Source organism: Hyperolius riggenbachi, chromosome 8, assembly GCF_040937935.1.
Source record: "Hyperolius riggenbachi isolate aHypRig1 chromosome 8, aHypRig1.pri, whole genome shotgun sequence".
Lineage (NCBI taxonomy): Eukaryota > Metazoa > Chordata > Amphibia > Anura > Hyperoliidae > Hyperolius > Hyperolius riggenbachi.
In genome coordinates, this window is record NC_090653.1 from 68696544 (window position 1) to 69677117 (window position 980574).

General features: G+C 45.2%; 6 protein-coding genes and 1 long non-coding RNA gene across 25 annotated transcripts; 4 read left to right on the forward strand and 3 right to left on the reverse strand.

The window, feature by feature from the left end:
• Positions 1-126553: 126553 nt before the first annotated feature.
• On the reverse strand, positions 126554-129635 carry LOC137528890 (uncharacterized). The gene is made up of 2 exons (XM_068250619.1): positions 129190-129635; positions 126554-128835 (listed from the first exon to the last, which is right to left on the reverse strand). The coding sequence occupies exon 2, from the start codon at positions 128759-128761 to the stop codon at positions 126782-126784; it is 1980 nt and encodes a 659-aa protein (XP_068106720.1). The 5' UTR covers positions 128762-128835; positions 129190-129635; the 3' UTR covers positions 126554-126781.
• Positions 129636-172034: 42399 nt separating this feature from the next.
• On the forward strand, positions 172035-189645 carry CCDC97 (coiled-coil domain containing 97). 2 transcript variants are annotated; one of them, XM_068249454.1, is made up of 6 exons: positions 172035-172247; positions 177204-177500; positions 182928-183413; positions 186072-186320; positions 187959-188085; positions 189245-189645. In XM_068249454.1, the coding sequence occupies exons 1-6, from the start codon at positions 172106-172108 to the stop codon at positions 189441-189443; spliced, it is 1500 nt and encodes a 499-aa protein (XP_068105555.1). In that variant the 5' UTR covers positions 172035-172105; the 3' UTR covers positions 189444-189645. The 2 variants fall into 2 exon arrangements, with proteins under 2 accessions (XP_068105555.1, XP_068105556.1); XM_068249455.1 differs by having other exon boundaries at positions 172036-172247; positions 177204-177446.
• A 78464-nt stretch (positions 189646-268109) lies between these two features.
• On the forward strand, positions 268110-274338 carry LOC137528891 (uncharacterized). Of its 2 annotated transcripts, none has more exons than XM_068250620.1 (2): positions 268110-269549; positions 271944-274338. In XM_068250620.1, the coding sequence occupies exons 1-2, from the start codon at positions 268586-268588 to the stop codon at positions 272912-272914; spliced, it is 1935 nt and encodes a 644-aa protein (XP_068106721.1). In that variant the 5' UTR covers positions 268110-268585; the 3' UTR covers positions 272915-274338. The 2 variants fall into 2 exon arrangements, with proteins under 2 accessions (XP_068106721.1, XP_068106722.1); XM_068250621.1 differs by having other exon boundaries at positions 272936-274338.
• A 49692-nt stretch (positions 274339-324030) lies between these two features.
• Positions 324031-386805, reverse strand: TGFB1 (transforming growth factor beta 1). Its single transcript, XM_068250622.1, has 7 exons — positions 385778-386805; positions 348392-348555; positions 343500-343620; positions 336893-336970; positions 334258-334408; positions 330194-330341; positions 324031-328363 (listed from the first exon to the last, which is right to left on the reverse strand). The coding sequence occupies exons 1-7, from the start codon at positions 386094-386096 to the stop codon at positions 328205-328207; spliced, it is 1140 nt and encodes a 379-aa protein (XP_068106723.1). The 5' UTR covers positions 386097-386805; the 3' UTR covers positions 324031-328204.
• Positions 386806-400553: 13748 nt separating this feature from the next.
• On the forward strand, positions 400554-433617 carry LOC137528194 (uncharacterized). Of its 2 annotated transcripts, none has more exons than XR_011023316.1 (4): positions 400554-400634; positions 405902-406003; positions 430631-430759; positions 433516-433617. It is a non-coding gene; the product is annotated as an uncharacterized lncRNA (long non-coding RNA). The 2 variants fall into 2 exon arrangements; XR_011023315.1 differs by lacking the exon at positions 400554-400634 and adding an exon at positions 405639-405814.
• A 28186-nt stretch (positions 433618-461803) lies between these two features.
• Positions 461804-972415, forward strand: TMEM91 (transmembrane protein 91). Of its 16 annotated transcripts, none has more exons than XM_068250624.1 (10): positions 484006-484129; positions 509200-509291; positions 554771-554895; positions 682102-682190; positions 739736-739803; positions 746590-746881; positions 775253-775373; positions 930556-931147; positions 965123-965266; positions 968629-972415. In XM_068250624.1, the coding sequence occupies exons 8-10, from the start codon at positions 930749-930751 to the stop codon at positions 968785-968787; spliced, it is 702 nt and encodes a 233-aa protein (XP_068106725.1). In that variant the 5' UTR covers positions 484006-484129; positions 509200-509291; positions 554771-554895; positions 682102-682190; positions 739736-739803; positions 746590-746881; positions 775253-775373; positions 930556-930748; the 3' UTR covers positions 968788-972415. The 16 variants fall into 16 exon arrangements, with proteins under 16 accessions (XP_068106738.1, XP_068106725.1, XP_068106739.1 ...); XM_068250638.1 differs by lacking the exon at positions 746590-746881 and having other exon boundaries at positions 968629-968650; positions 972230-972415; XM_068250623.1 differs by lacking the exon at positions 746590-746881.
• Positions 470078-483962, reverse strand: B9D2 (B9 domain containing 2). Its single transcript, XM_068250640.1, has 4 exons — positions 483852-483962; positions 478381-478470; positions 474112-474237; positions 470078-471469 (listed from the first exon to the last, which is right to left on the reverse strand). Exons 2-4 carry the CDS (start codon positions 478466-478468, stop codon positions 471156-471158), a joined length of 528 nt encoding a protein of 175 aa, XP_068106741.1. The 5' UTR covers positions 478469-478470; positions 483852-483962; the 3' UTR covers positions 470078-471155.
• Positions 972416-980574: the final 8159 nt, after the last annotated feature.

Sequence of the window (980574 nt, forward strand, 5' to 3'; positions counted from 1 at the left end):
ACTGGAGGTAGATCAGCACACAGTGCAGGCGCTAGAGAACAGCGTATACTGTATATACTGTAGGCAGCAGAATTCAGCACACTGCAGCTAGCACACCGAAAAATATGAGGGTCACGTTGTGCAGCGCGCTTAGCGCGCCGCACCAAACATTGGGTGGGCCATGGACCAGAATGTGGGTGTGGTAACGGGTGGAGACAAATTTACATGAACCTAGCAATGGTGGGACATTAGATTACGACAGTGGTGGTGAACCTTTTGGAGGCCGAGTGCCCAAACTGCAACCCAAAAGTCACTTATCTATCGCAAAGTGGCAACAGCAATTTAAACTAAATACTGTACAAACGTTTCAACTCATACATGAACATTATGGAAAATCCAAGTTGAAAATAAACTGTGAAGATAAACAATTTCATCCATCCTACTCCTGAAAAATGTATTACATTTTTTAGAACCTCCCAGTTTTATTTTCTGTTTTAAAAAGCTAAAAAAAAGTAGGTTTAATGCTATTGTCTCATATGATGAGGATTCAGCTTTTCCCATAGTCTCGCAGTTAGCAATCATGAGGCCCCCAACAAGACAAATTTAGCAATCGTGAGGGCCCCGACATGACAAATTCAGCAATCATGAGGCCCCCCAACAAATCATGAGGCCCCCAACAAGACAAATTCAGCAATCATGAGGCCCCCAACAAATCATGAGGCACCCAACAAGACAAATTCAGCAATCTTGAGGCCCCCAACAAATCATGAGGCCCCCAACAAGACAAATTCAGCAGTCATGAGGCACATAAATAGACAGCATTTCACATAAATAGGCAGAATGCCCCCTTAATATGGTAGACACCTCTCACCTGGCTTCTGAATTCTCCTCTACTGGCTGCTGTGCCTGGCTATACTGTTTTTGGCTGGATTAGGGATGATTTGTGGGCTGAAAGGCCTGGCAGTGATGCTGTGGCCGATGCTGTGGCTGGGTTGGCTGGCGGTGATGTTGTGACCTGGCAGGCAGTAATGCTGGGCTGTTGAAGTAAATGCTGGCCTGACTGGTGGTGATGCTGTGGCCTTTTTGACAGTGATTCTGGGCTGGTTGGCTGGTGGTGATACTGGGCTGGCTGGCCTGGATAGTTTAGGTAGTGACAGGTGCCCCCTAGTTAAGGTAGTGACAGGTGCCCCCTAGTTAAGGTAGCGCCAGTAGTCCCCCAGTTTAGGTAGCGACAGAAGCCCCCCAGGTTAGGTAGTGAGTGACAGGGACCCCAGATAGTTAGTGAGTGATAGGGACCCCAGTTAGATAGTGAGTGACAGGGACCCCAGTTAGATAGTGAGTGACAGGGACCCCAGTTAGATAGTGAGTGACAGGGACCCCAGTTAGGTAGTGAGTGACAGGGACCACCGTTAGATAGTGAGTGACAGGTACCACCGATAGTGAGTGACAGGGACCCAAGTTAGATAGTGAGTGACAGTGACCCCCGTTAGTGAGTGACAGGGATCCCCATTAGATAGTGAGTGACAGGGACCCCCATTAGATAGTGAGTGACAGGGACCCCCATTAGATAGTGAGTGACAGGGACCCCAGTTAGATAGTGAGTGACAGGGACCCCAGTTAGATAGTGAGTGACAGGGACCCCAGTTAGATAGTGAGTGACAGGGACCCCACAGTTAGGTAGTGAGTGACAGGGACCCCAGTTAAGTAGTGAGCGACAGGGACCCCAGTTAGGTAGCGAGTGACAGGGACCCCAGTTAGGTAGTGAGTGACAGGGACCCCAGTTAGGTAGTGAGTGACAGGGACCCCCCTCACCTTGCAGCCAGACCTCAATCAGCGGGCAACCCGACCAGATAGAGCGGGCGCACCATGTTGTGTATGCGGAAGTGATGTCACTTCCGCATATCAGCGGTGTCCGCTAGGTCCTAGCACCCGCTCCATCTGGTCACCCGCTAATCGAGGTCTGACGCTCCGGCCGCGGGGACAGCGGCGGCCAGGAGGGGACAGCGGGCAGTGCCTGGCACCCCTGGGAAAGAGATCCGTGGCACCCCAGGACAGATTGGGAGCACGTGCCCCCCAAAATAGGGCTAGCGACGCCCCTGCGTGGGGATGCAGTGTTTTAGTTAGGGCAGTAATGTTAAAGAGGATTTTATAATAAGAAGCTAATTTTTAGGAGACTTCAGTGTCTCTTTAAAGGGATCTAAGCAGCTCCTGGCTTCAAATAGCTAAAAGGGCTGCCATGTTTTAAAAGCTCAACCCCCTGCTACTTTTCCACTGCCATTATCCAGGCTAGGTGTGGAATTCTTCAAGTGTGATTATTGTTTTCTGTTTAAAGTACAAGGGGAGTTTGTTTGTGGTCAATTAAGTCTAATGAGGTGCCTTCCATCATCTGTTGCTCTGGGTCCCCAGTCCTTTCATGGACTGAAGAGGTGCTATTTTAACCCTTAAATGTAAAAAGATTAGGTAAACTGAAAGGTGTTTTTTTTTAATAAACCACATTTTTAATTTGCTATAGAGCTGCCCTGGGTGTTAAAAATGATGCAGATCTGCCTTCCATCATCTGTTGCTCCTCTGTCTGCAAGCCTTTGCACTGACCGAAGAGGTAGAAGGACACAGCTTCATTTAACCCCTAAATGTAAAAAGATGAGGTAAAATGAAAGTCTTAATAATAAACCCCATTTTTAGAATGCATTTTTAATTTGCTATAGTGCTGCCCTGGGAGTTAAAAATGATGCTCGGTTCACTTTAAGGTGGCCATACATCTAGCGATTTAGCTGTACTATCGACCATGCGATTCTATCATTTTATAGAATCGAGAAAGAATAGAGTGTGTTCCAAAATTCCCATTCAATGAAAAGTGGCTAATTTCATGTTGAATTGACCAGCTGGATGCAAGATATCGGTCAAATGTTCACACAATGAAGTCTGATAATTTCCAATTGATGGCAGACATTTCAGACAAAGAAGCAGCAATTAAAAGCATGGAAATTGAAGCTGAAAATAGCCTTAAAATGTATCGCAAACTTAAAAAGGATTTTGAAGCATTGCAAGAACAATACTTCAAAGACTGACAGGCAGGTAGACCCGATAGAGCATTCAGCCCTTGCCTGCCAATACCCACTCCTTATGACCCAAAAATGCAAGACATGTTGGATCGTATGGATGAGACATGTAAAACGATGAATGCCTTAATGAATAATAGTACAAGGGTCCCCAAAGATCCACATTTGGATTCCTCTCCAGAGAGAGATATGCAAATGATGGCCCCTATGTATAATAATTCCCATAAAGGTCACGAATCCTTTACTGATATTGACTCAGATGAATCTGAGGCTAATGAGAGAAAGCAAGAATCCAGCCCTATCCCAAGAAGAGGGAAAGGTATGTATCGAGTGGAATCAAACAGTTAAATACCGCTGTGCCAAAGTTCACTAAAAAGGGTTCTGCGCAAATAGCATCCCACCTGGAGTTGTATAAATCCACTATGGACTCTTTAAATCTGTCTGAAGCAGACAGGATCAGATTTCTCCCATGGGTTTTTGATGACAGATACCACCACTATTTCACCTCATTTAGGGAGCGGGGTATCACCAGATGGCTCGAATATGGCCCATATCGTACTACCTCAGCAGCAAAAAGAGATGTCTATAGACTCACTTGTCGACCCGATCAGAACCCCCGGGAATTCCTTTCTGTGCTGAAAAATGCCTACAGTTTAGCATATCGGCATCCTAACTGGGAGTCTCTCGATTTTAAACAGGCATATTATCAGGGCCGGTTTAACCACTTGAGGACCGTGGGCTTTACCCCCCTTAAGGACCAGGCACTTTTTTTCCATTCAGACCACTGCAGCTTTCACGGTTTATTGCTCGCTCATACAACCTACCACCTAAATGAATTTTGGCTCCTTTTCTTGTCACTAATAAAGCTTTCTTTTGGTGCTATTTGATTGCTGCTGCGAGTTTTACTTTTTATTATATTCATCCAATAAACTTGTGACAAAAAATAAAATCTTCTATGAACTCACCATACTCCTAACGGAATACCTTTGGGTGTCTTCTTTCTAGAATGGGGTCATTTGTGGGGTTCCTATACTGCCCTGGCATTTTAGGGGCCCTAAACCGTGAGGAGTAGTCTTGAAACCAAATGTCGCAAAATGACCTGAGAAATCCTAAAGGTACTCATTGGACTTTGGCCCCCTTAGTGCACTTAGGGTGTAAAAAAGTGCCACACATGTGGTACCGCCGTACTCAGGAGAAGTTGTATAATGTGTTTTGGGGTGTATTTTTACACATACCCATGCTGGGTATGAGAAATATCTCTGTAAATGACATTTGTTTGATTTTTTTTTACACACAATTGTCCATTTACAGAGAGATTTCTCCCACCCAGCATGGGTATGCGTAAAAATACACCCCAAAACACATTATACTACTTTTCCTGAGTACGGCGGTACCACATGTGTGACACTTTTTTGCAGCCTAGGTGCGCTAAGGGGCCCAACGTCCTATTCACAGGTCATTTTGAGGCATTTGTTTTCTAGACTACTCCTCACGGTTTAGGGCCCCTAAAATGCCAGGGCAGTATAGGAACCCCACAAGTGACCCCATTTTAGAAAGAAGACACCCCAAAGTATTCCGTTAGGTGTATGGTGAGTTCATAGAAGATTTTATTTTTTGTCACAAGTTAGTGAAAAATGACACTTTGTGAAAAAAAAACAATAAAAATCAATTTCCGCTAACTTTTGACAAAAACTAAAATCTTCTATGAACTCGTCATACACCTAACAGAATACCTTGGGGTGTCTTTTTTCCAAAATGGGGTCACTTGTGGGGTTCCTATACTGCCCTGGCATTTTACGGGCCCAAAACCGTGAGTAGAACCGCGAATGTCTCAAAATGACTGTTCAGGGGTATAAGCATCTGAAAATTTTGATGACAGGTGGTCTATGAGGGGGCGAATTTTGTGGAACCGGTAATAAGCAGGGTGGCCTTTTAGATGACAGGTTGTATTGGGCCTAATCTGATGGATAGAAGTGCTAGGGGGGTGACAGGAGGTGATTGATGGGTGTCTCAGGGGGTGGTTAGAGGGGAAAATAGATGCAATCAATGAACTGGGGAGGTGATCGGAAGGGGGTCTGAGGGGGATCTGAGGGTTTGGCCGAGTGATCAGGAGCCCACACGGGGCAAATTAGGGCCTGATCTGATGGGTAGGTGTGCTAGGGGGTGACAGGAGGTGATTGATGGGTGTCTCAAGGTGTGATTAGAGGGGGGAATAGATGCAAGCAATGCACTGGCGAGGTGATCAGGGCTGGGGTCTGAGGGCATTCTGAGATTGAGTGCCCTAGGGGCAGATAGGGGTCTAATCTGATAGGTAGCAGTGACAGGGGGTGATTGATGGGTAATTAGTGGGTGTTTAGGGTAGAGAACAGATGTAAACACTGCACTTGGGAGGTGATCTGATGTCGGATCTGCGGGCGATCTATTGGTGTGGGTGGGTGATCAGATTGCCCGCAAGGGGCAGGTTAGGGGCTGATTGATGGGTGGCAGTGACAGGGGGTGATTGATGGGTGGCAGTGACAGGGGGTGATTGATGGATGATTGACAGGTGATTGACAGGTGATCAGTGGGTTATTACAGGGAAGAACAGATGTAAATATTGCACTGGCGAATTGATAAGGGGGGGTCTGAGGGCAATCTGAGCATGTAGGCGGGTGATTGGGTGCCCGCAAGGGGCAGATTAGGGTCTGATCTGATGGGTAACAGTGACAGGTGGTGATAGGGGGTGATTGATGGGTAATTAGTGGGTGTTTAGGGTAGAGAACAGATGTAAAAACTGCACTTGGGAGGTGATCTGACGTCGGATCTGCGGGCGATCTATTGGTGTGGGTGGGTGATCAGATTGCCCGCAAGGGGCAGGTTAGGGGCTGATTGATGGGTGGCAGTGACAGGGGGTAATTGATGGGTGATTGACAGGTGAACAGGGGGATAGATGCATACAGTACACGGGGGTGGGGGTCTGGGGAGAATCTGAGGGGTGGGGGGTGATCAGGAGGGAGCAGGGGGCAGTTTAGGGACTTAAAAAAAAATAGCGTTGACAGATAGTGACAGGGAGTGATTGATGGGTGATTAGGGGGGTGATTGGGTGAAAACGGGGGTCTGGGGGGTGGGAAGGGGGGGGGTCTGAGGGGTGCTGTGGGCGATCAGGGGGCAGGGGGGGGGGGGAAATCAGTGTGCTTGGGTGGCTGCAGCCTGCCCTGGTGGTCCCTCGGACACTGGGACCACCAGGGCAGGAGGCAGCCTGTATAATACACTTTGTATACATTACAAAGTGTATTATACACTTTGTATGCGGCGATCCGAGTGCTAGTAACCCGCCGGCGCTTCCGAACGGCCGGCGGGTTACAGGGGGCGGAGCCAGTCGCCGGCGGCCGATCGCGTCACGAATGACGCAATCGCGCCGCCCATGCCCCTAAAAGGACCGCCGACATTTGTCTATACGGCGGTCCTTGCGGGGTCCACTTCCCGGCCGCCAATTGTATATACGGCAGTCGGGAGGTGGTTAAGCAACAATGGGGCCCCAGGGCAAAATAAACTTGGTGCCCCCCCCCAACAGATACCCCGCAACAAAAATCGGCATTAAGGGACCTTTTTTGCAGCTGGTATAGTCAGGGTGTGAAGCCCCAATCGATCGGAGCTCCACATTCTGGCTACACCAGCCTGCATGGGGGACAAGGGGTTAAAAAGTTTCAGGAGGGGGGACCCCACATAATTTAAAAAAAAAAATTCCCGCACTCTAAACATAAAAAAAAAAAATTGGCAAAATAGGAAAAAATGCCAGGGATCTTCATACAGCCATATTGTGGCTGTACAGCGATCCCTGACTAAAGCGCTGCGGTTGTGTATGGACTCCCTGGAAACCCCGCCAGGAAATTTATTGCTCTTTCTTTTGATACATGTAAAATTCCACTACCATTAGGTTTGCTACTAAAAGTTACATTTACCGCATTTAAAAGTATACGTTTTTCCTTTGAAATTTTAAAATCGATTTTCTCAAAAACTATAAGGTGTTTTTGAAAAATAGTTTTTTCCACTTATTCCCAATGATCTCCTTAAAGAGAATCTGTATTGTTAAAATCACACAAAAGTAAACATACCAGTGTGTTAGGGGACATCTCCTATTACCCTCTGTCACAATTTCGCCGCTCCCCGCCGCATTAAAAGTAGTCAAAAACAGTTTTAAAAAGTTTGTTTGTAAACAAAGAAAATGGCCACCAAAACAGGAAGGAGGTTGATGTACAGTATGTCCACACATAGAAAATACATCCATACACAATCAGGCTGTATACAGCCTTCCTTTTGAATCTCAAGAGATCATTTGTGTGTTTCTTTCCCCCTGCAGCTCACTGAAGAGTTACAAGCTGATTGTTTGTTTAATCTTGCAGACAGCTCTGCCCGGTTGTCTGTAATTCTGCAGTATGCGACTCATCAGTATGTGAACAGAGGATTTATCCAGCTTGTAAAAGATAAGAGAGCAGAGAAAAGCTGGCTAATGTAAATAACACACCACACAGGGGAGTGTGCATAGAGGGGGCATGCATAGCAGATCACACTGAAGAGTTGGCAGCCTTCCAGACACAGGATGACAAGTCCGACAGGGGAAAGATAAGCTGATTTATTACAGAGATGGTGATAGTATAAAGTGCTGCAGTAAGCCAGAGCACATTATAATAGGTTTAGGAACCTGTAGGATGGTAGAAAACCCAATGACATTTTTGTTACAGAGTCCCTTTAACATATCCTGCAAATGTAGGGTTTCTAGCATTTAAGGTGGATTTGCTATTAACCATTAAAGTTGGCAGGTTTTTAAATGTGTATTTTTTTTCCTTTGAAACTTTAACCACTTCGCCATATCTGGACGCATATATCCGTCCAGATAGGCAGTGGTGCTGCAGCCGTGTGGTGCGCGCGATCGGGCGCGCACCCGCGCGCGCTCCCGCTGCCTCCCGCTGCCCCCCCGATCAGTGAATGGGAATATAATTCCCATTCACCGATCTAAGTCCCCGGCAGAAATACCGACGCTTTCTCATCAGAGAGCGTGGTATTTCTGCCCCCAGGAAACTTCTTCTCTTCATTTTAGTTCCTAGATGCGACATCGTTCGCATCCAGGAATTTTTTGAATGTGGCCATCTTGTGGTCAAATAGTAAACTGCACCCACATACCTGTATTGAATAAAAAAATACATTATATTACATCTAAAATTGGCTATTTACCTCCCAAACTAAAATTACCCAAATTCATTTTTGTATTAAAAAAATAAATAAAAAAAATTACAATTAAAAAAAAAAAACTACATAAATAGTTACCTAAGGGTCTGAACTTTTTAAATATACATGTCAAGAGAGTATCTTATTAAATTTTTTAAAATTATAAGCTTGTAAATAGTGATGGACGCAAATTGAAAAAATGCACCTTTACTTCTAAATAAAATATCGGCGCCATAAATTGTGATCGGGACGTAATTTAAATGGTGTAATAAGCGGGACAAATGGGCACATAAAATCCATGGGTTTTAATTACTGTAGCATGTATTAATTTTAAACTATAATGGCCAAAAACTGAGAAATAATGATTTTTTTTCCATTTCTATCTTAATCTTCCTGTTAAAATGTATTTACAGTAAAGTGGCTCTTAGCAAAATGTACTACCTAAAGAAAGCCTAATTAGTGGCGGAAAAAACGAGATATAGATCAATTAATTTTGATAAGTAGCGATAAAGTTATTAGCGAATGAATGGGAGGTGAACATTGCTCGGATGCATAACATTTTCAAAGCTGTAGGCTGAAGTGGTTAAAATCAGTTTTCTCAAAAACTATAAGGTCGATTTGAATTTTTTTTCCTCTTGTAGCTACTGGGGGCCCCTACAAGCTCTGGGGCCCTGGGGCAATTGCCCCCTTCGCCTCTATGGTAGCGCCGGCCCTGCTGGCGGCAGCAGCAGAAGGACACAGAGGCCTGTCATTGTGCACAGCACATGCCCCTGTGTCCTATTAAGATTTTAAAAATCCACCTCGGGTTCCCTTGAAGTCTGACTAGATTTGTTGCATGCGTGTTTCAGGTGTATGATCCAGATACTGCACCTAAAGAGATCAGCAGGACAGCTAGACAACTCGTATTGGTTAAAAGGGGAAAACAAATATGGCAGTTTCCATATCCCTCGCAGTGCAGGTGTCCTTTACAAGCCTTTGAAAAAAGTCAAAGTACAACATCTATGGCTTTCCCAAGATCTCTATTTTGCATTCACCACTTCATAAAAGCGGAGCATTTTGGTAAACCCGTGTTGAGCTGAAATTGGATTATTCTGAGCTGTGGAGTTTTGTATAGCCTCCCTTAGGCCTGGGATCCACTAAAACGCTTTTTGAGCAGTTTTTGGATCTCTGACAATCCCCGGCGCTTTCAAAAATGCCTTGCTAATATAAGTCTATGGTGTTAAGCCCACTGGAGCGATTGTGATTTTGGAAAACGTAATGACAGGACATGTAGCATTACATGTAAGCGTTTGGGCACAATACAATACCTAAATCGATGGGAAACACACCTTAAAACGCTTACACAAAGCGCTAGTGATTGCGATTAGCATTTTGCGATTTGTAATGGGTCCCTGGCCTAAGAATACCTTCAGTTTACACACAACTAATGTTAAGCTTACAGGTCTGTAGTGTCATAGTTAGGATCTTTTTCCTAAAAGGGAAAAACATCAGCTGTATGCCAGCCATAGGGAACGGGCCTGTTTGAAAGAGAATTGCAGAAAATAAGATTAAAATGGCCTATGGATAACTGAACTCCACTCCCTTAATACTCAGGGGTGGATGCCATCTGGGCCAGGTACCGTATCTTTCTTGATATCTGTACATGTAAATTCCAAATTATCTCAAAATTCAATAAGCCATGTGATAATTGTCATGTGTTCTGCACAGCTTCGTCAGACAAGGGCTCCTGTTCTGTGTCTCCACTATTCTGCTGAGTGTTCCCTGGGAGAGGCTGATGATTGATATGGCAGAAGAAGTCCTGGAAATGAAGTGCTGGCTAGAAGGTTGGGTCATCATTCCTAATGGTTCTACCCTATGTAATGCCAAGAATTCAAATGAGATGTTTTGACAGCACCCACCAGTTGCAGTTGCCACAGGGATTGCTTTATTACTGTAGAGTGCTCAGCAGAAGTATCACCTATCCAGCTGGCGCAGTCTTAAGTCCATCATCTTGTGTCTTCTTACGGCTTGACGGAGGACCTGACGAGAGCCGGCTGGAGACATGAGGATTTGTACTCTTTACCGCCCAAGGCCACTGTCACCAGCCGCCCCCTTCAGTATAGGTAGCGAGAAGACCCCTCCCCCCAGTATAGGTAGACAGATGACCCCCTTCCCTCCTGTATAGGTATCAAGATGACTTGATTAGTCCCCCCCCCCTTCAGTATAGGTAGCCAACTTGCCTTCACCCCGCAGCAGCCATCAGTGACACTCATTTCTCTGCTCATCTCCAGTGCAGAAGCTTCCTCTTCCGTTCTTTCTCCAATGCTGCCCAAGTCCATTGCCACCGACCACAATGCAAATGTGCACAGAGAGCAAGGTGGCTGCTGCACAGGCAGCTAGCAGCAGAGTACCACGGTCAGGCACTCGCCTGATCTCCCTGCATTGCAGCATTTGCAAGCTTGCAACGCCTGCTGCTTTGGTGCCCTTGCTCCTGTGGTGCCTTAGGCCATGGCCTAAATCCAGCCTTGAACGTAATACTGGCACCAGTGTTATTACATCGGCTGGCGATCTGTGCTGAGGCCCCGGGGAACAGCAGCTTAGAGATAACTTGGTGTGAAAAGCTCCACAAGGCGCATCTGCACCATGGATGCACGAGGTTTTTTTTTCTTTACCTGGTTTTTGTCCTCTAAACCTAGGTGCATCTTATGGTCAGGTGCATCGTATGGTGTAAAAAATATATTATTATCCTTAAATCTTTAAAAAAGTTAAACCTTCTGAGGTTCCTGTTGGAGAACTATTTTTTGTAGACTATATCTGTTTTCATAAAAGCTTCCCCAGAGATATTAAAGGCACTCTGAGCTGAACCCAAAAGTGCCAAAATGAACTTACCTGGGGCTTCCTCGTAGTCAGAGGTTCCTCGGCATTCTCTGGACTCCCTCAGTTCTTCCGCTGACGGCTCTGTTGACTTAGCATGTACTGCCCCTCCGCACACATGTTGCTGTGAGCATTCTACGCACACAGGGTTCATTCTTTCGAGAACTGCGTGTGCGCAGAACGCTCACAGCAACAGACACGGAGGGGCAGCGCATGCGCCATTGTGTAAAACTCCTGGCGAAATTGCGTGGCTAATGGAGCTGCCAGCGGAAGAACGGAGGGAGCCCAGAGGATGCAGAGGGACCTTACAGACCACAAGGGGCTGGGGAAGCCCCAGGTAAGTTCATTATGGCATTTTTGGGTGCTGTTCAGGGTCCCTTTTTAGATACAACATATGCTGTTTTGCAACAAATCTTCTCCTCAAATCAAATTGTCACATTAGAAAAATAACAACCTTATTAGCCTATTGGCAAAGTGGACGATACTCGGTTCACTTGCAGCAAATCTTCTTTAGATTTTTCATGCTGGCCTCCACTAGAGCTGCTATTGTAATCTACAGATGCTACAATTAGATCACATAGCTCTAATAGCTCAGTACATTTCTCAGACTATGGAAAGAAAAAGACAAAATCCATAGAGTCTCTGTTATCCGGCACAAGCAGGGATCGGCAGATCCCAGTCCGGATAAATGTGCCTTCTGGTTGCTTGAGACTCAAGTTAAAGGGAACCTAAACTGAGAGGGATATGGGTGTTTCCTTTTAACCACCCTTTCCCCAGGATTTCCGTGCAAAAAGTGGTTCAATTAATTTTCAATAATTTTCAACCAATTTTTTTTTTTTTTTTTTTTGCAATCAATTTTTTTTTATATTGAATTCAATACAGGTTATTGCATTGAATTCAATAAAAAAAATGTTTGCTGTGAGATGTTGATGATGCTGTGTGACCCTGGTGCCATCAACGCCGATCAACCGGGGACATGTGATCGCCGAGGGAGAAGCAAAATCCACCAAGGGACATGGAAGAAGGCACTGGGGAAGCTATCAGAGGTACGCGATGAGGGATCAGCACGCCAATGGTGAGTATAAGACCCAGATGTATAGCCAGATGTGCAGCCAGGTATAGTTAGCCAGATGTGCAGCCAGGTATAGTTAGTCAGAATTATTAGCCAGGAATAGGGAGCCAGATGTTTTGCTAGGTACAGTATATAGGGAGCCAGGTCTAGGGAGTCAGTTTCAGTTTAGGTTCCCTTTAAAAATAGGCCTAGCTAATACAGTACTATATCCCACTCTATATACATATCTTGAACTCTGCATTAAACGTTAAGCTAAAGTAATTGAAACTATATTAACCTTGGGGAAGCCGAGGAACCCAGTCTTTAAAGGGTACCTGAGATAGAGGGGGGAAAAAATTATACATACCTGGGGCTTCATCCAGCCCCCTCCAGGCTGATCGCTCCCTCGCTGTCCTTCTGCGCCACCTGGAAAGTCCAGTCGGCTCAGATGCAGTCTGGCTGTGCTTTCTCCCATTGCCCGGAGTGTTCTTCATCTGTGCAGTAGTACTGTGTGGGTGCAGAGCGATGGTGGCATACACACGGCCGGGCCATGCATGCGCAATACGCCCTGGACTGGAGGACTTCCAAGAGCCAATGGGAGGATCCAGGCGGCGCAGAAGGATGATGAGGGAGCGATCAGCCTGGAGGGGGCTGGAGGAAGCCCCAGGTATGTATAATCCCCCCCCTCCCCCCTTGCCATCTCAGGTTTACTTTAAGCACAACAGAGCCCACAAACAGCCTAAGAAGTTTGCCTTCATCGCTGTGAGTACTGCCGTCAATTTGTGCCGTTTTCTACTGTATTTGCTGCTTTGAATGATAATTGTAATGTTGGGTCAAGTGACACGGAGCTGAGCATGGACACGGGAAAGCTGCTAGGAGCTACAGGATGTCACTTTTGTGGAAAGCACCCCCTTCCTTCGCTGTATACAGCTTTAAACTACATTTTATTCTTTTATATGTAGTCATCCTTGGATATTTTGTGTTGCAGGTGTGGCTGAGAAAGACACAGATGATGACTGTCGCCGTGTGGCTGTGAATAGCCTGCTCCTAATGGACAAACTAAAGAATAATCTCCAGCCAGCCCCTATTGAATGAGCTCCAGCTGGAAACCATCAGATGTAGAATAATCCAGAACTCTCTGAATTACATGCGCTCCCTTTCATGAACAGTCAGGACCTCTTGTATATGAACCATCATGTAACAGCCAGTGCATTCCCTTGTAATAAATCAGCTTTTTACAGTTTGCATATCTGTGGATACGTATGTCTGCATTTCTCATTCATCTCTTGAAGCCACTGCCAGCCGAAACAAGTAACTTGGGTGGCTGGTAAAATGGGCGCTCTATAAACCGCAGTGTTAATGGAGGCTATAGCGTCTATAGTTTGCAAGGTCAGTCAAAGGAGGGATCCGCACACAGACTTGTAAGGAACAGTGTACCTTTATTGTCCCATCACACACGTACAATCATCTGACCATGCAGTTTATAGTTTGGGCGTCGGACTTCAGTATTGCGCAGTCTGCTATATTTGCCGGGGGGAGGGGGGTAATGTTAGGAATAGGCAGAGGTTGGGTCCGTGTAAGAAGAGGGTTAGGTAAAGTGACGGTAGACTACCATTAAAATTGCTGATATTTTACTATCAGTATTTGCCAGTGCCATTTTATACTACTAGCATCTTTACCTTGTGCACAAATTACTATTTGTGCATACGCTGGCCTGCAGCTGTGTTCCAATCCTGACACATGGATCAATAGTGTGGCGATTACTGATGCCTCTGTCCCATTTTAGGGGATTTTATTCACTTTCTGTTTTGGGGACATAAGAGAAGATTATCTCTATTTCTTCCTGTGATAAAATGAGAGCAGCCATAGTCTGCTTGTCATCATTACATAGGCAAGCTGCTCTGCATCTCCACCCCTCAGCCTATGAAAACTCCCCTCTCCTCTCCTCCACTCTCTGCCCACTTGCCTCTGAAATCTAGTGCATGCTTTAGCAAAAGCCTAGTCCACAGGCTGAGCTTCCATGAGCACTTGCAGCATGGGACTCAGAATGCTGAGGAGCTGGGGCTGTGGATACATTCATTTACATACAATTGGGTAATAAATAAAATAAAAAAGCATTTGGGGGGAATAATGCCCAATAAACTATATGTAAGGGGCAGAAAAATTAAGGCAGCAAAAGTTTGTCCCCGATCCACTTTAACCAGTTGTACAACAAAAGAAGAAAGCACCACTATGATATCTGCACTATAAATTGGCTTTATTAAATCATGTTACAATATATTTAAAACCATATAAAAGCACAATGCATCTATGCAGTGGTACATATTAGTACAATAAATTGCCACAGTATGTATATTGGTCCATGTAGGAACAAACTGAAAACATCTTCAAAAATACACTCCATCTAAGTAACCACGTAAGACAGGTAAGTAGTGTAAACCAAGCTGAAAAAGGGCATCAGTGGAAAATGGAGAGAGTGTGAAAACCTGGGATACAGACACCCTCACCAATGGCAATGAGAAATACAAATGTGAGTGAACAATGCTGAAAGGTGAACTGGGGTAGGAGTGAATGGTAGCAAACCACCGCTGAAAAGAAGGGTGCACAAAAGCGTTGGGTGAAAAAGAAGGTTATAGCTGTAAAAAGTGCTAAGGCTTACCGGGGCTTGGGGAGGCAGATGGAGGACAGAAGAGGGAGGTGTGGCCCCTGCAAACAAGCTGGGTCTTCTGGCTTGTTTGCAAGGGCCATGCTCCCCTCTTTCTTCTACCAATATTTTTATTGTGCAGAAGACCCAGATTAATGCGACTGAAGCAGTTACTGGGGCTGATCACGGCTGAATGAGAGGACGGCGAGGGACTCGCACGTGTTTATGGGGCTGGAGGAAGCCGCAAGTCTATCGATTCTTTGACTTTACAGTTCTCTGAATTACTTTAAGGTCCCTTTTACACTTAAAGACACTGTAACATCAAAAAGTTCCCCTGGGGGGTACTCACCTCGGGAGGGGGAAGCCTCAGGGTCCCAATATGGCTTCCCATGTCGTCCTGTGTCCCACGGGGGTCTCGCTGCAGCCCTCCGAACAGTGGCCCGACAGATCTGACAGCTTGTTCAATATTTACCTTTTCAGGCTCCAGCGGGGGCGCTGTTGCGGCTTTCGGCTCCGAAGTAGACGGAAATACCCGATCTCAGTCGGGTCTGCTCTACTGCGCAGGCGCCGGAGACTTGCGCCTGTGCAGTAGAGCAGACCCGACGGCGATCAGGTATTTCTGCCTATTTCGTAGCCGAGAGCCGCCACAGCGCCTGTGCAGGAGTCGCGAAGGCTAAATATTTACATCACCGCTGTTTGGAGGGCTGCAGCGAGACAAAGGACAGCGTGGGAAGCCTCATTGGGACCCTGAGGCTTCCCCCTCTCGAGGTGAGTATCCCCCAGGGGAACTTTTTGATGTTACAGGTTTTCTTTAAGGCATCAGATCTTTTTGCAGGACCCTCCCCTGCTGCAGCTCGTCACACTGGCCATTAAAGTCTGTGAGATGCCACACTGTTTGCAGTGCAACGCAATGCAACAGAAGTGCTCCAGACACTGTAGAAGTAACACACCATCTGCAGTGTTACCCTTTCGACCTAGCAGCAAGATGAATTCAGAAGTGTTTTGGGCAATATTATCTGCTCATATTCAGCCAAATGCTTCAGAACTCATTGGATGGCACTTCACAGTTCAGATGGACAATGACCCAAAGCATATTGCAAAAGCAACCAAAGAGTTTTTGAAGCGAAGGAAGTGGAAGTGTTATGCAATGTCCCAGTCAATCACCTGACCTGAATCTGACTGAGCATGCATTTCACTTGCTGAAGACAAAACTGAAGGGAAAATGCCCCAAGAACAAGCAGGAACTGAAGACAGTTGCAGTAGAGGCCTGGCAGAGCATCACCAGGGATGAAACCCAGCGTCTGGTGATGTCTATGCATTCCAGACTTCAGGCTGTAATTGGCTGCAAAGGATTTGTAACCAAGTATTAAAAAGTGAAAGTTTGATTTATGATTATTTTTCTGTCCCATTACTTTTGGTCCCTTAACAAGAGGGAGGCACATATGCAAACTTGTAATTCCTATACCGTTCACCAGATTTGGATGTAAATACCCTCAAATTAACCACTTGCTGACCACCCACAGCCGATGGGCGGTGGCAAAGTGGACGCCAAAAGGACCGCAATACGCCCACCGGCGTTGCGTCCTTTCGGCATGCCCGGGGAGCGATCGCGCCACTGGTGATGCGCGCTTCCCCCGGCAACTGGCTCCACCCACCCGCGACGACAACCCGCCAGCCGTTCCGAAGCGCCGGCGGGTTGTTAACCCCACGATCACTGCATACAAAGTGTATAATACACTTTGTAATGTATACAAAGTGTATTATATAGGCTGCCTCCTGCCCTGGTGGTCCCAGTGTCCCAGGGACCACCAGGGCAGGCTGCAGCCACCCTAGTCCCAGGTCTCCTGTGTCAGAGGCAGAGCCCTTAACCATTACGTTTCAGTAGACCTTGGGCAAGACTCCCTAACACTGCTACTGCCTATAGAGCGCGTCCTAGTGGCTGCAGCTCTGGCGCTTTGAGTCCGCCAGGAGAAAAGCGCGATATAAATGGTCTGTGTTTGTTTAGTCTGCACCAAACACACTGATCCTGCCCTCCTCTTCCCTCTGATCGCCCACAGCACCCCTCAGACCCCCCCCTGCCCACCCCTCAGACCCCTGTTTACACCCAATCACTCCCCTAATCACCCATCAATCACTCCCTGTCAACGCTATTTTTTTACTTTAGGTCCTACCTGCCCCCTGGGGCTCCTGATCACCCACCCACCCCTCAGATTCTCCACAGACCCTCCCCCTGTGTACTGTATGCATCTATCCCCCCTGTAATAACCCAATGATCACCTGTCAATCACACATCAATCACCCCCTGTCACTGCCACCCATTAATCAGCCCCTAACCTGCCCCTTGCGAGCAATCTGATCACCCACCCACACCATCAGATCGCCCGCAGACCCGACGTCAGATCACCTCCCAAGTGCATTGTTTACATCTGTTCTCTCCTCTAAACACCCACTAATTACCCATCAATCACCCCCTATCACCACCTGTCACTGTTACCCATCAGATTAGACCCTAATCCGCCCCTTGCGGGCACCCAATCACCCGCCCACATGCTCAGATTGCCCTCAGACCCCCCTTATTAATTCGCCAGTGCATTATTTACATCTGTTCTTCCCTGTAATAACCCACTGATCACCTGTCAATCACCCATCAATCACCCCCTGTCACTGCCACCCATCAATCAGCCCCTAACCTGCCCCTTGCGAGCAATCTGATCACCCACACCATCAGATCGCCCGCAGACCCGACGTCAGATCACCTCCCAAGTGCATTGTTTGCATCTGTTCTCTCCTCTAAACACCCACTAATTACCCATCAATCACCCCCTGTCACTGCTACCCATCAGATCAGACCCCTATCTGCCCCTAGGGCACCCAATCACCCGCCCACACCCTCAGAACGCCCTCAGACCCCCTCGCCAGTGCATTGCTTGCATCTATTCCTCCCTCTAATCACATCTTGAGACACCCATCAATCACCTCCTCACACCTACCCACCTACCCATCAAATCAGCCCCTAATTTGCCCCCGTGTGGGCTCCTGATCACTCGGCCAAACCCTCAGATCCCCCTCCGATCACCTCCCCAGTGCATTGATTGCATCTATTTTCCCCTCTAACCACCCCCTGAGACACCCATCATTCACCTCCTGTCACCCCCCTAGCACTCCTATCCATAAGATCAGGCCCAATTCAACCTGTCATCTAAGAGGCCACCCTGCTTATGACCGGTTCCACAAAATTCGCCCCCTCAGACGACCTGTCATTAAAATTTGCAGATGTTTATACCCCTGAACAGTCATTTTGAGCATTTGGTTTCCAGACTACTCCTCGCGGTTTTGGGCCCCTAAAATGCCAGGGCAGTATAGGAACCCCACAAGTGACCCCATTTTAGAAAAAAAGACACCCCAAGGTATTCCGTTAGGTGTATGACAAGTTCATAGAAGATTTTATTTTGTTTATTTTCATTTTCCACTAACAAAAAAAATCTTCTATAAACTCACCATACTACTAACGGAATACCTTGGGGTGTCTTCTTTCTAAAATGGGGTCACTTGGGGGGTTCCTATACTGCCCTGGCATTTTAGGGGCCCTAAACCGTGAGGAGTAGTCTAGAAACCAAATGCCTCAAAATGACCTGTGAAATCCTAAAGGTTCTCATAGGATGTTGGGCCCCTTAGCGCAGTTAGGGTGCAAAAAAGTGCCACACATGTGGTTTCGCCATACTAGTAGTATAATGTGTTTTGTGGTGTATTTTTACACATACCTATGCTGGGTGGGAGAAATATCTCTGTAAATAGACAATTGTGTGTAAAAAAAAATTAAAAAAAACATTTACAGAGATTTTTCTCTCACCCAGCATGGGTATATGTAAACATACACCACAAAACACATTATACTACTTCTCCTGAGTATGGTGGTACCACATGTGTGGCACTTTTTTGCACCATAACTGTGCTAAGGGGCCCAAAGACCAATGAGTACCTTTAGGATTTCACAGGTCATTTTGAGAAATTTGGTTTCAAGACTACTCCTCACGGTTTAGGGCCGCTAAAATGCCAGGACAGTATAGGAACCCCACAAGTGACCCCATTTTAGAATGGTGGCTAATACATTTCAGCAGCTGCCAGTTAATTATCCTGCAGATTTGTAAATAGGGATTGTCAATATGATGCAAATAATTCTGAGTCGATGAAGAATTATGCAAATTGATGTAGCTTGAAAATAGACCAATTGAATTCTACCCCAGCAGGATCCAATTGGTCTATTTTCAAGCTGCACAAATTTGCATGAAAAATGTACACAATCCTGCATCAGCTCCGAATAATTTGCCTCTCAGTGATCATCCCTGTTGATTAAATCTTAGCAACTCCTGAATACCTCTTGCAAAGTTTAAGGCGCTAGTCTACTGTAGGGGACCCAGCAAGAAACCTTGTAGGGAAATTCTGCTAACGTGATTGGGTAGACAGCACCCTCTCAAACGGCTAGGTTTCCAATAGATTGTAGGAAACTATGCCCACACTATTCAGCCAATCACAACGCTTTGTGCTGTGATGGCTCGTTCACACCAGCTGCGTTTTTTACATTTTTTAAGCGCTGGCAATTTTCAAAATCGCCCTGAAAGCGCTTGTGCAATGATTCTCTATGAGAAACTTCACATCTCAGCGGTTCGTTTCCGATCCGCTCTGAAAAGCGGTGCATGGGCCATTTTTGAGGAGATTCCGCCTCAATGGAAGGTATAGGAAAAATGCAAAACGCTCACAAAATCGCTTTGTGCAGTGATTGCGTGAGCAATTATAAGGAGTGCAATAAAAATTGTAAAAAAGAAATTGGGCAGGCAAAGATTGAAGCTGAAAAACAAATCGCTAGGGATATAAAATCTAATCCAAAAAAGTTTTACAAGTACATCAACTCTAAAAAAAGAAAGGTTGACTGTATAGGACTCCTAAAGGATGAGGGTGGGAACTCAATGGTGGATGACCAAGGTACGGCAGAGTTATTAAATGCTTTCTTTGCTTCTGTCTTCACAAAGGAAACGGCACTGATGCAAATTACAGAGGCAGAAGAGTCTCAGGGCCCGTTTCCACTATAGCGTTGCGGAATCGCCGGCGAATCACCGCAGGCAAATCGCATGCGGGTGTGATTCCGCATGCGTTTTTTGCCGCGATTTCGCATAGGTTAGGGTGATGCGAATTTAACCATGTCACTGCCTGTGTGAATTAACATGGGATGCGAAATTAAATCGCATGCAAATTCGGGGCAAAAAACGCATGGGGAAAACGCATGCGATTTCCCTATTAAATACATTGCGTGCGATTCGCCTGTATTCCACACGCAGGCGAATTCTGAAGGCTGTGCCATGCAGAAAAATCCTGCACAGAAAAACGCACAGCAAAACTGACAAGTGGAAACAGGCCCATCCACTTGTATTGGCTGTGCGAATCCGCATGCGGGCAACGCATGCGGATTCGCGATATTGGAAACGGGCCCTCAATCTTCTAACTGTAATATTAAATACTTAACGCAGGAAGAAGTAAAGGCAAGACTAAATAAATTAAAAATAGACAAGGCACCTGGCCCGTATGGCATGCATCCTCGGGTCCTAAGGGAATTAAGTTCAGCTATAGATAAACCCCTTTATCTTATCTTTTGTGACTCTCTTTCAACTGGCAGAATCACAGTGGATTGGCGTACAGCCCACGTTTTCCCATTATTTAAAGAGACATTGAAGCGAAAAAAAATTATGATATTATGATTTGTATGTGTAGTACAGCTAAGAAATAAAACATTAAGATCAGATACATCAGTCTAATTGTTTCCAGTACAGGAAGAGTTAAGAAACTCCAGTTGTTATCTCTATACAAAAAAGCCATTAAACTCTACGACTTTCAAAGTCGTGGAGAGGGCTGTTTTCTGACTTTTATTATCTCAAGTGTTAGTTAACTATTTACTTTTTCTCTGCCAGGGGAGAGGTCATTAGTTCACAAACTGCTCTGAAAATCATTTTGAATGCTGAGTGTTGTGTAATCTGCACATATTAGAGAATGATGCAATGTTAGAAAAAACACTATATACCTGAAAATAAAAATATGAGAATATTTTCTTTGCTGCTAATCTTCTAGTAATTATTCATAGTACACAACCAATTTATTATATCATATTTTTTTCGCTTCAGTGTCTCTTTAACCTCCTTGCCGGTTATCCCGAGCTCAGCTCGGGGTAACCTGCGCAGGAGGATATCTCAGCCCCCGCTGGGCCGATTTGCATAATTTTTTTTTTGTTACAAGCAGCTAGCACTTTGCTAGCTGCTTGTAACTTCCGATCGCCGCCGATCCGCCGCAATCCGCCGCGCCGAGTCGCTCCCCCCCGCCCCAGAGCCCTGCGCTGCCTGGCCAATCAGTGCCAGGCAGCGTTGAGGGGCGGATCGGGACGTCATCCCGCCCCGTCGCCATGGCGACCGGGGAAGCCCTGCAGGAAATCCCGTTCTCAACTGGATTCCCTGCATACTCTGATCGCCGAAGGCGATGCCGCCGCTTAGCGGCTATCATGTAGCGAGCCCTTGGCTCGCTACATGATTTAAAAAAAAAAAAATTAAAAAAATGTGCGGCGCTGCCTCCTTGCCGGATTTTTTAGACCGGCAAGGAGGTTAAGAAGGGCAAAAAATCAGATCCAGGAAATTATAGACCTGTAAGCTTAACATCAGTTGTATGCACACTATTTGAGGGGTTACTAAGAGATACTATACATGACTTCATAGTAGAAAATAATCTTATTTCTCAGCATCAATATGGGTTTACTAAAGACAGGTCCTGTTTGACTAACATGCTCAGCTTTTATGAGGTAGTGAACGCTAATATGGATATTGGGAATGCTGTAGATGTGAGATACTTGGACTTTGCAAAGGCCTTTGACACTGTTCCCCACAAAAGTCTGGTGCAAAAGTTGAGGATGCAAGGACTGGGAAAGAGTCTATGTGCATGGATAGGGAACTGGCTAATGGACAGAAAACAATGAGTTGTGGTCAATGGATCGTACTCAAAATGGGAGACTATTAGCAGTGGGGTCCCACAGGGGTCTGTTCTGGGTCCAGTGCTCTTCAATTTATTTATTAATGACCTAGTAGATGCAGTAGTGAGCAATGTTGCTAGGTTTGCAGATGATACAAAATTGTGCAGAATCATCAACTCTCAGGAAGATAGTGTCATATTGCAACAGGATCTGGATAGGATGGCTATATGGGCACATACATGGCAGATGAAATTCAATGTTGAAAAATGTAAAGTCATGCATTTTGGACGTACTAATGGTCTAGCACCATACAAAATAAATGGGATACAGTTGGGGACATCAAACTTGGAGAAGGACTTAGGAGTACTCATTGACAACAAGTTAAATAATCGTACTCAATGCCAAGCAGCTGCAGCTAAAGCTAACAAAATTTTGGGATGCATTAAAAGGGAAATAAAAACTCGAGATGCTAACATAATATTGCCCCTGTTTAACTCTCTAGTAAGGCCACATCTGGAATATGGAATTCAGTTCTGGGCACCACATTACAAAAAAGATATTGCAGTTTTAGAGCAGGTGCAGAGACGAGCAACAAAATTGATACGTGGGATGGAAGGTCTCACTTACCAAGAAAGGTTAGATAAACTAGGTTTATTTAGTCTAGAGAAAAGACGCCTTAGAGGGGATCTAATTAACATGTATAAATACATCAGAGGGCAATATAATAACTTGGCGGATGAGCTTTTTGGCCCTAGGCCTTCTCAAAGGACTAGAGGACATGATCTGCGCATGGAGCAAAAACGTTTTAGCCATTTATTTAGGAAGGGGTTCTTTAGAGGAAGAGTGATTAAGATGTGGAATGCATTGCCACAGGAAGTCGTTATGGTAAACTCTATACCTGCATTTAAAGGGGGCTTAGAGGCTTTCCTTGCGTTGAAAGACATCCATGGCTACAATTACTAGGTAATGCCTAATGATGTTGATCCAGGGATTTTATCTGATTGCCATCTGGAGTCGGGAAGGAATTTTTCCCTTTTGGGACTAATTGGACCATGCCTTGTAAGGGTTTTTTCGCCTTCCTCTGGATCAACAGGGATATGTGAGGGAGCAGGCTGGAGTTGTACTTTATACTGGTTGAACTCGATGGACGTATGTCTTTTTTCAACCAAAATAACTATGTAACTATGTAAAGAATAAATATATTGTATATAAGCGCTTAAAAAAAATTCCAACGCACAGAAATAAAAAAAAAAAAGGGTCAAAAAACGGTAAACACGAACGGACACGCAATGGGAACAAGGCCTTGGGGCCTATTCACACTGGAAAGCGCAAAACATTTTGCGTGAGTGATTTTTCAGTGGAAAAAAAAAAATCACTGAACACTGCAGCGATTTTTCAGCAATCGCGTTTAGCGCTTCTATAGCACTGAAACGCGATGGCCGGGAAATTGCCTGAAAATGGTGCAGGTGACGCCTTCGCGTTTCGTGGTGATTAGCTCAAATCGCCCAAGTAAGAACGGGCCCATAGGGTTTTATTACACTTGCGCTTTTAAAAAGTGCTAGCGTTTGAGCGTTTTGCCAAAATCGCGGCAAAACGCTTTAGTGTGAATGGTCCCTTAGAGGGTGCTGTGATTGGAGAACTGTTCCCTATGAGGTTTCCTGCTGGGTCTCCTAAACTAGACTAGCGCCGAGTTACATTCCAGCCTTTTGAACCGGAATTTGGTTTGGCCAAAATTTCTGATCACTGTCACTATATCACCTTTTAATCTTTCTGACCTGTTTTAAAGAGCCCCTGTGAGGGAAGCCTCTGGATCCTAATGAGGCTTACCCTGTCTCCCTCCGCCAGTCCAATCCAGCGCTGGCAGCCCTGAATGGAGAGCCACAATAATATTTACATTGCCTGCCTTGCGCAGGAGCACTAGTGTCTCTCCGCTTGGGCTCTGGTGGAAATAGGCGAGCCCGATCGGGTCCACTCTATTGCACAGACGGCTCGCGCCTGCACAGTGGAGCGGACCTGATCAAGCTTGCCTATTTATGCAGGATAGTGATGTAGGCGAGCTGTTCTCTGTGAATAGCTATGGGCAGCATGACCCTGTACTATTTCTGGGTCGCAGTGTCCCGCAGTAGTAGTACCCATGCCTTTGTCTGCACGCGTCCATTACTATGCATGCCCTGGCCCGGCGGTGCGCATCCTTGACTGCGGGCCTGTGGCCAAGCATGCTTTGCACAAGTGCGTGACGTCACGGGCCAGGCGAGCAATCAAGGACTCAAACAGCCGGGCCAGGGCACGCATAGTAATAAACACGAGCAGACAAGGGAACGCATACTACTGCAGGACATTGCGACCCGGAAGTAGTACAGGGGCAGGCTGCCCATAACTATTCACTGGCGAGCTGTTCTCCATAATCACTCCTGCAGGGGAGCAAGTGGAGTGCTGCTAGTGCGCCTGCGCAAGGCTCCCAACAAGCGGAAACCAGCAGATCTTCAGGAGTCCTAGCGCTGGATCCTATCTGCTGATGTGGAAGCCTCTTTAGGATCCAGAGGCTTTCACCTTCGCGATAAATACCAGCAGGACACTTTTTTTCCACTACAGGTACATTTTAAATACAGATGTGTAAATGAAGGTTACTATATTTCATAAATTAGTACTCGGTGTAGAATTGTGATAAAAAAAAAAAAATATGAGATCTCCCCGGGCCAGGTAGGCTCCTGACACCTGTCTACAGTTTTCTGTACAGCAGCCATTTCCTGGTTATTGTGGAAAGAGTTGGATTATGTGCAGCCGTCATACAAGGTACACAGACAAAGCAGGTTTGGGACCCACTAGAAAGTGCTATCGCAATCGCTAGCGTTTTGTGGTAACGGGTTTGCAAGTGATTTTGGAAGCGATTTCCCTGCTCCTATACAATACATTAGAATGGAAATGTTTCCAACGTGCTGCATGTCCTGCAATTGCGATTTGCCTAATCGCAATCGCTCTAGTGGAATCTGTCCCATCCATTTACATTGGCTGAGAGTTTAGGGAAATCACTAGCGATTGAAAACGAACCCTAAACGTTCAAAAAATGCTCTGGTGGCAGAGGCGTAACTAGACTTAATAGGGCCCCCCTGCAAAAATAATAGCATGGGGCCCCCTTGTTCCCCAAACCCCATGTGGGTCACGTGATCGGGAGCCGGTGATTGGCAGCAGAGAGTGCTCTGCTGTGAAGCAGGAAAACATTACACACGCTCCTGCACATGGTTTCTGTGAGCAAACAGGGAGTTTTTTTTTCGAATTGGCTGCACTAGCGGTTGGGGAGAAAAGAGGAGGAGCCCCCCCCCCCCCCAAAGCCTCTGGGCCCCCCTGCAATGGTGGGGGTCACAGGGGTGACTGCTACGCCCATGTCTAGTGGGTCCCGGCCCTTAGTCACCACCAGCCCGGATCTCCTGTGGTGACATTTTTTTGCAACTTTATAAGATTTTGCAATCGGTTGCATTAATCTATAGGTGTACATATCAGAAAGTGCCACCCAACCATTGACTTTACGGAAAACCTGCAACTAAAAAAGTTCCACTGGGGGTACTCACCTCGGGAGGGGAAATCCTCCGGATCCTATCAAGGCTTCCCCCGTCCTCCTGTGTCCCACGGCGGTCTCACTGTGCCCCTCTGAACAGCGGGGATGTAAATATTTACCTTCCCGGCTCCAGCGCAGGCGCAGTATCGGCTCTCCGCTCGGAGATAGGCGGAGATAGCCGATCGCTGTCGGTCCGCTCTACTGCGCTGGTGTAAGTCTCCTGCGCCTGCGTAGTAGACCGAACCCGACGGAAATCGTCTATTCCACCTATTTCCGTGCTGAGAGCCGCAGGGAAGGTAAATATAACAAGCCTTGTCAGGCATGCCGAGTGAGGATTGCGGGACGCTTCAGGAGAGCCAGCGCTGGATTGCCTGCAGCTACAGGGGTGGGGGAAGCCTCACTGAGACCCTGAGGTTTCCCCCTCCTGATGTAAGTACACCCCAGGGTTCTTTTTTTTTTCAGTACAGAGTCTCTAATGTATTAGTGTGAGAAAATGCAACCCAACCTAACCCTATTCTCATAGGCCTAGTGCACACCAGAGCGGTTCTGCTGCGGTTTGCGATCCGCTTGCGGGGGCGGATCCGCTAGGGCAGGGATGTCAAACCGGTCCTTCGAGGGCCGAGATCCTCACACATTTTTGACACAGCTCAAATGAATGAATGGGTCTGAATCAGGAAAGGTGCGGTCCATCAGGTAGAACACATTCCTCTCTCTCAGTCCATCCTAAACACTAGCATGGATCTGGCCCTCCAGGCCTGGAGTTCGACACCTGTGCGCTAGGGTAATGTATTTCAATGGGCTGGTGCACACCAGAGCGGGAGGCGTTTGCAGAAACGCATACTCCCGGGCTGCTGCAGATTTTGGATTGCGGATGCGTTTCTACCTCAATGTTAAGTATAGGAAAAACGCAAACCGCTCTGAAAAACGGCACTTCAGAGCGGTTTGCCAGGCGGTTTTTGTTACAGTAGCTGTTCAGTGACAGCTTTACTGTAACAATACATGAAATCTACTACACCAAAAACGCTTCACAAAACCGTAAAATGCTAGCTGAAACGCTACAGAAAAAGAAGAAAAAGCGTTTCAAAATCTGCTAGCATTTTTTGGATCTGCTAGCGGTTTTTGGTGTGCACCAGGCCAGACAGAACCCTCCTCTGGCGGGCAACTAATAACCCCCCCGGAGGGAATTAATAATGCCCCCTTTGCGGAAAACTAATAACCCTCCACTTGGCAGGCAACTAACAATACGTCCTGGAGGGCAACTAATACTCCCCCTTAGCGGGCAACTAGAAACCCCCCCACTGGAGTGAACTAATAACCCCCTCCCTTGTTGAGCTACTAATAACCCCCCCCCCCCCCCTTCCTGAGGGAAATAAACACCGGAGGTTGCAAAATCTTACTGCCAGGATAAGGGAAAGATGCGCTGCACATGCACTGTACAGGAATTTGCAAAATGTTATGAGTTGCAAAATCTTCCATCACAATGCATTGGCACTACTATAGTTGGTCTGTCTAAGGGCCAGTTCACACGGACGCTTGGCGGCGTCTACCGCCAAGCGTCCAGGACCCATTGGCTAAATGCTCCCATTCAAGTGAATGGGAGCGTTTAGCATTGCGCAGTTACCGTCGATTGCATAAACGCACCGTTCCGATCCCGATTTAACACGTCATTTTGGCCGTCCCTAGAAGCTGCACGCGACGTCTAGCCGACGTGGCTTCATGTCGAGAAACACTAATCGTGACGATCTCCGTACTGCCGCCACCGAACAAAACGTCACAGGACGACGCAACTTCCTGGCTGCCCCAACGCCGCCTGCCGTCCGTGTGAACCGGCCCTAATGTACTTTTACTGCAGCAAACATTGTCATAAGCTTTCATAGATATAAACACTGTATAGTCAAGTAACAGCGACAGCGTGAGCAAACAGAGGACCAGTTGTGGTCTTCCCCTCCCCATCAGCGCACTGTGGTGGGCACCTCTCATTACTTGCTCCTGAATCTAGGCACTGGGACAGTGTTGAGGTGAGGGCTGTGGCGCAGGTCCACTGCACAGGAAGAGGCTGTCCAACAGTGATGGGATCACAAGTACATTACTAGCCAAATTCGTGATTCTAATGAGTCTTAATAGCCTCAGGTGTGCAGCTGGGAGAGAGGGAGTTAATTACCCAGATGTCCGGCGCTTCTATGCATATCACACGCTCGCTCGCACTCAATACTGTGCATTTCCTCCTTCCGGCCGGAAGTGCCCGGTATTGAGTCATGGAACGCATCCCAATGGACGTGTGCGAGCGTGTAATACACATAGAAGGGGTCTGGGTAATTAACCCCCTCTCTCCAGGCCGCACACCTGAGGTTATTAACCACTTGAGGACTGCAGTGTTAAACCCCCCCTAAAGACCAAGCCATTTTCTGTAAATTGACCACTGCAGCTTTAAGGGCTCGCTGCAGGGCCGGCCAACTCTGCACACAAGTGATTCCCCCTTTTTCACCCCAGCAACAGAGCTCTCTGTTGGTGGGGTCTGATCGCTCCCCCATTTTTTTTAAATATTTGTTTGATTATTTTGTTAATACATTTCTCTTTTTTTTTTTACTTTTTTGCCTCCAGCCCTTCCTCCCCAGGCCAGCCAATCAGCATGATCGGCTGCGACAGCCAATCACTTCCCTGCCTCTGGAGGGGACAGCTGTGTTACACGGCTGTCGCCAGTACAGCGATAAAAGACGGCAGTGTCGCAGTCTAACAGTCTCCCAGCCGGAGCAGTGCTTTTCAGCGCTGCTAGCTTTGGGCGCAGCCAGCGCCGCCATAGACTGTAATAGGAATCAGTCTATAGCGGCGCTCAGTGAGGAAGGTCGGCTCCGTCAGAAGACGGAGCCGAAGTTGTTTAAAAAACACAATAATTCGGCCTCCAGCAATCGCTGGAAGCCGAATTATTTCATTCCCCCACTATCCATGTCGGCCTGGAGGGGGAATAGTAATTAAAACGCCCCGGACTTGTGCAGAAGCAGGACCAGCCATTTAACAGCTGGATCCTGCGCCCAAGTCTACCAGCGCCGTATTCAAATGTACGCCTCCCAGCGGCAATCGCCGATAGGAGACTGAACACGGAGCTCCACCACCAGAGCGGGAATGTGCATCAGCGTGCGCGATTGTCTGCAAACCACGCCCCAAGAACCTTACGCAGATCGGCGTCAGGCCGTCTTACACGGCTCATACTGGTACTTTGTTAATCTAACCTATCCTATGGGAACATAATGCAGGTGGCGGTGCAGAAAATGAAAAGTAGAAATGCTGCCCATAGCAACTGCGTCAGTTATATCAGTCAGTGCAGAGGAAAGCATGAAAGTGGAACTACTTTCAACATCCATTTTTAACAATAGTCGTTTATTTGCACAGAGTGTAACAGCAACACACTAATAATCAGAAACAATATCTGCTGAAGCAGAAATGACAGGCCAGGCCATGCAGACATGACAGGTGCTCTTATGTGTGAGCGGAATCTAGAGGTGGCAGAGGTACAGTAATCATCAATTTAGCCACATCTAGGTAAATAACAAGTATATGTGAGGTAAAGCACTTCGGGCAAGTGATGGGACGCCGCGTGTCACCGTCACCACCTCCTGCGTGTCCCCCGCATCACCTCCCGCAGTCATGCGATCGTCTCCGGCACCGTCACCTGATCGTCTCCCGCTCTGCAGGAAGCGTGCCATGTGGGTTGCGTGGTAAACCTCACGTGCTGACACACTAGCGGCGGTACTAGCGGCGGTACCAGCAGCAGAAGCGGACACATCTCCGGACTCTCCCCCACCACACATACATCCCTGTGTATTGTAACAAGAGCCGCCTACTTACTACAAGCATCTCACAGAGGACCGATGGATCACAGCAGTGCGCATGTCAGACAACTTCCTGTACGGAGCGCCACCGTGTGGCCGTCAGTAAGGTGACCATTAGTCTATAATAAAACCTGTTTAGCGAGGCAGCAGCATATAGATGACTCCTCCCCCTTGTTCTCCTTCTCCCAACCAGCAGATAATCATGGCACAATACACTGTCACATCCAGCTGGGGAGACAGAGAGGTGATAAACCCCCGAGCACCGCACTGGAAGCAGAGAGGAGACGGCAGCGAGAGAGAAAGACAGACTGTAACATGCAGCTTGTGTCTCCTGCACGCCTCTGTATGATCCTCCCCAGTGCACTCCCCTCTCCCTCCTCCTACTACAGCCACAATAAGCATCACCAGCAGCCATAGGGATACATGTCCAATGTGATCAACTGTGCAGCCCCCTTTTTATATAGATATAGATGTCTAGCCATGCACTTCCTATCTATCTTTACTATGAATCTTTACTCCTCAGTAGCTAAACAGTAATGATGATCTAGTTGTAGAAATGACAATAGATGCTCTATCTAGCATTACTATCCAGTAATATATATGGTTATATATGGATGGTATATACTGTATTACATAAAGTACTTTGGCCAGAAGTGCTCGTGTCACAGGCTCGAGCATCCACAACGTCATGTCACAACAGCTGCTGCTCCGCGGAAACACGAGCAATGGACGGGCTAAGGAGTCTCTGTGCTGCACGAGAGTCACAGGTCTCTGCTGTACACAAGCTGACACCAGACGGGGAGCTCGCTACCCACTACTAGAGGCATCAACACGGAGCAGCCAGTAACCAGAAGACCATACACCAGCCCAGAGGAGAGCATTAGTAGTGTGCGGAGCTCCCCCTTGTGGCCGTTATAAAGCAATCTCACTGTGAAAGTGTCCCTATTGACATTTTTGGCAGATGAAAATAAAAAGCGATAGAAGCCAGTTCGATCAGAGGAAGAAAGTGTATTCTGATTTCTGCATGTGATAATTACTGTATGTAAGGCTGCTGAACAGGAAGGAATATAGGGCAGCTGTAATGGCGGCGGCTGCTTACAGAGCTGCAGGTGATCAGGGGCGCTGCTGCTGCAAATGACAGTCTACTTAGGTAAATCCTGCATGTGTCCTGCACACAATGGGGGGTTTAATCATAAAAAAGGTGACTGTTGGGTAAAGCAGTAACTGCGGGGTAGAGACGAGGGAATGTTTTAGGGCTCGTTTCCACTTGTCCGGCGCAATTCCGGTGCGGAAAACGTGTGAACGAATCCGCATTCGGGTGCGTTTCCATGTGTTTTTTCATGTGAAAATGCACGCGGTATGCGATTTCAACTATGTCAATGCCGGTAAGCATTGACATAGGTTTTTGAAAGAAAACGCATGGAAAATTGCAAGAGTAAAACGCTTGCGATTTTCCAATTAGTTACATTTGCGGCAAAATGCGCCCGGGTGTGCGGCGAGTAAATTCTGATGGTTCTGCTGTGCAGATTTTTTTCTGCACAACAAACTGCGCAGATTTTTTTGGCTAGTGGAAACGAGCCTGATTAGTTACATTATTTAACTGCATGCAGAAAACGCATGCAGATTCGCTGCAGTGGAAAAGGGCCCTGAAAGAAATACTGCTAAATTGAATTTAGACTTAATCTCTATAGAAAAGCTGGAATAGAATTAACTCAGGTACGTCTCTAGGAGTTTTTATCTGGTTTTATCTGCCTACGAACCTGTTGCCATGGTGCCCCGGATGCAATGTAACGGGTTCCCCGTGAGTATCCCTCCCCCGTAGTGTGCCAACTCCCTGCTCCTGCCATGATATGACTTCAGATCGTGGCGACTAGAGAAGCATACCTCCCAAATTTTTGAGATGAGAAAGAGGGACACTTAAGCCACACCCCTGATCACGCCCCATCACACCCCTGGTCACGAACACCATAAAGACTTCATAAGAATAATATGTTGTTTATAATTCATAGCACAATGGTCCTTTCTATCATGGTGCATTTTCCTTTATATTAACATTTTAAAATTAGTAATGTATCAATTTAAAGAATGGGAATAAAGTTTAGAGTCAATCAAACACATATTTTAATAGATAAATATATATATTTATTTCTATTTACATAGAAAGAGGGACAAATGAGGAGGACAGAGGGACAGGGCTCCCAAAGAGGGACTGTCTCTCCAAAAGAGAGACAGTTTGTAGCTATGGGGAAGGCAGAGCAGGACGCACTTCAAATGCGGAAGTGACGTCACTAGTCACTTCCTGTATGTGTGTCCTGCTCTGCCTTCCCCAGTCGCCGTGATCTGAGGTCTGTAGCGCTGCTGCCAGCCCTCCCTCCCCAGCAAAGCCCCCAGACCAGCAAAGCCCCAGGACCCAGCAAAGCAAAGCCCCCAGCCTAGCAAAGACCATTTAAAGCAAAGCCCCTGCCCCTTCAAAGCAAAGCCCCTAGCCCAGAAAAGCCCCCAGTCCAGCCCAGAAAAGCCCCCAGCAAAGTAAAGCCCCAGGCCCAGCAAAGCCAAGACCCCGGGGCCCAGCCTAGCAGAGCCCCCGGGCCCCAGCAAAGCCCCAGACCAGCAAAGCCCCTTTGCCAAAGCAAAGCCCCCAGACCAGCAAAGCCCCTGGGCCCCAGCAAAGCAAAGCCCCCAGCCCAGAAAACCACCCAGTCCAGTCTAGCAAAGCCCCCAGCAAAGCAGGACCCCAGACCAGCAAAGCCCCTTTGCCAAAGCAAAGCCCCCAGACCAGCAAAGCCCCTGGGCCCCAGCGAAGCAAAGCTCGCGGGCCCCAGCCCAGAAAAGCGTACATCCAAGCAAAGGCTAATGAAGCCCCCAGCTCAGCAAAGCATCCAAAAATGCCCCCAGCCCAGTAAAGCCCTCACCCCAGCAAAGCCCCAAGCAAATTTCCCAGCCCAGCAAAGCGTTAGGCCCAGCACCCAGCAAAGACAGGCCGGCTCAGCATCACCACCAGCTAGGCCGGCACAGTATCACCACCAGCCAGACCACAGCATCAATGCCAGCCCATCATCACCACCAGCAAGCCCAGCATAACCGCCAGCTGAGTACAGCACACAGGCCAGCCAGCTGAAGACAAAACAGAAGCCAGGTGAGGGGATTATTTATGTGAAATAGTGCCTTTTTAATATATTTGTTACACTACTGCTATGTTCATGTACATTTGGCCCCACCTATAACCACGCCCACTTTCCCGCGACATGACCAAGCCCATTTTTCCGCTTTTAGTGCCCAGGGGTGCCCCGGATCTCCCAGGAACCTAGCAACACCCCTGAATTAACCAATTCAAGACCACAGGCTCTCTCCCCCCCCCCCTTCCCCCTCCCAGTGACCAGGCGATTTTTTTACAATTAAGTCCTCTGCAGCTTCAGAACCATATGATGCAGCACAGATATAACCCCCCCCCCCTTTTCTGCCCACCACAGAGATTTCTGTTGGTGGGCTCTGATCACTGCTGTTGGATTTTTTAAAATTAATTTATATGTTATTTCATTTTGAATAAAAATGTGTATTTTTTTATTTATTGTTTATTGTTCCCTTGGGTACTTATCAAAGCAAAATCGCAAAATTGATCTAAAACAATTTGCAAATCTACACACGATGCAATTTCTTATTAGATATATTTAATAGACCTGTCTATCTGATGAAAAATTGTACCGTGTAGATGAAGCTTAAAGAAAACCTGTAACGAAAAAAACCTCCCCTGGGGGGTACTCACCTCGGGTGGGGGAAGCCTCCAAATCCTATCAAGGCTTCCCCCGTCTTCCTCAGTCTCACGGCGGCGGCGAAAGTCCTCCTAGAATGGCAGGGATGTTAATATTTACCTTCCCGGCTCCAGCAAAGATGCACTGTCGGCTCTCCGCTCGGAGATAGGTGGAAATAGGCAATCGCTGTCGGGCCACTCTACTGCGCAGGCGCAAGTCTCCTGCAGCTGCATAGTAGAGCGGACTTGAGAGAAATCGGCTATTTTCGCCTATCTCTGTGTGGAGAGCCACAACAGTGCCATCCGCTGGAGCCAGGGAAGGTAAATATATCAGCGGATGTCAGGCTTGTCGAGGGAGGATTCCGGGACTCTTCGGGGGAGCCAGCGCTGGACTGCCTGCAGCTACAGGGAAGGGGGAAGCCTCATTGGGACCCTGAGGCTTCCCCCTCCCGAGGTGAGTACACCCCTGGGTAACTTTTTTTTGTTACAGGTTCTCTTTAAACAGGTGTGTAACAGGCTTTAGATCAGCTTTACACTGAATGATTATCAGCAAGGGACAACTCATGTGCATGGGATAGAGTGAAATGACCATATTGTAACGTCACTTTTTGCACTGTAAATATATTTTATTGGCTGTATACTTCACTGTATGCATTAACTTTCCCATTGCGCCCAGTGTGAACCTTGCCCTATGGCTGAGTTGACACTGGCAGCTGATAACAATTGACATATTATAACAGATAAGTTGTTCTTCTCTCCAAGATGCTGTGCACTTCCGTGCACATTAGTATGTGTTAAATTCAGTGTGTTAAATTAAGTGTGCATTTCAGTGTTTCGTTTCAGGAAAGGCGACAGAAGATAAGGCGGAAGACTGGAAAAAAGAAGACGGTGATAGAAGACAGCACAAGTGAGTCCGATATAAATAAAGTGTGCATTTCAGTGTTTTGTTTCAGGAAAGGCGACAGAAGATGAGGCGGAAAACTGAAAAAAGATGGTGGTGATAGAAGACAGCACAGGTAAGACCGAGATAAATAAAGTGTGCATTTCAGTGTTTCAATTCAGGAAAGGTCACAGTAGATGAGGCGGTTGACTGGAAAAAGGAAGACGGTGATAGAAGACAGCACAGGTGACTCCGAAATAAATAAAGTGTGCATTTCAGTGTTTCGTTTCAGGAAAGGCGACAGAAGATGAGGCGGAAGACTGGAAAAAGGAAGACGGTGATAGAAGACTGCACAGGTGACTTCGAAATAAATAAAGTGTGCATTTCAGTGTTTCGTTTCAGGAAAGGCGACAGAAGATGAGGCGGAAGACTGGAAAAAGGAAGACGGTGATAGAAGACAGCGCAGGTTAGTCCGAGATAAATAAAGTGTGCATTTCAGTGTTTCGTTTCAGGAGAGGCGACAGAAGATGAGGCAGAAAACTGGAATAAAGAAGACAGTGATAGAAGACAGCACAGGTGAGTCCGAGATAAATAAAGTGTGCATTTAAGTGTTTTGTTTCAGGAAAGACGAGAGAGGATAAGGCAGAAAACTGGAAAAAAGAAGATGGTGATAAAAGAAAGCACAGGTGTGTCCGAGATAAATAAAGTGTGCATGTCAGTGTTTCGTTTCAGGAGGGGCGACAGAAGACGACCTGGAAGACTGGAAAAAAGAAGACAGTCATATAAGACAACACAGGTGAGTCCAGGATAAATAAAGTGTGCATTTCAGTGTTTCGTTTTAGGAAAGGTGACAGAAGATAAGGCGGAAGACTGGAAAAAAAGAAGACGGTGATAGAAGACAGTACAGGTGAGTCTGAGAGAAATAAAGTGTGCATTTCAGTGTTTCGTTTTAGGAAAGGTGACAGAAGATGAGGCGGAAGACTGCAAAAAAAAAAAAGACGGTGATAGAAGACAGTACAGGTGAGTCTGAGATAAATAAAGTGTGCATTTCAGTGTTTCGTTTCAGGAAAGGTGACAGAAGAAGAGGCGGAAGACTGGAGAAAAGAAGACAGTGATAGAAGACAGCATAGGTAAGTCCAAGATAAATAAAGTTTGCATTTCAGTGTTTCGTTTCATGAAAGGTGACAGAAGATGAAGCGGAAGACTGGAAAAAAGAAGACGGTGATAGAAGACAGCACAGGTGAATCCGAGATAAATAAAGTGTGCATTTCAGTGTTTCGTTTCAGGAGGGCCGACAGAAGATGAGGCGGAAGACTGGAAAAAAGAAGACGGTGATAGAAGACAGCACAGGTGAGTAAGAAAAAAAGTGTGCATTTTAGTGTTTCATTTCAGGAAAGGTGGCAGAAGATGAGGCGGAAGACTGGAAAAAAGAAGACGGTGATAGAAGACAGCACAGGTGAGTCCGAGATAAATAAAGTGTGCATTTCAGTGTTTCGTTTTAGGAAAGGTGACAGAAGATGAGGTGGAAAACTGGAAAAAAAAAAGACTGATAGAAGACAGCACAGATGAGTCTGAGATAAATAAAGTGTGCATTTCAGTGTTTCGTTTCAGGAAAGGTGCCAGAAGATGAGGTGGAAGACCGGAAAAAAGAAGATGGTGATAGAAGACAGCACAGGTGAGTCTGAGATAAATAAAGCGTGCATTTCAGTGTTTCATTTCAGGAAAGGTGACAGAAAATTAGGCGGAAGACTGGGAAAAAAGAAGACGGTGATAGAAGACAGCACAGGTGAGTCCGAGATAAATAAAGCGTGCATGTCAGTGTTTCGTTTCAGGAGGGGCGACAGAAAACGACCTGGAAGACTGGAAAAAAGAAGACAGTCATAGAAAACAGCACAGGTGAGTCCAGGATAAATAAAGTGTGCATTTTAGTGTGGTTCGTTTCAGGAAAGGTGACAGAAGATAAGGCGGAAGACTGGAAAAAAGAAGACAGTGATAGGAGACAGCACAGGTGAGTCCGACATAAATGAAGTGTGCATTTCATTGTTTCATTTTAGGAAAGGTGACAGAAGATGAGGTGGAAAACTGGAAAAAAAAAGACTGTGATAGAAGACAGCACAGGTGAGTCAGAGATAAATAAAGTGTGCATTTCAGTGTTTCGTTTCAGGAAAGGCAACAGAAGATGAGGCAGAAAACTGGAAAAAAAAAGACAGCGATAGAAGACAGCACAGGTGAGTCCGAGATAAATAAAGTGTGCATTTCAGTGTTTCGTTTCAGGAAAGGTGCCAGAAGATGAGGCGGAAGACTGCAAAAAAAGAAATCGGTGATAGAAGACAGCACAGGTGATTCCGAGATAAATAAAGCATGCATTTCAGTGTTTCGTTTCAGGAAAGGTGCCAGAAGATGAGGCGGAAGACTGGGAAAAAAGAAGACGGTGATAGAAGACCGTACAGGTGAGTCTGAGATAAATAAAGTGTGCAATTCAGTGTTTCGTTTCAGGAAAGGTGCCAGAAGAAGAGGCGGAAGACTGGAAAAAAGAAGATGGTGATAGAAGACAGCACAGGTGTGTCCGAGATAAATAAAGTGTGCATTTCAGTGTTTCGTTTTAGGAAAGGCAACAGAAGATGAGGCGGAAGACCGGAAAAAAGAAGACAGCACAGGTGTGTCCGAGATAAATAAAGTGTGCATTTCAGTGTTTCGTTTTAGGAAAGGCAACAGAAGATGAGGCGGAAGACCGGAAAAAAGAAGACAGCACAGGTGAGTCCGAGATAAATAAAGTGTGCATTTCAGTGTTTCGTTTTAGGAAAGGCAACAGAAGATGAGGCGGAAGACTGGAAAAAAGAAGACGGTGATAGAAGACAGCACAGGTGAGTCCGAGATAAATAAAGTGTGCATTTCAGTGTTTTGTTTCAGGAAAGGCGACAGAAGATGAGGCGGAAGACTGGAAAAAAGAAGATGGTGATAGAAGACAGCACAGGTGTGTCCGAGATAAATAAAGTGTGCATTTCAGTGTTTCGTTTCAGGAAAGGTGACAGAGGATGAGGCGGAAGACGGGAAAAAAGAAGACGGTGATAGAAGACAGCACAGGTAAGTGAGACAAATAAAGTGTGCATTTCAGTGTTTCGTTTCAGGAAAGGTGACAGAAGATAAGGCGGAAGACTGTAAAAAAAGAAGACAGTGATAGGAGACAGCACAGGTGAGTCCGAGATAAATAAAGTGTGCATTTAAGTGTTTTGTTTCAGGAAAGACGACAGAGAATCAGGCGGAAAACTGGAAAAAAGAAGATGGTGATAGAAGTCAGCACAGGTGAGTCCGACATTAATCAAGTGTGCATTTCAGTGTTTCATTTTAGGAAAAGTGACAGAAAATAAGGCGGAAAACTGGAAAAAAAAAGACTGTGATAGAAGACAGCACAGGTGAGTCTGAGATAAATAAAGTGAGCATTCCAGTGTTTTGTTTTAAGGAAAGGTGCCAGAAGATGAGGCGGAAGACCGGAAAAAAGAAGACGGTGATAGAAGACAGCACAGGTGAGTCCGAGATAAATAAAGCGTGCATGCCAGTGTTTCGTTTCAGGAGGGGCGACAGAAAACGACCTGGAAGACTGGAAAAAGAAGACAGTCATAGAAGACAGCACAGTTGAGTCCAGGATAAATAAAGTGTGCATTTCAGTGTTTCGTTTCAGGAAAGGTGACAGAAGATAAGGCGGAAGACTGGAAAAAAGAAGACAGTGATAGGAGACCGCACAGGTGAGTCCGACATAAATGAAGTATGCATTTCATTGTTTCATTTTAAGAAAGGTGACAGAAGATGAGGCGGAAAACTGGAAAAAAAAAGACTGTGATAGAAGACAGCACAGGTGAGTCTGAGATAAATAAAGTGTGCAATTCAGTGTTTCGTTTCAGGAAAGGTGCCAGAAGATGAGGCGGAAGACCGGAAAAAAGAAGACAGCACAGGTGAGTCTGAGATAAATAAAGTGTGCATTTCAGTGTTTCATTTCAGAAAAGGTGACAGAAAATTAGGCAGAAGACTGGGAAAAAAGAAGACGGTGATAGAAGACAGCACAGGTGAGTCCAGGATAAATAAAGTGTGCATTTCAGTGTTTCGTTTCAGGAAAGGTGCCAGAAGATGAGGCGGAAGACCGGAAAAAAGAAGACGTGATAGAAGACAGCACAGGTGAGTCCGAGATAAAAAAAGTGTGCATTTCAGTATTTCGTTTCAGGAAAGGTGCCAGAAGATGAGGCAGAAGACCAGAAAAAAGAAGACGGTGATAGAAGACAGCACAGGTGAGTCTGAGATAAATAAAGTTTGCAATTTAGTGTTTCGTTTCAGGAAAGGTACCAGAAGATGAGGCGGAAGACCGGAAAAAAGAAGACAGCACAGGTGAGTCCGAGATAAATAAAGCGTGCATTTCAGTGTTTCATTTCAGGAAAGGTGACAGAAAATTAGGTGGAAGACTGGGAAAAAAGAAGACGGTGATAGAAGACAGCACAGGTGAGTGAGATAAATAAAGTGTGCATTTCAGTGTTTCGTTTCAGGAAAGGTGACAGAAGATGAAGCGGAAGACTGGAAAAAAGAAGACGGTGATAGAAGACAGCACAGGTAAGTCCGAGATAAATAAAGTGAGCTTTTCAGTGTTTTGTTTCAGGAAAGGTGCCAGAAGATGAGGCGGAAGACCGGAAAAAAGAAGACGGTGATAGAAGACAGCACAGGTGAGTCAGAAATAAATAAAGTGTGCATTTCAGTGTTTCGTTTCAGGAAAGGTGCCAGAAGATGAGGCGGAAGACCGGAAAAAAGAAGACGGTGATAGAAGACAGTACAGGTGAGTCCGAGATAAATAAAGTGTGCATTTCAGTGTTTCGTTTCAGGAAAGGTGACAGAAAATGAGGCGGAAGACTGCAAAAAAAAAAGACGGTGATAGAAGACAGCACAGGTGAGTCTGAGATAAATAAAGTGTGCAATTCAGTGTTTCGTTTCAGGAAAGGTGCCAGAAGATGAGGCGGAAGACCGGAAAAAAGAAGACAGCACAGGTGAGTCCGATATAAATAAAGCGTTCATTTCAGTGTTTCATTTCAGGAAAGGTGACAGAAAATTAGGCGGAAGACTGGGAAAAAAGAAGACGGTCATAGAAGACAGTACAGGTGAGTCCGAGATAAATAAAGTGTGCATTTCAGTGTTTCGTTTCAGGAAAGGTGACAGAAAATGAGGCGGAAGACTGCAAAAAAAAAAGACGGTGATAGAAGACAGCACAGGTGAGTCTGAGATAAATAAAGTGTGCAATTCAGTGTTTCGTTTCAGGAAATGTGCCAGAAGATGAGGCGGAAGACCGGAAAAAAGAAGACAGCACAGGTGAGTCCGAGAAAAATAAAGTGTGCATTTCAGTGTTTCGTTTCAGGAAAGGTGACAGAAGATAAGGCGGAAGACTGGAAAAAAGAAGACAGTGATAGGAGACAGCACAGGTGAGTCCGACATAAATGAAGTGTGCATTTCATTGTTTCATTTTAGGAAAGGTGACAGAAGATGAGGTGGAAAACTGGAAAAAAAAAGACTGTGATAGAAGACAGCACAGGTGAGTCAGAGATAAATAAAGTGTGCATTTCAGTGTTTCGTTTCAGGAAAGGCAACAGAAGATGAGGCAGAAAACTGGAAAAAAAAAGACAGCGATAGAAGACAGCACAGGTGAGTCCGAGATAAATAAAGTGTGCATTTCAGTGTTTCGTTTCAGGAAAGGTGCCAGAAGATGAGGCGGAAGACTGCAAAAAAAGAAATCGGTGATAGAAGACAGCACAGGTGATTCCGAGATAAATAAAGCATGCATTTCAGTGTTTCGTTTCAGGAAAGGTGCCAGAAGATGAGGCGGAAGACTGGGAAAAAAGAAGACGGTGATAGAAGACCGTACAGGTGAGTCTGAGATAAATAAAGTGTGCAATTCAGTGTTTCGTTTCAGGAAAGGTGCCAGAAGAAGAGGCGGAAGACTGGAAAAAAGAAGATGGTGATAGAAGACAGCACAGGTGTGTCCGAGATAAATAAAGTGTGCATTTCAGTGTTTCGTTTTAGGAAAGGCAACAGAAGATGAGGCGGAAGACCGGAAAAAAGAAGACAGCACAGGTGTGTCCGAGATAAATAAAGTGTGCATTTCAGTGTTTCGTTTTAGGAAAGGCAACAGAAGATGAGGCGGAAGACCGGAAAAAAGAAGACAGCACAGGTGAGTCCGAGATAAATAAAGTGTGCATTTCAGTGTTTCGTTTTAGGAAAGGCAACAGAAGATGAGGCGGAAGACTGGAAAAAAGAAGACGGTGATAGAAGACAGCACAGGTGAGTCCGAGATAAATAAAGTGTGCATTTCAGTGTTTTGTTTCAGGAAAGGCGACAGAAGATGAGGCGGAAGACTGGAAAAAAGAAGATGGTGATAGAAGACAGCACAGGTGTGTCCGAGATAAATAAAGTGTGCATTTCAGTGTTTCGTTTCAGGAAAGGTGACAGAGGATGAGGCGGAAGACGGGAAAAAAGAAGACGGTGATAGAAGACAGCACAGGTAAGTGAGACAAATAAAGTGTGCATTTCAGTGTTTCGTTTCAGGAAAGGTGACAGAAGATAAGGCGGAAGACTGTAAAAAAAGAAGACAGTGATAGGAGACAGCACAGGTGAGTCCGAGATAAATAAAGTGTGCATTTAAGTGTTTTGTTTCAGGAAAGACGACAGAGAATCAGGCGGAAAACTGGAAAAAAGAAGATGGTGATAGAAGTCAGCACAGGTGAGTCCGACATTAATCAAGTGTGCATTTCAGTGTTTCATTTTAGGAAAAGTGACAGAAAATAAGGCGGAAAACTGGAAAAAAAAAGACTGTGATAGAAGACAGCACAGGTGAGTCTGAGATAAATAAAGTGAGCATTCCAGTGTTTTGTTTTAAGGAAAGGTGCCAGAAGATGAGGCGGAAGACCGGAAAAAAGAAGACGGTGATAGAAGACAGCACAGGTGAGTCCGAGATAAATAAAGCGTGCATGCCAGTGTTTCGTTTCAGGAGGGGCGACAGAAAACGACCTGGAAGACTGGAAAAAGAAGACAGTCATAGAAGACAGCACAGTTGAGTCCAGGATAAATAAAGTGTGCATTTCAGTGTTTCGTTTCAGGAAAGGTGACAGAAGATAAGGCGGAAGACTGGAAAAAAGAAGACAGTGATAGGAGACCGCACAGGTGAGTCCGACATAAATGAAGTATGCATTTCATTGTTTCATTTTAAGAAAGGTGACAGAAGATGAGGCGGAAAACTGGAAAAAAAAAGACTGTGATAGAAGACAGCACAGGTGAGTCTGAGATAAATAAAGTGTGCAATTCAGTGTTTCGTTTCAGGAAAGGTGCCAGAAGATGAGGCGGAAGACCGGAAAAAAGAAGACAGCACAGGTGAGTCTGAGATAAATAAAGTGTGCATTTCAGTGTTTCATTTCAGAAAAGGTGACAGAAAATTAGGCAGAAGACTGGGAAAAAAGAAGACGGTGATAGAAGACAGCACAGGTGAGTCCAGGATAAATAAAGTGTGCATTTCAGTGTTTCGTTTCAGGAAAGGTGCCAGAAGATGAGGCGGAAGACCGGAAAAAAGAAGACGTGATAGAAGACAGCACAGGTGAGTCCGAGATAAAAAAAGTGTGCATTTCAGTATTTCGTTTCAGGAAAGGTGCCAGAAGATGAGGCAGAAGACCAGAAAAAAGAAGACGGTGATAGAAGACAGCACAGGTGAGTCTGAGATAAATAAAGTTTGCAATTTAGTGTTTCGTTTCAGGAAAGGTACCAGAAGATGAGGCGGAAGACCGGAAAAAAGAAGACAGCACAGGTGAGTCCGAGATAAATAAAGCGTGCATTTCAGTGTTTCATTTCAGGAAAGGTGACAGAAAATTAGGTGGAAGACTGGGAAAAAAGAAGACGGTGATAGAAGACAGCACAGGTGAGTGAGATAAATAAAGTGTGCATTTCAGTGTTTCGTTTCAGGAAAGGTGACAGAAGATGAAGCGGAAGACTGGAAAAAAGAAGACGGTGATAGAAGACAGCACAGGTAAGTCCGAGATAAATAAAGTGAGCTTTTCAGTGTTTTGTTTCAGGAAAGGTGCCAGAAGATGAGGCGGAAGACCGGAAAAAAGAAGACGGTGATAGAAGACAGCACAGGTGAGTCAGAAATAAATAAAGTGTGCATTTCAGTGTTTCGTTTCAGGAAAGGTGCCAGAAGATGAGGCGGAAGACCGGAAAAAAGAAGACGGTGATAGAAGACAGTACAGGTGAGTCCGAGATAAATAAAGTGTGCATTTCAGTGTTTCGTTTCAGGAAAGGTGACAGAAAATGAGGCGGAAGACTGCAAAAAAAAAAGACGGTGATAGAAGACAGCACAGGTGAGTCTGAGATAAATAAAGTGTGCAATTCAGTGTTTCGTTTCAGGAAAGGTGCCAGAAGATGAGGCGGAAGACCGGAAAAAAGAAGACAGCACAGGTGAGTCCGATATAAATAAAGCGTTCATTTCAGTGTTTCATTTCAGGAAAGGTGACAGAAAATTAGGCGGAAGACTGGGAAAAAAGAAGACGGTCATAGAAGACAGTACAGGTGAGTCCGAGATAAATAAAGTGTGCATTTCAGTGTTTCGTTTCAGGAAAGGTGACAGAAAATGAGGCGGAAGACTGCAAAAAAAAAAGACGGTGATAGAAGACAGCACAGGTGAGTCTGAGATAAATAAAGTGTGCAATTCAGTGTTTCGTTTCAGGAAATGTGCCAGAAGATGAGGCGGAAGACCGGAAAAAAGAAGACAGCACAGGTGAGTCCGAGAAAAATAAAGTGTGCATTTCAGTGTTTCGTTTCAGGAAAGGTGACAGAAGATGAGGCGGAAGACTGGAAAAAGAAGACGGTCATAGAAGACAGCACAGTTGAGTCCGACATAAATGAAGTATGCATTTCATTGTTTCATTTTAAGAAAGGTGACAGAAGATGAGGCGGAAAACTGGAAAAAAAAAAGACTGTGATAGAAGACAGCACAGGTGAGTCTGAGATAAATAAAGTGTGCAATTCAGTGTTTCGTTTCAGGAAAGGTGCCAGAAGATGAGGCGGAAGACCAGAAAAAAGAAGACAGCACAGGTGAGTCTGAGATAAATAAAGTGTGCATTTCAGTGTTTCATTTCAGAAAAGGTGACAGAAAATTAAGCGGAAGACTGGGAAAAAAGAAGACGGTGATAGAAGACAGCACAGGTGAGTCCAGGATAAATAAAGTGTGCATTTCAGTGTTTCGTTTCAGGAAAGGTGCCAGAAGATGAGGCGGAAAACTGGAAAAAAGAAGACGGTGATAGAACACAGCACAGGTGAGTCTGAGATAAATAAAGTGTGCATTTCAGTGTTTCGTTTCAGGAAAGGTGCCAGAAGATGAGGCGGAAGACCGGAAAAAAGAAGACGTGATAGAAGACAGCACAGGTGAGTCCGAGATAAAAAAAGTGTGCATTTCAGTATTTCGTTTCAGGAAAGGTGCCAGAAGATGAGGCAGAAGACCAGAAAAAAGAAGACGGTGATAGAAGACAGCACAGGTGAGTCTGAGATAAATAAAGTGTGCAATTCAGTGTTTCGTTTCAGGAAAGGTGCCAGAAGATGAGGCGGAAGACCGGAAAAAAGAAGACAGCACAGGTGCGTCTGAGATAAATAAAGTGTGCATTTCAGTGTTTCGTTTTAGGAAAGGTGACAGAAGATGAGGCGGAAGACTGGAAATAAAAAGACGGTGATAGAAGACAGCACAGGTGAGTGAGATAAATAAAGTGTGCATTTCAGTGTTTCGTTTCAGGAAAGGTGACAGAAGATGAAGCGGAAGACTGGAAAAAAGAAGACGGTGATAGAAGACAGCACAGGTGAGTCCGAGATAAATAAAGTGAGCTTTTCAGTGTTTTGTTTCAGGAAAGGTGACAGAAGATGAGGCGGAAGACCGGAAAAAAGAAGACGGTGATAGAAGACAGCACAGGTGAGTCAGAGATAAATAAAGTGTGCATTTCAGTGTTTCGTTTCAGGAAAGGTGCCAGAAGATGAGGCGGAAGACCGGAAAAAAGAAGACGGTGATAGAAGACAGTACAGGGGAGTCCGAGATAAATAAAGTGTGCATTTCAGTGTTTCGTTTCAGGAAAGGTGACAGAAAATGAGGCGGAAGACTGGGAAAAAAGAAGACGGTGATAGAAGACAGTACAGGTGAGTCCGAGATAAATAAAGTGTGCAATTCAGTGTTTCGTTTCAGGAAAGGTGCCAGAAGATGAGGCGGAAGACCAGAAAAAAGAAGACAGCACAGGTGAGTCCGAGATAAATAAAGCATGCATTTCAGTGTTTCATTTCAGGAAAGGTGACAGAAAATTAGGTGGAAGACTGGAAAAAGAAGACGGTGATAGAAGACAGCACAGGTGAGTCTGAGATAAATAAAGTGTGCAATTCAGTGTTTCGTTTCAGGAAAGGTGCCAGAAGATGAGGTGGAAGACTGGAAAAAAGAAGACGGTGATAGAAGACAGCACAGGTGAGTCCGAGATAAATAAAGTGTGCATTTCAGTGTTTCGTTTCAGGAGAGGCGACAGAAGATGAGGCGGAAGACTGGAAAAAGAAGACGGTGATAGAAGACAGCACAGGTGAGTGAGACAAATAAAGTGTGCATTTCAGTGTTTCGTTTCAGAAAAGGTGCCAGAAGATGGGGCGGAAGACTGGAAAAAAAGACGGTGATAGAAGACAGCACAGGTGAGTCCGAGATAAATAAAGCGTGCATTTCAGTGTTTCATTTCAGGAAAGGTGACAGAAAATTAGGTGGAAGACTGGGAAAAAAAGAAGACGGTGATAGAAGACAGTACAGGTGAGTCTGAGATAAATAAAGTGTGCATTTCAGTGTTTCGTTTCAGGAAAGGTGACAGAAGATGAGGTGGAAGACTGGAAAAAAGAAGACGGTGATAGAAGACAGCACAGGTGAGTCCGAGATAAATAAAGTGTGCATTTCAGTGTTTCGTTTCAGGAGGGGCGACAGAAGACGAGTTGAAAGACTGGAAAAAAGAAGACAGTGATAGAAGACAGCACAGGTGAGTCCGAGATAAATAAAGTGTGCATTTCAGTGTTTCGTTTCAGGAAAGGTGACAGAAGATGAGGCGGAAGACTGGAAAAAGAAGACGGTCATAGAAGACAGCACAGTTGAGTCCGACATAAATGAAGTATGCATTTCATTGTTTCATTTTAAGAAAGGTGACAGAAGATGAGGCGGAAAACTGGAAAAAAAAAAGACTGTGATAGAAGACAGCACAGGTGAGTCTGAGATAAATAAAGTGTGCAATTCAGTGTTTCGTTTCAGGAAAGGTGCCAGAAGATGAGGCGGAAGACCGGAAAAAAGAAGACAGCACAGGTGAGTCTGAGATAAATAAAGTGTGCATTTCAGTGTTTCATTTCAGAAAAGGTGACAGAAAATTAAGCGGAAGACTGGGAAAAAAGAAGACGGTGATAGAAGACAGCACAGGTGAGTCCAGGATAAATAAAGTGTGCATTTCAGTGTTTCGTTTCAGGAAAGGTGCCAGAAGATGAGGCGGAAAACTGGAAAAAAGAAGACGGTGATAGAACACAGCACAGGTGAGTCTGAGATAAATAAAGTGTGCATTTCAGTGTTTCGTTTCAGGAAAGGTGCCAGAAGATGAGGCGGAAGACCGGAAAAAAGAAGACGTGATAGAAGACAGCACAGGTGAGTCCGAGATAAAAAAAGTGTGCATTTCAGTATTTCGTTTCAGGAAAGGTGCCAGAAGATGAGGCAGAAGACCAGAAAAAAGAAGACGGTGATAGAAGACAGCACAGGTGAGTCTGAGATAAATAAAGTGTGCATTTCAGTGTTTCGTTTTAGGAAAGGTGACAGAAGATGAGGCGGAAGACTGGAAATAAAAAGACGGTGATAGAAGACAGCACAGGTGAGTGAGATAAATAAAGTGTGCATTTCAGTGTTTCGTTTCAGGAAAGGTGACAGAAGATGAAGCGGAAGACTGGAAAAAAGAAGACGGTGATAGAAGACAGCACAGGTGAGTCCGAGATAAATAAAGTGAGCTTTTCAGTGTTTTGTTTCAGGAAAGGTGACAGAAGATGAGGCGGAAGACCGGAAAAAAGAAGACGGTGATAGAAGACAGCACAGGTGAGTCAGAGATAAATAAAGTGTGCATTTCAGTGTTTCGTTTCAGGAAAGGTGCCAGAAGATGAGGCGGAAGACCGGAAAAAAGAAGACGGTGATAGAAGACAGTACAGGTGAGTCCGAGATAAATAAAGTGTGCATTTCAGTGTTTCGTTTCAGGAAAGGTGACAGAAAATGAGGCGGAAGACTGGGAAAAAAGAAGACGGTGATAGAAGACAGTACAGGTGAGTCCGAGATAAATAAAGTGTGCAATTCAGTGTTTCGTTTCAGGAAAGGTGCCAGAAGATGAGGCGGAAGACCGGAAAAAAGAAGACAGCACAGGTGAGTCCGAGATAAATAAAGCATGCATTTCAGTGTTTCATTTCAGGAAAGGTGACAGAAAATTAGGCGGAAGACTGGGAAAAAAGAAGACGGTGATAGAAGACAGTACAGGTGAGTCCGAGATAAATAAAGTGTGCATTTCAGTGTTTCGTTTCAGGAAAGGTGACAGAAAATGAGGCGGAAGACTGCAAAAAAAAAGACGGTGATAGAAGACAGCACAGGTGAGTCTGAGATAAATAAAGTGTGCATTTCAGTGTTTCGTTTCAGGAAAGGTGCCAGAAGATGAGGCGGAAGACCGGAAAAAAGAAGACAGCACAGGTGAGTCCGAGAAAAATAAAGTGTGCATTTCAGTGTTTCGTTTCAGGAGAGGCGACAGAAGATGAGGCGGAAGACCGGAAAAAAGAAGACAGCACAGGTGAGTGAGGCAAATAAAGTGTGCATTTCAGTGTTTCGTTTCAGAAAAGGTGCCAGAAGATGGGGCGGAAGACTGGAAAAAAGAAGACGGTGATAGAAGTCAGCACAGGTGAGTCCGAGATAAATAAAGTGTGCATTTCAGTGTTTTGTTTCAGGAAAGGCGACGGAAGATGAGGCGGAAGACTGGGAAAAAGAAGATGGTAATAGAAGACAGCACAGGTGTGTCCGAGATAAATAAAGTGTGCATTTCAGTGTTTCGTTTCAGGAGGGGCGACAGAAGACGAGTTGAAAGACTGGAAAAAAGAAGACAGTGATAGAAGACAGCACAGGTGAGTCCGAGATAAATAAAGTGTGCATTTCAGTGTTTCGTTTCAGGAAAGGTGACAGAAGATGAGGCGGAAGACTGGAAAAAGAAGACGGTGATAGAAGACAGCACAGGTGAGTGAGTCAAATAAAGTGTGCATTTTAGTGTTTCGTTTCAGAAAAGGTGCCAGAAGATGGGGCGGAAGACTGGAAAAAAAGACGGTGATAGAAGACAGCACAGGTGAGTCCGAGATAAATAAAGTGTTCATTTAAGTGTTTTGTTTCAGGAAAGACGACAGAGAATAGGGCGGAAAACTGGAAAAAAGAAGATGGTGATAGAAGACAGCACAGGTGAGTCCGACATAAATGAAGTGTGCATTTCAGTGTTTCATTTTAGGAAACGTGCCAGAAGATGAGGCGGAAGACCGGAAAAAAGAAGACGGTGATAGAAGACAGCACAGGTGAGTCAGAGATAAATAAAGTGTGCATGTCAGTGTTTCGTTTCAGGAGGGGCGACAGAAAACGACCTGGAAGACTGGAAAAAAGAAGACAGTCATAGAAGACAGCACAGGTGAGTCCAGGATAAATAAAGTGTGCATTTCAGTGTTTCGTTTCAGGAAAGGTGACAGAAGATAAGGCGGAAGACTGGAAAAAAGAAGACAGTGATAGGAGACATCACAGGTGAGTCCGACATAAATGAAGTGTGCATTTCATTGTTTTATTTTAAGAAAGGTGACAGAAGATGAGGCGGAAAACTGGAAAAAAAAAGACTGTGATAAAAGACAGCACAGGTGAGTCCGAGATAAACAAAGTGTGCATTTCAGTGTTTCATTTCAGGAAAGGTGACAGAAAATTAGGCGGAAGACTGGGAAAAAAGAAGATGGTGATAGAAGACAGTACAGGTGAGTCCGAGATAAATAAAGTGTGCATGTCAGTGTTTCGTTTCAGGAGCGGCGACAGAAGACGACCTGGAAGACTGGAAAAAAGAAGACAGTCATATAAGACAACACAGGTGAGTCCAGGATAAATAAAGTGTGCATTTCAGTGTTTCGTTTCAGGAAAGGTGACAGAAGATAAGGCGGAAGACTGGAGAAAAGAAGACAGTGATAGAAGACAGCATAGGTAAGTCCAAGATAAATAAAGTTTGCATTTCAGTGTTTCGTTTCATGAAAGGTGACAGAAGATGAAGCGGAAGACTGGAAAAAAGAAGACGGTGATAGAAGACAGCACAGGTGAATCCGAGATAAATAAAGTGTGCATTTCAGTGTTTCGTTTCAGGAGGGCCGACAGAAGATGAGGCGGAAGACTGGAAAAAAGAAGACGGTGATAGAAGACAGCACAGGTGAGTAAGAAAAAAAGTGTGCATTTTAGTGTTTCATTTCAGGAAAGGTGGCAGAAGATGAGGCGGAAGACTGGAAAAAAGAAGACGGTGATAGAAGACAGCACAGGTGAGTCCGAGATAAATAAAGTGTGCATTTCAGTGTTTCGTTTTAGGAAAGGTGACAGAAGATGAGGTGGAAAACTGGAAAAAAAAAAGACTGATAGAAGACAGCACAGATGAGTCCGAGATAAATAAAGTGTGCATTTAAGTGTTTTGTTTCAGGAAAGACGACAGAGAATAAGGCGGAAAACTGGAAAAAAGAAGATGGTGATAGAAGACAGCACAGGTGAGTCCGACATAAATGAAGTGTGCATTTCAGTGTTTCATTTTAGGAAAGGTGACAGAAGATGAGGCGGAAAACTGGGAAAAAAAAGACTGCGATAGAAGACAGCACAGGTGAGTCCGAGATAAACAAAGTGTGCATTTCAGTGTTTCGTTTCAGGAAAGGTGCCAGAAGATGAGGTGGAAGACCGGAAAAAAGAAGATGGTGATAGAAGACAGCACAGGTGAGTCTGAGATAAATAAAGCGTGCATTTCAGTGTTTCATTTCAGGAAAGGTGACAGAAAATTAGGCGGAAGACTGGGAAAAAAGAAGACGGTGATAGAAGACAGCACAGGTGAGTCCGAGATAAATAAAGCGTGCATGTCAGTGTTTCGTTTCAGGAGGGGCGACAGAAAACGACCTGGAAGACTGGAAAAAAGAAGACAGTCATAGAAGACAGCACAGGTGAGTCCAGGATAAATAAAGTGTGCATTTTAGTGTGGTTCGTTTCAGGAAAGGTGACAGAAGATAAGGCGGAAGACTGGAAAAAAGAAGACAGTGATAGGAGACAGCACAGGTGAGTCCGACATAAATGAAGTGTGCATTTCATTGTTTCATTTTAGGAAAGGTGACAGAAGATGAGGTGGAAAACTGGAAAAAAAAAGACTGTGATAGAAGACAGCACAGGTGAGTCCGAGATAAATAAAGTGTGCATTTCAGTGTTTCGTTTCAGGAAAGGCAACAGAAGATGAGGCAGAAAACTGGAAAAAAAAGACAGCGATAGAAGACAGCACAGGTGAGTCCGAGATAAATAAAGTGTGCATTTCAGTGTTTCGTTTCAGGAAAGGTGCCAGAAGATGAGGCGGAAGACTGCAAAAAAAGAACCCGGTGATAGAAGACAGCACAGGTGATTCCGAGATAAATAAAGCATGCATTTCAGTGTTTCGTTTCAGGAAAGGTGCCAGAAGATGAGGCGGAAGACTGGGAAAAAAGAAGACGGTGATAGAAGACAGTACAGGTGAGTCTGACATAAATAAAGTGTGCAATTCAGTGTTTCGTTTCAGGAAAGGTGCCAGAAGAAGAGGCGGAAGACTGGAAAAAAGAAGATGGTGATAGAAGACAGCACAGGTGTGTCCGAGATAAATAAAGTGTGCATTTCAGTGTTTCGTTTTAGGAAAGGCAACAGAAGATGAGGCGGAAGACCGGAAAAAAGAAGACAGCACAGGTGAGTCCGAGATAAATAAAGTGTGCATTTCAGTGTTTTGTTTCAGGAAAGGCGACAGAAGATGAGGCGGAAGACTGGAAAAAAGAAGATGGTGATAGAAGACAGCACAGGTGTGTCCGAGATAAATAAAGTGTGCATTTCAGTGTTTCGTTTCAGGAAAGGTGACAGAGGATGAGGCGGAAGACGGGAAAAAAGAAGACGGTGATAGAAGACAGCACAGGTGAGTGAGACAAATAAAGTGTGCATTTCAGTGTTTCGTTTCAGGAAAGGTGACAGAAGATAAAGCGGAAGACTGTAAAAAAAGAAGACAGTGATAGGAGACAGCACAGGTGAGTCCGAGATAAATAAAGTGTGCATTTAAGTGTTTTGTTTCAGGAAAGACGACAGAGAATCAGGCGGAAAACTGGAAAAAAGAAGATGGTGATAGAAGTCAGCACAGGTGAGTCCGACATTAATCAAGTGTGCATTTCAGTGTTTAATTTTAGGAAAAGTGACAGAAAATAAGGCGGAAAACTGGAAAAAAAAAGACTGTGATAGAAGACAGCACAGGTGAGTCTGAGATAAATAAAGTGAGCATTCCAGTGTTTTGTTTTAAGGAAAGGTGCCAGAAGATGAGGCGGAAGACCGGAAAAAAGAAGACGGTGATAGAAGACAGCACAGGTGAGTCCGAGATAAATAAAGCGTGCATGCCAGTGTTTCGTTTCAGGAGGGGCGACAGAAAACGACCTGGAAGACTGGAAAAAGAAGACAGTCATAGAAGACAGCACAGTTGAGTCCAGGATAAATAAAGTGTGCATTTCAGTGTTTCGTTTTAGGAAAGGCAACAGAAGATGAGGCGGAAGACCGGAAAAAAGAAGACAGCACAGGTGTGTCCGAGATAAATAAAGTGTGCATTTCAGTGTTTCGTTTTAGGAAAGGCAACAGAAGATGAGGCGGAAGACCGGAAAAAAGAAGACAGCACAGGTGAGTCCGAGATAAATAAAGTGTGCATTTCAGTGTTTCGTTTTAGGAAAGGCAACAGAAGATGAGGCGGAAGACTGGAAAAAAGAAGACGGTGATAGAAGACAGCACAGGTGAGTCCGAGATAAATAAAGTGTGCATTTCAGTGTTTTGTTTCAGGAAAGGCGACAGAAGATGAGGCGGAAGACTGGAAAAAAGAAGATGGTGATAGAAGACAGCACAGGTGTGTCCGAGATAAATAAAGTGTGCATTTCAGTGTTTCGTTTCAGGAAAGGTGACAGAGGATGAGGCGGAAGACGGGAAAAAAGAAGACGGTGATAGAAGACAGCACAGGTGAGTGAGACAAATAAAGTGTGCATTTCAGTGTTTCGTTTCAGGAAAGGTGACAGAAGATAAGGCGGAAGACTGTAAAAAAAGAAGACAGTGATAGGAGACAGCACAGGTGAGTCCGAGATAAATAAAGTGTGCATTTAAGTGTTTTGTTTCAGGAAAGACGACAGAGAATCAGGCGGAAAACTGGAAAAAAGAAGATGGTGATAGAAGTCAGCACAGGTGAGTCCGACATTAATCAAGTGTGCATTTCAGTGTTTCATTTTAGGAAAAGTGACAGAAAATAAGGCGGAAAACTGGAAAAAAAAAGACTGTGATAGAAGACAGCACAGGTGAGTCTGAGATAAATAAAGTGAGCATTCCAGTGTTTTGTTTTAAGGAAAGGTGCCAGAAGATGAGGCGGAAGACCGGAAAAAAGAAGACGGTGATAGAAGACAGCACAGGTGAGTCCGAGATAAATAAAGCGTGCATGCCAGTGTTTCGTTTCAGGAGGGGCGACAGAAAACGACCTGGAAGACTGGAAAAAGAAGACAGTCATAGAAGACAGCACAGTTGAGTCCAGGATAAATAAAGTGTGCATTTCAGTGTTTCGTTTCAGGAAAGGTGACAGAAGATAAGGCGGAAGACTGGAAAAAAGAAGACAGTGATAGGAGACCGCACAGGTGAGTCCGACATAAATGAAGTATGCATTTCATTGTTTCATTTTAAGAAAGGTGACAGAAGATGAGGCGGAAAACTGGAAAAAAAAAGACTGTGATAGAAGACAGCACAGGTGAGTCTGAGATAAATAAAGTGTGCAATTCAGTGTTTCGTTTCAGGAAAGGTGCCAGAAGATGAGGCGGAAGACCGGAAAAAAGAAGACAGCACAGGTGAGTCTGAGATAAATAAAGTGTGCATTTCAGTGTTTCATTTCAGAAAAGGTGACAGAAAATTAGGCAGAAGACTGGGAAAAAAGAAGACGGTGATAGAAGACAGCACAGGTGAGTCCAGGATAAATAAAGTGTGCATTTCAGTGTTTCGTTTCAGGAAAGGTGCCAGAAGATGAGGCGGAAGACCGGAAAAAAGAAGACGTGATAGAAGACAGCACAGGTGAGTCCGAGATAAAAAAAGTGTGCATTTCAGTATTTCGTTTCAGGAAAGGTGCCAGAAGATGAGGCAGAAGACCAGAAAAAAGAAGACGGTGATAGAAGACAGCACAGGTGAGTCTGAGATAAATAAAGTTTGCAATTTAGTGTTTCGTTTCAGGAAAGGTACCAGAAGATGAGGCGGAAGACCGGAAAAAAGAAGACAGCACAGGTGAGTCCGAGATAAATAAAGCGTGCATTTCAGTGTTTCATTTCAGGAAAGGTGACAGAAAATTAGGTGGAAGACTGGGAAAAAAGAAGACGGTGATAGAAGACAGCACAGGTGAGTGAGATAAATAAAGTGTGCATTTCAGTGTTTCGTTTCAGGAAAGGTGACAGAAGATGAAGCGGAAGACTGGAAAAAAGAAGACGGTGATAGAAGACAGCACAGGTAAGTCCGAGATAAATAAAGTGAGCTTTTCAGTGTTTTGTTTCAGGAAAGGTGCCAGAAGATGAGGCGGAAGACCGGAAAAAAGAAGACGGTGATAGAAGACAGCACAGGTGAGTCAGAAATAAATAAAGTGTGCATTTCAGTGTTTCGTTTCAGGAAAGGTGCCAGAAGATGAGGCGGAAGACCGGAAAAAAGAAGACGGTGATAGAAGACAGTACAGGTGAGTCCGAGATAAATAAAGTGTGCATTTCAGTGTTTCGTTTCAGGAAAGGTGACAGAAAATGAGGCGGAAGACTGCAAAAAAAAAAGACGGTGATAGAAGACAGCACAGGTGAGTCTGAGATAAATAAAGTGTGCAATTCAGTGTTTCGTTTCAGGAAAGGTGCCAGAAGATGAGGCGGAAGACCGGAAAAAAGAAGACAGCACAGGTGAGTCCGATATAAATAAAGCGTTCATTTCAGTGTTTCATTTCAGGAAAGGTGACAGAAAATTAGGCGGAAGACTGGGAAAAAAGAAGACGGTCATAGAAGACAGTACAGGTGAGTCCGAGATAAATAAAGTGTGCATTTCAGTGTTTCGTTTCAGGAAAGGTGACAGAAAATGAGGCGGAAGACTGCAAAAAAAAAAGACGGTGATAGAAGACAGCACAGGTGAGTCTGAGATAAATAAAGTGTGCAATTCAGTGTTTCGTTTCAGGAAATGTGCCAGAAGATGAGGCGGAAGACCGGAAAAAAGAAGACAGCACAGGTGAGTCCGAGAAAAATAAAGTGTGCATTTCAGTGTTTCGTTTCAGGAAAGGTGACAGAAGATGAGGCGGAAGACTGGAAAAAGAAGACGGTCATAGAAGACAGCACAGTTGAGTCCGACATAAATGAAGTATGCATTTCATTGTTTCATTTTAAGAAAGGTGACAGAAGATGAGGCGGAAAACTGGAAAAAAAAAAGACTGTGATAGAAGACAGCACAGGTGAGTCTGAGATAAATAAAGTGTGCAATTCAGTGTTTCGTTTCAGGAAAGGTGCCAGAAGATGAGGCGGAAGACCAGAAAAAAGAAGACAGCACAGGTGAGTCTGAGATAAATAAAGTGTGCATTTCAGTGTTTCATTTCAGAAAAGGTGACAGAAAATTAAGCGGAAGACTGGGAAAAAAGAAGACGGTGATAGAAGACAGCACAGGTGAGTCCAGGATAAATAAAGTGTGCATTTCAGTGTTTCGTTTCAGGAAAGGTGCCAGAAGATGAGGCGGAAAACTGGAAAAAAGAAGACGGTGATAGAACACAGCACAGGTGAGTCTGAGATAAATAAAGTGTGCATTTCAGTGTTTCGTTTCAGGAAAGGTGCCAGAAGATGAGGCGGAAGACCGGAAAAAAGAAGACGTGATAGAAGACAGCACAGGTGAGTCCAAGATAAAAAAAGTGTGCATTTCAGTATTTCGTTTCAGGAAAGGTGCCAGAAGATGAGGCAGAAGACCAGAAAAAAGAAGACGGTGATAGAAGACAGCACAGGTGAGTCTGAGATAAATAAAGTGTGCAATTCAGTGTTTCGTTTCAGGAAAGGTGCCAGAAGATGAGGCGGAAGACCGGAAAAAAGAAGACAGCACAGGTGCGTCTGAGATAAATAAAGTGTGCATTTCAGTGTTTCGTTTTAGGAAAGGTGACAGAAGATGAGGCGGAAGACTGGAAATAAAAAGACGGTGATAGAAGACAGCACAGGTGAGTGAGATAAATAAAGTGTGCATTTCAGTGTTTCGTTTCAGGAAAGGTGACAGAAGATGAAGCGGAAGACTGGAAAAAAGAAGACGGTGATAGAAGACAGCACAGGTGAGTCCGAGATAAATAAAGTGAGCTTTTCAGTGTTTTGTTTCAGGAAAGGTGACAGAAGATGAGGCGGAAGACCGGAAAAAAGAAGACGGTGATAGAAGACAGCACAGGTGAGTCAGAGATAAATAAAGTGTGCATTTCAGTGTTTCGTTTCAGGAAAGGTGCCAGAAGATGAGGCGGAAGACCGGAAAAAAGAAGACGGTGATAGAAGACAGTACAGGGGAGTCCGAGATAAATAAAGTGTGCATTTCAGTGTTTCGTTTCAGGAAAGGTGACAGAAAATGAGGCGGAAGACTGGGAAAAAAGAAGACGGTGATAGAAGACAGTACAGGTGAGTCCGAGATAAATAAAGTGTGCAATTCAGTGTTTCGTTTCAGGAAAGGTGCCAGAAGATGAGGCGGAAGACCAGAAAAAAGAAGACAGCACAGGTGAGTCCGAGATAAATAAAGCATGCATTTCAGTGTTTCATTTCAGGAAAGGTGACAGAAAATTAGGTGGAAGACTGGAAAAAGAAGACGGTGATAGAAGACAGCACAGGTGAGTCTGAGATAAATAAAGTGTGCAATTCAGTGTTTCGTTTCAGGAAAGGTGCCAGAAGATGAGGTGGAAGACTGGAAAAAAGAAGACGGTGATAGAAGACAGCACAGGTGAGTCCGAGATAAATAAAGTGTGCATTTCAGTGTTTCGTTTCAGGAGAGGCGACAGAAGATGAGGCGGAAGACTGGAAAAAGAAGACGGTGATAGAAGACAGCACAGGTGAGTGAGACAAATAAAGTGTGCATTTCAGTGTTTCGTTTCAGAAAAGGTGCCAGAAGATGGGGCGGAAGACTGGAAAAAAAGACGGTGATAGAAGACAGCACAGGTGAGTCCGAGATAAATAAAGCGTGCATTTCAGTGTTTCATTTCAGGAAAGGTGACAGAAAATTAGGTGGAAGACTGGGAAAAAAAGAAGACGGTGATAGAAGACAGTACAGGTGAGTCTGAGATAAATAAAGTGTGCATTTCAGTGTTTCGTTTCAGGAAAGGTGACAGAAGATGAGGTGGAAGACTGGAAAAAAGAAGACGGTGATAGAAGACAGCACAGGTGAGTCCGAGATAAATAAAGTGTGCATTTCAGTGTTTCGTTTCAGGAGGGGCGACAGAAGACGAGTTGAAAGACTGGAAAAAAGAAGACAGTGATAGAAGACAGCACAGGTGAGTCCGAGATAAATAAAGTGTGCATTTCAGTGTTTCGTTTCAGGAAAGGTGACAGAAGATGAGGCGGAAGACTGGAAAAAGAAGACGGTCATAGAAGACAGCACAGTTGAGTCCGACATAAATGAAGTATGCATTTCATTGTTTCATTTTAAGAAAGGTGACAGAAGATGAGGCGGAAAACTGGAAAAAAAAAAGACTGTGATAGAAGACAGCACAGGTGAGTCTGAGATAAATAAAGTGTGCAATTCAGTGTTTCGTTTCAGGAAAGGTGCCAGAAGATGAGGCGGAAGACCGGAAAAAAGAAGACAGCACAGGTGAGTCTGAGATAAATAAAGTGTGCATTTCAGTGTTTCATTTCAGAAAAGGTGACAGAAAATTAAGCGGAAGACTGGGAAAAAAGAAGACGGTGATAGAAGACAGCACAGGTGAGTCCAGGATAAATAAAGTGTGCATTTCAGTGTTTCGTTTCAGGAAAGGTGCCAGAAGATGAGGCGGAAAACTGGAAAAAAGAAGACGGTGATAGAACACAGCACAGGTGAGTCTGAGATAAATAAAGTGTGCATTTCAGTGTTTCGTTTCAGGAAAGGTGCCAGAAGATGAGGCGGAAGACCGGAAAAAAGAAGACGTGATAGAAGACAGCACAGGTGAGTCCGAGATAAAAAAAGTGTGCATTTCAGTATTTCGTTTCAGGAAAGGTGCCAGAAGATGAGGCAGAAGACCAGAAAAAAGAAGACGGTGATAGAAGACAGCACAGGTGAGTCTGAGATAAATAAAGTGTGCATTTCAGTGTTTCGTTTTAGGAAAGGTGACAGAAGATGAGGCGGAAGACTGGAAATAAAAAGACGGTGATAGAAGACAGCACAGGTGAGTGAGATAAATAAAGTGTGCATTTCAGTGTTTCGTTTCAGGAAAGGTGACAGAAGATGAAGCGGAAGACTGGAAAAAAGAAGACGGTGATAGAAGACAGCACAGGTGAGTCCGAGATAAATAAAGTGAGCTTTTCAGTGTTTTGTTTCAGGAAAGGTGACAGAAGATGAGGCGGAAGACCGGAAAAAAGAAGACGGTGATAGAAGACAGCACAGGTGAGTCAGAGATAAATAAAGTGTGCATTTCAGTGTTTCGTTTCAGGAAAGGTGCCAGAAGATGAGGCGGAAGACCGGAAAAAAGAAGACGGTGATAGAAGACAGTACAGGTGAGTCCGAGATAAATAAAGTGTGCATTTCAGTGTTTCGTTTCAGGAAAGGTGACAGAAAATGAGGCGGAAGACTGGGAAAAAAGAAGACGGTGATAGAAGACAGTACAGGTGAGTCCGAGATAAATAAAGTGTGCAATTCAGTGTTTCGTTTCAGGAAAGGTGCCAGAAGATGAGGCGGAAGACCGGAAAAAAGAAGACAGCACAGGTGAGTCCGAGATAAATAAAGCATGCATTTCAGTGTTTCATTTCAGGAAAGGTGACAGAAAATTAGGCGGAAGACTGGGAAAAAAGAAGACGGTGATAGAAGACAGTACAGGTGAGTCCGAGATAAATAAAGTGTGCATTTCAGTGTTTCGTTTCAGGAAAGGTGACAGAAAATGAGGCGGAAGACTGCAAAAAAAAAGACGGTGATAGAAGACAGCACAGGTGAGTCTGAGATAAATAAAGTTTGCATTTCAGTGTTTCGTTTCAGGAAAGGTGCCAGAAGATGAGGCGGAAGACCGGAAAAAAGAAGACAGCACAGGTGAGTCCGAGAAAAATAAAGTGTGCATTTCAGTGTTTCGTTTCAGGAGAGGCGACAGAAGATGAGGCGGAAGACCGGAAAAAAGAAGACAGCACAGGTGAGTGAGGCAAATAAAGTGTGCATTTCAGTGTTTCGTTTCAGAAAAGGTGCCAGAAGATGGGGCAGAAGACTGGAAAAAAGAAGACGGTGATAGAAGTCAGCACAGGTGAGTCCGAGATAAATAAAGTGTGCATTTCAGTGTTTTGTTTCAGGAAAGGCGACGGAAGATGAGGCGGAAGACTGGGAAAAAGAAGATGGTAATAGAAGACAGCACAGGTGTGTCCGAGATAAATAAAGTGTGCATTTCAGTGTTTCGTTTCAGGAGGGGCGACAGAAGACGAGTTGAAAGACTGGAAAAAAGAAGACAGTGATAGAAGACAGCACAGGTGAGTCCGAGATAAATAAAGTGTGCATTTCAGTGTTTCGTTTCAGGAAAGGTGACAGAAGATGAGGCGGAAGACTGGAAAAAGAAGACGGTGATAGAAGACAGCACAGGTGAGTGAGTCAAATAAAGTGTGCATTTTAGTGTTTCGTTTCAGAAAAGGTGCCAGAAGATGGGGCGGAAGACTGGAAAAAAAGACGGTGATAGAAGACAGCACAGGTGAGTCCGAGATAAATAAAGTGTTCATTTAAGTGTTTTGTTTCAGGAAAGACGACAGAGAATAGGGCGGAAAACTGGAAAAAAGAAGATGGTGATAGAAGACAGCACAGGTGAGTCCGACATAAATGAAGTGTGCATTTCAGTGTTTCATTTTAGGAAACGTGCCAGAAGATGAGGCGGAAGACCGGAAAAAAGAAGACGGTGATAGAAGACAGCACAGGTGAGTCAGAGATAAATAAAGTGTGCATGTCAGTGTTTCGTTTCAGGAGGGGCGACAGAAAACGACCTGGAAGACTGGAAAAAAGAAGACAGTCATAGAAGACAGCACAGGTGAGTCCAGGATAAATAAAGTGTGCATTTCAGTGTTTCGTTTCAGGAAAGGTGACAGAAGATAAGGCGGAAGACTGGAAAAAAGAAGACAGTGATAGGAGACATCACAGGTGAGTCCGACATAAATGAAGTGTGCATTTCATTGTTTTATTTTAAGAAAGGTGACAGAAGATGAGGCGGAAAACTGGAAAAAAAAAGACTGTGATAAAAGACAGCACAGGTGAGTCCGAGATAAACAAAGTGTGCATTTCAGTGTTTCATTTCAGGAAAGGTGACAGAAAATTAGGCGGAAGACTGGGAAAAAAGAAGATGGTGATAGAAGACAGTACAGGTGAGTCCGAGATAAATAAAGTGTGCATGTCAGTGTTTCGTTTCAGGAGCGGCGACAGAAGACGACCTGGAAGACTGGAAAAAAGAAGACAGTGATAGAAGACAGCATAGGTAAGTCATATAAGACAACACAGGTGAGTCCAGGATAAATAAAGTGTGCATTTCAGTGTTTCGTTTCAGGAAAGGTGACAGAAGATAAGGCGGAAGACTGGAGAAAAGAAGACAGTGATAGAAGACAGCATAGGTAAGTCCAAGATAAATAAAGTTTGCATTTCAGTGTTTCGTTTCATGAAAGGTGACAGAAGATGAAGCGGAAGACTGGAAAAAAGAAGACGGTGATAGAAGACAGCACAGGTGAATCCGAGATAAATAAAGTGTGCATTTCAGTGTTTCGTTTCAGGAGGGCCGACAGAAGATGAGGCGGAAGACTGGAAAAAAGAAGACGGTGATAGAAGACAGCACAGGTGAGTAAGAAAAATAGTGTGCATTTTAGTGTTTCATTTCAGGAAAGGTGGCAGAAGATGAGGCGGAAGACTGGAAAAAAGAAGACGGTGATAGAAGACAGCACAGGTGTGTCCGAGATAAATAAAGTGTGCATTTCAGTGTTTCGTTTTAGGAAAGGTGACAGAAGATGAGGCGGAAGACCGGAAAAAAGAAGACAGCACAGGTGAGTCCGAGATAAATAAAGTGTGCATTTCAGTGTTTTGTTTCAGGAAAGGCGACAGAAGATGAGGCGGAAGACTGGAAAAAAGAAGATGGTGATAGAAGACAGCACAGGTGTGTCCGAGATAAATAAAGTGTGCATTTCAGTGTTTCGTTTCAGGAAAGGTGACAGAGGATGAGGCGGAAGACGGGAAAAAAGAAGACGGTGATAGAAGACAGCACAGGTGAGTGAGACAAATAAAGTGTGCATTTCAGTGTTTCGTTTCAGGAAAGGTGACAGAAGATAAAGCGGAAGACTGTAAAAAAAGAAGACAGTGATAGGAGACAGCACAGGTGAGTCCGAGATAAATAAAGTGTGCATTTAAGTGTTTTGTTTCAGGAAAGACGACAGAGAATCAGGCGGAAAACTGGAAAAAAGAAGATGGTGATAGAAGTCAGCACAGGTGAGTCCGACATTAATCAAGTGTGCATTTCAGTGTTTCATTTTAGGAAAAGTGACAGAAAATAAGGCGGAAAACTGGAAAAAAAAAGACTGTGATAGAAGACAGCACAGGTGAGTCTGAGATAAATAAAGTGAGCATTCCAGTGTTTTGTTTTAAGGAAAGGTGCCAGAAGATGAGGCGGAAGACCGGAAAAAAGAAGACGGTGATAGAAGACAGCACAGGTGAGTCCGAGATAAATAAAGCGTGCATGCCAGTGTTTCGTTTCAGGAGGGGCGACAGAAAACGACCTGGAAGACTGGAAAAAGAAGACAGTCATAGAAGACAGCACAGTTGAGTCCAGGATAAATAAAGTGTGCATTTCAGTGTTTCGTTTTAGGAAAGGCAACAGAAGATGAGGCGGAAGACCGGAAAAAAGAAGACAGCACAGGTGTGTCCGAGATAAATAAAGTGTGCATTTCAGTGTTTCGTTTTAGGAAAGGCAACAGAAGATGAGGCGGAAGACCGGAAAAAAGAAGACAGCACAGGTGAGTCCGAGATAAATAAAGTGTGCATTTCAGTGTTTCGTTTTAGGAAAGGCAACAGAAGATGAGGCGGAAGACTGGAAAAAAGAAGACGGTGATAGAAGACAGCACAGGTGAGTCCGAGATAAATAAAGTGTGCATTTCAGTGTTTTGTTTCAGGAAAGGCGACAGAAGATGAGGCGGAAGACTGGAAAAAAGAAGATGGTGATAGAAGACAGCACAGGTGTGTCCGAGATAAATAAAGTGTGCATTTCAGTGTTTCGTTTCAGGAAAGGTGACAGAGGATGAGGCGGAAGACGGGAAAAAAGAAGACGGTGATAGAAGACAGCACAGGTGAGTGAGACAAATAAAGTGTGCATTTCAGTGTTTCGTTTCAGGAAAGGTGACAGAAGATAAGGCGGAAGACTGTAAAAAAAGAAGACAGTGATAGGAGACAGCACAGGTGAGTCCGAGATAAATAAAGTGTGCATTTAAGTGTTTTGTTTCAGGAAAGACGACAGAGAATCAGGCGGAAAACTGGAAAAAAGAAGATGGTGATAGAAGTCAGCACAGGTGAGTCCGACATTAATCAAGTGTGCATTTCAGTGTTTCATTTTAGGAAAAGTGACAGAAGATAAGGCGGAAAACTGGAAAAAAAAAGACTGTGATAGAAGACAGCACAGGTGAGTCTGAGATAAATAAAGTGAGCATTCCAGTGTTTTGTTTTAAGGAAAGGTGCCAGAAGATGAGGCGGAAGACCGGAAAAAAGAAGACGGTGATAGAAGACAGCACAGGTGAGTCAGAGATAAATAAAGCATGCATTTCAGTGTTTCATTTCAGGAAAGGTGACAGAAAATTAGGCGGAAGACTGGGAAAAAAGAAGACGGTGATAGAAGACAGTACAGGTGAGTCCGAGATAAATAAAGTGTGCATTTCAGTGTTTCGTTTCAGGAAAGGTGACAGAAAATGAGGCGGAAGACTGCAAAAAAAAAAAGACGGTGATAGAAGACAGAACAGGTGAGTCTGAGATAAATAAAGTGTGCAATTCAGTGTTTCGTTTCAGGAAAGGTGCCAGAAGATGAGGCGGAAGACCGGAAAAAAGAAGACAGCACAGGTGAGTCCGAGATAAATTAAGCGTGCATTTCATTGTTTCATTTCAGGAAAGGTGACAGAAAATTAGGTGGAAGACTGGGAAAAAAGAAGACGGTGATAGAAGACAGCACAGGTGAGTCCGAGATAAATAAAGTGTGCATTTCAGTGTTTCGTTTCAAGAAAGGTGCCAGAAGATGAGGCGGAAGACCAGAAAAAAGAAGACGGTGATAGAAGACAGCACAGGTGAGTCCGAGATAAATAAAGCGTGCATTTCAGTGTTTCATTTTAGGAAAGGTGACAGAAAATTAGGCGGAAGACTGGGAAAAAAGAAGACGGTGATAGAAGACAGTAAAGGTGAGTCCGAGATAAATAAAGTGTGCATTTCAGTGTTTCGTTTCAGGAAAGGTGACAGAAGATGAGGCGGAAGACTGGAAATAAGAAGACGGTGATAGAAGACAGCACAGGTGAGTGAGATAAATAAAGTGTGCATTTCAGTGTTTCGTTTCAGGAAAGGTGACAGAAGATGAAGCGGAAGACTGGAAAAAAGAAGACGGTGATAGAAGACAGCACAGGTGAGTCAGAGATAAATAAAGCGTGCATTTCAGTGTTTCGTTTCAGGAAAGGTGACAGAAAATTAGGCGGAAGACTGGGAAAAAAGAAGACAGTACAGGTGAGTCCGAGATAAATAAAGTGTGCATTTCAGTGTTTCGTTTCAGGAAAGGTGACAGAAAATGAGGCGGGAGACTGCAAAAAAAAAGACGGTGATAGAAGACAGCACGGGTGAGTCTGAGATAAATAAAGTGTGCAATTCAGTGTTTCGTTTCAGGAAAGGTGCCAGAAGATGAGGCGGAAGACCGGAAAAAAGAAGACAGCACAGGTGAGTTCGAGATAAATAAAGCATGCATTTCAGTGTTTCATTTCAGGAAAGGTGACAGAAAATTAGGTGGAAGACTGGGAAAAAAGAAGACGGCGATAGAAGACAGTACAGGTGAGTCTGAGATACATAAAGTGTGCATTTCAGTGTTTCGTTTCGGGAAAGGTGACAGAAGATGAGGCGGAAGACTGGAAAAAAGAGAGTGATAGAAGACAGCACAGGTGAGTCCGAGATAAATAAAGTGTGCATTTCAGTGTTTTGTTTTAGGAGGGGCGACAGAAGATGAGGCGGAAGACTGGAGAAAAAAAGACGGTGATAGAAGACAGCACAGGTGAGTAAGAAAAAAAGTGGGCATTTTAGTGTTTCGTTTCAGGAAAGGCGACAGAAGATGAGGCGGAAGACTGGAAAAAAGTGAGTGATAGAAGACAGCACAGGTGAGTCAGAGATAAATAAAGTGTGCATTTCAGTGTTTCGTTTCAGTTAAGGTGCCAGAAGATGAGGCGGAAGACCGGAAAAAAGAAGACGGTGATAGAAGACAGTACAGGTGAGTCCGAGATAAATAAAGTGTGCATTTCAGTGTTTCGTTTCAGGAAAGGTGACAGAAGATGAGGCGGAAGACTGGAAATAAGAAGACGGTGATAGAAGACAGCACAGGTGAGTCCGAGATAAATAAAGTATGCATTTCAGTGTTTCGTTTCAGGAAAAATGACAGAAGATGAGACGGAAGACCGGAAAAAAGAAGACGTTGATAGAAGACAGCACAGGTGAGTGAGAGAAATAAAGTGTGCATTTCAGTGTTTCGTTTCAGGAAAGGGGACAGAAGATGAGGCGGAAGACTGGAAATAAGAAGACAGTGATAGAAGACAGCATAGGTAAGTCCGAGATAAATAAAGTTTGCATTTCAGTGTTTCGTTTCAGGAGGGCAGACAGAAGATGAGGCGGAAGACTGGAAAAAAGAAGATGGTGATAGAAGACAGCACAGGTGAGTCCGACATAAATGAAGTGTGCATTTCAGTGTTTCATTTTAGGAAAGGTGACAGAAGATGAGGCGGAAAACTGGAAAAAAAAGACTGCGATAGAAGACAGCACAGGTGAGTCTGAGATAAACAAAGTGTGCATTTCAGTGTTTCGTTTCAGAAAAGGTGGCAGAAGATGAGGCGGAAGACTGGGAAAAAAAAAAGACGGTGATAGAAGACAGCACAGGTGAGTCCGAGATAAATAAAGCGTGCATGTCAGTGTTTCGTTTCAGGAGGGGCGACAAAAAACGACCTGGAAGACTGGAAAAAAGAAGACAGTCATAGAAGACAGCACAGGTGAGTCCAGGATAAATAAAGTGTGCATTTTAGTGTGGTTCGTTTCAGGAAAGGTGACAGAAGAGAAGGCGGAAGACTGGAAAAAAGAAGACAGTGATAGGAGACAGCACAGGTGAGTGAGATAAATGAAGTGTGCATTTCAGTGTTTCGTTTCAGGAAAGGTGACAGAAGATGAGGCGGAAGACTGGAAAAAAGAAAACAGTGATAGAAGACCGCACAGGTGAGTGAGACAAATGAAGTGTGCATTTCAGTGTTTCATTTCAGGAAAGGTGACAGAAAATTAGGTGGAGGACTGGGAAAAAAGAAGACGGCGATAGAAGACAGTACAGGTGAGTCCGAGATAATTAAAGCGTGCATTTCAGTGTTTTATTTCAGGAAAGGTGACAGAAGATGAGGCGGAAGACCGGAAAAAAAGAAGACGGTGATAGAAGACAGCACAGGTGAGTCCGAGATAAATAAAGTGTGCATTTCAATGTTTTGTTTCAGGAGGGGCGACAGAAGATGAGGCAGAAGACTGGAGAAAAAAGACGGTGATAGAAGACAGCACAGGTGAGTAAGAAAAAAAGTGTGCATTTTAGTGTTTCGTTTCAGGAAAGGTGGCAGAAGATGAAGCGGAACACTGGAAAAAAGAAGACGGTGATAGAAGACAGCACAGGTGAGTCCGAGATAAAAAAAAGTGTGCATTTCAGTGTTTAGTTTCAGGAGGGGCGACAGAAGACGAGTTGAAAGACTGGAAAAATGAAAACAGTGATAGAAGACAGCACAGGTGAATCCGAGATAAATAAAGTGTGCATTTCAGTGTTTCGTTTCAGGAAAGGTGCCAGAAGATGAGGCGGAAGACCAGAAAAAAGAAGACGGTGATAGAAGACAGCACAGGTGAGTCCAAGATAAATAAAGCGTGCATGTCAGTGTTTCGTTTCAGGAGGGGCGACAGAAAACGACCTGGAAGACTGGAAAAAAGAAGACAGTCATAGAAGACAGCACAGGTGAGTCTGAGATAAATAAAGTATGCAATTCAGTGTTTCGTTTCAGGAAAGGTGCCAGAAGATGAGGCGGAAGACCAGAAAAAAGAAGACGGTGATAGAAGACAGCACAGGTGAGTCCGAGATAAATAAAGTGTGCAATTCAGTGTTTCGTTTCAGGAAAGGTGCCAGAAGATGAGGCGGAAGACCGGAAAAAAGAAGACAGCACAGGTGAGTCCGAGATAAATAAAGCGTGCATTTCAGTGTTTCATTTCAGGAAAGGTGACAGAAAATTAGGTGGAAGACTGGGAAAAAAGAAGACGGTGATAGAAGACAGTACAGGTGAGTCTGAGATAAATAAAGTGTGCAATTCAGTGTTTCGTTTCAGGAAAGGTGCCAGAAGATGAGGCGGAAGACCGGAAAAAAGAAGACAGCACAGGTGAGTCTGAGATAAATAAAGCGTGCATTTCAGTGTTTCATTTCAGGAAAGGTGACAGAAGATGAGGCGGAAGACTGCAAAAAAAAAAAAGACGGTGATAGAAGACAGCACAGGTGAGTCCGAGAAAAATAAAGTGTGCATTTCAGTGTTTCGTTTCAGGAAAGGTGACAGAAGATGAGGTGGAAGACTGGAAAAAAGAAGACGGTGATAGAAGACAGCACAGGTGAGTCCGAGATAAATAAAGTGTGCATTTCAGTGTTTCGTTTCAAGAAAGGTGCCAGAAGATGAGGCGGAAGACCAGAAAAAAGAAGACGGTGATAGAAGACAGCACAGGTGAGTCCGAGATAAATAAAGCGTGCATTTCAGTGTTTCATTTCAGGAAAGGTGACAGAAAATTAGGCGGAAGACTGGGAAAAAAGAAGACGGTGATAGAAGACAGTACAGGTGAGTCCGAGATAAATAAAGTGTGCATGTCAGTGTTTCGTTTCAGGAGGGGTGACAGAAAACGACCTGGAAGACTGGAAAAAAGAAGACAGTCATAGAAGACAGCACAGGTGAGTCCAGGATAAATAAAGTATGCATTTCAGTGTTTCGTTTCAGGAAAGGTGACAGAAGATGAGGCGTAAAACTGGGGAAAAAAAGACTGTGATAGAAGACAGCACAGGTGAGTCCGAGATAAACAAAGTGTGCATTTCAGTGTTTCATTTCAGGAAAGGTGCCAGAAGATGAGGCGGAAGACCAGAAAAAAGAAGACGGTGATAGAAGACAGCACAGGTGAGTCAGAAATAAATAAAGTGTGCATTTCAGTGTTTCGTTTCAGGAAAGGTGCCAGAAGATGAGGCGGAAGACCAGAAAAAAGAAGACGGTGATAGAAGACAGCACAGGTGAGTCCGAGATAAATAAAGCGTGCATGTCAGTGTTTCGTTTCAGGAGGGGCGACAGAAAACGACCTGGAAGACTGGAAAAAAGAAGACAGTCATAGAAGACAGCACAGGTGAGTCTGAGATAAATAAAGTGTGCAATTCAGTGTTTCGTTTCAGGAAAGGTGCCAGAAGATGAGGCGGAAGACCAGAAAAAAGAAGACGGTGATAGAAGACAGCACAGGTGAGTCCGAGATAAATAAAGCGTGCATGTCAGTGTTTCGTTTCAGGAGGGGCGACAGAAAACGACCTGGAAGACTGGAAAAAAGAGGACAGTCATAGAAGACAGCACAGGTGAGTCTGAGATAAATAAAGTATGCATTTCAGTGTTTCGTTTCAGGAAAGGTGCCAGAAGATGAGGCGGAAGACCAGAAAAAAGAAGACGGTGATAGAAGACAGCACAGGTGAGTCCGAGATAAATAAAGTGTGCAATTCAGTGTTTCGTTTCAGGAAAGGTGCCAGAAGATGAGGCGGAAGACCGGAAAAAAGAAGACAGCACAGGTGAGTCCGAGATAAATAAAGCGTGCATTTCAGTGTTTCATTTCAGGAAAGGTGACAGAAAATTAGGTGGAAGACTGGGAAAAAAGAAGACGGTGATAGAAGACAGTACAGGTGAGTCTGAGATAAATAAAGTGTGCAATTCAGTGTTTCGTTTCAGGAAAGGTGCCAGAAGATGAGGCGGAAGACCGGAAAAAAGAAGACAGCACAGGTGAGTCTGAGATAAATAAAGCGTGCATTTCAGTGTTTCATTTCAGGAAAGGTGACAGAAGATGAGGCGGAAGACTGCAAAAAAAAAAAAGACGGTGATAGAAGACAGCACAGGTGAGTCCGAGAAAAATAAAGTGTGCATTTCAGTGTTTCATTTCAAGAAAGGTGCCAGAAGATGAGGCGGAAGACCAGAAAAAAGAAGACGGTGATAGAAGACAGCACAGGTGAGTCCGAGATAAATAAAGTGTGCATTTCAGTGTTTCGTTTCAAGAAAGGTGCCAGAAGATGAGGCGGAAGACCAGAAAAAAGAAGACGGTGATAGAAGACAGCACAGGTGAGTCCGAGATAAATAAAGCGTGCATTTCAGTGTTTCATTTCAGGAAAGGTGACAGAAAATTAGGCGGAAGACTGGGAAAAAAGAAGACGGTGATAGAAGACAGTACAGGTGAGTCCGAGATAAATAAAGTGTGCATGTCAGTGTTTCGTTTCAGGAGGGGTGACAGAAAACGACCTGGAAGACTGGAAAAAAGAAGACAGTCATAGAAGACAGCACAGGTGAGTCCAGGATAAATAAAGTATGCATTTCAGTGTTTCGTTTCAGGAAAGGTGACAGAAGATGAGGCGTAAAACTGGGGAAAAAAAGACTGTGATAGAAGACAGCACAGGTGAGTCCGAGATAAACAAAGTGTGCATTTCAGTGTTTCATTTCAGGAAAGGTGCCAGAAGATGAGGCGGAAGACCAGAAAAAAGAAGACGGTGATAGAAGACAGCACAGGTGAGTCAGAAATAAATAAAGTGTGCATTTCAGTGTTTCGTTTCAGGAAAGGTGCCAGAAGATGAGGCGGAAGACCAGAAAAAAGAAGACGGTGATAGAAGACAGCACAGGTGAGTCCGAGATAAATAAAGCGTGCATGTCAGTGTTTCGTTTCAGGAGGGGCGACAGAAAACGACCTGGAAGACTGGAAAAAAGAAGACAGTCATAGAAGACAGCACAGGTGAGTCTGAGATAAATAAAGTGTGCATTTCAGTGTTTCGTTTCAGGAAAGGTGCCAGAAGATGAGGCGGAAGACCAGAAAAAAGAAGACGGTGATAGAAGACAGCACAGGTGAGTCCGAGATAAATAAAGCGTGCATGTCAGTGTTTCGTTTCAGGAGGGGCGACAGAAAACGACCTGGAAGACTGGAAAAAAGAAGACAGTCATAGAAGACAGCACAGGTGAGTCTGAGATAAATAAAGTGTGCAATTCAGTGTTTCGTTTCAGGAAAGGTGCCAGAAGATGAGGCGGAAGACCGGAAAAAAGAAGACAGCACAGGTGAGTCTGAGATAAATAAAGCGTGCATTTCAGTGTTTCATTTCAGGAAAGGTGACAGAAAATTAGGTGGAAGACTGGGAAAAAAGAAGACGGCGATAGAAGACAGTACAGGTGAGTCTGAGATACATAAAGTGTGCATTTCAGTGTTTCGTTTCGGGAAAGGTGACAGAAGATGAGGCGGAAGACTGGAAAAAAGAGAGTGATAGAAGACAGCACAGGTGAGTCCGAGATAAATAAAGTGTGCAAATAAATAAAGTGGGTCGGGGCCTTGGCTGGACCACTCCAAGATGTTGGTGTTGTTGTCTGTTGATTAATATTGCACTACTTTTGCTGTTTGTTTTTGACATGATGTTGAAATGTCCACTGGTGCCCGGAGCCGGGCTGCTCTGTAGATTGCCTGGTGGTATCGTTGAGAGTCCCCATGTTCTGCTCTTTTTTCAGGCTGCCATTTGCTGGGGTCGGGTTCCATGGTCCATTGGCTGAGGAGTAGCCTCGGGGCATTAGGTTTCCGCCACCATGTTTGACAGTGGGGATGGTGTTGTTTAGATTTACATTAAATGAAAAAAAAAAAAAGAAGAAACATCATTGTGTTCAAACAATGTAATTGTTGCTTCATCTGACCACGACACAGGTGACCGCGGGTCTTCCTCCCTGTCCGGATGAGCCTTTGAAGGGGCCAGGCGAGCTTGTAGACCTTGTTTGGAGAGGCGGCATCCTCCTTTGGTCCGCATTTGCGGGGCCCGGTGGTGTGCAGTGTCTGGTGGATTTATTTGCCCTGGCGCTAGCGGAGCCTGGGCTCGCCGGGTGGCCTTGGTGGTGATCCTTGGGTTCTTTCCCGCCTTGAACTTGGAGGCTTTTGGGGAAGGCCTTGTGGCCCTTTCCTGGCTGGGAGCGATTGTGGTGTGTTGCCGTAGGTCCTCACTAGGCTGTTGTCGCGGCCTGAGCTCACCACTGACCGGCTGCGGAGAGCTGTTGCTTTGCATCTGTTGAGCTGGTTGGCACAGCCCGGTTGGTCGTGGTGGTTTGGATGCTTTGGCACAGTTTGGAGTTTATGGAGAGGTGTGGAGCTTTGGATTGTCCCACTGTGGAAGTTTGTGGAGGGTGTGGATGGCTTTGGGCTGGGCGCTCTCTGCTTGGATGTGGGTGGGGGCCGTTTGTTTGTTTAGCTATTTATTTTTCCTTCTCTGTGGTGCCTCTTGTGCATCGCCCTGTTGTCTCCCTGTGGGCGCCTGTATCTGTTACTGTCGGGAAGCAGCTTGCTGGCTGGACAGAGGTGACTTAAGGTCGAGGTTGCCGGGGAGGGGGTGATTGGGGACAGTACTGAATGGGTGTGTGGATATGTAGTGCATTATTTATTTTAATATACAGCATAATCACTATATAACCTCATGTTGGCTGTTATTATTGGTATTTTCCTTTGATTATCATTAATAAAATACAACTCTTCAAACTGTGATGCAAACTTTACCCGACATGAGGAGCACTGCTGTGAAGCCTTAAAAGCAGTCGGGATATACCCTGTAGGTATGCTGAGTTTGAAAAAAAAAAAAAGAAAAGGTGGCAGAAGATGAAGCGGAACACTGGAAAAAAGAAGACGGTGATAGAAGACAGCACCGGTGAGTCCGAGATAAATAAAGTGTGCATTTCAGTGTTTCATTTCAGGAAAGGTGACAGAAGATGAGGCGGAAAACTGGAAAAAAGAAGACAGTGATAGAAGACAGCACAGGTGAGTCCGAGATAAACAAAGTGTGCATTTCAGTGTTTTGTTTCAGTAAAGGCAACAGAAGATGAGGCGGAAGACTGGAAAAAAGCAGATGGTGATAGAAGACAGCACAAATGTGTCCGAGATAAAAAAAAGTGTGCATTTCAGTGTTTAGTTTCAGGAGGGGCGACAGAAGACGAGTTGAAAGACTGGAAAAATGAAGACAGTGATAGAAGACAGCACAGGTGAGTCCGAGAAAAATAAAGTGTGCATTTCAGTGTTTCGTTTCAGGAAAGGTGCCAGAAGATGAGGCGGAAGACTGGAAAAAAGAGAGTGATAGAAGACAGCACAGGTGAGTCCGAGATAAATAAAGTGTGCATTTCAGTGTTTCGTTTTAGGAGAGGCGACAGAAGATGAGGCGGAAGACTGTAAAAAAGAAGACGGTGATAGAAGACAGCACAGGTGAGTGAGACAAATAAAGTGTGCATTTCAGTGTTTCATTTCAGAAAAGGTGGCAGAAGATGAAGCGGAACACTGGAAAAAAGAAGACGGTGATAGAAGACAGCACAGGTGAGTCCGAGATAAATAAAGTGTGCATTTCAGTGTTTCATTTCAGGAAAGGTGACAGAAGATGAAGCGGAACACTGGAAAAAAGAAGACAGTGATAGAAGACAGCACAGGTGTGTCCGAGATAAATAAAGTGTGCATTTCAGTGTTTCATTTCAGGAAAGGTGACAGAAGATGAGGCGGAAAACTGGAAAAAAGAAGACAGTGATAGAAGACAGCACAGGTGTGTCCGAGATAAATAAAGTGTGCATTTCAGTGTTTTGTTTCAGTAAAGGCAACAGAAGATGAGGCGGAAGACTGGAAAAAAGAAGACAGTGATAGAAGACAGCACAGGTGAGTCCGAGATAAATAAAGTGTGCATTTCAGTGTTTCGTTTCAGGAAAGGTGACAGAGGATGAGGCGGAAGATGGGAAAAAAGAAGACGGTGATAGAAGACAGCACAGGTGAGTGAGACAGATAAAGTGTGCATTTCAGTGTTTCGTTTCAGAAAAGGTGCCAGAACATGGGGCGGAAGACTGGAAAAAAAGACGGTGATAGAAGACAGCACAGGTGAGTCCGAGATAAATAAAGTGTGCATTTCAGTGTTTCATTTTAGGAAAGGTGACAGAAGATGAGGCGGAAAACTGGAAAAAAAAAGACTGTGATAGAAGACAGCACAGGTGAGTCTGAGATAAATAAAGTGAGCATTCCAGTGTTTTGTTTCAGGAAAGGTGCCAGAAGATGAGGCGGAAGACCAGAAAAAAGAAGACGGTGATAGAAGACAGCACAGGTGAGTCAGAGATAAATAAAGTGTGCATTTCAGTGTTTCGTTTCAGGAGGGGCGACAGAAAACGACCTGGAAGACTGGAAAAAAGAAGACAGTCATAGAAGACAGCACAGGTGAGTCAGAGATAAATAAAGTGTGCATTTCAGTGTTTCGTTTCAGGAAAGGTGCCAGAAGATGAGGCGGAAGACCAGAAAAAAGGAGACGGTGATAGTAGACAGCACAGGTGAGTCCGAGATAAATAAAGCGTGCATGTCAGTGTTTCGTTTCAGGAGGGGCGACAGAAAACGACCTGGAAGACTGGAAAAAAGAAGACAGTCATAGAAGACAGCACAGGTGAGTCTGAGATAAATAAAGTGTGCAATTCAGTGTTTCGTTTCAGGAAAGGTGCCAGAAGATGAGGCGGAAGACCGGAAAAAAGAAGACAGCACAGGTGAGTCCGAGATAAATAAAGCATGCATTTCAGTGTTTCATTTCAGGAAAGGTGACAGAAAATTAGGTGGAAGACTGGGAAAAAAGAAGACGGTGATAGAAGACACCACAGGTGAGTCTGAGATAAATAAAGTGTGTAATTCAGTGTTTCGTTTCAGGAAAAGTGCCAGAAGATGAGGCAGAAGACCGGAAAAAAGAAGACAGCACTGGTGAGTCCGAGAAAAATAAAGTGTGCATTTCAGTGTTTCGTTTCAGGAAAGGTGACAGAGGATGAGGCGGAAGACTGGAAAAAAGAGAGTGATAGAAGACAGCACAGGTGAGTCCGAGATAAATAAAGTGTGCATTTCAGTGTTTCGTTTTAGGAGAGGCGACAGAAGATGAGGCGGAAGACTGTAAAAAAGAAGACGGTGATAGAAGACAGCACAGGTGAGTGAGACAAATAAAGTGTGCATTTCAGTGTTTCATTTCAGAAAAGGTGGCAGAAGATGAAGCGGAACACTGGAAAAAAGAAGACGGTGATAGAAGACAGCACAGGTGAGTCCGAGATAAATAAAGTGTGCATTTCAGTGTTTCATTTCAGGAAAGGTGACAGAAGATGAGGCGGAAAACTGGAAAAAAGAAGACAGTGATAGAAGACAGCACAGGTGTGTCCGAGATAAATAAAGTGTGCATTTCAGTGTTTTGTTTCAGTAAAGGCAACAGAAGATGAGGCGGAAGACTGGAAAAAAGAAGACAGTGATAGAAGACAGCACAGGTGAGTCCGAGATAAATAAAGTGTGCATTTCAGTGTTTCGTTTCAGGAAAGGTGACAGAGGATGAGGCGGAAGATGGGAAAAAAGAAGACGGTGATAGAAGACAGCACAGGTGAGTGAGACAGATAAAGTGTGCATTTCAGTGTTTCGTTTCAGAAAAGGTGCCAGAACATGGGGCGGAAGACTGGAAAAAAAGACGGTGATAGAAGACAGCACAGGTGAGTCCGAGATAAATAAAGTGTGCATTTCAGTGTTTCATTTTAGGAAAGGTGACAGAAGATGAGGCGGAAAACTGGAAAAAAAAAGACTGTGATAGAAGACAGCACAGGTGAGTCTGAGATAAATAAAGTGAGCATTCCAGTGTTTTGTTTCAGGAAAGGTGCCAGAAGATGAGGCGGAAGACCAGAAAAAAAAAGACGGTGATAGAAGACAGCACAGGTGAGTCAGAGATAAATAAAGTGTGCATTTCAGTGTTTCGTTTCAGGAGGGGCGACAGAAAACGACCTGGAAGACTGGAAAAAAGAAGACAGTCATAGAAGACAGCACAGGTGAGTCAGAGATAAATAAAGTGTGCATTTCAGTGTTTCGTTTCAGGAAAGGTGCCAGAAGATGAGGCGGAAGACCAGAAAAAAGGAGACGGTGATAGTAGACAGCACAGGTGAGTCCGAGATAAATAAAGCGTGCATGTCAGTGTTTCGTTTCAGGAGGGGCGACAGAAAACGACCTGGAAGACTGGAAAAAAGAAGACAGTCATAGAAGACAGCACAGGTGAGTCTGAGATAAATAAAGTGTGCAATTCAGTGTTTCGTTTCAGGAAAGGTGCCAGAAGATGAGGCGGAAGACCGGAAAAAAGAAGACAGCACAGGTGAGTCCGAGATAAATAAAGCATGCATTTCAGTGTTTCATTTCAGGAAAGGTGACAGAAAATTAGGTGGAAGACTGGGAAAAAAGAAGACGGTGATAGAAGACACCACAGGTGAGTCTGAGATAAATAAAGTGTGTAATTCAGTGTTTCGTTTCAGGAAAGGTGCCAGAAGATGAGGCAGAAGACCGGAAAAAAGAAGACAGCACTGGTGAGTCCGAGAAAAATAAAGTGTGCATTTCAGTGTTTCGTTTCAGGAAAGGTGACAGAAGATGAGGCGGAAGACTGGAAAAAAGAAGACGGTGAAAGAAGACAGCACAGGTGAGTCCGAGATAAATAAAGTGTGCATTTCAGTGTTTCGTTTCAGGAAAGGTGACAGAAGATGAGGCGGAAGACTGGAAAAAAAAAAGAAGACTGTGATAGAAGACAGTACAGGTGAGTCCGAGATAAACAAAGTGTGCATTTCAGTGTTTCATTTCAGGGAAGGTAACCGAAGATGAGGCTTAAGACTGGAAAAAAAGAAGACGGTGATAGAAAACAGTACAGGTGAGTCCGAGATAAATAAAGTGTGCATTTCAGTGTTTCGTTTCAGGAAAGGTAATCGAAGATGAGGCGGAAGACTGGAAAAAAAGAAGACGGTGATTGAAGACAGCACAGGTGAGTGAGACAAATAAAGTGTGCATTTCAGTGTTTCGTTTCAGGAAAGGTGACAGAAGATGAAGCGGAAGACTGGAAAAAAGAAGACAGTGATAGAAGGTGACAGGTGAGTCCAGGATAAATAAAGTGTGCATTTCAGTGTTTCATTTCAGGAAAGGTGACAAAAGATGAGGCGGAAGACTGGAAAAAATTAAGACGGTGATAGAAGACAGCACAGGTGAGTCCGAGATAAATAAAGTGTGCATTTCAGTGTTTCGTTTCAGTAAAGGTGACAGAAGATGAGGCGGAAGACTGGAAAAAAGAAGACGGTGATAGAAGACAGCACAGGTGAGTCTGAGATAAATAAAGTGTGCATTTCAGTGTTTTGTTTCAGGAAAGGTGACCGAAGATAAGGCGCAAAACTGGAAAAAAAAGAAGATGGTGATAGAAGACAGCACAGGTGAGTCCGAGATAAACAGTGTGCATTTCAGTGTTTCATTTCAGGAAAGGTGCCAGAAGATGAGGCGGAAGACTGGAAAAAAGAAGACAGTGAAAGAAGACAGCACAGGTGAGTCCGAGATAAACAAAGTGTGCATTTCAGTGTTTCGTTTTAGGAAAGGTGACAGAAGATGAGGCGGAAGACTGGAAAAAAGAAGACGGTGATAGAAGACAGCACAGGTGAGTGAGACAAATAAAGCATGCATTTCAGTGTTTCGTTTCTGGAAAGGTGAAAAAAGATGAGGCGGAAGACTGGAAAAAAGAAGACGGTGATAGAAGACAGCACAGGTGAGTCCGAGATAAATAAAGTGTGCATTTCATGATTACAGCCAGTGAACATTGTTTCTGTATGTTGGATGTGCTGGACAGTAATGCCCACAGTAAAAACTGTAAAAAAAACTGTTTGTAAATGTCATATTTTCTTTACATAAAACATGAAAAGCCTTTGTATTGGTATTTGCTAGTAATTGCTGGAAATATATGTGGCATTTAGAATTTTAGTTAAATTTGATAGTTGTCCTTTAAAGGGAAGGTTCAGGGAAGGGGGAAAAAATAAAGATCCATATCCACTTACCTGGGGCTTCCTCCAGCCCATGGCAGGCAGGAGGTGCCCTCGCCGCCGCTCCGCAGGCTCCCGGTGGTCTCTGGTGACCGACCTGACCAGGCCGCCTGCCAGGTCGGGCTCTTCTGCACTCCAACGACGGGCTCTTCTGCGTCCCACGCGGGCGTGCTGACGTCATCGGACGTCCTCCGGGCTGTACTGCGCAGGCGCAGAACTATTGCGCCTGTGCAGTACAGCCTGGAGGACGTCCGATGACGTCAGCACGCCTCCGTGATGCGCAGATTGGAGCGCAGAAGAGCCCGACCTGGCAGCCGGGCCTGGCCAGGTCGGGTCGGCCACCGGAGACCACCGAGACCCTCTGGAGCGGCGGCGAGGGCACCTCCTGCCTGCCACGGGCTGGAGGAAGCCCCAGGTAAGTGTACATGGATTTTTCCCCCCCCCCCTCCCTGAACCTTCCCTTTAAGGATTGTATAACTAATGGGACTACAGAGATGCCGCCATTTCTATAACTGTGTGTGCAGCATCCTGTGTGTACTTATAACCTAGAAGTAGTAGAAAGTCTGAATTGTCAGAACTGTTAGTAATTCTAGCATGAGTCTCAGAAAGCAGCTGCAGAAAGAAATATGAGGCTGTATCTGCAAAACTGTTTGAGGCTTTTTAAGCTGCTTAAGGCCTGGAACCCATTAGGAGCGATTTTCTGAGCGCTTTGTAATTTGAAAAGCTCATGCTAATGCAATGCTATGGGTGTGATCCCTCTTGAGCGATGTGATTTTATAAAAATCCCCCATAGCATTGCATTAGCAAGAACTTTTTCTAATCAATAGGGGTTAGAAAAGACTTCTAGTGGAAGTGTCCTTCCTCTTAATAATCTGCCATTGCATGTGCATTTATCAGTGATGATGACCTGACGCCGTATGACATGAGTGCTGACACTGAGTTGAAGAAAAGCAATGCTCCTGCCTACATTCGGGATAGTATGGAAGGTAAGATGAAAGCTCATTTTGAATTTTTGAATATTGATCCAGTTAGACAAGTCTGTTGTACGAGTACATTACACTGTCTGTCTGTCTGTCTGTGTCTGTGTCTCTCTCTCTCTCTCACACTCTCACACACTAGAATGTGATTAAAGGACAACTGAAGTGAGAGAGATATGGAGGCTGCCATATTTATTTCCTTTTAAACAATACCAGTTGCTTGACTGGACTAGTGTCTGACTCTCACCAGAATCAAGCATGAAGCTAATCTTGTCAGATCGGACAATAATGTCAGAAACCTCTGATCCGCTGCATGCTTGTTCAGGGTCTATGGCTAAAAGTATTAGAGGCAGAGGATCAGCAGGGCAGCCAGGCAACTGGTATTGCTTAAAAGGAAATAAATATGGCAGCCTCCATATCCCTCTCACTTCAGTTGTCCTTTAAAAAAACTACAGGCTTTTTTTTTAATTAGTTTCCTTCAAGGTAATCTAGGGAGGTCAGAAGTATGGAATATATTGTGACTTGTGGAGGAGAGAAGGAGATAGGAGAAGCTGACATGAACAATATGGAGAGAGCATACTACAGGCCAGCAAACTAGCTGTCAAAAGACATTACATGTTTCTAGCAGAGCCTTAGCTTATCTGAGCCTGTGCTGTCTCTTGCGTTATTTTCAGTTCTGTTGTGAATGTAGGGATGGAGTACCTGCAGGGAGGGACTTTACGTCAGCCACCAGGATAAAGTGACCAGTTTTGTTTACAAAAATAAATTATAAAAGACAAATGAAAGATTGTGGGGAAAACAAGGTTCTCTAAGCACCCAGGTGACTGCGGTATATCATCAGCTTCCTGTTGGGATTTCCTATAGGGATCTATGGAGAGGGCATTGTAGAGTTGGGAGAGGAGGTAATCCATGAGGGGGTACTTATCTGTAATCTCATGTTACCCGTGCATTTCTTATATCTGCATAACCTATCTTGCCATACAGGTCAGCGCAGAGCTTGCCAAAATCCTCCTACACCATGGCGACCGCCCTGGTGTGGAGAGCTTTTTATTGCTGAGGTTTGCTGCTCTGGTTGCTGTCACGGTGATTGATCCTGTTGCAGTAAAGCTACTTTTCACCAACATTAATAACCGTATAAGAACTGCCAAGAGACAGTTTGCAGCCAGTTATTTCACGAGTAGCCCTGGAACTGAATTGGAGTGAAAGATAAACATCCAACTACCTCTCTCTTAATGCAGGTGTCTCAATATCTTACCGGTGAATTCTACTCCTTAAACTACAATTTGCGACAGAGGATGGATATATTCGATGTAAGTATGCTTTAGCATTGCATGATGACATTATGAGTTTAGTATTGGCAAACTGCACCATTCTATTGTGGCAGCCTGTGGCGTAGCAATAGGGGATGCAGAGGTTCCGACCACACAGGAGTTCCTGGACCAGCGGGACCCACTTAAGGCCCTCCTTCATCCATCTCATTAGCTTTTTACTCTAAATACACCCTCTGATACTGCAGCTGTTCTGGTTAGGTTTGGTTCTCCATATCAATTGAGTTCCTGGGACCCCATGTAAAATTTGCATCGGGGCCCCAAGCTCCCTAGTTACGCCACTGGTGGCAGTAGTTCATCAGCATAGACAGTAGTATACAATCCATTTTGTTCTGTCATTTTTTTTTTTTTTTTAATGTTCTCATTAGGGAATTGGAAGCTAAGCGTAACTGTAAAAGCAGTTTTGTTTATATGATCAGTTATGGAACACCTTCTAATACAATCGATTCACATCAACCTACAAGGCAGGGTCCTTGGTGGAGAACAGCTAGTTTTTGTACAAGGCTTTACTAATGCCAATCTGTTGTCACATCCTGCCAGAATATCTGAAAGATCAAGTAGAAATCAAAGGGGCAGAGCTGCGTGGGAGTGACTTAACGTGATGGGCGGAGTAAGTGGGGAGAACCATTTCCTCAGCCAAAGTGCACTACGTGGCGGAACACTGGCCGAGATTGGTCGGTGGCTGCTGTACACTTGCTGGATTCTCTGCAGAGGCAGTTGTTTCATGTAGCGTAAGTACAGAATATTACACTCTAGTTTATGTGACCACTGTTGTTTCGGAGCACTGATAGAGTGCAGGTAGCTCACACAGACAGATAGACTATGTCTTCTGACTTGTGTGATCTGATTCTGAAGTCTTGCCCCTTTCCAATGTTCTCAGGTTTTGGCAACTGCTGCTCAGGATCTTTCCGAGTCGCCGGCCACAGATAAGCCTGCAGCACCTAAAAAACAGGCGGCAGAATCCAGCTGTCATGCTGTAGAGGCCTGCCAGGACCATTGTGCTGTGGACTGGAGGAAAATTGTGGAGGAGAGGATAGCAAGCAAGACCAAGCACTTTGCTAAGGTATATGTATGGAATCATTATTATTTATTGATTTATATAGAGCCAGCATCTTCCATGGCGCTGTACAACAGCATACAGGGTATAGCAATACAAAATAAACAATACAACAGTTGATACAAGACGAGTGGATAACAGCTAATGCAGTGAGCAAATTAACTACAGATTTTTGCACAGGGGTGGGAGGTTTGAACACCCATTGCACAGCATTGTGAGACAAAAGGGGAGAGAGCCCTGGCCAAAAGGCCTTACAGTCTAAAGGTTTAAGGGATAGGACAGTAGGTAAAGGGAAACTGTGTATGGGGTGGTAGAAATGATGGTCAGTGGGCAAAGTGCCCTAGGTAGTAGTGGTAACTAAAATAAAGTCACATGAAGACAGTGCCTTAACCACTTCGCCATATCTGGACGCATATATCTGTCCAGATAGGCAGTGGTGCTGCAGCAGTGTGGTGCGCGCGATCGGGCGCGCGCCCGCGCGCGCTCCCGCTGCCTCCCGCTGCCCCCCCGATCAGTGAATGGGAATATAATTCCCATTCACCGATCTAAGTCCCCGGCAGAAATACCGACGCTTTCTCATCAGAGAGCGTGGTATTTCTGCCCCCAGGAAACTTCTTCTCTTCATTTTAGTTCCTAGATGCGACATCATTCGCATCTAGGAATTTTTTGAATGTGGCCATCTTGTGGCCAAATAGTAAACTGCACCCACATACCTGTATTGAATAAAAAAATACATTATATTACATCTAAAATTGGCTATTTACCTCCCAAACTAAAATTACCCAAATACATTTTTGTATTAAAAAAAATAAATAAAAAAATTACAATTAAAAAAAAAAAACTACATAAATAGTTACCTAAGGGTCTGAACTTTTTAAATATACATGTCAAGAGAGTATCTTATTAAATTTTTTAAAATTATAAGCTTGTAAATAGTGATGGACGCAAATTGAAAAAATGCACCTTTATTTCTAAATAAAATATCGGCGCCATAAATTGTGATAGAGACGTAATTTAAATGGTGTAATAAGCGGGACAAATGGGCACATAAAATGCATGGGTTTTAATTACTGTAGCATGTATTAATTTTAAACTATAATGGCCAAAAACTGAGAAATAATAATTTTTTTCCATTTCTATCTTAATCTTCCTGTTAAAATGTATTTACAGTAAAGTGGCTCTTAGCAAAATGTACTACCTAAAGAAAGCCTAATTAGTGGCGGAAAAAACGAGATATAGATCAATTAATTTTGATAAGTAGCGATAAAGTTATTAGCGAATGAATGGGAGGTGAACATTGCTCGGATGCATACGATTTTCGAAGCTGTAGGCTGAAGTGGTTAAAGGAAATCTAAAGAGAAAAAAAAATCAGTTTAACTTACCTGGGGTTTCTTGCAGCCCCCCGGAGTTATGTGCCCGCACTGTCCTTTCCGAGACCCTCCGGCCAGCAGCGGCGACCCCCTTAAAACTGCACGGCCACGTGCCTCCTCACCGCGTCCCCATGCATGGCAGTGTTCTGCGCAGGCGCAGTCTTGGGAAATCGCTACTGCACATGTGCACAACACTACCGCCAACTGGAACACGATCAAGGTGCGCGTTCGGGGTTGCGCATGCGCTGTAGCCTCCAACTGGCCAGCTTTAAAGGGTCAGCGTGGGCTCAGGATGACTCCAGGGGGCTACAGTATATTGTGACTCCAGGGGGCTCTATATTTACTATATTGTGATTCGAGTGGGCTGCAAGAAGCCTCTGGTAAGTTAAACTGATTTTTATTTTTTCAGCTTAAAGGAAATCGGAGACCAATTTAAAAAAAAAAAAGTTTTATACATACCTGGGGCTTCCTCCAGTCCCAATGCACACGGATCGCTCTCATGCCGCCGTCCTTCGCTGCCTGAAGCTCCAGTATCGGGTCCCGTTAGTTCTGCCAGTTGCGGCCAGTCTGCGCAAGAGAAGTGCGCCCTCTACGTATCTCTCCGGTGTCCATGGACGGAGAGATACATAGAGGGCGCACTTCTCTTGCGCAGACTGGCAGAACTAAACGGGACCCGATACCGGAGCTGCAGGAAGTGGAGGACGGCGGCGTGGGAGCTGTCCGTGCGCATGGTTCTGGAGGAAGCCCCAGGTATGTATAGAACTTTTTTTTTTTGGTTTGTTTTTTTTGTTCTCTGGTACACTTTAAATAACTCTTTATGCTTCCCATCAATGATACAGTTGTGATTTTACAATCATACTCCATCTATGTAGTAGAAAGACAGACTAAATATAATGTGAATGGATACCTTAAGTAGTCCCTCATATTACATACAGTTGTGTTCAAAAGTATTCAACTGAAATTGAGTGTTTTGGCCAGTTTGACATTGATTTTGATCATTTCAGTCATCTTGTTTACAATTAAATCAAAGTAGCACTTGTAAGTCAGACAAATATAGCATAACATTTATAATGAAATAACCACAAATGTCTTTTCTGTGCTCACATAATTATCAGTTTTATTCAACCCCCAAGTGACATTTATTCTTAGTACTTAGTACAACATCTTTTTTCAGTTATAACAGCTTTTAAACATGAAGCATAGCTTGACACAAGTGTCTTGCAGTGATCTACGGGTATCTTAGCCCATTCTTCATGGGCAAAAGCCTCTAGTTCAGTCACATTCTTAGGCTTGCGCGCTGCAACTGCTTTCTTTAAGCCCCACCAGATGTTCTCAATCGGATTTAAGTCTGGTGACTGCGATGGTCACTCCAAAATGTTCCAGCCTTTAATCTGCAACCATGCTCTAGTGGACTTGGAGGTATGCTTGGGATCATTGTCCTGTTGAAAGGTCCAACGTCTCCCAAGCCTCAGGTTTGTGACGGACTGCATCACATTTTCATTCAATATCTCCTGGTACTGAAGAGAATTCATGGTACCTTGCACACGCTTTAGCTTCCCTGTACCTCCAGAAGCAAAACAGCCCCAAAGCATTATTATTATTATTTATTTATAAAGCGCCAACATATTCCGTGGCGCTGTACAATGGAAGAAAACAAACAAGGGATACATAATGATACAGACAATGATATACATCAAATATGAACACTGGTACAAAATACAGAACTGGTGATTACAATAGCAGATGTAACATGATGACTAAAATGTATAAATGTACGGTACATGGAAGTCAGGGGTCGCATCTTCCCCAAAATTTGAGAGCAAAGAGGCCATTCTTGTTTTAACACATAACATGCAACATAAGATCAACCTTAACTGTTCTATAGTACTGTGTCGTACTAGTATCTCCGGTAAGAGGTTGCGAATGCTGTTAAGCCCCATCTACACGGTACAATTTTCCACCAGATCCACCAGTGATGTGATAAGAAATCGCATCGTGTGTAGATGTCCAAATTGCTTCTGATCGAATTTTTTTATCGATTTTGTGTTAAGTACCCACAATCAATTGCAAAATTGATCAGAACCCAATCGGACAAGTCAGAATTTATCTAATAGATCCATCATTCTGACGGAAAATTGTACCATGTGCATGGGGCTTAAAGAGAACCCGAGGTGGTTTTTAAGAATATTATCTGCATACAGAGGCTGGATCTGCCTATACAGCCCAGCCTCTGTTGCTATCCCAAACCCCCCTAAGGTCCCCCTGCACTCTGCAATCCCTCATAAATCACAGCCACGCTGCTGACAAACAGCTTGTCAGAGCTGGCTGTGTTTATCTCTATAGTGTCAGTCTGCTGCTCTCCCCGCCTCCTGCAGAACTCCAGTCCCCGCCTGCATCCCTTCCCTCCCTGCTGATTGGAGGGAAGGGACGGGGGCAGGGACCGGAGCTATGCAGGAGGCGGGGGAGCAGCTGAGACTGACACTACAGATGTAAACACAGCCTCACTGCACGGCTGTGATTTATGAGGGATTGCAGAGTGCAGGGGGACCTTAGTGGGGTTTGGGATAGCAACAGAGGCTGGGCTGTATAGGCAGATCCAGCCTCTGTATGCAGATAACATTCTTTAAACACACCTCGGGTTCTCTTTAAAACAGCACAGGAGATTTGGGCACAGCCGGCGCCACCATAGGCCGTAATAGGAATTACAGCTATAATGGCACTCAGTGAAAAATTTGGGAGCTGTTAAATGACGGAGCTCAAATTACTTTTAAAACTCTGTAATTTGGCCGCCAGCAATAGCTGGAAGGCAAATTACATCATTCCCCACCATCCACGGCGTCCTGGAGGGGAATAGTAATTAACGGCTATTTCATAGGTATGCAAGAGGTTGTCAGTCCAAGGAGGACAATTTGAGGAGTGAGTCTTCCTGTTTTACTGAGAATGTCTTCATACTCACCTCGGGTTCCCTTTAAGTCACTAACAACATCTACCACTCCTGGTCCAGATAGTTTTACACACCCCTCCCCCCATTATAATACATTTGTTTTTGTGACATTTTCATTACTCCCCGCACCACTCTGTAATATTATATTCTTTGTGGTAGCAAATTTCCCCCAGAAATGCTCTCTGCTTCTCTTACGCTCATCCCAAAACCCGGGGCCAAGACCACAGTTTCCTGCTGGTTTCCACCCAATTTCAATACTTAAAGTGGATCTGAGATAAACTTTTACTCATTGCATAGTTGTGTCCCTTTCATATAGTTTATAGGGCATTCCTCAAGCCAAAATTTTTATTTTGTTTTAATACCCTAATTCCCTATAAACTAAACAAGCCTCGCCCACAGCTTCTCCAGTGCCTTGGCACTCTGAGACCCATGTAACAAGGGCTTATGGGAGCTCAGTTTGGGCAGGCGGAGGAGGAGGTGTTACTAACAAGAGATTTCAGAGGCAGAGGGGAGGAGGGAGGAGGAGAGGGGAGTGATGTTTTCACAGGCTGAGGGGTGGAGATACAGAGCAGCTTACCTGTGTAATGATCACAATCAGAACATGGCCGCTCTCATTGTATCACAGGAAGAAATAATCCTATACTGTTGGAGCTGTTTGCAGCTAGATTTTCTGTGTAAACTATCTAAACTTTAGATAAGATATATAGACAAGTTACTTGTTATAGTTACTTTTTCATCTCGGATCTGCTTTAATATTGATATTAAAGTTTTTCCCCAAGATCCTGGCTCTGAGATTAGGGTCGGTAGTTGGGCATTTGGTTACAGACAATCAGATGGGTTTGTTCCAGGATGGCAAGCATATGATAATGTGAGACTTGCTGTTCATGTAGTACAAGATGCTGAGCTAACAAATCCCAGGTTACTGCTGTTGGATCTTCATATCAGTAAGGCCTTCAACTCTGTTAATTGGCAGTATATGGCTACTTCATTCTGGAGTGTCTGGCTCTCTGGCCCATAATATTGGCCGTTATAGCCCTGTATGATGATTAAGGTTTCTTACTTGTGTGAGATCTCTCAGGGCCTGTTTCCACTACACGCAGATTCTGCATGCAGAAAACTGACTCCAATGAATGCCTATGGGAAATCTGCATCAGAAAAATCGCGTTCAGTGGAAACAGGCCCATAGACATTCATTGGAGTCAGTTTTCTGCATGCAGAATCTGCGTGTAGTGGAAACAGGCCCTCATGTCTGAAAAGATCTCCTTTGGTTCCAAAACATTTCCCACACTCAGGACATGAATGGGGCTTTTCACCAGTGTGAAATTTCTCATGTTTGGCAAGATAGGATTGATCACCAAAACATTTCCCACACTTAGTACAGGAGTAGGGCTTTTCACCAGTGTGAGATCTCTCATGTCTGACAAGGTCTCCTTTGGCTCCAAAACATTTTCCACACTCAGAACATGAATAGTGCTTTTCACCAGTGTGGGATTTCTTATGTAAGGCAAGGCTTGATTTATACCCAAAACATTTCCCACACTCAGCACATGTATAGGGCTTCTCACCAGTGTGAGATTTCTTATGTATGACGAGATGTGATTTCTGTCCAAAACATTTCCCACACTCAGCACATGAATAGGGCTTCTCCCCAGTGTGATATCTCTTATGTTTGCCAAGGTCTCCTTTGTCTCCAAAACATTTCCCACACTCAGAACACGGATAGGGCTTCTCACCAGTGTGAGATCTTTTATGTCTGATGAAATTTGTTTTATACAGAAAAAAGGTCCCACACTCAACACATTGATAGGACTTCTCACTAGTGTGATATTTCTCATGTCTGCCAAGATATGCTTTATGTGCAAAACATTTCCCACACTCAGCACATGCATAGGGCTTCTCACCAGTGTGAGATTTCACAGGTCTGACAAGTGCCGATTTCTCTACAAAACATTTCTTGCACTCGGTACATGAATATGGCTTCACACCACTGTGATTATTGCTCTGATGTCTGGCAAGATGTGATTTTCTAACAAAACATTTCCCACACTCAGCACATGAATAGGGCTTCTCATCAGTGTGAGATCTCTCGTGTATGACAAGATGTGATTTCCATGCATAACATTTCCCACAGGTGAAACAGGAATGAGACCCTCCAGCAGGGGGAGAGCTGTGCTGGGTCTGAGGCCCCTCAAGGTTAGATGGATGAGGGAAGGAGTCTGGGGGAATATTTGGGGTCACCAGGATATCTGCAGTAGACTCTTGTCCAATGTCATCATCATCCATTGTACAGTCTGTGGATATAGAGAGATGAGTCTCTGAGAGGTTCTTGATGCCGGGACTCCGTCCTGTTCTGCCCTCTATAAGAGTGTCCTCCTCTATAGCTGTCCCCATCATGTCATCTTCCTCTGCAGACTGCTGATCACCTCTCATATACATCTCTTCTTCTTCCTCTTTAATCACTCTTATTATTAAACCTTCCTCCATAGACTGTTGATCACTCCTCACAAAGCATGATTGACCCCCCACCATGCTTCACAGTAGGCAAAGGAAGCTAAATGAGCTTAAAAACCAAATTCTTGGTAAATAGAGGAGGTAGGGGTGGACTTACCTCCTCCAAGTAGACACACGACGACTGTAGTAAAGACAGTCAATATATTTTATTTATGAACTCCAAATATGCAACGCGTTTCGCAGGTTTGATCCCGCTTCATCAGGCAACAACAATGGAGCAATAGCACATGTGGTCAGTAGAAGAGCCAGGCACCTCTGTGACACAGAGGTGCCTGGCTCTTCTACTGACCACATGTGCTATTGCTCCGTTGTTGTTGCCTGATGAAGCGGGATCAAACCTGCAAAACGCGTTGCATATTTGGAGTTCATAAATAAAAAGGCAACAACGGAGCAATAGCACATGTGGTCAGTAGAAGCGGAGCTACGTCACGTGATCGGCACTATGAGGAAGTAGCTGGTGGAGAGGGTCTGAGGCAGCGTGTGTGTGAGCGGCTACCCGGGACCGTGAACTACATATATACAAAACGCTTGATGATCTTCTACACTTGTGAGTGCAATATTTTATGCTTTTAAGGATATTAAAAGGTTTTATACTATCTGGTGCTTTCTAAGTCTTAGATTGCTACGTGATTGGAAGTGAGCCTTGCCACATCCCCTGTTCATGCCTTATATCCAGACCTCCGGATTAATAGGAGGCTGACTGGGTGAGTGCGGGAGCATTGGGGGGAGTGTGATCCTGCACGAGGTGGACCTTGAGGTCACTTTGATTGGTGATGGGCAAGTTGTAAGTGTTGGATTACGCTATGTGCCCTTTTCTCTTTACATTTATATGACGTGTTGGCCAAGCTATCAAGGAATCGGTTACAGCCCTGGGAGGTCCAATCGGATGTTCTAAACCTCTGGATGGTGACTCTCTGATAAACTGAACTTTGTGTGGTCTTTGAGCCGTGAGCGCTTCTGAACGTTTTGTATAATTGACTTTCAGGCTAGTTACAGACTACCATTTATCAGTGCGCTCCACTTAAATCTTCATAATTCTGTTTTTTTTTCCTAAGCGCAGACTTTTTTCTTTTTTCTTTTATGGTCAGTAGAAGAGCCAGGCACCTCTGTGTCACAGAGGTGCCTGGCTCTTCTACTGACCACATGTGCTATTGCTCCGTTGTTGTTGCCTGATGAAGCGGGATCAAACCTGCGAAACGCGTTGCATATTTGGAGTTCATAAATAAAATATATTGACTATCTTTACTACAGTCGTTGTGTGTCTACTTGGAGGAGGTAAGTCCACCCCTACCTCCTCTATTTACCAAGAATTTGTTTTTAAGCTCATTTAGCTTCCTTTTATCCTTTTGGCGCCTCTGTTCTCCTGAAAAATATTGAGTCCACCCTGGGTGGAGGGTTGAACCCCCTATTTCCTCATCTACAGAGAGCGACTTCTTATTCCTGAGTGGGGTCAGGAAAATCTCCCCACCTGCCTTTACAGTGGTTGCCTAATGGTAACCCTGGTTTGTGAGTATTACTATTTACTCTATCTAGTAACCATTTACCAGTACATAATACACTATTGGGGCTCTTGGTGTTCCTTGTTTTTTCACAGTAGGCAAGGTGTTCTTTTCTTCATAGGCCTTGTTCTTCCTCCTCCAAACATAGCGTTGATCCATGGGCTCAAACAGTTCTAATTTTGTTTCATCAGTCCACAGAACACTATCCCAAAATGTTTGTGGTTTGTCCACATGACTTTTGGCAAACTGAAGTCGCTCTTCTTATTCTTTGGAGACAGCAAGGGGGTGCGCCTGGGAGTTCTGGCATGAAGGCCTTCATTACGCAGTGTGCGCCTTATTGTCTGAGCTGAAACTTCAGTACCCGCATCTGACAAATCTGTTTTCAGTTCCTCAGCAATCACACAGGGACTTTTCTTCACTTTGCACTTCAGATAGCGCACAGCAGTCGAAGTCAGCATCTTCTTTCTGCCACGACCAGGTAGCGTTTCAACAGTGCCCTTTGCCTTGAATTTGCGAATGATGCTTCCTATGGTGTCTCTTGGTATGTTTAACATATTTGCAATCTTCTTATAGCCATTGCCCTTCCTGTGAAGAGAAATCACCTCTTCTCTTGGACCATTCTCTTGACTTCACCAGGTTTGTAAACACACTAGTAAATGTCTAGAAGGAGCTGAGTATCACAGTCATTTTAAATCTGCCTAATTGGTGCTTATTATGCTTGATTGCTGCTCATTAACATCCACGGGTGTTTTCCAGGGCTGTGGAGTCGGAGTCAGAGTCGTGGAGTCGGAGTCGTGGAGTCGGGCAATTTTGGGTGCCTGGAGTCGGAGTCGGAAAAAAATGCTTCGACTCCGACTCCTAATGAATTTGTAACTGTAATTAAAATAGAAAATATGATAAAATGTTATATTTCTCAGATAATAGTCATTAAAAATAATGTATATATACACTATATATACAGTAATAGCTGTGCTTAGTCCACAAAAAATTAAATAAACCAATCAAAATGAATTACTTGTGCTGCTTCAATAAAGCAGTCCCCGTATTTTTAAGGTCAGATATATATATATATCTGATTGTGACTGTATATATGATGTGTACACAGGAACCTCTTATATATACTAAATAACATATGCTGTAAGAATAAAGCCTGATGTGTAGCTGTGTCACTAATAGAGATGGTCAACGAGATGGAAATAATTCTGCATTGATGCTGATTTATGCAAATGTATGCACTCCCTTTGCTGATGAAATCAAATAATTTGATATGTTGTTAAAATTTGGTTTGGTGACTACAAATTAAAGGGTAACTGAGACGGATGAAAAGTAAAGTTTTATACATACCTGGGGCTTCCTCCAGCCTCCTTCAGGCTAATCAGTCCCTCGCTGTCCTCCACCACCCGGATCTTCTGCTATGAGTCCTGGTAATTCAGCCAGTCAGCGCTGTCCGGCCGCATGCCGCTCCCACATAGTTACATATTACATATTTACATAGTTATTTTGCTTGAAAAAAGACATACGTCCATCGAGTTCAACCAGTATAAAGTACAACACCAGCCTGCTCCCTCACATATCCCTGTTGATCCAGAGGAAGGCGAAAAAACCCTTACAAGGCATGGTCCAATTAGCCCCTAAAGGGAAAAATTCCTTCCCGACTCCAGATGGCAATCAGATAAAATCCCTGGATCAACATCATTAGGCATTACCTAGTAATTGTAGCCAAGGATGTCTTTCAACGCAAGGAAAGCATCTTAGCCCCCTTTAAATGCAGGTATAGAGTTTGCCATAACGACTTCCTGTGGCAATGCATTCCACATCTTAATCACTCTTACTGTAAAGAACCCTTTCCTAAATAAATGGTTAAAACGTTTTTCCTCCATGCGCAGATCATGTCCTCTAGTCCTTTGAGAAGGCCTAGGGACAAAAAGCTCATCCGCCAAGGTATTATATTGCCCTCTGATGTATTTATACATGTTAATTAGATCCCCTCTAAGGCGTCGTTTCTCTAGACTAAATAAACCCAGTTTATCTAACCTTTCTCGATAAGTGAGACCTTCCATCCCACGCATCAATTTTGTTGCTCGTCTCTGCACCTGCTCTAAAACTGCAATATCTTTTTTGTAATGTGGTGCCCAGAACTGAATTCCATATTCCAGATGTGGCCTTACTAGAGAGTTAAACAGGGGCAATATTATGCTAGCATCTCGAGTTTTTATTTCCCTTTTAATGCATCCCAAAATTTTGTTAGCTTTAGCTGCAGCTGCTTGGCATTGAGTACGATTATTTAACTTGTTGTCAATGAGTACTCCTAAGTCCTTCTCCAAGTTTGATGTCCCCAACTGTATCCCATTTATTTTGTATGGTGCAAGACCATTAGTACGTCCAAAATGCATGACCTTACATTTGTCAACATTGAATTTCATCTGCCATGTATGTGCCCATATAGCCATCCTATCCAGATCCTGTTGCAATATGACACTATCTTCCTGAGACTTGATGATTCTGCACAATTTTGTATCATCTGCAAAAATAGCAACATTGCTCACTACTGCATCTACTAGGTCATTAATAAATAAATTGAAGAGCACTGGACCCAGAACAGACCCCTGTGGGACCCCACTGCTAACAGTCTCCCATTTTGAGTACGATCCATTGACCACAACTCTTTGTTTTCTGTCCATTAGCCAGTTCCCTATCCATGAACACAGACTCTTCCCCAGTCCTTGCATCCTCAACTTTTGCACCAGACTTTTGTGGGGAACAGTGTCGAAGGCCTTTGCAAAGTCCAAGTATATCACATCTACAGCATTCCCAATATCCATATTAGCATTCACTACCTCATAAAAGCTGAGCATGTTAGTCAAACAGGACCTGTCTTTAGTAAACCCATGTTGATGCTGAGAAATAAGATTATTTTCTACTATGAAGTCATGTATAGTATCTCTTAGTAACCCCTCAAATAGTTTGCATACAACTGATGTTAAACTTACAGGTCTATAATTTCCTGGATCAGATTTTTTGCCCTTCTTAAATAATGGGAAAACGTGGGCTGTACGCCAATCCACTGGGACTCTGCCAGTTGCAAGAGAGTCACAAAAGATAAGATAAAGGGGTTTATCTATAACTAAACTTAATTCCCTTAGGACCCGAGGATGCATGCCATCCGGGCCAGGTGCCTTGTCTATTTTTAATTTATTTAGTCTTGCCTTCACTTCTTCCTGCGTTAAGTATTTAATATTACAGTTAGAAGATTGAGACTCTTCCGCCTCTGTAGTTTGCAACAGTGCTGTTTCTTTTGTGAAGACAGAAGCAAAGAAAGCATTTAATAACTCTGCCTTACCTTGGTCATCCACCATTGAGTTCCCATCCTCATCCTTTAGGAGTCCTATACAGTCAACCTTTCTTTTTTTTTTAGAGTTAATGTACTTGTAAAACTTTTTGGGGTTAGATTTGATATCCTTAGCGATTTGTTTTTCAGCTTCAATCTTTGCCTGCCTAATTTCTTTTTTACAATTTTTATTGCACTCCTTATAATTGCTTAGTGCAGCCTCGGTCCCCTCCTGTTTTAAGACCTTATAGGAACATTCTGCACCTGCGCAATAGTGCTGCACAGGTGTAGTATGCTCCTGGCGGCGGAGTGTGTGCATGCGCACTACACCCGACTGGCTCAAGTACCTAGACTCATAGCAGAAGATCCAGGTGGTGGAGGAGGACAACAAGGGACTGATTATCCTGAAGGCGGCTGGAGGAAGCCCCAGGTATGTATAAAACTTTAATTTCATCTGTCTCAGGTTTACTTTGTTACACAGTAGTACTTTACTGACATATGCACTCCCCACAGAGCTGCAGGGAATCCACTGAGAATGCTGTGCACATTGAACACAGAGGTGTTGTCTGTTTACAATCTCCTCATTCCCCTGCAGAGTACCTGCACATCATTCTTACATGTTCCCACAATTACATTGCCTAGGGCCTGATAGATGTTCTTTGTTCCGGTTTGTACCTTTTACAAGTACTCTTACCAAGGACTAGTTTTAGTCTAAAGGGAATAAATATAGTAGTCTACATATCCTTCTCACTTCAGTTGTCTTGTAAAATTCCTAAGCGTTGGCAGTTAAGAGACAAATTTCATGTTACATACTTTTAATCAACAAAATTGTAATATGCAAATTAGAGGAGTCGGAGTCGAGGAGTCGGAGGAATCCTAAACTGAGGAGTCGGAGTCGGAGTCGGTGGATTTTTGGACCGACTCCACAGCCCTGGTGTTTTCAATACCTGATCAAAAACACTTGAATCAACCTAAGTGGTAGTCTTTAAGGGGTTGAATAATTTTGTCAATGAAGAAATCACAAAAAAAAACATTTAATACTGTATTACAAAAACAATTGATGTCATTTTAGTTACATAGTTACATAGTTATTTGGGTTGAAAAAACACATACGTCCATCGAGTTCAACCAGAGAACAAAGTACAACACCAGCCTGCTCCCTCACATATCCCTGTTGATCCAGAGGAAGGCAAAAAACCCTTACAAAGGCATGGTCCATTTAGCCCCAAAAGGGAAAAATATTCCTTTCCGACTCCAGGTGGCAATCAGATAAAATCCCTGGATCAACATCATCAGGCATTACCTAGTAATTGTAGCCATGGATGTCTTTCAACGCAAGGAAAGCATCTAAGCCCCCTTTAAATGCAGGTATAGGGTTGCATTTGGTTCTTTGAAAAGTCCTTGTAAGATTTCATTCTGAACACAATTACAAATGTACACTAAATTCCCTAAAACCATTTACAGCATTGGGGGTTGAATATATTTGAAAACTGTAGATGTGGTTAGATTGGACACTCAAGGTTGTATCATTAATGGGCACCGTTACACATGCACAGTGACCTAACTGTTCATTTACTATCTGCAGGGTCAACCAAAACCCACCCCAACCTCCGCCCCGAACAGACTCCACGCTGTTGCCGGACACTTTTTCTTCCCACTTATGCAGAACTTTGACAAGTGAGAGCACTGTTTATATTTATAGAGGTGATGGGATCTAAAGATGTCCATAAACCATTTAGCTGTATAGCCACTTGTTTTTATTGATGTTTAAATAAAAGTGCTTTATACATTTGGGAATGCCAGCCTCCATCTTTTGTACATAAACCATTTAGAACCATCCAAGAGAAGCCTGAAAAATGCATTGTGAAAGTCAATATTTTCATTTCATTTTAGGTTTTATTTTATTTCACTTTAGTTTTTTTTTTTTTTGAGAGACTCAGAGCTTGAAAATTAAAGATTTTATACATACCTGGGGCTTCCTCCAGCCCCATCCACTCCGATCGCTCCCACGCCGCCGTCCTCCACTGTCCGCAGCTTCGGGAACCGGTCTCGTTACTGACATCAGTTGCAGCCAGTTACGTAGGAGAAGTGCGCCCTCTACGTATCTCTCCAGCAGCTGCTGGAAAGATATGCAAACAGCACACTTCTCTTACGTTAGACTGACTCTGACTGACGGAAGTGCGGGGACCCGGTACCGGCGCTGCAGACATCGGAGGACGGCGCCATGGGAACAATTGGAGCAGATGGGGCTAGAGGAAGCCCCAGGTATGTATAAAATCTTTTTAATTTTTAAGCACTGAGTCTCTTTAAGTTCCACCCGGTTTTCATATTTGTATACTTGTTTTGAATTTTTTTTTTTTGGTTTCTTGAAAATCTGGTTGTTTCTAACTAGTATTGCATATGATTTGTGTGCCCTGGGTAGTATTTTATTAGTTGCCCACCTAGGTGGGACAATACGTAATTGTGACTACCTGGGACCATTAATGATAGAGGGTGGTCCGTTTAGCCATCATCTCCAAAAGACCAATAAACGGTTGCCCAATATTGTCCACTTGAGTGATATCTGAATTCTATCATCCCCATGAAGAGATCAGGCACCCCAGGGGCCATCTGTCCATTTGCGTCTGTTTCCATAGCCCTTTATAAGCGCTGTTTGCATGACACTTATAAGCAAAGTGTGCTAAATAAAAGTATCCCTCTCGTATCAGTAGTTGTGCCTATGTATTGGTACGCTGCCGGTGAGCTGGGTGCAGGGTGAGACAAATGACTGCTCACCCTTCTGCCACTTCAAATCCCAGGCGGCGTTAAATACTATTCCCCCCTCAGAGTCGTAGCAACTCGGAGGGAGATGTCACCCCAGATTTCTCTTACTTGCCGCAAACACTATAGCATTGCTGCTATAGCGGTGCCTAGTTTCGGCGCTGAGCGCCATGTACCCACTTCAGTAGCTGTAACTGATCTTTCATATGCTGTTTTTTCCCTAGGAAAAAGATAAACCATACCTAGCACAGCTGTCCCACAAAGTCGAGGAGGGAGGAAGTTCTACACGATGTCTATAGTAAACATTTTCAAACTTTATTGACTCAGGTTAAACCCCATACAGCCATAATTAAAGGACCACTAGCTCGAAAATCTTTACAATAAATGTAAACACACACAAATAAGAAGTATGTTTCTTGCAGAGTAAAATGAGCCATAAATTACTTCTCTCTTATGTTGCTGTCACTTACAGTAGATAGTAGAAATCCGACAGAACCGACAGGTTTTGAACTAGCCCATCTCCTCATGGGGGATTCTCAGGGTTTTGTTTATTTTCAAAAGCTTTTAGTGAATGGCATTTGCTCTGTCAAACTGCCAAAACAGTGGGCATGGGGACAGGCCAGCATCATTGTATAAATCTTTTTCAGGGAATGCCTTTGTAAAGAATGTAAGCCTCACTGAGAATCCCCCATGAAGAGATGGACTAGTCTAAAACCTGTCGGTTCTGTCCGATTTCTAGTACCTACTGTAAGTGACAGCAACATTGGAGAAAAGTAATTTATGGCTCATTTTACTCAGGAAGGACATACTTCTTATGTGTATATGTTTATGTTAAAATGTTTTGCAATAGTGGCCTTTTTTAAGGACCAGTGTATCCAAAACATGTCAGTTATCTGGCTGTATGGGTTTTAACCTGGTTCAATACAGTTTGAACATTTTTGCTATAGACTTTGTGCGGAACATTTTCATTCTTATGGGTCCAAGTCGCCTGGTTCCTGTACTGTCTTTGCAGCGGAGGTAGAGCGGAATTCACCTCATCTCTACGTGTCCCAAAAAGTCATTTTGCAGCATGCTAAATGAGCAGTGATGAACAAGAATTATTATTCAGCACTTCCTGCCTCTTCATTCCTCTCCTCCATAGAAGAGAACAGGCTGCTCTGCTGTACATGAACAGTGTGTCGGTACAAGACATGCTCCAAAAACTAACAATAGTTTAGGGATACAGAAGTAATTTCTACAAGCCTAGCAGGGTAGTCTAGCGATTCGATTTAGATAGCTACAGAAATTTGATCAAGTGGCTAATAACTGTATAACCTGGCTGCTATTGACTTGTGTGTAGTCACTGTGAAGTGTATAAACTATTGATTTTGATGGAAAATGCACGTCAAGTACAATTGCATGTACAGGCACAAAGGGTTGAATAGAACCTAAAGAGCAAAACGATGGATGACTTTAGCTTACATCCTACAATAATGCTGTGATGAGAAATAGATCTAGAATATTGACATTCGATGTAATGTTATTCCTCTCCTTAACCTGAAGACCTGTGAACACCTTCAACCTCCTGGGTGATGACCATCTTGTCCTTGGAAGACTGGTACACACACTGGGCATATTCATGCACCTGGCTCTGCATGCTACAGTAATGTATATCTAAAGGGAAATGGCTACTCATAGCCAGTTGTATGGATTAGAATTTGTTCCTTGTAAAGCAGCGAGTGGCGGCTCCAGTTTCAAATTGTTTGGGGGAGGGGGGCATGATCGCTGGCTGGTGGGGCCCATTTGGGTGATCAAAATAGATGTATATGTAATAGATGTACATCAGTACTCTCCTGCACTGTAAACTAGACCCTTGCTTGACACATTTTGGCAAGTTACAGGAAAAAAAGTTTTAAAAATAAATGTTATCACTGTTTGCACAGAAATTCTGAGGAAATTGAACGCTGGGGAGGTTAAACCTTACTTGCTAGCAAGCTGCTTCTGTGTGGACAGATCAGACAAATCATTCCAGCCCCCAGCCTATGTCTATGGCAGTAGGGAGAGAAACACTGTGTGTGTGATTACTTATCTCAGTAGCTAAGCATTTCTGGAGACTAGAGCTTGTATTTTGCGGACAGGAAGTTTTGAATCAGGTTATTATGATTCAAAACTTCCTGCCTGTAAAATACAAGAGTTTTGTAACGATCGGTGTCAGCACACAGAGAGAATCTGATTATTGGTGATCTGCAGTATCACCAAGAATACAGATATATACCTGATTATTGATGATCTGCAGAATCACCAATAATACAAGTATAACTAACCTCTGGACACCTCTATAGTGTGAGTGTTTGGTGCAACAGTAATGACTTTGAGTGGGACCACCCGAGGAGCCGGTGGTCCTTGGCCGTATGAGAAATACCTCCCTCTGGGAAGTGTGAACACGATGGTAACACAGTATCCCTAGTCTTGGGTGTGAAGTCCATGGTCTCAACAGCCTGGAACTAGTCTGACATAACACAATAGCAACACAGTATTCCTAGTCTTGGATGTGAGGTCCGTGGTCTCAACACCCTGGAATTAGTCTGAAGTATAACACAATAGTAACACAGTAGTAATATGGCTCAGTGTGAATTCCCAGGTCCTCCTGGTTCTAACACACTGTAGGACCTGACTATGGTCTGAGTGCTTCCACGCAAGTGTTCGCAATGGCAGACAACTTGAGACTGACCAGCAATAACAATATATAGAGCGGTGCTCACCGGCGCCACCCATTGCTGATCAACCAATAGCCGCTCGCTCTGAGAGCAGCTGACCAACCTGGTCAGCTGTTCCCTCCTAGTTTGTCATAAAGGTTCTGCCTCTCAGCGCGCGTGCGTGTATTCCTCAATCTGTGTGCACTAACAGAACCAGCCACATCAGACGCACGCTGCCACGTGCAAACTGCCGAGCTGGACGCGGAACCAGCTGCCTCGCTGCCAGTCCGCACGGTGGCTTTTCCACAATCTATTACAGTACCCCCCCCCCCCCCCCGAGGAGTGGACTCCTTTCCAGGATGTGAGTCATGGAATTCCTTCTTTAATTCCTCCGCGTGCATGCGACCATCTGGCACCCAAGTTCTCTCCTCTATGCCATATCCCTTCCAGTGGACCAGATACTGCACGGAATTCTGCACTAGCCGGGAGTCCAGAATCTTTTCTATCTCATACTCAGGTTGGTCATCAATCAACACAAGAGGGGGGGGGAGCGGAATCCACGTGCTCTGCCGGCTTGAGCAAAGACACATGGAATAATCTTACACCTCGCATGCTGGTAGGGAGATCAATAGCATAAGTGACCTTAGTAATTTTTCTGGTCACTGGAAAATGACCTATGAATCTAGGGCCCAGTTTGGGTGACAGTTGTTTCAGAGCCAAATGTCGTGTGGACACCCAGACCAAATCCCCTGGAGAGAATTCCCATTCTATGGAACGTCTCTTGTCAGCCTGTTTCTTCTGGCTCTGAAAAGCCCTCCCCAAATTCCTTTTAACCATTCCCCAAATTTGTTTCAAGGCCCTCTGCCAATCCTCCAGGACTGGAAATGGAGTGGATGCCACTGGCGATGGGGCAAACTTGGGTGACCTTCCTGACACCAACTGAAATGGTTGAAAACCCTGAAGAGGAGCTTTTCAGATTGTTGTGTGCAAATTCTGCAAACGGCAAAAACTTTACCCAGTCAGTTTGTGCATCTGCAACATAACATCTAAGAAACTGTTCCAGGGACTGGTTGAATCTTTCGGTCTGGCCATTGGTCTGTGGGTGGTAGCCTGATTAAAAGGAAAGATCCATGTCCAACTGATGGCAGAATGCCCTCCAAAACTTAGATACGAATTGGACTCCCCGATCTGACACTACATTTTCCGGAATGCCATGCAGCCGGAAAATGTACTGGATGAAGAGATCAGCCAATTCCTGGGCCGAGGGAAGTCCTTTCAGGGGACATAATGAGCCATCTTACTGAATCTATCAACTACCACCCAAATGACCGCCATGCCCTCAGACCTGGGGAGTTCTGCCACAAAATCCATGAACAAATGGGTCCAAGGTTCACTCGGAACTGGTAACGGCTGCAACGTTCCAACAGGTGCCTGACGGGAGGGTTTGCTCCTAGCACATACTGCACACTCTCTTACAAACTCCTTACAGTCTGTTGCCAATGACGGCCACCAAGCACATCTAGCAAGCAGGTCCTGAGTTCTGGTGGCCCTAGGATGCACAGCATTCTTGTGGGAATGAAATAGCAGCAACAGCTGTAGGCGAAAAGGCAATGGCACATATAGAACCCCCTCAGGCTTCCCCTCTGGAACATCCTGTTGGAATGGACTCAGAGTGACAGTCCAGTCTTTCCAGGTTTCAGTGGCTGCCAAGACCACCTTCTGAGGTAGAATAGTCTCAGGGGCTGAAGGCCTGTCGGGGGCTAAGTCTCTTAGCGCCCTCTAAGTACTCTAAATTTTTGTGGTCCATATAAACTGTGATGGTGTGTTCTGCCCCCTCTAGCCAATGTCGCCATTCCTCAAAGGCCAACTTGATGGCTAGAAGTTCCCGGTTGCCGATATCGTAGTTTTTCTCTGCGGGTGAAAACCTACGGGAAAAATAGGCACATGGGTGAAGTTTTCCCTGCAAACCAGAATGCTGAGACAATACAGTCCCCACCCCTACCTCTGAGGCATCAACCTCCACGATAAAGGGAAAGGTGACATCTACATGTCTCAATATGGGTGCAGAACAGAACAGTTTCTTCAGAGTGGAAAAAGCAGCATGGGCTTCTGCGGACCAGTGGTGAGTATCTGCCCCCTTCTTGGTGAGACTGGTGAGGGGTGAGATCACCGTAGAGTACCCCTTTATGAACCTCCTGTAGTAGTTGGCGAACCCCAGGAATCTTTGGAGTGCCTTCAGTCCCACAGGCTGAGGCCACTCCAAGACAGCAGAAACCTTTCCAGGGTCCATAGAGAGGCCAGAGGTCGAAATAATGTACCCCAAAAAGGCGACAGAGGTCACTTCGAAAATGCACTTTTCCAATTTGGCATACAGCAGATTCTGTCAATTTCCGCAACACAAACTTAACATGTTTCCTATGTTCTGAGAGGTTGGATGAAAAAAAAAAATCAGTATATCGTCTAGCTACACCAAGACGAACCTGCCCAACACCTCCCTGAACACCTCGTTAATCAGCTCCTGGAAGATGGCCGGAGCGTTACACAACCCGAAGGGCATCACCAGGTACTCGTAATGCCCGTCGGGTGTGTTAAAGGCCGTCTTTCATTCATCACCGTCCCTGATACGTACAAGGTTGTATGCATCTCTCAAATCCAGTTTCGAGAACATTTTTGCATTAGTGACCTGACTAAGCAAATCGTCAATTAGAGGCAAAGGATAGCGATTTTTTACTGTAATCTTATTTAAGCCCTGATAATCAATGCAGGGACGGAGGCCTCCACCCTTCTTTTTCACGAAAAAGAATCCTGCCCCTGCTGGTGACCGAGAGGGACAAATAAAACCTTTAGCCAAATTTTCTCTGATGTATTCTTGCATAGCCAATTTTTCTGGCCCAGACAAATTATAGAGATGACCTCTAGGGGGCATACAACCAGACCTGAGATCGATGGGACAATCAAAGGGACGGTGGGGAGGAAGTTTATCCGCTGATTTGGGACAAAACACGTCAGCAAATTCTGAATACTGGCTTGGCAAACCTTCCACGTGAATCTTGGTGTTACCCAAGGTTACCTTCGCTAAACAATGATGATGGCAATGGGTAGACCAGCTCGTTAGCTGACCTGAAGCCCAATTGATCTGAGGGGAGTGAAGTCGTAACCATGGCATGCCAAGAATGATCGTGGAAGTTGTCATCCGCAAAACCAGAAATTGTAGACTCTCTCTATGTAACACCCCCACCGTGACCCTTAACTCTGGGGTCTGAGACAGAGGGTGTTCACTCTGCAGAGGAGAGTCGTCTACTGCAGTGACCAGAATCTGTTGATTCAAAGGGAAAAAAGGAATCCCCAATTTTTTCGCAAATTCGTAATCCATAAAGTTGGCTGCTGAGCCAGAGTCTAAGAAGGCTTCAGTAGCAACTGTTTGATCCTCCCATGATATAGAACAAGGGAGGAGCAAATCGTTTATCGTTTAGAGGTAAAGACTGCGCGCCTAGGATATTACCCCCAACTACACCTAGGCGGCAGCGTTTCCTGACTTCTTGGGACAATTCTGCACTCTGTGACCCTCCTCTGCACAGTATAAACAGAGCTGTTCTGTTTTTCTGCGATTCTGCTCCACCTGGCACAATTTTGACTGACCAATCTGCATTGGCTCCGGTGGAGGTGAAGCGGGTGGAGGAGAGGCGTAGGAAACATATCTCACATTGTTCCTACTCCGAGTCTGCCTCTGGTAGCGTAGATGACGATCAACCCTGACAGCTAATGAAATGGCCTCATCAATAGACTTCGGCTCAGGATGTCCCAACATTAGATCGGAGACCGCGTCTGACAACCCTGACAAAAAACAGTCCAGAAGTGCAAATGACCCCCATCTAGCTGACACTGTCCATTTCCTGAACTCAGCTGCGTAAATTTCAACCGGATCCTTGCCTTGCCGCAAAGTTTTAAGCTTCCGCTCAGCGGTAGAGGCAATGTCCGGATCATCATAAATTATAGCCATTGCTTTAAAAAATTCCTCAACCGAAGCCAGAGCCTCATGCCCTGTCTGGAGACTATATGCCCAGGTCTGGGAATCCCCTGACAACAGAGTCTTAATGAACGTAATTCTCTGTGCCACGGTTTCGGATGAATTAGGCCTTAACTCAAAGTATGACAACACTCGATTTCTAAAATTCTGAAAGTCAGATCTGTGACCAGAAAACCTTTCGGGCACAGGCATACGTAAGTCTGTACCTGGAGGAGATTGCACTGTATTCACAGCCGTCTGAAGGACTTGTACAGACCCAGACAAAGCGTTGATCTGGGTCTGGTGACTGTCCAGCACTCGGATGTAATTTTCCACCAAGGTGGTGAGTGCATCAAGAAGGCTGTTAAGTGCGTCCATTTTTGTTTTTATGGTCTGCCGTTCTGTAACGATCGGTGTCAGCACACAGAGAGAATCTGATTATTGGTGATCTGCAGTATCACCAAGAATACCGATATATACCTGATTATTGATGAACTGCAGAATCACCAATAATACAAGTATAACTAACCTCTGGACACCTCTATAGTGTGAGTGTTTGGTGCAACAGTAATGACTTTGAGTGGGACCACCCGAGGAGCTGGTGGTCCTTGGCCGTATGAGAAATACCTCCCTCTGGGAAGTGTGAAGACCTTCCAACAGCCTGAGACTCCCAAAGGGGTGGAGCCCCAGGCTGAGTAGCAGGAAGGCCCTGTGGCTGAGTGACACCTAGAAGGTGGACGTCGCAAGCAGGACTGGAGACTAATCTCTCAAGGGAGAGGGATAACTCGCAAGGTCGGGCAGGCTAGGTCGGCAACACACGGGCAGATAAGGTACAGAGACAGAAGGCTGATTCGGTAACCAGGGACAGGCAGGGTTGGCAACAGGTAATAAGATATGCGTAAGTACCGAATCAGAAAGCAGAAGGATAGTCAGCGATGCAATAGGTCATAACAGATATCAAACAATGCCTAGTCTGGGGTGTGAGGTCTGTGGTCTCAACACCCTGGAACTAGTCTGAAGTATACACAGTATCCCTAGTCTTGGGTGTGAGGTTCGTGGTCTCAACACCCTGGAACTAGTCTGAAGTATAATACAATGGTGACACAGTATCCCTAGTCTTGGGTGTGAGGTCCGTGGTCTCAACACCCTGGAACTAGTCTGAAGTATAACACAATAGTAACACAGTAGTAATCTGGCTCAGTGTGAATTCCCAGGTCCTCCTGGTTCTAACACACTGTAGAATCTGACTATGGTCTGAGTGCTTCCACGCAAGTGTTCGCAATGGCAGACAACTTGAGACTGACCAGCAATAACAATATATAGAGCGGCGCTCACCGGCGCCACCCATTGCTTATCAACCAATAGCCGCTCGCTCTGAGAGCAGCTGACCAACCTGGTCAGCTGATCCCTCCTCGTTTGTCATAAAGGTTCTGCCTCTCAGCGCGCGTGCGCGTATTCCTCAATCTGTGTGCACTAACAGACCCAGCCACATCAGACGCACGCTGCCGCGTGCAAACCACCGAGCTGGACGCGGAACCAGCCGCCTCGCTGCCAGTCTGCGCGGCGTCTTTTCCGCAATCTATTAGTTGTTTTTTTTTTTTACAGGCCCCATCCTGTTCAGTGTCCGCTGCTGGAGCTTGGAAGCAGTTAAGTGTATGTTACCGAACAGGAGGGTCACTCAGGGGGCACAGTGATTCCTAGGAATGGGGGGGGGGGGGGGAGCAGTGCCCCAGTGTAGCGCTGCCCATGAAAGCAGCCCTGATGCAACCTGAAAATAAAAAAATTTAGATGCCTCAGATGAGGGAAGGATTTTGATCCCATAGAGCCTTCCTCTCTATGTCTCCTCGTTCCACCACTGTCCCCTGTTCAAATTTGGCACCCTTCAGGACTCCTCAGAAGGCTTTAGAAGCACTCGCATCTTCTTGCTTCAATTGCTTCTGAAGATGGGTGCATCGGTACTGCACGTGCACAGACATGGACACACACATCCACAGTATGGATCAGCTTGTTTTCAGAAGTATTCAGGGACACAGGTACTTCCAAAGGCTGCCTGAAGAGGGCCAAAGTCCCATTCAACTTGCAGTTCAAATAATTTCGCCGGGGGACAGCGCTTTAACTTTTAAAACACCTTAACTTTTAAACTGTAAGGAGCGGTGTCAGCACGCAGAGAGAATCTGATTATTGGTGATCTGCAGTATCAACAAGAATACAGATATATACCTGATTATTGATGATCTGCAGAATCACCAATAATACAGATATATTACTAACCTCTGGACACCTGAAGCGTGTAAGTGATTGGTGTAACAGTAGGAATTGGACCACTGGGGTAGCAGGGGGTCCAATAAGTAGAGACAGACTCTACTGCAGTCAAGGGCTCCAGGAGGAGGAGGAGACCCTGACTGGGTTTGCAGCAGTGCCCCCTCTGAGGAGCAGGAGACCCCTGCAGGAGGACTGAGCACCCAAGGGATGGGTGACAGCCAGAGAGGTCGGGCAGGCCGGGTCGGCAACACACAGACAGATAAAGTACGAAGACAGAGGGCTGATTCGGTATCCAAGACAAGCAGGGTTTGGCAACGGAATATCAGATGTGCAAGGTACCGAATCAGAGATCAGAGGAGTAGTCAGGAAAGCAATAAGTCATAACAGATATCAAACAATGTCTAGTCTGGGTGTGAGGTCCGTGGTCTCTACACCCTGGAACTAGTCTGATGTATAACAGAATGCAGGGGCGTCTCACCCACCAGGCAAGTATAGGCGGTTGCCTGGGGCGCCATGAGGTGGTGAGGCGCCATGAGATGGTGAGGCGCATTCCCCCGCCGCTGCTACTGTGACCATGTTTTTTTTTTATATATTATATTACCTCCCGACTCAGTCCCCGGTGCTCGGCACGCTACCATGTGCTCAGCAGTGTCTCCACCTCCACTTCTCCCCAGCCAATAGAGCAATCAATACTGCTCTTCTCTGCCAGGCTCCTTCTTTAAAGCCGTGCCCCTTCTTCTCAGTAGCCACACAGGTAAAGTGTTTACCTCGTGTGGCCCAGCCTTTAACTCCGCCCCATGCCAGTCAAACCAGGAGCCAGCGGCCAGCCAGCTTATGCCCCTGACAGTCTGACCCCCCACCTGTGTCACTGGCTGCACACAGACACTGGAGCGAGACAGCCAGGGGACAGATGCAGTCACAGAGAGAAGAATGTGATGTGTCCGTGTTGGAGCCCCGCCCCCGCACAAGACAGCAACACAGCCCGGGAGAAGGGAAGTTTCTGCTCCAGAGTAGTGATGGGAATTCCGGCTCTTTTCAGAGAATCGACTCTTCTGAATCGGCTCCCATTAAAGAGCCGGCTCTTACGGCTCTGAATCGGCTCTTCATTAAATATCACTAAACATCACTCAGAATCGGAGTAAAAGCCCCGCCCCCGTCTCCATGACAATTCCAGACTGCTTCTCTGACTGGGGCAATCCCTCCTGCTACTGCTCTGCTCCGCCCCATACACTCCTACAAGCTGCAAGAGGAGGACTACATCTCCCAACATGCCTCAGCGCCCTTTATTGCAGAGCAAAGCAGAGCTCTGTGGGGCGGCTGAGGCATCGGCTCTTTCAAAACTGAGAACCGGCTCTTGTCGTTCGCAGCAAAGAGTAGAGCCGGCTCGTTCGCGAACGACCCATCACTACTCCAGAGATGATAAGCTGCATGCACAGGCAGAAGAGAAGGTATGCAGGCAGGCTGCTAAGAACACTTCCTGTCCTGTGTGCAGACTCCCAGTACTGTTATAACTGCTAGAATGTGCCCTGCTCTTTTGATACTAGAGTTTTCTTTGAAAGCTGGTTAGGCTGTAGGCTGGTAAAGCTGTAAACCTGTGCTTTAGTGCTGTGCTGTCTCTCCCTCTCCCCTCTCTGTTCCTCTGCCCTATCTTCCATCTTATGCTGTCTCTACCCCTCTCTGTTTCTCGGCACCCTCTTCCATCTTATGCTGTATATCCCTCCCCCTCTCTGTTCCTCTACCCCCCTCTTACATCTTATGCTGCCTCTCCCTCTCTACTCTTTCCCTCTGCTCGGATTACGTGTATTTTCTGGTGAAACGCTTCCGCATTACGATTATTTTCTGACAACGCTGCCCCATTACGATTATTTTCTGGTGAAACGCTGCTGCCCTGTGATTAATTTCTGGTGAAATGCTGCTGCAATAAGTGTATTTTCTGGTGAAACGCTGCCACCTTACGAATATTTTCCGGTGAACTGCTGCTGCAATAAGCTTATTTTCTGGTGAAACACTGCCACATTACGATTATTTTCTGGTGAATTATGATTCTGAATTACGATAATTACTATTATTTTCTGATGAAACGCTGCCGCATTATGATTATTTTCTGGTGAAACAATGCTGCATTATGATTTTTCTGGGGTGGGAGGGGCTTGGGGGGGGGCGCCACAGGTTTTCTCGCCTGGAGTGACAAAATGACTAGAGGCACCCCTGACAGAATGATAACACAAGTTCCCTAGTCTGGGTATGGGGTCCATGGTCTCTATACCCTGGAACTAGTCTGATGTATAACAGAATGATAACACAAGTTCCCTAGTCTGGGTGTGAGGTCCGTGGTCTCTACACCCTGGAACTGGTCTAAGGAATAACACAGATGATACACAGTATTCCTAGTCTGGGTGTGAGGTCCGTGGTCTCTACACCCTGAAACTGGTCTAAGGAATAACACAGATGATACACAGTATTCCTAGTCTGGATGTGAGGTCCGTGGTCTCTACACCCTGGAACTGGTCTAAGGAATAACACAGATGATACACAGTAAACTGGATAAGTGTGGATTCCCAGGTCCACCTGGTTCCACCACACTGAAGATCTGACTGAGGTCTGAGTGCTAACACATAAGTATTTAAGTATTCGCAACGCCAGACAACCAGCAACTGAACAGCAAGAGATATATATAGTGAAGCGCTCCCCAGCGCCGCCCAGCTCCCATCAACCAATCATCTGCATAGCTGGGATCAGTTGACCGCCTTGATCAGCTGACCCTTCTATTGGCATAAAGAGCCTGTCTTGCGGCGCGCGCGCGTGCGTAGCTCTCCATCTGTGTGCACTACTAGGTCCAGACAAACCAGACGCATGTTGCTGCGGGGAAACCGCCCGCTCTGTGCGCGGATACCGCCGCCTCACTGTCAGAGCGCGCGGCGGCTTCTCCGCAATCCGTCACATAAACGCTTTAAAAGTTTAAACACCCCAAAGTGAAAAACTTGCATAAAGTGTTTTCTAATTGTGGCTCCTCTAACACTTCATCGCCATGGACACAACTCTGCCTGCACTGGTGTGCCAACACCAATATACACCCCCCACTTCCATGTATATCATGGCTCTGCTGAGATCAGTACTGAGTGATGTAGGCCAGTGGAATAAATAGAGCACAAATGGGACAAGAGTGAAAAAATAATATTTTAAACATTTAGATTTACCTCTCCTCCCTTTGCCAATCTTCCCTCACCCAGCCTGATTTAAAGAGAGCCCGAGGTAAAATATATATGAAAGCTGCCATATTTATTTCCTTTTAAGCAATACTAGTTGCCTGGCTATCCTGTTGATAATCTGCCTCTAATACTTTTAGCCATAGACCCTATACTAGTGTACACAGATCAGGTGTTACCGACAGATCTGACAAGATTTGCTGCACGCTTGTTTCTGGTGTAATTTAGACACTACTGCAATCAAATAGACTGCCAGGTATTATTTAACAGTAAATAAATATGGTAGCCTCCATATCACTCTCATCTCGGGTTCACTTTAAAGCAGGCCTTAATTTAAACTTTGGCACACTTTAAACGGACAGCTAGGCTGGGGTCTCCTTAGATGGTTTTAATCTCCAGTGGATTCCTGATGTCTAGTTAGATGCCAACTTAAATTTTGACCTAAAGCTTACTCCCTCCTCATGTGCCCACTGCCTGGGCGTTCGCAATTGCGAACTTTCACGCGAAACGATAACGGTTTCGCGCGCAAATGCAAATTTTCCCGCGAAATAGATATCGTTTTCGCGCGAAAATTTGCATTTGCGCTTAAAAACGTTAGCGTTTCACGATCGCGCGCAGTGCGAAAATTCGCACGAAGACAGCCGTGCTAACAGTTGGCACTCTTTTGTGAATCAAGCCCTTGGTGTTTAACAGTTTCACAGCATAAGAACTTTGTTTTTCTTACCAAAGCATAATTTTTAGCTGCATTTTTAGCTAAGCTCCACCCATCAAAGAAAACTGCCAGGGCTTTTTTTCCCCTGATGCTGTGCAAAGCATGATGGGATTTCCTATGTTGTTCAGGTTGCCTAGCAACTGGGAGGGGTGATCAGCACACAAGACAGTTGGAACTGTGTCTCATGCTCCCTGTCACCTCCTTTCAACCACAAAGATGGCTGCCCTCATGAAATCACAAACATTTGCCTGTTCTTTTAAAACAGGGTGGGTAAGAGATTATATTACCTATCTATTTTAATTAACATAACTAGTGTAACTTAATGATAGTATGTTTGTTTAGGCTGAAGTTCCTCTTTAAGTGTACATACCGTATTTTTCGGACCATAAGACACATTTTTTCTCCCCCAAAAGTCGGGGGGATAAGTCACTGTGTCTTATGATCCGAATATACACCTGGTGCCCCCCATGTAGAAATGCCCATGGCTGGTTGCTGAAGTGCCGGTAATCCTCACTCGCACCACTGAATAGACCGGTGTCTGCTACATAGAAATCCTGGCGTGTCTAAATCACCAGCAATCCACACTTGCACACCTGAACCTGAAAATCCCGATAGACAGCCTGGTGCCTCCCACTGCTAAAGTATCGGTAATCCAAACTTGCACAAATGAACCTTACGTCCCACTTAACAGCCCGGCATCTACCACATACAAAGCCCCGCAGCTCACAGCAGAAGTGCTGGTAATCACGGCAACTGCACCGCAAGTGCAGAGAAAGCCCTTACCCAAATAGCGGGACGCTCCAAGTCCTCCGCTTCATGTGTGTTCTTGCTTGTATCGCTGCTAGCAGCCAGTGTGACCCCGGCAGGACACACGTCGTGCGCATACGTGCCATAGACCCTGAACAAGCATGCAGAGCAGGTGCTCTGACTGAAAGAGAACCTGAGGCTGATTTGTTTTAAATCTTAATAGGACACAAAGGCATGTTCTGTGCACAATGACATGCCTCTGTGTCCTTCTGCTGCCGCCGCCAGTCCCCTCCCCCCCCCCGGCTCTGTTGTCCCCCTGATAAATAGCGCCAGGCTAGCAACAACCTGCTTGTCTCTAGCCGTCTGTTTACCTGCAGCTTGTCAATCAGTTTCCCAGCATTGCCTCCTCCATTACGTGCCGCTACCTTCCTCCAATCCGAAGCTAAGCCGCGACCCACGAAGTACTCCTGGGTTGTGGCTAGCGACCAGCAGATTGTCCTAGCCTGTCGCTATTTATCCGAGTGACAGCAGAGTCCGGGGGGACTGGCGGCCAGGGCCGGTTTAAGCAACAATGGGGCCCCAGGGCAAAATAAACCTGGTGGCCCCCCAACAAAAATCGGCATTAAGGGACCTTTTTTGCAGCTGGTATTGTCAGGGTGTGAAGCCCCAATCGGTCGGAGCTCCACATTCTGGCTACACCAGCCTGCATGGGGGACAAGGGGTTAAAAAGTTTCAGGAGGGGGGACCCCACATAATTAAAAAAAAAATCCTGCACTCTAAACATAAAAAAAAATGGGGAAAATAGGAAAAAATGCCAGGGATCTTCATACAGCCATATTGCGGCTGTATAGCGATCCCTGGCCAAAGCGCTGCGGTTGCGTATGGACTCCCTGGAAACCCCGCCAGGAAATTTATTGCTCTTTCTTTTGATACATGTAAAATTACACTACCGTTAGGTTTGCTACTAAAAGTGACATTTACCGCATTTAAAAGTATACTTTTTTCCTTCGAAACTTTAAAATCGATTTTCTCAAAAACTATAATGTCTTTTTGAAAAATTGTAATTCAAAGCATCCAGGTGCTGACAAAGATGGGAACGATTTGGCAGATTCCCTCACTAAGAAAGCAGCCATTGATGGTGAGATCTTCGATATCAATGACCTTATGGGAACTATCGAAGTAAATGTCACCACTAGGGGACAAGCCCAAAAGGGATCTCAACCCAGTGTGGCAATATGGAGTCAAGATTCTCCTAATGAGGATCTCATTGCAAGCCAAAACGGGATCTCATTATTGGTCTGTTTTATAAATATATTGAAAATCCGCAGGATTATCCCATAACCGTGGGAGATTATGTTGACAATGAAGAATTACGCATTCTGATGAAAGGTGTGTCACAATTCTCATTACAGGATGGCTTGCTAATACGAACCTCGAAAAACGGTATCAACCAATGGGTAGTACCCGCAGCATATCAGGGTTTAACCTGCCTGGCGTTCTGATTCCCGGGGCCCTGCGGCCGTGGGAACATTTTTTGCACTTTTTTTTTATATTTCATGTAGCTAGCCTAGCGCTAGCTACATGATTCCCCCCTCCCTGCGGCGTCCCTCCCTGCCCTCCGATCGCCGCCGGCGCAATGGCCCATCCAGAAATCCCGTTCTGAACGGGGATTTCCTTCAGGGCTTCCCCCGTCGCCATGGCGATGCACGTCGTGACGTCATCAACGTCAGCGACGTCATGACGTCACAGGGAGACCCGATCCACCCCTCAGCGCTGCCTGGCACTGACTGGCCAGGCAGCACACGGGGTCTCAGCTGGGGGGGGCGCTATATCGCGGCGGGTAGCAGCGGATTGGCGGCGGCGATCAGGTAGGACACGCAGCAAGCAAAATGCTTGCTGCATGTTTAAAAAAATTATTCAAATCGGCCCAGCGGGGCCTGAGTGGTGACCTCCGGCGTCTATGGACGAGCCTAACTCATCCAGAACGCTAGGGAGGTGAATGTTGCAACATGCTTATGATGCCCCGACAGCTGGTCATCGAGGAGAGAAAATAACGTATGAGTTATTAAGAGACTACGCTTATTGGCCACACCTGTTACAGGACGTGAGAACTTATTGTCAAGGGTGTTTGATATGTCCTCAATTCCAGCCACAAGGACCCAATCATCGGGCACCGCTGATGAAAAGAGGAATATCTATGCCATGGTCAGATCTCCAGATTGATTTTATTGGTCCAGTAGCAACTTCCTCAAAAGGAAACCGGTATATGTTAACCATAACTTGCCTGTTCACAAAATGGGTAGAATGTCTACAGAGTAAAACATGCAGATCTAGTGTGTGCGCGCATCACTGCTCATTAACCACATATTTTCCAGATTTGGTCTTCCCCAGCATATCAAATCCGATCGCGGAAGTCACTTTACCAGTGAAGTAATGAACAAAATGTGGGAAATACTAGGGGTAAAACGGAAGCTACACATAGCTTACCGACCAGCCTCTAGTGGTGGAGTGGAGCGTTACAATCAATCTATTGTAAATATCCTGAAAAAATTTGTTAGCGAATCAGGTAAAGACTGGGACGTCAAGCTGCCACTAGTTCTTATGGCAATTAGAGCTACTCCAAGCACAGCAACCAAACTTTATCCATTTGAGATGCTCACAGGTAGAAAGATGGTTTTGCCCCAGCATTTGCTTTTCAAAACCACAGATCACAACTTGATGAATGCAACTACTGCACATCAATATGTGGAGAACTTACGTAAGCACCTTCAGCATGCTTTTGCATTTTCTCAAAGAAACATCGAAAATGCCGCAGTCAGTACGAAAACGTACTATGACCTCAGAACTACACAAAAGGAGTATCAGGTTGACGATAAAGTTTATCTGTATAATTTTGCCAGAGACCAGGTAAAGGAAAGGAAGTTCCTCCCTTCATGGAAAGGCCCATATCCAATCACTGATAAATTGTCTCCTGTAGTTTATAAGGTTAAAATCCCTAAGGGGGATAACTTTGTTGAAAAATGGGTGCATATTAACCAACTACGTACGTGTCACCCTAGTTTACAGCTGTAGAGAATTGAGCAAGCTGGAAATGTGTGCTAACAATTTTTTTTTCTCCCGACAGGTATACTTAATGATGTGTTTAATCTCTTGACACAAAGATTTCATATCGGCGCAAAGATGCCCCACCTGATGATTGCCATCCTTCACGCAGTCCTAATCTTGGGGAAGAGTGCCGAGCCAAGTGTGGTGCCAGGTCTAGCATTCATGATGTTACCGGATACAGCAGAGTTCATCATGACCAGATAGATATTCCTATCCTAGAGGGTCCAGATGAGCCTAAACCCGCGATGTGTCGTTAAATGACGAGATGATGTATCCGAGGTCCATTTGCTGGAGATGCAAGTTTGATACCTGTTGCACACCAGATACTCACAGGAGTGAGTTATTCAAATCTTAAAGCAAATCCGGAAAATCCTTTTGTTTGAACCAAAGGTCAAAGCAGTTCATCGCTGTTACAGTTGCTGTTTGCCACCTTTGCAACAAGAGGAAACCTGTTTTGTGTACAGCTGGAGTATCATTTGCCAAGTTTATCTTTTATGCGTCGGAACACGAGATTCATTTCTTGAAAGTTTAATTTGCGACGTATCTACATAAAGATGGAACTTTGTTTGTTTTTACTTTGAATGAGATTCATGAAGAAACTTTTGAGCCAATTATAGCTAGAATCTCATCAATTAGATCAACATGAACTTCAATATGATGAAGAAAATGTTTTAAAGTCCATTTCGCTCTTAACTTGGATTACAAATACAAAGCTTTAAAAGTTTTGTTCGCAACGTGTTCCCACAGGAATGAAGAAAACGAAAAACGTTTAATAATCCTTGTTCTTTTGAAATGATCACACAATGGAACATTCCAAAAGTAAAGGGGGATGTGTCAGGATTCCTAATATCATTTTTCTGATTAATTGAACTGTGTATGATCAAATAAAATTTAAACTTAATATTTTCCTTCCCTTAGGTACAGAAGACGAAGACTTTTTGATGTATGATTATTATAGGTTAATATAGGTGTATTGATTAGTAAGATATATGATTGTCCTTTAATATTAGGAAGTGTATAACCTATTGTAATATAGAAATGTAATGAATCAGGCATTTCACCCCAGACAAGTTTCACAATACATAGTATTCTGAACTGGGAGGCAATGATAACCGGTCTAATATTTAACACAAAACCTTGTCTTACAAACAATTGCCAAACATAGGGGTCTGAGAAGCAATGAACAGAGACAAAGTTACTGGCTTTTGTTTGAATATGGGCTAGTATTTGTATACAATTGCTCAAACCTTGCTGTATTGAATGACTACCCCTTAAGGCCCATACACACGTCGGATATTTTTAAATGACAGGTCGTTTGGATGTCCCGTCGTTCAGTCGTCCGGATGTCAAATCGGGCGTGTGTACAGTCCGTCGTTCAGGAGATGAGACTGGTCTTGAGCGATCCGTCAAGAAAGACGTCAAGCCTGTGATGCTTGGTGATTGTTGGGGGGAGTCCGTGCCTGATGTGTCAGCAGAAGAGGAGTTTGGGGGGTCAGCAACATCCCAGCAGTTGTTTGAAGAGGGGGGGGGGGGGGGGGGAGGGAGTATGATGCTGATAAAGATTACGAGATGAAGGACCAAGACTACCATCCACGGGAGGGGGGGATGTTAGCTCGGAGTCTGAGGAGGATGCGTCTGTGGGTCTGTCAAGGAGGATGCGTCTGTGGGTCTGTCAAGGAGGATCAGCATTGCTGACATTGGCAGGAGCAGCAGTGGGAGTAGAATGCGGGACCCACAGCCTGCTGCATTATCTTCTGCCGCTACCACCAGCCGCACCACTCAACCCCAGGCCCCAACCACTGCAGGGAGAAAAAAAAGCAGCTCATTCAGGGCGTAAGGGAAAATTTCTATCCCCAATCTGACAGTTCTTTGATCTGCCCTCAGTGGACAGCCAGTTTGTAACTTGCAATGTGTGCCAGTTGAAGCTGAGCAGAGGTTGCAACCCCTCCAACTACGGCACCTCCAGCTTCAACCATCTGGCAAAAAAGCATTATGTTGAGCATAAGGCGTTAAAGAGGCTGAAGGAAGCTGGCGCTGGCAGTGTTCCGGCAGAAAGCACCACCAGACCCCCTTTGCCACTCCTACCGACACTGAGGCCTGTTCAGGCAGCCAGTCCTCAGTGGTCTCCTCTGCTCCCTTCTCCTCATCCCGTGCAAGCAAAAAACACCACCAGACCCTGCTGAGCGAGTCATTTGTTGTCAAGGCTCAGCCTACTGGCAGCCGTTGCATCCGCCAGCTGAACTGCCTGCTTGCACGGGCCATGTCCTCCCAGCTCCTCCCATACTCCTTTGTGCAGAAGGGGAGCGACATGCGTGCGCTCCTTCAGTGTGCATCGCCGGATTGGCCTATCCCCAGCTGGCACTACTTTTCCCGCACGGCCATCCCAGCACTGCATCGCTTCACGAAGGCCAATGTGGAACGTGGCCTAGACCATACATTGGGGGGGGGGAGCGGGTCCATGTGACCATGGACTCATGGTCAAGCCAGCTTGGGACAGGCCGCTACCTGTCCTTTACCACTCATTGGGTCAGTTTGGTGGAAGGGGGTGAGGAGGGGACAGCAGCATCATCAAGCCAGTGGGATGTGCCATCCCGCAGCAGGGTCAGGGGAAGTGCAGCAGGGTACTCTGATCCGGTTCCACCCTCCGGCAAACCTGCCGCCGCCAAACACCCCCGCCTCAGCAGCAGTGTGAAGGCCTGCCACTGCCAAGCGCTGCTGGAGATGGTCAGCCTGGGGAAGCACAGACTGAGAGTCGGAGAGGTGGGTGTCCGACAATGGGGCCAACCTTGTTGCTGCCATCCACCAGAGAGACCTCACCCATATCCCCTGTCTGGCCCACGTCCTGAACCTGGTGGTGCAGAAATTTTTGAGCATCTACCAGGGGATGGACCCCCTTTGAAAGCGGCTAGGAAAAAATGGTGGGTCATTTCTGCCGCTCGGGTGGTGCCTTAGCATCCCTGGAAGCCATGCAGATGGAGCTGAACCTGCCCCGGCACAGTCTCAGACGTTCCAATACAGTGGAATTCCACCCTGGCCATGTTGGATCGTCTGGTTGAACAGAGGCAGGCTGTCAACCAATGCCTGGCCAAAGACACCACAGTGTTCGGGACCGGCACCACCCACCTCCCAGACATCATCCTCAGTGCTGAGTGGGGCAAAATGGTGTGGTGTGCTTGGTGCTGGCACCCTTCCTGGAGGCCACCAACATGGTCAGCCTGGCATGCTGGACAAGGCCCTCTATGCTCTGCTGGAAGTGGGAGAGAAAGCCTTGATCCAGCAGGAGCAGAAGCCACCTGCACAGTCCACCTCTGTGCGGCAGGAGGAAGAGGTTGAGGACTTGAAGGAATTGGAGGTCCCTGACCTTGAGGATGAGGCACAGCTGAGTGCAGCTGCCGTGGTGCGCGGGTGGAGAGAGCAGGGGAGGCTCAGGAATCAGAGGAGGAGGACCGCACTGGGTGAGATGATTATGTGTCAGCAGAGATGGCAGCCTTCTTCCCCATGGCAGCGCACATGCTGCAGTGCCTGCGCAGTGACCCAAGGGTGAGGCAGATGCGTGGTCGGGAGGACATCTTGATCACCCTGATGCTGGACCCACAGCTGAAGGGGAAGCTGCATCAGTTCTTGCCTGTAGGGGGAGAGCCTGTGCGTCGAATGAGGGACTTGCAGCGGTCCCTGGTTCAGCGCTTGGAGGAAGCCTTCCCCCATACTTCAACCCCCCCCCCGATGTCACAGTCCAGCCAGCACAGCAGCAGGTGCCTGCGTCCAGCAGCAGAGGCGCCCATCAAACCTGCTGTCTTTCACAAAGGCGCTGTACGCCACGCCGATACAGCTGCCGACTGGGGAGGTGCCTGCAGCAGCATGTGGCTATCAAAGCCAGAACCAGTGCCTGACCCGGATGGTGGCAGACTGTATCTGAGTAATATAGCTCCTATGGCGAACACTGAAATTGTGCCCTTCTCCCGCCAGCAGACCATCATGTCCCATAATAACAGCTTCTTTTCTTGCAATGATACAAGTCTCCCCAGTATATGTTGCTAGAGTTAGCCCCCAAGTAAAAGTAACCAGAGGTAGCAACCTGGTATAGGTAGCCAGAGGTAGTTCACCCAGTATAAGTATACAGCAGTTTACGTTGCCCTCCCAGTATATGTAGTTAGAGATGTCTCCCCAGTGTAAGTAACCTTCTTTAGCATAAGTGGTAAGAGATATCCCACAGTATAAGTAGTACCCCAGTATAGGTAATGTGAGGTTCCCCCAGAAGTAGCCCCCCCCAGTATAGGTACTGAGAGATGTCCTCCAGTATAAGAGCAGGTACAAATGCCTGAGAGGCATCCCTCAGTTTGGTGGTGGAGCATTAGAGGTGTAGCGAACGGTTCGCTGCGAAAGGTTCCAGGCGAACATTGGTGGTTCGCGTTCGCCTGCGCCAGGCGAACTTTTACGGAAGTTCGATTCGCCCCATAATGCACTATGAGGGTCAACTTTGACCCTCTGCATCACAGTCAGCAGGCACATTGTAGCCATTCAGGCTACAGTAAGCCCTGGAGCCCCCCCCCCCCCCCTTATATAAGGCAGGCTCCGGCGGCCATTACACTCACTCATGTGCCTGCTAGTGAGAGGAAAGGGACAGCTGTTGCAGACTTGTTCTTCTAGGGACAGATTAGTTAGGTTCTTGGCTGCTTAGTTTGCTCCTTGGCTGATTGTTATTGCTTTATAACACCCTAGCTTTTGTCAGAGCTCAACCTGTACTTTTTTTTTTTTTTTTTTTTTTTTAAACTGTGTGTCAAACTGACACTTTTGTTGCATGCACAGCCTTGCTAATTGATTGTGTGTGTGTGACACTGCCAGCAGCCCAGCACATTCAGTGACTGACTGCCTGTGTGTGACAGGGAGCTGCACATTGTACTACCCAGTACTGCATATACCCCCAGTACCTGTTGTGTTTACTTAACCCACCTCATCACTGCACATAACTACCTGTTGTGTTTACTTAACCCACCTCATCACTACCTGTAGTGTTGCATGAACCCAGCTCACTGCATATACCTACTACTACCTGTTGTGTTGAGTGAACCCAGCTCACTGCATCCTAATACTACCTGTTGTGTTTACTTAACCCACCTCATCACTGCACATAACTACCTGTAGTGTTGAGTGAACCCAGCTCACTGCATATACCTACTACTACCTGTAGTGTTGAGTGAACCCAGCTCACTGCATATACCTACTACCTGTTGTGTTGAGTGAACCCAGCTCACTGCATATACCTACTACCTGTTGTGTTGATTGAACCCACCTCACCGCATCCTAGTACCTTTACTGTTCAGTGAACCCAGCTCACTGCATCCTACTACCTGTTGTGTTGAGTGAACCCACCTCACTGCATCCTAGTACCTTTACTGTTCAGTGAACCCAGCTCACTGCATATACCTAGCATCCCCCCGAGATGGACAAAATGGACAAACCAGGTAGAGGAAGAGGTAGAGGCAGACCCAGAGGAAGGCCACCAGGCACCGGCAGGTCTGTGCGAGGTGGTGTTGCTGTGATTTCGTGCGGACCTGCCCCAAAATACAGTGCTCAGAAGAAGGCACGTGCCATCACTTCCCAAAATCGTGAGGAGGTGATTGAGTATGTAACACAGAACACCTCATCTCGCACAGCCACCAGCGCTACAACAAGCACCACATCCGCTGCATTTGACACTTCGCAGGAGTTATTTGGTGGTGGTGGTGAAATCACCGATTCACAGCCACTACTGCAACAAGAAGAAGGCGCAGGTACACCACCTCCTACGTGTGAGTTAGGTGGCGATAGTATGGACGTAACGTGTGTGGAGGGGGCTGATGAAACACCTGAAGTTGGTGCAGTTGAGGAGGTGTCTGAGGAAAGTGCAGCTGGCCAGGAGGATTATGATGACGATTATACGGATACCACATATGTTCCCGGTAGAGGAGATGACCAGGGGGACAGTTCAGAGGAGGAGTCAGAGAGGACTAGGAGGAGACGACTCCATGATAGAAGCAGAGGGAGCTCGTCCTCAGAAACAGCTGGGGGCAGTGTCCGGCGCCATGTATCGCTAGCTATGGCCAGACAGCCAACATGCCCTTCAACGTCAGCTGCTGATGCCACCGTAGCGTCATCACCCCAGGGGGGCTCAGCGGTTTGGAAATTTTTTAACGTGTGTGTCTCAGATCGGAGCAAAGCCATCTGTTGTCTCTGCCAGCAAAAATTGAGCCGTGGAAAGGCCAACTCTCACGTAGGGACAAGTGCCTTACGAAGGCACCTGGAGAAAAGGCACAAACAGCTATGGCAAGAACACCTGAGGAAAAGCAGCACCCCTCAAAAGACAAGCCACCCTCCTTCTCCTCTTCCTCCTTCAGGTGCATCGTCTTCATCCACTTTCTCCCTTGCACCTTCACAGCCACCCTCCTCCACACCGCCTCTTCCCTTCAGCGGTTCCTTCTCCTCTGCCCACAGCAGTACCCAGCTGTCCGTGAAGGAAGTATTTGAGCGGAAGAAGCAAATGTCTGCCAGTCACCCTCTTGCCCGGCGCCTGACAGCTGGCGTGGCGGAACTATTAGCTCGCCAGCTATTACCATACAAGCTGGTGGATTCGGAGGCTTTCCGTAAGTTTGTGGCCATTGGTACACCGCAGTGGAAGATACCAGGCCGCAATTATTTTTCACAAAAGGCCATACCCAAACTCTTCCGTGCAGTTGAGAGGCAAGTGGTGTCATCTCTGGCACACAGCGTTGGGTCAAGGGCCCACCTGACCACGGATGCCTGGTCTGCCAAGCACGGGCAGGGCAACTACATTACATACACAGCCCATTGGGTCAACCTGGTGACTGATGGCAGCAAGCAGGGAGTATGTGGCTGCGCAGAGGACCGACTTGTCACACCTCCACGGCTTGCAGGCAGACCTCCAGCCACCTCCTCTCCACCTGCTATCACCGCTTCGCTGTCGTCATCCTCCTCCTCCTCCTTGGCTGTTGCCGCCATCTCCTCTCCAGCTACACAGCCCCAGCACCCCAGGGCCTATGCTGCATGCCAGGTGCGACGGTGTCATGCAGTGTTAGACATGTCTTGCCTGAAAGCGGAGAGTCACACTGGAGCAGCTCTCCTGGCTGCTCTTAACAAACAGGTAGAGCAATGGCTGACCCCGCACAAGCTTGAGATCGGCAACGTGGTGTGTGACAACGGCAGCAATCTCATTGCTGCGTTGAATTTGGGAAAGCTGACACACATACCCTGCATGGCACATGTGCTTAATCTGGTCGTGCAAAGATTTGTGTCCAAGTACCCAGGCTTAGAGGACGTCCTGAAGCAGGCCAGGAAGTTGTGTGGGCATTTCAGGTGCTCTTACAAGGCCATGGCACGCTTTGCGGAGATTCAGCATAGAAACAACTTGCCGGTGAGACGCCTGATTTGCGATAGCCCGACTCGCTGGAATTCCACCCTGCTGATGTTCTCTCGCCTGCTAGACCAGGAGAAAGCCATCACCAAGTACCTGTATCATTACAGTACAAGGACACAATCTGGGAGGATGGGGATGTTGTGGCCCAACAACTGGACACTGATGCGAAATGCATGCAGGGTCATGGAGCCCTTTGAGGAGGTGACCAAACTGGTGAGTCGCGATGAGGGCACCATCAGCGACTTGATCCCCTACGCCTACTTCCTGGAGCGTGCCGTGCGTAGAGTGGTGGATACAGCTGTGGAGGAGCGTGAACAAGAAGAGTTAGGGCAGCAGGAGTCGTGGGAGCCATTGACACACAAACCCGATATTTCCACAACACCGGCGGCAGCACAGAGGGGGAGGAGGAGGAAGAAGAGGAGTCATGTGGGGAAGGAGAGGAGTCAGACTGATGATGGTGATGATGAGGAAGGTGTTTCTGTGGAGGAGGAAGAGGCGGCGGAAGGAGAACAACCACGGCAGCCATCACAGGGGGCTTCTGCTGCTCCACGTTCCCGTGGTATTGTTCGTGGCTGGGGGGAGGAAGAGGAGTTGCGTCCCGTCACTGAGGAAGAGCAAGAGGAGATGGAGAGTACATCTGCATCCAGCTTTGTGCAGATGTCCTCTTTCATGTTGTCCAGACTGCTGAGGGATCCCCGTATCAAAAAACTCAAGACAAATGACCTGCACTGGGTGGCCACGCTACTAGACCCTCGGTACAGGCACAAAGTGGCCGACCTGTTACCAACTCAACAAAAGGCGGAAAGGATGCAGCACTTTCAGAACAAGCTGTCGATGATGCTTTACAATTCATTTAAGGGTGATGTGGCTGCACAACGCAATCAAGGTACCACTGGCAGTAACCCTCCTCCTCCCAAGTCCACGCAGGCAAGAACAGGACGCTCCAGCGATCTCAGGGTGATGTCGGACATGCGGACGTTCTTTAGTCCAACTCCTCGCCATAGTCCTTCCGGATCCACCCTCCACCAACGCCTGGACCGGCAGGTAGCCGACTACCTGGCCTTGAGTGTGGATGTAGACTCTGCGAAAAGCGACGATGAACCCTTGGACTACTGGTTGCGCAGGCTTGACCTGTGGCCAGAGCTGTCCCAATTTGCCATCCAACTTCTCTCTTGCCCTGCCTCAAGCGTCCTGTCAGAAAGGACCTTCAGTGCAGCTGGAGGCATAGTTACTGAGAAGAGAAGTCGCCTAAGTCACGACAGTGTTCAGTACCTGACCTTCATTAAAATGAATGAGGAATGGATCACGGAGGGCTACTGCACGACCGAAGACTAAGTCAGTCCCCACACACAGCATCTCTGCCTGCAGGCCGCTTGACTGCCTTCTCCGCCACCACCAACAGGGTCCAGGACTCTAGGCGGATTCCTGAATTTTTAAGGCCGCTGCTAGCAGCGGCCGCTACACTAATTTTTCTGGTGCATGTACATGTGCCCATCCCCCTTCGTGATCATTACCTTGCCGCGGTAAAGGGGCTTGCGCATCACAATGAAGCAATGACCGCCGGCTATTTGAGTGTCTCGGGTGGGGGTGGCACACAAAAGATAATAAGGTCGTTGCTTCATTGTGGTCAGACCAAATTTGATCAGCTGGACAGTCACTGTTCTGTCATTCAGCTACATCAGCCGGGCGAGCATATGGGCTGAAAAGCCACCATCACCTGCACTCTCGTCATGGTGCGCACCAGTCCAGCACGGCCGTCACTACACAAACGGCTGTTTGCAGTCACTGCATACCTTTCACTGCATCTGTGACTGCACATTATACCTGGCAGTCAGTGCATAACTTGCACTTGCATGGATACACTTTTAAACAATTTAAAAATACAATCATCTAAACTTGCAAACAATTTAAAAATACAACCATCTATCATTTTCAAACAATTTTAAAAAAAGGGCAAAAAAACCTGCCCTCCGTAAAACATTCTTGGCAAATGCTTTCGACTTGGTTTGTCTTCCGCTGGCTCAAGGGTCCATCTGACCACAGATGCCTGGTCTGCAAAGCACGGTCAGGGCAGCTACAGCATGGGTCTCAGCAGGCTCCCACTTCGGGCCGCAATCCAACCTTCATTCCCCGCGGTGACAATGGCAGACTTGCCCTCCATAACGGATTCCCGTTAAAGGATTTAAAGTTAATTCATTTCAAATACACAGCAGGGCCTCGAAAGTCCGCCTCCTGTATTGTTATTTTTGGTCACTACCTCTGGGCGGGCGTGCATGCCCTCCTTGGATGTGTAGTGGTAGCCGTTTCTCAGGCTCCACACCGGATTCCATCCCTCATTCCCCGGCCATTACCCGGGGTCACAAATGGCAGACTTGCCCGCCTCCATATGATTCTCGTGAAAGGAATGTGGTGTCATCTTTGTCCGCCATAACTGGTTCTCGTTCAAGGATTTAAAGTACATTCATTTTCAAATACACAGCAGGGCCTCGAAAGTCCGCCTCCTGTATTGTTATTTTTGGTCACTACCTCGGGGCGGGCGGGGGTGCATGCCTGCCCGCTGCCCTCCTTGGATGTGTAGTGGTAGCCGTTGCTCAGGCTCCACACTGGATTCAAACCCCTCATTCCCCGGCAATTACCCGGGGTCACAATGGAAGACTTGCCCGCCTCCACAGGATTCTCATTGTAGCGGTACTGAACAAGTACACAGCAAGTAGAAAATGTAATTTAAAAACAAAACGTAAGCTTTCTAACAATGCCATGGAAAGTTGAGAAGGAAGTCACACATTACCTGACATCACTGAGTGAGGAAGAGCAATCTCTCCATGTTGCGCAGTAGTCCAGCATGGCCGTCACTACACAAACAGCTGTTTGCGGTGCGTTACACAGTGAGTTTGGTGTGTCAGTGTGAAGCAGTACTTTAATTACACTCCCTGATTGATGTATACACATGCAAGATGTTTTAAAGCACGTTAGGCCTGCAATTTAGCATTCAATGTGATTTCTGCCCTTAAAACGCTGCTTTGCGTCACATTCAGATTTTTCCCCGGGACTTTTGGCATGTATCCCACTCCGCCATGCCCCCGTCCAGGTGTTAGACCCCTTGAAACATCTTTTCCATCACTTTTGTGGCCAGCATAATTTTTTCTATTTTTCAAAGTTCGCCTCCCCATTGAAGTCTATTGCGGTTCGCGAACTTTTCCGCAAACCGAACCTTCCGCGGAAGTTCGCGAACCGAAAATCGGAGGTTCGCGACATCTCTATGGAACATGAGGGAGGAGGAGGCAGCCATGGTGCTCATGGCACAAACCATGCCTGCACCCCTCTAGATAAGCCTCTGGGCAGACTACATGGGGTCCTACAGCGGGCTTGACAGCAACAGCCCTGTAGACTCCTTGGATTACTGGGTCAAGCACCTGGATATTTGGAGTGAGCTGGCGCAGTATGCCCTGGAAATCCTTGCTTGCCCCCCTTCCAGCTTGCTGTCTGAGAGGTGCTTCAGTGCGGCCGGTGGCGTGGTCACCGAGAATCGCTCTCGTCTGTCCACCCAGTCTGTGGACAGACTTACATTTCTCAAGATAAATCAGGCTTGGGTGGTTGGTGAATTCCTGGCCCCTGTTGTTGGCGAGAGGGGGAAATGAGGTGGCTGGAAATCACTATGCCTGCCTTACCACCCTTTACCACCATAACCTCCACGCTCCGTCTTGAGTAATAAGCCTGGTTCAAAAATTTTTTTACAGCCGTGGTACCAACACACTAGGTGCCATGGCCTATCTAAACACAACTGCTGTGTAATTTTTTTGGAGGTGTCTGGGCTGATAACTGTGCTGTCCGAGCTGTAGGGAGGCCCCAGTTGCGGCAGTACGACCGCTTCCTGGAACCTCTACTTTGTAATGTTTTAACTGTGCCGTGGTACCAACACTAGGTGCCATGGTGGAATAGCTATGCTGCCTGCCACACGTTCTCCTCCTCCTGTATCCTGCTGCCTGTGCTGCTCCCACCGCCAGGGTGCATCTACATGACTACCTACTTCTCATGCTGCTCCTGCCTGTGGTACCCACCACCACCAGGGTCTAGACAAAACTATATCTTCTGCTGGGACTACCAGCTATTACGCCACTTTGATAGCTGCACCTATCTACTGCTCCTGCTGCTTTCTGTGGTACCCACCACCACTTGGGTGCACACAAAACTATATCTTCTGCTGCCACTACCAGCTATTACGCCACTACAATAGCTGCATCTACCTACTCCTCCTGCTGCTGTCTGTGGTACCCACCACCACCACCACCAGGGTCCACACAAAACTTCTGCTGTCACTACCAGCTATTACACCACTACAATAGCTGCATCTACCTACGCCTCCTGTTGCTGCTGCTGCTTTTGCTGTCTGTGGTACCCACCACCACCAGGGTCCACACAAAACTTTATCTTCTGCTGCCACTGCCAGTCTGCCACTAGCTATTACGCCACTACAATAGCCTGCCACCAGCTATTATGCCACTACAATAGCTGCATCTACCTACTCCTACTGCTCTTGTCTATGGTACCAACCACGCCACCAGGGTCCACACAGAACTATATCTTCTGCTGCCACTGCCAGTCTGCCACTGCCACCACAATAGCCTGCCACCAGCTATTACGCCACTACAATAGCTTTAATTTTTTTGAGATGTCTGAGCTGAAAACTGATGTCCCAGTTGTGTGGTTGGACTTTGGACACAATGTGGGCTGCACGACCGCTGTCTGGAACTTAGTCCTGATGTTAATTTACCGGCTTTTTTTTTTTTTTATTATTATTTTAAGTCTCCACTTAATTAGTGATCACCTGATGAAGAACCGTGAAGGTTCGTAACATGTAGTGCTGCTTCACCACCAATATACGCTTTAATTAGCAAGCCATTTGTGTGCCGCCTCTTCACTGATATTGTATGTCCACTACCTAGGAGGGTGACCTGAGCGAGGTGTAGCACCGGCATTACCAGGGATAAGTTCCCTGTGGGAAGTTCCAGGACCGTGAATTAGTCATTTGAAGTCCACTTAATTAGTGTTTCCCTTTAAAAAAAAAATAAAAAAAAAAATAATAAAAAAAAAAAATGATGTTACATGCCTCATTTATCCTAAAAAATGTTTTGGAAGCAATTTAAGGGCCACTTCCGGTTTTCTATCCTGATATCCGAATCCGCCCGGATAATGCATTCGGATATCCATGTATAAGCGGATACTGCAAAGTTCGGATTCTGATATCCGATCCGGATATCTGGGTATCCGGATCAATTCGGATTTTGATAAGGGGTATCCGAGCACCCGTGTATGACTGTCTACCCTTAGCCTTGTCTGTAACATAACTGCATTTTTTCATTGTTCATATCACTGCAATTGGAAAGTGATAAAAAGGGTCAATAGTTCATAGATTTTAGTTCTGGCATACTTCAATGAATGTGTCATTGAGCAAAAACAATAAAGAAATAAAAAAACAAAAAAAAACAAACAAACAAAAAAAAAAACTTAAAAAGTAGATTTCAATATAAAATAAAACTGTGGAATATAAAAAAAAAAATAAAAAATTCATATTTAGGAGAAGGAGGATGAATACAATTGTTTATTTCATTAGTTTATTTTCACCTCGGGTGTCCTTTAAAAACTAGAATAGATGAAAAACATTTCCTGTAATTATAACACTAAAGGCCCATACACACGCTCAACAAAAGTCTTTTAAATGCACAATTATCAAACAACTTTTGCTGTTGAAACAAACCAAAAGGGCCCTTTTCCACTAGCGCGTTTGCGCTGGCTGTATCAGAAAGTCGCAAACCGCTAGTGATTTTACAATAGCTACGGTTTTCTTTTTAACATAGGAATCGCGGTAGGTCATTTCCACTACCGCGATTCGTTTTTTACAGGAACGCGCGGCGGAATGATTATTGCCGCGATTTTGCTATGCAGTGCATAGCATAGCAAAATCGCGACCGCAAACGTCGGGAAATCGCCGCACATTTTTGTACTTTTGCGATTCAGCAATCGCTAGCGTTCAGCGTGAACGCTAGCGACTGCTAGTGGAAAAGGGCCCAAAAGGTTGTTTGCTATTGTTCAAGCAACTGATAAGACCCAGCTCAAGTCAATGCAACAGTTGGATTGACTTGAGCTGGGTCTTATCAGTTGCTTGAACAATAGCAAACAATTTGTTTTATAATTGTGCATTTAAAAGACTTTTGTTGAGCGGGTGTATGGGGTAAGCCTGTTTCCAAATCAGGGCTGTGGAGTACAAAAATCATCCAACTCAGACTCCTCAGTTTATAAAACTAGCGACTCCAACTTCGACTCCAGGTACCCAAAATTGCTCCAACTCCTCCTCCAACTCCACAGCCCTGTTACAGACGTTAGAATGAGAGGTCACCTGATCCCATTTTATCACTGCCCAGGTAGGAGCTGTTACTGCGTACGCTGGTGTATGACAGGACCGAATCACCATTACTGCTACACTCACTGCAGAGAGGAGAGATCAGACACCATGTGACACCAGAGGTATACAGAGATTTATGTACTGACTATACACTGAACGCAAAAATATATTGTAGTGTTAGGATAGAAGTACGCCATGCCCCGCCCCCACACAATATGAATACTATGGCTGCAGGCTAAATAAAGCGCTCAGGTCTGCTTCTAGGAATGTAGGGGACACAAAAAAAGTAAAGGTCATGCAGAAAGCAAATAGGTGGTCTGGCACTATCAGCAGAAAGGAATCGATTCCTTCCACACACAGCACAGCGATTGTATCTCTCCTCCTAATTGAAAAGCAGCAGCCCCCACACCTCCTCCAGCACAGGTAGCCGGGTGGCTGTCCCCCCCACCTTCTTCTCCAGCACAGGTAGCCGGGTGGCTGTTACCTGCTCACTCTTCAGTACAAGTAGCTAGACGGCCATTACCACCCTTCACCCACATGGCCCAGTTAACGGGCCTAAGAGGCGACTCGAGGCGATGCCATTTACTCTCATAGCTCTAGACACTAAACATGTTGTGTTATTTCTGTTCAAACAATACCAGTTGCCTGGCGGACCTGCAGGTCTCTTTAGCTGCAGTAAAGTCTAAATCACAATAGAAACAACCATACAGCTAATCTTGTTAGATCTGACAAGAATGTCAAAAAACACCTGATCAGCTGCAAGGCATGCATGCCCTGGGTCTATGGCTAAAAGCATTATAAAGCAGAGACAGGCAGGCAACTGGTTTAGAAAAATAAATATATATGGCAGCCATCATATACCACTTGCTTCATGTTCCCTTTAACAAACATACCGGAGTTTACACACTTATCCAATCGTTCCAAAAGTTGAGGAAGCTCACTGGAACGCTTCACAACACATTTTTAGTTAATTTAACTGTTCTGTTCTGTTCTGTTCTGTTCTGTTCTGTTCTGTTCTGTTCTGTTCTGTTCTGTTCTGTTCTGTTCTGTTCTGTTCTGTTCTGTTCTGTTCTGTTCTGTTCTGTTCTGTTCTGTTCTGTTCTGTTCTGTTCTGTTCTGTTCTGTTCTGTTCTGTTCTGTTCTGTTCTGTTCTGTTCTGTTCTGTTCTGTTCTGTTCTGTTCTGTTCTGTTCTGTTCTGTTCTGTTCTGTTCTGTTCTGTTCTGTTCTGTTCTGTTCTGTTCTGTTCTGTTCTGTTCTGTTCTGTTCTGTTCTGTTCTGTTCTGTTCTGTTCTGTTCTGTTCTGTTCTGTTCTGTTCTGTTCTGTTCTGTTCTGTTCTGTTCTGTTCTGTTCTGTTCTGTTCTGTTCTGTTCTGTTCTGTTCTGTTCTGTTCTGTTCTGTTCTGTTCTGTTCTGTTCTGTTCTGTTCTGTTCTGTTCTGTTCTGTTCTGTTCTGTTCTGTTCTGTTCTGTTCTGTTCTGTTCTGTTCTGTTCTGTTCTGTTCTGTTCTGTTCTGTTCTGTTCTGTTCTGTTCTGTTCTGTTCTGTTCTGTTCTGTTCTGTTCTGTTCTGTTCTGTTCTGTTCTGTTCTGTTCTGTTCTGTTCTGTTCTGTTCTGTTCTGTTCTGTTCTGTTCTGTTCTGTTCTGTTCTGTTCTGTTCTGTTCTGTTCTGTTCTGTTCTGTTCTGTTCTGTTCTGTTCTGTTCTGTTCTGTTCTGTTCTGTTCTGTTCTGTTCTGTTCTGTTCTGTTCTGTTCTGTTCTGTTCTGTTCTGTTCTGTTCTGTTCTGTTCTGTTCTGTTCTGTTCTGTTCTGTTCTGTTCTGTTCTGTTCTGTTCTGTTCTGTTCTGTTCTGTTCTGTTCTGTTCTGTTCTGTTCTGTTCTGTTCTGTTCTGTTCTGTTCTGTTCTGTTCTGTTCTGTTCTGTTCTGTTCTGTTCTGTTCTGTTCTGTTCTGTTCTGTTCTGTTCTGTTCTGTTCTGTTCTGTTCTGTTCTGTTCTGTTCTGTTCTGTTCTGTTCTGTTCTGTTCTGTTCTGTTCTGTTCTGTTCTGTTCTGTTCTGTTCTGTTCTGTTCTGTTCTGTTCTGTTCTGTTCTGTTCTGTTCTGTTCTGTTCTGTTCTGTTCTGTTCTGTTCTGTTCTGTTCTGTTCTGTTCTGTTCTGTTCTGTTCTGTTCTGTTCTGTTCTGTTCTGTTCTGTTCTGTTCTGTTCTGTTCTGTTCTGTTCTGTTCTGTTCTGTTCTGTTCTGTTCTGTTCTGTTCTGTTCTGTTCTGTTCTGTTCTGTTCTGTTCTGTTCTGTTCTGTTCTGTTCTGTTCTGTTCTGTTCTGTTCTGTTCTGTTCTGTTCTGTTCTGTTCTGTTCTGTTCTGTTCTGTTCTGTTCTGTTCTGTTCTGTTCTGTTCTGTTCTGTTCTGTTCTGTTCTGTTCTGTTCTGTTCTGTTCTGTTCTGTTCTGTTCTGTTCTGTTCTGTTCTGTTCTGTTCTGTTCTGTTCTGTTCTGTTCTGTTCTGTTCTGTTCTGTTCTGTTCTGTTCTGTTCTGTTCTGTTCTGTTCTGTTCTGTTCTGTTCTGTTCTGTTCTGTTCTGTTCTGTTCTGTTCTGTTCTGTTCTGTTCTGTTCTGTTCTGTTCTGTTCTGTTCTGTTCTGTTCTGTTCTGTTCTGTTCTGTTCTGTTCTGTTCTGTTCTGTTCTGTTCTGTTCTGTTCTGTTCTGTTCTGTTCTGTTCTGTTCTGTTCTGTTCTGTTCTGTTCTGTTCTGTTCTGTTCTGTTCTGTTCTGTTCTGTTCTGTTCTGTTCTGTTCTGTTCTGTTCTGTTCTGTTCTGTTCTGTTCTGTTCTGTTCTGTTCTGTTCTGTTCTGTTCTGTTCTGTTCTGTTCTGTTCTGTTCTGTTCTGTTCTGTTCTGTTCTGTTCTGTTCTGTTCTGTTCTGTTCTGTTCTGTTCTGTTCTGTTCTGTTCTGTTCTGTTCTGTTCTGTTCTGTTCTGTTCTGTTCTGTTCTGTTCTGTTCTGTTCTGTTCTGTTCTGTTCTGTTCTGTTCTGTTCTGTTCTGTTCTGTTCTGTTCTGTTCTGTTCTGTTCTGTTCTGTTCTGTTCTGTTCTGTTCTGTTCTGTTCTGTTCTGTTCTGTTCTGTTCTGTTCTGTTCTGTTCTGTTCTGTTCTGTTCTGTTCTGTTCTGTTCTGTTCTGTTCTGTTCTGTTCTGTTCTGTTCTGTTCTGTTCTGTTCTGTTCTGTTCTGTTCTGTTCTGTTCTGTTCTGTTCTGTTCTAACCATCACTTCCAAAGACTTCTTTATGCTAAACATGGTTCCTAATCACTTTGGCTGTATTTGTGGGGTTATTTTCCTACTGCAGAATAAATGTGGGACCAATCATACGCCTCTCTAATGAAGAACAACAGCATACCCACATATAAGATTTTCACCTTTGTTTCCTAAATATCACACATGGAAAAAAAAAAAAAAAAGCCAAGCTTACCTCGGGTAATGTCTTTTCCAGTAGTCCGAGTGACAGCACCCCTCCTATGAGACTTGTCTCCCTCCCAAACTTTGGACAGGAAGCTAGAAGATACAAATTTGCATAACAGGCAGGCAGGAGTAGTATATAAAGATGTTACTCACAAAAGGTATTCAGTTATAAAAAAAGACACGGACACCAAATGCTGCTGAAACGATTAATTTAATTATGCCCTTTATTAGGGTGGGCCGGAGGGGTGCTGTCACTCGGACTACTGGAAAAGACATTACCCGAGGTAAGCTTGGCTTTCCCAGAACGTCCTCCTGACAGCACCCCTCCTATGAGACGATAAACAAGAACATTATAAGTTAGGGAGGGACTACTGCCTGCAACACCTTTCTTCCGAATGCTAGATCAGTATTGGCTAATAAGTTTAGTCTATAATGTTTGACAAACGTATTTTGGCTGGACCAGGTGGCCGCTCTGCAAATCTGCTCTATCGAGGCGCCTGCCCTCTCTGCCCAAGATGTTGATACACTTCTTGTGGAGTGAGCTTTAATTGAGGTCGGTAAAGGCCTCCCTTGAGTCTGATAAGCCGCGGTGATAGTTTGTCTGATCCATCTTGCAATTGATGTCTTAGAGGCTTGCCTCCCCTTGAATTTCCCCGCAAACAGCACCAACAAGGCATCTGATCTTCTCCAAGATGCAGTCCTTTCAAGATAATGAAGGATACACCTTCTAACATCCAAACAATGAAGCTTCCTCTCCTTTTCATTAGTTGGTTTATCACAGAATGATGGCAGAAAGATCTCCTGAGATCGATGAAACTTTGAAGTCACTTTAGGAAGGAATGCAAAGTCTGGACGTAGAGTAATCCTATCCTCCGAGATGGTACAATAAGGTGGCTTAATGGATAAGGCCTGAAGTTCGCTGACTCTCCTGGCTGTGGTGATTGCCAGAAGAAAGGCCGTTTTCAACGTCAGAAATTTATCTGGAATCTGATCCAGAGGCTCAAAGGGATGTTCACAAAGACTCTGTAACACCACATTCAAGTCCCAAGGGGGCACCTTAGATATCACCACAGGCCTGAGACGTTTAATTCCCTGAAAAAAACGAAGAAAAAACTCCTCCTGAGCTAATCTTCTCTCTAAATATACACTCAAAGCTGCTGTCTGAACTTTAAGAGTGCTGGAACTTAACCCCATCTGAAATCCATCCTGAAGAAATTCCAGAGCTGAGGCGGAAAGTCTAGAATCCTTCTCTTTCCTTGTACACCATTCACAGTAAATTTTCCATGTCTTCTGATAAATCTGCCTCGTCACCTTCTTGCGGGATTGTATTAACGTTTCAGAAAGTTTATCCGAAAACCCCTTTGATTTCAGGATTCCCCACTCAATCTCCATGCTGAAAGGTGAAGACGCTTGAAGTCCGGGTGAAGAACTGGGCCCTGCGACAACAAATCTGTTCTGACTGGTAACATTATTGGTTGACACATCGCTAAATTCTGTAACAGAGCAAACCACGGTCTTTTCGGCCAAAAAGGTACTATGAGAATTACTTGTGCTCTGTCCTGCATAATCTTGTTCAGAACCCTTGATATCAGAGGTATTGGGGGAAATGCATACATCAGGTTCAACCGCCACTCTATCGAGAAAGCGTCTATTTCCCACGGATTGTCCTTTGGATACAGGGAGCAAAACTTTAGACACTTTGAATTTTGTCTCCTTGCGAATAAGTCTACTGCAGGGGTGCCCCATGCCTGGCTGATCTGAACAAATACTTCTGGATTCAGAGACCATTCGTCTTGTAATATCGCTGACCTGCTGAGATAGTCTGCCACAACATTGCAAGTCCCCTTCAAATGAACTGCTCTGACGGATGTTAAGTTGCTCTCTGCCCAATGCAGAATCCTTGCTGTCTGAGACCACAACCGACGACTTCTTGTTCCTCCCTGATGATTCAGGTAAGCCACTACACTGCTGTTGTCGGACCTGATCAGGACATGACACTGATTGATTTGATCCTTGAAGAATTGAAGGCTTCTCCATACTGCTTCCAGTTCTCTGCTGTTGGAGGATCTTATTGCCATAGCCCTGGACCACTGCCCTTGTGCTGGTAGAGAGTCCATGTGAGCGCCCCACCCCCACGTACTGGCATCCGTCGTTATGATTCTTTGTACTGGAAAAAACCACATGCGGCCTTCCGATAGGTGAGACAGTTCCTGCCACCAGTTTAACGACACTTTCACACCGTATGGGATCAGAATCTTCCTTTCTAGTGCTGAAATGTTCCTGTTCCAGCTCCTTAGTATCCACAACTGCAGGTTCCTGGCATGGAATTGACCCCATTGTACTGCAGGGAAGACTGAGCTTAACAGACCGAGAAGTGCCATGGCTTTTCTTATACTGATGGACCTTGATTTCTGAAAAGAAAGAACAGAATTAAGTACTGCCGAAACTTTTCTTTCCGGGAGAAATACTCTTTGCTGGCGGGAGGAAAAAATAAACCCCAGATATTCCATAGATTGGCTGGGTATTAGCGCCGATTTTGACCAGTTAATTAACCAGCCTAAAGACTCTAGACTATCAATGCATATCTTAACCTGATCACTTACAGACTGTAAAGAATTACCCCAAATCAATAAATCATCTAGGTAAGCAATGATGTTAATGGACCTACACCTCAAGACTGCCAAAACTTCTGCCATCACCTTTGTGAACAGCCAAGGTGATGAAGCTAGCCCAAAAGGTAACACATTAAATTGGAAATGTCTTACCTCTTCTTGTAGGTGAATTGCAAATCTTAGGAATTGCTGGGACTCTAGATGAACTGGTACATGCAGGTAGGCATCTTTGAGGTCCAGAGAAGCTAGAAAACAGTCTTTTTGCAACAGGGTTATTACAGACTTCACATTGTCCATTCGAAACTTCCTGTATTTTACGGCCCTGTTCAACCCCTTTAAATTTAGAATAAATCTGAAGGCTCCCTGAGGCTTTTTTATCAGAAAAACTGGTGAGTAGAACCCTTGGCCTCTCTGGCAGGATGGTACCTCTCGGATCACTCTTTTTTCCAGAAGGGAAGCAACCTCCTCCTGTAATGCCTTCCTTTGGTCTGGTGATTTTGGCTGTGGAGTTACCACATACTGCAGGGGTGGGGGATACTCGAATTCTATCTTGTAACCTTCCAACACTATTTTCAAGAGCCACTGACTTGTGAACCGCTGGCACCATGTTTTGTAGTAGTGGGAAAGCCTTCCCCCTACTGGAATACTGGCGTCATTGCTTATTGGGTTGGTTGGACCGGGGAAAAAGAGCCTTCCCTTTTTGGTTTCTATTTGGAATCCACTTCTTTTTAGGTGGGATCTTTGCCTCAGGTTCCTTGTTGCCGCTGCGAGCTGGGCCCCTGTACTGAAAAGCTCTCTTTTTGGTCGGAAAATTTTTCTTATAATCTGAGGTTCTCTCTAGCGTCTGGTCTAGCTTTGAACCAAATAACAGTTCACCTTCACAGGGCAAACCACACAACTTGGAGCGAGACGAATTGTCCCCCTGCCATGTTTTTACCCATATACCTCTCCTTGCCGAGTTGACAAGGGCAGTTGTTCTGGCCGTTAATTTAACCGTATCATCCGCTGCATCAGTTAAGTAATTAGTAGCGTTAAACAAATCTGGAAAGTCCTCTAAAATTTCTTCTCTGGGCACCCCCGAAGCTATCTTAGACTGAGTCTGCGTGAGCCAAGCTTTAAGGGATCGTCCCACTGCCGTGGATGCCACTGCTGGTTTAAATGTTAAAGATGCTGACTCCCAAGCTCTACGCAACAGATTGTCCATCTTTTTATCAATGGGGTCTTTTAAATTCCCAAAGTTCTCAAACTGCAAATCGGATTTTCTCGACACCCCTGAAAACGACGGGTCCAGTTTGGGAACCGGACCCCAGAATTTTTGATCTTCCGGACTGAAAGGATAACGACGAGAAAGAGACTTGGGCCAAAATGCCCTCCTTTCAGGGTCATCCCACTCCTTCCCAATCATTGACTTTAGAGAGGAATGGACTGGGATGAAACAATTCTGGGGTTCCGCCAAACTCACGTACATCTGATCCAAGGGGGTCAAAGATTTCCGCTCCACTGTTATCCCCATAGTATTTTGCATTGCCGACAACAAGTCTTTCATTAAGTTGGGTGCGAAAGCAAACTTCTGAGTAACCTCTGGGTTTTCCTCCTCCTCCCCAGAAATCTCCTCCAAAGATGAAATCTCTCCTTCCTCTCCAGATAAATCTGAATCCCCTGATTCATTATCCTTTCTTTTACGTTTAGCTGCAACTTGATGAGGTGAAGCCTCTAACTGACTGTGCCCCTCAATCATCGGGGCTGGTAAGGGAGCAGGCACAGTATCAGCAGCAGAAGTAGAAGGAACTGTAGATTCCGCCATTGCTGAATCCTTTATCTCTTTAATGGCCGAGGCCATCTCAGACCGCATCCATCCCATCAAGTCCTTAAATACCACTGGGGATTCCTCCTTTACCACCTTCTCTCTACAAGACTGGCACAGTTTCTTCGTAGAGGAAGAATAGAAGCGAGAGTTGCACATAACACAGCGTTTCTCAGTTCTACCAGAAGATTGTCCCCCTTGACCTTGCTGAGACACAGCCTTGTCTTTGTCTTTATCACCTTTTGGGACTTTAGGCTAAAAAGAAATAAAGACAGACTGTCAGCCTTACAAGGTGGACCTATGATTACAAATCAACTCCCTCAAAGTCTGAAAAATTACAGCTCACCAGAGAGGGGATAGCGCCAGACTCCGCAGAAGTCAGAGGAGAAGGGCCTACAGCGTCCTCCATGATCACCGACAGCAATGGTGATCGTGGCTAACATTCACATATATATACCCCTGTTAATTACCTGCAGCTGAAGTCAATCTTAACACCGCCGCGGCCCCTGCCGCTATGCCGTCAGCTGACTCGTCATGCGGGACGCATGCGCATGACGTCACTTCCACCCGGAACTTCCGGTTTCGCGCTCCTGCCGCCATAAAGCTTCCGCATCTCTAGGAGAAGCCTCCTCCACGCTGTGCGCTGGACCAGCTGAGTCCCCTGCTCAGCCTTACTATGCCCGCGCTGCACGCTGCACTCGCCGCCTGACGTAGTAGCACCTGGAGACCTCTCAAAGCGTCCCGTCCGGGACAGGAAAAACAACTGAATACCTTTTGTGAGTAACATCTTTATATACTACTCCTGCCTGCCTGTTATGCAAATTTGTATCTTCTAGCTTCCTGTCCAAAGTTTGGGAGGGAGACAAGTCTCATAGGAGGGGTGCTGTCAGGAGGACGTTCTGGGAAAAGGTTCATTTGGCATCTTGTTAAACGGGTGGTCAAAGTGATAGCCAGTAACCGTGCCAAATTTTGCAAAGAAAAGTGAAGTGGGCGTCATGTTGAACAAACCCAACAGCCAATGAAAAGAGATCCCACCACAGGCTAATAAGGAGCAGTTCACCAGCAACCCTGTGGAGCGCCTCTACCCTTGTCTTTGTACACAGGCAAATATACACAGCAGTGGGGAGAGGGATTAGTCAGTCCATCTTGTGTTCTACAGTGGGATGCCAAAGTTTGGGCAACCTTGCTAATCCTCATGATTTTCCTGTATAAATCGTTGGTTTTAACGATAAAAAAGTCAGTTAAATATATCATATAGGAGAGACACAGTGATATTTGATAAGTGAAATTAAGTTTATTGGATTTACAAAACGTGTGCAATAATTGTTTAAACAAAATTAGGCAGGTGCATAATTTTGGACACCACAAAAAAAGAAATGAAATCAATATTTAGTAGATCCTCCTTTTGCAGACATTACAGCCTTTAAACGCTTCCTGTAACTTCCAATGAGAGTCTGGATTCTGTTTGAAGGTATTTTGAACCATTCCTCTTTACAAAACAGCTCTAGTTCATTCAGGTGTGATGGCTTCCGAGCATGGACAGCTCTCTTTAACTCACACCACAGATTTTAAATTATGGTCAGGTCTGGGGACTGAGGTGGCCAATCCAGAATGTTGTACTTGTTCCTCTGCATGAATGCCTTAGTGGATTTTGAGCAGTGTTTAGGGTCCTTGTCTTGTTGAAAGATCCAGCCTTGGCGCAGCTGCAGTTTTGTCACTGATTCCTGGACATTGGTCTCCAGAATCTGCCGATACTGAGTGGAATCTATGCGTTTCTCAACTTTGACAAGATTTTCAGTCCCTGCACTGGCCACACAGCATGATGGAACCACCAAAATATTTTACTGTAGGTAGCTGATGTTTTTCTTGGAATGCTGTGTTCTTTTTCCTCCATGCATAATACCCCTTGCCATGCCCAAATAACTCATCAGTCCACAGCACCTTATTCCAAAATAAAGCTGGCTTGTCCAAATATGCTTTATCATATCTCAAGAGGCTCTGTTTGTGCTGTGGGCTTCCTCTGCATCACTTTCACATTACAGCATCTCCATGTGTAAAGTGCACTGAATGGTTGAACAATGGATATCATCTCCATCTGCAGCAAGATTATATTGCAGGTCTTTGGTGCTGGTCTGTGGGTTGACTGACTATTCTCACCATTCGTTGCTTCTGTCTGAGATTTTTCTTGGTCTGCCAATTCGAGCCTTAACTTGAACTTAGCCTGTGGTCTTCCATTTTCTCAATAAGTTCCAAACTGTGGAAACAGACAGCTGGAATTTCTGAGACAGCTTTCTGTATACTTCCCCTAAACCATGATGGGGAATAATCTTTCTCTTCAGGTCATTTGAAAGTTGTTTTGAGACCCCCATGTTTCTATTCTTCAGAGAAAGTATTTTTTTTCTTCTTTTAAAGAGGGAACCTTACAGTTACCCCCTAAATTCTCTTTCTCATAATTGGATTCACCTGTGTATGTAGGTCAGGGGACGCTGAGCTTACCAAGCCAATTTGAGTTCCAATAATTAGTTCTGAAGGTTTTGGAATCAATAAAATGACAACAGTGCCCAAATGTATGCACCTGCCTAATTTTAAACAATTATTGCACGCTTTCTGTAAATGCAATACACTTACTTTCACTTCTCAAATATCACTGTGTGTGTCTCCTATATGATATATTTAACTGACATTTTTTATCGTAACAACCAATGATGATTTGTACAGGAAAATCATGACGATTAACAAGATTGCCCAAATTTTCACATTACACTGTATGCGAGTGGAGGTAGACAGAGCCAGTCAGAGAACTGTATTGTGTCAGGGAGATATTACAACATAGTAAAGGTGCCCATACATTACACGACTTGGCAACTATTGACCATCCAATTCCATGATTATCAAATCAGAGAAACATTAAAAAAGTGCCACCAACTGCATGCCCAATTGAACATGCTGCAAGATGCCAGGCTGAAATGGTTAATCGGGTGCATGGCAGTAACAGCGAGTGATATTGGGACAAGCAACGAACAACAAAACCAACTGCGCTATCCCCCAGTGTACATTTATATAAGACCTGTGCTGTGTCGCCCACCGCATAGTGCCAGTCATCAGAATACACGGCTTTTCCATTCATGCCATCACATGCCATGCACCGGTGGCATGTATGGAAGAGCAGCACATCCTGAAGATGGAAGGGCACCGCGTGGTGGGACTTGACATGTATAAATGCACACACAGGGGGTACATTTATACACTGGGGAACCGCAGCGGACTCAGACAATTCCAGAGAGATTTTATGCTGAAATTGATTGGGAATCCGCCTGCGATGTATGGGCAGCCAACAGATCTCTCTCTAAGATTCAATCAGAGAGATTTGCTTCTTGGTGGAATCTGCTCATCCCTAAATGTCTGGCTACAGTGTTCTCACCACAGATCTGTGTTTCATGAGATCTAGTTTGTCAATCTCACTTGCTCACCCCGACCTCCCAAGATTCACCAGCAGTGTTGTTTTGGCCCCGCTGTGATTTAATTATAGCGTGTGAACTCTGGGGAGGATTACCGTAATGTGATGCAAATCATTTCTTCAAACATTCAAATTTCATGAAAATTATACAACTTGAACCTGTACCACAAAAACTGACAGTTATTCTCATTGGTCCAAATTCAAGCTGCATATAAAATTTACAGGACATTTGACTGTTAAGAGAAATTTGCATCTCATTGATCATCCCCAGTTAACTCCACCCTTACCTTACCCTTTAAAGGATACCTGAAGTGACATGTGACATGATGAGATAGACATATTTGTGTGTTAGGCACTGTACATACACAACTATGCTGTGTTCCTTTTCTTCTTTCTCTGCCTGAAAGAGTTAAATATCAGGTATGCAAGTGGCTGACTCAGACAGGAAGTGACTACAGTGTGACCCTCACTGATAAGAAATTCCCCTTTTTTATCTCTTTCTTGCTCTCAGAAGCCATTTTCTTCTCGGAAAGTGTTTTATAGTTGGAATTTCTCATCAGTGGGGGTTACAGTGTAGTCACTTCCTGCCTGAGTCAGGACTGAGTCAGCCACTTGCATACCTGATATTTAACTCTTTTAGGCAGAAAAAGGAAAAAAAAAAAAAAAAAAAAAAAAAAAGCAGCACAGCATAATTATTTGTGTGCAAGGCACCGTACATACCCTTTTCTATCTCATCATGTCACATGTCACTTCGGGTATCCTTTAACCACTTAACGACCGCCTAATGCCGATAGGCGTCAGCAGGTCGAAGTGGTGTTACCATGGAAACCGTTCCATGTCAGTTCACAGAGGGTGTCTCCATGAGCAGCCTGCGAGAATCCGATCGCGGCTCGCAGGCTAAATGTAAACACGCGGGGAAGAAATCCCCGCTGTTTACATCATACGGCGCTGCTGCGCAGCAGTGCCATAGAGGAGATCGGCGATCCCCGGCCTCTGATTGCCCGGGGATCACCGGCATCTGATAGGCTGAAGCAGGATGGATATCAGTCTTGTGCAGCTTACAGCGTAAGGGAGAGGGAGGGAAGGGCAGAGAGGGTGGAAATCGCTGCGGGGGGGGGGGGGGGGGGGGTTTGAGGAGCCACCCCCCTGCAAATCACAGATAGCCGGTGGCGATCAGACCCCCCCAGCAGGACATCCCCCTAGTGGGGAAAAAAAAAGGGGGGGGGGGGGGGGGGGGGGGGGAAGTCTGATCGCCGTGCTACAAACCTGATCTGTGCTGTGGGCTGGAGAGCCCACGCAGCACAGATCAGGAAAAAAAAAAAAAAAAAAAAGAGCCTGGTCCTTAAGTGGTTAAAGGGCAACTGAAGTATGAAGGATATGGGGGCTGCCATATGCATTTCCTTTTATACAATACCAGTTGCCTGGCTGTCCTGCTGACCCTCTGCCTCTAATACTTTTAACCATAGACTCTGAACAAGCATGCAGCAGATTAGATGTTTTGACGTGGTCAGATCTGACAAGATTAACTGCATGCTTGTTCCTGGTGTTATTCAGACACCACTGCAGCCATATAGATCAGCAAGGCTACCAAGTAACTGGTACTGGCCTCCATATCCTTCTTACTTCAGTTGCCCTTTAAGACTCGCATTGTGTATCCGGTTAAAACCAGGGCTGTGGAGTTGGATCATTTTTGGGTGTCTGGAGGCGGAGTCGGGAAGATGCCCCGACTCCTAATGAATTTAAACTGTAATTAAAATAGAAAATATGATAAAATGTTATATCAGATAATAGTCCTCTTAACTAATTTATATATACTGTAATAGCTGTGCTTAGTCCACAAAAATGAAATAAAAGAGTCAAAATTAGTTACTTGTGCTGCTTCAATAAAAGCAGTCCCCACATTTTTAAGTCAGATATACATATCTGATTTTGACTGTACATACATAAATAAAGCCTGATGTGTAGCCGTGTCACTAATATAGATGGTCAAAGAGATGGAAATAATTCTGCATTGATGCCGATTTATGCAAATGTATGCACTCCTTTTGCTCATGAAATCAAATAATTTGATATGTTAAAAATTTGGTTTGGTGACTACGAATTAAAGGGTACCTGAGACGGATGAAAAGTAAAGTTTTATACATACCTGGGGCTTCCTCCAGCCCCCTTCAGGCCAATCAGTCCCTTGCTGTCCTCCTCCACCACCTGGATCTTCTGCTATGAGTCCCGGTAATTCAGCCAGTCGGCGCAGTCCAGCCGCGTGCTGCTCCTACAGCCAGGAACATTCTGCACCTGCGCAATAGTGCTGCGCAGGTGTAGTACGCTCCCGGTGGAGGAGTGTGTGCATGCGCACTACGCCAGACTGGCTCAAGTACCTGGACTCATAGCCGAAGATCCAGGTGGCGGATGAGGACAGCGAGGGACTAATCAGCCTGAAAGGGGCTGGAGGAAGCCCCATGCATGTAAAAACTTTATTTTCATCTCTCTCAGGTTTACTTTGTTACACACTAGTACAAAACTCTACGTATGCGCTACCCACAGAGCTGCAGGGAATCCAATGAGTATATTGTGCAAATTGAACACAGAGGTGTTGTCTATCACCCATAAACCTGGTTCAGATTGTGCATGAATAATGTGTAATAGAGGAAGAATCTCCTTATTCCCCTGCAGAGTACCTGCACATCACTCTTACATGTACCCACAGTTACATTGCCTAGGGCCTGATAGATGTTCTTTGTTCCGGTCTGTACCTTTTACAAGTACTAGTTTTAGTCTATGACTAAAGGGAATACATATAGCAGTCTACATATCCTTCTCACTTCAGTTGTTTTTTAAAATTCTTAAAGAGAACCCGAGGTGGGTTTGAAGAATATTATCTGCATACAGAGGCTGGATCTGCCTATACAGCCCAGCCTCTGTTGCTATCCCAAACCCCCCTAAGGTCCCCCTGCACTCTGCAATCCCTCATAAATCACAGCCACGCTGCTGACAAACAGCTTGTCAAGCTGGCTGTGTTTATCTCTATAGTGTCAGTCTGCTGCTCTCCCCGCCTCCTGCAGAACTCCAGTCCCCGCCTGCATCCCTTCCCTCCCTGCTGATTGGAGGGAAGGGACGGGGGCAGGGACCGGAGCTTTGCAGGAGGCGGGGAGCAGCTGAGACTGACACTACAGATGTAAACACAGCCTCACAGCATTTATGAGGCATTGCAGAGTGCAGGGGGACCTTAGTGGGGTTTGGGATAGCAACAGAGGCTGGGCTGTATAGGCAGATCCAGCCTCTGTATGCAGATAACATTCTTTAAACACACCTCGGGTTCTCTTTAAGTGTTGGTAGTTAATGGACCAATTTCATTTTACATACTTTCAATCAACAAGATTGTAATATGCAAATTAGAGGAGTCAGAGTCGAGGAGTCAGAGGAATCCTAAACTGAGGAGTTGGAGTCGGTGGATTTTTGTACCGACTCCACAGCCCTGGTTAACATACTACCAATTGAGGGAAAGCTCCATTGCACATTACATGCGGTGTGACATTCAATTTGATGCAATTAAAAGTTTGCTTCAGTGCAACTGTAAGGGCAGGTTCACATTGGAGCGCATCCGCTCCAGCGCTGCCGATCCGTTAGCAGAGCGGGAACGCAAGGTCCCGACATGTCGGGAACGTCCGCTCCAATGAGCGGAACGCAGGGAACGGAACAGGAGCGGCCCGGAGCAATGTAAACTTTCCCATTGGGAAAACATTGCTGCCGCTCATCGGAGCGGAACGTAACTCAATGTGAACCGAGCCTAAATGTATGTCACAATGCCTTAGTGTGAGTAGCCTTGAGGCAGGGGACAACTGTTTTCATGCATGTTTTCTGAATGAGTTCTGAGGAACTTGTTAAACAATGGCTAGTACACAATACGCTTTACGCACGCGAAAAAAAAAAAACTTTTTTCCTGCATACAAACACACATGGCATGCAGAAAAACATGCTCAGAAAACAAAGACAAGTGTGTCCCTTTCCTTAAAGTGTACCAGAGACTATCAAATAGAACAAACCCTCGCTTTCCCCAGCCCCATAAACACATCTGAGTCTCTCACTGTCCTCCCACAGTCTGCCATTCAGCCCCAGTAACTGGCTCAGTCAGGTCCAGTCGGGGTCTTCCACACATGTGCAATAGATCCGGACTGACACGACTGAGCCTCTTACCTGGGCGGATTGCGGCTGAACAGCAGACTGTGGGGAGGACGGCAATGGACTCACATGTGCTTATGGTGCTGGAGGAAGTCCCGGGCAAGTATCAATTCCCTCTATTTGTTAGTCTTTGGTTTACTTTAAGGACCAATGTCAATAACAAATGTGTGCCAAGTAGTGATGTTTACTGCTGATGAATGTTCAGTGCAAGTCACCAGAATTTTTTTTTTTTTTTTTTTTTTTTTTTTTTTTTTTAAACGTATGGTGCGGAAAATATCCTTCATGAAAGCAATCCTGTGCCCGCGTTCTGGCATTGGGACACACTCCCACTGTGTAGGGGGGAGCATAGCCAGCCTCTCACCCAGCTGAGTCACTTAGGAGTCTCCCAGTGCAGCGCTGGTTAAGAACGGTCTATGTAGGCTGGGGGAGCGTACAAGAATCAGCTGGGCGATTATGCTCCCCCTACACAGCAGTAGTGCATCCCAACACCAGTACTAGCACAGGATTGATTTCAGGAAGTTTATACATTTTCTGTCCACAAATGAAAAAATCCTGGTGAATTGCACTCTTGTACACTTCACTGCTTGACAGTATTGTTTGTGACACTAGGCCTGTAAAGTTACATTGAATGTACACATTCACTACTACATAGAATCAGATTAAGATGTACCAACTTGCCTAGGGCCCCATTACATTTAGCACCCCCTTGTGGCCTTTATGATAAGCTGTAGTGGAGAGAGGGGGGAGTGAGGTGGTGGCAGGTGGACCCCTTAACGCACATATAAATTAAGCCAGCAGGTAATTTGGGCGCAGGGTAAAGAAACTGCTCACCGGCCTACTGCAAACATTCTGGCAGCATTAATTATCACTCCCCCTCCAGGTCGCCGTGGACAGTGGGGGAAATACGCAACCCGGCTGCAAGCTACTGCTGACAGCCAAATTTTATTACGCGGTTATCAAAGTCATTTGGCCTGCGTCTTGATGGCACCCAAATTACTGTCTGAGTGCCGCTTTAGCTGTAATTCCTGTTACGGCCTATGGCAACGCCAAAACCTCAAGCGCCATTTATACTTGCTTCACCCCTTAAAGGACAACCGAGGTGACATGTCACATGAGATGGACGTGTATGTACAGTGCCAAGCACACAAATAACTAGGCTGTGTTCCTTTTTTTCCTCCTCCTCTGTCTGCCTGAAAGAGTTAAACATCCGGGTCGGGACCGGGTCAGACTGGCTCAGACTATAACCCACGCTGATAGGAAAGCGTTTTATGGCTGTAATTTCCTGTCAGTAAATGGCTTCCCGGAGCAGGAAAGAGATGAAAAGGGCCAATAATTCATAGATTTGAGCTCTAGCATACTTCAATTAAAGGTGCTATTGAGCAGAGACAATGAAACAGTAAAAACCTAAAAACTAGATTTAAAATATGATATAAAAACCTGTGGGATAACGGGAAAAAAAAAAAAACAACAAAAAAAAAACCACACAAAAAACAAACAAACAAACACACTTTTAGTAGAAGGAGGATAGATACAATTGTTTTTCTCATCAGTTTATTTTCACCTTGTATGTCCTTTAAGGCTGCTTACACACCAAGACGTTACAGGCGCACGTTAGTGCGCCTGTAACGCTCCCCCAACGCACAGCAATGTAACACAAGTGGGCTGTTCACACAGCCCACGTTGCGTTACATGTAACGCTGCACGTTCTCCGCAAAGTGCAGCATGCTACGGCGTTGGAGCGGCTATAGCCGCGTTAGACTGTTTGCACATGCGCAGTGGGGGGCGGAGAGGAGAGCCAGCTACAGTAGCCGCGCACATGGCTACTTAATATTCACTGCACTGGCGGGCGCTGATTGGCCGGCGGGACCACATGATGCGAAGTGTCTCGCTCCGCATCACGTGGTCCCGCTGGCCAATCAGCGCCACTCTGGGAGACATTATAGGAATCGAGCCGCCTAACGCGGCTCACTCTACCGTCGGCTCTTGCAGCACCATACGTTGTGTTAGGTGCACGTTAACGTGGCACCTAACGCAACGTCTTGGTGTGCAAGAAGCCTAAAGGGAATCTAAACTGAGAAGGATATGGATTTTTCCTTTTAAAATAATACCAGCTGCCTCACTCAAGCTGATCCTGTGTTTCTAATACTTTTAGCCACAGCCCCTCAACAAGCATGCAGATCAGGTGCTCTGACTGAAGTCAGACTGGATTAGCTGCATGCTTGTTTCAGGTGTGTGATTCAGTCACTACTGCAGCCAAAGAGATCAGCATGACTGACAAGCAACTGGTATTGTTTAAAGAGACACTGAAGCGAACTAATTTTGCCTATTTTACCTTATAATTCGCTTCAGTGCTCTAATGCCAAGTAATCTGCCGTGTCCCCTCCGCTAAACGAGCGCTGCAGAGCCACCAAATCCCCGGGGGGCAATCTGTCCGGCATTTCCTGGAAGGGGCAGAGCTGAAGCTGAAAGCTCTGCCCCTCCTGCCGTAAATCGCGGCGATTGACGTCAGGAGGGGCAGAGCTACAGCTGGAAGCTCTGCCCCTCAGCACAGCAAAATCCATGACCAAGTTAGACGTGGATATTTGCGGAGGGATTTGGGGGCTCTGCAGCCCTCATTTAGCGGCAGGGACACAGCGGATTACTTGGCATTAGAGCACTGAAGCGAATAAGGTAAAATGGGCAAAATTAGTTCGCTTTAGTGTCTCTTTAAAAAGGAAACATCCATATCCCTTCTCAGATAATGTTTCCTTTAACAACCTGCCTAGGTTGCCTAGTGGAAGACCCTGTTGTGTATAGAATACTGCTATTTAATGGCCTGTTACATTTCCTTTTTATAAAACATATGCATGCAAATCACACCAAAACATCACAAGCAAGTGCAAGGACTGCCAGCGGCAGCATAAACATATCACGTCATCAAAAAAAATGATGCAAAAAGTCTTGCATGCAAGTACATGCAAGGTATATACAGTAGCTTAAACATTTAGTTTAGCAAGACATGACTGCAAACCAAAATACATGTCAAATTGCGCACTTGAAACATTTCTACCCCAATTGGATGGGGTGCAACTAGGAGACAAAATATAGCTCAAAATGGGAACATTGTCGCCCAAACAGGGTCCCCTCTAGCCGTTTTGTCACTACACGCGAGAAAACCTGTGGCGCCCCCCCATGAAGATAATCGTAATGCGATAGCTTTTCACCAGAAACTACACTTATTGTGTCAGCGTTTCACCAGAGAATACACAATGCTGGCAGTGTTTCACCAGAAAATACACATTGGGCTCTATTCTCAAAGACTTCCCGCATGCGGTAAAGTACATGCGGGAAGTTTGCACCCAAAATACCGGCAAGTTGGGATTCTCAAAATGTTCCGCATGTTTTTTCCGCATGCGGAAAAAGTGTGATAAAAGTGCGGGATTCATGCGGTAAAATTTCCACAAAAGTCGGTATTTTCCGCAATAAAAGATCAATTCTCAAAGATGTTCAGGCGCATCATTTCTTCGTTAATTACCGAATTTTTATCACCTACAAGTAGTAGGTGATATATTCCGCATCCCATTGACTTTAATGAAGTGTGGAGGCTTAAGGGCTGTGCTTGGTGGACTTTAACTTTTTTTTTTTAAACACTTTTTCATGCGACCTTTTTACCGCATGATTCCCGCATGAATAATGCCTGTTTCCGCATCTTTTTTCCCGCATGCGGAAAACATGCGGAAAATGTTAGTGAATGCTGAAAAAATGCGGAGTTTACCGCTGGCGGGAATTTAGCGCTAAAATTTTGCGGTACTTTTGGCTCTTTGAGAATAGAGCCCAATGCGGGCAATGTTTCACCAGAAAATTTGCAATGCAGCAGCGTTTCACCAGAAAATACACATAGGCAAGGCTTTCATGAGGCACAAAGTGGGACAGAAGGACACCTTAGTGAATTCAAAATTAGATTTTACCCATGAGGTAAATTATCAAACGTTTGATAAAGTGTTTGATAAAGCTCCGTGAATTGAGGCCAATATATATTTGTTAACCTCCCTAGCGGTATTGACAGTTATATACGTCAATACAAAACATGCTGTGAACAGTATTGATGGGGGGGGGGGGGGGGGGGGGGGAGAGAGAGAGAGAATGCAGAAAACACTTTTTCAGTTTCCACATGACAAGTGCCACAGTTTAGCCCTTCCCGATTACAGTGATACCTTATTTCACTACTAGCTGGGCATGCAGCAGACCATTATCCCAAGCATACATGTCAGTAATGATCGGATGTGATTGCTAGGGCAACAGGTCAGGGGCCCCAGTGCTGTACATATGCATCACTAGGTAATGGCAGAGCAATGCAGCTGTACAGCACTGGGTCCCAAAACTATTGCCTAACTACTGATCACCATAGGCAGCAGTCATTAAAGGTTTATTAACAGATATAGATATTACAGGGGTAAAACAAAAAACAAACACATACCTCCCAACTTTTGAAGATGTGAAAGAGGGACACTTAAGCCATGCCCCTGCTTTTGCAAGAGGGTGACAATGGGAGTGAGTGTGCGGGGTAGGGTGCCAGTGGGTGGGAGAGGGTGACACTGGGTGGAAAGGAGGGTGCCAGTGGGTGGAGGAGGAAGGGCCAGTAGGAAGGAGGAGGGTGTCAGTGGGAAGGAGGAGGGTGTCAGTGGGAAGAAGGAGGGTGTCAGTGGGAAGGAGGAGGGTGTCAGTGGGAAGGAGGAGGGTGTCAGTGGGAAGGAGGAGGGTGTCAGTGGGAAGGAGGAGGGTGTCAGTGGGAAGGAGGAGGGTGTCAGTGGGAAGGAGGAGGGTGTCAGTGGGAAGGAGGAGGGTGTCAGTGAGCAGAGAGGAGGGTGACACAGAGGCATATCTGGGTAACCCTGCGCATGCCATCAGATAATTCATCAAGTAGTCACATAGCATCAGATGATTCATCAAGTAGTCACATGCCAACAGATAATTCATCAAGTAGTCACATGCCATCAGATAATTCATCAAGCAGTCACATGCCATCAGATAATTCATCAAGTAGTCACATGCCATCAGATAATTCATCAAGTAGTCACATGCCATCAGATAATTCATCAAGTAGTCACATGCCATCAGATAATTCATCAAGTCGTCACATGCTGTCCCATAAAAGTAAAGCTGTAACAGTCAACCAGATAAAATAATTAAGTAGCCAGGTGCCTCACAATAAACAAATTACATAGACAGATGCCTCAAGATAAAACAATTTAGTAGCCAAGTCCACCATGGATACATAAATTAAACAGCCATATTTACCAAATAAAATAATTAGATAGCTATGTGCCCATAGATATCAGGATTAGGTAGAAAAATGTGCCCTTAGATATTAAGTAGCCATAGCTGACCCCCAATTGCTGGCTGAGTGCAGGTTAGGGCAGTGTGCAGGCTGGGTGCAGGGACAGGGTGCTGGTTAAGGCAGTGTGCAGGGACAGGGTGCTGGTTAGGGCAGTTCAGGCTGGGGCAGAGACAGGGTGCTGGTGGTTCGGCAGTTCAGGCTAGGGGCAGGGTGCAGGGTAGGGCAGTTCAGGCTGGGGCAGGGGGCAGGGTAGGGCAGTTCAGGCTGGGGCAGGGTGCAGGGACAGGGTGCTGGTGGTTAGGGCAGTTGTGGCTGGGGCAGGGTGCTGGTTAGGGCAGTTCAGGCTGGGGCAGGGTGCAGGGACAGGGTGCTGGTGGTTAGGGCAGTTCAGGTTGGGGCAGGGTGCTGGTTAGGGTAATTGTGGCTGGGATAATATATGGGAGAGCTGTATTGTGTCACTGCTGCATATTAAACTATAGTTGCAGACTATTTCCTCCTCTTGGTTTGTTAGTTGTGGCTGGGGCAGGGTGCCTGGGGAAGGGTGCAGGGTGCCTGGGGCAGGAGCCAGGGTGCAGGGACTGGGTGCCTGGAGCAGGGTGCAGGGACTGGGTGCCTGGAGCAGGGTGCAGGGTGCCTAGGGAAGAGTGCAGGGGCCTGGGTGCCTGGGACAGGGGGCAGGCACTGGGTGCCTGGGACAGGGGGCAGGTGCCTAGGGAAAAATGCAGAGGCCAGGGTGCAGGGGCAGGGTGCCTGGGGAAGAGTGCACTGACACTTGGTGGGGAGGAGGGTGCAGCTTTTAGGTGGGGGATTGCCTGGGCAGAGAATGGAGGCGGAAAAATGATCGAGGCTCTAGCCACGGTAATGAGGGATGCGGGAGCCCGGCTTCATTACTTCCTCCCTCCCTCCCTCTCAATGCCCCCTAATGTATGTCTGTGTGTCCCCCGTCCCCCATAGGCAGAGTGAGCGCAGCGGAGCAGCCAGTCGAGTCCTCTTACCGCTGAAGCACACATACTGTCTGGCATCGGACTTCCATGTGCTTCCTGTTTACTATGACGTCACAGGAAGTAGATGGAAGTCCGATGCCAGTACAAGTGGATCAGCGGTAAGAGGACTCGACTGGCTGCTCCGCTGCGCTCACTCTGCCTACAAGGGGGGGGGGGGACCAGACACATCAGGGGGGCATTCAGAGAGAGGGAGGGAGGGAGGAAGTAATGAAGCCGGGCTCCCACATCCCTCATTACACATTACCGCGGCTGGAGACTCGATCATTTTTCCGCCTTCATTCTCTGCCCAGCCATCGGGATTCAAGAGGGGGGCCCGGGATAGCGGGAGGCCCCCCCCCCAAATCGTGAGAATCCCGATGAAAAACAGGACAGTTGGGGGGGGGGGGTATGCAAACACTGCACCAACTCAAACTGATTTTCATCTGTTTGACCACCGCCAATTAGCAGCTCTGCCAAGCAACTGGTATTGGAGAAGAAAAAAAAATAAAAAATTACAAAATCAAGTTACAGAATTTTGCCTGCTCATCCCTACATACAAATATGCAAGCCTGGAATATCTAAAACCAATAGAAAGTGGATTATATATATCTACTAGTAAAAAGCCGGCCAAAAATGGGCGCTAAGCTACAGGCGCTCTCCCTCCCCCCCCCCCTCCCAGCAACACGAGCACAGACGTGTTCCGCTCAACCGTCCTCCACCGCTGTCTGCAGTATATGCACACAGGAAGAAGTTGCATGCTTGGCTGATTGACTGATAGACTGATGGTCTGTGGTCAGAAAACAGCTTACAGGCTGAGCTAAGGAGCCCACCCACCAGTGTGCAGGGGGCAGGAACTCCCACAATGCAGTAGTAGGGAGGAGCAATAAGATGCAAATACTACCAAGTTAAAGTAGAATCATGCAATTTTATATGCAAATATATGCAGCTTGGAAATGGGACAAATGAATTCTGCCAAGGTCATGGTCCATTTTCAAGCTTCATACATTTGTATGTAAAACTTGCATAATCCTGCACCAGCTTGGAATTATTTGCTTATCATTGATGATCCCTAAGGCTCATACAAACATCAGACTATAGTCTTTGGAAAATGAAAGATCACAGACCAATCTTACCACCCTTCATGTAGTATGAGAGCCATACTCTACACAGTCTTTTCTATGGAGCTGAACTCCCCATAAGATAAAATCTTTGCAAGATGCTGCACACACAGACAGAGGCGTATCTAGAGGGGTGCAGGCATGGCTCTTGCCATGGGCGCCACAGCACCAAGGGCGCCATGCCTGCCACTGTGCTGCACCTCTATGTCTGCCCCTGTGACTCACATTTCATATCAGATTAATTCTCTTTTCTGAGGAACATGGGTACTTAATTTATATATGTAGGGTGCACTTTGCTTGTGTTAGAAAAGAGGACAGAGAGGGAATAAGAAGAGATATTTCCAAAAAAGTAACTTCAGCAATATCCCGAGCCAAAAACCACAGGCAACCATAACACATGTACGTGAGAAAGGATGCTGTTTTTAGATGAGAGGGGGCTCTGACTGTAGGGGGGGGGGGGGGGCGCAATTTCAGTGCTTGCCATAGGCCCTATATTACCCAGATACGCCCCTGCACACAGATGCTGTACAGACACAAAAGATCAGCATCTGCAAGAGATCTGTTCCTGCCAAAGATCCGTTCCTGCAAATTGCATTCATAGTCTATGAGATCTGCAGATCCTCATACACACCTTGTTTAACCCCCCTGGCGGTAAGCCCGACCTGTGTTCGGGCTCAGATTTGTGTGCTGAAAGCAGTGAGCCCGAACACAGGTCGGGCTGGGTGAAAATCCGCGCGCACTGTCTCTCTGGGTCCCGTGCGCTGATCGTGCTGCACAGCGGGACCCAGGCTTCTCCCTCCCGGCCCCTGGAGTCCCCATTACCTGGCTGATCTTTCGGGGACCCGGCGGCCAATAAGTGGCATGGAGCGGCGGTGCAGCATGACGTCGTGGGGTCATGGGGGAAGGAGGGAGGGAGTCTGGGAAAAAGAAAAAAAAATAAAGCATTCCGATTGGCCACAAGGGTAGGGAGGGAGAAGATACTATGATAAAAATAATGAACAATCTGATTGGCCACAGGGGGAGGGGGAGGGAGAGGGAAAAAAATAAAGATGACATAAATTATCTGATTGGCCACAGAGGTAGAGAGGCAGAATATGAAAAAAAAAAAAAAACGACAAGTGATATGATTGGCCACAAGTAGCATTGCATTGAATACAAGTTAGTTTGTATTCAATTCAATGTTGCCATTTGCTCTCTGGAGACCGTGGCTGCTGGCTGTTTGATCTGTGAGTTGCTGATTGTTGATTATTGATTACGCGTTACTGAATTTTGCCTGGATTTTTGACTATTCTCTTTGCCTTCTCCCTGCACTCAGTTTGGCTGGACTTTGATTGATTTACTGTGTACCAATTTTTTTCGCCTGGATTTTTGACTATTCTTTCCGCCTTCTCCCTGCACTGATTTGCCTGGACTTTGATTGATTTACTGTGTACCGATTTTTGCCAGCTTGCCTAGAGGGTCCGTGGACAAACATCTGTCTGCTCTCTCCCCAATGTTATTATGACTGCATGTGTGGATAAGGTGTTATACAAGTTGAAAAGTTTTTGACAGTCCCTAGACTCCAGGAGGGCTACTTTCTGACTTGTGTGAGAGACTGGCAGGGACAGGAGTCCTATTACAAGCAAGTAGCCTCTGTGTGATGTGCAATACAGATAATCTCTGTGCTACATCTCAGGCTGTTCGCAATTTCTCTCCACTCCTCTCTGGCCTAGTGCACGCCAAAATCGCAATGGCAATCGCTAGCAATTTGTGAGTGTGATTTTGTGAAGCGATTTTCAGAGCTATTTTTAATGAATTGCTCCCAAAAATGCTACACGCTGCATATAGCATTTTTTGGAGCAATGCATAAAAAAAAAAAAAAAAAAAAAAAAAAAAAAACTCTGAAAATCGCTTCACAAAATCACACTCACAAATTGCTAGCAATTGCCGAATGCTATTGCGATTTTGGCGTGCACTAGCCCAGAGAGAGGAGGAGTGGAGAGAAATTGAGAATAGCCTGAGATGGAGCAGAGAGCTTATCTGTATTGCACATCACACAGAGGCTACTTGCCTGTAATAGGACTCCTGTCCCTGCCAGTCTCTCACACACGTCAGAAAGTAGCCCTCCTGGAGTCTAGGGACTGTCAAAAACTTTAACTTGTGTAACACCTCATCCACACATGCAGTCATAACAATAGGGAGAGACCAGACAGATGTTTTCCCATGGACCCCCCAGGCAAGCTCTGCATCATGCTGTGTATATTTACCAGCTTGCCTGTCCTCTGATTGCACTTTTATCAGCTAGCCTCAAGTTTCACATTGCCTTACAACAAACCCAAATACAACAGACACCAGACCTGCCCTAAGGCCTGGTGCACACCAGAGGAGTTTTTCTGAGCGTTTTGAGTTTTTAAATCTGCTGCTAATGTTATCCTATGTGTCTGTGCACACTGGAGCAATGAGGTTTTGTAAAAAAAAACATAGCATTACATTGGGAAGAGCTTTTAGAGGTTTAAAAAGCTCTTCTCAATGTAATGCTATGGTTTTTTTTTTTACAAAACCTCATTGCTACAGTGTGCACAGACACATAGGATAACATTAGCAGCAGATTTAAAGACTCAAAACGCTCAGAAAAACTCCTCTGGTGTGCACCAGGCCTAAAGCACTGAATGAAAGGCGGCCTGGGGGGAGCTTGCCCCCCTTCCCCCCTGGCCAGTCCGCCCCTGAACTATACTGGATACTTATACTGGAGGCACCTACCTGGCTAATCTATACTGGGGGCAATTATACTGGAGCACCTATGCCTGGCTACCTATACTGGGGGTCCTGTAGCCCACTACCTATACTGAGTGCAACTAGACCTAGCTAACCTATACTGCATGCACCTATACCTGGCTCCGGAACGGGGGAGGGGGGGGCACAAATTTTACACTCTCGCACTGGGTGCATTTTAGCCTAGAAACTGCCCTGCTCCCAGGCAAGGCAGCACAAGCATTGCATGCACTCGTGCTTGCACAAAAGCCACCGCTATGGAGGGGACAACAGAAGAATGGGTGACAGCAGAACTGCAGGGAGGACTACACAGACTTTCAGCACTGAAGGAGGCTCCAGGTAAGTAAAGCTAAACTGATTTAAAGTAACTGTAAACAACAAATGAATAAAATTGCTTATGTTTACAACATTCATTTATTATAGAATATTTAGTCAGTGTCTGCCCATGATAAAATCTTTCCTCTCTCTGATTTTTATTCTGAAATGTATCACTGGAGGCTTTAGTTCTGCCAGGTGATCTGTATGGAATGTTACAGAGTTCTATGCACAGAGGGAGATATTGCTTGCTTGGCAATAGGAAGCCATTATTTCCCTCAATGCAATGAGGATCACAGACAGCAAACTGTCAGGACCATATCATGATGGCATCACACTGTGGGAGGGGTGAAACCACAATATCAGTCATACAGACAGCAGGACAGCAGGACAGCCAGGCAATGTGCATTATTTAAAAGGAAATAAACAGGTCCGCCTCCATATCCCGCTCACCTTGGCTTTGCCTCATCTATAGTTTAAAAGGGCAACCGCAACAAGAGATATGGAGGCTGCAAAAAGTATTTTCCCTTTAAACTATACCATTTGCTTTGCTATACAGCTGATCTATTTGGTTGCAGTAGTGAATGAATCACACCAGAAACAAGCATCAGATAATCTTGTCAGAAGTGACAATGTCAGAAACACCTGATATGCTGCATGCTTGTTCACGGTCAATAGCTAAAAAGATTACAGGCAGAGGATAAGCAGGATAGCCAAGAAACTGGTATTGTTTAAAGGGAACCTAAACTGATAAGGATGTGGATTTTTTCTTTTAAAATAATACCAGTTGCCTACCTTTCCTGATGATCCTGTATCTCTAATACTGTTAGCCACAGCCCCTCAACAAGCATGCAGATCAGGTGCTCTGACTGAAGTTAGACTGGATTAGCTGCATGCTTGTTTCAGGTGTGTGATTCAGACACTACTGCAGCCATGGGCGTAGCAATCACCCCTGCAGCCCCTGCCATCGCAGGGGGGCCCAGAGGCTTTGGGGGCTCCTCCTCCTCCTCTCTCTCCCCAACCGCAAGTGCAGCCAATTAACAAAAACCTTCCCTGTTCCCTCACACAAACCATGTGCAGGAGCATGTGTAATTTTTTTCCTGCTTCCAGACGCTGCTTCACAGCAGAACACTCTCTGCTACCATTCGCCAGCTCCCGATCATGTGACCCGCATGGGGTTTAGGGGCCAAGGGAGCCCCATGCTATCATTTTTGCAGTGGGGCCCCATGAAGTTTAGTTACGCCCCTGACTGCAGCCAAAGATCAGCAGGACTGCCCGGCAACTGGTATTGTTTAAAAGGAAACATCCATATCCCTCTCAGTTAAGTTTCCCTTTTAAAAGCAAGTGAGTGAGCTCAGCTACTTACTGGGAGGACAGCTGGGGCAGGAGGCTGGCTTCTGCTGCGGGAGGGAGGCAGGTAGGCTGTGAGCGCTCCACACCAGACTAGATCAGCTGATACCCATGCACAGTAAGGAAGTACTACTCAAAGCTCCCACCTTTTCACATCAAATCCACGCCCCCTGCCAGTGATTGGTCAGGGGCAGGGTTTCATGTGACAGGCTCAGCCTCAGCCCATAAGGATAGCTGCAGGCTGAGCTAGATGATGATGTAAGCACCAAACCCCGCCCACAACACATTGCCAACCGTCTGTTAATTAACAAACTTTCTATAAATAGTGTTACTTTTTTATGTCTGGGATTTCTGTATGAATTGCTGCAATGCCCATAAATATGCCTGCAGACAAGACAGTCCCGCCACTCAGCCCTGCTAAATCAATCACCGCAGCCTAGCTTCAGCCTTTGTCCCTCCCATTGACCAATGATGTCGCCAGTTTCTTTTTCCCTTCATATTGGCCCCGCCCCCACATGTGGTAATCTCCTGCAAGCAGCCAGAGAGAATGGAAGGACGAGTGTGTGAAACAGGAGGATGTTATGTAAGTGACTGGCGTGTGCATGCCGGTGTTGTGTCTGATCATGCTGCCCTAAGGATTACTCTGCCGCGCATGCTCAGTATCAAAATCAGTAGAATTACACTGCATCACGTGATATGTCCCCTGGAGGCTTAGCATATGCGCAGATGCAGTATTTTTAAGCTTCCCCTGAGCTTCACAGGCTGGCTGCATAGTGCTTCCTGTATTGTGCTTCCTGTCGTATTGGCTGGCTGCAGAGTACTTTCTGTGTGGTGGAGGAGGTCACTGGTGACTGGAATGATGGTGCATTGCTGTTTCCTGGGATAAATCCTACAGACTGGACTGTAGCTTTTTAGAAATGTTGCTGGCAGCTTCCGAGTTAAGGACATGTGATGCAATGATTCCCTCAGGGAAGGAGTCGTCCAGTCTGGCTCTGCTGCCTGTGCATCACTTCAGCAATATAGACCACATAATGAGAGCACTATGTGTACTGTGCATGTCTGTCACTGTGGTGGTCTTACTGACATTCACCCAGGGCTGGCCCGCTCATGAGGCGGGGTGAAACTTTAGCCTCAGTCGGCAAAGTTCTAGGGGCGGCATCGGCTTGTCCGTGGGTGCGGGGGGGCCGGCCGCCGAGCTGGAGGGGTAGCTGGCAGGATGGGGGTATTGGGCCTAGCGGTGGGGAGGGAGGTCGGACCCCCCTCTCGCCTGGGTCCCCCAATCTGCGCTCCCCTCCAGCTTTAAATGTAGAGTAAGCAGCCGACAGACATTAAGAGGCACGGGCGGCGGATCACTCACCTCTTCCTCGTTCCAGCGTGCGCTTCACTGACGTCACTTCCTGCAACGCCGTCCACTGTATTGTACGTGGCCGGCGTTGCACCCCAGTGCCCCTAATGTGCCAGCAGCAGCCTCCACTGTGTCACTACTGTGCCAGCATCAGCCACCCCAGTACCCCTAATGTGCCAGCATCAGCCATCCCAGTGCCCCTAATGTGCCAGCAGCAGCCACCACTGTGTCACTACTGTGCCAGCATCAGCCACCCCAGTGCCCCTAATGTGCCAGCATCAGCCACCCCAGTGCCCCTAATGTGCCAGCATCAGCCATCCCAGTGCCCCTAATGTGCCAGCATCAACCATCCCAGTGCCCCTAATGTGCCAGCAGCAGCCACCGCTGTGCCCTTAATGTGCCAGCATCAGCCACCCCTGTGTCACTACTATGTCAGCATCAGCCACCCCAGTGCCCCTAATGTGCCAGCATCAGCCGCCCCAGTGCCCCTAATGTGCCAGCAGCAGCCACCCCAGTGCCCCTAATGTGCCAGCATCAGCCACCACTGTGTCACTACTATGTCAGCAGCAGCCACCCCAGTGCCCCTAATGTGCCAGCAGCAGCCACCCCAGTGCCCCTAATGTGCCAGCAGCAGCCACCCCAGTGCCCCTAATGTGCCAGCAGCAGCCACCCCAGTGCCCCTAGTGTGCCAGCAGCAGCCACCGCAGTGCCCCTAATGTGCCAGCAGCAGCCACCCCAGTGCCCCTAATGTGCCAGCATCATCCACCCCAGTGCCCCTAATGTGCCAGCATCAGCCACCACTGTGTCACTACTATGCCAGCAGCAGCCACCCCAAAGCCCCTAATGTGCCAGCATCAGCCACCCCAGTGCCCCTAATGTGCCAGCAGCAGCCACCCCAGTGCCCCTAATGTGCCAGCATCAGCCACCACTGTGTCACTACTATGTCAGCAGCAGCCACCCCAGTGCCCCTAATGTGCCAGCAGCAGCCACCCCAGTGCCCCTAATGTGCCAGCAGCAGCCACCCCAGTGCCCCTAGTGTGCCAGCAGCAGCCACCCCAGTGCCCCTAATGTGCCAGCAGCAGCCACCCCAGTGCCCCTAATGTGCCAGCATCATCCACCCCAGTGCCCCTAATGTGCCAGCATCAGCCACCACTGTGTCACTACTATGCCAGCAGCAGCAACCCCAGTGCCCCTAATGTGCCAGCATCATCCACCCCAGTGCCCCTAATGTGCCAGCATCAGCCACCACTGTGTCACTACTATGCCAGCAGCAGCCACCCCAGTGCCCCTAATGTGCCAGCATCAGCCACCCCAGTGCCCCTAATGTGCCAGCAGCAGCCACCCCAGTGCCCCTACTATGCCAGCATCAGCCACCCCAGTGCCCCTAATGTGCCAGCATCAGCCACCCCAGTGCCCCTAATGTGCCAGCATCAGCCACCCCAGTGCCCCTTATGTGCCAGCATCAGCCACCCCAGTGCCCCTAATGTGCCAGCATCAGCCACCCCAGTGCCCCTAATGTGCCAGCATCAGCCACCCCAGTGCCCCTAATGTGCCAGCAGCAGCCACCCCAGTGCCCCTAATGTGCCAGCAGCAGCCACCCCAGTGCCCCTAATGTGTCAGCATCAGCCACCCCAGTGCCCCTAATGTGCCAGGCCAGCAGCAGCCACCACTGTGTCACTACTATGCCAGCAGCAGACACCGCTGTGCCCCTAATGTGCCAGCATCAGCCATCCCAGTGCCCCTAATGTGCCAGCAGCAGCCACCACTGTGTCACTACTATGCCAGCATCAGCCATCCCAGTGCCCCTAATGTGCCAGCATCAGCCATCCCAGTGCCCCTAATGTGCCAGCATCAGCCACCCCAGTGCTCCTAATGTGCCAGCAGCAGCCGCCACTGTGTCACTACTATGCCAGCATCAGCCACCCCAGTGCCCCTAATGTGCCAGCATCAGCCACCCCAGTGCCCCTAATGTGCCAGCAGCAGCCACCCCAGTGCCCCTAATGTGCCAGCATCAGCCACCCCAGTGCCCCTAATGTGCCAGCAGCAGCCACCCCAGTGCCCCTAATGTGCCAGCAGCAGCCACCCCAGTGCCCCTAATGTGCCAGCATCAGCCACCCCAGTGCCCCTAATGTGCCAGCAGCAGCCACCCCAGTGCCCCTAATGTGCCAGCAGCAGCCACCCCAGTGCCCCTAATGTGCCAGCAGCAGCCACCCCAGTGCCCCTAATGTGCCAGCATCAGCCACCCCAGTGCCCCTAATGTGCCAGCATCAGCCACCCCAGTGCCCCTAATGTGCCAGCATCAGCCACCCCAGTGCCCCTAATGTGCCAGCAGCAGCCACCCCAGTGCCTCTAATGTGCCAGCAGCAGCCACCCAGTGCCCCTAATGTGCCAGCAGCAGCCACCACTGTGTCACTACTATGCCAGCATCAGCCACCCCAGTGCCCCTAATGTGCCAGCATCAGCCACCCCAGTGCCCCTAATGTGCCAGCAGCAGCCACCCAGTGCCCCTAATGTGCCAGCAGCAGCCATTCTAGTGCCCCTAATGTGCCAGCAGCAGCCACCACTGTGTCACTACTATGCCAGCATCAGCCACCCCAGTGCCCCTAATGTGCCAGCATCAGCCACCCCAGTGCCCCTAATGTGCCAGCAGCAGCCACCCAGTGCCCCTAATGTGCCAGCAGCAGCCACCACTGTGTCACTACTATGCCAGCATCAGCCATCCCAGTGCCCCTAATGTGCCAGCATTAGCCACCCCAGTGCCCCTAATGTGCCAGCATTAGCCACCCCAGTGCCCCTAATGTGCCAGCATTAGCCACCCCAGTGCCCTTAATGTGCCAGCATCAGCCACCACTGTGTCACTACTATGCCAGCAGCAGCCACCGCTGTGCCCCTAATGTGCCAGCAGCAGCCATCCCAGTGCCCCTAATGTGCCAGCATCATCCACCCCAGTGCCCCTAATGTGCCAGCATCAGCCACCACTGTGTCACTACTATGCCAGCAGCAGCCACCCCAGTGCCCCTAATGTGCCAGCATCATCCACCCCAGTGCCCCTAATGTGCCAGCATCAGCCACCACTGTGTCACTACTATGCCAGCAGCAGCCACCCCAGTGCCCCTAATGTGCCAGCATCAGCCACCCCAGTGCCCCTAATGTGCCAGCAGCAGCCACCCCAGTGCCCCTACTATGCCAGCATCAGCCACCCCAGTGCCCCTAATGTGCCAGCATCAGCCACCCCAGTGCCCCTAATGTGCCAGCATCAGCCACCCCAGTGCCCCTAATGTGCCAGCATCAGCCACCCCAGTGCCCCTAATGTGCCAGCATCAGCCACCCCAGTGCCCCTAATGTGCCAGCATCAGCCACCCCAGTGCCCCTAATGTGCCAGCAGCAGCCACCCCAGTGCCCCTAATGTGCCAGCAGCAGCCACCCCAGTGCCCCTAATGTGTCAGCATCAGCCACCCCAGTGCCCCTAATGTGCCAGCAGCAGCCACCACTGTGTCACTACTATGCCAGCAGCAGACACCGCTGTGCCCCTAATGTGCCAGCATCAGCCATCCCAGTGCCCCTAATGTGCCAGCAGCAGCCACCACTGTGTCACTACTATGCCAGCATCAGCCATCCCAGTGCCCCTAATGTGCCAGCATCAGCCATCCCAGTGCCCCTAATGTGCCAGCATCAGCCACCCCAGTGCTCCTAATGTGCCAGCAGCAGCCACCACTGTGTCACTACTATGCCAGCATCAGCCACCCCAGTGCCCCTAATGTGCCAGCATCAGCCACCCCAGTGCCCCTAATGTGCCAGCAGCAGCCACCCAGTGCCCCTAATGTGCCAGCAGCAGCCATTCTAGTGCCCCTAATGTGCCAGCAGCAGCCACCACTGTGTCACTACTATGCCAGCATCAGCCACCCCAGTGCCCCTAATGTGCCAGCATCAGCCACCCCAGTGCCCCTAATGTGCCAGCAGCAGCCACCCAGTGCCCCTAATGTGCCAGCAGCAGCCACCACTGTGTCACTACTATGCCAGCATCAGCCATCCCAGTGCCCCTAATGTGCCAGCATTAGCCACCCCAGTGCCCCTAATGTGCCAGCATTAGCCACCCCAGTGCCCCTAATGTGCCAGCATTAGCCACCCCAGTGCCCCTAATGTGCCAGCATCAGCCACCACTGTGTCACTACTATGCCAGCAGCAGCCACCGCTGTGCCCCTAATGTGCCAGCAGCAGCCATCCCAGTGCCCCTAATGTGCCAGCATCATCCACCCCAGTGCCCCTAATGTGCCAGCATCAGCCACCACTGTGTCACTACTATGCCAGCAGCAGCCACCCCAGTGCCCCTAATGTGCCAGCATCATCCACCCCAGTGCCCCTAATGTGCCAGCATCAGCCACCACTGTGTCACTACTATGCCAGCAGCAGCCACCCCAGTGCCCCTAATGTGCCAGCATCAGCCACCCCAGTGCCCCTAATGTGCCAGCAGCAGCCACCCCAGTGCCCCTACTATGCCAGCATCAGCCACCCCAGTGCCCCTAATGTGCCAGCATCAGCCACCCCAGTGCCCCTAATGTGCCAGCATCAGCCACCCCAGTGCCCCTAATGTGCCAGCATCAGCCACCCCAGTGCCCCTAATGTGCCAGCATCAGCCACCCCAGTGCCCCTAATGTGCCAGCATCAGCCACCCCAGTGCCCCTAATGTGCCAGCATCAGCCACCCCAGTGCCCCTAATGTGCCAGCAGCAGCCACCCCAGTGCCCCTAATGTGCCAGCAGCAGCCACCCCAGTGCCCCTAATGTGTCAGCATCAGCCACCCCAGTGCCCCTAATGTGCCAGCAGCAGCCACCACTGTGTCACTACTATGCCAGCAGCAGACACCGCTGTGCCCCTAATGTGCCAGCATCAGCCATCCCAGTGCCCCTAATGTGCCAGCAGCAGCCACCACTGTGTCACTACTATGCCAGCATCAGCCATCCCAGTGCCCCTAATGTGCCAGCATCAGCCATCCCAGTGCCCCTAATGTGCCAGCATCAGCCACCCCAGTGCTCCTAATGTGCCAGCAGCAGCCACCACTGTGTCACTACTATGCCAGCATCAGCCACCCCAGTGCCCCTAATGTGCCAGCATCAGCCACCCCAGTGCCCCTAATGTGCCAGCAGCAGCCACCCCAGTGCCCCTAATGTGCCAGCATCAGCCACCCCAGTGCCCCTAATGTGCCAGCAGCAGCCACCCCAGTGCCCCTAATGTGCCAGCATCAGCCACCCCAGTGCCCCTAATGTGCCAGCATCAGCCACCCCAGTGCCCCTAATGTGCCAGCATCAGCCACCCCAGTGCCTCTTATGTGCCAGCATCAGCCACCCCAGTGCCCCTAATGTGCCAGCATCAGCCACCCCAGTGCCCCTAATGTGCCAGCAGCAGCCACCCCAGTGCCCCTAATGTGCCAGCAGCAGCCACCCCAGTGCCCCTAATGTGTCAGCATCAGCCACCCCACTGCCCCTAATGTGCCAGCAGCAGCCACCACTGTGTCACTACTATGCCAGCAGCAGACACCGCTGTGCCCCTAATGTGCCAGCATCAGCCATCCCAGTGCCCCTAATGTGCCAGCAGCAGCCACCACTGTGTCACTACTATGCCAGCATCAGCCATCCCAGTGCCCCTAATGTGCCAGCATCAGCCATCCCAGTGCCCCTAATGTGCCAGCATCAGCCACCCCAGTGCTCCTAATGTGCCAGCAGCAGCCACCACTGTGTCACTACTATGCCAGCATCAGCCACCCCAGTGCCCCTAATGTGCCAGCATCAGCCACCCCAGTGCCCCTAATGTGCCAGCAGCAGCCACCCCAGTGCCCCTAATGTGCCAGCATCAGCCACCCCAGTGCCCCTAATGTGCCAGCAGCAGCCACCCCAGTGCCCCTAATGTGCCAGCAGCAGCCACCCCAGTGCCCCTAATGTGCCAGCATCAGCCACCCCAGTGCCCCTAATGTGCCAGCAGCAGCCACCCCAGTGCCCCTAATGTGCCAGCAGCAGCCACCCCAGTGCCCCTAATGTGCCAGCAGCAGCCACCCCAGTGCCCCTAATGTGCCAGCAGCAGCCACCCCAGTGCCCCTAATGTGCCAGCATCAGCTACCCCAGTGCCCCTAATGTGCCAGCATCAGCCACCCCAGTGCCCCTAATGTGCCAGCAGCAGCCACCCCAGTGCCTCTAATGTGCCAGCAGCAGCCACCCAGTGCCCCTAATGTGCCAGCAGCAGCCACCACTGTGTCACTACTATGCCAGCATCAGCCACCCCAGTGCCCCTAATGTGCCAGCATCAGCCACCCCAGTGCCCCTAATGTGCCAGCAGCAGCCACCCAGTGTCCCTAATGTGCCAGCAGCAGCCATTCTAGTGCCCCTAATGTGCCAGCAGCAGCCACCACTGTGTCACTACTATGCCAGCATCAGCCACCCCAGTGCTCCTAATGTGCCAGCATCAGCCACCCCAGTGCCCCTAATGTGCCAGCAGCAGCCACCCAGTGCCCCTAATGTGCCAGCAGCAGCCACCACTGTGTCACTACTATGCCAGCATCAGCCATCCCAGTGCCCCTAATGTGCCAGCATCAGCCACCCAGTGCCCCTAATGTGCCAGCATTAGCCACCCCAGTGCCCCTAATGTGCCAGCATTAGTCACCCCAGTTCCCCTAATGTGCCAGCATCAGCCACCACTGTGTCACTACTATGCCAGCAGCAGCCACCGCTGTGCCCCTAATGTGCCAGCAGCAGCCATCCCAGTGCCCCTAATGTGCCAGCAGCAGCCACCCCAGTGCCCCTAATGTGCCAGCAGCAGCCACCCCAGTGCCTCTAATGTGCCAGCAGCAGACACCCCAGTGCCCCTAATGTGCTAGCAGCAGCCACCGCTGTGCCCCTAATGTGCTAGCAGCAGCCACCACTGTGTCACTACTATGCCAGAAAATCCTGAGGCTGACCCAAGAGACATGAACGCCAGCCTGAATGTGTGCTGCTTGACAGCAGTGCGTGTCATTGTTGTAACTGCCATAGACGGGCAGATATCCCTTGCAGCACAGAAATCTGTGTGTTTGTGTCTAGCAGATTTGTTCACACACAACTGCTAGTGGTGTCTGAGGCCCAGTGCACACCAAAACCACTAGCAGATCCGCAATATGCTAGCGGTTTTGGGAGCTGATTTCAGAGCGATTCTAGGTATGTTTAGAGAGGTTTTCTAAACATACCTAGCGGTTTGGGTGCGTTTTTGTGTAGCAGATTACACATATTGTTACAGTAAAAGCTGTTACTTATTGCAAAGATTAAACATCTGATTCCCCCAGAGGATCTTCAAACCCTAGTCCACGCCTTCATCACATCACGGCTGGACTACTGCAATGCCCTTTATGCTGGCCTCCCCAAAAAAGACTTGCGTCGCCTGCAATTAGTGCAGAATGCTGCTGCCAGATTGCTAACAAACCAGCCTCGCCACTGTCACATTACACCGATCCTTCGCTCACTGCACTGGCTACCAGTAGAATGGAGAATACTTTTCAAGATTGGACTGCTGACATTCAAATCCCTGCACAATCTGGGCCCTGGATACATGAAGGACTTGCTGAAGCTGCACCACACCTCTCACAACCTCAGATCAGCAAGTTCTATAAACTTGGTCACTCCCAGAGTGCACCTCAAAAAATCTGGAGACAGAGCCTTCTGTCATGCTGCCCCTACTCTTTGGAACTCCCTACCACACCCAGTAAAGACAGCACCATCCCTGGAGCTATTCAAATCCAGACTGAAAAGCCACCTGTTTAGCCTGGCATTTCCAGATTTATAAAATTCTTCCCCTGTACCACGATGGTCGGAGCCATGCTTATGCGCTTTGAGTCCCACGGGAGAAAAGCGCTTTACAAATGTTATTTGTTGTTGTTGTTGTTGTTACTGAACAACTTCTGTAACAAAAACGCCTGGCAAACCGCTCTGAAGTAGCGTTTTTCCTATACTTTACATTGAGGACGAAAACTGCAAACATGCAGCAGGAGGCGCATTTGCGGCTTGTCAAAAACCTCAAACCCCCGATGTGCACTATCCCATTGCAATACATTAGCCAAGCGTTTTTACAGGCGGATGCGGCTGGCGGATCGCTCCAAAAACCGCGCGGTGTGCACTAGGCCTGAGTCTTGCAAAGTGTGGTTGAGGATGACAGCCTTGTTTTATCTCAAATAGGGCTGCTCCTCCTCTGGATTTGGTCAGGGCCTGTCTCTGCAGGTGTGCTGTGGGGGCAGCCTACTGGAAATCCCATCTAATAAGGAGCTTATTATAGAGCATGGGTTAGCTACCTGTGAGCTGCAATACACTGCAGAGCTCCCCCAGCCACACACAAAGCTGCTTCTGTACAGCAGTCACTGGGACTACATGGCAGAGATCACTTTTATGCTGTAATAGAGGAAGCCCTCAAAACTCACCTTTTCACTCTGGCCTACTACCCCTCACAAGGGGCGCTGGGAAAAAAGGGCGCCGGGTTTTAAACGATAAACATGGATAACGTTTAAAAATATAATGTACTATATTTCGTTTAAAAATAATGTTTTATAAAGTTTTAAATCATTAAATAATGTGCATGAAATTGGCAATTGTGAAAACGTTAATCTTCCGTTTAAAAAGTGAAACGTATAATAACGTTTAAAAAAAAATAGTAAGTAACCCTCCCTGTACCTACCCCTAACCCCTAGACCCCCGTGTTGGTGCCTAAACCTAAGACCCCCCTGGTGGTGCCTAAACCTAAGACTCCCCTGATGGTGCCTAAACCTAAGACTCCCCTGGTGGTGCCTAAACCTAAGACTCCCCTGGTGGTGCCTAAACCTAAGACCCCCCTGTTGATGCCTAAACCTAAGACCCCCCTGGTGGTGCCTAAACCTAAGACCCCCCTGTGATAAGCATTAATAACGTGTGAAAAAAATATTGTGCTGTTTTTCGTTTAAAAATAATGTTTTAAAAAAGATTGTACTGTTTTTCGTTTAAAAATAATGTTTAAAAAATTATAAATCATAAAATAATGTGTAACCATGAGAAGCAGTTATAAAACAGTAAAAGTCTCCGGGCGCCGCTTATAAAACGTTATTTTTCTCCGGCGCCCTTTTTTCCTGTCGGGCGCCCATTAAACGATATTTATTATGGGAGTGAATGGCGGCGCCCGATTTGTCCACTTGCCTCAGGCGCCCGAATTTACTGTTACCCCTCACAAGTGCTCTAAACCTACAGCTGAACTCTGGTCCCCTACCTTTCATGTCCTTACATCTCCCTCTAGATTGCAAGCCTTTGGGCAGGGTCCTCCTCCTTTTGTGTCTTACCTGATCTTGCACCTCCATTACTGTGAACCCATGCTATGCATCTGAGTGAACCTAACTTGCCTAATCTCCATGCTCCATCCAGTGACTGACTAAGCATTACCTGGTACTCATACTATGGTGTGTGATCTGGTTTTCTTGTATTCCTGTATTGTCATATTGCTGTATGTCACCCCTAAATATTGTCTGTAACCTAAATTAATGTTCAGCGCTGCGGAATATGTTGGCGCTTTATAAATACAATAAATAAAAAATAATAAATAAATCTCATATTTCTGCCTTTCCCACCCTTGTGTTTGTTTCCCTACAGGTGGATCCAGTAACAGAACCTTATCGGAGACATATACAGGTCCTCTTAATTCCCAGGATAGTACACAGGAAGATCACACCATCCCCCACCCTCATCAGGTAGATGGAACTGAGGCTGTAAACATAACATTGACTCCATATGGAATTACTTCACTTCATCAGTGCTTGCATTGTAACAGTGTTATTTTCTGTGTTTAGGCTGAAGGAGTGACAAATGTGAAGCTGGAGGATGGAGATGATGAAGCGAAACATGTGAAGGAGGGGCTGCAGTCTGCAGAGGAGAGTGACATGATGGGGACCAGTGACTCAGGGATGCCACTTCCATGTGAACAAGCAGCCTTGCCCATTGCCATATGTAACAATGTGCTTACACCCAGGGCCATTTCCCACCTATTTGGTGCCCCAGACAAGAGCATGTGCACCATCCCTCCGGCCTTCACATTGGCTTCAAATCACTCAGAGCTGTTTGGTAAAAAATAATAGTTTGGTAAAGTACCGCATTAGGTACAGTACAGACCAAAAGTTTGGACACACCTTCTCATTCAAAGAGTTTTCTTTATTTTCATGACTATGAACATTGTAGATTCACACTGAAGGCATCCAAACTATGAATTAACACATGTGGAAGTATAGTACATAACCAAAAAGTGTGAAACAGCTAAAAATATGTCATATTCTAGGTTCTTCAAAGTAGCCACCTTTTGCTTTGATTACTGCTTTGCACACTCTTGGCATTCTCTTGATGAAGAGGTAGTCACCTGAAATGGTTCTCACTTCATAGGTGTATTGGATTCATATAGTACCAACATATTACACAGTGCTGGACGATAAATAAGATTACAGACCATGATAATAGGGTTGACATGCAACACACTGCAGGTAATAAGCAGTAACATACACAATGCCAGATCATGCACTGGAGTAGTAGTCCCTGATATTCAAGTTCACGTTATTCTGTGGGCAGCAACAATCAGATGCCACCAACAGAAAGCTCTGTTGGTGGCAAGAAAAGGAGGCAAGATTAATTTGGGTGATAAGTTGTATGTCTGTGCAGCGAACTGTTAAAGGGAAGGTTCAGGGAGGGTGGTTAAAAAATAAAAATCAATTTCCACTTACCTGGGGCTTCCTCCAGCCCGTGGCAGGCAGGAGGTTCCCTCGCCGCCGCTCCCGGTGGTCTCCGGTGGCCGACCAGACCTGGCCAGGCCGGCTGCCAGGTCGGGCTCTTCTGCGCTCCAAGGCCCGGAACTTCTGCGTCCCACGCCGGCACGCTGATGTCATCGGACGTCCGCCGGGCTGTACTGACGTCAGCGTGCCGGCGTGGGACGCAGAAGTGCCGGGCCTTGGAGCGCAGAAGAGCCCGACCTGGCAGCCGGCCTGGTCAAGTCGGGTCGGCCACCGGGAGCCTGCGGAGCGGCGGCGAGGGCACCTCCTGCCTGCCACGGGCTGGAGGAAGCCCCAGGTAAGTGGAAATTGATTTTTATTTTTTAGCCACCCTCCCTGAACCTTCCCTTTAAAGCTGCAGAGTGCTGAATTGTAAAAAAATGGCCTGGTCACCTGGGGGTTTAAGCCTGTGGTCCTCGAGAGGTTATAAACACAATACAAACATAACTGGCTTTTGTGAAAAAAAAAACTGTTAAAGGACTTACGAGCCCAGTAGCGTGGATCGTGGGGGAGGCCCTAGAGCTGCGCAGCCGCACTCACGTGTATGCGGACTGCGCAGCCGCGCCCAGCTCTGGCGGCCATATTAGGAGAGGAAGGAGAGCCCGACCCCGTCTGTGGGGTACGGGAGCGGCACGGGGGGCTATTACACTGCGGGGACCCGGTGGAACTACGCAGAGGGCGCGGATGTCGTCCTCCATGCATTTAAACGTGATTAAGGTACTTCACTTTTTTGAAGTTTTTGGGGTCGTAAGTCCTTTAAAGGGTAAATTCCCTAAAATAATTTCAGCCTTCTGATCTATCAGCTGCGGTGGCAAAATTCTGATCAGTCTCTAAAAATATCTGAATGGTGTGTTGGTTTTTTAAACAAAACAATCAATCAAGAAAACTGATTGTATTTAAAAGAGCTGAAGGAAACATTTGATGGTCTGTGGCCACCTTTATATAGCTTTTGGCACACAGTGCTTTAACCCTTCAGCACTTACATTTATGTATCTATACTGGTATGATGTGTTGGGTGGTATATCTGTGATGCTATGTGGCACCTTGCTGTGTATTGGGGCTCCCAGTCTGTACATTACATGTGCTGCAAGGCGGGAGGCATCTGCTCTATTATTGGACTGGATTGATTGATTGATGTGATTGTGTCTATGACATTGGATCTTATGGGTGGGTCGCTGTGTTGTTTTTTTTCTTGGTTTTATATTTTTATCTATTGAGTTTGTGTCTGAGCTGGTCTTTGTTATCTGTAACTGGTACGGCAATACACACGACTGCTGACAGGACAATGACTATTCTCTGTTATTATTTCTCCAACAGATTATGGTGCAGACAATAATGGTGCGCACTACATTTACCAGCAGGAAACTGCACTGCAGAAAATATACACAGCAGACGTCACCATGAGGACAAATCACATCTCTCCAATCCTGTGGAATCTTCTGATATATCCTATCCTGTTAGCTCAAATACCCATCCTTTTTGATCTTCTGAGTGTGGGAAATGTTTGTGTTTGAAAACTGGTCTACGTACACATCGCAGAATTCACACAGGATAGCGTCCTTTCTCATGTGCAAAGTGTGGGAAATGCTTTAGTCAGAAATCTGATCTTGTTAGAAATCTAAGAAATCACACAGGAAAGTGTTATTATCCATGTTCCGAATGTGGAAAATCTTCCCGTGTCAAATCAAATTTTATTAAACATCAGAGAATTCACACAGGAGAACGTCCACATTCATGTCCAGAGTGTGGTAAATGTTTCACGCAGAAAGGTAGTCTTATTATACATCCAAGAAGTCACACAGGAGAGCGTCCTTTTACATGTTCTGAATGTGGGAAATGTTTCATTCGTAAATGTATTTTTCTTAGACATCACAAAGGAGAGCGTCCTTATTCATGTCCAGAGTGTGGGAAATGTTTCAGACAGAAAGGTAATCTTACTACACATCAGAAAAATCATGGGTGAGCGTCCTTTTACATGTTCTGAATGTGTGAAATGGTTGTCAGAAATTTGTTTTTCTTAGACATCACAGGAGACACAAAGGAGAGCGTCCTTATTTGTGTTCAGAGTGTGGGAAATGTTTCAGTCAGAAAGCTAGTTTTATTAAACTTCAGAGAAGTCACACAGGAAAGCGTCCTTAGTCATGTCAGGAGGAAAGTTACAGTCAGGTAGCTTATGAAGCTACGGGGAAACAAGCACAAGTCTCCTGGAAGCACATATTATTAGAGCAACAGCAATGATGTGGCCTCACAGTGCTGGAACTACACTATAGATGTCAACTGCTCTACATTCAGGACTTTCTCCAAGCTGGGGACTCACCCTAAGCTCTCATTTCTTGCTGATCATCTCAGAGTACATATGCTAGAAGATTACTGGGGAACACTAGAGTTATTAGTTACCTGGTAACATTGTTTCCAGTAATCTTCCAGGACAAGTGCCCCCCAGGCTTGCCTGGTCACCTGCTATGAGTCAGACAGAGAAGGAGCGCATATGGAGAACGCGTCCGCCGCTTATCCAAAGGGAGCTGAGCGCCATGCACTCCAATGATGGCAGAGACAGGCCGAGACCCAGAGGCTTGCGCCTCAGCGTGGATCTCGGCGTTCCGCCACCATGAGCAGCCAGTGGATCTTACACCCCCGAGGACTGGAGCTCACCACCTGTGCTTTAGGCAGTGTTAACATTTGTCAAATTGCATGCATGTTTTTGCATGCAAATTTGCCTATTAATTTAAAACCAGTTTCAGTCAGTGGGATAGTTAACACTAAGGCCTCTTTTCCACAAACTGTTTACAGGCAGTGAAATGCCTCTCAAACTCTCACAACTGCTTGCTGCTGCCTGGTAACTGCTTGCTGCTGCCTGGTAACTGCTCACTGCTGCCTGGCAACTGCTTGCTGAGCACACAGCTCAACAGTTCGTGGAAAAGAGGCCTAAAGGAGCCATTTTCTTTGGTTACTCTTTTGGGCGCGTTCTTTTAATTTTTCATCTCCTTAGTGAACATTACATATTTACTTTATTGTTCACATTGCAGCGCTGCTTTCATTCATTCGCCCAACTATGGTACTCATCATACCTAAATGATCTATGTCTTGTTTTTGTTTTGTTTTTTTTAGGGCCAAATTAGGGTTTTTGTGGTTTTTTTGTTTGTTTGTTTTTACTATTTTCTATGCATTTTAAAGGCTGAAATTGAAGAATGACAATGTCTTCATTAAACAATGCTATTGTAGATAAAACTCACACATGTTGTTTGCCCATTTGTCCTGGTTATCACAACATTTAGGTTATGTTACTAGTACAATTACATTATTGTATTTAGAAATAAAGGTGTATTCATTTTCCATGTTGTGTTTTTCTCCCTCGTTGTAATCTATTAATAATTACAAATCCTTATTTGCAAAAAAAACAGTAATACACCCTCATGGCAACATATTTCAAAAGCAAGGTAACAATAATTTATGACCTGTACTTTTATTTATTTTTGGGGGATGTAGGATTGAGTTTTTCCCTTCCTATTTTTTTATGTGACAGGGGTCCGAGCTGAAAGACACATCAAAATGTATTCCACACCTCATTTTGATCACGTTAAGTCACCTATACGTCATTTGATAACAAACTTGATGCACAGCATTCCATTATTTTCAGGTCGGTTTCACACTGTATTTTGGTGTTAGCAGTGCGGCATGCCCACCGCACCATCAAAAACAGGCCTTCAGGAAATACCGCGTTACTATGTGGTATTCCCCTTCTGGGTTCCGGCCAAACTGGAAGCACAGTACGGTGTTGGGGAAGGTAGCAGGCACCTCATGGGAGGGTAGGTGGCACAGTATGGTTTAGGAGGAGGGTAGCAGGCACCTCATGGGAAGGGGAGGTGGCTCAGTATGGTTTAGGAGGAGGTTAGCAGGCACCTCATGGGAAGGGTAGGTGGCTCAGTATGGTGTAGGGGCGAGGGTAGGTGGCACAGGATGGTGTAGGGGGAGGATAGCTCTCCTTGGTGGTCTTGTGGCTCCACTCCCCTTGCTCTTCCTGTTGTTCCCCCCCTTTACACTTCCATTGATATGCCTGGGGGTTATGAGTATTAATTAGTATTTATATAATGCTGACATCTTCCACAATGCTTTAAATAGAACATAGTCTTGTTACTAATGACTTCAAAAAGGTTTGGAACCACGGACATAGATGGTTGAAGTGTTTTTATTAAAAAAAAACAACAACATTAGTAATAACCCCTCCCCCCCCCCCCCCACAAACATCTTGGCAAACAAATTGGCCATGGTTAAGGCAACCATATATCTAGCGATGATGAGCCGACCAAAATACAAATCTCTCTGTAACCGAATTTGAATAGGAATCTGATTAGAGAGAGATTGATCAGCTGGCCATACACTGAGGCCGATCACCAGTCAATCATGCTGAAATTGATCACAAATTTGCCTTGTGACACCGCATCTGGCCACCTCGCTTGTGATACTATATCCCCCGTAATGTTAAATGTTTCCCCCCCATTGCAAGTTATACATTACCTCTCCGCCGTGCCCGCCGCTTGTCCTCTGCTGGCTCCTGGCTTCCTCCATTCTCCGTACACGCATGCTCCACGTGGTTGCCTAGTAACATGCCCGCGTGTGTGACATCTGACATTACACACGCTTCCTTACTAGGCAACCACGTGGGTCGCAATTGTCAGGAGAACGGAGCCAGTGGAGGATACGGACAGGTAATGTATCACTTGCACTGGGCAGTGGGGGAACATTTAACATTAGGGGAGAATACGCCAGTCGCATTGTCAGTCGTGCATGCACTTGTTGCCACAGATTTTCATCCAATTCGATTATAATAATATAATTGGATGGTCGATCATCCACCAAGTCATCTGATGTATGGTTACCTTTACTCCACTTGTGCACAAGGCATTGCTACAGGTGGTGATAAGTGTATTCCACATTCGAATTACAAGAATCCAAAGGAACAATTACAGTGTTCTTAAAACTATTGTTTGAAAGTATTTTGAGGTTGCAAGTACTGTCTAGCCAGCAATTTTATTTTCACACACCTTTGGAGCCTCAATTGTACACAAAAAAAGTCATTGTTATGAAAATACTAGAACCGATAACAAGTAGCCATTGTTTTGTGGCCTTTTTAAGGTACAAGTAACCTGTTACTTACCAGAATATGTCTGACAGCGTACTCAGAGTATGTGTACAAACACCTGCTGAGAGCACTACAACAACTGTGGAATAACTACTTGTTATGGTCAAGAGGGAAAACCAAAAGGGGAAAGACTTGGAAGGGTAGGGGAGAACAGAAGCGAAACTCCGTGGCTGTGACCATGGATGCAACAGGATCCCCTCCGTTGCAGATGCCCATCTTGCCAGGTCGTCATCGCCTGCGCAAGCACGTGTCCGTGTCACTCACAATTGCGCTCGCATAATCTGGAATGATCTGCGCAGGTGAAGAACTACTGCAGCTGCACAGAACACTCTAGACTACGTGAGTGCGATGGCGAGGTGGGCATCTACTTAAAGCCAATGGGAACCAGGGGTTAAAGGAGTCATCAGGGGAAAACAGGTAAAATAAGTGGTACTTCCTCCAGCTCCAAGCTCCGGGGACGTCCCTCGCTGCAGCTCTGCCGCAGTCCGCTCTGGCCCACATGGTGATGATTGACAGCGCCGCTCGCGCAGGCGCAGTACAGAGCGACCTCCAGGTCACTCTGACGTCATCGCCAGGGACCGGGACGGACCTGCAGCGAACGGCTGCGGGCAGAGAGAGGGACGTCCTGGGAGCTTGGAGCTGGAGGAAGCCCCCAGTAAGTACCACTTATTTTACCTGTTTCCCCTGAAGACCACTTTAAGGGTGGCCACTGACGATCCAATCTTTTTCATCCAATCTTACCAAATCTATGTAGTAGAAGAGTAAACTGAGTGATTATACTTGAACAGATACTATAGGCAGGCCCTTCTATTACATAGAAATGGTAAGATTGGATGAAAAAGATTGGATGGTTAGTGGCCACCCTAAAATACAAAGCCGGATACTTACCCCAGGAGAGGGAAGGCTCTGGGTCCTAATGAGCTTTCCCTCTCCTCTCCCGGTCCTCTCGTTCAGGCGGCAGCTCCTCCATTCATTCAAATCCCCTGCTGCGTGGGACATCAGAAGTCTTCAAGAGCCGAGTCCTCCAGAAGACAGGCACCTCCAAACTGCACACACACGAGTGGCCGCTCGCACATGCGCAGTGTAGAGAGGCCCATCTTCAAGAGCACTCGGGCTCCCAAAGGCTTTTCGAAGTCTCCGTTCCAAACAAAAACGCAGCATGCAGTACCGATTAAAAATCGCAAATTGTAATTGCATGTAAAACCACATCAAAATCTCAATCACATATACGGTAACAGATTTAGGATTGGCACACCTTGCCAAGGATAGTTGGGTGCTCAACCTTGATGTAGAAGCAACATCAGTTCAGTACAAGCGATTCAAGGTCGGTCGGCACACCAATTCAAGTTCCCAAGCACATTTATTGAATGCACAGCATGACAATTGTTTCGGGGCCACAGAGGGTCCCCTTCATCAGATAAGTGCACTTATCTGATGAAGGGGACCCTCTGTGCCCCCGAAACAATTGTCATGCTGTGCATTCAATAAATGTGCTTGGGAACTTGAATTGGTGTGCCGACCGACCTTGAATCTCTCAATCACATATAGAGTGCAAGAGGCCAGAGCCAAAAAGATGAGAAACTGAGGGAGATGGCATGTACGATGAGCTGTCCAGATGCCCACCGCTCTCCCGTTCTCCTCCTTTTCCTGATGAATTAACACCGGCAACTTTTTCTGGGTCGCCGGAGCCGGGCAGCACCACGCCTATGCTGGACCGGCTGTGTACACCCAACACCACTCGAACCCAACTGGGAACTCTCTGCGCATGACGTCAAGATGACATCGTGTGCAGTGCACTCCTGGCCACAATTGCGTGCTGTATGATGCGCACAGGTGGGCCAGGGTAGGCGCGGTGCTGCCCATCTTCAGCCAACCGGGGGGAACTTAGCAGGCAAAGGAGGGGAACGGGGGAGTGGTGGTTATCAGGAAAGCTCATTGTACATGCCTGTCCCCCCACATTTCTAATAAGCGAGTCGGCTCCGGTATCCTTTATGGGGATTTGCTCTTGGAATTCACCCTGACTGCACCGAAAACAATACTTTACTCTGTGACTGGACACATACTTAAAGGGGAACTGAAAAGAGAGCAATAGCAGTTGCCTGGCAGCCCTGCTGATCCTCTGCCTCTAATACTATTAGCCATAGCCCCCCTGCACAAGCATGCAGCAGATCAGGTGTTTCAGTGGCTCAGACTTTAAAGTCAGATCTGACAAGACTAGCTGCATGCTTGTTTCTGGTTTTATTCAGATACTACTGCAGAGAAATAGACCAGCAGGGCTGCCAGGCAACTGGTATTGCTTAAAAGGAAATAAACATGACAGCCTCCATATACCTCTCTCTTCAGTTCCCCTTTAAATTCCATGGTAACAGGTCATCGGGACAGATAGTGTCAAGACAATATATACGATGTGTAAAATGTTGGCGCTATATAAATACTAAATAACGATAATATATCCCAACTAAAAAGTGTCTTTGCTCCTGGTAGTTATGTCACATAAAATAGGTCTCTCCTGTTAAAGAAAAAAAAAAGTGCAGTGACTGTATTAATGGGGAAAATGGGGGGCTGCGCCAAAAAATAGGCGTGGCATGACATTCTATGGGCGGAGCTAACATAATGATGTAACAGCGAGGCATAAGAAAGCAGTGTTTACGCCATGATGTGGTCAAACGAGGATTCGCATCATGGATGTGCAGAAACTGTGTGATGCTATTTAATAGTATACCGTAACCCCAAAGCAGATAACATAGCCAACTATGACCATTAAATAATAAATGCAGCAATAGTTACCCCAGACACCACAAAATAAACACAATGGGCAACATGTCAGCACAAAATAAAACGTATTGCGGGCAACATGTCAGCACAAAATAAATGCATTGCGGGCAACATGTCAGCACAAAATAAATGCATTGCGGGCAACATGTCAGCACAAAATAAACACATTGCGGGCAACATGTCAGCACAAAATAAACGCATTGCGGGCAACATGTCAGCACAAAAGAAATGCATTGCGGGCAACATGTCGGCACAAGCACAAAATAAACGCAATGCGGGCAACATGTCAGCACAAAATAAACACATTGCGGGCAACATGTCAGCACAAAATAAACGCATTGTGGGCAACATGTCAGCACAAAATAAACACATTGCGGGCAACATGTCAGCACAAAATAAACACATTGCGGGCAACATGTCAGCACAAAAATGCATTGCGGGCAACATGTCAGCACAAAAACGCATTGCGGGCAACATGTCAGCACAAAATAAACGCATTGCGGGCAACATGTCAGCACAAAATAAACGCATTGCGGGCAACATGTCAGCACAAAATAAATGCATTGCGGGCAACATGTCGGCACAAGCACAAAATAAACGCAATGCGGGCAACATGTCAGCACAAAATAAATGCATCGTAGGCAACATGTCAGTACAAAATAAACGCATTGCGGACAACATGTTGGCACAAGCACAAAATAAACGCATTGCGGGCAACATGTCAGCACAAAATAAATGCATTGCGGGCAACATGTCCGCACAAAATAAATGCGATGGGGGCAAACATGTCAGCACAAAATAAACGCATTGCGGGCAACATGTCAGCACAAAATAAACGCATTGCGGGCAACATGTCAGCACAAAATAAACGCGATGGGGTAAACATCTCAGTACAAAATAAACGCATTGCGGGCAACATGTCAGCACAAAATAAACGCATTGCGGGCAACATGTCGGCACAAAATAAACGCATTGCGGGCAACATGTCAGCACAAAATAAACGCATTGCGGGCAACATTTCAGCACAAAATAAACGCAATGGGGGCAAACATGTCAGCATAAAATAAACGCATTGCGGGCAACATATCAGCACAAAATAAACGCAATGGGGGCAAACATGTCAGCACAAAATAAACGCCAATGGGGGCAAACATGTCAGCACAAAATAAACGCAATGTGGGTACATTTCACCTGGAAAAAAAAAGGCTGCTGGAGCGGAGCTGCGGGGAATGAACTAGCGCAGCGACGCTGCGGCTAGTTCATTCAGTACGGTGGCCAGAGTCCCGAGGCCGGGAGTGGCGCTGCTAAAAGCGGGACGTTTCCCGGGACCTCTTGCAGCCTGGGACAGCGCCCCCCGAAGGCGGGACGCGTCCCGGGTAAAGCGGGACGTATGGTCATCTTATCTCAGTATTCTAATCAAGCACTTCTGACTGCTGTCTGCCCTGCAAATTAACCTAACCTCCTGCCCTGTCAGTAATCTTCTCCTACTATCAGCCACCTTCAGCGCATTACAATAGACCCCATTCACAGCACAGAACTGCTGCGGGATTAATTACCATTGGAGGGCAGCTCTGCAGAAGCACAGTCTGAGCTCTGCTATGTCTGATTGTGCTGCCTTCTCTCTGCGGAATGAGGAAGTGATCTCCACAGAATGAGGAAGCATGTCTGTGGCTGTGCATGTCTACCAGGGAGAGCAGCTTTGAGGCAGCATAATCAGACATTCCACCGGAAGATCTTCACGACGAGGTGTACCAAGATGAGAGTGCTTCCGGTAATTCAGAGGAAATTACATTGGAGGACTAAGATGGCGGCGTCCACAGGAGATTCTCCTGGTTTTCTCGGGAGCTCAGAGTCAGAGCAAGAAGTGAAGAATGAGGGAGCCGAGGAAGAGAAGAAAGGTGAGTGGCCACGCAGGGGGGCACTACTGCTATGGCTGCGGGCGGGTGTATCATAACCGATAACACGAGCATTGCCATAGACTGTGCACTGAGCTCGCACAGCCTTGTGTCAGGTACTGATAGCTCTGTCCAGTGTTCCCATCCCTCGGGGAGCACAGCCGCTTGCTTCTGTCCAGTGTGCCCATCCCTCAGGTAGCACAGCCGCCTGCTTCTGTCCAGTGTGCCCATCGCTCAGGGAGCACAGCCGCCTGCTTCTATCCAGTGTGCCCATCCCTCAGGGAGCACAGCCGCCTGCTTCTGTCCAGTGTGCCCATCCCTCAGGTAGCACAGCCGCCTGCTTCTGTCCAGTGTGCCCATCGCTCAGGGAGCTCAGCCACCTGCTTCCGTCCAGTGTGCCCATCCCTCAGGGAGCACAGCCGCCTGCTTCTGTCCAGTGTGCCCAATGCCCATCGCTCAGGGAGCACAGCTGCCTGCTTCTATCCAGTGTGCCCATCCCGCAGGGAGCACAGCCGCCTGCTTCTGTCCAGTGTGCCCATCGCTCAGGGAGCACAGCCGCCTGCTTCTGTCCAGTGTGCCCATCGCTCAGGGAGCACAGCCGCCTGCTTCTGTCCAGTGTGCCCATCCCTCAGGGAGCACAGCCGCCTGTTTCTGTCCAGTGTGCCCATCGCTCAGGGAGCACAGCCGCCTGCTTCTATCCAGTGTGCCCATCCCTCAGGGAGCACACCCGCCTGCTTCTATCCAGTGTGCCCATCCCTCAGGTAGCACAGCCGCCTGCTTCTATCCAGTGTGCCCATCCCCCAGGGAGCACAGCACATCCCTCAGGTGAGTGGCCACGCAGCGGGGCACTACTGCTATGGTTGCGGGCGGGTGTATCATAACCGATAACGCGAGCATTGCCATAGACTGTGCACTGAGCTCGCACAGCCTTGTGTCAGATACTGATAGCTCTCTCCAGTGTGCCCATCCCTCAGAGAGCACAGCCATCTGCTTCTGTCCAGTGTGCCCATCCCTCAGGGAGCACAGCCGCCTGCTTCTGTCCAGTGTGCCCATTCCCAGGGAGCACAGCCGCCTGCCTCTGTCCAGTGTGCCCATCCCTCAGGGAGCACAGCCGCCTGCTTCTATCCAGTGTGCCCATCCCTCAGGGAGCACAGCCGCCTGCCTCTGTCCAGTGTGTACCTCTTCCCACACTCTATGCGTCTGCTAAGTACCTCTTCCCACACTCTATGCGTCTGCTAAGTACCTCTTCCCACACTCTATGCGTCTGCTAAGTACCTCTTCCCACACTCTATGCGTCTGCTAAGTACCTCTTCCCACACTCTGTATGCGTCTGCTTAGTACCTCTTCCCACACTCTGTATGCGTCTGCTCATTGTCTGTTCCCACACTCTGTATGAGTCTGCTTAGTACCTCTTCCCACACTGTATGCTTCTGTTCAGTACCTCTTCCCACACTTTGTATGCGTCTGCTCAGTGTCTCTTCCCACACTTTGTATGCGTCTGCTCAGTGTCTGTTCCCACACTCTGTATGTGTCTGCTCAGTGTCTGTTCCCACGCTCTGTATGCTTCTGGTCTGTACCTCTTCCCACACTGTGTATACATGTGCTTGATACCTTTTCCCACACTGTGTATACATGTGCTTGATACCTTTTCCCACACTGTGTATACATGTGCTTGATACCTCTTCCCACACTCTGTATGCGTCTGCTTGATACCTCTTCCCACACTCTGTATGCGTCTGCTTGATACCTCTTCCCACACTCTGGATGCGTCTGCTTGATACCTCTTCCCACACTCTGGATGCGTCTGCTTGATACCTCTTCCCACACTCTGGATGCGTCTGCTTGATACCTCTTCCCACACTCTGGATGCGTCTGCTTGATACCTCTTCCCACACTCTGTATGCGTCTGCTTGATACCTCTTCCCACACTCTGTATTCGTCTGCTCAGTACCTCTTCCCACACTGTGTATGCTTCTTGTATGCATCTGTTCAGTACCTCTTCCCACACTCTGTATGTGTCTGTTCAGTACCTCTTCCCACACTCTGTATACGTCTGTTCAGTACCTCTTCCCACACTCTGTATGCGTCTGTTCAGTACCTCTTCCCACACTCTGTATGCGTCTGTTCAGTACCTCTTCCCACACTCTGTATGCGTCTGCTCAGTACCTCTTCCCACACTCTGTATGCGTCTGCTCAGTACCTCTTCCCACACTCTGTATGCGTCTGCTCAGTACCTCTTCCCACACTCTGTATGCGTCTGCTCAGTACCTCTTCCCACACTCTGTATGCGTCTGCTCAGTACCTCTTCCCACACTCTGTATGCGTCTGTTCAGTACCTCTTCCCACACTCTGTATGCGTCTGCTCCGTACCTCTTCCCACACTCTGTATGCGTCTGCTCAGTGTCTCTTCCCACACTCTGTATGCGTCTGCTCAGTGTCTCTTCCCACACTCTGTATGCGTCTGCTCAGTGTCTCTTCCCACACTCTGTATGCGTCTGTTCAGTACCTCTTCCCACACTGTATGCGTCTGCTTAGTGTCTGTTCCCACACTCTGTATGCGTCTGTTCACTACCTCTTCCCACACTCTGTATACGTCTGCTTAGTCCCTCTTCCCACACTCTGTATGCGTCTGTTCAGTCCCTCTTCCCACACTCTGTATGCTTCTGTTTAGTACCTCTTCCCACACTATGTATGCGTCTGCTCAGTGTCTCTTCCCACACTGTATGCGTCTGCTCAGTGTCTCTTCTCACACTCTGTATGCGTCTGTTCACTACCTCTTCCCACACTCTGTATACGTCTGCTTTGTCCCTCTTCCCACACTCTGTATGCGTCTGTTCAGTCCCTCTTCCCACACTCTGTATGCTTCTGTTTAGTACCTCTTCCCACACTATGTATGCGTCTGCTCAGTGTCTCTTCCCACACTGTATGCGTCTGCTCAGTGTCTCTTCTCACACTCTGTATGCGTCTGGTCAGTACCTCTTCCCACACTATGTATGCGTCTGGTCAGTACCTCTTCCCACACTCTGTATGCGTCTGGTCAGTACCTCTTCCCACACTCTGTATGCGTCTGTTCAGTACCTCTTCCCACACTCTGTATGCCTCTGCTCAGTACCTCTTCCCACACTGTATGCGTCTGCGTAGTATCTGTTCCCACACTCTGTATGCGTCTGGTCAGTACCTCTTCCCACATTCTGTATGCTTCTGCTCAGTACCTCTTCCCACACTCTGTATGCGTCTGTTCAGTACCTCTTCCCACACTCTGTATGCGTCTGCTTGATACCTCTTCCCACACTGTATGCGTCTGTTCAGTACCTGTTCCCACACTGTGTATGCGTCTGCTCAGTGTCTGTTCCCACGCTCTGTATGCGTCTGCTTAGTACCTCTTCCCACACTCTGTATGCGTCTGCTTAGTACCTCTTCCCACACTCTGTATGCGTCTGCTTAGTACCTCTTCCCACACTCTGTATGCGTTTGCTTAGTACCTCTTCCCACACTCTGTATGCGTCTGCTTAGTACCTCTTCCCACACTCTGTATGCGTCTGCTTAGTACCTCTTCCCATACTCTGTATCCGTATGCTTAGTACCTCTTCCCACACTCTGTATGCGTCTGCGTAGTATCTGTTCCCACACTCTGTATGCGTCTGCTCAGTACCTCTTCCCACACTCTGTATGCGTCTGCTCAGTGTCTCTTCCCACACTCTGTATGCGTCTGCTCAGTGTCTCTTCCCACACTCTGTATGCGTCTGTTCAGTACCTCTTCCCACACTCTGTATGCGTCTGGTCAGTACCTCTTCCCACACTCTGTATGCGTCTGTTCAGTACCTCTTCCCACACTCTGTATGCGTGTGCTTGATACCTCTTCCCACAAAAAATGTAGGTCGTTAAAATACCGCATTCCAAATGAATATCCAAAGCGCTGAGTGATCAAATATTTCGAGGGTCCTTTTGACAGGGACCCTAGATATAATCACGCATATAGTGTATACCAATACACATCACATAGTCTTATGACCTCTTATCGATTTGCACAGTCTCCAGTTCCGACCGGTTTCGGCCTTTCGCCGTCATCAGGGAACACTGGAGACTGAGCTACTGGGCAAATTTATAAGTAATTACCTTAATGGTGCTGCATCGAGGCCGCCGCGGGCACACAAACCGGCTTCACATCTCGCCGGTCATCTTTTAAACGAAAATACCGCATTCGTTATTTTACAATTTACTTTTTTTTTCTTCAAACTAACGAAGATCTCTTTGCATGCGATAGAAGTTTGGTAATATACCAAAGAATGTTTCTTAAATTCACTAAACCCTGCTCAGTATGTCTCACCAGCTATGGGTTGTCTGGCAGGGAGCTGGGAGTTTTCCCACAAGTGATTGCATGAGCCATTGTTTCTGTCCTGTGCATCCCCACCATCCCTTTAAATGTGTAACTAGAGAGAGCTTTACTTTGTAGCAGTATGTAGATATGAAAAAAACAACAACTTATGATATAATTAATTGCATGTGTAATACGGATAAGGAATAGAACAAACTCTTCCTGTACTGGAAAACAATACGAGACTCCTATCTGTGATACTAATGTTCTATTTCTTAGCTGTACTAAACATAGAAATCGTTTTATCATACTTTTTCACTCCAGGTTTGCTTTAATCCTAGTAGATTGCCATTTCCTCACATGTGTTTGGATATTAACTGCACAAGTCAGTAGTTTAGTGCGGTAATAGGCTTAGTGAATTGGCATTTGGCAAGATGATCGGTAAAATCAGCTGTTTCCTGCATTACTGAATGCGGTAATGCTTAGTGAATTGAAACCTATTTGTATGAAGTACAGTAAACAAAGCATTTTGTTCACTTTTTTATATTTTGGATTCTATTTATGGGCATAAAGAGTAAACATTGATTGCAAATTGCTGCAGGCTGAGTTTCTTTCATTTGCTTTTTACATTGTCTCTCCTTCAGTTATAGCGGATGATCAGGAGAGGACAGATCAGAAGCCTGAGAATGGCAAGTCTCTATGGGGGGAGTTACCTGATACCGGTGGTGAGGACAAGAAAGGCCTGAGAGAAACCTTGAAAGTGGCAAGACTTCTGGAATGTCGTACAGAGCTGAAAATCCAGCATCAGTCAGATGCAACTGGTACTCTTCTTGCAAAGTTCACTATAACCAATCAGAGCTGTGACCCCATCCAAAGTCAGCAGACAGGTGAGATGGAATTTTGCCTTGTCCAGAAGATGTCCATGCTGCTGAACAGAACTGGTAATATACACATCATAGATGGCACATTGTGCACCTTGCTTTATTCTGCATACATTTGCTCCATGCCCCTCCCCTCATTCTCTATACACGTCTGCTTAGTGCCCCTCCCCTCATTCTGTACATACATCTGCTCAGTGCCCCTCCCCTCATTCTGTACATACATCTGCTCAGTGCCCCTTCCCTCATTCTATACATACATCTGCTGAGTGCCCCTCCCCTCATTCTGTACATACATCTGCTCAGTGCCCCTCCCCTCATTCTCTGTATACATCTGCTCAGTGCCCCTCCCCTCATTCTCTGTATACATCTGTTCCATGCCCCTCCCCTTATTCTCTGTATACAGCTGCTCCATGCCCCTCCCCTGATTCTCTGTATACATCTGCTCAGTGCCCCTCCCCTCATTCTCTGTATACATCTGCTCAGTGCCCCTCCCCTCATTCTCTGTATACATCTGTTCCATGCCCCTCCTCTTATTCTCTGTATACAGCTGCTCCGTGCCCCTCCCCTTATTCTCTGTATACATCTGCTCAGTGCCCCTCCCCTCATTCTCTATATATCTGCTCAGTGCCCCTCCCCTCATTCTCTGTATACATCTGTTCCATGCCCCTCCCCTTATTCTCTGTATACAGCTGCTCCATGCCCCTCCCCTTATTTTCTGTATACAGCTGTCCCATGCCCCTCGCCTCATTCTGTGTATACATCTGCTCAGTGGCCCTCCCCTCGTTCTCTGTATACATCTGTTTAGTGCATGTCCCCTTATTCTGTATACACATCTGCTCAGTTCCCCTCCCTTCAATCTGTATATACATCTTCTCAGTTCCCCTCCCCTTATTCTGTATATACGTATGTTCCATGCCATCCCCCTCATTCTGTATATACGTCAGTGTTCTCCCCAGGCTCTTTTAGCCGGGTGCTCCACCCGGCTAGATTTGGCGACCACCCGGCTGTCATCAGCTCACCTCCTCCTATGCTGTAAGCAGAGTTGCCCTGCATTTTCATCTTGACCCACCCAGCTACTTTTTCATGCCACCCGGCTACTATTTCATGCCACCCGGCTGTAAAAAAATTCTGGGGAGAACACTGTACGTCTTCTACATGCCATTCCCCTCATTCTGTATATACGTCTGCTCCATGCCCCTCCCCTCATTCTGTATATACGTCTGCTCCATGCCCCTTCCCTCATTCTGTATATACGTCTGCTCCATGCCCCTCCCCTCATTCTGTATATACGTCTGCTCTATGCCCCTTCCCTCATTCTGTATATACGTCTGCTCTATGCCCCTTCCCTCATTCTGTATATACGTCTGCTCCATGCCCCTCCACTCATTCTGTATATACGTCTGCTCCATGCCCCTTCCCTCATTCTGTATATACGTCTGCTCTATGCCCCTTCCCTCATTCTGTATATACGTCTGCTCCATGCCCCTCCACTCATTCTGTATATACGTCTGCTCCATGCCCCTCCACTCATTCTGTATATACGTCTGCTCCATGCCCCTCCACTCATTCTGTATATACGTCTGCTCCATGCCCCTCCACTCATTCTGTATATACGTCTGCTCCATGCCCCTCCCCTCATTCTGTATATACGTCTGCTCCATGCCCCTCCCCTCATTCTGTATATACGTCTGCTCCATGCCCCTCCCCTCATTCTGTATATACGTCTGCTCCATGCCCCTTCCCTCATTCTGTATATACGTCTGCTCCATGCCCCTTCCCTCATTCTGTATATACGTCTGCTCCATGCCCCTCCCCTCATTCTGTATATACGTCTGCTCTATGCCCCTTCCCTCATTCTGTATATATGTCTGCTCCGTTCCCCTTTCTGTATATACATCTGCTCAATTCCCATCTCCTCTTTCTGTATATACATCTGCTCAGTGCCCCTCGTCTCATTATCTGTATTTTCTCTGCCACTTCTAGTTTTGCCTGGCCAGAACCCGAAGTGGCCAGACTTCGGGTTCTGGCCGTAACTTTAACATCTGCTAAGTGCCCCTACCCTCATGCTGTATATACATCTGCTTAGTGCCCCTCCCCTCATTCCATTCTGTATATACTGTACATCTGCTCTATGCATGTTTCCTCGATCAGGTGCCGAGCAGAATCTCTACAATGTCTGGCCCTAAATTATCACCCAAAGCAATCGTATTTGAGTGACTTTTGTGTACGTATGTGCTTAAATATATATTGGCTCTGTTTATGCTTCTCTATATTCTGTATACAAGCAACCTGAACAAATACATTTGTTCTGTATGTACAATTTATTGGTTCAATCTCTCTGTCTTCATACAGGGAATAAGTCACACGTATATAGATAAACTATAGGGAAGCTCTCGCCCCAAATTTAGTTGCTGAATGTTAATTGGCGCAACACGATCTCTTTAAATCATTCACACATATGCTGATATTCCACCTTTTGTTGACATGTTAAGCGCCAGCATTACATGCTCACATTTTCACTAGATTTGTCACATTGTTCATAAAGCACTTGCCATGTGTCTGCGAACATTGAGCAACCTCTGAATATTTTTCTTTGTGTGTGTTTCTTGCTTGATGAAGTGGCAGTAATTGAGAAAACGGTGAGACCTAAAACCATATCCTTAAAGAGACTCTGTAACATGAAAAAGATCCCCTGGGGGGTACTCACCTCGGGTGGGGGAAGCCTCCGGATCCTAATGAGGCTTCCCACGCTGTCCTCTGTCCCACGGGGGTCTCGCTGCAGCCCTCTGAACAGCCGGCGACAGGCCCGACTGTAATTTCAATATTTACCTTTGCTGGCTCCAGCGGGGGCGCTGTGGCTGCTTTCCTCTCCGAACTACACGGAAATACTAGATCTCAGTCGGGTCCGCTCTACTGCGCAGTAGAGCAGACCCGACGGCGATCGGGTATTTCCGTGTAGTTCGGAGCCGACAGCCGTCAGAGCGCAGGAGCCAGGAAGGTAAATATTACGTCACGGCTGCACGGAGGGCTACAGCGAGACCCCCGAGGGACAGAGGACGGCGTGGGAAGCCTCATTAAGATCCGGAGGCTTCCCCCACCCGAGGTGAGTACCCCCCAGGGGATTTTTTGAGGTTACAGATCCTCTTTAAGGCTGCATTTCCACTTGTGCGGATACGAATTTCGCATGCGGGTCTATGCGAATTTTCATGCGAATTCACATGGATGACGATGTATGCGAATTTAACTATGGCAGTGCTGGTGTGCTTTTCCTTTGTTTTTATGCGAATTCGCATGAAAATTTGCATACCCAAACCTCATGCGAATTTCCTATTAAATATATTGTATGCGATTCGCATAGCGGTATGCGAATTCTGATGGCTCTGCCATGCGATTTTTTTTTTTTTTTTTTTTTTTTTTTTTTTTTTCTGCACAGAAAAACGCAAAGGAATCCTGACAAGTGGAAACAGTCCCATTCACTTGTATTGCTATGCGAATTTACATGCGAAAAACGCATGTGAATTCGCGATAGTGGAAATGAGCCCTAAAGCTAATGGGAACCGGTTCAAAAAAAAAAAAAAAAAGAGTCAGATACTCACCTAAGGAGAAGGATAGAGCCTAGGTTCTCAACGTGTGGTACGCGTACCCCAGGGGGCACTTCTGATGGTTCCAGGGGGTACTCGGGCTTGATATACTTAACCAAGTATAACAAATTTAGAGTTTTAGAAAATGATAAATCTTATTTAAACACCAAATTAGGTGTTTTAGCTAATTAAAAGAAATAGTAACTGCTTGGAAATGATTTAGAACCAATTATGTACTACGATTAAATATATATTTGCCAAGGGGTACTTGTGATAATGTTTACTATACTAGGGGGTACTTGGTAAGTATAGGGTTTTCAAAGGGGTACAAACCAATAAAATGTTAAGAAACACTGCCATAGAGCATTCCCTCTCCTCTCCCGGTGCCCGCTGCTGTCCTGGCTCCCTCGTAGCGGCTGTCTCCGGGCCAAAGGGAGGCTTCGGAAATGCTTCGGGAGCTCGAGTGCTCCCGAAGACGGGCCGCTCTACACTGCGCATGCGCCCTCTATGACGCACTCGCCAGTGCGCCGCCTGTCTTCGGGAGGACTCGGCTCCCTAAGACTTCCGAAGTCCCCTTGGCGTGGGATGAGAACGGGGGAGCCAGCGCAGCACCGGGGGCACCGGGAGAGGAGAGGGATGGCTCAATAGGACCGAGCCTTCCCTCTCCTTAGGTGAGTATTTTTTTTTTTAAACCGGGGTTACATTAGCTTTAATGGTGGACACAACACCAATAATATAACCATGTGAGAACAAGGATATATAGCAGAAAATATTTTTGAAGAGACAAAAAAGTTTCAAGATGATCTTAAATTATAATTTATCAAAAAGTTATTTTGTAAAAAGAGTTCACAAATCTACAAATGGATTCAGCTTTGTAAACAACATCCCATTATTAGATACAGAAAACATATGATGAAGTATGCAATTGTTTATACAGGCGACAGTCTACTTGTTTCGGAAAAACCTTCTTCCGGTCTTCACAAACAATTGTAATAATCTGTAATGCACAGGACAAAAATATAGGATGGGTACCATCTGGGCTAAATCAAGCCAGGAAACACCACCACTACCATTGGACACAGCACACAGGCAAGGTGGACCAGGAAAGAGTGGTGGTTTTCTGAAACAAGTCAAGTTTGTCGCCTTTCTAAACAATTGCATACTTCATCATATGTTTTCTGTATCTAATAATGGGATGTTGTTTACAAAGATGAATCCATTTGACAAAGTGGCAGGCAGCCCATTGTGATGGCAAAAACAAATTGAGTGCATGGGGCACATTTGGGCAATATTTTGGGGCTCCACTTCCACCACCCTGAAATACTATGATACTTTTTTCCTTCGATCCTGCTGACACATTGCTCGATACATGATAAAAAAAACAACCAGCCATGTTTATTTTCAAAGTTCACTTTCCAGAACTAGGGGCAAGAAAAAAAAAATCTCCCCCTTTTTTTTTTCTGTCCACTTCATATTCAGCGGAATTTTCCAGTTGAATATGTAATCCAGGAGGCTCCCCCTAATGACGGCGTGTGAATCGGAACTGCAGAGGTGCAAGTTCCAAACTGCATGAGCACAGAGAATGCGCAGGAGCTAAAAGGATGGGAAACTGTGGGGGGGCCAAATACATCGAGCAGTTCCAGGACACTAGAAAGGTAATCTAGCGCAGGGCTTCCCAACCCAGTCCTCAAATACCACCAACAGTGCATGCTTTGCAGGAAACCACAAACCTGAACAGGTGAGGATATTAATGTCTCAGCTGAGCTGATTAACTACCTCTGTGGATTTCCACAAAACACATACTGATGGTGGTACTTGAGGACAAGGTTGGGAAGCCCTGATCTAGCCCACTAGGGGCTTTGTTTAATACTTTAAGTATTTTACGTTTTCACTTGTTTGGTTATAGGTAATGGACAGGAGAATACAGATGAAGAGCCTGAGACTGACAGGCCCCTGTGGGGAGAGATCGTGAATACCAATAGTGGGGACAGTGAAGTGCTGGAAGGAGCCTTGAAAGAGGCAAAACGCTTGGGAAGTCGTGAAGACCCAATAATCCAGGGTCCATCGGATGTAAATGGACCTCTTCTTGACCTGTTCTCTGCAGTCTGTCAGAGCCGTGTACCCATCCGGAGTCAGCAGATAGGAGAGCCAGAATTTAGCCGCGAGCAGAAGATGACCATGCTGCTGGACCTGTACAAAACCAGACCTCTTATTTTTCTAGAGCGTTTTCATAAAGTGCTAAAAGAGGAACATCTGCCGTGCTTCAGCGACTTGTCCGGGGACTACACTGCTGACTTTTACTTCAAGGAGATCCGCAAAGCTTCCCTGAAGAAAGTCAACCACACGAGAGTGCGCAACAAGCGGTACGCCGCCCTCCAGCAGCTCATCTCAGGTATGGCTTGCAATTTATGAGTAGCATTGCAGAGAGTACACTCATGTTTACCTCGTCACATGTTGCTTTAGGTACTCTTTAACCGTTTAGCAGCCATATATAGTAAAACTATATGTGCACTGCAGGGCGGAATATTTTTCTGCCACTGAGGAAGTGTGCCTCCCCTAGCCTGGCAGGCTTTGCAGGACGGTGCAGGTAGCCTTCATATTTGCCTGTCCCAAGGGGTGGATCGCCTTCTCTCCTCCACCTGCGGTGCCGCAATGCTGGCATCCTCTTCTGAGTTTCCAATCACGTGATATGACATGTGATCGTAACCCAGGGGATGGTGTCAGCGTTGCAGCGCCGCTTTGTGGTGGGAGAGAAGTGATGGAAAAGTCTCTTTCACCACCGGGCAGCGCTGCTCTGCATAGCTGCATTATGCAGCTGAATGAAATATGCCGGCAGAAGATGCCCTGTCACGCATCATCTAACGGAATAATGCGTGCCGGGCTGTAAAAGGTTTAGGGAGCATCCCATTGATTAATACAGTACCTTTTGTTATCACAGTGTTTGGGGTTCCTACAGGCTTTTCACAAGTCTCAAAGCACACCACATATACAGTATGTTGTATCACTCCACAAAATTCCACATCTGTATGGCTGATATTGTGGTGAAGCCCCTCCCACAGCGTGATGTCAGGACCGTGGCTCTGTCCATTCCTGTCTGTGAACCTCATTGCATTGTGGGAAATAACGACTGTTTCCAACTGCCAAGCATACATTATCTCCCTTCGCGGAATGTTCGTTTACTGGGAGGTCTATGCACAGATGTCACCTGGCAGGACTAAAGATGTCCTCTTTAATTTCAGTGCTGGCTATTCTTATTCAGTCCCTCCATACTGCGCTACAGCAAGTAGTTAGAAACATATGAGACTTACCAGCTGGTGACAACCCATATTATAAGGTTGTAATTCGAGCATATGTGGTATCTCCCAGAACAACTCTCTGGCCGCAGCAGCAAAACGTGAGTTTCACCCTCTCCTTTGTCCTGTATCGTACAGGTCCTCATGTATGGGTAATGTGTGGGCAATAAAGGAAGGAAGAGAGCGATCTAAGTGTAGACAGTTTATTCCAATAGCAAATGTACAAATAAAGTTATACTGAAGCTAAAAGTGCTTTGAGTATAAAAGATCCAATATAGGGTATCTATAGGGTGTTGTGTAAACTCCAACCGAGGACTAAAGATATAGCTACCTGTGATAAATCATTTTATAAATTATATATTACATAAGAGGTGAAAATAAACTGATGAGAAAAACAATTGTATCTATACTCCTTCTCCTAAAAATGACTTACTGTTTCATTGTCTCTGCTCAATAACACCTTCAGTGAAGTATGCTAGAGCTCAAATCTATGAATTATTGATCCTTTTTATCTCTTTCCTGCTTTCAGAAGGGGGGGAGGGATAAGGTGGGAGTTCAGCCATGACTTTCTGAATAGGTGCTATAGAAGGGAGGGGGGGAGGGGGCAGTCTTTGCAATGCCTCCCCACCAATGGATGCTGAGGTAGGTGAGTAGCAACATAGGCTACACCTCCTCCCAGAAGGCAATGTGGATTGTTAAAAGGACTCGTTGTATTTACGTATGGTTAGGGGCAGACCACTAGGATAATTCCTAGGACATGACTGTGTAAAATATACCGGTCATAATAAAATACAGTTTTTTTTTTTTCTTTTCTGACCTCTTTCTAAAACGTGCTAGCTTCCTGGCTGTTGTGCTGATCCTCCTGGTTCTTATTCTCTAAATCATTATTTAACAACAAGCATAGACACTAGTTCCAGGTGCGTGATGTATAAGTATCATAAGCAGAGGACCAGCCTGGCAGTCTTGGTGTTCTACTAGCCACATGAATGTAAATAGCGCTATTTATGCCTACATTGCATTCTGCAGCTGTGCACCATTGTTTGTTACATCACTAGTATTTTGTATCATTGTTAATGTCCCTGTGTATCATTGTTTAATGCTGTAAAGTCCCTTTGCATCATCTTTTAAAGTGGGATTGTCAGCCAGAAAATCAAATTCCATTTACCCACTGCTCCTTGTTTTATTATGCAGTCTACATGCAATCTGCATTGTATGCATTCCAATATAATCAGAAATGTTTCTGCTGTAATGAATCTTATCTCGGTCAGCCTGGCTCTATTCTGGTACTTCGCTGGGGACAGGCTGAGAAGGGATAATTTCCCCCCCCCCCCACAGAAGCTTCTAAAATAATCTACGCTGTGCCCACATGTGTTTTACATAGCAAGTTAGATATGACAGTGCAGTTTTTAGGAGAAAAAAAAAGTATGGTAGGAAATGACGTCAGGATTGACTTCTGGCAGAGACAGAAAAGATGGAAAATGTCTGGAATATTTTTCTCTTTATTTACATGGTAAAATTCACTGAAATTAATACACGGACAGTACAATACATGTGTTATGTAAGTAGAAAAAGATTTATCTACTTATATATGTGGTTTTTTTTCTTGGAATAGTTTGGCTGCCCCTGCTGTTTTAATGTTGTAATATCCTTGTGTGTTTAATGTTGTAATGTCTCCCTATCTTGTGTACAGTGCTGCATAATATGTTGGCACTTGATGATGATACCCCCGTGTGATGTTTGTGCGTATTTCCTTACAGATGGCGAGTATTTCAGTGATGAGCAGATGCGTCAGCGGGACCCTCTGATGTACGAGCACTATGTGGGCCAGTATCTGAGTGAGGAGGAGATCATGTCTCTCAATAGTAAGGAGATGTCTGAGGCCAGCAGCTTGTCTGAGGTGCTGCTCAGCTCCTGCCAGGAACAGACTCTGCAGAGGAAGCTTGAGATCCAGAGAGAGCTGGAGGAAAACTGTGAAGAGGAGGAGGAGAGCGGCACTGAGGAGGAAGGTGAGCGCCCTCTTGTGGCTTTGTGTATGGATGTGGTTCACCACATGCCACCAGGTGACTTGTGTATAGAAACAACCATTTACTGCTGCATGACTCATGACAAGGCTGTCTGGAGCAAATGCACATTTTTGGATTAGTGATGGAAATATTAGCTTGAGGCCACATTCACAGTGGGCGTTGCGTTCCCTGTTAATAGCAGGAACACACCAGAATGGGAAAGTTGTGCCACACGTTATTCGTGCATTGCATACAGTGAAGCATACAGTCAATTAAAAAGTACACTTCAATGTCGCTGTTAACTTGCGTGTTTTGCGGTAACACACTGCATGCATTGGGTTGGGGTGCTGCACTCCATTATACCGCACCGGCCGCACTGTGAATGGCAAATATGTGGCCCATTGCAGTTCGGAAAGCTGTTACACTGCAACACACCATTGTGAACATAGCCTTAACCCAGGTTGTCAAACTAAAATACTAGGTGTGCCGAAATTAAACACTTGGTCCAGGTTGTCTGCCAAACTCAATGTCTAGTGGCCACCTCACTCCCTTATAAAGTTCCCTGCTGTCTGATAGCCCCCTCTATCCCCTATATACAGTTCCCTGGTGTCTAGAGGTCCTCCCTCTCTCCCCTATATGGTTCTCTGGTGTTTAGTGATCCTCCCTTCCTACACTATACAGTTCCCTGGCATCTAGTGGTCCCCCTTCCTGCCAAAATACAATTCCTAGTATATTGCATACCCCCTACCTCCCCTGGTGTCTCCTGGTGTCTAGTGAGCCGCCACCCCTATACATTTACCTGGTATCTAGTGCTTTCCCTGCCCCTCCTTCATATGGCTACCCTGGTCATCTAGGGCTTTTACCTCCAATATAGCTTTTCGGTTTTTCTAGAGTGGGCCAAACATAAGGCAAAGTGGGGAAACCGCCCGAGGGCCGGATTTGATGGATGTGAGGGCCAGATTTGTCCCACGGGCCGGAGTTTGACTTGTATGCCTTCACGGCTTAAGCTAAAGGGAGAGGAACATGTAAGCTGCTATTACCGACTGCCTTAAAGAGACACTTAAGCCAGAAAAAAAAAGTTTTACTCACCTGGGGCTTCTACCAGCCCCCTGCAGCAGTCCTGTGCCCTCGCATCCACTGACTAATCCTCTGGTCCCCCGCTGCCAGCCAGTTTTGTTTTTGCCGACAGCCCCGTCAGGACTGGCCACGCGTAGCTTTTTCTGCATTCCCGACTGCAATTAGCGCTATTGCGGGCCGCAACGCATACAAAAATACGCGTCGGTGCATTACGAACGCATAGATATGCAGAAACGCGTATTTTTTGTACGTGTTGCGGCCCGCAATATCGCTAATTGCAGTCGGGAATGCGGAAAAAGCTACGCGTGGCCAGTCCTGACGGGCCTGTCAGCAAAAATGAAACTAGCTGGCAGCGGGGGACCAGAGCATTAGTGAGTGACTGCGAGGGCACAGGACTGCTGCAGGGGGCTGGTAGAAGCCCCAGGTGAGTAAAACTCATTTTTTTTTCTGACTTAAGGTTCACTTTAAGTGCCACTTGCCAAGCTGTTATGCTAGTTCTTTACCTTCAGTACTGATCATGATTGTAATCTCCAAGAGTCAGAGCGCTATTCTGTTCTCCCACAGAGTCTGAGCTGCAGTCAGAGGAGGAGCCAGCTGTGGACAGTGAGGAGCGGGCTCTGATGCGTGAGGAGTTTGTCAGCCGCATGCACCAGAGGTTTCTGGATGGAAAGGATAAACATTTTGACTACAGGTAGGAGAGATCCGTGTGCTGCCTCTGCTAGATACATGAGGGGTTGTCTCTCACCTGAATATGACATATTCATCAAATATTGTTTCCACAGAGGAGTGAACAAATATTGCCGCCTTCTTGATTATACACATTTTGTATTTATTTTTAAAGAGGAGCCTAAACAAACATACGGTCATTAGGTTACATTAGTTCTGTTAATTAAAATATATAGGTAATATAATCTCTTATCCATCCTGTTTTAAAAGAACAGGCAAATGTTTGTGATTTCATGGGGGCAGCCATCTTTTTGGTTGATAGGAGGTGACAGGGAGCATGAGACACCGTTGCAACTGTCTTGTGTCCTGATCACCCCTCCCAGCTCGCGCACTAGGCTTGAAATTTAAAATTCAAAATAAAAAACAGCAGAACGAGAACATCAGAAATCCCATCATGCTTTGCACAGCATCAGGGGAAAAATGCCCGGGCAGTTTTCTTCTGTGCAGCTAAAAATGAGTCTTGGGTAAGAAAAACAAAGTTTTGATGCTGTGAAACTTGTTAAAGAAACACCAAGCGTTTTCAGTGCCGCTGAGTAGATTTTTAGTCTGGAGGTTCACTTTAACATTTGTTTCTGACCCCTAAACAAATGAAGCATAATCTTCCTAGGCATTGTGTCAACACACCTTAGGCCTCTTTCACACTGAACGCTGAAAAACGGATCTGTTTTAACTGATCAGTTGTTCCATAGCGGTACACTGTGAAAGCTTTCAGTTAAAATGTATATAATAATGTGAACTGGAGCCATAGGGAAACATGGACATTGGGCTGCACAGCTCTGTGGCCACCCTCACCTGCTTGCCACACTTCTCCCCCCAGCTTGGCAGCCACGGCAAGGAGGTGGGGATGGCCACAGGAAGACTTTAGGGGAAAAAACACCCTGTTGGCTTTGAGTGGGGCAGAGTGTCTACTGTAATGAATTATGGGCAAGCTGGTGAGTGGTTAACCCTACCACCTGCCGATCTTTGTAGCAATAATAGCCTTACATTGCAGGCTCTCTATCTTACACTGGATGTACTCTTTAAAAGCAGAAAATTGCTATTTAGTCCAGGGTTGCTGTGCTTTATGTAAAAGTTAGAGTTCTCCTTTAGTAACGGGCTGTGTATTTGGTCTTGTTCTCTGGCAGTGAAGTCGATGACAATCCAGATTTTGATAACCTGGACATAGTTACACGAGATGAAGAAGAGAGGTACTTTGATGATGATGACGGTGATGATGATGATGATGACAATGATGATGACAATGATGATGATGAAGATGAGGAGAAGATGGAAGAAGAGGGAGAGCGAGGAGATAATGGACAGACAGTAGACAACACAGAGTGACTTATTTTCCTGTTCCGGATCTTTCCCAGTTGGGAAAAAAAATCTATGCACTTTGATGGCCACATGGTGGCAGCACATCCATACTTATGAAAAGGACCCAAATGCAGGCTGAGATTGGTGAAGCTATGTGGATTTTCCTATTCCTGCAGGGATGCAAGTTCCACAAGTATATGTAGGCAGTTTCTTAAAGAGACACTGAAGCGAGAATAAATCTCGCATCAGTGCTTATATTCAGCAGGGGCATGTGTGCCCCTGCTAAAACGCCGCTATCCCGCGGTTAAACGGGGGTCCCTTACCTCCCAAATCCCCTCCGTGCAGTGGGGGATCTCTTCCGCATTGAGGCCGCAGCCCTGCCTCACGCGCGTCTGTCAGCGCGTATCTCCGCCTCTCCCCCGCCCCTCTGAGTCTTCCTTCGCTGAGAGGGGCGGGGGAGAGGCGGCGATGCGCCGCTGATAGACGGCGCTTAGAGGCAGGGCTGCAGCCGTTAGCCCTGCCTCAACAGCAGCAAAATCTATGACCAAGTTGGTTGTAGATTTTGCAGGGGTGGGTTTGGGGGGTAAGGGATCCCCGTTTAGCCGTGGGATAGCGGCGTTTTAGCAGGGGCACACATGCCCCTGCTGAATATAAGCACTGAAGCGAGACTTATTCTCGCTTCAGTGTCTCTTTAAGACAAAGGCACACACCATATATGGCCCAGGCTTTAGTTACTAGTCAGCACCATTGCTGTATGGCAGGCAGGTGGTTCCCACCTCTGCTGTGTCCAGTCCTCTGTCTTAGCTGTAGAATATTTTGGATGAAGCTCTTTGTTATGGTTTATTTTATTTCCCTACCTGGACATTTCTTTTCCTACATGTTTGAAATACAAAATTGAAGCGTAAACTGGAATTTTATCTTTATTTTTTTGTGTTGTGGGAGTAAACATATCAATGGATTTCCAGGATTTTTTGTGAAGGTGGTGAGAGGGGAGTCTTTATAATGACCACTGAGTCTTGTAACCTAGCGTGTAAAGAGAACCAGTCATGGAAGAGTGCTTGCGATGTGTATTTAAAGAAAACCTGAAGTGAGTACTTGCCTAACTAGAGGGTAGGCTCTGGATACCATATAACCTTCCATCCTGCTGTTCCTGCACTCATTCTGGTTGAAGTTATTCGATCTGCTTGGTCTTCAGTACTCCTTGGGCAGCCTTCAGAACTAATCGTATCTCCTAAGTAGTTCTGAAGATAAGCGCATCCATCCTGCACACCCACAAGTCTAGCCTCCCACGTGGGCAATATGGATGAGCTTGTCTTCGGAATGACTCGGGGATGCAAGTAGTTCTGAAGGCTGTTCGTGGAGTACTGAAGACCTAGCAGGTCACATAGTTTCATCCCATGACGGTGCATGAACAGTGGGATGGACAGAGAGGGCTCTATGGTACCCAGATCCTTCCCAGCTCTCTGAACCTTTTCTGGTGGCTCCCAAAGCTCTCTACAGTTGTTAATTCCATGCAGCCTACAAGTCTGGGTCACCTTGTGTTGTGGCTCTACCTCCCCTTTTGCTCGCCTGTAGATTATAAGCCACCACTGTAGCAGTAGCAGCCACTGATTAGCATCAGCCACTATGCCAGTAGCAGTAGCAGCTACTGATTAAAAAGAGCCTGAGGTGGGGTTATAAAATAAAAAAATGTGCTACCTCATTCGAAATCTGGGCGGATCTGGTAGCCACTGCTCTGTTGGCCTGCTAGGACTCGCTTTCACTTTCGTGACCTCTGGGGTCACGATTCTGGAAAGAGAGATGTGGGGGGTGGCAGAGGGCGTGGCCAGGGAGAGACAGCTTCCCAATGACAGCTGGGGAAAGCCTGTAAAAACGCCCCCAGTGGGCATTTTGAGCAGGGAATCCCTCTTCTCCCATTACCCTCCGGAATAGCGACAATTCTTGCTGCTAATTTCAGGGGACTATAGCGCGGTGGGGGAGGGACACAGAGGCGTGTCATGAGGCAGGGAACATGGCTTTGTGTCCCATCTTCCCCCCCCCCGCACTGCCTCGGGTTCTCTTTTACAGCCATCACTGTGCCCGCAGCAGTAACAGCCACTGATTTCTATACAGCAGGAGGAGGTGGCAGCATTTCACAAGACGGGCTACATCTGAATGACCAACTACATGGATGTGCAGAGCCTAAATATATGCAGGTTACACAACTTGCATTCAAAACAGAGCCAACAAATTGGAAGATGTTGGCTTCCAAGAACAGTTTGCGCTCGGAGTGTTCCATACTAAACTCTTCCACCGCATTGAAGGATCCTCAAGGAAGGGACCCTAACCACTAACAAAAAACATAGTATGAACCTGGGGGCAGCTGGCCATAAAATGGTTTACACATTTTATTTGGGAACGGATAGGTATTGGCAGCCACTGATTAGCAGCTGACACTGTGCTTACTGCACAAGGTATATGGGTTATTTCCCATGCAAATTGTTACTTGACAAAATGTCACCCCTAGCACTCTCAAAAATGGCGATTTGGCCCTTGGCCTAAAAAGTTTGGACACCCCTGATCTACTTGGCATGTCTCATACCTGAAGTGCGTTTCCTAACTGCAGGTTCTCTTTTCAAACTATAGCTGAACTCTGGATATTTTATATTTGTGTGTTCTGTGAAGGATAATTAGCTATATACTTTTATACTGTACTGTCTCTGAAGTGACTGAATAGAGTACTGGTTAAGGGCTCTGCCTTTGACATGGGAGACCAGGGTTCGAATCCTGGCTAGGGTCAGTACCTATTCAGTAAGGAGTTCAAGGCAATACTCCCTAACACTGCAGGGTGGCCTCCTGAGCGCGTCCCAGTGACTGCAGCTCTTGAGCGCTTTGAGTCCAACAGGAGAAAAGCGCTATATAAATGTTCGGATTATTATTATAAGTTCCATTGCTCAGGCATTCCTTTCCCTGGCTGTACTCTGCCAGGAAGTGGGAATATTTGTGGAATGGGACCTCATAGAAACAAAGTAGAGGTGTTAAGCAAATTGTGTTTCCGAGAACAACATCCAAATAATTCTCATTTAGAAAAACAGATTTCAAGTACACTTTTTAATTGTACTTGCATTTGCAATCTGAAGCTTTCTCGTCTAGTTTGTATTCCTTCTATTTGTTTAATTTTCTTGTGCTCTTCTTCAAATGACCACTAGGTGGCGATATAAAGCATATATTTCGCCTTAGCCCTATTAGGATTTGTCAAGGGCAGTAATGTCTGAGTTGCCTCTTGAATGGGAGTTGCTGTTTAGACTTGTAGGACAGGTGGAAGTGGGGTAGTATGCAGATCAGGCCTTTGTGGTGTCTGTCGGGGGTGCAAGCTGCTGAATGTGCCCAACATGGTTCAGTTCACTGACATTACCTGAGTAGCAGCAGCATGGGCATATACATCATACAATAAAATGTGATGAAATGTGGGCGCTGACCGGATATTACCCATAGTAGGATAGAATATGGGTAATATTACCAATATTCTGCTAGTAGAATATTAGTAACATTACAGATATTCTGCTATTGGTAATGTAGACTATCACCTTTCCTAACATATATCTCTCATACTACAAACACTCCTTATATACACCTAGCACTAACCCCCACCCACCGCACCTACTCCTAACACTAGGCAGCATGGTGCCGTAGTGGTTTGCGCTTTCGCCTTGCAGCGCTGGTTCCCTGGCTTGAATTCCAGCTAGGGCAACATCTGCAAGGAGTTTGTATGTTCTCCCCGTGTCTGTGTGGGTTTCCTCCGGGCAATCCGGTTTTCTCCCACATCCCAAAAACATACACATAGGTTAATTGGCTTCCCCCTAAATTGGACCTAGACTAAGATACATATATTACATGATACATACGTACGCATAAGACTACGGTAGGGATTAGCCCCTCTGAGGGACAGCGAAGTGACAAGACTCTGTACAGCGCTGTGGAAGATGTTAGCGCTATATAAATACTAAACAATAATAATGATGCGGGGTTCAGCTACAAAATAGCTCAACCTGAATGGCTGATTCTTTACCTCCTCCCGAACTCTGTGTGCAGCAACTGAACCCCTGGCGCGTATGCGTGTGATTAAGGCACTAGGACATTTGGGTGCAGGGTGAAGCTGAAAAACCGCTCACCCTGCTCCTGCAAAAGTCCCAGCTGTGTTAATTGCCATTCCCCCTTCAGGCTAATAATGACACTGGGGTAAGCCGTAATGAGTCAAGAGAGGAGACAAGAAGACTAGCACAAGATGCAGCCTAGTGGTGAAATGGTGTTCAAACCAGATTGGTAACTGTAGGGACGTGCCCTCAAAAGGCAAGACTTGCTATTGTGAAAGAAGAGATGAAGCACTGTTTTAATTACGGTTCACACAGACATAGTGATATACAGAGGAAGGTGATAGACTGACAGCTGTTTCGTGTAATCTATGCTTCTTACAGAGGCTATAGGCAAATTACTGACTGAGCGCCGCTATCGTGGCCGGATTTGAGGCAAGGCCACAAAGGCCATGGCCTAGGGCACAAGGAAGTGAGGAGCGGGCAGTTGGCTGGTACACTAAGGCAATTAAACTGCCAAAAATGTAAATTGCAGAAGTCACAAACCCAGTCAGCGCCACTAACAGACTTCAGCCATTATTTTAACTGAGGCTGCCATCTCTGCTGCTAATTAAATTACAGCCGCTATCTCTTCTTCACCACTATTTGAACTACCTCTGGCGCTATTTCCGCAAATACTCAGAGTTGGGGTATATTGTACCTGAACTTTGTGCGCAGACACTCCTATCCCTCAGATGGTAGCTGGAGATCGGCTATATTATTGCCAAACTCCAGAGCCAAAACTGTTCATTTTCTGCCGTCAATACAATTTATATTGCTCGCTATAATGGTGCCCAAGTTTCCAGGGGCGCTATGAGCCCAAATTACCTGCTTTGGCGGCAAGCATAGTGGTGATGTCAGACCGAGGAACTCGTTCTTCTACTTAAGTGGCCACACACCATACTATTTTTATATTTCTTTTCAATTCAAGAATTGCAATCAAGTTTTCTGAATTACTTGGGTCTGTAATTCATGACAATCCACTCTACACTACTCAATTTTTAAGGACTTACAAGGCCAACTATGTAAAAAAAAGTTAATTACTTGCCTCTCCGTTTCAGGCACGGAGGGCGCAGTCCGCGCCCTCCGTGCCGCTCCGCCGGGTCCCCCCGCTCATTATCCCCACGGGCCGGCTCCCGACCCCACGGCCTGGGTCGGGCTCTCCTTCCCCTCCAAAGATGGCCGCTTCCTCTGGCCGCGGCTGCGCAGTCCGCCTAGCCGCGAATGCGGCTGCGCAGCTCTAGGGCCAGCGTGGATCGGAGGGGTTGGCCCTAGAGCGCATTCGCGGCCAGGTGGACTGCGCAGCCGCGGCCAGAGGAAGCGGCCATCTTTGGAGGGGAAGGAGAGCCCGACCCGGGCCGTGGGGTCAGGAGCCGGCCCGGGGGGATAATGAGCGGGGGGACCTGGCGGAGCGGCACGGAGGGCGCAGACGGCGTCCTCCGTGCCTGAAACGGAGAGGCAAGTAATTAACTTTTTTTACACAGTTGGCCTCGTAAGTCCTTTAATAAAGCTTGATCAGAAAAATCCACCATCCGACAAAACAGGAAATTCAATCACATTTCTTAAACAAATAAAACAAATAAATAAAAAGCTTTCAATCTTTCTGTACAGCTGGACTGATATCCTGTACCCTCACCTGGTGCACAGATGCCTTATTCCTCCGTAAGATCCACCCTAGAATGCTGCTTATATCCCCAAAGCCATGCAGGCTAAAGGTTTATATTAAAACCCATCTCCAGAAAAAATAATATATCTTTGTGCAGTGTGGTCAGGGATTCAAACATCTTTTTTGTTTTATTGGTATCCAGTGGCCCAGTCTGTGAGAAAGTCCATCACTTCCTGTTTAGAAAGAAGTGGGGAGATCCTCCCAAATGTGACCGCAGCAAATAAAACATTTTTAGCGTGAGGTAAAATTAGAACTCCAGAGAATATTTCACTGTGGTCCTTCTTCAGTTTCTATCAGTTTCCATGTTACATCCACAAAGCACCAGGATGTGAAGAAAATATATCCCCAGAGCATAGTTTGAACTTGTGCTGTCGGTCACCCCTTGTTGTCTGTAACACTATTTATTGTCCAGCACTCCGTGATATGTTGGTGCTTTTGTAAGCCTTCAATCTAAAGGAATAGAGAGGAAACAAGATAAGAGTAGTATACACTATGTGTACCTATGGACAGTGCGTTTTAGGTTATATTTAGAAAGGAGCCTGAGATTGAAGAGGAATGGGGAAAGTTAGTGCGTACGCTTGTCGGAGTTCTGAGGGAGTGCTTAACCCCCTCTCCCCCTCCCGACTGCCTGATGCCGATCGGCGGCGGGAGGATGGCAGCCCCAGGACCGCCTAACGCTGATCAGTGTCAGGTCCTGTAGGCGGGGATTAGCAGGGAGCGCGCACGTGCATGCGAGATTGCTACCTGCATAGACACGGAGCCTGCCTGCCCGCGATCACAGCTGGCAGGCTGGCAGAAAGAGAAATCGGGCTGCTGCTGATCCCAGATGGTACACATCGCTGTCAGCGAGTGTTAGAGGAGCCAGACTCCCAACTTCCTATGCAGAATCTTTTGCACAGCAGCAGACAGATCTTTGCCTCAGTGCAAATATTGCCTTGACAATGGGGTCCTATGCGGCCCCGAAACGTTGGCCATATTTTTACATAGAACCAATAAAGATTAATTTTGGATGTGCCAGCTTTCTTCTTTGTAAGAAAGAGAAAGGGGGAAGAAAAACCTTTATTTACATTTGTACAGTGCTGCGTTCTAGCGCAGCGCTGTACAGGGGGGACACTTGGCTGTCCCTCCAAGCTGCTCACATTCAAATCCCCCTCATAGGCTGATACCTATGATAGGAGGGTAAAAGTATGGATTGCAGCCTAGGGCCAATTTAGGAGGGAGGAAGGGAGGGATAACTATAAAACAACGGTCGCAGCAGTGATCAGAGACCACCAAAAGCAAGGCCTATTTGTGTGAAGAAAATGAGGTAAGATTAATTTGTGTGCTATGTTGTATGGCTGTGCAGCGAACTGCTAAACCTGAATTAAAGTGCTGAAATGTGAAAAATCGCCTGGTCACAAAGGGGGTGTAAACCTGTGATTCTCAACTGGTTTTAAAGATTTCAAAGCTTGGAGAGTGATAGATGTGTTTTGGAAGAGGATTCTAGAGGAGGGGTGAGACTCGTGAGAAATCATGTATATGTGAACGCGGGGAGGTGATTCTAGAGGAGGACAGAAGGAGGGCGTGTGCAGACTGGAGTTTGTGGTTGGTGTGGTAACTGGAAACTGGTAAGGAGATGTACGGTGGAAAGAGATTGTGGATTAGGTTTAAGAATTTGAAATGGATCCTCTGGTTAATTGGCAGCCAATGAAGAAGCAGTGAGAAGAAAGATAAATGAGTGAAGCAGCTGAGTTCAGTACAGATTGGAGCAGTGCCAGTCTGTTAATTGGTAGTCCACAAACCAATAGTCGAGATTTTTTTTTTCCCGTGTTTTTTTCCCACGATTTTTGTTTGGTGGTTTTTGTGGGAGTTTTTGTAGGCGCTTTTGCAGAGCGCTTCCTTCTTTTGATCCGGAAAAAAAATAAATACTATGTATTTAATTAAAAAAAAACTCTCACAATTGCTTGCCAAAGCGATTTTGTGAGCATTTTGTATTTTTTCCTATACCTTCCATTGTGGCAAATCGCCTCAAAAATGGCCCAAGCACCCCTTTTCAAAGCGGATCGCAAACAAACCACTCTGATATGAACTCTCTCATAGAGAATCATTGCACAAGCGCTTTCATGGCGATTTTGAAAATCGCCCACGCTTAAAATTTAACAAAATCACCTATAATGTGAACAAGGCCTGAAAGAGGCAATAGAGAAACATGGACACTGGACTGCACATCAGTTGTGCTTTCAGTTACAACTGACAGCAACTGATTATGTGTAAATGAACCCTTAGGGCTCTTTCACACTAGAGGCTGTGGTAGAAAAGGCTGAAAGTCAGCCTTTTGCTTAACGCCAATACATAGCGTTTTCAAAGGCTTTTCAAAGCCCTTTGAAAGAGTTTTACAGCCCATATGAAAACGTCCTTTTTTTTTTCTTCTATAAAAATAAGTGAACAAGATAGCTGTAAAACGCTTTGAAAACGCTGAAGTTGGCGTTTTCCATTGACTATCATTGAAACGCCAACAGCCAACTTCGGCTGTTAACAGCCCTGAAAAAGCTCCTGGGAGCGTTGAAACGCAACGCTCCAAAACGCCGAGTTAGATGTGAAAGGTAAAATGAAAGTCTATGGGCTTTCTTTTACCTAGCAAAACGCCAACTTCGGCCGTGGCGTTAAAACGCCGAAAAATCCCTCTGGTGTGAAAGGGCCCTTACCACACAAAAACACACACTTTTCACCAAGGCCCAAAGTGACCCAGAACTAGAAACTGAACAACAAATAAGCATAAACAACAATATCATAGTTGTCTATGCACAGGTGTATCTAGGGCAGAGGTCCCCAAACTTTTTCGGTCAAGGTCAACATACTTCAGACAGCCGGGGGAGGGGGGGGGGAGAGTATACATAAAATGATGTTGAAAAACATTACATTGAATCTAGGTATTGATTCCTCCAAATCATGCCTGGTGGAGAACTCCCAGCAGCAGCCATTCAGCCATGCGGCGCCCGAAGAACGTCTTCTTGCACCAGACAGTGAAGCATACTCAGGTGACAACCTGCCGTCTAATTGGACAGCAGTTTCACCTGATGCAGAATTGGATTGGAAGCCAGCGAATGACTGCTAGCTGGCTTTTACAGGATGTGGATGGGTGGTGCCAGCACTGCTATTGTATATGTGGGCAGTCGATATTTAAAGGTACAGTGGGCCACATCTATAAGTTATCCTTTTTTTGATTGGGGGGCCAGTGAAAAAGCTGCATTCGGCCCGCGGGTCTTAGCTTGAGGACCACTGATCTAGGGTATGGCAGCCTGGGGAGCCATATGCATCATAATACTATGGCCTTAGCTGTTGCTTGTATGACTGAATGGGTTGGGGCCTGGGGACAGGATGTCACTGTGTCCTGTCTGTCATGAGGGTTTCTATTTGTTACAGGGCTGTGTTGTCTTTTACTGGGAACATTATGTAATACCATTTCCACTGTAGGTAATCTAATCTTTATGTCCGGATCTTTGTACGCTTTGTTTATATCGCCAAGTTACGTTAGTGTCATTTTAAATTTAGACAGAATCAGACTCATTGAAGGCATCTGTGGTTTTACAGGCTGCTATTTAATGTATTCTATTTATTTTATTCACTAAAAGAAGTCTAGTAGCTGATTTACAGTGATTGCTACATGTGTGGTCACTCAGTGTGATCCTACATTTTTCCTCTATCTCTTGGATTCCTGTTTCAGCCTCATAAATAGCTTTGAAACACATCCAGTTTAAAATAAATACTGTTCAAAGAAGTTTACATTTATTTACTGGGTGCTTCCCCTCTGCTTAAAATCAGTCGCCTACACGGTCTGCGCCTGACCTGAAGCAATACTCTGTACTTAAAGAGACACTGAAGCCAAAAAAAAATATGATATCATTTGTATGTGTAGTACAGCTAAGAAATAAAACCTTAAGATCAGATACATCAGTCTAATTGTTTCCAGTACAGGAAGAGTTAAGAAACTCGAGTTGTTATCTCTATGCAAACAAGCCATTAAGCTCTACGACTTTCAAAGTCGTGGAGAGGGCTGCTATCTGACTTTTATTATCTCAACTGTTATTGAACTATTTACTTTTTCTCTGCCAGAGGAGAGGTCATTAGTTCACAGACTGCTCTGAAAGAATCATTTTGGATGCTGAGTGTTGTGTAATCTGCACATATTATAGAATGATGCAATGTTAGAAAAAACACTATATACCTGAAAATAAAAATATGAGAATATTTTCTTTGCTGCTAATCTTCTAGTAATTATTCATAGTACACAACCAATTCACTATATCATATTTTTTTTTTCGCTTCAGTGTCTCTTTAACGCAGCTCATCAGTGCAGCAGGACATGAGACACATTGAGACACAAGGCAGTTAGTGCGACAACATTATCACTAGCTCTGTGTAAGCTGATTGTATAATGATGAACCCATTGCACAGTGGTTACTGTCCCATTTTTAAGCGAAGTAACAGCTTTAGCAAGACCTCATTTAAAGTGGACCTGAACTCTTGCACAGAAAAGAAGGAAAGCATAGAGAAATACACCCTGTATGTATTTAGAGAGTTTAGCCTAATTCCACCGCTAATCACAAGTTGTCATTTGATCTCTCAGCCGTGTCACCTCAGGAATCTCCTCTGCCAAGGCACAGCAGCTAATATGTGAATGCAGGATATTAGCCCTATGCCTGCTTCCATGAAGGCAGGAAATAGACACCCTGCAGATTGATTGCAGGTTTTCTATTAGCTGTAACAAAGAAATGTTTTGCTTTAAAGATTATTATGCAGTTGTATATCTTTTAGAGCAGAGAGGAAGTTGTGAGTTCAGGGCCGCTTTAAAGTGGACATCAACACAGCCTTGCCCAGTACACAGCTGGGACTATAAAACGTGGTTGTGACAGATGCCCCCCTTGCTCCATTATTGCTACTCCAGGGTAACTTCAATAATCTTTACCCTTCAAGATGTGTCATTTTGTTTATCACCTCTGACCACTCTGCATCAATTGTTGGGTCCAGTGATTGGTCACTCAGGCAGTATGCATCATATTATGTGGTATATGGGAGGACTGGCCCAGTGTGAAGGGATGTATTTACCCTCTGGGCCACTCACTTCCCTTTTATGTGGGATGTTTGAGGGCCATCTGCATATACAGTACTAACAGGGACACACTGTTACTAATCGAGCCATTGCTCCATGTGCCTCTCTCTCTGCTGAGCAGCAACTCCCAAGAACACAACCTCACTCAGTGAGTGGAGAACACCTTGAGGAAGGTAAAGCTGGGAGGATCGTGTTCTCGGGAACTGCATCTTAGAGAGGAAACCATGCAGGATCGAAGGCTAGGCGAGTGACAGAAAGGTGTCCCCTATTATCGGCCAGCAGCCATAGGAGGCACCTAATATCGGTCAGCAGCCATAGGTGTTCCCCCATATCGACCAGCAGCCATAGGAGGCCCCCAATATCGGCCAGCAGCCATAGGTGTCCCTCAATATCTGCCAGCAGCCATAGGTGTCCCCAAATATCGGCCAGCAGCCATAGGTTTCCCCCAATATCGGCCAGCAGCCATAGGTGTCCCCCAATATCGGCCAGCAGCCATAGGTGTCCCCCAATATTGGCCAACAGCCATAGGTGTCCCACCATATCGACCAGCAGCCATAGGAGGCCCCCAATATCGACCAGCAGCTGTAGGAGGCCCCCAATATTGGCCAGCAGCTATAGGAGGCCCCCAATATTGGCCAGCAGCCATAGGAGGCCCCCAATATCGGCCAGCAGCCATAGGAGGCCCCCAATATCTACCAGCAGCCATAGGAGGCCCCCAATATCTACCAGCAGCCATATGAGGCCCCCAATATCGGCCAGCAGCCATAGGAGGCCCCCACCCCTGCCTAATATTCAGGACAATGGACATAAAACAATGACCGTGACTAGCACTACAGTCATGTTGATCTAAATCAGAATTTATTTTATTTATTTATATAGCGCCAACATATTACACATCGCTCTACAGAGTATATTGTCTTGTCTCACTAACTGTCCCTCAGAGGGGCTCACAATCTAGTCCCTACCATAGTCTGTATCAAAGTCTAGGGTCTAGTCTTTAGGGGGAAGCTAATTAACGTAACTGTATTTTTGGGATGTGGGAGGAAACCATAGTGCCTAGAGGAAACCCACACAGACACAGGGAGAACATACAAACTCCTTGCAGATGTTGACCTGACTGGGATTCAAACCGGAGACCCATCGATGCAAGGTGAAAGCACTAACCACTATGCCACCATTCTTGCCTTATACCTTTTGATGAGCAATAACACCAAGCTAAATCCAACACAGAACAAGGCAAATTAGCAAAGCAACCATGTTGATTATTGTAAATTAAGCATTACCTTAAAAACTGAGCTTTTTAAACTCTAGATTCCATTGTGTAGCTCTCTTGTGGCTATGAACCTCTCCATACAGGCTCAAGACCTTTGCTTGTTTTCTCTAAGCAGATTGAGGTCTTCCAATTGCTAATGCTTTAAAACTGTATCCAATCTAAGCCAGTCAATTAACCAGAGTCCAGGTCCAGGTAGCCGATCAGCAGCTTCTAGGTTTTATTTGCATTTCACATCTGGTGAAATTTGCATGGTTACTTATATTAATGCTCATCTCCATCCACACTTCTCTGTCATCCATGTAGTTATTGATCTGCTTTGAATGACCTCTGCCAGAGTTCTTTTGAATTCTCCTTCAGAAATTGATCATCTTCTCCTCCACTACTACCGCATGTACAAACGTCTTATAAGGGACTACAATTATTTTATTAAACAGTAAATAGAGAGGTGTCTATTTGCAGTGCAAGATAATTGAAAAACATTTGCTCCTGTATCAAATGAACCTCAACTAAAAGGTCTTAAAGGGAACCATAACTGAGAGGGATATGGATATTTCATTTTAAACATTACCAGTTTCTTGTCAATCCTGCTGATCTCTTTGGTTGGCTGGATCACACACCTGAAACAAGCATGCAGCTAATCCAGTCTGATGTCAGAGCTCCTGATCTGCATGCTTATTGAGGGGCTGAGGCTAAAAGTATTGAGACGCAGAATCAGCAGGAGAGTCAGGTAACTGGTATTATTTTAAAAGGAAAAATCCATATCCTTCTCAGTTTAGGTTCCCTTTAACATCTGTCCACCTCAGGCAGAGGTGGACAGAGATGGTGGAAAAATGATTAGTTCTGTTCTACTCATTTTAAAACATTTATGAACAAGGGCTTTGTTACCTGTTCAGAGGTCCTGCTGGCAATATTTTGATATGCAATTTTGATTATACTAAATGAGGCTACTGTACAGCATTGTGGCCACATGCACATTTGGCAGCCGAGGTAGGTGCATCATCTATTATGTGAATATTCCTAAGGGCCTTTTTACACTTAAAGGATAGGATTGGCAGGAGAGTCAGGCAACTGGTATTATTTTAAAAGGAATAATCCATATCCTTCTCAGTTTAGGTCCCCTTTAAGACCCAAGTCAAGTGAAATCCAAAATGTCACTTTTGTCATCAGAACAGGACTCTTATACAATAGCTTCAGTTGTTCCGCTGACAGCTGTTAAAGATGGTGTTCATCTTCCTTTGTGGGACAGGAAATGATGACAAATCTCAGTAAGGACACTGGCAGCAAAGACAACCTAACTGAGGTTCTAACCATTCTATCTAAAGCTTAAAGGACAAACAAGTTTGCCTCAACTTCCACAATCCTGTGTGTGCTTTGCAGAGAGCTATAATTTTCTAAAATTGTTATGGAATCCAAATTTAACTTTCTTGCAGCACATCCTTTTATGGAAACCAGGAGGGAGAGGAATATGGAAACTGATATCTCTACCTCGTTCTTGGGGTCAGCAACTGGGGAAGAGTCTGTGTTCATGGATAGGGAACTGGCTAATGGACAGAAAACAAAGAGTTGTGGTCAATGGATCGTACTCAAAATGGGAGACTGTTAGCAGTGGGGTCCCACAGGGGTCTGTTCTGGGTCCAGTGCTCTTCAATTTATTTATTAATGACCTAGTAGATGCAGTAGTGAGCAATGTTGCTATTTTTGCAGATGATACAAAATTGAGCAGAATCATCAACCCTCAGGAAGATAGTGTTATATTGCAACAGGATCTGGATAGGATGGCTATATGGGCACATACATGGCAGATGAAATTCAATGTTGAAAAATGTAAAGTCATGCATTTTGGTCGTACCAATGGTCTAGCACCATACAAAATAAATGAGATACAGTTGGGGACATCAAACTTGGAGAAGGACTTAGGAGTACTCATTGACAACAAGTTAAATAATCGTACTCAATGCCAAGCAGCTGCAGCTAAAGCTAACAAAATTTTGGGATGCATTAAAAGGGAAATAAAAACTCGAGATGCGAGCATAATATTGCCCCTGTTTAACTCTCTAGTAAGGCCACATCTGGAATATGGAATTCAGTTCTGGGCACCACATTACAGGAAAGAGTTTTAGAGCAGGTGCAGAGACGAGCAACAAAATTGATAAGTGGGATGGAAGGTCTCACTTATCAAGAAAGGTTAGATAAACTGGGTTTATTTAGTCTAGAGAAAAGACGCTTAGAGGGGATCTAATTAACATGTATAAATACATCAGAGGGCAATATAATAGCTTGGCGGATGAGCTTTTTGTCCCTAGGCCTTCTCAAAGGACTAGAGGACATGATCTGCGCATGGAGAAAAAACGTTTTAGCCATTTATTTAGGAAAGGGTTCTTTACAGTAAGAGTGATTAAGATGTGGAATGCATTGCCACAGGAAGTCGTTATGGCAAACTCTATACCTGCATTTAAAGGGGGCTTAGATGCTTTCCTTGCGTTGAAAGACATCCATGGCTACAATTACTAGGTAATGCCTAATGATGTTGATCCAGGGATTTTATCTCATTGCCATCTGGAGTCGGGAAGGAATTTTTCCCTTTAGGGGCTAATTGGACCATGCCTTGTAAAGGTTTTTTCTCCTTCCTCTGGATCAACAGGGATATGTGAGGGAGCAGGCTGGAGTTGTACTTTGTACTGGTTGAACTCGATGGACGTATGTCTTTTTTCAACCAAAATAACGATGTAACTATGTAACTTCTTCTTTGAGATCTCCCTTGGCCATATTCATGGCTGTCTCTCCATGCTGTCTATCTCAGTATTGGCCATCTCTTTTCCCCTTTGCTGGTTTTTTTTTCTAGTGAATCTTATCATCATCTAATGTGGACCTGAATCCTTGCACAGAACACAAGGAAAACAAAGAGAAATGCACCCTGTGTGTTTTTAGAAAGATGGTCGTTTTTGTTTTCTTTTTTAACAAAGGAAAGTTTATTTTGCACAATTCAAATGGTACAAATAGTATAATGGGTAACACAGTTGGTGAAGCATACAGGTCATAAAGTATCTCCAAACAGAGCAGTTAAGTCACCATTGAGAAGCATAGTATTGAAGCTGCTAGCCCAAATCCAGATGAACATTAGAAAGGAAACATAGAATAGCCTACCATTTGGCCAACATCACTAAGAAGAGTATGTCTAATTCCCCCTCATCGTCAAATAATCACAATTGTGAACTCTCAGCTGCGTCAGCATAGAAATTTGTCAGTCCTCGGCAGACACAGCTAATATGTAAACACAGGATGCTAACCCTTTGTCTGCTTCCATGAAGGCAGGAAGTAGACACACTGCAGCTTTATTGCAGGAGTTCTGTAAGCTGTAACAAGGAAATGTTTTTCTTTAAAGGGTATTATGATGTTGCTTATCTTTTAGGTTTCAAAATCTCTTTATTTAAAGTCAATGAAAAAGTACAACATGTTATAAGTACAGTATATTAATGTAACAGTAATGAACCTAAAATACCCAGAGGACCTAAAGGGGTCCCCGGGCCCGAGTAATGAAACAGTAGCAGATACATTCATTTAAGATGGACTAAAGTGAACATTTTCATATGGTTTGTACATAGGCCAGGAGGTATTTACATATGTCTCAGACATTAAATGCATAGAGAAAGGAGGCTTCAGTGCCACGTATCCTTCATTATTTGGCATTAATAAGGTCCAAACAATGCTTAAGTTATAGTTAAGATTGGGAGTAATGTTGAGAGGCCTGTACAGCCAGGGAGTGACCCAGGGAATTGCTTAAATGAGAAAAGGGTTCAGTTTTCGGTATATATACAGAGAACTTGAAAGTCAGGGCATATTGCCAGAGAGGTTCCTAAATGATATCCATGGTTCCCAGGTTTTTTCAAATATTTCCGTTTTATCAGCTATTCTAGCATTAATACATTCAGATATCATTGTTGAGTCAATGTTTTCAAGGATTCTTTGAAAAGATAATAATCTAGTGCGCCAGGATGCTGCGATGTGGACTTTAGCTGCATTGGCGATATGCTGTGTTAGTCTATGTTCGGAGTGTTTAGTTGATTCAGGTTTGTAGCCTAATAGGAGGGTTAAGGCATCTTTTGTGATTGGTTTTTTAAATACTCTAGTGAGTAGGGTGTTAATTTTGGACCAGAGTCTGGAAGCTTTGGGACAGGACCAGAAGATGTGATGTATAGTGCCGTCCGCTTCACAGCCTCGAAAACATGATTTGGGAAGGGTAGAGTCCATTTGGTGTAATCTGGCGGGGGTGTAGTAGGTTCTATGGAGGATTCTAAGCGAAACCTCTATGTGGGTGCTGTAGAGACTACCCTTAGCCAAAGTTGCAAAGGACTCTGTCCAGTCTTCCATGTCTAGGGTAGTATCAAGGTCCTGTTCCCATTTAATGACAAAAGGAGGCTTATTTTCTTCTGGAGGTTGATTTTGGAGTGCATAGAGTAATGATATTAAACCTTTTTCAAATGGGTCATTGGAACATGTTACCTCAAAATGGGTGACTGGATGATCGTATACATTGTTAGGGAAAGTGCGTAAATAATGCAATATCTGGTATAAGCGAAATATTTCCGTTGGTGGGATATTATGTTTTGCGATTAACTGTTGGTGAGTGGGTATTCTACCATCAATAGTGAAGTTTTTAAGTGTTAGAAGGCCTTTGCCGGACCACCAGGAAAAGGCCCGGGGGTCCAGACCACTTGGAAAGTCCGGGTTATGCAGAATGGTGAGTAAGGAGGGAGTTTGTGCTTGTAATTTATAGGTGAAGCGATTTTTGTTCCATATAGATAGTGTATGGAAGGTGAGGGGTGAGATGTGATGCAATTTCCCCTGACCCTTGGCTGAGGCCCATAGTGAGCCTTTCCATGAGAAGGGCGAGAGTATTGCGTCTTCAATTTCAACCCATACTGGGCTTCTGTGTTCAGCATATATGAGCGGGATTTGGGCCAGCTGGGATGCTATGTAATATTTGTTTAAATTGGGGACTGAAAGTCCTCCTGATGATTTATGCCAATGCATACATGCTCTTGGGATACGTGGTCTATTGTGTGCCCATATAAATGAAAATATTTGTTTTTGGAGCATTAAGATGTCTTGTTTGATAATTGGGATAGGGAGGACCCTGAAATAGTACGTTAGTCTTGGGAGAAGCGTCATTTTAACCGCTGCGATGCGCCCTGTCCAAGAAAGCTTATAGGTATGCCATGTATGTAGATCTTTCAATAGTTCGGGTATGACCCTGGCATAGTTCCATTTGTATAGATCTGTTAATTTGTTGCAGATATTAACTCCCAGGTATTTAAGATAATGCGGTTGGAATTGGAAGCCGAAACGGTCAGCAATACTTTTAGCTTCAGAGGTTGGGATATTACATGAAATCATTTCAGTTTTGTCGATATTAATCTTAAGACCTGATATTTTTTCAAATTTCTTTAGTGCTACTAGTAGTTTTGGGATGGATGATTGAGGTTGCTGAATTGTCATTAGTATGTCATCAGCAAATAGGCTGAGTTTGGGTTGGATCCTGCCAAGGTCATACCCCTGTATGCCAGGGTCACGCCTAATGTGGGAAGCTAGGGGTTCCATTGCTAGTGCAAAAAGGGCTGGGGATAGGGGGCATCCCTGACGGGTGCCCCTACATATGGAAATTGGCTCTGGGTTTTCACATGGTATTTTGAGTGTGGCTGAGGGGGAGGAATAGATTTGTTCGATAAGATTATGGAAGGTACCAGAGATACCCACCACTCTCGTTACAGCAGATAGAAAGGGCCAGGTGAGGCTATCGAATGCTTTTTCGATATCTAAACTTAGTATTACCAGGGGTTTGTGGGTTTTGTTAGCTTGTTGGATTAGGAGCAAAGTCCGCCTGATGTTATCTGAGGCTTGTCTGTTAGGGATAAACCCCACCTGGTCCCTTCCCACCAGTGAAGGGAGTAGTTTGTTAAGGCGCTGCGCCATTATTGCAGTTAAGATTTTGTAATCCAGGTTTAGAAGGGAGATAGGTCGATAATTTTTGGCTTGGAGGGGGTCTTTTCCTGGTTTGGGTATAAGAGTAATCCTGGCTTCTAAAAACTCAGGTGGGGGTTTGCGGTTGGACTTTGCTAAGTAGTTTAGTGAGCGGGTGAGTGGGTCTGCGAGTATGTCTCTAAATTTCTTGTAGTATACAGAGGTGTAGCCGTCCGGGCCGGGGGCCTTCCCATTTTTTAGATGTTTTATGACCTCAAGAACCTCCTCTGTGGTTATGGCCGAATTTAGTGCTTTGATAGAGTCTGAGTTTAGTCTGGGGAGCAGACTTTGTCGTAAGTATTTTGTTGTGTCCTCAAGGAAGTCGCTCTCAGGACTTTTGTATAGATTAGAGTAAAAACTATGGAAGGCTTGGTAGATTTTTGTAGGGTCACTGGTAATTTGACCTGTGGGCGATTGGATTTTATGTATGGTGTTTATCCTCTCTTGTTGTCGTAATTTTCTTGCGAGCCAGGAATCTGGCTTATTAATATATTTATAGCATTTTGCCTTGGTCCATTTTAGGGCTTTCTCCACATGTCTGGATAAATTAATATTAAGTTGGAGCCTAATGTCCTGGATTTGTTTGGCTAAGTAGTTTGAGGGAGTTTGTTGGTTGACTAAAATTAGTCTATGGAGCCTATGTTCCAAGTTATTTTGGGATTCTGATTCTTTTTTCTTTTTATGGCTAGCCGCTCTTATTAGTCGTCCCCTGATTACAGCTTTATGAGCTAGCCAACAGGTAAGAGGGGACACATCATCTGTATTATTGTCTAAAAAGTAGTTATTTAATTGTTCAGTGAGGTCAGTTTTAATATTGGGGTCAAGCAGCAGAGATTCGTCTAGTCTCCATGTTTTTCTTACTTTAAGGGTGGAGTTCAGGTCTAAATTTAGGAGAAGAAGGTCGTGATCAGACCAGGAGACATGGATATGTCGCATATAAATAAGCGCCTTAATTAATGCTGATGAAATTAGTATGTGGTCTATTTTCGAGTAGGTATTATGGGATGGGGAGAAGTATGTGTAACTTCTGGTGGTGGTATAGAGTTCCCTCCATGTATCTGTTAGTAATTCTGATCGTAATAGTGAGTTAAGGAGGGCTCTTTTTCTTTTAGTCAGCTTGTCAGCTGATGCGTATGACTTATCTAAAGTATCATTTAATGTCATGTTGAAGTCTCCACACCAGATTATATGGGTATTGAGAGGGGTATTTATATTACGTATTATGAGTTGAAAGGTGTTAAAAGCAGTTTCGGGGGGAGAGTAGCTATTTATGATACATATATGTTGGCCTTTGAGGACTCCCTTGAGTATTACGTATCTGCCATTTTTATCTCTGTTAACTTCATTTATTTCCAACGCGAGAGAGTTTCGGATGAGGACGGCCACACCTCTGTGCTTTTTAGTTGCAGTTGCTAGGTAGTGTTGGGTGTATTGGTGGTGCAGGAATGCTGGGTAGGATGAAGAGGAAAAATGGGTCTCCTGGAGACATATTATATCTGGATTATGTTTTTTATAATCCAGGAAAGCTTTTTTACGTTTATGTGGGGTGTTAAAGCCTCTAACATTGTGAGATAATATCTTAAGGACCATATAGGGGGTGTAACAGATATGCTAGTAAACCGGACAGGTGGCACTTGGTTGACAGGAGTGTGTCTGGGGGTATCTGGAGTATTTTATGTTCCCCTGGCCTGGGGAGAGTGTTCACTTGACAGTCAACCCGTAGGAGGACGGGTTGGGTCACTCTGCCTGGGTAGGCAGACTTTGAGGCTGTTAGGGGGTCTAGTCCCCCGTCTGACCTCTGGAGGTAGGGGCAGCATTACTTTACCCACCGGAGGTAGGAGGTATATGCGATTTTTTTTTCTTCCCTTCTTCTCCCCTTAAAAAGAAAAAAAAAAAAAAAAAAAAAAAAAAAAGAAAGATGGGAACAGGGAACAGATAAAGTAACTCAAAGTAAACCTGTTTTCAATGAAAATATTGAAACCTTAAACCTTTAACCCCTAATCCCCTTTAACATACCAGATGCTCTTAGGGCGTAGTTTGTTGTATTTACGCCGGGGCCTCTCCAGTGGTCACTGCACGCGTCCGTGAAGCGGTGGTGTCCCCAGGCGGGTTGGGCGCCACCGGCAGCGCCCTAGGGGCCCCCCGGGGGGGCACGAGGACGGGGGGGGGACCCGGCACCAAGGGGGGGGGGGCAGGGCGACAGCACCCGCCCCGAGGGCGCACGCCGTCCCCCCGCCCCCCCCCCCGGGCACCGCGCCCCCCCCCCCCCCCCCGGGCCCGCGCCCCCCAAGGGGGCCCCCCCCCCCCCGGACACCCACACACATCAGTCATTGCAAGGGTATACGCCAGGAACCAAGGCAGCAGCCCCCCACCCCGCCGCCCCCGGAGAGGGCCCCCCCCCAGCCCCCCACCCGATTACGGCGGGAGGCGGGGAGGGCAGGGCGGAGAGAGGGGGGGGCCAGAGCCAGGGGCCCCTTCGGTAGCCCCCCCACACACCGCCCCCCCCCCCCCGACGGCGCCGGAGCGGGGGACCACCCACCGCCCGGTCCCATCACAGTGTCTCATGGTTGCCATTCAAGGCCATAGGCACATTCATTAAAATTCAGGATAAGAGAATACTACATATACAGTCTGGATCATAACAAAGCACACCCGCAATCATGAGTATAGATTTAAATGTAGACGTGGGGACCATAATGGCCTGCTGTTGTTGTAAATGCATAGTCCATTCCGTATTTAGAGATACGTTGTGCTCAGCCTTCGGAGCCGTATGGCCGGGACATGCAAGGGCCCCCACGTCGACTTGTAGAGGGGCAAAAAGTGTCTAGTAGGCTATGGATGCAGGCCCCGTACGTGGCCAGGCCAAGGCCTCCGGAACATGGCGGAGATTAGTTCGCATACAAGGGATATGGAGGGCGAGTCCCGGCCGATAATAGATAATAGATAAGATCCATGCTAGTTTTGGCCCTAGAGTCAGTGGCAACAAGAAAAAGGCAAGGGGATAGGAGAGTCAAAAAGTCAACTGACATCTTACTTGAGGTTATGATCTTGGAGAACGACGTCCTACCTCAGACCATTCTCTCGTAGGCCGCGGGCCTCTTTGTGGTAGGGAGGCGGATTCCGAGCCGGCCGCGACATTTTCAATGGTTATGTTGGCCGCTGTTAGTATAGCCTTACCGTCAGCCAGGGAACGGATAATATGGGCTTGATTTTCTAGCGTAAAGCTCAGAGAGAAGGGGAATCCCCATCGGTAGCGGATTTTTTCCCGGGTGAGAGTTAGGGTGATTGGTCTCAGGTCTCTTCTCCTTTGGAGTGTTATGGGCGATAGGTCCGCGTACAGATGGACTGAGTGAGGTAGTCCTGGGAGGCTTGTGAGGTCCCTTGCTGCCAACATGATCTGCTCTTTAATTTCCCCATAGTGGAGCTTCAGGATTACGTCTTTTGGTGTGTTCGGGGTTCTGGGTTTCCCCAGAGCCCTATGGATTCTATCCATTCGGAACATTTCTTCGTTGACTTGTGGGAGAAGTGAGGAGAAAAGGTTCTTAGCCACCTCCCTTAGGGCTGTGTATGATTCCGGTAGCCCGCGAATTCTTAGATTGGATCTGCGAGCGCGGTTTTCGTAATCTTCTAGCTTGGATTCCGCCTGGTCAAGCTTGGCTTCCAGAGCTTCTATACGGTTGGTGTTATCATTCACTGTATCTGATAGTGAGTCCAGGCGGGTTTCGAGAACTCCCACTCTTTGGCCTATTTCGGTGATTTGGGCCGTTATGTCCTTAACTGCAAGCGTGAGCTCGGACTGGAGCATCTTCTTGATGTCGGCCAGGAGTTCTTGTTTATCCCAGGAACATTGTTGTTGGTCCCCTTGCGAGGGTGACCTGGGTGGGCTATCAGTCTGTATTAATTTAGATTTCTTAGCCGGCTGGGGTGAAGTACGCTCCTGGGCCGTCGCCGCCATCTTGGATGCGCTACGCAGTTCTGGCCTCACAGAGAATAGTGACGGTAAAGTATGTTTAGGCTGCTGCTTTTTCTGCTTTGGGGCTCGGGATCCCTTCCCTGGCATATCATACGTGAGGTGGGGTAGTTGGAGCTCGGTTCTGTTTCCCCGTTTGTTGATTAGAAGCCTCCTTTCCTCCGGTCAGGAACGGAGCTCACTGAGTGCACGTCATGCCTCGTGAGCGCCGCGCATGCGCCCCCGTTGCTTATCTTTTAGAGCAGAGAGGAAGTTCTGAGTTCAGGTCCGCTTTTAGCTTAAAGGGAACCTTAACTCTAAAAAAGAAAAATGAGTTTCACTTACCTGGGGCATCTACCAGCCCCCTGCAGCCATCCTGTGCCCTTGGAGTCACTCACGGCTCCTCCGGTTCCCCGCCGCCAGCTAGTTTAGTTTTTGCCGACTCTGAGTCGGTGGGCCGCCATGCGTACATTTGCATGCATTCCTGCAGGAAGCTATTGCAGAGATTAACTCGTACATACATTTTTACGCGTTGCATGTACATGTTAACCACCCTGGCGTTCTGATTAAATCGCCAGGGTGGCTGCGGGAGGGTTTTTTTTAAATAAAAAAAAAACTATTTCATGCAGCCAACTGAAAGTTGGCTGCATGAAAGCCCACTAGAGGGCGCTCCGGAGGCGATCTTCCGATCGCCTCCGGCGCCCAGAATAAACAAGGAAGGCCGCAATGAGCGGCCTTCCTTGTTTTGCTTATATTGTCGCCATAGCGACGAGCGGAGTGACGTCATCGACGTCAGCCGACGTCGTGACGTCAGCCGCCTCCGATCCAGCCCTTAGCGCTGGCCGGAACTTTTTGTTCCGGCTACGCTGGGCTCAGGCGGCTGGGGGGACCCTCTTTCGCCGCTGCTCGCGGCGAATCGCCGCAGAGCGGCGGCGATCAGGCAGCACACGCGGCTGGCAAAGTGCCGGCTGCGTGTGCTGCTTTTTATTTCATTAAAATCGGCCCAGCAGGGCCTGAGCGGCAGCCGCTGGCGGTGTTGGACGAGCTGAGCTCGTCCAGACCGCTCAGCTGGTTAATGTCCGCGATAGCTTCCTGCACCAGCGGAAATGTGTGCAAAGGTACGCGTGGCGGCCCTCCTAGTCTGCAAAAGCGAAACTAGCTGGCGGCGGGGGACTGGAGGAGCCATGAGGGACTGCAAGGGTGCAGGGGGCTGGTAGATGCCCCAGGTAAGTGAAACTTTTTTTTTTTTTAGGTTCCCTTTAAGGCTAAGTTCACACTGAATCCGTGCCAATTCAGACTTAGCAACTTCCAGAAATGCCCGAAGCGCAATGCACGCCGTCACGTTGTCAGTCATTCGTAACATGAGTGTGGGGTGTCCATTAGCGCACAGCTTGGTTTGCGTTACAATGATGGAATCCGACGCACCATGCTGGCCATGGGCACAAGTGAACAAACCTATTGTCCGATCATTGCGGCACAATGCTTTGCGATTATAACTCATGTTGCAGAGGCACTGTAGTGACATATAGTAAAATGTCATAAATTATTCAGGATACCCTCTTTTATGGCGATTCACCTTCTTCAATGGTGCCTTGCGATTTTCATCAAAATGTGTACTACTGCGCAGGTACAGAACTCTCCCAGGTACAGGCAGAAGAGCGCGTCAGGATTACCGGCGAGGATATCTAGTGAGCAGAGGAGCAGGAGAGTACAGCGAGGGAGGCCACAAACCTCATGGGGCTGGAGGAAGCCCCAGGTAAGTACAAATAAACGCATTGGGGACATCTCCGGTTCCCTTTAACCACCAATTAGATCTTACCAATTGACTGGCCAGATAATATTTGGGAAGGCGAGTCCACCCTCTGTCCATGGTCTCTGTAATTTTTTAAGACTAGTTTTGTTGTACCATATAAAGCTAACTAGGATCGAATTTTGCTGAGCAAAGACGTTTTGATGTATCCAAATTGGACAATTACAAAATACATAAAGGAATCTAGGGAGTGTCTTCATTTTAATTAGGTTTATCCGACCTGTAAGGGAGAGGGGGAAGCCTTGCCTGCTTGTCAGTTTATTTTTAGTATATTGGACTTGCGGCAATATGTTATCTGTGTGAAAGTCGGCAGCATTATTAGAAATCCAGATACTGAAATATTTGGTTTTGTTGACAATCTCAAGCGGGATCTAGGGTGTTGTTTAAGGGAAGGAGTTTGGATTTATCCCAATTTACTGCTAGCCCAGTAAAGGGTTTCTATGTAAGAGAATACGTCCAGTACCAAGTCATCTGCGTAGACTAGAGTGATATCCTCTCCTCCAGACCACAGAAGAAGGCTTCTTAACCCATTCGCGTTCCATCGTTTTCACTTGAGCAATGTTCACCTCCCATTGATTAGCCTATAACTTTATCACTACTTATCACAATGAACTGATCTATATCTTGTTTTTTCCGCCACCAATTAGGCTTTCTTTGAGGGGTACATTTTGCTAAGAGCCACTTTACTGTAAATGCATTTTAACAGGAAGAATAAGAAAAAAACGGAAAAAATTCATTATTTCTCAGTTTTCAGCCATTATAGTTTTAAAATAATACATGCCTCCATAATTAAAACTCACGTATTGTATTTGCCCATATATCCCGGTTATTACACCATTAAAATTACGTCCCTATCATAATGTATGGCGACAATATTTTATTTGGAAATAAAGGTGCATTTTTTCCGTTTTGCATCTATCACTATTTACAAATACAAAAAAAAAATAGAAATATTTCATCTTTACATTGATATTTAAAAAGTTTAGACCCTTAGATAAATATTTACATGTTTTTTGTTTTTTTTATTATAATGTTTTTTTTTTTATATTAAACATTTTATTTGGGTATTTTTGGGAGGGTGGGATGTAAACAATAGTTTTATAATGTAAATGTGTCTTGAGTTTTATTTTTTTTTACTTTTAGTTGTAGTTTTACTTTTTGGCCACAAGATGGCGGCCATGAGTTTGTTTACATGATGTCACTCAAGCATAACACACGCTTAGAGAGACGCATGGGGGAGGCAACAGCCAGAAAAAGCGCAGCTTCCGAGAGAAGCTGTCGCTTTTTCAGCGGGGGAGAGGAATCAGTGATCGGGCACCATAGCCCGATTCACTGATTGCCTGGCTAACGAACCGCGGGCTGGGAGCGTGCGTGCAAGCGTGTGATCGGCCGTGGGAGCGCGCATGGTTCCTGGACGTAGTTTCTACGTCCAGGAACTAAAGTAGGTTAAGCTCCATACACATGTTTAATTTTGATTGGCCAACCACTGACCAATTTTACTACCTCCATTTAGAGGACCAACAGATTTCGAAAACTATGAACAGATTGTGGTGGTAAGCTCTCATACTACATGGAGGTAGTAAAATTGGCCTGTCAAAATTGGATGTGTGTACCAGGCTTTAGTTCCCTGGATCATATGGATGCCTTCTATCAATGATTAGTACTGGATACTGCTAGCCAAACAGTGATGCTGATATAGCAAAATTAAGGTGGCCGTTGGCGACCGATCGACCATCCAGTTCGATTATCATAATCGAATCAAATGAAATACGGTGCCGCCAAGTGCATGCCTGGCCGACAATGCGACTAATTTCGGCATTAGTCAATCGCACATGCTGCAAGATGTAAGGCCGACTTGCTCGATCGGATGCGCGACAGTAAAGCATTAAAACTGCATTATTGATTTGGAAGTGTTTTGAGCTGAAAAGGTACATTTATACATGTATACTCTGTTTCCTGTAAAGTGCACATTCATTTCCTGTCATACTGACATCTGATTGGTTGTAATAAATCAGTTTTGCTACAAGCCTTGTCTTTCTGGTGAGGTTTTAGATGCTGTGTGCTGTAATGTGTCACACTGTACATCTTAGTCAGGATGTGCGTGCTTCTAGCTACAGCTTGACCTATACAGCAGGAACCCTGGAGAGCTATATGAGGAGAATGAGGAGAAACAGATGTAGGGGACACACTGCTGACCCCACCCAGTATGGAGCACATGTTTTCTGGTAATACAGATGAATAACAAGACCACCTCTCCTGTCCTCTTCTCTCATACCCCCTGCGGTGCCCCCAGCATAGCACTGGCACCAGCTAATGCTCTGTGCTGACTCACTGTAGGCTAATGTGTGACAGATGTATAGAAGCTCCTCACTTTCAATGGACTGTTCTCACTTTTTTACTTACTGGCTTCAGGATACAGAAATATTTTACGATCCCGACACACTGACCTCCCAGCTCCTTCTAATACACACACATCAGGGCATAATGACCCTCCATAATATTCAGGCATACAGATACACTGATATCTCCTATTCAAAACACATGTACTAGGGCTGGATTTGGATTCATTCTGTAGGTTATAAATTGGGAGATATGCAAAACAGTGATTCCATGTGATTCCATAGGTTTTTGATGTATGAACATTCCCACCATATATGAAAGATTGGGCCTTTATTTTGGCAGTTTCTCCAACATCTGTCTGATATGTTAATGTTCATCAAAGCTAATTTATTTGGTGTGAAATACCATCTTAGCAATATTTTATAGTATCATTGGTTATGATTGGCACATTTTGTAATGTTTAATGAGAATTGGATTGCCTTGTACCATTGTTCTTTAGAGTAGGTGAGATTCCAATCTTTCTCCCAGGCTGAAATGGAGCTTGTTTTTTTTTTTCTTCGAAAAATGGGTTATCTATTAACTGACATAATTTTGCTGTCCCTTTAATTTGTTTGAGTTGGGGTGACAATAATTCTATCATATCTTTCGTTATTGAGTCTTTAAGACTTGGATCAAGTTTGATCAGGTGATAAATTCTAAGGTAATTAAAACGCGGGTAAATCAGAATCAGAATCAGAATTTATTTCGCCAAGTACAACAGTGGATTGTACCCGGAATTGGTTTTGGCGCATACAGGGTCGTTGATGAAAACAAGAAAAAAGCACGATTAAGCATGGGACAAACATAGACATGGGACAAGCATACATAGGACAACATTACAGCTTGTGCGTATAATTGAGCAGAGCGTCATATACAGTTAAGCATGGTACATACGTATACGTATAAACAACCAAAGCAAAATAAAAAGCAAAAACAGAGAACATTACAGCATACACGTACAGTTAACGTAATACAAACAGAGCAAAAACATACACTGATAGCAGGAACAGAAAAGAGTGGGACTGGAGGAGCAGCCTGAGAGCTGATCTGAGCGCTGCCATTTTCGGCACTGGACGCTACACAGCGACACGCTCCCAACAAGACAGGTGCTCCAATTGTCCACGAAAGTAGAGAGGAAACTGAGGGGAATCATGATAGAGGCGGGCAGCAGAGTGTCCTAGTAAGGAGTGGAGAGAGAAAGAGAGAAGGGATAGCAAAAGAGAAAATGAGGAAAGAAGGAGAGAGAACTAAAGCGAGAGGAGAGAGGCAGAGGCTGCAGATTGAACAGATTAAGACACCCCTGGTACAGTCCGACAATCGGTCACCGTGTGCTTGAGCCACGCTTAAGCAGATCCCTGGCTTGCTGCCCAACCGAGGAGGTCCAGAGTCCATATGCTGGTGGTTGCAGGCAGAGGGGCCCAGTGGTCCTGAGGAAGAGGCAGGGCAAATCAGTGGTGCCTGGGCCTGTGATGGTTGCTCCATGTGGATGCGGCAGCTGCTCAGCTGAACAGGCCGATCAAGGCAGCAGCTAAGTGCCCCCTGGGTTGGTGTGGTCTCCCCTGCGGTTTGGACAGATGGGGAGGCATCCTGAATGCTTCCAGGTGGCTTCCAGGCGGCGGTGGTGAACGGCAGGGCGAAGCTGTGCCTTGCCTGGGCCCATGGTCGCTCCACGTGGGTGGCAGGGGCCGCTTCAGCCGATCGGCCCTGTGGTGTCCTGGCAGTCGCGTGATGCGACTGCGTGCTCAGAGGCAGCAGTTCACCAACGGAGATGCGGCTCTGATGGGCGGCTGCGGGGCTGCAGCAGCTGATGGGTCAATGGAGGGGGACGGCAGCCAATACACTAGCTGTCCTCGTAGTCTGCGGTGCACCCGGAGAGGGGGCACCCCTCATGCGGCGTCCTGGTTTCCTGGCAACCGGTGCGGTGGCCCGACTCATCTGCCTGCCCGGGATGCTGAAATCGGACCGGTGGAGACAGAGCGCGTCCTCCTCACTCGCGGGTCCCGGCGGACGGAGGAATGGTCCACGTGCTAGAGAGCGCACCCCTGGGTCAGTTCCTCGGTGGCCGAGCAGCCGCACAGCCGGTGCCAGCCTGCGGTGGATGTCTGTGACCTCTGCATCTCCCCCAGGCGGATGGAGGATGTCGGTAAGAGCAGGAGGGAAGAAATTAAAGGGAAAAAAAGAAAAAAGACCGGAGCCCTGTGGCCGTGGCGTCCGCACCCGGCGCCATCTTAGCAGGCAGTCAAATCAAAGTTAGAGGTGAGTTCCTCAAAATTCATTAGGTTATTATTAACCATAATTTGGTTTAACTTTTTAATTCCAGCTTTTTGCCAAGTTATGGCCTTAAAATTCGGAATCAAATATTCTAGCCATATTATTGGTATCACTGTTTTACAGTAAGCTCGATTATTATTCTAGCATCTTTATAGCTTACAATTTAGGGACAAATTCTTTCTTTCTTTGTTTCTGTTTTGTTTTGTTGTTATGATATTAGTTTATTAACCTTTTGGGGACCAAGTACGTTGAATCATCGTCCAGCAGGTGGTGCTACCATTCTGACTGGACTTTGATTCAACGTCCGCGCTAACGAACCGTCCCGATGCGATCCTGCGCACCGGAGAGGGGAGATTAAGCTGTCATATGACAGCTGGCATCTCCCCTCAGTGATCAGCAGCCATCGCGTATGGCTGCTGATCACGTGATCACTACGATCGCCGTCGGATCGTAGTGATCAATTTGACAGCTGCGGCAGTAGAGGGGAAAGAAGAGGATCCACTCACCTCCCTGCTGTTCCAGCGACGATCGGCACCCCCCTCACCGCTCTTGCCGGCATTTCTGCTCCTTCTGACGTCAGCACCGGGTCCCGGCTTGGTGACGTCTTCAAGCCGCGACCCAGAACTGATCGGCATTAGGAGCGAAGATGCCGGACGGAGAAGAGGGGGCTACTGTGGCTCATCGCTGGAGCCTGGAAGGTGAGTGAAGGCTGCTGCGCACAGGGGGGACACCTGGCCACACAGGGGGAGACAGCCCAGCCAGACCCTGCCGGGATCCGGCTGCCTGGCCCCCCAAACGCCCCCCCCCCCTCCCTTCTGCAAAAATGCCTAGTCCTGAAGGGGGGTTAGGCGGCCGGCCCCGAAAGGGTTAATGGACTATGTTGTTGTTATTCTATCAAAAGTCAAAAATGTGGTATTATTCCTCCGCTTTGTAATATTATTTATTGCAATAATATGGTCAATGCCACAATAAAATATTTTGAAAACAAAACACATGTAAAGCCCCATACACACACGCAACAGCGGTCTTTAGGCTCTCACAACTTTTCTTGTGAAATACCTAAAATAAAATCTCTTGCTATTGTTCAAGCAGCTGATAAGACTGATAAGAAGTCAATCCAAATGTTGAATTGACTTCTTATCATTCTTATCAGCTGCTTAAACAATAGCAAGAGATTTTTTTTAGGTGTTTCACAAGAAAAGTTGTGAGAGCCGCCCACAAAGACCGCTGTTGAGTGTGTGTATGGGGCTTAAAGGTGATCATTAGTGGTCTCCAAATTTCAAGCAGAGTAATCACCAATTTATATAAGGCAGTGTTCCCCCCATTTAGGCCGTAACCTTATATACTGTATTAGGCTGAATGACCCAAAAATGTTAATAATTGATACCCAATTAGGCAGCAACTCCATGTATTAGCAGAATGATCCTAAGGAGTTCGAATTTCACAATCAAGCTGCACTCTGGTGACCCACCAGTCCAAAAAAAAAACCAATGGTAGTATGCCAGCAGACAAATGACAGACTTCTTCAGTGATAGCCCACCACCACACCCCAAGCAGTGGGCACTCACCCTTAGCATATGACCCTCAGCTAGGTTATCTGGCCAACCCCTGCCCTTTAAGAATTCTCTGTTGTCCGCCTCTGGCACAAGTGGATCAAATCACCTCAAAGATAAACATATTCGGGGCCACCATAGCGTACAGTTCTAAATCCAGTTTACTAATAAAGTACACACTTACAAATGCATCCGGTATAAACAGTATTGAGTTTTATCGGGCTCAACCCTGTATTGTTTCATCGATTTAGTGACTCTTCTGCAGCCAAAGCAACGAAACTAGTAGGGCTACAGGTACGTGGAGATGGCTGGCGGGGCCGTGGAGGGATCTGGCGTGACATAACAGCGTGATTCAAGCTGACCGAGCAGATCAGCTGGCTGAGTGGATCGTTCAGAAACAGCCTTATCAGTCTGCAGACAGACTGTACACACGCACTACTGTCGGGAGGACGACCGTCCAGCCCCCGGCTGGCTGACGGGTCTGTCAGACCCCCCCCCCCCCCCCCCCCCGGTCTGACGGACCCGTCGTTCTCTTTAGTAGTGCGTGTGTACGCACCTTTATACACACACTCCAGAGTACAGCGCTAACCTCTCTTCATGCTTCTGCTCCCATCACACAGATGCCAAGGCATGTGTCAAGTGGTGAACATGAAAATCTGAAGAGAGCAGTGAAGTGCTGCCAATTGGACATGTCCTTTTGCCTCCTCTCAATGATGCATTCATACCAGTCAGCCTCCCTGCCAGATATTCTTGTACATTGCCCAGAAGTCTTCCCATAAAGTTTAATGAACCATACATGCGCTGCCAGCTGACCTCTGATCACCTCCAATGTGTATTCCATGAACACTTATAGAAATGTGACATCTATTATCCAGCTCTGCTAGGGAAAGGGGAGGAGTTTACCCAGATCAAGGCGGGATTTATTGTTTCCATTTTTAATTTTGCAATGTGGTAATGATATCTGTAGCCTGTATAGATCTCATACTGTAGGACCCTTTACATGGTCATTCTTTATACAGAATTTGTATTATAATTATTATGCATTTACAGTACTGCCCATAATTATTCATATCCCTGGCAAATTTTGACTTAAAGTTACTTTTATTCAACCATCAAGTCATTTTTTGACGGGAAAAGGACATGGGTGTCTGGATACTTTTTGCTCAAATGTAAATAAAAGCTGAGAAATGTTTTTTCCCCAAAATAATGCCCCTTGTACATCGTCTTATTATCTTTTCGGAAACGCCTATGTCATTTTCTGTCAAAAAAATACTTGCTGGTTGAATAAAAGTAATTAAAGTTAAAATTTGCCTGGAATTTGAATACGGTAATTATGGGCAGCACTGTATATAGAGCTGACACCTTCTGCAGCACTTCCCAGAGTACATAGTCATGTTCATCAGAGGAACTCAAAATCTAATCCATACAATGTCACACTATAATGTCCCTACCTTAGTCTAAGAAAAATAAATTCTGCCTCTTCTTTCATATGCATTAAAATTAACCGCTCCTTCATGTCCAGGTGCCCCCTTGGCCAACAGCCTTTGTGGCTTTTCGAAAAATTCTGCCCTGACAGCTGGGCTATGGCTGATAATTAACATTTCACCACACTCTAAGGGCTGGAACCCACAGGAGCGCTTTTGGCAGCGTTTTGGCAGCACTGCGATATGCTAGCAGTTTGCCAAAACGCTGGGCTAATGTTAATGGATGGGGCAACTTCCACAGGAGCGTTTGCGTTTCTCAGAAACGCAAACGCAGGACCTGCAGCATTTTGGGAGCGTTAGCGCCTCAATGTAAAGTATTGAAACGCTAGCAGAAACGCTCAGCAAAACCTAAACTGAGCGGTTTTGCTAGCGTTTTGCGGTTCAGCACACTGTAACAAAATTAAAAATAATTCACAGGACCAATCAGGATAAAAACGCAAAACGCTAGGCACCCGCTGGGCAAAAAAATACAATGTTGCAAAACACAACCAAAAACGCGCATGAATCCGCTTGCAAACCGCTCAGACAAAACGCTAGCGGTTGCGTTTTGCGTTTGCTGATTTCAGTGGGTTCCAGGCCTAAAGGCTAGATTACACTGGGGAGGCTTTCCAGAGCATTTAAAGAGACACGTAAGTAAAAAAAAAAAATTATGATATAATGATTTGTATGTGTAGTACAGCTAAGAAATAAAACATTAGGAGCAGAGACAAAAGTCTAATATTTTTTCCAGTACAAGAAGAGTTAAGAAACTCCAGTTGTTATCTATGCAAAAGAGCCATTGAGCTCCACAACTTTCAAAGTTGCAGAGAGCTCTGTCTTCTGAAGCTTGTTATCTGAACTGTCAGTCAGAGGTAGCGACCACATCGGGCCCTTGGGCCAGAGGGGCCCCGAAGGGCCCTCCCTCAACTACAGTATTAGCTCTCTATTGGTCCTGTGCTCATAATAATCACTTCTGTAAATGCTTTGAATAGTGGTGATCATGAACAAGCTGTTCCCCATCCCTTTCTTGCACCTCTGACACTGTAGTTGCCATTGACAGGTTTCGGTGCACCATATCAATTGTTATTCATAGAGTGCTTGGGGGGGGGGGGAATGTAAAACTTGCATCGGGGCCCACAGCGCCTTAGCTACCCCACTGCCTGCTCTGTAAAATCATTTATTATACTGAGTAGTGTGTAAACTGCAAATATTAGAGAATGATGCAATGTTATAAAAAACACTATATAACTGAAAATAAAAATATGAGAATATTTTCTTTGCTACGAATGTTCTAGTAAGTATCCGTACTTCACAATCAATTCATTATATCATATATTTTTTTTTTCACTTCAGTGTCTCTTTAAAGAGAACCCGAGGTGTGTTTTAAGAATGTTATCTGCATACAGAGGCTGGATCTGCCTATACAGCCCAGCCTCTGTTGCTATCCCAAACCCCACTAAGGTCCCCCTGCACTCTGCAATCCCTCATAAATCACAGCCGTGCTGTTTACATCTGTAGTGTCAGTCTCGGCTGCTCCCCCGCCTCCTGCATAGCTCCGGTTCCTGCCCCTGTCCCTTACCTCCAATCAGCAGGGAGGGAAGGGATGCAAGCAGGGACTGGAGTTCTGCAGGAGGCGGGGAGAGCAGCAGACTGACACTATAGAGATAAACACAGCCAGCTCTGACAAGCTGTTTGTCAGCAGCGTGGCTGTGATTTATGAGGGATTGCAGAGTGCAGGGGGACCTTAGGGGGGTTTGGGATAGCAACAGAGGCTGGGCTGTATAGGCAGATCCAGCCTCTGTATGCAGATAATATTCTTCAAACCCACCTCGGGTTCTCTTTAAAGGGAAGGTTCAGGGATGCTGTGAAAAAAATAAAAATCCAAATCCACTTACCTGGGGCTTCCTCCAGCCCGTGGCAGGCAGGAGGTGCCCTCGTCGCGGCTCCGCAGGCTCCCGGTCTCCTCCGGTGGCGCGCCCGACCTGGCCAGGCCGGCTGCCAGGTCGGGCTCTTCTGCGCTCCAATGTGCGGCTCGCTGGTGCGCGCTGACGTCATCGGACGTCCTCCGATGACGTCAGCGCGCACCAGTGAGCCGCACATTGGAGCGCAGAAGAGCCCGACCTGGCAGCCGGCCTGGCCAGGTCGGGCGTGCCACCGGAGGAGACCGGGAGCCTGCGGAGCCGCGACGAGGGCACCTCCTGCCTGCCACGGGCTGGAGGAAGCCCCAGTTAAGTGGATTTGGATTTTTGTTTTTTTCACAGCATCCCTGAACCTTCCCTTTAAGCGCTTTGCTGGTCACCGGCGATCTGTATATATTGCAAACCCGCCGCATGCAGCATTTAGGCTACAACTGCAATGCGATTCTTGTTCCCCCAAACAAGAATCAAAAATGTAATCGCCAAATATTTGTAACAATAGGAGATCGTGATTGCATTTTGCAATCGTGTAAACCAGCCCTACCTGTGAGAAAAATAAGGATCAGAGCTAGATACTTCCCTCAATAGAGAGAAGCTAGAGGGAAGCTTCTGGATTGTGCAGAGGCTTCCCCCATCCTCATGGACAGCACCAATCCAACGATGGGACCATCCAAACATATTTGACGAGCTTGGGGAGTATGTTCTCAGGGCCATGTTTCCCCTCCCTGTATGAGCGTGGCTGCACTGCCTAACTCTCCTACTGAACCCGCCTTTAGTGGCAGCAGCTCTCAAGCGCTTTTATTCCGACAGGAGAAAAACACTTTACAAATGTTAGCATTATTATTATCATATTTATTCATGTTTGTTTGTATAGCAGCATGGTGACATAGCGGTTATAGCTCTCGCCTTGCAGCGATGGGTCCCTGGATCAATCCCCAGCCCAGGCACCATCTGCAAGGAGTTTGTATGTTCTCCTCATGTGGGGAGTTCTCCCTGTCTGAGCACTCCGGTTTCCTCCCCGTGGCTGGATTTCAAGCAAGGCCACAAAGGCCATGGCCTAGTGCACCAGGAAAGCAAGAGGTGGGCTGTGGGTAGCAGTTTGCCTGCCGAACATTCGTCCTGCTACACATAGTTTGCACATGGCGGTGGGTGGTTACCAACAGCCTGATCTGGCACTGGGGGGATGAAGGTGCAGCGTACAGTGATCTCTGAGCTGCCTATCACTCACTGAATGTGCTGCTCGCCAAGGAACTAAGAATCGAATTCCTTCCAGCATGTCACTAACTCTCCTCAGAAGAGCCTACAATCTAATCCCTGCCATGTTGGGGGAGGGTGGAGTTTAGGATGCGGTCGGTCTGGGGGCGGTAAAAAGTACAAATCCGGCCTTGTTCCTCCCACATCCCAAAAGACATACAGATAAGTTAATTGGCTTTCCCCTAAATTGGTCCTAGACTATGATACGTAAAAAAAACCTTACATGATACATGCACAGACATAGGACTATGGTAGGGTTTAGATTGTGAGCCTCTCTGAGGGACAGTTAAGTGGCAAGACAATATACTCTCTACAGCTCTGCGGAAGATATAAACAATAATATAGGCTTTATAATTTTTAGAAAGCTTGAAACCTACCATAAGGTATAATGTCTGTTAACTCACTAAGCCCAAACAAAGTATTCCAAAAACATACAGATAGGTTAATAAGCCAATTTCTTACCTACAAAATTGGCCTTATTCTATGGTGGGCATCAAACTTTGGTGGACATTAGATTGTGTGCCCCTCTGTGGGACTGTTAGTGACAAGATTAAATACTCAGAATCATATGAATACAAAATAAAAAATACAGCTGTTTCAAATGATTTGCTGATTGTCAGTGAAAGGTATGGATTTGCGTAACCTATATGTGTAACAGTAACCAAGCAGCTCAGGGTGACCCAAACCACTAGGAGTGTATAGGGGGATAAAAGAGACCGAAAATCCCTCATACTAATAAGCAATGCTTGGTGAAATTTGCCTACTTAAAACAGAAGGAAATTTGCAATAATTCAGCTATAAGTGAACATTTGTGGTTACCCACAATGCTCTACTACTGAATATGCAAATTATCCCTTTTCACCCCTGTAAGCAAGGCAAGCATCCAGAACCACTGGTATATAGCAAGCCTATAGCTTTAAATATTACACAGCCACACCAACCCCACATGTATGTGTAAAGCACGTACTTTTGTGTGTACCAGTCGGACAGATTTCCTCCATTCCTGTTGCCAGTAAAACAACAGGAATCTGTCCAAAGGGTACACAGAAGGATGTTATAACCCGTCTCCATTCTATCCAGATTGAGATTCAAAAACAAGTTTTGGCTCAAGCTGGGTTTAAAAAATTTAATAACATCAGTTTCAAGCCAGAAATTCTGTGGCGTTAAGTAACAGCATTTCCTTCAAATATTGACAGATCTCACGGTTTGGTACTACGCCTGCCCATCTGTGCCAGTGTAGTACATGGACCTCTCCCCTCAGAGTGATAAACAGGCAGGGCACACAGGTCTCTGAGGGTAAGAGGCAGACATAGGCGCAAGCTGTGACATGTAAATACGCGGGTACACTGCTACGGGGGAGTTATGAAGGCTGTGGAGGAATATTTTCCTGGCACGTCGGGCAGGCTTTGTGGTTTAGCTGTGTTATTACACTGGCATTTTGCTCTAAATATAATTCTGACTATGAGGCGGTTCCTGTCTGTGCCCGTTCGTGATTATTACATCCTGGCACTGCAGCCCTATGTCCAACTGATTATCTATACAGGGATGCACTTTGCAACAAACCTGACTTCAGATAAATGTCACATTACCTGCATCTTGAAGCAATAGACATGCTTAAAGAGAATCTGTATTGTTAAAATCGCTCAAAAGTAAACATACCAGTGCGTTAGGGGACATCTCCTATTACCCTCTGTCACAATTTCGCCGCTCCTCGCCGCATTAAAAGTGGTTAAAAACAGTTTTAAAAAAGTTTGTTTGTAAACAAACAAAATGGCCACCAAAACAGGAAGTAGGTTGATGTACAGTATGTCCACACATAGAAAATACATCCATACACAAGCAGGCTGTATACAGCATTCCTTTTGAATCTCAAGAGATCATTTGTGTGTTTCTTTCCCCCATGCACTGAAGTTTCAGGCTGCTCTTTTCTTCTTGCAAACAGCTTTGCCCTTGTTTGTAATTCCTCAGTATGTGAAAGCCCAGCCAGCTCAGAGGACGATTTATCCAGCTGATTAGAGCAGCTTCTCTCTTCTCTCTTATCTAAATAACACACAGGCAGTGTGCATAGAGGGGCCAGAAAGGGTGAGTTCATAGCAGAACCACAACACTGAAGAACTTGGCAGCCTTCCAGACACAGGCCGACAAGTCTGACAGGGGAAAGATACATTGATTTATTACAGAGACTGTCATAGTAGAAAGTGCTGCAGTTAGCCAGAACATATTAGAATAGCTTTTGGAACATGTAGGATGATAAAAAACAGGATGCAATTTTTGTTACGGAGTCTCTTTAAAATATTTCTGTCCCATAGATGATTTATGTTGATCTTTTTTTTTTTTTTTTGCATAGTAGCTGCCATCTTTCTGATAATCAGGGGTGTAACATTTCCCTGCTCCAGCTCTGTGTCTGAATACAAGAATATGACATGCACACCAGATTTAAATGCTAAAAAAGTACTATATATTAAAGATGAACTTTAACCCAAAATTGAGCTTAATCCTAATCAGTTGCTGATCTTTACAATTTCTCTAATAGATCATCAGGGGGGGTCTGTATGGCTGTTATTTTGGTGAAACCCCTCCCCCGGTGTGATGTCATGACCATGGTCCTGACAGTTTGCTGCCTGTGAACCTCATTGCATTGTGGGAAATAACTACTTTTATTTTTTCTTTTCACAGTATTCATTTATAGAGTATTTTAGTCAATGTTTGCTCTTTGTAGAATATTTCCTCTCCATGATTTACATTTTCAAATTTATCACTGGTGATGACATCTTTAGTTCTGCCAGGTGATCTGTACAGAATGTTCGTTACTGAGAGTTCTATGCTCAAAGGGAGATACTGCTTGCTTGGCAGTTGTAAAAAGCTGTTATTTCCCACAATGCAACGAGGTTCACAGACAGCAAACTGTCAGGGCCATGGTCTTGACATCACACTGTGGGATGGGTTTCACTACAATGGCTATCATTCATAAAGCATTACCGCATGCGGTAATGCAGAAAACAGCTGACTTTACCGAGCACTTAGCAAAATGTCAATTCATAACAGCTGTTACCGCATGAAAAGCTGAAATTCCTGAGCAGTGAGGTAAATTACTGCCTTATGCGGTGATTAATTCATCACATATCAGTAAATGTCAGTAAATATCAATTCATAAAGATTAGAGCAGGCGGTAATGGCACGGAGAATACTGCCTGCTTTGAAGAGGTGATAAGAGAGCGATAACAGTAAAGTTAATAGAGACAGATTTCCCAGGCAGCAGCAGGGAGAGCGGAACAAACAAGGCTTCCCATAAATACCCCATGCTGTGTTTTTAACCTCTTGGGTACCTGTATTCAGATGTATTTCACATCAGATAGCCTGCATGTGTAAAGTTTCTTGAAATTCTTCTAAGCTGTGACAATTAGATAGATTGTTTAGAAAGACTAATAGACAGATTCAGAGTAGATTCAGGGTAAGGAGAGGCAGTATAACAAAAAATGCACATTTAAAGGGAAGTTGGGGATGCCTCTTTTATTGTAATGCTGTCTCTGCACGGAGAACAGGAATGTAACAATGTTACTGACAGCTGGGCTTTGGGAAGATACTGCATATCTGTCGCAGCTGTGAAAATGTTTATGAATTAGCACACAGAAGTCTAAGGCCCGGTTCACATTAGCGTTTTTTTTCCGAATTGGAACCGGAACGCATACTGTACAAATGGAACGGATGTGAATGGATCCAATGTTAACCTATGGATCCATTCACATGCGTCCGTTGGTACGGATACATACCATACGTTCCGGTCCCCGGACCTAAAAATTGCTGCTGGCCCTAATTTTCCAGACCGTTCTGCTTAGTGGAATGGATCCGGATAAAAATGCAGCAGCATTGTGGCAATGTAAAACGGAACGTTTCTTCACACTAGTGAAGAAACGGACCGTTCCATGGGGGATGGGGGCATGGGCCAACACGAATCTAGCGACGGGAGGGTGCAGCAGCCGGGCGGGTGGGCTAGGGAGGGTTTATACTGTACATACCTAATCTTAGGTAGCAGCCAGCGGTAGAGGCTTCCGTCGTCTTCCGCGTCATGTGACTAGTCACATGACACGCTGTGTAGTCACAACGGAAGAGGAGGAACCCTCTACCGCCGGCTGCTGCAGAAGATTAGGTATGTATTTGCTGAGTGAAAACGGATCCGATCAATCATTGATCAGATCCGTTCTCATATGTGCACCGAGCCACGGACTGAGCCATCCGGATCCAGATAAGCGGAGACCGGATCCGCTCACCGAATCCTTTTGGCTTATTTAGCAGATGTGAACCGAGCCTAAAATACCGAATGTGGTAATTTCCCGCCCAGATCTTTTTACCGCACAAGCTTTTATGAATGATAGCCAAAATCAGCAATACAGACCCCCTTAATGATCTATTCGAGAAAAGGTAAGGATATTTCAATGGAAAAGGGGTATCAGCTACTGATTGGAATGAAGTTAAATCCTTGGTTTCAGTTCCTCATTAAGTGTACCAGGTTCCTAGGCATCCTTTCTTTGGCTTGTACTGTACATCCAGAAGAGCAAATCTCAGTCTCATCTTGGCCCTACAGCTGGTAGAGCCAATTTGCTGAGGTTTGCTCATGATGAATATTCTGGACTACACCATCCTCATACTTGGTATATTTAGTTGTGTTAATTTACTATGTTTTTGTGCTTTGGTTCCAGAAATATGACATGCTGTAGTGATGTGCAGCTCTGTTCTCTGCCTCTGTCTCTGGAAACTGCAATATATTTCTGGGTTGTGGTTGGGGAAGATACAGACTTGGCTGAGTTATCCCTGTGTCTGCCAGTAAGAACGCAGGCGAGGTCTGCAGAGGCTTCTGGGAAATGTGGGCTTGGGATACTGATCGGATATTAAAATGAATGGGTTCCTCATCTCTTGTCCTTCTGCTGGCCAAACTTGCATGTCAACTTTCCCGCTGCCTTATAATTTATATGATGAGATCTCTCTTGTAATTATCATAGATGGGTTTTGTATTCATTCTTAATCCAGCTGCCCCATGGAGTGGGACAGACAGACTCCATGAGATAAAGCTCTGGCTCTGCAGTGGTAAGAATGAATTCCATCTACTGGACCTAATGCCATACAAACTGTCATGTGATCTTATCCTTCCTTACCCAAAACAAAAATATATGCATGTACAGTATGTATGGCAGGAATCACCTATTAATATTGTAATTTTTCAAGATAGCTCAAAGGGGAGATTTGCCCATCATACTCCGGCCTTTGTTGGCTACATTATGCATGTATTTAGCACTGACAGTTTCCACAGCACTTTACAGAGTACATCGAACGATTCATGTCAATAAAGCCTTGTACACACACTAGCTAGAAGGGTTTTGTATTTGCTATTAATCCAGCTGTCCCATAGAGTGGGACAAACAGACAGACTCCATGAGATGGGCAACTGAGCATTAGAAGCCAAATCTCGGCTGTAGTGAAATATTCCTAATTTTATCTGAGGAACATTACAAAAATTAAACATCTCATTCCCCCAGAGGATCTTCCAACCCTAGTTCCATGCCTTCATCACAACACGGCTGGACTACTGCAATGTCCTCTACACAGGCCTCCCAAACAAGGACCTGTACTGCCTGCAATTAATGCAGAATGCTGCTGCCAGATTGCTAACTAACCAGCCTTGCCACTGTCACATTACACTGATTCTTCGGTTACTGCACTGGCTGCCAGTAAAATGGAGGATACTCTTCAAAATTGGACTGTTGGCATTCAAATCCCTACACAATTTGGGCCCTAGATACAGGAAGGACTTGCTGAAACTGCACCACCCCTCTCACAACCTCAGATCAGCAGGATCCATAAACTTGGTCACTCCCAGAGTGCACCTCAAAACCTTTGGAGCCAGAGCTTTCTATCATGCTGCCCCTACCCTTTGGAATTCCCTACCACACCCAGTAAAGTATGCTCCATCCATGGAGTTGTTCATATCCAGACTGAAAAGCCACCTGTTTACCCTGGCATTTGCAGACTTCTTCCTCTGTACCACCTCTGTACACGGGGTTGTGGAGGTCAGATGGGGCGGGGCAGGTGTGCTGGCCCCACCTGCCACATGATGTCACAATGCACCACTCTGTTGGACCTTTGCTCCCCCAGCAAGGAGAGAAAGGTTTATGCTAGGCATAGGTTGGGAGAGAGAGTATTACCTCTGCATAGGTTAGGTTAGGTTAGCCAGGGATGTCAAACTGGTCCTACGAGGGCCGAGATCCTCACACATTTTTGATACAGCTCAAATTAGTTGATGGGTCTGAATCAGGAAAGGTGTGGTCCATCAGGTAGAACACATTCCTCTCTTTCTTAGTCCATCCTAAACACTGGCATGGATCTGGCCGTCCAGGCCTGGAGTTCGACACGTGTGTTAGGCATAGATGAGGCAGAAGTGTTTAGCACTCAGCATAAGTAAGGCCTCTTTTCCACGGACTGTTGATAGGAAGTGAAATGCCTCTCAAACTCGCACAACTGCTCACTGCTGCCTGCTAACTGCTTGTTGCTGCCTGGTAACTCTCTAGTTATCTGGCTTGCAGTCACTGCCATGTATCCCCTTTCCTTATTTCTCTCTGCTCCAAACACAATAAGGGAATGATAGCTGAGTGAGTTGTGTGCCCTCTCTTACACTGCGCAGAGGCTGGAGCCTCTCTCGACTCAGCCCGGCCCTGCTCACTGCTGCCTGGTAACTGCTTGCTGAGCACACAGCTCAACAGTCCGTGGAAAAGAGGCCTAACAGAGAGAGGTTAGTGGTCAGCGTAGGAAAGAGAGGAAAGCTAGTGCTTAGCCTAGGTAAAGGAGAGTGGTTAGGGCTCAATGTAGATAAGGGAGAGATGTTAGAGTTTAGCATAGGTGAGGAGAACAAGGCTAGTGCAGGGGCGTAGCAATAGGGGGTGCAGAGGTAGCGACCGCATCGGGGCCCTTGGGCCAGCGGGGCCCCTCGGGACTCTCCCTCAACAGCAGTATTAGCTCTCTATTGGTCCTATGCTCATAATAATCACTTCTATAGATACTTTGAATAGCGGTAATCATTAACAAGCTGTTCCCCACCCCCTTCTTGCACCTCTGACACTGTAGTTGCCATTGGCAGGTTTTGGAGCGCCGTATCAATTGTTATGTATAGAGTGCTTGGGGGCCCCATTGTAAAACTTGCATCGGGGCCCACAGCTCCTTAGCTACGCCACTGGGCTAGTGCTAGGAATAGGTGAGGAAAAAACAATAGGACTATTCATTGGTGAGAAGAAGAAGGTCCGTGTTAAGCAAAGGTAAAGTAGGAAGGTGAGTGTTAACGTAGCCATACACCTAGCGAAGATGGGCAGATTCAACCAAGAGACAAATCTCTCTCTGATCGAATCTGATGAGAGAGATCTTTCAGCTGCCCATAACCTGAAGGCCAATTCCTGATTGATTTCAGCAAGAAGTCCTAGTGATGTCACACACTCGCCCACGTTATGCCGGCAACCACGTGGGGCACATGTACTGTATGTAAGTATGAGTGCGGAGACAGAGCCAGCAGCGGACACCGACAGGTAAATTATTCACGCACCGGCACACTTTTTCACTAGGGGGACAGAGCCAGGGGTTCTGTCTCGTTCATCGCTCGTCCTGATATCGCACGCCATTACCGCTGTGCACCCGATCGAGCACTTCAGCCCGACATTTTACAGAATGTCCCATAAATACAGGCAACCAATTTCTGACATGTTTTTGGCGGTACGGATTTTAATTCGATTTGATTATATTAATCGAATCAGAGGGTTTATTGGCTGCCAAGTCACCAGATGTGTGGCCATCTTTAGGCTTGTGTAAGGGAGGAAGGTTAGTGTTAAGCATAGGTAAGGGCAGGAAGGTTAGTACTAGGCTTAAGTGAGGGGAAGAGGAACTCCAGTGAAAATAATGTAATAAAAAAAAGTACTTCATTTCTAGATTCACTCTGGCCACAGTTGATAGAGGAAGTTTGAGCCAAGTGCTTCATTTTTACAATAATAATGTATAAATGATTTTAGTCAGTGTTTGCCCATTGTAAAATCGTTTAAATCCCTGATTTACACTCTGACATTTATCTCATGGTGACATTTTTACTGCTGGCAGGTGATATAGCTGCTGCTTTCTTTTTTGGCAGTTGGAAACAGCTGTAAACAGCCATTTCCCACAATGCAACAAGGTTCACAGACAGGAAACTGCCAGGACCATGGTCCTCACAGTTTCCTGTGGGAGGGGTTTCACCGCAATATCAGCCAAACAGAGCCCCCTGATGATCCGTTTGTGAAAAGGAATCATTTCTCATGTAAAATGGGGTATCAGCTACTGATTAGGATGAAGTTCAATTCTTGGCCACAGTTTCTCTTTAAGTACAGGTGAGTATAAAAATATCAGTGTTAAGGTTTGTCTCCATTCATGACGGATGGTAGACTTCCTACATAATAGTTTATTGGAAAATCTCATGTCTACACTTTCATTTTTTAATCTTCCAGTAAGTTCTAAGATATTTTAGTTGGCATTAACATTATCAATGTAGAGACTTTTTTTTGGCCTTCTACCAAATGGTATGAAAATAATGGTTGGTAATGAATGTTACTATGTTGTACGTATTATTATATGACTGATTTAACTACATTTAAATCTAAGTACATCTGATTTAACTACATTTAAATTTAAGTACATCTAATGTCTCAGAAAGTTGCTGTTAATGTATTGCCTGCAACTGCAGTTTTGTTGTAAGCTGTTTATACCTCTTTACAAAAACCTTTAATAAAAATGATTGAAATAAAAAAAAAATATCAGTGTTAGGCAGGGGTGAGGTGAAGAAAGCTAGTCCTGGGATAAGTGAGAAGAGAAAGGTTAGAACTATTGATATGTGAGGATAGGAAGGTCTGTTCTAGGCAAAGGTAAACCAGGAAGGTTAGTGTAAGGCTTGGGTAAGATGGGAAGGTTAGTATTAGGATTAGCCAATGGGAGAAGGTTTGTGTTATGCATAGGTAATGGGGGAAGGTTTGTTTTATGCATAGGTAAGGGCAGGGAGGTTAGTATTAGGCTTAGGTGAGGTGGAATGTTAGTGTTAAGTACAGGTGAGTATAAAACTATCAGTGTTAGACAGAGGTGAGGAGAGGATGGCTTGTTCTAGGGATAGGTGAGGAAGGTTAGAACTATTGATAGGTGAGGATAGGAAGGTCTGTTTTAGGCAAAGGTAAACCAGGAAGGTTAGTGTAAGGCTTGGGTAGGAAGGGAAGATTAGGAGAATTTGGCAATGGGAGAAGGTTAGTGTTATGCATAGGTAAGAGGGAAGGTTAGTGTTATGCATAGGTAAGGGGGAAAGTTAGTGTTAAAGAGGAACTCCAGTGAAAATAATGTAGTAAAAAAAAGTGCTTTATTTTTTACCATAATTATGTATAAATGATTTAGTCAGTGTTTGCTCATTGTAAAATCTTTCCTCTCCCCGATTTACATTCTGACATTTATTACATGGTGACATTTTTACTGTGGGCAGGTTATGTAGCTGCTCCTAGTTGTTTTAGCTGTTAGAGACAGCTGTAAACAGCTAATTCCTGTCTGTGAACATTGTTACATTGTGGCAGTTTGCCCAGAGTACCGCGGTACCCAGAGCTTCTTGTGGGAGGGGTTTCAGCACAAAATCAGTCATACAGCGCCCCCTGATGGTCTGTTTGTGAAAAGCATTATATTTCTCATTTAAAAGGGGGTATCAGCTACTGATTGGGATAAAGTTCAATTCTAGGTTGGAGTTTCTCTTTAAGCATAGTTAAGGGGAGAAATGGTTAGGTTTAGGCAACGCTGAAAGGTTAGTGTCAGGTATAGGTGAAGACATATATATGAGTGGTAGGCAGTGGCGTAACTACAATTCACCCCCCTCCAATGTTCACACACTTTCCTTTGCCTCCCCTTCATGGCTTTGGGCCCATCTCACAAGGGTCACAAAACAAGTGTGACCATCATGATCTTCATACCCTTAACAAGTGTGGGCACAAAAACACCTGATCTGAAGTATAGTCCCCTGTATCAGAGGAAGGGAAGGTTAGTAGTTGGGAGCCCCCCACAGCTCTGGGCCCGCTGCATTCACAGAGGCTGCTCCCCTCTAGTTACGCCCCTGTTGCTAAGTATAGGTGGTAAGAGGAATGCTAGTTGTAGGGATAGGTGAGAAGGGAAATAACACTGATATCTAAGGATAAGAAGGTTTATGTTAGGTATTGGTCAGGAGAATGTCAGAGTAAGATACTCTTATTTTGTCCTTGCTGCCTGCTCTTTCCCGTGTCATATTTCTCCTCCCCACCCATGTTGTGAAGGGTGAACCAAGCTTCGCTGCATGACACATACTAGAGGAGGTCTGGGATGCTTAAGGAATTAGCTAGTCTATTCCTTGTAAAAATCTTGCACTCCACAACAAGCAAGTCATCTGAGTAATGTAATCTCTGCTATGTCCAATTTAATATCTCAGTTATGGATTTCTCCTTTTTGGGTCATGAGGGCCTGGGAGATGCAGCTACATTGCAAAGCTCCGAGCAATGCCCCCCTGCATAGCCTGACTCAGTGTAATGTGCAAACCTCTCTCCCAGCTGAGTCACCACCGGGGTCATGTACAAAGCAATGAGGTCCCATGGGCAGCCTTGCCTTATAACTCACATGAATGATAACCTGTAGTGGGGGCCTTACGTGTAAGCCAAGGGTCCATCCTAACCACAGCAAAACAGGGATGAATTTACTATGTGGCTCTTTGCAGGCATGTGGTCTACAGAGGAGGTGATAGCAATGCTAATCATGGATTAGTTCATTATGTGAATTATATTTCACAGAGTTTATAGAATATTATTAGTATTAGTATTTATATAGCGCCAGCATCTTCAGCGCTGTACTGAGTATATAGTCTTGTCATTTAACTGTCCCTCATAGGGCCATCTATTTAGAAAGGGGTCCTTCACAGTGAGAGGCGTTAAGATCTGGAATATCTTACCTCAGGAAGTACGGTAGTTATGGCAAACTCTATGGGCTGGTGCACACCAAAACCCGCTAGCAGATCCGCAAAATGCTAGCAGATTTTTAAACGCTTTTTTTTATTTTTATGAGGCGTTTTGCTAGCGTTTTGCGGATTGCTGCTGCGGTTTTCAGTATAGTAGATTTCATATATTGTTACAGTAAAGCTGTTACTGAACAGCTTCTGTAACAAAAACGCCTGCAAAACCGCTCTGAAGTGCCGTTTTTCAGAGCGGTTTGCGTTTTTCCTATACTTAACATTGAGGCAGAAACGCATCCGAAATCCAAAAAATGCCTCACCCAGGCATTTTTCGTTTCTGCAAAACGCCTGCCGCTCTGGTGTGCACCACCCCATTGAGATACATTGACCAAGCAGATCCGCAGCCGCAAGCGGATCTGAAAACGCCCAAAAAGCCGCTCGGTGTGCACCAGCCCTGAATCTGCATTTTAAAGAGGACTTGGATGCTTTCCTTGCATTGAAGGGCATCCACGGCTATAATTTTTAGGTAATTCTTGGAAGAATTGATCCAGGGATTTATCTGACTACCACCTGGAGTCAGGAAGGAATTTTTCCCTTTTAAGGCTAATTGGCCCAGGCCTTGTGATGTTTTCTTTTTGCCTTCCCCTGGATCGACTGGGATATGTGCAGGTTCAGGATGGGGTTTTAGTTATTTTTTATTTTATTTTATTTTTTTAATTTATTATTATTTTATTTTTATTTTTTTCTCTTTGGACGAATGTTTTTTTTTTAACCAAACTAACTATGTAACTATGACTCACAATCTAATCCCTACTATATGTCCATGTATGTATTTTGTAGTGTATGTATTGTAGTCTAGGGGCAATTTAGGGGAAGCCAATTAACTTATGTGTATGTTTTTGGGATGTGTGAGGAAACCAGAGAAAACATACAAACTCCATGCAGACAGTGGGTGGGATTCGAACTGGAGACTCAGCGCAGCAAGTCGTGGTGCCACGAATGAGACAATCTTTTTTTTCTTTGTCCAAACTTACCAAATCTAAGTAGCGCAGGCAGTCTCCTATTTACAAACAAACATACATACAACCAAATTGTCTCCATGTACAAAATATACAATACTTTTTTTTATTAGTTATTTTTGTTGTTACATGGTACAGTATTGTATAAACTGTAAGGAGCTTAAAACAAATTGCCATATTTTTCAAAATAGACGCTATATATTTCTCCAAAACTGGGGAGGGAGAAGTGTTATATTCAGAAGATACGGTAAAAAGAAGAGCAGAGCGCATCCTACCGCCGCGCTCCTCTCCCCCTCGCTCTGGTCCTGTTCCTGTAGCACCCAGTACTGCTTAGCACCAGCCAATCTTATTTCAGCTTTTAGAAGGTTGATCCACTCAGACTGGTGGAAGGTGATTTCTGATTGGCTGTTATGGGCAATGGCACTTTGAACTTGCCTGGCTCAGTAATGACCCTGAGATTGGTTACCACTTGGAAAGGTGAGGTTACATTTTCTGGGCTTTCAGAGTTTGTCTTTACAATCCAGCCACATGTAACCCATGCCGTTTCCATGAGAATTCAGAGCATACTCCCTGCACCTCCATACTCCCCTTCTCTGCCCCCAGGTGGGAATTATGGAATTTTTGGAATCTCAGTTATTTTAAACACTTAGAGAGAATCACCAGAGGGAGATCATCTCATACTTGTATTATTAGATAGGTACATCCCCACTTGTGTTGCGGGCTGCTAATGATTTTGTCATCGACCACATCTAAGAATAGAGTCATGTTGTGCTATCATGCTGCTCTCATTAGTTTGTGAAGGTGGGACTGTGCTGCAGTCAGCCACCACTCACATTTTCCCTTCCATGATTGTGGTGCACTAGCAACTGACTTCTGTGAGCAGCACAGAAACTGCTTCCTGTAGGCACCTTCATTCAGGGCAGTTTCTGTTTCTTATCCACATCTTTTGAAATGTGTTGTGAAACGTTGCACTCACTCTGTTGCTGAAGGAGATTGCAACAGTGCTTAAAAATTATAAATCACAATTTAGTATGCTTCTGTTTCTTAGATCATGTTTGTTAGGCTTCTTTCACACAAGCAACTGACAGGCCGTGAATTCACCGCCGGTCAGCTGATCTCCTGCAGCGACTCGGTGCTTGTTAGCAAAGCAGTTAATTTGGGCGCACAGTCACTTTTGCGCTGCACCAGACCTGGGCGCATGTTAATACATCTATAGTGGTGCAGCTGCATATACAGTGTAATTCTGGTGCTGGTGACCCCAAATTACTTCTCTCTCGGAGTTGCTATGACTCGGAGAGGGAATAGTATTTAATCTCTTAAACGTTGTCCAGACAGGAGCTACACTGGGCTATCTGGAGATGGGCTGTCTCTGACATGCGATTTTCATTACGTGTCTCAATAAAGAGCTATTTTTTCCGCTGTGGCGGGTCGTGCGCAAGCTCCCGCCACTTGTTCCCGGTGGCACTTAAAGTGGATCGATTGGTGAAGGGAGACGTGTTCCTCGAGCCAACCAAAGCCCCTGTGAATTAAGTGAAAGTAAAAATGTAGTTAAAGCCAAAAATTGCACACTTCCTGGTAACTTCCAGGAAAGTGTATGGCGCCATCTAGGGGACAAAAAGTAAAAAATAAATACAAATAAATACATTCAATATTAAAACCTTATTAAACCAGTGTTCTCACTGCTGCGTTTGCGGTTAGTGTTAACCGCAAATGCGCTGCATGCAGCGGTTTGCAGGCGATTTGCATTTCGCAATTAGCGATTGTGATTAGCGTGCAAAGCACGCTAATCGCGATCGCTCCAAAACCGTCGCAGTGTCCAGTGATTTTTCCATGTTAATCGCGGAGAAATCACTCCCGCAAAACGTAATCGCCGGCGTTTTGCAATTGTAGGTGTGAACGGGCCCTCAATGTTGTGATAGCTGGGACAACTGGGCAAATAAAATGTGTGGGTTTTGTCTATAATACACTATATAGGTAGAAAAAAAACAACGTTTGGTAAAAAATAATACCTTTTAATGGCTAACTAATAGAGTTAAATGATGCAAGCTTTCTGGGATCTAGTCCCCTTCTTCAGGCATATTTCCAGATGTAAGCTGAAGTAAAACACTGATGCAGATAAATGGTAAACACGAAGATGACAGTTGTGCTGGTTACTGTTTATCCGTTAGGTGTCAGGTGATCAGCAGGCTGGAGCCAGTGAGTTAGTGCAACCATACATGAAATGCAGCAGGTTTCTGAAGATCATGAAGCCAAATCAATCATGTTACATAAGGTGTCATGAATCCTGTTCCACAGTTTAAACCTTCTGTTAATGTCTTGAACATTTTCATAAATTTGTACTCAGAAATTTTTCTTGATTGATAATTTTTTTGCTACTATCTATAATACACTGCAATCCAGCACAGCTCTTTCACATAAAATCTTTTTTTATTGTATAAATGCACAATCAGGTCTCATAAAAAAATGCTGCTAGAGGGGCTACAGTCCACTGTTTCGAGCCACTATAGCAGCATTTTTAAAGGTAACCTGATTTTGCATTTGTACAGTTAGGGCCCTTTTCCACTAGCGGCGTTTGCGATGCTGAATCGCAAAATCACAAACCGCTAGTGATTTTTTTAAATCGCTACGGTTTGCTAAATAAGGAATCGTGGTAGGTTATTTCCACTACCGCGATTCGTTTTTGGCTCAAACGTGATCGCGCTGCTGAGCGATATTTGCCGCGATTTTGCTATGCACCCTACAGCATAGCAAAATCGAGAACGTAATCTCCTGAACTTTCCTGCATTTTGCGATTCAGCAAACGCTAGCGATTGCTAGTGGAAAAGGGCCCTTAAGAAGATTTTATGTGAAAGAGCTGTGCTGGATTGCAGTGGATTTTGAATCAAGTCCTGGTGAATCTCTGCACATTCATATATCCTAGTCATTTGTGTGCCGCCTCAACTTCCATTTTGGTTACCTGGCTTCCATCTATTATAGTATTGTTTATTTTAAAACTATAGGGGATGGAATTTGAGAAATTGTGTATTTTTTTTCTTGTATTTTCCTCTAAAATGTATAGGAAATAAAGTAATTAATTACTGAAAACAAGTATAACCCCCCCCCCCCAAAAAAAAAGCTCAATTAGTGACAAGCCCTTACCCCCCCCCCCCCCCCCCCCCCCAGATATAGATTATTTAGGTGTGATAAGTATCGATAAAGTTATTGGCTAATGAATGTGAGGAACACTACAATACAAGCAGTATTAAACTTTGACATAGTAATCAATAAAAGTGTGTTTTCCTACTTTTTATAACCCATACAGTTACAATGTTCTCCCCAGAAATGTTTTCCAGTCGTGTGGCGTGAAAAAGTAGCCAGGTGGCATGAAAAAATAGCCTGGTGGGGCGAGATGAGAGAGTGGAAGGCCGGAGCTTTTATGCCCAACTCTGCTTACAACAGAGGAGGAGGTCACCGGGTGCTCATCAAAACTAGCCGGGTGGAGCACCCGGCTAAAAGAGCCTGGGAAAAACACTGAGTTATCATATTTGCTTTTGTGCACAAGTATTATTATTCATTTAGAATTTACAAGTTCCCAAAGTACAGTTTCTTTGCTCTGAAAGCTGCCATTGCATTTTATTCATAGCTACAGTATTTATATATTGTGATGTACCCAGTAATTATTTCTGAGCTGTGTCTGATCTGCATACGTTAGAAGGAGTTTCACCACTGCCAGGAAATGTTTACATTCCTCTCTTGCTACAATAAGTAGACACAAGATAATGTTATCACCTCTTCGGATTCAGATCTCGTTGTGGGGAGCTTTCTATTGTAAAAACAAGAAGTTTTAAATCAGGATGATACCATTTATTGGCTAACTACAAATGAATAAGAATAAACAAGCTTTTGGCCTTGCAGCCTTCGTCAGGTTTACATCCTGTTAGTTTGCAAGCTGGTGGTACAGACAGCTTATTTTGTAAAAAGTAAGTCCTATGTTTAACTGTTTGAATGCTGTTCTGCTAAAAACAATTGTGGTAGTATATGATATAGCAACAACAAGACAGTGGAAATGCTTGGCACTACTGATAATTTATTGCTTTATTCACTTGACTTCACAAAGCATGCATAAATAGTCCATCTGTGCATAGCAGGCAGTATAAAAAGTGATACTTATCGTGAGCAGTGTTGTGGGGATGTGGGGTGACAGTGGATGCCGCTGGGTGCACGGCCTGACGACTGTTTCGGTTAATCAGCTTCTTTTGAGTCTTAAAAATTGGGTGGGCAGGTTGAGCCCTCATTCGGCTCACTGTGCGCCCAACTGGCTGGGTGGTGAGCAACTACATACTATTTGTTCGAACACAAAAATGGAGACACTGAGAGCCCAATATAGTGTAGTATGTACTGGTAAATGGATATGACAGGTAAATACATAATAATACTCACAAACGTGGGTTACCGTCCAGGAAACCACTATATCAGAAGGTGGGAAGATTAGACCTGTCCATACTCAGGATTAAGAAGTCGCTCTCTGTAGATAGGAAGTAAGGGGCCAAGGGTGAACTCAGGAACTGTATAAGCAGACAGAGGCGCCAAAAGGATAAAATATTCTAAAAACGTTAAAATGAGAGGGGGCAGAGGTGGACTTACCTCCTCCATGCAGACATACACGAGTGTTGTGTATATTCAAAACAACAAAGATTTATTTGTATACTCCAGCAAGTTGAATGCGTTTCGCTGGCATCTCCCACTTTATTAAGAAAGGAGCATATACTGTGGGACAGAAAAGCTGGCTCAGTAAGGCATGTATGGTCAAATAAAGTACATAATATGAGCAATAAATCATTATTACAATATAATAGTAGATATTCAATGCTGTGCGGGGATGGGGGAAGGGCATGGGAAAGGGAAAAAAAAGTGGGGGAGGGAAAAAACGGGGAGGGGGAAAAATGGAGTAAAAATTGGTGGAAACAGCGAATTTAGAAAAAAACAGCGTTTCGTGGGCATCTCCCGCTTCATCAGGCAATAAAAAAGGAGCATATATTCAAACAGGTCTGGTACAAAGCTCAGCGACTCTCTCTAATACTATTTGCTAGCACTCAGTACTGGCGCTGCTGCCCCCTATGGAGTCAGATCTAAGCCTGGCGATACTCAGACTCGACATGTCGTCAGGTCTTGACAAGTCCTCTGCCACCCTGTAACACCACCTTGTGTCAGCGCTTGACTTACGTGGTGTTACTACTACTGCAATTTGCCTGAATTTAAATTGCACCCAAAGTGCACTGGCGGGTGGCAGGTGGGAGACTGAACTTCTCCCTTACTGGTGTAACTCCCTCTTTTAAGTGTATCCTAGTGTTATTGTTATTATTGTGAATTTATAGAGCGCTGACATCTCCCGTCAGTGTACATAGTGATGTCGTTTGATGTATGGACACCTTAACTGTGGATTCCAGTGACATTATAACTGTCACTGTTTTATATTATTATTATTGTTTTGTTTTTGCTGTATTTAGTGTTTCAGAACAGAAACATAGTTTTGTGTTTTATTAGAGTGACCAGACGTCCCGGATTGCCCGGGACGCGTCCCGGATTCGGGGTCCGCTGTCCCAGGCAGCATGAGGTCCCAGGAAACGTCCCGCTTTCAGCAGCGGGACGTCCCGGCCTCGGGACTCTGGCCACTCTCTCCGCATGAACTGGCAGCGGCATCTATAGACGCCGTGCCAGTTCATTGCCTGCAGCCCCGCTCCAGCCTCCTCTTCCGGTGTCTGCTCCGACACCGGCAGGCGAGCAGGGCTACGGCAAGATGGCTGCCGAAGCCCTGTACTGGAGACTATGTGTCTCCAGTACAGGGCTTCGGGCGCCATCTTGCCGTAGCCCTGTCAGCGCGGGAGACCAGAGCAGGAGGAACAAGACGGTCCCGGGACGGAGCAGCGCGCCAGAGGAGACTTCTGCTAGGTGAGTAAATGCTTTCTTTTCCAGGTGAACTTTGCCCGCATTATGTTTCTTGCCTGGTGAAATGTTTGCCCGCATTGCGTTTCTTGCCTGGTGAAATGTTTGCCCGCATTACGTTTCTTGCCTGGTGAAATGTTTGCCCGCATTGCGTTTCTTGCCTGGTGAAATGTTTGCCCGCATTACCTTTCTTGCCTGGTGAAATGTTTGCCCGCATTACGTTTCTTGCCTGGAGAAATGTTTGCCCGCATTGCGTTTCCTTTCTGGTGAAATGTTTGCCCGCATTGCGTTTCTTACCTGGTGAAATGTTTGCCCGCAGTGCGTTTCTTGCCTGGTGAAATGTTTGCCCGCATTGCGTTTCTTGCCTGGTGAAATGTTTGCCCGCAGTGCGTTTCTTGCCTGGTGAAATGTTTGCCCGCAGTGCGTTTCTTGCCTGGAAAATGTTTGCCCGCATTGCGTTTCTTGCCTGGTGAAATGTTTGCCCGCAGTGCGTTTCTTGCCTGGTGAAATGTTTGCCCGCAGTGCGTTTCCTTTCTGGTGAAATGTTTGCCCGCATTGCGTTTCTTACCTGGTGAAATGTTTGCCCGCAGTGCGTTTCTTGCCTGGGGAAATGTTTGCCCGCAGTGCGTTTCTTGCCTGGGGAAATGTTTGCCCGCAGTGCGTTTCTTGCCTGGTGAAATGTTTGCCCGCAGTGCGTTTCTTGCCTGGTGAAATGTTTGCCCGCATTGCGTTTATTTTGTACTGACATGTTGCCCGCATTGCGGTTATTTTGTGCTGACATGTTGCCTATTGCGTTTATTTTCTGGTGTCCCGGGTAACTGTTACTGCATTTATTATTTAATGGTCATAGATGGCTATGTTTGCTGCTTTGTGGTTACGGTATACTATTAGCATCACACAGTTTCTGCACACCCATGATGCAAAGTCTCGTTTGTCCACATCATGGCGTAAACACTGCTTTCTTATGCCTCGCTGTTACATCATTACGTTAGCTCCGCCCATACAATGTCATGGCCACGCCCATTTTTCGCCCCGCCCCCGGTCTTCGGCGCTGCGCGCTCCTCAGTCCTCCCCACTTTTCGCTGCGGCGCGCTGCGCGCGACGCCCCCTCCCCCCCCCCACGCCCCCCTCCCCGTCCCAGGATGGACCCACAAAAATCTGGTCACTCTAGTTTTATACCACTTTAATGCATTTGTGAAATGCATCTTTAAGTGCATAAGTAGAACTATCCATTAAATTAAATATGAAAGAATAATAAGTAAAGTTAAACCCTCAGGACGAGTTATGTATTATTATGAAAGAGCCGGAGGCTTGTCAATTCTGAATGATGTCAAATTGTGCTCTGCAGCTCAGCTAGCCCTAATACCTCAGTCACTTGCCTAGACTCGCCTATAAAATCATGTACTTCCTTCATTTGCAAGGGTCTCCTGTGGTCACGCATATCTAGTCCATAAGCATTTAAAGGCATTTCACCTATAACCATTCACACCTTCAGCTTCTGGAGGCGGACAGGATTTAAAATAAATACACGAGCATCCCCCGCCCAGATGACTGAACTTTTCCATAACCCAGAGTTCCCGGAAGGCCGAAATCCCTTATACTCCTCTATGCTTTCAGTGGTGGTGGAGCATGAATAATTTATCACCCCTCAGATGCTTCCTCGATAGAGGCAACCTTCTGTCAGTGAAACAGTTTAGAAAGAAATACCATTTTCTTAATAAAGACTACTACCCCCAACAGTACAAGATTGTCATTTTCTATCTTAAAGGATACCACAACCGAATGGTTGTGGTAAAATTGATTGCTGCACTGTGTAGGGGGTGATGAGCGCATACCTGCATTTCCTCCTGCCCCCTCCGTCTGCCGCCGTTCATGCTCTATACACTCCGGTGTGCGGCGACTTGCTTGACCTCTGCCCCGGACATACTGCGCCCTGTGTGCGCAGTATGTCCTTCCCCCTTCGCTTCTGGCCGGCGCATAGTGCCAGGCTCAGAAGCACGCTGTCCCCTTTTTGCTGCATGTGCGCTCCATTACACCGAGCGTCACATGATTAGCATGTGACGCTCGGTGTAATGGAGCGCACACGCAGCAAAAAGGGGACAGCGTGCTTCTGAGCCTGGCACTATGCGCCGGCCAGAAGCGAAGGGGGAAGGACATACTGCGCACACAGGGCGCAGTATGTCCGGGGCAGAGGTCAAGCAAGTCGCCGAACACCGGAGTGTATAGAGCATGAACGGCGGCAGACGGAGGGGGCGGGAGGAAATGCAGGTATGCGCTCATCACCCCCTACACAGTGCAGCAATCAATTTTTACCACAACCATTCGGTTGTGGTATCCTTTAAAGTGGTCTGAAAGCCAGCATTTCTACTTCACTCTAAAAGATTCCTCACAGCTTGAAAGCTACTATCCCAGAATTTTTTTTTTAGCAGAACATCACTGAAATGGTTAAACAAAACCACTTTGTCCTGCTATTCAGCTTCAATCCGCATTCAAACTGGAGATAACAGTATCTTTGTTTACATTCCAATGTTGTTACATTGTGTGTAAATACAGTCTAAGTAGTGGAAAGGAGCTCTCTGTGCTTCACACACACACAAAGTTCAGAAAAGCTCATTAGAAGATGTTAATATATAATAAAAAGCAGTTTGAATAAAATGCAATGGCAGGTTTCAGGGCAAGATAAACTACACTTTGGAAAATTGTCATTTGTAAACAGACAATATTACTTATGCACAAAAGCAAATATGATAACTGTATGAGTAATAAAAAGTAGGAAAACACATTTTTATTGAATGTTATGTCGGAGTTTCAGACCACTTTAAAGTAATACTGGAGTGACCTGAAAAAAAGTCAAATACTCAACTATGGAGAGGTAAGGCTCTGGATCCCATAGAGCCTTCCTGGTCCTCTCTCCATGCCCTTGGTCCACGGCTGTCTGCTAGGTTGAAGTTATGCGACCAACTGGTTGAATGAGCCTTTAGAGGTCTTTGGAAGCACTCGTGTACTGTATTGTGCACGGGCAAGAGTGTGCGCTTGCACATGCACAGTATGGAGCCGTCTATCTTAAGAAGCACTTGTGGACACCAATAGAAGGTGATTCTACTCTCCATTAATCTCAATGAATGTAATTAAAATAAGCCCAGCTAGGTTTCCTCATGACAGAGGTTCTCTTTGACAAGGACTTTACTCCATCTCTGCCATGGTTGCCCAGTTTTGCCCTGTCTTTCAGCCACGACTCTGCTCTATCCACTTCCTGGCATTGTCAGTAAAAAATAAACTAGAACTAAATTGGTGCCTATAGTTGGAAGGTCACGGTTCAGTTGTTGAGCTCCTGTTAGCTTTGTCCAAATGAATAACTCCTCCGAAAAACAACTAATTAGGCCAACAGTCAATTCTATTCATGGGGGGGGCACCTTGTTAATGATGCAACACATCCTTCATCCTGCTTAATAAAAGTCACTGCATTTTTATTAGTCCTCTGGAGGCTTTATTAAAGAAACGCTCCAGACAAACACTTCTCAAGCCGATGCAACTAATGCTGTCTAGTCAGGATGTATTTTTCTCTCTACCTTGAACCATGATGAGATCTCTATTCCCATTTTATTAATATGTGTTTGTTTAGCACAAATATATGTGATGTAGTCGGAGCATTGCTAGGGTTCCGGGAGATCAAGGGCACCATCTCTGTACAGAGCTGCGGAGCATGTACCACGCTTTGGCAAAAATGGGCATGGCCATGTGTTGGAAAGTGGGTGTGGTCATGGGTGGGGCTAACTGTACATGAATTGAGCAGCAGTGTAACCTAGGCTACGTTCACAGCCTGGCCGAGGAGAGAAAAGAAGGGCACAGCTGGCAGAATGAGTAATTTCACCTGTCCTCTGGTGTGTGTCTTCTCTCCATAGCCGCCAAGTACTCCTCCCTGTCTCTTCTCTCCCGGATCACCTGTGCCAAACACTAGAGGCCTCTAGTGGTCACGTAAGGTATGTGCCACCTGGCCTCTAGTGTTCAGCCTCTAGTGTTTGTCACGGGACACAGGCACCACAGGACAGAAGAGACAGAGAGGAGCGCCCAGAGGCTATGGAGAGAAGACATGCGGCAGACAGGTGAGTGTAAGCTCCACTGCCAACATTTATACATGGTCTGACGGGGGAGAACAGATGGGGAGACCTGGGGGACCCAGCAGGCAGTGCGCAGCTCCACAGATTTTCAATAGATTATATGCTAAAATGTATTGAAAATCTGTGCACAGTGTGTGGAAGGATTTGATCCCTCTCAGATCAGATTTAATCTGAGAGGAATCTATCTGATGGTCCAGCTCAGGGAGGGCTCTTGAGGGTATTCCAGACTACAAAGACAATAAACGAATACATTTACCGTTTTTGCCACAGATTGACCTTCCGATTCGATAATTATCAAGTTGGATGAAAATCGGTGCTGCCAAACGTATACCTGATTGACAATTCGATCAATTTTGGGGCCAAAATAGGTCAAATGTATTGATTGGATATGCTACAAGATGTCAGGCCGGCATGCGCGATGCACGGGTGCACAGTGGCAATGCGCAAACCCCCGGCCGCTGCCCCCCGCATAGTGTAAATGTACCCCACCTTCCTCTGCATTAATACATTACCTCTCTGCCGCCTGCCCGACACCTCTTCCAGGTTTTTGCCCCCACATAGTTGGCAACCATGTGGGGAGCGAACCCGAAAGGGACCAAGGGTGACGGCACGGCATCAAAAGGCTAATTCCCAAAAGACTTCCTTCTGAAATTGGTTGGGAATCTGCCTTCGGCTTATGGTGGCCAACAGATCTCTCTCTGATCAGATTCTACCAGAGAGAGATCTGTCTATTGGTCGATTGTCCACTAAAATCGCTAAATGTATGGCCTCCTTAACAGATACGTAATGCAATTCAGATTTCATATTTAGAATAATGGTACACTGGTGATTCCTATTGCACATATCTATCAGTGACTGGTTCTCTTGAATGTGGTTATTTTGAGTCCCTGTAAGCCTTGGTAGTGTGTCATTGCTGAGGGATGTGAAGTGAAATGTATATGGGTTTCTTAGGCTCTATAATTGTCACTTTCTCCTTAGAGTTTTGTTTAACCACAAAACCCAGAAGATAATTGTGTTTGTGGGAAACATCCTGTGTGAAGGAGCACTGCTGCCTGTCTCCCCCTCCTCCTTGTGTCTGTCTGATCTGCGTTCACACAGACTGTGATCTGCACTCACACAGACTGACTCTGTAAATATACATCGATCAGGACCCTCCAGAGTGAGACCAGCCCAACCTCCCACGTGTCTGCTGCCCACTCTGACACATTACTGCCTTTATCCTCAGTCCAGGGACTTACCGGGGAGGAGAAAAAAATGGTTTTGGCAAGTCCTGCTTCCAACTCCAAAAGACAAGAGTCATCTCTTTTCAAGCCTACAGGCACAATTCACTAAGGGTATCAACTTCTGCATCGCTGCATAGGATAGATAATTTAACAATATGTAAAATAGTGTTCATTCACTAACCACCCGGTCAACAGATCAGGTCAATTGGGTGCCGCAATCAGCAGTCCTCTACTAGACCCCTGTGTTAATTATTGGTAATCAGGTGCCCTATGCAGCTAGAAGCCTATTGGCTACTACCTAGTAATTAATAATTATCAGGGTCATGAGGCTAGTTTTAGGCAGTTAGGTTTTAGGTGTGTGTGTGTGTGTGTGTGTGTTTTGGGGGGAAGGGGGCTTAGTTAAGGTTAGGCACATGGTGGGGGGTTACGGTTAAGCATCAGGTGGGGGGTTAGGGTTAGGCATAAGGTGGGTGGAGATAGGGTTAGGCAACTACAGGGGTTAGAGTTAGGAATTAGGTGGGAGGGTTAGGCAACTACAGGGGGTTAGACAGTAGGTGGGAGGGTTAGGGTTTGGCAACTACGGAGGGTTAGGTGGGGGGTTACGGTTAGGAATTAGGTGTTAGGGTTAGTGTTAGGCAACTACGGAAAGGTTGAGGTTTGACATTAGGTGGGAAGTTAGGGTTAGGCAACTATGGGGGGCTAGGCATTAGTTGGGGGGATAGGGTTAGGCATTACGTGGGGAGGTTACGGTTGGGCATTAAGTGGGAGGGGGAGGGTTAGGCAACTACGGGGGGTTAGGGTTAGGCATGAGGTAGGAAGTTAGGGTTAGGCAACTATAGGTGGGTTAGGCACTAGGTGGGGGATAGAGTTGGGCATTATGGGGGGGTTAGGGTAGGCATTAGGTGAGGGTTAGGCATTACTTGGCAGGTTAGGCATTAGGTGGAGGGTTAGGCTTTAGGTGTGGGGGGTTGGGGCTAGGCATTAGGTGGGTGGTTAAGGTTAGGAACTAGGTGGGGGGGTTATGGTAGGCATTAGGTGGGGGGGGTTAAGCATTACGTGGGGGGTTAGACATTAGGTGGTGGGTTACGCATTAGGTGGGGGGTTAGGCATTAGGTGGGGGGTTAGGCATTAGGTGGGGGGTTGGGCATTAGGTGGGGGGTTAGGGTTAGGCATTATGTGGGGGGGAAGGGTTAGGCATTAGGTGGGGGTTGGGCATTTGGTGGGGCGGTTAGGCATTAGGTGTGGGTTGGGCATTTGGTGGGGGGGGGTAGGCATTAGGTGGGGGATTAGGGTAAGGCATTATGTGGGAGTGGGGGTTAGGCATTAGGTGTGTGGGGGGGAGTTAGGGTTAGGCATTAGGTGGGGGGTAGAGATGGCGCGAACCTCCAATTTTCAGTTCGCGAACCTCGAACTTGAACTTACGAAAAAGTTTGCGAACCTGCGAACTTTTCGAACCGCAATAGACTTCAATGGGCAGGCGAACTTGAAAATCTACAAACACTGTTTCTGGCCACAAAAGTGATGGAACTGATGTTTCAAGGGGTCTAACACCTGGAGGGGGGCCTGGTGGAGTGGGATACACGCAAAAAGTCCCAGGGAAAATTACGGATTTGCCGCACAGCAGGGTTATAATCCCTATAAGGCAGAAATCACATTGCATTGCTAAATTGGAGGTCTAAAGTGCTTGAAAACATCTTGCGTGTGTATACATGGATCAGCAGTTAGTGCAGGTAGTGTACTGCGTCACACTGACAGACCAAACTCACTGTGTAACACACCGCAAACAGCTGTTTGTGTAGTGACGGCCGTGCTGGACTGGTGCGCGCCATGGCGAGAGTGCAGGCGATGGTGGCTTTCCAGCCCATATGGTCGCCGGGCTGAGGTAGCTCAATGACAGAACAACTGTCCACAATGAAGCAACGACTTATTATCTTGGGTCAAGTGTGCCCCCCAACACACTCATATAGCCATTGGTCATTGCTTTATTGTGATACGCAAGCCCCTTCACCACGGCAAGGTAACGGGGGGGGGGGGGGGGGGGGGTTGAGTTAGACATCAGTGGCGGAGCTATGGGCCCCGGTGCGAGTTTTACATTGGGACCCCCAAGCACTCTATATGTAACAATTGATACAGTGCAACAAAACCTGCCAAGGTCATCAACTGTATTAAGGTTGCTAGAAGAGGATAGGGATCAGTTTGTTAATGATTACTACTATTCAAAGCATCTATAGAAGTGATCATTACCACCACAGAACCAATAAACAGCTAATACTATGGTTGAGGAAGAGCCCCATGGGGCCCCTCTGGCCCAAGCGCCCCGATGTGGTCGCTAGCTCTGCAACCCCTATTGCTACGCCACTGTTAGGCATTAGGTAGGGGGCTAACCATTAGGTGGTGGATTAGGATTAGGCATCCACAGAGGAGGGTTCAAGTGAGAATGGGTGCTGGATACTGCATGGTAAAATATCACAAATCTAAATTAGTTCTTCCTTTGTGCTATAATAGTTATCCACTGGTTTGGAAATGCCTTGAATAATGATATTATCAAACTGTTCTATCTCTCCTGCTGTTGGTGCTTCTATAGACATTAAACCAATACAAATAAGCAGGGTTGAGACAAGGTTCTTCAGTACCAGAGACAGAGATTTCAAAGTGCAACCCCCCATTAAATTAGATAGCCATGTGTACCCCAATATTAGATAGCCCCCCTCTTCAGTACAGATAGCCAGAGTTTCCATCCTCCCCAAGATGCAGTCATGAGTGGAGCATGAAGTTACCTCTTGGCACCAGGATCTCTTTTTAGTGTCCCCTCTCCATAACTCTTACAGCCACATCAGTCTTTTTTCAACCAAACTAACTATGTAACTGTGACATGTAATGAGAGATGCTGCTATCGGAGTCATATATAGGGGACGCTGTGAAGTAGCTGACGAGAGATCCTGGCGCCAAGACCCAAGAGGTGAGTTAGTAACTTCTGCAGCACACTCCGCTTGCCACTCTGCATTGGCAACTGGTCACTATGGTGCTGGTGTTGATAAAAGAAAAAACACATCAATAAAATGCCGTAAGCATACCAAAGGGCCTGTATATAAAACCACGAACATCTTATGTATAAAGATGCAGTAAGACATAATCCATCTCTTTGCAGGAATAGTTCCACAAGGAAGATTAGTTTTTGCCTTTGCATTTTTTCTTTCCTTTGGACTGAGGTGAAGCTCAAGAAGCTGAACTTGATGAACATTTTTTTTTTCACAAACGCCTGACCCAGTACCTCAATGCCAACTCACTGCTAGACCCACTGCAATCTGGATTTCGGCCTGCCCACTCAACTGAAACAGCTCTCACCAAAGTGGTCAATGACCTTGCCTTAGCTAAAGCTGAAGGTAAATACTCAATTCTCCTCCTCCTTGACCTTTCAGCAGCTTTTGACACAGTAGACCATCCCCTACTCCTCCAGTCCCTCCAGTCCATAGGCATTCACAACCTCACCCTGACCTGGCTTTCATCCTACCTCTCCAACCGCTCTTTCACGACCTCCTTCAATGAGTTCTCATCCACCCCTAACCATGTCTCGGTTAGAGTCCCCCAAGGCTCGGTCCTTGACCCCCTACTGTTCTCCCTATACACATCCTCCATTGGCAAGGTTATCTCCTCCATGGGTTTTAACTATCATCTGTATGCAGATGACACCCAGATCTACCTCCACACCCCTCCGCACTCTCCTTCACTCCCCACATCCAAAACCTCACAAAGTCCTGTAACTTCCACCTCCGTAACATCTGCAAGATCCACCCTTTCTTGACCTCTGCCACCACCAAACCCCTCATCCATGCCCTCATAATTTCCCTCCTTGACTACTGCAATGCCCTTCTGTCTGGTCTCCCTATGACCCGAATACCCCCGCTGCAGTCCATCATTAATGCGGCAGCCAGAATTATCCACTCCTCCCATCGCTCCACCACGACGGCTCCCCTCTGTGAATCCCTCCACTGGCTTCCTATTCAGTGCAGAATCGGATTCAAGATACTGTGCCTGACTTACAAATCTGTCCATAAAACCTGTCCAACCTACATTTTCGATCTCACTCAGAGGTACACACCTAGCTGCTCACTCCGCTCCTCCAATGAACTTTACCTGACCGCCCCCCGCATCACCCAGTCCCATGCACGCCTCCAGGACTTCTCTAGAGCGGCACCAACACTATGGAACTCTCTTCCTCCACCTATTAGGGCAGCCCCCTCCTTCAACATCTTCAAGAAGGCCCTCAAAACTCACCTTTTTACTCTGGCCTACCACCCCTCACAAGTGCTCTAAACCCGCAGCTGGACTCTGGTCCCTACCTTTCGTGTCCCTACCTCTCCCTCTAGATTGTAAGCCTTTGGGCAGGGTCCTCTTCCTTTTGTGTCCCACCTGATCATGCACCTCCATTACTGTGCACCCATTCTATGCATTTGAGTGAACTCAACTTGCCTAATCTCCATGTTCCCATCCAGTGACTGACAACCTGACCTTGTACTCTTACTGTGCCACGTGATCTGGTTTTTGTTGTTTTCCTGTATTGTTGTATTGCTGTATGTCACCCTAAATATTGTCTGTAACCTAAACTAATGTCTAGCGCTGAGTAATATGTTGGCACTTTATATATACAATAAATAAATAATAAACCTAGATACTTGTAACTGTGTAAATATGTAATTATGTAGCCTGGTAGTGAATGGTTTTCAACACGGCCCAGGACAAGGTCCTCCAGCAGTGCACTAGAAGTGGTGATTCCAAAGTGCACTAACCCCCCCCCCTCCCCCCAATTTTGCCTGCCACAGTGAAGGTAGCAGATGTGACCCCAATGTTAATAAGGTCTCCACCCTCCAGCATAGGTAGCCGGGTGTGCCTCCCGTTATAGGTAGCCTCCTTTTCCCAGTACAGATAGCCAGATGTCCCCCCAGTATAAGTAAGCCCCCCTCCCCATGCAGTCGGGAGTAGAGCCTGTTACTTACCATGAACACAGCCGAAAAGTCACAGCACTCGGCATATCCTGTTGTCTCCCTTTAGTGACGCTCATATTGAGACATGCCACTAGAGGGAGACAGGTGGAGATGTGGGAAGCCTGGGAGTTCCCAACACGGTGAGTAGCACTTCTACAGGCTCAGCACACGACTCTGCTTTAGCTGGGGGCGAGCGGGGGCTCTTTGGGGGAGGGGGCAAGGGCGCTCCCTCAGCTCTGTGCACCCAAAGGCTGGTGCCTTCCCTGCCTCAGCCCAGCCCTTATGGGAACACAAAGATAATCACAAGCCCTTATTTTTCCTCAGGGGACTAACACTCTGTCATCACCTGGGTGCCAGTTACAGCTATTTCGGTTGATAAGGACTACAGAGAAACATCACAGCATGTTGTGCAGGCTTCTTTCACCTTCTCTATACAAATTTAAACAGTGAAATGTATGTAAAGTGTGCCTGTCACATGTGCACCAGAGAGTTCAAAGGAAGGACGGCTGTAGTAAAGAAAAGAGGTACACCCTTCAGAAGAAGTACAGTCTTATTGTTTGCATAGGCTGATCAGGGCTGTTTCTTGGGCAGGGCGACCGCCCTGGGCGCAGACTGGCAAGTAGAAGAAAGGGGCGCAGGCAGAAGGATATAACCGCTAGGGAGCTGGTGACGCGCGGTGCAGCCAAATGGAAGAAGAAAGATGATTACCAGCATGATCACCTTCCTTGACTCCTCCTGGGCTGCCTGTGTCCAACATCAAGTCATCATCACGTCACCACCGTGTGATGACACCTGATGTCCTGTAGCGGTACTGCAGGCTGTCAGTGTGTGGCACCAACGGAGGAGTCGGCTTTCCGGGCTCTCTTTGCCTGTTTGTTTTCCTGGTCCCTGCTTCCTCCTGGATGAGCGGCTGGTCACTAGTAAGTAGGCAGATTTACTTGTGACCTGTGGCTGTCCCTAAAGAGTAAGTGTTCGCAAGTCCACAGGGGGGGGGGGGGGGAAGGGGTGCAATTTTTACACCCTCACCCTGGGTGCAATTTAGCCTAGAAATTGCCCTGAGTCTGATATAGGATATCTCTGCGCCATCTGTCTTTAAAGCTAGCCATATACTATTCAACCATGGCACTGATCGTCATCACAACCGAGACTGCAGGTCTATCCTGATCATGGAGTGTCACCTGCGGGTTGATCGTGGGAGAACACCGATGCATGGTAAGCCACAATTTCTGCCCAATAAATCATATCAAATGTTTAATTGGGCAAGAATAGTGTATAGTGTATAGTTAGCTTAAGGGCCCTTTTCCAATGACAATTGTAAACACACTGATGATGTGATAGCTATTTCTGTAATTTACAGTAAGTGGTTTCATGTGCAGAGTTGGTGCAATTTTCATACAATAAGATTTCCACACTGCGATTGATTACAAAAAGAAAATCTCAATGAAATCATATATCACTGTTTCTGGTATCTGATTTTCTTGCGCTCCCATTGGCTTTAACCCAAAAGCAAATACAAGATGCAGAGATGGCTTAACCACGTCAGCCCTCAGTCATTTTCACTTTTTGCATCCAAGCAATGTTCACCTCCCATTCATTAGCCTATAACTTTATCACTACTTATCACAATGAACTGATCTATTGTGATAGAACGCGGAAAAGCCGCCGCATGTACTGGCGGCAAGGCGGCTGATTCCGCGTCCAGCGCGGTGGTTTGCACGCAGCAGCGTGCGTCTGGTGTGGCTGGGCCTGTTAGTTCACACAGGCTGAGGAATACGTGCGCGCGCTGAGAGGCAGAACCTTTATGACAAACAAGGAGGGATCAGCTGACCAGGTTGGTCAGCTGACCTCAAAGCAAGTGGCTATTGGTTGATCGCTGATGGGTGGCGCCCGAGAGCGCCACGCTATATATAGTCACTGCTAGTCAGTCTCAAGTTGTCTGCCGTTGCGAACACTACGTGGAAGCACTCAGACCTTAGTCAGATCCTACAGTGTGTTAGAACCAGGAGCACCTGGGAATTCACACTGAGCCAGATTACTTCTGTGTATTATTGTGTTATCATTATGTTGTACTTCAGACTAGTTCCAGGGTGTTGAGACCACGGACCTCACACCCAAGATTAGGGACTCTGTGTTATCATTCTGTTATTCTCCAGACTAGTTCCAGGGTGTCGAGACCACGGACCTCACACCCAAGTCTAGGAATACTCTGTACCATCATATTATACTCCAGACTAGTTCCAGGGTGTAGAGACCACGGACCTCACACCCAAGACTAGGCATTGTTGATATCTGTTATGACCTATTGCCTTCCTGACTATCCCTCTGCTTTCTGATTCTGTACCTACGCATATCTGATTATCTGTTGCCAAACCCTGCCTGCCTTTGGATACCGAATCTGCCTTCTGTCTATGTACCTTGTCTGTCTGTGTGTTGCCGACCTGGCTTGCCCGACCTAGAGAGCTATCTCTCTCCTTAAGAGATAGTCTCCAGACCTGCTAGTGACATCCACCATTCCGGTGTCACTCACTCACAGGTTCTTCCTACCTTCAGCCTGGGACTCCACCCCTTTGGAGGCCTCAGGCTGCTGGACGGTTTTTGTACTTCCCAAAAGGCGGTATCGCCCATACTGCCAGAGACCACCTGCTCCTCGGGTGGTCTTACTCAAAGTCATTACTGTTGCACCAAACACTCACACTATAAAGGTGTCCAGAGGTTAGTTATACTTAGATTATCGGTGATTCTGCAGATCATCAATAATCAGGTATAATCTGTATGCTTGGTGATACTGCAGATCACCAATAATCAGATTGTCTCTGTGTGCTGACACCGATCGTTACATCTATATCTTGTTTTTTCCGCCACCAATTAGGCTTTCTTTGGGTGGTACATTGTGATGATCCGCTCAGCTGGCTGCACAGGCAGACAGCTGTTTGTCCATTCCTCTAGTCTGTGGGCTGCAGGTCTCTGGAACAGAGACCTGTCTTTCCATTGCAAGTTTCTGGTCTGTTCTCTTGCTGGGGAATTTGCATACATTCGTTATGCAAATCCCCTACCTGCCTTCTTTGATGACTGGCACTATAAGAGCTTTATGTTTCCCAGAATGCTTTGCTGGACATTTCCCTTCCATGCTCAGTTTCTGATGGACACTGCTGGAGTGTCAGCCATTGCTATCTAGTATAGTTAATTCCTGGGGGTTGCTTTAGGCTCCCCTTCTAGCCCAGTCAGGTTGTATTATCTGTATTGCCTGTTCTGTCTTGTCTTACCTGTTTGCCATTGTCCTGTCCCTATGGTGGTTGACAGGAAATGGTTCTGATCTTTGTTCTTGGAGTATAGCTGGTGCAGCGGTTGCTACCAGCTATCTCTTCTGTTCTGTCTTCTGGGATCGCGCTAGCTACTTTTTGCTAGCGCTGGGGATCCTTCTGTTCTGTCTCCTGGGATCGCGCTAGCTACTTTTTGCGAGCGCTGGGGATCCTTCTGTTCTGTCTTGTCTGTCGCGATTGCGCTGTCACCAGCGGCGGTTGATAGCGAATCGCTCTGTCTTGTTTAGATCGCACTAGCCGCTAGCGTTAGCGGCTGTGGATCTTTCTGATCTGTGTTCCTGCTTTGATCACACTTGCTCTGGCGGAAGAGCGGTGGATCCTTTCTGCCTAGTTCCTGTTTTTCGTGGGTCTGTCTTGTCCGCTACGCTTGCTGCAGGCTCAGTGAGGTAACCGTTAAGCAAGCGCTCGCGTCCTCTGTTTCATGTTTGTCTGTTAATGGTTAGTTAGGCGTGCTTGTCTCTATTGTGCTTATCACGTGGAGATCGCGCATAACCGCGTGCACTGTTGCGAATGAGTGCGGTGTTCGCGGTTAGCTAGCGTTGTTGTTTTCCGTATCTCCTTATTGTATTTGCTGTGCCTTTGCTACCCTCGTATTCTATTCTGATCTGCCTTGTGTCACGTCGATCGCGTTCCTATTTCGTATCTGCTATTGTGTGTGCGCGGTCGCGGGGGTGGCGACTGGATTGGCGCACACACATACAACCTATCCCTTTGCTCAATCTCATTCGCAATCGCCTCTCTTGCGATTGCGTTCTGCGCTTCGTACAATTCCTGTCTGGCACTTGTGGAGGTACAGAGGATTGGTTCCTCTGCACTCCCCAGCGCCATCTGCCGACAGGAATTTCCCTCTACAGGTGCATAGCACCTTTTGCTGGGTGCCTGCAAATATACGCTTGTGGAGGATTTCCGTTGTGCGCTGATCACGGAGAAAGTTCCACAATCGTGACATACATTTTGCTAAGAGCTACCTTACTGTAAATGCATTTTAACAGTAAGAATAGGAAAAAAATAGAAAAAATTCATTATTTCTCAGTTTTCAGCCATTATAGTTTGAAAATAATACATGCCTCCATAATTAAAACCCACGTATTGTATTTGCCCTTTTGTCCCTGTTATTACACCATTTAAATTATGTCCCTATCACAATGTATGGCGACAATATTTTATTTGGAAATAAAAGTGCATTTTTTCCGTTTTGCATCCATCACTATTTACAAGCTTATAATAAAAAAAAAATTAGAAATATTTCATCTTTACATAGATATTTAAAAAGTTTAGACCCTTAGATAAATATTTGTGTTTTTTTTTTTTATTGTGTTTTTTTTTTATTTTTTATTATATTTTTTGGAGGGTGGGATGTAAATAGTAATTTTTTAAATGTAAATATGTTTATTTATTTTTTTTTTTTTATGTAGATGTAGTTTTACTTTTTGGCCACAGGATGGCAACCTTAGGTTTGTTTACATGGCGTAACATGTACGCTTAGGGGGACGTAGGAGGCAGAAAAAGCAAGGCTTCCGAGAGAAGCTGTTGCTTTTTCTGCGGGGGAGAATTGGCCCAATTCATTGATTCCTGGGCTGACGATCCGTGGCCGGGAGCACGCGTGCAGGCGCGCGATTGGCCACGGGAGCGCACATGGCCTCCTGGACGTAGCTCTACGTCCGGGAGGACAAAGTGGTTAAAGGATACTCGAGGTGACATGTGACTTGATGAGATAGACATGTGTATGTACAGTGCCAAGCACACAAATAACTATGCTGTGTTCCTTTTTTTCTTGCTTTGACTGAATGGGTTAAACATCGGGTATGTAAATAGCAGTTCCTGTCTGAGTTAGGACTGGGTCAGACTACAGTGTGACCCTCAGTGATAAGAGATTACAACTATAAAACACTTTCCTAGCAGAAAATGGCTTCTTAGAGCAGGTAAGAGATAAAAGGGGTCAATAGTTCATAGATTTTAGCTCTGGCATACTTCAATAAAACAGTTCAAACATAAAAAGTTTTAAATATACAATAAAACTATGGAATATCTTAAAAAGTCATTACTTTTTTGTCACCTCGGGTGTCCTTTAAGATGTAATGGGGCCCTAGGCAAGATAGTAGATTTGGAGCTTCTTTGTGGTCCTTTTGGTAAGCTGAAGTGAAGAGAGGTCAAAGAAGGTCGCAGGTGGGCCCCTTGACACGTACTAGGCCCCAAGCACCTTCCTAGGTTGCCTGGTGAATGATCCGGGTCTGACAGGATGACTGCAGCAGACACTATGATGACATGTGGGAAAAAAATCAAAACACATCAGTGGGAAATGTGCACCCTGAATACAATGAGAATCATGGTGCCTTTTGGGATCAAAAAAGCGCCGGTGAATCATATTGTGATAGTATGTTTTGAATGGTGAGCAGTGGAAAACTCTCAGGGCTCATTGCAAGGAACGAATGTTTGATGAGAGAAACTCTATCCTGGGGGATATTGTGCTAACGCATTGTGGAAAAATAGTGACAGCTAACCTGTAGCTATAGGAAACACTGCCCCCCCCCCCCCCCCATTTCTGTGTTCTTTTGTGGAATGTTTGGTGCTTACAGGACAGTTGATGAGCTGCAGGTTCCCAAGTCCTGCTCTTCTCTCTGGTGGTCTCACACCAGCTTTTAAAGCCTTATTAAGGATGTCAAGAGGATGACGATCTCTCATTGATAAATTAGGCTTGGGTGGCTGCTGGTCTTTCCCTCAGACACCTGTTTGCATGGGTGGTCTTACTCTGTCTGCGTCTGACTCATGAGGCTGAGTGCAGTTTTATCCTTGAGTAGAATTAATCTCATGAATACAACTAGGATGAGGAGGCTACACTATCCCAACTCCTTCTATTCTAAAAGTAGCAACATGTCCTGATAGGGGATTCTTTTCCTTCATTGCTGCCTCTGTCCCATATGGGCATATTTTCCTTAGTTTTCTGTCCCTCGGAGCTCCATGTCATGAAGCTTTGTAACTTTAGGTAGAGATGAACATAAATTACGCCAATGCGTAATTACGCATCTTAATGCAAAATTTCGGGGAAAAGCATCATTAATTTTGTATGTAATTATAAGGATTCCTAATTATGCAGTTCGTGCTGACTTCGGTGGTGAATAACATAGCCCCCAAACATGCTGATGCTATTGCTACCAAAATTGTTACATATGTTAACGAGAATAGTAGGTACAAGTTAAACAAAGCATTGTTCAAAAAGACCTTGTAGTTTTTGAGAAAATCAATTTTAAAACTACAAAGAAAAATGTTTTTTAACCGCTTCACAACTGAGAGGTTTTACCCCTTCAGCATCCAAGCAATTTTCACCTTTCAGCACTCCTTACATTAATTCGCCTATAACTTTATGTGAGAAAACGCGGAAAAGCCGCTGCATATGCCAAGAACGAGGCGGCTGATTCCGCGTCCAAAGCGGCGGTTTGCACGCATGGACACGCGTCTGGTAGTATGGTGGACTGCGGAAAAGCAGCTGCATGTCCTGACAGCAAAGCGGCTGCTTGCATGCGGCGGCGTGTGCTTGGTGTGGCTGGGTCTGTTAGTGCACCTAGACAGATGGAGAGCTATGCACGTGCGGGCCTGAATGCAGGACCTTTATACCAGCAGGGGAAGTGTCAGCTGATCAGGAAGGTCAGCTGACTCCTGTAGGACTCATGATTGGCTGAATGGTTCGGGCGGGGCAGCAGAGTCCAGCAACTATATATTCTGCTGCTTGTCAGTTGCTGGTTGTCTGCCATTGCTAACACTTGCGTGAAGGCACTCAGACCTTAGCTAGACCCGACAGTGTGCCAGAACCGGCTGGAGCTGGGAATCCACACTGAGTCAGATTCTTGATAGCTTATAGTACTAATTGTATGGTATTATTTGTTAGACCAGTTCCAGGGTGTTGAGATCAAGGCCCTCACACCCCAGACTAGGAATACTGTGTATCCTCTGTGTATTCTCTAGACTAGTTCCAGGGTGTTGTGAATACGGACCTCACACCCAAGACTAGGGAACTGTATTATCTTTTATGTTATACTCCAGACTAGTTCCAGGGTGTTGTGAATACGGACCTCACACCCAGACTAGGTTGTGTTATTACTGTGTTACGTTAGCCCAGTTCAGGGCAAAGCCTTACATATTAGCAGCAGGGCTTCCTGCATCCCAGCCTTGGTCCCTCGCTCAGGGGTCCACAGGCTACAGGAATATCACCCACCGCTCAGGGGTGAATTCCTCGGGAGTATAGGCCACCAGCTCCTCTGGTGGTCTTTACTCAGAGTTGTTACTGTTGCACCAAACACTTACACTCTCCCTGGTGTCTAGAGGTTAGACATATCTGATTATTTGACGATTCCGCGGATCCTCAGTAATCGGGTATAGCTGTATTCTTGGGGATACTGCGGATCGCCAGGGATCAGATTCTCTCTCTGGTTGCTGACACCGATCGTTACTGAATGGCAGACCGAACCCAAATGGACGCACTGTATAGCCATGTTGAAGTCCTGACCACCGCGGTAAACCAACTTTCCGCGGCAGTTTTGAACCAACAGACCCAGATATGTCAGATATTTGGGGCTATTTCAGGACTTCAATCAGTGCGATCTCCTATTAGCACAGACATACGTATGCCTGTACCTGAAAAATTTTCTGGCGACAGATCTGATTTTCGGAACTTTAGAAATAGAGTGTTATCATACTTTGAGTTAAGGCCTAATTCGTCTGGAACCGAGGCACAGAGAATTACGTTCATTAAGACTCTGTTGTCAGGGGATTCCCAGACCTGGGCATATGGTCTTCCTATTGGGCATCAGGCCCTGACCTCAGTCGATGAATTTTTTGAGGCTATGGCTATGATTTACGATGACCCAGACATCGCCTCGACTTCTGAACGGAAGCTCAAGCTTCTGCGTCAGGGCAAAGGTCCGGTGGAAAATTATGCTGCGGAGTTTAGGAGGTGGGCAGTCTCGGCTAGATGGGACGCATTCGCCCTCCTAGACTGTTTTTTGGCCGGATTGTCAGATAATATTCATGAGGTAATGATAGGCCATCCTGAGCCCGAATCATTGGATGAGGCAATCTCTTTGGCCATACAGATAGATCGCCGTTTGCGCCACCAGAGACAGATTCGTGGTAGAGTGGCCAGAAGGTCTATCTTACACGACTCTTCTCGGTCTCCCTCACCTCCAGGCGAACCTATGCAAATTGGGTACACAAGGTTGAATCTGGGGGAAAAGAGTTGCAGGAGCCCAAAGAAGAACGCTTTACATGGTTCCACTTGGCCAGACAAAAGCTATCGCCTAGGATTAGTCAAAATCATAGGTGAGCAGGGTTCATCCCTGAACGATGGTCGGCTGATCCTTCCTTGTTCGGTTACGTGGGTAGGTCGGACCAAGTCCGCAGAAGCCATGGTGGACTCGGGTTCGTCAGCGAACCTCATCGATTACGATTTTGCCAAAAGTCTGGGAATACCGTTATCTGCACCCGACCGGCAGATTTCGGTCACTGCAGTGGACGACTCTCCATTGCGCAGTGCCCAGTTTCTTTCCCAAACCCCCCTACTGTCATGTTGTTTAGGGGCAGTGCATGAAGAGAGTTTACAGTTCCTGGTCCTGCCGATGAAAGGGTCTGCTGTTGTTCTCGGTATGCCCTGGTTGCAACTCCACTCTCCACTGATTGACTGGGCTTCAGGACAGTTACTGAACTGGTCAGCTCATTGTCATGAGCACTGTTTAAAGAAGGGTGAGGTGGATAAAACCAGGATACAGGTCGCAGGAAAGGTAGGACAGTGTACAGTTATTTCTAATGGTTCCTGTTCCTCACGGTTTCCTCTCATGCATAAATCTGATAGCAAAAGCCCCAAAGCAGACACTTTAGACAGGGGTTTTTGGCCCAAAACCATTCTACCACCAAAAAAACAGGCTGACAAAAAATAATTTCCTGTGTCCCCGCCCAGGTCAGCGCTGCAGGTGGATTCCACTCCCTCCCTCCCTGGGTGGATTGATGGCCGGCCTGAGTATGAGATAAAAGGAAAATTCTCTAACTTACGTCCTGAAAAGCCAGGAAGGAGATGTCCGGAGTCCACTCCTCAGGAGGGGGGTACTGTGAGAAAACGCGGAAAAGCCGCTGCATATGCCAAGAACGAGGCGGCTGATTCCGCGTCCAAAGCGGCGGTTTGCACGCATGGACACGCGTCTGGTAGTATGGTGGACTGCGGAAAAGCCGCTGCATGTCCTGACAGCAAAGCGGCTGCTTGCATGCGGTGGCGTGTGCTTGGTGTGGCTCGGTCTGTTAGTGCACCTAGACAGATGGAGAGCTATGCACGCGCGGGCCTGAATGCAGGACCTTTATACCAGCAGGGAAAGTGTCAGCTGATCAGGAAGGTCAGCTGACTCCTGTAGGACTCATGATTGGCTGAATGGTTCGGGCGGGGCAGCAGAGTCCAGCAACTATATATTCTGCTGCTTGTCAGTTGCTGGTTGTCTGCCATTGCTAACACTTGCGTGAAGGCACTCAGACCTTAGCTAGACCCGACAGTGTGCCAGAACCGGCTGGAGCTGGGAATCCACACTGAGTCAGATTCTTGATAGCTTATAGTACTGATTGTATGGTATTATTTGTTAGACCAGTTCCAGGGTGTTGAGATCAAGGCCCTCACACCCCAGACTAGGAATACTGTGTATCCTCTGTGTATTCTCTAGACTAGTTCCAGGGTGTTGTGAATACGGACCTCACACCCAGACTAGGTTGTGTTATTACTGTGTTACATTAGCCCAGTTCAGGGCAAAGCCTTACATATTAGCAGCAGGGCTTCCTGCATCCCAGGCTTGGTCCCTCGCTCAGGGGTCCACAGGCTACAGGAATATCACCCACCGCTCAGGGGTGAATTCCTCGGGAGTATAGGCCGCCAGCTCCTCTGGTGGTCTTTACTCAGAGTTGTTACTGTTGCACCAAACACTTACACTCTCCCTGGTGTCTAGAGGTTAGACATATCTGATTATTTGACGATTCCGCGGATCCTCAGTAATCGGGTATAGCTGTATTCTTGGGGATACTGCGGATAGGCCAGGGATCAGATTCTCTCTCTGGTTGCTGACACCGATCGTTACACTTTATCATTACTTATTGCAATGAAATGAACTATATCTTGTTTTTTTCGCCACCAATTAGGCTTTCTTTAGGTGGGACATTATGCCAAGAATTATTTTATTCTAAATGTGTTGTAATGGGAAAATTGGAAAACATTTGGGGGAAAAAAATCATTATTTTTCAGTTTTCGGCCATTATAGTTTTTAAATAATGCATGCTACTGTACTTAAAATCCATGTAACTTATTTGCCCATTTGTCCCGGTTATTACACCATTTAAATTATGTCCCTATCACAATGTTTGGCGCCCATATTTTATTTGCAAATAAAGGTGCATTTTTTTCAGTTTTGTGTCCGTCCCTAATTACAAGCCCATAGTTTATAAAGTAACAGTGTTATTCCCTCTTGATATAAATATTTAAAGATTTCAGTCCCTAAGGTAACTATTTATGTTTTGGTTTTTTTGTAATTTTTATTTATTTATTTTTTTATTAAAAAAAAAAAAAAAACAATTGGTAACAATTGGGGAGTGTGGGAGTTAATGAGTTAATTTTATATTGTAAAATAATGTATTTGTATGTGAAAAATGTTTTTGGGTGTAGTTTTACTTTTTGACCACAAGATGGCCACAGTAACTTTTTGTAAAAGCGTCCTGCAAGTGTAGGAAGTACGCTTGCAGGAAGTTCAGGGAGGCTGGGAAACTGTTTTTTTTTCACAATGATCGTGCTGCTTCTCATAGCAGCAGCCGATCATTGCTGGGGGGCAGAGATCAATGAACAGGAATAGTTTTTCCCATTCATTGATCTCCGGACGAGCGGGCAGCAGCGTACACGAGCGCGGGAGCGCGCGCACGTGCGAGTGGGAACGCGGACAGCGGCGGCAGCGGTGGGGGGTGCGTATATCTACGCTCCGGGCAGGGAACTAAAGTCCAAAGGAGCGTAGATATACTGTACCCGGGCGGCGGAGTGATTAAACTGTTATTTTTCTGAGTTTAAAAAACAGTTTTCTGTGCATTTTTAAAATCAATTTTCTCAAAAACTACAAGGTCTTTTTTTACAATTTTTTTTTGACTTGTACCCACTATTTTCCTTAACATATGTAGCAATTTTGGTAACAATAGCATGTATGGGAGCTTTGCTATTCACTGCCAAATTCAGCACAAAATCATGTGTAAATTCATGCGTAATTACGAATGATTATACAAAGTCAATTGAATTAACAATTTGTAATTCCATATAATTGCGATTACGATTATCACTAAATTTAGGTTAGCTTCCCACATAGTGCAGTGCGATTTGCGTGTTGCAGAAGAGCCTACCGCAGCACATCACGCCGCACCTTTGCATGCAGATTTGTCCCTGCAGCAGACAAGAAAATCTGCATGCCCCTGCCCCCCGAACGTGTACGCAAGTGATGTCAGAAGTCACTAACATTTGTCCCCTCAGTCACGTGCATACTACATACAGGAAGTGTGTAACGCCTCTTCACTGGTATGCGCATGCACGCCTCACCGTGCACCGTGTTAAAGGATACCCAAAGTGACATGTGACATGATGAGATAGACATGGGTATAGTGCCTAGCACACAAATAACTATGCTGTGTTCCTTTTTCTCCTTCTCTGTCTGAAAGAGTTAAAAATCAGGTATGTAAGTGGCTGACTCAGTCCTGACTCAGACAGGAAGTGACTACAGTGTGACCCTCACTGATAAGAAATTCCAACTATAAAACACTTCCCTAGCAGAAAATGGCTTCTGAGAGCAGGAAAGAGATAAAAAGGGAAAATAGTTCATAGATTTTAGCTCTAGCATACTTCAATGAATGTGTCCTTGAGCAAAAACAATAAAACAGTTACAACTTAAAAAGTAGATTTAAACATTAAAAAAACTGGGGAATATCCTAAAAAATCATTTTTAGGAGCAGGAATATTGATACAATTGTTTATTTCATTAGTTTATTTTCACTTCGGGTGTCCTTTAAGATGCCGAAGACTGAAATGCAATCGTGTGCCAAGTGGTAGCGTTCAGCAACGCACTGTTAGTTCTGCATCGATCGAAGTGCGTACGTCGCATTGCATCACATCGTGGGTTCTGTGGCCATGTCTCAATGAGATTAATGGCCGCTAGAACGGGGGAACAGCAGGAGAGAGTCCCGTGATGCCCTAGTGTGAAAGGATCCTTTATATGAAACTTGTATTCCTACGGCATTTTTGTTGCAACAGACAGTATAATTATATCTTTATGGTACGCTCACATCGGCACATCAGCAGTGTGGCGGGACCCCCTGGATACGTGCAGCATGCAGTGAATTAGCGGGCAACATGTGCATTTACAGTGGCAGTGAAGCTTACTTTTAGCGAACCGCATGCTTCACTTTTTAGTGAACCGTATGCTTCGCTGTGTGCATCACATCACACTACTAACGCACGATGTGACTTTTTGGCAAACTTGCGTTGTGGTCTTATCGAAGCACAATGTGCATAGTGTGAAAGGAGCCTAATAGTGGGCTGTGATGTGTAGATACAAATTTACATCTTCAATACATAAACAGACAATTCATGCTCCCATGGTTGTATACTATCCCAAAACCTATCTTCCTGTATGAAAAATATTGGACAGCTTTATCATATAGGCCCCCAGTGGCATAGCAATAGGGGTTGCAGAAGTTGCAACTGCAGGGGGGCCCTTGGGCCAAAGTGGCCCCACCGGGCCCTCCCTCAATGGCAGTATTAGATTTTTATTGGTCCTGTGCTGGTAAAGATCACTTCTATAGATGCTTTGAATAGTAGTAAACATTAATAAACTGTTCCCCATCCCCTTCTTGCACCCCTATAACTGTGATTGACCTTGGAAAGTTTTGGTGCGCCGTATCAATTGTTATATATAGAGTGCTTGGGGGAGGCCCAATTTGAGGCCGTTTTCACACTACAAACTGGCGGTAGCATTGCGGCACCACACCGCCAGAAACAGGCCTTCAGGGAACACCGCTGGCCACCAGCTGAGCAGGAAGTGACGTGCGCTTGTGATCACTTCCTGCATCAGGTATGCAAAAGTGCACTGAAGTGTATTGTAAAAATACGCTTCTGCGCATGCGCGCCGCGACATCAACTTTTTCAAAAACCCTGCATCGCTATAGACTAACATGACTTCCAGGCCGATGCAGGTCGCCGCATGTTAAGGTAGCATACCTCCCAACTGTCCCTCTTTTGGAGTGACAGTCCCTCTGTCCCAATTTCCTACTCATTCCTCTGGAGCCCTGTCCCTATTTCCTACTCATTTGTCCCTCTTTCAGGACTTTGTCCCTCTTTCTATGTAAATATATATATTTATCTACCAAAAAATGTGTTTGATTAATGACTCTAAACTTTATTCCCATCCTTTAAATTGATATATTACTAATATAAAAATGTTAATATGAAGGAAAATGAACCAGGATCGAAAGGACCAGTGTGGTTTGAATTATAAAACAACATATTTTGCTTATAAAATCTTCCTGACTAGGGGTGCGGCGGGGGCGTGACCAGGGGTGCGGCAGGGGTGTGGCTTAAATGACCCTCTTTCTCATATCAGAAAGTTGGGAGGTTTGAGGTAGTTCTACGCTAGATTAGAAACTTCCGGTGCAGCGTACCATAACGTGGGAAGTATGAACTTCCCCATAGGGATTCATCAATAAAGAAAGTAAATCAATGGTGCAGCACCAACTCCATGCAGTTAGGGTTTAGTAGATCAAAGCGATAGGCATACAAGCATTGGGGGTACAGACACCGGCCTCTGTACCCCCAATGCTTGTATGCCTATCGCTTTGATCTAATAAACCCTAACTGCATGGAGTTGGTGCTGCGCCTTTGATCTACTTTCTTTATTGATGAATTCTCTGCGAAAGCACATCCAGGTTGGGAAGATTAAAAAGCTAATCTGCTGACTCTTGTGTCTGATGCTGACCTCTACTTCTACCAATATCCCATAGGGATTCATTAGGCTGCAGTAGCACTGCGGCAATTTGGCACCACGCCAGTGTGAAAGGGCCCTGAAACTTGCACTGGGGCCCATAGCTCTTTACCTACACCTTTGTAGGCGCCATTCACAGTGGGGCATTGCAGTGCAGCTTTATGGAGACATCGTAGTGCAGCAATAGTAAGTCTATGTGACGTTCAGAGTGCATCCGGTTCGATGTGATCCAATGGACTGCAGTACAGTATTATCACATAATGTATGCATTCATTGCTGTGAAACATACTTGTCATTGACTGTATGCATCACCAGGGCTGGATTTACCATAAGGCACTGTAGGCACGTGCCTACAGGCGCCTGATGATGGAAAGGTGGCTCACTCCCCTCCCCAAGTGCCTTCCTCCTTCACTAGGCAGAGCACCCTGCTCTTGGCATTCCACTGATGACATCTCCCTTCAGTCAGGGGCACCACTAGCTACTTAATACTGAGGGTACTTCTGGCTGCCTAATACTAAGAAACACCTGTAGCTATCCATGATGGGTAATGGAAAAGTGACAGCTAAGCCAGCCAGCACACTTGTGGTGCAGACCGGCGGGGGTTTGTAGGTTCATGGAGGGCGGAGTCTAGAGTGCCAGGACATCTGTGCCTATAGGCTCCTGTGATGTAAATCCGGGCCTATGCATCACTGTCTGCAAGACAACAGTCGCATAGTGTGTGGTGCAACTTTTTCATTCTGTTATATTGTATTCCTGTTGTTACAGGGAACTCACAGCAGCTCCCACTGTAAACGTACTGTAGCAGTATGGTTTGCAGTTTGTTTAGTTCTAGAAGCCATCCCTTGGGTTTCTTTCAGCATTGACAGCGGCATTCTCTATCTACCCACAGGTGAGGCCCCCAGAAGCTACTGAAAAATTAAGCGTTGGCTAATGTATTTTGATGATACTGGATGCACACAAATAATTGCGTTGATGTTTGCTGCTTTTCTTAATATGTTGTAAGGTTACCTTAGGACCATAGCTGTATATTCCTTTCCAACTTCAGAGACCTGGGAATTTATGAGATGTCTTGTGATCAGCTCAGCGGGTTGCCATCCTGCTTCTCTTCTCTTAGATGTTTGCTTCCAGGTTTTGTTTAACTCTTTTACTGCATTTGTCCTCAGGCAGTCCTCAGAAGCCAAAGAAAATGGCTATAAGGAGGAATTAGTTCAAACAGCAAAATGGTTTACAAGGTCATACATATCACCATAAAGTAAGATACATTGCAGATGACCAACATCACCAACATCCTGCTCTTAACCTCTTCCTGTACCTGCTATAGGCTCGCCTCCTGTAAGGCCTGAGCGACATAATGGAGCAAGGGCCTCTTGGGACTTTGTGGCCACACAAAATACAGGTTGTGACATTGCTTGAGTAATTGCATAGGTTCTTATGCACTTGGTTTTCTGTGGTACTGCTCTTTCCCTCCTTTCTTTCAGGGGCCGGCTGGTGATATCTGAAGCTGTCAGGTATCTGGGCAAAGAGCACCTGGAGATATTCCTGATTGGCAGCTGTCAGAAGGAGTGGGGTTTTCGGCAGCCAATGAACTTTGAGCTCCTGTCACAGATCAGTGTGGGATGTCATTCTCTCCTCAGTGTCTGTCAGGACAAGCTGCGATCCAGACCTGCTGTCAGCTCTCCTGCAGAATTCTCCTTTGAGTCTTTTAGCTTCTTTTATTTAATTTACTTCTTAAGCTATTTATTGCTTTTACAGTTACCCTCCATCCCACCTATTTATTATTTATTGGGAGGATTTTAATTTAATTTTTTCCTTATGGATGAAACTTTATCAAGGCTGGCCGCCGTTGCCAGATCTGAGGGGGGCGAAGAGCTTTTGAAAAGGATCCTGGACGCAATTGCCCCCGCACAATCAATCTCCTCTGCTGTTCCGGCTACTCCTATGGACATTTCTGTCTCCTCACAGCAGCCCCTGCCATCATCTACCCCGACCAACCTGTTGCAGGCTCTGTCTGCGGTGGAGCGGCCGCACAAGCCGTCAAAAGGTCGCTCCAGGAAGGATCTGTACGCCCAGGACCTCCTTTCTGCTGCCGGAGCGGGCGCTGGATACCCGGAGGCGCCGCCGGCGAAAAGAGCAAAGAAACCCAGGCGGCCCTATTCTCCCGATGTCCGGGGAGCTAGTTCCAAGAACACTGCGCCCACAGGAAGTGGACGCAGTAGTAAGGGCGGAAGTGGGCGCAGTCAGGTGACCAGCGGGCGCCATCTTGCCGCGAATCTGAGGTCTGTTTGCGCTCCAGCGCCCTCCTCCTCCCCCTCTTCCCGGATGTCCGCTTCTGCTTCTTCTTCTGGCCCTGCACCGAGCCCTCAGCAGCACATTCCGCCTTCCTTCCCACCGGCATCATCTGCGGGCACGCCTGTCATCATCTCTTCGGCTCCTCCAACATGGTCACCACCAGTTCTTTCCCCTCCTGCGGATGGTTCCAGCACTTCCTCTGGCACATCTCCACCACCCTGCACATCTGCCAGCATGACAAATCCGGAGAACCTGGCACAGCTGCACACTCTTGGAGGCCTCATTGGGAGCGCTGTAGGGGCTGCCTGTCAATCAGGGGCCCCCCCTTCCACATCCAGACAGGATCAGGTTTATCCCACAGTAGCTGAGGCCAGATCTGCTGGCTCAGGGAACCAGGACGGACGTCTTCCTGCTACCACAGGGGAGGCTGTCGCTGGCCACAGGGATCCCAGCTCTTCTGATGAGGAGTCGTCTCCTACTAGACATGGTGAGAACAGGGGTGAAAGCAGGGAGGGTTTGTCTAATAGGTTAAATGTTGTAGTCGATTGTTTAAAACAGGTAATTGAGAGATTGCCTGTCCCTAACGTTGTTCCGATTCATTCTGCTTCACCTGCTGCTGTCTGGGTTCCACCAGGCAATCAAATGGTTAACCCTGCTCCCTTGCCTTTAAATTTTCCTTCATCATTGGAGATGGGTAACACTGCCCCTCCTGTTCTTAGATCTGGAGTTTCAGAGCTGCTGTACAAGGAGGCTTTACCCTGTGTTTCTTCTCCACTGGGTTATCATTTACCTCTTGCGGTGAAGGAAAAGATCTGGCGGGGCGAGCATGTGGATCTGCTTTCTTTACTTCCTTTTAGTAAGGATTATCTGTCAAAAGATAAGAAGGAAGAAGAAGACAGGCGTAGGCCTGTAACGAGGTCTTTCAATAACTGGCTTCAAGCATTTTTAATTCTCGCCAGTGTTATAGTTGAAAAGCAGCCGGAGCTTGCGGCAGGTTTATTTCAGCACATGGATACTGTTTTCGAGGCCCAACGGCAGTACGGAGGGATGGCGTGGTTTACTTATGATGATGCCTATCGTCAGAAGATGTCCATCTATCCCTCTCTGCGTTGGGGCTCGAAGGATGTCAGCCTCTGGGTCAGCATTCTGTTACCACAGCGTGCGCAATCTCCTAGGTCTAACACGCAAAGCGGGAATGCTAGCAATGTAACATTTAAGAAAGGCTATTGTCATGCCTTTAACGAGTCACAGTGCAAGTTTGCGGCGAACTGCCGATACAAGCACGAGTGTGTCAATTGCGGCGGCCTTCACCCGGCGGCGCGTTGCTATAAGAAAGTAGCAGCTGCTGTGCAGGGCTCCACTAAGGAGTCCTTTCTGCGGAGCGCGGACTCCAGTGAAGCTCATAGAGCTAATTCCGTGGCTCGAGCGCTTCCCAAATCGGGAGATCAGCAAATTTCTGCTTAATGGCTTTGCGAACGGTTTTTATATTCCCTCATTTTCAGGATCTGGCTGTTCATGGGTTGAGAACCTTAAATCGGTTAAACATTTGTCAGTTGTGGTCCAATCTAAAATTGACAAGGAGATTGCAGCAGGCAGGGTAGCTGGTCCGTTTTCCTCGCCACCGTTTACGGATTTTAGATTGTCACCCTTGGGAATTGTACCAAAGAAAGAGCCAGGCGAATGGCGTCTAATCCATCATTTATCTTTTCCCAGGGGTGACTCTCTAAATGATTCCATTGAAACGCATTTGCGATCTGTTTCTTATTTATCCTTCGATCAGGCTGTATCGGTAATCCGTGGCTTCGGTAAAGGTGCTTTGCTAGCCAAGACAGATATTAAGTCGGCGTTTCGTCTGCTGCCGATTTGGCCGGGAGGTTTCAATTCCCTCGGTTTTCAATTTAATGGTCTTTTTTATTTCGATATGTGCCTCCCCATGGGCTGTACCCTGTCCTGTTTTTATTTTGAAGTTTTTGCAACTTTCCTAGAGTGGGTGGTTCAGCAAGTGTGTCGTTCTGGTACGGCGTTACACTATCTCGATGATTTCCTATTCGTCGGGTCCCCCAGTTCTGATGAAGCACTTAACTTATTTTTAACTTTTAATGACATAGCAGAGAAATTTGGAGTTCCGGTTGCGGAAGAGAAATCGGTTTTACCGACCACGGAACTGGTTTTTCTTGGAATTACCATAGATACGGTTTTAATGGAATATCGTTTACCCCCTGAAAAAATTTTGGTTTTAAAGTCATTGCTGAACCACCTCTTAGGCAAGTCAAAAGCGACAGTCAAGGAGCTGCAAGAACTCCTGGGCCGTCTAGCTTTCGCGAGTCGCATTATGCCCATGGGGAGAGTATTCTCGCGGCGCACGGCGCGATTGCTATCGGGTTTAAAGAATCCTTCATGGCACGTTCGCTTGACCAGAGACGTGAAGGAAGACCTGCTCGTGTGGCATAGCTTCCTGATCAATTATAATGGAAGGTCAATGTGGCAGGAGGAGTTTATAAAAGACGATCAGATGGATTTATTTACCGATGCAGCCGGATCGATCGGGTATGGTGCTTATTGGAAGGGCCACTGGAGTGCTGAACAGTGGCCAGTGTCATGGATTGAGAAAGGATTTGTTAAGAACATCGTTCTTTTGGAGCTTTTTCCTGTACTGGTGGCATTGTCGATTTGGGGTAGATCATTTGCAAACAAGCGGATTCTGCTCCAATCGGACAATAAGGGAGTGGTCTATGCAGTTAACTGCCTTACATCTAAATCCCTTCCTGTGTTGCATATTCTTAGACAATTAGTCCTGCTCTGTCTTAACTTTAACGTGTGGTTGAAAGCTGTACATTTACCCGGTAAGTCTAATCTGATAGCCGATGCTTTATCTCGGCAGCAGCTCCCCACATTCAAGGTGTTGGCGCCATCGGCGGACGAAGAAGGAACGCCTTGCCCGGCGCACTTATGGACCTTGATTGGGACTTAATAACAGCTTCTGTTCGTAAATCACTGTCTGCAAAAACATGGGCTGATTATTCAGCTGCATGGCAGGATTGGTGCAGTTACGTTGGGCTGTTTCAAAAGTCGCCTTTCGCTGATGAAGTAGAATTGGTGTTGTCTTATGTTTGTTCCAAAGTGTCTTTGGGGGCCTCAATCCCATCGTTACAGCGTAAGCTTTGTGGTATCTCCTTTTTCAGGAAGCTTCATCAATCGCCCTCGTGCACAGACTACTGTCTAGTGAGGCAGATGATGAAGGGTTTCCGTTCGGGTCTTTCGGTGCCGGATGGTAGGCGTCCGATTTCTTTTGAGCTTTTAGGCGACTTGTTGCTTATTCTTCCTTTGATCTGCTCTTCTGAATATGAAGTCCGTCTCTTTCGAGCGGCTTTTTCTTTAGCCTTTTTCGGAGCTCTGCGCATCTCAGAATTGGTTGCAAAAGCCAAATCTGAGCATTCCGGTCTTCGCCCCCAGGATGTATCGTGGTCAAGTACGGCGGTTCAAATTTTCATCAAAAAGTCCAAAACGGATAGGGCCGGTCGGGGGGCTTGGCTTACACTTTTTAAATTAGACGGTTCCTCGTCGTGCCCAGTACGCTTGGTCAGCGAATTTTCCAGTATCCGTTCGTCGTCTCCTTCGTTTCTTTCCCATGCCGACGGTTCGGCTCTTTCAATTTTTCAGTTTCGAGCTATATTAGGCAAATGTATGAATACGCTGGGATTGCAGGCTTTTAAATTTTCAAGCCACTCATTCCGAATTGGGGCAGCCACAGAAGCTGCGAGACTAGGATTGTCGGAATCTATAATTAAAAAGATAGGCAGATGGGAGTCCCATAGGTATAGGTTGTATGTTCGCCCTTCTTTGGTTGTATAAATAACTTGTTTTCTTTCCTAGGTCTGAAGCAGGTGGTGTGGATTATCGGCCACTCTTTTATCTTTTGGGCAAGACGAAGGGCTAAGGAGAGGCCTTATACGGACAACCTGGACTTAGACACTGACTCTTTCCAGATATACTGGAAAGGTTGTAGGGGTATGAGGTGGGAAGCTCTGTTGCCCAAACTAGTTTGCCTTGTAGACGAATGGCCGGTTCCTGACATCTTAATAATCCATTTAGGGGGAAACGACCTGGGAAAAGTCAAAACTTTAAACCTTCTGGCTAGGATGCGTCGGGATTTTCTGCAGATTCGCGCTATTTTTCCGAACACGGTTTTGGTTTTCTCCGAAATTGTCCCTCGCTTGGTATGGTACGTCTCACCCAACAAGCGTTTTTTCGAAAAAATTAGGAAGCGGGTGAATTGGGCCATGTGTAAATTTCTCTCTTCGGTCGGAGGTTTTTCCTACAGACACATTGACTTGGAGGGGGGGGTCCGGGGTTTGTATAGGAAGGACTTAGTCCACTTGTCCCCAATTGGTGTTGACATTTTTAATATGGAGCTTCAGAATATGGTTGAGAAGGCCGTGGGCTGGGGTGCCAGGCTATAGCCTGGCTGGTGGCGGTAAAAGTTGCCCACGGTGGTGGGCGGGCTAAGTACTTTAGAAGTTGTTCGACTATGATGTGTGTTTGGATATGATTAACTTTGGATTATTTATGTTTTTTACAGTTTTAATAAAGTTAAGGTTGAATTAATATTTAAAGTATTTTATTGAATAAAAGTATCGAACAACTTTAATTTGAAAACCGCAATAAACAACGCCTTACGGCCAATTTTTATCCACTAAGTTGGTGTGTTTAGTTTTATATTAATATTTATTTTGGGTATGTGCCTCTTAAGTCCCATGTAAGGCCTGAGCGACATAATGGAGCAAGGGCCTCTTGGGACTTTGTGGCCACACAAAATACAGGTTGTGACATTGCTTGAGTAATTGCATAGGTTCTTATGCACTTGGTTTTCTGTGGTACTGCTCTTTCCCTCCTTTCTTTCAGGGGCCGGCTGGTGATATCTGAAGCTGTCAGGTATCTGGGCAAAGAGCACCTGGAGATATTCCTGATTGGCAGCTGTCAGAAGGAGTGGGGTTTTCGGCAGCCAATGAACTTTGAGCTCCTGTCACAGATCAGTGTGGGATGTCATTCTCTCCTCAGTGTCTGTCAGGACAAGCTGCGATCCCCCTCCCACCCTCCCTCTTCTTGGACTTTCTGGACTGTCGTAGGCAATTGCCTTTATTGGCGGTAAAAGTTGCCCACGGTGGTGGGCGGGCTAAGTACTTTAGAAGTTGTTCGACTATGATGTGTGTTTGGATATGATTAACTTTGGATTATTTATGTTTTTTACAGTTTTAATAAAGTTAAGGTTGAATTAATATTTAAAGTATTTTATTGAATAAAAGTATCGAACAACTTTAATTTGAAAACCGCAATAAACAACGCCTTACGGCCAATTTTTATCCACTAAGTTGGTGTGTTTAGTTTTATATTAATATTTATTTTGGGTATGTGCCTCTTAAGTCCCAAGACACTGTCTTCACTGTTAATTTGAATCAGGTAATGTTTCTATATCTTGTCACTTTTTTCCATGCTTGACATGGCCTTCTGTACCACCAGCATTCAGGTATTTAAGGGTGGCCAAGTCAGTGGAAATTCCATATTCGTGTGTTTTTCCTCTTCCTGTCTGTGGTTGGCTGTGGGTCTTTTTTGGTTAAACGCAGGCTACCATGATAACAGGACTTCCTGTCTCCACTGAAAACAAAGTAAGAACTCTATAGACACTCCTTGGCCTTGTGGGGTGCCTGGTAATTAGCAGAAGTGGTTCATGGTGCTATCCACTCACCCCAAATTCAGAGCAATCAAATAAGCACCCCTACCCTGACTGTGTATTGGGGTCTCCTGACACCTCTTACACACTGACCCAATGTGTAAAATAGCTGGCATCAACATTGGTTTTTAGCACTGGTAGCAATTTAGTATCTGTAACTTGCTAAAAGTATTCAGGGTTCTCCTCTGGGATCTACTTCTCGATTAGTTGCTTTCATTGCAGCCTGACTCATCGATACCATAGGCTGGGATGGATTTTTGGAAAGGCCACAAAGGCCAGCGCCTTGGGTGGTTGCAGCCCACGGTTGTGGCTGGACACGGAAGAGAGACTGTTACATATGGAAGAGGAAGCTGCAAATGGAATAGAGAAGATGCCAGTTGGGGGAAAACACATGGAAGAGGGAAGCTGCTGTTCATGTTTTCTGTGTATGTATTTACTGTACATGGATATTACCCATAGAAGAGGAGGCCAATGGAATGGGAGGAGGGTTTCTGGTGAGCAATAAGAAAGTTGGTCTAGGAGCAGAAAAAGTATAAATCTGGCCTTGACCATAGGCATTCTTTATCAGGTCCTACAGAGGATATTCTGTTCCCATTGGAAGACACCCAAATCTGTTTGCTGCTGATGGCTATGCAAATTATATTTACAGTGGGTTGCAAAAGTATTCGGCCCCCTTGAAGTTTTCCACATTTTGTCATATTACTGCCACAAACATGAATCAATTTTATTGGAATTCCACATGAAAGACCAACACAAAGTGGTGTACACGTGAGAAGTGGAACGAAAATCATACATGATTCCAAACATTTTTTACAAATCAATAACTGCAAAGTGGGGTGTGCGTAATTATTCGGCCCCCTTTGATCTGAGTGCAGTCAGTTGCCTATAGACATTGCCTGATGAGTGCTAATGACTAAATAGAGTGCACCTGTGTGTAATCTAATGTCAGTACAAATACAGCTGCTCTGTGAGGGTGTAACGATTGTGGGATATCTCCGTGGTCAGCGCACAAGACGCGCGCTGACACTGCGGAAGTTACTAGAACCCAGCTTTTGGTGCAAGCACCAGTAGAGGGGAATTCCCACCGGCAGATGGAGCTGTGGAGTGCAGAGGAATAAACCCTCTGCGCTGCCACAAATGCCAGATGGAAATTGTACGAAAAGCAGCAACGCAAGGCAAGATAGCCCCTAAAGAGAGAGAGCATAGAGACAGAATCAATGTGTGTCCACCAAACTAGTCGCCACCCAGCGACGGTGAACACACAACGGCGGAAACAAAATGGGAACGCAATCGCAAGAATGGCGATTGCCAAATAGTGACACCAGACTAAGCAGGGCAGAGCACGAGAGGAGCAAAGGCACAGCAAACCACACTCAGAGGATAAAGAAAATAACAAACGCTAGCTAAACGCAAACACCGCACTCATTCGCAATAGCGTACGTGTTTTCTGCACGATCACTGCGCGTTAGGTGCCCAGTGATAAGCGTGCCACCCTAACTAGCCACAAGTAACAAAAATGAGCACAAACAGACAAGACAGATAAATGAGGTAGCCAGTAACAACCGCTGCTCCAGCTTACACTCCAGGAACTCAGATCAGAAGGATCCACAGCCGCTACCGCTAGAGGCTAGTGCGATCCAAACAAGACAGACAGATGAGGTAGCCCGTAGCAACCGCTGCTCCAGCTAACACTCCAGGAACTCAGATCAGAAGGATCCACAGCCGCTACCGCTAGAGGCTAGTGCGATCCAAACAAGACAGAGCGATTCGCTATCAACTGCCGCTGGAGACAGCGCAATCGCGACAGACAAGACAGGACAGAATAGGCAGTACAAATATACACAAACTGACTGCACTAACTAGGAATGCAAGGAGCACTCCCCAAGAATTAACTATACTAAGATAGCAGTGGCTGACACTGCAGGTGAGTCCAACAGGAACAAACCTCTATGAGCAGCAAAGGACTCTGGGAACATATGGTATTTATACTGCAAGCCTTCAAATGAGGCAGCTAGGCCATTTGCATGACAAGTGTATGCAAACTGCCCAGCAGCAGAGCAGGTCTGAAACTTGCAAAGCACAGGCAGGTCTGTACTGAAAATTAAAAGTGAAATAAACATACACAGGTCATACTTACCTCCCGTGTAGTCTATTCCTCAATCTCTGTGTCCTTTCCCACGTCCTGTTTGTCCACTGGGATCAAGGGAATTCTCTGTCCTCCATTTTGAAAATGGTCATTACCCCATAACAGCTTTCTGGTCAGCACACTGTTAAACTGCCATATCGCCCACTTGAGCCATAGGAAAACATAGACATTACTTGGCACATCCGTTGTCCTCTCAGCTATAACTGACAGCAACTGATAAATAACTGACAGCAACTGATATATTTCAATTCTGACAAAATGTTGTCAGAACTCGAAGCGATCACTGTCAGAAGAAAATTGTGTGCTTCTGAGAGGAACTAATAGCAAGGTAACTATGTAATGTTCATTTGAAGTTACCTCATGTGTTTATTTTAAATAATTTTACTCAGTACAGGTTCTCTTTAAGGAATGGACAAACAGCCGTCTGCCCGTGCAGACAGCTGAGCAGACAATTACAGATGGCCTCAGAGGTTGTCTAAGAGTATATTGGGAGCAACAACACCGTGAAGTCCAAAGAACACACAAGACAGGTCAGGGATAAAGTTATTGAGAAATTTAAAGCAGGCTTAGACTACAAAAAGATTTCCAAAGCCTTGTACATCCCACGGAGCACTGTTCAAGCGATCATTCAGAAATGGAAGGAGTATGGCACAACTGTAAACCTACCAAGACAAGGCCATCCACCTAAACTCAGAGGCCGAACAAGGAGAGCGCTGATCAGAAATGCAGTCAAGAGGCCCATGGTGACTCTGGACGAGCTGCAGAGATCTACAGCTCAGGTGGGAGACTCTGTCCATAGGACAAATATTAGTCATGCACTGTACAAAGTTGGCCTTTATGGAAGAGTGGCAAGAAGAAAGGCATTGTTAACAGAAAGCATAAGAAGAGAAGTTTGCAGTTTGCCACAAGCCATGTGGGGGACACAGCAACCATGTGGAAGAAGGTGCTCTGGTCAGATGAGACCAAAATGGAACTTTTTGGCCAAAATGCAAAACGCTATGTGTGGCGGAAAACTAACACTGCACATCACTCAGTCAGAACACACCATCCCCACTGTCAAATATGGTGGTGGCAGCATCATGCTCGGGGGTGCATCTCTTCAGCAGGGACAGGGAAGCTGGTCAGAGTTGATGGGAAGATGGATGGAGCCAAATACAGGGCAAACTTGGAAGAAAACCTCTTGGAGACTGCAAAAGACTTGAGACTGGGGCGGAGGTTCACCTTCCAGCAGGACAACGACCCTAAACATAAAGCCAGAGCAACAATGGAATGGTTTAACTACTTGCCGACCGCGCACTCATAACGCGCGTCGGCAAAGTGGCAGCTGCAGGACCAGCGACGCAGTTCTGCGTCGCCGGCTGCAGGCTAATTAATCAGGAAGCAGCCGCTCGCGCGAGCGGCTGCTTCCTGTCAATTCACGGCGGGGGGCTCCGTGAATAGCCTGCGGGCCGCCGATCGAGGCTCGCAGGCTAAGTGTAAACACAAGCGGAAATAATCCGCTTTGTTTACATTTGTACAACGCTGCTAACAGTAGCAGCATTGTACCAGATCAGCGATCCCCGGCCAATCAGCGGCCGGGGATCGCTGTCACATGACAGGCAGGAGCCTGTTAGAGGCTGCACAGGACAGATCCATTCCTGTGCAGCCTTGGATCTCCGGGGAAGGGAGGGAGGAGAGGGAGGGGGGGAATTTCGCCGCGGAGGGGGGCTTTGAGGTGCCCCCCCGCAACACCCAGGCAGGCAGGAGCGATCAGACCCCCCCAGCACATCATCCCCCTAGTGGGGAAAAAAGGGGGCGATCTGGTCGCTCTGCCTGGTGTTTGATCTGTGCTGGGGGCTGCACAGCCCACCCAGCACAGATCAGCTAAAACAGCGCTGGTCCTTAAGGGGGGGTAAAGGCTGGGTCATCAAGTGGTTAAAACAAAACATATCTATGTGTTAGAATGGCCCAGTCAAAGTCCAGATCTAAATCCAATCGAGAATCAGTGGCAAGATCTTAAAAATGCTGTTCACAAACGCTGTCCATCTAATCTGACTGAGCTGGAGCTGTTTTGCAAAGAAGAATGGGCAAGGATTTCAGTCTCTAGATGTGCAAAGCTGGTAGAGACATACCCTAAAAGACTGGCAGCTGTAATCGCGGCAAAAGGTGGTTCTACAAAGTATTGACTCAGGGGGCTGAATAATTACGCACACCCCACTTTGCAGTTATTTATTTGTAAAAAAAATTTGGACTCATGTATGATTTTCGATCCACTTCTCACATGTACACCACTTTGTATTGGTCTTTCACAGGGAATTCCAATAAAATTGATGCATGTTTGTGGCAGTAATGTGACAAAATGTGGAAAACTTCAAGGGGGCCGAATACTTTTGCAACCCACTGTATATTCAAATCCTGATGATTTGTGTGTGAACTTTGGGGTGAACCTAGCTACAGAAAACAGCTTGATGTTGTCATTCCATTGAATGGAGTTTCACAGAATAAACCAAAGTGCACACAGAAGATGTTTGTCCCCCAATATTATGTGATCAGAACTTAAAGGTGCGTACCAACTTTTGACGGATGCTGCCTGTTGGTGATCTTGGGTGACATCACTGTGCCGGGCTGCACGCCGGTGTTATCTGAGTAGCTGATAACGCGCTGTGTTGCTATGCGGGGGAGGGGGGGGGGATCGGGGCAGAGGGACGATGGAGTGATGACCAGCGGCACAACCCGGAAGTGTTCTGTGCAGCACAAATGGTTCTTCATATGAAAAGTCTTCCAGCCAGGAACTTAAAGAGGAACTCCAGTGAAAATAATGTAAGTGCTTCATTTTTACAATAATTATGTACAAATGACTTAGTCAGTTTTTGCCCATTGTAAAATCTTTCCTTTCCCTGATTTACAGTCTGACATTTATCACATGCTGACATTTTTACTGCTGGCAGGTGATGTCAGTGGAAGTAGCTGCTGCTTGCTTTTTTGGCAGTTGGAAACAGCTGTACACAGCTATTTCCCACAGTGCAACGAGGTTCACAGACAGGAAACTGCCAGGACCACGGTCCTTACATTTTCCTGTGGGAGGGATTTCACCACAATATCAGCCATACAGAGCCCCCTGATGATCCGTTTGTGAAAAGGAGTAGATTTCTCATGTAAAAGGGGGTATCAGCTACTGATTGGGATGAAGTTCAATTCTTGGTCACGGTTTCTCTTTAAAGTGTACCAGAGACAAATAAAAAAAAAAGTTTTATACATACCTGGGGCTTCCTCCAGCCCCATGCGCACGGATCGCTCACACGCCGCCATCCTCCGCTGCCTGCAGCTCCAGTACCGGGTCCTGTAACTTCCTCCAGTCACACCCAGTCTGCGCAAGAGAAGTGCGGCCTCTACGTATCTCGGCTGCAATCCGTGCGCATGAGGTTGTAGGAAGCCCAAGGTATGTATAAAACTTTTTTTCGTCTCAGGTTTACTTTAACAAGGGCCCAGGGGCTGTGGGGCCACTCCTCCTCCCACTCCCCACCCACATCCACCTCCCCTCTTCCCACTCCCCACCCACATCCACCTCCCCTCTTCCTTCCTCTCCCCACCCGCATGCAGAGTAACGCTGGGAGTGGTTTAACATGTACTGGCTGCAGCACTGCAGGTCTCCTCCATCCCGGCCCCCTTGAAGTTTTCCACATTTTGTCACATTACTGCCACAAACCTGCATCAATTTTATTGAAATTCCACATGAAAGACCAATACAAAGTGGTGTACACGTGAGAAGAAGTGGATCGAAAATCATACATCATTCCAAACATTTTTTACAAATACATAACTGCAAAGTGGGGTGTGCGTAATTATTCGGCCCCCTTAGTCAATACTTTGTAGAACCACCTTTTGCTGCAATTACAGCTGCCAGTCTTTTAGGGTATGTCTCTACCAGCTTTGCACATCTAGAGACTGAAATCCTTGCCCATTCTTCTTTGCAAAACAGCTCCAGCTCAGTCAGATTAGATGGACAGCGTTTGTGAACAGCAGTTTTCAGATCTTGCCACAGATTCTCGATTGGATTTAGATCTGGACTTTGACTGTGCCATTCTAACACATAGATATGTTTTGTTTAAAACCATTCCATTGTTGCCCTAGCTTTATGTTTAGGGTCGTTGTCCTGCTGGAAGGTGAACCTCCGCCCCAGTCTCAAGTCTTTTGCAGTCTCCAAGAGGTTTTCTTCCAAGTTTGCCCTGTATTTGGCTCCACCCATCTTCCCATCAACTCTGACCAGCTTCCCTGTCCCTGCGGAAGAGATGCACCCCCGAGCATGATGCTGCCACCACCATATTTGACAGTGGGGAAGGTGTGTTCAGAGTGATGTGCAGTGTTAGTTTTCTGCAACACATAGCGTTTTGCATTTTGGCCAAAAAGTTCCATTTTGGTCTCATCTGACCAGTGCACCTTCTTCCACATGGTTGCTGTGTCCTGCACATGGCTTGTGGCAAACTGCAAACAGGACTTCTTATGCTTTCTGTTAACAATGCTTTTCTTCTTGCCACTCTTCCATAAAGGCCAACTTTGTACAGTGCATGACTAATAGTTGTCCTATGGACAGAGTCTCCCACCTGAGCTGTAGATCTCTGCAGCTCGCCCAGAGTCACCATGGGCCTCTTGACTGCATTTCTGATCAGCGCTCCTCTTGTTCGGCCTGTGAGTTTAGGTGGATGGCCTTGTCTTGGTAGGTTTACAGTTGTGCGATACTCCTTCCATTTCTGAATGATCGCTTGAACAGTGCTCCGTGGGTTGTTCAAGGCTTTGGAATTCTTTTTGTAGCCTAAGCCTGCTTTAAATTTCTCAATAACTTGATCCCTGACCTGTCTTGTGTGTTCTTTGGACTTCATAGTGTTGTTGCTCCCAATATTCTCTTAGACAACCTCTGAGGCGCTCACAGAGCAGCTGTATTTGTACTGACATTAGATTACACACAGATGCACTCTATTTAGTCATTAGCACTCATCAGGCAATGTCTATAGGCAACTGACGGCACTCAGATCAAAGGGGCCGAATAATTATGCACACACCACTTTGCAGTTATTTATTTGTAAAAAATGTTTGGAATCATGTATGATTTTCGTTCCACTTCTCACATGTACACCACTTTGTGTTGGTCTTTCATGTAGAATTCCAATAAAATTGATTCATGTTTGTGGCAGTAATATGACAAAATGTGAAAAACTTCAAGGGGGCCGAATACTTTTGCAACCCACTGTATGCACACACTCTGCTGCCATTCACCATCTCCTGATCACATGACTGACACGACTCACATGAGCGGGAGCCAGAGGAAGACAACACAGCCGTGATGCATGGAGGAGATCTGCAGCTGTGGAGCAGATAAATATTACACCGCGGCGCTCCGCATGGGTGGAGGAGATGGCGGGGGATGAATTAAGATGTAATGAGGCCCAAGGCAAGGTAGAAGATCTGGGGGCCCCTTGTGGTCCTTTTGGCAAAGCTGAAGTGAAGAGAGACCAAAGAATATGGTGGGTGGGCCCCTTGACCCCCTCTAGGCCCCAGGAACCTGTCTAGGTTGCCTGGTGGACGATCCTGCTCTGTGTGTGGGGGGAAAGGGGAGAGTATTGTTTATAAATATTTTTTCTTTATTGTCTGGCTGCACTTGTGGGGGGATACTTGGCCTTTTTCACATGCAGAGATCGGTGAGACTATAGAGGCTGCAGAGAGCATGCAGGGAGGAGGGCAGCCTGGAATGAAGGGGTACATTAACACTCCCAAAGTGATTAGTATTTAGCCGGTGGTCCGATAAGGAGAATGTGGGGGAGAGCAGAGTAAAGCATTCCTACACCCTGACATGATGCGCAGCACTGACCGCTGGATAAGGTCTCTGGAGGAGATCACATAAGCCAGGCAGGCACCACGGTCTATAGATCGCATTCTATTTGTTACAGATGTCCATGCTGCTAAACATACTTTTTCTCAGAACTCATCCACGTCTGCATTTTACACGATAGCCTACCGAATTTCCCTTTCTTCCTAGTGCACAGAGCAGATACAGTGCATGGAAGTGAGATAAGAGGCATGTAACTGCTTGTAACTCATCACACACTTTGCACACTGCTCTCTAACTTCTTGGAAGACCTTTGGGTAAGTATGAGGCCAGCGCGTGATGCCGCAGTGATACACAGAGACTGTGACGTAACGAAGGAGCTCGGGGCGCCTATGTGAGTTTTACATGGGGCCCCAAGCCCTCTATTGATATGGATCCTCAAAACATACCAAGGGCAGCTGCAGTGTCACAGAGGTGCAGGCCTGGATTTACATTACAGGAGCCTATAGGCACAGATGTCCTGGCGCCCTACACTCCGCCCTACATACACCTACAAACCCCACCAAACTGCACAGCAAGAGTGCTGGCTGGCCCAGCTGTCACTTCTCCCTTACTTCCCTTGCCTGTCATAGGTAGCTACAGGTGCCCCCTAGTATTAGGTATCCAGAGGTACCCTCAGTAGCTAGAGGTGCCCCAACTGAAGGGAGATCTCATCATCAGTAGAATGCAGAGAGCTGAGTGAAAAACCTCTCATTTACACTCTGCTTTGGACTCTGCATAGGGAAGGGGGGGGGGGAGGGAGGCATTCAGGGAGCAAAATAAGCCGCCTTTCCATCATCGGGCGCCTGTAGCCACGTGCCTACAGTGCCTTATGGTAAATCCGGCCCTGCAGAGGTGTAATCAAAGTAAGAAAATAGATTGTTTTGGATTACCACTTTTCAATGCACTTATAGAGGTATTCAATATCAGCATAACATCAATAAAAAGCTAATAAGATGGATGAAGGAGAACCCCAAGTGGGCCTCTCTAGTCCAAGGGCCCCGGTGCAGTCGCAACCTCTGCATCCCCTATTGCTACGCCACTGCACAGAGAGCCACAGACTAGCACAGCTCTCTACACATCCGCAGTTAATGGAAATGTATTGTATTCAGGGCCAGGTTTTCCATAAGGCACTGTAGGCTCATGCCTACAGGCATCTAATGATGAAAAGGCGGCTCACTACCACCCCCGAGTGCTTCCCTCCCTCCTTCCCTATGCAGAGTCCTGAGCAGAGTGTTAATGAGATCTCGCTGCAGCTGGTGGCATCTCTAGCTACCCCCTCCACTCCCTCTCATCCACCCTCCTTAACGTTACCTGCCCAAACCAAGCCGTGGCCAAATACAACCAGGCCCTTTCAGCAGCCCTAGACATTGCTGCACCCCCCACATTCCGCCCCAGCCGTCCCATCAACCCCCAGCCCTGGCACAATGCACACACTCGCAACCTCCAAAAACAGACACGCACCTACGAACGCAAATGGAGGAAATCCCGCAGCAACTCCGAATTCTTGGCGTACAAGGCCAACCTGCAGCTGTTCTATACCACATTAACTGATGCTAAACAAAAATACTTTGCTGCCTTGATCGGATCCCAAGCCTCCAACCCTCGGCGCCTCTTCGCCACCTTCAACTCCCTCCTTAACCCCACCACTCCTCCCCCCACCTCCGCCCTCTCAGCCACTGATCTGTCCACCCACTTTACCGACAAAATAGCCAGCATCCGACGGGAAATCTCATGCCTCCACTCCACCACCTCTTCCTCCCCCATCAATACCTATTCCCAGAGCCGGGACAAGGTCCTCCAGCACCCAAGGCTGAGACACCAAAGTGCGCCCCTCCACCCCTGCCATCCCAGCCGTCACACATTGATTGCTATTAGACTAAGAGGTGCCACAGGGCCCACAACCTCCCCAACACCTTAATCTCTAGTTATCTGGCTTGCAGTCACTGTCATGTATCCCCTTTTCTTATTTCTTTCTGCTTCAAACACAATTAGGAATGACAGCTGAATGAATTCTGCGCCCCCTCCGACACTGCGCCCTGAGGCTGGAGCCTCTCCAGCCTATGCCTCGGCCCGGCCCTGCCTATTCCCCACCCCACCCTCCACTCACTGCCTTTACTCCTATCACAGAGGACCAAGTCAGCCGTCTCCTAGCCACTTCTCCTGCCACCTCCAGCCCCCTAGACCCTGTGCCATCCAAATGCCTCCGTCCTCACTTCCCTGTTCTGGCTCCTGTCCTCACCACTCTGTTTAACCTCTCCCTCTCCACGGGTACCTTCCCCTCTGACTTCAAACAGGCCACTGTACTTCCCCTACTTAAAAAACCCTCACTAGACCCCTCACTTCCATCCAGCTACCGTCCCATCTCCTTACTCCCTTTTGCATCTAAACTCCTAGAGCGTTTAGTCCACCAACGCATGACCCATTACCTTGACTCCAACTCCCTATTTGATCCCCTACAATCAGGATTTCGGCCAGGCCACTCCACCGAGACTGCCCTCACCAAGGTCGTCAATGACCTCACGCTTGCCAAGGCCGAAGGAAAATACACTATCCTTCTCCTTCTAGACCTCTCATCAGCATTCGACACTGTTGATCACTCCCTGCTACTCCAGTCACTGCAATCTGTGGGTATCCAAGACCGTGCCCTAGCATGGTTTTCCTCCTACCTCTCAAATCGCTCCTTCAAGACCTCCTTCAATGGTTCCTCCTCAACCTCCTTCCCACTTTCAGTTGGGGTCCCCCAAGGCTCTGTTCTTGGTCCCCTGCTGTTCTCCATTTACACCGCCTCCATCGGAAAACTCATCTCCTCTCTGGGTTTCAACTATCACCTATATGCAGATGACACCCAGATTTACCTCCATACCACTGACCTCTCCACCACCACCATGGAGAAGGTATCCTCTGGTCTCTCAGCTATTTCATCGTGGATGTCTGCCAGGTTCCTAAAATTAAACCTGGATAAGACTGAGCTCCTAATCTTCCCGCCCCGTGCTGCTTCACCCCCCACTGACCTCTATGTCACTGTCAATGGCACAATCATTCATCCAACCACACAAGCCCGCTGCCTGGGTGTCACCCTAGACTCGGCCCTCTCCTTCACCTCCCACATCCAAACCGTAGCTAGAGCCTGCTATTTCCACTTACGCAACATCTCCAAGATCCGGCCTTTCCTGACCCCAGACACTACCAAACTCCTTGTCCATGCCCTCATCATCTCCCGCCTGGACTACTGCAACTCCCTCTTGTCAGGCCTTCCTCAAAACCGCATCGCCCCCCTAAAATCCATCATGAACGCAGCAGCCAGACTCATCTACTCCTCCCACCGCTCTGTCTCCACAACTCCCCTACGCAAATCCCTTCATTGGCTTCCAATTCACTTCAGAATCAGCTTCAAGATCCTATGTTTGGCATACAAATCCTTACACAAGTCCTGCCCAACCTACATCTCTGACCTGGTCAGCAGATATACACCTGGCCGCCCACTTCGCTTCTCCAACGACCTCCTCTTAACCACCCCACGCATCTCGCACTCCCATGCCAGACTGCAGGACTTCACTAGAGCTGCCCCTATCCTGTGGAACTCTCTCCCGCTGCCCATCAGGCTCGCTCCCACCTTCAACACCTTCAAAAAAGCACTCAAAACTCACTTCTTCAAGGAGGCCTACATCAACTCAACACTACCCTAATCCTTTCTGCCAATAACTTCTTGATGCACCCCCTCCTTTTGTGTCACCAGCCCTTCCCTCTAGATTGTAAGCCTTTGGCAGGGCCCTCTTCCCTTGTGTATCATACTTGACTGTGTGCACTTTACCCAGAATTTGGAACTGGTAATTTTTTACCACTACCATTCCAGTTTATGATCTGGCATTGTACTATTATCTGCATTGTGTTGTGTATCTTATTGCTATTACCTGTATTGTTGTATCTATGGTCTGTTACCTGTATTGTTCTGTCAACCCTGTTATCATTGTCTGTAAGCCTATTTATTGTACAGCGCTGCGTAATATGTTGGCGCTATATAAATCTACTAAATAATAATAATAATAATAATAATAATAATAATAGCTACCTAATACTTGGAGGCACTTCCGCCCCTTCTTCTTGGAAGTTGCTGTGTAAATACAGCGTTAGACTTTACAAAGACAAATACATTGTTAGACTATTTGCTGTGTGTTTTGTTAGACACAATGTATTAGTCAGTGGGAGGTTCATGCTGTGCCAACGCTATATTATGTGCCAGTGTCTGTATCTTGCATCCAGGTCTGATTTTTAGTTTGTAACAGTGCCCAATTAGATAATAGCTCTATATACAGTAAATCAATAATAAAAATAACTACATTTTTCTGTGACTCTCTCATGCTCATTCTTACTCTTTGCAGTATAAATCTTCTCATTAACACTCTGCTCTATATTACCTGTTTCTTTGTCTCTTTTAACCACTTGAGGACCACAGAGTTAAACCCCCCTAAAGATCAGGCCTTTTTTTGCAAAATAGGCCACTGCAGCTTTAAGGCCAAGCAAGCGCCCCCCCCCCCCCCCCCCCCCCCACACACACACACACACACACCCAGATGTTTGATTGTTTTTTTGACTAATATTTATCTTATTTATTTATTTTTATAGATATGTCTTTTTTTTCTTACTAGGTCCTATTGAGCCCTCCCGGTCTCCTCCCGGTCCCTGCGTTTCCTTGCAGGCTTCCCATGTTAGCAGTCTCTGACCGATCGGACGGAGACTTCTCTTTCCCGCTTCTGTTGGGCTTTGCGAAATTAAGGTAGCGTAATTGCCATTAAAATCGTAATTGAAAATACCGTAAGCGTAATTTTCAACGCGTAATTTCGCGTTTCGTTCATAACGTAATTTCGCGTTAAACCATAACGTGATTTTGCTTGTTTACTTCCAGGATGACGCGCTTTTGGACATGCGTAGTGGGGTCCTAGTTACTGGATCCCGCACGCGTTCGTCGGACACGCCTCTTCCTGGCCAGCAGTTCACTGGCACTTGCTGTAATCCTTTACGTCAGGTGCTTGTTGATTGGCCAAACGCGGCTGAGCGTGCCGGAAGTACGCAATGCGAGCTCCGGCCGCTCGTGATTGTAGTACCGTTGAGGTGGGCAGCAAGAGTGATCTCCGGTGGCGGGAATGGACGGCCAATCAATTTGAACATACTGGTGAGTGACAGTGTTGGTCTGCATTACATTCAGGACTATTTTATGCTATTAGCAAAAATTTGCTTTGAGACCCATTAGTGGGCATTATATACATGAAGAGCACAGTTGTTTAGCTTGTGTTTAAAGTGTATTATTAGCATTGATCCCCCCATATAGTACATGTTTACATGTTTACACAATTTAATGAATGGGCGTGTTTCCAGCTTCAGTGGGTTTACCTGTTTTAATGGTCTCTACATATTTAATGTGGTGTGCACTGTTCAGTGAAATGTTTGTCTGCACTTATCTGAGGAAGGGGACCTCCTGTGGCCCCGAAACAATTGTCATACTTTGTGTTGACACATTATGGTGAAATAAAAACTACCTTGTGGCTCTTTGGAGAAGCTGGTGTGCGAACCTATCCTTGGATTGCTTGAAACTTTGATAGATGTAGCTTTGCATCTAAGGTTCAGCACCCTCAATATACGGAAAGGTGTGCCGCTCCTAACCATATGACTGCAATAACGTAATTTCGGGTTTGCTTAATTTTCGCGAAATTTAGCTTATTTTTTTTTCCGCGTTTTCTTCTGCATGGCGAATTTTGATGCGAAATATCACTACATGACGAATTTTATATGCGGAACGCGAAAATGACATGAAAATTAACGCTTACAGTAATATGAACTATCGCGAAATTACGTTATGAACCTACGCTTACAAACGGTTGCATGCAAGGCAAACGTAATTTCGCGATACCCACTGTAATGCGAAAATTACGGTTACGCGGAATTTCGCGAAATCCTTCTTCATTACGATTATGTACTTACAGCCATAATCGTAATTACACTAATTACGCGAAATTTCGCGAAATCGTAATTAAGTCATTACGCTCATCTCTAGGGCCCGCTCCATACTGAGCACCCATAAGCGCTCTCTCTCATGCATTCTCGCGTGCGCAGTACAGAGCCGTCCATCTTCAGGAGCCCGAGTGCTCCCGAAGTCTTCCGCAGCAGGAGATTTGAACCGGGGATGCAGCGCTGGAAAGCGGGGGACTGTGAGGAGAACGGAAAGGCTCTATAGGACCCAGAGCCTCTCCTCTTCTTAGGTGAGTATCTGTTTTTTTATTTTTACTTTAGATTCTCTTTAATCTCATCATGTTCCTGCTCTCTCTTATTTTCTTGTACTTCTCTCTGGCGCTTTCCCCCTCTTCCTTTCTTTTGCGCTGGCCAGCCTATAGTCCCCCACCCCCCCTCTCCTTGGATACACGTGAAGGAGCCTGTGCTGGCCTCTAGCTGATAACACCATACAGATGTGGCTGGATGTGCTGGGGGTCCCTTAGTGTGTCACACAGCTCTCTTTGAAATTTTATTCTCCATGATCAAACAATGTCTGAGACCCCTAGCCTGTGCAGGTGTATCCCTTTTATGTGGCTTTATATCCGTCTCAGGATGCGGGGCAGCTGGGGAACATGTCTGCCAGCAGGGGAGCGGCTGCAGCATATTATGACAGAGTGTGGTGTGATAGACTGTGAGGACTGAGGAGCATTTTCTGAAGTATGAAGCAGTGACTCTGGGAACAAGGTGTAGTGGAATAGTTAATAGGACATGATACAGCAGTAATTGGTACGGTACACTGACTTCATGGTTAGTTAAAGAGGAACTGTCGCGAAAATCTTAAAATTTAAAACACATACAAATAAGAAGTACATTTCTTCCAGAGTAAAATGAGCCATACATTACTTTTCTCCTATGTTGCTGTCACTTATTTTTAAAAGCACTTTATGAATGGCAGTTGCTCTGTCCAACTGCCAAAATAGTGTGCAGCGAGCAGGGAGGCTGGCCACCATCTTTGTATTACTCATTTTCAGGGAATGTCTTTATAAAGAATAAAGGACATGCCGAGAATCCCCCATGAAGACATGGACTAACCCAAAACCCAGGGCCGGATTTACCATAAGGCACTGTAGGCACGTGCCTACAGGCTCCTGATGATGAAAAGGCGGCTCACTCTCCTGCCTGAGTGCCTCCCTCCATTCTTCCCTGATAAGACTGTAAATGAGACTGTTTTTGAAATTCTACTGGCAAGATCTCCCTTCAGTTGGAGCACCACTAGCTATTTAATACTGAGGTTCTTCTAGCTATCTAATACTTGGAGGCACCTCTAGCTATTTAATATTGAGGGTATTTGTGGCTACTTATTCTAATGGTGGCCACTAATGATCCAATCTTTTTCATCCAATCTTACCATTTCTATGTAATATAAGGTAACTGCCTGAAGTATCCATTCAGTATATTCACTCAATTTACCCTTATACTACATAGATTTGGTAAGATTGGATGAAAAAGATTGGATCATTAGTGGCCACCTTTAGGGACACCTGTAGCTACCTATGACGGGCAAGGAAAGTAAGGGAAAAGTGACAGCTGAGACAGCCAGCACACTTGTGGTGCAGTTTGGTGGGGGTTTGTTACGTTTGTAGGTTCATGAAGGGCAAAGTCTAAGGTGCCAAAACATCTGTGCCCAGGGCCGGTTTAAGCAACAATGGGGCCCCAGGGCAAAATAAACCTTGGGGGCCCCCCCAACATACACCCCGGAACAAAAATCGGCATTAGGGGACCTTTTTTGCAGCTGGTATAGTCAGGGTGTGAAGTCCCAATTGGTCAGAGCTCCACATTCTGGCTATCCCAGCCTGCATGGGGGACAAGGGGTTAAAAAGTTTCAGGAGGGGGGACCCCACATAATTTTTTTTTTTTTTTTTAAATTCCCACACTCTAAACATAAAAAAAAATTGGGAACATAGGAAAAAATGCCATGGATCTTCATACAGCCATATTGCGGCTGTATAGCGATCCCTGGCCAAAGCGCTGCGGCTGCGTATGGACCCCCTGGAAACCCTGTCAGGAAATTTATTGCGCTTTCGTTTGATGCATGTAAAATTACACTACCGTTAGGTTTGCTACTAAAAGTGACATTTACCGCATTTAAAACTATAGTTTTTTCCTTCTAAACTTTAAAATCAATTTTCTCAAAAACTATAATGTCTTTTTGAAAAATTGTTTTTCCCTCTTATTCCCAATGATCTCCTTAACATATCCTGCAAATTTAGGGTTTCTAGCATTTAAGGTGGATTTGTTATTAACCATTAAAGTCGGCAGGTTTTTAAATGTGTTTTTTTTTCCCTTTGAAACTTTAAAATCGATTTTCTCAAAAACTATAAGGCCGATTTGAAAAATCTTTTTTTCCTCTTGTAGCCACTGGGGGCCCCTACAAGCTCTGGGGCCCTGGGGCAGCTGCCTCCTTTGCCTTAATGGTAGCGCCGGCCCTGTCTGTGCCTATAGGCTTCTGTGATGTAAATCCGGGCCTGCCAAAACCTGTTGGTAATGTCAGATTTCTACTACTTACTGTAAGTGACAGCAACATGGGAGAGAAGTAATTTATGGCTCATTTTATTCCGGGAGAAATTTACTTCTTATTTGTATGTGTTTTTAATTGTAAAATTGTCGCAACAGTTCCTCTTTAAAGTAAACTCTTGGTGAAAAATAACTGATGAGATAAACAATTATGTTTATACTCCTACTCCTAAAAATGACTTTTTTAACTACCCCAAAGTTTTCTTTTATTTGTAAACATTCACAAAGTAGGTTGAATGTTTTACTGTCTCTAATCAGTAGCAGTCTATTAAGTTTCCCAGAGTGAAAATACAGGAACTATTGACCAGGCATGGGCGCAAATTCGGCTTCGGGTGAGTCCGGATAGTTCTATCCGGATCTCACCCAGTAATGCTGTGCGGTGTGGGAGGTCAAGCTTACCTGTCTGACGTCTTCTTAGGTATGTCCCTCGGCGCCTCCCACGATGCGCTCCAAGTGGCGGTCACGTGAGTACAAACACTTCCTCCTTCGGAGGAAGTGTTTGTAATCACGTGATGCGTGTGGACCGCATCGTGGGAGGCGATGAGGGACGACCGAAGAAGACGTCAGAGAGGTAAGCTTGACCTCCCCGCCCACACCGCACAGCATTACTGGGTGAGATCCGGATAGAACTATCCGGACTCACCCGAAGCCGAATTTGCGCCCATGCCTGCTATTGACCATGTCCTACCTCTCCCCTGTCCTCAGACGTTGCATTCTGCCAGGAAAACTTTTATGGCTGTAATTTGCTTATCAGTGATGTTTACTATGTTCCCGACAAGGTACTGACAAGACAGAAGCTGTCACTTCCATACCTAGAAATTAACTCTTTCAGGCAGCAAAATAAAGCAAGTAAAACAGCCTGGTTGTTAATATGCTTTGCACTGTACATACATGTTTATCTCATCCTGTCACATATCACCTTGGATACACTTTAAGGGACAGTATAGAAGACGAGCTGCAAAATGAGGGCCATGGAAAAGTGGGACCGGAAATAATCGCTAATAGTAATATAAGTAAAATTATCAATATTCTACTACAGGGCACTGGTAATTCTGACAGTAAAATACTGGTGAATTTTACCGATATTTTATGATTCATATACCTGACCCTATTCTTGCACCTCTACCGATGCCTAAGCGTAGCTGACACATCCCCCCAGATGCCTTACCTTACCTGAAACCCCACCCACACACACACACACGTCTTACTCTAACTGAGCCCCTACTGATTTATAACTGATTCATAGTCATAACCAGGGGCGTAACTAGAAATCATTGGGCCCCCTGTGAAACTTTGGATGGGGCCCCCTCTCATCAACCCCCCCCCCCCCCCCCCAAAAAAAAACCGAACCAGTGTTATTCAATTGCCTAGTGCACACTTGAGTGGGTTTACCATGCAGATAAAAACGGACAGCATTAGCTTCTGTGATAAACCATGCATGTTTTCACACATACAGAAAACGCATACAGATAACTGACAGACAAGTGTGAGCCTCAGCTTATTATGCTCACACTGACCATCTCTGATGGAGCAGGACTGGCTCTGCAGATTCCTCCAGCATCACTGCAGTACAGTGCTCTTGGGGAGGGGGGTAGAACACTGTACACAAGACCCTGCTGCACACTGAATAGGGACTGTCTACAAATCTTTATCTACAAAACTTTGTATTATTCCTTATCAGTGGCTGAACACATGCAGTAATTAGAACAACTGTGCAGAGGGCAAAAAGTTTTTTCTCTCCTTGGCCTCAGTTGTCTGTCTCTCAGGACAGGACTCCCTGTGGCTTCTGGGCCCCCCTGCGACTGCATTCCTTGCAGGGTCTATTGTTACGCCTCTGGCCATAACCCAAACTTACACCTCAATGATGCCTTACCGTAACTGACCCCCCCACCCATGCCTAACACTAACTGTACCCCCGTTGTAAACCAGTCTATTACTGTTCCAGCCTTCACTGCTATGCACAATAAATATTGGGTGCCTCACAGGGCTATCAGCTATTAATGGAAATTTTGGGCGCCCGGTGTTGCCCAGTAATATAGCGGGTGCCGGCTATTTTATCAGTTGCCTTGAGTGCCCAAATTTCCAAGGTGGGGATAATTTCCAATCATCTTACCATGCAAAGTATCCCTCAGTACTAAAAGTCATGTGAGCTGGTATTGCTCAGAGAGGGGAGACCCACACTTTTCAGCCTAGTCTCCCTGCCACCTACCAGCCTCTGTGGAGGAAAAAGGGGCAATAAGGAGGAGGGTGATAAAAACTCTTCCTTTAAAATGTATTGTTAAATAAAACATACACTTAACACTACAGCTTGCAGGGATGTTTTATAATTATGTTTCTTGACAACATTTTCAGATTTTTTTTTAAACAATGCTGCATGTGTTAACCACTTGAGGACCGCAGTGTTAAACCCCCCTAAAGACCAGGCCATTTTTCTACAAATGAGCCATTGCAGCTTTAAGGCCTCGCTGCAGGGCCGCACAACTCAGCATACAAGTGATTCGCCTCCACCCCTCCCCCCTTTTCTCCCCACCAACAGAGCTTTCTATTGGTGGGGTCTGATCACCCCCAGCATTGTTTATTTATTTTTTCATAAATATTTACTTTATTTTTTTCTTAATAAATTTCCCTTTTTTTTATTTAATTATTTTCCCAGCCCTTCCCCCGCCAGTCAATCAGCGCGATCGGCTGTGAGTGACATGGCTGTCCCCTGTACAGCGCTGCCTTAGATCGCAGTGCTGTACAGAGTAAATAGACGACAGTTGCACCGTCTAACAGTCTCCTAGCAGCGATCGCCGCTAGGAGACCAGAGCGGGGATGCGCGCGCATCAGCATGCGCAATCCCCTACAAACTTCGCCCCAAGGACCTTGTGCCAATCAGCGTTAGGCGGTCCTGGGGCTGCCGCAGCATCCACGCCAATTGGCGTGGAGCGGTCTTAAAGTAGTTAAACACCAGAAGTGTAGTCATGGCAAAGAATCTATACTTAGGGCCCAGTCACACTGGGGAGATTTGAGGGCGTTTATCGCTGATCACCAGCTATCGCTAGCACTTTCAGAAGCGCTAGTATAACTAAAAGTATATGGCAGTGATCTCACTGCAGTGATTACCGGCAATTTGCGATTTGCAGTAAACAAAAACGCGGTGCTTTTTTTTTTTTTTTTCAATTTTAAAGGGATTGCGATTAAAATGTTAAAAAATGCAAATCACAAGCGCTCAAAAACTGCAAAATTGTACAGTGAAAAATATACAAAAACTGTGAAAAAAATCCCTGGTGCAAAATGCTAGCGATTTGTGAATGGGCCTTAAATTCCCAATCAGACCGCATGGTGCTTCTTTTTTTTTTTGCATTGAATCCCCGATTGCTGTTTCCCAACAATCATGGATTTCACGTGTTTAACAATTTAGCCTCACTGACTAAGAACAAACACAGAGATGAAGTGTGCTGACACCCCAGGCTGCTGGCTTGATGTAGGTGTGTGACTCAGACACAACTGAGGCCTGAAGATTGTGCAGGGGTGTGAATAGTGCCCAAGCACCTATTGGGACTCTCTCTGTCACTAAAAGGTAAACATAGACAGCTTCTTGAATTAGGAAGGTCAGGTCAGGTTAGGGTCAGAGACGGGCTTTAGGTGAATAAAGGTCAGGCTAGGGAGTAGGATATTGAGCTAGGCTAGTCATACGCAATGTTTTCTGATTGATTAGTTATTCACTGTTACAGAATAATTACCCAGCAAGCTCATGGTGAACCAGAACTCATTGGAGTGTGTAATGGCCCATACTCACGGGCTACAATTGTCGCCGCAACCACGTGGCGCGCATGTTGCGGCGACAGGTCGCCCGTGAATATGAGGCACGCACCCCAAACCGTCCCTCGATGCTGCTGTCGCCAGGCGATTGGCAGCGGTCAATCGCATGGCGACAGTTGCCGCCGCAACTGTCGCTAGTCCGCATGTGTATGCGGACTAGCAACAGCAACCCAATAGCCGGAGCATTGAGTTTCCGGCAGGGGGGAGGAACGTCGGTGACAGCTTCCGTCGCCATTCCTAGTCCCACTACCGCGTGTGTATGCAGAGGGACCTGGTGACGAGCTGTCGCCGAACTGTCGCGCACACGCTCCCGTGTGCTAGCGACATGCTAGAAAAGTAGCCCGTGAGTATGGGCCATAAGGGGCTACAATGGACCAAAAAGCCCTCTTACTGAAATGCTATGGAAAAGAAAAGTTTGCTTTCTTAAAATAGAAAGTATTTGCAATAATTCAGGTTGGAGTGAGCTACAAGATTTCTCACAGTGCATCACTGCTGAAATATGCATATCAACCATTGTTGTCCATGTAAGCCACACCTCCACAACCGCTGGAGTGCAATTATGTGTCAGCTTGTTAAAATTTAGTATAATTAATAGTTAATCTATTTAATTAATTACTGTGATGTTTAAGCGGACCTGAACTCAGAACTTCCTCTCAGCTCTAAAGCCCCGTACTCACTGCCTGACAGCTCCTGTGACGTACACGACGTTTGTCAAGCGAGGCTTTTTCTTGCTGGTGGGTATGCACGATGTCACTCGATGCTACACGTCAGGAGCGAACGAGACTTTGCGTTTTACTTTGCGTGGGAGTCGTCTGGGATCTTAGCGATTTGATCCGTCACGCTCGTTATTGCGGCGCGACATTAAGCGACGTTCACGTGGTCATGTGACTGTAACCACATCGTGATATTGCGGAAACGTCCGCTCAGCGCTCAAAAAAATCGGTCATCGGGAAAATCACGACGTAGGTACATCGCTTAAATGATAAGCAACAGCATAATAACCATTACAGAAAATAATTTCTTTGTTACAGCTTACAGAACTCCTGCAATAAATCTGCAGAGTGTCGACTTCCTGCTTTCATGAAAGCAGACAAAGGGTTAACATCCTGTGTTTACATATTAGCTGTGTCTGCGGAGGACTGCCAAATTTCTGTGTTGATACAGGTGAGAGATCAAATTACACTTGTGATTACTTACAGATGAGGGGGAATTAGACTGGCTAAACTCTCTAAAAACTCACAGGGTGCATTTCTTTCTGTTTTTCTTGTGTCCTGTGCAAGACTTCAGGTCCAGGTTAAGGTGGAATCAAGTAAATGTTCATTAAAAACCATGTATTCATTGAAAACATAAACTGGAGAGTTTTACAATACTGCATTTCACTGCATAAGAGAACCAGCCCTGCCAGGACTCCAAGCTCCTTAGAGGCCCCACAAGTCAGGAACGATAGTGGGCACAAGTTTACCATCAGTACATTAAGAAAATGTAAGGGGCCCCAAATTCATTTTTACAAGGGCCTCATTTTAACTAAAACCGTTCCTTATGCTTAGGGCACACAAATGAGCAGGGCCAAGTTTCAGGGTATTAGGTATGTCCAGGGGCGTTGCTAGCCCCAAAGATCAGTGGCATGTGCTACGGATCTATTCTGGGGAGCCCTGGATGTCCCCCAAGCAGAGTCAGGCAGCGGGTGGCAGTACTCACCTTCGGCCGCTCGGTCTCCAGATTCTGCAGACATCTTCTCGTCTGGGCTTCTCCCCCTAGTGTCTCAGAAGGAATCAGACGCTAGTGCTTCTACCATCTGTATTCTCAATGCCCATGTATTTGATATGCTGCAATTTTTTTTTATTAATGGAAAGCGGGGTTTCATCCAACATTTTGCTGGGCAGGCCTACTTAAACCGCTGTTAAGTTCATGTAAATTTTGCTTCATCCATGACCACACCCACATGCTAGTGCTTGGCCACACCTATTTTTCAACTGGAGTGCCCAAAAAGCCTCGGATCTCTTAGGATCCTAGCAATGCCCCTGGGTATGTCTTTAAATATCCTCTGTCCAGAGATGGGACAAGGTCCTCCAGCACCCAAGGCTGAGATACCAAAGTACCATACCTCCCACCCCAGCCGTCACACAATGATTGCTATTAGACTGAGAGGCGTCCCAGAGCTCCTAAACCCCACAACCCCCACAACTCTGTCTAGTTTGAGCGCCAATGCATCAGATGTGACTCCATGGGGAGCCGCCTTTTCACCGCCACAACCAAGCGCTAGCAAGCCCCTGGCCAATGCACAGGGGCAGCCGACAAGCGGTGAATTCAGGCCTAAGGGCCCATTCACACTTTCTAAACGCAAAATGCTACAGCTTTTGCTTAGGTGATTTTTTGCATTAAATGCGAAAAAATCGCCATTCACAGTTGCCTTTTTTTAGTGACCGCGTTTAGTGCTTCTATAGCACTGAAACACGATTGCTGGGAAATCGCCTGGAAATGGTGCAGGCTACACATTTGTGTTTGGCGATTTGCGTTAATCGCCGGCGATTAACACAAATCGCCCTAGTGAGAACGGGCCCATAGGGTATTATTGCACTAGCACTTTAAAAAGCACTTGAGCGTTTTGCCGAAATCGCCAGAAAAACGCTGTAGTGTGAAATTGAATGGGCCCTAACTGTGCTGAGAACTTATATGAAAAGGTAGATGAGCAGTGACAGTTTCCTGTGTAGGTCTGCAGGTTAGACAAGGCATGAGGAAAGCGGCTACGTCAGGGTCAGTAGCTGATGCACAGGGTGAGCTGTCAGACACAAGAGTGTGACTGGTGACTACTCATAAGGACGACTACGCTGAATAATACCTGATGACGGAACACTTGAACAGAACATTGATCCAGTGAGTACCAGTGAAAGCGAAGCGCTGATCCTGAGGTGGTCAGTGACTCAGGGATATATTTGGAAGTGCTTGCCTGGGAGAGTACATCAGCTGCCTGAGCAGCAGACAGGAGAGTGGGTGATCTGGCTTTCTCCTGGTGGTACAGACCTTTGTTTAGGAAATCTGAGCTGATAAGACCCTTCCTTTCTCTTCCTGACTGTGTTTTAGCTATCCCAAAATCACCGTTTCCTCCCATTTTCTCTTATGTCTCAATAAATTCGCCATATGCCGACCATTAATCACCGTATGACAAATAACTGACCCCAGCACTCTGAATGAGAAAATGACAGGTTTATTTAGCTGTTCTAGTTACATGCTATTAATATCTGAAGTGGAGATGGCCATGGTAGGAGGTGTGCAGCATGTATTCCCCACATCCCCTGTCACATCGCCCCTTCCTGTAATTACAGCTCCCAGCTTCACCTGATAGAAAACAGATGTGAGAGGAAAACTCCTGTGTACCATGGAAAGTGCAGAGTCATGAATGATGGCATTTACCAGTGCCCACCCCTTATAGTACTCTGCTAAGACAGCACTGCAAGAGCCCATATACCGCCACATAATGTCATGCCTACATACACATAAAGACACTGTATTGTGGCATGTCCCACACAGGCCACCGTATACTTTCCCTGTAACTACTGGTAACATTTTTATACTTATGCATGCCTATGACAGATTTAAAGAGACACTGAAGCGAAAAAAAAAATATGATATAATGAATTGGTTGTGTACTATGAATAATTACTAGAAGTTTAGCAGCAAAGAAAATATTCTCATATTTTTATTTTCAGGTATATAGTGTTTTTTCTAACATTGCATCATTCTATAATATGTGCAGATTACACAACACTCAGCATTCAAAATGATTCTTTCAGAGCAGTCTGTGAAGAATCTAGCAGAGAAAAAGTAAATAGTTGAATAACACTTGAGATAATAAAAGTCAGATAACAGCCCTCTCCACGACTTTGAAAGTCGCAGAGCTTAATTGCTTTTTTGCATAGAGATAAAAACTGGAGTTTCTTAACTCTTCCTGTACTGGAAACAATTAGACTGATGTATCTGATCTTAATGTTTTATTTCTTAGCTGTACTACACATACAAATCATAATATCATAATTTTTTTTTCGCTTCAGTGTCTCTTTAAAGAGGAACTTTACCGAAAAATAGTAGGGGGGGGGGGGGGGGGGGAATCAATACATTGCAAAGTGAGAGATTAGATAATAGAAGAGAAATCGAGAAATTATTGATATTCGTTATGTAATTTGTTCATGGCATTGATCAACAGTGAGCCTGCACGTCATCATCTTTACTACTGGCAGACAAGAAAAAAACTAAACAGCACCAGCTGCCATAATCTGTGTTGTTGTTTTTTTAAGATATACATACGCACAGAGGAAGATACTGGTTGCTTGGCAGTTGGAAACGGACATTATTTCCCACAATTCATCAAGGCAGTAACACAATACCAATAGCATGGCATCCTGCCAATCTTTCATGCATCAGTAGTGTCTGAATCACACCTGAAACAAACACGCGGCAAATGCCGTTGAACATCGGATCTGATCTGTTCAGAAAAATTGACTACACAATAGTTGAAGGAGAAAAAGGTGGTCGAGAGGCATAGTCAGAGCCAAGACTGAAACCCTGTTGAAAATATGTGGAATGAGTTGAAGATTGTAGTCCACCAACATCCCTATACAGTTAGACTGAGATTAAACATTTTTAAAAAGAATGGTAGACAAATATTGCAAAGTCTAGATGTCAAGGTTAAGATTGCAAAATGCCCGAATCTAACAGCTGGAATTATAGACAAGGGTTGGTGAGTATTAGATTGGGTAAGAGGTTAGGGTTAGGAACTATTTAAAGACAATTTATGGTAAGGTAAGATGCATATATATGTGGTAAGATAAGACGCATATATCAGTTACAGCTAGGAGGTTGGGGCTAGGTGTAAGAAAGGAGTATACATTGGGGGAAGTTAAAGAAGAACTCCAGTGAACATTTTACTGTTGGCATGTGATGTAGCTGCTGCATGGTTTTTAGCAGTTGGAAACAGCTGTAAACAGCTATTTTCCACAAAAGTTCGAACTTTTCTTGTGGGAGGGGTTACTTGTGGGAGGGGTTTCACCACAATATCAGTCATACAGCGCCCCCTGATGGTCTGTTTGTGAAAAGGAATAGATTTCTCATGTAAAAGGGGATATCAGCTACTGCTTGGTATAAAGTTAAAATTTTGGTTGGAGTTTCTCTTTAAGGTTAGGTGTAAGGAAGGACTGTACATTACGGAGTGGTCAAGCTTAGATATGAGGATGGGGTTAATATGGAGGTTGGGGGTGGAAGTTAGGCATCAGGAAGGAGAAAGGCATCGTTCATAAGGGAATGGAGAAGGAATAGCTGATGTAAGGGAATGGAGAAGCAATAGCTGAAAGAATTGAATGGAGAAGGGATAGCCAATGGATGGAAATGGAAAAGGGATAGCTTATGGAAGGGAATGGAGATGGGATGGCTGATGGAATGGAGAAGGGATAGCTGATTGAAAGGAATGGAGAAGAGATAGCTGATGGAAGAGAATGGAGAAGAGATAGCTGATGGGAGGGAATGAAGAAGGGAGAGCTGATAGAAGGGAATGGAGAAGGGAGAGCTGATGGAAGGGAATGGGGAAGGTAGAGCTGATGGAAGGGAATGGAGAAGGGATAGCTGATGGAAGGGAATGGGGAAGGTAGAGCTGATGGAAGGGAATGGAGAAGGGATAGCTGATGGAAGAAAATGGAGAAGGGATAGCTGATGGAAGGGAATGGAGAAGGGATAGCTGATGGAAGGGAATGGGGAAGGGAGAGCTGATGGAAGAGAATGGAGAAGGGATAGCTGATGGAAGGAAATGGAGAGGGGAGAGCTGATGGAAGGGAATGGAGAAGGGATAGCTGATGGTATAGAATGGAGAGGGGATAGCTGATGGAATGGAGAAGGGATAGCTGATGGAAGGGAATGGAAAAGGGAGAGCTGATGGAAGGGAATGGAGAAGGGATAGCTGATGGAAGGGATAGCTGATGGAAGGAAATGGAGACTGGATAGCTGATGGAATGGAATGGAGAAGGGAGAGCTGATGGAATGGAATGGAGAATGGATAATGAATGGAATGGAGAAGGGAGAGCTAATGGAATGGAATGGAGAAGGGAGAGCTGATGGAATGGAGAAGGGATAGCTGATGGAAGGGAATGGAGAAGGGAGAGCTGATGGAAGGGAATGAAGAAGGGATAGCTGATGGAATGGAATGGAGAAGGGATAGCTGATGGAAGCAAATGGACAAGGGATAGCTGATGGAAGGGAATGGAGAAGGGAGAGCTGATGGAAGGGAATGGAGAAGGGATAGCTGATGGTATAGAATGGAGAAGGGATTGCTGATGGAATGGAGAAGGGATAGCTGATGGAAGGGAATGGAAAAGGGAGAGCTGATGGAAGGGAATGGAGAAGGGATAGCTGATGGTATAGAATGGAGAAGGGATAGCTGATGGAATGGAGAAGGGATAGCTGATGAAAGGGAATGGAGAAGGGATAGCTGATGAAAGGGAATGGAAAAGGGAGTGCTGATGGAAGGGAATGGAGAAGGTAGAGCTGATGGAAGGGAATGGAGAAGGGATAGCTGATGGAAGGAAATGGAGAAGAGATAGCTGATGGTATGGAATGGAGAAGGGATAGCTGATGGTATGGAATGGAGAAGGGATAGCTGATGGTATAGAATGGATAAGGGATAGCTGATGGAAGGGAATGGAGAAGGGATAGCTGATGGAAGGGAATGGGGAAGGGAGAGCTGATGGAAGAGAATGGAGAAGGGATAGCTGATGGAAGGAAATGGAGAGGGGAGAGCTGATGGAAGGGAATGGAGAAGGGATAGCTGATGGTATAGAATGGAGAGGGGATAGCTGATGGAATGGAGAAGGGATAGCTGATGGAAGGGAATGGAAAAGGGAGAGCTGATGGAAGGGAATGGAGAAGGGATATCTGATGGAAGGAATAGCTGATGGAAGGAAATGGAGACTGGATAGCTGATGGAATGGAATGGAGAAGGGAGAGCTGATGGAATGGAATGGAGAATGGATAATGAATGGAATGGAGAAGGGAGAGCTAATGGAATGGAATGGAGAAGGGAGAGCTGATGGAATGGAGAAGGGATAGCTGATGGAAGGGAATGAAGAAGGGATAGCTGATGGAATGGAATGGAGAAGGGATAGCTGATGGAAGCAAATGGAGAAGGGATAGCTGATGGAAGGGAATGGAGAAGGGAGAGCTGATGGAAGGGAATGGAGAAGGGATAGCTGATGGTATAGAATGGAGAAGGGATAGCTGATGGAATGGAGAAGGGATAGCTGATGGAAGGGAATGGAAAAGGGAGAGCTGATGGAAGGGAATGGAGAAGGGAGAGCTGATGGAAGGGAATGGAGAAGGGATAGCTGATGGTATGGAATGGAGAAGGGATAGCTGATGGAAGGGATTGGTGAAGGGGTGGCTGATGGAAGGTAATGGAGAAGGGATAGCTGATGGAAGGGAATGGAGAAGGGATAGCTGATGGAAGGGAATGGAGAAGGGAGAGCTGATGGAAGGGAATGGAGAAGGGATAGCTGATGGAAGGGAATGGAGAAGAGATAGCTGATGGTATATTCCCATGGAGAAGGGATAGCTGATGGAAGGGAATGGTGAAGGGGTGGCTGATGGAAGGGAATGGAGAAGGGATAGCTGATGGAAGGGAATGGAGAAGGGATAGCTGATGGAAGGGAATGGAGAAGGGATAGCTGATGGAAGGGAATGGAGAAGGGATGGCTGATGGAAGGGAATGGAGAAGGGATAGCTGATGGTATAGAATGGAGAAGGGATAGCTGATGGAAGGGAATGGAGAAGAGATAGCTGATGGAAGAAAATGGAGAAGGGATAGCTGATGGTATAGAATGGAAAAGGGATAGCTGATGGAATGGAATGGATAAGGGATAACTGATGGAATGGAATGGAGAAGGGATAGCTGATGGAAGGGAATGGAGAAGGGAGAGCTGATGGAAGGGAATGGAGAGGGGATAGCTGATGGAAGGGAATGGAGAGGGGATAGCTGATGGAATGGAATAGAGAAGGGATAGCTGATGGAAGGGAATGGAGAAGGGATAACTGATGGAATGGAATGGAATGGAGAAGGGATAGCTGATGGAAGGGAATGGAGAATGGATAGCTGATGGAAGGGAATGGAGAGGGGATAGCTGATGGAAGGGAATGGAGAGGGGATAGCTGATGGAAGGGAATGGAGAAGGGATAACTGATGGAATGGAATGGAGACGGGATAGCTGATGGTATGGAATGGAGAAGGGATAGCTGATGGTATGGAATGGAGAAGGGATAGCTGATGGAAGGGAATGGAGAGGGGATAGCTGATGGAAGGGAATGGAGAGGGGATAGCTGATGGAAGGGAATGGAGAAGGGATAGCTGATGGAAGGGAATGGAGAAGGGAGAGCTGATGGAAGGGAATGGAGAAGGGATAACTGATGGAATGGAATGGAGACGGGATAGCTGATGGTATGGAATGGAGAAGGGATAGCTGATGGTATGGAATGGAGAAGGGATAGCTGATGGAAGGGAATAGAGAAGGGATAGTTGATGGAAGGGAATGGAGAAGGGCTAGCTGATGGTATAGAATGGAGAAGTGATAGCTGATGGAAGGGAATGGAGAAGGGATAGCTGATGGAAGGGAATGGAGAGCTGATGGAAGGGAATGGAGAAGGGATAGCTGATGGTATAGAATGGTGAAGGGATAGCTGATGGAATGGAATGGAGAAGGGATAGCTGATGGAAGGGAATGGGGAAGGGAGAGCTGATGGAAGGGAATGGAGAAGGGAGTGCTGATGGAAGGGAATGGAGAAGGGATAGCGGATGGAAGGGAATGGAGAAGGGAGAGCTGATGGAAGGGAATGGAGAAAGGATAGCTGATGGAAGGGAATGGAGAGGGGATAGCTGATGGAAGGGAATGGAGAGGGGATAGCTGATGGAAGGGAATGTAGAGGGGAAAACCGATGGAAGGAAATGGAGAAGGGATAGCTGATGGAAGGGAATGGAGAAGGGAGAGCTGATGGAAGGGAATGGAGAAGGCATAGCGGATAGAAAGGAATGGAGAAGAGAGAGCTGCTGGAAGGGAATGGAGAAGGGAGAGCTGATGGAAGTAGAGATGAGCTTAGTGACGTAATTACGATTTCGCGAAATTTCGCGTAATTAGTGTAATTACGATTATGGCCGTAAGTACAAAATCGTAATGAAGAAGGATTTCGCGAAATTTCGCGTAAGCGTAATTTTCACGTAATTTTAGCATAACAGCGGGTATTACGAAATTAATGCGTATGGCCATGCTCCCAAGCGGAAAAGTTGACGCATGGATCAATGTTAGGTAGCCGCCGACTTTAACGGTTAATAGCAAAGCCCCCTTAAATGCTAAGAGCCTCAAATTTGGAGAATATATTAAGGAGATCAGGAGGAATAAGAGGAAAATTTTTTTTTTCAAAAAGACCTTATAGTTTTTGAGAAAATCGCTGTTAAAGTTTCAAAGTAACAATGTATACATTTAAAAACCCGCCGACTTTAACGGTTAATAGCAAAGCCTGCTTAAAGTTTAGGAACACCAAATTCCCAGGGTATATTAAGGGGATCAGTGGGAATAAGAGGAAAAAATTTTTTTTCAAAAAGACCTTATAGTTTTTGAGAAAATCGATTTTTAAGTTTCAAGGGCGAAAATGTCTTTTAAATGCGGAAAATGTCAGGTTTTTTTGCACAGGTAACAATAGTGTATTATTTTCATAGATTCCCCCAAGTGGGAAGAGTTTTACTTACTTCGTTCTGAGTGTGGGAAATATAAAAAAAAAACGACGTGGGGTCCCCCCTCCCAGACCTCTTTAACCCCTTGTCCCCCATGCAGGCTGGGATAGCCAGAATGCGGAGCACCGGCCGCGTGGGGCTCCGCACCCTGACTATACCAGCCCGCATGGTCCATGGATTGGGGGGTCTCGGAAGGGGAGGGGCAGCCAAGCTTTCCCCTCCCCCTCCGAGCCCTTGTCCAATCTAAGGACAAGGGGCTCTTCTCCACCTCCGATGGGCGGTGGAGGTGGAGGCGCGATTTCCTGGGGGGGGGAAGGGGTTCATGGTGGAACCTGGGAGTCCCCTTTAAAAAGGGGTCCCCCAGATGCCCACCCCCCCTCCCAGGAGAAATGAGTATAGAGGTACTTGTACCCCTTACCCATTTCCTTTAAGAGTTAAAAGTAAATAAACACACAGACACTTAGAAAAAGTATTTTAATTGAACAAAAAACATAACCACGAAAAAAGTCCTTTAATATTCTTAATTAACCATTAATACTTACCTGTCCCTTTAAAAGCCAGTTCCCACGCAATATCCTCGGAAATATACTAATCAGTTACAATGTAACAAAGTTGTTACAATGTAACAACTTTGTTACTTTGTAACACCACCGCACCCGACGTCACTCGCCGCCACCGCCGCCACCGCCGCACCCGCACGGACCCGACAGAGCTCTGAGCTATATAGCTCAGAGCTCCCTAAGCATCTTTGTATTTGGGCTCCAAGGAGCCCCATTGGTCCTTAGCAGACCAATGGGGTTCCTTTAAATCAGAAGGAACCCCATTGGTCTGCTAAGGACCAATGGGGCTCCTTGGAGCCCAAATACAAAGATGCTAAGAGAGCTCTGAGCTATATAGCTCAGAGCTCTGTCGGGTGCGTGCGGGACGCTAAGTCCCCGCCGGCTCCCGCTGTCCACCCCGCCCACATCTGTCACCCACATGTGGGTGACATGTGGGTGACATGTGGGAGAGGCGGGGAAGGCAGCGGGAGGCGGCGGGGACTTAGCGTCCTGCACGCACCCGACAGAGCTCTGAGCTATATAGCTCAGAGCTCTCTTAGCATCTTTGTATTTGGGCTCCAAGGAGCCCCATTGGTCCTTAGCAGACCAATGGGGTTCCTTCTGATTTAAAGGAACCCCATTGGTCTGCTAAGGACCAATGGGGCTCCTTGGAGCCCAAATACAAAGATGCTTAGGGAGCTCTGAGCTATATAGCTCAGAGCTCTGTCGGGTCCGTGCGGGTGCGGCGGTGGCGGCGAGTGATGTCGGGTGCGGTGGTGTTACAAAGTAACAAAGTTGTTACATTGTAACAACTTTGTTACATTGTAACTGATTAGTATATTTCCGAGGATATTGCGTGGGAACTGGCTTTTAAAGGGACAGGTAAGTATTAATGGTTAATTAAGAATATTAAAGGACTTTTTTCGTGGTTATGTTTTTTGTTCAATTAAAATACTTTTTCTAAGTGTCTGTGTGTTTATTTACTTTTAACTCTTAAAGGAAATGGGTAAGGGGTACAAGTACCTCTATACTCATTTCTCCTGGGAGGGGGGGTGGGCATCTGGGGGACCCCTTTTTAAAGGGGACTCCCAGATTCCACCATGAACCCCCCCCCCCCCCAGGAAATCGCGCCTCCACCTCCACCGCCCATCGGAGGTGGAGAAGAGCCCCTTGTCCTTGGATTGGACAAGGGCTCGGAGGGGGAGGGGAAAGCTTGGCCCCTCCCCTTCCGAGACCCCCCAATCCATGGACCATGCGGGCTGGTATAGTCAGGGTGCGGAGCCCCACGCGGCCGGTGCTCCGCATTCTGGCTATCCCAGCCTGCATGGGGGACAAGGGGTTAAAGAGGTCTGGGAGGGGGGACCCCACGTCGTTTTTTTTTTATATTTCCCACACTCAGAACGAAGTAAGTAAAACTCTTCCCACTTGGGGGAATCTTTGAAAATAATACACTATTGTTACCTGTGCAAAAAAAACTGACATTTTCCGCATTTAAAAGACATTTTCGCCCTTGAAACTTAAAAATCGATTTTCTCAAAAACTATAAGGTCTTTTTGAAAAACAATTTTTTCCTCTTATTCCCACTGATCCCCTTAATATACCCTGGGAATTTGGTGTTCCTAAACTTTAAGCAGGCTTTGCTATTAACCGTTAAAGTCGGCGGGTTTTTAAATGTATACATTTTTACTTTGAAACTTTAACAGCGATTTTCTCAAAAACTATAAGGTCTTTTTGAAAAAAAAAATTTTCCTCTTATTCCTCCTGATCTCCTTAATATATTCTCCAAATTTGAGGCTCTTAGCATTTAAGGGGGCTTTGCTATTAACCCTTAAAGTCGGCGGCTTTTTTATATTATATGAAGCGTTACGGTTTAACGCGAAATTACGGTAGCGTTTAATGCGAAATTACGGCATGAACGAAACGCGAAATTACGCGTTGAAAATTACGCTTACGGTATTTTCAATTACGATTTTAATGCCAATTACGCTACCGCAATTTCGCATCGTAATCGCAAATTTCGCATGCGTAATTACAGTAATGCGAAATTACTAAAATTTCGGCTCAACTCTAGATGGAAGGGAATGGAGAAGATGGAGGTGATGGAAGGGAATGGAGAAGGGATAACTGATGGAATGGAATGAAGAAGGGATAGCTGATGGAAGGGAATGGAGAAGGGATAGCTGATGGAAGGGAATGGAGACGGGATAGCGGATGGAAGGGAATGGAGAAGGGATAGCTGATGGAAGGGAATGGAGAAGGGATAGCTGATGGAAGGGAATGGAGAAGGGATAGCTGATGGAAGGGAATGGAGAAGGGATAGCTGATGGAAGGGAATGGAGAAGGGATAGCTGATGGAAGGGAATGGAGAAGGGATAGCTGATGGAAGGGAATGGAGGGGGATAGCTGATGGAAGGGAATGGAGGGGGATAGCTGATGGAAGGGAATGGAGAAGGGATAGCTGATGGAAGGGAATGGAGAAGGGATAGCTGATGGAAGGGAATGGAGGGGGATAGCTGATGGAAGGGAATGGAGGGGGATAGCTGATGGAAGGGAATGGAGAGGGGGTGGCTGATGGAAGGGAAAAGGGTACCGGAAATTTAAGCGCAGGGTGAAGCTGCAAAACTTCTCACCCTGCTATTGCAAATTTTCTGTTGGCATTAATTACTATACCCCTTCCAGACCACCATGCTATTTGCCGGCCGGCTATTGCTGGCGGCTTAATTGCACAGTTTTCTTTTATAATTTAGGCTCCGTCTTTTGTCAACATCCAAATTACCCTCTGAGCGCTGCTATAGCCGTAATTCACATTACAGCCTATGGAGAAACCCAACAGTGCCTCAAATGTCTTTTTGCCTGCCTCGACTGAAAACCCCACTAGAAGCCCCATTGCAAAGCTGATAGTATGATATCAGTAATAGCATGGGGAACATCCAGTCTGTGTTTTCCATTAACAGCTGTTGCACTGACTGGAAAGCCTTATTGTAGTTTATGTAGCACGTGCAGGTGCAGTGAGGACATATAGAAGGCACTTTTATGTGTCTATTATGACATGTAGATACACAGCTCTGGTCCTGAGCAGATGCAGGGACACTGAGCAGCAGCAGTACCTCCTCCTCCTTCGCTTTCCTGGTGTAGCCAGAGGCAGGAAGTCCACCACGTGATGTTGCTGTTATTGTATCTAAAAACAGCTGTTTCTTCTCAGTAGACACTGAGGGCCTGACCTCTCTCAATCCAGCTTCTCACTATACAGTGTACATAGGAATGTGCGCATAAAGACATGTCTTTCAGGCATATACAAAGAAGGCTCCTGGAAATAAGGGCGAAGGGGATTGTCGCTAGTAAAATATTGCTTAACTTAGCAATACTCTGTCTACTACTGCATGATAGTAAAATATCGGTAATATTTACCAACTAGTCTACCTAAACCTGTTTAAAAACGGGCTCTAGTTAGTGATCCTGCGCCACCGCCGCCAGTCAGTGAGCCGGGTGCCCGCCACCGGATGCGCACACTCGGCCGCCCTGCTCCCTGGCCCGTCCTCCTGTCCCAACGGTTTACTGTACTGCGCAGTACAAAAAAACCACGGATGGACAGACAGGGAAAGAGGATGACACGGGGACAGTTAGGTTTTATTATAGAGGATATTTTACTATGGCTAAACCTAGCCATGCTCTCACAGAACCCTTCCCTGGTGGTGCCAGGCCCGGATTTACATCACAGGAGCCTATAGGCACAGATGTCCTGGCACTCTAGACTTCGCCCTTTATGGACCTACAAACCCCCGTGAACCACATGTGTGCTGGTGTTACACCCTGAAAAAGGGGAGTTATAAATAAGGACTCAATGAGCATGCTTCCTCTGTCTGCATCATGTCTGATGAGAATTTATTCAAACAACATAGTTTGGATAGTATAGAAAAAGGTTTTCAATAAAAACTATTTCATGATAACATTTAGTTCTTGTCCATATAACAGTCATATAAAAGTACAAATACAAGAGTATTTCTTGCTGAACAGGTAAAGATGCATTTACTTCTCTGGCTGATTAACAGCATAGATTCACTGTGGAACATGGTTCCAGCATGGCTGAGTGCAGGTAGTCACTAAACACACATGTGGCTGCACACTAGCTCAGATGCATTTGCAATAAACACATTATTCCTACAGATCCTACAGATCTGTCAGTTGTAAGGCTTCGGTTGCAGGGCCTTCACTAAACAGAGCCCTGATCATAGTGTAAATGAGATTTACTCACCCAGCTCTCGGCAGTCCACTGACGAGATCTCCCTTCAGTCAGAAGAACCTCTGCTGCATGCAGATTCGCAGGACAATACAAGTGAATGGCCTTGTTTCCATTACAGGCAAAATCTGCTTCCCCCGCAGGCGAAACAAACGCCCGCCTCTGCAACAATTTTACGCGCGGTTTATGCATTTTCGTGTTAATGTGTACACATTTATGCATATGCGTTTTCATGTGCAAATCTGTAAACTTTTTTTCTATGCGGATTTGCCTAGTTATAGTAGAAACGTAGCCTTAGTCAGTCTTAAGCTGCCTTCCATCAGTAATGTAATTATGATAAAGTTCTGGTTCACTATGAGCTTGCTGGGTACTCTGTACCTCTGGGTGTTTCAAGTCCTACCCCGTAGAGCCACATTAATCCATGCCATGCACTGATGAGGATCAATCAATCCGAAACAGTCTGTATTCATGTTGGATTATTGTGGCTCTGTAATATTAAAGGGGCACTACAGCGAAAAACTTTAAAATTTAAAAATGTGCAAACATATACAAATAAGAAGTACATTTTTTTTCCAGAGTAAAATGAGCCATAAATAACTTTTCTCCTATGTTGCTGTCACTTACAGTAGGTTGTAGAAATCTGACAGAAGTGACAGGTTTTGGACTAGTCCATCACTTTATAGGGGATTCTCATGGATATATTTATTTTCAAAAGCACTTGGCAGTTGCTCTGTCCAACTGCCAAAAAAATGTGTAGCGACCAGGGAAGCTGGCCAGCATCATTGTTTAAATCCTTTTTAGGGAATATCTATATAAAGAATAAAAGCCTTGCTGAGAATCCCCTATGAAGAGATAGACTAGTCCAAAACCTGTCGCTTCTGTCAGATTTTTACTACCTATTGTAAGTGAGAGCAGCATAGGAGAAAAGTAATTTATGGCTCATTGTAATCTGAAAAAACATACTTCTTATTTGTATATGTTTGCACATATTTTAAATTTTACAATTTTTCGCCATAGTGCCCCTTTAACAAGCTGACACATCACTGCATTCCAGCGGATCTGGAAGTGTGGCTAGCTTCCAAGGACAACAATGGATAATTTGCATATATTCAGCAGTGATGCACTGGGAGACATTTCAGAGCTCACTCCAACCTGAATTATTGCAAATACTTTGTGGTTTAAGAAAGCAAACTTTTGTTTTCCATAGCATTTTAGTAAGAGGGCTTTTTGGTCCATTGTAGCCCCTCCTACACACTCCTAAGATTTTTGGTTCACCATGAGCTTGCTGGGTACTCTCTGAACCTCGTAATTATGATGGAATGTTTATTGAGAGAAATGCCAAAAGATATCCATTCAAAAAGGCACAGTAACCCCATGCAGGGGGATAGATAAACACATAAGGCAGAGGTAATAGCCAAAAAAGTTTGACATAATCTGACTGACCAAATGTAAAAGAGAATAACTTAATTACAGCATAAGTAAATAAAACAATAAAGAAAAAAAAAAAAAGAAAAGGATTAAAACATGTCTCGCCTTAACCAGCTAGTAATAAAACTACCAAGACAAACCACTTTAGATAGACCGGCCAGCACCACTTACTGCGACTAACTGTGGGAACAAAGAGATGCAAACATGGAAATTTAAGTTTAAGTGCCTTTTAAAGTGAAAATACATACTTACCTAAGAACAGGGAAGCCTTTGGATCCTATAGATATTTTCCACCCTATCCTCTGGTCCCCTGTTGCCGAGCATGGATTCCCCAGAAGAATTTCCGACAAGGGCTTGTCAGAATGGAGATCTGAGCTGCGCTCCTCTTCAGCAGAGCAGAATCATCCACCAGGCAACCTAGGCAGGTGCCTGGGGCCTGGTGGGGACCCAAATCTACTACCTTGCTTAGGGTCCCATATAGAGCTGGATTTACCACAAGGCACTGTAGGCACATGCCTACAGGAGCCTGATGATGGAAATACTGCTCACTCCCCTCCCAAGTGCTTCCCTCCTGCCTTACCTATGCAGAGTCCCAATCAGAGTGTAAATGAGAGATTACTCCACTAGAGGTTACCTCTAACTACTTAATACTGAGAATATTTGGCTACCTAATACTAAGAGGCACCCTATGACGGGCAAGGGAACTATGGGCAAACTGACAGCTGGGCCATCCAGCACACTTGGGGTGCGGTTCGGGGAAGGTTGTTTGTAGGTCCTCGAAGGGCAAAGTCCAGGGTGCCAGCACATCTGTGCCTATAATGATGTAAATCCAGGCCTGGTCCCATTACATCTTAATCCATCTCTGCTCTTCAGGAATGAGTGCGGTCATACTGCTCCCTCGCGAGTACAGAAGCACCTGCGCAGTAAGCGGAACCGATCATGCACAAGCGGCTCCGTGCTACTGCACAGACACATCTGTGCTCTCATGGGTGCAGCATGGCGGCACTCCTGCCAGAGGAGAAGCGTGGCCCCGATGTTCTGGAGGGCCCCAGTAAGTAGCGACGAAGACACAATAAGCCTCTACAGGATCCAGAGGATCTTACCCTCTTCATTTGTCTCGGGTTCTCTTTAAACACATTGCCAGCATAGGTTTGCATTAAGACATCAACGCAGGGACTCGTGGTTGGAATGTATAGGTAAAGTTGGAGACCTTTTTAAATGAAGGCCATGTGGGTTTTTTCACCCTGAAGAGAAAGAAGCGATGATATTTGGCCAGTGGTGTCAGCGTATCAGCATTGTGCAGAGTCACATAGTTTCCTGGACAGCTCTGACACGGATCTCCTGTGGGTTCATTACAACATGAGGGCTGTATCAGCAGATGAAATCCTGTCTTCAGAGGGGCTGTGGAGCTGGCAGATATGGGAGTGGGTGGGACCCTGCCTTATGCTGAGGCCAGTATAGGCTGTCATATCCCTTCTGGGGTTTATTTTTAGAATAGGCAGCTGCTTAGTGCTTTGAAGAGCGGCATCTGTCAGCAGCCAATGCAGGGGTGAAGTGTCAGGGAGGAAGGAGATCCAGCTTGGCTTTTCTTAGATAGGGAAAAAGTGCAATGCAGATCTGGGGAGGGTTCCGCAGCCTGCTCTGGCCTGTCATGTATAGATGAACTAAGTGCAACATGGTTTGCTATATTATTTAGTTATTTCTCAAGTTATGCCTCTTTTCACTAATTTTCTCCATTTCTTTTTTTCCAGCAGGGACAGATCTAGACCAAGTTGCGCCTGGGGCAAGGTCAGGTTTTGGCGTCTAAACTGCCATTCCCCATCCAAATTTTGCCGCCTTTTTAAGAATTCAACAAACTGCGCCTGGGGCAAGAGACCCGCCTGCCCCCCCCTAGATCCGTCCCTGTTTTCCAGATGGGTAGAGGCCCACTTTTAAAGAGCGTTCTTGATGCTCCATGAATAGCCTTTAAACACAAAAGGATGGCTAAGTAATGTGGCTCATCAGTCTTTACACAACGGGAATTATGGAAATAAGTCCTTGATACAAAGACTACAATAATTAATACAATTATGGGGATTACATAATCCTGGCATTCTCCTCCAGCTGCCAGCTACTAAAATTCTGAAAAAAAAGTGTTTCACCTAACCGGACCAGGACGACATCTGCATGGAGATTGCACTTTGTTTTTTTCCCACATCCCAAAGACATCCCCCAAAATTGGCCTTAGGCTATAACAGGGACACTATTGCCTGGTACACATCCTACTACTGTATATTCCTGCGTATAAGACTACTTTTTAACCCTTGAAAATCTTCTGAAAAGTTGGGGGTCGTCTTATACGCCGGGTGTCATTGATGCCGGGTGATACGCCCTATCCTGTTACCGCCTCTCAGATCTCCCTGCTGAGGGAGCGCAATCTATTGTTCCATAGCGCTCTGATAAACAGGTAGACAAGGAGAGCTGACCAGTCTACTGAAGGAGAGTTGACCAATGCAACAAGTCAATTGACTATATACTGTTACATACTTGGTAACATATACAGTACAGCACCAGTATCTGTTCATACACAGCACCAGTATACGTTTTTTTTATTTTTATTTTAATTCGGTGTGCGTTGGAAGAGGGGTAGTCTTATACGGCGAGTATATCCAAAACTCTATATTTTAACTGGAAAAGTTGGGGAGTCGTCTTATACACCCAGTCGTCTTATACGCCGGAATATACGGTAATATAATAAATGGGAAAGTTCGGATGTTTGGATGTTTGTTACTCGATCACGCAAAAATGGCTGAACGGATTTGAATGAAATTTGGCACACACATAGTACATTACCTGGAATAAAGTATAGGATACTTTTTATTCCCATAACCAAAAAGAGACAAATACAAATTTCACTGGAAAATGTAAACTGCAGCCATACACTGTTACACTGGAGGTGTGTTTAGCTTCTAAGGGTAGAATGGTTAATTTGCATATATTCAGCAGTGATGCACTGGGAGACATCTCAAGCTCACTCCAACCTAAATTATCACAAATTCTTTCTGTTTTAAGAAAGCAAACTTTTGTTTTTCTTAACATCTTAGTAAGGGGGCTTTTAGGACCATTGTAGTCCCTTACACACTCCAATAAGTTCTGGGTCACCATGAGCTTGCTGGGTAGTCTGTACCTCTCGGTGTTACAAGCCCTACTGCATAGAGCCAAATTAATCTATGCCATGCACTGATAAGGATCAAACAATCCAAAACAGTCTGTATGCATGTTGGTTTATTATGGCTCTGTACAAATTAACAAACTGACACATCGTTGCATTCTGGAGGTGTGTTTAGCGTCTAAGGGTAACAATGGGAATATTTACATTTCTGCCATTCTTGCACTGTTAATGGCACAAGCCTCAAACCTGGTATAGTTGATCATTGGGTGACTGGGGTTCAATTTCAGAAAGGGGGTGGAGCCACAAATAGCCAATCAGATTTGTTTCATTCCAATGCAAATTATTGTTGCCAAACACCGCAAAGCTCACAAACTTGGTAATTGATTAATTGTGTGTTAGGGTTAGGAAAGTGGGCACAGCCAACACCAGCCAAATACATAAGCGGGCAACGCAGGGTCATAAGTGGGCAGAGACAAATACAAATTTTACTGGGAAAATGTAAACAGCAGCCATTCTTACACTGTTAATGGTAGGGTTCTCAAACTTTGCACAGTTGGTTACTAGGTGACTGGGGTTAATATTCAGAAAAGTGGGTGGAGCCTACAAAAAACAATCAAAAATTACCTATTGATTTTTCAGGGGAATATTTCATTGCTGCCATTCTTGCACTGTTAATGGCACAAGCCTCAAACCTGGTACAGTTGATCATTGCGTGACTGGGGTTTAAATTTAAATAAGGGGGTGGAGCCCCAAACAGCCAATCTGATTTTTTTCATTTTAATGCATGTTATTGATGCCAAAGACCACAAAGCTCACAAACTTGGCCATTGAGTAATTGAGTAATTGTGTGTTAGGGTTAGGAAAAGTGGGCGCAGCCAACACCAGCCAAATACATAATCAGGCAATGCCGGGACATCAGTAGGCGGAGACAAATACAAATTTCCCTGAGAAAATGTAAACTGCACCAATTCTTACACTATTAATGGTAGGGTTCTCAAACTTTGCACAGTTGGTCACTGGGTGACTGAGATTAATATTCAGAAAAGTGGGTGGAGCCTACAAAAGCCAATCAAAATCCACCTATTAATCTTTAAGGGGAATATTTAATTGATGCCATTCTTGCACTGTTAATCACCTGTACCTGGTACAGTTGGCCATTGGGTGATTGGGGTTCAAATTCAGAAAAGGGGTGAAGCCACAGCCAATCAGATTTATTTTATTTCAATGCAAATTATTGATGCCAAAGACCGCAAAGCTCACAAACATGGTCATTAAGTAATTTTGTGTTAGGGTTAGAAAAAGTGGGTGGAGCCAGCACCAGCCAAATACATACCTGGGCAATGCTGAGTCTTCAGTGGTCGGAGACAAACACAAATTTCACTGGGAAAATGTAAACTGCAGCCATTCTTACACTATTAATTGTAGGGTTCTAAAACTTTGCACAGTTGGTCACTGGGTGACTGGGATTAATATTCAGAAAAGTGGGTGGAGCCTACAAAAACCAATCACAATTCACCTATTGATTTTCTAGGCAAATATTTAATTGCTGCCATTTTTGCACTGTTAATGGCACAAGCCTCAAACCTGGTACAGTTGATCATTGGGTGACTGGGGTTAAATATTTAGAAAAGGGGTGGGGCCACAAACAGCGAATCAGATGTGTTTCATTTCAATGAAAATGATTCATGCCAAAGACCACAAATCTCACAAACTTGGTCATTGACTATTGACAATTGTGTGTTAGGGTTAGAAAAAGTGGCCACAGCCAACAGCAGCCAAATACATACCCGGGAAACATTAGGACATCAGTGGGTGGAGAAAAATACAAATTTCACTGCCAGAATGTAAACTGCAGCCATTCTTACACTGTCTGTCAATGGCAGGGTTCTTAAACTTTGCACAGTTGGTCACTGGGTGACTGGGATTAATATTCAGAAAAGTAGGTGGAGCCTACAAAAGCTAATCAAAATTCACCTATTGATTTTCAAAGGAGTGGAGCCACAGCCAATTATTGATGCCAAAGACCGCAAAGCTAACAAACTAGGTCATCATTGAGTAATTGTGTGTTAGGATTAGAAAAAGTGGGCAGAGCTAACACTAGCCAATTACATACCCGGGCAACGCCGGGCGACCAGCTAGTATCTAATAAGTATTAGTCAATTTTACCACCTCCATGTAGTATGAGTATGCTTACCTCCACAAACTGTTCATAATATTCAAAATCTGTTGGCCTTCATACTACATGGTAGTGGAAAATTTGGCCACTCAAAATTGGATGGTGTACAAGGCTTTTAACTGTGGTAGAGATTAGATTGTGAGCTCCTCTGAGGAACAGTTAATGACATGATATGGGTTTTGTAAGGTGGAAGTTATCAGCATTTTATAAATACGGAACACAATGATACTTAAAGATTAATTGTCAGGCATAAAATCAAAAATCAATCCTTTATTTTTATCTGGCAAACAAGTGAAAAAGGATGGCAATCCGAAAGTTAAAAATCGCTGTTATCTTTCTTCTCCATAAAACATCAATCCCCAGTTTCCATGGCTCTTATTTGGTACATCTGCCGCACAAAGGAAGTTGCAGGGCATGCTGGGTTTTCTTTTTTTCTTCTTTTCTTTCCCCTCAGACTTAACTAATACAGCCTGATTGGATAAAGCCTCCTTTCCCCCTGTTTTCTTCTCCCACACCTCTGTTCCTCTCTGATTGGCCAATATTTCTCAATGCACTTTCGACTGCAGAGCTGGATGGGAGTGTCTGAAGACTGGGAGGAGGGCGGGCAATGGATACCCAATCAGGCAGAGGAAAGCAAGGGAGGGAATTACGTCAGGATTGGCTTCAAGATAGACACAGACAAAATGGAAAATCCTAAGAAGGATTTTTTCTTTTTTTACTATAGAAAAATCACTAAAATCAAAATGTGGACAGTGCAATACATATGTTATGCAAGTAGAACAAGTATTTATCTACTTATATATGTGTTAGTATGGCTGAAAGCTCCACTTTAAGCTACAATAATATGAAGCCATTGATTCTCCACCACCCCTCCACCTAGCTATTAGATGTTTGTATCAAATTGAGCATATAGGGTAACCATAAAACATTTGGGTCTGTCCTGGACAAAAAAAAACCCCTTGGTTTCCCTTTCTGACCTTCCACTAATTAACAATACTCTGATCCCGTGGAGCCTTCTGGTCAGAAAACTGAGTTTAGGCAAAGACCACTCTGCTTGAGTCCTTGTTCTGGAACAGAGACTTTCGGTTCAGGGGAGGAATGGATGAGGTGGAGGAAAGCTGGAGTCCTTCTTATCAAGGATGCTTTAGAGGAATCTATGGTGATGCCCTGGTCTGCACTGTCCGCTAAATATAGTTTACCAGACTCGGAACTGTTTCATTTTCTGCAAGATAGAGCCTTTGCCTACAAGATTATTAGGGAACGGATTATATCTGAGCCTTCACAATGGGAATCAGACAAGCTCCACATGTCCAAGGTAGGTCTCATCTTGGACATACAGTTACAGTATACTAGTCCCTGTGGTACCAGATGCTCTCAGACTTCACCTCGGCTATCACCAAATGGCAGGAAAGGTTACAAGGAGAATGGGAACTGGAAGAGTGTGAGCAAATATTTGAAGGCATGGCTAAGGCCTCTGTTAAAGAGAACCCGAGGTGGGTTTGAAGAATATTATCTGCATACAGCGGCTGGATCTGCCTATACAGCCCAGCCTCTGTTGCTATCCCAAACCCCCCTAAGGTCCCCCTGCACTCTGCAAGCCCTCATAAATCACAGCCACGCTGCTGACAAACAGCTTGTCAGAGCTGGCTGTGTTTATCTCTATAGTGTCAGTCTGCTGCTCTCCCCGCCTCCTGCAGAACTCCGGTCCCCGCCTGCATCCCTTCCCTCCCTGCTGATTGGCGGGAAGGGACGGGGGCAGGGACCGGAGCTATGCAGGAGGCGGGGGAGCAGCTGAGACTGACACTACAGATGTAAATACAGCCTCACAGCAGGGCTGTGATTTATGAGGGATTGCAGAGTGCAGGGGGACCTTAGTGGGGTTTGGGATAGCAACAGAGGCTGGGCTGTATAGGCAGATCCAGCCTCTGTATCCAGATAACATTCTTTAAACACACCTCGGGTTCTCTTTAATACCAGGGCCGGATTTACCATAAGGCTCTGTAGGTTACATGCCTACAGGCGCCTGAAGATGGAAAGGTGCCTCACTCCCCTCCCTCCCTCTTTGTCTATAAAGAATCCAGAGCAGAGCGTAAATGAGAGGTTACTCACCTAGCGCTCACCATTCCAATGATCAGATCTCCATTCAGTTGGAGGCACCACTGGATACTTAATATTTACTGAGGGTACCTCTGGCTACATAATGCTAAGGGGCATCTGTAGTTACGTATGATGGGCAAGGAAAGTAAGGGAGAAGTGATAGCTGGACAGCCAGCACATTTGCAGTGTGTTTGGTGGGTGTTTGTAGGTTCATGGAGGGTGAAGTCTAAGGTGACAGGACATCTATGCCTATAGGCTCATGTGATGTAAATCCGGGCCTGGTTAATACTCTTTTTGTAGAGTGAGCTTATAAGATCATGTATGATTGGTACAGAATCCCAGACACGCTACATAGGTGGGACCTGAAGAGGAATAATAAATACCTGTGATGTGATCTTAGTGCGGATCAGCTCTATTGCTGGTGGGGCTGTACTCATGTTACAGCCTTTTGGAATCCTTGTATGGCTGTGATCTCTGAAGCTTTGGATGTGGTCGTCTCTCCTTGCCCTTAGATAGTCCTTTGTATGGCTGCCTTGTGTCGCTGGCTGTCTTCTCAGGGTGAGGAGCAACCTGTACTTTTCCACTAAGTTCTGGTACATAATTGCAATGGTTGATCGGTATACAGTAAGGAGGTGGCAGCTGAATGCCCGCGTGGATAACTTTAAAGCAATAGACAGAGCAGTTTCCCACTCTGTCAACATTAGATAACATTTTTGGCTGGAGTTCCCCTTTAACACTACTGATGCATAAAATGTGAGCACTTCAGGAAATATCCTTTTCTGATAACTGGAATTCCCAGGATTAGCTCCTCATTGCCTAGTCATGATTTGCCAATGACTGTCTCAGCGATGATGTCACTAGTAGGAAGCAGACGATTACAGGTGGTGGGAGAGCTGCCATGTGCCAGCTCATACATGCCGCTCTCTAATGACATGCCATATTATTATTCACAAGACTTCATTTAAAGTAAACGCATAATGAGAGATAGGTGGAGGCTGCCATTGCTGACCTTCTTCCAATTTCCTGGCAGCAATGCTCATCCTTGGGCAATAGTAACTTTCTGAGTCGCTTACCTGGAACACATAAGCAGATCAGGCCTTTCTTGCTCTATCTACACACTGGCTCCAGATGAGGGACACAGACAGTGGCGTAGCAATAGGGCATACAGAGCTTGCACCTGGACCAGGGCCCCTGGACCAGAGGGGCCCACTGGAGGCCCTCCTTCAGCCATCTTATTCGCTTTCAATTGGTGTTATGCTGGTAATGAACACCTTTTTATGTGCATTGCATAGTGGTATCCTTAAAGATACACTATTAAACCAAGTGTTCTAAAATGACAATGTACAAATAATGTCTAAATAGCTGTGTAAACATTTTCATACTTTTCATGTTAAATATCAGAGGCAAAAGCTGTAATTGATTGTGTGTAGATTTTAGCTACGTTTGGATGTCTCATTTGCATAGGTGAATCTCTGCAGTCTGACATGCTAAGAACCGTGTAATATTGAAGCTATAGTTATATTAAATGCTTCTGGTTTCAAACACACAATTACAAATGTTGATGTTGCACATAAGATACATTTCCTCTGCTCTTTGCAGAGAGCTCAGTCAGAGACAGGCAGAGCTTTCTCTCTCTCTCTCTCTCACACACACACACACACACACACACACACACACACACACACACACACACACACACACACACACACACACACTCAAATAAAAAGCAGCACACGCAGCCGGCACTTTGCCAGCCGCGTGTGCTGCCTGATCGCCGCCGCTCTGCGGCGATCCGCCGCGAGCAGCGGCGAAAGAGGGTCCCCCCAGCCGCCTGAGCCCAGCGTAGCCGGAACAAAAAGTTCCGGCCAGCGCTAAGGGCTGGATCGGAGGCGGCTGACGTCAGGACGTCGGCTGACGTCGATGACGTCACTCCGCTCGTCGCTATGGCGACGATGTAAGCAAAACAAGGAAGGCTGCTCATTGCGGCCTTCCTTGTTTATTCTGGGCGCCGGAGGCGATCGGAAGAACGCCTCCGGAGCGCCCTCTAGTGGGCTTTCATGCAGCCAACTTTCAGTTGGCTGCATGAAATAGTTTTTTTTTTATTAAAAAAAAAACCCTCCCGCAGCCTGCCTGGCGATCTTAATAGAACGCCAGGCAGGTTAACAGATGAAGTGTGAGGGAATTCCCCCTCCCATCATGGTTCACTCTGCTGTCAGAATTGCTGTCAGAAAAGTGTGAAAGGAATTAGGTAACAGTAAACAAGGAGATAAAAATTCAAATGTATACACCAGTACTTAGCAGCACTTCCCAAACATTTCCTATCTCAGTTGAAAAAAAACAATCGATAGAGTTCCTTTAACAAACTGTTTCCTTACTCTAAATACACTTCTCTGACACTGCAACAGTCCTTGGTAGATTTTGGGGCTCCATATCAATTGAGTGCTTGGGACCCCATGTAAAACTCGCACTGGAGCCCTAAGCTCCTTAGCTACGCCACTGGATACAGAAACCATAATAGCCCAGGAGTAGGTGTTCTAGCCAAGTAACAAGCATTTTTAAATTAATTCAGCAATGGAATTTTGCCTGTTTCTTTCAGGGTGGGTTTTCTTTAAAGTGATACTGAAGGGAAATTGAAAAAAATCAGATACCTATGGAGAGGGAATGCTCTGGATTCTACTCAGCCTTCCTGTTCTCACTCGGTCCCCTCATTCTAGTGCTGTCACACCCATTCCACGTATGGTGGAATATGCCTTCAGGGACCCTTGGAAGGCATCGGGAGGACTTGTGTCTCTGAGGGCTCCTGAAGAGGGGAGGCTCCGTGCTGCACATGTGTGAGCCCATCTTCAGGAAACACTGGGGGACACAAGTGCTCCCAAAGCCTTCTGATGGCTCCTAGTGGCAGTTTACCTTTACCAGGGGACAGCGCTGGAACAAGGGGACCGAGAGCGGACAGGGAAGGCTGAATAGGGCTCCGTAGGTAAGTATCTGACTTTTTTTAACTACAGATTGAAGAATATTTCTAGGGTGTACTATATGAATATATCCATGTTATATCAGTTTGTGAAAATAATCTTTTCCCCTTGCTTATAATATGCTTTCAGAGAACGTTCATTGAAAACGGCATTACAGAACATTTTGTTTTGTTCCAGAGCTACATAATCTAGAGCAGGGCTGGTTCTAGACTTTTTGCTGCCTGAGGCAAACTTGTGAGGATGCACTCCCCACCCCGATTTGCAATGGTCACACAGCACCCAACAACTTACTCTGCTTCATTTAATGTTCTCACATGACATGCTGCAGCTCAGCACAATAGCACACTGGCTGGCTGTGAGTCTGTGACAAACAAACTGCTCACCCTCAGCCACTCCATTCCCCTTCAGAAAGGTACACACAGTACAAAAATGCTGCCCCTGAAACCTCTGTACCTGATGCAAGTGTTTCACCTTGCTACATAAGAGAACCGGCCCTGATCTGGAGAATAATGCACAAGTTAGTACTGCTGGCTGCTGCTAAGAGTATCAGAAGAAGGTCCCTCCCTCTTGACCTTTCAAGAAATCCTATTGGTTCTTCGATATGATGGATGGATCCACAGGCCAGTAGGAATAATTAGGCGCTTAGCTCGCTTTTCTCTCACATCCATTTTGCTGTATTACATCTGATTCCTCTCTGTGGAACTACTGAGTAGGCCATGGAGTTTTCACCACAGATAACCGCTGATTATGTAGTTATTCATCACATTCTGTGTATATATTATCTGGACCCACCTCAATTTAAGTGACCTTTAGGGAGTCGGGACTTGCAATTACTGTCGCCTGTATGGATTGTGGGTTGAACGTTTGGGGCCGAGTGCTATACAGATGCATCACTAGCTTCCAGGCTAGTGACGCACCTGTTGCAATAGACAGTAGGGAAGGGACGACAGTGCAGTGCTTGACCAATCTGCTTCTGGCAGGATGGTTGAGGAGTATAAGATGTCACTAATTATTCAGCAATATAGTAGAATACAGAATGTAAATAATTGAAGATACCCACTTTTATGATAATTTTCTTGGTTTCAGCATCGGAAACATATCCTAGATCTATATATTTCTGTATATTGGTATGCAGCTCCGCCCTCTCAGTAATGCTTAGCCTAGGCGGGTTAGCTATGCAGAATTCTCCTGTTATTGCATTATGGGACACCAGGTATACTTTTCACTGGCTTTGAAATTCTCTCTGGAATTCTCAGAAACAAGGCGTGACTAAAGGTGTCGCCACCTGTGATAAATTTCAGAATGTGAAAGTCTGTGACAGTTTGCCCTTTATTCATAAACAAAGTATAATAAACACACTTCTTGAATCCAAGTACCACTTTTATTTATGAACTTTAAATCATTTATTTTTTTAAATAAGAAAGTCAATCTATATATAAAAAAAAAACATTTATAAAGACAACAGTTTTTTTAAAAAGAGAAATATTTGGCCTTCCCATCCACTGTAATGAGCCAACCTCTGACAGGTGTTTGCAGTCCCACCCTGCATCATCGTCCACCAATGTAAAGAAAGGGATGATCTATTTCGGTTGGTTTTCCCTGAGTAGGCACCATTTCCATAGCAGTCCGCAGCTTCAAACTCATTTGCCTGAAAATATTCAGTGCAGTTACAATGTAAATCATTGGTTGGGTTGTTGTGTCCCCGCCCCTATAGGCTCTAGCTCCGCCTCCTCAGCTCAGTTTGCCTCACAGACGTCCATTGACTCATGAGAGAGTCAGCCACTTCCCTGCACAAAGGCTGTCTGACTCCTGCAAGCGAGTTCGTGTAAAGCTCTGTGGAAGGCAGAGTGGGCCGCATGTTCCTGATAGCAGCTTTGGCAAAGGTGCCAGAAGCCCCACAGCACGGCTAGATCTGCCAGCATGCTCACTTTCCCAATGTTTGTTATGAGATAATTCTCTCATGTTATACCATATTGCAATTTTTTACTTTACTTATATACCACATTTAAAAAAATTGCATAATATTTCCTCTTCTGTCCTGATGCCACTGGCTTGTCCGCCATCTCATTATCACTCCTTCCCTCTCCATTGAGCAGTACATGCCTGCAGCCAAACAGTGAGTTTGTACAGCATTTATCCCCTAAAATGTCACCCCAACGGTTCAGCAACAACTGTGTGTATGAGGCTTAAAGGAATTTTTAATAGATTAGATATTAGATTTAATATAAAGCAAGGGAGAAAAAGATTGGCACTAGATGTCAGCAGAAAGCATTGGTCTGATTCACCGGATTCTGTGTTCTCTGCTTCCATGTGCAACTCATAGAAAATCACTGTGTAAATTGTAAGCAAAAGAGTGGCGAGGTACTGTAGTTGCAAAATGAGATACCTTTAATCAACAATGTTGAGACACATCAGGGTAGACAGTGGGGGTGAGGGAAGCCTGACAGCTGTTTCGCTGTAATAAAAGCTTCCTCAGAGGCCAATGGAAAGAACTTGGCCTCTGAGGAAGCTTTTATTAAAGCGAAACAGCTGTCAGGCCTCCCTCACCCCCACTGTCTACCCTGATAGATTTAATATAAATACTAAAGCCAAAGACAATCTATTAAAAAAGGAAGCCCCCACTTGAAGGCATGGAGAGAGTGGGAAATCCATAGGAATGCACGGCAATCAGCCTGAAGCCCTGGGTGTGTGTGTGTGTGTGTGGGGGGGGGGGTATTTGATAATGTTTCTGTTGAGCTCTGATCCAATATCTAATGGGCCATCAGGCATATCAATCATTTAGCATAGTGCTGTTAAACTTCATGGGTAGGGGTGTGTCTAGCACCGTATTTTTTGGCTGGAGGGGGCAGAGCATCAATGTCTTTGCTTCATGGGGCGGAGCATGGAGTAAACAAAAGATGGGCCTGCCAGAGGAGTGGGCTGACACAAAAAATAGCAAATGAGTGCGGGCCAGGGTCACATCAGACCTGTGGGCCACATAAGGCCCACGGGCCGCCAGTTGGACAGCCCTGATTTAGCACATTTAGAAAGCCTATGACCAGCCTCCTGCACACTGGCCAGAAGTTTTGCTACTGATATTTTTTCGGTGGGCAATGTAAGGTAATAAATAAAATACAAATCAAATTCAAACTCTTTTCCCAGCTCAATAACACTTTTTAGAATTATGGAATTGCTTTGGAAAATCCACACACTTGTATGACTGTTAGGCCTCTTTTTGATGGTAGGGTGAATTATGCGCTTGTTGGGGAGTTCTGCATCCTGTCTGCTGCCCACGAGAGCTATTTGGGTGCAATTAAAATGCACCTGAATGGCAGCATTTGTAAAACTACGCATTACCTGCTGGCAAGGAACTGCGACATGATGCATCTGAGCATGACTGCGGCTGTGCTCAGATGTGACTCCATGGGGGGCACATGTATTATAACTTCGCCAGTGATTTGGGCGCAGGGTGACCCAGATGATGACTCACCCTGCTGCCGCCCAAATTCCAGGCAGCGTTAAATACTATTCATCCTCTGAGCCATAACAACTTGGAGGGAGAAGTAATTTTGGGCCCGGAACCCTGAATTACCTGTGCACAGGCCAAGCACTGCTATAGCCGCGCCCAACTCAGGCACCACGCAGCTCACGCACGTGCAGAATCCACCTGCTTCACCATGGGGAGGGCGCCATTCTACTGCCGGTACGGAGCACTGACAAGTGCATGGCCATTCCAAGAGAGCAGCTGACAGGCGGTGAATTCATCGCCTGTGAGCTGCCCAATGAAAGAGCCCTTATCCAGCTTGTCATCCCCTTCCATTCAGCTGTCAAGTCTAAAGTGTTCTGACTAGAACTTAAAGCGTATTTAAAATTAAATAAAAAGGCAGTCCAACGTACAGCGAAGTCACGTGAGTAAAACGTTTAAAGTCTCAAATTTTAAGATAACACAATTTTAAATACCCTGTTACAGATTTATTAAAATCAGTGCATGGAAAATTGGAGCAACAGAGGGGAAGCTACTCATTCTGTAACCAATCACAATCCTTGATCTAGCATCTGCTCTGCTACGGCTGTTGCCTAAATTTACTTGCACACAGGTATGGATAAATCCCCATTGTTCATAGAGGCATTTGGAAACTTGCTTATTGTAGCAGCACTCCAGAGCCCTGGTTATCCGGAACTCAACTAACCAGCAGTCTCAACCAACCACCACAAACTGCCAATGGTTCTGACGCTCTCCCAAGGTTAATTTACTTTCAATTACTGTATTTTAACATTTAATACAGAGTTCATGGTATGTATGTAGAGTGGGGTATAGTATTGTATTAGCTGGGCCTATTTCTAACTTTGCGTCTCAAGCAACCAGATAGCACACCTATCTGGCATCAGCCGATCCCTGTCGGTGCTGGATAACCGAGATCCTACTGTATTTAGAGTCTTTAGAGTACTGAGCAGTTGCGGTTATTACCACCGTTGGGCTTTGTTTACTACGTATGGAAAATGGAGGAGAGCCTAAAGCAAGCTTAATGTGCCCCACTCGATAAGACATCAATTGAATGGAGAGTCATTTTTGTTTATACTGCACAATCAGTTTAGATAGATTTTAAAAGACATTTGATGAGCAACAACTGAATTGCAAGCTCAGTGCAGTGCAACACTATGTGGGGGTCTGCTCGTTAGGCCCCCATCTTTAAGGTGGCATCCATCTTCTTGCAAGGAGACCCCAAGTGTGGCCGATTAAATCTCCCGGTGGCGTCATGTATCCTTGACTGCTGCAATGCATGCCGGGAGATGTACTCTTATCGCAGGACTACATCTCCTGGCATGCCTTGCAGTGGCCAGGAGCACGCACACAAGTACTTCAAACTTGCAGCTTTGTGTCTCCCTGGAAGAAGTTGGATGCCACCATAAAGATGGCTTGTGTGCAGCTCCCCAAAGGTAAGTAATGCCTGCAAAAACTACGACGGCACTCTCCATTTATTTATTAAATTTTGTAAATGGGGTGCTCAGATCCCATTAAGGGTGCAGTATTCTTCCATGTACATTAGAGGGTGCAACAGGCTTTTGCCTGGATGGCCTATCCTCAGAAATTACCCTGGCCTCTCCCCAGTGTAATACCTTAACTTTCATGTATATTATGGACTGCTTTCTTATGTTTATCATTCAATGTTCTGAGTGTTGGTCCTCAAGTCAATACTGGTTATGTACAGGTTCCAAAAGATGACCTCCGTCACAAATCATACTTTCTTTGTGTTATGGATGGAGCTCACAGAAGCCTTGTCTTCTGATGTCTAGTCCTGCCATAACCATTCCTCAGTAGTTTGTGAATTCTAAAAAAAAAAAAAAAAAAGACTCCAAACCAGAAGTTAACACCTCTGTTATTTGTTACTTGTAATCACTGGAAATACATTGAACAGAACAGAAATAGACCTAAATTGTAACAGTGTGTCAGAGATACCTTCTGGCACCTGTACGTAAGCAGTATGATCTGTTCACAAGCTTTGAAACACTTCCAAATTTACCTTAATGTGCCTTCAGCACTCTGTTCTGTTGAAGTAAATATCCCGTCAACCAACCTAGACCTTTGGTCTATAAAGTAAATCTGGTAGTGGACAAACCACCAACACCATAAAGGCCAGTACCCACCGGGCGATACTTGCAGCGATGTTACCCAACATCGGGCAACATCGTTTAACTTAAGCAACCCGCGCAAAGTACCATGATCTCTTGAAGTCTCACGCTGCGAGTCATGTAACATCGTGCATATCCGCCGGCCGGAAGATGGATCGGCGGAGGGCTCGTCGTCAGGGAGACATCGCTGGATCCATCTCCCTGCATCGCGAGATGAGTACATAGCATTCAATGAGTTTATGATGCCATAATACAGGGAGAAGCTGTACAATAATGCACTATGTCTAATTTGAGATACCCCTTTCTGCAATGAAGTCTGGTGATGCATTCATGCCTCAAAGAGTAGCAGAGTCTACTATTGCAGGCACAGTCTAGCAGTAAGACCAAATTTACATTTTACAAAAAGTGTCCAAGAATATAACTCTGCTGATGTAGACTCTACTCAGATTCTCTGTTCATTTTCCAAGTCATAAACTCAGTTGCCTTGGTCGTGCTGGATGTATAATTTGATCTTGAGGTCCTCCTCTTGACTACACTGGCACTGCCGCCAAAGAAGAAACAGAACCATAACATTTGATGGAGCCTTCAGTATCTTTACTTCCTTTATCCTTACAATTCGATGTGGCTTGGTACGGCTTCTATGCCAGGTGTGACTGTAAATTCCAGTTTGGCTTTGGTGTTTCGCAATGTCATGCAACTTTTCAAAAAAAAAAAAGCTTCCTAACTTTAGTTTGTATTGCACGAGATGTGCAAGAAGGCAATTCTTTAAGAGTGTTGAGCTTTGCTCAGATTTCCTGGCACAGGTCAGTCAGTATTACCTCTTCTAGCTGGGTAACTGGTGGCTTAATGTACCAGCGCTGAAGTCTTAACCGTGGAGCATTGTGTACATTACAGGAATAGTCTCTGCTGACCTTTGACCCCCCCCATGTCTGGCAGCCAAAGAGGAAAGTTTGTTTTGACCTAAGACCTCAGACACGAATGTCCACACATGGGGTACAGAGGCAAGTGCTGACCACTGGTCTCTCTGCCTAAAGCTGGTGGAGGCAATGTCCAGTACCATGTTGTTTCTTTAACCTCTGACCTCCAGGACTAACACTCAGCTGCACTGACAAGATCGGACAACCATGTTTGATAGTTTCTCTACTTTTGCTGTTCGGCCAACATAGTAGATAATGGGGAGAGGGTCCAAGACTTCTGGTACGCAGCACGGAGAAATGGAGGCCCCTGGATTATTCTGGTTGTAGAGGGACAGTACCTGAGAAAGACAAAACAGAATACAGATATTATATTACAAAGTGCTTTGAGGGAAAAATGAGTGATTTAAATTGGTGAGTATTTATAGTATAGTATTTGAGTATGTATAGTTCTGTAGTAACAGTGCCACTAATCCATAAATGTATAAAATAAATAGTTTTACTTATGTTTCATGTGTGTATCTGTCTTCAGCATAAGGGCTGGGGCCCACTAGAGTTTTTTTGGCAGTGTTTTTGGATCATGTCAATCGCCGGCAGTTCCAAAAAGCACTTTGCCAATGCAAGTCTATAAAGTGGGACCCACAGGAGCGATTTCAATTGAGGAAAATCACAAACGCCGGTCCTGCAACATTTTGGGAGCCATTGTGCCACTGTACAAGGTAAACGACTGCTGCAAAATCGCTTTTGAAAAGCGATTTTGCAGCGACTGGGGGCCGATTTGAAATAAAGTTTAATATACCGTACTTATTTGGTGTCCCGATGTCTACCTTCCAATCGTAGCCCAGCCCCCTAGCAGAAGAGGTCACAGGCGCTTCTCTGATTGGAGATAGAGAAGGACCTATGACCTCTTCTGGGGGGTGGGGCTAGGGGCGGAAGCTGGACATCGTAAGTATAATAAACTTTATTCTCACAGGAAAAACAAAACAAAATGCAAAATGTTTTTAAATGCTGGGAATCGATGTTGCAAATGCTCTGGGGATAGCTGTAGAAAAACGTTTGCATGATCTCTAAGGGCCTGAGCTCACTAACGCCGTTGTGAGCAGATGTGTCTGGTTTTCAGCATCTGTAACATTGATGTGTTGCTGAAAAGCGGACACAACCGCACACAACTGCTTTAGTGGGCTCAGGCCCAAAGCGCAGTAGTGATTCCGAGTCCCAGGCCTAAGGGATCCATGATTTGCCAATAAATTACCGTAACCAATCAGATTCTGCCCTGCCTTGTGCCAGCTCAGGGTTCTCAATACTGTAGATCAGTTTCACTATAAATAGGACAGTTTTTCCTAGGAAATAGTGTTTTGCATTAAAGTATCAGTGAACTTAAAATGAAATGTGTGTTTAATGTAACCCTGTAGTGAGAAGATATGGAGGCTGCCATGTTCATTTCCATTTAAATAATGCCAGTTGTCTGGCAGTCCTGCACACCTGTTTGGCTACGGAAGTGTCTGAGTCACACACCTGGAACAAGCAAGAATTAAGGGCCCACTTCCACTAGAGCCGAATCTGTGCCGAATCAGCAGTGTTTCAGCACAGTTGAGTAGGGCGCAAAAATGCTGCCTATACTTTCGATTGTTTGTTTGCCCTGCAGCCAAAATGCCAGGGTAATCTGTGAAGGATACTTTTATCGTTTTGATGCCATCGAATCGTCAATGTCATACTGCAGCGCTCCCATAACGCCAGTTGCCAGTGTGAAACCTCAGCTTCAAGGACACTTGAAGGGAAAGGGATATGGAATCTGCCATATTTTTTTTTTTTTAGACAATACTAGTTGCTTGACAGTCCTGGTGATCACTTTGGCTGCAGTAGCATCTGAACCACACACCTGAAACCAGCATGCAGCAATTCCAATCAAATTTCAGTCAAACACCTGATCTGCATACTTGTTCGGGGTTTTATGGCTAAAAATATTACAGGCAGAGGATCAGCAGGACAGACAGGCAATCTGCATTACTTAAAAGGAAATAAATATGGCAGCCTCCATTATATCCCTCTCACTTCTGGTGTCCTTTAATGTACCTTTTGGGGTTTGCATGTGGCCTGATAAAAGTGCTTGGAACAATAATGCATATTTCTCGCCTGCACATTTGCTGCTGGACCGGATAGCTGAGACATACCTTGCTGTACTGTTTGTCCATGCTCCACATAAAGGGGCAGTTTCCCAAACAGTAATTGGCTTCATATCCTTTGGGTTCGTGAATCCATTTCCAGCCCAGATCCTTGCGGAAGTTAATATAGAGGGGTTTTACACAGCAATTCTTCCCACTGGAATGGAAACAAAGATATATTTTAACTCATCAATAGATATCTCTTCTCTAAAGTGGACCTGAACTCTTGCACAGGACAGAATAAAAACAGAAATGCACCCTGTATGTATTTAGAGAGTTTAACCTGTCTTATTCCCTCTCATCTGGGACTAATCACAAGTTGTAATTTGATCTAGCAGCTGTGTCAGCTGGCTGCCACAACAGAGCAGCTAGCTGGTAAACGCAGGATGTTAAAGAGAGCCCGAGGTGGGCTCATGAAATGAAAAAAAAAAATAGGCTACCTGATCCGGGGGGACTGAGTGGATCAGGTAGCCTCCAAAACCGCCACTCCCGTGAGCCACAATGGCCACCTCTACGTCACGACGCTGGGATGAGAGATTCATTCTCTCATTCACAGCGTGCAGGGAAGTGGGGGAGTGGCAGGGGGCGTGGCCAGGGAGAGAGAGCTGCCCAATGGCAGCTCTGGAAACCCTGCAGGATCGCCCCTGGTGGGCGTTTTGAACAGGGAATCCCTCTCCCACATGTTTACCTCCAAGATAGCGACAAATATTGCCGTTAATTTTGGGGTGCTATACTGCGGCGGTGAGAGGACACCGAGGCATGTCATGAGGCAGAGAACATGCCTCTCTGTCTCATCTGCCCCCCCAAAACAACCCCGGGTTCTCTTTAAAGGAAATATCAGGGAATTAAAAAAAAAAACTGATTTTTTCTTCTTCCAGCCCCTGGAAGCCTATGTTTACCTCGCCGCAGCTCCGCTCTCAGTAGGTATCCTAGAGACCAGCTTCCAGGGGCTGGAGGAAGCCTGAAAGCCCCAGATAAGTAAATCTGTTTGGTTTTTTAATGCCCTGGTGTTTAACCCTATCATATGTCTGCCTCCGTGAAAGCAGGAAGTAAACACACTGCAGATTTATGGCAGGATTTGTATCAGCTGTAACAAAGAAATGTTTTTTCTTTTAAGGTTAGTATGTTGATGCTTATCTTTTAGAACAGAGAGGAAGTTCTGAGTTCAGGTCTGCTTTAAAGGGAATGAAGCGAAAATAAAGTTACGATATAATGATTTGTATGTGTAGTACAGCTAAGAAATAGAGCATTAGTCTCGCAGATATGAGTCTCATATTGATTCCAGTACAGGAAGAGTTAAAGGGAACCTGAGGTGAGAGGTATATGGAGGCTGCCATGTTTATTTTCTTTTAAGCAATACCAGTTGCCTGGCAGCCCTGCTGATCCTCTGCCTCTAATACTATTAGCCGTAGCCCTTGAACAAGCATGCAGCAGATCAGGTGTTTCAGACTTTAATGTCAGATCTGACAAGACTAGCTGCATGCTTGTTTCTGGTGTTATTAGATACTACTGCAGAGAAATAGATCACCAGGGCTGCCAGGCAACTGGTATTGATTAAAAGGAAATAAATATGGCAGCCTCCATATACCTCTTACTTCAGTTCCCCTTTAAGAAACTTCACTTGTTATCTATGCAAGAGAGCTTCTCTGAGCTCTCCGACTTATTTAGTTGACTACATTGCTATATTCTGAAGCACTTATACATCAAAGAAACAGAGACGACTTCAAATAAAATTTTACTGCAGGGAAGTTCAAAGGATCATTAGCTCTGCTCTGTTTCATAGTTTAAAATGTTAAATACTACACATATAATTCATTATAAGTTGTTTTTTTTGCTTCTGTGTCGCTTTAAGATGGTGCTTTTCCAGGAACTGAAATGAGGCATTGCTTTCATTAGTTCCTAAAATCTTAATGCTCAGTTCACTGGATGAATATCTCTCCTCCTGCATGATGCCCTTTTCCAGGTTGTAGAGTTTTCCACCAGGATGGCTGAAGGCATTATTACTATTTACTGTAATTATAAAGCGCCAACATATTACGCAGCGCTGCACAATAGATAAGAAGGGATGACAGTACAGGGTCCATCATTATTAGTTATTATTATTATTATTTACTGTAATTATAAAGCGCCAACATATTACGCAGCACTGCACAATAGATAAGAAGGGATGACAGTACAGGGTGAGACAAAGTAGAAGAAAAGATAGCAAAAGAAATCTGTTGGAGTCCAAGGTGTAGTGCGCCAAATGAGGGTGCATAATCCAGGTGGCAACATGGGCAGGGATGGTCAGAAATTTCCGTTGGAATGATAATTTCTGCTTTTCTGATCGGAAATATGGTTCCCGATCAGAAAATCGGTAATCACCATTCGGTAATCGAATTTCCAAGGAAATCTGATTTACCGCAACTCAATAATTTTAGCCCAATCACAGAACACGGAGGCATTGGAGCAATCAGAGAATGCAGAGGTTTTACATGAAAATCAGATTACTACTGTAATGATGGACCAAGATCACAAGACTCGGATACTACTGAGTATTTTTCGAGTCTTCTGATTGGCCTAAAATTTCCTTGGTTTTCCGCTGTTCGCGGTAAATCAGCGTATTCGCTCATTGGTCCTATACTACTATTTCCAAATGTCCGTAATTTGGAGAATCCTGAAGTACTCAGTAGTATTGGACCAATCAGAGAATGCCGTGTTTTACAGCAAAAAATCTGACATTTTTCAAATACGTGGCCTAAATTAGTGGCAACTTTTGATGTGTTGAGTCCACAAACGCGTGATCACAATCTAATAAAGAAAACGTTTTTTACACTACAATTAGTGTCATCTAAGGTAAGCCACCTCTTCAGTATCAATTTTGTTGGATTTTAACCTAGTTTTATACCTATTTGGGTGCCCATTTGCATTGTTATATTTTCGTTGGGAGCTTGTGGCCCATAGCCCCAACTAGGCCTGAAAGATAAATCGAATTTAAACCGAAATCGCGATCAACAAGTTCACAATTTCGGAATCGTCAAAGTGGAGAATATCGCGATGACGACATTTCCACAAGGGGGAAGTTTTAAGACACTGCTTCAAACTTCAAAGTCCCAGCGTATGTGGCCCGCAGTGTCAGTCATACCTTCCGCATGAGTCCAACGCTGTCCATCCTCTCTTGCCATCTGCCGGCTCTTGTGCACGGCATACTTCCTGTATGTCACATGACATACAGGAAGTATGCCGTGCATTAGGTCCTGCAGGACGTGAAGTGGATAGACTGGCATCGCTAGGCTCGTGCTGGAAGGTATGTCCAGCACTGCCGCAGCGTAGGGGACAGAGTGGGCACAGAGAGACAAAATGGGCACAAAGAGAGACATAAAAGGGCCTAAAAGAGAGGCCCAGATGGGGCACAGAGAGACAAAAGGGGCACAAAGAGAGACACAAAGGTAGCGAGACAGAGAGAGGCCCAGAGGGGGCACAGAGAGACACAAAGGGGGCAAAAAAAGACACAAGGGACAAAAAAGACAGAGGGGACACAGAAAAAGGGGGGCACAAAGACAAAGGGAACACAGAGAGAGAGAGACAAAGTGGGCACAAAGACACAGAGAGTGCACAAAGAGAGACAGGGGGACAGATAGGCACAGAGGGGGAACAAAGCTTAATTTGAAGGAAATCGCAAATCGAAATCGTGATTTTGCAACAGAAATCGCTCAATTCAGTTTTTTTCTAAAATCGTTCAGGCCTAGCCCCAACTGGCTCGCCTGGAGTCTCCATTCTTCATAACAGAGCAGCTATGCCAAGAGGATCCATTGATCACCCAAGTGGAAACAGGTTTATTATCTCCACCTAACTGCTTGGTTAGTTGCCCTTTAAAGCAACCAGCCTTTGTGAGGACCTCTCTTTTTACTCTATGAGAAACTCATTAGTTACTGCACCATTGGGACTCCTTGTGTCTATGTGTTTGTTTCTGAAGGTGTACCATCATCTCGTCCCCCAGTTTGCCTATGGATTACAGAATCTGGATTTGTGCTAGAAGGAGTTCCCATTGAGAGATACAAGGATCTGGAACTGCTTTTTGAACAAATACTAACGTGCGGCAATATTCTTCATCTACGCCTCTCTTACGGCGTAGAGTAGGCATCTGGTCCATCCGTTCCTGTGGAGTGTAGGTGATTAGTAGGTAGGGGAGGTTTTCACTTTTCTTGGAAATATCTCCCAAGTCTCCTCTTGCCCCAGAAAACCCTGAAATAAAAAACAAAGCAAAAAAATCTCTACAGGTTCTGAAAGAGGAATTTGCCCAGAACTACCACTAACCTCAGCTCCCATATTCTTCTGACACATGGGGCCATATGCTATTACCTTTTTTTCCTGAGTTTTCTCCTAGGAGATAAGTTCTCACCATTTTGCAATAGAAAAAGTACCACAAAGTAGGTGAAAAAGTACTATTAAAATTATTTTAAGTAATTTGTTTGCTCTTTGGTGGTTTAAAAGACATTTTATTGACAAGTTTGAAAATATCACCTAGAAGAAAGCTCAGGAGAAAAAGTTAGTTGCCTATGGGCCACAGTATTATGCAATGAAAGGCAACAGACCTCTAGCCCTTATTAACCTCCTGAGCGGTATGCCCGACACTGTGTCGGGCATACCACTCGCTAGCCTCAGGAGTCCCCCCAGGATGAATGTAATAGATTTAATGCTTGCAATAGGTTTAGCTAGCACTAGGCTAGCTAGTATATGTGGCCAGCACCCCCCATCTCCTCCGATCCCCCAATCCAGCCGCTTATACATTACTCAGCCTGGTTCCAGCGATCGGCGCTGCCTCCCCCCACAGCTCCGATCTCTCTATGGGAAGGATCGTGACTGCGCATGACGCCATGACGTCGGTAGCATCATGCATAAAAAATACTAGAATAATTTTCTTAATATGTTTTCTCCTACTTTTTGGTACATTTTTAGTTGAGGAAAGCTGAAAAGTTATTTTAAACAGAAGATGAAAAATTATTTGAGATTGCATATGGCCCATTGTAATCTCCAGATCAATTTCTATTTTGACTGATTTATAATGGATTGTAAATAGTATACAACATCAACAACAAGCTGGTTTTGGTGCTCAATAAATGGAAACTTATCTACGTCTCACAGTGCCAGTTGGGTTGCGACCATTGTTTGCCACTGTGTGTGCCTTGTGTTTTTTTTGTTTGTTTTTTAGTATCCTATGAATAATTGCGTATATCTATGACATTTTACACGGGACACTAAGCCACTGTCTGCTAATATACAAGGGCAGAAGCAAGGTAACTTGATTCATGTGAAGACTGGTATAGTCTTTAAGTGCTGTTGTGCCTTACATATCTGTGCTGCTTAAAAAAAGAGACACTGAAGTGAAAAAAATTATGATATAATGATTTGTATGTGTAGTACAGCTAAGAAATAAAACATTAGGAGCAGAGACATAAGTCTAATATTGTTTCCAGTACAGGAAGAGATAAGAAACTCTAGTTGTTATCTATGCAAAACAAGCCATTCAGCTCCATGACTTTCAAAGTCCCAGATAGCTCTGTTATCTGAATTTTATTATCTCAGCTGTCAGGCTTTTTCTTCTGCAGATAACAGTTCAGGACACACTTAGAATGCTGAGTAGTGTGTAAACTGCAAATATTAGAGAATGATGCAATATAAAATAAAAAAAAAACACTATATAACTGAAAATAAAAATATGAGGATATTTTCTTTGCTTCTAATATTTTAGTAATTATTCGTACTACACAACCAATTCATTATATCATAATTTTTTTTTCACTTCAGTGTCTCCTTAACTAGTTGAATTTGCTGTGTAGGTAGTGTGTTCCTCTCTGCCCCCGTAGATAATATATTATGTATATATACTTAGCTCCTCCCTGAGTCTTAGTTAGTTTTTGCTTTTTGATAAATATTCACCATCTTAGATCTGCAATACGTAAATATATTTTAATCAACATCTGCAATCTGCATTACCTTCTATTTCTTTAAAGTCTCCCTGACCTTAATTTTTTAATTGCAATAGTTCATAGACCAGTACTTTGTATATGCAAATGAGATACTTAAATTGCAGTGGAGTGCAGCCCCAGCTCCCCTGAAAAGCAAACAAAAGTCTAAACACTTATATCTGGCAAAGCATAGAATCTGGATAACACCAGAGTGTTAAAAAGCGGCTGCCCTTTTTTCCCCTATGTGCTGTTGCGACACCCATACTTCTAAGTTTTTTCCCAGATAATATTTTCACACCTTGTGAATAAAATGCCCTTTGAACCACCAGCAAGCCAGAAAATGCTCAACTCATTTTAACAATACTTTTTTTTACCTACTTTTGGAACTTGTTCAGCTGCAGAGTGCTGAAAATTTGTTTTAAACAGAAGGTGAAAAATTATCTCCCTGGAGAAAACGCAGGAGAAAAAGTAAATTGCATATGGGCCACACTGTGTTGATGATGTGAGTTGCACCCCCAAAAATGCACTATGGGGCTAATTGGCCCAGCATCCATAAATGGCCTTGCAATGTAATAAAGACATTTTTAGATTGAGACCCTCTGACAGGGGTAACAGTGAATAATGTGAACGGTTCAATCATCACTGCAATGTAATGCTGGATAGTTTTAGCTAGATACAAATAAGTCCAATTATAAATAAATAAATAAGAAAAGTGGTTTTCTGAGGAAGAATCAAAATAAATGTTGGTTTCTTGTCTTACCATCAATTTTCAGATCTGGTTCTGTCGGGTCGTCTTGGCAAGAACAGGATGTCTTCAACCTAAAACTTTGATTTTCATCTGTGAAGAGGAAAAGGAGCAGTTACAGACTCTCTGATGGATCCAGTTGTGGTAAAATAGTTATTGTGGATGTAAATCTCTGCACAGTTTGCATTTCTCAATAATTATTATCTATCAATGTTAAAAAAATTAAACCCTGCCACTCCCCACTCTTCTGTAGTTAGAAAGGGGGTAAGAGGCGCTCAGGAGTGTATAAAACTGAGCTAAAAACAAATAAAAAAGAAAAAGGGGGAGGTGGCTTAGCTCTATAATGACTAATTCATATATCTAAATATAATTATTTTTTAATAAGCACAGGCAATGCGTTTCATGGGTATCGGCCCAATTCCTCAGACCAAATAGAGTGCTGAAGGGTTTCAAAAGTCAGATGCAGAGAGCCCTTTTTCTATTTTATTTGTTTTTAACTCAGTTTTATACACTCCTGGTCACCTTTTGCCCCCTTTGTGCTTGCTTACCTCCTTGTGAGGGCTAAAGTCTGGTCCCCATGGGGCTGATGCCACATGTCCGGACCTTACTGCTGTTTTTCAAGAGTGCGACCATCACCACCCTCTCTGGCTACACAAGTGGAGTCGGGGTTGTGCACCTCCTTCCAGTGGTTGGTTGCTCCCTGTGCAATAGGGCTGCACGATTTTAGGGAAAAATCGAAATTGCGATTTTTCTCTCAGAAATTTCAATTTCGATTTTTCCCCAATTTTTTTCAAATGCTGGGGGGGGGGCGGTGTTTCCGCACTGCCCGGTCCGCTGTCTGTAATACCTTGCTTCTGGCCCCGCTGTGCGCGGATTGGCCAGAAGCAGTGAATATGTATGAGTGTTAATGAGCGGGGGGCGGATCCACTCGAGCAAGCGGCCGGGCATATACAGCATTACCAATCACTGGCTAGCGATAGAATGACGGCAGCGGTAGGCGGAGCTGTATGCTCTGTACAGCTCCGCCTACCACTGCCGTCATTCCATCGCTAGCCAGTGATTGGTAATGCTGCTGTATGTGCCCGGCTGCTCGCTCAAGTGGATCTGCCCCCCGCTCATTAACACTCATACATATTCACTGCTTCTGGCCAATCCGCGCACAGCGGGGCCAGAAGCAAGGTATTACAAACAGCGGACCGAAAAACCGTAGGTACTGACGATCAGCAGATCGTCTTGCCAGGAACCGCGGTTTCGGTTTTAAACCGAAAACCCGTGCAGCCCTACTGTGCAACCTCCCTTTGTGAATATTCATTTCACCTAATATTCATTTTTATATACTTTGTGACGTTCTGCATCACTTGGGCCCCCGTAGTCTCTGTGATTTCTTCTTAGGGTGCATTGCTCACCCTTCCACACTGTAGTTATTTTTTCTCTTGTGAAATTAGAAGGAGCCGAATTGAATTCTACACATTTTTGGAATATTTGCTGATATTGAAACCTAAGTGTATGTTCCACAAATGGTTGCCTCACCAGATTCTTTCCCTACATACATATCCCTTTCCCTAATACAAGTTACACTATCAATAGACTAACAACGTGATGCAGGGAATAGCAAAAACAGAGTGAACGAGAAAGATACTTTAATATGAAATATAGTTCAGTCATAAAGAAATAAATTGTTACAGGAGGTAGAACTGCAGGGATGCTGAATGTACAACTGTATCTAACAAAGAAGAGGAAGTGAAGAGAGGTGACTAAAGGCTAATCTTGCTGTGACAGTCCCAGAATGCCCTTTGATAGAACTCCATGGATCAGCAGGGTTTTTTTTTAATTATTATTTTAAAAAAGTTTATTAAAGAAAGAGATTTCAGCATACAATGACTAGGCTTTTGATCAGTCACGTTAGAATGGCCATGACAAAGCTTACTTATGCATAGAAAAGCGTAAACCGTAGCATGAACAAGTTGACTATGTTGGGTAGTTACGGATAGCAAGTCTAAATCATTCAAAGAATCTGCAAGCTGGTGAAATTGTCCAAGAGGCAGCCCAAAGGGCAACCAATCACAGGTTTCAGGGGAGTAACTTACAGTGACCAGATTTTTCTTGGCTCAACCTGGGACAGGGTGTGTGTGTGTGTGTGTTAGTGCGGCACGCTAGGCACCACGCCGAAAAATGAGCGTGTACATGACGTGGTGTGGGCAGAGCGAACTGTAATGTAACTCTGAGGAAGTGGGACAGATTCTCCTTCCAAAACACAGATAGGCAAAGTGGTCCTAAAGGTAATTAGGCAATGTTCCCCAAACACATAAGAACACAGTGTTCTCACAATGATGTAGTGAAATGAGAGATTTGCATCATGGATGTCAGTCCATGACTATGTACTCTGTAAAGTGCTGCAGAAGATGCAAGTGCTACATAAATACATAATAATGATATTGTGGGACATTAGACTTTGACTATGGCCGGGATTAGATTGTGAGCTCCGCCCACTGCCAGCCAGCCACTCGCACATTAGTTCTGGAGGGGAGAGCGAAGGAGGGAGGAGAGCTAAAAGCCAGGGCCGTTTCTTTGGCAGTGCGAGCAGGGCGACTGCCCTTGGCGCAAACCAGCAAGTAGAAGAAGGGCAGCACAGGCAGAAGGACATAACCACTAGGGAGATGGTGATGTGTGGTGCAGCCAAATGGAAGAAGAAAGAAGATTACCAGCATGATCACCTTCCTTGACTCCTCCTGGGCTGCCTGTGTCAGACTTCAAGTCATCATCACGTCACCACCGCGTGATGACTCCTGATGTCCTGTAGCGGTACTGCAGGCTGTCAGTGCGTGGCACCCATGGAGGAGTCGGCTTTGCGGGCTCTCTTCGCCTGTTTTTTCCTGGTCCCTGCTTCCTCCAGGATGAGCGGCTGGTTACTAGTAAGTAGGCAGATCTACTTGTGACCTGTGGCTGTGTGACTCTTCCTAAAGAGTAAGGGTTCGCTAGTCCACGGGGGCGGGGGGGGAAGGGGGCGCAATTTTTACACTCTCGCCCTGGGTGCAATTTGGCCTAGAAACTGCCCTGCTAAAAGCTAAAACTAAAAGCCCTGCTCTGCTTGTGAGAAGATGGCTAACCCATTGGTGGACTCCTCTAACTACTTTGCACTTTCGTACAACCTCAGTTCCAACTTTTCTTACTGGACATTGAGCTTTCATGGCCCTTCTGGAGATAGTTAGTTATTCGTTATCTGCTGAAACCATGCTTTTCCTGTTCGGTTGCTACATTGCTTCAAAATAAAACTAATGACACAATGACACTACAAGGAATCTGATTATTCCTGCATGGCATACATCACATGCCTACCTCAAGAAAGAGTCACCAGTGATTTCCCCTCTGAATGCATAACCACGGCCAATTTCATTATGAGTGTAAAGCCTTGTACACCCGCTAGATCAGTGGTCCTCAAACTAAGGCTCGCGGGCTGAATGCGGCCCCCTGATGCTTTTTTTACCGGCCCCCCACAGTGCTGCAGGCTTTTGCAGGCCATTGGGTGACATTATGGCTCACATATGACTTGCTTTGTTAGGGTCACAATATTTGCGCTGTGTTGGGGGGATGCTATCTGCACATGCTGTGTTGGGGGCATAACATCTACTCTGATTAAATGGGAGAAATGAGGGCTGCCCATGTTAATACTAGGCACTGGCTACAATATCTAGGCTCAATGTTATGCTTTTCTACATCATTTTATGTATACTCCGGCCCCCCAGTAGTCTAAAGTATGTTGACCAGGCCCTTGACCGAAAAGGTTTGGGGACCCCTGCGCTAGATGGCCAAGAATCTGGCATGTATAGTGGCCCCCAGTCCCCCAGTGCATCGGTCAACAATTAGAGATGGCCCGAACAGTTTGCCGGCGAGCAGTATTCTGAATTTGCGTCAAACAGCGAACATTTGGCGTGTTCAACCCACCGCCTATACATCATCATTAAGCTAAACTTTGACCCCTTACCTCACAGTCAGCAGACACATGGGGCTTGATTCACTAAACCGTGATAACTAATATCACATCCGTTTTCGTGCGCATTTTCGCGTTTGCACGCGATTGCAAATTTGGACACACAATTGCAAACTTTTGCATGCAAACGTGCGTTTTCCAGCGAAAATTTGCATTTGCGCACGAAAACGATATCGTTTGTGCGCGAAAATGCACAAATTCACAATGGTGCGCGCAAATGGCTGTGATATGAGTTATCACGGTTTAGTGAATTAAGCCCTTGGCATCCAATCAGAACCCATTCCTGGACCCCCCACTACTCTATCAAAAAGCAGTTGCGGTGGCTATATTGGATCAATTCTTTGCTGGCTGCTGACTGTTGGTGAAAGCAGGGTCAGACTTGCTGCAGATAGGTAGGGAAAGCATTAGCTAGGCCTGTTTTCTTGTTCTTCACTTGCTGTGAAAGCACCCAAACAGCCCTTTTGAGGGCTAGCACATCAGTCTCCTGTGTTTATTTTTGTGTGTGACACTCCAAAGCCCACTGACACCCAGAGCTGTGTACACACTACTGCTGTTGCCTCATTAAGTTGAAGGCACAAAACCACTCCAATGCATTATTACTTAACTGTATTCTGATAGTACTATTGTATCTCTCTGTGTGTGTGACACTCCACAGCCCACTGACACCCAGAGCTGTGCATAATGTCATTTCTGCCCTTTAGGGTTTAAAACCTGACTTTGCGTCAACTCCGCAATTTTTGGTGGGACTTTTGGCATGGATCCCCCTCCGGCATGCCACAGTCCAGGTGTTAGACCCCTTGAAACAACTTTTTCATCACTTTTGTGGCCAGAAACAGTCTTTGTAGTTTTTAAAATTCGCCTGCCCATTGAAGTCTATGGCGGTTCGCCAGATTCGCCTGTTGCTAACATTTTGCAGAAGTTCGCGTTCGCTGTGCACGAACGGAAAATTCTATGTTTGCGACATCTCTATCAACAATCTGCCTGGTGTAGCGTCTCGGACAATGGCATTGTTCTCCTATTCACCCTGCCCGCTCCATGCTGTGGGTGCAGAGGAGACAGCATCTTGCTCATATCTGTAAAGCAACAAACACAATTGCTAACTCCCAGCTAGAGCAATCTCCTGCCTTTATCTGGTCAGCAGACGCCAGTCAGCCAATCAGGTGTACTGTTATACACCCTTTGCCTGCTGTACCAAATCTAGCAGGAATTGCATAAATTAGCATTCAGGTGGGAGGCTTCGGTTAGATGCAATCGTAGATTGCATCGTTTTACAGGGACGCCCCGTGTAGGCGTCTTATCTGTAAAGCCCTGTATGGAGTTTGGGTTCCATGGCTATTGATCCACTAAGTGAATTTTAGGTAGTTTGATTTACCCTATGGAATAAAAGTGGTTTTGCAGTGGTACTGGGCTACCAAAGAAGCACAAGTCCTTGTAATGCAGCCCATTTGGCTTTCTGTGGTGGGCACTTGTTTTAGTGTGAAAATGAACTTAGTGCTGGGATATTGATTATTTACACATTTATGATTGTTGGAAGGACAGTTTTTCCTAGCTGCTTTGTTCATTGTTTTAAAGGATACCTTAGTCCATATGCAAATTAAACAATGAGGGGAGCAGGCATGTGTAAGAGGCTCTCTTCATGCCCACTGCTCCCCCTTTCTCCTCCGTCCACCTCTGTTACGGTGTAATGACCCTCCGAAGCTTCTTCCTAGTTGGGAGGGTCGGTGAACAGCGTAGGCACTGTCCAGCGATGCGCGACCTTGATTGCGTGGCCGGGAGTGCTCTGCACGTGCACACTAAGTAGTTGTGACGTAGTGCGCATGTGCAGAGCACACCCGGCTGCGGGCGCGATCAAGGACTCAAGGACACGTGTCGCCAGGCAGAGCCTGCATTGTTGTATCGATTTTACTTTTTTTTTTACTGTGCTGCTCCATTGTGCACCACACCATCAGTGTACTTGGTTGCAGGGGAGTAACTATAGATCCTTCAAGGGATACAGTTGGGGGGGAGGGGGGGCAGAAGCCAAAGGGGGGCCTGTGGGGGAAGAATTTTCTTCTACCCTGTCCTGAGAGACTGACAACTAAGGGCGCAGAGAGAAAAAGCGTTCTGCTCTCTGCACAATTATTCTAATGACTGCATCTGCCCAGCCACTGTTAAGGAATCATACGTTTTGTAGACAAAGATTTGTAGACAGTCCCTATTCAGTGTGCAGCAGGGTCTTGTGTACAGCGCCTATCCCCCAACCTCTCCACCCCTCCCCAAGTGCTGTCGATCGGGAGTGGATAGGACATTTAGGGAAATTATTGTCAGATCCTAGCATATTATTTGCATATTATCATACTGTATTGTGCGTGGCTGAGGGAGACCTTTCAGGAATCCCCCCCACCCCCCCTGAAAATTTTGGCTTTGTCCCTGCAGTCTCATGCTGGCTAACATGCTCCACCATTCCCACAGCTGAGGCCTGAGGAAGATGTTATTGCTGGTTACCTGCTGTGTTGTCAGTTGGTTATGACATGCCTGGATGTGTTCTGAACTGTGGACAGGACCCTGTTAGTGACATACCTGCTTTATTGGTAAAACATGATATCTACATATAGCTCCCATTATTGCTCTTGAATTAATGTCAGCCCATCTTACCTTTGAGGGTGAGCCATATCTTCACAGACTCTGTCACATCAAATGACAGCCATTCCTCTGGGTCTTTCACAAACACATACCGACTTTCCAGATACCGAGGGGATGATGTGTTGCTGCCTTCCTGTGAGCAGGACAGAGGGAACCACTTATTTGTTGAAGTTTAAACACACATAGCCTAAACTTGAGAGAGAATCCAAGCTGTTTTGTCAAAACTCATGGGGCATGTATATGTTTACAAACTGTTGCCTATTATTTAATTCTTTGCATTGCAATTTTTGTTTTTAGAAATAAATGTGTGACCATGTTACTGAGTTTGCAAAGCCTCGTCAGTTTACAAACACGGTCCTAGCTGTGTCTTACTTTCATTCACACCCCACAGCAATTCCTTAATACTCTTACCAGCTGCTTGTGACCTGCTCAGATCTAAGTCGCATTTCAGCGCAGGGGAAAAAATGGCTCTGCATTCAGTCCAGCCACTAACACCACCTGCCGCATACTGGACCGCCCATGATGCCAAGTGAGGCGACTTGTTCAGGCGGCAGAAGTCTGGGGGTAGCACCAGGCAGAAACAGGAAGTGAAGAGAGTGCCTGGCCAACCTATACTGGGGGCAACTGTACCTGGCCAACCTATACTGGGGGCAACTGTACCTGGCCAACCTATACTGGGGGCAACTGTACCTAGCTAACCTATACTGGGGACAACTGTACCTGGCTACCAGCATTGGGGGCACCTATTCCCGTCTACCTACCTATTCCAAAATCATTCAAGCGAACAGATAAATCTGACTGGAGAAAAATCATTCACTACACCACCAACAAACCAATCTTTGCTTCCTATCACAACCAACAAGAAAATCCAAATTTTGGTTTGACCAAATTCCAATCGGACGACTATTTTAATGATCGTTCGTAATCGATTGTGCCCATCAATGGAGATTATTTACAACCAACCCGATCAGAATTTCTGATCGCTCAAATGATTTTTCGCTAGAAATTGGACCGTTAGTGGCCACCTTTAGATTTAGTGGTCAGAATCCTGCACATTTATCTAATTGAATCTTGAATCAGTGGCGTAGCTAGAGATCATGGGGCCCCACAGAAAACCTCTCATGGGGCCCTCAGATGTAGCCACTCTTAAGCAATGCCACCTGCCCCTGACCTATGGATATGAGTTAATTGGGCAATTTACATTCCCATGCACTCTACACTGCACATAGCTCATGGGCACTGAGACAAAGTCAGAGAGTGGAGAAACACAAGGAAGTTAATGGTGAATACATTAAAGGATACCAGAACCCAAAGGGTCTGGTAAAATGAAACCTGCACTGGGTAGGGAGAGAAAATTAGATACTTACCGCTTCTGTTGTTCCCTGCCGTCAGCCGCCGGTCTTCTCCAATAGATGCCGGTGTCCAGGCGACTCTCCTGACCTCTAACCTGGGCATACTGCGCCGTGCATATGCAGTATGTCCTATCGTCTTCCCTTCTGCCGTTGCATAATGACTGGCAGAAGTACACACACTACCCCGCCTCCTCTGTCCTAGCATCTGCGCTCCTCTGAAAAGCAAGTGTCAGATGCTAATCACTTAGTGTCTACCGCTTGCTTTTCACTGGAGCGCAGACCATAGGACGGAGGAGGCGGGGAAGTGTGCATACTTCTGCCCGTCATAATGCGATGGCAGAAGCAAATACGATAGGACATACTGCGCATGCGCGGCGCAGTATGTCCGGGTTAGAGGTCAGGAGAGTCTCCCGGACACCGGCATCTATTGGAGAAGACCGGCGGCTGACAGCGGGGAACGACAGAAGCAGTATCTAATTTTCTCTCCTTACTCATTGCAACTTTCATTTTACCAGACCCTTTGGGTTCTGGTATCTTTTAAGTACCACCTGGGCCCCCTATGCTCCAGTTCCCCATAGCAGCTGCTATGGCTATTGCTATGCCCCTGAGCTATATCAGCTGATTTTTGTGGTTTCTGACTCTGCTCGCCACCTACTGGCATTTGATGGTAAACATGATTATTTCACACAGACAGAACAACAAAACACTGGGGCCCCATAGCAGTCATGCCTGCTCCCCTTTTCTGCAGACACAAGTGGATTGCAGAAACAAGCTGATGGTCAGTGGCCTTCCCAGTTACATGCAAGCATTACTTTGCATTAATTTATGTAAAAATATGCATCACTCACACAGTAAATGTTGTTCTAAATTTTACACATGCTAAAATTTGTGCAAAAATAACTGTAGAAAAAAACAAAACAAAAACACATGAAAAAATACTGCAGTAAATAGCCAGGCATTTTTTCTCTAGGGAGAGAGGGGAGGCGGGGCCAGGTGTCAGAAGTGGAGTGATGCGGGGTCCACAGGACAGTTTTACGGGACAAGACACCTTTTTGTAACTTTTCGTTACAGCAGCACTGCAGGATTTTCTATTCTATGCTGGGAATACACGGGTAGATTCTGAGCTGATAAGATGGTTAGATAATTTCTGACATGTCCGATCACCGTTCCAGCGTTTTGCTGATCGATTTGTCATTGAAGTGAATTGAAAAAAAAGATAAGAAAAACGAGCGGAAGATAAGAGAATTGAGCAGGCAAAACGATCAGGCGCAGAATCGAGAGCCAGGATCGACCCATGTATTCCCAGCATTAGGATGGAGATCCTTGCCCTCCTACTGCTCTCCCCCTCTAGAAAACCTGACATCTTTCTTCCTGCCAGGGGGTAAAGCCACTTCCTCTTCCTGCCTAGCTACATCACATCCACCCCACCTGTTAAAGAGACTCTGAAGCGAGAATAAATCTCGCTTCAGAGCTCATAGTTAGCAGGGGCATGTGTGCCCCTGCTAAAACGCCGCTATCGCGCGGCTAAATGGGGGTCCCTTACCTTCAAAATCCCTTCCGTACAGCGGGGGAGCGCTTCCGCATTGGGGCAGGGCTAACCGCTGCAGCCCTGCCCCACGCGCGTCTGTCAGCGCGTATCTCCGCCTCTCCCCCGCCCCTCTCAGTCTTCCTTCACTGAGAGGGGCGGGGGAGAGGCGGCGATGCGCCGCTGATAGACGCGCTGTGAGGTAGGGCTGCAGCCGTTAGCCCTGCCTCCAGCAGCAGCAAAATCTACGACCAATTTGGTCGTTGATTTTGCGGGGGGGGGGGGGGGGGGGGTTGGGGGTGAAGGGACCCCCGTTTAGCCGCAGGATAGCGGCGATAAGCACTGAAGCGAGATTTATTCTCGCTTCAGTGTCTCTTTAATGCTATTCAATTAATGCAGTAGGGGTTAATTGGCAGCAGAAGACCCTGGAGCTCCAAATGGAGCAAGCCTTCACCACTAGGGGCACCAGTACAGCATGCTGTAGACACAAGCCTGGGTTGCCTATACCCTGATGAGGCCTTTGTTTTTGTGAATCCCCAAGCAAATGCTTGGGTTTGCAAAAGATTAGATTAGATGCCAATTAGATTAATGCACCATAATCTAATTGATGCCTTTTCTAGCTGAGAAAAACTGTTGAGGATAGCATAGCACTAATATATATAAAGGGATGTCTATTGATATTATTTAGTATTTATATTGCGCCAACATCTTTCACAGCGCTGTACAGAGTATACTGTCTTGTCACGAACTGTCCGTCAGAGAAGCTCACAACCTAGTCCCTATCATACTCGTATGTCTATGTATGTATTGTGTAGTGTATGTTTTGTAGTCTAGTGCCAATTTAGGGGGAGGCCAATTACCTTATGTGTATGTTTTGGGGATGTGGATAAAGCCCTACACTCAATAAATTAAAGTGTAACTGTCGGGCATAAAATAAAAAATCAATTCTTTATTTTTATCTGGTAAACAAGTAATAAGGATGCTAACCAGGCAATCCAAAAGTTAAAATCACTATTACTTTTCTTGTTGATGAATGATCATACCCCAGTTTACCTGACTCTTATTTGGTACACACAAAATTTGGTACACAAAAAGGAAGTTGAAGGGCATGCTGGGATGTCCTTTTTTGATTCTCAATTTCCCCTCAGATTTAACTAATGCAGCATGATTGGCTGAAGCCTCTTTCCCTCCTGATTGGACAATATTTCTCATGCTGAGAGAGTGCACTTTCTATAGTGAAGGGTGGGCAAATCAGGCAGAGGAGAGTAGGGCAGGAAATGACATCAGGATTGGTTTCAAAATAGCCACATTTAAAATTGGAAATACTAAGAAGGATTTTCTCTTTTTTAACTGTAGAGAAATCACTAAAATCAAATTGAGGACAGTGCAATACATATGTTATGCAAGTAGAGCAAGTATGTATCTACTTATATATGTTTTTTTTTCTGAGATAGTATGGCTGACAGCTCCTCTTTAAAGCTTTTGCCTCTGATATTTAACATGAAAAGTAGGAAAATGTTTACACAGCTACTTAGACATTATTTGTACATTGTCATTTTAGAACACTTGGTTTAAAAAAGTGTTCCTTTAAGGACACTTAAGTATTAGTGCACTAAGACTTAAAGAGAACCCGAGGTGAGTTCTAAGAATGATATCCGCACACAGAGGCTGGGTCTGCCTATACAGCCCAGCATCTGTTGCTCTGAAGCACTTATACATCAAAGAAACAATGAAAGACAACTTCAGATAAGATTTTACTGCAGAGAAGTTCAAAGGGTCATTATTTCTGCTCTGTTTCATAGTTTAAAATGCAAAGTGTAGTTTGTAAACTGCAAATATCAATGACGCAATGTTATAACAAAAAAAAAACAAGCTATACTGTATACCTAAAATTAAAAATATGAGACTCTTTTCTTTGCAACTAATGTTCTACTAACTATCCGCACTACACATACAATTATATGATATAGTGTTTTTTCTTCGCTTCAGTGTCACTTTAAGAGCCACTTCTCCCACCAAACACTCACCCTCCACAGCTCCACTCTGATCTCTTTGTTTTCGACCTCTTTGGTTGACACTTTGCGATATATGCGCAGTTCAGCTTGGTTTAGCGACTCCTTGCTCACCCCGATCTCCCTGACGCGATTTGCGCTGAAGGAGAATAGGAATTCGTTGCGGGGCTCCTTTTTATCTGGAGAGATAATCATAAGATGAATCATTTCTATAGAAAGGTAAGCAATGCAAAATATTCGTTCTAAATTTTAACCAAGCTTGCTCTTGTACAGATATTCTGGATTAGATATTCAATGTTATCATACTTTTTTTTTTCATATTTTTTTTATTATCCTCATCAAACATATCTGCCCCTCCTGAAAGGTTTCCTGACCTGAGGCAAAGTTACCTAAGGTAAGAGGTATGTTACAGTATAGGTAGTGAGCCATAGGTGCTGCAGCATATAGAGTACAGAGGTATGTTACAGTATAGGTAGTGAGCCATAGGTGCTGCAGCATATAGAGTACAGAGGTATGTTACAGTATAGGTAGTGAGCCATAGGTGCTGCAGCATATAGAGTACAGAGGTATGTTACAGTATAGGTAGTGAGCCATAGGTGCTGCAGCATATAGAGTACAGAGGTATGTTACAGTATAGGTAGTGAGCCATAGGTGCTGCAGCATATAGAGTACAGAGGTATGTTACAGTATAGGTAGTGAGCCATAGGTGCTGCAGCATATAGAGTACAGAGGTATGTTACAGTATAGGTAGTGAGCCATAGGTGCTGCAGCATATAGAGTACAGAGGTATGTTACAGTATAGGTAGTGAGCCATAGGTGCTGCAGCATATAGAGTACAGAGGTATGTTACAGTATAGGTAGTGAGCCATAGGTGCTGCCGCATATAGAGTACAGAGGTATGTTACAGTATAGGTAGTGAGCCATAGGTGCTGCCGCATATAGAGTACAGAGGTATGTTACAGTATAGGTAGTGAGCCATAGGTGCTGCAGCATATAGAGTACAGAGGTATGTTACAGTATAGGTAGTGAGCCATAGGTGCTGCAGCATATAGAGTACAGAGGTATGTTACAGTATAGGTAGTGAGCCATAGGTGCTGCAGCATATAGAGTACAGAGGTATGTTACAGTATAGGTAGTGAGCCATAGGTGCTGCAGCATATAGAGTACAGAGGTATGTTACAGTATAGGTAGTGAGCCATAGGTGCTGCAGTATATGGAGTACAGAGGTATGTTACAGTATAGGTAGTGAGCCACAGGTGCTGCAGCATATAGAGTACAGAGGTATGTTACAGTATAGGTAGTGAGCCATAGGTGCTGCAGCATATAGAGTACAGAGGTATGTTACAGTATAGGTAGTGAGCCATAGGTGCTGCAGCATATAGAGTACAGAGGTATGTTACAGTATAGGTAGTGAGCCATAGGTGCTGCAGCATATAGAGTACAGAGGTATGTTACAGTATAGGTAGTGAGCCATAGGTGCTGCAGCATATAGAGTACAGAGGTATGTTACAGTATAGGTAGTGAGCCATAGGTGCTGCAGCATATAGGGTACAGAGGTATGTTACAGTATAGGTAGTGAGCCATAGGTGCTGCAGCATATAGAGTACAGAGGTATGTTACAGTATAGGTAGTGAGCCATAGGTGCTGCAGCATATAGAGTACAGAGGTATGTTACAGTATAGGTAGTGAGCCATAGGTGCTGCAGCATATGGAGTACAGAGGTATGTTACAGTATAGGTAGTGAGCCACAGGTGCTGCAGCATATAGAGTACAGAGGTATGTTACAGTATAGGTAGTGAGCCATAGGTGCTGCAGCATATAGAGTACAGAGGTATGTTACAGTATAGGTAGTGAGCCATAGGTGCTGCAGCATATAGAGTACAGAGGTATGTTACAGTATAGGTAGTGAGCCATAGGTGCTGCAGCATATAGAGTACAGAGGTATGTTACAGTATAGGTAGTGAGCCATAGGTGCTGCAGCATATAGAGTACAGAGGTATGTTACAGTATAGGTAGTGAGCCATAGGTGCTGCCGCATATAGAGTACAGAGGTATGTTACAGTATAGGTAGTGAGCCATAGGTGCTGCAGCATATAGAGTACAGAGGTATGTTACAGTATAGGTAGTGAGCCATAGGTGCTGCAGCATATAGAGTACAGAGGTATGTTACAGTATAGGTAGTGAGCCATAGGTGCTGCAGCATATAGAGTACAGAGGTATGTTACAGTATAGGTAGTGAGCCATAGGTGCTGCAACATATAGAGTACAGAGGTATGTTACAGTATAGGTAGTGAGCCACAGGTGCTGCAGCATATAGAGTACAGAGGTATGTTACAGTATAGGTAGTGAGCTATAGGTGCTGCAGCATATAGAGTACAGAGGTATGTTACAGTATAGGTAGTGAGCCATAGGTGCTGCAGCATATAGAGTAGAGAGGTATGTTACAGTATAGGTAGTGAGCCATAGGTGCTGCAGCATATAGAGTACAGAGGTATGTTACAGTATAGGTAGTGAGCCATAGGTGCTGCAGCATATAGAGTACAGAGGTATGTTACAGTATAGGTAGTGAGCCATAGGTGCTACAGCATATAGAGTAGAGAGGTATGTTACAGTATAGGTAGTGAGCCATAGGTGCTACAGCATATAGAGTACAGAGGTATGTTACAGTATAGGTAGTGAGCCATAGGTGCTGCAGCATATAGAGTACAGAGGTATGTTACAGTATAGGTAGTGAGCTATAGGTGCTGCAGTATAGGTAGCCAGGTACATTTGGTGCCCCAGTATAGATAGCGAGCTAAAGGTGCTGCAGTATAGGTATCCAGGTACATGTGGTGCCCTCAGTATAGGTAGTGAGCTATAGGTGTATATACAGTGGGTTGCAAAAGTATTCAGCCCCCTTGAAGTTTTCCACATTTTGTCACATTACTGCCACAAACATGAATCAATTTTATTGGAATTTCACATGAAAGACCAACACAAAGTGGTGTTCATGTGAGAAGTGGAACAAAAGTCATACATGATTCCAAACATGTTTTACAAATAAATAACTGCAAAGTGGGGTGTGCGTAATTATTCAGCCCCCTTTGATCTGAGTGCAGTCGGTTGCCTATAGACATTGCCTGATGAGTGCTAATTACTAAATAGAGTGCACCTGTGTGTAATCTAATGTCAGTACAAATACAGCTGCTCTGTGAGGGCCTCAGAGGTTGTCTAAGAGAATATTGGGAGCAACAACACCGTGAAGTCCAAAGAACACACAAGACAGGTCAGGGATCAAGTTATTGAGAAATTTAAAGCAGGCTTAGGCTACAAAAAGATTTCCAAAGCCTTGAACATCCCACGGAGCACTGTTCAAGCGATCATTCAGAAATGGAAGGAGTATGGCACAACTGTAAACCTACCAAGACAAGGCCATCCACCTAAACTCACAGGGCGAACAAGGAGAGCGCTGATCAGAAATACAGTCAAGAGGCCCATGGTGACTCTGGAGAGATCTACAGCTCAGGTGGGAGACTCTGTCCATAGGACAACTATTAGTCATGCACTGTACAAAGTTGGCCTTTATGGAAGAGTGGCAAGAAGAAAGGCATTGTTAACAGAAAGCATAAGAAGTCCCGTTTGCAGTTTGCCACAAGCCATATGGGGGACACAGCAACCATGTGGAAGAAGGTGCTCTGGTCAGATGAGACCAAAATGGAACTTTTTGGCCAAAATGCAAACGCTATGTGTGGCGGAAAACTAACACTGCACATCACTCTGAACACACCATCCCCACTGTCAAATATGGTGGTGGCAGCATCATGCTCGGGGGGTGCATCTCTTCAGCAGGGACAGGGAAGCTGGTCAGAGTTGATGGGAAGATGGATGGAGCCAAATACAGGGCAAACTTGGAAGAAAACCTCTTGGAGACTGCAAAAGACTTGAGACTGGGGCGGAGGTTAACCTTCCAGCAGGACAATGACCCTAAACATAAAGCCAGGGCAACAATGGAATGGTTTAAAACAAAACATATCCATGTGTTAGAATGGCCCAGTCAAAGTCCAGATCTAAATCCAATCGAGAATCTGTGGCAGGATCTGAAAACTGCTGTTCACAAACGCTGTCCATCTAATCTGACTGAGCTGGAGCTGTTTTGCAAAGAAGAATGGGCAAGGATTTCAGTCTCTAGATGTGCAAAGCTGGTAGAGACATACCCTAAAAGACTGGCAGCTGTAATAGCAGCAAAAGGTGGTTCTACAAAGTATTGACTCAGGGGGCCGAATAATTACGCATACCCCACTTTGCAGTTATTTATTTGTAAAAATTTTTTTGAAATGATGTATGATTTTCGATCCACTTCTCACATGTACACCACTTTGTATTGGTCTTTCACGTGGAATTCCAATAAAATTGATGCATGTTTGTGGCAGTAATGTGCCAAAATGTGGAAAACTTCAAGGGGGCCGATTACTTTTGCAAGCCACTGTAGGTAGCCAGGTACATGTGGTGCACTCAGTATAGATCGCGAGCTATAGGTGCCCAGTATAGGTATCCAGGTACATGTGGTGCCCCAGTATAGGTGCTGCAGTATAGTTAGCCAGGTACATGTAGTGCCCTCAGTATAGATAGTGAGCTATAGGTGCCCAGTATAGTTAGCCAGGTACATGTGGTGCCCCAGTATAGATAGTGAGCTATAGGTGCCCAGTATAGTTAGCCGGGTATATCTGGTGCCCTCAGTATAGATAGTGAGCTATAGGTGCCCAGTTTAGTTAGCCAGGTACATTTGGTGCCCTCAGTATAGATAGTGAGCTATAGGTGCCGAATATAGTTAGCTAGGTACATGTGGTGCCCTCAGTATAGATAGTGAGCTATAGGTGCCTAGTATAGGTATCCAGGTATATGTGGTGCCCTCAGTATAGATAGTGAGCTATAGGTGCCGAATATAGTTAGCTAGGTACATGTGGTGCCCTCAGTATAGATAGTGAGCTATAGGTGCCTAGTATAGGTATCCAGGTATATGTGGTGCCCTCAGTATAGATAGTGAGCTATAGGTGCCGAATATAGTTAGCTAGGTACATGTGGTGCCCTCAGTATAGATAGTGAGCTATAGGTGCCTAGTATAGGTATCCAGGTATATGTGGTGCCCTCAGTATAGATAGTGAGCAATAGGTGCTGCAGTATAGGTAGCCAGGTACATGTGGTGCCCTCAGTATAGATAGCGAACTATAGGTGCCCAGTATACGTATCCAGGTACATGTGGTGCCCATTATAGGTTATCAAGGAACTGGCGAAGTCACCGAGCCGCCTAGCAGAGGATCCAGACGGCGGAGGAGGACAGCAAGGGACTGATTATCCTGGAGGGTGCTAGAGGAAGTCCCAGGTATCTATATTTTTTTTTATTTTATGCCAACTCAGGTACACTTTAAGGGACTTTATTTAAGCAAAAACAGATTCATTGGCTGGGATGTACAAGGTTCATTAAAATCAGTCCATTTCTAACTCTAACTGTATAGCCAGGGCCTTCTGTACGTGCCTCTGCAGCAATCTGCAGGGATTGCCATACATCAGGGAATGCCCTTGTACATTTCTGCAGCCGTTTAATACAGAAGCCACATTCTTGGAGCATGATGTAAGGGTGTGTTTGTTTGCTGTGAATTATAAACAGAAAGCAGATTTGGCAAATACCGGTCATTCCATTCAGCACAACTATGGTAGCAGGGGAAGTCCTGATGTGATACACATTGTGATGTGACTACCAGTTCTGGCATATACTCCCTCCTTTCCATATTGTTCTGTACTCTGGGGCGAGCAATCAGGTCTCTTCTGTTCAATGAAACAAAGAAAATGTCACCAGCGTCAGAACATACGATCCTCTCCCATGACCTTTTGTTTCAGGGAGAGAGGAAGATTTGCATGCTGGTTCTGGGGCCCCGGGCAGTGAGAGTTCCCGGGGCCCCAGGCTGGCTTGTGCACTATTGTTTTTAATTTTTTAGTGCATATGTGATGTGTCCAAAAATCTCCCAAGAAATGGATGTACTGTACTAATTATACATACCACCCAACTTTTTGAGATGAGAAAGAGGGGCCACCCAACTTTTTGAGATGAGAAAGTTAAGCCACGCCCTTGCCACACCCCATCACAACCCTAGTCTCGCATACCATAAAGATTTCATAAGAAAAATATGTTGTTGTATAATTATAACTCCACTGGTCCTTTCTATCCTGGTTCATTTTCCTTCATATTAACATTTTAAAATGAGTAATATATCAATTTAAAGGGAAGATCCGCAGTTAAATAAAAAAAAATCCAAATCCACTTACCTGGGGCTTCCCCCAGCCCGTGGCAGGCAGGAGGTGCCCTCGGCGCCGCTCCGTAGGCTCCCGGTGTTCTTCGGTGGCCAACTCGACCTGGCCGGCTGCCAGGTCGGGCTCTTCTGCGCTCCAACGTGCGCCTCAAGATAGACGTCCTCCGGGCTGTACTGCGCAGGCGCAGTAGTTCTGCGCCTGCTCAGTACAGCCCGGAGGACGTCCGATGACGTCAGCGCGCCCCCGTGAGGCGCATATTGGAGCGCAGGAGAGCCCGACCTGGCAGCCGGCCTGGCCAGGTCAGGTCGGCCACCGAAGAACACCGGGAGCCTGCGGAGCGGCGCCGAGGGCACGTCTTCCCTGCCACGGGCTGGAGGAAGACCCAGGTAAGTGGATTTTAATTTTTTTAACTGCGTGAACCTTCCCTTTAAAAGATGGGAATAAAGTTTAGAGTCAATCAAACACATTTTTTAGTAGAGAAATACATATATTTACATAGAAAGAGGGACAAATGAGGAAGAAAGAGGGACAGAGGAACAGAGGGCTCCCAAAGAGGGACTGTCCCTCCTCCAAAAGAGAGGCAGTTGGGAGCAATGATTATAGCATGATGGTTGACAAGAAGCATTGCTGTACTTGGCAGTAGGTATAAGCCTCTTTATTATTATTTATTATTATTATTTAGTATTTATATAGCGCCGACATATTACGCAGCGCTGTACAGTGTGTATATATACCTTGTCACTAACTTTATCGTAATTTAAGACCTTCCGAGGGGGAAAAAAATATACCATCTACAACAGCTTAGCAATTCGAGCTCTTTTGCGTGACATAAAGCTTCGGTAGGGAATTTTAAGAATCAGATAAAGTATTAATATTAATGCCAGGGCCAGTTCAAGGCTCCAATGGGGACTCCTTACTGCCACATCCAGGCCAAAATTGCTGCTTTTTATATGCAGCAGCAGCTGCCTCTGATTCCATGTGCAGCCCCCTCTTCCATGTGTATCATCCATGTACAGCAGCGCCCCTCCCATTCCATGTGCAACCCCCTCTTCCATGTGTATCATCCATGTACAGCAGCGCCCTCCCATTCCATGTGTAGTCCCCCTCTTCCATGTGTAACATCCATGTACAACAGCGCCCCTCCCATTCCATGTGCAACCCCCTCTTCCATGTGTATCATCCATGTACAGCAGCGCCCTCCCATTCCATGGGCTCGATTCACAAAGCGGTGCTAACCCAGTTAGCACGCCTAAAAGACTTTAGGCATGATAACCATTGCACCATGCTGGTGAAAAGCCAGTTTAGGCGTGATAAGTTTAGGCATGATAAGTTTAGGTGTGATAAGTTTAGGCATGCTAAGTTTAGATAAGTTTAGATCGCTTGCAAAGTCCCACACGCAAAGCAGCGCCATTAAACTTTATACAAAGTGCACCAGTCTTTGCTAGCGTAAAGCTTTTGATCAGCTGTGCACTGCAGTGCTAACGCAGTTGCCGCTTAACCACCTTAGCGGTATGGACGAGCTCAGCTCGTCCATTACCGCCAGAGGGTGCCGCTCAGGCCCTGCTGGGCCGATTTACATGAAATAAAGAGCAGCACACGCAGCCGGCACTTTGCCAGCCGCGTGTGCTGCCCGATCGCCGCCGCTCTGCGGCGATCCGCCGCGAGCAGCGGCGAAAGAGGGTCCCCCCAGCCGCCTGAGCCCTGCGCAGCCGGAACAAATAGTTCCGGCCAGCGCTAAGGGCTGGATCGGAGGCGGCAGACGTCAGGACGTCGGCTGACGTCCATGACGTCACTCCGCTCGTCGCTATGGCGACGATCTAAGCAAAACAAGGAAGGCCGCTCATTGCGGCCTTCCTTGTTTATTCCGGGCGCCGGAGGCGATCAGAAGAACGCCTCCGGAGCGCCATCTAGTGGGCTTTCATGCAGCCAACTTTCAGTTGGCTGCATGAAATATTTTTTTTTTTATTTAAAAAAAACCCTCATGCAGCTGCCCTGGCGATCTTAATAGAACGCCAGGGTGGTTAAACTTATCATGCCTAAACTTATCACACCTAAACTTATCATGCCTAAACTTATCACACCTAAACTTATCACACCTAAACTTATCACACCTAAACTTATCATGCCTAAACTGAGTTTAGGCATGATAAAGGGCTTTTCACCAGCGTGCTGTTAGCACCGCTTTGTGAATCAGGCCCCATGTGTAGTCCCCCTCTTCCATGTGTAACATCCATGTACAGCAGCGCCCTCCCATTCCATGTGTAGTCCCCCTCTTCCATGTGTAACATCCATGTACAGCAGCGCCCCTCCCTTTCCATGTGCAACCCCCTCTTCCATGTGTATCATCCATGTACAGCAGCGCCCTCCCATTCCATGTGTAGTCCCCCTCTTCCATGTGTAACATCCATGTACAGCAGCGCCCCTCCCTTTCCATGTGCAACCCCCTCTTCCATGTGTATCATCCATGTACAGCAGCGCCCTCCCATTCCATGTGTAGTCCCCCTCTTCCATGTGTAACATCCATGTACAGCAGCGCCCCTCCCTTTCCATGTGCAGCCCCCTCTTCCACGTGTATCATCCATGTACTGCAGCGCCCCTTCCATTCTATGTGCAGCCTCCCCTTCTATGTGTATCATCCATGTACTGCAGCGCCCCTCCCATTCCTTGTGCAGCCCCCTCTTCCATGTGTATCATCCATGTACAGCAGCGCCCCTCCCATTCCATGGGCAGCGCCCTCTTCCATGTGTATCATCCATGTACAGCAGCCACTCTCCCATTCCCTGTGCAGCCCCCTCTTCCATGTGTATCATCCATGTACAGCAGCGCCCTCCCATTCCACGTGTAGTCCCCTCCTCCATGTGTAACATCCATGTGCAGCAGTGCCCCTCCCTTTCCATGTGCCGCCCCCTCTTCCATGTGTATCATCCATGTACAGCAGCCCCTCCTATTCCATGTGCAGCCCCCTCTTCCATGTGTATCATCCATGTACAGCAGCCCCTCTCTTTCATGAACAGCCCCCTTGGGCATCAGTTTCCCTTTTTCATGCGTTGCTCTCCATTTTCAGCCTCCTCCTTCATATGTGTAGCAACCCCTCCTTCCAGGTGCCCTCTTAGGCTGCAGCCACCCGAGGCCCGGGCCTTTGTGGCCAGTCCAGAAACCCGTGCCTATCCCTCTCACTTCAAGTGTGCTGTAAAAACAACTAAAATGGAAAATAAAAAGTGACTTTACACAGATTGTAAAAGCTTAGGCCCTTGCTTCCGATGTTTTACTTTCCAAGTTTTGCTTTGAATCGATTTCTGCAAAAGCTGTGAAATTTGGCTTATCTGTGCTTGGCAGAAGTAAACTTGCTCAGCAGCAGAGTATCCCTGGAAAGGGTACGGAAATATTGGCAGTTAGGCTGAAGTGTGACCAGAGGTATGGAAACTAGGCTGGGAGTCGGGGCTGTGTGCGTATGTAAGGCTGAGAATGCACAGAACTGTCCGTGTAACAAGGCCTGCTACACACATGTGCTCCAGACAGGCTTAGGTTTCAGGTGCGGATCAGACGGCAGCTCCTGTGTGTTTATAATAAGGCCAATTTGGGAAGTCTCTGTAACAATCGCTTCATAGTATGAAGCCCTATGGGACGCAGGGAACGAGGGGGCTCAGACAGACGCTCAAATAAATAGTTTACTATTCTCAACGCCCCCCTTGAGTCAGCGTTTGAAAACACACAACCGGCCTGCTGACTGCTTTTCCTCTAAATCAAGTTCCAAATATTGCAGAGCGCCTGGCAGCACATGTGCGCGTTTCAAAGTCATCTCTCCTCTCTCTCCGATTCGTCTCTAGAAGATCAGTAGTAAATGGTGTGGCTGCAGATGGCACATCTGTAGGCCTCATGTATAAACGTTACTCGGTGGAAGAACACTTCTGGCCCCCAGCATCCAATTATACTGTATTATCCCCTAAATATTTCTTATGAGTAAAGGTAGTCGCACACAAGTCGATTGACACCCTATAAGGCAAAACAGCTGATGCCGCTCTTCCAACCAGTGGCAGCTCCAGCTTCAAGCACAAAGGCGGCATGATGACTGACGATAATAAAACGTACAATGAGAAGGATACAAGTGTCATCCAGATCCATTAATTACAAAGGATCTTGCAAGGATTGTGAGGTATTTCTGGCAAATAGATAAGACTTTTGATTTACTTAACCACTTGCCGACCGCACGCTTATACCGTGCGTCGGCAAAGTGGCAGCTGCAGGCTGATTAATTAGGAAGCAGCCGCTCGCGCGAGCGGCTGCTTCCTGTCAAATCACGGCGGGGGGCTCCGTGAATAGCCTGCGGGCCGCCGATGGCGGCTCGCAGGCTAAATGTAAACACAAGCGGAAATAATCCGCTTTGTTTACATTGTACGGCGCTGCTGCGCAGCAGCGCCGTAAGGCAGATCGGCGATCCCCGGCCAATCAGCGGCCGGGGATCGCCGCCATGTGGCAGGGGACGTCCCGTCACTGGCTGCACAGGACGGATAGCGTCCTGTGCAGCCTCGATCGCCGGGGGGGGCCAGGTAGGAGAGGGAGGGGGAGGATTTCGCCGCGGAGGGGGGCTTTGAGGTGCCCCCCCGCAACACCCAGGCAGGCAGGAGAGATCAGATGCCCCCTGCACATCATCCCCATAGGGGGGAAAAAAGGGGGGCAATCTGATCTCTCTGCCTGCAACCTGATCTGTGCTGGGGGCTGCAGAGCCCACCCAGCACAGATCATTCAAAACAGCACTGGTCCTTAAGGGGGGGTAAAGGGTGGGTCATCAAGTGGTTAAAGAGGAACTGTAATAAAGGACTGAACGTCATCCCAATCATTAGCTGATAGCCCCTTTCCCAGGAGAAATCTTAACATTTTCTCGAAGAGATCATTGGAGGGGGGGGGCACTTTGTGGCTGAAATTGTGGTGAAACCCCTCCCACTGTGTGATGTCATGGCCATGGCAATTTCTTTTCTGTGAACCTTGTTGCATTGTGGGATATAATGGCTGTTTCCAAATGCCAAGCAAGCCTATCGCATTATTACGGGGTGTGGTTATAGATAATGGCAGTTGTTGCTACAGTATTTAGTTTTTTTCTGGGGTGGGGCACAGTGGCGTAGCTATGGAGCAAGAAGGGGATGGGGAACAGTTTGTAAATGATTACTGCTATTCAAAGCATCTATAGAAGTGATTACTACCACCACAGGACCAATAAAGAGCTAATACTTTAGTTGAGGAAGGTCCCCATGGGGCCCCTCTGGCCCAAATGAGGTTGCTCCCTCTGCAACCCCTATTGCTACGCCACTGGGTGGGGGCACTTAGAAGGGCACAGTGATTTCTAGAGGGGGCCAGTGCCTCTGCTACCACCTGAAAGGTATAAAGGGCTCAAGGAGATATTGTGATATTATTCACACCAAACATGGCAATTTACAAGCCATAGAAGCATTTCCTTTATTACACTGCATGCATCTCCTGAGCAGTTACAATGCAGAAAAATACTTCGTTTTCATGCTTGATGACTTCTTATAAGTGCAAAAATAAAACACATTGAAATGTAAATTTAAAAAAATGCTATACGTGGTTTTCATGTATTTTCAAAACCGTCATTGTGAACCCATAAAGGGGAGCTCTAACCCAGGATTGAACTTCATCCCAATCCGCAGCTGATACTTACCATGAGAAAACTTTACCTATTTCTCGAATAGATTATCAGGGGGTCTGTATGGCTGATATTGTGGTGAAACCCCTCCCACAGGGTGATGTCATGACCACGGCCCTGACAGTTTGCAGTCTGTGAACCTTATTGCATTGTGGGAAATAACAGCTTTTTCCAACTGCCAAGCAAGCAGTATCTCCCTCTGTGCATAGAACTCTCAGTAACATTCCGCACAAATCACCTGGTAGCAGTAAAGATGTAGCCATCAGTGATACATTTCAGAATGCAAATCAGGAAGAGGAATGATTTTACAATGGCCAAACACTGACTAAATAATCTATAAATGAATATTGAAAAAATATTTTCACTACAGTTTATGTTATTTATTTATTGTATTTATATAGCGCCAACATATTATGCAGCACTACAGTTCCTCTTTAAGGCCTAGCTCATATGGGAGGTTCACAGTGGTGAAATCAGGACCTGTGAGCTGGTCCTAGATACTGTCAGCTGCTTGTAAGCAACTGGAGGCATCTCTAGGAAGTGGTGCAACAGCGTTGGAAGAGAATTGTGCCTAATCATGTACATCTAATTGGTGGCTACTGAAAACCAGATGTTACATATACAATTTTAGAACTATGGTAACTGCGCAATTGTAAACTGTTGATAACCTTGTCTGATAAACCACAGTTCATTACACAGATTACTACCATATAGAAAACACTGACAAGGAAGATCAGCAACACCTTGCACTGCCACACCTGCTGGCAAAGTCTTCTACTGCTTGGATCTGCTTTTCTGAGAATTAAATAACTGCTGCCAATCAGGAAGTGTTATCTACTACTAGAAAGCATGCCTTACTTATACAGTGCCTGAAAACAGAAAGACTGCATATTTTATTATGCTGCCAACAGCAGATCATAGTTAGAACCAGAGCTGTGGAGTCAGTACAAAAATCATTCAATTCCGACTCCAGGTACCCAAAATTGCTCTGACTCTGACTCCTCCATTCCGACTCTAATACTTACCAGGGCTGTTTTAGTTGGTACAAAATCATCCAACACAGTAACCAAGCAGCTCAGGGTGACCTAAAACCGCTAGGAAGGTATAGGGGACTTAAAGTGAACAAAAAGCAAAGCTTGCATCCAGAACCGCTGGTGTCTAGCAAGCCTATAGCTTTACATTTTTACAAAGCCATACCAACCCCACATACACTCTGCATGTGGGGTTGGTACAGCTCTGTAAAATGTAAAGCTATAGGCTTGCTAGACACCAGAGGTTCTGGATGCAAGCTTGGCTTCTAAGGCATAAAGAGATCTTTGCATATTCAGTAGCGGTGCATTGTGGGTAACCACAGATGTTTGATTTAAGCTGAATTATCGCAAATTCCTTCTGTTTAAGAAGACAAACCACACAAAATCATCCGACTCCTCAGTTTTATGAAACCACCGACTCCAACTCCAGGTACCCAAAATTGCTTTGACTCCACAGCCCTGGTTAGAACACAGGATTTCACCATCTTATCGCTATTATAACCCCCCTTTCCCATTGTAATCTGCAGGCACCAATAGTTGTTCCTTGCCTCACATGCCCTGCCTCCTTGCTTATAAACAGGCATTCTTGGGCAATCCAGGTGTTCTTGTTTATGAAGCAATATTTCACACAATAGATTATTTTAGCAATGTACAATACAGGCACTTTCTAATCTTCTAAACTCTGTCTGATATCCTTGGGTAGCTTAAAGAGGAACTCCAGTGAAAACATTACATATACATTATTATGTATAAATGATTTAGTCAGTAATTTCCCATTGTAAAATATTTCCTCTCCCTGATTAATATTCTGACATTTATCACATGGCAACATTTTTACTGCTGGCAAGTGATGTCAGTGGAAGGAGATGCTGCTTGCTTTTTGGCAGTTGGAAACCGCTGTTATTTCCCACAATGCAACAAGGCTCCCACAGTGTGATGTGTCTGAGGGGTTTCACCACAATATCAGCCACACAGAGCCCCCTGATGATCCATTTGTGAAAAGCAAAAGATTTCTCATGAGAAAGGGGGTATCAGCTACTGACTGGGAGGAAGTTCCATACTTGGTTACGGTTTCTCTTTAAAGGACCACTCCAGCAAAAATGTAAGCAGTTAGAATCTGACAGAACCGACAGGTTTTGGACTACTCCATCTCCTCATGGGGAATTCTCATGGTTTTCTTTGTTTTCAAAAGCATTTCCTGAACGGCAGTTTAACTGCCAAAATAGTAAGATACCAGCCAGCCTCCCTACTCACTTGCATACTATTTAGACAGTTAGACTTATGCTGCATACACACTGGCGACTACGGTCGTTTGAAAAAGCTAATTAACGATCGTTCCGCCGACAATCGGGGAAAGAACTTTACCAAACGATCATTAACATGAACGACAAAAGAACGACATCGGGAAGATGGAAATATCCAACCTGACGGATCGTATCTACTGACAATCGTTACAAAACTATAGTGTGTACAGACATCGGCCGAGAAGGATCGTTACAAGGGCCAATGCGCCTGCGTTGAATTCTGCCCAGCTTCAGTACTTCCTTTGTAGCGCGGCCGTAAAGATTGTTACATTGCTCATTTCAATTAAACTTTGTTTTCAAGTTAACAATCATATATTTGTATCTATTGTAACTCCATGTCAGTGGTTTTTTTTTTTATTTTATATAAATATGTACACAACATATCCTTCGGATCGTTCTTTTCTGCGAGAACGATCGTTAAAATGTGTATGATGATCGCTGCATCCCATCGTTGCATTCCAATCTTTCCAATATCGTTCGTCTGGTAACTATCGTTCCTTGCAAACGATAGTTATTGCAAGTGTGTACGTAGCATTAGCAACTGCAATTCAGGAAATGCTTTTGAAAACAAAGAAAACCATGAGAATCCCCTATGAGGAGATGGACTATTCCAAAACCTGTCAGCTCTGTCAGATTCTAACTGCTTACTTTGTTTTTTCGCTGGAGTGGTTCTCTAAAGTGTACATGACATGGGAATGGAAAGAAAAAATATACACACCTAGGGCTTCCTGTGCGCTCTCCCTCAACGCACTCCCATTGCCAGGACAATTCTGTGCCTGTGCACTAGTACTGCGCAGGTGCAGAACGCCCCCCAGCTACGGGAGCGCAGCAGGAGAGTGTGCGCAGCCTAGACGCACGTGAGCAGTTGGCCAACTGCAGAAGAACCAGAAGGCGGAGGAGGGCGGTGAGGGGGTGATAATCCTGAAGGGGGCTGGAGGAAGCCCCAGGTATGTATATTTTTTCTTTACATTCGCATCTCAGGTTCTGCTTAATGATATGAAAGGGAGATGAAGCCAGATCCATGCTGAAAATAGATACTTGTTTGAGACCCGAGGTAGGTATATGGGACACAGAGGCATGTTCTCTGCCTCATGACATGGCTCTGCGTCTCCACACCGCCGCTTTCTGCCCCCCCGTGCTATAGCCCCCTGAGATTAGCCACAATATTTGTCGCTACCTCAGAGGCAAAGGCAGGGAGAGGGTTTCCCTGTTCAAAACACCCGCCAGAGGCATTCCTGCAGGGTTTCCAGAGCTGTCATTGGGCAGCTCTCTCCCTGGCCACGCCCCCTGCCTCCCTGTCTCCACAGTCTCTCAGTGCAGCGTCGTGACCCAGAGGTTACCAAAGTGAAAGTGGACCAGTGCGGCCCACAGGAGCGGCGGTTTTTGCGGCTACCTGATCCGCTCAGCCCCCCGGATCAGGTAGCCTACTTTTTTTTTTACTTTTTGGAGCCCACCTCCGGCTCTCTTTAATAAAATTCTGTTTTTGTTCAACTCAACAGAGTGCTGTTAATGGGCACCAGTTATATGGTTTGAAACCGGCAGATGATGGCACAGCAGGTGTTAATGTATTTGTGTCACGTGATCTGCATGTCAGTGCACTGATGCACAGCGTATTATACAACTTGGGAAAATCCCTGTACTTTCGTAGAGGAGGTCATAGTGCGAACAGTCATTTGAAGCAGTTCAGCCAGCGGAAAACAAAAGAGGGAGAATGTGTTTGTATTTGTGATTTATGACCTCTGGCAGTTCTATTGTTACAGAAACTATACAATGTTAATTGTAGGCGTATTTATATCCAGTTAAAAGTTCAGTGGTTTACTGGCAGAGTTACTATGGCATGTTGGAGGTGTCATGAGTGGCAATACATAGTTGAGATCATGTGACTAAGGGCTGATTGGAGTGGCAGTGAAGGTGTTACATTATGGAGACCTTCCCTGTAGGAGTAATTGTGGGCACTTTCTCTAATTTAATGAGGCACCTGAGGAGAACCTCAGTTAAAGTGAGCCTAAAGCGATTTTTAAATAATAAAAAAAAAAGGACATTTACCTAAGGTGGGGGGAAGGCTCTTGGTCCTGTAGAGCAGAGCTCCCCAACCCTGTCCTCAAGGCTCACCAACAGTACATGTTTTGCAGGAAACCACAAACATGCACAGGTGGGGTAATCAGTGTCTCAGCAGAGCTGATTATCTACCTCTGTGGATTTCCACAAAACATGCAGTGCTGGTGGGATTTTAGGACAGGGTTGGGAAACACTGCTATAAAGCCTTCCTGTTCCTCTCCTCGATCCCTCATTCCAGCCCTGTCTCCCCCGTTAGCAATCTCCGACCAATAGGTCGAAGACCACTCTCTTCCGCCACTGGAGGCTTCGTAAGTCTTCGGGAGCCCGAGTGATGGACAGCTCCGTAGAGCACATGCGTGAGCACGCTTTCTAGCACAGTGCAGAGCCGCTCATCTTCGGGAGCACTCGGGCTCCCAAAACCTTCTGAAGCCTCCCATGGCAGGAGATTTGAACGGGGGAGACAGCGCTGGAACGAGGGGACCACGAGAGGAATGGGAAGGCTCAACAGGACCCAGAGCCTTCCCCCTGTTTTACTTCAAAATCGCTTCAGGTTTGATTTAAGGAAAATTAACTAAACTAGATTTTTTTTTTTTTTCATAAAGGGTCAAGGAGCTACATGATCACTTTGTATAATTATATATTTATATGGACCATAGAAATATTACAGGTTAAAAGGGAATCTGAGGTGGTGAGAGGGATATGGAGGCTACCATATTTATTTCCTTTTAAACAATTCAAGTTGCTGCTGATCCTGTGTCTCTAATAATTTTAGCCATAGACCCTGAACAAGCATGCAAATCAGGTGCTCTGACTCAAGTCTGACTGTATTTGCCACATGTTTGTTTCAGGGTTGGTACTCTACTGAAGCCAGAAGATCAACAGGACTGCCAGGAACTTGTATTGTTTATAAGGAAATAAATATGGCAGCACAGGCGTCTCACCCACCAGGCAGCTATAAATTCTTGCCTAGAGCGGCAGGAGGAGGCAGGAGTGCTGCTGCACTGAGTAGTGAGAGAAGAAATGCCTCTCAGCTCACTCAGGTATCAGTTTACACTACAGCAGAAGCTAACAGCAGCGCCTGACTCGACTCATAACTGATTCACTGACTGATTCATTCAGTTCCTTCAGCTCAATGATTCAAAGAACCACAGTAATAAGTCAGAGAGAGAAGGCTCCGAGTACAGCATCAGCTCCTGAGTCCTAACTCTTCACTCTTAACTGATTCAATGATTCATTCAGTTCCTCTCTCTCTGTAATGGCAGCCTCCATATCACTCTCACTCCAGGTTCACTTTAGAGACACCCCTTCTGGTTGGAGAAAGATTATGTCTGCAATTGTGGAATGGATTTTGCAGTGGGATGGCTGTGAATATGTAGAATAGTCTTACGTCACAGCTGGTTGTGGTGGGTACAATATATAGTAACCAGAAAGGGCTGAATGTTTTCCTAAAAGAACAATATATTGAGGGCTACTTAAATCAGTAATTTATAGCAGAAAGATAATCCATGAACTCTGTATGATTTCCTGATCTCTGTTCAGCCTAACAAACCACTTGACTATTCAGTGGTTCATTAAGAACAATTGTGGTGCAGTAAAGGTGGCCATTTATCTAGCGTTGATGGGCAGATTCGGCCTAGAGAAAAATCTCTCTCTAATCGAATCTGATCGGAGAGAGATCTGCTGGCTGCCCATTCACTGCAGGCCGATTCCCAATCAATTTCAGAGTGAAATCTATCTGGAACTGTCCGAGCCCGCCGGGTCCTCTTCCTCACTACTGTGTATGTATGCGTGTATGTGTGTAAATCAGCGCTGCGTAATGTCAGCGCTGTGTAATATGTTGGCGCTTTATAAATACAGTACAATAAATAAATAAATGTATAAATGTGCTGTAATATGCATGTATACATTACCTGTCCTGTGTCTCAGCGGCCGTCCATCTTCCGCCTCTCTTCAATTATCCGCATACTTGCTGCAGGCGTGGCGCATGTGTGACGTCATGCGCTGGTGTGCCATGCGCCAGCAGCGTGTATGTGGCTGATGGAAGACAGATGGCCACTGTGACACAGGACAGGTAATGTATAAATGCATATTACAGCACATTTACACATTACACACACTCGTACACATTGCAGCAACAGCGCCGGGGGTTGCATCGCGTTTGTCGCTAGTCCCGATATTACTTTCCATTACTGCAACACACCCGATCGAGCAAGTCGGCCCTACATCTTGCAGCATGTCCAATCGACTAATGCGACCAATTTCAGACCAAAATTGTCGCATTGTGAGTCGGGCATGCACTAGGCAGCACCGATTTTCATCTGATTTCGATTATAATAATCAAATCGGATAGTCGATCGGCTGCCAAGTCACCTGATGTATGGCTACCTTACAGGTGCAATTACGGTAACCATGGTTTGGCGATACAGTAAGGATGTAACTATTGTTGAGGGGCACAGTGAGGGTATGACTATGGTTCAATGGCACATTGAGGATGCAACTGTGGTTCAATGGAACAGTGAGAGGGTAATTATGGTTTGAGTGAATAACTATGGTTCAGTTGCACAGTCAGGGTATAATCATGGTTTACTTGCACAGTAAGGGTATAATAACTATGGTTCACTTGCACAGTAAGGGTATAACTAGAGTATAACTATGGTACGGTTGCACGGTAAGGGTATAACTATGGTTAACTTGCACAGTAAGGGTATAACTATGGTTCACTTGCACAGTAAGGGTATAACTAAAGTATAATTATGGTTTGGTTGCACAGTAAGGGTATAATCATGGTTCACTTGCACAGTAAGGGTGTAACTATGGTTTGGTTGCACAGTAAAAGTATAACTATAGATCAGCTGCACTGAAAGGGTATAACTATGTTTCAGTTGCACAGTAATGGTATACCAATGGTTCACTTTCACAGTAAGGGTATAACTATGATTTGGTTGCACAGCAAGGGTATAACTATGGTTTGGTTGCACAGTAAGGGTATAACTATGGTTTGGTTGCACAGCAAGGGTATAACTATGGTTTGGTTGCACAGTAAGGTTATAATTATGGTTCAGTTGCACAGTAAGGGTATAAATATGGCTTGGTTGCACAGTAAGGGTATAACTATGGCTTGGTTGCACAGTAAAGGTATAATTATGGTTCAGTTGCACAGGAAGGGATATAACTATGGTTTGGTTGTATAGTAAGGGTATAACTATGGTTTGGTTGCACAGTAAGGGTATAACTATGGTTTGGTTGTATAGTAAGGGTATAACTATGGTTTGGTTGCACGGTAAAGGTATAACTATGGTTTGCTTGCACAGTAAGGGTATAACTATGGTATGGTTGCACAGTAAGGGTATAACTATGGTATGGTTGCACAGTAAGGGTATAACTATGGTATGGTTGCACAGTAAGGGTATAACTATGGTTTGGTTGCAATGGTAAGGGTATAACTATGGTATGGTTGCACGGTAAGGGTATAACTATGGTATGGTTGCACAGTAAGGGTATAACTATGGTTTGGTTGCAATGGTAAGGGTATAACTATGGTATGGTTGCACGGTAAGGGTATAACTATGGTATGGTTGCACAGTAAGGGTATAACTATGGTTTGGTTGCAATGGTAAGGGTATAACTATGGTTTGGTTGCACAGTAAGGGAAGTGCCAAATTTAATGCTAGCGCAGAACTACATTACTGTACGGGACCCACGGCGACCTGTGGCGATCTGCGTCAGTCCGGAAGTCATGTTAGTCTATGGCAACATGTTGTTTTTTTTTAAAGTTGGCGTCGTGGCACGCATGCGTATTTTTTACAATACTCTTTCCCATACCCGAAGTAGAAAGTGACCGCAAGTGTGCATCACTTCCTGTTTGGCTGGTGGCACACTGTGTACTAATGCTGTATTCCCTGAAGGCCTGTTTTTGGCGGTGCGGCAGAAGCGCTGCACCGCATCGGTGACGCTGGTGAACAGTGTGAAACCAGCCTATCAGTGTAACTATGGTTTGGTTGCACAGTAAGGGTATAGTTATGATACTATTGCATAGTTCGGGTATAATTATGGTACAGTTGCGCAGTGAGGCTGTATTTATGGCTTACTAGCACAGTGAAGTGTCATGGTGAGGCAGAGTATATCCGTGATTCAGTGGCACAGAGAGGGTATAACTATGGTTCAGTGGTACATAGAGGGTATAACAATGGTTCAGTGGCATGGTGAGGGTATAACTATGGTTCAGTGGCATGGTGAGGATATAACTATGGTTCAGTAGCACAGAGAGGGAATAACTATGGTTCAGTGGCACAGAGAGGGAATAACTATGGTTCAGTGGCATGGTGAGGGTATAACTATGGTTCAGTGACACAGAGAGGGTATAATTATGGTTCAGTGGCACAGTAAGGATATAACTATGGTTCAGTGGCACAGAGAGGGAATAACTATGGTTCAGTACCACGGTGAGGGTATAACTATGGTTCAGTGGCACAAAGGGGGTATAATTATGATTCAGTGGCATGGTGAGGGTATAACTATGGTTCAGTGGCACAAAGGGGGTATAATTGTGATTCAGTGGCATGGTGAGGGTATAACTATGGTTCAGTGGCACAGAGAAGGAATAACTATGGTTCAGTGGCACAGAAAGGGAATAACTATGGTTCAGCGGCACAGAGAGGGAATAACTACGGTTTAGTGGCACAGAGAGCGAATAACTATGGTTCAGTGGCATGGTGAAGGTATAACTATGCTTCAGTGGCACAGAGCGGGTATAAGTATAGTTCAGTGGCATGGTGAGAGTATAACTATGGTTCAGTGGCACAGAGCGGGTATAACTATGGTTCAGTGGCATGGTGAGGTATAACTATGGTTCAGTGGCACAGAGAGGGAATAACTATGGTTCAGTGGTACATAAAGGGTTTAACTATGGTTCAGTGGCACAGAGAGGGTATAACTATGGTTCAGTGGCACAGAGAGGGTATAACTATGGTTCAGTGGCACAGAGAGGGTATAACTATGGTTCAGTGGCACAGAGAGGGTATAACTATGGTTCAGTGGCATGGTGAGGGTATAACTATGGTTCAGTGGCACAGAGCGGGTATAACTATGGTTCAGTGGCATGGTGAGGGTATAACTATGGTTCAGTGGCACAGAGCGGGTATAAGTATAGTTCAGTGGCTTGTAACTACCAATTATTCTGTCTAACAACATTCTAATACCAAAAGTAATGCCAATTCTTGTACTACTCTCTGAATGTTATCATATATATAACCTGTTGGCAATAAAAAAAATAAATGATTTAAAAAAGTATAGTTCAGTGGCATGGTGAGGGTATAACTATGGTTCAGTGGCATGGTGCAGGTATACCGGTAACTGTGGTTCAGTGGCACAGAGCGGGTATAACTACGGTTCAGTGGCATGGTGAGGGTATAACTATGGTTCAGTGGCACAGAGAGGGAATAACTATGGTTCAGTGGCACAGAGAGGGAATAACTATGGTTCAGTGGCACAGAGAGGGAATAACTATGGTTCAGTGGCACAGAGAGGGAAGAACTATGGTTCAGTGACACAGAGAGGGTATAACTATGGTTCAGTGGCATGGTGAGGGTATAACTATGGTTCAGTGGCATGGTGAGGGTATATCCATGAATTAGTTACACAGTAACTAAGCTTCAGGGGCACAGTGAGAGTTCATCTATTGTTTAATGCCACAGTGAAAGTGTAACTATTATTATTCAAATCACCTGACTGGAAATCTAGATTATGGACAGAAATAAAACTCACCAGTACTGTTGTTATGGATCCTTTACCCTGTAAAGATGCAAATTAGGCTTTTTTGTTTTATCAATTATAGCAGATATGTACAATGTAAGTGTCACATCCTGATAGTGCACTATAAACCCGTGGTCGGCGTTAGCTTCCGATCTGTGGAGGCCACACCAGTGAGGTAGCTTTGAACTGTTTAATTATTGATCCGGCTGAACTGAACAGCAGATCGCTGGCAATTGAGGGTGTAATTGCTGATAAGACCACAAATGAGGATGAAGGGGCAATAAGGATAAAGGTGATGATAACAGATGAGGAAGGGAGATTTCAGAACGCAATTACTTAGAAGCTGTAATTACTAATCATTGGAGAAACAAGGCTATAATTGTTGATAAGTGCCACTGAGGAAATGATTACTGATACAGTAACCACACTGGATGTAACCACAGGGTAACTGGCAAACAACACTAGAAGATATACAGTATATGAAGTGTATTAAAAAAAGATCTATCTTTCCCTCCCACTGTTTGTTTGGTTAAAGGATACATGAGAGGAAAATAAAAAATGCTGATCTACTTACCTGTGGCTTTCTCCAGCCCCTTGAAGTCTCTGTGCCCCTTGCCAAAGCTCCACTGACAGCCACTCTTCTCTGGTCCCCTCCTTTGTGGCCCCGACCTGGCTTCTGCCCATGCGTGGCTGGGAGCATTCTGCGCAGGTCAGGGCTGTAGAGTCGGAGTCGAAGCAATTTTTGAGTACTTGGAGTCAGTGGTTTCATAAACTGAGGAGTGTGAGTCAGATGATTGTTGTACCGATTCCACAGCCCTGGCGCAGGCGCAGTAGTACTGCAGAGAACTCTCCCGGCCACGCATGCGTAGAAGCCGCCGACCTGGCCGTGTTGGTGGCCGCTACAGAGGGGACCGTCTGCCAGCAGAGATGTGATGAGGATGAACACAGAGAAGGGGCTGGAGGAAGCCCCAGGTAAGTAGACCAGCCTTCTTGTATTTTTCTCTCTTGTATCCTTTAAAGAGAACCTGAACTGAAAATAAAAAGTCAAAATAACCATACACAGATCATACCTACCTCCTGTGTAGTCTACTCCTCAATCTCTTTCTCCTCTCCTGTATCCCATTTGTCCAATGTGATCAATGGAATTCTCCGTCCTCCATTTTAAAAATGACCCTTATCCCATAATAGCCTCCTGGTCAGCACACTGTTAAACTGTAATATCACCCACTTGAGCCATAGGGAAACATGGACATTACCTTGCACATTCAGTTGTGACTGACAGCTGCTGATATATAACTGACAGCAACTGGTATATTTCAGTTCTGACAATATATTGTCAGAACTGGAAGGGATCACTGTAAGAAGAAAATGGTGAGCTTCTGAGAGGAACTGACGGTGAGGTTAGTATGTAATATTCATTTGCAGCTACGTCATGTGTTTACTTTAAATAATTTTACTCGCTTCAATTTCCCTTTAAGGTAGCCATACACTTATAGATTGCCACCCAATGTGGCCAAAAGATCAATCTCTCTCACATCAGAATCTTATCAGAGAGGGATTAAATCTTTCCACACACTACACGTAGATATGCAATAGATTTCAGTTTCAAATATCTATTGAACTGCAGGATTGCACTGCTGGATGCAGTGCAACGCTATGGACCATCGATCTGTTACACCTCCCACCCTGCCCCTGATGATTTTTCAATAGGTGAGCCAACAGATAGCAATGATTCTGTTAACCTAAGTACCCACAGTCAGATCACGGCCAGATGGATTGGGAAATTCTGCCAATGAATGATCGTTCCCTGATCCATCTGACCGAATCTGCAAGTGGCCTTTGCGACACCGGAAACGAATGATGGTGTAAACAATTGTGATCAGAACGATCCTCCATGACTCAATCGGACAGGGCGGTTGTTCAAAAATGAATGATAGCCACAGGTGGCGTGCATCGTGAAACTAATGAATCTAATGAATTTTCATTAAATGATGTTGTGCGATATTGCGAAAAAAATTGTTCCTCACGCAAAATCGTTCGAAAAACTTGCTTAGTGGGTAAACTTAGTTATAGTGGGTAAACTTTAGTTATAGTGAAATTCTTTCTACACAATAACCCTCATCCTCTCGCCTCCCTCACACCAGACACTAATCTTTTCAAAAGAGTGCCTTATACACACTAGCACTTTAACTATTTTTCTATAAATGTTTTTGGATTGTGGAAATGATTCATCTGAGTTTCCATGAATCTTTATGGGGGAATTTGCTTTGATATGAGTGCTTCGGATTACAAGCATGTCTCCGGACGAGTTATGAAAACCACGATTTCACTGAAGTTCACAGTGGCCCAAACTATCAGGCTTTCTTAGATACAGCTGTCTGTATTACCTCCTTGCAACTAATCACATTGAAATCATAGCTCCCAACTGTCCCTCTTTAGAAGCCCTGTCCCTCTGTCCTCCTCATTTGTCCCTCTTTCAGGACAGCCTCAATTCACTAAGATCATGCTGGAGATAATAAGGCAACAGAAAACTTACCACCACACAGTGACAGAGTTATCTTATCTCTTTATTTCTTAATTTACCTCCTCTGTAGTTATTTTAACACACGGTTAATAAACAGCCTGTCTTTAACTCTGGAGTTATTTTAAGGTTTGAAGAGTTAACTTAAAGACAGAAGAGTTAACTTTAGGTTTGCCTGAGGTAAAATGTTTCCTGAATACTACATGCCTCATCACAATGGTGATCACTCTAGAAACGTTATTAAAGACAGGAGATAAGCTTAGTGAATTGAGGCCAATTGTCCCTCTTTCTATGTAAATATATATATTTCTCTACTAAAATGTGTTTGGTTGACTCTAAACTTTATCCGCATCCTTTCAATTAATATATTACTGATTTTAAAATGTTAATATGAAGGAAAATGAACCAGGACAGAGGACCAGTGTTATTTGAATTATAAAACAACATATTTTTCTTATGAAATCTTTATGGTATGCGTGACTAGGGGTGTGTCAGGGGCGTGATTAGGGGTGTGGCTTAAGTGTCCCTCTTTCTTATCTCAAAAAGTTGGGAGGTATGTTGAAATGTTATTTTTCCTTTCATTAGTAAAGGTTGAAATCTTGGAGGGATGTGGCATTTGGATAGACCTTAGCTAAGGCAATATGATAATAGGGTCTCAAGGGTCCACTCTGTTTGGGTAAAATGTAACTACATGAGGACATGTGAGCGACACCAAGCCATGCCAAGATGGTTCATATGTTACATGTGGCCTGTCTATGAGGAGTGCTGTGATGGTATGCGGACAGGATCTCCGGGGCAGTTGGCCTAAGCTATGTGCTGCCTGTGAGGCTGGGCCTTGTCCTGCGGGGGTACCCCAGATGGATGTCCTCCTCTCCCAACTATTTATGAAACTATTTATGAAATATCATTATAGATAAAAGCGGCAGCTGCTCAATCATCTCATACCTATCAGAGGAGGAGAACAACGGGAGGGGAAACTCACCAAGTGCAGCATAACAAAGATTCCCCCGCTATTTCCCCTGCAAGCCAAGCTAAGCCAGCAAGTGGACCTGTCAGGCCTTCCTCTAACTGTAACAACAGAGGTCTTAGCTGCATAAAATGTCAGAAGGTGGCAAGTCCCTTGTTGAGGCTCCTCTGGACCCTTCTGTCCTACTCTGTGCATTAATAATTAATAATACTAATCCAGGAGGACATTAATAACACAAGATAAAATAAAACAGGTTTATCTGTAGTGTAGGTTATATGTATTTGTATGGGATTAGCTCTCCATCATGCCTACAAACTACAGTTAGGCTGGGTTCGCACATAAGTGTCAAGTCCGGTCCTGTCAGTTTTTGACAGTTGGCATCAGTTTTGTATGAGTTTTCGGACTTGGTTCGGACATAGAGCTGTACATTTCCAGTGCAGTCCAGTCCTGTCAGTTTTGTATCAGTTTTCTATGGGTGTGTTCACACGTAAAACGTGTACATTGCCGATCCAGTCCTGTCCTGTCAGTTTTATATGAGTTTTTTTTTATAGGTGTGATGACAAATAAAAGGTGTGCAGTTCCAATCCTGTCAGATAAAACTGATAGAAAACTGATGCAAAACAGGACAGGAGTGCACTAGACTGGAAATGTACAGATTAATGTGTGAACCAAGCCTTAGAATCAACTGTGCATCACCGCCTGTACTTTGTAGGGCCGGTTCACAAGGGCTGCTGGGGGCGTCTCGTTTAGCTAATGCTTAACACTTTTATATAACCGAGCAGAAAAGTGTTTGGCATCACTCCCGTCCCATTGCATATAGAGGCCTCTATGAGACGAGGCAACAGGCGCTGTAAACATTGTTTGAAACATACATTTGAATGGACAGCGATTGAGCAGCGAACGCCGTGTAAACGCCGTGTAAACTTTGTAAACCGTCTTTATTTTGGACGAACAGGTTCTGCAAGCCTGAAGTTAAAACAAAAAAGAGATACTCACCTATGGAGAGGGAAGGCGCTGGGCCCTATAGATGCTTTCTGTTCCTCTCACGGTCCCCTAGTTCCAGCATCATTTAGCAGTATTTGACCAATGGTATGAAACCTGCTCTGTGCCGCTACGGGAGGCTTCCAAAGACCTCAGAACTCTGAGTGCTCCTGAAGACGCGTGGCTTCGTACTGCGCAGTCGTGAGCCTGCATGAGTGTGCACTCGCCTCTGCACAGAATGGAGCCACCCGTCTTCTGGAGAACTCGGGGTTCTGAGGCCTTCCTATGCCTCCTGTAGTGGCAGATTCACACAGTGGTGACAGCGCTGGAACACGGGGACCGTGAGAGGAACGGGAAGGCTCTATAGCAGTGTTTCTCAACATTTTATTGATATGTACCCCTTTTAAATCCCTGTACTCACCAAGTACCCCCTGGCATAGTAAACATTATCACAAGTACCCCTTGACAAATATATATTTAATCGTAGTACATTATAATTGGTTCTAAACAATTTCCAATCATTTAGTATTGCTTTTAAATTCGCTAAAATACTGATTTGGTGTTGATTAAATAAGAATTATCATTTTCTAAAACTCTAAATTTGTTATTCTTGGTTAAGTATATCAAGCCCGAGTACCCCCTGGAACCATCAGAAGTACCCCCTGGGGTACGCGTACCACACGTTGAGAACCTATGCTCTATACTCTATAGGACCCAGATCCTTCCCTCTCCATAGGTAAGTATGTGGGGTTTTCTTATCCACTTCAGGCTTGCTTTAAGGATCAAAGCCTTTTTTTTATTGTACACTTTTTGATCACTGTGATTGGCTCACAGTGATCAGAGGGTCATAAGCCAATGAAATTGGCTCCTGACCGAGGTACTGATCTGAGTTTTGTGCGGCGGAACCACACAAAGGTATCCCATGCACAGGAGCCGGCAGTGTTAAAACTACGCCCCATCAGGCTTATGCATACTTTTAACTGCATGTGGTCCCAAAGCGGTTAAGGTCTTTACACACACTCACATTAACTATTGCGAATTGTAGTGAAAATAACATAATTAATAAAATTGCTTAGATTTTACAATATTTATTTATAAATCATTTAGTCAGTGTTTGCACGTTGTAAAATCTTTCCTCTCCCCGATTTACATTTATCACTGGTGGGGATATCTTTAGTTCTGCCAGCAGGGCCAGATTTACCATAAGGCACTGTAGGCACAAGCCTATAGGCGCCTGAGGATAGAAACGCGGCTCACTCCCCTCCCTGAGCGCCTCCCTCCCTCTATTCCTATGCAGAGTCCTGATGAGAGTGTAAATGAGAGGTTACTCACCCTGTTCTCAGCATTCCACTGACCAGATCTTCCTTCAGTCAGACTCAAAGGAGCCACTCTCAGCTTCTTCTTCATACAATATGTTTAAATAAGGATTAAAGTAGTAAAAGGATATTTGTGTCACTTGACTAGAGTTTTGCTAATTGCTGTGGTAGACTGCTCCATTTCCCATGCTCCAGTTTTAAAGGCTTGTCCACATGATACAAAAAACTAGTGTGTGTACAAGTGTCCCACAATGTCATTCAGCCAACTAGAGGCAAAAGATCAGTGAAGGAGTGCATTATTTTTGTACTTGCCAGAAGCTGTTCATTCATATGTCGATTATTGTCCCTCCTCCACTCTCAACCTAACTGAGCAGAGTGGCTGTATAGCGCTTGTGCCCCCAAACTGTTGCCATAACGATACATGACCATTAAAGAGGAAATTCAACCCAGGTTTGAACTTCATCCCAATCAGTAGCTGATACCCCCTTTCCCATGAGCATGTTTACCTTTTGTCAAATAGATCATCAGGGGGGTCTGTATGGCTGATATTGTGGTGAAACCCCTTTCCGCAGTGTGATGTCATGACCCTGGTCCCTGACAGTTTCCTATCTGTGAACCTCGTCGCATTGTGTGAAATAACGGCTTTTTCCATATGCCAAGCAAACAGCATCTCCCTCATAGAACTCTCAGTAACAAATATTCCATACAGATAACCTGGAAGACAGGCCCGGATTTACCTCACAGGAGCCTATAGGCACAGATGTCCTGGCACATTATACTTTGTCCTTCATGAACCTACAAACCTGAACCGAACTGCATCGCGAGTGTGTTGGCAGTCCCAGCTGTCACTTCTCCTGTAGCTACAGGTGCCCCTTAGTATTAGGTAGCCAGAAGTACTCTCAGTATTAAGTAGCTAAAGGTGCCTGTAAGGCTGAGTCAGCTAAGCTATACACACATGCTAGATTTTCATCATCCGATATAATCGTTTATGTTCTTCCTGGATAAAAATCTAACGTGAGCATGGGTGTGTCCCTGACATTGATTGTTTCAGGTGACATTAATCTATATGCAGCGGCTCTAAGACCAAGTGTAATATCAGCTACTGATAACACAAGCTGCATCCCCTCCTCTTAGGGCCCATTCACCCTAGGGCGATTGGTGGGCGTTTACTGCGAATCGTCGAATCGCTGGCGATCTCTAGCGCTTTTAAACGCACAAGTGTAACTAAAAGTATATGGCAGTGATCTCACTGCTGCGAGCTTTTTCCACAAGCAATTGATCGGCAGTGAAAACTGCTTGCTGCTGCCTCGCAACGGCTCACTGCTGCTTAGTGACTGTTCACTGCTGCTTGGTAACTGCTCATTGAGCGCATAGTTCAGCTGCCTGTGGAAAAGGGCCCTTAATTAGCAAAACAGTATCAAATAGTGGAACGTACTGTATGTACTATGGAGCTGGGCTGTTTCCACCACCAGGGAAGGTTCTAGCAAGGGACCCCAGGGCAGAATTAACCTAGGGACACCCCAACAGACCCCCCCCCCCCGGCCAAAGAGCGCCATTGGGGCCCTTTATGGCAGCCAAGGGTCCCCCCAGGGCCCTTGAGCAGGCTCCACAGATCACCCCCCAACTTAACTGTTCTCCCTGGGGCTCCTGCAATGTCTCCAGCAGAAGGGTGTCTCACCTGTCCTAGCGGGTGCACTCCTGCCAGTCCATGGCTCCGTGCTACCTGGTCCTCAACCTTGCAGGGGCACCACTCCTCCATGACCCAGCGCATGTTATTATTATGTAATGACATGCCGCAGGTCACAGAGAAGCAGCCAGCAGTGGATGAAGTCGGGGAGCGAATGGAGCCACAGACTGTCAAGAGCGTGTCTGCTGGGACAGGTGAGACGCTACTCTGCCAAAGATATTGCAGTGGCCACGGGAAGGGGCGCACTGCTAAGTGTGTGTGTGTGGGGAGGGGGGGGGGGGGGAAGGGCGTGGTGACCTGGTGGGGGGAGGGCAGCCAGCTCGGGGCCTTGGGGTAATGTCCCAGATGTCCCATAAGGTGGCGCCGGCCCTGTGAACCGCACCTTGTATAACCAACAGGCATACAAACTCCAGGCAGATAATAGTCTACATGGAGTAGATAATCTGTCCTGTGCTTGAGAAAGCTTCCTCTGGGCACGACAGTTTTTTCCCAACACACAAAGAAACACTGGTAGTGTAACTGGCCCTAGACTGCAGTAGGGAGTCGGGACGTGAGCAGTCAGTGAAGCGATCTTTTCAATGAGCTCTATAACGCACTGTGGAAAAATGTGTCACTGCTATAAAATTGCATAATAATAATCATAATACTAATAAACGGAAAAACAAAGCTGGGGGGGGGGGGGGGGGGGGGGGAGAGGAAGAGAAGGAAGACTGGCTGGTGACACACTGGGGATATTAAAAGCTTTATTGAGAGGAAGGGGAGCAGGACAGATGGATAAGGAAGCGGTAGCAGGACGGGACATACAGGAAGAGAGGCAATGTGGTCACAATATGGTTCCAGTAACCCTTTCCTCTCCCCTGCACTGAGCGTGCCACTGAGTGAAAGCTGTACATCTGCTGCTGAGGTCTCTGTAATAATCATCCAGAACTCCTTCCTTTAAAAGCTCCACTCATGAATCCTTACTACCCCATTAGCAAAAGTCTGAACAGCACAAATAGCCCATACTGTACAAAAAGCAATGTGCTATACCTAAAGGTGAAAAGAATCCACATCCTCCAGATAAATCAGCGATAACAATTCCCCTTTTCGACTCAGCAGAGGCTACTATTCAGCGCACTGTGGTGAAAAAGGGATTTATGATGGTTTCAGAGAGTTCCAGAATTATGGAAAATGTTCTACATGCGGTAAAAAGAACTTACAGTGCCGGAAAATGCTTCAGAGTTTATCTGTGGACTGTCTGAGTGTTCTAAATCATCTTGTTACCCAATTGGCTTCTCTAGCTACTTATGTATCAAATTAGCGTACGTACAAAAAGGGCGCCTGGACAAAAAGGGCGCGGGGTGTAAACTCTAAATAATAATTAATCATTAATAGGGTTTATAAATATAGTGTGCTATATTTCGTTTACAAATAATGTTTAACAAAATTATAAATCATTAAATAATGTTTATGAAATCGGAAATTGTGAAAACGTTAATCTTCCCTGTTTCAAAAGTTAAACTTATAATTACGTTTATAAAAAAACCAATAATATATGTTTAATTGTTATAATTGTATATTATTGTGAATAACCGTCATTTATGGTTTGTTGTTATAATAAAATTTGAAAATATTGTTTATAAAGATGATATAAATATAACTACGTTCGTAATAAATGTTGTAATACATTAGTAATTATTACTAAAATTTTACTAAAACTATACCTAAGCCTACTCTTACACAGAACCCTACCTGTACCTATCCCTAACCCCTAGACTCCCCTGTTGGTGCCTAAACCTAAGACCCCCCTGTTGGTGCCTAAACCTAAGACCCCCCTGTTGGTGCCTAAACCTAAGACCCCCCTGTTGGTGCCTAAACCTAAGACCCCCCTGTTGGTGCCTAAACCTAAGACCCCCCTGTTGGTGCCTAAACCTAAGACCCCCCTGTTGGTGCCTAAACCTAAGACCCCCCTGTTGGTGCCTAAACCTAAGACCCCCCTGTTGGTGCCTAAACCTAAGACCCCCCTGTTGGTGCCTAAACCTAAGACCCCCCCTGTTGGTGCCTAAACCTAAGACCCCCCTGTTGGTGCCTAAACCTAAGACCCCCCTGTTGGTGCCTAAACCTAAGACCCCCCTGTTGGTGCCTAAGTAACCCTCCCTGTACCTACCCCTAACCCCTAGACCCCCCTCTTGGTGCCTAAACCTAGGACCCCCCTGTTGGTGCCTAAACCTAAGACCCCCCTGTTAATGCCTAAACCTAAAACCCCCCTGTTGGTGCCTAAACCTAAGACCCCCCTGTTAGTGCCTAAACCTAAGACCCCCCCCTGTTGTTGCCTAAGTACCCCTCCCTGTACCTACCCCTAACCCCTAGACCCCCCTATTGGTGCCTAAACCTAAGACCCCCCTGTTGGTGCCTAAACCTAAGACCCCCCTTTATTATGTGGATAATAATGTTTTACTAATTGTGGATTCAAAAAAAATTTTGCAATTTACGTTACGTACTGATCGCTTTATTTTGTGAATAATAATGTTTTACAAACAGTAAAAATTTTGCAATTTACGTTATGTACTGATCGCTTTATAATGTTTTAATTATTTAAATAAGATAAATATGTTTATTATTTTCATAAACGTTATTCGGCACGGGTGCATTTTATAAACGTAAATCACCACAAGTTCAGTTATAAATCATTAAACATCGCCGGGCGCCGTTTGTAAACTTTATTTAGCTCCTGGCGCCGTTTATAAACTTTATTTAGCTCCGGCGCCCTTTTTTCCTACTCAGCGCCCATTAAACGCTATTTATTATGGGAGTGAATGGCGGCGCCCTTTTTGTCCACTAGCGGCATGCGCCCTTTTTTCCCAGCTCCATCAAATTATCCTTAAAGGACGAATGTAACGAGAGGGATATGGAGAATTCCATATTTATTTCCTTTTAAAGGGGAATTGAAGTGCGAGGTATACGGAGGCTGCCATATTTATTTCCTTTTAATCAATACCAGTTTCCTGGCAGCCCTGCTGGTCTATTTCTCTGCAGTAGTATCTAATAACACCAGAAACAAGCATGCAGCTAGTCTTGTCAGATCTGACTTTAAAGTCTGAAACACCTAATCTGCTGCATGCTTGTTCAGGGGCTATGGCTAATAGTATTAGAGACAGAGGATCAGCAGGGCTGCCAGGCAACTGGTATTGCTTAAAAGTAAATAAACATGGCAGCCTCCATATACCTCTCTCTTCAGTTGTACCAGTTGCCTGGCTATCCTGCTGATTCTCTGCCTATAATACTTTCAGCCATAGACCCTGAACAAGCATGCAGCAGATCAGGCGTTTCTGACATTATTGTCAGATCTGATAAAATTAGCTGGATGCTTGTTTCTGGTGTTATTTAGACACTACTGCAGCCAAATAGATCAGCAGGACTGCCAGGCAACTGATATTGACAGGAAATAAATATGGCAGCCTCCAATTCCCTCTCCTTACATAGTCCTTTAAAGGGGAACTCTGCTGCAAAGTTGTACATATAATTTTCTGTTATTACAAATCTGTGCATCATTCACAGAGTTTAAATGGGCTTTTCAGTGGCATTTTTCACACTCCATGCTGTTAAGCTAAGTACCCATGGGCAGATCACGGGCAGATGGATCAGGGATCTCTGCCGACGAACGATCGTTCCCCCGATCTACCTGGCCGAATCTGCAAGCGTTGTTGGCAGTGTCAGAAATGAACAAGATCGTAGCAAAACCTGCGGAAGTCAATGAGGATCCTTTGTAATTGGACATGGCGGTCATTCGAAAACTAATGATTGCTGCGGTTGGCATGCATTGTAAAACATCATTTAACAAATTTTGATTAAACTATGTTGTGCTATTTCACACAAAAAAAAATTGGTGCAAAAAAATCATTTGGAAAAATCGCTTAGTAAGGGCCCTTTAGACCAATCAAAAAGCAGCTTCTTCCAGGTGTTGTACTGAGCTTAAAATAATGGTGTCACTATCAAAGGAATGCAGGTATCTGCAATGCCCCATGCTCATTCAAATAGGTCTGCCATCTTGTTTAAAGGGAACCTTAACTGAGAGGGATATGGATGTTTCCTTTTAAACAATACCAGTTGCCTGGCACTCCTGCTGATGTCTTTGGCTGCAGTAGTGGCTAAATCACACACCTGAAACAAGCATGCAGCTAATCCAGCCTGTCTTCAGTCAGAGCACCTGATCTGCATGCTTGTTCAGGGGCTGTGGCTGAAAGTATTAGAGACACAGGATCAGCAGGAGAGTCAGGCAACTGGTATTATTTTACAAGGAAAAATCCATATCCTTCTCAGTTTAGGTTCCCTTTAAACAGCTGTTTTTAAAGCTATAAGTTATAGCTGCTGTCCCTACTGAATGTCTGAACCAAAACACATCATTGCGTTCTCCTTTAAGGACCATGAAGCATGGCCATTCTTACTCCTCCCTTCTCCAGAATAGACAGCTTGTGCTTTAGCCAGGCAGTGTATCTATACAATGTTTTTCCCAGTGGCAAAGCTAAAGAGCCCTGGGCCCCAGTGCAAAAACCCGCCTTCCCCCACACCACCACTATTTACAATAATTGCATGATACAGACCACTTAAACCTGCTTTCCAAGGACAGTCACTGTGAGAGAGGTGTGAGCAGAAGGAAACAAATAGCTTGCTAATGATTAAAGCACCAATAGAGGTGATCATTTCAGCTACAGCACCAGTAAACAGTTAATGCTGCACCTGGGGGAGGGCCCTATGTGGGCCTCTTCAATCCAAGGATCCTGGTGCAATTGCAACCTCAGCATCCCCAATTGCTACACCACTGGTACATTCCTAAGGCTGTCCTCTGCGATGATCATTCCGGGTGACAGTGATTCAGTGTGTGTACCAGGCTTTAAGCTGGCCCTACACCATACAATCATGATTGCACATTCTGGTCCAATCTTACTATTTCCGTGTAGAAAGAGAGATTCTTAGGGCCTGTTCACACTTAAAATCGCAGAACGCCGGCGATTACCGCCGGCGTTTTGCGGGAGTGATTTTCCCGCGATTAGCGCGGAAGAATCACTGGGCACGGCGGCGGTTTTGGAGCGATCGCGATTAGCGTGCTGTGCACGCTAATCACGATCGCAAATCGCAGAACACTCGTCGCCGGCAAACCGCTGCATGCAGCGCGGTTGCGGTTATCGCTAACCGCAACCGTGGCAGTGAGAACACTGCCACTCGCTACATTGTGTAGCGGTTCTTGCAGAACTGCTAGCGGTTTGCCGTGAGCGAGAATCGCGCGATTCCCGCTCAGGTGAGAACGGGCCCTCCCGCCACAATCTATTCAAACTATTATCATTCTGTGCTCTCAGTCTCTAGTACTTCATAGAGGGGGCAAGATTGCATGGTGAATGGTCAGCTTTAGATCTCGTAACAGAAAATAATTGTGCAGATTCTCAACATTTGGGACAAGTGAGGTAAACAGCTAACTTTCAATGGTTCTGCGTACTAATTTAAATAAACATTGGCTTTAAAGGGAACCTGAGGTGAGAGTGATATGGAGGCTGCCATATTTATTTCCTTGTAAACAATCCCAGTTGCCTGGCAGTCCTGTTGATCTTCTGATATATGTAGTGTCTAAGTCAAAACCCTGGAACAAGCATATGGCTAATGCAGCCAAACCTGAGTCAGTTGAGTCAGAGTACCTGATCTACTTTTTTCAGTGTCAATGGCTAAAAGTATCAGAGACAAAGGATCAGGAGGACAGCCAGGCAACTGGCATTGTTTAAAAGGAAATAAATATGGCAGCCTCCATATCCCTCTCACCTCGGGGTTCCCTTTAAAATCTAGAACGCAAGAGAAGAAGAATCCATAAATTTAATTCATGTACAAATAAAACGATATTTGTAGTACAGTATAGATGCTGAGATTTCAAAGGACAAATATCCCAATTCACCCAAACTGGGACTGTGCCTGGAAATCTGGGACTGTTCACCTCTGAATGTATCAGTTCAGCTTTTAATACTCAGAATATTCAAACGCATCACAGCTGAAGAACTGATTTCTGATTGGTTGAATTCCAGCCAGCACACAATCATTCTTTGCATTCTCTTATCCCCATCAGCAATGTATGTGACATCCACATTCTTATGAGTAGAAGTAGGAATAGTGACAGTATTGCACATCATGTAGGAAGAAAATGTTGTGATCAGGTAATGATTGTGTGTTAGTAAGTATATTAAATTAAAAGGTTTTTAAAATTTCAAACATAAAACTAAATAAAAAAATAATGTTTTCATGTTACAGCTAATTGCTATTTTACTGTAAGATTATAAACTGTTTAGATCTGGCCACCAGAAGATATACTGGGAAAACCAATCCTGATGTTGGGTGTGCTTTAATACAGTAAATAAAAAAAAATCAAGAAAAGTATTCATAAGATCAGTCAAGGGTTAACTGGAACATAAGATAACTTAGTTACTAGGGCAACATACACTGGGGCCTAGGTTCTCAATGTGGTACACGTACCTCAGGGGGTACTTCTGATGGGTCCAGCGGGTACTCGGGCTTGATTTTGTTTATTTAACATAACAAATTTAGAATTTTAGAAAATGATAAACTATTTGTAAACCACACCAAATTAGTATTGTAGCTTATTTAAAGCAATAGTAAATTCTTGGAAACCTTAGAAACATGTCCTACTTTTACATGTAACTGTGTGTCAAGGGTTACGGGAGATAATTACTATTATATAGCGCCGACATCTTCAGCAGCGCTGTACAGAGTATATTGTCTTGTCACTTAACTGTCCCTCAGAGGGGCTCACAATCTAATTATTGTGTAGTGTATGTATCAGTGTAGGGCCAAATTTAGGCGGACGCCAATTAACTTATCTGTATGTTTTTGGGATGTAGGAGGAAACCGGAGTGCATATAGGAAACCCTCACATACACGGGGAGAACATAAAAACTCCGTTCAGATAATGCCCTGGCTGGGATTTGAACCAATCGTTGCCATACCAGGGGGTACTTTGCAAACCCAGGTTTTCAAAAAGGGTACCAACCAATGAAATGTTGAGGAATGCTGTGCTATAGCACAATGAAAATGTTTATTAGCCTATTGCAACTAATCAATTTTTGCTTTCCACTGGAGCAGACCGTTTAGAAAAAGTAAAGATGGTTGCTGGTTAGTTACTATAGGTTGCCAAACTTTACAGATGTCTCTCTAGTCATGTTCCCCAGATTTAGTACTTTTCTATATGGTGGGATCCTTTCACAGAGCAATTCTGATCAGATCCACCAACTAACCTCTTGTGTCAACACAACAGACTGGAAGACTTTTGTATCAGTGAAACATTGTGTACTATCGAGTTTATTTTTAAGATCTGGCTCTATTGTTCCATCAATTCTTTTCAATTTTTTTATAGTCACTGTTAGTTCCAGTAATATAAACTTTGTTATCTAATAATCTAAGTTAACAATATGTGAGAATGACCTATTAAAGAGGTTGGCTTGGCAGAGATCAAATGGATAGAAGCAATTCACTGGATCAAACGTCACAGATAGGATATAATCGTCCTGGCACGATTGATGGATTAAATAAAATCATCAGCTTGCAGTCAATTGATTTCAGTCAATCTTGCCTCACACCTTCATGTGGCTCGTGTCTATGTAAAATGTTTAGTAGATTGCTCATTTAGTTTGTTCTGTCTAAGGTTCCTAAATTCTTCAACTACCTCCCTCAATTTTTTTTCTTATCTTTTTCTTCTCCTTATCTCTATAATTTTGATGTTTATATGTTTAAGTTCGACCCATTATTGCTAAAACAAACATTGTTCTACGCCCTGTAAAAAAAATTTCAGACTGTAAAGGTTACCTTACCTATTTTGTTCATCTTAATCATCTCCACTTGTTTGGAATAATACTCCTCCACGACAAGCTTCTCTTTCTGTGTTTTTTCTTGAATGATGTCCACAGTACTGTTGTAAATAGACAGGATCTCGTCCGGTATTTTTATCTCCTCGCTTTCTACACCTGGAGGCTCAGTAAGCCTTAGCTTGCTAAGAATTTGTCCTCTAATAGCTTCAATCCTCCTCTTCTTCACCTGTTCCATGTCCACCGCCTTGCACGTAGACATTGACATAGCCACATGGAGAAGGTCCACCATCAAGACCAGCAACCAAATCCATCGGAGCCCCATGGTCTGAGTTTCACGTCACAGCAAAGAAAGGAGAACTTTGTTGACTTCTGGCTTTTTTGGATTTCCTTATTACCTCCCACGTCCCTCCAACTTTCTCCCCTTGACCAATCTAAATCAGGATCTCTTGAAATGTTTTGAGCTCATCGTTGAAATGTTGTCAGAGAAGTCCACCTCCATGTGAAAGGGTCTGATCTCACAGTCCAGAATATGTTCAGCATGGCCAAAACATAACTTGGTAGAAACAAAGCAAGGTTTTTACTCAAGTCTAGTAAGCAGCATCCTACCTGGCTGAAGATGTGGTAGAGAGCTTGTAAGCAGCCTCAGAGATCCTGGAGACGTCCGACACTCCTAAAACACTGTGTGCCAAAGTCCTGATTGGAGAAATTGTAGTCTATGTGCCTTGTGTGTAGCTTGCTCCCACTCTCTTCTATGTAATTTGTCGGCCTTGTTTCACAGCTTGCTAGAACATGCTTCTGCCGTCCCCTCTCTTTCTTTCTCTCCCTCTCTCTCTCCTTCCTCCTGTGTGCTGCAACAGGCAAGGGTTTTTTTTTAATGCTTTTTCTGTAGCTTAAGGCTCCACCCAGGATATGATGGTACTTTTAAGTTTGACACACATAGAGTAGTTTAAGGAACTGTTGATTTCTCATTTCACTTCCACTATTCAGTCGGTGTGACTACAGGACTGTTCTGTATCATGCAGCTTGTAGGGGTCCTGCATGCTTTAGAACATTCAGCTGTGACTGTTTCTAATAAAACATTATCAGGTTTCACAGCGAACCCTTGCCAACCCCCAGCAGCCAGCTTCAGTTCACTATTCTGCCTGTGTCAAACTTAAAAGTCCCATCATATCCTGGGAGGGGACTGAAGTTACAGAAAGAGCAACATAAAAATATTCCTGCCAGCAAAAAGTATACAAGAAGAAGGTGAGAGAGTGAAAGATAAGGCCTGTTGTCCCAAAGCTAGGATTGTGCTGCCAGAGGGTGAGTGGAGAGGCAATGAGGTGCACTCTTCACTCCTCCTCGCCAGCAACATGATGTTTGTGCACTCCGGCAAACATATATTTGTATTAAATAAGTACAAACAATGGCTTTTATTCTCAAAGGGCTGTTAAAAAAAACAAAAAAAAACAGGTCAGTAAAATACCACATTCAATATTTTAGACTTCTTTTCCAAATTCACAAAGATTTTCACCAAGCCCTGTTCGGTATGTAGTGGAAAGTGGAGTAGGTTTCTGCAGCAGCTGTGTCAGCTTGTTAGATGAAAAGGCTTACTGCATCATTTTCAATGTGCTAACATGCCACTAGAGGTCTCTCTTCTGTGTATCACTATACAGATCTTCACATCTAAAGTGATGCAGAAAAGACTCTTTGAATGTCTTCTTCTCTAGCTCTGTTGTTCTGAAGTCCTGCTCACAAGTGCATCGGATCAAATGGGGTGAGTAGCAGGAGGGAGAGGCTCTTCCTATTGGCTCCCTGCTTTCTGCTCTCTGTAGTCTCTCAATACTGCCGCTGACGCGTGCTATTTGCTAGTTTTCTACAGATCAGAGCTGGAGATAAATATCGAACATCTCTCTTGGCTTTACCATATGCTCGAACCTTTGTGAATTGACATTTACTGACATGTGTTGAGGTATTTACTGCGCAAGTCAGTAATCTACCTCACTGGTCAGACATTTCAGCTTGCCACACAGTTAGGCCCAGTGCACACCAAAAACCGCAAGCAGATCCGCAAAACGCTAGCTAGTTTTTTCTTATTATTTTGAAGCGTTTTGCTAGCGTTTTGCGGTTTTGTGCTGCGGTTTTTGGTACAGCAGATTACAGATATTGTTACAGTAAAGCTGTTACTGAACAGCTTCTGTAACAAAAATGCCTGGCAAACCGCTCTGATGTAGCATTTTTCAGAGCGGTTTGCTTTTTTCCTATACTTTACAATGAGGCAGAAACGCCTCCGCAATCCAAAATCTGCAGCAGCCCGGGAGTATGCGTTTCTGCAAAACGCCTCCCGCTCTGGTGTGCACCACCCCATTCAAATACATTACCCTAGCGTTTCCACATCCACAATCGGATCTGAAAACGCTGCCGAACCGCTCTGGTGTGCACTAGGCCAGCTTTAGTGAATTGATGTTTCACTAAATGTTCTTTAAGGGCTGGTGCACACCAAAACCCGCTAGCAGATCCGCAAAATGCTAGCAGATTTTTAAACGCTTTTTTTTATTTTTATGAGGCGTTTTGCTAGCGTTTTGCGGATTGCTGCTGCGGTTTTCAGTATAGTAGATTTCATATATTGTTACAGTAAAGCTGTTACTGAACAGCTTCTGTAACAAAAACGCCTGCAAAACCGCTCTGAACAGGCGTTTTTCAGAGCGGTTTGCGTTTTTCCTATACTTAACATTGAGGCAGAAACGCATCCGAAATCCAAAAAATGCCTCACCCAGGCATTTTTCGTTTCTGCAAAACGCCTGCCGCTCTGGTGTGCACCACCCCATTGAGATACATTGACCAAGCAGATCCGCAGCCGCAAGCGGATCTGAAAACGCCCAAAAAGCCGCTCGGTGTGCACCAGCCCTTAAATCAGTTGTTTTCTGAATTACCACATGCACTTATGCTTTGTGAATTAAAACCAATGTTTTTAGAGGAAGGTTTGAGAAACAATTATGAATGATAAACATCGGCAGGGGCGTAGGAATAGGCCCTGCAGCCCCTGCGCCCGCGGGGGGGCCCGCCCCCCCCCTGGGGCCCGCTCGGGCCGTTTTGTGGGTGCTGGAGGGGTGGCAGCATGAGGGGAAAGCCTTGCCCACAGTCGGCGGGGAGAGGGGTAGTTCCCCCCTCTCCCTCACCTCGGGGCTCTCCCCTCTGCGCTCCCCTCCAGCTCGTAAGTGTGTGGGGCTGTGGTGGGCAGCGGCGGGCAGATACATACCTGCTTCCGTGCGTTCCATCGGAGACTTCTCCCTCTAGCGGCTGACGTCACTTCCGGAAGTGACGTCAGCCGCTAGAGGGAGAACTCTCCGATGGAACGCACGGAAGCAGGTATGTATCTGCCCGCCGCTGCCCGCTGCCCACCACAGCCCCACACACTTATGAGCTGGAGGGGAGCGCAGAGGGGCGAGCCCCGAGGTGAGGGAGAGGGGGGAACTACCCCTCTCCCCGCCGACTGTGGGCAAGGCTTTCCCCTCATGCTGCCACCCCTCCAGCACCCACAAAACGGCCGCGAGCGGGCCCCAGGGGGGGGGGGGGGCCCGCTCTGAAAATCTGCAGGGGGGGCCCGGTGGGGCCTAGTTACGCCCCTGAACATCGGCCTGGTTCACATGAGTTGATCAACAAGATGATCAAATTAATAGATTGAGAGAGTTGAACTTGACGGGCTGGAAAAGACACATGTACATGCCTTTTGTTTTGTTGTTGCAGCCGCAGTGCAGCCAGAAAAATTAGGCAGGCATGTACACGCACCAGAAAAAAATAGTATTGTTTAATTCAGGAATCCACCTGGAGTCCTGGACCCTGTTGGTGGTGGCGGAGAAGCCAGTCAAGCGGCCTGCAGGCAGAGATGTTGTGTGGGGACCGACTTAGTTTTGGGGCAGGCAGTCACACGGCGTGCAGGCAGAGATGCTGTGTGTGGGGACTAACTTAGTCTTTGGGCAGGCCTGACCGTGCTTTGCAGACCATGTGGTCAGATGGACCCTTGACCCAATGCTGTGTGCCAGAGATGACACCACTTCCCTCAACATCACGTTACAGTTTGGGTATCGCCTTTTTTGAGAAATAATTGCTGCCTGGTATCTTCCACTGCAGTGTGTGGCTTTGCTTTTGAGTGTAGGTATGCAGTGACTGGTATCAATACAATGTGCAGCTGTCACACACACAGGTACACTGAACAGGTATGCAGTGACTGGTATCAATACAGTGTGCAGCTGTCACATACACAGGTAAAGTGAACAGGTATGCACGGACTGGTATCAATACAATGTGCAGCTGTCACACACACAGGTACACTGAACAGGTATGCAGTGACTGGTATCAATACAATGTGCAGCTGTCTCACACACACAGGTAAAGTGAACAGGTATGCACAGACTGGTATCAATACAATATACTTTGTTTTGTTGTTGCAGCCGCAGTGCAGCCAGAAAAATTAGGCAGGCATGTACACGCACCAGAAAAAAATAGTATTGTTTAATTCAGGAATCCACCTGGAGTCCTGGACCCTGTTGGTGGTGGCGGAGAAGCCAGTCAAGCGCCCTGCATGCAGAGATGTTGTGGGGGGACTGACTTAGTTTTGGGGCAGGCAGTCACACGGCGTGCAGGCAGAGATGCTGTGTGAGGACTGACTTAGTCTTCGGGCAGGCCTGACCGTGCTTTGCAGACCACGTGGTCAGATGGACCCTTGACCCAACACTGTGTGCCAGAGATGACAGCACTTGCCTCAACATCACGGTACAGTTTGAGTATCACCTTTTTTGAGAAATAATTGTGGCCTGGTATCTTCCACTGCTGTGTGTGGCTTTGCTTTTGTGTGCAGGTATGCAGTGACTGGTATCAATACAATGTGCAGCTGTCACACACACAGGTACACTGAAAAGGTATGTAGTGACTGATATCAATACAAATTGCAGCTGTCACACACACAGGTAAAGTGAACAGGTATGCACGGACTGGTATCAATACAATGTGCATCTGTTACACACACAGGTACACTGAACAGGTATGCAGTGACTGGTATCAATACAATGTGCAGCTGTCACACACACACAGGTAAAGTGAACAGGTATGCACGGGCTGGTATCAATACAATGTGCAGTTGTCACACACACAGGTACACTGAACAGGTATGCAGTGACTGGTGTCAATACAATGTGCAGCTGTCACACACACAGGTAAAGTGAACAGGTATGCATTGACTGGTATCAATACAATGTGCAGCTGTCACACGTACAGGTACACTGAACAGGTATGCAGTGACTGGTATCAATACAATGTGCAGCTGTCACACACACAGGTAAAGTGAACAGGTATGCACAGACTGGTATCAACACAATATGCAGCTGTCACACACAGGTACCGTGAACAGGTATTCAGTGACTGGTATTACAAATGTGCAGCTGTCACACACACAGGTACCATGAACAGGTATGCAGTGACTGGTATATATAACACTGCATGCTGCTGTCACGCAGGTGCAGTAAATATGAACAGGTATGCAGTGACTGGTATTACAAATATGCAGCTGTCCCACACAGGTGCAGTGAAAAGGTAGTCACTGAATGTGCTGGGCCTTGCACAGTATAGCAATTACCAAGGGCCAGCTGCGACTGATGGGCTGTATATGCAAGTGTCAGTGGGACACACACACACACACACACACACACACACACACACACACACACACACACACACACACACACAGATCACAAGAACATTAGCTCTCAAAAGATCTTTTTTGGGGTGCTTCTTAGCAATAAGTATCAGCAAGGAGCAAGCTAACAACAGCCTAACTAAGCTTTCCCTAATCTCTGCAACAAGTCTTTCCCTTCTCTCACTAATTCTGCAGCACACAGATTGAGAACATGCTTTTTATTGGGGGGGGGGGGGGGGACTCCAGGAGGGAGTGTAGCCTGATTGGCTGCCCTGTGTCTGCTGACTGTGATGTAGAGGGTCAAAGTTGAGCCTAATGATGTAGTACAGGAGGCGGGTCGAACTCGCATAAAGTTTGCGGTTTACCGCTAACGTGAACCACCGAAGTTCGCGCGAATAAGTTCGCGGTCGAACTGTTCGGGCCATCTCTATTGATATGGAGGGGGAAGGGTCAACTGAACAGCTCGAAGTGGGTTGGGAGAGCAGGAGTACAACGCCTTGGCCTGCATTTGGCTAAGATTATCTGCCAGGGTGATCGCTTGCTGACACCCTGATCGGGATTGGGGGTCTTCCCTGCCGAGAACTATCTAGTCCATACATGTGAAACTATGGCCCACAGTGCCATAAAACGTCCCACTTTGTATTACATTTGGCCCATGAGCACCTGAGCACCAAGCCTATGAAGCCACGAGGGGAAAGGAGAGAGGCCACTAGACACCAGGGAACTGTATGGGGAGGGGGGTCACTAGACACCAGGGAACTGTATAGATGAGCCACTAGACACCAGGGATCTGTTTAGGGGAGGGAGGGGGGGGTCACCAGACACCAGGGATCTGTTTAGGGGAGGGAGGGGGGCACTAGACACCAGGGAACTGTATAGAAGGAGGGAGTTGTGCCACTAGACACCGAGGAACTGTATAGGGGAGGGAGGACCACTAGACACCAGGGAACTGTTTAGGGAAGGGAGTTGTGCCGCTAGACACCAGTGAACTGCATAGGAGAGGGAGGAGGGGGACACTAGACACCAGGGAACTATATAGGGCAGACAGGGACAACTAGACATCAGGAAATTGTGTAGGGGAGGGAGGACCAGTAGATACCAATAAACTATATAGGGGAGGGAGGAGGGCAATTAGACACCAGGGAACCATATAAGGGAGGTGGTCACTAGACATCGAAATTGGCCTTCAACTTGGTCCCAATTTTTCATTTTGGCCCACAGTGTATTTGAGGTTGACACCCCATGGTCTAGCGTGTGTACAAAGCTTTGGGACCAGTTTATAAGGCAGTAATGTTGCCTTTATTCATCTCCCATCTTCAAGTAACTTTGCAGCAGTTTTCAAAATGTATTTTACAGAGCAAACTATTGCTGCACTATGCAGTGGGCTCTCTGCTGCTGCCGGATTATTGGCTGATCAGCAGAGACAAGACATGCTGAGCGAGTGAAGACGTTGGCTGCGTATTGCACGTTGGCGCTGAATTTAAAGCGGTGATTGTAATCGCCATTCGATAAAGCAACCCTGGGGAAGGTCGGGGTCTGCTCCGGAGCCTGCAGAAAGATAATAAAGTGCAAGGGAAGGTGCAGATGCTCTCCCAGGATGATTGCACTTTGAAAGAGGTACATAACTTTTTTTTTATTACCATATTCGCATCGAAAGTCCAGATTTTAACCCTTCCAGAGCTAGTCTTCATACACTGCACAAAAGTTTCTTGCTAGATCCCTATTAGGAAAAGTGGGTAAAAACAAGTAGCCAAAGGAACCCTCCACTGCTGATCTCCTTGTGTTCATCCCACCCACAGCTCGGCCGCAAGCAGCCTAAACTTCTGAAACTTCTGCATAGAGAAAAACTTTTCACTAAATATTTTCCTGACCACAAAGCTTCAGATTACATCATAATGGAAAACAGCATATCCGACCTTATTCAGGGTCATTGATAAACATAATGAACTAGGATAGGAACAATGAGCAAATTCATTCAGACCGTTTCACAGAGATTGTCCAAAACATACATTGGGGCATACTCAGAGGAGCTTGAAATCTATTTTTCTTGAAAAGAAAATCTGGGCAATGAGTATGGATATTTTGGACTGAGATGCTGGTCTGTGGCATTGGTAGGAACTACAAGACCGTGCCTGCAGTATCCACAGTGGCGTAGCTAAGGAGCTGTGGGCCCCGATGCAAGTTTTACAATGGGGCCCCCCAAGCACTCTATACATAACAACTGATACGGCGCACCAAAACCTGCCAATGGCAACTACAGTGTCAGAGGTGCAAGAAGGGGATGGGGAATGGTTTGTTAATGATTACTGCTATCCATAGCACCTATAGAAGTGATTATTATGAGCACATGACCAATAGAGAGCTAATACTGTAGTTGAGGGAGGGCCCCTCTGGCCCAAGGGCCCCGATGCGGTCGCTACCGCTGCATCCCCTATTGCTACGCCCCTGAGTATCCATAGTCTTAACACTAGTGGTGGTCAGCTGAGTACATGAGGAGGGCCTCAAGTGTGGCCCTTGACTTCACCCAAAGGCCCACTTTTATTCCAAGTTGATCTCCACTGGACCAGTTAATGTAGCCAAGTCAAGACTCTGTTGCCTACAAACCTATAATAACCAGCTTCACGGTTATCATAAAGGGGCGCCCAGGTGTAGATAAAACTAGATAAAAAACACTAAAAACGTAAAAGGTTGCCTCTGCTAAATAAACCCCCTTGTCTTATGAGATTGTCATTATTGAGGTAAGCCACCTGATCTTTTACATTTTTAGTGTTTTTAACCTAGCCTCTACATCTGGGCGCCTCTTTACCCGTTTGTGCATAACATACCCCCCACCCCACTGAGGTTGGAGGGGACCTCCCTGGCCTCACATGGTTGATAACGTTCAGTGTATGAGCAATTGCAATTTTTTTCGAATTGAGCAAGCACAAAATGATCCCGGCCATGCGAGCGCAATGGAGACACGTGTGGCCTGGGGCCGCGCTTGCAGCTTTCGGACGGGCAAAGCAGCTGAAGGGAGTAGAGCAGAAAGGCAACAATAGGACCGGGACAACTACAGGTGGCTGGAAGAAGCACCAGGTAAATTAAAGTGGGGATCTTACTGTCACTTTAGGTTTTTACTGCGCTTAAAATTTTACTGCGCTGTAATTTTACTGCGCTTAAAAAACATTTTTCCCTTGAAGTTTTAAAATCGATTTTCTCAAAAACTACAAGGTCTTTTTGAAAAAAAAATTCAACTTGACCCCACTATTCCCTTTCACATACAGTACGTAGCAATTCTGGTGACAATGGCATGTATGGGGGCTTTGCTATTAACTGGCCACTACAGTAGGCGAGTAATAACGGATCCTGATTACAATAACAAACAAATTTACTGTAAGTATGATTTGTCCTGAAATTTTGTATTACATTTTTGCATCGTAATTGCGAATAAAGATGTGAAATTACAATTATGCAAAATTCGTGCTCATCACTGCCCCCTCTCCCGCTTACACCTGTGACTGTCCTTGCCTGGTTTTTCGTACCCCATATTTAGTCTTATGCATAGAGTGGTTGAGGGGGCCCAGTGAAAAACAATCCCGCACTGGGGCCCAAAGCTCCTTAGCGTGTGAAACAATCTATTGTTTATTGACTGAACAGGGGTAAAGAGGTGCCCAGGTATAGATAAAATTAGGTTAAAAATCAATACTCAATGCTATTGGCTATAGCTGTTGTATTGGCCTGAGGAAGCGGGCTTGCACCCGCTAAACGCGTTGCCTGTGCATAATAAGCCTTGTTTGTCGCATGTGACTGTTGTTACTGAGGTAAGCCACCTCACTTATTTATATTTTATTGGTTTTTAACCTAAGTTTATCCATTACTGGGCACCTCTGTGCTTCATACACCATTTTCCTGTTATATTGGAGAAATCCCCTCTGTTTACTCATGGTGGACACCATTGCGATATTTAGTTCCGTTGGGACACCCTGAGTGAAGTCAGGTTTATTGTCTATACCTGCCTCAAGCCTGCAACCCACCTTTGTGAGTAGTTTTGTTTACTCTTTAAAGAAAACCTGTATCGAAAAAAGGGCCCCTGGGGAGTACTTACCTTGGGAGGGGGAAGCCTCTGGATCCGATTGAATCTTCTCCCGTCCTCCTCCGTCCCACGGTGGTCTCCCTGGGCCTCTCTGAACATCGGCCATGTAAATATTTACCGTCCCGGCTCCAGTGCAGGCGCAGAAGCGGCTCTCGGGATCAGGCAGAAATAGCCGATCCCGGGCTGGATCCGCTCTATTGCGCAGTTGCAAGTCTGGAGCCAGACAATGTAAATATTGCAGGCGCTACTCCCGCGGTAAGTACCCCCCAGGGGCCCTTTTTTCCAATACCACTTTTGAGTTATTAACATACTGCATTATCTGGGCTCCAGTTTCTCTGTGTCATTTTTCTCCCTTGGGTGTTGGGACACCCCACCTCCTTGCTATTGTTTATTAAGTTGGGCTATTATCAACCCACATAGCTTTAGCTTTAAATATGACTGATGTGTTTGAAAACTTTGCCTGATTGTTATTGCTTACATACACCATCAACATGTACAGTCCTCTCCCCAATCATCTCCTCAGCAGACACGAGCATGAAAGCTCAGCAGAGGCAAGTGTTTGTGCTTCTGAGTCACTCAGCAGGCAGAGGGCCCTAAGGGTGGCTGAATCATGCCTTCACCTACCCTCTGAAGCCTAAGGGTGCCTCTACCCCAGATAAAAGTCAACCGATCTATTGGCCACTTCAAGTTGTTTTTATTTTTTTAATTAATAAAGTAACATAGCTGATAATAATGTATGGGGCGTTGTCTGTATAAAAGGGCATGATCCTTAAAGTGTGACTAAACCAGCATGATCACGGAATTCAGCCCTGACAGCTTATTTCTTTTTCCATTGATTGTATGTGTTATGTAATGCGAATAAATAAATATTACAGCGACACAAAATGTTACGCTAGAAACCATACAGTGTGAAGCGTTAACAGGCGAAATGCTTTTGATCTTGGGAACACTTCTAGCCATTCAGCTGCATGATCTTATCACTGTGTTCCATGGGTCGGTCTGCAGTGCTAAGCCCTCCTACAGCCAAAATATTCATACTCTTTTTTTATAGACACATCGGCTCTCTTAAAGTGACAGTTTGTCCAAATCCTTTGAAGTAAAGCAAACTGTTAAAAACATTATACTGGTTCCTAATCCAATTTGTGCTCCAATACAATATTTCTTTGCTCCGAAGTTATCTATCTTCCTATCCTACCTTCCAGATTTTAGGTGCGCAAATGGGACACAGAGGCATGTCCCCTTCTAAATGACATACCTCTGTGTCCTCTCAGCGCAGTTCTCTGCCCTTATTTAATTGCCCCCTCCCCCCCCCAAAAAAAGGTCCTCCTGCAGCCAAGGCTGAGACACCAAAGTGCGCCCCTCCATCCCTCCCACCCCAGCCACTACACACTGATTGCTATTAGACTAAGAGGCGCCCCAGGCCCTCCCCAACACCTTAATCTCTAGTTATCTGGCTTACAGTCACTGCCATGTATCCCCTTTTCTTATTTCTCTCTGCTTCCAACACAATAGGGGAATGATAGCTGAGTAAGTTGTGAGCCCCCTTCTACACTGCGCCCCGAGGCTGGAGCCTCTGCCTCGGCCCTGCCTAGGAGATTATTTTTCATTTTTTCATCCTCGTAAAAATACTGTAACATTTCAATACTTTGCAATTGAATTTTGTTTTTCAAAAAGTAGGGGGAGATGAGTATTTTGAGTATTTCTTGCTTGCTGGTGGTTTAAAAGGTATTATGTTGAGGTGTGAAAATATCACTTAGGAGAAAACTATTATTGCATATGGGACAGAATGTGCTATATTTATACAGTGCCTACAAAATGCAACCTACGTTCACATATTTTATGTTATTGACAATTTTTGGATTCATTCTTGATCTGTTTATGACTATATCAACTCGCCCGGGGCCTCCAACATTTATTCTGCACTGTTGGATTTGTCCGCCACTATCGGCACTGCATGGCATATTTGCCATATGCAGCATTCAGAATGTGATTAGACTATACCCTGCCCCCACTCTACCCTCTTTCCTCCTCAACCTCATGGGCATCCTCAACCACCTGGGAAGAGGAACCGCTGATGTCCTGGCTGGTGAAATGAGCATTAATACAGAGGTGTGATCTGGGCTGTATGTTCTGGGCGTTGGAAAGAGCACTGAGTGCAGTTGCATCAATGCTCCAAATCAGGACCGCATTTACCAAGGCCCTACAGGCATGTGCCTACAGGCGCCTCATGATGGAAAGACAGCTCACTCCCCACCACAAGTGCCTCTCTCCCTCCTTCCCTATGCAGAGTCCTGATCAGATTGTAAATGAGAGGTTACTTACCCTGGTCTTGGAATTCCACTACCGAGATCTCCCTTCAGTCAGGAACACACCTCTAGCTACTTAATACTGAGGTTCTTCTAGCTAACTACCTAATACTTGAGGGAGCCTCTAGCTATTTAATATTGAGGAGACTTCTAGCTACCTACTACTAAGGGGCACCTGTAGCTACCTATGATGGGCAAGCGAAATAAGCAAGAAGTGACAGCTGGGCCACCCAGCACACTCGTGGTGTGGTTCGGTGGGGGTTTGTAGGTTCATGGAGTGTGAAGTCAAGGGTGTCAGGACATTTGTGCCTATAGGCTCCTGCGAGCTAAATCCGGGCCTGCTCCAAATGCTGGAACAGGTGCTCAGCAATGGCATGTTGGGTGACCTCTTACCACTATCAAAATGAGAGGTTGGACATCACGGCCTCCACATCCCAAGCATGAGAACAAGCAGAAATAGATGAAATCTGGACACCCTGTTCCAAGAGCTATAAAGAATGATGAGTGACCTTACTTTGGGTGCTGGAAAGGGTACTTGGCACATGAATACAGTATTTTGGAAACCTTACAGTTCTGGAGCTGTCTTAGTTTTGACTCCCTCCCCCAATGTGTAGATGTTCTGCTCATGCTGTCCCAACATTTTTGTGTGACTGTGAGGGAAGTCTTTAGGAGCTAGGGTTTTCAGCACCCAGGGACAAAGACAGTTTATGCACACACACACACACCCTCTGGACAAAATGGGCGTGGCCACACATCAGAATGTGGTCATGGGTGGAGTCATAAGTTATTTAGATACATGTGCCCCCTTACCCTATTCAGATAGCCAGATGAGCACCCCTTTAAATAGCCTAATTCCCCTTTAGTTAGCCAGATGTGACCTCCTTCACCCTGTTTAGATAGCCAGATGTGCCCCCTGTATATAGCCTTATTCTGCTGCTGTTAATGCTTCTGCAGAAGGAGAGAGAGAAGCAGGGGCACTTCGGGCAGCCAGCAAGCCACCTCTCATGCATGTGAGGGTGCAACGGTCGTGCTGAGCGCCCTTACAGTGATGCGCCCAGGGACATATGTCTCCCCTTGCCCACCCCCTTGACATCCCCCGTTGATCCATCTTTGCCAAGCATGGCTGATGGCATTGTTCTCCTACTCACCCCATCCACTCAATGTTTTTTCATCGACCCTCTACCCCCATCCATAGCATCTGTACAGCCCTGTCCTTAAACTGAGGGATCCAAATCCCCGCAGCGACTGGAATTTGAAGGTGCGCAAGCAAACTAAGCACACGTTACTTTAGGGGTAGATATTGGCGACCCAGTTAATTTGGCTGCCAGCAGCACTGTGTTAAGCTGGGCGCTGCATAGACTGTAATGCTAATTGCAGCTACCGCACAGCTCAGGGGATCATTTGGGCGCCAGCAGCGGGACATGAATATCGGGATTCAGTTGCCCATTAATTAGCGTATCCAGCTGCGGGGGTGGCCGTTGTAACTGCACAGATTGTGGTGGGGGTGGTAGGCTAGTGTTAGGCATCGATATGGGTCAATACTGGGGCAGTGGAAGTCAGTCAGGAATCGTGTGTGTGTGTGTGTGTGTGTGTGTGTGGGGGGGGGCGTTAGGTATTGGTGGGGTGGCTGTCATTTAGGGTCAGGCATCGGTGCGCGTGAGGAAGGGGGTGTCAGTTAGGGTTAGGCATCAGCAGGGGGTGGGGAATCGGTTTGGGTTAGTGAGGGGTCAGGCTTCAGTGGGCGGGGTCAGTTGCGCTTAGGCATCAGTGGGTGAGTTAGGATTAGGCATTGAGAGGGAGGGCTTTGTTATAATTTAAGTAGGCCTCAGTTATTTGGACTGAGTTAGTCAAAAAGGCTTGGGGTGCAGACTTGCCCTTTAAGGGGATCTTCTCTTAGAGAGAAAATCTACAGTTCTGTCAGCAGGACTAGGACATACCAAGAAGCTGTTCTATGGACAAGGCCACAGGTCTCACTGACCTCAACATGTACACCACAAGAACAATCAACATAGGCCATGTTAACAAAATACCACATTTCTGTATGTAAGTGAAAGGCATCATTAAATATTAATCGAGTAGGTGTGTATTATGACACCACGAGGCGTCTAAGCCAATAGTCCGGTCTGGGGGATGGCTAAGATGAGGTCACATTTAACTCTTTCCTGGTCAGTATTAAAGGGCCGGGTGGGCGAACGGAGCTCACTCTGCTTCCTACTTTCTTGCTATCTATATGCTGACTGGAACCTCTAAGTATTTCCATTCTATATGTAATCTGATATGATGTATGCTGTACATAGGTAGTCTAGAAGATGTAACGTAGTCTAGAAAGAAGGTAACTGACTAACATTCAGGAGGAAGGTTAGTCAAGAGCTGTAACGCCAAGAACTTAAACAGAAGAAGTTGCTTTGCTAGGATATGATGAACTATATCTGTATTTCTGCTTCATGAATAAATAACTTGTACATTGAAGAAGCCTGAGAAAAGTCTATCTCCTGCTTGCTGTGTTGACAGTCAAGGTATCTCACAGTCTGTGAGGCGCAACTATAAGAAGTTGCTGGTGTCGAAGCAAAAAGGTGATTTATAACAGTTTATAAAAGGCTTGTATTAGAGAAAAGTTAGGTTATGCCATAGTAAAATATTGGTAAAGATTACCGATATTCTACTATTGGAACTATGCAGTGATTCATGTACAATATAAGTGATTTACTGATATTCTTCTTGTGGCTATCTCCAGGGCCCAGATTCCCACGGAGCCCCTTTTAAATGTACTGTACGTGATAATGGCGCAGTCCCAGCAATCCATAATCCAAGGTACAAAATGACAGCTGTAATGTGTGAATGGAGCCTTCCAGGGCATTGATGACCTGTCCATGGTTATTATTAACTTGTCAGTGTGCTGTTCTCTGTAGTAGAAATGAAATAAGACCTTGCAGTGCATCACTATACAGTAGACAGCCTAACCTCTCTAAGCCTACAGCAGTGATATAGCAATTGAAGCTGAGGCATGTGTCCTCTACAGCCCTGTAATACAATACACTCAGCAGGCACTGAACAGACTGCTTTCACACACAGAGGGAAAAAAACTGATGGTATGACAACCATGTTAAATGAGCCAGTGTTTCTATCAATCTTGTCATGAGTCACCCGTGGACTTGCCGACAGTGAACCTGTCAGAGGTCTTAGCATTTGTAAAGCAAGCTAAGTGCAGGTACCACACAGCAGTACCTGTGGATTTTGAGCAGCGTCTTTGGATGCCAACGCCCAGTTTTGGATATGTGATTCGCTGTTGTTTACGGTCTTGGCTAAGTAATGCTATTTTTGTTTTTGGCTTCTACATTTCTCTCCCTGTCACTCACCTAACGCTAACCACACTTACACTCTGCTGTCTCTTCCCGTTTTAAAGTGGACCTGAACTCTTGCACAGGCCAGAAGGAAAACAGAGGAATGCATCCTGTATGTATTTAACCTCCTTGGCGGTAGTCGGGGTAAGCCGCGCAGGAGGTTTTCTCCGGCCCTACTGGGCCGATTTGTTTAATTTTTTTTTTTTGCTGCACGCAGCTAGCACTTTGCTAGCTGCGTCAGCACACCGATCGCCGCCGCCCCGCGCACGATCGCCGCTATCCATCGCGCCGCGCGACCCCCCCCAGACCAAGTGCGTTGTCTGGCCAATCAGTGCCAGGCAGCACTGAGGGGTGGTTTGGGACTCCCAATGACGTCCCGACGTCGGTGACGTCATCCCACCCCGTCTCCATGGCGACGGGGGAAGCCCTCCAGGAAATCCCGTTCTTTGAACGGGATTTCCTGATCGGAGATCGCCGAAGGCGATCGAAGCGGGCGGGGGGATGCCGCTGAGCAGCGGCTATCATGTAGCGAGCCCTGGGCTCGCTACATGATATAAAAAAATAAAAAATAAAAACAAAACTGCTGCGCTCCCTCCTGGCGGAATTTTTTATACCGCCAGGAGGGTTAAAGAGTTTAGCCTTTATTCCCCCTCGTCTGTGTCTAATCACAAGTTGTAATTTGATCTTTCAGCTGTATCAGCTGGCTGCCTTCACAGAGCAACTAATGTATAAACACAGGATGTTAACGATATGTCTGCTTCCATGAAAGCAAGAAGTAGACACACTGCAGATTGATTGCTGGATTTGTATCAGCTGTAACAAAGTAATGTTTTTCTTTAAAGGCCATTATGCTGATACTGTAAGGGTTGGCACCTGTGCAGTAGCACGGAGCTGTTCCTGCACAGAGCAAAGAGCCATGTATGAGATAATCTGAACCACTGCTTAGGCCGTACTTTGCCTCGGCAGAAACGGGCGTAACAAATGTGCAATGATGCAAGTAGATGCATAAGTGTCCGGCACTTTTGTGAAAGTTTTATTGCCAACAACACAAATAAAGTTCAAATGCATAGAGTGAGCTTGTATTCAATGTTGCTCATAGCAAGTCTATGACAAATTGTAAGCGGTATCCTTATTGTGGCTTTTAACATGTAAATGGGAGGTCTTCTTGTAGCAGATGGATGGGCACGGTCTGACTTACACACTTTTGCCTCTGAAGAAGCTAAGTGACCCCACTGCAAAACCGTCGCCAGGCTGTGCTCCTCTTATAGGACAGGTTCTGCTGCTGACATCTTGGTACCAGATGCCACATCTCCTGAGGCCCTGTGGCCTACAGCTGTTTTGGCTGCAAAGGAGACCTGCACAATATTGGTCTGGAGGTTTTATTGTTGTGGCTTTGATGACTGTACGAGAAAACACGTGATGTAACCTGCCAGAAGCCGCATAAAGCTGAAATATAAATTGATTTGAGTACATACAGGTGGCCCTTAAAGGAAATCTGAACTGAAAATGAAAAGTAAAAAAAAACAAAAAGCATATACGTAATACTTACCTTCCACATAGTCTTCTCATCAATCTCTTTCTACTCTCCTGTGTCCAGTTTGTCCACTGTGATCAATGAAATCCTCTGTCCTCCATTTTAAAAATGGTGATGACCCTGTAACAGCTTCCCACCCACTTGAGCAACAGGGAAACATGGACATTACCTTGTACATCCTTTGTCCTTTCAGTTATAACTGATATCAACTGATATGTAACTGCCAGCCACTGATATGTTTCAGTTCTGACAAAATCTTTTCAGAACTGGAAGGGATCATTGTTAGAAGCAAATGGTGAGCTTCTGAGAAAAACTGACGGCGAGGTAAATATGCAATATTCCTTTGCAGGTACATCATGTGTTTTTTTTTTCCACTACAGCCTGTCAGCTCCGATCGAGGCTGGCAGGCTGATCACGGATCCCCGTTCTGTCTCTTAGCAGGGAACGCACGTGAGTGCTAACCCCACCACCAGGACTGAGAAGCCAAATGGGATAAGGCGGTCCTGGGACGCCACTCTCCCACCGCCATCAGCATGAGGCAGTCAGGAGGTCATTAAATAAGGCCAACCATGTCTGATATCAGCCTAGGGAATGGTTTGGTTGGACTGGAGTCTCTGGCTGGTGGGATGAGTTGTACACATGGTCAGTGAGGACTGGAGTCTCTGGCTGGTGGGATGAGCGGTACACATGGTCAGTGAGGGCTGGAGTTTCTGGCTGGTGGGATGAGTGGTACACATGATCAGTGAGGACTGGAGTCTCTGGATGGTGGGATGAGTGGTACATATGGTCAGTGAGGACTGGAGTCTCTGGCTGGTGTGATGAGTGGTACACATGGTCAGTGATAACTGGAGTCTCTGGCTGGTGTCATGAGCGGTATACATAATCAGTGAGGGCTGGAGTCACTGGCTGGTGGGATGAGTGGTACATATGGTCAGTGAGGACTGGAGTCTCTGGCTGTGGCTGGTGGGATGGGTGGTACACATGGTCAGTGAGGACTGGAGTCACTGGTTGGTGGGATGAGTGGTACATATGGTCAGTGAGGACTGGAGTCTCTGGCTGGTGTGATGAGTGGTACACATGGTCAGTGAGGACTGGAGTCTCTGGCTGGTGTCATGAGCGGTATACATAGTCAGTGAGGGCTGGAGTCACTGGCTGGTGGGATGAGTGGTACATATGGTCAGTGAGGACTGGAGTGTCTGGCTGGTGTCATTAACAGTATACATAGTCAGTGAGGGCTGGAGTCACTGGCTGGTGGGATGAGTGGTACATATGGTCAGTGAGGACTGGAGTCTCTGGCTGTGGCTGGTGGGATGGGTGGTACACATGGTCAGTGAGGGCTGGAGTCACTGGCTGGTGGGATGAGTGGTACATATGGTCAGTGAGGACTGGAGTTTCTGGCTGTGGCTGGTGGGATGGGTGGTACACATGGTCAGTGAGGGCTGGAGTCACTGGCTGGTGGGATGAGTGGTACACATGGTCAGTGAGGGCTGGAGTCTCTGGCTGGTGAGATGAGTGGAACACATGGTCAATGAGGACTGGAGTCTCTGGCTGGTGGGATGAGTGGTACACATGATCAGTTAGGGCTGGGGTCTCTAGCTGGTGGGATGAGTGGTACATATGATCAGTGAGGACTGGAGTCTCTGGCTAGTGTGATGAGTGGTACACATGATCAGTGAGGGCTGGGGTCTCTGGCTGGTGTGATGAGTGATACACATGATCAGTGAGGGCTGGGGTCTCTGGCTGGTGGGATGAGTGGTACACATGATCAGTGAGGGCTGGGGTCTCTGGCTGGTGGGATGAGTGGTACACATGATCAGTGAGGGCTGGGGTCTCTGGCTGGTGGGATGAGTGGTACACATGATCAGTGAGGGCTGGAGTCTCTAGCTGGTGGGATGAGTGGTACACATGATCAGTGAGGGCTGGGGTCTCTGGCTGGTGGGATGAGTGGTACACATGATCAGTGAGGGCTGGGGTCTCTGGCTGGTGGGATGAGTGGTACACATGATCAGTGAGGGCTGGGGTCTCTGGCTGGTGGGATGAGTGGTACACATGATCAGTGAGGGCTGGGGTCTCTGGCTGGTGGGATGAGTGGTACACATGATCAGTGAGGGCTGGAGTCTCTAGCTGGTGGGATGAGTGGTACACATGATCAGTGAGGGCTGGAGTCTCTGGCTGGTGTGATGAGTGGTACACATGATCAGTGAGGGCTGGGGTCTCTGGCTGGTGGGATGAGTGGTACACATGATCAGTGAGGGCTGGAGTCTCTGGCTGGTGGGATGAGTGGTACATATGGTCAGTGAGGGCTGGGGTCTCTGGCTGGTGGGATGAGTGGTACACATGGTCAGTGAGGACTGGAGTCTCTGGCTGGTGTGATGAGTGGTACATATGATCAGTGAGGACTGGAGTCTCTGGCTGGTGTGATGAGTTATACACATGGTCAGTGAGGGCTGGAGTCTCTGGCTGGTGTGATGAGTGGTACACATGATCAGTGAGGGCTGGGGTCTCTGGCTGGTGGGATGAGTGGTACACATGATCAGTGAGGGCTGGAGTCTCTGGCTGGTGGGATGAGTGGTACATATGGTCAGTGAGGGTTGGGGTCTCTGGCTGGTGGGATGAGTGGTACATATGGTCAGTGAGGGCTGGGGTCTCTGGCTGGTGGGATGAGTGGTACACATGGTCAGTGAGGACTGGAGTCTCTGGCTGGTGTGATGAGTGGTACATATGATCAGTGAGGACTGGAGTCTCTGGCTGGTGTGATGAGTTATACACATGGTCAGTGAGGAAGCACGCGTACAAGCTCTCTATATTAGCGGAATCAGCTCTCCTGGGCTGGGCACACATAACACATGTCAGATCATGTGTCTGCAGAAGATTTTATTACAGCTCTAGAAAGGGCCCCGCAGGCTGGAATATCCCAGGAGTCTCTCACACCCAGCAATGAAAAAGCAGAACTCATTAACCCTCCCATCACTGTGCAGGATAAAATATCCTGGCGCCTCTCTCACTGCACTCAGATTCATTTTTTTAACCCTCTAATGTCTCCAAGATCAGCCGTGAGAGAGCAGAGGTCATAAACCTTTCAAAGCCTCCGCAAAACAAATATCTAGATGCAATTAGTGAGTGATCGTATTATTAACCCTTTCATCTCCCATCACTGACCAGATAGAGATTATTAACCCTGTAATACCTTCATGTCATTGCAGAGCCAACTGGATCAGTCAGGTGTCTGAAGTGCAATGCGTCTAATGGATCAGCAGGGACAGAACACAGATAATCAGGACTCCAACAATAGGTAACATTCACAGGTGGGACAAAACATTACTTTCTGATTCTGAAATACAAGTGAGTATAAAAAGCATAGCTTAAAGTGAGTCTGAAGCAAAAATAATTGCAAAATTTACCTTAGCATTCGCCTCAGAACTCTCATCAGACACAAACCGCTGCATTACCGGCGAAAAACTAGGGCTGCAGACCCCCCAAATCAGCGGGGGGGGGGGGGGGGGGGGTCTAAGGATGGCGCTTCCTGGAAGGGGCAGAGCTCTCTGCTGTAGCTCTGCCTTTCCTGCCATCAATTGCCGCGCATCGCCCCCTCTCAGAGCTGGGACAAGGTCCTCCAGCACCCAAGGCTGAGACACCAAAGTGCGCCCCTCCATCCCTGCCACCCCAGCCGTCACACACTGATTGCTACTAGACTAACAGGCTCCCATGGGCCCACAACCTCCCCAACACCTTAATCTCTAGTTATCTGGCTTGCAGCCACTGCCATGTATCCCCTTTTCTTATTTCTTTCTGCTTCAAACACATTTAGGAATGACAGCTGAATGAATTCTGCGCCCCCTCCTACACTGCGCCCTGAGGCTGGAGCCTCTCCAGCCTATGCCTCGGCCCGGCCCTGCCCCCTCTCCCTCTTCCTTCACTGAGAGGGGCGAGGGAGAGGCGGCGATCGACAGCAGGAGAGGCGGAGCTACAGCGAATAGCTCAGCCTCTCAGGGCAGCACAATCCACGACCAAGTTGGTCGCGGATGTTTGCCCGGGGATTTGGGGGGTCTGCAGCCCGCGGTTTTAAGCGGGGATGCGGCGGTTTAGCGCTGGTGAGACTTCTGAAGCGAATGCTAAGGTAAATATAGCAAAACAAATTTGCTTCAGAGTCTCTTTAAAGGGAACTTGAAGTGAGAGGGATGTGGAGGCTGCCATATTTATTTCCTTATAAACAATGCCACTTGCTTGGCTGTCCTGCTGATGATCCTCTGCGTCTAATACTCTTAGCCATAGACCAGGAACATAACTAGAGGGAAGCAGCCCCTGCAATCACAGGGGGGCCCAGAGCTGTAGGCGCCCCGGCTACTAACCTTCCCTTCCTTCGATACAGAGAACTATACTTCACATCAGGTGTTTTGTGTCTATAATTGTTATGGGTGTAAAGATCATGATGGCCATGCCTGTTTTATGACCCTTGTGAGATGGGCCCCAAGGCTGTGAAGGGAAGGGATGTGAACATTGGGGGATCCATCAAAGTTTTGCTGGAGGGCCCCAAGAATTGTAGTTACACCACAGCCATAGGTCCCGGACAAGCATGCAGATCAGACGTTTCTGACAATCTGACAAGACCAGCTACATGCTTGTTTAGGCTTGTGATTCAGAAACTAATGATGCAAGAATGATCAGCACTTGACCACCAGATTCAAAAATCGGTGCTGCAAAAAGCATGCCCGATCGAGGGTTCAACCAAGTTCAGGTTTAAATTTGTTGAATGCGATGATTGGACATGCTAGAAAGAACTCAGTTGCAAGTGCTCGACCACAAGCAAGCGTGGCGGTAAAGGCATTTGATATCACACTGACCGTCAAACGTGACAGACACCGCCTACCTGGCCACTTCCGGTTCCCGTGCGCTGTTAAATCTTACTTGTCCTCCATCTTCAGGAGGCCAGGAGTCGTGGCAGCAGGACAGAGGTGGTATTTTACAGCGCACCTGGGGGGAACACTTTTACATTTGGGTGGTGACCAGGCAGTGGAGGTGGTGTCACTAGGCCGATTCCTGATAGCTTTCATTCTGAAATCTGTCGTAAATTGGCCTGCGGAGTATGACCAGGCAACAGATCTCTTTCCGATCAGATCAGAGAGAGATTTGACTCTGGAGAGATCTGACTCTAAGTCGATCAGCCAGAACTTCCTCTTCCTCTTGTTAGTTGCCAATGCCATAACTTTGTGCTCCCAGGCCTGAGTATCTGGGCACTCCTGTACCTGTTTCTGTATCTGATTTCCCTATTGGGCTGTTCGATAAAAAAAAAAATAGTCAGGAAAATGCCGCATTCGGTATTTTAAACTTTTGTGTGCTAATTCACCAATATTTTCAAAGGTGCGGTACAAGTTTTGTAATTTCCCCGAAGCCCAGTTGTCGGTAACATGTTGTTACATGCTGTTCCGTGCTGAGACAGCATTACAATAGGAAGGGGCATCCTGACATCCTTTTAGATGTACATGTTTTGTTATACTGCCTCTGCTCGCTCTGAATCTAGTCTCCATTAGTCTTTCTTAACATTTTATTTGCCACAGCTTAGATGAAGACCAAGAGACTTTACGCATGCCCTGCTTAGGTGATTTCCCCCACTACCTCCTTATTCCCCCACTAGCTCCTCCGCATTTCCAAACAGGAACTTAAGAGGTTAAACTGCCGAGTCCGACTGGTGGCAGAGGAACCTTGTTTTGTTCCGTAATCTCTCGCAATGCTCGTTGCTCGGCGAGTTCTGTAAGTCTCGCACTGATTTTGACAGAAGAGAAATGTTGGTAATGGAACTGTGTTTTAGCACATGCTGTAACCTTGGTGAATTGACATTTACTGAGAATTGCCTAGATGTGTTGAGGTATTTACTGTACAAGTCAGTATTTTTTTTCACTGCTCAGTAATTTCAGCTTTTCATGCGGTAACAGCCTTGGTGAATTCATACTTTCCTAAGTGATAGGTAAAATCAGCTGTTTTCAGCACTACCGAATGCAGTAATGCTTGGTGATTTGACGCCATTGACTCTGCTTATGCTTGCTCGCTTGTACTAATCTGATATTCTGCTGCTGAACCTAGTATTTCATCCTGACATGGAAGCTTGCCTGTTCCTGCTTGTTTTGTTGCCTGTTGTATATTTGTATGTATATTTTGTATAAGTTAGATTAGTTAGCTTCCGGGTTCCATGTGCACACTGTATTACTTTGGTTGATAGTTCTTTGTATATATCTTGCATTTAGTGATTGTATGTTGTTGTTAGCATTTAATTTGCATTTATGTTTATATGCATGTCTTGCACTAATAGTGCCTTGAAATAAACCTTGTTGCATATTATATACTTGCTGCACACTGTGGTCATCGACATCTCCTGTCCCTCTGTTCAGGCTTGTAACAAACATGGTAGAAGAACCATTTTTCTAGGTGGGAAGGGTATGATCTTGCCAAGACATGGAGGGAGAAATGTTTTGTTACATTTTGGGTGGCATATTGTGGGTTTACGGGTTTGCAAGGATCTGGAGGGGAACAGTTTATCCTATATATAAGGCTGGATATTGGGGGGATTATGTTAGAGGGTGGTTACCTGGGTGGTTCCAGGGGATGGGGGAGGCTGCAACGTGGAAACGCAATCGAATTTTGTCTCAAGAATTTATTTTAGGCCATATAATCAGAACATGGAAAGGAAATAATATTACTGTGTGGGAGGGGGTTATGTTAGCGGGAACTGAGGAGAAATTCTATTTCATGCTGGGTAGAGGGGATTACGGTAGGCATGAGGGGGCAAAACTAATTGTTGGCTTAAGCAGGCGACACACCGCACCGCAGTGCACTGACAGATCCGACGCCAAACTTCACAGCACCGGATCTGTCAGAATTAGAAGCACACATACGCCTTAGCATGCCTCATAACTATCTCACCTGCTTTGGATACGCGCTGTTAACCCTTCAATAAGATATTACGAGCTGTAATAAACTCATTTTCCACTCGATCGCAGCTGTTTCTGTAGGTATTTCACAGCTAACTGTCCTTTTTTTAGTGCTCTGCTGCCAAGAAGCTACAATTAGTGCTGACTGCAGCAAAATGCAGATCTCCATATTTTCCTGTGGTCAGCACGGCTGCCAACGTTCCATGAATACAGCGCTGTATAAGATAACTGGCTCACAGCTGCTTAAAGGGCCAGTCCGTGAAAAATACAGCAAAACAGCAACAGATGACTTTCATGTACTATAAACCTACAATACACTATTATCTCCAGTACAGGCGTTACTAACGAGGAAAGTGTCTGACGTTAGACTACTGACAAGCAAAATTATTACTTGCAATAATTTTGGCTGGAAGTTTGAACTTCTACAACTTACTTTTTGCAGGCGACATGCAACTTCTTAAAGAGGAACTTTAGCGAAAAGGGGGAAAAAAAAATCAATACATTGCAAATATGAAGTTGAGAAATACAAGAGAGATCAAGAAATGATTGATAATCGCCATGTAATTTGTTCATATTGTTTGATCCACACTCAGCCTGCACGTCATCATCTTTACTACTGGTAGACATGAAAAAAAAGACAGCACAAACTACCATTATTTATAACCACACCCACTAACATTGCTATAGGCTAAAATGTTGTGTTTTATACATACATACGCACAGAGGGAGATAGTGGTTGCTTGGCAGTTGGAAACAGCTGTTATTTCCCACAAGGTGCACATACAGGAAAATGTTAGGACCTAGGTGACATCACATTGTGGGAGGGGTTTCACCACAATATCAGCCATACAGCCCTCCACCCCCCCCCCCCCCCCACACACAGTGATCTATTCAAGAAAATGACAAGATTTATCATGGGAAATGGGGTCTCAGCTACTGATTGGCACCTGAGGGGAGAGGGATATGGACTGGAGGCTGACAAATTTATTTCCTTTTTAAACAATGCACATTGCCCGGCTTACCTGCTGATCCTCTGCCTCTAATACTTTTAACCATACACCCTGAACAAGCATACAGATCAGATGTTTCAGACTGAAGTCTGACTAGATTTGCTACATGCTTGTTTTTGGTGTGTGATTCAGACATCACTGATGCACAAAAGTTCAGCAGCACTGCCAGGCAACTGGTATTGTTCAATAGGAAATAAATATGGCAGCCTCCATATCCCACTTGCTACACATGTCCTTGCAATTGGAGATTTTAGGCTGATTGCTTTGTCTCTCTCCCCCCCCCCATAGGACACTACAAATAGCTCAGCTTAGCACTTCTTAAAAGAACACCATTGGCTGATGAGCTGGTGGAGAACAATGCCCTCAGGTAAAACAATCCGGCATTCTGGATCTCTCGGTAATGTATTGGGACCAACCATACACATACTAGATTCTCATCAGAGTCAGCCCTGACCACCTCGGTAGATAAACACAGGGACGAATTTACCATAAGGCACTTTAGGCACGTGCCTACAGACGTCTGATGAAAAGGCGGCTCACTTCCCTCCCCAAGTGCCTCCCTCCTTCCTTTCCTAAGTCCTGATGGGATGGGTAAATTAGAGTTACTCACCCAGCTCTCGACATTCCACTGACAAAATCTCCCTTCAGTCAGGGACACCACTAGCAACTTAATATTGATGTTCCTCTAGCTACCTAATACTTGGGGGCACCTCTAGCCACTTAATTTTGAGGGTACTTCTGACTACCCAATCCTAAGGTGCACTGCTACCTATAATGGGCAATGGAAGTAACGGAGAAGGACAGCTGGGCCAGCCAGCACACCTGCGGTGCCGTTCGGCGAGGGTTTGTAGGTTCATGGAGGGCGGAGTCTAGGGTGCCAGGACATCTGTGCCTATAGGCTCATGTGAGGTAAATCCGGGCCGGGATAAACATGAAGTGTGTGTACAAGGCTTAAGGCGCTGCCAATGGAAAAATTAAATATATATCCAGGCCTGAATTTACCTCACAGGAGCCTATAAGCACAGATGTCCTGGCACCCTAGACTTTGCCCTCCATGAACCTACAGTATCCGCCGAACCGCACCACAAGTGTGCTGGCTTTCTCAGCTATCACTTCTCCCTTACTTCCCTTGCCCATCACAGGTAGCTACAGGTGCCCCTTAGTATAAGCTAGCCAGAGCTATCCTCAGTAAGAAGTAACTAGAGGTGCTCCCAACTATTAGGTAGCTAGAGATGCCACCAGCTGAATGGAGATCTCGTCAGTGGAATGCCAGGAGCAGGGTGAGTAACCTCATTTACACTCTCATCAGGAGTCTGCATAGGTAAAGCAGGAGGGAGGAGCTCTAGGAGGAGAGTGAGCCACCTTTCCATCACCAGGCGCCTGTAGGCACCTGCCTACAGTGCCTTATGGTAAATCCGGCCCTGTATATATCTTTGGTCACACAGGACTATTGATTACAGGGGCCATGCTACCATAAGAATTATATTCCCGCATTATAAAGTACCCATCTAATGCCGGATCGACTCCCGCCGCGTCCCCGCTTGTCCGCGCGTGCGCCCGGATCGATTCCCGCTCGTCCCCGCCGGCGCTTCTTATCTTCCGCTCGATTCGCCGCTATTGTCCGCCCGCGGAGATCGAGCTTGGAATCGATCCCCACGGTGATTAGACTCATCGGATATTATCAGTCGAGCCATCAGGCTCGATTGATAAGCCTCCCTGACTGCCGTGTATGCCCAGCATTAAAGAGGAACCTTAACCCAGGATTGAACTTCATCCCAATCAATAGCCAATATATCCTTTCCTACGAGAAATCCTTACATTTCTGCGAATAGATCATCAGGGACATCTATATGGCTGATATTGTGATGAAACCCCTCCCACAGTGTGATGTAAGGACCATGGACCTGACAGTTTCCTATCTGTGAACCTTGTTGCATTGTGGGAATCCCAACATCCAAGCAAGCAGCATCTCCCTCTGTGCATATACAGTATGTATTAAAAAAACAAAACACCTTTTATCCCATTGCATTGTTAGGGGGTGTGTTTATAGATAATGGCAGTTGGTGCTGCCCGGTTTTTTTTTTCATGCCTGCCAGCAGTAAAGATGTTGACTTACCTACAGGCTCACAGAGGATCAAACAACATGAATGAATTGCACAGCAAGTATCGATCATTTCTTGATCTACTTCTCACTTTGCAATGTCTTGATTTTTGTTTTTCCCTACTACTATTATCTTTTGGTAAAGTTCTTCTTAAAAGTGACACTGAAGTGAAAAAAAAAAGTATGATATAATGATTCGTATGTGTAGTATCGGTAATTGATAGAACATTAGTATTCAGTTATCTAGCTTTTTTTTTTTTTTAATAACATTGCATCATTTTATCATATTTTCAGTTTACAAACTACACTCTGTATTTTCAACTATGAAACAGAGCATAGATAATGACCCTTTGAACTTCTATGCAGTAAAATCTTATCTGAAAATGTCTTTCTCTGTTTGTTTGATGTATAAGTGATTTAGAAAACAGAGCTGCATTCAACAGGAGAGCTCAGAGAAGTTGTTTTGCATAGATAACTGAAGTTTCTTAACTCTTCCTGTACTGGAAAGACTTTATTTTCTTTGCTACTAATGTTCTATTCCTCAGCTGTACTACACATACAAGTTTATTTTCACTTAAGATTCCCTTTAAGTTGACAAATTTTATTTTCTGATTGAATCTGTCTTTGGTGTATAGACCACAACATGGCTGACCAATAAACACCTGATAAATGAATGAGAAAAGAGCTGTACAAATGCTGATTTTGGATGGTTTATGAAATGTGTCAGGTACGGCATTAAATCTCCATAGAGCAGCTGGCCAGGGATCAGCAGTTTCATACAGCATCAAGCTATCAGAGCAGTTGTTGCATTGATTTATATCTATATTTCTAATGAGATCTGATTGAGATTGAGGCCCTTTTGTACTGGCATTGCAAGTGAGCATTGTGTTATCTTCCTTTACAGCAGGGTGACGCAACACCAATCCAAGTGTAGGGGGCCTTGCACACTTACCGTGTTGCGTTGTGCCGGAAGCTTCCTGCTAGGCTGCCGAGCTGACACAAAGTCTGCAGCACATTACCATATGACTTACATGGCGAAGCAGTTGCGGTGGAAGTCAGTGGAGTCAATGGGTGAAGCAGGAATTTAAGCAATGGCACACATGTGCAGGCCAACAGGAATCCCAGTGATGTACTTCCTGCCCAGTAGGGAGTACATCACTATATGCATATGACCCTGTCGTCACACTCTGCTGTAGGGTCATGGTTTCTGCCGCAAAAAAATAAGTATAAAACCCGGCCTGAGTGTTGCATTGCGGCAGTATATCAATTGCTACTCTCAGGTCCATTTCCAGTCAGAGATTATTGGATCCCTTGGGTCACTGTGCACTTGTGTGGAGCTAGCTTTAGTCAGAGAGGTAGCATTGGACAAATGCCCATGTTTTTATGACTCATGCGGTGACACAGGCCCATCAGCTGTGTACATGAGCTGGGAATGATGGGTTGTGTTGTGGTCTACAGTACCCAGCCAGCTTCCCATAACAACCACTGGAAATAGCATGTTTAGCCTGAGGTGCTCATTACTTGGAACACCTGGCCATGGCTGACCTGTACAGACAGGACACTTCAGCTGTCAACATCTTTATTGGACCAGCGTAACCGGTAAGTAATAAAAGACGTTATTGACAATGCTGGGCAGTGTTGTGTATCCCTAAGTGTTGTGCAATCAGATACTTCTTACTATCTTCTTCTTTAAGTACTGTGATGAATGCATGGGTGCTGTCTTGTGGTTGGATAGTGTACTGGTTAAGGGCTCTGCCTCTAATACATTAGACCTGGTTTCAAATAGGCTCTTCCTGTTCAGTAAGCCATCGCCTATTCAGTGAGGAGACCTTGGGCAAGACTCCCTAACAATGGTAATGCCTATAGAGCGCACCCTAGTGGCTGCAGCTTTGCCACTATGAGTCCACCAGGAGCAAAGCGCAAAATAAATGTTGTGTGGCTTGTCTTTAAAGAGGAAACAAAATAAAATGTGGGCTCATTATTTATGACCTCCAGGCCCGTTTCTAGGGGCCGTGCAGCCGTACGGCAGCCCTGAGTGCAGATGGAGAAAGGGCGCTGCGACCTCTCCCTCCCTCTCCCCAGGGGACTGCAGAGTAATTAGCGCAGGGAAGCACTGTATATAGGGCGGACTGGCCAGGGGGGCAATCTCCCCCCAGGCCGCCTTTCATTCAGTGATTTAGGGCCAGTCTGGTGTCTGGTGTTTTCGGGTTTGTAGTTGTAAGGCAATGTGAAACTTAAAGGTAGCCATACACTGGTCGATTTGCCATTAGATCGACCAGCTGACAGATCCCTATCTGATCGAATCTGATCAGAGAGGGATCGTATGGCTGCCTTTACTGCAAACAGATTGTGAATCGATTTCAGCCTGAAACCGATCACAATCTGTTGAGCTGCTCCTGCCGCCTGTCCCCCCCCATACATTACCTGATGCTGGCTCCCGGGCATCTTCTCCGCGCTGCACGGCTCTGTTCCAGCTCCATTTCGGCGCTTCCTGTGTCACTCCGTGACCAGGAAGTTCAAATAGAGCGCCCTCTATTTGAACTTCCTGGTCACTGCAGTGACACAGGAAGCGCCGGGATGGAGCCGGAACAGAGCCGTGCAGCGCGGAGAAGATGCCCGGGAGCCAGCATCAGGTAATGTATACCTGATCGGATCGGCCGCCGCTAGCGACGCGCTCCCTACCCGCGGGCGATCGAGGGTAATTTCCCGCACGGCGCGATCGACGGACCGATCCGATTTTGGGAGGAAATCGGAACGGCGGGTGCGTTTACCGCGAACGATTGGCAGCAGATTCGATCCCAGGATCGAATCTGCTGTCGAAACGGCCGCGAATCGGGCCAGTGTATGGCCACCTTTAGGCTAGCTGATAAAAGTGCAATCAGAGGACAGGCAAGCTGGTAAATATACACAGCATGATGCAGAGCTTGCCTGGAGGGTCCGTGGGCGAACATCTGTCTGTTATCTCCCCATTGTTATTATGACTGCATGTGTGGATAAGGTGTTATACAAGTTGAAAAGTTGTTGACAGTCCCTAGACTCCAGGAGGGCTACTTTCTGACTTGTGTGAGAGACTGGCAGGGACAGGAGTCCTATTACAGGCAAGTAGCCGATGTGTGATGTGCAATACAGATAAGCTCTCTGCTCCATCTCAGGCTATTCTCAATTTCTCTCCACTCTCCTCTCTCTGGGCTAGTGCATGCCTAAATCGCAATAGCAATCGCTAGCAATTTGTGAGTGTGATTTTGTGAAGCGATTTTCAGAGCGATTTTTTTAATGAATTGATTCAAAAAATGCTACATGCAGTGTGATTGTGATTTTGAAAAAATCACAACGCTGCTATGAGAACACCGTCATAGGGTAACATTAGCCAAGCGCTTTTCAAATCACTATCGATTTGAAAAACACCCAGACACACTATTGGTGGGCATCAGCTCTCCCTCATTCACCTTTGTTTCCCTCTTCCCCTAGTGCTGGCTGGCTGTGTCTTCTTGTCATACAGGAAAGCTAAGTAAAAGTGCAATCCTGGTGAGGGTTGCTTTCTGACTTGTGTGAGAGACTGGCAGGGACAGGAGTCAAATTACAGGCAAGTAGCCAGTCTTACGTGGGACTGCAATACAGATAAGCCTGCCCCCCCCCCCCCCCTAACCCCATGCATGCCTGTACTTTACCTGTCACGCTGTCCCTAGAGTGTTCTTTCTGTATTTTCGCATTGGCACTCCACGTGACTACTGGCATATACGACATGGGGTGCGTGTGTGATGTAATTTGGGCTGGGGCTGCCATGATAATGGGTCTCTAGTTTGTGTTTCCCCCCAGGCTAAAAGGTCCCAGTCCTCCTCACCTCCCTGGTTCCAATCGGCACTCACTCGCCGCTGGTCTCCTCTCTGCATAGCCGCTGATACATACGCTGCTTCCTGTTCAGCAGGAAGCAGCGTGTGTATCAGCGTCTATGCAGAGAGGAGAAGACCGGCGGCGAGTGAGCGGCGATTGGAACCAGGGAGGTGAGTAGCTGTATACAGTGCTTCCCTGCGCTAATTACTCTGCAGTCAGAGGGGGGAGCATGGAAGGCGGCCTGGGGAGAGGAAGGAAGGGAGAGGTCGGGCTGCCCTCTTCGGCTGTGGCTACCCCCTCCATTATGAGGGAGGGCACCTACCTACCTAACTTATACTGGGGGAAGCTACCTATTTAAACTACTGTATACTGGGGGCACCTACCTATATAATCTATACTGGGGGAACCTACCTACCTAACCCATACTGAAGGAACCTACCTACCTAGCCCATAGAAATGTTCAATGTGACATCCGCTCAAACCTTTTCCTGAGAAACAGAGCTGGAACCAGGTGACTCATGCCCCAACCATAGAAAAAGAAAGGTGAGGTTCCGCTCAATGTTGCAAAAATATCAAAAATTACTTTATTAAATACTAGTGACACAGCACAAGATACACCGACATGTTTCGGACACACACTGGTCCTTAATCATAACATCAAGGACCAGTGTGTGTCCGAAACATGTCGGTGTATCTTGTGCAACATTGAGCGGAACCTCACCTTTCTTTTTCTACCTAGCCTATACTGCGGGCACCTACCTACCTACCCAGCCTATACTGGGGGAAGCTGCCTATCTAAACTATACTGGGGGCACCTACCTATATAAACTATACTGGGGGAACCTACCTATCTAACCTATACTGGGGGCACCTACCTATCTAACCTATGCTGGGGGCAACTATTCTGGCTACTTATATTAGAGGCACCCACCTAGCTAACCTGTGCTCTGGCGCCTACCTATCTAATCTATACCAGGGGCAACTGCCTATCTAACCTATAATGGGGCTGGGGGCAACTATACTGGATACCTATACTGGAGGCACCTACCTGACTAATCTATACTGGGGGCAATTATACTGGGGCACATATGCCTGGCCACCTATACTGGGGGGACCTATAGCCCTCTACCTATACTGAGTGCAACTAGACCTAGCTAACCTATACTGCAGGCACCTATACCTGGCTCCGGCGCGGGGGGAAGGGGGGGCGCAATTTCTACACTCTCGCCCTGGGTGCATTTTAGCTTAGAAACTGCCCTGATGACCTCTTTATATATATTGCAGAATATAGTTTATTCTCCGCCCTGTTTTCCTATCCCTCCTTTAACTTTATTAACCACTTCCCAACTGAGGGGTTTTACCCCTTGACCACCAGAGCAATTTTTACCTTTCAGCGCTCCTTCCATTCATTTGTCTATAACTTTATAATTACTTATCACAATGAAATGAACTATATCTTGTTTTTTTCACCACCAATTAGGCTTTCTTTAGGTGGGACATTATGCCAAGAATTATTTTATTCTAAATGTGTTTTAATGGGAAAATAGGAAAACATGTGGGAAAAAATTTATTATTTTTCAGTTTTCAGCCTTTATAGTTTTTAAATAATGCATGCTACTGTAATTAAAACCCATGAAATGTATTTGTCCCGGTTATAAAACCGTTTAAATTATGTCTCTATCACAATGTTTGGCGCCAATATTTTAATTGGAAATAAAGGTGCATTTTTTTCAGTTTTGCGTCCATCCCTAATTACAAGCCCATAGTTTATAAAGTAACAGTGTTATACCCTCTTGACATAAATATTTAAAAAGTTCAGTCCCTAAGGTAACTATGTATTTTTTTTTAATTGTAATTTTTTTTTTTTGAGTGTGGGAGGTAAGGAGTTAATTTTTTGTGTAAAACTGATTTATTTGTATGTAAAAAATGCTTTAGGGTGTAGTTTTAATATTTGGTCACAAGATGGCAACAGTAACTTTTTGTTTAATGCGACCTGCAAGCTTCCTTCTGGACGCTTGCAGGAAGTACTAGGAGGCTGAGAAAGTTTTTTTTTTTCACAATGATCGCACTGCTTATCGGAGAAAGCAGCGGATCATTGTGGGGCTTAGATCAACGAACGGGAATGGTTCCCGTTCATTGATCTCCGGGCGAGTGGCGGGCGGCGTGTTTACCCGCGGGAGTGCGCTCTAGAGCGAGCGGGAGCGCGGGCAGCGGCGGGAGCGCGGAAAGTACGGATTTCTCCTTCCCTGGGGGTTAAAGAATGGAAAAAGGGACGGAGAAATTCGTACGCGCGGGGGTGAAGTGGTTAAGTAATGCAGCCTTTCCGCCATTTCTCCAAACTCCACGGCATTCTGGTTTCCAAGATCGCACGTTCTCCTGTGAGAACCTCTTCAGAAGGCTCCCAGAATGGCAAACGCAGAAAAATCACATGCGTTTTGCATTTGCCTTTTTGCGGTTGCACTTGCTTTTGTGGTTGCATTTTGCATTTTCAAAATGGTGCTAGCCTGAATTTGTTACAGCAATCTTTTAATCAGACATGTACAACAGTGGGTGAGGTTCACCTAAGTGGTATTCTTGTATTTTCTGCTTATAATGTGTTGGTGCGATATATTTTAATTTTTTTTTTTAGTTCAGTTTCTCTTTAAAGAGAGCCCAAGGTTGGCTTAAAAAAAAAAAAAAAGGACTGTGTGTCTCTCGCAGCATGCAGGGAGGCGGGGGAGCAGCAGGGGGCACAGCCAGGGAGAGCGAAGGGGTGGAGGGCGGGCAGAGAGTGGCGGTGTGGGGACATAGAGGCAGAGAACATGCCTTTGTGTCCAATCTGCCCCCTGAAGATCCACCTCGGGTTCTCTTTAAAGGACGTTCGAGTTGGAAACTTTGGACAAAAAAGATTCTAGGCCCTGATCACAAGTAGTTGGCGACTGGATATTCGTCATGCGCAGCTCGCTTTTAGATGCTGCACTGCCACTCTCCCAGCACCTTTGTGATTGTGGCGTGCTGGTGCTGATAGTGATGTAAGCGCGTGCGCCGAGATCATGAAGATTCAGGGAGCGTGGCCCCTGATAGTGATAGTCAATATAGGTGGTGGCGAACCGCACTTCTGGAAAAGTTTGCGGTTTTCCGCAATCGCGAACCCCGGAAGTTTGCCGGGAACCGTTCGCCGGCGAACCGTTCAGGCCATCTCTAGTGTTGATGCCCCCAGTATAGGTAGCCTGGTATGAGTGGTGCACCAGTATAGGTTAGCCAGATACAGGTGCCCCCAGTATATGTAGCAAGCTATAGTCGCCCCAGTATAAGTAGCCAAGTATAGGTGGTGCCCCAGTATAGGTAGCCAGGTACAGGTGGTGCCCTCAGTAAAGGTAGCCAAGCATAGGGGTCCATCTGGTCCAGGGGCCCTGGTGTGGTTGCAACCTCTGCACCCCTATTGCTAGGAGCTAAGTAAAACAGCGCAAGAGATTTAGGCGCAGCAGGTGGCAGCATGAGCCGTAATAGGAATTACGGCTATATCGGCGCTCGGTGAGTAATTTAGGCGCCGTCAAAAGACAGAGCACAAATAACTATAAAACACTGTAATTTGCTGGCTTCTAATGGCCCCCCTCCAACCCCTATACAGTTCCCTGGTGTCTAGTGTTCCTCCTCCCTCCCCTATACAGCTCCCCGATGTCTAGTGACCCCCTCCCTCCCCATACAGTTCCCTGGTGTTGAGTCCATTCCCCTCCCCATGTGGCTTCCCTGGTGATCTAGGGCTTCACCTCTAATATAGCCTCCCTGATGGTCTACTGTAGAGTGGATCAAACATAATGCAAAGTGGGGAAATTACTTGAGGGCCAAATGTAATGGCTCTGAGGGCCAGATTTGGCCCGTGGGCTGGAGTTTAACATGTATGCTTTAGTCTGTAAGGTCTGGGTTACTTCTCCCAATGTGTCACAGTATTTGTTATTTTGCCTATCTTTCTCTAAACCAATGTAATTGTCAAGCACCATGGACTATGCCAGTGCTATATATATACAGTAAATCCATAATAACAAGTGTTAACAGATTAACAGGTAACTGTTGCCAAGTCTAACGATTTTTGCTTAGAGCAAACTCATGCCTAATATCTCTCAATAATGGGGTGTTCTTCTTATTTACCGGATCTTACAAAGTGATTACACCTCTGTCATTTTTGTAAATATTTTATTAGATCTTTTCATGGGACGACAGCAGTTTAGACATTAATGGTTATGTGTAGACTTATTTTGATCGGACAGATTTAAACTGTTATACAAGTTGTACGCTGACTACTTTACATTGTTTCGAAGTTTCATATCTTCACTGTTGTCCTATGGAAAAATATAAAATATTTTAAAAAAATGTGAGGTGTGCTCACTTTTGTGAGATACTGTATATTACACAGCATGATTAACTTTGGATTTAAAAAAATCATCTTGATAAGAAATAAGACCTGTGTGTTACAAAAGGCAGTCACTTTGGAACTGTCCCATTTCTAAAGAGGTCACAAACTGCACATAAGAGGGTGCTGTGGGCTGCAAGTTCCTGAAAATGATGCCATCACAAGTTGATGCTGGAATTTTTTTTCTCCTGGTTCAACCTGGGGCTGCCTAATAAGGGCCAAAGGGCCATAAGCTGGAAACTAGATGCTTATACTATGCATAATAGGGTAACCATGCTAGTATAGCACAGGGCTAAAATAAATGCTGGTTTATTGCATTATTGATCAATGCCCTATTTTGAAGAGGAACTGTAGTTAAAAAAATCCATAATGAATACAATTTTCTTGTTTTGTTTTTTTTACATTTATTAATTTATAAATTATTTAGTAAGTTTTTGCCCCTAAAATCTTTCCTCTCCCTGATTTACATTCTGAAATTTATCACAGGTGGCGACATCTCTAGTCCTGTCAGGTGATCCCTGCGGAATGTTTTATTACGGAGAGTTCTGCAGCCAGTAGAACATTTACCTGGTCTAGGAGACTGTCCCTGATGGGACAATGCTCTGGAAGGAGAATTCCGCTTAGCTAAACAGCCTAGGCTTAACATCACTGGGAGGGAGGGGCTACATACCAAGATGTAGGAAGTGTTACTGATACTGAAACCAGGATAGTTACCATAAAAATGGGTATACTGAATAATTAACTGCAGTCTAATATATATATATATATATATATATATATATATATATATATATATATATATACTGTATATATATATATATATATATATATATATATATATATATAATCACTGCCATGGGCGGTGCTACACTGGGGCACCCCCCCCCCCCCCGAGAATCAATGTGCCCCCCCCTGCTCCAGCAGTGTACAGTGAACAGGATAGAGTCTGTAAAACACTCTCCATGTCAGTCTATGCAGGCTTTAAAGGGACTCCGAGCTCAGAAAAAAAAGGAAAGTTGTACTCACCAGGGGCTTTTTCCAGCCCAGTGCTGGTCGGGAGGTCCCACGCCGGCGTCCTGGCTCCTCTCCTTCTCCCCGCTCCGGAATGGCTGGCAGGCCGCAGCCCGGGCGACACTCTCCCGAGTGTCACACGCCCGTCACACGCCGGCCGCCTCGCGTCATCACGGCGGCCGGCGTGAAAGTACTGCACATGCGCGAACAAAGCGCGCATGCGCAGTACTTTCACGCCGGCCGCCGTGATGACGCGAGGCGGCCGGCGTGTGACGTAATCCGCGTCATATGCGGAAGAAGCAGCCCGACACTCGGGAGAGTGTCGCCCGGGCTGCGGCCTGCCAGCCATTCCGGAGCGGGGAGAAGGAGAGGAGCCAGGACGCTGGCGTGGGACCTCCCGACCAGCAGTGGGCTGGAAAAAGCCCCTGGTGAGTACAACTTTCCTTTTTTTTCTGAGCTCGGAGTCCCTTTAAGTAAACCAGGGGTCTGCTCTATTTGCCATAAATACCTCATAATACTTGCAAGATCCCTTGTAATTAATGTATCAGGTTGACACTTATATTTGACATCTCTCTACCTCCTTCTGATTGTATGTTCTAACATTGTCAGTCAACAGGAATAGAGTCTAAAAGAAGGCTTACAAGCTGAAAGCTTTCAGTTTTTCTTTTAAATTAGCCAACAAACTATAGCTTGTATTCTCTCCCCCCTTCCCTTGCTTGTAGAGTCATCAGACACAGGTTGGGAGCTGGAATGATTAGTCTGTGGTTTGTCCACACAGGAGCAGCTTGCTAGCAAATAAGGATTAAAGCATGCCAGCAAACTAGCCAAGTACATCTGTAGGTAACTTTTCTTCAATAATAGCACCATCATTGGGACAATCTGCCCTGCTCAAAAGTTCTGCTTGTGATGTTTACATTTGGTTCCTATCATAGCTGAACTAGTCAGCCTTAATTTTAACACCTGCTCGCCATACAAACATCGATCTTAATCTCCACAATGGGCCCCACCAGCCAGCCATCATGCCCCTTTTGTTCCCCCTGCCCCCCTACCCCCCCCCCCCCCAAAAAAAAAAAAAAAATTGAAGCTGGAGCTGCCACTGATCACTGCAGTTCTTTAACCTTCTCCTGACCGCCTCACGCCGATTGGCGGTGGGAGAGTGGCGCTCTGAGGACCGCATAATGCGGAATAGCGTCATCTTGCTCCTCGCGAGATTAGCAGGGAACGAGCGTTCGCTCGAGCGCATGTTCCCTGCTGTAAACAGAGCAGGGTTGCGGCGATCAGAATGCCAGCCACGATCAGAGCTGGCAGGCTTAAACAATAAAAAAGCTAATAAATGTGTACAGTGCTGCGATCTATCACAGCGCTGTACAGGGTAGAGCCTTGTCACTTGACTGTCCCTCCAAACAGCTCACAATGTAATCCCATACATAGGCTTATGTCTATGTATGGGTAGTGTATGGATGCAGTCTAGGCCTAATTTAGCGGGGGGGGGGGGGGGGGGGGAAGCAAAGAAATAGGGATTAAAAAAAGAAGGTATTTTACTAATAAAAAAAAGAAAAATAAAATAAAGATTGCAGCAGCAATCAGAGACCACCAAAAGAAAGTTCTATTAGTGGGAAGAAAAGGAGGTAAAATTCATTTGGGTGATAAGTTGTATGGCCAAGCAATAAACTGTTATGCCCCATCTACACCATACAATTTTTTGTGAAATTCGATTAAATTCGATTTGATTCATTGATTCATTCTGACATGTCTGATCGGGATTCAATTCGATTAATTTTGCCATTGTTTTGCAATGGCAAAATAAATCAAATTGAATCAAATCCCGATCGGACATGTCGGATTGAATCGAATCGAATCAATGAATCGAATCAAATCGCACAAAAAAATGGAATGGTGTAGATGGGGCTTAAAAGCTGTGACGTGCTGAATTGGAAAATATCGTCTGGTCACAAGGGGGGTATAAACCTCTAGTCCTCAAGTGGTTAAAGGACCACTGTCGCAAAAATCTTATTTTAAATAACGTAAACACATATAAATAAGAAGTACGTTACTTCCAGAGCAAAATGAGACATAAATGATTTTTCTCCTATGTTGCTGTCGCTTACAGTAGAAATCTGACAGAACCAACAGGTTTTGGACAAGCCCAGCTCCTTATGGGGGATTCTCAGGGTTTTTTTTATTTTCAAAAGCACTTAGTGAATGGCAGTTGCTCCATCCAACTGCCCCAAAAAAGTGCAAACAGGTAGGGGGACGGTCTTTATATAAATCCTTTTCAGGGGTTGTCTCTTAAGAAATTATAAAGGCAATGCAGAGAATCCCCCATAAAAAAGATGGACTAGTCCAAAACCTGTCGGTTCTGTCAAATTTCTACTAATTACTGTAGGTGACAGCAGAATAGGAGAAAAGTAATTTATGGCTTATTTTACACTGCAAGAAACATACTTCTTATTTGTGTGTGTTTACATGTATTTTAAATTTTACAATTTAATGATAGTGGCCCTTTAAGTACATTGAAGTATAACCACACTTTAAACAATTTAGTCACATCACGGTCAGCATTGTCACACATGCTTTCTCTGTATGTTTTGGTACAGAAAGTGCTCTCATCAGGAGCACATAATCGCCCAGCAGTGTCTTGCTATTAAGTAGTTTGCCAGTTTTGGAATCTGGTTACACAGACCCACTGAGCTAATGCTGCTCCTCCCAGGGACTTTGTGCTACTAGGGCTTGTCCCGGTGACATCAGTGCAGGTCACTGCAGAAAGTCCCTTTAGTCATAAGGAAGCAGTATCTAATTTCCAGCTGTAGCATACAGGTTCCAGTGTGTATGGCTGTGCCTTAATCACAGGTGCCCAGAGAGGCTGAAAGCTTGTTGCCTCTATTTCCTGCTGTACAAAGCAGAAAGTTCTAGTTTAGGGTGATATCATTTATTCCTAGACATATTCGTAGTTCTACCTGGGCTATATTTAAAGGATACCTGAGGTGACATGTGACATGATGATAGACATGGGTATGTACAGTGCCAAGTGCACTAATAACTATGCTGTGTTCCTTTTCTTCTTTCTCTCCCTGAAAGAGTTAAACATCAGGTATGTAAGTGGCAGTTCTTGTCTGTCAAGACTGGGTCAGACTACAGTGTGATCCTCACTGATAAGAAATTACAACTATAAAATAATTTCCTAGCAGAAAAAGGCTTTGGAGAGCAGGAAAGAGATACAAATAGTTCATAGATTTTAGCTCTGGCATACTTCAATGAATGTGACATTGAGCAAAAACAATAAAAGAGTAAATATAATATAAAAATCAGTGCGCTTCTCACCATAGATCTCTCTCCAATATTAATCCTATGTATGTATACAGTTGGGTCGCTAATGCCACAAAATGTGCGTGTCACACTTCTAGAAAATTATTAAATGTAAATAGTAGAGCGCTCAACAACCAACACTTAATATGCAAGATATAGTCCCACATTAGAAGTCCATAGCACAAACTGAATGAAATAGAACTAGCTGATAGGCTCCCAGCAAAAAGTCCACCTTGTGACTTCTTCATATACAGTTCATAGCAGTAATGATATACGCTCACCAAAACGACCGGCCAACCACCAGAGGATTAGCATTCACACTTTAGGACCAAGCCAGTACTCCACAGGCTTCTAAGAAGAAGCCTGTGGAGTACTGGCTTGGTCCAAAAGTGTGAATGCTAATCCTCTGGTGGTTGGCCGGTCGTTTTGGTGAGCGTATATCATTACCAGAGGCGGGACAAGGTCCTTCAGCACCCAAGGCTGAGACAGCAAAGTGGGCCCCCCATCCCTCCCACCCCGGCCGTCACACACTGACTGCTATTAGTCTAGAGGCGCCCCAGCCCGCCCCAACCCCCCCCCCCCCAACACCTTAATCTCTACGTATCTGGCTTGCAGTCACTGTCATGTATGCCCTTTTCTTATTTATTTCTGCTTCAAACAAAATTGGGAATGACAGCTGAATGAATTGTGCACTCCCTCCCACACTGCGCCCTGAGGCTGGAGCCTCTTCAGCCTCTGCCTCGGCCCGGCCCTGATCATTACTGCTATGAACTGTATATGAAGAAGTCACAAGGTGGACTTTCCGCTGGGAGCCTATCAGCTAGTTCTATTTCATTCAGTTTGTGCTATGGACTTCTAATGTGGGACTATATCTTGCATATTTAGTGTTGGTTGTTGAGCGCTCTACTATTTACATTTAATAATAAAAAAGAAAAAACTTAAAAAGTAGATTTAAATACCAAATAAAACTGTGGAATATCTTAAAAAGTCATTTTTAGAAGGAGGATAGATACAATTGTTTATTTTATTAGTTTATTTTCACCTCGGGGCCCATATGCTATTACATTTTTCACCTGAGTTTTCTTCTAGGAGATAATTTTTCATTTTCTATTAAATTAACTTTCCAGCACTCTGCAACTGAAAAAATACCAAAAATTAGGTAACAGAGTACTATTAAAACTATTGTGAGTATTTTCTGGCTTGCTGTGGGTTTAAAAGGCATTTTATTTTCAAGTCTAAAAATATCACCTAGGAGAAAAAACTCAGGAGAAAAAACAAATTGCATATGGGCCCGGGTGTCTTTTAAGGAGAAATTGTGACTTGTGTTGTGAGGACATTGAAGAGACTCAGAGATGATCTAATATAATAGATGTATACATACCTGGGGCTTCCTCCAGCCCCATCCGCATGGATCGCTCCCACGCCGCCGTCCTCAGCCGTCTCTATCGCCGCTACCGGGTCTCGTAACTTAAGGCAGACGCGGTCAGTTTTCTACATGCGCAGTGACTCGGTCCGACTCTCGGGCGCCTGCGCAGTATGGAGGGAGTGCACTGCTCTTGCGTTGACTGGCCCTGACTGGCCGAAGTGACAGGACCCGGTACCGGCAATAGAGACGGCTGAGGACGGCGGCGTGGGAGCGATCCATGTGGATGGGGCTGGAGGAAGCCCCAGGCATGTATAAATCTATTCTTTTATTCGTCTCTGAGTCTCTTTAAAGAAGAACAGCCACGAAAATCTTAAAATGTAAAACACACAAATAAGAAGTACATTTCTCGCAGAGTAAAATGAGCCATAAATTACTTTTCTCCTACGTTGCTGTCACTCAGTGCAGTTTCTAGGCTAAAATGCACCCAGGGCGAGCGTGCAAAAATTGCGCCCCCCCCCCCCCCAAGCAAGGTATGGGTGCCCGCAGTATAGGTTAGCCAGGTCTAGTTGCACTTAGTATAGGTCCCCCCCAGTATAGGTAGCCAAGAATAGGTACCCCAGTATAGGTAGCCAGTATAGTTGCCCCCGCTATAGGTTAGCCAGGTAGGTGCCTCCAGTATAGGTAGCCAGTATAGTTGCCCCCAGTATAGGTTAGATAGGCAGGCGCCCCTGGTATAAGTTAGATAGGTAGGTGCCCCAGTACAGGTTAGCTAGGTGGGTGCCTCTAATATAGGTAGCCAGAATAGTTGCCCCCAGCATAGGTTAGATAGGTAGGTGCCCCCCAGTATAGGTTAGATGGGTAGCTGCCCCCAGTATAGGTTAGATTAGGTAGGTGCCCCCCAGTATAGGTTAGATTAGGTAGGTGCCCCCCAGTATAGGTTAGATTAGGTAGCTGCCCCCCAGTATAGGTTAGATTAAGTAGGTGCCCCCAGTGTAGGTTAGATTAAGTAGGTGCCGCCCAGTGTAGGTTAGATTAGGTAGGTGCCCCCCAGTGTAGGTTAGATTAGGTAGGTGCCCCCCAGTGTAGGTTAGATTAGGTAGGTGCCCCCCAGTATAGGTTAGATTAGGTAGCTGCCCCCCAGCATAGGTTAGATTAGGTAGCTGCCCCCCAGCGTAGGTTAGATTAAGTAGCTGCCCCCCAGCGTAGGTTAGATTAAGTAGGTGCCCCCCAGTGTAGGCTAGATTAAGTAGGTGCCCCCCAGTGTAGGTTAGATTAAGTAGGTGCCCCCCAGTGTAGGTTAGATTAGGTAGGTGCCCCCCAGTGTAGGTTAGATTAGGTAGGTGCCCCCCAGTGTAGGTTAGATTAGGTAGGTGCCCCCCAGTGTAGGTTAGATAGGTAGGTGCCCCCCAGTATAGGTTAGATTAGGTAGCTGCCCCCCAGTATAGGTTAGATTAGGTTGGTGCCCCCCAGCGTAGGTTAGATTAGGTAGGTGCCCCCCAGTGTAGGTTAGATAGGTAGGTGCCCCCCAGTATAGGTTAGATTAGGTAGCTGCCCCCCAGTATAGGTTAGATTAGGTTGGTGCCCCCCAGCGTAGGTTAGATTAGGTAGGTGCCCCCCAGGGTAAGTTAGATTAGGTAGGTGCCCCCCAGTATAGGTTAGATAGGTAGGTGCCCCCCAGCGTAGGTTAGATTAGGTAGGTGCCCCCCAGTGTAGGTTAGATTAGGTAGGTGCCCCCCAGCGTAGGTTAGATTAGGTAGGTGCCCCCCAGGGTAGGTTAGATAGGTAGCTGTCCCCCCTAATGGAGGGGGGAGCCGGAGGGAGGGCAGCCCGACCTCTCCCTCCCTCTCCTGGGCCGCCCTCCGTGCTCCCCCCTCAGATGCAGAGCGCAGCAGCAGCCAGGGAGGAAGTGCTGTAAACAACATACCTCCCTGCGTTCCAAGCGCTGCTCTCTCGCCGCCGGTCTCTTCCTCTCTGCCGCCTATACGATGATGCACACGCTGGTTCCGGCTAACAGGAACCAGCGTGTGCATCATCTTATAGGCAGAGAGGAAGAGACCGGCGGCGAGAGAGCAGCGCTTGGAACGCAGGGAGGTATGTTGTTTACAGCACTTCCTCCCTGGCTGCTGCTGCGCTCTGCATCTGAGGGGGGAGCACGGAGGGCGGCCCAGGAGAGGGAAGGAGAGGTCGGGCTGCCCTCCCAGCGGCTCCGGCTCCCCCCTCCATTTCAGCGCCCACCTCCCAACAGTGCCCCGGGCGATGGCACGGGCCGCACGGCCCTAGAAACGGGCCTGCTGTCACTTACAGTAGGTAGTAGAAATCTGACATCTACTCTTTAAGTAGAATTCAGTAAATTATCCAGGATACCTAATTTTGCCTGTACTCACCTGCCAATACTAGAGATGTTGCCCACTGTGATACATTTAAAAAAGTAAATCAGGGAGAGGAAAGATATTACAATGGGCAAACACTAACTAAATAATGTATAAATTAATATTGTAAAAAAAAAAAAAAGCTATTTTATTCATTAGGTTATTTTGACTACAGTTCCTCTGCAAACCTGAAGCAAAAATAAGCTTATGATATAATGAACTGTATGTGTAGTACAGCTAAGAAATAGGACATTAGTAGTAGCAAAGAAAAGACTCTCATATTGTTTTCCAGTACATGAAGAGTTAAAAACGTTAGTTGTTATCTATGCAAAAGAGCTTCCCTGAGCTATTCGACCCACCCAATACAGTCCAATACAGTCCTTTTTTTCTGAAGCACTAATTAATCAGCCAACCAAGAAACAGTGAGATACAGCTTGAGATAAGGTTTTACTGCAGGAAAGTTCAAATGGTCATTATTTCTGCTTCTTTTATAGCTTAAAGAGGAACGCCAGTGAAAATAATGTAATAAAGAAAGTGCTTAATTTTTACAATAATTATGTATAAATGATTTAGTCAGTGTTTGCCCGTTGTAAAAGCTTTCCTTTCCCTGATTTACATTCTGACATTTATCACATGGTGAGATTTTTACTGCTGGCAGGTGATGTCAGTGTAAGGCGATGCTGCTTGCTTTTTTTGGCAGGTGGAAACAGCTGTAAACAGCTCCCACAATGCAATGAGGTTCACAGACAGGACCATGGTCCTGACATCACACTGTGGGAAGGGTTTCACCACAATATAAGCCATACAGACCCCCCTGATGATCCGTTTGAGAAAAGGAAAAGATTTCTCATGGGAAAGGGAGTATCAGCTACTGATTGGGATGAAGTTCATTTCTTGGTTATGGTTTCTCTACTTAACGTCTGCCTCACGCCAATGGGCGTGAGTGGAGCAGCAGCCACATGGCCCGCCTACTGGGGGCGTATTTTGCAGGAGATTGCGCGCATCTCCAACTTGAATGACGGAGCTCCATTCCGTCATCAGTCTCCCAGCAGCGATCGCCGCTAGGGACTGTTAGACGCCGTCTATTTACACCGTACAGCGCTGCGATCTAAGGCACGGCTGTCTCCTCTGGAGTTGCAGGAAGTGATCGGCTCTCATAGGCTGATGTCTATGAGAGCTGATCACTATGATTGGCTGGCAGGGTGGGGTGGGGGGAGGAATCCGGGAAATATTAATAAAACAAAAAACACATCATTTTTATTAAAAATAAAAGAGATAAAAAACAAACACCCCAGCAGCAATCAGAGCCCACCAACAGAAAGTTCTGTTGGTGGGCAGAAAAGTGATGGAGGGGGGGATCACTTGTGTGCTGAGTTGGACGGAACCTGCAGCGAGGCCTTAAAGCTGCAGTGGCCTAATTAGGAAAAAATAGCCTGGTCACTAGAGGGATGTAAGCCCAGGGTCCTCAAGTGGTTCAAAGACAATGTGTGGTTTCTAAACTGCAAATATGGCAGAATTATGCAATATTATAAAAAAAAACAAAAAACTATATAACTGAAAATAAAAATATGGGACTCTTATTTTTGCTACTAATGTTAAATGTATTATCCGTACTCCACATACAGGTTTGCTTTAAGAGAGAAGGCCTCTTTAAACAGCACAGTGACTCTGACATGAAGGGAAGGCAGCAGTCATCTTGTCAGCTCCCGTCATCAGGTGCATCAGGCAGTGAAAGTAATTATCCCTTAGACGTGGTGAGTAATTAACACGTGATACACTTGTAAGACATTAGGGAGAGTAACAATTATGAGTGGTAAATATTTACAGTAATGTATTGCAGTGTGCAGCGGCTTGTCCTGGTGGCAAGTTCTAGCAGGCCGCAGCCCGAGTGATGCTGGAGGTATGCGAGGCACATCTGTTTCACTGGTAACTATGTCAGACCAGCAGCATGAACACCTTACAGCACCTTGTTATGTGTCCCACGACAACCAGAGAACAACAAAACCCACGCTCAGATATCGTCCACATATTCCTCGAGGACCAGAGACAGGCTGTGAGGCGTCCACATTACTCAAAGGAAAAAAAAATCCATAGTCGCTTAGTTTTCACCCAAGCAGTATTTATATTGTTGTTGGCCACTATCTCTTCTCCATCAAAAGTGTTTTTTGTTTTGGGGAAAAAAATCATACATAACAATCCAAGGGAACATCAGGATTTTCATTTGGCATCAGAGTCATTGGCCCCTGCTCAATTAACTCTTTTTATTAAAGGTAGCCATATATCTAGCAATGTATGGGCTGATTCGACCAAGAGACAAATCTTTCTCTTATCGAATCTAATGAGAGAGATCTGTCAGCTGCAAATACACCGCAGGTCCATTCCCAATCAATTTCATACTGACATCGATCCAGCATCGACCTTGTGGACTGCATATGTCCACCTCGCTTGCCCGACGCTGTGCCCCCCTAATGAAAATGTCCCGCATAAAGTATACATTACCTGTCCGCGGCCTCCGCTTGTGCCCCGCTGCCTCCGGAATATCTCCTCTGCATACACGCACGCCCAATGTGGTTTCCAAATAAGGGTGTGTGTGATGTCATACGCGCACCTTTACTAGGACACTAGGTGGGGCCTGCATGTATCGAGAACGGAGCGCACCCGGAGCAGCAAAGGACAAGCGCAGGCCGTGGACGACTAATGCATACTTTACACGGGGCACCATTCTTTTTTTGGTGGGGACAGCTCCGGGAGTTTCTTTTGGTGGGGACAGCTCCGGGGTTTCTTTTGGTGGGGACAGCTCCGGGGTTTCTTTTGGTGGGGAGAGCTCCGGGGGTTTCTTTTGGTGGGGACAGCTCCAAGGGTTTCTTTTGGTGGGGACACCTCCGGGAGTTTCTTTTGGTGGGGACAGCTCCGGGGGTTTCTTTTGGTGGGGACAGCTCCGGGGGTTTCTTTTGGTGGGGACAGCTCCGGGGGGTTCTTTTGGTGGGGACAGCTCCAAAGGTTTCTTTTGGTGGAGACAGCTCCAAGGGTTTCTTTTGGTGGAGACAGCTCCAGGGGTTTCTTTTGGTGGGGACAGCTCCAAAGGTTTCTTTTGGTGGAGACAGCTCCGGGGGTTTCTTTTGGTGGAGACAGCTCCGGGGGTTTCTTTTGGTGGGGACAGCTCCGGGGGTTTCTTTTGGTGGGGACAGCTCCGGGGGTTTCTTTTGGTGGGGACAGCTCCGGGGGTTTCTTTTGGTGGGGAGAGCTCTGGGGGTTTCTTTTGGTGGAGACAGCTCCGGGGGTTTCTTTTGGTGGGGACAGCTCCGGGGGTTTCTTTTGGTGGGGACAGCTCCGGGGGTTTCTTTTGGTGGGGACAGCTCCGGGGGTTTCTTTTGGTTGGGACAGCTCCAAGGGTTTCTTTTGGTGGAGACAGCTCCGGGGGGTTCTTTTGGTGGAGACAGCTCCGGGGGTTTCTTTTGGTGGGGACAGCTCCGGGGGTTTCTTTTGGTGGAGACAGCTCCGGGGGGTTCTTTTGGTGGGGACAGCTCCGGCGGTTTCTTTTGGTTGGGACAGCTCCAAGGGTTTCTTTTGGTGGAGACAGCTCCGGGGGTTTCTTTTGGTGGGGACAGCTCCGGGGGTTTCTTTTGGTGGAGACAGCTCCGGGGGTTTCTTTTGGTGGGGACAGCTCCGGGGGTTTCTTTTGGTGGAGACAGCTCCGGGGGTTTCTTTTGGTGGAGACAGCTCCGGGGGTTTCTTTTGGTGGGGACAGCTCCGGGGGTTTCTTTTGGTGGGGACAGCTCCGGGGGTTTCTTTTGGTGGGGACAGCTCCGATGGTTTCTTTTGGTGGGGACAGCTCCGGGGGTTTCTTTTGGTGGGGACAGCTCCGGGGGTTTCTTTTGGTGGAGACAGCTCCGGGGGTTTTTTTTGGTGGAGACAGCTCCGGGGGTTTCTTTTGGTGGAGACAGCTCCGGGGGTTCTTTTGGTGGGGACAGCTCCGGGGGTTTCTTTTGGTGGGGACAGCTCCGGGGGTTTCTTTTGGTGGAGACAGCTCCGGGGGTTCTTTTGGTGGGGACAGCTCCGGGGGTTTCTTTTGGTGGGGACAGCTCCGGGGGTTTCTTTTGGTGGAGACAGCTCCGGGGGTTTCTTTTGGTGGAGACAGCTCCGGGGGTTCTTTTGGTGGGGACAGCTCCGGGGGTTTCTTTTGGTGGGGACAGCTCCGGGGGTTTCTTTTGGTGGAGACAGCTCCGGGGGTTTCTTTTGGTGGGGACAGCTCCGGAGGTAATAAGGGTGATAAATGTGATTATCTCCATGATGTCACTGAAAGAACCTGGGCTCATATGCAATTCACTTTTTCTCGAGTTTTCTCCTAAGAGATAATTTTTCATCTTCTATTTAAAATAACTTTCCAGCACCTTTCAAATGAAAAAGTACTGAAATGTAGGTGAAAAAGTTTGAAAATTATTTTGAGTATTTTATTGCTTTCTGGTGGCTTAAAAGGCATTTTATTGACTGTGTTGTGCTTGATTCAAAGAGTGAAGAGCACCCTTGACGGAAGACTTCAATCAAGCCCAGTAGATGCTTGCATTAAAAAGATGAAGAGGAGGCCCTTTAAGAACCCATAAGACTCAAGCAAGAACTGAAAATAAAAGAGATAAAAAAAAGCTGATGTAAGAAGTTTGTTTATTAAAATATTACCACATTCGGTGAGGTTATCCAGCCCTCTTCCTGCCCTCCCAAAACCCCTGTGCCTAAAATTACTGGTCGGCATGCAAATGTAAGGCGAGCCCATGTTTTTTTGTTTTTTTTTTACAGCAACCAAGAAATTTGAAAATGACAAGTTAAGCGGAGCTTTTGATACATGATAAAAGCTCTGCTTAGCAAACTATGCACACTTAGGGTCCTCTTACACTAAATCACTAAATTGCTGTCAGTTATAACTGAACAGACAACTGATGTGCAAGGTAATGTCCATGTTTCCCTATGGCCTTTTTCACACTGTATGCTGAAAAACTGAAAGCTTTTTATCACAATGCACTGCTATGGAAAGTTAAAACATATCAGTTCTTCAGCGTATAGTGTAAAAGAGGTCTTAAGGTGGCCATACATCAGGCGACCTAGCGGCCGATCGACCATCCAATTCGATTATTATAATCAAATTGGATGAAAATTGTTGCCGCCAAGTGCATGACCGACCGACAATGCGACCAATTTCGGGACAGAAATTGGTCGCTTTGTCTATCGCGCATGCTGCAAGATGTCGGGCCGAAGCTGCTTGGTGCGTGGCGGTACGGTGGCGATTTCCGCAACGAGCGATAAAACCCTCGCCATGCATATATGTGCCCCCTGTTTGCATTTATACGTTACCTGTCCTGTTGCAGCCTCTGTGCGGTGTCCCGTAACCTCCGGGGCAGGGTAGTCTTTTCTCTAGACTAAATAAACCCAGTTTATCTAACCTTTCTTGATAAGTGAGACCTTCCATCCCACGTATCAATTTTGTTGCTCGTCTCTGCACCTGCTCTAAAACTGCAATATCTTTTTTGTAATGTGGTGCCCAGAACTGAATTCCATATTCCAGATGTGGCCTTACTAGAGAGTTAAACAGGGGCAATATTATGCTAGCATCTCGAGTTTTTATTTCCCTTTTAATGCATCCCAAAATTTTGTTAGCTTTAGCTACAGCGGCTTGGCATTGAGTACGATTATTTAACTTGTTGTCAATGAGTACTCCTAAGTCCTTCTCCAAGTTTGATGTCCCCAACTGTATCCCATTTATTTTGTATGGTGCTAGACCATTAGTACGTCCAAAATGCATGACTTCACATTTGTCAACATTGAATTTCCTCTGCCATGTATGTGCCCATATAGCCATCCTATCCAGATCGAACACGGTAAATCCAGCGCTGGACACTTGGGCGCAGCAGCGCAGGAGACTTGGGCGCAGCCGGCGCCACCATAGGCCGTAATAGGAACTACGGCTATCACAGACACAGAGAGTAACTTCAGCGCCGTCAGAAGACGGATCTGAAGTTGCTTTTAAAACAATAATTCGGCTTCCAGCAAGTGCTGGAAGCCAAATTATTTCATTCCCCCACTATCCATGTCGGCCTGGAGGGGGAATAGTAATTAACACGGCCCGGACTTGTGCGGCAGCAGGATCAGCCATATACTGGCTGTGTCCTGCGCCCAAGTCTCCGGCGCCGTTCTCTCTCGTACGCATCCAGATCCTGTTGCAATATGACACTATCTTCCTGAGAGTTGATGATTCTGCACAATTTTGTATCATCTGCAAAAATAGCAACATTGCTTACTACTGCATCTACTAGGTCATTAATAAATAAATTGAAGAGCACTGGACCCAGAACAGACCCCTGTGGGACCCCACTGCTAACAGTCTCCCATTTTGAGTATGATCCATTGACCACAACTCTTTGTTTTCTGTCCATTAGCCAGTTCCCTATCCATGAACACAGACTCTTCCCCAGTCCTTGCATCCTCAACTTTTGCACCAGACTTTCGTGGGGAACAGTGTCGAAGGCCTTTGCAAAGTCAAAGTATATCACATCTACAGCATTCCCAATATCCATATTAGCATTCACTACCTCATAAAAGCTGAGCATGTTAGTCAAACAGGACCTGTCTTTAGTAAACTCATGTTGATGCTGAGAAATAAGATTATTTTCTACTATGAAGTCATGTATAGTATCTCTTAGTAACCCCTCAAATAGTTTGCATACAACTGATGTTAAGCTTACAGGTCTATAATTTCCTGGATCTGATTTTTTGCCCTTCTTAAATAATGGGAAAACGTGGGCTGTACGCCAATCCACTGGGACTCTGCCAGTTGCAAGAGAGTCACAAAAGATAAGATAAAGGGGTTTATCTATAACTGAACTTAATTCCCTTAGGACCCGAGGATGCATGCCATCCGGGCCAGGTGCCTTGTCTATTTTTAATTTATTTAGTCTTGCCTTCACTTCTTCCTGCGTTAAGTATTTAATATTACAGTTAGAAGATTGAGACTCTTCCGCCTCTGTAGTTTGCAACAGTGCTGTTTCTTTTGTGAAGACAGAAGCAAAGAAAGCATTTAATAACTCTGCCTTACCTTGGTCATCCACCATTGAGTTCCCACCCTCATCCTTTAGGAGTCCTATACAGTCAACCTTTCTTTTTTTAGCGTTAATGTACTTGTAAAACTTTTTTGGGTTAGATTTGATATCCTTAGCGATTTGTTTTTCAGCTTCAATCTTTGCCTGCCTAATTTCTTTTTTACAATTTTTATTGCACTCCTTATAATTGCTTAGTGCAGCCTCGGTCCCCTCCTGTTTTAAGACCTTATAGGCATTCTTTTTCCTCTTCATTTTATCTTTAACCTTTCTATTCATCCATAGAGGCCTTTTTTTATTCCTAGATATTTTGTTTCCATATGGGATATACATACTACAATATTGATTGAGTATAAGTTTAAAAGCTTGCCATTTCCCTTCAGTGTCCTCCCCTTGTAGTACATTATCCCAGTTCACCAAACTTAGTGCCTGCCTAATTTGATTGAACTTTGCTTTTCTAAAATTCATAGTTTTAGAGGTCCCGCTGCCCCGTGGCCTATCAGTCACCAGATCAAACGTTATCATGTTGTGATCACTATTTCCCAAATGTTCTTGAACCTGCACATTTGATACACTATCTGGTCTATTAGAAATGATCAGATCCAGTAACGCATTCCCCCTAGTTGGTTCAGTTACCATTTGAGTCAAGTAATTGTCCTGTAGTGCTGCCAGAAATCTGCTGCTTTTACCAGAATGGGTAGCCTCAATACTCCAGTCAATGTCTGGAAAGTTGAAGTCGCCCATAATTATAACCTCATTTTTACTTGCAGCTTTTTCAATCTGCTGTAGTAATCGCAGTTCTGCAGCTTCATTAATAAGAGGTGGCCTGTAGCATACCCCAATAAGCAAGTTGTCCTGAGTCAGCCAGTAATTCTGAATGATACACATTTTGCATTATTTTGTATACATCCGATAATATACTGTATGCAGACATTTTTTGTGCACACATAGAGCATATGTTCTAGTGAATCATGAGATCTGTGTGAGTTAAAACATGCCTTCACAGTCTAATGCGCTTTAATTAATCAGCCCCTATGTGTGAAAGTGAGGGAGTCGCTTTGCATCACCCCCAAAGGCAAAGGAATGGCATGACAGCATATTTTTATTAAGGATGTCAGCAAGGAGGGTTGCCTCTAGATTTCTCCCAGAACACACTTCCTTTAATGTAAGCCAGGGCAGGCTACTCACATCTGCAGCACATTTAGTTTTTAGTATGTAAAGTAAAACTTGAAACAAGCTGACCCTTTGATGTAGCTACAATCAGTGAGTCACAGAGATCAGACCATGTGTGAACATCCACACTGTTAGTTTTACTATGTCAGGCCATGAGAAGGTTCCCCTTTCTCCTGGACAGTCTGAGTAACAGAGATCGAGTCACAAACAAAATTAGCGCAAGTGAGTGACATGGGGCGAGTGACATGGGCTGTATGAAGTGGCTGATTACACACTGACCGCACTAGTGAGTGTCCCTCTCCTGCCACTGCCTCCCCTTTCTGAGCAACTTGATGATGGAAAGAGGGATCCCCCGGTCTGACAAGCGGTCAGTATAAATGTGATTAATTGCGGCAGCGACATAATAACAGGTTGCAGCTCAGACAGACGGAAATGTTTGTCCTGTTGCAAAGGAGAGAGCCAGACGCTTCCTCTCCCTGCCAGACGGGGCTCAGCGATTCCTAACTGACTCTCAGCTGTACCTGGATACTGCCCTGCAGGTTGATGCTGCTGAGTATCTCCTAATAGTGACTGTTCTGCTCTGTATAGTGATGGCGAGTATAATGATCACACTGCTCTGCATGAAGGTGCCCATCAGAGGTTAAACACACAGTTCCCATTCAACGATCTAAGTGCCTGTGAACAATGACCACCAGCATCAATGAAACAAACTGAAAGTAAAAACATACACACATTACTGTTAGTGTATTAACAGTAAGTACAGGAAGATAAAGTGGGGGGACATCTAGTGGCTAGATAGTAAAAATACACCCTACATGCATTACATTTAATAAAAATACATAAAATACCCCATAAATTAACCCCTTACCTCCCCTCCCACTCCTAACTTTTTTTAATATGTATGCCATGAGGGTATATTACTATTATTTTTGCAGATCAGGGCTTGTAATTAGTGACGGATGCAAAACAGGAAAAACACACCTCTATTTCCAAATAAAATATTGTCCCCATACATTGTACTAGGGACATATTTTAAACATTGTAATAACCGGGACAAATAAAATGTGTGGGTTTTAACGGTCTGCTAACTGGGGACACAGCACTAGAACGAAGGGACCATAGGAGGAAAGGGAAGTCTCTATGGAACCCAGAGTCTCTCCTTAGGTGAATATGTTTGTTTGTTTTTTATTTAGCTTCAGACTAACTTTAACTCAACACTCAGCCATTAAAGTCTAAACCATTGGCAACAAAACTGAGTACACTACTAATAATGTCAAAATTAGAAAAAATGTTCCACCCCATGGGCATTTTACTCCTTGGTGTTACAAGGTTTCAGGTGTGAATGGGTAACTGATGTGTTACATTTGGTGTTATCCCTCTCATACTGGTCACTGAAAGCTCAACGTGGCACCTCATGGCAGAGGACTCAGGATTAAAAAAAAGAATAGTTGCTCTATAATGATGGCCTAGGCTAAAAGTAGAATGCCAACACCCTGAAACTGAGCTGAAGCACAGTGGCAAAGACTATACAGGACAGGTTCCTTGTCATGGTCGAAGAAATTGAGTGCACATTCTCATTATCATATTTAGAGGTTGTCTTTTTCAAATACAGTAGATATATGAGTGGCGGCAACATTGCTGCAGAAGTTGAAGGGGTGGTGAGCTCAGCCTGTCAGTGCTCAGGCCATAGCTTGCACACTGCATCAAATTTGTCTGCAAATGTATCTGCTTGGCTGGAGGAAGCCTCTTCTAAAGATGATGCACAAGAAAGCCCACAAAGTTTGCTGATCACAGGCGGACTAAGTACATGGATTACTGAAACTTGGTCTGATGAGACCAAGATAAACTTATTTGGTTCAGATGGTGTCAGTCAAGCATTTGTGGTTGCAGGTGAGAAGTACAAAGACACGTGTGTGTTGCCTTCAGACAAGAATGGTGGTAGGATGGGAGTGTCATGGTTTGGGATTGCACGAGTGCTGTCGACACTGGTGAGCTACAGTTCATTGAGGGTATCATGAATGCCAACATGTACTGTGACATACTGAAGAAAAGCATGAACCCCATTCAGAAAATGGGCTGCAGGGCAGTATTCCAACATAATAACTCTAAACACACCTGCAAGACAACCACTGCCTTCCTTAATGAGAATCTGTACTCTAAAATTCTTACAATAAAAAGCATAACATTCTATTCCTTATGTTCTCCTGGGCCCCTCTGTGCTGTTTCTGCCACTCCCTGCTGCAATCCTGGCTTGTAATTGCCAGTTTTAGACAGTGACTGTTTACAAACAAAAGACATGGCTGCTAACAAGAATGTGATAGGCTGAGAGGAGCTCAGTCTGTGACTCACACAGAGCCTGCAGGGGGTGAGGAGAGGGTGTGTATAGTTTCTATCCTATCACTAGCAGAACAGCACATTCCAGGCTGAGTGCCTGAGCCTGACAAAACCATCAGAGGAAAGAGGATTAGATCATATAACAGAGATAATACAGCCACTATGCAACTAGGAAAGGCTGCAGTAAGACAGACCACATTAGAACAGGTATAGGAACTTATAGGATAGAAGAAATAAGGCTGAGAATTTTGTTAGAGTCTCTTTAAGAAACTGAGGGTAAAGGAGCTGGACTGGCCAAGCATGTCTCCAGACCTAAATCCTATTGAGCATCTGTGGGAAATACTTAAACAGAAGGTGGAGGAGCACAAAGTCTCTAACATCCACCAGCTTCATCGTGGAGGAGTGAAAGAGGATTCCAGTGGAAATCTGAAGCTCTAGTGAACTCCGTGCCAAAGAGACTTAAGGAAGTGCTGGAAAAAAATGAACAAAATATTGACACTTTGGGCACAATTTTTCATTAGGGGTGTACTCACTTTTGTTACTAGTGGTTTAGACATTAATGGTGGTGTGTTGAGTTATTCTGATGGGACAGCACATTTACACTGTAATAAAAGTTGTACACTGAATATCTTACATTGTATCAAAGTGTCATACCTTCACTGTTGTCCCATGAAAAGATATAATAAAAGATATATTAAAATATTTTCAAAAATGCATGATCCGAGCTGTACTCACTTTTTGTGAGATACTGTGTACCTTAATAAAGACCACATTGTTGTGCTATGTAGGGTATCTATACTCTGACAGTGACCACACTTGAGTTCCCACCCTGTCATTATGACTGCCTCTTACATTTATTTATGTAATCCCCACCTCTGCTGATCCATCATAAATCATCCTACAGACACAGGTCAAGTGAGTTCAGGGGGGTATGTTTACACATTGTGCGGCATACACTGTAAGCAGTGGGAAGGCTGTTTAATATAGGCTCCCACAGGACCCTCAGCAAGGTAACATACAGCCACAGCCAATAAGAACTGTTGGATGTGGCTGTGGTGATACTTTTGGATGGTGTATGCCTTTAACCCTTACTAATCCTGTGTAGGACTATGTCTACCTGAGGGGACTCAACAAGAAACTTCATTCAGTTTTCCCATCACAGCACCCTCTTTTCTTACAGACATTGTAATTGGGAGAATAGTGTAGGTGTAGTTATTATTACAACTGAGCCGAAAAACTAAAAGTTGTACAGGGTGCTGTCATTGGAGAACTGTTCAAACACCAGCCAATCACGTTAAGTTAATTTCCCTATGAGGTTTTACGTTGAATCACTTGAAGTAGACTGGTGCTCTATGTCCGACATTGGCATTTTCCAGTTCAGGCCCAATGTTGACATAATCCGACACAGGAATACATGGCTATCACTATTGGAGCTGTTGCTGGATTTAGTCTGGTACAGTATGTCAGACTATGTCCGACACTGCCAGGCTACCTATACTGGGGACAACTATACCTGGCTTCCTATACAGGGTCACCAATACCTGGCTACCTACTACAATGAGGGTGGGATTTTTGTTGTTGTTGGTTGTTGTTGCACCACGGCTATAACGTGTGGTGCAAATTGTGGGGTGTTGTGCGATCATTCCAAATGGGGGGGGGGGGGGAATAAATATACTTGTCGGCACGCGAGCTGGTCTGAGTTTTACATCTGGGCCCTCTGTCTATTTGAGTTTGACACCCCTGCTCTAGCCCAAGGAGATAGAGACCCATTGGATCCCCTCTGCAGAGCACTCCCTCAATCACCCACATCCTCCTCGCACACTGGAAAAAAGTAAGTGCTGGGGGAATGTGGGGGATTTAGAAAATGTATTGAAAAGGGTTAACATACTCCAAAGAAATTATATCGTCAATGTTTCTACCTGTTGCAGCAACACACGTGTAGCTATGGCCCTTGGCTTATTCCTGAGTCATTAGCAACACATGACTAGCTAGGAATCAATCATCCCAATGCCACTGCCAATGTAGCCTATTGCATTATCCCATTGCTAGTGATCAGAGTGACTTGCAGACAGCTGAGACATCTCTAATGCTCTGATGTTAGCAACAAGGCAACCAAGGGGCTCTCACAACTATTGTCCACCATTCTCTGCATCTAATATGTATTGGCTGAGAAAAATCGCTTGTGTGCCATAATCCTTCCTTTTAGGATTTCCCGAGTAAATATAATAAATTTGAGATATTTCAAAAGACATAAAAAAAACACAATCTCAGCTGGACTTAATTCCAATGAAATGAGCTCAGCAAAATTCTAAACTTAGCTTGGAAATTCTCATCGCTACCAGATCCCTCGTCCCCCTCATAATTTGTTTGACAAATTACACAGCCCTGTTTGCAATATGACTGTCTGTAAACAGATTCTAATAAAAGTTCAGAGCACAGAAAGCACTTAAAGGGAAGATCCGAGGTAAAAAAAGAAAGTTCTACTTACCCGGGGCTTCCTCCAGCCCCTGGCAGCCGATATGTCCTTTGCAGCTCTGCTCCCAATCAGTGTCCCAGGGTCCCCTCCATTGAAGATGCAGACCTTGCCTTCCAACGGAGGGGACCCCGGGACACTGACTGGGAGCAGAGCTGCGGCAAAGGACATATCGGCTGCCAGGGGCTGGAGGAAGCCCCGGGTAAGTAGAGCTTTTTTTTTCTACCTCGGATCTTTCTTTAAGCTAGGTAGAGAAGCAACATTTTCTTTTTTCACTAGTAATTGTTAGGGAAAAATGTATATTGCATGCTGCTCTGCAAAATGCAAAAGCCATGGCCCCATGCCTGGTTGAGTTTCAGTTAACCAGGACTTTACAGTATTAAAGACATCAGGAACTGGGCACTGTATGGATGTTATTAAGAGTTAGGCTCCAACATTAGCAAGTCAGTAGGTAAACTGTTCATTTTGCATGTGGCTGGATAGTGTACTGGTTAAAGAGAAACCGTGACCAATAATTGAACTTCATCCCAATCAGTAGCTGATACCCCCTTTCCCATGAGAAATCTGTTCCTTTTCACAAACGGATCATCAGGGGGGACTGTATGGCTAATATTGTGGTGAAATCCCTCCCACAAGAGACTGTGAGGACCATGGTCCTGGCCGTTTCCTGTCTGTGAACCTCGTTGCATTGTGGCAATAATAACAGCTGTATACAGCTGTTTCCAACTGCCAAAAAAACCAAGCAGCAACTACTTCCAGTGACATCACCTGCCAGCAGTAAAAATGTCACCAAGTGATAAATGTCAGAATGAAAATCAGGGAGAGGATAGCTTTTACAATGGGCAAACACTGACTAAATCATTTATACATAACTATTGTAAAAATGAAGCACTTTTTAATTACATTATTTTTACTGGAATTCCTCTTTAAAGAGACACTGAAGCGAAAAAAAAATATGATATAGTGAATTGGTTGTGTACTATGAATAATTACTAGAAGATTAGCAGCAAAGAAAATATTCTCATATTTTTATTTTCAGGTATATAGTGTTTTTTCTAACATTGCATCATTTTATAATATGTGCAGATTACACAACACTCAGCATTCAAAATGATTCTTTCAGAGCAGTCTGTGAAGTAATGACCTCTCCTCTGGCAGAGAAAAAGTAAATAGTTCAATAACAACAGATAACAGCCCTCTCCACGACTCTCCACGACTTTGAAAGTCGTAGAGCTTAATGGCTTTTTTGTATAGAGATAACAACTGGAGTTTCTTAACTCTTCCTGTACTAGAAACAATTAGACTGATGTATCTGATCTTAATGTTTTATTTCTTAGCTGTACTACACATACAAATCATAATATCATATTTTTTTTTTTCGCTTCAGTGTCTCTTTAAGGGCTCTGTCTCTGACACAGGCAACAAGGGTTCAAATCTTGGCTCTTATTGTTTAGTAACCCAGCACCTATTCAGTAAGGAGATCTTGCGGTACATTCCCTAACACTGCTGCTGCCTATACAGCGCGCCCTAGTGGCTTCAGCTGAAGCGCTTTAAGTCTGACAGGAGCAAAGTGCAATATAAATGTTATTTGTCTTGTCTTAATTTTCCGTTGGGGAAAATTACCATGCCGTGCACAAGACATCGGTCAAAGCCTTTGCAAGAGTCATTCACCCAACGCAATCCTGACGTCTAACATGTCGTTGCTCACGAGGATGGTAATGATGGGGAAATGCTAGCTTTTAGCACTTCTGGAACAATTGCCAACAATAATTCCAATATCTGTATGTAACTTTAGAAATAAGCCTAGCAATGGATTGCTCTTATCGTGGTCAAATGAGAGAGGAGAATCGTTAAACATTGCGTGCACCAACATTTCAAGATGTAATAAAACAACTGTTTCTAATAATACTAGATTATCAGACATCAGCCTGGCCCCATGAAAAGCAATACTCCAGTGAGTAACAATAGTCCTGTGAGTGGAGGTATATTAAACAGGAGGTAGACCATCACTGTAATGATAAAACAATGGAGTCTCTGTTATCCGGCACTGACGGGTATTGGCTGAAGCCGGATAAGTGTGCTTTCTGGTTGCTTGAGACTCGATGTTAAAAATAGGCCTAGCTAATACGGTGCTTTACCCCAATCTATACACACACCACGAACTCTGTATTCAATGTTAAAGTGCAGTAATTGAATGTATATTAACCTTAGGGGAGCCGTGGAACCCAGTCTTTAAGGCTGCTTTCACAGTAAGATGTTACAGGCGCACGTTAGAGCAGCCTGTAACGCAGCCCACCGCACAACAATGAAAAATCAATGGGCTGTTCACAGTGCCCACGTTGCGTTACATTGTAACACAGCATGTTAAAAGAAAGTGCTGCATGCTGTGCGTTAGACCCGGCTAAGCCGCGTTAGACTGTTTGCACATGCTCAGTGATGTTGGAGGAGGAGGTCTCCCCTCCTCCTCCGCGGCCAGCCACATGGCTGATTAATATTCACTGCACTGTGACGTGCAGTGTTTACTTCCTTGAGCGGCCGCTCTGTGCGGCGATTGGCTGGCGGGACCACGTGATGCATCGTACAGCACAAAAAAGGCAAACCAAGAGCCGCATTACGCAGCTCTTTTGGTAGCGTCCTCCTCTAGCACCACCAGGCGTTGCGTTAGGGGCACGTTATGCGACCTATAACGTCCCCTAAAACGCAACGTCCTGGTGGGAAAGAAGCCTAAAAGACAGATGCAAGGTGTATAAAAACAAAAATCTACTTACCTGGGGCTTCCTCCAGCCCCTGGCAGCCGATATGTCCCTCGCCGCAGCTCTGCTTCCATCGGCTGGCCCAGGGTCCCCTCTGGTGTAGATGCCGATGCGCATTTTCTGCGCCTGTGCGACAGCCTCTCTCGGTCGCGCTGATGTCATCTGGAGTGCAGTAGACTCCAGATGACGTCAACTTGATTGACAGCGGCGTTCACGCAGGCGCAGTAGAGGATGACCTAGCAAGGTCATCTTCTACACTGGAGGGGACCCCGCGCCACTGGCTGCGAACAGAGCTGCAGCTAGGGCACAGGACGGCTGCCAGGGGCTGGAGGAAGCCCCAGGTAAGTAGAATTTTGTTTTTTTTTATTACCTCGGGCCACTCCTTTAAAGAGACACTGAAGCGAAAAAAAAAATATGATATAGTGAATTGATTGTGTACTATGAATAATTACTAGAAGATTAGCAGCAAAGAAAATATTCTCATACTTTTATTTTCAGGTATATAGTGTTTTTTCTAACATTGCATCATTCTATAATATGTGCAGATTACACAACACTCAGCATTCAAAATGAGTCTTTCAGAGCAGTCTGTGAAGTAATGACCTCTCCTCTAGCAGAGGAAAAGTAAATAGTCCAGGAACAGTTGAGATAATAAAAGTCAGATAACAGCCCTCTCCACGACTAAAGGGGCCCATACACTCAGCCGATTTTCTGGCCAACCGATCGATCCCGATCGATCGTTTGCAAATCGGTTGGCCAATCGACCGATCGATGGCCGATTTCGATGGATTTCCATCGAACTGGCTGGGTGGAAAATTTAGGTCGATCTGATGAGATTGCTTATCAGTTTACATTGGCCTTAATGGAAATCTGATGGCAAAAAAATTCCATCAGATCGAATTTCAATAGATTTCAAACTGAAATCTATTGGAATTCTATCCTGGTAAAATTTTTTCTAAAAACGCATCAGATAGATCATCAGATGCATTTCTTATCTATCTGCTGCCAATCTGACAAGTGTATGGGCACCTTAAGACTTAGCCGGAGAGCTTAATGGCTTTTTTGCATAGAGATAACAACTGGAGTTTCTCAACTCTTCCTGTACTGGAAACAATTACACTGATGTATCTGATTTTAAAGTTTCATTTCTTAGCTGTGCTACACATACAAATCATAATATCATCATTTTTTTTTCGCTTCAGTGTCTCTTTAAGCACAGCAGAACCCACAAACAGTCTTAAGAAGTTGGCCTTTACCACTGTGAGTACTGCTGGTGATTTATGCTGGTTGGTTGAGACTGCTGGTTAATTGAGTTCCGGATAACCAGGACTCCTCTGTACCACAGTTCTGCTATAACTAGTTCTCTCATATTGACATAAAAAAGCGGTGCATTTCAGTTGCAGATGTGCCATGTGACTTCCCATCCAGAAGTGTAATTCAGATATAAATCTGCTGGTCAGTTAAACTGATTTGATTGGTTGGTACACATCAGTGGAGGGATTGTGAAACAATGGCAGCAATTAGTGATCAAAGGCTCACATGGAGGCCAGCACAGCGCTGCGGGGTTTGGCCATTAATTGCATCCCAGACATTAATTAGTGTCAGCAGATAACGTTCCTCCAGTCCATTAATAGACACCCTACAGTGCAACAGTTACTCCAGCTGACTTCAGATTGCCAAAATTTACCAGTGGGAGGACAGGCCTGGCAAGCACATGACAGCTGCTTCCAGGAAAAAGATCAGCAATTTATCACTTACAGAAAAACTCTATAGCTGCAAATGAATATTACATACTAACCTCACCGTCAGCTCCTCTCAGAAGCTCACTACTTTCTTCTTACAGTGATCATTTCCAGTTCTCACAATATTTTGTCAGAACTGAAATATACCAGTTGCTGTCAGTTATAGATCAGCAGCTGTCAGTAACAACTTTTAGCCCATTATACACTCCTAGAATTCTAGCTTACCATGCGCTTGCTGGGTAATCTGTAACATTTGAGGAAATCATCTTTTAATACCTACTGCCATCTCATGGACACCAGGTGTATTACATCAAAGTATTTTCTTTTTTTATTTTTACTCTACAGGTAGTCCCCGGTTAGAACAAAAAAGGGACTGTAGGTTCATTCTTAAACGGAACCTGAACTGAGTAAAATTATTTAAAATAAACACATGATGCAGCTGCAAATGAATATTACATACTTACCTCGCTGACAGTTCTTTTCAGAAGCTCACAATTTTGTTCTTACAGTGATCCCTTCCTGAACATATTTTGTCAGAACTGAAATATACCAGTTGCTGTCAGTTACAGTGGCTTGCAAAAGTATTCAGCCCCCTTTCCCCCATTTTGTCCCAGTACTGCCACAAACAATCAATTTTGTGAAAGACCAATACAAAGTGGTGTACACGTGAGAAGTGGAACGAAAATCATACATGATTCCAAACATTTTTTACAAATAAATAACTGCAAAGTGGGGTGTGCGTAATTATTCCCTGAGTCAATACTTTGCAGAACCACCTTTTGCTGCAATTACAGCTGCCAGTCTTTTTAGGGTATGTCTCTACCAGCTTTGCACATCTAGAGACTGAAATCCTTGTTCATTCTTCTTTGCAAAACAGCTCCAGCTGTAACGATTGCGAAATAGTCTCCGTGGTCAGCGCACCAGACGTGCGCTGACGCGGCGGATTTCCTCCACAAGCGTATAATTGAGGACACCCAGGCTAGGTGCTATGCACCTGCAGAGGGAAATTCCTGTTGGCAGGTGGAGCTGTGGAGTGCAGAGGAACAGCTCCTCTGCCCTACCACACACGCCAGACAGGAATTGTACGAAGGGAAGAAACGCAATCGCAAGAGAAGCGATTGAGAGTGAGCACAGAGACAGATTGTGTGTGTGTGCATAAAATTAGTCGCCAACCCGCGACTGTGCACACACCACAGCAGATAAGAAGCAGGAACGCGATCGCGAGAGGTGCGATCGCCAGACGTGACACAAGGTACAGCAAGGCGGAGCACGAGAGTAGCAAAGGCACAGCAAATAATACAATAAGGAAATACAGAAAATAACAAACGCTAGCTAACCGCGAACACTGCACTCATTCGCAACAGTGCACGCGGTTATGCGCGGTCTCCACGTGATAAGCACAATAGAGACAAGCACGCCTAACTAACCATTAACAGACAAACATGAAACAGAGGACGCGAGCGCTTGCTTAACGGTTACCTCACCGAGCCTCCAGCAAGTGCAGCAGACAAGACAGACACACGAAAACAGGGACAAGCGACAGAAGGATCCCCAGCGCTAGCGAAAAGTGGCTAGCGCGATCCCAGAAGACAGAACAGAAGGATCCCCAGCGCTAGCGAAAAGTAGCTAGCGCGATCCCAGGAGACAGAGTAGCAGAACAGAAGGATCCCCAGCGCTAGCGAAAAGTGGCTAGGCGGATCCCAGAAGACAGAACAGAAGGATCCCCAGCGCTAGCGAAAAGTGGCTAGCGCGATCCCAGAAGACAGAACAGAAGGATCCCCAGCGCTAACGAAAAGTGGCTAGCGCGATCCCAGAAGACAGAACAGAAGGATCCCCAGCACTAGCGCTAGGGCGAGTGCGATCCAAACACACGGCAGACAGAACAGATGAGGTAGGCAGAAACAACCGCTGTTCCAACCTACACTCCAGACTCAACCAGAAGGATCCACAGCCGCTAACGCTAGGGCTTGTGCGATCCAAACACAAGACAGACGGAACAGGCAAAACAGATAATACAACCTGACTGGACTAGAAGGGGAGCCTAAAGCAACCCCCAGGAATTAACTATACTAGATAGCAATGGCTGACACTCCAGCAGTGTCCATCAGGAACAGACCATGGAAGGAAAATGTCCAGCAAAGCATTCTGGGAGCAGAATGCTTTTATAGTGCCAGTCATCAAAAGAAGGCAGGTAACGGATTTGCATGACTAATGTATGCAAATCCCTCAGCAACACAAGCTGCACAACTGACAGAAGGTCTCCTTTCCAGAGTCCTGCAGCAAGCAAACCTAAACAATGGTCAAAAGGCTGCCTGCCTGCGCAGGCAGCTGAGCGGATTCTCACAGTACCCCCCCTCCTAGGGTCGAATTCCAGACGACCCTCAAAACTGATATCTCCAAACCACTTTAACAGAAGACTCATGAAGGTCGGGGCAGCCCGACAAGGTCCAATTCCAGAGTCAGTCCACCCGAAACCGACCTCATCGGAAACAGAAGCCACCGAAACATGCCCATCAGTACTACCAGTCTCAGTATAACACCCATCAGGACTGTGAACGCCAGAGAAGAAGCCATCAACACCCTCCAGACAATACCCACCACCTTCCAAGGAGCGTCCGAAAATACCAAACCTGCCACAATACCTGTTCGAAGTGTCCCTTACAACACAAAAGCCACCGTTGATCTTATCCAGGGTACCAAGCAAAATCTCTCCCGGAATCTCCCAGAACCTTTTGAAGCTCCACAGAGATCCCAAGAGGGTAGAACAATCACCAGGCTCACATGGAGAATTACCAAGAACCCCCATGGAACCAATGACAATTCCGGATTCAAAATTACGAGGACACCCATCAAGATCAAGACTTTCAGGGACCACTTCTGGGCATGCAAGCAGGCAGGCCATATCAGAGCATGTCTCCACCGAGGAAGCATCTGAGTACGCTGGTAACCGAGGCACACTTGGGCTTTCTGGGTCACAGAGCACACTGGGGTACACCAGCACAGGAGAAACCTCAGGACATGTCGGGGAACTGCCAACCTCAGAGTCCGGCACGTCAAGACCAAAACCAGTACCGGGCAGAGAAACATCATGAGTGGAGGTCACAGGCACTGGACTTTCAAAAGAAGACTCGGATACAAATTTAGAAATTTCTGTGACAATAATATCATCATTGACTACACAGGCGTGAAGCTTCATCAGAGCTGAAAAGGTAGCCAGCAAGGCAGCAATGCCTACTGAAGTGGGCAACACCTTAGAAGGACTTGGGGGGCAGGAGACGTCTCCTACAAGTTCTGCACCCTTTGGGAGGAACTCGGAGATCTCCAGGAGGTCAGACAGGACCTCAGGAACATCCTTTTTCAAGTTTCCTAAGAAGGATTCTGAACTATCCATGTTACAGGGCAAGGCTTGAACTTTATTTTGTGAACCGGGCAGATGTCCCAGGGAAGGTTCCACCATAAACTGAGACTGAATTTCATCATCAGGACAGGGATACACAGAAATATCTAGTGAAACTAACTCTGGCTTTCTGAGTTTCGTTTCACTGCAGGGAAATTCCTCCATAGCAGTCAAACCAGACTGCAATTCCAAAATAGCAGAGAAACAGGTAACAATGGTTGCAATACCTAGACGAGCCTCTAGGGACACTGCAGGAGATTTTAAACAAGGTAATATTGGCTCATCCAGATTACTGGGTGGAGAGTCAGTACTTACTTCAGAATCAGACTCGCAAATGTCAATGCGAGTGGACATAATGTCTTTATTCATGATACAGGGCAGGCTCAGAGACATCTTCTCTGGACAGAGCAAAGGTGCTTCAGTATCAGGTTCACAAAGCCAAAGTGCTGTCTCATTCTTAGACTCGGCTAACGATGTCGAATCCGAGGAGACAGAACGCAAAATTTGCGAATCCACAATCGCTTTAGGTTGCGAAACCGAACACTCCAAAGACAGGGATTCTGAGGTCTCCAGGCTGGATTGCTGGATCTCAGAAACGCCAGCTGACAATGTACCTTTACAAACGTCACCTGAATGACGTACACGTAATTCACTCAGAATCATTTTCCACATACAAATCAGCGGACTCACAAAGTCAAATTCACACCCCCTTCTTTCTCTTAAGGCGGAAGCATAACTTATACATGCTCTCAAGACAGATTCACTTCTGGCAATGTAGTACTCACAAAACGACTCTGAATCGTTCTCCAATTCATACGCCAACGCTTCAAATTGTTTTTTCTGGAACGGGGGCTCCCATTCACACCTGACTAGGTCTGAGCATTCATACTGAACCATGTTAGGGGAAGTTGTGACAACAACATGAGGAATCATATTAATTTTACTCTTGAAACTGCATAGTTTGGGAATTTTCCCCATAGCAAGATCATAGATGGAGGATCTTAAAGTAGTACTGAGAGAAGAAGATCTGTTTTTACATGACAAGGGATCACATAAATCATTGACAAACCTGACACACTCACGCCGATCACAATCGACAGGAACATCTGAGAAACCGGCATCAGATCGCACAGATTTAACCTCTAAACAAACGGGAGAAACTCCATCAAAATTCACGCAGGTGTCCACAGTCGAGGCACACCCATTCATTTCAGGTCGCGCAGTGTCCAAACTCACTTGCTTTACCCCAGAAAGACAGGAATAATCATGTGACAATGGTGTCTCTTTATTGGAAATAATTGGTTGGTGTGTGTGCAATTCGTCCAAAATAGTCTGCCACACATAAATCACCAGATCCACATCACACTTATCACATTCATCAGAATCGATCAAAAGGTACATAGAGTCGAGACAATCATTCAGGTCATCCGCGCTCTTTGCGATATAAAAATCACAAAAGGCTTTCCAATCGAAATCAAACTCTTCCAACAAGGCCCCAATCTCCCAAGAGGCAAATGGCGGTTCCAACAACCCAGTATCTAGGTAATCTCCATATGGGTTGGGGTCAGGAACGAGGACAGACTTTTTAACTGCTTTAATGTAGTGTGCGATCCTACCTATAATAGGATCCACATATGCCTTTGCCTCAGGCAATGACATCTGAACAAAATCGAAGGTTCCCTCTGCCCTGGGAATTTTGGTTTGGCTGGACATTCTGTAACGATTGCGGAATCGTCTCCGTGGTCAGCGCACCAGACGTGCGCTGACGCGGCGGATTTCCTCCACAAGCGTATAATTGAGGACACCCAGGCTAGGTGCTATGCACCTGCAGAGGGAAATTCCTGTTGGCAGGTGGAGCTGTGGAGTGCAGAGGAACAGCTCCTCTGCCCTACCACACACGCCAGACAGGAATTGTACGGAGGGAAGAAACGCAATCGCAAGAGAAGCGATTAAGAGTGAGCACAGAGACAGATTGTGTGTGTGTGCATAAAATTAGTCGCCAACCCGCGACTGTGCACACACCACAGCAGATAAGAAGCAGGAACGCGATCGCGAGAGGTGCGATCGCCAGACGTGACACAAGGTACAGCAAGGCGGAGCACGAGAGTAGCAAAGGCACAGCAAATAATACAATAAGGAAATACGGAAAATAACAAACGCTAGCTAACCGCGAACACCGCACTCATTCGCAACAGTGCACGCGGTTATGCGCGGTCTCCACGTGATAAGCACAATAGAGACAAGCACGCCTAACTAACCATTAACAGACAAACATGAAACAGAGGACGCGAGCGCTTGCTTAACGGTTACCTCACCGAGCCTCCAGCAAGCGCTGCAGACAAGACAGACACACGAAAACAGGGACAAGCGACAGAAGGATCCCCAGCGCTAGCGAAAAGTGGCTAGCGCGATCCCAGAAGACAGAACAGAAGGATCCCCAGCGCTAGCGAAAAGTAGCTAGCGCGATCCCAGGAGACAGAGTAGCAGAACAGAAGGATCCCCAGCGCTAGCGAAAAGTGGCTAGGCGGATCCCAGAAGACAGAACAGAAGGATCCCCAGCGCTAGCGAAAAGTGGCTAGCGCGATCCCAGAAGACAGAACAGAAGGATCCCCAGCGCTAGCGAAAAGTGGCTAGCGCGATCCCAGAAGACAGAACAGAAGGATCCCCAGCACTAGCGCTAGGGCGAGTGCGATCCAAACACAGACAGAACAGATGAGGTAGGCAGAAACAACCGCTGTTCCAACCTACACTCCAGACTCAATCAGAAGGATCCACAGCCGCTAACGCTAGGGCTTGTGCGATCCAAACACAAGACAGACGGAACAGGCAAAACAGATAATACAACCTGACTGGACTAGAAGGGGAGCCTAAAGCAACCCCCAGGAATTAACTATACTAGATAGCAATGGCTGACACTCCAGCAGTGTCCATCAGGAACAGACCATGGAAGGAAAATGTCCAGCAAAGCATTTTGGGAGCAGAATGCTTTTATAGTGCCAGTCATCAAAAGAAGGCAGGTAACGGACTTGCATGACTAATGTATGCAAATCCCTCAGCAACACAAGCTGCACAACTGACAGAAGGTCTCCTTTTCAGAGTCCTGCAGCAAGCAAACCTAAACAATGGTCAAAAGGCTGCCTGCCTGCGCAGGCAGCTGAGCGGATTCTCACACCAGCTCAGTCAGATTAGATGGACAGCGTTTGTGAACAGCAGTTTTCAGATCTTGCCAAACATTTCGATTGGATTTAGATCTGGACTTTGACTGGGCCATTCTAAACACATGGATAGGTTTTGTTTTAAACCATTCCATTGTTGCCCTGGCTTTATGTTTAGGGTTGTTGTCCTGCTGGAAAGTGAACCTCCGCCCCAGTCTCAAGTCTTTTGCAGACTCCAAGAGGTTTTCTTCCAAGATTGCCCTGTATTTGGCTCCATCCATCTTCCCATCAACTCTGACCAGCTTCCCTTTCCCTGCTGAAGAGAAGCACCCCCAGAGCATGATACTGCCACCACCATATTTGACAGTGGGGATGGTGTGTTCAGAGTGATGTGCAGTGTTAGTTTTCCGCCACACAGTGTTGCATTTTGGCCAAAAAGTTCCATTTTGGTCTCATCTGACCAGAGCACCTTCTTCCACATGTTTGCTGTGTCCCCCACATGGCTTGTGGCAAACTGCAAACGGGACTTCTTATGCTTTTCTGTTAACAATGGCTTTCTTCTTGCCACTCTTCCATAAAGGCCAATTTTGTACAGTGCATGACTAATAGTTGTCCTATGGACAGATTCCCCCACCTGAACTGTAGATCTCTGCAGCTCGTCCAGAGTCACCATGGGCCTCTCGACTGCATTTCTGATCAGCGCTCTCCTTGTTCGGCCTGTGAGTTTAGGTGGACGGCCTTGTCTTGGTAGGTTTACAGTTGGGCCATACTCCTTCCATTTCTGAATGATCGCTTGAACAGTGCTCCGTGGGATGTTCAAGGTTTTGGAAATCTTTTTGTAGCCTAAGCCTGCCTTACATTTCTCAATAACTTTATCCCTGACCTGTCTGGTGTGGTCTTTGGACTTCATAGTGTTGTTGCTCCCAATATTCTCTTAGACAACCTCTGAGGCCGTCACAGAGCAGCTGTATTTGTACTGACATTAGATTACACACAGGTGCACTCTATTTAGTCATTAGCACTCATCAGGCAATGTCTATGGGCAACTGACTGCACTCAGACCAAAGGGGGCTGAATAATTATGCACACCCCACTTTGCAGTTATTTCTTTGTAAAAAATGTTTGGAATCATGTATGATTTTCGTTCCACTTCTCACATGTACACCACTTTGTATTGGTCTTTCCCATGGATTTCCAATAAAATTGATTCATGTTTGTGGCAGTAATATGACAAAATGTGGAAAACTTCAAGGGGGCCGAATATATTTGCAAACCACTGTGTATCTTGATACCTACTATTATTTATTGTATTTATAAAGCGCCAACATATTACACAGCGCTGGACAATAAATAGGAATACATACAATGTAAACAAGGGGTGAATGACAAAGAGGTAGCTAACGGTTACACAACATAGCACAAGGTTGTCCATGCAAATGGTATAAGATGCATGATCATGTAATTTTACAGAGACCCAGCAATTCAAGTCTGAGTTAGTCCTTGGGAGGGGTGTCATAGCCGGTGTCATAGCTCGGGTTGCATGATCAAGAAGGACACACTGATGCTTGGTACAAACCATACAATTTTCTGGCAGCTTTACCTGCCAGATCGATTTACGTTCACGTCTATGGAAATCGATCGGAAAATCGTTTGAAATTCAGATCGGACATGTTGGGAAAAATTAATCTGGCAGGTAAATCTGCCAGAACATTGTATGGTTTGTAATATAAGGGGGGGAGGGGGCGGGTGCTGCCACAGGCTTACACAAGCTTGCAGAAGGGAGAATGTCTGAACAGGCAACACAAGCTCTCCTTACTTTAACCAACCAAGGTTTACATATGGGTGGTTTCCATTCATCTGTTTTAACAGCTTAATGTAATAGATATTTAAAGATGCACAGGAAGAGTTCTCCGCCTATTGCGGGCCGATGCTGAAGATGGTACAAGTGACTCTTTCATATAGGGAAGGGGAAAAAGGATATGTCTGCTTGTAATAGCTTAAAACATAAGCAAATAGAGCTGGAAAGACACACTGATTCCCCAGAAGCGACTGTTCATTGGATAATGGCTAAAAAGGCACAGACAGCAATGCTCCAATTTACAGTGTGAATCACATCCAGAGCTGCTGGTGGCCCAATATAACAACACGAAAGTTAGCTCTGCTGCCAACAATTAATCAGGCTCACATGTTACTAATAAGATGCTGTGGTGCGAGACATACGAGATTGTTGCTCAACTTAATAATGAAATGTAGTCAGATGTAATTATTTGTAATGCCGATAAGGGAGGTCTGACTAATAACAAGAGGACTTAGCAGCTTTCCAAAGCATTTTTTTTATTACAATAGACATTACTAGGCTAATAAATTTAATTGAAAAAGATAGGTTAGTGCATACCTACAGTATGTTCCCATACAGGAACAATGTACACTGGGACACATTCAGTGAACTTTGGTAAAGTTATTTTACAACAATTTAACTGTTTAACAATTTAAAGTAAACCTAAGACGAAAGAGGGGACAACAAAATTATACATACCTGGGGCTTTCCCCAGCCCCCTACAGGCTTATTGGTCCCTCATCCTCCTCCTCCTGAATCTTCTTCAATTGGCCCTGGAAAGTCCTCCGGTCCCAACAGCGCATGCAGGGCCGGAATTACCATAAGGCACTGTAGGCGCTTGCCTACAGGCGCCTTATGGGGCAGAGGCAGCTCCCCTTCTTCCCCGAATGTCCCCTTCCTCAGCAGGGCTAGAGGGTGATGTCAAAACAGTCTACACACAATTGGGGGCTGCACACAACTCACCACCTTAGGCTGCCTCAAGTCCACCCCCCCACCAAGATGAGAAGAGCAGGCGGCAAATGGCAGTGTGTGTCGCCAAAGTGGGTGCAGTGCAGGGTGGATGCAATACCCACACTGCCCAACTTGCTACACAGGAGGCACTGATTAAGCCTCCAATCTCCACACCAACTACCTGGCTGCGGCTGCCGGACTGGAGCCGAGTGGTGAGAGTATGGTAAGTAAGGCCATATTTATATAATAAGATTTTTTTTATTATTAAAGTACAGGGGGCCTTGTCCAAGATTTTGCTGGGCAGGCTCACTCTTTGATTTACACCACTGCTAGGTTAATGTACATTTAGTTCTTTATGTGATATAAGAAAATAAGAGCTAGGATTGGGGGTGTGGCCTGTGTTGAGGTTTGGAGTTTAGGGCACTAAATTCTCTGTGCGCAGGCCTGGATTTACCTCACAGGAGCCTATAGGCACAGATGTCCTGGCACCCTAGACTTCACCCTCCATGAACCTACAAACCCCCAACAAACCGCACCACAAGTGGGCTGGCCCAGCTGTCACTCCTCCCTTTCTTTGCTTGCCCATTGTAGGTATTAGGTAGCCAGAGGTACCCTCAGTATTAAGTAGCTAGAGGTGCCCCTAACTGAAGGGAGATCTCATCAGTGGAATGCCAAGAGCAGGGTGAGTAACCTCTCATTTACACTATTATCAGGACTCTGCATGGGAAAGGGGTGTGGGAGGAACTCAGGGAAGGGAGTGAGCCGCCTTTACATCATCAGGCGCCTGTAGGCACATGCCTACAGTGCCTTATGGTAAAGCCGGCCTTGTCTGTGCCTACAAGCTCCTGAAGTGTAAATCCGGCCCTGAGTGCATGCATGGCCCGGCCGCGAACGTGCCCCCATCACTGGGAGTGTCAGGGGCGTAGCAATAGGGGTTGCAGAGGTTGCGACCGCATCGGGGCCCTTGGGCTAAAGGGGCCCCGAAGGGCCCTCCCTCAACTACAGTATTAGCTCTCTATTGGTCCTGTGCTCATAATAATGACTTCTATAGATACTTTGCATAGTGGTAATCATTAACAAGCTGTTCCCCATCCCCTTCTTGCACCTCTGACACTGTAGTTGCCATTGGCAGGTTCTGGTGCACCATATCAATTGTTATGTATAAAGTGCTTGGGGGGACTCAATGTAAAACTTGCATCAGGGCCCACAGCTCCTTAGCTACGCCACTGGGGAGTGTCCTGCGCCTGCCCAATATACTGCGCATGTGCAGGTAGGTAGGTACTGTGCAGGCGCAGAATGCTCCCAGTCACCGGTGCTCTGTCTATTTTACCAGATGTAATCTCTTAACCACTGATGATGATGTAACATTCATCCTCACAATAGTTATAGCTTTATGTCCTCAGTGTGAGAAGGTTATGCAGAACAATACTGAGCTGAATGCACTTGTCAGAAGCTTATCGCAGTGTGTTTGTATGACTGACAGGTGCTCAGCCCAAACGGAACCCGCACTGATGGTCTTCAATTGCTTGCTCAGCGTTCCTCTGCAGCTCTATTATCCAGCAGAACAGAGGACACTACAATCATCATATTCAGTAACGCGATTCCCCCATAGTTGCTGCGGTTTCATTTATCACCCTTTTTATATGTTGGTACTACTGTCCTCTCCATCTGGAACGCTCTCTGTTCCACCCATTAATAGCAGTTGTTATACTGTTTTCCAAAGACCGGCTCCACCATTTTTAAGAGCTCAGCAGTTATATTATTACTTCTGGTGATTCATAGCTCTTTGGATTCTTTATCATCTTCATAACTTTAGCTTCTTGGCTTACGTGCCTCAGGATCAGCAGTAAAATACAGTTACAATTCTTCTTCCATTATGTGATATTTGTGGTCCTCGCTGATATCCGTTAAAGGACAACTGAAGTGAGAGGAATATGGAGGCTGCCATATTTATTTCCTGTTAAACAATACCAGTTGTCTGGCAGTCCTGCTGGCCTATTTGGCTGCAGTAGTGTCTGAATAACACCAGAAACAAGCATGCAGATATTCTTGTCAGATCTGACAATAATGTCAGAAACACCTGATCTGCTGCATGTTCAGGGTCTATGGCTAAAAGTATTATAGGTAGAGAATTAGCAGGACAGCCAGGAAACTGGTATTAAAGTGAACCAGAGACGAAGCACCCTCATGTATTTTACCATATATATCAGTGGGAACATTAGAGAAAACTTCACTGCACAGCCTGCTTCTAATCAGCCCTGATAAAATCCCTGACTGAGCATTCAGTCTGGCTTTGCTGAGGAATCATTATAGCTAAGTCTGTGTTTTCTGGTGTCTTTTCAAGCCCAAGACTGCCCCCTTGTGGCTCTGCTCAGGAATCATTTTAGCTAAGTCATTATAGCAAAGCCAGACTGAATGCTCAGTCTGGGATTTTATCAGGGCTGATAAGAAGCAAGCTGTGCAGTGAAAAATGAAACAGAGAGCAGGGTAGGTGTTTTCTCTAATGTTCCCACTGATATATATCAGTGATGGCGAACCTATGGCACGTGTGCCCAAGGCGGCACCCGGAGCCGTCTCTGTGGTCACGCGTGCGGTGTCCACTACCACCACTAATCCCACAACCCGCGCCGCCGAGAACTCCGCATGCAGTGATGGGTTGTTCTCTAAGAGCCGATTCTCTTCAGTGAACGAGAGGAGCCGATGCCTGCCAAGGGAACAGCCGAAGCTGTGCCCCCACCCCCTCCCAGCTCTGCTCACAGGGACGCCTGGTCAGACGTCAGCACGTCCTGTCAGCGCGGGACTTTCGGCTGGCTGCAGGAAGGTTATCGTGGAGCTGCGCGCCACCGCTGGGAGAGGAGACTTCTGTTAGATGAGTAAATTCTTTTTTTTGCAGCTGAAATGTTGTCCACATTGCATTATTTACTGCTGAAATGTTGTCCACATTGCTTTATTTACTGCTGGAATATTGTCCACGTTGCGCTATTTACTGCTGAAATGTTGTCCACGTTTCGTTATTTACTGCTGAAATGTCCACATTGCTTTATTTACTGCTGAAATGTTGCCCACATTGCGTTCTTTACAGCTGGAATGTTGCCCACATTGCGTTCATTACTGCTGAAATGTTGTCCACATTGCGTTCTTTACTGCTGAAATGTTGTCCACATTGCGTTCTTTACTGCTGAAATGTTGTCCACATTGCGTTATTTACTGCTGAAATGTTGTCCACATTGCGTTCTTTACTGCTGAAATGCTGTCCACATTGCGTTCTTTATTGCTGAAATGTTGTCCACATTGCGTTCTTTACTGCTGAAATGTTGTTCACATTGCGTTCTTTATTGCTGAAATGTTGTCCACATTGCGTTCTTTACTGCTGAAATGTTGCTCACATTGCGTTCTTTACTGCTGAAATGTTGTCCACATTGCGTTCTTTACTGCTGAAATGTTGTTCACATTGCGTTATTTACTGCTGAAATGTTGTCCACATTGCGTTCTTTATTGCTGAAATGTTGTCTACATTGCGTTCTTTACTGCTGAAATGTTGTTCACATTGCATTATTTACTGCTGAAATGCTGATCCACGTTGCGTTATTTACTTGTGAAATGTTGTCCACGTTGCGTTATTTTCTGCTGACATGTTGCTGACATTGCGTTATTTTCTGCTGACATGTTGACCACATTGCGTTATTTTCTGTTGAAATGTTGTCCACATTGCGTTTATTTTCTGGTGTCTGGGGTAACTGTTGCTGCATTTATTATTTGATGGTCATAGTTGGCTATATTTGCTGCTTTGGGGTTACGTTATACTAATAAATAGCATCACACAGTTTCTGCACACCCATGATGCGAATCCTCGTTTCACCACATCATGGCAGAAACACTGCTTTCTTATGCCTCGCTGTTACATCATTATGTTAGCTCCGCCCATACCATGTCATGGCCATGCCCATTTTTCGGCGCCCCACCATTGGGACTCAGTGATAAATAAGTCGATTTTAGGTTGCAGTTTGCGCACTCGGCCTCTGAAAGGTTTGCCATCACTGATATATATGGTAAAATACACAAGGGTGCTCCGTCTCTGGTTCACTTTAAATGGAAATACATATGGCAGCCTCCATATCCCTCTCACTACAGTTGTCCTTTAAATAGTTTCATCCCTGCTGCCCAATCTAAGTGCATCCAGTGAGTAAAACCGAATTAGGACTGGACCCCTTAGGCGATAGCCTGGTCTGAATTCAGCACAGACACGTTACTAGCCTATAGGCTAGTGATGGGCTCAGTATCTTCCAGATATGCATAGGGACAAAACAAAAGGATGTCCTATAAATTAGCACCAGACACCAGGTAATTCATAAGTACAAAAAGATCTTTGACAGCCGTAAAACATGCAGTAGGAAGGAATCATTTAGGTGGAATCATTGAGGTCACATTCGCAGTACAACGTTGCGGAGCTTCGTTATAAAGTCTTATAACGCAGCTTACCGCACTGCAATGCAAATCATATGGGCCGTTCACAGTGCGACATCAAAGTCGCGTTGATAAAATGTTGCGTTGTGGTAACTCACTGCTTGCAGTACGTTTCCTCTCAACGCAGACACGTTGCGACTTTAACGTTGCATTGAAACGCAACGTCCCACTGTGAATGAGACCTAAATCTACCTTATTCACTAGTGCTGCTATAATTGGAGCTACCTCACTGGATTTTAATAATGCTTCTCTTTATTTGAGATCTCATGATTGGTACTTAATTAACTGATTATCATTCATTGGTCTATGTATTGATCAGTGTGCAGTTGTTTAATTGGTTGTATGTAATAATTTATTAAATACCCCAATAATTATTTAATAATCCAGTTGATCTATACATTGATCAGTGTGCTTTTTTTGAATTTTCTAAAATCAATTTCTTTTTGCTTGGGATCAATGTATAACCACATTTCTTTTCTTTTGATATGTTCATTTGATACCGTCCCCTTTAAAATGTTTTTAACCTACAGTATATGTTTTGGGGTATCCAGAAGAGAGGCAGCACACCGTCCTAGGATCTGTTGGGATGTGCCAGGCTATCCGGTCACCAAGCGGATCTTCAAGAAGAAAAGTATGCAGCCGGCACCATCCAATAGTATTAAATGCTCTTTTATTGATAGTTCATAGCTCAGGAACCATCCATGGTTCCTGAGCTATGAACTATCAATAAAAGAGCATTTAATACTATTGGATGGTGCCGGCTGCATACTTTTCTTCTTACAGTATATGTTTTGCAATTGTTAATAAAGATATTTTTTTACTTATGAATTACCGTACCTCTGGTCTGGTGTCAATTTATAGGAAATCCTCTGTTTTGTCACTGTTGTATTCAGTAGCATAGCTTAGGAGCGCTGGGCTCCGCAGCGAGTTTTACATTGGGCCCCTAAGCGCTCTATACATAGCAAGCGATATGGAGCATCAACAACTGCCAAGGACTCTACAGTGTTAGGCCCAGGGCACACCAAAAACCTCTAGCAGATCTGCAAAACGCTAGAGGTTTTTGAAGCAGATTTTCAGAGTGATTCTAGGCATGTTTAGAGAGGTTTTCTAAACATACCTCGCGTTTTTTTGGAGCATTTTTGTGTAGCAGATTTCATATATTGTTACATTACAGCTGTTACTGAACAGCTTCTGTAACAAAAACGATTGGAAAACCGCTCTGATCTAGCGTTTTTTAGAGCCGTTTTCCACTTTCCTATACTTAAAGAGAATCTGTATTCACAAAATGAAGTATAAACAAACATCCCTGCCTGTTTGGGGTCATCTCCTAGCCCCCTCTGTATTATTTTTTCTGCTCTCCGCTGCAATAAAGAGGGTAAAAAAACTGTTTTATAAACTGTTTTGTAAACAGAAAAGATGGTCACCAAAACAGGAAGTACATCAGCAGAGCAGTGAACTCAGTTAATACACAGTGAGTACACAGAATTCAGTGGGTTACACATTGAAGTCAGTCTCCAGAGGTTATGTGCAAGTTTTGAAAGAGCTCTGTCAATAAAGCATGACAAGCTGTGTCTTTAGAGCCTGTAGTCTCGGGTCTGCACTTATGTCAGCCTGACAGGCAGCTTCCTCATCAGCCAGCTATTCTTTGTTCAGCTTATCAGTCTGTGTTTATCATCCTCACAGATAGCAGACAACCTCACAGTGAGAGCAGGGACATTGTCTGTGAGGAATAATCACAGGAGCACTGGAGGGGCTTGGAAGGAGTTAACTTGTTCACATTACTGAAGAGTTGGCAGCCTTCCAGACACAGCCAACAAGTCCAACAGGGGAAAGATAAGTTGATTTATTACAAAGACCGTGCAAGTAGAAAGTGCTGCCAGTAGTAAAGTAAGTCAGAGCACAATGGAACAGCCTTAGGAACTTGTAGAATATGAGAAATACTGCTAAAATTTTTATACGGAGTCTCTTTAAACACTAAGGCAGAAACGCCTCAGAAATCTAAAAACTGCAGCAGCCCCCGAGTTTGCGTTTGTGGAAAAAACGACCCGCTGTGGTGTGCACCATCCCATTCTCTTTCATTAGCCAAGCGGTTTTCCCCCTGCGTTTTAAAAAACGCTTTAGAACCGCTCTGTGTGCACCAGCCGACACTTTAGAGAGGTGTCGGCTTAGGAGGGAAATAGTCTATTAATAGTTACAACTAATCAAGGCACATATAGAGGTGATCATTACAAGCTTAGCACCAATAAAGAGCTAATAAAACAGTGTAAGGAGGGCCACTACTGGGCTCCTGTGGTCCAGGGGCCCTGGTGCGGTCACTACCTCTGCAATCCTTATTGCTACGCCACTGGTTGTATTATATCCTTAGATTCTGGAGGGGGAATTGATTATAAATGTGATTATTTTTTGTATAGTGCTTTTCCACAAATTGCTCTAAAAAATATTCTTGGAGATATGACCACACACTTTGTGAAATAAGGTCTTGTGCTGGAAGGCATTTCTGCTTTCTGAAGCATTTGGGAAAGATTTTGAGAGCAGTGTTTGAATGTTGAAAAGGATCTTCTAAAGCTGTGTAAATATGCGTTAGCCGTTGCTTTTGGCTAGTATTCTTTCACACTTTCTACAACCACCCTGTCCTTTTCTGCTGTGTTTGAAGTGGTTCTGTGACTGCACTGAGGTCAGCGGAAATGCAGAGTAAACTCACGGTAAACCCATCACAAATAAATCATAAAACAATCCATTTTGGTTCATGTAAAATCATGCTTTCCCTGGATGTGTTTGAAGGAAACTTGAAGGGAGAAGATTATGGAAGTTGCCATTACTTCCATTCCTTGCTTACACATTGCTTAGCAAATCTCCTGGCTGCTGTGCTGATCCTCTAGCCATAAAGCAAATAAAATAATGAATACCATTTTTATTGCCATTTAACAAAAGTATTGTCAATTCTGCATTAAAACATTTTGTGAAAAAGTTGTAGCTCCTTCCCAAATAGCCAACTGTCTGCTCACTCTTCCCATAGGAAACGGAAATATCTCACACACTGTGTACAGATGACATACTCTTTACTTTTTTCAAGTTGAGGCTGTATTCACAGTGGGGCGTTGCGTTTTAATTCGACGTTGAAGTCGCAAAGTGTCTGCGTTAAGAGGTAACACACTGCAAGCAGTGAGTTACCACAATGCAGCATTTTTTAATGCGACCATAACGTCCCACTCTGAATGCGACCTGAATGTTTACTTATGTTCTCAATAGCAACAACACTTTGAAAATCGCATTTGAAATGTTAGGATTGCTTTGCATAGTTAGAAATATATTGCTATTTCATTCCATTTTTGTGCTTTGACTGTATTTCACTGAAACTTCAATGAAACACTAAAACAATGCAGATACTGTTATTAGTCTGCTAGTATTGCTCCATATTGTTATAACCATCCTTTGTGTATGCCTATGTAGGAAAAGGATCAGACTTCTCCCGGAGCTTTCATATACAGCTATTCTTCTGCAAATAAATTGTAGTTCCTTTATATTGTCCAATAAAATAACCAATGGCATGCTCTTAAAACAGACCTAAACTCTTGCGCAAGAGAGAAGGAGAAGACAGAGAAATCCACCCTGTGTGCCTTTATAGAGAACAGCCTAATTCTTCCTTCTCAGCAAGTAATGAGCTAGTGTAATTTGAGCTGTCTGTCGACTCTGCTGAGCTGAGAGCTGCTATGTAAATACAGGAGGTTAACCCTTTCTGTGCTCCCAGCAAACCAGGAAGTAACTACACTGCAGCATCTCTGAAGGAGAACTATAAGCTGTAACAAGGAAAGGTTTTCCTGTAAAGTTTATTACGCTGTTGCTTATTTTTTTAGAGCAGAGAAGAAGTTCTGAGTTCAGGTCCACTATAAAGTAACACTAAAGCAACTGTCAAAAAAAGGTCAAGATACTCACCTGTGGAGAGGGAAGGCTTCCCAGTCCTCTCTCGTTGTCCTTGTTCCAGTGCTGTCACCCCTGTTGAAGTTATTCGACCACCTGGTCAAATATGCCTTTGGGGATCTTTGGAAGCACCCGTGTCCCCATCTTTGGAAGCTTTCGGGCAAAGAGGGCTTTAAAAGCCTTGCGAGGGCTCCCGAAGCAGCAGCATTTCAAAGGAGGGAAGCATTGGAAGGACAACACGGAGAGAGGAAAGCTCTGTGAGATCACAGGCTTCCTTCTCCATAGGTGAGTATGTGACATTCAAGAACAAAGTCTGAAGAAGGCTCATTAGCCGAAAGCTTACTTTTTATTCAAGTTAGCCAATAAATGGTATCATCCTGATTCAAAACTTCTGACTTTTTTATTTTGACAGTCGCTTCAATATCGCTTTAGCCAGGGTAACAGTTAGGGCTTCTGTACACTTTACAACACATCTTTGGGTGCTTTTGCCAAACCGAACTATGTGCATTCATACGCATTGTAATTTGTGCATTTGTGGCCACAATACAATAGACCAGGAAACTGGAGTGTTATGTATAAAAAAAGTTCCCTGCTGTGCGATAACACATTGCACAGCAACGCACAGCAGAGGTGCGCACACTAATATGAGATGTATGGACTTTCATATTACCATGCAGATCGCACACCAGGTGCAGTGTGTCAAAGCTGACAGCACCGCACATACTGTGCTCAAGCCTGTAATACATTCCATCAGGCAGATCTGTGGACCGAACACACTTGCATTTAATATGACAGGCCAATGCTTTTATAAAAAATAATAGGTTTTGGAAAATTACTTTATACCATGGGGAATATAGCATTTCTGTTACGCATTAAGATCTCCAAAGGCTCTATGCAGCTTTCACGTAATACTGGGGAGGAGACCATGGATTGCTCTGTCCAAACTGCAACTGCACAGGAAATAGGGAGACCTAACTTTGCCAGATATTAACCACTTCGCATCCAGACCTTGTTTTTCCCTTATGGACCAGAGCGGTTTTGACGTTTTAGCTATGTCCCTATTTAATCGGCCATAACTTTATCCTCACTCATGACACCTAAATGATCTAGATATCGTTTTTTTCAGGACAAATTAGACTTTCATTGGGGGGTATTTTGTCCCATGAAAAATGTTGTTTTCTACGCATTTTAGTAGGAAAAAAGAAAAGTTTAAAACTAAAAAGTGCTACCGTATATAAAAACATGTCACCAGTATTAGCGCCCCCCAAGGTAGATAGCCAGATGTGTCCCCAGTATCAACCCCCCAGTATAGCCAGATGTGTCCCTCAATGTCCGCCCCCCCTAGTATAGTCAGATGTGTCCCCTGGTATTAGGCTCTCCCAGTATAGATAGCCAGATATGCCCCTGAGAGAGCTAACTTTTCTGGTCCCCCTGGTGTATGGCTAGCCATATGTGCCCCCATAATTAGGATCCCCCCCAGGACTATACATTAGAAGCCCCCCCCCCCCCCCCCACTCCATGCAGAGATCTGTAAAAAAAAAAAAAAAAAAGCATGTCCAGCAAGCCTGGCTCACCTTTCCTTTATCCAGCGATGATCCTGCAGCGGCAGCCTCTGTATTCAGCTTCACAGCCACCTCCGTACTGCCCCGTACACGAGTCCCGGCTTGATGACATCATCAAGCCGGGACTCGTGTGCGGGGCAGTATGGAGGTGGCTGTGAAACTGAATATAGAGGCTGCCGCTGCAGGATCATCGCTGGATAAAGAAAAGGTGAGCCAGGCTTGCTGGACATGCTTTTTTTTTTTTTTTTACAGATCTCTGCCAGGAGGGGGTGAGATGAATACGCGTGGGGGGAGCGAATTGGTTAAAGGAACTTATTTCCCCTTAGGCCAATTAGTAATGCAGCTTAAAGTGCAGGGGGCGTGCACAGGCGCGCGCCCGATCGTGCACAGGGATGCCACCAGTACACAACGTATATCGACGTGGTTGTGGCTTGGATGAGCCCACAGATGACATAGATATACTGTACTGGTAGAATAAGTGGTTAAAGATGCCCATATACCATGTCTGGGCAGATTGACCAGGAGACAGATCGAATCCGATCGGTTGCCTGTCCATATGCCAGCAGACTGTTGTGTGCAACACATTTAACACTTGGGGGGACAGCGGCTGGGGGTTCGCCACATGTCGGTTGTCACAGTATCAATAGCTATTACCACCATGTACTCGATCGAGCACTTTTGACCAAGATTTTCCAGCATGTCCGATCAAAGGCATTCAACCAAATTGGGCCTGAAATCATTCAAATCATCAATCGGGGGTGGACATGTTGTGGCATAGATTTTCATCCGATTCGATTAAGTGATGGAATTGAATGGTTGATTGACCCACAAAATCACTAGAAATATGGCCACCTTAAAGGATACCTTAGCTCAAAATGAAATTAAAAACAGGGGGAGCAGGCATACATAGGGGTCGATTCATAAAGCATTACCGCATGCGGTAATGCTGAAAACAGCTGACTTTACAGAGCACTTAGCAAAATGTCAATTCATAAAAGCAGTTATCGCATGATAAGCTGAAAATTCCCGAGCAGTGCGGTAAATTACCGACCTGTGCGGTAAATACCTCAACACATGTCAGTAAATGTCAATTCATAAAGATTAGAGCAGGCGGTAATGGCACGGAGAATACCACCTGCATGGAAAAGGTGATAAGAGAGCGATAAGAGCAATGTTAATGGTGACAGATCTCCCAGGCAGCAGCAGCGAGAGCAGAACAAACAAGGCTTCCTCTGAATACCCTAGGCTGTGTTTTTAACAGGGCTGTGGAGTCGGAGTTGGAGTCGAGGAGTCGGGGCAATGGTTTCATAAACTGAGGAGTCGGCGTTGGAGTCGGAAGATTTTTGTAACGACTCCACAACCCTGGTTTTTAACCTCTTGGGTACCTGTTTTCAGATGTAATATTTCACATCAGATAGCCTGCATGTGTAAAAGTTCTTCTAAGCTGTGGCAATTAAATAGATTGTTTAGAAAGACTAAAGACAGATTCAGGGCAAGCAGAGGCAGTATAACAAAAAATGCACATCTAAAGGGAAGTTGGGGATGCCTCTTTTAATGTAATGCTGTCTCTGCACGGAGAACAGCAAATGTATCAACCCAGCCAGCTACTCTTCTCATGTTACCGACACTTTAGTTCGGTAAAACACCGCATTTCTACTTCGCCTGTGAAGATTTTTATGATTTAGCACACAGAAGTCTAAAATACCAAATGCGGTATTTTCCCGACAAGATTTTTTTACCGCAAAGCCTTTTATGAGTTGACCCCAATGTGGGTTCTCCTCCGCCCCCCTCAGGTACTGCCTAGCAACCCCCCAAACTTACTTCCTGGTCGGGCTGGTTGCGGCTGACTGCGCAGGCGCTGCCCAGCAACGCACGTCCTTGTTCGCGCGCTCACGGCTGGGAGTTGTGTGGCTTGATCAGATCTGCTCTACTGTGCAGGCGAGCGGTGTCTGCGCAGTAGAGTGGATGCAGTCGGGCTTGGCTATTTGTGCCAAAAGAAAGCTGCTACTATGCCTGCGCGAGGCTTTCACAAGGTTGTTATGATCCTGGAGCACTGGACCAGTGGGATGGAGGAGGACCACTGGAGGAGGATGTTAGTTTCCTGTAACAGCTTGCATGCAACCTATTAAGTACTCGTCCCTCCCACTGCGAAGAAGTCGATCCTCCATGGGAGGGGCCTAACACTAACTAAATCCTAACCTATGTATATGCATAGCCCAGGGGGGGGGGACGGGTCTCAGCGCACCTCTGATTGGAGGCCATTCGGAGGCGGCCTGGTGTTGCGCTGATCCACCTTTTGCGCAATTTTCAATTTTATTTGATTAGCCGCACCCAGGCTATGCATATACATAGGTTAGGATTTAGTTAGTGTTAGGCCCCTCCCATGGAGGATCGACTTCTTCGCAGTGGGAGGGACGAGTACTTAATAGGTTGCATGCAAGCTGTTACAGGAAACTAACATCCTCCTCCAGTGGTAGACAGGTCATGCGTATGCTCGGTGTGTATTCGACCCCACAAGTGGGGCTTGCACTCTTTTGCAGGTAGGCACTTGCCTGTTTTTAAGTAGCGCTGTTCATTTCCTTGCTATATCATGTATGTGGCCCAGCCAGTATATGCAGGACTTGTCGCTGTTCTCCCGATTTCTTTACTCCTCCACACATGCAAAAAAGATGGATGCAGACAGATAGCGCAATACTGTATAGACATTACATTCAGGCTGTCGCCACCAGTGTATCCCACAATACCAGCCAGCTGCACCCGGTGTAACCTCCACCAAACAATAGCACAAGCCTCTCACCGGATGTCATGGGCTGACCAGAAGGGGACCAGCAAACAACAGCGTTTTACACCAACCGATGTTCTTTAAGTTGCCAGAACCACTTGGCCTAAGACTCAGAAACACCACGACATAGCATAATTCCGTTTATTCATAAAAAGATTAAAAGTAGTGCACTTACAATACTACGGATACAATGCGCATATAAAAACCACATGTAGCGTCTTCCTTGCTTCGTAGGCACCGCCCTACTAGTTTCGTCACTTGACTCATCAGACCCCTGATGAGTCAAGTGAGGGAGGGAGTCCTGGGGGCACCACTTTCCCACTGCCCGTCGGCTTGAGGCGGTTGGGAAGAAGTTAACTGACCCATACAGAAACCTAGAGATTTCCTTTTCTTGTGCTGCACAGCTTAGCCCTGCACTGCAAATGCATTCGCTAAATCAGCCTTAAAGGACAGACGAGGTGACATATGACATGATGAGATAGACGTGTATGTACAGTGCCAAGCACACAAATAACTATGCTGTGTTACTTTTTTCTTTCTCTGCCTGAAAGAGCTTAATATCAGGTATGCAATTGACAGTTTCTGTGTAGGTGGGACTGGGTCAGACTATAGCAAAACCCTCACTGATAAGTAATTACACCCATAAAACACTTTCTTGTCAGTAAATGGCTTCTGAGAGCAGGAACTAAAAAAAGGTTTAATAAGTCATAAATTTGAGCTCTGGCATACTTCAATGAAGGTGTCATTAAGCAGGTACAATGAAACAGTAAAAACTTAAAAACTAGATTTAAATATAAAATAAAATTGTGGGATATCTAGAAAAGTAATTTTTAGGAGAAGGAGGACAGATACAGTTGTTTTTCTCATCAGTTTATTTTCACCTTGGATGTTCTTTAACCTCCTGAGCGGTATGGACGAGCTCAGCTCGTCCATTACCGCCGGAGGGTGCCGCTCAGGCCCTGCTGGGCCAATTTTCGCCAAATAAAAAGCAGCACACGCAGCCGGCACTTTGCCAGCCGCGTGTGCTGACTGATCGAAGCCGCTCTGCGGCGATCCGCCGCGAGCAGCGGCAAAAGAGGGTCCCCCCAGCCGCCCCGAGCCCTGCGCAGCCGGACCAATCAGTTCCGGCCAGTGCTAAGGGCTGGATCGGAGGCGGCTGACGTCAGATGACGTCACTCCGCTCGTCGCTATGGCGACGAGAAAACAAAACAAGGAGGGCCGCTCATCGCGGCCCTGCTTGTCCGGCGATCAGAAATATGCGGCAGGAGCGCCCTCTAGTGGGCTTTCATGCAGCCAACTTTCAGTTGGCTGCATGAAATAGATTTTTTTTTTATAAAAAAAAAACCCTCCCGCAGCCGCCCTGGCGATCTTAATAGAACTCCGGGGAGGTTAATACTGTATAAATGAAGATATTTGTATGTTTTGAATCGAAATAGTGCAAAAACAAAATTTTTTTGATTTTTCGCAAAATACATTTTATTATACAAAAATATTTAAATTATTAACCAAAAACAATTGAATATAAAATGCAACAGATAAAAAATTGTGGAATCATAGTGGTCACCATAAGCTTGGTGCTCTGAAGGACTTATCAGGTGTATGGATTACATATTATGTAAACAGAAGGTGCCTGATTGTAAGCGTTGCTCTGTACACTGCGGCTCTGTGCTCTTTGGAAAGAAGAGAGGGCTGATTCGCCAAGAGAGTTGAGACTGGAGCAAAAGTGAAGCAACTGGCCAACAGCGACCAACTGGGTCTTTACTGCTAGGGCCCCATTCACACTTGTAAACACAAACCTCGATTGCAATCACCTAGCGACTGTGATTTTGCATCACTGCCGGGCAGCACGGTGGCGTAGCGGTTAGCGCTCTCGCCTTGCAGCGCTAGGTCCCTGGTTCGTACCCCAGCCAGGTCAACATCTGCAAGGAGCTTGTATGTTCCCCCCGTGTGAACGTGGGTTTCCTCCAGGCACTCTGGTTTCTTCTCACATTCCAAAAACATACAGATAAGTTATTTGGATTCCCCTAAATTGGCCCTAGACTATGATACATGCACTACACGATATATACATAGACATATGACTATGGTAGGGATTAGATTGTGAGCTCCTCTGAGGGACAGTTAGTGACAAGACTATGTATTCTGTAAAGTGCTATATAAATAATTATATTAACCACTTTTGTCAGCGATTGCGTTTTGCAATTCTCATTCTAGTGAGTGAGAATTGCGACGCAATCGCCGGGAAAATGTGATCAGTGATAATCGCAAATGCACCGCAATCACTGCAGTGAGAGTAATCCCATGGGATCACTTGTGCAGTGCTTGTGCACATCCACAGTGATCAGCAAAGCACGAATTGCTAGTAAAAAGCGCCCAAGTGTGAATGGGCCCTTCAGCAGACAAGAATCCTGATTGGTATGCATAACTGGTCCACATTTCCTCCACTTTTCTAAGCACCTGTCTTTGTAAATCAACCACTCCATCTCCATCATAGCACCAGTGCACTCATAGCCATGTTAATCAACCGCTAGCATTCTATGCCGTACCGCTCAAAGTTCCTGAGTATGACAGTGAGTTCCAGCTGAACCTGCCCCATGGCGGTAGTCTGCAGGCGGTAGCGGTCTGCACCTCCATAGATGAGGCTTGGGGATTTAAGCTGAGGTCCTCCACCTACAAACATCTGAGAGATCTGCTCCTGCCAGGTGCCCATAGGTCGCCATGTGGAGGCCATTAGTGAGTGGGTTCCGGGGCTAGACGGGATATGAAGGAAACCATAACCATAAAGCTCATTCCTTCCAAAGGAGTCCTGGTGCCAGACCTGGAGATGGAGCTTAGGCCAGCCTGAGGAAAAGGAATGATCAGGATCAGAATTATTTTTAATATACAGCCATGTACCATTGCAGGGTGATGCAGGAGGAAGCTAAAAAACACATAACTATCCCTTGCACTACATGAAGAAACAGAAGGGAGCTGAGCATGAAGCTCTTCTCAATTCATAAAGAAGTCGTATGATGCAGACTTGTTCCCTTGCTGCAGGGTGACACCACTATAGAATGCTAAGTCCGCCCTGCTCAGTGCAGGATAAAAAATACAGAAGGGAGTCACAAGATATCAAAGCAAATGACCAGGATTTTTTCCTGCTATGACTATTGCCTTAGGGTTCCTTTCCCTGTTGAGTAGAAAGAACCCCCCTCTCCACAAAAAAGAACTCAATACTATTCAATTATTGCAGAAAATCCAGCAACGACATCACAAAGCATCTTCAGGCCTATTCCTGAGATGTTTTCCATGAAGACCCGTTGCTTTATTGAAGCGGCCTGGCCTCCAGAAATGCCTTCTGGAAGGTTATGTGGCACACACTCAAGTCATGCCTCTTAACCTGACTCACTCAAGTCATGCCTCTTAACCTGACTAGAGGAACAGGGGTATGGCTGTCAAAGTTAATATCATCCTCCTGCTTTTCAATCCGGTGGGGGGCTATTGAGCTCCTGTGGCTGTTGAGCTAGCAGGGAATGCAGCTGGGGTGCGGTCTTGTGGGATGCAATTTGGGAAATTTGAAGATGCAGTCCCGGGGTTTGCTGGAGGGGTTGGTGCCAAACTGCCATTACTCCTCCTTCTAATGCAGGGGTGTCAAACTCAAATACAAAGTGGGCCAACATTAAACACTAGGACCAAGTCGCGGGACAACCTCATTGTCTACTGGCCACCAACTTCCCCTATAGAGTTCCCTGGTGTCTAATGCCCCCAACCCCTATGCAGTTCCCTGGTGTCTAGTGGTCCTCCTTCCTCCCCTATACAGTTCCCTGGTGTCTGGTGCTTTCTCTCTCCCTCCCCTGTATGGATTCCCTGGTGATCTAGAGCTTCACCTCCAATATAGCATTCCTGGAGGTCTAGAGAGGGCCAAACAATGTAAAGTGAGGAAACCTCTTGAGGGCCAAATTTATTGGCTTTGAGGGACAGATTTGGCCAGCGGGCCGAAGTTTGACATATATGCTCTAATGTCACAATGTTAGTATACGGAGGGTGGCAAGGGACAAAAAAAAAAAAGAGCGCTCTCAGTATGCACTATTGATGGCCGCTGGCCATAAGGACAGGTCTCACCTGGTTGTTGCTGCATGGATTCTCAATGACAGAGACCGCCAACGGAGACTTGTGGGATCAGCTGATTAATACTGGTCTGCCTTGCCTGCAGGAGACCCCATTGCAACCTCAGATCCCAGGGCTGGCTGCAAGTGGGATGCAAGGGCTACAGGCTGCTTTCCTCACAGTGCAGCCACATACAACCAAGTGAGGCCTGTTCTTATAACCAGCAGCCAATAGTGCATACTGTGAGTGCTCTCTTTTTGTCCTTTGCTATTTTTCAGTGAACCAGTGATCTTAAAGACTGACACCTGATTGCACCAACAGAGTGAGTCCCAGCCCCTAAACCTTTAGGGCTGGTGCACACCAGAGCGGTTCTGGAGTGTTTTTTAAAACACTTGCAGGGGGAAAACCACTTGGCTAATGAAAGTGAATGGTGCACACCAGAGCGGTTCGTTTTTTCCACAAACGCAAACTCGGGGGCTGCAGCATTTTTGAGATTTCTGACGCGTTTCTGCCTTAATACTAAAGTATACGAAAGTGGAAAACCTCTCTAAAAAACGCTAGATCAAAGCGGTTTTCAAGGTGCTTTTATTACAGAAGCTGTTCAGTAACAGCTTTACTGTAACAATATTTGACATCTGCTACACAAAAACGCTCCAAAAAACGCTAGGCATGTTAAGAAAACCTCTCTAAACATGCCTAGAATCGCTCTGAAATCTGCTTCAAAAACCTCTAGCGGTTTGCAGATCTGCTAGAGGTTTTTGGTGTGCACTGGACCTTAGTCTATGGAGGGAGGTTTGGTGAGAAGAAGTGTAATTGTACAGAGGGGTGGTGATACCACCTCTGGAACTGAGGGCCCCATATTTGAGTATAAAGGGTGGTTTCGGGGAGGAGAGGGATTACTGTTAGGTAGGAGGAGGGTGGTAGTCCAGGCAAAAATAAATCCAAGCGGATCAGTCAAAATCTTATCAGTCTGACGACAGCTTGTACTCACGTGCAACTGTCGTCAGAACGACCGCCTCGCTGGCTGGTTTGATTACCCGTAGTGTGAAAAAGTCCGGTGTGTCTACGCGCCTTAACCTACACATATCCATCATCAGGCAATCCTCACTCGTGCTGGATAACCGAGACTCTACTGTATACCCTTCATAGCAATTCTCCTTTAATATATCACCCGTTCGAGTCTTCCCCTCCTACTGCAGGGTGGCAGACAGAGCGTTTGTCCCTCCCACTACAGGGTGGCACATGCAAAACTGGTCATTTTGTTCCTCCCACTGCAGTGCGATATAGACAAAGTAGAGCTATAAGGTATGGAATTTGGCCCTTCTAATATGTAGCGGCAGAAAAAGAAAGCAGATGAAGAATGGCAAATAGCTACAGTACTACTTGTCTGCTCATACCTTGTAACCCTTTTGTTGCAAAATGTATATCGATCGGGTGTGACCAAAAGGCCATTTCTTCATTCTGAGGATTGTCCACCTGCGTCTGACCTTCTACCACCCCAGACAACAACTTCCAGGCTCCACCTGAATGATGATTAAAAGAGAAATCAGAAAACAGAACCCAAGAAAAAAAATATCCCCTACCTATTCACTCTAATGAACTACAGATCTACAGAAGGCTGTATGAAGCAAAGTTGTCCGCACTCCTTTATCGTATTAAAAATCCATATCTTTATTTGATCATCATTAAAAGGTACAACAGTAGTACAAGTCAGCATAAGAGCTGATGCGTTTCTGACCCTCCTGGGTCCTTAGTCGTAGCTAAAGTGACAACTTTGTACAAAAATCTTTATATGTTGACAAGAAACATCGCCCTCCCCCAGCACACCTGAAATAGGTGTGGTGTAGCTCTTAAAGGAACACATACATGGGAGATGCTGGTGCAATACAATAATATGCCACCATACATAAAAACATACGATCATATAAAAATTACAAAAATGTATACAAAAAGGATTCAAATGTACAGAATGATGATATTATTTGGCAGATGGCAGTTCATCATCATATCATAGAATAACATGCGAATAACATAACATTATGTATAGTATGTAAAATATAACAGGATAACAACAAAAGGGAGAGAGCATGAATCCTAAGAATGTAGTGGCTGGCCCACAGAGACACCCGCCCTGCCTTCAGCGGCATCTCGTTCAACGGCGTCTCGGCGACCTCGCGCTTGGGCACCTCGGCGGCTTCCCATCGTAATCGGCGTCTTGCATCCCCACAGAGGGACACCAGACGCGGTCGTTAATCGACCCCCGATGCACAAATGTAGCGTCTTGGGTCGGAATGCCGTATTTGCACAAACGCCAGAACGCCACATTCGCGCAAACGTCAAAAAAGTCTGGTGCATCGGCGGTAAATGCCTGCCAAGCGTCCGTGTGAACCAGCCCTAAGAAAATGTATTTAGCCACAGGGCTGTGGAGTCGGAGTCGAGGAGTCGGGGCAATTTCGGGCACCCGGAGTTGGAGTCGTTGATTTCATAAACTGAGGAGTCGGAGTCGGATGATTTTTGTACAAAATACACAGCCCTGTTAAGTATTGGGCTAAGGAGTCGGAGTCGAAGCCATTTTGGGTACCCAGAGTCGGAGTTGGAGTCGTGATTTCATAAACTGAGGAGTCGGAAGATTTTTGTCCCGACTCCACAGCCCTGTTTAGCCATACAAGGCCAGTGTCACCAAACCCCCACATGTACAAATGCTCCAAATCAGGACCACATACCAAGACTGCCACAGGAGATTGTGAGAGACCTGGAGACTTGACATCCCATCTATAGTTTAGACCCATAGGTTCTCTTGCCCCCATATTAAAAATCCACTGCACCTCCCGCTGCAACAGTCTACTCTGAAAGTCGCCTCCTCTGGAGATGAGGAGGACTCTTTCCAAACCTTGATAAATAAAGTCTGTCACATCTCCATTATGGCATGAATGAAAGTGTTTAGCCACATTGGACAAGTCTCTGCATAACGGGTTAGTCGCACCGCAATAGTGCTCTGCAATTCTAGCTTGCAAGGGCCTAGTAGTGCAGCCCACATATTGTTTGCGACAGAAATCACAATTAAATTAAGAACACCCTTCGTGCCACAATTGATACACTGTTTGAGCTGAAAAGACCTGCCATTGCTGTAGGACACTGCAGTTATGCAGTGCCTGAGCAGCCACTCTTGATCGACTTGTATTGATAAAAATAAGAAATTTTATCAGATTTCTTGTTAACATAAAAACTGAAAACTATAAATTCAGTAATAACATGCGCTAAAAAATAGAAGTACTTCACTATTTATTCAATTGTTTAAAATCATAAAATACACAGCATCAGTATCAAATAACCCACCATACATAGCTCTACTTTCATTCAGCCACTCACATACACCATAGAGGGCCCCTCTATTCAATCCTATCCAATCCTATTTCACCAGTGTCATAGATTTCTCTAAAATCACCAGTAAGAACTAATGTTCCTTTACAGGGCTTCCGTCCCTTGATCCAATCAGAGCAATTTCCTTAGAGATCTTTTTACAGTAAGATTCACACTGTTGCCAATGTTCTTAATTAGTTACAGTTCCGTCAATTAGACTCACGTATCCCTTAGGGTGGGGGATTAATAGCCGCTTCTCACCGCGATATACTCGTATAGCAGGACTCCCCGCTCTGACCTCCTCACATGCTCCCACAGCAATCTGCTCGCTGCCTCTCTCAGCTTCTCCGGCCTCTTCCGGCGGCATACGCAGGTTCAGTCTGCCAGACTCAGACCTCGCTCGCCGCACTTCCGCTCAGATGATCAGCTGATCCGGCTAGCGTCTCAGTTTGGGTGACGTCACCACACAGCTACTGGGTCTTTGTTTACAAGTGGCTGTTGCGCGCTCACACAGCCACCTCAGTCCAGAGCTTCTTAGCAGATATTGTATAGCAAAAAACAACCTCTACGCGTTTCAGCCAATACGTTGGCCCTCATCAGGAGGAATTAGTGATGCACAGGGGGCCAGTCAGTTCTCTTATATTTATAGTCCAGGGTCGCCATTTTGCTCCATCATTACACTCCACCCCTATGCAAATACATAATTAGATCCTTTCTCTTAAAGCACCATGCTCCAATATTCCTTCAATTTTGACACTGATGAATATAATGCACAGCGTATCCCTCTTACCCCGTTCATCAAACAAAATACATCCTCACCACATCAATCACCCACCCCACATAGAAAATTTATTATTAAAATTAATTCTTTTAAGATTACTTAAAAAAAGCAAAAAACTCCATTTCACTATTAAGGCCTTTAGGTACCAATGTGTCCAACTGATAAATCCACTTAGACTCTTTTTGTGACATCTTGCCTATATAGTCACCACCCCTTCTGGCTGGATGGACAATTTCCAAACCATAAAAAATAGTCCCCTTTAAAAGGCCTCTGTGTTTCTCTTTATAGTGCTTAGACAGCGGGTGTCCCTCATTTTTCTTTTCTATATTATTAAAATGTTCCCCAATCCTCCTCTGTAGGGACCTTTTTGTCCTCCCCACGTATCTTTTTTGACAGGGACATTGAATGCAATAAATCACACCACTAGTTGTGCATGTGATAGAATCTTTAATCTTATAAATCGTTGAATCTAGTGCCTTAACCTCCACTATCCTCCCTGGATTACTCGTTCTCCTGCAGTTGAGACAAAAACCACACCTCACAAACCCTCCCCTCCCACGCTCTTGTACTGCATTCATCCCATATTTACATTCAGTAGAGCTATGTATGGGGGGTTATTTGATACTGATGCTGTGTATTTTATGATTTTAAACAATTGAATAAATAGTGAAGTACTTCTATTTTTTAGCGCATGTTATTACTGAATTTATAGTCTATTCATTGTTTTTTGGGGGTTGAAGGGATTCCCTCATATAACGTGCAGCTTACCAACTATATCACCTAGCGCTAATTGTACTATTCATAAAAACTGAAAACTTTAGATTTTTCTGTACAACTTATTTTTTCATCGAATTGCTGTAAAATCGAATGCTGTAAAATCAAATCTTTAGCCACCTTTAGAATAAGTATCTGCAATGATTTAACATTTTTTATAAAATGACTGTAATCTCACACTGGTGTGGTGAAACGTCCGCTTTCCGCACTGCAATGCGACGTTCACAGTACGGCGGTTGCTTTGCGTTATAACTGGATGCGTTATGGCAACGCATTACCAGTAAACGCAAAATGGTAAAAGTGAAACATACTCTCTTATTGGCTGTATGCTTCACTGTGCCTGACACAACATGAGCACAGTATGCAATGCCAATGCCCCGATCCGTTGTGTTGTGTTCCTGCTGTCACAGGGAACGCAAACGCCACTGTGAACCGGGCCACTGAAATACAGTAGAATCTCGTTATAGTAAACCTCCGGATATAGTAAACTCGGTCCTCAGGTCCCAGCAAATGCGTCAGTATAAGTATACAATGTATGGCCAATTCAGTACAATCAAATGTACTAAAAAAAACACACTACAAAACACATGTATATATCAATCCATCAAAATTAGCCAATTGACAAAGGTGTTAGTATAAAATTCCCATAAAAGAGATATAAAAACAATCACAAATAAAAAGTTACAGGGATTTACACAAATTGCAAAATGAATAGGTGTCCACCATACAAAATGAAGAATCAGATGTGTACCTGTGTGTACGCCCCACTTGCAGAACAGGCTGTGCTGTGGGAAGCCTCTGGCTCCGATGATCTGCCCTATAATGTGGACCTCCGCCATCACTGTGAGGAAAGGACACAGAGTATGTCAGGGGAGATACACTGACGCTTCATGAACATGCTGCCCTTATACACGAGACGGCTTTGCTGCACAAGACTGAATCCTGATGGAAACAGATGTGTGTTACAATTACAAAAGCTAGTTGATACGACTCATAGATGAACGAGATTGTGAGCTCTTCAGAGGGGAGGTGGGTAATGTGACTTAATAAATATACTCTATAAAGCAGTGTATAAATACTGAACATTAAACAAACAAATTACAGATGACTTCTGGTATTTTGTTAGACTTTTAAAGTGAACCTGAAGTGAAAATAAACTCATGAGAACATTAGTATGATGAACAAAAAAAAAAGTCTGATATTTTTCAGTATTATAGCTTTATTTTCAAGATTGCATCAGACTGTCACAGTTGCTGTTTAGAATCCACACTCTGCCTTTTAAAGAGAACCCGAGGTGGGGTTCTGACAATGCTATCTGCACACAGAGGCTGGGTCTGCCTATACTGCCCAGCCTCTGTTGCTATACAGTTCCCCCTGCGCTCTGCCCCCATAAATCACAGCAGCGCTGTCGACACGCAGCGGGCTGTGTTTACATCTGCAGCTGTCACTCTCGCCGCTCCCCCACCTCCTGCATAGCTCCGGTCCCGGGGGGGAACGGCGAGTTACACTACATAGGTAAGCACAGCTCGCTGCGACACGCTGCGTGTCGACAGCGCAACTGTGATTTATGGGGGACAGCAGAGCGCAGGGGGAACTTAGGGGAGATTGAGATAGCGACAGAGGCTGGGCAATATAAGCAGACCCAGCCTCTGTGTGCAGATAGCATTGTCAGAACCCCACCTCGGGTTCTCTTTAAGCTGAAAAAGATAGAGAAGTAATGACCCTTTGAACTTTCCTGTAGTAAACCCTTAGTATCTCCCTTCAGCCCTAACAGATAGCAGGCTTTTAGCTTCTATTTACTTTTCAGTAAACTGAACTGAATTGAACAAGCTGCTCTACAACCTCAAGTAAGCTCTTTTACATAGACTCAAGGGTTGTTTTTTACTCTTGCTGCACTGAAAACCAGAAAAGGACTTCTGATTATTTTTTCGTAGGGCTAGTTCCATATCTGTATATTTTTATCACATCTTGTCATATGTCACTCCAGGTACACTTTAAAGGGAACCTTCACTAAAAAAAAAAAATGAGTTTCACTTACCTGGGGCATCTACCAGCCCCCTGCAGCCATCCTGTGCCCTCGCAGTCACTCATGGCTCCTCCGGTCCCCTGCCGCCAACTAGTTTCGTTTTTGCCGACTCGGAGTCGGCGGACTGCCAAGTGTACCTTTGCACGCATTCCTGCTGGTGCAGGAAGCTATCACGGACATTAAAAAGTACATTTTTACGTGTTGCAGGTGCAATGCATAAAAATGTATGCGTTGCACCAGTAACACATAAAAATGTATGCATTAATGTCAGTGATAACTTCCTGCACCAGCAGGAATGCGTGCAAAGGTACACATGGCGGCCTGCTGACTGAGTTGGCAAAAACGAAACTAGCTGGCAGCGATGGATCGGAGGAGCCATGAGTGAATGCGAGGGCATAGGATGGCTGCAGGGAGCTAGAGTTAAGGTTCCCTTTAAGGTGTACACACACACAAAAATTGCCACCCACAGATATTGGGACTCAATCACTTTGGCGACAGTTTGGGGCTGAGTGCCATACAGATGTGTTGCAAGGCTATGGAATGGGGAGGAGGAATAATGGTGTGGTGCAGACCACAGTGGCTTGCAGCAGGAGGGGTAAGGAGAGGAATAATGAACTTGGCCAAGGTAATCTGGTACTTCAGATCTCTCTGTGATACATTGGGGCAGCTGTACTATGCACACTAGATTCTCAGCAGAGATGGCCTCAAACAGCTGCCTCATACAAGAACACTCTAGCATGTGTACCAGCCTTTAGAATCTTCTGCCAGGCTACAATAGATGGGAGAATCTACCGTATTTTTCAGACCATAAGACGCACTTTTTCTCCCCCAAAAGTGCGTCTTATGGTCCGAATGTGCAGTGCCAGGTGTCCCCCCCTGCACACACACATAATCCGGGAGTCCCGCAGAAGGTGCCGCTCCAGTCCTGGCTTGCACTGGCACAGAAAGAATTTGGAAACAATCCAGCCCAGAATCACTTCATTCAGTTTCCTGCGATAGTGTGGCAGCCGTGACGTCAGCCATTTGAGAGTGTGCAACATCCAGGGCACCAGCGGGGATGTCAGAGACAGCGGGGATTTCCAGCATGCAGCTGTGTCGAGATGCAATACTACCTAACGTGCCCAGTGTGCAGCGATGTCGGGATGGCTTACTACCCAGCGTGCGGCGATATCTGGATGCCTTACTACCCAGTGTGCAGCGATGTCGGGATGCCTTACTACCCAGTGTGCAGCGATGTCAGCCAGACAACTTTTCAATGTAGCGGGATGCCTTACTACCCAGCTTGCAACGATGTCAGCCAGACAACTTCTCAATGCAGCACGTGGAGCAGCGTCCCGGAACGACGAGGAGATCACAGCCAGCACACTAAAAGCGGCTTCTAGTGTATGGCTGCGGAGAGAGATGTAGTGTAACAATGTGTGGCCGCTGGAAGGAGGGACCCGCAGGGACAGTAACCATGGCAGCTCACCACCGCCACTTACAGGCAGCTGAGACAGCCGGACATGGAGCAGAGACCGGGAGAGGTGAGGAGATTGCAGCCAGCACAGTTAGAGCGGCTACTGGTGTATGGCTGTGCGGAAAGCTGGAGTATAACAAAATGTGACCGCTGGAAGGTGGGACCCGCAGGGACAGAAACCATGGCAACTCACCACCACCACTTTCAGGCAGCTGAGTAGCCGGATAGGCTTTTGCTCTCTCTATGGGGGGGGGGGGGGGGGGGTAAGGTGTTGTGGTCTAAAGTGTGTTTGTGTGTAGCCTGGGGTGATTGGAGGTGTGAGGCATTGTGTCAGAATAGAGTTAGTGGCATATGTGGGGGGGCCTCTGGGTGTGGGAATCAAAAAGTATGGTGGGGAGGGAGGTGCTGCTTTGTAGAAAAATGACCAGGAAGTGAGTGGAGGAGAGGATGTTTGGGATTCTGGTTAGTGGTGGGTACCAGGTAGGTGGGTGGAATGCTGGTGTATAGGGGATAATAGTGTATGGGTAGAGGAGACTGACAGATGTAGGGCTGGTGGTAATGGTGGATGGGTTGCAGGTGCAGTGATTGGCACTACTAGTGAGGCTCAAATGGGCTGCGGATGCAGTGAATGTGAGGTTAGTGGTGTGGGTTGCTTTAGCTGGTGGGGCTGCAAGGGTTACTTCAGCTGGGCAGTGTAGATTAGGAGATAGAGACAGCTTAGGGAAGGGGAGGGTGACGCTACACAAGACGCCCCAGCACCATGGACGCACCAGGTTTTTACTTTTTTTCCCTGTGTTTTTGTGCTCTAAACCTAGGTGTGTCTTCTGGTCCGGAGCGTCTTATGGTCTGAAAAATACTGTATTTACTAACCGACTATGTATATAAGTGCAACAAATGCAAAAGTTTCTTCATCCATCATAAATTCCATGTAAGGTCAACACAGTATTCATAGCAGCTTCAATAGAGTTATCTCGTTTGAGATGAGTGCACTGCTTTTTACCTCAGTCAGCAGAACTCACTGGGGTTGATTCACTAAAGAAAATATTGTGCGTAACCTCCTGTTACTCGCGCTATTTCCGAGGGGTGCTTACAATGTAATGCATCACAGGAGCGCACGCTATGCTGCGGGTAGTGCAGCATAGCAGGCGCTAGTAACTTAGGCTGCCTCCCTGCAAATCAGGAGTGCTCCCTTCCTCCTGCCCTGAGCCCCTTCAGGTCCAATCACTGTAAAGGAAGTGATCCCCACACTCTGATTGGCCCTCTAGGCTGCCTATCAAGTGGTCTTTGAACTAAATTGTGCTCTGCCTTCCTTTGGCACACACAGTCGTTTTCTAGCTATGGTGATCGAGCGTGTGTATAATAAGTAAAATGGGGTTTGGATGGCCTCTAAAAGAAAAGCAGATTTGGCCAGGTAGTATGCAAATACCTATTACTGATGACCTATTTGTCCAAAGTAAGAAAAAGCTATATAGGTCCACACATCTTTTGGGTACCCCATACCTCCCAACTTTTTGAGATGAGAAAGAGGGTCACTTAAAGGACCATTATCGCAAATCATTTCATTTTTAAATAACCCCACAGTAGATATATCAAGTATATAGAAGCCTTACTGTGTCTTTTTTTTTTGTCATGGCCCTTTAATTTTCCATATATCAATGTAGCCTGTGTGCATCAGTCCCTGAACTAACGCTGACGGACATTTGTAACTAAAATGTCATAGCTGGGAAAGCCTTGTCAGGTATTGAAAAAAAAAACAAACAAAAAAAAAAACAGATGGTTTCCCTGCTTTCCCTAACTGCTAAAACTGTACAATGCACGTTCCCCTGCTGCCCGTCTTTCCCCTATCATGTGCAGTTATCTTAGAAGGACCCCCTGTACTCAGGCATCCCGCAGGCTTTGAGGAAGGCAGCTGTCAGCGCAGACTCTGTTGCGCAATGAACCGCTCTCCCTCTCCATCCATTCGCCGCGGCTCTGCCTCTGATGGTGTGCGGTGTATGATGTGTGCCCTCTGCCCTCTATCGCCGCAGCTCCTCCTCTGATGGTGTGCGGTGTTGCACAGTACCATTGATATATGGAAAATTAAACAAAAAATGACAAAAGGAAAAAAAAAAGACACAGTAAGGCTTCTATATACTTGATATATCTACTGTTGGGTAATAAAAAAATGAAATGATTTGTGATCCTGGTCCTTTAAGTCACGCCCCTGCCTTACCCGTCACAGCCATAGTCACGCATACCATGAAGATTTCATAAGGAAAATATGTTGTTTTATAATTCAAACCACACTGGTCCTTTCTATCCTGGGTCATTTTTCTTCATATTAAGATTAGTAATAATAAAATCAATTGAAAGGATGGGAATAAAGTTTAGAGTCAATCAAACACATTTTTTTGCAGAGAAATAGATATATGTATATATATTTACATAGAAAGAGGGACAAATAAGGAGGAGAGAGGAATAGGGCTCCCAAAGAGGGACTGTCCCTCCAAAAGAGGAACAGTTGGGAGCTATGGTACCCAATGCTTCACTTCATGCACTGTGATACAATGGACCCTATTACATTTTCTAGACAGAATGTACGAATATAATATAGAGTCTGCACTGCCTTAAACTCCAATATATTATATTATGAAGGATATATTAATAAAAAGGGGAAGATTACATCATACGTTACATTATAGAATAACTGTTCCTATATAAACTCCCCCCTCTCCCGCTATGCTGTAGGCACAGAACACACCTGGGTGTCACACGCACTGCTCCCCCGATACATAAGTAAGGATATCGTTATTCTACTGCGTCTCAGCGGTCCAAGAAGATTTCTACCGTTGCCAGGCAACACCGGAAGTAGCCGTCCCCATGAAACACATTGCGGAAATGACGTCAGGCGCAGCAACAAGAGGTCACGAACTTCTAGCGTCCATGTTGAAAGAGGGCATGTGTGGAACTGCAGGAGTGCAGGGTGGTTTTCAGCTGAGTGTGATGAGGAGAGTGTAGACAGCATGTAAAAGATGGCAAGTATGTATAGTGCGAGAAGTCAGTGTAACAATGACAGTTGCTTTATATTTACCACATCATACACTGAGTGTGAGACTTCCCATGCTAAAGGGGAACTCCAGATCATGTGATTGGTGTGGTGTCCTCTGTACACTGTTACTCCACCGGTGCTGGGCTGCTGCATGAGTCCGGCAGGCGGTTACTTTGGGATTTGGACATGCATCTTGTGTGTAAGGACTCTAAACACTGAAACTTTTTTTTTTTTTTAACATGCACGTGTTCTTTAGGGTGTTGTGTGTTATACTCCCAAATTTTTGCTCACGCACTGTAATTGCGGTTTCCATTTTATTGGGGGGGCATGTGAATTGCAGCAAAAGCTAGGCACTAGTCTAGTAGTTTAGGGCAGCGTTTCTCAACATTTTATTGGTATCTTATGTACCCCTTTTAAAACCCTTTAATCGCCAAGTACCCTCTGGCATAGTAAGCATAACCACAAGTATCTCTTGACAAATATATATTTATTCCTAGTACATGATAATTGGTTCTAAACAATTTCCAAGCATTTACTATTGCTTTTAATTAGCTAAACACTAATTAAATAAGGCCCGGTTCACATTAGCGGTCCAGGTCCGGCTTCCCCGGACCCGGAATGCTCCGTACACAGCGGATGGTGAATGGATACATTGTTAATCAATGTATCCATTCACACTCGTGCGCCGTCCCGATCCGGGACGATCCGGCTATTTTTCCAACATGCGCTATTTTTCCGTCCGTCCCGGTGTGGCTGCGGTCCCGGGCCGGATCCTGACCCTTCGCATGCGGCCATGCTGTGCAATGAGAAACGGATTTTATCGTAAGAGAAACAGAGGCGCCAGCAGGATAAAAAGTAATAAACATTTTAAAATTTGCTGGGAGGCAGTGGTGGACTTACCTCCAGAAAGCAGACTCAAAATACTGTCTGAATTAAACAAATAAATTTATTATTGGTACCCCAAAAGATGCAACGCGTTTCGCAGGCACAGCCCGCTTCATCAGGCAATAAGATAGGGGACAAACAGTAGCTCGTCAGTAGCACGAATGGCACCTCTGGGGTACCAATAATACATTTATTTGTTTAATTCAGACAGTATTTTGAGTCTGCTTTCCGGAGGTAAGTCCACCACTGCCTCCCAGCAAATTTTAAAATTTTTATTACCTTTTATCCTGCTGGCGCCTCTGTTTCTCTTACGATAATACTGTGTCCACCCCTGGTGGAGGGGTGACCTACCCCTACTTTCCTGATCTACAGAGAGCGACATCTTAATCCTGAGTGAGGACAGGTCTAATCTCCTCACCTGCATCTACAGTGGTTGCCTAAGAGGTAACCCATGTTTGTGAGTATATTCATCTCACACTTACATTTATCCACGGTTTCCAACACATACTACACTATATTGGGCTCTCGGTGTCTCCTATTTATAATGAGAAACGGATGTTTCTTATCACACTGGCAATAGGACTGGATGCTTCCAGCACCGGTCCTATGCCACTTGGGGGGCCCGGACTACACGCCGGTATCCCCCATGCTTGCAGTGCCTTTCTGGCACTGCAATGTATCTAGTTCCGGCTACTTTATTGTAGCCGGAACTGATACATTCCGGATCCGCAACTTGTGCCGCCTTGTGGCCACCGCAGAGACCCGTACGGTCTCTTTGCGGCCCCTTGACCCGGACCCCCGGACACTTGCGGACTCGAACCGCAAGTGTGAACGGGGCCTAAGATGTGGTGTTTTAAATAAGATGTATCATTTTCTAAAACTCTAAATTTGTTATTCTTGGTTAAATATATCAAGCCTGAGTACCCCCCACATGTGTACCACATGTTGACAACCTAGGGTTTAGGGGGCCTAACAGCTTCGTGCCGTAGAGACTAGTTGCTGTGATTGAAGAACTGTTCCCTATGAGGTTTCCTGCTGGGTCCCCTAAACTTGACAAGCACTAAAACTGGGAGCTGGTATGGTTTGGGTGACTAGTTCTCCAATCACAGCAACATCTACAACTTGAAGCATTCTAATTGGTAAAATAGTGTGGGCGTATTATTACTTCAACCTATTTGAAACCTAGAAGTTTGAGAGGATGCTGTCCACTCAATCACATAATTTTCCTATGTGCTTTCTCACTGGGTGACCTAAACCATACTTGCTTCTAAATCTGTATATTAGGCATGTGGGAGGTATATGCATGCAGTCAGGTTTTTTTTTTGTTACATTTTTTTATTGATATACTACAGTATAACATGACACATGTCGTAATTAAGTATCATGTGCGTAAACAGTCAGGTTTTTGTTTAACACAAAGCAGATGCAAAAAGAAAAATGGGAATAAATGGAGAACTGCGGAATCTTCTTCGTCCATATAGAAAGTCATTGCAACTTCAGCGCTACTTGCCCTAGTGTTTGCCCAGTCTAAACATGGGTTGTCACTTTTAAAAGACAACTGTAGTGAGAGGTATATGGAGGCTGCCATATTTGGTTTCAATATTTTTATTGATTTTATAGTAATACAACAGTAAAAGAAAAGAATAAAAAAACAAAAAACAAATTGAACAGTTGTACATATGTGGTACAGTTGGAACAAATTTTGGTTTGAGAGTGTTCTGGCAGCCGGAGGCATCGTGTACCAGAAAGGTCAAACCTGAACATACAATGAGTACAATCTTAACTTTGAACAGTAAACACAGAACATAAAACATGGTCCTTAGAAGCTCTACAGTGACCAGAACTGGGAGATAGTATTTACTGACAGGGCTAGAAAAGAGGGGGAGAAGGGCTGAACTGCCCACTCACCCTCCGTATTCCCCATCCCCTGACCATGGGACCAACAAAGAAAGGAGAAAAGTAAGAAAGTGTGGATAGAGAACAGGTAGATGTACAGAGGCGCCAAAAGGATAAAATATGCTAAAATGTTTAACATTTTTGGGTGGCGGCGGTGGACCGGCCACTCAGAAATAGACTTGATGCTGTCGCTTAAGATAAGACAATTTATTCACATACTCCATGAACAAAACCGCAACGCGTTTCACGGGTATATTCCCTCCGTATTCCCCATCCCCTGACCATGGGACCAACAAAGAAAGGAGAAAAGTAAGAAAGTGTGAATAGAGAACAGGGAGGAAAGAGGAGAAAAAAAGAGAGGAAAAGGAGTGGAGTCCAAGGGAGTCCAGAGGAGCTCAATATGTTGTAAACAGGTTGGCGTTTGTATTTGGGTACTCAAGATCGATCCAGGGTTCCCATATACGAAGAAATTTATTGTGCGTGTTACGTAGGACACTTGTTAGTTTTTCATTGACCATGAGTTCTGACATATGTGCTTTGACCTCTGAAAAGTTTGAGGGGATTTTCTTCCAGTTCTTAGCCACTGTCATTTTAGCAGATAAGAAGAGGAAGGAAGCAAGCTTATTTTGGTTAGTCATGAGGCCATCAATTTTACCATGGAAGAGGACTACCCACGGATCTTTTCGTATGGTGATATGAAAAAGGGACTGTAAGAGGCAGAAAATCCTACTCCAAAAATGAGTGAGGCGTGGACATGGAGGCTGCCATATTTATTTCCTTATAAGCAATACTAGTTGCCTGGCAGTCCTGCTGACCCTCTGCCTTTAATACTTTTAGCCATAGACCCCAAACAAGTATGCAGCAGATCAGGTGTTCCTGACAATATTGTCAGATCTGATAAGATTAGCTGCATGCTTGTTTCTGGTGTTATTCAGACATTACAGCAACCAAACAGATCAACTGTACTGCCAGGCAACTTGTATTGTTTATATGGAAATAAATATGGCTGCCTCTTGCTACAGTTGGCCTTTAATGGATTTTGGCGTTGGATTAAAAGGTGCCTGAAGTTGGGAAAAAGTTTGAAATTGAATACTTACCTTTATTAGTGGGAAGCCTCTGGATAGTTCCGAAGCTTCCCCATCCTCCTTGCTAACTGCAACACACACAATTGCTCACTACCAGTTCAGGCATTTTCCTACTTCTATCTGGCCAGCAGGCGCCAGTCAGCCAATCAGGTGCACGGTCATACACCCTTTGCCTGCCATACCGATCTAGCAGGATCTGCACAAATTAGCATTCAGGTGGGAGGCTTGGTTGGACGTAATCATTGATTACATCTTTTACAGGGACCGCCGCGTGTAGGCATCTTCCACACAGTTATCCTCCTTGCTTCAAGCGATCCAGTTCTGGGACTTTCTGGACACATTTGACAGGTGTTTGTTAAACACTCCCATCCTTGAACAAGTGCGGCCACACTGCGAAGGCGCAAGTAGGGCCTGCACAGTAGCACAGAGCCACCCGAGCACGAGCCTCTCCCTGTTACTGTGCAGGTGCGGGCTGTACTTGCACCTATGCAGTGCAGCCATGATCCTATACGGACTGAGGTGTAGCCACAGAGAAGAAGGGAGGCCTGGTGAGCATCGGTGGGGGGCATGAGGACTGGAGAAGCGTCTGGATCATCCCAAGGCTTCCATCTACTAAGGCAAGTATCTAACTTTTCTTTTTTTAAAAACTCAGGTTTGCTTTAAACTTGACTTCATTGCACATAACGTGCATCAGATAGATCAGTAACAGTCGGCAACAGAGTCCATTGGTTCCCCTCCTTACCCTGCCTGCGGAAGCTGCTCTATCATGCCCTGCTCGTCCCTCCTCCCCTCTCCATGGTAACAAATTGCTCTGCTACAGCAAACTGTCACCCAAGGATTGAGTCCCAATCCCTCTAGGCGACAAGCATTGTACATTTATACACATCTTAGTGGCAGTTTTAGGCACAATTAGACTTTGCGAGCATCCACGCCATACTCTGTCTGTTGTTTACTAGAAGCCTACTTTCTAACTGGCTGAACAGAGGTGGGATGAACCATAAGGAGGGTGGCTAAATTTAAAAGAAGTGCCTTTCACGGGCTGTAAAAAAAGAAAAGAAAAATGGTTCGAGGAGGGCAGAAAGTGACATAACAAATGTCCATTCACAAAACCAACAACCGTTTCAGGGCCATGGCAGGTCCCCTTGTCTAGGTAACAAACAGAATGGTAACAACAACCTGGTGTATGTGACAAGCTCATAAGCAATGCTTCAAATTAGAACACCCTCCTTGCAATTTAAAATTGCTGCCAATTACAGCATATCATTTGCATATGAAAATAGTGTTAAATAGTACATTGTAGGGCACAATGTGGTTACATGCAATAACTTAGCATAACAAAGTATATCTTAAGGCTACTTTCACAGTGGGGCGTTGCGTTTTGATGCGACGTTAAAGTCTCAACGCAAACTAACAACGCAACGTGCCAAAAATGTCACAACGCAACTCTATGCCCTGTTATCGTCGCGTACAGTAGGGCATACAGGCAATGAAAAGTATGCTTCCAGGTCATTACTGAGCATGTGCAAACAGTCTAACGCAGTTGATAACGTGTATAACGCACAGCATGCAGCACTGTCTAATAATGCTACACGTTACACACAAACGCAAAGTGTGCACTGTGAAAGTTGCACAGACTTAGTATTGCTGTGTGTTTGTCCACGTTAAAACATTTTCTAACGTGCGACTTTAACGTCGCACTGTGAAAGAGGCCTAAGTCGCCTTGTATGTGCTTATAAGCCTGCCACGTACACCAGGTTGTTGTTATCATTTTGTTTGATACCTTGACAATGGCCCCGTAGCATTCGTAGGTTTTGTGAATGGACATCTGTTACGTTATGTGAGTAAACAACGCATTATTCTTTACTGAGTGTGTGGATCTTCAGGATTTCTTCATTGGCTTTATACTGGTCCTGCACCCCCATATTCTGGTATGGTGTGCGATTCTATCTCTTATTAGAGAAGGACAGGTTTGAATCTATATCATCTCCCATCTAAAGAGAAAAAAAGGGCAAAATTTACATTTCAAAGCTGCTGTTGTCCTGTATTGTTCCTGCCAAGTACAGCATTAGTGCAATCTTTGTTGTGCCAGCTGATCTGTTGGCTCCTGCCCTTCATTTTCCTTCCAAAAATATTCAGCAAAAGCTATGTTTAAAAGTTGACATTATTACACATTGTTCCTGCCAAGTGCAGGATTAACGTAAATCTTGGTTGTGCCGGCAGATCTGTGGGCAGCTAGTGCAGGGCAAATGATTTCTGGCCTTCTTATCCCCTCCAACAATCTTCAACAAAATTAACGATTTAAAAGGTTAAATTATTCTGCATTTGTGATTCTAACGAAACCATTCTCAATACATATTAAGTTAAAGAGAATCTGTACTGTCCGATTTGTACAATAAAAAACATACCAATTGAGTCACTGTGATCTCACCTTTAAGTGGACCTGAACTCTTGTACAGGACTGAAGAAAAACAGAGAGAAATGCCCCCTGTAAGTATTTAGAAATCTTAACATGTCTTATTCCCCCTCATATGTGACTAATCACCAGTGTAATTTGATCTCTTCACCTGTGTCAGGTCAGTAATCTGGGCTGCCATGGCAGAGCAGATAACTTGTAAACACATGATGTTAGCCCTATGGCTGCTTCCATGATAGCAGGAAGTAGACACACTGCAGATTTATTCCAGGATTTGCATCAGCTGTAACAAAGAAATTCTTTTCTTATGAAAGACTATACAATGCAGATATTCCTAAGCTCCAGAATATAGGGGTTTACTTGGAAAGAATAAATTTACCTAAATTAAATACTATAGACCAAGAAATACTTGGAGCATTAATAAAAGAAAGTGAATTTATAGACACTGTGTCGAAACTCCAGAAGGGAAAAAGTCCTGGTCCTGATGGCTATTGCGCAGAGTTTTATCAGCACTTCGCCCCTGTCTTGGCCCCCATCTTCTGTAATATGGTTAATAATGAGGAAGGAGCTGCTACTTTTTCTTTAGAGACGAATCGAGCAACCATAACGTTAATCCCAAAGGAAGGGAAATCTAATATGGAGTGTGCAAATTTTAGGCCTATATCACTTCTGAATTGTGATGTCAAGATTTATGCAAAAATCCTGGCAAATAGACTGGGCGGGGTTGCTGATAGAATCCTGGGCAAACAACAGGCAGGTTTTGTCAAAAACAAACAAACTCAAGATAATATCTATGCAGCAATAAACTCGATTCACATATGCAAAAAAAGAGGAGTTGAAGCAATAATGATTGCTGTAGATGCTGAAAAAGCGTTTGACAGACTTTCAAGGGACTTTTTATTTCAAATGCTTGATAGGCTTGGCTTTGGCCTCAATTTTATTAAGAAAATAAAAAGATTATATTCGAATCAAAGTGCAGGAGTCAACGTCAATGGACACATATCTGATATTTTTGATATAAAAAATGGGGTCAGGCAGGGCTGTCCACTATCATCCTGGCTATTCAACCTAAGCCTAGAAGCTGTTATTCAAGTAATTCAAGGTGATGATCAGGTAAAAGGCGTTAAAACAAATGAAGATGAGATTAAAATCCTTGCTTATGCGGATGATCTGTTGTTAATCCTGACTGACCCGATTCACTCTATTACTAGATGTGAGGAAATCTTAAATACATTCGCACTGTATTCCAACTTTAAGCTAAATCAAGAAAAAACTACAATTTTAGATTTGGGCTGTTCAGCTGCTACTGTACATAAAATTAAACAAAAAAACAAATTTAAATGGAATGAGTGCGTGATTAACTATCTTGGAATCTCCCTCACAAAAGACCCTAAGGATCTTTTTAAGGCTAATTTCTCAAAAATTATAAAAGAATTTAAGGGTAAACTTCAGTCATGGGACCGCCCTTGTTTTAATATTATTGGTAGGATCAGTATTATCAAAATGGTTGTGCTACCCAAACTCATCTTTTTATTGCGGAGTTTGCCAGTGACTATCCCGGGTTCATGGTTCCAAATTTGGCAAAACATTTTTCAGAATTTTATATGGAGTAGGTCCAGACGTAGATTAAGTTGTAAGCTAATCTCCAGAGGGAAAGAAAGAGGTGGCTTAGCCGCCCCAAATATCCAGAATTATTATAGAAGTATACACTTGGCCAGAATTCTAGACTGGAGGATAGAAGCCTCTCCTAATAAAACAGGCAAAATATGGACATCACTAGAAAAGGAAGAAGGCAAACTTGATTTAATCTTCTCATGGATACCCAGCAACATTTACAAAATTTATTCAACTACCCACCATCCTTTGATTACACCAACACTAAAAACCTTTTATTGGTTTGTGCAAATATGGCAAAAAGAAACGGGCCTCTCGCCCATGACTACACTGAGGGACAACCCAGACTTTATTCCAGGCGCGAAGAAGTCGTGGTTCATAAAAAATAATATAAGTAGTGAAACACGTATTGTTAACCTTAGGGGCGACCACACTCTGAAAATTCCTAGCCTTTTATATAACGATGGGCAGAAAAATACGTGGGGACTAATCCAAGCACAAAGTTTCCTGCATAAAGTGCATTTGAAAAGTAGGATAGACTTGAATATCCTAGAAAAACACATCTTGCTTAACAAAAAAATGGAAAAAGCCTTATCTAAACTTAATAAACTTAACAGCCCAGGCGAGATAGATAACTCTACCCCAACCTATTGTGAAAAATGGGAAACGGCCGTTAGTCCCACTCTCAGCCACAAATGGCCAAAGATTTGGCAGAGTAATTGGTCCATACGGGATACAACTCTACAACTCATCCAGTACAAGACCACTGCTAAATGGTATCTCACTCCATCACGCATCCAGAAATTTACTAGCCATAAGGTGGTTTGTTGGAGGTGTGGGCAGGAGGACGGGACAGAGATGCATATGTGGTGGTCATGCCCCATAGTAAAAGTTTTTTGGGAAGAAATAACCCTCTTTTGCAGAGAATTACTAACAGATACCTTCAACCTATCCGCAGAAGAAGCGATCTTTGGATTTGCTGATGCAGGTGGTTGTAAGGGTAGCATTTTAATCAAAGAAGTAGGTTCCAAGGTTGCTAAAAGAATGATACTGGATAAGTGGAAAGAACCAACCCCCCCAAGTCTGGATGAATGGGTTTGTAGAATGGACCAGTTGTGTGGTGGCAGGAATCCTGTAGTCCAAGATATGAAGGAAGATGAAATGACTTATGATGGAGGTGAATGGGCAAGATCGTGTAGTAAAACCTGGCGAGTAATCACAGAAGGGTATTTAAACAACTCACAAATATAGATTCATGTCGGGGATAAAGACGGGCAGGGTTAGAGGCGGTTGGGCAATCCGTAGCAGAGACTGGTGATAGGGGTGTGGTATTTGTGAAGTTTGAATGAGTAGTTTGTGGAATAAGAGCTGGTTGGATGAGGGTTGTGTGTGCTCACATGCGGTAGCTGGAATTTACTGTGCTCCGTCTCAGGGTTTGTGAGCAGGGGTAGTTGTTGTAACCCTGTTTTCAGGGGGGGGATGATCGGGCTCTGAAAGGGCGACTATATAATCAAGCTACCTATGAGCAATATAAGAAATATAATTATTATAGCAGACGAACAATGATGATAGCACTACCCAGCGATGGCATACAGCCACTTAAGGCTGATAGGCCTTTAGCTGACAAGCTCTCCGCATGTGGTGTGCATCTGAGTTGAAAAAAAAAAAAAAAAAAAAAAAGAAGAAGAAAAAAAAGAAATTCTTTTCTTAAAATGTTGTTATGCTGTTGCTTATCTTTTAGAGCAGAGAGGAGTTCAGGTCCGCTTTAATTGCATGTACACATAAAGAGTACCTCTAGCGCCACCTACTAGGAATTGTATTTAGTCCTTCCATTTTCGCAGCTTGCTTTTATTACAGAAGAGCCTGCAGCTTTAATTCTGCCTGATTTTAAACAGCACAATAACCAACAAGGTGGAGAAAAGCACATGCTGATTTCTGGTAATTGATTTGAGTCATTTTCTGCTCTTGTCCCCTCCCCCCCCCCAACTCCACTCCTAAAAATAAGAAATGGTCCTGAGACAAAGTTAATTCAAATCACCTGATTCATATTTTAGAGAAATGTATCTGTAAAGTTACCGCAAATCCCCTGGTAACCGCTGCAGGATAGAATACCGTGCCGTTCTGCCTGCTGGGAAATAGAAGCCTAATTAATTGTAATCACTCAAGTATTTAAATGAAGTGAGCGTACGGGCTGGGGAGGCTCTGCCCTGCGTCTGATCTCCACACAGTGCCAAAATTTCATTACCTCCGCATAGCTAGGCTTTCTGTTAAGGCAACGGCCCCTCCGTTCAGTGAGAATTCTCTACATCTGCAGGGCTGTATTCATCTGACGTTCTGTATTATTTATAGACTGAATCCTGGGAGCCCTGCACTCCCACTGGGACATAAAGCATTAATACATTTATTTAAAGCTGATGTTGATATTGCAGATTCAAATGTTATTGCGAGCACTCGTTCCCATTTAGGGTACATTGGGCTCTATTCACAAAGCTGCTGATAAATGTATTGTCACCTAATTCATAAAGATAACCTTTCAGTACATTTACAAGCAAAATAATCACTCAAAGTAAGTTGTTCTCGATTAACCTAATTTCAATACAATTCTTTTCTTGCTTTTAGTTATATTATATTAATATAATAAAATTAATATAATAAAAATATAATATAGATAAGGATAAAACAGAAGAAAACAGGTGAAAAAGCTTATTTATTATTGCGCTATATATATATATATATATAGATATATATATATATATATATATATATATATATATATATATACACACACTTTTATCTCAATACAGAAAAACTTGTGTAAAATCAATACAGCAGTTAATGTTCATCTCTATAGGGTTTAGAGACACCTTAGTGATGTTACTTGGGTAATATGACCCTGCGGCAGAGTGCACCAATAGGGTCATACGCACAGTGTCGCTTCCCACTCAGTGACGTAGTTCGTCACTGGGATTCCCGTCGGTCTGCGACTCGCTGTGCTCCGCCGTTTACACTACCTTCGTCACCCATAGATTTCCGTTACCCTAAGCACCATGTGTTAATGCTAGGGGTAACGTATTGCAGGCTGTGCTTTGGGATTGCGGCAGAGCGGATACTTCGAGTGCTTTGCGACAGAACACCATAAGTGTGAAGGGCCCCATTCACTTCCATTGCCGTTGCGTCACCCTGCGATAAAACGGTAACACAATAAACACTTGAAATGCAAGTATAAAAGGGGGCCTAAGGGACACTTAAAGTTAGAGGGATATTGAGGCTGATATAATATATAATTTTTTCCTTTTAAACACTTGAATCCCGATCGGACATGTCGGATTTTATCGATCAATTGAATTAGGTCAAATCACACAAAAAATTGTGTTGTGTAGATGGGGCTTTAGAGGCAGAGGCTCAACAGGATAGCCAGGCAATTTTCATTGTTTAGAAGGAAATAAATATGCCAGTCTCCAAATCCCTCTCATTACAGGTGCCCTTTAATTCAGCCTAAAGGTGCATACACTCGCTATACAATACCCACCTGAGGCAAACACTTTTGAGTAGAGAAAACACCATGGTGATTTTCAGCAGGGGGCGGGGCTACAGACTCTAGTGGAAAGCTGCAGACTCTGGTGGTATTTGGGAGGAAAAGACACGACGGGTAATTATAACTTTATATTAGAAAAGGACCCATTAAATGTGTAATTTACACTAGAGGTTCGCTTTAATCAGGGAAAGCATGGGGTTCATTTAGCATATACATAAGTACAGTCATGCATTAAGGGTACAGAATAATTTATGCAAAAAATATAAATGAGCAAACCTGAAAACATTAGTTCCAAAAACACACACACACACACCACACCACACCACACCACACCACACACAGACACACACAGACACACACAGACACACACAGACACACACACACTTTTGCCATTGGAAATCCATTTTGAATATATGGACATGCAGATGGCTGTTTTCCAGTGACATCTAATTATCCATTAAGGATGCCCCTCTTTCAGGGTTCCGAAGTATTCCTAACCGAAGCAAAGTTACCCAAGGTAAGAACAGAGGTGTGTTCATGCTGGATCCACGTACCTCTGTGTATTGTCCTTTATTCTACTCCTCCCCCACCCGACCCCCGCAATTACTCCTAGTCTCAAAATTTGACTTTTGCCCAAAATCAATTTTACAAGAATAGGCAGGCTTGCTGTGCTGTTCCTTTTTATCACCTCCCCATTACCTTCTTCTCCCCTTATTCACTCCCTTTAAAAAGGAACACAAGGTGTGAGGCCTATGGAGCCTGCCATATTTATTTTCTTTTAAAGGGAACCTGAACTGAAAATAAAAAGTCAGAATAACCATACACAGGTCATACTTAGCTCCTGTGTAGTCTACTCCTCAATCTCTTTCTCCTCTCCTGCGTCCCATTCGTCCAATGTGATCAATGGAATTCTCTGTCCTCCATTTTAAAAATGGCCATTACCCCATAACCGCTTCCTGGTCAGCACACTGTTAAACTGTAATATCACCCACTTGAGCCATAGGGAAACATGGACATTACCTTGCACATTCAGTTGTAGCTGACAGTTGCTGATGTATAACTGACAGCCACCGGTATATTTCAGTTCTGACAAAATATTGTCATAACTGGAAGGGATCACTGTAAGAAGAAAATGGTGAGCCTCTGAGAGGAACTGATGGTGAGGTTAGTATGTAATATTCATTTGCAGCAACATCATGTGTTAATAATTTTTCTAGCTTCTGGTTCCCTTTAAAGGAATACTTAAGTCTGGCAAAAAATGACTTTTACTCACCTGGGGCTCCCCTCAGCCCCCTGCAGCTGAACGGTGCCCTCGCCGTGTCCCTCCGATGCACCAGGACTCGCCGGCCGACAGGCTGGGAACGCGGCTGATTATCCGCGTCCACGGACGCAATAGCGCCCTCTATAATGCTATTGCGTCCGGCCTGTCGGCTGGTGACGGCCAAACCGGAAGTGGCCGCCGGCGAGTCCTGGTGCATCGGAGGGACACGGCGAGGGCACCGTTCAGCTGCAGGGGGCTGAGGAGAGCCCCAGGTGAGTAAAAGTCTGCGACTGCCCCCTTGCACCGCTGCTCCGTCTCCGCGCTGGTCTGGTCTGGACTCCGGCATGCTTCACTTCTTCTAGCCCGGCAGGAAGTTTAAACAGTAGAGGGCGCTCTACTGTTTAAACTTCCTGCCGGGCAGGAAGAAGTGAAGCATGCCAGAGACCAGAGCGGAGACGAAGCAGCGGTGACCGGGGGCAGTCGCACCGGCGGAGCAGGTAATGTATGCGGGGGGAGCGGCGGCAGCAGCACCACCACAGATTGTGAACGGTTTCAGGCTGAAATCGGTTCACAATCTGTTTGCAGTAAAGGTAGCCATACGATCCCTCTCTGATCAGATTCAATCAGAGAGGGATCTATCTGTTGGTCGAATCTGATGGCAAATCGACCAGTGTATGGCTACCTTAAGAATAGTAGCAATGTAAATATTCCCCTTGAAAAAAATCAAAAGGTGAATTTTGATTTGCTGCTGTAGGCTCCACCCACTTTCTAAATATTTATAGTCACTCAGTGGCCAGCTGTGTCAAGTTTGGCAACCCTGCCATTAACAGTGTAAGAATGGTTGCAGTTTATTTTTTCCCATGTAAAAAATTTAGTTGTTGGCGCTGCCCACTTTTTCTAACCTTGACATACAGTCACTCAATTATCACGTTTATCAGCTTTGGGGTCCTTGGTATCAATAATTTGTATATTCCCATTAACCACTTCCCAACTGAGGGGTTTTACCCCCTGACCACCAGAGCAATTTTCACCTTTCAGCGCTCCTTCCATTCATTCGTCTATAATTTTATCATTACTTATCGCAATGAAATGAACTATATCTTGTTTTTTTCGCCACCAATTAGGCTTTCTTTAGGTGGGACATTATGCCAAGAATAATTTTATTCTAAATGTGTTTTAATGGGAAAATAGGAAAAAATGTGGGAAAAAAATTATTATTTTTCAGTTTTCGGCCTTTATAGTTTTTAAATAATGCATGCTACTGTAATTAAAACCCATTAAATGTATATGCCTATTTATCCCGGTTATAAAACCGTTTAAATTATGTCCCTATCACAATGTTTGCCGCCAATATTTTAGTTGGAAATAAAGGTGCATTTTTTTCAGTTTTGCGTCCATCCCTAATTACAAGCCCATAGTTTATAAAGTAACAGTGTTATACCCTCTTGACATAAATATTTAAAAAGTTCAGTCCCTAAGGTAACTATTTATGTATTTTTTTTAAATTGTAAATTTTTTATTTTTTTTTTTAATTACAAAAAAAAAAAAATTGGGGAGTGTGGGAGGTAAGGAGTTAATTTTTTGTGTAAAACAAGTTTATTTGTGTGTAAAAAATGGTTAGGATGTAGTTTTACTATTTGGCCACAAGATGGCACCATTACCAATTTGTTTCATACGACCTGCAAGCGTCCTTCTGGACTCTTGCAGGAAGTAGAAAGAGGCTGGGACTTTGTTATCTTTTCACAATGATCGGGCTGCTCAGCCGAGCGGCAGCAGATCATTGCGGGGCTGAGATCAACGAACGGGAATGGATTTTCCCGTTCATTGATCTCCGGGCGAGCGGGCGGCGGCGTGTTTACTAGCGGCGGGCGGGCGGCGTGTTTACGAGCGGGAGCGCGGACAGCGGCGGGAGTGCGCAGAGTACGGATTTCTCCGTCCCTGGGGGTGAAAGGATGGAAAAAGGGGCGGAGAAATCCGTACGCGCGGGGGTAAAGTGGTTAAAGTTACACAAATCTTATTGGCTGTTTGTGGCTCTACCACCTTTCTGAATTTGAACCCCCAGTCACCCATTGACCAACTGTACCAGGTTTGGGGCATTTGCTATTAACAGTGTAAAAATGGCAGAAATTTAAATATTCCCAGTGAAAATCAGCAGGTGACTTTTGATTGGCTGTTGTAGGCCCCACCCATTTTCCTGAATATTAATCCCAGTCACCCAGTGACCAACTGTACAAAGATTGAGAACCCCGCCATTAACAGTGTAAGAACGGCTGCAGTTTATATTTTCCAGTGAAATTTGTTTTTAGCTCCGCCCACTTTTTGTAACCTGGACACACAGTCACTCAATGACCAAGTTTGTGAGCTTTCAGGTTCCTGGCATCAAAAATGTGTGAATGGAAGCAGCAGTTTATCCAGAAAGGAAATCTGATTGGCTGTTTGTGGCCCCGCCCCTTTAGTGAATTTGGACCCCAGTCACCCAATGACCAACTGTAGCAAGTCTGAAGCCTCAGCCATAAACAGTGTAAGAATGGCAGCAGTTTCAATATTCCCCTTGAAAATCAATAGATGAATTTTGATTGGCGGTTGTAGGCTCCACCCACTTTCCTGAATCTTCATCTCATTCACCCAGTGACCAACTGTGCCAAGTTTGAGAACCCTGCGATTAACAGTCTAAGAATGGCTGCAGTTTACATTTTCCCATTAAAAATGAATGGCTGAAATTTGATTGGCTGTTTTATGCTCCGCCCGCTTTTCCTGGATTTGTAACCTCGGTCACCAAGTGACCAACTGTGCCAAGTGTGGGGATTCTGGCTTGATTACTGTGAGAATGGCAGCCTTTTACATTTTTTCCATTGACGTGAATGGGTTAAATCTGATTGTCTGGCTGTAGCTCCGCCCAGGTGTGCAGGGGGGCCGCAAGACCCCCAGAACATATCGTCTAAGGTAGTAAGGGGTCTGTATACCGAGTCTCGTTCAAATCGGTCAAGCCGGTTTACACCCCCCCCCCCCCCCCATTGTGGGACACCTCGTGGTACTCCCCCATCCTGGTTCACGTACGCTTCTCTCCTCCACCACCATGGCTTGCACTGCAGTCCCAGCATCATGTCACTATATATGGCATCCATTAGGCCACAGGCTATAGTCTTGTTTCGCACTCTTTTTTTTTTCTTGATTCAGTGTGTTTTTGTGTTTAATTGTTCACTGACAATACTGGCTGCTTATATTGGTTATGCACTATCACTTAGTCTCTTTATGAGAGGTACGGAACCTGGGTTCTGTCACTGGGGTAGCTCTTATATTGCGCACCCCAGGTGATTATTATCAATACCATTCATGCATTACCTATTCCAGGTTGTATGTACTACTATACAATTGCCTTTATTGATATGAGGTGTATTGACTAGCTCATTTAAATGTGTGTATTCATGATTTAGTGTTATTTGATGCTTTACTAAATTTTGTATACTCTTTTGTATATGTTTGCCTGTGGTGCTATTATATGGTCATAGCTCTTTACTCACCTATATGTTTCGTGACCAAGCACACATTTGCTGACTGAGTTGTGCATATACTTCCTTTTGCTTGACTACCATATGACTATGGTAGGGATGATGGTGTGACTACCATATGACTATGGTAGGGATTATGGTGTGACTACCATATGACTATGGTAGGGATGATGGTGTGATTACCATATGACTATGGTAGGGATGATGGTGTGATTACCATATGACTATGGTAGGGATTATGGTGTGACTACTATATGACTATGGTAGGGATTATGGTGTGACTACTGTATGACTATGGTAGGGATTATGGTGTGACTACTGTATGACTATGGTAGGGATTATGGTGTGACTACTATATAACTATGGTAGGGATTATGGTGTGATTACCGTATGACTATGGTAGGGATTATAGTGTGATTACCATATGACTATGGTAGGGATTATGGTGTGACTACCATATGACTATGGAAAGGATGATGGTGTGATTACCATATGACTATGGTAGGGATTATGGTTTGACTACTATATGACTATGGTAGGGATTATGGTGTGACTACCGTATGACTATAGTAGGGATTATGGTGTGACTACCGTATGACTATGGTAGGGATTATGGTGTGACTACCGTATGATTATGGTAGGGATTATGGTGTGACTACTATATGACTATGGTAGGGATTATGGTGTGACTACCGTATGACTATGGTAGGAATTATGGTGTGACTACCGTATGACTATGGTAGGGATTATGGTGTGACTACTATATGACTATGGTAGGGATTATGGTGTGACTACCTACAATAATAATAATAATTACAGTATTGTAGTAGATAAGCTTATTAATCAATCAGTCAGTCAGTCGGCAGTCTAATAATACGCTGCTCATTTCAGATTGCTACTTGTATTCCAGTGAGTGACTCGAGCAATGTGTAATAAACCGTTTGATAATGGGAAAGTGTTGTGCATCTACCCCACTGCTGAGATACAACAACACCGCACTGATATGAATGGGGATCAACTTCCACCTGTCACATAAGCGTGGGAGGGAGCTGCATGCCTGTGTGATGGGGGAAGATGACTACCACTGATACCTGTGCTGAGCTCATTCAGCTTAGTGGGGGGGAGGGCACATTGCATTTATCTATTAGGAAATGCACACCATATGCGATTGCTCACCTGCTATTGTCTTGTGTGTATTAATAGAGCTACATAAATCCCTGGGGCCAGGATGTCAACGTGCCTAAAACAAATTAGTTTTGTGGAGGAATAAATCCATATTGCCATTACTGCACACGCTGTTGTTCTCATTTACTCTTTACAACTACAAAGTATATTGTTTGTAGGATAGAGTCCAGCTCCAGGCAATTGTACTCAGCCAGATTAGGGTCCACAGGGATCTGCAGATACATTCTGCTAGGTTATATTAACACTGATATTTGCATGGAAACCCATGCTTTTTTTTTTTTTTTTTTGTTTCAGTGCATTCAGCTATTTGGTCAAAAATAGCCACGGGGCAGACATGTGTATTCATGCGGTGGTCCTGAGGCTGCCACCTTCCTGACGCCTATCGGCGTTAGGCGGTCAGGAAGTGGTTAAAGCACACCTGACCCAAGGCAACGCTACCTGAGGTAAGTACAGGATTGTGTTCATGCTGGATCCTCGTACCTGAAATGCAGGCATGAAACCAGCAAATGTTGATTCCGGTGATACCTTTAACCACTTTGTCCTCCTTGACGTATAAAAACGTCAAGGAGGACAGGCGCGCTCCCGCGGCCGATCGCGCGCGTGCACGCGCACTCCCGGCCGCGGAGTCGGTAGCCACGGAATCAATGTATCGGGCTAGGGAGCCCGATCATTGATTCCTCTCCCCCGCTGAAAAAGCGACAGCTTCTCTCGGAAGCTTCGCTCTTTCTGAAGCTGTGTCCCTCTAAGCGTACATTGTACGCTTAGAGTGACGTCATGTAAAAAAAATCGAGATTGCCATCTTGTGGCCAAAAAGTAAAACTACAAGTAAATGCCCAAAAACATTACAATACACCAATATTTCCCCAAATAAAACACTTTTAAAACCCACCCTTCCAAAAATGCCCACATAAAATGTTTAATAAAAAAAAAAAAAAAAAAAAAAGCATTACTATAAAAAAAACAAAAACACATAAATATTTACCTAAGGGTCTAAACTTTTTAAATATCTATGTAAAGATGAAATATTTCTCAATTTTTTTTTTTATAAGCTTGTAAATAGTGATGTATGCAAAACGGAAAAAATGCTCTTTTATTTCCAAATAAAATATTGTCGCGATACATTGTGATAGGGACATAATTTAAATGGTGAAATAACCGTGACAAATGGGCAATAACAATACGTGGGTTTTAATTATGGAGGCATGTATTATTTTAAAACTATAATGGCCGAAAACTGACAAATAATGAATTTTTTCATTTTTTTTCTTATTCTTCCTGTTAAAATGCATTTACAGTAAAGTGGCTCTTAGCAAAATGTACCCCCCAAAGAAAGCCTAATTGGTGGCGGAAAAAACAAGATATAGATCAGTTCATTGTGATAAGTAGTGATAAAGTTATAGGCTAATGAATGGGAGGTGAACATTGCTCGGATGCATAAGCTGAAAACGACTGAGATGTTAAGTGGTTAAAGAGACTCTGAAGCGAGAATAAATCTCGCTTCAGAGCTCATAGTTAGCAGGGGCATGTGTGCCCCTGCTAAACCGCCGCTATAGCGCCGCTAAACGGGGGTCCCTTCACCCCCAAACCCCCCACTGCAACACTTTGTTTGCAGACTTGGTCGCTCCTGGAGGCAGGGCTAACGGCTGCAGCCCTGCCTCCAGTCACGTCTGTCAGCGGCGCATCGCCGCCTCTCCTCCGCCCCTCTCAGTGAAGGAAGACTGAGAGGGGCGGGGGAGAGGCGGAGATACGCGCTGACAGACGCGCGTCGGGCAGGGCTGCGGCGGTTAGCCCCGCCCCAACCAGGAAGCGCTCCCCCGCTGCACCGAGGGGATTTGGGGGTGAAGGGACCCCCGTTTAGCGGCGCGATAGCGGCGGTTTAGCAGGGGCACACGTGCCCCTGCTATTTATGAGGTCTGAAGCGAGATTTATTCTCGCTTCAGACTCTCTTTAATGACTACCTGTACATGGTTTATTGCAAGCTTTCCAAACGTTACGTTTCTTCTTCAGGCATCATACGGAACTGGATCAGAACCGTACAATAAGATGTTAATCACTGGAACCAGCGTTTGTTGGTTTGATGTGGACCCACATTTTAAAGTGGACCCACATTAAAAATACAAGATTTCAGAAATAGAATCTATTTTCTAAATTATAATAATAAATAGCAGCCTTTTTTCAGCTGCATGATGACAAATATAAAATATTTTACATTTATTGGAGGAACCCCTCCCTTTCATTATGCCGGGACAGAATCCGGCAAACTGGTGGAGTAGGAGTTGTCCGGCAAAGGAGGAATTGCTAATGGCTGCCACCTGTATAACCCTAGTTATGAAAAGAGAAGGGTGAAAAGCATGCACTGAAATGCTCATAGGCTTGAAGGAGTGTTTATTTATCTTTGTATGTGTCAGAGTGGTGCAACTAAATATATTGAATTAAAAATGTTTGGTTTGGGTCCGCTTTAAGCTTCGTACTCGCCGCCCGACGGCTCCTGCGTCATCCCCTTGACGACGGTCGTCAGTGACGCCTCTTCCTGGTGGCAGGGTAAAGTTGTACACGGAGGTGCGAGCGAGACTTCTGCGATCACGTTACTTTGTGCGGTGTCGTCAGGGATCTCAAAGAACCGCCGTGTTGGTCCATAGTCATTGGCGCGATGCAAGGCAACGTTAGTGATCGTGCGTCTGTACCCACTGTACCATTTGTACTTGGCGGAATAAATGATTCTGAGCTAACGTGCAGGAACCCGATTTCATGCGTGTGTTATGAATTACGGTATGACTTCGGGAACTTGCGGTTCGACGCATAGCGGCAGTGCTAGTTCTAATTCACCCGACGGGAAAACTCTTGCGCCGGATGATTAAAAGCATCCCAGATGCATTACAACGTAACGCTCTGGAGCACTTTGTCTAATGTGAAAGGTAACATGAAGGTCAATAAACTTTCATGTAACCTTTCTAAACAACATACTATGAGCATTCCGTCAGAATGGAGGGAACAGCCCCTAGTGTGAAAAAGCCCTTAGGGTCGGAACAGCATCATGATAATGAGCCAAGCAGCAGCAGGCAGGTTTGCCACGGTAGCCTGTTTACTTTTTTAAATAGGCTGCTTTAAAGCGGACCTGAACTTATAACATCCTCTCTGCTCTAAAAGATAAGCAGCAGCGTAATAACCTTTAAAGAAAAACATTTCTTTGTTACAGCTGATACAGATCCTAAAATAAATTTGCACTGTTTCTACTTCCTGATTCATGGAAGCAGACAGTGTTTACAGCTTGTGCTTTCTAATGAGCTTATCTGCCGTGGCAATCGTGACACAGGGGAAAGATCAAATTACAACTTGTGATTAGACACAAATAAGGCAGAATTAGACAAGCTAAATTCTCTAAATACATACAGTGAGCATTTCTCTATGTTTTCCTTTTGCCCTGTGCAAGAGTTCAGGTCCACTTTAAATCACATGACCAAAACAGGATGTTTAGCTAATGCTTTCTGAAGCCTCATGTGGCAGTGAAATAGCTTTGCATACCGTTATGAGTTGGTATTTTTAGATCCCTGGTTTTATTTGGCCATTAGTTGATGGCAGAATGCCTCCCGTAGGCCTGTGTTTTACCCGAATCACTGACATAGGGATATTAGATTGCGAGCTCCTTCAGGACTGATGATGAACATTCTCTATAAAGTTATGTTATACTGCCAGATGGTATTATTATTATTATTATTATTATTATTTATTGTATTTATAAAGCGCCAACATATTACGCAGCGCTTGACAATAAATATATACAATGATACAAGGATGACATACATAGGGTTATACACATAGAACAAAGTTATACATGCAAATTGTACAAAATACATGATCATGCAATATGGGCTGGTTAGGTAGGCACAGTAATACAAGTACAGGCTGTCATAGGACAGGAGCACATGATCCTGTAGATTACACTAGGGAGTGGAGGACCCTGCCAGAGGCTTACAATCTAAAGGGAGGGGTGGAAACACTAGGGGGGGATATAGTATGGTATAGTATAGAGCCAGAACATAGAAGTCTGCTGGAACTTTTACCTGGAAGTCTGGGGAAGAGTTAGAATGATTGTTGCTCAGGTCTGTGGTTGTATTGGGTACATTTTTCATCTGTGTCCCCATTATGTCTGAGGGAGAAAAAGAGAGACACAGCAATAAATACATTCCTGTGGTTCCAAACCACCTCCATGCTATACAACAAATAAATGAATTAAAAATATTGCTGTCTCCAGCCCTGCAGGAGAAATGTATGATTTATGAACAAAGAGCAGTAGTTTCCCAGTCTCCAGAGACCAGATGTAGGGTTAGCACTCTGCCTGAATACATAGATATGTGTTATGGTAATACAGAACATTGCTACAATTAGGCTTTGTATAATGTGTACATAGTGCCACCTAGTGATGAATTCTTGATAGTGGGTCGCACTCCTGTGGTTCAATACACTTTCCAGAAAACTGTAAAGCTATTACCTCCAAAAGAGGTCTGACTAATAGAAGGGTGGGGTGGAGGAGCATAAAATATATGGGTGTTAATACTTCAAAGCATAACTTTAAAGCATAACATGTAAACAAGAGGTAATCGCTTAATTCTCCAGAAGATACAGACACCAGTTCTTCTGGAGAGGTAAGCGATTACCTCTCGTTTACACATTATGTTTTTAAGTTTTAACCCCCAGCATAGGTAGCCAGAGAGTGCTACCCCAAATATAAGTAGCAGTACAGTGCTCCCCAAATGTAGGTAGCCAGAGAGTGCGACCCCCAAGTATAGGCAGCAGTACAGAGCTCCCCAAGTGTAGGTAGCCACAGAGTGCTCCCCAAGTGTAGGTAGCCAGAGAGTGCCACCCCAAGTATAGGCAGCAGTACAGAGCTCCCCAAGTGTAGGTAGCCACAGAGTGCTCCCCAAGTGTAGGTAGCCAGAGAGTGCCACCCCAAGTATAGGCAGCAGTACAGAGCTCCCCAAGTGTAGGTAGCCAGAGAGTGCCACCCCAAGTATAGGCAGCAGTACAGAGCTCCCCAAGTGTAGGTAGCCACAGAGTGCTCCCCAAGTGTAGGTAGCCAGAGAGTGCCACCCCAAGTATAGGCAGCAGTACAGAGCTCCCCAAGTGTAGGTAGCCACAGAGTGCTCCCCAAGTGTAGGTAGCCAGAGAGTGCCACCCCAAGTATAGGCAGCAGTACAGAGCTCCCCAAGTGTAGGTAGCCAGAGAGTGCCACCCCAAGTATAGGCAGCAGTACAGAGCTCCCCAAGTGTAGGTAGCCACAGAGTGCTCCCCAAGTGTAGGTAGCCAGAGAGTGCCACCCCAAGTATAGGCAGAAGTACAGTGCTCACCAAGTGTAGGTAGCCACAGAGTGCTCCCCAAGTGTAGGTAGCCAGAGAGTGCCACCCCAAGTATAGGCAGCAGTACAGTGCTCCCCAAGTGTAGGTAGCCACAGAGTGCTCCCCAAGTGTAGGTAGCCAGAGAGTGCCACTGCCACCCCAAGTATAGGCAGCAGTACAGTGCTCCCCAAGTGTAGGTAGCCACAGAGTGCTCCCCAAGTGTAGGTAGCCAGAGTGCCACCCAAGTATAGGCAGAAGTACAAGTGTAGTTAGCCAGAGAGTGCTCCCCCCAGTATAGGTAGCCATAAAATGCCCCCCCCCCCCATACAGGTAGCCATAGAATGCCCCCCCCCCCCCAAGTATAGGTAGCCATAGAGTCACCCCCAGTATAGGTAGCCATAGAGTTCACCCCCCCTCCCAGTATAGGTAGGGAAAGAGTGCCCCCAAATATAGGTAGCCAGACCTGCTGCCCCCCCATCCCTATACAGAGTGTGCGTTAAAGGGGTGTATAGCTTGCCTCCCCAGGATCAGGCAGACACATGTGACCTCTCTTAATCCTCTCCTCTAGGTGCTCCATCTCTATGGTCCAAGTCCCGTCTGTCTGCACCGTAGAGACAGAGCACCTGGGAGGAGAAGTTGAAGACCGCATGCATGTGGCCGAATGCTGGGGATGTGAGTTGTACACGTTGTACACCCCTTCACCGTGCACTCTGCACATGGCACTGCTCAAGTGTGGCTCAGGATTACCGCTTTTTGTCACTTTTAATTAATGGACAACTTAAAAAAAACCTGAACTGAAAATTAAAAGTCAAAATAAGCATACACAAGTCATACTTACCTCCCGTGTAGTCTACTCCTCAATCTCTTCTCTCCTGCATCCTGTTTGTCCACTGTGATCAGTGTAATTCTCCGTCCTCCATTGTAAAAATGCCCATTACACCCTAACAGCTTTCTGGTCAGCACACAGTTAAACTGTAACATCGCCCACTTGAGCCATAGGGAAACATGGACATTACCTGGTACATCAGTTGTCCACTCAGCTATAACTGACAGCAACTAATAAATAACTAACAGCAACTGATATATTTTAGTTCTGACAAAATGTTGTCAGAACTGGAAGGGATCACTGTCGGAAGAAAATGGTGAGCTTCTGAGAGGAACTGATGGCAAGGTAACTATGCAATGTTCATTTGAAGTTACCTCATGTGTTTATTTTAAATAATTTTACTCAGTACAGGTTCCCTTTTAAAGAGAAACTCCAACCAAGAATTTAACTTTATCCCAATCATTAGCTGATACCCCCTTTTACATGAGAAATATATTCCTTTTCACAAACGGATCATCAGGGGGCGCTGTATGACTGATATTGTGGTGAAACCCCTCCCACAAGAATCTCTGAGTATGTACTCCTGGCAGTTTCCTGTCTGTGAACCTTGCTGCATTGTGGGAAATAGCTTTTTACAGCGGTTTCCAACTGCCAAAAAAGCATGCAGCAGCTACATTACCTGCCAACAGTAAAAATGTCACCATATAATGTCAGAATGTAAATCAGGGATTTAAAAGATTATACAATAGGTAAACACTGACTAAATCATTTATACATAATTATTGTAAAAATGAAGCACTTTTTTTATTACATTATTTTCACTGGAGTTCCTCTTTAAGTGAGAAGAATGTGGAGGCTGCCAAACTTATTTCCTTTTAAACGATACCAGTAACCTGGCAGTCCTGCTGGCAGGCAACTGGTATTGCTTAAAAGGTAATAAATATGGCAACCTCCATATCCCTCTCTCTTCAGCTATCTAGTAGTGGCTGGACAGTAGTGGCTCCGTCTCTGTCGCAGGAGACCAGAGTTAAAGTCTCGGCTCTTCCTGTTCAGTAAGCTAGCACCTATTCAGTAGGAGACCTTGGGCAAGACTCCCTAACACTACTACTGCCTATAGAGTGCATCCTAGTGGCTGCAGTTCTGCCAGGAGAAAAGTGCAACTTAAATGTTATTTATTTGGCTTTGTCTTCAGTTGTCCTTTAACCACAAACCTCACTTGGGGATTACCACCGGGGAGGTTGAAACAATATATTAGCAAATATATTGAGAATGTTGGAATCTGGGTAGACATAGTAATAGCTGGTCTCATGTCTGTCAACGGTGCATAATCATGGAACGCATATAACAGTTTCCATTGTTCTGGAAGGGACTTATTGTTCAGTAGCTCTGTAATACATCTTGCACGATATACATCAAGATGAGAGCAAAGTAGGTACAGCAATAGTAAGACACAATAGAATGACCTTGTAAAATGGCATTGTTCCCCCGTGTGACATTATAACAATTCATGTTCTTTAGGTATACAACGTGAAAAGCCAGAAGCTAGCCACCGTACATTCCGGCGTACAAGACTGGGCATATAAGGTGACCCCCCCCCCCAACTTTTCCAGGTAAAATATAGAGTTTGGGATATACTCGCTGTATAAGACTATACCGTTTCCAACGCACACCAAATAAAAAAAACTAAAAAAAAATCATCATCATATACTGGTGCTACAGTATGTATGAACAGATACTGGTGCTGTACTGTATGTGGTACCCAGTATATAACAGTATATATGGGCGATTGACTGGTTGGATTGGTCAACTCTCCCTCTACCTAAGCGGATTGGTCAGCTCTCCCTGTTTATCAGAGCGGTATGGAAGAATAGATCGTGCTGTGCCCATAAAGCGCGCCTCTTTAACCCTTATGGCCCACCCTTGTATCCTATTTACCTTCACTACAGTCCTCAGCAGCGAGATCTGAGAGTTTGTAAGGCCCAGTGCACACCGAGCGGTTTTTGGAGCGATCCGCCGGCCGCATCCGCCTGTAAAAACGCTTGGCTAATGTATTGCAATGGGATAGTGCACACCGGCGGTTTGAGGTTTTTGCCCAGCCGCAAACATGCCTCCTGCTGCACGTTTGCGGTTTTCTGAAGCGTTTCGTCCTCAATGTAATTTATAGGAAAAACGCAAACCGCTCTGAAAAAAGCTACTTCAGAGCAGTTTGCCAGGCGTTTTTGTTACAGAAGCTGTTCAGTGACAGCTTTTACTGTAACAATATGTGTAATCTGCTACACAAAAACGCACCGAAAACCGCTAGGTATGTTTAGAAAACCTCTCTAAACATACCTAGAATCGCTCTGAAATCAGCTCCCACTGGGCCTAACTGGATAGGGCGTATCACCCGGCATCAATGACACCTGGCGTATAAGACGACCCCTGACTTTTCAGAAGATTTGCAAGGGTTAAAAAGTAAGTAAGTCTTAAACGCCAGAATGTACAGTACATACAAATCAGAATAGTGCCTGTAGCATTTAAAGGGAAATGGCACTTTTGTTATAAACAAGAATCCATGCTGTACAAACGTTTTTGTTAATCACCTTTATTAAAACTGATCTTTCCATTTCAATTTGCAGCTAGTTAAGAATTTCCCCAACCTGACTGTAAGCTCAAATTGCAGTTTAGCATTCTACGTTTTCTCATTGGCTTTCTGTTGGCATGTGACTTTCCAGACACGATCACCTTGCTGCACAAGTAACTTGCCCCAAAGGACAGCAGTCATTGGGCTTACATTTTAATAGTGCACGTATTATATAATTTTTCAAGGACAACTGACGGAGAGGGATCTGGAGGCTGCCATATTAATTTCCTTTTAAACAATACAAGTTGCCTGGCGTCCTGCTGATCTGTCATGATGCATTAGTAGTGACTGAGTTGCACTCCTGAAACAAGCATTCGGCAAATACAGTCAAACTTATCCTCCCCCGACAAGCCTGACAAGCGCTGATTCATTTAACTTCCCTGTGCAGTTGTGGCTCTCAGCACGGAGATAGGTGGAAATAGCCAATCTCTGTCAGATCCGCTCTACTACGCAGGCGCAGGAGACTTGCACCTGCGCAGTGGAGCGGCCTGACAGCGATCGGCTATTCCCACCTATCTCTGAGGCGGAGAGCCAATACTGCGCCTGCACTGGAGCCGGGAAGGTAAATATTTACATCCCCGCTGTTCGGGGAGCTTTATCTCCGCCGCGGGACCGAGGAGGACGGGGGAAGCCTCAATAGGATCCAGGGGCTTCCCCCACCGAGGTGAGTACCCCCCAGGGGAATATTTTTTTAGTTACAGGTTTTCTTTAACCAATGATTGAACTTCATCCCAATGAGTAGTTGATAACCCCTTTGCCACGAGAAATCTTTACCTTTTCTTGAATAGATCAGGGTGGTCTGTAAGACTGATATTGAGATGTAACCCCTCCCACAGTGTGATGTCATGACCTTGGTCCTGACAGTTTGCTGTCTGTGAACCTCGTTGCATTGTGGGAAATAACGGCTTTTTCCTACTGCCAAGCAACAATATCTCCCTCTGTGCACAGAACTCTCAGTAACAAACATTCCGTACTGATCATCTGGCAGAACTAAAGATGTCACAGCCAGTAATTTCAGAATGTAAATCAGGGAGAGGAAAGGTTTTACAATGGGCAAACACTGACTAAATAATCTATAAATGTATATTGTAAAAAATAAGCAATTTTATTTACTGTATTTTTTGAACTATAAGACTTACTTTTTCTCCCCAAAAAGTGCAGGAAAAAAGTCACTGCATCTTATAGTCCAAATGCAGGGAGTTCCCGACTTGTGAACGCCTGCCAATACAAACCTCCAACCCGTCACAATGTTGGGGACTCCCTCTACAGTACCCATGCAGAAAAGAAGAAAGGGACATAGAGGGGGACACAAAGGGGCATAGAGGAGGACACAAAGACAGAGGCAGACACTTGGGGGACACATGAGGACACAAGGGGACAGAGGAGGACAAAGGGAGACACAAGAGGTACAAGGGGCCACTGTCAGAATTCTAGCTGTTTTATTTATGCAGGAAAAGTGGTTATAATGTGTATGTTTTAAGTTTTAATGTTCTATGCAAAATTTCATTGTAAACTGTAAGTTGGGGTACTTGTTTAATATATTGCTCTGTGACATTTCAGCATATTCCAAGCTGTGAAGTTTATAAGATTATTTTAACTTGTAGGCTAGAAGATTGTTGACAACATGTACTTGTTACAAGGCCGTTACAGACAGCAAGAATATAATGCCATGTTTTGACTATGAAACATTCTGGAATGTAAATACTGAACTTTGCAAGGTTGTCCCATAATTAGGACAATTATGCCACCTGACGGTTTTATAGTCTTATAATTCATATTAGCATGAAGTTTTAAATCAGGATGATACCATTTTAATATTATAATTATTATTAATATTGCTTGTTATTTACATGATGAAATGCTGACCTCTGCCGGTGGACATTATTTTTATTTTATTAGAAAGGCAAATATATAGAACATGATTTTATATTATTAAGATTTAATATGCAATTATTTCTTATATGATTGTTTTAAGAAGAATTATATAATAATCTTTATATTTAAATAAGTATATTAGAAGCCCTGTATGCTTCAATAAGCCTTAAATTGTTGAAGGCTCTTACAGGTCTGTGTACAGTGTTATAGTGTCAACCTGACCTGGGAAAGTACAGACACATTCCAAAAACTAATTAGCAGAAGGGGATATTATCAGAAATGCATCATAAATGACATTGTTTAGTCTGTGTCTTGGGAAAAAAGTCAACCAGCAGACAAGATGGCTGGTGACGTTCATTTTTAATCAACTGCGTCAGAAATGACCTGATCAGAATTTATAAACAATAATAGTATGATTTAGGTATTCAAAACATGGTAAAGCATTGACGCATGGAAGCTTTAGCCAATCAGAACCTGAGAATTGGGGAAATTCCAGATTAGGCAGCCATATTGCTTCCTATCCCTATAAAAGTAGGAGCTGAAAGCTCATAGTTTGCAGAAGCCCAACAATCTCCTGAGAAGACACATGAGGCAGAAGCTACCTTCCCACATGTGGTTCTAGATGCTGAAGAGATAACAGAGAAGAGGTAATATGCTTAATATTCTGATGATTTACTTTATTAATTTTTCAGCATTAAGTTTTGTTAAGATGTTAGCAAGAAGTTTTTTTAGAAGTTATTTTTTTATGCTATTTCTTTAAGAAGATTACTACAAGTTTTACACAGCTACTAGATACACAGCTATGGATACAGATGAGACTACTTTTGATCTTATTCTACATAACACAACTGTTATATTCCTTTTTGAATGTACTTAGAAGATTGATGAACGCTTGGCTATAAAGACCTTGATAAGATGGAATACTGTTAGAAGGAAACCCTACTTGGAACTGTTCATATTTTGTATATATGCTGTATGATAAGCAAATACAATTTTTTATATAAAATCATATGCTTAGTGTTCTGATTCATTTCAAGGTATACAATCAATCTATAATTACTGTTATAGAGGGTTCAGGCCCCACTATGCCGGGTTTATATGATAGCAACGCTTTAAGGGCTGGTCCTTTACTGAGTTAGCAATCATGAAAAAGGCAAGAACCGCTCAGGTTCAGGTAGAAAGGTGGCATAATCTACAAGATGCCCCTTCACAATGGATGCACCAGGTTTAGTATATATTTTTTCCCTGATTTTTGCCCTCTAAACCTAGGTGCGTCTTATGGTCAGGTGCGTCTTATAGTCGGAAAAATACGGGTATGTTATTTTCACTACAGTTCCTCTTCCAGCACTATCCTAATTGCCTCCTCTGGTTGTTACCCTTAGGACTGGTGATGAGCATTCACTGAGCATCACTTCCTCCTAATAATAAGGGGTCTCCACATATCAACCCCCCTCCTCAGGTAAATAGGGAAAGGTGGTCATTTTTTGACCCCCTACCTACATATGCTAAATATTTATATGTAAAACGTTTATTTAAAATAAGTCCCAAAACCATTTGTGTTCAAAATAATAAACAATACAGTTAGTCTCCAACTTCTGGACGCTGAACGAATGGCATAGATTCAGTGGGAACAGGTCAAAAAAATTTTTTTCAAGTTGGGCTTGTGGTTTTTGAGAAAATTGATTTAAAAAAATTCAAAGAAAAAATGTCTTTTACACTTGTATAAGCAGGAACAGGGCGCAGAGGTGACGGAGGATGGAGGTCAGGGGACAGAGACAGTGTTCTGACTTAGGAGCTGATTCAGGTTGAGATCTGTAACAGCATCTTGGGGGCACTGCTCTAGATCTTTGTCTTCCATCAAATCTGTACTTTGTGGAATACAGAGTTGTAGAGCCTAGAAACTCCTCATCTAGTTGCAGGAGTAATTAGCTGCATGGGATGCGACTTTTGTTACTTATTTTCCTCACCTGGAATAATTCATTGACTGGTAACAAACTTAGACACTCCCATGTCACAGGCTCTGCAGAGAATCATGTGGCTATAGTTGTGTTAGCTTACAAGTTTCTAAGATGAAATGAGTCTTGCTACTAACCCTGCTGTGCATATGACTGATACCGAAAACTAGGAGAGAGATTGTTGAGAGCTTTGTATATTTACTGTTTAGTATTTATAGTCTAGTTCTTGTGAATGCCTTTACATTTAACCACTTTTTAATTCCTAGTAAATAGAACTGGGCATAATTACTTTATGCAGTACTTTCCACATCTTAACCATAGTTATTGCGAAGAACCCCTTTTTAAAACAGGTGGTAAGATCTTATTTCCTCTATATGTAGTTCATGACCTCTAGTCCTTTGTACAGAGATAGGGATAACATTCTCATTTGCTAAGCTTTCATATTGCTTTTCTATGTACAGTGGCTTGCAAAAGTATTCGGCCCCTTTGAAGTTTTCCACATTTTGTCACATTACTGCCACAAACATGAATCAATTTTATTGGAATCCCACGTGAAAGACAAAGTGGTGTACATGTGAGAAGTGGAACGAAAATCATACATGATTCCAAACATTTTTTTACAAATAGATAACTGAAAAGTGGGGTGTGCTATTCAGCCCCCTTTGGTCTGAGTGCAGTCAATTGCTTATAGACAGTGCTAATGACTAGAGTGCACCTGTGTGTAATCTAATGTCAGTACAAATACAGCTGCTCTGTGACGGCCTCAGAGGTTGTCTAAGAGAATATTGGGAGCAACAACACCATGAAGTCCAAAGAACACACTAGACAGAGAAATTTAAAGCAGGCTTAGGCTACAAAAAGATTTCCAAAGACTTGAACATCCCACGGAGCACTGTTCAAGTGATCATTCAGAAATGGAAGGAGTATGGCACAACTGTAAACCTACCAAGACAAAGCCATCCACCTAAACTCACAGGCCGAACAAGGAGACTGCTGATTAGAAATGCAGTCAAGAGGCCCATGGTGACTCTGGACGAGCTGCAGAGATCTACAGCTCAGGTGGGGGAATCTATCCATAGGACAACTATTAGTCATGCACCATGTTGGCCTGTATGGAAGAGTGGCAAGAAGAAAGCCATTGTTAACAGAAAAGCATAAGAAGTCCCGTTTGCAGTTTGCCACAAGCCATGTGGGGGACACAGCAAACATGTGGAAGAAGGTGCTCTGGTCAGATCTGACCAAAATGGAACTTTTTGTCCAAAATGTAAAACGCTATGTGTGGCGGAAAACTAACACTGCACATCACTCTGAACACACCATCCCCACTGTCAAATATGGTGGTGGCAGCATCATGCTCTGGGACTGCTTCTCTTCAGCAGGGACAGGGAAATAGGTCAGAGTTGATGGGAAGATGGATAGAGCCAAATACAGGGCAATCTTGGAAGAAAACCTCTTGGAGTCTGCAAAAGACTTGAGACTGGGGCGGAGGTTCACCTTCCAGCAGGACAACGACCCTAAACATAAAGCCAGGGCAACAATGGAATGGTTTAAAACAAAACATATCCATGTGTTAGAATGGCCCAGTCAAAGTCCAGATCTAAATCCAATCGAGAATCTGTGGCAAGATCTGAAAACTGCTGTTCACAAACGCTGTCCAGCTAATCTGGCTGAGCTGGAGCTGTTTTGCAAAGAAGAATGGGCAAGGATTTCAGTCTCTAGATGTACAAAGCTGGTAGAGACATACACTAAAAGACTGGCAGCTGTAATTGCAGAAAAAGGTGGTTCTACAAAGTATTGACTCAGGGGGGTGAATAATTATGCACACCCCACTTTGCAGTTTTTTATTTTTAAAAAAAATGTTTGGAATCATGTATGATTTTCATTCCACTTCTCACGTGTACACCACTTTGTATTGGTCTGTCACGTGGAATTCCAATAAAATTGATTCATGTCTGTGGCAGTAATGTGACAAAATGTGGAAAACTTCAAGGGGGCCGAATACTTTGCCACTGTATTTATACATATTAATTAGATCCCCTCTAAGTCATTTCTTTTTCAAATGAAAGAAGCCCAGTTGTGTTTTTTTTTTTTTTTTTTTTTTTTTTTTTTTTTTGATTAGTAGCTTAATTTTGTTACCCATTTTAAATTTCCGTATGTGTCTTCTTTCTGTTATGTGGCACTCAAAATTGTATTCCCTACTGAAGATGTAACCAATATCTTCAGAAATCAGCAGTCAAGTCTCATGTAACCTAATTTTAATATTTTTAATACACCTGCAAAGATAATTGTATATTATAATGCTTAAACTATTGTCTGGGCATTGGAGTATCTCTAGATGGATTCGGATAGCTGCTGGTTTAATTTCTCCTGAATACAAGTGAGAAGGATTCTGTCATTGTGCACTCCCATCACGTACGCCTTACCCAGAGAAATAAAATTATTATCTTTGAGGGGAAATGATTTAAAGTGAGTCACTTCTTCCAAAACCTTAATTAAAAATATCTCGGTAAATGGCTGTTTTGGCCAGAATACAGAAATGGAGGGAGTTATTATTAGAGGCAGGCTGGGGTTTTCAATAGCGATAAACCATATCTTGGCGTACATGCTGTGACGTTAAATGACCCCTTACTGTTTAACTCACTCCTTGCTGATAAGTAAACATGACAGCTTCTGGCATTTTATCACGTCACCCTGGGGGTCTTTTCTGCTCAGTGTTTGCTGTGTGCCCTGTTATTCCACAGCAGCGTTATAAAATGGTATCTCGTTTTGACAGAGCACTAGCGCTGTCATTGAATGAATGAATGAATTAAAAACACTTAGGGTAGCCATACATCTAGCGATGATGGGCAGATTCAAACAAGAGACAAATCTCTCTGATCGATTGGAAGCAAGATCTGTCAGCTGCGCAAACACTGCAGGACGATTTCCGATAGATATTAGAATTCAATCTCTTGGGAATCGACTGCATATGCCACCTGGCCGCTGTTCCTCTAGTGCAGTGATCTGCAAACTTGGCTCTCCAGCTGTTAAGGAACTAGAAGTCCCACAACGCATTGCGGGAGTCTGACAGCCACAGTCATGATTCATAAAGGCAAATGCATTGTGGGACTTGTAGTTCCTTAATAGCTGGAGAGCCGAGTTTGCAGATCACTGTGCCATAGTGCATACATGTCAAAATCTGGCCCATGGGCCGAATCTGGCCCTCAGCCATTGAATTTGGCCCTCTAGTGGTTTCCCCACTTTGCATTATGTTTGGCCCACTCTAGACCATCAGGGAAGCTGTATTAGAAGTGAAGCCCTAGAACACCAGGGAAGCCATATGGGGGAGGGAGGGAGAAAGCATTAGACACCAGGGAACTGTATAGGGGAGGGAGGGGAGCCACCTGGGAACTTTATAAGGAAGGCAGCCAGTAGACATTGAGGTTGCCCCACGACTAGGTCCCAGTGTACAATTTCGGCCCACTTTGTATTTGTTTGACACCCCTGCCCTAGGGTAGAAATGTGCCCCCCCGTGGGCATTTATACATTGCCTGTCCGCCTTCTGAATCCACCGCTCTTCCATTATCCCTATACACACCACCAGCATGGCGCATGTGTGATGTAAATTTTTCCAGCTGGGTGGTTTGAAAAAGTAGCCGGGTGGGGCGAGATGAGAGAATACAGGGCTGGTGCTTTTCTGCACAACGCTGCTTATAGCAGAGGAGGAAGTGAGCCAATGACAGCCGGGTACTTTCTAAAACTAGCCAGGGTACCCGGCTAAATGGCCCTGGGGAGAACTGATGTCTGATCGACATGCTCGGTCTGAAATTGGTTGCATTGTCGGTCATGCATTTGGCAGCACCGATTTTCATTGATTATAATCGTATCGAATTGTTGATCGGCCGCCAAGTCGCCTCATGTATGGCACCTTTAGGATGCCTATACATTGCTCAGCTAACAGCATAGATATCTGGCGATTCAATCAAAATTATCGAATTTGGCAGATATCGCAGCCACAACATAGCCACCTGACCGATAACTTTGATCAATTTCTAGAACGATCGGGCATGCTGTAAAATTTTGGTCGCAGGGGCTCAATTGGGTGTGCAGTGAAAACAGCATTTGGTTTCCCGGCTACGGATGGACCCCCGGCCCTTTGTGTTGCATGCTCACCTATCACGTCTCCTCCCATTTCTGGCGTCTCTTTGAATTGACACTAGGAGTGCCTGTACCATGTGACACCAACACATGTCCTGACGTCACTGTGTGCTGGTGTCACATGGTACAAGAGCTCCCGGTGACCTCTCCAAATGATGTTGGACACCCAGAGGGAGGCGAAGATTCAGGTCAGCGCGAGGAAGGGACCCACCCACCTACATACATTGCGGGGCAGCCCAGCAGGCAGCGGCACAAGCATGATTTCCAATAGCTTTCATGCTTAAATCTATTGGAAATCGGTCTGCAGTGTGTGGGCAGGGAATAGATCCCTCTATCTCAGTGTTCCCCAACCCTGTCCTCAAGGCCCACCAACAGTGCATGTTTTGTGGAAATCCACACAGGTAGGTAATAAGCTCTGCTGCGACACTAATTACCCCACCTGTGAATGTTTATGGTTTCCTGCAAATCATGTACTGTTGGTGGGCCTTGAGGACAGGGTTGGGGAACTCTGCTTTATCTAATCCGATTTGATCTATCTTAAGCCTCATCTACACGGTACACTTTTCCATCAGATAGACAGATCTATTAGATACATCTAATAAGAAATTGCATCGTGTGTAGACATCCAAATTGTCTCGGGTCAATTTTGCGATAGATTTTGCTTTGATACGTACCCGAAATCTATTGCAAAATCTAACGCAATCCGATTGGACGGGTTGGAAGTTAACTAATAGATCCGTCTAATAGCTCTGATGGAAAATTGTACTGCGTAGATGAGGCTTAATGGTTGATCTGGTGGCAGATGGAGAGGTGTATGGCCACCTTTGGTAATGTGCTTCCCATTCCTATACTCCCAGTCAGAGCAGCTTTAGCACAATAAGCTGGGGTTTTGTCCTGAGTCAGTATCTGTACACAGAGCCAAATCGTTCTATTCAGGAAGCAGCAGCCAATGATCACGTGACCCATACTGCTAATGGGTGTTAAGCAGCTTGGTAAAATAATTATACATTTTAATGAAAAAACTATCTAGGGAATTTTAAATTCTGTGCTCATATAAACCTACCCCTTACTAGTTCTTATGGATGCCTGGGATTTCATTGTAATTCCATCTACGATGTCATTTCTTGAACAGCACTAGTTGATACACTGTATCTCTTTATAGGTGTTCTAAAGCCAAACTTCAGGTGCAAATTTACATTTATTTGTTTAGTGTAGGAAAAATACCCTGACTTTTTTTTTTGTGCCAAATGAGGCTTCTGCAAACCCTGTCTTAAATTTTATATTTGAGTTGGTTCAGTTGCAGTAGTTTATAGAACAGTGATGGCTAACCTTGGCACTCCAGCTGTGGTGGAACTACAAGTCCCATGAGGCATTGCAATACTCTGACAGCTCTAAGCATAACTCGGGGAGGCAGAGGCATGATGGGATTTGTAGTTTTGTCACAGCTGGAGTTCCAAGGTTAGCCATCACTGTTATAGAACATTCTGTGGAGGGACTGCTGCATGGCTTGAGACAGGTGAATTGGTCATCTGTTACTAGCCAATCGACTAGTAGTTCGGCATAACAGGTTTAGGTGCTATTAGCCAATCGCCTATGACTAGTCATTCGCCTAGTACTTTGGCTAGCGATCGCCAGCCAATTGGCTACTAAATTCGGTGGTTTGAGCGCCTGACATGGGGAGCAGTGTTAGGCATTAGGAGGGAGGGTTAAGCCTGCTACACACTTTCAGTTATCATTGGCCAATTATACCATCTCCATTTAGAATGAGGTTTAACAGATATTATTGGATATTATGAGCAGATTTTGTAGGTAAACCCTCATACTACATGGCCATGGTAAAATTGTCAAAGGACAGAAACAAGCCTACGGTGATTAGATGCCATAAGGTTGTTTGCTGCCACTACACCATTTCATGCTGATCTGATTTTGTCAGCCTTTGTTACCGGTAATCGTCATGATTTTCCTGTATAAATTGTTGGTTGTTACGAATAAAATTGTCAGTTAAATATATAGGAGACACACACAGTGATATTTGAGAAGTGAAATTAAGTTTATTGTATTTACAGAAAGTGTGCAATAATTGATTAAACAAAATTAGGCAGGTGCATACATTTGGGCACCACAAAAAAAAATGAAATCAATATTTAATAGATCCTCCTTTTGCAGAAATTACAGCGTCTAAAAGCTTCCTGTAGTTTCCAATGAGAGTCTGGATTCTGGTTGAAGGTATTTTAGACCATTTCTCTTTACAAAACATCTTTAGTTCATTCAGATTTGATGGCTTCTAAGCATGGACAGCTCTCTTTAGCTCACACCACAGATTGTAATTTATATTGAGGTCTGGGTGCTTAGATGGTCATTCCAGAATGTTGTACTTGTTCCTCTGCATGAATGCCTTAGTGGCTTTTGAGAAGTGTTTAGGGTCATTGGCCTCAATTCACTAAGATCATGCTAGAGATAATAAGGCAAGAGAAAACTTACCTCCACACGTGAGAGAGTTATCTTACCTCTTCATTCCTTAAGTCACCTCTCCTGTAGTTAATTTACCTCCTCTGTAGTTAATTTACCTCCTCTGTAGTTAATTTACCTCCTCTGTAGTTATTTTCACATGCAGCTAATTAACAGCCTGTCTTTAACTCTGGAGTTATTTTAAGGATTGGAGAGTTAATTTAAAGACAGAAGAGTTAAATTTAGGCTTGCCTGAGGTAAAATGTTTCCTGAATACTACATGCCTTATCACCATGGTAACAACTCTAGAAGAGTTATTAAAGACAGGAGATAAGTTTAGTGAATTGAGGCCATTGTCTTGTTGAAAGATCCAGGCCTGGTGCAGCTTCAGCTCTGTCACTGATTTCTGGACATTGGTCTCCAGAATCTGCTGATGCTGAGTGGAATCCATGCGTCCCTCAAATTTAACAAGATTTCCAGTCCCTGCACTGGCCACACAGCCCCACAGCATGATGGATCCATCTCCATATTTTACTGTAGGTAGCAGGTGTTTATCTTGGAGTGCTGTATTCCATGCATAACGCCCCTTGTTATGCCCAAATAACTCAATTTTAGTTTCATCAGTCCACAGCATCTTATTTCGAAATCCTCAGCCTTCCCGCAGCTCCGATACTGGGTCCCCGCACTTCCGTCAGTCGGAGCCAGTCTGATGTAAGAGAAGTGCGCTCTTTGCGTATCCGGCTGCCGCTGGAGAGATATGTAGAGGGCGCACTTCTCCTGCGTAGACTAGCCCGACTGATGGAAGTGCGGGGACCCAGCACTGAAGCTGCGGGAAGGCTGAAGTCGGCGGTGTGGGAGTGATCGGAGCGTATGGGGCTGGAGGAAGCCCCAGGTATGTATAACACATTTTTGTATTATCAGCAAACAGGAGGTGGCGATCACGGTATATTAATGTCCACTCTAATAAAACCTTGCCGCCAAGATTAGTAGTCCATACACATCCAATATATGTTTCCTTGCAGTTATTTCATCTATACTTTACTCCATCTGACTTCCTGCAGACTCTTCATATAAACAGCTGGCCACCACCGTAGTTGCTGACCCGGCCAGGGGTCTATCAGAGCCTTGGGACCATTTCCGGGTCAATCCCCACCACTCTGGCAGAATTTCTTCAGTCTCCACTCCAAATGTACTTCCTTATCTCAGTGCACCTCAATAAAAAGATTCTCATATAGTGTAATATCGCTAAAATAAGTTTATTAATAAAATCGAGTTGCACCCTCATATCCTGATATCATTTGTAGGCATTGAGCAATGTATAAAAATGGGCTCTCCCCTGTAGTGTTGGCCAGGCTGGTGGGCTCTGTGTGCCTGTTCCGCTACACCTCTGCTGCGCGCTCGGTGGTATTAGCGTCCCGTGGTTTGCCTCGTTGCTGCCGCTCCTTCTGACAAGCTAGTCTCACTTCCGCATCAGGCTCCGCCCCATCCAAATCGTCACTCAGTGACTCATCAGGGGCTTGGAGCCTGGTGCGTACTGTGAGATGATATGACCTGCGTATCACTGCCTCCCTACCCTACGTTACGTTACGCCTCCCCCCACAGCCCTCAAGCTGGCCGCAATACAATCCTATTACATAGCACACTATTGCATTTTGTTATAAAAGTAACTCCTAAAATATGTTAAAATGATCACCATAGTTAATCCTCTACTTAGTTCTTATTTCAAAGCATGTATTAGAAGCAAATATTCCTATTTTTATATAGAAGTGTATTTATATATGCAGGCACCTCTTCCCACACCACCCCTATAAACCAATCATACTAGTACTAACGATGATATTCTCCTCCCCTATGACCTACTATGATCTGATCTTTCAAACAATATCAGTTTTCCTTCCTTTTCCATTATTTTAACCCAAAGGATCTAATTCCCACCCTTTCACCCGGTGTGGATATTTTACCGACACCCCCCCCCCCCCCCAAAAAAAGTAAAGCGCGCAACGGCAAAAAAATGGGTGTGGACATGACATCACATGGGTGGGGGTAACTGTAATGTAACTGTAAGGCCGTGGGCTAATATAGGTAGCCATAATAGTTGTCCCCAGCATAGGTTAGATAGGTAGGTGCCCCCTGTATAGGTTAGTTAGGTAGGTGCCTCCAATATAGGTAGCCAGTATAGTTGCCACCAGTATAGGGTAGGTAGGTAGGTGCCCCCAATACAGGTTAGAAAGGTAGGTGCCCCAGTATAGATTACATAGGTAGCTGCCCCCAGTATAGGTTAGATTGGTAGGGGCCCCCCACTATAGATTAGATAGGTAGCTGCCCCCCCAGTATAGGTTAGATAGGTAGCTGCCCCCCAGTATAGGTTAGATTAGGTAGGTACCCCCCAGTATAGGTTAGATTAGGTAGGTACCCCCCCAGTATAGGTTAGATTAGGTAGGTGCCCCCCAGTATAGGTTAGATAGGTAGCTGTCCCCCGTATAGGTTAGGTAGCTGCTGCCCAGTATAGGTTAGATTAGGTAGGTGCCCCCCATTATAGGTTAGATTAGGTAGGTGCCCCCCATTATAGGTTAGATTAGGTAGGTGCCCCCCATTATAGGTTAGATAGGTAGCTGCCCCCAGTATAGGTTAGATAGGTAGGTGTCCCCCAGTATAGGTTAGATAGGTAGCTACTGCCCAGTATAGGTTAGATTAGGTAGCTGCCCCCCAGTATAGGTTAGATTAGGTAGGTGTACCCCAGTATAGGTTAGATAGGTAGCTGCCCCCCAGTATAGGTTAGATAGGTAACTGCCCCCCCCCCCAGTATAGGTTAGATAAGGTAGGTTCCCCCAGTATAGGTTAGATAGTAGCTGCCCCCCAGTATAGGTTAGATTAGGTAGGTGCCCCCCAGTATAGGTTAGATTAGGTAGGTGCCCCCCAGTATAGGTTAGATAGGTAGGTGCCCCGCAGTATAGGTTAGATAGGTAGCTGCCCCCCAGTATAGGTTAGATAGGTAACTGCTCCCCCAGTGTAGGTTAGATTAGGTAGGTTCCCCCAGTATAGGTGAGGTAGGTAGCTGCCCCCCAGTGGTAGGTAGGTGCCCCCCTAATGGAGGGGAGAGCCGCAGCCGTGGGGAGGGCAGCCCGACCTCTCCCTCCCTCTCCCACGGCTGCCCTCCGTGCTCCCCCCCCCCCCCCCCAGACTTCATAGAGCAATGCGCAGGGGAGCCTGTACTAAACGACTCACCTCCCTGCGTTCCCATCGCCGCTCAGTCGCCGCTGGTCTTCTCCTAGCTCTCCGCATACACTGATACACACACTGCTTCCGGCTAAACAGGAAGCAGTGTGTGTATCAGCATATGCAAAGAGCAGAGGACCAGCGGCGACTGAGCGGCGATAGGAACGGAGGGAGGTGAGTCGTTTAGTACAGGCTCCCCGCGCATTGCTCTATGAAGTTTGGGGTGGGGAGCATGGAGGGCAGCCGTGGGAGAGGGAGGGAGAGGTCGGGCTGCCCTCCCCGCGGCTGCGGCTCTCCCCTCCATACAGCGCACCTCCTCTAGGGCGGCTAGGGTCACCCCACCTGGTGCGGGTCACAACGCTAGTGCCTACAACCCTTGCACTTAACTCGGATGGTGTGACAAGACGATGCCTACACATTTACAATTAATATTGCCACACTTAGAATTTATACCAGACCATCAGACGCTTTCTTGACTATTGGTTTCATGCAGAAATCATCCAATATTCTGTTGATTTCGGTCCTAACTCTATTCCACTTTATCTATACATTTCCTTGCGGATTTGTCTCAAGGGCTTTTTCCAACCGATTTAGTTCTTTTAGTAGGTAGTCTTGCGTTACATTTTTTTTCTCGTCTTTCTACCTTGGTGTCTGATAAATATACCTCTGAGTACACTCTTTAGGGTATCCCATAATAACTTTCCTGACATTTCCGGGGAGTTGTTAATATTCTAAAAATCAACAATTGCTTGTTGAATTTCGGTTGCCACTAATTCATCTTTTAATAGATCTTTCTGCAAATTCCAAATCTTCGTTTTAGTATTTATGCCCACCCCGTTAATGGTCAGTACTACTGGTGCATGGTCCAAAAAGGTCCATGCCCTGATACTCGCGTCTACAATATTACGAATAGCTCAGAATCTTACCGTGTATTCCCAAAATAAAGGAAGGATCATATTTGAGTCCGCGAAAACTGGACAAGGTTTTCTGCTGGCAATTTTTGTGTGTTTCCACAGGTAGCAGCCGATAGTCAGCTGACAGCAATCGCATTCACTAGCGATTTTTATGAAAAAATCTGAGATTTTTCATTCTTACACTGGCATTCAATTTATTGCAATTTCGATATCCGGGAAAATGAGTCCAAATTTCTCGTGTGATCCCAGCCTCAAGGAGTCTCGGGCAGTAGCTGTTAGCAACAAGATGACTTAATCAGAAGCGTATGTCATCTATTTTTCTATACTTTTTCAGGGGCCAGGGGGACAGGATGGGTCCCAGTTTCCCAGCAAATCACAAAAAGGTGCTGAGCCAAGGGCAGGTCTGACTTCCGGATTATTCTTGGTTTTCTGGTCCTCTTTGCTACTATTTAATCATTTTTACATCATATGTTGCTGGAATATTATACAAGTGTGAGAATAAGGACATTTGAGCCTATTTGCGGTGCTGTTTTCAGCTCACCCAGTCATTATTATGCACGCAGGCTGCTGTGATTCACTACAACCCATTAATATCAAGTACTTGGCTTTAGGATGTCATATATAATGGTTCCTGTTTTTTTTCCTTATAACGGACTCACAGCGAGGTATGTATCTACTTGGTCATAATTCTTATAATGTAAAAATGTGAGGTTGTAGATCAGTTTCAGGTCAGTAAAGGGCCACTGCTAATTTGCCCCAGGTTGTATTGCTACTGACAGACACAAATGTGGGACTGAAGTTTATTCAGGGAGGGACGGAAGGATGTGGACTCTTTTTTTTTTTTGAAAGAGGATAAGGATGTTGATGTTATCTCAATTCCCCCCCCCCCCCCCCCCCCCCATCCCCAGGAGTTGAAGAGTCTTAAGAGCAGACTTTACAACCTAATGGAAAGAGAGGTACGCAAATACTGGACTATAGCTACTTTAAAAAAAATATAAGGCGGTAGGGAGAGCCCCATGAGGGATACGATTTTACAAACATTTATCTCAGTCAAAGGTCCGCCCCTCTGCAAAGACTAAATGTGATGCTTTATTTGATAGGGTTGTCCTGATGATGCGCCACTGCACCTAATCAGCGCGAAACGGCTGTTGACCTCCCTAAACTGCCTGTACCTCTCTTTCCACGACTTGGAGATGTAATGTATGCCTGTTTTATTGGATTTGAATTAAAAGTGAAGTTTTAATAGGGATGTGCAAGGCCTCTTTTTCCTCTTAAGTGGAACTATCTCAATGTGATTTGGCTATTTGCACTCCCTTAGTAACCTATACAGCGATCTTGTGCACGGTGCCATATCTACTCTTACTGAACTCAATACTTCTACGGTAGCACCTAGAGGTGGATTTAATGCTATATGTACTCAGAACAGGAGAATAGCCTCAAATGATTTTGTATCATAAGAAAGAAGAAAAGAGTGCACTAAACATTATATAAAAAAAATAAAATAAAAACTTAGCCAATAAATAATATAGCCAACAGTTAAAAAAAGGTAATAACATGAACCAAAGTTTGCTTTCTGTCTCTTCCAGTCTTTTTGGTTACTGTGGATGCTGGATCCTTTCAATTCACTGGAATCAGTCTTGCTGTCACCTTCCAATTCAGCTGCCGGTGGAGATGAGCACTTGGGGACTCCAAACTGTTAGGTAGGGGTTTCTAGCCTGAGGAGAGGTGGGAACCCATCAGCAGTGATTGATCCAATTCAGCATTAAGATACAGTTTCTAATTATTTGTATAATTTCCATACATGTTATGTTTATGGGACCGTTCTCTACTCCTGTTCTCGTTCAAGTAGACATGAAATAACTGGTTGCATGAACTCACCTGCTCTGCAAGACTGCAATGATTCTAGCAGTTACGGAAGTCCGTGTGAGAATTTGATTTCCTCTAAGGTTGCAGATGACATCCCCAGCACATCTGCAGACATACAACAGCCTGCACAGTCTGGCAGTTGAAGCTTCCTGTATTCCTATGGACATGTGGAAAGCCGCTAATGGTGCCAACTCTAAGAGGCGGACGCGTGTGAATATGCGTTCCTCTTATGTGTTACGTCGATGACGCTGACTGTGGTTTAAACGTTAGCACCAGGCCCTGGCTGAGAGGAATCCACCAGACACCTACTCAGATGAAACCATCAAAGACTTATCTGCGACCCAACGGTGGTCACTGCCAGCCTCAATCAACCAGCAACACCTCAACAACACAACACACCTCCCCTGCACATCACAGACCAAAGTACACGACCTCCCAGTCTTCACAGCCGGTGCACTGGCAAATGCAGCGGAACAAAAAGGCCAAGCCACACACAAACCATACAAGAAATTTGAGCTACAAAGGTCTTCCTGCACAACAATCAATCACTTCACAGCATGTCCACATCACAGTACCACTGTTGGGGCGTGGGCTGGGGAAGGGGATGGTCTACTGAGCAATTTCAGTTCCTAAACAGTTCTCAGTCCCTTGCAACAAAGTCCAAACTATATTGCTCAGCAAAACCTTGGGGGAACTCGTGACATTTCTTAAAGATGGTACTGTATAGTTGCACAGTTCGTTGGCTGATCCCAAAAAGGATGTTAACCTTGCTCAAAGATCTCTTATGCTGGATCCACACGATGCGTTCGCGCACTCGATTTCCCGCTCGATTCCCGTCTATTCGTTTATTTCCAACATGTCCAATTTGGATTTCGATGGATCGTTAGGTCGATTCGCATGCAAAGTATGCCAAATCGTAGACTCTTTACCCTTGTTGATCTACCACAAACCCACTTTACACTTCACACCTCTCTGGACAGGGCCTCCCAAAATAACAAACAAATTAAAATATAAATCAAATAAACAAAAGGTTAGGAAAATAAAAGTAAACAAAATAAAATATAAAGTGACCAACGCATCCAGCTATGCCACCCAAATCACTCTTTCACAATATAACTCTCTTTTAGTGCACTTTGACTTTTAGGCTGAATAAGCTCTAATTTAGAGTTGTTGCAAAACTGGTACTCCAAGTAAGTTAATTCTGTATCTTGGTCAGATGTCAGTTCACTTCTTACTGTAGCACACTTTTAGTATCACAAGACTCAATGCAACTCCTCCTCTTTCATTTATCTTCTGTAATACTGACAGGTTCTCTTTACTCTCACGGCCTTAGTAATTTCCGGTTTCTTTAGGACCATGTACTTAAGTAATATGCATAAATCACACTTTGGTTCACTTCTTGTATCAAACTCTCAGTAACACTTCAGAACATAGCACAGAAGAGTACATGAACTTTAACTCTTGACTTGAAACGGACTTGACAGTAACAATGTCTCTATAACAGGACTTAATACAAGCGGGGGGCTGTGTCAGCTCTGCGGGATACTTATGGAGGCTGTTAATGTCTCTTGGTGACAGCAAGGCTTTTACTCTCAACGCTCTTTATATAAGTGGCAGAAGATTTCTTCACTTAAGCTGGGCAGCTCTATCTTGCATCAACAATTGTATCATCAACACAAGGTCTCTTTAAAGCTTTTGCACTTTGAGCAGAACTGGCCTCTTCAGGTTCTGGGTTGCTATATTTCTATCCCAGCGAGCCTCCGCTGAACACTGGCTACTAACTGAACACACACTGTAACTTGAAGTTGGCTCTCAAGCCTAATACTCATCTGGCTGCCGGGGTCCTTTCTGTCCAGACGAGCTCGGATGGACTCTGCCCGCTGCCTCTGGCCTCCAGTCACTGTCTGGCCGGGTTGCCTCTGTCTTACTTGCTCCACTGTAGTCTCTGCATGGCCGCCGGGTCCCCTCTTTAGTCTCCGGGGTGACTGCTGCGGCCTTCCTCCAATCGTGGCCTCCTTTCCCACTCCTCACCGCTGCTCCTGTCTCCTAAGTTCCGCTCTGCTCTCTGGCGCGTTCCAGCCAGTTCCCTCTGGCTACACCCTTCTAGCTCTGCCCCTCCATGCCTGCGCTGTAGCTTCTGACTGGCCGCGCGGAGCTTCTGGAAAGTTCCACTGCTCTGTGTGCTTTGGTCGCTTAGCAACAGTTATGCGTCCATTACAACGCCTCCTATCCCTTGCACCGTTTTATTTCCATAGACAAGCATCTAAGGCAAAACTTTGCCTTAGATGCTAAAGTTACCTCACACATAGAAATACATTGGCAAAACTTTTGGGACTCTCTTTTAGAGGGTTACAGTCGATTAACTAGCTCAATGCTATGCATGAATGATGTGCAGGAAGTGGTTTCTGGTTGGCTGCTGGTAGATGTGGTCTGGTGTCATTGGCTTAATGTGGTATATACTCACTCATGACCGACTCTCACTCATTGCCAGTGATAGCGTTCGTTACACTAGCTGCTGTGTGCGTTTTGGATTATTGTTGATCTTCTGCTGTGACTATCGGTCATGACATCACGTTGTGGGAGGGGTTTCACCACAATATTAGCCATACAGCACACCCTCCGCTGCCCCCCCTTCCCCCGATCTATTCAGGAAAATGTAAAGATTTATCATGGAAAAGGGGGTATCTGCTACCGGTTGGGATGAAGTTTAATCCTCTGTTTAAGTTCCTCTTTAAATTTGTCCATAAAATGAAAATGCTGTGTAGACCTCACAACATATTTTGTCTCCATACTGCCTCCCCTTCATGTCCAGTGTCAGCAGCTGTTAGGCGTGAGACCTTAGAAATGATTGATCATAGCAGCAAGATGAACAGACTAGTACCGATGTCAGCAGCCCGGATCGATCTTCACTTTAACTCCGTATTAAAAATCGTGGTCGCCAGAGACCAGAAAGCTCATAAAGGCTGAAATCCCACCTGTCCCCTGTGAGAGTTATAAAGCAGTTTATCTGATATCGTGCTGGAAAACTCATATGTCTGGGTTACTTACACGCGGTACAGGGGAAATTAGTTTTTCCATGAAAGACGAGAAGTGAAGTCCCTTTGTGTAATTTGATTTTTGGACAGCTTGACAACTGATTTGTGGAGAGCCAGAGAAATGTTATTGCTCTGACAAGTGTTTCTCCTCAAATGAGGTATCGCCCGCCCCAGGCAATTCTTATTCTGCTGAATTAAGCACAAGGAGGGAAGTAAAACTGATGCATGGTTTGTGTGGCCTCAGCTTTCTGTAAAACCAAAGAACTCAAGGCAACCTTTCACTGCTCCAACACTCTAAAATGATGAGCAAAACAAGTTTGCCTTGTTAAAACAGAAGGTATCTGCAATTATTACTGATTGGAGTGAGCATAGGATGTCTCCCACGATGCATCACTGCTGACTATACAAATCTGCCCTTTGTTATCCCTGTAAGCTTAACACACCTGCAGATCCTCTGGAATGCAATGATGTGTCAGCTTAATTGTACAGAGCCACAATAATCCAACATGCATAGACTTGTTTCAGAGGTTCATCCTCCTCCGTGCATGGCATGGATTAATGTGGCTCTATGGGGTAGGACTTGAAGCACCTAGAGTTACAGAAGTACTGATTGGTTGGCATGGGTTATTGAACATTGTGCTGCCGTACTACAGTCATTAAACCACAGAAGATATGTTGAAAACACAGATGCACCTAGAGGTAAATGGACTCCTTTTCCTTGGCTGTTCTGCAGTCAATAAAAACACCGGCCATGTAATGGTATACAAAAGATAGTAATGATGAAGGCTGTTTGTCCCTTGATGGTTGTACATAAGTAAAAGACAAAAGGGCAGCATCTGAAAGTATCCGTTTAGTAGAACATAACAGGTCTGAAGGCTCACCGGAGGCTGATTCACTTTACATCCATCTATATGGGATTGTGATTGCACTCATTTGTGAATGGGTTGTCCACAGTCCAGTGCAATGATGACGGCTGTCTCCCTACATCTGTCATCTCCTTGGAAAATACTGTTGCTCCAGTGTCGGCTTGAGAAATCCAGTACGTCAGCCATTGGCAATGCGAGTTGGAATGGTTATGTTGCACTAGTTATGTACAGTAAGTGCTGTCATTGACCGTTGAAATAGTGGAATATGTAGCCTACCATTGCTGCTTCCTTTTTGAAGAAAAAAGCAACAACTTTGAATACAGGCGATTCTCAAAAAATTAGAATATTGTATAAAAGTCTATTTTGGTTATTTAATTTGAAAGGTGAAAAGTTTTTTTTTTTTTTCCTTCGAATTTTTCCTGTGCAAAAACCGCATTATATTATTACCAGTCTTTACCATTGTATGAATAAAAAATTCAGCACAAATGATTGTTCCGCAAGGTCTCAGCAGAGGCTTGTACAGGTTTCCCACAGCATTGCTTAGTGATCTAGCACCCCAGATTTCTAAGGGCTCTTCCGCATCAGAGATAGCATTGGTGAAAGGTCAACCCATGTTTTACCCGCGTTTTACATTGATTTACATTGTAAGGCATAACGCAAGCATCGCACGATTAAAAGCTTCCCGGAGCGGCAAAAAACACAAAAATGCAGTGTTAGATGTGAAGGGTAAAATGAGTCTATGAAATTTCAATTTACCTTGGAAAACGCACACAATGGCCATTACGTCAAAACGCACAAAATCAGCTCAGATGTGAAAGAGCTCTAAGGGCTCTTTCACACCAGACACCAGAGCTGATTTCTGACGTTTTGACGCAAAGTCAATTTGCGTTAACTAAGGTAAAATTAGTCCATAGACTTTAATTTTACCTTTCACATATAACGGAGCGTGTTGGTGCGTAGCAGGACTGCGCACCTGGCACCGGCGGGTGAATTAAGAACTACCGGCGCTAATAGGCATTGCACCGCAACATCCCGACGTCACGCCGCAGATCATAACGTTTGCAGGAAATCTGCTCCTACAAGCGTTATGTAATGTGAAAGAGCCCTCAGGCAGGGGATACACCTGACTGTTTTCGTGCGTGTTTTTTGCACAGAAAAACTGAGAACTCCTGTTAATCAATGGGTTAATTCACACTTAATGCATTTTTCGTGCTCAGAAACAAAAAAGCAAACAAAAAAAAACTGACAACCTGCAGGATTATTCTGCACATTCTGAGTTTTCTCTATCCGATTGTATGCTGAAAAAGTGTTTTTTAACAGCAGCTAACACACATGGGACTTGATTCACTAAACCGTGATAACTCCTATCACAGCCGCGCCAACAAGGTGTGTATGAGGATCTGCAGATATCATAGACTATAAGTGCATTTTGCAGGAACAGATCTTTTGCAGGAACTGATCTTTTGCAGATACTGATCTTTTGAATGTCTACAGCATCTTTGTGTGCAGCATCTTGCAAAGATTTTATCTGATGGGGAGTTCAGCTCCATAGAATAGACTGTATAGAGTATGGCTCTCATACTACATGGAAGGGGGTAAAATTGGGCTGATATCTTTCATTTATCTTTCAAGTGTGTACACACCATTAGGGTACATAGGTAATAATGGCAGTGAGCAGCAGCATATAAGTGGTTTGGTTGTATGAGGGGGGATTGGCTATGTATCAGTTTTTCCATATCCCAGATTAAGTGGAACTTGGGGGGCCCTGCCTCTGTGGATATAAATAAGTTTCTTATATGGTAAGGAGTTATTTACTCTTTTTATCCAGTTGGCGACCAGAGGGGGTGTGGGCGCAAGCCATCTACATGCCACCTCGTGTCTAGCCATAAACAGTGATTCGGTCATGAGGGTCTTTAAAGAAGAGTCCAGACCCTCATCTTGTATGACTCCCAATAAACATAGTATAGGGTCCAGCGGGACAGGGCAGCCCATTTTGTCATGAAGGAATTTTGTGACGTGTCCAGTAGTCTGATAAGTGTGGGCAACCCCAAATTAAATGAAGAAAGGATGGAGAGGTAGATTGGCATTTTGGACATGTCTGACGAAGAGGGATCAAATTTATGCAACTTAGCCGGTGTAAGGTATGTTTGATGCAGAATGTATAGTTGAGTAATACGGTCACATATACAGGGTGTAGATTTTTTTCGCTGCCAACAAAGCATCATCCGAACCATCATCCTACACCTTCCGTATTTGACCTGTTCAGAGACAGATCTCCTTAATTAGGAGTCTGGATATGCATCTGCTTCTTTTGCCACTTGCCGTGGGACAGTGATTGATGCTTGGAACGCTTTTAGGAGTTGCCAGTAGTTTGGAGCCAGCAATGGGAGATGCACTAGCGTTCCCTTGTTTCTTCCTTGCAATGCTGTTTTCGATGGCTTTATCAGTGTTTATTAAACATTATTTGCTTAAACCTAACCCAAGAGCATTTTATCCATGAATCAACGCAAATCATGTGCTTCAGGGTGGTAACAATTAGAGGGCGGCAAGATGGCTCGCCTACCCAAATGTTCCCCTGCTCAGGCTTCCCGTCCCTAGTAGCGTGGCACCACTTCACTCACCTGCTCTCAGTATTCCAGTGATGTGATCTTTATTCGCCCATCCAGCATCCTGTATCCATGGCTACAGTGATGCCTCATGTAACCTGTTACATGCTGCCGGGTCACATGAGGCACCGCTGTAGTCAGAGAGGAAGCAGGACTTTACGTGTGGCTGGTAATCCCATCACTAATCTTCTGAGAGATGCAGTGCAGGTGCAGCACATACGTGGTATCCTGAGGATCAGATGCGGTCCGGGCTTGCACTCACACATCGGGGGGTGGGGGATGGTTTGTGTCCTCACAATGTACTGCTTCAGGCTGCAAAAAGTCTAGAACTGGCTCTGCCCTAACCACTACCCCTGCCGATCCCTAACCTTAAAGGGAACCTTAACTGAGGGATATGGATGTTTCCTTTTAAACAATACCAGTTGCTTGTCAGTCCTGCTGATCTCTTTGGCTGCAGTAGTGGCTAAATCACACACCTGAAACAAGCATGCAGCTAATCTAGTCAGAGCACCTTATCTGCATGCTTGTTGAGGGGTTGTGACTAAAAGAATTAGAGACACAGGATGAGCAGGAGAGTCAGGCAACTGTTATTATTTTAAAAGACAAAATATATATCCTTCATAGTTCATGTTCCCTTTACCCCCCCTTTCCTGGTGTATAAACTTAACCTCCCCCTGATGAAAATTTAAGTATTGACTAAACCTAATAAGCATAACAATAATGCAGGGTTGTGGAGTCGGTACCAATATCCACCAACACCCGACTCCTCAGGTTAGGATTCCACCGACTCCTCGACTCCGACTCCTCTAATTTGCATATTGCAATCTTGTTGATTGAAAGTATGTAACATGAAATGCATCTCAACTGCCAAATGCTTAGGAATTTTAAAATACAACTGAAGTGAGAGGGATATGGAGGCTGCCATATTTATTCCCTTTTAAACTATACCAGTTACCTGGCTAGCCGGCTGATCTTCTGCCTCTAATACTGTCAGTCATAGACTAAAACTAGTCCTTGGTAAGAGTACTTGTAGAAGACAGGAACAAAGAACATCTAACAGGCCCTAGGCAATGTAACTGTGGGTACATGTAAGAGGGATGTGCAGGTACTCTGCAGGAGAATGAGGCTATTCTTCCTCTATTACACATTCTTCATGTACAATCTGAACCAGGTTTATGGGTGATAGACAACACCTCTGTGTTCAATGTGCACAACATTCTCATTGGATTCCCTGCAGCTCTGTGGGGAGTGCATATGTAGAGTATAGTACTACTGTGCAACAAAGTAAACCTGAGACAGATGAAATTAAAGTTTTATACATACATGGGGCTTCCTCCAGCCCCCTTCAGGCTAATCAGTCCCTCGCTGTCCTCCTCCACCACCTGGATCTTCTGCTATGGGTCCAGGTACTTGTGCTAGTCGGGCGTAGTGCGCATGCACACACACCGCCTCTGGGAGCGTATTACACATGCGCAGCACCGATTGCGCAGGTGCAGAATATTCCTAGCTGTCGGAGCGGCACGTGGCCGGACTGCACTGACTGACTGAATTACCGAGAGGGACTCATAGCAGAAGATCCAGGTGGTGGAGGAGGACAGCGAGGGACTGATTAGCCTGAAAGGGCTGGAGGAAGCTGCAGGTATGTATAAAACTTTTCTTTTCATCCATCTCAGGTACCCTTTAATTTGTAGTCACCAAACCAAATTTTAACATATCAAATTATTTGATTTCATGAGCAAAGCGTACATTTTCATAAACCAGCATCAACACAGAATTATTTCCATCTCATTGACTATCTTTTAGTGACACAGCTACAATAATTTTGATTGGTTTATTTCATTTTTGTGGACTAAGCACAGCTATTACTGTATATATAAATTATTTATGATGACTATTATCTGAGAAATGTAACATTTTATCTTATTTTCAATTTTAATTACAGTTTAAATTCATTAGGAGTCGGTGCATTTTCTCCCGACTCCAGGTACCCAAAAATTACTCCGACTCTTCGACTCCAACTCCACAGCCCTGCAATAATGCGGCAGCTGCTGTATAGGTATGATTTGCAAAGTATTGTTTCGAAGAAGGTAGAGCTTCACTTTGATGCTTATGATTAGGGACATGGTAGGGGGTAAGTTATTGTTAAATGAAACCTGAAGTGAGAGGGATATGGAAGTGGCCAACTGGCCATAATTATTTCCTTTTAAACAATTGTCAGTTGCTTGGCTGTCCTTCTGATCCTCTAATACTTGTAGCCATAGACCATAAACAAGCATGCAGATGAGATTTTTCTGACAAAAATCTCAAGATAATCTGCAAGCTTGTTTCAGGTGTTCGACGCTACTGAAATCATAGATCAGCAGGGCTGAAATAAATACGGCAGCCTCCTTATATCTCTCACTTCAGGTTCCCTTTAAGCCTGGTAAACACCTTCAATTTTGATTGGCTAATGATTGGACAATATTACCACCTCCATGTATTATGAGGGTCAGCAGATTTTAAATACTATGAATAGACTGTATAGGTAAACTTTCGTAGTACATGGAGGTGGTAAAATTGGTCAGTGATTGGCCAACCAAAATTGGAAGTATGTAGCAGTCTTTAGGCTTAAAGAGACACTGAAGCAAATACATTTTGCCCTTTTTACCTTATTATTCGCTTAAAGAGAACCCAAGGTGAGTTCTAACAATGCTAACGGCACACAGAGGCTGGGTCTACATATACTGCCCAGCCTCTGTTGCTATCCCAACCCCCCCTAAGTTCCCCCTTAGCTCTGCTATGCCCCATAAATAATCAGCGGAGCTGTGCTGGCAGTTTACTTCTGTGTCAGTCTCAGCTGCTCCCCTGCCTCCTCCATAGCTCCGATCCCTGCCCGGTCCCTTCCCTCCAATCAGCGGGGAGGGAAGGGACGCAGGCAGGGACAAGAGCTATGGAGGAGGCAGGGGAGCAGCGAGATTGAGACTTACAGAGGTAAACAGCCGGCTGCGACACGCTGTGAGGGAATTGGTATAGCAACAGAGGCTGGGCAGTATATGCAGACCCAGCCTCTGTGTGCTGTTAGCATTGTTAGAACTCACCTCGCGTTCTCTTTAAGTAGTCTCAGCACAAGTAAACCGCTGCATCCCCACCGCAAAATGAGTGGTTCAGACCCCCCAAATCGCCGGGCAAACATCCACGACCAACTTGGTCTTGGATTTTGCTGCGCTGAGAGGCAGCTCTTCCTTTCCTGACGTCAATAGACGAGCGGATCTCCGCCTCTCCCAGCCCATCTCTGTGAAGGAAGAGTGAGAGGGGTGGGGAGAGGCGGCGATCCGCCCTGATTGACATCAGGAGAGGCCAAGCTGAAAGCTCTGCCTCTTTCAGGAAATGCCAGCCAGATTGCCCCCGGGGATTTGGGGGGTCTAAAGCGCTCGTTTAGCGGCGGGGATGCAGCGGTTTACTTGTGGTGAGCGTACTGAAACGAATTATAAGGTAAAAGGGCCAAAATTAATTTGCTTCAGTCTCTCTTTAAGTTTTATGTTTGTATATATAGATAATCTTCAAGCACCCCTACAATCTAGCTGAGCATGTGGTGGCCAAATTTGCTGTACTGAATAGCATAAATTGCATATTTGCTTGTCAGTCCACCAACCAGTAATGTAAGAAGTAGAAGTAAGCAAACACATTGTGATTTTTATACAAATATTGCATGACCTTCCTTACAAGACTCAACTGAAGCAGTTTACTTTGGTACACTTGTATAATTTTTTCGCGTAGTCTTGTGATAAATTCCTCCAAGCTCCTTGCAAGACTTGTCATAACTCTTCTTTGATTGCATCAGTGTTCTTCTTACCAACTCCTCTTCAAGGCATATAGGGGGGAATTTATCAAGCAAGGCCGTGACAAAATCAGGCGCTCGTCTGGTTAAAAATCAAGCAGCTTCTTATCAAAGGATTTACAGTGTTTTCCTTTTATACCTTTGTGACGCCTGCGGTGCCGGACAGATCGCTGAGACAGTGGCGGAAGCATATGAGACCGTTTTGAGAGAAACAAAGCTGCAATAGTCAAGACATTTCAACAATGGCATCATATTATTCTGTCCAGTGAGTCTGTAGCAACCCAATGCTCCTATGCAAGCAGCATGTACGGTACTGGGGTGAACTAGGAGTGGTGGGAGCAGGAGGCACACCACCGGGGGCAATACAATAACAATCAGCCAAAAGACTGGGAGGGAAGAGGTGTCTCAAAGAGACTGGATATGGATGATCCAAAATCCTAATAGAAAGCGTTCTTACCTCAAAGGAAGGAGAAAATACCTTGCCTGAGGTAAACTGTATGTTTTTGTTTTTTTACACTGAACACTAAAAATAATAATGCATTTTGTAGATCTCTGCCTACTTCTTCAGGTCAATACACAGTGTTTGAAAAAAAAACAAAAACGCTTGAGAGTTGGGAGTGCCTGTACTACACACATTTTCTGTTTAGGTGTTCAATTAAGAAAAACAAAACCTGTTTACTTCAATAAAGATTTCTTACCTCAGAGAGAATACCTTGCCTATAGCTCCCAAATGTCCCTCTTGCTGAGGGACAGTCCCTCTTTGGGAGCCTGTCCCTCTTTCGTCCTCATTTGTCCCTCCTTTCTATGTAAATATATATTTCTCTACCTAAAAATGTGTTTGACTCTAAACTTTATTCCCGTCCTTTAAATTGACATATTATTCATTTTTAAATGTTAATATGAAGGAAAATGAACCATGATAGAAAGGACCCGTGTGGTTTGAATTATAAAACATATTTTTCTCATTAAATCTTTATCATATGCGTGACTAGGGGTGTGCTGGGGGTGGGATTAGGGTGTGACAGGGGCGTGGCTTAAGTGTCCCCCTTTCTCATCTCAAAAAGTTGGGAGGTATGCTTGCCTATTATTTTGATCATCCATATCCTGTCTTTTTAGGGTGCCTCTTCCCTTCCAGTTACCTAATAAATGCGCCCCCTCCAGTTTGTTGAAGGATTATGGATCAAATTCCTTGAGGCCTGCAACCTACTGGGAGCACTTTTGCATCACTACACCAGTGGATCCCTATGGGGGGTGGTCCTACTTTCAGCATAGCAGTTGCAAAATGCTGCTTGAAGCAGTTTGGGAGCGAGCGATCCTGGAGTGATCGCATCAGTGGCTACAGTAGCCAGAACGCAATTGCTCCGGGAATGGCGGTCTTTTTGTAAAGTGCGACCCACCTGATGCAAACATCCTAAAGAACCCCAGTGAGGATGGGTTTTCTTATCTTCATACTGTGGTTACTAGTACTGCAACCTACGCTTGTGAGTATCAATCTTCTACATCCTGTTATCAAGTACTACACCATACGGGGCTCCCGGGTGTCATTTTCCTGGAAGAATCTTCGGACTGCTCAGAGATCATCCCAAATTAGCTACATAAATCCAGAACAACCACTTGCTGTTACTCTGTGCAGGGTTGGGTGCAGAACGTGTAGTATGCGTACCCCATGGGGTACTTCTGATGGTTCCAGGGGGTACTTGGGCTTTATATATTATACTTATCCAGAATAACAAATTTAGAGTTTAAAGAGACTCTGTAACTGAATTTTGAGCCTTATTTCTTCTATCCTATAAGTTCCTATACCTGTTCTAATGTGCTCTGGCATACTACAGCCTTTTCTAGTTGCACTGTCGCTGTAATAAATCTTATCTTCTTTTCGCTGTCGGGCTCAGGCTGGAATGTGTGGAATGTGCAGCACTGCTTGTGATAGGCAGAAGCTTTACACACCCTCTCCAAGCTCTCCTCTCAGTCTATCACACTCTGGTTAGCAGCCATGTCTTTTGTTTGTAAACACTGCCTAAAACTGGCCATTACAAGCCAGGATTGCAGCAGGGAGTGGCAGAAACAGCACAGAGGGGCCCAGGAGAACATAATGAATAGAATAGTATGCTTTTTATTGTAAGAATTTTAGAGTACAGATTCTCTTTAAAGCCCCATACACTCGCTCAACAGCAGTCTTTTATGCAGCACAATTGTTGAGCAACTTTCGTTGTGATGAAACTGCAAAAAAAAGTATTTTGCTATTGTTCAAACAGCTGATAAGACGTCATACCAACAGTTGGATCGCCTTCTTATCAGTCTTATCAGCTTTTTGAACAATAGCAAAAGACTTTTTTTTTTTTTTTTTTTTTTTAGCTGTTTCATCTTGTTTCACAACAAAAGTTGTTCAACAATGATGCTGCATAAAAGACCGCTGTTAAGCCTGTGTATGGGGCATGATCAATCTTATTTTAAAAAACACCAAGTTAGTGTTTTAGCAAATTGAATAGTAAATGCTTGGAAATTGTTTAGAACCAATCATCATCTACTACAATTAAATATATATTTGTTAAGGGGTACTTGTGGTAATGTTTACTATGCCAAGGGGTACTTGGTGAGTACGGGGTTCCAAAATGGGTACATACCAATAAAATGTTGAGAAACACTGGGCTAGAACAGTGTCACACCAATGCAAACATCAGACTGTCACCTGATACCAGTGATGATTAAAAAAAAATGTGTACTATGCTAATTAGCTGCACACAGGAGGCGAGGAAATTGAGATTAGCAATCCCCAACCTCTAGCAGCTGATCCAATTAACCAGCAGTTGTGTTAATTGCTCCGTGATTTGATGGCCCCAATTTTCCCCGACTGGATAGCAATTAGCATATTAGGATAATTTTTCACTAATCACTACCTAAATCAATCACAAATTATTATTTCAAATGGCAGATCTCTGTCTGTACAAGCCTTCAACTGTATCTGAACTTTTGCAACCAAACATTATGTGCATCTTCCCCTTACACAGACATTTCCACACATAGGCCTGGTGCACACCAAAACCCGCTAGCAGATCCGCAAAATGCTAGCAGATTTTGAAACGCTTTTTCTTATTTTTCTGTAGCGTTTCAGCTAGCGTTTTGCGGATTAGTGTAGCGGTTTTGGTGTATTTGATTTCATATATTGTTACAGTAAAGCTGTTACTGAACAGCTTCTGTAACAAAAACGCCGGCAAAACCGCTCTGAACAGGCGTTTTTCAGAGCGGTTTGCGTTTTTCCTTTACTTAACATTGAGGCAGAAACGCATCCGAAATCCAAAAAATGCCTCACCCCGGGAGGATTCGTTTCTGCAAAACGCCTCCCACTCTGGTGTGCACCACCCCATTGAGATACATTGACCAAGCGGATCCGCAGCCGCAAGCGGCTGCAGAAACGCTGAAAAAGCCGCTCAGTGTGCACCAGCCCTTTATTGTAGGTTTTGTTTCCACATCTCATACTGTTTTTAAGATATAACTTTCTCCACTGTTGAGTCTATAAGTGAAGAAATGAGGAAGCAGACAGGACTGACATAACTCTTGACTTTGCTGTGTCCATCCAGTGTAAACATACTTGTCTTGGGGTGAGGAGACATGAGGAAGACATATGTATGTACAATTCCAAGCATACAAATAACTTTGCTGTGTTCCTTTATTTGTTTTTCTGCCTGAAATAATTAACAAAAAGGTATGCAAGTGACTTTCCTATAGGGACCAAGTCGGACTATAGCATAACCCTCGCTGATAAGAAAGAAATTAAAGCCATGAGCTATTTCCTGGTAGAGAACAGCACAGGAGAATCATAAAAACAAAGTCAGTAGTTCATATATTGTAGCTCTGGGCCATGGAAATACTGTCATTGAGCAGAGACAGTAAAACATTACATCTACTTTTTAAAGGATGATGGGTGTGAGTGCCGGATGAAAGCGCTGTGAGTGAGTGAGTGAGTAAGCCACGCCCCCTGTCGAAGCCGGAAGCCGGTGAAACTGCGGTAGGGGAACCGCTCTCGTTCATGGGACGCCACGCCGTCACCCAGCAGCGCAACACCCAGTGACGTTGTTATATCTGCCACCCGAGGTGGCCCGCCTGGATGGGCATACCAACTGGCCGGTCCTAGTATCCTTGTGCCCGGAGGTTTTGCACATGCACATTGGGATGGATTTACCGGATGCCTTGTGGTAAACTGACTCTGTCCTTCTGCTGGATCTAGCAACACTGCGAACTGTCCAAGGAGTGGGTGAGATACAGTCATGTGTGACCCACTAACTGTTTGGCTATACGCTTTGAGCAAGGCTGATTGAATATATGTGAGGTGATGCACAGGGAGATCCTGGTTGACACCCGCTGTTCAGTAGTTGCTTGGCTTGGACTGAGGTGATATTTTCTGGCTTATGTTTGCTGCTAACTGTCACTGCTGTGCATGCGCTCAGATCCAGTGTTGCCAACTCATCCCTTTAATTACTGACACATATGAACTAAACAGGTTTTGTGGCTAGGTAGATGCAGTTAGGGCACTGATTATGTGCAAATAGCCCCAGAACCTGTATAACTTAGATGCGTCAGTAATTAAAGGGATAAGTTGGCAACACTGCTCAGATCTGCTGCTACCACAAACATCAATGGATTCTAACCCTGAGTGTTATGACAACTGGCAGAGGTGTCTATGTGCAAAAAAGGACTGAGGAGTAGATTACTCACTAAACAACTGCTTGCCCTTATCTTGTCAGCATCCGATCTTCTGATATCCCATGTGTTGGTGTACGGTGCACCAGTGAGTGGGGTGTGCTCTGTATGTGTGGCGGGGTGGTCATCCCATGCGCTTTTAATTTAAAAATCGTCTTAGCAAGTTAGTAACATTAATAAAGTAATGATTTTGTATTTTTCTAAATTGGTTGTGGACATTACCTTTTTATGACACACATGCCAGCTCTATTAGACCACTTCAAACTTTGAGTACAATCACAAATTTTTATTTCAAATGGCAGATCTCTGTCTGTACAAGCCTTCAACTGTATCTGAACTTTTGCAACCAAACATTATGTGCATCTTCCCCTTACAAAGACATTTCCACACATATTGTAGGTTTTGTTTCCACATCTCATACTGTTTTTAAGCTATAACTTTCTCCACTGTTGAGTCTATAAGTGAAGAAATGAGGAAGCAGACAGGACTGACATAACTCTTGACGTTGCTGTGTCCATCCAGTGTAAACATACTTGTCTTAAAGTGTAACTGGGGTGAGGAGACATGAGAAAAACATATGTATGTACAATTCCAAGCATACAAATAACTTTGCTGTGTTCCTTTATTTGTTTTTCTGCCTGAAAGAATTAACAAAAAGGTATGCAAGTGACTTTCCTATAGGGACCATGTCGGACTATAGCATAACCCTCGCTGATAAGAAAGAAATTAAAGCCATGAACTATTTCCTGGTAGAGAACAGCACAGGAGAATCATAAAAACAAAGTCAGTAGTTCATATATTGTAGCTCTGGGCCACGGAAATACTGTGTCATTGAGCAGAGACAGTAAAACATTACATCTACTTTTTAAAGGACCCTGGTTTAAAAATCAAAGTTTGAACTTACCTGGGGCTTCCTCCAGCCCACCGTAGGCCGTGAGGTTTCCCGGTCCCGCTGGTGGCTTTATTCATTGTCGACTTATGTCACCAGTACGAGCCCCCCCCCCCCCCCCCCCCCCCATGCACGTTATGTGGATTCACACCGGCTGGCGTGAGAGTCCTGCGCATGCGCGGTTCAGAGTTAGAGAACCGCAGATGCACAGGACTCTCATGCCGGCCGGCGCAATGACGTGCAACGTGCATAGCGAGGGCTCGTACTGGCAACTTCAGCCTGAAGTCCCCAATTACCAGAGCTGCCAGTGGGACTGGGAGGAGAGCCTACGGTGGGCTGAAGGAAGCCCCAGCAAAGTTCAAATTGTGATTTTTAAACCTACTCAGGGTCCCTTTAAGTTTGAAACATAAAATAAACTGTGAGATGTCTAAAAAGAAAAGTAGGAGGATAGATACAGTTGTTTATCTCATCCGTTTATTTTCACCTCTGGTTCACATTAAGGAAGCCCTGAGGCAGAAATAACCAGTTTGTGTCTGCAGCAAGTGTCACATATTGCATAGATTGTGATATATCCAGTTAATGTTATTGTTACATTACAATGAATGGAGTTTTAAAATGGTTACTAAAATGTGCTACTAAATTAATTGGCGAAAGGTTCCACTTACAGAAAAAGGATAGACAAACTGGGGTTGTTTAGCCTGAAAATACTGCGCATCCAAGTTCAGTATAAAAGATATATGGCAAGTATACTTATCTGTGGATCTGTACAGAGGGTGAGTGCACATAGCTGCATACCTACTGCTAAGGAAAATTTGCTTAGGAAAGCAAATTTTTGTTTTTCTTAACATCTCAGTAAGGGGGCTTTTAGGACCATTGTAGTCCCTTACACACTCCAATGAGTTCTGGGTCACCATGAGCTTGCTGGTTAGTCTGTACCTCTCGGTTTACAAGCCCTACTCCATAGAGCCAAATTAATCCATGCCATGCACTGATGAGGATCAAACAATCCGAAACAGTCTGTATGCATGTTGGATTATTATGGCTCTGTACAATTTAACAAGCTGACACATCATTGCAATCCAGCGGTTCTGGAGGTGTGTTTAGCTTCTAAGGGTACAATGGTTAATTTGCATATATTCAGCAGTGGTGCTCTGGGAGACATCTCGAGCTCACTCCAACCTGAATTATCGCAAATTCTTTCTGTTTTAGGAAAGCAAATTTTTGTTTTTCTTAACATCTCAGTAAGGGGGCTTTTAGGACCATTGTAGTCCCTTACACACTCCAATGAGTTCTGGGTCACCATGAGCTTGCTGGTTAGTCTGTACCTCTCGGTTTACAAGCCCTACTCCATAGAGCCAAATTAATCCATGCCATGCACTGATGAGGATCAAACAATCCGAAACAGTCTGTATGCATGTTGGATTATTATGGCTCTGTACAATTTAACAAGCTGACACATCATTGCAATCCAGCGGTTCTGGAGGTGTGTTTAGCTTCCAAGGGTACAATGGTTAATTTGCATATATTCAGCAGTGGTGCTCTGGGAGACATCTCGAGCTCACTCCAACCTGAATTATCGCAAATTCTTTCTGTTTTAGGAAAGCAAATTTTTGTTTTTCTTAACATCTCAGTAAGGGGGCTTTTAGGACCATTGTAGTCCCTTACACACTCCAATGAGTTCTGGGTCACCATGAGCTTGCTGGTTAGTCTGTACCTCTCGGTTTACAAGCCCTACTCCATAGAGCCAAATTAATCCATGCCATGCACTGATGAGGATCAAACAATCCGAAACAGTCTGTATGCATGTTGGATTATTATGGCTCTGTACAATTTAACAAGCTGACACATCATTGCAATCCAGCGGTTCTGGAGGTGTGTTTAGCTTCTAAGGGTACAATGGTTAATTTGCATATATTCAGCAGTGGTGCTCTGGGAGACATCTCGAGCTCACTCCAACCTGAATTATCGCAAATTCTTTCTGTTTTAGGAAAGCAAATTTTTGTTTTTCTTAACATCTCAGTAAGGGGGCTTTTAGGACCATTGTAGTCCCTTACACACTCCAATGAGTTCTGGGTCACCATGAGCTTGCTGGTTAGTCTGTACCTCTCGGTTTACAAGCCCTACTCCATAGAGCCAAATTAATCCATGCCATGCACTGATGAGGATCAAACAATCCGAAACAGTCTGTATGCATGTTGGATTATTATGGCTCTGTACAATTTAACAAGCTGACACATCATTGCAATCCAGCGGTTCTGGAGGTGTGTTTAGCTTCTAAGGGTACAATGGTTAATTTGCATATATTCAGCAGTGGTGCTCTGGGAGACATCTCGAGCTCACTCCAACCTGAATTATCGCAAATTCTTTCTGTTTTAGGAAAGCAAATTTTTGTTTTTCTTAACATCTCAGTAAGGGGGCTTTTAGGACCATTGTAGTCCCTTACACACTCCAATGAGTTCTGGGTCACCATGAGCTTGCTGGTTAGTCTGTACCTCTCGGTTTACAAGCCCTACTCCATAGAGCCAAATTAATCCATGCCATGCACTGATGAGGATCAAACAATCCGAAACAGTCTGTATGCATGTTGGATTATTATGGCTCTGTACAATTTAACAAGCTGACACATCATTGCAATCCAGCGGTTCTGGAGGTGTGTTTAGCTTCTAAGGGTACAATGGTTAATTTGCATATATTCAGCAGTGGTGCTCTGGGAGACATCTCGAGCTCACTCCAACCTGAATTATCGCAAATTCTTTCTGTTTTAGGAAAGCAAATTTTTGTTTTTCTTAACATCTCAGTAAGGGGGCTTTTAGGACCATTGTAGTCCCTTACACACTCCAATGAGTTCTGGGTCACCATGAGCTTGCTGGTTAGTCTGTACTACTGCTAAGAAAGGTTTCCTTTTATAGAAAGTGCTGTCAGGATATGGAATGCTGAAGGGCAAACCCAGCTATAATTTCTAGTTCTAGCATTTTTTTATGCTTATGGCCCTTTCCTTCTTTCAAATTAATGCACACAGAGGTTTGGAAGAGGTTCAAGGAACATTGTGACGCTTTATTGGCAGCACTCTGGGGCAGCTATAGGCACAACTAATCCGACTTCACTGCACTCTGACCGTAAAAGGCAGCCTCTAGGCCCAGCTATGCAGAGAAAGACATGCAGAAGACCAGGATGGAGGCTATTGAGTGAGGAGCTGCAGCAGAGGACGCTGCATTGGACCAAGCACTGCTGGTGATCCATGGCAATTTGCCACCTGCTCACTTTGCTGGATCACCTTGCTGCTGGTGAAATTCCAGGTGGCGTTAATTACTATCCCCCCTTTCTTAGCAACTCTGAGGGAGAAGTAATTCGAGATATGACAGTCGGAACCATGAATTACCACTGCGTGAGCTGCGCACTATGGCATTGTGGCTATAGCGGTGCCCAATTCAGTCGCTACGCCGCGCACCATGTGCCAAGAAACCCTGCCTTGCACTTCAGGTGATATATTTGCTGGTAGCACTGCTGCACTTCTCTACAATGTGAGTTCAATAGAGTGTCACTCTTGAAGCAGTGCAAGAGCGGAAGACCTGAGGGAAAGAAGGAGAGAAGAAGTTGGGTTCCTCTTCACCATCACTGCCACCTCCCATGCCTAAAGGACACACTACTGTGTGTACTGGTTTATATTAGTATCCATAGGGATACTTAGAAACCATGACAGTCAGCCTATGTTTCACATGTACAGTATCTGCGGATAGGTGCAACTAACATCTGGGCTTTTAAATCAACAATTGACTGTTTGCTTTTTTAAAGTGTTTTAAAGTAGGAGTAACACAGAGTTCCCCTTTGATTTGCACTTGGTAATGTCCTTGCTGTCTGATATTCGGTCTGAGTGTTTCTGTTTAGCGTTTCCTTTGCCAGAGGGCAAGATTGATAAATTTAACCCACAAACGTCTTTGTCAAAAAACAAAATTTTCCAATTTGAATTTGTTGTTCCATGAGACAGTCTGCCAATGATTGTCACATCTTGCTTTATGAACTTTCACATACTGCAATATCCTCAGCTTGTTGACTTTCCACAAGAATGATTTCTTAGCCGCAGCATTTCGTAGAGGAAAGACAAAAAGAACAAACACAGAGGGAACCGAAGCTCTTGTAGGATTTGATGTGATCAAGCCATAGATTTATTAGAGGGCTCCATTCTCAAGGTTGAAGGATGTGCTTCAGAGGAAACTTCTAGATGTTGAGTTGCAGCATCAATGGATTCCATTTTAAAAGCATTATTTTCCTTTATACTTCAAGCACACCTGAGGAGAGAGGAATACGGAGGCTGACATATTTATTTACTTTTCAGCCAAACCTGAATTGAGAATTTTTTTTTGTATTAAGTTACCTTTTTAGAGGGCAGGCTGTGGATCCCATAGAGCCTTTCTAGTCCTCTCTGCATCCCCTCGTTCCACCAGCATCCCCTGTTCAATTCCTGCACATTTGGAAGCCCTCCCTGAGTCCTACCAAAGACCTTCGCATCTGTATTGCGCAAGCACGAGCATGGATTGGCACATGTGCACCTGCTCATCTTCAGAGGCACTCCGGGATGCAAGTATTGAAGCCTTCTGATGGGTCCCGAAGACGTGTTCTAACATTCTTGTCTGATTACTTCACTGGGAAGACAGCGGTGGAACGAGAGGCGTGAGAGACCATCGGGAAGGCTCTGTGGGATCCAGAGTCTTCTCTCTTCTTAGGTCAGTATCTAAATGGTTGGTTCAAGTTTCATCAAACATTAATTGCGAAAGGCCAATTGTATGTGCATGCGTGTTGGGGGTGGCTTGGTTGAGACCATCAAGCAATACAATGCTCTCACTCCAGGTTCCCTTGATGCTGGTTTCACACTTGTGTGATATAGTGAACCCATGACATTACAGCCTGCCCTGGGATCACCACAAAATCTGTAGTTCATATGACCCTGTGGCAGAGTGCACCGACAGGGTCAATATGCCCTCCTCCCTCCCCCGTTCAGTGACGCACTCCCTACTGGACAGGAAGTATGCCACTGGAATTCACATCGGACCAACCATGCGTGCCCCATCACACTGCGCTCTGTCGTCTACACTTAATGCATTGCTATAGACTTGCATTACTGCATAATCTGCGGTATTCACAGATTGAAGTAACCCATGGATGACTTTGCAACGGGATTGCGGTGATTTGACTACTTCCAGCGAAGGCCAATACATCCCTTAAAGGAATCATCAGGCATTTTTCTTTTAAAAGAAGCTTTACTCACCTGGGGCATTCCGCTCTCCGGTGCCCTCTCGGTCTCTGCGCACAGTGCAGAGGCCGACCCCGAGGTCGTCCTTATTGCGCCTGCGTGAACCACCACTGTCAATCAAGCCCAAGTTGTACGCGGCTTACTGCGCAGGCGCAGAACTACTGCACCTGTGCAGTAAGCCGCGTACAACGTGGGCTTGATTGCCAGCGGCGGTTCACGCAGTAAGGACGGCCTCGGGGTTAGCCTCTGCACCGTGCGCGGAGAGCGGAGCGGTCGGCGTGGGACAATCGGCTATAGGGGGCTGGAGAATTCCCCAGGTGAGTAAAGCTTTATAAAAATAAAAAAAAAGCTTGACTCACCTGGGGCATTCTCCAGCCCCTTGCAGCCGACTGTCCCACGCCGACCGCTCCACTCCCCGCGCACGGTGCAGAGGCCGACCCGGAGGTCGTCCTTACTGCGGGAACCGCCGCTGGCAATCAAGCCCACGTTGTACGCGGCTTACTGCGCAGGTGCAGTAGTTCTGCACCTCTGGGTGGCCTCTGCACTGTGCGCAGAGACCGGGAGGGCAGCGGAGAACGGAGCAGTCGGCGCGGGACAGTCAGCTGCAAGGGGCTGGGGAATGCCCCAAGTGAGTAAAGCGTTTTTTTTTTTTTTTTTTTTTTTTATTATTATTATTATTTTATTATAAATGCCTGATAACTCTTAAATATGAAAGTCTCTGTAGACTTTCATTGCACTTGTGACGTGGGAACCTATATATGGAAGGGCCCTGAAAGTGGGCTGAGCTCAAGAAAAGTCCTTTACTTGTATGCCGTTTGTATCTCTGTGTATTTCTCCTTCCACATGTGCATGAGTAAATGGCTTTTAGAAATGGAGCAGCCATGCTGCATTTGATTGGTCCATTTCCAAGCTGCCTAAATGAGCATCATGGGCGTCCACAAAAAAATTTCCAGGGGGAGGGGGGGCCAAAAAGGGGTGGGGAAGAAGTGGCGCGGCAAACACTGGGGTGAAGTTGTGCGGTGCCAAAAAATGAGGGTTTCGTTGTGCGGCGCGCCACGACGAAAAATGGGTGTGGCCATGAACCAGAATGTGGGTGTGGTAATGGGTGGAGACAAACTTACATGAACTTGGCAATGGTGGGACATTAGATTAGGACAGTGGTGGCGAACATTTTGGAGGCCGAGTGCCCTAACTGCAACCCAAAAGTCACTCGTCTATCGCAAAGTGGCAACAGCAATTTAAACTAAGTGCAGACGTTTTAACTCCTACATGGACATTATGGAAAATCCAAGTTCAAAATAAACTGTGAAGATAAACCATTTCATCCATCCTACTCCTGAAAAAATGTATTCATTTTTTTTTTAGAACCTCCTAGTTTTATTTTCTATTTTAAAAAACTAAAAAAGTAGGTTTAATGCTATTGTCTCATATGATGATGATTCAGCTTTTCCCATAGTCTTGCAGTTAGCAATCATGTGACCCCCATCAAGACAAATTCAGCAATCATGAGGCCCCTATCAAGACAAATTCAGCAATCATGAGCCCCCCAACAAGACAAATTCAGCAATCATGAGGCCCCCAACAAGACAAATTCAGCAGCCATGAGGCACATAAATAGACAGCATTTCACATAAATAGGCAGAATGCCCCCTTAATATGGTAGACACCTCTCACCTGGCTTCTGAATTCTCCTCTACTGGCTGCTGTGCCTGGCTGGCCTGGCAATACTGTGTTTGGCTGGATTGGGGATGATGTGTGGGCTGAAAGGCCTGGCGGTGATGCTGGGGCCGGGCTGGTGGTGATGCTGTGGCCAGGCTGGCGGTGATGCTGTGGCCGGGCTGGCGGTGATTCTGTGGCCGGGCTGGCGGTGATTCTGTGGCCGGGCTGGCGGTGATGCTGTGGCCGGGCTGGCGGTGATGCTGTGGCCGGGCTGGCGGTGATGCTGTGGCCGGGCTGGCGGTGATGCTGTGGCCGGGCTGGCGGTGATGCTGTGGCCGGGCTGGCGGTGATGCTGTGGCCGGGCTGGCGGTGATGCTGTGGCCGAGCTGGCGGTGATGCTTGACTGTGCTTGGCTGGTTGAAGTAAATGCTGGCCTGACTAGTGATGATGCTGTGGCTTTTTTGACAGTGATTCTGGGCTGGTTGGCTGGTGGTGATGCTGGGCTTGCTGGCCTAGATAGTTTAGGTAGCGACAGGTGCCCCCTAGTTTAGGTAGTGACAGGAGCCCCCCCATTCAGGTAGTGACAGGAGCCCCCCAGTTCAGGTAGTGACAGGAGCCCCCCAGTTCAGGTAGTGACAGGAATCCCCCAGTTTAGGTAGAGACAGGAGCCCCCCAGTTTAGATAGTGACAGGGACCCCCAGTTTAGATAGTGACAGGAGCCCCCCAGTTTAGGTAGTGACAGGGACCCCCAGGTTAGGTAGTGACAGGGACCCCCAAGTGTATGTAGTGACAGGAGCCCCCCAGTTTAGGTAGAGACAGGTACCCCCAGTTGAGGTAGTGACAGGGACCCCCAGGTTAGGTAGTGACAAGGACCCCCAGGTTAGATAGTGACAGGGACCCCCAGTTTAGTGAAAAGGGACCCCCAGTTTAGGTAGTGACGGGGACCCCCCCAGGTAAGGTAGCGACAGGAGCCCCCCAGGTTAGGTAGTGACAGCGACCCCCAGTTTAGGTAGTGACAGGTGCCCCCCAGTTTAGGTAGTGACAGGTGCCCCCCAGGTTAGGTAGTGACAGGGACCCCCAGTTTAGGTAGTGACAGGGACCCCCAGTTAAGGTAGTGACAGGGACCCCCAGTTAGGTAGTGACAGGTTCCCCTCACTCACCTTTGTCCCAGCAGCCCAGCGTCAGACCTTAGTATCAGCGACCTGACCAGTTAGATCGGGCACACGGTACTTGTGAACACCACGCTGTATATGCGGAAGTGATGTCACTTCCGCATATCAGTGCGGTGTTCTAGGTCCTATCGCCCGCACTAGTGGTCGCTGGCTGATCGGAGGTCTGACGCTGGCAGCGGGGACGGCGGCGGCCAGGGGGGAGGGGTGGGGGATCAGCAGGCGTTCAGGGCGGGCAGATGCCCCAATTTGCCCTGTATGCGTGGACGCCCGTGATGAGCATAAAAACTGCATCAACTCTGAATTATTAGAATTATTAGCATCTAATTGACCAACTGACCATTCCTACCAAGTTATCTGGCCATCATAATGTGGTTTCAAAGTCTCTCAGATCCTTGGCCCTTATGCAGTTCACTTTTTCACCTGAGTTTTCTCCTTGGTGAAATTTTCAAACTTGTCAGTAAAATGCATTTTAACCACTTCAGGATTCTGCGTACGCTTAACTACGCCCCTGAATCCTGAAGTGGTTTCCATGGAAACGTTCCATGTCAGTTCACGGAGGGTGTCTCCGTGAACACCCTGCGAGCCGCCGATCGCGGCTCGCAGGGTAAATGTAAACACGCGGGGAAGATCTTCCCCGGTGTTTACATATATACGGCGCTGCTGCGCAGCAGCGCCGTAGAGGAGATCGGCGATCCCCGGCCTCTGATTGGCCAGGGATCGCCGGCATCTGATAGGCTAAAGCCTATCCTATCCGGCGCAGGGCGGCTTTCCGTCCTGCGCCACACACAAGGGACGGGAGAGGGAGGGAAGGAGGCAGAGGGAGGACTAGTGCTGCGGAGGGGGGCTTTGAGGAGCCCCCCCCCCCCCCGCTAGGCATAGCAGCGCGGTGGCGATCAGACCCCCCCCAGCAGGACATCCCCCTAGTGGGGAAAAAAGGGTGGAGGTCTGATCGCCCTGCCTGATTTCTGATCTGTGCTGCGGGCTGAAGAGCCCCCGCAGCACAGATCAGCCAAACCACCCGGAATCCGGAAGTGGTTAAACCAGCAGCAAGCAAACAAACAAATACTCAAAATAGTTTTGATAGTACTTTTCACCTACTTTTTGTTACTATTTCCATTGCAAAGTACTAAAATGTTTTTATAAATGGAAGATGAAAAATTTTCTCCTAGGAGAAAAAGTGAGTTGCATATGGGGCAGTGTCATAAAAAGTTTTTTTAAAGCTACCAGCAAGCAAGAAAACACTCAAAACTATTTTGATAGTACTTTTTCAATTGTAAAATTTATTTTAAAGAATATGAAAATGATCTCCTAGGAGATCACTCAGGAGGAAAAGTTAATTGCATATGGGCCCTTAATTCTTGCATCCAACACAACCTTTTCTAGCACTGACCGTAACAAGGGCCACATTAACAAGATAACCTGTCTTAGGCCCGGTGCACACCAAAAACCGCAAAATGCTAGCAGATTTTGAAACGCTTTTTCTTATTTTTCTGTAGCGTTTCAGCTAGCATTTTGTGGTTTTGGGAAGCGTTTTTGGTGTAGTAGATTTCATATATCGTTACAGTAAAGCTGTTACTGAACAGCTTCTGTAACAAAAACGCCTGCAAAACCGCTCTGAACTGGCGTTTTTCAGAGCGGTTTGCGGTTTTCCTAAACTTAACATTGGAGGCAGAAACGCCTCCGCAATCCAAAAAATGCCTCACCCCGGGAGTAAGTGTTTCAGCAAAACGCCTCCCGCTCTGGTGTGAACCACCCCATTGAGATACATTGACCAGGCGTATCCGCAGCTGCATGCGGCTGCAAAAACTCCAAAAAACCCGCTCTGTGTGCCCCAGCCCATATTCTCCTCACTGTTCAGTGGTTTAATGTTGTGACTGATGAATATGTATTTTGTGGTCAAGTCAATGTTGTGGTAATACAAAATTATTATTTTTTTTACTATTTTGATCTATTAAATCAAACCTACCGTACACCATTACATTTTCAAAGCGATCAACCTGATTTTTCCATCCAATCATATTTTTATAAAAAAAACAAAACCAAATTAAAGATTCTTTACAATTTCTTTTCGATTCGATCGTTAATGTCTAATAAATGGAAGAATCGAACTATTTGTACCACCGTGTATGGGCACCATAAGTTTCTGCTTTCTCTGTACCCCTGACCAGGAGGAGGTGCTCCCACTTACTAAGAATTTGTATCCATGGTATCAGCAAGCCTTGAGGATACTGCCCCCTGCTGCATTATGGTAGAATCTCTCTGCAGGGTGCTCAGCGTGACATTATTTAATTGCATAATGAAAGGGGAAGAAATGAAAATATGATTTATATCATCATTTCTGCTGAACAGAGTTTTTAAATCTTCTACAGCAGGGATCCCCAACCTGTGGTCCGCGGCCCACTGGTGGTCCGCAGGACGCTTTCAGTTGGGCCGCGGGACTGTCCTTTTGCCCCCGTCCCCTCTGCAGCCGCCGCTGCTGTTATCTCTGGCGGCCGCTTGGTATCTTACATTCCCCTTCTCTCCCTCTTGTCAGCGTGTGAGTCACAGCAGCGCGCCCTGCAGCTGCTGTGACAGAGAGGGAGAAAGCAGGAGAGAAAGAGCGGCTTCCTGTAGCGGCGCGCCGTTACTATGGGAACCGCTCTCTTTCCTGCTTCCTCCCTTTCCATCACAGCAGCAGCGGGGCGCGCTCCGGCGAGAGAGAGAGGGGAATGTAAGACACCGCCGGCCAAGGTAACTGCAGCAGCGGCGGCCGCGGGCGGGGGAGGTAGGGGGGTGGAAGTGGGGGCTGCTATACTTGGGCACTATACTGGGGCACTATACTAGCTATACTTGGGTACTATACTGGGCACTATACTGGCTGTACTGGGGCACTACTAGCTATATTGGGGCACTATACTGGCTATACTGGGCACTATGCTGGCTGTACTGGGGCACTACTAGCTATACTGGGGCACTACTAGCTATACTGGGGCACTATACTGGCTGTACTTGGGCACTATACTAGCTATACTGGGGCACTATACTGGCTGTACTGGGGCACTACTAGCTATACTGGGGCACTATACTGGCTGTACTGGGGCACTACTAGCTATACTGGGGCACTATACTGGCTATACTGGGGCACTATACTGGCTGTACTGGGGCACTACTAGCTATACTGGGGCACTATACTTGCTATACTGGGGCACTATACTGGCTATACTGGGCACTATACTGGCTGTACTGGGGCACTACTAGCTATACTGGGGCACTATACTAGCTATACTGGGCACTATACTAGCTGTACTGGGGCACTACTAGCTATACTTATACTAGCTATACTGGGGCACTATACTAGCTATACTGGGGCACTATACTAGCTAAACTGGGCACTATACTAGCTATACTGAGGCACTATACTAGCTATACTGGGGCATAATAACTATACTGGGGCACTATACTACCTAACTGGGGCATACTAGCTATACTGGGCACTTTACTAGCTATACTGGGGCACTACCTACCAACACTGGGCACTATACTAGCTATACTGGGGCACTACCTACCTATACTGGGCACTATATTAGCTTTACTGGGCACTATACTAGCTATACTGGGGTAACTGTACTAGCCATACTGGGGCAACTAAACTCCCTATACTGGGGCAAATATGCTAGCTATGCCCCCCCGGTAACCCGCTGTGCACGACGCTGTCCACTAGGACGCTACACCCTCCGCGGGCCCCGGAGAAAAATTTGGTCAGAAAGTAGTCCCCGGGCCGGAAAAGGTTGGGGACCCCTGTTCTACAGGCTGATAAAAAAATAAAAGTACCGGTATAGGTTATCTGCCTTTTAAATTGCCCACATGAAGCCTGTGCAGGCTGTGTGTGAGTATAGTGTGTGCTGCATCTATCAGGCTGACAGCAGAGATAGATATAATGAAGGCGGTTCCTTTCATGTCACCCATTTAAAGGATAAGTGCACTTCAACGGTAACACTGTAGGACTGCCATTCCTCTGCTGTGAACAACAATAATTAACTGTAGCCCAGCATTTGCCTGTAGTCAAGCCTTCTTCTCTCTCTCCAGGATAGATAGGGGAAGCTTAATGATAATGTGGAACCCAGAAAATACCGGAAGGCCACCACAGAGACACAGAGGTTGTCGTCCACAACGGGGACACTGCTAGACCAACAAAGCCTTCGTCCAGCCAAGTAAGAGAAGCATCTTCTATGTACCTTGACAGATCACTGATACATTGCAGCACAAATCAGTTGTAGGTAAAGCAACCACACAAGTATACTGAGTGATCACGTGATCACATGGTCACAGTTCCCAAGATTTTTATTAAAATGTATTTCAAACTTGTGGAGAAAAAGCACCGGGAGCCCATATGAAGCAAAGTTGTCCACACTCCTTCATCGTATTAAAAACCCTTATCTTTATTCGATCATCATGTAAAGCTACAACAGTGGTACATGGCAGCACAAGAGCTGACGCGTTTCCGACCCTCCTGGGTCCTTAGTGGTAGCTAAAGTGACAACTTTGTACAAACATCTTTATATGTTGACCAGAAACACCGCCCTCCCCCAGCACACATGAGACCGGGAGCCCAACGTGGCACAATACCGTTAGGTGAACCGGGACATGGAAATAGACAATAGTAGATATACTCAAAAGGTCGGATTGCTATAAGAGGCAACCATTTATTAGAGCATGTGGGGGAAGTACCTTCCCCACTCATACTTGAATTAGATGGTGGTTGCAGCTCCAAAAAAAGATTTTCTGCTCTGGGAGATTCTCCTAAAGCTAATCCCCCTGGGTGGAAATCCGGATAAGGTTTTTACTGTGCACTTTCGACAACACGCCCAGGGCTGACGTACACTCTGTGATAGAGGCATGGTTATTGACCTGAGGAAGTGGCTCTTGCCGTGAAACGCGTTGTTGAAAGTTTCTAACTTTTTTCTTTTTTTTTTTTTTTTCGACTAAAGCATCCCAAAGGTAGGAAACTCGTATTATTTCAGAATAAATAGTGCTCTCTACCCTTTTTTATGTATATATACAATTTTTCACATCAGGCGCCCCCAGCTACGTTTAGTGTACCTTTACTAAAATGATGCCCAGGATCTAGGAGACGATATTGTGTGTGCGCGCCTCCTCCTTGTCCTTTGACATTTTCAACAGATTAAATGTGAGATTTAATATGCAAGCCATGTTGATAGAGGTTTAATGTTTAATCAAATATTGATGGGAAAGGCCAGTTTTGTATGCAAACATGTGTTTGTGTGGCTATGCGTGTTGTGGGGGTGGCTTAGTTTGCCGAGACATTCAAACAATACAAGGCTGGCGGCAATGCAATCATTTTTAGGTCAGATCTCATTCTCTCTTAGCTGATAAGCTAAGTACACATATGCAATAATTGTCGGGGATTGGGAAACGATCCCTCGGGCGACAATATGGGACATGGTTGCCATGGAGGGGGGGCAGAGGGAAGCAGGTGGTTTTTAGTGCACACCCTGCGTAAGGGTAATTCGGGGTTCCGGCAACTGCTGGATCCCAAATGAATTCTACCTTTGAGTTGCAACGACTCTGAGGAAGATTAGTATTTAACGGAAATTGAGCAGCAGCAGGGGGAGCCGTCGTGCTCACCATGCGCCCAACTCACCAGCGGCGGAACTATATGTACGTGGGCAGAGGGACCACAATCCGTGCATGACGGAGAAGATTCCTGGAGGTGTCATTAAAGGGAGCCTTAACTAAGAGGAATATGGATGTTTCCTTTTAAATAATACCAGTTGCCTGGCAGCCCTCCTGATCTCTTTGGCTGCAGCAGTGGCTGAATCACACTCCTGAAACAAGCATGCAGCTAATCCAGTCTGACTTCAGTCAGAGCACATGATCTGCATGCTTGTTGAGGGGCTGTGGCTAAAAGTATTAGAGACACAGGATCAGCAGGAGAGTCAGGCAACTGGTATTATTTTAAAAAGAAAAATCCATGTCCTTCTCAGTTTAGGTTCCCTTTAAGGATCCAGCGAGACTGATCCTTAAAGAGAAGCCGTGACCAAGAATTGAACTTGATCCCCATCAGTAGCTGATACCCCCTTTTACATGAGAAATCTATTCCTTTTCACAAACAGACCATTAGGGGGCGCTGTATGGCTAATATTGTGGTGAAACCCCTCCCACAAGAAACTCTGAGGACCATATTACTCCTGGCAGTTTCCTGTCTGGTAAACTTGTTGCATTGTGGGAAATAGCTGTGTACCGGTGTTTCCAACTGCCAAAAAAGCAAGCAGCAGCTACATCACCTGCCAGCAGTAAAAATTTCACCATGTGATAAATGTCAGAATGTAACTCATGGATTTACAAGATTTTACAATGTTCAAACACTGACTAAATAATTTGTACATAAGTATTGTATAAATGAAGCATTTTATTACATTATTTTCACTGGTGTTCCTCTTTAAGAACACCCGGGCAGGATTGATCGGTGGCCGCTGTACACACAAGTTGATTGTCTGGTGAAATGGTCGTTCTCAGCCATTTTGGCCGACAAATATCCAATGTATGTATAGTACGCATAATGAAGCATGCAAGGCCATAATCAATAACTAGTAGGCATGAAGTTAATTATACAGTTTATGCTTAGCTGTATTGTAGTAGTTTGGTAATAAAAATTGTCAGCGTTTACCAGCAAACATCGGGGACTCATCGGTTAAACGTTCCCATTCAAGAGAATGGGAGTGCTTAACATCGCACGGTTACCGTCAACTGCACAAATGCGGTGTTCCGATCCTGGCTTCTAGGGACGATTCACCGTCGCGTCTTCATGCCCCCTTGCTGGGACGACGATCGCTGCAGAAAAGCTCCGAACGAGACAACACGAGACAGACGAGAAACCGCCCGTCTGAACCGGCCCTTAATTTTATACAAATGTATGCAGTCTGGAAACGGAACAAACAAGTGATTCTGCTGCTGCATTTTATTGGTCCAATTCCCAGTTGCACAAAATGAGCATCAACTCGGGATTATTTGAATCTGATTTGGGTCACCCTGAGCAGCTCGGGTATTCTATTGTTCTGATCCAAGCCCTATCCCATGGAGCAATATCAATCCCTGCCATGCACTGCGGAGGACCAACAGTCTGAAACAGGCTGTCTGAATGTGGGGTTGATGTGGCTCTGTAAAATTTAAAGCTGTAGGCTTGCTATACACCTGCGGTTCTGTATGCAAGCCTGGCTTAAGGGGGATAAAGAGTTAATTTGCATATTCAGCAGCAGTGCATTGTGGATAACTGCAGATGTTCACTTAAAGCTAAATTATCTCAAATACCTTCTGTTTTAAAAAAGCAAACCATACTTAGAAAAGAATGTGATTAACCATCATCCCTACTTGGCAAGGATGCAGCCTGTGGTTTTAAATATAATTGGCCACTAGATGGAGCACTTGCAATCCACTGTAAGTACAATATGATCATGTCCTGCTCAAAATTATTTTCCAGTGACTTTGTAATTATATTTGCAAATCTTCCCTGAAAACCCCATAAGTTTTGGCAGTTAAGAATAGAATAGCGCATCTGTCGAGTAGAATGCCAGAGAAAATCCCTTTTATTTAAAAAATGTGGCTTTTTAGGCCATTCTGCCGGTTAATCTATTTATGGCACTAGGTGACAGGATTATAAAGCCCTCATCTCTCCTCCTGATGGGGATGTGTTTGTTGAACCTAATCTATTTTCCCTCTCCGCACCCTCCGCTATCAGTATAATGAATAGGCAATTAACATGGAAAATAAACTGAATTACCTAAGTATTTATTTCTACTGCCGGAAGGCTGTTACTTGGCAACGGCGGTGGGAGAATTCCCCAGCACACGTGCTGTTACTGACATCGCTGGCGCCGCTCGCTACCCACTCATGCAGAGAAAGCCGCAGCACCCCGGGGGATGATCAGCGCAGAGTCCTCTGGCTGTATGTCTGGATAATGGAGCAATTTGCTTGTTTCCGAATAAGCGCTGCCGATGGAAAATGTAAAGTCTTTTTTTGCCGATTCCTTACAAAGATATCTCGCTTGATGTTCCCCAATGGAAGCATTGGAGGAATAAATTCAAGCGCCCAAGATTGAGATCTTTCAGGAAGATCTTCAGGCTCATTTGTGTCACCAGCAGTGTGTACATGTTTCTCCTTCTCGCATTACACGGGGGTGGGTCATTCAGAGAGTGTCACACCAGGACAAGCATCTGTCTGTCTCCAGCTAGGTAGTATCCTGGCCATAGTGGGGATAGCAGAGGTTGGTGCTGACACTGGTATCGGATGTGGTATCGGGGTTGTTTCAGTTAGTATCACAGGGTTAAAGGCAGAGCAGGATCATCCACCAGGCAACTGGGCCTAGCGGTGTCAAGGGGCCCACCAGCCATCTTCTCTGACCTCTCTTCACTTCAGCTTACAAAAAGACCATAGGGGAGCCCACCCTTAAATCTACTACCTTGCTTAGTGACTCCTTACACTTTAATCCATCTCTGGTTAAAGGCCATAAGTGGTGTCATTACAAGTTTTTGAGAGGCAGTGTGATGGTGATTGAACAGAGCACCAGCAATGACAGCGAGGCAGTGCCATAAATACAATTCATGGGGTCCACCAGTGAAACTTTTTTATGCTCTTCCTTACCCCGTTACAGGTGCCTCCAGCATGAGACCCCTTTCCTTCTCGTTCCCATCCCATAACAAGTGTGGCCACCAAGAGACCCTTCCCACTATGCAGCCTGTATGGGGAGGGGGTGGCGAAAGGTAGTCGGCACACACTCTCGGGTTCCCACAACCTTATCTGCTGTGCCAGATAGCCAGGCAGAGTGTGGTGCAGAAGAAGGCCACCTGAAATGATTAAGAATGATGGTTTTGGATGACTATTAAGGTGGCCATACACTGGTTGGTAGATCCCCCTTCGGTCACTATCTGATCAGAGAGTGATCTATCTGCTCGCATCCCTCCACACACTACACACAGATTTTCAATTGAATTCTGTATTCCCCCCCCCCCGAGACTATACGGTGTAGCCGAAATACTCTCTCACAAGTCCGCAGTGCAATACCAGTCTCTACTCTGCCCGCCGGCTGCTTCTTCTTGTTCATTCACTCCCAAGTCCCAGGACACTTGTGTGACGTGCCGTAACTAATGCTACAGAGGTCAAACACTAGGGGCACCATGGCACTTGCCTTACATGACCACTAGGGGCCTCTAGCATTTGCAAAGTCACACAGGCGCCCTGTACTCTGTAATGAAAAGAGCAACCACAGGGGGAAGAGAAGAGACCGGCACTGCGTTGTGAACAGGTGAGAGTAGCTTCATCTCTGGTTTACTCTAACGCCTCTAGCAATGCACTCCTGACCCGCCACCATTCGACAGAAATTCCACATCCTGAGCGATAGACTAAATCGAGCAATTCCAGCCAGTCGATCTAGAATCAATTGCGACATCGATTACTAGCAGATTCCATCGGATTGGCCGGGAATTGATACAAAAACAAATTGACAAATGTTTGGCCATCTTTACTGCCAGTGTGTGCCAAGCCTTCAGTTATCAGATGGTGTATACTGTATGTAGATCTGTGGCTGGAGTTTGCTGCTAGGTTTACTCTAAATTGTGCCAAGTGCCGCACTAAAAGATAAGTATTAAAGTACGTGTACAATAGAACCAGACTGATATTATTACGGTAATAGCGCAGCTTAATGAGCCTTCCTTTTAAGCCGCTGTTGTTTAGCAGATCAGTGTGTGCTAAATTGATGCAGTCAGTTCATGAGTAGCCCTGAATAAGGTCTATTGTCATTTTATCTGTTGAGTGGAAAGACGGTGTTCAGAGATGAATCAAATTTAGAACTAATCTGTATCGAGGTTTACAGAATTAATCTACCATCACAGCACAAAATTTCTCCTTTACTGGGTAAAATGATTCTTTGCAAAGAACAGCCTATTGACTCTCTGTACAAACCCTTGATGCATAATAGTCTGTGCAGTCCGTGAATTCAGCTCTGCTCAAGTAATATCCGTCCTGTTAGCCATTGCTTACTACTATCTTATTGAGGAACTATAGCCAAGGACTTAACTTCAGCCTAATCAGTAGCGGATACCCCTGTTCCTAAGATACATCTGTTTACTTTCTCTCAAATGGAGGGGGCTCTGTATGGCTGATATTGTGGTGAAACCCCTCCCACAGTGTTACGTTTTGACCGTTTCCTGTCTGTAAACCTCATTGCATTGTGGGAAATAATGGCTACTGCCAAGCAAGCAGTATGTCTCGGTTCAGGGGTGTTGCTAGGATCCTAATAGATCTATGGCACCCCTGGGCACCAAGGGAGAATCGATGTGCTGCTCGCGTAGCGGGCCGCTGAAAAAAAAATGGGTGTGGTCATTAAGAGGGAAAGTGAGCGTGGTAATGGGTGGCCAGACCAACATCCTGTAATGTATCCTTCTCCCCCCTCGACCCCATCTCCTCTGACACCCTCCCTTCCCTGACCTGGCCCCTATCCTCACTTCCTTGTTCAACCTCTCCCTCTCCACCAACACCTTCCCCTCAGCTTTTAAAGAGGCCATTGTACTTCCCCTGCTGAAAAAAACCCTCACTCAACCCCTCCTTATCCTCCAACTACCGCCCATTCTCTCTCCTCCCATTTGCCTCAAAGCTCCTTGAACGCCTGGTCCACAGACTCATCACGCACTACATCAGCACCAACTCCCTACTCTACTCCCTGCAATCTGGTTTCCGTCCTGCACACTCAATAGAAACTGCTCTCGTCAAGGTAGTAAACGACCTTACCCTTGCCAAAGCTGAAGGAAACGACTCCATCCTGCTACTCCTTGACCTTTCCTCAGCATTTGATACAGTTGACCACCCCCTCCTCTTTCAATCCGTTCAGTCCTTAGGGATTTGTGACAGCGCCCTGGCCTGAATCTCCTCATACCTCTCTCATTGCAACTTCACCACCTCTTTCAATAGTTCCTCTTCAACTCCTCCACCCCCCCCCCCCCCTCGGCCCGAGTCCACCAAGGCTCTGTTCTGGGCCCCCTACTGTTCTCAATTTACATCTCCTCTCTATCAGCAAAATCCTCTCCTCCCTGGGCTTCAAATACCACCAATATGCCGATAATACCCAAAGATATCTCCACACCCCTAATCTCTCCCCCTCCACCATGGACAAGGTCTGCTCCTGCCTCTCAACCATCTCCTCCTGGATGTCAGCTAGGTTCCTGAAGCTTAACTTGGATTAGGGTGCGTTTCCACTAACGCCAATTCGCATGCGTTCCCCGCATGCAAATTCGCATAACCAGTAAAAGTCAATGAGCCTGTGTCCACTTGTCAGGAAAACGGAGCGTTTTCTTGTGCATGAAAAATCTGCTCAGCAGAGCCATCCGAATTCGGACACCGCACACACGCATGCGATTCGCATACAATGTATTTAATAGGGAATTCGCATGGTGTTTTTTCATGCGAATTTGCATACGATTTCGCATGGAATCAATGAAAAAGCACACAGGCACTGACATGGTTAAATTCGCACACAGCGAAATCGTATGCGAATTTGCGGTAAAATTCGCATACAACCGCATGCGATTTCGCTCCTGCATGCGAATTCGTCCGGAGAATCCGCGGCGATTTCCCACCGCACTAGTGGAAACGCACCCTAAGACTGAGCTCATAATTTTCCCACCGCACGCTGCACCACCCCTCCCAGATATTTACGTCACTATCAACAGCATTACCATCCACCCTACCTCCCAGGCCCGCTGCCTGGGCATCACCCTAGACTCTGATCTCTCCTTCACCCCCCCGTACATCCAAAATGCTACCAGAGCCTCCAACTTCCACTTTCGCAACATCTCCACAATCCGCCCCTTTCTGACCCCAGACACTACCAAGCTTCTCATCCATGCCCTCATCATCTCTCGCCTTGACTACTGCAATGCCCTACTATCTGGCCTCCCCTTGAAACGCATTGCACCCCTTCAATCAGTCATGAATGCAGCAGCAAGACTCATCCATCTTTTCTACCGCTCTGCCTCCACTTCTCCCCTATGCAAAGCCCTACACTGACTCCCTATCTGCTCATGATCATCTTTAAGGTTCTGTGCCTTACCTACAAATCTGTGCACAAGACCTGCCCAACCTACATTTCTGAGCTCGTCAACAGATATATACCTGCTCGCCCCCTCCGGTCCTCCAATGATCTCCGCCTGACCTCCCCACGCATTTCTCAATCCAATGCACGCCTACAAGACTTTTCAAGAGCTGCCCCCACCTTAGGGAATTCCCTTCCACTCCCCCTCAGACTCGTTCCTTACTTCAACACCTTCAAGCAAGCCCTCAAAACCCATTTCTTTAAAATGGCCTACCTCCAGCTAGAAGCCAAAATCCTACAAAACAACAGTTATGACCCATTCCAGTCTGGCTTCAGGAAACATCACAGCACTGAAACTGCCCTTATCCAAATATGCAACCACCTGCTCATAGCAAGAGACAGAGGAGAGTGCTCCATCCTCATACTGCTAGACCTTTCTGCAGCCTTTGATACAGTTGACCATGACATCTTGATAAACAGGCTACATGAATACTGCGGCATTGATGGCATAGTTCTTCAGTGGTTCCAATCCTTCTTGAGTGGCAGAACCCAAAAAGTGTCTATGGGGCCCTTCCTGTCCACCCCTGTACCACTTAAGTATGGTGTGCCCCAGGACTCAATCCTCTCTCCCCTGCTTTTCACAATTTACATGTTACCGCTTGGAAAACTAATCCAAAAACGTGGCCTGCATACCACTGCTATTCGGACGACACCCAACTATATCTTTCCTTCAAGCCTGGTGTGACAGACCCAACTGTAACTATAAACGCCTGCTTACGTAAACTACAGCAGTGGATGAATGACAACTGGCTGAAACTAAATGCAGACAAAACTGAAGTCCTTCTGATCGGAGGGCAGCGCATGACAACAAAACAACTTAACTTGCAGTCTTCACCACTGGGAATAGGAGGCATGGATCTACACAGCTCTGATCATGTGCGTAGCCTGGGAGTTCTAATTGATGGGGATTTAAACTTCAGAACTCACATCTCTGCTGTGGTGAAATCAATCTATTTTCACCTTAAAGGGACTCCGAGCTCACCCAAAAAAAGAAAGTTGTACTCACCAGCTTTAATCGCGCATGCGCAGTACTTTCACGCCGGCCGCCATGATGACGCGAGGCGGCCGGCGTGTGACGTCAGCCGCGTCATACGCGGAAGGAGCAGCCCGACACTCTGCCGAGTGTCGCCCGGGCTGCGGCCTGTCAGCCATTCCGGAGCGGGGAGAAGAAGAGGAGCCAGGACGCCGGCGTGGGACCTCCCGACCAGCACTGGGCTGGAGAAAGCCCCTGGTGAGTACAACTTTCTTTTTTTGGGTGAGCTCGGAGTCCCTTTAAGAACATCGCAAAAATCAAGCGCCTTATCCCCCCAGAAGATCTACCAACTTTAACCTTCCTGGCGGTAACCATGGCGACGGGGGAAGCCCTCCAGGAAATCCCGTTCTTTGAACGGGATTTCCTGATCGGAGATCGCCGAAGGCGATCGAAGAGGGCAGGGGGATGCCGCTGAGCTATCATGTAGCGAGCCCTGGGCTCGCTACATGATTAAAAAAAAAAAACTGCCGCGCTGCCTCCTGGCGGAATTTTTCATACCGCCAGGAGGGTTAAAGTGAACCTCCAGACTAAAAATCGACTCAGCAGCACTGACAAGGCCTGGTGTTTCTTTTTTTCCTCTTATACAAGTCTCATTTTTAGCTGCACAGAAGAAAACTGCCCGGGCATTTTTCCCCTGATGCTGTGCAAAGCATGATGGGATTTCTGATGATGATGTTCTCGTTCTGCTGTTTTGGTGCAAATTTTTTTCTTTTTTACATTTTGAATTTGACATTTGAAGCCTAGCGTGCGCAGCTGGGAGTGGTAATCAGGACACAGGACAGTTGGAACTGTGTCTCCTGCTCCTTGTCACCTCCTTTCAACCAAAAAGATGGCTGCCCCCATGACAAAGATGGCAGTCCCCATGAATCACAAACATTTGCCTGTTCTTTTAAAACGGAGGGTAAGAGATTATATTACCTATCTATTCTAATTAACATAACTAATGTAACTTAATTACAGTATGTTTGTTTAGGCTGAAGTTCCCCTTTAATTCATGCCCTCATTACCTCCCGACTGGACTACTGCAATGCTCTCTACACTGGCCTTCCAAAAAAGGACTTGTACCGCCTACAGCTGATACAGAATACTGCTGCCAGAGTGCTAACCAACCAACCCTGTCACTGCCACATAACGCCAGTCCTGCACTCCCTCCACAGGCGACCTGTAGAATGGAGGGTCCTATTTAAGATCGGCCTACTGACATTTAAATCACTGAATAATCTGGGCCCTGGATACATGAAAGAAATTTTGCAGCTGCGTAGCAATCCCTGCCTTCTCAGATCCACAGGTTCTAATAATCTAGTCATACCCAGAGTCCACTTGAAAACTTTTGGTTCCAGAGCCTTCTGTCATGCTGCCCCTACGTTTTGGAACGCCTTACCTCAACAGATCAGGACAGCTCCATCCCTGGACGTGTTTAAATCCAGACTGAAAACCCACCTGTTCAGTTTGGCATTTGCAGAAATATAACTTTTGTTGTGTGAATACTTCATCCTACTACCAATTACTAAATCTGAGAGAGCCTAAGTGCTTTGAGTCCTATGGGAGAAAAGCGCTATAGAAATGTTATTGTATTGTATTACCCCACATCTACCACACTCTAACTCTCTATCAATCACCTTTTCCACAACCCTACCTTATGTGTCCCTCCCCCACCCTTTAGATTGTAAGCCTTTGGCAGGCCCCTCTCCCTTAGTGTGTCCTTCTTAATTTTGCTACCCCAGCAATGACACCCTTCTCTCCTGGACTAAGTCAGACTTGATTTGCTGGATCTCTGTAAAATGCATTTTATACCCTGATTGCACGTATAAACTTGTGCTATGTAGGGTTGCAACGGTATGAAATTCCACGGTATGATAACCGTAAAAAAAAATACCACGGTATGACGTTATTACGGTATACAGTATTTTACAATTATTTAGACCCGGGGCCCCCCTCTGTAGCCAGTAGTAGGTAACCGCAGCATAGGTAGCCAGGGATAGGTGTAGCCAGTAATAGGTGGCCGCAGTATTCGTAGCCAGGGATAGGTGTAGCCAGTAATAGGTGGCCGCAGTATAGGAAGGCAGGGATAGGTGTAGCCAGTAGTAGGCGCTCGCAGCATAGGTATCCAGTAGTAGGCGCTCGCAGGATAGGTGTAGCCAGTAGTAAGTGCTCGCAGAAAAGGTAGCCAGGGATAGGTGTAGCCAGTAGTAGGTGCTCGCAGCATAGGTAGCCAGAGATACTGTAGGTGTAGCCAGTAGTAGGTGCTCGCAGCATAGGTAGCCAGAGATAGGTGTAGCCAGTAGTAGGTGCTCGCAGGATAGGTGTAGCCAGTAGTAGGTGCTCGCAGCATAGGTAGCCAGGGATGGGTGTAGTCAGTAATAGGTGGCCGCAGTATAGGAAGGCAGGGATAGGTGTAGCCAGTAGTAGGCGCTCGCAGCATAGGTATCCAGTAGTAGGCGCTCGCAGGATAGGTGTAGCCAGTAGTAAGTGCTCGCAGAAAAGGTAGCCAGGGATAGGTGTAGCCAGTAGTAGGTGCTCGCAGCATAGGTAGCCAGAGATACTGTAGGTGTAGCCAGTAGTAGGTGCTCGCAGCATAGGTAGCCAGAGATAGGTGTAGCCAGTAGTAGGTGCTCGCAGGATAGGTGTAGCCAGTAGTAGGTGCTCGCAGCATAGGTAGCCAGGGATGGGTGTAGTCAGTAGAAGGTGCTCGCAGCATAGGTAGCCAGAGATGGGTGTAGCCAGTAGTAGGTGCTCGCAGGATAGGTGTAGCCAGTAGTAAGTGCTCGCAGCAAAGGTAGCCAGGGATAGGTGTAGCCAGTAGTAGGTGCTCGCAGCATAGGTAGCCAGGGATAGGTGTAACCAGTAGTAGGTGCTTGCAGCATAGGTAGCCAGGGGTACGTGTAGCCAGTAGTAGGTGCTCGCAGCATAGGTAGCCAGGGATAGGTGTAGCCAGTAGTAGGTGCCCGCAGCATAGGTAGCCAGGAATGGGTGCAGCCAGTAGTAGGTGCTCGCAGCATAGGTAGTCAGGGATAGGTGTAGCCAGTAGTAGGTGCTCGCAGCATTGGTAGCCAGGGATAGGTGTAGCCAGTAATAGGTGCTCGCAGCATAGGCAGCCAGAGATATGTGTAGCCAGAAATGGGTGGCTGCAGCACAGAGAACCGGGGGGAGGGAGAGGGGAAGCAAGGTCTTTCACCGATGTACGGCTTTATTCTACTTCCTGTTCTTGCATCATCTTGTAATAGCACCCAGGGGGCGCTGTTTCAGGGATATGTGATGCAAGAACAGGAAGTACAATGAAGCTAGTACATCGTTCAGGACGGAGCTGGCTGCCTGCAAGTGAGTATTTGTATCCCCGCCGCTGTTCGTGCGCTCGCCGCTGAGTCTCGTCCCCGCCGCTACGTCGCCCCGCCCCCTAAAACCGGTAAAAGGGGATTGTGCATGGTATGGTTACCGTGCACAATCAAAGCGTGGTATATTGTAAAACCGGTATACTGCGGCAACCCTAGTGCTATGTTATAAAACCATTTGCTACCGCTCTGTCTGTCACCCCTTGTTACAATGTATGTGTACCTATTTATTGTCCAGCGCTGCGTAATATGTTGGCGCTTTATAAATACAATTAATAATAATAATATCCTAAAGGCTGGGGTCCACTGCAATGTAGTAATTTATTCCCCCCCCCCCCCTACAATTATTCTGGAAAGTTCCTCTTCAAGTTATTAAACATCCCAGAGAATCTTTTCAAGTCATGTAGCTATGCCCATTTAGCTAGAAATGGTCAATGCATGCTAATAATTTCAGCTTGCATGCAAATTCATTACAAATTGTATGCAGCATCGACCAGAGCTGATCAAATGGGACTTCCTGCTGTTTTTGATTGGCTCAATTCCAAGCTGCAAAGAATTTGCATTCATTTTGTGTGCAAAGTCAGAATTAACAACATCCTGGTGTTGACCTCAGCTAGTGTTCCCACATATAACGTAAAAAGTGAAACAGAGTGATCATGTGACCACATCATGATCATTAACTCAAAGATACCCTATGACTGATTTTACTAAAATAGTAGTTAGCAATGAGAGGAAGATGGGAACTTTACTTTTACAGTCTCATTTTAGTACAGCTAAGAATTAATCTGTTTAAATGAATACATAAAATGTTCAAGCAGACTCAGATCTTTTAGTCATTCATGTCTGTGGAGGAGACCTGAGCCGTCTCCAAAGATTGGACTTGTAATTTATTCAGATATTGTAATGTATTCACTTAATATATAAAATGTATTACCAAAAGGAACTGAGAACTTAAAACAATGAAAACGACAAACTGCTCCTAATTATCATCCATTACTGACTTTATATCATTAAAAAATATATGACAAACTCTGGTAGTGTGTGGTTTACAAACTTTCTCTAATAACAGCAGTCTGTACACGTATACCACTGTGCACCGGTACTGCTCTGGATCTTCCTGATTTATGTGACCGCTCACCCTGCCACTCAGCGCTCCCCGACACACCCATCATGACTGTGTGTGACAGGATAAGGTACCATGTAGTACTGCAGCAGAGGAATGTGTGCATCAAACACCAAGTTAAAACCTGATATATCTGGCTGTGCAAATTTGGCCTAATTGGCTTATCACGAGACATTGCTCATGGCTTTCGCATGCCATAATATGCAGGGTCTAAAACTAATTACCGTAAAATGGTTGCCCTGCTGGGATTTGTTTGTGCAGCATTTAGCACTCTCCAGGAGCACCACAGGGAGGCCCCCTCATGCCCCCATACAACCGGGGGGCCTCAGGGACACAAGCGCTCTCACTGCTTGGAACCCCACAGCAGCACCCCGGGTTGTGAGGCTGGTAGGTGCAGGCGACCCCTCCAAGCTTGGCCAGCGCCAGGAAGAGCCGCCTGCACCCACCTCCCAACATGAAAAACAGGCACTTACCTTTGTCCATTGCGTTCTGCTACATGAGCACGATTTGGGAGCAACACATAAGAAAGGAGTGAAGCATGGGTCACCCCAAGCTTGTGGGGCTCAGGGGTGGTTCCCACACAACAAACTCCAAGGGAGGGGGGGGAGGACAGGCGCAGACAGCTCGCTCTGGGGCTTACACCACCCAGAGAAAGCCATCCACCACCTGCCTCCAAAGGAAGTTAATGTTGTAACACAGCAGCAGAGGAATGTGTGCATCAAACACCAAGTTAAAACGGGGCATGGGGGAGCCTCCCCGTGGTGCTCCTGGATAGTGCTAAATGCTGCATGAACCAATCCCTGCAGGGCAACCACTTTGCGGTATTAGTTTTAGACCCTGCATATTTTGGCATGCGAAAGCAAATGCATATTTGCATGAGCAATGTCTCGTGATTTAAGCCAAATTTGCACAGCCAGATGTATCAGGTTTTAACTTGATGTTTGATGCACACATTCCTCTGCTGCAGTAAGGTACCATGTACACCGATGGGTGTGAGCATGGTAAATTATGGAACAAGTTGGGGAATGGCACAGTTGACGGTAATTAAAGAAACCTAACTTGCAGCATTCTGGTTTAAGGACCACTACAGCTAAAAGTAAGCAGTTAAAATCTGTCAAATTTCTCATGTTTAGGACATCCTCATGGGGGAGACTCAGGGGTTTCTTTGTTTTCAAATGCAAATGCAATTCATGAGCGGCAGTTGCTAAGTTGAACTTGATGGACGGATGTATTTTTTTCAACCTAATCAAACTAATTACTATGATACTAACCTCCCTTCTACCTACACCTAACACTAACCTCTCCTTTATCTACACTGCACACTAACCTCCCCTTTACCTACACCTAACACTAAGTACTACCACCTCCTGCCACTCGGCTAGAGCTGAACGGTGCTTGGCTATGCTGTAGCCAAGCACCTATTACCGATCCTTCACCGTTATCCACCGTTATTTTATAGGCAAACTACAGTGTCCAAGTTAACACTGTGGAGACTGACATTGCTGCAAATTGCATCGCAGCCTATGGCAGCGCTTAAATCATTATGGACACCTCACGTCCGTTTTACCCGGTGCTCAGATCACTCATAAATAGAGATGGCCCGAACAGTTCGCCAGTGAGCAGTATTCTGCGAACATCCGCTGTTCGCATTCACGGCGAAACGGAGAACATTACAGACACATGACAGCCAATCAGCTAGCACTCCTTCCTGGAACCCCACCCCCTATAAAAAAAGCAATAAGTGGCCATATTGGATTAATTCTCTGCTGATTGTTAGTGAGAACAGGGTCAGGCTTGCTGCAGATAGGTAGGGAAAGCATTAGCCAGGCCTGTGTTCTTGTTCCTCACTTGCTGTGAAAGCATCCCAAACGGCTCTTTTGAGGCCTAGCACATCGGTCTCTTTTGTTTTTGTTTGTTTTTTTATTTTAATTTTTTTTAAGTAGACCTAATGTGCAATTTGCAGATATGGTAGAGGCAGAAAAAAGTAGAAAAAGACTGTACAGTGTAAAATTTGATAACAACCCTTCCTACTTCCTAGCAGACATTTAAGGCCGTTCACTTCACACTGGAGCGTTTTATTAGCAATATTAGCAGCGCTTTCAAACGCTGGCAATCACTAGCATTTTGAAAAGCACTACTGCAATTTAAAGTGTATGGCAGTGCTCTTCTAGCAATTAGCGATTTGCTGAAATTGGAAACGTGATGATGCATGCAGCGTTTTTTTTTTTTTTTTTTTTAAATTTATTTATTTATTTATTTTTGCGATTTTGGAGCAGTTGCATTTCAGTGTTAAATAATCACAAAATGCAACTGCTGCAAAATCGCTTTCCCATACAGTGAAAAATAGCAGGAAGATCACTATGCAAAACACTAGAGATTTTGCTACTGTTTTGCGATTCCCAGTGTGAATAGGGCCTTACAGTGGGATTGACATAGTAATATTGTCTATTTACAAAGTACAGTTTACCTGCTCCGAAAGCTGCCATTTTATTGCATAGCTGCTGTATTTCAATATACAAATCTATCTACAGGATCTTCTAAAAAAATTAGCATATTGTGATAAAGTTCATTATTTTCTGTAATGTATCGATAAACAGTAGACTTTCATATATTTTAGATTCATTACACACAACTGAAGTAGTTCAAGCCTTTTATTGTTTTTCTTATTGATGATTGTGGCATACAGTTCATGAAAACCCAAAATTCCTATCTCAAAATATTAGCATATTTCATCCGACCAATAAAAGAAAAGTGTTTTTAAAACAAAAAAAGTCAACCTTCAAATAATTATGTTCAGTTATGCACTCAATACTTGGTTGGGAATCCTTTTGCAGAAATGACTGCTTCAATGCGGCGTGGCATGGAGGCAATCAGCCTGTGGCACTGCTCAGGTGTTATGGAGGCCCAGGATGCTTCGATAGTGGCCTTAAGCTCATCCAGAGTGTTGGGTCTTGCGTCTCTCAACTTTCTCTTCTCAATATCCCACAGATTCTCTATGGGGCTCAGGTCAGGAGAGTTGGCAGGCCAATTGAGCACAGTAATACCATGGTCAGTAAACCATTTACCAGTGGTTTTGGCACTGTGAGCAGGTGCCAGGTCGTGCTGAAAAATGAAATCTTCATCTCCATAAAGCTTTTCAGCAGATGGAAGCATGAAGTGCTCCAAAATCTCCTGATAGCTAGCTGCATTGACCCTGCCCTTGATAAAACACAGTGGACCAACACCAGCAGCTGACATGGCACCCCAGACCATCACTGACTGTCGGTACTTGACAATGGACTTCAGGCATTTTGGCATTTCCCTCTCCCCAGTCTTCCTCCAGACTCTGGCACCTTGATTTCCGAATGACATGTAAAAGTTGCTTTCATCCGAAAAAAGTACTTTGGACCACTGACCAACAGTCCAGTGCTGCTTCTCTGTAGCCCAGGTCAGGCGCTTCTGCTGCTGTTTCTGGTTCAAAAGTGGGTTCATGCTTCCATCTGCTGAAAAGCTTTATTGAGACGAAGATTTAATTTTTCAGCACGACCTGGCACCTGCTCACAGTGCCAAAACCACTGGTAAATGGTTTACTGACCATGGTATTACTGTGCTCAATTGGCCTGCCAACTCTCCTGACCTGAACCCCATAGAGAATCTGTTGGATATTGTAAAGAGAAAGTTGAGAGACACAAGACCCAACACTCTGGATGATCTTAAGGCTGCTACCGAAACATCCTGGGCCTCCATAACACCTGAGCAGTGCCACAGGCTGATTGCCTCCATGCCACGCCGCATTGAAGCAGTCATTTCTGCAAAAGGATTCCCGGCCAAGTATTGAGTGCATAACTGAACAGAATTATTTGAAGGTTGACTTTTTTGTTGTTTTAAAAACACTTTTCTTTTATTGGTCGGATAAAATATGCAAATTTTTTGAGATAGGAAATTTGGGTTTTCATGAGCTGTATGCCAAAATCATCAATAAGAAAAACAATAAAAGGCTTGAACTACTTCAGTTGTGTGTAATGAATCTAAAATATATGAAAGTCTAATGTTTATCAGTACATTACAGAAAATAATGAACTTTATCACAATATGCTAATTTTTTGAGAAGATCCTGTAGTGATCACTTCTCAGTTCTCTGCTTCTACAGCAGAGTGAGCTCCTTTTCAGCACAGCTAGGAATGTATACTAATTGTAGCAGACTAAGGAATGCAAAAAAACCCTAATGTTATCACCTCTTCGGATGCGGCAGGAAGCTTTCCATTGAGGAAAGTGCTGTGTTTAACTGTTTGAATGCTGTTCTGCAACAACATTTTTTTTAATAGTAGATTTAATGCTGTAAATTATCTTTGAGGGCCCATTCACACTTGAGCGTTTTGCCGGCGATTTCGGCAAAACTCTCAAATGCTAGCGCTTTTGAAAGTGCTAGTGTAATAAAACCCTATGGGCCCGTTCTTACTTGGGCAATTTGCACTAATCGCAAATTGCCCAAAATCGCGAAACACAAACGTGTAGCCTGCACCATTTTCAGGCGATTTCCCGGCGATCGCGTTTCAGTGCTATAGAAGCGCTAAACGTGATCACTGAGAAATCGCTGCACTGTCCAGTGATTTTCTTTCCATGTGAAATTGCAGAAAAATCACCCTCGCAAAACGCTGGCAAAAATCGCCTGGGTTTTGCGCTTCTAAGTGTGAATGGGCCCTTAGAGCAAATAAGAAATGCTGGGTTTTATACCACTTTAATGTAATGGATGGCTTCACTAAACAATACAGAAGTTCAGGAAATCAGCCCAATTTTTTTTCACTTGTTTCATCAGCCTCTATCTCCAGAATTAGCTACTGTTTTGGCGTGTAGCTTTCACCGAAGTCCTTCCCGAAAGTGTGTTTTTTCCATTGAATTGTGTGGCCCTGTTTTGCGACAGGCTTGCTTACTGCGCACAAAAGCATGCTAAAGGTTAATTATTGGCTCTATAAACAGTTACGAATACGATGCTGTATTTTGTTGCCATGGGATACAAGGCAGAGTTTTTCTCTTTGGATAGAGCTGCATGGAGGACGGTAGAGCTGTGTTGGATCCTGGAGCTAGAAGAATAAATATTTGAATTTAAATATAAATGTATGCATAAATAGCACTAAGAATGCCCCCCGAAGAGCCTTCCATATGTTCCACCCTGCAGGAGACGTAAATTTAGGGGAAATACAGGAGTACATTTGGCAGTATTTGGAAAGCTGGTAGAGACTTCTAGATAGTAGTTATTCAGAAGGGTGCTTATGCAAACAGATTTTTTTCATTTTTTTTTTTACATTATAATGTACCGGTAGGGGAAAAATGTTCATATGTTATTATATGTATTTTTCTACTCGAAAATATGTTTAAAGAGACACTAAAGAGAAAAAAAAAATTAATATAATGAATTGGTTGTGTAATACAGTTAATAGAACATTAGTAGCAAAAAAATTCTCATTTTTATTTTCAGTTATATAGTGTGTTTTTTTACAACATTGCATCATTCTCTAATATTTTGCAGTTTACACTCTACTCAGCATTCTAAATGATTTTACAGAGCAGCCCAGTGAACTATTGAACCCTTCTGTGCAGAGAAAAAGAAGATACAATGATTTAGGCCTGGTGCACACCAGAGGAGTTTTTCTGAGCGTTTTGAGTTTTTAAATCTGCTGCTAATGTTATCCTATGTGTCTATGCACACTGGAGCAATGAGGTTTTGTAAAAAAAAAACCATAGCATTACATTGGAAAGAGCTTTTGAAACCTCTAGCGTTTTGGGCTGAGATAACTGAGATAGTTGAGATAACAAGCTTCAGAAGATAGAGCTCTTCTGGAGCTCAATGGCACTTTTGCATAGATAACTGAAGTTCCTTAAGGCTGCTTTCACAGTGAGACGTTACAGGCGCACGTTAGTGCAGCCTGTAACGCTCCCCAACGCACAGCAATATAACTGCAATGGGCTGTTCACAGTGCCCACGTTGCGTTACATTTACAACCTAAAGTGCAGCATGCTACGGCGTTAGAGCGGCTTTGCCGCGTTAGCCTGCTTGCACAGGCGCAGTCATTAGCCACATGGCTAATTAATATTCACTGCACTGTGCTGACGTCACTGGCGGGACCACGTGATGCGGAGTGTTCCGCTCACGTGGTCTCCACCAGCGCATGCGTACTATAGTACGCATCACGGACACGCTTAACGTGGCTCTTTGCTAACGTCCTCTGCCACCACCACCATGCGTTGCGTTAGGTGCACGTTATGCGACCTTAACGTAGCACCTAACGCAACGTTTTAGTGTGAAAGAAGCCTCACTCTTCCTGTACTGGAAACAATATTAGACTTATGCCTCTGCTCTTAATGTTTTATTTCTTAGCTGTACTACACATACAAATCATTATATCATATTTTTTTTTTTTCGCTTCAGTGTCTCTTTAACTGACTCTAAACTTTATTCCCATCAATTATATTAGAATTTAACATTTATTGAACAGTCCCGGTCTATCTATAACAAATCTATAGCAAGCATGGGGGACCCACTTCCCCCTCCCCCTTCTGCAGAGTAGTGCAGTGCAGCAGTTTAATATTTGCCTGCCTCAGTGCTGCTTCAGCAGACCAGCGTCAAGATGAAATGTGGCCCCAGACAGGATGCCAAGTTTTTTTTCTCTCCCCCGTAGTCTTATTGGTAGACTGCCACAGGGGGTTTGGATGCCACGTGGTAATTTTGGGGCCACATGGTAATTTTGTTGAGGGGTCCCATGGATTGTTGCTGCACCCCACCTCAAACTGACAATATTTCAACCATAAACACCGTCACCAGTGTGCTCCTCTGGATGGGAAGGCAGTGTACTGTGGTTCTTTTACTGCTTACGATGATGCACATTTGAAGCTCTGGAGGGCCACATAAAATGGCAAGGATGCATGCAGCAGTGCGATAGCGCATCACACTGCTGCACAGCAAGCATAGTCTAAACATCAGAAGTGCTATCTGTGTACTTCTGATGTTCTTGCTGATCGCACACCATACGCGCTGCCGAAATGCGCACGGCAGCGCATATAGGGAGAACGAGGCCTTACACCTTACTACCACTCCAAATCCCCAGATGAGATCAGTGGAGCAGTAGGGAGTTTATTTGTCATTACAGTCAGGATGCTCATACATTACTCAATATTGCAGCCAGATCGACTTTGTCAATAATTGTATTGAATCAGAAGGGAACTGGTGCCACGACATGCCCGCTCAATCGTTCTTTGGATCGATTTCTGGCTGAAGATGGTCGCATGGATCGAACGGAAATGGAGGAAAAACTTGGTCGCGAGGGCTTGATCGGGTGCGCGACGGTAATGGTGGCCATACACGATACAATAAGCATGTTCGATTTTCCCGTTTTTTTCGATCTAAATGATCGAATGAAAGTAGAATTATTATTTTTTTGATTAAGAAATTTGAACGATTATCCCGTTTTTTCAAAAAAAATCTGATCGGACATGCTGGAAAAATCTTTATGTTCGATCTAACGGAATAATCAAACTAAATTATCTAATCGAAAAAAAATGAAAAATTGTACCATGTATGGGCACCTTAAAAAGAATCTGTACTCTAAAATTCTTACAATAAAAAGCATACCATTCTATTCATTATGTTCTACTGGGCCCCTCTGTGCTGTTTCTGCCACTCCCTGCTGCAATCCTGACTTGTAATTGCCAGTTTTAGGCAGTGTTTACAAACAAAAGACATGGTTGCTAACCAGCTGTGATAGGCTGGGAGGAGCTCAGTCTGTGCCTCACACAGAGTCTGCAGGGGGCATGGAGAGGGTGTGTATAGCTTCTATCCCATCACAAACAGAGCAGCACATTCCTGCCTGAGTGCCTGAGCCCGACAAAGCCGTCAGAGGAAAGATTAGATTATATAACAGAGATAATACAGCCACTGTGCAACTAGGTAAGACTGCAGTAAGACAGAGACCACATTAGAACAGGTATAGGATCTTATAGGATAGAAGAAATAAGGCTGAAAATTTTGTTACAGAGTCTCTTTAAGAGTTTGTTATTGCGACAACTGGCGGACCTCCTGCTAGTGTCCACCCAAGTGTATAGTTTTCCCTGCGAAGGCTCACCTATCCACCGCTATGACTCCAGTGTATGGCGTCACCATGCGTGCCAGTACCACATGATGTTAGCACAAGTTGTGACATCACAAAATGAAATAGAAAAAAATGCACGGGGGATTGCCACTAGTAGAAGATCAGTAAAATTACAGATATTCTACTAAATTTAATAGTAAAATATCGGTAATCTTTACCAATATTTTACTATGTCATAACCTAACCCTTCTCTCACACAGAACTCTGCCTCTACCGATGCCTAAGACTAAGACCGCCCTCTACCAATGCCTAACCCTAAGACCTCCCTCAACTGATGCCTCACCCTAAGACCTCCCTCTACCAACGCATAACCCTAAGACCTCCCTCTACGGAGGTCTAGCACTAAACATCCCCTCCCCCTTTGTGGCGCCTAACCCTTATGGCCCATTCACACTAGAAGCGCTTTTCTGAGCATTTTGCAATTGATTCGCGTTTTTGAAAATTGCTCCCATTCACTTTCATTAAAATTGCGGTAAAAATCGCAGTGATTTCTCGATCGCGTACGCAAAAACCGCGTTTAATGAAAGTGAATAGGAACGATTTTAAAGACCCGCTAATCAATCGCAAAATGCTCAGAAAAGCGCTTCTAGTGTGAATGGGCCTTAAACCCCCCCCACCCCACCGTCGCAAGGCCGAGACTCGCCGATATGCAAGTTGCGGCTTTTATAATGGGGACCTGTGGTGGCGCCCTGTTTTTCTGCAAGGGCTCCTGCACCCTTTTTTCTTATTCTGCACAACATGTGCCGAGTCCTTTGGTACCAGCACTTTCGGTGAAAGAGAAAGCCAGAGTAGACCAGGAGTCACGCCGGCAGAGAGGTGTTTCTGTAACACTGAGCACAGGCATGGAGGGACAACACACTTACACTTGAGGGGGCGTCAGTTGGCGTTGGAAATCGCTGTGCAATGTTTGGCCAGGCAATAGGGTTCACTTTAAATCAGGAAAGCATAAACCACCCCCAAACCTGCAGCTAACCTAGAACAATTAAGCAAATTATGTTGAGAATTGCTAATGCATTTGTTAGCTCTTGTACTTTACTTGTGTCACGTCTCCTCAGCTATTGCCATTATTTCTAGGCAGACAAAAGCAGACAATCCATTCCTAGTCTATCTCCTGCATGATAGCAGAGCTGGCAGCAATAATAATATATAATAAATATTCTTGATCTAGTCTCTCATCACAAGGCTCCAGAGTCCATCGATCAGCCGGCAGCATTAGCGCTGATCCGACTCTTATCTGCCTGGGCACACTTCATAACACGGTGGGGGAGGGAGAGCCGCGCGGAGGCTGCTGGAATTAGGCTGCATGTACATCAGCCGAGAAGCAGAAGCAGAGGTGGAGCAGTGCTTAATGTGGAGCTACCCCACATTTGTTGTACCAGTCCCTTGGGATGCTGCAGCCCAACCACCATAACAGGAAAACCGCTACTTCTCAGATTGTTCCTTTATATGGTAAAATTACAGCTATTTCTCTGTGTAGGTTACCAGTTATCCAGGTCATGGTATATTCAGTGACAAAATGAGGTAGCTTCAACTGGAAACATAGTGACAGTCCCTCTTTGGGATCCAAATCCATCTGTCCTTCTTTCTTCTTCATTTGTTCCTCTTTCTTCTTCATTTGTTCCTCTTTCGCCAACTGAAGAGATTTGGCATGCCACGGGAGCTGCTGACCAGCTTCTATACTGCCACCAAAGAATCCATCCTCTGCTCCTCAGTCATTGTTTGGTACGCGGGTGCAACGGCCAGTGATAAACATAAACTGCAGAGGGTCATAGCTGATGCAGAGAGAATCATCGGATCTCCTCTTCCACCTCTTGATCTGCTCCACTCCGCTAGATTGAGGAAGAGGGCCACCATGATCTCCCGTGACCCCTCTCACCCTGGCAGCCACTACTTCAAGCTCCTCCCGTTGGGCCGCCGCTTCAGGACTATACCATCCAAAACCACCAGGCGGAAGAACACCTTCTTCCCCCAAGCCGTTCGGTCACTGAACTCTGACCTTTCCCGGTCCGGCTTGCACTCGTAGTTGCCGGGTCGGTCAGCTGGTCCCCGTCGCTGCCTCCCTCGGTTCTTATCCGGAAACGGGGGCCTTTTGCTAGTGTTTACCGGCATCACTATCTGTATATCTGATTACTGCATTTCAAAGTGTTTGGGCCTGATTCACAAAGCGGTGCTAACAGTTAGCACGCTGGTGAAAAGCCCTTTATCATGCCTAAACTCAGTTTAGGCATGATAAGTTTAGGTGTGATAAGTTTAGGTGTGATAAGTTTAGGCATGATAAGTTTAGGTGTGATACGTTTAGGCATGATAAGTTTAAGCGGCAACTGCGTTAGCACCGCAGTGCACAGCTGATCAAAAGCTTTACGCTAGCAAAGACTGGTGCACTTTGTATAAAGTTTAATGGCGCTGCTTTGCGTGCGGGACTTTGCAAGCGATCTAAACTTATCTAAACTTAGCATGCCTAAACTTATCACACCTAAACTTATCACACCTAAACTTATCACGCCTAAACTGACTTTTCACCAGTGTGGTGCAAAGGTTATCACGCCTAAAGTCTTTTAGGCGTGCTAACTGGGTTAGCACCGCTTTGTGAATCGAGCCCTATGTGTTGTATGTCTTTACTCTGTCTTTGCCATGTGTACCACAAATAATTCCGATTATGGCTCTTGCTGTTCTTGGCGAAATAAAACTGATTCTGATTCTGATTCTTTCGGGACTGATGTACAGATCTGTGTAAATATAATTATTTTTCTCCTGAAATATCTTTTAAATTGACTCTAAACTTTATTCTCTTCTGTTTAAATCAGGATGCCCATTAGGTAGATCACGATCTACCGGTAGATCACAAGGACTTCATGGTAGATCCCGACTGCACTACATTTTCCATTCTGTATATACAATTACGAACACAGTGAATCCAGTGCAGGAAACTTGGGCAGCCGGCGCCACCATAGGCCGTAATAGGGATTACGACTAAAGCAGGCACAGGGAGTAACTTCGGCGCCGTCAGAAGACGGAGCTGAAGTTACTTTTAAAACACAATAATTCAGCCTCCAGCAATTGCTGGAAGCTGCATTATTTCATTCCCCACCATCCATGGCAGCCTGGAGGGGGAATAGTAATTAACACGTCCGGGAACTTGTGCAGCAGCAGGATCAGCCATATACCGGCCGTATCCTGCGCCCAAGTCTCCCGCGCCGATTCCTCTCGTACGGAAACAAGTGTGCTCCTAAAATTGTACATGGTCATTTTGACTTGTTAATGTTTTAAAGTAGCTCACAAGCCCAAAAAAGTGTGGGCACCCCTTTTTCTTACGTTTCTTAATGTGATTACGGTTTGAAATAAAACATGATGATGGATAGAACCAGCATGGTTTGAATGATAAAAGCGCTATATAAAAAAAGCAAATGAATAATTATTATAAAATTACATATTTTTCTTGTGAATTCTGTGATATGCGTGACTAGGGGTGTGGCAGAGGTGTGGCAGGGGAGTGGCTTAAAGTGCCACTCTTTCTTAACTCAAAAAGTTAAAAGCTATGGGAAATCTTTTTGCATTCTAGGCTAGTGACCCGTCTGTTGCTATGGAGGTGGGCAGAAGGAGAATAAGCCGCACAGACTGAAAGAGATTACCAGGGCGGGGGAGCAGGGAAACCGGTGCCTGGGTGTCAAGGATCGCTAAAGATTTCAATATGCCGAATCTTTAGCAGATGTCAGGCAGCCCCTGTACACACACTGAAGTCCCTGACAATTCTGGGCTGAGGTGGTCTTCATCATCGGTCATAGCCGAGTGCATTCCAGCGTGTGTACGTAGCATACAGGTCCATATCCATGGTAGGATTTCGGGCAAATATTGTTAGTTCCATGTGATATTGTGTAGCATTCTTTTACTTAGCTTTAGGCTCATGAAAGGTAAATCTGCTACCAAATGACCTTCATTGAATCTGATTGCTTGATGCAAACTGGAGAATAACCACTTAATCCACAAGTCAGTAGATGTACGTCCTCTGTGACTTCATCTAAGCCACAAGTCAGTACAGAAGCAGTGCTGTGCAGGATTGGGCTTGCTCCTGTGCACATTTCTGGCACTATCTAATGCAGCACTAATTGGTGAATGGGAATATATGTTTCCTGAGCTAATGAGATTGATTTTTACTATTAAAAATACTTTTATTTTCTCATTTCAAGTGAAAAATACACTCTGTAGCATTATTTCAGAATCAAATATCTTCACCATAAATTGTGATCAGAACATAATCTAAGTTTTGTGATAAGCAGTAAGAATAGCCTAACAAAATTTGTGTTTTTTATCTGCAGTAGCACTTTTTATTTTTAAACTGGAATTGGTAACACTGTGAAATGTTTTTTGCTCTTTTTTTCTTTGTTTTACCATTAAAGTTCATAGAAAACAAAATTGGTCGAGGGAAATAAATTGCATACAATGAAAGCCTAGTTTGTCTTGAAAAAAACAATATATATTTCATTTCTGTGTCCCAAGTAGGGATAAAGTTATTTCTGATTAAATAAGGACATAGCTAAACTGTCAAAACTGCTCTGGTCAACAAGTGGGAAAAAAGGTCTGGATGCGAAGTGGTTAAATTGATATCCATTCTGTCAACTGTGTGTGTGTGTGTGTGTGTGCGCTCGCACGTTTGTGTCATTGCATTATTGCAGCAAGGATACTGGAGCGTAATCTGGTTGGACTATTTCATTAGACTTTTTCTAATCACTTTGACTGCTGCAGAAGATGTCACCCTAAGAAAAACACAAGACGAATGAACTAACTTTCCATTAGATATGAGGCTCCAGTGTTGGAAGGAAAATATTGATGGAACATCATCTGAGTAAATATGAGAATAATAGTTTTAATTAACGTGTGGCGAGCTGCGAAGTAATTACAAGCGATGTTCCTGGTGCCGTCACAATCTGATATCTCGGCGAGATGAGTGATAAATATCCACGCTCCGAGAAATGCAGTCATCTCATTGTGCTGCCTTAATGAAATTAGCACTCCATCACTCACGCTTTCAAATTAAAAGGTTTGGGGACGGGAGCTTTGCTACAAATAGGAATTAGCAGTTTGCTGGCAGGTCCATTAGATAGAAGCAGTGACCTTGCTTGTTCTTGTAGCCGTGGTGTCCTGGTTTCTATTGCGTCACCTCTCTGCTAGTCAGTATGCAGGTTGGGGTCTTCAGCTCTGTTCTGCATGAGGAATTAAATAATGCCTCATTGGCGGTTCAAGCGCTGCTGGCTGGTTTCTGCCTGGCCAGCTCTGCCGTGCCATCCGCTATTACCAGCAGAGCTGAATGAGGTCAGTGTTGGTGTGTGGTATACAGCAGTCTAGAGGAGCGTCTGCTGGAACATTGACAGCAGGCAGAAGAGAAGGGAGATGCTGCAGGAGATAAAACCAGGCTTCCCACATTTCACTAAGGCAAAAAACAAAACAAAAACAAAAAAACAAACGAGAGGAGCATTTTCATAGATTGATATCTTTTTAGCTTTAAGTGGTAGCCCTGCTTAAATTGCACTTACAATGTATAAACATTTGTTACAGCATATATAGCTCATGTGAACAAGATCTTTCCTCCACCAAATGAACCGTCAGACCATGGTCAGCGGCAGGACAATTGTCACCCACACTTTGTGGCTGCTCCCCTTTATCAGGTGCTGGAACCTGATGAAGGGGCAGAGCCTCAAAACATGTAATGGGCGTCCCAGCCACATACGATGTAATGGGCGTCCCAGCCACATACGAGTCAGTGGTTTTAAAGATGTATTCCCTTCGACAACATCCAACACTTGTCCTGCCCCTGGCCACGGTCTGATGGTACACTTGATGGAGGAAAGCTCTTGCTCACATGAGCTATATATGCTGTAACAAATGTTTATACAGTAGAGTATCGGTTAGCTGGAACTCGACTAACCAGAAGTCTCAACCAACCAGCACAAATCGCCGCAGTACTCAGGGGTGAAGGCCAACTTTGTAGGCTGTTTGTGGGCTCTGCTGGGTTCTATGGTTCTACCAAGTTTAAATGTTAAAATACAATAACTGAAAGTATATTAAAGGGACACTATGGCAAAAAATTGTATAATTTAAAATATGTGCAATAATAGACAAATAAGAAGTATGCTTTTTCCAGAGTAAAATGAGCCATAAATTACTTTTCTCCTATGTTGCTGTCTCTTACAGTAGGCAGTAGAAATCTGACAGAAGCGACAGGTTTTGGACTAGTCCATCTCTTCATAGGGGATTCTCAGCAAGGCTGAAGATATTCCCTAAAAAGGATTTAAACAATGATGCTGGCCAGCCTCCCTGCTCGCTACACAATTTCTTGCCAGCTGGACAGAGCAACTGTGATTCACTAAGTGCTTTTGAAAATCAATAAATCCCTGAGAATCCCCTATGGAGAGATGGACTAGCCCAAAACATGTCGCTTCTGTCAGATTTCTACTACCTACTGTAAGTGCCAGCAACAAAGGAGAGAAGTAATTTATGGCTCATTTTACTCTGGAAAAAAACATACTACTTTTTTGCACATATTTTTAATTTTACAATTTTTCGCTATAGTGCCCCTTTAATACAAAGTTCATGGTATGCACCGTATATATAGAGACAGTGGGGTATAGTCATGTATTAGCTAGGCCTTTTTTTTAACATCGATTCTCAAGCAACCAGAAAGCACACTTATCCGGCATCAGCCAATCCCCGCCAGTGCCGGATAACTGAGACTCTACTGTACCTTGTAAATGCAATTTTAGCAGAACAGGCAATTAAAGGATATGACCCTATAAGAGCGCTTGCCTCATTTTTTCTTCTTCCAACACATTGCAATCCCTATTGCTTGGAGCTGCATCAATTGAGAGTGGCATTTATGGAAATTGGTTTTGAGCTGTGTGCAAGATACAGACTGCTGATATCTATATCCCTTGCCTGTGTGCAGATTGCTAGCGTTTGTTTTTCCTAAGTTTCATGGTTACTTCCAGGGATAGTGCAGCTAAAAGTTGGTCATACACACGCTGATATTTCTGACGGATTCGAACACTTTGAGTAAATAAGACAGTGATGTATTGACCCCAACATATCCGATTTGATTACCTTCCAATTGAATGTGGACAGTTTATAAATTGAAGTGGGGATCAGGCAAGATATAAAATGCTTTGCAGGGAGGTGGATTGTCAGATCAATAATTGCATACCATTATACTGCAATACAGTGCTGGTGGGAAGAGTGGTATAATCGTTTCTTTCAGCCAAAGACTTACCAAGTTCAAAGCGCACTAGAGGATACAATGATCACTAATGCCAAATTGATTTCTGCTCAGGGGATGATCCTTCCTGTTTGGTTGCTATACTACAAATCATGTGCCCCCCCATCAACACTTGAATGAGGCCCCCTTAATGTTCATACTCCTTCCCTTGTCTCCCCTTGGTGACCCTCACAGCCTGGGGACCCATCTTACAAGGGTCAAAAAACAAGGGTGGCTACCCTGAAGTTTCACACCCATGACATGTATAGCTACAAAAACACAGATCTGCTTCATCCTAAGTGCACACTAAATAGAGGCATTGCCTTCTCTTGCCTTGAGCTCTGTTTTGCCCCCTTTTGGAAGGCAAAACCCAACGAGAACACCTGAACGTTTAATAATGGTGCTTAAAATAGTTAATAGATAGGAAGGGGTGGAGCTAAGTTCCAGCAAGTCAAGACGTGCGTCTGGTTCTAAGACTTGTGTCTTAGCACGGGGGAAAGGGGTCCAGAGTACAACTTGCAGACATTTGAGTCATGTGGTGCGCGTACCAACAGTCTTCATTCTTTTAGGCAGTTGTTGCTACTTTCAGAGGATAGAAAAAGTATGTTTCTTCCAGAGTAAAATAAACTCCAAATTACTTTTCTCCTATGTTGCTGTCACTTACAGTAGTCTCTTTATGGGGTATTCTCAGTATTTAATTTTTTCTTTGCAAGAGGACTCACTGAAAAATATCTATAAATATCTATACAAAGATGCAGGCTGCCCCCTTACCTGTTTGCACACTATTCTTGCAGTTGGACTGAGCAACTGTTGTTCACTAAGTGCTTTTGAATAAAACTCTGAGAATCCCCCATGAGGAAATGGGCTAGTCCAAAACCATTCAGTTCTGTCAGATTTCTACTACCTACTGTGCAAGCAACATAGGAGAAAAGTCATTTATAGCAGATTTTACTCAGGGAGAAATATATTTTGTTTTGTGTGTTTTCATGTATTTTAAATTTTTTCGTGATAGTGGACCTTTAAGTAATTGGTTTCAGGTTTTTATTTTAGGGTTAGACTATTTATTGGCTAGAACAAATAAATGGTGCTTGTCACTTCCACAAACCTTAGATCCAGTTCCAAAGTCCACCATCACTTCACCCCACTCAAAGTGCCCCATCACCTCACCCCACTCAGTGTACCATCACCTCACCCCACTCAAAGTGCACCATCACCTCACCCCACTCAAAGTGCACCATCACCTCACCCCACTCAAAGTGCACCATCACTTCACCCCACTCAAAGTGCACCATCACCTCATCCCACTCAAAGGGCACCATCACCTCATCCCACTCAAAGGGCACCATCACCTCACCCCACTCAGTGTACCATCACCTCACCCGACGCAGTGTACCATCACCTCACCCGACGCAGTGTACCATCACCTCACCCCACTCAAAGGGCACCATCACCTCACCCCGCTCAAAGGGCACCATCACCTCACCCCGCTCAAAGGGCACCATCACCTCACCCCGCTCAATGGGCACCATCATCTCACCCCGCTCAAAGGGCACCATCACCTCACCCCGCTCAAAGGGCACCATCACCTCACCCCACTCAAAGGGCACCATCACCTCACCCCACTCAAAGGGCACCATCACCTCACCCCACTCAAAGAGCACCATCACCTCACCCCACTCAAAGGGCACCATCACCTCACCCCGCTCAAAGGGCACCATCACCTCACCCCGTTTAAAGGGCACCATCACCTCACCCCACTCAAAGGGCACCATCACCTCACCCCACTCAAAGGGCACCATCACCTCACCCCACTCAAAGGGCATCATCACCTCACCCCACTCAAAGTGTACCATCACCTCACCCCACTCAAAGTGCACCATCACTTCACCCCACTCAAAGGGCACCATCACCTCATCCCACTCAAAGGGCACCATCACCTCACCCCACTCAGTGTACCATCACCTCACCCGACGCAGTGTACCATCACCTCACCCGACGCAGTGTACCATCACCTCACCCCGCTCAAAGGGCACCATCACCTCACCCCGCTCAAAGGGCACCATCACCTCACCCCGCTCAAAGGGCACCATCACCTCACCCCGCTCAAAGGGCACCATCACCTCACCCCACTCAAAGGGCACCATCACCTCCCCCACTCAAAGGGCACCATCACCTCACCCCACTCAAAGGGCACCATCACCTCACCCCGCTCAAAGGGCACCATCACCTCACCCCACTCAAAGTGCACCATCACCTCACCCAACGCAGTGTACCATCACCTCACCCCGCTCAAAGTGCACCATCACCTCACCCCACTCAAAGGGCACCATCACCTCACCCCACTCAAATGGCATTATCCCCTCACCCCACTCAAAGGGCACCATCACCTCACCCCACTCAGTGTACCATCACCTCACCCCACTCAAAGGGCAACATCACCTCCCCCCACTCACGCGTACTGTGAAAGCTGGGTTCCTCCACAAAGTCTCACACTATGCTGATTCTTCTGTAAAGCAAGATTTGGTGGCAGTCATGCTTTCCATATACTAGTTGCCATCACATTTCCTGTAACAAGACCCGCTCTGCTTAAGCGTGTTATATTTCTGTTCTATTCATATGCAAATACAAAATTGTAGGCAGCTCTGAGTTGGCGTTCTTTGTTTAGGAAGATACCAAAGACATTTGCACAATTTATTCTGTATTTTCTCTGTGATCTGAAAAAAACATGAAGGTAAATGAATGCAGAAAAAGAACAATAACTTGTAGATACTTGAAGAAAAAATAAAAACAATTGCATAAACATGGATGTTATGCGTTAAAGGGTGACTCTAATCACTTTCTAGCATTCAGGGCAGTTTGGGGTGTCTGGCAACTCAAGGGCAGGAATTTTGAACTAGCCACAGATATACAATATAAAAAGACTGACAAGCTGATGGCTAGCATAAAAATTGTCTTAGATGCTCCTAATTGGCACATGTATGTACTTTCAAACTTTTTGAAGGCTAAGAGCTAACCAGTTTAGTCCCAGTTAGGCCCCTTTCACACATAATGCCTCGCAATATGCTCCCCCCATTCCAGTGGCCATTAGTTTCTGATACTGGCCACACTATCTGTGGTGCGACGCGATGTGTTGGAAGTGGTTCCCATGATGCAGAGGTGACACAGACGGTATCGCACCACAGGCATTCGCATTGGAGTTAATGGCTGCACAACAACAAATACATCAAATTAAATTGATAGATTTCTTTTTTTCTAATGTTAAAGTGAAGGAAAACTACTGATGATGGAGAGGACTAGTGTGGTTTGAATGATAAAACTACGTTTTCATTCTGAATTCTTTGTGATATGCGTGATGTGTGGTAGGGGCGTGGTTAGAGGCTTGGCAGGGGTGTGTCTTAATCTCCCTCTTTCTTATTTAAAAAAAAAAAGTTGTGAGGTATGGAATTACTGTATTTTTTGGACTATAAGACTTTTTCTCCTCCAGAAGTGGGGGGGGGGGGGGGGGGGGGAGTCACTGCGTCTTATAGTCCAAATGCAGGGAGTTCCTGACTTGTGACCGCCTGACAATATGTACCTCCAACCCGCCACAATGTCGGGGACTTCCTGTAATGTGCCCATGCAGAGGAGGACACGGGGACAAATGGAGGATACGGTGGGGGACACAAAGGGGCATACAGTAGAGGAGGACACAAGGAGGACAAAGGCAAACACAAGGAGGACAGAGGCAAACACAGGGAGACGCAAGAGGTACAAGGGGGCATGAAGTACAAAGGAGGCATAATCCACAAGATGCCCCTTAACCATGGATGCACCAGATTTAGTACATATATTTTTCCCCTGGTTTTGTCCTCTAAACCTAGGTGTGTTTTATGTTCAGGAGCGTCTTATAGTCCGGAAAATCCGGTACTAATTTTCTAGCATCACCATTATCCAGCAGCTAATAGCATAGTAGAAGAGTTATATTGCATGCACACCCTTTTTTATGTACACTGGTGGATATGCTCTCCCAGTATGCTCCTGCTTCCCGATCCCTAAACTGAGGAGGAGGGGAGGATCTTGGACATCAATGAATGTTTAGTCCTCTTTAGAATCCGAGGGGGAAATCAGCGAATCCTCTCTGCTCATTATTGCTGCCAGCGATTGTTTACATTGCTTGGGCCCAGCCTCGGATAGTGCTGTCACACTGTTATAAACATAGCGAGTGGTTAAACCTATCTGCACAATTATTCTAATATTTATTATTTAGATGTTCCCAAATGTCTCTGTAAGGTTTGGCAAGAAATAATGTGAAGCGGTTGTCACAGTAGATAAATATCACATCTAAAATTGTGCTTCTAGCACGGATAGCCGCTTTACTCAGAGTCTGTGTCCCATCCGACCGGAGGCCGAGCTGCCACACACAGGAAGAGATGTGACACAGACCATTACTGGCTGTGCCCGGGGGTCTGTCACTCACCTCAGCTTCTGAGCCTCAAGACACAGCATTAACATGCAAGCACAGACAGATGAGTAGGTATTTTTATAGTCCTGCAGTCCTGGTGCTTTATAGTGGAAAGGTTTTTTTTTACCGTTGGTTACAGATCAGCTTTGTGATATATCTTTCACTGGAGCCAAACTTTTCGTGTAAGGTAGCAGAATAAAGGTGCCTATACATTGTTCAATTTTGTGGGGCAATCAAACTTTCGATCCAAAATTTTTTTAGCGGAATGGAGGAGAATGCATACCGCAACATGGCCACCTAAATGATCTTTCAATCGATTTCTGACCGACATTGGTCCACAGGATCAATCGGCCATGATAGAAAATCTCAGACGCCCAGGCTTGATTTTGTGCATGATGGTAACGTCCCCCCTATGCCCATGTGCAGTTTTTAAGGCCCACCTGTCACACCATCACAAATCCCGCCTCCTCTGGTGTCCAACGTCACCACTTGTAGGATTCCAGAGGAGGCCAGGTTTCTTGGTGGCATGACAGGTGAGAGGTGAGCCTTCAGCACTGCACACTGGCATAGATTTGATCAGAGAGGGGTTTATCTAATGGTCACTCTGGTGGCAGATCGAGTGATGTATGACAGGGCTGTGGAGTCGGTACAAAAATCCACCGACTCCGACTCCTCAGTTTAGGATTCCTCCGACTCCTCGATTCCGACTACTCTAATTTGCATATTACAATCTTGTTGATTGAAAGTATGTAATATGAAATTTGTCTCTTAACTGCCAACGCTTAGGAATTTTAAAAGACAACTGAAGAGAGAAGGATATGGAGACTGCCATATTGATTCCCTTTAGTCATAGACTAAAACTAGTCCTTGGTAAGAGTACTTGTAGAAGGTACAGGCCGGAACAAAGAACATCTATCAGGCCCTAGGCAATGTAACTGTGGGTACATGTAAGAGATATGTGCAGGTACTCTGCAGGGGAATAAGGAGATTCTTCCTCTATTACACATTCTTCATGCACAATCTGAACCAGGTTTATGGGTGATAGACAACACCTCTGCGTTCAATGTGCACAACATTCTCAGTGGATTCCCTGCAGCTCTGTGGGGAGTGCATATGTAGAGTATAATACTACTGTGTAACAAAGTAAACCTGAGACAGATGAAATTAAAGTTTTATACATACCTGGGGCTTCCTCCAGCCCCCTTCAGGCTAATCAGTACCTCGCTGTCCTCCTCCGCCACCTGTATCTTCTGCTGTGAGTCCAGGTACTTGAGCCATTCTGACGTAGTGCGCATGCACACACTCCACCGCCGGAAGGGTACTACACCTGTGCAGCACTATTGCGCAGGTGCAGAACGCTCCTGACTGTGGAAGCGGCACATTGCTGGACTGCCCTGACTGGCTGAATTACCAGGACTCATAGCAGAAGATCCAGGTGGTGGAGGCGGACAGCGAGGGACTGATTAGCTTGAAGGGGGCTGGAGGAAGCCCCAGGTATGTATAAAACTTTTCTTTTCATCCTTCTCAGGTACCATTTAATTCGTAGACACCAAACCAAATTTTAACATATCAAATTATTTGATTTCACGAGCAAAGAGAGTGCGTACATTTGCATAAATCAGAATCCACGCAGAATTATTTCCATCTCACTGACCATCTCTATTAGTGACACGGCTACACATCAGGCTTTATACTTACAGCATAGATGTTATTTAGTATATATAAGAGATTCCTGTGTACACATCATATATACAGTCACAATCAGATGTGTATATCTGACTTTAAAAATATGGGGACTGCTTTATTGAAACAGCACAAGTAACTAATTTTGATTGGTTTATTTCATTTTTGTGGACTAAGCACAGCTATTCCTGTATGTATAAATTTTTTATGATGACTGTTATCTGAGAAATAGAACATTTTATCATATTTTCTATTTTAATTACAGTTTAAATTCATTAGGAGTCAGAGTCGGTGCATTTTTTCCCGACTCCGACTCCAGGCACCCAAAATTGCTCCGACTCCACGACTCCGACTCCACAGCCCTGATTTATGGCCACCTTAATATTTTCAAAAAGTATCTGCAGATCTAAGCTGATCAGGAGATACAGACCCTTTCTGATGACTGTAGTTTTGTTCTAATCTTAAAGAACATACTTTGTTCTGCTCTGCGAACTCTGAACGGATAAGAAAGCACTGCTATGCAATTTATGGTGGCGATAAACTAAGTGATTGTGGGCAGACTATATAAAAAAAAAGACCTAGTTATTGCAGATCAGGTAATTATCAGTTTAGTAGTGATCGATCCAGCACGTTGCAACATTCAATCTTTATTAGATTTCTAATCAAATCTGGTCAAAAATCTGGTGCACTGTTACCGTTGCACTGTTACCTGCTGATTTTATTGGAACAGGGAAGTAGCCAGTTGGCCTATTACAAAGATAATGAGAATTTACAGCCACTTTTGATCATGTTTTCTCTTAATAAACTGCCCCATATTCATTGTAAGACGAACAGTAAAGGTGGCAGTAAATAGATTACTGGAAAATCAATCTGTCTAACTTGAAGGAAACCTGAGACATTTAAGCAAGCAGCTTTTATACTTACTTGGGGGTATTCTGCAGCCCCATGTAGGCTGTGGGCTCCATTGCCATCCTGGGCACCTCCCTTCATCCGATGTGTCCCCTGGTATATTTTCCAGTTGCAGCCAGTCTGCTTTTCCATGCTCCTGTGGCCTTAGTCATTATGCCACGGGATAGCAACTTGGGCACATGCAGCGATGCACAACTGGCAGTGAATGAAAGATATAGCAGGAGAGACAGAGGATGGTGATGGAGCCCATGGCCTGCAGGGGGCTGGAGGAAGACCCAGGTAAGTATAAAAGCTGCAAGATTAAATGGCTCAGGCACACTTTTAGGCACAGGTGTCGAAACTTCAGGCCTGGAGGGCCAGATCCATGCCAGTGTTTAGGATTGACTGAGAGAGGAATGTGTTCTACCTGACGGACTACACCTTTCCTGACTCCGGCCCATCAATTAATTTGAGCTGCGTCAAAAATGTGTGAGGACCTCGGCCCTCGAAATACCGGTTTGACATCCCTGGTCTAAGCAAACCTGATGTGAAAACTGTTGAGATAAACAATTGTATCTATAGCCCGACACCTAAATAGGACTTTTCGGGCATCCTTTAGTCTTACTTTGGTTTGGTTAAAAATCCCAGTTTAAAGTTTTAACTGCCTTAGTTGAATGATAATGTTTATTCAACACCCTTACAGACAAATCTGCTGAGCGGTTTATCTATTTCCTGCACTCAAGATGGGCTTTTCTCAGCCATGCAAGAGTTTGGTGACCTGTAATTGCTTATCAGTGAGAGAAAGGCAGTTCTAACAGCAGAGGAACTCACAGGAAAGGTGTGGTCCATCAGGTAGAACACATTCCTCTTTCTCAGTCCATCCTAAACACTGGCATGGATCTGGCCCTCCAGGCCTGGAGTTCGACACGTGTCCTACATAGACAAGGCTTTCAGCACCATGGACAGCAGCCTGGAAAAAACTATGTGTAGTTTCACTGCTCTCAGCACTGTGATTTGTCATTAGTATCTCAAGGGTCTTGTAGGACAACAGAGATCACTTATTGTATGTGATACTAAGCATGTCTGTAACTTCAAGACACAGATCTTGTCACATTGTTTTGAAGAGGAACTCCAGTGAAAATAACGTAATTGAAAAAGTGCTTAATTTTTACAATAATTTACAGTACAAATGGTTTGGTCAGTGTTTGCCCATTGTAAAATCTTTCCTCTCCCTGATTGCATTTTGATATTTATCACGTGGTGACATTCTTACTGCTGGCAGGTGATGTCTGTGGAAAGAGATGATGCATTTTTGGCAGTTGGAAACAGCTGATATTTCCCACAATGCAACAAGCCTCTCACAGTGTTATGTCAGCACCCTGATCCTGACATCACACTGTGGGAGGGGTTTCACCACAATGTCTGCCATACAGAGACCCCTGATGATCCGTTTGTGAAAAGGTAAAGATTTCTCATGGGAAAGGGGGTCAACAGCTACTGATTGGGATGAAGTTCAATCCTTGGTTACGGTTTCTCTTTAAAGTGAATCTACATCCATAAAATAAAAATCTGTCAGTGCAGCCATAATAAAATACGGAGAGAAAATCGCTAAGCTACAGTGGCTTGCTAAAGTATTCGGCCCCCTTGCAGTTTTCCACATTTTTTCACATTACTGCCACAAACCTGAATCAATTTTATTGGAATTTCATGTGAAAGACCAATACAAAGTGGTGTACACGTGAGAAGTGGAACGAAAATCATACATGATTCCAAACATTTTTTACAAATAAATAACTGCAAAGTGGGGTGTGTGTAATTATTCAGCTCCCTGAGTCAATACTTTGTAGAACCACCTTTTGCTGCAATTACAGCTGCCAGTCTTTTAGGGTATGTCTCTACCAGCTTTGCACATCTAGAGACTGAAATCCTTGCCCATTCTTCTTTGCAAAACAGCTCCAGCTCAGTCAGATAAGATGGACAGCGTTTGTGAACAGCAGTTTTCAGATCTTGCCACAGATTCTCGATTGGATTTAGATCTGGACTTTGACTGGGCCATTCAAACACATGGATATGTTTTGTTTTAAACCATTCCATTGTTGCTCTGGCTTTATGTTTAGGATTGTTGTCCTGCTGGAAGGTGAACCTCTGCCCCAGTCTCAAGTTGTTTGCAGACTCCAAGAGGTTTTCTTCCAAGATTGCCCTATATTTGGCTCCATCCGTCTTCCCATCAACTCTGATTAACTTCCCTGTCCCTGCTGAAGAGAAGCACCCCCAGAGCAGTATGCTGCACCCACGATATTTGACAGTGGGGATGGTGTGTTCTGAGTGATGTGCAGTGTTAGTTTTCCGCCACACATAGCCAGTGTTCTCCCCAGGATAAATTAAGTGGGCGCGCCGCCCGGGTGAATTAAGGCCCCGCCCGGCTGCTATTTTGCATATTAGAAAAGCCAGCGCTGTTCTCTGCACTCAGCGCTGACTCCTCTGTGCCCAGCAAGCTCAGCTCCTCTACGTACGAGATCTCCCGCTTTCCGGCGGGCTCGTACACTCATTGGCTCGGCATGGCAATAGGCGGGGCCATCTGTTATACTGCATAGTGCTCTTCTAGGAAGTTAGAACGAGGTACGTTGCAAGCAGTCTCTCACTCTGTCTGTGCTTGCACGATCGTGAAGGGACGCTGGAGCCTGTGTGACTAAAAGCAGAGCTGGGCAAACTACAGCCCGTCTGGCTTTGTAATCTTGGTATTTATTGCCTCCTTTCCTCCTCATGGCTGTCTCACTTGTCTCTCTCCCTCCCCAGTCCCCACCGTACAATTGTTGTACAATTACGTGCCGTACTAACTTTCCCATCTCTGAATTACGGCACTTTTGTCAGACTGAAGAGAGGAGTGCAGAGTGCAGCAGGCAATCACTCACTTCCTCCCCCGGGTGTCAGACGCATGGAGCAGATCTCCACTCGCTGCAGAGAGCGGGATGTCCTGGTTGCCCAGAGAACAGCACACAGATAGCAGCGCTGAAGGGGAAAAAAAAAGCAGTCTGATCTGATAGGTACAGGCAAAAACAAAAGCTGTGACCTTAGGTCAGCTTGCACACATAAAGCTCTGTCCTGAAGTGTATTCCCACCCCTCTTTTTTAACCCTTAGGATACACTAATCTCTGGAATCTCAAGGGGCCAGCATGTCCTTTCAAACCATGCTGAGCTTTGCATTTTCTCAAAAAAAAAACCCAGTTCATACCTATGTGTGAATTTGCAGCTTCTCAGTTAAATCTGTAGGACATGCTGAGCCTTGTGGTTCCACAACAATGGGGTCCACAAATAATGAAAACCTTACCAATCAGATGATTGGTAGAGGAACCAACCCCAAAAAACATTGACGGAACAATAGTGGTTGATCGGAACCATTAATGATGCCCAATACGTATAACAATATGATGTCTGTTTCACCTACACTGTGAACCGGATTTGTGTACTGCAAATCAAGCCTATTTTTGTTTTGTTTTTTCAAACGCCAACAAAAGGCACTGTAAAAGCACATTGAAAACAATCAAACAACCGTTTTTCCTGGTTTTGACTTGGCAGGTTCACTTTAAGACAGATGGTGCATATATAATACTGGGTACACACAGATTTTCCGGCTGATTTACTGTCAGATCCATTATTTCAAACATGACCGATCTGCGTTCTGATCGATTTTCGAGCATTTTCCGATCAATTTCCTATTGAAGTGAACGGAAATCGATCGGAAAATGCTCGGCAATTGATCAGAAAGCAGATCGGACATGTTGGAAATAATCGTTCTGACAGTAAATCGGGCAGAAAATCTCACCTAGCATCTCTGTACCTAGCAATAAAGCAAGAGTCATATGGAGGCTCAGTGTTTTCCCCAGGCCTCCATCCGGCTAATTTTGGTAAGCACCCGGCTGATATCGGCTCGTTTCCTCCTTCTGCTATGCTGTCAGCAAAGCTTACACGGCCCTGCATTCCCCCTGTTGTGCCCCACCCGGCTACTTTTTCATGCCACCCGGCTGGAAAAAAATTCTGGGGAGAACACTGCATAGCGTTTTGCATTTTGGCCAAAAAGTTCCATTTTGGTCTGATTTGACATGTTTGCTGTGTCCCCCACATGGCTTGTGGCAAACTGCAAACGGGACTTCTTATGCTTTTCTGTTAAGAATGGCTTTCTTCTTGCCACTCTTCCATAAAGGCCAACTTTGTGCAGTGCACGACTAATAGTTGTCCTATGGACAGATTCCCCCACCTGAGCTGTAGATCTCTGCAGCTCGTCCAGAGTCACCATGGGTGTCTTGATTGCATTTCTGATCAGGTCTCTCCTTGTTCGGCCAGGGAGTTCAGGTGGACGGCCTTGTCTTGGTAGGTTTACAGCTGTGCCATGCTCCTTCCATTTCTGAATGATCGCTTGAACAGTGCTCCGTGGGATGTTCAAGGCTTTAAAAATCTTTTTGTAGCCTAAGCCTGCTTTACATTTCTCAATAACTTTATCCCTGACCTGTCTGGTATGTTCTTTGGACTTCATGGTGTTGTTGCTCCCAATATTCTCTTAGACAACCTCTGAGGCCGTCACAGAGCAGCAGTATTTGTACTGACATTACATTACACACAGGTGCACTCTATTTGGTCATTAGCACTCATCAGGCAATGTCTATGGGCAACTGACTGCACTCAGACCGAAGGGGGCTGAATAATTACGCACACCCCACTTTGCAGTTATTTATTTGTAAAAAATGTTTGGAATCATGTATGATTTTCGTTCCACTTCTCACGTGTACACTACTTTGTATTGGTCTTTCATGTGGAATTCCAATAAAATTGATTCATGTTTGTAGCAGTAATGTGACAAAATGTGGAAAAATTCAAAGGGGCCGAATACTTTTGCAAGCCACTGTATTTACTGTGGTAATTAGCTTGGCATTTTCCTCAGAGGAGAGAGGGGAGGCGTGGCCAGGCGCCGGAAGTGGAGTGATGCGGGGTCTTTGGGGTGGCTTCGTGGGACAAGACTCCGCAGGTAAATAAAACTTTTTATTACAGCAGCGCTAAAGGATTTTTAATTTATGGATGGAGATTCACTTTAAGCTGCTTTTTTTCAGCAAACAGAACTGCTTTGCACACTACTCCTAAAACAAGGAAGCGGGAGGGTCCGTAGCCACTCTCATATGAGCATGCACAGATTTTTTTAAATCATGTAGCGAGCTCAGGGCTCGCTACATGATAGCCGCTGAGCAGCGGCAGCTCTGCAGCCACTCTGATCGCTTCCGGCGATCGGAGTAAGCAGGAAATCCCGTTCAGAACGGGATTTCCTGCTGGGCTTCCCCGCTCGCCATGACGACGGGGCGGGATGACGTCATCGACGTCGGGACGTCATAGGGAATCCCGGGCCACCCCTCAGCGCTGCCTGGCCCTGATTGGCCAGGCTGTGCAAGGGGTCTGGAGGGGGGGGGGGGGGGGGCGGCACGACGTTGCGGATAGCGGCGGATCGGCGGCGAGCGGCGGCGATCGGATGTTACAAGCAGCTAGCAAAGTGCTAGCTGCTTGTAACAAAAAAAAAATTATGCAAATCGGCCCAGCGGGGCCTGAGAAATCCTCCTGCGCAGGTTACCCCAAACTGAGTTCGGGATAACTGGCAAGGAGGTTAAGGGGCAAAAAGACTGTGGTCCTTAAGTGGTTAAGGTGTAGAGATAAGCTTTCACAGTGACAGGGTTATCTTATCACTTCAGTCCTTAAGTTACCTCCTCTGTAGTTATTTTCACATGCAGTTAATTAACAGCCTGTCTTTAAATTTAGAATTCTGTAGTTATTTTAAGGATTGGAACGTTAACTTTAGAGATCTCACCTTAACTTAAAGGGACTCCGAGCAGTGCCTGTGGGTATGCCTTTAAGCATACCCGCAACTAATTAATTATATCCTCACACCTACCAGCATGATGTTTGTAATTATATCCCACTGGGTTCCTTGTATTTCATTGCATTGCACTGAATGGAGCTGCCGACACTGGGGAAAGTGTTGTCCTGCATAATACAATGCTGACTAAGAAATCCAAGATGGCGGCCGCAATTTCGATCGCGAAAATAACTAAAACTAAAAGGCGTAGGGTGGCGGCTTAAATATCATTGGAAAGAGGAGAAAGAGAGCTATAAAATGGTATGCATCTTTCCATAGTTACTGCACTGCTCGGAGTCCTATTAAAGACAAAAGCGTTAACTTTAGGTTTGCCTGAGGTAAAATGTTTCCTGAATACTACATGCCTCATCACCATGGTGACAGCTCTAGAAACGTTATTAAAGACAGGAGATAAGCTTAGTGAATTGAGGCCAATATCTTCCAGCGGACCTGCCAGATTGTTGAGACTGCAACATGTGTCAATATTCCAGGACATGCTAACCAGCGGGGATGCTGAAAACGCAGCACGCGTTCTGGAGTCGCTCGGACAATCTTCAGGGACATATGGCTCACACATTATCATGTGCTTCCTTAAATCTCAGCTTCTCCCAAAACACTCTGGTCTCCACTCCGCTCCAAGGAAATCAATAGCAGTCTCCACTTTTAAAGTGGCAAACTCTATTTGATGAGGTATGAATCGGTGATCATGCTGATCGTCGCTCGATAGCTATAGATCAATAATTATCGGCAACAGTGATGATCCAGCAAAAATAACAAACACCTAAAAATGTGATAATCATTAAACGCACGCTTGAAGTGAGAGGAATATAAAAACTGACATTTTTCCCTTTTAAACAATACGAATTGCCTGGCTTTTCTGCTGATCATCTGCCACTTATACGTTTAGCTATAGACCATGAATAAGCATGTGTATCAGGTGCTCTGACTGAAGTCTGACTGGATCAACCACATTCTTGTTCAGGTACATGATTTAGAATCAACTGCAGCCAAAGATATCAGCTGCACGCCAGACAACTGGTATTGTTTTAAAAAGAAATAAATATGGCCGCCACCATATTCCTCTCAGTTCAGGCGTTCTTTAACTGGTTCTGGATGGCATTGGTTGAAATCTACATCCTGTTTGTGGCAGCTTACTTCTGACAGGATGTAGATTTCAAGTTCCCCGCCACGCGCTCTAACAGCTACCACCGATCGCGTTGGTATGACCGCAGAGCTCTGTGATACGGTCAGGGGCTGATTTAATTGGCTCCTGAACCGGTCATCACTGTGAGCCAATCTCATTGGCTCACACTGATCACAGGGTCAGGAGCCAATGCAGTATCACTGGTACTGAAGTGGATAATCATCGCTTTCATAAATCTGTCAATCAGCTGTAATAAACTGGTCCCTGGGAAGTCCCACTCCTTAGATATTCCAACGTCTTGTGTGTAGTCTGATAGCAAGTCTACATTCTGTGGGAATTCCTGAGTTATGGATGTAACTGGGACAAAACAGAGGTAAGCACACAATCATTGTTCAGAGGAGAACATAAAAATACCTTTTATTTATAAATGACATCCGTAAGTCTGATGCACTTGAACGTCAATGGGTTCCTTTCTTCTGGTCCCTTTAATCCAACCAGATTATGTGGAATGGTGAGGGCGCATTGATTCTATTCCAGCGACATTATTTCATAGAACACAGTAAAGCCTGCTTCACAATAACAGTGAATCATTCCCCCTGAGACTGCTCTAATTGAATATACGTCCTCATTCACAGTCTATACACGTTCCCATCATCTGCTTATGGATAAATGTACTTAATGATCTATAACCGCCTGAAATCAGTGAAATGTGCCTGGGCCTGTGTATTCCCCAGACGTCCTTTGCTTCTGTGTCTTCTGTAGTGTGTACCAGTTTTTGTTTGGATGAATGTTCCCTGTGTCTCAGAATCCCAATTATCCTACAATAGCTATTACAGCCCCAGGCAAATGTGTTCTATGGTACCAATACACTAATAGAATTGTATATGGATTAGAAGGGCTTCTAATTAATCTTATTTACCCAGCTGTCTCCAAGCATTTAATCATTAAAGAAGAGACTGGTTAAATTCATTCCCTTCTGTCTTTTCCTGTGTATCTTCTTTCTACACAAAAATGTCACCCGATTTCACATTACCCTTCTGTACTCTGTTGCCAGCTGACTACTCATCTCCTCATCTTCTGTTACCACCTGACCACTCATCTCCTTATCTTCTGCTCTCCTCATCTTCTGCACTCTGCTACCAGCTGACTACTCATCTCCTCATCTTCTGTTGCCAGCTGACTACTCATCTCCTCATCTTCTGTTGCCAGCTGACTACTCATCTCCTAATCTTCTGTTGCCAGCTGACTACTCATCTCCTCATCTTCTGTTACCAGCTGACTACTCATCTCCTCATCTTCTGTTACCAGCTGACTACTCATCTCCTCATCTTCTGTTACCAGCTGACTACTCATCTCCTCATCTTTTGTTGCCAGCTGACTACTCATCTCCTCATCTTCTGTTACCAGCTGACTACTCATCTCCTCATCTTCTGTTACCAGCTAACTACTCATCTCCTCATCTTCAGTTATCAACTGACTACTCCTCTCTTCATCTTCTGCACTCTGTTACCAGCTGAGTACTCATCTCCTCATCTTCTATTACCAGCTGACTACTCATCTTCTGTTGCCAGCTGAGTACTCATCTCCTCATCTTCTGTTGCCAGCTGAGTACTCATCTCCTCATCTTCTGCACTCTGTTACCAGCTGACTACTCATCTCCTCATCTTCTGTTGCCAGCTGACTACTCATCTCATCTTCTGTTGCCAGCTGACTACTCATCTCCTCATCTTCTGCACTCTGTTACCAGCTGACTACTCATCTCCTCATCTTCTGTTGCCAGCTGACTACTCATCTCATCTTCTGCTGCCAGCTGACTACTCATCTCCTCATCTTCTGCACTCTGTTACCAGCTGACTACTCGTCTCCTCATCTCATCTTCTGCACACCTGTTACGAGCCGAGTACTCATCTCCTCATCTTCTGCACTCTGTTACCAGCTGAGTACTCATCTCCTCATCTTCTGCACTCTGCTACCAGCTGACTACTCATCTCCTCATCTTCTGTTGCCAGCTGACTACTCATCTCCTCATCTTCTGTTGCCAGCTGACTACTCATCTCCTAATCTTCTGTTGCCAGCTGACTACTCATCTCCTCATCTTCTGTTACCAGCTGACTACTCATCTCCTCATCTTCTGTTACCAGCTGACTACTCATCTCCTCATCTTCTGTTACCAGCTGGCTACTCATCTCCTGTTACCAGCTGGCTACTCATCTCCTGTTACCAGCTGGCTACTCCTCTCCTCATCTTCAGTTATCAACTGACTACTCCTCTCCTCATCTTCTGCACTCTGTTACCAGCTGAGTACTCATCTCATCATCTTCTTCACTCTGTTACCAGCTGACTTCTCATCTTATGAGTCTGTTACTACTTGAGTGCTCCTCTCGTTTCTTCATTATTAGGGATGAGTAAGAATGTAATCTTCCCTATGTACCCTACTGTCACATGACTGCCCATCTTCCCTCTGTACCCTTCTGTCACATGACTGCCCATCAGTCTGCTCATTTTTCCTCTGTACCCTACTGTCACATGACTTCTCCTCTTCCCTCTGTACTCTACTGTCACGACTGCCCATCTTCCCTCTGTACTCTACTGTCACCTGTCTGCTCATCTCCCCTGTGCACCTTACTGCCCCCTCACTGCTTATCCCTGCTTTGCACTGCAATTTACGATCATTTGGATGGGTTAACTTTGCTGCCTTCTGCCAGTACCTGACCTGACTGCTCTTTTCCCCTGTAAAGTTCACTATCACAGGGATGCGCTGTGCCTTCTGCATCATGTTCTTAGTTTACTGGCAAATATGTTCTAGGCTGATAACAGGAATACATTTCTCGGCTTATACCTTGACTGGATAAATCGCCGTGCGCAGCCCCTTGCTGCTTTCTATGGCTTAATTTCATGATAAATGTGTTAATTGACAGGTTAAGTTACAGTCATCTCGGTGCTGGGGATCAGAACACAATTCAGCTCCTGAACACCAGGCGATAGGCTGGCAGAGACACTGTTGCACCTGGTCATAATTGCACATCAATAACACATGTGTGTTCTCACTGTAAACACAGAAAGCAAACCATCCTCTATAAATAGACGTCGGTACATCCCCTGAATCACAGCAGCAGGCAGCTGTCATATTATTGTCAGCCATTTAGCAAGCAGTCCCCCCAGTATTCAGGGCCAGGAGAAACTGTGCCAGGCATACATTACAGGGAGAATCTGATGACTCTGTGTGAATAATGATTCCACAGGGAGAACGGGAAGTTTTGGGTTGAGTTTTCCAAGACAGAACATGTAGCAAGGTTTTCTATATTCCCATATTGCTCTTGCACCATTGCTAGAAGTTTGGAGATTTCCAAGAGCTTAAAGAGAACCTGTACTGAGTAAAATTAGTTAAAATAAACACATGAGGTAACTTTAAATGAACATTACATAGTTACCTTGCCATCAGTTCCTCTCAGAAGCTCTCCATTTTCTTCTGATAATAATCCCTTCCAGTTCTGACAACATTTTGTCAGAACTGAAATAGATCAGTTGCTGTCAGTTATATATCAGTCGCTGTCAGTTACAGCTGAGAGGAGAACTGATGTGTCCATGTTTCCCTATGGCTCAAGTGGGCGATGTTACAGTTTAACAGTGTGCTGACCAGGAAGGTGTTATAGGGTATTGGCCAATTTTAAAATGGAGGACGTAGAATTCCATTGATCACAGTGGACAAACAGGACGCAGGAGAGGAAAAATAGATTGAGGAGTAGGCTACACAGGAGGTAAGTATGACCTGTGTATGGTTATTTTGACTTTGAGGGCTGGTGCACACCGAGCGGCTTTTTGGGCGTTTTCAGATCCGCTTGCGGCTGCGGATCTGCTTGGTCAATGTATCTCAATGGGGTGGTGCACACCAGAGCGGCAGGCGTTTTGCAGAAACGAAAAATGCCTGGGTGAGGCATTTTTTGGATTTCGGATGCGTTTCTGCCTCAATGTTAAGTATAGGAAAAACGCAAACCGCTCTGAAAAACGGCACTTCAGAGCGGTTTTGCCGGCGGTTTTGTTACAGAAGCTGTTCAGTAACAGCTTTACTGTAACAATATATGAAATCTACTATACTGAAAACCGCAGCAGCAATCCGCAAAACGCTAGCAAAACGCCTCATAAAAATAAAAAAAAGCGTTTAAAAATCTGCTAGCATTTTGCGGATCTGCTAGCGGGTTTTGGTGTGCACCAGCCCTTAATGTTCAGTTCAGGTTTTCTTTAAAGGACATCCGATGTGACATGTGACCTGATGAGATAGACATGTGTATGTACAGTGCCAAGCACACAAATAACTATGCTGTATTTCTTTTTTTTCTTTCTCTGCCTGAAAAAGTAAAAAATCAGGTATGTGACAGTTTCTTTCTGGACTATAATGTAACCCTCACTGATAAGGCATTGCAGCCATATAACACTTTCCTGGCAGTAAATGGCTTCTGAGAATAGGAAGGAGATAAACGGGGTCAATAGTTCACAGATTTTAGCTCTGGCATACTTCAATGAATGTGTCATTGAGAATTGGCCATGAAACAGTAAAAACTTAGAGTAGATTTAAATATAAAATAAAACTGTGGGATACCTTAAACAGTCATTTTTAGAAATATAGATACAATTGTTTATCTCAGTATAGTTAATTTTTACCTCGGATGTCGAAAGTTCAGCCTGATATATTTTCTACCTGTAGCATATTTCTGTGTATTCTTTATCATTATTATCAGTGCTGAGAAGATTGTCCTTCTGCAGATCTCCCGTTACCACCTGTAAAATGATCAGTTCTGTGAACTGGTATAAGGTCTTTGAAAGTTCTCATGTAAGGCCCATACACACACTTGACTGATGTCACCCGATAGGGATCAGAAACGATCCATGGGGCAACATCGCTGGGCCAAGGCTGTACAGAGGAGTAGTCTGTACATGAGGGTGGGGAGACAGAGCAGCGCAGACGTGACATCACGCAGCCGGCAGGTCTAAGGTGAGCTCAAAGCAATCGGCCTTCACCCAGGTGAGTGGCAATCGGGGACTACTGTAGACATGCCGGATTATTGGCTGAGGCAGTCTTTATCAGTATCTTGCCATACAAAACCACAGTCCTATGTACTCAGTAAAGTTGCAGCTGTAAGTGAGTCTGAAGTGTTATCTTTTTTTAAAGAAAAAACAGATACTCATCTAGGAAGAGAGAAGGCTCTGGGTCCTCTAGAGCCTTCCCGTTCCTTTCACAGTCCACTCATTTAGGCACTGGCTCCTCTGTTTGAATCCCCCACCACGGGAGGCTTGGGGAGCTTGAGTGCTTCCGAAGACTGGTGGCTCCATACCGCGAGTACGCGAGAGCGTGCTTGCGCATGTGCAGTACAGAAGACCTGTTTTCAGGGGCACTCTGGCTCCGGAAGACTTCCAAAGCAGCACAGAGCAGTCTTGGACCCATCGGTCAGAGACTGCTAACGGGGCTGCCAGTGGTAGAACATGGGGACTGTAAGAGGAATGGGAAGGTTCTAAAGGGCCCAGAACCTTCCCTCTCCTTAGGCGAGTATCTGTTTTTTATTTATTTTTTTAACGCTTCAGACTCCCTTTAAGCATGACTGAAGTTCCTTCATGGCACATTTACCTCCTTCATCAAAAGATGTGCAGATTCACAAATGTGTGCATGCTGGTATGTTCACCGTTCTATTACCTATGGATGCTGGAAACTGGCGACACATGAGGAAGGAGGAAGGAGAGGGTAAGAAGAATCTGTCATTTAGAGATGTCTCACTCCAAAGAGATGATGCCTGCAAAGATTCACCTACTCTCACGCCCACATCCAAGACTTCTCACGAGCGTCACCTCTTTTTTGGAATGCTCTCCCACACTTTTTTCATCATGCTCCAAACTTGGAAACCTTTAAATGGCATCTCCAAACACATCTTTTCAAAAAAGCCTCTAATTTGCTATTGGGACAATCATTGCCTCATCTGTTAACTCCTGTGACTTCTCCCCTAGTGTCACAAACCCCACTACCCTCTAGATTGTAAGCTCGCAAGTGCATGGACCTCCTCCTAGTGTTTCTTATTTTGCTGTACTTTATCATATGTATCCATGCTTGTATTGCTGGATGTCCTGATTGTACAGAGTTTTGGACTTCTCATGTATCTATGCACCCCAATAGTTTTTGTGCTATGTGCAGCGCTACGGAAGATGTTGGCACTATATAAATAATCATAATACACAATACTAATAGTGTGGCACTGTGGAACAGCTGTAATTTGAATTCCACAAATCCTTATGTATGTTGTTACACACAAAGCATCTAAAGTCCTATGAGGCTTTGCTAACTGAGTAACATGGCTGCAGCTTACTGTATGTTAAACATTTTTTTTAATCTTAAAGAGAATCTAGTACATAAACTTTTAAACATTCCAGAGTAGTTTTCAGCATTGACCTGTCATAGCTTCTCTTTACGGTCTTGATATAAAAAGGTGAAAAGCACTTTGGTGTTACGGTATAGAATTTTTTTTAGCTTTCTTCTGGTCCAGACGTCTAAGGCAACAAACGGCGTTCTGCTATAATACATTCCTGGCATTTGAAACGTCTTCAAGAATATGATCTTCAAAGTGCTGTATTTAAGATCAATCGATTCCCTCTTCTGCGAGTGAATCCACTGTATGATTTGAAGGGCTATATTTAGATTTAAGAGAGGGACTTGGCTGCAGACACTCAGTTTGATAAGGCAGTAACAGATTGTAACGCAGTAATCACATTACCACAATGCGTCCATCTGCCTGTGAAAAGGCTGATAAGTCTGAGGTTTCCTCTGCAGAGCAACTTCAAATATACAAGAACAAAGCTCTGCAAAGCAATAGATGTTTTCCGTGGGGCCAAGATAATTAATCAAAATTATAACTGGGGGCGCATAGGTGAGCTCCCATTTACCTCACAAGGGGAAACTCTACTCATAGCTGCGTATGGCTTCAAGTTTCTAGATCAAATTAAGCCACAGGTAGTTAATCCTCTGTTAGAGCAAATTGTAGAAAAATGATTCTGCTTGCTATTTTATCTCAGCAAGTAGAGGTATTTCCTGTCTTTTAATATTTGCGGTGAGTAGCGCTTCACTTGCTGCACAACCACTAACAGCTGAATTATCAGAGCAGGAAACCAATAGTGCCATGTTACACAGGAGACCCTGCCCTTGTTATCAGGGCTGGACAAAAGGGAACCTGAAGTAAAGGGTATATGAAGGCTAACATATCTATGGTATCTCCTTTTAAACAATACACCTTGCCTGGTAGTCATGCTGACCTCTTAAGCTGCAGTAGTGTCTGAATCACCCACCTGGAAAAAGCATATGGTTTATCTTGTCAGATTTTTGTCAGAAGCATCTGATCTGCATGCTTGTCCCAGGGGCAAACTCAGGTTTTTTTTTTTAAGGAAGGGGGAGGGTGGATTCCTGAAAGGTCTACCTCAGCCATGCACAATACAGTATAATAATATGGTAGGACATCATGCTGGGTACACATAATGCAATTTCTCGTCCGACTGACGGGATCTGACAATTATTTCCTAAATGTCCGATCTGCTCCCGATCGACAATGGGATCAATCAGGAGCAGTTTGGATACAGATAATAATGAGGACAGCCGACATTGGTAATGAAGGGAAAAGTAACGCATTCACAAAGCAGGGGCACAGGGCTGTGCTCATACCTGACTCTGTGATACCAGTGGTCTCTGCCCCCTTAAAGGAGTCATCAGGGAAAATAATGTAAATTGAGTGCTACTTACCGGGGGCTTACTCCAGCCCCAAGCTCCCAGGATGTCCCTCGCCGCAGCTCTGCCTTCAGCCGTTCGCCGCAGCTACATACCGGTCCCCGGCGATGACGTCAGAGTGACCTCCAGGTCGCTCTGTACTGCGCCTGCGTGAGCGGCGCTGTCAATCACTGCCACGTGGGCCGGAGCGGACTGCGCAGCCCGGGGACCAGGACGGAGCTGCGGCGAACGGCTGCGGGGAGAGCTGCGGCGAGGGACGTGCTGGGAGCTTGGGGCTGGAGGAAGCCCCTGGTAAGTAGCACTCATTTTACATTATTTTCCCTGATGACTCCTTTAAGGACCAGAGACCTCTGGTACAAGAACAACGGAATCCTGATGAATCGCCACGCATATCCGCCGCAAGTGGCGTCATTGCCGCACGCCGGGATCCTTAGGACATAGACTCTACCGTCTCTATGATGCCAGAGTCATGTGAGCCGGTCAGGAGCTGCTTTCATTGGCTCCTCACCATGTCTATCAATGTAAGCCAATGGGAGCGGCTTACATTGATAGACACGCCCAGGAGCCAATGAAATTGGCTCCTGACCGGCTTCACATGAATCTGCCGTCATAGAGACAGGCAGAGCCTGTGAGCTGCGACGAGAAACGTCGGGTTTGTGCAGCGCGATCGCGGGGAGCGACGGAAACGGCGAATGCGCGCTGCAGACAGTGATTGAAATCTACGTCCTGCCAGTCAGGAGCCCACTAAAACAGGACATAGATTTCAATCACCTTGGTCCGAAAATAGTTAAGTTCCCCAAAGCTGCTCCATCCATAGTCAACTGTAGCAGGGAAAGAAAGGGGGCAATTCTGTGAGCTGGAGGATACCTGCAGATATTCTGGTGTCTCAACTTGTGCCTGTCCCCAGCCACTGCATCGGCCCTGGACTGCGGGGTAATTCTGGGCAGCTGTTATCCCCCCCCCCCTTTCGCGTTTTAGGGTCTATGGCTAAGTCTATTTGAAGCAAATGATCAGCAGGACATTGTATAAATATTTGTATAAATACTAATTGACATTTGTATGGTTTAAAATTTAATAAATATGTCCGCCTCCACATTCCTCTCACTTCAGGTTCCCTTAAAGGCATTAGTGGGATGGCCCCATGATATGTAGCTGTGCCCCTGCCGCAGAGACATGGTTTTCCACTGCAGAACGATTCTATTGATTGTATTTCACGGACAAACATATCTGTCTGCGGTTTCAGTTTCGAGAACTTCTCTTCTGGGAGCCATATTCAATTAGTTCTGCTGTAATCTGGAGTGAGAGATCATTAATGCTCATTAAATAATGATAAACTTGCTGACAAAATCTGCTCATCTTGTTCCAATTTGTACTCCTCTGCCTGCTATCTGAATAGTATATAAAGCTGCTCTCTGGTGAATATACAGTAGTAGGTCCACCCACCCAGTGGTTGAAATATTGCCGAATACTAACCAAAGGCAGTAGCTATTATTCCCATATAGAGGCCATTCTCAAGGTCCTCCATCATACCTATCTTACCCCAGATAAAATTCATTTGTTTGATAATAGCAAGACCAATCTTTGTTTTCGATATTTTGGGAGGATCGGTACATATGCACATATCTGGTTGTATTGTCCATTTGCAAAGCGCTTTTGGGCCAAGGTAAAGTCTCTTATTAATTCCCATTTTGAAAAGTCTATTTCTCCGGATCCAGCTATGTCACTGCTGGGGGACAAGCCCCGGGGTTGGAAAAACCTCCAACCTCATCTGGCCCAATTTTTGTCCAGGGCTACCAGGCTGCATATTGCCAGACAATGGCTACAACCAACTTTGTCCTTGGATTTAACCAAGCAAATCATCACGGATATGCTGCTCTCCGAGAAACTCATAGCAATTGTATATGACACATTTGAAGTTTTTACAACAACCTGGCAGCCCTGGCTAAGTTTGGCGGAGACCCAAAGCAACAACAGTCCTTGCAATCTAACTAACTAATGTTCTTGTTTTTGGTTTTGACTTTCTAACACATTATATTTGGAGGGTTGAAATCTATAGAAAGAATGGACAAAAATAACATTGGGGAAATGTGCACCATAGAATTGTTATGCTGTTACCTCATACTTCACTAAGATCAGCTCCATTGGGGCTACAAATTGCCTCTTGTTTGTTTGTTTGTATAATTTAATACTCAATAAAAATCTTTGAAACTAGAAAGTCACAATTTCCTATTGTCACGTATTCAACAAAGCATGATTAAATACATTTACAAATTACCAGCATAAATACCTAAATCTGTAAATCTGCTTCATATGATCCCATTTACACACCTTTCACGCTCTGCAAATGAAAAGTCTCTATTCTATTTATAGTTGCTGAAGAAATTCACTTCTGTGTTTGTTTAGCCAGATCAAGGTGTCTGTGTTCTTATCAGCAACTGTGAATAGACTGCATAAGAGCTCTGCCTAGGCCGTAGACACTGAGGCTAAAACTTTCAGTGCTCCCTGCAAAAGTAAAACTTCAGTGTTTTTAGGATTTCGATAAATTGCAATGAAGACCCTTTTTCACATATAAGTTCATTATGATGTGGCTAATCCTTTAGAACAGAGGGGAAGTTCTGAGTTTAGTTCAACTTTAAGCTATGTATAGATTTGAAAGAAATGTCAACTGAAACCATTGTTCAAGATCTCTTTAATTGGCAATAAATCACTAGCTAGTCTACGGATGATCTGGTCAACTCCATTGTATTCTTTGGAGCGTACGTATTATTCGGCCACTGGTTATCTGGGGCGTCGAGTGAGGCAAATGATGGCTCACCCTTCTGCCACTGAAATTCTCAGGAGGCATTAAATATTTTCCCCCTTTAAGTCGTAGCAATCTGGAGGAAGAAGTAATTTGCTGTGCTACTATAGACATAGTAACATTACGTCTGTGGCGGCGCCCAGGTCAGGCAGAGCGTGGCAGGGAGCACAAGCAGAAAAGACCTGCTTCATCTTTGGGAAGGGCTGATAACAAGCAGGAGGGGCCTCGCAGTAGCTTGCGTGGGGAACTATGACCAAACTTTGGGGTTGCGGAAAATGAGGCTGAGAAAATGGGGGACACGTGTAATGAGATTGTATTTTCACCTCAGGCCTCACAAATAAGCCTTTTTTTTTTGAGTGATTAAAATCTAGTCACAGGTGTTGAACTCCAGTCTTTGAGGGCCATATCCATGCAATACATTGCTGTACTCGCATCTCCTGCGCTACATTTCCCGGCATGCATTGTGGCATGCGCACGCACCTGACCACCCCTGGGAATTACAATTACCCACAGAAGCTGCGGTCAGCTCAAGAACATAGAGGATCCCAAACAGACTGGGGGACAGAGGAGCAGCACCCGTGGATATGTAATGGTGCTGACCTCACAACCAAGCACACACGCTTTTACTCCTCATTTAAAAAGTACTAAAATGCTGCTCCATACCCTGTAAGAAGTTCTTCCTTAAAGAGGAACTGTAACGTCAAAACGTCCCCTGGGGGGTACTCACCTCGGGTGGGGGAAGCCTCCGGATCCTAATGAGGCTTCCCATGCCGTCCTCCGTCCCTCAGGGGTCTCGCTGCAGCCCTCCGTGCAGCGGTGACGTTAATATTTACCTTCCCGGCTCCTGCGCAGGCGCTCTGACGGCTGTCGGCTCCGAAGTAGGCGGAAATATCCAATCGCCGTCGGGTCTGCTCTACTGCGCAGGCGCAAGTTTCCGGCGCTTGCGCAGTAGAGCGGACCCGACGGAGATCGGGTATTTCCGTCTATTTCCGAGCCGAAAGCAGCCACAGCGCCCCCGCTGGAGCCAGCAAAGGTAAATATTGAATCTACAGTCGGGTCTGTCGCCGGCTGTTCGGAGGGCTGCAGCAAGACCCCCGTGGGACAGAGGACGGCGTGGGAAGCCTCATTAGGATCCGGAGGCTTCCCCCACCCGAGGTGAGTACCCCCCAGGGGAGGTTTTTGATGTTACAGAGTCTCTTTAAATGTAGATGTGTTACAACAGCGCCCCCTCTATTTCCAGCTGCTCCACCCACATCATTGGCTAACTGCTACTATCTATCTTCTATCTTCTATATATATAATAGACTAAGTGCCTCAACCTTCAAACAAGAAGAAGAAGTTATTTGCATGAGAAAATTTATGCGTGCTCACACACCAAGTTTAAGGCCTCTTTTCCACGGACTGTTGAGCTGTGTGCTCAGCAAGCAGTTACCAGGCAGCAGTGAGCAGATACCAGGCAGCAACAAGCAGTTACCAGGCAGCAGCAAGCAGTTACCAGGCAGCAGTGAGCAGATACCAGGCAGCAGTGAGCAGATACCAGGCAGCAGCAAGCAGTTACCAGGCAGCAGTGAGCAGTTACCAGGCAGCAGCGAGCAGTTACCAGGCAGCAGCGAGCAGATACCAGGCAGCAACAAGCAGTTACCAGGCAGCAACAAGCAGTTACCAGGCAGCAGCAAGCAGTTACCAGGCAGCAGTGAGCAGATACCAGGCAGCAACAAGCAGTTACCAGGCAGCAACAAGCAGTTACCAGGCAGCAACAAGCAGTTACCAGGCAGCAGCAAGCAGTTACCAGGCAGCAGTGAGCAGATACCAGGCAGCAGTGAGCAGATACCAGGCAGCAGTGAGCAGATACCAGGCAGCAGTGAGCAGATACCAGGCAGCAACAAGCAGTTACCAGGCAGCAACAAGCAGTTACCAGGCAGCAGCAAGCAGTTACCAGGCAGCAGTGAGCAGTTATGAGAGTTTGAGAGCCATTTCACTGCCTATTCACAGTCCATGTAAAAGAGGCCTTACCCTAGCAAGTCTGACATTGCAAATCTGGCCTAATTGGCTATTCATGAGGCAATGCTCATGCAAATGCATGCACAAACCAATACCACAAAGCAGTCACCCTGCTACATGCTACATTAGCACTATCCGGCTTAGTGCACACCAGAGCGGTTCGGCAGCGTTTTGCGATCCACTTGCGGCTGCGGATACGCTTGGGTAATGTATTTCAATGGGCTGGTGCACACCAGAGTGGGAGGTGTTTTGCTGAAACACATACTCCCGAGGTGAGGCATTTTTTGGATTGCGGAGGCGTTTTTGCCTCCAATGTAAAGTATAGGAAAAACGCAAACCGCTCTGAAAAACGGCAGTTCAGAGCGGTTTTGCAGGCGGTTTTGTTACAGAAGCTGTTCAGTAACAGCTTTACTGTAACAATATATGAAATCTACTACACCAAAAACGCTTTACAAAACCGCAAAATGCTAGGTGAAATGCTACAGAAAAATAAGAAAAAGCGTTTCAAAATCTGCTAGCATTTTGCGGATCTGCTAGCAGTTTTTGGTGTGCTCCAGGAGCGCCACGGGGAGGATTCCCAATGCCCCCTTTTTATACAACTGGGGGGACCGCAGGGTCCCAGGCTCTCTCACTGCCTGGAAACCACAGCGGCACCCCGGAGGGGGAGGCTGGGTGGCGTGGACGACCCCCCCCCCCCCAAGTGTGGCCAGCGCCGGGGAGAGCCGTCTGCACCCACCTCCCAATATTAAAAACAGGCACTTACCTTAACGTCCATTGCGTTCTGCTACATGCGCATTAATTTGGGGGCACCACATGAGAAAGGAGAGAAGCATGGGTCACCCCGAGCTTTAGAGCTCAGGGCTGGCTCACATACAGCACTCCAGAGGGGGGGGGGGGGGGAGGACAGGCACACTCACTCCAGGGTTCACACCACCGGAGCAAGCCATCCACCACCTGCCTCCAAAGGATACAAACTGCACAAAATGCTTTCCATGAGAAAATTAATGTGCATGTAGCAGAACCCAATGGACGTTAAGGTAAGTGGCTGTTTTTAATATTAGGAGGTGGGTGCGGATGGCTCTCCCCAGCGCTGGCCACGCTTGTGGGGGGGGGCGGCTGCGCCACCCAGCCTCCCACTCCGGGGTGCCGCTGTGGTTCCCAGGCAGCGAGAGAGCACTTTGCAGTATTGGTTTTTTGACCCTGCATAGTTTGGCATGCGAAAGCAAATGCATATTTGCATGAGCATTGCCTCATGAATAGCCAATTAGGCTGGATTTGCAAAGCCAGACTTGCTAGGGTTAAACTTGGTGTTTGAGCACGCATACATTTTCTCATGGAAAGCCTACTTCTTCTTGCTTCAAGGTTGAGGCACGTACTCTATTAGATAGATAGATGCGGCGTATGCTACGACGCGGGTTGGCTAGTCAATGTTATTTTTGCTACTGCCTCTTCAATATCTGTCTCACCTTTATTTGTATCCTGTTCACTAATCTATTTGTATTGTTATAGATGTATATAGCACCAGCATATTGTATAGTGCAGTAGCACAGACCAATGGGGAGAAACGCACACATTTTGGGGAATTCCAGCTGAGAAGTATGGAGATGAGTAGTGCAGTGAGCAGTGGTGGGGAAGAGCAGTGCAATGAGCAGTGGTGGAGAAGAGCAGTGCAGTGAGCCAGTGTCAGACTAGGAGCTGGAAAAACTGAGGAAATCCACCTGCTGGCCAAGCAGCAGTAACCCTGTGTTATCACTCCCAATAGAAATCTGCAGCAAGTCACATTGAGCAGCAACACCTGATTACTGCTGCTTGGCCTCCAGTTGGATTTCCTCAGCTTTTCCAGCAGTGGTGGGGAAGAGCAATGCAGTGAGCAGTGGGGGGAAGAGCAGTTCAGTGAAGGGGGGGGGGAGGGAAGAGCAGTGGGGGGAAGAGAAGAGCAGTGCAGTGAGCAGTGGTGGGGAAGAGCAGTGTAGTGGTGCAGAAGAGCAGTGAGCAGTGGTGGGGAAGTGCAGTGCAGTGAGCAGTGCAGAGTGGTGTTGGTTGACAGTGACGGCAATGGAAAGCTCTTTGTATGCCACCCATCACACTTTGCTTCTTCCTCTGCTCATCCACCTACTTCCACCAGCTATAAATAAAAAAAAAAAAAAAAAAAAAAAAAAAAGTATTAGCTTTGCTTCCTTGGTGGGAGATAATTAACTGCATTCTAAAGGGCACATTGCATAATGTACAGGACACTGCTCATTACTGGACATTACTGATTGCTACAGTTATAGCACTATTAAAAGTAATTGCCTCTGGGGAGAAACTCTTCATAATTTGCTGCTTTGATCTACATAGACTATAAGTATATCTCCACTTGCCTAAGAAAATGAATCTTAAATGCCACTGTATACATACAATGTATGACCAATCTGATACAATAACTATTTTTTCCTGCTCCCTTGGAGTTTACTATAAGTGGGTTCTACTGTGTGTGTATGCGTGTATGTGTGTGTGTGTATATATATATATATATGTATATATATATATATATATAAACGTGTGTGTTGCGTCGGGCTGCGGCTACATCCCCTGCCTCTCCTCGCTGCAGAGTCCGCACAAGCCAGAAACCTCCAGTCCCGCCCCCTCCATCTCCTTTCCTTCATTAGCTGCGAGTGCATGGTGTCCCGTGCATGTGGCTAAATCAAGCAGCTACATTCCCGCCTCTCCTCACTGCAGTGCACAGCTGCGAATTCAATGAGGGAGGCCATGTTTAGTACACCCACGTGGAAACTGACTGCCTATTCACGGAGGAGCACTGGCAACCAGCAGCAAGTGGCGAGTGAGGGACTGTGCACAGGAGGGCCCAGCAATGGTTTCATCACCCTATACAGGCAAGATAGTGGCGGCTTGTATGAAGGTCTGCATCTGTGAAGGGAGGGGAGAGCCCCACATGTGGGCAGCAGTATCACTGTTACTGTAAGCTAAAAGCCCTGTTCGCTGTCCAATCAAATTTGCTGCCCACACATCCACCCCCCCCCCCCCTTCCCCAACCAATACTACCCCAGGTTCCCAGAGAAATGTTTGGCTTGGAAAGCGGTACCCGGGCTGAAAAAGGTTGAGGAGCCATGATCTACAGCACATTTAAAAATGGTTCACAATTTTGGTAAGAATGCAGACAACGGTGTAGCCCACCAGTGACAAGTTATCTCAACTCAATGCAGCCCACCAGTGACGAGTTATCCCAACTCGGTGTAGCCCACCAGTGACGAGTTATCCCAACTCGGTGTAGCCCACCAGTGAGGAGTTATCCCAACTCGGTGCAGCCCACCAGTGACGAGTTATCCCAACTCGGTGTAGCCCACCAGTGACGAGTTATCCCAACTCGGTGTAGCCCACCAGTGATGAGTTATCTCAACTCAGTGCAGCCCACCAGTGACGAGTTATCCCAACTCGGTGTAGCCCACCAGTGACGAGTTATCCCAACTCAGTGCAGCCCACCAGTGACGAGTTATCTCAACTCAGTGCAGCCCACCAGTGACGAGTTATCTCAACTCAGTGCAGCCCACCAGTGACGAGTTATCTCAACTCAGTGCAGCCCACCAGTGACGAGTTATCTCAACTCAGTGCAGCCCACCAGTGACGAGTTATCTCAACTCAGTGTAGTCCACCAGTGACGAGTTATCTCAACTTGGTGTAGCCAGCCAGTGACTAGTTAATTCAACTCAGTGCAGCTCGCCGGTAATGTGTTGTCTCGCAGGATCCTCTCATCCCTCTGGTGGCGAGTATGCATGGTATACTCAGGATGACCGTGTAGTCACTTGTGCTTGGACAGACATTAACCACTTAAGTACCAGCGGTCTCTGCCCTCTTAAGGACCACAGACCGCTGGTACAATAACGATGGAATACAGTCTAATCGCCGCACATACCCGCTGCAACCACCATCCACAGCGCACGCCAGGATCCTCAGAACACTCACTCTGTCACCTCTATGACAGCAGAGTCATGTGAGCCGGTCAGGAGCCGCTTTCATTGGCTCCTGACCATGTCTATCAATGTAAGCCTATGAGAGTTGCTTACATTGATAGACATGGCCAGGAGCCAATGAATTCCGCTCCTGACCAGCTCACAGGGCTCTGCAGTCATAGAGACTGACAATCAAGTGAGCTGAGATGGGAGACAGCGGCGTGAGTGACAAAAACAGCAGATGCGCGCTGCAGTAGTGAATTGAAATCTTTGCCCTGGCAACCAGATCAGCATCAAAACAGGGCGTAGATTTCAATTAGCGTGGTGCATAAGTAGTTAATAAGAGATAATCTGCTCTCTCTCTCTTACTTTCCTACACTCATTCATGTTACTACACTGCCTAAGTCATCTATTTCCTATTCAGTGCCTTGAGCCTAAGGGCTAGTTCCCAGTGCTCAGTTGTGTTGCAGAATAATTCTGCATGCCAACTCCCTGCCCATACAATTCTATGGGGCTGTTCACAGCACTGCGTTGTAACTGCGTTATTCTATCTCGCTGCATGCAGGCTTTGTATAAAAGTCTATCCAGTCTCCATTGCAGTTCATACTCCTTATAAGGCATACATTATTCAACTTATCACTGTGAACCTAGCCTAAAGCCCCATACCCACGAGGTAAAAAATTTTTTTGCAAGACTGTAACGATTGTGGAATTCTCTCCGTGATCAGCGCACAAGACGTGCGCTGACACTGCGGAAATCCTCCACAAGCATATAATTTGAGGGAACACAGCAAAAGGTGCAATGCACCAGTAGAGGGAAATTCCTGTCGGCAGGTGGAGCTGTGGAGTGCAAAGGAACAGCTCCTCTGCCCTGCCACAGACGGAAGACAGGAATTGTACGAAGGGAAGAAACGCAGGGCAAGATAGTCCTGAAAGAGAGAGATCAAAGTGACAGAGGGTATGCGTGTCCACCAATCTAGTCGCCACCCTGCGACAATGAACACACAACCATGAAGAACAGGTGAGAAGGCAATCGCTAGAGATGACGATTGCTATCAGCGACACAAGACTGAATAAGCACAGATGAGGAATGTATGTATGTCCACCAATCTAGCTGCCACCCTGCGACGGCGGACACACAACGGAGGAAACCAAGTGAGAACGCAATCGCAAGAGAAGCGATTGCGAAGAGATTGAGCAAAGGGACAGATTGTATGTGTGTGCACCAATCTAGTCGCCAACCCGCGACGATGCATACACAACAGCAGATATGAAGTAGGAACGCAGTCGCGGGAGAGGCGATTGCCAGAGGTGACACAAGGCTACAGCAAGGCAGAGCATGAGAGTAGCAAAGGCACAGCAAATCATACAATGAGACGATAAGGAAAATAACAAACGCTAACTAAACGCGAACACCGCACTCATTCGCAACAGTGCACGCGTTTATGCGCGGTCTCCGCGTGTTAAGCACAACAAAGACAACCACCGACAGACAAACATGAAAGAGAGGACGTGAGCGCTTACTTAACGGTACCTCACCGAGCCTCCAGCAAGCATTCGTAGCAGACAAGACAGATACATGAAAACAGGAATAAGTGAGAGAGACGGATCCACAGCACCAGCGCAAGGCAAGTGCGATCCAGGCAAGACAGATTAGATGAGATAGCAGGTAGCAACCGCTGCTCCAGCTATACTCCAAGAACAAAGATCAGAACGACTTCCTGTCGACCACCGCTGGGACAGAACAATCGCAACAGACAAACAAAACAGATATGCAATCCTAACTGCACTAGGGAATCTGCCTAGTGCAGTCCCAGGAATTACTCTAAGCTAATCTTTAAACAATGAGCAAGGCTGACACTCCAGGAGTGTTTCACAGGACTAACCCTTATGACCAGCCCAGGTCTGTGATATCACATGGTATTTATAGAGCAAGCCTACAAAGGATGTGGCTAGGCAATCTGCATGACAAACGTATGCAAATTCCTCAGGAGCAATCTGCAAAACTGACAAAAGGTCTCTCTTCCAGAGACCTGCAGAATGCAGACCTGAACAGTGGTCAAAAAGCTGCCTGCCTGCGCAGGCAGCCAAGCAGATCCTCACAGTACCCCCCCTCTAGGGTCGGATTCCAGACGAGCCTCTAACCTGATATTTGCAAAAGACTCTAACTGAAGACTCATGAAGGTCAGGACAGCCCGACAAGGCCCAATTCCAGAGTCAGCCCACCCGAAACCGACCTAATTGGAAGGAGAAGCCACCGAAACATGCCCATCAGCGCCACAAGTCTCAGTGTAACACCCATCAGGACTGTGAATGCCAGAGAAGAAGCCATCGACACCCACCGAGCCATGCCCACCACCTTCCAAGGACCATCCAAAAATACCAAACCTGCCACAATACCCATTCGACGTGTCCCTTTCCACAAAGCACCCACTGCTGATCTCATCCAAGGTACCAGGAAATATTTCTCCCAGGATCTCCCAGAAAACTTTAAAGCTCCGCAGAGATCCCAGGAGGGCAGAACGATCACCAGGCTCACACGGAGAACTATCAAGAACCCCTATGGAACCAATGACAATTCCGGATTCAGAATTACCAGGACAAGCATCAAGACCAGGGCCTTCAGGGACCACCTCTGGGCATGCAGGCAGGCAGGCAACATCAGAACAGGTTTCCACCGAGGAGGCATCTGAGCAGGCTGGCAACCAAGACACACTTGGGCTTTCTGGGTCACAGAACACATCGGGGTACACTAGCCCAAGGGGAACCTCAGGACACGTCGAGGAACTGCCAACCTCAGAGTCCGTCACGACAAGACCAAAACCAGAACCGAGCAGAGAATCATCACGAGCAGTGGTCACAAGCACTGGACTTTCAAAAAGAAGGCTTGGACTCAAACCTCTTTATTTGTGGTTGCTATGGGCAACAAATCTTTTGGCTGACAAGCTGAATCAGCAGATTGGCCTGCAAGCACCAATTCATTAACATATGGTAATGACACAGAAATGTTGCATAACCTAATCTGATCAGCATCATGCACTGCAGGAAAAAACTCATAGGGCTCGTTTCCACTAGTGCGGCGTGCGTCTCGTAGACGCACGCCGGCACTGAGCGGGTGGGCGGGATCGCAGGCGATTCCCATCAGCCGTGCCATGCACGGCTATGGGAATCGCAGCCTCCGCCGCGAATTCTGTGGGGGTTTCCGGCCGAATCGCTACTGCAAGCGATTCGGCCGGCGGCGCCGTTATCCTCTATGGCAGAGTTTCCCCGCGCGATTTGCCTGCGGGGAAACTCTGCGGATTCGCGGCCGTTTCCGCGAGAGTGGAAACGGGCCCATAGAAATAACTTGGCATGCAAGTTCCAAGTTTACGAGAAAACACATGAGTCAGAAATCTGCGAGGGTTATGTTTCAGATTCTTGTGTCTGGCATACTCATCAGCCCATACGAACAGATCCCCTTGGAAAAGATTGTAAGCAATCTGACCACTCCAAGTGGAAATATTGGTGGCCTGAAATTCAGGATTTGCCAAGAATCTGGAACATTCTGATATAAACTCATCTCTGGTTTCAGAGTCCAGTATCTTAAACCTCTTAAAGACACAGGAGCCATATTTGACCAAATCGTACAAATCAGAAATTCCCTCTACACTGGGAATCAGTGATGAGCAAATCCGATCCGGATGCTACTCGGATAGTAGCTATCCGGATTTCTCCCAGTAATGCATTGCGGCCTGGGCGGGGGGTTTAATCCTTACCCATCATGACATCTTCTTCGTCCGTCCTTCGGCGCCTCCCACAATGCGTTCCACTCCGGCGTCACGTGACTACACACTTCCTCCTTTAACCCGGAAGGAGGAAGTGTTTTTTAGTCACGTGACGCCGGAGTGGAGCGCATCGTGGGAGGCGCCGAGGGACGGACGAAGAAGACGTCATGATAGGCAAGGATTAAATCCCCCGCCCAGGCCGCAGTGCATTACTGGGAGAAATCCGGATAGCTACTATCCGAGTAGCATCCGGATCGGATTTGCTCATCACTGCTGGGAATTTCGGTTTGGCTGGTCATACTGTAACGATTGTGGAATTCTCTCCGTGATCAGCGCACAAGACGTGCGCTGACACTGCGGAAATCCTCCACAAGCGTATAATTTGAGGGAACCCAGCAAAAGGTTCAATGCACCTGTAGAGGGAAATTCCTGTCGGCAGGTGGAGCCGTGGAGTGCAGAGGAACAGCTTCTCTGCCCTGCCACAGACGCAAGACAGGAATTGCACGAAGGGAAGAAACGCAGGGCAAGATAGCCCTGAAAGAGAGAGATCAAAGTGACAGAGGGTATGTGTGTCCACCAATCTAGTCGCCACCCTGCGACGATGAACACACAACCATGAAGAACAGGTGAGAAGGCAATCGCTAGAGATGACGATTGCTAACAGCGACACAAGACTGAATAAGCACAGATGAGGAATGTATGTATGTCCACCAATCTAGCCGCCACCCTGCGACGGCGGACACACAACGGAGGAAACCAAGTGAGAACGCAATCGCAAGAGAAGCGATTGCAAAGAGATTGAGCAAAGGGACAGATTGTATGTGTGTGCACCAATCTAGTCACCAACCCGCGACGATGCATACACAACAGCAGATATGAAGTAGGAACGCAATCGCGGGAGAGGCGATTGCCAGAGGTGACACAAGGCTACAGCAAGGCAGAGCACGAGAGTAGCAAAGGCACAGCAAATCATACAATGAGACGATAAGGAAAATAACAAACGCTAACTAAACGCGAACACTGCACTCATTCGCAACAGTGCACGCGTTTATGCGCGATCTCCGCGTGTTAAGCACAACAGAGACAAGCACGCCTAACTAACCACCGACAGACAAACATGAAAGAGAGGACGTGAGCGCTTGCTTAACGGTACCTCACCGAGCCTCCAGCAAGCGTTCGTAGCAGACAAGACAGATACACGAAAACAGGAATAAGTGAGAGAGACGGATCCACAGCACCAGCGCAAGGCAAGTGCGATCCAGGCAAGACAGATTAGATGAGATAGCTGGTAGCAACCGCTGCTCCAGCTATACTCCAAGAACAAAGATCAGAACGACTTCCTGTCGACCACCGCTGGGACAGAACAATCGCAACAGACAAACAAAACAGATATGCAATCCTAACTGCACTAGGGAATCTGCCTAGTGCAGTCCCAGGAATTACTCTAAGCTAATCTTTAAACAATGAGCAAGGCTGACACTTCAGGAGTGTTTCACAGGACTAACCCTTATGACCAGCCCAGGTCTGTGATATCACATGGTATTTATAGAGCAAGCCTACAAAGGATGTGGCTAGGCAATCTGCATGACAAACGTATGCAAATTCCTCAGCAGCAAGCTGCAAAACTGACAAAAGGTCTCTCTTCCAGAGACCTGCAGAATGCAGACCTGAACAGTGGTCAAAAAGCTGCCTGCCTGCGCAGGCAGCCGAGCGGATCCTCACAAAGACGAACGAACAACAACGGATTGTTCCAACATAGACAGGAAAACTTTTTTGCAAACAACGTGTTCAGGCAAACGATCGACGATGATTCTTGTGCATTGCAAACGATCACATTGGCAGATAATTGTTCATTGTCAGCAGTGTGTGCAGGACTATGAAAGATGATTAACCGATGCGTCTGCGAAGTCTACGCCGCCTGTCACGTCTCACATCCTTTTACAGCCAGATCGCTCACTGTATCACCCGTAAACGCATCACGTTGTTCATGTCACACAGCGTAGATACTGTGAAAGATAGATTGTGGAATGATTATTATGTTGGCTGATTCACACGTTCTATCTGTCAGTAGGTATGCAGCTTAAAAACTGCTGTGATGCCACACTGGACTGTGGGATATCATGACCGAATTATTATTTTTAACCTTGCAATGCAATCAGTCCATTCATGTGGGTGGCCCTGGAAGAATCAAGGGAGGTAGAGTTCCTCAAACCCAGCCCCTTTTATGCCTGGTACACACCATACAATATCCCATCAGATAGACTGGTTTAATCAATTTTTTTGATCCGATTTCTTGGTTTCAATCATTTTTATTACATTTTGTAAAGAGCAACATACAAAATTTTCATACATATAATATAAGCTAAAACAGTCAAGTAGTATTGTTCAGTCTGCAACAAGCAGCTTACAGGAAAACCAAGTCAGTATAACATCTAAATGGACCATGACAGAAGTATATCTTTTCATTACTAACAGATAGGAGGTAATTGTGAAAATTGACAGAGGATATAGCAGTTATTCTTCATGGGGAACAATACCTGTGTAAACGTAATTTTGGAAAAATATCTCCCACCCATTGACTAGACCATACCTGGTTGGGCCGGGACTTATTCCAGTCAGCAATATAAAACCGCTATAGTATTCTGTCTTCCAGTGAAGACGGGAGTAGGATGCATTCAAAATGCACCTTGTGTACGTGAGGGATAAGAATTGGCATATTATTAGAGTGACCCTGGTAAAAAAAAAAAAGAAAGTAAAGAAACCAATACGAGAGAAGTAGAGGACAGAAAAGGTGTGAGGAAGAAATGAGAGAGAGAGAGAGAGTAGTGGGCTGAGGAGAGCCTATATAACCATGACTAATGGTTAAGAGAGAAAACAGAGGATTATACAAGTGTCATAGGTCTCTTACCCAAGAGCTGCGTTCAGAGCCCAAGAGGTAATCCTTAGTCAGTGGACAAGACATATACCGGTACTTTGGTTAGTTCAGAACGGGACCACCAATGAAAGCTGGCAGGGGACTCTAAGGCTGCTGGAAAGGAAGGATTTCCCATAAAAGATGTTAACACTCTGGGGGGGATAATAGATTCCCAGAATAGTTGCAACTATCCCATACAGTAAGGGAGTGCTTTATTATGGGATTATTAATTTTATTTTGATGTGTAGGGACTATCCAAAGGAGGTTGGAGATTTTGAGATGGCAGACAATGGATTCCTCTATGTCTACCCAAGAGGGTCTATTTAAGTTAAGATGCCAAAGAGTCAATGGAGCTATTTGTGCTGGTTTAAAGTAATGTTTTAGATTAGGCACCCCCAAACCTTCATCTTGCCTCAAGCGATCTAAGTAAAGGCTACGAAATCTAGGTTGCTTAGAGCCCCAGATAAACTCATTAACTTTATTTTGCATAATATTCAAGAATGAGGAAGGCAGGGGGATGGGGAGCAATATAAAAGCATATAGAAGCTTTGGGAGAAAAGACATTTTTATTGCTGCAATCCTGCCCACTGATCAGATTTTTTATTTTTTTTCTTATCTATTTTCTGTTCACTTCTATACAAAAACTATCGTAAATCAGATCAGACCTGATGGAAATAATCGATTTGACCCATCAATCTGATGGGAAGTTGCATGGTGTGTACTAGACCAGTGTTTCTCAACATTTTATTGGTATGTACCCCTTTTAAAACCCTGTACTCACCAAGTACCCCCTGCCATAGTAAACATTATCTCAAGTACCCCTTGACAAATATATTTTTAATCATAGTACATAATAATTGATTCTAAACAATTTCCAAGCATTTACTATTGCTTTTAATTAGCTAAAATACTAATTTGGTGTTGTTTATATAGGATTTATCATTTTCTAAAACTCTAAATTTGTTATACTTGGTTAAATATATCAAGCCGAAGTACCCCCTGAAACCATCAGAAGTACCCCCTGGAGTACGCGTACCGCATGTTGAGAACCTAGGTACTAGACATTACAAAGCACTTATGTAAATACACTCAGGTGAGATCTCAGATAAAGCAACGGAGACATTCTTTTTGACTATTCCATTCTCAGCACTAACAGGAGAATGGGCAAGTATACAGTAGAGATGATCAATTAGATGCAAATACTTTCGAAATTATGCATATATTTATATGCAAATCTATGCAGCTTGAAAAAGGGCCAATCAACCTTGGTTTAAAATGGTCCATTTTCAAACTGCACACATTTTCATAAAAATTTACATAACTTTGCATCAACTTGGAAGAATTTGCATCTCTTTGATCATCCCTAGTATACAATGGTTTTTGGTGAAAATAACATGATGAAAATAATTTAAAGTGATAATAGGCTAGGGGATTCCATCCTGGCCACTCTGAACACAGTACTGCCCCAGCTTTGATACTACAGTCATTTTAATCAAAATAAGAGCCAGGTATGACAGGTCCTCTTGCATGCGGTTTAGGAGTCATGTAGTGAACCATGTTTTTGCTGCAGATAACATTTACTCTCTATTCCAAGACAGATTTATCTGTTTTCATTCATTCAGTATGTTTAACATGACTAACTACTCATAAAACGCCAATAAATGTCAGCAGGTTTGGACGAATCTGAATAGCCCATCTTTATAAATGTTTTCCTTTGGGGGCCTTTAGTGTGCCCACCAATTAAACCATCCCCCTATACAGATGTGAGCTGCCTACTGCTGCACTTACACATCCAAGAGGATTTTCTTCCTGTACTGTATTAGCACTGCAGAAGCCATTGTGCAGAGTTTGATTCCTGACTGAGTTATTAATATATCACAGAAGAGAGCTGACCCAGAATAGATGGCACGTGACTCCCTTATTCCCTTATCACTCCATTATTTTAAGGTCACTTGTAACACATGGAAGTGGGGACGCAAACCACAGTCTCTCCGGGCTCTGGCTTTATTTATAGCAGGCATACGTTATTGCCAGGGACGCGCAGGAGAAGCTGCATGCTCCCGTCGCTCGCCATGAAGCGGCTGCTAGATTACCATTGTCTGCTGTGAAAGGCAATTACCCAGCTCTGCGAAACAATCCCGCTAAACTGTTCCTTTGTCTAATGGCATCGGCAGCCGCCGGCCTTACAGCTCTGCTGAAGATACAGTTGAGGGCTTTTGTTGGCAAACAAGGCAAAGAGATAAGATGGCTTTCTGAACGCAGCCTGACCCATAATGCGGGGTCATTGCCGTCATAGCGGAGGCCAGGCAGCCCTCCAGTCCTCTTTTTGGCTGGACACTAACCATGCTTGCTGTGCCACCTTCATATATAACGTTACGATTAACCCTGTGCACCTTTGCCTTTCACTCGAGGGCTATGAGACATCCAAGTACAGATGGTCTGCAGATAACTGCGCCTACATAATCATAAATGACAACTTTTAATATACTGCAGTATAAGCCATAAGTTGTGTCTTGATAATATTTGTGCTTTCTTTAAAGCGCAAACACTGGTTCGCACGACAGCCGTAGGCCCCGGGCTCTCTCACTGGCCGGGGCCCCCAAACCATCATGCGAGGGAAGAGGGTGGGCCCTGGACCTCTCACCACCCGGGAATTCACCCCCACTGCCTCTGAACTGAATGCTAACTGCGACAGTTGCTAGATTTGGTATGGCAGGCAAAGGGTGTATAACAGTACACCTGATTGGCTGACTGGCGCCTGCTGACCAGATAAAGGTAGGAAATTGCTTTAGCTGGGAGTGAGCATTTGTATGTGTTGCAGTTAGCATTCAGTTCAGAGGCAGTGGGGGTGAATTCCCTGGTGGTGAGAGGTCCGTGTATATATAGAACATAGCAAAACTGAAATTTAAAACTAAAATAAAATACAACCATAGTTTCAATGAGGTTATGTGGTAAATTTTAGAACATATGAACTGAATATACCTAATATTTATACAGCTTTTGGTATAAAAATAGTGGATTAAGTTTTAATAAGAGTAACTTGGCACCAGGCTACGGGGAATTTGAAGTTGGAATGTTTGAGACCAAGTCTAGCAGGGTACCCACTTTTATAGTACTTTTCCTATATCTATATATTACTGTATGCTGGTCTGTAGCCCCTCCCTCCCAGTGATGCGAAGCTTAGGCTGTTTAGATATGTGGAATTCTCCTCCCAGAGCATTCTAGGAGACCAGGTATTATTTTCACTGGTTTTGGATTTCTCAGAAACAGACATTTTCCACAAAGCTGCACCTTGCAAGACTAAAGATGTTGTCCCCACTTCTTGCTTCCCCCATATTCCTTCAGATTGTAAGCTCCCAAGGGCAGGGCTCTCTCACCCTTTTGTGTTGTGGAATTTATTATTCATTTCATACCTTGCACTCTGTTATACATTTTATTCATCATGTTACATCGGTCATTGCAATCGCCAGATCTGTATTTTGTACCAGTGTTCATATTGAATGTTTATCATTGTATCATTATGTACCCCTTGTTGCTTTCCTACGTTGTTCAGCACCACGGAATATGTTGGCGCTTTATAAATTAATAACATTGCCAACTCTGATAAATTCCAGAATGTAATTTATAAATGAATATTGTAAAAAACATTAAGCAACTTTATTCATTGTTATTTTCACTACAGTTCCTCTTTAACACCTACACACAGGTAATGGTGGATTCAGCAGTATGTACTGTATGTGGTACTGGGGTGCTGGTTGTGTATCGACACTCTAGAGCAGGGGTGTCAAAATTAAATGCAAAGTGGGACGAAATTGAGCTCTGGGACCAAGTCTCACCAAATTGAGCTCTGGGACCAAGTCGCACCAAATTGAGCTCTGGGACCAAGTCGCACCAAATTGAGCTCTGCGACCAAGTCGCGTGGGTCAACCTCAAAGTGGCCACCTCTCTCCCTTATAAAGTTCCCTGGTGTCTAATAGTCCCCCTCCATAACCCTTTACAGTTCCCTGGTGTCTATTGCCTCCCTCCTAGACCCTGCAAGGGATGCAGCTGCAGGGGGGGTCCCAGAAGCCACAGGGGGCCCTGTGGGGGAGAAGTTTCTTTTCAGCGGGAGTGAAGGGACGCAGGCGGGGAGCGGCGATATAGAGGAGGCGGGGGAGCGGCGGTGATGGGCACCACAAAGGTAAACAGCTTGCTAGCGACAAGGTGCATGTCGCTAGCACGGCGGTTTTTATTACGGGGGACAGCAGAGTGCAGGGGGGGCCTGGGGGCACACTATACCGCAACGGAGGCTGGTCTTAGTGTGCACAACCAGCCTCTGTGCCCTACTAACATTATTAAAGCCCACCTTGGGTTCTCTTTAACCACTTCGCATTCCTGGGTTTTTACCCCCTTCATATTCCTGACAATTTTGATACTCAGCTGTGTTGCTTTTAATACAGTGATAACTTTTTAATTACTTATGCTATCTAATTGAAACATGTGTTGTTTTTTTCAGGACAATCTAGGCTATCTCTCAGTAATATTGTTTCCAAGCAATTATTTTATTTCATATGCATATGACAAGGAAAAACAGATGTAAAAGCAGAAAATATACATTTTTGTCACTTTTCACCCTGCCTAATTTTCACATGACAAGTGATTTTGATATAAAACACTTCAAAAAATGTTCTTTGGCCCTTCCTGGTTAAAATGATGTGCCATAGGCCTTATTTTGTTACTAGCTGACCACGTAGTGGGCCTTTATAAGAGACCTGCGTACTTGGATTTTTGAAGGGCATTTTTTCCGCTTTCCTTTTTATAGCGTCACACTTCCTTCACAGAGTCCTATGTGTGTCAGAACAGAAAATAAGTACTACAAGTGCCACCATTTTGAAAAGTAGAGATCCAGGGCTATACAAAGATGGGTATATTGTGTCCGTTACATTTTTGTGGTTTTGCTGAAAATTGCACAAGTGTGACCACTTGTTTGAAAATAAATATTTTTTTGACTGTTGGTGACAGTTTGTCGCTAAGCATTTTGAAAGTGACAGGTGCCACTGAAATAAAACACTGGAAAATGTATTCTTCAGCTTCTCACGATGAAAATGATGTGCTATAGGCCTTATTTTGTTACTAGCTGACCACGTAGTGGGCCTTTATAAGAGACCTGCGTACTTGGATTTTTGAAGGGCATTTTTTCCGCTTTCCTTTTTATAGCGTCACACTTCCTTCACAGAGTCCTATGTGTGTCAGAACAGAAAATAAGTACTACAAGTGCCACCATTTTGAAAAGTAGAGATCCAGGGCTATACAAAGATGGGTATATTGTGTCCGTTACATTTTTGTGGTTTTGCTGAAAATTGCACAAGTGTGACCACTTGTTTGAAAATAAATATTTTTTTGACTGTTGGTGACAGTTTGTCGCTAAGCATTTTGAAAGTGACAGGTGCCACTGAAATAAAACACTGGAAAATGTATTCTTCAGCTTCTCACGATGAAAATGATGTGCCATAGGCCTTATTTTGTTACTAGCTGACCACGTAGTGGGCCTTTATAAGAGACCTGCGTACTTGGATTTTTGAAGGGCATTTTTTCCGCTTTCCTTTTTATAGCGTCACGCTTCCTTCACAGAGTCCTATGTGTGTCAGAACAGAAAATAAGTACTACAAGTGCCACCATTTTGAAAAGTGGAGATCCAGGGCTATACAAAGATGGGTATATTGTGTCCGTTACATTTTTGTGGTTTTGCTGAAAATTGCACAAGTGTGACCACTTGTTTGAAAATAAATATTTTTTTGACTGTTGGTGACAGTTTGTCGCTAAGCATTTTGAAAGTGACAGGTGCCACTGAAATAAAACACTGGAAAATGTATTCTTCAGCTTCTCACGATGAAAATGATGTGCCATAGGCCTTATTTTGTTACTAGCTGACCACGTAGTGGGCCTTTATAAGAGACCTGCGTACTTGGATTTTTGAAGGGCATTTTTTCCGCTTTCCTTTTTATAGCGTCACGCTTCCTTCACAGAGTCCTATGTGTGTCAGAACAGAAAATAAGTACTACAAATGCCACCATTTTGAAAAGTAGAGATCCAGGGCTATACAAAGATGGGTATATTGTGTCCGTTACATTTTTGTGGTTTTGCTGAAAATTGCACAAGTGTGACCACTTGTTTGAAAATAAATATTTTTTTGACTGTTGGTGACAGTTTGTCGCTAAGCATTTTTAAAGTGACAGGTGCCTCTGAAATAAAACACTGGAAAATGTATTCTTCAGCTTCTCAAGATGAAAATGATGTGCCATAAGCCTTATTTTGTTACTAGATGATCATGTAGTTGACCATTATATTCAGCCTGTGCAGGAGCAGCAGAAAGAATTTGTGGCCCCTTCATCCGCCATTGTCAATATAGTATCCTATGCAGGGCAAATGGCAACATCCACCGTAGAGACTGCATAGCCACTATGTGCTGATAAATCAAATATAAAATGAAATGAAATATCCACTGCATTTTGCCAGCTTTCGCTGTTTCCACCAGGCACCACGTGGAGGTAGCAGCAATGCCTAGCTCTTTTTTTTTTTTTTTTTTTTTTTTACTTTTTTTGTCTTTTTACTTTTCTTTTTACACTTTTTTTATTGTTTGATATTCATTTATGTGTATAACTGCAACATAAAAAAAACATGAACAAAATACAGTCATAAACAATGACCAACTGTAACAATAAGAATATAATGTGGTGGCCCGCTGGGAATGGTGGCCCTTAATTAATGGCACATGCCTTAGGCTGCCCCTGGTCTATTTTCTTTATTTTTGGAAAAGTTTTTTTTTTTTTTTTTTTTTTCAAATAGGGCTGGTGGCTACAGAATTTTTTTTGGGAGATAGGCATGGTTCTAATAATTGGTGACCGTATGGTATATTTTATAACACGGAGTAAAGCAGAGGCCTGGGTGGGAGGGACAATCTGGACAGTAATATCTTGTGTCCCTTCTTATTTGATGTTTGGCACACACTTTGCACCTCTTCTGAGGATATTTTTTCAGGGGATTAGGAGGGAGTGATTCCATAAAGTGCCTGTCGCAGAGTCTGATGATGTCTTCGCACTGGGATTGGTCACTGCGTACTGGTGTTGTGCCAGATCCAAAAAGGAAAGATGCAATGATCTGTTCCTGGAACTGCAGGTATGACCCGGTATTGCCTGCTTTTCTGTATGCCACATGGGCATTGAACATTGCCATTTGTAGCAAATAAATCCCTACCTTCTTGTACCAGGATTTAGTTTTTCTAGCTACCAAATATGGGGCCAACATCTGGTCGGACAGATCCACTGCTCCCATATGCTTGTTGTAGTCATCTATCACAATAGGCTTGACAGTCTCTGATCGGCGAGACGTCACTAGCACTGTGCCCTCTGTGTGCATGGTGGACAGCATAAGCACATCTTTTTTGTCCTTGTATTTTAGTGCCAGGACTTCATTGCTGCGCAGACTACAAGTCTCCCCCTTTTTCAATTTTTTTTTCAGGACTTCTTGCGGAAAGCCTTTTCGGTTTGCCCTGATGGTACCACAGGCAACGGTGCCAGCCGAAAAAAGAAATTTAAAAAGTGGCAAGCTGGTGTAGAAATTGTCTACAAATAGATGATACCCCTTATTTAGTAAGGGGGTCATGAGGTCCACCACAATTTTTCCATTGGCTCCCATATCTGCTGGGCACCCCTCTGGCTGTAGCAGGCTATCTCGCCCCTCATAGATGCGAAATGCAAAGGTGTACCCTGATCCGCTTTCGCAAAGCTTATAGAGCTTTACCCCATACCTGGCTCGTTTACTGGGGATGAATTGTTTGAATCCAAGCCGGCCATGAAATGGCATTAGAGATTCGTCTATTGCGATTTCTCTTCCAGGCACACAAATTTCACTGAATTTTAAATTAAGGTGATTTATAAGTGGCCTTAATTTAAAAAGCCGGTCTCTGCCTGCATTGTCTGGACTCTTGTTTTGACTATTGTCATTGAAATGCAGAAATCTCATGATCATCTGATAACGCAGCTTTGGCATAGTTGATGAGCACAGAGGGGTGTGGTGTATGGGATTTGTACTCCAGTACATTGCGAGCTGCGATTTTTTTGTTAGCCCCATGTTGAAAGTTAGGCCTAGAAACACTTTCAACTCCGACAAGTTTGTTGGTGTCCATTTCCGGGTATAAGTGGACCTGGGGTGGGACTCAATGAATTGAGAGGCATACAAATTTGTCTGCTCGACAATAAATTGCAAAAAATCGTCATTGACGAATTGCTGGAAAACATCGACTGGTGACATATTCCCTGTCATGTCAACCATTAAGCCACTGTTTGCAATGAAAGCAGGGATTTGGGGTGCTTGCATGTTTGGCGGTACCCACAGTAGGTGTGACATGTCCAGTGGTACTTGCTGACTTTGCTGCTGGCTGCTAGCCCCTGGAGCACTAGTGCCATCTAAAATGTCCATGGGTTCCTGAGGACTTTGCTGCTGGCTGCCTGCCCCTGGAGCACTAGTGCCTGCTGTGCTCCCTCCTCTGCGATCTGATGACGCCTGTGTCTCAGAGTCGCTGCCACTGGGAACTGATGCAGTGACAACAGGATGCACAGTAGCAACTCTTGCCTGCTCTGATGGCCCTTCACCTTCATCAGAGCTGGAGTCGCCGTCTGACAGCGGGTCAGAATGTTCAACCGGCAGCCATTCTTCGCCGTCAGATTCTTCGTCGCTGCCGCTGATTTCCATCAAGGCAACGATCTCCTGTTCTGTGTATCGCCTCTTTGCCATTTTTTATAAATAGGGTACAGAACAAGATAAAGAGATAATAGATAGAAAGATTTTTTTTTTTTTTTTTTTTTTTTTTTTATATGAATGAGGATGAGGAAAAGAAGTGCTGGGAATGGAAGTAGAAGAGAGCACGGTGATGTGAGTGGGAGAGAGATGAGATCAGAAGATCAGATGATCAGATGACGATCAACTGATCAATAAGGGGTCAGCAAACTAAAACAGTAATAGGGGGGGAGGAGGGCAGTATAAAAAGGGCCTAGGACAGCTAGATCAGCTAGATTAGTACAGTGTGATCAGTACAGTGTACTGAACACACAAGGGATAGTTAGGCTGGGAAAGGGTTAGAAAACAGCAATAAAATACAATTTATTTCCACAGTAGATCACACAGCTCACACAGCTCTGCACACAAGCTGCTCCACCTCAGATCTCACACTGACGAGAGATCTGAGGCTTCAGCAGCTTTAGGTGGCAACAATGTAATGTTTACATTGTCACAGTGTGAATGAGAGCTGCCATTGGCTATGGCAGCTGTCATTCACAGTAAAAACGATCTCATTGGTTCTGTGAACTTCTGTTCACATGCACCAATGAGGGGATCGCGCGGACTCGCGTGCGCGCGCACGCGCACAGCGCTGTTTACACTGCAGGACGTGAGTTTCACGTGAGTGAATGCAGGCAGGGACAGAGCATGACGTGAAACTCACGTCCAGGAATGCTAATTGGTTAAAGATGCATACCTTTCTGTAGCTTGTGCTCTCTTTCATTTGATGTCTGAATCGCCGTTCTACACAGTGGCGTAGCAATAGGGGTTGCAGAGGTAACGACCACATCGGGGCCCGTGGGTCAGAGGGGCCCCGAGGGGCCCTCTCTCAAGCACATTATTAGCTCTCTATTGGCCCTGTGTTGGTAATTATCACTTCTATAGATGCTTTAAAGAGAACCCAAGGCGGGGTTCTGGGAATAAAATCCCCATACAGAGGCTGGGTCTGTCTATAGAGCCCAGCCTCTGTTGCTATATAGATCGCCACTAATCGCCCCCTGCGCTCTGCAATACCCCATAAATCACAGCCGCGCTGTTGCGGCTGTGTTTACCTCGCTCCTGTCACTCTCGCCGCTCCCCCCGCCTCCTGCATCGCTCCGGTCCCGCCTGCGTCCTTTCCCTCCAATCAACGGTGAGTGAAGGGACGGGGACCGGGGCGATGCAGGAGGTGGGGGAGCGGCGAGACTGACAGGAGAGAGGAAAACAGCGCGCTCTGTCAAGCTGCGTGTCAGCAGCGCGACTGTGTTTAGGGGGTTATTGCAGAGCGTAGGGGGGGCTTAGGGGCGATCTATATAGCAACAGACGCTGGGCTCTATATGCAGACCCAGCCTCTGTATGGGGATTTTATTCTCGGAACCCCGCCTCGGGTTCTCTTTAAATAGTAGTAATCATTAACAAACTGTTCCCCATCCCCTTCTTGTACCTCTGACACTGTTGCTGTACTTTGCAGGTTTTGGTGCACCGTGTCAATTGTTATGTATAGAGTGCTTGGGGGGCCCCGTGTAAAATGTGCTCCGGGGCCCTTAGCTACGCCACTGATTCTACACCAAATAGTTTTCGTTCGATTTCAATTTAAAAATCACGGCTGCCATCTTGGCTATGTTGTAACTTCCGGGTCACCCCTGACTTCTCAGTTAGAGAAGTGCATCACTGAATGAAGCAGGAAGAGGAAGTGACATTCCATGGCCATTGCAAGAGGCTCCTCCAAGGGGTTCATAGCACGACTTTGTTGGAAGTCGTCTGTCTTAAAGGCATGCCCATGAGAGGTGCTTGGAGTCCTTTAAGCTATATTTCTGGGTTGCTGGTATAGTTTTGCTATAATGCAACATAAATTGGGATCCATTTGAACCCCCATTCTGATTAGTGTAGATATAAGTGTTTGTTGAGGAGTTGTAATGTTTGTTAAAGTGGACCTGGACTCTTGCACAGGACAGAAGGAAAACAGAGATAAATGCACCCTGTGTGTATTTAGAGAGTTTCGCCTACTTAATTCCCCCTTATTTGTGTCTAATCACTAGTTGTAATTTGATCTCTCCTTTGTGTCACATGACCGCCATGGCAGAGATGGCAAATAATCTCATCTGAAAGCACAGGATGTTAACAGTATGTCTGCCTCCATGAATCATAAAGTAGAAACAGTGCATACTTATTTTAGGATTTGTGACCACTGTAACAAAGAAATGTTTTGTGTTTAATAGTTATTATGCTGTTGCATATTTCTTAGAACAGAGAGGACATTCTGAGTTCAGGTCCGCTTTAACTCAGATATTTAAATCTCTTCAGTGTTCTCCCCGGAATTTTTTTTCCAGCTGGATGGCATGAAAAAGTAGCCGTGTGGGACGCAACTGAGGGGGATGCGAGGTCATCACAACTTTGCTTACAGCATAGGAGGAGGATGAGGAGGTAAGCTGATGATGGCTGGGTGCTCACCAAAATTAGCTGGGTGGAGCATCCGTTCTCAGTATATGCGCTCCGCCGATGTAAACAGTAACTCTGATGCTCATGATTGTGTGTCAGCTAATCAGCGGACACGCTGGATTGCTATTGGTTTGTGTTCAATCCTGCCTTTGTTGATTGGTTAGTTCTTGTATTTAAACTTAGTGAGCGCCCCCAGTCATCGCCTGTGATAGCATTAGCTTTGGCTTATTGCTGGGTAGCGCTCACTGTCTGATTGATTCCTGTTGCCGACTATTGCCTTGTATCCTGACCACGCTTAAAGGATACCACAGCCCAAAGGCTGTGGTAAAATCAAAGTTGCAATGTGGAGGTAAAGAAAGATACATACTTACCGCTTCCCTCGTTCCCTGCCGACGGGTCCCGCTCATCTGTTACAGCTCCCGGTACCGGCCCGACTCTCCTGACCCTTCACCCCCTATACTCTTCGCTTCTGCCGTCGCATCGTGACGGCAGAAGTACGGACACTCCCCCGCCTCCTCCTCTCCCAGCGTGTGCGCTCCAGTATAAAGCTAGCGTGACGTGCTAGCTGGAGTTCGCACTGGGGCAGTCCATGTGGAGAGAGCGGAGGGGGAGTAAGTTCAAAAACGCTGCCGGCCGGAGGAAGGGAGGGAGGGTTGCGAGTGAGTAAGTGGGCGGACGGGCGGCGAGTGGGCGGGTGACGAGCGGCCAGCATGAAAGCATTCTCTGTACATAGATGCAATGACATCTATGCTACAGGAAAACTAATATACCCACATTTATCGCTGCATATTTGCATGTGTATACATGTATATACAGATGTGTATACAGGCGCGCATATATATATATATGTATATATGTGTATATATATATATGTATATATATATGTATATATGTATGTATATATATATATATACACACACATACATATATATATATATATATATATATATATATATATATATATATATATATATATACACACACATTATATATATATATATATATACACACACATTATATATATATATATATATATATATATATATATATATATATATATATATATATATATATATATATATATATATATATATATATATACACACATATATACATATATATATATATACACACATATATACATATATATATATATACACACATATATACATATATATATATATATACACACATATATACATATATATATATATACACACATATATACATATATATATATATATACACACATATATACATATATATATATATATACACACATATATACATATATATATATATATATATATATACACACATATATATATATATACACATATACACATATACACATATATATATATATATATGTATATATATATATATATATATATATATATATATATATATATATATACACATATATACATATATATATATATGCGCGCCTGTATACACATCTGTATATACATGTATACACATGTATATACATGTATACACATGCAAATATGCAGCGATAAATGTGGGTATATTAGTTTTCCTGTAGCATAGATGTCATTGCATCTATGTACAGAGAATGCTTTCATGCTGGCCGCTCGTCACCCGCCCGCTCGCCGCCCGTCCGCCCACTTACTCACTCGCAACCCTCCCTCCCTTCCTCCGGCCGGCAGCGTTTTTGAACTTACTCCCCCTCCGCTCTCTCCACATGGACTGCCCCAGTGCGAACTCCAGCTAGCACGTCACGCTAGCTTTATACTGGAGCGCACACGCTGGGAGAGGAGGAGGCAGGGGAGTGTCCGTACTTCTGCCGTCACGATGCGACGGCAGAAGCGAAGAGTATAGGGATATACTGCGCATGCGCAGAGCAGTATATCCGGGGGAAGGGTCAGGAGAGTCGGGCCGGTACCGGGAGCTGTAACAGATGAGCGGGACCCGTCGGCAGGGAACGAGGGAAGCGGTAAGTATGTATCTTTCTTTTCCTCCACATTGCAACTTTGATTTTACCACAGCCTTTGGGCTGTGGTATCCTTTAACCTCTGATTGATCCCTGTTGCCATCCTTGCCTTGTACCTAGACTATGCTGTCTTGCCGCCTGGATTGACCTCTGCTTGGATACGGATTTGCATGAACTCTGCCTAGACTGACTTTGGCCTGCCTTCTCTACGCTATATCTGGAAAGGGTCTATCTGGACTCCCTCACTGCCACCAGGAACTCCTGGCACTTCTGCTACTTGGCTTACTCGTCTGGATAGCCTCATCTACTAGGCCTTAGGTGACTATCTTGTGTATTCATATCAACTGTGCCCAGTATTGCATTGCCAAGAATATTCAGGTTGTCTGGTGATTAGCTACCTGTCAAACTGTATGCTACATCTACCTGCAGGGTGTATTGTAGTATTGTGTTAGGTAGGAGTTTGCGCAGGTGTTATGGGCTCAGTCATATGAGTATACCGTCTGACCAGACAAGCCTGACGCCAACACATTCCGTACTTCCATATGTCATACAATGCTAGAACAGAGAAAGTATGAACTGGCCCCAAGTCATCGTACTGCTCATGTGTAAGTTAATCTGCATCTTATGGTGCATGCTGTGGTTCCAAGTGGCCCAGCTTTTTATTTGGAGTTTTTTGGACGGCTTTTGGTTGTCATGACAGTGACACTCAAGCCAAAACATTCAGTTTTTAGTCAAAGAAGGAAAAAGATGCAACAAGACAAATAGCATTTATATTGCGCTTTTCTCAAAGTGCTTGAGCTGCAGCCACAAGGGTGCGCTCAGTAGGCAGTAGCAGTGTTAGGGAATCTTACCCAAGTACTCCTTACTGAATAGGTGCTGGCTTACTGAACAGTAAGATGTTTAGTTTGCCTCATTGTTCCGAATACTGTTATTTATTTTCAAGCTCAGTCACCTCACCTGGACAAGAAAACAGTCTATTTCCTCAGCGGAAAAGGAATATAAAACCGGAAATGTTTTAAAACCTCCCAATATTGCTACAAAAGCAAGGGCTAATTCACACTGCAAGAGCGTTTACTGAGCGCATTGTGATTTTAAAGTGGACCCAAATTAAAAATACAAGATTTCAGAAATAAAATCTATTTTCTAAATTATAATAAATAGCAGCCTTTTTTCAGCTGTATGATGACAAATATAAAATATTCAACAATTTAATGGAGAAACCCCTCCCTTCCTTTCATATTGCCGGAACAGAATCTGGCAAACTGGTGGAGTAGATGGTGTCCAGCAATGGAGGAATTGCTAATGGCTGCCCCCAGTATAACCCTAGTTATGAAAAGAGAAGGGTGAAAAGCATGTACAGAAATGCTCATAGGCTTGAAGGAGTGTTTATTTATCTTTCTATGGGTCAGAGTGGTGCAACTAAATATTTTGAATTAAAAAAAAATTTGGTTTGGGTCCGCTTTAACAGTGTGTGTGTTCTCACTGGAGCAATGTGTTTTTGTAAAAATCCCCCATAGCATTGCATTTGCAAGAGCTTTTCAAAATCACTAGCGTTTAAAAAGCTCTTGTAGTGTGAATCCGCCCTTACTGTTGCCTGTACTGTTGTTACCACTAATAGCAGCAGTAAAAATAGTGGTATTATAAATGTTTTCCTTTCCTTAGAAATGTCTTTGTTTTGGAAAGAATAGCACCATGAAAATGATCAGAAATACATCTTAGCTGGAATAGGTCTGTTTCTATGGAATATCTACATAAGTGTTCAAAACCCATTATTAGCAACAATTTAGTCCTGGGAATGTTGTGCTTACTAATGCAGGGTTATCATTCTAAAGGTTAATTGATCATTAGAAACCTATTTTGCAAATAATTTAGCATATCTGATTTATTGTCTGCTATGGAGTGGCTAGCGCAGTAATTGAATCTCACCCTTCTTGAGCTTCTTTTAAAGCGGACCTGAACTCGGAACTTCCTCTCTGCACTAAAAGATAAGCAACAGCATCATCACCTTTAAAGAAAACCATTTATTTGTTACAACTGATACAAATCCTGCAATAAATCTGCAGTGTCTACTTCCTGCTTTCATGGAAGCAAGTATAAGGTTAACATCCAGTGTACAATTTAGTTGCTCTGCCAAAGCAGTCTGCTGAGAGATATTACAAATTGTGATTAGTCACAAATGAGGGAGAATTGGGCTAAACTCTAAATACATATAGGGTGCATTTTCTCTTTTCAGGTCCACTTTAGAAGCATCTTGACTGAAGGGTAGCTAGGAAAGGCCTATTAAATCCATTCCAGCTAGTGGTAGGTACATCAGGAACCATGGGGTGAAATCCAAGGCTGTAGCTGTTGGAAATTGAGGATTTTTTGATGAAAGCAGGAAAGTTTGATGTATACAGTTATTACTAATGTCCTGAATGACTATATTTACTGATCAGGGTTATACCATGAGTGGGTGTTTTCATGGAAAACAAAGGAATTTCTGCGTAGACCTGAACTTTTGAATGGTAATGTATACTATAAATGTAGCTTTGTTGATGAACGTCTTTAGAGTTCTACTCTTCCAGTTCACTAGTACAGCACATAAACCCCATACCTACTAACAATAACAGTAGGAGGCACCACGAAATATATAAAAAAAGAGGAGGGTCACTGACTTACCTCCTCCAAAAGACTATGCCAAAGTGTAGACTGACAAATAGAATTATTAGAACAAGACCAGGTGTTTCAGGGGATTACCTCTTCCACGGGTCAATGTAACAGTTGTTGCTGTAGCTAGCATAGAAGCAAATCAACAACAGAATGGCTTAAACAGAAGAAAATACGCCTTCTGGAGGGGCAGTCCTAACCTCAACCCGATTGAGATGCTGGGGCATGACCACCAGACATCCCAAAAATATTGCTGAACTGAAACATTCTGTAAAGAGGAATGGTCAAGAATTACTCCTGACCGTTGTTGATTCTTGAGAAAAACAAAAAAGACACAGGTAGACCGGGAGCCCGATCTGGTGTATTATCAAAGGGACACCAGGATATAAGTATCAAAACAGAGATATACTCACAAAATTGGGTTGCTAATAACAAGCAACCACCTTTCTAGCATGTGAGGAAGTACCGTCCTCACTCGGCCTTGCTTCTGATAGTAGGTTAGGTCGCAGCTCCAAAAAAGTTGGTCACTTGGATACCTTCCAAGTGTACACTCCCCTATACAGGGGTGGCAAAGACTTAGGAAAAATAGGAGGCGCCCGTAGACATATATCAGTAGTAGGTCGTACGATAATATGATAATAGGAAGGAAGGTTTCCTTGTTCCTACCTTATAGTAGTGAATCTCACACGTAAGGTAGTGGTAAATACTTCTTAATTTTATTGAGGCACAAATGACAACGTGTTTCTCGGCTACAGCCGCTTCATCAGGTCTGTGGGTGTGCCTTGGAAATAGTGTCGCTATCTTGGGCACAGCCACGACACAGTGATTCCTGTGTCATGGATCTATACTGGAAAGTGTCAATGTCGGACATAGTCCAAGACAGGATTGGAAAGGGTCAATAGGAAAACAGTCCATGCTTTAACTACCCAGTGGATAGGGAGATGGGACAATTACCTGACTCAGACCAACATCTCTGCACTGCTAGTTATTAAGCACTAGCTGATGTCCGGGCATTGCCTGGGGATGTATTTGGCTGGTACACGGCGTCGAGGGAGGCTTATCAATCGAGCCTGATGGCTCGATTGATAATATCTGACGTGTCCGTTTACCGCGGGGATTAATTCCGCGCTCGATACCCGTGGGCGGACAATAGCGGCGAATTGAGCGGAAGATGAGAAGCGCCGGCGGGGACGAGCGGGAATCGATCCGCAGGTGCGAGCGGGGACGCAGCGGGAGTCGATCCGGCGGCTAATTGAGCTGCCGGATCGACTCGTGTATGCCCAGCATAACACAATCACTCAATGACCTAGTTTGTGAGCTTTGCGGTCTTTGGCATCAATAATTTGCATTGAAATTAAACAAATCTGATCGGCTGTTTGTAGCACCACCCCTTTTTTGAATTTGAACCCTGGTCACCCAATGACTAACTGTACCAGGTTTGAGGCTTGTGCCATTAACAGTGCAAGAATGGCAGCAATTAAATATTCCCTTGAAAATCAATAGGTAAATTTTGATTGGCTTTTGTAGGCTCCACCCACTTTTTCTAAATATTAATCCCAGTCACCCAGTGACCAACTGTGCAAAGTTTGAGAATGCTACCATTAACAGTGTAAGAATGGCAGAGACCAAAGCTAAGTACTCACCTAAAAACGGATCAGAGATCCGCAGCGACGGCGATGCAACGCACGAGCAGATCCCCGATCCATCTTCGGCAATTGTGTACTGCGGGAACAAGACTTCAAACAATTGTGGTAATTAGCGCAGTAATCTATGGAGATCGGGGGCAATAGTCTGCGATGGGATCCGTTGTGCCGATTGCTATTGCTGCACATCGCACGAAAACGATCAACCATCATGGGAAAATCACCACAAAAATCGCGTCATAGGTTTGGACTTTAAAGAGGAACTGTAGTAAAAATAATGTAATGAATAAAATTGCTTTAGTCAGTGTTTGCCAATTGTAAAATATTTCCTCTCCCCAATTTACAGTCTGAAATTTATCTCTGGTGGTGACAGCTTTAGTTCTGCCAGGTGATCAGTACGGAATCTTTGTTACTGAGAGTTCTATGCACAGAGGGAGATATTGCTTGTTTGGCAGTTGGAAGCAGCTGTTACTTGCCTCAATGCAACGAGGTTCACAGACAGCAGACTGTCCAGACCATGGTCATGACATCACATTGTGGGAGGGGTTTCACCACAATATCAGCCATGCAGATTTCCATGGTACTCTATTCAAGAAAAGATAAAGATTTCTCATGGAAAAAGCTGTGAACAGTAGCCCCGAGATGCGGAGGAGAATGGGCGATCAGAGCTGGAGAGAGCCTTGTTATGTAATACCCCCATTCATCTCACAACGGGGCGTGAGGAGGATGGGGACCTGGCTTACCTGTACTATGGGACCTATAGCTGGCTTACCTTAACGTGTGGCACCTATAGCTGCCTTACCTATACTGGGGACACTCATACTTGTCTTACCTATACTGTGAAACCTATAGCTGGCTTACCTATACTGGGGACACTTACTGTGGAACCTATAGCTGGCTTACCTATACTGGGGGCACTCACTGTGAAACCTATAGCTGGCTTACCTATACTGGGGACACTCACTGTGGAACCTATAGCTGGCTTACCTATACTATGGAAATTCTAGCTGGCTAACCTATACTGGAGATTTAAGGAGGTTTAAAGAAAAGATCCAGGATGTAATTAAAAAGAAAAGATATACTTACCTGGGGTTTACTCTAGCCCCTGACAGCCATCATGTGCCTTCGCCCGCCGCTCCTCTCCCAGCCGATGGCCAGGGGTCCACTTTGTTGCAGTTGCCGACTAGCATCTACTGTGCATGCGCGAACATGCCGCTCGCGACCACGCTCATGTAGCCTTGAGCGATTTACGCAGATGCAAAACGCCTGCGCAGAGCACTCCAGACCATGCCAGCGCGCTCGTACATGTGCAGAAGACGCCGACCTTGCGAGGTCGGCATCTGCAACAGAGGGGATCTCGGGCCTCCGGCTGGGAGCAGAGCTACGGTGTGGGACATATCGGCTGCCAGTGGCTGAAGGAAGCCCCAGGTAAGTAGATTTTCTTTATTTTGCTCGGACTTTTCCTTTTACTGTGTTTGCAAGTACAGTAAAAACCTTTGCTTTCCTTCTACTGACACACATGTGAGCCAGGAAGTAAAGCAATACACATTGGCTATGATAGTCTCATCTTGAATCCTCAATGGACAGGATGCTGGGAATGAGTTGAGCACATAATATAACCTAGGAGGGTTTCAGGCATTTGTGATCTGCTAGCTTGTTACTTGACTGATGTTTTGTGAGAAGGTTAATTGGTTAGATTTTGTGGTTTCAATTTGAAAATGTCATTCATATTTCAGAAAAGAGTTCTTTCTCTAACCAATATAAACACTCCGGAGCTGTTTTTTACTTCTTGAGAAAGGAAAACAACACATTCATCATCTCAGTTACTGGAACACGCCGCTCAGCGGCCTTCCATTATATAAACTGGCCTGCTTTCATTCCTTCACACCGCTCCAAGGCTGATTTCCCCACTAACTGCCTCACCGATGTGGCATTGTTCTACTCAGCCCTCCATCATGTGCCGGCAACCTTCTCAGCTCTCCATCATGTGCCGGCTACCTGCTCAGCTCTCCATCATGTGCCGGCTACCCTCAGGACCAAACATGAAGTAGTACCTTAATTATCTGCAAGCAGAAACCTGCATAGAGCTGCCTACCCTGGCCCTTACAAACCTCTCTCCAGTCTAAAGCTGCCCACTAATGGTACAGTTTCCTGGATGATCAGCTGTCCGATCTGATTGTTGTAATTGAATTGGAAACGTTTGTTCGGGCCCTCCAGTGGAGGGGAAAATGATAAGCAAACTGATAAGACCAAAATAATTATTCAGAAATTCAGATCAACTCAATAATTGATAGAAGCACCATAACGATACCTGAAACGATCGATTGTATGGTTGATCGTTTGGACGATTGCACTGTTAGTGGGCATCTTAACATTGGTAATTATCCTTCTGTCCTACCTAAAAGGTTCAGGGGCCTATCTATGATGGCTCAAAAAATTTGCGATTTATTATTATTGTCTTTAGTTTGCGTTTGCATTGGTTTTGCTAAAGAAAAAAAAATCACATTTTTATATCTATAGAAGAGTGTCAAATCATCAGCTTTATTTAGGCACGTTGAGTCGAGACAGCCAAAAACGGCGCAGGAAATTTGGGTGCACTATGCGCGGACGTAATGTGATTTACGGCTATAGTGCTGCTCAGGCAGTAATTTGGGGGCCGTGAAAAGATGAACTGCTGTATGGAGGCGCCCAAAATATATAAAATAAGAAGAAAAAAAAAGAGAGGAATTGTTGCCTTACCGCTCTCAAAGATACACTCCAGGGCCCATATGCAGTTTTTCTCCTAAATTTTCTCCTAATTAATAATTTTTCATCTTCTCTTTAAAATAACTTTTCCGCACTTTGCAATGGAAAAAGTACCAAAAAGTTGGTGGAAAAGTACCTTAACCACTTGAGGACCACAGTCTTTCTACCCCTTAAGGACCAGGCACTTTTTTTCCATTCAGACCACTGCAGCTTTCACGGTTTATTGCTCGCTCATACAACCTACCACCTAAATGAATTTTGGCTCCTTTTCTTGTCACTAATAAAGCTTTCTTTTGGTGCTATTTGATTGCTCCTGCGATTTTTACTTTTTATTATATTCAGCAAAAAAGACATGAATTTTGGCAAAAAAAAGATTTTTTTAACTTTCTGTGCTGACATTTTTCAAATAAAGTAAAATTTCTGTATACATGCAGCGCGAAAAATGTGGACAAACATGTTTTTGATAAAAAAAAACCCATTCAGTGTATATTTATTGGTTTGGGTAAAAGTTATAGCGTTTACAAACTATGGTGCAAAAAGTGAATTTTCCCATTTTCAAGCATCTATGACTTTTCTGACCCCCTGTCATGTTTCATGAGGGGCTAGAATTCCAGGATAGTATAAATACCCCCCAAATGACCCCATTTTGGAAAGAAGACATCCCAAAGTATTCACTGAGAGGCATAGTGAGTTCATAGAAGATATTATTTTTTGTCACAAGTAAGCGGAAAATGACACTTTGTGACAAAAAAAAAAAAAAAAGGTTTCCATTCCTGCTAACTTGCGACAAAAAAAAATGAAATCTGCCACGGACTCACCATGCCCCTCTCTGAATACCTTGAAGTGTCTACTTTCCAAAATGGGGTCATTTGTGGGGTGTGTTCACTGTCCTGGCATTTTGGGGGGTGCTAAATTGTAAGCACCCCTGTAAAGCCTAAAGGTGCTCATTGGACTTTGGACCCCTTAGCGCAGTTAGGCTGCAAAAAAGTGCCACACATGTGGTATTGCCATACTCAGTAGAAGTACTATAATGTGTTTTGGGGTGTATTTTTACACATACCCATGCTGGGTGGGAGAAATATCTCTGTGAATGACAATGTTTTCATTTTTTTTACACACAATTGTCCATTTACAGAGTTATTTCTCCCACCCAGCATGGGTATGTGTAAAAATACACCACAAAACACATTATACTACTTCTCCTGAGTACGGCGATACCACATGTGTGGCACTTTTTTGCACCCTAACTGCGCTAAAGGGCCCAAAGTCCAATGAGTACCTTTAGGATTTCACAGGTCATTTTGCGACATTTGGTTTCAAGACTACTCCTCATGGTTTAGGGCCCCTAAAATGCCAGGGCAGTATAGGAACCCCACAAATGACCCCATTTTAGAAAGAAGACACCCCAAGGTATTCCGTTAGGAGTATGGTGAGTTCATAGAAGATTTTATTTTTTGTCACAAGTTAGCGGAACATGACACTTTGTGAAAAAAACAATTAAAATCAATTTCCGCTAACTTGTGACAAAAAAATAAAAACTTCTATGAACTCACCATACTCCTAACGGAATACCTTTGGGTGTCTTCTTTCTAAAATGGGGTCATTTGTGGGGTTCCTATACTGCCCTGGCATTTTAGGGGCCCTAAACCATGAGGAGTAGTCTGGAAATCAAATTCCGCAAAATGACCTGTGAAATCCTAAAGGTACTCATTGGACTTTGGGCCCTTTAGCGCAGTTAGGGTGCAAAAAAGTGCCACACATGTGGTATCGCCGTACTCTGGAGAAGTAGTACAATGTGTTTTGGGGTGTATTTTTACACATACCTATGCTGGGTGGGAGAAATAACTCTGTAAATGAACAATTGTGTGTAAAAAAATCAAAAGATTGTCATTTACAGAAGTATTTCTCCCACCCAGCATGGGTATGTGTAAAAATACACCCCAAAACACATTATACTACTTCTCCCGAGTACGGCAATACCACATGTGTGGCACTTTTTTGCACCCTAACTGCGCTAAAGGGCCCAAAGTCTAATGAGTACCTTTAGGATTTCACAGGTCATTTTTGTTTCAAGACTACTCCTCACGGTTTAGGGCCCCTAAAATGCCAGGGCAGTATAGGAACCCCACTAATGACCCCATTTTACAAAGAAGACACCCAAAGGTATTCCGTTAGGAGTATGGTGAGTTCATAGAAGATTTTATTTTTTGCCACAAGTTAGCGGAAATTGATTTGAATTGTTTTTCTTCACAAAGTGTCATATTCCGCTAACTTGTGACAAAAAATAAAATCTTCTATGACCTCGCCATACACCTAATGGAATACCTTTGGTTGTCTCCTTTCTAGAATGGGTTCATTTGTGGGGTTCCTATACTGCCCTGGCATTTTAGGGGCCCTGAACCGTGAGGAGTAGTCTTGAAACCAAATGTCGCAAAATGACCTGTGAAATCCTAAAGGTACTCATTGGACTTTGGGCCCCTTAGCGCACTTAGGGTGTAAAAAAGTGCCACACATGTGGTACCGCCGTACTCAGGAGAAGTAGTATAATGTGTTTTGGGGTGTATTTTTACACATACCCATGCTGGGTGGTAGAAATATCTCTGTACATGACAATTGTTTGATTTTTTTTACACACAATTGTCCATTTACAGAGAGATTTCTCCCACCCAGCATGGGTATGTGTAAAAATACACCCCAAAACACATTATACTACTTCTCCTGAGTACGGCGATACCACGTGTGACACTTTTTTTACAGCCTAGGTGCGCTAAGGGGCCCAACGTCCTATTCACAGGTCATTTTGAGGCATTTGTTTTCTAGACTACTCCTCACGGTTTAGGGCCCCTAAAATGCCAGGGCACTATAGGAACCCCACAAGTGACCCCATTTTAGAAAGAAGACACCCCAAGGTATTCCATTAGGTGTATGGCGAGGTCATAGAAGATTTTACTTTTAGTCACAAGTTAGTGAAAAATTACACTTTGTGAAAAAAAAACCAATAAAAATCAATTTCCGCTAACTTTTGACAAAAAATAAAATATTCTATGAACTCGTCATACACCTAACAGAATACCTTGGGGTGTCTTTTTTCTAAAATGGGGTCACTTGTGGGGTTCCTATACCGCCCTGGCATTTTACAGGCCCAAAACCGTGAGTAGTCTGGAAACCAAATGTCTCAAAATGACTGTTCAGGGGTATAAGCATCTGCAAATTTTGATGACAGGTGGTCTATGAGGGGGCGAATTTTGTGGAACCGGTCATAAGCAGGGTGGCCTTTTAGATGACAGGTTGTATTGGGCCTGATCTGATGGATAGGAGTGCTAGGGGGGTGACAGGAGGTGAATGATGGGTGTCTCAGGGGGTGATTAGAGGGGAAAATAGATGCACTCAATGCACTGGGGAGGTGATCGGAAGGGGGTCTGAGGGGGATCTGAGGGTTTGGCCGAGTGATCAGGAGCCCACACGGGGCAAATTAGGGCCTGATCTGATGGGTAGGTGTGCTAGGGGGTGACAGGTAGTGACAGGAGGTGATTGATGGGTGTCTCAAGGTGTGATTAGTGGGGGGAATAGATGCAAGCAATGCACTGGCGAGGTGATCAGGGCTGGGGTCTGAGGGTGTGGGCGGGTGATTGGGTGCCCTAGGGGCAGATGGGGGTCTAATCTGATGGGTAGCAGTGACAGGGGGTGATTGATGGGTAATTAGTGGGTGTTTAGAGGAGAGAACAGATGCAATGCACTTGGGAGGTGATCTGACTGCGGGTCTGCAGGCGATCGGATGGTGTGTGTGGGTGATCAGATTGCCCGCAAGGGGCAGGTTAGGGACTGATTGATGGGTGGCAGTGACAGGGGGTGATTGATGGGTGGCAATGACAGGGGCTGATTGATGGGTGGCAGTGACAGGGGGTGATTGATGGGTGATAGGTGATTGGCAGGTGATTGACAGGTGATCAGTGGGTTATTACAGGGGAGAACAGATGTAATTAATGCACTGGTGAATTGATAAGGGGGGGTCAGAGGGCAATCTGAGCGTGTTGGCGGGTGATTGGGTGCCCGCAACGGGCAGATTAGGGTCTGATCTGATAGGTAAAAGTGACAGGTGGTGATAGGGGGTGATTGATGGGTAATTAGTGGGTGTTTAGAGGAGAGAATAGATGTAAACAATGGATTTGGGAGGTGATCTGATGACGGATCTGCGGGCGATCTATTGGTGTGGGTGGGTGATGAGATTGCCCGCAAGGGGCAGGTTAGGGGCTGATTGATGGGTGGCAGTGACAGGGGGTGACAGGGGGTGATTGATGGGTGATAGGTGATTGGCAGGTGATTGACAGGTGATCAGTGGGTTATTACAGGGAAGAACAGATGTAATTAATGCACTGACGAATTGATAAGGGGGGGGGGGTCTGAGGGCAATCTGAGAGTGTGGGCGGGTGATTGGGTCCCCGCAAGGGGCAGATTAGGGTCTGATCTGATAGGTAACAGTGACAGGTGGTGATAGGGGGTGATTGATGGGTGATTAGTGGGTGTTTAGAGGAGAGAATAGATGTAAACAATGGATTTGGGAGGTGATCTGATGTCGGATCTGCGGGCGATCTATTGGTGTGGGTGAGTGATCAGATTGCCCGCAAGGGGCAGGTTAGGGGCTGATTGATGGGTGGCAGTGACAGGGGGTGACAGGGGGTGATTGATGGGTGATAGGTGATTGACAGGTGATCAGTGGGTTATTACAGGGAAGAACAGATGTAATTAATGCACTGGCGAATTGATAAGGGGGGGTCTGAGGGCAATCTGAGCGTGTGGGCGGGTGATTGGGTGCCCGCAAGGGGCAGATTAGGGTCTGATCTGATAGGTAACAGTGACAGGTGGTGATAGGGGGTGATTGATGGGTGATTGATGGGTAATTAGTGGGTGTTTAGAGGAGAGAATAGATGTAAACAATGGATTTGGGAGGTGATCTGATATCGGATCTGCGGGCGATCTATTGGTGTGGGTGGGTGATCAGATTGCCCGCAAGGGGCAGGTTAGGGGCCGATTGTTGGGTGGCAGTGACAGGGGGTGATTGATGGGTGATTGATGGGTGATTGACAGGTGATTGACAGGTTATCAGGGGGGATAGATGCATACAGTACACAGGGGGGGGGGGGTCTGGGGGGGGGTCCTGGGGAGAATCTGAGGGGTGGGGGGGTGATCAGGAGGGGGCAGGGGGGGGATAAAAAAAAATAGCGTTGACAGATAGTGACAGGGAGTGATTGATGGGTTATTAGGGGGGTGATTGGGTGCAAACAGGGGTCTGGGGTGTGGGCAGGGGGGGTCTGAGGGGTGCTGTGGGCGATCAGTGGGCGGGGGGGGGGGGGGGCAGATCAGTGTGTTTGGGTGCAGACTAGGGTGGCTGCAGCCTGCCCTGGTGGTACCTCGGACACTGGGACCACCAGGGCAGGAGGCAGCCTGTATAATACACTTTGTATACATTACAAAGTGTATTATACACTTTGTAGCGGCGATCGCGGGGTTAACATCCCGCCGGCGCTTCCGTATGGCCGGCGGGATGTTACGGCGGGTGGGCGGAGCCAGTTGCCGGGGGAAGCGCGCGTCATCAATGACGCGATCGCTCCCCCGGCATAGGAAAAGGACGCAACGCCCTAAGGCGTATTGTGGTCCTTAAGGCATCCACTTTGCCGCCGCCCATGGGCTGTGGGCGGTCGGCAAGTGGTTAAAAATCATTTTGAGTATTTTCTAGCTTGCTGGTGGTGTAAAAAGGCATTTTATTAACGAGGTGTGAAAATATCACTTATAAGAAACTCAGGAGAAAAAGTTAATTGTATATGGGCCCTGGTGTTTGTGGTGGAAGTTATTTCAGCTTTGTAGAAAAAAACACAAGGACAATGCATTTCGTGGTACTGTCCCGCTTCTTCAGGTCAAAAAGAGAAAGGTGCTAAACGGCTAGGGTATGTCTGGCTAGAGCGCCCTTATGGTGATTTTCAAATGGCACTTCCAATTTGTGGCCTACAGCCTGTATTCTTCTTTAGTACCATGTAAATTAAGTCCAAGTCTCAGAGCCATAGGTCAGAGGGAGGTACGATGGTTGGGGAGAAAAGAGATTTTTTTTAATTTTTTTTTACTTAGTTCTTGTTTGGATATGAATCCTCTCAATGGCAGATTCTGATCTCTCATTTATTTCAGCATACATTCTCCTGTTTAAAGAAATCATTGAGCCCAGATTTCTGATGCTTTCAGTGTGCTTTAACTATCCAACTCCACATTATGCCTGGTACTCCTTCCATCAATGAGAATAGCTTTACCCTTCCTTGTGCGAACGGTCATGCAATGTCTTTTTTGATTCAACTTTCCAATGTTTACATTTTACAGTAGTTCAAGACTTTACTTGGCTACAGCGTCCATGTCAAAAAGCCTCTGATTTTCTGGTAGCAGGAAAAAAGGATGCCGGCGGCTAATTAACAATTTGAGCACCACCATAGACTCTAATGCATGTATTGGTAATATGGCACCCAAAGCAGAGAAATGGGTGCACTATAAATATTGTTTTCAACATTAGAACATTAAAGTTTTTGAAATATGTTATCGTTTTAGAAACTTGCAACGTTATAGTTTTTGTCATATTATTTTATGTTATCAAATATGTTGTTGTTTTTATGTTTGATTCACCTTTTTAATCACACCACAATCTGCCCAAAAAAATGCAGAGCAAGTGCAGCCTTTAGTTATGTGATACCTTCTTTAATTCCTCCATTCTTATGCTATCATCTTCCGTATTTTTCTGACTATTAGACGCTCCTGACCATAAGATGCACCTAGGTTTAGAGGTCAAAAACGAGGGTGGGGGGTGGGGGGGGGGGGATACATATACTAAACCTGGTGCATCCATGGTGAAGGGACATCTTGTGGATTATGCCCCCTTTGTACCTCATGCCCCCTTGTACCTATTGTGTCTCCCTTGTGTCCTCCTCTGTCTCTCTTGTGTCTTCCAGTGTCCCCCATGTATCTGCCTCTGTCCTCCTTGTGTCCTCCACTATGCCCTTTTGTTGTCCCCTGTGTCCTCCGTTTGCCCTCCTCTGCATGGGTGCAGTACATGGGCGACATTTTTCTTTATTTCTTCTGTTACTTGTAATATCCATGTTTCATTGTGATATCTGCAGCCCTTATTGAGCTTGCAGATTGTTTTGTATCAAAATTGGCACTATAAAAATGACCTAATAAAAGTTTTTTTAAAACTAAAACCGAGGAGTTCATATAGGGGGGGAAGCGTCAATTGATGCAAACTGCGTAGGTGGGCGGAGCCACCAAGTCCATGCAAGCCTTGCACGTGACCCAGCCTTTAGGCTAGGTTTCCATTTGTGCAAAATGGGCCGATTCCCCGGCCATGAATTCGTATGGAATTTAGCAGCCTATAGAATTGAATGCAGGGCATCCGAATTCGTGGCCGGGGAAAAAATATCTGACGGCCTGCAGCATAAACTCGTCCGAATGTCCTAGCCGAGTATAGCGTGACTAGGGGGATTCAGCTGTGAGACACGTCACCGCTGTGCCGGCATTGTGTCTTGCAAGACGCATGCCGAGCACAGTGGAAACGAGTCCTTAAGCCCACACACAGGCTAATTTATGTCATGCTGCTGGGGATACATCGTCTAGACCAGCGCTAGGCAAACAATGGCATCTCCGGCCCGCCAACAGGGGGCCAGATTCCTCTCCTCTCCCCCTTCTCTCCCTGCAGAGATACGACATGCAAGGGAAGAAGATGGCACCTGGAGGCTTAGTAAGTATTTGTAGCTGCAGTTGGGGAAGGTTTGTGCTTTTTCCTCCAGTTGCTTAAAGAGAACCAAAGACGAAGCACCCTCATGTATTTTATTACATTTATCAGTGGGAACATGACAGTAAACACCTACCCTGCTTTTAGTTTTATTCTTCTAAAGGCCCATACACACGTCGGATTTCCACGAACGACGGGTCGTTTGAACGTCCCGTCGTTCGCCCGCTAAATCGGGCGTGTGTACAGACTATCGTTCGCTTGATAAGAGTGAGTTTGAGCGATCCGCCGGTTTTGTTTGTTTTGTTAGGTTTATTAGACCAGTGCTTGTACCCACCTGGGTTGCACACATTAGCATGTACACCTATGTGTAGTTGTTTTTGATGCCAGAATAATAGTTGAAAGCACACAGATGAAAGCCTGCTGCAGCAGCCCTGCTTGTCTATAGTCTCATATAGCCTAGACAGCACATCCAGAACAGTTTATAACCTGGAAGCAGAAGAGATATGAGCCGGCGGCCATATTGGACATTTCCTGGAGCAATAATGGATAAAAAACACTCAAAAAGGCACACCAGAGTGGTGAAATTATCAGGTAGAGCATTTATTCTTTACAAGCTATCAACTGATATGTTTATTTTGTGTGAATTGTTCATCTCTGGTTCCCTTTAAGCAACCGGCAAGCACATGTATCCGGCATCAGGCAATCCCTGCCTGTGCCAAATACCAGGAGGTCTTGCTGTAGTTACTTCTTTTGAGCTTTCTTTTTCTCCATAACTTTATTCCATAGGTGGCCATTCCACCATTTTGTGGCCTTCCCTTCCTTTGCAACTGACACATCGTGGGTTCTTCCTGAATGATGTGCTGTTATTTGACTGTTTCTCTGTCCCTTTTGGCCTTTCTTGGAGTTAAATCATTTGTTCATCCAACAATCTTTAGAATTCTAATTTAGTGTTTTCAGTTGATATGTAGCGTAACGTAATTCATACAGAGCTTAATTTCCCAGCCGAAACCTCCGTGCGCCATTACTCATCATCATCTGCTTCTCTACACATTTATCAACTGCAGAAAGGCAATGATCCATCCCTAGTTCTAACCCTCCCACTTCCAACCTTCATTTCTGAAATCCATTGTAGTCATTTATTAGCTGTAATCCGCTTTGTGGCTCTTTATGGTTGTATTATTGTGTATAAGTTTGGTATAGGTTTTTGCCAAATTATTATCCAAGTAAAATAGTATTATCCAAGTAAATTTAGGGCATCTTCATTCCCACAGGCTGCGTCTTTTCCACAACCCGTCGGCAGGGCCGGTTCTTTTTGCTGCCTTAGGCAAACTTGAGTGGATGCACCCTACCCCTCCCCCAAATTGGAATGATCGCACAGCACCCGACAATTTGCACCACACATTATAGCTGCAGTGAGCACCCGAAAAACAACCTCATTATAGGTAGGTTGCCAGGTATAGGATCTCTCAGTATTGGTAGCTTAGGTACAGTTGCTCCCAGTATAGGTTAGCCAGGTACAGTTGGCCCCACTATATGTTGGCCAGGTACAGTTGCCCCCAGTATAGGTTAGCCAGGTACAGTTGGCCCCACTATAGGTTGGCCAGGTACAGTTGCCCCCAGTATAGGTTAGCCAGGTACAGTTGCCCCCAGTATAGGTTGGCCATGCACTCTCTTCACTTCCTGTTTCTGCCTGGTGCTGCCCCCAGACTTCTGCCACCTGAGGAAGTCACCTCACTTGGCATCATGGGCGGACCGGGCCTGCCCGTCGCTTGTCATTACTCAATAACATGCGCCAGGTCACCAAGAAGAGGGATTCCTGTAAAGCTGACGAGGAGAGTCCACGGACTGGAGCAGCGCACCAGGACCAGTGAGTTGCTATGCTGCCACAAACGGTGCAGGGCGGAGATCTGGGAGGGCAGCAGCTGGCTTGGTGGGCCCTAGGGGGTGAATTTTGCCCCAGGTCCCCAGTGTGGCTTGAACCAGCCCTATATACTGGCCAGTATTCCATGCAACTCACTAGCAGCTAAACAATATGGGCATAGTCAGTTGTATAGGTGTGCTGGACCGCTGTGTATAGCCAGTCATTGAACAACATGAGGGTGCTTGATACTTTGTCTACCCTGTCCCTACAGAGTACACCAGCCTTATCAGTGATGTATACAATGGAGGTTAATTGCAGGCGATAAAAAAGTTACTCAATGATTTTTTCCAGGGTTACTACCTCCATTAACACAATCGCCACATTTATGTATGTGTGTATATCCTACCTAATAATAGGCAAGTGTCTCTGCATCCTATGTCCCTGTGTGTGGTTTTTGTTGTTGGGCGCATGTGCAGGGACGCAGAGACACTGAGCTGGGGGAATGATGCGTAGACGGGGCCAGGAGGGGCGGGCACGTGTGTGCGCGCACGCAAGGCGGACGTGTGTATATATATTATTCGCACACCCACACAGTGCAGTACCGAAGGGAGATGAGCAGTCAGGTGTTATTAGCATGTAGTGTGCCCGTTCAGAGTCAGGTGATGAAATGCAAACAGAAATGGGAATTCAGGGGACCTTATAATGAAAGGATATGTCAAGCTAGCAGAGAGTATTAAAAGGAACCCGAGGTGTGAGACTTATAAAAGCTATTACCTTATAAAAGACTTATAAAAGTTATTACCTTTTAAGCAATACCAGTTGCCTGGCAGTCCGTCTGATTTTTCTGGTCAGTAGGGTCTAATTGATACACCTGAAACAAACATGCAGCTAATCTTGTCACATTTGTCGTTGACCTCTGAACTGCCTGCTTGTTCAGGGTCTATGGCTTAAAGGACAACCGAAGTGAAAGGTAGATGGAGGCTGCCATATGTATTGCTTTATAAGCAGTACCTGTTGCCGGGGCTGTCCTGCTGATCCTCTGCCTAATACTTTCAGCCATAGACCCCGAACAAACATGCAGCAGATCAGGTGTTTCTGGCATTATTGTCAGAACTGACAAGATTAGCTGCATGCTTGTTTATGGTGTGATTCAGACTCTACTGCAGCCAAATAGATCAGCAGGGCTGCCAGGCAACTGGTATTGCTTAAAAGGAAATAAATATCACAGCCTCCATATACAGTGGGTTGCAAAAGTATTCGGCCCCCTTGAAGTTTTCCATATTTTGTCATATTACTGCCACAAACATGAATCAATTTTATTGGAATTCCACATGAAAGACCAATAAAAAGTGCTGTACACATGAGAAGTGGAACAAAAATCATACATGATTCCAAACATTTTTTACAAAGTGGTGTGTGCATAATTATTTGGCCCCCTTTGATCTGAGTGCAGTCAGTTGCCTATAGACATTGCCTGATGAGTGCTAATGACTAAATAGAGTGCACCTGTGTGTAATCTAATGTCAGTTCAAATACAGGTGCTCTGTGAGGGCCTCAGATGTTGTCTAAGAGAATATTGGGAGCAACAACACCGTGAAGTCCAAAGAACACACAAGACAGGTCAGAGATAAAGTTATTAAGAAATTTAAAGCAGGCTTAGGCTTCAAAAAGATTTCCAAAGCCTTGAACATCCCACGGAGCACTGTTCAAGCGATCATTCAGAAATACCAAGACAAGGCCATCCACCTAAACTCACAGGCCGAACAAGGAGAGCGCTGATCAGAAATGCAGTCAAGGGGCCCATGGTGACTCTGGACGAGCTGCAGAGATCTACAGCTCAGGTGGGAGACTCTGTCCATAGGACAACTATTAGTCGTGCACTGCACAAAGTTGGCCTTTATGGAAGAGTGGCGAGAAGAAAGGCATTGTTAACAGAAAGCATGAGAAGTCCCATTTGCAGTTTGCCACAAGCCATGTGGGGGACACAGCAACCATGTGGAAGAAGGTACTCCGATCAGATGAGACCAAAATGGAACTTTTTGGCCAAAATGCAAAACGCTATGTGTGGCAGAAAACTAACACTGCACATCACTCTGAACACACCATCCTCACAGTCAAATATGGTGGTGGCAGCATCATGCTCGGGGGGGTGCATCTCTTCAGCAGGGACAGGGAAGCTGGTCAGAGTTGATGGGAAGATGGATGGAGCCAAATACAGGGCAATCTTGGAAGAAAACCTCTTGGAGACTGCAAAAGACTCGAGACTGGAGCGGAGGTTCACCTTCCAGCAGGACAACGGCCCTAAACATAAAGCTAGGGCAACAATGGAATGGTTTAAAACAAAACATATCTATGTGTTAGAATGGTCCAGTCAAAGTCAAGATCTAAATCCAATCGAGAATCTGTGGCAAGATCTGAAAACTGCTGTTCAAAAATGCTGTCCATCTAATCTAACTGAGCTGGAGCTGTTTTGCAAAGAAGAATGGGCAAGGATTTCAGTCTCTAGATGTGCAAAGCTGGTAGAGACATATCCTAAAAGACTGGCAGCTGTAATTGCAGCAAAAGGTGGTTCTACAAAGTATTGACTCGGGGGCTGAATAATTACGCACACCCCACTTTGCAGTTATTTATTTGTAAAAAAATGTTTGGAATCATGTATGATTTCCGTTCCACTTCTCACATGTACACCACTTTGTATTGGTCTTTCACGTGGAATTCCAATAAAATTGATGCATGTTTGTGGCAGTAATGTGACAAAATGTGGAAAACTTCAAGGGGGCCGAATACTTTTGCAACCCACTGTACCTCTCATTACAGTTGTTATTTGAAGTATTAGAGGCAGAGAATCAGCAGGACATCCAGCAATGTGCATTACATAAAAGGAAATAAACATGCCAGTCTCCATATCCCTCTTACCTTGGGTTCTTCTTAAAGGGAATCTACAGTGAAGATAAACATATGAAATACTGAATTGTATGTGTAGTATAGCGAAGAAATAGAACATCAGTAGCAAAAATATGAGTCTCATATTGTTTCCAGTACAGGAAGAGTTAAGAAACTTCAGTTGTTATCTATGCAGAAGAGCTTCTCTGAGCTCTCTGACCCAACTTGGGTGGAAGACAGCTGCGGTTTTCTGAAGCGCTTATGCATCAAAGAAACAGTAAAAGACAGCTTCAGGTAAGGTTTTACTGCACGGAAGGTCAAGGGTCATTATCTCTGTTCTGTTTCATAGTTTAAAATATAGAATGTAGTTTGTAAACTGCAAATATTAGATAATGATGCAATGTTGTTAAAAAAAAAAAAAAAAAGCTATATAACTGAAAATAAAAATATGTGACTCTTACTACACATTCTTTATATCAAAAGGGTTTTTTTCCGCTTCAGTGTCATTTTGTTACCTGTATAACAACCTCTGGCTTAATTGATACCTTTTAGCTTTATCGACGAATCAACCATCAGGTATAATCATTATTTTCCAAGTTTGATTAGCCTCATGTAAAGTTGCGGTTCTGCTCACAGAAATTCTTCTTTCTATAGAGCAAAAGAAACTCCTTCAAAGTCAAAATTTTCAGCCTGTCCTCAATAAAGAGATAACTATATATAAACGTACATGATGATTCTACTGGCTGCTTGTCCTTGAATTCCCCTTGAAAAGAAAGAAAATGGCAATTTTCTAATGTCCTCCTGTAAATATCCTACAGTTAGTTCTGCCGCAATAAATCCTACTTGTAAGCAACTGTTTCACCTTACTTGTTCTCATTAGTAAGATAGATTTTTTTGTATGCTAATTTTTTTTAAGGTTTCCTTGGTAACAGTGTATGCCTTCGTTAGTACAAGATGTGCTCGATTTTGCAACTCGTGCTTTTAGTGAAGCTTGCCTTGGTCCAGCTTAGCGCGCGGCTCAGAGCAGCATGCAGCACCCAGGTATTCTACATTGCAGAGTATGCTTCTGGCAGTGCTTGTTACTTCCAGAGCATTCAGGTTATACTGACCTAAAAATGTACTTATTGACAATATGTCAGAAGAGGATGGGGAATGTTCCTGGATTGGGGGGGTATGTAACTGTAGCATAGAGACTCACTATGGAGTGCTCCTTCTGTTCTTATAGAAAGTATGGTTCTTGTTACAGCCATACAGAATGTTATATTTATATGATAATACATTCCCTCCACAGGGGCCAGTCTGGATGTATTTGTGAGCCCGTCTATGTGGCGATATCATTCTATATAATAAGGCACTCTGGGGGTGATTTACTCTCAGGCCATCTCTAGGAGAAATCGTTATTTTACCTTTGGACAATGTGGAAAAAGTCACATCCTATTTTCTCTTACTGTGGTCTCTATTCCCATTGCAGATATTTCTTCCCCTTCTTGCTGTGTTCCCTCCATGTCTGTAACCCTTTGCCTGCCAAGCGCGTACCTAGTATGTTATGGCAGGCAATGGCTCCTACTGCCAAAAATATATCTAGTACGTTTTTTGCCATTTCTGCACGATGGAAGAAGTGGGGAAGAAGGGCTGACATCATTCCTCCCTCCCTCTACATGGGCTCCCATGCAGAGCTGGAGCAGTGGTGTAGTGTGTAATTAACTCCCCCAATTGATCGCTCCCTGTGGTGTCCCTGCCAGCAGCCGTCTCCACTCTACTTCCTGTTTCCCTGTATGACGCGTGATTACGCCTTATGCAGAGATCAGGCAGCCAGAGAGGAGAGAGTAGCCTACTGCCAGCAGGGACACCGCATGGAGCGAGTGATTGGGCGAGTTAATTACACACTGCCCCGTGCTCCAGCTCTGCAGAGAGGTAGAGAAGGGGGGCACATGGAGGGGGAGGGAGGAGGATGTTGGCCCCCCTCCCCCAGTATCGCCTTTATTTGGCTACCTATACTGGCTGCACCTTTACCTGGCTTCCTGTACTGGTAGCACCTATACCAGGCTACCTATACTGGCTGCACTTATACCTGGCTTCCTGTACTGGGGGCATCTATTCCTGGCTACCTATACTGGCTGCACTTATACCTGGCTTCCTGTACTGGGGGCATCTATTCCTGGCTACCTATACTGGCTGCACCTATACCTGGCTTCCTGTACTGGTAGCACCTATACCAGGCTACCTATACTGGCTGCACTTATACCTGGCTTCCTGTACTGGGGGCATCTATTCCTGGCTACCTATACTGGCTGCACTTATACCTGGCTTCCTGTACTGGGGGCATCTATTCCTGGCTACCTATACTGGCTGCACCTATACCTGGCTTCCTGTACTGGTAGCACCTATACCAGGCTAGCTATACTGGCTGCACTTATACCTGGCAACCTTTACTGGGGCATCTATTCCTCGCTACCTATACTGGCTGCACCTATATCCGCCTTCCTGTACTGGCGGCACCTATACATATTATTTTGTTGGATTCAGCAGAATCAGGGCTTTTACAAACCATAACATTTTTGTAAGTAAATCTTTTTTGGAAAAAAAAAAAAAAACATAACAGAAAAATATTTTATATTTCATTTTTTTTTTTAACATAGTTCACTCACAAATTTTGTTAAATCTCCAGAAAAAGTGCAGAATTTTGTTTGTGTTCAAGCCTAATAATAATAATATGTCCTATTTCATGTAGGTTTTCTTGTCAAAAATCCTAAGTAAACCTAATGAGTGGAAAATGTCTAAAAACTGCTTGGGCAGTAGATGTTCGCGTTAAGAACAATCGGCTGGCAGAGAAAGTGTTTAAAGCAGGCATGTCCAAAGTCCGGCCCAGGGGCCATATTTGTCCCACCAAGCCTTTTCTGGTGGCCCCCAAGGCTCTCTACAGTTGTTAATTCCATGCGGCCCACAGGTCCTAGCTGCAGTGCCAAATAAAGGAGCCACCTTGTGTTGCTGCTCTACCTCCCTCTATGCTCTCTTGTAGGTTATCAGCCCCCACTGTAGCAGTAGCAGCCACTGATTATCAGTTGCCACTGTGCTTAACTGGAAATATTTTATTTGGCAAAATGTCACAGGCATAGTGTACCTAACGGTAATCAGCATAAATTGTTTAATTTTGCTAGTTCGGCGTCCTAGCACTCTCAAGAATGGTGATATGGCCCTTGGCCTTAAAAGTTTTGACAACCCTTCTTTAAAGGTAGCCTAAAGTAAAGTTAGAGGAATGCAGAGGCTGCAATCTTCATTTTCTTAAAGAACAAGTAACACCCATGCCGTTGCCATTTTGCCAAGCTAATGCTGACATCATATCCTCCCTGACTCTTGTCCCCCCCCCCCCCCCCCCTTTCTCTTGCTCATTGTGTATTCATTAGCTGCCCTCCTCCCAGAGTCTTCAGACACTCCCATTGAGGTGTATACTAGGAACTGCACTGTCTTTTTATTTACTTACTTTTATTTACTCCTCCAATCACTGAGTCATCTCACCCTTGCTTGTAAATACAAGTGAGCAGAGGGTGTTTCTGATAAGCAGCTAGGCAGGGAAATAAATGGAAGAGGAGGAATATATTATAGATAAAAAGAACCCCCAGCATGCAACTGAATGGCATGGCTATTAAAGGGCCAGTGCTCCTAAAGTATGTGATAACTACAAATCATAACAGCAGAAAAAGTTTTGCAAGTTTTGAATGCAGGATTATCATCTTTATCACTTAATACACTCAGACCAGTTGCTGTTGAAATTTGATTTTCATGGCAACAATACCGCTTTAATAAACACTGCCAGTTGACTTCTGTGACACTGCCTGATTTCTGTGCTGATGTTTTGCCTCTAATACTTTAAGTCATTGGCCCAGAATGAATGTGCAGATCACATCAAATACTACACAAAACAAAAGTTTTGTGTACAATGCCAGACTACTGTCCTCAGAGGAGCTCACATTCTAATCATACTATAGGCCTAATTTAATGTCCTCCCATATTGTTATTATGTATTTATATAGCACATATTCTACAGCACTTTACAGAGTACAGAGTCCTGTCACTGTCTGTCCTTAGAGGAGCTCACAATCCAATCCTGTCATAGTCTAGGGCCATTTTTTAGGGCACAGCCAATTAGCTTAACTGTTCAGATTTAAACAGTACATGCACCATGATCTGCAGGTATTGCATTGGGGAGAGAAAAAAAAACGGGACAATGCCCACTATTTGGCTCCACCCAGAACTCCCTTACAAGGCCCTGCTAATAACTCCACCCCGTCTGTACAAAATTTTGCGTGAACAAATATTTTGACTAACTTGTCCAGGAAAAAATAGAAATTGGGTTGGCAATCCTGTTAGAGTTCCATTAATATTGTGACTTTCATTGATTCTTTTACAGTTAAAATTGATTTTTACAGTCAATGATTTCTCCAAGAATTTAACAAACTTTATTGCTCCTGAACTTGCCTATGGAAGGTTATAAGTAAGGACTACTTCAATAAACTTATGGCCAAAGCAAAAAAAAAAAAAAAAAAAACACCCCATTGAGCTCTGGCACCAGGTGCATGCAGAGCCAACATTGCAGTATGTGAAAACAAAAATACAAGATTTCCGCACAGTCTTCAAACAAGAGCTGAACAAGGTGTCTCAGAGGTCCAGTGCTGGAGCATCAGAAGTGCACACTCCTAAGCATTGGTACTACCACCTTTTGGAATTTACAGCAGATCATCAAGGGAAACAGGAGGCAATGAGTAGTGTGAAGGAGGAAGAGTTAGATGACCCGGCTGAGGAAACAGAACTGAGAAACTGGTAATTACATTTTCAAAATGTGCTGTACAGTTTATTGCCTGTGTTTTGGGTTCATGGATGTGCTGTTTCTGTGATTGCGGATCAGACAGCTGGTTGAAAGGGAAGCTTTGTCACATGTATACATCAAGAATGTCTACATTTTAGTGAGTGGGTTGAATAACTAAGGGAGTATAAACTGGTATCGACTGATGCTAAAGGATATCTATGAATAGTGGGCTACCACAAAAGAAAACCTGCTCCAAACCACTCCATTACTATAACACCCCTACGCTCCCCCCTTACAAGCAACACAACGTTACTCGATACTCTTCAACTGTAATTGGGCAATCCATTTTTAAGCGGATGAGAATTGGTTGCACGCTTGAGAATTGGTTGCACGCTTGATGTGGATTGGCTCTGCAGGGGGCAATGCCCCTGTAAACCAAAAACATCCCCCCCCCCTTTCCCAGAAAGGGGGAGGTAAACTGGTGCAAGAGGCACCCAGAAAGGATAACATTTAATTAAAAGCATAATAATTTAAATAATTGAGGTGGCTTACCATATTACTATGCTTAACCAGAATTCTCAAGCAACCAGAAAAAAAATCCTGGGCTTGCAAGATTTACACTTCTTTATACAGTAATAAAACTCAGTTACATTCATTTAAGTCTGTCATTTGTCTTAATTTGTATTTCATTACTGTATTTCAACATTAATATCAACATTAATACAGACTACAGTATATGGTATGTATTTATTTAGAGTGGAGGTATAGTACTGCATCAGCTTGGCCTATTTTTAACATTGACTTTCAAGCAACCAGAAACTACACCAATCTGGCATCAGTCGATCCCCATTGGTTCTGGATAATGGGGGTTTTACTGTATGTGTGTAATGTGTGTATATACTGTATGTGTATGGATATATACAAATATTTTATAGTCAAAACACAACATGTTTGTTGTGAAAAGGAAACGCACTACATTAAGGCTACTTTCCCACCAGGACGTTGCGTTTTAGGGGGCGTTATGGTCGCATAACGTGCCTCTAACGCAACACTCTAACCGAATGAATCACGGTCCTGGATCCAGGCAGGGAAAACTTTCCCTGCATTTCCGGTGCTACACCTCACTCAGGTCACCCACCTGAGCAAACAGGTACAAAAGCAGTGAAGAGGCGGCACACAAAAGGCTTGCTAATTAAAGCGTATATTGATAGTGGAGCCACACTACATGTTACGAACCATCTCGGTTCTTCATCAGGTGTAAAATGAAACCAAACACAACACCTACATATATACTGGCATAGAGACCACACCCCTTGATTAGGGGGCATGGAGGTCACTACCTAGACATAAGCCACTCCTTACTACGTGCCCCTAACGCAACGCCTGGTGGTGTTGGATGTGGACGTCAGAGTGAGCCACGTTGTGCAGCTCACTCTGGCGTCCGTGATGCCGTGATGCGTACTCTTGGATGCAAGCGGCATCACGTGGTCCCGCCAGTTAATCGCCGCACAGAGCGGCAGCTCCAGGAAGTAAACATTGCACGTCACTGAGTGCAGTGAATATTAATTAGCCATGTGGCTGGCCGAGGAGGAGGGGAGACCTCCTCCTCCAACACTACTGAGCATGTGCAAGCAGTCTTACGCGGCTTAGCCGCTTATGAAGTACAGCACGCAGCACTTTAACTTGACGTGCTGCGTTACAATGTAACGCAACGTGGGCACTGTGAACAGCCCATTGACTTTTCATTACTGTGCGGTGGGCTGCGTTACAGGCTTCACTAACTTGCGCCTGTAACGTCTAACTGTGAAAGCAGCCTAAAACCACAATAGTGTTTTTAAAGAAGAAGCACATTTCACTACTCTGTATTATGAAAGAAAGCACAAGGCATGCATGTTAACAGGCATTACACAATCTTAGGATGTTGCTGTTCCACAGCTACTGGGCCATTAAAAAAAATTCATTTCAAGTATTGTTTGGTACATTTTGTGGTTGGCGTCGCTTTATGGAAGGTAATGGTGGAGATCGTAATCGCCAATCACCTGGACTTATTCACCTGGTTGCCTCCATATCCACAATGTTGATGTTGGCAGGTAAACACCCCCTTATTCTCTATGTAGGTAATTGTGTAGCATGCAGCATGCGTAAACAATTATGTCCACCTTATCCATGCTCATATTTATTGCATAATGAAACACACGGAACCTGATGGAGAGAATACCAAAATTGTTCTCGACAACCCTCCTGGCATAGGAAAGCTGAAAATTGTACACTTTCCATCAGTAGCCCAAACTTCTTTGGTGATAAGGCTTCAGAACGTGTTCATGTTGGACAGGGGTGGCCAAATGTGGCCTGCAGAGCCTTATCAAGTGCCCCCCGAAGCTCTCATTCCTTTTAATATCAAGTGGACCTCAAGACCTTGTTCTACCTACTTTTCTGCTATCTTGTAATCCCATTGCTACAGGACTACAAGAGAAATTGCCGCCAGAGTCGACATTCGCAGACATTTTTCATAGTGTATACAGTACTCAGGCGGACATTTTTTTGTAGTTCTATAATTGCTGTGGGACTACGGGACATGGCTGAATTAGTCCTGATTGAGGGAGAAGAGGAGGAGAAGAAACATAGGAGGTTGGTGAGTAAAGGAAGGTTTTGTGTGTGCTTGCATGCGTGTGTATGCACAGATTGGAACAGATCGGAAGCAAAGACGGGACAGATTTGAGAGCAGGCCCAGGGGTAGACAGTAGGGACAAGGGGAGAGCAGGTACAGAGGGAGACAGTAGGAGGCAAGGGGAGAGCAGCCACAGAAGAGACAGTAGGAGGCAAGGGGGTGGGGGATTCAAGGGGAAGAGCAGGCACAGTGGGAGGCAAGAGGAGAGCAGGCACAGAGGGAGACAGTAGGTGGCAAGGGGAGAGCAGGCACAGAGGGAGACATAGGACGCAAGGGGTGGGGGATTCAAGGGGAAGAACAGGCACAGAGGGGGTAAAGGGGAGAGCAGGCACAGGGGGAGACAGTAGGGGGCAAGTAATGAGCAGGCACAGAGGGAGACAGTAGGAGGCAAGGGGAGAGCAGGTACAGAGGGAGACAGTAGGGACAAGGGGAGAGCAGGTACAGAGGGAGACAGTAGGGACAAGGAGAGAGCAGGTACAGAGGGAGACAGTAGGGACAAGGGGAGAGCAGGTACAGAGGGAGACAGTAGGGACAAGGGGAGAGCAGGTACAGAGGGAGACAGTAGGAGGCAAGGGGAAGGAGGGCAAGAGGAAGAGCAGGCACAGATGGGGACTGTAGGGGGAAATGGGGAGCAGGCACGGGGAGGAGGGCAGTAGGAAGCAAAGAGGGAACACAATTGAGAGTGGGCACAGAGAGAGACAGTAGGAGGCAATGGGGCAAGGGGAAGAGCAGGCTCAGAGGGTGACAGTAGGAAGCAAAGAGGGAGCACAGGGGAGAGCATGCAAAAAGGGGGGGCGGTAGAACACAAGGAGGGGGCACAGGGAGACTGGGGGATGCACAAAGGGACTACAGGTGGAGAGGAAGGTGCACAGAAGGACAAGAGAAACCATTACTAGATTGCTTTAATAGGCACCAATAAACTCTTATCACCAGCAGCTGGAGAAGCTGCTCCTTCCTTTGACCTTAGCAATGCATTGACACTATTCTCCATGTTCTGATTAGGTGTGATTGCGATCTGGCCTCACTACATTACATACTGTAGCATGGCTGAATGCCTTGCTTATCCACATACAGCAGAAACAGGCAGAAGTTTGCAGTGTTTCCTGAGATTGCTGCTAGGTCTGCTCATGTGTTGTGGCTGTAATATGAGAGATCACCAGCTGGAAAGCATGCAGAGCCACAGAGCTAGAAGTCATTGCGTTTTCTGTGTACAACAATTAGATAATGATAAGACTGCTCAGCTCGCAGCTGTAAACAATTCACACTGATGCTCCTGCTGCAGAAATACTGCTTCGCTCCATCGATAAATGGCAAAAGGATTGAAGATAAGACGGCACAGCTGTGCCCGGCCTCCTTCTCGCCTTATTGAGGCAATGCAAATGTTTTTATATTCCTTTCGAGGTAAAGCAACTGTAAAGAGATGGAAATAGGTTTGTGGGGAGAGGCTTATCTTACCATTTCCATCTCTAGTGGCAAGAAATACACATCTGTACCCCCAAGCCAGCATTTCCCCCATAGCGCACAACAACACTGTCTTTGCACCAGCTTACAAACCTAACTCATATATTGCAAAGTATTCAGGAATTGGGAACCAAGCTTTGAGGCAAAACGGAAAGAGTTTGCCCCAATACCACTGGACGTATGGGGAAGAGGAATGGACGTGGTTCCGAGCAGCAGAACTGCAGGTTTTTTAACCTGTTAACACAAACATGACATATATATGCTACCAGTTTGTGCCTCTGTTCTGCAAACCGTACGTACAGGTGTGCCCTGTCAATCTGCGGTGGGTACGCACTCACGCCACTCATTCAGGGGAACTTAGAGTGTAGGGATTGGTGAACGGGAATATGTTTTCCTGAGCCAATCTTAGCCTTCCTGCAAAATATGCAGTGTTATGCACATAGTTACAACTAGTGACAAAGTGAATTCTTAATAATGTTAGTAAATAAGTTACCGTAAGTCTATCTCCCGGCTAATCTATCACTACAGATTGCTGTTGATCAGTGTTTTGTGGTGACAGGAGCTGAGAGAGAGACTTATACTGCAAAGTGGTAGGCCTTTTTATACTTTTTAATAAAGTCCCCCCCCCCCCCCCCAATAACTAGCCTATTAACCCCTGATCCTCCCTCTCCTTAGCCATTTTGCCCTTGGGGTCTTTCTGATCCCCATTTCCACTACCTTTTGGTATTTTTCCCCCTCTCTATGATCTCTATCTACTCTTATTTCTATCTATAATCTTCTATTCTTTTCAATATGCATCCCTGAAAAAAGTCACACAAAAAAAAATCTATATCTTTTTCTACTTTTCTTTTTACTTTTTGATCTACCTATCTGTGCAAAGTATAACAAGGAGGCTTTCTCCAGCAGAGCAACAGAGGGGACGATTCAGGAAGTAAATGGCTTCCTCCGACCTACTCTGAGTCAGATTCTGACAGCTCAGATTACATAGTGCCACCATCTTGCTGCTTGAGGAGGGATCCTGAGTTTGCTGATGAGGGACAGTCAGAGTTCATAGCAGGGGGCTCAGTGGGGAATACCGCTTCAGCTAGCAGCGGTGGTCAGAGGGGAGCCAGACACAGATAGGTTGTGCGGCCACCAGTACCCCCCTCCCCCCAGGCAGGTGGTACGCAGTTCACATTCTACATGGCACATGGTCACTCCCTGGTCTTGTTGCACCTGACACCCCACCTTTCACAGGTGCTAGTGGTGTGTCCATGCCTACTGACAATCTGACACCACTTGACTTTTACCAGCTGTATATCACAGTTGGTGCTGCACATAGTTTAGCAGTCAAACTTATATATACAACAATATTTGGCACAGAATCCCACCTACTATGTGGTGGAAAAATGGGAGCCCACCATCGTGCCTGAAAAAAACGTATTCTGGCCAGACACAAAACATGGGCATAAATCAAAAGCCAAAATTGAGGAAGTGCTGGTCCAAGGACATCTTGCATAACACAACCCTCTACCCAGCTACAATGGGCAGGCAGCAGTATAAATTACTACATTCATACACTATAATGACAATTCACAAAGTTTTCCAAAAACTGACGCTGCCCATGAAAGGCTTTTCAAGCTGAGGCCCCTGTCATCCCACCTCGATTTAGAGAAGAGTATAGCCCAGAGAGAGACATCACTGTAGAGGAGTGTCTGGTACCATGTCATGGGAGACTCTGACTGAAACAGTACTTCCCAAGGTGATGCCATTTATCCAACAGGCATATGGGTTAATCCCCTCTGCCGGCATCAAGGCCAATCTGCTAGAGGGGTCCCTATGCTAAAGGTGTATGCATCCACCTCCTACACATACAATGAACATATCTGCAATTGGACACGTCTGCTCCACATGTTGAGAAGCTGATAATCCACTTCTCCATCAAGGCTACCACATGTACACGTGGACAATGTACTCCATTTTAAATTTCTCAACTCAGACTGGCGCTTGTGGAATGGTGAGGGCAAACTGTTTAGGCCACCCACAACAGGTGAATAAAAAGTTGAATACTCATACAGCCTCAGACGCGACAAGCACCTTGCATTTAAGTACCAGGACAAGAGGGAGGTGATGATCTGGACATTGATTCACACTGAGGCCACAGTCAAAAAGAGAGCAGACTGAAAAGCCAGAGGCAACAGTGGACTACAATAAGAAGATGGGAGTAGTGGACTTAGCAGATCAGATGCTGGCTCCTTATTTGCTGACGGGACAGCGGTGGGCCTGTTATAAAAAAGTACCATTTTACCTGTTCCAGATGGCAATGCATAATGCAGTTCCAGGAGGAAGATCATCAAGTGCCTCATTTTTAACTCTGCCTAAACTGCACAACAAATTGATCTAATTCACTCGTAAAACACAATCTGCCTAAAAGAAGGTCATTTTCCTGCCATTATCCCCCAAAATGATGGCAAAGCAAAACCACAGAGGCAATGAGTGTGTGCCAAACACAGGAAGGACTCCAGGTACTTTTGCCCAAAATGCCCCCCAAAGCCAGCACCGTGCATTATCCAGTGCTTTGAGGCATACCACACACTCACCAATTATTAGTCTTCATTGTTTTGTTATTTTTTTTTAGTGTGGTTATTTTCAGAACCTGGACATATTTCACTGGCTGTTTTCCCTTTTCTATACATTTATGTAACTTACTGTCCATCAAAGGAGCTCACCTTTAGACTGCCACTATGTTTTTGGGATGTTGGAGGAAACCCAAGAACACATACAAGCTTCAAAATTGAACTTTGGACCCTGCTGCAAGGAGTGTTAGCCGCATGCTTAGACTTTACAGACCATCTCCCATCTTCTGACCTTTGGATTTGCCTTGGCTTCAGACCCCTGGCTTCTGTCCTCTGGCTTTTCTCCGATCCTGCTAGACCTTCAATGGTAAAAAAAAAGCATTTGGTGCTACTTATGGTTAACAGTCTGCTCGGTGCCCTCAAAGCTATCTGATTATGTATATGGTGTATTACAATATTTTAGCTGTGACAGGCAAGAGAATATAATTTGGGACGTTTTAGGGCTAAGGTCTATGTCCTGTGAATTCTTTTTTGTGACAAACTGAATCAAAAGCAATAAAATTATTTTCCTGTACTCTGTACCAAAATAAAACACTTTTAAAAAAAAGTGTTATTTATGCCATGAAGGTATACTTGTATGCTACAGTTATTTTGCAAATAAGGGTTTGTAATTATTGATAGAGTATAATGAGAAAACCAAAAACACAAAACGGAAAAAAATATACCTGTATTTCCCAAAAAGATATTGTGGCCATACATTGTACTAGGAACATAATGCTACTGTTACAATAGCCAAAACAAATAGGCAGATAAAATGTGTGGGTTTTATCAACAGTAGCATTATATATTTTAAAACTATAGGGGATGGAATTGGAGAAATATTGTATTTTTTCAGTTTTTTTCCCTTTTTAGAATGCATAAAAATTACTGAAAACAAATATCACCCCCAAGAAGCCTAATTTGTATTGAAAAAAAAATATATAGATCATTTAGGTGTGATAAGCCATAATAAAGTTATGGCCAAATGAATGGGAGCAGCGCTGAAAGGTGAAAATAGATCTTGGTGGGAAGAGTAAAATAGCCTATGGAGTGAAGTGGTTAAAGGGGACCTGAAGTGAGAGGGATATGGAGGCCACCATATGTATTTCCTTTAAACAATACCAGTTGCCTGGCATCCTGCGGATCTTACTAGCTGCAGTAGTTTCTGAATCACACACTTGAAACAAGCATGCAGCTAATCCAGTGAGTCACTTAAGTCAGAAACATCTGATCTGCATGCTTGTTCAGGGTCTATGGCTAAAAGTATTAGAGGCGGAGGATCAGCAGGACAGCCAGGCAAAGTTTAGTGTTTATACACATGACTGCCTTCATATTGGTCTCCCATCAGGCTCCCTGTAAAGCACACATCCATGACGTGTGACATGATGAATTGGGTTACTTTTCTATTGGGGGCGTTGTGTACTTTGTATAATCAGGATCACAACAGAGGGGAAAGGTGAAGCATACAGAACATGAAAAGGATCCTTTGCTGCGACTGTTAATGCGTGCATTGTATGCGCTACCACACAGCATGCCTCACATTATTCTAATAGATTCCGTGGAACTGCACTGATAACGGTCGCGGTGTGAGCGTACCATTACAAAATAATTGCATTGTGTAAGCAATATTGTCTATCACAACACCCCAGCGTGTAAGTAGCCATAAAAATGAGTACATATAGTATCGATCCTTATTTAGAACTTGCGTGTGCTCACTTTTTTTTATTTTTATTTTTTATTGCAAGAATTAATAGACCAGTGCTTTATCCTATTGCTAGAATAGTGCTTTATGTGTGCAAATGACGCCATGAAACTGCAGGTAAATGAGGCTGCTCTCCTGAAAAGAAAATTAAATCCAGAACACTTTCCTTATCTGGCTGTTCAAACAATCCTAATAACACAAGAGTGCTATCAAAAGTGAATTCTTTCTTTTTGTTGTGAGCTGAATGAACCAGATTTTACATCACCCTGACATGGCTGCTGTGTACCCTTCATGGTGAACTAAGCACACCATCTCTTTCCCTGGCCAGAAACTGACTGAAACTGTGCTGCAACTGGCTGAGCCTAGTTAAAGGGAATTGGTTCCCTGTGCAGGGGTGATTGAGGTAGAGGTGTGTTACACCCTCAGGTAGTTCTTAAAGGACACCTGAAGTGAGAGGGATATGGAGGCTGCCATATTTATTTCCTTTTAAACAATACCAGTTGCCTGGCTGTCCTGCATATCCTCTGCCTCTAATACTTTTAGCGGTAGACTCTGAACAAGCATGCAGATCTGGTGTTTCTGAAAAATGTCGGACTAGATTAGCCACATGCTTGTTTTAGGTGTATGATTCATACATTTGTGCAGCCAAAGAGACCAGCAGGACTGCCAGGCAACTTGTATTGTTTTAAAGGAAATAAATAAGACAGCCCCCGTATACCTCTCACTTCAGGTACTCTTTAAAGAGAGCCCAAGGTGAGCTCATATAATTTAAAGAAAACCTAGGCTACCTGATCCGAGGTGCTAGGCGGATCAGGCAGCCGCCATCCCCGCCGCTCCGTTGGCCTGCTAGGGCCTACTTTAACTTTCATGACCTCTGGGTTATGACGCTGGAAGGAGCGAGAGCTCTCTCTCACAGCGTGCAGGAGGCGGGGGAGCTGCAGTGGGCGCGGCCAGGGAGAGAGAGCTGCCCAATAACAGCTCTGGAAAGTGTAACGATTGGTGTCAGCACGCAGAGAGAATCTGATTATTGGTGATCTGCAGTATCACCAAGAATGCAGATATATACCCGATTATTGATGATCTGCAGTATCACCGATAATCAGATATATTGCTAACCTCTGGACACCTATAGATAAGTGAGTGTTTGGTGTAACAGTAATACTTTGAGTGATGCACCTGCTGAGCAGGAGATATACAGTAAAGAGACACTGCTCTGGGAGCACAGGAACCCGCCAGCAGCCTGAGGCTCTCCAAGGGGAGGAGTCAGACTGGAGACAGGAGGGATCAGAGAGTGAGTGACACCTAAAGGTGGATGTCACTATCTGATCTGGAGACTATCTCTTAGGGGAGAGATAGCTCTCGAGGTCGGGCATGCCGGGTCGGCAACACACTGACAGATAAAGTACATAGACAGAAGGCTGATTCGGTATCCAAGGCTAACAGGGTCTGGCAACGGAATATCAGATATACGAGGTACCGAATCAGATGACAGAAGAGTAGTCAGGAAAGCAATAAGTCATAACAGATATCAAACAATGCCTAGTCTGGGTGTGAGGTCCTTGGTCTCTACACCCCGGAACTAGTCTGAAGTATAACAAAGTGATTTGCACCAGTTCCCTAGTCTTAGGTGCGAGGTCCGTGGTCTCAGCACCCTGGAACTAGTCTGGAGTATAACACAGATGATAATACAGTTCCCTAATCTGAGTGCGAGGTCCGTGGTCTCAGCACCCTGGAACTAGCTTAAGCATAAACAGAATACAATTCAATAATCTGGCTAAGTGTGTATTCCCAGGTCCACCTGGTTCAAACACACTGGGGATCTGACTAGGTCTGAGTGCTTCCACGTAGTGATCGCAACGGCAGACAACTTGAAAGTTACCAGCAGGAACTATATATGGAGTAGTGCTCTCCAGCACCATCCCTAATAGCTCAACCAATAGTATCCCGCTCAGGAGTCAGCTGATCGGCGTGGTCAGCTGACTCTTCCTGCTTAGTATAAGAATTCTGCCTCTCGGCGCGCGCGCGTGTATTCCTAAGTCTATGTGCACTAACAGACTCAGCCACACCAGACACACGCTGCCGTGTGGAAACCGCCGCGCTGGACGCGGAACCAGCCGCCTTACTGTTGTTGCATGCGGCGGCTTTTCTGCGTTCTGCCTTGCTGACAAACACACGCTTCCGTGTGCAAACCACCGCACTGGACGCGGAATCAGCCGCCTGCTCAGTAGCACGTGTGGCGGCTTTTCCGCGATCTCTCACAGAAAGCATGCAGGAACGCCTCAGTGGACGTTTGAACAGGGAAGCCCTCTCCTCCCATTACCCTCTGAGATAGCAACAAATATTTGTTGTTAATTTCGGGTGTAGCAGAGAACCCCGCACCGCCTCGGGTTCTCTTAAAGCAGTAAAGCCAGCGATGCTGTAGGAAGGAGGACTTCCTGAATGCTTGTATTCTGCTACTGTGGAATGATTAGTTTGAAATTTGTAAACCTGCAATTTTAATAAATGCTAGTTTATTTTGTAAACGTGTCTGACGAGTGGACTTTGCATCTGCCGCCCTGTTTCTCCGCTCTGTTTACCATTCCTGTTTGAGGCAATCTTTTCAAAGCATGCAGGATCTTCTAATAGAAAGCCCAGCAAGGCCTGAATGCCTAGAATCAATCTCTATCACACTGCCACAAAGGGAGCATTGTCTGATCTCATTCCGATGACTGACAGAGAGCAGGGAAGTGTTTACCAAACCCAGGATCCCATCTCACCTGATCTGGAGCAGCTGAAAGCAAACTGAGGAATAATGTCCACAATGAAATATTTACATGTAATATTTCATATTAACCCAATTAGTAAGAAACATAAACTAAGAAAAGGTGGGGGAAAGGCTGCGCGTCCCTAAACACATGCCGCAATTGAATGGTTAATCGCACAGGCATACACCGCTTCTGCTAGACTGAAAAATGCATGCCCTGCATCCAAGACAAGTGCTAACATTTATTAAACAAGGAGGAACTTAAGCTTCCAACATAGTTTGCATGCAAAGTATATTATACTAGACACTTGCGCCACGGTGAGGCAAACCTCCGGGCAAGTGACCTAACCTAAATTTAAAACCTTGGGAGCAGCTAAGCAAAAAAAATGTGTAACTTACATTTGGTTGAACAGCGAGAAGAATGCCAGCGCATACCACTCTTGGATGCAGAGCATGCATTTTTCAGTCTAGCAGAGGCGGTGTATGCCTGTGCGATTAACCATTCAATTGCGGCATGTGTTTAGGGACGCGCAGCCTTTCCCCCCACCTTTTCTTAACTTTGTAACTATGTAACTGTCAGGTTAGCTGCTCCCAGCCCCTCCTCCTGAGTTTCCTGTTTGCATAATAAGTAGTAGCAGATTTGCATATGATTTGCATCTGAATTGAATGCGAAGTGGTCATTTCGGATGCAGCCTTAGTGGTATGCGCTGGCGTTCTCCTCGCTGTTCAAGAAACATAAACTAATTTAAACAAATCTGTTGTTAGTACTGGGCTTAAAGCCCTAGTCTAAGTACATTTTGCGTACCTACATTTCTTTGAAATAATTTTTTTTTTAATGTACATTTAAAATAATAGTGCAGAAACCTTTAGTTTTTTTGCAGTGTGAACATCTAAAGTTTTGCTGCAAGCTTTCACCATTCAGGCCCCTTTTTAACTTGCGTTGAAAACCCGCGTTGCCCTTTTGTACCGCAATGGGGCCTAGCACACTCACCGCTTCACGTTGCGCTGGAAGTTTCCAATTCACCGGCAAAGTCAACATCGTGTTACCATCTGACTTCCGCAGCGACGCAGCAGTGACTAAAGTCAAGGTTACTGTTAAATCGTGGAGAAAAAAGCAGAGGGAGAGCTGGTAACCCAATCTAGTGTAATATCGTTAGGTTACCAGGACAGTATATAAAATGCAAGAAGTATACTCACAAACAAGGGTTGCTGGGTGAGGCAACCACTCGTCAGCGCTTGTGGGGAAGTACCGTCCCCACTTGGCCTTGTATGGTATGATGCTGGTCGCTGCTCAAAAAAAAAAAAAAAAAGCGATTCTGTGGTTCATGGGAAAAACCCTTTTAAACCAAGCCTCCCCGAAAACTAAGGGGTAAACGCTAAATACTGTAAGAACTGGAGGCGCCCGTTTCTAATGTTGTTAAAGAGACACTGAAGCGAAAAAAAACTATGATATTATGATTTATATGTGTAGTACAGCTAAGAAATAAAACATTAAGATCAGATACATCAGTCTATTTGTTTCCAGTACAGGAAGAGTTAAGAAACTCCAGTAGTTATCTCTATACAAAAAAAGCCATTATCTCTACGACTTTTAAAAGTCGTGGAGAGGGCTGTTTTCTGACTTCTATTATCTCAACTGTTAGTTAACTATTTACTTTTCCTCTGGCAGAGGAGAGTTCATTAGTTCACAGACTGCTCTGAAAGAATCATTTTGAATGCAGAGTGTTGTGTAATCTGCACATATTATAGAATGATGCAGTGTTAGAAAAAACACCATATACTTGAAAATAAAAATATGAGAATATTTTCTTTGCTGCTAATCTTCTAGTAATTATTCATAGTACACAACCAATTCATTATATCATATATTTTTTTTCGCTTCAGTGTCTCTAAGTGTACAGAGATCTCCAAAAGGCAGTATCCAACAATAACCCTTTTAGGGTTCCTGTTCTAGATATATAAATCAGGATTCAGATAAAAAGTTCAAAAATATTTATTCGTGCACTCGACAATGCGTTTCATGGTAAAAAAACGCTTCCTCAGGTCAGTAACGTGCCTAACACCAGGGTAGTCCTGTTTCCGGGCACAGTTTGACACACTGCAAATGCACACCACAAGTGTAAAACCAACCTCAAACAGCATGCTGTGTACACAGCCAGCAGCACATCTCTCTCCATTGTGCTCAGAATTCCCCCCCCCCCCCCCTCCTTCCCCAGAGAAACCTTCGCCTATAGCAGAATCAAGTGGAACATCATGGGCAGCAGGACCAACCGTAATCCCTGCTGAAGTAATCATCATTAGTAACTGATAGCCAATGGAGGGGCTGTGCCTTCGGCAGGGACCACAGTTGGCCCTCCCCTCTGTGATATTACACGTCACGTGTCGTTTGTGCTTTGGATTTTTAAACAAGAATTGATTGATGGGTCATTCAGCGTTCGTTCCTAGCATTTTTCTTCTCCCTGTGTGTATGGTAAGCTTTACCAGCATCTCCCTTGAGAAATACAGCAAATTACAAGGTGGTTCGTTATTTTACAAAATGGCATGTTAAATGAATTTTACAGGGAATTAAAGTACATAACAAAGACCTGTCTAATGGTACATAACAAAGGCATGTCCAAATGTGATGGAACAAGGGATGGTCTACCTGTATTTGTATTGTTACAAGAAACTGATTAAATTCAATTTCTTCCTAGGTGTTCTCACAGTAGATTTTTTTTTACACCTTATCAGCAATATGCCTTTCAGCCCCTGGCAAGAAAAAAAGACCTTAAAACAATGGTGTTCAGTTGTCCGTTATATTACTATATTCTTACTTAGAATTTTTTCTCTTGCTTGGTACTGAAAAATGATTTTGTATATCATATGGAAAAAAACAAATGTCTCCTGGGATAAAACTCCTGGGACAAATGTTAATTGAATCAAGACTATAGATGGTTAAAAATAAAAAGCAACTTGATAGTAAAGTCAACCCCTAAACTTTTCTATTCGTTAATTAAGCTACCCATCACATTAATAGACAAATTTGGGAGGCTGTGTAGGGGAAAGCGGTGAGGTTATGGACACTCCATGAAGGAAGTTTGACTCAATCACTTCTAGTGTAAATGCAAATCTAAAATAATGCAACCATGATTTGCAATTAAACCCATAAATGGATTGTATGTGTACGATGATGCCATTACCCACATGGGCCAAATGCTGGAACAACTTAATAAAATATTCCCTAGTGTTTCTCCTTTATGTTTCTGTGGCTGCCAGGTTCCTGGCTCTCTTCTCCACAGTTTTTGGGAGTGCCCTGTAGCTCGTATGATCTGAGATGAATTAAATTTGGCCCTTGGTTCCTTTTCGTCTGTTAACATTGATCTTAATGCCCAGTAAGCGTTATTGCTTGCTCCACATTTGAAGGTTCCCAAAAGATGGAGAGGGGAGTATTATGTTTTTGGATGCACAAATCTATGGGCTGTAGCACATAACTGGAAAAAATCTACCATTCCTTTTGAACAAGTTTTGAACAGACTAGAGGAGGTTAGGCCGATGGACCGAATTCACCATACTATGTATGATGCTGCCAACGTTTCAGACTAACTGGGCGGATTGGTCTGCTTCTTGTATGTTCCCTGACACTTAGTAGTATATCATCCCTGGAGAAGAAATTTTAGTTGTTAAAGAGGAACTCTGTATGCGCAATTGTGTTGTTTATTTTGTTATGTTTTGAAATCTTGCCTAAAGGGTTTCTCCTGTTTTACTACCAGGTTGATTATAGGGACATTTTGGACCTAGGTTTTTTTTTTTTCTTTATTAACAAATCAATTTTTATAAAAACAGAGGATTTAAATGAGATATTGTGAGTGTTTACCAGCTGATATATAAGGTAAAAGTACCAGTAGAGCCGGGCAGAGGCGAGAGAGGCTCTAGCCTCAGGGCGCAGTGTAGGAGGGGGGCGCACAACTCAATCTGCTATCATTCCTCTATTGTGTTTGAAGCAGAGAGAAATAAGAAAAGGGGATACATAACAGTGACTGCAAGCCAGATAACTATAGATTAAGGTGTTGGGGGGATGGGGTTTGGGAGCCCTGGGGCACCTCTGAGTGTAATATCAATCAATGTGTGACGGCTGGGGTGGGAGGGATGGAGGGGCGCACTTTGGTGTCTCAGCCTTGGGTGCTGGAGTACCTTGTCCCAGCTCTGAGTAGGGCTATTTTAGGACAATCCACAACCTGCAAGGAGAGTTGATCATTTATAATAGTGAAAGGCACGTTCCAGAAGGATAATATTTTGGGGAAGCACCAAAACACATGAAAGAAAGTACCTGTGTCTAGCTGATGTTTAGGACAACTATCACTATTAGTAGGAGTAATCTTATGTATTCTCACTGGAATGAGATAAGTTTGATGTAAGAATTTAACCTGCATCAGTCTGTCTCTAGCTGAGATTGGGACCTTTACCAAATCCTCCAAGATGTCCTCCCAGTCAGTTTCATCTAGACCGAGACTATCTGATTTCCATTTTTCTTTGCACTTCAAAAGACCCCTGGGGTCAGTTTGCAGAAGCACAAAGTGTATAGCAGACAGAGGTTTGTCTAGTCTGCTTTGCATGAGTGTTTTTTTTTTTTTTTCTAGTGTGCACATCTCAAAAATTGGACTAACATAGGATAATTGTGGGCCAAAAGTGTGTCTTAAGGTGGCCATACACTGGTCGATTTGCCATCAGATCGACCAACAGATAGATCCCTCTCTGATCGAATCTGATCAGAGAGGGATCGTATGGCCACCTTAACTGCAAACAAATTGTGAATCGATTTCAGCCTGAAACCGATTCACAATCTGTGGAGCTGCCGCCGCAGCCGCCCCGATCCCCCCGCATATATTACCTGATCCAGCCGGCGCGAGTCCCCTGGTCTCCGCTGTCTGTTCTTCGCTATGGGCTCCAGGGCTCCAGCTTCACTTTACATCCTGTCGGGTGAAGTTTAAACAGTAGAGGGCGCTCTTCTGTTTAAAGTTCCTGTCGGGACAGGAAGTAAGTGAAGACAGCGGAGAGAGCGGGGACACGCGCCGGTGGAACAGGTCATGTATTGCCATTAGCGTTGGTCGTCGGACATTCAAACGCCGCTATCGATGCACTCCCTACCCGCCGGCGATTGAGCAAATTCTTCCGCACGGACGGATCGACGGGAACAATCGATTTTGGACGGAAATCGCAGTGATCGAATCTGCTGTATATCTGTGGGAAAATCGTTAAGTGTATGGGCCCCTTTAGGTACACACCATACAATTTTCTGTTAGATTTACCTGCCAGATAGATAATTTCCAACATGTTGGAAATTATCTATCTAACCATCTATATGCATAGCAGTTAGGCATTGTTCTACTCAGCAGGAGATAACCAGAAGACAACCCACCAGAGATAATGACCAGTCTCTACCAGTACTTTAAGGCGCGTAAACACGTCATACTGTAGCTAATGACTGGTCCGTCAGACCCTCCCGCTGGGCAGGCGGTCTGACGACAGTAGGATGTGTGTACGCGCTGTCGGCAGACTGAGAAGACTGTTTCTGACAGATCCGCCGGCCGATAGCGTGTACACACATCCTACTGTCGGCAGAACGCCCGCCCAGCGGGAGGGTCTGACCAACCCATCGTTGGCTACAGTTTGGCATTTACAGAAAATAATCTAACAGAAAATCTAACACAAAAATCTAACAGAAAACTGTATGGTGTGTATTAGTTGTAGGAAATAGAAAAAGATCTTATTGGAGAGAGTCTACCGCTGTGTCAGTTCATTAAAAGACAGCAGTCTACCATCTCCCATAATATGTTGAAGGGATTTAATCCCTTGTTTTACCCATACAATCGGATCAGGAATTTGCATAAAATGAGCAAGGTTGGGGTTGTGGACCTCGTTATTTTTGATGACACATGTTTTGTAAAGTATTTTTTTTTTTTTTTTAAGTGCGTGTGAAATTTACCTGACATTTGTCCTTTTTATTCTGCAATAAAAAATAGTTAAAGGGAAACTGTATTGTCATCCTGCCCAGCAGTCCACTCATCTGTAACCCCCAGTCATTCACGGTATTCAGGGCCGGATTTAAGCCAAGGCCACACATTCCATGGACTAGGGCACCACAGAATCAAGGGCGGGTGGGCAGCAGGCTATAAGGGGGTAGAGGTGGGGAATGGTCACCTATCTTCCTATACTGGAGGGAGGGGGGGTCATCAGGCTATCTATACGGAAGGGGGGGGAGTGTTATCTGGCTTCTTATACTAGAGGGAAGGGGGAGGGGTCATCAGGCTATCTAAACTGGAGGAACGGAGAGGAAATGTTATCTGGCTACCTATACTAGCGGTGGGGGAGGGGAGGGTCATATGGCTGCCTGTATTATAGGGAAGGGTTGTCTGGCTACCTATACTGGAGGTGGGGGGGGGGAGGGTCATATGGCTGCCTGTATTATAGGGAAGGGTTGTCTGGCTACCTATACTGGAGGTGGGGAGGGAAGGATCATCTGGCTGCCTATACTGGAGGAGGGCGGCTACTGACAGTGGCCTTGGGCGGTAAAGAGTACAAATCCAGCCCTGACGTCATGTAGGGAATGATTCATACATCTTTGTTCCTGAATTCTCTCACCTTACTTATTTTTCACCTCAGCTATAAGCAGAGATGAATCATGAGATAAACAGATAAGGAGAGATAAATTGTGTGCTGCGACAGATAAGAAGATATTTTTACTGAGATAAGACAGATAAGGAAAATTAATTTGTAATATAAGTTTAGTGAATTAACACTATAGCCCCAACTACCTGTTTGGACTTTTGGGAATTTTGACCTCCAGTAATATTGTGCCATTGGGTATGCTATCATGTCCTGTATGACTGGTGAAGATGCTATAGAACTATGACAAACTGATTAGGTCAGTGATGGCTAACCTTGGCACACCAGCTGTGACAAAACTACAAATCCCATCATGCCTCTGCCTCCCTGAGTTATGCTTAGAGCTGTAAGGGTATTGCAATGCCTCATGGAACTTGTAGTTCCACCACAGCTGGAGTGCCAAGGTTAGCCATCACTGGATTAGGTTATATGTCATAAATAAACACGACATTTTAAATAAAAAATCACAAGTAGCATCGTCCTAGTAAGATCACTGTGTGTTTCTGATAAAACTTTTAGGTTCGCCTTGAGACCAAACTGATAGAAAAAAAAAAACACTCAAACTTCTAAGTTCTAATTTCTCAATTTATATTCCGCCCTGCTTGGTAGAACTAATATAATTATATATGTGTAGAAACTCATTCCTGTCTTCACAATATGGTGGCAGGACAGAGAATGCTGGCAAATGGCTGAACATCTGCTTCACACCTGATATCATGGGCCTCCTGAAACAAATCCATGTCCTTTTGGGTAGGAAAGGTCATGGATATTTAACCTGTGCAGTCTCTGCTAATGTTTTTGGTTGAACAGATCCAGGAAGCACGCCGAGCTATAACAGCGAGGAAATTGATTACCATTTTCAGATGGAAAATGTTCTTGCTGATTCAGATACCGTACTTTAATACTGAGTTCCCTCCAGGGGGCTCTATGTAATTCATCATACTTCTCAAAACATTTTGTCCCCAGTCCATTTTCTTTAAAGTCAATGGGGAAAAAATCAGCCAGATTCTTACCTCTGGGTCCTATAGAGCCTTCCCGCTCCTTTCTCGGCCCCCTCGTTTAAGTGGCAGCTCCCCCGTTGAATTGTCCACCTCAGTGGACTCCGTAACTGTTCGGGAGCCAGAGTGCTCTTGAAGACAGGCACCTCCATAATGCGCCTGCATGAGCATGCAAGAGGACTTGCTCGCTCAGGCACTGTACGGAGTCACCTGTGTTCTGGAACACTCAGGCTCCTGAAGACTTCCGAAGCAGAAAGCAGTATTTAACCAATTTGGTTGAATACTGCTACTGGGGGAGTCTGCGGTGAAACACTGGGATCGGAAGGAGAATGGGAAGGCTCTATAGGACCAAGAGCCTTCCCTCTCCTTAGGTAAGTATCTGGCTAATTTTTTTTACAGTTCCCATTGACTTTAAAGAGGCACTGTAGTGACTACATTAGTACTACATAAGTGATTTAGGATAACCACTTTTACGTTGCTGTTTCAGCATCAGAAACATTTCCGATATGTATATATTGCAGTATATTGGTATGTAGCTTCTCCCTGCCAGTGATGCCACAGCCTAGGCTGTTTATCTATGTGGAATTCTCCTCCCAGAGCAGGTAGTTTTTCTACTGGCTTCAGAACACAGACTATATAAACATGCCGCAGAGCTGCACCTGACTGCACTAAATATGTCACCACCCATTAAAAATGTACACGGGACATATATACATACATTGCTCTATTATGAATGAATTGTATGTGTAGTACAGATTGCTAAAACATTAGTAGCAAAGAAAATATTCTCATTTTTATTTTCAGTTATACAGTGTTATTTTTACAACGTTGCATCATTCTCTAATATTTTCAGTTTACACACTTCTCAGCATTCTAAGTTATTTTACAGAGCAGGCAGTGAACTATTGAACTGTCCTCTGCAGAGAAAAAGAGAATACAGTGCCGACCACTTGAGATAATAAGCTTCAGAAGACAGAGCTCTCTGTGACTTTGAAAGTCGTGGGGCTCAGTGGCTCTTTTGCACAGATAACAACTGGAGTTTAACTCTTCCTGTACTGGAAAAAATATTAGACTTATGTCTCTGCTCCTAATGTTTTATTTATTAGCTGTACTACACATACAAATCATTATATCATAATTTTTTTCCACTTCAGTGTCTCTTTAATGGGTCCATTTTATTCAACAATTTATTTATTTAATGGCAAGGGCCACAGCATACAACTTGAAAAAGATAGTAACAGGGTGCTCTTGGTCACACTTCACAGCATTATTCAATTCAATTCAATTCACTTTATTGTCATTGTGTAACACAACAAAATTACTTTTCATGACAACCCCATGGTGCATATAGGGAACATAGTGATAGTAACAAGGAAGAGAAGAAATTATACAAGTATGCCAGGTATTACAGATGTTTTTACAATTTGTACACGGTGTTAATTATTTGAGAGAGGATTCAGAGTTTATCAAGTTTATGGCGGATGGGAAAAAGCTGTCTTTCAGTCTGTTTGTGTGTGTGCGGGTTGATCTAAAACGTTTACCTGATGGAAGGAGCTCAAACAAGGCATTTCCAGGGTGAGTGTTGTCTTTGATAATGTTTTTGGCCCTTCTCAAGCTGCGAGCATTATACAAAAGTTCTAGTGATGGTAGTTCAGTGCCAATAATGGCTTCTGCTGTTTTAACAACTCGCTGCAGGGCTTCTCTAGTAGCCTTCGTGCAGCTGTTGTACCAGGCCGTCATGCAATTGGTCAGAACGCTTTCTATAGTGCATCTGTAGAAATTAACCAGCAGCTTTTGTGGGAGGTTAGCGCTCCTTAGTTTTCTCAGAAAGTAGAGGCGTTGTGCTTTGCCAGTTAGAGCTAAAGCATTGTCAGCCCAGGACAGGTTCTCTGCGATGGTGACTCCCAAAAATTTGAAGCTGGAAACTCTCTCCACAGCCTCTGCATTCATCATTAGCGGTAGGTGAGTAGTCTTTTTGGTGGTCCTAAAGTCCAGAATAATTTCTTTGGTCTTCTTTGTATTTAATAACAGGTTGTTAATGTCGCACCATGCAGTCAAGTTCCTATACTTCCTAACTTCTTCTCTTCAGCTTTTCTTCTTCTGAGCAGCTTCCTCATTGTCTGATATAAGCCCAATGACAGTCGTATCATCTGCAAACTTAACAATTACGTTTGAGGTATGGATAGACTGGCAGTCATGGGTGAAAAGTGCATAGAGGAGAGGGCTTAATACACAGCCCTGTGGCACGCCAGTGCTCAGGGTAAGGGTGGAGGATGTCTGTTTTCCTAGTCTGACAGTTTGAGGGCGTTTAGTAAGTAAGTCCAATAACCAAGTACATATGGAGGGAGCAAGACCTAGTGCATGGAGTTTGTTGGTCAGCTGGCTAGGTACAATGGTGTTAAATGCTGAGCTGTAGTCAACAAAGAGCATTCTAACATAGGAGTTGGGCTTTTCCAAGTGTGAGAGGACAGCATGGAGAGCTACACAGATGGCATCCTCAGTCGATCTATTTGTTCGGTAAGCAAACGGGTGTTGATCTAGATTTGCTGGGATGGAGGCCTTGATGTGTGTGGCTACCAGTCGTTCAAAGCACTTGGCGATGACAGGGGTTAGAGCAACTGGTCGATAATCATTAAGACAGGTTATCCTAGGATTTTTAGTAAATGTGCTTAAGCTCACTGACTCCACCACAGTGCCATCCATCCAGTGAGTCTTAACCTTACAAAAGTTCCTAATTCTCTGTTTATGAGAAAAATGGCAGAAAAGTAAACACTGAAAATTTGAAAGTGCATGTGTGTATTTATTTCATTTTCTATGAAACTTCTAGCACTGGCTGGATAGTGTAATGGTTAAGGGCTCCACCTCTGACATAGGAGACCTGGGTTCGAATCTTGGCTCTTCCTGTTCAGTAAGCCAGCACCTATTCAGTAAGGAGTTCTTTGGGCGAGACTCCCTAACACTGCTACTGCCTACTGAGTGCGCTCTAGTGGCTGCCTCGCAAGCGCTTTGAGTCCGACAGGAGAAAAGCGCTATACAAAAAAAGGAATTATTAAATAAAAAAATCTGGTCCAACCAAATACCTTCAGAAGTCATTAAGAGCCTGATCCAATTCACTTTTTCTTCTATTTTTTTCTCCTAGGAGATAATTTTCCATCTTCTGTTTAAAATAACCTTTTCACTCTGAAATTGGAAAAGGTACTAAAAGGTTTGGTGAAAAAATACTGTCTAGAATATTTTCCTGCCCCCTGGCGGCTTAAAAGGCATTTAATTTATAATATGAAAATATCACCTAGAAGAAAGCTTAGGCTAAAAAGTGAATTGGATCGGGCCCACATAGCTTATTAAGATCCACCTATGTGCAATGCAGTAGTCAAATGACATGTTACTTGATGCCTGTATGATGCCTGTATAAACATACTTGTTCTGAAAGGCCCTGACCCCGCAATGCATATTAAGCAAGCAATAAGACGATCAAGAGGAACTCCAAACAGGATAGAGACAAAGGGCTTGATCCAATTCACTTTTTTTCCTTCCCTCTCCCTCCCTCCTCTCCTTCCCATGGGCGGTACAGGACGGCGATCCGTCCTGTACCGCCTCTGATAGGTTTCAGCCTATCAGATGCCGGCGATCCCCGGGCAGATCAGTGGCCGGGGATCGCCGATCTCCTTTACGGCGCTGCTGCGCAGCAGCGCCGTGTGACGTAAACACCGGGGATTTCTTCCCGGCGTGTTTACATTTAGCCTGCGAGCCGCGATCGGATTCTTGCAGGCTGTTCACGGAGACACCCTCCGTGAACTGACATGGAACGTTTCCATGTAAAACCACTTACGACCTGCTGCCGCCTATCGGCGTTAGGTGGTCGTTAAGTGGTTAAAGGGCTTTTTATTAACCTCTTTAGGACCGTGTCACGCCGAAGGACGTGGTGCCCCCCCCCCCCCCCCAGGACCGCCTAATGCCGGTCGCCGTGTTTTGCAGGAGATCGCGCACGCATCTCCGCTTGGATGACTGAGCTCCGCTCCGCCATCAGTCTCCAAGCGGCTCTGAGACTGTTAGACGGCGAAACTGCTGTCTTTTAACACGGTACAGCGCTGCGATCTAAGGCAGCACTGTACTGGGACAGCCGTGTGACACAGCTGTCCCCCTGGGACACAGGAGAGCAATCAACTCTCATTGGCTGAAGCCTATGACAGCTGATTGCTGTCATAGGCTGGCGAGGGGAGGAAGGGGGAGATAAATAATCAAAAAAATAAGAAATGTATTATAAAACTAATCAAAAAATTTTTATAAAAATATAAATAAACATTGGGGCAGCAATCAGACCCCACCAACAGAAAGCTCTGTTGGTGGGGAGAATAGGGGCCCTGCAGCGAGTGGCCCTGCAGTGAGGCCTTAAAGCTGTAGTGGCCCAATTTGTAAAAAATGGCCTGGTCTTTAGGGGGGTTTAAGCCCACGGCCTTCTTACGTGGTTAATAATATGAAAATATCACCTAGGAGAAACCTTAGGAGAAAAATTGAATTCGATCGGGCCCAAAGATGCTGAGAAAGATACATCAGGGGTGGTTTATAAAAAATAAAACCCCCATTTTAAATATCCTTTATGGAGCATCCACTAAATTAAAACTACAGACTGGCATCATTTATAGTTACAAAATGCAGTACATCTTCCAGCTCCTTATTTATATAAAATTTCAGACACAGCTAGCATGGAAACAACCATCTTGCATAGTAATGTAATATATTATCTAGTTCAAGCTGTGAGCACCACACTGCTATTTTCCCAAAATTTACAGCTTTCCATCAGTTTATGTATAAGCTAAAATCATCCTCATCTCTTTCAGTCAGATAGAAAAACATCTGTTTGTCGGCAGTTTGGAGAACTCACTGGTGCAGAGCTGCATGCTGATCAGTCTCCCAGGACAAAAACAAGGTAATGCTTTTAAGCCTTGTATAGCAAGAATTTATGGAAGAGTGGCCAGAGAAACTCATTACTTAAAGGATACGTCCAGACTGACTAAAAAATACAAATCCACTTACCTGGGGCTTCCTCCAGCCCCTAGCAGCCTTCCTGTGCCCTCGCCGTAGCTCCAGTGGCTCCCGGTTGCTAGGTCGGCTTTCGGGTCGGCTTCTTGTGCGCTCCACCGCGTGGGTCACATGGTCTGGCCGACGCCATCAGGACTGTACTGCGCAGGCGTAGATTGGATATGTTGGAAATAATCAATCCAACAGTTAAATCTGCCAGAAAATTGTATGCATTAAAGAGAACCCGAGGTGGGTTTGAAGAATGTTATCTGCATACAGAGGCTGGATCTGCCTATACAGCCCAGCCTCTGTTGCTATCCCAAACCCCCCTAAGGTCCCCCTGCACTCTGCAATCCCTCATAAATCACAGCCACGCTGCTGACAAACAGCTTGTCAGAGCTGGCTGTGTTTATCTCTATAGTGTCAGTCTGCTGCTCTCCCCGCCTCCTGCAGAACTCCGGTCCCCGCCTGCATCCCTTCCCTCCCTGCTGATTGGAGGGAAGGGATGGGGGCAGGGACCGGAGCTATGCAGGAGGCGTGGGAGCAGCCGAGACTGACACTACAGATGTAAACACAGCCTCACAGCACGGCTGTGATTTATGGGGGATTGCAGAGTGCAGGGGGACCTTAGGGGGGTTTGGGATAGCAACAGAGGCTGGGCTGTATAGGCAGATCCAGCCTCTGTATGCAGATAGCATTCTTTAAACACACCTCGGGTTCTCTTTAAACTTTAATGCTTTAACTGGCCCCTAATCAGCATGCTGATCAGGGATTATGTGACTCTGATCTGACTCCACTGGCTTCATGCATGTTGCAGGTGTATGACTCAAACACAACTAAAGCTTAGCAAGTCAGCCGGGTAACTGGCATTGTTTATAAAGGAATGAACATGGCAGCTTCCGTATACCTCCCACTTCAGATTTGCCTAAAGCTCCATAGACGCAAAATCCAAGTGCATGGGTATGGTCCTGGTATTCCCAACCTGGGTCTTAGTTCTACTGAATAGCGTACCAGCAGTGGTCCTGTCACACATACCAAGAATGGAATAATTGCTTAGTTCAACTGTTATGTTCCCTGAGTCCTTTGATTGCATTAGTAGGGAAATGACTAGTTTGCTTGGGTTTCTTTTGCTGATTGCTATTGTTTTCCAAGCACAGTCTGGGAACTGAGGTGCCTCTGTGCTGTTTCTCCTCCTCCTCCTCCATGGTAATGGCTGTGCACACTCCGCATATTCATAGCGTAATTGCTGACAGTGATGCCCTGAGAATGGTCATATCCTTACTTGCCTTAACATGTGTATCAGGTGTGGTGTGTAACTGCTCCCCCCCCCCCCCCAGCACTACTGCTCCCCTCCCCTTCCCCCCCAGAACTGCAGCCATTCTTCCCTCGCCCCCCTCATCCTCCTCTCTCTCAGTCCAAGCTGTGGTTCTGTACTGTACTTAGCCAGTCTCATTAATCAGACTGTGTTCCCAGCTGTGCCTTATGCAATTAGCTTTGTGGAAATGTTACACGTCTCTGAAGATCGTGGGCGGCATTTTATAATGGTATTTTGTCAGAAGAGTGGGGAGCCCGCCTCATTAGAGAGGGAACTTTGTGTTCACTGGGCAGCCTAGATTATAGACGCAGGGGGACCTTGTTCTCTGTAATCCGGTGTAATCAGCCAGGGCCGGTGCTACCATTAAGGCAAGGGGGCAATTGCCCCAGAGCCCAGGGGGGCCCCCAAGCCTGTCTAATCCTCATCATTTAAAAATGTTTTTCAGCTGGCCAGGCTGCCGGGTACCGCGGCCATTAGCTGGGGAACAGTGGCAGGCAGGGGAAGGAGGAAGGGTCCCCCCCCCCCCCCCCGAGCGTCTCCCCTCGCCTGCCTGTATGCAGAGTGATGCGAGCGGAAGCGACAGTACAACTCACCTTTCAGCGCCGTCAGGAACTTCTGCAAGTCTTCTCCCCATCACACAGTTCTGTGTCTCCTCTCTGATGCCCCCTAGTGCCGCCTCTCATTACTGCGCCACTGGAGGAGTCAGAGAGGAGATATGGAAATGCATGATATGGAGAAGACTTGCAGAAGTTTCTGGCGGTGCTGACAGGTGAGTTGTACTGTTGCTTCTGCTCTCATCACTCTGCTTATTAGGAGGGGGAGAGACTGCTTAAAATGGGGCGGCATCTGGCTATCTATACTAGAGGCAGACTACCTAATACTGGGGGTACAGCTGACAATTTATGCTTGGGGGGGGGGGGGGGCTAACCCTAATCCCCTTCCTCCGATGTCTAACCCTAATCCCCTTCCTCCGATGCCTAATCCTGAACCCCTTTCTCCGATGCCTAATCCTAAACCCCTTCCTCAGATGCCTAACCCTAAACCTCTTCCTCCGATGTCTAACCCTAAACCCCTTCCTCCGATGCCTAACCCTAATCCCCTTCCTCCAAAGTCTAACCCTAATCTCCTTCCTCCAATGCCTAACCCTAATCCCCTTCCTCCAATGCCTAACCCTAATCCCCTTCCTCTGAAGCCTAACCCTAAACCCCCTTCTTCCGATGCCTAACCCTAAACCCCTTCCTCCGATGCCTTACCCTAAACCCCTTCCTCCGAAGCCTAACCCTAAACCCCCTTCTTCCGATGCCTAACCCTAAACACCTTCTTCCGATGCCTAACCCTAATCCCCTTCCTCCGATGCCTAACCCTAAACCCCTTCCTCCGATGCCTTACCCTAATCCCCTTCCTCCGATGCCTAACCCTAAACCCCTTCCTCCGATGCCTTACCTTAAACCCCTTCCTCCGATGCCTTACCCTAAACCCCTTCCTCCGATGCCTAACCCTAATCCCCTTCCTCCGATGCCTTACCATAAACCCCTTCCTCTGATGCCTAACCCTAATCCCCTTCCTCCGATGCTTAACCCTAAAACCCCCTGTGATCACTAACTCTAATTCCCCACCCCCTTCACTAATAATATAGGCACTGTCATATGCAGCTATAATAATAGCTGCAATTGGTGACTATTACTGGTAATTTTGGAACCGGAGGCACCTGATAAAATACCAGGTGCAAATTGTGACTATTAACATAATCGTCTATGGCAGCGCCTATTTTACCTGGGCATCTCCGGTGCCCAAATTCACTGCTTCGCTGTCCATCTGCTTCTATCTATCTATCTATCTATCTATCTATCTATCTATCACCAATGCTAGGGAAGATATTTCCTTTCTCATTGTTGCACAGCCATACTGACACCATTCTCAGTGTAGCAGTCCCATTAGCTAGACAAATAGAACTCTACTATTGCTGCCATGTCGTTCTTTGGACCTACACTTCAGGCAGGGGACATTGTAATACGCGAGGCAGCTGCGGCGAGCAGCACCGCCGCCGCAGCTGCCTCCATGCGGCCATCCGTCCGTGCGGCCTCTAGGACGCCGAGGACTGAACGTGAGCAGCGGCAGGGGGTCGCCGTAATGTGCGGGCGCGCGCACAGACGGGACCTTTATGCGGGGAGGAAGCCTGTCAGCTGACCTGCGGGTCGGCTGACGTGAGAGGAGACTCACGGCGCCCAGGATTGGCTGATGAGAGGGGGGCGTGCCAGTGAGGTCTCCTCTGCTTCATAAGCCTCCGGGCTTCGTTGTTACATTGTCTGCTGTCGTGAATGCTTGCGTGTTAGCGCTCAGACCTTAGGCTAGTTCCCTGGTGTTGATGCTACGGATTTCCCACCAAGACTAGGATATTGCTAGCCTGTGTTTGTTATTTGTTTAGACTAGTTCTCTGGTGTTGATGCTAAGGATTTCACACCCAGACTAGGTTATTAATACTGTATTGATCTCCTGTGTATGACTCTTAGCTATTACTTCTGACTCTGATCCTGCCTTCCGATCCTGTACTCACGCCTATCTGCCTACCTGTTTCTGAACCTCTGCCTGATTACCGATTACTCTCTTGTCTCACGATTCTGTACCGATACGTACCTTCCTGTTGCTGAACCTCTGCCTGATTACCGTTTATTCTCTTGTCTCATGATTCTGCACTGATACTTACCTCTCTGTTGCCGAACCTTGCCTGCATGACCATTCTACTCACTAGTGGGCCCTTGCCACTGGTGAGGTGTTAACTACGCCAGCTCCGCTGGTGAAACAGCTCTGCCCGGCTATAGTTCAGCCTTAATTACCTGCTCATTAGGTACCTGTCATTTTAGTATTACTGTATCTCGTAGACTGCAGTACAGTCTGACTCTCCCGCTCCTCGGGAGATCCAGCCTCTCCAGTATTGTTTCTCCAGCTTGCTGGAGGTTGTACGTTGTGCACACTCAGTGTACTCTTTATACTTCACCAGCCCCTCTGGTGAGGTCTCATTAAAGTTACGGTTGCACCAATCACTACACACTCTGCTCCTTGTCTGCTATACTGGTATTATTGGTGATTCTGCAGATCACACATAATCGGGTATAGCGTCTGCATTGTTGGTGATTCTGCAGATCACCACATAATCAGACATCTGAGCAAAGACACAAGACCGTTACAGAACAACAGACCAATAAAGTATTATGGAGGCACTCTGCCAACGAGTCGACGTGTTACCCTCCACCGTTAATGAACTCATTAAACCGGTGAACGCTCAACAGACTCAGATTGATCAAATAGCTGAGTCAGTTAACCGTTTATTAGACCCCAATACTCTAGTGTCGCCCCCTTCTGTGATAGAACCGAGGGTACCCCCACTTAGAAATTCTCAGGGCATCGCTCTGATTTTAGTAATTTTAAGCATAGATGCTTATCCTATTTTGAATTACGACCCGTTTTCTCGGGTACAGAAAGTCAAAGGGTCATTTTCATCAAAACCTTATTGTCCGGAGATTCTCAGTCCTGGGCATACAGTCTCCCTACGGGGCATGAGGCCTTGACCTCGGTGCAGGAGTTCTTTAAAGCCATGGCTGTAATTTACAACGATCCTGATTTGGCAGTGACTTCTGAAAGGAAGTTAAAAGTCCTCAGGCAGGGTCAAGGTTCTGTCAAGGCTTATGCTGCTGAGTTCAGGAGATGGGCAGTTTCAGCCAGGTGGGGGCAGTACGCGCTCTTGGACTGTTTTCTGTCAGGATTGTCCGATGCGGTGTCTAATCTTATGTTGGGTCATCCAGGACCCAAAACTTTGGACGAGGCCATTTCATTGGCCATCAAGATTGATAGACGGGTGCGCTATCAAAAGCAAACTCGGGCCAAGCCCTCAAAGAATTTTTCTCCCTGTACTTTCTCAGCTCCTACGCCTTCCTCTCCTCCAGCTGATGAGCCAATGCAAATTGGACAGACCAAGCTCTCGGAGGTAGAGAAGAACAGAAGGCGAGCAGAGAAGTTATGCCTGTATTGCGCTGATAAGGGGCATATGGTTTCTGCTTGCCCTAAAAAGGCGGAAAACTTTACCGCCTAGGAGTAGCTGGAGGTACTACCCTAGGCGATCTTGATATACCTCTAAGTAATAAACGTATGTTGCTTCCTTGCACTATCACCTGGGAGGGTCAGGTTCACACTACTCAGGCATTTTTAGATTCTGGGTCAGCCATAAGTGTCATGTCTGCTAGCTTCGCTAAGCAGTTCAGATTTCCTTTGATTCCTGTGGGTGAGCAGATTAAGATTACTGCCGTGAATGACTCTCTGTTACCACTCAACATTACTCAGACTCCTGTGGTGTCTTGCCAGATTGGGGCCCTGCCTAGGGAACAAATGCAGTTTCTGGTCTTAGAAATGTCCACATCCACGGTCATTTTGGGCATGCCGTGGTTAAAGAAGCACTTCCTGGACATCAATTGGAGTACCAGGCAGTTAATAAGCTGTTCTCCATATTGTCAAGACCACTGTCTTCAGCAGATCCCTCTTGCAGCTAGTGAAGCCCAAGTAGTGGAAACCGGTGAACAGGATCTAGAACCCTCTGGGGAACAGGTTGAGTTGGATTGGGCAGCAGAGCTGGGTCCTTTTCAACAAGAAACTCCTGAAGGCAAACCAGAGGGGGTTCTTTTTGTTCCCCTTCAGTTGAGATTTAAAGTCTTGGAGGCATTTCACACTCACAAAAATGCTGGTCACCCTGGGGTAACTCGTACTCTGGAGTTGTTGGCTCGGAGTGTGTGGTGGCCCTCCATCAATTCCGATTGTAAAGAGTTTGTGGGAAGCTGCACCAATTGTGCCAGGAGTAAGGCTTCTAGGCGAGCTCCTGCCGGCACCTTACAGCCTCTTCCCGTACCCGAAGAACCTTGGACCCATGTGTCCATGGACTTCGTGGGGGAATTGCCCCTCTCTGAGGGTAAGACGGTCATATGGGTGGTGGTCGACAGGTTTAGCAAGATGGCACACTTCATTCCCTTGAACGGACTCCCCTCCGCACAGGAATCGGCAGAATTGTTCATACTCCACATCTTCAGACTACATGGGATTCCTCAGGATGTGGTTTCGGATAGGGGCAGAGGCGTATCTAGAGGGGTGCAGGCATGGCTTGTGCCATGGGCGCCACAGCACCATGGGGCGCCATGCCTCAGAATCAGACCTCAGATCAGATTAATTGTTATCTGGGGAACTTGGCTACTTAATTTATGAATGTAGGGCTCACTTGGCTTAGTGATAGAAAAGAGGACAGAGAGGAAATAAGACAACATATTTTCCAAAAAGTAACTTTAGCAATATCCTGAGACAAAAAAACAGGTAACCATAACACATGTACATGAGAAAGGATGCTGTTTTAGAGGGGGAAGGGCGCAATTTCAATGTTTGCCATAGGCTCTATATTACCCAGATACGCCCCTGGATAGGAGAGTCCAGTTCACTTCCTGTTTTTGGAAAGCTTTCTGCCAACAATTAGGGATGAAGTTGTCATTTTCCTCCGGCTACCACCCACAGACCAATGGTCAGACTGAGAGGGTAAATCAGGCCCTCGAGCAGTTTCTCAGGTGTTATGTGGCCGATACTCAGACTGATTGGGTCAGGTTCTTGCCGTATGCCGAGTTCGCCCACAATAACCTGAGGTCTGCATCCTCAGGGTTCTCCCCGTTCCAGGTTGTCACGGGGAGGTCACCCAAGTTTTCACCTCTGCCAATAGTGGCCTCACCCTTCCCAGCTTTGGAACACTGGTCAGTGACTATGCGAGGCATCTGGAATAAGGTGAAACAAAATTTGAAGACAGCCTTTTCGTCTCAGAAAAGGCAAGCCGACAAGAGACGTTTGGTGGAGTGGAGGTTCGCACCCGGTGATTTGGTGTGGATATCCACTCGACACTTGTCTTTGAGGCAGCCTTCTGTCAAATTGGGTCCCAAGTTCATAGGGCCTTATCCTATTGCAAAAAAAGGTGAATAACGTTACTTATGTGATATCGGTTCCCCCCAGTTTCAGGGGTGGTAGGACGTTCCATGTTTCACTTTTGAAACCTACCGTGTATGTAGATGCCCTGTGGTGATCAATGGGGAACCAGAATACGAAGTAGAAAAGATTTTGGATTCTCGGCGAGTGCGAAAATCCTTAAAGGAAAGGTTCAGGGAGGGTGGGTAAAAAATAAAAATCAATTTCCACTTACCTGGGGCTTCCTCCAGCCCGTGGCAGGCAGGAGGTGCCCTCGCCGCCGCTCCGCAGGCTCCCGGTGGCCGACCCGACCTGGCCAGGCCGGGTGCCAGGTCGGGTCGGCCACCGGAGACCACCGGGAGCCTGCGGAGCGGCGGCGAGGGCACCTCCTGCCTGCCACGGGCTGGAGGAAGCCCCAGGTAAGTGGAAATTGATTTTTATTTTTTACCCACCCTCCCTGAACCTTCCCTTTAAAGTATCTGGTTCACTGGCGTGGGTATGGTCCGGAAGAGAGATCCTGGGTACCACTCTCGTATGCATGCCGAAGAACTCAGGATAGAGTTCCATAGGTTGCACCCGGATAGGCCAGGTGGTGCATGTTCGGAGTCCACGCCTAGAGAGACGGGGTACTGTAATACGCGAGGCAGCTGCGGCGTGCAGCACCGCCGCCGCAGCTGCCTCCATGCGGCCATCCGTCCGTGCAGCCTCTAGGACGCCGAGGACAGAACATGAGCAGCGGCAGGGGGTCGCCGTAGTGCGGGCACGCACGCAGACGGGACCTTTATGCGGGTAGGAAGCCCGTCAGCTGACCTGCGGGTCGGCTGACGTGAGAGGAGACCCACGGCGCCCAGGATTGGCTGATGAGAGGGGGGCGTGCCAGTGAGGTCTCCTCTGCTTCATAAGCCTCCGGGCTTCATTGTTACATTGTCTGCTGTCGTGAATGCTTGCGTGTTAGCGCTCAGACCTTAGGCTAGTTCCCTGGTGTTGATGCTACGGATTTCACACCAAGACTAGGATATTGCTACCCTGTTTTTGTTATTTGTTTAGACTAGTTCTCTGGTGTTGATGCTAAGGATTTCACACCCAGACTAGGTTATTGATACTGTATTGATCTCCTGTGTATGACTCTTAGCTATTACTTCTGACTCTGATCCTGCCTTCCGATCCTGTACTCACGCCTATCTGCCTACCTGTTTCTGAACCTCTGCCTGATTACCGATTACTCTCTTGTCTCACGATTCTGTACCGATACGTACCTTCCTGTTGCTGAACCTCTGCCTGATTACCGTTTATTCTCGTCTCACGATTCTGCACTGATACTTACCTCTCTGTTGCCGAACCTTGCCTGCATGACCATTCTACTCACTAGTGGGCCCTTGCCACTGGTGAGGTGTTAACTACGCCAGCTCCGCTGGTGAAACAGCTCTGCCCGGCTATAGTTCAGCCTTAATTCCCTGCTCATTAGGTACCTGTCATTTTAGTATTATTGTATCTCGTAGGCTGCAGTACAGTCTGACTCTCCCGCTCTTTGGGAGATCCAGCCTCTCCAACATTGTTTCTCCAGCTTGCTGGAGGTTGTACGTTGTGCACACTCAGTGTACTCTTTATACCTCACCAGCCCCTCTGGTGAGGTCTCATTAAAGTTACGGTTGCACCAATCACTACACACTCTGCTCCTTGTCTGCTATACTGGTATTATTGGTGATTCTGCAGATCACACATACAAGTACTTCAACCAGACTTGAAAAATCACCAGCTGTCAAATCCCCGCTCTGATTACCTATTGCATTATGGAACAATGTGGATGGAGAGTCATAAAACCTCCAGCCTGTCAGATGCCTGTGTTCAACCGCTGGTTGTGGATAATTTGTGTGTACTGAGGAACTATTGAGATAGCGTTCCAGGTCTTCACCTCATGGCTGAGCCTGCTAATGACTGTGCAGAATCTCTCCCCAGTACAATTAATGTCACAGGAGGTTGAAGGCAGACGGTAGCTGTGGAGCTCAGAGATCATCTCAAAATGCTGGAATCATGAGGCTGTAATATCCAGGATATATAGATGTAATACCATTCTGCTGATCTCTGTGAACCTGCTTGTCTTCTAATTCTACTCTTATTATTCCTGTAATCCGCTAGAAAATTTCCTTTACCCGTCACGGTGTCACATGGCGCCTAGTGGGTGCTTTGCATACCAATGCCAGCCTGGGACATCGAGTAACTCCAGCATACATAACACACTAGTTCACATACATGTAGCAGCCAGTGGCGTAGCAATAGGGGATGCAGGGGTAGTGACCACACTGGGGCCCCTGGACCAGAGGAGTCCACTAGGGGCCCTCCTTTATCCATCTTATTGACTCTTTATTGGTGATAAATCACCTCTATATATGATTTGATTAGTTGTAACCATTAATAGACTGTTTTCCTCACCAGGTTATACCTCTCTGACACTGCAGCTTTCCCCTCCCCTGTTTACACCTCTGACACTGCAGCTGTGCCCTCCGCTGCTTACACCTCTCTGACACTGCAGCTGTCCCCTCTTCTGCTTACACCTCTCTGATACTGCAGCTGTCCCCTCCCCTGCTTACAGCTCTCTGACACTGCAGCTGTCCCCTCCCCTGCTTACAGCTCTCTGACACTGCAGCTGTCCCCTCCCCTGCTTACAGCTCTCTATCACTGCAGCTGTCCCCTCCCCTGCTTACACCTCTCTGACACTGCAGCTGTCCCCTCCCCTGCTTACACCTCTCTGACACTGCAGCTGTCCCCTCCCCTGCTTACAGCTCTCTGACACTGCAGCTGACCCCTCCCCTGCTTACACCTCTCTGACACTGCAGCTGTCCCCTCCCCTGCTTACACCTCTCTGACACTGCTCTCTGTAGACAGGAAAAAAGGGTAGCAACCCTCCACCAAGGGTGGACTCGAAACTGTATATAAGGAACAGAGGCGCCAAAAGTATAAAATTAGATTAAAAACAGAGGCATTCAACTTGAATCACTTGATACTCCTCCCTGTATTGCAAAGCGCGTTGCAATTTTTTTGTAGTTTCTAATAAATGTGTTTGACTGTCTGAATCGCAGTCGTTGTCGTGTCTGCTTGAGGGAGGTAAGACCACCACTTCCTCCTTCATTTTTGCCAATTAAGTTGGTTTTTAAGCTCATTTAATCTAATTTTATACTTTTGGCGCCTCTGTTCCTTATATACAATCTCTGACACTGCAGCTGTCCCCTCCCCTGCTTACACCTCTCTGACACTGCAGCTGTCCTTGGCAGGTTTTGGTGCTCTATATCAATTGTCATGTATAGAGCACATGAGGGGGCCCAATGTAAAACTCTCACTGGAGCCCAGAGCTCCTAAGCTACACCACTGATAGCAGCCAACATACATGTGCATGATCTCTTGTTGTGCCCCTCTTTTTTATATTTAAAGCTTTATTAAAGCAAAAGGCATTACAAGAAATTCACAGCAGTGTCAAGCACGTTATACAAGTGGGTAAAGTCATAGCATGCAAACAGAACAGCAGTGTATATTAGCTATAAATACGGCAGTCATTAGAATCATAGACATCTGCATCACTGCATCAAGCATGAAACACATGGACGTTGAATGCAATCTGGTCCATGGAACCTAATTAATTTGACACCAAAGCACTGCTCATTCTGTAGTTTATGTCACAATTATGGCTGAAAGTGGGAGCAATGAAGCACTGGTCATGGCAGCACAAAAACAGGCAATAGAAGATCCATTGAAGCAGATATCTACAACACACAACAGGATCAGGTGCAGACTGTAAAGAGACCTCAGAGAAGGTCCAGCACAGAGCGGCTGGGTGTAAAATGTTGTCAGGAACAGCATATGTTAAACAGCATAACCAAATGGCTTTCTGCTCACAAAGAGGTTGATTCACTATAATAAATAGCATGCCTTATCAGAGTTAATGTGCCTTATCAGCGTTTGCATGCCTTATCAGAGTAGCAAAGCGAGCTCTACAAACGTATGCCTATAATATGCCTTAGGCCAATCAAAGTGCGGGGATAATGTCCTTTAAAGTGATTGGACCCGCAGGGGCTCAGAGCAGGACGAGTGGAGCTTTAGTCATTGCCAATTAGCAGGCATAAGTTTGTAGCGCTCACTATGCTACTCTGATAAGGCACATTAACTCTGATAAAGCATGTCAACTCTGATAAGGCATATTAACCCTGATAAGGCAGGTCAACTCTAATAAGGCATGTTAACCCTGATAAGGCATGCTGTTTGTTATAGTGAATCAACCCCAAACAGTCTCTGCTAAAACCTCTGAAGTCCAGATGGGAGTTAACACACAAGACTAAGATCCTGTGGGACTTCAAAATCCAGGCTGACAGACTAGCTCTGGCCAATCAACCAGACAATATGGTTGTAGACAAGGCTCAGAAGACAGCACTGGCGGTAGCTGTAGCATTGTCAAGGAGTATGAGAAGCTGGAGAAATATCAAGGCCTAAAAGAATAACTAGAGAAAATGTGGAAAGCAGAGGCCAAAATGGCCCCAATTGTAAGTAGGAACAGTGACCTCAGAGCTGCAAGAGTGGCTCCAACAGACTCCAAGAACAACATCAGAAATCTCTGCCCAGAAGAGTGCAGTGGTTGGAACAGATACAATACTGCGCAGAACCACCAGGCTCCCAGGACTTTGGTAGAGGACCTGAGCTTGAGAAAGAAGAAACATACCACCCATGTGGGATGGTTGAAGAATTTATTTATTTAAGGTTTGTTCTTGAGCTTGAGAAAGAAGAAACATACCACCCATGTGGGTTGATCGAAGAATTTATTTATTTATGGTTTATTCTTGCAACCCACTAGTCATCGTTCTGGCAGACATCGGTAACTGATAGAGTTCCATTAACCTTAGAAACGCCAGTCAAAACTCCAGAATATATACTGAGATACATGTCCAATACACTCTTGAGTAGTTAACCCTGCAATGACCTCTTCAGCTAAACAATTAGAAAATTTATATCTTTCGTAATGCCAGAATTAAGAATGGAGGCAAGAAAGAGAATTAAGAAAGAATGCAATAAAGACAGCCTCCACCCCTGGTTCTGCCTATAGCCAGCATTATCATTTTGAGCTTTTAAAAGCCTATGAAACCTATTGTCTAGTTGTTCCTGTACATAATGGACTGGGACTGCACTGCCGGCTAATGGTCGCTGAGTAGAAGATGAAAGATCTGTAAATTAGTGCAGAAGGCATTTTCCTTGCATTATGTTATGAAAACATTTTTACAAAACTTTTATGCAGAATTCAAGCTAATATTTTGCTAACCACAAACTTTGAATTTCAATCACAGCACTAACACTTATTGAGGAACTACCCAGAATTGAACTTTATCCCAATCAATAACCGATATCCCCTTTCCCATGAGAAATCTTTACATTTAGTTAATCAGGGACATCTATATGGATGATATTGTGGTAAAACCCCTTCCACAGTGTGATGTCAGGGCCATATCCCTGAAAGCTTCCTGTCTGTGAGCCTCGTTCCATTTTGGGAAATAACAGCTGTTTCCAACTACCAAGCAAGCAATATCTCCCTCTGTGCATAGAACTCTCTGTAAACAAACATTCCGCAGAGATTGGAACAGGGTTGTGAGGAGGCGCCCAAAGATATGTGTAGTGCAATAGCTTGATACTATTAAACATACAAAAAGAAAAAGAATAAAGAGGTATATTACCTCTATGAAGGACTCTCAAGAGTGGTATTCAGGGAGCCTTTATTTTAAAATAACGGTTATACTGTTGACAACGCGTTTCACGGGACAAGGCCCACTTCCTCCGGTCATCAAAAAACAGTCAACCTTAAATCAGACCGTGTGCAGCATGCGCACTACACATATAAAAGATATGTGTAGTGCACAAAGATATGTGCACTACACATATCTTTGGGCGCCTCCTCACAACCCTTTTCCAGTCACTACACACCTACGGAGGTGACGACCTCGCCCAAGGTGGACCAGCTTCCATCACGGAGAGAGGACCTGAAGAGGGGTGCGACCGCCCGGCTCCTACACAATCCGGGGCACCGAGCGGGAACGGTTTATTCCCGCAGGCCTATACGGTGGTTGCAGGACTGCAACCCATGTTTGAGTACATATCTCATAAGTATTTGAGCTACTGGCGTTAATAACGATACTGCACTATTGGGCTCCTGGTCTTCTCTTTCTTAACAGAAAAAGGAAACCTCCCTTACAGAGTGAAGGAAGGACCCGAATCTGTACTCCTCTTGATTCCGCAGTGATCACCTCGCCGGACTAAAGGTGTTGCCACCTGAGATAAATTTCAAATGTAAATCGGGGAGAGGAACGATTTTATAATGGGAAAATGCTCACTAAATAACTTATACTGTAAATTAATATTGTAAAAAAATAAGCAATTTTATTAATTACGGTATCTTCACTACAGTTCCTCTTTAAAATGTTAATGCATTGAGCACATGTGTAAGATAGATGTCAGTGGTAACCCGCCGCTGGTTATTATCCGGTGTCAGCAGGCAGATAAGCACACTTCACATTCATCAGTTATGTAGAAACCATATCGGGAGTAAATACACTGGGAGTTTATAAATAGATCATTGATCCTCTGCAGTGACACATTCCACATTCCGGATCAGCCTGCTCCCGAAGCGCCAGCAGCAGATACTGCTTGCTTAGTGACTGGGTCATATTAGCCGCAATGAACTGCATTATTATCAGGAGAAATCCTAATTTCATGCAGCATGTACGGAGCAGAAAACTAACACAGAAAGTTAATTAGTGACAATGTCAGACTGAAATCACTCGACTTCATCATTCTCTTGGGAATGCGGGAGCGTCCGAGACCCCGTAACGCTACGGCGGGCAGGAAGGAGGAATAAAGGAGCCTGGGAGGGAGAGGAGACGGAGGAAGAAACATGAGAGGGAGCTGGAATAAGGAGAGGCACAAGTAATGAAAGGGAGATAGAAAGTGAGTCATGAAATAATGAGCAGATTGGAGGAAGTGTGCTAAATTGGAAAAAGGGTAAAAAAAAATGAGTAAAAGTGTTATGTCAGGTGCAGAAAGAGAACTCAATAATGTCTTAAAGAGACTCTGTAACAAAATGTTCAGCCTTATTTCTTCTATCCTATAAGTTCCTATACCTGTTCTAATGTGGTCTTTGTTACTGCAGCCTTTTCTAGTTGCACAGTGGCTGTGTTATCTCTGTTATATGATCTAATCTTTTCTCTTCTGTCAGCTCTGTTGGCTGAGGCTGGAATGTGTGGAATGTGCTGCACTGCTTGTCATTGGCAGAAGCTATACACACCCTCTCCAAGCTCTGTATGAGTCAGAGACTGAGCTACTCTCAAGCCTATCACACTCTAGTTAGAAGCCATGTCTTTTGTTTGTAAACACTGCCTAAAAATGGCAATTACAAGCCAGGATTGCAGCAGGGAGTGGCAGAAACAGCACAGAGGGGCCCAGGAGAACATAATGAATAGAATGGTATGCTTTTCTTTTTATTGTAAGAATTTTAGAGCACAGATTCTCTTTAAAGTATGCTCGAGGGAGGATGGATGGGACACAGAGGCATGTTTCCTGCTGCAGGTCATGCCCTGGTCCCTCTCCAGCCGCTCTCTGCCCCCCTGTGTCACGGTATCCCCCATGAAATTGGTGACAATCAATTGTCACTAATCTTGAGAGGGGTAAGTGAGGTATTCCCTGCTCTAACACCCACTGGGGGTATTCTTGCAGGTATTCCCCAGCTGTGATTGGGCAGCTGTCTCCCCTGGCCGCTCCCCAGCCTCCCTGCACGCTGCTCTGTGTGCGAGACACACAGAGCAGCTCTTCTTCCAGTGTTGTGACCCCAGAGGTCACGAAACAAACTGAAGGACTGTGGGCCACAGGAGCTGCTGAGATGGCGGCTACCTGATCCGCCCAGACCCTCGGATATTGGGTAGCATTGTTGTTGTTTTTTTAAAGTGGACCCAAACCAAACATTTTTTTAATTCAAAATATTTAGTTGCACCACTCTGACACATACAAAGATAAATAAACACTCCTTCAAGCCTATGAGCATTTCAGTGCATGCTTTTCACCCTTCTCTTTTCATAACTAGGGTTATACAGGTGGCAGCCATTACTTCTGAGCTTAGTAGGAGGTTTTAGATCAAGGGTGTGTTTCATCAGCTACCCTCCCTCACAGGAGCGTCGTCTATGTGAAATCTCACACAAGCTGAGATCACCTCCCCTGTGACATCATCAGTAGCAGTCTGTGTTTTCTTTTTGTTTATCTCCTCCACCAGTCTACCGGCTTCTGTCCCGGCAATATGAAAGGAAGTGAGGGGTTCCTCCAATAAATGTAAAATATTTAATATTTGTCATCATGCAGCTGAAAAAAAGCTGCTATTTATTTTTATAAGTTAGAAAATCAATTTTATTTCTGAAATCTTGAATTTTTAATTTAGGTCCACTCTAAATTTAAGTCCTCACCTTGGGTTCCCTTTAAAGGAAACCTCTATAGAAAAGGGCTCTTTTCCACTTTTGTAATCGCACTGCAATGCGATTGTGTTTCTTCCCAATTTCCATTACTGCGATTCCATCACGATCAGGTTGCGAGCCATCAGATGTACTACCATTATTATTTTTTAGTAATTATATAGTGCCATCATCTTCCACTGCGCTTTACAAAGTATATTGTCTTGCCACAAACTGTCCCTCAGAGGGGCTCATGATCTGATCCCTATCATAGTCATACGACAATCGTAATCTAGGGCCTATTTAGAGGAAAGGCAATGAATGTATCTGTTTTTGGGATTGTTAAAACCTAATTGGCGGTTGCTAGGGGTTACCACCTCTTTCGGCACCAGCAGCATAAGAAGTGCGCATAGTAACTTGACATTCTCGCAGCAGCAGACAAAGGAGGGAGATCACAGACGTCTTCAAACAGCTAAGGAGATTTATTTGGCAATACAAGAATACAGCAAGAATACATGTTTAACCACTTCAGGACCACCAGTAGTATTTTAAAATGTCCAATTGGTCCCTGTTAATGGACCAATGGACATTTTAAAACGTCCAGTGTTTAAAACGCTTGTGCACGCGCATGAGCAAACTAATGTGCATTTTAAAAGTGACAACCTGTGGCTTCCTCCAGCTCCTGGCAGCCTATCTGTCCCTCGTCGCAGCTGTAGCGTCTGGGGATCCGCTCTGATGCAGATGTCGACCTTGCCAGGTCAGCAACTTTTGCAGCGGCGCAAGCGTGTGGCAGCGCTGCTTGCGATTGCGCTTACTCACGTGGCCTGGAGCATTCTGCAATATGCTCCAGACCATGTGAGTGTGATCACGAGCGATACGGCCAAGCACTCGCGCAGGTGCAAAAGATACGGACCTGACGAGGTCGGCATCTGCAACGGAGGCAGAACTGCGGTGAGGGACAAATAGGTTGCCAGGGACTGGAGGCCCCGGGTAAATAGATCTTTTTTTCACCTTGCACCTGTTCTTTAAGGCAGGGTACACCCTTGCAGGGCCGTTTTACCCATGATTCCCGGGTCTCCGTCGGCTTCTGCGTTCGCACTTTTGTAGTCTTCACTATGGGGAGGATCGAACATGACGTCATGACATTGCCGACGTCATGCGCAAACCCGATCCTCCCCATAGAGAGACCGGAGCTGTGCCGGGAGGCTGCCTGATCGCTGGATCCAGGGGGGGGGGTAATATATTAACGGGGGGATCCAGGGGTGCCGGACACTCTTACTAGCTAGCCTAGTGCTAGCTAAAGGATTTACACACATTTGGCACAATTATTTATTAATGGGGGACTCCTGGGGCCACAGAGCGGTATGCCTGACACAGTGTCGGGCATACCGCTAAGGAGGTTAACTAAACTAATAAAGAGTTTCACTTACCTGGGGCTTCTTCCAGCCCCCTGTAGCTGCCCTGTACCCGCAACGTCTTGGAATGATCCTCTGGTCCCCACAGTTGCTTAGTTTCGATTCAGACGACAAAGCCACGTGCCTGTGCCTGCACAGCCCTGACCACACCCGTCTTTGATCGTGCTCCCGCCTCTGGGAGTGTCTTGCGCATGTGCAGTAGGAGAAAATATTGTACTGCGTATGCGCAGAACGCACTCGAGGGATGGTCCCATTCTAGTTTTCAGAATGGTAACATTAATGACATGTATCCAGGGCCGGATTTGTACTTTCCAGCGCCCTAGGCCGGCTGTCACCAACCGCCCCCCCCCCCCCCATTCTGTCCAACTCTGACTAGTTTGAACGGCCCCCCTTTGTTTTGCTGCTTTGCCCCTATTCAACAAAGGAGCCTGTTGTGCATGCTCTGTCCACTCCATGTAATTTTGCGCTCCTGCCTGGATGCACAGCAGGCGATGGTGTTCTGGGCATGCATACTTCAGAAATGATGCTCATGTATGAGCAGCACTTGTCAAGTACGCATACCTATAACACTCCCAGCCTCGGCTGCTGTGCACATCCGTACAGGAGTGCAAAATTACATGGAGCCCCAGTGGACAGCGCTGCTGCTTTGACCTCTGTGCAGTCAGAGCCACAAACAGGGGGCAGTGCAGCGCAATAGAGAGAAGCCCATCCAAAACAGAGAACAGGTAAGCAGAAGGATCCGACACTACACACACTGGCATAGATGTAGTGTAATGCTAGGTACACAAGATGCGACTTTCTTTACTGTCAGGTCAATTATTTCCATCATGTCTGATCTGATTTCCGATCAATTTTTCGATCAATTTGCTGTTCACTTCTATGAAAAATCATTCAGAAAATTGATTGGAAAGCAGATTGGACATGTTGGAAATAGTTGGGCTGACAGTAAATCTGTCAGAAAAATGCATTGTGTGTACCCAGCATAAGCTCAGGTGAACTTTACACAGTGAAAATTTAGCACTTAAGACAGATCTTAAAATCAGTCAGCAGGAAGTTTTGTATAACACTTTTTATTGGCTAACCAAAAGAAAAACAGTGAGCCTTTGGCTAATGAGCCGTATTCAGACTTTGTTACAGAATACAAGATGTTAGGCACACAGCTATATATACAGTCAGCAGGAGATGCAGTGATTGTTTTGTAAATCTAAATAAATGTAAAACATCCTGCTTTCACTGATGGTTAACACAGTACTTTGCTGGCAAAAAAAGCCAGGAAAGAGTTAAACTGTAGCACAAAGAATGTTGCTCTCATTCTCTAGGAGAAAAAAAAACGAGCCATAAATTTAACAGATCTGAAGTCTTTAACAGCACTGACCTACTAGTAATAAACTAACATCAGTCAGGGAGGGGTAGAGCTGCTAATTCCTGCCCGTGAATGCGTGCTGCAAACAAAAAAACTAATCAGAACTCAAGAGTTCTGCTACTTGAGCCCATATATTTTTCTTCTCACAGCAGATTTTGTCCCCTCTCATCATACAGGTGACAGCAGATGCTGACCGCCATAACACATACTTTGTACTTTGTGAGAGAGATGCAGGGATCTTTGGAATTCAGGCAGACCAGAGAAAAGCAGGAGAGGTGATTTACTTTGACATGTGATCTCTTATCACTCCAAGTCCTGCGCCCTGCTGATTTTTATCGCCCTAGGCCATGGCCTCTGAGGCTTTCCCAGAAATCTGGCCCTGCATGTATCAAATGTTCTGTCACTCCAAGGCCTTTGATAAGAAAGAATGACCTTTAGTGCTACTGGTAGTTTACAGTCTGCCATGTGCCCAAAAAACCTAATTAATTTAAACCTTGTGATAACCAGGGCAAATATGCAGATATAACGTGTTGGTTTTTATGTATGGTAACATTGTTTATTGAAAACTGAATGGAGTGGAATTGGAGTAATTGTGTATTTTTTCATTTTTTTCCTTGTTATTCTCTTTAAAATGCATAGAAAGTAAAGTAATTACTGAAAACAAATATCACCCTCAAAAAGCCTAATTTGTGGTGAAAAAAACAAGGTATAGATCATTTTGTTGTAAAAAGTATTGAAAAAGTTATTGGCAAATGAAAGGAAAGAGTGCTAACAGGTGAAAATCGCTCTGGTCCTCTTGGGTAAAAACCCTTGGGGGTGAAGTGGTTAAGAAACTTGGGTCCCTCAGCAAAGCAACAATACATCATTGTTCATCTTATAGCTTTCCATTGCATTTTAACCACTTAAAGAGAACCTGAACTGAAAATAAAAAGTCAAAATAACCATGCACAGATCATACTTACCTCCTGTGTAGGCTACTCCTCAATCTTTTTCCTTTTCCGCATCCCATTAGTCCACTGTCATCAATGGAATTCTCCAGCCTCCATTTTAAAAATGGCCATTACCCCATAACAGCTTCCTGGCCAGCACACTGTTAAACTGTAATATCACCCACTTGAGCCATAGGGAAATATGGACATTACCTTGCACATTCAGTTGTAGCGGACAGCTGCTGATATATAACTAACAGCAACTGGTATATTTCAGTTCTGACAAAATATTGTCAGAAATGTAAGGGATCTCTGTAAGAAGAAAATGGTGAGCTTCTGAGAGGAACTGATGGTGAGGTTAGTATGTAATATTCATTTGCAGCTACGTCATGTGTTTATTTTAAATAATTTTACTCGCTTCAGGTTCCCTTTAAGAACCAGCGGTCTCTGCCCCGTTAAGGACCAGAGGCCGCTGGTGCCAGAAACAGCGGAACACTGTCGTATAATGACAAATCGCCATCACCGCCGCACGTCTGGAACCCGGGCCACCCACTCTGCCATCTTTATGACCGTAGAGTTCCTGTGAGTCGGTCAGGAGCCGCTTTCATTGGCTATTGACCCTGCCTATCAATGTAAGCCAATGGGAGCGGCTTATGTTGATAGACAGGGTCACGAGCCAATGAAATCGGCTCCTGACCCGTTCACAGGGTTCTACCGTTATAGAGACGGCAGAGCGAGTGAGCTGCGGCCAGGAGACAACGGCGAGATGAGAACGTGCGGCATCGGTTGATTGAAATATACGCCCTGGCAGCCAGGAAGCCATCAAAACAGGGCGTAGATTTCAATCATTAAGGACCTAAAGCAGTTAAATCAGGTCTAGCACCCAATTTAGGTTTCGCTTAAGAAGAGTCTATGCTAGGTCACCCTTAAAGGGAAGGTCCAAGCAAAATAAAAAAATGAGTTTCACTTACCTGGGGCTTCTACCAGCCCCATGCAGCCATCCTGTGCTCTCGTAGTCACTCACTGCTGCTCCAGTCCCCCGCTGGCAGCTTGCCGACCTCGGAGGTCGGCGGGTCGCATTGCGTACATTTTTACGCATTCCCGCTAGTGCAGGAACATTAACACATACATTTTTACGCGTTACTGGTTCAATGCGTAAATTTTTACGCATTGAACTACTAACGCGTAAAAATGTATGTGTTAATGTTCCTGCACTAGCGGGAATGCGTAAAAATGTACGCAATGCGACCCGCCGACCTCCGAGGTCGGCAAGCTGCCAGCGGGGGACTGGAGCAGCAGTGAGTGACTACGAGAGCACAGGATGGCTGCATGGGGCTGGTAGAAGCCCCAGGTAAGTGAAACTCATTTTTTTATTTTGCTTGGACCTTCCCTTTAAGAGCCAATACAGCATACATACAAAGTGAAGTGAAGCAAAGTAGGATGCAGGAAAGTTGAAGTAAGCTTGTAGTGTAAAGAAGTAATCTTCCCTTGAGCTTTCAGCTTCTTATAAACAGTCACCCAAGAGTTAACTCTTGACCCCACCCCATGGGTGGAGGGCCAGTTACACATCTTGTCCCACGCACGCTATTGGCTGATAGGAGGAGCACATGATGGGCTGAGACTCACTGCGCGTGCACCGGGACCTGGAGCTTTCGGTGACCTGTCCTCTTCATTCATTTTGCTAGGACTGTTTACCTTTAAGAAATATCACAACACTTTTGTTTTCCCTGCTAATGCCTGCCCGTCTATACATTTGAGCTGATATTGCTCTTAGGTCTCTGTGACACATAAACAAAATGATCCTAAACACTCAGTATTGTTCTTCTAGAAATTTGTCTTAAAGGACTTCCAAGGCAAAATATCTAATCTATTTTTTACTCACCTGGGGATTCTTCCAGCCAATCCCCCCCCCCCCCCCCAAGCTGTCTCAGTCCCTCACCACAGCCCCGGTCCACCTCGGTGTCCCCACTGGCCGGCCGTAATGATCGCCACATCATCTGGGGCAAACTTTGCCTGCTCCCAACTATTGCACATGTGCAGTACGTGCCAGATGATGTGGATGCAGAAGAGCCAACCCCACCAGTGGGTCGGGATCGTTATGGCCAGCCAGCAGGGACACCGAGCACCGGAGCTGCGACGAGGGATTGAGACAACTGTGAGGGGCTGGAAGAAGCCCCAGGTGAGTAAAAAATAGTTTAGATATTTTGCCTCGGAAGTCCTTTAAAGAAGAACTCTGTATTATAGTCTCCTGACTAAACTAATGTTCTCTAAAACAAACAAAGGATTCTATCTTGCAACAATCTGATCCCTAGGATCACATATTAAGGTTACCACTAATGATACAATTTGCTGAACGATCGATTACGAGCAATTTTTCGTATGAAGGATCGTAAATGATCGCTTGGGACCACTAATGAACAAAAATCCCCTAACCAATCTGATCAGATTGATGGGATCGAACCGAAATTCAGATCGATTTAATTAATCTGATTGTATTGGCCAGGAGATTTTGTCCATTAGTGGTCCCAAACGAACCTATACAATCGTCAATGCAAAGAATCGTTTGTAATCGTTCAGCAAATTGTATCATTAGTGGCCACCTTTACAGGGATGTGAGAGGAAACTGGATTGGCCAAAGAAAGCCCATGCAGACACGGAGAGAACATACAAACTCTGCAGTTAGTGCCCTGGCTGGGATATGAGCCATGGACCCAGCGCTGCAGCACGGCACGTTTGCGATTTGCATCGGTGGAAAAAAAGTTGAAAAAAAGAGTGGCCATAAAGCTGAATAATTGCAGATGCCTCTTGTTTTAAGAGGGCACATTTACATGGAGCATATAGAGTTGAGCTGAAATTTTCGAAATTTCGCATTACTATAATTACGCATGCGAAATTCGCGATTACGATGCGAAATTGCGGTAGCGTAATTGCCATTAAAATCGTAATTGAAAATACCGTAAGCGTAATTTTCAATGCGAAATTTCGCGTTTCGTTCATGCCGTAATTTCGCATTAAACGCTACCGTAATTTCGCGTTAAACCGTAACGCTCCGTATAATATAAAAAAGCCGCCGACTTTAAGGGTTAATAGCAAAGCCCCCTTAAGTGCTAAGAGCCTCAAATTTGGAGAATATATTAAGGAGATCAGGAGGAATAAGAGGAAAAATTTTTTTTTCAAAAAGACCTTATAGTTTTTGAGAAAATCGATGTTAAAGTTTCAAAGGAAAAATGTAAACATTTAAAAACCCGCCGACTTTAACGGTTAATAGCAAAGCCTGCTTAAAGTTTAGGAACACCAAATTCCCAGGGTATATTAGGGGGATCAGTGGGAATAAGAGGAAAAATTTTTTTTTCAAAAAGACCTTATAGTTTTTGAGAAAATCGATTTTTAAGTTTCAAGGGCGAAAATGTCTTTTAAATTCGGAAAATGTCAGTTTTTTTTGCACAGGTAACAATAGTGTATTATTTTCATAGATTCCCCCAAGTGGGAAGAGTTTTAGTTACTTCGTTCTGAGTGTGGGAAATATAAAAAAAAACCGACGTGGGGTCCCCCCTCCCAGACCTCTTTAACCCCTTGTCCCCCATGCAGGCTGGGATAGCCAGAATGCGGAGCACCGGCCGCGTGGGGCTCCGCACCCTGACTATACCAGCCCGCATGGTCCATGGATTGGGGGGTCTCGGAAGGGGAGGGGCAGCCAAGCTTTCCCCTCCCCCTCCGAGCCCTTGTCCAATCCAAGGACAAGGGGCTCTTCTCCACCTCCGATGGGCGGTGGAGGTGGAGGCCGCGATTTCCTGGGGGGGGGGGTTCATGGTGGAATCTGGGAGTCCCCTTTAAAAAGGGGTCCCCCAGATGCCCACCCCCCTCCCAGGAGAAATGAGTATAGAGGTACTTGTACCCCTTACCCATATCCTTTAAGAGTTAAAAGTAAATAAACACACAGACACTTAGAAAAAGTATTTTAATTGAACAAAAAACATAACCACGAAAAAAGTCCTTTAATATTCTTAATTAACCATTAATACTTACCTGTCCCTTTAAAAGCCAGTTCCCACGCAATATCCTCGGAAATATACTAATCAGTTACAATATAACAAAGTTATTACAATGTAACAACTTTGTTACATTGTAACTACGCCGCACCCGACGCCACTCGCCGCTCAGCCGCCGCACCCGCACGCACCCGACAGAGCTCTGAGCTATATAGCTCAGAGCTCCGTAAGCATCTTTGTATTTGGGCTCCAAGGAGCCCCATTGGTCCTTAGCAGACCAATGGGGTTCCTTTAAATCAGAAGGAACCCCATTGGTCTGCTAAGGACCAATGGGGCTCCTTGGAGCCCAAATACAAAGATGCTTACAGAGCTCTGAGCTATATAGCTCAGAGCTCTGTCGGGTGCGTGCGGGACGCTAAGTCCCCGCCGCCTCCCGCTGTCCACCCCGCCTCTCCCACATGTCACCCACATGTCACCCACATGTGGGTGACATGTGGGTGACAGATGTGGGCGGGGTGGACAGCGGGAGCGGGACAGCGGGAGCCGGCGGGGACTTAGCGTCCCGCACGCACCCGACAGAGCTCTGAGCTATATAGCTCAGAGCTCTGTAAGCATCTTTGTATTTGGGCTCCAAGGAGCCCCATTGGTCCTTAGCAGACCAATGGGGTTCCTTCTGATTTAAAGGAACCCCATTGGTCTGCTAAGGACCAATGGGGCTCCTTGGAGCCCAAATACAAAGATGCTTACGGAGCTCTGAGCTATATAGCTCAGAGCTCTGTCGGGTGCGTGCGGGTGCGGCGGCTGAGCGGCGAGTGGCGTCGGGTGCGGCGTAGTTACAATGTAACAAAGTTGTTACATTGTAATAACTTTGTTATATTGTAACTGATTAGTATATTTCCGAGGATATTGCGTGGGAACTGGCTTTTAAAGGGACAGGTAAGTATTAATGGTTAATTAAGAATATTAAAGGACTTTTTTCGTGGTTATGTTTTTTGTTCAATTAAAATACTTTTTCTAAGTGTCTGTGTGTTTATTTACTTTTAACTCTTAAAGGAAATGGGTAAGGGGTACAAGTACCTCTATACTCATTTCTCCTGGGAGGGGGGGTGGGCATCTGGGGGACCCCTTTTTAAAGGGGACTCCCAGATTCCACCATGAACCCCCCCCCCCCCCAGGAAATCGCGGCCTCCACCTCCACCGCCCATCGGAGGTGGAGAAGAGCCCCTTGTCCTTGGATTGGACAAGGGCTCGGAGGGGGAGGGGAAAGCTTGGCTGCCCCTCCCCTTCCGAGACCCCCCAATCCATGGACCATGCGGGCTGGTATAGTCAGGGTGCGGAGCCCCACGCGGCCGGTGCTCCGCATTCTGGCTATCCCAGCCTGCATGGGGGACAAGGGGTTAAAGAGGTCTGGGAGGGGGGACCCCACGTCGGTTTTTTTTTATATTTCCCACACTCAGAACGAAGTAAGTAAAACTCTTCCCACTTGGGGGAATCTATGAAAATAATACACTATTGTTACCTGTGCAAAAAAACCTGACATTTTCCGAATTTAAAAGACATTTTCGCCCTTGAAACTTAAAAATCGATTTTCTCAAAAACTATAAGGTCTTTTTGAAAAAAAAATTTTTCCTCTTATTCCCACTGATCCCCCTAATATACCCTGGGAATTTGGTGTTCCTAAACTTTAAGCAGGCTTTGCTATTAACCGTTAAAGTCGTCGGGTTTTTAAAGGGATACTGTAGGGGGGTCGGGGGAAAATGAGCTGAACTTACCCGGGGCTTCTAATGGTCCCCCGCAGACGTCCTGTGCCCGCGCAGCCGCTCACTGATGCTCCTGCCCCGCCTCCGGTTCACTTCTGGAATTTCTGACTTTAAAGTCAGAAAACCACTGCGCCTGCGTTGCCGTGTCCTCGATTCCGCTGATGTCATCAAGAGCGCACAGCCCAGGCCCAGTATGGTCTGTGTCTGCGCAGTACACTCCTGGTGACATCAGCGGGAGCGAGGACACGGCAACGCAGGCGCAGTGGTTTTCTGACTTTAAAGTCAGAAATTCCAGAAGTGAACCGGAGGCGGGGCCGGAGCATTGGGGAGTGGCTGCGCCAACACAGGATGTCTGCGGGGGACCATTAGAAGCCCTGGGTAAGTTCAGCTCATTTTCCCCCGACCCCCCTACAGTATCCCTTTAAATGTTTACATTTTTCCTTTGAAACTTTAACATCGATTTTCTCAAAAACTATAAGGTCTTTTTGAAAAAAAAAAATTTCCTCTTGTTCCTCCTGATCTCCTTAATATATTCTCCAAATTTGAGGCTCTTAGCACTTAAGGGGGCTTTACTGTTAACCCTTAAAGTCGGCGGCTTTTTTATATTATACGGAGCGTTACGGTTTAACGCGAAATTACGGTAGCGTTTAATGCGAAATTACGGCATGAACCCACTGCAATGCGAAAATTACGCGAAAATTACGCTTACGCGAAATTTCGCGAAATCCTTCTTCATTACGATTATGTACTTACGGCCATGATCGTAATTACACTAATCGTAATTAGGTCATTACGCTCATCTCTAGGAGCATAGCTTTTTTAGAAAGGGGGCTTTTAGGTACCTCCAAGCCTATTACAAAATTCTAGTATTTCTCGTTCACCATGAACTGAATACTCAGTAAGATATGAATTGTGAATGATGCTCGGTCATTGAATTCACAAATTTCCTCTTTACATGGACACTATACGGCAAACTCTAACCGTGTTTCCCCGAAAATAAGACGCTGGCCTCAATTCACTAAGATCATGCTGGAGATAATAAGGCAAGAGAAAACTTGCCACCACACTGTCTTATATTAATTTACCCTTCAAAAATGTGCTAGGGCTTATTTTTGGGGAGGACTTATATTTTATGGGGGTAGCCATCACCTTTAGTGTATATAGCCAGATTCCCCTCTGCTCCCTGCTAAATAAACCCTTGTGGCTGTCAGACATGCAGATCCCCCTAAAAGCAGCAGACCTGCTCACCCCCGCCTGCCCGCTTTACTGCTTCTACTCTTCCTGGTCCTGGCCCCCTCCTGCAGAAAGTCCAGATCGATCCCCCTAAAAGAGACCCTAAGCGGCAGACATGCCCCCCTTAGAGCTTCTTTTAGGGGGATGCAGTCTGCCAGCCACTAGGTCTTATTTTAGGGGTAGGGCTTATATTTCGAGCATACTCGAAATATACTGTATACTAGATCTTATTTTCAGGGGATGTCTTCAATTCGGGGAAACACGGTAGCAAAATCCAGCCTAGCTATTTCTATAAAAAAAAACGGTTTTGAAAATGGCCATTGTGGCATAAGGTTTAATTAGAAAATCTTATTTATGAAGCAGTGTAATGAAACAAAATGTTTCTAATGGAAGAGGTCTGTTATGCCTCCTGTGAAATTAACTGACTCCCAGTGGGTTTTATTTATCAAAGTACCTTTTACAAATGCCAAAGTCTATGAAGTTCATCCTATTGTAATTCTGTTTTAATATATTTTATCCAAAGAAACACAAATCAAAACCTTGTTGCTAGCTATCGGTTTATCCTAACATTGATCAGACTAGAGCAAGAGGGATGGTTACCAAGGAGATGTGAAAAGAGGAAAGTCTAGTTTGTAGGGGACGCTGTTTCCTCTAGAATTGTTCCTAAAGAATTCCACTGATGTGTGGTCCTAAAAGTGGAGCTAAACCCAGAACTTTCTTTCCGCTTTAAAAGATTAGCCACAGCATGATAACGTTTATGGGAAAAAAGGTTTTCATTACAATTTATAGAGATCCTAAAAAAAATCCCTGTCTGGTTTTCACTTTTGTAGGGAGCAGTGAAAGGGTTAAGCCTCAGTCTCAGCCTTTCTCAAACTTTTTACCCTGGAGGAATCCTGCAAATAGCTTTTGGATCTCAAGGAACCCCTGGCATGGTCTTTAAAAGTTGGGGTGGCTGTTTATGTCACTACCCCTATTACAGTGACCTTCATTACAATGGCCTCAATTCACTAAACTTATCTCCTGTCTTTAATAACTCTTCTAGAGTTGTTACCATGGTGATAAGGCATGTAGTATTCAGGAAACATTTTACCTCAGGCAAGCCTAAAGTTAACTCTTCTGTCTTTAAATTAACTCTCCAATCCTTAAAATAACTCCAGAGTTAAAGACAGGCTGTTAATTAGCTGCATGTGAAAATAACTACAGAGGAGGTAAATTAACTACAGAGGAGGTAAATTAACTACAGGAGAGGTAACTTAAGGAATGAAGAGGTAAGATAACTCTCTCACGTGTGGAGGTAAGTTTTCTCTTGCCTTATTATCTCTAGCATGATCTTAGTGAATTGAGGCCTATGTCTCCTTATTCTAGTGCTTTTTATTAATGTGCTCTTTATTATTCTGACCCCAAATTAAGTGCTTCTTTTTACAGTACCCCTATTATAGTGTGCTCTATTATAGCACTGATAATGCTTGGAGTGGTTGTGGCATAGTAACTAGATAAGATGTTTATGGCAAGAGGAGTGGACATGGTCACACGGATGGCAGTACAATGTGGAGACATAGGCCCATGCGCAATAAACTTGTTCTTTTAGGTGATATTTTCACAACTTACCTATAAAACACCCTTTAAACCACCAGCAAGCAAGAACATGCTCAAAATACTCTTGACAGTACTTTTTCACTTACAGTGGGGTGCGAAAATTTGGGCAACCTTGTTAATCATCATGATTTTCCTGTATAAATTGTTGGTTGTTACGATTAAAAAATGTCAGCTAAATATATCGTATAGGAGGCGCACACAGTGATATTTGAGAAGTGAAATGAAGTTTATTGGATTTACAGTAAGTGTGCAATAATTGTTTAAACAAAATTAGGCAGGTGCATAAATTTGGGCACCAGAAAAAAGAAATGAGATCAATATTTAGTAGATCCTCCTTTTGCAGAAATTACAGCCTCATAGGAGTTCACGAGCAGCAGATTTACTCAGTGAATATAATTGTTTTGAGCTGTGGCCACGCCTGTCTGCGCTTGCTGCGCCATCCCCCCGCCCCCGGCTCCACAGTGGATGATGCGTTTGCCTCTCTCCCGCCTCCCTATCCGGGGGTTGAGCCGGGGTGGGTGGGCACTATGTGCACTGATTGGTGGGCAGCCGCATTTAAAGGTACGCATGCTGATGACTGATTGTTCATTGCCACGCCCCCTTCGAAAAAGCCGGAAGTAAGGCAAAACATGTCAGGACAACGTGTCTCACTTCCTGCCTTCCCTGACACCCGCTGACCGCTGCAGCCACATCCTATCTTGCCGCAGCCTGATGGCTGAGATCTTCAAGCCTCTGTGAGGACAACACGGATTCTCTCTGGACTGTAGTTCATGGGCTCTAGTGTTACAATGGGACATTGGCAATAAACTGTGCGGAGCCAAGTCATCTTCTACACTTGGATCGGAGTTTACAAGACACCATTATCCTGGTACTGTATGCACTCACATGTTGAAAGCTTCTGCTATGCTTTGAACATACCTCTTTTAGAGAACTGCTTATGCTACATGCAGTGTCTGTCACTCCCGATTTTCTACAACAGGAAATGCACATTTGAGTCCCTTGGATTAATCTGTGTCAAGAGGACTGCTTTGCCTGCTTAGCTGCCTTGCTATGCCTGGAACTTGCTTCCTGCTATTGCTTGCTTTGCTGGATGGTTCTGCATATATCATCAAATGCTTGTTGGTTTGATGGAACTGTCCTATATGTTTAACCTCTTCGTTTGGTTGACACTGAAGAACTTTGCAATCATCGTTGCATATCAGAGAATTTCCCAATATTTGAGGAACTGTTTCCTGCAGTGACCTTATTATATATATGTTGTCCATTGATCTTTAAGGGCTACCCCTCCAGCAAATTTTGGCAGGCTTGGTGTGAGTGAGGGTGTGTATGTGCGGTGTGTTGGCGGTGTGGTCTGTGAATTGTTGGGCCCTTTTATGCATTTATGTGCTTGTCTTTTTTTCTACTTGAATGAAACAATAAAGTTTTTTTGATATTTTATGAATTACTTTTTCAGTTATTTTGTTGCTTGGGGTATATGCCTTGCTTTGAGGCATCCTATTTGCTTCTGTACATCCTCTAAAATCTTCCTGTAGGTTTCAATGAGAGTCTGGATTCTGGTTGAAGATATTTTGGACCATTCCTCTTTACAAAACATCTGTAGTTCATTCAGGTTTGATGGCTTCCGAGCATGGACAGCTCTCTTTAACTCACACCACAGATTTTCAATTATAATCAGGTCTGGGGACTGAGATTGTCATTCCAGAATGTTGTACTTGTTCCTCTGCATGAATGCCTTAGTGGATTTTGAGCAGTGTTCAGGGTTGTTGTCTTGTTGAAAGATCCCGCCCCGGCACAGCTTCAGCGTTGTCACTGATTCCTGGACATTGGTCTCCAGAATCTGCTGATACTGAGTGGAATCCATGCATCCCTCAACTTTGACAAGATTCCCAGTCCCTGTACTGGCCACACAGCCCCACAGCATGATGGAACAACCACCATATTTTACTGTAGGTAGCAGGTGATTTTCTTGGAATGCTGTGTTGTTTTTCCTCCATGCATGACAACCCTTGTTATGCCCAGATAACTCAATTTTAGTTTCATCAGTCCACAGCACCTTATTCCAAAGTGAAGCTGACTTGTCCAAATGTGCTTTCGCATACCTTAAGTGGCTCTGTTTGTGCTGTGGGCAGAGAAAAGTCTTCCTTTGCATCACTCTCACATACAGCATCTCCTTGTGTAAAGTGCACCGAATGATTGAACGATGCACAGTGACTCCATCTGCAGCAAGATAATGTTGTAGGTCTTTGGTGCTGGTCTGTGGGTTGACTCTGACTGTTCTCACCATTTGTCGCTTCTGTCTATACGAGATTTTTCTTAGTCTGAAACATCGAGCTTTAACTTAACTTTAACTGAGCCCGTGGTTTTCCATTTCCTCAATATGTTCCTAACTTTGGAAACAGACAGCTGAAATCTCTGAGGGCTGGAACCCACTAGAGCGATTTTTTTTTTGAGCGTTTGGGGAGCGCTTTGAATCGCTAGCGCTTTCCCTAAACTCTCTGCCAATGTAAATAAATGTAACAAATTCCACAGTAGCGATTGCGATTAGTAAATTCGCAATCGCAGGACATGCAGCATTTTGAAAGTGTTTGCGCTTCAATGTAATGTACTGAAGCTCTGGCAAATCGCTCATGAATACAAATAGAGATTTGAGTGCGATTGCAAACTGTAAATAAAATTATGATACATTGAAAGGACCAATCAGAATTAAAATCGCTAATCGCAAATCGCTACACAATCGCTGGCAAAAAGCTCACACTTTTTAAAATCTATCCCAAAAGCACCGGAAAACGCTCATGAAATCGCTTCCAAATCACTTATTAAAAATGCTAGCGATTGTACTAGCGATTTGCGATTTATAGTGGGTTCCAGGCCTCAGACAGCTTTCAGTGTCCTTCACCTAAACCATGATGGTGAACAATCTTTGTCTTCAGGTCATTTGAAAGTTGTTTTGAGAGCCCCCTATGTTGCTACTCTTCGGAGAAAATTAAAATAGTAGGGAAACTTACAAATTACCCCCTTAAATACGCTTTCTCATAATTGGATTCACCTGTGTATGTAGGTCAGGGGTCACTGAGCTTACCAAGCCAATTTGAGTTACAACAATTAGTTCTAAAGGTTTTTGGAATCAATAAAATGACAACAGTGCCCAAATTTATACACCTGCCTAATTTTATTTAAACAATTATTGTGCACTTTCTGTAAATTCAATAAACTTTATTTCACTTCTCAAATATCACTGTGTGTCTCCTATACATGGGCATCCGCACATATGGCAAAATCGGGCATCTGCCCGACCCTGGCTGCCCGCTGCCCCCCCTGGCCGCGTGCCCATGCAGCCAGCAGGAGGGGAGCAGCGCAGAGAAGAGGGAGAGCTCTGGGCACTGTAGGGAAGGGCGGATGTCTCCCCCCCCCCCTTCCCTCACCTTAGGGGGCTCTCCCTCCCTCGCTGACCCCTCCGGAACGAAGTGTGCAGCGGCTGGCAGCGGGCGGAACTTACCTCGTCTCGCTCCTGCGCCGGAAGTTCTGGTGCCGCACTCTGGTCTGCTCCAGACCAGACTAGCGGCTAATCCATCCGGCGCCTGCGACGAGACGAGGTAAATTCCGCCCACTGCCAGCCGCTGCACACTTAATTCCGGAGGGGAGAGCGAGGGAGGGAGAGCCCCCTAAGGTGAGGGAAGGGGGGGGGAGACGTCCGCCCTTCCCCACTGTGCCCATAGCTCTCCCTCTTCTCTGCGCTGCTACCCTCCTGCTGGGGCACACCTGGCTACTTATTCTGGGGACATATACCCCTGCCTACATATACTGGGCACATATACCCCTGCCTACATATACTGGGCACATATACCCCTGGCTACATATACTGGGCACATATACCCCCTGACTACATATACTGGGCACATATACCCCTGACTACATATACTGGGCACATATACCCCTGACTACATATACTGGGCACATATACCCCTGGCTATATATACTGGGCACATATACCCCTGACTACATATACTGGGCACATATACCCCTGACTACATATACTGGGCACATATACCCCTGACTACATATACAGGGGACATATACCCCTGACTACATATACTGGGCACATATACCCCTGGCTATATATACTGGGACATATACACCTGCCTACATATACTGGGACATATACACCTGCCTACATTATATACTGGGACATATACACCTGCATACTGGGACATACACACCTGCCTACATATACTGGGGACATATACACCTGCCTACATATACTGGGGACATATACACCTGCCTACATATACTGGGACATATACACCTGCCTACATATACTGGGACATATACCCCTGGCTACATATACTGGGACAAATACCCCTGGCTACATATACTGGGACATACACCCCTGGCTACATATACTGGGACATATACCCCTGGCTATATATACTGGGGACATATACCCCCTGGCTACATATACTGGGGACATATACCCCCTGGCTACATATACTAGGGACATATACCCCTCGCTACATATACTGGGACATATACCCCTGGCTATATATATTGGGACATATACACCTGCCTACATATACTGGGACATATACACCTGCCTACATATACTGGGACATATATACCTGCCTACATATACTGGGACATATATACACCTGCCTACATATACTGGGACATATACACCTGCCTACATATACTGGGCACATATCCCCCTGACTACATATACTGGGCACATATACCTATGGCTACATATACTGGGTACGTATACCCCTGACTATATATACTGGGCACATATACCCTTGACTACATATACTGGGCACATATACCCTTGACTACATATACTGGGCACATATACCCCTGACTACATATACTGGTATCATTTATACTTCTGGCTACATATACTGGGGACATATACCCCTGCCTACATATACTGGGGACATATACCCCTGACTACATATACTGGTATCATTTATACCTCTGGCTACATATACTGGGCACATATACCCCTGACTACATATGCTGGTATCCTTTATATCTCTGGCTACATATACTGGGGGCATATACCCCTGCCTACATATACTGGGGACATATACCCCTGGCTACATATACTGGGGACATATACCCCTGACTACATATATTGGGCACATATACCCCTGGCTACATATACTGGACACATATACCCCTGACTACATATACTGGGCACATATACCCCTGACTACATATACTGGGCACATATACCCCTGACTACATATACTGGGCACATATACCCCTGTCTACATATACTGGGCACATATACCTCTGGCTACATATACTGGGCACATATACCCCTGACTACATATACTGGGCACATATACCCCTGGCTACCTGTTCTGGGGACATCTCTACCCCTGGCTACCAGTTCTGGGGACATCTATACCGCTGGCCACCTATTCTGGGGACACCTATAGACCTGGGGCTACCTATTTTTGGGGAACCACTGCTGTCAGATTGAGTGTATTTTGGGGAACTGCTTCCAGGTGAGAGGTGTCTACCATATTAAGGGGGCATTCTGCCTATTTATGTGAAATGCTGTCTATTTATGTGCCTCATGACTGCTGAATTTGTCTTGTTGGGGGCCTCATGGTTACTGACTTTGTCTTGTTGGGGGGCCTCATGATTTGTTGGGGGCCTCAAGATTGCTGAGTTTATCTTGTTGGGGGCCTCATGATTGCTGAGTTGGTCATGTTGGGGGCCTCATGATTGCTGAATTTGTCTTGATGGGGGGGCCTCATGATTGCTGAATTTGTCTTGTTGGGGGTCACATGATTGCTAACTGCGAGACTGGAAAAAGCTGAATCATCATCATATGAAACAATAGCATTAAACCTACTTTTTCCGCTTTTTAAAACAAAAAATGAAACTGGGAGGTTCTAAAAAAAGAATGCATTTTTCAGGAGTACGATGGATGAAATTGTTTATCTTCACAGTTTATTCTCAACTTAGATTTTCCATAATGTTCATGTATGAGTTAAAACGTTTGTATTTAGTTTAAATTGCTGTTGGCACTTTGTGATAGTAAAGTGACTTTGCAGTTTGGACACTCGACCTCCAAAAGGTTCGCCACCACTGTCCTAATCTAATGTCCCACCATTGCTTAGTTCATGTAAACTTGTCTCCACCCACGACCACACCCACATTCTGGTTCGTGACCACACCCATTTTTTGGCGCACTACGCGCGCCACACAACACCACCCTACATTGTCGGCGCCTTTTTTTCTCCCCCCCCCCCGGAAAATGTTCTGTGGACGCTCATGTTCCTATATGATATATTTAACTGACATTTTTTATGGTAACAACCAACGATTTATGAAGGAAAATCATGACGATTAACAAGGTTGCCCAAACTTTTGCATCCCACTGGAAAAGTTTCATGAAAAAAATAATTGCACCTAGGTTTAGAGGACAAAAACCAGGGAAAAAAATGTATACTAAGCCTGGTGCATCTATGGTGAAGGGCCATCTTGTGGATTATGTCCCCCTTGTACCTCCTGTGTCTCCCTGTGTCATTCTCTGTCCTCCTGTGTCCCCCATGTGTCCGCCTCTTCCTTCCTTGTGTACTCCTACTACGCCTCTTTGTGCCCCCCTTGTTCTCTTCTCTATGAACCTTTGTGTCCTCCGTTTTTCCCCCTTTGTCTTCCTCTGCATGGGCACAGTACAGGGAGTCCCCAACATTGCGGCGGGTTGGAGGTTCGTATTGGCAGGCATTCACAAGTCAGAAACTCCCTGCATTTGGACTATGCGACGCAGTGACTTTTTCCCTCGACTTTTGTGGAAGAAAAAGTGAGTCTTATAGTCCAAAAAATACAGTAAATAAAGGCCATGGAGTAGAGTAGTGAGAGAATTGTACACCAGAAAGTTTATGGATCTAAAAAAACTTGGTGGTGCAATAATCCTTCTACAAGCGTAATGTTAGGTACACACGCTATATGGCATTAAGGACCATCTTGGGTGAGAATCTAGCATGTGTATGGGAGTACCCGGCAGGACAATGATCGCCGACCAACCTCTGAGCATTGTTCTCCTCCTCACTACACCCTTTGGAAGCAATTTCGTCAGGTGCCGAAAGTCGACCTTCCTCCTCCCTCCCCGTCTAGACTTAGCAATTCAAGTTCGGCTGGCACACCAATATCAATAATCAAGCAGTTTTATTGTATGCACAACATGACAATTGTTTCGGGGCCACGGAGAGTCCCCTTCATCAGATAAAGTGCAGACATACACATTGGCCGTCTAGACTTGAGATGCATCTCTACAGCACTTGACCTTGAACTGTCACACAAGGCCCTAATCCCTGATGGTGACTTTAATTGTGCTTAAAACGTTTTTATTAATTTACAACACCTGTTCATATACCAACATATTGAAGCTATTTGAATATTTCATCAGTGAGTAGAGGCTGAACTTTCCTGTTGTGGCACCTGGAAGTTCTTTCCAGGCATCACAGCTAAATTCTGAAACACTTGTCAGGAGGCCAGTATTGAAAAATATTCTCCATTTTATGGGCATACAGTGGAGGGAATATTCTCCATTTTTATGGGCATACAGTGGAGGGAAGTATCTGTAAGCAGTAGTGATGTAGTTGGTTGGCAACAAGTCTAGTAGCAGCTTTCTGTACAACCTGTAGGTGGTGCAGCTTCTTATGTGGAAGTCCTGTGTTGACGGCATAACAGCAGCCCAGCTATGATATAGTGAAGGCATGAACTACGGTTACCAGATAATTGGATTGGAAATTTGATTAGATTAACTGTAAAGGTGACATTGACAGTCAGGCCTAAAAAATCTCCCACAATTGGATTTTTAAATACAGATAGAAAAGTCAGTGGTTGATGCCAAGGTCATTGAAGAGTTCCTGGATTTAAGAAAAAAAACTGTCAAAGTGCTCTTAAAGTTTCTTAATCTGCAGAGGCCCTAACCAATCATTGCAGCAAGCTGGAAGAAGACAGTAGATTTAATTTACAGCAGAACTCTTAAGTACTTTTCATTTGGCTGATGCATTGTGGTGCAGCTATACTGCAGACTGCAATACATTATTTTTATGTGACGGTGAAATGTGGACTTTTCAGAGTTTTCTGAAGAAGCAGATGTGGTAGTGAGAGAACTGGCATGGCTTTAAAGAGAACCCGAGGTGGTTTTGAAGAATATTATCTGCATACAGAGGCTGGATCTGCCTATACAGCCCAGCCTCTGTTGCTATCCCAAACCCCCCTAAGGTCCCCCTGCACTCTGCAATCCCTCATAAATCACAGCCACGCTGCTGACAAACAGCTTGTCAGAGCTGGCTGTGTTTATCTCTATAGTGTCAGTCTGCTGCTCTCCCCGCCTCCTGCAGAACTCCAGTCCCCGCCTGCATCCCTTCCCTCCCTGCTGATTGGAGGGAAGGGACAGGGGCAGGGACCGAAGCTATGCAGGAGGCGGGGGAGCAGCTGAGACTGACACTACAGATGTAAACACAGCCTCACAACATGGCTGTGATTTATGAGGGATTGCAGAGTGCAGGGGGACCTTAGTGGGGTTTGGGATAGCAACAGAGGCTGGGCTGTATAGGCAGATCCAGCCTCTGTATGCAGATAATATTCTTTAAACACACCTCGGGTTCTCTTTAAGTGACTCCAGCAGATAAAACCGTTCCTTCTGCCTTATTCTGCAGCTCTCTGTCTCATCCTTGGCATGTACGTGTTCTGCTCTTGTAGTAATCACGGATTGAGTTTGCTCATCAGCCAGTTACAGATTAGCAGCACCGTGCACCAGGTTGTGGGAATTTACTCCAGCTAATGGAAGCCTGAAGTCTTTCGGTGGAGGGGGGAAGAAGAAGATGAGACTAGAGAATTAGGAGGTGGGGGGGATACAATGCGGATGGCGAGAATAGGATGAAGATACGAGCACCTGTGATATCAGCTAGACTGCAGCTAGCGATATATGGCTAGAAATAAAAACTAGCTGGAGATAAAGGATCCAATTAGTGAGAGAGAAGCTGTTTTTCCCTCCGACAGAAAAGGCATAAACTGAACGCAGGCAGCAGCTGGGGTGAAGCCAGGGTGCCTTCTCTAATGCTTTCCTTCACCTTCACTATCTCTAGTTAAAAATCTTGTCGTAGCAAGTAAATAAATGTGAGGCCTCATAGCAAATTCATTATAGAATCTCAGTCTTCCTTACCTTGTAAAAAAAACAAACAAAAATAAAAACGCAATCCAGTATGCCCACACATTCCTTTCAGAAACAATGATGATCATACCCATAAGCTATTAATGTTTTAAAAAGCCTGACATAACCTCCCAGGAGACCCTCTTGTCTCTAGCTTAGTCACCTCCTTTCACTCACGCATCCAAAACTTCTCCTGAGCATCACCTCTCCTTTGGAAGTCTCTCCTACAGCCTCTCCATCATGCTTTGAGCCTGAAAACCTTCAAACGTTCTCTCAAAACACGCCTTTTCAAACTAGCCCAAAATTTGCTGTAGGTCGCAATGGAGGCGCACTGCCTCATTCGCTAACTCCTGTGTCTTCTTCCCTTGTGTCTCCACCCCACTACCATTCTAGATTGTAAGCTCACAAGGGCAGAGATCTCCTACGAGTGTTTCTTACTTTGCTGTAATTTATCATATGAACATGTACCAATATTGGTGATGTCTCAATCCACACATCAGCTATAAATGTGTCTATACTTGTATTGCTGGATGTCCTGATCTCAGCTCTTCTTGTTCAGTAAGCCAGCACCTATTCAGTAGGAGACCTTGGGCAAGTCTCCCTAACACTGCTACTGCCTATAGAGCATGCCTTAGTGGCTGCAGCTCTGGCACTTTGAGTCCGCCAGGAGGAAAGTGCGATATAAATGATCTGTGTCTTGTCTATCTCAGACTATAGAGTATTTTGAACTTCTCATGCATTTGTGTTCCCCAATATTTGTTTTGCACTATGTACAGTGCTACAGAATTAAAATTAATAATAGTAGAAACAGATGAATTGTGGATAATGTATATACAGTGCTTCTTGGATAAACCATTATGCAGCAAGACTTCACTGGGTCTTTTGTACTACTGGACCACGTAGCATTTGCATAATCTGCTCTCACCTATGCATCATGCGCAGTCCCATGCATAGGGAAGCTGGGTATAGAGGTAGGGGCAGAACTACAAATCGCCGAGCAATACTTTGATGGGGCCCCACAATGTTCACACCATTTCGCTTGTCTACCCCTAGTGACCTGCACAGCCTTGGGGCCCATCTCACAAGGGTCATAAAACAAGTGTGGACATCATAATCTGCACACCCATAACAAGCGTAGCCACAAAAAAATCTGATCTGAAGAATGGACCTCTTTACTGTTGGGAGTGAAGTTGTAGTTGGGGACCCCTTACAGCTCTGAGCCCCCTTGCGGTTGCAGGGGCTGCTCCCCTTTAGTTACGCCCCTGTATAAGCGCAAGGCAATAATGCAATCTGTAAAGACTGGACAAAAGATGACCCATTGCCCATAGAAACCAGTGAGCTTCTTGTAAAAAAAAATGATTGTTTATATTTTTGGGTGCTGACAACGCTACACTTTGCTTAAGTTTACATTATTTAACTGAAATGTGGTGTTCTGGACGTATCCTGTCTTCTGCCAGCTATGACTGCTGTAATAACTCCTCCTCGTTTTCCCTTTTACTTGTATGTATAACAAAGTATGTGCAGTACGCTACAAACTGAAAAAATGAAGAATTTACTTAGCTCATACATTTCATGAATTGGAAAAGTAAGTATGCAAACCATTTGAATAATGCCTTTTTCAGTGGATTTTGCTAAAATACTTACTGTATTTTTTGGACTATAAGACTAACTTTTTCTCCCCCAAAATAGAGGAAAAAAGTCACTGCGTCTTATACACAAAGGAACATAGAAGAGGACACAAGTGGGACACAAAGGGGCATATAGAAGGACACAAAGGGGCATATAGGAGGACACATGGAGGACACAAGGGGACAGGGGAGGACAAGGGAGACACAAGCGGTACAAGGGGGCATAATCCACAGGATGCCCCTTCTCCATGGATGCACCAGGTTTAGTATATAGGTGCGTCTTATGGTTAGGGGCATCTTAGTCTGAAAAATACGGTAAATGCTAATGTTGTTACCAGCTACATTTTGTCTAAATAATGCTTTGCTGACAATATTTACTGATAGTGTTCAGTGAACAATGGCCCCTGATTCAGAAAAAGCAGGTAATATTTACATGCACACATAGGGCACATAAATTCTACTAGTGTTTGTGCAAGCGCAATGCTCGTAAGGTATATAATGCACATGTTATGTTATCTGTACTATGCATGTTAAGTTGCTAACATAAATGCTGGTAAAATATGTGCGCTATGTGTGCACATAACTTCTACCTGCATTTTATGATTCAGGGCCAATATCAGAAACTTCTCACACTGAACAATATCATGGTATTTGTATTTTGATCAGGGTGGGAAAGTGGGTACTAGCAAAGGGGTGGGAAGGGTCAATGGGTGCTGGCAGAGGATAGGAGATGCCAGTGGGTGCTGGGGGGAGGTCACTGGGTGCTGGCGGAGGGTGGGAGAGGTCAGTGAGTGCTTGTGGAGGGTGAGAGATGTCATTGGTTGCTGGTGGAGGGGTGGGACTAATTACCGCCGCTGTTCCATGCAACACACGCACACATGGTTTCCGACTCCTAGAATCACATTAGAAAGACACAGGCCGCTATTTATCAGTGTGACGTGAAGGACAGAGACGGGGCCAGTCGGGGGTCTGTAGCTAATCATAAGTTGTGCCAGGCAGAAGCAGGAGGAGCAGCAGCTTTTGCAAACCGCTGCTGCATAAATAATCAGTCACTTCTGGGTATGTGTGAGGGTTTTGTCACCCCCTCTTGCTTCGTCACCCAGAGCACCCATCTACAGGTACACCACTGGGTAAATTTATACTGACATTTTGCTACAGGTAAACCTAACCCTATTCTCACACAGAACCCTCCCTTCACTGTTGCCTAACCATAACCAACCCCTCCTCTCCAATGCCAAACCCTAAGTACCACCCCCCTCGCCAATGCCTAACCTTATTTGTAGCCACAGCTTGCATAGCAGGTGGCTCCAGTGCCCAAATTTCCCTCTGTAGCCTATATTACTAAAGGCACCTATGGCGGCACCCTAACTTCTACGCCGCCTCTGGTGCCAAAATTTTCTGCTTTCAGTACCGATATCTCTGAAAACTCACGGCAAACCTTCATTCCTGCAGCTGCTGATTAGACTCACCAGCTTTTCTTCTCGATTCTAATGTGAGTGGGGAATGCTTGGGACCAGGCCTAAGTTTACATCATAGGAGCCTTTAGGCACAGATGTCCTTGCACCATAGACTTCGCACTCTATGAATCTACAAACCCCCACTGAACGCACCGCAAGAATGTTTACTGTCCCAGCTGTCACCTCTCCCTTACATCCCTTGCCTATCATAGGTAGCTACAGGTGTCCCTTAGCATTAGGTAGCCAGAGGTACCCTCAGTATTAAATAGGTAGAGGTGCCCCTCACTGAAGGTAGATCTTGTCAATGGAATGCAGAGAGCTGTGTGAGGAACCTTATTTACAACTCGAGACTCTGCATTAGAAAGGAGGGAGGCACTAGGGGAGGGGATTGAGGCGTCTTTCTATCATCAGGCGCCTGTAGGCACGTGCCTTATGGCAAATACAGCCCTGCTTGGGACTTACTCTTCAAATCATTGGTTGCTATACGTTTCCTGACACAGAGAACCTGGAAATGGAGGGAGTGATGTGTTCGGCTTCTTCATTGCCAATCACCAGAGCAATGTGTTGTCCTTCCTGAATGGACCAAAGATTACATGGGGAACAGCTATGGATGGCCGCTAAAACACTAAAATCCATTTTCAACAGCTAATATTGATAAACATGCCCTTCTCGGGGGGGGGGGGGGGGGGGTCTGAGAACACTTTTTTGTGTTTTTTCCAATGCCCTGTGAGTAAATCTCACAGCATGGTAAAAAATGGGGAGATTCAGAGGTGTCTTGAAAGAATCACAACTGCCTCTGTGGCTCAGCTATGTTGTTTGAGCCTGAGAGGTTATTCAGTAAAACGATTGCACCACTGTAAACCATTGGACTATTATAATATACTACTTTGTAGACTACCAACTAACAGACTGGCACCACTCCAATCTGTACTGAACTCAGCTGCTTGACTCCTTTATCGTTCTTTCTGCTCCTCTGCTGCTCCTCTTTGTCAAGCTCTTTATTGGCTGCTAACTAACAAGAGGATCCATTTCATACTCTTATGCCTGGTACACACCATGCAATTTCCCATCAGATAAACTGGTCAAATAGACAATTTTCCAATCACGTCTATATAAAAATCAATCAGAAAAAATGATCAGCAATCAGATCGGACCTGTCTGGACCTCGATTTGACCCATCTAAAGGTAAATTGCATGGTGTGTACCAGGCATTAGCCCTAACCTACAAAGCTCTCCACAATCTTTCCCCCCTGCCCATCTCCTCACTAGTTTCAAGATACCAACCCAACCGCATTCTCAGATCTGCACACGACCCTCTCTTGTCCTCCTCTCAAATCATCTCCTCACATTCATGTAAACAAGATTTCTCACTTGCCTCACCCCTCCTCTGGAATCCCCTTGCAAAACACTTCCGTCACTTTCCAACTTTTTAAATCTTTAAGCGCTTCCTCAAGGCTCCATTTTTCCGAGAAGCATACACTCTAACTTAGGCCATTCCCTCCCTCCATTGGCCAAGCTGTACTCCTTACTAAGTAATCTAAAAACACGCTTCCTTTTATGTATATTGTATACTACCCCACCTCTTGTTTCCCCCATTCCTTTAGATTGTAATCTCGTTAGGGCAGGGCTCTCTCACCCTTTTGTGTCTTGGATTTTGTTATTTATTTTGTGTCTGGGAATTTGTTCTACATTTTATTTATTACATTTGTCAGAGTATTTACAATGCCTACCAATTCTGTATTTTGGACCCGTGTCTATATTTGGTGTTTACAATTGACTGTATTATTTTGTACCCAATGTTTTTTTTTTTTTTTACTTTATACACCACCACAATATGCTGGCACTTTATAAACCAATAATAATAATAATAAACCTGTACTTGAGTTATTACAATTTGCTTGCTATTAAGTGGTTAGAATTTGTCATGCTCACATGTATAAAATCAGATCATAGGGTTGCTGAGAGTGAGAAAGGGGCAGTGGACATTTGTGCACCACTGGGCGTTGCCATAGACTGTAATGTGAATTACGGCTATGGCAGTGCTCAGAGGGTAATTTGGGTGGCGGCAAAAGACAGAGCCCAAAGTACAAAATACAGCCGCAATCAATAGCTGGCAGCCGAATTGCATCTTAACTCTGAGTCGATAGTGTCCTGAGGGGGGAATAGTAATTAACGCCGCCAGGGCCACCATCAGAAATTTTGGGGCCCCTCACACATCATCAGGCCTGGGCCCCCCCTCCCTGGGCCCCCCACTGGTTGCAGTGCCTACCCACTAGCCATCCCACCCCCATGTCCATGTGCAAAGTGCGCTGCGGCGAAAAAATGTGCATGGCTCCTACACTGAAGAAAGCGGGGTGCTTTTTTTTGTCAGCCTCTGTTCCCCCTGTGCCTCTTTTATCCCCCTGTGTTACCTCTTGTCCTATTCTGTCTCAGCTCGTCCCTCTGCCCTAGCCAAGTATAGGTGCCCCCATGTATAGGTATCTAGGCATAGGTGCCCCCAGTATAGGTAGCCAGGTATAGGTTCCCCCAGTATAAGTAGCCAGCTATAGGTGGTGCCCCAGTATAGGTAGCCTGGTATAGCTGCTGACCCAGTATAGACCAGCAAGATGCAGGTGCCTCAGTATAGGTATTCAAGTATAGGTGGTGCCCCACGATAGGTAGCCCGGTATAGTTGCCCCCAGTATAGGTAGCCTGGTATGGGTGGTGCACCAGTATAGTTTAGCCAAGTACAGGTGCCCCCAGTATAGGTAGCAAGCTATAGGCGCCCCAGTATAAGTAGCCAAGTATAGGTGGTGCCCCAGTATATGTAGCCAGGTAAAGGTGGTGCCCTCAGTAAAGGTAACCTAACATAGGTGGTGCCCCAGTATAGGTAGCCAGGTAAAGGTGGTGCCCTCAGTAAAGGTAGCCTAATATAGGTGGTGCCCCAGTATAGGTAGCCAGGTAAAGGTGATGCCCTCAGTAAAGGTAGCCAAGTATAGGTGGTGCCCCTATATAGGTGGTGGCCCAGTATAGGTAGCTAGGAATAGGTGGTTCCAGCCCCAGTAAAGGTAGCCAGGTATAGGTGGTGGCCCAGTATAGGTAGCCTGTAGCCAGATATAGGTGATGCCCCAGTATAGAAAGTCCACTGTAGCGGGCTCACTCATCTGCTCCCCACGTTCAAGCGATGATGTCACTCTCCTCTCAGTGCTGGAATGCGGTGTGCTGGTTAGTGAGACACAGGCCAGCACATGCAGCCCTTCCATTGCTTTTTTGGGGGGGGGGGGGGGAGGGGCAGAAGCACAGGGCCCCTCACTGCAGTGTCAGTTGTCCCCCCCTGATGGCTGCCCTGAACGCCGCCAGGACATTTGCAATAGCAGAGTGAGACGTTTTTAGGCTTCACCCTGCGCCCAAGTTTCCCAGCGCCCTTTTTGCATGTATGCTGCTGAGAGGCATGTGAATCGGTGATTGTGATCAGTGATTAGACCAGTCAGTTGGGTTTCTGCCCCTCCCACTCTGAGCATGAACTCTGCTCTGTCAGTAACTACGCACACAGCTGAATTTTCTCCATGGAAGAAGCGGCAACCAAGAATCATGAGACAAGTTCCAAATGGATTTTTAAGGTTTTGCAGAGATAGTTATACATGTTTAAATTATTGATGTAAGGCCATTTAACTGTTTGCGTTTGGATTACTGCCTGGAGTCCACTTTCAAAAATGAATAATGATTCCTCATTCATGACTACATTTTGCGCATCTTAACTGCACTTTGATCTGTTTTACCGAAGCTGTAAACCTGCGCCAACGCCCCCTCCTGTTCTACTCCCCTTCATCTCCTTTATCTCATTATAACTATTGCTTCATGGTTGTGGATCAAGCCATCCTCTTTTTCATTTTACAACTGTAACTTAATCATTTTCCTTTGGTCTTCAGTGCGCCTTTCCCATTTCCATATTTATCTCTTCATATTCTACATACTCATCTCCTCAGCCTCGAATTGCTCCCCAAAGACCCATGTATACAGTTTTCATTTACTTCTATTTTTATTTCAGTCTTCATTTCCCCCATGTTCCTCCATGTCTATGCTGCTATTTTATTAATATCACAAGCTAGTCCCTTCCCTCATTATTTAATATCCCACGCCTGTGTGCTTATAAAGCAGAGTTCAAGTTAAATGAAGAAAGCAACCCAATATAATGCAAAGTTACAGCTATAATAGTGTTCCAGGTCCACTAAACATGTCATTGTTATGTAGACTATGAAGTGTTGGGAGACTGGTCATTGTATCCTTGACCTTTCTTTGATTCTTTTTGGTGGGCTTCCTCAATAGCCTTATCCAGAGGTCCAGCTTAATAAACACTGATATATGTATGCCTCCATTGTTCCTAGCGTACTCTCATGTAACTGTTAAATCTGTCCACTCTTCGGTCCCTTCCTCTGACTTACTTTGATATGGAGCTAATAAGAATGGAATGGAGTTCCAGTAGACATATTTTTGCCACAAAACTTAAAAAGATTTTTTGTCTGCTCAAGGAGAAGATTGGCTGGAGAAAATGTGATTTATTAGTTTTATTTAGTTGCATTGTAGCTCAATGATCTCAAGCTGAATGTACACAAAGAAGATCAGGTGACCAATCCAGAAGGCTGGATCTCTAGACATAGGGGAAATGTAGCCATTTTTCTGCCTTAAAGGGAACCTTAACTGAACGGGGGGTAAAGAGTTTCACTTACCTGGGGCTAATAATACGTCCAATAATACGCATGGCGGCCAGCGACTGGTGAGTCGTCAAAAACGAAACTAAGTGACAGCGGGGGACCAGAGGATTCCAGAGTGGCGCCGAGGGCACAGGACTGCTGCAGGGGGTTGGTAATAGCCCCAGGTAAGTGAAACTCTTTACCCCCCGTTCAGTTAAGGTTCCCTTTAATGGTGCCTGTAGAATACTGGTGAACACACTGGAAGTCAGTAGGACATGATTGGGGCCGGATTTCTGTGAAGGTCACAAAGGTCTGGGCCTTGGGTGGCTGGTTCTCCAGGTCTCTTCTCTAGACCTCTTTATTATATTGTACTCTTTTCCTTACACAGCCTTTTGCCTTGCTCGGCAGCTTCTTTTTCTCTCTCCCATGCTAATTTCTGCCCTTCCCTTTCATCTTGTCTCTTCTCCTGCTCTAGGTGTTTTCTCTTTGTCACATTTCTTCTGTATTGTGCTCCATGTTATCTTTGTCCTCTGGTGTCCTCTCACCTGTCTTCTGTTTCTTGTCTTTTCTCCTGCTCTAGGTGTTTTCTCTCTATCATATTTTATCTGTAGTGTGCTCACTGTTGTCGTTATCCTTTGGTGTCTTCTCACCTGTCCTCTTCTGTGTCTTGTCTCTTATACCTCTCTAGCTGTTTTCTCTCTGTCACATTTCTTCGGTGTTGTGCTCCCTGTTGTCTTTGTCCTCTGGTGTCCTCTTTCCTGCCTTCTGGGCCTTGTCTCTTCTCCTTCTCTAGATTTTTTGTATCTGTCACATTTCTTTTTCTGTATTGCACTATTTTTTGTTTTTGTCCTCTGATGTCCTCTAACATGTCTTCTATTGTCTTGCTTTTCTGTCTTTCTGTAGAAATGACTCTTCTTTCTATTTTCTCCAGTGTTTGATCTTACCTCCTGTTTGTTCTCACTGCTCTTTTGAGTTTTATCATCTCTCTATTGTGAGCCGCTTTTCTCTTTTTTTCTGTGAGGATCTCTTCCCTCCCCTGTTGAAATATTCTGTCTTCTGTCCTTTCTTGCTCTATATCACCTGTCCTTTTCTGGGTCTCTTGTGTGTGTTATATGTTTGCTATTCTCTTTCCTTGTGTCCATTTCTGGTATTGTTATTTCTGTTGAGCTCACTCCTGTGTGATACACTCTTTGCTCTGCTCCTCTAGGCATCTCCCCTCTCCTGTTTATCTTGTTTTGTGCTTGTTTTCTCTTCTCTCTTTGGAGCTGTCCTTTCTGTTTCTGTGCTATCCTGTTTTTTTTCTTTGTGTGGTGTTCTTATTTTCCTCATCTCTTTACTTGATATTCCTACTTTTCTTTTCTATGTTCTGCTCTAATATCATCTTTTTTCCTTTACGGCTATTCTGTCATTTCCGTCTGTCTTGCTCCTTGTGTACTCGGTTTATCAATTCTCTGTTCTGTTTTTACTTTTCTTAAAATATTTATTGCTCATCTCTTTTCCTTATATCTGTATATTTTTCTTCTTTGACATTTCTTTTGCCTTTTGCTTATTCCATGTTTTTCTCTCTCCTTCATACCTCCCAATACTCATTTTGTAGGCTCGTCTTTCCTTATATGTCTCTCCTTTCTTCTATTCTACTCTACTCTTTACCAGTTTGTATTTGTATTGGTCTTTCTTCTTCTTTTTCTTCTTATTATATATTATCTACCACTGACATTGTCTATAGTCATGACACTTAAAGTGTAACGGTCGGGCATAAAATCAAAAATCAATTCTTTATTTTTATCTGGTAAACAAGTAATAAGGATGCTAACCAGGCAATCCAAAAGTTAAAATACCTATCACTTTTCTTGTCGACAAATGATCATTCCCCAGTTTACATGTCTCTTATTTGATACACAAAAAGGAAGTTGCAGGGCATGCTGGGTTGTCCTTTTTTTGCTTTTTAATTTCCCCTCAGACTTAACTAATGCAGCCTGGTTTGCTGAAGCCTCTTTCCCTCCTGTTTTCCCCTCCCACACCTCTGTTCCTCTCTGATTGGCCAATATTTCTCATGCTGAGACAATGCACTTTCTATAGTAGAGGGCGGGCAATGCATACACAATCAGGTAGAGGAGAGTAAAGGAGGAAATGACATCAGGATTGGCTTCATAATAGCCACAGTTAAAATGAGAAATGCTAAGAAGGATTTTCTCTTTTTTTTTTACTGTACAAAAATCAAAAATGGACAGTGCAATACATATGTTATGTAGGTAGAGCAAGTATTTATCTACTTATATAAGTGCTTTTTTTCTGAGATAGTATGGCTGACAGCTCCTTTTTAAAGAGACTCAGAGATGAAAAAATAGGAAACCTGAGATGAATACTGTCCCAGGATTTATACTTACCTGGGGCTTCCTCCAGCCCACTTCAGGCAGTTCGGTCCCTTGCTGTCTCCCGGGTCCTCTCCGGTTCCCCAATGATCGCCTATTGGCTCAGTCACTCTTCATCGCGCATGCGTGGCCCCATCCCGCTCCGATGGATGGAAGCATTCTGCGCCTGCACAATCATACTGCACAGGCGCAGCTCCTGAATGCTCTAGAGAAGTGTTTCTCAACATTTTATTGGTATGTACCCCTTGAAAAGCCCTGTACTCACCAAGTACCCCCTAGCATAGTAAACATTATCACAAGTACCCCTTGACAAATATATATTTAATCCTATTACATAATTAGTTCTAAACAATTTCCAAGCACTTACTATTGCTTTTAATTAGCTTAAATACTAATTTGGTGTTGTTGTAAATAAGATTTATCATATTCTAAAACTCTAGATTTGTTATTCTTGGTTAAGTTTATCAAGCCTGAGTACCTCCTGGAACCATCAAACATACCCCCTGGGGTACGCGTTCCACCTGTTGAGAACCTAAGCTCTAGAGGCTTCCCTGATCCTTCAGGACTGCCGCACCTGGATGCCTGTGCCTGTGCTGTAGCTCGGAGCCACTGGTGCACTGAGAAAAAAAGCTGTGTACAAGCGCCTTCGTGCTACTGTGCAGGCTGTCCATGTGCCTTTGCAATCCAGCCGCAAGCAATCTTAACTTTAAAGTTGAAGATTAAGAGGTTCGAAGGAAGACTGGAGAACCCTCGGGGCCATCCAAAGGGTTCCACTGAGTGAGGTATTACTAAGGAGGTAATGCTGTAGACTAGTTATTTTAAATTTGCCTAACAGGGGCGTAACTACAAATCATGGACCCCCCCCCCCCAGCAAGACATTGATGGGTCCACACAATTTTCACACCATCTCCCTTGCCTACTCATAGTGACCCTCCACGCCTGGGAATCCATCTTACAAGGTCATAAAACAAGTGTTGCCATCAAAACCACAGAAGCACATGATCTGAGGGATGAACCCCTTTACTGGAGGGAGTGAGCTAATAATAAGCTCTTGCCCCTCTGTGGTTGCAGTGGCTGCCCCCCTGTAGTTGCCTAATATATAACAGGTCCACTTTTGTGTCTCGTGTACTTCCCTCTGTCTTCTCTCTCCCTGGTTTCTTATCTACCGTTGTTCTTTTTCTTTGTTTCCTCTTCTTTATATTCTTTCTATTTCTGCTCTTTAGAATGTCCTCCTTTTCAATCTCCTTCCTCTTGTCTCTCTCTCCATTATTTCTTCCTCCCTCTCGTGCTCTCCGTCCTCCCGTCCTCTGCTGTTCTCTCTCCTCGTAATTCCTCGCCTCATTATATTCCTACCCCTCGCCGTCCCCGTTCTCCCTCTCCGTCCCTTCCTCTTTTTGCGCTCTGACTGATATATTGTTCCATTAAAGCTTTCACAACCTTTTAAGAAAATAAAATCAGCCGAGAGAAAGCGAGAGAGACGAGGTCTGAATGCAATGAACATGAAAAGATTTGGGATGGCAAAGGAAGTCTGAGGATGGAGATGAGAACAGCCAAGTGTCGCATAAGAAAAATATATATATATTGGCAGACGAGATTAGTCATCACTTACTGGAATAAATCACTTTAGCTGAGAAGCTGTAGGGGAAAACGTCCTCTAGGACGCATGTTGAAGAACGTCCAGGAACAGTGCGTGCCGATCCTCCACCTGCTGCATGGGGAGCAGCAAATGAAGACGTTAGAACACTTTTAATGAAGCACTCTTAATTAGCATGTAATTGACATTTATTTCATTAGCAGGCTTGCTCCAGCGTAGCTCGAGGTCATATTCCAGGCTGGTGGTTTGCCCAGAGCCCCTGAGATAGACAGGCAGCAGGAGAGCACAGGTATAGAAAGAGGAACAGCAGCAGCATGCTGAGCTGGAGCAGAGGGTGAGAAAAGGGGGAAGGGGGTGGGAAATAGCCGAGGAAGGGTTTAGGAAAGGAGGGATGCGGTGACAGAATGATCACGTTTATTTCATTTCATCAATGAGAAAGCATTAAAGCAGCCTTAATAATCTGCTAAGGCTTCGCAGGCAGCAGTATCTCCAGGCTTAAACAATACACCCCCTCATACTTAGCATATTCATTAGGCAACTTCAGTAATGGAAATAATGCTGAACCTTAATCTGCACAAATGGAAGCCTTTCAATTCAGATTTGCCTTATTTAAACAAAATAGAATGACATAAGGCATTAAAGTGTACCTGAAGTGGCACTTACGTACAGAGAGGGGCGGTCAGGTGGGATTTTTATTCAGAGCCGCTTCTAGAATAATACTGGTCATCCTACCAGAAGTCAAAAGTTTTCCATCTTATGAATAAAGCAAACCTGAACTGAAAATAAACTAATAAGGTAAACAAATATATCTATATGCCTACCTAGTTTATTTGAATCCCACAGTCTTATTGTGTTTAAAAACATAAGATTAAAAATGTGTATGTCTCCAGTGAAAGTTTTAGCAGTGCAGTGGGTTTGAATTGTGTAGGAGGGTATATGGGTAGTACAGTGGGTTCTGATTGTACAGAAATAGTGTAGGGGGCATATGGGTAGTGCAGTGGGTTTGGACTGTACAGAAATTGTATAGGGAGCATATGGACAGTGTAGTGGGTTTGGACTGTACAGGAATAGTGTAGGAGACATATGGGGGTAGTACAGTGGGTTTAGACTGTACAGGAATAGTGTATCAGGCTTATGGGCAGTGCAATGGGTTTGGACTGTACAGGAATTGTGTAGGAGGTATATGGGTAGTGCAGTGGGTTTGCATTTTACAGGAATAGTGTGTGTTTGTGTGTGTGTGTGTTTGGGGGGGGGGGGATATGGACAGTGCAGTGGGTTTGGACTGTACAGGAATAGTGTAGGAGGCATATGGGCAGTGCAGTGGTGGGTTGAGACTGTACAGGAATAGTGTAGCGGGCTTATGGGCAGTGTAGTGGGTTTGGACTGTACAGGAATAGTGTAGGAGATATATGGGCAGTGCAGTGGGTTTGGACTGTACAGGAATAGTGTAGGAGATATATGGGCAGTGCAGTGGGTTTGGACTGTACAGGAATAGTGTAGGAGGCATATGGGCAGTGCAGTGGTGGGTTTAGACTGTACAGGAATAGTGTAGCGGGCTTATGGGCAGTGTAGTGGGTTTGGACTGTACAGGAATAGTGTAGGAGATATATGGGAAGTGTAGTGGGTTTGGACTGTACAGGAATAGTGTGTGTTTGGGGGGGGGGGGGGGGTATATGGACAGTGCAGTAGATTTGGACTTTACAGGAATAGTGTGTGTGTATGTGTGTTGGGGGAGGGGGGCATATGGGCAGTGCAGTGGGTTTAGACTGTACAGGAATAGTGTAGCGGGCTTATGTGCAGTGCAATGTGTTTGGACTGTACAGGAATAGTGTATCAGGCAGCTGGGTTCTACAGTGAGTTTGGCCTGTACAGGAATAGTGTAGGGGGCATATGGGCTGTGCAGTGGATTTGGACTGTACAGGAATAGTGTAGGAAGTATATGGGCAGTGAAGTGGGTTTGGACTGTACAGGAATAGTGTAGGAAGTATATGGGCAGTGAAGTGGGTTTGGACTGTACAGGAATATTGTAGGAGGTATATGGGCAGTGCCCAACAGCAGTGGAACCAAGGTGAAGGTCTAGTGACAGACATATGAAGCATGCTTGGATGTCTCCCACAAGGCTCTGGGAAAATTGGATAACTAGGAGCATGTAGGTCATCTTCCTCCCCGTCTGCATATTTAACATCAGTTTGATTTCGGCATGTTCTGTTTAGACTTGGAGAACACTTGGAGTCCCAGAGTTGCAGCTGGCAGTTGGTTGATGTGTCACATGTGGTGGCAGCACTGGCGGTTTTCACCACTCATCAGAACAGAAGCCACTCTTTCTGCCACCTCGTATTATTAGTTTGCAGCATGGCCTGTCACAGCAGAGCACACGTGAACAATGGCAGAGCAGCGGGCCGGGATGTGGGGTTGAGTACGCTGCTGGCTGGAGTCCAGTCCTTCATGAGAACTGGGAGTTAATCCAGCAAGCACTGAACACTTACAAATGATTCAGAACAACAAGGCAGGAGGCAGAGAGAGCTCAGGGAATTTCTCATACGGGAAGCACTTTGTGAACCAGAATTACAGTTTTGCCAATAAACTAGCTACAGACAGATATCCATCCACACAGTATTAAAATGTTTAAAAAAAATATTTGTATTATTAGAAGCCTTTTTTTTCTATTGTATCAGCAGCAATTAGAATTTAATGGATCAATTTGTCATACAGATTGGATAATTTGTGGAAAGATCATACAGAAATCTACTTTTCAGAAACGTATCCCCCATTCCACCACTGACAACATCATTAGTGAGTCATCACTAATTCTTCTTTTATAGTTCCTGCAACAGAGTTCGTTTTACGCAAAATTTTGCATACATTTTCGCAGTTACGCCTATTACCTTTTGTAAATTCAATTGATTTCGTATAGTCATTCATAATTTGGCATAAAGTTTTGCATGATTTTCGCCTCATTTCATGCCGACTTTAGCAGTGAATAACAAAGCCTCCATACATGCTGCTGACACTATTGAGAATAGTGGATACAAGTCAGAAAAATAATTTTCCAAAAAGACCTTGTAGTTTTTGAGAAAATCAATTTTAACCAGTTCAGCTTTCAGTCGTTTTTCACCTTATGCATTCAAGCAAATTTCACCTCCCATTCATTCGCCAATAACTTTATCACTACTTCTCACAATGAATTTATTCTATAGCTTGTTTTTCCGCCACAAATTAGGCTTTTGCTAAGAATTATTTTTTTCTAAATGCATTTTAACGGGAATATTAAGATCAAAATGGAAAAAATTTGGCTAGTATAGCTTTAAAATAATACATGCTACCATTGTTAAAACCCACGTATTTTATTTGCCCATTTGCCCCTGTTACACCATTTAAATTAGTAGATCTAGGTTTTCTGATGGTGAAACCAGGTAAATTACCGTAAAAGTGGGTATTGTGAGTAATATACTGCATTCTGCTACAGTGTCCGCCGTCCGGTACTGAAATGCTTTTTTAGCCTCTTCTTGCAAAATGGACGTTTTAAAATGTCTGTTTTTTTCACTTTTCAGTGCAAAACAGCAGACGTTTTAAAATGATCTGTTTTGCAGGGAAGAGGATCAAAGTGCACCTGCGAATACCATGGGGGCTGGGGGGTATGTTATGCACATTCACATGTGTATGTGCACAGCCACTTCCCGACACCTATGGGCAGTCGCCGGACAGGAAGTTATTAAGATAGACATACTTGGTTCAAACAAATCGATTTTCTCGATAAAAATTATTAATTGGGTCAAGAATCAAGAAATCTCACTAATATTATAAATGCGAAAGTTTGTATGTTTGTTACTCAAGCACGCAACAATGGCTGAACGGATTAGAATGAAATATGGCACACACATAGTATAATACCTGGAATAACATATAGGATACTTTTTATCACCATGACCAAAAAGTGGGCAGAGACAAAAACAGATTTCACTGGGAAAATGTAAGCTGCAGACATTCTTACACTGTTAATGGCAGGGTTCTCAAACTTTGCACAGTTGGTCACTGGGTGACTGAGATTAATATTCAGAAAAAAGGGTGGAGCCTACAAAAGCCAATCAAAATTCACCTATTGATTTTCAAGTGGAATATTTAATTGCTGCCATTCTTGCGCTGTTAATGGCGCAAGCCTCAAACCTGGTACAGTTAGTCATTGGGTGGCTGGGGATCAAATTCAGAAAAGGGGTGGAGCCACAAACGGCCAATCAGATTTGTTTCATTTCAGTGCAAATTATTGATGCCAAAGACCGCAAAGCTCACAAACTTGGTCATTGAGTAATTGTGTGCCAAATACATACCTGGGCAATGCCGGGCAATCAACTAGTGAAAAATAATTGTTTTGCCTGATCGTGGAAAAAACAATAGATTTTCTTAATTTTATGATAAATTCCAGAACGGATGTGTTGGAAAGGCTGCAGGCTGAAATGAAAAAAATCAAGTATATATAGCTAGGGTTAAACAATCCCCAATAACAGTTTAAGGCCAGAAACCCACTAGGAGGGATTTCTAAGTGCTCGTGATTTGAAAAAGCTCTTACTAATGCAATGCTATGGGGGATTTATATAAAATCACATCGCTCAAGTGGGATCACACCCATAGAAATACATTAGCAAGAGTTTTCAAATCACAAAGCGCTTAGAAAATCGCTCCTAGTGGGTTCCTGGCCTAAGGTCTATTTCCACTAGATGTGAGTATGCAGCGTATTCCCGCATGCGAGTCAGACGCACAGGGAATCACTGCCTATTCAGTCAATAGGCTTGCTTTCCGAATCACATGCTGCTGAGGTTTGGTTTGGACAGCATGCTGTAGGTTGCTGCAGCATGCATCGGAATTTGTATAGCCATACATGGCACGGCTATAGTGAATTAGCTGCGGAATCTTAAAAGCATGTGTGCCTTATCCGATTTGGAATCGGATACAGCGCCCCAGTGAAAAATTGCCCTTACTCTTACTTTGGAAAGGTTGGCACATAACACATGACCACCACTTAGTGGTCTGAAAAGGTGCGTGTTAATTTAAGCACCATCTACCTTTCTTGGAAAGGTAAAGAAGTTACTGAACTCAAAACTTACACTCTTGTTATCTATTATTGTCAATAGAGGCCAGGCAGTTAAAGTGAATGGGAACCGCATTTAAAAAAATGAGACAGATACTTACCCAAGGAGTGGGAAGGTCCCCTCGTTCCAGTGCTGGCTCGCCCGGTTGCAGTATTTGACTAATTTAGTCAAATACTGCTTTACCCGGCCGAAGGAGGCTTCAGAAATCTTCAGGGAGCCCGAGTGCTCTTGAAGAAGGGCGGCCCTGTACTGCGCCTGCACAAGCACACTCTCTTGTGCAGTATGGAACCGCAAGTCTTTGGGAGGACACGGCTCCCGAAAACCTCCAAATACCCTTTCGGCGGGAGATTAAAAAGGGGGGGAGCCAGCACAGGATAGAGGGCACCGAGAGAGAGGAGACGGAAGGCTCTATATGACCCAGAGCCTTCCCTTTCCTTAGGTAAGTATTTGCTTCATTTTTTTAAAAATGCGGTTCCCATTCACTTTAAAGGGAGACTTAAGGGGGGAAAAACCAAGTTCAACTTACCTGGGGCTTCTTGCAGCCCCCTGGAGGCATCCTGTGCCCACAACGCTGGTCCAAGTCCCTCCAATCAGCAGCAGCAACCCAAGCAAAAGTGGGTCGGTCGCTGCCAGTTGGCGGCTAATGCGCATGCGCGGCCCTGAGCCGCAAGGGCACTCTGATTGCGCTCCCATTGCCGGGAGCACTCTGCACATGCGAAGTAGCGATTTCCGCAGTACGCTCCCAGCATCGAGTGCATGGTGAGAAGGCAATTGGCCGGCCAGTCTTGCGGGCGTTGCCACTGCTGGCCAGAGGGACTTGGACCAACGCCATGGGCACAGGATGCCTCCAGGGGGGAAGCAGGAAGCCCCAGGTAAGTTAAACTAATTTTTTTTTTTAATTATACTTTTGATTTCCTTTAATAGCTGCATTTCAGCACTAGTGTCCAAAGTCTATTTTTCCCAGACAGAACACAAAATGCATGGAATTTCTAGGACATCACTACGTTCGGGTGTGTTTCATCCTGGAAATGTGGGGGCCTTCCACAAACCAAAACCATAATTCTAGACACCCCCTTCAGCCCCCCCCCCCCCCCCCCCCTCCACTCAAAAATATAATGGACAAAAATGTAACTTGCTTGTTATAGGGACAATTGACTGTAAATCTCATTGAGAGGCTATAATGTGTATAATTCAATATAAATATAATTCACTGTAGAAAATCTGTCAACATTATTATCACAGAGTAATAATAGTTACCTTGCCTTCTGAAATGTACATTAGAATAGCAACACAATATTCTATAGTCAACAGGTCCCTCTTATTTTTTCATATCCCTTTGTTTTGATTCATTTTCCATTTTCAGAGTACAAATACATAGTAAGAGTAATGACTCCAGTGGCACAGACGTCTGTCTGTTGCCAGCACAGAATATTGCTATTGAAGCTGCCAAGTGTGACAATGAGCAAATGTCAGCTGAACAAAAACAAGCAGACAAAACTGAACAGAGAAAAACAGTCTTCGATATTACTGATCATAGTAAGATGTGGCCTTTTCATGTGTTAACTATGTCCCGCCAGAACCAAAATTAGCAATAATAATAAGCTTGATTTGGCCATCATATGTTACAACATTCTAATGAGCTGTCAGCAGCAGTAGTTGAGTAACTGTAGGAGTTGGCCTTTCCTATTATATTATCCAGATATTAAGAAGTGAGCTGCAATACAGATCTAATGTAACTTTTATGAGTGAAGTTTTGAATAATGTAAGATTTTTCCTGTCAAAAGTCAGTTAAAGCCTGTTGCTATGCACAGATTCAAAAATGCCATCTAGTAGCTTAGTAATCAGGATTTCTCAAGAACTGCCCCCACCCTATGGAACTCCATGCCACCCCCACTCCTAGTCTCAATCCTTCCTTGAACTCATTCAAGCCCTTAAAACACGTTTTTTTTAACCAGTTCACCCCCAAGGGTTTTTATCCTAACGGACCAGAGCAATTTTCAGTTGTCAGCGCTCCTCCCTTTTATTCCCTAATAACTTTATTACTACTTATCACAAGAAAATGATCTATACCTCGTTTTTTTCGCCACCAATTAGGCTTTCTGTGGATAGTACATTTTGCTAAGAATTTTTTTATTCTAAATGCATTTTAATGAGAAAAACAGAAAAAAAAAGAAAAAAAATTATTATTTCTCAGTGTTCAGCCTTTATAGTTTTAAAATTAAACATTCTCCTGTGGATAAAACAAACACGTTTTATTTGCCCAGTGGTCCCGATAATTAAACCGTTTAGATTATGTCCCTACCACAATGTATGGCGACAGTATATTATTTTGAAATATAAGTGGTTATTTTTCTGTTTGTTCTGGCCATAATTACAAGCCCCTATGTAATAAATTAAAATTAATTTTCCCCCATAAAATATAGAATAAAAAAAGCTGAGTCCCTAAGGCAACTATTTTTTTTTTTTTTAAGCTGATTTTTTTTTTTTACAAGTGTTTTTTTTGGGGGGGAGGGTTGGAAGTGTAATTTTATTAATGATGTGTATATACTTGAAAATGTATGAATTTTGTAGGTGTAATATACTTTTTGGCCACAAGATGGCGCTGGTGAACACTCATAGGACGTGTTCACTTTTTTTTTTTTTTTACACACTTTATTAAACTGTTACATTTCCTGTTTATGTGAATGGACGTAGCCGCTGTTCGCGGTCACGTCCATTCACTCCAGGCACTGCGATTGGGTAGAGGACTGTTCAGTCCTCTTCCCCAATCGCCCAGCACGGGATCCCGACGGTAATGGCGGCGGTAGCGGCGGACACACGGCGGTAGCAGCGGCGGGAATGCGCGACGTATTAAAACGTCATGTTGCTGTTAATAGCGGTAAGCATGACGTTTTAATACGTTAGGATGGCGGTAAATGGTTAAATGGCCTACCCCCATCTACCTCACTTTAACTCTCTCAGCACCTTTTCTACAGCCGTACCTTATGTGTCCCTCCCCACCCTTTAGATTGTAAGCCTTTTGCAGGATACCCCCCTCTTAGTGTATCCTTCTTGATTTTGCAACCCAGCTATGAAACCTTTCCCATGGTCTAACTCAGACTTGAATTGCTGGGTCTCTGTAAAATCACATGATCATGCATCGCATACCCTGTTTGCCTGGACAACCTTATCCTATGTTGTATAACCGTTTGCTACCTCTCTGTTTATTGCTTCTTGTTTACATTGTATGTATTCCTATTTATTGTCCAGCGCAGCGTAATATGTTGGCGCTTTATAAATACAATAAATAATAATAATCAAAGTCTCACATGTCACCTATTTGCAGCTACAAGTGCTGTCGTAAAGTGAAACTACAGTTTGGCATAACATACAGCAAAAACTTGATTTCCTACTTTCTATTGCTCATACAGTTATTCTGCTTGCTTTTATCCACAGGTAATGTCATCTGTGTAAAATGTACAAGTCCCCCCTACTCACAGTATTGCTAGGAGCTGCTATTGCAGGTATAGTATATCAGAAAATTCATTAAAAAAATGTATGTGAGCTGCTCTGTATACGGATATTGATTTTTTGTTTCTCACCTCAACAAATCACTGAAACCTGTTTGTTAGGTCTTATCAACTGCACTTAGTGTTCAAATCACAACAATTTCAAATAACTGATAAACTTCAGAAAAAATGAAACGTAGTCTACTAACACATTCAATAACCTCATGAAAAAAAAAATGCTGGTCACTAATGGATATAACAGTGTGGCTATTTTTGTGTGCGTATGCATGTGCGTATATATATATATATATATATATATATATATATATATATATATATATATATATATATATATATATATATATATATATATATATATATATATATATTAAGCCCTGTAGGTGGAGCTGTTGCTGCTCTTTGAATTGCATCAATCTGCTGTGCAGTCTGCAGGAGAGCAGGCACAGACTCAAATTATCTGAGAAAATTGCAGCCCATAGCAGTGACAGTCTGTGGTGCAAGTGTGCCTGGGCTTATTATCGGGTACTTTAACCACTTAAGTCTATCTGGACAGGTATATCCGTCCAGATAGACTGTGCATGAGGTGCGCTCCTGCTGCCTGCCGTAAGTTCCCCATTCAATGAATGGGAATATAATTTCCATTCACCGATCTAAGTTCCCCGCAGAAAAATCGACTTTCTGCCCCCAAAAAAGTTTCCTGTGCTCTTTATTGTTCTTTAACTGCACCACATACATTTTTTAATAAAGAATTACATTATTTTACATTTAAAATTATGTGTTTCCCTCCCACACCAAAAATTACTCAAATAATTTTTTTATAAAAATAAAAAAAATTACAATTAAAAAAACAAAATAAAAACATAAATAGTTACCTAAGGGTCTGAACTTTTTAAATATGCATGTCAAGAAAGTATCTTATTATATATATTTTTTTAATTAAAAGCTTGTAAATAGGGATGGACACAAATTGAAAAAATGCACCTTTATTCCTAAATAAAATATTGGCGCCATAAATTGTGATAGGGGCATAATTTAAACGGTGTAATAACCGGGACAAATGGGCAAATAAAATACATGAGTTTTAATTACGGTAGCATGTATTAATTTTAAACTATAATGGCCAAAAACTGAGAAATGATTTTTTTCCATTTCTTAATCTTTCTGTTAAAATGGATTTAGAAAAAAATAATCCTTACCAAAATGTACCACCCAAAGAAAGCCTAATTAGTGGCGGAAAAAACAAGATATAGATCAATTAATTGTGATAAGTAGCGATAAAGTTATTGGCGAATGAATGGGAGGTAAACGTTGCTCCGATGCATACAATTTTCAACGCTGTAGGCTGAAGTGGTTAAAAGTGACTTATCTGACACCAGCTACATGGACACATATCATACTCTACAACCAAGTGTGTATAAATTTAGAAAAAGATTTGTGCCGGAGAGGCAGGGGCGTAACTAGACATCACTGGGCCCCCCTGCGAAACTTAGGATGGGGCCCCACCCCCGCGAAACTTTGGATGGGGCCCCCCACCCCCCTCGCTTTCTGCACAGAAAAACTGAGGACCAATGTGTTTTCCCTATGCAGATAAAAACACTTAGACTTAAAGGAAATGTCAGGCAATCTATGCTATCCCCCAGATCTACGTACCTGGGGCTTCCTCCAGCCCCTTGCAGCTGACAAGTCCCTTGTTGCAGCTCTGCTCCCAGTACATACATACACATATACACACAGAGCTGTATTATTTTACTACATGAGAGCACATGCTATATGGAGGAACAACAATGACATGCTGAACATAACATATAGTATTCACTGTAACTTTGGCAAAACATTCAGAATGTCACTGATTGATACTCTTATTACGGGATCTTGGACTCAGTATGAGACAACAAGCTCTCAATGAAGCAGCAACAGTGAGACATCAATCTCTACTCTGCTGTGTTATAAAAGTAATTAGAGTGCATAAGGTCATTAGCCTGTGTGATAAGAATCTAGGAATCCTTTCAGAGTGAAAAAGGCAAAGTCTACAACTTTTTTTCAAAATGTAACTCCGTTCTTTGTTGTACATGCAGTCATCAGATCTTTGCAGCAGTGAGAGACAGATGTTTTTTTACGAACCCTAGGGAGCCGGGACAGTGTACAAATTCCAGAGTGTGTATGAGTCCTTATCTGTGTGGTGGACACATGCAGTCAATATAACAATGGTGCGAGAGCAGAATTCGTTTTTTCTCTCGGTGCCCTTAGCTGTCAGTCTCTCAAACGTTTCCCCCCACGGGCTCCCTGTAGCTTCTGGGCCTCACTGCGGAGGCGTCCCTTGCAGGGTCTATTGTTACGCCCCTGCGGAGAGGTGTTTTAGAAGGATCTCAGGGGGCTGACTGGACTATTAAATTGTAACTTTTCTCAGAGTCACAGAAAGCTTACAGTTTGGTAATGTGGATATCCACTAGCCTATTATTACATACCATTATTATTATTAGCCTATTATTACATACCATGGTTTTCACTAGTAGTTGTCTAAAAATGGTGTACAGATGTTGCTTCGCTACGTTTCAGCCATGACACCTGTTAGAGGAGACAGGAACTACATACTCTATTGTATGTGTATGTCTGACTTAAATATGTAGAAACATGAAAGGGTAATCACATGTTTAGACATCTGGGTTTATGTGGTAGGTGCTAAATTATACTTTGACCTATATGCACTGGCGTAACAATAGGCCCTGCAGCCTCTGCTCCCGGGGGGGGGCCTGGGGCCCGCTCTGGGCCATTTTGTGGGGGCTGGAGGGGTGGCAGCATGAAGGGAAAAGGTGGATCAGCGCAACACCAGGCCGCCTCCGAATGGCCTCCAATCAGAGGTGCGCTGAGCCCCCCCAGAAACTACAAACGCACCTTGAACCCAAACAGAAGCTCTGCATATACACCAAAAGCATGGCTGTTAAGTGGGAGCAGCTGACCAAAAACGAAATCAATTAGTACATAGCAAGGAAATGAACAGCGCTACTTAAAAACAGGCAAGTGCCTACCTGCAAAAGAGTGCAAGCCCCACTTGTGGAGTCGAATACACACCGAGCATACACATGACCTGTCTACCACTGGAGGAGGATGTTAGTTTCCTGTAACAGCTTGCATGCAACCTATTAAGTACTCGTCCCTCCCACTGCGAAGAAGTCGATCCTCCATGGGAGGGGCCTAACACTAACTAAATCCTAACCTATGTATATGCATAGCCTGGGTGCGGCTAATCAAATAAAATCGATTTTATTTGATTAGCCGCACCCAGGCTATGCATATACATAGGTTAGGATTTAGTTAGTGTTAGGCCCCTCCTATGGAGGATCGACTTCTTCGCAGTGGGAGGGACGAGTACCTAATAGGTTGCATGCAAGCTGTTACAGGAAACTAACATCCTCCTCCAGTGGTAGACAGGTCATGTGTATGCTCGGTGTGTATTCGACTCCACAAGTGGGGCTTGCACTCTTTTGCAGGTAGGCACTTGCCTGTTTTTAAGTAGCGCTGTTCATTTCCTTGCTATGTACTAGCATGAAGGGAAAGCCTTGGCCACAGTCGGCGGGGAGAGGGGATTTACAGATTTGGCTCTAAAGATTGTGTGGATGAACGCTACCAAATTGGAATAATACATTTCAATCTACCTTTTTACCATATAGGCAGAGGCATAACTAGGCCCCACCGGGCCCCCCTGCAGAATTTCAGAGCGGGCCCCTACCCTCCCTGGGGCCCGCTCGTGGTCGTTTTGTGGGGGCTGGAGGGGTGGCAGCATGAGAGGAAAGCCTTGGCTACAGTCGGCAGGGAGAGGGGAAGTTCCCCCCCTCTCCCTCACCTCGGGGCTCTCCCCTCTGCGCTCCCCTCCAGCTGGTTACAGTGTGGGCAGCGGCGGGCAGATACATACCTTCCGTGCGTTCAACCGCATACTCCTCGCTCTAGCGGCTGACGTCACTTCCGGAAGTGACGTCTGCCGCTAGAGCGAGGAGTATGCGGTGGAACGCATGGAAGAAGGTATGTATCTGCCCGCTGCCCACACTGTAACCAGCTGGAGGGGAGCGCAGAGGGGAGAGCCCCGAGGTGAGGGAGAGGGGGGGGCGAACTTCTCCTCTCCCCGCCGACTGTGGCCAAGGCCTTCCCCTCATGCTGCCACCCCTCCAGCCCCCACAAAACGACCACGAGCGGGCCCCAGGGAGGGGGGGGGGGGCGCTCTGAAATTCTGCAGAAGGCCCGGTGGGGCCTAGTTACGCCCCTGCCTATATGGTAAAAAGGTAGATTGAAATGTATTATTCCAATTTGGTAGCGTTCATCCACACAATCTTTAGAGCCAAATCTGTAAATCACTGTTTATTTGAATTAAAAGATTAGTTACTAACCATAATTGGAAGGAAATACGTTAAAGACCCACATGACAGGCTGCCCAGAACAGATTTGGTTAAAATCTATAGTTTTGCTGAAAAATATAAATGGTAGCACCAAAACTGGGAAAGATCCCTCTGGGAATAGGATACACTGTAATACATTTTCTTTAAGAATGTTATTTTTTTTAAAAATGGTCTATTTTGAGAGAGATCTGAGCAATGTGCTGGTGTTTAGGGACTCTCCCTTATCTATTTAAAAGGTCACCTAAACTGGGGAGGTGAGACTTTTTAACTAAAACTAATAAACCTGTTTTTTACTTTGTTTTCATCTCATTTAAATACATAGAAAGTTTATTTGGTTGTACAGTCACATGTTAAAAACCTGCCAATCACAGTCATTTATGCTAATTAGTAGTACCCAGAATCCAACAACTGATTGGCTGACTGTGATTGGCTGTTTTTTAACATTTAACCTTACGACCAAATAAACTTCCTACTGTGTGCTTTAAATGAGATGAAAACAGTGTGTAAGCAGTTTGCCTGAGGAAGGGGGGGCTCTTTATACCCCAAAACACGTTGCATAATAAAAGCTTTAGTGTATATACAGTAACATCTAGCTTTGTTAGATGCTTCCCCACAAGCTGAGGCACCCGTATCTCTACCTAGCAGCACGCTATACAGGTGAGATCATTCCACAGCCCGCTGGCCTTCTCACATTACTTAAGCCGTGCATGCGCACCTCGATTCTTTGTCTGTACAGCATTCCAGTGTCCCCTTCATAGTAGGTCCCAGAGCTCCAATGTCCCCCCCCCCCCCCCCCCGCCTTAACCACTTGAGGACCGCGGTGTTAACACCCCCCCTCCCCTCCCAAAGCCCAGGCCCTTTTTCATGATATTGGCCACTGCAGCTTTATGGCCAAGCTGCAGGGCCGTACATCTCAGTACACAAGTGACCCCCCCCCCCTTTTCTTCCCACCAACAGAACTCTCTGTTGGTGGGGTCTGGTCACCCCACCCAATGTTTTTTTTTTTTTTAATAAATAATTATTTGATTATTTTTAACATTTCTTTCTTTATTTTTTTCCCCACTCCCTCCCACCCTCCCTCCGCCAGCCAATCAGCGTGATCGGCTGTCATAGGCTTCAGCCTATGACAGCAAATCACTTCCGCACTGGCAGAGGGGACAGCCGTGTCACACAGCTGTCCCCAGTCCAGCGCTGCACAAAGTAATTTGATGGCGGTTTCGCCGTCTAACAGTCTCCCGAGCTGCGATCACCGCTCGTAGACTGAAGGCGGAGCAGAGCTCCGCCCGCCTAACAGGAGATGCGCACGCAGCCTGCGCACCATCTTCTCCTAGCCCCATAAACGGCCATTCATGCAAATCAGCGTGGAGCGGTCCTGGGGCTGCCGCACTGCTCACGCCAATTGGCGTGGAGCAGTCAGCAAGTAGTTAATAATGCGTCCCAGACTTCTAGAGTCTGGAAATTACGTTACACCAATTATAATACACTAATTATGTTTTAACGTGCACCCTATCTTTCATGAGAATTACAATTTTCTGTAAAATATCGCAAAATACCGCACATTTTACAGCATGAGGTAAATTCTGACTAAAACCTACCAGAATAGCAAACTGCTTTTACCGCATGCGGTGAAATACCAGATATGCGGTAAAATGGACGGTTAGCATACCAAAATTGAGGCCAAAGAGTACAGGAAGAAATATACATAAAAGGACAAGTGGTACAATAAGGAACTTTTCCTTTCAAGAACTGTGCCCAATCCAAAAATATCCTGATGAGAGAGAAATTCCTCCACCTTAATTAGTAGTTAAACTTTTGACATCTGTGGTAGCTTTGATTGAAATACAGGTGACATTCAAAAAATTAGAATAGTGTGCAAAAGTTCATTCATTTCAGTAATTCACCTTAAAAGTTGTAACTAATATATTAAATAGGCTCATTAAATGCAAAGCGAGGTATTTCAAGCCTTTGTTATAATTTTGATTATAATGGCTTACTGCTTATGAAAACCCCCAAATCAGAATCTCAGAAAATATGAATATTACACGAAATCAATAAAACAAAGATTTGAAATTTGAAAAATGTCAGACCTTTGAAAAATATAATCATGCATATGTACTCAATACTTTGTTTGGAGCCCTCTTTGCATCAATTACTGCCTCAATAGGCGTGGCATGGATGCTATCAGCCAGTGGCACTGCTGAGGTGTTATGGAAGACCAGGATGCTTCAATAGCGGCCTTCAGCTCTCCAGCCTTGTTCAATCTCACGTCTCTCATCTTTTCTCTCGGCAATGCTCAATAGATTCTCTATGGGGTTCAGGTCAGGCAAGTTTGCTGGCCAATCAAGCACAGTAATCCCATGGTCATTGAACTATGTTTTGGTACTTTTGACAGTGTGGGCAGGTGCCAAGTCCAGCTGGAAAATGAAGTCAGCATCTCCATAAAGCTCAACAGCGGGAGAAAGCATGAGTGCTCCAAAATATCCTGGGAGATAGCTGCGTTGATGACATGGCTCCTCAAATCAACACAGACTGTGGAATCTTCACACTGGACTTCAAGCATCTTGTATTGTGTGCCTCTCCATTTCTCCTCCAGACTCTGGGTCCTTGGTTTCTAAATGCTCTCATCAAAAAAGAGGACTTTGGACCACTGAGCAACAGACCAGTTGTTTTTTTCTTTAACACAGGTAAGAAGCCTCTGACATTGTTTGTTGTTTAGGAGCGGTTTGACAAGAGGAATACACATTTGAAACCCATTGTCCAGAATCTGTCTGTGTGTGGAGGCTCTTGATGCACTAACTCCAGCCCCAATAGCGAGTATCATCAGCGGTGTGCTGTGCCAGTCTCCACAATCAATTCCCAACAATTGTTTCGGGGGCCACGCAGGGTCCCCCTTTCTCAAGGCATGTGGTTATATAGCATATTAAAAACACACACTTTATATATCCACCTAATACCAAATAACACACCCCTACACAATGACCTCACACCCACATCATAATGATTGACATCAGTAAACAAAACTTCACTCCTAGTATACGGTAACTTGCAATTGATCCATCTTTCCCCACTATGGGATGTCTAGTGCACTCTGTGCTACTATGCCTGAGATATTGTTACCATGGATATGCCCATATTGCCCGCAGTGTCAATTCTTACCGATTGTTTCATATTTTTTAAATTCAGTGCCATCCCCTCCAGCCGTTACAAGCAGCGCGCCATGTCTCCCAGGGGAACCGTAGGTGTGGCCATCGTTAGTATCCACAGTGCGCAAAGGGCGGCGGGTCTGTCCATCATCACTGCCGAATGCGGTGGGCGTGGCTGAGTGTGGCACGGTCCGTGCATCCCACCACTCTATGCGGTAGGCGAGGCAAGGCGTTTCATTCGCTGAATTGGTCGACGTCATCCGCATCATCCCATTGACGGGAACGCAGAGGGGAACGCAGATCGGGGGACCCAGGCAAGGGAGGGGGGGATCCGACCCCCTTCCCCACTGCTAGGCCCAATACCCCCGTCCTGCCCGCTACCCCTCCAGCTCGGTGGCCCCCCAAGGGTAGAGGGGCCGCAATTTTTTCTAATAGAAGGGAAAACCGAGAGCCCAATATAGTGTAATATGTCAGGATTATAGGATAAAATGGTAAAGTGAGAACAATTATACTCACAAACATGGGTTACCGTCCAGGTAACCACTATAAAGGCAGGTGAGGAGATGAAGCCTGTCCTCACTCAGGACTAAGAAGTCGCTCTCTGTAGAAATAAGAAAAGAGGGTAACACCCCTCTCCACCAGGGGTGGACGCAATGTATATGTATGTTGATCAGAGGCGCCAGCAGGATAAAAATTCATAAAAAATTTAAAATTGCTTGGAGGAAGTGGTGGGCTTGCCTCCCAAAAGCAGACAAGACGTCCTGTTTTTTTATATAAATAAACACATTTATTATACGATACCCCAAACGGAAATGCAACGCGTTTCGCAGGTCAAGCCTGCTTCATCAGGCAAACAAGGGGTTAACAGGAGATCTGTAGTATCAGGAATAGCGCCTCAGTCACTGAGGCGCTATTCCTGATACTACAGACCTCCTGTTAACCCCTTGTTTGCCTGATGAAGCAGGCTTGACCTGCGAAACGCGTTGCATTTCCGTTTGGGGTATCGTATAATAAATGTGTTTATTTATATTAAAAAACAGGACGTCTTGTCTGCTTTTGGGAGGCAAGCCCACCACTTCCTCCAAGCAATTTTAAAATTTTTATGAATTTTTATCCTGCTGGCGCCTCTGATCAACATACATATGCAATTTTTTCTAAACTTGCCTCAGGCGGCAAAAAGTCTAGGGCCGGCCCTGCAACCCAGCCCCTACCTTATTGGCTGAGGGGGATGGAGAGGGCAAGGCTCGGGGGGGGGGGGGGGAGGGGGGAATTGACACAGGGAAAGTTTGGCTGCAAAAAATGCAGAAACTATGCAAAGAGTGAACACTCACCACCCGGCGATACTGGGCATTCCATGAAGAAGATCCTATATCATGGAAGGAGAAAGGACCATACGTTAGGAAAGGGGGACACATACAGGAAGGGAACGGAAGGAAAGGGAGAGGAGATGGATTGCAAGTTATACTAGGATTGAAGTTTTGTTGACTGATGTCAATCATTATGATGTGGGTGTGAGGTCATTGTGTAGGGGTGTGTTATTTGGTATTAGGTGGATGTAAATAAATTGTGTGTTTTTAATATGCTATGTAACCACATGCCTTGAGAAAGGGGGACCCTGCGTGGCCCCCGAAAAAATTGTGGAATTGATTGTGTAGACTGGCACAATAAAGTGTGTGCATTATACCAAGGTGTTCTGGTGATACTCGCTATTGGACTTTGATTGTGGTACTGCCTATACCACTTCATCAAGCACCCTGAAATTAATGCATGGTTTGCCAACTTCATCTTGGACATCACTCCAGCCCCAGTATACACAGCGAAGTTCAACACTTTTGAATGGCCTTTTTCTCACAATCCTCTCCAGGCTTCAGTCATCCCTGCTGCTTGTGCACCTTTTTCTTCCACGTGTTCCCCTTCTACATAGTTTTCTATTGATGTGCTTTGACACAGCACTTTAAAGAGACACTGAAGCGAGAATAATTCTCGCTTCAGAACTCATAGTTAGCAGGGGCATGTGTGCCCCTGCTAAAACGCCACTATCCCGCGGCTAAACGGGGGTCCCTTCACCCCCCCCCCCCGCGCAAAATCAACGACCAAATATCTGCTGAAAAGCTTTATGGAGATGATGATTTCATTTTTCAGCACGACCTGGCACCTGCTCACAGTGCCAAAACCACTGGTAAATGGTTTACTGACCATGGTATTACTGTGCTCAATTGGCCTGCCAACTCTCCTGACCTGAACCCCATAGAGAATCTGTGGGATATTGTGAAGAGAAAGTTGAGAGACGCAAGACCCAACACTCTGGATGAGCTTAAGGCCGCTATCGAAGCATCCTGGGCCTCCAAAACACCTGATCAGTGCCACAGGCTGATTGCCTCCATGCCACGCCGCATTGAAGCAGTCATTTCTGCAAAAGGATTCCCGACCAAGTATTGAGTGCATAACTGAACATAATTATTTCAAGGTTGACTTTTTTTGTTTTAAAAACACTTTTCTTTTATTGGTCGGATGAAATATGCTAATTTTTTGAGATAGGAATTTTGGGTTTTCATGAGCTGTATGCCAAAATCATCAATATTAAAACAATAAAAGGCTTCAACCACTTCAGTTGTGTGTATTTGAATCTAAAATATATGAACGTCTAATGTTTATCAGTACATTACAAAAAATTATGAACTTTATCACAATATGCTAATTTTTTTAGAAGATCCTGTAGACCTATAGACCTTTTTCCATTGGAGGAGACAGAAAGCACCTATAGACATTTTCCACTGTCTGGTTAACTCGCATCTTGATCCCGGGGTTCCCTATGCATGGGGCCCCGTATGTGCTTGTTTTTAGTCTATTTTATCCTATTTTAATTTAGCGATTGTCATATCACTGTTTTGGAGAATACAGCAGTCTGCACTTAGCACTGCCTTTGTTGTCTTTCATATGTTGCTTGTTAGCACCTATGTAATTTCCCGGGAGTAACACCTTGATGTTGAGCCTATATGCAATCCTATAATGTGGGTTGTTACTAGTATCTGGTAAGCCTTATTTTCTACAGTGGTTTGCAAAAGTATTCGGCCCCCTTGAAGTTTTCCACATTTTGTCATATTACTGCCACAAACATGAATCAGTTTTATTGGAATTCCACATGAAAGACTAATACAAAGTGGTGTACACGTGAGAAGTGGAACGAAAATCATACATTATTCTAAATATTTTAAAAAAAAAATAACTGCAAAGTGGGGTGTGCATAATTATTCAGCCCCCTGAGTCAATACTTTGTAGAACCACCTTTTGCTGCAATTACAGCTGCCAGTCTTTTAGGGTGTGTCTCTACCAGCTTTGCACATCTAGAGACTGAAATCCTTGCCCATTCTTCCTTGCAAAACAGCTCCAGCTCAGTCAGATTAGATGGACAGCGTTTGTGAACAGCAGTTTTCAGATCTTGCCACAGATTCTCGATTGGATTTAGATCTGAACTTTGACTGGACCATTCTAACATATGGATATGTTTTGTTTTAAACCATGCCATTGTTGCCCTGGCTTTATGTTTAGGGTCGTTGTCCTGCTAGAAGGTGAACCTCCGCCCCAGTCTCAAGTCTTTTGCAGACTTCAAGAGGTTTTCTTCCAAGATTGCCCTGTATTTGGCTCCATCCATCTTCCCATCAACTTTGACCAGCTTCCCTGTCCCTGCTGAAGAAAAGCACCCCCAGAGCATTATGCTGCCACCACCATATTTGACAGTGGAGATGGTGTGTTCAGAGTGATGTGCAGTGTTAGTTTTCCACCACACATTGCATTTTGCATTTTGGCCAAAAAGTTCCATTTTGGTCTCATCTGGCCAGAGCACCTTCTTTCACATGTTTGCTGTGTCCCCCACATGGCTTGTGGCAAACTGCAAAAGGGACTTCTTATGCTTTTCTGTTAACAATGGCTTTCTTCTTGCCACTTTTCCATAAAGGCCAGCGTTGTGCAGTGCATGACTAATAGTTGTCCTATGGAAAGATTCCCCCACCTGAGCTGTAGATCTCTGCAGCTCGTCCAGAGTCACCATGGGCCTCTTGACTGCATTTCTTATCAGTGCTCTCCTTGTTCGGCCTGTGAGTTTAGGTGGACGGCCTTGTCTTGGTAGGTTTACAGTTGTGCCATACTCCTTCCATTTCTGAATGATCGCTTGAACAGTGCTCTGTGGGATGTTCAAGGATTTGGAAATCTTTTTGTAGCCTAAGCCTGCTTTAAATTTCTCAATAACTTTATCCCTGACCTGTCTGGTGTGTTCTTTGGACTTTATGGTGTTGTTGCTCCCAATATTCTCTTAGACAACCTCTGAGGCCGTCACAGAGCAGCTGTATTTGTACTGACATTAGATTACACACAGGTGCACTCTATTTAGTCATTAGCACTCATCAGACAATGTCTATGGGCAACTGACTGCACTCAGACCAAAGGGGGCTGAATAATTACGCACACCCCACTTCGCAGTTATTCATTTGTAAACAATGTTTGGAATAATTTGATTTTCGCTCCACTTCTCACGTGTACACCACTTTGTATTGGTCTTTCATGTGGAATTCCAATAAAATGGATTCATGTTTGTGGCAGTAATGTGACAAAATGTGGAAAACTTCAAGGGGGCCGAATACTTTTGCAAACCACTGTATATTGGTGATGGTGAACACATTTGAGACAGCTTTGGACACCGTTTGGTGATTGGATGTCATTCTTAATCTTAATTATGATTGTGGAGACCTGCACTGTTTTACCGTTGACATTACGTATTTTAACTTTGGACTCTGTTCTCTCACAGCAGCGGTCATTTTTAATTACCTGTTGTCGCTTTACGTTGATACATCTAAAGGGATGACGGGGATGCACTGGACAGAAAATCCTGACTCTTACACACAGCTTCTTGCCTGTAATAAGTAGCTATAGGAAGTGTTTCTGATGCTGAAACCAGGAAAAGTAACGTAAAAGTGGGTATCCTGAGTAATTTACTGCATTCTATTTATGTCACTACAGTGCCTTAAGAGGAATTTTTTTAGTCAAAATACGAAGCTGCTGTAGATGCCATGAGCACTGAAAAATAGCCAGGACCTTCTATGTGCAGTTAAATATTAAAATGTAGTATCTACCGCCGTATATACCGCCACTATTGATATTTTGTCCAAAGATACATTTCTGTAATGACATTGTACGCACTGCCTTGTGTGTCATCATAGAAATAATGCCAGCAATGATGATGATGCCAACAGGGAGCAGCTGCAGGGACTATGGTAATAACAGGATGGCTTGATGCAGTGGCAAATAGACAGATGTGCCGACAGGAACTGGCAGATATCATTGTGGCAAGAAGTCCTAGATATCCATGAATCAAAAATGCCGGGCTTCAGAGATCCAAATGATTTATTTCATGACGTCCCTTCGCTCTCTTCAGCTACCACCAATCAGTTACTGTCTCTATAGGATAACCAAGGCAAGGGAAAGAAGTTCTGTTTTTAATTTACCCTAGGGCTTCTTGTTCTTGCAGAGAGTACTCTCCATTATAGGCAGCCAGGCTGTGAACCTTCCCATTGTACATAGCCAGAAAATGCTCCCCCGTTACAGGTAGCCAGAGAAGCCCCCAGTACAAGTAGCCAGAACAGTGCTCCCCTTCAGTATAGGTAGCCAGAGAGTGCCCCTCCCCGTTCAGTGTAGGTCGCCACTCACCTCCCCAGGATCTGACCACACTGCGCGTCTTCTTCTTGTCCTCCTGAGAGTGCTCTATGCTGAGAACGCCGTCTGTTGTCATGTGACTGACAGCAATCTTAGCATAGAGATGGGGCACATGAAAGGACAAAACAAAGATGTTCTGCTGCGTTAGGATCCCGGAGAGGTGAGTGATCTTACAGCTTCACTGTGCATGGCCCTCCCACCGGTCACCCCGAACCAGGCTCGGGGCTACCCCTTTTTTTTCACCCCTAGCCTGATTCAGGATTGCTGCCAAGGAGGTTAAGGAGCGTTAGGTTCATCATATTCCTGATAAACAGGGAGTATTAGCTAATGAAACACATTGTGAGGGCTCAGTGAACTTTTAATAATTCTAAGAATCCTAACATTTGTACAGTGTTTTTTTTCCAGTTGGACTCAAAGTGCTCAAGAGCTGCAGCCACTAAGGGCGCTCAAGGGGCCACCCTGCAGTGTTAGGAAGTCTTGCCCAAGGACTTCTTAATGAAAAGGTACTGACCCTAACCAGGAATCGGAACCCTGGTCTCCCACGTTAAAGGCAGAGTCCTTAACCAGTACACTTTCCAACTTTTTGCCTTATTATGACTATTGTGGTTCTTTAGCGGTAAGAGCACTCTTCCCTATATTTTGTACTGTTGGCACTTCCTTATAGAACTGACTGTATATTTGCTGCATTACATATCACCCGATCTTTTATTTACCATTTTAATGAGATAATCAATGTTATTCATCCATCAATGGTTTGATCAGTGTATATCCCAACAGCCCCTACAGGAGAGCCTTCAGATCTACATATGAATCTTGATGATGAAATAATAACACAGCAAATAAGAAATAGGTCTGCATTCTTCTTTTAGAGAAGAATGACTGGGCTGGTTATAAAGGGAGCTTATCTAGGCACAGTGATGGAATTACGAGGTGTATTCCGCATTCCATCATTAGGTTAGACTCTGGGCTCCTGTCATCCTGACGTAAGATGAACAGCTCAGAGTAAAGCGGAACCCGCGTCGTGCGATTTGCCTATTATATGTGGAGGTGAGTTGGCAGCCTTGTGAGCCAGCGTTCCCACCATAACATTTCTACATCACGCCAGCCGAGATCTTAAATCTTACACACAGCTGTCGCACCCATTCACCACACACATTTTTCTTTATTGATTGGTGCTTTAGTAACGTATACCTAGTGACATTTTCCTGACAGATTATTATATATCTACATTACAGAGTGACACAAGACCCAGTGTGCAGTACAATGCAATCTCTGTGCATGCTGGGAAAGAAATTGGAGGGGAAGGGGATTGGTGGGAGGGGGGAGGTATTCCTAGATCAGTATAAACACTATGTATAAACAGTGTGATGAGCCCAGAACTGCAATGTCACCCTGGTTCCTGTAGATTTTGTTAGAGCCCATCTTGGGGCAAATGACAAATTAAACACATAACTCCAGCTGCGTCTAAATGCTACTCAGCAATTACATTTGAAGATGCCCAGAAATACCTTTGAACCCATGCCCGTGTTTTCCTAGCGCAGAGTAGGCTGTCAGAGACAGAGCTTGTTGTTATTTGTGAGTAAACTTTTTAACTCACTGATTTCAATTAAAGTGAAACTTTAATTTGGTAGCTGAACTAGAATACTTACCTACATGCTTTCAAAAGCCACCGTTACCACCACAAATAAATCACATTCCGTAGCATGATCAGATGCTTACCTGACCAGAGACAGTTTCACAACATTTTCTGGTGAAGTTTAATGGCCTTGCTATATACATCCAAACTCTAAAGGCTTTTAGACACGCTCAACAAAAGTCTTTTAAAGAGAATCTGTATTGTTAAAATCGCACAAAAGTAAACATACCAGTGCGTTAGGGGGTATCTCCTATTCCCGTCTGTCACAATTTCGCCGTTCCCCGCCGCATTAAAAGTGGTTAAAAACAGTTTAAAAAAGTTTGTTTATAAACAAACAAAATGGCCACCAAAACCGGAAGTAGGTTGATGTACAGTATGTCCACACATAGAAAATACATCCATACACAAGCAGGCTGTGTACAGCCTTCCTTTTGAATCTCAAAAGATCATTTGTGCGTTTACCTTTTGTCCCCTGCAGCTCTCATGCACTGAAAAGTTACAGGCTGTTTCTTCCTGCAGACAGCTCTGCCCTGTGTCTGTAATTCCTTTCACAACAGAGGAGGATTTATCCAGCTTGTAAAAGATAAGAGAGCAGAGAGAAGCTGCCCTAATCTAAATAACACACAGGCAGTGTGCATAGAGGGGCCCGGAGGGGGGCGTGCATAACAGAAACACAACACTGAAAAACTTGGCATCCTTCCAGACACAGGGCGACAAGTCCGACAGGGGAAAGATAAGCTGATTTATTACAGAGACGGTGATAGTAGAAAGTGCTGCAGTAAGCCAGAGCACATTAGAATAAGTTTTGGAACTTGTAGGATGGTAGAAAACAGGATGAAATTGTTGTTACAGAGTCTCTTTAAATGCACGATTATCAACAACTTGAAGAAGTTAGACAACTTTTGTCAAGTAAAAGACTTGCAAACGACAAGGTGTTATCACCGATAAGAGGCGATCAAGGACTGACGACAGCTCAAGTCAATCCAACAGTACACGGTGGCATGTACATTATGTGAGTACGTATATGTCATGGAGGAACAAGTGGCTTGCGGCAATGGAGAGAGGAGATAGGAAGGAGCTAGCCGGTGGACAGGTGAGTGTTCACTCTGCTGTCAACACTCTACAGGGGGCCTGGAGGAGCACTAGATGTGGGGATACCTGGATGGGGCTCACCGAACATTCCTGTACTGTGGCAGAGGCAATTCAAAAGATTTTTAATAGATTTCCAGCTGAAACCTAATAAAAATCTATTTGCAGTGTGTGGCAGGAATAAATCCCTCTCTCAGATTTTTATCAGAGAGAGATCTGTCCATCTGGCTAGCATATGTCCACCTTTATATAACTTTCCTATGTGGTGCCAAGTATTGATAGATCCCAAAATAGTTTGTTTTGTTGCCGCAACAGGTTGTGGGTCAGATTTACCCAAAACACGGCAAGGAAAATTGAAAATTAAAGTAGAGCAGGTGCTCAGATCAAGGATTTTGATTGGTCCCTCTGAGCAATTGCACTTGTTTTGCTCAAATTTCCCTTGCACTGGTTTTTAATAAATCTGCCCCAATGAGTTTACTGGCTGCCAGTTTCTAATGGATTGCTCTGAAAGCCAGTATAATCCTTATATAGAGCAAATCACATCCTATACAATAAGGCATGTTTACAGAACACAGAAGCAGTAGGGTTTAAAATGCCAGTGCAGCGGGCTGAGACAAGGCTGGAGTTATACTTTTTGTGCCCCTAGGACAAGTATCTTGTGGCTCCTATTTCTTGTACAGCAGCGCTCCTCCTATTCCATGTGTAGCCCCCTTTTCCATGTGCATCATCCATGTACAGCAGCCCCTCTTTCATGAGCAGCTCCCTTAAGCATCAGTTTCCCTTTTTCATGTGTTGACAAGCCCAGATTTATACTTTTCCGCCCTAAGGCCAATGTTCTTGCAGTTTGCAGCTTCTCTTCCATGTGCAGCACTCCCTTCCTAATCCTTCTGCAGCCCCCTCATGCATGTCTAACCTTCATGTACAGCAGCGTCCTTCAGTTCTATACAGGTCCCTTGGGCAGCAGCTCCCTATTTCCATGTGTTGCTCCTTATTTGCAACCTTTGTATTCCATTTGCAGCCTCCTCTTCTATATGCAGCACTCCCTCTTCTATGTCCAGCTGCCACCCAAGGCCCGGGCCTGTGTGGCTTTTCCAGAAATACAGCCCTATGTGTTGCTTCCCATTGTCAGCTTTTTTCATATCTAGCGGCACCTTTTGTGCCTCATAGAGGACAAAGTAGATTACAACGTGAATGCGTAGTTTGGCTGCATTCATCACACGTCTTATGGCTGCACAGGTGGCACTTATCAAGACAAGGGAATGTTTTTATGGAGCAAATTAGCTACTTTAGTTCAATATAGTTAATGGCATGATGTGATTTTGACTCATGCCCTACTGCTATGTGTGATTTTAGTGACAGATCCTCTGCCTTGCCTGAGATGTCTTTCCCCCCTCGGACAAGTTTATAAATTAGACCCGCTGGCATGTTGAGACTCGCATGTGCTCCTATACTGCTAATCAGGAGCTACGTTATGAACCTGCATATCAATAAGTTATATTTGTATGAACATTTACAGTCTGCTCATATTCCACATCACCAGTGATATGACCTAATTCTCTCTCTGTGCAATACCTCTGTGACTTTCTGTTTGCAGCAAGCCAGAGCAGGAACATTAAAAGTTAATTTCATCCAATACTGAATATTCTGAGGAAGAATTCAGGAAAAAGCACAAACGCAGATCAGTTCACATCTGTCCCTAATGAGGCCGGCTTTGGTGAGCTTCTGTGAAGGTTATGAATCATTTTCTCGCTGATAAGGGCGAGTTATTAAACGTCTTAGGTCAAGGGGGTGAAGGGGGCCCCATCCGGGTCACAGAGGGATTGATTCATTAACATTTCTAAGTGCCTTGATACATGATAGTATGTATTTTTAGTTGTATGTTTATCATGAATCCCTAACATTAATGCAGTAGAGGAAAATGTTGTGCTAGATGGACATGACCATGAAGGTTAAATCAAATCAAAGAATTATTGCACACATATTAATAGACATGGTTGCTGATGTTCATGTTTGGTGCCTTATTTGTAATTGGACCAAACATTGAGAGTGGCTGTAAAAGACTACATTTAAGAAAGGAAGTTGCTAGCAGCAAGAACAGAAGACCTGAAGGTGTTGCTCAGGGGAGACTTCAAGCAAGACAAAAACACTTCCAGCAGGAAAAGAAGATACCAGAGATGGAGAAGGGTGGGGAACATTATAAACTTTTTACAGCAGTTGTTTTATTTTATTGAAAGTACAAGAAAATTAGTGGTAGAAGTTTTTTATTCTCAACTTCCACACTCTAAACACCCGAGATACTGATGGGCGAAAAAATCCTAAAAGAGTTGTCATTTCAGAGATGTTCACACCACCTCTTCTTGGACAGACGATCACCCCCTGTTCAAAGTCACTTAACTCATTCGTCTTACCCAATAACTACGTCGTCCGAAGCTGAGTGTTCCTTATATAAGCAACTCTGCCTTGTTACGTCACTCTATGTCACTGTTGGACTGGTTTACTTAAAAATAAGGGGTGTCTCCTTTATTTGAAAGTAATATTTTGACCACTCAGTGTACTTATTACAAGTGCGCTTCAGTCTTGTTTCCTGATCGCAAGGATCCTTGCTCATCATGCAAATTGTAGTGCTCTCTTTTCACTGCTTGCGCTTTAACATGATGAAATTCTAGCTGAATTTCTAAGCACTGCAAAAAATGGTCGTTGCTCAATCAGGCTGATGAACTACAATGCATTGCCTGCAGCATTTGTGGAGAGATTATTGTTCAGTGCAAGTGAGTGGGACCTTCCAATTCTACCACAACCAGACCAAAAAATGCAGACCAAGTGCAGAAGCAAAATGATTGTGTTCTTCCCTCTGCACTTGTAATTGGTGGTGGTGAAAGGCCCATGGCACATAACAAATTCCAACCTCCCCACTCTCAATTAATCTTTTGCCCCTAGAAAAAGTGTTTTGGTTCACCTGCCTCTGCTTATATTTATTCAATACTTTCAGATCAGGGTGAAATGGAAATTTTGGAAATCTTTTTCTACTCATGCTGGATCCACATATTTTTACCCAAATGTACTCAATTTTATATTAATTATCCTGGTTTCAGCACCAGAAACCCTTCCTATATCTATATACTATATAGCTGTAAATTGGTATGCCCTCACAGTGATGTTTTACCCAGGCTGTTTATTATACAGAATTCTCCTCCCAGAGCATTCTGGGAGACCAGGGCCCATATGCAATTAACTTTTTTTTTCCTGATTTATCTCCTAGGAGATATGTTTCATGTTCTCTTTAAAGTTTTAAACATTTTACAATTGAAAACGTGTCTAATTTGTATATACTCGCATCTAAGCCTAATTTTCAGCATAAAAATGTGCTGACAAGTTACCTCTTCGGCTTATATGAGAGTTAGTGGAGCAAAACAGATGGTGGAGCAGGCTTAGTTACAGGCACAGTAGCGTAAGGATTGTGCACTAGTAATCCTGCTCTTGCCAGCTTCCTCCGTGCTGTGTCCGTGCCCTTCATCCCCTGCAACATGGTGTGCAGAGTGCGCTGCTTAAAGAGACTCCGTAACAAAAATTGCATCCTGTTTTTTATCATCCTACAAGTTCCAAAAGCTATTCTAATGTGTTCTGGCTAACTGCAGCTTTTTCTACTAACACAGTCTCTGTAATAAATCAATGTATCTTTCCCCTGTCAGACTTGTCGGCCTGTGTCTGGAAGGCTGCCAAGTTCTTCAGTGTTGTGGTTCTGCTATGAACTCCCCTTTATGCACACTGCCTGTGTGTTATTTAGGATTAGAGCAGCTTCTCTCTTCTCTCTCTTATCTTTTACAAGCTGGATAAATCGTCCTCTGAGCTGGCTGGGCTTTCACATACTGAGGAATTACAAACAAGGGCAAAGCTGTTTGCAGGAAGAAAAGAGCAGCCTGAAACTCGAGTGCATGGGGGAAAGAAACACACAAATGATCTCTTGAGATTCAAAAGGAAGGCTGTATACAGCCTGCTTGTGTATGGATGTATTTTCTATGTGTGGACATACTGTACATCAACCTACTTCCTGTTTTGGTGGCCATTTTGTTTGTTTACAAACAAACTTTTAAAAACTGTTTTTAACCACTTTTAATGCGGCGAGGAGCGGCGAAATTGTGACAGAGGGTAATAGGAGATGTCCCCTAACGCACTGGTATGTTTACTTTTGAGCGATTTTAACAATACAGATTCTCTTTAAGACTACCTGTGTCCCCTGGCTTGTGGAGCGGTGTGTGCAAGCAATGTGCCTGCTCTGCAATGATTGGGGATTCTTCCTGTGTGACAATCGTTGTCTCATATCTATGACCCCATCTAGTGGCTTCTTCAAACACAGCTGTATGATCCTGGGGCACATCTGGCCATGGGGAGGGGGGCTGATTTGCACTGGGTGCACATCTGTCTACTGTGGAGGGGCTATGCTGAGTAGGGAGCTTATACATGAGTCAATCAATTTTTCTTAGTTTCTGAGGGAAAAGTGGGTACCTCAGCTTTAACACTGGTCAGCTTATATGCGAGTAGAAAAAGTGAATTGCATATGGCCCCTGGTGTTGTTTCTAGTAACTTCAGAACCCACAGTGATGCGCCTACCAGCAGTAAAGATGTCGCCACCTGTGATAAATTTAGAAATGTAAATCAGGGAGAGTTTACCGCTGCAAACATTGACCAATTAATGTATAAATGAATACTGTATTGTAAAATGGAAGTAATTTCTATTAGTCAGTTACATTCAGTAACGTTCCTCTTTAAGGATAACTGGTGATAACAATATCTCTGTTATTGTCCCTTGTCACATTAGAATGACATTACGCTCTGTGTGGGTAATCAGTCCTTAGCATGCCATTTATCGAGGTATTTCCGTAGCTATGCAACATGGAACTTTACCAAGCTAAACATGCACATTTCCACCTGATAAGTCAACAGACAGCGCCATTAACAGGCAGGAACCGTCTTTGTAATACAATTATGTGAGCACCAGTTTCCTGCACTAATTGTTTGTATCCCGACCTACGATGAACAAAGGTCCTGCAATGTGCTGACCTTGTTTAATAGCCAATTAGTAAGCAGAATCCATTAAAATTATCCATGTCAGTGTTCCCAGTTAAGTCCGTTGTTAGAATCTGTATTCTTCCACCGGCTAGCTCTGCGGCATGATTTACAATGTAAAAAATATTTAGGGTTCTGTTTACTAAGGACAGCAGGAGATCAGACTTTTAAAGTGGACCTGAACTCTTGCACAGGACAGAAGTAAAACGGAGAGAAATGCACCCTGTATGTATTTAGAGAGTTTAGCCTGGCTAATTCCCCCTTATTTGTGTCTAATCACAAGTTGTAATTTGATCTCTCCCCTGTGTCAGCTGACTGCCATGGCCGATAAGCTCATTTGCAAGCACAGGATGTTAAAGGGATACTGACCTGTAAATAAAAATGAAATCTGAACTTACCTGGGCTTTCTCCAGCCCACCGTAGGTCGGGAGGTCCCTCGGCGTTCTTCTGGCTCCTCTCCCAGGCCCTGCTCAGAAATGGCTCCCGGCGGCACTGGGACCGAGTGTCGTGCTACCTCTTCCGTAAGGATGATTTCAGTCGTCATCACGCCGGCCGGCCTGACAGTACTGCGCATGTGCAATTAAACCGCGCATGCGCAGTACTGTCACGCCGGACGCCGTGATGACGCAAGGTGGCCGGCGTGGGGACGACTGACATCATCTTTCCGAAAGAGGGAGCCCGACACTCGGTCCCAGTGTCGCCAGGAGCCATTTCTGAGCAGGGCCTGGGAGAGGAGCCAGAAGGATGCCGAGGGACCTCCCGACCTACGGTGGGCTGGAGAAAGCCCAGGTAAGTTCAGATTTTGTTTTTATTTACAGGTCAGTGTCCCTTTAACAATATGTCTGCTTCCATCAATCAGGAAGTAGAAACAGTGCAGATTTATTGTAGGATTTGTATCAGCTGTAACAAAGAAATGTTTTTTGTTTAACCACTGTACCCCCGCCCGTACGAATTTCTCCGTCCCTTTTTCCATCCTTTAACCCCCAGGGACGGAGAAATCCGTACTTTGCGCACTCCCGCCGCTGCCCGCGCTCCCGCTCGTAAACACGCCGCCCGCCGCTAGTAAACATGCCGCCGCCCGCTCGCCCAGAGATCAACGAACGGGAAAATAGATTCCCGTTCGTTGATCTAAGCCCCGCAATGATCCGCTGCCGCTCGGCTGAGCAGTGCAATCATTGTGAGCAATAACAAACTCCCAGCCTCTTTCTACTTCCTGCAAGCGTCCGGAAGGACGCTTGCAGGTCGCATGAAACAAAAAGTTACTGTTGCCATCTTGTGGCCAAATAGTACAACTACACCCTAAGCATTTTTTACTCACAAATAAACTAGTTTTACACAAAAATTAACTCCTTACCTCCCACACTCCCCAATTTTTATTTTTTTTTTGTAATTAAAAAAAAATAAAAAATTTACAATTTAAAAAAATACATAAATAGTTACCTTAGGGACTGAACTTTTTAAATATTTATGTCAAGAGGGTATAACACTGTTACTTTATAAACTATGGGCTTGTAATTAGGGATGGACGCAAAACTGAAAAAAATGCACCTTTATTTCCAATTAAAATATTGGCGGCAAACATTGTGATAGGGACATAATTTAAACGGTTTTATAACCGGGATAAATAGGCATATACATTTAATGGGTTTTAATTACAGTAGCATGCATTATTTAAAACTATAAAGACCGAAAACTGAAAAATAATAAATTTCTTCCCACAATTTTTCCTATTTTCCCATTAAAACACATTTAGAATAAAATTATTCTTGGCATAATGTCCCACCTAAAGAAAGCCTAATTGGTGGCGAAAAAAAACAAGATATAGTTCATTTCATTGCGATAAGTAATGCTAAAATTATAGACGAATGAATGGAAGGAGCGCTGAAAGGTGAAAATTGCTCTGGTGGTCAGGGGGTAAAACCCCTCAGTTGGGAAGTGGTTAAAGTTCATTACGCTGTTGTGTATCTTTTAGAGCAGAGAGGATATTCTGAAGTTCAGGCCCGATTTCATGTATTTATTCTCTGGCCAGCTTCGGACATTTGTTGGTCAGTGAAACAGCAGAACTGAAGGTAGGGGCATATAGTAGCTGTTTAGACAAGTCAGAAGCCTATCAGTGAACATGTAGGTTATATGAAGCCTTGTTTTCATCACAGCAGCCCTTCCACTGCTGATTGGAAGCTAAAGGTGAGCAACCCCTGTCGACTTCAAAGGCCCATATTATTATTATTATTATTATAATTGATTTATAAAGCGCCAACATATTCCGTGGAATATGCAATTTACTTTTTCTCCTGAGTTTTCTTCCATATGATATTTTCACACTTTGTCATAAAATGCCTTATAAACCACCAGTAAGCAAGAAAATACTAAAAATCAGAGGTGCCCACACTTTTTCGGCTTGTGAGCTGCTTTCAAAAATTAGCAAGTCAAAATGATCTACCTTTGTACAATTTTAGGAGCACAATTGTATATACAGAATGGAAAATGTAGTGCTGTTGGGATCTCCTATGAAGTCCTTTGCGATCTACCGGTACATCGCGATCTACGCACCCCTGCTCAAAAAAAAAAGGCAGCACTACTTCTTTCTCAAACTTTTAGGTTCTTTTTCAATCGAAAATGTTTAAAAGTTATTTTAAAGAGAATATGAAAATTATCTCCTAGGAGATAACTTAGGAGAAAAAGTTAATTGCATATGGGCCAAAGTGTGGCATATGTGAACTTTTTACTGTGGGAGAAATGGTACTTGTGGACTTGTAAGGAGGCGTCGGACCTCTTTATGTGCTGCTATGCGATTTTCTCTTTTTACAATTTGCACATTCAGATGCATTGTGTTTGTCCAATAGTCACACTGTGTGATTGTGATTTTCTCTTTTTACACTGTGCGCAATTGGATGCAGGGGCGTAACAATAGACCCTGCAAGGGATGCAGCCGCAGGGGGGTCCAGAAGCCACAGGCGCCCCATCCTGAGAGACTGACAACGAAGGGCAAGGAAATATATTATGAACAGAAACTGCGCCAGCCAATTTTTTGCAGAAATGTCTAAATGATTATTCGCTAACACAAGTCCTATATCAAAAGTCCAACGTTGTTGTGACAGCGCTCCTCTGGCAACCTAAACAAATGAACACAATCGCATATAGTGCATTATTATAATACAGATCAGTGATACAACCTTACACTTCACCCAACACGTGCACAGGTGACAACAGTGTGTTCCACTCTTAGTGAAATATAGCCCCTTTGGTATAGCAGCTCACCAGATGGACACCACCTCAGATTCCAGGTGGGTCTAATGCGTGGCCTTCAAGCGGCTAACTATAAATCACAGCCTCCACACTTCAGTAAAAACAGCCTCCACACTTTGTTTGGTAGTAGAAAAAGGGCTCCAGGTTTAGTTGCACATATCCACATGTAAAACAGTATAAAATACACATAGCGTAATCCAATTTTTTAAAAACAAAAATGGCCTACGCAATGCAGCGCACTCACTCAGATAGATGAATCATAGGCATCTCGGGCATCACAGCCCACCAATAGCGCTCTCCTTGTTTACAGCGGCACCGGCGTCCCGACTCTCCGCTGTCCTTCAAAGTATACGTCCGAATTCCCCGCTACCCTCGTGACGTCAGCGCTCCTGGGTCCGCCCTACGGGTTTCGTCCAATGGACTCATCGGGCTGACGTCACCAGGGAGCCGACGTCTTTTAAAGCACGAGATCCTCCCCTCCAGTCACGGGGGTAAGACGCGTACTTGCGTCAATCTATCCGTATTGCAACCGCGGAAAAAACGTTGCTTACCAAGCGTCCCCCCTAGCGTCAATGAATCGCGTCTGGGACGCAAGCCTCCCAGCTAATGCGGGGACAACCACTTGTAAGCCATCTAGTGGAGAAATGGCTAACTGTGAACACGTGTTGCTGCTGACAATCAGGGCAATCAAATGAAATAAAAATAAAAATAGTAAAACCGAACGAAAAACAAACAGATAAAACACGGGCTGTAGACCCCAGAGTGAGCAAGCGGTATTGGCAGACCGCATGCCTCATACAATAAAAATTTTAATACATACAATATCAAACTCCATTTTGCCCCTTTGTGCCCCTGTTTACATAGTTAGGGCCATTAATAGCCCCACCTCACACAGGAGGAGAAATCTGTGTAACCCCCATATAACCTCATTAAAAGTGCCCAAGGGCCTCACAACCCATCCCAGCCCCCAATTAGTGTAGTGTTCTAGGTGACCCCCAATAGTGTATGCTGGGGCCACAGATTCCTCAGGGACCTCAAACCTTAATTGTCATTAGTAATGAAGCAGTTTAGATCAAACTCTACGTTGAGTCCTTCGGGTGTAAAGGATTTCAAATTAAATATCCACCTCCCCTCCGCTTGGGAAATGTCCCGCACCACACTAGACCCCCTCCATCTCTTCACATGGGCCTCAACCCCTATAAACCTAAGGCCTGCTGGGTCTCTATTGTGATGTAACCTAAAATGGTTGGATACACTATGTGTGGCTAGGGTATATGAACCCCGGTTTGTCTGGGAGTTTTTTGCTCAGTGTGCCATCCAATTGTAGAATGCGCCAATGTCTGGCAATAATGGACTCAACCTCTTTATGTTGGTGGTTATAGTCCAACAGTAGATCGAAGTCTCTATTCCTCCTGTTAGTTCCACGACTGCCGTTGCCTATAAGGTCAGATTGATTGTACCCAGAGATCTCTTCCACCAAATTTTCAAGATCTCCTCTTATGTAACTTTTATCCACAAACCGTTGGACCAAAGTTTGGCTTTGTTCCCGAAAGTCATGCACATCCGTGCACTTTCTTCTAATCCTCATTATTTGCCCTTTGGGGATATTATCCAGCCATCTTTTATGGTGGCAACTGTCTTTGGGTATATACCCATTTTTATCAGTGGGTTTGAAATACGTCTTAGTCACCAATTTATTATCCCGTTTGTTGATAACCAGATCCAAGAACTCCACTTGTTCACAGGCTTGCTGGAACGTTATTTTTATAGGTTCCCAGTGATCATTCATTTTTTGACAAAATTCTCCCAATTGATCCCTCGTGCCCCTCCAAATAAAGAACAAATCATCGATAAATCTGTGCCAACTGACTACCTTTTCTGCCAATTCAAAGCTCAGAATTTCTTTCTCCCATTTGTCCATGTATATATTGGCCAGGGACGGAGCAAATTTTGCTCCCATGGCACAGCCAGTGAGCTGTAAATAGTGCTCCTGTTCATACCAGAAATAGTTATGGGAGAGGGCAAAATTAAGAAGTTCTAAAATAAATTCAGTTTGTTCAGCTTTTAAATCCGTTTCTGTTGTTAGAGCCTGTTTAACAGCCATCATTCCGTCCCGATGCGGGATAACCGTGTATAAAGACGTAACATCCCCTGTGACCAATATATCATCATGTTGAATGGAAACTAGTTGCATTTTATGTAACAATTCTTTAGTATCTTTAAGAAGATGTGGTAATTTCCTTACTACTTCCTGTAGAAAGCAATCCACATATTCTCCCACCCTTTGTGTGAGTGAGCCCACCCCACTCACAATAGGTCTCCCTGGGGGTTGTGTTTGATTTTTATGTATCTTTGGGATATAATATATAACAGGCAGTCTAGGATTTGTGGGTAGCAGATATTTAAATTCATTGGTGGTTATGAAGGTTTCTTTTTCTCCTCGAACTAGGATTTCTTTTAATTCTTTCTTATATTCACAGGTGGGATTTTTGGTCAGTCTTTTGTATGTGGTAGAATCGGCCAAAAGTCGGCACATCTCAGTTTTATATTGTTGACTATTAAGTATGACCAGGCCTCCACCTTTGTCGGCCGGTTTCAAGATGAGGTCTTTGTTCTCAGCAAGTTCCTGGATTTGCTGGTTAATATCCCTGCTGTTCCTTAGCTTTTTTACCTCTAATTTATCTAAATCCTGAAGGACTGCCTTCTTAAACGTTTCAATTGTACTATCTTTGACATTATCCTGAGGGTTAAACAGGGATCTGTTCTTGAGGGAAGTGTGAACAAATTGTGGAGGTGTAGGGTTAGCTCGTAGATTTGGACCTTCCTTGTTCAAGAAATATTTCTTCTGATTGAGTCTCCTAACATATTTATTAATTCCCAAATAGACTTCAAACTTATTTAAACTCTTTGGTGGAGCATAGTTCAATCCCTTGTCTAGAAGTTTCAACTGCGGTCTGGTTAAAGGTACCCCACTGAGGTTAAAGATACCACCCCCTATCTCTGCCTTTTTTTGTCTCTCCTTTTTTTGTCTTGTCCAGCATACACTATTGGGGGTCACCTAGAACACTACACTAATTGGGGGCTGGGATGGGTTGTGAGGCCCTTGGGCACTTTTAATGAGGTTATATGGGGGTTACACAGATTTCTCCTCCTGTGTGAGGTGGGGCTATTAATGGCCCTAACTATGTAAACAGGGGCACAAAGGGGCAAAATGGAGTTTGATATTGTATGTATTAAAATTTTTATTGTATGAGGCATGCGGTCTGCCAATACCGCTTGCTCACTCTGGGGTCTACAGCCCGTGTTTTATCTGTTTGTTTTTCGTTCGGTTTTACTATTTTTATTTTTATTTCATTTGATTGCCCTGATTGTCAGCAGCAACACGTGTTCACAGTTAGCCATTTCTCCACTAGATGGCTTACAAGTGGTTGTCCCCGCATTAGCTGGGAGGCTTGCGTCCCAGACGCGATTCATTGACGCTAGGGGGGAAGCTTGGTAAGCAATGTTTTTTCCGCGGTTGCAATACGGATAGATTGACGCAAGTACACGTCTTACCCCCGTGACTGGAGGGGAGGATCTCGTGCTTTAAAAGACGTCGGCGCCCTGGTGACGTCAGCCCCTGATGAGTCCATTGGACGAAACGCGTAGGGCGGACCCAGGAGCGCTGACGTCACGAGGGTAGCGGGGAATGCGGACGTATACTTTGAAGGACAGCGGAGAGTCGGGACGCCGGTGCCGCTGTAAACAAGGAGAGCGCTATTGGTGGGCTGTGATGCCCGAGATGCCTATGATTCATCTATCTGAGTGAGTGCGCTGCATTGCGCAGGCCATTTTTGTTTTTAAAAAATTGGATTACGCTATGTGTATTTTATACTGTTTTACATGTGGATATGTGCAGCTAAACCTGGAGCCCTTTTTCTACTACCAAACAAAGTGTGGAGGCTGTTTTTACTGAAGTGTGGAGGCTGTGATTTATAGTTAGCCGCTTGAAGGCCACGCATTAGACCCACCTGGAATCTGAGGTGGTGTCCATCTGGTGAGCTGCTATACCAAAGGGGCTATATTTCACTAAGAGTGGAACACACTGTTGTCACCTGTGCACGTGTTGGGTGAAGTGTAGTGTTGTATCACTGATCTGTATTATAATAATGCACTATATGCGATTGTGTTCATTTGTTTAGGTTGCCAGAGAAGGGCAAGGAAAGAAAAAACTTTCTGCTCTCTGCACAATTGTTCTAAAGACTGTATCTACTGAGCCACTGATAACAAATCATGCAAAATTTGGTAGACAAAGATTTGTAGATCATCCCTATTCAGTGTGCAGGGGGAGGGGGCCCCATCCAAAGTTTTGCAGGGGGGCCCAGTGATTTCTAGTTAGGCCCCTGTTTGGATGTGGTTATTGTGTTGTGTCCAACAGTCAATTTTAAACGAAAGGATAATGCTGCATGCAGTGCATTTGCAATTGGCTAAAAATGCAATAACACCAGTGGAAAATGGGCATATCCTGTTAACTGCAGTGCCCTTATGATCGGCAAAGCATGTGCGGTCCAAAAATCATGTCAAAATGTGGCCGGTGTAAAGGGCCCGGTCATTTCACTGGTTTGTGCCATTTATTTTTGACTGTACTGCTTATATTAAAGATTGTTACCTTTAACCTTTCTCTGCAGTTCTACACCGAACTGGAAACAATGGGAAGGGGAGGAAAATGTACAATTATTTGCTCAACAATATCTATGCTAATATTGTCACCATTCAAAGTTTCTTTCCTGCATAGTTTTGTTGTTCCATTATTTTATTCGAGGAGTCAGCCTAATCGTGCCTATTTAAGATTACAATTAGGGGATGGATCAAGCATTATGATTAGTAAAAAGTTTGCAGTGGACCTATTACTTATTCTTACATACTGTTTACCAAAAAATGTGCTGTATGTTCTTCCATCATTGCAGGTACACCCAATGGAAGGTCTTGGAGCGGCACTCATACATCTGGTTTGCATTAAAGAGACACTGATGCGAAAAAAAAAGATGATATAATGATTTGTATGTGTAGTACAGCCAAGAAATAAAACATAAGCAGCACAGATATGAGTCTCATATTGTCTCCAGTACAGGAAGAGTTAAGAAACTCCAGTTATCTATGCAAAAGAGCATAGTTTCAGAGTCTCAAAGTCGCAGAGAGCTCTGTCTTTTGAAACTTGTTATCTCAAGTGTCTGGCACTGTGTTGGTTTTTTTACCTGCAGAGAACAGTTCAAAAGTTCACTTGCCTGCTCTTTAAAATCCTTTAGAATGCTGAGTAGTGTGTAAACTGCAAATATTAGAGAATGCTGCAAAGTTATAAAAAAAAACTATATAACTGAAAATAAAAATATGAGAATATTTTCTTTGCTACTAATGTTCTAGTAATTATCTGTACTACACATACAATTCATTATATCATAATTTGCTTCAGTGTCTCTTTAAATCAGTACAATTATGATTATCAATATTTTTATCAGTATACTGGGATTTTTATATAAAGTGTTTTATCACTCACTTGCATTAAGTATGGAGGTGATGGGTATAACAACCATAGGCTCCCTGCACACTGCAAATCCGTTTTGCGATTCCGATTCGAAATTCCAATTTTCCATGTAATCAACAGAAAAACGGAGGAAAAAACGCAGCATGCAGTAACGTTTAAAAATCGGAATCGGATGTAAAAGCTGATCAAAAATCAGAATTGCATGCAGTGTGCCTTAACCCTTAACCTTAACCCTTGAGGCTACGTTCACATTGGCACGCATCCGCTCCTTCGCTGTGTTCCGCTCCGTGAAGCGGAGCAGAGTGGAAGGCTCGTGCAGGTCGGGAATGTTCACTCCAACGAGCGGAACTGAGCAGAATGTAGCAATGTGAACTTTCCCATCGGGAAAGCATTGCTTTCTGCTGCTGCGTTCTGCTCATCGGAGTGGAACGTAAGCTATTTTAGCCTCATTGTGAACAGCACACCTAAATTAGGCCCACAGAAACGAAAGGCCCATACACACAATCGATCACCGTCATAATAAAACGAGCGATCCCAGATGTATTGCGGCGAATAAATGACGTCAGTGTACAGTCTCAATCGTCAGGACTGATCGGTCTACATGGATGATAACCACTGTCTTTTACCGTCAGGGGGACATTTTTTTAAAAATTATTCTCGGCCGTCCCATCATTCCTTATTCGTTATGGGTGAATGCGATTGAGTGCGTGTACGGACCTTAACATGAAGGTGAGGCAGCTGATTAGTGCTGGTGTTCAAATTCGGAGCATTGTTCTGAAATCGCTTGCACACCACACTTCAGCACCATTCAGCAATGAACTTGCGGACAGACTCGGGGCAGTTCACTCACATGCGCTTCACAGAGCATTTCGCGTGACTCCGATACTTCCTGCTTTCGGCTTTTGAAGGAGGAAACCTGGTGTCACAAGAAACGTGCAGGACAATTTGAATAGAATCACCACTATTTAACCTCCCTGGGGGTATGATTATTTCCGGATTTTAGGGTCTAAAAGCGTTGCAATTTTTTAGCACGCTTTCAGAACCTAAAATGCAAAAAAAAAAATCAAACCGCAGAGAGATCCGCGACAGCCCAGCATTTACTCACCTTCCTGGGATTCATCGCTGCAGTTCTCCTTCCATCCTTCAGGTGGCGCTGTAACCCTGCAGTGAGCCTCCAAGGACAGGAAGGAGAATGACTGCTGGCGTCTGGATCCCGGGGGAGGTGAGTTGAAACGAGTGCTGCACTCTGCATAGAGCTCCCGGCGGCTACCACTAGTCAGGCTCGGGGTTATCGCTCTGAGCTGCAGATTTCCAGCCCCGAGCCTGACTTGGGGGTTACTGCCAGGGAAGTTAATGCACATACAGAGGTGATATAATTACCACCATATCACCAATAAAGAGCTAATATAGCAGCTGAAGGAGGGCTCCAGTGGGCTCATATAATCCAGGGGCCCCGGTGCAATCTCATCCTCTGCATTTCCTATTTTTCACACCACTTGGTAGAAATAAACATGGAGGGAGAGTGCAAAGCCCCTGCAGATAGTTTCCTGAGGAGGGTTGGAGCCCTCTACAAAACGAGTGTCAAAAAAGACAAAGCCTGTGTTGTTTTGACCATCTTTCCTGTCAAATTCTTTTTCTAAATTGCAGTTTACTATACTTTTACTGTGCGTTTAACTGGTCCCTTGTTCCTCCTGGGAGCATTGGCTTGATTGCTGGGCTCTGGGGAAGAGGCACAGGCTTGTAATTTTGTGTGTTGTCAGGAACAAGGAGACACGACATTTCTTCTCACCTGGGAATCAGTAGGAAGCTCTAGAGAAAAACATTCAGAAATAATCGGCTATTTCTCTGACCACTTACATGGAGGAGACAGGATGTGGGACAAGCTGTGCTCTCTGCTGTAATTACTGCAGGTACTCTCTCTAGTGTGGATTGTTCTTATATTTCCTTAAGGTTCTCTAGTCTTCTGGGCTTCTAGGAACTAACAGAGGCTGAAGAACAGCCATGTTAGTGCTGAGTTGTTACAGCAAGACTGAACAAGAACATCTTATGTTTTAGTTTTATAGCTGAAGGTTCACTGGAATGTGTACTGGTTAAGGGCTCTGCCTCTGACACAGGAGACCAAGGTTTGAAACGTGACCCTTCTTGACTCTTCTTGGCTTTTCCTGTTCAGTAAACCAGCACCTACTAGATTTGAGTCTGCCAAAGCTTATTGTCAGAATAGGTAAAGTGGTATTAAACTGCAAAAATCAAAATTTGTGAAAACTAAGTGTTAACTAAACTTTCCTCTATATGACCGTGCCTTACAATACTCTTATGTGTTAACCTGTAACATTTATATGACATAAATATTGCGTACTTATTTCAGTAGGGGGAAGCATGTGGATGCTCCATAGGAATGTTCAATCTTCCCCGACTCATTTGCTGCTGTCTGGGACCCTCTTTATCTTCACAGCCATGCTCCCCTCTGTGTACAAGTGCAGCCACACTGTGCAGGCGCCAGTAGCATGGAGCCATTCCTGCACAAAGAAGAAACTCACGGCGGCACAAAGGGGAATGGGCCACAAGCAATCTTTGACTTCAGTGTCAGATTGTTTAAAGGATCCCAGCACAGCGCAGGAGGGGCAGAGGGAGACCGGGGAAGCAGAGGCTTTCCCCGGTGGAGATATTTAACTTTTTTAAGATTACAGGTACCCTTTAATATGTTTGTGACTAAAAACTTTATTCCCATTCTTACAATGTATATATTTCTTATTTTGGAACATTAATATGATGATAGAAAGGACCAGTTTGGTTTAAATGATACATAGTTCAAAGTAGGCTAGCACACCTGGCTGTGTAGATTTGTTATTCCATCTATTTGTCAATACTGCAGCGCTAACAATTGTTTCGGGGCTGCACCCGCTCCCCTTTATCAAAACACAGTTAGACAGTAACCTACTTTGGATTTTGCGTGTTTAGATATGACAGTGTGGCTCACTACTGTGGTTATGCACCAGCAAACCTGAAGTAGCGGTGTGCGACTCTGTTCCCCACTTCCTGTAAAGTTTAAATGATAAGTACATCTTTTGCTTATGAATTCTTCTTGCTATGCATGACTAGGGGAGTGGCAGGGGCGTAAGTAGAGGTGTGGCAGGAATGTGTCTTAATCTCCTAACACCAATTGGCATGAACAAGGCGGCTCCCCCAGGACTGCGTAACGCCAATTGGCGTCAAGTTCTGGGGGTGGAGATTGCAGGGGATCGCGCGCGCAGATGCTCCGCTCCGTCATCAGTCTCCCATCGGCGATCGCCGCTAGGAGACAGTTAGGTGGCAAAACCGCTGTCTATTTACACTGTACAGCGCAATCTATGGCACAGATGTACTGGGGACAGCCGTGACGCTCGGCTGTCCCCCTGGGAGACTCAGAGAGCGATCGGCTCTCATAGGCTGATGTCTATGAGAGCCGATCGCTGTGATTGGCTGTCGGGGGGAGGAGAAATATATATATATATATATATATATATATATATATATATATATATATATATATATATATATATATATATATATATATTAGACACATTTATAAAAAAACACAATGAATTTATAAGAAAAAAAAAAGACATTGTAGCAGCGATCAGAGCCCACCAACAGAAAGCTCTGTTGGTGGGCTGAAGGGGGGGGGGATCACTTGAGTGGGGGGGAGATCACTTGTGTGCTAATATGTAGTGCTCTGCAGCAGGCCATTAAAGCAGCCTGGTCACTGGGGGGGGGGTTAAGCCTACGGTCCTTAAGAGGTTAATAGTGCTCCTCTTTCTTTTCTCAAAAAGTCTAGAGGTATGCTAAAAGTTGAAGGTATTTCAAGGTTTTTGTTTTTTTTTACACTCTTATCACACAAGAAAGGGAGAAAGGCAGTTAGCTAATAAAATGTTTGGTTTATTTATGTAATATACCTGCATTACTGGTTTTAGCCACATTTAATGACTTCAACATGTTACCTCCAGTATGTACATGTACAGGTTAAACTGTTAATCTGTGTTTATGCTGATATTATTCATCTGTTTTATTGCTTCTATCTTCCCTTTATTCGTATTCATCTTTACTGCTTATTGCCCCTCCATAGTAGTTATTGCCTTTTCATCACAAAAGAGCATCATGCAGTATAGCTACTTACAGATGGCAGATTTTTGTTATGGAGATTTATAATTTGTGTTCATTTCAGGTGACATTCTAGCATGTGAACGCATCAGCAGTCTCTATCAAAGAAACTGTTCTTTTGTAAAACCCACATATACCTATAGAGCTATACATGTCAAACTTCAGCCCGCTGGCCAAATCTGTCCCTCAGAGCCTTTAAATGTGTCCCTCAAGTGGTTTCCCCACTTTGCATTATGTTTGGCCCACTCTAGACCACCAGGGAAGCTATATTGGGTGTGAAGCTCTAGACACTATGAAACTGTATAGGGGAGGGAGGTGGCACTAGACATCAGGGAACTGTGTAAGGGAGGGAGGGGTTCCACTAGACACAAGGGAACTGTATAAGGGAGGAAGGTGGCTACTAGACAGGGAAGTTGGCCAGTGACTTGGTCCCAATGTTTAATTTTGGGCCACTTTGAATTTGAGTTTGACACACCTGCTATAGAGCTTTTAGTCAGCAACAATAGAAAGCTTTTCAGAGGTCTCTCAGCACAGCCTGCGTGAAAAAAATACTTTGTTTACCAGGTGTTTGTAACAACAGCTGGGAATCAGAGCTGAACTGTAACCTGGCTGTAAACTTTTTACTTTACACTGCGAGGCAGAGAGAGACACGCAGACAGGAACACTCAGATTTGCAGCTAATGATTATTTACACACATTTGAAGCTATATTTCTGCTTTCTATCATTCTGAGCACATTTTACTCACAGGATTACATCCAGTGAAGATTGTTTCTGTACGCTGGATGTGCTGGGCAACGTCCTCCATAGTAATGCCCACAGCACAGTGAAAACTGTTCTCTGTAAGTGTCATATTTTTTTCTCAGAGGAAATGAAAAACCTCTCTGTATTGCTATTTGCTAGTAATTACTGGAAATATTTGTGGCATTTGGAATTTGAGTAAAGTTTGATAGTTGCCCTTTAATGATCTTCCAAACTGGACAATACTTGTGTTGGACAGTGGGGCGTAACTACAGGGGAGCAGCACCTGCAATCACAGGGGGGCCCAGATCTGTAATGGAGGGCCTCTCTAAATACTTCACTCCCTCTACTTCACATCAGCTGTGGCTACACTTGTTATGAGTGGAAGGATTACAATGTCCACACATTTTATGAGCATTGTAAGATGGGCTCTCAGGCTGTGAGGGTCAGGCCAGGTCAGTGGTAGGCTAGGGAAATGGTGTGAACATTGGAGGGCCCCATCAATGTTTTGCTGTGCGGCCCCATGATTTTCTCCGTGGACTCCTATTGTAATTCCCACTACAAGCATCTCTATAATAATAATAATTCCAGTATTTGTATAGCGCTTTTCTCCTATAGGACTCAAAGCGCTTTTGAGGCAACCACTAGAGCGCACTCAGTAGGCAGTAGCAGTATTAAGGAGTCTCGCACAAGAACTCCTTACTGAATAGCTGCTGGCTTATTAAAATCCTAAACTCCTCAGGCAGTGAAATGTTTTTTTATGTCCATTTGCAGAAAGCAAGATGGCAGCCACTATGAAGCTGAGACAGGACATTCTGCATATCTGGCCAGCAAGATAAAAAAAAAATGTAATCCTGGTTTGGATCATATCAGAATACAGAAAGGATGCAGACAGGTTAGTAAATAAGTTTGTTTACCATATACTGATCATAGGCATTCATTCAGCCAAGAGCTTCCCTTCAATACATCCAGCCTTTACTGATCACCACTTCCTCTATGTGCGATGAATAGTGGATGATCCATCTTAAAATATTTTGTTATACTGACCCTTCCGCTGCTCTCACATATGCAGGATACATTTTACCAAATAAAGCAGCGATTCAGTAGCATACTGGATATTTCGATCTGCAATATATTAAAGTGAATCTCCAGACTAAAGATCTACTCAGCAGCACTGAAAAGGCTTGGTGTTTCTTTAACAGTTTCACTGCATCAGAACTTTTCTTTTCGTACCCAAACCACATTTTTAGCTGCACAGAAGCTAAGCTCCGCCCCATCAAAAATCTGCCTGGGCATTTTTCCCCTGATGCTGTTCAAAGCGTGGTGGGATTTCTGATGATGTTGTTCTCTTTCTGCTGTTTTGGCGCAAATTTGTTTTTTAAATTTTGAATTTGAGATTTAAAGCCAAGCGCGCAGCTGGGAGGGGTGATCAGGACACAGGACAGTTGGAACTGTGTTTCATGCTCCCTGTCACCTCCTTTCAACCAAAAAGATGGCTGCCCCCATGAAATCACATACATTTGCCTGTTTTTTTAAAACAGGGTAGGTAAGAGATTATATTACCTATCTATTTTAAATTAACACAACTAATGTAACTTAAAAAGTGGAATATAACCCAGAATTTCTTCTTTGCTCTAATAGATTATTTACAGCATATTATATACAACCAGCATTTTATTTTTACTAAACCATTATTCAAAAGATTAACACAAGCCTTATGCTGGGGATACACGGTACGTTTCTGTGCCGTGTATCGACCAGCTGATCCGGCCAGCTGATAATATTCAGCTCAAAAAGCAAAAAACTACTTTCGGAAACCTATAACTTCTAAATGAATAATAATACTTATGCACAATTGCAAATATGATAACCGTATGGCATATAAAAAGTAGGAAAACATGTTTTTATTGAATATTATGTCAGGGTTTTATTTCGCTTTAATGACAGTATGTTTGTTTAGGCTGAAGTTCTCTTTTAGTGAGGAAGACATGCCGGCCCTCTTTTCAATTTCATTTTTTCCTATTTTTTCTTTGAGGTGATATTTTCACAACTTATCAATAAAATGCCTGTAAATTGAACCTGTAGGGGAAAAAAGTACCCTAAATGGGTGCTTATATCAGTAGAGGCTTACTTACCCTGTTCCCTCCAACTTGCCGTTCTCCCATTCTGACCAGTAGAGGCCAGTCGTGCTCTTCTGCGCATGCGTGCTCCAGTGGTGCTTCTGTGGCTGGGAGCATGCAGGCGCAGAACACTCCTGGCTGCAGGAGTGCAACGGGAGGAGAGCTTGTGACGGGGCCGCGCATGTGCAGAGCAGAGCAACTGGGCAATCTATAACAGCTCAGAACAAAAGAACAGAACAGCCGTTGAGGACAGCGATAGAGCCCATGGTCCTCATAGGGCTAGAGAAAGCTCCAGGTAAGTATAATTAATGCAAAGAATGTTGCCTCAGGTTTCCTTTAAAGGTTTTGTACATTGTACTGTGATAATTTGTGTAAAAGGACTTTGGAGTACATTTTCTCTAACCGTCATCCGGGACAACATGAGATCCGGTCCCACCCCTGGATCTGAGGAATCAATCAAGGAAAAGATTAAAAGCCCCCGCCCTCCCTCGCTTCTCAGTTCATCTGTGTTTCCCTCCAGGAAACACCTTCAGGAAAAGCGGCTCCCATTTTTTATTTTTCTATCCTTACCAGTGGGTGAGGTGTCTTAGGGGAGGAAAAAGGCTTGTTGCTTTCCAGTGGGGAACCTTTGTCGGATCTTTTTCCTCTTATGGGTGTAAAGTGCCCCATGGTGTGTGTAATAGGGCGCTTTCACCTGCTCCCCAGCAGCACACGCTATCCCTGCTCGGTTCTGGCGCCAGACTGCTTAGCCGCACAAGCGGTGACGTCAAGCGGGGCGGAACGCATTGGACGTGTAGGACGCCTGGACGCTCTGACGTCACACGTTATAGCGGTGGAAGGGGAGGGCATGTAAGGAGGACCAGAAGAGGCAGCGTGTTCCTGGCGTCCTCCGTGTATACAGAGCAACCAGCATTGGCAGCAACGAAGGCTCGGCAGCGGCAAGGCTTCCTAGTCAACCACAGTCGCAATCCTCTACCTCTGGTGTGGTAAGTCCTCCGGTGGAGGAGATGTGCTCTATATTTTGCCAGAATATTGTAGTGTGGCTCAGTATCCTATGTTTTATATTTTTTAGGCTAAAACTGAGCCAAGACCCTCTGCTACAGCTACAGCCCCAGAAAGGAAATCTAAGAGATGTGGATTTTGTAGCACTAAAATGCCCTTAGAAGCTCCTAAGAATGTATATCAAACTTGTATGGATGCCTTAGTGGCTTCTGAAACTTCTAATATTTTAAAAGGAGTTATGGATTCAGTAAATGTTAAAATGCAAGAGACTTTAGACAAATTCAAAGAATCCTTTATTTCGCAACCATCAGACCCTCTCCCAGGGCCTTCCTCAGTCTTCATCTATTTCAGATGTTTTGGGGGCTGAGGAGGAAGAAGAGGAGGGGGAGAAGAGGGTGAAGGAATCTCCGAAATTATTTCCTTAAAGGAAGGGGAACATCCTCAGTCTGATGATTCAGACTCAGAACAGTTGAATAAGACTCCAAGCTTTCTTTTTCCTCCTGATGAATCTTCTGAGTTACTTGAAGCTGTTTATGCTACTGAACAAATTAAGGAAACAGTCTCTGAACTAACTCCTCAGGAATTTGTTTATTCGGGTCTGGCCAGACCTACGGGCAGAGTTTTTCCCATAAGTCCATTACAGGATTTTATTGCATCACAATGGCAGAATCCTGAAAGGCATTTATTTGTACCAAAATCAGCTAAAAGGAAATATCCATTTGCTCAAGCTGACATTGACAAATGGACAAAATGTCCTAAATTAGATGCGGCTTTAGCAAAATATTCGAAAGATTCGGCTCTATCCTTCGAAGATGCAGGATCACTGAAAGACCCTATGGATAAGAGAATTGAGTCTTTTGAAAAAAGCCTGGGAATCAGCTGCGTTCGGGTTCATTCCCGGAATTTCAGCCACATGTATTTCTCGCAATCTGAGAATTTGGATGGATAATCTTATTTCTCAGATTGCGAAAGGAGCTCCATCTAAAGATTATGCAGCATCTTTACCAGTAGTTCTCAGAGCAGCTTCTATTACTGAGATGGTTCGTATTACAGCGCACACTACTGCACTTATTAATTCAGCCAGAAGGGCTGTATGGTTGAAAACCTGGGAGGGGGAATCTAACCTCAAAGAACAGGTTATGTTCTGTTCCTTTTGAAGAAAATCTTATTTTTGGAGCAGAATTGGACAATGTCCTATCCCGTTCAGCAGAAAAGGGAAAACTTCAGTTATCGTCTTCAGTTTTCTGTTTCTCCCCTCCACAGAATGTTTTTGAATCCAATTTCGAGAGACCCTGAGAAAGCCAGAGGTCTAAAATCAAAAATTCAGACGTTTTTGAAAAAAAAAAAGTAATAATTCAGGTTCCTCGGCCAGAAGAAGGTCAGGGTTATCATTCTCACGTGTTTCTGGTAAAAAAAAAAGGCATACTGAACCTAAACTCTCTGAACCCTTTTCTGGTTTACAGGAAGTTCAGAATAGAAAGTATTTACTCTGTGAGAGCTCTACTTCAAGGCGGATAATTTTTTGTTTCGATAGACCTTCAGGATGCATAATTGCACATCCCGATTTTTTTTTCAGGCCATCAAAAATTTTTGAGATTCGCGATCAGAGATCAGCATCAAACACGTTATTTTCAATTTCAGGCTCTGCCATTTGGCATAGCAACAGCTCCTCGTATCTTTACGAAAGTTCCGGCAGAGGTAATGAAGGAGTTTAGATTAAAGGGAATTTCGATAGTCCCTTACTTGGACGATCTCTTGGTGTTTGCCCAGACACAGGAGGTTCTTGTGGCACACAGGAATATGGTGATAGATACCTTAACTCGAGTGGGTTGGATAATAAATTATGCAAAATCCAGGCTGGTCCCGGTACAAAAAATTGTTTTTCTCGGTTACCAGATAGTTTCTCTGGAGGGGAAGATTTATTTACCTCGAGAAAATAGAAAAGATTCAGTCAGAAGTAGGAAAACTGCTGGCGCTACAAGAGACTTCCCTTCGCCAAGTACCGGTAATGAGAGTCCTAGGGTTATTCACAGCCACGATTCTGGCCATTGTCTGGGCGCAATCTCACCACAGACTCTTACAGAGTCTTCTATTGACAAACTGGGACAAGTCTCAGGATTCACTGGACTCAAATTTTTCTTCCAGATCCAGTAAGATTCAGTCTACTTTGGTGGATAGATCGGGAGAATTTGCAAAAAGGGAGATGGTGGAGACAAATAGACCCGATAAAAAATATTTACTGATGCAAGGCCCTGGGGGTGATGATGTCTAGATGTGAGACGGGCTCTTTTGGAATATTTAACTAGGACTAGAGAGTTTAGAAAGTCTAGCAATCTTTTTATCTTATTTGCTGGGAAAAATAAGGGACAACAAGCATCAAAGCAGACTATTGCAAGGTGGATCAGGCAAATCATAGTTTTAAAGTAAAAAAAAAAGGTGGGGGGAAAGGCTGCGCGTCCCTAAACACATGTTGCAATTGAATGGTTAATCGCACAGGCATACACCGCCTCTTGTTCTCATTTTGTTGAACAGTGAGGAAAACGCCAGCGCATACCACTAAGGCTGCATCTGAATGACCACCAGCTCAGTGTGAAGCACCTAAATAGATTTTCTGCACACTTTGCATTCAATTCAGATGCAAATCATATGCAAAACTGCTACTACTTATTATGTAAACAGGAAACTCAGGAGGAGGGGTTGGGAGCAGCTAACCTGACAATTACATAGTTACAAAGTAAAAAAAAAAAGTGGGGGGAAAGGCTGCGCGTCCCTAAACACATGTTGCAATTGAATGGTTAATCGCACAGGCATACACCGCCTCTGTCAGACTGAAAAATGCATGCCCTACATCCTAGACAACTGCTAACATTTATTAAACTAGGAGGAACTTTAGCTTCCAATATGGTTTGCATGCAAAGTATATTATACTAGACACTTGCGCCACGGTGAGGCAAACCTCCGGGCAAGTGACCTAACCTAAATTTAAAACCTTGGGAGCAGCTAAGCAAAAAAATGTGTAACTTACATTTTGTTGAATAGCGAGGAAAACGCCAACGCATACCACTAAGGCATATGATTTGCATCTGAATTGAATGCAAAGTGTGCAGAAAATCTATTTAGGTGCTTCACACTGAGCTGGTGGTCATTTCAGATGCAGCCTTAGTGGTATGCGCTGGCGTTTTCCTTGCTGTTCAACAAAATCATAGTTTTAGCTTATCAGAATAGCAATTGCCCATTACCACCCAATATTAAAGCCCATTACACACGTTCACTATCCACATCCTGGGCTGAGAGGGCAGGAGCAACAATACAACAGATTTGTCAAGCGGCTACTTGGACAAGTTCATCTACTTTTATCAAGCACTATAGAGTGGATGTGCTGTCTCGTTTAGCAGAAAGGTGCTCCAGACAGTAGTCCCTCCCTAGGTAAGTATTTTCCAAGACTTCTTACCCATCTCTCTTGTTGTCCCGGACAACGGTTAGAGAATTACTCCTATTAGACCTACCGGTAATTGAGTTTCTAAACGTCTTCTGGGACAACGGCTATAACCCTACCCTTTTTTCTTCTGGGCACCTTTTTCTGATTCATAGACACTTTATTATAGTTCAGGATTCACTCTTAGGTTCCTTCTCATGTTTTCCTTTGCTTCTGGTGGTTTTTTTAGTTGGTTTTTACTTTCAGATGCACTGAGGAGCGAGGGAGGGCGGGGGCTTTTAATCTTTTCCTTGATTGATTGTTACCTCAAATACGGAGGTGGGACCTGATCTCATGTGGTCCCGGAAGACGTTTAGAAACTCCATTACCGGTAGGTCTGATAGGAGTATTTTATATCAAGGCATTATATGCAGGGCCGGATTTAGTCCATGGCGTAGGGCACCACAGGAGCAAGAGCACCAAAGCAGCAGGCTAAACTGGTGCAGCATTTGCAAGCTTGCAAATGCTGCAATGCAGGGAGATCAGGTGAGCGCCAGCCACCTGTGCAGCAGCCACCTTGCTCTCTGTGCACGTTGGCATTATGGCGGGCAGCTACGGACTTAGGCAGAATTGGAGACGGAGGGGAAGAGGAAGCTTCTGCATTGAAGACAAGCAGAGAAGTTAGTGAACACTGATGGCTGCTGCGATGTGGAGGCGAGCTGTACTGAAAGAGGGGGAGTGGGAAAGTGAGGGATTAAGGGAGTCATTAGGCTACCTATACTGGAGGGGAAGGGGTCATCAGGCTACCTATACTAGAGGGAAAGAGGGGAGGGGTCATTTGGCTACCTATACTGGAGGGGGGGTATCAGGCTACCTATACTGGAGGGGGGTCATCAGCCTACCTATACTAGAGGGGAGGGTTCATCTGGCTAACTATACTGGTGGAAACACGATACGGGTCAACTCGCTACCTATGCTGGAGGGGGGCGGCTGCTGACATTGGCCTTGGGCGGCAAAGAGTACAAATCCGGCCCTGATTATAGGTAGTGTTTGATGGTCACAAACCTGTGCCAATTTCGGAAAACAAAACAGATACTTATCTATGGAGAGGGAAGGCTCTTGGTCTTATAGAGCCTTCCTGCTCCTCTCCTGGTCCCCTTGTTCCAGCACCATCACCCCCATTAGCATCATCCCCATTAGCAGTCTTCGACCCATGGGGGAGGCTTTGGAAGTCTTAGGGAGCTTGAGTGTTCCCGAAGATGGGCCACTCCATACTGCGCATGCTCTCTCACATACTCGTGCATGCACAGTATTGGAACCACCGGTCTTCGGGAGCACTCGGGCTCCCAGAGACTTCTGAAGCCTCCCTTAGCAGTGATGGCGCTGAAATGAGTGAACCATGAGAGGATCGGGAAGGCTCTATAGGACCCAGGCTTCAGGTTTGCCTTAACCCCTAGCTGACTGTTTCAAGCCGATTGGTGTGAACGCGGCAGCAGCCCCAGGACCACTCCACGCCGATTGGCGTGAATGGGTGCAGGCAGGGATTGTAGGAGATCGCGCTCTGGTGCTTCGCTTCACCTTCAGTCTCACAGCAACGATCGCCGCTCGGAGACTGTTAGATAGCGAAACTGCTATCTATTAACACTGTACAGCGCTGCAATCTACAGCAGTGCTGTACTGGGGACAGCCGTGTGACACGGCTGTCCCCCTGGGAGGCACAAGTGCAATCCGCTGTGATATTGTGACGGGGGAGGGAGGGAGTTTTAGAAAAAATTTTTTTTAATAAAATAAATATTTATAATAAATAAAGAAACAATCCTGGGGACGATCTGACCCCACCAACAGAAAGCTCTGTTGGTGCGGAAAAAGGGGGGGGGGGATCACTTGTGTGCTGAGTTGGATGGCCCTACAGCAAGGCCTTAAATCTGCAGTGGCCCAATTAGGAGAAATTGGCCTGGTAACTACGGGGGCTTAACACCGTGGTCCTCAAGTGGTTAAAGCGGACCAAGGTTATAAGTAAATAAGGACAAAAGAGCCCTTAATGTAAAGCTTTGTGTCGGAGCTGCAAGGATTGGCGGGTGGCAGTAACTCACCCACTCCCATCATCATTCATTTTTCTCCAAAGTGTTCGGAAACTCTTCAGTCACAGAGCTTTGGAACACTTTAGGAAAAAAAAATTCAGTGATTTTACCAATGGGAAGGGCGGAGTTTCACACCTCTAATGATTGACAGGCTTTGGGTGAGCCTGGGAATCCTCGCTCTGTCAGTGTTGGCATGAGCAGTCAGAGAGTCTGTGATCAGGTGGTGAATGTAGTTCTCAGGTGGTGAATGTAGCTCCCAGCTGCTGTTCTGTGAAACCTGCACAAGCTGCATGTTGGGTTGCTGTGGCTCTGTAAAATGGATAAGCTATAGGCTTACTAGACACCAGCGGTTCTGGATGCATGTTAGGCTTTTAGGGGCATAAAGAGATGATTTGCATATTCAGAAGCGATGCATCGTGGGAGAGTTTTCTTGCTCACTTAAAGTGGATCCGAGATGAACTTTTACTCATTGCATAATTGTGTTCCTTTCCTATTGTTTATAGGGCATTCCTCAAGCCAAATACTATTTTGTTTTAATACTCTAATTCCCTATAAACTAAACAAGCCTCGCCTACAGCTTTTCAGAGAGCCTTGGCATTTTCAGACAGTAGCAAGGGCTCATTGGGGCTCAGTCTGGGCAGGAGGAGGGGGAGGTATTACTAGCCAGAGATTTCAGAGGCAGAGGGGAGGAGGAGGAGGAGGGGGGGATTAGGTTTTTTTCACAGGCTGAGTGCTGAAGATGCAGATAAGCTTGCCTGTGTAATGTTTACAAACAACATGGCTGCTCACAGGGAAAAATAATCATATTCTATTGAAGCTGCTTGCAGCTATATTTGCTGTATTATCTAAACTTTAGATAAGATATATAGACAAGTTACTTGTTATAGTTAGTTTTTCATCTTGGATCCGCTTTAAAACTGAATTATCACACATCTCATTTGTTTAAGGCCTCTTGCACACTGCAAGCAATTCAGATTCAGATTCCGCTTTTTAATCAGTTTTTACCTCCGATTCAGATTCAGATTTGCAGTGTGCAAGGAGCAAACTGCAAATCTGAATCTGAATCGGAAGTAAAAACAGATTAAAAAGCGGAATCTGAATCTGAATTGCTTGCAGTGTGCAAGAGGCCTTAAGAAGGCACATTTATAAGAAAAAAGATCAGTAATAATGTTCAATGAATAATATCAGTCATTTCTAATTTTGCTCATTGAACAATATTGTAAAATGACTGTCAACTTTCATCTCGCCAGTTTGTGGCTCCCAAGAGAGGTTGCTGTAAGTGTGAATGATTGGACATAAAAATTTGGTGAGCAGATGGAGCCGCGATGCGACAATCCAAACACCACTGAAGAAGCAGGTTGTAGAACAGCTGTAAGGCTAGAGGCCCGTCCATCTCATCACTGCAGTGTGAATGTATGTACCAACAATCTCATATCAAACTCATACCAGGGAACTATCTCAGACCATGTGCAAACTTATTTCGTTCTGTAACAGATGTCCGCCATGCTGCGTATGGCAGGAACTTGTATTCAGGAAGAAGGAGGCACTCCACAGGCTTGAACTTGCGTTCAGTTTATTGCATGTCGTTACACTACATGTTTCGGGCTCCGCCCTTCATCAGGTGTAACCTCCTACCACCTCCACCTTCAATTTATATCGCTGACCCCTCCTATTCTGGGTGGGTCAGATTCACCACATATAAGTGCCTATTAATTGCATACATATTCACATCAAATATCTCCTGTTCATTCACAGGTTCTATATAAGCTCAATACATCCTCCATGCATATAGAGTCTACTATATGGAGTACAGCTTCAAAACAATAAAAATAAAATAAAATAAAAAAAATGGATAAATAAACTAAAAAAGCTACTCCATATAGTAGACTCTATATGCATGGAGGATGTATTGAGCTTATATAGAACCTGTGAATGAACAGGAGATATTTGATGTGAATATGTATGCAATTAATAGGCACTTATATGTGGTGAATCTGACCCACCCAGAATAGGAGGGGTCAGCGATATAAATTAAAGGTGGAGGTGGTAGGAGGTTACACCTGATGAAGGGCGGAGCCCGAAACATGTAGTGTAACGACATGCAATAAACTGAACGCAAGTTCAAGCCTGTGGAGTGCCTCCTTCTTCCTGAATACAAGTATCACTTTGTGGAGCAGGGGTGGTGTTCCTGCGTGGAGGAGTGCCCCGGCACTAGCTCTCCTTGCCCAGGATCGAGCCGACGAGCTGGGTTCAGTCCTTCATTATACTGGATTGCTACACCTGAGTGAACCGCTCAACATGTCGACTACTAACTCCACAACTACGACTTTTGCGTATGATGACGCAGCAGTGGATGCAATTTTGAAACAAGTGGAAAACGTCAATCTTGGAGATACTACAGACAGCACAGTAACATTAAAGCTGAAAAAGTTGTTCGACATTAAAAAGAAAGCACTTAGCAATACCCTGCATCAAACATTCTTAGCTGACTACGTCAGAGCTGGACAAATACCGAGAGGCTACAGAGTAAGCTTACGATCCACTCTACTCACAGATGACACCATGTTCCAACATAGGTTCTTTGAGATCCTGAATAAATGCAGCAAGGACATTATGGTGTTAACTATAGACCGTCTGCAAGTCCAACTAAGTGAGTTCCAAAGAGAAATTAATACCCTAGAGAAAGAAGTACGTGAATTGACGGATGAAGCCTCCTACGAGGTAATGGACAACGACATGGAAATAGGACTAGCAGAAATTAAAAAAAATATAGTTACCAGGAAACAATCCAAGAAAGAAAGAGATGCTGAAGATTACCGGAATGGCCGAGTCTACACGTGGCGCGAGGAGAGACGGAGAACGCGCACACAGCAAGCCGGAGACCGAGGACCTACAGGAAGTGGCAGGGGTCAACCTCGAGGAACTTCCGGATCAAGGAGGCGGAAACCGCAAACACAGTGGGAGAGACGCCAGACGCGTACTGCAGACAGCGCCACTGAAGGCGAATCTACTGGTGCGGAGAGCGCTGACTCAAGCAGCATGCCATCCCAGCAGGTTTTTCGCAAGGCCAAAGGGAATCTCAGACCAGGCAGGGCAGAGCCAGACGAGGGGGCAGGCACAGGTCTAGGACGCCGCAACCCACGCCAACCGATTCTAAGGGACCAGTACCCGAGAAGGACTCAGTACAGTCAGAGGTAAGCAACCTCGTTATAAACCTCTCAGACGTTATATTATCTACAGCTGAACGCTCACTGTTAAACAAGGGGATGGGGTTTGTTCCCACCTACAAATCAGATGAACTGTTGGCAGAGGTTGATTTATACAGATTTGTCAGATCATTGAAGTTAAAGGTATACTTCAAAGATAAGCCTGAAGTGATAAACACTAATTTGCACAAGTGACTGGTCCCCCGACATTGACAATGCCTCAATTAATTTGTTTGAGAAATTGGTAATGGTGGAGATCAATAAAAGTCACAAAAAACACAAGTTTGTCAAGGACAATCTGACATATGATGAAAGAAAAGCACTAAAATCTCTGGGTGACAGACAGGAGATTATAGTCTTGAGAGCAGACAAGGGAGGAGCCATCGTAGTAATGAACCGCAGCGATTACACAGCTGAAGCAAAACGGCAACTAGAATGTCCAGGTCACTATGAAAATTGTGCATATGATCCCACTTGGGACATTAAGAAAGAGGTTGATAACTTGATATGTGACGCTTTGCTGGAAGGTCTCATTGACAAATCAATGGCTAACTTTCTCACTGTTGAACATCCGCAAGTGCCTTTGTTATATTTACTCCCCAAAGTACATAAGAATTTAACAAAACCCCCGGGCAGACCCATTGTTGCCAGCAGAGGATCCATATTATATACTTTAGCACAATACGTGGATGCAACTCTGCAGAAACTGGTAACCAATATTCCAACGTGTTTGAAAGATACGAACGATCTATTGCAGAGATTGCATGGATTGCAAGATATACCGGAGAGGGCACTGCTGTGCACTTTAGACATCCAAAGCCTATTCACTTCTATTCCTTACCAAGAAGGTATGAATGCAGTGGAAAATCTGCTCCTGGAGACTTCTATGCCTAACAGAGAAGTATACTTTTTGCTTGATTGTCTGGAAACCATATTACGCAAAAATTATTTTAAATTTGAAAATTCCTTTTATATCCAGAAACAGGGAACGAGTATGGGAAGTCCGGTGGCCCCATCTTTCGCAAACATTTTTGTCAACAGCCTGGAAAAAGATTTATTTTTAAATAACAGGAAATATAGCAGGCACATTATTGCATACTATAGGTCTGTGGACGACATTTTTCTAATTTGGGACGGTTCACAAGAACTTTTGTCAGAGTTCATGATGGAAGTCAATTCATCACATAGCACCATTAAGTTCACTGCAGAGACATCAGAGGTATCCATCAGCTATCTGGACGTAGTGATTAGCAAAAAAGAGGGTAGATTAGTCACTAGCCTATACAGCAAGGCCACAGATAGGAACAGCCTACTACGTATAGATAGTTACCATGAGCCCAACTGCAAGAAAGCTATACCACGAAGCCAATTCCTTAGAGCAAGACGTATCTCCTCATCTGAGGAAGATTACATGAAAGCCGCAGATCAGCTTATTGAGAAATTTAAGGCAAAAGGATACAAGACAGAGATATTAAAAAGCCTCAAAGAACAAATTGGAACCATGGACAGAAATCAGTTGGTGTTCCAGAGCAGATCAGAAAGGATGAGACAGCAAAGAATCCCCTATGTGCTACAATACAATGATTTATCAAGCACTGTTCGCAAAGCAGTGAGGAAATACTGGTCCATATTACAGAACGACAGAGATTGTGGCCACCTGTTTAAGGACTATCCTGTATTTGCTTACAAAAGAGGGAAACCTATTGGTGAGGCAGTGAGCAACAAAGATTTGTCCAGAAAAAAGAAATCGAGATTTCTGGGAATAAAGAGGATAGGAACTTTTCCTTGCCTCTCATGCAACTGCTGTGGAGCTGTAATCAAAGGTGACTGGTTCCCACATCCCCGTACAGGTGAAAAGGTCAAGTGCACTGGGTACTACACTTGTGAAAGTGAATACGTTGTCTATGCTCTCAACTGCCCCTGTGGACTGTACTATGTGGGTAAAACCACTAGGGGGGTAAAATCACGCATACAGGAACACAAAAATAATATAAAAGGATATGCGAAAGGAGAAAAACGACACGAGGCCTCAGTATCCAGACACTTTGTAGAACATGGCCACAATGTAATTCAACTGAGATGGCTGGTGTTAGATCAAATAGAACCTCTACCTAGAGGGGGGGACAGAGAACGATTGCTGCTACAAAGGGAAATTAGATGGATCAGAGTATTAGACTCGCTGTCCCCGAGAGGTCTGAACGAACAAGTGAACTTAAAATGGTTTTTATAATTTTTTGCAGGAAATGAACTGTGCTGACGTACTCCAATGAAATTGACAAGCAACTGTATGTAAAATAACATATATTTATGGAAACAATTGAACTAATATGTCAAGAGCTCAGCCTCTCATCAGATTATCCAGGGTAGACCCCAAGGGGTAGTGCCCTGTGTAAGTGACTTTTTTAGTTTATTTATCCATTTTTTTATTTTATTTTTATTTTTATTGTTTTGAAGCTGTACTCCATATAGTAGATTCTATATGCATGGAGGATGTATTGAGCTTATATAGAACCTGTGAATGAACAGGAGATATTTGATGTGAATATGTATGCAATTAATAGGCACTTATATGTGGTGAATCTGACCCACCCAGAATAGGAGGGGTCAGCGATATAAATTGAAGGTGGAGGTGGTAGGAGGTTACACCTGATGAAGGGCGGAGCCCGAAACATGTAGTGTAACGACATGCAATAAACTGAACGCAAGTTCAAGCCTGTGGAGTGCCTCCTTCTTTCTGAATACAAGTATTACTTTGTGGAGCAGGGGTGGTGTTCCTGCGTGGAGGAGTGCCCCGGCACTAGCTCTCCTTGCCCAGGATCGAGCCGACGAGCTGGGTTCAGTCGTTCATTATACTGTATGGCAGGAACTGGTGCACAGGCGGCCAAACGATGCATGCTGGGAGTTCATCCTTTGCTTGTGGCTTACTGGTTGTGCCTCTTTGCAGATTTGTAAATATTCAGATATTAAAGCAAACTTGAGACCAAAAAAAGGTTTGATATAATGAAGTATGTGTAGTATGGCTAATGAATAGAAAAATTAGTAGCAAAGAAAGGAGTCTCATATTTTTATTTTAAGTTATGTTTTCTACAACATTGCGTCATTGTGTCACATTTGCAGTTTTAAAAGCACACTCTGTCTTTTGAGCTATAAAACAAAGCAGAAATAATGACCCTTTGATCTTTACTGCAGTAAAACCTTATCACAAGCTGTCTCTCACTGTTTCTTGGCTGTTTAAGTGCTTCAGAAAACAGGACTGTATTCCACCCAAGTTGGGTGGAATAGCTCAGAGAAGCTCTTTTGCATAGATAACTGAAGTTGTTTTTTTTAACTCTTCCTGTACTGAAAAACAGCAAGTTTTCTTTGCTACTTATGTTCTATTTCTTAGCTGTAATAAACATACAGTACAGTACCTATAGAGAGGGAAGGCTCTGGACCTCTGTCCTCTCTCCATCCCCTCGTTCCACCCTCGGGCCTCAGTGAGGTGAACAGCTTGGTTGAATACCTTTTCGATCCCCCTCGGCGAGCCTTTGGAAGTACTTGTGTCCCTGAGGACTTCAAAGGAGTGGCTGATCTGTACTGCATACATGAAAGTCTGAGCTCGTGCATGCGCAGTATGGGGCTGATCTGTACAACATACATGAAAGTACGAGCTTGTGCATGCGCAGTACGGGGCTGATCTGTACTACATACATGAAAGTGCGAGCTTGTGCATGCGCAGTACGGGGCTGATCTGTACTGCATACATGAAAGTGCGAGCTTGTGCATGCACAATACGGGGCTGATCTGTACTGCATACATGAAAGTCTGAGCTTGTGCATGCACAGTACGGGGCTGATCTGTACTGCATACATGAAAGTGCGAGCTTGTGCATGCACAATACGGGGCTGATCTGTACTGCATACATGAAAGTCCGAGCTTGTGCATGCGCAGTACGGGGCTGATCTGTACTGCATACATGAAAGTGCGAGCTTGTGCATGCGCAGTACAGGGCTGATCTGTACTGCATACATGAAAGTGCGAGCTTGTGCATGCGCAGTATGGGGCTGATCTGTACTGCATACATGAAAGTGCGAGCTTATGCATGCGCAGTACGGGTATGCCCGTCTTTGGAGGCAACATAAGTGCTTCTGAAGCCTTCCAAGGAGCCCCGAATGTGCGGAAATTCAACAGGGGACAGTGATGGAACGAGCACACAGAAAAAGAACTGGGAAAGCTCTATTGGATCCAGAACCTTCCCTCTCCATAGCTGAGTATCTAAAGCAATGCTGAAGCCAGCTGCAAAATGTGAGTTAAAGGCCAGAAAAATCCAGCTCTCAGCTAGCTCTTTGTATTGAAATTGGTTGCAGGGAGTCAAAATAAAAGGCAGCCCAAAAGACTTATGGTGCCTGTAATGATTAATATCTGCCTGGGACGCGCTCCACAGGATGGGAGGAAAATCCAAATATGCACAGAGCAGAAGAGGAGATGCCAGGGCACAGTCCCAACACTGCAGCTGTTTCATTACATCCGAGGAAGTGCATCTGCTCTCCTCCCAGCAGCCTGCACTCCGCTTCACACCTCTTCATACTGATGGAAGAGCATTGCTGCCATTGGGATGGAATAAAACTAGTGCATTATGGGTACTGTGTCCGGGAATCACCTCTTTTGCACACTTTTAAATATGCATGTGTGCAATTTAAATAATGAATAAATGCAGCTCTAAGCATAACAAAAACTCAGTGAGACAAGTGAATGCCATGGGGCAGAGGACGCTGCGCTGGTGTAAATGATGAACACCAATTCATAAGGATAAAAGATATCTGTCGGGATCGAAACATTTCCTGATTTTTATTCTTGGATCTTGGAGTCCTCCACGGGCTGCGGTTCAGTCCACATGATGCTGGCTTTGTTGTGTGCATGGTGACAGCGGACACGCCCTTCCTTGTTCCCAAAGCCTCCAATGTGTCATTGCACATATCACAGCATTGCTATATATGATGTCAGACTTTTGTACAGTGTCTGTAATTTTCATGCATTGTTCATCCCTATGTTCCGCTTACTACAATGGAGACAGCAGATCCGCTGTAAACTGACATGTAAAAACAGATCCTATATCATAGTTCCCAACTGTCCCTCTTTTGAAAGGGACTGTCCCTCTTTGAGAGCCCTGTCCCTCTGTCCCTCTTTCCTCCTCATTTGTCCCTTTTTCAGGACTTTGTCCCTCTTTCTATGTAAATATATATTTCTCTACTAAAAAATGTGTTTGACTCTAAACTTTATTGCCATCCTTTAAAATTATATATTACTAATTTTAAAATGTTATTATGCAGGAAAATTAACCAGGATAGAAAGGACCAGTGTGGCTCGAATTATAAAACATATTTTTCTTATGAAATCTTCATGGTATGCGTGACTAGGGGTGTGGCAGGGGCGTGATCAGGGGTGTGGCAGGGGCGTGACTTAAATGTCCCTCTTTCTCATCTCAAAATGTTGAGGTATGCCTTTGGGCTTGATTCACAAAAGGGTGCTAACTGTTAGCACGGCCGCTTTCGCGTGAATTTTCGCGTGCAATTAAACATTTTCACGCGCAAACACGTTTTTTTGCACAAAATCGTTATCGTTTACATGTTGTGAGAAAACGCGGAAAAGCCGGTGCGTGTGCTGAAAGCAAGGCGGCTGATTCCGCATCCAACGCAGCGGTTTGCACGCGTAGGCACGCATCTGGGACTGTGGCAGAACGCGGAAAAGCCGCCGCATGTTCTAACAGCAAAGCGGCTGTTTCCGCGTCCAAGGAGGCGGTTTGTACGCAGCAGCGTGCCTTTGGTGTGGCTGGGTCTGTTAGTCCACATGGACGAAAGGAGAGCTACGCGCGCGCGGGCCAGAAGTCAGGACCTTTATACCAGCAGGGGAAGTGTCAGCTGATCAGGACGATCAGCTGATTCCTGCTGGATTCATGATTGGCTGAGTGGCTCGGGCGGGGCAGCAGAGTTCAGCAACTATATATTCTGCTTGCTTGTCAGTTGCTGGTTGTCTGCCATTGCGAACACTTACGTGGAAGCATACAGACCTTAGTCAGATCCAACAGTGTGTTTGAACCAGGAGGACCTGGGAATTCACACTGAGCCAGATTACTTTTGTTTATCACTGTGTTATTCTCTAGCATAGTTCCAGGGTGTTGAGATCACGGCCCTCACACCCCAGACTAGGAATACTGTATTTCATCTGTGTTATTCTCTAGCATAGTTCCAGGGTGTTGAGATCACGGCCCTCACACCCCAGACTAGGGAACTGTATTATCATTTGTGTTATATTCCAGACTAGTTCCAGGGTGCTGAGAACACGGACCTCGCACCCAAAACTAGGGAACTGTATTATCATTTGTGTCATACTCCAGACTAGTTCCAGGGTGCTGAGAACACGGACCTCGCACCCAAGATTAGGGAACTGTGTTATCATTTGTGTTATACTCCAGACTAGTTTCAGGGTGCTGAGAACACGGACCTCGCACCCAAGATTAGGGAACTGTGTTATCATTTGTGTTATACTCCAGACCTGCTTGTGACGCCCATCTTCCAGGGGTCACTAGCTACCGGGTCTTCTTGCTATCCAGCCTGGGACTCCGCCCCTAGGACGTCCCAGGCTGCCGCAAGATCTCTGCACTTCCCAAGGGAGGTATTTCTCATACTTCCAAGGATCTCCTGCTCCTCGGGTGGTCCTCTCTCAAAGTATTACTGTTACACCAAACATTCACATATCCAAAGGTGTCCAGAGGTTAGCAATATATCTGATTGTCGGTGACACTGCAGATCATCAATAATCGGGTATATATCTGCATTTTTGGTGATACTGCAGATCACCAATAATCAGATTCTCTCTGCGTGCTGATACCAATCGTTACACATGTGCAAATCCGCGTTTGTGCACGAAAACTATAAAGATTTAGCGTGAAAATTCACGTTTGCGCGCGAAAACGGTTAGTTGCGCGTGAAAATTAACACGAAAATTCACGCGAAAACGGTCGTGCTAACAGTTAGCACCCTTTTGTGAACCAAGCCCTATATATCCTCCAATGTGAAAAGGGGCCTCTGAAGTGATCCAAGCCTTAGCCTTAGCACAGTGGCGTAGTAGTTAACACTTTTACCTTGCAGAGCTGGGTGGGTCTCTGGGTCGAATCCCAGTCAGGGAACTATCTGCACAGAGTTTGTATGTTCTCCCTGTGTCTGCATGAGTTTCCTCTGGGCACTCCGGTTTTCTCCCACATACAGATAAATTAATTGGCTTCCCCTTAAAATTGGCCCTAGATTATGTTGAACACATGACTATGTTAGGCCTCATCTACACGGGTAGATGAGGCGGCGATGTGGCTTATCAATCGAGCCGCTAATGCGGCTCGATTGATAAGATCCGACAGGACGGATCTCCCCACCGCCGATTCCCTGCTCGTTCCCCGCGAGGGGACAATGGCTGGGAATCGAGCGGAAGATGAGCAGCGCCGGCGGGGACGAGCAGGGGATCGAATCCGGCACACGAGCGGGGACGCGGCGGGTACACGCAAGAGGCGATCCGGCGGCTAATCGAGCCGCCGGATCGGAGCCTCATCTACGCGTGTAGATGAGGCTTTAGGGATTAGATTGTGAGTTCCACTGAGGGACAGTTAAAGTAAACCTGTAGGGAGAAAAAGAGCCCCTGGGGGATACCTACCTTGGGAGGGGGAAGCCTCTGGATCTTAATGAGGCTCCTCCCCCTCTTCAGCCTCCAGGATCCAGCTGTGGCAGCCCCCGAACATCACACACAGCAATATTTAGGGTCGCGGCACGACAGTGTTTACAATCTGTGCTTAGTGCTCAGGCGCAGTACAAGCTTTCCCTTGGGCTCCTGCAGAAATAGTCAAGCCTGATCGGGTGCTCTCTACTCCTGCGGAAGTAGAGCGGACCCAATCGGGCTTGGCTATCTTCGCCGAAGCCTGAAGGGAAGCTTGTACTGCACCTGCACACTAGCGCAGATTGTAAATCTTGTTGTGCACGCTCCCCTGTGCCACCTCTGAGTTACTCACTTTTGACAATGCCCCACGCTGCTTCAAGAAGCTCCCCATAGTCTGTGTTCTTCCTGGACTCCTGCATGGAAGTCACATCATTGCGCTGGGTGTCACATTTGTATCAGCAGGTCATTTGTTTTGTGAGCTATTGTGACCCGAGGATTACCTGTACTTGATAGAGGAAAACGGGTGGCAGTAGTGGTTCTGTTGTCAGTGCTGGACTCTGTTCTAATGTCAAATGGCCCAAAGTTGTAAGCAGGTAAATGACTAGTACTAGGTAGATATCGATTGTTTCCTGAAAGGTAGAGAGAGAGACTGACACTAGATGCAGCTGACATTGTATTTGTGGGTCACAATGCTGTGCTATAGAACCGTGTACACCAGAGGAACTAATCCGTTTTGCAAGCAAGGAGAAGGTGGCACTGCTTTTAAAACACACCTTTATTGTTCCAAGTACAGACAAAACTTTAGGCAATGGGGGTTAGGGGAGCCTGACAGCCGTTTTGCGGTTACTTGCTTCTTCAGAGGCTACAGATCAATCATCTGAGGAAGCGGGTAACCGCAAAAAGGCTGACACTTTTATCTGTATCTGGAACAATAAAGGTGCATTATAGAAGCACTGGCACCATCTCCTTGCTTGCAAATCAGATATCAATTGTTTACCTAATCAAATAGTGTATGACTACCTTGAGGCTGGTGCAAGCTTGGCAGCCACATAAGCATGGTCATTCCTGTGAAGTAAACATGTACGTCACATATCATTCTATGGCTGCACAACACACTCTCGCTGTCACCCTGCATCTGTGAGACGCTGTTAGATCTCAGCAATATTCCTCCCGTACTGTAGCTTTTCCCCCTCTTCATTTCCGACTCTCTCTTCACTCCAGAACTCTGTGATTTATGGATTATGATAAGAGCTCTCCCAGCTGTTCAATCCTGTTGATGGCCATGATTACCGGCCTCAGTCCCTATCAGGTTATTAATCAATCCTCCTGCAGTCTGCTCCTGCTCTTATGGGATAAATATGTCACTTATCTGCACAATGAGCCACCAGCTGACAAAGTGTTCCAATAGAAAGCCCTCATCCTCTGCTTTTCATATTCCGTTATCTGTCTGCCGCTGGTCACTTCCATTCCCATCACTCCTTGCCTTCTCTAGTCACGGGGTCTCATGGATTTAACCGCTTTCCTCGTAACCATTAAAGACAAACGTTTTTTTTAACCCTTAACCAGCTGAGCGGTCTGGACGAGCTCAGCTCGTCCAACACCGCCAGCGGCTGCCGCTCAGGCCCTGCTGGGCCGATTTTGATGAAATAAAAAGCAGCACACGCAGCCGGCACTTTGCCAGCCGCGTGTGCTGCCTGATCGCCGACGCTCTGCGGCGATTCGCCGCGAGCAGCGGCGAAAGAGGGCCCCCCTAGCCGCCTGAGCCCAGCGTAGCCGGAACAAAAAGTTCCGGCCAGCGCTAAGGGCTGGATCGGAGGCGGCTGACGTCAGGACGTCGGCTGACGTCGATGACGTCACTCCGCTCGTCGCTATGGCGACGATATAAGCGAAACAAGGAAGGCCGCTCATTGCGGCCTTCCTTGTTTATTCTGGGCGCCGGAGGCGATCGGAAGATCGCCTCCGGAGCGCCCTCTAGTGGGCTTTCATGCAGCCAACTTTCAGTTGGCTGCATGAAATAGTTTTTTTTTTATTTAAAAAAAACCCTCCCGCAGCCACCCTGGCGATTTAATCAGAACGCCAGGGTGGTTAAAGGAAAACTCCACTTTAATTTTAAAGAAGTCTTTATGCAGTTTATTAAAATTTTCTATTTCAAGCGGCAGCTAGTTAAGAATTTCCAAAAACTGATTGTAAGCTGAAATTGCTTCTTTTTTGGAAGCCATAGCAACGGTATTCTCTATACAGTTGGCATGACACTGGCTGGAACCAGGGCCGGATTACCGACCAGGCAACAAAAGCAGTCGCTTGGGGCCCCATTCAGAGTCAAAGGGGCCCCATCAGCACATAAACCAGCCCTTGCCATCCTGTCAGCGGTGGCTGGATGGTATAATGGTTAAAGGGACTCTGAGCAGTGCAGTAACTATGGAAAGATGCATATCATTTTAAAGCTCTCTTTCTCCTCTTTCCAATGATATATAAACCGCCATCCTATGCCTTTTAGTTTTCACTATTTTCGTGATCGAAATCGCGGCCACAGCAATTTCGATCACGAAAATGGCGAAAACTAAAAGGCGTAGGGTGGCAGTTTATCTATCAATGGAAAGAGGAGAAAGAGAGCTTCAAAATGATATCCATCTTTCCATAGTTACATTGTATTACACAGGAGGATGTTTCTCCAAAGTCGGCAGCTCGATTCAGCACAATGCAATGAAATATAAGGGACCCAGGGGGATATAATTACAAACATCATGCTGGTAGGTGTGAGGATGTAATTAATTAGTTGTGGGTATGCTTAAAGAGGCAGTGGCTGGATAGTGTAATGGTTAAGAGCTCTGCCTCTGACACAGGAGACCAGGGTTCGAATCTCGGCTCTGCCTGTTCAGTAAGCCAGCACCTATTCAGTAGGAGATCTTGGGCAAGTCTCCCTAACACTGCTACCGCCTATAGAGCGCATCCTAGTGGCTGCAGCTCTGGCGCTTTGAGTCCGCCAGGAGAAAAGCGCAATATAAATGTTCTGTGTTTGTTTGGTTTGTTGTTATTAAAGGCATACCCAGAGGCACTGCTCGGAGTCACTTTAAGGGCTCTGCCTCTGACACAGGAGACCAGGGTTCGAATCTCGGCTCTGCCTCTTCAATAAGCCAGCACCTATTCAGTAGGAGACCTTAGGCAAGTCTCTCTAACACTGCTACTGCCTATAGGGTGCGTCCTAGTGGCTGCAGCTCTGGCGCTTTGAGTCCGCCAAGAGAAAAGCGCGATATAAATGTTATTTGATTTGTCAAATGATGCCGTGCGCTGCTGATTGTCTTCAGAGCCAGCTCCTGCTACTGTGCGCTCTGCCACTGCCCACTCCTCCCTCCTTCCCACAGAGAACCACAGCTGCAGCAAGAATGATAGCAGCAGATGGCAAACGCTCACTCATCCATGATCCAAGCGATAGAGATCCCGTCATCTGAAACCCATCTGTCTCTTCTACAGTGCAGCCGCTCACTCTGAACTTCCTGATTCTCAGATCAGACAGAAAGTAGGAAGTAGTAATAGTAGTAGTAACAGAGCTGCAGCACTCTAGAGGAGACAGATGGGCTCCGGATGACGGGACCTCTATTGCTTGGATCGCAATAGGTGAATGTGAGTCATCTGGTGCTGTCATTCTCCCCCGCTGCGGCTGCCTTCTGTGCTGGACTATTGTATTCACTGGGATGGAGGCTGCATGGTGGCTGTCTTGTTTGGGAGGAAATCGGTTGTTCGGTGGTGGGGGTGGTTATGTAATTCTGTCTGGGGAACGGCTTCCGGTTTGGCGGTGTCCAGAGCTTTCTGCTATTGCCAGGCTGGAGATGCAGGGGGAAAGTGCTGCTGCTGTGATATCTGGCGCCCTCTTCACAGGGGTGCCCCAGCCCCTGAGTGCAAATGTCCCAGCCATTCATCTCTCACTCTGCATTTTGCTGCTGCTATTCCCTGCATTGTGCACCCACAGAGGAAAGCGGGCTGTTGCCCATAGCAACCAGTAGCTCGGCTGCCCCGGTGTGTGCGGCATGTTGCTGTGCAGCTGCATCTTTTGATTCTATTACGACATGATGGGGGGGGGGGGGGGGCAAATCAGTTACTTTGCTAAGGGCCCCATTTAGCCTTAATCTGGCTCTGGCTGGAACAGACTAAAACAGACTCTGGATGGGGGTGTTGAGTTCAAGTCCCAGGACTATTCATAAAGGCAGTGTGAATACTCCAACCCTCTGCTATGGGATAGAGAATATGATGGGGGGATGAAAAAGGAACTATAAACAGAGGAATTAAAAAAAACAAAAACAAAGGAAAAGAGGTGTGTTATGAGGGGAATAAGAAGAGATCATCAAAAGAGAGGAAAAAAACATCTTATCCTGTCAGTGTGGTATAAAAAAATGCCATATGCAGCATGGGGGGAATCATGATTACTACTGGCATGGATAGCTAGAGGCAGGGGAGTTTTAGGCATAGGCATACAGGCCACTGCCTGGAGTGCCATTGGTCCTGGGGGGCACCATGCCCCTGACTAAAGTGAACCAGAGACGAAGCATCCTCATGTATTTTACCATATATATCAGTGGGAACATTAGAGAAAACACCTACCTTGCTCTCTGTTTCATTCTTCACTGCTCAGCCTGCTTCTAATCGGCCCTGATAAAATCCCTGACTGAGCATTCAGTCTGGCTTTGTTCAGGAATCATTATAGCTGAGTCATTATTGCAGAGCCAGAAGGGGGCAGGCTTAGGCTTGAAAAGACGTCAGAGAAGATAAACTCAGCTATAATGATTCCTGAGCAAAGCAAGAATGAATGCCCAGTCTGGGATTTTATCAGGTCTGATAAGAAGCAAGCTGAGCAGTGAAGAATGAAACAGAGAAGTAGGGTAGGTGTTTTCGCTAATATTCCTACTGATGTATATGGTAAAATACATGAGGGTGTTCCATCTCTGGTTCACTTTAAGCCCTGGCCCCTGAACTAAGCCCCACCCCCAAACTCGGCCATGTCTCTTAAATAAAGTTATGCCCATGAACCCCCCCCCCCCGCAGGTATTTGTGCCTCCTTCTGTCTCTTTGAGCCACCTTCAGTGCCACCTCTGCCCCCCTGTATGTCCCTCTGCCCCCCTGTGCCTCCTTCTGTCTCCCTTTGTGCCTCCCTCTGTCGTCTTGTGCCACGTTTAGTCCCCTTATGCATCCAGAGATGGATTAAAGTGAAATGGTGCCCTAGGCAAGCAACAACTGTGGGCCCACACCTGATGGCCACCTAGCTTTTTTGGCAAAATTTGTTGGAGGTTAACATAAACTAGGCCCCTAGACTCTCTCCAGTCCCTAGGCACATGCTTAAGTTGCCTTGTGGATGATCCAGCTCTGTGTGCATCTCTCTGCACCTCCTTTTGTGCCCCTTTGTGCCTCCCTCTGTTCTCGTCCCCTTTCTGCGCTCCCCCAGTCTAGTTTGTAAACGCAGAGTATAGCGCAGCAGAAGCTGCACTCTAACCTCCCTTCTGGAGTCCAGTGCTGTGCCTGTGTGACCATCCTGTCTGTTTTCTGCTCCCTCTAGTGCTGGCTCTCCTCATGTAGCATGTAATCACACTGCATTCGGTAGGATATCCTGGGCACTAGGGCAGGGACAGGTGGAAGGTGGAAGCACAGCACTGGATGCTAGCAGAGAGGTGAGAGCGCAGCTTCTGCTGCACTATACTCTGCATCTGCGATTCTCATTCCCTGAATGGACATCGCAAACACCATCATGGCAAAATGTTGCTGCTTTTTTTTTTATGAAACAGGCTGGTTTTCACACTTTCTGCTATTTCTTTCTGCTGTTTCTCTGGCTGTGTCTGATCCTGTGCTGCTGCTGCTATTTCTCTGCCCTCCACTAGGCTGCTATGCCGGGCTGTGTCTGATCCTGTGCTGCTGCTGCTATTTCTCTTCTCTCCACTAGGCTGCTATGCCGGGCTGTGTCTGATCCTGTGCTGTTACTGCTATTTCTCTGCTTTCCACTAGGCTGGTATGCTGGTGCTGTGTCTGATCCTGTGCTGCTGCTATATCTCTGGTCTCCACTAGACTGCTATGCCAGAGCTGTGTCTGATTCTGTGTCGCTGCTGCTGCTATTTCTCTTCTCTCTGCTAGGCTGCAATGCTGCTATTTCTGCTGCTGCTATTTCTCTGGCCTTCATTAGGCTGCATTGCCAGAGCTGTGACTGATTCTGTGCTGCTGCTGCTATTTCTCTGCTCCCCACTAGGCTGCTGTGCTGATGCGGTGTCTGATCCTGTGCTGCTGCAGCCATTTCTCTGCTCTCCACTAGGCTCCTATGCCAGGGCTGTGTCTGATCCTGTGCTGCTGCTATTTCTCTGCTCTCCACTAGGCTGCTATGTTGGGGCTATGCCTGATCCTGTGCTGCTGCTGCTGCTATTTCTCTGCTCTCAACAAGGCTGCTATGCTGGAGCTGTGTCTGATTCTGTGCTGCTGCTATATCTCTGGTCTCGACTAGACTGCTATGCCAGAGCTGTGTCTGATTCTGTGTCGCTGCTGCTGCTATTTCTCTTCTCTCTGCTAGGCTGCAATGTGGCTATTTCTGCTGCTGCTATTTCTCTGGCCTTCATTAGGCTGCAATGCCAGAGCTGTGTCTGATCCTGTGCTGCTGCTGCTATTTCTCTGCTCCCCACTAGGCTGCTGTGCTGATGCGGTGTCTGATCCTGTGCTGCTGCTATTTCTCTGCTCTCCACTAGGCTGGTATGCCGGTGCTGTGTCTGATCCTGTGCTGCTGCTATTTCTCTGCTCTCCACTAGGCTGCAATGCCAGAGCTGTGTCTGATCCTGTGCCGCTGCTATTTCTCTGCTCTCCACAAGGCTGCAATGCCAGAGCTTTGTCTGATCCTGTGCCGCTGCTATTTCTCTGCTCTCCACTAGGCTGCAATGCCAGAGCTGTGTCTGATCCTGTGCCGCTGCTATTTCTCTGCTCTCCACAAGGCTGCAATGCCAGAGCTGTGTCTGATCCTGTGCCGCTGCTATTTCTCTGCTCTCCACTAGGCTGCAATGTCAGAGCTGTGTCTGATCCTGTGCTGCTGCTGCTATATCTCTGGTCTCAACAAGGCTGCTATGCCAGAGCTGTGTCTGATCCTGTGCTGCTGCTATTTCTCTGCTCTGCACTAGGCTGCAATGCCAGAGCTGTGTCTGATCCTGTGCTGCTGCTATTTCTCTGCTCTGCACTAGGCTGCAATGCCAGAGCTGTGTCTGATCCTGTGCTGCTGCTATTTCTCTGCTCTCCACTAGGCTGCAATGCCAGAGCTGTGTCTGATCCTGTGCTGCGGCTATTTCTCTGCTCTCCAATAGGCTGCAATGCCAGAGCTGTGTCTGATCCTGTGCTGCTGCTATTTCTCTGCTCTCCACTAGGCTGCTATGCCAGGGCTGTGTCTGATTCTGTGATGCTCCTGCTATTTCTCTCTCCCCACTAGGCTGCTGTTCTGATGCGGTGTCTGATCATGTGCTGCTGCAGCCATTTCTCTGCTCTCCATTAGGCTCCTATGCCAGGGCTGTGTCTGATCCTGTGCTGCTGCTATTTCTCTGCTCTCAACAAGGCTGCTATGCTGGAGCTGTGTCTTATCCTGTGCTGCTGCTATATCTCTGGTCTCCACTAGGCTGCTATGCTGGAGCTGTGTCTGATCCTGTGCTGCTGCTATATCTCTGGTCTCCACTAGGCTGCTATGCTGGAGCTGTGTCTGATTCTGTGTCGCTGCTGCTGCTATTTCTCTTCTCTCCGCTAGGCTGCAATGCGGCTATTTCTGCTGTTGCTATTTCTCTGCTCTCCACTAGACTGCAATGCCAGAGCTGTGTCTGATCCTGTGCCGCTGCTATTTCTCTGCTCTCCACTAGGCTGCAATGCCAGAGCTGTGTCTGATCCTGTGCTGCTGCTATTTCTCTGCTCTCCACTAGGCTTCAATGCCAGGGCTGTGTCTGATCCTGTGCCGCTGCTGCTATTTCTCTGCTCTCCACTAGGCTGCTATGCTGGGGTTGTGCCTGATCCTGTGCTGCTGCTGCTGCTATATCTCTGGTCTCCACTAGGCTGCTATGCTGGAGCTGTGTCTGATCCTGTGCTGCTGCTATATCTCTGGTCTCCACTAGGCTGCTATGCTGGAGCTGTGTCTGATCCTGTGCTGCTGCTATATCTCTGGTCTCCACTAGGCTGGTATGCTGGTGCTGTGTCTGATCCTGTGCTGCTGCTATATCTCTGGTCTCCACTAGACTGCTATGCCAGAGCTGTGTCTGATCCTGTGCTGCTGCTATATCTCTGGTCTCCACTAGGCTGCTATGCTGGAGCTGTGTCTGATCCTGTGCTGCTGCTATATCTCTGGTCTCCACTAGACTGCTATGCCAGAGCTGTGTCTGATCCTGTGCTGCTGCTATATCTCTGGTCTCCACTAGGCTGCTATGCTGGAGCTGTGTCTGATCCTGTGCTGCTGCTATTACTCTGCTCACCACTAGGCTGCTATGCTGGAGCTGTGTCTGATTCTGTGTCGCTGCTGCTGCTATTTCTCTTCTCTCCGCTAGGCTGCAATGCGGCTATTTTTGCTGTTGCTATTTCTCTGCTCTCCACTAGACTGCTATGCCAGGGCTGTGTCTGATCCTGTGCCGCTGCTGCTATTTCTCTGCTCTCCACTAGGCTGCAATGCCAGGACTGTGTCTGATCCTGTGCCGCTGCTGCTATTTCTCTGCTCTCCAATAGGCTGCAATGCCAGAGCTCTGTCTGATCCTGTGCTGCTGCTGCTATTTCTCTGCTCTCCACTAGGCTGCAATGCCAGAGCTCTGTCTGATACTGTGCTGCTGCTGCTATTTCTCTGCTCTCCACTAGGCTGCAATGCCAGAGCTGTGTCTGATCCTGTGCTGCTGCTGCTATTTCTCTGCTCTCCACTAGGCTGCAATGCCAGAGCTGTGTCTGATCCTGTGCTGCTGCTGCTATTTCTCTGCTCTCCACTAGGCTGCAATGTCAGAGCTGTGTCTGATCCTGTGCTGCTGCTGCTATTTCTCTGCTCTCCACTAGGCTGCAATGCCAGAGCTGTGTCTGATCCTGTGCTGCTGCTGCTATTTCTCTGCTCTCCACTAGGCTGCAATGCCAGGGCTGTGTCTAATCCTGTGCTGCTGCTGCTGCTATATCTCTTCTCTCCACTAGGCTGCTATGCCAGAGCTCTGTCTTATCCTGTGCTGGTGCTGTTATTTCTCTGCTCTCCACTAGGCTGCAATGCCAGAGCTGTGTCTGATCCTGTGCTGCTGCTGCTATTTCTCTTCTCTCCACTAGGCTGCTATGCTGGAGCTGTGTCTGATCCTGTGCTGCTGCTGCTATTTCTCTTCTCTCCACTAGGCTGCTATGCTGGAACTGTGTCTGATCCTGTGCTGCTGCTGCTATTTCTCTTCTCTCCACTAGGCTGCTATGCTGGAGCTGTGTCTGATCCTGTGCTGGTGCTGCTATTTCTTTTCTCTCCACTAGGCTGCTATGCTGGAGCTGTGTCTGATCCTGTGCTGCTGCTGCTATTTCTCTGCTCTTCACTAGGCTACTATGCCAGAGTTGTGCTGCTGCCACATTTTTCTAATAGATTGTGTTGCTGATATTTAAGGCCCAATATTGTGGCACATATACGTCCTACAGACACTAAATTTACTGAATTTGCAACCGCCCAGCCCTGCTGGTTCCTTAAATAGGGTAGACAAAGCGATCTCAGGAATTTTAATAAGCCTAGGATAAACATCTTTTAGGGTCCATCCACACTTGAAAGGGCAAAACGCCGGGTATTTTTGCGGGAGTGATTTTTCCGAGATTTCATGTGGAAAAATCACTGAACAGTGCAGCGATTTCTCTGCGATCGTGTTTTAGCGCTTCTATAGCACTGAAACGCGATTGCCGGGAAATCGCCTGGAAATGGTGCAGGCTACGGGTTTGTTTTGCGATTTTGGGCGATATGCGGTGATTAGCGCAAATCGCCCAAGTAAGAACGGGCCCATAGTGTTTTATTACACTAACGCTTTCAAAAGCGCTAGTGTTTGAGCATTTTGCCGAAATCGCCGGCAAAACGCTCAAGTGTGAATGGGCCCTCTGAGTAGGTTCACTCCTGTTTTAAAAACGTATCCATGGCTCACTTTTTTGGTCCGGATCAAAAACGGAGCCACAGATACCAATGTTAAAAATAGCATCCTTCTTCAATTAAAAAAACCCAGATCCGTCTGCGTTCAGGGGGATCAGTTTTAAAAACCTGAATGGACGATCCGTATTTACAGCATTTTCCCGGACCGTGATTGCTCCCGCATACACGGAGGGGTAGTGGAGGGCAATGTTAAAGGATCCCCCTCTGTCTGTGTCGCAACCTGTGGATGGGTAGGGGGCCACCATGCTGGAGGGAGTTGCAGCCGGGACGGGGGTGACAATCGCTCGGCAGGGAGGGGAGTTGTTCCCCCCTCCCTCACCTGGGTCCTCCGTCCCCGCTTCCCCCTCCAGCTATTTGTGCAAAATTTGGTAAAATGTAAAGTATGCGGCTAGGCAGGAAGCTTAACTTCTCACCACTTCCTCCACTCGCCGCATCACTTCCTGCAATGCCGCCCTCCAAAGTTTATAGAGGGAGGCATTGCAGGAAGGCAAGCAGCGAGTGGTGGAACGCAAGGAGAGAAGGTACACTTCCCCGCTCGCGCTTTCTTTACATTTTAACAAGTTGTTCACAAATAGCTAGATGGGGGTGGGGACAAAGGACCCCACCAACCGTTGTCACCCCAGTCCTGGCTGCTTCCCCTCCAGTTTGCCCCTCCCCCCCCTTCAGGCATAAGTTTCCACGGACTGGAGACGTATGCTCCAAACATATTTAAAAAGTTAAAAAAGGAGGACGAAAAAATAAAATACCATACCGGATCTGTTTCAAACGGATCCGATCTGTAAACGGAGTAGTGTGGACCTAGCCTAAGTGGGAGAGTTTTGCTCGTCAAAGCTGTATTTTCCTTGGATGCTTGATTTATCTCGCCCAGGAAACTGGATTTTCTTGACATGGGCTTCACACTAATTTTTAACTTACAGTTCCTCTTTAAAGTGGTATGAAAATTTGCATTTCTACTTTGCTTGAAAAGATTTACAGCCTTAAACATACTACCATAAATAAAAAAGGAAGCATTAAAACAGTTAAACACAGCACTTTTGTCTTCTGTAGAAAGCTTGTTGCCAAATCCAAAGATTTGATAGCATTATCTTTTGTTTACATCCTTTGTTGGCAACTATTAGTAAACATTAACATCTGTGCTGAAACTGAGCTGTACACAAAGGGCTCTATTCACAAAACTTCTCCTAGATGACTTATCACCTATTTGATAAAAATACCCTTTCAGCACATTTACAATCAAAATCATCACTCAAAGTAAGTTGTTCCTGATTAACTTCATTTCAATATTACTTTTCTTAGCTCAGTTATATTATATTTTTGCTCTTTGGGAGCTTAAAGTGAACCAGAGACGAAGCACCCTCATGTATTTTACCATATATATCAATGGGAACATGACAGTAAACACCTACACTGCTTTTTGCTTCATTCTTCTCTGCTAAATCTGCCTGTTATCAGCCCTGACAAGAATCCCAGACTGAGCATTCAGTCTAGCTTTTCCCAGAATGATTATAGCTGAGTCAGTCTTCTGTGATGTCTTTTCAAGGCTAAGTCTGCCCCTTGTGGCTCTGCTTTGCTGCTATTTATCCTCGAAGCAGCAAAGCAGAGCCACAAGGGGGCAGGCTTGGGCTTAAAAAGAAATCACAGAAGACTGACTCAGCTATAATCATTCCGGTGAATGCTAGACTGAATGCTCAGTCTGGGATTCTTATCAGGGCTGATAACAGGCAGATTTCGCAGAGAAGAATGAAACAGAGAGCAGGGTAGGTGTTTACTGTCATGTTCCCATTGATCAATATGGTAAAATACATGAGGCTGCTTCGTCTCTGGTTCCCTTTAAAAAAAAAAGTAACATAGATAAGGTGAAAACAGGTGAAAAAGCTTTGTGAATCATGCACATAGGAGCAGAGAGAGCTGAGAAGTGATCACTAGATTTTAATATATAAATACAGCAGCTATGCAATAAAATGCAATGGCAGCATCCAGAGCAGATAAACTTTTACTATGGGAACTTGTAATTTGTAAACAGACAATATTACTTGTGGGCAAAAGCAAATATAACAGCTCTATGGGTAATAAAAAGGCATGCATGCAAAAACCGTTCCGGGAAATTTGGACACCAAAAAACGTCTCACCCTGCCCCTGCAAAAGTCCTGCTAGTGCTTACTATTTCCCCTTCAGGCCGCCATGAACTCAGGGAAAAGAAGCAATTTGGCTGCCAGCTATTGCTGGCGGCCAAATTGCACCGTTTCTCCTTTAATTTGGGCTTAATCTTTTGCCGGCGCCCAAATTACCCTCCGAGTGCTTTTATACCTGTAATTCACGTTACAGCCTATGGTGGCGCCCCCAAATGCCTGGTGCCCTTTTTGCCTGCCTCAGATAAAAAGTAGGAAAACAAACTTTTATTGAATGTTATGTTATGCGCTTCCTTCTCCCCAGAACCTGCCTCCCAGGGAAAGGAAGAGATGCCGGAGCAGAGGAAAACCTTTAATCATTTCTTAATGCCCATCTCTGACTTTCTCTTTTATGTTAACCCTTTCCTGATTCTTAACCTTTACATTTCCATTCACCAATAACACCCTACCAATGCCACTAACCTAATACTAACCCCTACCTGATGCTTAACCTTAACATTCCCATTAAAGGGATGCTGTAGTGGGAGTGATGTGAAAGGCTGCCTTTTTCCTTTTAAACAATGTCAATTTCCAAGCTGTCTTGTTGATCCTGTGTTTCTAATAGTGTTGGTGTTCAAAATTCGGTATCCTGTATTCAGAAACCTGAATTATGCTGAACACCATGTTTCACAACTAGTGGACAGGGTCATGGGGAGATCACTCATACTTCAGCACCTAAGCTAGTGGACAGGGTCATGGGGAGATCACTCATACTTCAGCACCTAAGCTAGTGGACAGGGTCATGGGGAGATCACTCATACTTCAGCACCTAAGCTAGTGGACAGGGTCACTTATCTCATCTGCAGAGTTCTGTATACTGATATTGAAATAGTTTTGTCAGCTTGCATGACGTATTATCTCTTTGCAGCTGTTATCAGCACTATAGCACATGCTGAGTACAGAGGAGCGATAAATCACATCACTGGTGTAGAGCAATAAATAACATCACTGGTGTAATGCTTTGTTCACATCATTTAGCGCAGATGGGCGTACGATCGGAATGCACCACATGCACCGCTATGCGTTGGGCTGCTACAGTTAATGGGTCAGCACTGTGATTCCAGAAAAATGCATGCAGCAGTGTGATAGCTCATCGCACTGCTGTGCAGAGCCTTTGATCGGTAAAGTCTATGCACTTTAGCCGGTCTTGCTTGTCGCACATCATATGCGCTGCCGCAATGCGCACAGCAGCGCGTATAATGGGAACGAGGCCTAAGATGTGCCATGACAGCCATAGAGCCTGCTATAGCGCCCATTGCCTGAGGCCACTTGCAGGTGGTGCAGTTGCTGTGCCTTCTCCAAAGTCACAGTCCCTAATCCGTTAAACCCCAAGGGGGTTGATCCAATGAAATTCCGGTAATATAATTTAGTTTCATTAGACTGAATTTCTCTTTAATATCTCTAAAAGAGAACTCTGTATGTTGCCTTCTTAGTGAATTTTGTTTCTTTCATACTAGGTTTGAGGAGTAAATGAGGAGTATATGGCAGTAAAAGGTCAGGATTTAGCTCAGCGCCAAGATAAAGCCTGACCTTTTACTGCCATATACTCCTCATTTATTGCCTGATGAAGCGGGGTTAACCCTGCGAAACGCGTTGCAACCCTGTCTTGGAGTGTGTCAATAAATTTTTGTCTGTTTTGAAATTGACAGTTCTAGCGTCTGCTTCGGGGAGGTAAGTCCACCACTGCCTCCGTAGCAATTTTAAGAATTTTAATACGTTTTTATCCTTTTGGCGCCTCTGTTTTCTGTATACCCCAATCGAGTCCACCCCTGGTGGAGGGGTGATACACCCCTTTATTTCCTTGTCTACAGAGAGCGACTTCTTCCCACCTGCATTTACAGCGGTTACCTGGGAGGTAACCCCGGTTTGTTAGTATATTTATACTTGCTTACATAAATTCCTTTTTCCAATACATACTACACTATATTGGGCTCTCGGTGTCCTTTTCTGTACACCAAGTGTAATAATTGTGTGAGCAATAGACCCCTATTCACCTTCTAACAATAAGAGATCTGAACAGGGAACTAGGCCTTTAAAGCATTCTTGCATAAAGAGAAGGGTGGATGAGATATTGGCTAGCATCCACCGCCACTCCAAAGAACTGCAGCCAATGATTGATCAAATGAGTTGATTTTCGTTCTCTTCAGCCAACCCAAGTGTTATGCTTATGGATACCTTCAGTTATATGCATGAGCAGGCAACACACAAGCTTGCACATGTGCGCTCCTATGTCGGCACGTACGCACTCGCTGCTGAGATTTTCCAGTGTCAGCAAGCTATCTATAAATTTGTTACACTTCACCGAGCTGCACCTGCTTTATGACATGTTCCACTTGTTCTCATTTTTCTTTTGTCTTTTTTATTTTTTTATTTGGCTGATCCATTAGCCGTTGAGCTGGACTTCATTCAGCTGAATGCAGCTACTTATTTAACAGTCCGTTGCACCGTATTGGAATGGAATTATCCATGTATGAGGAATTTACAATTCTCACCTTAAATCTCTTTCTTGTAAGCCAATTGATCGTCTCTCTTACACTGGGAAAAAATGTGGTTGTACAATAACAGATTAAATATATATAGAAATGTTGGTAGTTTTATACGATTAAATTCAGAAACTGATATAAAAAAGAATTCTTGCATGGAAGGAAGAAAGTCTTAATTTAAAGGAAACCTAAACCGAGAAGACGTAGGCTGTAGTGAAGGTCTTTTGTGTTCTAGATCAGTGCTTCCCAACCCTGTCCTCAAATGCATATTTTGCAAAAAAAAACACAAACATTCACAGGTTAGGTAATTAGTGCCTCAGCTGAGCTGATTAAAGTGGACCCGAACCAAACATTTTCTTTATTCAAAATATTTAGTTGCACTACTCTGACACATACACTCCTTTAACCACTTTACCCCCAGCTGTACGGATTTCTCCGTCCCTTTTTCCATACTTTTACCACCAGGGACGGAGAAATCCATACTTCCCGCGCTCCCGCCGCTGCCCGCGCTCCCGCCGCTGCCCGCGCTCCCACTCGCTCATGCGCGCACTCCCGCTCGCATGCACACCGCCGCCCACTCGCCCGGAGATCAATGAACGTGAAAAAAAAACATTCCCGTTCGTTGATCTAAGCCCTGCAATGATCCGCTGCTTCTATGAGAAACAGCGCAATCATTGTGAAAAAAAACCCTTTCCCAGCCTCATAGCACTTCCTGCAATCGTCCTTCCGGACGCTTGCAGGTCGCATAAACAAAATGTTACTGTGGCCACCTTGTGACCAAATAGTAAAACTACACCCTAAAGCATTTTTCACATACAAATACATTAGTTTTACACAAAAAATTAACTAATTACCTTCCACACTCCCCAATTATTATTATTTTTTTGTAATTAAAAAAAAAATAAAAAAAAATTTACAATTAAAAAAAAAAAACATAAATAGTTACCTTAGGGACTGAACTTTTTAAATATTTGTCAGGAGGGTACAACACTGCTACTTTATAAACTATGGGCTTGTAATTAGGGATGGACGCAAAACTGAAAAAAATGCACCTTTATTTCCAAATAAAATATTGGCGCCAAACATTGTGATAGGGACATAGTTTAAATGGTTTTATAACCGGGACAAATGGGCAAATACATTTTATGGGTTTTAATTACAGTAGCATGCATTATTTGAAAACTATAATGGGCGAAAACTAAAAAATAATGATTTTTTCCCCACATTTTTCCTATTTTCCCATTAAAACATATTTAGAATAAAATAATCCTTGGCATAATGTCCCACCAAAAGAAAGCCTAATTTCTGGCAGAAAAAACAAGATATAGTTCATTTCATTGTGATAAGTAATGATAAAGTTGTAGACGAATGAATGGAAGGAGCGCTAAAAGGTGAAAATTGCTCTGGTGCTCAAGGGGTAAAACCCCTCAGTGGTGAAGTGGTTAAGCCTATGAGCATTTCAGTGCATGCTTTTCACCCTTCTCTTTTCATAACTAGAGTTTTATACAGGTGGCATCCATTACTTCTGAGATTAGTAGGAGGTTTTAGATCATGGGTGTGTTTGTCATCAGCTACCCTCCCTCACAGGGGTGTCGTCTATGTGAAACCTCACACAAGCTGAGATCACCTCCTTGTGACATCATCAGTAGCAGCCTGTGTTTTGTTTTTTTATCTCCTCCACCAGTCTGCCGGAAAAATCCCGGCAATATGAAAGGAAGGGAGGGGTTCCTCCAATAAATGTAAAATATTTTATATTTGTCATCATGCAGCTGAAAAAATGGCTGCTATTTATTATTATAATTTAGAAAATAGATTTTATTTTTGAAATCTTGTATTTTTAATTTGGGTCCACTTTAAAGCTTGCCTGAGATGGAGATATTAAAGAAAATGTATACTTACCTGGAACTTCCTCCAGCCTCCTTCAGGCCAATCTCTCCCTCACCATCCTACTAGGTCGATCCACTGCTAGGTGACCCAGTAAATCTACCAGTTAGCTCCAGCCAGCACATACGCAGTCTGCCCACCCACGCTCCCGTACCATGGCTGCCTGCAGTACTACTGTGCGGGTGCAGAGCGCTCCCGGCCACGAGTGCCACAGGGGTGCACACGGCTAGACGTGACTTCAGTGATGTACCGGGCCATCCAACGGGATTGGAATGGCTCGGAGAGTCGGTGAGGGAGTGATTGGCCTGAAGGGGTCTAGAGCAGGGGTGTCAATCTCAAATGCAAAGTGGGCCAGAATTGAACACTGGAACCTAGTCGCAAGCCAACCTCAATGTCTACTGGCCACCTTCTTCCCTTATAAAGTTCCCTGGTGTCTAATGGCTCCCCTGCAACCCCTATACAGTTCCCCGTTGTCTAGTGGTCTACCTCCCTCCCCTATTCAGTTCCCTGGTGTCTAGTGGTCCTCCCTCCCCTATACAGTTCCCTGGTGTCTAGTGGTCCACCTCTGTCCCCTATACAGTTCCCTGGTGTCTAGTGGTCCACCTCCCTCCCACGGGCCGGAGTTTAACATCTATGGTCTAGAGGAAGCCCCAGGTATGTGTATATATATATATATATATATATATATATATATATATATATATATATATATATATATATATATGGGTTTCCACAAAACATGCACGGCTGCTGGTACTTGAGGACTGGGTTAAAAAGCCCTGTTCTAGATAACATTTTAGAACTAGTTAACCTAAGCCCATTTAAAAACTGGCTCTAGGTCTCGGTCCTGTCGCCTCCAGCAGTCAGTGCGCATGTGCGCGCACCCTTCCGCCGCACGCACACACACATGCGCTGGCTGTCCGGCCTCCTAGCCCGTCCTGCATCCTGTCCCAATGGCTGTGTCAGTATAAAGCACTGACACATGGACAGGACGCAGGGACACTTGCTAATTATTAGGTGGGATTGATTCACAAAGCTTTCGATTGAATTATTTTACCTTACTTATCTCTTACCTCAACCATGTAAAAAGCTGATTCATGAGATAAATTGATAAGGAAAGATAAAGTTTAGTTACATCAATTAAAGGGATCTGAGTAGTAAGTTTACAAAAATTGTCAAATGAACCTCCTCTATGGTAGGTTTGTAAAATGTATGTGGTGTGTGTGTGTGTGTGTGTGTGGGGGGGGGGGAGCAGGCATTTACTTACCCTGGGGGCTGCTCCCCTATAGCAGCAATCATTCACTCTCTCAGCAGGCACATGCAAGTAAACGTGTCCACGGGCTGACAAAGGGGCTCATGTGGGAGTGTGTGACGGTGGCTATTAATGGAGGGTTTGATTTCAACCTTGAGAGATAAAACACCAGTTAAGAGACAAATCAAGGGTTATAACAGAGAGGAGTGATAAATCAGGAGACATAAATTGTCGGGAAACTTTTGTGAATCAATCATTTTATCACTAGTACAAGAATCTACGTCAGTAAAAAAAAAGATTGAACGCTTGTTCAGCCTCCCTTCTGCCGGCCACTGAGCACCAAATGGCAGTTATATATTCTTATAACTATGTATATATTTTAGCACCCTATATTTGTTCATCCTACTTTTCGCCACAAACCCTACCCTGGCCCCCAAAGGCCATTTAGTTTTGTTTGGCCCTCAAGTCCAGTAGGCTCAGCCCATCACTGACCACCAGTGCTTCATGTACCATGCTTTGAGAATGACTATTTAGATGGCATGGACTTTGGAAGTTGCTAGATTATTCCTGCATAAAGGTGGCCATACACTGTTCGATTTGCCATCAGATTCGACCAACAGATAGATCCCTCTCTGATCGAATCTGATCAGAGAGGGATCGTATGGCCACCTTTACTGCAAACAGATTGTGAATCGATTTCAGCCTGAAACCGATCACAATCTGTGGAGCTGCCGCTGCTGCCAAAGCCCCCCCCCCCCCCCCCTCTGCATACATTACTTGTTCTGGCCGGCGTGAGTCCCCTGGTCCCCGCTGTCTTCTTCTCCGCTCCGGGCTCCAGACCGTTCCTGCAGCTACTGAACTTCCTGTCCAAGGGAAGTTTAAACAGTAGAGGGCGCTCTACTGTTTAAACTTTCTGCCGGGACAGGAAGTTCTGTGTAGCTGCAGCCGGTCCGGAACCCAGCGCGGAAAGAAGACAGCGGGAACCAGGGGATTCGCGCCGGCCGGAACAGGTAATGTATACCCGCTGTATTGCGTCAGTCGTCGGGCATTTGAACGCAGCTAACGACGCACTCCCGACCCGCCGGCAATCGAGAAAAATCTTCCGCACGGACGGATCGACGGGAAACGACGGGAACGATTAATTTCGGACGGAAATTGATCGTTCTGTCAGCAGTGCGTGGCAATTTCACAGCCGATTGAATCGGCCATATATCGGCGGGAAAATCGTTAGGTTTATGGGCCCCTTAATGCAATCACTATCCAGACCTTCACTATGCCAGTATGTAGATCTCACTGTGGCCAAGCCCTCCTGTTTAATCATTGGTAGTTGGGGGGGGGTTGATGTCCAGAATCTGATGGAGATATGTGATATTACATTATCTGTCCAAATCAGATGCGATCAGCCGACAGTCATCTCGTTTCAAGGAGTAGCTTCTCTTTTTTTTCAGTACTATCTTTTTCACATTCTGTGTTTCTTTCCTTGTTTTCCTCTTTGCAGTGGTTTATTACCTCCGCCTCCTCCTTCCTAACAAATATCTGCAAATTGATGGTTTAGTGATGCCCTTTATAAATGTCCTTGAACTCAGGCTGCCATGACAACATAATGCTTCCCTGAGAAACCCTATTCTGCTTTATTCTTAACTCGTGTGCCTCTCCACGCCACTCTCCGTGTTTATATATAGAACGCGGCAGTGAAAGTACAGCCATCTGAGCCCTGATGTTCTGGTTGAGCTGACCTGTATTTCAGAGTACAGGTACGGCGATGCCACCACACGCTGCAAAACATGCTGCTAGCTAAGATGCTGTGATAATAACCCGGCGTGTCTCTACCACTGCCACCCACCATCACCACCGAAATGTGAACAAAGCAGATCTGAGATTTCAAAAAAATCAGGTAATAATGTAGTTTACTGCCATTCAAAATCACCATTTCATGATCTTAGGGCCGCACAGTGGCGTAGTGGACAGTGGCGTAGCTAAGGAGCTATGGGCCCTGGTGCAAGTTTTACATGCCCAAACCCCCCCCCCCCCCCCCCCCCGAAGCACTCTATACATAACAATTGATACTGCGCACCAAATCCTGCCAAGGGTTTCCATAGTGTCAAAGGTGCAAGAAGGAGATGGGGAAACAGGTTTTTTTTATGATTACTACTATTTAAAGCATCTATAGAAGTGATTATTACCGACACAGGACCAACAGAGAGCTAATATCGTGCTGCAGGGAGGACCCCGATGTGGTCGCAACCTCTGCACCCCCTATTGCTACGCCACTTGTAGTGAATAGTACTCTTGTCTTGCACCGTTGGCCAATACACTATGTGCAAAGAGTTGCACATTCTTCAAAAGTTTGCATGGGCTTCCTCTGGGCACTCCAGTTTCTTACACACACACACGCGCGCACGCGCTCTAATTGGCTTTCCTCAAGATTGATGGAGCAGATTGGTCTGTTCATGCAGATAGGCACCTAGGAAAACAAGTTAGGACTCTTTTCTGAAGAAAAACCTGCAGAGATATAGCATACACAGAACAGGGAGGAACACAGAATGACCACAGGAAATCACAATATCATAGAGATCATCACTTTGACATTTACAGACAGTGACATCTTGTGGTTGATTTACTATACTGCAGTTTAAAGTAATCCTGTTGATACTACCAACACGCACAATGTATGTCGCCAAGTGCTGTATAGACGCCTTACTTTACAATAGCAGAGTGACACATCTGTTGCTATAGTATAGGGGAAGGGTGGAGGGAGGATGTGTGATGCATTTTAGGAGCGGCTTCTAGGGGGAGGGGCAGGGAGGGGAACGATGGACTTGGCTGCTGATTGAAGCCTAAAGGTGCTGTAAGGTGCAAGTTCCTGAAAATGATGCTGTTACAAGTTTTTTCCTCGTGGCTCAGCCTGGGGCTGCCTAATAGGGGTCAAAGGGCCATACGCTGGAAACTAGATGCTTATACTGTGCATAATGGGGTAACCATGCCAGTACTATAGCACAGGGCTAAAATAATAAATGCTACTACATTGCATTATTGATCAATGCCCTGTTTTTAAAGAGGAACGGTAATGAAAATAACGTATTGAATAAAAATGTTTATTATTTTTTTACAATACTACTTTATACATATTTTAGTCTGTGTTTGCTCTTTGAAAATCTTTCCTCACCCTGATTTTCTGTCTGAAATGTATCACAGGTGGCAACATTTTTTTGTCCTGTCAGGTGTTTCTTTGCGGAATGTTTATTTACGGAATGTTCTGAAGCCAGTGAAAATAATACTTGGTCTCTCAGAGTGCTGTGGGGGGGGGGGGGGGGGAGGGGGGGTTACAGATATGTGCAGATGTACAGATATTAGATTCAAGTAGTTTGAGTGTCAACATGTTGTTTGTTTACTGAGATTTCTAAAGCCAGCATGAAATATACCTGTTGTCCCGGAATGCCGCATAGCTAATTAGTCTAGGTTGAGCTTCACTGGGAGGGCGGGGCTACATACCAATATATAGATACAGGAACCGTTTCTGATGCTGAAACCAGGAAAAATACCATAAAAGTGTGTATTCTGAATAATTTACTGCCTCTTTAAAGATCCGACGTGCTGGATCATTGTGCAACCTTGGGAGACACCTGTACACAATTCCGATTCTTGGCAAGGCCAGATTTATACTTTTTATGCCCCTAGGCCATGGGCAGCACGGTGGCGTAGTGGTTAGCTCTCTCGCCTTGCAGCGCTAGGTCCCTGGTTCGAATCCCAGCCAGGGCACTATCTGCAAAGAGTTTGTATGTTCTCTCCGTGTCTGCGTGGGTTTCCTCCGGGCACTCCGGTTTCCTCCCACATTCCAAAAACATACAGATAAGTTAATTGGCTCCCACTAAAATTGGCCCTAGACTACAGTACTTACACTACATAATACAGACATATGGCAATGGTAGGGATTAGATTGTGAGCTCCTTTGAGGGACAGTTAGTGACAAGATATATATATACTCTGTACAGCGCTGCGTAATATGTCGGCGCTATATAAATACTAAATAATAAATAATAATAATAATAATGTACAGCAGTTCCCTCCCATTCCATGTGCAGCGCCCTCTTCCATGTGTAACATCCATATACAGCAGTCCCCTCCCATTCCATGTGCAGCCCCCTCTTCCATGTGTAACATCCATGTACAGCAGTCCCCTCCCATTCCATGTGCAGCGCCCTCTTCCATGTGTAACATCCATGTACAGCAGTCCCCTCCCATTCCATGTGCAGTGCCCTCTTCCATGTGTAACATCCATGTACAGCAGTCCCCTCCCATTCCATGTGCAGCGCCCTCTTCCATGTGTAACATCTATGTACAGCAGTCCCCTCCCATTCCATGTGCAGCACCCTCTTCCATGTGTAACATCCATGTACAGCAGTCCCCTCCCATTCCATGTGCAGCGCCCTCTTCCATGTGTAACATCCATGTACAGCAGCCCCCCTCCCATTCCATGTGCAGCGCCCTCTTCCATGTGTAACATCCATGTACAGCAGTCCCCTCCCATTCCATGTGCAGCGCCCTCTTCCATGTGTAACATCCATGTACAGCAGTCCCCTCCCATTCCATGTGCAGCGCCCTCTTCCATGTGTAACATCCATGTACAGCAGCCCCCCTCCCATTCCATGTGCAGCGCCCTCTTCTATGTGTAACATCCATGTACAGCAGTCCCCTCCCATTCCATGTGCAGCCCCCTCTTCCATGTGTAACATCCATGTACAGCAGTCCCCTCCCATTCCATGTGCAGCGCCCTCTTCCATGTGTAACATCCATGTACAGCAGTCCCCTCCCATTCCATGTGCAGCCCCCTCTTCCATGTGTAACATCCATGTACAGCAGTCCCCTCCCATTCCATGTGCAGCGCCCTCTTCCATGTGTAACATCCATGTACAGCAGCGCCCTCCCATTCCATGTGCAGCCCCCTCTTCCATGTGTAACATCCATGTACAGCAGCCCCCCTCCCATTCCATGTGCAGCCCCCTCTTCCTTGTGCATCATCCATGTACAGCAGCCTCTTCCCATTCCATGTGCACCCCCCCCCCTCTTCCTTTTGCATCATCCATGTACAGCAGCGCTACTCCCATTTCATGTGCAGCCCCCTCTTCCATGTGTAACATCCATGTACAGCAGCCCCTCCCATTCCATGTGCAGCCCCCTCTTCTATGTGTAACATCCATGTACAGCAGCCCCTCCCATTCCATGTGCAGCCCCCTCTTCCATGTGTACATCCATGTACAGCAGTCCCTCCCATACCATGTGCAGCCCCCTCTGCCTGGTGTAACATCCATGTGCAGCAGCACTCATTCCATGTGCAGCCCTCTCTTCCATGTGTATCATCCATGTACAGCAGCGCTACTCCCATTTCATATGCAGTCCCCTCTTCAATGTGTACATCCATGTACAGCAACCCCTCCCATTCCATGTGCACCCCCCTCTTCCATGTTTGACATCCATGTACAGAAGTCCCCTCCCATTCCATGTGCAGCCCCCTCTTCCTTGTGTATCATCCATGTGCAGCAGCACTCCTCCCATTCCATGTGCAGCCCCCTCTGCCTGGTGTACCATTCATGAACAGCTCCCTTGAACATCAGTTTCCTTTTTCATGTGTTGCTCCCCATTTTCATCCTCCTCTTTCATATGTAGTAACCCCTCCTTCATGTCCAGGTGCCCCTTGGCCTTCAACAGCCCAAGACCCGGGCCTTTGTGGCTTTTCCAGAAATCTGGTCCTGATTCTTGTACGAAATCCAGTCTAGTGTGTACGAGGCTTTAGACTACAATGGACAGATGACTGGTGTAAGAATTAGATTAGCGAGTACCTCTGAGGGACATTAATGTGACTACAGACTCTGTAAAGCGCTGCAGAAGATGCCAGCGCTATGTAGATACAAAATAAATAACTAATTAAAAAACTCCTCTACACTGAAAGCGGGAATGACTTGATGTCTCCAATTCACCACAACACTCCTTTCCCCCATTGTTTGCTTTCCTGTTTGCACTGCTCCGTTTATTAAGTTAATTACACAACATGTTCACAGACAGGGAAGTTTTATCAGACATGGTTGATGAAGAGTACAGAGGGTTGTTTAGATGATAGATAAGCATAACTCAGAGCCTGCATGACAATCATCAAGGTCACACAGGAAGAATGAGAACACTCATGCCCAATCTCTACAGCAGAGTCAATTATAGTCATTGGATGGATTTCAGCCTGGCCACAAGGAAACCAGTAATGTCTTCATTCTGTGAACAGGGGGTACACTTTAAAGTCAGGGGCAGTTCTCTCATGAAGCAAGGTGAAACATTTGAATCAGGTGCAGAGATTACAGGGGCAGCATTTTTACACTATGTTTACACTTACAGCATGCAGTCAGAGTAGGAGGAGAAGCAAGAGGAGAGCGAGGTAAAGAAGTCATCATTGAGGAAAAGCAGCTTGTTGTGCTGTGTGAGGAGCCCCAACAGTGAGTGAGGTGGGGGGAGGCAGGAGAGCAGCAGTGTTTCATTTGACTTGCACAGCAGAAGGAAGGAGGTGGCACTGCTGTCCTGACTGAGGAGGAATGGAGGACTGCTGACTGGCTGAGGCTGAGCAGTTTGTCACAGACTTGCAGCCAGCCAGCCATTGTGTTGCATATGCTCCCTTGCCGACTGAGAACATTAATGAAGCAGAAATATTACACATTTGCTTCAGGCAGCAAAAAGTCTAGAACCAGCCCTGTTTAAAAGATACCTTAGCGCTGTGAAAAATTTAAAAACGGGGGGAGCAGGCATGTGTTGGTAGCTTATATCAGGCCTAGTAGAACAAGTCTGCTTGTGCACATCTTTTTCCTCTATGCACAAGTGGGGTAATTCTACTGGGCATGTGTGGAGGTAAGTATCTATATTTAACCATTTCTGCCGCCCGGACGTGAGCTTCTCTGCTGCGGTGCCGCGCTTCGTCGCGCCCACGTGGTGTCCCCCGGTAGCCCTGGAATCAGTGAACGGAAACATGGTTCCGATCACCAATCCGTGTCCCCAGTAGAAAAACCGAAGCGCTCTTACAAGAGGCTTCAGTCTTTCTGCACGTAAAAATGTCCGCATCCCCCTTGTGCTTCCGCTTACTGAGAAGCACAAGGAGAGGAGAAAAAACGCAAGGTGGCCATCTTGTGGCCAAATAGTAAAACTAAATCTACATATTTTTTACATTACAATTTACACATAATAACATTAAAAATGAACTATTTATTTCCCACACCAAAATATTACCCAAATAAAATTTTTAATAAAAAAAAAATTACAATTAAAAAAAAAAAGACAAATAGTTACCTAAGGGTCTGAACTTTTTAAATATGCATTTGAAGGGGGTATACTACGAACATTTTTTAAATTATAAGCTTGTAAATAGTGATGGACGCAAAACGGAAAAAAATGCACCTTTATTTCCAAATAAAATATTGGCGCCATACATTGTGATAGGGACAAAATGTAAATGGTGTCATAACTGAGACAAACGGGCAAATAAAATACATAGGTTTTAATTATGGTAGTGTGGATTATTTTAAAGCTATAATAGCGGAAAACTGAGAAATAATGATTTTTTTTCCATTTTTTCTTATTAATCCTGTTAAAATGCATTTGTAAAAAAAATAATACTTAGCAAAATGTACCACCCAAAGAAAGCCTAATTAGTGGCGGAAAAAACAAGATATAGATCAATAAATTGTGATAAGTAGTGATAAAGTTATTAGCGAATGAATGGGAGGTAAAAATTGCTCTGATGCATAAGGTAAAAAATCCCCGCGGGCTGAAATGGTTATAGTGTTTTTCCCGGTAGCAGGAAAAAAGGGAGCAGGACGAGGGTGGACGAAAAGGGCGCCGCCATAGACTTTAATTCAATTATCGTTTATACGTTGAAAAAAAGGGCACTGCGAAAAATATCGTTAACATCGTTTTTGAAGTCGTTATTGTTTTAGAAGCTATTTAAAACGTTATAGTTTTTGTCATATTATTTTGTTTACCGTATATGTACAGATTTTACGTTCTCAAAGATATTATCATTTCTATGTGTAAAAGGGTGTTTCTGCAGAGGGAGTGGTTAGGGTTAGGCAACACCAGGGGGAGTGGTTAGGGTTAGGCACCCCCTGGGCGGCGGTTTGTTTTAGGCAACACCAGGGGGGGTGGTTAGGGTTAGGCACCACGGGGGGGGGGGGGGTTAAGGTTAGGCAACATCAGGGGGATAATTAGGATTAGGCACCACCGGGGAGGAGGTGGGGTAAATTAGAGTTAGGCGCCACCAGGGGAGTGGTTAGTTTTAGGCACCACCGGGGAGGGTTCTGTGTGAGAGTAGGGTTGGGTTAAGCTGTATTATTGAATTACGTAATGATTTTTAAAGTTAATATATTTTCATGATTATTTCCAGTCTGTAATTACAATGGTTCTTATCGTTAGCCAAATTTGACAACAATGTTTATTGTTATCAGATTTCGTTATCAAGCCAAGCCTTTTTTTCATGTACGCGTTTTTCCCTAACAGGCTAATGCTATGCCAGAGTGCACCGGACATTCACTAGTTGGGCATCATATTCGTATTTTTATTTCCATCAAAGTGGATTGTGTTGAAAATCAATGTACCATCACCAGTTACTTGCAGATGAACAGAGATGCTCTTGCGTTGCCAGGTTGTGCAATATTCACCAGACTTCTCTGCTGTCGCTGCTTCGCTGAGCTATTATTACCCCAACCTCTTTTTCATTGCAGCCACTTTGCAGATAGATTATGGTTTAGGCCAGACTACATATGGTCCTTTTGGAAGTAAATTACTCTCCTGCATGTTCATATGACAGTGGAGAGTGATTCCATTCACTTCTACACTGCAGATGCGGCACAGAAGAAAGACAAAATTCTTTATGCCTGATTTATTAAGCTAAATTACATCAGCGCAAGCAGGGCTGCATTAAAGGGGCGCTATAGCAAAAATTATGGTGTTCCATTATCCCCACATAATTTATTTAATATGGATAGTATAACTTTCACTATAGAGTTTGTGACAAAAAAAAGTTTTAAACACATCTCTACCTCCCTATACATCTGAGCTGTGTCATTAGTGCATCATTAGTTATAAGAATTTGATTTACAACACGGGTGGCTCAGGTGCTACAGACAGAGCCAGTGGCGTAGCTAAGGAGCTGTGGGCCCCGATGCAAGTTTTACAATGGGGCCCTCCAAGCACTCTATACATAACAATTGATACGGCACACCAAAACCTGCCAATGGCAACTACAGTGTCAGAGGTGCAAGAAGGGGATGGGGAACAGTTTGTTAGTGATTACCACTATTCAAAGTATCTATAGAAGTGATTATTATGAGCACAGGACCAATAGAAAGCTTATTCTGTAGTTGAGGGAGGGCCCTTCGGGGCCCCTCTGGCCCAAGGGCCCCGATGCGGTCGCTACCTCTGCACCCCCTATTGCTACGCCCCTGGACAGAGCCATGCTATGTAAGTAGCTAAGTAAATAAACAGGCTGCTAATTAGTTACTTTACTTAGCAGCCTATTTATTTACTTACTTAGCTAGTTACATAGCATGGCTCTGTCTGTAGGGTTTGAGCTGTCCGTGTTGTAAAGCAGCTAGCGCGTCAGCAGCAGTTAAGCAGAGAGCCAGTCCCTCAGATTCTTATCACTAATGACGCAGCTCAGCTGTGTAGGGAGGTAGAGATGTGTTTAACGGTTTTTTTTTTTTTTTTTACACAAACTCTATGGTGAAAGTTATGCTGTCTGTATTAAATAAATGATGTGGGAATAATGGAACAGCATCATTTTCGCCATCTAATAGCATATAACTCTAGTCCTTGGATCCGCCAAGCGGATCAGTGAAAACTGCTGCTATCAGTCTAACAATTGTTCGTACGCACGCCGAACTGTTGTTCAAACGACCGGTTTGAACGACAAGTCGTTTAGAAATATCAGACATGTGTACATACCTTTATAGGTACACTTCAGGGATTTTATAGGATTGTAGTTATAATAATGATACTAAAAATAGTTCGGGGGGGGGGGGGGGGGGGAGTAGGAGGCGCCCTAGAGGGTACTCAACAATTGGCTTTTTGATCAATATGTAATGTATATGATAAACCACTATATAGATGGCAGTTGTTGTCGAAATAAGGCCCAAAATAGAGACCAATAATCGCAACAGATTTCTTTAGAAGTATTAAAAAGTGGAATGATCCTACCTTAATAAGTAGTCACTCTCGATATATAAGAAACAATTTGCTTTAATAGGGCACTTAAAATGACAATGCGTTTCGCGGTTCAAACCGCTTCATCAGGTTGTGTGGCGTGCCTTAAAAAAATAAAACAGACAGGGCACTAAGACATTGAGAAATCTCATTTAACCATTAGCAAGTAAAGAATGTGCTTCCGCCGAACCCGCGCAGCTTCAATGTCTTTCCTTTCCTGGCATCTATCTCATTAGTAACAGCGCTCCCTGTGATGACATGCGGTACATCATCACAGGGGGTGCTGTTACCATGCGACAGATGCCGGGTGAGGAAAGACATTGAAGCTGCGGAGGAACGGCTGAAGAAGGTGAGTTATAACTATTATGTCCGCTCCCCCGGCTGTTGCACCTGCTCACCTGACCGCACAATCTTGCGCCCCGGGCGATTGCACGTATCGCACGCCCATAGAAACGGGGCTGGGCAACAGTGAAGCATGGTGGAGGTTCCTTGAGGGTTTAGGACTGCATTTCTGCAAATGGAGTTTGGTTAGGATTAATGGTGTTCTCAATGCTCAGAAATACAGGCAGATACTTATCCATCAAACAATGCTATCAGGGAGGTGCATGATTGGCCCCCAATGTATTCTGAAGCAACCCTGTTGTATCAGGACAACTACCCCAAACATACAGCCAAAGTCATTGAGAACTATCTTCAGCATAAGAAGAACAAGTTCTAGAAGTGATAGTATGGCCCCCACAGAGCTCTGATCTCAACATAGTGGGCTTGATTCACAAAGCAGTGCTAACCTACTTAGCACGTCTAAAGTCTTTAGACATGCTAACCAGGGTGCTAAGTAGGTTAGCACCGGATTTCTCAATCAGATTCAGTTTTACGCTCGCAATGTCCTATGCGCGCGCTAAGTCCCATAGGCTTTAATGGGCACTTCACGCAGAGCGCCCTGCGCTCGGGGCAGTGCGCGCGTAAAGTTTTGCGCGCGAAAAGCTGGTTTAGACGTGCTAAGGGGGTTTTTACAGGCGTGCTAACAGTTAGCACCGCTTTGTGAATCAAGCCCAGTGTGTCTGGGATTACATGAAGAGACAGAAGAATGTGAGGAAGCCTACATCCACAGAAGATCTGTGGTTAAAGTGGATCCGAGACTAACTTTTGGTGCCTTAATTTTTCTGTCCCTTGCATATAGTTTATTGGGCATTCTTCCCCCAAATCCTTTTTTTTTTCTAAATTTATTTATTACCTTGTTGCAAGTAAATTAATGTATTCACTTCCCCCAGCTCCTCCAACGCCTAGGAATTCTAAGTCCCATTCTGCAAGTGCTCATGGGAGCTCAGCCTGGGGAGGAGGTGGCTTTTACTGAAGCATGCACAAGGTTTCAGAGGCAAGGGGGTGGAGAGGGGAGGAGAGAGAGGAGGAGAGGGGGTGGGGCTTCGTGTTCCTTCTCTGGGCATTTTTTAGTCCAACAGGACCCTTGATGGGTCCTGATTACATTAATGATGATCTACAGGTGGTCAACCTCACGGGCACTATTTTACCACTATCCGTTGTTGATCTAGGTTTTTGCCCGATCCAGCAATTGGACCGGTTTGAGTTTGTTGTTGATTTACACCTTTTCTGTATAAAACTTTTTTTGATGTCCGGATGTCGAGATTTAGACCACCAATTAAAACAACCCACGCTTCCATGTCTCACCCAGGGTGACTGGGAGGCATTAGAGGACCTCAATCTCTTGAGAGGGATGAGTCTTCTCTGCTTGAAACTGATATAGAGGGGGACCTTGAGTCCACTCGGTGGAGACAAATCCTACCCTCTCAACCTATGTATGTTAGTAACTATGAAGATATTTACAACCGTTCCACTAAATTTCCATCATTTTCAAGCAACATTGGTATACAAACTTTTATGAGGGCTGTGGGGCAGGGCCGGGCCGAGGCAGAGGCTGAAGAGGCTCCAGCCTCAGGGCGCAGTGTAGAAGGGGGCGCACAATTCATTCAGCTGTCATTCCCAATTGTGTTTGAAGCACAAAGAAATAAGAAAAGGACATACATAGCAGTGACTGCAAGCCAGATAACTAGAGATTAAGGTGTTGGGGATGTTGGGGGCCCTGGGGCGCCTCTTAGTCTAATAGCAATTAGTGTGTGACGGCTGGGGTGGGAGGGATGGAGGGGCGCACTTTGCAGTCTCAGCCTTGGGTGCTGAAGGACCTTGTCCCGGCTCTGCTGTGGGGCGGGATGTTTTGAGATTGGACTTGGAGGGGGAGGGAATGTCGAATCTGTCTGCGGACGAGTGTGAGGCCATAGACTTTCTGACTGATCATACAGATTGGAGGGTGAAACTGTCTGACAAGGAGGGCAATGTGATCATTATGACCACATTGGGTTATCGTACAGTGTGCCTGGATTTCCTGGGCCAGCTGGCGTGATATGCAAGGGTCTCGATGTACAGAATTAGAGTTGATGCCAGTTTGAAGACAAAAGGTAGTAACACCCAATATTGATTTGATTTAATTTTTTTTCTTTTGTTTGCTCAGGTGACACAGGTGACGGTCACACTACTCGCAGTGACACAGGTGACGGTCACAGTACTCACAGTTACACAGATGACGGTCACAGTACTCGCAGTGACACTGATGACAGTCACAGTACTCGCAGTGACACTGATGACAGTCACAGTACTTGCAGTGACACAGGTGACGGTCACAGTACTTGCAGTGACACTGATGACAGTCACAGTACCCGCAGTGACACTGATGACAGTCACAGTACTTGCAGTGACACAGGTGACGGTCACAGTGCTTGCAGTGACACTTATGACAGTCACAGTACTCGCAGTGACACTGATGACAGTCACAGTACTCGCAGTGACACAGGTGACAGTCACAGTACTGGCAGTGACACAGGGGAAGATCACAGTACTTGCAGTGACACAGGTGACGATCACAGTACTCGCAGTGACACAGGGGATGGTCACAGTACTCGCAGTGACACAGGTGACGGTCACAGTACTCGCAGTGACACAGGTGACGGTCACAGTACTCACAGTTACACAGATGACGGTCACAGTACTCGCAGTGACACTGATAACGGTCACAGTACTCGCAGTGACACTGATGACAGTCACAGTACTCGCAGTGACACTGATGACAGTCACAGTGACACAGGTGACAGTCACAGTACTGGCAGTGACACAGGGGAAGATCACAGTACTTGCAGTGACACAGGTGACGATCACAGTACTCGCAGTGACACAGGGGACGATCACAGTACTCGCAGTGACACAGGGGACGATCACAGTACTCGCAGTGACACAGGTGACGATCATAGTACTCACAGTGACACAGGGGACGGTCACAGTACTCGCAGTGACACAGGTGACGATCACAGTACTCGCAGTGACACAGGTGACGATCACAGTACTCGCAGTGACACAGGGGACGGTCACAGTACTCGCAGTGACACAGGTGACGGTCACAGTATTTGCAGTGACACAGATGACAGTCACAGTACTCGCAGTGGGGGAAGCCAGTGAAGCAGATGGAGGGATGGAAGTGTTGCAAAGACATCCACTGATGAAGTGAAATGGGAATCAGATAATGCAGCACACGGATGATGAATTAACCACAGAACACTTCTAGTGTGAGGATAAATGTATCTGTATTATTCATGCATTTGATCACACATAATTACACGTGCCTAGTATCCCAGCCTGTCATTCCCTCCATGTTCCCACTCTATGCTCGCCTCATGCATCACATCACAGCCTGAAAGACAATGGACTTAATTAGAAAAGGTGGCAATTAACAAGCTAACCTATGTAAAGGAAAACAAGTTCCTTCGCACGATTACATGAAGTAATTACAGTTTACCCCAAAGCTTTATCTCACTGCGATAAAAACAGCCTGAAGGCTTCGCAGCAGAGCTCCTGGGTGCCTTATTGCTCCGGATGACAAATCATCACCAAGGGAACATAATATCTGTGGGTAGGTGACTACAGGATGACAGCTTCAGCAGAGTCCCCTCAGCAGAGCTCCCAGCCCTCCATGGATACTACAGAATCCTCCACACACCCCAGTGAGAGAACATGGAACACACACACCACTGAGTGCAGAGAATACCAGGATCTCCAGGGGAGCCAGCACTGGATTGTGCTTCTTATCTGTAGTGCTCAGATGCCTATGTGTTGTGTATTTACTGGGAGATAACATACTTCTATCAGCCTGCCAAGGGGACAGCAAGCCAGGGAGAGGGGAACAGCAATGGCATGGCCACAGAGCCATAGGCCCCCATGCAAACTGAACTTTTGGTGCCCCCAACACTTTATATATAGAATACTGAGCCACAAAACCGGATTTCACTGCACAGACAGCATAAGAGGGATATGCAGGAAGGAGGAGTAGTTTGGTAGTGATTTAACACTATTTATGTCACATAGACAGAGTGCTGTGACATGCAGGCCTGGATTTGCATTACAGGAGCCTACAGGCACAGATGTCCTGGCACCCTAGACTTCTCCCACCATATATCTACAAACCCCCGCTGAAGCGCACCGCAAGCGTGCTGGCTGGCCCAACTGTCACTTCTCCCTTACCCGTCAGATGTAGCTACAGGTATCCTTTAGCATTGGGTAGCCAGAAGTACCCTCAGTATTAAGTAGCTAATGGTGCCACCGACTGAAGGGAGATCTGGTCAGTGGTATGCTCTGCTTGGGACTCTGTAAAGGGAAGAAGTGAGGGAGGCAGTTGGGGAGCAGAGTGAACTGCCTTTCCTTCATCAGGCACCTGTAGGCAAGTGGGTGTGGCCACACATCAGATTGTGGTCGTAGTCATGGGTGGAGTGAAATGTTATTAAAATAGCCATATGTGCCCCCTTACCCTTTCAGAAAGTCAGATGTGCCCCCCGTTTAGATAGCCAGATGTACCCCTCTTTAAATAACCTACTGTGCTCCTCTGCAGAAGGGAGGAGAGAAGCAGGGGCACTTTGTGCAGCCAGCAAACCACCTTTCATGCATGTGGGGGTGCAACAGCCATGCTGAGCGCCCTCACAGTGCTGCGCCCGGGGACACATGTTCCCCCCCTTGCCCACCCATAGCTACGCCTCTGAATGTCCAAGGGAGCAGTATATGGATGATGCACATGGATGAGGGGGCTGCACTTGGAATGGGAGGGGCATTGCTGTACATGGATGATGCACATGGAAGAGGGGCTGCACATGGAATTGGAGGGGTCATGTTGTACATGGACTACACACATGAAAGAGGGGGCTGCACATAAAATAGGTGTGCTGCTGTACATGGGTGATGCACATAGAAGAGGGGGTTGCACATAAAATGGGAGGGGTGCTGCTGTACATGGATGATACACATAGAATGGGAGGCTGCACATAGAATGGGAGGGGTGCTGCTGTACATGGATGATACACATGGAAGAGGGGCCTCCACATGGAATGGGAGGGGTGCTGCTGTACATGGATGATACACATAGAATGGGAGGGGCGCTGCTGTACATGGATGATACACATGGAAGAGGGGCCTCCACATGGAATGGGAGGGGTGCTGCTGTACATGGATGATACACATAGAATGGGAGGGGCGCTGCTGTACATGGATGATACACATGGAAGAGGGGCCTCCACATGGAATGGAAGGAGACTGTTGTACATAAATGATACACATAGAAGGGGAGGCTGCACATGGAATGGAAGGGGACTGTTGTACATGGATGATACACAGAGAAGGGGAGGCTGCACATAGAATGGGAGGGGTGCTGCTGTACATGGATGTTACACAAGGCAGAGGGGGCTGCACATGGAATGGGAGGGGTGCTGGTGTACATGGATGATACACATAGAATGGGAGGGGCGCTGCTGTACATGGATGATACACATGGAAGAGGGGCCTCCACATGGAATGGAAGGGGACTGTTGTACATGGATGATACACATAGAAGGGGAGGCTGCACATGGAATGGAAGGGGACTGTTGTACATGGATGATACACATGGAAGAGGGGGCTGCACATAGAATGGGAGGAGTGCTGCTTTACATAAGGAGGAGTACTAACACACTTAGCCTAGGGGCACAAAAAGTATAAATCCAGCCTTGAACTCAATACAATGCCTGGCAGAAGTTTTTTTATCATTGATAACGCTGAAAGAGGTGTGAGAAGTCTTCTGAAATCTCAGTTCATCACACTTCTCAATGCACAGTATTTTCGATAGCAGAATTGCGGTTTTCAGGAGTTTTCCAAAGCTTTCCAAAGGGAAAAACCGTATTCCCAGATTACAAGTAATATAAGTCGGGGAACACTTTCATTCGGTATACCCTGGAGGTAGCCTTTAAAAATATAAACTTACCTTGTTATGTGGGAAAAAGCTAAGTAATCTTTATAAAGAATAACGATAACACATAGTAGAATGCAGTCAATTATTCAGAATGCCCACCGGCATGTTAAATATCCTGGTTTCAGCATCAGAAACACTTCCTGTACCTACGGTATATATATTACAGTATATTGGGGCTTAGCCCTGCATTTCCACGGAGGCTTAGCCTAGGCTGTTTGTTATGCGGAATTCTGGGAGACCAGATTTTTCTACTAGTTTTAGAACTTTCAGTAAACTAAAATTCCAGCTGAGATTATTATTATTAATTTATAAAGCGCCAACATATTCCATGGCACTGTACAAAGTAAGAAACCAACATGGAGTACGAAATAATACAGACAATGGTATACACCAATATACAAAATATAAACTTTGTACAAAATACAGAATTTGTAATTAGTGACACAATTAATATGAATAAATGGGTAACAAATCCCAAGACACAAAAGGATGAGAGAGTCCTGCCCTTGCGAGCTTACAATCTAAAGGAATGGGGGGAAGCAAGAGGTGGGGTAGTGTACTATATTCATACCTAGAGGCAGTGTATTTAGGTTATCCAGTAGGAGTACAACTTGGCCAGAGGTCAAAGGGGAACTGGCCTAAGAGAGTGTATGCTTGATGGAAAAAGTGAGTTTTCAGGGGAAATTTAAAGATATCAAAGGTTGGAGAGTGACGGATGTGTTGTGTAAGGGCATTCCAGAGCAGAGGTGAAGCACGTGCAAATCTTGTATATGTTACGGCCAGAACCCGAAGTCTGGCCACTTCGGGTTCTGGTTGGTCAAAACGCGAAGTGGGCGTGCAACTGCGGCCAATGTTACAAATGAAAAGATTCCCAGCCACATAAATGCATTTTGTGGCCGTCTCGCTGCGGCCAAATGTATCCAAGGGGGTAATTTAGTTAATTCCTCTGGCGGCAATGTGATAGATAAAGCCGCCTCTTCGGCTCTGCCTCCTCTCCTATGCAAGTTTCGCAGCCGGGGACAGGTGTCCCCAGAGTCGTTTGTAGCGGCAGGGAAGCAGGGCGGGGACATTTCTTCTGCGAGCACCTGCTCTGCAGAAATGAACAGCAGGATTCCCTGCCACTACGAACGACTCTGGGGACATGCGTGTCCCCGGCTGCCAAACTTCCATAGGACAAGAGCAGGGGGAGGAGGCAGAGCCGAAGAGGCGGCCTTATCTATCACGTTGCCGCCAGAGGAATTAACTAAATGACCCCCTTGGATACATTTGGCCGCAGCGAGACGGCCACAAAATGCACTTATGTAGCCGGGAATCTTTTTATTTCTAACATTGGCCGCAGCTGCAGGGATACTTTACGTTTTGACCGACCAGAACCCGAAGTGGCCAGACTTCGGGTTCTGGTCGTAACATATACTGTACACAGTGGCGTTCCTACCACAGGGCGCAGGGGGTCGTGGCGCAACGGGTGCCAGACAGCCAGGGGGGTGTCACCACGACCCCCCATAGATGCAGCCTGTAGGTGCCAGGAGGGGAAGAGCAGCGCTAGGAGGAGGGGTGACAGCAGGGATAGCGGCGGGGAGGGGGGACATATCCCCCCCTCCCTCACCTGGATCCCCTCCTTCTGCCTCGCTTCCCCCCCAAAATGCGGGCAGCGGGCCGGGGGCATTGGGTAGAGAGCAGGCGGGCGCGGAGAATACTTACGTCACTTCCGCGTATCAGCCTGGAACGCTGCGTCGCCGTCACGTGCCTCTTCTGCGCCTCCAATCATTGGAGGCGCAGAAGAGGCAAGTGACGGCGACGCAGTGTTCCAGGCTGAAACGCGGAAGTAACGTGAGTATTCTCCGCGCCCGCCTGCTCACCCTGTTTGCTGCCCGCATTTTGGGGGGGGGGGGAAGAGAGGCAGAAGGAGGGGACCCGGGTGAGGGGGGATATATGCCCCCCTCCGCTATCCCTGCTGTCACCCCTCCTTCTAGTTACAATGGGGGGCATTATACTACCTACAATGGGGGGCCATTATACTACCTATACTGAGGGCCGCTATACGGGGGGGTAGGCACTATACTACCTACAATGGGGGGCCACTATACTACCTATACTGGGGGCCACTATACGGGGGGGGGGGGTAAGTAGGCACTATACTACCTATACTGGGGGCCGCTATACGGGGGGGGCACTATACTAGCTACACTGGGCCTGGGCTGGGGTCACTATACTAGCTATACCGGGGGCCACTATATTACCTATACTTTGGGGGGCACCATACCAGCTACAATGGAGGCCACTATACTAGCTACACTGGGGGCAACTTTACTAGCTACACTGGGGGCCACTATACTATCTAAACTGTGGGCCACTATACTAACTATGGGGGCCACTATACTACCTATACTGGAGGGCAGCTGTACGGGGGCCACTATACTAGCTACACTGGGGGCAGCTACACTACCTACATTGGGGGCAGCAGCTATGCTGCCTATTCTGGGGGCAACTATACTAGCTATATTGGGGCAACTGTACTACCTTCAATGGGGGCAACTAGCTACCTATACTGGGGGCAACTGCTAGCTACCTATAGTGGGGGCAGTGGCGGCACCGGGGGGGTGCTTTGGGTGCTGTAGCACCCCCTAAAATTCTCCAACACCCCCCAGCGTGAACTGACTTTCGGCATCTAATAGATGCCGTTTCAGTTCACCGCAGCGGCAGAGCAGGGCTATAGTAAAATGTCCGAAGCCCTGCTCTGGAGACTTTGGGAGTTTCAGTTGCTGGCTGCAGAGGATCGTGGGAGCTGCGCACCGGACGGAGGCCGGAACAGGAGCTCTGCTGCAGGTGAGTAAATGGTTTTTTTTTTTAATTATTTATATTAGCAGCCAGGTGTATCGTTTATGTTCTGGCCAGGTCTGCTACACGATTGAAGTGTGTTCTGGACAGGTCTGCCACACGATTGCATGTATTTTCTGGGCAAATCTGCCGACATGATTGCATGTATTTTCTGGGCAAATCTGCCAACATGATTGCATGTATTTTCTGGGCAAATCTGCCAACATGATTGCATGTATTTTCTGGGCAAATCTGCCAACATGATTGCATGTAGGCAAATCTGCCAACATGATTGCATGTATTTTCTGGGCAAATCTGCCGACATGATTGCATGTATTTTCTGGGCAAATCTGCCGACATGATTGAACGTATTCTCTGGGCAAATCTGCACACATTACGTGTATTTTCTTGAGAAAACCTGCACAATTATGTGAATGTTCTGGGGAAAAGGGTCACCAAAACTTGGGTCCACTGTCTTTGCGTTGCACTATTAAAGGGAACCCGAGGTGAGAATAATATTGAGGCTGCCATATTTATCTCCTTTTAAGCAATACCAGTTGCCTGGCTGCCGTTCTGGTCCTCTGCCTCTAATTCTTTCAACCATAGACCCTGAACAAGCATGCTTGTTTCTGGTGTGATTCAGTTCACTACTGCAGCCAAATAGATCAGCAGGGCTTGCAGGCAACTAGTATTGTTTAAAAGGAAATAAATATGGCAGCCTCCATATCACTCTCAACCCGGGTTCACGTGAAATTACAGTTAGCTCCGCCCTCATCCAGTCATGGCCACGCCCAATTTTTTATGCCTATAGCCCCATCCGTTTTTTGCTCCTTTACTTTTTTGGGGGGGAGGGGGGGTGTCTTATAATACCCAGCACCGGGTGTCCAATGTCCTAGGTACGCCACTGACTGTACATGAATGCGAGGAGGTGATTCTAGAGGAGGACAAAAGAAGGTCATGTGCAGATCAATGATTGTGGTTGGGTTGGTATCTGGAAACTAGTGAGGAGAGAGAGATTGTGGACAGTTTTTTTAGTTAGAGTTAAGCGTTTGAACTGGATCCTCTGGTTAATTGGCAGCCAATGAAGAGCTTGACAGAAGAGGGGCAGCAGAGGAAGAGCCGAAAGAAAGATTAATGAGACGAGCAGCCGAGTTCAGTACAGATTGGAGCGTTGCCAGTCTGTTAGTTGGTAATCGGTAAAGTAGTATGTTACAATAGTCCAGACGAGATATTATAAGAGCATGTATTAATATTTTCGTTGTGTCCTGAGTAAGAAAAGGTCGGAAGCGAGATGTTTTTGAGTTGGAGATGACAGGAGCTGGCTAGGGAGTAAATGTGAGGAATAAAAGAGAGAGAAGAGTCAAACATTACCCCTAAGCACCGTGCTTTGGGAACTGAAGTTATAGGAATGTCGTATCAGGCAGAGAACAGAGATGGAGGAAAAATGATTAGTTCTGTTTACTCATATTAAGTTCTAAGAAATTGGAGGTCATGAAAGAGAATATAGCAGACAAGCAGTCATGAACACGTGCGAGGAGGGAGTTAAAGTCTGGGGCCAAGAGGTACAGTTGTGTATCATCCATATATAAGTGGTATTGAATCCCAAATGAGTTAATTAAGTTGCCAAGGCCGTGGATGTGGAGGGAAAAGAGGAGGGGGTCAAGGACAGAGCCTTGAGGTTCCTCTGCAGATAATGGATGGGGAGGTAAGGTCTGATTTAAGTAAGAGACAAGATATCCAGGAGAGAGCGAGGCCCTTTATACCTATAGCTGAAAGTATCTGTAGGAGTAAGGAATGGTCAACAGTATCAAATGTTGATAACAGATCTAGAAGGATCAGTATGGAGTAATGGTCTTTGGATTTAGCAATAAGAAGATCATTGGCTACTTTAGTAAAAGCTGTTTCTGTGGAGTGGTTAGAGTGAAAGCCAGCCAAGCAGGGAGTTAGCAGATAAATAATTGCTTAGTTCAGCATGTATATGGCATTCAAGTAATTTGGATGCGAATGGGAGAAGTGACACAGGGCGGTAGTTGGAGGGTTCGGTCACCTGCCCGTACTAAAGAGGTTGCCACCTGCAATACATTTTAGAAAGTAAATCAGGGAGAGGAAAGCTTTTACAATGAGCAAACCCTGCCTAAATAATTTATAAATTAATATTGTAAAAAAAGAAAAAGTATCAATTGTAACTCATTATGTTATTTTGACTACAGTTCCTATTTAAAGGAATCATCAGGCAAAATAAAAAAAATGCTTTACTCACATGGGGCTTTCTCCAGCTCCTTGCAGCTGACTGTCCCACGCCGACCGCTCCGCTCTCCGCCACCGTCCTGGTCTCCGCGCACAGTGCATAGGCCGACCCCGAGGTCGTCCTTACTGCGCCTGCGCGAACCGCCGCTGTCAATCAAGCCCACGTTGAACGTGGCTTACTGTGCAGGCGCAGAACTACTGCGTCTGCGCAGTAAGCCGCGTACAACGTGGGATTGATTGACATCGGCGGTTGGCGCAGTAAGGACGACCTTTGGGTCGGCCTCTGCACCGTGCGCGGAGACCGGGACAGCGGTGGAGAGCGGAGCGGTCAGCGTGGGACAGTCGGCTGCAAGGGGCTGGAGAAAGCCCCATGTGAGTAAAGCTTTTTTTATTTTGCCTGATACTAAGTAGAACAGAGTACAGGTGGTATTGCGCATTCTTCCTCACTTGCCCATGATTTTGCGTATAGCAAAATTAATTTGGCTAAAGGCAAAAAAAGAACCTGAGTCTAATTCAGAGTTTCAGACTGCCAGCATCAGTTCTATTGCTGAATTAAAAAAAAAAAAAGTCCAGTTTAAAAGCACTGCGGGGAGCGTACTCCGAGTTCAGCACACGGGCGAAATTACACAAATAACCGCAGGCAAAGGACTGTAATGTAGAGTAACCATCTGTGTTCTTAGTGATGCAGGAATCTGATTGGTTGCCGAGTGCTACAGCACCTTATTCACCTTTGAATGTTCACTATATTGTCTCCTGTTTTTACATTCCGCATGGCATGGCCTGATGACCCAACACATTGCAGTGGCATTAAACACACAGCCGGAGCAGGCTCTGCACATCAGCTGTGGTCCTGGTGATCACGATGCGCTGGGACTACGGTTTGGAATACCTTGCTTTGAACTAAATAATCGTATATCTCACATTCAGCATACAGAACAGATACTTTGAAGTGTGGTTCGGCTCCGGCACGAGACGTGGAGCAGAGCACTTGTTAAAAAATCAAGGACAAATGTTTAAGCGCTGTGAAATGTCCCCCGACGTGGCTTGGCAGCTCGGATGAAAGGTATGGAGTGGGTAGTTTTTGTGTTGTTCTGCATTTTACAAGCTCTCCGTCACCAGGCTTACGAATAATAATTGCTGTCTGGGCAGATCTGCACAGCTCTGGAAAATATGGAAATTGATATGTTTAGTGACTTAACCTTAGCACTACCACAACCATAAACTCATCATGGTGTTGTAGCACAGCGGCTTTCAATCTTATTATTATTTTTTCTTTTCTTGGCGCACCCCAAAGAGATCTTTTAGGCTGGTTTCACAGTGGGACGTTGCGTTTTAGGGGACGTTATGGTCACATAACGTGCCCCTAACGCAACGCCTGGTGCTCTCCGATGTGGACGTCAGAGCGAGCCGCGTTGTGCAGCTCACTCTGGCGTCCGTGATGCCGTGTTGCGTACTCTTGGACGCATGCGGCATCACATGGTCCCGTCCGGCCAATCGCCGCACAGAGCGGCCGCTCCAGGAAGTAAACACTGCACGTCACTGAGTGCAGTGAATATTAATTAGCCATGTGCCTGGCCGCTCTGCGCACCTCCACAACATTACTGAGCATGTGCAAGCAGTCTAACGCGGCTCTGTCGCTTATAAAGTACTGCATGCAGTACGTTGTCTTATGCCACAGAGTTACTAAGTAACGCAACGTGGGCACTGTGAACAGCCCATTGATTTTTCATTGCTGTGCGGTGGGGTGCATTACAGGCTGCTCTAACGTGCGCCTGTAACGTACCACTGTGAAACCAGCCTTAAAGGATACCTGAAGTGACCTGGGCCCATATGCAATTAACTTTTTCTCCTCTGTTTTCTCCTAGGTGATATTTTTAAATTTGTCAATAAAATTCCTTTTAAGCCACCAGAAAGCAAGAAAATACTCAAAATAATTTTGACAGTACTTCTTCGTTTACTTTTTGGTACTTTTATTTTAGTTGAAGAGGGCTGGAAAGTTATATTTATTGGAATATGAAAAATGATCTCCTAGGAGAAAACTCAGGTGAAAAGGGGAGTTGCAAATGGCCCATGATGAGATAAACATAGGTGCATATAGTACTAGTCCTAGTAAGAAATTGTCTGAAGTCCCTTTCTGATTTCCTGTACAGCAAATGTTAAAGCAAACATGTGAGTAAGAAAAACAAAAAACCCTTAGACACTAACTTGAACAGGTGCAAGTATGGCCCATGATTGCACAGTAGCATAGAGGCACTTGTGCTAGTAAGTGAAAGGCCGTACTTGTGCCTGTGCAGTGCAGCTGTGTTTGTGCACGGATGGGAGCGTGGTTGCGAGAACATATTCCACAAGCCCTTGTTGAATATGTTCAGAGGGTCCCAGCGCTGGATCGGTGGGGTTTAGGTGGTTGGGAGAAGCCTCTGGAGTATCTAGAGCAGCCATTCTCAACCGGGGTTCCGCAGAACCTTCGGGTTACATGAGAACCCTTCAGGGGTTCCGCAGCATTTTGCCACTTCTGCGTGACAAAAAAGTCCTGCTTCCTCCTTTTTAGTGGGGGAAAGTAGTCCCGCTGTTGATGCGTCTGGCGGATGAATCCCATCTGCAGCATATCTCCAAGCCCTCCTATTGGGCTATTTACGCACCTTCCGGCGCATTTGAGCTGACCAGCGGCAGCAGCAGGAAAACACCATTGACATGTGGGGACAGCAGCAGCTGGCAACGATCATCTATATTACTTCGGGGCATGACTTGTCTTAGAACATTTGCGGAAGCTGGCTGCAGTGCTAAGTGCTGTGCTGCTTTTGCTCAGGGAGAGCAACTGTGCACTGCCGGACGCTGCTCTTCCTGTGTAGAGGCACTTTCTCTGCTGCCTCAATAATTTCCCGACTGCTGCATCCAAGGTGTCCGCAGCACCCACCTTCTTCTCTTCATAGATCCATCTCCATCCCTCCGATGCCCAGAGCCAGGAGTGCATTTGTACCGGATGCAAGGTACTTTTTTTTTTTCCTGTGTGTGCTACTAATGCAGTCCTTGCAGAAAGATCACCTAAGTCAGCCTGGGCACATTCTGCTGACTTCTATGCACAATGGCAAAGTACTGTATATTTAGGCTGCATTTGTCAGATAATAGGTTCTTATTATGCCTTTAAACTTTGTCCCTGACACTGGTGTGGAAGTGCCCTCCTTCATCCCTGACACTTACCTCTCATTTTGATTTGCTGGAAGAGATTAGTGTTGGCATCATTCATTTCCTTATTTGTTATTGTGAGTGACTGCTGTTCTGCTATGGAGGGGTGTTTTCATGATGATGGTCGGTGGGTGAAGGCCGGGCTGGCAACAATGGGCCCTTGGGTGCTAGAAAGTACAAATCCTGCCTTGAATTTGAGAAATTTCATGTGTGTGGAGGGTAATTGCTGCTTCTCATACGTGGGTGGTGATTACGACATTCATTATATGTGGGGATAATTGCTACATGTTTAATACTGTTAACCAAAAGGTGTGTAATATTAGTTATAATCGTAGGTAGAAGGGAAAAGTTCTAAAAGTGGCACCATTTTATGCTGCATTTTTTTGTAGGGGTTCCCCGAGATCCCAAAAATTTTGTAGGGGTTCCTCGACTCTAAAAAGGTTGAGAAAGACTGATCTAGAGGCTTCCCACTACTGAGGTAGGTATTCAATTGTTTATTTTTTCCTTCAGGTACCCTTTAAAAACTAGTGCTGTTATCTATGCTAAAGAGTCAACACACAGGTGAATTTAGCCAGATGTCCTGAAAAGTAAACAGAAGGCAAAACACTTTTATCTGGCTGAGGAAACAATGCTGATAAGGTTTTAGTGCTGATAAAGTTCAAAGGGCGATTACTTTTTTTTTATTTTGCAGCTGAGTGAAGCATGAAATGAAGCAGCGCGGATCAATGATCATGTAGCTTTGTACTGTATCAGTCAGTACAGAGCTGGCAGTAGCAGCAGCTTTTTGCTGAAATCTAAATTAAACTGAGTGGTGCAAGTCACTTAAAAACTGCTACTCCCTGATCAGATCCCAACTGGGGAAATAATCAGATGTTTGTCAAAACAGGACACCGATGGATAGAACAAGGCTGCCTATAGTTTGTTGATAGTCGGAAGGGTAGATCCCTCAGCTAGGATATCTTTATTAAATAATCTGAGTTCTGTAACACTTAATAATTGTAGTAGTCTGATAAATTAGTACGCTTCTGCTTATAGTGAATCGGAAGTGAGAGGGATATGGAGGCGGCCATATTTATTTCCTTTTAAAGAGAATCTGTATTCACAAAATGAAGTATAAACAAACATCCCTGCCTGTTTGGGGTCATCTCCTAGCCCCCTCTGTAATATTTTTGTTGCTCTCCGCTGCAATAAAGAGGGTAAAAAAACTGTTTTATAAACTGTTTTGTAAACAGAAAAGATGGCCACCAAAACAGGAAGTACATCAGCAGAGCAATGAACTCAGTTAATACACAGTGAGTACACAGAGAATTCAGCGAGTTACACATTGAATTCAGTCTCCAGAGGTTATGTGCAAGTTTTGAAAGAGCTCTGTGTCAATGAAGCATGACAAGCTGTGTTTTTAGAGCCTGGAGTCTGGCTCTGCATTCGTGTCAGCCTGACAGGCAGCTTCCTCATCAGCCAGCTATTCTTTGTTCAGTTTATCAGTCTGTGTTTATCAGCCTCACAGATAGCAGACAAGCTGACAGTGAGAGCCAGGGACATTGTCTGTGAGGAATAATCATCACAGGAGCACTGGAGGGGCTTGGAAGGAGTTAACTTGTTCACATTACTGAAGAGTTGGTAGACTTCCAGACACAGCCGACAAATCCGACAGGGGAAAGATAAGTTGATTTATTACAGAGATGGTGCAAGTAGAAAGTGCTGCAGTAAGCCAGAGCACAATGGAACAGCCTTAGGAACTTGTAGGATAGGAGAAATACTGCTAACATTTTTGTTACAGAGTCTCTTTAAGCAATACCTGTCGCCCGGCTGTCCTGACGATCCTCCGCCTCTAATACTTTTAGCCATAGACCCTGAACAAGCATGTAGCAGATCAGGTGTTTGACATGATTAGCTACATGCTTGTTTCTGATGTGATTCAGACACTACTGCAGCCAAATAGATCAGTGGAGCTGCCAGGCAACTAGTATTCTTTAATGAGAACCCAAGGTGTTTTTTTGGGGGCAGATGTGGGAGAGGGATGTTCAAAACATCCGCCATGGGGTTCCTGCAGGGTTTCCAGAGCTGCCATTGGGCAGCTCTCCCTGGCCACGCCCCCTGCCACCCTCCCGCCTCTGTGCACGCTGTGAATGAGTCAATTAATCTTTCATTCCAACGTTATGACTCAGAGTTCACGAAAGTGAAAGTGGGCCATTGCGGCCCACAGGAGTGGCGGTTTTGGAGGCTTAGCCCCACGGATCAGGTAGCCTAGTTTGTTTGTTTTCATGAGCCCACCTCGGGCTCTCTTTAAAAGGAAATAAGAATGGCAGCCTCCATATTAATCTCCCCCCAGGTTCACTTTTGGGCTAGGGGTTCCTCTGACTGAGTGCACAGACATGCATACTGATGCAGTGCCTCTGTGAGAAGAAGATGCACTCCACATTATGAGTACGCATCTGGCTCCACTGCCATCTAGTGTCTTTGCCCATCTTTTCGGTAAAGATATGACCAGTTTGAGCATCATTATGAGTGATTAACCAGAACTCCTGGAGGATAATGTGCCGATCTGCTATGGACATCTTCCAGCTGTAGGGCAGATACACCACTGCAGAATTCAGAGCTTCACAAGCCGTATAAGAACTAGCAGGTCTCATTATTATGCCTGCAAGCTACTCCGTTTTTATAGCAAACTTGTCTTTAATGCGTGCTTTAAAAAAACCTACATGATCTGCATCTTGGAAGAATGCCCACACTACTTATATCTCTTTCTCATAGATGTTGGCCTTTATTAGTCCTTTTTTTATTTTTTTATTTTTTTTTATTTTGAGCGATAAAAGTGAGTTTGAGGTGAAAATAAACTGATGAGGTAAACAATTGTATTAATCCTCCTACTCCTAATTTTTTTTTTTTAGATATCTCGTGGTTCTATTTTGTATTTAAACATTAACAAAGTAGATTGAATGTTTTGTTGTCTTCTGAGTGGCAGCCCATTAACCATTTAAGGACCGCAGTGATTGAAATCTACGCCCTGTTTTGGTGGGCTTTTGGCTGGCAGGGCGTAGATCTCAATCACTGTCTGCAGCGCGCATCCGCCGTCTCCGCCGATCGCGCCGCTCACACCCGACGATTCTCGCCGCATCTCACAGGCTCTGCCTGTTTCTATGACGGCAGAGTCATGTGAGCCGGTCAGGAGCCGATTTCATTTGCTTCTGGCCCTGTCTTTCAATGTAAGCTCGCAAGGGCAGGGACCTCCTCCTAGTGTTTCTCATACTGCTGTAATTTTAACATATGTATATGTACCAACTACATATCAACTATGTATGTATCTGTATTTATTCTATTCAATGTCATGACTGTACAGTGTCTTGTATTTCTTATGTATATTTGTTCCCCATTATTTGTTTGTACTATGTACAGCGCTACGGAAGATGTTGGCGCTATATAAATAAAAAATAATAATAATAATAATGTAAGCTGTTCCCATTGGCTTACATTGAAAAACAGGGTCAGGAGCCAATGAAAGCGGCTCCTGACCGGCTCACATGACTCTGCCGTCATAGAGACGGTAGAGTCTATGTCCTGAGGGTCTCGGCGAGCGGCGATGACGGCGGTTGCGACGGGTATGTGCTGCGATTCGTCGGGATTCTGTCGGGATTGGACCAGCGGTCTCTGGTCCTTAAGTGCCCAGAGATCGCTGGTCCTTAAGTGGTTAAGTAAACAAGAGTGAAAATACATGGACTAATGCTGGGAATACACGGTTTGTTTTTTAGATGGTTCAATTGATAATTTCCGACATGTCCAATCTCCCTTTCGATTCTTTGGCCGCTCGTTTTCTGATAGAAGTGAATGGAAAAAGATAAGAAATAGAGCAGAAGATAAGAGAATGGACTGCAGAATCAAGCTGCAAAAATTACCGAGAGCAGAAACGCACGGCAGAAACGAACCGAGTATTCCCAGCATAACTGACCATTTCCTATCTCCTTCTGCCCTCAGAAGTTGTATTCTGCCAAGAAAACTTTTATTGTAAAAGAGAACAGAGGCGCCAAAAGGATAAAATTTATTGAAAAATCTTAAAATTTCATGGGAGGCAGCGGTGGACCTACCTCTCCGAAGCAGACATGAAACCGTTGATTTTCACACAGATAAATTTATTCACATACTCCAACATACAAAGCAACGCGTTTCGCAGGTATATTCCTGCTTCCTCAGGCAATAACAGGGAGGAGTACACAACAGTAAAGTCTCAAGAACACGCTAGGCGCCTGTGAAAATTGCCAGTTTCATGTCTGCTTCGGAGAGGTAGGTCCACCACTGCCTCCCATGAAATTTTAAGATTTGTCCAATACATTTTATCCTTTTGGCGCCTCTGTTCTCTTTTACAATACCAAGTATCCACCCCTGGTTGAGGGGTCGTACCCCCTTTTTTCTGATCTACAGAGAGCGACATCTTATTCCTGAGTGAGGACAGGTCTAATCTTCCCATCTGCATTTACAGTGGTTGCCTATACAGTGACCCTGGTTTGTGAGTATATTGTTTACTTCTAATTTACCCAATAATCTTACATACTACACTATTGGGCTCTCGGTGTCCCCCTCTTGTTCCCAAGAAAACTTTTATGGCTGTAATTTGCTTATCAGTGATGTTTATTATATTACCCACAAGGTACCAACAAGACAGAAGCTGTCACTTACATGCTTAAGAATTACGCAAAAGGTGGATCAGCGCATCACCAGGCCGCCTCCGGGTGGCCTCCAATCCACCTTTTGCACAATTTTCAATTTTACTTGGTTGGCCGCACCCAGGCTATGCATAGGTTAGGATTTAGTTAGTGTTACGTCTCCTCCCATCGAGGATGACTTCTCCGCAGTGGGAGGGACGAGTACTTAACAAGTTGCATGCAAGCTGTTACAGGAAACCAACATCCTTCAGTGGTAGACAAGTCATGTATATGATAGGTGTGTATTTTATCCCACTAGTGGGACTTGCACTCTCTTGCAGGTGTAGGCACTTATCTGTTTTTAAGTAGAGCTGTTCATTTCCTTGCCATGCTTAAGAATTAACTCTTTCAGGCAGCAAAATAAAGCAAGTAAAACAGCCTGGTTATTAATATGTTTGGCACTGTACATACACATGTTTATCATGTCACATGGCGCCTCGGGTACACTTTAAATATTGAAGTGGGTGTATGGGAGTTTTGGAGGTGCATCAGATATACCTTATCACTCACAAAAAGTCACATATCATTAATAAGCATGAAAACTAGAAGTTTTATTAAACATATAAAAATAGAAAAACACTATAGACATTCTAAAAATAAACAATCGCTGCCGGTTTCTAAAGCAATGTAGTATCAATTACATATACAGAGTAGGGATGCTCGGAATTACAATTTTTCCGTTCCGCGGTAATTCCGCATACCGCCGATCCCAAATTCCGCTTCCTTTTAATTCTGGCGATATTCCAGACCAGTTCCGCGGTATTCCGCGGTATACGGAATTCCGTCGGAAAAATTTTAATATCTCTCTCTCTCTCTCTCTCCCTCTTCCTATCCATCCATCCCTTATATCATCCAGTACAGAATTGCAGATTTTCAAAACAGCTTATATACCATAGCTGGGATTTGAACCCAGGACTCAGTGTGTAGTAGGTATCTGTCTTACCCTCTAGACCATGAACCACACTACATGCTAAAGCTGGCCTAGCATAAAGCATACTACCATTATGATCAATTCAATAGTAAAAGTAGCATGATTAAGGATTTGTACTTTTTGAAAAGCATGCTTATATACCATAGCTGGGATTTGAACCCAGGACTCAGTGTGTAGTAGGTATCTGTCTTACCCTCTAGACCATGAACCACACTACATGCTAAAGCTGGCCTAGCATAAAACATACTACCATTATGATCAATTCGATAGTAAAAGTAGCATGATTAAGGATTTGTACTTTTTGAAAAGCATGCTTATATACCATAGCTGGGATTTGAACCCAGGACTCAGTGTGTAGTAGGTATCTGTCTTACCCTCTAGACCATGAACCACACTACATGCTAAAGCTGGCCTAGCATAAAGCATACTACCATTATGATCAATTCGATGGTAAAAGTAGCATGATTAAGGATTTGTACTTTTTGAAAAGCATGCTTATATACCATAGGTGGGATTTGAACCCAGGACTCAGTGTGTAGTAGGTATCTGTCTTACCCTCTAGACCATGAACCACACTACATGGTAGTAGGTATCCTTCTTACCCACTAGACCATCAAACACATGGATGGATGGAGGGGAGAGAGAGAGAGAGAGACAGAGAGAGAGAGAGACAGAGAGAGAGGGAGAGGGAGGGAGAGAGAGAGAGAGACTTTTGTGTCTTTCTCCTATTTCCCTTTCTTTCTTGTTTCCTTCCTTTATCCCCCCCCCCCATTTCCTGACATCTTCTCCCCCCTCCTCCTCTCCCCCTTTTTCCCCCCTTTCCTTTCCCTTATCCTCCCCTACCTCACTCCCTCCCCTCCCCCCTCAGTCCCTCCCTTTCTCTCCCCCCTTTTTTCATCCCCCCTTCCCCTCTCTTCCCAGGCAGGCATGATTGGTCATAGACCTACAACTTATATGCTTATATGTATCCATGTACTTTCTAGTTATATACATTGTACTCAAGAGCCGAACACCTCCTGAGGAAGTGACATTATATTTCCACGAAACGCGTCAAGTTGAGTGTTCAATCTTGTTAACAATACTTTGTCAGTATCTTTAGATATGAGATCTAATGGTGGAACAGATGATTTGAATACCCTCATACCATATTGATCCCCCACCAAAGTTTGTCTAGCATGGTGGTTGTGTTGCACTCTGTATATGTAAATGATACTACATTGTTCCAGGAAGCGACAGTGATGGTTCATTTTTAGAATATCTGTAAAAAAAAAATTCTATTTTAAAATGTTTAATTAAACTTTTATTTTTAATGCGTATTAATGACACGGGACTTTCTTGTGATTGATATGGTATATCTGACGCACATCCCAAACTCCCACAGACCCACTTCAATATTTAAAACCTATTAACTGGAAGGATGAGGATTTATTTACATGTTTATTCACAGACAGGCATGGGCTGAAATTCGGCTTCGGGTGATCCGGATAGTTACTATCCAGATTTCACCCAGTAATGCTGTGCGGGCTGGGCGGGGAGGTCAAGCTTACCTCTCTGACGTCTTCTTCGCTCGTCCCTCGGCGCCTCCCACGATGCGTTCCAATGCGCCGTCACGTGATTACAAACACTTCCTCCTTCCGCAGTAGTTATGCGCCTGCGCAGTACAGTATGGATGACGTCAGTGCGACTCAGTGAGCCGCATGGTGAAGTGCAAGCAGATGCCGACCTGGCGAGGTCGGCATCTGCAACGGAGGGGACCAGGAGCCACCGGAGCTGCAGCGAGGGCACAGGACAGCTGCAAGGGGCTGGAGGAAGGTAAGTGGATTTTTTTGTTTATTGTGCTCGGACCTTCCCTTTTAATTGTGTATGGCTACCTCTAGGGTCCTTTCACACTGCATCCATTGCTTTCAGGTCGCCATAGACAATATCACATCCCATGGTGATGCAATTATATTTTTACCGCCCATTCACATCAGGTGCGGTGGGTCTCGTCGGGGCAACGCGCAGCATGCTGTGGGTTTACCAGCCAACATTCGCATTTACAGTGGCAGTGAAACATACGTACATGAGTTATAATGGAAAAAAGTGGCAAGTTGGCACTGCTAATGTGGGTTCATTGTTGCAATCATAAAGTGCATATCAATTGCATAAAGTGTAAATGTGTGCATGGAAGGCGCATACCACGATGGAGAATCAGCAGTAGGGATGATCAGAGATATGCAAATTCTTCCGAGTTGAAGCAAATTTATGCACATTTTTATGCGAATATATGCAGCTTGAAAATGGACCAATCAATTTAAACCTGGGTTTAAATGGATTGGTCCATTTTCAAACTGCATACATTTGCATAACAAAAAGGGCATAATTTCAGAAGAATTTGCATCTCGTTGTTCATTCCTTATCAGTAGGAGGTGGGTGCAGGACATGAATTGTATGCTTCACAATATGTTGTATTGTGCGTTTAACATGCACTGTGACTTCACCATTGTTGCATTGCAAATGGTAAATTTAAAGGAATTCTATCGATTCACATATTTTCAATTGACACAGGAATTGTTTGGGAAGTGTTGCTAAGTACTGGTGTATACATTTTTAGTAGCAACCTCTTTGTTTACTGTTATCAAAATGCTTTCAAACTTTACTGACAAAACTGACTCTGAGCCATGAGGAGAGGGGAAATTCCCCTCACACTTGATCAGATAACTCTGTGTAACTGTGTGTGACAGAGAACAGCTGCAACTTCTGTGTCCTGTTTCGGACTGAAGTGTCTGTAGAGAGCAGAGGAAATGTAACTAATTGTTACAGCTTTTCATACTGTTTTTTTTTTGCTTTCAGAGTGAGTTTGATATTTGCTTTCTGTAGTCCGATATGCAACTCTGGCTGTGCATTGAAGTAGATACCCCTTCTGCAATTGATTTGTCCCAATATAGCTAATCCTACCCTCAGTAAATTACAGCTTTTGCCTCTGATATTTAACATGAAAGGTAGGAAAATGTTTACACAGCAACTTAGACATTATTTCTACATTGTCATTTTAGAACACTTGGGTATCGATAGTATTCCTTTAAGCTGGATGCAGTTTAAAATGAAAAGATAACTTTTAACAATGTTAGATTGCAAAGAGACTTGTGCAGCAGTGATCTATATTTCTAGGCCGTTTTATCATGATGGTGGAGTGCCCCTTTAAGAGCAGAAGATGGGAAAGGGATCCAGTGAGGCATCCTCTATATTCCGCTCAGTTCAGGTTTCCTTTTATCTAGACTGAGAAAAGTCAGACATCCATCAAATTCAACCTCCTACATATATGTATACATATTAATTAGATAATGCCTCAGGCATCATTTCACATGTTTCTTTAGTCATTCACACTCCATATTTGCACGCAGCAATCTCTCCCAGCACTATATTTATCTGCAATACTGCCTTGGATGCACATGAGTGACTTATCGGTATTTGTTTTCTGCTGTCTGAAGCATGATGGGTAATACGTAGCATCAGTGGTATGGGTAGAGATTACAGGGCACCTATAGTAAACATTTAGATCAGGGACTGCACACCTGGCCAGCCTTGAAAATGACAGTCCCTCTCCTTGTAATTGGTCGATCTTTCCAGACGGAAAAAACCTATGAAACTGCAGTGTTGTACTACTCAATGTGGTGCAATGCTATGCAGGGCCGTGCAGAGGGTCCTTAAGTGGGGGGTGCTCAAATTTAAAAAAGGGGCCTGGTAATGCCTTCCCCCGCATGCCCCCCCCCCCCTTCGTCGTTTCTGGCTAGGGGGGTATTGATTGCCATGCTGCTGAATGCAGATGATGGGTGCCATGTGGGTTCTGGGTGTAAGTACTGAGTGTCATGTGGGTTCTGGCTATGGTTGGGTATCAAGTGTCATGCGGGTGTTGATTGCAAGAACTTAGTGCCAGGTAAGATCTGGGTGCATGTACTGGATGTCATGTGGGTGCTGGGTGCAGGTACCGGGTGTGACATGGGTGCGAATACTTGGCGCCATGCCTGTACTGGGTGCTGGCTATGAGTGGGCTTTGGGCAACACGAGTTTTGAATGTAGGTAGTTTGGGTGCGGGTACGGGTTAAGTGGATACTTGGTGCAGATAGCGGGTGCCATGTGGAAGCTGCGTGCAGGTGTGAGTACTAGGTGCAATTTGTGGGTGCTGCAGGAAGGTGCAGGGCCATGCAGAGGATCCTCAAGGGTGTGGTGCTCAAATTTGAAATCGATAAATTGTGCTAAATTGTGTATGTAATACCCCCTCTCCAGAAAGCATAAGGCAGTCTTAATCCCCCCCCCCCCCCCCCCCCACACACACACACACACCTTTAAAGCAGTATCAGACAGACTTTGTGTCTCCTTCCAACTCTTTTGGTGCTACCACCCTCAAATCAGCAGTGATAGGTGCCCACCGTTAGTGAGTTAGAGTGGGCACAGTGAAGCCCACTGTGGAAGCACAGACTCACCTTTCATTACTGGGACCTCTGTCCCTTTTGATCAGCACCCAAGCCTCTTTTCAGGCAAAGAAGTGGTTGCCAATATGCAGTGGTTGCTAAGCATTAGTAGATGCAAAACTGCAGTAAGTGCCAAGGTGCAGTGGGTGCCCAGATGCAGTAGATGGTAAGACGCAAAGGTTCACTTTGTGGTACTCAGTCCCTTTTGAGTTCTGGGTGCAAGTACTGGATGTCATATGTGAGTGCTTGCTTTGTGTGCTGGGCACCAAGTGGAGGCTTAGTGCAACTGGAACTACTGCAGATGAAACATGTGGGTGTCGGGTGCAGGTACTGGGTATCACATAGGTGCAAATACTTGGTGGCGCCATGCCTGCATTGGGTGCTAGCTCTGGGTGGGTGTTGTGTGTCACGTGGGTTCTGAGTGCAGGTACTTCGGGTGCTAGTACTGGTTATGTGAGTGGGTGCCATGTGGAGGCTGTGTGCAGGTGTGAGTAGTGAGTGACATGTCAGAGCTGGGTGCAAGTACTGTGCCATGTAGGTGTAAGTACTGGGTGCCAGCTATAGGGTGAAGGGGTGCAGGTATTGGGTGTCATGTGGCTGTTTGATGCAAGTACTAAGTGTCATATTGAGGCCGGATGTGAGTATTGGGTGCAGGGTGCTTGGTGCAAGTACTGGGTGCTTGCTATAGTGGGGGTTACTGGTTGAGTGTAATGTAGGTGCTGAATATTGGTGGGATTGCTGTGGGTACAGGGGATGGGAGAACACTGTGGGTACTGCTATGAATGGCATAGTTGCTGCTAGGGGAGGTAGAGGTCAGTGTGGGTGCTGGGGGAAGGGTAGGCCACTGTGGGTGCTAGGAGAAGTCAGTGTGGTTACTGGAGGAGGGAGTGTATGCTGGGTGTTGGAGAAGTGTGGGCGCTGGCAATGGGAGAGGTCACTGTAGGTGCTGCTTTTGGGATGTGAGGTCCCTGTGGGTGCTGCAGGGGATAGGAGGGTAGCCACTGGGGGAAGAAAACATCACTGTGGGTGCTGGGGGAGGGATAGGTCAGTGTGGGTGCTGGGATAGGCAGGATCACTGCTAGAGCTGGGGAGGGAGAGGTCACTGTGGGTGCTAGGTGGAAGGAGAGGTCACTGTGGGTGCTGGGGGAGGGAGAGGTCACTGTGGGTCCCAGGTGGAGGAAGAGGTCACTGTGGGTGTTGGGTAAGAGAGAAGTCACTGTGGGTGCTAGGTGGAGGGAGAGGTCACTGTGGGTGCTAGGTGGAGGGAGAGGTCACTGTGGGTGCTAGGTGGAGGGAAAGGTCACTGTGGGTCCCAGGTGGAGGGAGAGGTCACTGTGGGTCCCAGGTGGAGGGAGAGGTCACTGTGGGTCCCAGGTGGAGGGAGAGGTCACTGTGGGTGCTGGGTAAGAGAGAGGTCACTGTGGGTGCTAGGTGAAGGGATAGGTCACTGTGGGTACTGGGTAGGGAGATGTCAGTATGGGTCCTAGGTGGAGGTAGAGGTCACTGTGAGTGCTAAGGGAGGGAGTGGTCACTGGGTACTAGGTGACTATGGGTGCTGGGGGAGGTAGAGGTCAGTATGGGTCCTAGGTGGAGGGAGAGGTCAGTATGCCACACTAGAGTTCCTGTCTGGGCTTCTTCACTTGAAAGTGTCCCAGGCGAGGGCGGGGCTTCCCATGGGTGGGCGGGGCTTATTGTGGTCGGGGCGGAGCTTATTTTACGCTGCAAGAGGGGCCTTTTTTGAGGATTATAAAAAAGGGGGGTGCCTGGGCACCCAGAGCACCCCCCTGTGCACGTGCCTGATGATATGGGCCGTCAATCTGCTGCCACTCCAGACCTGCCGCTGTTCGGTATCTTCAGCCTCATCTACACGGGTAGATGAGGCTGCGATCCGGCGGCTCGATTAGCCACCGGATCGCCTCTTCCGCGTGCCCGCCGCGTCCCTGCTCGCCGCGCGTGCGCCGTATTCGATTCCCCGCTCGTCCCCGCCGGCGCCGCTTATCTTCCGCTCGATTCCCTGCCATTGTCCACTCGCGGGGAGCGAGCAGGGAATAGGCGGTGCGGAGATCCGTCCTCTCGGATCTTATCAATCGAGCCGCATCAGCGGCTCGATTGATAAGGAGCATCGCGGCCGCATCTACTCGTGTAGATGCGGCTTTAGATTTCATGCTGAAATCTATTTAAAATCCATGGCTAGTGTGCTGCAGTAAAAGATCCCACTCAGATCTGATTTGATCTGATAGGGATCTATCTGATGGTCTAATCTGCTGCCATCCATAGGTATATAGCCGCGTTTAGTGCATAGCACCCTTGCCCTGCTTTCATTCCTCACCTGAACAGTATTTGCATGGGACCTGCATGTTTTCCCCATGCCTGTCTGTATTTTCTCCAATCTCCATTCCTATCCCAAGAACATTCTTGTAGGTTGCTTAGTAGCCCCCAGAACTGAGGCTAGAGAGTGATAGGAGAATCAAATAGTGAGCCACTTTGAGGGACAGCACCTGATGTGAACAGTTCACTGTATTCTGTATAACATGTCAAAATATAGCAACATATAATAATGACTTACCTGCCCAAAGCGACAGAAAAACGGTCAGCGTTTTGTAACTCTTCTAAGGAACTGCTGCCCTCCCTTCAGTACTAAGCCTACAATCATCCAGAGTAAAAGTGTGCTTCAACGAAATAGCCTACATCATAAAGTAACCTACATTCCCATAATTTGTCTGTTTGTCGAATTGTCCTACTACATCGAACCAACATACATTACACTGACCTAATACTATCCCCCCCTCCTGCCTAACACTAACCTACCACATCTAGTGCCTAACACTAACCCCCCCTCCTATTGCCTAATACGGACCCCCCTGCCTAACACTAACCCCCCTCCAATTGCCTAATACTAACCCCCCTCCTAATGCCTAACACTAACCCCCCTCTTACTGCCTAATACTAACACCCCCTCCTAATGCCTAACACTAACCCCCCCTCCTAATGCCTAACAAGGACCCCCTCCTAATGCCTAACACGGACCCCCCAATGCCTAGCACTAACCTCACTTCCTAATGCCTAACACTATCTCTCCTCCTAATGCCTACCACCAACCTTCCCTCCTAATGCCTAAAACGAACCTACCACATCTAGTGCCTACCACCAACCTCCCCTTCTAATGCCTAACACTAACCTCCCCTACTAATGCCTAACACTCCCCTCCTAATGTCTAACACTAGCCTCCCCTCCTAATGCTTAGCACGGTTACATAGTTACATAGTTGTTTTGGTTGAAAAAAGACATACGTCCATCGAGTTCAACCAGTATAAAGTACAACACCAGCCTGCTCCCTCACATATCCCTGTTGATCCAAAGGAAGGCGAAAAAACCCTTACGAGGCATGGTCCAATTAGCCCCTAAAGGGAAAAATTCCTTCCCGACTCCAGATGGCAATCAGATAAAATCCCTGGATCAACATCATTAGGCATTACCTAGTAATTGTAGCCATGGATGTCTTTCAACGCAAGGAAAGCATCTAAGCCCCTTTAAATGCAGGTATAGAGTTTGCCATAACGACTTCCTGTGGCAATGCATTCCACATCTTAATCACTCTTACTGTAAAGAACCCTTTCCTAAATAAATGGCTAAAACGTTTTTGCTCCATGCGCAGATCATGTCCTCTAGTCCTTAGAGAAGGCCTAGGGACAAATAGCTCATCCGCCAAGCTATTAAAGCTATTATATTGCCCTCTGATGTATTTATACATGTTAATTAGATCCCCTCTAAGGCGTCTTTTCTCTAGACTAAATAAACCCAGTTTGTCTAACCTTTCTTGATAAGTGAGACCTTCCATCCCACGTATCAATTTTGTTGCTCGCAGAGCCGGGACATGGTCCTCCAGCACCCAAGGCTGAGACACCAAAGTGGGCCCCCCCCCACCCCTCCCACCCCAGCTGCCACTCACTGATTGCTGTTAGACTAAGAGGGCCACAGGGCCCACAACCTCCCCAACACCTTAATATGTAGTTATCTGGCTTACAGTCACTGCTATGTATCCCCATTTCTTATTTCTTTTTACTTCATACACAATTAGGAATGACAGCTGAATGAATTGTGCGCCCCCTCCTACACTGCGCCCTGAGGCTGGAGCCTCTCCAGCCTATGCCTCGGCCCGGCCCTGGCTCGTCTCTGCACCTGCTCTAAAACTGCAATATCTTTTTTGTAATGTGGTGCCCATAACTGAATTCCATATTCCAGATGTGGCCTTACTAGAGGCTTAAACAGGGGCAATATTATGCTAGCATCTCGAGTTTTTATTTCCCTTTTAATGCATCCCAAAATTTTGTTCGCTTTAGCTACAGCGGCTTGGCATTGATTATTTAACTTGTTGTCAATGAGTACTCCTAAGTCCTTCTCCAAGTTTGATGTCCCCAACTGTATCCCATTTATTTTGTATGGTGCTAGACCATTAGTACGTCCAAAATGCATGACTTTACATTTGTCAACATTGAATTTCATCTGCCATGTATGTGCCCATATAGCCACCCTATCCAGATCCTGTTGCAATATGACACTATCTTCCTGAGAGTTGATGATTCTGCACAATTTTGTATCATCTGCAAAAATAGCAACATTGCTCACTAGTACTACTGCATCTACTAGGTCATTAATAAATAAATTGAAGAGCACTGGACCCAGAACAGACCCCTGTGGGACCCCACTGCTAACAGTCTCCCATTTTGAGTACGATCCATTGACCACAACTCTTTGTTTTCTGTCCATTAGCCAGTTCCCTATCCATGAACACAGACTCTTCCCCAGTCCTTGCATCCTCAACTTTTGCACCAGACTTTTGTGGGGAACAATGTCGAAGGCCTTTGCAAAGTCCAGGTATATCACATCTACAGCATTCCCAATATCCATATTAGCATTCACTACTTCATAAAAGCTGAGCATGGTAGTCAAACAGGACCTGTCTTTAGTAAACCCATGTTGATGCTGAGAAATAAGATTATTTTCTACTATGAAGTCATGTATAGTATCTCTTAGTAACCCCTCAAATAGTTTGCATACAACTGATGTTAAGCTTACAGGTCTATAATTTCCTGGATCTGATTTTTTGCCCTTCTTAAATAATGGAAAAACGTGGGCTGTACGCCAATCCACTGGGACTCTGCCAGTTGCAAGAGAGTCACAAAAGATAAGATAAAGGGGTTTATCTATAACTGAACTTAATTCCCTTAGCACCCGAGGATGCATGCCATCCGGGCCAGGTGCCTTGTCTATTTTTAATTTAATTAGTCTTGCCTTCACTTATTCCTGCGTTAAGTATTTAATATTACAGTTAGAAGATTGAGACTCTTCCGCCTCTGTAGTTTGCAACAGTGCTGTTTCCTTTGTGAAGACAGAAGCAAAGAAAGCATTTAATAACTCTGCCTTACCTTGGTCATCCACCATTGAGTTCTCACCCTCATCCTTTAGGAGTCCTATACAGTCAACCTTTCTTTTTTTAGAGTTAATGTACTTGTAAAACTTTTTTGGGTTAGATTTGATATCCTTAGCGATTTGTTTTTCAGCTTCAATCTTTGCCTGCCTAATTTCTTTTTTACAATTTTTTTTGCACTCCTTATAATTGCTTAGTGCAGCCTCGGTCCCCTCTTGTTTTAAGACCTTATAGGCATTCTTTTTCCTCTTCATTTTATCTTTAACCTTTCTATTCATCCATAGAGGCCTTTTTTTATTCCTAGATATTTTGTTTCCATATGGGATATACATACTACAATATTGATTGAGTATAAGTTTAAAAGCTTGCCATTTCCCTTCAGTGTCTTCCCCTTGTAGTACATTATCCCAGTTCACCAAACTTAGTGCCTGCCTAATTTGATTGAACTTTGCTTTTCTAAAATTCATAGTTTTAGTGGTCCCGCTGCCCCGTGGCCTATCAGTCACCAGATCAAACGTTATCATGTTGTGATCACTATTTCCCAAATGTTCTTGAACCTGCACATTTGATACATTATCTGGTCTATTAGAAATTATCAGATCCAGTAACGAATTCCCCCTAGTTGGTTCAGTTACCATTTGAGTCAAGTAATTGTCCTGTAGTGCTGCCAGAAATCTGCTGCTTTTACCAGAATGGGTAGCCTCAATACTCCAGTCAATGTCTGGAAAGTTGAAGTCGCCCATAATTATGACCTCATTTTTACCTGCAGCTTTTTCAATCTGCTGTAGTAATCGCAGTTCTGCAGCTTCATTAATAAGAGGTGGCCTGTAGCATACCCCAATAAGCAATTGGCAACTTTTATTTCCACCATGAATATTTACCCAAACGGACTCCACATCTTCGCAATCTTCCTCCATCTCATCGTTGAGGACAGCTGTAAGAGAATTCTTAACAAAGAGACAAACCCCTCCACCTTTTTTCCCTGTTCTATCCCTCCTAAACACATTGTATCCTTTTAAATTAGCTATCCAGTCATGGCTTTCATCCATCCATGTCTCGGTTATTCCCACAATGTCATAGCCTTTGTCATTCAGAATGAACTCTAGTTCGTCTATTTTATTTGCAAGGCTCCGAGCATTGGTTACCATGCACTTTATATTTTTACCACCACATTTACCAATTTTGTTTACATGAAATGGGCTACTTGAATTTTTACCAACCTCCTTAATCTTTACACTGTCCCCACCCCCCTCTCCACCCCCCATAATGTTAGGCTCCCACTGTCTTTTTACCTCATCTTGTCTACGTATTGAGACTTTATCCTCCCGCCTCCCCCCAGATCCTAGTTTAAAATCTCCTCCAACCGTTTAGCCATCTTCTCCCCCAATGCAGCTGCACCCTCCCCATTAAGGTGCAGCCCATCCCTGCTGTAGAACCTGTAGCCGACTGCAAAGTCTGCCCAGTTCTCCAGGAACCCAAACCCTTCCTTCCTTCACCAATTTCTCAGCCACTTATTTAACTCCCTAAGCTCCCTCTGTCTCTCAGATGTAGCACGTGGCACTGGCAGTATTTCAGAAAACACCACCTTGGAGGTCCTTGCTTTAAGTTTATCTCCAAGTACCTGAAAATCATTTTTGAGGACCTTCCATCTCCCACTAACTTTGTCATTGGTGCCAATGTGTACCATGACAGGTGGGTCTTCCCCAGCCCCACCCTTTAATCTGTCAATTCTTTCCGCTACATGCCGAACCCGAGCACCCGGGAGGCAACAGACTGTACGGCATTCACGGTTTCTTCGACAGATTACCCTATCTGTGCGCCTAATAATTGAATCCCCTACCACCAGTACCTGTCTAGCCTTAGCTGCATTCCTATTCCCTTTCTCGTTACAGCAGTCTGCCCCTTGGTTGCTAAGGAGCACATCCTGCTGCAACATTGCTACTCCTGAATCATCCTCCCCAATATTACGCAAAGAAGCATACTTATTAGTGAGGGACAACTCGGGACTAGCCTCCCTGCCACTTTTTCCCCTACCCCTTCTAACTGTGACCCAACTAGCGGCTGCCTCTGCTTCTTGGTCCGGCTGTACTCCACCCTCCTCATCTTCAACGGTTCCATCCAGTGTCTGGATCGTGAGATCCAAGCTCTTCTCCATGTTGTGTATGCGTCTCAGTGTTGCGAGATGCTTATTTAGCTCTGCGACTTCCGCCTCTAACTGAGCAACACGCACACACCCAGGGCAACAGTAAACACCCTCAATCCGCTGATCAAGGCATGCATACATGTTGCAGGATGTACACTGTACAGCATAGTCCAACATGATGACTTTTGTGTGGGGAAAAATTATTTAAAGTAAACTGTGGCGGTAAAAGATGAAACGGGAGAGTGAGTGTAGCTGGGGAGGAGGAAAGGGAGAGTAAGTGAAGTTGGGGAGTGAGTGAAGTTGGGGGGGAGGAGGGGGGGAGGAGGGGGAGGGGAGGAGGAGGGGCGGGAGGGGTGGAGGGAGGGGCGGGATGGGTGGAGGGAGGGGTGGAGGGAGCTTTTCTGTTGAATTATCTCACCTTATTAATGAACTCACAATTTATCTCCTTAAATGACTTGACTCACGATTTACCTCTCCTTATCTAACTTAACTCATGGGTTAGCTCTCCTTATTTGACATAACTCATGGTTTAGCTCTCCTTATTTGACATAACTTATGGTTTAGCTCTCCTTATTTGACATAACTCATGGTTTAGCTCTCCTTATTTGACATAACTTATGGTTTAGCTCTCCTTATTTGACATAACTCAGGGTTTTCAATTCAATTCACTTTATTGTCATTGTGTAACACAACGAAATTACTTTTCATGACAACCCCACGGTGCATATAGGGAACATAGTGTTAGTAACAAGGAAGAGAAGAAATTATACAAGTATGCCAGGTATTACAGATGTTTAAACAATTTGTACACAGTGTTAATTATTTCGGAGAGGATTCAGAGTTCATCAAGTTTATGGCGGATGGGAAAAAGCTGTCTTTCAGTCTGTTTGTGTGTGTGCGGATTGATCTAAAACGTTTACCTGATGGAAGGAGCTCAAACAGGGCATTTCCAGGGTGAGTGTTGTCCTTGATAATGTTTTTGGCCCTTCTCACGCTGCGAGTATTATACAAAAGTTCCAGTGATGGTAGTTCAGTGCCAATAATGGCTTCTGCTGTTTTAACAACTTGCTGAAGGGCTTCTCTAGTAGCCTTCGTGCAGCTCTTGTACCAGGCCGTCATGCAATTGGTCAGAATGCTTTCTATAGTGCATCTGTAGAAATTAACCAGCAGCTTCTGTGGGAGGTTAGCGCTCCTTAGTTTTCTCAGAAAGTAGAGGCGTTGTTGTGCTTTGCCAGATAGAGCTAAAGCATTGTCAGGCCAGCCCAGGACAGGTTCTCTGCGATGGTGACTCCCAAAAATTTGAAGCTGGAAAATCTCTCCACAGCCTCTGCATTGATCATTAGCTGTAGGTGAGTGGTCTTTTTGGTGGCCCTAAAGTCCAGAATAATTTCTTTGGTCTTCTTTGTATTTAATAACAGGTTGTTAATGTCGCACCATGCAGTCATGTTCCTAACCTCTTCTCTGTATGCAGCTTCCCCATTGTCTGATATAAGCCCAATGACAGTCATATCATCTGCAAACTTAACAATTCTGTTTGAGGTATTGATAGGCTGGCAGTCATGGGTGAAAAGTGCATAGAGGAGAGGGCTTAATACACAGCCCTGTGGCACGCCAGTGCTCAGGGTAAGGGTGGAGGATGTCTGTTTTCCTAGTCTGACAGTTTGAGGGCGATTAGTAAGGAAGTCCAATAACCAAGTACATATGGAGGAAGCAAGACCTAGTGCATGGAGTTTGTTGGTCAGCTGGCTAGGTACCATGGTGTTAAATGCTGAGCTGTAGTCAACAAAGAGCATCCTGACATAGGAGTTAGGCTTTTTCAGGTGTGAGAGGGCAGCATGGAGAGCTACACAGATGGCATCCTCAGTCGATCCATTTGTTCGGTAAGCAAACTGGTGTTGATCTAGATTTGCTGGGATGGAGGCCTTGATGTGTGTGGCTACCAGTCGTTCAAAGCACTTGGCGATGACAGGGGTTAGAGCAACTGGTCGATAATCATTCAGACAGGTTATCCTAGGATTTTTTGGGACTGGCACAATGGTTGTAGATTTAAGGCATGATGGGACTACACCCAAGAACAGAGAGAGGTTGAATATTTGTGTAAAAACATTCGCTATTTGACCAGCACAGGCCTGGAGCACACGTCCTTGCACACCATCAGGACCTGCAGCTTTCCTGGTGTTGATATTTGTGAGTGCTTTCTGCACTTCATGTATGTGAAGGATTAAAGGCTGTGAGTCTGTAGTGGGCCCAAAATTGACTGGAGGCCGATTGTTGTATTTTTCAAATCTAGCAAAGAAGTTGTTAAGTTTCTCTGCTAGGCTGGGGATGTTATTGTCCAGTGTATATTGAGTGCTATTCTTCTTTTTGTAATCTGTGAATATTTGAATGCTTTGCCACATCCTCTTTGGGTTTGAGTCATTTTCAAAGTTTTCCTCAATCCTTTGTTTGTATTTAAGTTTTGCATTTCGTATGCCTTTTTTCAGACTTGCTCTGGCTGAAGAATATGCTTCTTTGTCCTGTATTTTAAAAGCTTTGTTTCTATTCTTTAAAAGTTCCTTGAGTTCTTTTGTTATCCATGGTTTATGATTTGGGTAAACCGTAATTCTTTTGTTGACAGTGATGGTGTCCACACAGAAATTAACATATGACAATACAGAGGAAGTACTCGTCTCCAGGTCTGTTTCATGAAAGAAAATATCCCAATCTGTATTTTCAAAGCAATCTTGGAGCTGAGAGACGGCAGTCTCAGGCCAGACTTAAACAGACTTGCTAATTGGTTTAGCAGTGTTGATAATGGCTTTGTATGCGGGAATAAGAAACAAAGATAGATGGTCAGACTGTCCCAGTGGGGGGCGTGGGGTGATTTTATAGGCACCTTTTATGTTTGTAGAGACATGATCCAAGGTGTTTTCTCCTCTGGTTTTACAGTCCACATGTTGATAAAATCTGGGAAATAGCTTCTTAAGATTTGCTTGGTTAAAATCTCCAGCAATGATGGAAATTGCATCAGGTTGTGAGTTCTGTTGCTTACTAATGACATCAAACAGTTGTTCATTTGCTGACTTAGTATTGGTATGAGGTGGAATGTACACTGCCATAATAACTGTATGTTCCCTGGGTAGGTAAAAAGGTCGACATCTTAGTATTAGATATTCCACATCAGTTGAACAAGACTTGTTGATTATGGTTACGTTAGTGCACCAAGCATTATTGATATAAACACATAGACCTCCACCTGTTTTCTTGCCAGAATCATGCGTTCGATCAGCACGGTGAAGCGTGTGACCTGCAAGCTCAACTGCAGCGTCTGGTATGGAGGGGTCCAGCCATGTCTCCGAAAAAATCAAAAGGCAACAGTCTCTCATAGTTTTATACATGGAGATATCCAGTCAGAGCTCATCCATTTTATTTGTGAGGGATCTCACATTTGCAAGAAGTGCGCTAGGAAGAGGGGTTTTATGTGGTGTAGCTCTCAGTCTTCGCTTTCTGCTCCGTCTATTTCCGAGGATAGCAGTGGTTAACGAAAGTCCCGGTGATCTAAGAATCTCCTCCTAAGAAGCTCTACTTATTTGACATAACTCAGGGTTTAGCATTCCTTATTTGACATAACTCATGGTTTAGCTCTCCTTATTTGACATAACTCATGGTTTAGCTCTCCTTATTTAACATAACTCATGGTTTAGCGCTCCTTATTTGACATAACTCATGGTTTAGCTCTCCTTATTTGACAACTCAAGATTTAGCTCTCCTAATCTATTTATCTCATGAATTATCTCTCCTTATTTGTTTATCTCATGCATTAGCACTCCTTACAGTTAAGGTGAAAAATAAGTAACCTTTGTGAATTAACCCCCTAGTGTCTAACACTAATTCCCCTCCTAATGCCTAACACTCACCCCTCCTCCTAATGCCTAACACGAACGCCCCCCTCCTAATGCCTAACACTAATCTCCCCTCCTAATGTATAACACTACCTCCCCTTCTAATGCCCAAAACTAACCCCCCCTCCTAGTGCCTAACTCTGCCCCCCCTCCTCATGCCTAACACTACCCCCACCTCCTAATGCCAAACACTTACCTCCTCTCCTAATGCCTAACACTAACCTCCCCTCCTAATGCCCAACACTAACCCCCCCCCCTTCCTAGTGCCTAACTCTGACCCCCCTCCTAGTGCCCAACACTAACCCCCCTCCTAGTGCCTAACTCTGACCACCTCCTAATGCCTAACACTAAACCCCCTCTTAGTGCTTACCACTAACTCCCCTTCCTAATGCCTAACATTACCCCCCCCCCCCCATGCCTAACACTAACCTATTGCATCTAGTGCCTAACACTAACACTAATTCCTCTCCTATTGCCTACTACCCCCCCATGCCTAGCACTAATCTTACCCTTCTAGTGCCTAACTCTAACCTACCAATTCTAGTGCTTACCACTAATCTTCCCACATCCTGTGCCTAACACTAACCTAACCTCTTTCACCTATGCTCGTAGGCTGGTTCAACGCATAGGCTATTACGCTGGAGCATTGCGCCTTTATACTATTTATTTGTTGTCCCTGATTTTACCCTTGCCACCCTTTTCATGGGGGTCAGCAAGTCATCTCCTATGAGTTCCTGCAGCAGATTGGGTTCATTTGGTCCCTCAGCTGCACTCACAGAGTAATGTCTTATTCATGAGTTGGCATCTTGCCTTGGCACAAGTCCATGACTACCTTATGGTAAAGAAAGCCCTGATCACTTGCCTTATATGGCTTCACTGTATACATTAACTGCAGATGCACCGCAACCATCATGTCACCGGCAGCGGGAGGGGCTGAGTGGCATTACCACCAAATGATGTTAAGCAAGGGTGCTTAGTAAATGTGGCACATCTGTCCAGAGGGGGATACTCTGCCTGACATGTGGATTACAAGAGATTAAATAGAAGGGATTTGTATGACCAGGATTAACCCTCTGGTGGCTAGGAGAGGCTCTGTAATTAACCACATGACATTTTCTTTTTTAGGCAAGAGGCTGTCACTGCTTGTAGGAAAGAGCTAAAACCCCACAGAACCACTCCTGCCCATTTCTAAAGGCTGTGTCACTTTCAGAAGGGTATTGGGTGTCAGTTGATCTCTATGGAGGCTGGCAGTGTTTGTCAACAGCAGTGCAGTATGGTGGAGAAAGGGTTAGTAGCAGCAGCAGTAGCAGTACAGCATCCTCTCTGCTCCCTCCCTCCCTTGCTAGCAGAGAAGCAGAGACACTGAGAGAGGAGGACAGAGTGTACAGCCGATCCCAGCATCTAGGTATGTGACGGGGCTAGGACACATGTGGGGTTGTCCAGGGAGAGCCAGGGGACTCTGGGACTATATAGGAATGCATTCTTCCATGCTATGTTCTGCTGCTACTATTCTGCACTTGTTCACCCCACTGCTATACAGAGGAGACTTAGTACAACTCTCAGATCATATAGTTTCAAGACCTGCTCACTAATCCTGCAATAATAAGCTTAACTCCTATACAACACCTTGACACCTACATAGAACACCTTCATTTATCCCACATATTGCCAGTGTGTAACGAGTTTCCATAAGTAGTCACTCTAATTTTCATTTCATGTATTTTTACATGTAACCCTTTCATAGACCGATTATACTTATGCCAACTCCTATATACTACATTGACTTTTTCTATATAGTGAAAACAGAATCGCTCTAACTCAAAGCTAAACCTATACCTTGAACTCATCCTACTGTACAAACACTTTATATTTAGCTTTGCTATACTTTAAACATTACAGAATTCCCCATAAATGTATTCTACATAGAGATCTAACCCTAAAACCCCTAAAATTCCTAACCCAACTGAAAAACTCCTATAGGTAACCATTCTGCCACACAACTCACACACTGCATAGTTGACGACAGTCATACCCAACATTGCTTTCTGCAAGCTATTTATATTATAAGTGATCTCATTCTCTTGTGCTATGGATTTGTATATGGTAGATTTACACATTTCTATAGGATACCCTATACAGCTCAATTATATCTTCCATTTCTGTAGTTGGTATTTGTATCTCTTCAACTATTGATATGTGTAGGATTACGGACCTGGATTCTCATAGCGCAGGTCTAGCATATAGCACACCTGTATGATATCTTTATTATAATACATAGCTATCTGTATAGGATAGAAGGACCCTACACAGCTCATTTATATCTTCCATTTCTCTAGTAGGTATTTGTATCTCTTAAACTATTGATGTATGTAGGATTATGAACTAGGATTCTTGTAGCGCAGATCTAACATACAACACACCTGTGTGATATCTTTATTATAATCCATAACTATCGGTATAGGATAGAAGGACCCTACACAGCCCATTCGTATCTTCAATTTCTGTAGTTGGTATTGGTATCTCTTAAACTATTGATGTGTGTAGGATTATGAACCTGGATCCTTGTGGCGCAGGTATAGTAAACAGCACACCTGTATGATATCTATATTATAATCCATAGCTGCAATCTATACTACAAAGGGTATGTGTTGAGACTCTGTGTTGTTTGACAGGCATCCTATAACCTATCATTTAGTGCAACTCTTGTAGACTGTGGCACTTGAACTAATTCTCCATCCAGCATTCTCCACCTATTCATAGCCAGAGGATTGCCTCTGAGTCTATTCTATTGTGTTGTAAAGTGTGTGCTGATCTTGGAGACTGATGTGTAATGTACGTCTATCGCGAGCTGATCCATGTAGATGATTACTCTCGTACAAGTGTCCCCGTTGTCCTATCTCTCTGAACGGAGCACATCTGAGCCTGGTATCTGCTCTTCTGCAGCTCGCTCTGATGATTCAGTATCTGGTCATATGTCAAATAAATTCCTTGTTCCGTTTTAAACTCCGGCTCCTCCTAAGCATTCTGCTGTCACTCCGTCTGTTCCGTCGGGCTCGCTCTTATTCCATCAACCGCTACAGAGTGGGACATAATTGTCTCGTCCAAGGTCACAAATGGGCGACAACTGACAACAGAACATGAATTAGGCTCTGTGGTATGAATGTCACAGCTGCGGTCTCACAGCGGTGGTTTAAACAAGGGACCGTCATTGCCTTGTATGATTACCAGATAATCTACAGCCTTGTATGAATCAGTTGTGTGGCAGTGCGAGCTCCGCACTACGCTGTTTGGGTTTATTAGGTTATTAAACTATTGTGTGTATTACGGTCAGAGACTGTCACATTCCATTATGTGTCATCCATCTATCGGGTATTCCCACACATCAGTTTTCATTAGACAGATCTGTGGAATCTGGAAATGCCAGACCGTTGTGCCATTTTCAGATAGAGGACAATAACTGTTGTGATTTGTTGTTGTCTCACAGCTTTGTTTTGTTGATGTCATCTTTCTTCTCACTCTGAGCGGCTTCTTATTCCTTCCCACAGTCCAGATTATCCTGACTAAGTCTGCAGTGCTCTCAGGCTTTTTCACCAGAGTGTTTCTTTGCAGTTTCAGGTGACCCCACGCTTGCATCCAGCTTCAGTAACTGTGTCGCTCTTCTTCTGTATAGTACAGCTTTCCTTAATCTTTTTAGATTCAAGGAACCCCTACAAAATTCTTCGGGTCTCTGGGTACCCCTGCATAAAATTTGTGAATAAAATTGCGTCAATTTTATGAGTTTTATCTATCTACTATTATACACCTTTTGGTTAACAATAGTACCAAGGGCATATTACATATGCAGCAATCGCTACCCCATGTTACAAATTCAGTAATTACCCTCACATATGAAATACAGCAATCGCCCCTAATAAGAACGGAAGCATTTACCCCACAGTGCAGAAATCATCTCACATGAACTGCAATAATTACCTCACAGTGCAACAATCACCACAATATGAAATACAACATTTACCCCACATATGAAGCACAGTAATCACCCCATATATGAACTGCAACAATTACCCCATAGTGCAGCAATTACCCCACATATGAAGTATCTCCCCACATATAAAATTCAGCACTCCCCCCATATGAAATGCAACAATTACCCCCATTTGTAATAGAGCAATCGCCTCCCTATGAAAATTTCCAGCATAGGGTGCATCGGGCCCTTTATCGGACACAACTCATGATTTATCTCTCCTTATGTGACTAAACTCGTGGTTTAGTTTTCATTATCTGTTTATCTCACAAACTAGCTCCCATTATCTGTTTATCTCAAACTATCTCTCCTTCTAGTTCAGATGAAAAACAAGTAAGGTGAGATAATTCAAGAAAAAAGCTTTATGAATCAATCCCTCATCTGTCTTAACTCACTGTGTAGCTTTCCTTATCTGTATATCTAATTCTCTCTTTGTAGTTGAGGTGGAAAAAGATAAGGATAGAAAATAGATGGTGTGGTATCAATGGAGTCCGAGGACCTTCTAAAGTAGACAAAAAACGAGACAGGGACACCAGGAGCCCCTGATACTGTAGCACGTCGAGGGTATGGGACACTCAACAACAGTATGTGCAGAATACTTACAAGAATAGGTTGCAAGACCAGCAACCACAGTGTAACGGCTGGTGAGGAAAGCCCGTCCTCACTCGGGTTCTTTAATCTTAGACAATGTAGGTTGCTCTCCAGGAAAAGAAAAGGGGTTGTAAGGGTTTCAAGGAACCAACATACATGGCCAGCACGCCGAGCTGAGGGGATTGGTGTGGGATATTACTGGGAGGAAGGAGGTGCCCCAAGATGTGATGTGTGGAAGGGGAAATGTCAGCTGGATAGAATAAATAGGTTTACCTCTAAAAGAAGGGGGTTGCCCAAATAAATTAACAAAATAAATTTTTTAATAGATACCAGACACTTGAATAACACGTTTCGTGTTTCGCAGTCCACTTCATCAGATGAAATAACAAAAGTGTCTTAATAGTAGCGTTTTGCAAGCAGGGAATGTATTAAGACGCTTTTTGTTATTTCATCTGAGGAAGCGGACTGTGATCCGCGAAACCCGTTATCATTCAAGTGTCTGGTTTCTATCAAAAATGTTATTCATTTATTTGGGCTACCCCCTTCTTTTAGAGGTAAGCTTATTTATGTATGTTTTATCCAGCTTACATTATTCACTCCATACATCACATCTTGGGGCACCTCCTCCCTCCCAGTAATAAGGATAGGAAATGAATGAGATAAGTTTTGTGAATCAGGACATGTGAAGGGTAGTATAATATTTTAGTCTGGATGTAAATGAGGATGAGCAATAGGCATCATATGGATTCCTGTACCTGGAACCAGCGCCTTGTTATTGTCTGGCACCTTGGCAAGTTTGTGGACAGATGATGTGGTTTCAGTAGGGAAAGCTGTTTCAGTTTATGTAACAATCTTTGGTACAAAGCCACAGAAGTCTTCTGAGCCCTGTACTGTGTCTGTAGGATGGTTTTATTAATTCCCAGGGTTTTTATTGCATCAGTATTGGAAAGGGCTTTATAGAGAACATGAACCGATGTTACCCGGCAAAGAGAATTTCGACATTCTAATATTCAGTTGAGTAACTACAATTCATTTGCCCCCCCAGTGAATCTTTGGGGCCCCCCAATGTTTACACCCTTCCTTTGCCTACTCCTGGTGACCCATCTCACAAGGGTCATAAAACAAGTGTGGCCATCATGATCTTCACACCCAAAACAAGTGTAGCCACAAAAACATCTGATCTGAAGGATAGTCCCCTGTATCAGAGGAAGGGAAGCTTAGTAGCTGGGGCCCCAAAAACAGCTCTGGGTCCTCCTGCAGGGGCTGCTCCCCTGTGATGATGCCCTAGTTACACAAACACCTGATCTGCAGTACAGTCCCTGTGTCAGAGGAAGAGAAGGTTAGTAGATGTTAAGTTTTAACTGTTTTATTGTTTTTGCTCAATGACACATTCATTGAAGTATGCCAGAGCTAAAATCTATGAACTATTGATCCTTTTTATCTCTTTCCTGCTCTCAGAAGCCATTTTTCTGCTAAGAAAGTGTTTTATAGTTGGAATTTCTTATCAGTGAGGGTCACACTGTAGTTACTTCCTGTCTGAGTCAGGACTGAGTCAGCCACTTACATACCTGATATTTAACTCTTTCAGGCAGAGAAAGAAAAAAAAGGAACACAGCATAGTTATTAGTGTGCTTGGCACTGTACATACCCATGTCTATCTTAACATGTCACACATCACTTCGGGTAACCAAGCTAGTGAAAAAAAAAAATATCCACTTACCTTCCTCCAGCCCGTGGCAGCCGTCCTGTGCCCTCGCCGCAGCTCCAATGACTCCCGGTCTTCTGGTGCAGCCGACCTCGCCAGGTCGGGTTCCGGGTCGGCTTCTTCTTCACTTGCACAGTACCGTCCTGATGACGTCGGAGGGACCACGTGACCCGCGTGGAGGAGTGCAGAAGAAGCCGACCCGGAACCCAACCTGGCGAGGTCGGATGCACCAGCAGAGAAGACCGGGAGTCATCGGAGCTGCGACGAGGGCACAGGACCACTGCCACGGGCTGGAGAAAGCCCCAGGTAAGTGGATCTTTTTTTTTTCCCTAGCTTAAACAATCACTTTAAGCCTCGCACACATACTAGAAGATCTGTTTAATCTTGGCCAAGGGCATATCTGGGTAATATGAGCCTATTGCAAACACTGAAATTGCGCCCCCTCCCAGTCAGAGCCCCATTCCCCTCTAAAAACAGCGTCCTTTCTCGCATACATGTGTTATGGTTGCCTGTGGTTTTTGGATCTGGATATTGCTGAAGTTACTTTTTTTACATATCTCTTCTTATTCCCTCTCTGTCCTCTTTTCTAACACTATGCCTAGTGTGCACTACATACATAAGTAGCCATGTTCCCAAGATAACAAAATTCATCTGACTGAAGTCTGAGTGATGAGGAACCATGGGGCAGGCTTGGTGGCGCAGCACAGAGCAGGCATGGGGCAGGAATGGTGGCGCAGCACAGAGCAGGCATGGGGCAGGCTTGGTGGCGCAGCACAGAGCAGGCATGGGGCAGGAATGGTGGCGCAGCACAGAGCAGGCATGGGGCAGGAATGGTGGCGCAGCACAGAGCAGGCATGGGGCAGGAATGGTGGCGCAGCACAGAGCAGGCATGGGGCAGGCTTGGTGGCGCAGCACAGAGCAGGCATGGGGCAGGAATGGTGGCGCAGCACAGAGCAGGCATGGGGCAGGAATGGTGGCGCAGCACAGAGCAGGCATGGGGCAGGCTTGGTGGCGCAGCACAGAGCAGGCATGGGGCAGGAATGGTGGCGCAGCACAGAGCAGGCATGGGGCAGGCTTGGTGGCGCAGCACAGAGCAGGCATGGGGCAGGAATGGTGGCGCAGCACAGAGCAGGCATGGGGCAGGAATGGTGGCGCAGCACAGAGCAGGCATGGGGCAGGAATGGTGGCGCAGCACAGAGCAGGCATGGGGCAGGAATGGTGGCGCAGCACAGAGCAGGCATGGGGCAGGAATGGTGGCGCAGCACAGAGCAGGCATGGGGCAGGCTTGGTGGCGCAGCACAGAGCAGGCATGGGGCAGGAATGGTGGCGCAGCACAGAGCAGGCATGGGGCAGGAATGGTGGCGCAGCACAGAGCAGGCATGGGGCAGGCTTGGTGGCGCAGCACAGAGCAGGCATGGGGCAGGAATGGTGGCGCAGCACAGAGCAGGCATGGGGCAGGAATGGTGGCGCAGCACAGAGCAGGCATGGGGCAGGAATGGTGGCGCAGCACAGAGCAGGCATGGGGCAGGAATGGTGGCGCAGCACAGAGCAGGCATGGGGCAGGAATGGTGGCGCAGCACAGAGCAGGCATGGGGCAGGAATGGTGGCGCAGCACAGAGCAGGCATGGGGCAGGAATGGTGGCGCAGCACAGAGCAGGCATGGGGCAGGCTTGGTGGCGCAGCACAGAGCAGGCATGGGGCAGGAATGGTGGCGCAGCACAGAGCAGGCATGGGGCAGGAATGGTGGCGCAGCACAGAGCAGGCATGGGGCAGGCTTGGTGGCGCAGCACAGAGCAGGCATGGGGCAGGAATGGTGGCGCAGCACAGAGCAGGCATGGGGCAGGAATGGTGGCGCAGCACAGAGCAGGCATGGGGCAGGAATGGTGGCGCAGCACAGAGCAGGCATGGGGCAGGAATGGTGGCGCAGCACAGAGCAGGCATGGGGCAGGAATGGTGGCGCAGCACAGAGCAGGCATGGGGCAGGAATGGTGGCGCAGCACAGAGCAGGCATGGGGCAGGCATGGTGGCACAGTACAGAGCAGGCATGGGGCAGGCATGGTGGCACATTACAGAGCAGGCATGGCGCCCATCATGCTGTGGCGCCCATGGCACGAACCTTATCTGTACCCCTCTAGATTTGCTTCTGATCTTGGGAGAAAAAATAGCATCATTGCAGGCATCTTCTCATAGAGATCCACCAGCCCCTCCCTTCATCACTGACATGAATGACTGCTGTGCTACTATTATTTTCCCTGCTGCAGGGTGTCTCCCACTCCACCTCCACCTTTCTTACCCTTTCCCCATTCTATAGACCAGATGGTCCAACCACTACTGTTATACTATAGTTTCATCAACAAAGTTATGCTGGGGCTTCTGGCCATGTCTATATCAGATTGTAGGGGAGATGGGCCAGTGTCCTGCTATAACACACTGTTACAGTCACTAACCTCTCCTCACGACGATAACTCCCTACACCTCTACAAGACTCCCTACCTGGCTAGATGCCATCCTCTTACATTTGAAAAAACATGGAAACTATGGATGTCTAACAAGGATACTAACTAGTCAGCTGGTATATACACATGTCCTGGAGGCAATATCGACTTAGCTTCTCTTTTATTGGATTCTTGGAAGGTGGTTGGGTTGAACTGTGGGCGGGGGATTGGGGAGAGGGAGGGCAGACAACATCCACGAGTGGTGCTACATGTTGTAGCAGAATTGTTGAATTGTTATTGTAGTGTATGCTCCCTCACCTGTGTGTGCCTAAGGGAGCTGCTGCTATTTTTCTTTTATGAAAACTTCAATAAAATATTTTTATAAGAAAAAAACATTTCCTCTCCCCACAAGTCGTATGACCATCAAGTAGGAAGGCTCTCTGATGTAAGCAAGGGGATTAGCCATTGTATCTTTTGTGGGATTCTGGGAAATAGCACAGGGTTGGTTGTAGGTGGGAGAGGCATCCTGATACCACAATGTGAGCCGAGGTAGCCAGATAGATCATGGCTGATCACTCACTGGGAAGGTCATATGTCCAGCCAAGTTGAGGACTCCTGTAGGTAAGCATGAAGGATTTTGGGGATACATGTTTACTTTAGGAGGATGTGGCAGAGATTAAATAAAAAAAATATTCTTGTATTTGGGCTTTAAGAAACCAGTAGATAGGGAAGAAAGGTCAAAGGGCAGGAACTTTTTCTCCTGACTCTGGGATACTTTAAGGCAGGAGGAGATTTGCCTGGTAATTAGGGAAGAAATTTGCAAAGGCAGGGCCAGCTGCAAACTTTCATCCCATAGTGCCTAGCATGACCTCTGACCTGATGTCAACTGGCCAGTGGCGTTTGCACACCTGCATTATAAATTCAACACCTACAGTACATTGCTTGTGTAACGGGCAACATATTTGTTGCATGTATAACGTAAAATCTAACAAAAAATGCATTGAGGCTGTGTAGACAAGGTGATAGAATCGCACACTACTCCTCAATCACCCACCTTTCTTGCCATCAGTCTGTCATGGACCATTGTATAGCAATCTTAACCACTTCACCCCAAGGGGTTTTTACCCTAATGGACCAGAGTGATTTTCACCTGTCAGCGCACCTCCCTTTCATTCGCCAATAACTTTATCACTTCTCGTCACAAAAAAATGATCTGTATCTTGTTTTTTCACCCCCAATTAGGCTTTCTTTGGGTGGTACATTATACTAAGAATGTTTTAATACTAAATGCATTTTAACAGGAATATTATGAAAAAAATCATTATTTCTCAGGTTTCAGCCGTTATAGTTTTAAAATAACATGTACTGCTGTGAATAAAACCCACGTATTTTATTTGCCTATTTGTCCCGATTATTACAACGTTTAAATTATGTCCCTAGTACAATGTATGCCGACAATATTTATTTGGAAATAAAGGTGCATTTTTTCAGTTTTGCGTCAGTCACTAATTAGTAGCCCATATATGCAAATATAACAGTAATGTACCCTCATGCCATACATAGTAAAAAGCGATGTCCGTAATGTAACTATTTATGTAAAAAAAATTTTTTAATGCTGTACATTTTTTTTTACTAGTGTTTTGTTTTGGTAGCTATGGGGAGGGGTGGGAGGTATTCATTTATGTTTATTTAATTTATTAAGTGTAAGATGTAGTGTAAAATGTGTATTTTTTAACTTTTGTATGTATTTTTTATTTTTTTACTACTAGATGTCCTCATAATCAGTGTCTCTATGCTTAGAATGAGCACAGAGACAGTGTTTGTAACAACAAAGATCATTGGCTTGTCATTGAAGCCATGATCATTGACATAAGGGCATTTTGATTGGTTCAGGGAAGCCTTCTTCCCTTTCAGCAATCACGGCTCTCCAAGACCCGATGGGTACCCGTGGTGGGAATGATCAAGCTGGCATGGTAGCGGCAACGAGGGAGGTAGTTTTAAAATGTTCTGTGGTCCGTTAAGAAGGACCAGCAGGATGTTTTAAAATGGCGGGCGGGTAGTGGTTAAAGGAGACCGATTGTGAAAATTGTAAAATTTAAAATATATACATATAAAATGTTTGTTTCTTTCAAGAGTAAAATGATCTATAAATTACCTTTTTTCTTATGTATCTGTCCTTTACAGTAGCTAGTGAAAATCTGAGAGGTTTTGGACTAATCCATCTCCTCATGGGGAATTCTCAGTTCTTTACAAAAGCACTTACTGAGCTGCACTTGCTCATTCCAATTGCCAAAATATTGTGCAAGGGAAGTTGGCGGACATCTTTTTACAGATCCTTTCCAGAGGTGGTACACTCCCCTGTTGCAGCGGTCATAAGTCTCTATGAGACTAGACAAGCTCTGCAGTGCATTGTCGAGCGTTACTGCGCAGCTGGCATTTGCATTGAAGTCAATGGCACTGCAACAATCTATTTAGATGTACTAACAGGGAGCTCCACCCCCAGTAGGGAGCATGTTACTGTTGGGGGCGGAGGTATGCATATTACCCTGTCAGCGCACCCTGGTAATGTGCATGGGGGAATGGTGCGGTGTGAATGTGCTGTCCCAGGCTCTCCTGCCACAAGACCATCATACTGCACCATATGTCAAACTAACCTAAAGAATAAAGTTAATACGTCATTTGTTTCATCCTTTGTTCCCCTGGACTTTACATTCATAACATTCATTATTTTTAATATGATAAATGTTTGAAAGCATTGATTTAATATTATTTACAGGTACTGTGATTTTAACTACTATTTGTAACTTACTGCTCTAATTCTCAGTGATACCCCTGCAATTATATACTGTATAATATATATATGCAGTATATTTATAAATTTAAGCGGTGCAGAGAGAGTGATAAAGGAAATACCGTAATTTGGTCGTAGTACTGTGTGATATGTCAGCGATATCCCAGAGATAACACGACTGGTATGACAAGGGTAACTGACAAGAGGATGCATCAGGTGACATTGCTGTCTGTAGCGATACCCATGCAGAGCACTCCAGTCCAGTAAATCTGTAATTCCTAATTGTATATCTGTATAAAGGTCAGCAATACGGAGAGGGATACCACATCAAAGCTTGCCACGGCTGTGTTATTGCTGCTTTATAAATAGCGGTAACACAAACAGGGATATTAAATACATACTGCTGCATTATTGTACCTTATTACCAGGGCAGTTTCTAGGCTAAACCCCTCGACTTCTGGATAGCTTCTCCCCTGACCACTCCCCCCTATGTTGGAGAAACTGCAATATGCAAGGCACTATTTGCCACCTTCTATAGCAATGCCCCAAAATTCAACTCTTTTGGTCTTCCATCTCGCATATAATAGCATCTATCATAGAGACTAACTTTATACTAGCTCCTGAATTGGCTCTTTTTTTTTGATTGGCCTAGATAAAATCCTGTACAAGTATAGAAAAATAGTGACACATGTTATATGTGCTACGGTAGTAGACAAGCCATATTGACTAATTGGTCCTCTGATTCCACTCCATCAATCCCCAAAATTATACAAACCATGCAATATAATCTAGAGATGGAAAACTCTCTATGCCAACACCCTAACCCACTCACACGAATTCTCATCCCTAACATAGACTGGAAGAATATCATACTAAAACTAATATAATACCCACCCTTGGTACAATGTTATGTTATGCTATGTTATATTATAATATACTTTATAATGTAGAACCTCCTAAATCTACAAGTAGCTGTCTCTACTAAAATATCTTCTCTACCTTCCCTCCCCTTACTCACTCCACACAACCCAATACAATCCTTTACCCCCATTCACCCTGCTGAGGCATATTGCATATACCGAAGTTACAGACAGACAAATAACAGACAGACAAATAACATTTATATTGCACTTTTCTCCTGGCGGACTCAAAGTGCCAGAGCTGCAGCCACTAGGACGCGCTCTATAGGCAGTAGCAGTGTTAGGGAGACTTGCCAAACGTCTCCTACTGAATAGGTGCTGGCTTACTGAACAGGCAGAGCCGAGATTCGAACCCTGGTCTCCTGTGTCAGAGGCAGAGCCCTTAACCATTACACCATCCAGCCACCACGGGACCTAGAAGGTAGGCTCAACTTTGGTAATCTAACTCATTGATTCATTGTTACATAAAACTTATAATTAAGTTCTCTTTTCCTTTGGTTATTAATGTATTTTTTTTTGTCTCTTCTTTCTCCTTTTGTGCTGTTTTGTTGAGATTTACCTCTAAGAGCTCACCTGTTTGTAAATGTTCTGGCTTCAACAATGCTCGCTTACAAGCTATAAATCATATGCATGATTGTAACCCAGATCCATCAGAATGGGACCATCATATTCATTATCATTATAATGTTTAAAAAAAAATATTCTGTGCAAAACTCTCATTATACTAACGATATGTTGTATACTTTGCTAAACTTCAATAAAAAATGCAATGATAAAAACATGGGGAGGTAGTCCAGTATCTTTGTATAGATCCTTTCCAGTGAGTGCTTTTGTAAAGAATAAAATACTGAGACTCAGTGAGGAGGAGATGGACTGGTCCAAATTCTGTCAGATCTGTCATCTTTTTACTACCTATTGTACGACAGCAATATAAGTAAAACAAAATTAAATATAGTGCATTCCACTCCGGGAGAAATCTATATTTTATATGTATTTTCAATATTTTGTGGTGGTGGTCCTTTAAAATACCATTACATGATGTAGTGTGTTCTTTCTGGCTGTACTGCTGCCGATGTGAGGTTATCTACAATGCTTGCACTAATACTGGGACTAGAGGGAAAAGTCTGGGAATCCCTGTCCTAATGATTTGTAAGCTGGTATGGCAGGGCTCTGTCTCCTGGTATTTCCTGTATTGCTGTACTTATAGTACACATGGCTGTGCGCAATTTACAGGCTATGCTGCTTAGATTATCTAGTAATTAGTATTATCTTTATGCCCCTTGTATGTGCATCTGTATGTACTGTGTAACTTCTATTGTACAGTGTGACAGAAGATAATGGCATGGAGCTGGCCATACGTTGGCCGATGTGGTCAACAGATAGATCCCTCTCAAATTATTATCTGATCAGAGAGGGATCTGTCTTACTGAATCCCTCCACACACTATACACACATACATTGAAAATCTGTGTGCATTGCCTGACAGGTCAACAAGTCTCTCAGTCGTCCCTCCCTTCCCAGGCCCTACAGAGTGTAGGGGCAGTGAAGCTATTCTCACCAGTCCACCAGCCAGTGGCGTAGCTAAGGAGCTGTGGGCCCCGATGCAAGTTTTAGAATGGGGCCCCCCAAGCACTCTATACATAACAATTGCTACTGCGCACCAAAACCTGCCAATGTCAACTACAGTGTCAGAGGTGCAAGAAGGGGATGGGGAACAGTTTGTTAATGATTACCACTATTCACAGTATCTATAAAAGTGAATATTATGAGCACATGACCAATAGAGAGCTAATACTGTATTTGAGGGAGGGCCCTTTGGGGCCCCTCTGGCCCAAGGGCCCCGATGCGGTCGCTACCTCTGCACCCCCTATTGCTACGCCCCTGCCACCAGCGCTTCCTCCCATGTCTTCTCTCCACCGTTGGTTCTTCACCCTGTCTCTTTTCTCCTAGGAAGCCTGTGTCCTGGGATTAAACACTAGAGGGATACTGTAGCACGTACTGATGTGACCACTAGAGACCTGAAGTGTTTGTCACATGAAACACAGCTCCCTGAGAGTGAAGAGACAGGGAGAAGCCGCGGCGGTGGAGAGAGGAAGCTGGACAGGTGAGAGTAGCTCCACTGGTGTGTCTGCTGACCCAAAATCAAACGCCAGTGCGAGTTTTACATGTGGCCCCAAGCACTCTATTGATGCGGAGCCCCAAATCCTACCAAGGACAGCTGCAGTGTCAGAGAGGTGATATTAGAGTAAGGAAAATATTTGTTCATTACCAGCATAGCACCAATGAAACGCTAATAACATGGATGAAGGAGGGCTCTCTGGTCCAGGGGCCCCAGTGCGGCCGCAACCTCTGCATCCCCTATTGCTACACCACTGGACCTGCCGACAGTCGAGTAAAGTATTCCATCCAGCAAGATTGATGAATGGGTCAGTCTCTGACAAAAATCGATCAATCGGGAACCTGCAATTAAATAGTGTATTAATATCTTGGTCTGCAGAGCTAGCAGTCTGGTAAATTCCTCCACTCATAACACTTGTCACACACGTCCTCTTCGGTAGGAGACCTCCTGGGGACACAAACTACCATCTGTTAATCCATCTGTGCTCTCTCCATCGCACCTGTCACCTTTCACTCAGGTGTGTCATCGTCGTTATACCAGAGCCCTGATCGTCTTATTAAATGGTGGCAGTTGTCACTTCCCCTCTGTCTCCCTAATTTCCTCACCATCTCCCACTGTTATTCTATATTGGGTACTTTATCCCCCTCGCTCATTGTCACACGGAGAGCCGTCAGTCTTCTCCATGCCTGCTCGCGCCTCCTCCACCGCTTGCCATACTAATTTCATTTCTTTCCCCGCTTTTTAATGATCTCTTCTTTCCAGGCACGATATTAATACTTCCTACGTTGAAAGTGGAATTACTTTTTTTTTTCTTTTTGAGAAAAAATAATCCCTTCAGTTCAGCTCTATACGTTACAAGGAATAATGGCATTATTTCAGCTTGCTCACTCTTTGGGGTTTTTTTTTTTGCACTTATAGAAACAAATCTCTTCCAATTCGCTCCCCATTTTGAAAGGAATACTGTAAGGGGGTGGGGGGGGGGATGAGTTGAACTTACCTGGGGCTTCTAATGGTCCCCCGCAGACATCCTGTGCCCGGGCAGCCACTCACCGATGCTCCGGCCCCGCCTCCTGTTCACTTCTGGAATTTCAGACTTTAAAGTCTGAAAACCACTGCGCCTGCGTTGCCGTGTCCTCGCTCCTGCTGATGTCACCAGGAGCATACTGCGCAGGCCTAGTATGGTCTGCGACTGCACAGTACGCTTCTGGTGACATCAGTGGGAGCGAGGACATAGCCATGCAGGCACCGTGGTTTTCAGACTTTAAAGTCTGAAATTCCAGAAGTGAACCGGAGGCGGGGCCGGAGCATCGGTGAGTGGCTGCACGGGCACAGGATGCCTGCAGGGGACAATTAGAAGCCCCGGGAAACTTCAACTCATTTTCCCCCGACCCCCCTACAGTATTCCTTTAAAGGAAACACAAGGTGAAAATATACCGATGAGATAAATAATTGTATCTATCCTCTTCCTCCTAAAAATTACCTTTTTAAGGTCAGTGGCGTATCTAGAGTGGTACAGGCATGGCTCGTGCCATGGGCGCCACAGCAACATGAATGCCATACCTGTCCCTGGCATACGAGATAAGTGGCCGCCGGGAGACTTGGGTGCTGGATACAGCCGGTATGGCTGATCCTGCTGCTGCACAAGTCCCGGCCGTGCTAAATACTATTCCCCCTCTAGGTCCACATGGATAGTGGGGAATGATGTAATTCGGCTTCCAGCTATTGCTGGCGGCCGAATTACAGTGTTTTAAATGTAACTTCAGCTCATAACTTCTGATGGTGCCAAAGTTACTGACTGTGCGCCGCTATAGCCGTAATTCCTATTACAGTCTATGGTGGCGCCAGCTGCGCCCAAATCTCCTGCCCTGGATTCCCTCTGTTCGTGCCCCTGTGCCTCCCTGTCACTCAGACCTCAGATTAATTTTGTTATCTGCTGAACATGGCTACTTAATTTGTGTATATTGGGTGCACTTGGCTATTTAACCCCCCTGGCGGTATGACTATTTCCGGATTTTAGGGTGTTTAAAAACGTTTCAGACAGGGGTGAGCTCTGGATGAAATCCGAATGACTTTCATTCGGATTTCATCCAGATATTTAGTGCAGCTCATGTGGCTGGCGAGGGGGGAGGTTAAACTTACCCAGAAGCCATCTTCTTTCATTCATCCCACGCCGCATCTCACGCTGTGCTCCAAGCCTCGTTCATGTGACTATCGCGCTTCCTCCTTCAACCCGAAGGAGGAAGCTCAGTAAAAAGGAAACATGAGGTGTAAATAAACTGATGAGATAAATAATTGTATCTATCCGCTCGTGGGATGGATTAAAGAAGATGGCTTTTGGGTAAGTTTAAAGAGACACTGAAGCGGGAAAAAGCTAAGAAATAAAACATTAGGATATTAAGGTATGTACAGGTAGTCCCCGGTTAACGAATGAGACAGGGACTGTAGGCTCATTTTTGACCAAAATCCGTTCTTAAGTCGGAACACTATGCAGTTTGTACCCCCCTTTGCCTCCAGTGCCCCCCTCTGTGCCTCTCTGTCTCCCTATGTGCTGGTTTGCCAACCTGTGTCTCTGTTTGTCTCTCCCTTAGTGCCTCTGTTTGCCCCCCACTGTGCCTCCATTTGTCCCTTTTCTGTGCCACCATTTGTCCCCCCACTCTATGCCTCTGTTTGCCCCTTCTGTGTCTCTGTCCCCTCTGTGCCTCCTGTTTGTCTGGTGCTGTGCCTCTGTTTGCCCCCCCCCCCCCCCCCCTGTGCTTCTGTTTGTTCCCCCCCCCCCCCCCCCCCCGAGCAGAGCTGTACTCACCTCCGAATGAGTCCAACGCCTTCTGTCCTCCTCTCGCCGCATCCAACTCCCTCTAGCCGCGTACAGAACCGCTTCCTGACTGTCATGTGACATACAGGAAGCGGTGCTGTACGCGGCTAGGGGGAAGCTGGATGCGGCGAGAGGAGGACAGAAGGCGTTGGACTCGTTCGGAGGTGAGTCTAATGCTGTTGCTGGATGCGCCGGCACTTGGGGGAAGTTTGAAGCCGCTTCTTCAAACTTCCCCCACGCGGAAAAATGACGTCATCGCGATGGGATCAGGCCGTTCGTATCGGCGGGTTGTTCGTAAGTTGGGCGTTCGTAACCCGAGGATTACCTGTACTGTAAGTCTAATATTGTTTTCAGTACAGGAAAAGTTAAGAAACTCCAGTTGTTATCTATGCAAAAAAGCCATTGAACTCCACCTCTTTCAAAGTCGCAGAGAGCTCTGTCTTCTGAAGCTTGTTATCTCAACTGTCAGTCATTGTATCTTCATTTTCTCTGCAGAGAACAGTTCAAACGTTCACTAACCTGCTCTGTAAAATCATTTAGAATGCTGAGTAGTGTGTGAATTGCAAATATTAGAGAATGATGCAATGTTATTTAAAAAAAAAACTATATAAATGAAAATAAAAATATGAGAATATATATATTTGCTACTGATGTTCTAGTAATTATCCATGGTACACAACCAATTCATTATATCATAATTTTTTCCGCTTCAGTGTCTCTTTAACCCCTCTTGCCAGCCACATGAGCTGCACTAATTATCTGGATGAAATCCGAATGAAACTCATTTGGATTTCATCCGGAGCTCATCCCTGTCTGACACATTGTAAAAAGACCCTAAAATCCGTCGCTTGCCCACATCTGTGCCCGCCACCCCACCTCCACCCACCAGATTGCCATAGCCACCAGCAACAGGACGGAAGGTGCACATTTTCCCCTTTTCTCCCTGTATTACATACATACATACACAGGGCCAGTCCGCCCATGAGGTGGGGTGAGGCGGGTTCCTCGGGCGGCAAAGTCGGGGGGGCTTCAAGGTTGGGGGGGGGCGGCACCTGCCTGGTCATGGGTGTGGGGGCCGCCGAGCTGGAGAGGGTAGCGGACAGGAAGGGGGTATTGGGCACAGTGGCAGGGAGGGGGGTCAGACCCCCCCTCCCTCACCTTGGTCTCCCGATCTGTGCTCCCCCTCCAGCTATTAAGTACAGCAGCAGCATAGTGATATCAGGCAGAGCCAGCAAGCGGGGACGACTCTCCTCTTCTGTGTTCCAGCGTGCATTCCACTCTCATCACTTTCTGCAATGCCGCCCACTGTACTGTAAGTGGGAAGTGACAAGAGTGGAACGCACGCTGGGACGCGGAAGAGGTGAGTCATCACCACTCGCTGGCGCTGCCTGATATCACTACGCTGCTGCTTTACGTAATAGCTGGAGGGGGAGCACAGATCGGGGGACCCAGGTGAGGAAGGGGGGGTATGTACAGTGCCTAGTACACACATAACCAGGCTGTGTTCCTTTTTTTCTTTCTCTGCCTGAAAGAGCTAAAAATCAGGTAAGAAAGTGGCAGTTCCTGTCCGGGTCGGGACTGGGTCAGACTCTAGCGTAACCCTCAATGATAAGGAATTGCCTCCATAAAACACTTTTGTGGTAGTAAATGGCTTCTAAGAGCAGGAAAGAGATAAAAGTTCATATATAAATAGTTCATATATTTTAGCCCTGGTATACTTCAATTAATGTGTCAATGAGAAAAGGCCATGAAACAGTAAAATCTTAAAGGGAACCAGAGAGGATCAAGAAAAGGTTTTATACATACCTGGGGCTTCCTCCAGCTCCATACGCACGGATCACTCCCACGCCGCTGTCCTCTGCCGCCTGGATCCGCCGGTACCGGGTCCCGTCATTGGCTCGAGTCCGCCGATTCTCCGCATCACACGGAGCTCCCTCCATGTACGTACGCATGAGGCTGCCTACTGCGCAGCCGCATGCGTACGGGTACGGAGGAAGCCCCTGTGATGCTGACAATTGGCCACGTCCGCCGGAAGTGACGGGCCCGGTACCGGCGGTTCCAGGAAGCGGAGGATGGCGGTGTGGGAGCGATCCAGGCTTATAGGGCTGGAAGAAGCCCCAGGTATGTATAAAAGTCTTTCTCTATTTTAACAAACCATTCCTCTCTGGTTCCCTTTAAAAAGTTGATTTAAATATAAAATAAAACCGTGGGATAACTTTAAAAGTCATTTTTAGAAGTAGGAGGACAGATACAATTGTTTATCTCCGTTTTTTTTTTCCCGCTTAGGATGTCCTTTAAGTGAAGTGAAGGTGGTTGTCTCCACCACTGGAGACAACATATGCTGGATGACCTTGTGCTGGGCCTATAATGATCGGGTGGGTGTGGAACTGTCTGTAGCAGAGGCCACGCCCGTTACATATCGACACACGGGGTGCATAATTGACTTCTGAAGGTTTCATGTAATTGCACCAGGAAGCATAGAATATTTCATGGCACCCAGGGAATGATTAATTCTAGTATAGACTACTTTGAAAGGATTCATTTTTCATCTACAGTAAATGTCTAACGATGAATATATATATGGTCACGCATCATTTTTAGAGCAGGTTAAAAGATTTTTCTTTTATTTTATGGAGGCTGTTCAGAGGATCACTTTTTATGACCTGTGGCGTAAATGCCATTGAATTACCAAGAGCACTGCGGTGTTCCTGTGTATCCGCACAATCCTTTGTAAGAGCGCCAGCCGGCCCAGCTGTCCATTTTCAATTCACCCCAGCAGTGACTTAACCTCCAGATTCCTCCTGATTCTCTGGCTCCTCATCCTGTCCCTTCTTGTCTTTCCCTTCATCTTCCTCACCAGCGCCATCGCTTGAACTCTTGATTTTTGCTTGTCATTTAAAGCCAATGACTCACCGCTGTATGTTAAAGTTGAAGTACAGAAATTGAATTATAAACTGCAAGTTTGGTTCTCTGTGTAACCCGTTTCCTCAAGGAAGCCAGGTTTGATTTCACTGAGGTGATTTCTTCTCGCATATAATTCCTCTTTGCCATACCCAGTTCTGCTTATAGCTCTATAGGGCATCACGGTGGCATAGTAGTTAGCGCTCTCATCTTGCAGCACTGGTTCCCCGTTTTGAATCCCAGCTAGGGTCGGTATGTTCTCCGTGTGTCTGTATGCGTTTCATCCAGGTACTCCGGTTTCCTCCCTAATCCCAAAAACATACAGATAAGTTCATTGGCTTCCCCTTAATTGGCCCTAGACTAGGAAACATACATTACATGATACATACATAGACATATGACTATGGCATGGATTAGATTTTGAGCCCCTCTGAGGGACAGTTAGTGACAAGACAATATACTCTGTACAGTGTTGCGGAAGATGTCAGCGCTATATAAATGTTAAATATTAATAGACAAGAGGGAGATTCCCAGAGAGGCAATGTTCTGTTTTTTGCTAATAACAAAATTACGTTTTACTCCAGTTTGAAGGTGTTTTTTTTATCAATTTGTATGATGAAAAAAATTCTTCTGGTATTCCTTCTGTTATGTAAATCAAGTTTTCTTTGTATTTTCAAAATTGATGAATAGTTAAGAAATGTCAGCATTTCATAATTTTTATAAGGTGAAAATTAAAGGGTTAAAATCTTTTTACATTCCCCTAAACATACTATCCCATAGAATAAGTCTATTAGGTGTTGGTGAAGGTGTTTCAATGGAAAAATTCTGATTTCTTTCTAAACTTCATAAAGTAGCTGGTTTACTATGTGTTCATGCAAATTTACCTATTAAGGTAATTCAAGAAGAACTGTCGCAAAAATCTTAAAATTTAAAACGCATACAAATAAGAAGTATATTTCTTCCAGAGTAAAATGAGCCATACATTACTTTTCTCCCAGGTTGCTGCGGTAATGCCAGATTTCTACTACTTGTTGTGACAGCAACATAGGAGAAAAGTAATTTATGGCTCATTTAGCTCCGGAATATCTTAACATGTATTTTAAATTTTAAGATTTTCATGACAGAGGTCCTTTAAAGAGACTCTGTAACAAATTTTTCAGCCTTAGTTCTTCTATCCTATAAGTTCCTATGCCTGTTCTAATCTGCTCTGGCTTACTGCAGTCTTTCCTAACTGCACTGTCTCTGTAATAAATCAATGTAGCTTTCCTCTGTCCTGTTTGTCGGGCTAAGGCTTGATTGTGCGGAATGTGCAGGGCTGCTTGTGATTGGTAGAAGCGATACACACCCTCTGCAGGCCCCCTGCACACTCTGAATGACTCACACACTATGCTTAGCTGAGCCTATTAGAAGCTGGTTAGTTTGTTTGTAAACACTGCCTAAAACTGTTAATTACAAGCCAGGATTGCAGCAGAGAGTGGCAGAAACAGCACAGAGGGGCACAGGAGAAAATTATGAATAGAATGGTATGCTTTTTATTGTACGAATATTAGAGTACAGATTCTCTTTAACCTCCTGAGCGGTATGGACGAGCTCAGCTCGTCCATCACCGCCGGAGGCTGCCGCTCAGGCCCTGCTGGGCCGATTTTCTTCAAATAAAGTGCAGCACACGCAGCCGGCACTTTGCCAGCCGCGTGTGCTGCCTGATCGCCACCGCTCTGCGGCGATTCGCCGCGAGCAGCGGCGAAAGAGGGCCCCCCTAGCCGCCTGAGCCCTGCGCAGCCGGAACAAAAAGTTCCGGCTAGCGCTAAGGGCTGGATCGGAGGCGGCTGACGTCAGGACGTCGGCTGACGTCCATGACGTCACTCCGCTCGTCGCTATGGCGACGATCTAAGCAAAACAAGGAAGGCCGCTCATTGCGGCCTTCCTTGTTTATTCTGGGCGCCGGAGGCGATCGGAAGAACGCCTCCGGAGCGCCCTCTAGTGGGCTTTCATGCAGCCAACTTTCAGTTGGCTGCATGAAATAGTTTTTTTTAAATTAAACCCCCCCCCCCCCCCCCCCGCAGCCTCCCTGGCAATCTCAATAGAACGCCGGGGAGGTTAAGGAAGAAATGTTCTAATATATAAAATATTTTATTATTTTATATTATTGTTGAAGATTGTCTTGTTTTTGTTTTTTTTTTTGCTTTTTTTTTCTTCTTGTATATTTGCAGTATTAGCCATAGTGCTAAACATTGATTTCTATCTTATCAAAACATGATCAATAACTGTAATGTTAATACATTTTGGAAACACTGTTGGTGTAAAATAAGACGGATCACCCCTCCTTCTCTTGGGAAGCTATACTTTACACAGATATTTGTTTTAAAATGCCTGGAAGAGCACATACACACGCCATTACTTACAGTATCTTTCTACATAGGCATTGGCCCATATGCAATTCACTTTTTCTCCTCAGTTTTCTCCTAGGAGATCATTTTTCATCTTCTATTTAAAATAACTTTTCAGCACTTTACAGTTAAATAAGTATCAAAAAGTAGGTGGAAAAGTACTGGTAAAACTAATTTATGTATTGCATTGCTTGCTGGTGGAGAAAAGGTGAATTGAAAAGGAGAAAAAGTGAATTGCATATGGGCAAATTTCCCTTTAAATAAAAAACTGCATTCCCATTCATTGAACTCCGGGCTAACGGAAGGCGGTGTGGGAGCGCGCAGGAGCACGCGTGATCGGCTGCAAGAGCGCACAGCAGCCTTTCGGACGTAGCAGCTACGTCCAAAAGGCTTAAATGGTTAAAGAGAAGATAAAAAATAATCTCCTAGGAGAAAAAGTAAGTTGCATTTGGGTTAGAGGGTAGAATGATCTCTCTCTAGAAGGGAGGCGTGACTTCAGAATGACCAACTAAACTTTTTTATACAACTTTTATGCATAAGTAAATTAAAGTAAGTTTCAATTAAACACATTAAAAACGTTCTGGTGTTTCTGATTCTCCGTTACATAACTGGGTTTCCCATAACACCCCTATAACGAGTCCTGGTTATAGAGCCATATGCAGTCCATAGCTGAAACTGTTGAAGGCCTAAACAGCCTGTACCATCTATATACAATTCAGATTCTGGCTAGGTTCCCATTATGCCTGTTCACGGACTGTTTTCCATAATGTAACGCAGCGACATGACAATGAATGGTACATTAACCATAAGATCTGTCTAGACACGTTTTGACCGGCGCGGTGGCGGAACACAAAATCCCATCCTGCGGCACTTTTCTGGTACTGTACAGAAATCAGACATGTCTTAAAGGAGCGGAGCTACAAATCATGGGGCCCCCAGAATAATTTTAATAGGGCCCCGGTTCAGCACCGCAGTCCGAAAATCTCATGCATCCAAGCAACGTTCACCTCCCATTCATTCACCTATAACTTTATTGCTACTTATCACAATTAATTGATCTATATCTTGTTTTTTTCTGCCACTAATTAGGCTTTCTCTAGGTAGTACATTTTGCTAAGAATTATTTTTTTCTAAATCTATTTTAACAGGAAGATTAAGAAAGAAATGAAAAAAATTCATTATTTCTCAGTTTTTGGCCATTATAGTTTGAAATTAATATACGCTACGTAATTAAAACTCATGTATTTTATTTGCCCATCTGTCCCGGTTATTACACCGTTTAAACGATGTCCCTATCACAATTTATGGTGCCGATATTTCATTTAGAAATAAAGGTGCATTTTTTCAATTTGCGTCCATCACTATTTATAAGCTTATAATTTTAAATAATATAATAACATATTCTCTTGACATGCATATTTAAAAAGTTCAGACCCTTGGGTAACTATTTATGTTGTTTTTGTTTGTTTTTTAATTGTATTTTTTATTTATTTTTTTAATAAAAAAAAAGTGTATGTGGGTAATTTTTGGTGTGGGAGGGAAACTGCTAATTTTAAATGTAAAATAATATTTTTTTTTATTAAAAATGTATATTGGTGCAGTTTACTATTTGGCCACAAGATGGCCACAGTGAAAAAAGTCCTGGATGCGAACGATCTCGCATCCAGGAACTAAAATGCTGGGGAGAAGTTTCCTGGGGGCAGAAAGCGTCGGTATTTCTGTGGGGAAGTTAGATCGGTGAATGGGAATTATATTCCCATTCACTGATCGGGGGCTAGCGGCGGGCAGCGGGAGCCCGTGCGGGGGCGCGCACCAGCCGGCGGCAGCAGCAGTGCCTATCTGCCCGAGGAAGCTCGTCCAGATAGGCCGAACTGGTTAATGCTCACAACCCTCCTTTTGCCTCTTCTTGATGACCCTCACAGCCTGGGGGCCCATCTCACAAGGATCATAAAAAAGTGTGGCCATTAGAATCTTCCCACCCATCACAAGTGTAGCCATAAAAACACCTGATCTGGCATATCAAAGAAAGGGAAGGTTAGTATCCCCCCCCCCCCCCCCTCCCAAACAAACACACACACCACTGGGCCCCCCTGCAGTTGCAGGCGCTGCTCCCCGTTAGTTAAGCCACTGATGTCTTATATTGCATGCTCTCTATGATGAGACATGAAATAAATGAGTGGGCACAGCAGATCGTACATCGGTTGTACCTGTTCACTCTGTGGCTGCAGTCTTGTGTGAACTGAGCCTAGGTGATTCTGGGAAAAAAGCTACATGGTTATAAAAGATTCTGGATGTATGACTTAGGGCGTGTTTCCAGTAGCTGCCGTGTCTCCTGTGAGACACACGGCGGCACTTGTTTCCTGTGCATGGCTATGGGAGTCGCTGCGTCCCACATGAAAAAATGCTGCAATGTCAGCGGAATCGCTAAGGCAAGCGATTTAGACGGCGGCACCATTATCCCCTATGGCAGAGTTTCCCAGAGCAATTTGCTTGCTGGAAAATTCTGCGGATTCAACCCGATTTCCGCAGCAGTGGAAACGGGCCTTTACTTTTTGGACACATGGAAGTGACTACATGTAGTTACTTTGTTGTAATAAGGCAGCACTGTATTTTGTAACATTTTCAGTAAGGGGGCTTTCCATAACTTCAGCGGGTACCTTGTATATATCATTTATGTAAACAAAAGCATTCACAGAACTATAATTCTAGTGCTTGACAAGTAATTTTGTGTCATAAATGCAAATGGCAAAGGCTGAGACAGGCACAGCATGTGTTGAGAAAGAAAATATTCAGAAAACCTGGGGGCCTGGTTGTGTGCCAGTTGCTACAAAAACACTGTTGATTTTGCTGCTTGTGTCTTCAGATAGAAATGCATTATGGGTAGTCGCTGGCAAGTTACTGTAAAACTGCTGGCAGGGCCATAGATGTAATACAAACAAGCATTTAAACATCACACTCTAGTCCATCTGTATTTACTTTTGTGTTTGGAGGGACAGAGATGTGTTCCAGATCATTATGATTTTTTTTTATTTTACAGTCCATACCTTGCAACATCACCCAGCAGATCTGTGCCAAGCTTCTGCTCCTGGCGATTTCTCTGTGGTCCTCTTTTTTCCATTAAAGAGTAACTGTAACTGCTAAAAATAAAATTTTAAAGGGCTACTCCGGAGAAAAAAAGTAAGCAGTTAAAATCTGACAACTGCTGACAGGTTTTGGACCAGTTCATCTCCTCATGGGGGATTATCAAGGTTTTCTTTGTTTTCAAAAGCATTCCCTGAATAGCAATTGCTAACTGCCAAATAGTGTGCAAGTGAGTAGGGAAGCTGGCTGGCTGGCATCTTACTGTTTTTGCAGTTAAATTGACATTCGGGAAATGCCTTTGAAAACAAAGAAAACCCTGAGAATATTCCTTGAGGAGATAAAATAGTCCCAAAACTGTCAGTTCTGTCAGATTTTAACTGCTTACTTAAAGCAAATTGCTTATTTTTTCAAAATACACCTTTAGAAATTATGAAGTCAGTGTTTACCCATAGTAAAATCTTCCCTCACCCTGATGTACATTCTGAAATGTATCTGAATGCGTCTCTGCAGAAAAATTGTTTACTGGTTGTTCCGAAGCCAGTGAAAATAATACCTGATCGCTGCATAGCTAAACAGCCTAGGCTAAACATCACTGGGAGGGTGAGTTTGAGTTACATACCAATAAACAGGAATCTACAGGAAGTGTTTCTTATGTTGAAACCAGGATAAATAACATATAAGTGGGCATCCTGACTAATTTAACCACTACAGGACCACAGGCTTACACCCCCTAGTGACCAGGCTATTTTTTTACCATTTAGCACTCTGCAGCTTTAAGAGCTCGCTGCAGAGCCATACAACTTAGCACACATATGAATCCCCCCCCCCTTTTCTGCCCACCAACAGAACTTTCTGCTGGTGGGCTCTGATCGCTGCTGTGATGTTTATTTTTGTTGTTTATTTTTAATAATTGTCTATTTTTTCTTTATTTTGTTTTTTCCCCGACAGCCATTACCAGCGAGCAACTCTGATGGGCATCAGCCGATGAGAGGGGATTGCTCTCTGAGCCTCCCCAGAGGACATCCGAGTGACACGGCTGTCCCCAGTATAGCACTGTACTATGTAAATAGACGGTGTTTTCGCCATCTAATAGTCTAATAGTGGCGATCAAGCGGGGATACGCAATCCCCTGCAAAACCGGCATTAGGTGGTCCGCCCTGGACCACCACCCTCCCAACGTTCGGCGGTCGGGATGGGGTTAATGCATTCTACTTTGTCAGTATGGTGCTTCTTTAAAGAGACACTGAAGCGGAAAAAAAATTATGATATTTGTGAGAAAACGCGGAAAAGCCGCCGCGTGCGCTCAGAACAAGGCGGCTGATTCCGCGTCCAACGCGGCGGTTTGCACGCGGTTTGCACGCGTAGGCCTACATCTGTCAGTATGGCTGAACGCGGGTGGTACGCAAGACATGTCTGGTGTGGCTGGGACTGATAGTCCACACAGGTTCAGAAGGACGCGCGCGCGCACGCGTTGAGAGGCAGAACTTTTATGACAGCCAGAAGGGAGTCAGCTGACCAAGCCGGTCAGCTGACGATTGTACCAGTTCCCATTGGTCCAGCACTTAGGGGAGGCGCTGGAGAGCGCTGGGCTATATATACTGGGTGCTGGTCATTCGCTGGTGGTCTGCCGTTGCGATCACTACGTGGAAGCACTCAGACCTTATTGTCAGAATCTGTGTTATCATTCTGTTATACTTCAGACTAGTTCCAGGGTGTTGATGATCAAGGACCTCACACCCAAGATTAGGGACTTGTGTTATCATTCTGTTATACCTCAGACTAGTTCCAGGGTGTTGATGATCACGGAGCTCACACCCAAGACTAGGCATTGTTTATTATCTGTTATGACTTTCTGCTTTCCTGACCACTCTTCTGTTCACTGATTTGGTACTTCGCTATATCTGATACTCCGTTGCCAAACCCTGCTTGCCTTTGGATTACCAAATCAGCCTTCTGTCTTTGGACTGTGTATGTCCGTGTGTTGCCGATCTGGCTTGTCCGACCTTAAGAGCTATCTCCCCAGTTTAGAGATAGTTCACAGACCAGTCAGTGACATCCTCTATTAGTGTCACTCTCGCTCTGGTCCTTCCCTCTCCCAGTCTGACTCCTCCCTGCGGGAGAGTCTCAGGCTGCTGGAAGGTACTTACTCTAGCAGTATTCCTTACTGCCTTGTACCTGTCTTCCTGGTATTGTTCTCAAAGTATTACTGTTGCACCAAACACTCATATCTCTCAGGTGTCCAGAGGGTTAGTAATATTTTCAGGGCCGGATTTGTACTTTTTACCGCCCAAGGCCCACTATCACCGGCCGCCCCATGACCAACAGCATCCAGGACCATTCAGATTCCAGCTTCCAAGTCTTCCTTCATCCACAGTAAAACGCATGGGCACATCACATGGTGGGAAGCCAGCCTCACACAGAGATACATAATCCTGGATCTACTGTGTTTGCTGAAAGAGTCCTTTCATCTCCTGATTGAGTGCCAGACCTGGCCACCCTCTGCTATATGCAAGCTAAGCAGGGTGGCCACAGACTGGGTCTGGCTGCTACTGCTAAAAGCTAGTGCCTATCTATGCTTGTGCAGAAATGCCATGGCCGGCGCCCGTGTTCCGACCGTTGTGAATGTTCAGCAGGTTAACTGCCAATAAAGTTTGCCGCCCATAGGCCGCCCCTTGCATCATGGCGCCCTAGGCCATGGCCTATGTGGCCTTGCCAGAAATCCGGCCATGAATATATCTGATTATCGGTGATACTGCAGATCATCAATAATCAGGTATATATCTGTATTTTGGTGATACTGCAGATCACCAATAATCAGATCCTCTCTGTGTTACACCGATCGTTACAATATTATGATTTGTATGTGTAGTACAGCTAAGAAATAAAACATTAAGATCAGATACATCAGTCTAATTGTTTCCAGTACAGGAAGAGTTAAGAAACTCCAGTTGTTATCTCTATGCAAATGCTCTGCGACTTTCAAAGTCGTGGAGAGGGCTGTTATCTGACTTTTACTATCTCAAGTGTTTTTGGACTATTTACTTTTCCTCTGCCAGAGGAGAGGTCATTAGTTCACAGACTGCTCTGAAATAATAATTTTGAATGCTGAGTGTTGTGTAATCTGCACATATTATAGAATAATGCAAAGTTAGAAAAAAAAACTATATACCTGAAAATAAAAAAATGAGAATATTTTCTTTGCTGCTAAACTTCTAGTAATTATTCATAGTACACAACCAATTCATTATATCATATATTTTTTTTCGCTTCAGTGTCTCTTTAAGTCTATCATTTATGCTATGTACAGGTACATTAGATTGCTGCAGTTTGAACGTCAACATGTCATGCAAAGATCTAGCATCTCTACAGCTGTCCCACAATGTTAACGATCGGTCAGACAGGAAGTCCCTGAGTTACAGATAACTCATAAGTAAGTGGGCTGCACACATGGGCAGGGAGCAGACTGTGCTCTGCTGCTGGCAGCCATTATGACCTCATTGGCTTGGTCACATCACCACATGCCTCTGGGAAGAGGGCTGCTGATGATAGAAGAGCAGCTGTGAGGGACAGTGTGTCTTGTGGCTGCTAAGTATGTGAACGGAACCCTAGGTTAGACCATTATAGAGCGTGCCTTATTTATTTCCTTTTAAACAATACCAGTTGCCTGGCCGTCCTGCTGATCTTTCTGGTCAGTAGTGTCTAATCATACACCTGAAACCAGCATGCAGCTAATTTTGTGAGATAATTGTCAGAGACAGCTGATCTGCATGCTTGTTCAGGGTCTATGGCTAAAAGTATTAGTGGCAGAGGAATAGCAGGACAGCCCGGCGATGTGCATTGTTTAAAAGGAAAAAAAATGTCATTTATCGTATGTCTCGCACCCCCTTTAACTACTTTAAGACCGCCTCACGCCAATGGGCGTGACCGCGGCAGCAGCCCCAGGACAGCCTAACGCCAATTGGCGTCAAGTCCTGGGGCTGCAGTTTCCCAGGGAACGGCCGCACGCATGCATTGAAGTTTACACATTACACTCAGCATTCTAAATGATTTTGCAGAGCAGGCAAGTGAACTTTTGTCCTGTCCTCTGGGGAAGAAAAATCAATACAGTGACTGACAGTTGCGATAACAAGCTTCAGAAGAAAGACCGAGCTCTCTGCGACTTTGAAAGTCATGGAGCTCAATGGCTTTTTTTTTGCATAGATAACTAGACTTTCTTAACTTTTCCTGTACTGGAAACAATATTAGACTTATATATCTGCTGCTAATGTTTTATTTCATAGCTGTACTTCACATACCAATCATTATATCATAATTTTTTCCCGCTCCAGTGTCTCTTTTTTAAAAACAAACCTATCTTGTTTGTACCCTGAAGACTGTCTGTGACAGATCACCAAACACACAATAAATGAGCGCTAATAATTTGTATTCTTGCTACTGTGAGGTGCCACTAGCTCTTCTGCTGCTCGTTGTTTCCCCTCCTCTCTCCGCGGAACAGAACAGAATGCTCAGCTGTACCCAAGCAACATCTCATTACAGCACTCATTCCAAAAACCGACACCTTAATGATCACTTAATGACAGCTTAATGGACCAGAGATGAGGGGTGGGCAGGAAATCTGTGCCACAAATAGCCTAGTGTGTGACTTCCAGACAGACGGATAGAAGGAATGAATGATAGGGAGTCTGGCTTTCTTCTCCTATTAATATAAAGCAGAGCAATAAGACACTGGAGAGTTGGCTCATCACAAGTAATAATAGGTTTGGCCATGTAATGGGATTGCTATTGATTGTCCAGCACTGTAAGTGTAATAATGAGCAATGGTAGAGATGTAGATGTGAGAAGGAGAGCGTTCCGACACACATCTGTATTCCGGAGCACAGAAAGCCCACTAATGGATTATCTGTAATGAAGCAGAAAGCCGAGGGGTCAGCTCTCTATACATCCTCCTCGCCTCTCTGCCTTCATCGTTCACAAATCCCCCGCCGATGCGCCGGTAAGAATAGCAACACGAAATTGGATTTCTTTCCTGTTTCTCTCCCTTTTTTCTCCTTTTCCTATGTACAGCTGATGAAGACGGCGGAGGAATAGCGGATAAAACGAGGCTTATTCGCCGAGGTTGGATGAGTTCTTGGCGAGGGGACGAAGTTCACCCGTAGTCTAAAGCTTCTACAAAAGAGCCATTTACACAGATTAGCAGAAAATGAGGCATTAAAAGAGACTTGTAGAGCTCTATCCTGCTGCCTATGCAGGCTTTGTAGTCACAACCAGAGGGGGGACCTGCGGCTTTGTCTTCCTTGCAGAGTTCACATTATATTGATCGCCTTGTGTTAGAGTGCCTGGGGGGCTTATCCCATTAAAGTCTAATAAGCAGTGTTATAGGTGAGCCAGTAATCCACTGTAAAGACTCACATCAGGAATGCATATAAGCATAAGGCATAACTAGGAGGCCCAGAGCTGTAAGGGGCCCCCAACTATTACTTCACTTCCTCTGATAAAGGGGTCAGGTGTTCCTGTGGATACACTTGTTATGGGTGTGAAGTTTATGATGTCCACACTAGGCCTGAAAGATTTTAGGAAAAGATTGAATTGCACGATTTCTGTCAGAAATTGCGATTTCAATTCACGATTTTTTTCAAATCAAGCCTTAGCACTAAATTCACAATGTACAATACCATTTACAAACATGCACTGACAGAAAATCACATACTATCACACTGATAGTATGATGTCATTTTCTGTCATGGTTATAAATGTTACTGCATTATGTGAATTTATCAAAACAAATAGCTATTAATCCAAAATGCGATGATAAAAATTAAAGGCAAGGAATTAGAATTGCTTTCAAGTAACGTATTTATTCATAAGAAACATGCATTTGTCTTGCATGAACATTCTTGAGGGCCTGCTTCCACTTGTGCCGCACGCGTCAGCGAGATGCGCGGCGGCACTTCCGGTTCTGCACGGCTATGGGATTCGCTGCCTCCCGCACAACTTCAGCAGCGCTATTCATCCCTATGGCAGAGTTTCCCCACCCGATTTGCCTGCGGGGAAACTCTGCATATTCAATGGGCACTTAAAGTTTTTAACTGCCCCCACTGCAGCTTTGCAGAATGTAGAAAGATCACCACACAGTCACACCACAGCAGTCACACCACACAGTCACACCACAGCAGTCACACCACAGCAGTCACACCACAGCAGTCATCCTCATTATCACGCTGACACACTGTGCAGCGTGACAGAGGCGATACAAAACTTGAATGAAAGGGTGTGGGCGGAGTCTGCTGCGCATGTTAGTTTGATTGACTTGCATGTGGGCGGAGTCTGCCGCCAGCCCAGCAAATGATGTGGAAGTTCTGGGAGGAGGGAGTCTCCAAGTAAGAACCAGAGTCTGCCGCTCATACCACAAAAAAAAGTGACACAATCCTGATTGTTTACTGACACGTGATTGTCAGCAGACTCAGCCTGCAATCTACCCAGCTTATGATGTGGGTGTGCTGGGACGGGTAAGCTGCTGGGACGAAGTGTAAGAGCCTGCGGGGTGGGTGGAGTCTGCCGCTCGTAACAAAAATTGATTGACAGCCGTGCAGGCGGAGTCTGCCGCCCGCCCAGCTAATGTTGTAGAGATGCTGGGAGGAGTGACCTGCGGTGCCACGAGTGTGAGAGCCTGTGGGCGGAGTCTGCCGCCCACTCCGCTGATTGGCTGCACTCTAAAGTTAGGGGAGAGAGTGAGCCGCCTCCATCACGGCAAGTGTAAACACTGGTGGTAAGCCGCCGCTGCACAGAGTGGGAGACGGGGCTGCTGGACTGGCTACAGAGGGGGGTGAAAATTGTTGCTATGGTGATCACGGAATCATCATTTCCGTGATCGCAATTTTGGTCCAAAAACAATTTTTCATTCAGGCCTAGTCCACACTTGTTTTAGGAACCTTACAAGATGGGCCTCTAGGCTGTGAGGGTCACCAGGGGTTGGCAAGGGAAAGTGTGTGAATATTGGGGAGAGCCATCAAAGGTTTGCTGGGAAAGCCCATGATTTGTACTTACGGACCTGGATGTAAGAGATTCCTATCATTGCTTCTGGTGCCAGGGCTGTATTATATAGGGTTTTTTTTTCTTTGGTGATTCTTGTAGGGGCCAAAAATACCTAGGTGAGAAGTAGGGAGAGACTGGGAGCCCAATGGTGCAGTATCGTCAGGTATAGGGAGGATAGAATTATATAGATATATACTCACAAAGGTGGGTTGCAGTTTCTGCAACCACCATATAGGCCTTCAGGGAATTGACCGTCCCTGCTCTGTACTCCAGATCCTGACTGATACTGGATGGTCGCTCTCCTGCAGTATGATAGATTTTCCAGAAAAACTGCAAAGCTATTACCTCCAAGGGAGGTCTGACTGGTAATGGGTAGGATGGAGGCGTCCAATGTGTGTTCTATTTTACAATTTTAAAATATGAAATAAAAAAATAATAAAAAGAGAGGTAATGGCTTACCTCTCCAGAAGATATAGACACCAGTTCAACTGGAAAAAAGGACAACGCATTTCACGGGTCATGGCCCGCTTCCTCACTCAGCCAGCATACTTGCTATGCGATTCAGCAGGTGTTTGAAGGTTCATGGAGGGTGAAGTCTAGGGTGTCAGGACATCTGTGCTCATAGGCTCTTGTGATGTAAATACAGGCCTGAAGTTAGGGCATCCTATTCTGCACAAACAGGGGCAGTAGTGGACCTAGGGTTAGTATACAGGAACTTCTGACTTCAGTTCAGCATCAAATTGCATAACAGATCAATGTCAAATCAACCTCAGGTTGTTATCAATCCAAACTCGGAAATGGTTTGACTTTCAGTTTGACCTCAGTTAGCCAATCATGGGTATAACAAACGACAGGTGGGTAGCAATAGCTATAGTAGCCATAGCTGCTGCTATGAGGCAGGAGTAGAGGACAACCCATTTTGTCAGTAACCTACACTATAATTTTTAATTTTTTTTTGTGTGTGTTTCTCCACCACGTGACCTCCAGATACTTGTAATTAAATTTGATAGCTGATATCATTGTGGGACATGTTGGAGTTCTGCAGTGTGGGCAAAATGGATATCAATTTCTGCAGGAAGTAACATCACTCTGCAGGAAGTGACAACACTTGTCAAGGGACCTTGCAGGAGAGGTAATAGTATTTCCAACAGTGTATTCAGAAGATACCCCATGTAATGGGGTTGTACTGCAGGCTGTGTCTCTGTGGAGGAGGCGTACCTTGTTCAGCCCTGTACCCATGTACTGTGTGCTTTGTGTGTTGTATATGATTGTTGTCCTGTCCACGCACAATCCTGGGGGAAGCTCAAGTGTGTCAAGGGTCGAGGACCCCATCAGAAGTTGATATATGGTCCTATGCCTTGTATTACCCCTTTAGCTGGGACATCAGCTTGTGGCAACTCAAAAACAAGCTCAAAGCAAAACCATAGCTCCCAGATGTACCTTTTTGGAGGGACAGTCCCTCTTTGGGAATCCAAACCCTCTGTCTCTCTTTCTTCCTTATTTGTCCCTCTTTCTGGACTCGTACAGATTTATGTAAAAATATGTATTTTTCTACTGAAAGATGTGTTTATTTGACTCTAAACGTTATTCCCGTTATTTTTAAATTAGTTTGAAGGAAAATGAACCAGGATAGAAAGGACGAATGTGGTTTGAATTGTAAAACTACATATTTTTCCTTATGAAATATTTGATATGCATGACTACAGTAGGGGTGTGACGAGGGCGTGATAGGAGGGGTCCTTCTTATTTCAAAAAGTTGTGAGGTCTGGCAAAACTGATGTCCAAGGTCCACAAATTGGACTATGAGAAGAGGCAAAGATGAGGATGATAATGATCAAAGGATGAATAAGATTACGTTCTGTGCACTTTCCTTCTGTTAATTTTTAATTTTTGAAACTCAACAGTCAATAAGTCCTACGTCCTCAGCACATCACTAAGATGATGCCAGTTAACAAACAGTGTAAGTTGTGATAGGAAACCCAGTCAAGTGCAGTGAAGCAATACAAACTTCATGCAGATTATGTTCTGGCTGGAATATGAACCTGAGGCTCTAGCAGATGCCCTAACCACTTTGTCACTTAGATGTACCCTAGTAAGGAACCCGGACGCAGCAGAAGTGTATGTAGGAAGGAACATTCCACTCACTGGCTTTTCTTTTCAAGTATCTAGGTGCAAAGTGTGTAAATATTCATACCATGCTCAGCTACCTAGGGTCAGCAGTAGATGTAATGGTATGTGCCTATAGCTGTTTGCCGGCTATTTGCATTTAAATTGTCTTTCATTTGCTTTTGTATTGAATACCATTGAATTTCCATTTGAGGAGCTGTTGGTCTCAGCCACTCATCACATCCAGAACAATCAGGTACCGACTTAATGGGAGAATAAAACAGGCTGCATTTAAAAATACAGATCTTAAAGAAAACACAAAATAAAATAGAACTCAAACTATACTTTAAAGAAGGAGCATCCTAAGGTTTGGAAGAGGGGTAGAAGACCTTCTGTTAATTTTTGGAACAGTCAATAACACTATTCCATTATACGGGTCAATATATTCAAGCCCAGGGCAGTTTCTAGGCTAAATTGCACCCAGGGATAGGGTGTAAAAATTGAGACATTGGAGCCACGTATAGGTGCCCGCAATATAGGTTAGCCAGGTCTAGTTGCACCCAGTATAGGTGGCCAGCTATAGGTCCCCCAGTATAGGTAGCCAGGCATAGGTGCCCCAGTTTAGGTAGCAAGTATAATTGCCCCCAATATAGGTTAGCTAGGTAGGTGCCTCCAGTATAGGTAGCCAGTATAGTTGCCCCCAGTATAGGTTAGATAGGCAGGTGCCCCTGGCATAGGTTAGATAGGTAGGTGCCCCCAGTATAGGTTAGCTAGGTGGGTGCCTCCAATATAGGTAGCCAGTATAGTTGCCCCCAGTTTAGGTTAGGTAGGCGCCCCCAGTATAGGTTAGCTAGGTAGGTGCCTGCAGTATAGGTTAGATAGGTAGTAGCCCCCAGTATAGGTTAGATAGGTAGGTGCCCCTAGTATAGGTTAGATAGGTAGGTACCCACATTATATGTTAGATAGGTAGGTGCCCCCCATAATGGAACACGGAGGGTGGCCCCGGTGAGAGGAAGGATGGGAGAGCCACGGCTCCCCCCTCCATTCGGCGCCCCCGCTCCCTCAATGCCCAGGACAGCCACACAGCCTACACACTCCTAGAAACGTGGATGTTCAAGCCTAGTCCCCCCTGAATAATACAGCAGATTCTGAATAGAGTTGTTTGATGTTGAGTGTGGCCCTAGGTATAGCTGTAACTTATCTATTGAATGACTATCATTCTGGGGTTAATATCTGGGGGGGGGGGGGGAGATTAGGTGTCAACCTTAAAAATAACTGATAGGACAAAGCAGCAGCAAAAAGCTGTATTACAGTATCAGCAAAGCACAATATACAGACACCTTTATTCAATTCACACAGCTTACAATAGTTTATACAACCTTAGTGTGCTGTAAGGCTTGGTTCAGGCTGTGTTCCCACTTGAGCTGACATAAATAGGAGCCATTCACACTTGTCACTCTGCAATGGCAGGCGGATCCATTCATCATATAGCCTATGGAGGTAACTCATCTGCCCTAGGCTACAGCCAGGCCATAGCAGACCATCACTGCGGACAATACACATTCCGCTCCCGCTGGCTGCACGTGATCCGATGCAAGTGGGAACCAAGCCTCACACATAAATCTGTACATTTCCGGTCCAGTCCTGTCCTATCCATTTTGCATCAATTTTACCCGACAGAAATGGAATTGTACTAATTTTAAGTGTAAACACACCCATTAAAAACCGATACAATACTGACAAGACAGGACTGGACTGGAAATGTACACCTTTTATGTGTGAACCAAGCCATAGAAAACTCATACACAACTGATGAGAAAGGATAGGAACTAGACCGGAAATGTACAGATTTATCTGTGAACCAAGCCATACAAAACTGAGAAGAAAGGACAGGACTTGAAATGAAATGTACACTTTATGTTTAAACCAAGCCATAGAAACACATACAAAACTGATGCCAACTGTCAAAAACTGACTGGACTTGACACTTGTGTGTGAACCTAGCCTAATTTAATAAAAAAAAAAAAAAAAAAAAAAAAAAAACCCTGATAGGAGTTCAGTGTACCTTCACTCCGGGGCGGTGCAATATTTTTACCCCACCCCACAGCCGGGCAATGAAAGTCTATGAAAACTTTCATACTGCCACATTACGGCGCGGCTCAACGCAACGGAAGTGACGCTTTCGCCGCATCCCTGTCGCATGTCCAGAACTCCTTACCGTGCGGCTTCTGCGTCATGTTTCGGCAATCTGCATCGGCCCGGAAGTCATGTTAGTCTATGGCCACACAGAGATTACCGATGCAACGTCGCGGCGAGCATGGGCGGAAGCGGATCTTTACAATATGCTTCCGTGCACATTGCATACCCCGAAGCAGGACGTGACTGCAAGCGTGCGTCACTTGCTGCTTGGCCCAGTGCCCTGAAACTCCCCAAAGGCCTGGTTTTTTGGTGGTGTAGCGCAGCTGCCACACTGCCAGTTTGAAGTGATTTTAGCCTTTTTTTTTACTAGCTGTCTTAATTATTTTTATTAAATGCTGGTACCCTGTGCCTATACTGATAGTAAACTAGCTGCAGTGTAAGCTGAGCCTTGTATTAAAAATGTTTCCACAACTGTCTGTCAAATAACACTGCTGCTGGCATTCTTTTAAATTAGAATTATTACTTCACAAAAGACTGCAGAAATTTGTGAATGCTAATTATCCATGGCAAGGTTCTCCTGCTGATCAGTTGGGGAGTAGAGCCTTCCTGTAGATAATCAGTATAAACAGTGTATTGTGAAATAATGCTTCTCATTTTAAGCAATGCTAGCAGTGCTTTTAGCATTGTCTATGAAACAAAGTAATAGAGGATATGCGTGTGTGGGAGTTTGTAAAGAGTTAAAATGTACCCAAAGTGGCAAGTAGTAATACGAGAAGTGTATCTACAGTTCCAATCTTACTTAGAACTCACCTGTTTCCTTCTTATTTTCACTGTAAGGGTTAACAACCTAGATCTATAAATCACTGTTTTTCAATGAAGTTGAACTCAGCTGGCTTTGCTCAGGAATCATTATAGCGGAGTCTGTCTTCTCTGATGTCTTTTCAAGCCCACGCCTGCCCCCTTCTGGCTCTGCTATAATGACTCGGCTATAATGTTTCCTGAGCAAAGCCAGACTGAATGCTCAGTCGGGGATTTTATCAGGGCCTATAACAAGCAGGCTGAGCAGTGAAGAATGAAACAGAGAGCAGGGTAGGTGTTTTCTCTAATGTTCCCACTGATTGTATATGGTAAAATACATGAGGGTGCTTCGTCTCTGGTTCACTTTAATTCTACTTAATAACTTAATAGAGATCTTACCTGTGTGTAGCTATATAGAGGTGGTAGTTTACCTGATTCTAAAACATTTTTACTGTGCTTAAAGGACTTACGAGCCGAAATTTAGAAAAAAGGTTTTTACCTGTATGATTTTTGAAGGCACGGAGGACGCCATCCGCGCCCTCCGTGCAGTTCCGCCGGGTCCCCGCTGCTTAATTCCCCCCCGGGCCGGCTCCCGACCCCACAGCCCGGGTCGGGCTCTCCTGCCTCCACAAAAATGGCCACCAGAGGTTGCAGCGGCTGCGCAGTCCGCACTGACGCGAGTGCTGCTGCGCAGCTCTAGGGCCTCCCCCCGATCCACGCTACAGGAGACAGCCTGAAGCGTGGATCGGGGAGGGAGGCCCTAGAGCTGCGCAGTGCACTCGCGTCTGTGCGGACTGCGCAGTCGCGGCAACCTCTGGCGGCCATTTTTGTGGAGGCAGGAGAGCTCGACCCGGGTTGTGGGGTCGGGAGCCGGCCCAGGGGGAATTAAGCAGCGGGGACCCGGCGGAACTGCACGGAGGGCGCGGATGGCACCCTCCGTGCCTTCAAAAATCATGCAGGTAAAAACATTTTTTTTTTTATTTCGGCTTGTAAGTCCTTTTAAGTGAATGTAAATGCAGAAAAAGTTAGATACTTACCGATGGACAGGGAAGACTCAGATCCAATAGAGCCTTCACTGTCTTATCTTGTTCCCCTGCGAAAGCACTAAGGGACACAAGCGCTTCTGAAGCTGCCGCCCATGGCAGCAAATTAAACGGGCGTGAGAGGACAAGGAAGGCCTAATGGGTCCAGAGCCTTCCCTGTCCATAGGTAAGTATCTAACTTTTTTAGGGGGGGGCTTTACACTCACTATAAGCATAATTGCACTGACACTATGATTTGAATTCAGCAGTGTGTACCTCTGTGAACCACTGACATGCAGTTTTACTGAGGGCATCCTCTGACTACATAGTCGATCAGCACAAGCAGAGTTGGTGTACCTCTGTGCAGCCATTGACATGCAGTTTTACTGGTTGCATCCTCTGACTACGTAGTAATTCGATCAAGCACAAGCAGAGTTGGTGGGAGGTCTGCTTTGTGGGAGTGTATAGGAATAGATGAGGACAGATGGAAGTTAGCTGTAGGCTGGCAGAGAGAGCAGCTGATGAGATTACCCAGAGATGCCATAGCAATATACAGAGCTACAATCTGATGACACATGACAGCAGTGACATGAGCAATTATATGCAGAGCATCTGGTCCAGGAAATACATTAAGTGCATATGAATATTTGATAGAAACGTACACAATAAACGGCGTCCTGGGCTGTGCACAGACAGCGTGACCCATATACCCCCAGCACCAGCAGCACACAAAGGCCTATTGATAGGCTATCTATATTAATGGGATCCCCCAAGGCTGTCTCCGGCCTCTCTACATGGATTTTCCGCCTCACTTGAATTCACGTTCCTGCACTCCTATTATTCACTTGGAATGAGGTAGTTTAAGAAGAAAGCAGATATAAATGATACTGTAGATGAGATTTTTAGAGTGCCAGCTCTGCTTCAGCAACTCATTCAGGATTCTAGATAGCAATCCACATCTGATGTGCACTAGATGTCTCCAATTGCACCTTAGTCAGCTCACTATTGGTGCGCCTCCTCCTCTTTTCAACAATAGTACAGTTCAATACTCAGTACAGGCGCCACTCAAACATGAAGTCTTTTTCCTCCTCTGCAGAGGTTTCCAGTTCCCTCTTCTTGCATATCACCAGGGCCGGCACTACCACAGAGGCCAAGGAGGCAATTGCCTCAGGGCCCCAGAGCCTGTAGGGGCCCCCAGTGGCTACAAGAGGAAAAAAAATTCCAAAAAGATTTTAAAGTTTTAAAGGAAAAAAAAAAGCACACATTTAAAAACCTGCCGACTTTTGGTTAATAGCAAATCCACCTTAAATGCTAGAAACCCTACATTTGCAGGATATGTTAAGGAGATCATTGAGAATAAGAGGAAAAAAACTATTTTTCAAAAAGACCTTATAGTTTTTGAGAAAATCGATTTTAAAGTTTCGAAGGAAAAAAGTATACTTTTAAATGCGGTAAATGTCACTTTTAGTAGCAAACCTAACGGTAGTGTAATTTTACATGTATCAAAAGTAAGAGCAATCAATTTCCTGATGGGGTTTCCAGGGGGTCCATACGCAGCCGCAGCGTTGGCCAGGGATCGCTAAACAGCCGCAATATGGCTGTATGAAGATCCCTGGCATTTTTTCCTGTTTTCTCAATTTTTTTTATATGTTTAGAGTGTGGGAATTTTTTTTTAAATTATGTGGGGTCCCCCCTCCTGAAACTTCTTAACCCCTTGTCCCCCATGCAGGCTGGGATAGCCAGAATGTGGAGCTCCGACCGATTAGGGCTTCACACCCTGACTATACCAGCTGCAAAAAAGGTCCCTTAATGCCGATTTTTGTTCCAGGGTATCTGTTGGGGGGCCCCCCAGGTTTATTTTGCCCTGGGGCCCCATTGTTGCCTAAACCGGCCCTGCATATCACAGCACACCTCACCTCATCCACACCCAATCAGAAGTCACACAGATGTGATGACCACCAGGGTCTAGTAGTGCTTTGGGGATATTCCCAGGTCACCCCAGACCTCCACCAGATACAATCCACTTCCTATTCCACCTTCAATGTCCCATTCATGGCCAATGTGATAACCACAAATAAAAACCTCTCATAGTGTAACACTGTAAAACTGTTTCATAGTATAAAAGGGTATTGCACTCACATAAAATGATTTGTAAAACAGCGTTGAGTTTTATGCCCGGGCTCTCCCCTGTTCAGGTGGCCTTGGCTGGCTCCTTGCCATGTGCTATCCTCACAGTGTATAGACGGCTGTCAGGCTACATTTGTTATAGGAGTGATGATAACAATGTCCACACATGTTGTTATGGCAGCTGTCTGTGAAGATAGGCCCCAAGGCTGTGAGGGTTTAGGTGAGAGAAGGGGTGTGAAGGTCGGTGGGGTCACATAAAAGTTTTGCTGGGGGGGCCCCATCATTTGTAGTTACGCCACTGTAATAGGGCCTTATTTTTATTACATGTGTGTTACATTAACCCCTTCAGTACCAGCGGTCTCTGCTCCCTTAAGGACCAGAGGCCGCTGGCACCAAAAAAAGGCTCCTTCAGATGAACTGCCGCTCTGAATTGTCACTACTGCCATACACGCCACACACCCGTCGCCTCAGTACACCCACTCTGCTGTCTCTATGACGGCAGAGCTCTGTGAGCCGGTCAGGAGCCAATTTCATTGGTTCCTGACCGTGTGATCAATGTAAGCCAATGGGATTCGCTCAGATTGATGACAGGGTCAGGAGCCAATGAAGTTGGCTCCTGACCGGCTCACGGAGCTCTGCTGTTTGTCCGGAAGCGGTTAATGAGCCAACCACATTATGTTTAAAAAAGGGACAACCTTACTTTGTGGGTTTTTGTGGGTTTTTGTTCTGTTAATTACACCATTGAAAGCTGATAGGAATGCACGCGTCCAGTTAAAAATGGCGCCAGCCAAATAATGGCGCCTGGTTGCGCACGATATTTTTTAAAAAACAATATTTATCGTTTTTACTAAAACGGTATTTAGCGTTTTTACGAAAAACGATATTTATCATTTTTATGAAAAACAATATTTTTCGTTTTTGAGAGTTTAAAGTTCCTTTCCTGGATATGTGTGTGTGTGCGTGTGTGTGTGTATATATGTGTGTTTGTGTGTATATATGTGTATATATACAGTGTGTGTATATATACAGTGTGTGAGTGTGGGTGTATATATGTGTATTTGTGGGTGTATATATGTGTGTAGTGTGTACTGTGTGTGTATGCTTGTGTGTCTGTGTGTTTATGCTTGTGTTTGTGTGTGTATATATGCGTGTGTTTGTGTGTGTATTTATGCAGGTGTGTGTGTGTGTATGTATATAATCATGTGTGTGGTGTGTGTGTGTATGTATGTATGTATGCATGTATGTATATATATATATATATATATATATATATATATATATATATATATATATATATATATATATATATATATATATATAGTCATGGAACGATAAATATCGTTTTTAGTGCGGTGCCATTTTTTAACTCACAAAACGATAAATATTGTTTTATAATGCAAATTAATGCGGCGCCATTTTTACACTGTAGGCTCTGGCGCCATTTTTAACTGATCCCGGAATGCACATGGTGTGCATATAAATTAGAGTGACCAGACGTCCCGGATTGCCTGGGACGCGCCCCGGATTCGGGGTCTGCTGTCCCAGGCAGCATGAGGTCCCGGGAAACGTCCCGCTTTCAGCAGCGGGACGTCCCGGCCTCGGGACTCTGGCCACTCTATCCTCATGAACTGGCAGCGGCGTCTATAGACGCCGTGCCAGTTCATTGCCCGCAGTCCCGCTCCAGCCTAACTATCTTCCAGTGTTCCGACACCGGCAGGCGAGCAGGGCTACAGCAAGATGGCTGCGGGAGCCCTGTACTGGAGACTATTTGTGTCTCCAGTACAGGGCTTCGGGTGCCATCTTGCCGTAGCCCTGTCAGCGCGGGAGAGAAGATCAGCAGCAAGATGGTCCCGGGAGCAGCGCGCCAGAGGCCGGAGACTTCTGCCAGGTGAGTAAATGCTTTCTTTTCCAGGTGAAATGTTTGCCCGCATTGCGTTTTTTTTCCAGGTGAAATGTTTGCCCGCATTGCGTTTCTTTTCTGGTGAAATGTTTGCCCGCATTTCGTTTTTTTTTCCGGGTGAAATGTTTGCCTGCATTGCATTTCTTTTCTGGTGAAATGTTTGCCCGCATTGCGTTTCTTTTCCAGGTGAAGTGTTTGCCCGCATTGCGTTTTTTTTTCCAGGTGAAATGTTTGTCTGCATTGCGTTTCTTTTCTGGTGAAATGTTTGCCCGCATTGCGTTTTTTTTCCAGGTGAAATGTTTGCCCGCATTGCGTTTTTTTTCCAGGTGAAATGTTTGCCCGCATTGCGTTTCTTTTCTAGGTGAAATGTTTGCCCGCATTGGGTTTTTTTTTCCAGGTGAAATGTTTGCCCGCATTGCGTTTCTTTTCTGGTGAAATGTTTGCCCGCATTGCGTTTCTTTTCTGGTGAAATGTTTGCCCGCATTGCGTTTATTTTCTGGTGAAATGTTTGCTTGCATTGCGTTTCTTTTCTGGTGAAATGTTTGCCCGCATTGCGTTTTTTTTCTGGTGAAATGTTTGCCCGCATTGCGTTTCTTTTCTGGTGAAATGTTTGCCCGCATTGCGTTAATTTTCTGGTGAAATGTTTGCCCGCATTGCGTTTATTTTGTATTGACATGTTTGCCTGCATTGCGTTTATTTTGTACTGACATGTTTGCCCGCGTTGGGTTTATTTTCTGGTGAGATGTTTGTCCGCATTGCGTTTATTTTCTGGTGAAATGTTTGCCCGCATTGCGTTTATTTTCTGGTGAAATGTTTGCCGGCATTGCATTTATTTTGTACTGACATGTTGCCCGCATTGCGTTTATTTTGTACTGACATGTTTGCCCGCATTGCGTTTATTTTGTACTGACATGTTGCCCGCATTGCATTTATTTTATACTAACATGTTGCCCGCATTGCATTTATTTTGTGCTGACATGTTGCCCATTGCGTTTATTTTCTGGTGTCCGGGGTAACTGTTACTGCATTTATTATTTAATGGTCATAGATGGCTATGTTTGCTGCTTTGTGGTTACGGTATACTATTAGCATCACACAGTTTCTGCACACCTATGATGCAAAGTCTCGTTTGTCTTATGCCTCGCTGTTACATCATTACGTTAGCTCCACCCATACAATGTCATGGCCACGCCCATTTTTTTGCCGCCCCCCTCCCCAGTCTTCGTTGCTGCGCGCTCCTCAGTCCTCCCCACGCCCCCCCCCCTCCCCGTCCCAGGTTGGACCCACAAAAATCTGGTCACTCTATATAAATGCATATGTTACCTTGAAAGTGTGATCCGTATCTCAGTGTTGATATCGAATGCAATGTCTGTTCTATTAAAAATATCTAGTATTGTCCGGTATTAGTAGTATAATTGCAATGCCAGGAACAATGCAGAGAAGATGCCTTTCACTGTCCATTGAGAAAGGAAGCAGAATGGAGCATCAGCTGGTAATAGCTCACTAAAATGACACAGCAGTGACTATTATTGTTATCTTGTATTTCACAGCTTTATTGAACTGCCTGCCCTTTTTGACATCACAAATAATCTCTCCTTTCCCATAATAAAAGGTGTTTTCACGCTACCCTGCCTCCGCCGATACCGTTTCCTGTGAGCCTCAGTCTTCTCATTAGCTCCCCTCCACTGTAATGTATGCAGTCCAGCTCCAGGTGATGGATCCACCATTAATAATTACTCTCATTATCCCCATCCCTCCACCTCCCCAGAGTATTAATCACATCTCCCAACGTCACTTTCTGCTATTATTAATCGTGCCCCAACTCTTGCAGTACAATTAACCCTTATGTATATTATTCCTTGAAGGCTGAAGGGTAGTTTTTACCCCACTCTATATACATACCATGAACTCTGTGTTAAATGTTAAAATTCAGTAATTGAAACTATATAAACCTTGGGGGAGCCGTAGAATTAGTGCTGGTTGGATGAGACTGCTGGTTAGTGATAAGTTGAGTTCCGGATAACTGGGACTCGCTCAGGCGTGTGTGATATATATATATATATATATATATATATATATATATATATATATATATATATATATATATACACACACACAGTGGGATGTGAAAGCTTGGGCAACCTTGTTAATCATCGTGATTTTCCTGTATAAATTGTTGGTTGTTATGATAACAAATATCAGTTAAATATATCCTATAGGAGACACACAAAGTGATATTTAAGAAGTGAAATGAAGTTTATTGGATTTACAGGAAGTGTGCAATAATTGTTTAAATGAAATTAGGCAGGTGCATAAATTTAGGGACTGTTGTCGTTTTTGATTCCAAAACCTTTAGAACTAATAATTGCAACTCAAATTGGCTCGGTAAGCACAGTGACCCCTGACCTACATACACAGGTTAATCCAATTATGAGAAAGAGTATTTAAGGTAGTAAATTGCAAATTTCTGTCCTCTTTTAATTTTCTCTGAAGAGTAGCAACATGGGGGTCTCAAAACAACTCTCAAATGACCTGAAGACAAAGATTGATCACCATCATGGTTTAGGGGAAGGATACAGAAAGCTGTCTCAGAGATTTCAGCTGTCTGTTTCCACAGTTAGGAACATATTGAGGAAGTTAAAGACCATAGGCTCAGTTCAATTTAAGGCTCGAGGTGGCAGACCAAGAAAAATCTCAGATAGACAGAAGCGACGAATGGTGGGAACCGTCGGAGTCAACCCACAGACCAGCACCTTAGACCTACAACATCATCTTGCTGCAGATGGAGTCACTGTGCATCGTTCAACCATTCAGTGCGCTTTACACAAGGAGATGCTGTTTGCAAGAGTGATGCAGAGGAAGCCCACAGCACAAACAGAGCCGCTTGGGGTATGCTAAAGCACATTTGGGGAAGCCAGCTTCATTTTGGAATAAGAAGGAATCTTAAAAAAAATAAGTGGAGCGCTCCATAGTGTAAAACCAATATAAAGTTTAATAGTTGCAAATAAAAATCTACTTACAAGATGGAAGTACATTTGACTCATGTAGTACAATTAGTACAATCCAGGGATCCGTCTTCCCTCCAGCAGTGTGGGTACCGCCAGGCTGTGGCCAGCAGCGCAGCGTCCGTATGGAAGGTCCTCTCACTACCGGGGAGCGTGGTCTCCATCTAAACGTGCCTGTAGCATGATGACGCGTTTCGGCATCCCTGCCTTCGTCAGATCACGCTACGGCGCAGGGCACGATCAGTTAAATGCGCCTGCTTCCGCCCTCAGATATGACGTGATCAGCCCCCATCTCCAGAAGGTTCTGTCTGTTGTGTGACCTCCTGACCCAGGTACAACAAGGACCTTGTATAACAATAATATTTGTGTATAACAAGGGGCATTATGCATGGTGGAAAAAGAACACAGCATTCCAAGAAAAACACCTGCTACCTACAGTAAAATATGGTGGTGGTTCGATCATGCTGTGGGGCTGTGTGGCCAGTGCTGGGACTTGGAATCTTGTTAAAGTTGAGAGACACATAGATTCCACTCAGTATCCGCAGATTCTGGAGACCAATGTCCGGTGACAAAGCTGAAGCTGCGCAGAGGCTGGATCTTTCAACAAGGCAATGACCCTAAACACTGCTCAAAATCCACTAAGGCATTCATGCAGAGGAACAAGTACAATATTCTGGAATGGCCATCTCAGTCCCCAGACCTGAATATAATTGAAAATCTGTTGTGTGAGTTAAAGAGAGCTGTCCATGCTAGGAAGCCATCAAACCTGAATGAACTAGAAATATTTTGTAGAGAAATGGTCCACCTTCTACCAGAATCCAGTCTCATTTGAACCTACAGAAAGCATTTAGACGAGTCTGTAATTTCTGCAAAAGGAGAATCTGCTAAGTATTGATGTCATTTCTTTTTTGTGGTGCCCAAATTTATGCACCTGCCTAATTGTGTTTAAACAATTATTGGACACTTTCTGTAAATCCAATCAACTTCATTTCACTTCTCAAATATCACTGTGTGTGTCTCCAATATGATATATTTAACTGACATTTTTTATCGTAACAACCAGGGCTGTGGAGTCGGAGCAATTTTGGGTGCCTGGAGTCAGTGTCGGGGAAAAATGCACCGACTCCAATTCCTAATGAATTTAAATTGTAATTAAAATAGAAAATATGATAAAATGTTCTATTTCTCAGATAATAGTCATAAATAATTTATATATACAGTAATAGCTGTGCTTAGTCCACAAAAATGAAAGAAACTAATCAAAATGAGTTACTTGTGCTGCTTCAATAAAGCAGTCTCCGTATTTTTAAAGTCAGATATACACATCTGATTGTGACTGTAAAGTATACATGATGTGTACAAAGGAATTTCTTATATATACTTTGCTGAAAGAATAAAGCCTGATGTGTAGCTGTGTCACTAATAGAGATGGTCGATAAGATCGAAATAATTGCGTTGATGCTGATTTATGCAAATTTATGCACTCCCTTGCTCATGAAATCAAATCATTTAATATGTTGTTAAAATTTGGATTGGTGACTACGAATTAAAGGGAACCTGAGACGGATAAAAAGAAAAGTTTTATACATACCTGGGGCTTCCTCCAGCCCCCTTCAAGCCAATCAATCCCTCGCTGTCCTCCTCTGCCACCTGGATCTTCTGCTGTGAGTCCCGGTAATTCAGCCAGTCAGCGCGGTCCGGCCACGTGCTGCTCCTACAGCCAGGAGCATTCTGCACCTGCGCAATAATGCTGCACAGGTGTACTACGCTCCCGGCGGCGGAGTGTGTGCATGCACATTTCGCCAGACTGGCTCAAGTAACTGGACTCCTAGCAGAAACACCTGAAATGGTCTTCCAACAGTCTTGAAGGAGTTCCCAGAGATGCTTAGCACTTGTTGGCCCTTTTGCCTTCACTCTGCGGTCCAGCTCACCCAAAACCATCTCGATTGGGTTCAGGTATGGTGACTGTGGAGGCCAGGTCATCTGGCGCAGCACCCCATCACTCTCCTTCCTGGTCAAATAGCCCTTACACAGCCTGGAGGTGTGTTTGGGGTCATTGTCCTGTTGAAAAATAAATGATGGTCCAACTAAACGCAAACCGGATGGAATAGCATCCCGCTGCAAGATGCTGTGGTAGTCATGCTGGTTCAGTATGCCTTCAATTTTGAATAAATCCCCAAAGCACCCCCACACCATCACACCTCCTCCTCCATGCTTCACGGTGTGAACCAGGCATGTAGAGACCATCCGTTCACCTTTTCTGCATCGCACAAAGACACGGTGGTTGGAACCAAAAATCTTAAATTTTGACTCATCAGACCAAATCACAGATTTCCACTGGTCTAATGTCCATTCCTTGTGTTCTTTAGCCCAAACAAGTCTCTTCTGCTTGTTGCCTGTCCTTAGCAGTGGTTTCCTAGCAGATATTCTACCATGAAGGCCTGATTCACACAGTCGCCTTTTAACAATTGTTCTAGAGATGTGTCTGCTGCTAGAACTCTGTGTGGCATTGACCTGGTCTCTAATCTGAGCTTCTGTTAACCTGCGATTTCTGAGGCTGGTGACTCGGATGAACTTATCCTCCGAAGCAGAGGTGACTCTTGGTCTTCCTTTCCTGGGGCGGTCCGCTTGTGAGCCAGTTTCTTTGTAGTGTTTGATGGTTTTTGAGACTGCACTTGGGGACACTTTCAAAGTTTTCCCAATTTTTCGGACTGACTGACCTTCATTTCTTAAAGTAGTGATGGCCACTCGTTTTTCTTTACTTAGTTGCTTTTTTCTTGCCATAATACAAATTCTAACAGTTTATTCAGTAGGACTATCAGCTGTGTATCCACCTGACTTCTCCACAACGCAACTGATGGTCCCAACCCCATTTATAAGGCAAGAAATCCCACTTATTAAACCTGACAGGGCACACCTGTGAAGTGAAAACCATTTCAGGTGACTACCTCTTGAAGCTCATCAAGAGAATGCCAAGAGTGTGCAAAGCAGTAATCAAAGCAAAACGTGGCTACTTTGAAGAACCTAGAATATGACATATTTTCAGTTGTTTCACACTTTTTGGTTATGTACTATACTTCTACATGTGTTAATTCATAGGGCTTGATTCACAAAAGAGTGCTAGCTGTTAGCACGGCCGTTCGCAAGCAATTAAACGTTTTTGCGTGAAATCGGTATCGGTTTCTGCGTGAAAACGGTAACGATTTAACGCGAAAATTCGTGTTTGCGCGCGAAAACGATTTTGCGCAAAAACATTTAATTGCGCCCGAACGTGAAAATTCGCGTGAAAAAAGGCCGTGAAAATAAAAAAAACTCTTTGAATGAGAAGGTGTGTCCAAACTTTTGGCCTGTACTGTATATATGCATATATACATTTCTATATCTATATACTACTAGCTGATGGCCCGGCATTGCCCGGGTATGTTTTTGGCTGGTGTTGGCTCCGCCCACTTTTTCTAACCCTAACAAACAATTACTCAATTACTTAATGACCTAGTTTGGAAGCTTTGAGGTCTTTGGCATCAATCATTTGCATTGAAATGAAACCAACCTGATTGGCTGTTTGTGGCTCCATCTATTTTCTAAATTTTAACCCCAGTCACCCAATAACCAACTGTACCAGGTTTGAGGCTTGTGCTATTAACAGTGCAAGAATGGCAGCAATTAAATATTCCCCTTGAAAATCAATAGGTGAATTGTGATTGGTTTTTGTAGGCTCCACCCACTTTTCTGAATATTTATCCCATTATCCCAGTCACCCAGTGACCAACTGTGCAAAGTTTGAGAACCCTGCCACTAACCGTGTAAGAATGACTGCAGTTTACATTTCCCAGTAAAATTTGTATTTGTCTCCACCCACTTTTTGGTTATGGGGATAAAAAGTATCCTATATATGTTTTTCCAGGTATTTGTTGCGTGATTGAGTAACAAACATCCAAACTTCCGTATTTATAATAATAGTGAAAAATATGAAAATGTAATCCTTTAGGCTGGTTTCACAGTGGGACGTTACAGGCGCACGTTAGAGCAGCCTGTAACGCACCCCACCGCACAGCAATGAAAAATCAATGGGCTGTTCAAAGTGCCCACGTTGCGTTACTCAGTAACGCTGCGCCATAACAGAACGTACTGCATGCAGTACTTTATAAGTGGCAGAGCTGCATTAGACTGCTTGCACATGCGCTGTAATGTTGGGGAGGAGCGGAGAGCGGCCAAGCACATGGCTAATTAATATTCACTGCACTCAGTGACGTGCAGTGTTCACTTCCTGGAGCAGCCGCTCTGTGCGGTGATTGGCCGGGCGGGGCCACGTGATGCCGCATGCGTCCAAGAGTGCGCATCACGGCATCACGGACGCCAGAGTGAGCTGCACAACGCGGCTCACTCTGACGTCCACATTAGAGAGCACCAGGCGTTGCGTAAGGGGCATGTTATGCGACCATAACGTCCCCTAAAACGCAACGTCCTGGTGTGAAACCAGCCTAAAAAAACAAAAACTGAAAAATCTATCATACATGTATGGTATAATGGTTTGATCTTTCCAATTATTTGATCAAGCGGTAAAATTGTGTTTGGCCACCTTTATCACCAGGGGGGTCTTAGGGTTACGCACCACCAGGGGAGGGTTCTGTGTAAGAGTAGGGTTAGATTTAGCTGTAGTAAAATATCAGTAAACATTACCGATATTTTACTATGGAATACAGCAGTAGAATATCTCTGATTGTAGCGATATTCTACTAGCGGCAATCCCCTGTGCCCTTACTCCCAGGCGCCTTTATTTCATTTATGCCTCCTAACCTTAGCAACTATCAGTTTGTCACCCTGAGCAGTAAAATTCTGAGTAATTCTATTTGGCATTTTGTGCTGGCAGCTACACTGTGAGCACTAAGAGCCTCAGTAGCTGCTGCTATCCATTGAAGGTGGCATCTCACTGTTACGGTACCATTTACAAAGGTTATTATTGCACAGTGAAGAAGCTGTTTACACCTCTTTAATGGTTTCCCTCAGGGGTGAGAAAGCTGCGGGAACACACTTCTCCTTTTCTTCTGATTTTTTTTTCCTTTTTGAATTTGACAGCTCGTCTCTAACTGTCAGGGGGTATGTGCACACCTGACAGTTACTGGAGATATGATTTATGTCGGGGTTGCATGCTGTCAGATGTAGAATTTACCAGAAAAGTGTATACAGTGACACCATATGAACCCCATATGGAAAAATCTTTGAACATCATCACACGCAGTATTCTGAAACTAATAGAGGGTGTGCAACATAACATAGACAGGTGGATGTATTTTCCCATATAGAATACCAGGAAGTGCATGGAGCATTCCATGGCAATTTATACTACCCTATATCCTCGAATATAAGTCGACGTTGTGTATAAGTCAGCTCCAATATTTGACCCTTTTAAGATGGATTTTTTATTGACTCAAGTATAAGTCTACCCAGCAAAGTTAATTGCTGCACTTGGGGACTAGGAGGGGTTAATGACTGCACTAAGTATTGCAACCACTAACCAACCCCTTATGGCCCTTTAGTGCAGCCAGTAACTCCTCCAGGTCTCCAAGTGCAGTAATTATGCACTCCCTCTCCTTAATAAGCATTGCAGCCCAGTATCTTTCCCCCTGCCTTTTCCTTGTTGTGGCCAGGACTTTCATATTTGTGTTTTCTTGGCATTTTTTTCAATTGTCACTTACCACTGGGTAATTAGTGCAAATGGGAATGTCACTAATAGTACACAAATTACTCAGTGTGCTCAGTGCTACAGCCATCGCTTGGCTGGAGAGGTGTTTTATAAAGCATGCTGGTCCCTGCGGCTCACTCTGCAAAGGTTGAGAGTGGTTCACCCCCTTCCCCAGTCCCTCAGCTAGGGCTCAGAAATTTAGCTCCGAATCGTGTATAAGTCGATCCCCATACTTTTATTTAGTGAGTCAGACCTACATTTCTAGACATTTCTAGTCGAGTATATACGGTATTTAAAAAAAAATTGAAATTCAAGTTATCTGCAGATTTTTAAACCCTCTCTTCAGTTGACACACCTAATTAAATTAGTCCGGGAGTAACAGGAAGAACAGATTACTTGTACTACAGCTGTAAGGGCATAGGGCTATATTTTAATACAACTGGATGCCTTGAGAGAAGTGGCTTATCATTCTTAAAGCAGAACTACAGTAAAAATTTCCTTTTCCCTCCAATAGTGTAGCCACACCATAATAAGTTCTATTAAAGCATTTGGGAGTCGTGCTTAAAAAAAAAGCCAGATACTTACCTAAGGAGAGGGAAGGCTCTGGGTCCTATAGAGCCTTATCTCTCCACTCCCGGTGCCCTCGGTGCATCACTAGATTCCCCGTTTGAAAACCCGGTCGCGGGGCACATTGGAAGTCTTCAGGAGCTGAGTCCTCCCAAAGACAAGTGGCTCTATACTGCACACGCGCGAGTGCGTGAGAGAGGGCGCTCGCGGGTGCGCAGTATGGAGTGGCCTGTCTTTGGGAGCACTCGGGCTCCCGAAGACTTCCAAAGCTTCCTTTCGGGAGCGGAGACACAGTATTTGACCAAATTGGTCGAATGCTGCTACGGGGAATCCTGTGCTGGAATGGGCACTGGAAGAGGAGCGGGAAGGCTCATTAGGACCCGGAGCCTTGCCTCTCCTTAGGTAAGTATCTGGCTTTTATTTTTTAGAGCATTGTTCCCATTGACATTAACTCACTCTTGTTTTAAAAATAAGAGCCTGAAAGGGTTAATAGGTTTACGTTCATTTTCTCTCCTGGGACCCTTTTGTAAGTTCTAGAAAAAAAATAACTGCAAATGGAGTCCATTAACGTAGGGTTCAGGAATACCACATACCCGAGTCTGATAAAACCGCAGGGTTGATGTCAGCTTCTCTTGCAATTTACCACCTACAGTCCTTGGAGTTGGAACAGGGAAAGCTGGGCAGAAGGACTTGCGTCAGGAACTTGGCAGATGGAATTATCAGCAGGTTGCACGCTACCTATATTGGAGACACCTATACCAGACCATTATTATTATTATTATTATTATTATTATTATTATTATTACTACTCTGACAAGTAAAGTGCAAGTCCAAGCTGCATAAAATTTGAATCGGCTCACAACCATTAGTATCTTATCAACTTATCAACTATTTTTAATTTACTACCTAAAAATATTGTGAAATTAAGGAATTTTGTTTTTTATTATTAACTTATTTTCTTGAATAGTTTAAAGTGAACTTCCGGACTAAAAATCTACTCAGCAGAACTGAAAAGGCTTGGTGTTTCTTTAACAGTTTCACAGCATCAGAACTTTGTTTTTCTTATAGAAGTCTAATTTTTAGCTGCATTTTTAGCTAAGCTCCGCCCTATCAAAGAAAACTGCCCGGGCTTTTTCCCCTGATGCTGTGCAAAGCATGATGATATTTCCTATGTTGTTATTCACATTGCCTAGCAACTAGGAGGGGTGATCAGGACACAGGACAGTTGGAGCTGTATCATATGCTCCCTGTCACCTCCTTTCAACCAAAAAGATGGCTGCCCTTATGAAATCACAAACCTTTGCCTGTTCTTTTAAAACAGCGAGGGTAAGAGATGATTTTACCTATCTATTTTAATTAACATAACTAATGTAACTTAATGACAGTATGTTTGTTTAGGCTGGAGTTCCTCTTTAAGTTTTCAACTTTTCTCTGCTCTCTGTTTACTCCCTTCTGAATGGCGAGACAGCTCCAGGCTAGAGATAAAAATACTGAACATCTCGCTTGTTTTACTGACTGCCCTAATCTTTGTGAATTTACGTTTATGTGGTATTTACCTCATAAGTCAGTAATTTACCTCACTAGTTGGTAATTTACTTCAGAAGTCAGTAATTTAACTCACTAATTGGTGATTTCAGTTTTCAGCACCTTATGTGAAATTACAATTAACAAAATGTGCAGTAAAATAAGCGGTTTTCTGCTTCATGAATACAGTAAGGCTTTGTTAACTGAACTCTGTATAGATATACTGGCATTCTGAGTACCCTTATAGACAACGTGTGTGAGATATTAAACGTGGCCAGTCCAACACACAGGATCTCCAGAGGTTGGGAATACTGAATTATCTCCTGATCTCTCAGGATTAGTCACAGGGACAGTGCAAGGCCATCAGAGCCCTGCATCTCCCCCTCACACCTCCTCCGCCTGCGTGGCTCTGTCATGTTCTAGCAGTGAGATAGATGTTATGTGCCCACTTGCAGTTCCACGCACCAAGGAAGCGAGGCGGCCGGGGCTTCCATCACTTAGACAGCTGCCTTAAAAGCTTATTAATATTTTATTGCATGGTTTGCTTGCTCTTTATGCTCCCTTGATCTGCCAGTGACTGACAGATTATCGTGTGTGCTCACTTCCCTAACAGGGGATACCCCAGGGACTTCCGATTCCTGCACGACTATGAAAGGCAACACATTGGCTTCATCGGTGGCCCCCCGTGGAAATGTTTATATTGTTGTCAAGTGTGCATTGTGATGGCGACCACCTAACTGGGTTTAAAATGTGCAGCCTCATACCAATGTTTTCAGTATGAAAATCAGATAATCTGAATAAAGCACAGATTACCATATCAGTGAATGTGGAAGGACTCACCTCTGCATAAGGCTGAATTTACACTGGCGTTTTATGAAATGCTTAGAAAACTGCATGTAGTGGAGCTCCAGGCACTGCACTATGATAGTGAGGTGGCTACATGAGGTGTTTGGCCGCTCTCACACTGCACCTCCATAGATCTGTGTGGAAAAAACACAGGCATGTATGCACCTGTTCTTTTGACTGACCTGTAAACCATGATGCCACCTGCGTGTGGCCATGTGTAGGTGCCCATAGGTTAACATAGTTAAATTTTTTAAAGGACACCTGAAGTGAGGGGGAAATGGAAGCTGCAATATTTATTGCCTTTTAAACAGGGCTGTGGAGTCGGTACAAAAATCATCTGACTCTGACTCCGACTCCAGGTACCCAAAATTACCCTTGACCCCGACTCTTTAGTCTAATTTTTACAAAGGCTATAAATTTGGTTCAAAAATCATCCGACTCTGACTCCGACTCCAGGTACCCAAAATTGCTCTGACTCCGACTCCAGATACCCAAAATTGCTCTGACTCCGACTACACATCCCTGCTTTTAAACAACCAGTTGCCTGGCAGTCCTGCTGATCTCTAGTGTTCACGCCTGAATCAAGCATGCTACTGAACCACTTAGATTTTGGTGAGAAACATCTGATCTGGATATGCTTGCTCAGGGTCTGTGGCTAAAAGTACTAGAGGCAGAGGATCATAAGTCTAGCCAGGCAAGTGGCATTATTTAAAAGGAAATAAATATGGCAGCCCCCGTACCCCTCTCACTTCATATGTGTTTTAAAGACAGCACCAGGGGGCATAGATACACGTATTGTGCTGCTTGCAGCCCCATGAGCGACCCCCCCCCCCAGGCCATGGCAGGGTACTGATCGGTGAATGGGAACATACTGTATGTTCCCAAAGCCTTTCAAAGCGCCCATAGTAAGTGAGCACCGGCATCAACGAGATACTTGTGGTCATTTACAAATTAAAAGTAAATACACAGGTTAACACGACTTCCTGTGTACTGTTCAGTACACAGGATAATGTGTGGCCATCTAGTGGGCAAAAAGTAAAAATAAATAAATCCCCCAATAATTGTAACCACTTATTTAACCCCCCCTTTCCCCTATAAATATCCAAAATAAAACACTTGTTTAATAAAATTAAAATAAAATAAAAGTGACAGCATAAAAAAAATCAATAAATTGTTACCTTTAGTATGTATGTCATTAGCGTATATCACTATTATTTTTGCAAATTAGGGATTGTAACTATTGATATAGTATAAAGAAACATAAAATAGGAAAATACACCTTTATTTCCAAATGAAATATAAATATTGTTGCCATACATTGTACTAGGAACATAATTTAAATGCAGTAATAACCTGGGACAAATGGGCAAAACGTGTGGCTTTTATCTATTATAGCGCATTTTGTTTTAGAACTATAATGGCAGAAAACTGAGAAATAATGATTTTTTTCCTTTTTATTTTTTTCTTATTCCCGTTAAAGGACAACTGTGGTGAGAGGTGTATGGGGGCTGCCATATTGATATCCTTTTAAACAATACCACTTGCCTAGCAGCCCTGCTGGTCTATTTGGCAACAGCAGTGTCTGAATCGGACCAGAAACAATCATGCAGCAAATCTTGTCAGGTGTGACAATAATGTCAGAAACACCTGATCTGCTGCATGCTTGTTCAGGGTCTATGGCTAAAGTATAGCCAGGCAACTAGTATTGCTTAAAAGGAAATACCTGTACATATGTCAGCCTCCATGTCCCTCTCACTACAGTTGTCCTTTAAAATGCATATAAAATAAAATAATTTTTAGCATTAAGTACCACCCAAAGAAAGACTAATTTGTGGAAAAAAAATATATATACAGATCATTTTTGTGTGATAAGTGGCTATAAAGTTATTGGCTAATGAGTGGGAGGAGTGTGATGTGTGCAAATTGCTCTGGTTTTAAAGGAGAAATAACCTGTGGTGGGGAAGTCGTTAAAATGCAGAAATTAACTGCCTTCAACAAAAAAGGGTGCATTAGTGAGCGCGTATGACTGCATAAGGAAGGAACATTGCAGGTTAGATGGAAATAGTAATAAGCTTACACCTTTCTCCAGTGTTTCTCTCACCCTGAGCTGAGAAGGACAGACGTCACATAACATATGTATGAAGGCGATCTCCATCACACCGCGTACTAAATATAGCGCGTGAGCGTCTCCTGACTATACGCTGAAACCGCCACTGCTGCACGACGAACAAAACACCCTCACTGTGAATACCATTACTCTACCCTCCAGCTGCTTCTAATAAAAAGGTGGGTGGGAAGAGAAGCGTTTGCCCCAGAAGCAATTGGACAGGGCTGCCGCTAAGAGCTGTATGAGGTTCTGGTCCCACTTGAGCTTAAAATTTACTTTTTTCTTCGTTCTCCACACATCACAAAACTGACAGTGGACGTCTCCTATTTTATATATAAGAGCCATTCATTAATGAGATCCATGGAGATAAGCAGGTCGCACTTCTGTGCAGTCCCCGATAATCCCAGGCTGGCGGATACGTTCCCCATATAGCCTATGCAGGGCCGGATTTTTACTTTCCAGTGCCCTAGGCCTGCTGTCACCAAGTGCCCCTGTCCCCCCCCCAAAAAAAAAAAATTAATAAAAAATATATATATATATATATATATATATATATATATATATATATTGTCTAACACTCTGACTAGCGATCATTGGTTTGAATGGGCTAATTTCAGTTGTGCTGCTCTGCCTCCCATTTAACAAATAATTCCTGTAATTTGCGCTCCTGCCCGAATGTGCACAGCAGCTGATAGTGTTCTGGGCATGCATACTTGAGAAATGACGCTGATGTATGACCGGTACTTGTCAAGAATGCATAACACTGTACCGGCCTCGGTTGCTGTGCACATCTGGGCAGGAGCGAGAAATTACAGGGAGCACGAGTGGCCAGAGCATGCTCTGCGTCTTTGTCCTCTGTGCGACTGGCTGCAGTCGGAGCCACAAACGGGTGGCAGGGCAGTGCAATGGAGAGAAGTCCATCCAAAACAGAGAACAGGAAAGTAGCAAACATCCTGTCAAGACCCACTTTGGATGTTCTGTTGCAATTAGAGTGGACCTGAACTCAGAACTTCCTCTCTGCTCTAAAAGATACGCAACAACATAACCTTTAAAGAAAAAAATTTCTTTGTTACAGTTGATACAAATCCTGCAATAAATCTGCAGTGTGTCTACTTCCTGCTTTTATGGAAGCAGACATATTTTTAACATCCTGTGCTTTCAAATGAGCTTAGATGTTGTGGCAGTCAGGTGACACAGTGTAGAGATCAAATTACAACTTGTGATTAGACACAGAGGAGGGGGAATTAGACAGGCTCTCTAAATACATACATGGTAAATTCCTCTGTTTTCCTTCTGTCCTGTGCGAGAGTTCAGCTCCACTTTAAAGCATCTGAATGACATTTATTTATATTTGCTGACAAATCTATGCATCTCTTTTGAAAGTTGAATGTACATATGGTGGTGTGCTCTAACATATTGGCAGTATACAGGAACAAAGTCTGAAGAAGGCTTATTAGCAGAAAGCTTACTCTTTTTCTTTTAAGCCAATAAATGGTATTAACCTGATTCAAAGCTCTCTGCTTTCGCTGATAGCTAAGATGGTACAATGCTCTACTGCTACAAGAAAGAAGGATGCCAAACCATACACACTAGCATAGAGGTAGTAACAGCTCAGGTGACAGTTTAGCAATGAAAGGGAAGCAAACTATATTTTTATTCCTGCAATTCTCATAGATGGTAGGAGCAGGACAGAGAATGAGTCAGGAAAGAGTTAATTGAAACAGGGAAGAGACCACTGCTAGCTAGGAAAACAAAAGAGAAACATAAATTAGGGTTAGATGAAGTAATTAACAGCTGCTGGGGTCAGTGTCAAAGCTGTAAAAGAGGTGAAGAATCTAGCAGAGCTCACTGATGTTTGTGAATGCCTGCATTAAACCTCAGTGGAACTTAGTTCTATCTGCTTTGTAATGTAAATCTCTGGTATTTCTCACATCGATCTGTATGTCCATCATACAGAGGAATGGATTATCAGGTGACAGTTATGATTGATCCTGATTGTTATAACACATCAGGAAATGTGAGAGAGAGAAGCAGGGATTGGGGAACTCTGGAATTCAGCAGAGCAGGGCATTGGCTGGCTGCGCTGTGGGACCAGAAGAGATGATTTACTTTGACATATGAACTCTTCTCTCTCCAAGTCATGCCGCCCTTCTTATCTTATCCGATTTTTCGCCCTAGGCCGTGGCCTTTCTGGCCTTCCCAGAAATCCGGCCCTGAGCCTATGGTGGTAATACATCTGCCCCGGGCTCCAGCCGGATCACTGACACTGCGGACCATTGGAACGGACATTATACTGTCCTCTCCTGCCGGCCACACCTTGCCCAGTGCAAGTGGGAACCACCCACAAAGCAACTTAAAGGGAACCTTAACCGAACTAAAATAGTTTCATTACATCCCTCCCCCCACAGCCATCCTGTGCCCATGCCATGCCGAACAGATCCTCCGTTCCCCCGCCATGACTTAGTTTTGTTTCGGCAAACCACTACGCGGCCCTGGACATGTGCATCCTTCACGTTGGCAAACTCATCCTGCGAAGTGGACCGCCGACTGATCAGTCGTCTGAAATGAAACTAGGCCGCAACAGGGGAACGGAGGATCAGTTCGGCACACTGTGGGCACAGGACGGCTATTGGGGTGGGAGTGGTCGAAGCCCCAGGTAAGCAAAACTTTTTATTTAGTTCACTTAAGGTTCCCTTTAATAAGGCTGTGTTCCCAATTGAGCTGTGAATGGGCATTTTTTGTCTGTTTTCTGCTCATTGCAAAACTGACAGTGAACGGCTCCTATTTTATATATAGGATCCATTCACACTTGTCAGTCTACAATGGATCTATTGCAGTAAGTGGGCTGCACTTCTGTGACAGTTTCAGGCGATAGCCATGCATATGTACAGCGGCCCCTGACCGCCACTCCGCAAGCGATCTGCCCAGTGGATCAACTTGCCCAAGCGACGGCCAATTCCATCGTCCTCACGCTCCCTGCCCTTTGTGTGATGTCACCTATGCACCACTCCGTCATCCCTACGCCCCCCGCATAGTAGCAGAGTGCGTCAGTCGGTGTTGGCCTAGCGATGTTGCTAGTGGTATCGGGTCCCAATCCCTGATGAGCGACATCAGTCAGCAGTGTGTACAGGACTTTAGGCTCCAGGAAGAGGGTTCATAATTTGAGGAGGTTAGGGCTAGCGATCTCTAAGGAGATCAGATAGAGGCCCAGCTGATTGAAAGAGGGAAAGTGATGATAACACCACTGAAAACTGTTGAACATTTCTGTAGTAGTCAAATAGCACCCACGCCGAACTAAAACTGTGCCCGACTACAGTAGATAGCCGGGGTAAGAGCCCTATAGCACGATCATGACAGGCGTGCAGAAGAAATAAATCTTACACAAATTCCCATCCATGAGTCATGTACCGTTCTAAATTTACTTGTACTGCTGCACACGACTGCAGCTAGTTTTGTAGATTTCTGATGGGGTGTTCGGTTATGTGTACATTCATTATAGGCTCAGTTGCCAAATACTAAGTCTGCCGGAAACATCTTTATATAAACAGACAGCAGTGCAGCGATCCTGAGGGCTTTCAGCGTGTTTCCGCCTGGGTTATCTTGCCTAGCCTGTGAGCACCATAGTACACAGTGCAGATCTCCCAGTGTTGATCCAGACCACTGGATTGGGATTGAGGACAACGTGTGATCTATATAATAGCCAGTAAAAAGCTATTTCATACTAGACTTGCTTAAAGTCAATGGGAACCATCTGAAAAAAAAAGCCAGGTACTTTCCTATGGAGAGGAAAGGCTCTGGGTCCCATAGAGCCTTCCCACTCCTCTCCTGGTGCCCTCGGTGCAGCGCTGTCCCTGAGAGCAGTATTTGATCAATTTGGTCAAATACTGTTTGCTCCGCCGCCAATGGAGGTTTCAGAAAGCCTTTGGAAGCCAGAGTGCTCCCAAAGACGGGCCGCTCCATACTGCGCATGCGCGAGTGTGCAAGAGAGGTGCGTAGTATGAAGCCACCTGTCTTTGGGAGGACTCAACTTCCAAAGTCCGTCTCGGAGGGGTTTAAAACATGGGAGCCAGCGCTGCACTGAGGGCACTGGGAGAGGATAGTTAAGGTTCTATAGCAGGGATGTCAAATCGGTCCTTCGAGGGCCGAGGTCCTCACACATTTTTGACCCAGCTGAAATTGATGGGTCTGAATCAGGAAAGGTGTGGTCCATCAGGTAAAACACATTCCTCTCTTTCTCAGTCCATCCTAAACTCTGGCATGGATCTGGCCTGGAGTTCGACACCTGTGCTCTATAGGGCCCAGAGCCTTCCCTCTCCTTAGGTAAGTATCTGGCTTTTTTTCTTTAGACTGTTCCCATTGACTCTTATTACTTAATTACTGCACTTTGGCCAGACGCCAAACCTCTGAGCTTAGAGGTTTTATACTGCATTGGATTGCGGAAAACCTTTTTTCATTTTCTGTAGAAGTCTGATTGAGATCTAGATTACTCTGTTACCGGTATGTACTGAATAGTATTTCCAGATGAGGGTATACAGGTGAAACTCAAAAAATTAGTATATCGTACAAAAGTCCATTTATTTCAGTAATTCAACTTAAATGGTGAAACATACAAAGTGAGGTGTTTCAATCCTTTGTGTGTTATAATTTTGATGATTATGGCTTACAGCTTATGGGAACCCCAAAATCAAAATCCCAGCCCATTAGAATATTGTGAAAATGTTCAATAGTCTAGGCTCATAGTGTCACTCTAAGCAGCGAATTCATCCAAAACACCTGCAAAGGGTTCCTATTTCATATATTACATATTTCACATTTTACTCCTCACAGGAGCCTATAGACACAGATGTCCTGGCACCTTAGATTTCGCCCTCCATGAACCTACAAACCCCCAAACTGCACCGCATGAGCACTTCCCTTGCCCGTCTTAAAGTGGACCCAAATTAAAAATACAAGATTTCAGAAATAAAATCTATTTTCTAAATTATAATAATAAATAGCAGCCTTTTTTCAGCTGCATGATGACAAATATAAAATATTTTACATTTATTGGAGGAACCCCTCCCTTCCTTTCATATTTCCGGGACAGAATCCGGCAAACTGGTGTCCAGCAAAGGAGGAATTGCTAATGGCTGCCCCCAGTATAATCCTAGTTATGAAAAGAGAAGGGTGAAAAGCATGCACTGAAATGCTCACAGGCTTGAAGGAGTGTTTATTTATCTTTGTATGTGTCAGAGTGGTGCAACTAAATATTTTGAAGTAAAAAAATGTTTGGTTTGGGTTCGCTTTAAGTAGCTACAGGTGTCCCTTAAAGGTGGCCACACACCATACAATTTTAAAATATCTGTTCAATTTAAGAATTGCAATCAATTTTTCTGACTGATTGTAACATTTCAAAAATATGACCAATGTACCACACACCTATGTTCAATTGTGTCCCCAATTATGATACAAATGATTGGAAAATCAGAGAAAATTGCTAGGGTGTGTATATTCATAAATTGACAAACACACACCATACAATCTTTAGAAAGATTGAAGAAAAATATCTGGCATTCCAGCTCGATTAAAATCGAAAAAAACGGGAAATCCGATCGGATTTTTCAGTCGAATGAAAAAAAAAGCTTTCTACTTTTTCGGGAGATACGATCGTTTTTATCGAATTGCAGTAAAATCGGATCATTTTATTGTATCGTGTGTGGCCACCTTTAGTATTAGGTAGCCAGAAGTACCCTCAAGTATTAGGTAGCTAGAGGAACTCTGATTTGGGCTGTTATTGCTGTGGGTGTATGTGGTGGTGGGAGGCTGTTTATTATTTTTCATTGTTATGTGCACTTTTTCCTGACGAAGCTCCTTTTATGGAGTGAAACTAGCACTAGTTGAATTGCACTATATTGTATATATTTCAGCACTCCTTTGTTTCTCCCCAGCATAATTATTACCTTCTGTGAAGGGTGTTGGCAATAATACTACTATGTAGGCTTATGTAGCTGTGAACCACCTACGCGGCTGTGGTTTTTTCAGTGCTATATATTGTCCTTTATTTGCCAACACAGGTTCTTCTATGTGCCCTTTTATTGGGAATAGCTACACCTTGTGCCTGGTTTCACACTATTATTAGTGGGTACTTGGTAACAGGGGGGATCAGCAAAGACCTCCGAGGAACGGAGCACATATATGCTGGCTAGTGATGGGCAGATTTTTTGAGTGTGTTCTTTCATGACAATACCCACACGATTGATATCTGGCCTCTCACATTGTCAGTGTACACCCCCTTTTTTTTACTACTCAGTGGCCTATAGTCGTTCTACCAACGACAGGCAATTGAGAGTGATTGGACCCTCAGTCATTTCTTAGTACATTATAGGTCAGGTCCGTTTGGACAATAGTTTGTGTGTAGCTAGAGGAACCTCAGAATTAAATAAGTAGCTAGTGGTGCCCCTGACTGAAGGAAGATCTCATCAGTGGAATGCCGAGAACAGGGTGAGTAACCTCTCATTTAAGGTGGCCACACACCATACAATTTTTTAAAATATCTGTTCAATTTTAAGAATTGCAATCAATTTTTCTGACAGATTGTAACATTTCAAAAACATGACCAATGTACCACACACAATTTTTCCCCAATTATGATAAAAATGATTGTAAACTCAGAAAATTGCTAGGGTGCGTATATTAACCACTTGAGGACCTAGGGCTTTCTACCCCTTAAGGACCGGCCACTTTTTTTCCATTCAGACCACTGCAGCTTTCACGGTTTATTGCTCGCTCATACAACCTACCACCTAAATGAATTTTGGCTCCTTTTCTTGTCACTAATAAAGCTTTCTTTTGATGCTATTTGATTGCTCCTGCGATTTTTACTTTTTATTATATTCATCAAAAAAGACATGAATTTTGGCAAAAAAATGATTTTTTTAACTTTCTGTGCTGACATTTTTCAAATAAAGTAAAATTTCTGTATACATGCAGCGCGAAAAATGTGGACAAACATGTTTTTGATAAAAAAAACCCCATTCAGTGTATATTTATTGGTTTGGGTAAAAGTTATAGCGTTTACAAACTATGGTGCCAAAAGTGAATTTTCCCATTTTCAAGCATCTCTGACTTTTCTGACCCCCTGTCATGTTTCATGAGGGGCTAGAATTCCAGGATAGTATAAATACCCCCCAAATGACCCCATTTTGGAAAGAAGACATCCCAAAGTATTCACTGAGAGGCATAGTGAGTTCATAGAAGATATTATTTTTTGTCACAAGTAAGCGGAAAATGACACTTTGTGAGGAAAAAAAAAAAAAAAAAAAGTTTCCATTTCTTCTAACTTGCGACAAAAAAAAATGAAATCTGCCACGGACTCACCATGCCCCTCTCTGAATACCTTGAAGGGTCTACTTTCCAAAATGGGATCATTTGTGGGGTGTGTTTACTGTCCTGACATTTTGGGGGGTGCTAAATTGTAAGCACCCCTGTAAAGCCTAAAGGTGCTCATTGGACTTTGGACCCCTTAGCGCAGTTAGGCTGCAAAAAAGTGCCACACATGTGGTATTGCCGTACTCAGGAGAAGTAGTATAATGTGTTTTGAGGTGTATTTTTACACATACCCATGCTGGGTGGGAGAAATATCTCTGTAAATGACAATTTGTTAATTTTTTTTACACACAATTGTCCATTTACAGAGATATTTCTCCCACTCAGCATGGGTATGTGTAAAAATACACCACAAAACACATTATACTACTTCTCCTGAGTACGGCGATACCACATGTGTGGCACTTTTTTGCACCCTAACTGCGCTAAAGGGCCCAAAGTCCAATGAGTACCTTTAGGATTTCACAGGTCATTTTGAGAAATTTCGTTTCAAGACTACTCCTCACGGTTTAGGGCCCCTAAAATGCCAGGGCAGTATAGGAACCCCACAAATGACCCCATTTTAGAAAGAAGACACCCCAAGGTATTCCGTTAGTAGTATGGCGAGTTCATAGAAGATTTTATTTTTTGTCACAAGTTAGCGGAAAATGACACTTTGTGAAAAAACACAATTAAAATCAATTTCCGCTAACTTTTGACAAAAAATAAAATCTTCTATGAACTCACCATACTCCTAACGGAATACCTTGGGGTGTCTTCTTTCTAAAATGGGGTCATTTGTGGGGTTCCTATACTGCCCTGGCATTTTAGGGGCCCTAAACCGTGAGGAGTAGTCTTGAAACGAAATTTCTCAAAATGACCTGTGAAATCCTAAAGGTACTCATTGGACTTTGGGCCCTTTAGCGCACTTAGGGTGCAAAAAAGTGCCACACATGTGGTATCGCCATACTCGGGAGAAGTAGTACAATGTGTTTTGGGGTGTATTTTTACACATACCCATGCTGGGTGGGAGAAATTTCTATGTAAATGGACAATTGTGTGTAAAAAAATCAAACAATTGTCATTTACAGAGATATTTCTCCCACTTAGCATGGGTATGTGTAAAAATACACCCCAAAACGCATTATACTACTTCTCCTGAGTACGGCGGTACCACATGTGTGGCACTTTTTTACACCCTAAGTACGCTAAGGGGCCCAAAGTCCAATGAGTACCTTTAGGATTTCACAGGTCATTTTTGTTTCAAGACTACTCCTCACGGTTTAGGGCCCCTAAAATGCCAGGGCAGTATAGGAACCCCACTAATGACCCCATTTTAGAAAGAAGACACCCCAAGGTATTCCGTTAGGAGTATGGTGAGTTCATAGAAGTTTTTATTTTTTTGTCACAAGTTAGCGGAAATTGATTTTAATAGTTTTTTTTCACAAAGTGTCATTTTCCGCTAACTTGTGACAAAAAATAAAATCTTCTATGAACTCACCATACTCCGTACGGAATACCTTTGGGTGTCTTCTTTTTAGAATGGGGTCATTTGTGGGGTTCCTATACTGCCCTGGCATTTTAGGGGCCCTAAACCGTGAGGAGTAGTCTTGAAACCAAATGTCGCAAAATGACCTGTGAAATCCTAAAGGTACTCATTGGACTTTGGGCCCCTTAGCGTACTTAGGGTGTAAAAAAGTGCCACACATGTGGTACCGCTGTACTCAGGAGAAGTAGTATAATGCGTTTTGGGGTGTATTTTTACACATACCCATGCTAAGTGGGAGAAATATCTCTGTAAATGACAATTGTTTGATTTTTTTACACACAATTGTCCATTTACATAGAAATTTCTCCCACCCAGCATGGGTATGTGTAAAAATACACCCCAAAACACATTATACTACTTTTCCTGAGTACGGCGGTACCACATGTGTGACACTTTTTTGCAGCCTAGGTGCGCTAAGGGGCCCAACGTCCTATTCACAGGTCATTTTGAAGCATTTGTTTTCTAGACTACTCCTCGCGGTTTAGGGCCCCTAAAATGCCAGGGCAGTATAGGAACCCCACAAGTGACCCCATTTTAGAAAGAAGACACCCCAAGGTATTCCGTTAGGTGTATGGCAAGTTCATAGAAGATTTTATTTTTTGTCACAAGTTAGTGAAAAATGACACTTTGTGAAAAAAAACTAATAAAAATTTATTTCCGCTAACTTTTGACAAAAAATTAAATCTTCTATGAACTCGTCATACACCTAACATAATACCTTGGGGTGTCTTTTTTTTCTAAAATGGGGTCACTTGTGGGGTTCCTATACCGCCCTGGCATTTTACAGGCCCAAAACCGTGAGTAGTCTGGAAACCAAATGTCTCAAAATGACTGTTCAGGGGTATAAGCATCTGCAAATTTTGATGACAGGTGGTCTATGAGGGGGCGAATTTTGTGGAACCGGTCATAAGCAGGGTGGGCTTTTAGATGACAGGTTGTATTGGGCCTGATCTGATGGATAGGAGTGCTAGGGGGGTGACAGGAGGTGATTGATGGGTGTCTCAGGGGGTGGTTAGAGGGGAAAATAGATGCAATCCATGCACTGGGGAGGTGATCGGAAGGGGGTCTGAGGGTTTGGCCGAGTGATCAGGAGCCCACACGGGGCAAATTGGGGCCTGATCTGATGGGTAGGTGTGCTAGGGGGTGACAGGAGGTGATTGATGGGTGTCTCAAGGTGTGATTAGAGGGGGGAATGGATGCAAGCAATGCACTGGCGAGGTGATCAGGGCTGGGGTCTGAGGGCATTCTGAGGGTGTGGGCGGGTGATTGAGTGCCCTAGGGGCAGATAGGGGTCTAATCTGATAGGTAGCAGTGACAGGGGGTGATTGATGGGTAATTAGTGGGTGTTTAGGGTAGAGAATAGATGGAAACACTGCGCTTGGGTGGTGATCTGATGTCGGATCTGCGGGCGATCTATTGGTGTGGGTGGGTGATCAGTTTGCCCGCAAGGGGCAGGTTAGGGGCTGATTGATGGGTGGCAGTGACAGCGGGTGATTGATGGGTGGCAGTGACGGGGGGTGATTGATGGGTGGCAGTGACAGGGGGTGATTGATGGGTGATTGATAGGTGATTGACAGGTAATCAGTGGGTTATTACAGGGGAGAACAGATGTAAATATTGCACTGGCGAATTGATAAGGGGGGGTCTGAGGGCAATCTGAGCGTGTAGGCGGTCGATTGGGTGCCCGCAAGGGGCAGATTAGGGTCTGATCTGATAGGTAACAGTGACAGGTGGTGATAGGGAGTGATTGATGGGTGATTGATGGGTAATTAGTGGGTGTTTAGAGGAGAGAATAGATGGAAACACTGCGCTTGGGTGGTGATCTGATGTCGGATCTGCGGGCGATCTATTGGTGTGGGTGGGTGATCAGATTGCCCGCAAGGGGCAGGTTAGGGGCTGATTGTTGGGTGGCAGTGACAGGGGGTGATTGATGGGTGATAGGTGATTGGCAGGTGATTGACAGGTGATCAGTGGGTTATTACAGGGAAGGACAGATGTAATTAATGCACTGGCGAATTGATAAGGGGGGGGGGGGTCTGAGGGCAATCTGAGCGTGTGGGCGGGTGATTGGGTGCCCGCAAGGGGCAGATTAGGGTCTGATCTGATAGGTAACAGTGACAGGTGGTGATAGGGGGTGATTGATGGGTAATTAGTGGGTGTTTAGAGAAGATAACAGATGTAAACGATACATTTGGGAGGTAATCTGACGGCGGGTTTGCGGGCGATCTAATGGTGTGGGTGGGTGATCAGATTGCCCGCAAGGGGCAGGTTAGGGGCTGATTGATGGGTGGCAGTGACAGGGGGTGATTGATGGGTGATAGGTGATTGGCAGGTGATTGACAGGTGATCAGTGGGTTATTACAGGGAAGAACAGATGTAATGAATGCACTGGTGAATTGATAAGGGGGGGTCAGAGGGCAATCTGAGCGTGTGGGCGGGTGATTGGGTGCCCGCAAGGGGCAGATTAGGGTCTGATCTGATAGGTAACAGTGACAGGTGGTGATAGGGGGGGATTGATGGGTAATTAGTGGGTGTTTAGAGAAGATAACAGATGTAAACGATACATTTGGGAGGTAATCTGACGGCGGGTTTGCGGGCGATCTAATGGTGTGGGTGGGTGATCAGATTGCCCGCAAGGGGCAGGTTAGGGGCTGATTGATGGGTGGCAGTGACAGGGGGTGATTGATGGGTGATAGGTGATTGGCAGGTGATTGACAGGTGATCAGTGGGTTATTACAGGGAAGAACAGATGTAATTAATGCACTGGTGAATTGATAAGGGGGGGTCAGAGGGCAATCTGAGCGTGTGGGCGGGTGATTGGGTGCCCGCAAGGGGCAGATTAGGGTCTGATCTGATAGGTAAAAGTGACAAGTGGTGATAGGGGGTGATTGATGGGTGATTGATGGGTAATTAGTGGGTGTTTAGAGGAGAGAATAGATGTAAACAATGGATTTGGGAGGTGATCTGATGTCGGATCTGTGGGCGATCTATTGGTGTGGGGGGGGTGATCAGATTGCCCGCAAGGGGCAGGTTAGGGGCTGATTGATGGGTGGCAGTGACAGGGGGTGATTGACGGGTGATTGATGGGTGATTGACGGGTGATTGACAGGTGATTGACAGGTGATCAGGGGGATAGATGCATACAGTAAACAGGGGGGGGTGGTCTGGGGGGGGGTCTGGGGAGAATCTGAGGGGTGGGGGGTGATCAGGAGGGGGCAGGGAGCAGGGGGGGGGATAAAAAAAAAAATAGCGTTGACAGATAGTGACAGGGAGTGATTGATGGGTGATTAGGGGGGTGATTGGGTGCAAACAGGGGTCTGGGGGGTGGGCAGGGGGGGGGTCTGATGGGTGCTGTGGGCGATCTGGGGCGGGGGGGGGAGAAAATCAGTGTGCTTGGTGCAGACTAGGGTGGCTGCAGCCTGCCCTGGTGGTCCCTCGGACACTGGGACCACCAGGGCAGGAGGCAGCCTGTATAATACACTTTGTAAACATTACAAAGTGTATTATACACTTTGTATGCGGCGATCGCGGGGTTAACATCCCGCCGGCGCTTCCGTATAGCCGGCGGGATGTTGCGGCGAGCGAGCGGTGACAGGCGCCGGCGGAGGATCGCGTCACGGATGACGCGATCGCTCCGCCCATGCCCTTAAATGGACCGCCGCCTCTGTGGGTGAGGCCGTCCTGCAGGGCTCCACTTCCCCGCCGCCCCTGTGTAGTGGGCGGTCGGGAAGTGGTTAATAAAGTGACAATCTAACACACACCATACAATATTTAGGAAAATTGAGGAAACATTTCTTGCATTCCGGATCCATAAAAATCGGAAAAAAGGGAAAACCGATCAGATTGTTCAGTCAAATGAAAAAAACTTTAGATTTTTTTTCGGGAGATCCGATCATATTTATCGAATTGCTGTAAAATCGGATCATTTTATTGTATCATGTGTGGCCACCTTTACACTCTCATCAGGATTCTGCATAGGGAAGGAGGGAGAGAGGCACTTGGGGAGTGGAGTGGAGCCTTTCCATCATCAGACGCCTGTAGGCACCTGGCTTATGGTAATTAGTTTCACCTTGTATAGTATGCCAGGGACATCAGACAGTTATCACTAAGTGTATGGTGGTAGCACAGCTCTGCCTCAGGGAAGGACAGTCGGGCTGCACAGACACAAAATAGCTATGAGATATGGAGGGTGTTGCAGTAATATAAAAGGGATATGGTGAGGGCATGCTGTAGGATTCTACTTGTCTCCTTTGCTTGGAAAGCGAGAAAGCAGGAGATGTTTCACTGGAGATGAGTGACAGTGTATTGGCTAGTGCATTAGTGAGATTAATAGTGAAATTACACATCAAGATTCAGGAACAGTGGCGTAACTACAATTCATGCTGTCCCCCTCCCCCCACAATGTTCACAACCCTTCCCTTGCCCCCCTTGGTGTTCTTCACGGCCTTGGGACCTCACAAGGGTCATAATAGAAGTGTGGCCATCTTTACACCTATTACAAGTGTAGCTACAAAACACCTGATCTGAAGTATAGTCCCCTGTATCAGAGGAAGAGAAGGTTAGTAGTCGGGCACCTCACAGCTCTGTGCCCCCCTGCCATTGCAGTGGATGCTCCCCTCTAGTTCTGCCCCTGTTAATGAGGTTGTTAGTATTATGGATGGTAGGTAGAGTACTGTTGGTAATAGTGCAGGAATGAGTTGATGAGATAGGAAGAGTGTTGGAGAGGACTAGAGGAAATGTCACCAGCAATGAGGAGAGAGGTGGGAATGGAATTGGAATGTGGCAGGAGAGTGCTGGGAATAGAGAAGGTAAGATAAAAGAAATCAATAGAGGTTCATGAGAAGACAGAAGGTTAGAGGATTGCAGAGAAAGTGAAATAAGCATGCTCGTATTACCATGAGTAGGTGGCTGAAGAGTGGTGACAGATTGAAGTTAGCAGGAAAGTAGAACAAAGGTAATGAAAAGTGAAATGAACATAGCTGCAGGGGGGTGGCGCTCGGAAATCAGTGCAAAGTGCTTGTAGGCCAGATACTCAGGCAAGCGGAGAATCCTGGCGGGGTTGCAATTTGTAATTAAAATATTATTGAAAGCACTTAAATTGCCGGCCTCTGAACATAATGCTTCAGAAGCTGACTGCACCACTTGCTTCTATGCAGCCACACGAGCTGAGACTGGAATAGGAAATGATTCTGAACCTTAGGTGTGGATCACAGGGATGGACACAGGTGGAGGCTAACGAGGGTCTTGGAATAATCAAAGAAAGTGACAGTGACAAAATAAAGGAGGATAATTTAATAGACTGGGAAATGCTGGTGTCACACCAGCAGCAGCAGTGCTGAATGTAGCAGAGCGTACTTTCCTTTTCGCTTTCCAGCACAATTCTCTGGTTGTTGCAATTCCTGTGTGAATTCCTGGTAAATTGGTGTGGTAAATATCAGCCCTGATGTAAAATTGGCAAGTGACCCCTTCAAGCTGTTTACATCGGAAAGCTGATTAATCTCTGGTCTTGCTGAGCTGATTTGTTTCTTAGATAGAAATGAGGGAAAAGGGTATCAGCTGAAACCGAGAGGAGCTTCCTAAAGGCAGATCATTTGCAGGGGTGTAACTAGAGGGCAGCAGCGTATTTCACTTTCTCTGCAATCCTCTAACCTTCTGTCTTCTCATGAGCTGCTATTGATTTTTTATCTTACCTCCTCTATTCCCAGCACTCTCCTTCCACATTCCAGTTCCATTCCCACCTCTCTCCTCATTGCCGGTGACATCTCCCCTAGTCCTCTTCAACATTCTTCCTATCTCATCAACTCATTCCTACACCATTACCAACAGTACTCTACTGTACATCCATAACACTAACAACCTCAGTAACGGGCGAAGGAGCAGTCCCTGCAGTCGCAGGGGGGCCCAGAGCTGTTTTGGGGCTCCAACTACTTATTTTCCTTTCCTCCAATACAGGGGACTATAACTAAGAACAGGTGTTTCTGTGACTACACTTGTTATAGGTGTGAAGATCATGATGGCCACACTTGTTTTATTAACCCTTGTGAGATGGGTCCCAAGGCTGTGAAGGGCACCAAGGGGAAGCAAGGGAGGGGTGTGAACATGGGGGGGCATCAAAGTTTTGCTGGGGGGCCCCAGGAATTGTAGTTATGCCACTGACCATTTGTAAACTGTTGGTGAGCATTGAAATGGAAGACGCCTCAGACTACCAAAAGTACCATTGGGGGGGGGGGGGGGGGGGGGGTTAGTCAAAGCTATTACCTTTCTTAGTACTGTGCTATTATTAATATTCATTTTTTATTATTAATATAGTGAACGATGGAGGGGGCTTTAGCACCATTTTTCATCAACATACAATGCTGTTTTATCATGGGTGTCTAGACATTTTGAAGATGGTGCACACTTTCAACCAGGCATCTGCACAATAGTGCCAATTAGGTAGACTTTTGGGTGAAGTAAGTGGATTATGGATAGTTTTAAATTGCCTAGGAATCTTCTGAAGATATTAATTGATCTGTAGAAGTGGTGAGACATCTTCTAGAGCAAAAAAAAGGTGTTCCGTTGAAGCTATTTTATTTTGCTTTGGATATACCATAAAGCTAACAGATGAGAAGCTTCACATAGTTATTACAGTGGTTCATTTTTAGACTTTAGGTTGGCTTTCTGTAAACGGAAACCTGATTGGTTTCCAGGTACTTATAGTCTGCCCACACACAAACTCACATAAACCAGGTCATGTTTCTTCATTTCTTTTTCAAATTAACCTACTTGTGTCTTGAATTGGATGAAATGCTAACATGGTCTTCATTTTTTTTCAGCAAACGATGATCTATGAATTTCCTGGGGAAGTGGAGAGTGACTGAGCTGTGCAGTAAAAAAGCATGAAACATGAACAGAGGAAGCGCAGAAGCTGAGACCAATACAAGGAAAAGGCTACAGCAAATAAGCTCATCTTAATGGACAATGGCTTTTCCCAGAATCCTTTGGAGGCAACCATAGTTTAGCTAAGCAATGGAATGCCTGCATGAATTACAGCATCCCCTACTGGACAGGTCTATGGGGTCCGGCATGCTGACTCCCCTCCTCTCCAAGGACAGTGGGGGTGGAGGAGGAGGATTCCTTTGGAAATGCCTCCCGCACCGCTCCCAGCAGGGGGCAGAACTCAGCCAGCAGTTTCTTGACCCAGGAAGTTTACGCAGGACTGTGGATTCTGGGGGTGAAAATTTTGCAGATGTGGCTTTCTGGAGATCAGCAGATCCCCGCATGTGGAGGGGAAAGGACTATTCAGAGACCACGTTTGTGGACCCTCAGAGGAGCCCTGATATGTGTAAGAAACTGCTGTTTACCCCAGAAAAGGATATTCATACTGTATCCTGCGATGTGAAGGAGGAGGATGTGCTGGACCTGGAGGTAAGGCAACCAATCAAGATACACACCACTCCTATATGAAACTGGCACTCCAAAGGCTCGTTTCCACTAGTGCGGAAATCAGGCCGAATCCACAGGCAATTGCACGGGAAACTCTGCCATAGGGGATAATGCTGCCCCCGTCCGAATCACTTTTTGAATAACACCTAAATAGGATATAAAGCCAGGATAGCAAATATAAAAAAAATGGCAGATAATCTTTCTCAGGAAGCTGAGCATCCATGTTTTCTAGCTGGTGCACATTACAAGAGCTTTTCTAAGCGCTTTGTGATTTTAAAAGCTCTTGCTAATGTTATCCTATGTGTGTGTTCACACTGGAGCGAGGTGATTTTTTAAAGATCCCCTCAGGGGCGTAGCAATAGGGGTTGCAGAGGTTGTGACTGCATTGGGGCCCTTGGGTCAGAGGGGCCCCGAAGGGCCCTCCCTCAACTACAGTATTAGCTTTGTATTGGTCCTGTGCTCATAATAATCTTTTCTATAGATACTTTGAATAGTAGTAATCACTAACAAACTGCTCCCCATCACCTTCTTGCACCTCTAATACTGCAGTTGCAATTGGCAGGTTTTGGTGTGCCATATCAATTGTTATGTATAGAGTGCTTGGGGGGCCCCATTGTAAAACTTGCATCGGGGCCAACAGCTCCTTAGCTAAGCCACTAGATCCCCTATAGCATTGCATTAGCAAGAGCTTTTAAAATCTTTAGCGTTTAAAAAGTACTTGTAGTGTGCGCCAACCTTAAAGTAAACCAGAGACGGTAAAATCTAAACATTTGATACTTACCCGGGGCTTCCTCCAGCCCCATATGCTCATCCGAGTCCCATGCCTTCCTCCTGCAGTCTGCCGTTCAGCCGCGATCATCCCCGGTAACAGCCTCAGTCAGGTCCAGTCTGGGTCTACTGCGCATGCACAGATTACATAGGTAGAAACCACTGCGCTGAGCTGACAATAAACTTTTTTTTTTGGGCTGGATTTCTGTAAATACTGTATGTACATTTTGCCTTATAGACATCAGTACTTTCTAAATGAAGTATTTACTTTTTTTCCCAGATATACTGTATACTTTAAGTAGAGAAAATTGGCTTTGTTAAGAAACATTTTAGGAGAAGAAGAAAAAAGTGAAAAATGATTTATTCATGCCTCCCAACTTTTTGAGATAAGAGGGACACTTTAAGACACACCCCTGCCACACCTCTAACCATGCCCCCACCACACCCCTCGCAATGCATGCATACCATGTTTCCCCTAAAGTAAGACATCCCCTGAGAATAAGCCCCAGCAGGAATTCCTAGCATGCTTGAAACATAAGACATTCCCCGACTGTAAGCCCTAGCAGCAGCCCACATGACACCAGCAAGTCACGCTCAATACAAAGCCTGGATACAGGAGAGCTGTAGTATAGTGTGAGTTCTACCGTCCAGTATATGTCAGGCGACTTGTGTTTTTTCACCTCTTTACCTTTTCCCAGAACACACAGCTTATCCTATCGTAGCTCTGGGGAGCCTGACAGAGTTCTCTGCCTGCAAGAAATAGACTCTTACCCATTTTTTATTTTTTTTGTAAAGATTCTATTTATTTTAAATTTCAGAAATAAAAATAAAAGTGGTACATAACAATCAGATAACAAGCGATGAGGTCATTATAAAGATGATGATTGTAGCGTGCATAGTGAAACTTACAACATTATCAGCATGTTTAAAGATGTAGGGCGGCAAACCAGCTCCGCCCCATATAAACAGATTAAAGACTAGGGTTGTTGCAAGGCCCAGGGAAAAATATAATGGTGATGTGGGGTATGCAAGATAAACAAGGAGCTGATGAGACATATTGTTATCAATAAAGCGGGAGTGCAATGGTAGGTGCCTAATTTAAGAGACAGAGCCCAGTTGGGATCATACATCTGTCTCTCAATTAATTGAACCCGCTAATGTATTGACAACAAATAAGACGCTTACCCATTTGATCAGCAGAATCAATTTCTTGTGAGAGCCAGCATCTGCAAACCACAAGCTCTGTGTATGCTGCTTGTGTTTCAACATGGCATGCAGTATATACATTTTGCATAGGAAAACTACCAGTGTTTCCCCCCAAACTAAGACATCCTCTAAAAATAAGCCCTAGCACAAATTAATATAAGACTGTGTCTTATTTTTGGGGAAACACAGTATCACAAATAATCCAGAGCCAAATGTAGTTTTATCATTTATCCCACACTGGTCCTCTCTATCATCATTAGTTTTTCTTCATTTTAACATCTAAAAATAAGAAATAGATCAATTTAATTGAAGGGAATAAAGTATTCACTGTAGAGTCAGTTAAAGAGAAACCGTAACCAAGAATTGAACTTCATCCCAATCAGTAGCTGATACCCCCTTTTCCCATGAGATATCTATTCCTTTTTCACAAACGGATCATCAGGGCAGTGCCGGTTCAAGTAACAATTGGGCCCTAGGGCAAAATTAGCCTGGGGGCCCCTCAACAGACACCCCAGACCAAAAAGTGTCATTAGAGTCCCTTTGTTGCAGCCAAGTTTTCCTCCTGGGCCCAAGAGCTGGCTGCTTACCCTCCTCCAATCACCTCCCAATTTAACAGACTCTGCAGAGTCCCTGGGGAGCAACAGTTAAGATGGTGAGGGACACCTTGGGGGCCCCTACAGGCTCTGGGGCCATGGGGCAATTGCCCATTTTTTCCTATGGTGGCTCCGTCCTTGCATCAGGTGGCTCTGTATGGCTGATATTTTGGTGAAACCCCTCCCACAGGAAACTGTGAGGACCATGGTCCTGGCAGTGTCCTGTCTGTGAACCTCGTTGCATTGTGGGAAATAGCTGTTTACAGCTGTTTCCAACTGCCAAAAAAGAAAACAGTAGCTACTTCCACTGATATCACCTGCCAGCAGTAAAAATGTCCCCGTGTGATAAATGTCAGAATGTAAATCAGGTAGAGGAAAGATTTTACAATGGGCAAACGTTGACTGAATCATTTATGCATACTTATTGTAAAAATGAAGCACTTTTTTTTATTACATTGTTTTCTCTGGAGTTCCTCTGTAAACACATTTTTCAGTAGAAAAATACATGTATTAACACAGATCTGTGCAGAAGTCCTAAAAGAGGGACAAATGAGGAGGACAGAGGGACAGGGCTCTCAAAGAGGGACAGTTGGGAGCTGTGTTTATTGTGGTCTCATTCTTTGCTGTGGTGATTACCTCAATGTGAGTGTCAAAATAAATGTATTCAATTATTTTTACAAACCTATAAGTGTGGCTGTACGCATCATACAAGTGATAACTAATGGGTAAGTGAGCAATAGGAAACACAAACAAAAAGGTAATAATTGCAACTTTGGAACATTTTCCTAAATGTGGTGATCAAACAAAAACATAATGATTTTTTTTCTGCAAAAAGTGTTTGCTTGCACCCTCAGTCAAGTAACTAGACCCATCCTAATTGTCTAGGCACCAGAGAGAGTCAAGGAGCAGTGGGCATGTATTGTAGCAGGCATGCTCGTCACCAACTTGTTTTTATACAACATCTAATAATAAATAATGATCTTATTTTAAGAGATGTAATCTTGAACACTGTTACTGTTGTGACTTTTTAAATTATGCATAGTTGGGAGGCGTGGTTTCAGACTTGGGGAGGGATGAAGGTGAGCAGGTAGGTAAAGGCTGCTGAGAGGAGAAAATCTGTGAACTGGTGCAGTGTGTATTTTTTTATATTATTTTACAGAAGTTCCAATTTTGGAAACCGTTTTTATGCGTAATTTAGAATAATGTCCTTTTAAATGCATATATAACCTATATGCCTGGACTTTGGCTTCAGTTCTGCTGTAGCACAAGGTTGCTTAGTTCAGCACCATCATTTCTCACTGCCCTTCGTCAGTAGCAGGGGTGCCTGGTAATAATATAAGGAAAGGAACGGAGGGGAGAGATGCTGCAGTGCAGGACCTCAATACAACCATTTGATGGATGGCCTTTTTAGGACTTGTCGACACATGTGCCAAATGGGAGTGTTTAGTGCATATCCCTGCCAAGCCAGTAGATTAGAAGTGTGCAGAACAACAGACAGCCATTACTCTGTTATGCCAACATGAGTCTGGGCTGCTCCATACACTCCTGCTGACACAGCACACCCCGATCATTCACATAGCTGCTGTACGCCCGCCCCATCCGTCACCATGGCGAGCAGAGCAGCCATTTTCTTTTTATATTGTTTTAAACAGTGGCATAACTAGAAATGATAGGACCCCATAGAAAAATGATGATGGCGCCCCCAGATGGCACACTAGAGTAATGGCAGCTTCCTGTACCCCTGAAAATGAGTGCACATGGTAACTTCCACTCACATATAAGTAACAGTGCATATAATGGCAGCAGAGATATAGACATTGTGGGCAGCACGTGGCGTAGTGGTTAGTGCTCTTGCCTTGCAGTGCTGGTTCCCTGGTTCGAATTCCAGCCAGGTCAACATCTGCAAGGAGTTTGTATGTTCTCCCCGTGTCTGAGCGGATTTCCTCCGGGCACTCCGGTTTCCTCCTACATCCCAAAAACGTGCAGATAGGTTAATTGGCTTCCCCCCTAAATTGGCCCTAGACCACGATACATACACTACACAGTACATACACAGACATATGACTGTGGTAGGGATTAGTTTGTGAGCCCCTCTGAGGGACAGTTAGCGACAAGACAATATACTCTGTACAGCGCTGCAGACCATGTCAGCGCTATATAAATACTAAATACCGTATATTCCGGCGTATAAGACGACTGAGCGGAGAAGACTACCCCCCAACTTTTCCAGTTAAAATATAGAGTTTGGGATATACTCGCCGTATAAGACTACCCCACTTCCAACGCACACCAAATTAAAATAAAAAAATCATATACTGGTGCTATGTATGAACAGATACTGGTGCTGTACTGTATGTGTTACCCAGTATATAACAGTATATAGTCAATTGACTTGTTGCATTGGTCAACTCTCCTTAAAGAAAACCTGAACTGAAAATTAAAAGTCAAAATAAACATATGCAAGTCATACTTACCTCCTGTGTAGTCTACTCCTCAATCTCTTTCTCCTCTCCTGTGTCTTGTTTGTCCACTGTGATCAAGGGAATTCTCCGTCCTCCATTTTAAAAATGGCCATTACCCTATAACAGCTTTTTGGTCGGCACACTGTTAAACTGTAACATCGCCCACTTAAGCCATAGGAAAACATGGACATTACCTGGTACATCAGTTTTCCTATCAGCTATAACTGACAGCAACTGATATATAACTGACAGCAATTGATATATTTCAGTTCTGACAAAATGTTGTCAGAACTGGAAGGGATCATTGTCAGAAGAAAATGGTGAGCTTCTGAGAGGAACTGATGGCAAGGTAACTATGGAATGTTCATTTGAAGTTACCTCATGTGTTTATTTTAAATAATTTTACTCAGTTCATGTTCCCTTTAAAGGGGTTCTTTCGAGAAAAAAGTAGGCAGTTAAAAAATGTGACAGATGACAGGTTTTGGGCGGGATTCTCAGGGCTTTCTTTGTTTTCAACAGCATTTCCTGAACAGCAGTTTAACTGCCAAAATAGCAAGATACCAGCTGGCCTCCCTAATCACTTGCACACTATTATGTCAGTTAGATTTTGTTCAGACTAGACCAGACTGTTGTTCAGGAAATGCTGTTGAAAACAAAGAAAGCCCTGAGAATCCCCCTTAAAAAGATGGACTGGCCCAAAACCGGTCATCTGTCACATTTTTTAACTGCCTACTTTTTTTGCGAAAGAACCCCTTTAAGTAGACTGGTCAGCTCTCCTTGTCTACCTGTTTATCAGAGCGGTATGGAAGAATAGATTGCGTCCCCATAGCAGGGAGATCTGAGAGGCGGTAACAGGATAGGGCGTATCACCCGGCATCAATGACACCCGGTGTATAAGACGACCCCCAACTTTTCAAAAGATTTTCAAGGGTTAAAAAGTAGTCTTATACGCAGGAATATACAGTAATAATAATAGACATTACATGGGTGGTGAAGCATCTGGGCCCGCTTGCTCCAGGGCCCAATAGTAGCCACCATGGCTATTTGCTACACCTCTGGTTAGAAACATACATCACTACTGCATAATGTAGTTTTAATTGGCAAATGAGATTCCACCATAAATAGACGTTTAAATTTTAGTGTAAAGGTGGCCACACACCATACAATTAAAAGATCCAATTTTTCGCCAATTCAATCATTTCAATCGGTTGTCCTGAAAAATCAAGAGCTTTTCTTTGTTTTCGATCGATAAATCCATCAAATTTCCCTCTTTTTTTCAATTTTTGTAGATTGGACATGTTGGAAAATTCAGACCAACTTTATAAAAAATTGTATGGTGTGTGATGGATTGTCACTTACTTGATGTACAGATCCAATCAATTTTTTCTGAGCTTTCAACTATTTTACTTATGATTGGAGAAAAATTGAACATAGGTGTGTGTGGTACATTGGTCAGGTTTTTTAATTGTTACAATCAGAAAAATTGATTGCTATTCTTGAATTGAACAGATATTTAAAAATGGTATGGTGTGTGGCCACCTTTAGGCTTTAGGAGTGGGGGTTAGTGTTAGGCACTAGGAGGGGGGTTAGGGCCCCTTTACACTTAATTAGTTGCTCTCAGTTATAACTGAAAGAAAACAGATTTTCAAAGTAATGTCCATGTTTCCCTATGGCTCAGTTCCCACTGTACACGTTTTAACTGAAAGCTTTTTCACAATGCACTGCTATGGAAAAACCGCGTACTAACGCATGGTAACGAATACCAATGCATTGAGTGTAAAAGGGTCTTTAGTGTTGGGCATTAGGAGGTGGGGTCAGTGTTAGGCATTAGGAGGGGGATAAATGTTAGACACTAGGAGAGGGCTTAGTGTAAGCCATTAGAAGGGGAGTTAGTGTTAGGCATTAGAAGGGGATACGTTTTAGGCATTATGAGGGGGGATTAGTGTAAGGCATTAGGAGGGTGGGGAGGTTAGTGTTAGGCATTAGGAGGAGGGTTAGTGTTAGGCATTAGGAGGGGGTTAGTGTTAGGCATTAGGAGGGTAGTTAGTATTAGGCATTTGGAGGGGGGTTAGTGTTAGGCATTAGGAGGGGAGTTAGTGTTAGGTATTAGGAGGGGAGTTAGTGTTAGGCATTAGGAGGAGGGTTAGTGTTAGGCATTAGGAGGGGGTTAGTGTTAGGCATTAGGAGGGTAGTTAGTATTAGGCATTTGGAGGGGAGGTTAGTGTTAGGCATTAGGAGGGGGTTAGTGTTAGGCATTAGGAGGGGGGTAGTGTTAGGCATTAGGAGGGTAGTTAGTATTAGGCATTTGGAGGGGGGTTAGTGTTAGGCATTAGGAGGGGAGTTAGTGTTAGGTATTAGGAGGGGAGTTAGTGTTAGGCATTAGGAGGGTAGTTAGTATTAGGCATTAGGAGGGGAGTTAGTGTTAGATATTAGGAGGGAGGTTAGTGTTAGTATTAGGAGGGGGTTAGTATTAGGCATTAGGAGGGGAGTTAGTATTAGGCATTAGGAGGGGAGTTAGTATAAGGCATTAGGAGGGGGAAGGTTAGTGTTAGGCATTAGGAGGGGAGGCTAGTGTTAAGCATTAGGAGGGGGGTTGGTGTTAAGCATTAGGAGTGGGGTCAGTGTTGGGCATTAGAAGGGAGGGTCAGTGTAGGGATTGGGGACCAGGTAAGCTAGTAGTAATATCATCATGAAAATAGCGCCCAATTCAACAGGCGTTCTCAATATCAGAAATTGGCCTAGCACTGCTACCTCTGCCGCCTGCTTAACTGCCCCCTACGTATAAAAATGTTCCCCTGGTGCCCTAAGAACTCACCTATTTGCTGGAACGATTCTTGGTCTCCTCCACTCTCACTGTCACATTCACCGTCACTGTGCTGACATGTGCCATGTGGCACCAGGCGTAGGTATGACGTCACATTCACGGCACCATGTGGGTACAGGAGAGCCTTGTAACAGCGGACTCGGGGGTGACTGTGGAGGAGGCCAATAATTTCATCAGGACAGGTGATATTGTAAAACATTGCACACTGGCACGGGGGGGACGTAACACTTGGGGGGACACTGGTGGCTGTGTTGGTCATCGTCCTGGTGAACACTGAATTTTAAGCATGTACGATCGACTGATTTTGTTCCAAAAGCAATTGAAACATTGATCAGAAGGACATGTTGCGGCACCAGTTTTCCGCCAATTTGATAAAGTTATAGAATTGGAAGGTCGGTTGGCCCATAAATCGTGATGTATGTCCACCTCATAACACATTATTTCCAGCCTTAATAAAAGTTTAATTAATAAAAGTAAACAGTTCAAAACAAAGCTTCAACCCTTCCTTCAATTAAACTACAAGACGTTCCTAAAACCCAGACTTGTTTATCATTGTTAACACGGCGGGGGATGTTAATAAGAAAACAGTCTGAGATCCATTAAAACTCTCTCCATGATGCATGAGATTTTCAGTAGCTTGACTGCAGCTCTCAGCAATCTTTCAAAGAATATTATAAGCAAAGGGAAAAAAGATCCAAAGGTTAACTGCAAGAAGTGACATAACAAGGGCGACACTTATACAGTATATATCCTATTGGGGTCTAATGCTAGGTACACACAATGCGTTTTTTCGGTCGATTTTCCTTTCGATCAATTCTCAATTTGTTTTTCCGCTCAATTTCCTGCTCGATTCTGTTATCTTTTCTTATCAATTTCCATTCACTTCTATGAAAAATTGACCAGAAAATGATTGAAAATAATATCGGGCATGACGGAAATCTATCGAACCATCTACCTAACACAAAATAGTATGGTGTGTACCTAGCATAAGCCTCAAATAGAAGTGAGCCATGGGCAGAGATGGATTTGGATGTAACGGGGCCCTTGGCAAGGTAGTAGTTTTTGAGCCCCCTTGTGGTCCTTTTGGTAACCTGAGGGGGAGGGAGGTCAAAGAAGGTGGCAGATGGCCCCCTTGACACCTACTAGGCCCCAAGCACCTGTTTAGGTTGGCTGATGGATTATTCTGCTCTGCAGGTGGGATCCCGAGCTAACCAACCTCATGCTACACCACAGGGGGCAGAGTGGGCAGCCCTCCCCAGTGCCCTCACCACCAGGGAAACAACCCACCACTACTACCCAAATTAAATACAATCACAAGGAAAGGCAATGCTTACTCACCAAGCAGCACCTGCTATTGGTCTGCAGGGTAAGGCCAGTCAGCAAGTTTAATGACACAGTAGTATGTCCAGACCTGCAGTACTGAATCTAGCAGGTGCTGGACTGGATGATGCTATCTCCTCTATACTACAAGGAGACCTTCAGTTTCACACAGTAATGTGGCAGCAGGGGCAGCCAGTCTCCAGGCCCCCATCTACCACTAACATGTGACCTGCAAGCTGCATTACCTGCAGGAAGCTATACGCTTCAGAGGTAAGCAATATAGGAGGCGCCCCAAATGCTGCCACCGCTTGGGACTGCCAGTCGCATGCTACACCACAGGAGGCAGAGCGGCAGCCCTCGTACCTACCCCTGCCACCAGTGGCGTAACTAGAGAGGAGTAGCCTGTACAATGGCAGGGGGCCCAGAGGTGTGTGGGTGGGCAGCTACTAACCTTCCCTTTCTCTGATACTCCAGAGCCTGATAGCCACACTTTATGAGCCTTGTAAGATGGTCCCCAAGTTGTGAGGGTCACCAAGAAGAGGCAAAAGAAGGGTTGTAAACATGAAGAAGCCCCGTCAACCTTTTGCTGGTTGGCCCCATGATTTGTAGTTACGCACCTGACTACTACCCAAATTAAATGCAAACACTATGGAAGGCAATACTTACTCTCCGAGCAGTGCCTGTCATTTAAATGGTCTGCAGAGTAAAGGCAGTCAGCAAATCTAAGCCTACAGATCCAGGCAATATGTCCAGATGTGGCTGGATAGTGTATATTGGTTAAGGGCTCTGCCTCTGACACAGGAGACCTGGGTTTCAATCTCAGCTCTTCCTGTTCTGTAAGCCTGCACCTATTCAGTGAGGAGGCCCTGGGCAAGACTCCCTAACACTGCTACGGCCTATAGAACGTGTCCTGCAGCACTGGAGCTTTGAGTCCGCCAGGAGAAAAGTGTGATGTAAATGTTCTGTGTCTTGTATCAGATGATAAGAAAAAGAGAATGAGATTTTTTTCTGCTGTGTCTGCTACCTATGGATTCCCGTTGTGGCCCCTTTTGAACCCTGCCGGCCCCCTGTGCAGTCACAAGGGATGCACACAATGTATTCTCACCCCCTGCTGCTAACAGGTAGCTCTTTAGAGCCTGACTCTGGCATTTCTCCTCTGGGCTATAATAACTGTGTTGCTTGTGATAATGGTAAAATGGGCTGAGTGCAGCAATGCATTCCTGTGTCACGGCTGTTGCTCCATCCATTTATGTGTTACTGGTGTGTAAGGCTCGGCTCTGACATGTAATTTTGCAGTGTGTTGCGAGGCATTGTGTCTGACAGACTGTTTTCGCACGCTCGGCTGCCCGACAATTGTCAGCTGGTTTACAGGCTGATTCTGAGAGAGCGGGGAACGCAGGCGATGCAGATGGAGGGGGGCGGCCCGCGAGGCATTGCCGTACGCTTAAACATTTTTGTTGACGTGTTCAAATAAAATACCCAGAGGGGCTGGAGACGTACGGGGGGGCCGGTGATGAAGGGCATCACCAGCAAGATACATCAAATGCTTCATAGCTGTTCAATCTGATTAAAAAGCATTCATCAGTAATATTTATGAAGGGCACTCTTCAAGCCTCTTGCAAACCTCATCATGTCTAAAGGTAATTCATTTTACAGAGATCAGACGTATTGCTGCAATATTGCTACATACCGCGTATTGCAGGATTAAAGAGAACCCGTCACAAACAGGCATTTGTGATTATCTGAATCCTCAGTATAACGTGTAGCTAGCCGTGAAGTTGTACCCGCCAGAGAAGGCAGCTTGTCCTATGATCATCTAATTATGCTGCTTCCAATTCTAAGTTTTATGTCAGAAGGCATTTCTCAATAAAACTGCCCATACATTACATGATTTGTGGTATCTGTATCCAGCAGATTCGATCATGAATATGATGCCACAATGAGGCCCTCTGACTGTAATTTAAATCGCTTTCTGGCCGAAATTGATCAAAACGATCGCTCCATCATGGTGGGAAGAGCTCCTTCAAAAGGGCTCGGCCGGATGTATGTAGGTCACAGCCTTGAATTTCCCCATGCCCAACAGACCCCCGGCCCGTCTCCCCTCATGTAACGTTGGAAGTATCAACATAGTAAAGCAACCACAAGATGTCACGAGTATGGAAATGCTCTAATGATCTCTATGGTATTGTGATTTCCTGTATTCATTCTGTGTCCCTCTCTAAGTAAGCTCTATTTCCTGATAGTCGTGTATGATATATCTCTGCATGTTTTTCTTCAGTAAAAAGTTCTAACTTGTTATACTGGGTGTCTATCTGCGTGTACAGACCACTCTGCTCCATCATAACGTATGCCCCCCGGTAATTAATGTGTACCCTCCGGGCTCACCTATGTGCCGATGGATGTAGTGTGATGAGTCTACTCTATATTCCTGCCAGGCAGCTGTACCACATGACCTGAGAGCATGTAAGAGCAGTGGCGTAACAAAAGGGGCTGCAGCCCTGCACCCGCTGGGGGCCCGCTCGGGGCCGCTTTGGGGGGCAGGAGGGGTCACAGCATCAGGGGAGAGCATGGCCACCTACATCGGCGGGGAGGGGGGCCACTCCCTCACCTCGGGCTCTCCCCTCAGCATTAATCATTGGCAGTGGCAGGAACACATACCTCCATGCGTTCCACGCACCCAGAGGTTCCTCTGTTTATCAGGAAGTAGCATGAGCACTATGTCTGATATTGGTGCTATAAGGGAGAATGTCAAGGATTGGAAAGGATTAACTAAATAAATGTATTTGTCCAGCAGGGAAGTAGCTACAAACCATGGTGCCCCTTTGCCAAAATGTCATGTCCTCCTTTCCTCCAGTTACTGCTGGGACCCACTACGGATGCTTTGCGACAATCACGAGTACAATTGAAATCGGCGCCGGTAGACTTGGGCGCAGGATACAGCGGTATATGGCTGATCCTGCTTCTGCACAAGTCCGGGCCGATGTAATTACTAAACCCGCTCCAGGCCGCCATGGATAGTGGGGGAATGAAATAATTCGGCTTCCAGCGATTGCTGGAGGCCGAATTATTATGTTTTTAAGCAACCTCGGCTTCGTCTTCTGACAGCGCCGACGTTACTCACTGAGCGCTGCATTAGGAATGATTCCTATTATAGTCTATGGAGGCACCGGCTGCGCCCAAATCTAGCAGCGCTGAAAAGCACTGCTCCGACAATCACGAAGTGTCCATGATTTGCTAAATTGCAGAGGGGCTGCGATTTCATGGAGATTCCTGGAGCGATCGCGATTTGGCTACTGTAGCCCCTGATGCCATCACTCTGGGATCGCTCGCAAACTGCTGCAAGTAGCGTTTTGCGATTACAACACTGCTAGTGAAACCATAGCAATACACTGGCGTAGTGATCAGCAAGCACAGCAAATGTGATCCTAGTGGTTCCCAGGCCTAACATAATGCTGGGCATGGCTTATTGCTCCTTAAAACCGTTAAAACTCTTAACCAATTAATTAGTAACCAAAAACGCTCAGGCTGCTTCTTTTTGGAACATTTTTGGCCAACACAGCCATTTTTTATTAATATCATAAAAAGCAAACATTTTATAACAATGTAAACATGAATTGTACACGTGAAAGACTAAACATGAGAGGTAAGGGATCCGGAGACTTTTTAAAAGGACCACTGTTGGCAAAAACAGCCTATGCAACCGGCCCCCAGACGTGTGCACCAACTAGGGGACAGCTGCTTGCCCTCCAATACCAATCTCGAAGATGACCGTGTTCCTCTAGGTGTCCACCCTGCGATGAAGACCTTTGACGTAACCAAACGCCTACCTCTGGAGCCTTACTCCCTCCAGCTTCAATGACAACATTTCTTAAAAATTATTCAAGACAAAGCCTAGGAAAAATGAAAGCTATCCCACAACATGTTAACCCTCACAAACCCAGTCATGCCTATCATGCAGTCATGCCTATCATAAAGGGCCTTCCCTATCCCGTGCTACTCCCTAGTCCAGCTCTTACTGGATTGTTGTAATGCGGGGAACATGAAATTCATCTTCTGAAAATGCTGCTTTTTATGCTGACCCAGATTAGAAATACAGAACATTTATGTTTAAATATTTTACATCAGGGCTCATCAACACTTGGGCTCATAAATAATTAAGTTTTGCATTTAACAGTTACACATATAATTAATTTTTAACTCTCATCTAAATGTGAATGCTTTATGATGCTCCCAGCATAATTCTCATCAGCATCGTAAAATGATCAGCTCTCCTGTCATGCTAGTCACACATGGGAAGATTTGGACTGACGATGGATCCAAAATGTCATCTAGCCGGATTGTATCTTTATCTTCTCATTTAAAGGTTACATGGAGTGACACAATAATATAAACATGTATGTATGTATGTACAGTTCCAATCCTACTTTTAATTAGGCTGTTTTTTTTTTTTTTTGCAATCCAACTATAGCATAATTCTCACTGATAACTAATTAGAGGTTGAAAAACTCTGTGCAGCCTAGAAAAACGTGCAGGAAACAGATAAGTTCAGTAGTTCAAGATTTGTCTGTATGGGAGCTGAATAATGTACAGTAGGGGAGCTGAATAACATTAAAAAAAAACTGCCATGTTGTACACATGACAGTCAAAATAAGCACTGTTTTCACTAGGACTAAAATTATCCGTTTTTATGGAAATCAAAATTGCATTCTGCCTGATAGCAATGTATTTTCTATGTACCTTTTCCACTTATTCTGAATTCTCATATGAGTACCAAAGTACCAAAAACGTTGGTGAATAAGTACTGCTAAAATTATCCTGAGTATTTTCTTGTATTTATAATGCAAAAATATCACCTAGGAGAAAACTTAAAAGAAAAGTGAATTGGATAAGACACTATCGCCTCAATTCACTAAAGGCAGTTTCTTAAAACAATTTTGGTCGGTGAAATACTGAATTCAGTATTTTACACTTTTTCCAAATTCACAAAACATTTTCAGCATGAGGCAGAAGTTTAGTAATTTACAAACATGCTTTTATTCACTTAGCCCTGCTCGGCAAGTGAGCTGTGTGTATGAGTCGGGGTTTTCTGTCCAGTGCACCCCCGACATCCCTTTAGATGTGCTGCAGCCACCAGGGGATCTCTTCTATATAACGGTATACAGATTTTCACATCTAAAGAGATACAAAAAAGCCTCCTTCCCCTGCACTGTGAGAGTGAAGACCCGCCTTCCACCATGTCGGATCAAATCAGGATGAGAAGCAGGGCTGTGTGGCTTTCCCTATTGGCTGCCTGGCTCTCTCTATTGGCTGTCTGTCAAATCTACCGCATGGAGAGAGCATGGAGAAACTGAGTTATTGGCTGGTAAGAGCTGGAAAAATATCGAACACTTTTGCCCGATTTACCGAATTCGGAAATCCTTGTGAATTGCAATTTCTTGAGGCAGTTACCGCACAAGTCGGTAATTTACCTCACTAGTCAGTAATTCTAATTTTCTGTGCGGTAATAGGTTTTAGTGAATTGCAATTTGGGAAGGTATTAAGTAAAATCAGCTGTTTTCAGCATTATGGAAAGCGGTAGTTCTTAGTGAATTGAGGCCTATGTGATTTCAGGAAAGTTTTACTTAGGCATATATGGATTTTTTTTTTATCAGTTTTCTTTCACTTCCAGTTTGCTTTAATCGACAGAATAGAATCAGTCGTTTTTCTTGCTGCATCACTCATTTTCTCAATCCGCTCAGGCGGGACATTCTTCTTGGATGACATCTTGTGTTCATCAAACTATGCAGATATTTTGCTTCTCAAAGTTCAGTGTTGCTTGTCCAAAAGTCTCGATTCAAATGGCTGAATGACTTAAACAATCCCTCTACGTGTGACATTATGATCAGCCTTGTAACTGATCACTTGCTTATCACACCATAAAGATGGCCATACTTAATCCAACCAAATCAATGGATTTTTTTAATATAAATGATCAAATGTATAGAAAAAACTAAAAATGTTTTTGTTTGATAGAGAAAAATTATCGATTTTTTTTTTCAAATTTTTCTATAAATATCTGATCGGTTAAGTTGGAAAAATCAGATAGAAAAATACCAAACACTGAATGTTTTAATTGATCAGTTATTAAAAGCTTTCTGCAATGTCAATGAAAAGTGTATGGCATATTGGTTCTATTTTTTTTAATTATTTGATCTAGTGGAAAAATTGATTGGATGTCTCCACTTGAAAAAAAAACCCAAAATGTTGAATTGTGTAGGGGCACCATAGGAGGGTTATGAAGTCCCAGGCCAGGTAAAAAAAGGTGCTACATGGCCAAGGACATCTAGGCGCCGCCATAGGCCATAATGTGATTTACGGCTATGTTAGCACTCGTGAGTAATTAGTGTACCGGTAACAGAAGGAGCCCGAATTACGATAAAAACAGCGCAATTTGGCCACCACCACTAGCTGGAAACCAAAATATTTTTTAGTATTTATATAGCGCCGACATCTTCCGCAGCGCTGTACAGAATATTTTGTCTTGCCACTTAACTGTCCCTCAGCATTGCACTCTACCTCCACTGTACGGCGCATTGGAGGGGGAATAGTAATTAACACCACACCCAGGTGAGCCTTTTTTTTTTTTAAACAAATTTTATTAAGCTGCTCATATTATGGCGTAAAAGACAATAGTTAGCGGTGTCAGTAAGATGCAAAAGAGACAATACTATAATTTTTTGTTTTCAACCTCCCTTAACCACCCTGGCGTTCTATTAAGATCGCCAGGGCGGCTGCGGGAGGGTTTTTTTTAAATAAAAAAAAAACTATTTCATGCAGCCAACTGAAAGTTGGCTGCATGAAAGCCCACTAGAAGGCGCTCCGGAGGCGTTCTTCCGATCGCCTCCGGCGCCCAGAATAAACAACGAAGGCCGCAATGAGCGGCCTTCCTTGTTTTGCTTACATCGTCGCCATAGCGACGAGCGGAGTGACGTCATGGACGTCAGCCGACGTCCTGACGTCAGCCGCCTCCGATCCAGCCCTTAGCGCTGGCCGGAACTTTTTGTTCCGGCTACGCTGGGCTCAGGCGGCTGGGGGGACCCTCTTTCGCCGCTGCTCGCGGCGGATCGCCGCAGAGCGGCAGCGATCGGGCAGCACACGCGGCTGGCAAAGTGCCGGCTGCGTGTGCTGCTCTTTATTTGATGAAAATCGGCCCAGCAGGGCCTGAGCGGCAGCCTCCGGCGGTGATGGACGAGCTGAGCTCGTCCATACCGCCCGGCTGGTTAAACCCCTAAGCCTCCCCCCTCCCAGAACTAACCGCGCACTACGCGCACACACACACACACACACCACACACACCACACACACACACACACTTCACTTTTGTGCACCCTGCCCCAATAATCTATAGCTGATTGGTTTTAGGGATTAGCTTCTGGAAGGTACTTTCAGTGCACCTAGAGTTTCCCCTATGTCTTCCAAGCAGTACCGGGAAGTGTACATAAAGTTTCTCATCAAAGCCTTGATCTGTTGCGAGGTGAATTGATGAAGAATAAAGTTCCTCCAGACTTTGAAAAAGGATCTAGTTCATTGTCCTTTTGCTTGAAGAGTATTTAAACGTTCCATTAAAAAGACATAAGGGAGTTCCTTGCGTACCATCTTCACATCTGGAGGAGTTGAGTCGAGCCATTTGCACAATATGGCTCGGCGTGCCACTATCAAGATTATGTGATATAATGCTGAGGGAACACCCGAGGGATCAGCAGAGGTAGCACCAGAATAGTTAAACAATAATAATTACTTTGCGTATCTTATTGGCATACTTGACAACTTTGTCCCAAAAAAATATGTTTATTGAGGCATTTCCGCATACAATGGAAGAGATCTGCGTCTCTTAATTTACACTTGGAGCACCAGGGATTGTGATAAGTGGGTGGATTTTTATATGTGATATTATAGACAAATTTGCCTCTGTGTATAAATAAGAGGTGAGACGACCTCCATTTTTCATCTTTGATAACATTTCTCACTCCCATATTTCCCGCCAGTATTTGCTCCCCTACTCCCTCTTCCTGAAGGATGTCTTCCCATTTTCTCATGGCTTTATTAGCTATGGCCTTGCTATCAAGTTCTTTCAGAGCCTGGTAAAATTCTGCCAATGATCGGGTAAAGCTCCCTGGCTTCAGGATTGTGTCAAATTTTGTAGAATTCATAATGGTTGTTGGTGAGCAAAGATTGTGTGAGACCATTGAGCGTACCTGGGCATAAGGCAGAAAGTCACCTCGAGGCAACACAAATTTTTCTCTTAACTCGAGAAAAGTTAGCCATTTGCCATTGTGTATGTCAAACATACTACCTAGGTTTTTAAGCCCCTTTCATCCCAACGTGCAAATTCCATTTGCTGGATACTAACATGAAAATTAGGGTTACCCCAAATTGGGAGGTATTTAGATATTTTAAATGGGAGAGAACATTTTTTTCGTACCGCCTTCCACGTTGCAATTGTGTCTCTAAATACAGCATTTTGTTTCAAACGTAATGGCAAGTTTTTATATTGGGCATGCAAGAGGCCAGTTAGCGACCATGGAAGGGCCTGTTCACTTTCTAGTTTTGTGTTGGAATAACATTCATTCCCTGTAACCCAGTCATGGGCATGGTGCAGAAGAGAAGTCAGATTGTATTCCCTTATAGAGGTAAGATTAAGACCTCCCAACATCTTTGGGAGAGCCAACTTGAGTCTTGACATTCTGGACTTCCCTGCACGCCAAATGAATTTGGACCACGGCAAGTTAAGTAGTGTTACATCTCGATGTTTGAGGAGGAGCGGGACTGTCTGCAAAGGATAAAGAAGTCTCCCCATAGAGACCATCTTGATCAATGCCGGGTGAGCCATTTTTCAGCTTCACCCTGTGCCCAAAATTTGAGTTATTTACTGAACACTTTCTTGACCAAGATGCCTTTGGAAGGCATAAGTGATCCAGGAAACCTGCTCTGGATTTATTAAAATCACTCTGATGAGAAGAGTTTGCAACTCTTACCTGAGTCATTTCCAACCACAGTAACCACAGTAGTAAACAGTTGTGCCATTGCCGTCATTGGCTCATGCATGTTGTGACATGTCTTCATGTTACTAATACTTGATCATAAATGACATCTTCAAGTGACATAAATCTAATGTCTGTGCTCAACATCACTGAGAAAATACAGCCCTAATACACGAGTAATCTTTATCGATACAGACCGTGTGGTCGAAAAAGACTAAGAAATTCTAGGAAAACCGATGAAATTCTTTGAATTGTAACATTGCTACAATATTAAGAGAAACCCATGGGCCTCATTTATTTAAAAGCGTCCCTGTAGTGGATTTTGGCGGACGAAGATGGGGAAAGCTTTTTGAGGATCCAGATGCTTCTCCCTCCCGAGGTAAGTATCTGTTTTTTCCCTCCCCCAACCTCACATATTTCTTTTAACCACTTCAGGACCACAGTGTTAAACCCCCCTAAAGAATAGGCCATGTTTTTGTTAATAGGCCACTGCAGCTTTAAGGCCAAGCTGCAGGGCCGCACAACAAAGCACACAAGTGATTTCCCCCCCCCCCCCCCTTTTCTGCCCACCAACAGAACTGTCTGTTGGTGGTGTCTAATCGATCCCGTGTTTTTTTATATGCATGCAGCCCTGTGATACCAAACATCCGGGTCCCGGCTTGATTATGTCATCAAGCCGGAACCCAGATATTCGGCATCACAGGGCTGCATGCACCACGGTCAATGGAAGCTGGGGCTGAAGGTTGATCGCAGAAACCAGGTAAGGTGAGATATTCTGCTTGCAGGGGCATTTTTTTATCTACAGCGGTGATTGTTCATCCGCGGGGGGTCACTAATTGGCTACAAGGGAACATGTTCCCTTTCACCTATTAATAATGCAGCTGACAGTCCCGGGGAGTACGCTCTGAAGCACACCTGATCGTGTACAGCAGGGCTGCAAGCTGAATCAGTATATCTACGTCATGGGGGCTTGGAGGGTGCCACAGATGACGTAGATATACTGTAGCAGAGGAAAAAGTGGTTAAACAAGGTATAATGGAGGTGCCAAAGGGGGTGTGGCCAATAAACCAGCAAAGTCAATGAACTCTTTGCACACTCGCATGCAAACGCTTTTATGCAATTCTAACAAGACAAGACAAATAACATCCATATTGCGCTTTTCTCTTGGTGGACTCAAAGTACTTGAGCTGCAGCCACTAGGATGCGCTTTATAGGCAGTAGCAGGGTTAGGGAGTCTAGCCCCAAGGACTCTTTACTGCATAGGTGCAGGCTTACTGAACAGGAAGAGCTGAGATTTAAACCCAGGTCGACCTGTGAGGCAGAGCCCTTAAAGGGAACCAGAGACGAACGAAGTATAAAAATGAAAAAAAAAAGATGTTATATATACCTGGGGCTTCCTCCAGCCCCATAAGCTTGGATTGCTCCCATGCCACCGTCCTCCGCTGCCTCTATCGCCGGTACCGGGTCCCGTCACTTCCCCCGGATGCGGCTAGTTTTCTGCATGCACAGGGCCTCCCTCTGGCTCTTTACGCATGCACCTGCGCAGTACGGAGGGAGCGCACTGCGCTTGTGTCGACTGGCCGAAATGACGGGACCCCGGTACCGGCGGACAGAGTCAGCGGAGAAAGGTGGCGTGGGAGCGATCCAAGCTTATGGGGCTGGAGAAAGCCCCAGGTATGTACAAATATGTTATTTTATTTCTCTGGTTCTCTTTAACCAATCCAGGAGCCGCCACTATCCCTAGGTTGATTCACCATGTGCTTGCATCATGCATGTTACTGGGCCAGAGTTAGAACACAGAAAAACTCTGGGGAGCCTCTATGCAGCGTATGTGACTACGTAGGAGAATGCATTCTTTTGTAACAAACTTCCAAACTTTTAAAAGAACAATATCGATTAACATTTTTTTCAATTGAGATTGGAATTGTTTGGAAAGTGCTGATAAGTTCTGGTGTATACATTTCACTGACAACCTCTTTGTTTATGGTTATTAAAATACTTTCACACTTTACTGATGCCAAAACTGATGGCAGAATGAGCCATAAGGGGAGGGGGAATTTCCTCCAACTTCATCTGTTAACCCTGTGTGTGTGAGATAGAGAAAGCTCTCACCAGCTGGTGTGTCCTGTGTCTCTGATTGAAGTATCTGAAGAAAGCAGAGGAAATGTAACATTTGTAATTCCACAGCTTTTCATACTTTTTTGCTTTCAAAAAAATACTCTGTAGTCTGATATGCAACACTTCCTGTACATTGAACCAGACACCCTTCTGAAATTGATTTGTTCCAAATAAAGCTAAATCCTACACTCAATAAATTAAAGCTTTTGCCTCTGATATTTAACATGAAAAGTAGGAAATGTTTACACTGCTATTTAGACATTATTTGTACATTGTCTTTTTAGAACACTTGGTTTAATAGTGTTCCTTTAACTCTAGGTTGTTCCTGGATGTTTGATTTGCATAAAAGCGTTTGCATGTGAGTATGCAAAGGGTTATACAGCATTTATAATACCCTTTAAGAAAGGCATATTGACTTTACTTGTTTACCCTTCAAATCCCCATCCAGGAATGAATGAAAATGTCTGTTTTTGTAAGTTCCACTGAAAGGCATTGGAAATGTAAAAGGCAAGGTGAAATTTTCCATCTTTAATGGATTAGGTTCGGTGAAACTTAACGGATAATAAATACGTTTATTACCACTCATAGTAATATTTATTCAGCGCATTATTAATCACGTGAGCGTAATGTTGCTTTCTCACATTTTAAATTGCTTCCATATTTAATTATTAACGTGTTTTCTGTGCAGCGAGTAATTCTATTGATTTTTATTCACATTTCATAACTATTTAATGATGCCAACAACATCCTCTCATTTAGAGGATCTCATGATTGGTTGCCATGTTGTTTAATCAGTCAAAGTGTGCGGCAGCATAACGGTGCTGCTCGTGAAGCCAGCTCCTCCGTGGGCCGAACTATCTACAGACTTCCTCTGTCTGTCACACTCCAATCTAGTGATCTCTCCGTGGTCTCCTGCCCTTCCACCTCTTCACAGCTCCTCTGATTTATTTCTATAGCATCACGGAACACCAATTAGATGAGGAAGATATCATCATTTAGCTTGGTAATTGGTCCAGTTGTTTAGCAGAACTGGGAATAATGATGGAGACACAGTAACGCTAGAGTGGACTTCCCAGGAGATGTAAGAGTCCAGGATGTGATTCTCCTGACCTGACACTGCAGAATACAGAAAATCAGTTCTTCAGAGGATTCAGCCTTTTAAAGGACACCTGAAGTGAGAGGGATATGGTGTTGTCATATTTATACCAGTTGTCTGGCAGTCCTGCTGGTCCTGCAGGCATCAGTAGCGGCTACAGGGGCAGTTCTTCCATGAAGCAAGGTGAATCACCTGCTTCAGGGCGGCAACAATTAGAGGACAAAAAGACAGCTCCCCTCCCCAAATGTCCCCCCGTCTCCCCCTCCCTAGATGTGTGGCGCCGCTTCACTCACCTGCTCTCAGCGTTCCATTATGGGATCTCCATCCACCCATCCAGCGTTCTGTATCCATGCCTACAGCAATGCCTCATGTGACCTGTTACGTGCTGCCGGGTTACATGAGGCACCGCTGTAGTCATAGAGTTAGCAGGACTTCACGTTTGGCTGGTGATCCCATCGCTACTCAGTTGAGCAGGTGATGCGGCCCCGGTACAGGACATACTTGGCATCCGAGGCCGAGATGCTGATTTGGAGGCAGAAGTGGGAGGAAAGTATAGTGCTAGTGCCTGCAATGCACAGCACGATGTGTCTCTCGTCTCCGTTCCAGGGGCATACTCACAATGTATTGCTTCAGCCGGCAAAAAGTCTAGAATCGGCTCTGAGTGGCTGAATCACATACTTGACAGGACCCATTGAGAAATCACAATACCTCTTCTGTAAAGTTCTTCTTGACCACTTCCCACAGGTAACACAGCATAACTCAATCAGAGTGTTCAGGAGCAATGTTGCAATACTCAACTTCGCTGCAGGCTCCGACTTTGTGCGGAGCCACTGGTTTCCTTAGTACTCTCAATATCCAGCATTTGTTCTAAGATTCCTCAATTCAATCTAAGTAGAAATGACTGGAAGTCACAGGATGGTGGAGGGATGCAAAAAAAATGGTACACTAAAGAAAATGTGGGCCCCCACCTGCTACAACAATGGCTTTTAAAGGAGTCATCAGGCACTCTCACAAATGTAAAACACGCATGCCTGCGTGTAACTAACCATTTTTGTTGCCTGATCGCGCCCTCCATTCCCTGTCCAAATGTAGCATTTTCGTGCGATAAGCCCCGGCCGGGGACCCGACCTCTGGGTCGGGCTCCCCAGCGAGCCGGAACTACTGTGGCAACGCAGGCGCAATATGCTGCGGGACGCTGGCGCAGTGACTTCTAATGCGCACAGCCGTACGTTCACGTACGGCTGCGCACACGTACTGGAGCTGCTGGAGGAGGGTTTGAGCTTGCTTCGTCACTCGCAAGCCAAACCCTCCGCTTCTGCCACCCCACTCCTCCCAGCCCACTCCGACAGCCGCCGCCTAGCCTGTATGCGCGCTCCCAGCACAGATCATCCGTGCATGAGAGGCGCAGGCAAGCGGAGGCTGGCTGAGAGTTTTTGGGAGAAAATTTTTATTTTTATATCCCCCACATACAAAAATAATTAATTTACTACCCTTTTTTTGTATTATAAAAAATGAAATTTTCATCAGTCTCTTTAAATTATCAAAATAATTTTGTGGACATTTTTATAGGAATTATATTTACTTACATTAAACTAATGAATCAAATTTTCTCCCTCTCAGCCAGCCTCCGCTTGCCTGCGCCTCTCATGCACGGATGATCTGTGCTGGGAGCACGCATAGAGGCTAGGCGGCGGCTGTCGGAGTGGGCTGGGAGGAGTGGGCGTGTCTGACGGGCGGTGGCAGAAGCGGAGGGTTTGGCTTGCGAGTGACGAAGGCAAGCTCAAACCCTCCTCCAGCAGCTCCAGTACGTGTGCGCAGCCGTACGTGAACGTACGGCTGTGCGCATTAGAAGTCACTGCGCCAGCGTCCCGCAGCATATTGCGCCTGCGTTGCCACAGTAGTTCCGGCTCGCTGGGGAGCCCGACCCAGAGGTCAGGTCCCCGGCCGGGGCTTATCGCACGAAAATGCTACATTTGGACAGGGAATGGAGGGCGCGATCAGGCAACAAAAATGGTTAGTTACACGCAGGCATGCGTGTTTTACATTTGTGAGAGTGCCTGATGACTCCTTTAAAAGCCATTGTTGTAGCAGGTGGGGGCCCACATTTTCTTTAGTGTACCATTTTTTTTGCATCCCTCCACCATCCTGTGACTTCCAGTCATTTCTACTTAGATTGAATTGAGGAATCTTAGAACAAATGCTGGATATTGAGAGTACTAACGAAACCAGTGGCTCCGCACAAAGTCGGAGCCTGCAGCGAAGTTGAGTATTGCAACATTGCTCCTGAACACTCTGATTGAGTTATGCTGTGTTACCTGTGGGAAGTGGTCAAGAAGAACTTTACAGAAGAGGTATTGTGATTTCTCAATGGGTCCTGTCAAGTATGTGATTCAGCCACTCAGAGCCGATTCTAGACTTTTTGCCGGCTGAAGCAATACATTGTGAGTATGCCCCTGGAACGGAGACGAGAGACACATCGTGCTGTGCATTGCAGGCACTAGCACTATACTTTCCTCCCACTTCTGCCTCCAAATCAGCATCTCGGCCCCGGATGCCAAGTATGTCCTGCACCGGGGCCGCATCACCTGCTCAACTGAGTAGCGATGGGATCACCAGCCAAACGTGAAGTCCTGCTAACTCTATGACTACAGCGGTGCCTCATGTAACCCGGCAGCACGTAACAGGTCACATGAGGCATTGCTGTAGGCATGGATACAAAACGCTGGATGGGTGGATGGAGATCCCATAATGGAACGCTGAGAGCAGGTGAGTGAAGCGGCGCCACACATCTAGGAAGGGGGAGACGGGGTCTGAGTGGGCTGGGAGGAGGAGTGGGCTGGGAGGAGTGGGCGTGTCTGACAGGTGGTGGCAGAAGCGAGTGACGAAGGCAAGCTCAAACCCTCCTCCTGCGCTCTACTACGCGTGCGCAGCTGTACCGAACTGTACGGAAGCACGCAATGCAAAGTAACTTCCCCCTGCGTTCCAAGCACAGGAACAGGGAAGTTTCAAATTCCTCTACCTATACTACTTCCGGGGCACAAAATAAAAACGGCCCGAATTGCGGAGCCGGTGAAGCCCTGTGGGGGGGAAATAACATGCAAACCAACTGAGATTGGCCTACTGAACAGCGGCAGGTAGGCCATTTATATTGTAAAAAACTTTGCCTGATAACTCCTTTAAGGCTATTGCTATGGACCTAGTTGGAAGCAGAAGGTATGCAGTTTGTATATGTATTGAAAATTCTACAATTGTCAGGACCCCACTGGAGGAGTTGAAAGAGGTGGAATAGATAAACTAAAAGTTAATGAATCTATGTAACCTATACAGACCACATACCTTCTTTTAGCTGTTAATAACCTCATTACCTCAAAGGTGCTTTTGCAATCCAAATTGCAGCCCTATATGTTCTACTGAAATACTGGTACTTCTGCTTCATAGGCTGACAGGTGGACCTGTGAGAACAGGACATTCCCTAGTCACCCCCCCCCCCCACAGCAACCTAAAGCATGGTACACACGTGCAAATTCGATTGGCCAATTTTACCACTTCCATGTAGTGTGAGGGCCAACTGATTTTGAATACTATGAACATATTGTGTAGACATGCTCTCATCCTACATGAAAGTGGTAACATTGGCCAAACATTGGTCAATCAAGTGTGGATGTGTGTAGGCACAATCAGAGTCTCTCTGTGAGTGGAGAGTTGATGGTCTTGAGTACTCATTGATCTCCTACAACTTCCCGATACTTATAATTCACGAAGTACCATTTTTAAGCTTCTGTTAAGACTTATATTTTTGCACCTTTTGAATTTCATGAACAAGATAGCTCTTAGCAAGACTGTTACCTTAAATCACAGCCATTGCCAAGAGCCATCTCATCAGTAATTGCCAAGAGCCATCTCATCAGTAATTGCCAAGAGCCATCTCCTCAGCCATTGCCAAGAGCCATCTCTTCAGCCATTGCCAAGAGCCATCTCCTCAGTAATTGCTAAGAGCCATCTCCTCAGCCATTGCCAAGAGCCATCTCTTCAGCCATTGCCAAGAGCCATCTCATCAGTAATTGCCAAGAGCCATCTCATCAGTAATTGCCAAGAGCCATCTCATCAGCCATTGCCAAGAGCCATCTCATCAGCCATTGCCAAGAGCCATCTCATCAGCCATTGCCAAGAGCCATCTCATCAGTAATTTCCAAGAGCCATCTCCTCAGCCATTGCCAAGAGCCATCTCTTCAGCCATTGCCAAGAGCCATCTCCTCAGCCATTGCCAAGAGCTATCTCCTCAACCATTGCCAAGAGCCATCTCATCAGCCATTGCCAAGAGCCATCTCCTCAGCCATTGCCAAGAGCCATCTCTTCAGCCATTGCCAAGAGCCATCTCCTCAGTAATTGCCAAGAGCCATCTCATCAGTAATTGCCAAGAGCCATCTCATCAGTAATTGCCAAGAGCCATCTCATCAGCCATTGCCAAGAGCCATCTCATCAGCCATTGCCAAGAACCATCTCATCAGCCATTGCCAAGAGCCATCTCCTCAGCCATTGCCAAGAGCCATCTCCTCAGCCATTGCCAAGAGCTATCTCCTCAACCATTGCCAAGAGCCATCTCATCAGCCATTGCCAAGAGCCATCTCTTCAGCCATTGCCAAGAGCCATCTCCTCAGCCATTGCCAAGAGCCATCTCATCAGCCATTGCCAAGAGCCATCTCTTCAGCCATTGCCAAGAGCCATCTCTTCAGCCATTGCCAAGAGCCATCTCTTCAGCCATTGCCAAGAGCCATCTCCTCAGCCATTGCCAAGAGCCATCTCCTCAGCCATTGCCAAGAGCCATCTCCTCAGCCATTGCCAAGAGCCATCTCTTCAGCCATTGCCAAGAGCCATCTCTTCAGCCATTGCCAAGAGCCATCTCATCAGCCATTGCCAAGAGCCATCTCTTCAGCCATTGCCAAGAGCCATCTCTTCAGCCATTGCCAAGAGCCATCTCCTCAGCCATTGCCAAGAGCCATCTCCTCAGCCATTGCCAAGAGCCATCTCCTCAGCCATTGCCAAGAGCCATCTCCTCAGCCATTGCCAAGAGCCATCTCTTCAGCCATTGCCAAGAGCCATCTCCTCAGCCATTGCCAAGAGCCATCTCCTCAGCCATTGCCAGGTTATAGTGGCACAGGTGACCACAAGCCTGTTTTAAAACTAAAGTGCTGCCTCTTGGTGTGCATGAAGCTGGGATTTCTAATGAACCTGTACTTACAGATTGCCCAGCAAGCTCATTGTGAATCAAAACTCCTAGGAGTGTATAAGGAGCTTAAAAGAACCAAAAAGCCCTCTTACCAAGATGCTATGCAAATCAGAAGTTTGCCTTAAAATAGAATGTCTCCAACAATGCATCACTGCTAAATATGCAGCAGTGATGCATTATGGGAGACCTCATATGCTCACTCCAACCTGTATCGCAAATACTTTCTGATTTAAGAAGGCAAACTTCTGTTTTGCATAGTGAACCTATAATGAGAGACTTTCCTGCTTATCCAATGGCTTCACAGTAGATCAGCTACCAAGTGTTCATTTCAGTTATCTGATCCATACACAGCACAGGAATGACTGCTTTTTCTGATTGGCTGAGTAAACCTTCATTTGTGTCATGTTTATTGAACTACAAGGTACAGTTTACAGAAAATGGCGGGCTGTATGACACTGGGTTGCTATGGGTTACAGGACATGTCTCCAGATGGCAGAATCACAGTAAGCCTCATATGTATCCTTGTTGCTGTAAACAGTGTAGCGTGACGGACAATAAATGCTGAGCAGTCAACGTGCCTGAGCTGCAACAAAACACACCAGTGAGTCCTGTCACCAGCCAAACACAGCTGCATAATCATCTGCTGAAAATACGTTCCCTCCTTTGTGTTCCTCATATACTGGCAATAAGCCTCTCACTTAAAGTGGACCCAAATTAAAAATACAAGATTTCAGAAATAAAATCTATTTTCTAAATTATAATAATAAATAGCAGCCTTTTTTCAGCTGCATGATGACAAATATAAAATATTTTACATTTATTGGAGGAACCCCTCCCTTCCTTTCAAATTGCCGGGATTTTTCCGGCAAACTGGTGGAGTAGATGGTGTCTGGCAATGGAGAAATTGCTAATGGCTGCCCCCAGTATAACCCTAGCTATGAAAAGAGAAGGGTGAAAAGCATGCACTGAAATGCTCATAGGTTTGAAGGAGTGTTTATTTATCTTTGTATGTGTCAGAGTGGTGCAACTAAATATTTTTAATTAAAAAAATGTTTGGTTTGGGTCCGCTTTAAGGTGGCTGTACATCAGGCGACTTGGTGGCTGATAGACCATCCGATTAGATTATTATATTATTATCAGATGAAAATCGGTGCCTGATCGACAAGGCGATCAATTTCAGGCTGAAATTGGTTGTATGTATCAGTTGGACATGGTGCAAGATGTAGGGCCGACTTGCTCCATCTGGCAGTAACAGCGTGCGATATCGGGACGAGCAACAAACACGGTGGAGCCCCCGATGATGTAAAATGTCCCCCCTGGTGCAGTGTACTTTACCTGTCTGTTGCTGGCTCCATCTGCATACACGCCCCTCACGTGTTTGCCGACATAAGGTGGGTGCGTGATTGATGTCATTCACTCACCCACGTATATGCAACCATGTGGGGCGCATGTATGCAGACGGAGCCTGGAGCCAGCGACGGACAGGTAATGTATACCGCACCATGCATGGTGTGGGGGAGGGGGGTGTTGAGGACATTTTACATTAGGGGGACAGTGCAGGGGGCGGCAAGTCGGCGGATGCGGCAACCCAAGGACGCTTTCCGAGAGATTTCATGCTGAAATTGATCAGGAATCGGCTGGCGGTGTATGGGCAGCAATGGAAGATAGAGCTGTTGCAACCACCAATGCAGAGCCAAAGGGGAGCCAGAGATCCAAACGTCACCAAGCAAAGTTTACAAAAAAGGAAAAAAATTCCGAGGCTTTATTTAGAACATCAAATGACACACAGAAAAAAGCTCACGCGTATAGGAGCGCTGCATGGCTCCTTAATCATAGCTTAATCATAACATCCGTTTTTAGATTTGAGCAGCGAGAGATCCGTCTCTTGGTTGATCGGCCCCTACATTTTCTGATGTATGGGCACCTCTAGGTTACATAAGCTGTGACTCATCAAGGTATGGCAACACCATCAAGGTATGGCATTTGCCTATGTGCCTCCTGCCTCCAGCTTCACTCCCCATCCCTGGGGCGGTTCATGCCGCTTAGCTGAGCCAAGTGTCCGTGACATTCACAAGCTGCCAGGCAGACTGTCACTTTTTGGCCGGCTTTGTCCACTGTCTGTAGCAGCCTAAAATGTCAAAAACAGAGATATTAATTGCAGCTCTCTACAGATGCATTGAAACCATGGCGCCTTGAAAAGTCTTCTGTTATCTACAATGAAAGTATCCACTTTAGGGGATGGATTAAAGCTGTTGGATGAGGTATACAGTATATGACAGGGCTTGTCATCTTCTCATATTCTGCACAGCCAGGGTGGCATCAGGTGCAGGGCCGGATTTCTGGCAAGGCCACATAGGCCATGGCCTAGGGCACCAGAAGTTTAGGGGCGGCTCAGTGAGGGGCAGGAAAGCTGTTCTATGCAGTCATCCCTATCTACAAGAACAGCTTTAACCTTTGAACTCTCTCCTGTACTTGTGCCATCCCTGCAAGACCTGTAAGCTCTATCCTGCATGTATATATCAGCCTAACTCTCATGGTGATGCAATGGGTCCATCATTAATGAGATGGCAAGCATAACATAAAATTTCAAAACATAACTTCTAATATTTACACGTATTACTAAAATAGCTATTTTCTGTGACACCAATGATGGAAAGTAAGGCGAATTCTCATTGGGGCACACAGAGATAACAACCATACAGATGGTATAGTTGGCCTTGGGCGGTAAAAAGTACAAATCCGGCCCTGATCAGGTGCATGCGTATATATACTCTGCTGGTGAGTTGGGTGATGGCTTACCCTGCTGCTGCTCTAATTAAATACTCCTCGCTTGATAAAGCCTGGTGCGAGACAGGCAATACATGTGGCGGGAAGTATGGTCACATAATCACCGGCAGCCTCACTCCGTCCTGACCCCTCCTGTATGAGAAAGCCAGCTGACAAGCGGCGAGGGGCATTGTAGTATGGGCACGCGTGGGCTAGTGCTGGAGAGAGAGTGCATGTTGGAGTATGCATAGGCAGCATCTATAGCTAGAGAGGAACTGAGACCTTGCTGGTTACTGGGAGGAGGGTGAACCTGGAACAGGCATACAAGAAATCACTCTAACCACTATACCTATGTGACTGCATCCACATGGCACTTGCATATTTATTGATTTAACAAACACTGCATAATGCTTTGAGTGACAGCACCCTCAGATATGGGAAATACTCCTAGGCATTGAAACGGAGTGTCAATTGAGATCATAGCCAAACAATTTTGTTTGCAAGAAAATGGGTATATCCGAAGGCAATCAATTTGTATGTTTGTTGAGTTGAATGTGTGCATACACAGCCGGCTGTGGTGTTGCACATTTCTTTGTGGCCCTAATGTGCTTTTATGGGGGTGTTTTAAACTGCTTGTGTGCAGGTTTTTTTTTACATTAATAAAATAAGACATTGAGCGAGTTTTCCTTTTTCATTAACCACTTTCTCCTCCTGGACGTAGAGCTACGTCCAGGAGGCCATGTGCGCTCCTGCGGCCAATCGCACGCGTGCACGCGCGCTCCCGGACACGGATCGTTAGCCCAGGAATCAATGAATCGGGCCATGGTGCCCGATCATCGATTCCTCTCCCCCGCAGAAAAAGCAACAGCTTCTCTCGGAAGCCCTGCTTTTTCTGCCTCCTACGTCCCCCTAAGCATACATGTTACGCTTAGAGTGACGTCATGTAAACAAACCTAAGGTTGCCATCTTGTGGCCAAAAAGTAAAACTACATCTACATAAAAAAAAAATAAACATATATTTACATTCAAAAAATTACTATTTACATCCCACCCTCCCAAAAATACCCAGATAAAATGTTTAATAATAATAAAAAAAATTACAATAAAAAAAACAAATACTTACCTAAGGGTCTAAACTTTTTAAATATCTATGTAAAGATGAAATATTTCTATTTTTTTTTATTATTATAAGCTTGTAAATAGTGATGAATGCAAAAAGGGAAAAAATGCACTTTTATTTCCAAATAAAATATTGTCGCCATACATTGTGATAGGGACATAATTAAAAGGTGTAATAACCGGGACAAATGCGCAAATACAATACGTGGGTTTTAATTATGGAGGCATGTATTATTTTAAAACTATAATGGCCGAAAACTGAGAAATAATGAATTCCAGTTTTTTCTTGTTCTTACTGTTAAAATGCATTTACAGTAAGGTAGCTCTTAGCAAAATGTACCACCCAAAGAAAGCCTAATTGGTGGCGGAAAAAACAAGATGTAGATCAGTTCATTTTGATAAGTAGTGATAAAGTTATAGGCTAATAAATTGGAGGTGAACATTGCTCGGATGCATAAAATGAAAACGACTGAGGGCTGAAGTGGTTAATTTTGCAAATTAAATACTATTTCCCCTCCGAGTTGTAGCAACGCAGGGGGAGAGGTAATTCTGGGTCCAGTGATCGCTGAACCCCAATCACCCATGCGTGGGGTGCAGACTATAGCATTACTGCTATGGCGGCACCTAACTCAGGCGCTATGTGGCTGGCACACGGCCTCAACCACCTGCTGCACATCAGGTAGCCTCCAGGAATGTCCTCTCAGGGGTCGAGTGGGGTGTGGAGGCGGGTGGACGACATCCACGTGCTTTTTTCAGAGGGTGGACGCCGTCCACCCTGGCATGTGTGGAGGGGAGCAGCGCAGTGGAAGGAGAGCTGTGCGGACAGCGGGGAAGGGCGGACATCTCCCCCCCCCCCTTCCCTCACCTTAGGGCTCTCCATCCCTCGCTGTCCCCTCCAGAACTAATGTGCGGCGGCTGGCAGTGGGCGGGACATACCTACCTATACTGGGCACATATACCCCTGACTACATATACTGGGACATATACCCCTGGCTACATATACTGGGACATATACTCCCCTGACTACATATACTGGGACATATACCCCCCTGACTACATATACTGGGACATATACCCCTGACTTCCTATACTGGGCACATATACCCCTAACTACATATACTGGGCACATATACCCCTGGCTACATATACTGGGGACTACTATACTCCTGACTACATATACTGGGCACCTATACCCCTGGCTACATATACTGGACACCTATACCTCTGGCTACATATACTGGGGACTACTATACTCCTGGCTACATATACTGGACACCTATACCCCTGTCTACATATACTAGGCAACTATACCTCTGGCTACATATACTGGGGACTACTATACTCATGACTGCTTATACTGGGGACACCTATAGACCTGCTGCTGCTGCCAGATTAGGTGTATTTTGGGGAACTGCTGCCAGATTGTGTATGTTTGGGGGACCACTGCTGCCAGATTATATGTAGTTTGGGTGTTACGTGTAGTGGGTGATCCACTGCCAGGTTGTGCGTATTTTGGGGAACTGCTTCCAAATTATATGTATGTTGGGGGAACTGCTGCTGCCACATTGTCTATTTTGGGGGAACCACTTCCATATTATCTGTATTTTGGAGGAACCTCTGCTAGATTGTGTCTTTTTGGTGAAATGCTGTCAGATTGCATCTATTTTTGACGGATACACTACGGCAGACCTTTTACATCACTGCTAAGGTCATGTATATTTGGCCCCACTCATGACCACGCCCACTGTATGCTTGACCACGCCCATTTGGGGGGTTTTAAGGGTGAGTCCACTCGCCTCTTTTTCCAGGACTAGACCCCTGTGTCCTCTCCCATGCTTATCTATCATCAAAGGTGTACTTGTGTTTGTTTCTTTAAGCAGTTGTCACAGTTATGTTGTATACCACATCGGTATAAAGCACTAGTGTTTGTAGAGCACATGTTCAAAATTGAAAGAGAAAATGGGTTAGCAACAGCTGGATCAAGTCATGGCAGCAATAGATGCTCAACAGTCGACCAATCAAAAGAGGAAAACCTCATCCTGATTGTTGGTGTGGCAGTTTATGGATAATCAGGCTGTGTACTAACAGACATTCACGGAACCTTGTAGGATCCATTAAGACATGTTTGTTCTGTTTGGTATCCGCTTTGTTCACTACAGTGTCAAAATGCAAACTCATGACATGCCGGGGCATAACTAGAAATCACCGGCCCCCCTGTGAAACTTTGAATGGGGCCCTCTCCTGCCGCTAAAAACAGCCCTGGGTGGGCCCCACACCAGGCTTCACCCCCCATGGGCCCCCTTGCACCTGCGTGCCTTGCAGGGGCTATTGTTACACTACTGATGATATGCATGCCTTTTCCGGACACCAGACAGCGATGCTATTTTGACCTGTCTGATTGCTCTGCAGGTGTTCCATTCAGGGAATGTGACAGCATTTGCTTTTTTTTTTTTTCCCCCTCCATGGCACAGAAACCACACGTGTGAACCTACACTTCATTTTCTAAATCTACAATGGACATGTTTCCAATATAGATGACTACATCAAAATAATCATAATTTCAGCCTCAGTGAAAGAAGGCTCTTAATAATAATGCTGTTTCTGCCTTCTGGCATTTACAGCTGTCGCTTACTTGCAAAGGCAGTAATACAATAATAAAAGCAGGAAAATAGTATTCTGAGAATAACAATTGTGTTCACCACATGTAACATAACATACAGGGCCGGCGCTACTATAGAGGCAAAGGGGGCAATTGCCCCAGGGCCCCTATGTGCTGTTGCTCCCCCCCCCCCCCCCCCCCGACTTGTGCTCACCGTTGCCCCTGCAAATTTTGGTCAGCATAGAACTTGACTGGATGCACTGCTCCATCTGTGCTCCCAGTCTTCATTCCCCCTGGCTGCCTCTTTTCCATGACCCGTTGCCTGTCATTACACAATAAGATGAGGAGGATGAAGACAAAAACGGACAGAGCAGAATATTGGAACAGGTGAGTTGCTATGCCAACAAAAACGGTGCAGGGACTGTGGAAGCATAGTGAAGTTGAGAGTAGAGATTTGGGGTCCGGGGTGTCAGCCAGCTTGGGTGCCCTGTGGGGTGAATTTGCAACAGTGAAGTGGGGGAGGGAGATGGCAGGGGGGCTCCAAGTTTAGTTTTGCCCCAAGTTCCTATTGTGGCTTGAACCGGCCCTGATAACATAATGCAGCAATAATTCATAATGATTTCTGTCACCCACTGCATCCAGACCAAATCACCCCCTTCACTGGTCTGGTCTGTCATAAAAAAATGGCGCTACGGGTTGCTACGGGTTACTGCATCTTGTGTATCATCAATTTTTTCTGCTTATTTAATGAGCCTGTTTGTAGCTGTATTGTGGGACTGTGTTTTGACTTTAGCCATTGCTGTTCCCAATAACGATTGCTATTCCTGTCTCTCCTGCAGAATGACTCGTCCAGTGACAGTGACACAGACAGTGAGAGTCACTTCTCCCTCCTATTCCCCCAGGATTACCTAGGCCTCGCTGTGTTCTCCATGCTCTGCTGTTTCTGGCCTCTGGGCATCGCCGCATTCTTCCTGTCACAGAAGGTAGGTGGCTGATGAAGCTGCCCGCAAGCGTTGCCGATCCCAGCTTCTGCTGATGGAAGGGCTTCTAGAGACACAGGCTATAAATGGAGCACTGGGCACAGGATAGATAATCAATGTCTACATTTGTACAGAAAGTAAAGTTAAATACTGAGATGGGAAATAGAGGTCTACACAGTTTAGCAAAACCTGCTTTTAAAGAACCAATCCAGCAAAAAAAGTAAGCCGTTAAAATCTTACAGACCTGACAGGTTTTGGACTAGTCTCCTCATGGGAGATTCTTAGGGTTATCTTTGATTTGAGAAGCATTTCCTGAAGGGCAGTTGCTAAGTCTAGCTGCCAAAATAGTGTGCAAGTGAGTAGGTTGGCTGGCTGCTAGCTTAAAGTTTTGGCAGTTAAAGAGAACCCGAGGTGTGTTTAAAGAATGTCATCTGCATACAGAGGCTGGATCTGCCTATACAGCCCAGCCTCTGTTGCTACCCCAAACCCCACTAAGGTCCCCCTGCACTCTGCAATCCCTCATAAATCACAGCCGTGCTGTGAGGCTCTTTTTACATCTGTAGTGTCAGTCTCAGCTGCTCCCCCGCCTCCTGCATAGCTCCGGTCCCTGCCCCCGTCCCTTCCCTCCAATCAGCAGGGAGGGAAGGGATGCAGGCAGGGACTGGAGTTCTGCAGGAGGCGGGGAGAGCAGCAGACTGACACTATAGAGATAAACACAGCCAGCTCTGACAAGATGTTTGTCAGCAGCGTGACTGTGATTTATGAGGGATTGCAGAGTGCAGGTGGACCTTAGGGGGGTTTGGGATAGCAACAGAGGCTGGGCTGTATAGGCAGATCCAGCCTCTGTATGCAGATAATATTCTTCAAACCCACCTCGGGTTCTCTTTAAACTGCAGTTCAGAAAATGCTTTTGGAAAACAAAGATAACCCTGAGAATCCCCCATGAGGAGACGGACTCGTCCAAAACATGTCAGTTCTGTCAGAATTTAACTGCTTACTTTTCTCGTTGGAGTGGTCTTTTAAAAGGATAAATGTACTAAGTACATAAATAGCCTCAAATTGGTAAAATTGATAATGCAGTTAAAATACATTACTGATTTTGGATCCTGAGAGAGAAATGAACAACCCTTGCCTGCCTGTTGATTATAAACACTTTTTGTTCATGGGAGCATGTGTTATTATATAATATTTATACAGTATAGCGGCAGCGTCTTCCGCAGCGCTGTACAGAGTATATTGTCTTGTCACTTTGCCAATCTGTGGCCAAAGTATTCCAAGGAAAGCTCATATCTTTGTAGTGTAAGCTGAAAAACTAGATGGTTTGTGCAAGCAGCCCCAAACTCTTGCACAGAACACAATGAAAAGTCTTTATTACACATATACAGTGGGTTGCAAAAGTATTCGGCCCCCTTGAAGTTTTCCACATTTTGTCATATTACTGCCACAAACATGAATCAATTGTTTTGGAATTCCGCATGAAAGACCAACACAAAGTGGTGTACACATGAGAAGTGGAACGAAAATCATACATGATTCCAAACATTTTTTACAAATAAATAACTGCAAAGTGGTGTGTGCATAATTATTCGGCCCCCTTTGATCTGAGTGCAGTCAGTTGCCTATAGACATTGCCTGATGAGTGCTAATGACTAAATAGAGTGCACCTGTGTGTAATCTAATGTCAGTACAAATACGGCTGCTCTGTGAGGGCCTCAGTGGTTGTCTAAGAGAATATTGGGAGCAACAACACCGTGAAGTCCAAAGAACACACCAGACAGGTCCAAGACAGGTCAGGGATCAAGTTATTGAGAAATTTAAAGCAGGCTTAGGCTACAAAAAGATTTCCAAAGCCTTGAACATCCCACGGAGCACTGTTCAAGCGATCATTCAGAAATGGAAGGAGTATGGCACAACTGTAAACCTACCAAGACAAGGCCGTCCACCTAAACTCACAGGCCGAACAAGGAGAGTGCTGATCAGAAATGCAGTCGAGGCCCATGGTGACTCTGGATAAGCTGCAGAGATCTACAGCTCAGGTGGGAGACTCTGTCCATAGGACAACTATTAGTCATGCAGTGTACAAAGTTGGCCTTTATGGAAGAGTGGCAAGAAGAAAGGCATTGTTAACAGAAAGCATAAGAAGTCCCGTTTGCAGTTTGCCACAAGCCATGTGGGGGACACAGCAACCATGTGGAAGAAGGTGCTCTGGTCAGATGAGACCAAAATGGAACTTTTTGGCCAAAATGCAAAACGCTATGTGTGGTGGAAAACTAACACTGTACATCCCTCTGAACACACCATCCCCACTGTCAAATATAGTGGTGGCAGCATCATGCTCGGGGGGTGCATCTCTTCAGCAGGGACAGGGAACCTGGTCAGAGTTGATGGGAAGATTAATGGAGCCAAATACAGGGCAAACTTGGAAGAAAACCTCTTGGAGACTGCAAAAGACTTGAGACTGGGGCGGAGGTTCACCTTCCAGCAGGTCAATGACCCTAAACATAAAGCCAGGGCAACAATGGAATGGTTTAAAACAAAACATATCTATGTGTTAGAATGGCCCAGTCAAAGTCCAGATCTAAATCCAATTGATAATCTGTGGCAAGATCTGAAAACTGCTGTTCACAAACGCTGTCCATCTAATCTGACTGAGCTGGAGCAGTTTTGCAAAGAAGAATGGGCAAGGATTTCAGTCTCTAGATGTGCAAAGCTGGTAGAGACATACCCTAAAAGACTGGCAGCTGTAATTGCAGCAAAAGGTGGTTCTACAAAGTATTGACTCAGGGGGCCAAATAATTACGCACACCCCACTTTGCAGTTATTTATTTGTAAAAAAAATGTTTGGAATGATGAATGATTTTCGATCCACTTCTCACATGTACACCACTTTGTATTGGTCTTTCACGTGGAATTCCAATAAAATTGATGCATGTTTGTGGCAGTAATGTGACAAAATGTGGAAAACTTCAAGGGGGCCGAATACTTTTGCAACCCACTGTAGTTGCTGAAGAAATTCACTGCTCTGTGTTTGTTTAGCAAGATCAAATTGTCGAATTAGTCTTTATCTGCAACTATGAATAGACTGCAGGAGAAGCTCTGCCAAGGCAGATCTCCCCAGACAGTAAACACTGAGACTTAACCCTTTCAATGCTCCCTGCAAATGTGAAACCAAGTTAAACTTCAGTTTTTGTTAGGATTTTCATAAGTTGTGGTAAAGACTTTTTTTTCATGAAGGTTATCATGCTGTGGCGAATCTTTTGTGCAAGGAGGAAGTCCTGAGTGTAGTTCCATTTTTCAGATCATGGAAATGTAGATACTGTCTTCCTTTTCTTGTAACCAGGTGTCTTTTTTTTTTTTCTCTACAGACCAACAAAGCTTCAGCTCAAGGTGACTACCATGGGGCAATCGTGGCCTCCAGACAGACTTTCTTGCTGGCTGTACTCTCTATCTTCTTGGGCATCTGTACCTATGTAGGTGCTGTGGTAGCACTTATTGCGTACCTGTCCAACAGAGCTCCCACCTAGGACCATTAGTTGGTCTGGACTATCAGGCTCTAACTACCATTACCGAAGTCCATCTATTCGCTACATTGAAAACATCAGAGACAGTCGATCGTGAAGATGTTTGAGAAATGAAGGGAGCTCCATTAAAATCCAAATTGTACTATTTTATTGAGATATGAAAATGTTTCTGAGAACTTTTCATACTTCAGCCAAGTCTTACTGAAATGATTTTTGGTCTATTTTAAAACTTGGTCATGTGTAACGAAGCATTTACTTTCAAATCTCATCTTCTCTTGTACAGCAGCTTTAAAGTTCCTGTTATGCTGAGAGCGATAGTCCCTCCATTTCTACCAGTCATCTCTTCTCACACAGAGACCTAGATGTGGCACACTTTAGGCACCCAAGGAGTCTGGTCAGTGTGGACTTTACACCGATGTAGCCCTGAAAATCCAGTGCTGTGATTTCAGTGAGGGGTCCTGTGCCAAGCTGAAAGGCTGAGACTCTTTTGTTGCCTGCCCCGACGCTACCCTCCGTAGGGCAGTAAAGTGGCTAGCAAAAGAATCGAACACCTCTGCTAAAATAAAAGCGCAACAAAAACTGATGCACCTCAGTTCCGATGTAGCATGGATTACAAGGGACATAAATTATACACACTTTGGGGTAAGACAAACCCGCACCATGGTAGACACTGCAGACCAAGTGTGAGCTGCCCAGTTGCTCCTTGCTCAATTTAGGCCTTTTTGAAATAGTCATAATATTACTGATGTATTGGTAGGGAGAAAACACAAGGATAAAATTATGTCGGCCTCAGCAGGCCTGCAAAACAAAATCCGTCTCTCGTGAAGCGGAATAGCTCTACACATTTTCAAGTACACATTAAAGATAATCTATGACTCAGTTGAATTAAAAAAAAATTACCTCGGGAGGGGGAAGCTTCTGGATCCTAATGAGTCTTACCTCGTCCTCCTCAGCCAGCTTGATCCAGAGGAGGGACCCACAAACAATTAGTAACAATAACAGTAGCCGCTTTCCGATTGGGAAGAACCTAGTGCACCTGCTCACAGTTGTGAAAAGTGGACTTTTGGGGGTCCTACTGCTGGATCGTCTCTACTGAGAAGAACAAGGAAGCTTGTTTAGGATCCAGAGGTCTGTATGCCCCAGGAGCACTTTTTTTTTCGCTACAGGGTCACTTTAAGTCACAGGTGGTGCAAAAAGCCCTATTGGTTCCTACTCTAATGTACTAAAATCAGGACACGCTTTGCAGTGTACGTAACATGCCAGATACTAACATGGAGACTGCCAACTCCACATAGGAACATTGGATTCTGCAGCAGGATTATGGACTGCTGGTTCCCAAAGAAAAACACAAACACTTATCTAGTCACTGCTTACGTAGTCTTACATAGTTAATTTGGCTGAAAAAAGACATCGGTCCATGAAATCCAACCAGGAGAGAAAAACAACAACAAATAATTCAAAATTAGGTACATTTCTGTCCTGCATCCTCACATATCCAAGCTGATATAGAGGAAGGCAAAGAAACCTTACAAGGCTTGGCCAATTAACCTTATAAGGTAAAAAACCCTCCCTGACTTTGGGTGGCAGTCAGATAAAATCCCCAGAGCAACTCTGCTCAGAATTGCCTGGTAACTATAGCCATGGATGGCCTTCAATACATGGAAAGCATTCAAGCCTCCTTTACATGCAGAATAATACATACATAGTGTGCTATAACTGCTTCTTGTGGTAAAAAAATTCCACATTTTAACCTTTTACGATAAAGAACCCCTTCCTAAATGGCAAATCCTTTCTTCCTCCATACGCAGATCATGTCCCCTTATCCGTTGTATAAGCACAAGGAGAAATAGCTCATCTGCCAAACTTTTGTATTGCTCTCTGATGTATTTATATATGGTAATTAGGTCACCCCTTAGGCGTGTTTTTTTCCAAGCTTAATAAGCCCAGTTTGTCCAACATTTCTTGGTAAGTGAGACCTCCCATCCCTCTGATGAATTTAGTTGCCGGTCTTACTTGTCTGGGGTTTGCCCTCAGTATGGCTGATAAGGCATGTCCATAGAATCCTGGTGATTGCTGCTTTCCAATGTTGTATGGCAGCCTCCATGTGATGTGAGTGTCTAGCATAACTGCAATGCATGCATGTCCTGCTTCAAGGACATTAGAGTAGGGCCAACCCCGTTGAACCAGGAGGCTTGTAACACTACTGTGGCTTACAGTGTATTTACAACGTGCAGAACAAAACCCTGTATATCCTTGACTTTTAGCCGACTTGGTGGGGTCAACCCGGAATTTTATCGTTGTGTTTTCTAACTTTTTCTTAGTTGCCTATCTGGAAGTTGCGCCCAGTATGGTTGGTAAGACATATCCAGAAAAAACACTGTGTTTGTGTGTTGGTAGGAACCCACTTTTGCTATAGATTATTTGAAAGATCTAAAGGTGACCATGCATCAGGTGGTGTATGGGCAGATCGACCATGAGACAGATCTCTCTGTGCTGGTACGATTCCTGGCCTTCTCTGTTGTCAAGGCCGTGGTTGTCGTCACCGCAACCGCTGTACCACATGGCACCAAGCTTGTGTTATGATGCCACATGTGCCTGGTGCCACATAGTCGTGGTGATGGCAGAAGATGCCAGGAATGGAGCCAGCAGAGAGGTGAGATCTTAAAACACTGCACATGGGCATGGGGGAACACTGGTTGGGTGTCCGTCGGACGTCTTGATATGGAACACAGTTACCGCCACCCACCTGTTCGAGCACTTGCGACCGGGATTTTCCAGCATGCCTAATCAGTCCTTCTGACCGATTTTGCCCCAAATTATCAAATTGGGAGGTTGATCGGCTTGATGTATGGAACTGGCGTAACAGTAGCTTCCGCCGCCACCTTAATGACGGGGGGGCTGGAGCTCGGAGGGGGCCGGGAGGCAGAAGCGTATACGTTACCTGATCCCAGCGCCCGTGTCACCTCCACACACTTCCTAGTTTACAAGTGCTATGCAGCCAATCACCATTCGGGGACTGAATCCATATGGTGATTGGCTGTCTGCACACAGTGCACAGCACTTGTAAAATTACCAGGAAGTTAGTGGAGGAGACGCGTGCATCACCAGCAGGTAATGTATACTCTTCTGCTGTGCATAATGCTCAGTAAAACAATTTACTGGGTCGGGCCCCCTAGCCCCCGGCTCACCCCCGTGATGGAGGAGGCGGGTGCACCAACAGATCTCTGCAGGGGAGCCATGTCCAGGTGGCCCCTGATGTATGACCACCTTAATTGTATTGAATTGGGCAATGATAATAGGCCCTTTAGTGCAGAAGATGCTGTAAGCTGACTGGTTTGGAGGAGCGATCATCTGGGCCTGCTGCAAAATCTGTACTTGCCCTCCAGAGTAATGCGGCAGTGGCAGCACCTGATGTCTTTTCTTTGCCTTTCTCCATTGTTATTAGCATGAATACTTCATTGAGTCCATCAACCTTGTTTATGAAAAGGTCGCAGTCTTTAATGGCCCGAGAGAAATGGGATTGCATCTGCACATCTAACCAGCCTCTTACAACTGTGGACAGCCAAAGGAGGAGCAACAGAGAAGAATGCTTTACAGTCAGGCAATGGCAATAAACGCTTATCAAAAGACATCTCCACAAATGTTCTTTGAATTGGGCACTGAATAATATTTATACTGTAATTTATATCTTATGAAAAAAATGGTCTTTAAAAGTTATCAACACATTTTTAACCCTCTCAATAGCCAACAGTCTGACTCATTTTATTGAGATGCAGAGAAGCAGAGTCACAGTTCCAGACACTGTAGAGGCGCTTTTAAAATCTGCTAATTAGTATTAACACAGCAGGATTGTAAAGGCTTGTACACAAATCCAACAAATCCATCCGATTGTCGTCTGAATTTGGACGACAATCAGGCATGTGTACGAGTGGCAAACGACTAGATGAGCGACTGATAACAGGCGGTTTGCCCGATCCAACCTGTGGATCAACTCACACGTTTGTTGGGTCAATATTGTGCAGTAGGCCACGTGTGTACAAGTCATTTGAAAGGCGTTATCGTTTTGAATGCGGTCATGTCGTGCAGTCTGTTATTTCGCTTCCTGCGGTATGCAAATGAGTTGTAAGTTATGTTGGTTGGTGCGCGGTAATTTCGAGTCGTGTAAACGGTTGGCTGAGGGGTCGGTCATGTTGTCGACTTGGTTGTACACTTTGTTGGATGTGTACGAGCCTTAAAGTGAACCTAAACTGAAGAAAAAAAAGACTTCTACCAGCCCCCTGCAGCCGCCTTGTGCCCGCACCTTTTATCCCCTGAAGCGACCCCCCTCCCCCCCCATGTTTGGATGTATGGACCCGGTCCACACTCCTCCTGATCACACTCTCATGGACAGGAGCACTCTGCGCTTGCACAGTATGAAAAAATCTCTACTGCGCATGTACAGAGTGCTCCAGGCAACAGGGGCGTGATGAAGGACGAGCTCGGCCGCACACGTGCAGTGGCGCGTTAACTTGCCAGTTGGGCGGCTGGAAGAGGGTCGCTGCGGGGGAATGGAGAAACACTTAGTGACAGCACGGGCACAGGATGGCTTGAGGGGGCTAGAAGAATCCTCAGGTAAGTTAAACTTGTTTGTTTTTACTCCAGTTTAGGTTTCCTTTAAAACACCCTCTGAAAGTCCACGATGCATTGTGTTTACATTGTAAACATTTTATTTTTATCACTCCTTCAAACCAAACACAAAAAGATATTCAAAGATTAAAATCCTAGTTTGCCCTAGTTCATTGTTAAGATGAATAGGACAAAGCAGGTAATTTTGTCATTGTGCGCTGGCTGCGTAGCAACAGATTGGCACCAGATTGGTCGCCGCTATAGCTGCAATGTTATAGTCTGCTGCTCACGAAGGGGAATTTGGGGTCCTGTGATCGCCGGTACCCCAAATTACCCTTCGTGAGCAGCAGACTATAACATTGCAGCTATAGCGGCGACCAATAATTTGGGGTGCCGGCGATCGCAGGACCCCAAATCCCCCCCCCCCCACTTTCCTGCATAGCAACACAGTGTGTCATCTGCAATACAGCTTAGCTTGTGTCTGTACAGCCCGGAACAGCGATGTCGCCCATCAAAAGTGTGTACGCACCTTAACCACTTGAGGACCGCCCCCAGCCGATGGGCGGCGGCAAAGTCCGGGCCCAAACGACCGCAATACGCCCATCGGCGGGGGCGGCTGCGGGAGTGGTTATGCGGCGATCGCGTCATTTGTGACGCGATCAGCCGCCGGGGACTGGCTCCGCCCACCGCTCGTAGTAACCCGCCGGCCGTTCGGAAGCGCCGGCGGGTTACTAGCACCCGGATCGCCGCATTTACATTGTATAATAGGCTTTGTAATGTATACAAAGCCTATTATACTGGCTGCCTCCTGCCCTGGTGGTCCCAGTGTCCGAGGGACCACCAGGGCAGGCTGCAGCCACCCTAGTCTGCACCCAAGCACACTGATTTCCCCCCCCCCCTGCCCCCTGATCGCCCACAGCATCCCTCAGACCCCCCCCTGCCCACCCCCCAGACCACTGTTTGCACCCAGTCACCCCCCTAATCACCCATCAATCACTCCCTGTCACTATCTGTCAACGCTATTTTTTTTTATCCCCCCCCCCCCCCCTGCCCACTGCCCCCTCCTGATCACCCCCCACCCCTCCGATTCTCCCCAGACCCCCCCCCCCCCGTGTACTGTATGCATCTATCCCCCCTGATCACCTGTCAATCACCCGTCAATCCCCAGTCAATCGACCCCTGCCACTGCTACCCATCAATCAGCCCCTAACCTGCCCCTTGCGGGCAATCTGATCACCCACCCACACCAATAGATCGCCCGCAGATCCGACATCAGATCACCTCCCAAGTGCAGTGTTTACATCTCTTCTCTCCTCTAAACACCCACTAATCACCTATCAATCACCCCCTATCACCACCTGTCACTGTTACCCATCAGATTAGACCCTAATCTACCCCTTGCGGGCACCCAATCACCCGCCCACACGCTCAGATTGCCCTCAGACCCCCCTTTATCAATTCGCCAGTGCAATATTTACATCTGTTATTCCCTGTAATAACCCACTGATCACCTGTCAATCACCTATCAATCACCCCCTGTCACTGCCACCCATCAATCACCCCCTGTCACTGCCACCCATCAATCAGCCCCTAACCTGCCCCTTGCGGGCAATCTGATCACCCACCCACACCAATAGATCGCCCGCAGATCCGACATCAGATCACCTCCCAAGTGCAGTGTTTACATCTCTTCTCTCCTCTAAACACCCACTAATTACCCATCAATCACCCCCTATCACCACCTGTCACGGTTACCCATCAGATTAGACCCTAATCTGCCCCTTGCGGGCACCCAATCACCCGCCCACACCTCAGAACGTCCTCAGACCCCAGCCCTGATCACCTCGCTAGTGCATTGCTTGCATCTATTTCCCCCCTCTAATCACACCTTGAGACACCCATCGATCACCTCCTGTCACCCCCTAGCACACCTACCCATCAGATCAGGCCCTAATTTGCCCCGTGTGGGCTCCTGATCACTCGGCCAAACCCTCAGGTCCCCCTCAGACCCCCTTCCGATCACCTCCCCAGTGCATTGATTGCATCTATTTTCCCCTCTAACCGCCCCCTGAGACACCCATCAATCACCTCCTGTCACCCCCTAGCACTCCTATCCATCAGATCAGGCCCAAAACATCCTGTCATCTAAGAGGCCACCCTGCTTATGACCGGTTCCACAAAATTTGCCCCCTCATAGACCACCTGTCATCAAAATTTGCAGATGCTTATACCCCTGATCAATCATTTTGAGAAATTTGGTTTCCAGACTACTCACAGTTTTGGGCCCGTAAAATGCCAGGGCAGTATAGGAACCCCACAAGTGACCCCATTTTAGAAAGAAGACACCCCAAGGTATTCTGTTAGGTGTATGATGAGTTCATAGAAGTTTTTATTTTTTGTCAAAAGTTAGCGGAAATTAGATTTTTATTGTTTTTTTCACAAAGTGTCATTTTTCACTAACTTGTGACAAAAAATAAAATCTTCTATGAACTCACCATACCCCTAACGGAATACCTTGGGGTGTCTTCTTTCTAAAATGGGGTCACTTGTGGGGTTCCTATACTGCCCTGGCATTTTAGGGGCCCTAAACCGTGAGGAGTAGTCTAGAAAACAAATGCCTCAAAATGACCTGTGAATAGGACGTTGGGCCCCTTAGCGCACCTAGGCTGCAAAAAAGTGTCACACATGTGGTATCGCCATACTCAGGAGAAGTAGTATAATGTGTTTTGTGGTGTATTTTTACACATACCCATGCTGGGTGGGAGAAATCTCTCTGTAAATGGACAATTGTGTGTAAAAAAATCTAAAATGTGTCATTTACAGAGATATTTCTCCCACCCAGCATGGTTATATGTAAAAATACACCACAAAACACATTATACTACTTCTTCTGAGTACGGCGATACCACATGTGTGACACTTTTTTTGCAGCCTAACTGTGCTAAGGGGCCCAAAGTCCAATGAGTACCTTTAGGATTTCACAGGTCATTTTGAGACATTTGGGTTCAAGACTACTCCTCACGGTTTAGGGCCCCTAAAATGCCAGGGCAGTATAGGAACCCCACAAGTGACCCCATTTTAGAAAGAAGACACCCCAAGGTATTCTGTTAGGTGTATGATGAGTTCATAGAAGATTTTATTTTTTGTCACAAGTTAGCGGAAATTGATATGTATTGTTTTTTTTTTTTCACAAAGTGTCATTTTCCGCTAACTTGTGACAAAAAAAAAATCTTCTATGAACTCACCATACTCCTAACAGAATACCTTGGGGTGTCTTCTTTCTAAAATGGGGTCACTTGTGGGGTTCCTATACTGCCCTGGCATTTTAGGGGCCCTAAACCGTGAGCAGTAGTCTAGAATCCAAAGGCCTCAAAATGACCTGTGAATAGGACGTTAGGCCCCTTAGCGCACCTAGGTTGCAAAAAAGTGTCACACATGTGGTATCGCCGTACTCAGAAGAAGTAGTATATTGTGTTTTGGGGTGTATTTTTACACATACCCATGCTGGGTGGGAGAAATATCTCTGTAAAAGGACAATTGTGTGTAAAAAAAATCAAACAATTGTCATTTACAGAGATATTTCTCCCACCCAGCATGGGTATGTGTAAAAATACACCCCAAAACACATTATACTACTTCTCCTGAGTACGGCGGTACCACATGTGTGGCACTTTTTTGCACCCTAAGTGCGCTAAGAGGCCCAAAGTCCAATGAGTACCTTTAGGATTTCACAGGTCATTTTGCGACATTTGGTTTCAAGACTACTCCTCACGGTTTAGGGCCCCTAAAATGCCAGGGCAGTATAGGAACCCCACAAATGACCCCATTTTAGAAAGAAGACACCCCAAGGTATTCCGTTAGGAGTATGGTGAGTTCATAGAAGATTTTATTTTTTGTCACAAGTTAGCGGAAAATGACACTTTGTGAAAAAAACAATTAAAATCAATTTCCGCTAACTTGTGACAAAAAAAAAAATCTTCTATGAACTCACCATCCTCCTAACGGAATACCTTGGGGTGTCTTCTTTCTAAAATGGGGTAATTTGTGGGGTTCCTATACTGTCCTGGCATTTTAGGGGCCCTAAACCGTGAGGAGTAGTCTTGAAACGAAATTTCTCAAAATGACCTGTGAAATCCTAAAGGTACTCATTGAACTTTGGGCCCCTTAGCGCAGTTAGGGTGCAAAAAAGTGCCACACATGTGGTATCGCCGTACTCAGGAGAAGTAGTATAATGTGTTTTGGGGTGTATTTTTCCACATACCCATGCTGAGTGGGAGAAATATCTCTATAAATAGACAATTGTGTGTAAAAAAAATAAAACAATTGTCATTTATGGAGATATTTCTCCCACCCAGCATGGGTATGTGTAAAAATACACCCCCAAAACACATTATACTACTTCTTCTGAGTACGGCAATACCACATGTGTGGCACTTTTTTGCAGCCTAACTGCGCTAAGGGGCCAAAAGTCCAATGAGCATCTTTAGGCTTTACAGGGGTGCTTACAATTAGGCACCCCCCAAAATGCCAGGACAGTGAACACACCCCACAAATGACCCCATTTTGAAAAGTAGACACTTCAAGGTATTCAGAGAGGAGCATAGTGAGTTTGTGGCAGATTTCATTTTTTTTTGGCGCAAGTTAGAAGAAATGGAAACTTTTTTTTTTTCTTTTTTTTTGTCAGAAAGTGTCATTTTCCGCTAACTTGTGACAAAAAATAAAATCTTCTATGAACTCACCATGCCTCTCACTGAATACTTTGGGATGTCTTCTTTCCAAAATGGGGTCATTTGGGGGGTATTTGTACTATCCTGGAATTTTAGCCCCTCATGAAACCTGACAGGTGCGCAGAAAAGTCAGAGATGCTTGAAAATGGGAAAATTCACTTTTGGCACCATAGTTTGTAAACGCTATAACTTTTACCCAAACCAATAAATATACACTGAATGGGTTTTTTTTTTATCAAAAACATGTTTGTCCACATTTTTCGCGCTGCATGTATACAGAAATTTTACTTTATTTGAAAAATGTCAGCACAGAAAGTTAAAAAAATCATTTTTTTGCCAAAATTCATGTCTTTTTTGATGAATATAATAAAAAGTAAAAATCGCAGGAGCAATCAAATAGCACCAAAAGAAAGCTTTATTAGTGACAAGAAAAGGAGGTAAAATTCATTTAGGTGGTAGGTTGTATGAGCGAGCAATAAACCGTGAAAGCTGCAGTGGTCTGAATGGAAAAAAAGTGCCTGGTCCTTAAGGGGTAGAAAGACTGTGGTCCTGAAGTGGTTAAACCGCAGGGGACTTTTTTTTCACAGATAAGAACATTCAACAGCAATAAAAGCTCAAAAGATGTTCAAGCCTCCTTATCACGCTGTCCAAAGTTACAATAACTTTTTTAAACACTTCAGAAGGTATATACAAAGTATAGTAGATATGCTAAAGTAATTTATTTAATATTAATTATGCATCTGTTGATACACACCTTTCATAGGCCAACAATCACTGATGGAAAATTAGCAAGCAGATTAGTATCTGTATGAATATACAGTAATAACTATATTCGTACAGCCCTTTTAAAGGACACCCAAAGCAAAAATAAACTAATGAAATAAACGATTGTATCTATCTTCCATCTCCTACAAATGACTTTTTAAGATATGCCACAGTTTTATGTTTAAATCTACTTTTTAAGTTTTAACTGTTTTATTGTTTTTGCTCAATGACACCTTCATTGAAGTATGCCAGAGCTAAAATCTATGAACTATTGATCATTTTCATCTCTTTCCTGCTCACAGAAGCAATTTTCTGCTAGGAAAGTAGAAAAAAACGTTTTGTAAAAAAATAACACCTTTTAAATTTTTTTTCTACCTATATAATTTGTTTGGCTAACACGGTACAGAAACTTTTTTTCTAGGAAAGTGTTTTTATAGTTGGAATTTCTCATCAGTGAGGGTCACACTGTAGTCACTTCCTGTCTGAGTCAGGACTGAGTCAGCCACTTACATACCTGATATTTAACTCTTTCAGGCAGAGAAAGAACAAAAGGATCACGGCATAGTTATTTGTGTGCTTGGCACTGTACATACACATGTCTATCTCATCATGTCACATGTCACCTCCGGTATCCTTTAAGCTGGAAAATCCTAACCAGAGACCAGTGTTTCGTGGGACAAGGTAAATCTATTAGGCTGTGTTCCCACTTGTGCCGGACCACGTGCAGACAGCGGGAGCCGATGGTCTGCTGTAGCCCCGGGCCGATGCATTACCCCCACAGGCTATGTAGGGAAACGCATCCGCGTGCCCGGCATTATCGCAGACTGCACAGAAGTGTGGTCCGCTTACTGCAACGGGTTCCCACGGATCTATTGCTGGGTGACAATTGTGAATGCCCCTATTTATAAAATAGAAGCCGTTCACTGTCCATTTAGCAATGAGCAGAGAACAGACAAGTCCGCTCAAGTAGGAACACAGCCCTGCCCTTTAGTAATACAGCCTCTTCTGCAGGCACTCCTGATACTGGTCACGTGATTATGCCTCTTTCACAATGTATGCTGGGAGATGAGGACCACCAATAGAAGCATTAGCCAGATTAACCTACTCTAAGTATCACTGTAACTGCAACAGTAACCCACTGTAACTGCACTAGTAATAACCTGGTAACATTTTTGTATATCCTCTAGTGTCAGAAAACAGTCTTCTGATGAATGCTCAACGAATATACAGAACTATAGCAGGAGAGTGGCTGAATCACACGGGTAATCGTGTTTATACGAAAGTCTCAATCTCATAAAAAAAAGTTGTGACATACTTGGCAAGCATGTAAGGACTAGTTTACATTGAAGGCAATATCAATTGATACATTTTAACAAGGATTGAACTTCATCCAAATCAGTAGCTGATACCCCCTTTCCCATGAGAAACATTTACCTTCTCAAACGGTTCATCGGGGGTTGGGGGTTTTCTGTATGGCTGATAATGTGGTGAAACAACTCCCACAGTGTGATGTCATCATCTGACAGTTTGCTGTCTCGGAACCCTGTAGCATTGTGGGAATTTTCCAACTGCCAAGCAAACAGAATCTCCCTCTGTGCACAGAACTCTCAGTAACGAATATTTCGTACAGATCACTTGGCAGAACTAAAAATGTCACCACCAGTGATAAATTTCAGAATGTAAATCGGGGAGA

What these genes read in the sequence shown, in the direction of transcription:
- LOC137528890 (XM_068250619.1), bottom strand. Translation starts at nt 128,761, where the DNA reads ATGGGGTCAATTCCATGCCAGGAACCTGCAGTTGTGGATACTAAGGAG.
- CCDC97 (XM_068249454.1), top strand. Translation starts at nt 172,106, where the DNA reads ATGAGAGTGCTTCCGGTAATTCAGAGGAAATTACATTGGAGGACTAAG. An exon ending in CATGCTGCTGAACAGAACTG is followed by an intron (nt 177,501 to 182,927) that starts GTAATATACACA and finishes GTTTGGTTATAG; the next exon opens with GTAATGGACAGGAGAATACA. An exon ending in CCTCCAGCAGCTCATCTCAG is followed by an intron (nt 183,414 to 186,071) that starts GTATGGCTTGCA and finishes ATTTCCTTACAG; the next exon opens with ATGGCGAGTATTTCAGTGAT.
- LOC137528891 (XM_068250620.1), top strand. Translation starts at nt 268,586, where the DNA reads ATGGATGAAACTTTATCAAGGCTGGCCGCCGTTGCCAGATCTGAGGGG. An exon ending in GTCGTCTCCTACTAGACATG is followed by an intron (nt 269,550 to 271,943) that starts GTGAGAACAGGG and finishes TTATCTCGGCAG; the next exon opens with CAGCTCCCCACATTCAAGGT.
- TGFB1 (XM_068250622.1), bottom strand. Translation starts at nt 386,096, where the DNA reads ATGGGGCTCCGATGGATTTGGTTGCTGGTCTTGATGGTGGACCTTCTC. An exon ending in GATGAAGAATATTGCCGCAC is followed by an intron (nt 330,342 to 334,257) that starts GTTAGTATTTGT and finishes TTTCCATTCCAG; the next exon opens with TGGGAAGAATTGCTGTGTAA. An exon ending in TGGACAAACAGTACAGCAAG is followed by an intron (nt 328,364 to 330,193) that starts GTATGTCTCAGC and finishes TGTCTTTCTCAG; the next exon opens with GTACTGTCCCTCTACAACCA.
- B9D2 (XM_068250640.1), bottom strand. Translation starts at nt 478,468, where the DNA reads ATGGCGGAGGTCCACATTATAGGGCAGATCATCGGAGCCAGAGGCTTC. An exon ending in CAAGTGGGGCGTACACACAG is followed by an intron (nt 474,238 to 478,380) that starts GTACACATCTGA and finishes ATCATCATTCAG; the next exon opens with GTGGAGCCTGGAAGTTGTTG. An exon ending in TGCAACAAAAGGGTTACAAG is followed by an intron (nt 471,470 to 474,111) that starts GTATGAGCAGAC and finishes CCTTTTCCTCAG; the next exon opens with GCTGGCCTAAGCTCCATCTC.
- TMEM91 (XM_068250637.1), top strand. Translation starts at nt 930,749, where the DNA reads ATGGAATGCCTGCATGAATTACAGCATCCCCTACTGGACAGGTCTATG. An exon ending in AGGATGTGCTGGACCTGGAG is followed by an intron (nt 931,148 to 965,122) that starts GTAAGGCAACCA and finishes TCTCTCCTGCAG; the next exon opens with AATGACTCGTCCAGTGACAG. An exon ending in CATTCTTCCTGTCACAGAAG is followed by an intron (nt 965,267 to 968,628) that starts GTAGGTGGCTGA and finishes TTTTCTCTACAG; the next exon opens with ACCAACAAAGCTTCAGCTCA.